The sequence below is a fragment of the Strix aluco genome, chromosome 1 (assembly GCF_031877795.1).
Source record: "Strix aluco isolate bStrAlu1 chromosome 1, bStrAlu1.hap1, whole genome shotgun sequence".
Taxonomy (NCBI): Eukaryota; Metazoa; Chordata; class Aves; order Strigiformes; family Strigidae; genus Strix; species Strix aluco.
Genome location: NC_133931.1, coordinates 17,012,086 through 18,165,518, shown reverse-complemented (window position 1 = coordinate 18,165,518; position 1,153,433 = coordinate 17,012,086). Strand labels below are relative to the sequence as shown.

General features: G+C 36.5%; 1 protein-coding gene across 2 annotated transcripts; it reads right to left on the bottom strand.

The window, feature by feature from the left end:
- Positions 1–191,194: 191,194 nt before the first annotated feature.
- On the bottom strand, positions 191,195–947,293 carry CSMD3 (CUB and Sushi multiple domains 3). Of its 2 annotated transcripts, XM_074808674.1 has the most exons (71): positions 946,961–947,293; positions 862,296–862,518; positions 828,332–828,444; positions 778,734–778,928; positions 735,942–736,149; positions 698,762–698,874; positions 668,866–669,174; positions 655,147–655,224; positions 650,121–650,208; positions 637,275–637,399; positions 614,842–614,963; positions 588,686–588,789; positions 583,568–583,680; positions 518,227–518,409; positions 516,786–517,112; positions 510,471–510,665; positions 501,029–501,167; positions 495,862–496,049; positions 493,231–493,419; positions 482,928–483,044; positions 471,495–471,710; positions 470,979–471,167; positions 454,791–454,960; positions 446,387–446,543; positions 442,087–442,278; positions 438,350–438,476; positions 437,322–437,524; positions 417,127–417,318; positions 412,402–412,540; positions 410,037–410,224; positions 400,154–400,348; positions 376,127–376,243; positions 338,175–338,288; positions 337,401–337,496; positions 336,320–336,523; positions 332,104–332,228; positions 328,244–328,340; positions 327,207–327,311; positions 318,677–318,795; positions 315,408–315,477; positions 313,673–313,789; positions 307,276–307,485; positions 303,309–303,497; positions 299,573–299,750; positions 296,429–296,574; positions 293,663–293,743; positions 292,394–292,507; positions 288,320–288,508; positions 287,761–287,907; positions 283,944–284,132; positions 277,139–277,324; positions 275,597–275,791; positions 274,250–274,423; positions 260,371–260,544; positions 257,515–257,688; positions 254,510–254,695; positions 246,985–247,158; positions 240,521–240,703; positions 238,311–238,487; positions 233,235–233,414; positions 229,289–229,462; positions 225,426–225,599; positions 225,087–225,160; positions 217,226–217,337; positions 215,748–215,927; positions 209,919–209,984; positions 207,628–207,786; positions 199,920–200,032; positions 197,299–197,386; positions 194,710–194,845; positions 191,195–193,351 (listed from the first exon to the last, which is right to left on the bottom strand). In XM_074808674.1, exons 1-71 carry the CDS (start codon positions 947,136–947,138, stop codon positions 193,192–193,194), a joined length of 11,121 nt encoding a protein of 3,706 aa, XP_074664775.1. In that variant the 5' UTR covers positions 947,139–947,293; the 3' UTR covers positions 191,195–193,191. The 2 variants fall into 2 exon arrangements, with proteins under 2 accessions (XP_074664775.1, XP_074664849.1); XM_074808748.1 differs by lacking the exons at positions 337,401–337,496; positions 338,175–338,288; positions 655,147–655,224; positions 668,866–669,174.
- Positions 947,294–1,153,433: the final 206,140 nt, after the last annotated feature.

The following is a 1,153,433-nucleotide window of genomic DNA, read 5'->3' as shown; positions in this document are numbered from 1 at the left end:
AACACATAACAATTTAAACAATTTAACACGTAATGAAAATGGGTTCAAGTTCCTAGACAGAAAAAGAATAATAAATTATGGAGTGTCTGTCACTTACCACCAAATCTGAGGAGAACTTCTGAGCAGAAAATAGTTGGTTGCATGACATTTTTAAGATAGGGGACTTCAACCACCCAGGCATCTGCAGGAAAAGTGGCACAACAAACTGCAAACAGTCCAGGAAACTACTGGAGTGTGTTGAGGACAACTTCCTAGCACAAGTGATGGAAAGCCCGACCAGAGGAGAGGCACTGCTGGACCTGTTGCTAACTAATACAGAACTTATTGAAGAAGTCAAGATTGGAGGTAGCATGGGCTGCAGTGATCATGCCCTGGTGGAATTCTCAGTCTGGAGGTGTATATGTAAAAATTAGTCAGGACCCTAAACCTCAGAAAGGCAAACCATCAAATATTTATGGTGTTAGTGGGATCCCTTGGGAAACTGCCCTCAGAGGCAAAGGAGTGAATGAGAGCTGGGAAATATTTAAAGACATTTTTCTTAGGGAGCAAGAGCTCTCAATACCAACATGCAAGAAATCAGGTAGGGAAGGCAGGAGGCCATGTTGGCAAAATCAAGACTTCTTAGCCAAACTAAACCACAAACCTAAATTGCATAGGCAGTGGAGGCAGGGATATGCATCCCTGGAATATTGTTGGGTATGGTCTGAGAGTACAGGGAGAGGATCATGAAAGCTAAGGCACAGCTGGAGCTGAACTTGACTAGGGATGTGAAAAATAACAAGTGTTCCTTTAGGTACATAGGAAACCAAAGGAAGATGAAAGAAACTGTACCCTTCCTGATGAGTGAAACAGGATAGCTGGCTACAACCAACATGAAGAAGGCTGAGGTACTCAATAACTTTATTGCTTCAGTCTTCACCGACAAGTGTTCTAGTCACACCACCCAATTAATTCACAGAATCATAAAACAGGGAGTAAGAGAATGAAGTACTGCCCGCCATAGGAGAATCATAGAATCATAGAATGGTTTGGGTTGGAAGGGACCTTCAAGATCATCTAGTTCCAACCCCCCTGCCATGGGCAGGAACATCTCCCACTAGATCAGATTGCTCAAAGCCCCATCCAACCAGGTCTTGAACATTTCCAGGGATGGGGATAGATTGAGTTTGAAAGTGCAAATAATTTAGCAACAACTCCTTCCTATACCCCCTTGGTCACAGCACAAGAATTCCCCTTTATTTGAACCAGTACTATGCTTTGCAGATCAATACATAGTGCCTTGTAAAATCACAGAATCACAGAATCACAGAATCAACTAGGTTGGAAAGGACCTTGAAGACCATCTAGTCCAACCATTAACCAAACACTGCCAGTTCCCATCTACACCATATCTCTCAGCGCTATGTCGACCCTACTCTTAAACACCTCCAGGGATGGGGACTCCACCACTGCCCTGGGCAGTCCATTCCAATGCCTAACAACCTGTTCTGTAAAGAAATACTTCCTGATCCTAATATCCAGTCTAAACCTTCCCTGATGCAACTTGAGGCCATTCCCTCTTGTCCTATCTCTTGTTACTTGGTTAAAGAGACTCATCCCCAGCTCTCTGCAACCTCCTTTCAGGTAGTTGTGGAGGGCGATGAGGTCTCCCCTCAGCCTCCTCTTCTCCAGACTAAACAACCCCAGTTCCCTCAGCCGCTCCTCATACGACATGTGCTCCAGATCGTTCACCAGCTTCGTTGCCCTTCTCTGGACACGCTCGAGTAATTCAATGTCTTCTTTGTAGTGAGGGGCCCAAAACTGAACTCAGGAATCGAGGTGCGGCCTCACCAGTGCTGAGTACAGGGGTAAGATCACTTCCCTGTCCCTGCTGGCCACGCTATTTCTGATACAAGCCAGGATACCATTGGCCTTCTTGGTCACCTGGGCACACTGCTGGCTCATGTTCAACTGGCTGTCAATCAACACCCCCAGGTCCCTCTCTGACTGGCAGCTCTCCAGCCACTCCTGCCCAAGCCTGTAGCGCTGCTGGGGGTTGTTGTGGCCGAAGTGCAGATATATTTACCATATATTTACACCAGATTCTGAGCTGGTTTTAATGAGTCCTACTAAAACAACTCAATATAAGACCTTCATTAGTTTAACAGACTGTTACAAAAAACTTAATGCTTAGCCTAAAATTGATGGTTTTCCATTTTATTCTATTATAGAAATCTTTGCACCTTTTCCAACAGCACTTAACAATTCATCTTCACTTGTGTCTTTATAGAAATCTTTTCAATAGTTTTCTTCTCCACTTAATCTAAATTTCTTCCAGTTTACCAGTGTCCTTCTTGTAATTTAATGCTAGACTTGTGTGCCCACAAAAGTGATCTAACCAAGGTCATACAGAAACCATTATCTTGTTTGATCCAGAGCATGATGCCTCTGGATATCCACTTGTATGCATTAATCAATATCAGTTTCTCCTCCCTCCAGTATGTCTCAGCTTCATTTTGGGAATTGCAAAAAAAAAAAAAGGAAAGAGGATGTTTTATTAGAAAGGACAGAGACATTATGTCCCAAAATTCTCACAAAGGATGCTAGGTCCTAAAGCTAACATAGTATTTGGAAAAGAGAGCACACAGTAATTTTTGTGTTTATAAGAAGACATACCAGTCCACAGGATACTGAACGATTCCCTTGAGGTCAACGTAAGTTGAAGACACCTCTTTATAGCACTTGGTTTATTAGAAGCAACATGAAATATAATAGTAAAACTATCACTCAGATCAAAAACATGACATGAAAGAAACACCAGTTTGGATACTACATCCACAGTGGGTGTCTTATGAAGTTTTCAGGGGTTATTATGAACCTTATAGGATTGTGCATGGATATTTCCCTGATTTTTCTTTAGGATAATAGACAAGTCAAATTTGTTCTAATATTATATGTCTCGCCCAATATTTCTGAGATCTCCATCTGAGATGTCCACAGATGAAATGATGTTCAAATATTAATGCCCAGTGTGGATTTGTATAAAATCAAAAGCACTTTAATACCCTAAGAAAGTAAATTATTTGCAATATTCCAGAAGTTATTAATGTGACTGCTAACTATTCGTAGTCTACAAATGTCTATGGTGCTTATTCTTACATGTCAGGTTTTACAGATCAGAAGAATCGGAATGAGACATAAAGATCCTCTTCAGGCAATATTGGAGTATTTCCTGTGTTTGTAGATTTTCAGTATGAGTTCATTTCCAACAGATGCCCTTCTGACAATGATGAGCCGCCAGCTATTAATATTAATTTTTAAAAGAGAGGTAACTATCTTATCTGTGTGTGTCTGTGTACTCATGTTTACTCCTCTGAACTTTATGCTATGTTTTAATGAAATTAAAGCAATGAAGATGTTTTTGAAGGCCAAAGAGAATAAATGTTGCTGTGTTAAGTAAGAAATATATGCCAAAGAAAAAGTCCCTTTTAAAAATACAGTTTAAATATATGGTTTTGTTGGTTTTTTTTTTCCTTCTGGAAACCAGCTTCCTGACACTGTTACAATAATAACTAATGAACTTTTCTTAAAGAGTAGTATTTCTGGGTGTGGTGTAAATAAGCAAGGTTGCGATTTCAAAACTGAGCTTTGAAGATTATAAAATGACATATTTTTATAAAATTTCTCATTGATAAAGTAACGATTTATTTTGATTTAAATTCTATGGTCTCCCATTGTTACAACATTTTCTTTTCTTTTATCATAACGCAGACTATTATAATTCGATTTATAGGATATTTTTCAAAAAAGGAACTATTTTGTAAAAAACCCAAAGCCATAAGAGATTGGTAGAAGCACACACATTCAGATGTGTCTTTTTCAGTGATCATTAAACAGAGACATTAAAAAAAATATTTGGGTTTTTTTTTTTTTTTTCAAAAAGTCCTGGACTTCACCAAACTTTACAATAAACAGAAGACCAGATCCAGCACAAGAGTTAGGCAGTCAAACATATTTTGGAGAAAAATAAATAAAATAAAATAAAATAAAATAAAATAAAATAAAATAAAATAAAATAAAATAAAATAAACATAAAACAACCAAAACCCAACAAAAATAAAAAAAGAAAAACACTAGAGACAGTGAAGAGATTCTTCATGTTCCTGAAGTTTTTTTATTTATATATTGTAAATATAGAAACCTTGCAGACAGAGACTATAAAAGCAATATTTTAAATGTGCTATTTTTAAATCTTCAGGCAAATATTTTCTGACTTCTAAATAAGAAAAAAAAAATTAGAAATGTAAACATTCATGAATGTTCTCAAAAACTTAAACAAAATTGAACAATGACTAAAGGAACGAGTAATTTACAGGTTTAAGTCTCAGAACCTACCTATTAGTTAGGTTTAAGTCTCAGTGCAAGGGGACAAGTATATGAACCAAAATAAACAAATTCAGCTTGTAGAAGTCTAGAGCTAGACTACAAAAAATGGGGATCTCCAGACTGATTTGTAAATTCTTTTGTCTAGTGGTTCATTTATTATTATAGAAAGGTGCTTCTAGACCACCTGAGAAAACTAGCCTGCACTTTCACTCCTTAAGATAGATGCTCATAACTCTTCCTTCCAAGTAGAAAACAGGGTGTGCCAATACCCCTAATGCTTGAGGGACTGTAAAGTAAGGATGTGCAGGCACCTGACGAGCAATTTAAGTACTGCCTTAAGGATCTTATTAGTACATGTTGCCAGGCTAAAGAAGGAAGGTGACATGTAGGACCTGATGTCACAAAGAGAAAAAATCTTATGCAGATCTTGAGATGTGTTACCAATGTTAGTACAGGCGACTTTCAATTAACAGGGAAGAAACAAACTCTCGAATAATACTCTAAATGAAACACTGAACTTGATTCTTTGTGAAAGAGGTTTCTATTTATGTTTTTCTTTACATGAAGTATTTTGGCGTTTTGCAGGAGAGCAAAGGATATTTGGGAACAAATAGAGTGAGTAAGGCTATTACCATCAAGAATTAGAAATGTTGTAATTGAAAGGACCTTGATTTATACTAATGTACTGCTTGCCTGCATAGAGTTGGAACCAGATTAAATATATGTAAATAATATATATTGGCCATCTGTGGTGGGCTGACCCTGGCCAGCAACTAAGAATCAGTCCAGTTCCTCTCTCACTCTCCCACTCATTGGGAAGGGGGAGAGAATCGGAAAAGCAAAAGCAAGAACACTTAGATTGAAATAAAGACAATTTAACAGGTGAAGCAAAGCTATACATACAAGCAAAGCAAAATAAGGAATTTGTTCACTACTTTGAATGAGCAGGCAGATGTCCAGCCACTTCCAGGTTAGAAGATTATGAGAACGTCTTCTTATTGGTTACTTGGTAAGAAAAATGTCATATTCACAAATGACTACTCCTTCTTCCTCCCTTCCTCAGGCTTTTACTGCTGAGCATGATGTCCTGTTGTGTGGAATATCTCTTTGGTCAACTCCAGTCAGCTGTCCCCAATTCCTTGTGCACCACGACCCTACTCACTGCAGGGTGCAGAGCAGGAAAAAGAGAAAGCCTCTGTGATGTGCAAGGACTGATCAATAATAACCAAAACACCAGTGTGTTATCAACACTGCTTTAGTCACAAATCCAAAGTACAGCACAACACAAGCTGCTATGAGGAAAATTAAATTCATCCCAGCCAGATCCAGTACACCACCATATCCCAGGCTCAAACTCACCTGTATGAATGTTTTTTTCAAAACAAAAGTCTAATAAAAATATAGTTTATCTTCAATGTAACTCTTTAAAAAATGAAAAAGTCTCTTTGCCTTTTTAGGAATGACTCATTTTGACAGTTCACTTTTTTTTTCTTTAATTAAAGTACTTCATACAAAGTCCATCTGTGTTAGCTTAGTACTAACATATAAGAAAGGACAATGAATGACATAGGTATCCTTCTGTCAACACATATGAAACAGACAGAAATAAAAAAAATAAGTTGGGTAAAGTTGGTAGACAGGATCATACTGAAGATCACTTCCAGAACCGAGAATAGCTCCCAAATCTTTTGACTCCTCCCACAATGATTTCATAATAATGAAAGAAAATTTGATCCAATCATTTTGTTTTAGAAGAAGTAACAGAACTACACTAGTCCCATGAAATAATAATGCTTTCCATTGGATGGTGAGGTGGTAAGAATATGTTTCATACATATCTTTTGAACGTATTCATTTGATGGCAGTTTTACCTATGTAAGGGCTTCACTAGTGTATCTGTAGTGTTGCATATATAGTAGATATGTATGTAGATATACATGAAGTGTACATGTAGATATATAGGGAGTGCTTTAAAAATAACATTGTTAACCATCTCTGAAAATAATGTGCTTCATTTCTTGAAGAATTTTAGTATGGTTTAGTTGGAAAACTTTTTTTTTAAAGAAATGCTTATGTACATATATATACATATACATATAAAAATAAATTGAAAAGAGTTAAAGTATGTCAGAAGATTCAAGTCATTATTTCATTACGAAAGTTAAGAAGTAGGAAAGGTTTAGGTTTTGACACTTCTGAAGTTACATTTTTTCCTTGCAACAGAAACAAAAAAGTTTTATCCAAAAGATAAATGATGATTAAGAATTGTATTATGAATTTAAACAAGGCTGCATTAATTGTAACATTTTCTATAAAAGAATATGTTTCAAAAACAATGCAACATAAATATCCAAGACTGGCATTCCCTGCTCCTTTGTTCAAGTCAGAAAACCAATCTATCAGCTGCTTGTAATTCCACACTTTTAGGAGTTAGAATTTATGATGACAGATATTATTGTTACTGAGCTTAGGAAATTTTCAGACTTTTGAGGAGTAAGGCTTTTCTTTCAATTTACTAATGATCGTCATATATGGCAATGATAAGTTTCAGCACCGGAGAAAAGGAGGAAAAAAATTTCAGGCAAGCTTTTCTAAACAGATGAGGACTAGCTAGGTACAGAGATTTAAGTATTTGTCTTGTCCTAAGCAAACAAGCAGGTAAAGATTTTACACCCTTCATTTCAATAACAACCATGTTATGAGGTGCCCATGTTTCTGACACTAGACATATGCACCATGGGGAATGTTTCAGAGGCATTATTTACACTGCAGCTCTTTCAAAAAATAAATTTAGATTTCACTTATTATTATTACTATTATTTCTCTGTCTGCAGGTGAGTACTAAATTCACTGTAAAACAGATATTAATAATAATGCTAGTGTAAAATTATTGGTATAAATAAATATCATTTTTAGATAGTGGTCTGAAAATCATAATAGAAGCATGGGTTAATTAATAACAATTAGAAACAATAAAGGAAGAAACAATCTAGTCAGATCCGTAATTACAGACAGTAGAGGGAGATGAAAAGAGAGTAGGAGATTTGTCATACAGGCACGCTGTTTCAAATTCTCCTACATTTCTATGGGTGTTTTTATCTGGATTCATTTCCATTTTGTTTCATCACATGTGCCTGAACCTGCTAAAAAGATGACTTGCTAAGACTAAGAAGTCAGCTTCTGGTTGGGATACATTATGTGATCAGGCTGAACTGTCAGGACGCTGATGGATAGCTATTCTGAACCCCCCACTGTAAAAGAAAATCAGTCAGCAGAGACAGTAGAGGTCAAATTCACCTGGTAGTTAGTTGTGTACCCAGCAATTATAAAAGACATTTAAGACCTTATGAAAGTTTCTGTTCTCTTCTGCATGTGAACTCCCTCCAGGACTCATTTTCTTTTCAGACCTTTGATCTGTACATCTGTCTTGCAGTTTTTTGGCTGTATGAAAATTGTGATAGATGGTTCATAGTCTCATCAAGTGTTGCCACAGCTTATTCATAGTGCACTGCTTAGATAATCATGGATTTACATTCTAACCTGTGAGCAACTGGAGACCAACAGAACCTCTTCTATGTAAGACCAAAGAGCAAATTCCTGTCTTGTTCCATAAAGTACAGAGAAATGGACAGTTATTTTATTCCCCACTCCCCACCCCCAAAGCAACAATTCATGATTCCTCCAAACCAGTGGTTTTTAATTTGGTTGTTCACATTGACTTGTAAAAGCAAGTTCAGCCATGTTGGTGTTCTGCCAAACTGTGTAAAATGCCCCTTGTCTCTGAGTCTTACAGAAAATCCTCTTAGAAATTTCTGAATTTCTAAAAAATCTCCAACTTGAGAGGTCATGTGTCTGAGCATTTCTGAAACATTTTTGCTCTCCAAAGCATATTGGAAAACAGTCAAGAGGGACCTCATTTCAGAAAAAATAATTTATGAGGAGACTAGGCTTTCCATAATTTCAGCCAAAGATAGTTGAAAACAGGCTATCCATAACATTATTTAAAGAGTTTTTTAATGTGCTTATTTCACCATTTACTTATTTCCTTGTCAACACTGTTCAACAAATTCCATGCTGTATCTGAGCTTTATTACCCACAGGATGTTTTATATACATTGGATACTTGTTCCTTACTTCTATCCCTGAGAACAGATTTGTCCATCTCCCAGGGCTGTATTCTTTTAGTGATCAGTAGCTGTCCATAACTATTTATCACCCTGGGCCCTCTGTTATTGTCTTAAGACAATCAACATTTCAAGAAAGTTGCTGTCATACTGTGTTTTTAATTTTAGGTGCCTCAACTTCATCATCTAGTACTCTTACCATTTCAGCAAAACTATCAAACCATCTTGAAGCAAAATCACACATTTCAGTTACTATTTTGAGTATTTTAGTCTAAAAATGACTGTGACTTGAGACAGAAAAAGTAAAAAAAAACTCTCAAAGTTCTGACAAAATCATCCAATCAGGCAAAACCTGTCCCAGACACATATTACTGAATATGAAAAGGCTACGGGGAGGGGAAGGAGGAGGCAGCATGTGAAAAAAACAGGTTACATTCTAATAAGTGTTATTTGGTCAGCCAAGTGTGTATTGATCAGCCAATGACGTTCACTGAGTTACAGACTTTTTGAAAAGGTCTTTACCATACCTTGAAAAAAGCATGCCTATTTTAAAAGGCAGAAGTGGGGTTTATGTCACTGAAGTGACAGCAAAAGAGAAATTCTGTCTCTTTTCAGCCATTTTTCTGAACACTGACCTGTTCAAGGCATCTTTTTGTATAAACCATCTAACTGTTTGGCCTGAAGAACTTCAGTCACAGACGATCTGCTCTTATCTTCTGAAAAAGACATGATGACAGTCATGCTAAAAGAAAAAAGCTTGATCAGTTAAGTCCAGCCTTCCTTTAGACAAAACTATTGTAATATTGAAATATTTCAAAATATATTTATTTCTAGAATCAAAAGCAACTGTCGCTTTTCTTCAGAGATAGATGAGTCCACAGATATTGCACTTCTCACTGGATTATTTATACATACAAAATACAAGTTAAATCAAAGCTGTTGGAATCTTTTTTGGTTTTTGTCACCCCCTACCAACTTTAATACACATGGAGGAGATATTCAGACATAGATTATGTGGATTCCTAGAATGCAATGCCATAGTCATAAGGTAAAGGCATACAAGTGCATGTTCAACAATTTGAACATTCTGGATTGGTGTACACATAGCAGCTGCTGCAAGGATAGAAGGATTGTCTTCTCCCAGCCAACTGGCTACTGCTTCCTGAGGCTGTTAGGTTCCATTCACATGGTCCTGTGCAATCAAAGATGCAGATCATATTTTCTAATAAAACCATAAATAAGTACTGATGTGGGTTTGGGATAATTAAACACCCTTTTATTTAAATAACTGTAAAAACTCATTAGATATTTTATATACCACGTAGCTGCAACCTCCTACAGAGGCATAATAAAGTGGGTCAAGTATGAAAAAGCATAAGGATATGTTCAAACATAGCTTGACTCGATAAACAAGATTAATTTATAAACCATACTTAGTCATAGACATTTTATTGACTATTATTTGTTGAGATGTTCATATTTATGAAAGAGCCACAAGACTAAGTTTAAAAGGAAAAATAATCAGAAACAAAGACATTAAAGACACAAAATAATTATAGGAAATATAACTACAACAAGTTGAGATAATTTTGGAACTCCATTTCCTGACTGGAACAGGAACTGGGTACATTGCCATTACCACTGTCTCCTGCTGAAGTTGCACAAAGAAGACATTCTAAATTCCTGTTTAAATGAAAGGAAATGGATTTTAAAAAAACCCTCCAAAACTGATTGCATTATGAATTTATCTCTTATGTCAAATGGCAGACAAATATCTAATGTTCTGGATCAGCTCAAAGTGGTGGGTCAAAGGGTAGGCCCTGAAACATGATTTGTATCTTAAGTTCAATATGTAAAAGTGTGACATTCCCAGCCTCATGTCTAAATTATTTTCATATTCCTACTTCCTTGTGTCAGCCAAAGGACTATGATGAATACTTTTTAAACACTAAAAAGAAATATTTATAATTAAATATTAAAATTAATAATAATGTGACTTACCTTTGCAGAAGATAAGAATATATTACTGTAAAAATGAGTGTAATAAAACCCAAATAATTATTTCATGAAAAGATTTCTTAGATTAAGGATAAACATTATTCAAGCTGTTCTGTTTATAAAGTATGTGGAGAACTTATTTAACATTTTCTTTTACAGAATCAGAATCACAGAATCATCAAGGTTGGAAAAGACCTTGAAGATCATCTAGTCCAACCTTTAACCTAGCATTGGCAGTTTCCAACTACACCATATCCCTCAGCGCTATGTCGACCCAACTGTTAAACACCTCCAGGGATGGGGACTCCACCACCTCCCTGGGCAGCTCATTCCAATGCCTAACAACCTGTTCTGTAAAGAAATGCTTCCTAATATCTAGTCTAAACCTTCCCTGGTGCAACTTGAGGCTATTCCCTCTTGTCCTAGCAGTTGTTACTTCGTTAAAGAGACTCATCCCCAGCTCTCTGCAACCTCCTTTCAAGTAGTTGTAGAGGGCGATGAGGTCTCCCCTCAGCCTCCTCTTCTCCAGACTAAACAACCCCAGTTCCCTCAGCCGCTCCTCGTAAGACATGTGCTCCAGACCGTTCACCAGCTTCGTTGCCCTTCTCTGGACACGCTCGAGTAATTCAATGTCCTTTTTGTAGTGAGGGGCCCAAAACTGAACTCAGGAATCGAGGTGCAGCCTCACCAGTGCCTAGTACAGGGGCAAGATCACTTCCCTGTCCCTGCTGGCCATGCTATTGCTGATACAAGCCAGGATGCCATTGGCCTTCTTGGCCACCTGGGCACTCTGCTGGCTCCTGTTCAGCTGGCTGTCAATCAACACCCCCAGGTCCCTCTCTGACTGGCAGCTCTCCAGCCACTCCTCCCCAAGCCTATAGCTCTGCTGGGGGTTGTAGTGGCTGAAGTCCAGCACCCGGCATTTGGCCTTATTGAAACTCCTCCAGCTGGCCTTAGCCCATCGCTCCAGCCTGTCCAGGTCTCTCTGCAGAGCCTCCCTACCCTCGAGCAGATCAACACTCCCACCCAGCTTGGTGTCATCTGCAAACTTACTGAGGGTGCACTCGATCCCCTTGTCTAGATCATCAATAAAGATGTTAAACAGGAGAGGCCCCAAAACCGAGCCCTGGGGGACACCACTCGTGACCGGCGGCCAACTGGATTTAACTCCATTCACCACAACTCTTTGGGCCCGGCCATCCAGCCAGTTTTTTACCCAGAAAAGCGTGCGATCATCCAAGCCATGAGCAGCCAGTTTTGCCAGGAGAATGCTGTGGGAAACAGTGTCAAAGGCCTTACTGAAATCGAGGTAAACTACATCCACAGCCTTTCCCTCATCCAATAAGCAGGTCACCCTGTCGTAGAAGGAGGTCAGGTTAGTCAAGGAGGACCTGCCTTTCATAAACCCATGCTGACTGGGCCTGATCATCTGGTTGTCCCACATGTGCTGTGTGATGGTACTCTGGATGAGCTCCTCCATCAGCTTCCCAGGCACTGACGTCAAGCTGACAGGCCTGTAGTTTCCTGGATCATCCTTCCGACCCTTCTTATATATGGGCATCACACTGGCCCGTTTCCAATCTGTCGGGACCTCCCTGGTCAGCCAGGACTGCTGGTAAATGATGGAAAGCGGCTTGGTGACCACCCCAGCCAGCTCCTTCAGCACCCTTGGGTGTATCTCATCTGGTCCCATAGGCTTGTGTGTGTCTGTGTGATGCAGTAGGTCACTGACTGTCTCCTGGGTTTCAGGGGGGTCGTTCTCCCACTCTCTGTCCCCTGGATGAAGAGGCTGGATTCCCTCAATTCAACTAGTCTTGTTATTAAAGACTGAGGCAAAGAAAGCATTAAGGACCTCAGCCTTTTCCTCATCACTTGTTTCCATGTTTCCTCCCGCATCCAGCAGGGGATGGAGACTCTCCCTGGTCTTTCTTTTGCTGTTGACATACTTATAGAAACATTTCTTGTTATCCTTGACTGCTGAAGCAAGGGTAATTTCCAGATGGACTTTAGACCTCCTGATTTCTGCCCTGCATAGCCTCACAGCCTCTTTGTAATCACTGTGAGTGGCTAGTCCCTTCTTCCAAAGGCTGTAAACTTTCCTTTTCTCCCTGAGTTGCAACTGAAGCTCCCTATTCAGGCAGTGGGGTCTTCTCTGTCACTGGCTTCTCTTACAGCACCTGGGGACTGCCTGTTCCTGAGCCATTAACACTTCCTTCTTAAAGAGTGCCCAGCATTCCTGGACCCTTCAGGACTGTCTCCCAAGGGATCCTTTCAAGCAGGTGCCTAAACAAGACAAAGTCAGCCCTTTTGAAGTCCAGGATGTCAGTTCTGCTTTGCCCTCTCCTGGCCTCTCTAAGAATAGAGAACTCTATTATTTCATGATCGCTGTGCCCTAGTCGTCCTCTGACCGCCACATCACCCACCAGTCCTTCTCTGTTCACAAAGAGGAGGTCCAGCAGGGCACCTTCTCTGGTTGGTTCTCTCACCAGTTGTGTCAGGAAGTTGTCTCCCACACATTCCAGGAATCTCCAGGACTGGTCTCGCTCTGCTGTGTTGTATTTCCAGCAGATGTCTGGGAAGTTAAAGTCTCCCACAAGAACAAGGCCAAGCGATCGTGAAATTTCTCTTAAATATCTATAGAATATTTCATCCACCTCTCTGTCCTGGGTGAGTGGCCTATAGTAGACTCCTACTACAACATCTGCCCTGTTTGCCTTCGCCCTGATTCTAACGTAAAGACACTCCACCCTGTCTTCGCTACACTTGTGCTCAAGGCAATCATAACAGTCCCTAACATACAGCGCCACCCCACCACCTCTCCTTCCTTGTCTGTCCCTTCTAAAGAGCTTGTAGCCCTCAACACGTGCACTCCAGTCATGGGAGACATTCCACCATGTTTCTGTAATAGCCACAGCATCATAATTTTCCTGTTTCATCATGATTTCAAGCTCCTCCTGTTTGTTACCCATGCTGTGTGCTTTGGTATACATGCACTTCAGATAGGCTGATGTTTTGCCCCCTTCCCCCTTCAAATCTAGTTTAAAGCTCTGTCAATGAGCCCAGCTAACTCCTGCCCCAAGATCCTCTTCCCCCTCTGGGACAGGTGCATTTTATCTAATGCCAAAAGGTCTGGTGCCCTGTATACCAACCCATGATTGAAAAATCCAAAGCTCTGACAGTAACACCAGTCTTGGAGCCACACGTTTATCTGTTGAGTTCTCCTGTATTCTTTTTCATCCATCCCCCCAACTGAAGGGATGGAGGAGAACACAATTTGTGCCCCTGACCCCTTAATCACTTTCCCCAAGGACCTGAAATCTCTCTTCATTGCTTTAGGACTTCTCCTAGTAATGTCACTACCTACCTGAAAAACCAGGAGAGGGTAGTAGTCCTTGGGTCTCACTAGAGTGGGGAGTTTTGCCTTGAGGTCCTTGATGCGGGCCCCAGGGAGGCAGCAGACTTCCCTATGAAGCGGGTCCGGTCTGCATATGGAGCCTTTGGTACCCCTCAGAATGGAGTCACCCACTTCAATGACTCTTCTGGGGTTCTTTTTAGAACTGGTTTTAATACTTGGTCTAATATAACCCAGCCTTGGTGGACCTTGGTCTTCCTCCTTGTTTGTCTCTTTTCCTTCCTCCTTCTCTTCCTCACTCAAAAGTTCCAGGGCCCCAAATCTATTGTGAAGGGACATCATGGAGGGTGAGGGAGGTCGGGAGAGGATTTTCCTGCCTCCCCGAGCAGGGACCTGTTTCCAGCCTCCCCCATCTCTTAGGTCCCCTCCTTCTGCCTGGTAGCAAGAGGTTGAGTACTTTTTAGTGAAAGTATGAACTTATTAACATATCAGCATCCTACTGCAGACTGGGATTTTCTGTGATATTTAATTCAGATCTCATACTTGAACTTTTCTAATAATTTTAATTAGCTTTGCCTTTTGTCCCACTTCATCTGAAAGAGAATGAAGGATGTTGAAAATAGCCTAACATCTGTACTTTATACTAGGAATGTAAATCACAGTGAAAATGGTGATTCACTATTATTAATATTAACAATAGTAGTTCTGAGACTGAGCCAAAAAGGTGGATGAAGGGCTGCAGAACTATAGAAAGGTTTACATTGGAATTTGTATCTGTGCTGAATAAAAGTAGGAACAAACAGTGGACTGCGAGTTGCAAGTTCTCCAGGATGATAGACATAATTTAGAAAGGCAAAATGAGCTTTCATATCATTCCACCAAATCATGGCCATTAAAGTAATAGACCTGTGGACTAACATACCAAGCAATGGAAACATGACAGAAAGCAGTCAACAGAGAAGAAGTAGGTGAAATGAATGGACTGTGGAAAGGAAGATGGAAAGGCAATGAAAATCAATTGTCCATGATGAAAATTAGTAAATGTCTAAAAACAACTGTTCTTATAAGACTTCTGTTTGCACAGAGACTGAAACAGTCTGCTAGTTAGGACAACTAATGGAGGCTATATGAAACTACCAGCATGAGGTCTAAGTTACACTTTCTGTAGGGAGAGAAATGTCTGTATTTCTTCAACTGAAGAGTCTCTTCAGACTCCAGACACAGTTCCTGAGACCAAGTGCACCTTTGGACACAAAACACAAACACTGACATGAGAAGAACTACCAAAACACAATAGAAAAAATATTAAAACATAATGTAGACAGTGTATGGAAAGAGACACTTCTACTTTTCCCACTTCTTTTCAGGTGCTGCCACTTTCAGAGTTGGACATATGTATGAAGAGTTCATACTATAAAAAGCCTCATATATTCTGACAATACAGGTCCTGGTTCAGAGGGCAGTAAGCATAAGAAACCTGATCTAGTTGAAGACATCCCTGCTCATTGCAGGGGGATTGGACTAGATGACCACTAAAGGTCCCTTCCAACCCAAACCATTCTATAATTCCACGATTTTAAGAAGGTAAACAAATGAGAAAGGAGTATGAAAGAAGGACAAGAGACTGATAAAACACTGCAAATTTTGAGAATGTTGATCAACCTGTCTTCTGATACACTCTCAGAGAAAATAAAAGCAAGAAGGAGGAAAGAACTAAATATTGGTCTACCCTTTTTAATTTAAATCTTATAAATGCTTATTAATGATAATGGTCCTTGTTTAACAATATTTTGCATTTGGTGTGACTCTTCTTGCTCTTCAAACATTGAGAGATGCAAGATGCACCACCGTCTCTATTATGGAGGGCAGCAAATAAGTAGAGACAAAAGGTTATGACAACCCTGTTATCATTATAAATGGTTATTCTCTGTACTCCAGAGTTGAACTTTAGTCTGCTCAGCCCTTTCCTGATGCTACTTGTTTTACTGTAGCTCATACATATTTCCTCATGCATAATTTTCTACAGATGTTAAGAAATCTACAGAGTGTAAAAATAACAAAACCCAGAACATAGGAGGGCATTCCAAGTCACCTATCAGTACTTAACATAAACATTCTGAGGAATTTAAGTATATGGAAATGGCACATGGAATTTAAAATATTACACTTTCTATCAGATACAAAGTTCATTTTTGAGAATATGTTTTCAAGAAAATTAGTAAAAAAGACGTTATGAAAAGAACTCAATAACAAACACATGTATATTTATGAAGGAATGTAAGAATAAATAAACAATCCAAATCCCCGAATTATGTCATGTTTTTTCTTGAAAATCACTACCACATATGGCAAGACTGACCTTCTTTATAATGAGAAGCATCAGTTCTGAGGATCGCTATTCTGTAAATCTACTAATATTGGTTAACCTGTTTCTAATCAACAGAGTATTTCTAAGATGGGACTTTAACATTATTCTTTCGAAACTGGTAAGTATTATATCAAGTATATCTTTATGTCAAACTGCTAACTGAATGTTCTTTTATGTCTGAATAAAAGACCATTCAGCAATGATCTTTATGTGTTTTATGAGGCTCATGTGAGTAAATTGTTGCTAAACAAATCTACAGTATCTTTGTCTGGAAAAGGAAGGTCGGTTTCCTGCTCAATCAGGGTCATGTGCTACATTCATGATTTGAATATCTTACTCTGCCTCTGAGGACATAGCTATTCAACCAAAATTCAGTTAGGCTTTGCTCAATAAGAATTCTCTACACTAGTGACAAATGACTGGAACATGATGTTCTCTAAAATGCATTTTTACAAAGCTAAAATCCCTAATTAAAATACACATATACGTGTATGTAAACTGCCATATTCTTATTTAGGGAAATAAAAAATGTCAGTGGTTAACAATAACCTTGGAAAACAAAGAAAAAAATAGAAAATTAAGATAAATTAGATTTGGTTTTCATTAACTCAGTAGATTGAGATAGATTGAGAACAGCTACAGATAAAAAGTCTTCAATTTAACAAATATTTCAGAACATAGTATTTAGTGCTGGAAGATTTTTTGGTATGTCTTTTGCCCTTTTTTTCCCATATAATGAATTGAGTAGAAGGCTTATGAGGCTTAGCTGGACTTTTTTAATAACAAAAATCTGTCAAGGTATATATAGCTGTAAGTAGGTCAAGAGGACATCCTTTGCAGCTTTTATATACATTCTGGGATATACCTTAGCTTTGATCCTGACATCTAATCTTCACAGAAAGACACATGCAGTTTCATGCAACTGAGAGGAATCCTGACTGGATATAAGGTTCTCCCAGCTGATTTAATTGTAGGATTGGTGTTTAAATGAGGTCACATTAAGGTTACATGATGAGGCCACAGTAAGCAGACAAGGTTCTACTACCAGTTCAGTAAGCTCAGAAATCCCAATAATGTTTCCCTAATAATTTATTTAAATATAATCCCATCTTAGTTTCCATATGCAAAATTGTTCTTACTAAGCAATGGGAATGCTGAATTTCTGTTTAGTTTAGCAAATTATTCTTTTGCTATAGTTGTTAAAAAAGTGTTACTGCCCTCTAAATTCATCTGTCCATTTTTAGTTGTATTCAATTTTAGGAAAAGGCAAGCTTTTAAATTTTTATTTTATTATTTTGCAAGATATGTTCTATTTTACTTTATTTCAACAACAGCCATTCCTTGAGAATTTAAAAAATAAATAAATTTTGACATATGTTGAGATGAAAAATTAAGATTTATTGACCCGAGAGATAAATCTTGCCCAAGATTTACCTCTTGGTGAATAGCTTTTTCAGAGACGTGTTTCTTCAGACTTGATATGAATATTTTGTGTGTGCATATTTCTACCTGCCTATAGCTGTTGTATCTGGTTTGGTTTTGCTATTTTAAAAAAGTGCAAAACCAAAGTATGATATTTTTGGAATAAACAGAAAACAAAATCCTTATTTTTTACATCTGAATTAATTTTAATAGTCTTCATTAATCTTGATGTGACAATTTTTTTCCCTTTTGAACCTCACTCATTACTTACAATGTTAAGAAATACTTCCACTGTGTTTCTGTTATCATATTGGGCTGAACAAAGTAAGTAAATACAACAAAGAAACATTAATTGATTTACATACCTCTATTATTATACATCTTTATATAATTCCATGTTCAAAACATTAATTGGTTTACATACCTCTATTACTATACACCTTTATATAATTCTGTGTTCAGAAGTGGCACATCTAATCACAGTTTTCACCTGTTCAAGAGCCAATACGTTTCTCACATATAACAATCACTGCTAGAAAAGCAACAACAGAAATTCAACTTTTGGCCAACTGTACCTCTACTGTTAGTAGATAGTAGTAAATCTACTACCATAGATCTTGTAGGTAACACTTAAAGTAGGAGGCCATGTTGCTTATTTTGCTAATACTGAAGTGATAACAAGTAAGTAGAAAATCAGGACCTTTTTTTCATTGCTGATGCTTTTCAAGTATATTCTTGTGTTCCAATCCAATGTTGGGGGAGGTTTCGATATGATCCCAAGAGCGAGATTAAGACACAAATGAGGTCGAATGCCATACACCCAAAACAGTTTTTATTATTAAAAGTGAAGAGGGGTAGCGATAGGACAGAAAGGAAGGAAAAGACAGAAATCAAGCAAGCATGCAGGATAGAGTCATAAGAATAGTCACCACCGTGGATCCAGCAGCGTCCTGTTGGTCCTCAGTCTTCCGCTCTTTGGTGGTGGATGCACACAGATCTAGCTTTGATGGTTGGTGCACACGGATCTAGCTTCGGTGGTGGATGCACACACAGCAAAATTTTGTTGCCTTTCTAAGTTCATCATATCAACTGATTAGCATATCTTCCCACCTTTAGTTTTTCCTCTGGTCCCACAAGTTTTTGCTGACTTTATGCTTCTTGAGCAATCATCCCGCTTCTGGGGCAGAAATTCTCAACTCTTATCAGTTCATTAGCAATGCATGCATGGTGTCTGGTCTACACAATAGAGACACAAATGTCTACACAATAGAGCCAGCGATAAACACTTGGTTTCACCCAGTCCACGTCTGCCCCTTTGAAGCTTATCTAAGGAGACTGTCAATGTAACTGCAAAGGAGTGGGGGGTGCATCCTTTGATGCGCTCCTGCTTCCTTGGGTGACATTCCTTACACTAATCCAAAGGCTGCAGCTTGTCCTTGAGGTTTGCACAGTCACAAGCAAGCTTTGAGACCGTCATTTGACATTTCAGTCTCTCACATCTGGTACTATATATTTTGTGCACATTCTGTCAGAATATATATAAAAAAAAATCTCATGCATACTGGAGAATGATGAAGATGGTGATACAGATGATTTGTGCACAATTCAAACTTGTGGGATTTTTCAGTGGTTTTTTTAATCTATATGGTTTCAAAGGCCTGAAGTGTCCAGGGGCTTTTATATTCTCACTCAACTGGCAAAGTGGTATTTCTAGAAACCAGAAAAGTTCTATAAAGGTTAATTTAACTTCAAATTCTGGTGACCAACTTAAGGTTTCTAATGGAGGAATCAGGACAAATACCTAGGATTCACCCATGCCAAATGAGTGGCAGGTCAACCTTGAGTGTCATGTATTGATGAATCACAGTTAAATACTTGCATTTCAGTTTAGACACTGCAGACTGAGAGGTAACATTTTATTCTGCAGGACAGAAGTAAGGTGAAATGGGCTTTCTGTATTTATCTTTTGCATGTAAAGTTAAGATTTCTAAATTCTAAACAAAAGGTAACCCAAAAAGAAGTGAGTAAGGTTCCAGAAAAATGACATGTTTTCACCACAATTAAAGAATAATTTTTGGTTTATAAAATATTAACTTGTATTTTCTGTTATGATTTCTTGGCTACAAAAGTATTTTGAGATGAGGAGGACTGTGAGAGATTAAATGTTACTGAGAATACAAACACAGGAGAACAATTATGTTAGTTACTACTGTTATCATTTTATTTCTTCTGTGTAGCATCTTCTGTGACGCCTACTTTCCAAACCATTAATGTGGATGAATCCTGCTTTGGAGAATGGAGAGGTTACAGATAGAAGAATAATAAACTCAGAGAATAATAAGTGATAGAAAAGACCAATAAAAATGAATGTTCTTTTCAATTATAGTACAAAATCTTCTGTATAAATTTTCTGTAAATCAGAGGTTGGTTTAATAGAAACATACAAGCACTTATTAGATTAAAAGACCAATGGGGCTGATGCTCTCTGTTTATACGTAAAGGAGGAAAAAAAAAAGAGAGAAGATGGAGATAACTAGTTTTATTCATAGTATTTTAATGCAGTTTTTTCATAAACAACTAATATATAATGTTTCCACTGGATATATTTAATATATTTTTCTTCTTTATTATTTTTATTAATATTGAAAAAAGGAAATCACATACATAACTGTGTACAAATCTCATTGTAAGGATGGCAAACTTCAACATAAGAAGAAACACAACATAATAGAAGTAATAAAGCTTCTTCTTCACAGAGATTCTGGATCCTGTTTAGTCCTTAATGTTTTTTGCAGGCAGAGCAGAATCTCCCCAGCAGGCAAGACCTGGAATTACCACTTCTTCTGTTGCTAGCAGCTAAAACGATGGAAATTCTGATAAGAAGAATAAGACAATGTGGTTGAAAAATGTTTATTTTCATATTTAGTAATTTGGTTTTGGGCTGGTTTGTGTAATTTACCTCATGTTTTGTTTTAAGGGTCTTGACACTGACATAGCTGCAGGCAGCCCTGTCAATACACAGTGTGCAGTTATAGCAGCTTCCAGCTCAGTGTGTGTTAACAGGCATTTTAGGTATGGACATCTCATTGCAAAAGGGCTTAGAGAAAATAGAGACTAATTGAACTTTGTTCTCCTTGTTGGCTGGTTGGTCAGGCTACTCAAAGCTTGATGCACCTGAGAAAAGCCCAGGAAACTGTTCATGCTCCACACTTCTCTGCTAAGTATCCAACCATGGAAGGAAAGTAGCTCTGATATAAACTAAAGGGAAAGGACAGTAAGTCACAAACTTCTCCCCTCATTCCTCCTAACAATATTACTTTCCTAACACTATTCAAATCACAAATGCACTTTTTACTCCAGGCATGACTTATTTTAGCTACCACAGACAGCTTTAAAAACATGCTGAGGAATGCTATGCAAATTCTTTGAGTTCATCCTTGACTGGATTTGCCTCAATTGGTATCCCAGAAGATTTTGTGTACAATATCCATAAATAAGACTTCATCTGTTTTTTTCTGTATCTGCTGCCCAGCTCTATGTTAATGCCATCCATATAAGATATAGTGTGACAAAAAGGACCATAAGAGCCTTCTGAGAAACCAGGGACTGTAGAAATTTTTGCTTAAATCCTTCAGTCTAAGCTGTTGGAAACTTGAGGAGTTGGACAAGCAGGCAGGTAGAGATAAAGACATAGATCTGACAGGAACCTGCATGAAATGGAAGTAGAGCATGTTGGAAAAAAATTTCTTTGCTTTTAGTAAATCAGAACATTATGACAAAAGTAATACAAGAAAATACTGAACAACAATACATAATACTATATTTTTTCTACCCAGGTCCAAGGACTTTTTATCCATACCTCTCTCTTTTTCCTCTTCCTGTTATCCAGAACTTCTTTGCAGGTCTGTAATAACTCAAAATTGATTTCAGCTTCCAAAATTGGAACTTCATTTAAGAGACAATACAATTCAAAGTTATAGATATGCAAATATGAAACACTGCATCATATTAATAAAGTTCAGAGCAATACCTTACAACTCCACTATTGAGCAAATAAAGCATAGTGAAGAATGCAGTATCTTTCTACCCACACGCAAATAAGTATCTCAATCCTGATTTTTTTTATGAACTTCTGATCCCTCCATTTTTGGTTAAAACAGGAGATGAAATATAAGAAGAAAAACCTAAAGAACTTTTCTGATAGAAATATGGATAATGAAGTCCTATTAACCAATTCATCAGGAAAAAAGACTATGCTTATCAAGTCAATACAGGGGAGACTTTGAGTGGAGAATCAGACCCTTGGTCTCCTTGTACCCAGAACAAAAACAAAATGCTGATGTCTCTTCTGCGTCAAAGTGAAATATATTGTGGCTATGAACACATGTTTTCTCCCATAATGTCTGTCTTTCACTTCAGCATGTTCTCTGGAACATTATTTTTTAGCAAAAGCAGATGGCAAATTACTAGACCTACAAGCTGCATAAATTAAACAAGTCTGGACCATCTTTTAGCACTGAAATTGGCACAAAATTGTCCATATTCATACTGTGTAACTCTTTTACCCTCCAACACATTGACCACACTCAAACTGCCTACTGAAAATGTTTTCAAAGGACTACAAAAGCAGAGCGCAAATTATTCTCCTAATCTAAGGACCTGTGCATTCTACTTGCAAGCTACCAAGACTGTTGGTTCCAGCTCCTGTGATCCACATAACTAGATTAAGCTAATGGGCATAAGCTGAAACAAGTGAGGTTCAGACTGTGATAAAGAGAAACTTTTTCACCATGAGGACAGTCAAGCATTGGTTGCCCACAGACATTGTTCAGTCTCTATCCTTGGAGGTGATTAAGACTCAAATAGCCAACATTAGCAGGCTGGTTTGACCTCATGCCTGATTCTGCCTTGAGCAGGGGGTTGACTAGACACCTCCTGGGGTCCTTTCCAACCTGAAATCATCTTATGAGCCTGTGATTTTAACAGTGGATAAGACTGTTTAAATTTTAGAAAACAACACTGAAGCATTCTAGGTTTTATTTATTTATTTTAAGTTAATTCACTTGCTCACACTTTCATACTTGCATACTCATAATCACCAAGAAACATGTGCCTAAGTAGTTTGTTCAGTATTCAGACTCCAAGGTACATGTATAAACAAGTGATCTCTCTGGCCTTCAGGCACTGTGATATATGTATTCAGGTGGTCTGCACAGATATCCTTGCAATGAAATGAAGGACAGATGATGGCATCGATCAAGTTCTCACTGCATTTCCTTGGTTCTTCTTAAATTGATGATAATGTGCTGGTTTTGGATATATCTTTTTTGTAGTCTCCATACATGACAGTGTTTAGTCTTTCCATCCTGCCTCAGCAACTGCAGTCCTTTGTTTCCCAGCTTATGTGTCTTGAGAAGTTGCAGATAGATGTGTTGTAATCTTGTTGACCTGTTAGTCTATTTGGCATTGATACATGCTATTATTATAGGCTTCTGTCATTCCTTCTGGTGCTCCTGCATCCAGATATTCACATTCATTCTTCATTCATAGAATTTTAAAGGTCTATTACAATTCCCTACAAAGTCATGCAAGATAACCTTATATAAACAGTACTTCCTATTTTTGAGATTCATCAGGTATACACTGTTTGACCAGATCTAGCAATGAGAATTGCTAAACTGGAAAGGAGTGTGAGAATAGATCAAGAGCAGTTTATCAAAAAAAGCTTAATATTATTAAGAATAATATATATAATGTAACATGCTAATTAAGATAATATAATAAATATAATAAATATCATTAATATCATTAATATAATAAATATAATGTAATGTAATTAATATAATGTAATGTAATGTAATATAAATAATATATAATGCAATATATTTAATTCAGAAAAGAATGAGTAACAGAACTCAGAAACTGAAAGTGAGTTTGAAAGGACCAGATGGACCCATGATATCTCCATAACCCAAGCCATATTCACAGCAATGTAAATTCACTTAATCATGGTATGACAAAATGCATTAAAATGATGGGTAAAGCTGGGAATGTTCCTAATTTGTAACTAAAATTTGAAGATAAACCAAGTTTGGGTTTGTTCTCTATTCTTCTACTACATAATTCTCAGTAATAATAACGGAAGAGTGTACAGAAAAATTAAGAGTTTTCTGAAAACAAAATTACGCTCTGATTAATGAGAATGAAATTCTCTTGAAGAGCAGAAAGCCTGATCAAAGTACACACTGAACAGAAGGATGTTAAAATAATTATAAAAAATATACAAATACACAAACTATTTGAACTTATTACTGAGAATAAAAAAATATATTTCAAGCAATTATAACAGGTTTCCTTCAAATTTATTACAAAAAATAGCAAAAGATTATCATATCTTTCACTAATAAAGTCACCTGAGGCTAGTGAAAGACTCTAGCTATTTGGATTAGGTCAATTCTCCTGGAATGTTCTTTAGATGTAATAGCTAATAAATATGTGATGGAGTATCAATTCAGTAATGTATTTAATGTAAAAAATTGCATAAAATGACAGTATAAATTCTTATTTTAAAATAGAATTACTCCACAACTTAAAGACTTAGGTTATGCTTCTTTTTTTAAATCCTGCTAAACTAGGAGTTTTATTTAAATAACAAAGCAAAATGAAATATGGAACAGAAAAAAAAAGTTTACCATTATATCTACTAAGAAAAGACAGATCTATAAACAAACTTTATCCAAAGTTCAGCTAAGTTCAGAGAGACTTTTCTTTGGCCTACATTTAGGAAACTTGCAGATGATCTACGATGACCTTTGAAATTTCACAATTTTGCTGTCTTGCTTTTCTGTTTCCCCGTGTGGTCAGCTTCTGAATTATGATGAATTAAATTTTATATCCCTGTATAGGTAAATTGTTCAAATATCAAGGGAGTAATTATTTTTTTTTTTTTTTATTCCTACATATACTATGCATGTTCCGTGAGACCTTCACACCATATAGATAAAGTGACCAGTAGAAAGGAACTAGCATTTTATTCTTTATCTATGCTTGACTACTAGAGCCTTGGGAAAAGTCAATAATTTGCTGCTATGAAGACAGCTGAAAAATATTCTACTTGCAATTACATTGGAGAAAAGACAGAAGCATTATTCTTCCTTTGGACTACAACTTGATCACCCTCTGCTTAGATGAAAATTTAGCCTATAACATCACTTAGTAACTGATTTTATTTTTGAATAACCCTCAACCAATGAAAAATTCAAATAGCTGGCACCCTCTCAGACACTGTTTTAAAATTATTATAAACTCTGTAATCAATTCCTAAGCTTTATCTTCCTGTATCTTTTAGAAAACATTAATTCTATCAGTACATCCATTCACATAGGAGAGGGTTTGTGATTAAGTTTGTTAGAAAAGTCAAAATGAATTCTTTCACTTGTTTAAGATGCACAATGACCAATCAGAGGAAACACAATTTCTTGCCTGTAGAGAAGAAAAGTTTTGTGTCAAATGCAGTTAGATGAGATCCTTCTTTGAAGTACAGTTCATTATTATAATTGAATAATGATCCAACTATTGAACTCATTTTTCATTCATTCATTAACGAGAATGTTGAAGGATTTGGGGAGTGGGTACTTTGTGGCAAAATTACTTTTGTTCTCAGTTTGTTGTTTTTTGGGTTTTTTTTTACTTATATGTTTGTCTTACAGCCTATCTTAAATCACTTAAATATATTTAGCACATGTTTACACATTCAACCTTACACACTGAATTCAGTGGGATATAACCATTGTAGTACTTTGTTACATCCAGGGGGTTTTGTTGGTTTTTGGTGTTTGGTTTTTTGGTGTTTTTTTACAATACCTGTAAGAAATAAAGCAGTTGATAACTCTGGGTAGAATTATTAACACCTACGTAACCATCATACCAAGGAAAAAAAATCTTTTCTTCTCTTTTCTGTGAAAAGGATATCTTTTTACTCCCCATTTCTTTTGTATGTAAACATCATGCAGCATAATGGTAAAGTTCAGATTTCAAAATTAGTTGTTTATTTTGAGCTTCAGTGTATTATTTGCCTTGAACCTACATTTTAAGGTATGAAAAATACCACACAGTACTGTTATAGTGAAATCCAAGGGTCAAAACTTTTGATGGAGGAATACTATTTTACAGTAAGATACATAAGCAGGGCATTTGTTCTCAGAAGACTTGGTAATATGGTATGTAATGGTATGTAGAGCTAGTATGTTTAAGTTAGTGGTATAGTGGTATAGTTATAGGCTATGTTTTCACACTCTCGGCTTGCCTTGCTCCCTGTTTCTCTCTAGGGTCCTTGTCCCTTAATCATCCCTGTGTATACATGCTCATTTGTCCTTGTTTCCCCCCTGGGTTGAGCCAGCTATTTCCTTCCAAAACAAAATCATGTCAGATTTGACAGAATAGCTGCTACACAGTCTGTCCCAAATGCACAGTATGAATATGTCATGCATGACTTCTCCCACCTGGCATAGTCTTCTACAGCTATCTGAATGGGATGTGCACCTTCAAATATGTCAACATGCTCTCATGCTGTGCCCCAAGGCAACATGTGTTGCTGGTGCCCTCTGATCAAAGGCATCACTCTTTCATTGTGTTAGGTGCTTTGAACTGTAAAAAAACACATGCTAAGCATGTCTTAGGAAAATCCAATTCAAATGCCACTGGCTCTGTATTAGCCACTGGTCCACTCCTGATAGGGCTAGAAAGGAAATATAAACCAACATCTGCAGCTAGCTGCAGAGCCAGGTCCTTCTCCCAGAATGCTTTCCCTGTGTTGGAAAATAGCCACAGGCATCTGATCATATAGTTATGCTTAGGATCTTCCTAACACAAAGGAAGGACTTTGCTTTGCCTCAAATTCTCTCTTCTGTCTGAGGACATTCTAATGAATCTCTTTCACATTCCAGGAGAGGACCCTACCAGTCAAGATATATATATTAGTCCAGGTGATGTCATCCTTTAATGTCCATGTTGACTCTAGGTTGCAGCCCAGACAAAAGCACCTATTCTGAAAAATACTTTGTGTAATATCTCATAGCTGATATGTCATTATGACATACATTTTAAAAGGGAAGGTGGTCATAACACTTGAGATTTGGATTCAGATCAAAATCAGTGTCATGCATATATAATTAAAACTAAAATATAAAAATCTTTTTGTCTATTCATTTTAAAATCTGCTTCTAACTGTTCATTTTTCCTGTCAAAGATTTCCAAGCAAATTATGTGGAGGATTCTAACAGTAAATAGAGCAATCTCTTAAAAAAATAACTTTTTAATAGTTTAACATTTCTTCTCTGTGTAGGAGAAATGTAAGCACAATGTGAATATGAGAGAGGAAAAAGGGGAAAAATGTCTGCTGAACTGTGAGAGCTTTTTTTCACAAACTTTATTAGTACATGAGGCAGAAAAGGGGGACTGCCTCTTCCAAGTCTCCTAGTAACTTTACACCTTAAAAAGACAGATGTAAGAAGTCCTGAGAGTTTTTTTCACTGGAGGTGATGCTGCTGCAAACTCTTCTGTATCAGTTCTATAGTATGACTGCTCTTTATATGTAGCAGCAGATGATTAAGATATCTGATACCCAGCAGGTTGTTCTGAGATGTGGGTGTAAGAGAACATTCACATATAAAGGTTAAATTATTCAGTCTGTCACTGATGCTGCTGTGGTTACAAATTTTCATGTCTTGTCTGAAGATGAACATCATAGAAAGATTATAATTGGATACACTATATCTTTTCCAAAAGACAAACATATACAAGCAGCACTGTAACCACTGCATTTTGTATCACCTCTTTTACGCTGAACAAACATGTTTAAAAGTACCTGCAGGCTCACTGCTGGTTTTCTTCCTTGTGACAATATACAGCACAATAGACTCTAATTCAAGCAGGACTCTGAGTCATTGTACACCTAAGAGAAACTGCATTTAATTCCATAATACTCAATAATAAAACAGATGAATCATGTGCAAAGACTTCCTCAACTGTATTGTCTCAGTCTATCAGTGTTTTTAAAATACTGCTAGGTTTCTCCATAGTTTCTTAACTTAATATAAAGAACCAACCACTACAGGATTTTCATGGTTCTAGTTCTGTGAAGATACTTATTTTGACCACATGAAGCAAGTATGACTAAACAGCTAAGAGAAGTTTTCTCCCTATGCCAGAAAAATCTTATTAAAAAAAAAAAAAAAAAACACACACCAAAAAAACAACCGCCAAAACTCATAAATATGAACTTTTGAAAAAAAATTTCTAAATGTGCCAGATGAACGTTGTCTAGAAAAAATGAAGTCCAAAACACACTTGCAGCTTGGCTGTTTATAGAAACTGATGCTTAACAGTGTCTAACAGTTTGTCCTGGTTTCGGCCAGGATGGAGTTAACTTTCCTTGGGCTGAGAGGCAGCACAGCTAGAGGGCCGGGTCCAGATCAATCATTGGAGTATTCCATATCATGTGAGGTCATGTTCAGTATATAGGTGGACACGTGCACGCTCTCTCTCACACCTGTTTCCGTTTCTGGGTCAGCGTGGCGGGATTTTCTGGTGCGGTTGGATTGCTGCCGTGGAGGGGTGGGCTGTGTACCTGACACCGCTCTTGGTAAGCCACTGCTCCATTTTTACCTGTTTTGGACCTACTATTATTACTGTTGGTTTTGTTACTGTTACTACATTTTTTTTATTCAACCTATTAATTTCTTCTTTTGTCCTTCCCCTGTTTCACCATGGGGGTGTGTGTGTGTGTGTGTGTGTGTGTGTAAATAATTGGCCACGTGGTGACTGGCTACCGGCTGAGTTCATACCACAACACAGTTCTAACAAATAAGTCTAACAAATATGAAGTCAGGCAAAAATCGAAGGAGGCCTGTGTGGATGAACAAGGAGCTCCTCACCAAATTCAAACAGGAAAAAGAAGCATACAGGGATAGGAAAGAAGCAAGTAGTGGTAACCTGGGAGGAGTGCAAAAACATTGTCTGATCATTCAGAGGTGGAAGTTAGGAAAGCTAAAGACCAAATGGAACATCCCATCTGGCCAGGAATGTCAATGAAAACCAGAAGGGCTTCTATAAGTGCATAGGTGACAAAAGGAAGACTAGGAACAATGTGGGCCCATTGCTCAATGAGACAGGGGATCTGGAAAGTAGGTACTGAATGCATTCTTTGCCTCAGTCTCTACTAGCAAGATCAGCCTTCAGGAAGCCCAGGTCCTAGAGACTGGGGGGAAGGTTGGAGCAAGGAAGAGGTACCCTTGGTGGAAGAGCATCAGGACAGGGAATACTTAAGCAAAATGGATATACATAAGTCCATAGGCCCTGATGGGATGCACCCACAGGTGTTGAGGGAACTGGTAGATGTTATTATAAGACCACTCTCAATAATCTTTGATTGATCATTGTGACTGGGAAAAGTGCTAGAAAACTCAACAAAAGCAAATGTCACTCCTATCTTCAAAAAGGGTGAGGAGGACTCAGGAAACTACAGGCCAGTCAATCTCACCTCAGTCCCTGGAAAGATGATGGAGCAGCTAATCCTGGAAAGCATTTTCAGACCCATTAAGTATGAGAAATTAATCAGGAGTAGTTAACATGCCTTCACCAAACAGAAATCTGCTTGACCAACTTGATAAACTTCTATGTTGAAGAGACTGGCCTGGTAGATGAGAGAAGAGCGGTAAATATTGTATACTTGGACATCAGTAAGCCCTTTGACACTGTCTCCCATAAGATCCTTACAGAGAAGCTGTTGATGTATGGGTCTGATAGCAGACATTGAGGTGAACTGAAAACTGACAGAATGGCCAAGCCAGAGCATAGTGATCCATGGTGCAAAGCCTAATTGGAAGCCAGTAGCTAGTGATGTACCCCAAGGATCAGTACTGGGTCCAGAGCTGTTTATCATCTTTATTAATGATCTGGATGATAGGGCAGAGTGTACCCTCAGCAAGTTTGCAAATGACACCAAACTGGGAGCGGTGGCCCATACGCCAGAGGGTTCTGCTGCCATCCAGAAGGACCTAGACAGGCTGGAGAAATGGGCTGACAGGAACCTCAGGAAGTTCAACAAGGGGAAGTGCAAAGTCCTGCACCTGGGGAAGAACAACTCCATACACCAGTATATGCTGGGGGTCACGCAGCTGGAAAGCAGCTTGGCAGAAAATGTCCCAGGGATCCTGGTGGACACTAGGTTGAACATGAAGCAGCAATGTGCCCTTGCTGCAAAGAAGGTTAATGGTATCCTGGACTGCATTAAGAGGAGTGTTGCCAGCAGGTCAGTGATCCTTCCCTTCTATTCAGCACTGGTGAGGTCACACTCAGTAATGTGTCCAGTCAGTACAAAAGAGATGTGACCATACTGGAGAGAGTTCATGGAAGAGCCATAAAAATTATTAAGGGACTGAAGCAGCTCTCATATAAGGAAATGCTGAAAGAGATGGGACTGTTTGGCCTTGAGAAGAGAAGGCTCAAGGGAGATCTTATCACTGTGTATAAGTACCTGAAAGGAGTGTGCAAAGAAGACAGAGATAGACTCTTTTCAGTGGTGCCCAGTGACAGAGAAACTGAAACATAGGAGGTTCTGTCTGAACATCAGCAAACACTTTTTTACTGTGAGGCTGACTGAGCACTGGCACAGTTTTCCCAGGAATGTTGTAGAGTCTCCCCCTTAGAGATATTCAAGACCCGTCTGGACATGGTCCTAGGCAACTTGCTGTAGGTAGCCCTGCTTGAGCAGGGGGTTTGGACCAGATGACCTATGGAGATTCCTTCCAGTCTCAGCCATCCTGTGATTCTGTGATGCTTTACAGTGTCTAACAGTTCAGACCTTCATATATCTTCAACTTCTATATGGACTCAGTGTTATTCATAGAGAAGGTTTCAAATGCATAAGTGAACAATTCTCACCCCAAATTTACATTATAATGAAAGAAAACTGGATATAAATCTTTATTGATAGTTTTATTCATAAATGATGATGTTGATTACATGTCATAATGGGTAAAAATTGAATAGATCAGGTTGTTCCAGAGAGGATTTGCATTTTATATACTCTCTGAGTTGGCCAATGAGAATAGTAAGGAAGAAAGGAATGTTTCACTAATGCATAGATCAAATGGTCCAAAGACGTCTAAGACTTGATTTCTTATAGGTATTTTCAAAAGAAAAAAAAAATCTCAATTTAACGAAGTACTTCAATAGTTAAATCCCATTGAATTCACTGTGTATGGTTGAATATGTAAATACTTTAAAAATATATTTAGCTGTTGTGGAACAGACTGTGAGGAAATCTTATACAGACATGTGAGAGTTGCAGTAAGAGATTGCTCAAATATTCAAGCAGGTCTATGATACATATGTGGGGGAAAAAAACCACACAGAATTTGCTGAGGTACTCAGGCTTTGTAATAACGCTATTGAATTTCTTCCTACCTATGTAACATGAAGCTGAACAACCTACCAGATCTCTTTTTAATAAGGATAATATATAACGTAAGAATGGAATTTGCACTTAGAGCAAATCTTGTATTAGCATCCTCTGTTGATCCATTAGACTGCACTAACAGTATAGCTGCAGGAAATATTATCACAGTGTGAAAAATCCTATTGACATTTTAAATGCTGAGTTATCTATTTATTAGTATCAATCATATAAATCGAAAGCATGACTGTTTCTAAATGTTTCTGAAAGACAGACATTCCAATGCAAATTACTTTCCACCTAAGAGCTAAGTGCTACATGCAATTACAACTCCTTCATGTTATATTTATATTGGATGTAAAGTGTAAAATGTCCTCCTAACTGTATGGAACTAGAATCTTATATAAATATGACTTATTTCAAGATCATAGGCAGATGAATGAAAATCACAGCAATTCAAATTAGGACACCATGGAATTCACTTTACAAAAACCACAAGATAGGGCCCAAGACACAGCCATTTATTCTAAACTGCTTTGCCCTTTTTCCCTTTTGCACACAGGAAACTTTTATTGGCTGTGAGAGAGGAGGCAAAGGAAAGGATAAATACCCACATTTCTATAGTTTTCCCAGAAACTCTGTTTTTCCTGGAGTAATTAATAATTCGTCTTTGAAGCTACAATATTGTCTTTTTTACTGTATGCAGATGTTCTAAATAGTTAGAAATAATTTTGCCCAGCTCTACAATGAACATATGATATCTTCTGTCAAGATCTTCACTTAGTGATTCAGTCATTTTGACTTTTGTCTTAGAACTGCAGGATTTATTTTGGAATAAATACCTTTATAGGTCAAATATCTCTTGCTTCATAATGTGAGTTTTGGGCATATTTAGTTTCACTTCAGAACAACGATTTATTTCCTCATTGGGCTTTTTTTTTCCTTCAAGCTTTTCTGTATGTGTGTTGACTTTTCTGCCTTTAGGAAAATAACAACTCTATAAAGCATTATCCAAAGTCTCTGTTATTCTTTTATTTAAAGAGTAATTCTAACTGCTACTGCACTACTTGTGTTAGTGTTCTTCATTATACAGCTCATTGGATACCTTTAATGGCTAGTTCATTTTCAGTTTTTCTGCATGCTTTTGTTGACAGGAAAATTATTAAGCTTGAATCTCAGGTGATATTTGTGTTTGATTTGAAACTGCCAGATGATAGCTGGATTGTTCCCCAACCTTCCTGTCATTCAAGCTGTTAAACATCTACAGATGTATCATCAAAATAGATACAAAACCTGTCTGCTCCATTAATGATTAGCCACTATAGAAGACAGATTGCATAGGCAGATAGTGAGTTGTTCAAGTTGCTTGTCATCATTCAAAGACAGTTGATAGAGCCGTTGAACCACCTAGATACGTGTCAGATGCAAACTGACTGGCTATGCAAGCAGAGCATTTTTGAACCATAGCTGGCCTTAACATAAAAACATCAATATTGCATCTTAAAAAAAGAGAAAAGAAATGTAAAATTTACCACTTTATAAATGTGACAAGCAACTCAATGATGACAGTAAAGGTGTGGACTTTATTCCCTTTTTTTTCATTGCATAAGGGGAAAGTGTATTCTTATGAGGTCAAAAGTATAAGAATTCTGTTTCTTGATCAAATGTTCTTTTCTTGACACTGAGTACTGGATGGGTGAAACCTTCATATATTCCTCTTTTTTTAGTAAACTCCTCAGGTTACTTCTTTTTCCTGCTGGAGATTTCTCTTGGTGCTCATGTCACACCATCTTGGAAATCTTGAGATTCTCAGGAAAAAAATGAAAAAAATACATTAGTGTTGCTACATCAATTGTGAAGTTAAAATATAATTTTTATGGAATATTTACAGTATGTAACTACCCTGTGAGAGATGACTTGTAACTTCCCGAAACAAAGACTGAGCAAAACAGCTTGAGGGAAACAAGGGCAAGAAACAGGACTTGGTAAAGATAAAGGATGGCAGGGGAGGAGGCCCTCCAAGCCGAGGAATGTCTCAAACACTTGCAAGTAACAAAACTATAATCATGGGGTGGATAATGTGGAGTTTGGAGCTGATAAGGTTGCCTGGATAACACAGGATGCAGCTAGAGGAGGGAGCCCTGTGAAGACAGGATGGTTCTGCTCTGGTGCATCTTGTAAAGTTTCAAGGGCCATCTGTCTGTTGAATGACCTTTGTTTCATTATCCATGAAATGCATATTAAAGTTGATACCCTTGCATATGCTAATGAAGATTAACAAGATCATGTTAGTTACATTATCCTATGAAGCACTTTATTCCTTCCCATATACGTGATACGTATTGTTATAAGATTTCTCAAATTGATGTGAGTCAGAGCCAATCAAAATTTCAATTTTTTACTTAGCAAGCGGCAACAAGCAAAACAGCGCTGGGCGGCCGGGGAGTCCTTGCTCCACCAACGGCGCGCACTCACTTCCCGAGGGTCCGCCTTTTTTATATCCTCCGCCTTCCGGTATCGGGTCTCTCTGAGAGGTGTACCCTGCATCTGCGCACTTTGCAGCTAGGGGGTCGCTCCATCCGGGTCTTCCTCACGTCACCAACTCCTCGTATTTCCTGCTTTCCTGAGAGTGGCTCACAAAGCTTTTGTTTATATTTTACAGAGTATAGACACTACCCCTTTGTCCTTCTTCCCTTTGTCTTTCTCCCCTTTGTCCTTCTTCCCTTCTCCCTCTTTTCAGTCTTTTGCACAATAGGAGTCCTTGCTTCAGCATTTCAACTTAGATAAGCACTTGCAGTCAGTTACACAATGTAATAGTTAAGATTAAGCTTAGGCTTACATAGTTTATGGAATAACATGTCACGAGCTCCCAGTATCTTCAATGGAATTTGATGAACAAACAGTTTACTGTCTATCACACATATGATAGATACAATATTTAGGTTGACCTAGGGGAGTGACCCATGGAAAGTGTGTATAAATTGAGAGGTGGTGAGGAGTGAAAAGAAGGAAGTGAAGTGAAGTAAAGAAGACAGAAACATCCTTGAACCCCGGTTGGGATCAACACAGGAACCCGAACTGGTGATCTCTATTTCTACCTCTCTATCTCTCTTTTTTTTTTTTTTCCTTTTTCCTTTTTCCTTATTATCATTAGATAACACAAGGCATACCATATTGCTTGCCATAATTCATTATATACTTAGTCAATTATCATGTATCCAGTTAGTACATTGTGGGATAATAAAGGTCTATGTATGGTCTTTGAGACTTGTCTCACCATTGTCCACTCCACTGGGAAATCATGAATCTAAGTACTTGTCTCTCTCATCTGAGCAGGACATGACACTACCCTCAAAAAATTTATCTAATAATGTTACATTTTTAATATTTTTAGTATTAAGTTTGATTTCTGTAAATTATTTTCACCTTAAAAGTATCCATGTATAAAGGAAGAAATGATCAACCCATGATCTTTACAGGTCAGATATTAAAAAGGGCAAAATCTTTTCCATCCACTAGACTATAGAAAATTCACTGTGTACATTACATTTGATAAGATTTATTATTTTTTTACAAGAACAGTTATTCAGAACATTTCCATACTTACCTTCTTCACTGGCCTCTTAAACTTAAAACTATAAACCTTAACACTTTTTTTCAGCTGCCACTTAACCTGGAGGTGTCTAAACCAACTGTAAAGCTTTTATCAATATCTTCGTAAGTCCTGAACTGGTCTGGTTTCATTCCCAGACAGCTGACATTTTCTCAAATTATCAGAAAAAGAGAGTTTTATTTTTTAGACTCATGGAATATATTTATACCAAAAAATGAAATTGTAACTGCCATTTTATCTTAAAACATCTGCATAAGTGATCCACTCCCTTTTTAAAAATGTCAGTGTTTAAAGACCCCCCAAAACCTACAACTGTGGTTAAGACATTACCTTTTCCCACTCTTCCAAAGCCAGTTAATCTCAAAAAGTTTATAGCGAATTTTTGCAGGTGCGGCTGACTATTGCCCCCACATTCTGGCCAACATATCCTATGGGCAGGTGGTCAGGGCACACTGTATTACAAAAAAATGTGGAGTTGAGTCCTTGCAGGTAAAAAAGAAATCCAGTAGGTGTCTTCTATTTATTGAACACATATTCCTAGTCCGTAACTATCCTGGAAAACAAACAAACAAAGATTGCCGTCATTACTGTGAAATTAAAGCACTCCTATTTGCCATTGTGAAAAATAGGGTAGAAACTTTGACAGAACTGTTGTTTCTGACTGCAGATCCCATGTAAATAGTCTTTCTTGCAGTTTCTCATTCACAGGGAAAAAAACAATTTAAGTCAAATCTTTTTCATAATCATTTTCTATTTGCTAGGTGTCAGCATCTGACTGTTTAACATAATCCCTCTTTTGGGTCTACTCCAAGAATCTTATTTCTTGTCACACACCAGAAATTACACTGGGGTGTCTCATTTTGGACTTCAAGGGTCTGTCACACAACCAATCACTGCAGCATCTGAATGAACAGTAAGAGAAAAGGTGAAGATATACAGGGTATACTTGGATAGGAAGCAATATCCCTAATAACTAAAATTGAAAGAACTTCCAAGATGTCCCAATCCAATGTTGGGGGAGGTTTTGATATGATCCCAAGAGAGAGATTAAGACACAAACGAAGTCAAATGCCATATACCCAAAACAGGTTTTTATTATTAAAAAAAAAAAAAAAGGTGAAGAGGGGTAGCGATAGGACAGAATGGAAGGAAAAGACAGTAATCAAGCAAGCATGTGGGATAGGGCTGCAAGAATAGTCACCACCATGGATCCAGTGGTGTCCCATTGGTCCTCAGTCTTCAGTTCTTCAGTGGTGGATGCACACGGAGCAACATTTTCGGCTGCCTTTTTAAGTTCATCATATCCGCTGACCAGCATATCTGCCCACCTTTAGGTTTTTTTTCCTCTGGTCCCACAGGTTTTGTTGCATCTGACTTTAGGGCAGGAACGTTTGCCTCTTGTCAGTTCATTAGCAATGCATGCATGGGGTCTGGCCTACACAATAGAGCCACAAATGGCTACAGGATGGGGCCAGCTCAGTACACTGTCTGCCCCTTTGAGGCTTCTCTAAAGAGTCCAGACAATGCAACCGCAAAGAAGTGCGGGGGGGGGGGGGGGGGGGTGCATCCTTCAGTACACTCCCTCTTCTCTGGAAGACACTCCCCAGACCAATTCACAGGCCGCAGCAGCTGCAAGCTTTGAGACAGTCATATGACATTTCAGTCTCTCACACAAGATGACCTTGGAAATAAAGCCCCTTTTCTTCTGGGCTTCAGGGTAGATGTAAAATAAAGTGTTGGTTTGGTTCAGATATTCCAAAAGATTTGGGCCTCTGATGAGTGCTCTAGCTCTGTGAAAGAGATATCTGATAGTAAGGCAGACTGACTAAATTCTAATTTTTAAGGTTAGAAGTGGAGAGTATAGCGCTGAAGTTGCAGATTAATTATTAGAAAAAGAAATGGATAGCTTTGTGACAGAAGGATCAGAGAATATGATCTGAGTCATGAACTTTTACTGTTGTCATCACATATGGCTACAACTGTCTTTAACAGTGGCACCTACAATCTAATTTTCTTCTGCCACTGGTGGTGGTGACTTTATTAGCCCATGTCTGATTTCCTCCTTATTATTATAACCTGTAACGCTGTTCCCATTTTTCTAAGTTATTTAAATGATACCAGATGTGTAGCAGCATAAACATTTTCTTTTCTTTTCTCTTTTCTTTTCTTTTCTTTTCTTTTCTTTTCTTTTCTTTTCTTTTCTTTTCTTTTCTTTTCTTTTCTTTTCTTTTCTTTTCTTTTCTTTTCTTTTCTTTTCTTTTCTTTTCTTTTCTTTTCTTTTCTTTTCTTTTCTTTTCTTTTCTTTTCTTTTCTTTTCTTTTCTTTTCTTTCTTTTCTCTTCTTTTCTCTTCTTTTCTCTTCTTTTCTCTTCTTTTCTCTTCTTTTCTCTTTTCTTTTCCTTTCCTTTCCTTTCCTTTCCTTTCCTTTCCTTTCCTTTCCTTTCCTTTCCTTTCCTTTCCTTTCCTTTCCTTTCCTTTCCTTTCCTTTCCTTTCCTTTCCTTTCCTTTCCTTTCCTTTCCTTTCCTTTCCTTTCCTTTCCTTTCCTTTCCTTTCCTTTCCTTTCCTTTCCTTTCCTCTCCTCTCCTCTCCTCTCCTCTCCTCTCCTCTCCTCTCCTCTCCTCTCCTCTCCTCTCCTCTCCTCTCCTCTCCTCCCCTCCCCTCCCCTCCCCTCCCCTCCCCTCCCCTCCCCTCCCCTCCCCTCCCCTCCCCTCCCCTCCCCTTCCCTTCCCTTCCCTTCCCTTCCCTTCCCTTCCCTTCCCTTCCCTTCCCTTCCCTTCCCTTCCCTTCCCTTCCCTTCCCTTCCCTTCCCTTCCCTTCCCTTCCCTTCCCTTCCCTTCCCTTCCCTTCCCTTCCCTTCCCTTCCCTTCCCTTCCCTTTCTCTCCATTACCTTTGTGGACAATTAACTTTCTTTATTTTACTACCGCTCTGCTTCATGATTCCCCAGGATTTCTTCATCCACAGCAGTGGGTAACATCATATTTCACACCTTGGTCTCTTTTTGTTTTCTTTAGGCAATTAATTTTGATACAAGTCCAGCACTAAAACATTAAAGTTCTGTTGCTGCTTATAATTTTTGTCTTCCATAAAAACACAGAGGTTTTTTGTTTATTATTATGATGTTTTATTGTTGTTTTTATTTTTTTTCATAAAACAGGTCTGTTTTTAAAGAGAAAAATCAAAGCACAAGTTACGTCACAAGTGTGACATTTTTCAGACCTTTTCACAATTTAAGTTGTCTTCTTGATGCTATCTTATTAACAACAGCAGCTGTCTTCTTGCAGTCAGTTGTAGTATCATAGCCCTCAAGGGCCATGACAAGCTTATTTATTATTCTTGTAAATTTTCCCTTATGGCATGTCTTTTGCATTTCCTGACTCCCCTGTATATTCTTTCCTCTTTGTTTTGCTTTTGACCATTCTTCACCTGTCAGGTGTCTTCTTGTAACAGCCAAAAAAATTAGTCAGAGTGTTCTTCTTTCTTTCTGCAGGACAGGGGCCGTTTTCTTTCTTTATTCTTTCTTTTTTCTCTTCTTACAATAGTACATACTTATGCTCTTGTTAAAGCTCTTACTTTGTAATTAGCAAATCAGCAATTAGACAGCTATCTACCTTTTCTCCTATCAGCATAAGACCACTCTAACACGGGCTGTGCAGACCAATCAACTTCTTGTTCACGTGTTGTTCACGCAGCGGTAACTTCTCACAGGTCAGTACTTTTCCACAGTTCAGTGTTGCAGCTGTCCGTTGTTTTTCCCTGCCACCTTGGCACAACTCAGCAGTTTCTTATCTTTCTCCCAAGGCCTATTTCTCATCAAAGTCTTGCTGCTTCTCAGGGGCTGCGCAGGGCTGACAGGCCAATGTTGACTTGCCTCTCCAACATCTCCTGTTGCATGATCTAACATCCAACATTTTAATTCTGAAGTCTACTTGTAGTTCATTATTTGAATGTTTTGTACTGAGTTTATAAAAGGCAGGCCCTACCTAACAAACCTGATCTCCTCCTACGACAGAGCGACCTGCTTATTGGATGAAGGAAAGGCTGTGGATGTTGTCTACCTTGACTTTAGTAAGGCCTTTGACACCGTTTCCCACACCATTCTCCTGGCAAAACTGGCTGCTCATGGCTTGGATGGGCACACGCTTTGCTGGGTAAAAAACTGGCTGGATGGCCGGGCCCAAAGAGTTGTGGTGAATGGAGTTAAATCCAGTTGGCAGCCGGTCACGAGTGGTGTCCCCCAGGGCTCGGTTTTGGGGCCACTCCTGTTTAACATCTTTATTGATGATCTAGACGAGGGGATTGAGTGCACCCTCAGTAAGTTTGCAGACGACACCCAGTTGGGTGGGAGTGTTGATCTGCTCGAGGGTAGGGAGGCTCTGCAGAGAGATTTGAACAGGCTGGAGCGATGGGCTAAGGCCAACTATAGGAGTTTCAATAAGGCCAAATGCTGGGTTCTGCACCTTGACTTCAACAACCCCCAGCAGCGTTACAAGCTTGGGCAGGAGTGGCTGGAGAGCTGCCAGTCAGAGAGGGACCTGGGGGTGTTGATTGACAGCCGGCTGAACAGGAGCCAGCAGTGTGCCCAGGTGGCCAAGAAGGCCAATGGCATCCTGGCTTGTATCAGCAATAGCGTGGCCAGCAGGGACAGGGAAGTGATCTTGCCCCCGTACTCGGCACTGGTGAGGCCACACCTCGATTCCTGTGTTCAGTTTTGGGCCCCTCACTACAAAAAGGACATTGAATTACTCAAGTGTGTCCAGAAAAGGGCAACGAAGCTGGTGAAGGGTCTGGAGCACAGGTCTTATGAGAAGCAGCTGAGGGAACTGGGGTTGTTTAGTGTGGAGAAGAGGAGGCTGAGGGGAGACCTCATCGCCCTCCACAACTACTTGAAAGGAGGTTGCAGAGAGCTGGGGATGAGTCTCTTTAACGAAGTAACAAGAGATAGGACAAGAGGTAATGGCCTTCAAGTTTCATCAGGGAAGGTTTAGACTGGATATTAGGAAGCATTGTTTTACAGAACGGGTTGTTAGGCGTTGGAATGGGCTGCCCAGGGCAGTGGTGGAGTCCCCATCCCTGGAGGTGTTTAAGAGTTGGGTTGACATAGTGCTTAGGGATTTGGTGTAGTTGGGAACTGTCATTGTTAGGTCAATGGTTGGACTGGATGATCTTCAAGATCTTTTCCAACCTTGATGATTCTGTGATTCTGTGAGACTTTTGTTCATATAATTTAAGTCTTGTCTTCTAACACCTCCATAAGAAGTTTTTATTTTCGTTTCCATTCTTTGGTCATTTGATCTCAAGTCAACCTGGCATTATGGATGTTGTACTGATTAGGTGTCTATTGCTTTACAAAATTTTTTAAATCTGTTGGTATTGTCTCATCAATTCAGCATGGTAATAGTTTGTTTTTTCTATTTTCTTATGCAGTTCACAAATAAAACATAGATGTAATTGAACTTATACTTCCAAATTAATTTAAAATGAAAAAATCCCAACATGTTAAATGTGAAGAAAGCCACAAATATTGTGGTATTTCATTTACAAAAATAGAATGAAACGAACCTTTTCAGATACAAACTTTCTGTTTAATTTAACAGTAAACAATGTTAATATAATGATCTATATTTTTATTAGAAACAATATATATATATTTACAATTGAAACGTTACCACCTTCAAAGAAATTTATGAAAAATATTTTAAATTTTCTAAATTTACAAGAAAAAAATATATTCTCTTTGTAGAATTGTTGTCTTTAAATCTTAGAAAGCCTTTCTCTGAAAACACTCATTCAATGGAACATGATTGGGAGTTCATAAGTGCAAGTGAAAGTGTTCTTATTTTGTGAGTTGTCCAACATCCTGACATTGCCTTTGACTCTTCTGGTATTAATTATCTTAGTTTTGTCTAGTTTTATTATTTGTATTATTTGCATAGATATTGAAACTTTCCTAAGCCTTACAAGAAAAACAAATACCTTCCTCCCCTCACATGTGGCCCAGTAAATATTCAGTACCCAAGTTTCTTTCCATTTTCTCATATTCTTGCAGTGTTTCTTAAGATTTTCACTTTCCAAATATATTGGGGGGAAAAAAATCACTCTCTTGTCATGAAAAATCAATAAAGACTGTAATGGAAATGAATTTACTTTCATGAATACCTCTCTGCAAGTTTTATTATATATAGCAGCAGATATCTCTTAATACATATATTTACCTTACAATACAATTTCCTCCAGTCAGAATTTCAATGAGCACCATCACATACATCATTATTTATTACTTTCTCACACCTGTATAACCTTTCATTACAGCTGAATCCAAATTATGAGTGGATCATTCATATATGCAACTGTAATCAGTGTAACTATAACCATATCTGAACAAATAATATATAAGGTATTTCTAGTACCTACTGAATTTATCAAAATTTCTTGCAAGACTTCCTAAAAGCTAAGACAGATTACTCAAAAAATTATTTTGTCACCATATCATTTGTATATTCCTTATTGGTTTATGTATGTGATTCCCTGGCATTGAAGTTAATATGTTAAAAAGTAAGAAAATATGAGAGCTGTTTCAGGTGTTTGGATGTATGACTATGTATTGCTTGTAGCAGACTATGTAGTAATTTTCAAATGTACCATTGTGCTAGAGACAATTGATATTGACTCAAAACAAACGAAAGGGAAATATAGAACAGAGGCTGTATCTACACATATTCATCAGATCTAATGAATGAACACAAGCTTATCTTGTAAAAACTGATCTAGCAGCCTGGCAGCAATCACTACAGTTCAGGATGACATTTTAAAAAGAAATTTACTGACACTTCCTTATTATCCTAAAAGAAGAAAAAGGTTCATTTAAAGGTTACTTTGGTTGGGAAAAAAAAAAAAAAAAAGAGGTGAAAAGTGTCATCCTTCCTGTAACTGTTAAAAATCCTAAAGTAGGCTACTGCTTTCTGTTGCTACAAAGAACACTCAAGCCCACTAGTCATTGCAATAAGAAAACATTTTATGCTTATAATTATTAATAGTTTAGTTAACAGTCTTATGTCACCAACTAAAGCAAAGCTCTTTTCTTCAAACACCTGTCAACATTAGGTTTGTTAAGAAATTTTTGAGAAGCAACTTATTTCAGTCAGCTAAGTCATGAAAGTATATAATTAACAGTAGAAGTCAAAATTCCTATACCTTTAATTTAAATGCATAGGTAAGAGCCTAAGAAAAATAGTATTATGGAATCAGAATAATTTAGATCAGGAGGGACCTCTGGTGGTCAAGCTGGTACAACCTCCCTGCTCAAAGCAGGACTAGTTAGGTCATCTGGCTCAGGGACAGGTTCAGTTGAGCCCTGAACACCTCCAAGGATTGATGGTTCACAACCTCTCTATGTAACCTGTCTTGTGTTTGACCACCCTCACCTCACACAAAATAAGTAAGTAAATAAATAAATAAATAAATAAAATTCTAATGTCTGTTAGGAATTTCCCATGTTTCAACTCATGTCTGTTGCCTCTGTCCTGTTGTTGTGCATCTCCAAAATAGTGTGGCTCATATTCCCTCTACCCTCTGATCAGGTACTTGAAGATAACAATATTGTTTGCCCTGTGTCTTCTCTTTTCCAAATTGAAAAGGCCTAGCTCTTTCAACCCATCCTTGTACATCCTGTGCTGCAGCTCTGACCATCTTTCCAACTTTCACTAGACTATCTCCAGTATGTCCCTGTCTCTCTTTTACTGGGCCCCCAGCACTGGGCACAGCACCCAGATGTGTCTCACCAGGGCTGAGGGAAAGGATCATATCCCTTGACCTGATGAAAATGCTCTGCCAAATGCAACCCAGGAGACTGATGGTCTTTCTTGCTGCAAGAACACAGCACTGGCTCATGGTCAACTTTTTCACTAGGACCCACGGGGCATTTTCTGTAAAGATGTTTCTCAACAGTTCAGACCCCAGCCTGTACTAGTGTATGAGGTTATTTCTTCCCAGGTGCAGGACTTCACATTTCCCTTTGTCAAACTTCATGAAGTTCCTGTTGGCTCATTTCTCCAGTCTGTCAAGGTCCCTGTGATGGCATCCCTAATCTGTGCACTGACCACTACCCGCAACCTGGTGTCCTTCATAAAGTTGCTGAGAGTACACTCCACCCTGTCACCCAGGTTTATAAACATTAGACATCAGACATTGATCCCAGTACTGATCCCTGAGGGATGCCCCAAGTTACTAGTCACCATCTGGACTTTGTATTTCTTTCGTCACTTTAATCACTAAACCACAACCTAACCTGAAAAGTCAAACACAAATTTTATACCTGTGCAAGCAAAACTGATGTGAAGTCAGTAGGACTTCAAATTATAAAAACTACCTTACAAGAACTATATAGACTGAAAAAAAATATGCTGAGAGGACAAAAAATGTTTTATGAGGGTTAGATGATCTAAAAACTTCATATTAGTCCTTGTAACAGAAAGTTTTATATGTTTTTACCATGAAGTATTCGAAAAATAATTTCTTCATAATGCCCTTATAGCTTTGTTGAAAATTGCCTTTTGTAATGTAACAAATGCTTTGAAAATAGTGATCCATGTTATTTATGACAGTAGCACTTTTTTCTAAAGAACAGCCAACCAATATGCGTTTGCTTCTGTCATATGTTCCACCAATGAATTTTAGATGAACCATGGAGGAGACTGGGCTTGTTTGAACCCATGTTTTATGAGGTAAGAAACAGCAAAAATAATGGAAATCCCTGTTCACTTTAGCTGAGATGATTAAAAAAAGGTCTCTGCATAGTTCCCAAATGGCACAGCAGCTTATGTACAACAAATATGGAGCCATTTCTCAGGTGAGGCCAACAATTTGAAATCAGAGAACTGCTACTGACATTGCATTGTCTTTTTCAAGTGTTTTTTTAGTCTCTAGCTACATGCTGCTTCTGCCATCTTTGAAGTTTTTGACATTTCCTTCTGTCATATATGAAAAGGGTGGCAGCCTTGTGGAAAATCTGATTTTGAGCTAGAATGGAGCTCATGTTTCACATGGGACCTGCCAAGACATTGGGAATTGAACTCTAGAAGTATCTTGTGAGTTTCAGTCAGAAAGGACTGAGTAGAAAAAAACTTCTCCTAAACCCATCTTTTAGAATACTAGTTTGCAATGATATTGATGCTGAAATACATTAAAATTTTATTTGTTTTCTTTAGGGAGTGAAATTCTACAGGAGTCTAAGATTTGTGCTGAATGGGCTGGCTTCACTCCAGATCAGCAGCAGTTTGGAAATACCATAATTCAGAAATTAAGGATTTTCTGGCTAGATTGACCCCCATGTGAGATACTGATGTCAATGAGAAAATACTTATACATTGATTTCTCTAGTGAAAAGCTGTAGGTCTTATATTATTATATTAAACTTCCTTTGTAGTTCAATTATGTTAAAACTAAAGGCTTGTTTTTCCCTTTTCTTCCAGGTAATTTTTTATATAAATGTTAGGACCTATTAAATACATAAAATATATGTAACTATCCTCTAAGTTAAGAAGTATAATAGACAACAAAGGGTAAAAGATAACTTCATCTTCATGCTTACTGAGACTACCATGACCACAGTAATTTCCCTTCAACATGAAGCTGAAGCAAATTTTCTATAAAAGAACGTGTCTGTAACTGTTGCAAACTGCCTAGGAAAAAAAAAAAATAAAATCCCTGCATTAATATTTTTGAAATATATTTCTGTTAGTATGGGAAGGCAAGCTTGCAATGTGTCAATAGCTGATTAAAATTGGTTTGCATCTACTCTTTTTTTTTAATTGCTATTTTTCACACCTTTTTTCTTTTTTTTTTAAAGCAAACTGCTATTTGTTTGGGTATGTTAGGTATGTTATAGCCACTTCAGACATTTACATAACTCCTCAAGAGTAATATGTATATTTGTGATTATTTTCTGTAATGGAAAGAGACAGTGCAGACCTTTTTGAATTGGTAGAGTACAACTAATCAAGATTATTAACCTGCAAGACTGTTCATGGAAGAAGTAAAAGTTATTTGACACTAAGAGATTAGAGTGAGCTTCTGTACTTCCTGCCCATGTGCCACTAATGACAGTGAAGTCTTGTCTGTAAGATGAATTTTATGCATAGCTTCATCTTCTACTGACACCTAAAACATGTCAGATAAGGGAAGAATTGACCCTTAAAAAAATCTTTTTCTTTTCATCTTAGCCAAGGCATTTAGATCCTCTTTCATAAGATGATATAAATGCCAATTTAACTGAGATTGATTTGAAAGGAAAGGAAGACTTCTTTATCTTAATTTTGTTCCTTCTTGGGACAGCTGTTTCGAGTTTACTGATGAAGGTTTCATATTATATTCTAGTTACTTCATCTGATCAGACCCTGCCAAAAGAAGAATCCCAATATCCCTCTAAACTTCACAAATTACATTGTAATATTATCTCTTTCTCTGTATTTTCATATGATAATGTAAATATCTTCATTTCATGTCCCTAAACTAGTCTGTTTTCATGTCAGAATGTTTAGAATATTCTAAGCCAATGTTGGTTATGTCTCAGCAGGTGAAAAGGGTAATCATTGTACATCTGTACATTATGATTTGAACAAGGTAGTATATAAATCATTGCTGCATATTTAGTAGAAAACTTGTAAGCAGCTTAAACTGCAAATACAAGCTGGATGTTAGCATTATTAATAGAACATTATCTGTTTTATCAATAATTGGAATTACAACAGAGTGAAACAGTGTTTTCATTGAGGTTGATATTACTGGTATTTTCATTATTTTAAGTAAGATGGTAGAACATATTTTGTACTTTCAAGTGCTGACTCAGACTATCAACTCAAAGGGACTAAATATCCTGAAGGTGAGATACTGCAGTTTGTGGTTTACTGCCAAATATGTTTCATTTCATAGTAAGCAATGTTTTTCTGTTTACTTTATTCATTAAAAAAACCCCCAAGCAAAACGATAAAAAAAATGTGCCTGCCTTATCTTCAAATGATTAGATGAAAAGTAAAAAGAAAAAATATTTTTTTTAATGAACAAAATAAAAGGGTGTCAAAACCAAATACAACATCTACAAATATAACTTAAAGGAAAAAGGGGAATCTTCTAAAAGTTTCTGTGTTTCTCTTTTTCTCAAGAAATGCCAGAATTTATTCCAGCCATTAAACAAGACAGTATATTATTTAAAAAAGAAAAATAAAAATACATTCATTTTGCTGGGAACAGCATTCAGAAACTTAACAAAGTTAAAAAGACATACATTAAGAAGAGAATCATAAAACATTGGCACATTTTTCTTGGGTATCTAGGACAGCAAAATCTCTGCTTTCCCAGGTTTTTTTCTTTCAAGTATCTCAAGATGGCAGTATTTCAGAATACTTCCAATTTCTCTGTTCTACATATTCTTAAAACTTGTTTGATAGTGTATTCATCATAATGACTGCATCTCAGGACTGAACTTGGTGTGGGCAAAATGTCAGGTCCTGGAGAGATCAACACCTTCTGTAATGTTATAGAAAGTCCATTATATATATCTGTAAATAAAATACAGATCTTACTTTCAACGGCTATTGGTATGCCCTTTCTTACACTGAGTCTATAAATTTTGTGGAGGAAACAATTTTTGACTGTAACAACTGAATCATGTTTAAATTTGTTAAGCAGAGCTCCCAGCTTGTGTCCAGGAAAGCCACTGACTCACAGAGATACTGGCTGAAGCAGTTCAGATCTGAAGTTGCAAGGGTCAAAAACTAAGGCTGGTCTGTCTACCCATGTCTAAGGATGAGTTGGACAGGAGCTGTTAGCAATAAAGAAGAATAAATGGGCTTGATCAGCCATCAGTCTTAAATGCTTCTGAATCAATTGGACACTCTCCTGTGCCAGTTCAGGGACTGCAATAGCTGTGATGGACATAAGATGATATGCATGATAAAGTAATTTTGTGTCCAGGCATAATAGTTTCTTTATGCGGATGACTCCCAGTACCTAGAGAGAGCTAGGAAGGGCTGTTAGCTCTGAAAAGAGCTGCTAGCTTCTGATAATCCTGATCTGGGTGGGTTTTCCAAATTAGTGGTTCTCTGGAACTTCTTTTTTGTCCCACTAAATCATCTACCATTCCCTTGACTCAGCCCAGGATTAACAGCAATTTTTAATTCTCTGTTGATAGCACACCAAAAAGAGCTTCTAAATTAAGAGCACCTTTTGGTTATCACATGTAAATCTAAAATTATTCCATAAGAATTAATGGGAGTTTTTCATATAAGTATGTGATCAGCACATTGAAAGGGGGCAGGGAAAGAGAGAGAGAAGGGAACTTTACTCCACCCACCACAAAACTTAAGGACAGGTATAATTCTCCTCACTTCACTCACAAGAGAAAGTGAAGCTTTCATTCTCTGACTCTCTCTCACACTCCTCTCTTTTCCTAATGTTTTCAGAGTTCTACTCTTAGACGGTCATCTTTGCTGTAAATTTCTTTAAATTCTAATAATCTTTCAGATTCTGGCAGGCCTCTTTGTCAGTGAAATTCCTGGGGTTATAGCCCCTATCTGATGAAATTAAGAGTTGTTAAATTTACAAAGGACTAAGAAAGGATATTTTTTTTGTTCTCAGTGGAAACCCCATTTTACCAGCAAATACTTTTAAGGAACCCTATAACAAAATATCTATGCCTATAGGTCCACGTTCCTGAATTTACTTTCTGTCAAACAAAACTGACTTTATGGATATGGTCATCTGCATGTGTGTTTTATTGAGAATTTGGACCTTAGCTTGCATCTTTGCTACACTCAATCTTAGAAATCTCAAATTTGTAGACATTGTTTGAACTAATTTTGCCAAATCAGTTTCATTTTTGCACTCCATCTGAGTGTACATTTGGCTCTTAGTCACATGCAAAAGCCCTACATATAACAAATTGTGCTTGCTTTTTTTGCCAAAGTTTTGCAAGGAGAAGCACTTAGTTCATCCAACCAAGCTGGGATGTGGAACAGCTTTTACTTCAAGAGAAAGCATGAGTATGAAGAATCTAATTTTCCATTCTCACTGATGGTAATTTTTATGTTATATTTATATTGATGTCTCAAATGTCCCTCTCATTTTTCCTTGCCCTTATTTTCTTTTGTGATTTTTAGCCATGACTCATCTCTTCCACTCTTCAACATAGTTTATCCTCAGATTTTTCTTTCACCAAGTTGATTTTCTTTGACCAGCAGCTCATTCTATTCACATGCTCCTTCTAGCCTCCTCCTTATTAATACTCTAACCACGAATTCTAAACTGTTCTGTCCATTAGTTAGTAGCCATACTTAATTTTTAACTTTCCATTTCTTCCTTTTTCTCTCTTTCTGCTGTTAAAACTCCTAGGTGTCTATGTCCTTTTTTGTATTACTCTACAAAGTTTAGTAAACTCAGTTTTACTTAGCCACAAAAGGCACTTCATTTCTGTGCTTGAACTACTGTGAAGGATCTATGAAGTAATGCTGTGTTGACCTGTTAGGCTTTCATTGTCAATCTGTTCTCCCCTTCATTTATGCTATATTTCATGTTAAGAACCATTATTTCTACACTCAATGTAACTCCAGAATCCAGTCCTTAATGTCTGCTCTCCAGTTACATGGCATTTGTTGACTTTTCCATGAACTTAAGTGTCACCATCTAATATGCCAGTTCCTTCACCTGTGACTCTTGTACTTTATTCACATGAAGACTTCCATTTATTTTCCCTGTCATATCCTTCTATCTGCAAGGTTAAATATTCCTTACCATTCTCTTTCCCCTTTAATCTACTTCCATCCTAGCTTTTTCCTCAGCTCTTCTAACTCCTTTATTTTTTCTTCCTCAGAAAACAAGAAAACAAACTCTATATGCTCTCTCACAGGCTTTTCCCATCTCTGAGAGTAACTCTCCATCTTGGTGTTTTCTTTCACTTCTAGTTTACTGAAATGCAGATGGTGTTAAGTGAGTGCCATGGTAGTTTGCAGTGGGTGTACAATTGGGTGTACAATTTCCATTTCATCCAGGCTATCAAAAACTTGGAGATCTATCTTATCACTAAGAGATAAAATAAACCAACCAAGATATAAATATATTTCTTAGTGAGAGACTTACTTCAGATGGTCTTAGATGGCAGTGTAATTATCAGATATAAATACACACAAAAAGAAAGAGGAATTAAGTAATATTCACAACTGGCATTCTTCTAAGTAATTATCAGCTTGACCCTGGGAAAATTCTCTACATTCCATGCTATGTATAGCTCTTTCATTAGCAAAAAAACTGAACTTTTGCCCAGTAATCATTGTTACACTCATTATATTGTTAACGGGCTAAGGGAACAAGCCATATACACATGAAGCAAGGAATTTTTTGTTAGACTAATTAAAAGCTTATCAGTTGAGTCAAAACACAAAAACCAGCTCTTCATAGCCTAGTGACAGTAATGTTAACACTCAGAGTTCAAATTAACATAAAAAGACTCATTAATAATAATGTCAAAATTGTTATAGGAAAAAAAACCAAAAAAAACCAACAAAAAAAACCCCACCAAAAAACCTTTCTAATAACTACCCTTTTCCTCTAGTATTTATGCTCATCCTTCCAATGTTTCTCTGGATTTCATGGTCATTGGCAACAGTCTTTCCCAAGCAGAGAGATGATGGCATGTCAGAGGAAGTCTTCAGTGTCCTGAGTTTTTCACTTTGTAGAAATTATTCTCATGGTGGGAGTCCCTTGCTTCTCAGTCTCAGAATCTGCTTGGAGCTCTTGTTTTGGGCTTTCTTAGCACAGACTACTCTGTTTTCATTCCTCCCCAGCTACAATTAGACTGTACAATTTGTTGCACAATAGCCTCCACCAACTCCAAATAACATACAAGTCTATTACTTGCTATGAAGTGACTACCTGGATTTGTTAGAACTTTACCATATTTGATAGTCAGAGAGTAAACTTAGACAAGCTAATCAAGAGTCACTTGACCATTAGGAATTTTTTAAAAGAAGTTAAAAATAGCTCTGACCAAGACAAACCCAGACATGTCCCGAGTCCCTGCACTGAGGGGACCACAAATACTTGTGGTTTTCTACTAGCAACAGCAAAATCATATTTAGTAAGATACACCAATAAGTCTATTTTTAGATCATTTATAATGCTGATTGGTCTGCTTACCACAAGTGCCGTCTTGAAAGTTCAGAGTCCACTACTTGTCTCTGCAGAACCACTCTATTTGACATGTCCATTGAACAAACAAAAGGCATACTCTGCAATTACGGTGTAAACAGAAAAACATAGAATCCAGTACAAATACAGATGAACATGTGTGCTGATTATGGGTGTCATTTTAGATTTGGGGCAAAGATGTGATGAGTCAATGATTACTGACTGCACTATTTACTTTATAGTCATATAGGGTCATCATCTTTACATGGGGGCAGAATTTCAACTTATACTTTCACAATTGCCCTCAGAAAAGCAGTGGGAGTCACTGATAATTCCAGTTTTGAAAATCAGGCTATTAACCTAGGTTCCAAACTTGCCTCTTAGGAACTTGATTTTATACACTTTTGTTTGAATATTCAGAGAGCTTTTCCCTGGTTAGCCACTGTCATTATCTCCCAACTTTGCTCTGGATTCTGAATTCTAAAGCTCAAGATTAGCATATCTTTGACACAGACAAATTTTACAACAAATATACTAATAATAAAAAAACCTGAAAACATTAAATAGGAAAGAAAATGAATAGCTTAATTTCATTAAAACTTCCAAGGATAACCATTTAAGTACTGGGATACTTTCAGAAGAGAGAGAAGTTTCTCTGCAACTCAGCCTGGCACAAAGTTGATTGCTACTTTAAGTTTTGTTTATTGTATCTACAGAAAAGAGTGAGACTGACATGTGTTCTTTTTTTTAAAGGAAAGTATTGCAGATGCAGGCAGAAAAATAAAAAAAGTAGCAGAATTCAATTACTGTGATGGAGGATTTGAAATAAAATTGAAGCTTTTATTTTATGAAAAAGAATGAAAGGGAAGAATGATATTAATCTAATTAAACTCTGTGGGTGAAAAAACAACCAAAAAACCCAAACCAAAAAAGACAACACACACAACAAAACAAAAACAAAGAATGTGGAAGAATTATGATATTGTGGAAGCAATAAATATTAGGAAATCCTTTATTCATACAGGAAACTGGAAAATAAAACAGTGATTCTAAGCTATAATGGACATGTTTAGTGTCAATGCAGAGAAAATAAAAATACACAGAATAGAAGCATAAAGAAAAGATGCCTGTAGGATTACCATTTACCAGAAATTTTTGTTAATTTCTTCTTTCTACAGACTTCATGCATGGTCTTGTGCAAGATAATTTCCTACTTTTAAGTTTATCTTCTACTTCAATATTTCCAGTTAAATGATATATTTTTTTCCTTTGTATCTACACCATATTCAGGCATTGTTCAGTGTTACAGTCTCTGTAGGATACAACTGCCATGATAAGGTGTGTTAGGTCAGTTTTTAAAGTTTGTTGTTCACTTACAGCAAAAAAAAGTGCTTAGAACTAAGTGGAGAGGCATTATATAGAAAATAGTGAAGCAATTACACTGTAGGTTGGGGGTTTTTTTAATGTTTTCATTTTTTGTTATTTAAACAAGGACAGACAAAACTGATCCATCACTCAGAGTTAACAGGCAGCCTGTTCCAGTGCTTGATAACCCTTTCCATGAAGAAATTTTTCCTAATATCCAGTCTAAATGTCCCCTAGCACAGCTGGATTTAGTTCCATTCACCACCACTGTTTGGGCCTGGCCATCCTGCTGGGTTTTTAACCAGAGAAGAGTGCACCCATCCAAGCCATGAGCAGCCAGTTTCTTCAGGAGAATGCTGTGGGAAATGGTGTCAAAGGCTCTACTAAATTCCAGGTAAACAACATCCACAGCCTTTGCCTCATCCACTAAGCAGGTCATGATGCATTTGAAGGAATACAAGACTAGGGTACAACAGAGACCTTAAAGATATGGGCCAAATGATTCTAGAGATAAAAACATGTTCTAGAATTATCAACAGCTCATGCATGGTAAGTTATTAATAACAGCTCAAACTCAGGAGGTGGGAAAAACTGATTTTAGCGGCAACAAAAAAAGATAAGTATCTAATACATACTAAAAAGCAATACATATAGTAAAGTTGAAAATAACAGAGCTGCAGACTAATGGAGAAAGAGCAACATCTGCAAAAAGTGGTTAACAATGGGCCCAAGTGGACCCCACAGCAAGGAAGAAGAAATAGTCACTGTTAACAACACAGCCCTCCAGACAAACAGAAGGAAGAAATGCTCACTATGACAATGTCTTCCTGGAAAAGACATCAGGAGGCTCACAACTTGTCATAACCATGCTCCCAAAACTTTTGTCAATACACAGGAGCAGTGGAAGAGTGAATGTAACAGAGAGAAAAAGTAAGAGATCCTAGGATAAACAACTTTTAACTTCAACGATGTTAAGAGATCTGTTTTGTATTAATAAGTACTTTAGACTGTGTTAGCACCGTCATAACTAATTAAACAGTTTTGCTTAAACTAGTGAAACATTAAACAGATTAAAAATAAATTGCACCGATTTATTAAGTAACAGTAGGTTTGTTGTATTTTAAGCAAACAAAATGGCATATTCAGTTTCTGATCCCAGAATTCCTTTTCTTGTTGGCCTTTCAAGCCTTTGCAATTATTACCACTTAACACTGAAAATATTACAAAAAGATTTGATGAATTACAGCATGTTTCAAATATAACCAACAGAAAGGGATGGAACAAGTAGTTTAATTTTTCAAAGGCTAAATTTTTAAATCAATGGCTTTGGAACTTGATATTACAGATAATTATTGTCAAGATAAAAGATAGTGTTATTCAGAATATGATCAGAATAAGATTTTCATTAAAATCTGAAGAATAGCCCAGTGGTTCTTGTGGATTCGAAAAGACTTAGCATGAATGATTCTTTAAAAATATCTCTGATGTTTGAGATTACAGTTCATACCTTAAATGTTTAAGAGGGTAGATTACTGGTTTATATAAATTACTGTAGAATCACTAGAAATAAGTACACACTGTATAGTCAAGTCTCTATAGAAACTTAATTTGCAGACAGTAAAAACAACAGTAAAAACTGTTTTAAAAAGAGAAAGAAACTATTCACTTGAGGCAGCATTGCTCTGTTTCTGAGAACCTGAGTTACTACAGGAATCTTCTGGCTTTTAATATATTGTGAGCCATGGAGAATTCTGGTTGTTAACTTGCAAAATATAATAGTTCCTCTTCACCTCCTAAGTTTTACATCACCCACAACATGCATTTATGTTAATCATCTAGTCACTGAAAGCATATACTGAGGCAAATATATATTGAACATTTCATTCCCGCTTTTTAAAAATATAACTTTTAGTTGAAAAATGTCAAATCTAATAGCTCATATTAAGTGGCATCAATGTTAGTATAAATTTGAATTGTCTATGAAATCCAGTCTTCTAAATGCAATACTTAAGATGTATTCTACAATATATCTTTAAAACCAGATATAAGGATCTCTGTGTTGATATAGGAAAAGGTTGACAAAACTTAACAGAAACTGTAGGAAGAACATGAGACACTGACAGTTTTATTTTTACTGTCTCAAATTAGTAGAAGAGATTTCTTTTTAAACCCAGATTCCAGACACACAGACATACAAATAAACTGAACTATTTCAACTACTCTAATTAATTTAGAATTCAGTAACTTTTTGTTTAGGCAACTTTTTTTACTTAATAATCTGACAAAAGAATGTGATTTTAAAATAGTTGGCCTACTTGTTGTTGCATATGTAGCCTGAAAACAGAATTACACACCCTTGGTGTTGTATTAACATTGCTCTATTAAACATAAAAATAGTGTACATCAAATATTTACTCCTGTTCTAATAAACAATTTAAGATCTGCTCAGGCTTAGCCCTAGAAATGTACATCATAAGAAATACAAGGAACAACAATCCTCTATCTATGAGCAGATGTTCCTTTTTAAATTATCATCTCTGATTTAATTATAATAACTTTTTGTCATGTTAGTGGACCTAGTGTCACCAGTCTGTACTTTAAATATTCATTGACTTTTCTACACCCATAGGACAGGGGAAGGATCTTACTCATATTTCCCAGCACTTTTATTAGGGCCAGGACAACAACAACAAAAATAATGATCACAGAGTCACAAAATGAACAATGTGTGTGGATCAATCTAGTCAACTACAGCAGGGTGCTCAGGGCTGTGTCCAGTGGGGTTTTGAACATGCCCAAGGCTGAACACTTCACAGCCTCACTGGGCAACCTGTTCCAGGGGTTGACCACCCATACAGTAAAAAACAAACAAACCAACAAAAATTTTCTTATTTTTAAGTTGAACTTCCTGTATTTCCATTTGAGCCCATTGCCTCTTTTCTTGGATGCCACTGAGGGTAGGAAGGCTCTACAGAGAGATTTGGACAGGCTGGAGTGATGGGCTAAGGCCAACTGTATGAGGCCAAATGCTGGGTTCTACACCTTGGCCACAACAACCCCCAGCAGCGCTACAGGCTTGGGGAATATTGGCTGAAAAGCTGCCAGTCAGAGAGGGACCTGGGCGTGTTGATTGACAGCTGGCTGAACATGAGCCAGCAGTGTGCCCAGGTGGCCAAGAAGGCCAATGGTATCCTGGCTTCTATCAGAAATAGCGTGGCCAGCAGGGACAGTGATCTTATCCCTGTACTCAGCACTGATGAGGCTGCACCTCGATTCCTGTGTCCAGTTTTGGGCCCCTCACTACAAAAAGGACATTGAATTACTCGAGCGTGTCCAGAGAAGGGCAACAAAGCTGGTGAAGGGTCTGGAGCACAGGTCTTATGAGGAGCTACTGAGGGAACTGGGGTTTAGTCTAGAGAAGAGTAGGCTCATCTCCCTCTAGAACTACCTGAAAGGAGGTTGCAGAGAGATGGGGATAAGTCTCTTTAACCAAGTAACAAGCAACAGGACAAGAGGCAATAGCCTCAAGTTGTGTCAGGGAAGGTTTAGACTGGATGTTAGGAAGTATTTCTTTACAGAATGGGTTGTTAGGCATTGGAATGGTGGAGTCCCCATCCCTGGAGGTGTTTAAGAGTTGGGTTGATATAATGCTTAGGGATATGGTGTAGTTGGGAAGTGTCAGTGTTAGGTCAATGGTTGGACTAGATGATCTTCAAGGTCTTTTCCAACCTAGATGATTCTGTGATTCTGTGACAAGTGTATGACACCATGTTCTTTACTCCTTTCCATAAGCTATTTACACAGAAGATTTCCCTGAGCCTTCTCTTCTCCAGGCTGAAGAGTTCTATCCCTCTCAGTCCTCTAGAGTAGCACTATTGACCTACCTCCAGTAGGACTTCACGCTACTGATCATGATGCCTTGAGCCTGGCAGTTCAGTCACTTTTTTATCCACCTCGCTGTCCCCTTGTCTATGAGAATATTATGGGAGACAATGTTGAAAGCCTTGTTAGAGTCAAAATAAATATCCACTGCTTTCATCTCATCATCAAGTCAGTCATGTCATTGCAGATATCTTTAAGTTGGTCAGGCAAGATTTCCCCTATGTAAATATATACTTCCTACTCTCAGTTACCTTCTTGTCCTTAATATCTTTGGAAATGGTGTCAAGGAGGACTTTTTCCACCACCTTTACAGGGACTGAGGTAAGGCTTACTAGCCTGTAGTTCCTTGGATTCTCCTCCTTGTTCTTTTTGTAGATAGGAGTTGTTGTAAATTGGGCACAGAGAGATACTGAGCACCGCACAGTCGCTCACTCACCCCTTTCCCTCAGGAATGAGAAGGAGAAAATAAAGAAAAAGACTCGGAAATGGGGATAAGGACAGTGAGGCGTGACTCAACCATTATGGTCATCGGCAAAAGATAGACTCAGGGAAGAAAAAAGAACATAAATTTAATTCAAGCACTAACAGCAACTCTTAAGAAACAGAGTAGGACAGTGAGAAACATTACTACATCTTAAAAACACCTTCACCAACCCCTCCCTTCTCCCTGGGCTCAGTTTTTCTCCTAATCTCTCTACCTCATCCCCTCCAGTGGCTCAGGGGGCAGGGAATGGGGTTACAGTCAGTCCACTGCTTCTTCCTTATCAGGGGGAGGACTCCTCACATTCTTCCCCTGCTCCAGTGTGGTGTCCCACTCACAGGAGACAGTCTTCCATGAACTTTCTCCAACATGAGTCCTTCCCATGAGATGCATTCTTCCCGAGATGCTCCAGTGTGTGACCCTGTTGTGTGTTGCAATCCTCCCAGTGCTCAACTACATCAGCGGGACCTTCTTCCGACAGAGTCATGGCCTTCTTTGGGTGCAGTTACCTGCTCCAGCATGGGGTCCTCCATGGGCTGTAGGTTGGCAACTGCTCCACCGTGGACCTCCATGGTTGGGAAGGGAGTGGCCCTGCAGTCTCACCACGGGCTGCAAGGGAGTCTCTGCATCAGCGCACCTTACCCCCCTTCCTGGTCTTTTCTTCCACTGACGTCAGTGCTTGCATAGATGTCCTCCTTGCAACTTGTCCTCACAAATCACAGGTTCCCCTTCATGTCTAATTGACTCAGCCTTGGCCAGAGGTGGATCAGACTTGGAGCCAGAGAAGCTTCAAGAAGCTTCTCACAGGGGCCACTGCTGTAGCCCCCTGCCCCGCTACCAAAAACCCCACCACACCTTCTGGTGTGATTTGTCACCTCCCTCCCATATTGTTCTTAGTTTAAAGGTCTCCTGTCTAGGTTGGACAGACTATTGGTAAAGATATTTTTATCTCACTTTATCATGTGAATTCATCTCTTCTTAGCAGTCCTCAATGCTCAAAGACTGCCCCATGGATGTAAAAGCCAAATCCCTCTGTTAGAGACAGAATGGGATCCACTGAGTCAAATGCATTCCAGGGACAGAAGATTCCTCCTTCCTGGCTGCTGAAGCCCAGACGGGTGCAGTCTGGGTCCCCAGGGTTCTTTCCATCTCAGTCCCATAGATGTGTCTGACACTGTTCCTGCTTGCAGGTTCAGGCAGTGACAAGGTTGACTGTGTATCTGAGAGAAGTACATACACACATACATATACACACACACACGTGCACAGATGACATTCACATATCTGGCCACACAGACTGCTACAGACTACTGCCTTTAGCAGCATCCACATATAATAATACCAGAAATCATATAAAATTTAAATACAGATAGCAAAGTCTTATTCCTCTCACTGATCAGGAATGAATTTCACAAGTAAAAAGTCACGTCTTCACTTTCTAGATTCACTACACACGCACCTTCACACATCCCTCAAATACCATCACAACCTCTAATTTAATCTAATATCCATGCCTGGACCCTGGGCTTCCTTACCCACTACACAGATCTTCTACTTTCTGGGTAGTCCAGCTTGACGCATGATGCATGCAGTAGTACACTCATCTCAGAAGCACCTCCGTAATCACATATTAGTACTGGCTCTCAGTCTACCTAACATTCACACCCAGAGACTGACCCTCTCACCCAGCCACTGGCTCAGACATTGCATCTTTCCAGGTACAGGTCTCTTCCCATTCTTCAGTTAGTCCACTTTGAAGTTTACTAGTGAGTTAAACATATACTGACATGCACACAGGATTAAATTCACTGGGGAAATTTAAACATTTCTAGGTAATCCTAGTTGTTGGCATTTAGACTTGTCATACTTGCACATACACCCTGGTCTTTCCAGTGCTGTCATACAGGCCTATGAGTCCTCTGGACCATGGTGTCCCCAGTTGCTGGCACTTGTACCTTTCAACACACATATATATGGACATCCTAGTCCCTCCAGTTACTGTCACCCAGGCTGTTTTACACTGGGGAAATGCTGGTTCTTTCTGGATGTCAATAAGAAAGACATAAAAACTTACAAGGCAGATAACTATTTATTAATAATCCAGAAAAGGTGATAGCTAGTTATAAAATCTTACATCTCTTCTGATGCTTGGAACCCCAAGATGATAAAGCATTAAGTGTACCTCTGGTCAGGGCACATCATGCTGTACAGATTCCATCTGTGGTGTGGTTTGTCCACCCCTATGTTCACTAGTATTCTGGGAGGTTCTTGTTCACAATACAGATTCATCTATCACAGACAGCAATTAAATCTGAAATGTGGGCACAACTTTGAAGAGTCCCCTGGATGATACAATCTAACATTCTTATCTCATTAAAAAGTTTGAGGTCATGAACAGATGCTCATAATATTTCACGCAGACAGGACAATACACTATATATATTTCTGATTAAAGGCACATTGACTGTGTGTACATTGACTAATTATCCATTGGCTATGCATACATCAGTTAATTATATTATTGATTAAATATACCTTGATTAAGTAGCAGTCAGATGGTATCCATTATACAGAGATATGACCCTGGATTAGCCATTATGTAGATCACTAAAATGCTCATACAAAAGTCTTCTGAGCTGAATAGTACACAGATCTGCAGGACATGCAACTCTAGGCACCTCTTCCAGTTCCTACCACTCACACCTTGCAGATCTCACACATAGGGTAGAGTGAGATTACATAGAAAAAAATAGTTAAGAAATAGTTAATAAGTTCATAAAACAGGATAGACTGCTACCATCAGGTATAGGACTCAATCAGGCAGATTTATTGACTGGCTGCTGGCTTACAAACCACTAGCTCCTTTAGGCCCTTGTCCTCCTTTTCCCATACTTGTACTTCCTTCATCCCCCTGGGTTCCCCCTTTTCCCCACCTTTGATCCTTCACCTGAATATCTCACAATGCTGCTCAAATATCTGACAGTAAGCTTTACACAGTTCCAGCAGCCAGCTCAAATATCCCATAATACTTGTGCCACTCTTGTTTCCCCTTTTGTATCAGTGACAAATTCAGGCTGACCCTCGTCAAGGCAGTGCTTGTGCTTCTCCTCTAAGGCCCATCCCTCAGTAGCTGATGGGTTCTGGTCTTCTCTGTTGTCTCCATTGCCAGAGAATCCTTATTGTTTGTGCATCTGTGTGCTTAATTAATCTGTTTCCTTGTTATTTGTTATTTCTTTTGTACTGAATAGTCCTTAAACAGATAACTTAAAGAAATGGATGTTCTGACATTTCTCATATTCTTAAACCCTCTGGTCAACACCAACTGTGCAAACAAGTGTTGACCTGCAGGATCCAGTTGTACCTCAAGCCTTTTCCCCCCATATCAAGGAGAAAACCACCTGGGTCCCTATGCCCTTCACTCTCACCTCCGGAGACATGTAGTCAAACTTGATACTCTCCAGGTTTTGCCATGGCAGTATCAGCACCCACATGGAAGACGAGCATTGGGTAATAGTCTGAGGGCTGGACAAGAATCATCAGTCTAGATTATCCTCAGTCTGAGTTAGTCAAGCAGGTTTGTCAGTGGGGCCCTCTGTCTGCCATGGGGAGGAATCTCCCACAGCTTTCACTCATAGCACATGTATTAAATTCTGTATAAACAAAAATCAGACTTATGTTTGATGTGGTATATTTATTTATAACAGATTCAAATTTCCTCTTTTCATGTTAAACATTACGTTTTGGTCTTTTCTAAATAAATTATATCTTTTTTAGTAAAACTGACTCTTGTCCTTGCAGTTAAACTCCTTGATCCTCAGATCTAAGGGATCTTTATGGACAGATAGTTTCTTAATTGCAAGTTGAGAACCATGGCAACATTTTAAAGCCCATAAAGCAGACTGTACTCTTGCTCCCACTGTTAGAAAAATAGAGTTGATAAATAACTGTAGCAATGTTGCTATATCTAGACGTTGAGCCTATACTTCACATTTTTATAATCTGGACAAATTTTGTAGGAGATTTGAAGTTTTATCAAGGATACACCGCACCTCATTTTAATACTTTAAATTACTGTATTTGAAGTGTTATGAAATAGAAAGCAATCAACTGTATGAAAAAAAGGACGATGTTAATGAGATAAGGCCAAAGTGCTGAAATATCAGACAAGAATGGTGAGAGAAATACCCTCAAGGATTTGTGATGAACAGTCACAAGAGGCAGATCTGATCCTACTCTCATTTATAAGATGAATTACTATCTTCTGAACACTGACCTGTTTCATTACTGCCATTTTTCATAAATAAACATTGCCAAAGTATCCTTCCTGAATCATCACAACTAATTTTCTGCAATACTTTCATCTCAAAATGCAGCAAATCTATTGAGATATATGTCACTCATTTCATACATTCAAATATTTGTTATTTTATGTCTCCTGGCATTTCAGTGATTCTACTCCTTGTGGTGTCATTTGAAGAGGAGTTGTTGTCGCTTTTGAGAAAGAATGCCCAAACAGATCTCAGCATGTATCTATAGCCTGAGGCGAAATTAACACTGCAGAAGTATATGAGCCTGTTTGCCCTTTTCAGTATGTTTTGCAACAAGATGTGATGTTCCTGAGGCCATCTTGGGTACATTTGTGACTGGTTTATGTTTTATTTTTCTTCTCTTAATTTTCTGCTGTTTTTTTTACAACACCTAGAAATTTTGATAGTTTGAATCATTGCTTGCAATCTTTTTGGATGCTGATTTGATTTCTCCACGTGATTTCTTTCCTCATTGTTCCTATCTTCTGAGAAGTTTCTTTACTGACATACTTATTTATTTACTACATGAAATGTTGGAAAGTTCCCACTGAAATCTATGGCCTATATTAACTGTTCCCCAAATAGCCTCATTTATTTTCTTCTCTACTAAGGAACACTTCAAGAGTCTTGCAGGCTGACTGCAGAAGCTGCTTGCCCAGTGGTCTCCACTGTCAGCAGCAGATGGGTGGAAGGCAGGAGAAACCATCTTTATTGTCCATATTTCTCAGTCAGGGCATCAGGAAGCACATTAAAGTGTATAGTGCTTCATGAATTATTAGAGTAAATTGTCTATATTCACTTCAGTGAATTAACCTCATACACCACTGAATGTCACTGTTAATTTCATTTGCTTTTGCTGTGGTTTTTTTTAAGAAGATACAGTATCACCTAGTCCAGTCCCCTGATTCCTCACCATTGTGTGAAATTTCATCTCTTTCTTTTCCATTTTTACATTATTTTCCTTTCTTTTTTTTTTTTTTTTTTTTTTTTTTTTCTGTCTTGCACATTTATATCACCTCTGCATAGGCAGGATCTGCCTGCTAAACTTCAGATAAAGTACTAGAAATACAGATCTCAGAATTAGTCATGACTACTGAAAAAATGGAAGAAATGAAAGGCATGTTATTTATGCTAGGACAATAAGATTTTTAAGGCTGTATATTAACAAAAGTGTATAGAGTCAGAACACCTGCTTTTTCTTCAGTTTCCAGTGAGGATTTTCTTTTCTTCCAGCAACTGTAATTCCCAGAATGGTATCCAGACATGAAAATTCTATATTGTGATTGATAAAACAGAATTAAAACAAAAAACTACACTCTCACTGCAAAATGTCCATCTTGAATATTCTGATTGTCTTATCTCACATTATAAGTCTCACAAGTTCACTATTTTGTCTGATTACAATTGATGTTTTCAGAGTCATTTCCATAAGGATTATGTAAGGCAACACAGACAATGTCATGCAAGTGACTAATATTACAGTGCCAATAAAATTATGTGAAATCTCAGTTCTCCAATTAGAGCCATCAAAAAATACTTATTCTGTACTGCATTTGCTAAAATAGGCTAAAGAGTCACTGGTAAACTGGTAAAGATGATTAAACAGACAAATCCCAAAACCTTTACTTATGCTTAACCAACATAAAAGGCATGGATGGTATTAATAAATTATTAATTCTGAGTTTTCTGTTAAATGCTAGTAAAAATTTTAGAACTTGGCAAATAAAGCATTAGACAAGGTTGTAGTAAAATCAAAGACAAAGAGCAAGAGCAAAGTAGAACCATTTTTTTTTAATGTATTGTTGCCTAGTGCCAGTTGGAAGTTACTACCAAAGTGGCGATATTCTGCAAGATTATTTAAAAGCCAGAAATGGTGTTTAGGATATAATGAGCCAAAGGAAAAATGTTCACTGTTATACATAGTTCATTCTAAATACTTCAATTTATTTTATATTGCATATCTATCACAGGAAGATACTATTATTTACTTAATTATTTCAAGCTTAGAGAAATGACAGCACATCAAAATTTAGAATTGAGTGACTGTAGTAAGTGAAATTTTGATGAGAAGTCCAAATCACGAATGCTGCCTGACAGAACTAAAGATGAATTCTTAACCACCTGCACAGCAGAAAGAAAATAACCAAATAAATATTCAAGGAACAATGTCCAGGCAAACATATCTGGCCTTGATAAAAAAAAGGAGAGAGGGCCAAATCCAGCTTTCCTTCTCACATTGTTAATTCTGCTGTAGTTAATTTGCTTCCCATGTAACTTTTCTTTTTTTTTCCCTCGATATCCCCATTTAACTATTAGGTGAGAATATTTCTTACAAAAGTCTGAAAAAGTTTAGCTCACTTTGAACATTCAGACAACTATGTTTTCTGTAAGTAAAGAGAACAATATTGAAGTATCTCATTAATGGCTGATGGCTAAACCTTAGCTCTTAGTATATAAAATACATTTTTTAAATGATCCTAGCCTCTGTTCACCTGAAATCAGTATAAATCATCTTGCTTTACTTCAATCATGTAAAGAAAGGAAAAGCTATATCTCCTAAAATTCCAGATAAGGGATACACTGTCTTCTTAACTTGTTTGAGAAGCAATCACAAATTCAAATAAGAAAATATAAAATTATTGATGGTTTACATTACTGGTTCTCTTGCTAGCATACTTTTATACACATTTTTGTCTTTCATCATATTGTGTGAATTAGAATTTTTACATGTATGTATATTTCATGTGTACAGCTGCTGTGAATTTCTATAATGTAAATAACTAATGATAACAGGAATACAAAATAGGTGTAAATGAGAGGAAATTTTTGGTATGAGGACTCTGACATTAATATCTGTTTAAGAAATCACTTACTATACTTACCTGCTTTTTCAAACCCTGGGAACAATTGGTCATGAGCTAGATTAATGAATGACAATAGTATATATGCATGTATATGCACATACATATATATGAATAAAACCTGGGAGAAAAGAAGTGGGTTTTGTTTTTTTAAGTTCATGGAAAAACAGTATTGGCAAAGCAGGACAGTTTCAACCTCTTACAAAGGTGAGAAAGAGCAACAGGGACAGGAGAAGAACAGGAAATTCCTAAATTAATATTGCTATAAGATCAGAAAACTAATTACTCAGGAAGGACAAAGTCCCAGTGCAGTTTTTCATGCTTTCATCTAGGTAAAGATTCAGACATTTGGTTTTTTATTGAGGGGTGCTTTATAGTCAATTTATGTGTATTTAGCCAAGATTCCTATGAAAAGGCAGTTTATACAGCTCAGTCTGTCTCTGAGTTCAAGTGTTCTTCTGGCACATTCCCCCAGTAAGATTTTAATTAGTGGAAATTTCCAGCCAACTGCCAAGAAGTTTTGAAGACCTTCTGCAAATTTCATAAGAAGTAGATGACTCAGAACAGCACAGATTTGGATTCCAATATTTTCTAGTTTATGTCTGAAGTCTTTGATCCTGTCAACCCCTTTCTTAATTCAATAGCTTGCACATTGCTGCCAAATACGGACATATTACAGGATGCAACTCACACATAAAGTAAGTAACCCAGCAAATCAAATGCTAGGCAGTGAATCTTTAGACTAACGTATAAGAGAAGTATATAGGTACACTGAACATCAAATGAGAAAGGATGAATCTCCAGAGACACAAGGAACTACCTGAGGTCAAAGGATATAAGCCCTTGGGCAGAAGTTAGATAGTAACAGCCATTGTGGTAATAATGTTTATGGTTCTTCGTTCTGTCCTAGCAGCATTGCCATTGCACAAGATTAAGTCATAGGTTTAAATCACAAAGAAAGAAATGCAAGGTGATCAGAACAGGTATTAATAAACGGGGTTGAATAGAGGTCATGAAAAGGTAAATTAACTTGGATATGCTGTTGATGAATAGAATGACAAACCTATAATACCTAGAGACTCTAAAATTTGATCTGACAACTAAAATCCTTGGCCCTCAGTACTCTTCTGTTTTCAGCAAGTACTTGTGAAACAAACATCCAAAGTTAGCCTTCTGGTATAGTTCCACTTGAAGAGGAAAATCTGGTACCATTTACTCCATTAAACTAAAATTTCTCCTGGGAAACTCATTGAGAGATTAATATAATATAACCAATATGACTTCCTACTTTTCAAAAACCCATCAGTTTTAGCCCAGTGTAATTTGCTAGTAGAAGGCTACAGATTTTGTATTGACCTGACAGCACAAGGCATGACTTCTTGTCTGAGGCTGTTGTGGCTTGAGCATATCTGGACTTGTTTTAGCTGTGATTGATAGAAATTGTGTGACAGTCAGGAAGCTTCTTCCTTAATTGCTTTCAGTTTGGTTTAGTTTATAGGAAGAGAAGTTATTCATTGTGGAATGAACTATTTGTGACATTAGAACAAAAATGTGGCATGGGTGAGCAGAAAAATGAGGTGATATCAGAGGTCTTAGATGGTTCCACATATCACTGTGGTCAATTTCTGGTCACTGCAGCAGTGCAATGTTGTGAATCAGGTAAAACCAGTTTTATTCGTAACAAAGAGAACAGAAAAAAAACTATTTAGGAAGCTGTGGTGGTTTAGTCCCTGCCAGGGTCTGAGACCACGCGGCCACTGCCCCTCCCCCACAAAGGGAGTGAAATACAAAGCCCCGGGGCTGAGATAAGGACAGGTTTAATACAACAGTGCAACAGCAACACAACAAACAACAACAATAACAATAACAGTAACAGTAATAACAATGGACAGAGCAAGATATATATATACTGATCAGCAGTGAGAGGACCGGCTGCGCCAACCACGTGATCACCTATTCTTCCCGCGCTCTGGTGCCCGGACATGATGTCAGCATGGTATATGAATAACCCGGCTAGAGCTTCCCCCCCGCTGCTGGGGAAACTTAACCCTATCCTGGTTAAACCAGGACAGAAGCAAAGAAAAGAAAGACAACATATACAGACTGCATTAAGAAAGCATAGAAATAGACCCAAGTGACCCAAGACTGATGAGGAAGAAAGACCCACCATGAATATCATACTCTTTCTGGTTCAGGACTCTTGACTTCAGTGAATTTGAACTTTGAACATGTTACAGCTGTGCATTGAAGAAAGCTATTGTCTGTAGGAATTGACATTACTTTTTTATAGTGAAGTATGTAGTGAAGTAGGAAGGAGGGAATTACAAGGGAAAAAAAAAGTACAGTTTCATAGTCAAGCCAGTTAAAGGGAATAAGGAAGTCTAATTCTTTATGAAAGGGGTTTTGTCACCTCCTGAAACATGAAAGCTACTTAAAAAGGCTTCAGTAGACAACCAGGCTTCAGGTTCTGTGTTTCTATGATTGCCTTCCTGAAGAACTGAAGGGACTGGATGAAATCCCTTCCTTTGAATTCTGAACTGAATGCTGCATAAGGCTCCTAAACTGACTTTTCAAAATGATAAGCATAAAACGCCACGCATACATTCATAAGAAAGTATTTACACATCAAACATTTGAGAGGGTTTCGAAATAAAGCAGCTAGACTGCAAAGTGGTACTGATGGATAATTAGTACTATAAATTATATAGAAATTTCAGTAAGATAGACTGAAAAGTTACAAATATTTTATACTTCTGATGTCTGTGAGTTTCATTTTTTTAAGTGTTTGAGGCTCTTTAAAAGAAAATAAAACATAATATTTCCAGTTCTTCAAATTTTCTATATAATCTATAAGAAAATAAACAAAATTAAGTAAGTATTCCTGGGTGTTCTCTTTTTCCTGATTAATTTAATTTGGTCAACCATTTGTATTTATTTAAACTGCAGGAAGACATTTCTCTCATTTTAAGTTTAAATCATGTACTTGATTATGGGGTTCAGTGGTTTGTTTACATAGGTTGCTATTTACTAATATTTTAGGTATTAAAGATACCAATGACATGGCAGAATTTAGAAATCCTTATTCTGCTTTGCTCTATGTTAAAAATCAAATGAACATTAGCTTTTTTTCAAAGCAGCAAAAATACCAGAATGTATAATATTAAAATATTCTGCTATAACTTATGCCACTGCTGATAGAATCGTGCTGCTGGCATATTTAAAATGAGCCATCAATCACACATCGAGACAATAACAAGCACTTCACTGACAGTTTTCTGACCCAGATAAGCGTAAAATGAAATATTAGAGCACAGAGTGGTAAAACAGAATGATCTGACCATTATATGTATTACCACGACACCTAATATATTGATTAATGTGTAATAATAACATGTAGGAACATGTTTTTAGTCTTTGTATAAATAATGAAATGTTGAGGGGGGTGGGTATTTTGTTTGACCTTTGTTTGTTTTTTCTCAAAAAGATTTATTTCCTTTTACTTATTTCTTAGACTTATTTTTGAGACATACAGTCAGAGATGATCTAACTGATGAAGATTAAGGGTTGTGCTTAAATGTACATTGATCACTGTATTCCTTCTGTTCCTATGTTAGAATGAGTACAAAAGCTATTTGTTTTTATTGATATTTTTTTTTCTTCCCTGAATGGAAGAAAGTGATGTGTTCATAACAGAATTTAACATCTTTCACTTCAAATGTCAGAGCACCATACATAGGACATAACATTTCTGTGTTCTACAGCTTAACGAAAAAGAAGTCTTTTTCATCTTTGTGACCACAGAAGGCATACAGGCGTCCTTCGATATGTATGAAACAAAGAAGAACCAAGAAAACAGACATAACAGTGTCAGCTTGAGCTTGAGAAAAATCCAGACCAGTTTCTTTACTTATCAAAATGAATGATTTCACATTTTATCAAACCATGTGAGAAATTAGCCTACCATTTAAGAGATTCCTAAATTCTTTCAAAATAGATCTTACAAAGATTAATTAAAGCAAGAGAAATAAGATTTTTCAAACCTTAAAAGTAATGAGAGATGTATGTCATTATGCTATAGAGACAGCACTGAGATTGCAGATAATCGAGGTATTGCTTAAAAACTACATAAATTCTTTATTTCAGATATAATTTTGAACACATGGCAAAAGTAGAATGGCTAATGGAAATAGAAGTACACTTATGGAACTGTACTACATTTGACTATGGTTCAGAGAGTGTAGCTTAATCTCCTTCCCATAACACTAAAATAAATGTATTACAAAACTACCAAGGAGCAGGATCATAATAAATCTATTGATTTAGGTATGGTATTATCACATTGGAGAATTAACAGATTCCTAAAGAATCTGTCTTGGGATTGATCATATTAATATTAAATTTTTGTTAACCTTCTTGATGTAAGAAGTATGATAATGTACTTAATTTATAACATGAATCTAAAAGGCATGAGCAAGACATGAGAGATTTGGAATATTATTCATGAAGGGATGGATAATCTTTAGGGATGGAAAAGGAAGAATGAAATTCAGTGGAACAATGCCTAGCCATTTACTTAACGCTAATAAGAAACTGGGACTCATTGAATAAAAGCAGAACAGAAGTAAGACCAGGATATATTAGCTGATAATAAGGTGGTTGCTAACTACCTGATGAAGATAGGAAAATAAACAGATGTAATATCAAGATATAACAAACACAATTTAAACATAAGGTAATATTACTGTCAATGTACAAAGCATTAATTACAACTCATCTAAGTAGTATGGACTGCTCTTTAATCAATATTCAAGAAACATAGATTCCATAAGCTAGAATAAATGCAGGAAAAGCTTGTTAAAAAGAGCAGGATAAAGGTTTTCTTTGAAGAAGAAAAAAGAAGTCTGGGATTTATTTCTTCTGTGAAAGGTAAAGTTAGAAAGGTATGCAGGTTTTTTTCTATAATTAAACTAGGGATGCAAATGGAAGAGGGAATTATTTGAGCTAAAGGAAAATTAAGACAACAAAATAATAAAAATTACATTGGATAAACTCAAGATGATTTCTAAGAAAATAAAAAGAAGTAAGAAATTAAGCACAGAATTATGAAAAACAGCATCAAAGCTGACTAGTGTAGCAAGAGAGGGAAATGATCAGCCCTTTTGCCAGAATTCACATCTGTTACACAAGACCAGAAATTGCACAGGAGACCAGCAGAGCATAGATGCTCTCTGTCTCAAATTGGACACATTTGTGAGTGGGGTTGGACTTCTAAAAATTACCAGTATTTTCCTTCCAACTAAAACCCTGAAATTAATACTGATGGCTATCTCCTGACCTACACAAGGTGAGTGGATTCATCATAATCCCAGTGGAGAGCTGTTCACCAGGTTGGTAAAAAAAAAAAAAATAAACACAGTTACACTTTTCCTCCTTTAGTGGCAACCTATAGAAAGCATTAAATGACTCAATAACATGCAGCTAGGAAGACTCTTTTATCCTAGTAGTAGATAGGCGCAGTCCAGGTTTGAAACATATTTGCAATAATAATCTTGCACTGCATTTTCCCTTTACTGTTTTGTTTCATGGATTTAAATAAATAAATAAATCAGTTTCCAACTCTGCTACTCAGGCACTTTCACTCAGGGACTGAAAAATAAATCATGTCCTGTGAAAGACAGCTGTATAAGAACTGAGCTATCATAGAAATTCCCACTGGGACTGCTGCATCACCAAAGGAAATACTAATACAGTTATTTCTTTTTTATTTGTTTATGGTCTGTTTCATTGACAAAAAAAGAAGGGCCAAACAAGAGTCCATGCAATAGTCATATTATGAAACTAATATTTTGGGGTATTTATTTTAACAAATGGATAAGATACTGTTATATACAGTATACTGTATAAATTACAACATCCCATATAAATATATGGATATGTAGGATGTAAGTTGTTCATCTTTGTTAAGCAGATAACTTAAGTAACTTAGAAATATCTAATGCTGGTGTAATGTATTTGGAGGCATTTTAAATTTTTGGTTACATTAAATTATTAAAAAGATTTGATAACATAAATAACTATGAAGTTTGTGCCTTGGCTGAAATTACTGAGCAGGGGTCAGAATAAGATTCTGTTTTTCCTGTTCATTTTTAATACACTATACAACAGAGGAAGCTAACTATTCTTGCAAGATGATATCATAATTAATGAAATGGACAGAACTCAGATAAAAAAATCATAGTGTGTTTCACATTTCCTTGCAATTTTGGCAAGAAAAACAAGGCAAGAACTTTTCAATAAAAATTTTCAGACCACTAGACTTGCAGTTATAGCATACTGCCCATGTTCTCCAGATACCTAAGAATTTGTTGCAACATCTCTTTTGCATCTACCACTATTATTAACCACACATGGAAAATTCAATGACACATGCAAACATAAATTAATTTATTTTTTCATGTTACAGTGTTCAGCATGGGTTTTAGGAAAATCTGTCTCCAATTAAGCTTTATTTTGGGGGAGGGGGGATGGGAGAAACTTTTTTTAAAAAAAAAACATTTACTTTTGAGGTTGTAGATTTACTTTTAATCATAAATCTCAAAGTGACAGAAGAAACAAAGCTAGACCTTTTCTCAACATGAACTGAACTTCAATGTATGAAGTATGTCCTTACTTCAGATTTAAGAAGGAAAGAGTAGAAGAGTCCTGCACTATTCTGTTTAAATGTCAATGAAATAGAGTGACATTGTTAAACATGTAATGTATGGAGCTGTCTCTGAAGATGACCAACTCAAATGCCATTGGTAGATACATCCAAGAACATTTTTATTCATACCTTGATCGTGAAGTTTTGTACAGTAAGAGCTTAATCATTGTCTCTCAATAAAAACTCCACATTTGGTATTTTGCCAATATGAAAAAATTTTTAAAAAATTCTAAAACATTCTTACCTGTCTTTGGCATAAAAAATATGTATTTCTATTTTCACCAAGACGCTTTCATATTCTTTGAAGATAAAGGTATCTTATAAAAACAGACAAATAAACAAACAAAAGAAAAATCTGCTTAAAATAGACTTTGGCAATGAATTTTCAGGCAAAAACAGGATCCAAGGCACAGCCATATCCTCCTCTACATTCAAACTCTGGAGATGGAGGTAGAGCAGCATCTTCAGAATATGGCTTCAGGAATCATCTTAATGCTGTCTTTCCTGAACAACAATTGTTAGAACAACCCAGAAACTGTTTAAAATTTCACTATAGTTTAAGTTAATTACTGCATGAGCCCAGAAAAAAAGAGGTGCACAAAGGTGCTTTATTTTTCTCTTTACTTTCTTTGAATCACTCAAGACACACTGTTAGCCGATAAAAATGACAGGCCTCTATAATTTAATAGTTTTATTGATTATCCACAATAATGTCATTAATAAAAGTTCGAGAATTTCCAAATGCAGCCTGTCATTTGCCAAACATGTTTTATTCTACACACCTAATTTAAGGTCTTGACAAAGAAGAGTCACTTTAGATAGAGCTGTTTACTTGAATTCTTTAGTTAGAGTGCTGGATGTATGCCATATTTGAAAAATGAAGGGGTAACTGCAGACTATAGAGAGATTACTGAAGTATAGTAAGTTTAAATGAAATGGTACATGGTGAAATCCACAAAGAGTTGTGCTGATTTACCTAGATTCTATTATTTATGAGCAAGCTGATAAAGACAGCAGTATATTCCTTATCTCTGTTGATGCACTTTATAATTACATGCCTCCATAAAAGCTTGAAACTACTTTGAAAAGGATTAATTTTGACACTTTTAGGTGGGCTAATTATGTGAAAATAATTTTTCCTCTCCTTCTCCCTCCAAAGGATGTTACTTGTGTGTCACTGTAAATTTAATTTAGATTCAACTGGGAACATCTAGATTCTGTTTGGATTCCTTCATTGTGTGTTTAGCATCTTTCACCTATAGGGAAGAAAAAATATTTTCTCAGAATAAAGAAAATGTGTAGTTTAAGGTAGTGAATTTTTATGTGAGTGTAAGGAACTGAAGGAAGAAATGCCTCAAACATTCATCCCACAGAAAACCTCAGTGACAAGCTCTGGCCTTTGTGATTAGTCACCCAAGCAAGCAGGAGTATACTGAAGGATGCACCCTCCACTCCCTTGCAGTTGTATTGACAAACTCCTTAGATAAGCCTCAAAGGGGGTAAACGTAGACTGAGTGAAACCAAACGTTTCCCCTCAAGTACAAGTACTGCTAATCACTGACTCCATTGTGTAAGCCCGATACTTTGTGGCTGTATCATGTAAGCCAGACACCATGCAGGCCTTGTTAATGACGTTGTGCCTTTACCATTGAAGAGGTGACAAGAACTGACAGGAGATGAGCATTTCTGCCCTAGAAGCTGGATGACTGCTCAAGAAGCATCAAGTCAGCAAAATTCTGGGAACTGAGAAAAAAACCCACAAAGTATGCTAATGAGCTGATAAAAAGAATTTAAAAGGCGACAGAAACTTTGCTGTGTGGTGCACCCACCACACAAGATTACCGGACATGATACAACGCTGGATCCTGGGGTGGTGATCTGGATTTCTTTGACCCTCTTTCTCTCTTTTCCTTTTCCTTTTCCTTTTCCTTTTCCTTTTCCTTTTCCTTTTCTTTTTTCTTTTTTCTTTTTTCTTTTTCTTTTTCTTTTTCTTTTTCTTTTTCTTTTTCTTTTTCTTTTTCTTTTTCTTTTTCTTTTTCTTTTTCTTTTTCTTTTTCTTTTTCTTTTTCTTTTTCTTTTTCTTTTTCTTTTTCTTTTTCTTTTTCTTTTGTTTTTCTTTTTCTTTCCCTTTCCCTTTTTCCCTTTCCCTTTTTCCCTTTCTCTCTTTCTCTTTCCCTCTTTCCCTTTCCCCCTTTCCCCCTTTCCCTTTCCCCTTCCCTCTTTCCCTTTCCCTCTTTCCCTTTCCCCCTTTCCCCCTTTCCCCCTTTCTCCCTTTCCCTTTCTCCCTTTCCCTTTCCCTTTCCCTTTCCCTTTCCCTTTCCCTTTCCCTTTCCCTTTCCCTTTCCCTTACCTTACCTTACCTTACCTTACCTTACCTTACCTTACCTTACCTTACCTTACCTTACCTTACCTTACCTTACCTTACCTTACCTTACTTTACCTTACCTTTCCTAGATTTATAAGAGACCACATCACTTATTATCTTTTTCCAAGTTTAAATTGTTTTCTACCACAAGCAAAACATTTTAAACTGTCGCTTGGCGTCGTTTCACCTTCATTTCACCCAAGGGGATCACAGAACCATTGCAACTCTGGGCTTCCAATCCAGATCATGACAGTGACACAAAAAATAAACTGTTTTCTGCAGTATCTAAAATGGAGTTCTGCTAGGAGATTCTATGAGATTTGAAATCTTAGAACTTCCAAAAAGAGGTTTAAGATGAGGCAGAATGGAAAAAAAAAAATCCATGAAAAGCAATCCTGACAATAATAAGCATTTCTCTTTCGAAATAGTTTGAATTATTACTACCATTCTCTAAGTAATCCATTCCTTGTCAGAAATTCTCATCTGGAATGACCCTTGCTAGCTAATATGCATTATGTGTCAAGGCTTTCTGCTTTCCTAAGACTAGATAAATACTTGTTCAAAGTATATACCTGGAGTACTCACTGAAAAAAAAAAGCCTCTTTCCAATCTTTGGCCCCAGAAAAACCTATGAACCACAGTATGATGATATAAAATCATACTAGTTAGAGAGTAAATTTGAAGCTTGATATATACTCCTTCTAAGCCCAGATGGTCATTGTATGTATTTAGCTGAAACATTCTGATGAGAATGTGATTATTTAAGGCATTCAGTACATTAGGTACTAAAGAAAGGACAAATGGAAAGAAAGCTACTTTTCTATAGAAAAAGTTCGGGATATTCTTCATTCAAACCCAAATGGTTTATTTTCTTTAGTTAAAGAAGAATTATGGTAACACATTCTGCCCTCTTTGATCAGACCACATCATTTAATGTAAAAGGAGGTTTCAAATGCTCTTCTCCAAGCACAGTCTCAGAAGAGAAGGACTTGCATAGTACTAAGAGGAAACAGAATTTGAGAACATTAAAAGAACACAGTATAATATTTATATTTGATATTGAAGTAGCCCATGACCTCTACAGAAGATAAAAGTAGAAAAATGTCCTATCTAAGAAAAAAAAAGTATTCATCTCTTTTGCATTTCTTTCTAATAGATTAAAAAAGGATGTCTCTACTTGTAACAATAAAAAAAGAAATCTACCTAGAGAGAAGATTTAAGCCCTCATATATCCTAGGAAACACAAATTTATGTCTCCACTGCACGATTTCAATGTTAGAACAGACCATTCCACATCTGGCAAAGTATGGGCTTTTGATAAAAGAACACAAATTACATATTTATGATTGCAATGGCTGAGTTTACTTATGAGCACTATAAAGATCTCTGAAGTATTCTGGAATTGGACAATCCTAAATCCAAGGAAAGCAGCTGAGACTAATACATTGGCATGGGGAGATATCTCAACATGAAATTTTTATAGTAGATTTGTGTATGTGCCCATGTGTATGTATATGTGCATGTGTGCAGGTATTCTGGGCTGCACTGGGAGAGGTGTTGCCAGGAGGTTGAGGGAGGTGATCCTTACCCTCTACTCAGCACTAGTGAGGACACATATGAAGTAGTATGCCCAGTTCTGGGCTCCAGTACAAAACAGACATGAATGTACTGGAGAGAGTCCAACAAAGGGCCATGAAGATGATTACGGGACTGGAACATCTTTCATTGTAGGAAAGGCTGAGAGAATTGTGACTGTTGAGCCTGGCGAAGAGGGGGGGATCTTATCATTGTATATAAATAACTTAGGGCGGGGTCTAAAGAAGAGAGCCAGGTTCCTTTGTGGTGTCAGGACAAGAGGCAATGTCACAAACTGAAACACAGAAGGGTCCATCTGATCGTCAGGAAACACTTTTTCACAGTGAGGGTGACTGAACACTGGCACAGGTTGCCAGAGACATGGTAGAGTCTCCCTCCTTGGAGATATCCAAAAGCTCTCTGGACATGCTCCTGAGTACCTGGCTGTAGGTGGCCCTGCTTGAGCAGGAGGGTTGGACCAGATGACCTCCAGAGGTCCCTTCCAACCTCGGCAATCCTATGATTCAACAATTTATATATAACATGCCAGCAGTTTATGAGAGCAATATAGTATGAAACAAGAATAGTATAGGTTGTCCATTATCAGGATAATGCTAACAAGACATCAATATTTAGTTATTATTTGTTAGAAAGATAAAGACCATTATGGTGTAAATGACCTTGTAACCTTCATCTGTACATCACATCCCACATATCCTGAGTTGCCCCCTGTTTCTGTCTGAACTTAGAGATTGATAATCAGACAAATCCTCATGAAGGGTTATTGCACAGGGACATGAAAAAGCAAAAACTCTGTAATGCATTTACTAACATTTTTTTTTTTTAAATATATAATCTACTCGATTCATCTTCATTGTTAAAGGGAGGGTCAAAGGACACAGTTATACAATAATTCTCATTACTCATGTCATAAACAGAAGGAGCACTCAGTCTGAGCTCTCACATGCTCATTTTTGTGACTCTGGGTATAGCCATGGAAATCTCCACTGAGAGCTAATATGCAGGAGTAGGAGTAGTGTGCTTCCTATTCTCTTCCACTCTGTACTTCCCGTTCCTGTGTATTGTCTTGTTTGGTGTCTTGCTATCATGTGTTACCTTCACGCTTTGTGCAAAAAGGAACTAAAACTCAGAAGATTTTAATGAGTATTATAAAGTTCTGGTGGGTATGGATCTCACTATTTATAGAGGTACCCTGACTAAAGATATTGGAATGCTTAAAAAAATTAGGTTCTTGACTCCAGTATGATGTTTAGAGCATTATGAACTTCATGCTCAAATTTTCTATCCAGGCAGTGAAAGATCTGAAGAATCCATGAAAACTGACTGAGAAATTGTACATGAAGAGTGGAGCTACCAGGTACTAGCCAAGAACTGTATACAAGAAGGGCAAGTGAAACTCCACCATTCTGTATAGTTAAGACATTTGACTGCAGACTTCATGTGTACAGTGCTGACCCACTGTCCTTACACATCTTCTGCAAGTAGATATCTTACAAGTAGGGTGTGCGCCACTGAAGAAGAAAGTGGAGGAGTTTTTGGTGGTCATTGGTTGCAGAGTTGTTTCAATATCTATTAGACAGTAATTGCATGAAATAAATAGAGACAAATTGAAAGAGGTCTAACTCTTTTCAGGTGTGCTTTGAATATGCCTAGTGGGTTAGACACATCTCAGAAATAAAAAAAAAAAAAAGAGTAGACATATCTAAAACTTAGCTTAGGTCATAATGAAGCATGTCAAGAACTATGTATCAATATTTTTAGACATTTCTGCAGACATGTTTACTTTCAAGTGCTTAGAAAACTCTTAGATTAAATAAGAAAGCCACCAGTGGGTATTTTACTTCTGGAGCAAGTGAAAATTTCACTTTCTGTTTTTTCTGGTTAAGCTTCTTAGAGAACACATTAGATCTCAATCTCAGACATTTGTATGAAAAAATGACTTCTTTGAAACCTAAGTACATGTAGCATTAATTAATTTCTTTAGGTCACCTTTTGTATCTGTCCTACAGCAAGACCCCAGAATTTTTTTTTCAAATCCTGAAGTGTACTGCAATGATGATCCTTAGGCCATCTCTGTAATAAAAATTATACCCAACAGAGTTCAACAGATCTGCTTTACCACCAAGGATTTTAGCTACTTTGGATCTATAGCCAAGGAACAGTCTATCTGAAGCCATAATGTTCTTATATACAATAATATGCTCTATTATCTTGTCAAAAGTAGTTTTTATATATAAAGGCTATCTTCATCTCGCTCTTACTCAGTCCAATCCATTCTTATTTTCAGATTTTAAAATGTTTGCAAGAACTTCCTTAACCTTCTACATTGCTGGCTTCTTCTAAGCCTGGAGAACCTAGTGTCTGTAACCTAAACTGTTTCCCTTGATGTTTGACATCTGAAAGCTCTGAGACTTCATGTTCTATTTGGAGTTTGGCTCATCCCTAAGTCCTGGAGGAATATCCATCTGGAGCTATCACTGCCAAAATTACTAAGCCTCTCACTGCAGATCAAACTCTGTGGCTTCCTTTAAATTCACAGAATCAGCCATAAATGTGGGGACCAGCTATTAAGCTAAATGAAAACAACATACTCATCAGGTCCACTAATGCTTTTAGCAGCAACAACATTGACAAGAAGGTCAATTTTACTAAGCAGCTACTGGGAAGCTTCTTGTTCACAAAATTGTTTTTTGATTAATTTGATCTAATTTTGATCAAAGTCATATTGTGAAAAATGGAATTTTCCATAAACTTAATATCCTGCCTTATGTCTCCCTACAGTCCTAAATGCTGAAACCTTTGTGACATGATCTTTAGCTCTTGACATGGAAATTTCCTCCCCCACCCTTACACACCACACACAAACATATATATGCACACACACATTTTTGATGAAAATAAGCTTAATAAAAAGTTTCCAGTCATCTGTTTAGCACCATGTTTAATATAATGCAAAAGTAATAAAATGGAGCACAACAACTTATTAAAGAGTGTCACCTGCACACACTGAATCAGATGGGTAAGATTAATTTAATATAAACATTTTGTCTCTTAGTCAAAGAGACACCTTTTCCTTCACAATGACTTCATCAGTTTTCAATGTATTTTTTAAATTACATGACAAATCCCAGGGAAACTCTTCTGGTCTTCCAAACCTAGGCTGTGGGTATGCAATTTACCACATGACCTTCCTCTCTTCATACTGATATTCCTATGTTCTTTCAAACTACTTAACTCTCTTCTATTAACTAATCTTAGACAATAAGGTGTTTGGGGACATGTATTGTCATTAGCTGACTTTTGTCATTTACTTAGTGTTTAAGTCCTCAATACGAATAAGGCAATCACAGATATAAAAAAATTCTCAACTTTTACAATCTTCACCATAATATATCTTAGAAGGAGTTTTTACTCCTCAGTGAACTTCATGGCTATATGTATCACATTTTTGTACTGTCTGGCAGTGGCTTATGATGGTCTTCTTTCCAGGTGAGTCCTGTTTCTTTGTGTCAGAAATCATACATATTGAGAAATATCAGTTGTTTAAGAAAAACATGAGAATAAATCTATTTTTCTTAAAGTGGTGTAAATTAGGAGTAGTTCTCATGCAGTGCTGTTACTTGAATAGAAAATTGTCAGCTCATTATATTCCTTTTACAGTTAGCAGAGGGAGGCATGCTGTCAGACTTCTGTTCTGAATTACTCTTCCACTGAATCTTTCCATTGACTATATATGAAGGTAGCCTATGCTAACTTCATCTAAATTAAATATCCACAGAACATGGCTTGACTGAATGTTGCAGTCTTTTCCAAGGATTTGATAAAAACCATTGCATATAAAGCTTTCCTATCAACTTTGTCAATAGAGAGTATTTGTCAGAGAGATAACCAAAATGTGGTCAGGCAACTGAATGAATACTTGAGCCATGAGGCATAACAAGGTAAAATCTGTTAAATGACAACTTTACACCACAGCATACAACCATGACTCAGAAATAAACACATCTTGACAGAGTCAGAAATACTGTATATAACACTGGTGGCAATTTTTTATTTGGAGATAACAAATACAGTGTATCCAGGAGCCTGATTAGAGATAGCATATCCTTCATAAAGCATATCCTCTGGGTGAAGAGTGAAGGTCTGGCAAGATTCTCCTACCTTTAGTAAACCTATAACACACTCATTGTTCATCTTCTGTCTGTCTACACTCCTGTCCATCTTTCCAGTGGCATTGTGCCTGTAACAGATTTTTTTTTTCCATTTCAGTGCCAGGTATCTGCCAAGACAATGTGCATTTAAATGGTTAGTGAGCAAATTAGTTTAAAATCTTCCCTCCTGCTCTGCAGAAGCTCTCTCCTCTGAGACTTCATTGCCTCATTATTTCAAGTGCATCTCTTCTGGACAATATTTGATTTGCATGAGCCAAAAAAAATTACCTGATAGAACAGAGGCAAAAAGATGGATTTTACATATACATGTGGCTGCCAGTAAGGCAGAATGTATTCCACTGGTGAAGTGCTAAGGCTTGGACAACAGGCCCAAGCCAGAGTTGACCTATAGATGAATCCTGTATATTTATCATTGTGCTAGTAGGTATTGTACTAAGTTATAACAACCCACTTATGTTGGTGTAAAAAGTGCTAAAGCACTGAAATACTGCAGCCTGAACAACAGGCCCCAAGCTGAAGCTGCTAACTTAGCATGTAGTCATTAATAAAATATGTAAACTTGCTAGTGAAAGACAAAATATAATCAGTAGTGAGGAGAGAATGTATTCAACTTTCCTTTCGCAGCCTTGTTCAAGGCTGAGAACCCAAGTATTTGGCCTTGTTAGAAACTCCCTTGGTCTCCCCCCCTGAGCCCTGGCCAAGCTTTGGGTGGAATCCAACAGGAGAATGAAACCAGAAACTTTCCGCTCAAAACAAAGGTGCCAGCTATTCTGGCTTGTCGATCTCTGGTATATAAGGCTGGGCCCGTTTGCAGCGACTTTGGATGCCTCACCTATGGGTGGACGCACCGTGTAGGATTTCCCACTTGCCGGGACAGGCTCTCCAAATCCTCGCTGTAACCGGGGCTCCCCAGCGACTGCGGATCTGGATGATGATGATAATATATGCAAGTGGTGATGTATTTCTCTTAATTACTATTCTCTCTCTCTCTCGTGTAGTAATGATTTGATACATTACCCTGTATTTTCCTGTTTGTTGCTTTAAGTGCACTATTCTGCTTTTTTCTTACTGCATGTTTTCTGTATTACTCTGTTACATTAATTGGTTATCACCAGTAAAATACACCTACTCTTTTCACTCTGGTGTCCGAGTTTAATTGGTATCCTTAATCAGCAAAACAACTGGGTACATGGGAAACCCATTAAGAACAACCGTGATGTCAAAATACATGCAGCTCAAGACTGTAGTCAGACATTCCATTTTAGGTTTGCAACTGGCAAACAGCAATATTAATGGAAATTACCATAGCAGGAACCAGAACACACATATGCACACACACACATATTTACTTGACATGTGATGTGGGTTTGAACATAAAAAAATAGATTATAGTTTCCAAAAGTGACTTGTAGATTTTGTGGAAGATGTAGATCTTCAGACTCTAGGAGAATGTTTGCATGAATGAATGGTCTGGAGCTTGGGGTACGGGTGTAGAGTTGGCCACTCCTGAATAAGAATGTATAAAAGGATCAACTGAATATTCCATCCAGATTAGTTAAGCTATAATTACATTTTAACCGATTTGTGAAACAACTACTGATATTCCACATGCTTACCCACAGACGATTACATTTCCTTGGTCTTTCTTCGATTCTCACCTGAAATATCTCTTTATCATCTGCTTAGTTTGCTACATTGGGAAACTCAGACTCCACAGATTTTTCACAGCATAGTCAAATAATGTGATTTTTGTCTCACCTCTAAGAAAAGTCCCCAGACATTGCACTGACCTGCCTGTACTCAGTTGGGTGAACTCTGAATTTGTCTTGCCTTGAGTTATTTTAATCTGGTTTTAAACCCTTAACTTTCTGCTTAAAATATACTGTTGACATAATGATTCAGAAGGACATTGGATAGTTGAAAGTAACACCAGAATAAAAGGAATTAAACTAATAAGATTGGGTTTTTTAACTTTTTTACAGTTTTAACTGTGTTATTGAAGAGTTTTTTTCCTGAATTCATTTGAACTAAGAGTGTTGTAACTGGAAATTACCTGCATTTTTAGTATTAACTTTTTTATTTGATAAGGTTGTTAACACTATAAGTAGACTAATAATATTATTATTATCTCCATGTATAAGATATGCCCCTCTTATCCAGATCAAGTTTGACACTTTGGTTATGCCTTAACAGTTTGGTACATAGGGATGTACAGAAAGTTTCCCACCTTTGTTACGGACTCTAAATAGACATGATAACATGGGTTTTCATAGTACAAGGACTGCATCCCCATGAGTTGTTTGTAGGAAAATACTCCAAAATGTTCACTTAGGAATAGACCCAACAGCATGTTGAAAAGCTTAGTAAAACAACAAGGCAAGATACTGAAGTAACTGATTCTAATTATAGACTCCTTTTATCTTCTCCTACAAATTGACCCAATTGCCACAACTCATAGAGGCCAGTAGATCAGTTGCTGGATTTGGCTTCTTGCATAAAATTCTCCCTGAGAAACTTGATTTATTAATTCCAGTTTTCCAAATGGACTTACTAATATACACCTACTCTTCAAATATACATTCACTTTAAGTCAGGCTGATATGACACTTTATCTTAAAGGATTATAATTATACTTTGGTTAATTATCTCTCTCTGGAAACCATATAGCCAACTAGCTCAATGCAGAATGATTTTCAGATCCCACTTTGGTAATTCAACATTATTGTGGACTGATCACATCCTTTCTAAGCACGTTTTCTTTTGCTATTTTTATAATAGCTATGCAACTCTACCAGTTTATTCATAACAGATTAACCACAGGCATAATTAGATCATCTATTAGTTTCATTTTCAGCTGTATATGACCTTCAGGTATATTCAAAATGGACTTGAGTCTAGGTCAGATTCAAATATTAACTCTATAAGAAACCAAGCTGATAATAAAAATACTCAGAATCATATGTTTAAATGTAAAGGTATATTTTCTTACAACAAAGCTTGTTGTCCTTTAGTCACTGAACTGGTCAGTCAGGGAAAACTGTTAAGTGATAACTTCAGTATCTAAGAATTAAGATGAAAAGTAAATTTTCCATTCTATTATGCAAATAGAAATTTCCAGCAACTACTATTTAAAGTGAAGAGGTGCAAGATTGAAAGATTTTTCTGAATCACATTTCATCTTCCATTGAAAACTGTGTAGTCTGTATAATCAAAGCCACAAAGTCACTTTTTGCTGATTATGTGCTCAGTTATTCAGTAGACTCAGAGCTTAGTTTTCCCTAATTCCTAGGGAATTCTACCCATTTAAGGGTGGAGTTGAAAAAATAAGAAGTTATGCACATCTGCATCATCCTAAAATATAATTAGCAGGAAAAAAGAATGTTGTGTTGGACTTCTTTTATATGAAAAAATGTATAAGTAGTACAAGTATTTTGCAGTGGTAGGGGCAGAAGAAGTTTACAATTCATTCCTAGAATCTTAAGAGGTAATTACTAAATTTTGACACAGACAAACTACGAGAATTAGAAAGATCATAATCCCTTGTCATGGATCTAATTTCCAGTATAACTGGACATCTAGTTTTGAAGGCAAATTTAGATGGCAGCTAGTACACTACATGTGCAAATCTTCTTATTTTTCCTAGTACTCCCAGTGTGGCCCTCGGAAAAACAACTAAAACAACAACCTGACTCAAGGTGATTTGCAGCCTATGTGACAGAAGATGATCCTTTGGTTTAATAACATGAATATGCAAAGCCAAAACAAAATGCTGTCAAAATTACATGTCATCAAGGGTTGAGAACAACATTGTTAACTTTATTTTGTGTAATTAATAGTGTATTTGCTTCATTTATTTAATTATAACCTTTAATGCTATTAAATTATTCATTTACATCTGGACTCTCCTATTAAAATCTAGCGGTAAATCAGATGAAGTGAAGAATGCTGACACAGGATAGAGGTATGAAGGTAATTAATCACAAAAGAGCTTTATATATTTGAATTTCATAAAGTGAGGGTTCTAAGCTGAAGGGAGAATTTACTAAAGTCATAGCTCAAATGTCATCTTCCATTAAAAAAACAAAGAACTTAATGCAAAATTATCTCTACCCATACACTGAGATATATTTACTTTTGTTAATGTTGTTATTAACTGCAAAGAAAACTAGTGTCAATGTATATATTGTCACAGAATACCCTTATTACAAAATGTTTGGAGGCTTATAGATTTGACTATAAAACTGTCAGGAAAATTTTGCTTCATATACTCCCAAAAAATGATTTCTTATGTTTCAAAATTAAATCATCACTTATGTCATCCTTCTACTCTGGAAAACATATTTTTCAAGTTAGCTTCCTATTTCTTTTTCTAAAAATCCGTGGTATTAACATTATTTCATGCAGACTTTATAACTGAACTGCTCTAGATGGTTTCATCAGCAACTGAGAGCAGTCAGTTGTTGACAAAAGCGCTGGAATTCTGACAGTAATAGTTTCCAGAGTGGTCTTGCATAGGATGTGAAGAGAAGTCAGTTGCTATGAAGTTATTTTTAACATCTGAATGTGTAAGTGACATTTTTGGGAGGAGAAATAATAGATTAAGAAATCAGCCCTGGGGAAAAAACATAAGAAGCCTGTTTTATATGTTTACAAATATAAATTTTAATTTTAAATCCTACATTACGATATGCATCAGAAGAAGGCTGGGTAGTGTATAAGAGGAATGTTAGCAGACTTACTATCAAATAATTTTTATTTTAAAAGTTATCCGCATTATTCTGTATAGAAAACATCTTAAAATGTACTAAAAATATTTTCTATGTAGGTTATTTCTTTTTTTTTTTCTTGACTAAGAAATTATACTTTGAAAGGCAGCAGGGAACTACTGTTCCATGCTTATAATTGCCCTGAGGTTTGGTTCCTTTTTAATACATTCTGAAAAGACAGAACACTGATCTGTGCTTCAGTAAACTGATCCCATCCAAGTGTATGTCTTGTCAGGGGAACAGAATTTCTTCTTTTGCTGTATTCAGTCTTCCGATCACAACAGTCTGCAAACTTCAGGTTTCTTCATTCATAAAGGCTGACTGCACAGAAACCTTAAACAGACTAATACCCATTCCAAAGAAAGGCTAAAATTATGACCATTGATGAATGTAATTTCTCTCACCAGTTTAAATGTACAAACAAGGACCTCCTGTTGACAACAAAACTCCAGAGATTTCTGTACAATCAGAAACTAGAGTCAGAACAGATCTTTTTTACCAATGTCAACATTAACTGCTCATTACAATGACATGCTGGTGCCATATTACCAAAAAGAGCTGCTCCTATAGAGGCATGGCTCACACCATTCCTGTTTATGGTGGAAGGTAGCTGGATATTGCTTGCGTGGGTTGAGGAGTGCTAAGCAGAAGCACAATGTATTGCAAGTGAATAGCAGATGGCAAATGCAGTCATTCAAAGGATTCATGTAGTATCACCCCATGATGCTACAGCTAACTTGGTAAGAAGATAATTATGTGTCCTGATTTTGGCATCTGTTTTCCTCACCTTTTTCTGTTAGGTCACTCTAATCCAGGTCACAGCATGACCAGGTGTGGGCCATGCCTCAGGCATTAAAAGAAACATTTACTACTTGTTTAGCAAGTGAAAATGGAAGTCACTTGTCACTAGTTTGGTTGCAGTAGGTGGAAGGCATTGCCTTCCACAGTATGTATCCTGTCAGGGTCCTGGGCATGGGGCCTCCTCCACCTGGGGCTTTGACTGCTAGGCTCAGGGCGAAGGATTTGGCCAACTGGTAAGAAAGAGCCAGAAGAGAACTCACTGAGGGCCTGTTCCTTCTGCCCAGGGGGGCTGCTTTTAAGATGAGGCTCTATCACTGGTTCCAAGCTACAGCTCCTGCCACATTGCAGCCCAGGACTGCCCAGCCATGGGACCATCTGATCCTGATCCAAATCCCCACCTACCCACTGACATCCTGGCCTGGTTTCAGCCCATCCTCACAGCTCTGCCCAGTGACCTCAGGGCCGTGTTTGACCCCATTCCTCTCATCAGGCCTGATCAGGACCCCAGCAGGCCAATGTCCTGGACTGGCCAAGGCCTGCCTTGTCCCTAGGGAGGTGCCTGATGTCCAGAGCTGGGTCTGCCTCTGGCTGCCCCCAAGCCGCCCTGCTTCCTGGCTGGAGTGGTGGGACTGGCTGTGATGCCCTGTGCTGCTGATACCTCTGGGGACCCCTGAGCAGTCATATTTCTCAGTCTATTTGTTTGTTTTTTTTGTTCCATGGATCTATCTTTGTATGGCTGACCAGCAGTCTTTGAAAGGTACAAACTATGAAATTACCCTTCCTGGTAACACAGATTAAGGGCTATAGTTCTGTTTTCTGGCTTGTCCAGGCCATAAAGTGTTATCGTGTTACCTCTATACTGGAACCCACAATAAAAGATTAATTAAAATGTCTTTCTGATGAAAGAATGTTTAAGAATGCATTTGTTTGTCTGCTAGTCTGTTCTAATGCTTCTTGCATTGGAAAAGTATGCTTTATTTCTCACTTAATTTTGGCTGGTTTAGTTTAGCTCTTCAACCTATTTCAGGTACTTATCAGACATACATTGGTAAATACATAACTGTGGCATTTGACAGCCATTTGACCTCTCTCATGGCCAGTAGCTGGACACCATTTAATTAAAGCAAAATTGCATGTAGCAAGTGTGTTTCTCACATGAAAGAGTTCAAAAGTATTTTACTACTTCACATTAACAAAGAACAAGTATTTTTGTCACAAGCGACTTTATGTATGGAGAACCAAGAAGAAGATGACAGCCATTTATGGATCAGGAAGCAAATAAAAGAGGAAGGCACAGCCAAGCTGAGTCCAGGCTGATGCAACTCTTCACCTATCCAAAGGCACCACAGACTCTCATGATACCTAATGAGGTTGTGCTTCACCAAAATCTACAGATTGTGGATCATGGGCAAAACAAAATCCAGTAATCAGAAAAACAAGACCTTATCCTTGGTTCTTTTAAAAAAGCCCACCTCTCTCATGTTATGAACTGTTCTGTACAAATTAGTCCTGCTTCCACCATATCAATTTATGTACATCTGTTGTATCAGAAATTAAGAACCTGTTTCTCAAAATAAGGATGCAAAAGTTTCCCTGATATACTTTTGAATATCTAGTTTGTTATAATACACTAAGTTTTTGTGTCAATAAATATGGTATGAAAGATTATGTGGAATTATGCAAACATAAAATACCAGAAAATTCCAGAAAAAATTCCTTAATATTCTGATTTTATTATTTATGCCTGGGAAAAGCTAAAAGCAAAATCAAAATTTAGACTTTAATATTTTCCTTTATTTTTCAGAACAGCCAAGACACAAAATATAGCACTATTCAAAGACAGACATTTAGAATTAAACACAATGATAGAAATAGAAAGGCATATAATAAGACTCTTTGTGAGCACCAGGCTAACAGGTGCTAGGTTACAGCTGTGTAAGAAGTCAGTTTTCAGAAAGCAGTGGTTCTACAGTGTTTTTCTTTCAGTCAATTTTTTTTTTTCAATATTCTGCACATTTCCAAAAATAACAGCCTGGAGGAATATGTTTTACATTTTTTCTGATCACCTAGTAAAAGTTGGTTTGGTTTTGTTTTGTTTTTCACTAATCTATTGTATGGGCCATCCTGATACACAGGGAATTTTAAATTAAAAAAACAGAAGTAGCAGTTTCCATAATGCAGTGAGAAACACGGATCTGAAATTTAGCCCAACCTGTATATCATTTGTGCCCAGAGACAGCATCATGCCAAAATTGTGTTACATGTTTTATTATGAGTAATATGAGATAGCAAACAAAACACCACACCATATAATGCTGAGTCATAGGACGTACAGTAATACTTAGGACATACATAGAAATACAGAATTATCATACACATGAAGTAAGTTCTTTTATACAATTCTTCATTTTATAGAAATAATTTTTTTAAGGGGTTGGGTGTGCTCCAATCTCCTCAGATATAATCACTGCTTATTTTTGGATTCCTCAATGTATGTAATCAGGAAAGTTTCCTGACCCCAAAACAAGGTAATCTAAAAAGCCCCAACAAGCAAACAAACATACAAACAAACAAACAAACAAACCAATACAAAAAATCCAAACCTCACAAACAAACAAACAAATCCAGAACATATAAACTTCTAAACGATGCAATGTGACAATGTGACATGGTTAAGGCCTATGAATCCTATGGTTACAAATGAGCACGTCCTGGGTGATAATGTGTCTTTGTTCATTTTATAATTGAAATAATGTGACATCTTTACACTTTGCCAAAAGGTGCCCATCCACTCATTTTTCATTGAAGCACACACACATCTTTGGAGGTGCCTTACAGGTCTCATATTTCCTTTATAGGAAGAAACCAAGAGCTCTTTTGGTTTTTATGCCCCATTTAATTCTGTACTATATATCTGTAGTTGGATGATTCCTCTCTTAGTCACAGTGAAATTACTGTACCAGGAACTGATAGAGAAAAGGATTCTACCTTGTCCGTTACAGCGCAGAAGCACAAACTGAAATTTTCAGAGTGCCTGACTGAGCCTCTTATTCTGGAGGCCAAAGACAGATGATATTCTACCAAATTGTTTGAAGTTTGTTAGACTCCTTTGGAGAGGAGCAAATGAAAAGTTTGGCATAAATCTGGCAAACTGACACTTGAAAAAATAATTTAAATTACTAATATTTAAATATGAATGCTATGAATATGCATGATTCTTAGGTTAAATATAAGATATACAAAAAGGGTGACAGGGCAGAGAATGTATTACAATAGTATAACCAGTGTTAACAGGAACTCTTCATTTGAAAACAGCCCAAGCAGTAAAGAAAATAATTGTCAGTGGAAGGGTTGCTTGCACTGTGGCAGTGAGTAACTGTTAGAATCTGTAAAATAAGAGAAAAAAAAATTCTCCAGAAAAAAAAAATCTCAATTAATATAATCAATGAAACACTTTGTAATATTTAAGGCTTAACAAGAAATGCTACACATAACTGAGAAGGAGTATTGTTTGTAATGTTTACCTGGTCAGTCAAAGTCTCAACATCATTCGAGATGATTTACTGAACTTTTTGAGGACCCAAGAACCAGTCTGTGCTTAACCTTGCTCTGCCTTTTGATATTTGAGTTGTGCCAACAGTATAATGGTTAAATAGCCTGATGTTGATTATTGAGGGCATTCACAATTTGGGACTAAATTTATAAAACACTATCAGATTGTTTATGGTGGTATAGGACTATTGATGACCTTGCACTGTTTAAATGCAGGAGCACAGTTCCTGCATTGAATTTGTGTTAAATATGTCCATGAGGTTACATTTTTCATTCAATAATTCAGTGCAGTCTGGTTTTGAACTATATTTTAAGTACCACTTTTGGATTTTTGAACCTTCTCATCCTACAGCTTCATTTTCACTGTTCAGCTATTTACCAAAACCTGGAATTTCCTTGGAAGCTTCACGGATCACTTGTAATCTTTTAATAACTCAGCATTTTTCAGGACAGAGCCTAACATGTCTTTTGTTTGAGATCTCATCAGCTTTTCAAAGATCTTTCTGTCTATCTGCCTTTCTGTTCCTTGCTGTGAACTAAATACAAGCAAATATGAGAAAATACTTGAAACTAGATACATGCTGAAGTTCACTAGCTGGGTGAAAATTTGCATTGAAAATGTATATATGAGGCTTCCTTTCAGAGGAGTGCCTAGACTTTTGAAAGCTATGGGGGTGCTTTTAAACAAATACAAATTTATTCCAGGCACAAAAATCCTTCAGGCCAAGTGAAGGAGACATTAGCTTTTGTTTCTGTGTTGCAGCTATTCATTCTGAATCACACTGAGGTGACTGGACTTTGAGCTGTACTCTTTCAAAATGCTTTCAGCTTTGTCAATTGGCTTTGTCTCTAGCAGCAAGAAATGTTTTCTTTTTTGATCAGAAGGAAGGTACACAAGCATCTGATTTGTGGAGTCCATTCACAGTGTCAGTGTAGGGCTTTTTGGTTTGATTTTATTTTCTCATACAGAACTGAACAACCAGTATCTTATTCAGCTTTTTCCGTCTTGGTTTCTCTTTCCCTCACACATACTTCATGCATATACAAAACACATTATGGAATGCATTGCTTATCCTCATGTTTCTCTTTAGTGACTGCTCTTCTACTTGCTCAGTAAATTTGACTGTCTTCGAGAGACTACAGTAAGAACCAAAGGGTAATCATTCTAAAAATATAGAAAAATCCTCAAATAAATTAGTAGAGAAAAATTTTAACATTGAAATTTGGACCTCCAGGAATATAAACTCAGAAGTACTTTCTAGATTAATTTGTATTTTAATCTGTACTCCATAAAACCTGATCAAAGCCAAAAGGCTGTATATCTAAGATAATCAGACTTTATCCAGTGGTAAAGAAAACTTTCAGAAAAGATTAGACTACATTTTTTTTCTTAAATTTTAAGTTTTAAATACCTTGGAAAAAACTTTTACTTGAACTTCAAGACCTTGTCTTCATCTTATGCTTTTAAAAATTATAATAGTAGTAAGACTAATGTGCTGACTCCTGAGATCTCACATCATAAGATTTTAATGGCAGCTTGGCATATAAATCCTACTGCCAAACATAGTAAATCACAGTTATATCTTAATCAGCCATGGTGAAGGACAGTTCTTGTCCACGGTTAATTCAGATTTCTTCTTCCAATATTTTCAAACTAAGACTCATTATGTTATAATTGATTGTACGCTTATATTGTTTCAGTGAAAAACACATCAGCTAAGTATCTCGATTAACTGATGAGCTCTGTCAGTGAGAAGCAAAACAAAAAGAAGAAATGGAAAGGAAGGCAAGCAGAATCCACCATGGAAGATGCTGTGTAACACCTTCCAATATGTCAGAGAAAAGAATGTGCTCAGGGAAACAGCCTTTTCCTTAATATTATAAGGAAGTTCTGTTCTTGATGATATAGAGCATTTGTGGTATCATTTTTACAGAGACTTAAAGAACGTGTCACTGAGGGAAAGAAAAACTTCTCTTAAAGTTATCTTACGTTTTCTGTCTTACCCAATTGGTCAATGCAGTATTTTTAAAGGAGCTTCCGATTAGTATGTCTGCTAATGCTCTAAAATGGTTTGGACCTGTTTTATCCAAACACTGTTTAGCAGAGTATTGTTTAATTTGGCATTGCCAGTTCCACAAGTGATGCTCATTTTCATTACTTTAATGTCTTGATACTATATCTCCCCGAAACCAAGAGTCAAATTATATATACTTTGTGATGTGATCTCAAAGGAATTTACCAGGCATGAAACAGCTCCATTATTTGTACAAATTTTGGATCCCTCCATGGTCATCTCTATGGTATCTATTTTCTTCTTTCCTTCAAGTCTTGAAGTTCTGGCAATACCTTCCTGTTCCTGAGAGGCTGGAGTTCATTAGAGAAGTTAATAATGGAATGGAAAACAGAGGTGGGGGAGAGTAAGTAGGCCTATCAGCAAGTCCAAGGTCAGGAGAACTTATATTTTCCAGCATCATTTGTTTCGTTTGTCTACTCTAAGTGGAGACTGGAAAGTCAAGCTTCCATTTTACACAATGAAAAATCAAAGCCAGTGAAATTCTGAGATAAATTTCTTGAATCTTATTTTCTTAATTTTTCCACCACTGTATGAATCCAAATCCTGACTCCTTAGTGTCACTGAGTATCTTAGCTTACTGTTTCCAAGGTGAAACAGATTTTGGTTGGAGTTTAGGGAGCTTGGGGGTTTGGAGAAATTGTTGATTTTTCTTCTGTTTGGTTAGTTTTGGTTTTGCTTTGGTTTTTGTCCCCATACACCCCTACACACACCCCCAAAGGGACATACTACTTTTTTTCTATCCCAATTTTTAACCTTGCTGATGCTCCTTCTGTTGGCTCTTTTCTTCTGTGAGATAATCAGTGATTTTCAATAACAGGCTGTTTACTCCCTCCTTCCAGATCATTATTCTGTAAAGTACAACAGTAGCTATTATTGACCATAAAATCCTCACTTGTTATTTCCTTTCAGTTCCTTAGTGTTTCTTTATCATACTAAGTAATCATATGTTTGCAGTATTCAGAGGTTCTTTCCTCCAATAACTTCGTGTTGTCACAAATGTGAAAATTTAAATATATTACCTGTATGCTATCTCTTATGATGCTTTTTGCAAAAGCTGTGGAAAAAGAGTTGGATTTTTTTTAAAAAAAATATTTTATCTAAATTTTTGCTGTATGTTCCTCCTGTCTTTAATATTCAAATATTCTTTCCCCTCTTAGTACTTTGTTGTACTAGAACTAGAATGTACACAATAATGTACAGAATACTGAACACTTCATGAGTTCCTGACAAGTTTTTTATTGTATTGAAAGATAAGTAGCATATTTGCTTATATCATAGTGTTCTCAAGATTTCCAGTGCTTTGTTATGAATATGGTTTGTTGCTTAATTTGCTATTTCTAGCTAGACATGTTATTCATGTAAACTGAACTCTTTCACAATTTTTATTCTAGTATTCTTTATAGCATTCATAGATAAATTGTCATTCTTATTTGTTTCTTTTTCATTTTCAATATTAAGAGATATTGAAAATAACATTTTAGAAAAATCTACATCTAGTAGTATACATCTAGTAGTGTAATTATATAAAAATATCATAGAATCATAGGACATCTCAAGTTGGAAGGGACCCATAAGAATCAAGTCCAACTCCCCGCTCCTTGAAGGATAATAATTTTCAAAATAAATTATTACATATATTTTCCCCACATTCCATATTAAAAATTTCCTGTGTATTTTTCCTGAACCTTTTACATTAGTACAACATACTGTTGATATTTTCTTTTTGTCTTTTCCTTCTTTACTTTTTATGTAATGATACTTTCATAAAGATTTGTGTTCCTTATAAACCCACTATAATTTCTTATTTTCCTTTGTCTTTTCCTTTTTATGATCCACTTCCAATGTCAGTCTTGTTCTACTGCATTCTTTGTGCCTCTGGCAACTTAATTTAATGTGTATTTTTACCTGTTGCCTTCCATTGATTAGTTTTAACACTTTCTTCTATCATACATTCTTTAGTAGGTGTCTGTGGTTCTTACTCAGGCAGAATTCCCAGTGAAAGTTAGTGTCATGATTCTCAACTTGAATTCAAACATTACTGAAATCACTTATTTGCTTCTGAAATTATGACATGAACTGAATCCTATTGTCAATAAGTCATAAGAGAAGGCTGAGGAGTGACCTCATTGCAGTCTACAACTTCCTCAAGGAGGCAAGAGAGCAGGAGGTACTGATCTCTCTCTGGTGACCAGCAATAGGAAAGGGGATGAAGATGTGTCAGGGGAAGTTCAGATTGGACATTACAAAAACATTCTTGACTGAGAGGGTGGTCAGTCACTGGAAAAGGCTCCTCAGGGAAATGATCATGACACCAAACCTGTCAAGAGTTCAAGAAGCATTTGGATGACACTCTTAGTCATATGGTTTAGTTTTAGCTAATCCTCTGAGGAGCAGGGAGTTAGACTTGATGATCCTTATGGGTCCCTTCCAACTTAATTTATTCTATGATTCTATAATAACAGGCTCAATTCCTCCCTAGATCAGACACAGGGCTAGAGGAGATACACACACGCAGAACTATAAAATACATTTGTCTAAGTAATGACTTAAAATCTCTAATAATAAGTAAACAAGCAAATATATTTTGGAAAATAGAAGATTACCTCTTTACCTCTTGTCTTTTTTTCCTCTTTTTTTTTTTTTAATTCTTTCCTTGCTTAAATTTTAAATATGTTGGAAGTTCAGAATCTACCAATAACTGTGTGAGCTGTGTCACCACTGTGTAACTCTAGTTTTATGCCAGTATAACTCCATTAGTATATGCTAATGTAGCACTGGGATTAAGCTGTGGTAGTCTGGCTAGACAAAATGTGAACACCATGAAGGTGAGCTGGGTGTAGAAATTAACTGTTAACAAACAAAGGATCTGAAGTATCTGATTTTTAAAAGGCCATTGTGGTGGGTTTGACCTTGGCTGCACACCAGGTGCTGATTTGTGGAAACAGACTCTACAACTCAGAGAGCGTTATAAAGCGGGTATGTTTACCCCGGCGCCAGGGTGCAAGGGGATTTCTCCACAAAGCTTGCACACCAACAGCACGTTTTACCAGAAACTTAGAGAGTGTGGATATAGATATTCATTGGATTACATAATACAAATATACATATGCATAAGTAAGGCTGGGTTAGTTCAAAAGGCTGGTGTCAGCGGTTTATGTCATCTTTGCGCCTGCGCATTGCCTCCTGGTGGTCGTCTTTGGGGGTGGGGAGGGGGGCGGGGGAGGGGTGTGTGTCAGCTCGTAGTCTTTCTCACCTTGTACTTTTCCTCGGAGCATGCGCATATTCTCTTAGCCAATTTCTTGAATAACAAGAGTAGTTCCCACTGGTTTACCACCTCTATCTTATCTAAAAGCACCAGTATATCAGTTTCTACCATCTATATATGTCTATCTATTCACTACAAAGACTAAACTTGTTAGAACCCATCTGCTTTCCAAGGACATGTCTTATTTTTGCCAGACATAGTAATTTTTGGTAAGTTTCCACAGAAAACTGCTTTATTTTGATGAACACAATAGTCCTTGGTAAATTTCCACAGAACAGTCAGTGCAAGCAGGATTATTCAGGAATATTCAGAAATCATTGTAAATTGCTATAAGTAAATAAGTTGCAAAGCAGGTTTTCGTTTCCTTGTATCAGTGCCCACCAAACTGCTCTATCACTCCACCTCCTCAGCTGAACAGGGGAGAAAAAATACAATGAAAGGCTCATGGGTTGAGATAAGGACAGGGATTACCATCACAGGCAAAACAGATTCTATTTGGGGAAATTAATTTAATTTATTACCAATCAAATCAAAGTAATGAGAAAAAAATCCTAAACCTTAAAACACCTTCCCCCCACCCCTCCTTTCTTCGGACTCAACTTCACTCCTGATTTTCTTTACCTCCTCCAGTGGCACAGGGGGATGGGGAATAGGGGTTGCAGTCAGTTCATCACACATTGTCTCTGATGCTCATTCCTCTTCAAGAGATCTCCTCACACTGTTCTCCAGCTCCAGAGTGGGGTGCTTCCCATGGGAGACAGTCCTTCACAAACTCCTCCAATGTGAGTCCTTCCCACAGCCTCAGTACTTCAAGTTCCTTCAGGAACAGAGTGCTTTAGTGAGGGTCCCTGTAAGGAACCAAAGGAATTAATGCCTCAAATATTTGCTGAAACAGAAAACCTCAAGAACAAGCTCTGGCCTTTGTGATTAGTCTAAGGAATGTCACCCAAGAAAGTGGGAGTGTATTGAAGGATGCACCCCCCACTCCCTTACAGCTGCATTGACAAACTCCTTAGATAAGCCTCAAAGGGGGGAAATATGGACTGAGTGAAACCAAATGTTTCTCATCAAGCACAAGGATCACTAATCACTGGCTCCATCACATAAGCCTGATACTTTGTGGCTGTATTGTGTAAACCAGACACCATGCAGGCCTTGCTAATGACTTTGCAACTTCATCATTTAAGAGGTGATAAGGCCTGATAAGAGGTGAATATTTCTGCCCCTGAAGTCGAATGATTGCTCAAGACACAGGAAGTCAGCAAAAAATGTGTAGGAACTGAGGAAAAAATAAAGGTGGGCAGGGTGAGCATGACCACTGACTCAATTGGACAAGAGGGTTGGTGCACCCCACTCCTCCTCAATGTATGTACAGAACCCATGCTCCACCTTTTTCCTTGTCTCTCATGAAAATGAGTTTGTGGAATACCTGCCTCTTTTACAGGCTTGGGGAGGAGTGGCTGGACAGTTGCCAGTCAGAGAGGGACCTGGGGGTGTTGATTGACAGCCAGCTGAACAGGAGCCAGCAGTGTGCCCAGGTGGCCAAGAAGGCCAATGGCATCCTGGCTTGTATCAGAAATAGCATGCCCAGCAGGGACAGGGAAGGGATCTTACCCCTGTACTCAGCACTGGTGAGACCACACCTCGATTGTCGTGTTCAGTTTTGGGCCCCTCACTACAAAAAGGACATTGAATTACTCGAGCGTGTCCAAAGAAGGGCAACAAAGCTCATGAAGGGTCTGGAGCACATGTCGTACGAGGAGCGGCTGAGGGAACTGGGGTTGTTTAGTCTGGAGAAGAGGAGGCTGAGGGGAGACCTCATCGCCCTCTACAACTACCTGAAAGGAGGTTGCAGAGAGCTGGGGATGAGTCTCTTTAACCAAGTAACAAGCGATAGGACAAGAAGTAATGGCCTCAAATTGCACCAGGGAAGGTTTAGACTAGATATTAGGAAGCATTTTTTTACAGAACAGGTTGTTAGGCATTGGAATGGGCTGCCCAGGAAGGTGGTGGAGTCCCCATCCCTGGAGGTGCTATGAGTAGAGTCGACATATCTCTTAGGAATATGGTGTAGTTGGGAACTGTCAAAGTTACGTTAATGGTTGGACTGGATGATCTTCAAGGTCTTTTCCAACCTAGGCAATTCTGTGATTCTGTGATTCTCTTTGTCTAGTACGCTAATCAGCCAATAAGATGAACTTAAAAGACAACAGAAAACTTTGCTCTGTGTGCACCCGCCACCCAGGATTACCAGACCTGAGACAACACTGCATCCTCCGGTACGGATCCCAATTTCTTTGCCTCCTTTCTCCCTTTTCCCTTTCCCTTTCCCTTTCCCTTTCCCTTTCCCTTTCCCTTTCCCTTTCCCTTTCCCTTTCCCTTTCCCTTTCCCTTTCCCTTTCCCTTTCCCTTTCCTTTCCTATAGATTTATAAGAGACCACATTGCTTATTATCCTTTTCCAAGTTTAAATTGTTTTCTACTGTAAGTAAAACATTTTAACCAGTTGTTTAGTGTTGTTTCACCTTAATTTAACCCAAGGGGATCACTCCCTACGGGCAACTCTATGGGCTCCCAGTCTGGGTCGTGACAGTCCCCCGTGGGATCACAAGTCCTGCTCTAGTGTGGGCTCTTCTCTTCATGGGTTCACAGATTGTGTGGAGCCTTCTCCATCACAGGCTTCCAGGAGATCCAGGGATCACTGAACCTTTGCAATTCTTTGGGCTCTCAGTCTGTGTTATGACTGGTGTCTCTCACAATCTTCAGGTAATTATAGCTCTACTGTTATGTCACTATTGTATAACGTCAGTATCATTGCCTGCTTCTTTAGCTTTCAAATGAGAAGCACACATAGTCACACACTCTCACAAAACGCACCGTGGTTTTAGGTTGATTTTTTTTTTTTTCTTTTTTTTCCCCAGCTTGATAGGAGTAGCAAAACACCATCTGGTGCTAATCTCCTCTCTGACTAATAAAATTATGCAGTGCCAAGACGGACCTTCTATTAAAATGAATACATTGGCAGTACAAACAGACCAACACAAAGTACCCTGACATAACACAATGTGCATACCAGTCCTCCAGTTGTGGGTGTTTGTCATTTATTTATAAAAATTAATGACAGGCATCTGTTCTTTGACCTAAAGTGAATTAGAATTTTGTTAAAACCTTGGAGCTAAATTTCACTTCTAGTGGCACCAGAATCACTCAAGAGTGATTGAAGTTTACAACGGAAACACTACCACTATTTCACCTTAAGGAAAGCCTTACAGTCCTATAGTTCAGCAAGATGCTGAACTGGGAAACAAGAGAATTCATTTCTAATCATGATTCTGTAACTGATCTCTTCTACAGTGTCACTTCTTTACCGGTATTGTCTGAAGGATAGATTCAATTGCTAGATTATGAAGTTTTACAGTTAAAATGCAGAACTCATGCTTTATAAATGTGCAATTTCTATCTGTATTTAGTGTTAATTTTTTTCTCAATCATAGCAAAAACTTTTAGGTCGTCTGTATTAATGTAATAAACAGTAATTTTAAGAAAAACATTGCCATTGTCATTCTGAAGGGCTAAAAATGATGAATTAATGAACTTTGTTCATCAAAATCTTGAGATCTGAAGGTAACTGAACATAAGATAACTTTTCATCATTTTTAAAGTGTGGAGTTTTTAGTTGGTTTTTTTTTGTTTTATCTCTTGGTTCCTAAGTTGTCAGGGTAAAAATAGGTCATATTTTCAAAACTAAAGAAATGTACAACTAATATATTTAACAAATATTTAAAAAATATTTATAGTGTATGTTGAATGTGAAAAAATGTGGACAGGTTATTTATTGAAAAGAGAGTACACTCAAGAAAATACAGAGGAGAAAAAAATGATATTGTATTTTATTTTTAAAAATTGCATGAATATAGTAAAAGATTAGACAGTGAGCTGACTTTAGAAGTAGTCATCTATGAAAAACAAGTTTAGATATGTGCTACAGTAACTAGCTCGGTTAATTAGTTTTCTTTCTTTTGCCTCCCAAGGAAATATATTCTCATTTTATTTTTATGGAACAAAATATGTAACACTTTTACTAAATACACAAAAGTTTTGTTCTTCAAGACGTCATTAATATGGTGCATCTGTTTAGTGTCACTTGAGCTCACACGGTCTGAATCAGTCTATAGATCTACCTTTATTAATCTAATTTTAATATACACATAAGTCCAACTGACTCTGAAACTGAAATACATGCTTAATGTTAAGCATATTATTAAGTGTCTTTCTGAATTGTCCTACAAAGGGGAACATCTGTTTCTTTGCTCTAAATTTTAATTATTTCATCCATCACTTCTTTACTTCAATTTTCTCTATTTGGGCAGGAGGGAATTGTTTATTATTGTCTTAGAGAACTATGTAATCTGGTGAATTTCAGGACTGTAAAATTTCAAGTGTTGCCACGAACTCTGAGGATGTGAGAGTAAGTCTTGCTTTCTCTTCTGTACTAGTCCTGGAGTCTAGCCCAGAATTCTTCAAAGGGTATGTATTTGGCCTGAAAAATAATCATAACATCTTGAAAATCACTAAGGAATAGCTCTGGAAAAAGACAAATTACATGGTGCTCAGGCAAACAGCATGTTGGAATCCAAAATCCTTAGACAGATATTATGATCTCTCCTAGAAAATAAAATGGGCTTGGGATCATTCTCTGAACTTGAGGGCAGAAGCTGCAGCATGGCTTGTAGTCATTTAGCTAAACTCTCACCTTGCTGCAACTAGAGATTTGTCACCCATGCTGCCTGGGAGGAACAAACCCTGGAGTACAAAGTCCCCCAAACTGCCCCAACATCATCTGGAAGAGCATTAGTTGATAAAAGCAAAACTATTTCCAGAAGCACACTAGCAATTAAATAGCATGAACTATTTTGAAATGGTGTCTAAAACATGCATCCCTGTCTACTTTATTAGTACAACAATAGATATTTTATACAGCATATGCTGAGAATGGGTTCATTAAAGCCAGCCAGTAAACTCAGCATTGTTTAAACTAGTCAAGAGGAAACACCAAGGAAAAGGGTGTGACAGCTAATCAGTCTCTGTTATTGCAGTGCCTGCCTCACTCCGAACTTCAAAGAAGCATCTTGCTGTAATGAGAAGAGAGAGCTACACCCTCCTACAAGGCCATGGACCTTGTTACTCCAAAGAAAGAGTGTCATAACACTTATTCAGGAGGTCAAAAATCTGCTGTCAATTTTCTTCTTGTGTGAAAGAAATTAACCCACATGAAGGTACCAGAAGTTATAAAATATACACCAGTGTGTGTTTCTTTATTTTTGTCTTACTTGAACTATATTAATTTGGATAAATAGTCAAAGATTATTTGGATAAGAGGGGGGAAAAAAGAAAAGAGAAATGCTTAATATAACTTATTATGCAGTAGTTACTGTAAGCACTAGCAAAATAACAAATGAAAGTTCAGTTTAGCCTTATAAACCAGGAGATTTGATATTACATCTCCTATTCTATATTAATGTTGTAAGTATTAAATCAGTGTGATGAAGATTGACAGTGCTACAACTTTCTGTATTTTGTGAGTAATGATTAAATTACTCTTGTGAATTTATCTTGAAAAAATGTAGGTTTTTTAAAGGATGGAGAGAAACCATTATGACATTTTAATTTCTTTCTTCTTTTTTGGGGGAGGGCAAAAATTCTTGACACCTCTTCCTTAATATGTAAATAGTATCACATTACATAAACCTCCTTTTTTGTGAATAGGTGTTCTACAAAAAAATTTTAGGCCACTCTAATCATAATACTTCAGTACACATAAAGTAAGTAAACAGACATGATCTGTTTCAACTCAGACTTAACAGAACAGAGTGATGGAATCAAAATAAAAATTAGGATGTTTTTGTTGGTAATACTGCAAGTATTTTCATTCAAAGGTTCACAGTTCTGAATATTTTCCACATTTTTCTGTAGTGTTATGTGTTGATTTCTGCAGAAAAAACCCATGATATTATGGAAGAACAAAGAACTTGTAAATAGCAGAATAAAATCATGATATTACTATCATAGTCCTTCTAGCACTTTTGGTTCTTGTTGGTTTGAAACAATTTCATTTTTCTTTTTTGTATCAGTGAATATGTTTCTTACTTTAAAAAAGATAATAGTACTAAGAGGATGAATATATTATTTAAATGGTTGTACTTCAGTTTAAATATTTTGACAATTAATATAAGTATTTAAATTCCTAAATGTTGAGGTAAATATTAGTTGATAAAACTGTATCTCTTAGTTTTTCAAGAAGTGGAATAGAAAATTATTGTTCAGAAACAGTGGAAAAAAATACTCTAATCTCCCATTCAAATTTGATGTAGCCCCTAATAGAAAGCTATAGGTATATTCTGGTAGCTAGGAAAAGAAGGACCTATGAATATTTAAATAGCGACAAATAAGTTATTTCTGTAAAGGCCATTTATAGACACTTGCAGGATGACTGCAGTGACCAGGAAATGCCATCTAATTAATTCTTTTTTTTAACTACATAAATAAATAGCTATAGTTTGATTTTTTTCTTAGCATTTAGCAGTCATGTAAAAGAGGGACAATGAAAAAAAGAGATGAGCAGTGTACATCAATAGCATGACATTAAATCACTTCAAACCTCATTTAATATATTTTTCCTTGCTAAGAATTTCCCAACTAGAGTAGTAAGATTCAGCTCTTGTGAGGTAAAAGACAAATTAAAAGAAAGAAGAAAAAAAAAAAGATTAAAAGTTCTGAAAAATGTGTGATTTACTAATTCTGGAAGAAATTACTTAATTGTGAATTTGATTCTTGCAGACACAAAACTTTCATTGAGCTCCTCAAATCCAAACCACAGGCTGCTGATGTATTTTAGTAGGACACCTGAAATATTTGAAATCTGACAAAGTCAAAGATCATGGTCTTTCTTTGTAATCCCTTGTTTTAACTTCCTTCAAGATATTAACTTTTGAAGTCTTACACAGCTCTCTACTGGTCTGAAACTTAAGGTCATTTTCTCCTTGAATATTGTCTTTTGAGGGGTGATGGCTATCCTCATTCCTGCTGTTCTTTACCCACACTTCATCTGGGCTGTTAGGTGACTCCATCCACACTCAGTGGGAATCCATTGTGTTATTCTTCTACCCTGCCAACAGTGCTGTTCTCCTGAATATACTGTAAAAGATATTCTGCCATCCAGTACTGTCTATTCTGCCCTCTGGTAATCACTCTCCTCCCTTACTATTCACAACAAAGACTCAATGTGTCTCCATTCTGTTTTTAATCGCTATCCTGGTCTATTCCTCTACTCCAAATGATTTCATTTTATTTCTCTGTTATCCTTGTCATCTCTGCTTTTTATCTTGAACTGCTCTGCTGAGCTCTCATGTGTACAGTTCATTTCCCTTTCACTCAGCATGGATAAAAGTTCCACCCACAGTCCAGTAGTGATCTGGGATTACAGCATGAGTCTAGCCTATCTCTGCTAGTCTGCCATTGAAATATATGTCCAGATATGTTTATAGCAGTCCATGCTAATCTGCTCATATTAAACCCACATGTATCTTCCAGCAGGTCTTCACTTCTGTTTTTTTACTTCCTGTGAAAGTCTTCAGTTCTTAGAAGTTTTTCTTATTTAAAAACAGGACAACAGTTTTGTAAGACATTGCATATATCTTTATAAAGACTGAAGTGAATTACATGGCTTAAGTTCTACTTTTTGTTTTAAAAATATCACACAAATATCTGGCATATTTTTAATGGGCTCTGGATAATATATTGTTTAGGTAGCTGTTCTTCCATTGATAACAGTTGAAGTAGTATGCACTGTATCTTTCAAGGCAAACATTTTTTTCACTTAGATGACAATTACACATAATAGCATGCCTTTAAACCTTAGCAACTCAAGAACTGCTTTTGGAATGTTTTGCTTAAGAAAAGATAGTATCGTCAACATGGCCTCTGTAAACTCCACTTGGACAAAAAAGTATAATGTTTATATCTTGGACATCCTGGAAAGGTAGAGGTTTATGAAAGGGAAGAGAAGATGATGAACAGAGAGGTGCCGAAAAGAGTGGTTAGAAAATACTGAAGATGTGACAGATGAGTTTTTTAGAGCATATCCCAGTTGTCAAGTCAGTTATTTTCATCACTGTTTACGGGCACCTGCAATGGAGTTCTCAAAAGGCAGTATTAACCTAGACACAATGCCATGCTCACAAGGCTATATGACATTTGGATCAGAGCTAGTTCATATTTTGCCAATTTAGAGCTCAGCCAAGCTGAGCTTAGCTGAGGTACATGACCAAGTAATTATGACTATGAGCGATTTAGATGAATTGGCCTTATCAGCCAGGCAGTTCATGGGCTAGTTAGTTGTGTGTTTTTATTCAAAGTACATTTATCTCAGTAGTTACTGTTAAGCTGTTAAAGCATTCTAGAAGAGATACCTTTGTATACAGTAATTTAGCAAGTTAATCACTATCTTTGGGAACCTGTCAGACAATAGTAATGTATTATATGTATGTCTTCATCCTAGAATCATTCCTCCCCATCCTGAGATACCACACTAAGTATGCTTTGTGTTGATATGAAAAGAATTTGGGTTATATGTGCTGCACCTTCCTTAGGGTTTAAATGTGAATGTCATATTCAGTTAAAAGGAAGGGAGAAATTAAGTTTAAATGGTTATTTCCTTATCATATATTTAACTGATGTGAATGATTTCTTTGTCTCAAAAAATAATTATCACTGTTTTATTTTCTCTCCAAAGCTGCTGCATGTCCTCTGCTCTTTAAAGTTCTCATTGTTTCATAACCTATTTTTTGCTAGAGAAAGTGTTGTTTATATATATACCCAGGAAAGGTATTCAGTGTTATTGGAGTCACTAGGTAAAGACCAATTTGTTGATACTAGACTCATGAAGGTCTTTAGTTATGTAACTTAATTTCTTTAATTTACCCAACATCTGGAAGACCTGTTAAAGTTACAATTTCAGACTGAGATAATTATATTTTAAAATCAGCATAAGAAATGGGTTGGAAGCCTAGTAGGGACAGTGGTACATTTGGGGAGAAGTGATTAGAAGTGATTAGGTCATTGTACACTGTACACAGGCATTGTAGTTACCTCGGTCATTTTAAGGTCAGAAGAGTCATACTGGTCTTACTAAGCTGTTATGTTAACTCTGCTGCACAGTTTTGTTTGTAACTTTGGCAGTGAGCTGAAGTGTGGATTACACTAATGTTCTGGGCTTTTTCTCTTTTAGAAGACTTACTTTCGTTTTTAACTATTCATGATTAACACAATGTTAAAAAGCTGAAGTTTATTTCAAGTCAGAATTTTCTAATTCATAACAGTTGGATCTTCTTATGCTTTTGTCTACTGAATTAAATAACTCAGTTATAGAATAGGATCTCATGGCATTGTGATCGAGTTCCTTCTTAATCTTCTTCGCAACGAACTATATAGTGATTTCCTTATGTTTCTTATTAGGAAGTGTATTAATGAGATCACAAGATGCTCTAGAGACAGTTTTCTGATACTTTTTACTGGTTTTCTTATTCCTTTTGTAATGTTGTCTTTGATCTGTCCTGCTTCCTTTCTCCAGTGCTTTACAGTATTTGTGTCTCAAGTAGAAAAGGTCTTAGCATTGTGATAGAGGGCTGGGGAACACTTTGTTTTATACTGTGTGAATGTATGCAAATTGTGATTTTCTTTCATCTCTTCAGGACGAAATTTCTGTTACACAGCATGATGAATTGCAAAATTCTGGACTTGGTGATCTTGGTAGTCCCTTATGTTTTTGATAGCCTAATTCTATCCACCTTTCAAGTATTGCTCTTGTCAGTGCCATGTAGGTAGATGAAATTACCCTTTTTCATCAGTTAATATAATCCCATTTTTTGCCTTTTTTTTCAAATGCCATCTTCCTATAGAAAAATGTAGTTCTAGAGCCAAGTCCACAGTGATGCCTCTTCCCACAAAAAGATACAGCCTGTAACGGTTGCTGTAGTATCATGACAACTTATCACTTCTTTCTCAGTTATGTGCAGGATGGTAGCTGGACAGCCAACAGAAATGAGAGCAAAGGATTGTGGAAAGTATCCTTTGCTGATTCTCTGTAATTTCCTTCTGAACACTATTCTTATGTGTTTTGGCCAACTAAAAGAGAAATAGGAACAAGACTTTTCTCAGCTAGATTCAAAGGGAAGGCTGAATTCAAAGGATTTCATTCAAGGAAATAAAAATATTGTGGTGTAACTCAGATCACCTGTCAAAAAATGTGTCTGATAGAAATGAGCTCTTTCCCAGGCTTTAAAGTCTCCCAATCAAACTGTAATCTGGCAATATCCTTGGACGTGAGAAAACAGAAAGAATGTTTAATACTCCTTTCTCAGATCCTCTAAACTCTCTTATTTCCTTGCTGGATTAGCCCAGCTAGCCAACACTTTTTTCCCCTCCCCATAGCTAGAAAGTCCTCAGGTGTAGTGTAGCTTGTGTGCATCTTATCTTACCCTGTATTTATTTGATGTATTTATCTCTCTGAATCGAAGAAGAAGAAAATAAACCCTTCATTTTTTTTTAAAAAAAAAAAAAAGTGGTTATATATGGACTTCAGGTTGAAAAATTTGTCTTTCTCTAAAATATAGAGCAGATTTGATTATGCTTTGTAACTCTTTTATATATTTGACTTTTATTGAATGTGCAAAATGAAATCATATTTTGGCAGTGAAATACATTATGATGTACTTTTCTGTTTAAATTCTGATTTTTTTTTTTTTATTAACAGCTTCCTCATCCAGAAAATATTATTACAAGAAACTAGGATTGATTTGTTTAGGGTTATCTGAATTATTTAATGTGAATGGAAAGTTGGGGGTTTTTTTATCTAGCACGCACATTTAGTTACAGAATTTGTCCTGTTAATGACACTGGTAACAGCTTCAATAAGTGATCACTCCAGTATAAATTGGTGATGAGGAAAAACTATCAAATTGTGGTAGGTCACTTACTCCCTCACTCACCAATGAAGAATTCCTGGATGCTTTATATTCGCAAGCATTTTGACCAATCCAGTTTCAAATGATTCAGTGACTGGTTATCCAGCATTCTGTTTGCTGGATATATTTAGATGCATTATATTTAAGTAGTATTTACAGGCATGGCTGTACTTCTTTCTTTTGTCTTTGTTGTTATTCCTTGCTATACCTTTATGAAACACTGATCAGACTCTTATGCTCTGTTTCAACCTACTTTTATATTTGTTTGATTTTTGCATGAGATTCTCATCCTTCTGCCTTTCACTCATCAGGTAAGTAGAATAACACACAAGCAGTTGTTATAGACTATCTTGCCAAAATGATGCAAGTTAGGACAAATTAAATTTCAATTATTTATTTTAGCAAGCGGCAATAAGCAAAACAGCGCTGGGCGGCCGGGGAGTCCCTGCTCCACCAACGGTGCGCACTCACTTCCCGAGGGTCCGTCTTTTTTATATCCTCCGCCTTCCGTTATCGGGTCTCTCTGAGAGGTGTATCCTGCGTCTGCGCACTTTGCAGCTAGGGGGTCGCTTCATCCGGGTCTTCCTCACGTCACCAGCTTCTCGTATTTCCTACTTTCCTGAGAGTGGCTCACAAAGTCTTTGTTTATATCTTACAGAATATAGACACTACCCCCTTTTTTTTTTTTTTCTTCTTCTTCTCCCCTTTGTCTTTCTCCCCTTTGTCCTTCTTCCCTTTCTCCCTCTTTTCAGTCTTTTGCCTAGTAGGAGTCCTTGCTTCAGCATTTCAACTTAGATAAGCACTTACAGTCAGTTAGTCGTTACACAGTGTAACAGTTAAGATTAAGCTTAGGCCAACATAGTTTATGGAATAACATGTCACGAGCTCCCAGTATCTTCAATGGAATTTGATGAACAAACAGTTTACTGTCTATCACAGCAGTCACTTCAGATCAGCAATAATAGGAAGAAATCTGAATTTAATACAACTCAATGCAGTGCAAAACATACACTATTCTGTGTATATGGTTGTATTGAATTTACATCACAAAGTTTTGGTAGCAGGAGGGCTACAGGAGTGGCTTCTGTGAGAAGCTGTTAGAAGCTTCCCCTCTGTCTGATGGAGCTACTGGGCAAGTGTCCCAATCCAGTGTTGGGGGAGGTTTCAATATGATCCCAAGAGAGAGATTAAGACACAAACGAGGTCAAATGCCGTATACCCAAACCAGATTTTTATTATTAAAAAAAAAAAAAAAGTGAAGAGGGGTAGCGATAGGACAGAATGGAAGGAAAAGACAGAAATAAAGCAAGGATGCGGTATAGGGCTGCAAGAATAGTCACCACCATGGATCCAGCGGTGTCCCGTTGGTCCTCAATCTTCAGTTCTTCTGTGGTGGGTGCACACAGATCTGGCTTCGATGGTGGATGCACACGGAGCAAAATTTTCTGCTGCCTTTTTAAGTTCATCATATCTGCTGATCAGCATATCTGCCCACCTTTAGTTTTTTTTCCTCTGGTCCCACAGGTTTTGATGCATCTGACTTCAGGGCAGGAACATTTGCCTCTTGTCAGTTCATTAGCAATGCATGGGGTCTGGCCTACACAATAGAGCCACAAATGGCTACAGGATGGGGCCAGCTCAGTACGGGTCTGCCCCTTTGAGGCTTGTCTAAAGAGTCCGGACAATGCAACCGCAAAGAAGTGGGGGGGGTGCATCCTTCAATACACTCCCGTTTCTCTGGGCGACATCCCCCAGACCAATTCACAGGCCGCAGCAGCTTCTCTTGGAGGTTTGCACAGACTCAAGCAAGCTTTGAGACAGTCATAGGACATTTCAGTCTCTCACACCAAGGCTGAGCCAATCAGCAATGGTGGTAGCACCTCTGCGATAACGTATGTAAGAAGAAGAAAAAAAAACCTGCAGCACAACAACAGCAGTCAGAAGAGAAGAGTGAGAATATGTGAGAGAAACAACCCTGCAGACACCAAGGTCAGTGAAGAAGGAGGGGGAGGTGCTTCAGGGACCAGAGCAGAGATTAACCTGCAGCCTATGGTGAAGACAATGGTGAGGCAGGCTGTGTCCTGCAGCCCGTGGAGGTTAACAGTGGAGCAGAGATCCACCTGCAGCCTGTGGAGGACCCCATGCTGGAACAGGTGTGTGTACCGGAAGGAGGCTGTGACCCTGTGGAAGCCTGTGATGGAGAAGGCTCCACACAATCTGTGAACCCATGAAGAGAAGAGCCCACACTAGAGCAGGACTTGTGATCCCACGGGGGACTGTCACAACCCAGACTGGGAGCCCATAGAGTTGCCCATAGGGAGTGATCCCCTTGGGTTAAATTAAGGTGAAACAACACTAAACAACTGGTTAAAATGTTTTACTTACGGTAGAAAACAATTTAAACTTGGAAAAGGATAATAAGCAATGTGCTCTCTTATAAATCTATAGGAAAGGAAAGAAAGGAAAGCAAAAAAATGGAGAGAAAGAGAGGCAAAGAAACTGGGATCCCTACCGGAGGATCCAGCGTTGTCTCAGGTCTGGGGTAATCTTGGGTGGCGGGTGCACACAGAGCAAAGTTTTCTGTTGTCTTTTAAATTCATCTTATTGGCTGATTAGCGTACTAGACAAAGAGAAGCAGGTATTCCACAAACTCATTTTCATGAGAGACAAGGAAAAAGGTGGAGCATGGGTTCTGTGCATACATTGAGGAGGAGTGGGGTGCACCAACCCTCTTGTCCAATTGAGTCAGTGGTCATGCTCACCCTGCCCACCTTTGTTTTTTCCTCAATTCTTACACATTTTTTGCTGACTTCCTGTGTCTTGAGCAATCATTCGACTTCAGGGGCAGAAATATTCACCTCTTATCAGGCCTTATCACCTCTTAAATGGTGAAGTTACAAAGTCTTTAGCAAGGCCTGCATGGTGTCTGGTTTACACAATACAGCCACAAAGTATCAGGCTTATGTGATGGAGCCAGTGATTAGTGATCCTTGTGCTTGATGAGAAACATTTGGTTTCACTCAGTCTATGTTTCCCCCCTTTGAGGCTTATCTAAGGAGTTTAGGAGTTTGTCAATGCAGCTGTAAGGGAGTGGGGGGTGCATCCTTCAATACACTCCCACTTTCTTGGGTGACATTCCTTAGACTAATCACAAAGGCCAGAGCTTGTTCTTGAGTTTTTCTGTGTCGATGAATGTTTGAGACATTAATTCCTTCAGTTCCTTTCAACACCTGAAACCTTTGGATAATCAGAGGTAATGTGGTGCAGCTTCACTCATGCAGTGCTATGACCTTCTCTTCCAAATACTTCACATATTCATTAAACTCTTCTCTGAGGGTTTGTCATCTGAAAGTGACAAATCCTTGAGGACATATCCGATCTCTGACAAATACAGAGCTTCACTTTTGAAACTTTGTTATACAGAAAAACTGCAGTCATTAATATTTTACGTATGCGCAAAGGTAGACAATAAGTTCAAAAGCATTACAATGGAAAAAAAATAATATTGTTGTAAAAGTTTTGTAAAGTGGTTAAGATAAAGTGTCCAACAGTAATGTACAAAATTCTGTAACACAGTATGTCAAATACTTTGGGCAAATTAAATCAACCCATGGAGCTAATATAAACACTTTTCTCTGATATGATCTGTTTAAAAGATTATTACATATTTTATTATTTTCCTTTGCCTAGAGGTAGATGATATATAGCTTAGTAAGGGTAGGACATCATATTATTTCATTTCTATTTGATTCTCATAGATAGAAACAAATATGCCCTCAGCACTTGTCTCATTATCATTTTTTTTATTTCATAGAATTGTCATAATGTAGTAATTCATATCAGCATAATTATCTTTTTTGAAAATTGGCATTTTAACGATGTATTTCCAAAGCTTTGGCAGTTCAGTGGGACCCATTAACTAGCTTCAGAAATTGTGCATAATTCACATAATTGTTCTCCAGGACACTCTATCCATAAAAAAATAAAAAAAAGCCCTTTGAAGAGGTGAATAGTGAGATCCTTGAAGACAGAAAAGCTGAACCTAAGCTATCACAGTATATAAAAATGAAATATAAGCAGAAGAAAGTTGGCTTTATCTCATAAGAAACCCACATTATTTTTCAAAAATGTCTCATTTTACCCTTCAGATGACATGAAATGCGAGATGATGAGTTTCACTTCCAAAAGGAACAGTCTCTGCTTTTATTTTTCTTCACATGATGTCCACCCTGATAGGCACTTTCTTTTTACAGTCTGTGTAATGACAATGTATTTTCACCCTCTATGTCTTCATTTGCCTCACGAACACACTATCTGAAATGGATATTAACGAAGACTGGGTACAGTTGTGTGTCAGGTGTATACAGTTACACCAGAGGAATATCTTTGGAAAGTTCAGGACCAGCCAATCAACCTACTAAGGCTATTTGTACACTTCTAAATTAGATAGTGCCAGAACCCTATGGAACTGTTCGATTGTTACAGATATAACCTTGTCCTAAATTTTGCCCCAGCAATGAGACTTACAAGAAATGGCTGAGGTCACTTGGTTGGTTCAGCTTGGAGAAGAGAAGGCTGAGGGATGACCTCATCGCAGTCTACAACTTCCTCAAGGCAGGCACAGAGTGGGAGGTGCTCATCTCTTTCTGGTGACCAACAATAGGAAACGAGGAAATGGAATGAAGCTGCATCAGGTGAAGTTCAGATCGGACATTAGAAAAAGGTTCCTCACTGCAAGGGTGGTCAGTCTCTGGAAAAAGCTAGCCAGAGAAGTGATCACGGCACCAAGCTTATCAGAGTTCAAGGAGAGTCTGGATAATGGTATTAGTCGTATGGTTTAGTTTTAGGTAGTCCTCTGAGGAACAGGGACTCAGACTTGATGATCCTTATGGGTCCCTTCCAACTTGAGATAGTCTATGATTCTCACATTAGTTAATGCTTACCAGCTCCACAATTGCATGAAATACATATATATATTAGAAAAACAAAACAAAACAAAACTTCAGCAGAATAAAATGGATCCAGAAGTGGAATATTCTTACACTAAAAATCAGGAAGGAGCTATACACTCATTTCCAAGAAGAATGATTTGGGGTGTAAGGTTGATGAAGTGTGATGGTTAGGATCAGGAAAGTGGAAAGTCAACAACTTCTGGGAATATTGAAGTGTTTAATGTTAAATCAAATATCTCATAATGGGCCAGTTTCCCCAATAAAGAACATATTTTGTCCTTTGCAAAATGTAAGACGATACCTTTCCTAAAGACAGGCAGATGCTGCTGTCAGTGGCTACATGGAATATGCTTCAGTTTACCTTAGAAGGTAAAAATCCTGCCAAAGATGATGTTTTACAATACAGAGCAGATACTCTGCAGAGTTCGAAGAGAAGATCTCAACAGTTAACTCGATGATCAAAAATATTATATCCCTCAGATACACACCTTATTCCATCTGAAATGATCTTAACCCCTGTACTCGGCACTGGTGAGGTCGCCCCTTGATTCCTGTGTTCAGTTTTGGGCCCCTCACTACTAAAAGGACATTGAATTACTCAAGAGTGTCCAGAGAAGGGCAACGAAGCTCGTGAAGGGTCTGAAGCACAGGTCGTACGAGGAGCAGCTGAGGGAACTGGGGTTGTTTAGTCTGGAGAAGAGGAGGCTGAGGGGAGACCTCATCGCCCTCTACAACTCCCTGACAGGAGGTTGCAGAGAGCTGGGGATGAGTCTCTTCAACTAAGTAACAAGTGATAGGACAAGAGGGAATGGCCTCAAGTTGCACCAGGGAAGGTTTAGACTGGATATTAGGAAGCATTGTTTTACAGAATGGGTTGTTAGGTGTTGGAATGGGCTGCCCAGGGAAGTGGTGGAGTGCCCATCCCTGGAGGTGTTTAAGAGTCGGGTTTGACATAGCGCTGAAGGATATGGTGTAGTTGGGAACTGTCAGTGTTAGGTCAATGGTTGGACTAGATGATCTTTAAGGTCTTTTCCAACCTAGATGAAAAAGAAAAAAAAAAAAAAAAGAATAAATTTCATCTCATGTTTCTTCTTAGCACCTCAACTCTAATATCTTCATATTCACTACAGAAAACTTGACAGCATGTGAGCAGAGCTGAAGTCAGGAGGATTTAGGTGACAGTCATTCTTTCAGGCTGCAGAGAGGATATTCACCACCTATTCAATATTTGATAACACAGCATAGAGTAATATGCCACTCACGAAGAAGTACCAGCTTCCTAAACATTAACAAGTCTTACAGACATAATTAGAAATCCTCCCATCTCACAAGCACACACAAAGATGAGGTAATTGTGAATAAGGGCACTCTGACTGAGTAACTGCCAAATACGAAGAAGTACAAATTAGGAACAACAGCTCAGTGAAAGGATTATGAAATTCAATGTGGTAACAAAAAAAAAAAAAAAAGATTGTCTTGTACTTTGAGAATACAACATTCTGTTAAAACACAGATACTCCTAAAAATTTTATGCTTTCACAGAATGATCTGCAGTCTGACCTTGAAAATGTGTGTGACTAGAACTTTGAGTTTTTCCAAAAAAGATAGATCATTTGTTTGGTAAATGTGGATAGAAATTTTAACAAAGTCACTGTCCAAACTTTATTTTAAGAAATTTATCATAGAAAAAGATAGATTTACTTTTTGGATGTGATAACTCTATCACAAATGGAGACTTGTAACACCAGGAATAAACTTTTCAAAAAAAAGTGAAGCATGCAAGAATTGGAGCAGTTCAGAGGAAAGCTTCACTGATTAATCTGAAAGACAGAAAAAAGAGAATTTGTAAGATATTAAAATAAAACCAAATATAGAACAGATAGAATCTTAATCCATGGTTTGTACTAAGGTCATTGGGGTCCAACTGATAGCCAATTAGTATGACGTATAATTTTAGTAGGGCCTGTAACAATAGGACAAGGTGTAATGGTTTTAAACAAAAAGAAGGCAGATTCAGACTAGATATAAGGAAGAAATTTTTTATGATAAGGGTGGTAAAGCACTGAAACAGGTTGCCCAGAGAGGTGGTAGATGCCCCATCCCTGGAAACATTCAAGGTCAGATCGGATGGGGCTCTGAGAAACCTGATCTAGTTGAATATGTCCCTGCTCATTGCAGGGGCGTTGGACTAGATGACCTTTGAAGGTCCCTCCAACCCAAATTATTCTATGATTCTGTACTCAGTCAGATAGATAGACAAAAAGATTGAAAGAAGTGCCAAATATTTTCATTTTACAAGAAGGAAATTTTTCAACTTTCCTGTAGCACTCTTTTTCTGAAATTTTCAGTAAGTCTTTTCAACTTTCTAAAATGGCAGCTTTTAACAACGGTAATATTACCAATTTAATACACTGTTGTATTTAAAACAGCTTAATGGTCTTTAATAAGCAAAAAAATGTTTAACTTGTAATTAACTCCTTTTTTTTCAGTGTTTTAATCAATTTTAATTTCAAATGGTTGATGATATTTTTAGAAGTCTGGAAGAAATTAAGAAATGAAATAATTTTTTTTCAGAAATTTTCATGCTATTGTATGAATTTCTAAAGAAGAATACAAAAAAATCCATGCACTATTGTAAACATAAAGGAGATAGATTGGCATATTTTCTGACCTTAAAACTGTATCTATCTTTACCTGATGAATTATCATTTGCCAGCAGACCAACTGAACATCTTATTCCATCTCATATACATTAAATGAAATAGGATAAACATTTAAGATAGTCTAAATTAACATGCACAGGAGAGGATATATGCTGAGGATGAAACATTGTGTACAGTTCTAATGGTGTGGCTTTTAGCCCTGTTGTTTATGTATTTTTAATGAAAACAGTGGGGAAAAAGTTAGAAGTCATGTTTTATTAGTACATCTTTTTGCCTCTTATTTGGTTGTTCGTTGCAGCAGAATGTTGGAATCCAGAGATTTCTTGCTGCATAAAAGACAATATCTCAGTCACAGAAAAGATGACACTGACTTCATGCCAGTTAATACACATTAAAAAGGAAATGTGCTGATTACGTAATGAACCGGAATGTGATATTGGAATAAGCAGAAAAAAACTGGCTGGTGTTTCACAATATAATTTTTTATTTATGCAGCACTTAAAGATAGGATAGGTAGGATGATTCAGGCTGGAAGGGACCTCAGGAGGTCTCTAGTCCAGCAAGGTCAGTTGTGAGATCAGTCCAGGTTGATCAGGGCTTTATCCAGTTGGCTTATCCAGGAGTGGAAAACCTCCAGATGGGGACTACACAACTTCTCTGGGAATCCTTTTCCAATAGTGGGGAAAAAAAATTCAACTTATGCACATTGCTTATCCACACACCATGCACTGTTCTCATCAGGTACCATCCTCAACCAATCCTCCATCCCATCAAAGCTGTCCCTCCTGCAGGCTGATCAAGCCCACCAGCCTCTGCTCACACGGCAGGTGGTCCAGACCCAGCCGTATTGGTGACCTTTCACTGAAATCACTCTAGTTTCTTCATATCTTCTCTATATTGGGAGCCCAAAACCGGATACAGTATTCTAGATGTGGTCTAATAAGTGCTGAATAATGGGGGATAATCACTTTCCTCAATCTATGGTCTATGCTTCAACCTCTAATTCTCTGTGAACCCTGGCTATGTGCTGATACCAGCCTTTTTGCTTCCAGATTTTTAATAGCTAATATATAAGGGAGATGCCAAATTTAATATTTTTTAAAAAAAAAGGAAAAGCTTGAATTTTCACACTGAAAATATATAGCATTCACTGTTGTTATTTCATGTTTCCCTATAGCAATTCATGAGGTTTTCCAGCACATTACTGATTTGCTCTAATACTTAAAATTGCTCTGTACCTTCAGATATAATTTTATTTTTATATTCCTTTTTTTTTTTTCTCTCTGGGAATTTCCTGCTCCTGTTCCCTTTTTTTACACCACATCTTTACATTTATTTATCCCCAGATGGGTATTTTCTTGTAATATGAGTATTCCCTACATGAATATTTGGAAAGAACCTAGTACACACATTTAAATTAATATTTAATGTAATATTTATCAGCATTTATTACTTTTTTATGGGAATGCACAGAGATGCAGAAATAAATATTAATTAAAAAAACAACTAAACAAGAAAAGAAGCTAAAAAACCCCCAAATAACCAAAGTAGAAGTAAACAAGAGTTTTATTTTGTTTAAATGAGAGTGGATACTTGTAGCTTTTCAGATGTTAACCTGTGCTGGCTGAGTTTTGTATCCAGTGCTGCCAGGGGGAGCTCTTCTTCAAGCAGCTGTACAGGTGGAGCTGCTTCCAAACCTGACTTTCCTACCATCAGGAAGCAGATGGAGCTCTGAGGAAAAGGGCACTTCAAACATGTTACATTTTTTAAATTCTGACCCATTTTAATTGCCTGCCCGGAGGGTGCTTGCTTGGAATGTTGCCAGCTCCCAGCATGGAACTGTATTTTTTTTCCTAGATATTTTGTATTTTCTGTTTTTTCCCCAAATGGCTCAGTTTCTAGAAGTGATTAGAGAAGAGAGAAAGACTTCATGCTTATATTTCCAATATTTTTTTTTTAAATCAGTTGGAAAAAAACCCCAACATTCTTTCCTGTAAGTAAAAAGGCATGTAAAAATGTGTGGGTGAAAAACAAGGTCATGACTAATAGTCATGTTCTAACACAAATATAACTTAGTAATTTTTGAAATTTCAAAAGAAGTTTTTAAAAAAGTTATTTGAGGGGGAAACATTTTAAACAGAAGAGGGTAAAAGTAATCTGCAAAATAATTAAGCCTTTAAATAGGAATTGAAATATAAAAAAACTTGGCATGAGAGAGGAGAAAAAAGTAGGTGTTTTTCTTGTTTCTCCATTTTCATCCAGTGAAAGGATGCAAGAGGGTCAGTAGATCTCTGACATAGCCATTTTATATTATCCTTATATCCTTATTCAGCTGGGTATAACACTCAACGTTAGTGTTATTAGGCTTAAAATATGTGGTTATCATAAAAGTATCATAAAGATGCTCAAATATTGACAATAAAGTTGAAAGAGATTTCCTCAGCTAGTGAGCCAAAAGCAAGCAAACAGACACTGTGATGCTAATACACAGTATAAGCCATGCTAGTAATTGTGGGTGGTTGTCCCAAAATGACTATAAGTAACTTGGAATATGAACAGCAGAAATGAAACTAAGTTGTATGAGATCTCATTGCACAGGTGGATAATGCTAAATTGGATGCGCACTTGTTTGTTTATATGAAATCATATTCATATGAAGCCAGATTGAAAATACAAGAAAACTGATTTTATGAGGAACAAGGAGAGCAATGAAGTAGTATTCAACATAAGTAAAAGCCACCACACATAGTAAATTTGGATGCAATGTGGAACTGCAGATCAATGAAGAAAGAATGAAGGTGCAAATATGTGTTAGCAGATATACAGAAAAATTATTTCAAGCAGATCCTAGAAGGAGGAAAAAGAATCCACCAACATGCACGTCATATTCCTCTTGGTGAAGAAGGTCTCCAGGAGCTGTCAACTCACTCTAACACTATGATCAACATGAAAACACCAATCTTAGAACCCAGAGAAGGGCAAGGGTGAGCATAATACCAGGAAAGGGCTAGAAGCTAAATATCTATGTAAGTCTGAACCACGTTATTATTCTTTCTTTTTCTGTAACAATTTGCTAGGAACTAATAGTGGTTAGACTCTTAAGATTTCAAGTATAAGAATTATAGCAACCATTTCTTGGCTTTATCTAAACTATTGTGCATGTACAGATTGTCTGTGCATGTGTCTGAGAAATCTCTATATACAAATACTTAAGAGGTATCTACCATAACTTAATACAGCCCTTTCAATTGATGAAGGGTAACAAGTAGAGAAAAGCCTTAACTGTACCTTTGCTCACCTCCTTCCATCAGCCAGCCAACCTGCATCTCCTGAGAAGTCTCTGCTTCTCTCTAAGAAGAAAAAAAAATCATATCCCTCAAGATAAGGTCATGGGAACCTTGTTTTGTTAGGAGAACACCTAGGTAGGAATGACATACAAGTTTTCTAGTATCTACTGAAAGAGGCGAGACAAGGAGCCACAACCAGGTCATGTTCCCTGATATCACTTTCTCATTTTTCACTCTGGTGAGGCTGCAGGAACTCCCACAGTTGCCTTTAGCTCAGTGTCCAGCTTCCATATCCAGCCATTATCTCTATGTCTTGGGACATTCTTAGTGAGACTTGCACTTTTGAAGAGGCCATGTGACACTGGAATAGGGAATAGCATTTATAGAGCTTTTGGGAACAAAAAAATTCTGAGAAATGCTAGAAACTTCAGCAAAACCCTGAGACATTCTGCTGAGGAAAAAATTAAATTTTTAAAAGTTTGTGAGTCCCATCAGATGATGGCAGGTTACAGAAGGACCTCAAAAGGCATATTTCAGATCGAGGCCTTCTAAATTTCTATCCTATGTATAGATATGCTGTATCTATTCAAAATAAGACAAAGCTTTCTAAAACTACTAAATTTATCCATTTTCCTCAGAATAAGCAGCAACTGAATTATTCAACATGAAAGTTTAATAAATTTTCAGGCATAGATCCAGAATGAAAAATGTTACTTTGAATGTTTAGACACAGAAAATAAAATCTTTTAAACAAAAAGTCAGCTTTATAAAAAATATATCTGAATATTAAAAGCAGGGGAAGGACATTTTAGGAGTAGATAATTGCAAATTACTAAACTATTTCAGCTGCATCTAAAATATCTTAATCAACACTGCAGTCAGAAACAGTGGGTTTGTGCTTCTCTCTGAAAAGAAAATATCACCAGATAAAGTATATGTAGCAAAGTCAACTATAAAATTACCTTTTGAATTTCAAGTGCAATGCAAATTGTAATCCATCCTCCTAACTAACTATAAAGGCACAACTATTTCTAATATATGTCTAGAAGCGCCTGAATCATCTTATGTAGTTCATGCTGTCTGTATCCAATGAATAAGACTGATGCTTATAAAGGATTCCAGAGCAGATTCAACTGTCCTAACTTAATTCTCTCCAGTGGCTGTATAAGGAATACAGAAATTTACTTAGGCTGACTATTTCACTATTTGTTGTAAAATTCAATCACAAGTTTAGTAGAAACGCACTCTACTTGATTAAAAAGTCCAGACATATATCTCAAAAAATGATGGAATCCATCTCCAATCTAGCATTGCAGAATTTCCCAAATGCCAGGCACTTTTATTGCTTCATGCACCACAGAAAACAGACACTATTTAACACGATATGATTAATGTTAAAAAAAGGTCATATTGTCTTTTGAAGCATTAAGACAATTAAAAATCCAGTCTGACTTGTCTGCAATAAGTGCTCCTGATTATTTCTGAAATGTTCAGATTTTTTTTGTTTTCTAATATCCATTTGCACGCTGTATACTTTCATTTTGCAATATATGGGATTATGTCATCATTTTTTATAAAGTGTTAAAAATCTGGAACAAGTGTTTATAATGAAGTTGTCTGAATCTCAGTTTAATAAAAAAAAAAAAAAAAAAAGGATCCAACACATCAGATGAATGTTTCCTATAAAGTTGTACTACATTTTAAAATTATCTGTTTGCTTACTTTGTCTTATTCAAATATTACCCTATCAAATTACTGATTTATTTCAATTTCAGATTAGTGGACATACTAAAGCTAGTTATTCAGCTGGCAGATTGGAAGATGAAAATCTACTTTGCATATGAATAAATGTAATTACCAATTTTCATCCAAATCTAAATTTATTATCTAAATTCTAACCAGCTTTTATATATGTGCATTACTTTTTAATTTCTGATATCATTATAATTTCATTTCTCTTCATCCCCATCTAAAAATAATCTATAGTCATTTTAAGAGTTGAAAATAACATAGTATTTTAGAGGTGCAATACATATGACCACATTATAATAGTCCCACAAAGTAAAAAGCATATATTAACAATTTGGAATATAATGCTAGTTTAGGTCTGACTAACTCTGGTGTATTCAACAGCTCAAAGCAGACTGAATGTAGTTGAACAGAATAGTGAGATTTTTTTCTTGTGAATGAGGTACAGCCAGATGTCTTCTGTTTTCAGGCCTTCATATTGCTTGACTGATCCAGTAAGCCCATGATGCCATGGTTAAGCTTTTAGAAGGTCAGGCAAATTTATTGGCAACTGTGTGTTACTTAGTGCTAAAAGCATGTTTACTTTGTCATTCTTTTCTCTTAGTAGGCCAGGAACAATGTGGCTGCAGTGGTGAAAATGACCAATTGCTTCTGTGTGATAAAAATGGATGATCATTTCTAATAAAACATATATAAATTTAATTTCTAGTATTTGTTTCTTCAAGACATTAATGAAATCCCTTCCATGAACCAATTATCTGTTTAGGGTTTTTTAAAAATAAAATATAATTCTTCCATAACTTTACTGAGAAGTCAGGGAAGGAGTAGTATATCTACTTTCGATTCCAAGACCCTAAATAATATGATAAGTGATAAAGGGGACAATCTGCATTCACTGTGGGCACCAGGCTGACATGTAGAATAGATTATTATACCTTGAAGAGATGGTTTCTGTGTGCTAATGATATTTCAATTTCTTTGATGTAAGATAGACTCTGTTTAAGCTGCACTCCAGAACCTGTACATCTCTTGAGACCCATTTTAAATTTTGAACTGCTTTGCCATCAGTATGTGAAAAATGAGGACAAGATTCAAGTTCTTATGGTACATTATTTTTGGACTTGTCCTACTCCGGAGCTATTCTTGTCATAAATATATGTGTGTATCTTCCAAAAATATTTAGTGTTCATTGCTTTTGGAGACCTCATATTTCTGCTTGGAGGTATGGCATAATTACATATTTTCTACCACACAGACATAAGGTAATTTTGTTATCCTTAATACCTATTTTACTACTGATGTGTTCTTAGGAAAGGAACATGCAAGCCCAAATGCTCTCCACTGATTGCTATGCATAGGAAATTGCTACATAAAAAAAATTACACTATTTCTGTTTCTACCCAGTTGGTTCCTACCCTAGCTACTGGTTCCCAAAAGTGTGTTACTGTGTATTCTACAACTTCAGAAGCTGCTCGTAGTTACCAGGGAGCTCTTTCCCTATTTTCAGCTCTTTCATATTAGGTAATTTGAATATTGCTGCCCTCAAGATGCTGTAGCAAGGTAGTAGGAAGGTATGGAACTGGGGCAATGTAGCATAGTAGAAAAGTTGAACTTGCTGTTCCCACTGTCACTATGGAATAGGCAGAGGGACAGACACAAACAATGTCACCTTTCTAGTGACATCAGCATGTTGGGATTTTTTATCGTACCCCTTAAGGTGAATTAAACATACGTTTGTGCTTAAATATATATATTAAAAAAATGAACAATGCATTGGACAGAGTCCTACCGCCATAAGCTCTTCTACAAGGAGTCTGTAAAGATGCATCATGAGCCAATTCCTTATATACACTTGCACCAGCACCAATCCTGTGAACGTTGACATGGGGCATCTCAGCTCAGCCTCGAGTTCAAACCGCAGCCCAGGTCTGCTACCCAGATATGGACCCTGAGTGCTCACATTCCAGGATGGCTACAAGACAGGTTAATGCTGGCTGTTTCTTGTCTCATCAGCAAGGGAAACTTGATTCCCCTAAAGGGAGTCCCTTTGTCATTGACATTCTTGCGTCTATCCAATTTAACCCCTTCTGAGGGTTGGCCATCTTACCCTCCATGACAGATCATTCCTTGGTCACAAATTACCACTGATGAGCAGCTACAATTTGAATTTGCCTTTCAAGCAATAAGCAATCAGCCTGGTTTAGAAAAGTCATAAATCAGCAGATTTGTTGTCACAGGGTGTCCTGTTGCCAATTTTGTCTATTCCTAGAGACAAAATTATCAGCCCATTTAAAGAATAAACTTTGACAAATTTAAAAATTAAACGGCTGTTTGTGACATCTTTATTCCAAGAAGCTAGCTCTGTTACACCACCACGCTCAGGCTTACATGATGACAGGAAGTCAGCAAAGTAACAGAAGACACACAATGCATACATCACATTTGACCAAATGTAGAGGATTAAGTGATTTCCTGATTCCACAATTTAGGCATGGACCAGAAAGTGAGAACTGACAAACTACCTCACACTAGGGGCACCACTGAGCAAGAAGAAAAGACAGAAATTATGCTGAGACTCCTGGAACTCCAGCTATGAGACAGTTTTTGCTGTATTCTGATCCTTTCAAGACAAATTTAAAGTCCAGATCTCACTGCCATGACTATTTAATAAGTTTATGACAAAAATAAAAGAAATAAATTATAAGATTCATAAGTATATCAGCAAAATAGTTTGGATTTTTTCCTTAGAAAATGGAAGAGGTAGTGAAAGCTCTTGCCCTGATGTTCAGCCTTGGCCAAGATATATCTATAGTCTTCTTTGATTTGATATTCTCTTGTCTTTTGACAGTTGTGCCCTATTCTTTCTGGCTGTTCTCTATTCAGGCTGATGCACACTATGCCGTTCCTAACTTTGCTACACTCCTTTCTGAGGGTCACTGAGATCCCTTGTGATATTATTCCTTCCCTCTAGCCTTGCATCTCATTCCCTGGCAGCTCATCCAAATTGTAGGTCTTCAAAATTAGAAGTGATTCTTGGTCAAAATAGCAGAGGAACTGTCACATTAAGCACATCATCATGCCATTGTCAGTACATAATAATACAACATATAAATGGTAGGCACATACAATCTCAGTAACATTTTAATATTAATTTCTGGCAAAAGAAGGTTATTTGTTTAATTTTTGCCGCAAAAAAATGAGTAATTTATCTGTGGCAGTGACAAGTATATTTTTCTGAATTTTCAGGAGCTTCCTTCTGTTCCTCTGGGAACAAGTTCTTGAATTCCACACCGTAATTTTTTATGTCCGTTCTCATCATACTTATTATCACATGAATCAGTGGAATGATGGACTTCCTTCTAAAATACAAAGTAACCAGAAATATTTCACTACAAGAACATTTCATCAGCTTATTTTAGTGAATTGAATCCAAAGAGTCAATATGCAATGTATAAAGTCCCAGACTCCAAGTTTTTCTTTCTCTGCTATCTAGGCATGTCTGAGCTTCACAATTGCCTGTCAAAAATGCTAACTAGATTAAAAATTACAGCTTAAAGGTGCTGAATTCAGCAAAATCTTTTGGGAAATTTATGTAAAACAGTCAATGAAAACCATATATAATTCTGGTGACTGTGAAAAGACTCCATGAAGTTAGCTTTCCACTCCAGATTTCAGGGAGCTTTTTATTTTTCAGAGGTAATTGCTGTATATCACACAGAACTTGTTGCCAAGAGAGACCAGGTGCTGTATGCTGTGGGGAGAAAAAAACCCAAAACAGTCTCTCTGGTGAAAGCTTACTGGATCATAAGGTAATGATGATAAAGACCTAACTGACATTTTATACTCCTCCAAATGTCTGGAGTGTCAGACGTTTTGTATAAATTTATCACTATTCACTGATCAGAAATCTAAAAGGTGATAGCACCATTCAGTTCAGTAAACTCAGCTCATTCGAGTCTGAAGTGCTATAGAAGCATACATGCAAAAATGTTAGTTCTTTCTCATGTAAGGAGGAGCTGATTCTTGAAGGCTTTGCTGTGTGGCATGTCAAATGAGAATTATATAAAATATGTGTACAAAAATCCATAATTATGCTTGTATGTAAATGTTAGCACACTTCCACATGTAGCTATTCAACTTGTGCTTGCAGGTTCAAGGACTGAGAAATTGTGGTATTTAAACAGTTCTCCTGATACATTTTATAATCTGATCTTAATAGGAAAGAACCCATATTAATTACTCTTCTCATCTTTTCTTCATATTTTATTCTAGGATCTGGAAATTTTGCTGAAGACAGAAGATAAACTTGCAAACTGTAGGAAGTGACAGTACTTTCTTAGCTGCCGCCTTCTGCTTTAAACTTTCAATATAATTGGACTTGAATAATTTCTTCTTTTGGTATTGATCTATTGTGTGACTTATTCTATGTGTCTTAACTCCCCAATCCTCCATGCTTCAGTATTATTTCCAAATATGAATGCAGTTAGAGCTGTATTACTAGTCATGGCTACCACATTTTTCACAAGAACTTGTTCTTTAAATTGTTAAATATTATTGGAAATCCACTACTGAGAGCCAAAGGACTGCAGTATCTTGAAAACTGCATCCTAAACATACACTAATATGCCAAATTCAGTTGTGATAACCATCGGTCTCATGAAGCTAAATTTTCTGTCATTTGTGTAGGAAAGCCGAAGGTAGAACAAAGAAGCATACAAACAGTTCTGTTCTCCTTTGGCTGAGTTTTAAAAAGCATCAAGCATCTTTCCCTGTATTCTAGAAGTGCAAAGGTTGGTTATTGCTTACTTTTTGTGTTTGGTGAGGGAAATCCAATCTAGTTAGTCACCTAGGAAAATGTACGCAAGGGCTTCACAAGGGTGTACCTCTCATCTGAAGGAAGACTGGTCACATGATTGTAGAAGTGCACCCTGTGGCCAACACAACACCAGGAAGTGCACATGCCAGGTAATAGCAGGGCCTGTCAAAAGGCAAAATTCCATGAATAAATATAATCTCAGCAGTAGCACAGTAACAGTGGCATGGTACTTCTAGCACATAATCCCACACTCCAGTAACTGAAGCTGAATAAAAAACCCTGCAAAAGCAGGGCACGGGAAATGGGAGATGAGCAAGACCCATGCACAGAGATGGAGACTGATCAAGTCCATAAAAAACTGCAATCCAGAGTGTACCAGGTATCAAACTAAAACCTTAGTGCTGTACCCTCAGGAAGTTTTGGCAATTCTTTTAGCTTTCTTGAAGTTTAAAATTGCACACTCAGTGTCTCAAAATACATGCAATATCCTATTTACTATGTTATCATAGTCATAGCTGTTCACACAGAGAGCAATTTAGATATTGTAAATGTTTGATTTCAGGGTCAGGCTGACCAATAATGAGACGATAAAATATCAATGGCTTTTCCAGGAATGTGGAAAAACTAAAAAAAAAACATTCTTATGGTAAGTCTGAGAACAGACAGTCTGTGAGCTTGGTTTACTGTATCTGCCACTGCTGCGGCTGGTGTTTTTGCGTGGCATTATATAATACCTCTCTGCCTTTCATTCTGTATAGTTTTTGGATTTAGTTCATGGCGATGGTATGTGAGTGCCATATCATTTCTACAGTGTGTAACCTGCAAGTATTATGGAAAGCTAGGGCCAGACTACTGAGAGTAAGTCAACACTTTCAGATTCTCTTTGCAGCTTCTGGCTGCCAGGCTTGCCTCCACAGTGCTCCAACACTGACCATGTAATTATATCATGACACAACTGATGACTAATCTTGCACCAGGCCAAATTATTGAAACAAAGTCTGAGGTGACAAAAACTTCCATCCCAAGCTTTAAAGGAAGCTAACAAACAGGAAAGTCATATAGGCTTTGTTCTTAAAAGCAATATCATGGAAGTAATGAAATATGTATCTCATTAGCAGTGAATCAGCTTCTTCAGGTCACCCATAGGAGAAGGAGGAATACTGAGAAATATAGTGCAACCACAGAAGTTTGTGAACAGGAGACAATAATATTAATTCAGCTTAGGGACGTAATCTTTCAAAAGGTTTCAAGGCTGAGGACCATAACTGGGAAAGAGTCACCCTCCAGCCCATCATTACACCACTGTCTGAGTTTATCCATGGCATGAGACCCAAATTCTGAGATTCATCCACTTATTCTTACATTCCTCCTTTGGACCATTCAGTGGTTTGACTTGAGTCAGTGTTGATCTCTCTAATAGCTCCTGCCTTAGAACAGTATCAGAACTGAAATAGGATATAATGCAGTGTCAGATGAAGTACAGAAATATGTTTAAGAACAGAGACCCTGAGAGCTATATTCTTAAAAATATTTAAGACCATAAAATCTAAACTTAAATAACATTTTACTAGTGGAATTTCACTATCAGACTGAGATTCACTCAGTCAGGCACTCTACACAGTATATGAGAAACTAAGAATATATCTAAACTTGTATCTGAGTTTTTTACAGCTCAGACTAATTTGAACAGAATGGCTCGTGTCTGTATTACTAGATTCTCTTTTCTTCTGACATAAGTTAGGAAGGACAAACTGTAGTCCTGTAGCTCAGTAATGCTGTATTGCCATTGCTAGTAAAAGGCTACAGGCTTTGTAGTTAGTTGCCCAGTGTCGTGGTTTGAACTTGGCCAGCAGCCAAACATCACGCAGCTGGTTGCTCATCCCCCGCCCTGTGAATGGGGGAGGAGACTGCAGGAACACAAGAACAACTCGTGGGTTGAAATAAAAACAGTTTAGTGATTGTAATAAAATGAAGCAATAACAATAATGGAAAGTACAAATGGATAATGCACAATGCAATTCCTTACCACCTGCTGACCGATACCCAGCCCACTCCCAGCAGTGATCCTGACAGAATGAAAATACCACTGTCACAGACCCAAAGCAAGAGAGAACCTGCCTCCTTTATATACTGAGCATAACATCATATGATATGGAATACTCCAATGGCCAATCTGGGCGCAGCACCCCAGCTGTGCCCCCTCCCAGCTCAAGAAAAGTTAACTCTATCCCAGCCAAAACCAGGACACCCTATCTCAGAACTGAAGCATGTGAGGTTTGCTCTGCCTGAACTTTCCTTGTCCTACTTGCAGCTTTGTTTATATTTGGGTTATCCATAGCAGCATTTATTCTTCCAACTGAGTGGGTATGGCAAACTTGGTTTACTTTAATTGTCTTCGTGTGGTACAACCATAGCTTTATAAAGATAGTATTAACAAGTACTTTTCCGTGTAGGAAAAAAAAAAACAACTTATGAATCTAAAAGAATGATGGAGAGATAAGATGTAGAGAAATACAGGCTTGGTATGACAGTAAAAGGCCTTGAAAAGTGGGGACATAGGATGTGATGTAGAGCAATACAGGCATAGGATGACAACAGATGGGACACAGGCTTGGTGTTGGAGACCTCATGTCTAAAAAAAATTAATCCATGCCCAGTTAAAGAAATGAAGACATGGAGTTGGAGCAAACTCATTTTAGGGGGAACAAGGAGAATAATGAAGTAGTACCCAACTGTCGCAGATGAAAGTATTAACACAGTATTTATTAATGACTAGCAGCACTTAATCATTAATCAATTTAAAGATTTAAAAATAGTTCAGTAAAATATGCTATCATTAAGATAGCAACCTAACTACAGATTTGAAGATGACAAGATACACACTAAATTACTATATGGTACCTTAAATCTATATACAATCATATTCACAAACCCAAGATGTACAAACACACAGACAGATAAAAATATTTGGATCCAGATCACACTCATGAAGGTAATTGTGTATACCTAAAAACATCAGTAAGCAGAGAGAGAGAGTGGGTAAAAGACAAGCTAGCTCAAAGTTAAAATTTCCCTCTTCTTAAGTTTAGGGTATGTACTCACAATGCATCAGCATTCCTCAATGGGCAATAATTAAGACTCAAGTGGGTTGACTTTGCCCTGGCCTCCCATTGGCTCTATCAATGGACAGTACCTTGAGGAGTTGATACCTGAGAGGTGTCCCATCTCAGGAGAGATGCTGGTCACAGGCCCACTGCAGTCCAGGAGAGCTCAAAGGGTCTCACTTGGGGTCACTCTTTATAGGGTCCAAGATAATTGACTTTTGTCAGGTACTTTTCACTCTGGCCCAGCTTGAACAATGAAGTATTCTGGTGTCTTCCACCAGTTGTGCAAGAACTTGATGGGTGTGCAATTCTGTTACTGTTCTCCCTCGACCACACCCCAGCTACAAGTGTACCCAGTTGTTAGGAGGTGATGGGCTGATATAACCATTCCCAACTGATAGGGAGGGCAGAGCCAAGCTTGTCAAAGGGGCGCCTTAATGCTCTGTTTACTGCCATTAGCAGTACTTACCTCCCCAGGGTAGTATGGGGCCCAGGAGGGGGAGAGGAATCACACTAATCACCAAGTAGCCCAGGAGGGGGGCAAGGAATTGCACCACCACACCAACATACATAAAAGCTACCATATGTGGCTCAGCATCCACCTGGAAACCAATAACAAGTGGTATTCTTCAAGGATCCATATTAGAACCAATACTATTTAATAACATTGTTGTCAGTGACATAGACAGTAGGATCAAGCGCATCTTCAGCAAGTTTGAAGGTGACACCGAGTGGTACAATTGATACACAAGAAGGAATGGATGACATCCAGAGGGACCTTGACAGGCTTGAGGAGTGGGACCATGTGAACCTCATGAAGTTCATCAAGGCCAAGGGCAAGGTCTTGCACCCAGGTCAGGAAGATCCCCAGTATCAATACAGACTGGAGGATGAATAGATTGAGAGCGGCTCTGACAAGAAGTACTTGGGGATATTGGTAGACAAAAAATTTGACATGAGCTGGCAATGTGCCCTTGCATCCCAGAAAGACAACCATATCCCGGGCTGCATCAAGAGAAGCACAGCCAGTAGGTTGAAGATGATTCTGCCTCTCTACTGTGCTCTTGTAAGATCCCACCTGGAGTACTGCATCCAGTTCTGGGGTCCCAAGCACAAGAAAGACATGGACCTGTTAGAGTGTGTCCAGAGGATAACCACAAAAATGATCAGAGGGATGAAACACACCTGCCCTATGAAGAAAAGCTGAGACAGTTGAGGTTGTTGAGCCTGGAGAAGGGAAGGCTCTGGGGAGACTTATTGCAGCTTTTTGATATATATAGGGGACTTATAAGAAAGATGGAGAGGGACTTTTTACCAAGGCTTGTAGTGACAGAACAAGGGCAATGGTTTTAAATTGAAAGATGGTAGGTTTAGTTTGGACATAAGGAAGACTTTTTTTTACAATGAGGGTGGTGACACACTGGAACGTGTTGCCCAGAGAAGTTATGGATGCCTCATAATTGGAATTGTTCAAATTCAGGTTGGATGGGGCTTTGAGCAACCTAATCAGGCAAAAGATGTCCCTGCCAATGGCAGAGAGGTTGAACTAGGTGATCCTTAAAGACCCCTTCCAACCCAAACTGTTTGATGATTCTATGATATACAGTACATTTGGATGTAATTTGGAGATGCAAACCAATAAAAGTGTAAAAGTAAGGTGTAAAAATGTGTTAGCAAACATATACATGACCTCAAGTGGATCCTACAAGAAGGAAGAGGAAGCCATCAACATCATATTTCTTCTGGAAGGACTCATGGTACTGATGACTCACCATAACAGCACCAGTACTAGCTTGAAACTTAGGACCCAGAAAAGCCATGAAAAGGTGGCCATAATATTAGGCAGAAGAACAGAAAAGAGGAAGTGCATGCATATCAATTTTATCTGCATTATTATTATTGAGACTTTATATATATGCATGTATTCATTTCTAGATTTTACTTTATTTTTCTGATATTTAGACCTGGACTAATAACGATTCTTCAATTAATCTGCTAAGATTTTAATTATAGTAACAATAAATTCCTGGGTTTATGTATAAGGTGTTTCCTTTTTTTTCCCATAACAAAATTTTGAGTGTAACAAAAGTGCTTTTTGATAATGTATCCTGGTCAAACCGTGCCTGGGAAATTGCTGCTGACAAGGCCAAGGATTGCAACGGTCCTGTATTCAAAAGCTGTTGTTACACAGCTTTTGGCTTGCTATCTGTCATATCTTTAAAGGAACAGAGCCAACACTTTACCCCTGAAGACCCGGTACCTTGAGATACCATCCTCTCAAAGGGATATGAAAGACCAAGTTTCAAAACCTTTTTGCAAAAATATGAACAATTTCTTTCATCCCTAAATTCCCTTAGTCCTTTGATTATAGAGCAGAACATGTCTGTCAGAGGCATATACTGAGATATCTCAGAACAGACAGAAGCCTGATAGTCACCCTAGACATCTGTGTTCAGCTTCAGCTCACACAGACCTGCATACTTTTAATATCTCCTCAAACAGCCAAAGCATGCACCAGATAACTGCATATGAAAGGGCCTCTTCTGAGGCTAGCACCTGGGGAGCACTTATCTTGAGATTTTCTCTCCGGAGAGGTCTCAGCTGAAATTTCTATCATCTCGTTACCTTAAATAGCTTGGTTCACATTCACCAAACAAGTAAGTACCTTTTGAGTTAGTGATAACTAACATATATTTTGAAAGATGTAACAGGTGCCGGAGTAGTGGAATTAGGCACTTAATGAAGCAGAAAGACTAATTATCTTGCACGATCTGGGATGAAGGGACAAGGTTAATGCTGCTGTCTCTTAATGTCTGCCTTAAATATCAGACAGTTGACTACAGTACATCATTGAATAACACAAATCACTTAGCACTAAGTCACTTTTTTTACATTTGCAAGCCTGGGGTGACAGGATTAAGTAAATACAATTGATTTTCTAGGATATTTTTTCTCATATAAATGATTACATTGTTGTAATGTTTATTCACACTCTGGGGCTATTCTGCTTGCTTGCCAGGGCTATAAACATCTCCCTCGCTCCTTTTTTTTCTTTTCTTTTTTTTTTTTTTCCATGTTATAGCAAACACTCCTGGTTTAGACAGGTAGTTAATCAGACTGTATTGACTCTGTTGGACCACTATGGATCACAGTTAAGTGTTTTCTTCCCACAAAAAAAATCTTGCTTCAGTAATTTTCTCTAGTTTTGCAAATAGCAGACACCACGAATTAGGAATCAAATGACAAAAGAATAATATTCTAGCTACATTGTAGATATTTTCCTTATGATTTCTATCTGATAAACATGTTCTTTAAATAAATTCAATTCAATTATATATGAACAAGGTCACTCATCATCTCTGCTTTAAAAATCCATGGAATTGTACCAAATAAAAAATCCCAAGCTTAAGTAAAATTCATTAATAGATTTCAGTCTAATAAAAATTAGCTTGGAAGAAATAGCATACAGAAGGCTTTCTGGTTGCATTTTTAAGCTTCCGATTCTCTCCTGCATTCCACCAGGGGCGACTGAGCAAGTGGCTGCATGGTGCTTAGTTGAACATTTGGGTTAAACCATGACACTGGTTTTATTTTTTTAAATTTCCATAGGCCTTATAGCTCTAAGATTTTATTGGTTTATATTACAATGAACTTTTGTTCAGAATAATAATTATTTGGTAGGCAGTGATTTTAAAAAAAGAGATCCATAGTTTTAATTCTGTTATTGTCTTTACAGATAATCAGCTAAGTTTTACTTAAGGAGTTACAGACACCTGAATGATGACTATAAAAACATCCATGGGTATAAATCACTCATGGAAAATGGCCTGATACACCTGGTGCACTAGTACACTGAATGAATGGATTATCCAAGATGATTTTGTTCTGTAAGCACCTAGTCCTCTAGATTTTTGTTTCCAGTGGCCGAGTTTGAAAATATATCTGTATTCTTGCCTTATAGCTAATGAAAAAAATCAAAGACTAAAAAGTTCCTGAAAAAGAATCTCAAACTAACCTTTCTGTTCTCCATCCCATCAACACAGTCAGTAGCTGCAAATGTGATAAAGTACAGCTGGGAAGGTGGAAAAATAACAACCCAGTGTAGTTAATAGCACAGAACCTCCCATATAGCAATTTCTACCAGTGACTCTAGTTACTGGCCTGTTAAAGATTTTCCTTTGTTGTTGCATTACATTCTTGGCTAGAGAGAGCAGCCTGCTTCTACTTGTTGTCATTGACTGGCACAGCGTTTCCTCTTGCTCATGAGACAGAAAGGTGGCCACACACCCCATCCACACCACTGCTTCATTCAGTCTTTATCTGTACAGTGCCTAGAACAGTGGAGGTCCATTCTCATTTGCACTTCAATGACACTATAATAAATAAATAAATATGGTCATATTGTTACATATGTATTTATCTGCCTCAAGTACTTCTAGCAATTGAATATAATTTAGGAATTTTTTTTTTTTTTTTTTTGCATTGGGGCAGCAGCAAAGAGTATCCCTCATGCAGTATGAGGTGATGAGCACTCTGCAGAAAACTTGATATACTGGACTTGAGAAAATTTTTTGAGGATTCAGAATAAGTAGAAGAAAGATACATAAAGCAAAACGATAATGAGGTTGTCCAGTGGAAAAAATATTGTTATTGGTGACAAATTATATCTTGTTAGATATAGTAGCCATTGTTAGAATGAGTGTTTATGGTGATTTTAAGCTCTTGTGCCCTGTATTTGCAGAAAGCAAATTTGAAATGATATATTTTGATTATAATAATCAGATGTCCCACTGAGTTCATTAGTTACAAAGTCAGCTCATCAGAGAACAGAAAAAATATATAGAAACACACACAGCATGCATTTCAAAATTTGAATAACAACTTCCTTGTGAAGTAATCTTGTACAGTAAGCATTTCAGAAATAAGCCCCCCAAATTCTAGAAATTTCCCCACCTACTAAACAAAAACTGGTTGCATTTAATCAATAATATTCTCATTTTCATTTATTTTCTCAAGCGTTTAATGAATTTGATTTTGCCATATCAGATACTTTGTGGGGTTCATTTGCAGATTTGTTTTCCCTTAAAAAACAATATATCAATTTATTATTTAGTTTAACTTTTCAATTATTGTCTGTGGAACTGAAAGAGACAGTTGTGCCTATTGCAGAACAGCCTCCATACAAATTGATAATGTACTATTCATTCAACCATTTATTTACTTGCATCTGTTTGGCATCCCCACAATCTCCCAATTTTGTGAACTAATTAATTTGTATTACTTCAATTTTCTCTGATTATGCATTTCCATTTCATGCAAACAAGGACATTTATCATTATTAATTTTAATGAATGTGATTTATATTTCATTTAGAATAATGTAAACATTAATCTGAATTTTTAAAAAAAGTTTCTGAACAGAATTTTAAAGCAGATTCTAGTGGCAAATTGGTAGATTACTGATGCAAAGTAGTGGGAAAATACTGAATTATATTTCTTGAAATATGGCATGCACAATTTGTTATTATTCTCTAAATTATTTACAAGTTGAATTGATTCTGGCCTCCTCTTACTCCAACTAGTCTGGAAATCTCTGGTGTGTTTTTGCTAACACATTGGAACCACAGAATGTTCTAATGGGACCGACCCACACAAAGATACGAACTTCTTTTTTTTTTTAATGTAGAATCCTTGTCAGTTGGGAAATTCTTAATGAACCCATACTTTATCAGGCACAGAATATATCTGACAAATTTCTCTCCAAGTTACTATATTCATAAAACAGTCTTCTAAGTGTAGCACTGCCCTCATCACACTGGAAAAACACAAGATCAATAAAATTATTTTAACTTTATTAAATTATGACAGATGGTTAAACTGAGACAGACCTGGTTTATCCTTGAAATCTACTGGTACCTGTGGTAACAGTTATGCTATATAGCCATTTAATTTCTTGGAAAATGTCATAACACAGGTATTTCCAATATTCATGACTATGTTAAAAGATACAATTTTTAGGCATTGGAATGGGCTGCCCAGGGAAGTGGTGGAGTCCCCATCCCTGGAGGTGTTTAAGAGTAAAGTTGACTTAGCGCTGAGGGATATGCTGTAGTTGGGAACTGTCAGTGTTAGGTCAATGGTTGGACTGGATGATATTCAAGGTCTTTTCCAACCTAGGTGATTCTGTGATTCTGTGAATTTATTATTTTCATATTACAGTATAAGCGAGAACAAGATTTCCAATATGCAAACAAACAGAATTCTTGCTTATGAAAAGCTGATGTTTTGCAAGAATGGCTAAATGCAGTAGAACACTGAAGGAATTTATTTTTTCATTTAGCAATTGGAATAATGGGTGGGATAGCCTTGAAATTATGAATATAAAAAATCATTACTTATTTATTTGCCCCAGGAATTGCTATTTAGCTGTGGGAGTGTCGGGGTCACCATTAGCCGGGGTCCTTATTTCTCCGTGCGGGAACAGGAACAACACAACACCAATATGATGATCAGATCATCCACCTTTATTTCCCAATCCTGGTTACATTTATATTCTACTAAGTTCCGTACACGCACTCATCTATCTTCTAATAGGCTACAGGTCATCTACACGCGCTGTTCATGCGCCTCTACAAGCATTTGCATTGGTTAATTGCAATTAGTACGTAAAGCCCAAAACTTGCCAAAAACTCCCTTGTCTCATACCCTGTTTTTCTCAGACTTGTGTGCTTTTGCTGACCACAGGTGTTTCTCACTTATCTGCTATCTTGTGTGTTTTTGCCAGCCTTATTTTGCTGGCCTTGTCTTCGTCCTTGCATTCTTCTGCCTGCACTAACTTCCCTCCAGCGCGGCCCAGACTCCTACATGGGAGGACATGCAAATACAAGCCAAACAACAAAACTCAAAACAATAAATGACAATATTAATTTCCTTGAAATATTCATTGACTGTTATATTTTGTTTTTCATGATATTTCAAGATACAGTCCTATGTTTACAAAGGAATTTGAGATCCCCATAAGAAAGCACTGTATCAGGACATTATTTACAACCCCAGAGCCTTAGAAGTACTATCTGTTCCATGGGTGGTTTTTTGTTAACAGAGTGAATACCAAATAATATTACAGCATATCACAGCACCACCTTTTAAGTATAAGTTTCTACTGGAAGCAGCTTCTGTTATGAAAATGATTATATTATTTGAGACATTAAATTCTCACTAAGCCAAGTAGAACGTTCTAGGACTTTAAAGAGCAAATCCAGATCCTGATATAATTATCGGATGGAGATGGGACTGGGTATATAGGTTAATAGGGCTACTAGGAATCTTTTGTCAAATGGTGCAGTTCCAATGACTTCAATGGACTTGTGCTAATCTGCTACAGCCAGTCATCATTTGGAGAGAGCAAGGGGCAACCAGTGCAAGTTGCACTGGAAGAAGTTTCATCCTGACAAAAAAGAAATTTTTTACAGTGAGAACAATCAGTCACTGAAAAAACTTTCCCAGGGATGTGGTGGAGTCGCCATTACTGGAGGTTTTCAAGCTGTGATTGGACAGGGTGCTAGATAATTTAATCTAGTTTCCCTTTCCCACAAAGGTTTGGACCAGATGATCTTTTCAGTGCTATTCTATGATTCTGTGTTTTAGTACCAGGGTAACTGTACTTCTCACTTACTGTATGTTATTCTGGAAGGTGGGACTTTTATCACACTTAGTATTAGCACTGTAAAACATAGATCTGATTTACTGAATCTCTCAGTAAAATATCGTGTTATATATGTTTACAAAATAAAAATAAAATATTGTGTTACATTTCCCTTAATTTAGATTTGGTCTTCTATGGTAGTGGGCTTGGTTCTCTCCTGTAGTTATTTTTGAAGTGCATAAAATCCCTAAAACCACTGGAAGATTGCTTAAATAATGGGTTGTCCCAATGCAGCTCAGGCTGCAATGTCTTCTGTTGTCTTCTCTGTTTCTATATTTAACATAAATGGGCTGGCTGGGAAAAGCTCCATTAAGTCAAGGTATTGGCAATGCCCATTGATGAAATTACTTATTTCAGTTACAGATTCTCTTTTGTTAAACAGGGTACTCTAGCTTTATTAGTACTTCACAGAAACTCAGCAATGTGTAAATACAAAAGGTATCATCACTTACACTAAAACAAAAAGACAAACACACACACTCACAATGGTGACGGACCCTACTTAAGGATGTGAGGTATTCTTTCAAATAAACAAACAAACAAAACCCAAAAGAAACCCATGGCTGATTCTGCACTATACAATTAATTTCTTAAAATTTCTTAGCTGTATAACAACATTTTTAAGACTTAACCATATATTGCTCATTCTCTTGTCACACTTAATCCAGTAGGAAAACCAGACATTTCACTCTATTGCCTTTTTCACTTGTAATTTATCACTGGGTCTCTTTACAGTGAAAGAGTACAGAATGCCAACTTAAATTTATCTGTACTGAGATTAAAAAGAAATAATTCTTTTTCTTATAGCAATTCGATATATTACTAAACTACATTTCTGGCCCTTTTAATCCCTTAATCCCTTGCCAATCCATGAAGACTCCGCTGAAGTACAAAGAATTCCAGACCTGTCATATAGTGAGAAGTAGAGCACCACTTGGATCATTGGTAATTCTGTTTTGAGGGTCTTTTAGTGGAAGAAAGGTTGAAAGGTGAAGTCTGATTGTTTCACACATTGTAAGAAGGCATTTGGGATGCTCTGTCTGTATTTTTGTACATCTCTCTCTGTAGAGATCTATATGGTCTATCTCTATAAAAAAGAGATATAAAAAAATCTGTGAAGTATCCTTTCAGAATTTTTCAACTAGGAAAAAAATGCTCTGAATCTCAGTGTCATGGACACTGGTTTGACTTAATCTTTGTCCTGTCTCAAAAGAGAAAATATCAATTATTATTCTCATACAGTCTGAAATAGCAGGCATTGAAATGCAAAGAGTAAAGGGAGACTGCAGTTCTTTCTATGGATAAAATTAAAAATGTTTTTTATCTGAGCTACCATTTATCTATCTGAGGATCAAATACTTTTCTCCTGATTACTTAGATGAGGTACTTCTGTCGCAAGTGAAGTGTAAACTCCACATACAGAATGCATTTCCAAAGACATTTGCTAAAGATGACTGTACAGTGATGAAATAGTGCTATTTACCCCACCACATTATAATCGTAAGTCATTTTCTCTTTCAGAAGACAAATACTACCCAGATGTCAGCTGAAAAAAATATTTTCCCTACAGCAGCATCTGGTTCATTGGCAGACTCTTCAGGCCGTTGCACTGGCATCTTCTGCACTGCCTGTATGTCTCTTACATCATTATGTTGATCGTTTATCTGGGCTACTGTGCCCGTCTGTTAAAACCTTCTTTTTGTCTGTTTTGGTCTAAATAATTTGTTCAATATGTTAATTTATTAATTAGCTAATTATTGTACACAGGGTACCATCTTTGGAATCATTCATGGTAAAAATTAGTGATTATACATTTCTGCAGGGTTTTCAGTGTGCTTCTTGTGTGAATCAGCACTAGAACTATTTAAGTCTCAATCAATTCTGTTACAGGTGTGCATTCTAAGAGAAGTTTAAACACCACCTTTTCTGTTCTGTATACTTTAAAAAAAAAAATAAATAGTGTTAACTAAAAACTGCAACACCAAATCTGATCAATACAAGTTCCAATTCTTTTTCATCTTTAAAAAATAATTCAGATGTAACTACATGTCATGGGAAAGCTATCTCCTTAAATGCATTACACTTTAAGAAAAAGACTACACAAAAAAGATGATTATCACCAAGACTAATTGTGATTACAGCACTGAACAATTGTAGTACTGCCAGTAACCAGAACGTGAAAACAAAGCCAAAAAAGACTAGTATGAATCAGAAATAAGTAAGAATAACAGAGCAACCTTATATAGTTAGATGAAAGATCTATCCAACTTTGTGTCCTATCTCTAGAAGTAGAAAAAGGTAAATGACTGTGGCATAAGAACAGCACAAGCATATGTATTTCCCCCAAATACTTCCTAAGTTTCTCAGGAATTTCTAAAATTTAAAAATATTTCTAAGTGTTTAAGAATTCTTAACAAATTTCTCCATCAGAATTTTTTCTATTTTTTTCTGAAACAAAGTATCTTGTGACAGAGCCTCCACAACTTTTCTTTGTGTTTATGAACCCTGTACAACATCCCAGGTATGCCTTCTGTATCATTCTGTTCAAATTGTCCCAAACATGACAGTTACTTCACTGGCTCTTAAGCAGAATGAAAGAACACTTTTTCCCCCCTTAATTTATTGATCACAGTCCGTCCACTTCCTCAGTTACTCTACTGCCGATCAAAAAATGTTCTTCTTGTGGCACTGATACCAACTATTGCCTAATTTCCTTAGCAAAGAAGTCTCAGTTTGCTTGAATTCTATTGAAGTGACCAAATTTTCTTTGGGTTGCTCACCAGTTTGCACAGTATAAACAAGTACTATCTTTGGAAGAAAAAGAAAGTCTTTTAGAAAATCCACATCAAGTTGCAGAATTTATTTCCTTTCTTTCCATAACCACTAGCTGCATACAGTTTATCTAGGTCTCTGTTATTTTCCTATACTTTCACTGGTCAAGAATTATTACTCCACTTCCTTTCTTATAAAGAATACAACAGAGAGAATTAAAAGGGGCGTGATCAAATATGAACTATCTCTGCTACACAACCAATGTGGGAGCATGAACAAACCCCCCAGATTAGCTTGATGAGAAAAGTAGCCACACAGTTTAAGGAAGGCAAATAAATTAAATGTACAAACTTACCAAGGATTTTTTTTTCTTCTCCCCCTGCCTCAAGTACAAGGCTTTCCAGATAGTTGACTACACCAATTACAACAATCTGCAGTGTCAATAGATCATTCATTACTGGTCCTGTCTAGAGGATTTAGTGGTTGCTTCAAAAAAAAATTATGCAAAAACTACTCTCTTGCCCATTCAACACATGAAACATGAAACCAAGAAAATTAATCTATCCTTGTGCCCTCTGACAGTCTCAAGATATTGAGAAATTTAAATCTTAGTGCAATTAATTGACACAACACAATGATCTCTTACATGTTCCTTATGAAGGAAAAGAAATACCCATGTCTATTTGAAAGTTTATTTGAAAAATTTTTACATACAAAGTTTTAGATGATAAGGTTTGTCTTCTCATCTAAAATTTTCTTCATATGTGCAGTGGGATTTCAGTAAGACATTTTCTCAAGAAACATCATATTGTCAATTTTTACCTTATGTAGAAGCTAGTAAATAAGAGTTTTGTGGTGTTGAAGACTATATAACTTCACCTTATGCACATTAGGCACAGCAGAAAGAAATGTTGGATGAATGGTATCATAAATGCAGCTGAAGGCTTCTATCTTTTATTAAATAGGAGGTCTAAAACACTTTCCCTACAGTAACTCTTCAGTTGCTGTTGGCCAAAAAAAGTATGACATAATATAAATATTAGTGTACACCAAACTAAATATGTTGCCTGCATGACCATTTTTATATAATGTGTTTGTTTTGTTATTTAAGTTCAATGTGTGCATGATAGTTTTATAATTTCTTGAGGAAAATTGCAGTGTAAGAGAACAAGCTCTACATTTTCTGCACAGTGATAAGCTCCACTGTTATCTTTCCTCTCCAGTCTAAGTTTCTGGTTCATTCAGTCTCTCACATATTCCAAACCCCTAAGTACATCTCGATGGCCTAGTCTTTCATCCATGTTGATATTTCTTTATAAATGAGGAGTCCTAAAACTGGACACAAAATGCCAGATGCAGCTTCACAACAGCCAAGTATAGAGGAGTAACTGCTTCCCCCAGTCACTGACTATGTTCTTGCTAATGTAGCCCATTATGCTTAATCTGTGTCATCAGAGAATTTGCTAGAGCTGTTTTCTGTCCCATCATCTAGGTTGTTGATAAGCATGTTCAAAACAGAATTGATCCCAGTATAAATCCCTTAAAAACACCACTCAGAACCATTAATTAGTTTCACTTTGAAACACTACCCTATAACCCAACAGTCCAATTAGATTTTCCATGCGGTACACCTACCCACTCCATATCTCTCCAGTTTGACTACCAGGATAGTGTAAGTGTGTTCCAGTCTTCAGAGACCTCCCTTGATCAGCAGGACTTTTCAAACACAATAGATAACCGCCTCACAATTATATCTTGGAGATCTGTCAGCTCTGTCAGTGCATCCAACCTGGTCCCATGAACTTGAAAATGACCAGCTCACCTGAGGAGTCCCAACTCAAGCTCCTCTACTTCCCTCTCTCCCAAACCTTGGCACTGGGCACAGAGACCTGGAAAACCTGGGAGTTGAACTTGTGTCATGGTTTGAACTTGGGCCAGCAGCCAAAGACCACACAGCCACAGCCAGTCGCTCACCCTTTTCTCACCCTGTGAATGGGGGAGGAGACTGCAGGAACACAAGAACAACTCATGAGCTGAAATTAAAAAATCAGTTTAGTGGTTGTAATAAAATGAAACAATAACAATAATGGAAAGTCCGAACAGGTAATGCACAATGTGATTGCTCACCACCCGCCAATCGATACCCAGCCCACTCCCAGCAGCAATCCCAACAGAACAAAAATCCCGCTATCACAGGTCCAGAGCGAGAGAGAACCCCCCTCCTTTATATACTGACCATAACATCACATGATATGGAACATTCCAATGGCCAATCCGGGTCTGGCACTCCAGCTGTGCCCCCCCTCAGCTCAAGAAAAGTTAGCTCTATCCTGGCTGACATCTGGGGCCTCTGGCTATGCTCTCTCCCAGCTCAAGAAAATTAACTCTTTCCCAGCCAAAACCAGAAGAACTTGTAACAAAAGTTTACGTAAAGGTGTGAATACCTCATCCTTTCTTGTAGTCTGTCTCACTAAAAGACCTGTTTCACTCAGCAATGAGCCCATGATAGTCTAGACACAATTCCATAATTTAGTCTAGAGACAGTTAAGACCATATATTCCTTCCTGAAAATATTCAGAATCTGAAGGAATGTAATCAGTGCATGCATAATCTGTCTACATTGATGGAGTATAATGTTGCATATATACTTTGTTTCTTCTTCCAGCAATGCCCCTCATTCACTCTGCAACTGTGGGAAAATGTTTAATTTTTTGGTAATAAAATCTAGTAAGTAAAATACATATATTTTTTACATGGATTCTAAATCAATTAAAGTGTTAGCAACTAACAGTGGTGGGAGCACACAGTAAAATTTATTTTCAAGGATTTTTTGAGATTTACAAAACTAATTATATGTATAAATGCTGTATGTTATTTGCTTTTTTGTATTTTTATAAAATCTGTGTTACCAATTTGAATTTGCCTGTTATGCACCTGTGTATTTGGAGAAATTTGTACGAATGTATACAATACAATCTAAATGGTGAACTTCAAAACCACAGGACATTCAGGAACAAGATCCATATCAGGCAGCCAAAGAAACAGTTGGTTCTTTTCTGTTTGACCACGCTGCCTGGTGTGGATGGGCAACAAGTGGAAACATCTTTATTCCATAACATTGTGTGCATTGTGGCCATGACTGTATAAGAAGGCAAAATTATCTGCCATCTGTCCATTTTAATGTTATCTAATAAATTTGCAGTGCAGAAACCTTCTAAAACACAGATGGGATCTTTCATCCACACTCGCTTGAAAAAGAATAAAACAAAGCACATAAATACTAGGGGCTCTCAAATGAATTTTTATGAGTTGATGAGTTTCCCGGAACACTTATGGAAATGAAACTTTACACTGGGTTTTGCTTTAGTTTAGGAAAAACTGTCAGGAGATTTAAAAAAAAAAAAAAAAAAAAAAAAAAGAAGAATAAAAAGTAGAGGAAAAAAAGTCTAAGTGAGAAAAACAAATAAAAAAGACTGTATTTAGTTCTGTGCCTTCTCTTCCATGTAATTTTGTCTTTCCCATAAAATGTTCATTACAGACAAGATGTAATACTTAAGTTTGAACAAATCTGAGCAAGAAGAGGTTACAAAGAACTAATTTCTGCATCATTCATGTGACCAATCATAATTTCTGTGACAAATCTTCATATATAGTTCTTCATGAAGTTTGGTATACAGCATCACATTTCCACAGATCTCTGTGAGTGTAACTCCAGTTGTGCAACAGGATCCGTCTTTCCATGTTTTGCTGAAGTATTAGCAATATCTCATCTACAAAAGCACTATTCTGATTGCAATGAAAGACTAGCAGGAAAAAAAATCCAACAAGCAAGCAAACAAAAATCCCAACAAAAGAACCCCAAAGCAAATAGTATTTCAGGAGTAACTAGATGCAGATGAGAATGAACATGTTTGTATTTCTTGAATTAATTAAAAAATAGGAGGAAATTTAACCTTTAATAGGCAAAATGTTTCGGTAGCATGTTATTCCACATCTTTATGAGTTTAATATTTCAGATACAGTGCAAGAACATGGAGTTCTTCAGAAAAAAAAAAAAAAAAAAAAAAAGGAAGAAAAAAAAGGAGAAGATGTTAGTGGTAGAAAACAGCTTTCTTGTTGCTGAGCTAGGGGCAACATTAACTTTATGTCAAGTACTAGGCCTTGCACTAAGCTGGCTTTTCCTGCTACAACCAAGGGTAGAAAGTCCTAGATGGGACAACACAGTGACAGAGAGCTTTAACTCTCTATTCTTGGGCATCAATAGTTTGCAAATAGGATCCATTTCACACCATTTGTGGCAACTACAGCAAAGACTGTATAACACAGTTTCTGAATACCATCCAAAACATCCACTGGCAATTCTACCTTTTACCAGATGACACAAGAAAATTTTGTATTAAAACATTAAATAAGTTAATGTATTTGAATGTTCATAAACCTATCAGTAAGTTTAAGAAAACAAATTAAACAATAAATGATCAAAATTACTCAGCATTTTATGGTTTCTATCTTAAAGCTTAAATACAGATATGAAAGTATAAAAACAAGCATAAGTATGAAATATAAAGACAGTTATGAAAAAAGGCATATTCAAGACCTCCTATATACCTGTATGGTATGTTGCCCTATACCAGTATACGAGCATATGGATCATTTTTCTGTAAGTAGCCTGTGAACTTTAAAGAGGAGGTCTAAACTGCTAGATCTGCAGTTTTTTTATCCCCTTTTCTAAAACTCTATCTGTTCTATTGGATAAATGTGATGGTCTGCATATTAAGCCTTTAATTTAAGGTTCTGCAGTCTCTTTCCTTGTATTTTAACCTCTGATAAAATCTCTCAGACATCCTACAAGAAAGTCGATTAAACATAATTTTCTATCTAGACTATTACCTTTTACAAAATTTGAAAATTAATTTTCCATTTTTTAATGTTGCCAGCTGGTTATATTATTTCCTTTACCTTAGCATGGCCTGTAACTTTCACATTGGGTGTTTTAGTATAAATGAAGAGGGTATTGTGGACTGACAACAAGGAGTGTATATGGCTAAAACTAGCATATCAGACTACCTTTTCTGCTACCACCAGTAAGTGCTACCACAACACATTTTGTCCAGTATGTCCAACAGATAAGAGAGAGTCTTGCCGTATCTTTACAAGCAAGTCTGAGATCTGCTCTCTAGAGGAAAGTTATGTCAGTATTTTCTGATTGCCAGCATTAATTATTAAAACTCTTGGATGTTCAGTAGAGTAACCTTGAATATGCTTGAATCTCAGCTGGGTGGAAAATATTCATTCTTCATAACTATTTTTATTAAGGTATACAAAGAGGAAAAAAAGTGTTAAAATAATAGCTTCTCAAATGTGTGGGCATTTGTGAAGTTAGAGGGGCAACGAAAATAACTTGCAATCTAACTAGCAATCCATTGATACAACAATATACTAGAAAGATCATTAAGTCCAAAAAGTACCATCACTACACTTATTTTAATACTTGTATTTTAATGCTATCTAAATAAATATAAGTGAAAGTTGAGTAAAATCACACTTTGGAAGATATAATCAATGAAAATATTTAGCTTTAAGAAATAATAAAAATAAACCTAAACTGGAAGTTATCTTTCAAACTTTTTTTTGTAAAAAATCTTAATTTGATTGATATAACATTCTTGCATAATCTACTCTTGAAAAGAAACAGGTTCCTTTTTTCTTTTTATTTATTAAATATTACAAATAAGATTTTAAAATATTTTTTATTATTATTTTGTGCACAGTTTCTATATGTACTGTGAAATGCATAATTTTACTTTGAGAGACACGTTTCTTTAAATTGCAAATCATATATTCTGCAGACAGACATCAAAGGTTTATGACCTGATACTGTGTAATATGTAGTATTATAGTACACAGTATATTAAATGAATTTTCCACAGTACAGATTGGTTAATATGTGCGAAAAGAAATGGATTGTTAAACTTATTTCTGAAATATGCTGATTATACTACTATGAATCGAACTAATTGGATCAGCTAAATAAGTGAATTTAGCAAAGGTCATTCCCAGTAACATCATAACAATTTCTTTTGTTCTCCTCTCCTGTTATTTGTCACTGTCCAATTGGTTCTTTCTTCACAAACTTCCCTTAACCACCAGCCTAACAGCTGTTTCTTTGTCAGTCCTACCACCTTTCTTATACCTTTCTTTTCTAACATTTCTTCATAAATTATTCCAACCCAGACTAAAACTGATCTTGTACATCATTTAAGCTCTAAATTACTACTTCTGTGTGTTATAAACAGTAAACATTCTTTACTATTGATATTTTAAAATCTTTTCTTTCTACTCTTCCTGAGCATATTCATCTTCCTTTTCATAAATGTAGAAAGCAGCACGTGAACTTGTAATACCTAGGGATGCAAAATTCCCACAAAAGATAATAGCTGTTATGAACAAGCAAAATTTTCAAGATTGGACTCACAATGTGTATATAAGCACTATTCAGTTTAACATACTACTTTTCCTCATTTATTTTCACACAATATCTGGCACTGATTCCCTATTAGAGATAATATATCAAACTCTTCCTTTATTTGCTCTCTGTTCAATGCCCTGTGACTAATATGGAGAACATCACAGACTGATATTTGGATTCCAGTAGCAGTAGCACTGTACTGCTGAATTGGTGTGTTTTAGGGGCAATTACAGAAATAGCAATGGTTGCTTTTTCAGAAAATGGTACAGATAGTCTGCAGCTGAATTTTAGGAAGAATACTGTTTGCAATTTTATAAAATGAGGTTAATATTACCTAATGTTAAAAGAGAATAAATTGGAAGATTTCTATTTAAAGGTAACCTTTTATTGTTTTCTATAATTTGTTCTATATTCACTTTACTTGTGTTGCTTTCTTCTGGAGTACTTTATACCAGCTGCAAAGCATCAAATGAAAAATTCTGCATTTGTTCAAACTTTATCTATATGCTGCATTCTTTATTCCAACTATTACTATTACTATCTGTCCTTATCCCTTTGCCTGAGTATATATCAGCTACTATTTTTCCCAATGAGTTCTTTAAACTGATGGTAACTTCTTACTAGCTGCTTATACATCTCTTTTAGAAGTCTCTTTTCCAAACATTTGTTCAAAGATGTTCTAACTCAACAACAGCTGGAACCAAATTAACTGTGAGGTTTAGGTGCACTCTTAAGTTTAGTGTTCTTTCAGATAACTGGGGAAAATGCAGACTTTTCATGATCTACCTGCTATGAACCCTGTCTTACAAAGTAATATCTTATCATTTGTTTGTGCTAATGTTGTAGAAAGACAACAAAATTTAAACTGTCCTCACTAGCAATTGCAGGAGGGGCTTCTTAATTAAGAAATGACACGAGATGGATTAAGCAAATACATGAAGGGGAAGGATATTGAAAGGATCAGATAAAATTATCAGCATGGGTGGGTTTTTTTTGCAGGAGTGTTATAATGGAGTAAATAAACAATTTAATAAAGTAGGTTGTCTTTGCTCTTGTAGAATGATTATACAGTGGAAAAAGGAATTAAGGGCACGGAGTTACTATGTTTATAGCTTTGATGTGTTGTTCCTGAAGTTATAAAAACCTAACACACAAGAATGTTCTATCCTTCTATGACCTTTTATTCAAGAGTTTATTTTAAATTGCACATTTTTCCAGCTTTGACAGCACGTTGAAATCATAAGGTTTTCTTATGAGGATTTTTTTGAAGAAAGTGTTAGAAAACATATTTGATCTTCATTTCTTTGCTCCTGAGACATCATATTAATAGAGTATCAAATGTAGTTCAAGTAGCACTGAACTAAATTCAATGTACTACTGCTAGCTATAGATATATACTGGCCTTCATTCATTAGATCAATTAGTGTCTTTCTAAGGAAAGAAATAATGGAGAGAGTATTACAAATGTATTAATTTATCATATCAATTATATATTAATATATTTTATGTATTATTAATTTTTATATAAATATTAATAAATGTATTAATACTACTAGTGAAAAAAGTGGTGGTTGAACTTAGCTATCCTAAGGTGTACAGCACCATAATCCTAAGAGAAGACAACACACAGTAGTTGCCAGGCAGATTTACCTTGACATCCACACAATTATTACAGAGCTATGAATGTGGGTGGTTTACACCAAAATGAAGTTATCTCTGATTTTTATCGATTCCTAGTAATTCATTGCTAACACTAAGATTTAGATTGCTTCTACACTTTAAAAAAAAAAAAAATAGAATCTTTACTTCTTACTGTCACAGAAACAATACTGAAGAATATTTTGGTAGAAGCATAAAAAATTACTCACTGATTTGTAATTTGCATAAACACAATAAAGAGTTACATACACTTTGTTATCAAATGAGCCAAAAGTATTGAGTTACTATGGCTTAATGAATTATCACACATCAGCTGAGCCCTAATAGCTGCCTGCCTCAATTACACCAGTTCAGTTCTGAAGTAATTATCTTAAAGCACCATTATGTTGCGTCAGTGAGCAACAGTTCACTAGGATGTGTTAAAGAAATGACCTTTTATCATATGACTAGATAGTTAATAAACTGCAACTGGAATAAGTAATCATTTTCTAGTCTTAATTTTCATAAGGCATATGTGAGAAATTCTGTGCTCCTACCCATTTAGTAAATCTATAGATGAAGATATGTAGTTGATTATATTTACAAAATTGCAGGACAGAAATTTGCTGAGATGAAAATTTTGCACACATCCTGTCATATACTTTCTGTGCAAGTAAACATGATTTTAAATTTAACAGAACTGAAAAAGTGAAAAGTGATCAGTATAGAGACGGCCCTATTAAATCAAGATATACATTATATTTTTTTACCAACAGCAATAATAAATGACAAATTTCTACACTGAAGTAACTTGGTCTAATAATCATAAAATAGGTCCATTACTTTCTGTATTCTTTTAGAGGCATTTCCTTTAAAAAAAGAGTATGGTTTCCAACCCCTCTCCTTTACTCTCCCCTCCAAAGAAAAAATGACAATTATATGATGTGTACCTGTTATCCTCTCCTTTCACACAGGGAGAAAATCTTTCTGCTGAGCAATGATTTTTTAAGTATAGGCTTTCTGAAATCACAATGACATTTTAATTCAAGTATAATTTATGAATGCCATCATTTTTTGTAAAGCTTCCCGAGTTCCATAGTTTATACATTTAAATAATAACTGCATAATGCCCCCACTTTTTTTTTTAATTAGCATTTCAGTAGGCTAATACAGAAAACTTAGAGTAAAAATATTTCACTTTAAAATTATAAAAAAATATTAATTTACATATATTTTTAAACTTTGGTAAAGTATTTAATAGTTATATTTGCTGAAAATAAACAGTATTAAAAGAAGTATTTTCTGGCCTGCATTGGAACAATAGACTAAAACTGGAGACAGGTAAGGCTGAGGTACTGAATGTGTTCTTTGCTTCAGCAAAAGGAGAAAAAGGAAGACTTTCTGCCTACAAGGTTCCCCTGGCCCCTGTGCTAAAAGGCAGGGTTCAAGCAAGAGACCTACCAGCATTGGATGAGGGATTAGTCAAGGATCACTTCAGAGAACTTGAGCCATGTATATCCCTGAGATGGACAGATTATATCCAAGGATGCTGAGAGCTGGGCAGTGTCCTTGCAAGACAACTCTTATCATTTTGAAAAGTTATGTACACATTGGGAAATCTCCAGTTAATGGAGGAATGCAAATGTTGTACCCACCTTCTAAAAAGTTTGAAAAGACAATCTAGAGAACTACCAGCTGGGCAGCCTCTCCTCAGTCCCTGGGAAAATCATGGAATGAGTACTTTTGAAAGTAATTTCTGGGCCTCTAGAAGAGAAAAAGTTGATTGGGAATAGGCAGCATGAGTTTATCAAGAACAAATAATTCCTGACAAACTTGATTGCTTTCTACAACATGTCAGGATTTCTAGATAAGAGGAGAGCACTGGATGCCATTTTCTTAGGCTTTAGGAAGTCTATTGACACTCTGTCCCAGCAACAGTCTTGTATCCAGGTTGGGATGTTGTGGTTTGCAGGCATGGGCAATTAGACAGGAAAAAAAATAAAAAAAATTGGTGGACTATTAGACTTAGGCAGCAATGGTTAATGGGTCATACTCTACCTAGATGCTGGTAACAAGCAGAGTGACACAGAGCTGGGTCCTGGAACCAATCCTGTTTAAAATCTTTACAAAAGACTGGAAGGAGTCAGTGTGCCCTGATCAAGATTGCAGATGACACCAAACTGGAGCATGGACCAGTCACTACACTCGAGGACAGGGCTGCCACCAAGCCAGATCTAGACAGGCTAGACAAATGGATCAACAGGAGCCATGGGAGATCCTCAGTGGGAGGTCCTGTACCTGGGAAGAGATAATCCCTGGCATCAACATGGGGTAGGGTCTGATGGCCTGGGCAGCAGCTCTGGTCAACAGACCCCGGGCATCTTTCCAAACACCAAGCTGATCATGACCCAGCAGCATGCCCTGGCAGCAAAGAGAGCCAAGAGCCACCTGTACTGTATTAACAGAAGCACAGACAGTACATCAAGGGAAGTTATTATTTTTCTTTAGTCAGATCTCATTAGACTACATCTAGAATACTGTGCTTGATTTTTGGTCCCAAACAGAAAGAAATCAGTAATCTAGGGAGAGTACAGTGGAAAGCCACTATGCTGCTCAGGGTATTTGCCTTGTGAGGAGAGGCTAGTTCATCCTGGAGAGGGATGACTATGGGAAAACCTCATAGAAGCTGGGGAGGTCATCAAGATGGGATGAGGTTCTTTGCAGGGGCTGCTGATGGGACAGAGAGAGTAAGCATAAGTTAAAAAAAGAAAGGTTCAGACTGGCTATAAAAATTTCAAAGTAATGAGCACAGCCAAGCTTGCCCAGAGAGGCTGTGCAATCTCCAGCCCTGAGCAACCTGGTCCAACTTCATGGTTGACCCTGCTTTGAGCAACAGGTAGGACTAATGGCCTCCTGTGGTCCATCTCACTCTGAATTATTATATGATCTTATAAATTTCCATAGAAAGTTTTACAGAAAAATATTGTAAGTAATGTTCAGTTTACTGTTAGGAATTAAAAACTGTCCTTTACTTGTAGTACTACATAAAAGGACTCTCAGAACTGGCGGTGTACCAATAGGCCTTAACTGTCCTGAACAGCATCACATGGGATTCCCTGTGTAAGCACAGACTTGGGTCTTCAGTTCCAGCCTGAGTTCCTTTGTAGATGAAATGTACAGATTCCTCATATATTGCCTTTTAACATGAATTCCATGATCTATGAAACAGAAGTAACCAGATATAATTTCAAATTCTCTACAGTGATTGATACCTTCTTCAGTGGATATGAAGATCTCTCACTTCAAATTCACAGTAACTTCATAAGTAGTGCAGAACAGAGATAAGCTTTAGCTTACTTCTAATAGCTTATGTATTATATGGATAGGTACCTTCACTTTTCTTCTTATAATTACCTGCATTACACTGACAATGAGGTATACATAGAAAATGGCAGAATTAATGACATTGCTCTTTTGCATATTAAAAATTCATCTGTCAAATGTGCATTACACTTGTCTAATGACATAATAAAAAATTCAGTGTTTAAACTGTACCATCTTTCTTGAGTTATCATACTCAACTGCTAACACTTTGATAGACAGATACTCTATGATGTTGAGGCATATTATAATCTGATTATAGAACTGCTTATATTTCAATTAGAAGACAACCAAAAGACAATAACTGATACAAATAACTGTAAATTCTATGGCAGTAAAGAAGCTAGTATACAGAGTATACAGTACTCATATGTTGTGAGAGACTGAAATGTCAAATGACGGTCTCAAAGCTTCCTTGGGTCTGTGTAAACCTCAAGTACAAGCTGTGGCCTTTAGATTAGTCTAAGGAATGTCATCCAAGGAAGCAGGAGTGTATCGAAGGATACACTCCCCACGGCCTTGCAGTTGCACTGACAAACTACTTAGATAAGCCTCAAAGGGGGAGATATCGACTGAGTGAAACCAAATGTTTATCACTGGCTCCATCATGTAAGCCCCTTACTTTGTGTCTCTATTGTGTACACCAGACACCATGCATGCCTTGTTAATGAACTGATAAGAGGTAAGCATTTCTGCCCCTGAAGAAGCATGAAGTCAGCAAAAACCTGTGGGACCAGAGGAAAAACTAAAGGTAGGAAGATATGCTAATCAGCTGATGTGATGAACTTAAAAGACAACAGAAAACTTTGCTGTGTGTGCACCCACCACCAAAGAACTGAAGACTGAGGACCAACGGGATGCTGCTGTATCCATGGTGGTGACTATGCTTGCCTGATTTCTGTCTTTTTCTTCTATTCTGTCCTATTGTTACCCCTCTTCACTTTTAGTAATAAAAACTGGTTTGGGTGTGTGGCATTTGACCTTGTTTGTGTCTTAATCTCACTCTTGGGATCATATCAAAACCTCCCCTGACATTGGATCGGGACACGTGGGCATCCAAATAGTGAGTAGAATGTGAGAAAAAAAAAGCAGTATAAGGCTCTGCATAGGTTTGTTTGTACTGTACCTGTGAGAGTATGGTTCTGCTCTACATCTTCCACATTTGGATGTGTCAAAGACAGCAATTTGAGATTTGTCTTGGAGTACACTGTTTTCAAAATATTAAACTTTCAATGAGAATTCATTTGAAGGTTCTATTTAGAGTTCAATAGTGTGAGGGTAATAAACTTAGAATTCATTTACCCATTTACTTGATTTTTTTAAACACTCAGGTTTTGCTATTTAGTTTTTCATGAGATTTGTAATGGAACTGATGAGTATCACACATTTTCAGGAAAATGGGTCTTTCATTTACTAGTGTAAGAAAGGAATCACTAAGCACTCTGATAGTCAGCCTGGTATATACATGAAGAGAAACAAGGGATGACATTTCAGTTTATTAACTTCATCTCTCTTCACTGTCATTTTGCCCTGTTCAACAAAAGAATGGCAAAAGTAAAGCAGAAAAAACCCAGTCATTTTTATTATTATATTCCAATATCCATAATGTTAAATAATTTGAAATCCTTTTAAACCTGAGCAACAGTGTCCTCACTCTTATGTTGGTCCAGAGGTTGTCCTTATGCACACAGAAAAGAAAAAGTATCAATGAAATTAGGCTTCAGATCTGTGGTGAAATGTTTCATTCTCTAACCAGTGATGTTATTACCCAGAAAGTTCTCAAATAAGAACATGCTCAAAGTCTCAGTAAAGAGGTACGGACAAGCTGTGGACACTTTTGGAAGCAGAGTAGGGAAGACTCTGACTAGAGAAAGGTATTTTTCTGAAAATTCATTTGACTTACTCTGGACTCTCCTTTGGTACTTCAATTAAGAATATTCCTGTTGGACAAGTCTGGAAAAAATAAATTGTTATTCTCTGTTAATGACACATCAGTTGGTAGGAGGAAATTAGAAAGCTCTCTAGAATATATTTCACAATTGTATTATGTGAATTTAAAAATAACCATTTAAAATTATTGGTATTGTAGCTGTCATTTGAGAATAAAGCCTGCCAAACATAATGCATGTGATGTACAGAACAGCGACTTCTAGTTGACAAAAGCCAAGTAAATTTCCTACTGTGCTTAAAGCCAGCACAGCACTCTCTTTTAGCTGAGTTTGTAGTGTTTCTGCCTGCGGAGGATTGGCATCCAGTTCAAAGATGAGTAGCATATTCACTCCTTGACCACAACTGCAGGGATTATTTCAGCCTGGTCAACAGGCAGCAGTATAATCATCTGATTCTTATTGTACCTGTTCCCAAGTCAGCATCACAGATGCTTTCTTTTAAATTCAGTTATTAGTTTTCCCAACTGCTACAGCTCAGGAAAACATTTTTTTCCCCCTTTCCTTTTTCTACTTTACATAGCAGGTCACATAGTACCTTAAAGAAGGGGTAATCCTGACCCTTAAGCACACTATTACTGATTTTTTGTCTGCTTATATCTTTGTCTCAAAATAAAGTTTTAAAGTTGTTGGAAAGGAAAAAATTATTTTCTTAAATTATCTGTTTTCATTATTACAGTTTACTGTGTTTAAATTTCCAAAATCCTTCTACTTCCTGTACCTTACCCTATGTGACTAACTAGGCAAGGCTTGAGAATAAACTACACTGTTTGTTGTAATGAGAGCCTCCTTCTACTCCTTCAAAGTATGGAAGCTTAAAACAATATTTTAAGCGAAATTGGCTATTTTGCTTGGAGTAGATTAAGGTATTGTATGTTCTTTTCTTTTGGCAGAACTGAAAATTGGGGACCTTCCAGTATATAGCAGTAGCCAAGCAGCTAGAGAAGTTAAGTCTTGGTTTTGATCACTCTAACTGGAACCATAAGAGGCAAAGCTTAGAACAAGTCACATAGGAAATAAATTGCCGTTAACAGGAGGTAGAGGTGCTACGTAACAGTTTAACTGCTCAGTCATTTTCTGAGGTGAATAAGACCTTAGTCAATGTCTTAACAAAGACTGTTGAACTGAATTCCCAGAATAGGAATATTATTATCAAATAAAGATTTATTGCCAGTAAATGGTACTGGCAACTAGAAATCAATGATAGGTACAAAAAAACCCCAAACTATTTGCTATTAGTAACAGACAATAAAACTAAGCTGTATAGAACAATGAAATTGGCTAAATTAGGAGCAATGGGATATACATTATGTTAGGAATTTTGAAAAGATGATTATGTGGGAAAGCAGAAGTCTTTTGTACTCTTTCCTTGGTATATTTAACATGTATTATTATTTTTTAGGTTATCTGGATGTCATCTGCAATTGTTAGGGGTTGCTGAATCCAGTAGCCCAATAGAGGTGAGACTGTTGCAGCTCCATGTCCCCAGGTCCAGCCAGGAGTGAAGTGGAGAATGTAATACCAATATGCATACACAACCACACATACACACAAGCATGTAATACACATATGTTGTATTCACATGGCTGTCCATGCAGATCAACATCAAAAAACTCATTATCACTCATGCAAACAGAAACAGCACCAATGGCCTCGTCCTGTTTCCCTTCCCAGATGAAAGTCTGTTAGTGGGAAATAAGTACATATATAGGTACACTTACACAATATGGATCCCTCTAGTAGCTGGCTTTCAACAGTCAATGCAGTGGCAGGCCCCAGGAACATTTCATCTCTGGTTGCCTCATGCACACAAACACACATGCAAAAGGGTCTCTTAGTTGATGCCCAGACCTCATGGTGTCCCCAGTCCGAACCGTGATAACCAGCTCCTAGAGGCACACCCATGTTCATTCCAGACTTCTTGCTGCTTCGATACCTGGCTCCCAAGTCTCATATTGTTCTTGTGGGCTAGCTTGATATCAGCTAGTGATCACATGCTGTGAGAGACTGAAATGTCAAATGACTGTCTCAAAGCTTGCTTGTGTCTGTGCAAACCTCAAAGACAAGCTGCTGCAGAATGTCACCTAAGGAAGCAGGAGTGTATTGAAGGATGCAGCCCCCCATTCCTTTGCAGTTGCATTGTCAAACTCCTTAGATAAGCCTCAAAGGGGCAGAAGTGTACTGAGTTGGCCCCATCTGTAGCCATTTGTGACTCTGTTGTGTACACCAGACACCATGCATGCATTGCTAATGAACTGTTAAGAGGTAAGCATTTCTGCCCCAGAAGCTGGATGCAGCAAAAACCTGTGGGACCAGAGAAAAAAAACTAAAGGTGGGCAGGTATGATAATCAGCAGATACAATGAACTTAAAATGGCAACAGAAAACTTTGCTGTGTGTGCACCCACCACCGAAGAACTGAAGACTGAGGACCAACGAGATGCTGCTGGATCCATGGTGGTGACTATTCTTGCAACTGTATCCTGCATGCTTGCTTGATTTCTGTCTTTTCCTTCCATTCTGTCCTATCGCTACCCTTCTTCACTTTTTAATAATAAAAACCTGGCTTGGGTATACGGCATTTGACCTCGTTTGTGTCTTAATCTCGCTCTCTGGATAATATTGAAACCTCCCCCGACATTGGATCTGGACACATGCTGGCACATGTATCCACACACTGTGAACATACTCTTGTCTCTCCAGTTGCTACACCATGGGCACATGGGCAGTGGTATGACTGCAGTTTCGGCAGTCAAACCCCAAACACACATATACACACAGAACAGAGAGTCCTCATCCAGTGAAAGAGTTAGAAATCTAGTTTAATGAGAAGGACAGACTGCACTAACCCAGCACAGAGCATGGTCAGTCAGACATGCATGCTGATCAGTAAATTGTTTACAGGTGACTGGTCCCCTTTTATCCCCTGCTTCCTGCATTTGGCTGTTTATTCCTCTCCAAACCACCTGGATCCCTCCCTTTCCTTGCCTTTGGTTCCTTCTTTAAGCATCCCATAAGAAGTCTTGCACAATGCCAGCACGCTCTTTCCCTGCATCCCATAAAGAATTCCACCCCACAGAGCAGGAACCCCACACCCTCCCCAGTCTGTGCAGTGCCCCAGAGAGCTGTCCCCAGGAACTCATAGTGCTGGGTCTCATCCAACCTATGAGGCTGATGTTTTCCAGGACAGCCCTGGTGGGCTGGGGCAGGAGCTCGTGTCTCCGGGGCACTGGGGGTCCCCTGCTGCCCTCTGCCTCCAGGGTCTTCTGTGTATGTGGGGATGAGCCTTTAGCATGTACCCTAACAAATACTACAATTAGACACAGTACATTGAAAATGGTGTATATCCATGTTTTTATATGCCCTTTTAATTTATTACTTGTTATAAATAGACAGTAGATGTATAGTAGAGGATAAACATAGGGTACTGCATGTCTGTGGCTTCTCACAGTTTCTCTCTGCAGAATTTTAAAAACAACCAGGACCAGTATTTTGTCAACCTCAGAACTGCATGTTCTTCAGATACATTTATTAGCTTGTTAATAACGCTCCATTGACACAAATATAATTATTAAATTAACATTAGAACTCTAATTTGTTTCTAATTAAAACAGATACATACAAAGCCCTGATCTATCCTTCTCTGCATCAGAAGTCTTTAGTTAAATGTATTGGGAAGAAGAACCACTTCTTTCTTCTCTTCACATGGAACAATTAGTAGCTGTTGTCTGCCTGATAAAGAGCTAAATAGTAAGCTCCTTCTTCTTTTCAAGACTTTCCAGTTCAAAAGACATTCTGCTCATCTGTGCTTTCCTAGAAACAGGATTGCACAAATACACTTCCCCTATATATAAGACATACATAAATGTGCACAGTTCAGCTGCCCAGTGGGTTTGCTTATGAACATAAAAAAAGAGAGGGTGAAAACTACCACACATTGAAAGGGTAATGGCTCTTAATAATCTCTTTGTTGCAATAGTGTTTTTCAACTTGTTTCCAATTGCAAACTTGATGGTATGTGGACTACAGGGCTGTGAAAGGTGAATAAGAGAAGGAGGACCTTTTATGCTATATGCAGTTTATACCTGTAAAAATTCTGCACCTTCTCTCAGTCTTCCAAGTCCTGGTGTAGCTTTTGTGTGAGAAACAAACAACAATGTAGCCATATTGTGTTTACAGGCCTAACGCTGAAATGTAATAAATATTAGTTTAAACTATTTAAAATATTACAGTTGGACTACATGATTGTTGTAGGTCCCTTCCAACCGAAGTATCGTATTGTATTGCATTCTATTCTATTCTATTCTATTCTATTCTATTCTATTCTATTCTATTCTATTCTATTCTATTCTATTCTATTCTATTCTTCAGTAAGAGCTAAATATTTATACTGCCTGAAAATGAGTAATTTAAAAGTCACTGTGTTATGTTTTTCTATGGTAGGAACAAATTGTCTGTGATATAAGGAGTGTTTACCTCACAGCAGCACTGAATGGCTATAGAATTTATTCTCAAATATGCTACAATCTTTCATGTTCATCACAGCTGTCTTCCACCTTGCATACTGTCAAAGCATCATTGAGGAAGTTCCTGAAGATTTTTCTGGTTAATTTTATGCTCAAATCTTTTAATGTCATGTTTCATAGAAAACTGAGCATGTGCTATCCCCCTTCTAAATGGATTTATTGCATCTAAAGTGTACCGAAGACAAAATCAATGTCACCTAATGTTGAAGAGAATTAAGTAGAGGAAATGGTGTTTGAAATAGTTTCTATGAAGTGTTATTACTAGTTTGCAATAAAGTGCTTTTCTGCATCCACATATCAAAGAATGAGACCATCTGAGAAATGTTTGCTACAACCCACGTCCCATCACTAATCTATCCCATTTTGACACTTTCAGTTCAATTACATTATATTTGGCTACTATTGGATTCAACAGAATAGCATAACAGATACACTTCTACTGCATAACTTTTCAGTCATATTTGCAGGATTATTAACTTCTAACAACAAAAATTAAGATTTTACTGTGTTTCCATTGTTCAAATGGAGTGTCTGTTTTGTAATAAACATTCTTGATACATTTTCATTATCGTGAATAATAAAAATTTTGACACTGCAAGTGAAATTTCTGGCCATTAAGCTTAATTTAGCTGCCAACCGAAACAGATCCAAACCTAGATCTATTCCTTAAATGTCAAACTCACATCACTGTGAATTTGGCCCATAGATTCCCCTGAGAACTGGACCTTTACTCTAGTTTGAGTTTTTGATGCAGAGTCTTGAAGTGCACTTGACCAAAAAATTCCATGCAGTCTGTCACATCCCTCTAAGTAGAAGAAAAAAGTAGTGTACATTGACTAGTACTAGAAGGAGAGTTTACCTGTATAGCTGTTTTTTCCATTGATGTGTTATTACCCATCTGCAATATATACAGGCCACATCAACTCATATTACTAGAGAGTTTTCTGATCACTAAGAACATTTACTGATAAAGTTTCCTGAAAGGTTTGAAAATACTAAACTGGAAATTAAACAAGGATGTTCTTTTCAGAGTTGTTATTTTTAAATTATTTTATGAATATACATGTCTCATGTTACACAATGTATAACCTTGCTCTCTAGACCCCATTGTTTTAAAAGAATGTTAGGAGGACTTCTTCCCCATGTCCTTTTAAGAGTCTACTAAAGAACATGATTAAAATTAACAGAGGTATGGAGGAGATTGTGAGTAAAGGGATCAGACTACAGTTTTTAGTTTGACAATGGTAAGATAGAGAAATTTTCTTCAGAAAAATATGCATAGTTTTGTTTTTATTTTATTTTCCTTTATTCAGTGACATTACTTGGGTGAGTATCTGATTATTTTTCTATGCAGATCAGTGAGATAACAGAGATAGTATTTATAAAATATGCTATTTAGGAATATATTGTTAAGAAGACATTGATAAAAATAAGAAGTGCTTTATCAAGTATGTGGGGAAATTCCAAAAGATCACCGACATATACCTTTATGATGCATCTTTAAGTGTGTTTCTTAGAAGTAATTCCTGATATAACTTTAAAGAATATTCTATCATCTTTTAAAACACAAAATAGAGAGTAAGATGAAATATTTGATCTTATAATTGTACCAGAATCTTTGATGTTAGAGTTTGAGATTTGCATGCAAACTCTATAGAATTTGGCCAACTGAAGATATTAGTTTCTGTGAAAGTAAACTTTACAAACTGCAGTTTGGAAAGTAATTTACATTATTTTAACCTGAATTTTGATGGAATAGCTTCAACATTTTGTCCAAGTAATTATTTTTCAGGGACTATTTGAAAAGCTACTTAGTGAAATAAATGCTTTATTTTCCACTGGAAAACAGATGTGCATCCTTTAAATTTCCAGTGGGAAGTTAGTACTTAATTTTTTCTGAGATATGCAATTATGTTGTGATTTGACACACCATGAAATACCACCTAGTAAAAATGTAAAAAGATACAGAATGATTTTTCAATGGGAAAGTTAAAACCATTATTAGTTTAACACAGCAGATGTTCTGACAGAACTGTATATTTGAAATGGCTGCTAACTGCTAGCATATAATCCTACCCAGTGTGGATATCAAACACAAATATATATAGTGGCAGGCCAGCCCATATTTCCTTGCCCCGGCTCTTTTTTATGCCTATTCATTCATACACATAGTAGAGCAACATTCTGTAATCCAGGGTAATATACTCAAAGTAGTATAATTTTGTTACTCTCAATTTTATTATTAAAATCAATAAATTCTTCAAAACATCCAGGAAAAAAAATTTAATAACATACTGTTATAGTACTTAAAACAGAAAGAAAGTAATTTTCACTTCAGTGACTCAAGTAGAGAAACACTTTCATTATGTTTTCTTCGCTGCCTTGATTTCATTGTGCCATAATCTCCTAAAATATTTAGTGTTATTCATTTCATTTTCTCCAGCCTCAAGATCATTCTGCTGATCACACTTAGCAGGTATACTGCCTCTTTGCTTTTACACCCTCACACCACAGTGGCCCATACCAAATGCCCTGCAATGCAGCAGAACAGAACAGAACAGAAGCTAAGGCATTTAGTTACAGAAATTAACAGAATTTAGATAGTCCAGTCTAAATGTAGTTAGAGTGTATAACTAGGACTAAGACACCACGGCATGAGAGCCAAAATGTGCAGCATTTTGAGGTTACAGTGCGAAAAGCACTGCAGCCTCATAGCCACCACTAAATGTTCATACAGGTTTGGTTTCACTGAAAGGTGTATTTTTCCTTTCCTAAAGATTTTCATCCTTCCCTCCCACCAAAAATGAATTGACATATAACTGTGTAATTATGATCTATAGTTTGATACAGAACATCCTTACAGGATTTAAGTATCCAATGTACATATTGCACACTGGATTGCTTCAGAGGAGATATGTTTTAACAAGGATAATTCAATACTTTTTGAAATAATTGAGTCTCACTATTTATCTCCAAAGATTTTAAATCAGAAACTATAGGAGAGTTATGAAGAAATGCATTAAAATCATAGATTCTCAGAGGTGTCTAACTTTTTTTTGTGTGTAACTGATTTTTACAATTTCCTTTAAAATTTGGTGTTTCTGAGATAAATATAAAGTAGTAAATACAGATTTTAACAGATTTGCAATCCATGCAGAACAATTACAGTCATTTTATCAGATAATTATCTTATGAGATATTATGAAGAAAAATATTGAGCAATTTCTACATCAGCTTGTTCCATATATGTTTTAAGAGATATTCTGAGTTACACAATAAAAAGGATGGAGAATAATTTAGTTCACTGTTAGTTTAGTTCACCAAATTAGTTCACTGTTAGTTTAGTTCACTAAATAATTTAGTTCGCTGTTAATACTATCACCCAAAAACTTGAATCTTCTAGTCTTAACAACCCTCATTTCAGTTTTTTAACTACTGAGTTTGTTATGTCCTTTTTGGAATGACTTAAGAAATATTTATCCTACAAAAAGATTATTGTGAAGACTCTTGTAAATCATAATCTTCTTAAAGAACTAAATTTATTGAATTCTGTTACTCTTACAAGAAACTGATCTTTTTTCCTAAAACATGGAATCAACATTTAAGGTTTTTCTGGGTTTTTTTATAGATTTCAAATCTTTGTTGAAGATCCAGGCATCAGAACTGGATGTACTATTCCAGCAGTAGTCAAACTAATTGTTTGTGTAGAAAATACCTACTTTTTCTGCTTTATAGTCATCTGCTAAAAATCTACACATTATGTTAATTCATTGAGCCACATCACTACAATAGAAAGAAACTCATATTCATATGGTTTTATATAGCAAGACCCAAAGTTATTTTCAGAATTACAAGATGTGGCTTCCCGTCACTGTAGAATATTTACTCTACAATGCATATTTGTGTTGGGTTTGAGTGTGGCTGGGTTTTGGTAGTGGGGGAGGGGTTACGGAGGTGGCTCCTGTGAGAAGACGCTTGTCGAAGCTCCCCTGGTTCAAAGTCAGACCTGTCCCTGGCCAACCCGAGCCAATTAGCAATTGTTGTTGCGTCTCTGTGATCACATATTTAAGAAGCGGAACCTGGGAGGAAGAGGAGTTGTGAGGGACATACCTATGCAAACACCAAGGTGAGTGGAAGAAAGGAGGAGAACTGGGGGAAAGAGAGACACCCCTGCAGTCTGTGGTGAGAGGCAGGCTGTCCTCCTGCAGATGGAGCAGATGTCCACCTGCAGCCTGTGGAGGACCCCACAGTGGAGCAGGTGGCTGCACCTGAAGAAGACAGGGACTCTGAGGGAAGCCTGTGCTGTAGCAGTGTGTTGCTGGGAGGACTGCACCCCTCGGGAGGGACCCAGGCTGGAGCAGTTCATGAAGAGCTGCAGCCTGTGGGAAGGACTCATGTCAGAGAACTTTATGGAGGACTGTATCCCATGAGAAGAACACCATATTGGAGCAGGGGAAGAACACGAGGAGTCCTCCCCCTGGAGAGGAAGGAGCGGCAGAAACAACAGGTGACAAACTGACTGCAACCCCCATCCCCTGCCCCCTTGCGCCTCTGGAGGGAGGAGGTAGAGAAACTGTGAGCAAATCTGAGCCTAGGAAGAAAGGAGGGGTGGGGGAAAGGTGTTTTAAGATGTGGTTGCATTTCTCACTGTCCTACTCTGTTTGATTGGTAAAGTAAGTGGTGGTGGTGGTGTTCAAACTAAATTCATGTTATTTCTCTTCTCAAATGGAGTCTGTCTTTTGCCCATGACCATAATGGGTGAATCATCCCCACCTACCCTTGTCTCTATCCCTGAGAATTTGTTTTATTTGTTTCTCCCCATCCTTGAGGGGGAAGGAGTGAGAGAGTGGCTACATGGTGCTCAGTTGTCCTCTGGGCTTGAACCATGACAACATTATATGTGGCAATATAAAAATTAATGTAATAGATATGATTCCAGGTTACTATCAATGTTTTCCAAAGTATTTGTCATTTCTCTAATATATGTGTATTGACAAGATTATACTAGCACTGATTCTACATTTTCTTCTGGAAAATTGATAAGATTTACTGAATATCATGGCTGACAACAGATCGCTACTGGACCACATTAAAAACTTCTTGTATCATTTGACAAGACACATAGCATAATTGTGGATGTTAAGGTATGAATTAAACATTTTTAATTGGTCTAGTAAAAGTCACACTGGTTTTGTGTCATAGCTGTTTTTCTAACCAGACTGCCACTTAAACGTTGTATAAAATTGTCAAATTAGTTACTTTCACCAAGGTTTCATCAAAAACAATGTCAAAAACAATCAAAACAATCAACTCAAAACAAATTGTTTTTTGTAAATTTTTACTGACTATTATTATTATTGTTAAACAGCTTTCTCATTTCTTAACCGTGATTAGTGATGCCCTACTCACCATACAGTCACCAAGTTCATTCCTTCAACTCCTGAATATAATCTCTCTCACTTTTCAGTCTTCTGGTACTTTCCCAGAATTCCATACTTTCTTAAAAATCACTTCCAGTGATTAAAAAATATTGCCAGAATGTTCGTAAAATCCTGCATACAGCTTCTCCAACTCTTCAGATTTTAAATGTTTCTTCTGTATTCATGACACATACTCTTTACTCACTGAAAGCAGAAAAGTCTCTCTAAGCCACGCAAACATTATCCTGCTTCATTCTGAATATAGAGCAGAAATAGTTAATGAATATTTTTGTCTCACAGCAATACATCTGAGCGACCTTATCACTCTTGTCTAGAATGAGACATACTGGAAGTTGGTAGCTTATTCATAACCTCATCTTTATCCATCATAATAGTCTTACATAGTACTATGATATCACCACAATTATAAATTATCCTTAAATAAATTATCACACAGCACTGATATAGCTTAGTGCATCCCTTTAAAGACAGACATTTTCAAATGACCGATACATAGAGGAAGCCCAGGAAGGACTGACTGAAGTAAAAAAACCCAACAATTATTGTTTGTGAAGACAAGCTAGAGAGGTCTGCCCTATGGAGGAACTGAGACTTCCAATGACCATTGGAAAAAACAAAAAGGGGGGGGATCTACCAATGGATTATTTAAACACAAATAATATATAGCTGCAATTCTGTTTTGGAAAATTAGGAGAGATAGTTCAAGCTACAGTGTCAGAGTCAAAATCTGAGAAGCAGTAATTCTAAGATTCAGCACAGCAATTGGCAGTGATAATATTGATGACAGTGAATACCATCAGAATCCTTAAACCTTCAATGTTGAATGACAGACAGGGAAGCAAATAAGCAGTGTTTAGTTCTTAAATGCAATAGTAAACTTTGCATTAACCACTTTTAATACTTGGTATTTGAGACAAGAGTTTTTATGTCATTCTATCATCTAGTGTTAGCAAAAAGAATTAACTGCCCTTCCAGGATCAACTTTTCTCTTGCAGAGCTACACTCCCATTATTCACACACACAGAAGTAAATTCAGGCCTTCTTAATCATACATAAATTAGAACTTGGTCATGCACCATAGACCTTATTCTTCAAAAAATTCCAAGAAATTAAAATCCACATTGAGTCTGTGAAATTTATTGAAAGATTTATTTATTAATGTAAAATCCACCTCACTTTTGAGCAAATCCCACCACCCAGATTCCCTGTCTATGGGAATATTTCTATTAACATCACGAGGAGCTGACTGATGTCCTGAAACTGTGAAGGTAATTACTCTAAAAAGCCTTTGGCCCCAGGACTCTAGTCATGAACAGATAGTTTGCATTCCCTCTTCTTTCCTCATTCCACACATTTTCTCCACAGAGAGCAGTCTATTTACATAGAAATTGCAAAAATAACCTTTTATGAATGTAGCACTTACTGTGTGCTTTATTTGTACCATTCTCCTTCTTAGGTCTTGTGAAGTATGAACATGAGAATAATGCATACATATTCATAGAGCCATATTGTAGAATAATTCTCAAAAGGCTGTTATTGTTCACAAGTTATAAATGAATTATTAATAGCCACTCAAATCTATAAATAATCATCATATAGTAGGCTTTGTTAGTCAAACGGAGTCATTTAGTTGCAGCACAATGACTAAAGAATATGAAGAATTTAATATCAAGTGTGCTTTCTTTTAACATAGAATTGAAAAAAAGATTATATCAGCCAAAACACATATTTGATGTGGAACCATCTAACAGTATCTTATGCGTTAACTTTTGTTCATAAACTTACATCTTACTAACACATTACAATGGACATTTATATTGCTGCAGAGCAGTCAAGGATTCAGCTGACCAAATCTGGAGATCAGACTTAAAACTACCATAATGCACCAGTGTTAGTGTTCATTATGACCTCAGTAAGACAGGCATTCAGACTCCATATTCCTTTAAGCACCATTTATTGGAGCAAACACTATAAAGAAGAAGAGGATAGATAACCTTACATGTCTTCAGATGCTGGGAAACCTGAGCTGTGCCACATTGAATGGACCTCCAGCCATGGCATGACATGCTGCATGCCATAGAAAGGTTCACCAACATTATTGTCTTTAGAGCTCATATAGGATTTTCTTAGATGTAACCAATTCTATTAATCATTTCTTTTGTCAAGCAAAAGGAGAGTTGCACAAGAACATGCTTCACTTTTGGATAGGGAAAAGGCAATCACTGGTGCCAAGGGGGATATGTCTATGTGTTCCTCCATTACAATTAAGCAGCTAAGTTTATCCTGTGGCCAAAACAGGACCACTGCAGCTAGGCACTTGGAGTTCCTTAAAGGGTAGGAGAGAAATTGTCACCTTTACACAGTGATTCATTTTATTATGAAGTGGAAGTCTAAAATAAGTCAGAATGAGTTTGCTAGACTCCATTCTAGGCATTATGTCATTAAGGGAAAACAGCTTGCATTTCTCATTAAAAAATAGTTTCTAGAGTTCATGATTAAATAATTGAAAGTGTAAAGGCAAAACATGACAAATAAAATGAAAGAGTCTAGTTATCTTCTATACATTATGATTTTGAATAGCTGGTATCAAGTTCATTTTTAGGGCTACTGTGACCTATTCTCAAGTAAAAATCTTCCTACACAAAGGAAGGCAATCTTTTCCATAATATATTTTGGGAATTCCTGACCAGTTTATCCCCTAAACAAGTGCTGCAATTTAGGAGAGTGCTAGCTCACTTGGGGTGAAATTGTACCAGAAATTAAGCAATTAAATAAGCCTGATGACACATTTCCTTCTTGATTCCATGAAACTTTATTCAGACATAGCCTTGAATCCTTGTCATTATTGCTGTCTCAGACAATGGGAGGAAGGTACATGTGCAAAAAAAGGGAATATTGACTTAATTATTTTAAAGTATGATAAATCAGTATTTTGGAACATGTTTGCTTACATGTTACTGATGAGAATTTCCATAAGATATCATGTTCTCTGGAAGCTCATAAATAAAACTGCACATCTGTGGAAGCTTTTCTGGTGAATGAAGTGCATAATTATAACCTACACAGTTTTTATCATCTAAGTATTGAAAACGTATTACCAACACAGAGCTAAAAGTGCCTAGAAACAATGCAAAATTCCAACCTGCTACCTCACTTGTACCAATCAATGCAATATGTACTTTTCCTTGAATTCACAGTCAAATCTTTATCAGCACTTGTAATTGCCCTAGAAAATTTTAAGATGCATGCAATATAACAAGCTGGAGTTTTGAGCAGACTCTCAAGAGTCAGAGGCAAACTGTGATATTTCTACTTCATTTGGATGATTTTGTGTACATGTCCTTCCCAGTATTTAAATAGAGTGGGCTGGGTTTGTGTGTGTGGCAGGGTTTTTGGTGGGGGGGGAGGGGGCTACAGCAGTGACCCTCTGTGAGAAGCTTCTCAAAGCTCCCCTGGCTCCAAGTTGGACCCACCTCTGTACCAAGGCCAAGCCAATTAGTGACCGTGCCTGCACCTCTGCAATAATGTATTTAAGAAAGGGAAACTGGGAGGATGAGTGGAGAGATGTGAGGAGGAGTTGCAACATCTATGTGAAGACCCAATTAGGAGGAGGAAGAGGGGGGGAGGTATGCCGGTGCACCCCACCCTGCAGCCCATGGTAAGAGGGCAGGGCCACCCCCCTGCCACCCATCGGGGTCCACAGTGGAGCAGAGCCTGACCTGCAGCATGTGGAGGACCCCACACCAGAGCAGGTGACTGCGCCCAAAGAAGACCAGGACTCTGAGGGAAGAAACCCCCACTATTGTAGTTCAGCTCTGGCAGTACTGCAACATGAGGGAGTGACCCACGATTGAGCAGTTAGGGAAACACTGTGGCCGGTGAGAAGGACTCATTTGGAAAATGTTTGTGGAGGACTGTCTCCCGTGAGAGGGGAACCATGCTGGAGCAAGAGAAGAATGCGAGGAGTTCCCCCTCCACTCCCGAGGAGGAAGAAAAGGCAGGACTGAATTCAACACACCCCCCCACACACACACACACCCCCCCCCCCGTTCCCTGTGCCCTGTGCTACTGGAAAGGAGAAGGTACAGAAATGGGGAGTAAATCTGAGCCGGGGAATAAGGGAGGGGTGGGATGAAGGTGTTTTTTAGATGTGATAATGCTTCTCACTGTCCTAGTCTGTCTGTTAAGTGTTGTTATTGTTAGTGCCTGAATTAAAATGTTCTTTTTCTTCCCATGAGTCTGCCTTTTGTCCATGACTATAATGGGTGAGACATCCCTCTCTGTCCTTATCTCTATTCTCAAGCCTTTTGCTTTATTTTCTCCTTCCCATCACTGAGGAGGAAGGGCAGAGTGAGTAGCTTCGTGGTGTTCAGTTGCCCTCTGAGCTCAAACCATGACAATAGAGAGTCAAACTAAAGGCTTCTAAGATGAAGGGACTGGAGCATCTCTCATATGGTAAAAGTCTGAGAGAGCTGGAACTGTTCAGCCTGGAGAAGAGAAGGCTCAATCTTATCAGTGTATGTAAATACCTGAAGAGAGGGTGCAAAGAGGACAAATCCAGGCTCTTTTCAGTGGTGTCTGGTGACAGGACAAAAGGCAATAGGCACAAACTGAAATAACAGGAGGTTCCCTCCAAACATCAGGAAACTTTTTTACTGTGAAGGTGACCAAGCAGTGTCACAGGTTTTCCAGGGAGGTTGTGGAATTTACCTCCTTGGAGATACTCAAAATCTGTTTGAACATGGTCCTAGGCAGCCTCCTCTAGCTGGCCCTGCTTGAGCAGAGAGGTTGGACCAGGTGACCTCCTGAGCTGCATTCAACCTCAGTCATTCTGTGATTGTATGAAAAAAATGTATTATAGCTCCACTGCACACCTCTTGTCAAAAAATGGTGGAATCCTGTTTGATACCAGAGGAAAACCTTCAGCTTGATGAGGAATGGGCTACATGTTCTAACATTCCCACATATATCTTTGCAGGTTGGCCTGAGGTACCAATTTATTTTGGTTTACAAGCTCAGTAGAATTGACTGGATTTCTGACTATACTTTTGAAATTTTCTTGAGATCACTTTAAGTACTTAGGAAGTCTTCAAATAAAAATAAACTGCATTCTGGCAAAATAGTGGGTTATGTACTCCCTTACAGAATTAGAAACCCAGTTACAAACACTCCAGTCCCTGACACCCTGTCCCCTTTCAATGAAGGAGCCTTCAGGTAAGGCTAAAACTAATTTCTTAACCTGTATCTTGTTTAGAATTTCTCCAAACATCTGTCAGCTCTGGTAGATAGTGGTCAGCAAACAGTATCTCAGTTTATATATCATCTTTAATGCTGGACCCTGCCATGCATCTCCCTTATTATCAGAAATTAATCTGCAAAATACTTCCTTTCATTTAACTTTCCTCTGGCTAATCAGTTTGAGAAAATATATTGTATTAGCTTCTTTGATTGTCATGTCTTCAGGATGTAAGTAAAACACAGCTCAGGTTTATGTAGAGTTGGAATTCACACAGTTATTCTAATATGTTGATTTTCTGTCTAGAAGAATTAATTCTAATATCTTACCTCTCATTTTTAAAAACTTGGACTTGTACTTTTTTTTTTTCACAGCTCCTAATACCAATGTAATCTGAAACACAAAGACCACACATGACACAGTAATAATTAGAATGGGACCAATTTGCACAAAGCTCATTCCTCAGTTTTTCAAGGTTTTCAAGATTTGGACTTTTAGGATAAATAAGAAGTGACTAAAGAAGGCAAGAAGTAGAGGTATTTACACATGAATAATTCTGGAGTTTTTAATGTTTTAAACCAAATAAGCTTTGTGCTCTATATTTTTGCTCCTTATATCTCATATGTGGACCCTGAAAAGAGGGCAATCTAGTTTATGGACTGAGAACAACTTAGTTCATGACTGAAGGTCAGAAAATTCTTTAAATTTTTCAGCTTTTAAACAACCCATGCATTATTTCATCTTTTAATGTCACAGTTAAAAATTACACTTTCTTTTGCTCAGTTTTGTAGACAAGAAAAGCTTCATGATAGTTACTTTTGTAGTGGGTACAAGAACAGCTACAAACAACTGACCTGGGCACATCTGTTCCCAAATTTTTTACAGTTGCATGCAACATACTGCATAATTTTTCTGTATCAAGTGGGATAGCTGACCAGGTTCTGTCAACAGTTGAAAGCCACTGTTATTGACATTGTGGTTTGCAATGCAAATCTGACAAGAGACACAACTGCAAAAGTTTGAAAGAATCTTGGCAAGCAATTGTTAATGCTGCAGCACTCAACATAAAGAAGGATGAAGAGAATGGGGAAAAGAGGACTATATCCTTGGAGATGGACATAATGATTATTAGAGGTGCTTGATTGTCTCCTTAAATCATGCACATTATATAGAATTCACCAGATAGCCAAGGCAAGGGTCTGGTCTGGTCTGATGTCTGTTAAAAAACACAGTCACTCTGAGTTCTCAGTGTACAAAACTACCAAGTGTAGCAATGGGCAGGATTTTTTTTTAAAGACTAACGTTATGAGAAAAATATGTATTGAAACTAGAGCCAAAATTAGTCTGGAACAAGAAATTCTGAAAAGGTTTTTTTTTTTAAATGACTTTTTTTTTTTTTTTTTAAAAGATGTACATACTAATAAAAAAATATTAAAAGTAATGAAACAGAAACACTTGGATTTGTCCTGAAGGATTTGTCCTCTGGCAAACTGTAACATCAAAGAATGGGTGAATACCTCTGAAGTGCTTAGAGACTGTGGAGACAGAGTAGGAAGGAAGACAGAAGGATGGGTGAAAAAACCCTGTATTCTCAAAGAAAATAACTAGTGTTCTTGTCATGCTGAAATACATTTTCAAGAAAATGGAGATCCAACTTTATCAAATCCAATACAAAACATCAAAAACCTGAGAGGATGAAATTTATAGTGCTAATTAGAAAACCAGAGTGGCCATTTAAAGTGCAAAGATGCTAACAGGAGAAATAAGTGTCATGGGATACTCAATTTAAGAATTAGGAAAATTTTAGCACCATGACTTGATGCATTGAAATGCATTCCTGACCAACACTCCCTGAGAATAACTTTATACATATGTTTTAACTCTTATTAAGAATAGGAACATTGACAAGAAAGTAAATTATTTTTAGAAGGGCACAATCTATTTTATCCTTCTTTTTAAGGGATTATCAGCAACTGAAACATAAAAAAAGGAAGAGGCTGAAATCCATAGTAATTTATGAGGATTAAATGTGTCAAAAATGTCATATAAACATATAAGAGCCGGACATATGAGTTGGTTAAAATACTACCTATAAACTCTCATGAACTTTTATTGTAAGGACAAGAGAAATACAGTACTTGATTTGAACTAGGTAAAAGGAAGAAGACTAATAGAAATTGTTTCTTTAACTGCACCACTGCAGTATATTTATAATGGTGGGTCTTGAGTAGAATCAATGCTAGAAATATTTATCACTGATAAATAGTAAAATCTGAGAAGAGGGTGAAGAGCTTTCCAGAATTTAATAAAGCTTTTGACATGGGTAGTACAATGGTAGGTAAAATTCCCTGTTGAAAATGGTGAGGCCAGTCATAAACTGCTAGAACAAAACTTTTAAAAACAAAGCAGTGTCTGGATAAAATCTGTTTGTTGTATGCTAATAATTGGTTGGGTTCTTCTTTTTCTTAGAAAATGAAGACCTTATTGAGAAATTATTCGAGGAAAAATTTCCATTACCCAAAAATGGAGTGGAAATTAAAATAAGACCTCACTGAATTAGTGGGAACGTCAATGACTGCAGCCTTAGTTCTTCTTCTACCTTATTCTGAAAAAAATGGTGCTGGATACTATTAAGTAAAGGAGGCCTAACCAGTCAAACCATTGGTCTGAATCACAGTGAGTTTCCAATCTCACATCTCTATGGTAATCTTTTCCCTACCTTGCACCAGTATTCTATCTCCCTAATCCCCTGTTAGCTCCTGTTTCTTTCTTCATTGTCAGTCTAGTAAATTGGGAAAGTGAAAATAATCAATAAATACACTTAAAAAAATATGAGTACATAACACATGTTTTTACTAGTGCCCTTGCCATTCCCAATTATTGCAGCTGACATTAATTCAAGTGAATAAAATAAAATCAAATACAAGCACTTCCTTCTACAGGTTTTGCAAGATAGTTGTGGTATGCACCTGTGAGGCCATAGGGATTTTATTTTTTTATTAGTTATATACTATGAACTCAAGGACATTGAAAAACCTGTAAATGTGTCTGAAAAAAAAAAGTTTATATAACATACACAGCTAAAATGGCAGGTGCCACTGAAGACATAGCTAATATCTGTAAAATTTAACAGCATATAAAAATTGCACTCAGTACAGTGCAATTATATTGAAAACAAAACAATGAAATGTCACAGCAAAAAGTAGAGGAAAATATTTTGTTAATTTAAGTTCACTTAATAGTTCAGGTTGCTTCCTAGGCAGAAACAGATTGCATTAATACAGTGAACAAAAGTACTATTACTAACCTTGTCACAGCCATTTATAATTTTCAACCATCTGCAAAACATTTAACCATCTGCCTCTCCAGGTTCATGAATTTCAGAAATGGAAACACATTGATATAAATGTTCAATGAGGTTAAATATCTTCAGGAAAAAATATGCATTACATGTAGAGTGTCTGTTGGATTTAGTTTTGTGGCTTCTTTAAAAAAAAACATTCTAGAAGACATATAATACAACTCCTGGAAAATTGCTGCTAGACCTAACCCTGCTACAACAGAAACAGTGCCTCAGGCTCAGTCTACACTTAAGGTTAGGGTCTGAGTTGAGAGAAAAACAGCTACTTGTGCTGTAGAGCTGGCAATGTGCTGTGAAAGGGAATAACCAGCTGCAAAGAGCCCTGGCCTGTGTGAGATTCTTCCCTGGGACCGTGGCTGGGGGCCTTGTCTAAGGTGCAAGGGAAGTATCAGGGTTAGAGTTAGGGTTGAGAGAAAGAGAAAACTTCTCTTTTTCTTGTTGCAGGTTCTCTTGGGTAACTTGGTAACTTGTCCTTTTTTATGCTAGTGGTCTACTACCTGCAATTATGTGACCTTACTTTTTACTTATTTAGGTTTTATTTTCCAGTGTGGAAGCACTTTTGCTTATAAGTGTTCATGCTGTTAGTCTTAGATTGCTTTTTCTCATTCTTATAAACCCATATACTTAGATTTTTTTGCTTTGATGTGTTTGCATGGGAAGTACATATCAGTAGTCTCAGTCACCTCTCTTCTCCCTACTTCTTTTCCACGTCTTGTTTGTGAAATTTGACTTATATTGAAGAAACTAAAGCATAATTCTTAACTGAGTGGATAATAGTCATTTGAATACTTGACAAATATTATCTAATAATATTATGAACAGAAACTTAACAGCCAAGCAGTGTGCAAATTTACTCCTGATTAACACACTTCAATCAGTGCTAATAACATCATAAATAGCCACAATCAATAGGGAATTTATGCTGCTCCTTATGGAAAGTCTACAGAACTAGAGGTAAAGCACAACAACAAAAGATCATCCTCTTCATCATCTTTATCATTGACACCTGCTGCACTGGTGAGAGCTCCCAGTGGTGAATGCTCATCTGGGACCGTGTTGCTCCTCTTCCAGTCAGGCCACCTGGGGAGTTTTCCCTTTTCCCTTTCCTCTGTCTCCCTCTCTCTCTCTCTTTCCATCTCTCTGTCACCTTTTTTTTTTTTTTTTTTTCTTTCAGTATGGCTTTCATCATCAAGTTAATGTATGCTGTCGGCTAGACTCTCCACTAGCAGAGCTCTCAATGCAAGCCTGCTTTGCACAGCAGCAGAGAACTGGTCTGCAAGAACATTTTCCTCTGGGCAATAGTTGGGTGTTTTCTAAAGGTCAGCAGAAAAGTTAGTGTTGAGAGAAAGAGAAAGAATAGTGAGTTGAAGTGGGGGTGAAATGGCGTTTTCAAAGGAAATGCATCGTCCGAAAGCTTTTAGTTTTATTTTCTCATGTATAGAGACTTTTCCCCTTATTTTTTTCCCAACTTTTTTCCAAGTTTTGTAGCATTCTTCATGCTCTTTAGATAACTGTTTTTTATACTCACTGTCTGGTGTCTGGAGGAGAAATAGTACTACATTTGCTACAGTGGCTCCTAGAACCTATTTTCAGGGATTGTTATTCACTGTTTTCATCATTAAATGCATATGGAAGAATAGAAATGGAATATTACTAATCTGAGTTAATGAAATTCTGTCAAAAGTACTGAAATAATCTAAGATATGATTAAGGACAGACTGCCTGAGTATATGCTAAGGCAAATACGGGAAACAAGTCTTACATGGTCACTATTAAGCAGAAGTGTGAACATACTGTCTTGCAAAAACTCCTACCTTTTGGCTACTGTAAGTCCTTTCTCTATATCAAACAGTTTGATTTTCTCATCCATTCTCAGAATAATCAGAGTTGACTGACTTACAATGCAATCTTTCTTTTATCTTTCTCTTTTATGGAAGTTTAGTCCTCCTATATTTGAGCTTTTGTGGTTTTTTCCTTCTGAATAAAAGGCAAGAAATGTTATTGCAAAATATAAAAACATGAGCCCCTGTCCCAGAGACACGTACACACACACACAGAGAGGACACTAACAGCTAGCCACAAAGACTACCACCCACAGGGCACTGCCTTTAGCAGCAGCCCCATGAACACCACACATAAAACAGCCCAGCCCTGCTCCCTCTTTCCGTCTGATCAGGACTGAAGTGAAAACTCGCACACACACTTACTCTGTAGCTTCACAAACACATACACAGTCATGGATCCCTCAGATATCCACACGGCCTCTCAGTCCATCTAATGCCTGTAGGTGGACCCTGAGCCCCTTGCCCAGAATGCAGGTCTCCTCCTGTTCAGCAACTAGTCCAGCCCGATGTTCACTAGTAAACAGATGCATGCACTTGCACACTTGTCTCACACTGCACCTATGCAGTCACAGATCCCTCAACAATTATCGCAAAACCTAAATCCACCCAAAATCCGTGCCCAACCCCTCACTCAGACCTTTCCAGATTTGGTATCCTGCTTGCTAGCTAGTCCAGCTTGAGGTTTGCTAATGAATGACACATGAACACATATCCACAACTAAATTGACTCAGGAAAGATAAATACACCCAGGTTCTCCAGTTGCTGGCACACACAGCTATATGTCCTGTGCCTCCCAGCTTCTTTTCCATTTGCTGACACTCACATATTGCCACACTCACATAGGATAGTGAGGTTACACAAAAAAAATAGTTAAGGATTTAATAAGAGGATAGTCTAGACTGCATGGATCTTATGCAGGGTACAGTCAGTTAAGCACAGTGACCTGCTCACATGTGATGGGACCCTCTTACCCACCCATCCACATTTTCCCATCCTTCTTCCTCCCTGATCCACCTGCTTCATTCCTTTTCCCTGTCTTTGGCCCTTCTTCTGAACGTACCATAATAAGTTTTGCACAGTCCCACAAGCCCTCTCGAATTTCGCAAAATACTCGTGTCACTCTTGTTTCCCCCTTATATCAGTGACAAATTCAGGCCAACCCTCTTCAAGGTGGTGCCTGAGCTGCTCCAAGAGGCTGATGAGTTCTGGTCTTCTCTGTTGTCTCCATTGCTGTCTGGTCCATAATGTCTGTATGTCTGTGTGTCGGTTTTCTTCTTATTTGTTATTCCTTTCATACTGAATGGTCCTTAATCAGATAACTTAATGAAACATGCTCTTTTATTCCACACAACCTTGCAGCTTTGCTACAAGTTCTGCTAAAAATAAACACATCTGAGTGTTCACAAATGAAAAAAGAATAAAATCTGAATTTAAAGCTGTTTATATTTTTAACATTGTGTATCCACTGTGGTTAAAACATTTAACTTATTGGAGTTAATTGCATTTCCATAAACTGAGATAAGAGGAAATGTTAAATTACTTTTTTTATAGGCTTCATCTTTCTGATCTACAATGGCCTGATCAAATGGCTATTGGAAATCATTAGAAATACTGTGTTGATTTTATGAGTGCCTGCATAATTTTCTATACAAACTACTAATATCTCAGCCACATAACAAGAAGTCTGTATTAAAATGTCACCTTATAGTTTTTTTTTCATATCAACAGAAATAGCAGGTATACTGATTTGCAGTAGTCATGACAAGTTCTATTTTCTCATTTCTTTTTCTCTTGTAAGATTACAACTGTAGTGTACTTTCTTAAAGACCTCAGTAAATACTAACATGACATGTTTCTGGAATTTCCCAGTGATGGATTTTCATTACAAAAAGATTTTATTGCATTTATGTTCAGACCTTTGAATACTGTCTGCTACTTAGAGAATATTGGCATAGTGTAAGGATCTGAAGGCTTTTATTGCTTATCTTCATGGTCAGAGTGTTTTAGGTTTTTTTTCTTCTGTAATTAAAATCTTACAGGAGTTCTCTAAAATGAAACAAAGCAGTAAATCAAAGATCATAATAAAGTTCTTAATGGAAACTTTTAACATCCTGCACTTTTCCGTGTATATCAACAATGACTCAAGCTGTCTGATTATTTTTAGGGACAAGGTCACCTTTTCCACACAGCAGTATAGATCCCCACTGAAAAAACTGAAGTCAAGACAATTACATCTATTTTAATCAAGAGGTATTTATAATCAGAATTAGGTTCTCCTGCATATAAAATAAAGATTAACTAATGGAAAGTCTATTTGGCAGCATGTAGCATAAGAGTGACACCCTGAGAAATTTATCAGGACTATTGGACCTTTGAATGACAAAATCTAGCACAGGGTGAAAAATCTTGGTTCTACAAATACTCTGTGGAAAAGTTTCATTTAAAGGTAATTATAGAAATGAATAAATGACAAGTCTGAATAAAGAATTTTCAGAGTTCTTTGAATGTAAGTTTTGAATACAGCTGCATTGCAGTTCTTGTGGTTGCTATATATCATAATATAATCTATACAGTCTTCATGTTAATTCCTCGTTAATCTCCAAAAATTGATGAGAATCTTGCACTTAAAAAAGCTCTATTCAATTTTACCTATGTAGCAGTATAAGTACTTTCCAGAATGACTCTGTTCCTATTTCTTAGAAAAGTAAGTGGGCTTTTATTGTAATAATTGGATACAATTTACCTAAATGTTTTTGAGATTGACATCTATCTGGGGGGGTTGGGGGTGGGGGGTGGTGGTAGTGGTAGTGGTGGTTTTTTTCTGCATTTTACTTATTTGGATTATCATTTTATTCTAAATTTAATTAGCTATTTTGCTAAATGCTAAATTATTTTAGAAGTAATTTGCTTTATTTCATTGTTAATATATTGTTTAGCTTACAAATGTGTGTTTCAAGTGACGTCTTTAGTATGTATAGAGCTATTATTAGTTGATTCATTCATTATGTGTGAGTAGAGAATAGTAAGTTTCCAAGACCATTGCATATTAGTACACAAAATAAGATGAGGATAATTACTGGCCATTGTGCTTCAAGGTAAAGTATTTTCCTTTAATTTATTTTTTAAAACACTCAAGGTATGTTTTCTAATAAAACATGCACTAGCTGGTGTACCTAAAAGAAGCATATCAATCTGCTTTCAAAAAATGCAGAATTATATTGTTTTGGCAGAGAAATTTGGTTTAGTTAGTTTAGCAATTTGACATCTTGAAAAACTTTCCTGATGTACTCTTTTGATGCCCTTAGTCATACAGATCAATTCATGCATTGAACAGATCATGCAGAGATTATTTATACAGCACAATACTATTTAAAAGAATACATGCCTTTGTCATATATTAAGATTTTCTGAGCTTTACAGCTTTTGTGCTCATTAAGTCTTTTGTTTAAACAAGGTGGTAGCTTGAGCACATCACTAAATCACTTTTTCTTGTTCAGTCTTAAGTCTATGATTCCAACTCACCACCATGCAGAATAAGATTTTCCACTTTCTGGAGATGACCCACTTTTTGTTTCCAAACCAGTTCTTCTCATTAGACTATTTAAAACCTCATTTTATTGGATTCATAGATTTGTAATAAGCAAAATTTGTATCACTGTGTTAGCAATCTGACCACATTATTTATTACTAAATCAATCTGTGTGACATCTGCAGCCTTTACTGGATATTTAGTATAATTTTTTAATTAACAAATGAAATATTACACAGTGCTGTATCTAGACTGATTTTTGTTTGGATCCTTAATTCTTTGCTTTCCCAGATTATTTCAGTAAAGGGCAGAATTCTATTGATAAATCCGAAAAATGACAGAGATCCTTAATTGTCATTAATATTAGGAGATTCTGTATGAAGAAAGATGAATGAATTTACATGAAATTTACAACGTATAAAATAAAATTGTTACTTCAGATTATTAACAACTAGGGTCCCTCTCCTTCAGAATTCACCAGTAAAGAATAAAACTAACATTTGTTTTAGAATGATCAGTGATTTCATAGGTTGTTTAAAGAAGGCCAGAAAAAAGAGAAATTATGATAAAAAGAAGTAATGAAAAAAATGATAATAAAAATAAACAAAAGCTATTCTTTTAAGAAATGTTCTTCCTGAAACTTGTAAGTAATGTATGTATAGACAGTAGATACCCCAGCATTGTGGTGTTTTGATAGCTATTCTGTATGAATTTTGGTGCTTTGCTTTAGATATACACTACTTGCCCAATCCTAAATATTCATTTAGGTAAAGATTGGCTAGTAATTTCCATAGCTATTTAAGCAAATTCAGTGATGATGATAATAATAATAATATAAAGCTGAAAGGATTTATTATTGTAACTGAACATTCTGAAACTCTCCAAACAAAATTACTCAAAACAGTCTATAATCTATTTCTTCTACTTTATCACTCTAATGCCTGACTACAATCAGTCATTGTGGTATGAAGAATGGAAAACAAACTGGAACACTGCTGTTCTTTCTTTATTTTTCCTGATCATCTGTTCAAATTTTCAGGGAATGGGAGAAGGAGGAAGGGGAATTTGCAATGGGGTTTTTTTGTGGCAAAAGAAATTGTTTAATGTGCCACCATTAGTGTTCCAATACCTATGGAATAGACAACAATAAAAATTTCAAATTTCCCTAAAGAAACAGGTAGTTGGGTTCTTTTGATACAGAAAGAATGCTTAGAAACTTGCTACTTTCTGATCGACATAATTGATAAAGAATTAGTGAAGAAATATTACAGTTATCTCAATGTAAATCTTTAATGCCGTATTTTACAAGCTCCAGCTTAATATATTCCTTTGTTTCACAAATGTTCAAAAAACTTTACAGTAAAAATTCTAATTATTTCATCTTCTTTCAGTGTTCTCAGTCAAGAGCATGCAGTTGATCTGCAATGATACATTTCATTTTAACAGTCACAACAAGCAAAGATTTTCCTGATGATTTCTTAAACTCTGAAATTGTTTAGATACCTCTCTGCAGGGGCGGGTCAAACCACTTGATTAGCAGCTGCTTGTAAGTAATTCATTTTCCTTGATATAGCTCCAGAACAATACAGAACTGTCTTCTTTAAATGTATATATCTGTTGAAATAAAAGCTATTTCTTATATCCTGAGTACAAATAAATGCTCTACATGCTATTTTATTCACTATTTTCTAAAGCAACTGTTTTGATATGAGGATATGAATTAAATTACAAAGGTTCATGTTTCAGAGATAGAAACAATTTATATCCATAGCTTTGTCAGTGCAGACCTTTTTTAATGGTACTTTTTAGTATAATTTTTTCAAAAGATTGCAAATTATAATGTTTCCTCATCATTAAATGAATTTCACTATTAGATAGAGTTTAGTGGATGTACAATTTGCAGCAGTTTGAACTCTTATAACCTAGAGATACTAGTCTTTCATCACACTTATTATTCCTCTATTTAAAAATAGAAACACTTGCAACAGCTATACCTTTGTTATCCAATAACCCTTTAATTTTTCTGCCTCTCCACTTCACCACTTTCTTTACTTTTCCCTCTGTCTTCTCCAGTTTGCTAATCATAGAATCACAGAATCATTCAGGTTGGAAAAGACCCTTGGGATCATCAAGTCCAACCATCAGCCCTACTCTACAAAGTTTTCTCCTACACCATATCCCTCAACATCTCATCTAAACGACCCTTAAACACATCCAGGGATGGTGACTCACCACCTCCCTGGGCAGCCTATTCCACTGTCTAACCACTCTTTCTGTGAAAAATTTTTTCCTAATGTCCATATTTCCCTAATGTTTCAGGTGTGAGACAGAAATGAATGCAGAATGTGCCAAATCAACATGAGCAATTACAGTTCTCTTAACCAGGGCGGGACATTTGTTCATACAACCAGAATTTTTTTCTTCATGATTTTCTGCATTTGTTTGATATATCTTCCTTTTATCTTATAAAATACTGTGGGTGGTCAGCACCATTCTTCAGTTCCCACTAAGGAAGCAGTAAAGAAGAGCTGAGGTACTGTCATGAAAGTTCAGAGCCTGCAGGGTCATACCTAGGTGAAGCAAAACAAAAGATCTTCCTTCCCAGAAAAACTTACGCAGTGAGGGAAGATTAAAAATAAAGAACAAAACCAAAAACCTCACAAGAACTCCACAGCCATTCCTCTGTCATGTTTTTCGGACTTCTGACTCAGAAGCAAAAGCTGTGGTAATGGTTTACCATGGATTTTTTAATCTTTTCTATGCAAAAACAATGCATACTATCATCGTTTTTTTTTCTTTTCTGGAAATGGTGTGTTGGTTTCAAAATATTGCAATTGTCCCTGTGTTAAAGGAAAAGCTTAAGATAGAATATTGGACAAAAGACAATGTATTCTTTAACCTGTGTTTTGTCTGGTCATTTCACTACTTAGAGACCACCAGCAAGAGCAATGCAGAATGCACACTTACAAAATTCTGCATACCACATCAGCCTTTGCTGCACACATATGGGGCCTTTCCAGGAAAGCCTTTATCACCATGCCATCTGCCCAATGGGCCATGGGATTTGATTGCAAGGAGTGGTAGAGGTGCTCCATCCACATCACAAGTAAGGTATGTGTGGGCTTTCACCACTGAGGAATATCAGGGACTCATGGCTTCTACCTGCTGACTCTTCAGTGGTGAGATCTGCCAAGAGGTGTGTTTGGCTTGGAGTACAATCAGACACTCAAAAAGCCATCTGTCACAGATGAAAGTATTGAGAGTAATGATTTAGCAGCAAATCAAGATTTATTAATGACTAGCAGCACTTAATCATTAACCAATTTAAAGATATACAAAATAATTCAGCAAAATATATTATGACTAAAATAGTGACTTAACTACAGATTCAAATATGACAAGATTCACACTAGCTTACTATACGGTACCTTAAATCTATATACTTATATACGTGTGCATTCACAAACCCAAGACGTACAAACACACAGACAGACAAAAATATTTGGATCCAGTGGAATACGTATGTACCCACACTCGTGAAAATACCTGTGTATACCCAAATACATTGGTAAGCAGAGAGAGAGTGGATGAAATGGTACGCTTCATTGGGTGAGTTGTGGTTAATAGAGTTAAATCCGGTTGGTGGCCGATCATGAGTGGTGTCCCTACGACTCAGTTTTGGGGCCACTCCTGTTTAACATCTTTGTTGATGATCCAGACGAGGGCATCTAGTGCACCCTCAGTAAGTTTGCAGAGAGATCTGGACAGGCTGGAGCGATGGGCTAAGGCCAACTGTAGGAGTTTCAATAAGGCCAAATGCCGGCTGCTGCACTTCGGCCACAACAACCCCCAGCAGTGCTACAGGCTTGGGGAGGAGTGGCTGGAGAGCTGCCAGTCAGAGAGGGACCTGGGGGTGTTGGTTGACAGCCGACTGAACAGTAGCCAGCAGTGTGCCCAGGTGGCCAAGAAGGCCAATGGCATCCTGGCTTGTATCAGAAATAGCATGGCCAGCAGGGACAGGGAAGGGATCTTACCCCTGTACTCGGCACTGGTGAGGCCGCACCTCGATTCCTGTGTCCAGTTTTGGGCCCCTCACTACAAAAAGGACATTGAATTACTCGAGCGTGTCCAGAGAAGGGCAACGAAGCTGGTGAAGGTTCTGGAGCACATGTCGTACGAGGAGCGGCTGAGGGAACTGGGGGTGTTTAGTCTGGAGAAGAGGAGGCTGAGGGGAGAACTCATCGCCCTCTACAACTACCTGAAAGGAGGTTGCAGAGAGCTGGGGATGAGTCTCTTTAACCAAGTAATAAGCGATAGGACAAGAGGTAATGGTCTCAAGTTGCACCAGGGAAGGTTTAGACTGGATATTAGGAAGTATTTCTTTCCAGAACGGGTTGTTAGGCATTGGAATGGGCTGCCCAGGGAGGTGGTGGAGTCCCCATCCCTGGAGATGTTTTAAGAGTCAGGTTGACATAGCACTTAGGGATATGGTGTAGTTGGGAACTGTCAATGTTAGGTTAATGTTTGGACTAGATGATCTTCAAGGTCTTTTCCAACCTAGATGGTCCTGTGATTCTGTGATTTCGTAAAGACAAGCTAGCTCAAAGTTAAATTTCCCTCCTCTTAAGTTTAGATTATGTACCTACAGTGCATCAGCATTCCTCAAGGGGTGGTAATTGAGACTCGAGCAGGTTGACTTTGCCCTGGCCTTCCATTGGCTCTATCAATGGACAGTACCTCAAGGAGTTGATACCTGAGAGGTGTCCCATCTCAGGAGAGATGCTGGTCACAGGCCCACTGCAGTCCAGGAGAGCTCAAAGGGTCTCACTTGGGGTCACTCTTTATAGGGTCCAAGATAATTGACTTTTGTCAGGTACTTTTCACTCTGGCCCAGCTTGAACAATGAAGTATTCTGGTGTCTTCCACCAGTTGTGCAAGAACTTGATGGGTGTGCAATTCTGTTACTGTTCTCCCTCGACCACACCCCAGCTACAAGTGTACCCAGTTGTTAGGAGGTGATGGGCTGTTATAACCATTCGCAACTGATAGGGAGGGCAGAGCCAAGCTTGTCAAAGGGGCGCCTTAATGCTCTGTTTATTGCCATTAGCAGTACTTACCTCCCCAGGTTGGTATGTTGTGGCAACTGAGGCACAGACTCTCCATGAAGTGCAGAAGGAAAGACCCTTTATTATTACAATAGCACATATTTATGCTATGGTTAAAGCTCTTACTTCATAATTAGCAAATCAGCAATTAGACAGCTATCTACCTTTTCTCCTATCAGCATAAGACCACTCTAACACGCGCTGTGCAGACCAATCAACTTCTTGTTCATGTGCTGTTCACACAACGGTAACTTCTCACAGTTCAGTACTTTTCCACAGTTCAGTGTTGCAGCTGTCCATTGTTTTTCCCTGCCACCTTGGCACAACTCAGCAGTTTCTTATCTTTCTCCCAAGGCCTGTTTCTCATCAAAGCCTTGCTGCTTCTCAGGGCCTGCACAGAGCTGACAGGCCAATGTCAACTTGTCTGTTTCCCACAGTATGTGGCCCAGGATGGGGAGAGGAATCACAGTAATCACCGAGTGCCTCAGGAAGGATGGGTAGGAATTGCACCACCACACCATCTAAACCCAGCCTGTATATTTTCTGAAGTGGTACTGTGGTGGTTTGACCTTGGCTAAATGCCAGGTACCCACCAAGTCACTCTATCACTTCCCCCCCTTCCCCTTTTTTTCTCAACAGGGCAAAGAGGGGAAAGAAAATAAGATAGGAAAAAAACCAACCCTTGTGGGTAAAAAAAAAGCAGTTTTAATGTAAGCAAAGCGAAGCGAAGGTCCGTGCGTGGAAGCAAAAAAAATAAAACAGATTTATTCTCTACTTCCCATTAACAGGCGATGTCGGGCCTTCTCAGGAAGCAGGGCTCCAATACGCGTAGTGGTTGCCTCGGAGGACCAAGGGTGACCCGACCCCCTTCCTCCTTTCTCCCAGCTTTATACTGAGCAGACGTCATATGGTATGGAATTTCCCTTTGGTCAGTTCGGGTCAGCTGTCCTGGTTGTGTCCCCTCCCAAGATCTTGCCCACCCTGTCCCCACTGCGGGGGAAAATGTTGGAAAGAGCCTTGGTGCTGTGTAAGCACTACTCAGCAGTAGCCACAACACCAGTGTGCTATCAACACCCTGCCAGCTCCCAACATAAAACACAGCACCATGAGGGCTACTATAGGGGAAAACCAATTCCGGCTCAGCCAGACCCAGTACAGGTATATATGTAGGCTGCTATTCAAAAAGCAGTTAGTGAAATGTCAGCTTTTTGTCAGGAACAAGGAACTCAGCTGCAAGATAATCCAAATACAAAATGGGAAAAAGCAACATCCTTAGCAAATAATATGTGTTTTTTTACTCTTTTAGATCTATAGATGAGTACTTTGTGAGACAGTTTAATTGTATCTGTTTTGTTTCTAATTTGATTTGGTGTAATTACTTCTGGTAATAATCATACAGTTTAAAAATATTTCATCAATACTCTTTTCTAATTTATATGCTCTAAATATCAGTAAAGTTGCTTTATTATTTTTGTGGCTGGTTTATGTTTCCCGATGACAACAGCAAGCAAATCTATGTTCAGCCTACACTGACATCAAAGATGTACAATACTGTGTTGCCTTACATATAATGAGTGCCAAAGTCAAATCAGACAAGAACATCTTCTTTAGACTCTTTGATATTACTGTCAGATGAGCCCTAATACTTCCTGTCTATTACTATGTCAGATGAGCCCTAATACTGTTGTCTTACACAACAGGTCCGTTGATTTTTATGAACTACTCGCAATAAGTCACGTTCTTGAGATTTCAGACCTCCCTCAACTAGTCATTACCATGTGTACAAAATGAATAATGTTATGTAAACAGAAAATTAATCAAATTCCCATTTATTTTGGAGGCAAAAACTCCTTTTAAAGGACTTCAGGTCCATCCAGTATAATTGACACATTTTTCATACTCTGTGCCTGTCTTTTAAAACTCAAAACATAAGTCTCAATGGTCAGCACCTTAAAGAAACAGGAAAAATATATCTCTTCACCCATCTTAGTTCTCATAATTCTAGTACAAGACCCACTAGAGGTGTATTTTTTTCCCTTCTTTTCACTCTACAGTAGGATTTATTCATATATTGGTCTAATATATTACAAATGAGAGATAGAAATGCATTATCATACATTAACAGTTCATCCCATCTTGAGTATTTGAGGGAGAACTTCAGAAAATACAGCTAGTGAATTTGGCTCCCTACTCTGCCATATTTTAATCACTTCATTGTTTGTCTAACAATTTGTTTAATGAACTTTAAAGGATTTTAAGGAAATCCTTAAGGATTTAAAGGAAATATTTAAGATTTCCTAAAAGTAAATGCTCTTAACTGTTTTGTAAAACACTCCATATGTGTATGTGGAAGCCTCTCTCTAGGACTGTGTCTAACTCATGTGCCTGTTTTCATATAATATTATATAGCTTTCACATGCTGCAAACTCAAAAACAGGATAAAAAACAGGGCAGTGGGAATAGAGTTACACTCTAGTCACAACAGTAAAATGACAGAAAAAAATTGTAAGATGTTCATGGTTTTTCATGGGTGTTTTCTTCTGTTTTTTACCTGAGCTGTTTCTATAGTGTTTCTCTCTTGCCTACTTTTGCCTAGATTCCCCTAAATGTTTCATGCCTTAAATAAACAGAGAAGTATGCTGTCTAGGTGACATAAAAGAGTGAAGGGTATTATTATTTTGCTAGTCTGAAAAAATAACTCACTTATTTCCAAGTACATTTACTTGTGACAGCTTGGAATAACAAGGTGGGAAAGTAGGAGGAATAAAGTGCTGCTGAAGCTCAGAGACTGAGATTGAGGAAAAGGAAAGAGTCACTCACAGGGTATTCCTGCCTTCTTCCTAAGTTTGCCCCACGCTCAGTTCAAAATACCGTATCAAATTAATTTTTAATTGTTCTTCATAGAAAGAAACACTGTATATTTTCAGTCAACATTGCAAGTCAAGACAATTGCCCAACAAGCTCTGCAACTTATATTCCACCAGCTTCAATACTAACAATATTATCCCTACTGATTCAAATCATCTTAATGACATTTTAATGCTATTTGCTTTTTGGTCAGGGGCTTAATGTGTTCCCTGAAATTTATAAACAAAACAATTAAACCAGATGTCATTATGTATGTGTGTAAGTCATACCTGGTACTGCAAGTTCCACAAAGTAGGACTTGCCTAACCTCTCAGTGATGCATAAGACTATGAAAATGCAGTGTATTACTCAGTAAGCTACCACTTCTCTTTATATTTTATTTTCTGGTTTTGGATTTGTATGGTTTGGTTTATTAGCAGAGTGGAATTGTCAATAAATTTATTTAAAAATTAGGTTTTTTTACTTGAGTAGATTTAAAAAAATAACTTCACTTGGAAAACAATAATTTATTAGGAGGGTTGACAGTTTAACTGATCCAGTAGCAAGATTTGAATTATATTTTCAACTACCTTGTTCATGGTACTTTCACTGAATCACAAAATCACAGAATCATCTAGGTTGGAAAGGACCTTGAAGATCATCCAGTCCAACCATTAACCTAACATTGACAGTTCCCAACTACACCATATGCCTAAGCGCTATGTCGACCCTACTCTTCAACACCTCCAGGGATGGGGACTCCACCACCTCCCTGGGCAGCCCATTCCAATGCCTAACAACCCATTCTGGAAAGAAATGCTTCCTAATATCAAGTTTAAACCTTCCCTGGTGCAACTTGAGGCCGTTCCCTCTTGTCCTATTGCTTATTACTTTGTTAAAGAGACTCATCCCCATCTCTCTGCAACCTCCTTTCAGGTAGTTGTAGAGGGTGATGAGGTCTCCCCTCAGCCTCCTCTTCTCCAGACTAAACAACCCCAGTTCCCTCAGCCGCTCCTCGTACGACATGTGCTCCAGACCCTTCACCAGCTTCGTTGCCCTTCTTTGGACACACTCGAGTAATTCAGTGTCCTTTTTGTAGTGAGGGGCCCAAAACTGGACACAGGAATCGAGGGGCGGCCTTACCAGTGCTGAGTACAGGGGTAAGATCACTTCCCTGTCCCTTCTGGCCACGGTACTTCTGACACAAGCCAGGATACCACTGTTCTTCTTGGCCACCTGAGTACACTGCTGGCTACTGTTCAGCCAGCTGTCAACCAACACCCCCAGGTCCCTCTCTGACTGGCAGCTCTCCAGCCACTCCTCCCCAAGCCTGTAGCGCTGCTGGGGGTTGTTGTGGCTGAAGTGCAGCAGCCAGCATTTGGCCTTATTGAAACTCCTACAGTTGGCCTTAGCCCATCGCTCCAGCCTGTCCAGATCTCTCTGCAGAGCCTTCCTAACCTCAAGCAGACCAACACTTCTGCCCAACTTGGTGTCATCTGCAAACTTACTGAGGGTGCACTCAATCCCCTCGTCTAGATCATCGATAAAGATGTTAAACAGGAGTGGCCCCAAAACTGAGCCCTGGGGGACACCACTCGTGACCGGCCGCCAACCAGATTTAACTCCATTCACCACAACTCTTTGGGCCCGGCCATCCAGCCAGTTTTTTATCCAGCAAAGCATGTGCCCATCCAAGCCGCGAGCAGCCAGTTTCGCCAGGAGAATGCTGTGGGAAATGGCATCAAAGGCTTTACAGCCTCTTAGACAACATCCATAGACTTTTGCTCATCCACTAACTGGGTCACCTTGTCATAGAAGGAGGTCAGGTTAGTCAAGCAGGACCTGTCTTTCATAAACCCATGTTGACTGGGCCTGATCACCTGGTTGTCCTGTACATGCCATGTGATAGCACTCAAGATGATCTGCTCCATAACCATCCACGGCACTGCTGTCAGACTGACAGGCCTGTAGTTCCCTGGATCCTCCTTCTGGCTCTTCTTGTAAACAGGCATCACATTTCCTAACTTCTAGTCAACTGGGACCTCCTCAGTTAACCAGGACTGCTGATAAATGATGGAAAGTGGCTTGGTGAGCACTTCTGCCAGCTCCTTCAGTACCCTTGTGTGGATTCCATCTGGCCACATAGACTTGTGTGTGTCTACGTGGTGTAGCAGGTTGCTAACCATTTCCCCTTGGATTATGGGGGCTTCATTCTGTTCCCCATCCCTGTCTTCTAGCTCAGTGGGATGGGTACCCTGAGAATAATTTGTCTTACCATTAAAGACTGAGGCAAAGAAGGCATTAAGTATGTCAGCCTTTTCCTCATACTTTGTCAGTATCCTATCCTATCCTATCCTATCCTATCCTATCCTATCCTATCCTATCCTATCTATATCCCATATCCTATAAAGGATGCAAGTCTCCTTAGGCCTCCTTTTGTTGCTAATGTATTTATAGAAATATTTTTCTTGTCTTTTAAGGCAGTAGCCAGATTAAGTTCTACTTAGGCCCTTCTAATTTTCTCCCTGCATAAACTCACAATATTCTTGTAATTCTCCTGAGTGGCCTTTCCTCGAGTTCTTCACAGGAAAAGGCCACACACAGCAACTAGCAAGTTATATACCTCTAGCCCTGAAGATACTTTATTTTCCTTATCATGTCGTTCCAGTTTTTCAAGCTGGAAGCAGAGGTGGGGCATTTACAGTTGAAGATGTATCTTGTCAGAATGGCATAACAAGGGAGACAGCTATTTACTTGTTACATGAATAAAAAAGGGTGAATGACAAAAGATGAACAGAGTTCACCCAATCTAGTATAAAAGCTTTGTTTCCTCATTTCCACTAGACAAGATACATGACTGCACTCAGCAACCTTTTTCCTGTCTTCATCTCTACCTGGATGCCCTATCATTCCCCTGTGACTTGTTCAGAAATGTAGAAAAAATAATTGGAAGGACCCTTTGGAGTTCACCTAGACTAACCCCTACATAAATTAGGGCCAGTTAGACCAAGTACCTTATGGATGTGTCTAGCTGAGTTTTGAATTATCTCCAGAGATGGATGGAGATTCCACAACCTCTATGGGCAGCCTGTTAGAGTATTTCATCACTCCCATAGTAAAAATCATGCCCAAACCACCTGATTGACTTTTATAATAAAATTGACTATATTTGTAGATGAGAGGAAAGTACTGATGTCATTCAGCTAAACTTCAGTAAGTCTTTGACAGGCTCCCAAAATATTCCTGTATCTAAGTTAGGACAGTGTGGTCTGAATGGGTGGATAAATACATGGGTAAAAAATTGTATGCACATGGCAAGTGCACCCACCTCGATGAAGATGGGGCGTCCTGTTTGCTGAGATGTAGTGGCCACTGATTTCTTTTTTCATGCCCTAGTTCTGAGAGTTTTACAGTAATTGGGGCCCTCAGCCAATAAGGGCTGATATTGACCACAGATCAGATTCGGCTTGGGTATAAACAGAATCCCCTGGGGAGCCATTTTGAGCTAGTCCTCTCTGGAGCAGCACATTGTTGTTGAGGATTCTCCCCTTGGATTGGGATGCTGCTCAAGGAAATTTCTTGAGGTTGAGAGCCCTCATTTTTTAGGTGTGTGATCAAGCATTTTTGATTGTTGTTAAATCCTAGGAGTTTATTGAATTTTGTGCAGTAATAATTTTTTCCTCTCATGGATGTTCAGATCTGCCATTTATAAATAATTGCTAGAGTGCCAATCAGTGGTATCTAAAATAATTTTTTTTTAAATTATTTCCTGTTTATGTTGAGAGCCTCTGCAACAATGGGAGATCAGGATCAAAGGGTAATGTTTACCCTAACCAAGAGGCAGGACAGGTTCCTCAGGGGCCCATTCAGAAACCTGCCCTGTTTAATATTCATATCAATGACCCAGAGGAGCTGACCGAGTGAATTCTCAGCAAATTTGCAAATGACAAAGTGTGAGTGAGGGAACTGCCAATACTGCTGAGGGCAGTGCTACCATCCAAAAGGGCCTACACAGGATTACAGGAACCTCATGAAATTCATCAAGAACAAATAAGAGACCTTGCACCTGGCAAAGATGCATTACACCCTGGCTGTAATACAAGCTGGAGACTGCAAGGGGGGAAGCTCTGTTGAAAAGTCTCTGGGAGCCACAGCAGGCAGCAAGCTGATCATGTGTCATCAGTGTGCCATGCAAACAGAAGGCCAAAGGAATCCTGGGCTGGGTTAACAGGAATCCAGCAAGTAGATTGAGTGATTCCCCTTTCACTCAAGACTTGTTAGACAGCATCTAGAATACTGCAGCCAGCTTAGAGACTCCTTAGACAAGAAAGATGTTGATAAATTGGTTTGGTTACCAAGATGGTTGGGGACTGCAAAACTTGTTTTGTGAGGATTGAGCGAGCTGGGTTTATTCAGCATGGAGAAAAGTCAGTTTTGTGGGGAGGACTTAATGCCATTCTCCCAATATCTGTGCAGATGGTCTCAAGAAGACAGAGCCAAAATCTTTGCAGAAATACATGACAGGGAGACAAGAAACAACTGGCAAAATTCATAAGGCAGGGTCTCCAACTTAACACAGAAACATTTTCCCCATGAAGACAGTCAGGCAGTGAAAGAGATTACCAAGGAAGGTTGTCCAGTTTCCATTCCTGGAGGTTTTTATGACCCAATTGGATAAAGCCCTGAGCAACCTGGGCTGACCTTGGACTTGACCCTGCTTTGAGCAAGAGGCTAGAATAGAGACCCCCTGAGGTTCCTTCCAGCCTGAATTACTCTATGATGATATAATCCTATGATTCTGTGGTTGAGAATGAACTACTTCAATGGTCTGTTCGAAACTTTTTCCTACCCCATTTTAATATTCCTGGCTATGACAACTGTAGCTTTCTGTTATTGCAGACAGTCCAGAAAAGTCTGAGCTTGAAGTTGAAAAAATGGACTAGAAAGACAGACTGAGAGTTTTCTATGTATATTTCAGTTCTGACAATTTGTAATTTTGTTTCTGTGTCTACCAAGAGTTCTATAGACTTATCTCCTCTACAGAGAAGTGACTGGTAGAGATAATAAAAACATTTTCACATGTGGATCTTACTCACAGAGGCAGCAAGAACCATGATAAAGGATCGAGTTACATGTAGCTGGTTATTTTTGTTGTGATATAATGAAACTATTTTATTTTTTACAATGAAAGCATAGAATTAAGGCATGAAGCATAGAATTATGTTACTAGACTGAAAAGATCTTAAAAAGGTTTTCAGGTTTTTTTAAGATATGAGGTTACTAATGACTAAGTTCATTGTAAGTGTCTATTAATGTTATAGCATTTGATACAGTACCTTTTTCTATTGTTTGTGGTGTATTTGTAAAATTTTTGCATGAGATCACAGCTTTAGCTTTCAGTCTTTAACACTGATGAATTCTACCTCAAATAGCTTCAAGTGTTACTTACATTGTCTTGGTCTATAGTTCTGCCATATAACGGGGGAAAGTTACTACTGTATTTTCTAATTCTGCTTAAAAAGAATCATGCCATATTTTTATGAAGACCTTTATAATCCCTGTATTTTTAAAACTAATTTAGTCTTCTCAGTGTAATAAACCCACTCTTTTTCAGACAACTACACCTTATCTTTCATGAACATAAAGGCACTTACAAGTCATATTTCACACTTACAATCTTTTAACAATAAATATAGCATGTTACTACAGATATTGGATACCCTTATTACTGTAAGCATTTACTTTTTGCAGTTATCTACAGACAAGGTCTTTCTGCAATTATGGCTCCAAATGTGATAAATATATTACAATTTGAAGCAATAAATGTTTTATGAGGATCCACTACTCAGAAATTGGCTTACATAAGTAACTGAATATATGAGTGTATATATATATACTTCTACATATACATAGATACATATTATATATAAAAATGTTCATTATGCTATATACAATACAGTATATAACCTATATAATATATACATCTACTATGTGATTTATAGTAGTATAGTAGTCATACATAATGTATGTATATAAAATATAGTATATATTTCATATATTTTGGTTTTCTGGTAAAAAATCTAGGGAAAATTTCACAACTACTGGCTTTATTTTACATTAGTTTTGTGTATGGATATATATATAGTTTATTATTTATTATACAGTGTGTATATATATATACTGTACATATGTATATTTATATACACACAGGAGAGAGAGATATATATATAGTACATATATACTCCTCAGTATCTTCTGGAAGTGTTTAGGAATGATAGGAGGCATCTGCCTTAACTGGTTTCTCAACTGTCAGCTCCTTAGCTTCCTTAATTACTTCTGTCACTTTGCATTATTTTCTGGAGCCCATGGCTGTGGTGAGGACAGTTGCCTGTTCTCCTGAATTTTTCTTGTGCTATATAAACTCCTTCTCAAAGAGCAATTGACAGTTCATTTTAGCTTATTAAAATGTGGTAAGCATCAATTTCTTCATTTACAGGAAAGCTCTGTACTCCAGGCCAAACATATTATTTTTGCTTTTCACTAATGACAAAGTCCATCACCATCTTTTTTTCAGAATCACAGACATGACCGATATTGAGCAACTACTCTTTTTTCAGATTTGGTTACAGACAATCTATATCATGTTGACATTGTTTCAGCATCCAGAGGAGATAATAAAAGGGAGAAAGCACAGTTACTTTATTGGAAACATGCTTTATTTAATCAGTCTTACATCTAATATAGGTCCTGCTTCATCTTTGGCAATCTTAGACTTACTTATAGGCAATGTAAAAATAGCAGTAGTAAGTGCAGTGAGAGCTTTTCATTCCTTTTCCCTTTGTACATCACTTTAGAGATAAGTGTTGCATTCCACAAAACATTGACAGTAGCTGACTGTAATGACTTTATGTGTCATTTAAAAATATATTTTACAAATAAAATCAGAAGTATAAATTTACAGGTCTCAAAATATTTTTACAATTTGATGTGGTTTAAGAGAAACAGTATATTAATTCTACCTTAATAAAAAATAAAACACAGAAATTCTATCAAAAAGCATGTAAATTATATTTTTTAGCATGTCATTAAAATAAGATGGACCCTCTTCACAAGGATTTTCTAATTTCCTGTCCCTCAGAGTCGGTCTTCAAAACTTATTTTTTGATCAAACAACTTTTCAATCCAGGTAACACATAACTCAATGGATAAGAGGTAGCGGAACAAAAACTTTTGCCAAGAAATGAGTATAGATGGAATGAACAGGTTAAGCTGCTCTGAGGGTCTGGAAGACAAAGTCACATCAGCCTGATATTACTCATCTGGTTTCAGAATCACTGATCAAATATAACACCATTTATCTTGTTAACATAGAACATGAATCTATTTCTTTCTTTATGATTTCCCAGACTCCTTTTTTTTTTTTTTTTTTTTTTTTTTTAATGCACCTTTAGGGTTTTCTGACTACTTTTCTAGCATCAACCTATTTCTGAATGCACATGAGTGAAAATAAAATAAATAATCTTAGGGACTCATTATTCAAATTGCACTACTGGGCATTCTCTTGGTGCGTTAACCATAAATGTGGTGATTCCCCATGGATTTGCAAATTCTTCAGTTGGTATATGGGAGCAGAATCCTTCAGTGTTACGCTTCTCTTGGAGAAGAGTCTATTTTCACATTTTGAAGAGGTTTGTTTTTTTTTTTTTATTTCCCAGTTTCTGAATTCTAGCACTTCACTGACTAAATTCTTATCACTGCAGAATGTGACAAAAACACCAAGCGGAAAGTCTCACAAAAATCACCACAGGAGACTTAAGAGTTTTCAGGTATAATCTCCTATCATTTAAGTATTGGGAAAAATGACTATGTAATTAATTTCCCCCCTACATAGCATCTTTTATTTTAGGAATAGAAATTATCAGTACTAGGTAATTGGGATTAAAATTCATACTGATAAGCATCACGTATATTCTTAGAAACGTGGACGTGCAGCTAGAGTATAAAATTCTGGACACTAGTTAAAGTGGTTTAAGATGTTACTTTAAAATGGATGTGCAGCTCCTTTCATGGAAGTTACCTTCTCTTCAGTCTCTTTGGTAGCTACAGCAGTTTCTACAAGTGTGTTCCCGTTATATTTCAAAAATGTGTTTTGATCTAATCAGCCTAATCTGGCTGATTTGGCATGATTTTGTATGCAGCAAAGTATGAAGCACTGGCAGATATTTACTGGGTACTTGACTACTTGCTAGAGAATGATATATGTCTTTAACATTCATAAATTTTCACAAAATGTTGGGACTTATTTTCAGAACTACTACTACATTTATTCCTGGTTGAGCAAGTCAGGATATTATGTTGCCATAGTTTCATCATCAAGAAGAAAATAAATGGGGAACACAACCTACTTCACTGGAATATTTTTTATATAGTCAAATGTTCATTTAATATCGGTCCTGCTTAATCTTTGACACTCCAAAATCTTATTCAAAAGTATTTGCCTCAGCCATTATTCATTGTACTTATTTTACCACATAAGGAAACCAAACTATGAATCATTTTTCCATGGTCCTAGCTGTCATTTAAGACAGCAGTACAAAGTAGATGATGAAAAAAATGATCAAACAGTGGGAGACTTAGTCTGGAACTAAAGATAAAATCAACTTAGAGCAGAAATGACAGGCCTTCATTTGTTTAAAAAATGTCAGCTGTGATCACACAAAGATTTTGGAAAATAAATAGATATACAGCACAGAAATCTTAAACCCCAATGCATTCCTAAATGTTATATCATGCTCCACTCGTGAATATTCTCTTCTGTAAGAATTAATTATTTCATAAAGAATGATAAAAGGAGGTAAAGAATAACATGTTTAATTGATAACCAGTAATACAGATTTTATTAACTTCCAGCTTTACCAGAAAACTGACCCAGTTCATCTTTCTCCATCATGTTTGACTGAACTTTTGGTGACCAAATTAAAATGAAATCCAGAGAAATTCCAAAAAGGAAAATTTGGGGGTTTGAGAGATGCTAAGTAGATTTTCTGTAGTACTGTGTAAGGCTAGTAAGATTGATAACAAAATGTGTATGAAAGGAGCTCTGGAACTTGGTTTCTGAATTTACCATTGCTTGGGTAGTCCTCCTGAAGTCACAGACACTTCATGTACTTATATCAATCCCTATTGACAATCTGAAATTGGAAAATATCTTCACAAATTAATCTAACAAAGATTGTGGGGTTTTGATGTAAAAAATGATACAATGTTTTTCTCAAACTCTAATTATCCTATAAAGAAGCATGCTGCAACACATACAGACTGTCTTATTGTGGAACAAATCATCTTTCATAGAAAGATCATGGGCAGAAGCATACATTGTAAAAAAATGGTATATTCTGATTCGTGGAGAAGCATACATTGTAAAAAAATGGTATATTCTGCTTCGTGGAAACAGACTCTACAACTCAGAGAGCGTTATAAAGCGGGTATGTTTACTCCGGCACCAGGGTGCAAGGGGATTTCTCCACAAAGCTTGCACACCAACAGCATGTTTTACCAGAAACTTAAGAGTGTGGATATAGATATTCATTGGATTACATAATACAAATATACATATGCATAAGTAAGGCTGGGTTAGTTCTAAAGGCTGGTGTCAGCAGTTTATGTTATCTTTGCGCCTGTGCATTGCCTCCTGGTCGTCGTCTTTGGGGGTCTTTTGGAGGACAGCTCGTAGTCTTTCTCACCTTGTACTTTTCCTCGGAGTACGCGCAGATTCTCCTAGCCAATTTCTTGAACAACAAGAGTGGTTCCCGCTGGTTTACCACCTCTATGTTATCTAAAAGCACTGGTATATTAGTTTCTACCACCCATATATGGCTATCTATTCACTACAAAGACTCAACTGGTTAGAAAACATCTGCCTTCCAAGGATATGTCTCTTATTTTTGCTGAACATAGTCGTTCTTGGTAAGTTTCCACAGAACAGTCAGTGCAAGCAGGATTATTAAGCAATATTCAGAAATCACTATAAGTTGCTATAAGTTGCTATAATAAGTTGCAAACCAGGTGATCATTTCCTTGTATCAATTCCTGCACAAGCGATCTATGCATTACTGAGATATTACAGTAGCTAGGTAGTAGTTAGGGACTTACAGCTGAATCTACGCGCTGGGATACAGATCTGCTGAGGTTTTTGTGCAGTGATATCCAATATTTTAAATTCTCCACATTACACTAATGTTGGAAAAAATGATGAATACTTCATAACACTTCATAACACTTCAGCCAACTACAATAGTGGGTTGAGATATATGCTTTTAAGACCTGGGAAAGAAAAGCTGTCTTTTACTTAGAAGTGTAGCCTCACTTTACTTCCCATTAGCTCCTTATGAGAATCTATAAGATTTATAGCTATTAAATTATTATCCTTAAAAAGAACAGTTTCTTGTATTGTTGCCAAGGAATTCCTCCAGGATAAGATGTGTACACGATAATGCCAGCTCCGTTTCACAAACAAAAGTAAAATCAGACATTTTTAGCTCTATTTTATGATGGTCTAGTTATTCTGAGTAGTTCTACTAGGACTGCTACTTTGGTAAGTTTAGGTGATACAGTGTGATTTCTGGATTCCAGTAATGAATTGGATTTTAGTATGACTTCAATGAGACGTAGTGCACCAGCTGGCTCTTGACACACAAATAATGTAAAATTAGGAGCTACATTAAAAACCAACCAACCAAACACCTCCCCCCCAACCAAAAAAACCCAGAACAAACCAAACAAATCCACCCAACAAAAAAACCCACCGTCTATTATGAATAGTTCATTCTCTATTACAATGAAGTCAGCATAATTCTTGAAAAGCACAAACTGGATACTAGCTTAAGCATTAACAGAATTGTTGAACAAGTTCAATGTAAGTTTTATTTACTTTTATATGTTAAAACATATAATGCATAAACCAAAGAAGGGAAAACTTAACTTCAGATTCTAGGTTGCATATGAAAGTTTGGCCACTGTGAAACAGGATTTTTTTTGCTTTTCAGAATTAACCAATTTGTTCTAAAACCCTCTCGAAAAACATTAGCGCATGATCCTCACAGTATCATTTCAGAATGAATTCTTGCTTCTCTTTCCAATGTATTTAACAACACAGTCTTCAGTGATTTTAATGTGGGCCTGAATGGGCCTTTTCAGTTTATGTAGAGCACCATATTCACAAAAGAATATTAGACATTTTTTTCCCCCAGTTATCCTATGAATAGGATTTCAGGTCAGGATTTGTTATCTACTTTCCATACTTTCAAGCAAAAAGGGTAGTTAAAGGACAGTTTTAATATTATAGTAAGATAATTAAGATCCTCCCCTGCAGTTCAATGTCCTTAAAAGGTGACACTGGGGTTTTTTAATGCCAGAAGATACTGTATGCACTGGTACTACCTATTAGTATATATATCCTGTACATTTCTGCAGAAAGGTAGCAAAATTAGTGTGCAAAGTAGGCTGTCTACAACCTCGAGGAACACTAAGGAACAGGTATTTTTACATATTGTGCTCACTAGTTATTTGTGAAAGTAATCTAAGTCTTGCTACTTTACATAAAATTCACAGGAAGGGTCAGAAAAAATAACATTATTTTAAGACCCACAAAAATACCAAATCTGAATTTTTAATTTGGTTATTTTTTCATCTTCACAACTGAAATGAGTTTAAAGCTCATCTTCCAAAGAAGAAACATGGTTAAAAAAGCAATTGTCCATTTTTATTTTGTTTACATTTGCACTGAAAATTTACATCATACTTTTACAAATCCTTTTTCATAAAAATATACTTTTTTACAAAAGTGTATGCATTAATATAAGAGGAGTAGCCAGTTGCAGAAGAAACATTTTAAACGATCTCAAATGTATTAACCTTAACATTAATGAATGAATCATAGTTATTGCAGTCATCTGAATAAACAAGAATAAATAACAACCAATGGTATAAAATATAAAACAGCATCCTTTTAGTAGAATACAGTTTGACAGAGTTGTATGAATATTCAAAACAAAGTGTTGTAAAATGGTTTATTAGAAATTCATCAAACATTATAGAAATCCAAGCAGCAATCCTGGGTACAATGATATTTGGTAGGCACTCTCTATTACGGTAAGAAAAAGTTTAGATTTTCACAGAATTATTAATGTCTGAAAGGGACAATAACAGATAATTCACACTGGCTAACACACAGCATTTGTGAGTCATGCTACGAATGGAAGACAATGACCTACATCAAATAAATTACTGAGTTGCCACTGAATAATTCTGATATGAAATAACTAAAAATTACGTTTCCTTAAAAAGTATTCTGGAATGTGTAAAACTTGTATCTGAGGGCTGTGGAATCTGAATTGTCCCTAAAATGAATGGATTGTCCCTAATAAAATCATGGCTTTATATATATATATATATTTTTAATATTTTTGTTTTCATTGCACTATGGTAATAGATTCAATTTTAAATCATTATCTGTAAGGATTTGTTTCCATAAAGTATGGAATATATAGATAAAATAGATGTGAAAACACAGTATTACCAAATTATAACTTCCTCTTGCCTTGTAGGTCTGATCCAAAGTTCATTAAAGTCTGCTGGAATGCATCAGCTTCGATGGGATTTCACCATGCTTTATGCATGCATTTTGACAAAATGCTGAAGGAATAAATTGATGTGATACGGTCTAGATTTAACTAGCATGGATTGAGAAATGGACTCTTAAATTTTTGATATATGGATTTGATTACTAATGTTACTGTAAACCATACTTTTTAATTGGAAATATAATTAAATTATATTTTCACATTTGAAAAAAAATGTAAGATGGTCACTCTTTTGAACAATCTTCAACAGTAAGGACCATAGCCATATGACAAAGCTTAATTCATACTAACTTCGTGATTGCAAAATTTGTCTAGTTGTATGGTTGACAAAAGAAATGTAGAAACATTACCATTTCTGGGTATTGTTAATGGAAACAGAGAAAAGGAGCCTGACTCGGAACATGAAAAGGAATCAAGATGTGAACTAGGGAAGGAAATTCATTAAATAAGAACGTGACATTTTAATTTTTCTTCTGTGAAGTGAAAAGAGTAAGTTGTACTTGCTGATTTTTAAATACTACACCCTGGACTTAAAAAAATTAACTCTTCTGATAAAAATAAAATACTAAATGGGCTGAATAAATGAAAAAAAAGGTACAAACTCATGAGAAAGATGTAGCATATGACTGTTAAAAAGAAGTCAGTGACCTATTGTCTCCTGTAAGTATAGCTCTTATTTTCTACCTATGTCTTTTTTTTTTTAACCCAGTTCCTCTATTATAGTTTTTATAAAGCACAGAAATACTGATAGTGGATGCTCCTCCAATATATGCAAATATGTTTTATGTTTTAGAATAACCTCCTTTTTTAAAAAAGCAAATAAACTGTGAGTAGCACTCATGGAGTGCAGCAAATTTTTTAAAAACTCTCCGTGATGTACACGAAGAATTCTGATCCAGTTTATGAAAAAGAAAATCAAAACAAAATAACCACAACCCATTCTTGTCTATCATTCTCAGGAGAAGGTGACCCAGTATATCCTGAAAAGTGTGCTTTAAATTTTTTTTTTTAATTTTTTTTTTTTTTTAAATCAGTGAATGGTGTGTGCACTGTGTTGTGTGTCAATTTCCAGACTTTGAAGACATATCATTACCACATTATACCATTGTGCAAACAGTGTTCAAGTTGGGGTCAAATCGTACCGCTTTCCCTTCCACAGACTTTGCATTTGTGTCATACATAGGGTTTTCAAAAGCAGCTTGTCCATTATTATTTTCATGAACAGAGCATCCTGTATACTGTGTTTTAGGTGCAGTCCTGTAGAAGAAAGACAGAGTATTTGTAACTGCAGTTTTCCTCACTGACTTGATGTAGTTTAAGAATCTGAACAGAATTTAGCTCCCAGTTCCAATTACGGGAGTTAAATACAACATCTCGATTTTTTTACAGCATCTGTGCTAAGAATTAGTACTCTCTTTATAAAGTTTAAGGGATTTATGATTCATTTAAAATGATGTTCACTTCAAAACTTAGTTAACAACCTGAGAAGAGGTAGGTATTTCCACTTGGATGATCAGATGATAAGTAGTTAAGAGTACAACAAAATCTTGTAAAGATGCAATAACTCCCCAGACAGAAAACTGAGATTTTCTTTTCCCTTTTGGACACTCAACAAGTTACTTATACAGTCAAGAATGAATTTATAGCCGAAACATTTTCTTTTTCCCTAAATAACTCAAAATATGAAAGTTCAATCCCTTGAAAAAAGCTTCACGTATATCGTTATGCATAATGCATACCCTAATGCAAATCATCAATATAAAATGTAAAGACAAGTGCTTATGGCATACAGGTAAATATATAAAAAAATTACATGAGAATTTTTTCATATTCTGAAGGAGTTCAAAACCAAGTTATACCATTTAAAATGATGGTATGTGTTTTAAACTAATGTTATCCTGCAAAGTATATTGTAATTATTATTGTCAGGCTACCAGATGTAAATCACCATTTTGACAGTTAGTAGGCAATGAATTGTCTTGTCATTAAAGTGATTAAATTTTCTTTACTCACCTAATGCTTTAAAGCTATAGGAAAAGATTACTTAACACTGAATCCAAAGAACTACTGGCCTTGATAACATGAATAAAATTGTTGAACTTAAGACTAATGAAATTGAGAAGACTGGTGGCTATGTAACATAAGAACTAATAATTTCAGATGCAGAAACAGTTCCATAATGAAACCTCTCAATAATACTTGCATATACTTGTAAGCCAATAAACAGAGCAGGCATTAAAATAAATTACTCAATATATGACTCATAATTCTGTCACATGTAAAAAAAAATAATACAGGCAAACATCTGTAAGTACAGAGAAAGTCTGGTTATTATATTATTCCCCCTATGCCCATAGTTTATAGCATCCATTTTGTTATCATAAAGAGAGAAATTTATAACATTTTAAATAAGTAGGAATGAAAGTTAGCACAGTACAATAAACTGATCTCTCAGTCATTATGTCAGACCTTCATGGAGGTAGGAAGAACTGTCTGCATGCACATTTTGCAAACATTTTGTGGTTTTACAGAAAACTTAATTTACACTAACAAAAATTGAAGGTAATAAAACCACCAAGTCATACAGAAATTCTATATACATAATTTGTACTTACCTTTGTTTATAAAGATAAAAACCAAAACCAGCAAATATAAGGGCAAAGAAAGGCACGAGGATAGCAATGGCCACTGAACTACTATTTGTACCATGTGGTTGATTAGAAGAATTTGAACCCTCAGACATGTTAAGACCTAAAAAGAATAATAAGAAAATACAATATAATATATGTATCTGTTACTCCCGACACATATTACTCCATCAACTTCAGAATTCAATAACACCTTGTTATTGTATATATATAAAACACAAATAAACAAAAAGAAACAGATTATCAATATACTAAAATAGAGAAAAAAATTAAATGTTCAGAAAAAATAAATTAAATGTTGTGAGGAAAATTGTATGGGAACAGCTATCAAAATATTTTGTTTCAGAGAAGCTGTTTTGGGTTATCATTATGTGTTCAGCTGTATACATACAGCTTTATGCTGAGACCACCTGGAAAGTAAATGTAGTGTGGTATACCATATTCTGATTAATAAGTGGATGCAAAATGTCAGGAGAACAATACATATACACTGGTACAATAAATATCTTACCGCATAATTATGTATGTGATTCAGGTTTTGGATGTTATTAGCAAATTTTAATGTACTGTGTAACAAAAAGTAAAATTTATAATAATGCATATGTTTGATTATATTACTGATTATATTTGTATATTTCAGAAATTAAAAAATACTGCATGCATACAAAGCAAACATGATTTCAAGGAAAGAGGCAAACTGAAAGTTCAGCATGTTGATTTCATTAGGCACTGCTATTGATACATAGAGTGAAAGAGGTAGGAACAATTGTGAAGAGCTAAAGCCAGATATTGAGGAAAATATAAGCACGAATAGGATCTGCTGCATGGCTGAGGAACACATTATCTAGGTTATCTATTCAGTCAAGATACACACCTTTTTAATGTGAGGAAAGGAATACCAATACAGTTACAAAGTTGATTTTTAAGCTTTGAACTGGACCTTTTTAGAATTGCATAGGTCATAATATTTTCTGATTTTCTTGATCTTACAAGGTAATATATAGAAATTTTAAAAAGCACAAACAAACAAAAAGAAACAAACAGATAATCATTATACTAAAACACAGAAAAATAAATGCTCAGAAAAATAAATGTGAGGAAAATTGTATGGGAAGAGCAATCAAAATATTTTGTTTTAGAGAAACTGGCTTTGTGTTTGTGTGCTTGAAATAATGATGTGGTAAACGTGCTAAAAAAAAAATCTGTTCAATGATTTAAAATCTCTGTGTTATTGATTATATTAACTACAATTAATCCTTTTATAGAATTTAAACCTGAGTGAACCATTCTGTTCCTAGAAGATATAAACCAATAAAAAGTAACTTCAATATATTACAGAATAGAATCTCACAACTACAAAATAAAACAAGAAAAAAAGAAAAATCCCTCTGACAAACAAATGAAGAAATACAATTTTCATAGAGTCTATCAAAACACTGTCAAGGAAATCTTGCGTTTTAATTTTTGTTAGATGACTTTCAAATATTTTGAAGAAGTTAATAAAGGGAAATAACTCTTTGTGTATTCATTTAAAGAAAATATTTATTGATAAAAATTTTTTAAAATAATTTGCATATGCAAATACAGTGAAAATCAAGATCTGAAGTAGTGCATTTTACTGTGACTCAGAACTGTGAAAAAACAAAGATTTGCCTTTACCTCATACATTCAAGAATTAAAGAATTTCCTGGTTTTACTGAAAAAATAAGAGTGGACAATACTTTGCAGCTGAAAGAATCTAGTTTTTCCAAACATTTTGTTTTGGAATTTTGTCTGAAGATAAGCTCTCTATCTAAAGAGCCATTACATTAGTGAAAAGTAATTCCTCTTCTAAGACATTCTCAATAGTATTTTATCATTCAGGAATTCAAGATTAACTAAATTCAAATTCTCATTGAAGGAGAAATATCACAGTTCTTAAGAAAGTATCAGAAAAGTAAGTTAAATTCGTTTTCCTAAAGAGCAGAACAGAATATTGTTACCAGAGCTCTATTACCAGAGTTGTCTTCTCCAAGAAAGGATATATAAAGACTATCAGTTTGATGTAGAACAGAATGTATAGAACCAAGAAGTCAATTTTTAGGAAATAAATGCTTAGCAAGTAAATAAGATTTTGTTCTTCTAAGACTAACATAAAGATTTACTTGCAAATATTCAGCAGTTTCACTCTTCTAGCAAATGGTTAGGGGAAATGTTTCAGCACCATGAGCAAGAGACCAGTTTAGCAGGGCATTCTATAACGTGGGTTTTCTAAATAGTTATTAAGATGTGAAACCAAATGCATTTTACACATATTTATAGAAAAACATTGCTCAAAACATTACAAATGCACAGCTATACTAAGCAGTACATTGCAAGGCATCTGTAACTCCTTACAACTTCTGACAAAACACTCTTTGCAAGTACTACTTAAAGGAGATTTTAAAGTTATGAATATCTCAGTATTCTATAAAATGACAGTACTGATAATATCCTGCAGATACCCTTACAGTACTGTACATAATAAAACAGAATATGGAACAATGAACTATCAAAAACTTAGAATTTGCTGAATACCTAATCTTTGAAGTCCAAATTGTCCATAATCTTTACCCTGGATAAATCCTTGAAAAACATATGTTGCTCCATCAGGTTCAGCAGAAACCTGTAAACAAAAAGTAGTCTGAATTAAATGGGGAAAAGTTTGTGATAAATATATATTTGGAAGAGAGGTATCCTAATATGCTTGACTGGTAGCGGTTATTCCCCATTAAAACCACTCTTTTTTCTAGGAAATCTATAAAGTTCAAAAGAAAAGAGAGAACTGTTAAAGGCACAACTTGGACATGTTGGCTTACAGTCACATGTACTACCTTATACTACCTGTAACTATATTAATTTTTTAAAATCAACTGTGGCAGGTGCATCCACCCAATGGAAACAGAGCTTCTTGGCTGCTGAAGTGTAGCAGCTCCTGACTGCCTTTGTTCTCGGGGCTTCACGGTAGTTGGGGCCTTCGGCCAATAGGAGCTGCTATTGACTACAGGTCAGATTCGGCCTGGGTATAAATGGAGTCCCCTGGGGGAGCCATTTTGAGCTTGTCACCTGGAGCAGCAAGGTTGGTGACTCTTTCCTGGGGTTAGGACACTGCCCAAGGAAACTCCTTGAGAGAACTTGGGTCAGGACGCTGCCCTGAGAAGGTCTTCGAGGTTGAGAGCCCTCACTTGTTAGATGAGTGATGGAGTGTTTTGGATTGTTGTCAAACCCTGGGAAGTTGTTCTGTTCTCCTCTCACAGACATTTGAACCTGTAATTTGTGAAGGGCTAGTTAATTGTGTTGACAATAAGTTTTTAATTTTTGGTGGTTGCTTGCTAATTTGAGAGTCTCTGTAACACCAACAAAACTTCAGTTTCTGGCAATTCAAGATGTCAGTATTTTTAAGCATCTTACAGGCTTTGTAATTACCTGATTTTTTTAAGAAGTAGATAGCAAAAGTTACAGTTATATTGCAGATAATCCTAAAAATGCAAGTATCGAGGTTTTAATAACTTAAAAGTAAATAAAGAAGACTTCACATTCAATTGACAGTTAGTTCCTTTGTTCTTTCTCAGTGCTCTATCCCAATAATTACTTAATTATACAGCTGTAGACCAGAAGAATATTGAATGAGGCCTTGGTAAAAGTCTTGTGGGAGGAAGAAAGGGTTGTTTTCCTATGACTATCTCCCTTATTAGGGTAAGTATATTCTAAACTAACACATTGTATTCAAATTTACAGCTACTTGCTTCCCAAGAGCGTTATTAGGTTTAAATTCAGTGGTGCTGAGGCATGATCCTTCAAGATTTTCCCTTAAGCTTTCCTTTCTCAAGGCAACAGTACGTCTTCAGCAATGACCTGAAGCTATGTTTTCACTGAAAAAAGGGTGCATTTCTCAGGTGAATGTGTTATTTTGAGGTAAGGCAACCTGTTTGAGCTATTCCAAGATTTGAAAAATAAAAAAGAAAAGGGTCAAATAAGAACAGTATGTAAATAGCATATGGAATATAGGGGCTGTACTGTGTGCTTTTATATATTTAGGAGTCTGAAAGTAAATTTATTGATTTTTACCATATTTTTTTTACCTCTGGAGCATGCTCATGAAGCCTAAAGTTTGTACAACCCAAAGGTATTAAGTCCTTTTACCAGTATAATTATTATTTAAGCAGTTTAGGGTTTTTTGGTTTGGCTTTGCAACTCTAAAAAAATTACTATTGAAGTAATGCCACAAGTTATGCAAACATAAATTTATGCATACACTTCATTGTATACCTCTTCTCTTCTTTTGGCCTGTGCACCCATACTGGTTTCCCTGTAGTGCTTTACCAGAAGGTGAAACATAAGAAAACAGACTTGAAAAATTAGACTGTGTAATAGGGATGTACAAGTGTTCATAATCATCTAAATTTTAGACCATTTCTTTTCTCAAAAATCTACTTTCTTCTCTGGCAAATAAAGTGTCTCAAGCCCCAAACACATGCAGCTGTTTCCCCGCTTTAGGATTAACTTGGGTGATGTTTGTTTTTCCTGTCTGTTCTCTGAAGGGTTTTCTTTTCATGGTTTAACACATCTCATCCACCTGGCCTGTTTCTTCTTCTTTTTACCCCAATCCTTCACCTCTCCTCCTCTCAGCTATGTGCTCTCTTGTCCCTTTTAAAGAATAAACTCAGCACCAGAACCTCCAAGGGGCTTAATGCTTAACTGGAGCAACCTATTCTGTTTTCCCCATACCACAAGAGTTCAGCTTTTTCATGGTATTTCTAAAATATCACCAAAAAGTAAAATATGACTGCTAGCCTAATGATAAAAATTGCTATTATATCACTATTATATTATTCTAAATTGATATTTTATTATAATGATGATAAAATTTCTCAATATATTGGAATAAAATTCAAAGAGAAGAGAAAGGATTTTGTGTTAACATGCATTATAATTGTGTATACACAGTATGACTATTCCCGTATTTTTCCCTCAGATTGATCTCCTATATCTTACAATAAAATTTTAATTTCATTTAATGAATTGGCATTGCTAGCAAAATTCCTTTTGATATGTTTCAGGATTTTTTTGTGTGTAGAACACCATCATGATTTAAAAAAAAAAAAAAAAAAACACCACAAAAAACCTTTCTCTGTCTTTTGTAGCAGAAATATACTCACAAAACCATCCATAGCCCATTTTTCCTCTTTCAACTTGCTCACAGATGTATGGGAGGGTGCTTTAATGAGATATATGTGGAGCATTAGCCGAGCTTCCTGGCTTTTATACACTCCTGTAGAATATAGTTTTAAAAATTTATATTTGTGTTGAGTAGAGAAATAATTTCATCTTTAATAAGCATTTAATCTATTGCCTTAAAAAGGAAAAGTAGGAAGAATAAGTAGTGTAGTTACCAACATTTTAGTTTATCAAGATGCATTCTGTTATGAAATTATTGCAATTATCATAGGATCTCAATAGAAACTGTTTTTAGAGAGGACAGAAGGGAAACCCTAGGCACACAGCTGTTACTTAACAGTTACAGTAACAAGCACAGACAGAACAAAGTGAAAACAAACTTATTTGAAATGGAAAATACTGTTCTGAATCAGGTAGAGTGTATTTGAATCTTTCATTCCCACTTTCAATATTTGTAATTTAGGCATCAGGTAAAGATGGTAATAGGAACATCCACATCTAAATTCTTTTCCAAAAGCTGGTGCTAAATTAAAAACTTCTAAATTTGAAAATATCTCCAAAAAATTGAATTGTTCTTCATCGGTCAGTATTACAACACATTTCTTCCAGACAATAAAACTTGTGTATAACCTTATTTACTTTGTAGGCATAATTAACTCATCTTCATTCCCGCAGAAGAAACGTTTAGAATCCAAATAACCTTATTTGTTAATTTGGAGAATGAAACTAAAATAGTATGATATGCTTAGTGATTTAATGTTCCGTTACAAAAACAATGGTGAATAGTGAAAATACAGTCAAGATGTTCTTCCCCCGCATTTTTAAACATTGTTATCAATTAAAATTTAGATTTTAACCAGAAGACCTTTCTAGTATGATATTTTCTTTCTGTCTGAGCACTAAAATCATTGTTCCTTTCATATGAAGTTTTCTATTTGTATAATCATGCAAGGTTATCTTGCACTTTACATGAACAAAAGTTAATGATGGCTAAAACTTAGTAACAAAACTAAAACCAAAACTAAGAAAAAAAAAAAAACAAAAAAAAACCCCAAACCAAAATAACAACCCACAATTATACCTCCAGAAAATTCCACCAAACTGAAATGAAAAATCCCTGGTTTTATAGACTCAATACATCACAGAACAGACTTCATGTTTTACTGACTAACAAATGTGGATGACTTCAGTCTAGATTTAGTTAGTATGTATTAGCTATGCATGAACTAAACTGGATCTCTTTTTATTATCTGAAAACTCCAGTAACATAGCAGTGCCCTTAATTTTGGTCATTTCCCATTTTTATGTGCATCCAAATTCTGTGATGTGAACAAGAACTGAAGACAGCACTGAGATGTAGGAGAAGGTACTGGCTTTCTGTATTGGGTTTGCATGGCAAGGTTTCAGTAGCAGGGCAGGCAACAGGGGTGGCTTCTCTGACAAAGTGCCAGAAGCTTCCCCTGTGTCCAACAGAGCCAATACCAACTGGTTCCAAGAAGGACTGGCTGCTGGCCAAGGCTGAGCCCATCAGCAATGGTGGTAGAGCTTCTGTGATAACATATTTAAGAAGGGAGGAAAAAAGCTTGTGCAAAACCAGCAGCAGTCAGAAGAAAAGAGTCAGAATACGTGAGATCTCTGCAGACACCAAGGTCAGTGAAGAAGGAGAGAGAGGAGGTGCTCCAGATGCCGAAGCAGAGATTCCCCTGCAGCCCATGGTGAAGACCATGGTGAGGCAGGCTGTCCCCCTCCAGCCCATGGATGATAATGATGGAGCAGATATCCACCTGCAGCCCATGAAGGACCCCACACCAGCACATGTGTATGTGCATGAAGGAGGCTGTGACCCTGTGGGAAGCCTGTGCTGGAGCAGGCTCCTGACAGGACCTGTGGACCCGTGGAGAGAGGAGCCCATGCTGGAGCAGGTTTGCTGGCAGGACTTGTGACCCCGTGGGGGACTCACACTGGAGCAGTCTGTTCCTGGACTGCACCCTGTGGAAGGGACTCACGCTGGAGCAGTTCATGGAGGACTGTCTCCCGTGGGAAGGTCCCCATGCTGGATCAGGGGAAGAGTGTGAGGAGGAAGGAGCAGCAGAGATAACATGTGATGAACTGACCGCAACCTGCATTCCCCATCTTCCTGTGTTGCTTGGAGGGGAGGAGGTAAAGAAGATGGGAGTGAAGTTGAGCCTGGGAAGAAGGGAGGTGTGGGGGGGGAGGTGTGTTAAGATTTGGTTTTATTTCTCATCACCCTATGCTCATTTGATTGGCAATAAATAAATTAATTTCTACAAGTCCAGCCTGTTTTGTGCATGACAGTAATTGCTGAGTGATCTCTCCCTGTCTTGAGTCACAAGCCTTTCATCACATTTTTCTTCCCATGTCCAGCTGAGGAGAGGTAGTGATAGAGTGGCTTGATGGGCACCTGGCATCCAGCCAAGGTCAACCCACCACACTCTCCAGTGGGGGGAAAAAAAAAAAAAAAGGCTGCACAAAACCACTAGCTAACACAGTAGCAGAAGGAAGGAAATACTCAGGTACTTAGTGCTCTTTGCATCTTAAGGTAGAGAAGGAAGAAATGCTGGGACAACCCAATAGCTTACTATTGGACTGCAGTGCTGCAAAGAGATAATCTGGGAGACAGCAGAGTTTTCAGACTAATGTTTTTTTATATGTGATCAGAAGAAAATGGTGGGTGTTGTCATTGTGTTAAAATGAATTCCAGAGAAAAAAAAAAGAATGGTTACATCTGTCTTGCTGGTTGCTAATCTGAGAAAAAAAAAACAAACCAAATGGAAACAGATCACATCCCAGCTAAGAAAAGACATTTAACTTTGTCCTCTCTGTTAGTTTACTTACTCTAGCCTCTTACTACAGACTACAGTGAGATGGGCATCTCAAAAGTTCAATTCAGGTTAAGATGCAAACTTCCTAACTTTCTTCAGAATCAATCATAGCATCATTCAGGTTGGAAAAGACCCTTGGGATCATCGAGTCCAACCATCAGCCCTACTCTAAAAGTTCTCCCCTACACCATATCCCCCAGCATCTCATCTAAACGACCCTTAAACACATCCAGGGATGGTGACTCCACCACCTCCCTGGGCAGCCTATTCCACTGTCTGACCACTCTTTCTGTGAAAAACTTTTTCCTAATGTTCAGTCTGAACCTCTCCTGTTGCAGTTTAAAGCCATTCCCTCTTGTTCTGTCACTAATTATCTGTGAGAAGAGACCAGCACCAACCTCTCTACAATGTCCTTTCAGTAGCTGTAGAGAGTGATGAGGTCTCCCCTCAGCCTTCTCTTCCTCAGACTGAACAGTCCCAGCTCCTTCAATCGCTCCTCATAGGATTTGTTCTCCAGGCCCTTCACCAGCTTCATTGCCCTCTGCACTTGCTCCCGCACCTCAATATCTCTCTCATATTGAGGTGCCCAAAACTGGACACAATACTCCAGGTGTGGCCTCACTAGTGCAGAGTACAGGGGGACAATCACCTCCCTACTTCTGCTGGTCACACTATTTCTAATACAAGCCAGGATGCTGTTGGCTTTCTTGGCCACCTGGGCACACTGCTGGCTCATGTTCAGCTTCTTGTCAATTAGAACCCCCAGATCCTTCTCTTCCACACAGCTCTCCAGCCACACCTCCCCAAGCCTGTAGCGATGCATGGGGTTGTTGTGGCCCAAGTGCAGGACCTGGCACTTGGCCTTGTTGAAGCTCATCCCGTTAACATTGGCCCACTGATCCAATCTATCCAAGTCTCTCTGTACTGCCTCCCTATCCTCATGCAGATAGACACTCCCACTTACCTTGGTGTCATCTGCGAATTTACTGATAATGCACTCTATGTCCTTATCAAGATCATCAATAAAGATGTTGAACAGAAATGGTCCCAACACCAAGCCCTGAGGAACACCACCTGTGACCGGCTGCCAGCTGGATTTAGCTCCATTGACCACCACTCTCTGGGACCGTCCATTCAGCCAGTGCTTGACCCAGCAGACCGTTTGCTCATCCAGGCCATGAGCAGCCAGTTTTTCTATGAGAATCCTATGGGGAACTGTGTGGAATGCTTTTCAAAAATCCAGGTAGATAATATCGACAGCTTTTCCCTCGTCCAATAGTCGGGTCATCTTGTCACAGAAGGAGATCAGGTTTGTCAGGCAGGACCTGCCTTTCATAAACCCATGCTGACTAGGCCTGATGCCCTGGTTGTCCATTATATGACTTTTAATGGCACTCGAGATGACCTGCTCCATGACCTTCCCTGGCACCAAGGTCAGACTGACAGGTCTATAGTTTCCTGGATCGTCCTTTTTGCCTTTCTTGTAGATGGGTGTCACATTTGTCACCTTCCAGTCCAATGGGACCTCCCCAGTTAGACATGATTTCAGGTAAATCATGGAAAGCGGCTTGGTGAGCACATCTGCCAACTCTTTCAGCACCCTTGGGTGTAACCCATCTGGTCCCACAGACTTGTGTGCATCCAAGTGTTGTAGCAGGTCTCTGACCACCTCCTCTTCAACTGTGCTGACCTCAGTCTGCTTCCCCTCCCCATGTCCCAGCTCATGAGGCTGGGTGTCCAGGGAACAGCCAGTTCCACTGCTAAAGACTGAGGCAAAGTAGGTGTTGAGCACCTCAGCCTTTTCCTCATCCTTAGTTACCATGTTTCCCTCTGCATCCAATAAAGAAGGGAGATTTTCCCTAATCCTCCTTTTGCTGTTAACGAATTTATAGAAACATTTTTTATTATCCTTAACAGCTGTAGCCAAGTTGAGCTCTAGCTGCGCTTTGGCTCTCCTAATGTTCTCCCTGCATAGCTTCACTACATCTTTATAGTCTTCATGAGAGACCTGCCCCCTCTTCCAAAGGCAATAGATTCTCCTTTTGTTCTTGAGATCCAGCCAAAGGTCCCTGTTTAGCCAGGTCGGTCTCCTTCCCCGCCTGCTTGTTTTTCGGCAGACGGGAACAACCTGCTCCTGTGCCTTTAAGACTTCTCTCTTGAAGTATGTCCAGCCTTCCTGGACTCCCATTTCCTTCAAGGCAGCCTCCCAACGGATTTTGTTAATCAGTCTTTCGAACAGGTCAAAGTTTGCCCTCCGGAAGTCTAAGGTGGCAGTTTTACTAACCCCTCTCTTTGTTTCTCCAAGAATCAAAAACTCAATCATCTCATGATCACTACACAAGCTGCAGTAAGAGACAGAGCAATGAGATTCCTAATTCACATTTCTCATTTACATGCCTAAATTCACAGAACAAAAGCTTTCTCCACATTAAGGATAGGTCATTGCCATATAAGAGGTATCATTATATATAAATCATCCCTGAGCTAATAAGCAGACTTACTTTCGTGTTAACACTGCGCTGAGCTCAAATGAATGTGCTTTGGTAGGATAGGGTTTATTCTCTCGTCTTCAGGACTGCATTAACATTATCATACAGTATTTGGTTTCTTCAAGAGCTTGTACAGTGTGCATCTAGGATTCATTTGGAACTTGGGGAAAAAGTAAATTGCTCACATCTGCCATGGAAGTATCTTATAAATGTACAGTTAGGAAATACTTGCAAGAGGCTGAGGGCTCTGGTGTGTGTACATGGGCATGAACATTATGTACACACGCTTAAACAAGAGCATAGAGAAAAATTATCCCACTGACCAAGGGACCACTGTTCCCCGCTAATTTACAACGGTGGTTTCACAAGCATTTCTTGGTGACAGGCCTAAGTGCTTCTTCAGAGCTGGAAACTGGTTTCCCAGTGTACAAGAGAGTGTTTAATCTGAGCCAAATAAGTAAGAGCATTTCTACTTTCACTCATCCTTACCTGATCAAAAGAACATGACCATTTCTAACCTGTGACAGACATATATACTATAATTACAGCAAGTGCAGGTGTCAAAATAAAAAGAAGTAAAAAAAGATGCAGCAAATGATGGAATGCAAAACACTAAGTATCTCACGGGGATAGAACAACTTTTCTTTTCAGAAACCTACAAGTTGAGTATAGGAGAAATCAGCTTCCTGGCATCTAAATGTCTTTTTTGATTCATCCCTACTTCCTTGGCCCTAAGATACTCTTTCAATATACAGGATCTCAGTTTTCTATCTGCAAAACAGGGAAAGAAAATAATATTAATTACCTGATGACATGTGCAATGCCTGTATGTAGATCAAAAATGGGCATTTGTAATCACTATTGTGTCCAATTCAGGCAACCTTTTTATTTGGAGGAGAGGGTTGTTTGGGTGTGAAAACACAGTTTGTACTTTTACTAATCCTAAAAATATTAAATACTACATCTGCTGCACCTAATACCCTCATAGAAATTGCATGGTTGAAACTAAACAGACATCATACAATAGAATAAGTTCGCACGGATAGTCAAGACAAACACGGTTACCAGTCAGAAAATATTTTATGAAACATTCAGTCCATCTACAGCCTCTCAAGTGAGAGTCTCCAAAGGACACCTACAAAATAACTTCAACAGACAAACCGAGTGTCAAAAATTCACTACTCTACTGGATACTAGAAACTAAGAGCTCAACAGAGAAATGGATTCTTTGGCCCATTACATTCTTCCTGTAGACCACCCCTCTCAGAAACATATGGGCTGAACTTTCCCCCCCCCCCTCTTTTTCCAGCAGGTTAATGTTCTGTCATTTCTGTCTTTGCTAACACCTCTGAGATAAAGAGTGATGTTAAACTACTTCAGAGAAAGGGGTCCTTAAGTGATGAAAAAGATTAAAACCAGCAGTGTCCAGCCTATACATAACTGTGATATTTAGGCCTCTTCAGTCCTTGTAAAAAGTTGTGTAGACAAAGGGTGAAGGTTCAAGAAACTAAGTTTTGAGTGATAATATTGATTTCAGGTGTGTCTTTTATGCTTATTCACACCCCTGTGTTATAGCCTGACACTCCTGTGGTGTGACAGGCCCACTGTCTGTGTGGCTGAGATATCTCAATCCCAGCACTGACAGATTTTGAAAAACAAGCAAAAACTATAAACCCAAACATTTTTACACTATTTTTGTTTGCTTGCTTGTCAAGCCATATCTCCAGTTTCTACTGATGGTTCACAGCACAAACAACTGCATATTGTGCCAACATAACCATGGCAACAATGTTCTGTGTGGCAGGAACTGTGGAATATCATAAACCAAGACTGCAATCAAAGGCTTCTTCTGAAATCACAGCATGAAGGGTAGCTACTTTTTTAAACTATATCAGCTACTTTAACAAGTGTAATCTCTCCACGCTCTCCAAGTTCATTAAGTATCTCTGCCTTGCTAGGTCAACACATATCAATTTAATCATATTGCTTATTAGTTATTAATAGGCTATTATAGGGAAATTGTATGACTGAGAATTAAGAAATTCTCAGGAACAGTAATTTAAGTTTATTTACAATATTTAAGGAAGAGTATTAGAATTAGGATGATTTTTTTGTTCCTCATTGTCTGTTAACTCCAAATATAATAAAAACTTGGGAAATTAAAAAAAGGGAGAGAAGAAAAAGGTGGAAAAATCCCTACGTTTGAAAGTAACTGAACTAGAATAAGAAATTCTTTGATAAGCTAAGAAAGTTGCCAGAAGATATTAAAAGTTTAAGCGTTATGCATAAAGTTACAGGGAACCAATGTATATAAAGCAGAAGAAAATAAATGGAAATGAGTATTTCTTATCCCATACCTGATAGCAGCAATTCCATATTGCTGTTTGTAAGTGTTGCATTTACTCTTCCTGAAGTTGCATTGAAACTGGTGACTGTCAAAGTCATGGGCTGTTTCTTGCTTTTGTAATTGTAAGATCCTTTCCATATATAATTTTGGGCAAATACATCATCAGGAACTATATACACATCAAACATGTTTCAGTACATTTTGCAATATTTAGTACTTATGAAGTCAAACATTCAAAAAAGTATATGATAAATATTAGCATTTTCTCTCTACCCTCTCTATTTTTAAGTCTATTGCGCATAATCTTCACATATAAAGCATAGAAATCTGGCATCAACATTTATGAAAGAAATGTATTTGTACTGAAGAACGCAACCACAACTCTACCTCCATTTTTCCTTTCCTTAAATATGGACATGTCCTAAAATTAAACTGACTTCACAAAATCTAATTTAACAGCTGTAACCAAAAGACCAGATCCCGCTCACTGCAGAATCTTTTCTATGCCAGCACAGAGACATACAACTAGGATTAAGTTTTGCAGAAATTAGTATCAATTTAGATATCAAAATTTTATAAGCATATTTAAATGACATTGAAAGACTATAAACATTTTCTTTATTACCTAGTCAATTTTGCTAATGAAAAATTTATATAAGAAGTTTTATCTTATCTTCAAATGCTTAAAAACTTTATGATCTTCAACAGGAGAAAAAAAAATCCCCTAATTTAAAATTAAAAATAGATCATAGACTGCAGGGAGAATAAATATGGTAGATTTATACCTTTACATTTAATATTTGTCATTATCGAACTGCAAAATTAAGTAATGCTGTTCCAGCAACAGTATGGTAAAAAAAAAAAAAAAGTTACCTATCCAGTAAAATGAGATACATTCAAATCTTTAAAATCTTAACATGAGATACCATTTAAACAATTAAATTGAAGGTGACTTAGATGGGTTTACTACACTTTCCAAAGGAAATGTATCATGCTTAGCCCTATAATAAATAATCACTATTTAAAATCAGCACTTTGACATTATTTGGAGTCACTCTCACAGAACTTAAAGCTCTGGGTTCATGTATGAATTGGCATCTCATGTCAGATAAACACAGAAGAATACTTGCCCCTTCTCTCACAGGATATCCCAAAATTCAAGACTGAGGCCCACTGAAATACCTGATAGTCTTCCCTCATCATTTATTTTATGGGTCACAGTGACAGGCTGTCTTCGCCATGGAGGGTAAAAGAGCTTTCCTATTTTTTTATTTGTGTATGTATATGTATAGATGCATACAATTTTTGACAAGTAAACACATAAAAACAAAACACTTAGATACTGGGCCTGCAAACTGCAAGCAAGGGAACTGCATGGTGCAAATAGTCTGATTCTGTTGATTTGTGATCTCCCTGAAATTTATTTCCCTACTTTCAGAAAATCTGATCTTTACTTTTTTTTTTTTTTTTCAATTAATTGGGATTGTACAAAAAGCTTCAGAATGAAAAAACTGATTGTATGACTACCATGCAGTACATCGACAAACACAGTTTTGAAGTCGTGTACAACCTGATTTAAAAAAAAAAAAAAAAAAAAAAACACCATCAAACAAACCTCACAAACCCCCACAAAACCCCCTATGATAAGGAATCACTTTTAAATCTTTATTCATTATTGCTAGACATTAAATAGGGTTATAGTCAAAAGCTAATGCTAGTTAAGGAGACTTCTCTTTTCAAAAAATCTCTTCAGTGGACAGAGAAAAGTTTCTCTTGGATCTAGTCAGGACATCCAAAGATAGACTTCTTTAGCAAATCAGTGAAAACTGGAGTTGACTTCACCCATTTAGAGGGACTACCTTCTCTAGACTAAAATTAGCTTTTTTGAAGGCTAATACTGAAGTATTTAGGTAAAGTAATTTAAATTAGCAATATGTAAAAGAAGTGCAAGACTGTGAAAAAAACTGTGAAACGTCTTTATTTCTGGGTGAGTAATATAGTTTCTGAATGGGTATATTGCATAGGATCTTACACAGAACACAGTAATTTCAGTGAAACCAATAAAACTCTCATCACGTAACAGTTAGAAATTGTATATGAATATAAATAATACCATATAGTCTAGACAGACTTAAAACATTGGGGAATAATTTAATTAATGATGGTTTTGTTCTGTTAATGTAATGCCTAATCTAGGAGCCTTTATTCATTCTAAGCCATTCAGTGCAGTCTCACTAAATCGATTCCCATTGTGTTTTCCACAGAAATTGTTTAAAACTAAAGATACATCAAAGTACTTACCACTTAGTTTGGGACTTGGTGTTCCCAAAGCTGGTCTGGGATCCTTCACTAATATTTTTGAACCAGCTGTTAGAAAGAATGAATGACAAAAAGACAAATCAGAAGCAAATATGTTACTCAGAAACTAAGAAAATAATTTCCATAACGGAATTTATTTGTTTCAAAGTATATAAGATGATGTTTTAAACTCAAATACAAATGAGATTTCAGTCAAGCCTTAGTATCACAGGAGCACACGCCCACTGATTTCTTCCATTGCTGCATTTTCTCCTAAGTCATGTCACTCAGATGCTACCAAGTCATTTGCAATACTCAGTGTAGGTTTTCACTTCAGAATCCACATTTCAGGATTCACAGTCATGGACTAGGCACCTAATATGTGAAATGTCTTCTAATATGTCATCTGTGACAAGTTATATAATTTAAATCAGGATCCACACAAAATACCACTGTGACTAGTGCTTTTACTGGAATCAGTGTAACACAAAACAGTGAAGAGAAACATATCAAGGGTGTTTTAAATCATGTTTTTCTCTAGGACTCAATTACATTCAGTAGTACTAAGGCACCTTGTGTTCAAGACTGAAAACCCAAAGATGAATGCTTAATCTCTTAACAGTGGAGGAGATCACTGTTTCTTTAAAGAATGGCAACAGAAAGAAACAAATGAGGCTATCTCCAACTGCTCAGGTGATTTCAACACTGGAAATTGGAGAATTTCATTTCTTCTCTGCTAAGACCAGGAACTCTGACACCACTGAAGATGATGAACTAAATGCAATGGGACAGTGTCATTTCCTGCAGCTGAAGCTATTTTATTTTGCAGAAAATAATTTAGATTCACTGGGCTATAAAGAAGACACATAATTCTGTCTCCTAATGTAAAATACTTTCATGCAGCACTAGGCTCCATTCCTTGCTCCAATGGTTATTTCAATATTTTGGATTTTGGATCTTGGCTTTGAAGCCAGGCCTTTTCTCTCTGATCGATACTCTAAAAAGAAAACAGACAAGAAAAGCAACTTCCTACTCCTTGAGTGGAGTATTTTTCTGCATAAAAAGGAAACTTTAGCAAGAAGAACTGAGAATATTTTTCTTGAGTATAACTTTTACCTTATTACAGAAAGCTTGTTCTTGGTATATAGATTAAAACTGTCAAGAAACAAGGGCAGGGGTTGGAATTCAACCTGAAGTTCTCATGGTCTGCTACTACTGACTGATTAATCTCTATTTCCTCTCTGTTTTGAAAGGAACTTACTGAACATCACTGAACACTGTTGACCTGGAGGGTGTGTCTCAACAGCATATGCTTTTTGACTACATAAAGATCAGGTTAGAAATATCTGGATCATGCTTTCCAAGGGGCTTTAATATAAAAAGCTGTTGAGTCAATCAATTAGCTTTGTCAAGGTGAATACATTTCTAGTCAACTTCAGAACAGAAATTTTGAATACAAAATAAAATCTAGATACAATTTTTAAATACAAATCCCATCTAAAACAAGTTATCTGTGGAGTTTAAGTTTCTAGGTCCATATATTTGCTCAGTAGGACTTTCAAGATCGCAGTTTTGTCTTCAAAATGACCAAATTCTGTTTTAATTCCCCTACAGATCCTTTTAGAGCTCTCAACTCCAAATGTTTTACTCCTTTTCATCCATTTCCAAGCTATTTTTCTGAAGTTCACAATCACAGGTGAACAACCTGACCTGGTGCTCTTCTCCCTTCCATAGGACAGAAAGTTTTCACCCCTCTGTAACAGGTAAAATTGAAAATATTTAAGAGATATTTTAATTTATTTACTTAGAGTTAATACTTTACAACATGTTGCTTATTCTTGACTTTCTCCACTGCTAGAAAGCAAGAAGTAATATATCTGACCCTAAATATTTTGCATTTCTATAACATTTTTTCAGGACATTGGGAAACCAAGTTATATCACAAGGCAGATAAACTCTGAGTTATACTTTAACAATTTTTTTTTTAAATCTCATAAAGGTTCCTTACTATCAGATAGGACAGATAATACTACTTGTTTCAATATCATCAGCAGAAAATTCTTGGATCAAAATACAATCCATGAATCACATTTGGCCTGCCATAACACTTCCTGAGTACGGAACAATTCATAAGCTTCCTGGTAGCTTGCTTTCCAACACTTTCCCAAAGCTCTGCTCTGTTTTCCCCCAGCACTTGCCTGGCATGTAATACCAGGACACCTGTTTTATAGTAATACAAAATATTCATTTCCTATTTCCCTTCCAAGTAGTAGTACTTAGCTATATAGCCTTTGATTGCCTCTGTAAGAGCCCTGGGGATAACCACATCTGAAACATTAGATATCAGTAATCTGAAAGTTGCTTTAATTATTCAGGAAATAGAGTTCCAAACAGTTGCTATACTTGGGGATGTTTCTTATCTCACATGAAATAAAACATTCTCATCATGATTTTGCTATGAAGTTTTTCATGCCCTGCCATGATAAAGTATGTAGTAAAAATTAGAAACAAAATAAAATGTTTGAACATCAAGGACAAAGTAAAAAAAGCAAAGCAAAAAAAATGTTTGCAAATAGTGTATTGTTGCTGACATACCAATACAAAATAATATTAAACCCTATGGATTAATTCCATACAGTGATTCAAACATCTACTTGGACTTTAGTCATCCTTCTCCAATATTAGAGTAGAATCATACAATCGCAGAATCATTTAGGTTGGAAAAGACGTTTAAGATCATCAAGACCAACCGTTAACCTAACACTGCCAAGTCCACCACTAAACCATGTCCCTAAGTGTGACATCTACACATCTTTTAAATACCTCCAGGGATGGTGACTCAACCACTTCCCTGGGAAGCCTGCTCCAACACTTGAAAACCCTTTCAGTGAAGAATTTTCTCCTAATATCCAATCTAAATCCTTGGCACAACTTGAAGCCATTTTCTCTTGTCCTATCACTTCTTACTTGGGAAAAGAGACTGACACCCAGCTCACTTACAACTTCTTTTTAGGTAGTTGTAGAGAGTGATAAAGTCTCTCCTGAGCCTCCTTTTCTCTAGACTAAACAACCCCAGTAACCTCAGCTCCTCCTCATAAGACTTGTTCTCTAGACCCTTCACCAGCTTTGTTGCCCTTCTTTGGACACGCTCCAGCACCTCAATGTCTTTCTTGTAGTGAGGGGCCCAAAACTGAACACAGTATTCGAGGCATGACCTCACCTGTGGCAAGTACAGGGAGATGATCACTTCCCTAGTCCTGCTGGTCACACTGTTTCTGATACAAGCCAGGATGCTATTGGCCTTCTTGGCCACCTGGGCACACTGCTGGCTCATGTTCAGCTGACTGTCGACCAACACGCCCAGGTCCTTTTCCACCAGTCAGCTTTCCAGACACTCTTCCCCAAGCCTGTAGCGATGCATGGGGTTGCATGTCCCAAGTGCAGGACCTGGCACTTAGCCTTGTTGAATCTCATACAATTGGCCTCAGCCCATCAATTCAGCCTGTCCAGATCTCTCTGCAGAGCCTTCCTAACCTCAAGCAGATAGATCAACACTTCTGCCCAACATGGTGTCATCTGCAAGCTTACTGAGGGTGCACTCAATCCCCTCATCCAGGTCATTGATAAAGATATTAAACAGAACTGGCCCCAATACTGAGCCCTGGGGAAAGCCACTTGTGACTCACCACCAACTGGATTTAACTACATTCACCATAACTCTTTGGGCCCGGCCATCCAGCCAGTTTTTTACCCAGCGAAAAGTGTGCCCATCCAAGCCATGAGCAGCCTGTTTCTCCAGGAGAATGCTGTGGGAAATGGCGTCAAAGGCTTTACAGCCTCTTAGACAACATCCATAGACTTTTGCTCATCCACTAACTGGGTCACCTTGTCATAGAAGGAGGTCAGGTTAGTCAAGCAGGACCTGTCTTTCATAAACCCATGTTGACTGGGCCTGATCACCTGGTTGTCCTGTACGTGCCATGTGATAGCACTCAAGATGATGTGCTCCATAACCATCCATGGCACTGCTGTCAGACTGACAGGCCTGTAGTTCCCTGGATCCTCCTTCTGGCTCTTCTTGTAAATGGGCATCACATTTCCTAACTTCTAGTCAACTGGGACCTCCTCAGTTAACCAGGACTGCTGATAAATGATGGAAAGTGGCTTGGTGAGCACTTCTGCCAGCTCCCTCAGTACCCTTGTGTGGATTCCATCTGGCCACATAGACTTGTTGCTAACCATTTCCCCTTGGATTATGGGGGCTTCATTCTGTTCCCCATCCCTGTCTTCTAGCTCAGTGGGATGGGTACTCTGAGAACAATTCGTCTTACCATTAAAGATTGAGGCAAAGAAGGCATTAAGTATGTCAGCCTTTTCCTCATACTTTGTCAGTATGTTTCTCCCACATCCTATAAAGGATGCAAGTCTCCTTAGGCCTCCTTTTGTTGCTAATGTATTTATAGAAATATTTTTCTTGTCTTTTAAGGCAGTAGCCAGATTAAGTTCTACTTAGGCCCTTCTAATTTTCTCCCTGCATAAACTCACAATATTCTTGTAATCCTCCTGAGTGGCCTGCACCTTCTTCCAAAGATCATAAACTCTCATTTTTTTTCCCCGAGTTCCAGTCAAAGATCTCTGTTCAGCCAGACGTCTTCTTCCTCGCCGGCTTGTCTTTTGGCACATGGGTGTGTCCTGCTCCTGTGCCTTTAAGATTTCCTTCTTGAAGAATATACAGCCTTCCTGCACTCCTTTGTCCTTCATGACTGCTTCCCAAGGGACTCTGTCAACCAGACTCTTAACCAGGCTGAAGTCTGCCTTTTGGAATTCTAAGGTGGCAGTTCTGCTGAACCCGCCTCCTTACTTCTCCAAGAATCAAAAATTCTATCATTTTGTGATCACTATGCCCAAGACGGCTTCCAACTATCACACCACCCACAAGTTCTTCTCTGTTCACAAAAAACAGGTCCAGCGTGGTGCTTTCCCTTGTTGGCTCACTCACCAGCTGTGTCAGGATGTTATCTTCCACACACTCCAGGAACCTCCTAGACTGTTTCCTCTCCACTGTATTGTATTTCCAGCAGACATCTGGTAAATTGACATCCCTCATGAGGACAAGGGCTAGTGATTGTAAGACTTCTCCCAGCTGCTTATAGAATATGTTGTCTGCCTCTTTATCCTTGTTGGGGGGTCTATAACAGACTCCCATCATGATATCTGCCTCATTGACCCTTCCCCTGATTCTTACCCATAAACACTCAACCCTGTCATCACCATCATCAAGCTCTAGACAATCAAAACACTCTCTAACATACAGGGTACCCCACTGCCTCTCCTTCCTTGCCTATCTCTTCTGAAGAGTTTATATCCATCCATTGCAGCACTCCAGTTGTGTGAGTCATCCCACCACATTTCCATGATGGCAACTGTACCATAGTAATATTACAACTGTCATAGCTGTCCTGCAGCTGACACAATCTCTGTAAATAAAATTACCCTGATCTAAGTTTAGTAGGCATATTCAAAAGCATTGAGAATCTTACTCTACCAAGCTTATGAGAATGTAGTCCAAGGTTGACTCAGTCAGAAGTCTAAAAGCAGATATTAGCCAAGTATTTGGCCTCTGGAATTATATCTGGAATTGACACCTCTGAGAATGCAAATGAAAGACAAGTACATGAAAGCATATGTCCCATTAAACACAACTGGCAAAGGATCAGAGCTATCCTCTTAGACGTTCTCCCTCCTAGTTCTCCTTACATTCTGCCTTATTAGACTGCAAATAAAGAAAATCACTGAAATATGAGAGATGCAGTGGGAAACAGAAGAGCTTACCTTCACAAACTGGAACTTTCCCAGTCCATGTGCCATCAGACCTACAGGCTCTATGCTCTGATCCTCCTGCCAGAAAGAAGCCTGGCTGACAAGTGTAAATCAATGTATAACCAAGCGAGGGAAGATCCATTCCTGCCACATTAGCATGAGTTGGTGTTTCTGGTTGCTTACAGCTGTGAGCTACAGAGAAGAGACAAAATATCCTTCAGTCAAAACGGTGAAAATATTTCTTAAAAAATAATCTATACCCATTCTGACAGGTAACTAATGAAGAGAAAAGCATCAATTAAAAAAAAACCATTTAATTCACATTAAAAATTACTATATCATCTATAAATTACTGTTCTGAGCCTATAAATGCACTCTTGAAAATGGACCTTTCAATTTCAAGGGAACAAGAACTAACTTAAATGCACTTGCACAACCAAAATTAATTGTCTGCATATGCGAACATAAAAAACACACATTTTACCACAGTTAAAAAGCAGTCATGGCTTGTGAATTACATGACTTATGATATCTGTGTAGTATTGAATAACAGTAAATAAATGGGTCATTTGGAAAACACTTTGAAAGGTCAAGGAGAAATTGTAGGTAAGGCAAGTTTTAAATATCAGTCAGAAAAATTTAATTACCATTCCTAATCTCATGTAAAGTGTCTTAAGTCTTTAACAATCACCAGAATCTGAGAGTCTTGTGTTACCTCAAAAACAGCAAGCTCACCTTTCAACACACTGAGCTACTGATTTGCTGTTTGCTTAGGGGAAATGCTAGCACCAACTGAAACACTAATGTTGTTTTCTTCTGTGGATATGCTCTCCATACACTGAAGTGATTCTATAAGGTCAGACCTTATAAGGTGAGACTATTTCCAGAAAAATACAGCTGGCTAGCTGAAAAACTAGAAAGATTAACAATAATGTTATACCTTCATAAATAAGCACTATTGCCAAAGTGTAAATGATCGAAGATATTAAATGCCACTTCCTGTACACAAGTAACAAGATTCTCTGTATTTCCGATTCAAAAATTTCCAATTACAAACCTTATTTTCCCCTTCTTAAAATATCCTGACTCTTTAGTTGGGAAACAGCTCAAACTCTTCACTAGAACTGATTGTAACTATCTGATCCAGTACAAGTTAGGGTTGTGTCAGGCTTTCCTACATGTCCTGTTCTCACCGCCTCCTCTCTTCTTTGGAAGGGTTACACCCTCTTAGACAGAAACTTACTATTTTCAGCATCTCTCTGGATCAAGAGCTGTCTGTTATTCTCATTATTTTCTGGTATTTTTTTTTAATTTTATAGGCTATTGTAGAAAAATTCACTCACAAAATCACATTTCTAGCTGCTGTAAGCTAGTAATGCACATTTATAGTAAGTTAGTAAAACTATATAAATTAACTTTTTAACAATGTTACTTGAACTTAATAGCCCAGATAAAAAATGTGATAGATCAGAAATCTATCATTTACTTACGTATGCATTCTGGCTGGATTCCACTCCATGTAAGGTCAGGAAGGCAAGTTCGTGTTGTTGAGCCATGGAGAAGGTGTCCTTTTTTACACTGAAATTGAACAATATTTCCCACCTGTTGAAAAGTAGAAAACACAGTAATATTGTTATGAAGAAATATCAGTTGTGGGTTTTTTTCCCAAATTTGATAACAAACTCCTTCACATTATGCAGACTGATGAATTGTAATGTTTTTTCTGTAGAAAGAAAATTAATTTCACAGAGCGTTTTATGAAATAAACATTTGTTTCATTCTCATTAAAATTACTCTCCCCACAAACTGAAATCCTCCATGGAAAAGAATCAAAATCTCATCTTCTGTGGTCTCTCTGGTGTGTTGCTTTGGGCCTGGAACAGTTGAGGTACTGTGAGTGTGGAAACCAAGCTTACTGTGGCTTCCTAGCTCTGGACCAAGGAGAAGCCAGTTAGGCAATCCTGCAGCAAACCAGGGAAGAAGTCACGGAGCTGAAATGGGTAATAGATTCTGCTGGACCTTTGTTGAACTACACCCCCCCTTTGTGGAATGCTGAATGAATTCACAAATTATAATGAGAAATATTTCATTAGAAAATGCATGGCCTGGTCAACAAAACTGTCTCATGCTTCAGAAAATATAATGTTCCTATAATATTTTAATTTTGGTTTTTGATGACAAGAAGTAAAAAAGAATTGTTCTTTATACCATGCAGATAATAGAAACTGGAACACAAGTACATTACAATTTACAATAGCAATCCATCTGAGATTAGTTTTTAATTATTATGCTTATTATGGGTATGTGTTGCATAAAAATGAAAATAGAATTCTTTAGTCAATAACAGTTTCTGCAAAAACAACATGGAATAACTTGCTCAGCATGTCCAGTCATGGTGACATTGATGAAAACGCAAATATTTCTCAGTTTCCATCAAAAGCAGAGAAATTAGATTACAAGTATATCATTCAGAAAGTAGTTTATTACATGCTGTGACTGGTTAACTAAAATATTAAGGTGTGTAGATCAAATCTACTGTTCTGTAGTGACCTGTATTAATGTATTTATCAACCCATGTTTAAATGAGAAGTTGAAAACTGAACTATACGTGACAGCACATTTATAGTTCTGTTTTGTTTTGGGGTTTTTTTATTATTTTGTTTAAATATATAACACTTGATTTAAATTGATGTTCAAAGGTAAAATGTGGACTCTTTCACAATAATTTAGTCCTGGGAAACAGCATTTCACTGCTACAAGTAGTCATTTGAAACTTTATAGTACTATTCCATTTCAGCTCAAGCTTCTCATCAGAACGAAATTTAATAATAACCCATGAACTACAGGTAGTAGCTCATCAACGCAGTATGTGATTTAAAATTCATCTCCTTTTTTTTTTTTTCCTCTTTATTGTGTTCACTGGACTATATAATTAGTTTTAAAAGATTTTGAAGAAAATACACTAAATCACTTTCATGATTAAGCACAAAGTGGGAAAACACTAAAAGTTTTAGAAGTTGCACCAAATAGAAATGGAAGTAATTTTTTTGTGTAGTAAAGAGCTTAGTTAAAACAACCACCACCAATATATTACTTTACAACAAGTATTAGTCTTATGAAAGATTTGTTCATTTCTGTAATCTTCCTCTATCGAAGCAGTCTCCATTCACAACTATGGAAAGAACACCTGCCACATTTAGTCTTTTGTTGTCAAGGAAGACAATACTTCAACATTGTCTTTAAAACCAAGACCCTTTCACCCTTGCTCACACCAAAAATATTCCAACCAAACCCATTAAATATACTTTCTTAATATACTTCTGAGTAGGAACTTAAATTTCTTTCTACTTTGTTATTTCAAAGTTGACTTGATGTTTTTCCTGAATATAAAATATTTAAGAAAAAAATATAATTGTTTTGTGATGTGGTGTAGCTGGACATCATGGAAGTCAAGGAGGTAAAGAAGTTAATTGGCTACTTATACTCAGGTATCTATTCTAAACTGTAACTAAGTTAAAGATTCAAACTGCAGTAGTCAATGTCAACTTAAGAAATAGCAACTGTAAGGCTTTAACTGCTTAGTTACACTACTTCACTTATTTTCAATTAACATTTTATGTGCTACATTCTCTTTTTTTTTTTTAAAAAAAAAAGCCCTATCTTCAGAGCGTGACAGTTCTCATGATGTGATTATCTTTCATATGTTAGCTCAACACCACTTAAATATGGGCAATTTTGAATTAATCAGATAACTACAATCTTGAAATTTTCATCTACATTTTAGTAGGATATTACCTAAAATAAATTTCTCATTGTATAGAATCTCTTTAGAGGAATAAAAATTCAATAGATCAAAATAATTTCAGTATATTCAGAACAATTCAGTATATTGTAATTCTACACATCAAGAATGGTCTGAACAGAAAGTTCATACTTCACAAGTTGAAAGGACTGGAGAATCATGTCCATAGACTCTTCAGACCTACAGGACTCAATGGGTAACAGCGAAAAAAGGAAGGAGGTGTGTTTTTTCAATTTTCTGTAACTTCTCCCTCTTCTTTAGCTGTCTATTAATGACTTCTGTTGGACACATATATTGAAAGAAAACTGTTCACCTGAAGAGCAGAACACAGAGAAATTTTATCCACTGTCTGCCCATCTTCACTGCAGCTCTGCCTAACTTATGGCTTCACTGAAGCTTCATTGCCTAAACGCCTAAACATCAAACCAGTTCTTTAGTACTAGAAATATGTCCATGAGATAAGGAAATGGCTCAAATTGCCAAGTAAGTAGAAAGGTTGAGTTGCTGGCATTCCACAATTTAAAAAAAAACTCACATCAAACAACCAAGAAAAACCCACAGCAAACAAACAAAAAAACCCCAAATCATTGTTGATATTGCAACCAGTTGTTGCAATATCAACTACTTGATCCAAACCAATAACTACTAGTGAAACTATTTTCCTTATTTCCTCACAAAAAAAAAATGGATGTCACCTGTATTATCCTTGTTAGGGAAACACAACCTTTATATATGTAAGCCCCAGAAGTAGCATAAAAAATACAAGTTGCCCAAGTGATTAAGATGTTTTTAGAAGCGTTGCAATGCTACTCAGGATAATGAATAAATAAATAAAGGAATTACGCTCCATGCTCCTAAAATAATAATAACAATAAAAAGATTATAAACGATGTGCAATTTAAAAAAAAAAATAAAATAAAAAGAGAGTAATTTAAAAATTTTCGGGAAAATTATTTTCCAATGTTGTTATGCCAGCGGCACCAGGTGGCGCTAAAATACAGCCTTCTATGGTCCTCAAAAATTCCCAGTCTTGAGATGTTCTGATCTGTTCGAATTTTTTGTTATACAGCTTGAATCGAAGCACTAGTGAGGAGAGCCGGGGAAACAGCTGAAATATCTTTGTTCACTGTACTCTCTAGTTTTAGGGAAGAACTATTCTATATGCACAGTCAGCTATTGTTTGGATAGTTCCAAAATCAACATCACTAGATTTTCCTTTACCAAGAACCAAAGATCATATATTTACTATTCTCTAACAGGAGAAAAAGAACAAGTATATAACATAGGTGAAATATGCCTTATGGAGTAGATTGAAATATAGTGTGGAGCTGCGGTGTGAGTGGTGTAAAAGTGTGTTAAAAACATAAATAACCCCAGGTGTATCAAGAATAACAGAGACAAAAAAAAAAAAAAAAGGCAGAAAAAAACATCAAAAGCACACTCCTACCAGTGAAGCACTCCAGATTCTGACACTAACATCCCCCGCTGACATCAGTCTGAAGCCACAGGCCTCAGGATTCTGAGAAGCAGAAGGAGCCAGGAAAATTACATGGTGTCTTATAAGGCTTAGATGACATTTTCATTGATGCAGTGCTGTGCTAAAGGAGACATCTACACTGTGCTAGTACAGCATTTCTATTGGAATTTCATCCTACAATTCAATCAACACTAAAGGTTTTATAAACATTACATTCACAGAGGGAGATTATTTGCAAGGTTGCTCCACATCTGCAGATCAAGTTTCATACAGGATTTCACAAAATAGAACCAAAGAGCTAGCATAGGGCTACCGCTATTGTAATGCGGCTATTCTTTCTAAAATCAGATTGCCCTTTGGCTCCCTTCAGGCTTTAATGGTGGGGAAAATAGCCGAATTTCTACAAAAACGTATGTTGGAAAAGTATGAGAAGTAATAAATCTAACATATATGACTGATTGGTCTAAGAAGTTCTAAACTGTTTCTTCAATTCAGTAGTATCTTGTGTTGGGACAGTTTATGGTGAAAATGCTATAAGCTATTTTCTATGTTACTAGCAATATATCTGAAGAAATATTTCAAAACCAGTTTCTTTCCAAGGAGCAATTTATTTTGCAGATTACAGATGAAGCCAGTATTCACTAAGTTCCAAAGATATTTTGTCTTCATTGTAATACACTGTTAAGGTAGATTTGTCAAATCCAAAATTCTCAGATGAAAGGTAAACATCCTAGAAGTACATATTCATAACAATTAAAGCAGGTGATGCTACTCATTTACATGCAATGCCTGATATCCAAATAGCACTAAACTGGTATTTTGATGTTATTCGAATGCAAAAGAACCTGATCCGCTTCTGCTTGATGAATTCAATACTGAACAACAAAATCCATGCAAAATTCTGTTACCTCTTTGTTACAAAGCTCCTATTTAACAGTTGAAACACCATTCAAATGTGAGGTTGTGATATTTGTGCTTTTGTTAGTGTAGGTTCCAGGAGGTCAGGTTTTGATATGCCTTTCAGTCAAACCTGGAATTATGTTGCATATGCCTGAACTTTCAATGCAATCAATGAGATAGGAAAACAGATAATCAAGAGTAGGGGAAATGACAAGAACAAAAAAACAGTTCTGTGGAAGTTCATGACTTGACATTAGTATTGTGAAAAACAAGTGACAGTCAGGTAAAAAAGGAGGTATTGTCATTTGTTGAAAAACACTTCAACAGGACTCCACATATGAAGACATGAATTCTACTGTCAGACTACAGCTTGATTTTTTTTATGAGACAGAGACATACATTTGAAACTTGACAATTAAGTCATATAAGTGACCCTATTAATATTAGTTTGAATGTGAAGAATTTAAGAGAGTTTAAAAAAACCCCAAACTGCAAAAAAAACCACAACCAAAAATCCCATCAAACCCCCAGTTGAGAAAAACTCCTCACCCTGGGTTAAAGTCAGAAAACCATCTTATATATTCATCAGCAAAAACTCCTTGTTATGTGTTTACCAACTGCAAAACCTTTTGCTTAATTTGGCATAAGCTCTTTTGGTCTATTGTTTAAAATGATAGACAGAAGATTTATCAAACAAAAGAAAATCAAAGCCATCCTATGTTCTGTGTTTTGGTATAATTTAGAATTATTCTTTACCTTTCTGCTATGGATGAAAACAAAGGACATTATTATCCCATTCATACAGGAAGTTAATTATAGCATAATATAAATTCACTTATAATATCTTTGCAGTTTAAATGAGTCATAACATTATAGAATATACAGTAATGTAATATTTCTTTTCAGGATCTACAGACAATAATTTGTCTAGAACTGATAATATTCATTGTTGTGTCCACCCAATAAAGAGCTAAACTCAGCTTCATCTTACGAATGATACTCCCACCCTGGTCTGTATTAACTAAGCAATCATATTAGAGTAACCAGAAATTGCATGCAGACATTTACTTACTAGATATAAAACCAAATTCGCTGTATGAGTGTGAGGATAAGTTGCTGGCTAGGTAAGAAGACTATAGTTCATGCAGTTTAAATCTGCTAGGTACTAACCTTACAACTGTGGGATCAAGATTGTAAATTCTGCCAGCAGCTACACTTCTTTTAGAAATTATTTATCAGTTGATATTTTGCCTGGTATTTTGACAGTTCCATGCTAGCTGTGAGTGATGCTTTTATTCACAACTACAACAACTACACCACAAATTAGAAAGTCTGTGTTAGCTTCTTCAGTGATAGAAAGCTCATTAATATTCCAGAGAAACTGTGACAATAAAATTGTAGAAAATGGTCATTGCAATGATTTATTTCTTACACGGTTGAATAAAGAGTTGCCCTCTAGTATAATACTGTATTATACCCAAAGGAAGTTAACCCAAGGACTGCCCCTGTATATTCTATCTTGGCATGAAACAGCACTCCATTCCCTGGAGAAAACTGAGACAATTATATTACCACTGCACATATGATTGTGATCTAGCATAATCTAAAAACCTAAAAACTGCTAAAACAATCACTAAGCAGGAGGAGTACTGGATAAAGGCTACCAAAATGACAAACCAAAGAAATTTTTGGCCATGAAATTTTGAGAAGTCTTTAGCTATAACCTTTGCTTCTAAAAAATAATTTCATGTTGTAAATATTTTCAAATTTCAAGGAATCCTTTCTTGCATTTCTGGCAATCTGCAGTTTTAATTTAACTCCTGCTACTAGACAGGCACCAGATACAAGCAGGGAGCTGCTAGCTTACTCTTCTGTCTAGTCCTCTTCACATGTCTGAAGCTTTCAGTCCTGACACCAAACACAGACGTAGCAGAATAGTTTAGACTCTCAGTTTGTTTGCAGCTACCTTATCAGATTCCTAGCAAATTATAGGGCACATTTTTTGCATCTGTACACCATTCACCCATGAAAACGTCTCACTGACATCACTGGTTTTTGTGATTCAGAAAATCAGAAATTCAGAAGCATTTTCAATTTCACAATTCTGTTTCTAACAGAAGCTATGCAAACACCATTTGCCACAACACACCCTTGTAGAAAAGGCAACCAACAGCCTCCTGGGTTGCATTAGGCAGAGTATTGCCAGCAGGTTGAAGGAGGTGATTCTTCCCCTGCCCAGCACTGGTGAGACACAAGTGGGTGCTGGGTCCAGTGTTTGGCTCAGCAGTGCAAGAGAGTCAGGGACATACTGCACTGAGTCCAGTGATGGGCCATAAAAGGGAGCAAGGGACTAGAGCATCTGGAATACAAGGAGTGGCTCAAAGGGCTGGGATTACCCAGCCTGCAAAAGAAAAGGCTCAAGGGGAATCTTATCAGTGTGTAATAAAACTCACTGAGGGCTGGAAAGGTGACGGATACCTTTTTTTTAGCGGTGCCCAGTGACAGCACAAGAGTAAATAGGCACAAAGTGAAACAAGAAAATATGTTTGAAAATAAAACCCCACATTTTCACTGTAAGGGTGATCAACCTGGAAAAGGTTACCCAGAGAGGCTGTGGAGTCTCCATCCCCGGAAATATTCAAAACCCTCTGGACACAGACCTGATCAACCTGCTCTAAGCTGACCCTGCTTTGAGAAGGGAGGTTGAACTAGAACCTCTCCAGAGGCACCTGTCAGCCTCTGTGACTGTGATTCCTTTGTGGTCATATCATTCCAAATGTAACAACAGAACTGCTCTCAGGAAAAAAAATATCCACTGTTTTTTGGAGTGTGTCTACACTAGCAGTTTGGCACACAGTATACACACTTTTAAGGAGAAAAAGCCTACTTGATAAACAGTAGGGAGCACTTATATATTGGTGGGGAGATACTGAACTCCTTCAAGGTGAAACCAAGCAGAACTTGATCACCAGGGTTTCACAGAGCGCATTGTTAATAGGGACATAATGTCAATGTAATCCAACAGCTAGAAATAAAGAAACACAGCAACACGCCAGCAACCATCTCTTACAGGGCACAAGCAGTTTCTGGACCTCTAATTAGAAGTTTCTAGACTTTGAGGTAGTATAAACATTTTTTAATAGGCAAGTTAATAAAAATTAGTGTACTCTACCTGATAGCCAAATGTGTTGTTTTGTGACCCATGCCTTGGCACTCCTGGATTTTCACAGGCTGTGCGAGTAGGTTCTTTAAAAAAAAAAAAAGTTACAATGAATTAAAGACAAAACAAATTACAGTATTTTAATGAAATACACGAATGTTTCACAAAATTAAACTTGTTAAATGACATGTAATAAGCCAATGAGATAAACAAAAATAAAGTGACTTGATTCTTAAAGAGCATGGAATAACACCAGGATAATTCAAAATAGCTGAAAACTCTAGATTGACTTATCAGGAAAAGGAATATTGAGCATTTCAAGAAATTTCTATAATATGGGTGTAACCTTACCAATACATCGAGGAGAAGAACCACTCCATGTGCCATCTGCTTGGCAAATCCTGGTGCTGGAGCCAACCAAAACAAAGGGAGGATTGCAGCTGAAAGAGACTTCTGACTGATAGATGAAGCTTTTGCCTTCTCTTTTCCCTTGAGCAGGTACTCCAGGGTCACCACAAAACTTTGCTGTGAGAAAAGACACGATAGAAGTGGAATGTGTCATTTATTAAAATACAAAAAAATAACGTGAACTTAGTCAAGCAGTTACTCTAAATTTTATATTTATTTTATTAAACACAGGTTAAATACAGAAACATTTAATAGGAATTCAAAGAGAGGCTAGATAGCCAATTTTTAGTCTGTTTCAGTTGGCAGTAGTTTTGCTAGCTGTACAAAATGCCTACATAGTGGGCTTGGTCAGTAGCTTGAAGTTGACACTTAGGGTTATACAATTTATTTTATTAAGGCCCAAATGTCCATAATTCACCTCTGCCCCAAGCCACATCAACCTGCAAATCTTCCTATAGATAGCAATCAGAGAGTGTAGCAAACCTTCATGTCAGTCTCCTGTCCTCTCCTGCTTCTGCCATCTACCCTGTGCTCGAAATTTTTGTATGATTAAAGGATTTGTCAAACAGATTTTAGGAATCATAAATTCTTACTTCCTTATCCTTCACTGAAAGATAAGACTTGCTATGTATGGCAGTACAACGCTTGAAAGTCAGAACAGCTAACAAAAAAAAAAAAAAAAAGGTAAACAAATTTCAGCAGCAATCTAAAAGTCAAACACTAATAAGCTGGTATTAGACAGGATAAATTTGACTGATAAGGAACATATTCTTGAATTGATCTTTTCACTTTGTACTGATCAGCTAAAGATTTCTTACGTCTGTAGCATAGCATAACTATGTAAATGCACTGCTGGCAAATTTACTGGCCTTCTTCTGCAGTATAAAGTACTGATTACTGTCAGAAGCTGGATTTTGAATAATTGATTCAGGAAATGCAATCAGCTATGGTAAACCCTGTGCCATCAGACTATATTATTCCCTGACACACCATGAATTCCAATATGGTAGAGTCTAATTTCTTACCAAACAGAAAGGGCTGTAATACACATAAACAGCCCAACACTAATCCGGATGTGTGCAATGATATATTACTAAAAAGGCCTGTTGTACAGACAGTGGAATTTTCTGCTCCACCTTTCTCTTCTACAGACAAAATTTAAATTACATCTCTTAAACAACCACCTTCAAAATACATTTCTATTATCTCTATATTTGTCACCCATGCCTTAAACTTTCCAAAGGACCTGCTCACATGAAATGGTCCTGCTCTTTACCTCTGACTGCAGACACTGACTGTATGGGAAATTCATTCACACACATCTTGTTGAAGAAAAGGGCTTAATCTGTAACATACCAGAAATGTATACAATTTCATGGCTTTAAGTGGAATGGGACTGTCTACAGAATTATATGCAGAATATAGGCTTCTGAAAAGATCTATGAATTGGGGATAGTGCAACACAGTGAACCTCATTGTGTGATTGACAGATCATGGTTGTAATTTATGTTTTCATTAGAAAATTCAGTGGAAGTCTTAATTTGAAAATACATGAAACATTTACAAATTTTTAACACAGAGTCTTGAAACTGTCTCCTGAAACCGTACCAACAGAGTAGCAACCACTCTCAAGGAAAAAAATCCTCACATTAATAAATGCTTTTTGGTAAGTTTATTAATTTTTTATAAAACTAAGTAATCTCTACCACTTAGTTATCAGTCAACTTTACCCAGTCATTAAACAGCTACTGAATATCTGCCTTCTATAGAGGTTACCATGGAAACCAGGCACCATAGTAAACCACAGCAGTTTTCCTCTGATATTGGAACAAGGGACTACAGAATAAATTGAAGTTGCAGCAAACTGGAAGCTCGGTGAGTGCTCCCACTCCCAGTGGAAACATTTTCCTAAGGACTCTGAGACCCTTCAGCAGAGACAGGGCCGTGGAGCTCTGGCACTGAGACTGTGAGTCTAGACTCATTCTTTAAAGACATTTAATTGATTAACAGCAAGTTACATCTGTAGTTAGGAATTTTCAGGCATAGGCCTTTTTTTTTTTTTTTTTTTTTTTTTCCATCTATTGCCAAGCTTATAAAAACAGCAGTCCTTTACTGAAATTACTGTATGAATAATTAAGTGGACAAATTCACTAGGTCATAGATGAGAAATACTCAACCAAAGATATGACCATATTCCATTCTGAATAATTATAGCAGGTTATAACTATACCTTGCATATCTTCAGCTACAGGCTCTATGGCACCAAGCTGGGAACTAAATTTCTGATGTCAAGAACTGCTTAAAGATTGCTCATTGAGAATGACTTTCACCAGCTCCCTCTCATTTCTGCCAGATGGCAGCTAGTTTAAGCTCTTTGACAAGCAATGGCTGCCAATTGATTTCTGTTGCAAGCCAATGGGTAACCATTGCACATTAACAACATTCAGTTAATGTAATCTCTGCATGAAACAGCCTTTAACTCCCAGGCAGCTGCATTTTGTGCTAACTATACCTTTTAAAAAGTTTAAAGGTGGACCCTCTTTTCAGAGCATATTGCAGTATTGAGTATTCCAACCTCAAAGATGACAAATAGCTTGTGGTATCCAAAAATGAATGAAGGACACAATATTTCAATTGAGAAGAAATGATTAAAATAATTTTTCATGGTCTTTGATGTTCATAACATAGTAGACTCTAGAAGAGCTCCATTTAGACAACTTAAACAACAAACGGTGGGTTTTTTTTCCTTCCAGAAACAATGTTTTTCACCATGTTCCAGCTCTGGCACAGACAGTTTCAGCAGCACTAAGCAACTGTTGATGGTATGAGAATATCATTAGGAAGAAAAGGAAAAGATCATCTATATGATATGCTCTCATAGTAGTAGGACATAGGCAAAACAGAGAACATTTTTGAAAGGGAGAGGTGCAGAATGCAAAAAATAGTAAAAGAACGGAGAACGGCATTTTGCAACATTTAGCGAGCTACTTGGCAAGCTCAACTACTTGGCAAGCTTGAATTAAACTTCAGCCGTGAGATGAAATTATCCTCTTCCAGTTAGACTCGTTGCTCAAGACCACCAAAACCATGACTTTCAGTGGTATAACTATTCTACAAATAACTACAGAACCTCCTTCTTCAGTGTAACTGATTGAATATCTCTCAGAAGCATCACAATCACTTCTTTAAAAAGATTTTTTAAATAATGAGTGGAATGATTTCAACCTAAAGAAAAAGCCACATTTGCTACTGTAATGGAATTTCTAGCAGTGTAAAAATCCATCAATGTTATAACTTTCAGGTTAAAAAAATTTGCTGCATAAAACATATAATTTCATTTAGTGTAGGGGAAGAAATAGACAATTGTCAAGGAAGGATCCTGGGGCCTAGTCAAAAATAGAAAAAAAATCTCTTTGACATCAGAGAAAGTTGAGGATAATCAATGAGCAAATAAAAGAGATTATAATGAAACTTCCCCTATTCTATATGTAGCCGGATCTGAAAACAAGACAGCACCTCTTAATCTTGTTTTGTCTTGGATCATTTTGTATGCATTGCCTGTAATATTTTCTCCGTGTTTGTGTTTAAGGCTTCCTATATGCTCACAAAGCATTTACAGATATTCTTATGTCTTCCTCAATCTACAAATTATGTTACAATTCTGGAAAATATAGAAGGATCGTATTTGTCACAGGATTGAAATGAACTGAGCCACTGCTGGAGAAAAAAACAAACTGAACACTTTAAACAGGAAAAAATCACTATAGTTGAATAAAGAAATACAGGACTATACAGTAAATACATACGCAAGCACTGAGGTACTTCACCACTCCACGTTCCATTCCCAACACAAGTCAAAACAGCAGGAAAAGAGAGTTCATATCCTGGAGAGCAGACATAGCTAATGCTAAATCCCCAGTCCAAGTTTGTTCCTTCCAACCTTCCATTAGAGATCTGCGGAGGAGTTGGGCAGGTAACAGCTGTAATAATATTCAAAATAATTAGGCCCAGCTGTTGTAAATATCCCCAGTGTACACAATTACTAGAAGAACCATATGTGCTAATTTCACCTTTTTTAGAGGACAATACAGTCAGGACATGCTATCTTCCTCTCTGTGTTCTTGCCACATTTCCTGAAGTTAGTACTTCTTGTTTCCTCCATTTAGGAGACAGTGGCTGATTGATTAAGTGTTTTAAATAAAACAGGATGCTGCATCAAACCAAATAGGAAGACTACCCTAAAAATCAGTATGGATACTATGAAGTGTACAACATTTAAGATATGTCTGGTAGTATACTACAAAATTATTTTGTTTGTCTATTTAGACAACATAGAATACAATTATCTTTAGTTACCATAGTAATAGTCAAATGTTTTATTCCTGTTAACCAGCTTAGGCATTTGTTGGATATTAATGCCCAGGGATGAAATTCCAGGATGATTGTTCCAAAATATGACTTGAAAGCCTGTTTCTAAGTACCACAGTTTGGTTAGTATTTGCATCATGAATAGCTCCTCACCAGAAAGCATCTTAGCTTCTAGCTAGAAAGGAACAATTTAAGGATTTGCAACCTCTTGAAATTGTCAGTGTTGCTACCTCTAAGAAGGCCAACAAGAAGTATTTCAGTACATTTTCTCATTTCCAGGCCTTCCAGGAAAAAAATAGAAACATCTTCCACTCAGTTGTAGGAAAGAGAACTGGAAAACACCACAGGAGGACAGTAGAAATAACTGTAGTGATGAAGATAAAAGTGTTATTCACTGGATAATGGGGTAGTAACAGACAATTGTTAAGTGAGAGCTGAAGGAAAGAGAGTATAAAAGAAATTAAGGGTATGAAAGAAATGAAAAAAAAAAAGTATCAAAAAGAGAAAGGGGGAAACTTAAGCCAAATTTACTAGAATGAATGACAAACTGAAAAGGGGTAAAAAAGAGAAAAGTTGGGAGAAATTATGCTATCAAAAAAGAAAGAAAGCAAATGAAACTGGTAAGATTTAATTTAGTGGAGACAGCTGGAGTAAATGAGAAGAGGTGATGACTAAAAATAAAGCAGAGAACACACAGGTCACAAGAATGGAGGACATGAAATGTTGCACTCATAGCCTTTAAAATTAGGTTTAGACCTGTCATCTTGCAGGCTCAAAAGAAGACAGAGACACTAGATCAGGAGTATTGCACATTTGAATGGGATCTGTAGGAGGTTCACCATGTATTTCTCCATTCTTGTTATACTCTTTGGTGAGAGAATCTCAACTATTTACACACAAAGATGTTCTGCAGCATCATTCATGGCTGTTTGAGAATGCTGGATGAAGGTAGTACTATGATCAAATACTCCTTTGTCAATCAGTAAACCAAATCTAAATTTTAAGGCCCTATTTTTTATACTTTCTGTTTCTCTTGCTCTGGTTCCTAGTTTAAAAATAACCACCAACCAACCAACCAACCCAGAAAAGGACCTGATAGCTTTTGCCACACTTTCATGGTTCTTTAATAAAAGTAAGTCAAAATAAGTACTCCAAGCAGCAAAAGTCTGTCTGCATTCTCCAAGAGCTTCATGATTAGTTCTTTTTAAAAGAGCTGTATGTTTTAACCTCTGAGCTGAATAATACAGGAAGAAATGCCAGTCAGTAATTAGGAAAGGAGAGAGAAGAAGTAGCATGAAAATAGGTGTAATATCAGAATTTGGGGGTAAAGAAAGAAAAACAAACCAACATCCAGCAGCAAGGCAGAATGCCTCTAATTATTTTGGTCAGAGATTTAACCATAAATATGTACCGCAACATTTCTCAGTTTAAGAGCTGAAAGTATATTACAAATGCAAGTCTTCAGAAAACACAATGATTGAATAGTTGAATATTTAGTTGTAGATGAACATGTATCCTTTTCCAACTAGGCAAAGCCAGAGAATTATTTATATCTTCTATTTCAATGGCACAGTGACAATTATGCATCCATTTTCTGCCCAGTTCATTTATCTGTTATTTTAACTAAATGGTACCAGAGGACCCTGGCACTTCATTCTGACAGTAAGAACTAATTGTTACATATTTCAAACACACTACTGCATATTATCTATTACTTTTAATTACACAGTCAAAGAAATGGGGATTATTAACTTACCTAGTGCGTTCACACAAACGTGTGTGGAGTAGAACAAAATTCTGAGAACACTAGAGATTCTGCATATGATTATTATTTAGCACTTATACAAGACATAAATATGTATGACCTAAAAGCAGAAAGGCTGAAAAACTCAAAGTCAAAACAGAGTCTATGTACGGTTCTGTTTGAATCATATCAGAGTTAGATCTCCTTCTGCCAGTTAGGTGCCCTATCATCCTCAAGAATTTGAGGCTGGGAGACTGTATCATAAATACTTATTCCATCTTATGATCTTCTAGCTGTTCACTTACAGCCACTCTTGGAGACAGACAGACTCTTGGTCAATACAACCAGTATGGCCATTCTTCTGTTCTTAAAATCAGTTTTGTGATTGAAGCTGAAGTGGGCTAAGACCACAATAAAAATAGAAAAATAAGTGAATTGTTAAGAAGATCTTGAAGTCTGACACCCTCAAGAATGTGTTGGGATAATAACTTTAAAAAACTGACATTATCAAAGATGAATTAGAATTAAACTGGACTTGGTAAGATATTGGGAGAATTTTACTCAGCAAGGAAAGTAATTGCAAATGGGTGGAGATTTGAAATTTATTTCATCTGTTTTGAGGAATGAATTCAGGGGAGGAAAATGAGAACTACTGAGCAGGTATGTAACGGTACTTCCTGAAAACAAAACAGAAATAATATGGATAAGAACAAAGTAAGTACAAACTTAGCTGACTAAGTTTTAAAAGAATAGAGATCAGACATATTTAGTGTCAACCCAGAAAGAAAACACCAAAATGGTAATGCTGCTTCTCTACAGCTGTGGTATCAGGAAGAGTGAGAAAAATGACTCTCTAGAGATGATATTTTAGGGTTTAGTAAGCAAGTGAGTTTATCAAAGAAAATTGTTTTGATGACACAGATAAGGTGGTCTTTCAGTCATGTTCAGATTTTTGGCTGTTTAAATTTCAACAGAGAGCATTAAAAAAATTCAAATAAAACAGAAAATCAGGAATGCAATTAGTAAAAGAGAGAAAAGGAAGATCTTGAGATTAATCTTTTTGGTTTTCACAGTAGAGAAAATACCATGAAGCAGAAAAATGTTTATTAGAAAATTTGCTTGAAGGATTTAGTCTTTTTGCTGAATATGTTGATACAGCAGAGTGATGCTCAAAGGATCCCTCCAATGAAGGAGGGATCAGATTAAAACCCTAGTATTATGGATAGGTAACCCAGAACAATTTGCCATTGACAAAGTTCGGTTGTATATATGCAGACCTTTCCCAAAAATGTCTTTTTGTAAAGACAGGGACATATATAAGGTCATTTTTGGTATGACACGCTAACCATAACAAACAAACAAACAAATCCAAACCATCATTTCATGTTGGTTAATTCAGTTTAGCAGCAAAGTAATAACAGCTACAAAAAACCATTCAACATACTGTACCAGTATGAAAAATAAAAGGGAAAAGAAGCAAAAGATGGAGTCACCATTCCTGCAGCCAAAAAGTCAATTCAGTGTATTCATACCAACAGTAAGTTTTGATTTCTGTGGAAATATTTGCCTGACTTATTACAATAAACAGTGGATGTAAATGTCATAGAAGAAATAGTCGACAATCAAAATGAATGTTGTACCTTTGCATGTTGGGATTACTCCACTCCACGTGCCATTGCTAGTACAAGTGCGAATTAAGGAGCTATTTGATTCCATTGTATAACCAGGTTGGCACATATAAGTAACATTTTGTCCAACGACATAATCATCACCATATCTCATGCCATTGGCTGGGACTCCTGGATCTCCACAACTGATAACTGCAAGTAAATAGTTGAGGAACAGATTTTAAAACCTAGCTGTGATTTATATGTGAGGGGAAAAACACAGCAAAACTAGGAATTTATTGGGGCAAAAAGTAAAAGGAAAAAGTATCATAAATTTTATCTCAATCAAGAAAACTTATATGTCATCTGAATTAGCTGCCAAACACAACATGTGGAGCTGTTATATTTGGAGAATATCAGTACATCTGTTCACCAGTAGAAGTAATGGACTGTAAAATTTTGATCAGTAAAATTTCAAGAAAAAGAAAAAAAGTAAGAAATAATCCACCCTTTGATACCCTCAAATTTTTCTAAGTTCAGAGTTTCATTATTAAAGAAGCAGATATCTATTGTTTAGTTTACTTTTCCACAGGTACATCCTGAAAGGAAACACAGTCTGGAAAATTTAAGATAAATGTCTGCAAAAAGCTCCCAATTTGTAAATGCTCACATGGTTACTATGTACATAAACAGATGAGAACGTTCAGGCAACCCCCAACCATGGGCCATGGCTTATGCAAAAATTAGGCTTATTGTACTTCAATGAGTGAGAATGGTGGCAAAACGTCTTGTGACTTCTAGTGTCAGGAGATAATTCTTAAAGATAATCTCTTAATGAGACTAAATATTCATAAGGAGTTAATAAAAAGTTATATCATTATAATCTGTGAATAATATTAAAATAGGTGAGTTTCTCTCAGATCTGGTCTATTGGATCTATCAATTTCTGGAACAGTGTCAGAGGAAGAAATCTTGAGAACCCTAATGGCAATGAAAAAATCTGTTGTTTTCAGTAAAAAAAAAAACAAAACAACAAAACAACAAACACTGGAAAAAAGAAAGTCTAGTTCATACAAAATACAGCACCCATGTGTTTTACATTTTATCTTACAGTAAACTTGAATATATGTTTATTTGACACATTCCACTTACTATCCTTAATGTTGCAAATTCAACTAAAATCACCCTTGATATTTTTCCAGGTATACTATTGTTTTCACTGGATTACAACATAATGCTCATGTCTTTATCCTTTTTTTCCCTAATCCTTGTTTCATCTCTTTAGATTTTCCTGTATGAAGAGTATTTCAAATCATTGTCTTACGAATTTAAGAACGTGCAAACACCATACACCGTATATGATAAAACAACTCCACAAACGATCCATTTATTTTATATTGTTGAAAACTTTTTTCATTGTTTATTTAAATCCAACTAAATCCATGCTCTCAGCTTTTTCATTCACCTTGAATGCCACACAGATCCCTTGGCCAGGGCACAACCTCAGCGAGCTCATTGACACAGAGGAGCTGCAGGCAGCTCCTACTCAGCATCAGCAACTACACCAGCTTCATATTCTTGCTGTGTATCTAGCAGTGCAGCAAGAAGTTCTCACGAGAACATTGTTTCTGACTGTAGAAAACATAGAGTTGTTTCCTTGTAAGAAAATCCTATAATAGCTTGAACAACCGAAGGGAGAATCTTTGCTATGCCATGCTGCACGCAGGTCAGAGTCTTGTTCAATGCTACACTGCCCAGGGCTCCCAGCATCTAAAGGAGCATAATATTATCTATGCTATTCTCTTCTTACAGTGTTAGGTCTAAAGAAATAGCATTTTCAATGATACTCAAGAAGCAGCCCATTACTTGGTATCTGTGATAAGTATGGTCTGGCTGTAAATTTTGACAACACCTGGACTAAACAAAAGTGGCATATCCTGAATTTTCCTATTAATAGAGACATGAGAAAGAACAACCAGTCAGGCCATGGATACATTTTATGTGTGTGCTTAGAGTGGTGTTGGTGGCCCAGAAAGAAGGTGGAGATCCTGTCTAGATAAAAGATCCTGGAATTGGGGAAGATCCTAGAAAAGAATGTGTGGAGACAAATGTCAGGGGATGAGTTTCATATGAGCAGTGTCACAGCATGAACCAACAGGACTTTGGATCCATCCTTCCCAGGACAGCAGAGAACTCCCCAAATGTAATCCTGAGAGGGGGTGAGGAAGTGTGAGATAATCGGACAGGTAAAAGTTCTAAACTGCATGGTTCTTAAATGGATACCAACATCCAGATCCACTGAGGGTTTCTGTTTACTTTGTGTCACCTGTGACAGCCACTAGGGACAGGTGTTTGCCTAAGCTCTTCTGGAAACCTGCAATGGTTCCATGAGGTTGCATGACTTCAACAGGCAATAAGCAAATTTTGGGAAATCTTGTCATAGTAAAAAATGGAGAGCATGTGTACTGGTTTTGGCTGGGATAGAGTTAATTTTCTTCACAGTAGCTCATATGGTGTTGTGAATTTGTGGTGAAAACAGCATTGATAACACAGGGGTGTTTCAGTTATTGGTGAACACTGCTTGCACAGCATCAAGGCCTTCTCTGTTTCTCATGCTATCCTGCTAGCGAGTAGGCTGGGGATGCTCAAGAAGATGGGAGGGGACACAGCTGGGACAGCTGACCCCAACTGACCAAAGGGATATTCCATACCATATGACATCATGCTCAGCAGTAAAAGCTGCAGAAGAGGGGGACATTCAGAGTTAGGGTGTTTGCCTTCCCAAGAAACCACTATGTACGATGAAGCCCTGCTTTCCTGGAGATGGCTAAACGCCTGCCTGCTGATGGGAAGTAGTGAATGAATCCCTTACTTGCTTTGCTTGCATGCATGGCTTTTGTTTCACCTACTAGATTGTTTTTAACACAACCCTCAAGTTTTTGCACTTTTACCCTTCCAATTGTCTCCCCCATACCACTGGGGGGGAGTGAGTGAGTGAGCATCTGTGTGATGCTTTGCTGCCTACTGGGGTTAAACCAGAACAGAATGGTAGGAACAGTTAGGAATAAAATTAAATAAAACCTGCCCTGTCAACAAAGTGTGCTGGCACTGCCAATTCTACTGCTTTGGATACACATTGAAATCATTATGAGAAATTTTTTTCCCTTACAATAGATAATCTTCAGGCATTTTTTATAGACCTGGAGATAAAACTGGCAGGAGAAAGAGAGGGGATTGTTAGCTCATGATCTGTTAACTAGCTATTTAGCTAATATTGTCCATTAACTCTTGTTAATTATCTGTTAGCGATTTAAAATTGATATTTTGTCATAAGACATAGCAAGTTAACTATGGTGAAGTTTAATATATTTTTTATTTTATATTTATATGTGCTAGGGAACTATAAAGTGAAAGGTCTGTAGAAAGGGACATGGATTGGACACAGCTCTGAGCAACCTGCTCTAGCTGATCCTGCCATGAGCAGAGGGGTTGGACTAAGCAATCTCCAGAGGTGACTGCTGATCTCAGCCATTCTATAGTGCTGTAAAATGGATCTCCATTTCTGGGTCTTTTAGAGATGCTGCTAGTACCTGTATCAATTTACATGCAAATTGTATCACTTAGTAGCACTTTTGCCCCCCTTTAGGAGTTCGTTAATAGTCAGCAATGTTCAAAAGGGCAGAAATGACTCAGGCTGAGATTCTCAGAGTTCGTACCTTTTTTGGTAAGATTTTCATTCAATTGTTCTTTTCATATTCTGACCACTCCAGGGGATACACAACAAACTAAAACCCCCTAAATAACACTATCACTGAAATAAACATATAAGGGGATATACTTTTTACATGTGCAATCGTAACAAAGAGAGAACTGTGTATTAGGAATGTCGTTAGATTTATTGTATAACAAAGTTAAAATTCTTATATATTAAGTAAATCAAGAATATTTTTTTTAATTTCATATAATCTTCACAATGCCTCTCTTTGTTTTATTAGCATACTTTCTCTGTTAAGGCATTTTTCTATGTTTTAAGCAAAAATCCCAAGCTTCTGCCTGAGTAGTGTTTTTTGAGGACTGTTCTAGCATATACTTCAGCTAAATGTCATTCTAAAATACAAGAAAAAAATACAGATGCAGTTATTGTCACAAAAGACTTTTACCCTTGGTACTATTAATTTGGTTCTCATTATAACTTTGAAAATAATATATAAACAAAAACATTGGGCTCTGTCACAGGTTTGATAGATGGATTTAAAAACAACACAAGAAGGACAAGTTTTCTTTATCGTCTTACTTTTGGTCTCTATTTGGGTTGCTATAAGTGTGTAAAGTAGCCAACTCTACAAAAAGTAGGGTACTAGTTCAAAATTTAAGCAACAGTTTGCTATACCTCTATAAGGATATGTTTCCTCAAAATGATAGGCAGTCTCATGTATCATATACATATAAAATTTTCATAATTGTTACTAAAATATGAACTAGGACATGTAATAAAGCAGGAACAGATGGGCTTGATGCTTATTGTTGCAAAATGCTTATTACGAATGTGAGAGAAGCTGAAATGGCTTCTGTTTGCTGAGTAACCAAAGCAAATATAAGGTTAATGAAGAGGCCAACCAGAAGCTGTTATGTGAGAGCATGACAACAGTTTTCACCTCAGAGTCACTACAAAAAGAATTCTCAAGCATTTATTTCAAGGTTTTTATTTTCTGCCCTCTGGAAGACCAGAATATTATACTGCTAACTTTTCATGATGAAGAAAAGCAATTAAATGAATAATATCTGAATATGACATATCACAAAACATAAACAAGATTAAAAATATATACCAGGAAATAATTAAAGTAGGTAGATCATGTAACCATACAACTCTGTTAAACTGTAACAGCAGTTTATGCATTTTACTATACTGTCTGTCTTAAAAAACCCATATTCTTCATCTTGTCATAGTGCTATACTTTTTAAAAGTATTTAATGTACAAAATTATGTATGAAGTAGTGCAAGAAAAAGCTGAAGACTTAATCTATTTGCATCCAACCTCTATATTTTACTTTAATATCTTTCAGAGGAGATAAAACCAAAGATTTTTCATTAGAGATGTGTCTTACTTGTGCAGTTTGGCAAGGATCCAGACCATGTTCCATTGGCAGTGCACTGTCTTACAGATGATCCAGAAAGTATGTATCCTTCCATGCATGAATAAATTACTGAATTAGAAAATGTAGTTCCATCAATACGAAATACTTTTCCATTAGCAGTTGTTCCTGGATTACCACACTGCACAGCTGTAAAGCAAAATGTTAAATATTTTGAAAATGTAGTAAAGATGATTTTTGAAATAGTAATGTCTAAGGACAGTCCTGCTGCCAGCAGTGTTATGTGGTAGAAATCCATGCTGTTGTCCTGAAAAATGTAAGTTTCACCACCTACTCATAAATCATTTTGTACAGTAAATAGCTGTTTGCATTAATTGTTTTTATCCTTTTGTGTGTAGGGAAACATAGCCTATGAATTTAACTTTAAAATCTGCATTAAAGGAAAACTAGTTTAGCTGCAAAGACAAACTCCCAATTATAAGAAAATGCCTGATCTACAATTATCATTGTAGATTTAATTTGAACTACAATTATCATTATAGATTTTGTTTGAATCTATAGTATGTATGCATTTATGACATCACCAAAGTATGTTTCCTACCTAATTCAAAGCACAGGATAAAGTAAAGCTATTATTTCATAGGCAGCTGTAAGCCTTATGTTTCCCAGTTCTTCAACACTCAACTTTGGAATTTGAATGTGTCTTTCTTACGTGATTATATATACACATCTAATCTGTATGACCTAAACTAGAACAATATATCTGTGTATGCATTACACACACCTATATATATATCTGTGAAACAGAGCCATCATTTCAAGAGTCTTCTGGGGGAAGAAAATCACCAAAAGTATCTTAAAATGTGATAATGGCAGTTAATTTCTAACAGGTAAGATCAAAGAACAGCAGAAAGTTCAGTTGGGCTAAGCATATCCCTTCAGATACCAATATACACACAGATATATATATTTACATTGTGCCCAGATGGCAATCATTTGGCAGAAAGGGTATTAGAAAACCAGCTTGTGAAATAAGTTTTTTAAATGAGATTGCTATTTCATACAGATAATGCAGTCAACAGTGATAAAGTGGAAAATAAGTGTACAGGTTCTCAAAGCTTTTCTTCGAAGAAGAGTGTTGTGAATTATTTCCTATTTTTGAAATAAGATAATTAAGGTAATAAATATCCATAAATATCCTGTTAGAACTTTCTTTTATAATAATACATCTAGCTTGAAATTTCTAGAATAATTTTTTCAAATAAACTTGTTTCAGCATTCTTTTTCTATTGAAAAATAATGTCAACAGTACTAGTAAATAAAATTTTTAAGCCAATCATTCATGACATAGATATATCTAATGAAATCCTGACATTGACATTTTCCTAAAACTCAACTCTTTTCTCTGAAATTCAGATGTATAATGTTTGCAATTAAAGATCAGGTGATGGTGAAATTTTTAAGGGAAAAAAATATTTCAGCAAAAATTGAGGTCTAGAGGCCTTATGTATTTTCTGTTTATTTTTTTTTGTACTGGATAACACATATAGTTGATGCTGACACAAAACTGAGAAGAAATAAACAGTTTGGTATACTTTTTTTTCTCAAAACTTTAAAAACATGTAGTATCATGGGCGCCAGGAACTGTTTTCAGATTTGTCCCCTGATGTTAAGCCGTTGTTATGGCGTAAATACTTATTCAAAAAAATGTAATGGCCAGTCCAAAATCAACTGTATACCATTCACAACACAAAACTGGCGATGTAAAATTGGTTTTCCGATTAACATTTTGTCCTGGTTTCGACCAGGATGGAGTTAATTGTCATTGGAGCATTTCATACCATGTGATGTCATGCCCAGGTGGGCGGGCTCTCTCTGGGGCTCGCGCATGCTCTCTCGCTCTCTCACGCACGCCATCTGCTAGTCGGCCAGTATTGTTGCTGTGGGGGGGCCAGTCGTCGCGCTCGGTAAGCCGCTGCTGTATTTTACCCGTTTTCTTTTTGAACTCACTATTGTTACTGTTGTTCTCTTGTTATATTTAGTAAATTCTTTCTTTCTATTCAACCCACGAATTCTCTTCTTTTGTCCCTCCCCTATTTCACCAGAGGGGGGAGGGGGAGGTGAACGGCTGGCCTTGTGGCGCCTGGCTGCCAGCTGAGTTCAAACCTCCACACGTTTTTAACAAAACAGTTTAAAAATAGGGTGGATCATCTGTGATTTACCTTTACACTCAGGTTGTCTTCCTGTCCAGCTCCCATTTGCCATACATGTCCTTTCTTCTGAGCCATGGAGGATATATCCAATATCACAGCTGAAATGTACGGTGCTTTTAATTTTAAAATTGTTTTCTTCTCTAGACCCATGACCTGGGATACCTGGATCACCACAAGAACCAGCTGTATCACCTAGAATTTAGAGTGCAAAGGTTAGAACAGCCAATGAATATTATTATGCTATGATACTGCATTTAAAATATATGTTTCTATGTACTTATAAATAAATTCATATATATGTTTTTAGGAAAAAAAACCATATATCTCAGAGGGTGTGAGTCCCTGTAAATACAAAATTTCTTGATTCTCAAATAATTTCTTTTTACTTATTTTATATAAATACATAACAGACCATGCTAAACTTTTGGTAACAGAATCATCAAACAAGAATTGAACTCTTCTGTGTTGAAACTCAGTAATACAATATAACTTCATCTCTTATTACATAGAAAACATTCTGAAGGCACATCTGGAGAGTCAAAGAAAAGTGTAGAACTTTTCCTGGAAATGCAAATGAGAACAAATCTGGCAGCTCATACTTCCTACCCAACCCTTTCCTGAAGCACCTGACAAAGTAGGCTAACTGTCAACCACTCTCACTAATTTAGGAGCCAGTTTTATTACTCAAGTTAACCAAGCTCAAACTGACACCTTTAATTTGAGAATAATCAAGGAAACTAATGTAATCACGGCTAATACGTTGTGAAGTTTTATAGCATGTATGTGCAAAAAGTACATTGTCTTATGGATTTTAATGCTTTCAGAAATAACAAAATAACTCAAGTGAATGTAAGAGCTGGCTGACTGGTTCAAAATCACAGACTCAGAAGTTTAGGGTCTTCTCTGTTTACCCATTTCTTTATGTGACACAGATCAGTAAAGCAGCTTACTAGCCCTGTTTAAGAAAAATTGTAAATAGTTCCAAATTATAGTAAGTAAAAGACTTTTATAAGCTTTCAAAATACTTACTGTGCAAGCTGCTTAGGTGACTCAACTTCTTTCTAGTTTGAAAATAGTCTGCTAGATATTTTTATGATAATTAAAAAAATGTCCTGGATCAAGATATTTTTTGTTATTTTGGGCATCCATATCTTATTTCCAATATTATTTATTTAGACTATGAAGAATTTTGGACAGGGCATATTCATTATTCTATACTTGTAAAGTCTCTACAATAACTGCTCAGTTTTTTGCAAGATACTTGGCATTATGCCTAAAATAATTTTATGATGAAAAAATGAAAATAGGGTTTTTGCTATGACAAGTATAGATTACATATTCCTCTTGTAAATGAAATCATGTGTTCTTTCCTAATGCCTAATTATTACTGTGAATTATTACTCTTTTAATCTTAGGGAGGTTAACCACCAGCTCTTTTGATTGAAGGTTACAGAAATAATTTTTCTAAATGACTAATCACATCAGGAAGTGACAGTGATATAATCAATGATATCATAACAGAACATATTTTCATTACTTCATGCAGAGATTCAACTAAGTGATTTTCACAGTCATTTACGAGCCATCCTTCACCTACATGTGTAACAAATTCTGAGCTGGCATTTAATCTTAATGAGAAGGAGGCTATTTAGACCCCTTAAGTAAGTATACAACCTTTGCTGCACTTATAAGGAATTCTAAGTTGCTCCAAATTTCTGACTTCAGCTGATACACATAATTACTGAAAACTATGTTTCTGGATGCAAATATATATCAATGGGACATGACAACTCCTTCTAGCTCTAGAATGTAAAACATAAAGTGCCATGTGAAAAAAAGGAAACTGTTTTAGGGATGATGTGACAAAATTTGGTTACCTTATGGTAGCTGACCCAGCATTTACTGTGTGAATTCTTCTCCATATATGAAAAAGACAAGTATGCTGTATATTTTGTCAGTCAGACATTCTGTATCATTTATTATTAATATCATCAACCAAAAAATACAAAGTTTGAGGCTTAAATATGCATTAAAAATGAAGAAATCAAGTTATCAAGGCTATGGGTATAAAAATCATCATTAGAAAATAAAGGATTTTCAGGTACCTCACTTACAAATGCTTATCCCAAAATATCTGAACACTGATTTAATAGCAGGATGATTATAGAATAGTCTTATTTTCAGTAAGGTTTCTTTGATATTTTCATGTACATTATCAGGCTTCCTATTTGTATTACTTTATATTTTTGTCTATGTCTTTATTTAATTCACAAATTAGGGTATTTTTTTGCTTATGAAGATTATGAAAACTACAGTAAATAGCCTTACATTTTATCTAAAGAGGATTCTTTTTCCCCACAATAATATTTATGCATACTAGCTGTAAAAACATGTTTTTATTAACCTAGTTTGAATTTGTAATTCACATAAGTATATCATTAAGTAATATTATTTTACGTTCAGCTTTGATTTCTGGTGCATAGGTCTAAACATCACAGGTTATAAGAACATGATATTTTTTCCCATTCTTGCAAATTTCCCTCTGATTTTATTGATAGAAAGTTAAGGGATTGAACTAGGTGTTCACATTTTCTAGTTTCTGTCACATTTTAGGTTGTAATAGCAGATTATTGAAATAGGAGGGACTCATAGAGCAAGATAATTAGATTTAGATTGTCCTTGTCTGCAAGCACTCCCTAAAAGTGTGCAGTGGAAAGCTCAGATACTGAAAAATTCTTCCAACCTTTCGGAATTTAGTGCAAGATTTTAACCATGAAACACTATTTTAAGATTTTCTCTTATTTTTTAACCATTTCTGTGCCATGGGCTGTAAAAAAAAAAGTGTATTCTGAAACTGTACCTGACATATACCTGAATATAATAAAGAGCTGAAGGCAGGAGTGAAAAAAAGGATTGGAATATGTAAGACCCCACCTGGAGTACTGTATACAGTTCTGGGGTCCCCAGTACAAGAAGGACATGGACCTGTTAGAACAGGTCCAGAGGAAGGTCACAAAAATGATCAGAGGCCTGGAACACCTCTCCTATGCAAAAAGGCTGAGAGAGTTGAGACTTTTCATCCTGGAGAAGGGAAGGTTCTGGCAAGACCTTATTGCAGCCTTTCAATATATAAAGATGGAGAGAAACTTTTTATTGAGGCTTGTGATGATAGGACAAGGGGCAACAACTTTAAACTGAAAGAGGGTAGGTCTAGACTGGACATAAGGAAGACACTTTTTTACTATGAGTGTGGTGAGACACTGGAACAGGTTGCCAAGAGAAGTTCTGGATGACCCCATCCCTGGAATTGTTCAAGGTCAGGTTGAACGGGGCTTTGAGTAACCTGATCTAGTTAAAGATGTCCCTGTTCATTGTGAGGATGTTGGACTAGATGGTCTTTGGAGGTCCCTTCCAACCCAAACCATTCTGTGATTCTATGATTCTAGTGGAAGGTGTTCCTACCATTGCTAGGGGGTTGAGCTAGATGATTTTTAAAGGTCCTATCTTGCCCATACCATTCTATGATTCTATGATTTACTAATGCTGTAACGAATGTTGGATTTTTAATGGGAAACTGGTAGAACAGTACTGTCAGATTTGCATATCAGTTATTTTTCACCTCTTGTTTTGGCATAGCTGTAATCCAAGAAAAAATGTGTCACTTGTTTTCTTGCTATTTTCTGCCTTTGAAGATACCTAAGTACTCTGAATTACAGAGGTCTGAATGAGGTCCAATGCCCCACTGATCTGTTTAAACTATATAATAGAAATATGAGGATGACAAGAAAGAACCTCCTACAAGTATTTATTGAGACTTAAACTGATAACATGATTAACATCTATCACAATCTGTGTTTACATATTTTAAGATAAGAAATGGGATTTAGCCAAATCCCAAATTAATGTGTGACTTGGATTTCCGTTTTTCACTTGATCACTGCTGTTAAAGTGAATCAATCTGAAGTTATGAAACAGAACATTCCTAAGCATTAAGTTGTTCAGAAAAAAAATCTCAACTTCAGTGAGGACTAATCTATTAAAAGGATTAGATGGTGTTTCCTCAAATACCAAGAATCCTATCGTGAAATTATGTGGAGCCCACAGCCTTATTATAAAGGTGGATGTATTATGCAGTTAATAATTATGGGAGGTGTCATTAAGTCAGTAGATATTTTTCAAGTTTAAAAAAAAATAAATTAACCCACCATCATGAAGAGATGATGCAAGGTTTCCCCGTCAAAATTAATACTCTGTCCAGAAGTCACATAGAAAGTATTTTCAAAACAAACTGACTCCTTTAACATTTTATTAAATGTGCAATTTCCTATTCATTTAAATGTCACTGAGAAAGCCTGCTTCTCCCAAACTATTTTCTTGTTCATAGTTTATTCTTATTTTGGTTTTACTTTTTTTCTGCAGAGATAGCACTGGCCACCCTGGCTGAACAAGAAGCTTTGGCTGCAACTCAGGGAGAAAAGGAGAGTTTACAGCCTTTGGAAGAAGGGGCTAGCCACTCACAATGATTACAGAGATGCTGTGAGGCTATGCAGGGCAGAAACCAGGAGGTCTAAAGCTCAGCTAGAAATTAATGTGGCTTCAGCAATCAAGGACAACAAGAAATGTTTCTATGTCAGCAGCAAAAGAAAGACCAGGGAGAGCCTCCATCCCCTGCTAGACGCAGGAGGAAACATGGTAACATGTGATGAGGAAAAGGCTTTGTCTCAGTCTTTAATAAGAAGACTAGTTGTACTGAGGGAAACCAGCCTCCTCAGCCAGAAGACAGAGACTGGGAGAACGACGCCCCCACAATCCGGGAGGAGATAGTCAGTGACCTACTGCATCACACAGACATACACAAGTCTATGGGACCGGATGGGAAACACCCGAGGGTGCTGAAGGAGCTGGCTGGGGTGCTTGCCAAGACGCTTTCCATCATTTACCAGCAGTCCTGACTGACCGGGGAGGTCCCGACAGATTGGAAATCGGCCAGTGTGATGCCCATATATAAGAAGGTTTGGAAGGATGATCTGGGAAATTACAGGCCTGTCAGCTTGACCTCAGTGTCCGGGAAGCTGATGGCGCAGATCATCCTGAGTACCATCATAAACATATGCAGGACAACCAGATGATCAGGCCCAGTCAGCATGGGTTTATGAAAGGCAGGTCCTGCTTGACAAACCTGATCTCCTTCTACGACAGAGCGACCTGCTTATTGGATGAGGGAAAGGCTGTGGACGCTGTCTACCTTGACTTTAGTAAGGCCTTTGACACCGTTTCCCACAGCATTCTCCTGGCAAAACTGGCTGCTCATGGCTTGGATGGGCACACACTTCACTGGGTAAAAGACTGGCTGGATGGCCGGGCCCAAAGAGTTGTGGTGAATGGAGTTAAATCCAGTTGGCAGCCGGTCACGAGTGGTGTCCCCCAGGGCTCAGTTTTGGGGTTACTCCTGTTTAACATCTTTATTGATAATCTAGACGAGGGAATAAAGTGCACGCTCAGTAAGTTTGCAGATGACACCAAGTTGGGTGGGAGTGTTGATCTGCTCGAGGGTAGGGAGGCTCTGCAGAGAGATCTGGACAGGCTGGAGCGATGGGCTAAGGCCAACTGTAGGAGTTTCAATAAGGCCAAATGCCGGGTGCTGCACTTGGGCCACAACAACCCCCAGCAGCGCTACAGGCTTGGGGAGAGCTGCCAGTCAGAGAGGGACCTGGGGGTGTTGATTGACAGGTGGCTGAACAGGAGCCAGCAGTGTGCCCAGGTGGCCAAGAAGGCCTATGGCGTCCTGGCTTGTATCAGAAATAGCGTGGCCAGCAGGGACAGGGAAGTGATCTTACCCCTGTACTTTGCACTGGTGAGGCCACAGCTCAATTACTGTGTTTAGCTTTTGGCCCCTCACTACAGAAAGGACATTGAATTACTTGAGCGTGTCCAAAGAAGGGCAACAAAGCTGGTGAAGGGTCTGGAGCACATGTCGTACGAGGAGGGGCTGAGGGAACTGGCGTTGTTTAGTCTGGAGAAGAGGAGGCTGAGGGGAGACCTCATCGCCCTCTGAAAGGGGGTTGCAGAGAACTGGGGATGAGTCTCTTTAACCAAGTAACAAGTGATAGGACAAGAGGTAATGGCCTCAAGTTGCGCCAGGGAAGGTTTAGACTGGATATTAGGAAGCACTTCTTTCCAGAACGGGTTGTTAGGCGTTGGAATGGGCTGCCCAGGGCAGTGGTGGAGTCCCCATCCCTGGAGGTGTTTTAAGAGTCGGGTTGACATAGCACTGAGGGGTATGGTGTATTTGAGAACGGTCCATGTTAGATTAAGGGTTGGACTTCATCATCTTTAAGGTCTTTTACAACCTAGATGATTCTGTGATACTTCAGTTTTATACATGATTTTACAGATTTTAAAATGGACTTCCAATAAAATCAAAGTAAATTCAAAACAACTTCAGGGCACACTCCTTAATTCAAAAATATTACCTGAGCAATGAGGAAGGGATCCACTCCAGTGTCCATTCAACTGACATGTACGAGATGACTGCCCTAGCAGTGATCGTCTACCTGTGCAGGTATAATGAACAGTAGACCCAAACGTATATTTATCTCCAGACAGGACCGCGTTAGGAGGAACGCCAGGATGGCCACAGTCAATCACTACAATGCATAATTATTGGAGATAAAAAAAGGTTATTATCACTGATCAAACAGTTTGTAGTTATCATTTTCATAACTCCATACATACACTTTTGTGAAGAGGCTGACCTTCTTAGGGTTTGGGGAATGGGAGCACATTGTGTGATTAGAAATGCAAAATATATTGCAGACCAAAAGCTGTGAAACAAATGTTTACAGATGTCGAAAAGGTGTTTTAGATAAAGATACTGACGTTCAGAGACACTCATTCACTAAGCTGATCTTTATGGCATGAACATGCGCGCACACACACACACACACACTCATGCACGTATTCTTCAGAGAAAAAAATACAGGAATACAGTATCTGCGAAAGTCACTGCTGAGGTGGAGAATATGCAGACCTTCATCCCTCACCCACTGGTCCCAAATCATCAGTCATGAAATTTACTACGTTTATAAACAAGACATTTTTTGCTAAATTTTGCTATGAACTTTAATGCTAATTTCATATTCATGATTTTGATTACATAAATTATTGGATTGCATAAATATTTGTTTACATACTTTAAATTTTTAATATTCCTAGGCATCATCCATTGCTGTTAATTGCACAGGGACTGGAGGGAATTTCTATAGGATCCCAATCTTAGAAATGGTCATAGATAAACTCCCTATCAGTTGTTTATTGAGTAAATTTTTATCAGTAATTGCTAGTTATTTTCATACTGTTGTTAATTTTTAGTAGTCTTAGTCTTGATATTTTTTGTGATTTCCACTTACAGATTGCACATAAGGGTATCCAACTGTTAGCTTATACACACCTAATTTTGCTAACTGGCTCAAATGTCATGAAGTACATAAACTCAGGAAAGAAAATAGGACAGTTTAGCATGATATCTTTTGTCCTGCAGTTGCCTCTTATACAGAAAATTGTGATAAGTGTCTCTTGTTATTCATGATCAAAACCAGTCATAGTTTTAGGAATTAAAAAAAAACAGGCTAAATGATAGAAACCTGATCTAAAGTCAGGATAATACCACTGAAATAATTTCATCAGCCTCCTATCTTCTGGAAAGTTGTATAAAGTTACAGTGAAGCTACCTTGGCTAGATCAACAGGAAGCTTGCTATTCCATAAGACTAAAGCAAAATGACAGAAGTTCTTACGCATCATTATGGAGCACATTACCTACATGGACAATGTATGTAATGGAAACAAAGTTCTCTGTTGAAAAGAAATAGCTAGTCTGTCTTTTAAGATTAAGAGCACATATCAAAAATGGTCAAAAGAAACTCCCTCACATGTGGAATTAATATAGAAAAAACTTTTAATAATTCAGAGCAAGAAGTTAATTTAAAAGCAAGCGAATATATCAAGTTCAGGAAATGCACAGTTAAAATTCATAAACCAAATTGAGTCTGTTCATAGAAGGAATCTAGCCTTGCATGTTTGATTTCTTTTTACGTTACACCTGTCCATGGCACGTGGCATATCTTGGCCAAAGATATTTGTATTTATGCATCATGAAACCCGTGAATTATAGCTGCTAATACCAGAGTAGTAAAACAGTCCCTTAAATCCTAAAAATATAGTTTTTATCAGTACTTCATCATCTTCAATATCATAATATTTTCAGCAGGATTTTTTTATCAAAAAAAAGCCAGATCAGAAGCCTGATCAGGGCTGAGGATGTATTCAACTCCCTACCACTTCAGGTGTATACAACAGTGCAATGGTTGTACAATACAATATATGACCGAAGTCATGTGTGATGATTCATCTTCCTCTAATGATTATTCTTGGTCTTAGAGCTTTGCCTTTATACATATACTGATCTGTGTTAAGTGACACGTGTTCTCTTAGGGGTCCAACTTGCAAGGTGCAGAACCTTCCTGACAACCCCACAAAGGATTAAGGAATGTGGTATTTGATTGAGTTCAATTCCTACCTCGTGCCACTGACCCCTGTGAACATTTTGTAGGCTTGAAGGACTTCAAGTAAAATGGAAATTGTCAGCTTTACAAACTGGGCACTGGTTAGCATACTATTTGCTTAATCGATTACTTATAATTAAATATGATTGTACAGAAGGCTTAGAACACTGTTAATCAAAAAGCATGTTGGTCTTGCAGGCTTCAATTAAATGAAACTGTTTCTTCTTGAGAAAAACATTCACATTTTTTCAGAGTCTTTTTATTATCTATATTTTTCTTGATTGATTCTTTTGGCCCTTTCAGATGTTGTCATAGAGGAAAAGTTAATTTCATACTGGTACCTTACAACATTCAGTTCTGGGCTTTCCTATACACACTTCTCTTTTTTTGTTTACACTTATGTCTAAAAGTCCTGGATTCCTAATAACTGATTTAGGAAATTATACCACCTGTAATGCTATGCTTAACTTGATTATGCATTCTGCAAAATTTAATTTGATATTCATGTTCTCAGATGGGGATTTTATATGAAGAGTTGATCATATTTCTTCTTTTCTATCTCCTAATGCTAATTTATCCTCCATTTTATTTCCATCAATTTCTTCCTTTCTGCCTCTCTGTTATCGAATCATAGAATAGTATGTGTTGGAAGGGACCTTTAAAGGTCATCTAGTCCACCCCCCCCACCCCCCCCCTGCAATAAGCATCTTCAACTAGATCCTATTGCTCAGAGCTCCATTTAACCTGACCTTGAATGTTTCCAGGGATGAGGCATCTGCCACCAGTCTGGGCAACCTGTTCCAGCATTTCACCACCCTCATTATAAAAAACCTCTTTCTTATATCTAGTCTCAATCTATCCTCTTTTAATTTAAAACCATTACCCCTTGTCTTATCACAAAAAGTTTGCTAAAAAGTTTGTCCTCATTTTTCTTATAAGCCCCAGCTGAAAGGCTGCAATAATGTCTCCCTGGAGCCTTCTCTAGTCTGAACAACCCCAAGTCCCTCAGCCTTTCTTCATAGGAGAGATGTTACAGCCCTCTGATCATTTTTGTGGCCCTCCTCTGGACCCGCTCCAACAGGTCCATGTCTTTCCTGTGCTGAGGACTCCAGAGCTGGATGCAGTACTGCAGGTGGACTGTCACCAGAGTGGAGTAGAGGAGAGTGGGACGTGACAGGCAGAATTATGTCCCTGGACTTGCTGGCCACACTTCTTTTGATGTAGCCCAGGATACAGTTGGCTTTCTGGGCTGCGAGCACACATTGCTGGCTCATGTCCCGTTTGTCATCCACCAGTACTCCCAAGTCCTTCTTGGCAGAGCTGCTCTCAATCCCTTCATCCCCCAGCCTGTATTGATACTGGGGGTTGCCCTCACCCAGGTGTGGGACCTTGCACTTGGCCTTGTTGAACATCATGAGGTTCACATGGGCCAGCTTCTCAAGCTTGTCCAGGTTCCTCTGGATGGCATCCTGTCCCTCAGGTGTGTTAACTGCACCACTCAGCTTGATGTCATCTGCAAACTTGCCAAGGGAGCACTCAATCCCACTATGTCATTGATGAATATATTAAACAGTACGGGTCCCAGTAGGGATCCCTGACAGACACCACTCATCACCAATCTCCATCTGAACATTGAGCTGTTGACCACTACTCTCTGGATGTGACCATCCAACCAATTCCTCATCCATTGAACAGTCCACCCATCAAATCCACATTTCTCCAGTTTAGAGAGAAGGATGCTGTGGGGCACCTTGTCAAAGACCTTACAGAAGTCCAGATAGATGACATCCATAGCTCTTCCCTTGGCCACTGATGTAGTCACTCCATCAGAGTTGGTCAGGCAAGACTTGCCCTTGGTTAAGCCATGTTGGCTGTCTCGAATCATCTCTCTGTTCTCCATAGCTTCTAGGAGGATCTGTTCCATGATCTTTCCAGACACAGAGGTGAGTCTGACAGGTCAGTAGTTCCCAAGGTTCTCTTTTCTACCTTTTTTTTAAAAATGGGTGCAGTGTTTCCTTTTTACAGTCACCAGGTACTTCACCTGACGGCCATGTCTTTTCAAATATCATGGAGAGTGGCTTGTCAACTATATCAGCCAATTCCCTCAGGACTCTGGAATGTATCTTATCAGGTCCCATAGACTTATGTATGTTCAGGTTCCTCATGTCATGAACCTGATCTTCTCTTACAGTGGGAGGGACTTTGCTCCCCCAGTCCCTGTCTTATGGTCCATCCACTTGAGAGGTGTGGGAAGAGAGGTTGCCAGTGAAGACTAAGGCAAAAATATTGTTGAGTACCTCAGCTTTCTCGTCCTCTGTTGTTACCAGTTTGCTAGTCTTGCTCATTGTGGGGGTATACTTTCTTTGACCTTCCTTTTCTGGCTGACATTCCTGTAGTCATAATAATTCCTTATTATTATTCTTTGCATTCCTTGACAATTTAAGTTCCATCTGTGTCTTGGCCTTCCTGACCCCATCCCTACACAACTGGACAGCGTCCCTGTACTCTTCCCAGGATACCTGTCCCTGCTTCCACTGCCTGTGCATTTCCTTTTTGCCCTTTAGTTTGACCAGCAGGTCTTGACTCAGCCATGCAGGTCTCTTGCCTTCATTTCCTGATTTCTTATACCTGGGAACAAGAGTTCTTGTGCTCTATGGAAAGCATCCTTAAAGATATGTTAGCTGATCTAGTCCTGTTCCATCACATACCTGCACAGTACCTTTCTATAGCTGTGCAAATTTAATTTTACATTAAGTTTTGATTCACATTTAAAGAAAAAATAATAAAGGAAGAAGAAAAATAAGATAGAATAATATTATTAATCTCCTTCAGAGTATGTAAAAACATGAGGTCAAATTATATTTTTTCATCATAATAGACAATTAGCAATTAAGTTCTGTCACACTGAAACTTCAGTTTCCTTTAAAAAAAAAAAAAAAAGATAAATTCTGAAACGTATGAAAATAATTATTTTTCCAGTGTGACATTTCACTCGCTATTTCTTTTCCCTGAAAAATCCCAATAAATAAAACAGCTAATACTGATTATGGATGAGATATATAACATTCTGGAAAAACAGAAATAAGAAAAAATCACATCCTCTGGTTAAATGTGATGGCCTATCAGTAAAAGTACAGCATTATTAGTTTAAAGCCTGATTAATTTTACAAATGTTCAGTTAAATTTACAAATGTTATACCCAATTTCTTGAGTACTGAATTAAAAAGCACAGTTGAAGTTTCTTTAATCTCTATAGTTGTCAACAATTCTTATCATTCTATCTGACAGCTGGGAATGGCTGTATATATCATGTTGTGAGGGAATAAATGTCAGGACAAGGTGCTGCAATAGAATCATTGGGCGAATTACACAGACACCAGCAAAAAAACTAGTCTACATTATTTGGATTTCAAGCTTGGAAGGTGTGGATTGTGTGTACTCACATCTCAGTAGTTTAAAAATAACAAATCAGAGCATGTCTGTCAGAACTAAATTGAGAATACTTTGCAGTACAGAAAAATCTGATATGGTCACTGGAATCCTTTGTGGTATATTATCCAAACGTATCTTTCATTTTGAGTTTATTTCAAATTTAAAGTATTTTACTAGCAACACGTGCCTAAGTAGCATATGGTCCTGAAAGTCTAAGGGACAGATGAAATGTCATTATGATCCAGGCCAACACTGAATTCTGCCTCTTACAGGATTTGTACTACCTAGAAGTACTCTAGCTACAACACATTTCAAAGGAATTGAGTCACTTTACAGGTGAACAGCTTTTCCTCTGTTACCGTGTTTCTTCTTCATTACTCTAGCAATATTTCAAAGAAAAGGTGTGTTCTTTGTGACTAGTTAGAGAGAGATTGAAATCCAGCTAGGTCAAAAAATAGTACAACCTGGGTCAAAGAAAAACATCCACTTCTTTTCCATTGTTCTTATAGTGGAAAAATGAGCAGGTTACTAAATGACTGCCCTACATCTGTCCAAAATGAACACAATTTGTGAAACACTCCAGAAGATGAAAGGCACTGATAAAAAAATATTTAGTAGCTGCATCAAAATAAGTTTTGGTAAGTTTTATGATTACAAAATATCATGGATAGTGCCTAGGTTAGAATTCATTGACCTCTCTGTATAAATGACACAAATAAAGCTGAGGATGCCCTTTCAAAAGTACATATAGCATACTTACTCCCAAAGGTCAGCTTAAAAGAAAAGTAAAATCTGTATTATTAAATTACTTGTGACAATTTTGAAAGAAGACTAAGAGATAAAAATACAAAAGTAGAAAGAAATCTTTGTACCTTTACCTTTAGAATTTCTTCCTGTTTGGAGATATGTTACTATTAAGTATTTATCTTTCAGAAATGGTAATGTTACCTTAAAATTTAATGTGAAACTCTTAGATTCTTTGTTATAAGTTTAACTGTGACTTGCAACCAAGCTATTAATCCCATCAAAGAAAGAGACAACTTCCAGAACTAGAAGTTTTAACAGTAATAGGAAATAAAGGGGTTTTTTTGGTTTTTTAGAGAGAGAATAGCAGAACTGGACAAATCTCGGTTAAGGTAGACTAATAAAGGTAAAACTGAGAACTAATATCTACAATATTGCAAATAGTGCTCCATGATTCCTGAATAAGGAACCCTTAGGCTGTTTTCCCTATAATCTCTAGAAATAAAGCTTTCAGTCTCTCTCAGAGAGAAACTTTGATCTAAAACCTAAACCCTTTTCATAGACTTGTAGAAAACTGGGTAAACTAGCTGTCCAGCCAATTAAAAACCCTCAGAAACATCTGTGGCTATATCTACACCATAGTTAGAAAGTTGTTCATGACAAGCCATGACAAAAACAACATCCTTGTGTAGATCCACGTGCCTTAGTAGATAGGTTGCATATGACTATGATGTTCAGAAACATCTGGTAGTGTGGTAAACTGAGTACATGATTCTGAGAATAATTTTGATGCTCTATAGTGCCATTACTACTTGCTTACTGTCTCCATAGATAGTCTGATCTTGTTGTTGTCCCAAGAGAAGTCCAGAAAGCACTATAGTGACATAAGTCAATAATTGGGTACTATAGTTTTTAAGTTTCAGTGTGATCATAGCTTGTGGGCAATGGAGGCCATGTGTTCGCAAATTCAATGGATATGTTTTGACCTTCTATCCCTGCTATCAGGGATCATTGTGTTGAAGCATTCAGAGATGTTTGTTTTGGTTACTGCATTTCCCAAGTTTTCTTTGTTATTTGCTACATAAAATAACTCTGTAACTGCCTACTTCAGCTGCTACTGAGACTTACTATCATTACTGCACTCACACAAATGTATATAAATATGATTATTTTAATTGCTGTCATGAGACTGATGGAAATGTTGTATAAAATAATACTACTCTACATTCTCTGCAGAAGCATACACATTATCTACTTACTAATGCATTCAGGTAGAGGTTTGTCCCAGTGGCCATTTGGTTGACAAATTAAAACTGAAGAGCCAAATAAAAAATATCCAGGATTACAGTCATAAAATACCACTGTCCCATATGTGAAATTTCCATGTTCGATTTTACTTTCTCTTATAGAATTTGCAGGAATTCCAGGATCAGAACAGTTGACCACTAAAAAGAAGAAGAGCACAGACTTGAGAATCATACAACTACAGTCTACTGAAATCGTCCTTAAATGGTGTCCTATCCTTTGTATGAGAAACTTCCAATGTGTTTCTACCCTGATTTTATGTATAATGATACTGAATTAGGAAGATGATATGAAACCAGGAGATGCCAAACTCAGAGCAAATAAAAGGAAATGTTTATTCACTGAGTGTGATGATGCTGTAAAAGTATTTTCCATTAGAAATGACTGGACATCAATTTATACTCTTGACTTCACATAAACTATCACCTATAGCTGGAAACAGGTTATGGGGCTAGATGTGCCTTTGGTCTAATTCACACAGCCATGCAAATATAATTCTGTTCCTGTACTAACATTTTGATAATGGAGCACCTTTGAGCCAGAAGTTTTGAGCTAAAGGGCACATGGTCAGTTAGGTAAGACTGTGGTGATTCTTTTAGAACAGGGAAATATCCCAACAAATGTGTCTGTGAGTTTAAAAATAGGAGTATACTTTCATGGTTAAGAATATCGATGGATTTTTTGAGTCCTCAACTACTTTAGGTTTCATATGTTTGAAAATCACTGAAGATTGATTTTTTTTTTCCTTTTTTTGTGATGTATAGCTGTCTGGTGAGTGGAGTGTAATACTTACTTTGGGGGTCATGGAGATTTTTTTAACAGTTTCCATGCAATAGACTCCTCTGGTCAAGTAAACACATCACCAACTACTCAAAGTTCCTCTAGAAAATTACAGTTGATGTAAAAATTACTACCCCTATATCCTTATAATCAATTGCATGTTTATATGCATACATGTGTATGTACCTGTGTGTAAATATGTATATAATATATCTGGTTGCGTATATGCATGAATGTGTGTACATAAAAGTATCAACTATGCCAAAAAGGACTGCAATCTAAAAAGAAAATAAAGATATTGCCAGATGCAATTTAAGATCATTTTTCTTACCTACATCGCTCAATGTAGTTATTTTATGGCTCATCTACTTCTCTCTAGTAACTATCCTAAATGTTGGAGTCTGCTTGTGTGCTTCTCAAATATTGGTACCGCAAGACTAGAATACATATGTTTTTCAAGGATAGAAATAACTTTCTGGTTGGATTTGACTTTTTTGACATTAAATGATCATTTTTTTTAGTTATATTGATGGACAGTGTTAAAAATGTGTGTGGGGTTTTTTTTTTTTTTCCTGGAGGAAAATTTGAGCTATATTTCTATCCATTTTTATTTTTGTAGACAACAGTTTTATAACAATTGAACATTCATCTTCATATTATTGAGCATGCACTTTAAGTAATGAAAATTATTTATTAATAAATCTGGAGTAGTGAACACTTGAAAAAAAAAATACAAGGTGCTTTGACCATTTAAATAGTTTTCTACTATTATTATAGTTGTCTAGGAAACTAGCTACCTAGCAAAGTTGTTGACAGTATAACAGCAAGTGTACTGCTGAATTTATATAATGATTGCAAATTCAGCCTTCACAAAGGAGTGCAGCTTTTTCTATAGTACTGCACTTCAGGCAGTTTACAAACATTCAAGGTAACATCTTTTCATTTTTTAATTTAACTTTAATGCAAATAGAACAAAATCATATTAATTAGGATTAATTTCACTGCACATTACAGACACCACTAATAATGTTCAACACAAAGTTGGTTCTTTTTATTTTTAAAGTTTGTTCTAAAACCTATAGAAGATTTCAGGGACTGTGTAAAATTTCAAGGAATAATCTGATCAATTTATTTACTGATCCCTACGGGGAAAAATCATATCAGACAGTTTGACACATTACTCTGCAATACCAGAACACTGAGGTGATTTATAGCAACTAGACTGAAAATGAGATTCATAAGGTACCCTTAATACACAGTACATGTTTAGTATTGAACATTTAAAAATAATAACTTATCATCATCAAAAAGGTCCTTGGAAATTTAAGTTATTTAAACTATTTGGCAGTATCACTTAAGGCAACGTTATTGAAAGAAACTAGAGAACATCTACTGGACGGAAACTATAGTAAATCAAATTGCTATAAATATGTAACATGACTTAGGCTGTGTACAGATAAAAATCCATGGAAGCTGCTGGGAAGATGCTGAAAAACAATTAATACAAATTTTTCATATGTGCTAGCAGGTTGCAGCAAAAATTACATTTCTCAAAATGAGAACAATTAAACACTTGAAAAGCACATAACAACAGAGTTAAAAAGGACAGTGGTGATAAAACTTTTCTAAAAGTCCTTATGAAAATTCAAGCAGAAATAATTTCATAATATTCTTTCATTTTCAGTGAAAGAATTTTAAATCTAATATCCAGAAGTGTTGAGAACAAACCCAAACGGATTATGCTAACAAATTAGAATTGAATTTTAAAAGTCAATATGAGCAGGCAGATTAACGGAGATGTAAAAGAGAAGAAAAAGTATGTTTTCTTATGCAGCTATTAAAACTATGTCAGTTAAAATGCAGAGAACATTATTTCAGGATTTAAGCTCTTAATTATCTCTGCATAATTTTGTTTAAGAAACTTGTAGAAACCATTTTAAGAAAATCACTACAAACTACAGACACAGAAGAAAGTTTCTCTGCAACAGTTATCCTGGCAACTTGAATGTAGAACAGACCTAACTGAAAAATCATAGAATCATGAAACATCTTTAATAATTTGATGTCTGTTAGTAAGAGAGGTATCATTTGGTCTTGACAGTATCCCTTTACCTTCAGTTTATTTTTCAACTTTAATTTTCAAAAAAAGTTTGAAATCTGTAAATGTTTGCATTCTTACCTTTGCATATTGGAGGTGGGTGGCTCCACTGCCTATTAGCCTGACACTGTGCTTTGGTTGGTCCTTGCATAACATACCCAGTATTACATGAGAATGTCACAACATCATTGAAGTTGAAACCATTTCCACTTGTTCTTCCATAAATAGGACTACCGGGGTGACCACAGCTAACAGCTAACATAGCACAAAACAAAGAAACAAAAACCAAACAGAGCATGCTGTTATCAGTTTTAATGTTTTTTGATATAATACATAATATTTATAATCATTAAATAATAATATTTTAAAGTTTTTGTATTATAAAATACTGAGTACTTTTCACGAACGATTCACATTTCTCTGAACTGAATAAGAACTAAGATGTATTTTAGTAAATGTTCAAGCATTTATTTAAATATTTAAATAAACTGAATAGAATTTGCCATGCAGAAATCTAGGCAAATGAAGAAAACTTTTCTGAAGAACTGGGAGAAATGCAAGCACTTGATTTCATTACATATAACCTAAAATTGAAAGGAAATATTTCAGTGCGTTAGTTCCTCAGGTATTATCTCTTACAAATATGTCTTAGTACTGACTCACTCCGTTTAATCTTTGAGGCCTAAGTACTTAGTGAAGTTATAAATTTATGACTGGGCATATGAAACATTATGGGCACCGTGAAACTTTTCTTGTATCTATACAAAAACTGACTACAGAAGGTATAGTTCTTTTTCTGTGCCCACAAAATCCAGATACAAAAATAGTAAGGAAAATAAAACACAAATCAATTTTCCAAAAATAAGTCAAAATATGAATAAATATGTTCTTCTATGTTTTAACAAACTTCAGTTGTTGATAAAATGTTTATCAGTAATTTAAAATTAAAAAAAAAATAAATAAAAGAATCACAAAATAAATTATGTCACTCTCAAATTTTTACCACTTTAGAAATGTCAGTATTTTTCTAAATAAATTTTGTTAGGTCAGACAAATATATGTTCTTTTTCTCTGTGTAGAATAGACTTATCATGATAACTCTAAAAGAAACCCATTCATATAATCTAAATGAAATAAAATTTAGCAATATTAAAAATGTGAAAATGGTCCTTAAGACTAGTATAGCATACAGGCAAGTCACAGTATATTCTATCAATGAATGTGAAATTGAATTCTGTATGTTCTATTAATATCACTAGATGATTTTAATAAAATATAGTACCCTTATGTTACTGGTACCAGAAATTTTTATATAAGGAATTGCATTTTTCCCCAAAAGAGTAATTAGAATCATACACTAAACTGCTAACATCTGTAAAACTGTCAGGCAAAGATATGCATTTAGCTCACAAAGATGTTTTTTAATGTACATGTAATAACAATAAAAGATAGTCTTGTGAAAACAGAAGTATGAAATTTGCATAAAATTTTTAATACTGCATATGCATATGCAGTAGCAATACACAAGTGTAGTAATACATCTATCCACTGTATAAGCAAGAGGAATGGTGAATTCAAAAGTCAAAAGGTCAGAATCACTAAATTTAAATACATTATCTCAAAAATTCAATTAAAACATCTAACATTAAAGAAAGAAAGAAATGTGGGATTATTTTTCTACACTTCACCTGAACCTCTGATCTGAAGCAGAGCTGTTCCTAAATATCTGTCACAAAGTTAGGGATGGCTGCTATTCCTAGGAGCCTTTTGCAAGTCTAAGATTTTTTCCCAAGTCTTGTGTCCTTTTCTGAAGTGCTGTATTGCACATCCTCTGGTATTCAAACAAGCAGCTTCCATTTGATTAGAGGAAGAAAATACATTCACTTTCTCTGCTGTTAGCACATCCAAACCAATTTTTTTTTCCCAGTTCCAACATTGATATTAACATATTAATTTAGAAATTCTTGATTAATGGTATCTAATTTTATTGACTTAACAGTTACCTATAAAGTGCGTTGGTCTGAAATGTAATATAAAGAAGAAATGATCTATTATTATATCATAAAGTGGAAACAAAATTAAGACATACAATTATTATGGTAGTGTTATGTATATCTAGTTCTATGTAAAACAAAGCAAAGTGAGCAGTAAGAATAATGAATTAATATTGTGTATTATGATTCATCATTCAGATAGTTTCTGCTACAAAAATGTAGTGGTAAAAATAGAATATTTGGAGACAGACTAATACATTTTTGATACACTGATATTACTGCACCTGAGTTACATACTTGTAATTTACTTGAGAATCTTTTGAGAACTCTCACATTTTCCTAAACAGCATACAACATTTTCTGCTATTACTTAATGGTATTTCATGTGATATGTTGACACACTTATAACACAATAGGAGCTTTATTTAACAAAATGCAAAATTCATGCTAAAAAAGCCAAAACCCAAACCAGAAACCCAAATAACAGTATCTCTGTGAGGAGAAGAAAAAAATCAGTATGTTTGTTGAAGCAAACATTTTAATCATCAGTGCTGACAGCGTAGTTCAAGAGTATCTACTTATCTAACTACTGCAGTCAAAGTAAATGTACATTAAATATTTTCAAAAGCCATTAAGGGACATAAAGAAATTTTCAAATTTGAGTACCTGGGTGCCTAAGTCCCATCACTTTTTGAAGAAGTTTCATATTCATATATAAATGACAGTTATTTAGTAGCTGAAAGATGCAATGGAAATTTTAAGTGACAACAGTAAACTTCACCTGACAGATGAATCACAGATTTTAGGTGGCCACTTACTTTTGAGGATCTGCTTTAAATCTTTTTTTTGAAAAATGTATATTAAGTTGCAAAGTCATTCCTCATCTTGTCTGACATAGACGTTCCTGTAATATAAATCAGTACGTGTTGCCATGCTTACTTACGCACACAGGATGGAAGCTGACCAGACCAGTTGTGATCCTGTTGACATATTCGTACAGAAGAACCAATCAACCGAAAACCAGGACTGCACTGGTATACAACTGTGTCTCTATATCCGTAATTTTCTCCGATTACTTGACCATTGACTATCAGATCTGGAATACCACAGTGACCAGCTAGATTTTTCAATGTAAATTTAAAAAAAAAAAAAAAAGAAAAAATTATCAGTAAATATAGCAGAGAAATTTTACATATTCCTCAATTAAAAAAAACATGCTGAACATTTTTCAATTTCTTTTATTGGCTTCATTCAAAGGTTTATTTTTATTAACTTCAGGAAAACTTAAGTATTGCATTTCTATAGGTAGGAATGTACATATATAAAAATTACAAAGAGACAGTGTAGCAAAGAGATTAAATGTCATATGTTAAATTTATTTTAAAAAAATATGAGTAATTCCTTTTTATTACAATCTGTAAAATTCTAGATTATTTACCTTAGAATTATTTTGGTTAAGATAAACTTAATAAAGTTAACATTACACCGTTATACATTTAAATAAATATAAGAATTCCATATAAATACAAATAAAAATAATATATTATAAATATGAATCCATTACAAATATCAATCCATTTGGATGTTATAAATATACCCTTCTTACAATAGAAACAAATTAAATTTAACTTGGACAATTTATTGCTGGAGCCTGACTCTCTGGATTGTCTTCAGTTCTTTCTCTCCTATTGATCCCAGAAGAATCCCAGAAAGTTTGGGTTAAAGGAAACCAGTGCAACTACATCTAAATGTCCTCAACCAAAAACCTTTCTATGTCTTGGTCTAATCTTCTACCCTGCATTCTCAAAATATGAGAAATATTTTATTTACACTATGAAAGTCACAAACAGACATTTAATCGAAAGAGACTCTGGGAAAAAAAGAATAAACCATGCGTCATTTTTACTATTTTTACTTGGGAAAATGGGTACTGTGATTCAGCAAAAAATGTGGTAATGGAAAATCCTCTGAGAATGGTTGAGCCCATGGAGACTGTGACATAAGACAGAGAACTCACTGCAAAAAGAAGTAAGGCAAGCAAGGAAAATGAGCAGTGTTTCAGCTGGTATTATATTGAAAAAAAATTATTACCAGCCATCCAAACTCCTCTGCTCTCCTTTTCTTCTCTACTTCTCCTCCAAAAAAACCTAAACAACCAAACCCCCCAAACATGGGGTTGCTAATAAGAAAGGACATTTAGAAGCAATGTAGTTTAGATTGGTTTTGGCTTTGAACTTTTAAGTGTTTGTAATACTCTGATGTAATTTTCAGCATTTTGCCTCATTTTTTCAGGGCTACAAACTTCCTGTTAAAAAAAAATGCAAATCCAAGATTTTATTATAACTTGTGTCTGGCAACTTAAGCCTTATAGTACTTCATCATATGAATCATGATAAAACCATCAGAATTTACAACATAGGTAGTATGTGAACCTTCACATAGATTAAATCGATGAGTGCAATTTGACTTCTGTATAAGGAACAGCAGTCTGAATCTGGTACTGTTCAAAGGTATATACCCCCTGTTTGTCCCCTCCCCTGTGTTACATAAGGACCAAGCATACCTGAAATTTGGTTTATGTTTTCTGGGATTAGATGGCATAATACATGTTTAGAAAAATTTTGTCAGTGAACTTCTTAATTCTCTAGGAAAGTTATAATCTGTTCAGTATGTAGTGGACTTCCTTGAACATCCCACAAAGGTCCAACTTCCCTATCATATTTGTGATGATAAACAAGACTAACCAGATGAGGAGTAATAACTGAGCTAGAAAAGATCAGTTTCTACCAAAAGTGCAAGCAGTCACTTTGTAGTGATTCAGACCATGTTCAAGAAAATCATTTTCTAATTGCATTTAATTTCAATATTTGGCCTAGTTCTTAATTAAGATTTTAGTGTTGCTTTATGGCAGTAAAGTGGAAGCAGAATATACCACCGTAAAGGTCAAGCTCTATTTCCTGTGCAGAGGGAATGAAACTGAAGTAATTCAACACATCAGGTTACTAAGATCACAGTGCAGTTTCTGCAGCTGTGCATGGACATTACAAAAATCATTCAACTGGGACAGGTGAAAATTTAATTGAAAATCATTGTAAGTCTTGCATTAATATCTTAAATTCCCATCCTCTCAGCCTACTTGCTCTCATTGTCATAAACCTCTCAGACCCTAGTTTTGATTTCTTCTTTTGACTTTTGAGTTTGTTTTTTCTTTCTTATTTTCTTTTGACTTTCTTTGACATCTTCTGTTGACAAGGGGAGAGCAGTGGATGTTGTTTACCTCGAATTCAGTAAAGCATTTGACAGTTTTCCACAGCCTTCTCCTGGACAAACTGGCAAGGTCCAGATTGGGTGGGTGGTCTGAGAGATGGGTAGGGCACTGGTTAACAGGCCATACTCAGAGGGTGGTGATCAATGATTTTTATTCAGTCTGGCAGCCTGTCACAAGTAGGATTCCCCAGGGATTGATGCGGGGCCCCACATTCTTCAACATCTTTGTAAATTATGTGGATGATGGGAGTGAAAGCACCCTCACACGTTTGCTAATGGCACCAGACTGGGTGGTAAGGTGAACATGTCAGAAGGGAGAGCCATTTTACAGAGACACATGGACAGGCTGGAATAGCAGGCTAGCAAGAAGTGTATGAATTTTAACAAAGACAAGTGCAAGGGCCCACACCTGAGATGAAATAACCAAAGAGCCCAGTACAGGCTAGGATCTGTGTGTCTGGGGAGCTGCCTTGCTGAAAGGGACCTGGAAGTCCTGGTGGACAGCAAGCTGAACATGAGTCAGCAGTGCACCACAGCAGCAATGAAGGCAAATCGGATCCTGGGCTGCATCTGCAGGAGCATTACTAGCAGAGATACAGATGCAATCATCCCCCTCTACTCAGTACTTGTCAGGCTGCATCTGGAGTATTGTGTCCATTCTTCTTCCCACCACTGAAGAAAGATGCAAACAGACTGGGGGGGTCCAAAGTAGGGCCATGGAGATAATCAAAGGGTTGGAGTACCTGCCCTATGAAGAAAGGCTGAAGGAAAGTCCCTGAAGAAAAGTCTCATGGGGGACTTCATCACAGTATTCTGGTACTTAAAGGGCAGCTACAATGAAGATGGAGGCTCTCTCTTCACAAGAAGTCACATGGAGACCAGGGGCAATGGGTACATGTTGCACTGAGAGAGATTTCATCTTGACATAAGAAAGAATTTTTTTTACAGTACAAACAAACATTCACCGGAACAATCTCCCCAGGGATGTGATGGAGTCCCCATCTCTGGAAGTTTTCATGATGTGAGTGGGCAGGGTGCTAGATAATCCATCTGAGCTCCCTTTCCCATGAAAGTTTGGACCAGATGAACTTTTGAGGTCCCTTCCAATTTGGGCTGTTCTATGATTCTATTATTTCAAATCCCTCCTCCTTGATTATTTCCTCCCACTCTGTATATCTTTGGAGCACTAACTATATTGCATGACTGATTGTGAACTGATCACTATTAGTAAAGAAGTGCATATTTTTTTTAAAATAGTAGAGCGTACTCCTATCACTGTGTAAGGAAAAAGAGAGATTTAAATGTAAGACGAATATTATAAAACTGTAGGTCTATCATAACAGAATTCTAAATCAACTTATTATGCCAGTGTTAAGGAATTAATTATTATTTTAAACCAGGATATGCCAGACTTGTGACACACTCTTCATCTCAATTTTAAAAACAAATAAAAACTATTTGGGATTTGCAGGATTTGTCTCCAGTTTTCACTCAGCTTTCAGATGAGCATTGAGATGGGTTCAGCCTGATTTGTTTCATTTTCAAAATACCATCTGTCATGTAGGTGCATGTGGTAAGCAGTTCAGTATGTTTGCTACAGAAAGTATATGTAATGGTATACATAGTTCCTGTTAAGAGAACCTTTGAGAATATTACTGAAATTTCCACTAAGTTATGCAGCTGAATAAATTCCCTAAATTGCAATGAAGTCAGAGTCTCATTAATATTTTCCAGAAGATTTTTCTTTGTTTGCTTTATTTTCCCACTCTGCTTCACACATCCACAGAGCTGGTCTCCCTCAGAGGAAATAAAGACCTTTCACTTATAATAGTTGCTATTACTACTTCTCCAACATCAAGAAAAAAAGAAGTGGAAGAAAAAAACCCCAACCCCCAAACCAACAAAAAAACCTACCACCATCTACACCCATATCTGGAAAAGTAATTATTACTTAATTTCTCTTCCATTCTATTCTGGTTTTAATGTATTTCTTCTAAAAGCAAGGTGTTTATTTTTTTTCTCATGACTATTAGTAGAATTCCTCCCTTTTGTAATTTTTCTCTTAAGATACCTGTGAAAAAAAGAATTCCAAAATTTTCATTATACATTAAGGATATGCTTGTATTCATTACTGCATATCCCAGTAGTTTTTATGATTAATTCTGATGTTAATTTTTTTTTCAGTACTTCCATTTAAACTCTTATTTTAAGGGATTTGTGACAAATAAAGATATTTATTTCCCCTTATAAACATTCTGAAATTAGTTTTTGAAGTGTCATTCAGTAGCCTTTGATGCTTTTATTTGTGTATTATGTGTTTGCATCTAGGTGCATATATATGTATAAAAATAATGAGTTTGGGGTTTTGAAGGGTTGTTTTGGTTGTGGAAAGTTTCCAAAGCTTTCTGATTACTGTTGATTCTTTGGTAGTCTGAGAAAAACAAATACTGCACATGTATAGTTTTCTGAGAAATGCCTTTGTTTCTGAATTAGACATATTTATTGTGCAATGGCAACAAAAATCAACTCTATTCCTTCATTTTATCTCACAGCTGTATCCCTAGAATCTTTTTCCCCTCACTTGTACCATGTAATTGATGTCAGTTTTGTCACACTGGTATAAACAAGGAATAATATACAATTTCACTATTGCAAAAAATAGTGCAAAGCCATAAAGGGACATAATTTTAAATATGTTCTCATTTCAGAAATATGTCATACTTACCCCAACTGAATCATTATGGAAGAGGAACATTTTAGTTGTGAAATTTAGTATAATGAAACGGAATAAAATGGTAAAACTGCTTGTTGTAATGCCCAGCCTTCATTCAATATAACCGTAAGGTGTAGCTAACTGTCTTTTGCAATGAGATAACTAAATTATTCCTCCTAAATGCAATCCAGATACAAAACTGCTCAGGAGTTAAGCTCTGCATGTGGAGTGTTTTCACTGGGGACTGAATGCAAATACTGCAAACTGGGTATCATATTGAGAGATCTCTCTCTAAATACAGACAAAATCTGCCTGAAAAACTATAGCAGAAAACTGAAAACGCATGCAAAAAGATAAGGAAGTAGAAAGTAAAGGACCGCTGAGAAAAGACTAAGAGTACTGCTGGGAAAACAAAGGTTGAAATACTCAGCAACAGAGCTGTCTCCTGGGTTTTTTTTGTTTGTTTGTTTTTTTTTTTTTTATTTCTCTTGTTTGCTAGCGAATTTATTGTGCAAATAGATGAGAAAGCATTTAAGAAATACTGATTCTATTATCAATTTACAGTCATGTTTAAACAGCCAGTAAGTGATTGAGCATTTACTTATCATGGATAAAACACTTAATAGTACTGTTATTATCTAATGGAATATCACTTTTTTATCCGCAAAGTAGTATTATGATTCTAAGACCAGTTATAAGCAAATATAAAACTGTTGTAGTCACCTTGGAAAGCTATTGAAAAAATGAAAAACAATCATATAAGATTTGTGGGAAATATGGGACAGATGAAGCTGTTCAAGCAGTAAGATCAATATTGTACTTCTGATCTGCATTTATCAGAATGAATGAGAGAAAAAATATTACACCCTTGCATGGTACCTTGCTGAATACATACATTTACTGCACTGCATTAATTACTGCATTATGAATCAAAGAAAAGCTGAAATAAAATTAGCAAATGGTAAGCAAAATCTCCATTCAACAATTTGCAACAATTAGATTATCGTAATTACTATTGCTGGGGTGGGTAAATATTCTAACACCCTATTAGCAAATAGCTGACTTCACACTACGTTAGGATTCTAGACTCTTTTAGACTAGGCCGTTCTAGACTGTTTTCAGGATAGCCTTTTTTCATGTCTTTATTTTAGTGCTGTATCATATGACCGGGTGTAGTTCCATCTTTTCTATGATATGGATATAAAAGACCTATATAGCAGTTCTATGGATTCAGTTGAGACCCCTAGGTCTTAATGTAACCAGAAATTAATAATATTGAACCAAAAGATGACACTTCTGTAAAGGCAATGAGTGAATGATACAAAGAAAGATATTAAACGTGAAGGTTTTACCGAGTAGCAGATTTGAGGGGGGAAATAACTATAAAACTCTCAATTTTCAGTCTAACAAATCTTGAGAAGGATAACTACATGAAATATTATTAAGAAACAAAATTAGAAATGGAGGATATTAATGACATGTGAGCACCAAATAAATTGACTATCTTTACATGAAATCCAGCTCTAGCAATGAAGAATGAGCATAATAACTTCCTGTCAGAATCTTTGAAACCTCAGCTGCAAGTGAAGTTTTTTGTTCTGCAGATTACTCTCTGAGATGCAAGAGTAGGAATAAATGAATACAGAATCTTTATATTAAATGGCAAAAACGTGCCTATACTTATTTTAACTGTCAGTAATGTCAAACATGAGCATAGTAGTGAAAGAAATCTACATATCAATATATTATTGAAAAAGAGATTTAGGTTATTATTCAACAAAGTTAATTAAGCTGTCAAGATGACCTCAGCTGAGGAGGGAATACTTATTTGCTGGAATATCTTTCTTCTCTACAGGGCTTGCATTTCTTATAATTGTGAATTTTTTTACATCCTCTTGTTCACAAACAACATCTTCTGTAGAAAATCACAGTATTGAAACAGCACTGGTACAGCCCTGGACAAAACAGGGTTTAGGGTCTCTCTCCTGCTAGTTTCAGAAAATCCTCACCTTGCCAGCTGTTCAAGCTGTACTAAAACTGTTCAGGATGAATGGTAACATTCTTTTAAATCTTTTTTAATCCGTTATCCACAGAAGGAAGTTCTCTGCTGAATTCCTTGAAATGGCTGAATAATTCTTTAAAGATGAAACATCATATAGCTCATTTGAAAGTCTAGTTGTTATTATTATTATGCAGTAGTATTGAAGAACAAAGAGAAGCATATGGCTAACTCTAGATATATTAATTCAGTATCACTGGAGATACAGATTCCCTTTAAGTTGAAAAACCATGAGTATAAAAAAAAATGTTTAAAAACAGTGAAGAGGAAGAAGTTAGTTGCTTGTATGTTTTTCCAAAATTTTTAAGGATGAAAATAGTGGCAGAAAGGCTATGCTTCAGAGGATACATAGCCATAGAAACCCTTCAGTGACTGAAATCTGATTGGGAAAATATAAATACTACGATTCCTTTATCCTTACCTGATAGAAATTTAAAGGTACACTCACTCCTGAGTATGCATACTTTACTCTCAAATAAAAGAACTGAAAGATAACTTTCCAGCTCTACTGTTCTACCTTGCTGTTCCAAATAAATAAATTGCATATAACTTAAATATGTATATATTTCAGTTCCTGATTTAATTTATCCACAACATACATAAATTTAATATCTTTTCATACCTTCTAATTTGGTTATCTAACCTCCCCACTGGTGCTTTCATTTACTAATGTACACAGAGCTTATAAACTGGTTTTACAAAAAAACCTCTTCATCCCTTCTGATGTTATCTTTCAGTTATGAATTGACTGGAGGTCCTAAATGGCAGATCCTTACCTGTCCCATAACCTCTCCAAAGCACTGGTTGATTCATGCACAACATATTATTCACTGTCAGCTTACATGGTTACTCTGCCCCAACCAGTATATCTACTACTCTTTTACCCCACTGACAGCATTGCTCTGTAAAGAACTAATGGATAACTGCTTTCTCATATGTCATCATATTTCCTTTGTGAGTAGCAGGCTGTCACCAATGACTCATTAGTGTTTGGAATTGGTATTTCATTTCCAATGAAATGAAAGGAAGAGAGGAAGTTGAGTAAAATCCCTCAGATAACAAGTCACAGGTTGTGTCTATATTAGCACTTTGGCTCAGATACTCCTTGTAACTTTTAAATGCGCTGAGTGGTTTTGCTATGAAAAATCATCTTCCTTTCAGAGGAAGCACATTGAGAAGCTCAACTTGAGGTGCACAAAATAAGTGTTCTATCTCCTTTTGGAGACAAACGGGTCAAAGTTATTGACAGATCCTCTTGACAGCTTAGAATCATACGAGTTAAAATGACATTTAGCTCAGAGTACTAGACCAGATATTGTCCAAGGAAAATTCTCTGACCATATGTAATGCAGATATAGAGAATTCAGAAGCAATTATTGGTCTCATGATCTGCTCTTTTCTGTTGGATTATTTGTTAATGCAGACAAAGACACAGTATGTGAGGCTTACTGTTTCTCTTAGGAGAAGAGATGAAAGGTATTCCTGATACTATTGTATGGCAAGTGCTGACATTTAATGCTCTCTCTAACACAATTTGGGTGGGTTAACTTTTTTCTGCTACTTGTCTTTATTGAAAACTCCTCTAATATTAGTCATGTATTGGAAACACACCTCCAATGTCTTATTGATCAAGTAAACTTCAGTCTTCATTTTTGCATTTTAATTCCTATGGATACTTAGCATTTTACAAAGGTGTGTTTAGTTCTCCAAGTGAACTAAATATAACATCATTTAATAACATCAAGATTAACAACAAAATATGAGATCTTATAGACCTTTTAAAAATTTAATCATATTTTGTTTATCTTGATTTCAGATTTAATACTAACTTGCAGAACTGAACACACCTGTCATTCCAGCAATTGCTGATTCTGCCTCGGACATATGTAGGAAATGACAGCAATGAATTTTGGTAAAGAAGGGAGACAATATCAACAGATCTGTTTTATCAATGTGTTTAGATGTCAGGAGGAATTGAGAAAGAAGGAATTAATTAATGAGGGTTGAAGATAGTCCAGCTGCATTAAATAGCATGTATTCACAACTTAAAGAAATGTGAAAAGCTGGAGTTAGATTACTAATCAACAATAAAGAAAAGTTTGCATAAGGTATCTCCTCTACCGATTTTGACAATTGGTTGAAAATAACATTTTTTTCCCAGTTTTCACATGGTTTTCATTGATATGATGTCTAAGCACCTTCTAAAATTACTCTCAGTTATCCAACTAACACAACTGAGAGAAACTCAGTAAAATTAGATACCCCCCCCCCCCCAAGAGAAGTATGAAACTTTGTACATTACATTAACAATAAACAAGGTTCTAGAAAGAAATCAGAATGCTTTGGAATAATTTAAGAAAACAGCTGTTGCTTTTAAGTATAAAAAGAATTAGATCCAATAGAAAGGTTTTTCAAAGCATGCTATATTTTTGTATCTTAAATTTACTTTGTTGGGTTTTTTTAACTATGTTTTCTGAAATGATAACCAAATTAATACAGGAAACATTTTAAAAGACAACAAATGACCTCAAGAAAAGTCATTTCAGCACATACTGATCTCCACCACATCAACTTCTATCCACAGTCACTTTAAAAATTGTGCAGCTTTCTGGAAATGTCTATGTATTTCCTCCTGCCAAGCTGCATTAGACCAAAAAAAACCAAAAAAAGTACACCAGATCCTCAAATCGTGATGTTGTAAAAGTAATGATCTTCTTATAGTGTTTCTCCTTTGAGTACATTAAAAGTCTGAAAACAGTGCTAATGAAGAAAGGGAAGAAAATCTCATTGTTAGAGAAACCTTAGAAAATGTTGGGAAATGTTGTTTATCATTCACACATCAGTTAAAAAATCTGAAAGTACTATGGTGTTATTGACGTAGACCCTATTTACTTCTGCTCTGGGAAATGCTCAGTTTAATAAATAGCTGATTACAGGCATTAAAATAAATAAATAAAACTTTTTTATAGTTATGAAAATATATGTTCTGGTGATTACTGTTACTCATGTGAGTAAATTAAAGCAAATAAAATTAATGTTATAAATAATGTATACTAAGTTTTCATATAAACAGAAACAGAACAATTAATTTCTTCATCAAATATTTAAATACTTTTCCCTGAGGAAAGTGTAACAAAATACACAGATTTGTTCGTCTTTTTTATGAATAGGATATTCAATAGAAATCTATTCTGCTACTAAATATTTCTTCAGGATTTATTACACAGACCTTTCCACAGAAACTGATTTAATGTATTCGGTATAGAAAAAGATCAAGCAGAATAAACTGTGAGAGGCAGTCTGTAACCTTGGAGACCAACGGTCATGGCTTTTGGTTTTGACTGTTTCTTTATTTTAAAAGATTAAAGTGATTTTTTTTTTCATATTTTTCAACATAAAATCTTGTGAAACATTTATTTGGTTTTAAGACCTCTACAACAGAATTACTTCAGGGGATCTCTGTTTTGTTTTGTTTATTATTTCAATTTGAACATTGTTTCTTCTCACCAGCTATGGAGAACAAGAATACTGATCCAGATATCAATTTCCCACTACATCCAATGAAAGATCAAACCAAGATCATTACATTAATATGATTACTCACACAATACTAAATTGTTATTTAGGTATTTTGCAAAAAAAAAAAAAAAAAAGTGAGGTTCAGAAAGGAGGGCAGTTGTGTTAACTGTTCTCTTTGCCATCTACTGTCCCCTGATTCAATAGCTATAAAGTACTATCATTCTCCTTGTAATAAAAGAAGCAGGAACTGAAAAAGAAAGATAAAAAAGGGCTGTGAAAACTATTAACATACTCTGACACTATTATGGCTGTCATTATAATCATGCACTACCATCCACAATGTCATGGAATTTTGTTTGTGCTGTAATACAATTTGGATTTCAGTCAATATTTTTGGTGATTTAGAGTTTATCTATGTTCTAGTTCTTTTTTGTATTTTTTTTTTGTTAGGTTCAACACTAACTAGTTAGGTTCTGTTGCTGATATTTATATTCTTATTTATTATACCTTTCATAAATTTTTCAAATTACATGTAACTGGAATAAAAATTAAATTCTCTAATACAATTATTAAGCAAAATGATTTGAGTAGCACTTTTGAAAAAATAATTTGTAATTTTAAACAAAATACTTGGAAAAGGATATTATTTTAGCCTGTAGGACTTTATTAATGTCTTCTAAGTGTACTCTTAAAGGCATCTTTGACATTAAAACAGAAATATACTGGTAGCCACTTGAGTCCAGGCACAACTACATTTTTCAGCAAGAAAAAGTGGAAAGGCTTTAAGATAAATGATAAAAAAGGTTTATGACTGTGAGCAGAAAAGCTTTAGAAGTAGAAGGTGAAATTTAATTTTTTTTCTTACTGTTTTTCAGTTATGGAAAACAAACACCAGAAATTACTCATAAGTTTCACAAAAATGTATTTTTCAGATCATTACAGTATCCACTCTGTAGATCTTCCTGCTGTATTTTATCCCCTTTCTCCCACATTCTACTATTTCTTTCATTTCTTCCATTTCGTCCACCTTCTGACATTTTCTTTCTCAACCTTTTTAAACAAACTCTGAATTCTGATTTGTCATTACCTGAACTTATCCCTCTATCTTAAATCTCAAATTACTTGTTGAAGAAACAAAAATTGAACTGAGTTAATCTGAGTCTTTCCAGAAAGCTCATTCCTGTACAGTGATGTAGTATAGCAGGCAGAGTTGCTGTAAGAGTAATTATGGCAGCCATTACTCTCTCCATTTTATAAATTTGGTCTGTCACTAGCTTTTCTTTCTTTCTTTTTTTTTTTTTTTGACAAGCTATATGTGCTTTTTTGTATGCTATATATGATGTATACTACATACTATTTCTGTAAGGAAAACTCATTCATGCTCTCTTTAAAAACTTGCCATCATTAAAGCTTTGAAAATATACATTTGGAGATGTATTGTAGTCCTATTAGTCTTATACAAAAGATATCTTTTAGATCACTGTTTTCCCCTCTAGTCATATAGTCATTTTAACACATTTTCTTAACTGTTTATTGTTACTGGACATAAGAACTTAATAATGTCAATGTTAGGTTAATGGTTGGACTAGGTGATCTTCAAGGTCTTTTTCAACCTAGATGATTCTGTGTGATTCTGTGTAATAATAATGAATCTCTTCTATGAATCTCTTCTGAGAATTAAAAAAAGTTTTGTTTCATCTGAAAATTGATTACTTCAGGGTCTTCTTTTAAGTTTCAAGTAAAGATTATGCAACCTATTACTATTGTTAAACTTATATTAAATTTTATTTCTACAGGTAAATGTAGAAGAAATTCAATTCAATCTTCACTTCGCATATTATTTCAGCAAAATTCCTAAATGCAAGTATTTTTCCAAGGTGTTATTCACAAATAGGAGATCATTTGGCTTGTTTTACATTAATATTTCTCTGATAAAAATTTTTACTTTTCTCCAAACTTCAATAGCTGTAACATTTGCAGACAAACCAATAAAAATAAAATAAAATAAAAAAAAGTCAGAACATTTTTATTACATGCCAGCTATGGTGCTCCAAAACTTTTAGATTTAAAACAGTCTGTCTTACCATTTCTGACAACTTAAAAGAAAAATAAAGTCAAACATGAAGATCTTTTATTCCCCCCCCACCCCCCACCACCCCGACCCCGGCTAAATGGGTTTTAATTGTAAAAGTGCAACATAAACAAAGCCTGTCTGTTCCTCTCAAATATATGTCAGGAGACATTCCAGCTTTAGACTTGTACTTTGACAAGCATCACTTTTCCTCATTCATGAGTCATTTAAATTATTCTTAAGTGAAGATTTGCACCAAACAATTCTGTATTACAGAAGCAAAATTATTTGGGGTAGAGAGTAGTCTAAAAAGGCAAATGGCAATCTGCACAGAGATATTGCAATAAACCACTATATTTAATGTATATACTAGTTAAGATTCTTCTGAAAGCCTCAGTTTATGGATTTGTTTTTTATTCTCATGCCCCCACAAATGGCAAGGTACAATATGGCTTTCATATTGCATTCTAAAATCAGAACACTACCATAGCTTTGATTTCAACTCAAACTAAAATGTTAATTGCATATAGACTTAAAATCAATGTCTCTGCAGATAACACAATAACCCAGATCAAGGTACATATGATCATAATGAATTAAAAAGAAGCCCTGAAATTGTTTCACTGAGATCATATGTTCATTTTATTCATAAACAATTCAGGGACTGGTGTCTGAGTATTTTTAATAAGTGAAGATGCCTAAATATGTACAGCTAAAGGGTGTCAAATTCTATAGATAGTAATTTTCTCTCAGAAAGAAGGCCACAGTGCTCCTGTCAAAGTTTCCACAAATACTTTTTTTTTCCCCTATATCTTTTGCAAGGGTACAGATTAATTCTATAACATAACCACTGAGTTCAGGTTTACTATGCAGATATTTTACTATGGATATGTATTAAAGCTGACACATCTGGAATCAATCAGTCTTGTTCTTTATGTACAGGTCTACTTTAGACACTATGCAACAATCCAGTGACACCGGTTTTGCATGTTGGGAAGATACTGAAAAAGGTATTAAATCTGTGGAACTCAAACAATATTTGATAAGAAAAACAACCTAACCACACACATTTTTTAAAATGCAGAACTCTCCTCAATGTCTGTGATAACAGAAACAGACAAGCTGTTTCTCTTTCCTTACATTTGTCTGCTAGAGAGAAAGAAAATAGGCAAGCCATGACAGTAGTATCCTACCTAAACATCTGGTTTCAATTCCACTCCAGAGTCCAGAAGACAGACATTCCCTCACTGCAGAGCCAACTAGCATGTATCCTGAGTCACAAGTAAATATAGCTGTAGATCCATATGTGATTTGAGTTCCAATCTTATTCCCATTTGGAGGTGTAGGAAGTTCTCCACAAGAAATAACTTTATAGCAAAACCAAACAAAACAGAAATGTACAACTGAGAATCACAAACACACATAGAATAATACTTATCAACCAGTCAACCAGATAAATAAATTTCACAGCTTGAAATATTTTGCTCTGTAGAAAAAATAGATTAAAATCTCCACATACAAAGACTGCTACTTCCCCAGAAATAATACCTGTGAAAGAGCGGGGGAGGACCAATTAAAATTGTCTCTGTGAAGTTAAAACCCCCCACCATTCAGAACTTTATTAATTGTTATTTAATTACATTGGTTTCAATTACTTTTTCTTAATATTGCAATATCACAATTTTTGCCATTTTAAAAATTGTCTTTATGTTTCTTTGGGAAGATGTAATTTTTATCTTCTAGGTCATAATGAAATGCTTGTTCTAGCATTCACACAATATGTTGTTATAATGAGTGAACAATGTGCATGGAATTCCTTGCTATTTATTTACAATTCAAAGCACTTTTTTATTCAAAATAATAATTATTCTTTAATAATTTTATTTTAAGAATTAGTAAAAAGAACTTTACTACTAGTAAACAAGATAGTGGATTATCAAAGGGTGAAAGCAGCTAGTGCACTTCATGCTAAAAAAAAATATAAGTGGTAATATTGGAAACAAAACTTCTCCCAACATAGTGAAAAATGTCTGTCTTTTAAAGAAAAAGGTGTTACAAATACATATATAGTATGTAAAATATCTATATACACAGAGACAGATCCAGATACTTCTTTATTTTGAAAAGTAGCTATTGCAGGTTATCAGCATTCCAGCTAATGGTAGGAATTCTGTGGACTTGCACACCATATAGTAACCAGGTGAAAGGAGAGATTATTTTATTTATCAAGTGTGTGGACAGGATACAATTTTTTTGCATTTTTCTAGACTATACAGCATTCCTGACCTAGAAAAATATATAGGAAAATGTTCTCTATTACTTATTTGCACCATTACAGATTTAAGGACCTTTAAAATCCAGAAGTGTGCTTACAGACATGGATTGTATTTGCAAATAATAACCTTTACGATACCCAGGAATTCCAGCCAGGAAACATTTTTCTAATTAACTGATTCCAATATTTAATTAGTTACTTTCGAATAAATAAATATTTTTATCTGAAAATCTGTATTGCAGATGCAGATGCAGCATGTACTCACTTTGGCAGTAAGGTCGCTCATTTCTCCAACTCCACGTGCCATTAGCAAGACACTCAATAGATGCTGGTCCCAAACCATAATACCCTGGATCACAGCTGAAAACTACTTTTGTTTTATACTCATAATGTGAACCATTCACTATTCTCCATCTTCCATGTTCCAGTGTAAAAGAATTGATGCTTGGACATGTAACAACTTCCAAAATAATAAAAACACATAGTTATTTGTGGTTTAGTACAGGCAAATTAGAAAATATGTACCATTATTAATTCAGAAACATATTTTAAACACAGTGACATAATATTTGAAGAGTAAGGCTGTATTTGAAATTGCATCTGGTTAGCAGCTATGAGTTCTCTCATTCAATTAATAATGATTTATGGCCCAGACAGAGCAGTGACTGTGTATGTAGAGCTATGCAATTGATGTAGATAGAATCTATACCACGGCTGAATTCACTGCAGATTGACAGTCATGGAACTCCTGTGACACTTTACATCAGAATCTTTACTAAAACATTAGCTACATTTCTATATAGGAATTATTTTTCTACTCAGGTAAATTCTATGAGAACTTAAAGACTCATCTGGAGAGGCTGCACATCGGTGACAATTTCCATATCCAAGATGGTTGCTCAGCAGATACACATTTTTATCTCATGTCTTAATTCTATGTGTTCTTCCTCCAAAAAACAAACAAAAATGTTCTACAATCCTAATATAACAGAAAAAGATTAACAAGCAAAACAATTTTTCCGATGACCAAAATGCACAGAGGAAAATCTTTGCTGAACACCACTTTCTTTCCATTCAGATTGGTTCTTTAGATAGAGGAAAAGGCATGAAGGAATGCAATTTACAAGCACAAGAAAAAGAAAAAAAAAAAAAAAAGGACAAAGGGAAAAATCCTTTAAAGTTATTCTAGGGTAAATTTTCTTTCCTTTCCAAAATTCATTGGGTGACATAATCCAAATCTTAAAGCACATCAGACACTGACATTTCTGTATCAGCCTTACAATCACCTGGGTTTTGATACCCCATTTATAACTGATGGTATCCACTTCTCTTTGGGACTGAACATTCATTTTCTATTCAGTGATGTTCCCTCAAGTTATAGATGGTGTAGGATTATAACGATGGGCTGAATATAAATAATAAACAGCAGTTTCAAGCAAGTATCCCAGAGTACCAGAGACTTTGAAACTCTGGATAGTAAATAGGGTTCGTTAACATATGAACTGTGCAGCTCTCACTGAAGAGATGGCTTTTGCATAAACCTCCGCAATCATCAATTTTGATTTAGCTCTAAATTAATTATCAGTTTGAACATATACTATAATCTCTAGCATATTTCTTCTGCTGTCACAGAATATATATACATTTCAAATACGTATTTCACAAGAATTTAATACCAGCAATTATTCATAGATTAAAGTAACCTGAAGCTAAAAGTTTAAGTAATGTGAAGATTTGTGACTTGGATAAATAAACAAAATGTACAGCCAGGTTCTTACTCACTGGAGAGTTTTTGCATGTTACTTACCTACACAGCGAGGTGTTTTATTGTGATTGCTCCAGGTACCATCCGGCTGGCAGACTGCAGTAGTAAGTTCCTTGGCTGATAGTCTATATCCATCATTGCAAAAATAAGTAACACGGGTGCCAACTAAGTAATCTGTAGTTAATATCCCACCATTTAATGGGGCTTTAGGAATTCCACAAGATATTGCTGAATAAAGATAAAGACATAGTTATTTTATATCTTCTTCACTATAAGCTTCTGTTCATCTCAAACAGTTTACGCATTGTAGCCTCAAAAGTCTTAAATTCATAAAAATAACTTTTTAGTTCATTAATGTGTGTTTTAAGCCTAGAAATAAATTTTAGGGAAATAAATCTCAGAAAGTTTTTCTCTTTTGATGGAAGAGGTTAAAAATAAGAACAATGGTTCATAACTCTGCAGCTATCCATTCAAAATGCAGAAGATAATCGAAAAAGAAAGAATAGAGAATATCTGGAAAAAATATGATCAGCATGGTTGAATGAGTAAAGCACCAGTCTGAGACATTAAGAATCTAGTTTGTACTTCACATTTCTTCCATCAGATGTACTGTGTGACCTCTGGCAAAGCACTAAAATTAACTTTCAGCATTCCATTTTACCTCCTGCAAAGCAGATAGAAAATACCCTTTTGAAGCTATTGAAAACTGGCAAACGAAAGTGTAAGCCACTTTTTTTTTTTTTTTTTTATATAATTATTCATCAGAAAGAAAGTATGAAGAGATGATCTGGCTCTAAATAATGCTCTGTCTATTTTGGGAATAAAATAAAAACTCAGTCTTTTCAACATTTTAACACCATACATCTAATGCAGGTCAGATCCAAATAAAAAGGGTTTAGACACTTAACTCTTAAGTACTTTGCTTTGAAGTGGAATCTTGAACCCTAAAAAACTACCTATCCTGCCTGCACAGAGATATGAAAAGTTAAGCCTCTCAGACTATGTATAAATACTTTATAAAAAAGAGTAATCTATTTTTGCCTATTGTGACCTGATCTGATGCAAGACAGATCTGCTTCATAAGCAATATAACAACAGTGTGGCACTGTACCAAAGTTAATAATCACAGCTGAGACACAGGTACAGCACTAATGCTATCACAATTTGCAGAACAGAGGTGATAGGATCAATGTTAAAATATGCTTGAATTGCCATAAAAATAAATTGCATAGAACATGTAAATTTTTTTTAAAAGGCACACACTATACTGACATGACAGAAAACTATTATTAATTTGCTCATCACCTTGTCTGGGCAATCATAAAAACGTATATCTTATGGTTATCACAATATCTACTGGCAACTAGAGACACAAACACATATTTAGAAGAAAATAAGAAAACAGTTATTAGGAGACAATGAAGGCCCCAAGAGAGTCATTGAATTCAGTCTTCCAGAGGGTAAGAGGACATGATCACAGAGGGATAAAAAGTGACAAGTTAACTAAACCAGAAGGTCCATCTTCTACTTCTTACTAAACATCTGACAAAGCTGTACTATTTCACCTGGTACCACCAAAGAAAGAAGCTGAGCCTCCACGACACTAAAATGAAAACATGACCAAGTTGATGTTTATTATATTTCAAATTCCTCAATAGTTTGAATTGCAGTAGCAAACATTAGGCAGAGCTATCCATGCAAAGAGGAGGACAAATAAAGCAGGTATAACCAAGGTATAATCAGATAGCATTGTTTACTGCGTAATTGGCCAAGCTAACCTCTTCCTTCAAAAACAAGTGTTAATCATAAAAAGAAGTTCCAGACAATAATGCCAGAACCGAGTCCAGTGCCAGTTACATCAGGGCCAGCATTCATCAGGGTATAAAAACTAATACACACCCACAAAAGACCTGTAATATATTAACAGGTGTTTCTTAAGATCCTGAGCACCAACAAACACTACAGCACTATTTGTTCACATACTGCATATTCTGTCTCTTTTAGCAATCAGCAAAATATATAGCAGATATTTTGTAGATACAACCTGAGATGTTTTACATCTACCATTGAGATCAATTACTCCTTCAGTATTCAAAAATTAGTGACTTGATAAATGTAGAGGCTTATTATCCATGTTAACAGAATCAATCTTGTGGCACAAGAAAAATGTATCCTTCCCTTAACCTAAAATTTTTAAGAAATAAGTTCCATCCCAGCATGCCATATGCTTCATAACAGCCTTTTATATAAACAACAGTGCTCCCAAGGAACCATTCAATGATATTTTTAGTTTACACTATTTACGAGCTGAATTTTACATATGTGGAAACTTACACAGAAATTTATCTTCTAGTTAAGGGAAAAAATATGAACAGATCAAGACAAGTTATTGCCACATCTGACAACTTGACAGGAAAAAAATGACAGACATGGAACATCCAAAGTGCCCAAAAAGCAGGTTTATCACAGAAATGTTTGGTCATTGAATGTCAGCTTCACCAGTATTGCAAATCAACTTCATAATTATAACGGCAATTGAAACATTAAAATATATTCTCTGTTCACAATCTTCAGAACACAGTTCCAATTCCAGAGATACACACACACAGCCCTTGGAAGACCTTAACTTTATTAGTTTTCAAAGACCACCAGCATATTTTAAAGAATTATCTGAAACTTCAGGAATTATTATTAGACCAGGATGAAGTTCTTAAATATGTTAAAGCACTATTAAAATTTTATGTGATGACACTTTTGCAAACAGAAATCAGACTATTCACCCTATAAAGGACCTCCAATTCTTGGATTTGCTCTGCCTTGCTTAAGAACGACACTTAGCAGATGTAGCTTCCTTTCACATCTCGGGGATATGAGAAAAAAAAATGAGTATCAATGCAGACATCAGTCTGGAGCTGATAACATTTACCAGGAGCATTTCAAACATAGGTGAGACTACTGAAACTGTTCAGTGACATACTTGTCTGAACTTAACAACTTGGACATCTAACTTGTGAAGAATTAAGAAATTTTATGAAAACTAAATTTCCTGTAGATTGCCTTACAAATCACTTTAAAGGATGCCAACTATTTCTTTGGCATTTAGTAAGTTAGTAATTGAGTTTTCACACCCGTACCAATACAGCCGTGCATTTGAAAATAAACAGAAGTCTATTTTTAATAAATACAAGACGTATTTATCTTCTACATAGTTATATTAATTGTTCTAATGTATATGAATATGACTATCTCAAATCTATAGCCATGTCTAAAAAAATGTAAAGGTGGAAGGTATTATGCTATACACATCAGATATTTGTTCCAGATCACTATAAATGTACTTTAGCTTAATTTTTGAGAGAATCATAACTCATCAGGTATAATACTTAACCAGGTATTCTTGGTATGCTCTTTTTTTTTTTTTTTTTTTTTTTTTAATGCTTTATTATAATTTATGTAACAATCACCAGTTATGCAAAACTTACGTCTGCTGTTATGGACCATTTACATTACTGAGCTAGAGAATTCTTCTGCATGTAGTATTATGTTTTACACTTTACTTACTTAACATCTCTACCTAGAATTCCTGTAAAAACATTTCCCTGTTGTCCATATATGATATTATAAAATATTAATACTGATTTCTGATGAGGCCTGTGTAAGACAATGTTTATTTGCAAGAGAAATATTTCATAATTAAAACCAAAAATCATGCAATTCTGGGATAAAAAATTAAAATGTAAAAAATAACTGGAAGAAAACCAAATGTTTTAAAACACTTTGAATCTTCTGAGATGTATGATCAATTGTAAATATTCAAGCATTTATATGAATTCATGTTAATTCTTGTATTCAGACAGATCATTGTAAACCTATTCATTCTCTCAAAAGTTTATCATAACCAGACCTCATAATTTAGTTAACCATGGGAATCTTGTTTTGACTTGTGATCAGAGGCTTAATATCATCAAAACTGAGATGGATACATGGATGACAACACTTTCACATTATGATTCATTTAATGCATGTCTATATAAACAGAATAAATAATATCTAAAAGTTAGAACAGTAAAAGTTTGCAATTAATTTTTATTATTCTTACGATTATACTAATTCAATGTTAGATTTTGAAGCAGTTTCCTTGTACTTCTCATGACAGAGGAAGGGTGCTTTTGTATTAACTTTGAAACAGGTTTCATATAATTGCTGAAGTCTGGTTGAGGCTTTTTTTTTTTTTTTTTTATTCCTTAATACTGCATTGAGTCTCTTCTACTGAGATACGTTTAATTCTATAAATAATGTAAAAAAGCTTTTATCCAAGGTTAAAGCGTGTATCCGGATTTTTCAGGTTCTGTCAGCCCTGTAGTGCAAGTGTTTTGAAGAATGGCTGGTATAATCTATTTAAAGGTTCAAAGCTCAAAATTCCTATTCATATAGGTATAAGAATGAAAGCATTAAAAATTGCTCTAACATTTACTCATGAACTTGGAAAAAAAAATAAAGCTGTAGTGGAAAAGGCTACTGGCATTCATTATTTACAGGAAAGGATTCAGAAGTGATAATAATGGTACAGATACAAAGTGAAAAATGTAAAGACAAAGCATTAGTTTAAATACAGTCATGAAATATTCTGCAGGCAGTAGAAAATGTTTGCCAAGGAATGGACTTATTGCTAAAAAAGCCCACCAAACCACCACAAACCACTAGTTGTGCTGATTGTAGAAGTATCATTAAAGAATTCATAAATTTTGAGGCCTTAGATATCTCATTTCTGTAGGATGATGCTAGTAACTACTACTGTGATTGTAATCTTCATTTAGGAGACAGAAAACAAAGATTAAAATGAGATGCATTGTTTTTACAGAAATTAGAAATACATTTTTTTTAAACTTGCAGTGCTATGAAAAAAAAAAAAAAGGTTAATACTTTCATTTGCTGTGTTAAATGGTCATCTGTGGCAATCCTGCATTCAGATGTGTGAAAGAACTGATTAAAATGGCTTTGCTAGTTATTCTATAAAAGGTAAAGAATGTGAAGTAGCAGGTGAGAGTGTGACATTGTCATCTGATATCACCTGGCAAAATAGTTGGTAAATTCTGACTGACAATTATTATAGCTGTTAAAACATGAAGTTCTAAAAACCACTAGCCCATACTTAAAAGAGTTAGAACTACTTTGTGGTGAAGCTGTACTGCTCAGTAGTAGGGGGAATGGCAAAGCCCTTGTGTCTTGTAAATATCCTCTGTGAAAAAACATGAGGGGTATTTACTGATGGTGTTCTTAACCTTTTGATACAAGAGATCATATCATAAATCTTCGGTACCATCTGGGTATGGGGGATAATTTTCACCTCAGAAAAACAATGGGAAACTTAGGCGTATGACTGATGTATGGAAACAGCTTATTCCTGAGGGGTTTTGCAGTAATAATGTGTCTTTAAGTTGAATCTGAAGTTTGCTGTTGTGAGCTGCAGGTACATATCATGGCCACAAACCACTTTCTGTGCACAAGGACTTGATGGAAGAATTGAATAAAGTTCATATCATGTATCAAAGCTAGCCCTCATTAAATGCTTAATTATAATTGTTATTTAATTAATACATATATTAAATAATTATCAATATGCTAACAGTTGCTACCAACAGTCTTTGTACTTCATCAGACACCATGAGATGACTAAGCACTTAACTCCACTTGTTCCTAAAGTATTATCTGGGTATTGCAACAATTTCCATTACTGAACTCTATTCAGTATGTTGAGAATAATAATTTGCTACTTGAAATTGGTAAGTTGGGTTTTTTTTTTTTTTTCATTCCACGTTGTTTGATACATCTAATTAACAGTCTGATCAAGTTCTACAAATAACTGCCATGAAGGCAGGCCTTAGATAACTGCTGAGGAGAAAAAGCTAAAGAATGATATGTAGCAAATGCAGTGCCTGTACATTTCTTTTTTTGAGGACTTTCAGTTTTTAAAAATACAAGCACACTTTTTAGCTGTTAATAGAAATTAAAAAGCATTGAAACTGAGATTGTTTCACCTTTGACAAAAGTTAGATAGTTTTCTTTAGAAATATACGGCTCAAATACTTTTTTTTTTTCAAAAAGAAAAAAACCTGGTGGGAAATTAACATGAAACATTCCTACAGCATTTATCTCCACTGGTCAACAGGAACAAAATGTACACATTTTGAATAAATGCATCTGCAAATTTTCATGAAAAAAAATCCTTCTAACAGTTCACTGAAGAGTGACATAGGTAAGATATCAGAACAGTAGCACTCTTTTCAGGAATGGAAGAATTATAATACAATTGTGATGGGTGTTAGCATTTCCTTTTCCTTGTTAAACAGAGTATGTTTTGCTTTTATAAGGCAGAAGAAAGTAAATATATAGTTAATGCAATTAATTCTCTTCTAAATTTCAATTTAAACCATGGAAGATTAGAATGGCATCATAGGCAATGCTTTTTTGGTCCAGTTTCCTGTTCTTGCAAATGTAGCAAGCTTCAGGTCCTTCTGCTTTTTAAACAGTTCTTGGATCATAATAAATGAAGTTTACTAAATATTCAGTTTTAAATGAACTTTTTCAGTAATATCATATTTTAAATTTGTGGGGTTTTTTTCCTCACAGTGATGTAGATTAATTTTAGTATCTGCCAGTCTTTGTAAATTCTGTTGAAATACTGATACTTAATTTTTTTTTTTTTATATAAGCTTTACTAAGCAGAAAAATTTTGATAGGGAGGCATGACCATTAAATGATTATCTGTTACTCATCGTATGTCAGAAAACTGATGGTTTACAGGAAAGTTTCTTAGGGTGTATTATTTTATAATGAAAGAAATTACCTTGACAAGCTGGGACTGGAACATCCCATGAGTAATAACCATATGGAGACTTCCTGCATACAGCAGTACTTTTCCCAATGAGCCGAAAACCTCGATCGCAAGCCCAGCGAACCATACTGTTGAGCTGTCCACCTGTCTGACTGACAATGAAACCATGTGGAGGGGACTCTGGAGTACTACAGTAGAGAGCTTTAAACAAAAATATTGAAAAAATAAAAGATGCATTTAGAATCCAGATGACAATTCTTGACAAATTCTTATTGAATTAAGTGGACATCTGATAACAAGTTGAGAAAACATCACTAAAAGCCGTTGTATTTTCTATCGTGATCATGCATGCATCAAGCAATTTCATTAAGTATAAAGGTGAAAGAATAGGACTTTATAACGGCTTTAGGTTTTAGTAGACTCAAAGGAAATATAGTGATAGCTCACTTCTACAACTGGGATTTTATTTTTAACCATCTCCTTTTTTAAACCAAGCAAGCTACAGAATTTTAGTTAATGATGAAATTCATTGCAATTGTATCAACTTCAGTAGCATAATTTTTTTTTTTTTTAAAGAAGGGAACATCAAGGGTATGCTACACATAATTATTTTCAAATAATCACAGAATCACAGAATCGTCTAGGTTGGAAAAGACCTTGAAGATCATCCAGTCCAACCATTGACCCAACACTGACAGTTCCCAACTACAGCATATCCCTAAGCGCTATGTCAACCTTACTCTTAAACACCTCCAGGGATGGGGACTCCACCACTGCCCTGGGCAGCCCATTCCAACACCTAACAACCAGTTCTGGAAAGAAATGCTTCCTAATATCCAGTCTAAACCTTCCCTCGTGCAATTTGAGACCATTACCTCTTGTCCTATCGCTTATTACTTGGTTAAAGAGACTCATCCCCAGTTCTCTGCAGCCTCCTTTCAGGTAGCTGTAGAGGGCGATGAGGTCTCCCCTCAGCCTCCTCTTCTCCAGACTAAACAACCCCAGTTCCCTCAACTGCTCCCCATAAGACCTGTGCTCCAGACCCTTCACCAGCTTCGTTGCCCTTCTTTGGACATGCTCAAGTAATTCAATGTCCTTTTTGTAGTGAGGGGCCCAAAACAGAACACAGGAATCGAGGTGCAGCCTCACCAGTGCCGAGTACAGGGGCAAGATCCCTTCCCTCTCCCTGCTGGCCACGCTATTTCTGATACAAGCCAGGATACCACTGTTCTTCTTGGCCACCTGGGCGCACACTGCTGGCTCATGTTCATCTGGCTGTCAATCAACACCCCCAGGTCCCTCTCTGACTGGCAGCTCTCCAGCCACTCCTCCCCAAGCCTGTAGCACTGCTGGGGGTTGTTGTGGCCCAAGTGCAGCACCCGGCATTTGGCCTTATTGAAACTCCTCCAGCTGGCCTTGGCCCATCACTCCAGCCTGTCCAGATCTCTCTGCAGAGCCTCCCTACCCTCGAGCAGATCAACACTCCCACCCAACTTGGTGTCATCTGCAAACTTACTGAGGGTGCACTCGATCCCCTCGTCTAGATCATCAATAAAGATGTTAAACAGGAGTGGCCCCAAAACCGAGCCCTGGGGGACACCACTCGTGACCGGCTGCCAACTGGATTTAACTCCATTCACCACAACTCTCTGGGCCCGGCCATCCAGCCAGTTTTTTACCCAGCGAAGCGTGTGCCCATCCAATCTTTTCCTTCTGGTCCTAAATAAGTAATTTCTTTCAAGTTCTGTAATACAATGAACTGAAATGAACTAGCAAATCTAAAATAGATTTTAATCAGATTTGAGTGTCACCATAACTCCATAGCAAAAAAACTGAATCTGCTTTTTTTTTTTTTAGAACACAAAATGTCCTACAGAAGTCTTATTTAGATACTATAAAAAAAAAATCATAAATCTTTATGAGAGCAAAAAGACCATTAAAAGATATAGTTGTTATAAACTGAAAGGATTTATGTACTTTAAGTCTCTCTGATATTAAAAATTACTTATTATACTGTCATTATGCTTATATTTTTTCTAACTCATTAAGTCCATGAGTACAAAGTCACTTGGTTTTGGCTACCTTGTCAAAGGAGTGGACCAGAAGGGACTTGCAAACCTGGTAGCCATTTTAATATAAATGTTTGTTTAAGGATTTAACTTAGTCTCTGATCGTTTTGGTTTGAGGACGAGCCAAGACTGGTTAGCCTAGATGGACATTTTACCATTTTGTAGGAAAGAAAATTAAGTTGGACGTTTGTTTTAAAGTGCTTCCTTCATGCTTTCAAGAAATATTGGTAACAATTGGCATGTATTTTCTCAGGCAAATAGAGTAAGTGCTGCTTCACTTGCACTTTAAGCCTTTCTATGTCCCATGACTTACTTAAGTTCAATGGTTTTCTCAGGCAAAGGCTTCCCCTGATCAGGATGGAGTCATGTGGATGTTTGTTTACTCTTTATTAAAGCAAGCAGCAGAATGAGAAGCACTGCCATATCTGTCAGAGCACATACTATAAAAATATTTTCTTCCTTGCATTAAATTGCTCACGCCTTATACTCTTGGAAGAACCAGAGAAACAGACACTTCTACTTCTTTAGTGTATAAGAAAATATACTGGCATCTTCCAAGTGATACAGATCACTAGTAAATATTTCCTGTCTACCTCTCAATAGTTCTCTCACTGCCAGTAGGCAAAGAGTTTTAAGAACTTTCTCTTCTTTCTCTTTTAACAGATCCAACAGGTACTACAGGCAATGAAAATAGGTACCATATAATATTTTGTGTCTAGCCAACAGTGAATTTTATCTAGCTATACAAAAAACATTTTACCTCTGAGAAAACCGTCCTCTCCTAAAGGGAAGAATGACATTGATACACTTTTACAGACTGTTGTGAGTCTAGTTATTTTTCTGCAACAGCGAAGTAGCCAAAAACTGAGTGAGGAAAAACCAAAGAAACACAATAGAAAGAATAATTTTATATTTATTCCCTATTGCTTTCTCTGCTTTGAAAAGTGAAATTGTTTTATGCCAATAACTTCTCTAGTACCTACAGATACCATCCTCAGTACTTTTCATTCTGCGTATTTCATGTCTTTGGTCATGATAAAAAAATCAAATATAGATTTTGTGTAATTGCTGTAAATTGCAACAGATCTAGTTTAGCTTGATTATTGAATATTATTATCCCATAAAAATATATATTATATAATAATTCTATAAAATCAATTATATAAAAATCAATCTTTGTTATGTAATATCTTCATGCACTATTTATAAATATGTTCATCTGAATTAACAACACACACAGTGCTGTCTTTTTTGACATACTACTTGATCTCTTCTAATATGTTTTGCTGCTTCTGCTGAACCTTAAAGTGTTCAATCCTTCAGTGTCTCACATTTTTCCACCTTATAGCTGCTCATTCCTGCCTTGTTGCCACTTCTGCCTCTGTCCTAGCAAAAGTGTTAACGGCAAATTGCATAAAGGTCCAGTATGAAGAACAGAGGCACATGAGTGCAAGTAAATGATAGGAGGGAGAAGGGAGAAGCTGCTTCTCTCATCTTTAGTACTGGCTTATGCCATTTTAACGTCTTGCAAAACATTTGCTTAAATCTCTACAGAGATTTTCATATATCTTACTTAGGGTGTGGTGGGTTTTTTTCCTCACAAGATTGGTATCATCAGGTTCATATATAAACCAGATTGGATTTCCTTTCAGTCTAGGCAATTGCTGTTACAAAGTACAGCTTACCTTACCCTTTTCACACAAATAAGTATGTTCCATATTGAAATTTTATATACATCAAAGAAAGTCTGATTTACATACCTATATATCTTATCCTGAAACCTTTTTTATTGGTGCCATGATCTGCTGACCACCGGAGAAATACTTCATGGCCATTGCTGGTTATATTTAGAGAAGACGAATAGTCCCCACTGAGAGAAATGAGCAATGGGCTATGACTATTTGGTCCTTGATACAAGGAAGAAAAAGAAAAAAAGGAAAAAAAAAAGGAGTTACAAAGTTTAAAATAACATACAATAAATTATATCCATACAATTAATATACATAGAAATCATCCTCCAAGCAAATGGCAAATTTATCTGAATTACAAATGCAGGTTGACATTACATGTTATATACTAGAGATTACATATTTGTTCAGAAACAAAATTGTTTCTAAACATAATTAATGCAGTACAATTTTGAAACACAATAATCCAACAGTTCTTTTTATCAGAAAAAATCCAAATAATTGCTTAATTAAGATTTTTTATACTAACAAATTATGGTATGCATAAACAATATTGATTACACAGACGCAATGTAAAAATACATTTATATAGTGAAAAAGTATCATTCAAAGTTGTGCATCCTATAGTTACCGTCAAACACCTCAAGTATATCAAACTCCTTTTCTGTCTGGAAGAATTCAAAGAACATGCTGATATTATAACCCTTTTCCACAGTAATGGTCCATGCACACATCTGGAGATTTGGGTAGCTGTCAGGATATCCAGGGCTCAGTATTACTCCTGTTGAATCCAGACGCATTTCATTGGCTGGACAGAGAACTGTGAAACAGAAAGATTTGTAAAAAACTCTAAAGCCTATTTGTTCATGTGATTGACAAGATTGTCCTGAGTTTAAAAGATCTGCTTTACTCATTTTATTTCTATAAATACAGAAAGACAGACAACATTTTAGAAACAAAGTCAGTTAGTAGACAAAAGATCTAAAATAATGTTTATCTTGGAAATAAGCCCTGCAACACTCAGAAGTTATCAATTAATGACATTTTTCTCTCATTCTCTAGAAGAGAAGATATTTTTGAGGGCTGTGCTTAAGTACTAAATTGTTGCATTTTTCAAAAAGTGAACCACAGACTTTTTTTTCCCCCCTCAGATTACTATTACTGTCAGCAATAATTCCCGGTAGTCTTGCACTGAAAGCAAAACTTGAAGACACTGTGATTTTTGGTTGTCAGATTTTAAATGAAGAGTAATCAATTCCTCCCACAGTCTGTATAATACAGCACCTAAATTTTCAGATCCTTAATCAAGGTCCAAGAACATTGATGTACCTATACATAATGTAAGCACTATATTATGCCTTTGGTCTAGAAAATAAAAGACACACTTCAGGCTGACATTTTGTAGGACTAATGAGACAAGAAGATGCCTTGTGCTAATCCAGCTATCTAGTTTTTAGATTAATAGAAACATCAGAAAATGCTAGGTTATTGTCTTTACATGCAATAAAAACCACTTGAAATTCTATTTTTCCTTCACTACACCTATTACACCCCATTTCTTTCTTATCTCTTACCAAAAGAAGCAGCAAAGAAGAGTTCTTAAAATCAAAGCCTATGACTAGTAGTCAAGACATTGGTGTTATTATCCTGAATGAGCTAGAGAATCTCAGTCTGACCTTGGACAATTCATCTAATTGCTCCTCCTTTTAAAAACAGGTACAACAGTTCACCATATGACAAACACTTTCTAAAGAAATAAAGATCAAATTAGGAGAAAAAACCCCAGATGATTTCTGCCCCACTTAAAAGTAAAAATCAAATAGTCACCCTGATATATATTTATTTTAACTCCATATTTGTCATCATCCTTCAGTTCTTTGGTAAGCATAAGAGATGTGTAACTGTATCGTGTATGTTATGTGCATATTGAATCTATATTTACAAACCGCTTCCTTTTTATTAAATCTCTATATGAGAGATTTTTGGTTATACATTCAAGTTTCTAGTGAATTCTCAAGTTCAGACAACTGGATACTTTCCTCCTTCTAACACAGAGACAGACTGTTTCCCTGATGAGTAGATGTAAATCAGCTGAAGAAGAAATTATGAAAATCTGAAGTTCTTAATTGCTGATAACCTTTCAAAAATTTAACTCTGGGCAATAAGAAAATGAACATGCTTTACGCTTTTCTCTAATACATGGCTGGGAGAGGCTAGACCCCACAACATGAGAGTGTTTCCTGCAGGGATAGAAGACAACACCTGCTCCATCCCTGTTGACTTCTTCAGTAGGTTTTACCTACCATATCTTCACTTTACTCAAAATAATTATTTTTTTCTTATATTACATACCATATTCTGAAGTTATTAATCTTCCACTTACAGCTGTGCCAGAAAACACATAGCAGCTCTGTCTATTCTTAATTGTCATAGTTTCAGGAGGGATAGTGGATGCTAACAGGATAAATGTTACTTTGTAAATAAGTTATCTTTAGATATTTAAAGCCACTATTTAAAGCCGCTGCTGAAATTGAGCAAACTGGTGTTTAAAAGTATGATGAAGAGGCTTAAATATAAGAGAAAATTATGTTGCTGCTTATTCTAGGTGGCCAGTTCGAATGGTCATTTTAAACATTTTAACTAATTCCTTTGATTTTTTTCTTTTAATTTGATGAGTCTACTAACTCTGAAGATTATGTTAATTTCATTCAGATTTAGAGTGAAATTGTAAGATCATTGATGTAATATTTCATATTTGATCCAATATTTAGCATTTATATGTGACAGAGCAAAGATTACTATTGTTACTGAAGTCATCATTCCCGAGTTTTTGTCTTGAGACTAGCAATGAATATAAATATGCATTCAGCAACACATGCTGAGAGAATGCTTCAGGATCAGCACATATGTCTCTGTTTGTCCTATCTATTGTTATATCATCCTAATATTTAAAGCAGTGCCTGGAGGTTAGTATGGTTTTTCACCCATTAAATGCTATGAGCCATCTAAGTTAGGATGTTAATTTAAATTGGGGTGTTGGAAGCTATTTCTAGACACACTTGTACCTAAATAAATGCATGGATTTTCAGAAATTATCACTGTTAAAGTTCTTATAAAACTCACAATTCAAGATCACTTTGCATTTTTAAGAACTAGACTTACTGCCATGAAGATTGAATTTTGCATAGTTTTGTGCATAAAATCACAGGAAGAGTTTATTCAGAAGTAGTAGTTGATCTTTCCAGTTTTTCAGGAATGCAGAAAAAGGTTATAAGACAGTAATTTTTCAACTCTCAGCTGAAACAGTTGAACATTGTAGTCATAATTAAGTTCTAAAAATTAGTATGCTGATTATTGTTATAATTGTTATTTAAATTCATAACAACTAAATTGTAAACAACTAAATTGTACACAAGTTTGAAACTTCAGAAATTACTAAGAAACGGTCAAATATTAAAGCTTTACTTGTAAAGTAGTAGATTTATTCATATTTAATTTACTACTTCCAAATAAGTCTTTCATCATGAATGTTTTATAGATATGCTAATTAATTAAAATTTCTGGGGCAGGGGGGGAACCCCAAATATCTGATTGATAGAAAACACTGATTGGCAGTATTTTTCATTTAATACAAATGTAAATCAACTGCATTTATTATGACTGATTTTGGAAAGCATTTTAATCTCACAGTAGATGTTAAAATATTAAGCTCAGGAGTAGATGGATCATGAAGGAATATTGCAACAACTAGCAGGACTCAAAATGGATTTTGTTAACATAAATTATATTTTTATGAGGCTGGGGAGTTTTGTTCTAGTTTTTCCCTTGAAATCTCTTAGCATACATGTTTATAACTATATGTCCTTACTTATCTTTCTGGAAATAAATGGAAGAATTAGTAAGAAAACATAAACATGTGCCCATCAGTGAAACTTTAAAGGGATTACATTTTTTAAAATAAATGATGGGCAAGGTTTTTCTCCATTAGCTCTCTAACTGGTTCAGTATGAAAGAAAAATCTTGCATTTTCTTCAAAAGTGATGGAAAAATTCTATTCTAGCATAACACACCAAATGTCAGTTTAATAAAGACTGGTTTAAACTGTGATGTTAGTGGTTGGCAGGACTGTAATCTTATTTCGACCTTAACAATGACGTAGTGTTATATCTCTCTATTCACAGTTTTCAATAAAAGGAGGAAAACATGAACATACACAGGCATACACACACACACACACACACACATAGAAAACTTATTCTTTAAAATACACTGAATAAAAGTGGAAGTACTTAAAGTTGCACTGAAAAATTATGTTGAGATCTTGTTCACCCAAATCCATGTTATGTTAATTTAGCATTTTTGAAAATGTACATATAGTTTTTCATAGTATTATGTTCTAGATAAAATGAAATAATCTCATTATTTATTAAATTTAGACTCCCTCCAAAAAAAAAAATTGTGAAATTGTTTTCACAAAGTAGAGTAGCAGTCCTTCAAACTCATCAAATTCATTAAAACATTACTAATTATTTTGCATTAATATTTGACACATATTCAGCATAACAAACAGTGATAATATTGGGAATAGCACCAAAAAGTCTGAAATATTTTCAGTGTGCTATCTTATGTAAAGAGATAGTGGAGGATATTTAAGGAATCACCATTCAGCTGGTCTGGCAGAAGGAAAAGAAATAGGAGAAAAAACCTTGACAGGTAGGTGGTGCTCCATCCATCTGAAGCCTTTCACCTAGTCGGCACGTCAGAATCTCATTACCAACCAATGTAAACCCTGGTTGACACTGGTATCTTATTATGTCTCCTGTTTGGGAAAACAAAACAAGACAAAACCCAAACAAACAAAAGAAACGTTAAACAGCAATTAACTGGGACTTTTAGCTTTGAAAGCATTATTGATTAATGAAGCTTTTTGCCACCATATATAATGGGCTAAATGACCTCTGGCATAAACAACTTTAATTAGTCTAAGAAATGTGGTAAATGAGCATTGTGTTGCACACTGTGCTGCATCTATCACTGTTTTCCACCACATTATTACTTAGATAGTTTGCTAATTTGTCTGTGTTTGACTGATGCTGTGTGAACCATGTGTCCACAAAGCTTTAAGCAATATAATTTATTGGCTGTTAGAGAATGAAATAGAGATAAGATCAAGTCAGTAACCCATACAATCCTGAGGGGAAAAAATTAAATAGTAACTGGATTTAGTTGATTATACCTAAATTTGGCATGGTGAGAATAAGAAATTGTAATTTTTTAATTAAGAAATTAAAAATTCATATAGTTATATGTACCAATAAAAGTAAAAATTTTTACATCCTAGCATTTCTTTTTGGTCCAGGCTACAGAGCAAAAAACAAGAAAAAAAAAGTTTTTCTCTTTGTTACCAATATAACTAATTAAATATTGGTATATATTAAAAAGAAATTTATTTTTCTTTCCCATAACATGAGCAAAACTAGCTAGTCAGACATCTGATGTCTGATCATGTGAATCATATTTCTTTGAATGATACGTGGCTACATAATATTATTAACATGTCTTAGAAGGTCAGAATGTCATCCTCTTCCTAGATTCTCCTAATTTTTACAAATTTGATTTTACTCTTCAGTTGACAGACACCTTAATTTTGTTAAAGAATATACTATTGTCTGCATGGTTTTTTGTGAGTTTTGTTTGTTTGTTTCAGTGTAAGACAATGTTTTATATTAAATTTTTGGAGAAAAGTATTTTAAGATGAAGTTAATTAGAAAGGAGTTACTGTTTTACATATATGTGATCTCTGAAACATATATTCAGGAAGTATAGGGAAGAGGAATGACTTCTTAAAAAATTTATTTTCAAAATATAAATCTAACATATTACAGGCATGATTTGCATCCTGAAAAGCAAGACATTTCTGTTCATAACAGTCCTTTTTTTTTTTGAAACAAATGTTGCTTTTATTTTCTATTACCTATTTCAAATTCATCATCCTCAGTTAGAATTTCAGCATTTGGTATATTTGTTGGAGGCTGGCAGACCCGGAGCTGATAGGCTATAAACAGGAAGAAAGCACAGTTGACGTTCCCATACTTAGACAGATAATAGAGCCATGCAAACATAACTGAGTCAATACCCACATTAACAGGAAAAAAAAAAAACCAACCCACCTCTATTCGTTTACTCTGAAACTTTCAAGAGAATCAAAAGAAGGGAAACATATGAATATCAGAGTTACTGAAACATTGGAAGTTGCATCTGTGTTCTTAATTAGTTATTTAACTTCAGTGACAAAACCCTCTTCATAAATAACCTAAGAAGCTTAGAAGTGGTTGCAAATTTTCTCACCTAAGTGATCTTGTCTGAAAAGCAAATATTTTTTGTATTGTGCAATCACCATTTTGTTTGTTTTGTTTCTTTAAAATACATTTTTACTGCTGAATTCTTCCACTTCTGAAACTTTGTCATAAAGACAAGTTTTAGAATCCAAAAGATTCTACCCAGAGGCAGCATAACTGATGGAAAGAAGCATTTTGAATGTGAAATTTCCCAGTAAATTCAATAGTTGTGGAGCACATCTATACCTGCGGAGAGGGTCAAAGAATAATTCTGCTTTCAAACTTCTCATCTGAAGTCTTACATGAAATAATTTTCTGAGTTTTAACGCAGGAATGGAATAGCCAGGCAAAATAATTCAGTGAAACAAATTATGAAAAAAAGAAAAGTAGGAAGAGTATGCAGAATCTATATAGCTTTATTTTTTTTACAGAGAACCTATGAAGATGGGCCTGTGTTTGGACACAGATGAAATTCCCTTTAATCTGAATGCAATTTGGACAGAAATCCAGCCAAAGAAATCACACCGAAGTATTTATACTGACAGTGAAGTCTTCCAAATTTTAACTTGTAAACTCAGATTGATCAAGTATTCCTGGTTTTCAGTGATAGTACATTTTCTTATAGAATTGTTTTAAAGTATCTCTCATTAGCAAGAAAGCATCATATACTTATGACAGATGATGATTCAGCCTCAGTTATACACTTCTTTTTTCCTTCCTGTGCTTCAATCCTTTAGTAATCAAATTGGTCAAACGTTTGTCAATCACAAAATTTAAGGTAAGATTTTTTGTTGCTACTAGGTCACCCATATTTGACATCTTTCTATTCTGCTCCTTTTTGTTGATCATATAATAAAAAGCCACTTAAATCAGTGACTCAGAAAGCTAACATCCTGCTTTAGGATAAAGTAATTTAAAATAAACCACACCAAGCAAATATGAAACAGCTGTGCTATCTGCATTTAAAATAATAATAATAAAAAATCACCAACATAATTAAAAAATAGAATCAATAAACAGTTCATATAATTTATCTCAAATGTCTCTAATTTAGGGGTATCATTCATTTCAATCCTCAAATTATCTATTTTAAATAAATTTGACTTCTCCCACTGACTTGCCTTTATTGCTACAAATTGTATGTAGCTGATATGAAGGATCATAGACTCACAGACTGAGAAATTTATTTATCTTGACAACATCAATCCAAAAAGCATTAAGTTTCTTCATGAATAATCCTTTGTGCTGCTCAGTTTGCACCTTTACTACACATTAGAGCCCATACTTGTGGAATGACAATTTCCATAATAAGAAAAGAAACAAGTATAAGGAGAACAAGTACTTTAGAGACACTTTATTACTAGGTATGAGCATTTTTACTTGTGTTTGGTCATATACTGATATATTCATATATATCAATACATATCAATTCATATATTGATGAACACAAAGGGTCCATTTTTCCTTCACAAACTGCTACATGCAATTTAGATGCCCAGGTTTGGACTGAGAATTCTGCCACCCCTCTGCCCTATCGTACTGGAGTCTGTACTCCATAACCAATTCAAGTGCTGCTGCTGGTGGTTTTTCATTGTGGGATTCAGGTCTTTTTTTTTGTTTTGCTTTGTTTTGTTTAGATTAAAATTCCTTTAATCCCCCCAGTTCTGTCTATCTGTATTCACCGTGGTCTTTACTAAGTCATAAAGAAAGCTTTCTAGTCCCTAAATCTGATCAGGATCCACAAACCAGACTGTAGTCTGTCCGTGTTTCCTGGAATAGTCAATCCAACAGGCATTCACAGAGAACCTAAAACCACCCTTGCTTCTGAATCTGTTTCCCTGTAATGATAGGAATGCAAGAGAACACTTGGCCACAGAAGGTTTGAATGACTATAAAAAGAGGTAGAATTTGGTGCATTAATACTTATGCATTTTTATTCATTCTGTACTTAATTCAAGGGCAATTTGATGTTAACTACACAGTATAGTTTACTATCATTGAAATCTCTAGAACAACAGTACTTTCTTCAAAATATTCAAATATCTACAAGAAATTTAATGACCCTCACAAACATTTAGATTACAAAGGAATTTTAGAAGCATTGTAAGCAGTGAGAAGATGAGCACCTTGACCTGCAGGGTCCTGATGCTACCATCTTTGCTCCAGTCCCTTCGCAGTGCATTCTTTCTTTGCTTGACTACTAGTAAATTTAATATCTGATCAAGAAAATAGCTTGTTTCCATCATTCATATTAGTCTTTCATATGTTTGCATTACCCCAGTGGTTGTCAGTCATATTAATAATAGCAACTTTTCTTAGAAAAATAATGAGTTTTCTTCCTGCAGTAATCAGTAGAGAGTAATCAGTAGAGACAGTGAAAAAGTGAAGTTTGTCACACTTACCATGGTAACTAAGCACAAAGAAGCCACTGGTAGTAAAGTCACTGTGGAACTTGATTAGAATCTGATTGGAAGTACTATAGACTGATTCTAATGCAGTGTTGCCACTAAATTGTCCAATTTGAGGAGAAGTTTGGTCTGGTCCATCCCTATGAAAAACAGATACATAAAGATTTGTTGCCCAAACAAATGATTTAATTTCTCCACATTTTAATATAATGTAGTAAAATTTCTCTAGATTACTCTAAAAGGCATGGGTCCTCTAAAATCAGATTAAAAAAAAAAAAAACAACAACATTAAGGGATGAAATCCTTCTGAAATTCTCTATGTGGATTGCAATATATCAGGTAGTAGCTTAGAGGGCCATCAAAATTTAGCAGAAAGCAAGATTCTTCATTCAACACCTTTTAGAAGTAATATTCTCATTTTTAAATAGAAATTGCAGCAAGCTCAAAATGATTGAATTTGTGATTGTACTTCCTCTTCCTCCCACAAACTCTGCTCACATTTATCTATGTTTTCAAAAGTGGCTATCAGAAAATAAATAAACTTAATATTGCTCATCTCCCCCGCCTTCTGAATTTGGTCATTTCTAGGAAAATTAAGACATTAATACTATTTAATTTTTAAAAGACAATGAGTGAATATTGGCTTCACTAAAAACAAAACCAAAATGCTTATACTCTACTGAATACAAGATTCCACTTGAAATCTGCATGTGGGCATTTATAAATGCATATTTTACTTATAATGATTATTTTAAGGATGTCACTTGTAGAAATTCTCTAATGTCAGAATTTTTTAACTTAGCTTCCCACTCCCCCAATTAAATTTTATAATGCTATCATTTATAATTTATGCTACATATGGGCACATAAGAATTCATTTAAAGTTTGGTTTTATAACTAGTTTAGAGTTTTCTGAATCAATAACTTGCTGAGAGAGATGTGCCATTCATTTTATATAAATGGTTGTGTCTCTTTGGCTCAGGTAAACATTCATATAAATCCTGGTAGTTTTAATCAAAACTAAGTATGACATGCAATTGACTAATTTCTTAAATCCTTGTTCACATACATTGATCAATATTATTTTGTATTATTTATTATGGTTTAGATAATACATGTACTGCTGGTAAGATCACTGCTACTTTATTGAAGAATGAAATACTCCTTTCAATAGAAAAATGAAATAAAAGTTAGTACTAAATAACAGTGGAACTGTACAGAGAACAAAATCATGATGCAAGGGCATTAAATTTTTGTACTTGCTTCCTTCTAGGTCAGAATTGATGAACATTAAAAGTTAAATTTTCTAATTGCTATTGGTGTAAGATATTTTAACTGACAATAATTTCAAAATAAAATTATGGATATGTTTTGTTTTGAAAATTTTGCCGTAATACATTTGTCCAAATTCTTGCACATTGCCCCTTTCCCTTCTGTTTTATCTGGGAAATAGTATGATTTGAAGTAGAATTTTAATTGTGAATAAAATGTGGTTTTTTCTATTGAAAATGGCTATCAAAATTTCTGATCAGTTCTGTAAATAAATAATATCCCAGAAGTGGAATAGGCTACTATATAGCTATTATGTATAAAATACAGTTTATATAGGTATATAAATCATACATAAGTAACAACATGCACGATACATACATGAATAGCATAATAAATGCTTTAATTTCAGAACAGTCTCCTAAGTGTGGTTAATCTAAACAGGATACAAAACATCTAAAAAAACCCAGCAATGAACATATAATGAAATAAAACTGAGGTTTTACCTTTGTCATGATATATACAATTACTTTTACTGTAAGAACGAAGTTTGTAACACAGCCAGGGGTACAACTGAAAGCACATGAAATCACTTGGTAGAAAAGAAGAGCCAAATGGAAGAAGCACTAGAAGTGGACAGTAGTGTTCTAGTTTGGGGGGGATGAAATAGAGAAAAGAAGTCTGTATGCACACAAAAGTATAATTTAGTTCTGGAAAGATCCTGAGGGTCAGCCTAAATCTGTTACACAAAACAACTGGTGAAGAATTAAAGGGATTTAAAATTATCTGAGTTTTATCAGGGCAATAATCTGGGTACATATTCTGTTCAAATTTTTGTTAGACTTTAAGGCAAAGCAACCAAGTATCTGGGATGCAGGACAAGACAGTTTGTAGAACACAAGATGAAAAAAAACCCAGGACCTACAGAAATGAACACAGAAGTGTACAGAGAACTGTTTAATGTCTAGGAAAGTAGGAATAAAATCCTGAGTTATACAAATTTACATGAACCCAAATTAGATTTCAGTGCAACAGAAACATAAAATGAATAATTAATATTCCAAATTGCCTCTCATTATTTTGCACTACTCAGACTACAAGACTGCTCTCTCCACCTGAGGATTTTCAGTCTGCAGATTAAATAATCAGTGGATTATTATTTTAGGCAAGATTCCAAAAGGTCTTAGCCACTGCTGAAACGTCTAGGAGACTCACTGGTAACACTTTCGAGAGTACTACAGGAGTAGGAGCTGTTACACTTCGTTACAGCCTCCTGCCCTTACCAACCTTGCAACTAAAAAAAACGGGGATTTCATTATCTGAAAAGATTAATGATAGACATGGATTAATGTATATAGAGAATATAATTTGTTTCCAGCTATCATTAGGTGAACTCTTTTTGTCATAGTCAAATACAAATAAAGTCTCTCCTTTTATATATTCTTAACAGTTTAATAGAAGAAAGTTTGGAGGAAATGAAGAGAGTATTGCTGCAGTTTCTTGTATTAACACTCTAAAACTTTGTAATAAACAGAGCTGCAACTGCTTATTATCACTCTTTTCTTAAGTATTATTTCTCTTGGTTGTTGATAAGCTGTCATAGCATACTTCTGAACACTTTTCTTCATCGAGAAACTGAGGCACACTATTATTGGTTTTGAATTCTTAAAACAAGGACTATGAAACTTCATGTCCAGTGCTATCTAGAGAGAATGGTACATTGGAAAACATGGATTAGTGCAAATCACTCATTGCCCCTAGACAGAACAGCAGTGTCAAGGGAGAAATCACAAATACACTGTTTTTAAGTCATCCTTTGTTGCATTGCGTCACATGAAGATTAAATAAATACCAAATATGTTTTCTTACCACACAGTTATGAAATCATATATTGGCTCTGTTTGGAGAACTGTGAAATTGATGTAGATTCCATTCCCAGGTGGTACTCTTACAAGCCAGAAGCAGTCTTGAAAGTTTGGATACTCATCAGGATATCCTGGAGAGTATATGGTGCCATTCATTGCAGTTATATTTCCTCCACAGAGGGCTATAAAAAAGACATTTGTTTTTAAAAAACATGAGATGCTTCTTCCATTCTTAGACCATGTAAAAGCCATACTTTTAAACACATTTGGTACACTTTAACTAGATTATGTAAAACCATTACTGTATACAGAAAACAGATTTTACTGAGCTATTTGCAGAGTCAGAAGTCTGTTTGACATTATCGGTCAAATCTAAAAGAAAAAAAAAGCAATTCTGATGTCATACTATCAGAACTGGAACTAGAGTAATATTTAGTCACTGTGTTATTTCCTGCACAATTGAAAACCACTTTGTTATAGCTTTGTGTAAACACCAGCTACAAATTAGCAGTGAAACACATTAACTGCTTTATTCATTGTCACACGAACAAAATTATCAGGCGAGAGAACAGATATGCTAAGTTGATGGAGAGTGGGTGGGGGAAAATTAGAGGGGAATTTGAAAATGAAAATAGTGTGTGCAACAGTATGAATGGCAATTTTTCATTCTCTGAGATAAATTGTGGTAGACAAAGTAAGAGTCCTTTCTGTAATTCTTGTTGAAGTGCACTAATTTTAGACATCATACAGTGCAAGACTGACCATACAACTTTCGGACTTTCATAACTATGCATTTTAGGAAAGCTATTTGTCCAAACTATATGATTTTCTCCACAGAGTTTTCAGATACATGTTGAATATGACACCACCCTGTTATTACAAAACAGAAATTATGTTATAGAAGCCTAGATCTGGAAAAGTGAGGAAAGCCTAAACCGGTATAATCTGCTTTATTTTGCATAGATTCCTCCCCACTCCACCCCAAACAGGCACAGAATGGCAACTAAGATTCCCTAAAATATGCTGAAGAACCACTAGCCAGAGAACAGATTGCTGGAAATATAGGTTTGACATACAGGAATTACGCATTGTTTTTATTTAGGTAAAACGTGTTATGGTTTATATATATATACTTTGGTACTGAACTGTAGGGTAAGAAGGCTTTCATAGTCACACCTCATCCATTCAGACTGAACAGCTGGTATAATGTTTTTCTTCAGCTTTTAGCTTCAAAGTCTCAATGGTTTTTGAGCAATACAGGAAGAATTGATTTTTCAGCAGGGTTTTAGGGGAGTAAAGACATGGGCTGATGAGTGTTAGGCAATAGGATTTCTTGGAAAAGGAGAGGGAACAGATTCTAAAAGGATGAAACTGAGGGAGATGAGTTAAGATGGGTCAGAGTGTGTTAGATGGTGCTGAGCACAGGTTAGAGGGATTTTAGGTGCATGAAGATGCAAGGAGAAGAGAACAAAACTGTTTAAACAGGAACCATGTTCAGTGATATTTCATTCAGAATGTCTGCTTCAAGAAGTCTGCGGCATTAAATAAGCCTCGGTATATGCTGCTTTACAATAAAGGTATTAAAGCAAATACAAATTGAAAATATACTGTATATTTCTGGCACTAGGCATATACAAAGAAGCCCACTTCATTTTAATGCTTTTGAACACAAGGCCTTTACCTCAAATCAAACCAAGTACAACTAGAATATACCTAATTATCTTTTTCCTTCAACAACAAAGAAAAAAAAAAACTCAAAAACATCAGTAGCATATAAAAACATCAAAACCTCTTTAATAAAAATACCACAGTAAATATTTGCACAAAACCCCATGTAATTTAAGAAATTTCTCTGAGAGCTGAGTACTGTTGCCAGTCTGTAACCATGCAGCATAGCACACGTTAGATCTCTGTTATCAGCTGGGTTGATTTTTTTATCTGCATCTTTTCAAGTCACATTAAATAGAAACAAAGAACTTCTAACTACTGTTCAGAAACTTCATCAAAAGTGATAGAACAGCAACTGTAAGCATCTTAGAATTTAATAATTAAAATCTTGGTTCCAGTAACGTAATTCAAAGAAACAGAATCACTCCATTCAGTAAATTATTTTTCTTGATTCTGAGGCACAGAAAATACAGCTAGAACTAAGTAATAGGGAAAAGCTAAACTGTTTAGCAGTGATACATGAACCATTATTATTCCCTCAGGATCCAGAAAATGGGGGTTGAAACTTAATTGTGATGAATTAACTTCTCATTTCAAAAGATAGACAGTGTAGGTGTCATCCCTCTTTTATATTATAAGGCTTCTCCTTCTGAATTCAGTGTCAGATACATCTTAATTTAGCTAACACATCCCCCAGAAATGCCTGTGGCTCACTGACTCCAGAAGGAATTTTGAGTAATGAGGCTTCTAATTTAAGTACCTAAATTTAGGTAGATGATTCAGAATACAGTGCAAAACTCCAGAAAAGAAGGAGTCTTATTATTTTCTTTTTTTTCTTTTTTTTTTCTTTTTTTCTCAGGCATTCCGCTTTAACTTGCTCAGTATTGAGGATCCCATTCTTAATGCTGAGCTATTACCATTCAATATAGAGGGAAGTTAGGCCTTTAACTCAGGTCCTGAATACCCCTCCTGAAACTCTGGAGGATCTTTAGGGCATATGAAAGTGGACATTCAACACCTTGTACAGATCTCATCTTTGTGGAAAACTATGTTTAGGCATACAGAGAACTTTACAGTCAATAACTTAATTGTAAACATGTTTGGATCTTGTGGTCCCAGGAGTCTAGGATTTTGAGATGACAGTTTGAATATGAAGTATTTTCAGTGTGGATGTTTTTCCAGGAACCTAACATTGTTGTCTGAACGTTGCCACAATTGTGACAAACCTGGAGGTTCCAGAAGAAAGTAATTATTTCATATGGAAAAAAATTCAGTCCTCAGTTCCGCAAATAGATTTTGTGGTGCACAGATATATTTCTCAAAGAGATTTCTGTGTTACCAAAACATCCATCCTTGTCTGTTTCAGACTCTGCTGACAACTGGCAAATGACCTTCTTTGACCTGCTGCTTAGGTGCAGGTTCCCTTCAAAATAGTTAGGGATAAGAAACACCTCTACAGAATCATCATATACATTTATTCTGTCTCCTTAAATTTTCAGGTATGTGCAAGCCACAGTTCCTTGAATCTGCTTTCCTGCTGCCAGCATATCAGTGTAAAAAAATGTAAAAGGTTAAAAAATATATTTAAAATAAAATTCCCATTCACAAAAACTATATGTAGAAAGGACTCCACACAGAATTGACTGGAGGGCAACTGCACTTTATGCCATCTTTGACATTACTTTCTACCTGATAAGATAGAATATAAGTGGCCAGAGTTGGGAAATTCAATTTTTGAATCCTCTTTTCTTGATTCAGTGCAGAGCTTTTACTCTGTAGCATCACCTAGATTAAAAAGCAGCACAGGTCTCCACATTCCAGACCTTAAGCCTAACCTTCCAAAAATAAACTTATTATTTCAGATAGGTTTTCAGAGATTTCGTAATTCCATGAAACATTTCAGCTTCTCTGCAAAAATTTTCACATACAAAATTGAATACTTCCTCTGTGAAGACCACAGTATAAAAATACAGGTCTCTCTAAATTGAAAAGCTAGAATGAAATCACTTCCGTTAACAGTACTTAGGAAGACTTACAAATAACGAAGGGTTCATAGGTCACCCAGAACATACCTTCACATCTGGGGAGAGGATGATTCCAGTTACGGCTGATGCCATGAAGACAAGTCAGAGCTGAATTTCCAATTAATGTGTAGCCAGGAAAACACTCAAATGAAATAGTTTGTCCCACAGTAAAGTCATTTCCAATAACAAAACCATTACGAAATGGTCGAGGGTCAGGACAGCTTTGTAGCTGATATGCTGAAATAAATAAGTAAATAATAATAATGGGGAAAAATAAGTAAAATCCAAAGTTTTATAACTTCAAAAATAAAAGCTTTTCATTAGAATAAAATTTAAATATCATTGGACATCCCATATATCTTAAGTTCCATCATGGTGACAATCAAAAACATTGGTCCTACCCCAGGAGAAGCACAGTGAAACATTCCCACAGTAATTCTGGAAATATGCATAAAAAATAATTTCTAAATCCAAACCTCATAAGGAAAACATAATAGTACAACCAAAGTCTAAATGATCTTATGTTCTTTATAGTTTGATAACGTGTGTGTGTGTGTGTAAACAAACAAACAAATACCCAACACCCTACCCTACAAGTTTTTGGAACAGAGTCCACGAAGGCAAAAGTGAGACTAGCCTCTTAATTTTATCTTTTAATTTTACTAAGTACACGAGTACTGCACTAGAGAAGAAGAAAGTAAAAAGGAATTTAGACCTTGTGTTTTCTCTATTTAGATCTTCAAAAAGGTAGGCCACTGACTGACTCTTTAAGACTACAAGTTGCTTCTAAGTGCACCCTTAAGTGCACCCTAATCAAAATGGATCCAAGCTGCTGACATAAAAATTAAAAAAGATTGTAGAAGAATATCTAAACTAGAAGCATGAGAAAAAACTAACAGGCACAGAAGACTGATATGGTGCCATAACAGGCAAGTGTCTAACAGCCAATGCGCCTCTAAAAAACATGCAGGAGAACAAGAAACAGCAGAATTACAATAAATAGGAAAAGTAAATCAGGTAGCCTACACTGCATGTTGAGTGATGTGTACAGTATTAAGGAACAGAACAAGGGCCAAACTAAGAAGCCCCTTCACACAATTACAGAAGCCCAAAACACATGAGGTGGGATCTAGAATGCTTGAACCAAACAAAAGCCCTGACATGAAAGGCATGGCATAGAGCAGCAGGATGCAGTGTTGCCAGACAACCAACCTTTCAAGACTGAGAGCGCAGAGACTTCCAGGTGAGAGAGCAGCACTGTTGTTTAGAAATTATATTAAGTGCTATAGAAGAAAAATATTACCAGGAAAAAAGAAGCACTAAAGCACCACTCATAGGTGGAAATTAAAAGTCCAGAAATATAAGTGTAGTACTGAGCTGCTGCTACGAATGTCTAAACAGGAAAATGATCATGAGCAGGAAATGTTAAGTAAAATTATAGCAGCTGCAAAAATATGACAGGTAGTAGTAATGGAGTACCCAAATATCCAACTCACCAGGATGACTTGAAGAAATAAAATTTTGAATGCAGGAAATAATTGTTCCCTAGGACAAGCAGTTTGAGAGCCCACAAGAAAAGATGGTTTTTTAGATTTAAACCAGCTTGGTACTCAAGCCTTAGTCTGAGAAGTATTCATGGGAGATTTGCTCCATAATAGCAGTCATAATGCAGTTTGATTGTACTCGGAGGGAGCAAGTCAAATAAACCCAGCACAGGGGTATTCAATTTTCTGGAAAGGAAATTATACAAAAATGAGGTAATGCAGATTGGAATCTGCTAATTGACACTACTTTAAAAGATCAGGTAAAACATGTTCTACAACTCAGAATAAAAAACCCACTAAAGTGGTTCAGAAAAATGCCTGTGTGATTCAGTAGGAAAGTTAAAGATGCTACAATAGGGAAAAGGTTGTCATTTAAATAATGAAAGTCTGCCTTTCCAGAAAGTCATAAAACATAGCAGGTCAAATTTAAATAAAATATAAAGACAGCAAAAATAATTTGAAAAATGTCTTGCAGAAGATATCTCAGCTGATCATAAAAAAATTATCTGACAACATCAGAAGCAAGAAGTCAGCTAGGGAACTGGTGGGAGAATTCATGACAAATAAGAAAAAAGGGAGTTTTAAGGATTAGGATGCCATAGAGAGAAAAACTCAATAAATTCTTTGTATCTGTCTTTACTGCTGAAGATGGTGTAGAGATTTCCAAACAAGATATGTTACTTGTATTATGCAGGTCTAAGGCCCTCGATCAGTTTGAAGTAAATACAAAAGTACTACACTAAATAGGTAAGGCAAAGGACCAAGAGCAGTTCTTCACCCAGAAGAGCTGCTGAACTAAGTTATATATCATATCATTTCAAGATCTGATCTAGAGGAGTGGTGATTTCCCAATGTAAATCACATCTATCTTTAGAGGGTATCCTTGAAATTACAAAACAGTGAGTCTGACTTCTATACCTGGTAATATGATACAGCCCGTAATAACAAATAACATTAGCACAAGGCTAAACATCGTTTCTTGGGAAAGAGACTGGGGGCAATATGACTGAAGTTCACAAAAATCATTAAGACAGAGGAAAGGCTGAATGTGAAAATGCCATCAAATCCCACAGTAATAGAAATAAGAGTCTGACAATAATTGTGGATGCTGGTGAAGGAAAGAAATCAGCTAGGCTTCTGTGCTGCTAAGTAGCATTTCTTTTTGCCATTTGGAAATACCATACTGAAGTAGATGGAGCTTTTTTTCTGATCCAATAGAGGGTTCCTGTTTTTACACTCTTATATTTAAGGAAGAGGAGAAATAAACTTATCTTTAATTTTACTTTTCTCAGAAGAATTAAAAGACTTTTAATGAACTATGAATATCAGAGATTTTATAGCAAACAAGTAAGATTTGAAAATAAGCCTCTCCCACAACTTGGTGATCTTTTCCAAAAAGATCTGAAACATTGACTTCTTATTACAGAATGGAGAACAAATACACTATGCAAAATCTACAAAATCAGAAGATCACAGATTGTATATGTTTGAAGGAAACAGTTCTCTCTTATGTGGTTAAAAACATAGATGGAAACTTTTTTTAAAAATTCTTTGACAAATAACATCTCCAAAATGATTACTGTTACTGTTAACAGCAGAAATAGTATACGCTCATGAGTCTTTTACTGCCCTCATAGCACTAGATTTTAAAGTTCCTTTACTCCTACAAATTGTATCATATTACAAATAGGAAGTGAATAAAATCTTACCAGCTTTAAAAGCTAATGCTTTTTACAGTAGCTCACTTCCAGAAAGCTTCATAGAGTTCAAGTCAATTTGGACTATTGAAAGAGTAATAGGAGACTGTTCTAAAGTAAAAACTTTAAATTATTCTTTGACATTATTCATACCATGAAAACAGGTATAGTTTAAAATATACATTTGATGTTTTCTTGTGAACAGTGGTGATCTAATCCCTTTTAAATGAATCTGCAATGATATAAAAAGAATTATGGTCTTGCAGTCTTCACCAGCTCAGCATGACCTATTTAGGTACAACAGAACAAGACCCTTCAACAGATACTGCCAACTAGGAAATAAAATGGATTTGGAGATTACTGAGTTGCCATTATTCTGTACTAGCCTACATGGATCCAGTACGCTAAACCAGTATTTAAATCTCCCCTTCCAGAATCCAAGACACAAAATTGAGATTCCCATATGCTTATGAAGATCGAATAATATAGATGCTTACTTTGCAAAGCCATGCAATGTGAATTAATATGCCAACCAAAACCAGATATGGGAAATTATCTGTTTGCCTACTTTTGAACTGCTTTTTAGAGAAAATATGCAATTATTTTTCCTTTTTGATCTTAATTTTCTGCATTCTTCTGTTTGATCTTGATGCATAATACTTTGGTTTGAAACACACAAAATTTTTTACGTTATGTTTATCTTTTAGGAATGCCAAGAAAAGAAATAACCTTCAACAGCCACCTTGTTCTCACATAAGGATGTCAAAATCTCACCTTGATATACAATATGAAATCCTTGTTTGTTCTGTGAGTAATCGCTGTGAAAGTATAAGCTGGTTTCATGAGTTGTGCTGAACAGAGAGGCTGGTAGCTGAGGGCCACTTAGTCTCCCAATAACAGTGCTAGTTTCTGTAGATCCACTCCTAACTTCTAAGTAATCATGTATGGTTTCCGTTGAGAAATTCATAAATTGCAAATGGACACCTGAAAAACATCATTGATAGAAAAAAGCCACCAGTATCAATACCAGGAGGGAAAATAAAGTATGTACATTTTACATTGATAATATCAGAAAATAATGTAACCAGTGGAAATGTATGTGTTACACTCCCAGATGCAGTCCTTCTCATGCATTACTAATTCTGATAAGCTGGCAAGGTAAGAAATGTAACACTGAAATACTAACATGATCTAAAGCATCGAACTGTAGGTTATCAATATGTCACTTTGGGGCAAAGTTCGTTGTTTGTGCATTGGGGCAAATTTCAGCTCTGAACACTGAATACATTCAATTTAGTTAAATCTTTCTTGTTTTCAATTGCATAAAATAGTTTCCAGTTCTATTAAAAGAAAAAATGCTTTATGTGCCACACTTGGAAAAAAAACAGTGACAGTATTCTACCCCAGAGACAGCTGCATTTTAGTTGTGCATAAACTGATCTCTCTCAGCTTATATATATTTATATATATATATGAAATGAGGCACAGTAAAAATTATGCATATAATATAGATTAGATATGTTGTAAAGGTATGTGGAAGGAGAGTGTCTGCTTTTTTAAGGGTATCTGGTCAAGGACGTTTTTCAATGAAGCAAGGGAAAATACAAAGAGGAAGCCATAAACAAGAACATAAAGGTATATAAACCTGAGAGAGGCAGTGATGAAAACCAAACCCGGTCAATCACATTAATTGATGAGGTCGAGTGAGAGTGTAAGAATGTTTATTCCAGTGAGGTTATATGATCAGGGACTTTATCAACTGGGGAACCAACAGCAAGGGGGGAAACCAGAAACAAAAATATACAAAGACACAGACCTGACAAAGCAAACATGGAGGCAATGACAAGAAACAGACCTTGCCAGTCACACTAATTGATGGGCTGTCAAGAAACTACAGGCACAACTTCCAGGAATATCAACCTGGACTTTGCAACTGATAAGACTGTAAACCACTGGGACCCCATACTGGGACGGATGCAGGAATTGACAGACCTATGCAAACACCTGAGGGGATGCGCAGGGGAAAGGGGAGTAGGGAGGAACAAAGACAGGGGTAAGCAGAAAAGGACATAAAAGTGGCTGGTTGCATGTAGAATGGGGTGGGTCAGTACATTTGTCTGGCTGAGCCCTGGACCTGATCATCAGTCTGTCCTGTCATCTCATATCTTCTTATTAAATCTTTTCTTACCTATCTCTCTGTGTAATCTTACTCTCTATCCCGTGTGTATGTGTGCTTCAAGCACTAAGTGCCAGCTACTGGTGAGACCCGTACCTGTGAGCAGGATTTGGTGCCAACTGCTGGAGTCAGACCAGGGGTGTGGGTGCCCCTGGCCTGTAGTGCTAGCTAGCTACTGGATCAGGTCGGGGGGTGTCAGTGCCAGTTATTGATGAGACCTCTGTGTGTGTGGCAGAGGTGAAAATTGGTGCCAGCTACTGCAGTCAGACCAGGGGTGTGCCCTGTTGTGTTAGCTACTAGAGTGAGTGAGAAGCCATAGCTCTGTGGATCTAGGGAGGGTCCTACAGGGGCTCTGAGCAACCTGATCTAGTTGAAGATGTCCCTGCTCATTGCAGGGGGGTTGGACTAGATGAGCTTTAAAGGTCTCTTCCAATCCAAACTATTCTATGATTCTACAGACCTTGTGTCCAGAATGCCAGCTAATAGGGGGACCAGTGTGAGTGGACTGGGTGCCAGCTACTGGAGTCAGTGTCCTGCCTCTGGCCTGAAGTGAGTGCAAGGGTCTTCAGCTTCCAGCCACTGGGGCAGGAATGGTGTACATTCTCAAAACCAGTTACTGGGGAGACCAGCATGAGTGAGGTGAGTAAGGAGCTCAGCAGTCATAGCTGAGTGTGACCATGGTCACAGCCTGTGTGCCTGGTGCTGGCTGCTGGGAGGGCAAGTGTCTAAATCTTCCCTGATTCCAGTGTGTGTGTGGGGGGTGCACATGTGTCATTTGCTAACAAACTTCAATCTGGAGTAGCCATTGTGTAGGAAGGCCTTGGGTCCAGGCCAGGATATCAGGCAGGCAGAAAGTCCATGCTGGTACACCCAGGGGGACTTACGAATGTCCAGTGCCTGAGAAACGAGCGTGTGAACACTGTGTGTTTCCAGCAAGCATCAAGCTGGACCAGTAGGGGACCCATGAAGAAGATAAGAGGGCCCAAGATCCAGATAGGGATGCTGGGCAGACATTCAAGGGATCAGCAAATGTGTGTGTGCTTGTGAACCTAGAGGGTGTTGTGTGTGTGCCTGCACCAGTGATCTTCTGTCTCTGCCAGCCCAAGAAGAGGAGGGCACTTGGTTACCTGTGCTTGTGTTTTACATGAGTCCTGTATGTAGGTGTTGTTGAAGGCAGCATCTTCTCTGTGGCAGTCTGTGTGACCAGCCATGTCAGTGTCCTCTATGTGTGTCTGTGCTCAGCTTTGTTACTGTTTGAATCTGCAAATGGGAAAGTGGCAGCCATGTCCCTCAGCCTGGGCAGAGACCTTGTGTCCCCGGGCACCAGGCTGGGCTCCGGTGGCTGGGTAGGAAGGTCCTGGGCTGGAGTGGCTGGAGGAGGTGGTCACACTCTTTACATCACTTAACATATATATTACTTTTGAGTCACAAAAAATGTAAATGATATTATGTAACCATCATTCATCAGAACCGCTCCACTAAACATGCAGTTCAATTATTTAATTCTCATACACACACACTGTGCCATATAACGATCTTGCTGACAGAAATTTCTGATTATTCGATTCAGTAAGGAACAGGAAGGTGGCTTACTATCCATTAGCAAGTTCTCTCTCCTAACCAGGAGATGTATTACAATAATTGTGTGGCAGGACAAGAAGGAAATGCTCAACAGCTGAGTAGTTACAGAGCTGTTTAAACATTTTCCTGTTTATACATATTTCTATATAAGTTACAACGAAGTAGAATTTGTAATTTGTCTGGAGTTAGTGCAACTATGGAATGACAATCGAATATTTTCATTAAGAAGACGATTGAGTCCCACTGGTGTTTCTGGCAAAGACAATCAACATGATTTCATATAAAATTGAAAGGAAAAGATATAATGTCAGATTAATTATTGAGAAGTCATGAATAATTTTGTAACTCCTAAACTGTAATAGCTAAATAGTGTTTGTCTTTTAGAGCTTTCTCCCCAGATACCATGTAAAGTTTATGAATGGTTTTCTAAAGCATGTAACATTTTATATGCTACAGGAAAAAAGGTTGGTGTATAATTAAATTACTGTTACCTTGATCATTTCTGTCTCTCTTTATCAGAAGACAGTCTATATATGATAAGAAAGCTTCTGCTTTAAGTGTCATGCTTTGACTTTGCCAGCCTTCCACTTATATCCAAGCTTTGCTCTTTCTCTATCCGTGATATTTGTAGGCTTGGCCTTTTATTTCACCCTGTGTACCAAACACTTGTCCAAAGTTTAAGGTGTCATTAATAACTGCCAACTCATGTTATCTTACTGTCAATTTTTTTCTCTTTCACTCACTTTGTTCAACACAAAACCAGCTCTAATATATTTTTTCCCCATCATTCCGCTCTCTGTACTCTGCTGTCTTTCACTACAAGTTCCTGAGCCATATCAATCTTCCAAAGTATTAATCCTTTACTCAGCCTGTAGTATCTGCCTCTGTTTGTCTCGGTTTTCTGCTTGTTAGACTGTTTCTATGGCTTTTGCAATTTGGACACCCCTCTGGAATAAGTATTTCATATATTTATATATAAAAGCTAAACATAAATCTCAAAAGTTGATTGAAATCAACATGATGTTGTTGGTTTAGATGACACCATTAGCTACTATAAAGTGGAAAAGCTTATGATCCATAACTTCTAACCAGGAAAAAATCATGTTAGAAACATTTAAACAAGCGAAGGCCTATAGAAGGTTCCCATAATGGTGGTTTTGAGTTTTCCTGTTTAGTACTTAGAAGACTCAGGTGTATGTGCATCCACTGGACTAGAACCACAGCATCACTAAAACCAGTTTTAGCCATCACTTTTTCAAAAGTTATATTTTTCAATTTTACAATGAAATTTTACTTTAATTTTCAATTCATTTTTAATCATATCCTGTTTAGAACGGGTCAAAAATGTCAAGCACATTTCAATCTGTGCAGTTTTAGTTTTCTTCTAGAAAAAGGAGCATTTAATTTTCCTATACATGAACTGAAGAACTAGCAGGGATCTGCAGGGGATCCGAAGATTCTAGACAGCATTATGACTCATGATGAAACACTAGAAGCTGTCACATCAAGCTGTCTAAAATTCAGTTAATGGCAGAATTAAAGTATCTATTCTTTAATGCTAATACAAAAAATCAATTATTGATCTGAATATTATGACTTTTGAACAAAATGCAAACATAACAATTAGGTTCTATATGGAAATCCCTAACCTGACATAATGTATTTTCCAGATAGATTCTCTTAAGTCAACATTATCTTTAATATTATTCAGTTTAAACAAACCATGCACAATAATTGGCTTTCATTTAAATAAGTGAACCAGGCTCACAGGATTTATAATCAAAAAGATCACAGAATTGATTTTAAAAAAAGGAGAAAAAGAATCTGAACAGATGCAGAAGGGAAAACTATTTGGGATGTCACATTCAGTTACTGCAAAAGACACAAAAATTCTGTACTGTCAAGTAAAGAAGATGACAGAAGATGGCAAATATAAAATAGAAAACAGTGACACACGTCTGGAAAAAAAAAAAAGCATGCCATTTAACTAGCATATAAAGAAAAAAATCCAAGTGCAAGTGCTTCCACAAAAGTGCCACAAGTGTAAAAAATAAGATGGGACAACTGTATTGGCTAGCTTTGAATAAAGGTTTTGCAGTGATAGATATATAGGATCCACCCAAAATTGCTCAAGGGGTTAGCCAGTGTAATTGAAATACTCATATTACCTATGCAAAATCATGGTGAATAAGAGAAATTCTGGTGACCAGAAAAAGTTTGAAGCTATACCCACCTTTAAGACAAGAAAGATGACCTAGGTAATGGCAGCTGCAGGTTTTCTGCAGTCTACAGGAAGATTATGGAACTTGACTAATTGGAGGCAATTTCCAAACACATAGAAGACAAAAAGGGACTCAGGAGCAGTCAACATGTATTTACTAACAGAAAATCACAGTTGATCAACTATTTCCTTCTGTGATTAAATTGACAAAGGGAGAATGGTGGATATAATATTCTCTCACTCTGCTATGACTTTTGACTCAGTCTTCTGTAGCATTCTCATCTGGAAGCTGAACAGATATAATTTATGAATGGAAGTAGGATAAAAATTAATGGAACTTCAAGGCTCCAAGAGTGATAATTAGTTATTCAATGTCCAGTTGGTAGAGAGTAACAAGTGCAATATTTTATGAGTTGATATGGGAGCTTACATTACTCAATGCCTTCATGAGAGACCTGGATAATTAGAATGCATCCTCAACAAATTTTTGGAGGTACTAAACTAGGGGATGTGGGTGATATAGCAAATAGCACTAAAACTTCTGGGCTGAGTAAACAAGCAAAGATTTGCACAAGGGCAAAGTTCTGCATCTGGAGCACAACATCCTTATCTGTTGGTACAGGCTGGGAATTGATTAGGTGAGTAGCAGCACAGCTGAGAAGGATCTGCCAGTTATAATGGACTTGATCTAGTGTTACTGAAAATTTCACTTTGAGTGGGAAGCTTGACAACTTTGACTGGGAGGCTTCTAGAGGTCCCTTCCAAGAACATTTCTATGCAGCTGCAATATTCACCTAGGTTATGCAAAGAAGCCTAATGATAAAATAATGAACTCAAATGTAGCTTCAACTTCTTCTAAACTGATGCTGACTTGGTTTAAAATATTCATTGTAGCTATTTATTTTTGTTGTGTTTACAACCTCACAAAGAGAAATAAAGCTGTTAAGTTTAAAAAATGTGCTTAATTCTAATTTAACAACTTTATCAGAAAATTGTAGTATATGTTAAATGAAAAACCAAGAACCTTGTAGCTCTCCTATTCTATATATTTCTTTTAAGGCTTTGGTAACTTCTTTAAATTAATTATAATTCTTTTTTTTTCCAGGATAAATATTCACAATATTTTAAAACCTATGTTCAGTTTTTTGAATCCATAAAAACACCAAAAAATTTAATCATGAAAGAACATGTACCAAAACCAATAGGCAGCTTTATTGTCCATGTGCAATCCAAACTGCTAGGATAGTTGCCAGGAAACCCAGGGCTGAGGATCACTCCACTGAAGTCTGACATGCCACCACCACATTGTGCTGAAAAAAAAGCAAAGACATTTTTCAGAGGAGTAGAATGAGCTAAAAAAATTAATCCAGAACATTGAAGATCCTTCCAACATTAATAATATAATAATAACTAAGTAGGTGCTTTAAACATATGTATCTACTCTGAATTGACTAGGTTTTAATTTGGGGGACAAATGCACCTGAAAAGAGAATAGATGTTTACTTTGCACTCCGCATGAACCACTCTTGTGAACAGGCAAGCAGCACACATACGCTCATAGCAAAATTGACACAATTCCACATTAGTTTGAAAAAGAACATCTGAATAATATAATAATAATGTATTTTTAAAAGATTCTGTACTCAAAGCATTCCAAGAAGCTTTTTAAAAACTACATTTGTATCCCACTGTTCTAAAAACAAAATAAAATAAACAGAGTTGGAGAATGTACACACTCACATATTTCCAGAAACTGAACTAAATCCATATTTGAACTTAATTTTAACTTTTTTTCAGGTAAAACATCAGTGAATAAAGTAATTTACACTTAAATATTAGATTTGAAGATGTTAATTATGGTTACTACATTTTTGTTTAACAGTTTTGTCCAATTAACAGTTGCTACATCCTTTGAAAAACAATTAAAAATCATTACTTGAAAAAAAAAAAAAAGGAAAAGAAAACCCCCTAAAATTTCAGCACACCATACAGCAGTGCAATTATCATATCAGACTTCCTAGACATATGTCAATGCATAATGGTGGAAACTGAAGACTAACTCTTGAAAAAATTCTTCCAAATATCTGAATCTTGTTGAATATTTATAAATTCTAAACTGAGGGAGCTTAGTACCTCACAGGAGGTTTTTAACAACCCACAGGATTAAGAACAGGATTATGTGAGGTAGCTCAAGAGAATATATAATCTGTCTTGAAAAAAAGCAGAGTACAAAATCTTTAATGAGATCTGCAGTATGTTACTTTCCATGCATGCAAGATTACAAATACAGATAATTTTTACTGTTAGGGAACCGAAACAAAAAGTCATTTCTATTCAGTGAAAGAGAATGCAAATAGAAAGAGTTTTATATCCCTCACATTTATCCATCACATAAAGAGACTGTGTTTAAATGCACTTCAGATGTGTCATTTGGGCTTCTGTCAGGATTCCAGTGCTTCTTCCAATAATATTACTATGGTCATGTATATAGTTTATTTTGAAAAATAATGTATCTTCTTAAATTGGGCAGATATGCCTTATATTGAATTTATTATAGATGAAAATATAATGTTATTTCTATTTTAGTATTTTGTATAATAGTCATCACTGTTGCAGAAATGATTAATAAATAAATTAATTATGCTTGCAAGGGTCTCCGGAGGTCTCATCACTGATAGTGAATTGATGATAGATTCTGATTAGAAGATATTTCATTCTTTCTTCTTCTGACTGGACATTTCAGAAAAGCTTTGCCAAAACAAGTGCGAAGCATAAGTTGAAAATCTTCAGCTTTATTTGACTATTTTCACTTTTAATTAAGTTCTTTCAGTTCTCCCTAGTCTTTCCCCTACACATATCTTTTATTTTTGAGTTCTCTGGCTTTCTTATTCTGGCATATTTAAGAAAGTTTATGATTGCTGAACATACCTAAACATATTGGAATCGGATAATTCCATCTTCTTACTGGTCCAGGCATACAGGTGATATGTGAATGCCCCTAAAATGACACAATATTTGCTAATTCATATAATAAAAAATATACAATATATGGCACATCATTAGTATCTCAACAAAAATAATAATTTAAAAGATCTCAAAATATATAAAAACAATAAGGTATAACATTTATATTTCACACTGTGAATTTTATCCTACCTTCAATATAACAGAGAAGACTGTACTCTTAACTGTGTGACTGTTAGCCCACTAGAGAATTGTGTCTATGTCCTTAATATGATTTCTAACAGTATAACAGTATCCAGCTCAATTCTATAATACCAGCTTTAGTATAAACCAAGTGCCTATAAACTAAAGGTCTAATTGAAGCAATGTTTACATAGTTTTGATTTACATCATTTGTGGAACATGATAAAAAGTTATGAACTATATTCATTATACAGTACTGACTTTACATCTTGAATTCATAATACCTATTCTAAATGCAGTCCTTACCCTCAACCCTGAAACAATTGTCTTAAGTTGCCAAAAGCTGAGATATTTAAGGGATCGCTTTACAAAATGTATCCTTTACAACAGATGAGGTGTAGTTTCAAGGCAATCTGTTACAATAAGTTCCAAGACCCATCAGAGTGACCCTCTGCATTGCTCATCAGCTTCACGTAATTGCAACTGTCTTCCAGAGATAGCAAATGAAAATGAAAAATCTTGAGAGAACTGTACTTGGGATATCTTACAAAACCATATAGTATACACTGTTAGGTGATCTAGTAGAAAAAAAAAAAATCAGTAGCTTTTAGCCTGTTAAACCTTCATATGAAGAGAAAAGTTAGTTTTTCATGTTAAATCCTATCAGTTCAGAGCCTGTAGCATTTGAGGGAATGAAGTATCTCTAAAGTATCCAGGGTAACTGTGAATAGTTTATTCATCAATTTGCAACCCATTCTTTTTCTCTCCTAAAGAAAAATAAACACACTTTCTCCATAGTGCAAGTATGCATATCTGCTCATTGCTAAAAGAAAAAAAAATGAAGTGACAAAGTCATACTGTATAAGCCAGAAAAACAATATGGAGGGAAGAGGCTTTACATGTGTATTTGCACAGTCTATGAGCCAATGTTTTTTATATTTTCTTTATTTCAGCCATTTACTGTAGCTTGTCTGCTCATACATTTGTATTTAAGTATGAAATTAAAACAAAGAAGAAAAAAATAATTGACAGGTTGTTCCCAAGAATGACCAGCTAAAATCAGGCAATGTAAGAAGTAAACTTCAATAGTCATTGTCAGAGTTGCAATCACAGAACATATAAGTTTTTCCTGAAATGTTAGAAGGCTGCAGACATGACTAGGAACTCTGTCTTGAAGGGGAAACTGGGATACAGGTCCCAAATCCAAATGGCAGTTGAGATCTAGAAGCAGACAAGTTTATTTAGTTTCTATCACAATACATAAACTGCAGCTTTTTAAAAAATATTTTTTAGTCCAAGAAAGTCATTAAATTCTTAATTTTGATGTAGTACATATGACCCCAGTATTTAGGTCTTCACCGAGTTATGTAAAATAAATATTTGAAATTACTAGCATTTTTAAAACTTCACTTCAGCTAGCCTAACACTCATCAACATGTGTTACGGGCTGGACTGATGTTAATGAAGAAAGGCAGGTAAGTTATCTTTTTGCTATTTTACTCCAAAGGTATCAATAACTCCTTTAGTAGTTAATCATGTGCTGTTGTATACAAAATATTTTCTCCCTTTAAGGCTTTTCTTTTTCCTATGTATAGGTAATGTGATTGTTTTCTTTCTTTTTGTGCTCTCAAAGAGCTAGATAAAATGGAAACTGTAGAGTCTGCAGAGACACAAAAGAGAAAAAACATAGTTGTTGAAAATAGTAACCTATCAGTTGGAATCAGTCCTTTTGGGGTGTTTCTCAAGTGGAAAAAATACTCAGTTTTAGATTTGGTTCTGCAGCATAACAGTACAAATTTTTGAAAATATTTTCAAGAACTTTTCTGTAGGCAGACACATTCCTACTCGTTATATATGTGTACTGGGTCTGGCTGAGCCGGAATTGGTTTTCCCCTGTAGCAGCCCTCATGGTGCTGTGTTTTATGTTGGGAGCTGGCAGGGTGTTGATAGCACACTGGTGTTGTGGCTACTGCTGAGTAGTGCTTACACAGCACCAAGGCTCTTTCTGACATTTTCCCCCCACAGTGGGGACAGGGTGGGCAAGATCTTGGGAGGGGACACAACCAGGACAGCTGACCCGAACTGACCAAAGGGATATTCCAGACCGTATGACGTCTGCTCAGTATAAAGCTGGGAGAAAGGAGGAAGGGGGTGGGGTCACCCTTGGTCCTCCGAGGCAACCACTACGCGTATCAGAGCCCTGCTTCCTGAGAAGGCCCGACATCGCCTGTTAATGGGAAGTAGAGAATAAATCTGTTTTCTTTTTTTTGCTTCCGCGTGCGGACCTTTGCTTTGCTTTGCTTATATTAAAACTGATTCTGTTTTACCCACAAGGGTTGGTTTTTTTTCCTATCTTATTTTCTTTCCCCTCTTTGCCCTGTTGAGAAAAAAAGGGGAAGGGGGGGGAAGTGATAGAGCGACTTGGTGGATACCTGGCATTTAGCCAAGATCAAACCACCACAATATGCTAAGTAACTCAAAGGGGCAAATTAGTCACAGTTTACAATCACTGCATTGCCCCTAGTTATACCTTTTGCTAATGCAAGAGCATAGTAAATTTTCTTGGCAAAATACACCCATATTTGAAAACCTTTTGGATAAAAAATCCCAAGAAATTACTGAACAAAAATAACTGACACTATCTGATCTGCTGAGAAGAACAATTATTTCCTTTCCCTTTGTTTGTTCTCATTCCCCCTCTTCACTTTCTTTTTCCTCCTGTACATAGAGAACTATTGATAATTGCTCATCAAGTGATTTAACTTTATTTGCCAACACTGCATAGCTCAGCTATAAATACCAAAGATGCCATCAATAATAGATAACAACCTGTAATCACTAATGCAGAGGAAGCACAGAGCCATACACTTCTGATGGAATGTTTGGACAGATTTTAATTTAGTATTTTGCTGAAAAGCCTACCAGTCCTGCAATCTTATCATGTGTTCACAACTCCTGAAGGGTTCAGTGTCCATTTCATATTGATAGCCTCAAACATAACCATATTAAAGAACTAAAAGGCACCATTTGAAATGGGAAACTTGGCTCACCTGAAGAGAATAACCCTGATCACACTGGAAAGACACCACATCTCCAACCATGTATCTGTCTCCAATTTTGATCCCATTGCTTGGGGTCTGTGGTTCAGGACAAGAGTCCAAACCTATAGCTGTGAAAAATTGAGAAGTTTAGACGTTCTAAGGAACATAAAATCTATTTTTAAATTCACATAGAACTTCTGTGTACACTGTTCATAGGCACAATGTATTGATATATTTTAGGAAGATCTTGGGTACCAGCAGCTTGTCTGTGGACAAGCAAGTGGAATATTATTTTGGAATAACTGTCATATAAGGAGAAAAACCTTATTTTCTGAGTAAAGGAAAGGAAAGAAATAATCAGGGTGGTAACAAACACTTTCCAACAATCTGCAGTCTCAACTCAAAGTCTCCTCTAAATTCCCACTATCTCCTCGCTCAGACTCATTCATTTCACCTCCAGTCTCACTCCTAACTGTAGCCTACCTAACTCAAACTAGGAGCACCCCCACTTTCCTTTCCCAGCATCTGTTCCAGGGAATGCTGGCCAATACCACACCAAGTGCAAAACACAGGAAAACCAGTGTAAAGCGTAACTGCTCACCTGCATTCAATCCTTCACAGGTGTGACTATACTCTTCTATTCATGTAAACACACACGCAAACACACACACACACACAGAGTAAATTTTTACATCTAATTTCACCTAAATCTGCTATTTTTAAGGAAGCATCTATAGAGTTATAACACTAATATTTCAAATTTCTGATTGTACTAGAAGCTAGTTTGCCAAGAGATCATATGCTTTTTTCATGGTCATCAAAAAGAGAAATAAGTAAAGTATTCTTCATTTCATCCACCCAGGAAGATCCAGGAATATAAGAATATGTGTAACATTAAGCATAAGCAGCTCATTACTGTCTTTGCCTATGAAGTGCTAAGGCTTGGACAATAAGCCCAAGCCAGAGTTGACCTATAGATGAATCCTGTACATTTTATAACTGATAACCATTGTGCTATTAGGTATTATACTAAGTTATAGCAAACCACCTATTTTGATGTAAAAGGTGGGAATACTGAAGCCTGAGCAACAGGCCCTGAACTGAAACTGCTAACTCTGTATGTAGTCATTAGTGAAATATGCATAGAAGATGTAGTTTAAACATCATAAAACATGTCTATGTTGAATGTATCCTTATATTTCTTTATGTGTGAGCAAGATAACGGAGCCACAGAAACAGTTATCTGACCTTGTGACCTTGCTCATAAATTAACTAGACCAGCAGGGAAACTCCCTTAGCTTCTCCCTTAAGCCCTGGCCAGGCTCAGGGGGGGAACCTAATGTGAGATGAAAACCAGATATTTCCGCTTAAAACAAAGGTGCCAGCTATTCTGGCTTACTGATTTTTAGGTATATAAGGCTGGGCCTGCTCACAGCGACTTTGGAAGCCTCACCTACGGATGGACGCATCACGTAGGACTTCTCACTTGCCGGGACAGGCTCTCCAAATCCTCACTGTAACTGGGGCTCCCCAGCGACTGCGGATCTGGATGACGGTAACATATGCAAGTGGTGATGGATCTTTCTTAATCACTATTCTCTCTCGTGTAGTAATGATTTGATGCATTACCCTGTATTTTCCTATTTGTTTAAGTGTGCTAATTTGTCTTTTCTTACTGTATGTTTTCTATATTATTCTGTTATATTATTTAGTTATTTCTAGTAAATATGCCTGCTCTTTTCACTCTGGTGTCTGAGTGTAATTGGTATCCCTAATCAGCAAAAGAGCCTACTGTAAGAATTACACCCTAACTAGTTGTGAAGCCAGAATTCTTAAGCAACTAAATATCAGCACATAGGGTAGGTAATAGGGAAATGTTGTGTAATGGCATTTCTTCAATGTATTAACAACCTCCACATGTTAAAAAACTTACTAATGTAACTAATCATGTAAGAATCTCATTAAGTAAAAACTACTATTTGAAGACTCTTACAATGGTGCATTTTTATTCTATATGAAAGCTGAAGGACAAATTCTAAGGAATTTATAAAGCATGGACATTATTTTTTATCTATAAGGCATGTTCTGTACACCAATAATAGCTTTCAGTACCACATTTTTACAATTACATTGTATTATAAGAAAAAAAAAGTCTGACATTTAGAAAATAAATATTGAATTGATAACCTAGTTTGTAATTTCTGTTCTTAAAAAATGCATTGGGCACGTGAAATTTTATATAAAACTATAAAAAAAGAAAAAAAATGTTTGAATTAAAATCATTGGAATCTACATTTTATTTATAAAACTCAGGACCATGACAATATAAACTTCCTGCTATAAAACATAATTCAATCCTAAATCAGAAAACAAATCCTTAATGACTTTGCAGTCCATATTTTCTCTGCTGAGAACAGTAATGAGAGGAAAAAACATATTTTTTTACTGCATATATCTGTTAATGGGAATCAGAAATGACTGATACAGATCTACAAACTGACCAGTTATTACTTTTGGTCAATGTTAACTTTGTGATTTTTTTTTTTTTTTTTTTTTTTTATATTTTGCTATTAAGGAACTTACACAATTTAGCAACAAGATGTTTTCCACGATATTCAGTACTGGCTTGCATCACTTTGTGTGGAAAGGAATGTTGCTACTTTGAAAAAGTTAGTGTTTACTTCAGGGCTCTCTGCAGGTTCACAGAGGAGGATGCATGTTCTTTTGTCTATGACAATTATACTTTTGTATATATTGATCACAAACATCCCATAATGATCCCATATTTGTCATGTACAAAATGATGCAAGCAACCATTTTGCAACCTATTTTTACATAATAGATTATTTTTATCTTTCAAATTCTTATTTTCTCTTCTCAACCTACAAACCAAAATAACATCAAAGAATCTATTTTGAAACTGTCTGATGGGCTTAGATCCGCTTTTTACATTTTAGAGATCTAGACCATGATCCAAGTCATGTGCGAAGTACAAATGAAGAACAGCAGTACTTGGCTTACACAGATGAGTGCTTATAATCTATTTTGAACAGTTAAAGAAAGAGTTAGCAGTTTTCAGTTTCTAATTACTGAACCTTCAGCTGAAATGCAAAACCTATGTGAATACTCAGGCCACACAAAGTGAAACAAGTTTATTTAAATGCCTTTCTCGGAGTAGGTATCTTAACAGTTCAAACCAGATCACAGGTGTTCATCCTACTGTGCTGTCACTTCAATTAATAAAATAATGCTTGGAAAAAAAAGCAGTTTGAATATCTGCAACAACCTGAAACATAAAAGGGTTTGCCCCCTTCCCAACTGAAGGCTAGTTCAGAACTCATGTCTCTAGGGTGTCATGATAGTTATTCAGGTGTCAGCATAAATGTATTAATAAGCTGAAATCTGTTCATTATTGACTCATTTGTGGTGCATAACTAGTTCCTTGAACCACTTTATACTACTATCTCAGTGTTAAATTTTTAAACTTTCACGACCAATGGCATTAGAAAGAAAAGAGAAACTAACATAAGCATTCACTGAAAACATACTTTCAGTATCTTCTAATTTTTAGATAAGAGGAACTGTATATAGATTTAAATAAGCTATTTGTTCCTGTCTTGCCATTCTCCAACAGCTCCTATGGCTCTAAATACAAAACCCTACCAATGAAATTGTGGATATAGCACTCTGAGACTACACAAGCCTCAAAGTAATAGCATTTTTATTTTTTAAAGTTACTACTGTAATTTTATGGAAATGTTTTAGCATTTATGGTGTTAGAATTATACATTATACAGCTTAAATATATAGATTTCTAGAGATTATATTTTAGAATGAAAATTAGTGTGTCATAATTTTTACTAATTTTAAATAAAGTATCATAGAAATTATGTATGAGGCAATCTGACAAACTCTGCTAATCTCAAAGAATATTACCACTACTTATACAGCATAATCAATTACTTAATTAGAAAAACTTTAGTTAGAGAAAATGAGAACTAAATTAAGATTTATAGTGGCATAAAACATATAAACATTATGCAAGTGTTAAACCATTCTGTGGTGCTCTTTCTTGACGTACTTCAGTTGATGCAATATATTTTCAAAGCAATATGTTTTCATATTTAAGGTATCCACTAGAATATATAAACTGCATGTTATGAATATAATAAGAATTTAAGGCTTCAACAAAGAAGTATGCTAGAAGAAAGATTATTGATAAGACCACTATTCAGTTTTGGAGTATGAATACTTAATTCCTTATGTCAAAGCATCATTTACTTGGTCTTAAAATATTTCTTCAACAAGTCAAGTTCCTTTGCTTTGTTTTATTTTAATATAAAAAAATGCATTTGGATTTTGTAGCAGTTCAAAAGATAAGCCAGACTGGACAGTGTGAAAAACCTATTAATAAAAGATGAAAAGATATATTGGAAACGAAACAGAATGAAACCTTCTTACAGAAAACTGTTGTTGAGATGAGGGGTGCACTTCCCCTCAGACTTGTGTCTGCTGGAATACGTGAAATAGACTTGGAAGGTGTACTACATATTGAACAGAAAATGTTTATAGCTAACACACTAGAAAATTACTTAATATCAATATTTAGCTCTGATGTGATATTCAGTGAGAACTGTGCACCTTTACTTCAAAAACTAAGACTTTAATTTAGCTGACTCCTCATGATGACCTCTGACAGTACAGGCTCCAGTGAAATGCAATAAATGTATGAAACACTGATAATGTATCCATTACTTTCTATTTACCAACTATTTCTGAAAATATAATCACAACTTTTAGAGCAGGAAGTGTTGTCTGAGAGTCAGAGATGACTCACAGCTGAGGAGAGTGAACTCTGTTCTGATCAATGCATTTCTGGAGAAATTTCAGTAGGAATACAGCACTATCGTGAGTTTTGGAATTCTGACAGAAATTCATCTCTCTCCATTGCAGAAAACTGCAAGAGATGAAAATCCAGATACACTTTATTTTGTCTTCCTTCCCAGCAATGACAAGAAATTATTGTCTCTTGTCTTAGTCTCCTGTATTAAATTAATGATTCACCCCAACGCAGAATTTTCCAGAGTCTCTTGCTGAAAAAAAATTAAGCACCTGCTAGCTGTTGGAAATGTGAGAAAAGCAAAACAGTGAGAAATCTGTAAAACACACATTTCCTTGACACAGGGTGCCCAGAGCACGCACAGGACGGGATGGAGGTCCAGTGATTTGTGTTTGTTGTGGCGCCAAGGAGGAATGTGAAGTGGGGTGTAGGCCGTGCGGTCCCATTCTTTCATTTCAAGGACAGATTTATCTCCTGCTCTTTGCAGTAGCCTGCTGGCCTTGTTCCTCATCCTCCCTTTTTTCTCACAAAACCCAGCTGTATCCCTGGCACCAAGGAATGTACTGTGTCGTTACTCAAAAGATAATGGCTTGACTACAGTCCCACCCACTCACACATACAAACTAGGATAAATACTACTCCAAGTTTTTACCTAACTTGAAGAGATGATAATCCGACACCAAATTGGAGGGACAGATTGACGGGTTTGTGCTCTCGCCCCCCCCAGAAGGGACGCCTTTTGATAAGATTTCCTCGGCTACGTCGGGTGTATACCCGGGAACTTAGTGTGTGTGACTGCAATAGTTTTTCTTTTGTGTGGTGCTGTATAGCCAACCTGCAGTTTGTGCATTTATCGTAGGCAATCTTAAAGAATCTGTAGATGTTGCATAAAAATAAACAGTACTATTCGTGAATCTGACTGCTTCTCTTGAATGCAACCAGATTTACAGTATATGGGCTGTTTGAGCTGGGTCAGACCTATAGTTACGGCCCCATACTATTCGTGAATCTGACGGCTTTTGAACACAACTGGACCTACAGCATACGGGCTGTTTGTGTGTCTGGGTCAGGCCTATAGTTACAGCCCCAGTTGGCATACCTATTAAGGGATAAGTCCAGCTGTCCCTAGCCCCTCTAATCCCTGAGGACAGGCTAGAACACAAGGGAATTTATCTCTTACAAAATTTATTCTCACCCTAAATGCAACAGCTACAGATGAAAAGAAAAAATCATAAAACTTTTCTCCAATTCACAGGTAATAGAGACTATGTCTTCCTTAGTGAGTAGTGGGGACTAATAGTCATGGATCAGAAACAGCTGATACCTAGGACTCAAGATCCAAAATAAGTGCTAAACTAAAGGGGTTTATTTCTATTAGCTTTAGTTAGTCTGGTCCTAGAGGTTGATTGTTCATTAGTGGCTGAAGGCATTGGCTGAGATGCTGAGGTACATACTCCTATCTAGTTTTGCATGACAGGAATTCAGATTGCATGTTCTGAAACCATGCTTTAGTTCTGTGGTGTGAGCCAGAGAATGGTAAACAAACAGGAATGCCCAAGTCTTTACATTTTCATCACAGGAAATCTTAATTCAGAAGTCATCATATTTTACTCTTCAACTGCAATTCTACACTTGCACAAAATTTTTGCCCTTAAAGTTTACATTTGTTTCCAATAAAGATTACAGGGTTAGACATTGTTTTGCAATTTCCTCACACCATCCCAAAGTCTATATGATGTTTTAATCACATGTCTATCACCTGCACATGAAAAGTTAATTAATCATTCATCTTGTAAAATAGCGTATTTCACTGAGCTACTGGTTAACTGGGTATCTACTGAGGGACATCAATATTATTTCCTGAATTACAAATTTTCAGCATATACTTTGGTTTTATACACTCACACAGAAAACATATTATACTTGTACAGATTCACACATACACCCTTGTATAAATCCATACATACAGATATATTCTATTATTCTTGGCACAGACCAATACTTTAAATGATATACTGTGAATTCTTTAGTTAAAGGTGAAAGTTGTATACCAGTAGTACACTACATGTTTAAGTTATTTGGATATGTAGGAATACACAGATGCATTTTCACTTTCACCGGATTCAGTTTCATTTTACTTTATTTTCATAACTTCCTGAAGTTTTTTTCCCCTCTGAAGTTGTAAGCAGCTGAGAGAGTATCTACATTTCAAGGAAATGGCAGAATAATTCTAACCTATAATTAATGTTTAGTTATAGACAAGCGATTAGGAAGCAATTTTGCAAGGCCATGTTCTCCGACTAGCTAATCAGACAGGCAGAGCATGGGATTTGCATACTGTAAAACTGACAAGAAATAACTGTGACACAATTATGCAGATCAGACACCAGAACCAATATGAGCAGAGGGAACTGCACAGCTGGGAAGAAAAAAAAAATCTGCAACAAAATATTAGCAATTGCCAGAATTCCTGTCAGTCAGCTAGGGCAATCTCATTCAGACAGAAAGTATGTTTATAATTATAGCCTTTCCCGCTGGTGAGGTACTCAGCAATAATAAAAACATTTGAAATAATTCTGCTGTGTTCTCACCAACCTGTGAGCGTTTGTTAAGGAGCACAGCTGCTATTTTGTTTGTTCATTCTCTCATTTTCACTGAGAATGACTAATTTTTGTGTCCTACACATATATAAAAAATACATACTATATAGGATATATATGATTGTGTCGGGCATAATTTGCAGATTTTGGGGGTGGTGTGGGCTGTGGGGCTGCAGGGATGGCACCTGTAGGAAGAGACCGGGGGCTGTGCCAGACACAGCCGGTTCCAGCTGGTTCCAGCTGGCTCCAACAGACCCACCACAGGGAACAGCCGCACCCACCAGAGGAGTTTGTGGTGCCTCTGAAACAACCAGGTGTGCCTCTGTGAAAACATATTTAAGAAAAGGCAGTAAGCACCTCAAAAAGGAACAATGCTAGAGGAAGAGGAGACCTCACTGAAGGAGGACAAGAAGAACATGCCTGAGCAGAGGCTACAGCTGAAGCAGCTGGCTGAGCCTGGGCTGGAGCCCCCGTGTCTCCCTCAGCCAGCACTGAGAGGTGGGACCCTAAAGGGACCGTAGGAACCACAGGATACTGACCCAATCTGCTGCACTGCCCTTGCCTCACCAAAGGGACAGAGTGTAGTGTTTGGCGAGAACAAAAAAGTGTGTGTGTGGAGGTGTCTGGAGGGAAGCAGGGGAGTTTTTCCTAAGGGTTTGTTTGTTGTTATTTTTTTTTCAATACCGGAATCACTAATTAATTGTTAATTATCAAAGAAGTTAAATGGAAATCCCCCAAACCAGTATACTGGTTTTGCCTGCAAAAATTGTATGAATATGTTATATTTTGGGATTAGGATTCCCACAGGAGCATATCTGCATTACAGCAGCTAGTTATTTTCAGAAAAGCTTTTCAGACAGCAAAAACACATTAAAGGCAAAAGCAAGACAAACTAAACTCCCCAATCCTTACAGTACAGGTTTGAGGCCTGATCTTGCTCATTTGGAATTAAATGAGAATTTTACCAATGACTTTGAAGTAATGGTATGTAGCTCATTATGTGCAGTAGGACTAAATCTTCCTCTTTTGTGTAGTTTAGCCACACCTGATGACTGGAACTAGCAAGCACTCTTAATTAATTGAAACATTTTTGCATTACCTGTGTACTCAAGATGAAATCCAGCAGCTGAAACACTGATATCAGACTGAAAATTTAGGTACAGATTATTTGATGTGCTGTTGAGAAGTGGAGGTATGGTTGTTCCTGAAAAGAGAAATCAAAATATTATTGAAATGCACAGAAACTGAACTAAATACATACATAAATGTGTGTGTGTGTGTGTGTGTGTGTGTGTGTAAAAAGAGAGAAAGGGAATAAGAGAAAGCAGGGAAGGGGGAAAAGAGGATGGGACGGGGAGAGAGAGAGAAGTTGCAAAGCCAATTCCACCGTATTCTGTCATCATGGATGCTATCAAATATCTGTCCCTGTAAAAGTTTTGTTACATTTTCAGTGCACCACAATATCAGAGACATGAACTGTAGGCCTGATATAAATTTACATTACATGCTTTTATCCACAAAAGGAAAAATATTCACTGGGGTTTTCATAAAAGCAAGAGCAAATTCTGTAAATGGAATAATTTTAAATGTAACAGGCAAGTATATCAAGCAGCTGTGAATATATTTTGTATGACTATTCTTAGAAATGTGATTGATTGTTTATTTGTGTTTCAGCACAAAACAAGACAACAGTCTTACTGTCTGTGATCTCATTCCATACATATGAATGAAGTAGAATAAAGGAAAACAAAGCAAAAAAAAAAAAGGCAAACACAACCATCTCATTTATCTAAAATAAGGATAAAGAATGCATCCTTTTATCATGTACAATTTCAAGAGGCATCTCTGTTAGAGGTCTGTATTTCTGTACCCTGCTGTAAGACTGAGCAGAAAATTATATTAATAGATATCTAGTTTGGGAGCCTTCGAACGTTATTTTATTTCTAACATTTTCAAAGATTCAGCTTTATGAAAGTCTGCTAAGAGATGACTGATTAAAAGAGAAAGAATATTACTACCTGTTGTTAATTACAGAAAAACAAATGCATGCACACAAACACAAAAGAACTAGAAAGAGCTGTGCATTTACAATAAAGAGATGAATCTGTAAAACACTTATTGTAAAATCTCAGTCACCTGAATAACTTCCAAGCCTTGGAGCATTGTTGTCTGCACCATCATAAAAGTCTAAGGAATCCCAGTTGTGTTCTGTGGCAAAACTCACCACTTGCACCTATGAAGAAAAATGTGAGGTAAAGAACATAAACTTCTTCTCTGTATTCAAGCAGAAAGAGGACTGTAAACAGTAGCCTCTGTTGGTTTCAATCATGGAAAGTTGTGTCTTGCTCTCATTGTCAAAGAGAATAGAAAATCATCATTAAGTGAATAAATTGCATTGTAACATTTTTTTTCTTTAATTGCCACTTCAGACTTCTAAATCCTGTGACCCTTAGCAACAACCACATATAAGCTCTGACAAGAGTCACACAACCATGAATATCATCTGGATATAAAATATGATTCCCTTGTTTAGAGGACATTGAGGGGAAGACAAAACATGGTATCATCAATTACTGCGGTTTCTTTGTGATTTTTCTCTAGTTTATCCAGGGCTAAAAATAGTCCCACAGTGATGCATGCTGCTTCATCTACCCTGCCATGTTCAATTCTGCCTCCAGGCAAGAGAAACCTCCTATGTTTGGTTACCTTCATCACTGACATCTCCTGAGAAGGAGCAGTCACTATCACGCTACAAGCAAAAGGCAAAACATTCACTTCATTCCTTCCAGAGGTGACAACAGCGTTCTACTCGTAAGGCGATACAAAGTGGTAAGTAGATAGACTGCAAGAGGGAGGGTATATCTGTTCTCACATAGTGAAAATACTTCCATGAAGTACAGAAATGCCAGGTTCCTGTTCCTGTTTTGGAGGGGAAAGGGTCTGGCACTTTTTTGTTTTAGTGAAACAACTGTTTAATGAAAAACATTTAAAGAGTGACAGAAGTACAAATGAAACCCCAGCCACCCCCAAAAAGGGATACCTTAGCCACTGAGTTAGGGAATTATGCTTCTTTTACTGTTCTTCTGCCTCAATTCTTCTTTTTATTTTTTTTTTTTTTTTAAATAGTATAGCTTCAACAGAAGAAATAAGCACTGATTCCAGTACAACTAGGTAATGAGGTTATTTTTCTAGGTGAAATATGTGACTCGGATTTTCTTCTGGATAAAAGGAATATTCAGTTTGGCTACCTATTTCTTGGATGCAGTCTTTAAACACTGTACTGTTTTGTTGGAATTGGTCAGATACTACAGCCAAAGGATGATATTTTTATTTTTAAAAAGGGAAGCAACAGAGAGACCCTGACTGTTAACATGTTTTAGATACTTGGAGGAAGCCCACTGCATCTGGTCTCTCAGAAAACTTTAAGACTTGGCTGTTTATTTTTTGGTTCACAAGTGATTTAGGTGAAACTTATGGGTGTTGTCTCTGTCAGGAATATTTCTGAAGACATACAGAATTTGAAGTGCAGGCACCTAGGAAACCTTCAGAACAAATTTCAAATTATCTAATTTTTTTATTTGTTTTCAGGGCCAGATTGATACTGACTACAGTTTTTATATATGTCATAAACCACCTAATTTAAAACTTCTATTTTAGTGCAACTGATGTTAGTTGCCCTAACCTCCCCATGTAGTCAATAAATAGAGACATACCTTCAGGCAGTGATTCAGAGCCAGAGTCTATATTAGATGTGCCTTTCTACCCTAACTTTATAAGGAACTATGGTAGATTAATTTCCCGACATAAGGTATTTAAATTAGGTGCCTGACAGCAGGCTTTTGGTACACATTTCATATTTACCTAAATCTACTTTTAAATGTCTGCTTTTTGATTTGATATGAGACAGCTCAGCATTTACATCTGATCACACTGTTACAACAAATTCAACAATGCAATCATACATATTGATAGCTGTTATACCTAAATAGTTTAAAATTCCATCTACACATTTCACAGAGGAATATGCATTGGTGATATATTATTTTCATCTCCTTTAAAGCTGGGAAAATATTGGTCAGGAAAATTGTCCAGATATTTTATGCATTTACATAAACACAAAAGCATTAGCTGTCACAGAATCTTGAATATCTGCACTTGCATGCATTCTCAGGTTGGACAAAAGCAGTCACCCAAGTTTTCAAATGTTGCCTCAAGTAGCGGATTTTCACAGTAATAAGTGCATTTTTATATAGGTATATTCAGTTTTTTCTTTCCTATGAAGTGAAAAAAACAAAACCAATTCTGATGCCATTTTTTATGCCATTAGTAGATACAAAGCTAAGCTCAGTTGTGAAAAATAACACATAAAAATGGTATGATGAATTCTGATATGTACTCTGTCTTACTGATCCTGTATCAGCTGTATTTGGTTTATTGTGTTGGGAACTTCAGATTCCTCAGACCTAGCCCTGAGAATCAGACAGGATTCAAAGTATAAATGAGTAACTTATTCAGTAACTGGTAATAGAAAGGATGGATGGTATTCGTTAGCTCAGCAAAAATCCTCAGGAGAACTAGGAAAAAAGCAAACAGTAAATATATCTTTTTATTATGACTCTGGAGCAAAAGAGTATCATGTGGGTTAGACAACTAACTTGAAATCAAAGTTAGTAATTTAATCACCTAATGCAGTCTGTGATAAGTAAGACACTTCCAAAAAGCAAGTCACTGCCTAAATCCCTATGCCAATTAATGTCTAATTTAAATCCTCTGAACTATCCTCATAGTGTTTAACTTACATTACTGGTGGTATAAGAAATACACAGAACAAAGTACCCTAACTTAGGCAACTGTTTAAATCAAGTCGTGTTCCTCAAAATCAATCTCAAAACTCATTTAGGGTATTAAATATTATTGTTAATGGACATCGGTGGCTTTGAAAATTGAACTCACAAATGTTATCATGTATGAAATTAGGTTGTATTTGTGATGATTTCTGTGTTCTTCCATAAAGTTTTTGTGGTTTTCTTAACTATTTTAGTTATTTAAAATAAAAAATAGACTTTTTTGAATGCTTATAAAGTAGCAAAGTATAAACTCATACTATTTTAAAAACTTTTCTTGACACAGTAGAATACCTTAAAAGCTCTGTGATGTAATTTTTTGAAAAAAATTTTAATCAACTGTACACAATGGTTTTCCTAATTTTCTTTATTAAATCTTTACTTAGAGAAACTGAGATCTTTATTTTTTCAGTTTATACAGTGGTTGTATTTTGAACCACAGGTAGACATAGAAAACTTGTTACCATGGTTTCTGGATATGCATTTTGCTAGGAATTTGATCAGATCATGCTTAAAATCTTAATTTATTAAACTCAACTGCCTTTCCAATAACCAGATTTCTATCAGTTTCTTTAGTGAAATCTAAAGAGTGAGATACACATGACTTAGCAGAAAAGTATCCATTAAGCTGTGTGTTCCATGAAGTTCTTAATCTAAATTTTAGTAAATGAGAATTCTGACAATATTTTAAAGGATCAGTTCCCATCTTATGTTGAAACATACTGAAGCATCTCTATATCACAGTGAACTTCCATAACTATAGAATAAATAACAGAGTTTCTAGGAAAATATATATAGCTTGTCCATGGAAGCAACCCACTTAATTTCATTCTGTTAGAGGAGATTTATCCATTTTGGGACAGGAAAAAGAGTATCACAAGAAAGCCTCTCTATTTCTTCTGGCTTACAAAGAGTCACCAACCTATTGAAATAACACATTTTGAATTATTCGTAATTTTCTTCTAAGTGAAAAGTTACAAGTGTTTCTTTTAACTTTTAACAACTGCATGAATAAAAAGATGTGCAATAAATTCCATTGTGAGAATCATTAGTGAGATAGAAAAATGTATGAATAAATGATCTTTTCATGCTCTTGCATGAGTAAGAACAGTTTTAAACATTATGATAACAGCAAATAGCAACTATACTTACTTGAATCCCAGCTCCCTCTGGTACTGTGATCTTCCAAACGCAATTCAGATTGTTGTCATAAGGCTCAGGGTAACCAGGAGACAAAATGGTCCCTTTGCGCTTTGTTAAAATTCCACCACAGGGCACTGAAAGGAAATGCATAAGGCAAGAAAAGAAGTAAGAAGCTTCAGAAGTGAGAAAAGTTATTGTAAAAGCTTACACAATGTTCAGTATACCATGGCTGAAAACTTTTTAAAATTTATGCTACATTAAAAAATTTATGTTTGCCTCAGGGAAATAAAATCTTGTATCTCAAAAACCTTCTTTTAAATGAACAAAAAAAAAGAATAAAGAAAAGTTAGAATTATGTCAACTTTTACCTGACAGAATCATGCTCATATTCCCCTTATCTATTTAACCTTTAACAAAGTGAAATCCATTTCCATTTTCTCCTAGTAATCTTATAAAAATAAAGCATTATTTTTAGAGGTTAATAATGTATGTAGCTTGACCAGTTATGTATTGTAATAGTACAAAAGATAAAAAAGTGTAGTAAAAAAGATATATTCTTTCTTAATATTGCTACTTTGTTGTCTCAGTAGCACCAGTCTCAACTCCTTGACTGTTCTCTTTGCTTGTGTGAGTTATCCCATTACAGACTATGGATCTATCATATTAGTAAAGAAATTGCTAAATGCTTTCAAGACTGCACTCATCATATCCATGCCCATGGATTGATAAAAGTGTTATGCATGAAATAGGACAGAGGCATTCAGTGCCATCAAGTTTCTCTTCTGAATGTTCAGCTTAAATTTATCTTGTCTAGATCATTAGATGCTCTAATAGGGACAAAGAATATTACAGCTTAATCTAGATACAGATAATCTGCTGGTATTTAAGAAGCTGAAAAAGATTGATGAGATGGCTTATCAAAACCACTAGAAGCTGATATATCATTTCTGTACCACACTACTAGGTTCTGAATGGATTTCATTAGATAAAAATATGATTTAGAAAATAGGTAGGAGAATGCAACATCTTAATAATGAATACTGTAGCTACATTTTGTGTGGCATATAATTGATAGAATCTGTTGGGAACTACATGGATAAACTAAAGGTCAGTGTCAGTTAAAGTGTTTAAATAATTACTCATAAAAGGATGAGCATACAGAACGATTGATGTCTCCAATCTGTAAGGAAATATTCAAGCATTCACTAGAGTTAAGGCAATTTAATATGGCCATGTCTACCACCTCAATTATTAAACTGATTTAATTCAACGTAATTTTCACCTCATATATATTTTATCACCTTTTTTGCGACAGTGATTTTCACACATAAGGTGGCCTGTAACCTCTTCTCAGTTCAGCTTGCCTAGAGACAGATAGCTTTCTCTTCCACACACTAAATCATGTATTAAAATATCAATAATATATTGTGGACAATGGCCAAAATAAGTATTTCAACACTTTCTTGAGATTTTACATCTGAAAAAGAAAGGGAATACATTTGACAGAATCACAGAATCATCTAGGTTGGAAAAGACCTTGAAGATCATCCAGTCCAACCATTAACCTAACACTGACAGTTCCCATCTACACCATATCCCTAAGCACTATGTCAACCCAACTCTTAAACACCTCCAGGGATGGGGACACCACCACCTCCCTGGGCAGCCCATTCCAATGCCTACCAACCTGTTCTGCAAAGAAATACTTCTTAATACCCAGTCTAAACCTTCCCTCGTGCAACTTGAGGCCATTACCTCCTGTCCTATCGCTTGTTACTTGGTTAAAGAGACTCATCCCCAGCTCTCTGCAACCTCCTTTCAGGTAGTTGTAGAGGACCATGAGATCTCCCCTCAGCCTCCTCTTCTCCACACTAAACACCCCCAGTTCCCTCAGCCGCTCCTCGTATGACATGTGCTCCAGACCCTTCACCAGCTTCGTTGCCCTTCTCTGGACATGCTCGAGTAATTCAATGTCCTTTTTGTAGTGAGGGGCCCAAAACTGAACACAGGAATCGAGTTGTGGCCTCACCAGTGCAAAGTACAGGGGTAAGATCACTTCCTGTCCCTGCTGGCCACGCTAGTTCTGATACAAGCCAGGATACCATTGGCCTTCTTGGCCATCTGGGCACTCATGTTCAGCCAGCTGTCAATCAACACCCCCAGGTCTCTCTCTGACTGGCAGCTCTCCAGCCACTCCTCCCCAAGCCTGTAGCGCTGCTGGGGGTTGTTGTGGCCCAAGTGCAGCACCCGGCATTTGGCCTTATTGAAACTCCTACAGTTGGCCTTAGCCCATCGCTCCAGCCTGTCCAGATCTCTCTGCAGAGCCTCCCTACCCTCGAGCAGATCAACACTCCCACCCAACTTGGTGTCATCTGCAAACTTACTGAGGGTGCACTTGATCCCCTCATCTAGATCATCAGTAAAGATGTTAAACAGGAGTGGCCCCAAAACTGAGCCCTGGGAGACACCACTCATGACCGGCCACCAACTGGATTTAACTCTGTTCACCACCACTCCTTGGGCCTGGCCATCCAGCCAGTTTTTTACCCAGCGAAGCATGTGCCCATCCAAGCCATGAGCAGCCAGTTTCACCAGGAGAATGCTGTGGGAAACGGTGTCAAAGGCCTTACTGAAGTCAAGGTAAACAACATCCACAGCCTTTCCCTCATCCAATAAGCAGGTCACCCTGTCATAGAAGGAGATCAGTTTTGTCAGGCAGGACCTGCCTTTCATAAACCCATGCTGACTGGGCCTGATCATCTGGTTGTCCCGCGTGTGTTGTATGATGGTACTCAGGATGAGCTGCTTCAGGGGTAAATAGTACAACTCTGCTGATTAAACTGTAATCACTGAGAATAAATGAAATATAGCTATAAACTTCAGGTTCTTATTGACATGCAAATTGTGGTTCTATTTCTACGCCTGAAACAGTCTAAATAAATATTATTTATATATAATAGCTGGTTAATCAAATTTGTGTATAATACCTGTTTAATCATATTTTATTAGTATTACCTCAGTGGTACTTAGTCTTGATCTCTATCAGGATTTTAGTATTTTGGAGAAAATATTTTATTTTACTGAAAAATCACTCAGAGTCTACCATGCACCATCAGCTGATTAGCACAGAAGGTAAAAAAAACAGCATAATGCAAAAAATGTTCTCTATTTTCCTTCCTCCACTCATCTAAAACTCTGGCTATGTACTTCTCAGTGCTGGAGTCAATATCATAATGTGTTTTTTGCAGTGGGCTAGGATCATTTTTATTCAAAACCTGTTCTCTGTCAAGAAAAGTAAAATAACTTTAACTCATACATATATTTACTGTTTTGGCTGGGAATGGAGTTCTTCAGAGGTCTTCATCCTCAAAATGAATAGTTTTCAATGTATTCAATTTGCACAAAATTAATGTATAATACAGTCAGTACTGCAACAGATGTTACAGGTGGAAAAGTTTGATGGCATTGCAAAAGCATCTGTGCAAATGATAAGCAGTTTTAATTCATTTATGAACAACTGATTTTTTTCCATATAAAAAAATGAGTCAAACTGTAATAAAATTTAATGTGTAAATGTGCCATATTTTCCCTTGACATAAACGTGTAGAAAAATGTACCATTAGAATTTTATCTCTTTACTGTGTGGCTTTTCCGCACAATCACTAGATTTCCAATTGGTGCAAATCAGCTTCATAAGTGTCAATGGATGCAAATTAACTTAAGAATTTAACTTTGAGAATTTAATCTTGTATGACTAGAACCAGACAAAGTATATTTTCTGATCTGAAAAATTACTGCTTTTTTTCTGACAAGTAATGAAATAGTAACTATTACTAAATCTTTAATATAGTATTGTTCTTTCTAATAGCTTGCAATAGCTTAGAGATCTGCAAGGTGAAAACATTTTAGTCTTGCAAGCAGTCAGAGCACAAACTGATATTTCTGAGTCTTGAATAAGGGACAGCCAAGGACTGTCACTGATGTTAGTGCAGAAGAAGCTAACATATAATTTATACCATCAGTGTATGTTCATGAAACTCATGAAATGTCACAGCAAGGTTAGAATAGGGGAATAAAATCATAACCTTGAATAAAGAAGAATGTGAGTAAAATTAAGCAAGAATAAAATACTGTACAGATGACAAAGAAGGAACACATTCAGTTGGAGAGAATGGTCTACATTTTAGGCAGTAATTAGTTCTATTAAAAACTCTTAAGAACTCACCAACACATGTAGGGAGTGAATCATTCCACTGTGCCAATGCATTTGGTACTGTATCACATCTAATTGCTGTTGACCCATGGAGGATATAGCCTGGATTGCACTCAAAAAGAACCAGTGACCCAACTGCAAATTCATTTCCAATCCTTTTTCCAAATCTCGGTTCAGGCACAGAGCTACACTGTGTTGCACTTGTTCTTGGAACAGCTGCAAACATACAAACAATTGTGGATTCTTAATTTTAGATTTGGTGGAGGAATACAGATTTTGTAACACAAATATTCAAAATGACTGGAAGAGACATTCCATTATTTGTCAGTTAAGAACATTTTCATAATCCCCAAATGAATCTTCACAATACAGGTTGCATACTTTTGATGTCTGAATTACTGTTTAGAAGAGCATAGCACTGATATCCTTGCCAAGGTTAAAAGCAATGCATAAAATACACACTGAAACCTTTCTAAAATGGCACTGAAAAGAAATACTACTATGAAATATTCAGCTAATACAGGGTTTAAGAATAACATTTCTGTGTCAGATAGTTATTCACATTTATTCCTGTGGATTTCTAAATGTGTATTCTGACTGTCAGATCAGGATTTAAATTTAATGAAAAAATGAATTGCTGTTGCAAGTATTGATGTCTAAGCATTTCTGTGTTTGACCCATAAAAAGGCAAATAATGTAAACCTTGAGAAGTATCTTAATAACAGTAAGATCATTGATTCATCCACAGGTAGTAACACTTACAGTTATTCATATTTAAATTGAGAGATAAACCAGTTTGAGCAGCCACATAGATCTAATATTAGTCAACCAGATTAGCAAACAGAAACAGCTGCTTTGTATAACTGTCTTCTTAAATTTGGAACCTCTCTTATGCTTCTTAAATTTCCTATTTAATCTTTAAAATACAGATAAAAGAATGGTTCTAAACATTTTTCAAAACATGCAGAAATAGTGAAACTTGTTATATTGTTAACAGGCTATTACTTCCCTCTACAGTCTCAGTCTGTTCCTCTGTTGATTTACAATGTGTGATGAAAACAATCAATGTACACATTTTTCCAGGTTGTCTCACCTTGATAAACAAAATGAAATCCTTTAGCTGTTATTGGTCCAACTGAAGTAAATCTAACCGTGATCTGGTTACCTGAGCTCAATGGAAGGGATTCACCTACCCAAACAAAACAAATACAAAGCTATCATAACCACTCTTTACTAAATAAGCATTTAAAATACCTGTCAACATCTTTGCAGCTAGAAATAACCCTCCAAAAATCCTGTTCTGCTTCAGTAAACTTTGCAAGATATATGTGATTTCAATATTTTATATTGGCAGTATTACGTTGTCCTAGAAAAGGAGAACTAAAACTCATCACAGTTATTAGGAATGCTTTTTTTTGACTTTACCAAAAAACCCCACGCCAACCACATAACCTCTTTTAACTGAGTCAACATGCAAACAATCTATACAATCTATACAATTTTACTTTGCTACAAATACATGCTGCTTTCACTTTAAAATATATAATACCCATTTCAGATTGTTCACTAGGTAAAAGTCATAAAGGCACAGAGTAAGAAGCCCAAAACACTCACTATAATAACTAAATATCAGAAGAAAAAAGCCTAAAAAAAAAAAAAAAAGATTCAATTTTACTTCATTTCATTCATTAATGCAAAGAGTTTTGAGTGATTAGGCTTCTAGTTAAAAATCCTGATATCATATATTTGGCTGAATTGAATCTAAGAAAATACAACAATCATCTTTTTCTTTTTTCTCTGACTACACTATCTTTCTAGGTTCTTAAAAAATAAATAACATTTTAATGATAGTTCTATTAAAGGATACCTGAATGAGATCCTGAGAGAGAGGATAACAAAGCTGACTGCAGAGTTGGGCCATCATATACTTCAACTACATCATGGAGTGATGTCTGGAAAAATACAAACTGGCCAAAAACCACTGACCAAACAGCAAGCAGGAAAAGCAAGAGGCACCAATGGCCAAAAAAAGTGGGACAGAATGACAAAGAAAAAACAACGAAAAAGGAGAGAACAAAATATACATTAACAAATTGTTTTAAAAATATTTAAATAAGAAGTGAAATTTATTGATCGATTTATCTGATCACTTAAGTACCTGTCCTTGAGTTTAAAGTTAGTTACTTTTCATACAATTACAGTACTAAATGGATTAAAATGTAATTCTCTCTATATAAAAGAGACAATGAAGGTACACAAAACCATATATATACTTGTTAAAAGATTCTAGTAAGGAGGGAACAAAACATTTTTCTGCTGTTGAATATACTTTCAAATTCTCTGCTCTCCCCCACCCAACACACATCTAAATTTTCAGTTCAATGTCCTCCTTAATAATTCCAGGCATATTGCTATATATTGTGTTTTATTAATTAATTTTGTTGATAAGCCTCTGTAAGTTTTACTTACCTTGGAATGTTTCATTTTTCTTAAGAACGTTAACATTCAGTGCATTTTTACCTTTGTGAAATAAATGAGCTACTGATTCAAAGCAACAGACACTTTTCAGAATACATATACTGAATCACAAAATTTATTACTTTTTAAAATCATGCTAGTAGAACAGCTCCATTCAAGAATGTTATTTTTGCACTTAAGTTCAAAGGTCTGTGCAGCACATTCACATCACAGGTGTTTGCAGTTTCAGTATAAATAAAACAATGAAAAAAAATGAATTGTTTGGATTAATTCTGGCCCTAGTACCTACAAAACACTCATATCCTAATTTTATCACCATTAATAGCAATGGAGGGGAAAATGGCTTAAGGTCTATAAAGGTAAAAAGGTGGAAGTAGTTAGGTATTTGTAGGTACTGAAACACCTATAAAGAGAAACAGAACCAGTTCTGGTTCATTATCCAGGTTAGACATTTTGGGATAAATATTCCAAAGTTTTGTTAATAGATTACATTTGTTTACCATATGGTCTATAATATCTTGATCAGGTATGTTTTGTTATAAAAGATGAAGCTAGGCACCTACAATTCTTTCAATTTATACACCTTTAAAGCTTTAAAAAGAGTATATTACAAATGTGATGTCTTCAAATTGTTGACTTTTTTCCTTTTTTTTTGACTGATTAAAAAAAAAAAGGCCATTCCACCTTACCAAATCAGGATTTTATCATGCCCTCTTTGCAAAAAGAAAATAAGTTAATTTTTAAAAATCTCTTTTTGAAGGGAAAGACTAGATGTTATATTTATAAAAAGTTCAAACAAAAGGAGTTTTAAAATGTCTGTGAGACACTTTGAAAATTTTTTGTCCATTTTTAGGAGGAACTATAAGTGATATGCCAAAATATCTCCATCATTTTTCCTCCAATCTCCAGAAAATGAAACACTTGTTTTTACTAGCTCTACTCATTTTAAAAATAATATTTAACTGCACCAAAGTCTTCTCTTTGGTGTTGCTAAAGGTAACTAACAAACAATTCAGCCAATTTTTTCTATCACATTTGTACTTTTATCAAATCTTATTTTCATATTCAGTGAATTTCATTTTGCCAATGAGCCAAGTAAAGTTCCTTGTGACTTCCACTGCTATTTTCCATTTCAAATAAAGTTGCAAACTATGTGTGGAAAATTCAGGCAAGTGCTGAGGCATAACTTAACAAGCACACATAATTATTATCAAGAGCTCTATTCCGGGAAAACTCTAAAAATAGAATTGATAAGCTATATTTGTGTTGTAATGGGTTATTATAAAATATTTATACAGCAATTATACCATAGAGTGAGCCAAATTCAAAGGCCTGTTTCTACATTTCGTAAGTATTTCAAGATTGTTGCTGCCTCCAGCTTTGTCTTAAGCACCCTCCTGTCTAAGAGTATGACACTGAAGAACGTGAACAAATCTGTGACTTAAAATTGGTCATTTTGGAAAAAGAATTGTCCACATACCATTTGTGGTAACTGTTTTTTCACTATCAGTTGTTTACTTCTTAATAAAATACAGGTAAAATCTGAGAAGGTAACCAAAAGATATCATTGGCTTGCAATCAAACATATTATGAAGAGATTTAAGGGATTAGTATATCTGACACATCACAAAGCACTGGCAAATAGACCTACTGACAGAAAGTGGTTAATATGAAACATCAGCAAGCTCAAATAAGGGGTTTTGAGTCCACAGTTTTATGATAAATTTTAAGTTTCAGTGAATCAAGCTGCTTCCTCAAGTCAGGCAAGAGTATGGTGCAGCCAGTAGTGGAGATAGAAAATAGATCGTCTTCCTTCCTCTTCCTGTGCCAGGATACTTATTTTTTATTAAATCAGCTGTTAAAAATTTTAGTAGATCAGTGACTGATACCTGAGCAGCTGACATTATGTCACAAGAAGGGAAATTCTGATTATTAGAAAAAGTGCAGTTCATTATTTCTGTGTTTTCTGGGGGTCGTTGTCTACCCCATTTGGCGTGTGTTCATTCTGTTTATTTTCTAGTGTTTGAAAAGAATTTTCTTAAAAACAAATAATAACAAAAATAATTTGAAGACACTGCCAAAAATATCTGTTCTGAAATTAACAAAAATTGGTAAAATATAAATGCGAGTATCCAGTATAATCTGCCCTTGGGAAACTTATTAAAAATTATTACCCAGTCCAAGTAAAGATCAAATCATGTTAACTGAAGAATTTTGGGGGTGATGCATTTTTTTAAAATGATGGATGAATAAGTATTCTTTAAAGAATTGCTCATTCTCAGTCATTTGCTATCCCCTGCCAACTATCATGAAAGACTGAAAGTCTCCTGTCCAAACTTGGCATCCAAAGTTGGGTTGCAAATTATTCCTGAATTTGTGTTCATCTTGGCCTTCATTGCTTTTTAGCAATGCTATTTAAAAATAATGTATCTTTTTTCTCTGTATTTTGTGGCTTAACATTTTGCTTAGACATTTAGGTGTCTTTTATTTTACAAGATCAACAATGCTAGGGTATCCAAAGAAGCTTTTCTCTTGGAATTTTTATAGTTACAACACTAATTCATATATTTCCTCAAAAATAAACCAAATACGTTCCTATGCTTTTTATACGTTTTCATGTGGATGGGTTTTTTCTGTCAAAATTCCAGGCAAACTGTAATATTAGTACTGTCATTAATTTAGAAAATTGAGAGAATCCATTAATTCAAAATACAACACAAGCAAGCTCCATTTTAACCAGGCAAGAGCTAGACAAGAGAACTTTCCACACCTTTAAATACCTAAATGTTTCTATGGCCTTCATCACTGTAACATCTGGATACTTTTAATGAGTTGGGAAAGCATCTAACAACAGATGGAATTGGCACAAAATGGTTAAAAACTTCATCAAAGAAATATCAGTTTCTTTTTTAAAGTGACACATAAACATGTATGGAGTTTACTTCTGTCTTTTAATTGGCCTGTTTAAAAAATAAGAAAAAAATACTGGTATAATTTAAATAATTTAAATATTAGATTAATGAATAATATTCTCAGTATAATTCCTATCACAAAATCAGATAATAACGGAGGCTAGAAGCCTTCAGAGATCATCTAGTCCAGTCCTCTTGCTCAGAGAATGGTCATTTAGAAGAGATTGCTCAGGCCCATGTCCAGTCAGGTTTTGAATGTATCCAGGGATAGAGACTCCATAACCTCTCTGAGCAACCTGTTCAAACATCCCATCTCCCTTACACTAACAGTTTTTCTCTTTTGTTTAAAGGGAATTTCCGGTGTTTCAGTTTGTACCTGTTGCCCCTTGTTCTGTCACTGAGCACCACTGAGAAGTCTGGCTCTGCCTCCCTTACTTCCTAGGTATTTGTACACACTGATGAGATCCCACTGCACTTTCTCTTCTGCAGACTGAACAGTCCTAGCTCTGTCAGCCTCTTCTTATATGTCTGATGTTCCAGTCCTTTAATCATCTGCACTGACCTTCACTGGACTCATTCCAGTATGCCCAAGTCTCTCTTGTATGGGGAGACCAGCACTGAATACACCACCCCAAATGCATCTCACCAGTGCTGAAGGATCACATCCCTCAAGCTGCTGGCAGTGCTTTGCTGAATGCATCTCAGGATGCTGGTGGCATTCTTTGACACAAGGGCACATTGCTGGCTCATGTTCAACTTGGTATCCATTAGGACCCCCAGGACCTTTTCTGCAAACCTGTTTTTCACCTAGCTGGCCCTGAGTCTGTACTGGTGGACAGGGTTATTTCTTAGCTGCAGACTCTTTATTTCCTGTTGTTGAACTTCATGAGCTTCCTGTCTCCCCATTTCTCCTAGCCTTTGAGGTCTCTCTGAATGGCAGCACAACCGTATCATGTATCAGACACTCATCCAGTTTTGTATCACCTACAGACTTGCTGAGAGCGCACTCTGTCCCATCATGCAGGTAATTTATGAAGATATTAAATAATACTGGCTGCAGTATCTCTCTCTGGGGTACACCATTACTGACTGACTTGCCAGCTATCCTTCATGCTGCTGACCACAACCCTTTGAGCTTGGCAGTTCAGCCAGTTTTCAATTCACCTCACTGTCTGCTTATCTAGTTGGTACTTCATCAATTTCTCAGTGAGGATGTATGGGAGAGTGTTGAAAGGCTTGCTAAACAACAAGCTAAACAACATCCAGTGCTCTCCACTCAACCACCAAGCTAGTCATCTTATTGTTAGAAGGCTATCATGTCTGTCAGGACTGATTTACCTTTTGTAAATCCATGGTGAATACTTTCAATCATCTTCTTGTCCTTAATATGTTTGGAGAAGGTTATCAGGACTATTTGCTCTACCATCTTCCCAGGTATAGAGGTGAGGTCAACTTGCCTATAGTTCTCTCAATCCTTCTCCTTGCTTTTCTTGAAGTTAGGAGTGACGTTTGTCTTCTTCCAGCCCTTGGGAACCTCCCTCAACCATCATGACCTTTCAAAGGTAACTGACCTCCCTCAGCACTTATGGATGCATCCCATCAAGTGCCATGGGTTTGTGTATGTCCAGTTTGTTTGAGTGCTCCCTCACCTGGTCTTCCTCCAAGTCATCCCTGCCCTAGACTTTTCTCCTAGTCTCAGGGGTCTGGGATTGCTCAAGGCTGGTTTACCAGTAAAGACTGAAGCAAATAAGACATTTAATAATTCAGTCTTCTCTGCATCCTTTTTCACCAGGGATCCCATGCCATTCAAGAATGGACCTACATCTTTCCTGCTCTTCCTTTTGTTGCTGATATCTCTGATACAGCCTTTCATGTCCCTTTCCAGATTCAACATAGATGGATTTTTGGCTTTCTTAATCCCATCTTTGCAGTGGGTTTCAAGTGTCGCTAGTCCTCCCAAGACATCTGACCCTTCTTCAACATCCTGGACACTTATTTTTTATGTTAAAGTTTTATGAATAGCTCCTTGTTCATCCATGCAGGCCTTTTGCCACCCTTGCTTGATTTCCTGATCATTAGGATGGACCACTCTTGAACTTGGAGGAGGTGATCCCTGAAAATTAACTGAATGTCCTGGACTTCTTATCTCTCCAGGGTCAAGTACCATAAAATTCTTCCAAACAGACCTGTTAATTCCTGTCACTTCTGTCCCAGTAAAGAACTAAACCCAACTCAAAAGTCAAACCTTTACAGATAGCATATAATTGCCATTAACACTGTACTGATCAAGTTATATTTACCTGAGTAAAATATACACTTATGCCAGGTATCAGAGCTAAAGAAACACTCTGAATAATTTATATGGGTATCAGTAGAATAAGATGAGCTGTCTTTCCTCACCCTAGGTTTCCCATTCACATCAGTGGGATATTTTGTGTGCATAATGATTTATTGAACTCAGAAAACTCTAGTGTAAAATCAAGTCCATTACTGATGTAATTCACTTGCCTTTAAGATATTACCAAAGGGACTTAACATGGTTTAAGCATTGTTAATACATAAACTGAAATGTGCGTTTCATATAAGCCCTCCTGATCAAGCCTAGACGGTTGCTTCAAGACTGAATGAGCACTTACAATGGTAGGTCTTAGTAACTGTCACTGATAAAGGAGGATCAACCCTATTAATTAAAATAGGGCCCAAATTACCTCTGTAATTCTTAATATACATATATATCTCCAATCAGGAACTATTTCAGAACAGGAGTAAAAAAATCTGTTTCAGTATGGGAAAGATATACATGGGCCATATCATGGTTGTTATTTTCTACAGTAAATCACCATTTCTCTAGTACTAAATCAGTTTTGAAGAACTGAAAAAAACCCAACAAACCAAAACCAAGATAAAGCAATCCATTTGTTATGAATGATAATTTTAAATTGTGCTTGAGCATAGTGTTTTAGATAAATCTTTTCTACTATATTTAAAATAAGTTTCTTCTGATTGTGAATGAAAAATTAAGGTGTGCAGGTGTGTAACAGTTGTGGTAAACACACAGGTCTTGTTACAGAGCTAGAGGACTTCCTCAGAATATGAAGTTACTCTGCATAAGCTAACTTCTCATAGTTTCAAACAGGATTTCAGTCATCAGACTAAATAATCTTTTCAAAAGAGCATTTTGCTCACAACAGCATGGAAATTTTATTTCACAGTGAAAAAAAAAAAAAGATTCTTCAGCTCCACTGATGATATCCTCTCTTTGCTTACTATTTAGCTGTGATGTTTTTCCTATTAGGTCTTGTAAAGGAATTATAAGACCATATTTAAATTTTTTTTGAAGGAAAAAAAAAAGTCATTGTTCAGAAGCTACAACCTTCTTTAAAAGACAGGGAAGGAAATCTCTCACTAGATAAATGGTCTCTGTGGTGACTAAAGATAACAAGTACACACTAAGAAACAAGAAATGCAAACTTCTCATGTATCTTAACTCCCATGTCTGGAGACCCCATTCACTGTGCTGAGTGGTGGATCATGGCCAGTCAGCTAAATGATAAATGACAATGGAGAAAAGCCATGCTTTATATAAGCAAGATTCGGGCATAACTAAAGAAAGCAGAAAGCAGTAAAATATTGTGTAAGATTCTCTCTCAATGAAAAAGACTCAGCAAGGCTTTACAGCTGATCAGATTAGGTTCGTCAGTCAAATGATCATCAGATAAGAGAAACCCCAGGAATTCTTCACAAAATCAGACAACTGCATTGAGATCTGACTACACTAGTATGATGACAATCTCTCTAGCTTTCATCGCATGAGTTTCAGAAAATCTTTCTTTTTTTTTTTCAGGAAAAGGAGGGGAGGAAAGAAATTTCCTTTCTTTGTGAGAAGTAGGATATCATTTACATTTTTCAGTTCTTCTACTGTTTCCTGTGGATGTCACTTTCAAGACACCTAGAACTAGCCATGGAGTAGCCTTGAAAAAAAATAAAATGTATGAATGAACAGCAGAATATCTACATCTAGGAGGATTTTAAAGTTAAGGTCTGTTATTTATTCGTATGAAGTAGCTTAACATTCATGTACTGGAAGCCAGAAGTTTTACATAAAATATTTTAATCATAGAAAGTGTGTTTAATAAACTCACTGTTGCTAAAGGTAGAAAGGTTTATTATAACCTATCACTGTCTTACCTTACGGTGAAAGGAGAAAAATTACTTTTAATATATTATGGAACAAGTCAGGGGCTACCTACTGTTACAACTTATATTTGCCTCCTCCTGCTGGAAAATAGCCTTCCTTTGTGAGTAATCCCTTTGATTTAAGCATTTAGCTTAATAACAAGCAGCAAAGAAAAAATGTATGAAGTTTTCCTTTGTATTTAGGATGAATTAGCAATACACTATAATGATGGACTGACTCTATATTTAAATTAAAGTATACTCATGTAGACACCAAATAAACTGATATTCACCCCCTTTTGCCTGAGAAAAATGTCCAGTAAAACTGCAAGATAACTTGAATGAATGTTGAGCTCTTAGAAGAGAAACTGTATGGTAATCACTGAGAAAGTTTTTGAAGGTAAAGACTGAAAGATGACATCCTAAAGAGATGATCTTACAGAATTCATGCATATAGGAATATTGCTTTCAGTAAGGAAACTGAAATAAATTTTGATCAGCTTGCATAAACAAATTGGAAGATCTGATCTTGTATTTTTCAGTGAAATACTTCAGTTTGACATAACAGTATCTCTGAGTTAGCAGTGTTACTATCATTATTCAGTTTTTAAATGAAAATAGTAGCAGAGGGTTTTTTTCAAAGTTTCTCTTACATTTCCAAATGTTTGGCTGTCTGCCATTACTGTTAATACATTAAGTCTACTCTGTGTCTGTAGCAGTAGTATTTAGTGATATCTGTTAGATTTCTCTGTAATGGTTGACACTTCTTAGCATATGCTATAACAGGAAAAATATTAATTGTTTGTGAATACAAAGTAGAGTCCTTACTAGTAGTATCCTGTTGGGTAAATCTCAATTAATTTCAAATCAAATACAGAATAAAACAACTGTCTAGTGTTCCTGAATTTGGAAGCAATAAAAGTGAATTCTAACAGTATAAGCCTCTTGGGTGCATGCAGACTACAAGTCAAAATAAGGCTAGTGATGGGTTTATGTGTAAACCACTAGAAGAGGTATTCTTACTGACATGAGTAAGGGTAAAGAACTGCTTGAATGACTGAGCAAATGAAAATGAATTAAGTCGATATAATGTTACAAAAAATAATCAGATATACAAATAAAAATAAAACATAACTGAAAATTAAAAAATGCTAAAGATGTCAAAAGATAAAAGAAACATATATAAATACAAAATACACAAAAATATACAATTGTATACATCTTCAATAACTACTGTAGCTATAGATTACCCTTACACAAGTTTTCCAAAGTATAAAAGTATGACTATAGAACACAAACCTACAGAAGCCGTCAAATACAATTAAATTGCATTTCACAGAATCACAGAATCATCTAGGTTGGAAAAGACCTTGAAGATCATCTAGTCCAAACATTAACATAACACTGACCATTCTCAACTATACCATATCCCTAAGTGCTATGTCAACCCAACTCTTAAACACCTCCAGGGATGGGGACTCCACCACTGCCCTGGGCAGCCCATTCCAACGCCTAACAACCTGTTCTGTAAAGAAATACTTCCTAATACCCAGTCTAAACCTTCTTTGGTGCAACTTGAGGCCATTACCTCTTGTCTTATCACTTGTTACTTGGTTAAAGAGACTCATCCCCAGCTCTCTGCAACCTCCTTTCAGGTAGTTGTAGAGGGCCATGAGGTCTCCCCTCAGCCTCCTCTTCTCCAGACTAAACAACCCCAGTTCCCTCAGCCGCTCCTCGTACGACATGTGCTCCAGACCCTTCACCAGCTTCGTTGCCCTTCTCTGGACACACTCGAGTAATTCAGTGTCCTTTTTGTAGTGAGGGGCCCAAAACTGAACACAGGAATCGAGGTGCGGCCTCACCAGTGCCGAGTACAGGGGTAAGATCACTTCCCTGTCCCTGCTGGCCATGCTATTTCTGATACAAGCCAGGATACCATTGGCCTTCGTGGCCACCTGGGCACACTGCTGTTCACATGTTCATCTGGCTGTCAATCAACACCCCCAGGTCCCTCTCTGACTGGCAGCTCTCCAGCCACTCCTCCCCAAGCCTGTAGCGCTGCTGGGGGTTGTTGTGGCCAAGGTGCAGAACCCAGCATTTGGCCTTATACAGTTGGCCTTAGCCCATCGCTCCAGCCTGTCCAGATCTCTGTGCAGAGCCTCCCTACCCTCGAGCCGATCAACACTCCCACCCAACATGGTGTTGTCTGCAAACTTACTGAGGGTGCACTCGATCCCCTCATCTAGATCATCAATAAAGATGTTAAACAGGATTGGCCCCAAAACTAAGCCTTGGGGGATACCACTCGTGACCGGCCACCAACTGGATTTAACTCCATTCACCACAACTCTTTGGGCCTGGCCATCCAGCCAGTTTTTTACCCAGCGAAGCGTATACCCATCCAAGCCATGAGCAGCCAGTTTCACAGGAGAATACTGTGGGAAATGGTGTCAAAGGCCTTACTAAAGTCAAGGTAGACAACGTCCACAGCCTTTCCCTCATCCAATAAGCAGGTCACCCTGTTGTAGAACGAGATCAGTTTTGTCAGGCAGGACCTGCCTTTCATAAACCCATGCTGACTGGGCCTGATCATCTGGTTGTCCCACATGTGTTACGTTATAGTACTCAGGATGATCTGCTCCATCAGCTTCCCAGGCACCGAAGTCAGGCTGACAGGCCTGTAATTTCCTGGATCATCCTTCCGACCCTTCTTATAGATGGGCGTCACATTGGCCAGTTTCCAATCTGTCGGGACCTCCCCGGTCAGCCAGGACTGCTGGTATATGATGGAAAGTGGCTTGGTGAGCACCCCAGCCAGCTCCTTCAGCACCCCCAGGTGTATCCCATGAGGTCCCATAGACTTGTGTATGTCTGTGTGATGCAGTAGGTCACTGACAATCTCCTCCTGGATTTTGGGGAATTGTTCTCCCAGTCTCTGTCTTCTAGCTGAGGAGGCTGGATTCCCTCAGTACAACTAGTCTTGTTATTAAAGACTGTGGCAAAGAAGGCATTAAGCCCCTCAGCCTTTTCCTCATCGCTCGTTGCCATGTTTCCTCCTGTGTCTAGCAGGATCCAGGATCATCCTGGTGTTTCTTTTGCTGTTGAAGTACTTATAGAAACATTTCTTATTATCCTTGACTGCTGAAGCCAGATTGATTTCTAGCAGGGCTTTAGACCTCCTGATTTCTGCCCTGCATAGCCTCATAGCATCTCTGTAATCATTATGAGTTGCTAGCCCCTTCTTTCAAAGGCTCTAAACTTTCCTTTTCTCCCTGAGTTGCAGTTCTGGTTCTTAAAGCTCTCAGGTGCTGTTTTCCTCACCTGCATGCAGGCAAAGAAAATACCTGATCCATTCTCTCATCTCAAAGACACAAAAAAGCAGGAGCACACAGATCTAGGTCTGAGCTGTAAGCCATACTCTGCTGTTCTTCCTTTGTTTTTTTTCTGTAAAGGAAGTTTTGACTGAATACATGCTGGCCTGTCCTCTTTCTTGTTACTGTATTCCTCCATTCCCAGAATAGGAGAGGGAGATGGGAAATGCTAAATCTTCTCATGTCTGAGAAGAAGAACTGTTTATCTGAATGTATGGAAAGACAATAAGAATGTGTTTGGGGAGAGGAGATGGGGCAGTTAGAAACACTAGGACCTCAGAATGAGGAAGCCAAATGAAGTTGCACAGGAAAAGCTACATGCATATTTCCCCACAACTGGGCATAATTCCATATTAAATAGGAGAAAAGTGAGACTCAGGCCTTTTCCTGGAGCTGGAACAGGATCGAACACATTTCTTGCTTGCTCCTAAAATCAGTGAAGTTGATTACATTACATAAATTATCATTCTCCTCTGGCTTCAAACCTCAGTCTCCCTTTCTGCTTCTCCCTTTCTGCAGCTCACATCCCTCTCTCCTGGCCTGACTGGTGAAACCATTTCTGGATCTGCAACAGCACAATAGTAGAGGGAAGAAGTGAAAACAGTACATTTTTATATTATGTTATATTAATTACAATATATACTATTTGCAGTAAGAATAAATAATACTAGTATGTTGCTTCTGCTATGTAATACAGAACCCCAAAAGAAACCTCACACCATCTTTTCTCTATATTGATTTGTTTTAATTTGATTAAACTAAACAAATAATAGATGCTTGAATTTCAAACAGGTAACATTGGTTTATTTACCTCTACAGACAAAACCTGTATCTTACCATTTTGACTACTTTGAAAGCTCTAAAGATTGATTGTATACCTAAAATGTTGAATTTATCTCATTTTGCCTAAGCTACATAAAAACTTAGATAGTTTTTTGGGGCTTATTTCTTGAAATTTTTCCTGAAGTGGAGTGAGTCATGCTTTGGAGGGGTTTATCTTTCTCCATTAACTAGAGTGAGAACCCGGGCAACTAAAGTAAACTAGATATTCAATTTTTAGGTGGCTGAAGAAAGCTGAGATGAACCTTATCCATAACGTTTAGACCTTACAGACATAATTTATTCTTCATGTTGCCTTACAAAGCAGTCTTAAAAAACTGACTATAAACTGAAGACCTGAAATTATATCTCACTAAAAAAAAAAAAAAGTGTGTTAAACAAATGCGGTTTTATCTATGCACAAGCTGACTTGTTATAACATGTCAAGCGTCCACCAATAGAAAACATTAGTTTCACCCAGAGTATACATTTTGTTCTTTTTTTTTAAAGAAGGAAATGACATATGTTGTGAAAAGGACAAGGGCAGAGTTCTAGAAGATATGTTGCTTTTTCATTTAACATCAGTATCAAAGTATTCAATTGTATAGTGACACAGAATTTGCCTTTAATGACATTTATTATCTCATATATTCTTTTATATGCGTATATGTAATTACTTTTGAAAGTGGAAGAATAAGACTTCACCAAAAATTGCTTTAAAATATATAAAATCAATGACCCCTTCAAATACTAGTCATTTACATTAGGATTTCCTACAGTTAATGAGATTCAACAATTATAATGAACAGTAAATATTCAATACAAAATATGTCAACATATCTCTAAGACAAGAAGCGCTAAACTATGACAGGCCACTGGTGCTACAAGTTTCCAGTGCCTTAACTGGCATGAAGCAGGGTTGCTTCTAGCCATCAAAGAACTTCACAAATGGTTAACTAATGCTTGCTTAGCTGTGTCTTATTGTTATGTTGATGTATGTTCTTGTTACACACAGATCACATTTAGCTGCTGCTTTAAGGACAAGTTGTGGGATATAATTTTATCCAATCTTAAAGCATACAACCTGTAAAACAGTAATAGTTAATGAAAACACGCTTCATAAGTATTATTCATTCTGGTATTCTGTTCAGTATGGAGAACATTGACTATACTTCCAGACAGAAAACTGAAAGAATCGGAAATGGATAATAAGTGATTTGCTCAATGTCAAAACCAACCAAACATCACATATTGAACTGTTCAATGCCAACCTGTGTGTTCTTTCATTTAGTTTCATTTAGTTCCTATAAATTAAGGGTACAAGAAGAACACTTAGAAAAACATAGAGGATAATAGTGTGGCCAAAAGAGGGAAAACAAAGCACTTGTGAAAGCTAGCAAAAAGTACAGAAGAAAAATACATATACAGAACAAAAATAAATTACAAACCAAGATAGAAGTGTATATACTAAACAGAAAAGAAGCAACACTACTACATATCTGATGAAGATGATTTTTTTCTAACAACTGTGGCATGATGGCAAACTTTTGAATTCTTTACGGCTTATCTTTTTTCAATTTAGATGTTAACACCACATTTAAAAAGAAAAAGGCCTCTGTTCTTGTGATATATGCTTAAGACTTACTATTTTTTTTCTGATTTTATTTTTTGAAACGTCAGTCTCAAAGTTTTGAGTGAAAAATATATGTTTTCCTCTCAAATATTACCAATGGTATTTCTAAACCAGGGAAAGGGGGCTGAAATGATAATACAGCCCACGTAGAACACTTTCTCAAAAAATAGAGATAGATGGCTATAAGCAAAACTAAGAGTGAATGAAAAACCCAGACCCAGAGCACTGACTAGAGTGAGAATAAGAAATTTAGAATTGATTTAATCTGAAAAAAAGTTGCATGGAAAATCCTACTCATAATTTAGGTATTATATTGCTTGATGTAAAAGTACACCATAGTTTCAAAATATCCCACTGAAACACTTTTATCATTAGATGTGCAGACATTTTCCTATATTATTTCAGTCCTACATGTAGTCTTTCTTAATAACTGTGGTAGGTCTTTGGTCACTAGTAATGTATTTTAATTAGGTATTTTTCTGCTATCTAACACAACACATCTTAAATCTGTGATAATGCCTCCCAGATCCATTAGTGATTAATGTATAAACCTAACTAAAACCAGAACAAGATAATTGTGTTTCGTATCTACTTTGCACATGCTGTGTTTTCTGAGGTTGTTTTACTAAGTCAATTGGCAAAACTTGAGAGCTTAAACTTCTATAACACCAGATAACTTATTGCTACTCATACTAAGTGATCCTGCAAGATGAATAATCAGGTCCTTAACTAGCATGGGTTTAACTTTATAACTATATTGGCTAAAATCACTATGACATGTTATAAATTAGAAAGCTTTTATCCCCTATTTCCATGGAGTTACATTACATGACATTTCTATGCAATAATTTAGGACACAAGTTAGATTTTTTGTTTTAAGGAAATTATGCATATGTTAACTATGAATAGAACTTAATTTCACAATTTCCAAAAAGCAGTCAATGATGTATTTCAGCAAATGCTGTTTTAAAGGAAAAAAATTCACATAGTTTAGGAAATTTAGGAAAATAACAGTACGTTTAGGAAATTTAAGAAAACAACAGTAGGCATAAATAATTTCCCTCATGTAGGAATTGTGATTTTCAATATATTCTTAAACTATTAAAAAACAAATGCAAGTAACAGTTGCAAAATCTGTTGATGGCATTAAGTTGTCAAAGAAGTAAAAGCAAGAACTAACTGAAAAGTTACAGAAAAGCATCATGGTAATGAATGACTAGTGATGCTAGATGAAATTTATTGTAAAGTACTGTACATGAGGAAAAAATAAACCTACTTTATATTCACGATGATGGGCTTTGAATTAGCTATTAACCACCTGGGACTGAGATCTTGAGGTTGTAACAAGTAATTCCTGTGAAACATCAGTTCAGTCTTCAGTAGTGATAGAAGGGGAATAAAATATTAGCAGTTATCAAGAAAAGTGCAGAGAACAACAAGGAAGTATAACATATGTGAAAATCCGGGGTGCAAGGGGTAGACATTTTGGTCTGCCATCTGCAAAAAACATGACTGAAATTAGAAAATATATAGAGAAGTATGAACAGGATAATAGCAATTATGTAATGTACTCTTTTGAGTCATGAATAGATTTGAATCCTTCATTCTGAAAAGGAGATTATTAAGGGGCAAATATGATAGGAATCTATAAAATCATGAGATGTATGGAGAAATTGAACAGGGAATTATTTTTACAGTCCTTTCAAGTGTAAGAATTGGAGAGCGTCAAGTGAAAAAAGATAATAACACATTTAAAAATGGGAATGTTTCCTACACAATGCAGGGTTAAGGAGTGGAAGTGTTTACTATAGGATGTCATAAATGTTAAACCTAAATGGACTAAAAAAGCAGTTCTGTAAATTAATAGAAGAGGAACTCACAAAGAGCTACTAAAAGGTACTATGTATCGATCAACAGCTCCTTCAGCACAGCTTGATGGAGACTGAGAAAGTACTTCTGAGAACCATCAGTAAGCATTGTCCTAAGATTATATTTAACCTGGATTGCCACATTTCTTACTGTTAAAAGGACACTGTGTTGAGAAGACTCTTATTTTCTGACCTGGTATTATGATGATTCTTATGGTCTAGGTCTATGGCTTCAGAATTTGAAGATATTAAGACTGGAAAGTCTTGATTTAAATACTGTAAGCAATGGAAGTACAGCATGTATTTAGGCAAATTATTCCATTTTCCAGTACTTTTATTGTTTTAATTTGTTCCCTTCTGTGTATTCTTGATTTATTTAGGTCTAAATTTTATTTAGTATGCACCTAAGTCTGCAGTCTTCATGATGTTAACATGAATACTGTTATACTCAATTTCATCTGTGATGATACATACAGTGATTTCTAATATAAGTATAAGCATTGTTTTTTAACAAGTTTTATTTTATAAAGGTATCAAATTTCAAAATATGAAATTATTCCAATTCTATTATACATACCATAGGATATTATGTTCTCTAAGCAGAAAGGAGTATGCACTCAACTGAAAAGAATGGCATCAAAGAAGTTTATACTCCATTTTATATTAACTCATTATATATGCATATTAGTCACATATGTTGCAGGTAGCATAACATCATTCCATAGTTGACTACACTATTGACAGTCTTCATTTTCTGAAATGGTTTTAGAAAATCCAAAAGGCTTTGATCTTAGTAAATGGCGATTTATAAACATTAAAAATGGAGACCTGATCGAATACATTAAAATATGTTACATAGAATACATATAATTACACTTTGAATTGTTTTCTCAACCAGAAGGTTCAATCTACTTCAACGATTTTTCTCTCAGCAAGAAATTAACCTTCACTGCTGGAAGATCAGATTATTATATACTTTTCAGAACTATTGGTTGACAGTTTATTTGAACTGTAAAACTTCATAAAGAAATAAAAACAGTTCTTAGATGCTTATTTAAAATTAACTGTTTTCTTTGTGTTCCAAAGAAAATACCACTATTTTTAGAAGTCAGTTTTCACCTTTTTTCCCTCCATTCTTACAGCTTTCTATTTAAAATTCTAGCTTCAAATCTACTCTGAGGGGAACAGCAAGAGAGAAAAAGTATCTGTTCACCTCTCTGAAAGTCCATCAGTGAGAAATCTAAATATAGTAGGTGAGAAAATAAGTTTTTGAAAGACATCATTAATACCATTTTTATTACTCAAACTAACTGTAAGCTTTTAAAAACCAAAATTATTTTTCTGCCTTATAAAATTGCATTACATTTTACCAAATAATAGAAAAATACTTACTGTCCATCTCCATATACTTGTTGTTATTGAAATACTCATTTTTATTAGTCTGCAAACCCTGTATCATATTGCAATACATCATGGGTAACAACTCAATGGTATGTCACTTACAAGAAAATGGTAGGACTTCAAAGGGACTATGTGAGACTGTAAAAACCAGTTCATTGTTTCCCGTCAGGTTTCATGCATTTTCTTGGTGTATCATAAAACATAGGATTCATATTTCACTTCAGGTTTACATAGTATCTTTTTGTATTTAATTGTTTAAGTGTTACTCCAGTTAATTTTCATAGGATTTCTTTGAGGTTAATGTTATTATTCCGTATTACAGATGGATAAACAGAGATGTAGAGGACTTAAGTGCTTTGCCCAACTAATACATAAATGCAAATATTTATTTTCCCTTGCTGTTTTTTAAACATTATTTTTACAGAATAATTTCTGGTTCCTTCTCTTCATTGTTCCTCTTATGTGACAAGAAGTATAAATTTAAAAAGTAAAAAAAGGTTTAATTTAAATTCTCACATCCTCTGATTATGGACACAATGATGGACACAATCCAACAAAAAGAGACACACAGTCAAGTATCTCACAGCAGAAGTTTTTCCTTATTACTACGGAACTTTTTGTCTTAAGGGAACCAGAGTATTCTGCTACTCACTTTTAAAAAACAGTTTTCAAAACAATAGTCTGGGCTCTGCCTAATTCATTATCTGTGTAACTATGTTTGACTTCTCTACCTAGAAAAGGATATTTTGTTAATTTGTTCAACTCTTTGGCATATATTTATATTGCAAGGTGTGACTACCTATCCACATTGCAGTTATTTGACAGTGAGCTTTTTACAGCTAAATTCAAGGGAACTTTGGTTGAAGCAGCTAGTTACTGGCATATCCTCTCATCTTATACTGTGTTGCAGGATGTACATTATTGAATAGTATGAACTCAAGCAATATGATTTCCACTTCTGAAGCTGTATGCTTTTATCAACAAATTCTATTGTTTCTTATTTGATATCCAATTCGTGGAGCCAAATGGATCAGTATATCCCAGAGATGGACTCTTCTCCATGATTCTTTTGAATGCCTTGGGGTTTAAAATGGAATCTTGGACAAGATTCCCAGCTATAGCTCCCCTGAACTAGAGAAAATGTTTCAAATACTTGTTAACTCTGGATCTGCTTTTCGCTGTACCTCAGATGTTCTATTGTTGACACAGAAAGCAAGATCAATTTTTCAAAATACTTTTTTTCCATTTTTGTTGTTTTCTTTGTATACACTATTTGCATGGAAAATGTTTTTAAACTGAAAGAATCACTATCACGATGAGGTGATGAGACACTGGAACAGGTTGCCCAGAGAAGTTGGGGATATCCCATAACTGGAAGTGTTCAAGGCAAGGTTGGATGGGGCTTTGAGCAACCTGATCTAGTAAAAGATGTCCCTGCCCTTGGCAGGCATGGTGGAGTAAATGAACTTTAAAGTTCCATTCCAATATAAACCATTCCATGATCTTATGTTTCTACGATTCTATGATAAGTAAGAGACTACATCATCATTTACAAATACAAATGCAATTATGGACTCAGAATTACTGATGGAGATGGGGCAAACACATACACAAAAATATCAGTATGGGTTTAGCAACACTGCTGAAGTCTTCAACCATTGCCACAAACAGTAACCAGTAGCATTTCTTCATTTAGATTAGGACTACTTCCACCTGATATATGGCAAAAGAAAGCCATTCTCCAATTTGGCCATTACCTAAACTGTTATCACCAATTAACCCAGCTATGCCATATAATTAGTGTCTAACAAAAATATTCTTTAGTAAAGATTATATTTGCTAACATTAATGCTGTGAAGGTTTTTTTTGTTAATATTGTTGTATTTGTTTCTGATTTTTTTATAATTTTAAAGAGCTATGAGGAATTCATAATAACATGTTTGAGGAAAAGTGTGGTAGACTCAGTTTCTTGGCTTCCTTTATCAAGAAGATTTCTTATTCATTTCCAGTGAGTAACATTCTGGGGGAACAAAGTAAACTTGGAATATAAATGCACTGAGTGTAAAATTTACCACTTTGAATAGGGTCCAAGAAACATTAGTCTAACACTTAGGTGGCCTTATTTTGAAAAGTAAAGAAAGAATTTGATTTAATTAGATTGGTCTAGAACAAGCCCTCATTTTAATTACGAAGTCTGTTTTGGGTTTTGTTTTGGTTTTTTAATACAATAATCTTTGGAGGAGTAGTGGCCACAAAATAACTAGAAAATAAATTATGAACATGAGTTATTGTTAAATTTAAAAGTCAAAACCATACAGAGTTCTACCCAGCTTTTTATATTAGAAGCCATATTTAAGCATGAAAAAAATTTTTAATTATCTCCCTCTTATTCAGGTTAATTTCTAATTAGATGGATGAAACTATAAAATACTGTTAATAACTGCAGAAACCAAGAAAAAGAAAAATATAAATTATTAGAAATAAGTTAGATAATTAAATTACATTATCTTCTTTCATACATTAAGGATGGATAGAAAATCATTAAAAGCTTTTCTAAACAAGGTACAAAAGTTGAATATATCCTTTTTTCCCAAGGTCACTGCCCCACACAGATTTTTTTTCTAAAACTTGAAGCATTTATATTCATATGATCATTTATATGATTGCAACTCATATTGGAATCACCCAACTCTAATTCCCAACAGTCTAATTACATTCCTAGTCAATAGAAAACCAAAAAAACCCTCCAACAGACAGATTAATTTAAAATAGCTTTTAAAAGTATTCTTAATAAGAAAATATGGGAAAAAAATTAGTGCTAACAAGAAATTCAGTGATCAAATGCATTTTAAGGCTCACTGAAGCTGGTATTGATATTTTTAGATACATAAACAATATCTCTAAATTAGGGTCCCATTAATATAAGGTAACTGAGCCAGCTTTAAGTTGAAGGAGTTGTCTATCTTTGTATAATGGTTTTAAAAACACTTTATGCCATTTCTCAGTAAAGTTATTAAAGTTAGATGGGAGGAATTTTAATGTAAGTACTCAGTCACAGGAATCACCAGAAAACTCTTGCCCTATATGCTTATTTAAGTATTTAATTTAGGCATTAATCTTTGTAAATTTAATTTATTTCAAGTACTAGAGATACATTCTGACTTTTGGCTTTAGTTTAAGATAAAATACACATTCGTGTTTCAGAGTCATTATTAAAAACATTGGCAATGAGAATTAAGGCAACAAGAATAAGCAGATGAGAGTCAATTATTGAAGATAACAAAGGCAAGGGGAATGTTTCTTTTTTTAGTATCCAGGTATTAACAACAAGTTCTTATCATTGTATTGTCACTTCTACTTTATTACTCCATTTCTTAATAATCTCAGGTTACCTTGAGAATCCTGGGTTTTGAAGTATAATATGCATAGTCCAACACTCCTGTTTATTTAAAATAATCTCCTCTCTGCTTTTGTGCAAAAGCTTTTCTTCAGATCCTAAAGTTAAAATGTACTTATTTCCTTCTCTCCAGGCTCTTATCTAAATAAAAGACAATTCTTTACCATTATGATGTGCAAGTAGTCAGGATAGTCTGAAAGGGAAAAGACAATTAGGTGGCACACTTCTCTCTTTGGCCCAGTAATTGTAGCCTACAGCTGATGTTTTTTTGTAGTCACCTGCAGCAGGTGTGTGAACAGGATGGAGGAAAAAAAAATCCAAGACTGTACAGCTAACAACTACTGACATTTTTTTATGCTGAAAAAGCTACTACTCAGATATTCTGAGACCAGTTGTGTACATTGCATGCTCTGTGGTCACTTCTTTTGTTCATTTTATGAATAATATAAAAATAAAATAAAAACAATAATAATCCAATGTTACTTTATTTGAGGCACAATTAAGAAAAAAAATCTTATTAAGATACTAGGTTTAATTCAAGCCATTTTATTAATTAAGTAATAAGGCTTCTAGATTTACAGGAGAAGTTACTTTGAAAAAGATGTTTCATTCTTCAATCACTTCTCAGATAATTTAGAGCTACTAATTAAAAGTACAACAGTTTTCTGAGTATAATAATTTTCTTTTGTTATCTTACTAGTAAATGTTACTGTTTAGATCAGATGATTCATCAGTTCATTCTTCTGAAACAGATTATCATTTTAGCTTACTGAATTGCATGGATGAAATTAATACGTGAATATTTATTCTTTCTTTTCATTAGTAGGCAAAACCCAAAACAACTCCCAGTGGAAAATAAGAGAATAAAATTAGGAAACATTGAAAAATTCCTTCATATCAATTATTGAAAGGTGTATAAAGAAAAGCTGTGAAAGAAAAAGAATTAAAATATTCAAGTCATTTGATAGCTGTAAATAGGAGAAACAGAATTTCATCAATACGATCCCTAAAGTAGACATAACCATTTATCAGAGTTTTCAGTCTGCCTGAGTCTATAACTGAAATGTTAACTCAAAACTTAGGGAATATTTCACAGTGAAATGTTTCAAGAGCTAAATGAGAAACTTTTTATTTGTGAAGAAAGCAAATCTTGCATAACTGTAAGCTTGTCGTTTTATTTTTAGCAGATCAGAAAAGAAGGGATAGTGAATGCATCGTAAATATGAGGAAGATGTTATTGAGTTTTTTATTTTCTTCTTGAAATGACCATATATTCATTATTTTAATTAATAACTGTTGTAATAATTAATTGTAATAGCATTATAAAGTCATAGAAATTAATAACTTTTAATTTATGTTAGTTGCTCTGCATTTATCAAAGTGGTATGAGTGGAACTGCTTTATAATCCTGAGTGACTAGTGGGAAACTGTCTTCATCTACAGTCAACATATTAGAATACCTTGTCTTTCCTTTCAGCTGAGGATTTTACTGCCCATTTCAGAACATATACCAATTATTTGAATTTACAATACTAAAAGCTTCACCTGTGAACAAAAATAGGTGACTTACATTTTTGAGTTTCAGTATTACTATCACACCACTCCTTTGGTCTGTATTTTCTAGTGCACTTCCTATTTCAGTTCAGAGTCTGATCTTTTAAACTACCATAAAAATCATTAAATACTAAAATTTAGACACTTCTTCCACCCATGAGATGAAAAGAAATTTTATTCTCCTTGGATACGACATAAAGATGCTAAATCTTAGCATGAGCTAAGACTTTTCACATCTGGTTTTGGACAGTGTGACAGGCAATGAAACCACCAGCGAAATCAGACTGAAAATCTCACAGATACTATGACACAATGTTAGGTTAAAATTAAACCAAAGCTTTCAGTTATACAGCCCCCCCAAAGAAAAACCCAACAAAAACTCACAAAAGAAGTATTCTGAGCTTTCAAAAGTCCAATTAGAAGCATCCAAACTGTGTACTGGGTTTGTGTGTCAAGGTTTTGGTAGCTGCAGGGGTGGTTTCTGTGAGAAGCTGCTAGAAGCTTTCCCTATGTCTGACAAACCCAATGCCAGCCAGCTCCAAGATGGACCCTCTGCTGACCAAGGCCAAGTCCATCAGCAGTGGTGGTAGCACCTCTGTGATAACATATTTAAGAAGGGGGAAAAAAAACTGTGCAAGGGAAACTGCAGATGAAGGGATGAGTGAGAATATGTGAGAGGAACAATCCCACAGATACCAAGGTCAGTGAAGGTGGAAGGGAAGGAGGTGCTCCAGGCACCAGAGCAGAGATTCCCCTGCAGCCAATGGTAAAGACCATGGTGAGGCAGGCTGTCCCCCTGCAGCCCATGGAGGTCAATAGTGGAGCAGATACCCACCTGCAGCCTGTGGAGGACACCATGCTGGAGCAGGTGGATGTGCCCAAAGGAGGCTGTGACCCCGTGGGGAGCCCACACTGGAGCAGGCTCTTGGTAGAACCTGTGGCCCCATGGAGAGAGGAGCCCACGCTGGAGCAGGTTTGCTGACAGGACTGGTGACCCCATGGGGGATCCACACTGTAGCAGTCTGTTCCTGAAGGACTGCACCCCATTGAAAAGACCCAGGCTGGAGCAGTTTGTGAAGAGCTGCAGCTTGTGGGAAGGACTCACACTGGAGAAGTTCATGGAGAACTGTCTCCCATGGGAGGGACCTCATGGTGGAGTAGGGGAAGAGTGAGAGGAGTCCTCCTCTGAGGAAGAAGGAGTGTCAGAGACAATGTGTGATGAACTGACCACAATCCCCATTCCCCATCCCCCTGTGCCACTGGCAGGGAGACAGTAGAGCAAATTGGGAGTAAAGTTAAGTCTGGGAAGAAGGGAGAGGTAGGAGAAAAGTTTATTAAGATTTGGTTTTATTTCTTATTATTCCATTCTGATTAGATTTGTAATAAATTAAACTAATTTCCCCAAGTCTAGTCTGTTTTGCCTGTGATAGTAATTGCTGAGTGATCTCTCCCTGTCTTTATCTCGACCCACAAACCTTTCACTATATTTTCTCTCCCCTGTCCCGCTGAGGGAGGGGAATAATAGAGTGGCTTTGGTGGGCACCTGGCCTCCAGACAGGGCCAATCCACCACAATCTACTAACCTTAGTCATGCATACATGCAGGGTACTCATGATGTAGGGACAGATGCTAACTTTAAGCACAGCCATTAAAATTACAAGAAAATTGAAAATTATGTGTTAAAGTACAGATTGGGACTCTTTTGAAATGCAAATAATATTCATATTTTAGCAATAACTAAATTAATAAGCCGAAACCCAGAAGTACCTGTAAAGTTCTTAACTATGAGACTATCTTTGAGAAAGAGCTTTGCCAAGCAAAAGACCATTCCCCCAAAAGAAAAAAGGAAAGAGAAATAAAGTCATACTACAGTAGTACAAGACACTTGTGTTTCTCTTTCACATTAACATGCTAATTCTGACTGATCTGATTTCAACAGGGTGATATAAATTCACCAAGAAGAACTTTCAATCGTTTATGAGCAGTCCTGGCTAACCAGGGAGGTCCCAGTTGACTGGAAGTTAGCAAATGTGATGCCCACCTACAAGGGCCAGAAGGCAGTTCGCGGGATCTACAGGCCTGTCAGTCTGAACTTGGTGCTGCAGATGGTTATGGAGCAGATCATCTTGAGTGCTATCCCATGGCACATACAGGACAACCAGGCAATTAGGCCCAGTCAGCATGGGTTTGTGAAAGGCAGGTCTTGCTTGACTAGCCTGATCTCCTTCTGTGACAAGGTGACCTGCTTAGTGGATGAGCAGAAGGCTGTGGATGTCAACTACCTGGACTTTAGTAAAGCCTTTGATACCATTTCCCACTGCATTCTCCTGGAAAAATGGACTGCTCATGGCTTGGACGGGCGCACTTTTCTCTGGGTAAAAAACTGGCTGCATGGCCAGGCCCAAAGAGTGGTGGTGAATGGAGTTAAATCCAGTTGGGGGCTGGTCACAAGTGGCTTTCCCCAGGGCTCAGTATTGGGGCCAGTTCTGTTTAATATCATTATCAGTGACCTGGACAAGGGGATTGAGTGCACCCTCAGTAAGTTTGCAGATGAGACCAAGTTGGGTGGGAGTGTTGATCTGCTTGAGGGTAGAAAGGCTCCACAGAGGGATCCAGACAGGCTGGATTGATGGGCTGAGGCCAACTGCATGAAGTTCAACAAGGCTAAGTGCTGTGTCCTGCACTTGGGTCACAACAACCCCATGCAATGCTATAGGCTTGGGGAAGAGTGGCTGGAAAGCTCCCTGGTGGAAAAAGACCCGGGGGTGTTGGTCAACAGTCAGATGAATATGAGCCAGCAGTGTGCCCAGGTGGCCAATAGCATCAGAAATCAGAAATATCAGAAATAGCGTGGCCAGCAGGACTAGGGAAGTGATCGTCTCCCTGTACTCGCCACAGGTGAGGTCATGCCTCGAATACTGTGTTCAGTTTTGGGCCCCTCGCTACAAGAAAGACATTGAGGTGCTGGAGCGTGTCCAAAGAAGGGAAATGAAGCTGGTGAAGGGTCTAGAGAACAAGTCTTATGAGGAGCAGCTGAGGTTACTGGGGTTGTTTAGTCTGGAGAAAAGGAGGCTCAGGGAAGACCTTATCACTCTCTACAACTACCTGAAAGAAGGTTGTAACAAGGTGGGTGGTGGTCTCCTTTCTCAAGTAAGAAGCGTTAGGACAAGAAGAAATAGCCTCAAGTTGCACCAGGGAAGGTTTAGATTAGATATTAGGAAAAATTTCTTCACTGAAAGGTTTGTCAAACATTGGAACAGGCTTCCCAGGGAAGTGGTTGAGTCACCATCCCTGGAGGTATTTAGAAGATGTGTAGATGTGGCACTTAAAGGACATGGTTTAGTGGTGGACTTGGCAGTGTTAGGTTAACGGCTGGACTCGATGATCTTAAAGGTCTTTTTCAACCTAAATGATTCAATGATTCTATGAAAAAGAAGAAGAAGGTGGATCAGTAGCATAAGATTTTAAATAAAAATAAGCATGCTTATCTTAGAGGTGTATTACACTAATGTTTTAACTGTGTACTTTGATCTTAAAAATGCATTTAAAATTTGTGCTGGGTTTGTGTGGCTGGGTTTTTGGTAGTGGGGGAGGGGGCTACAGCAGTGGCCCCTGTAAGAAACTTCTCAGAAACTCCCTTGGCTCCAATTCAGACCCACCTCTGGTCAAGGCCAAATCAATCAGTGATGGTGGCCACACCTCTGCAATAATGTATTTAAGAAGGGAAACCTAAGAAGGGGTTGGGACTTTGAGGAGGGGTTATGAGAAGGACACTTATGCAAACACTGAGGTCAGTAGAAAAAAGGAGGAGGAAGAGGGGGAGGTAAGCTGGAGCAAGGAGCCCCCCTGTATCCTGTGGTGAGATTGCATGGCTGCCCCTCCCCTGCCTCCATGGAGGTCACCAGAGGAGCAGAGATTTGCCTGCAGCCTGTGGAGGACCCCTAGGACTATATGGGAAGAAGAAGCCCCTGCTGTTGTAGTTTGGCACTGGGAGGACTGCAACATGTGGAGGTGACCCATGCTGGAGCATCTTGAGAAGAATGTGTCCTGTGGGCAGGACTCACAGTGAAGAGAGTTTGTGGAGGACTGTCTCCCATGAAAGGGACGCCACGTGGAGCAGGGGAAGAATGCAGAAGAGTGGATCACCCCACTTTGGAGGAAGAAGCGTCAAACTGACTGCACTCACCATACCCTGCCCCTGCGCCGCTTCCAAGTTGGGCCTTGGAAGAAGGGATGGGTGGGGGGAGGTATTTTAAGATATGGTAACGCTTTTCACTGTCCCATTCTGTCTGTTATGTGTTAGTTTTGTTAGTGTTTGAATTAAAGTGATGTTCTTGGGTTTTTTCCTTCCCCTAATGTCTGTCTTTTGCCTGTAACTGTTAAATGGGTGAGAGACCCCCTCTGTGTCCTTATCTCGATTTCTGAGCCTTCTGATTCATTTTTCTCCTTCCCAGTGCTGGGGCAGGGCGGGGGAAGGAGTGAGTGAACGTCTGCGTGGTGCTCAGTTGCCCTCTGGGCTCAAACTACAAAAAGAAATATTTAATTGGACATGACATACAAAATGAAGACATGAGTTTTTTCTTAAAATACTGTTTCCTGTAAATTACCAGACAATGGTCAACAATACTTATACCAAATAAGCACCATAGTCATATTATTACAAGATTTGCCCTCTCTATACAACACAATATGAAACATCAATATTTTTAATAATTCTTAATAGTATATGTTAATATTCTGATGATTTTTACTACCCTCTTATTGCCACTGCAGAAAATATAGACAAGAAGGTATGGCCAAAACAGTTTGCTTAAAGGTTCACAGTGTTTTATAGAAACTGGGAAAGGAAAGAAGGAGGAAGAGAGCAGGAGGAACAGATGGCCTGGAGAAATAACAGTTTGACTTGGTGATTCAGTCATGAAAAGAAATCTCACAAAAGCAATGTTTTTAGAAAGCTATTTCTGATTGGCTATGATAAGTTCTAAACAGTGCAAGTGGATATTCACCATCACATATATTTAAAAATGACAGGTCTATGCAGGCCTCAAGTATTAAAGCAGAAAGCAGAGGTCTATCAAACATTACATTTAATACATACACTCTTAGAGTGGAATTTGGGGTGTGACAGTCACAAGAGTACCACAACACTCAATGACATATAATCCCAAATATATTTACAAAGCAGGGTGGATAATGTAGTGGATAGAAGTAGGTAGTGATAGTCTAAGACTTCTGTTCTGTGACATATATATAACTTCACACTCACACTGGCCAAAACACCAGCTCCTCCGCTCAAGCTGTGACCGGTACAATACATGTAGGCAAACAGAATACTTGCACCAAATGCTTGACATACCTGAGTCTTGCCTGGCAATCTGATGCCTATACATACCATTTCCACCTTAGGGTAACTCTTTCACAAGCTTCATCTGTGGGTTTTTTTCTTCTTTTTTGCACATACTGGAATAATTTTGTCTGTTAGACCTGGACAGATGTAGCACAGGTGACTTTTACCTGAGCAGTGTTCTTGGGTAGGTCTCACCCCATAGCAATAACAAAGTTTGTATTTGTCTTTTTCTTCCCAGTGTATGCAATGCTCATATAATCAGTTAGAGCTGGGCAAGTCTCATTAACTGAGTGTTGCTTTCAGGGAGGCTTTGTCCTTTGACAACATATATGTATATGTATCCATACATATGTATATACACCCCTTTTCCTGTTCTTCCCATCACTTCTGCTATTTATCCCTTGTAATCATCAAATTATATGGTCCTCTTCCATTCTCCTGCCTGACATACCCCAGGTGGAACCTATCAGAAACGATAGGACTATCATCCTTTACTGGCTTTGCATACCTGCCCCTAAAACAGAAAGTCAACATCTTCTGTAAGTAGCAACTCACAGCAATTTCCTCTCATCAAATAGCCATATTTTGACAGTCTTTTAATGACTTCTCAAAATACATTTCAAATTCTAAACTCTTATAAAAAGGGCTTTTGTTTCCACAAAATTTGTGAAAGAGCCTGGCTTCCAAGGTTTTTTTTTTGTTTGGTTGGTTGGTTGTTTTTTTTTTCCCTTGGAGGATTTAATCACAATTTCCTGAAATTTACTGATGTTAACACAGTAAATGCAGTTCAGCTCTATCCCAAGTTTAATTAGAATATTTCTTTTTAAATTACTATAAATAAATAATTCAGTACAAACAATAAACAGCTAAAAACCCCCAACCTTTCTTCAATAAAATAGAGTGCTCAGAGATTCCGTTTTAAGAGTGCAGAATAATCACCCATTTCTGCAATCAGGACTGCGATTGGAAGAAACACAAAAAGTTTGGTGAGAATTGCAAACACTTTTTAATTTGTTTTCTAAACAAAGGTAATTACAGGGAAATCACTGAGAGAAATCCCAAATCTTTGAAGATTGTATCTGTGTACACAGTGGTGAACACAAACATCTGAGTCAATAGAGATAAACTTACTTGATAGAGGAATGGTTTATATCCAAAGGAATATAATGAAGAGGAAAGGTGAGAAGCAGGGATTATAACTACATGAGCAGGGCCTAATACTGAAAAGTTTTATAAATAGAAGACTTTTGTAAAAGGATTTTTTGCAGTTCCTTGATCCTAGCAGGATCCTAATGAAGCTCTTCCCTGAAATATAGCAAAATACTTCAGGATGGAAACTTGGCAATGGTCACAATCACTCCCCACAGATTCCCTGGCCAGGTTTTTCTTTCTCTTACTGCCAACCAGTGAAACTTCTGTATCAGGAAGTAGGCACTTGGAGATTCCTCAGCTGTTCTGTTTGGGTGACTTTCCTATCAATTTTTGCAGCTACAAAGGTGAGAAAATGCAGAAAAAAAACCCAAGAGAAAGAAAGGCCTGGTCCGATGGCCTGTATCTACTGATTGATGAAAATACATTTAACTTCCAAAATTTTCAGCTGATTTAAATGAAAGCTAATGACATTTATGAACAGCTAAGTAATGATGACTATTAATTCCTTTTATAAAGGCAGGAACAGTTATTTCCAGACCTTAGTATCTGAGCTATAAGCTCAAATCCACCAATTCCTCCAGTAGAACACCATTTGCTTAGATGAATTCTAGACTGGTTTGGGGGCTGGTATGATTTGCGTTTTTCATAATTTTCTATAGCCCATTAGTTAAAGAACTAGGTGAGTTTTAGACTTTCTTTAGCCTGAGGAAAATTGAAACCTCATTCATTTCTATCATCAGAGAAGTGTACCCTATCAGACAAACTATACCTTGATCTAAATAGAAACACTGTTAGCCTTTCCAGTTGTCTGGGATCTTATGTAGTCATTCATATATGCAAAATCAATGTTTCTAGAAGAATCACAAACTGTAAGAGCTTTTTTTTTCCACCAGGAAAGACTGAGGTAACCACTTTCCCTTGATTCTTTTGTTATCTGTGATTCCTAGGAATGAAGAGCAGAACTATAAATTTCCACAGCCTAGCTAATCTTTGAAGAGTCAGGCTCTCCAGAGAGAGCTTACCTGCTCTCTTCCTGGCTTCATATGCAGCTAGGTGAATTCTGAGGTGGACTGTGGCCTGGTTCCAAGAACAGGAATGAGGAAGACTCCCATCTAGTGCAGATATTGGGGGGGGGGGGGGGGGGGGGCAGGATGCTTCTGAATCTCAGAATTCTGCTGGTCAGAAGTAAGCAATTTTGCACCACCTAATCAACCCCACTCTGGCCAGGCTTGAAGAGTGAGAAAGCAGTTTTTTCACTCATACAGAGGTTAAGAGTAAAAATGACACCTTCTTTGTTAATATAACTTTATGTTAAAAGGACCTAATCAAGGCAAGCTTTTGGTACTGTGCTGCTAAAGTATTTCAACCCTGTCCTAAGAAGTGAGCCTAACAAAAAAGCAGAATTGTTTAGAAAATCTGCCACCACTCAGTCTCCTCCTTGGGATAGTAACATGTATTGGAAAGCATGTAAGTGACAAATGTAATGTAGTCTGTCCTCTGTCATTTGTCAGCTATTTTAGTAACAGCCTTTTCTGTGAACAAGGTTTGATAATTAAATATTTGGAGCAGCTGGAGTCACACTGCTCAGAAAAAAAGAAAAAAAATCTTTAGAAATCTTTCATCAATTCATTGGCATAGTCAAATTATTTTACTTATTGTGACACCATGAATTTCTTCGAAGACCACAGATGTGGTGTTATCATCATTCCACTTTGTTATTAGTCTATTAAAAATACAGCTATACTGTTCTGATATCTTTATACTCAAACTCAATAGCTTAAGTTATTTAGTGGTCTGTATTAAATTGGTCATTATTATATTCAAAACCATCATTGATAATTGAGCCAAAACTAATCATTTTTATTGAAAAAATATAAAAGCATCATTGAAAAAGTGACTTCAAATCATATTAAGCAACTAAAATAGTAAATCTCTTCAAATTTTATTTAAAAATTACATTGAATAGTTTGATCTCCTTTAAAAGTCACCCTATGGTGACTTTTTTATTGGCATCTGCTCACTTGGCAAGCATGTTAAGCGCTGAACCAATGAATGAAATGCTCCCCAGCTGTGAGTTTGCGTATATAAAACCTGCCAGTCCTTCCTCTCATAAACCTAGGAGATTCGCAGATAAGTGGAAAGTAATGTGAAATGACCTTCTGGTGCTTCTTTAAATAATATAGTCAGCATCTGAATGACACAAACTTGGCCTTGAATTAGAAAAGCAAACCAGAAGTTAATAGTTATACAACTAATGCTCACCTCTGTTCTCCTGAAATCTTTGACTGCAATCTCCAGCTATTTTATGGAGAGCAGGTAGCACAGTAATTCATGTCTACTTAGCATTATGATAAAAAATACATTCACTATCTACCAGGTATCTTCAATATACAATATATTGCTACTAGCCTATTCATGTCTGAATTAAGTAGTTAGTATTATTGCTCTGTGTTTGAAATATAATGAAAAATAAAAATCTTTGGCACAATCTTGTTAAAACTTGCAAAATAATCTTCAGAGAAATAAATTTTTACATCAATGGGAAAATAATTTCCTAGTTTGCATATTTAACCTAAATTCTTGCACTATAATTAATTTTATACCAAACCAAAAATTTGGTATGAAAAATTTTAAGTAGCACTTTAAGATACATTTAGTATATATTGTGGAGAAGAAAATACTTAATACTTGCTGAAAAACCCCAAACCAAACCACAACAGAAAATATTTCCAGCGTATAAGTAATCCTGCCTTTCATTTTCTTTTCCCAGATGGCAACATAAATTCATTATGTATTAATTGTGTAGACAGGCGATAGGCCATGGCTTCCTGTTCCTGTAGAGTATCTAACATAATGCAATTCATCACCTGAATTTTTTCTTGAGTATATGATCTAACAACATTTAAACAAGCAGGAGTGTTATTGTCTAAAATATGCTTAACAATAAGACAGATTTTGTTCTCCAGTGTTAGATTTAAAAGATTTGAGGATAAGGAATCACTAAGTAAAGCTTGAATTTGAATCATCCAAGTTCAAGCCCCCAAATGGCTGCTAACTGAAATGTATCTGAAACTGCCAGCCTTACCATATACTCACAAGATAAAATCATGAAGCTATGCATGTACAATGTGACTATTTGATAGATATAGATTACACTAGCAGCAATATTCTCTAATTCACTTAACCCACAATAGCTGCCAGAACAAATATGACAAAATGAAGCCATGCTGTTTCTTTTACATTACGAAGAATTTATCTCCTTCCAAAAATTGCAGATAGATGTTTTAGATGGGATGAATCATTTTAGATGGGAATATGTATCTGGTTTTGTTGATTAGAGCAAGCATCTAAATGGTTTAGACTATATATCTAACTTGCATAGTTCGGTACCTAACTAAAGCAAGAGGAAACTTATTTCACTAAGGGGTTAAATTACATGTATACACACCTATTTGCGTTGCATGCAAGCCTAAAACATATAGGCACATAAATCAACAAAGTTTAAGGGCAGCTCTTCAAAACAAGATACATTCACAGACTTAGAGCATCCCCACTTGGTTTATACAGACTGAAACACAAATCGTGTCACTGCATCTGACTCCAAAGGTCCAGATCTTACACCTACAGATGATTTTTTTTTTTTTTTTTCATTAAGCTTTTTATGTCCATTAGTTATGCAGAGAATATACTTTTAAGTTTTCTTCTGTTTCTGGCTCACCACCTGTACATTCTTTTCTTGCTAAAATGCACACAATACAATGAGCCAGATTATACCCATTTTCATTGCATTTATTATATAGCTATACAGTCTTTAAGGAATAAATGAACCATGTCTTAAAAATGCATCGTACATTTCAAACAAATAGTTTATTTTAATATTTAATCAAAAGCATAGTGGAAAACAAATTCATACTCAGTCATTCAACGCACATTGAATGCACATTGAGAATAATCAATTTCCATTGTGGTTGGAGGGTGTATTATTTGTTTCTAGCACAATATACACGACCTACATATTTTTCTGGCTCTAGGCGACCTGACTGCATTCTTATTCCCCTTTAGTGTTCTTTATTACTCTCAAAATTAACTTGACAAAAACGTCAAATGAAAAGACATGTACCTGCCATAGTTAAGTCCACTCAGAGAATTTTCAAATCAAAATAGTATTCTGGCAATGAGCTAAATTAACATAAAGTAGCATTTATGGCAATGTTGCAATGCTTCCTTTCCATACTGATAATAAATACATCATTAAGAAAAAAAAAAAAAGAAAGAAAGAATATTTTGCCAATTGTATGTCTGATTCCATATTACCTTAATTAGGCTCATTGCCTCTGGGATGAAAACCACTTCTGTGTCTGCCTGATACCCTTTGCACAATAACGTCTCAGTTCTGGCCAGAGTTTCTAAATTCTATCACAGATAACACTGCTGTTTATGTACTTTTCAATACAGCTTAGTTAGCTGCCTGGAGAAAAAAATGCAGAAAAGGGCTTCCATACACCTTTTAATGCTGAGCTCTTGAAGCTGTTTCAATAATTTACTAAATATCATTCTAATGTTTTCAGATGCTAGTACAAGATCCTTTGAAAATTTTGCATTAATAGAATGGTGTTAGAAATGACAGCAGGGCAACAGAGTTGAAAGAATGCCAAGAAAAAAGGAAAAGGGGCATCAACTTTCTATCATCTATTGGTTTTACTCACACGGCAAATACTTCTTCCTAATGTTAATAATAAATATTTGTATGTACATCCTCAGTATTTTGTGATGTTCACTCTATACTTCAGAAAACTAAGAAAATAAATCAGAAAACTGAAGTACCATACTCCTAGTCTAACTACTTGGCACGCTCAACTAAATTGAATTTCATTAAATTTCTGGATTAAGTGATTCATCTTTTTTAAATATTTTTAGTTTTTATATGAAGTGTCCCATGATACAGTCAGCTTTTCTGTCTTTATGCCAAATTCCTGTAAACACATATGCAAAAAGTAGAAGATTTTGTCTTAAAAACCATACTTTTATGATTACCTGGGAAAAAAGGATTAAAATGTACAAAAAAATAATGGTCACTTTTCATGGAAGTCACATGATCTTGAAGTCATTCTCTTTTGGGGAAGGAATGGTGGCCTGACTTACTTTTTATAAAATATATCGTACAAGCTGGATCATTGTCCCTTTCTCCTGTATTTAGTGTCTTGAGACTTTATACAGTTGGGCAGACAAGCATTTGGAGCAGTCTTTGTGGTTTCATTCTGTTTTGCTGACAAGTAGTCATTGTTTGGACAATGTAGTCCCACTGACTTTGAAGTGGTTGCTTGTATGAGAAGAGGGTAGGAAACAGAATAAGATGCCTGCCTATGGTAGCATTTTGATATTTCAGATCATTCTCTATCATTTCTACCTCCCATTCAGCAAAGTATTTCTTAATTCAGTAATTTCTTAGTTCATTGTTAAAAATACTAAAGCCAGATATTCTGCCAGACATCTCCATCCATTTTAATTTAAGATGGAGAGTTAAATCTTCCACATTTTAAAAATGTCAGTCTATACATGTCTGCCACATTTCTTAAATGAAAGTAAGATGTACACAGCAGTGATGATGGATTCAAGTTATTAAAAGCAAATGTTTTATTTTAATGCAGCTAAGTATTATCATAAATATCATTTGGTTCTTATTCCCTCTTGATGTAAGGTTTTCTTTCCAAATATAAACTGAGTTTGAAATCAAATCAAACAGTACTGAAATAACTCTAGTGTGACATGGCTTTTAAGCTGTCTAACAATTTAGATGCAGTGAGCTGTCTAACAGAAAACACATGTTGACAACATTGTTTGCTCAATGTGTGTCTTCACAGGCAGAATAAAAGTTGTATGTGTACTTTCCAGTATTTGCAAAAAATTACTCTTTCAGGGATCTAATAAATAATAATAATTAAAATAATACTAAACCCCTGCTTTTTGGCTCTATGTGTTTCTTCTCTCTGTTGCTTATTTACAATAATTCAGGGCTATCTCATAACATAGAAATTCAAGAAAAGACACCAAAAAAAGCTGAAAATGGTATAACTGCGTGATAGTAATGTGTCTGTGAATACAAGCCAGTTATCCAGGAGTTGAAAAGAATAGTGGATTTTAACTTCCCTGTTTATAGCAAGCAAACTGGGTCTACCTTCTCTGCCAACTCTAAATCTTGTCACAAAATATCATGCTTATCAATAAAGTGCTTGTCATTTTTAAAATATTTTATCTTTCTGTAAATGTAAAGCAAATGTACAGTCTCCATGGAAACTAGACATCTTCTCAATTATACACATGTTTTTTAGCTTCTTTGTAGGAAAAGAGAGTTCTCATTTAAATTTCATATTTTTTGATGGCCACTGAGAATCGATACTTAATTTACTGATAGTATAGCTCATAAACTACACTTACATACTTTCCTGTGTATGTTCAAACTATATTTTTTGTTCTAACAGAAGGGAAAGCCATTTCCTGGGGCACGTTGCTATAAATTTTTTTTACTGTGAAAAATATTAAATGAACTAGAAGTATAGACCTCTATGCAGAGCAGAGCATACAAATTAATTCATGTGCATCAGGAAAACAAAATAAACATCTGCATTTTAATTGTAACCAGTGCTCGATTTCAGTGTTAAGCCATTAACAATCATTACACCATTTTAAAATATCAGTGGGAGAATGTCAAAGAAGATGAGTCTTCTGTGTTTACAAAAGATTTGCCTGTGGCATACTGTGTGCTTTTGTGAACCATTTATCTTCTAGCTTAAAGCTGTCATGGTATGAAATATTGCAACTGTGATTCTGCATGACAGAATAATGAACCATTGAAAAAAAGTCCACACTGCAATGACTTTACCACAGAATTTTGGGCTTGAGAACCTGAAAAGCTGTACATGAAATAGCTTTTCTTTTCACTCCATCAAAAAATAATCCAGGCCAATGAGTTCCCTTCTACACATGGAGTATGCTATTCTATTTTTTTCTGTTTTCTTCTATACTTATCTGGTTTTAGCTTTTTTTTTTTTTTTTTTTTTTCTTTTAAACTGTGATCTATTAAAGATCTGACATACTGGATGCCAAAATAGTTCCTGAAGAGGTGACATTCAGCAAATATTTGAATGCTATATTTCACATTGAAAGTTGGAGATATAGGGAAGATTATGGAAGAAGAATTTTTGCTGTTTTCTTTAGGAAGATTGCTTTAAATTATCCTATGTCAGCAGCTTTGCTGGAGTACCCCTTCATTATCCAAAAATCTTGTTTCAACTCTTTATTGTTGTGAATAATCTGTGACAAATCTACACATCATGATGCACATTAGCAAGTGAATTCAGGATGAAAGTTGGTGTCTTTATCCACGAAGGTCAGCATTTTTTGGGGACCATCTTGTCAGTGAGTGATCCCTACACAATCCATACCAAGCACTGCAAGTGAAGACTCTTTTCTTAATGCAATGTCTTCTATCAGGACCCAAAATAATACAGTTACAGGTAATAATTTCCTAAAACTGATCTTAAAGAGCTCAGCATTAAAAAATTATGGCTATCCTTCTCTGCAACTGTATTTTAATATATTGTGATGAGCTAGAGATGAAAGCTATTAGATAAAACACATTCATTACACAAATCTTTAAAATTTTAGACTGAAACAAATAATTATCTTGAGTGTAGAAAACTCAGGTTAAATAAAATACACCACTGTGTAATTCAAACAAAGATTCATATTTTAAAATTTGAGCTTTTGGGTGCAAGGAATTCTGCTTCCTGTTACTGTAGGAGGATTATTGGAAAAGAAAACAGCTAAAATGAAATACTTTTCTGGCCTATTCAATGTGTCATGTCATCCTCATTTTTGAATGGCTGCTGCCAGGTATCTTTTTTACCTTTCTCTTTCAACAAACAAGCATTCATATTTCTGTATTCAAAAAAAGTGGATTAAATACTTTCATGACATATTCTACAGGTACCTGGCATAATTGCCAAAATATGTTGTTTAAACCCAAGAAAAAGAGTAAAGGTCTATTCTGAGGCATGACAGCCAAAGATCTTGAGAGAAATGACAGATACTCTATCATAATCATATCCCAAATAAATCACTGAATCCTTGTACAGCAAGGTTAATTGTACCTAAACCATGATTTTCCTTCTTCATATCAGCATTTTTCTTTTTTTTTTTTTGTATAAGCACTGTGAAAGGATCAAACAGAATTCCTTAATACTGTTCTTAACATGCTTAATGTGTAAAGAAAATGAGTATTTATCAAATTACTCCAAGTAGCTATACAGAACAGTGGGATTTTTCCCCATTTCCATGTCTGGTCTTGGGAATTCTGTATATATTTCCAGAAATCACAAAATTACATTTCCATCCACAATGTCAAAGATATGAAGTATAGAGCGTTAACATTTTAAATCCTTTTTTTGTACTAATTTTAGCTATTTACTTGTGGACATCTGTGTCATAAACTAAGAAGCATCATATTTGATGGAAATGGGAGGACATAATCTTTCTAGTTTATCTAAAACAAATTAGCTAGGTCAAAAGCATATGCTTGTAACAGCTAGAAATGAATCCAGAATTGTGCAAATGTGTTTAACTTTTTCTGAATGTTCTAGAGGAATAAGTAGAGATTCCAATGGCTTAGGAGACAATACCTTTAAAAGTCTGGGGTTTTTTGTAGTAGCCTATGCACCTCTATGCTACACGTAAGAACAAATTAATTGGATATTAAGGGAGTTCAGTCATCATGAGTATGGCAGATGGATACACAGCAGTTCAAGTATTGTCTTTAATTTGGATAAAATATCTGCAGAATCAACATGAAGGAAGATTAATAAATACCGATCCCCATCACCAGGCATCTGTTATTTGACGAACTGAAATGTGAGCAGTGGGTCAGAATAAAATCCTACTTATCCAAGCATAAATCTGAAGCATGGATATTTAAAGAATAAATGATATACAGTATGTGGCATACTGTTTACCAAGGAGTCAAAGTGAACAACAAACTATCAGCTGTCATCATAGGCATTGTTTAATAATAAAGTGAGATAATTCACAAATCCAGAGAGATAAAACAGTACTGTAAAAGCCCTGTCTTTCTGTGCAACAGAAAACCTCTTTAAAAGATTCATCTAGTCATCAGAAAATATGTTAGGATGTGAGTGAAGTTTTGATGGAGGATCTAGAAATATACAAAAAACAGACATATGCATGCTGCACTAATTTCATTCCTCAGGAAAGACTATGCCATTGTCTCATGATACAGAGAAGACAAGGATTATGAGAAGAATATTACCAAACATTGAAGACAAACGTTGTTTCCCCTGCTTAATGGATTTACTGGAGCTATGTTACACTTTCTAGAGCCTTGTCACATGATCTTGAGTGAAAAGAAGCCTTAACTGGTACCACTAATATATTTGACTACTATCACGCCAGTATTCTAAATTAAATGTTAGTTGTCACAGTGAGACAAAAATAAATGAACACCAGTAATTTCAAAAGATAATGGTAAATATAAGCAGTTTGAGAAAATAGTGCACTATATGAATGATAAAAGCATAATCAGAAATATCAATTTAAAATAGCTTTTTCACCTTATTAAAAAGCAATCATTCAAATCATCCAGAATGTTTGAAAGTATCCAAGCAATAAAAAGATATGACTGAGACCAAATCTACTTACCAAATTCCTTAGGAACAGTGATAGAGTAAACACAGTTGTGACCAACACTATAATTCTTGGGGTAGTTTGGTGATAATACGGTCCCTTCAGACCCTGTTGACCGGCTTCCACAGGGTGCTAAAAAGTGAAGATAATCAGTTTTGAGTAATATAATAGCAGAAAAAAAGTCAGTTTAAAGTGGTTTATTCTATGTTGGTATATGCTATTACAGTAAATTTTATTACACTTCTACACTGGATTAAATTTGTATATCCTGTGAAGTACCGAGTCTGAGCAACTTTCTTATATATCAAAAGAGAATTGATGGCACTCTGCAGTTTTCCAGAGCAATTATGGTTTTTCTTTACCATTTATCAACCATCTTAAGAAAATAATGATGTACTTTATACACAGTATGCTATTATTCACAGCATACAAAACTGTTATTCATTCTTATGATGCTTTATACTATGATAAAAGCATAGATTATGCAGCCTTTCTGCACACTAGTAAATTCTTACTCCTGCCAATAGACTCATAATTCAAAATAATGTGTAGAACTACTGAAATAAGAAAGTCAGGATTCCCTGACTGAACATGATGTACCACTTATTTATATTTCAATTATTTATAACATTATACATACAAAGTTACGAGCAAATACTTTTCTTTATCACACAAACATCAGGTTTATTCTACTATTAATAGCTATAGTACTTGATAAAATGGCATATATTTTATACATAAATACAATAGTATTTACTACAACAATGTATTTTTCTAAGGTTAACAATAGAAGTTAGCGTTTGGCATTACTCAAAACTGTCAAGCAAGAAACAGCTTTTTCTTCTTTTTCTTCATCAGATGTTCAGGTGCATTTATCTGAAAGTCATAAATGTTAGTGTTTTCCTATGTCTATTACCTGCTTCTCATACACTTTGTAATTTCATAGTTTAATCTATTGTCAAGATTATGACATCTGTTTAGAATACTTCTTCTAACACACTGGACTATAAAACATTTTTGAATTGATTTAATGTTAAGATATCTATTTAACAAATTTATTTCCTCTGTTAAGACATGACTTTCTAAAATAAGTACTACTCAGTGTTTCATTTGCTAAACACAAAAAAATCTGGTTTTTTGTGATGTGCTCTCAAAACATTAATATCTTCTGAATTATATTAAATAAGAAAAAGATAGTTTTCTTACTATTATTTCAGAAGATTTTATGTCATTATTTGTTATACTAAATACAAGCTATTTATTAGTGTAGCTACAAATCATATGTTTTAAGACTCTTTTTAGTTAATTCACACAAAATATATGGTAGCATATATCATGAAAAGAACATGTCTTTTAATGCTAGCAACTTAAGACCCTGTTGTTTTGAGCATGGATTTCTGTAATTTATATTAACATGGGTTCCTCTCAGTATGGTGTAGCTGCAGAGTTTGACAGAGTGTGTACGTAAAACAGGAGCAGATGGTACCTATTGCTCCAGTCTGCATATACAATTTGTAAATGATTTAGTGGGCTAGCTTGAAAGTCATGGTATTTGAAATAGGTCAACAGAAGGATCTTGACTTTTGCTTGTGCACGTGTGTGTGCATGTGGTAGATGTCGCACATATATTAGAGATTAGCAAATTATTCAGGACACAGAAGAGGACATATTCTTGGCGATGCTAAGTACAGCTTTACTGATAGGCACCCTCCCTGAGATAGGAAGTAAGCACTAAGACCACCACATATACATGCAGTATTGTTCTCTATGACTGAAAGAATAATCTCAGTGTCTTCCTTCAATCCACTGTCATGTGAAATATCAGAAATACATGCTTTCTTGTGAATATGTACTCAGATAACAGAATTATTGGTGTTTTTTGCCAGAAAGCAATAGAGTCTTCTCTGAGTCTCACATCCAGGGACTTACTTGCCTTGAGTTATTTGAAAAACACAAACTAGAAACTCTTCACTATGTGAATGTGGTAAATATTTTTGATGAAAAAATATGTACTTATCAGCTTGTAAGTACTCAAGATTTTCTATTCCAGATTTTGGAGGAAACAGAAGAGAATATGGAAAAATATAGGCAACAAAAACACTAAGACTAAAGAAATTAGTTTGCCAAAAACTTATTACTTCTCCCTAATGCCATTTCTTTCTTTACTGTTTGTGAGTTGAATAAATGAGCTACTGCAAGAAAGACCAGTAATAGTCCTACTCCAGCACTCATATGATTATTATTATACTTCCCTAATCAGCAGATATACAATAATGTGCAAATTCAGAGTAAAAGTATGATTCCACCTAAGCCAATGCCCTTGACACCAAAAGGGACAGAATTTCATCCTTAATTTTTAATAAAACTTGAAGTAATAGCACACAATAGCAATACTTAAAATTAATAGCTATATATTTAGTACTCAGCATACAGTGGACCATTACTTATAAAGTCCAAATTTTTTATACCCCTGTTCTTTTTTATTCATACAAGTTATACAGTTACGCAAGGTATTTGTGATTTTACGAAAATATTAGTATGCTTAAAACAGAACAAAATTTAAAAAACACCCAACAGTTTCTTTTAAATAAACATACATTTTCCAATAATTCATTTAACATGTATAATTTTTCAAACAAGTAAAAATCAAATTTACTGCAGATTTTACAAGTTTTTATTCACTTTAGTGCAAATTATTGATCTTAATAGTTGCTTATTTAAAATCAGCAGTCACTTTTGAGTTATATCTTTACTAAATATTGTAACACTGTTGATGTGTTGATGTTGTAACACTGAATAATATTGATAACATACTGTAATATCAAAGTGATGTCACCATGACATTCTTTTAAAGCTAGGAAAACAGAGAAACTAATTATGTTTGTGGCATGCACAAGAATTTAAGAAAGCTAATGCACTTTCAAAGTGTTAACTATGTATATGTCTAGTCAAAATATTTCACAATATTTGAGTGGTGGTATTATCACAGCTGGTATAAAAATAATCACACAAAATAATTTCATTGACAAATGCATATAGATTTCTAAAAGTGATTAAACCCAGCAATTTTTGCAAATTAATAAAATAATATAAGATTTAGCACCTTCAAAAATCTGAGAGTTCTCATTAATACCAAGTCTGATTAAAACAACTTCAATGTCTCTAAAAGGTGAAGATAATACCATTTTCCTTTATAATGGATTTTAATTTAAATGTTTGTATGACACATTGTCTGAAACATCTAAACTTTTTTCCCACACATTGAATCCCATGAAGGCAACATACAACTGCACTGGTTTTATAGTGGGCACATATTTGGTCACATAAGAGGACCAGAGACACAGTACAAAGCTGGAAGCAGGATTTCCATCAGAGCTTCTTTAGGTACAAAGTCATAGAATCATAGAATCACAGAATCATTCAGGTTGGAAAAGACCCTTGGGATCATTGAGTCCAACCATCAGCCCTACTCTACAAAGTTCTCCCCTACACCATATCCCCCAACATCTCATCTAAACGACCCTTAGTCAACAGAGTTGCCTGCAGACTATGCTACAATGTGCCCGGTACAAACTGGATTTAGAGATGAACTATTTGTCATTCTGACATATGTAAAGTTTAATTTGCAGCAACAACAAAATACTTGAATTGAGTACTTCATAGTAATTTCTTTCACTTGGTGTTCTCATTCTGGACTTTTTCATTCTGCCCTTTCTGAGTTTACTATTTCCCTTATGGTGTCTCCCATTGTTTTCCAAGTGCTGCTATAATGACTCTTTATCATCACAAGAATTCACAGTCCTGGGTCTCAAAACCAAATAGTATAAAGGAAAGTTGAATCAAGATGTAAGCACGCAGTTGACCTTCACAATCTGAGAAAATGTTTAACTTCATAAATCATTAGGTGGTAAACCATATAGTTCTTACAGCAGCAAGGCTGTCCTCCAAGACCTTTCTGTATGTATTGGGAAGGAAGAAGGTGTTTATTTGATATTTTAGTAAACCCAGAGTTCACTGACTATATTTCCTTCCTTACCTTTTGGGAAATGCTTACTTTAAAATGCCAGAAGTTTCAGGAACAGGAGATTCTACCACGACTATCACTAAATATTACAATTAAGAAATCAAAGATGGATCCAGAGACATGAAACCATAGCTACAGTGAATTAAAAACATTAATTGACACAAAAATAAAACATTTTTCTCCTCTGGAAAATATCTAGTATCAAGTTGTTTGGTTGGATATAATAATTCCATTACCACAGTACTACCCATTGAATTTAACCTAAGCTTATTTCAGCTGTGTAGGTCTCATTGCCTTTGCATCAGTTTTACAATGCAGTGATTTATTTAATTTCCTAAAAACTACAAAGTTAAAAACTGAAAGGTTGTGAAAATCAACATGTCTAATTATTATGCTGTGCATTGAAAGGTCTACCTACAGTAAAATTTCTTACAAGCCCATCACACCTACAAATGTAAACTGTGTTATTTAACACAAAAGAAGTAACAAATGCTGAGCACCATTTCCCTAGGAATGACAAAAATCCTGCAGAATAAAACAAACCAAAACCCAATCAACCAAAAAAAAAAGTTCAAAAAGCAAGTGATATTGTCTAATATAATTCTCTAATAGTATTCCAGTATTGTTTAATAATGTTTGCTTAGACTCTGAAATACTTATCACTTTTTGTACTTATTTCTGCTTTAGTTTATTCTCTGACATGCAAAAATACTACTCAGTATGCTGTCCTTATCCTGCTTTCCAGGATCAGCAATGGAGCACTAAAGGAGAAAAAGGGACTTGACTGTGGTAAGAATGTGATAAGAGCTAGTGTGTTGATGCAATGATCACTGTTTACTTGAAACATTATTAAGCATTAAGCATTAATGGCAAAAAGTTCCTTTTCTGTGTGTGCTGAATTCACTGTAATGGTATCTTGTAAAATAGCACTTGAAAAAGTCTATCATAACAACAACAAAGTATCACCCACTGGGTATCTTAAGTTGGTAAGCTTTTTTATCTGGAAGGTTACCCATCTTGATCATTAGTATTCATGCACCTTTGTCAAAGAACTAAATTCTACCTCTTTATGGCAATGCATTAGTAAATAGAAAATAAAATATAAAATGCATTACTATCAGCAGTGACACTATTTCTCACACTTCAGCATAGGCTAGTTGTAAAAGAAGTATAGATGTTCACCTCAGAGAGGCAACATCACACAACAGAATGACAGCAGAATTTTCTACAGCTCCAGCAAAACATTACAGGGTTAAAAGTCTCCTGTCATGTGCTTATTGCTCATATGTTTTCCATCATGGCTTTGCAGTTTAACCAAAGGAAAGAACCCACAAGGAAAAATTTCAGTAAAAGAACTGTGAAGAAGGTACTACATAAGTATGAGAATCAATCTCAAATCTTTTCATCTTTTAAAGAATTGAATGTTTTTGCTATGTTTTTTTTTCCTGCAGCTTCAAGCTTTTAGTTCCTACTACTGCTTCCAGATTACCTACTTTCTAGCTCCTACAGCTAAGATCTAGTAAAATTTAATTGTAATTGCAGATATAAGTGCTATATTGCACCATCCATTTCTAAGCAGCATTCCTCAGTGGAATCAATGGCAAATACCGCTTAAAAATGAATGGCACAATATGGCTTTATGTCATGCAGATAAATTTGATTACACAGCTACAAATACAATAAAAAATGAAGAATAACAGTGCATAAACTCTGCAAAAGGAAGAAAAATGTGCCTTGAACTGCTAAATGGGATACTGACTTTTTATCTAATGAGCTGCTGTTTCAAAATCCAGACTAGGATACCAAATATTAAGTTGTTCTAAATGAGTAGCTTAAGAAAAATAATTATTTGGTGATGTGATGTATGTTTTAAAATTTAATATATTGTCTTGGTTTAACCCCAGCTGGCAACTAAGCACCACACAACTGCTCAGTCACTTTCCTCCCCAGCAGGATGTGAGGAAGAAAATTAGAAGGGTAAAAGTGAGAAAACTCATGGGTCTAGATAATATCAGTTTAATAATGTAAATAAAATAATAATAATAAAATGTCATGAAAAAGAAAATAACAGAGAAATAAAACCCAAGAAAAGAAGTGATGCAAATGTTCACCACCAACTGACTGATGCCCAGCCAGTCCCTGAGCAGTGGCCTCCCCAGCCAACCTTCCCCCTAGTTTATTGTTGAGCATGATGTCATATGGTATGGAATATCCTTTTGGTCAGTTGGGGCCAGCTGTCCCAGCTTCTTGTGCATCCTCAGCCTACTCGCTGGCGGGGTAGTGTGAGAAGTTGAAAAGGCCTTGACACTGTGTAAGCACTGCTCAGCAATAATGAAAACATCCCTGAATTATCAATGCTGTTGTCAGCACAAGTCCAAAATATAGCCTCATATTAGCTACTATGAAGAAAATTAATTCTATCCCAGCCAAAACCAGCATATATTAAGTCATTGATTGCCATTTTTCCTAGTCTGATATAATATAATGTCATTCTACTTAGTCTTTTTAATCCAAATGATGAGCTTTTCAGTTGTAATGATTTCTTGTACTGGTTAAATAATTAATATACAGGTAACAAAACTAATATAGGGACTGATATATCACCACAAATAATGCAAAGGAAATCTTAACAGATAAGAATGATAGACTTTTTTAAGAATTTTTTCCAAACTTTCAAATTACAGATACTTTTATTATGGGTAATAAAAGTGCAAATGTGAATGTGAGGAAGCACCTAAAATTGTTTTGACAATACAATGAATATGGAAAAGACAATCTGATACAGAAATATATATTTTAGTTACTGTTTGGAAATACAGAAACACATTAGAAATAAAAAGACACCAGCAAATACAGAGAGAGAGAGAGAGAGAGAGAGAGAGTGTGCACCATCATACAACTGGAAAGCAGTACCAAAGAAAATAGTATTATAAAGAATATAGAAATTTTCCTTACTGTCATCTCTTCAGTCTTCACAACACAGTTTAATTATGGCAATCAACATTTATTTAAAAAATGAGAGAGAAGCTCAGACCAATATATGTTAATAGTATTTAAAAGTGGTTATTTAAAACAGAGGCCAGCAGAAGCTGGCAAAATCCCTTCAGGAATTCAGAGACTTATCAAAGCAGGGCCTGAATCATTAACAGAAAATGGAGAAAATATGACATTATCAAAACTAAAACCAACCAACAAAACCCCAACAAATTCTAAGTAACAACTTAAAAAAAAAGTATTAGCAAAAGTAGAAATGCAAAATCAAAAGCAACTGTCTAGATACTACAGAAAAACTTAATGGATCAAATATTGATTGTGAATTTCAATACAACATTGCTGTAGACAAAGACACCTCTAACTTAGGCTTTCATGTATTAGACATAGAAAGTAACATTTTTTCTTCATTCAAGAGCAGTAAAGTCTCAGCAGGAACATCACAACAAGTTTTTGGGATAAAAAAAAAAAGGGAAAAAAAGGTTCTATTATGATCTAGCAGGAAATTTTGAAGTAATTGGTTTTGTTTAGATTCCAGAAGAGAAGAATGAAACCATGGGCAGACTGGTCACTTTTTCAAGATGAGGTAGACTGAGATAAAGACATTTTTCTCTTCATTCATAAATGATAGGATAAGAAATAATGCCAACAATTTTAGTAAAATCAATTAATTTTAGATATTCTCATAACTACTTTTGGGAAATTACTGAATTTTTTGGTGATTCCTGGAAGAACAAGACATAAATATCTGTCATAATGGATTAAGTATATTCAAGCAGACAAGAGACAGTACTTCAGCTTTCTATAACTGGTTATGTAGCTATCCATTTTAATTGACTGTAGCATGAGAAAGGGGTACATTCCATTTTCATGGCTCTAGCAATGCTAAAACCACAAATTGAGAAGAGGATGGATCATATTTATGTCAAAAGGTAAAATTCATATAGAAAAAAAGGTTATGAATAAAGAAGTATAAAATGGGAGAACCCCTAAAAGGCAATTCTTCCAAAATTAAAAAAACAACCCTATCATAAATTAAATTATAAAAAATTTGAAAGTTTTCTGAAAGATATATAATCAAGAAAATATGCCTCATATGAAGAGAACCATGGAACTCAAAATCTCTGTAGTTTAGCAGAGAAAGATAATTTGATACATTTTAAGGAAGGCATTTCAAGAGGATACCTCTTTCTTTTCAATAAAAAGAAGCAAAAAAAAAAATAGTAGAAGGTAAAACTTCTTCTACTTTTGTTCTTCTCTACATAAAGTACATACAAATATATAAAATGCAATTAATCAAATTATTTATCTGTAGATTTATCTATGTATAATTTTCACCAACTTTTACCTCTAAAACCAACAAAGCTAAAAATAAATCCAAATAACTTTGTGTCTTCGGTTTCCATTCATTGAAATCTTTAAAACAAAACTAAATGTCTTTCTGAAAGTATGAAAAGCAGATTTTATATAGCTGAATATGAGATATGCTTCAACATTCAGGGGAGAAAAATACAATGGAGAATTCTTTTAGCCTAACTTTAGAAACAATGTTTGCTCTCAGATTAACGATTAATGATTATTAAATGTCAGTTAAATTACTTTTTTCCTTATGAGCTGTGGTGTACACAATTTTTAAAATTTCTATAGAGTTTTCATAGGTACTGAAATCATGTGTTGCTTAAAATTAGTTTATTAAATGTACTCATTTACTCATTATGGAAAGTTTGAAATTAATTTTCTGATATGAACTGAGATGTTGCACATGGTTGAAATTCTACATTTTTTCTGCTGTAGAATATGATCACTGTTGATGGCTCCTTCACAATACTGGCTATTATCCAAATAGCCAAAATAACATTTATTTGCAGAATTATTGTCTCCTTATTTTGTTTTCCCATATTTTCCTGAACAAATGCAATTAGCTGGAAACTAGACATATTTCTCTTTCTGTCCTGACTGAGTTAATCCATGTCCATATTGATAGCCAGTAGAGTGCAGAAGCATAAAAGCAAAAGCCGGTGCTCCTATTTAAATTGTCAAAATACTAGAGAGAAATTTAAAGAAAACTTGAAAAGTGAGAGTCTCACTTTTTATAACCCAAAACCTTTATTCTTCATAAAGTTTCTATTTCTAAATGTCAGGGTAGAGGTACACATCAGGAATTACTTATTATCAAAGCCTTTGGCATGTAGATGTCAAAATATCTAGTGTCAAAAAATCATAATCAGATATTAAATGAATATGATTAATATATTGATAACTTACTGAAAAAATGAAAAATTAACCCGATTGAAATTAGGTGTCTTGTTAAGTCCCTCTTCAACAGATGCACTAGCAAATTTCAAATCTAAAATAACTAAATTGCAGACAGTGATTAATCTTAATTCTTCATTTTTCTGTTAATAGTGCAACAAATAGCTTTCTGTAAGAAAAACAATTCAACAGATAGCAGTATCATAAATTAATTTCCAGTGTGGTATAGTCTTCTAGACTCTTAAGTGATGTTTAATGCACTATTTTTTCCTTTTTAACTTTTGAAGGAATTGTATGCAGCTCATGAAAGCCTCACTGAGTGATCATATTGCCTTTCTGCAATAGGCAAAGACTTTTTTTAACGTTGCTTGCCTCTGAAACAAGGGACAGGATCTGAGGTCTCTCTGGCTTAAGTGTTCCCAAGCAAGCTGGAGGATGGTGAGGTGCCCCCACTCCATGTTTCACACTGCACCAGAGATCTCTGCTCCCGTTGATAAATGCAGTAGAACTCTGTGAGATGTATTTCCAGGAGTCCGTCTTCAGAAATTCATGGAATAAGGTTGTGGTTCCTTCATTTAAGTAGCGTTTTATTTTCTCTTTGCCAATAAAATGAAGTAGCAGGCTCTGAAAATGGAGCCATCTAATAAGACAAAATGTTGTCTAACATATTTTGTGCTAGGATAAAAGTCTTTGCAGTGAAAGTGTCTCTGCTCATAACAAATGGAAGTGGAATAGGTCTTTGCAGTCAGCCTGTGCCTCAGCACAGGTTCATTCCTTTGAAAGAGCACACCAGAGTTATAGTTTCCACAGCTGTAAAACAGTAACTAAATAAAAATTTTAAAATATTTTTCAAGTCAATCATCTGCAGCAAAGCTCTGACATGATATTTAAGGAACTTCTGGAGGAAAACAAACACTCATTTTAAAGCCTTTTATCTACCAACATAATAAATGAATAAAAAATAAGAGAAAAGATAATTGGCAGTAAGGGAGTCTTCTGGGGGAGACTGTTTCAGAGTCTTTCAAGTCTATTTAGATAGCAAGAGGAAAAGAGCATTACATGACAGATGTGTAGAGATAAAAGTAAGTCAGAGATCAACAAATCTTAACACATTTTAGCTACAATAGCAGAATTGAGGTATTGACTCATGAGAAAGTATGAATGAAAGATATGTAGGGATTTACAGATCTCGTCACAAGAAATAATCATCCCTTCCAATCAGATACTTTTTTTTTTTTTTCTTTTGAGGACATATAGCTTCTGTATTATTTGTTTATTCACCTGTGCACTCTTTATATCTAAATTGTATTTCATTATTTACTTGGTTTAAGAAAGAATCATTCTTATTATGTGATGAAGAATGTGATGACTGCTTCTAAGTCATTTGATAAACAATGCAGTTCAGGTCTCACTGAGAATATTTTTTGTTCCATAACCTTAGTGGACAAGGATATACTTAAAACATGTTTTCATTATGCAGAAAAAGAAACCTACAAAATTTGAGGATGAAAGTTAAAATTATGAGCTTTCTTTGAACTCACTAACTCTGAGTTCATTTAGAACTGCACAGAATCAAGAATCTACTTATCACTAGAAAAACTGGTAAGTGATCTACTGAATCTTGTTTTTATAAGATGCTCACTATTTTAGGGTGGAGAGGCTTTAATGAGTGTATTACCCACCCAAAAATCCTTGATGTTGTTGTATGCTGCCCATCTGCATGTCTCTAGAATGTCCCTTTACCCAAATGAGTTTTCTAACACTATCAGTGAATCACAGTGCTGTGAAGAATAAGCTTGTTCTTGAATTATCCGAGAATATTGTTACAATGTTAGAATGAAACCCTGTAATTCCTTAGGTTTCCAAGTGGTTGATGATCGCTTGGCTTCCAAGTGATTTCCAATATTTTGAGTGAGTGCAAGCATCAGCAGTTTGAAAGGAAACTACAGTAGCAGTTAATGAATTTAATTTTAAATTTGAGATATGACAACTAACGATAGATTAACTACATTCACTGTAATCTGCTCAGTCTCAGTTTTCTTTGCCATCATTATGGTTTATGTTTGCAACACAGACTTTTAAATTAATTTTAAGAAGATAGAAATCCCCACTTTTCAAACTCCCCTCCTTAAATGATTCCCCCTTTCAATTTTCAACTGGACTTGTGAGTAATTAAATTTACAAGTGGATTGAAAGTAAATATCAGTTTGGTATACAAACTGTTCCTAAGAGAAAAAAGTCAAAATAGTAAGTTCCCTAGAGAATAAAATGTCATGGTACACCCAAAACAATATTAACTCTAATAAGCAGAGTTCTGTGGTTAAAAGGGAAGAATATATTAAAATACATACAGTAAGAACAGCAATCTCAATGCAACTACTTCAATACCTGAATTAATTCAAGATTTACATAGGACCATTCTCAAAGCAGTAGCAAATTAAATATGACAATTCAATAATACAACTGAGAGAAAAACAAATACACTGAAACACAAAGAATCCAAGCAAACAACAGCAGCAAAGCATTGGTGCTTTCAGATATATATGTGTAAAGGGATAAAATTAAGGAGAAATGGATTTCCCCAGAGGATGATTCATCTCACCCTGTAGTATTTGGGCTAGATATGTGCATGTGCCTGTCTCTCAAATAGCAAGAGAAATGTCTTTTAAGATTATTGTTGATGACGCACAGATTCATGTTTCTTAATTCTAGGTTTCTAATACACAGCTGTCTAGCCATCTAGGCACTCTCTATGACTAGTAGACGGAAAAACACATTCTGTTATTCCCTCTGGAGAACTCTAGTTCTCAGCTACTAACCAAAATGTTGAAGAAGTATCGAACTAAAAAAGGCACACGAGAGAGAAAAAAAACCCCAAACCAAAACAAAAAACCAACACCAAACTATACACAATCACATTCACATTAAAAGCAAACAAAAATAATTAATTCATCCCAGAAAGTGAGGAAAAAGGATCTAACTCCTGAAACACAGGAAAGAAAAACAGGGTAAGAAACAACTGTTAATAGTAAAATAAACAATAGACAAAATAACTGGTCTATGGAATGAACAATTATGAGCACAAGTACTAATTAAAAATATAAAATAAAAAAAATACAAGATGTGCCTTTAAAGCAAGCAAATAGACAAAAAATAAAAAATAAAAATACCCACAAAACTCACTAATCTAATCTAGACTGGTTTTGCTATACCTGGTGGAAGTGGTTCTACATACAAAAGAAAAACCATTTCTGTAAAAGCCAGTTACATTACTCTGACATTACCAGTAATGTCTCTACTTGATTTTGAGTAAGTGTGGCATGTCAGCACATAATAAGATGTTTCAACCACTCCTTACAGATTTATATAAGAATAAAAATGGTCATTTTTATCAATGTGGCCTCTTACATAACATGAAGCACAGAATTTCAGCAGCGTTATAATCTGAAAATCTTACTTCTTGGCTGAGCTATAGAATACCTATGCATACTGTTTACCTCTTTTATGTGTCGCTACTTTCTGATTATACTATATCTCTTCTTAACTCTTGAATGATTGATTATATTTAAAGCAAGATTACAGCAATTACATTTCTAATTTCTAATGTTCTATGCATATTCATTGCAAGTCAAGCTTTGAGTACACATAAGGAACGCAAATGTCTAGGACAGCAGATAGACTAGATAGAGAGGGAGAAAAAGAAATGTATGAAAAAGAGTAAAGTATGGTTTAAAATTACACAGTCCTGACAGTTTCTGTTCCAAGTGTATACAACAATGACAACAAAACTTGGAAGACCCCAGCTTCATAGTTTTCATCATACTCCAATGAACACCTTTCTTTCTGAGCTGATTTTGTTAACAGCAGTAGTGTGATCTTGTAAGTGTAAACACACATTTAGATGAACATACTGTCTATGTCTGATATGTCCATAAACATTTTTAATAAAATTTTGAGTCCATCATTTCTGGGGTACCTAAAATTTTCTTTTACCTAACCTTCCTTTTGATTCCTTGTATTTTAAATATAAAATTAATTCAGTATGTTACATGTGATAGATTTGCAATGACCATTAAGCTCCACATTCCTCTTCAAAAGTTATATTGATTTTTCTACACATGTTTAACCATGCATCTCCTAGTTCTGTTCTTTTCTATAATCTCTACCAATTTGCTGTGGAAATCGGCTAATTGCTTATCATGGAAAATTTTGACGTGTTCATCACCTTCCACTACTTTGATAGAAAGGCTAACTTAACTTTAAGGTCAACATTTGTACTTCAAACACTTCATATCTGGGCTCTTTCAGAACTGCACAGAAAAGACTGTCTCATCCTAGCAACTTGCTGTGGTTCTATTTATTGATTTTTCTTTAACATCTCTTCTAAAACTGCTTTCATTTTGACACAGTTCAAGAATGCTGAGACTCTAAAATGGTATTTCTACATGATTTCCAGGTCACCAGTAAATATCTTTTGCTGCTGTCTTCAAATTAATTTCAATGAGCTTCCCCATTTTCATACAGCTCCCCATACAAAGTAAAAAAATACTTTTAGTTTTTTTCTCTCCCTCCCAGGGTGTCCAATTTGAGTGTCTTATGGACACTTTGGATGCATTCTGAGCACATTATTGTCGCATTCTCATTGAGAAAATCTGCTCTGCTTTAGGCCAGCTGTTTATTCATTTGGTATTTTTATCTCAATGCTGAAATAAAAAGATGTTAACTGAATCACTAATATTTGAACTGAGAATAATTAAAATATCACTGTAATGTTCTTTGACCTTCAGTTACTTATATGTGCTCTCAACTGTAACTCTAAATATAGTTTAATGTATGAATATATCTTTTATTAAAAATTCACCCATGAACCAAACCAGTGTATTTCCTGGCATGCTACATAAGTAAAGCTTTAAACTACCCACTTAATCACTAACTGATTATAAAAACAATAGAAAAATATAAAATGAAGTGCAGTATAATAGAGAAGGAAGTGTAACCTTTTAAATTCATAACAACAAAACAACTTCTGCAGTAGTCGGAGTACACAAACGTGTGTTAGAGTTGTGATTCATTGTATTAACTTCTGTTAGCACATAGCTACAATTCAGGATATAAAAAAGAAATATATAATTAAAAAGTACCAGTGAATACCTAAAAACTAGAAGTAAAGTTTTGTTGTGGAAAATACTGTTCCTTCAAGAGAGTGTGAGATCAGAAAAAAGCTGTTACGTATTCAGCTTCTGAGTGAAACATCAAGAAACATGAGATCCTAAAAGAGGCAGCTATCCTCTTTAATTTGGACCAAGGTCTTGCTTACCATTCCTATAGTAGGTTGAGTACTGCTATATGTAGCCCAGTCAAGAAGGAAATGAAAACTGAATTTCATTTTAAAACAATGCAGTCTTTTACTGCAGGTTTTTCTATTCCACAGAACTATCCCCTAGTCCCCACTGTGATAATCAATATGAAGGTGACAAAACTTGTACAAAGAATGAAATGAGAGTCTTATACGTGTAACCACCAACGTATCCCACCTAATTAATCTTCTTCCAGTTAAGTGGATTTCTGAAGTTTTATTAGACAAGAGTGAGGCCCTTCAGACTGCTGCCTGACATAAAGTTAGAAACATGCATATTTATCAGGTATAGCCAGTGCAGATAACTGGATTAGTTTCTTTAATTCCAGTTGTTAATTAATTGACTTACCTTGATGACTGACTGATGCTACATAATCCTATTCTACTTCAGTGTCTTTCAGTCTTTGGAAAATAAATATTTACTTATCTGTGTAAACAAATGGTAGGGATTCGTTTTCTTTCTAAGAAGAGAATCCCCTGTGGACACCTTGTCTGTTCTAAAAATCTTCAAATATGTACCTATGACGTTAACACTTAAGGCAGAAACAAGCATATATTTACTTAAACTAGTGCTAAAAGCTGTTTTTCTGTCCACTTAAAAATACATGATGGAACAACCTTTTTTTAATGGAATAATAACGTTTTTCAATCCTCTACTGGAAAATGTACATATTCAAAGCAAACAAATGTCAGGTTTTAATATTCTAAATCAAAAAAATTGCATACTTTATTCTGCATTTTCATTTGTGCTTTCTGTATGCGTTTATTGCCAAATAAATCAGAAACTGTGAAATAATTTACATATTTTATCATTTACAAGCTATTCTCAATAATACTAAAGTTCCCTGTTACATTTTCCTTGCTTATTCATGATGTTTATTCAAACTAACAGCTGCATCTAAGCAGACTTTTTAAAAATTATGGCTTAAATATACACATCTGATTTCAGATACATTCGTATAGTAAATAATATAAAATATTAAGGCTAAAAGAAATAAAAATTCATGTATCTTAAACTATTCCTCCTTCTTTCTAACATTTTCTTCATTAAACTATGCTTCTAAGAATTGGCAGCAGATTTAGTTCATCAGGAGATGAAGTACCTGGTTTTATGGTGCACTAACTAATCCCTTAAATACCTTGGAAATTAGGATTCTCTGACAGTTGATTTTAATGAGATCATTGTAATTAACTACTATTCTACATTTCTTATGCTATATTTACCATTATATTATATTAGTACTTCTTAAATGAAAGCTTGGAATAATCACACACAGTATTTATTATTCAATTGACATTGTAAAGCCATATTATGAATTCCAAGTGTATATGCAAAAGGTCAGACACTCAAAGTAATGCTTGGTGTGGGTATATGTATGTGTCTGTATTTATTTTTAATTGTTTTCTGAGCTTTCTACAATTATTAACCTTTATAGTTCATTCCAGTAACGTTTTCAAACTTTCTTTAATATGAAGAGAACAGTTTTAAGAAAAGCTGAGATTTTAACTTAATCACATTTTCCAAAAACTGTGGGTTTTTTTGCACAATACCATCTATCTGCATAGCCATATATAAAGGTCTTATTTTTGTTCCCTATTCCCAAAACCATTTGTGTATTTCAAAATAGTCAGTGGCTTGTCATAGGAAAAATGAGCCCACTATCTTGAAGAAGTATATACTGTTAACCAGATCTCTACTTAATTACTGCCAAATCCACTAGGTGGAAGTTACCATTTCTCTTTTTGGCTTTTTGACTTGATAGTTCTTGCTGTACAATGGTCTCATTTCCATGGAGGAGGAGTAATGAGTGTGTTCATGCAGAAGAGTGTCTGTACTCTGAGGTTTATAGGTTAAGGTATACTGAGACCTAGACGCTTACTCTTTCTCATGAATCTCCTAAGTGGTAAATTTTTACACATACATGGAAAAAGTAAACCTACATTCCCTCCAAAACAGTGTTTGTTGTATGCTTTGTTCTCAAGCAGTATTGCTTCCACACAATGTTTTCAGATATTTCACTGTATCTAGTATTGCCTATCTTGCTGCTCTAAGTCACGCCCTTCTAACATACAGGCATTGTAAATCCTGTTCATTCAGTTCAGATTCAAACAGGAAAATATACCTTCCTAACAAGCTCTTTGAATTCCCTTTGGTGGCCTTTTAAGAAACCTCTCTCTCTACTGACTATACTGGGAGGAAAGCTTGGAATGGTAAAGCAATAGGAATGTATTTGTAAAATAATGGGCAGCAGAAGCTTGCGAACGAAAATTTAGTATTCAGAAGATATTTCAGTCACAATAAAATAAAATCCTTTATATTTTCTTCAGAAGTCCTCCAATCGCCTTTTCAAGTCTGACTATTAAGAATTAACTTTTCAGAATACATAGCATTTTAGTAACATTTTACATATTTAGACCAATCTTGATTGATTTCAATTCTACTTCTAAGCACTCAGGTCATGGTCTATGTTATTCTATGAAACAGACATTATTCTGGGCAAAAACAAAATGAGAAATGCTTTGTAAGTAGCCAACGTGACAATTTTAAGTAAAGCATGCTGCTTAAGTGGTTAAACTGAACATTACTTTGGAACTATAAACACAAACACAGTCTCATTCACAGTAACATTCAGTTTCATTAGCTGCAAGAATACTCTGTTCCTCCTGCAATTGCCTGACTCATTCCTTACACACTTTCAAACGTTGAAATAGCAGCCCTTCATACAGTGACTTCAAACATAAGCAACTCTATATCATCACTGGATCAAAACAAAAAAACTGATGCCCCCTCCCAGCCACAGAGGTATATAAGATCACTGTTGAAGATGTTTCAAACACACCTTCACCTGCATGACAGCCTTAATTATGTCATTGACTAACTTTTCAGTGTTAGATTTTTCAGCCTTATATTTTTTTTTTCTAAAATAAATACCATATCAGTTTACTACTTATAACTTTACACACATACATTGATTCTTAATGATGGTTTAATACTTTTAGATACATGTATGCCTTACTACACTCTCTAATAATAAATATATTTGTTGTTATTATAAAAGACAAATATTCCCTCTTTAGACACCTCATCTGGCCTTTCCTCATGTGTCTTTTCATTCTTCACAACTTTAAAAATATTTATGCAGAGTTAGCAGAGTAATTGGTGACATTGCACAATATCATAAACATGGCCACTCCAAGGGGCTATGGCTTCCCCCCCCCCCCCCCCCCACTACTGGTTTCACAGATTTTATTTATAAAGTTTTAAGGGAACTATTGAGTAGTTTTAAAATAAAAGCATCAATCTTGTCATCTTGTTTTATGGTATAAATGCCATGAAGTTCAATTCTTTACCTACTCAAAGATGTTGTGCAAGCATGACAGTGCATGATAAAAGTGCACAATCTGAGAAAAATAAGTTAAACCTTGTATGAATGCTCATTTAATAAAGGTTTCTGAAGTAGACAGTGAAGAAATCTAGTCAGAATGACCACTCAACACTGAAAATTCAAGAGCAGGTGTCACAACTTGTTCCCATGCCCATGGCAATTAATGAATTTCACTCTCTAATATCCTTTAGCTAGTCATAATTCAAAAGTAAAATTAATAGGGATAAATTTATTTCAAATGAAAGTGTCATGCTTCAAAAGGCGGTAAATGGATGACTACAATTGCAGCATCACCTATACCACCTCTTCCACGTGTTTTAATGCCTTTAGACTTTTACTACCTTAGCGAAATGATGACTAAGATTGGTCTTTGCACTCCAGTACACAGTAACTCTCTCAATGCCTTTGTTCAACTCTATACCACAAACACTAACCATTTAAACTCATGTCATCCTCAGAGTTTCTGGCCAAGGCCCTTTCCTAACATGAGAAATATAGATATTGGACTTCTGAGAATTAATTTCAGTAATTGCAAGAATTCTTCTTTAGTGATTATAAGCCATCCTGGCTTTGTATCATCACTGTATTTCTGCTTCTCTTCTGTCCATTCAATCCTCTGCCACCTTCAAAGTATGAAGACAATGTGTTTACTGCAGATGTAATTCTCTGACAGAAATAGATTATTTTAAAGCAAAGTAATCACACTGAGGAACAAGCCTCTTGCAAAGAACTAAAAAAGCAAAAAGTCTGGCACAATAAATTCATCAAATACTAAAAAGAATTTAAATATAAGTGTTTTTAGCAAAAAATAATTAAAGACAGTAGCTGTAGCCAACCCAAAATACAATTACTACCATCCATCTACAGTATCCCTGTAATGTCTGATCCTGATCTCAGTTATATTTTAGATGTGCATTTGGTCTGTTCTGTCTATTAAAAACAAGCAGTTTTTTTCTAGAAATGTGGGTTTTGTTTTTTTCTGGTTGCGTTTTTAATAAAGATGAAAATGCTAAATACCACAGATGGAAGTTAATGAATGTTAGGCTTCTAAGAACTGTTTTGTGGCTTTCAAAATCTTCTTTTTAATTGCTTATCTATGGTAGTTGAGGATTTGGGAATATAATCAAGCATTCTGTATTTGTACTCCAAAAATGCAGAATGGGACAAAAATGTTAATGAAAGTTCCAACTGCTTTGATCAAAATCTTTACATCCAAAATATTATAAACCCAAAAAAAGCCTTGATTCTTACATGTATAAAATAGACCATCACATGCCAGTTCCACCTGATTGTTCTTTTAACATACTTGAGCATTTTTAAGAAATGTATATTAGATTACCTAGAAATTCAACCTTGTGTTTACCTACCTACCAAAAATAAAAATCACCCAAGAAAGTATTTTAGCCTAATGTGCCTTAGTCTTTTATCTTCTTCCAGACTTATATGTTTGCCTATGACAAGAAGATTGTCAATTCTTTACAATATTATCAATGGTGAAAATGATGGTTTTCATTTTTTTCTTGCAGTATGTAATAGTACTCAGTCTGACTATGATTTATCATGTAAAGTACTGGCTGACTGAAGTCATGGTTTCAGAAGACCACACCGGTATGCAATAACCACATTAGAATCATAGCTTCACTATGTAAAAATTGCATAAAAATGCAACCTATAAAGCCTCTGATTAAGTAATTAATAATGAATGATTGATGAAAAAGCTGTCAATATTTATTACAAAATAATACAGATTAAGCTTTTCTGTGCAGTATTCCATCCTAAAAGCTTTTAGATACAAACCTGATGTACGTTACCTCAAATAGCTGTGACAAGATAGAAAGAAACAGAAAAATCATACAGAAAACTATGAATAACTGCAAATTGAACCAAGAGCTACTGTCAGAGCCGAAACAAAGAACAGGTACTTTCCCTGACATTTCAGTTTTCAGGAAAACATTTCTCTGGGAGAAGATGAGGCTGCAGACACCCCTTTTCCCAGCTCATAATAATGTAAATTATCGCCCAGGTCATATGACAGAGGAGTGGACATGTAGTTCAAGGTTCTCTCTTCTTTCCCATAATGCACATGCATCTGTTTTTTTAGCATCATTTTTAATCAGAAAACCACCATGGCTATATTATGTAATTGTGTCTATAAGACTGGGAATTAAGATTTCTTGTTTCAATCATAATTAAGAATGTTTCTGTTGCTTTTAAATATCATGGTATGGAATTGTTCTGTGAGCAATCCCATGACTTTTTTGGATTTCTTTTAAACAAAAGACAAATAGTACATACAAATATCCTGAATACTGATGTTTTGTTACAAAAAAAAAAAAAAAAATGAATACATCATACGCAGTTCATGACAATATTTGAGATTTTTAGATATATCATTCAGATGGAGATATTTTGAAGCCTGGATTAAAATATTTCCAAGGGATTAAACAACAGGCTATAATGAAATGTAGCAATACTTTTTAGTGATCAGTATATTATTTCTTCTGATAGGAACAAGGTTTTTATACTCAGTCATAAATGTGATTTCCCACTACAGGGCTTTTTGTTATTCTGTAAACAATTGTTGTTTGCTACCAAAAAATTTAAAATTAACTATAGTTGGTGAAGCTAAGAGAAATCATTAATCATCATCTCTGTCATAGTAATATTGCATCTGCATATGTTAATTACATCCTGTTCTTAACATCCACCATGAAATGACAAATAGCTTAGCTTATTAGCCTGGATAATCTTTGCATGTGTTCATAAAAGAATGAAACTGATGATTTGGTTCACTTCCTACACTTATTAGAGAGGCTCAAGGTCATTTTAAATAATCATTTCAACCAAATGCAAGTCATGCCTAATGCACATAGGACTAGGTCATAAAAACTATTTGGTGCATAAAGATACAATTGCAAAATCATCAGCTTTATGCACTGAGCACATTTTGGAAAACTAGTCCTCTATGATCCTGAAAGCCTCTGCTCAGCTTTTACGTATCTCCAGAATCATCAGTTATTGACTTTCAGGGTCTGTATATTCATGTTTTCTAGTTTTGCACATTCCCAGGAAAACAAGTTTTGACAGACTGAGCAATTCATCAGTCAGATCATGCTAAAGCCTGACCAGACCCAGAACATCAGTGTTCCTCAACAAAGATTTCCTATGGGGCTTGATGTACCAGATATTTTCAGAGAATGCTTAAAGCCATCCCAAATGGCTGCCCTTCTAATATAATAAAGCCATGGCCTTCATTTTCTTTTTAATTCTGAATGGAGAATGTATTTTTGCCCAGATTTTATCTAAAAGGGTAGACTTTAGAACAAGTAAGACACATAACTCTATGTGGGCCATTCAAACTCATCTACTGTCTCTCAGAAGTATGTCTTAAGTTATGTCAAGTTATTCAGAATGGGTATAGAGATGGTACTCTATCCTCCTCTATTGAGATTCTACTGTTCATTGAAAATAGCCATACTAATTGCAACAAGAAGAGTTTTTACTTAATAGGGTCTGACTTTGGACCCCTGTATCAGTTTCACCCTCATGCTATCCATGTTTTTATCTAATCATTTTCTTCATGGAAATGATCAAATATTACTGACACAAATTTTCTTAGAAGAGTAAGAGCTTTGCTATGTTATTTGAATTATACTCTTTACAGGACCAATTCTATACATTGTAAAGCATGTCCCTTGAGCCCAGAGAGCATCTGGAGTGTTGAAAGTTCTCCCTTCCATTCCTCTGACCTACTTAGCTCCAAACATGAGCAAAATGAGAATACTCATTTGTAATATTTCTCTTTTCCATATTCTGAGATGCTTCACTCCCCCTATAGAGCTATATGACTAAGTATGACTCAAAGGAACTTAACAGAAGAACCTGGATTCTAAATTGACATTATAAATGTAAAAGTTCAGAGAGAATGATAAGTAACTTTTTAAAAACCTTTTTTACTTCATACTGAAAACATTAGATCAAAGTATTGCAGGTATAACAGGGGTTCTGGTCCTCATTTTTTTTCTTAAAAATAAATAAGGAAATGGAAAAACCATAAATATACTGAGGTGTATTGTATACCACATTTCATTATATCAGTTTCAATGGAGTTTCAAAAATACAACTGCCGGAATGGAGGAGTCTCATTTTTCTACTAAGCAAACTTTTTATGTAGGGGAGACTGGTGGTCAGGAGGCAAAATTCACCTCTCAAACTGTTTCTGCCAGCTCCATGTAATTGAAAGCTAATCAACTGATATAATCTTTCTCACAGCTATATAAATGTTCTGGTTTTCTTGAGCTAAATCCCACAAAAGTGAAAAGCATTGATTACATGGTAAAAATATAGCATTATATATCACAGCAACATATCTACAAACCTTCATTGACTCTGAACTAGAGGAAAAAGCAATATAAGAAAAAAAAGTGAAAATTGCAAAGCTAAGGCTTTTTTATAGAGCTTACTCTGTGACATCATATCCTAAAGAAGTGTGGGGTTTGTCATCTTTAAGTAGGGTCTTGTTCATCCAGGAAAGAAAATGGTCCAGTTAGAATCAGTGACAGATATCCACTACCCCTTTTATTAGGAGATTTTTTTTCCTTTTATTAAAATGACAGTCCTTCCAAGCAAAACACTCTCCCTTTAGAAATGTTAAAATAGATAGCACTGGAAGATTGCTAAGTAGATTATGTCATGAATAGACACAATTATGGCATCATTGATAAATTCTTTATCTTTCATTACCCTTGAAAAAGATCTTCCAAAAGAAGAAAAGCTTTCTCCTCTTATATACAACAACCTTCCTCAGTGACTTCTCTCTAGAAAACAACATTCATATCTCATTTTAGAATGAGGAAGAAACTTTTGACTTCCGTTACACACAGTCTACAAATTTGAACACATTTCCAGAAGTTTGCTAGGGACAGTTTTCCAATTTGATGCCACTGAAGTTTGGTGTTCAGTGCTATGATGGTTTTGGTGGATAATGAAAATACTAAAGTTCTTCAAACGCTTATAGTATCGGTTATTCTTTATAGTTGACTATTTCTTTTTTTCTGTTTTGCTGGTACTCTGCTATCCACTTTGCAACAGAAATTTAAGTACAAAAAAAGCAAACCCATATGCTATTTAAAATAAATATATTAAAATTGGAAATGGATTTAACAGCTTATTTGTCTTCAAATTATGAAAAGGAAATGAAATTAACATGATAATAAGGAGACTTTATTTTAATTTATAAAGCAAATGTTGAATTTATAATTTGGGAATTTTGTGTTTATTAATATCTGGATACATGGGAGAGGTTTTGTGCTTAATCTTACAGAATATGTGAAATGAATATTATTTTTTTTCTTTCTGAAGGAGCTATCAACTGCTGGTAAGAATTAACACCAAATCAATAAAATAAAAATTAAATCTTTTCTTAGAGTTTAAATCTGAAAATGCCTACACCTGAGATAATCAGTGGCAATATAACTGAAGTCAGGAGATTCCTGAAATGAGTGGAGTTCTTCATATCCATAAAAGTTTGAATGATTGGATCTTTGGTGAATTTCATGGCTGAATTTTTCTAGAGACCACATGTCTAGCAGGTTAAATGGTGTAATGTATATACAAAATATTTCACCTACATGGTTTAAAAAGCAGTAATAACAAAAAACCCAAACATATGTTGTGACATCCAGAGTATACTTAATGTTCTATTTAAATACATATATAAGGTATATATCTCTATACTCTGCTGTAAATTTGCTAATTCAAAAATACAGGTTTGCATAGAGGATGACATTACTATTAATCTCTATTCACAATAACTTGTAGCACTATTTATCCAATGTTATCAAAAATTTGAAACAATATTTATCCTGACTTATTAAATATGTTATTTTATTAAATATAGCATTGAAAAAAGGCTTTGCCCTAAAAGAGAAGTTTATTAAAATTGCTGCTTCTTATTTTGTACCTGTTTCGTCCATATGACAAATCAAGGATAATAACAACAGCAACTATAATAAATGAAAAACTGCTCTTACCATGACAGCTGGGCAGGGCTCTGTTCCATCCAGGTCTTCCATCATCTCCCATGATACATGTTAGCGTAGAATATCCTTGAAGAACATAACCTGCATCGCAGTAATATGTGACAGTCGACCCCAGTTTATAATCCATTCCAAGTCTTGTTCCATTCATTATATTTCCAGGATCAAAGCAAGACTCACGAAGCTTTGCTATAGAGGAAACAAATGTAAACATAATTCTGAATATAATCTAAAACATTACAAATATATTCTGGAGTTCTCTCAAGGTCTTCTTTGAGCACCCTGTAGACATATGATGTTCCTTTTTTTTTTTTTTTTTTTTTTTAAATCCTTCCATTCTACAGCAAATGTTCACTCCCTTCATTTTCAAAGACTGTAAAAATTACTAGATAATGACCAAAGCCATGTCTCCTGTATTTTTCCTAAATAACTCCCATAGAACTCCATTACAAGAACTATTGTACCAGAGTTGACTGTGACCAATGATGCAGTTATGTATTTAGATGAATTTAGATATATGGACACTGTTCCAGTAGCTAAGACATATCCTAGTTTTAAAATCTGTGATCTGAAAACTGATAAGTGGAGGAAACCCATATAAATACTGTGTCACAAAATAAGAAGTATGCAAACAAGAATTTCTTCAAAATTAATAAAACTCAAATGAATATCTGTATTTGTGCATAAGATATACTGATATATTTTTATATAGCTTTTTTCCCTCACTGGAGGACAAAACATGAAAATATTCCCTAAATTTACCTCATTTTTTTCTTATTTATAGCTATTTGTTTGAAAATATTGAAATAAATTTAAATATATGCATGTCCTCTTCTCTTTGCTTCCGTCTTCCTTCTATAATGTGAATACCAGTGTGTTTAATATCCAAGACATAACAAACTGCACAAAAATAACCACTTGGCACTTCTAGTTAACAACATTACTACTCAGAAGAGGAGAAAAGGTAAACATTTTGGAAAAACTTGCAAAGTTTTTCCATTAAGGAAAAAACAGTAAACGTATTAGGAAATGGTAGATGCTGGAATGAAGCAGATTATTTTGTGCTACGCAGGATGGAGTTTGGAGTAACTTCTTTTATCAAGCAGAAGATAGAAATTTCACATTTTCTTCTTTACCAATTAAGGGTGTTGTGGAGAAATCAATAGGGAACACTTACTCACTTTCTGCAAGATCAGTGCCAACTTTCTAATACATCAAAAGAGGTGTTTTTTTACCAGGCGTATTTATACCGGGGAACTTTCTGCTACAGGTAGGTACGGTTGCCAAAAGACTAGATGAACTTTGAAATTCCTGGAAGGCTATTTGAGAACTTTAAATACAAAGACACTATATCTGATTCTGGCAGTACCTAAGCTGAAGTTTCTGAAAATTTACAGCCAATAGGGAAAAATTATTTTATATTTGACTTCTATATAGTTTAGACATACATCAACCATTGGTCTCTACTAGAGACAAGCTAATGAACTAAGTAGATTGTTGGTTTGACCCCCTAAGGCCATTTTTATGTTGCAGTATTTCTAAGAGAAAGAATTACGTTGCAAAACCATAAAAGAACATTTACATTTGAAGACGGAAACACAGAATAATTCTTCTGAAATTTCAACTTCACAACTTCCAAAAGAACATGAAGATGTCCTAATTTATTAGGTTAACAATTTATCAGGATTTGCATATCTAATCTACAGAGCATGCTTCTGATATGAAAAACAGTACAATAACAAATAATAGGTACATCACATAGTTAATTATTAAGAACACGTATTTAATATGCACACTGATTCATTTAGGTATTTGTAGTGTGGTGTCTGTAACATCTGTCTCCTGTTCTGAATGGTGAGGCTTCAAAATAAGACATTACGAAAAGAAAAGCTTTTGTAACACTCATATTCAAAAATTTCTGTGGACAATCACAAGTTTAAAGATAAAATTTACTAGAAAGTCTGTAAGTTACCACATAGACATTAATAATTATTATGTAAGCCAACCACACTGTCATTTGAGCAGACCTTAGGGCAAACTGAAAATTCTTTCAATTCCAAATTCTCAAATTAAAAAAAAAAGGATCATTTATTTTAGAATTATAACTAACATTTTGACAATGTCAATAAAACACTTTTTTTTTTCTTACTGAACTGATATTCATATATTTGTATTGATACACAACTGATATTGTGAGATCACATTCCTGAGTTTATGGTAAGAAACCCATGTTTCATAATTCTAGCAGATTCTTGGATAAAGTAGAGAGAACTTAAAGAGAGAAGAAGATAAAATAATGTATTATGTCTGGTGCATAAATCAAAAACTGAGGAAAGACATGATCTGTCACAGCACAAATTTTCTCTAGGGAAAAATTACAGCCCTGTAATTTTCTTTTCCCCAAAGGTACAGTTGTGACAGACTCCTGAAGTTGCTGACTAAACAGTAATAATGTCACTATAGAAATATGGATTCTTAATAACTATTCTGAAAAATAAAGCCAGAAATACTTAGCACCTTCAAACTACTTCTGCAAATCTGAAGTAGCTGCTAAGTGAACTTGTAAAGAAAGTCGGTATACTGTGCTATAATATATGAAGAATTATGTCAAATGTGGCAAAATAATTCTTCAGGTCTAGCTGAAAACTAGTGAAAAAAAGAGCCAATAAGAAGAATGTATTATCAAATATATATAAAAAAATAGAAGTACTCCCATGAGACAGGAGGAAAAGTCCTTCACTATCAATGTCCTATTGCTCCAACTGAAGAACTCAAGACATTGATGACCCCTGTAGCCCTTTCCCTTTCTTTCCCAAGAATATTAGTATCATTAAGATGAAAACACAGAAAGGCAGTGACAGGTTTAGCAGAACATCAGAAAAAATGCTGTAGAGTGTGTGTGCTACAATTTTAGCTGTATTATTATGTGGACTTTTTTCTGTAGTAGTACTTTAAAAATTATTTTCTGTAAAAAGTAGGTATGGACTAAAAATAGTTGTTTCATTAGACAGTTAAGATTTGTGTTACAGTAACATTATATTCTTGGCTGTGCATACTAGGTGTAAATTCCTTTTGTCCGTAATAAAATTTTGCAACAAGATTCAAGAAAAACAGCAATTACTTCTCTGATAACTTTGGCATACCACTGGATCAATTAAGGCTTCTGAAATACAGGCTGCAAACAGCAATATATGCTGCTGCAATCTCAAGTTCAACAAGGAAGTCTCTGTTGGCTAACATATGGTAATGATGCCAAAACCCTCTAGAAAACTAGTATCTCAGTGCATGGAAAACAACATTGAAAGCCAAGAGAAGCAGGTGTTTTGTCCAGAACTTGATGACTTACTACTCCATCCCTAAGTCTCAAAGAGAACAAAGCCATAATAAGCTTCTTAGAGAGAATATTACAGACATACCTAACTATAGCAAACATTCCATAATTATTCTCCAGAGCACTTATTAGAACTAATAAGCTGCTCCTCCATTATAAAATAGAAATGAAGAGAGGGAGGAAGGGAAGAACAAAACCCAACCAGAAACATGATTACAGACCAGACCTGAGACATGGGTCAGGTCTGAGATTTCTATCTGAAAAATATAGCCTGTCAATGAAGTACATTGAGCACTACTGCCACTTAAAATATGATTAGTGAACATATAGGACACAACTGCAGCTGCTACAATTTGTGTGAAAAAATTAAGTTCATTGAATCAGAAAAATTTAGGTTGGAAGAGATGTAGCAGAACTCCCACACAAAGCAGGGACAATTTGATTAGGTTGCTCAGGCCTTTGTCCAGTCGAGTTATGATTTCAAAGGATTCAGATTACATGATCACGGTAAACAATTTCTTCCTTGTATCTAACCTAAATCTACTGTCCTTCAGTTTAAAACCATGACCCCTTGTCCTATCACTACACTGCCTGATAGAGTCCCTCCCCAGATTTTCTGTAGGCACCCCTGAACTACTGGAAGGCTGCTATAAGATCTCCCCAGAGCCTTCTATTCTCCAGGCTGAACAACTCTAACTCTCTCAGCCTGTCCTCATAAGGAAGGCTCTCCAGCCCCCTGATCATCTTCGTGACCCTCCTCTGGACCTGCGCAAGCAGGTCTATGTCCTTCTTACGTTGGGAGCCCCAGAGCTGGACAGAGTACTCCAGGTGAGGTCTCACAAGAGCAGAGTAGAGTAGGAGAATCCCCTCCCTTGACCTGCTGGCCACACTTCTCTTGGTGCAGACCAGGATATGGTTGGCTTTCTAGGCTATGAGCACACATTGCTGACTCATAGTCAGTTTTGCATCCACTAATACCCCCAAGTCCTCCTCTGCAGGGCTGCTCTCAATCCACTTGTCGCCCAGCCTGTAGCTGTGTATGGGGTTGCCTCGACCCATGTGCAGGACCTTGCCCTTGGTCTTGTTGAACTTCATAAGGTTTGCATGGGCCCACCTCTCAAGCCTGTCAAGGTCCCTCTGGATGTCATCTCTTCCCTCCAGCGTGTAAACTGCACCACACAGCTTAGTGTCGTTGGTAAATTTGCTGAGGGTGCACTCAATCCCACTGTCCATGTTGCCAACAAAGATGTTAAACAGCACCAGTCCCAATACCAACCCCTGAGGAACCTGACTCGTCACTGGTCTCCACTTGGACATCAAGCTGTTGACCTCAACGTTTGAGTGCAACCATCGAGCCAATTCCTTATCCACTGGGTGGTCCATCCATCAAATCCATGTCTCTCTAATTTAGAGATAAGGATGTTGTGCAGGACAGTGTCAAAAGCTTTGCACAGCCCAGGTAGATGATGTCAGTCATTTGCCTTTGAGTCCTGGTTTTGACTGGGATAGAGTTAATTTTCTTCCTAGTATCTCACAGAGTGCTGTGTTTTGGATTTAGGATGATAATAATGTTGATAACACACTGATGTTTTAGTTGTTGATGAGCAGTGCTTACGCTAAGACAGGGACTTCTCAGCTTCTCATGCTGCCCTGCCAATGAAGAAGTTGGGAGTGCACAAGAAGCTGGGAGGGGACACAGCCAGGACAGTTGACCCAAACTAGCCAAAGGGATATTCCATAGCATATGACATAATGCTCAGCATATAAACTAGGGGGAAATCTGTCTGGGGAGCTGTTGCTTGGAAACAGGCTGAACATTGCTTGGTTGGTGGTGAACACTTGTTTTTCATTTACATTAATTTTTTTTAGTTTTATTTCTCTTTTTGTCATTTTCCTTTTCATTGTAATTTATTATTATTGTTACTATTATTATTATTTTATTTTATTTCAATTATTAAACTGTTCTTAACCCACAAGTTTTCTTATTTTTACCTTTTCCGATTCTCTCCCCCTTCCCACCAGGGGGAGTGAGAGAGCAGCTGTGTGGTGCTAGCCGGGGTTAAATCATGACAGTTCTTTTATATTCACCCCTTATTCTATACCATCTATGTCATGCCCAGGTCCCACATTTTCCAATACATTCTAACGAATCATCACCATCTTTTCTGTCTTTTGATATATACACACAGATAACATTCCCTTAGCCTATGGGCCATGCCTCTAAAATGTCTGTTGAGGTCATTTAGTCCATGACTTTGGGCTCCACCTGTCAACAGCCCCTCAGGGCATGGGAGATGGTGTGTGGTGTTGGATTGTTGCATGCTGAAGCCAGTTCTGGTTCTATCAAAATTAATTCTTCATTAATCTGGATGAATCTTACTGTAATACCATTGATGGGGCATATAGCAACCATACAGGTCATCAATAAAGATAATACTGCCCACATTATTAATCACAACTAATACTAACCAAGAGTCTGAGCTCAGCAATCAAGTCACTTTTTTACCCATGTTATCATCCACTTAGCCAGCCCATATCTCGTCAAACTGGGCTCTCAGGATACTGGGGGAGAGTGTGTCAAAGGCCTTTCTGAAGTCAGAGTATTAATTATCCACTACTCTCCCATTGTCCACACAGCCTTTCATCTCCTCATAGATACTGACATGTTGATTGGGCGTGATTCCCCATGGTAAATCCATGCAGACTGTTCCAAATCAGCTATTAGCCCTTTGTTTTGGAAATAGTTTCCAGGCTGATTTTCTCCATAATCTTTCCAGGGATGGAGTTTAAAATGACCAGCCCTATACTTCCCCAGGTCCTCTTCTCACTCTTCTTCAAGGTGCAAGTGATTTATCTTTTCCAGTCACCAGGAACCATACTGACTGTCATGACCTTTCAGAGATGATAGAAAGCAGCTTTGCAGTGGCATCAGCCAGCTTCCTCAACACTTGGGTGCATCTCATCTGTTTCAGTGGAGATATGTACAACCAGATGGCTTAACTGCTTCCTGACACTTTCTTCCTCCACTGTGGATAATGCTGCACTCTCACAAACTCTGCTAGTAGGTTCAGGGAGGACTGGAGGCAAAACACACCATTAAAAAACAAGGTAAAAAGGCATTAAGTACCACAGCCTTTCCATTTTCTTTTCACTGTGTCCTCAGCCTCAATGGTAAGTAACCATTCCAGCACAGCATTTGCCCTAGTCAGCTAGGGAATCACATGCATCAAAAAAGTTGTCATGAACACACTCAAGAGATCACTTGGACTGCTTGTTCTATGCCACATTGTCCTTGTAGCAGCTATTGGAGAGGTTAAAATTCCCTGTGAGTACCAGGGCTATGCTTCTTCCAGGTATCATCTGTTTTATCTTGGCCAGCTGATCTGTGTCAGGCACCTATAAAATTATCATCTGTAGTTGGTTTCCTCAACTAATCTAACCATTCTCTGCTCTTGAAAAATGTTAATCCTTCACAAAATTGCAGCTATTATTGAAAGTAGTTTAGAATTTCTTAGGTGTACACCTTAAATCCATTCTTTACCTTCCTCTGCCTTTTCTTTCCTATTTATGATATATCACACCATTAATAACTCCTCCCTTAAGTTTGCTGCTCTGTATGTTCCCTGCCCAGTCACACATTCTAAGTAAAAGAAAGACACTTGGTTCATAAAACATTCTATTAAGAGTTTTCTCCTCAATAATGTAATTATTCATTCTGACTAAATCAGAGGCATGTCAGTTTTCTATTGAAGATATCATGCTTACATTACTGTGATACTTACAATCCACTATGCAAGAAACTAAAAAAAATTTAAGAATTTTTACAACTGCTCTTTTGATAATTAATAACAGCTATATCACTTTCAAATTTTACAACATAGTATTGTTTAGGTTGGAAAAGACCCTTAAAATCAAGTCCAACTGTTAACCTAATACTGCCAAGTCTACCACTAGACATTGTCCTTAAGCACCATGTCTGCACACCTTTTAAATAACTCCAGGTATCGTCACTCCACCTCTAGGTTGCTAAATGTTGTGTGCTTGTGGTCCAGAAACGTAAACACTTAATAAAAGGAATGAAAGTATCACTACCCTCATGAAATTTTCTACTTCAGCATTCTTTAACTGAGACTTCATATAGGACAAAACCAAATAAGCATGTTTTCTAAAGATTTTTTTGAAAGAACTTCTTAAATTTTATTCAAAAGATTCTAGATATGATTTTAGAAAGACTTATAATTTTGCAAAGATGAATTCTACAAAGTGATCATCTGCAGTACCATGGAAAGGAGCTGATCGCTCAGGTCTTCTGTAACAGAGATTAATAACTCAAAGGTTATTAATTCATTTACAGAATCATAGAATTATTTAGGTTGGAGAAGAGCCTTAAGATTATCAAGTCCAACCATTAACCTAAGACTACCATGTCCACCTCTTCTAGATCATGTCCCTAAGCACCACATCTGCACATCTTTTAAATAACTCCAGGGATAGTGACTCCACCACTTCCCTAGGCAGCCTGTTCCAACATTTGACAACCCTTTCGGTGAAAGGAATTTTTCCTAATATACAATATAAACCTCTCCCGGTACAACTTGAGGCTGTTTCTTCTTGTCCTATAGCTTGTTACCTTGCTACAACCTCCTTTCAGGTAGTTGCAGAAAGTGATAAGGTCTCCCTTCAGCCTCCTTTTCTCCAGGCTAAACAACCCCATTTCCCTTAGGTGCTCCTCACAGGACTTGTGATTTAGACCCTTCACCAGTTTGTTGGCCTTCTCTGGATGCACTTCAGCACCTCAGTGTCTTTCTTGCAGTGAGAGGCCCAAAACTGAACATAGTATTTGTGGTGTGGCCTCACAGTAAGTGTTCTTATGATACTCCTAAAATGAGTTAAACTGTGCAGTGTCATATTTAGCACACAGTCCCAGTAAAAATGGAATAATTCACTGAGTAAGCTGGTCCTCTGCTTAAGGGGTTTTGAGCTGTCCAAATTTAATAACCCTTGAAATTTTAAAATGAGAATTAAAACACTTGCTTTTGTTTACGTCTCCTTGTTCTAAGGTAGATGCTGAAATACTTTCTCCAGATATTCTGAGAAAAGGAGACATAACCATATCAGGTGAACAGGGAAAACTGGGATTAGGTTGATTCCTTTCTGAAATTTCCCCTCACATATACACACACAAACACATAAATTCATGCCTACATCCTCCCATTACTTAGATTTCCAGTCCCTTTACAAATTTGGTGAAAATCTACATTATTTCTTTGGCATCGTGACTTCTGGAAACACAGAAAGAAATAAGAGATCTTAGTGGCACACACAGGCTACCAGTAATCTTAAAATAGTATTCTGCCTTGATTCCAAAGTACAGTGGCTCATTTCTTTATTTAAACCTAGATCAAGAATGAGAAGAGACTGTGTCCCTAATGACTGTATTCAACAGCACAGCAGAAAAAGATTGGGCCCTTTGAAAAATCAATATATTTTCTTGTTCTTTAGAAGTTCTGTGTCTCTGAACTGCTTTCTATAGCACTTCCATCTGCATTTACCATTCTTCAATGTAATTGAGAAGAAAAAAGAAATATTTTTAAGTGATGTGGAACAGTATATACATCTGGGCTTACCATCAACATATTTGACACCTATTTTTAGCTTTTTAGCACTAGCTCATACTGTGGAGACAGCTTCCTTTACGTCTGTAGAATCCAATGAATTTAGGAAAGTAAAAGGAGACTTTGTGGGTTTGTCAAAGCAACTAATGCATCAGTCTTTCCCTTGTATACCATTACATTTACAGATTGTTTTCAGAATAAATGGAGAAGAAAATAAATCAAAGGAGGTTAGGATGTATTGCCTCTATATCAGCAACATCTGTATTTTCCCTCTGGTTGTCTTTACAGATTAGTGAATGTCTTCATATTCATTTATTATCAAATATTTCTGTTTCTTGAGCCATGCAGAGGCAGTTATGAAAGCTCCTATTGATTATGAATTTTACAAGCCAGTATTTTCTCATTTACTGTGTTATGACCTCAGACATATCTGTCTGAGATAGGTAGACAGCTCTACCATGGCCTATCATACAAAGGTCTAGCCAAAATATTTTTTCATTTTCAGTGTTGGCCTCCTAGATCCTAGCACATTGTTTCATCTTACAGGAACTTAAATACACATATGACAACATGCCCTAATACGTAAAGGAAAAACAAAAATAAATTTTACTCTGAAAAAAACATGTATATATGCTGTTAAGTTTTGTCACTGCATCATTATTTTTGAAACCTGTAAACTGCTGTCTGAATTTATTTTTTGTTTTGAATAATGCATTTAACATTATCATGTATCAGCTAAATGAAATCATACTAGAAGCTTTACCTTAAACTTATAACATTATATTTTGTATGCATAGATAATACACATTACCATACTCTTAGGCAAAACCAAAACATTACCAGGCAGAAAACTATGAGAAATTAAAACAGATTAAAATTTACACTCATGCACTGAACTTTTTTAATAGAAAAGAAAAATAATTTTATTTACCTTTGTACTCTAGATGGAATCCAGTAAAACTAACAGATCCATCACTCCGAAAAGCCAGATGCATGGTATTTGAACTGCTTTCTATCCTCTCTGGCAGCTTGCTATCTTGGAAGCTCCCAATCAGTGGGCTATTACCATCTGGCCCATCATAGATATAAAGAAAATCATAATTTGGTTCTATACTGAAACTGTAGAACAAAAAAGAGAAATATTAGCTAGAATATGCTTTGCTTTCACTCTTATTATCTTAAGTAAAAGTTTACTATCACTGTGTTCATAAGAGGAAAAAAATCTCCACTGTCAGAATAATGGTTTGTAGAGGTGTTTCATTAGAAATGAACAGAAATACTATATTTATCAGTTCTCCACTTAGAAATAATATTTTGCGGCTAGTCAGAAAAATAAGTAAATTTTTTAAATAGAAAAAAACCCAAAACAATATTTCTGAAGCTTTAGAGAAATAAACAACATAGATCTACTGGAACTCTTGGCAGAAATATTTTATGATATAATGCAGGCAGCTGCAGAGTAGAGTGTACACAGCTTCCAGTCAGATTGAACACTTTCACACAGCCAGGGGATGATCTTCCAGTAACCCTAAGAGCAAGAAGCATTTTCCTTATAATCAGTTTAATTGAAAAGGTGTAGTATTGAAACATCATCTTTCATTTTGAACTTAATTTTAGCTAATTTTTAAAAATTAATTAATTTAGTTAATTACGTAACTATAGTTAACTAATTTTTAATTTTAGTTAAGGACTTTATTTATAAGACTGTCCCTGTACAAAAAAAAAAATTTTTGAAAAGATTTTTAGTAAAAGAATGAAAATCCAACCATTTTGCCTCTACTTGACACTAGCTCCTGAATAAAATAAACGTAGGCATTGAAGACCTGATACAGCTCCTTCAGTGAAAATATTTTTTAAATTTTGGATTATTTAAAAAATATTTTCTTACAAAAGAAATGTGAAAGTCAAATGTCAACATCTTCAATTTTTCAAGTGCCATAGTTTGTTTTGAGTTTAAAAGGGTTAGCTACAGTAAGTCCCACTCAAAAGCATATTTAACAATACTCTGTGGAGTATCCAGAGTCTGGTTTATGCAGGAGGGTTTTTTTTTCTCAGTCTGGAACATTGTGTGTCGTAAGTGAGGCAAGCCTCAGTAAGTATGCAATATATTTTGACCAAGGCTAAGCTTGTCAGCTTCTGTCAAGAATTGTAGCAATTGTTCAGATTTTAAGACCAACTTGCCAATATTTGGGATCTATAAACTGTTCATATACTATACTGAGTCACAATGTAAAACATTGTTTTTATTGTAAGATTGAGGATCTCATATTTAAATGTACAATATAAAGAGCAGAATATTCTTAGATATTTCATCAAAAAAAAAAAAAAGTGCTACTGCACAGTAGAAAGTTGCTTAGCAACTTAACAGCATTCTGAACTCTCCAACAAAATGGTTAAATTGCTAATTATGTAAATATAATTGAGTGATTAATTTGCTTGGCAGGAGTTCTTCAAAACACACACTATATCACTGAGCACTGAGAATAGACAACTGTATGACCTACATCACTAAACAAGTTTCCACATTATCACTGATCAGAACAATAAAGCCAGTATTACAGAACATCCAGCATAAGAAGGATTTAAATTTGATGGGACATTACAAGTACAATTTTTAACTTTTCTGTGATATCATCATGTGCCCCACTTGGGATGCATATTTTCCACACATAATATGTATATTAATTTACTTTCTGGGTTACATACAATGCAGGCAGAAAAAGTCCCTCTGTGGATTCCATTAAGCTCAATTTAATTTTGCATTGTGATAAAGAAAAATACTAAAATTTCAATACTAAAACTAAAATTCCATTTAATAACCAGAACAACAGGAAGTATCCTGCTGAAGTATCCTGCAATAATATGGACTAATAAAACTAAAGATTACTTTTGAAATCTTGCTTAAATAGCAGGTGAGTGTCTCATACAAAATATGACGAATCAGTTGGCTTCATCATTAAAAACCATCCTCCTGGTTTGGGGACAATTCAGTGAGTTACTTCATGCTGCCTTCTCAGGAGGAGAATCTTGGTAAATTGAGCACCATCCACTTCCATATTAGTCAGTGTAAATTGAGAGTGCTTTTAACTGAACAGGAGCTATGAGCTCCCAAGCTCCACCTCTATGTGTATTGAATACTCGAATGTATTTGTTGTGACTGCTAACAAAGATAACAATTACTAATCATTTTGATAATTATATTAAGCATACATATATTACCCTACAAGGCTCTGAACAATTGCCAATAATAAAGCTACAAACATGACTTCAAAAATTATGAGCAAATAACAGTTTACCTGATAAATGCTAATGATATAACATAATCATTATTAACAGTGATAGTCCAGTCACAGTCTCTGCTGTGGGGATAAGGATGAGGGAAGTTTGGTGAAAGTATAAAACCTGATGAGCCAGTCAAGTTTCCTCCACAGGGAGCTGTGAATAAAAATAAATTGGAATTGAAGAAAGAAGGTAAGAGAAAAAGAAGCAAGTACCAGCAAGCTGTTCACTGACATTTAATGTCCTCTAAAAGTTAAACAAGAAACAAGTGAAGTATTTACAAAGCTTTAATAGAAACGAAAAATGTATTCACATTTCTCCTTAGACAAATACTAATACTACTAAGTGAAGCACTTGTTTTTGAACTCTGTGTCCTTTTATTTGCGTGCATAACATTCTGTCAAGTCTTTTCTGAAAATACTATGAACTTGAAAAATGTTCTGGCTGCAGACATAAAAATCTTGACTGGATAAGCTTTCCACTTTTTACTTCTTGTTAAAGGCAATCTAAAAGAAGCTTCTTAGGTTATGAAATATGATCTACTTCCACTGATAATGAAACTCGCTGCATTTTCACCAGACAGCACTGATTATTAATTCAGATCAAGACTGATATATAAGTGAAATTCAATGAAAATGTTCTAGTAATCGCAGTTTTCAAACTCAGAGATAAATAAAATATCTTCCAAGCACATACAGAAGAGATAAACACATTTTTCTATGTGATTTTAAGGTTGTTAAATGTTGTGTGTTTGTGGTCCAGAAACGTAAACACTTAATAAAAGGAATGAAAGTATCACTACCCTCATGAAATTTTCTACTTCAGCATTCTTTAACTGAGACTTCATATAGGACAAAACCAAATAAGCATGTTTTCTAAAGATTTTTTTGAAAGAACTTCTTAAATTTTATTCAAAAGATTCTAGATATGATTTTAGAAAGACTTATAATTTTGCAAAGATGAATTCTACAAAGTGATCATCTGCAGTACCATGGAAAGGAGCTGATCGCTCAGGTCTTCTGTAACAGAGATTAATAACTCAAAGGTTATTAATTCATTTACAGAATCATAGAATTATTTAGGTTGGAGAAGAGCCTTAAGATTATCGAGTCCAACCATTAACCTAAGACTACCATGTCCACCTCTTCTAGATCATGTCCCTAAGCACCACATCTGCACATCTTTTAAATAACTCCAGGGATGGTGACTCCACCACTTCCCTAGGCAGCCTGTTCCAACATTTGACAACCCTTTCGGTGAAAGGAATTTTTCCTAATATACAATATAAACCTCTCCCGGTACAACTTGAGGCTGTTTCTTCTTGTCCTATAGCTTGTTACTTGTGAGAGAGACTGACACCCACCTTGCTACAACCTCCTTTCAGGTAGTTGCAGAAAGTGATAAGGTCTCCCTTCCGCCTCCTTTTCTCCAGGCTAAACAACCCCATTTCCCTTAGGTGCTTCTCACAGGACTTGTGATTCACCAGTTTGTTGGCCTTCTCTGGATGCACTTCAGCACCTCAGTGTCTTTCTTGCAGTGAGGGGCCCAAAACTGAACACAGTATTAGAGCTGTGACCTCTCCAGTGCTGAGTACAGGGGGACGATCCACTTCTCAAGTCCTGCTGGCCACACTATTTCTGATACAAGCCAGCATGCTATCGGCCTTCTTGGCCAGCTAGGCACACTGCCAGTTCATCTGCAGCCAGCTGTTGAGCAACATCCCCCTTTTTTTTTTTTTCTGCCAGACAGCTTTCCAGCCATTCCTCCTCAAGCCTGTAGAATTGCATGGGGTTGTTGTGACCCAAGCACAGAATCCGGCACTTAGCCTTGTTGAACCTCATATTATTGGCCTCAGCCCATCGATACAGCCTGTCCAGATCCCTTTATAGACCCTTTCTACCCTCAAGCAGATCAACACTCCTGCCCAACTTGGTGTTGCCTGCAAATTTACTGAGCGTGCACTCGATCCCCTTGTCCAGATCATTGATAAAGATATTAAACAAAACTGGCCCCAATACTGAGCCTTCAGAAACATCACTTGTGACCATCTGCCAACTGGATTTAACTTAATTCACCACCTATCTTTGGGCCTGTCCATCGAGCCATTTTTTTATTAAGGAAAGAGTATGCCCATCTGTCCTGGTTTTGGCCAGGATAGACTTAACTTTCCTTGGGTTGAGAGGGAGCACAGCAAGAGAGACGGGCCTAGATCAGTCATTGGAGTACTCCATATCATGTGACATCACGCTCAGTATATAAAGCAGATGTGTGCTCTCTCATTTCTGTTTTCCGGTCGGCATGGCGGGATCTTTGGGAACGCTGCTGGGGGCGGGCTGCATACCTGTTGCTGGTTGGTGAACAACTGCATTGTGTATTACTCATTTGGACTTACTATTGTTACTATTACTATTTTTTTTTTTATTCAACCTACGAATTTCTTTTTTTTGTCCCTCCCCTATTTCACCGGGGAGGGGCAGAGGAAGTAAATGACTGGCCAGTTGGTGATTGGCTACCAGGCGAGTTCAAACCACAACACCATCCAAGTCACAAGTAGCCAGTCTCTCCAGGAGAACACAGTGGGAAATTGTGTCAAAGGCTTTACTAAAGTCCAGGTACAGATCAAAATGATACGTACAGATATAAATCAACTGAGTGGGAAACATACACAGTGATTTCTAATGTCACAAGAAATAAATCACAAATCATTTAAGAATTCAAGTAGTGCAAGTAGAAAACTTAAGTAGATTAACATATCTGCAGTTACAATATATATGAGTATAGTCTTCCTACATGTTATTTATTTATCTTATATTAAAATGGAGCACTGGATAGCTAAATTACCTCAAAACTAAAATAAAATTAGAATCTTCCATTATATTTTGTTACTATAACTGGTAATGAATTCCAAAATCACTGTTTTGTGTAAAAGCAGTTAGCTGAAACACCACCTTGTTCTAGGAACACATAAATATTTTAAATCAGTAGTACTAGCAAATGCATATAATAATGTTTTGAGACCTAGCACAATTTTTTTGCTTCACTTAACAAATCGCCAAATACAAATTTCATCATGATATTTTCTCAGAGCTTTTCAGTTGCTAGAGAAAGTTGCATTAGCTACAAGGTAACAGACTAGTGGATTTTGATTTAGTACAAAACATTTACTTAGTTTTATAATAAGGATAATAATGGCAATTTCTCTGTCTTCACAAGAGTAAAATTGGCATTATTTCTAATCAGTCACATCTTTAATTTTCTTTTGTTACAATTCTGAAACAAAATAATATTAAATTATTACAAAGCAATATGCTTCCTTTAACTGTAAAAGAGGTCACTGTAGCCTTCTATCTCGCTGAACTAAAAGTTTGTGCAAAAGAGGAACTGTGAGGTTGTATGGAATGTAAAGGCTGCTCATGACCTTGAGCTAGTGTTCTTCAGTATAATCCTGTAAATTCATGCTCTTCCAGTACTTTAATGGTTCAGGCTGCACTATCTGTGTATCTCAAGAATGAAAATATGAAAAGTACTGAAGAGAACATTAAGGGTATTCACTGTAACCAAGCTTCACTGAAATGACCCCTAAACTGTATCAGTCTGATGACATTTTCTGAGGCACCCTGAACTTACATATGTGATAGAAAGTTGTTAACTCAAACTGTCATGTCCCTGTTTCAGACTACTTTCTGGCAATGTCTGCATTCATGATACTTTCCTGATGTGTCTTGATTTACTTTAGTTCTCTGTTAAGTTCATTGATAGAATATTTGCATATTAGTAGCTTCTTTCTTATCTACTTACTCTTTCCTTTACACACATTAGCAGCTACTATTTCTGTTTACAGTGAGACTGGTTCTTTCATTTAATCCTTATCAATGTCTAGTTGATAATGAAAGAGACTCTCCAGGGGGTTAAAGTACACAAAGTTGGACAGTCAAAATACATTTTATTTCAAACTATACCATTAACAGCAGTAAAAAAACCCCATTAATCTTCAACTTTGTAAAATATCTCCCAAGACAAATTTTATTCAATTCAGATATTTTCTAGAACAATAATTATTAGGATTGCCTCAGAAAAGATTACTGGAAGGCTACTATCTACTAGAGACCTTTGTAATTTCTTATTAGTTTTCATCAGGATTCAGTTGACCGAGTTAAATGCTTTCAAAATCCGTTTAATATGAGCTATGTTAATCAGAATAGCATTAGAGACTAAGACAGTATTTCTAGAAATAAATGGTACATTGTAATTTTTTGAAAATTTTGTTCTTTCTAAAATAATGAAGACTGGCCAGAGAAATTAGGCTACCATCTTCTCAGTCTTTTCTGTTGCACTCTACTTTTGGCCTTGCATAATGTTACTTGATCTATAAATTCACCAGGAAATTTGCCTGATAGTTTACATGCACGGGCATATGAACTTTAACCATATCCTCCCCATTTATCACCATTTTTTCAAGTTTTAAGGCAAAGCTGAGTGTTATTGACATTGACTTTCTCGCTTTCTCTGTCACAGATCATCAAATTATAAATGATATGGCTTTGAGAGGAAAAGGATGAGAACTATTACAACTACAGAGGAAAGATTTTGGTAATGTCTGTTGGAGCTTTATACAGAATAATTTATCAGATGTGCAGTACTTGCATGCATTTGTTCTTCAAAGAAAGTTTCTAGAGCAGTGTGATTCATTATACTAGAATTTCAAAATTTAGGAAAGCATTATTTGATTTTTTTCTGCATACCTATACAGACTGGTGGGTTGGGCTGCCAGAAGTACCGATTTTCTACCTGAATGCAGGTTATTCTCTCATCTCCTTGCAGTTCATAGCCAGGGTCACATTGAAAAATGACAGTGTCTCCAGGTTCTCTTCCATCCCCATTTCTAGTTCCATTCATGGGAACACCAGGATCACGGCAGGCAGTAGCTACAGAACCTAGCAGAGAAAGGGAAAAATAAAATAATTTTTTAAGAAGTCAGCTTTGCAATCCATTTTTTCTCCATTACTTTTTTCTGATTAGGAAGCTCTGCAAATCCAAAATTTTCCTACTCACTTCTAAAATTTTGAGAAATCATCCTACAATCTGCTGGTTTTATACCATTAATTTTTGCCACCTGCTTTAATTATTGAAAGTGTCTAATTTTTCACTTTTTTTTTTTTTTTTTTTTAAATTTATGGGGCATTATAATATGTAAAAAGGGAAGTAAGAGATTTCCTAGTACCCTGGACACTCAGCACTTCTAACTTAGAGGAATTTTAATATGAATAAAGGAAAGAACAGATTAAGAACCTCAGGTTGTCCAATAAACCATGCTTGTACACATCTTCAGTTCTCCACAATTCTGTCATTCTTAAAAGTATGTATGGTGTAACATTTAGTAGAGAATTTGGAAGTTAATTTAATTTATCATTCATATCTATACCCTTTAACATGACATATCTACCATGCTAGGCTTTTGAAATAATATTAAAGAAATCACCTTCACAAAAAAAATACACATGGACTTAGTCTGAGAGAATATACAGCTACACATGATGGATAAGTACAAATTATTGCTAAGACCACACACTCAGTCACAATGACTACAAGAGAAGTAAGAGAGATTTATAGAATTTTCCCCAGATTTAACATATTAGGATCAACATATTATTTAATATATTATGCACCAAAATATGTAAGATTATGTGAAAAGTAAGCACATAAATGTTTATTTAAGTAAACATTATTTCCTACTTACATTATAGAACTGCAATGTGTTATATGTATTACAAATAGATAACAGATGTCAGAGTTGCCTGTGGAACTAGTCCCACTGAGCTCAGTAATCTGTATAACATAAACACAAAGTGGCAGTACTAAGAATTAATTCAGATGCCCTCTTTCTGGGGAGCTAGTACCAGCAGACAGCAACGTATTAATCTGAAATGCACGTGGTTTATATATTTACTATGTTTTTGAAGAAGAAATCTTGGTCTCAATGGATTATGTCCCTAAACAAACAAACAAACAAAAAAATGTATTTTGCTTTCCGAGACATACTTAATAAAAAAGAATTAGCTCTATAAAGTTATGGGGCTTTTTATGGGGTTATTTTTCCACATAAGAAGTCCTCAGTACAGGGGAAACAAACACAAAAAACCCCAGAAGAAATCAGCTATGACTGAAAGTTAGGGAAATTTTTCCTCCTTATTCCTCAAAGATTAAATACATATTTATTTAAAACATAAACTACAGCATAATAAATTAAAGATAATTTTTTTTAATATAATCATGAAAGTGTTTAGAGTTTCTGCTTTAGACACAATGATCAGGACTCCTGTTTATATCTTAAATAAGTTGCTGGTTTACAATTTAGAAAAAATATTACTAAAATATGGATTTATTAAATTTCACTGCACTATACTAGCAGATTTTGCAAATGTTGCATGTAGGAGAATAAGATACTGGAGCTAGATCACAGAGAAGTGAAATTTCATAAATTATGAAAAGGTTCATAATGTTAACACAGGTCAGAAGTAAAAAAGAAATCCTTAAAGTAAACTAGATTGAAACAAGTAGTAAAAATAGTCATATATTAATCTGCATTCCTCCCTTCGAAGAACACAGAACACGTCATTGTATCTTTTGATTAGTGTTGGCCAGTCAGAGCAGTCCATATTGGAGATAAACTCTGTGCTGCCCACTTAAATACTACCTGCCTCGAATCTTGCCATAAACAAGAGTAACACTCCTGCATCTTATTTAAAACATGCTGAAATCAATTCTAGAAGAATGGGGGCTGACACACAGAATTTGTAATCAGTCTTGAAGTGCTCAAGAGAGAAAGTTGTTGCTATAAAATTTGTTATTAGCTGTACATCATTTTGTTCTTACTAGATTCTATCATTCTGCAAAAGAATTGTATATGGCTGAAAAAGAAGGTAAAGGGCCACCCAGATGTATTTGGAATTCCTGATACAAACTCTTTGGGGTTCTTTTAATCACTTAGTAATACTTATGCAAATTAACTTTATAATATGAGCTACATATGCCAAACTGATAAACGTTTCCTTATTTGCCATGTACAGTAGCCTTCTTGCATACTTGCATGTTTGTTCAACCTACTTCTTTTTCTTTTGGCTCTGTAGCCAAATTGGTGAAACATGGTTTGGATAAGTGGACTATGAAATGGATGGAAAACAGGCTGGTATGCCAGGCTTAAAGAGTGCCCATGATCCAAAACCCAGGCGGCAGCTGACTATCAGCAGTGTCCCTCAGGGGTGGATGTTGACTTCAATATTGTTCACCACCTTCATTAAAGATGAGGACAGTGGGACCAAGAAAACTCTTGGCAAGTTTACAGACACTGGAGGATCAGCTGATAAGCTCTTGTGCAGCGATGTTATTTAGGGAGATCTCAGTAGGCTGGAGAAAAGACCTGAAAGAAACTTCATGAAGTTCAAAAAAGGAAATGCAAAATCCTGCATCTGGGACAAATCAATCCCAAGAAACAATTTGCCAGAAAGCAGCTTTGCAGAAGGAATAGAGAAGACAAAAACTCTTGGAATTGTGCAGCAAAAACACAAACAAAATATTCAGAAGTTGCAACAAGCAAAACTACAACTGCATAAAAAGAAAAAACTGGTGCACTACAAGGGTGGTCAAACACCAGAAAATTTTTTCCAGAGGAGCTGTGTTATCTCCAGCCTTGGAGATATTCAGAGCCCTAAGCAGCCTGGTATGTTTGACTTGTTTGTGAGCAGGGAGTTGGACTAGAGGTCTTCAGAGGTCCTTTCCAATCTAAACTATTCTATAACTGTTTTAGGGAAAGAACATAGCTTGCCATAAACAGCACTAAGATTCATGAATTGATATATTTATTTTTACTTTCTCATAAATAAATAATAATTTTGGTTTAAGTTGTCTAAAATCCATGGGAAATTTTGTTTCTATGTTCTCTGTTAAAGTGCTAAGTTAGGGAGGCATTTTAAGAAAGAGAGTAAAAAACCTCCATAATATTGCTACTACATGATATGTGATTTATTTATTCAAGCAGTTGTGTGACATTATCTTCAATATCATCATCAGAATAATAAAACAGTGCTGATTTCTTAGTGCAAGTACTCTGTAGATTTACAAAGCCACTAACTTAGAATATTTAGCATAATTTGTCCCACATTCTTTGGAATGTGATTGGGTAAAAATAGGTAAAAACCTTCGATAGGTATGCATAATGGACAAGTCAAACATAGATAAGTTTTTGACACGTCTTGCTCTAAATTTTTAATTTATACTTATATAAAAATCTCCAATATTTTGTTGCTATTGAGAGCAAGCACTCCAGTCAGTTTTGTATCTATCTCTGACCTCCATTTCAAAATATACACATACCTCTACAGAGCATTTCAACAAAAGTAAAGAACAGATTTAGATACAAAATTTCAGCTGTCATTTTAATTTGACTGTCATCTTAAATGGTGGTAGAGGGTCATATATATAAATGGTAGTAGATGTTTATTTTATTTATTCATTTGTCTTACCTGTTCCCATATTTTGTGGAGGAAATAACTGAGCATTATAGAATTAATAAAAAAAGACCATTTTTATCTTCATTTTTTCCTTCTAATTGATTTTAAAAGGAGCACACTAGGAGAAGATATCCAAACACAGTCCTGCACTTACACTGAGGTTAAAGTGTAATTAATTATTCCTTTACAGTATTTCTGAAAACCACGTATGTTTCTTTGTAAGCATGTCTCTAAATTCAACTTGCTTAATTAGGAATGAGATTAATTTAACTTAATTTTGGGCATGTGAAATTTAGGTGTCATATTAATAGGCTTGTTTCCCAGATTCCCTGTACAGTCAACATCACAAGGGAGAAACATCTACTTCTGTCTTCGACACTTCACATTCTCATGTGATGGAACAGAAGGAAACATTGACCTGATACATCAATCTTTTTCCATTGAGAGAAAAATCCTGTATGAATAATTTCTATTACACATATAACCTCTATTTTAAGGATAAATTTGTTACAATAAATTTCGACTCCCTCGATGTCATGTATTTGCCTCTAAAAGGAGATGGATTTTTTTTTTTTTTTTTTGCTAAATTAGATTGTCAGAATAAGAATCCTCAAATACAGAAATATCTTTTTTTGGGGTGAGGTTAAAAAATAATGATATTAGAAGGAAATCAGAGAAGGAAAAACTCAGCACTGTATATAATTATAGAACCAATCCATTTCTTGAGAGCTAAAATATATTAACTATATATTCAAATGGAGTTTCTTAATCACAGCTTTCTGTAATGTCTGCTTTACTCACTAGTTTTTGTTTGATGTGCCTGACTCTAGCCCATCGTTACTACTGTTAAAAAATGTGTGTTTGATTGATTTCAGAAAGGATCTCTATTATAATTATCTTGATAGGGTGTATTCTGTACTGCATTCTCAAGTTTGTTTGCCACTTTATTCTGTTTATTTTTGAATATTTCTTTTCATTATCTACCTTCAAGACTTTTTTTTTCTTCTTTTGAAGTATCTATACTGGTTTACTTATGAAGTATATATTCCAGTACAAAAACTGATTTTTTTTTTCCTATTATATATTCAGGCACCTCAATCACTACCTTCATCATTCCCCATGAAAACTTGTGCAGTAAACAAAAATCTCGGGAATTATAAAGTCCTTTATAACTTTGCTGTCATACCTGCAATGGAGACTTGAGAGCCTTCTGCAAAATAAATGGAGCAGGCTATCACAATTCCCCATAAATTCATGTATAGGCTCTAAAGTTCTTCATGACTTATTAAAATTGATTGATAAAGTAAGACAAGAATACATCAGGTTTTATTCTATTACAAAGATTGTAAACTCAGAGTTAAGAAAAGACTTCTCTTACAGTCTCATTATCTTGAATAACTAATGAGATATGATTTGTAACTGTAAACAATTAAATTGCTTTTTAGTTTTTTTGCTAGATGGGAAAAAAAAAAATTCAAAAAAGTGTCCGTTGCATAGTCCATGCAGCATGACAGGTGCAGGAAAGACTATGTGTGTAGCATAAGCCTGTGTGTGCTCACCTGAGAGCTTTTTTTTTTCCTAATGAAGATAGAGAAATTCAGAAACCTGTTTTATTCTTTCTCTGGGCAGTTCTAGTTTGGAATAATTACACTGCAATTAGTCAAAAGATCTGTGGTAGATTAAGAATTCAGAGAGATTGTTCCTACCTATGAACTCCAACTACAAGATGGGGATGAATGAGACTCAGTGCTCAAACTGTTCAGTAGGTGAGAAATTAGTATACAGATTAGACACACAGAGCTTGTATGTCTTTCTACATGGTCAGAGTGATAGAAAGTGTTTCAATATTAGCACTTCACACTTCAGAACTGAGTGTGTTTGTGAAGTAAAACTCCAGATTGTGTTTTTGTTTACTATGGAGCACAGTTTTGGAGCACATGAATTGATTCCTTTTGGATGAAACTAAACTTCTGAACTACACTAGAACAACTCTGAACTAAGAATATCTCTGAATATGAAGAGTGTTGCCGGCAGTGTTTTGGTACCAGCTGTTTCAATCTGTAGATCAGCTCCTCTTAGTCTATGTTACTTGCTAATACAGAAATAGCCAAAGGACCCAGAAGTGAGACATACCTCAGATATCCATACAACATATTCTCTAATGTAGACTTTGAATATGAGACCATCAGTTAGTTCTCCAGAAAATATGTGTCGATGCACAGGAACAAGTAATAGCTCTGGAGAGCTACTTATTTTACCCCATTCCTGATATGTGACTCGAAGGAAGTGGGGCAGAATCTTGTTTTGGAGTTTCATAGAAGCAAAGCCATGTAATAAATTCCCCACCTTCCATTTGGATTTGTCCTAAGACACTCGTATGAACAAGCTCATATGTTCTGAGCAGTTAAGACGAGAAGAGGGAGTATCTTAAATCATTACTTGACTAGCAGTACATGACTAGAAATGTTCCTACAGAGCTGCAGAAACCATTAAACCAGCATTCAGTCATATCCAGAAAGCTTAAACACAGATCTGACTACAAACATCCTTGATATGGGGTATAAAAGCATCTCAATACACCTTTTTAATAAGTCACCAAAATACATTTAAACAATAAATCAGATCATTAACTTATTGTAAATTGATCATTCCTGCTTCAAAAATAGTAAGTTACTGCCAGGGTCCAAAGGTTTCTGATAGTTCATAAGCCCAGGCAATTTGATATGTGACTGTAATGTCCTAAGATGGCAGCTCCATTTTCATGCAGGACAGATACTTTGAAACATGGTATTAAAAGTGCGACAAGGCACTAGTAGACTCCACTGATGCCAAGATCAATATAATAAATATCTCAGGATTTCTTGCTGTTAACAGTGATTTCTAAATTTAGTTTTCTATTGAATGCCAAGACTGATATCAGTAAAAAGTCTGAACCCCAACCCTGAGACAACATTACTTATTCTTTGAGATTAATTTATGCATGTTTTCTGGAGAGAAAACAAAGGGGAATTTTATTTGTTTATTTTATAATTAGGGGGAAAAAAACCAAACTTTTTTTTTTTCCTTCTTTTTGCCTCCACAGAGCACAAAATCAGGGTGGAAGCTCTAAGCCTTCCAAATTTCAAGCTCTTCATAACACACAGAATGTCAAAAAAAATTAACTTAAACCAACATGTTCTTCTAAACTACTATCACTTTAAATAAAGCTTTCTATAAGTGTTGATCTTTCAAACTTGTATCAGCCTGAACCAATCCTGACAGACTGCACCTTCAAAATTCAAGCTGTCCCAGACTCCATGTAATACCTTTAGCCATAGGGACACTGCAGTCTCCCTGCACCTCTAATAGTGTTCGACAACCAGGTCAGCCTGGTATTTTCTATCTCAAATCCAACCTTCTATAAAATTTTTCCTGAAAAAGAAAGAATAAAATAGCTACATTGTTTTTATTGAGTCTTCTACCAGCATAGCACTGATGAGAATTTTTTTTTGTCTGTTTTTAACTTCTGTTTCTGCTGTAGATTTAACAGAGATTTATGAGCATAGCCATTAAAATTCTTAAGTAAATTCTAACCACGGACTCAGTTTGTTGACTTTGTATGACTTCATAGACTCTATTTAAGTTTGTCAGTTATTGTTTGAAGATTAAAATGGGAAAATATTAAGAATAAAGCACAAAATCTGAATTTTATCTGGACAATGCACCCCTTCAACAAAAAGAGTAACTTTTTTCACAATCAAGGTTTTCTAGGTTGTCTAGGAAAGTTCTCTGTTTACCTAAGTCTTAGCTACATCATCTTAGGCACTTAACTTTGGGTTTCAATCCTCTCAGATTCTGCAACAGTAAATAAGTTAGGAGGTGTAAGATAGGTCAAGTTTATTTTACATGGGAAAAAACAACCAGACAACCAAAAAGCCCAAAACAAAAAAACTCAAAAAACCCCAAACCACAGAAATTAGTGAACTGGGGTAGACCACAGTTGGAATCTCTCCTAATTGGAAACAGAAGATGGAATACATTTTGATGTGGCTTGTCATAGAACTTCCTGAGTAGTTCAAGAGTCAATAGCTCAAAGAATGTAATACATGGTCTTAGCTTCAGATTCAAATAATCCTTAAGTAATCTAAAAGAAGTAAAAGCTTGGTAAGAAAATAGCTAAATCATCTGTTTAAGTTTCAGTTGCAGATATTCCAAGAAGACCAGACAACAGATGAAATTCTTGAATGAATTTCTGGAAGAAGAGAAGGTCCATGTGGAATGTCTAGAGCTGAGACAGCAGATTGGCTTGCTTCTCTTGCTGCTGTAAGGACTGTGAGAGATGATGGAGCAATAGGTGCTGTGGGTTATCAATAGCAGCTACCAGGTCACACATTCCATAACCTTCTCAGAGTAGCAGCAGCAAACACCTTGACAAACCAGGGCTCTGTCACAGCCAACAGATCATTTGCTGTCCAAAGCCATAGGAATCATTGGTACTTATCTTACAGATAGCAGGGCCCATCTCTACCATATCTCTATAACTCTCAGTGATCCTTTCTGAGTCTTATTTCCCTCTTACACTAAGCACTGACCAAATGCATCCCAGCACCAAGCCTGGTACCACACATCAGAACAGGAAACAGATGACTGAAGAAGGGTTATACATTGGAACAGGAAAGGTAACACTCTTCCCCAGTAGCCCTCCATGGGCATTTCCCTGGCTGCCTCTGAACTCACAGGGACTGCATTGTGATACTTGTGTATTTGTCTTTTTAAACATGTAATTGTCAAACATAGGCTGTGTGCATGCTATTGTCAAAAGAAGGGTTAAGTCAAGTAAATTGTTCTGTCCTGAAAAAACAAGTTCACTGAATTACAGATTTCTTGTGAATTTGTGCAGCTGTGTAGTCCCTCAGTGGGGATTTCTCTTGCTGTCCGCAGGCTCACAGAAACAGGCAAGCCATAACTTGTAAAGTTGCATGAAAAGATGCATGCTGGAGACTGCTGCAAGGTCCTTTACAAGGTAATGGCTTTTTATTTTTTTTCTTTTCTTTCCCTGTTTCCAAATATATAACAAATAATATTCCCATTTTGGTAATATTGTCTTAATAATAAATAACAAGTAATGTCTTTGTGAGGTATTTTCTTAAACATTGCATTATATGTGCATTATATTGCATTGTATGTGGGCACATGCACAGGTTCATGCATCCACATACACATAAATTGAGTACAAAGTTTTCTGGGAGATCCCAACCTGCAAAAAACCATTAGAGATGACCCTGACCAGAAATCTTTTGAAGACAATTATTACCAAAAAAATACAGAAAGTAAAACCATGCCTGGCAACCTTCATAACATACTATGCTCTAAGTATGCATTTGACAAGTGGGAAGAGGGAGGGATTTGGGGGGGGGGGGGGGGGGGCGGAATCTACCCTCTGAAAACAACTACTAAATCAGGCAATATAATCCAGGGATATGACTGGCTTGCAGTCTATCCAGGAGCAAAGCTCCCTACAGCATATGGCAGAAAGGTGTGTACAGGAGCCAAGCTCCCCACAGTGTAGGTCCGAGGGGTCCATCCACAGGGCTGGAGACCAGCACTCCCACAGCATTGCTCAGGATCCTTGTACAGAGATGAAATGCGGCTCCTGGGCAGGGGCCAAGGGGATTCCCAGTTGAAGATACTCAGGGCCAGTAAGGCCAGTTTAATGCACTCAAGACCCTGACATATGGAAAAATTATTTTATTTAAGAAACTTTGAAAGAAAACACAAAGCAATTAAGTTTTAAAAAGGTGGAAAAAGCTGTTTTTAAAACAATGTTTTACTGAATTGTCTACTCATAGAAAGACATAATTAAATTTCTATGCATAGAGTCACTTCAAGGATCTTATTCTTAGCTATCAAAACACACTTTATTTTAATAATTTTATTTGACATGTAGGAGACATTAATCATTTTGGAAAAAAACAAAACAAAAAAACCCCAACAAACAAAAAAAACCCCAAACAGAACAAAAAAGTAAATTTGGATAGGGCCTTGAAAAAAAGAAGAAAAAGAAACATCTGTTTGGTTTGTTTTTGCATCTTTCTCCTGCCACATATTCAAGGTTTTTTAGTTAAACCCATATATATATTTGGTGTATATTGAGGCTCATTAAGAAATTCACTCCATACATAGTTTAATCAGTGTAGATTCACCTGTTAGATTTTCCAAGAAGGCTCAACAAGAAGTAGTTCTGATAGACATCACAGGTTCATGGTTACCATAGATGCCAAGTCCCATGTTATTAAATATTCATCACACTGCTTTTGTTTTGTATTGCATATGATTCTTTATGAAACCTGGAGATTTATACTTCTGTGTTTACAACAGAAATGGTTTGTATGACCAGTAATGATAAGTTTTAGAATGCTTACCTGATAACTCAAGTTGGAAGACACAGACTACTTGGCCAACTTCATACTTAAATATTATTTCATTGCTACTGTATTCAGAATTTGTATCCAGGTTATTTTATGCATTCTATGGATTACCAATCAAAAGTATTTAGTAGCAATTGTTAACTGAACTTGTTTTAAAAGTGTTGTTTACCTTGTAACCTGGTATAGTCTCATATTTTCTTTTGTGGGGGGAACAGTGGAGATCAAGTTCTTTCCTAAGGGACTTTACCTGATTTTACTGTCAGATAGATTTTAGTTCTTAGGGAGATAACAGGCACAGGTTTAACAAGATAACCTAACTTTCTTTTTTCTTACTGTTTTTGTTGTCAATTTAGCTTAGTTGTTAAAATGCATTTTGTTAAAACTATCTGAAGTACTACACTGCTCTTATGTCTTATTGGACAACCTCATGAGCTATCTTCAGTTCTGAACATCTATTATTCCTTAAGTGTTTTCTCATAGCTTTGGCACTGAGCATGAAACCCAGTCCCAAATAAATTGACATATGGTTTCAGATAATTGCTGGAACTCAGCAGAAAATAGATACTGTGACAATATGTAATCATGCTGGCAATGCATTCCATCAGGGGAGAAGTGTTTTGAAAAAAAAAATCTTAATTTCATTTAGATTTGGAGTTTTAGTTTTTTTGGAACTATATGTTTAAGCTTTTTATACCAGATCCATTCCTATTTCAGATGGCATATTTCTTTATGTATGTATATGAATATACAGAGGTAGAAATGGCTTCTCAGAAAGAAGCAATCACCAGGATCTTGGACCACACACAAAGGCTACTTGTGCATTGAACAATGTTACCAATGGTCACCTGGTTTTTAACACCATTTCTACTGAAAAGATCATTAAGATGATCTGAGTGAAAATACATCTGTTTATATTTGATTCTTTACAGAATAGTGCACAACCTGTTCTGCTGCAATTGTTAAGGATACAATTGTGCAAAAGAGAACAGCACTGCTGTTTACCTTGTCCTTAATTTTGCACTCTGGGTGAACTGAAATCCTCTGAAAAGAGGGGGAGATTGCTCCTATCTTAGAAATCAAATTTTCTATTTTGTCTTTTAGTATCACAAATTGCATATAAGCATTATAGCCTTACAGTTTTGAAACCCTATTAATATTTTGGGAGTTCTTAAAGATAGGGCCAAATTTGGAGCTCGTGAGACCTGGTAAAGAAAGAAGTTGTTTAATCTGTCTGAAGTTATCATTGTTATCATTGAAAGTTATCATTGACTTTTTGCTTTGATTTTTTTTTTTTGGTACTATAATTGAACAGTTTGACATTAATACAGAGTTGGCCTCATTATTTGGTAACATTCTGTCCGTACACTTGAATGACATTACTCTGATCTTTCTTAAGATAACTAAAACATTTGACTTAGGAAAGCATTATACTATGGTCACTTGCAAAAAGTTACAGAACACTGTCAGAAAACAGCTTCTGTGTTCTTTAGTCTCATTACACAGATTACACCTTCCCAACACAACAATAAGAATGTAAAGAACTGATTCTTATTTTCTTTTTCTTTTGCAAGGTTTTAAAATTCCTGTATGTAAATGAATTATATCTCAGACCGCATGTCTGAGTATGGTATGTAACTGAAGTTACCAGCCCACAAATAATTTTTTTCCACAGTCATATATAAAAGACTGAATGATGAGCATGCCTTCAGTCAAATGTCTTTGCTAGAGCTGTACTTTATTAGATCAGGCAGCTTATTGGAATACTTTTAAGAAAAAAGAAATATTTCTATGGCAATAAAATAGCAGCAAAAATCTCCCTTTAATTTAACTATGTTACAAAACACCCAGCCCTACCAGGAATGGGGTAAAAGGGAAAGTAGGAACAGACAATGAGCTAACAAACTTGAAGTAACTTCCATGTTAAGAACTCTTGTCAAATCTGAAGTAAGGAGATGTATGTGGGATGTAAAAATCCATATATGGAATTTGAAAGAATTATGGCCTGGGAAAGAGGGTCTGGATTCCACTAATGAAAGCTTTCCAAAAGGCCACGAGATTAGTTATAGAACATGAAAAAGTATCACTGATCAAGTGTAAATTTAGTTTGATATGCCTTCAAGGACTTTCACTTATATAAGTATATTTTGGCCATTCTCTCAAAATATTACTTCTCTCTAGATACATTTTTGTGATATGTTCATTCCATTATAAGTTAGCAATAAAACTTCAAAAATGCCTTTCTTTCTTACCGTATGGATTACATACAATAGAAAACACGCTTCAATTACACTCACTGACTGACAATGACAGATACATAGGGAGAGGAGGATAAGACCTTGGAGAAACAGAAGATAAATCTCCAAATAGCTGTCCCTCCTGTACATTTATCCATTCTACTGTAACCTGAGTGTAGAAAAAATGATAACAGCCCAGAAAATGTACCTGTACTTGGAGGAAAGAGCCCATCATATCTGTTTGAGTGCATGTGTGCGCCTCTATGCATGTGTTTGTGTATATCTATAAAGGATGGAACATGAATCATAAAGGAAATTGCTGATACTGAAAACGACAAACAGAAAATCCATCTCCAAAGTAGCATTAGTGCAATACCAGAATTTGTCAGTGAAAACAGAGGGCAGAATATCTCATTTTTTTACCACTGAAAAATGGTTTGCCCAGTCATATGATTGTCAATTCCATGCTGTTTTCTTCTGTGTTTGTTACCAAATACTTAAACAAGATACCTTTTTGGAGAATACTTCAAAACCAGCTCAAGACTATTCTCCTACATGCAAAACATACTGTAAGAACACTTGGTATCATCAAAATAGTTCCTGTAAAACTCATCTGATGAATTTGCCAGTCACACTGCAGTTTGCCTGTAATTCTATGCAAGATTGCAAAAAATGACTGCTGAATAACCAATGTAGCATGTGAATGCAGACACTAATTTTCAGGGTGAAATCTCCACAGGACAAGTGGCTGGGGAGGTATTTCTTCATACATAGAAGACAAAAAGTAGCAAGCTCTGGTCCCATGCAGTTTTGCTCACTTATTGGTAGTAATGGAAATGCAAGGAAGGGAAAGCTTCATTGAGATTCCACTCCTTATCCGGTCAATCGAGGCACATAATTTCAGTCCCAAAGAAGCCTAAAGAGGCAAACTGCATTATTAAGCAGAGGTTACTATTTGGTGATCAGGCTTCCTTATCCCCTCATTCTCTGATTTGCTACTGTGACTAAAATCGTACAGCTGGGTATGTGGATACAGACCAAATTGTAATGCCCTTCTATTGATGTCACAGCTATCTGTTAGGAAGACAAAATAGCATAATCCATATACTTTTGACTATATTTTTTACTGACTAATACAAAATGGAAAATAACATACATTCTATTAATTAAATCTTCAAAGAATCTTAGCTGAAATAATTTCAAATATTTGTACAAACGTACTACTATAGAAACTTTTGACCCTTTTGTGCACTATTTCAATCAAAAAATTCTTTAAAGAATTTAGTCAAAGAGGTTGGATTAATCAAAGAGAAAAAATTTACGATAAAAGTAAGAGACCTTTTTCTGAAATAGAAAAGTAGTTTCATTTATAACATTATGATTCCACATAAAGATATTTTTTCACTTCCAAATTTAGTTTTATAGAAAATTATAAAGACCTGCAATGGCTTTTGTTTGGAGATGAAATGACCCACCAAAATTACAAATTTTATTTGAGAAACCTGAAGTACAGTGTTCAATTTTTTATTGCTTTAACTGAAAACGTACCAGCATATTTTCCAGATTCAAAGAATAGATTCACACATATTAAATTGAAATATGAACTTAAAACATTAATCTGAGACACATGATGTTCCCAATTAGGAGCCAAATCAGCTTGAGCTCTCTGAAATGCCATGTCACAAGTCAGACAAAGTCTATTTTTAACTCTTCATCTATAAATTTAGGGCAAGTGAATAGGCTTTGCATTGATGTAAGTCACAAGGGTTTGGCAAAACTATGTTGCATGGGGTTTAAATTAAGGAAGTTCCATCTTCAATATAATTGAGTAATTTTTACGGTAACATGACCAAGAGGACTATTCGTTTATAATTTCAACAGTACTTACAGATTAACCTGTTTCTTTCAACAAATCCTTTCTGCTTTCAGCTATCCATACCATAAATCCAGGTCTCTAGCTACAAGCCATTACCAAGGCATTTCACATGGAAGTATTAACTCATCATATTTGCCTGCATAAAATACACATATCCTATATACTACTGAACTAAGAGATAATAGCTACAGAGCAGTTAATGTCAATTACAGACTTGTGACAGGAATGACATTTTTGCCACTGAAGGACCCATACGTGGTTATTCCTTTTACTAATATCTGCTACTTAGAAGAAAAGCAACAGTTGATAAAAGGAAACAAATTTATTCAATGGTTTCTTTCTTTTAAGCCTCTTGATGCTATAACAAAAACAAAACAACCCACAAAAAACCATACAGAAACAAAAAAACCCAAGAAAATACACACCAACACCAGCCCCAGCAAAACAAAACAAAAAATACTGGGCTAAATTTAGAAGTGCGAACATTCAGTTATTTCTGATAGAAAAATAGTCATCCTGAATTCTCTAAATCCAAAGGACTCCTCTCAAAGTTGAAAGAAATCCAAACTAGAGCATGAAAACATTTTTGATGAAAAGCTGGTTCTGTTATGGAATAGACATGAGGAATAATAAATCCTATCTTACTGACTTCAGAAAAGCTGAGTTATTTTAGGGAACGGTTCCTAGACCAGCTGTGCTAATAAAGAGCACTCTAAGAAAGAAAACAATTAAATTCCCCAAATCCATTCTCAAATCACCTCCAGGTTAAACATGCCAGAAGTAGAGGTCTCTGTTACTGGAAAACCAGAGGGGGGAAAAAAAAAAAATATACAAGAGGGTGTTCAGTGTCAAAAAATCTTCCTAAATGAGACTGTGGTGAATATGTCTTTCCTTGAATAAAAAAAAAAATCCCACCAAAAAAACCCCACCACCAAACAAAAAAATCCCCAATAATGAAAACAACCAACCAACCAACAACCAAAAAAATAATCATAGGGCATTTAGAAGACAGTGTGGCTATAAATCAGCACTAAACAGAAATATAGAAAGCTGACTTGTAAACATTTAAATGTAATCAAAGTAAGCAATATCATGCAGTCTAATTCTAGACTGGAAACAATATTGCAAAACTTAAGCCATCAAGATATGTACCTAACAGAAATTTTCTAGACTTTTTCTGTAGTCTGCAGAGACAAGTAACTCCAAAGGGCTATTCACCCTGCCTTAAAATAAGGAGAGAGTTGTAGTTTGACAGTAGAATAAATCCAAGCATTTTAAGGCATATCTTGTTATATAAGAAACTGCTGTCACATGATATAAAATACTGCTAGAACATCTATTTACAAAAACACTCCCAAATACTTAAAACATGTTTACAGGTTAGTTCTGCACTGGCTGCCTTATAATGCTCCAAAAATGCTCTATATTTTGTGCTGTTTAATTAGTCTGAAATGTGACTGCACACTTAGGTCTGGGCAGAATACCGTCTGTAATGCCAAATGACTCAGTAGTACAGCTGTTAATGATGAAATAGTGTCATACAAAAGACAAATACAGATCCTTCCTTTGTGCATAAATGATAAATGGCACCTGAACTGCTAAGGCTAGCAGAGAAGAAACCTCTCTGTAATACTAGATTCAAAGGCCCTAGAAATCTATGGAAATCATAGAATCAGAATGGTTTGGATTGGAAGGGACCTTAAAGATCTTTGAGTTCCAAACCCCTTGCCATGGGCAGGGACACCTTTCACTAGATCAGGTTGCTCAAAGTCCCAACCAACCTGGCCTTGAACACTGCCAGGGAGGGGGCAGCCACAACTTCTCTGGGCAACCTCCTCCAGTGCCTCATCACCCTCACAGTAAACAATTTCTTCCTCATATCTAATCTAAATCTACCCTCTTCCAGTTTAAAATCATTACCCCTCGTCCTATCCCTACACTCTCTGATAAAAAGTCCCTCCCCATCTTTCCTGTAGGCCCCCTTTAAGTACTGGAAGGCCACTATAAGGTCTCTCCAGATTCTTCTCTTCTCCAGGCTAAACAACCCCAATTCTCTCAGCCTTTCCCCATAAGGGAGGTGCTCCAGCCCCCTGATTATCTTCACAGCCTCCTCTGGACCCGCTTGAGCAGGCCCATGTCCTCCTTATGTTGGGGACCCCAGAGCTGGACACAGAATTGCAGGTGGGGTCTCATGATAGTAGAATAGAGGGGGAGAATTACCTCCCTTGACTTCCTGACCACGCTTCTCTTGGTGCAGCCCAAGATACATGGGTTTTCTGGGTTGTGAGCACACATTGCTGGCTCATAGTCAGTTTTCCATGCACTAATACCCCCAAGTCCTTCTCTGCAGAGCTGCTCTCATCAAGTTCAGTAGGATCTGATATTACACACTTCACCCATATTAAAGAGACTAAAAAGTTTAAGCACACACAATTATCACCCAATTTTTAGGCCTTTAATGTTCTCACTGAACTTTTTCCTGTTCTCTTTCTTTGTCTTTTCCTCTCTCAACTACTACTTTCACTTAGTGACAAGAAGCAATGTTGGCAGAACAAAATATTTCATTATGCTTAATACTTCTGTCTGACCCTGATATATACAGCTCATGTCTCTGGCAAATACATTCTTGTTCCCTTATCTTTCTCCTTCACTTTTCTTGAAGGTCTAATTTTCCATTTTGTGCAGAATTTACTAACCAAATGGATTTACTGCTGATTTCATTGATGTTTTTCTAGTATGTATTGGGCTCTTCATTCTCTGTCTCTGACAGTTCAGAGAAAATATGCTATAACAGGTACTTCTTGTTTGCATAGTGCTTGTGGCCTGTTGTCAACCTTTCACTCTTAATTTAAGGGAAGACCTCTGGCACCAGTTCTCTAGCTACATTATTCAATATTTCCATCCCATTTAAACACGTTCCAAAATCCTGATACTGCGATCCTACTGGTGAATCCCCGCAGGTTCTTATTTCTCTTTTACACATATATACAAAGTGTATACACGTATCTACAAAGTTTTTAAATATTCTGCATTATTACACATCTTTTTGTACTTTGTTTTTCAGGCTTTGTGGGCTCTTCTTTCTATTGTATTCCTTCACTATCATCTAAAAGGAGACCACAGAAACTGAGAAATTTTACAGTTTATGTGAAGAGATTCCATAATCATGGTTTGCAGATGTCCAAAAAGAAAATTAGACACTACACATCAAAGACAGTACTAGACCAAAGGTCTGCTCCACTTAGTGATGAGATGTGAAGTCAACGAGTCATGTTTTGTTTACATTAGTAGTACCTTAGTAGTCCTAGATACATGATGGTGGTGGAAAGTACAGAAGCATGAGTAGGCTGAGCTCCCTTATTTCATCCCAAATCCATCACTTTCTCTTCTCCCTCTCAAGAGTAATGCATAATTGTACTAACTTAGAAAATTTATCCTTGTCAACCTCAAAAAAGTCTGCAGTATTCCTTAGAAGTTCAGCATAAAATAAATAGTTTTCTTCATATTAATTACTTACAGAGATTATAAATGTTAAAATCATGGAAATAGTTCTATTTCAGATTTTTAAAAATCCCTTTTATTTTTCCTCAAAAAAAGGCAAGAAAACAAAAAGAAAGAAACAAAACAGACTAATTGAGGCAATGGGCAAGAAAATCTCATCTTGACGCTCTTCTTCCCATCCCTTAAATTTTACAAAAGTATTAACAACTTTGATGCCATGTAAAGGATTATGTTGGGCAGCCCTAGACAAAGATAATTCTAATAGTGCTGGCTGGAATACATAATACTAATTAAATTATAATTTTCTTTCTACTATTTATATAATATTTCAGATTCTCTAGGCTTTCCCTCTCCCCACCCTTTAATTTGGTGAAGAATGCTATCTCATCTGTAATTTATGTTATCAGATAAAAATTAATTTTTTGTATATATTGGATGATTTGTAAAGGAGTGAAATTCAAGTTATACCACATTATCTGTGGTGAACATTTTCACTCATTAAAAAAATGGCAGATGCAAAACTGTGTATGAACAGTTGATAAAATGAGATCAAAACTGTAAGGACCTGATAAACTTAATGCACTTTTTAAAACAGATTTTTAGTTTAAAGATTAAGAAAATAATATAAAAATAATAAAGCATTCATAGTCTTAAAAAGGTTTGAACATAAAATGTCTGTTGTCATTGAATAACATTCCTCTTGAGGTAAAAGGGTCAATAATTCTGTTAAATACTCATACCCAATTTCATGAAATGGCAAGAGGAAAGTAGAAGCAGATACTTCCCCTGTGTGAGCTTTCTGTTTGTTAATTACACTGTACGTAAAGTACACAGACACCATCTGTTTCACTCAGACAACATTATATACTCAAAGAAAGTATATGAAAGCTTGAAATGAAGTTGAACAGAATCATCTTTCTCTTTCCTCCATCTCCTCAAATATACTTCTTTCCTGGTTAGTAAAATAATATGTTGAAACAGCAACAATCTTAACATTATAAAAAACAAACAAACCAACCCTCTGCAATCCTAATAAGGAATATATAGCCAAACTGTGCAACATCAAGTATTTGAGAAGGATCACTGTGATTTTGTGAACCTGGACTGAGAGTAAGAGAAATGCTGAGGCAGTAACAGTTCATGGATCCTTTTAAACTGTCATCATTAGATCTCAACAGACTGCAAGAGCATGGAGAATTAAATAAAATACCTCTCCTTTCAGATGAAACTCTAAAACGTCTTTTCAGGTGAAGCACTGGAAAGTGCATCAGTAGCTGCTTTATGGCTTTTGTCCCATGTCCCATCCATTTTTCCTTGCAAATCCATTCTTAGTCTACATCAATCTCTTTTTCCACTCACCCTAAATGACTACCTGAATAAGTTCAGTGCATAATGCTCTCCCCATTCCCTTTTTGGCCTCAACATCAAATAAAGGAGCAAATATGTGAGACTCTCCCAGACAGGCTCTGGAAGGGGGTAAAATTACAAAAATATCTTAGAGCAAAGGAATTAAAAACTGTATTCATGGCTTCAAAAACCAGCAGATGGAGCAGATGCACTCTTTCACTACACATTAAATACCTTGTACTTTGTCCTCTCATTCACATACTCCATTCTTCCTTCAAATCACTGTGTGCACACACATGTATTTATCATACACATAGAAAGAATGAGGGTAGGGGAAAACAAGGACTAATACAACTACTAAGAACAGGAAGCACAACAAGGTAAATAATGTTATCATTAAGAGTGTCTGTGTCAACCCATGTTAGAAACATTGCTACTGCTAAACAAAATTACAATATTAGAACAGATCTTACTAATTTTGAAAAAAATACATATAAATTTCACTGACCAGAAAAAAAGAAGGTCAAACTGGACCTCACTCAATGATTTGTTCTGTATCACCATTAAAAATTCTAAAGGGATTTAATAATAGTTAAGTAACTGTTTAGATTTGTTACCATGCTGCTGTAATGAGATGAAATAGAGCTAGAAGGCAAAAGGAAGAAGGACACTGCTGTTCCTGTAGTGCTATTTCCCATTTCATCCTAAACAAGCGCAGCAGGAATGAAAACTCTGCACAGATGTCTCTGAAAGCAGAACCTCTTACTGATTAAAAAAGGATGGAGCCTTTATCATGCCTCCATCACCTCCTTTTCATAATTATGAGCATTCTGGCACTGCCACAGCTGCCCTTGAAACAAAGCCAAACTAGCAAAGGACATGGGTTTTGGTTTGTTTTGGGGGGTTTTTTTGAGATAAAAATACAACTTTACAACCAATCTGTAAGTCTGGGCCAATACTTCCCCTAACAAAGTCAGAAATGTTTTCACTGATTTCAATTGTTCCCAGCACTACAATTATCTGTGAGTGAATCACCTTATAAAAAAATTAAATTCATCAACTTACTTGAAAACTGTATGGCAAATCCAGATTTGCTGATATAAAAATCTGTGTCAAACTGGATAGTTACTATGTTGAGTGTACTGTGAATGCCTTCAGGAACAAGGGATCCACTAATTTCTTTGAGTAACATCTCATTCTCAGGTGGACCATCCCAAACTCGTAGAATGTCATGGGATGCCTCAGTATCAAAAGCAAGAAACTGGAGGCTGTAAGAATACCATGATTTTATTGTCAGCTTTCATATAGCAACATATCTTTACCAACAAAACTAAATCAAGAAAGCAAATAAACTTTGATTTCCAAGAGTGATTTTCCATTATGTTTCACATCTTTACCTTTGGATTCATAAAAGCCCAATACAGAAATGTATTTGAAATAAAAAATACCAATAATATTTGAATTTGCCTACCATGAAATAATACAGCACTTCAGCCATTCAAATAATCTATAAGTATCCACAGAATCTTTTCAGAAAATAGTGTTGTTTTTCTCAACAATATTATGTATCACATTATCATGAAAACAAATTAAATAGAGCTGTAAACTCATGCAATTAGTGATATAGCGTGAATAGATGTCTAACTAAAATAACTACTGAACTCCAGGGTTTTTTAAAAAATGTAGTCTTCCACTAAATGGTTCTGCTGACCCCAGCACTTTTCACTTTTTACATATTCAATCTTATAACTTTTGTATTAAAATATCATTAATATTAAATATTTTTAATCAGATTTCCAGTTAACAGTTCCAGTCTGTATATATTTTTGCCTATATACAGTTATGAATAGGTTTAAATTTCATCAGCATTTCACAAAAATATAACCAATTTTAAAGTTTGATCTCCATCAGACAATGTTCATTGAAAAATAGTTTCAACACAAACCTACATATTCAAACTTAGCATGTTGAAAATACTGGCCTTGAGCTGCATCTTAAATTTTAAATCCTAAATCCTTTTTTTCACCACTGTACAGGTAAGACTTGGTTATTACATAATCAGAAAGTTCTGTTGTAAGATTTGTTTCCAGTACCTGACAATATTTCCTGGGTCTACTTCAATCACCCACATGCAACGCAGATTGTTGTCATAGGGAAAAGGATAGCCAGGAGACAAGATTCTTCCTGATGATTCTCCTTTAAAACGGCCTCCACATTCAGCTAATAAAGAACATTACATAATGTGTTACTTTTAATTCATTACAGATGGTCTTCCAGCTAATCATCTGAGCAATCAATTTATACATCTACTCTCTTGCTGAGTAAGTAACACAACTAAACTGACTATGCCCTAAGATTGTAAAACAACATATAAGGACTTGAAATGCCTTGGGAAAGGAACCTGTAAATGTGGTTTTATTTGAATATGTTTGTATTTTCCTTTGGCATATATGTTTTTTCTAATAATTTAACACACCTTAATACTTAGAAAACATGCCCTTATATAATGAAAGGAACATGGATTGTTAAAAAAAACAACACACCAAGAACACCATGTCACCCTAAAGCAGTAGAATTAAATTAAAAAACCTAAATAAATAAATACAAAATAAAATATATATATTTTTTAAATAGATTATATATACTAAATAAAAGCAGGCTATTTTGAGAGAAAATCAGTCTTTGACCCTAGGGAAAAAAGTTGTAAATCTTTGTCAAAACTTGTCCTTGAATCTATAGTATTTCTTAGAGGATAACAGGTGGCAAATAGCTCCCTCTTAGATGGCCTCAGCCATTTATTAGGCAAAACTGGGTATTTCGTAATCTTAATACCTAATCTTTGAGAAAACCTGATTTTTTAAATGTAGATCCTTGAGGCCTTTAAAGCTTTCCCATTTCACTTTCCTTCCTTTTAAAGTCCCTCTAATGCTTTCTCTCTTGTAAAGTGCAAAACCAAATTAATACTTTGATTAGATCTCATGGTATAGCTAAAATGCAGTTTTATTTTGATTAAACATCACCTAAAATATTTAGTTGAGAGATATATTACCTTATGATCTGTGAATTCCATGACAAAATATAATTGAAATGCTACACTTGATGGATTTTCTCACATAATAAAAGCAAATTTGCAGAGACAGGTGGCCTTTCATATCTTTTTTAAGCATTTTGCCAATCTGTTAATCCCTAAATACTCTTTAAAAAAAAAATCTTTCATAATTATTCAACTCAGAAGATAGCATAGTCCATTATTCTTCCAGTAGAGTAAGGATATAAATAGAGTACACTATAAAGAAAAAATTACTCACTGACACACTGAATGAAATTTAAAATTAATTGCATTTCACCCAGGACCAGTGATCAACTACAAGTTTATAATTTCTAATTTTCACAGAGGATAACCGGTTTGGTTTTTTATTATGATTTTTGAACATTCCTTCTCTCTTTCCAGTGGCTTATTTCTGCCTCTCCAACAAGGTTCCAACTCTCCAGTTTTTCTGGTTGCTGAATCAGCTGTGCTAGTGGTGACTTCTCAGAAAGCAGCACCCTCTCAGGTTACAGTCAGGAGTAACAGAGTATTTCAAGAGTATTTCAAAGCATGTGCAGTGATCCTTAATTAACATGAAAAACCAGAAGGTATGTGGAATTCAAGATCATTATTTACAATTGACATTCAAAAGCTTTTGATTTCTTAGGCTTGTCTACAGAAAAAGCTTACTTGTTTTAATTAAAATTCTTTTAAAATCTATTTAGCCAAAGCTATGCAATCCTCAGGTTAGGATGGATACTACTGCTGATACAGACAACAGCTTTACAGCTGTTTAACTCTTCTCTGGATGCAAGTAACATGTTTTACTACTTGCCTATGGAGAAATACCTAATTGATATAAACAAAATCAATATAAATAATTTCTAAACTCACTTAAATGACACCATCTACGTACTTTTGTTTGCTTAATGAAGAGCAATACATACAAATACATGGTATTCTGAACGGGATGGATAAGTAAGTAACCTCCCTGTAAACAGCAGAATAATAGATATGTTTTGAATAAGATTAATTTAAAACTCAAGAAGCTTACACCACAGATTAATTCACATTCTAAATAGATTCACCTATACAGAACATCTTGGAATAATTATAATGTAGTTTTCATAATGAGTCTGGTGTCAGTGCAAAACCTAGGTGTTTAATTTGTGTAATTTTTTGAAAGATAGTGATTTGACATGGATGGTTTACCAATATCGAAAAAAAAAAAAAAAAAAAAAGAATATAAAACCTTGAGTATATGCAGCATATTATCACTTTTAACAGAGATCCAGATTCAACTCTGGATTTCAGTATGTTGAAATTTTTTGTTCGGTTATATCAACTCTGAATATAGCTCACTTCCTAATACAGAGGTGGCCAACCTGTACCTTTTGAGCTGTATGCATCTATTTTGGAGAGGAACCGCTGAATAATTAAATCCAGGGATCTTCCTCCAAACAGCCTGTCATGTAGGTAACACATGACAACAGTGTTCAACTCCCATCTGTGAGCTATTCTAGCGATCCCCTTTCAGTAGACCATCTAGATTTGAGTTATATTAGGGTTTGAATATTTGCTTAGAATGTGAGAAAGTTGAAGCTCCCACAGTTAGTGTACATAGTTCACAGTACCCAATATAGATAATTAATACAAAAAAGAAGGAATAACAAACATATTTACCTTGGTCTGTTTATAACCAAGAACTAACTCATATAGGTATCTGAGTGTTACTACAGTGATACAACCTATAATTTTTAATCCTTACAATGGAATTACAAATGTAATTTGTTTTTCAAACTTTTAATTCCAACTTTCTGGGCACCTTCACATTTTATTTGATCTTTTTGTTTCAACTTCCATCTTATTCTTTGTACACCTCCTACTTGCTACTGGCATGTTCCAACACCATGTTTTCCCCCTAATTCTTTGGTTTCATATATCCTAAATGATGTGGAAATTAGTTAAGGCTTATCACAAATTTTGGACTTAAGCATTTATTCCCTATTTAGTCTAAGAGAGCTGTTCAGTTCTTATTTGTTGTATATTTTTCCTAAATGGGCTTTATGTCTTGATGAAGTTATGCCAAAATACATTGTCTTCTGTTCAACTTAAATGTAGGCACAAAGTACATTTCACCCCATGCTTCCCCTAGTCATTCAATCCCAATTTCATCTAAAAAGAGATGAAAAAGGAAGAAAATTCCTAAAATATTTAAGTCTTGTCTTCTTTTTGCTCAGGAATTAAGCCTGTAGGGACCTGCACAACTTATAAAGTTATCATAATATTGTAATAAAGGGTATAATATTGTGTTACTCATCACAGCAACATAACAGAAGCCAAGTGATGAAAATACGTCTTTATCTCTTTGTATCTTTAAGTTTTTATTTTAATTGATTTTGTAGTATTTATATGTAAATACATGAAAATTTTTCTAGCTTAATATTATTTATATAAAATTAGAAAAAAAAATACTAGTTTTACAACCCCTCGTAAAACATATATGCTCCCAGCTTTCTGAATAAGCTGTCTTTTTATGTTGACTATTTAATGACTATAACTAGATTTTCATGTATGAGGAACTTCAATATGCACAAATGTTTAGTAATTACCTTTTTTATCATAAGAAAACCAATACCACTCACATAGACTTAGACCTATGCAGACAGATCTGTAAATGTAAGTGTAAATAGATCTGTATAATACATATCAGATTTCACACAGATCTAACAATCCTTACAATTTTTTTCTTTCTTATATTCAGGTAATAGTTTAAGTAAATAAAAAATAAGAGTCTACTACCAATACATGATGGCAGAGGATAGTCCCATGCCCTTCTTTCTCCAGTCATACACTTTAAAAGGCTACTTCCATGGAGTGTGTAACCTGGATTGCATCCATAAATTATAGTGCTTCCAGCAAAATGGCCTTGGTCACTGATTTTATATCCAAACTGTGGCACACCAGGGTCCTCACAATGTGAAAGTTCAAAACCTGTGGTAGGAATAAAACATTGCAGTTACAAAATCAGATACATACATTAATGAAATCAAGATTTTCTGTTTTCCAGTGGAAATCAAGCATTTTCAGACTACATATAACAAGATATTTAAGGTTTCTTCTCTGCTTTTAAACAGTCTAAGTAGGATAACTGTCTGTACTCGTCACTTAGAGCATACAAAATAAACTGTGTCATAACAACATTTTTCCTAAGAGTCCAATTAAAGACTGAGAAGGAAATTCATTATCATTATCAGTTCTAAAATTATATGATAAATTGTAAAATGGCAGTTACAGTGACTGTCCATTTACTTTGATGACAATCTTGTTTGTGAATATACATTTAAAGGCTCATAAACAAAATTGCACAGTAGATTTGTTTGTTGTTACTGAGCACAGTAACACCAATGGCACAATAGCACCTATGGCACCAAAGAAATACTGTTATATTCATCAATCCCTACCATAACCCTGTGTTTAATAGCTTGTAAATTTAAAAACCACACGCAGGAAGCAATGATAATGATGATATAAAGAACTCAAGACAAACATTTCAAACACTTTGGAGAATTAAGAGATATGGAGCAAGAAGAAAACAAAATGACTTAAGCATTATGCAGAAACAGGGAAGCGTGTTAACCATTTGGGGAAACAAACTGTAATTTGGTGGAAAGATTTTCTATTGGGAATAAGGTTTTCTGTTATTAACCAAGAAGCAGCTTGAAACCTCACTTTGTTCAAAATCAAATGTATTTTATCAATATCAAGGTAAGGTAAAAAAGGCACTTTGTGTCAGATTTATATTCCTACATGTAGGTGACATGGAAGCAGATGAAGGGTTTTTCATATCTTCATTGTTCAGTGATTTACACAGCATTTGTCCATCTGGTCAACAGTTGGTAGCCTTTCACAATCTCTCCTCAGGTACTGAATAATTACTATCAATTGGTTGAAAAATGGTCATTATTTTATTTTACAGACCAAATGCTGCAGGTTGGATAAGTCTGTTTGCTCACATAAGGAAAATAAATAGGTGAAATTCTGTATCATTCCAATTCTTCCTTCAGCCCATTTAAAGTTTCGCTGAAAATAGCTCACCTCCCGAAGACCCTCCACAACCTCCAAGCTGAAGTTTTCTCATTCCTAGCTAAGCTATTGTTTCCCAGTATGGACCATACTGCAAAAGATCTAAAAGAGGCTAATGTGAGTCTCAAATGAAGCTTTTTTAATATTGCCAGTTTCGATACTTATTGACCAGTTAGAACTTTCTGTCTTCTAAGAAAATTGTTGATCATACTGTGTGAAAAGAAGTTAAAGCATGTCTTGATCTCTGAAATGTCCTCATGTCTGGATGGCCTGCTTATAGACACACCTCCAAAGTAGATTTTTTAACTGATCACTTCCCTCTTGAGAGTGAACATCTAACCAGATATCCACACAGGGCTGGCAGTTCTGGCACCCAGACCAAAGGGAAAATTGTACCCTTCTGGAAAAGCACCTCATAGCTAGGGGCATAGTGAAGGGGATCTAGAATGGCAGTAGTTAGATATTTTAGGCAACTGAAAGAGGATGAATCCTCACAAAGTGTCCCTGAAGACACAGAATGTTTCATTACATCTTGTGGGGATTTTGTTTAGTGCTTAAAAGCACCAGGGTAAGCCCATGGTACTCTTTGAAGGCTTCATGGTCTATGCAAAACAAGTATTAGCTGTCTTTCCCAAAATGAAAAATGGCCAGTGGGTGATGATTAGTGGCACAAAATGTAGTTGTAGGCCAGTAACTAGTGGTGTGCCCTAGGAGTCAATAGTGGGTCAATCCCATTCAACATCTTCATTAATGATCTGGATGAAGGAGAAGAGTGTACCCTCAGCAAGTTTGATGATAACATGAAACTAGGAGTGGCTGGTACACCAGAGGGTCATGCTGCCATCCAGAGTGATCTCAACAGGCTGGAGAAACTGGCCAACATGAGCCCCAGGAAGTTCAACATGGAGAAGTGCAAAGTCCTGCAAATGGGGAGGAACAACCTCATGCACCAGAATATGCTGGGGAACATCCAGTTGGAAAGCAGCTTTGTGGAAGTGTACCTGGGAGTCCTGGTGGATGCCAAGCTGAACATGAGCCAGAAACGTACCCTTGCAGCAGAGAAGGCTAATGCTATCCTGGGCTGCATTAGTAGGCATGTTGCCAGCAGGTTGACAGACATGATTCTTCCCCTCTACCCTAAGCACTGTTGAGGCCACGTCTGGAGTAGTGTTCAGTTCTGGTCTCCCCAGTACAAGAGAGATGTGGAGCTAATGAAGAGAGCCAGTGAAGGGCCACTAAGATGATTGTAAAATGGAGCATCTCTCCTAAAAGTTGAGAGAGCTGGGACTGTTCAGCCTGGAGAAGAGAAGGCTCAGGGGGATCTTATCCATGCATATAAATCTGAAGAGAGAGTGTAAAGGAGATGGAGTCCACAAAGTGCTGTGTTTTAGGTTGACTAAACCAGTGTTGATAACAGACCAATGTTTCTACTATTGTTGAGCAGTACTTGCGCAGCATCAAGTTCTTCTCTGTTTCTCACTCTGCCCCCACAGCAAGTAAGCTGGAAGTGGGCAAGAGACTGGAAGGGGACGCAACTGGGACAGCTGACCCCAGGTGATCAAAGAGATATTTCATGCCACATAACATCATGCTGAGTCATTCAACTAGGGGATAGTCTTTCCAAAGGGGCTGTTTCTCAGAGACTGGCTGGGCACTGGTCTGCTTGTGGGAAGTGATGAGTGACTGACTTTGCATCACTTTGCTTTTTCATCTTCTCTTTCCTCCCTATCTTTATTTTGACCTGTGAGTTTTTCTCAGTTGTTCTCTTCCAATTCTACAAATATCTACAAAAGAAGATTCAGGCTAATAACTATTCAGGGTAGGAAAGTGTGTTCTGTGAGAATGCCTGTCTCAAATGACAGGAAATGTTAATGATAAGGTTCAAGTGTTGGGCTTGCACGTACCTATATAAGTAAGAAAAATTAAATACCTTGACACTTACATAGTAACACAGCACTGGAAGGCCTATCTTTAATCATAGGGTATAGTCCTATGCTATCACAGGCTAATACATAGTATAATTATGCAACTTTCACCTGAAAAATAATTACATACTCTTGTAGTATCTTGAAATATTTTCCTTTCATTATGCTAGACTTATTTTTATTAGAATTAGTTTTAAAAACATGATGGAGAGTTTTTGAAGCATAAGAACATTTTTTGAACAAGTGAAAATGATTGATTTAAGCACAGGAAGAAAAAAGGATTTTAGCAGCTACATTGCAGAGTTACCTTATAATACTGTTCTGCTTGCTAAAAATTCAGTTTTATATAATAATTCAGTCATGATAAAATAATTATACACTAAAGAAATCATATACACTACTTGTCAATAGACACATGTAACGGTCATATATATTTTCAGAACTTGCCACTTGATAAAATAGATATGTATTACTATTTCCTGTATACCCTCTAGGCCAGAGATCCGAAAAGGTTTTTCCTCTTCTAATCTTTATAGTTTAATTTTGTCAGTCTATGTATAGGTAAGAAGTTTTTGTTAGGAACCTTTCTTTTCAGTTTGGTTCCAAATTGTATTATTCCAAACAATAATCCAAGATCAGAAACTGCTAGTCTAAGGCAAAGCTGGTATCAGACACAAGTTTTAAGATGGAGAATGTCTTTTACTTATGAATTATCTACATGAAACAATGGGGTTTGGTTACACATTTAAAACTACTTACACTTAGATATTTTTATGTGCTAATACAATTAATTGAAAATTTTTTCTTACCTTTTCCAAGACTGAAAAAAACTTCAAAATAACTCTCTAGGAAAAAGACAGTGGTTTAAGTATCAACCTATGCAAAGTACTGTCAAAGCAAGGCTTCAGTATCCTACACGTTTTGGATTTTTGAGGTACAATTATGAAACTATATTATTTTGATGAGAGATGAGTGATTTGCCTTTGATTTTATCATTATTTGTCTTTTGACTGCCTTTTCATGTTATGAGCAAAGACTTTTCATTCATTTAAGATCGTAAATCTATTACTACTGTTGTCTCAGATACTTACTGGTATACACAAGCTGAAAACCTTCATCAGTGCCCTCCATGTCTGAGTTAAATTCCAACCACAAATGATTTGAAGTACTACTTAGTGTCAGGCCTCTTAATGATGCCCCAGTATATGCACCCAACAGGTGAGCAGTGTTGTCTTTGCCATCATAGATCTGTAAAACAAATGCAAGTTTTACAGTTATGAAGAAAAAAAATGAGATCTTTGATTTACAGGATAATTCTGTACATCTCTATTAAGAGGGAGGACAGCTCTGTCAAAGGATATCTATTGCCAGTCAACCTGGATTATTCTTTGGATATGCTGTTTGCCTCTCTTGAGCTAAGCTGACTTAATTGTGGTGATTTTTCAAATGCACAATTTAAAATATGTCAGTTCCATTTTTGCATAACAATGGAAGTGGACAGAGGTGCCATATCAGCTCAGTGTTTTTAAACCTGTGCTTTCTCTTTTACTGCCAGTATTGTAATGCTGGTCACAACCTATCAGCAAACACCTATTTTGTGTAGCTGTGTCTGCCTCAAGTCACTGAGGTGGTGTAATAAAAAAGCTCACATCTCCCCAACTTTGGATTGTTAAACCAACATCTGGGTTGTTTTTTTTTTTTTCTTTTTTATGTAAAGAGAGGTTCAAATATTACTATAAAGTAAAAGGAGACTAGGAAATAAATCAAACAACTGCTTCTGTAAATTGAAGGAGTATGTAATCTATATGTAAATTGAAACACAGCAGTTTTATTAGTCATTTTTCTTCAAGAGTTGTTCTTTTCCATATTTGAAACAGAAACTTCTATCAGACTATTAAATATATAGAACAATCTTTTAATAATTCCTAGCAAATTTCCTTACAAGCTTGGCTGCTTTAAAACATCACAGGTTGCTGCATTCCTATCATTCCTAAAAACAGTTAAACTATAACTTAATATTAATTACTAACCCAAACACTATGTCATGTAGGATTTATTTAGTGACTTCTACAGTAACTAAAACTTTGGTAAATAGATTTTAAGAAAAATTTCCCTTGCAAATCAATAAATTGATCTCTGAATAATTTTCAAATTGCAATATAGGGAAATTCTAAAGTTTTAGTAAAAAAAAATAGGGAATTGTCTCCAGTTCTAAATAAGATCTAATTGTATTAACTTGTAATTAAACCTTACATTTGTAAACAGGAATTTATACCACAATGAAATTAAAAAATACACCAGCAGTAGTTGTAAGGCAACAAAGTGGATGTGAACTATTATGATGCCTGTTCTCCATCTGTGAGAATGACTTATACACATAAACCCTATTGTGCAGAAATCCTCATCTCTAGCAATAACAGAGACTTTACATTTAATGATCTGTTGAAATAAAACAAATAAGCCATTTCTAGCTATCTCTAATGAATAAATAATTGTACAGCAGTTTAAGAAGCACAGCTAAATGACTTGGCATCATTTTTTTTTTGTTTTCTACTGATCAAGCAAATAAATTCCAAGCAAACTTCACATTTAAATGCCAATGTCCTTAAATGGAGTAAAAATATGAATTTAAAGAAAAAAAAAAAGTGCAATTAATGCTTATCAACTAAAAAATAATTTTTAAAAAAATATATAACAGTATTAAAATGGATTTCTTAATTTTATTTCAAACTTCTTTAAAACTGTACTGAGATTAGTAATCAAGTCAGTAAAAAAACAACAGAAAATTAGTTCTGAGATGGACTTAGTCTTGCTCCGGTAACTGAAAGAAAAACATCCATTCCAGGAGAATTACTGTTAACTTATGGAGATATTTACATCATGACAGACTTAAAGAAAACCCTGTTTAAATTTGATGCTCTTTCTCCTAATCTCTCCAAGCCACTTATTAATAATAACACACAAGTTTTCAGGATTTATTTTATTTTTAAACACTGCATAAGAGTAATCCATTTCCTGCTATGTGTGTATCACTTATACTTAACCAAAGGAAGCTAATAATAAGTTATACCAACTATTCTCAACATCTCACCAGAACTTCCCATAAGCCACCTCATGATACAAATTTTCTCCATGTTAGAATTTCCCCACACACATTTTATGGCCAATTTTGTTAACTGTCATCTCTCCAGAGTTGACACTAATACTATTTTATGGGCTAACTAGCTGCCCCACTGTTAGAATACTTCTAAGTCTATATTATTTCTATGAAGGAACAAAATTTAAAGTACCCTAACACTTCTGAAACTTTATGATTCTTTGAGTAGGAGAACTGTATTTGGAGACGATGTGATTCATCTGAACATGAAACTGAAATTTTTTATTTTCTTTTGGTTGCTGACTTACAGATATTCAGAGTAACATATAGTCCTCTTCTTCAGAGTGGGATCTCCCTTAGGACAATAAATGGATGTGTATTTTGTAGTATAATTCTCAATTTAAGTCATGTTGTCATTTTTGTGCTTCATTCAAGTTAATGGGCACTAAATAGAAATTTCTAGATGTAATTTAAATTATACAGTTTAAGTTGCAAAGTGGTAACAGCCTACATTCTCTTGTGAGATTTGAAGAACCAGCATTTTCTTTCTAACATTCCTAAAATAGGTGGGAGTTTTGCTAAAGATTTTGAAATTAATAATTCAGCTTCAGAATTTGATCCAGAAGACGAGATTATATGTGAATTAAGGTAGTACCATTATCTTACTTTTAATTTAGGAATATTCTTTCTTACAGGCCTTGCCAGCACATCTGGATTTATGTCACTTGGGTGCTAAATGTATGGCCTGAATAATATAATGCCTGAACATGTCAGTGACAAGATATTTGGAAAACAGTGGTCCATCCTTATCAGCTATTTAAAGACCTGTTCTGATAAATGATTAATTCATAAAGAGGAGCAAAGGCACAGAAAATTGCATTTATGTCCTTCATATCGCAGTGATATTTTGAAATGTTATAGGGAAGGATGCTAATAGTGAACACTTTAGATAAATATGATTTGAACTGATGTAATGTTTAATTTGGGGAAGACAGGTTATGTTTGCATTTATGGCTATAGAATATATAAGACTTCCTAAGCTTTCATGGGGTTCCACTATCAACAAATTTAAATGGAAATTAATGGTCTTGTTTCTGCTAACTTATTTAACTCCATAAAATTTTAGCAAGGGAATACTATAAAGTGAATGTATGAAATCTGTGCAATTTAATCAAACTATTTTTGAGATTTGTCATTGAAACATAAAAGGCATATGGATATGAAGATCTGTGCCTTTATAAAGAGAAGAAATAACATAAAATCAGCATCTCAAAGCTGCGGCTGTCAACACCCTGTCAAATGTATCATTTATATCGCATGCAAATAGAAGCACTAATATAAAGACAGAAAAGCACCCATATGTTTGGTGTGGGGTTTTTTTCCCCTGTATTTATTACCTATTTCTCACTCATGTTTTCAGGATGATATTCCGGAAAGATTATAATAGCAAGTGTGGAGATTCTTAAGAAGCAAATTAGCAAAGCCCCCAAACATTACCTCCTTTCAAGGTCTTTGCATAAAAACCCTCAAAAACTGAATCATGTACACATTTCAATGCTGGCCCACAGGTGAGACGGCAAACAAATGCAGTAAAACTGAAAGCTCCATATTTTGCAAGAGCACGAAGAGTGCTGAGCCAAGCCCAGGATAAGGAGACCCTTGATGCCAGTTCTTCTATTTGGTTTATTGACACACCATTACCTGCCTGTTGCTGCACTGAGTGTTGTAGTAGAAGGAAAAGAAAGATTGCTCTTTGCAGTATCAAAAATAATTCTTAAAACTATGTTATTCCACATAGTTGCAAACTCATCTGGCCCATCAGCTCTCACTCTACATACTGCCAAGCACATAACCTACTACAAAAGGAAAAAAAAATCCCCACAAACAACTGATATTTTTTCCATGTCAGTCCTTTTCATACTTGGTGTTCCTTTCTCTTTTGTTTCAGGTTAATTTATGGAAGCTGCCTGCAGATCTTTTCAGGGCAGGGGTTTGGGTTTTTTTAACATTAAGAGAAAAGTATTCAGTAATTAGTATCATGCATGCGTACATTTTTATTTATGTTGATATCTACTGAAAATAAAGAAAATAATCATATTATCTTTGTTCAAGCTTCAATTATAATAAAAGATACCCTTCCCCCAGTAAATTAGAAAAGTATATTAAAAAATCTTTGACATACAAGAATACTTTCTACATTCAGCTGATTTCAACACCAATGAAGTGTTCACCACTAACAATGGACTATTCAGGCAAGTAGAATGGCAACTCTGTTCCTTTCTGTGCATATCAAAAGGGTTTGCTTACAGCTAACAGAGACTACAGAGTTTACAAGCCAAACTGGTGAATGGAGATAAAAGCAAGGGAAAAAATGCAGGTAGAAATGTTCTCATATTTGGAAACCATGTATTATTTTCCCCTGCCTCCCACAGAGGAAATTTACTCTAAAAATTTTGTATTCTGGAAATGTAGTGCACAAATTCAGTTATCAGTACAATTACAAAGAAAGAAACAATTGTTATACAGTTTCTGAGATTAATGGATTTGCATATAGTGACTATACAGATCTTAAATTCTTCATATGCCTTCATGAAACTTTCATGAATATTAAAACAAGATGTGGCACTACCAAGAGCAGGTTATAGCCCTGCACAAAAAAATAAAAGTAGACACACATATATTTCTTATATTTTCCAATAAAAACCAACCAGCAAAACAAAAAACCCACATACAACATTAATGTAAATAGCCGGAGCACTTACATCAAAAAGATAAAAAGAGAATTGCATACTAAATGAAGCAAATAAAAAACAAATTATATGTTCTGAAACCTTTGTTCTATACCAGTTCAGAATTGATAAATGGGAACTCCTCCTTCACTGCCTGGGGAGTAACAGTAAGGGTGGTGATTTCTTTGCATTAAATATGCTGTTTGCCTCTAATGCTGTATTCCCAGTCCAGCTGTTTCATTGTTTCAATCACAGTGCTTGTCAGGTATAAATTTGATCCATGGTCAGTTAATTCATGTGGTAAGCAGTAGACCCCATGACTTGATTAAATAACATATCAAAAATTTAGTAGAATATTCAGTTTCTTTATTCTTTGAATGGAATTTTATCTGAATAGCTCTAATAATCTAAAATATTAGCTGATAGAAAAAGTAACACAAAGTACATGATTAACTTCTTTGTCAACATTTTAATCTATCAGTTCTGAAGAACAGAGATCCATTATCCATTTCTTAACCAAAGTCTGTAGCTAAAAAACTGAGCTTTAATTTTGAAATAATACAGGGTTGCTTTAATTGTGTTTGGGGAAAGGAAGTCCTGTCTGGAAGGTGTTGTTTAAGTATTTTGGTTTTCAAATGGTGAATTCATTACCCTCCCTATTTCATAGTTAAAAGGTAACTGTCACTCACTATACATCACTCAGCTGTTTAGTATAAGACTGGATGATTATTTATTTTTAACTCAACTTCCTTCCATTGACATTCTTCATTCTAGAAGACATCATTATTCTTTACTTACCTCAGATATTTCTTAGACTTTGGTCAAGGCATTAATATTTATATACATTTACAAAGTAGTGATATATATTAGATAGATGTACGCATTTGTTGACTATTATTGATTCACTTAAAACTAAAGTATAATCTTAATGTCCTAGTCCTGTAGCCAAATGCGTATTCTCCAAAGTCAGCAAAACAGGCAAATTAAGCAGTAGTTTCTCTTTTTTCATTTTAGCTACAAATTCTGCAAAAATAAAACGAAGTTTCTGCAAACTTGTCTTCAAAGATGTTTTACTGGGATTAATGTAAATCGGTCTAAGAGAATACAGGAAAAGAATGTGGATAACCAAGACTACTTTCCTTATCTTGAAGATATTAATGATAAATACTAGGCATATTCCCAAGTCAATCACACACCAAATCTTCCACTGATTCTTTTTCAGCTCCTGGAGATAAGCAGTAATCAATAATAATAGGGACCAACTTCAGAACTGGTTCCATGAGAAAAGTTTTGGAATGTGCGACTGCTTCTTTATATTTCCTGAAACAAACCTCCTTCTCAAATGAACACATCAAAAAACAGTCTTATGGGATTAAGACAATTTGTAAGAGCTTCAACTGAGAGATGAGGCAAGAAAAGACACGATGAGTTCCAGATATAATTCCTTCCCACAATATTAAACGTCAAGTGCCTCTGTCTTGCTACAATGAAAGATAGGCTGAAAAAAAGGTGATAACCATAATAAATAATACTTCTTGTATTTTTTTAATAGATTTGGGGCTATCTTCAGCTCATTATTATAATTCAAGACTGTTGATCTGAAAAACACTTTAATTACTAGATACTACTTTCACCTAATAGACACACCTGCAAAACACAGCAAATATTTCTGCCAATGACATTTACAGCTGAGTGGTGGCCTCCCTCCATTTATAATTAATTTGGCATTACTCTTAAGTTCACATTAATTGAGTAGCAATATTAAAGTAGAATTCCATTTTATAAGCCTCTGAGTTAACATTTTCTGGTTAAACATCTGTAGTGCACATGGTTGGAATGGCACTTGAGAAAACTTAAATGCATGGATCTTTTTAAAATTGTATGTGCATTAAATGGTTAAGAAAGAAAAAAGAAGAAAAAAGTTTGTCATGATTTATATTCGTATTTATTTATATTTATATAAAAGTTTATATTGCTGTAACTGTATATAACTGCAGCTCCCTCCCTCCAGTGCTATGACTTTTACACTAAGATAATAGATTTGAAAGGTTTCAAACTAAAAACTCTTGAGGAAAATGCAGTAGTATTCTTTGATTGGATGAGCATAAAAAATGTGGACAGAAACATTAGGATAGTGATTTGGATGGATAAGGATTCAAATTTACATGACCTGATTCAAATCTTATGATTATTTTGGTTAAAGATCTTACCATAACTTCACTAATTTTTCTGCTTCATTAAGAAATTCCAAAACCATTAAAATTACATACTTGCACACATCATCTGGATGTTTTAACATTAGCTTGAATAACTGGGGAGTTTTGTTTGGTTTTCTGCCATGCTATTTATAAGTTAATAAATACTAAGCATCTTTCAAATTAAATCTTTCTGTATTAATGAATGTAAAAATTAAAATATATCTACTTGGTTCTGAAATAAGCAGTGAGGCCAAAATAAAATGGGTATTTAGTAGCCTTTGGTTTATTTTGTTTTGACTGTGTTTTGTTTTATGAAGAACATAATACTTATTTTTATTTAAAACATTTTTTTAAATTTATTTTATTCTTCCTGCCTGATTTCATCTTACATTAGTTGTTTAGGTCTGCTTATGCCTTAAGTATAATTAAACCCTTTTGGAAATGCCTATGTCTGACAGAAATCCTAACCTAATACTCAGATGGCTAAAGTTAGATGAGCTAAAAAGCAGTCTGAATCGTAGCTGTTTCTTAGAAATGTATCTTTCCATAATCCTTCTCATTTTCATAACTACATGGCAGAATATGGTGGAAAAACTTTTTAAATCAAACATAATTGGCATGGTACCTCTTGTTTCTTTGATTTCTGAGAGGCAAGTTTAATTATATAGTCTGAAAACTTAGACAATTATTGAATCCATTTTACAGATATTTATGGTATTTAGATGGTATGTGTTTGTCGTGTTTTCCCAGGACAGTACTAAAACACACCCTGATCATCAGCAACTTTAAATATGTAGTTGGTTAAGCAATACATGCATTTGGAAATATATATTTTGGGGAATACAATAATAAAATCTATGAACAAATCAAAGTAAATGCTACAGAATTTATAGACTGAAATCACTCTATAAAACTCTGGAAAGTTTTATTATTCTGTTTTTCCCCTTTTTGTTTCTTTGTTTAACGCAAAAATTCTCTTCAAATGTAATTGCTGCGAAATTGCAGGAGATGTTACATACCACACAAGATTAAAGTCATTTAAAGTGTAAACCTCATGTACAAAATGCAGTAGGTAGACAGTGTATTAAATTAAGCTTCTGGGTGTAATGTTTATTATGTTTAGATCACAGCTCAAGTTATGAAGATACTGAGGAAGAAAATAGGATTTACAAAAGATGTAATTGATGAATATTTAACACTAAGAATAGACTACAAATACACATTAAGGCACCATATGGTTTAGAGTTTCAATCTCTTTTTTAGTTGTATGTAGTCAGAAAAATATATGTTGACTAGAGAAACACCTTAGGTTGCCTAATTTTTAAATTTTTAGAAATGGAACTGGTTTCGATACATATTTACTAAGAGGTGCTTATTACAAACTTACCTGACACTACCACAGACAGATAAACTTCAACAATACGAGGAACTACAAGTTTAGAAATAACAAATAAGTTACATGATTACATACCTTAAGAACATCTCCTTGGGCTAAATGAAATGTTCTGGCAGAAATATTGATTCCTTTCCCTGCTTGTACCTGAATGCTATAAATACATTCATGGTTGTTTTCATAGTTAAGAGGATAATTTGGGGACAATAAGATTCCTTCATTATTTGTCGTGGAGGCTCCGCATTCAGCTGCAATTAAAAGAAAATGTTAAGGTATATTTTAATAGAAAACATAAACAGTTTTAGTAATGATGATAACGAGAATGTTAATGCAACCTAGTTCAATATTATTAACATTTATTGATATCTAAAATCTAGTTCTAAATATGTGTTCATGACAGTGATTGAAAGCTATAAGAATATTTCTAAATTGAAATACTTTAATAAAAGTATGTTAAAATGATATGGAGAGTTATATTAAGGCACATTCCATAATTATAATGTTTTAAAGGATCTTTCTTGAATTCATAAATACTTGTAAAATAAATTAAAGTAAAAAACTCTAAAAGTTTTAATGTGTATATATATGTACATGTATATAAATATACATACATGCAGATACACACAGATTAATGAAAAAATATAATTTTTCCCTATTATTAATTTACTATAATAAACAACATAGTCAATTGTATAAATCACGGTAGAAAAAGTTGTGCTATATCTACCAGATAAACAATAGAAAAAATGATTTCATTAATAAACAAATAGAAAAATAGTAATTCCGGGGGGGGGGGGGGGGGGGAGAAATAAAAATCAATAAAATGGGTTTAAATAAGAAACTGTTTCCAAGTAATACTGTTATTATTCCAAAAAGAAACCTTGTAGTTGAGGATTTCGGTATCTGAGTTTAATCACAAAAAAACCCTGAAAACATAAAACCTTGAGGCAATGCTACAGTAGGCATTAATAACTAACTTTCATTTACTATCATATCTTAGATGACCTATATAATTTTAATTAAGACACTTTTAGCATTGAGGTACCAGGTATTTTAAATTAACAGTGACAAACTATTACAATTTTTTCCTTCCCTTTTTATTTAGTCTTGATATGCGGTCATTATAGTTTAAGGACAAGAGCATTTCCTCTCTTTTAACAGATTTGGATTAATTTTAAATTTAGCGTAAAACTAAATTTTCTGGGTTTATGTTTTTTTTTCAGGGTCACTTCAATATTCTTGACATTTATTTTACCCAGTCTCATGAGAATGCACCCCAGTTATTTTAACATAGGAAATCCTTTTGTGCAAAACTATGTGGTACTTTCAAAGGTTTGAAATGATATTTAAACAATCTATGGTATCTATTTTAAGAGCTATAATTGTTTATTAGCATTATTACAGTTCCCTCACCAGACTTGTTTGAGCGAAATCCAGGATATTGAAATATATATTTTGTATGTGAAATTTGTTCATTAAACAGCAAAAAAAATGTTGATTAACTACTCTTTCTGTATGCAACTAAAACAAACATTGTGCAGAAAGCCAAATCAGGCACAGATCAAAGCAGAAGAAATGTTTGAAGACTATGTGTAATTCAATAGTGACACAGAACAAGTACCCAAATAATTCAGGTGTCATCACTTTGTCTTAGAACAGTTGGATACACATAATCTAGGCAGAAATGGAAAACATTTTAGTCCACATGATCATGTCTATCCTTTTATTTCATTCTCAAATAAATGGTTATTTGCTACTCTGAAGATGCATAGGTCAGTTTGAATTACAACAATAGGAGTAAGATGATTATAATTTCAGGTTTGTGGGCTATCCTTTCCCATTTCAGAGAGATAGAAAAGACAAAAGGCACAAGGTAATAATGGTATTAAATTGATCCAACAACTCTGCTTTTGTCAGAACTGTAATTCAAAGCAATTTTTAAAAATCTGAACACAGCAGGGAGCTGAATGTTAGGACATTTTTAACTAATATTTGAAAGCCATGCTATGCTTTCTGTTAAAAAATCAGGAAATTATTCATGTCATAATATTTATCAATCTGATTGTACTTTTCTTAAGTTAGAGCGAGAATGTTGTGTTCCAAGTTGTGGGTGCCCCATCACTGGAGGTGTTCAAGGTCAGGTTGGATGGGATTTTGAGCAACCTGATTTAGTGAAAGATGTTCCTGCCCATGGCAGGGGCGTGAACTAGATGATCTTCAAAGGTCCCTTCCAACCCAAACCATTCTGTGATTCTATGTATAATTTCAACCCTTGTGTTAGCAGATAAGAAAGCAAGTTTAGTAACAGTACTCTTGAAAACCAGAGTATAAAATAATTTCTCCCATAGCATTCAGTTATATCATTACAGTTCCACGTAAGCACACACTGCAGCCTACAAGAGTAGCTTCTTTTGTACACTTCTCAGAGGGATTCTCACAAATCAAGTTAGTTCCTGGCTTCTCTACTTGCCTCCTGTCAGCGTAAATTATGACTTTAAAAAAAGAAAAATAATTAACAAAATCCACAAAGTGCCAAACACACACACACAAACCAGCAGTATAGTTCTGAATAAGTGCTGAATCAAACTGGGAATATACGCAATTGATATTACAGAATCACAGAATCATCTAGGTTGGAAAAGACCTTGATGACCATCCAGTCCAACCATCAACCCAACATTAACAGTTCCCAACTACACCATATCCCTCAGTGCTATGTCAACCAGACTCTTAAACACCTCCAGGGATGGGGACTCCACCACCTCCCTGAGAAACCCATTCCAATGCCTAACAACCCGTTCTGGAAAGAAATGCTTCCTAATTTCTAGTCTAAACCTTCCCTGGCGCAATTTGTGGCCATTACCTCTTGTCCTGTTGCTATTACTTAGTTAAAGAGACTCATCCCCAGTTCTCTGCAAACCCCTTTCAGGTAGTTGTAGAGGGCGATGAGGTCTCTCCTCAGCCTCCTCTTCTCCAGACTAAACAACCCCAGTTCCCTCAGCCACTCCTCATAAGACCTGTGCTCCAGACACTTCACCAGCTTTGTTGCCCTTCTCTGGACACGCTCGAGTAATTCAATGTCCTTTTTGTCCTTTGTCCTGTGTCCTGAACACAGGAATTGAGGTGCGGCCTCACCAGTGCCAAGTACAGGGGTAAGATCACTTCCCTGTCCCTGCTGGCCACGCTATTTCTGACACAAGCCAGGATGCCATTGGCCTTCTTGGCCACCTGGGCACACTGCTGGCTAATGTTCAGCTGGCTGTCAATCAACACCCCCAGGTCCCTCTCTGACTGGCAGCTCTCCAGCCACTCCTCCCCAAGCCTGTAGCGCTGCTGGGGGTTGTTGTGGCCCAAGTGCAGCACCCAGCATTTGGCCTTATTGAAACTCCTACAGTTGGCCTGAGCCCATCGCTCCAGCCTGTCCAGATCTCTCTGCAGAGCCTCCCTACCCTCGAGCAGATCAACACTCCCACCCAACTTGGTGTCATCTGCAAACTTACTGAGGGTGCACTCGATCCCCTCGTCTAGATCATCAATAGAGATCTTAAATAGGAGTGGCCCCAAAACCGAGCCCATACCATAGATATTTCTTTCTGCCAATCTCCACCTCTGTCTGTAAACATGAACAGACGGCTATGTTGCTTAAAATTACATGGAACTTCAGGTAACCTATAGTTGCCTTCTATGCTTTGATGTTAATACTATTGCATAAATAAAAAAAGGCCATAATACTTCTATGTGCACTTAACTGTTGAGTAAAAAAGTGCCGGGGAAAAAAATGTTAACTGAGTTCTTAAGTTTAAAATAAATACAAATATTAAATGTATGTAAGTTGTTTAAAGTGTTTGGAAAAGAATTTTAACAGGCATTGCAGCGAGTAATAGAAAAAAGAGACTGAAGAGGCAAACTGGCATAAAATGAAAGGAAAATGTGTAAAGAGGGAAATATAGAAGAGAGAAAAGAAGGGACAAAACCCTCTTTCAGAAGTAAAGGAAAAATCACAGAGGAACAGAAGTCTGTGACCTTCCTTTAAAAATGTACTTAGACTGTTACCAGAAATTACAAACATTTCTGCACTGCCTTAATGTTTCATTTTAGTAACATTCCCAGTTCAACGAAGATGAAATTCAGGTTGGTTTAGTGACAAAGTTAGAAAAAAAATTTCCACTTTTTTCAGCTGAACTTAGAACCAACCCTACACACTTGGCTTATAGGAAAAAAATAAATAGGGAAAATACACCAACATCCAGCTATGTTTCCTCAAAGACTTTATTTGAGCCTTATATAAAGTGCAAGGACCTAACACTAAGATTGAAGTAAATAATTGTTTCTGGACTTTAGCAGAAATATAGAATCATTTCAGGATTAGAAAGGAAAATAAACAAAAACTCAAAGAAAAATAATGAAAGGAAAATACTGATAAAATGAGCTATTTGTAAGAAGGGACTGTTATGCTTTTGGTTATGAACGTGTGTTCATTGCACATTTCCATAATATAACAGATGAGTTTAAACTACTGTTTATTAGTGTATTTAAATTCTGTAATTTTGTAAAATGCCATTGTTATTGTAACCGAGGAATGAAATGCATCTGTTTGGGTAGTGTAACCATTTCAAAACAATCCTTCAATGAATGGTTTTTTAAAAAAAATATGCAGTATGCAATTTTGCAAGGTTTCTCACAATTCAGATGATGAAATGCTCACCATAATTATCAAACAAAAAAATTTGTCATGTTGCTACAGGTTGAAATTCAACCATTGTTTTCTTCAAGACAATCACTTGGAACCAAAAAATAAGAGCTGCAAATAGCAGTTCTGTATTTTGAAAAGATGTTATCGCTTGGTTAGGAGACTCAGCACATTGCAACAGTTTGACTGGGCAAGTAAGTGGAAACATTCTAAAAAGGATTTTATCTTTAACTAACAGTTGTAGTAGACTGCAAATCAGCAGTTACTTCAGAAGTATATCTAAATTCAGTGCTCAACAAACTGTTTCTTATAAACTTGTTAGTCTTCTTGAATTCTACCTCTTCGACTGATGGCAGATGTAAGCAAGAAAATAGACTCTTGTCAAAGCAAGACAACAAAACAGAGGATAACAAGACAATCTTGAAAGAATTAAGTTGTGAGTGAAGCATTCTTTCCCTGAATAACCTGAGTTATGAGGTCCTCAAAAGTTTTCCAGGTGTTTTTGGTATCCTGACAGAGTGAAGTACAGGGAACCCTATGATGTTGAAAAAAATGAAAGGAACATGGTTTTCTTCAATCACTAAGAATAGTGTTTTCTACTTTTATTTTATATTGTTCCAAAAGACCAGATTTCCAAATTAATAACTGCAATGTCTTATTATGTATCTGCAGGACATGCATCTACATCAGAGCTGATCTGAACATTAAAAGATTCATGTGGCTGTCTGTGTATTAAATTTACTTTCAATATACTTTGCACATACTTTTTTGGCTGTTATCTGTCTGCATTGTTTATGTTATAATGAAAAATTATCAGATTTGGGAAGGTCCTGTATTTAAGACCTACACATAATATTACATCAAGCTGATGTTTCTACTAAAATGGCCAAATACAAAAGAAATAATTGTTAGATATAATTATTTACATTATTACTATTATGTTTCATAATTAATAGCTCCATCTGACAAGAAAGGGGAGGAGTCCCATATACTTTAAACAATATGATCCTGCACTGCAATTGACCAAAGGAGGATGGAGAAATAGCATGACAAATGAGCTTCTGCACTACTAACAAGGTAAAATGTATTAACAAATACATTAGGAGAATTTAAACAATGAATGTGCACAATTTGCCTTTAAACTAACTATAACATTCTCATAAACAAACAAAGAAAGCAAATCCAAAACACAAAACCCCAAAACCAAACCAAAACATAAAATAACTTGAGAACTGTTGGGTCATAATGAAAATTTCCACACTGTGAACAGGACCAGTTAAAACTTTATGTAAAATATTAAAATAAATAAACTGATATGAAGGTTCTTATCACAATATAATGTCATTATATTAATCGACGGTGAGCCCTCAATAGCTGTATTTTGCTTTGTTCAGGATATCCTATCCCTGAAGAAAATAACAGAAATACCACATATTCAGAAATTACAGGGGAAATATTTAAAGGAATAAATTTATCTCTCACAAACAAAAGAAGGATTAGGATTAATTTGTTCTGAGAGGAATCAATGACACATTTACAAGTGAATATCACAGTCCTTAAGCTGAGAATTCATGCTACCAAAACATTCCATATATTAAAAATTTTAATTAACTAGGAAAAGGACACTTTTTCAAACCCAAAATATGAAAAACAATCTTTTCCTTAAATTTTGTGTATTCACAAAAATGGATAAAGCTATGCAAAAAGACTCTAATGGCAATGTGGAATAAGATGTGTAGAGGGTAGCTAATGGGTACCCTGCTAATTAAGGGACTGTAATTAATGCAGACGTATGTGTGGTAAACTTTCACTTCATTGGTTAGATAATTGTGCTTAAGTTCAACACTAAATTTATTTTTTCTCTCATACAATATATCCATTCAGACATTTCTATTTTTAACTCCTCAGGTATTCCCTGAAAAGCTCCTTAACTCAAGCTTGGCAAAGAAGCTACATTGGTAAACAGAAAAAGCCCTATCACTTCAGCAAAAATCTTTACCAGCAAAGATCCATAAACAATATTATCTGAAGAGTACGCAATAAACATGACATAAATGAATGGATTTCCTTGTTGAGTTTTTATGTTTGTTTTTCTGCTTTTCATAATTGTAAGGGGTTAGTTCCTTGGAAATCTGTATGACAGAATACCAGAGACTCTCTTTAAGATATACTGAGAAAAATGGACAGAAAAAGTTACAAGGAGAAATATAAGTGGAAGCAGCATATGAGCACAAGAAAACACCATCTTCCAGCTAAGGTTTAGAAGACCGGAAAGAAATTGTATGGCCTTGAGAAAGCCAAAGGAAAAGGCCCTACACAGGTGGAAAGCTATGAAGAGGCTAGATCATTTTCTTTACATAGACATAGAAGCAACTATGGGTTATAAATTCTGACATGAGAGTTATAATGAAAGGTAATGCAATTTGGCTATTGGACAGCCTTGTAAGGGAAGGAAGAAAAAAGAAAGGGAAAGAAAAAAGAAAATGGAAGAGGGCAGGGGAGAGAAAAAAAGACATGAGAAATCCTGGCATAAAAAGGATGACTTTCTACATTTCACGAGAAATAGACCTGACTCCAAGAAAGCAGTGTGTGTGCTGAATATGAACACAGTATTTGGTTATTATTTGAATAACGCATGAAAAGAAAGCATGAAACTAAGGAATGACAGTATTATCACAGATCTTTAATCATCTTAATTCCATTATTGATTACCAGAAAAGTTTAATTTTATCTATTTTATTATTTTCTCTTTAAAGCAACAATAATTGCTCTTGTTTGTTCTTGGCTATAACACAGTTAACCCTATGAAAACAACTGAACTGCATATTCACAAACTTAAGATAATACTTGTGCTCTGTATCACAAGCTGGAGACATACCCCTAATATATTGTTGAAAATCTTTATTGCTTAGGACTATCCAGAGCTATTCATACTTACTTAAAGTATTTTTCAAAGACTGTATTACTCAAAATCAAAACAAAAAAAAATTTCACTGTCCATATTGAAGCTCAAAGTAAGCAATTTAAAGATTCTGGTTTGGGGTTTTTTGTTTGTTTGGGGTTTTTTTATTCATTAGAAACATCCATTTAACAGATTGTACTGGATTTGGCTGGGATGGAGTTAATTCATAGTAGCCCATATAGTGTGTGCTTTACATTTGTGACCAAACCAGTATTGATAACACACCATCAATGTTTTAGCTACTGCTGAACAGTGCTTGCCCAGCATCAAGGCCTTCTCTGTTTCCATGCTGCCCCACAGTAAGTAGGCAAGAGGCTGGGAGGCGACACAGCTGTCACAGCTGACCTGAATTGACCAAAGAGGTATTTCATGCCATAGAGAGTCATGCTCAGCAATAAAATTGGGGGAGTTTTTTCAAAGTAGTCCTTGCTTGGGGATCAACTGGGCATCAGTCTGCTGGTGGTGAGCGACTGCCTCTGCATCACTTTTTTTTTTTTTTTTCTTTTTTTCCCATCACTTATTAAACTGACTTTACTTTGATCCACAAGTTTGCGTTGGCTATTTTTGTCCTTGCTTTTGACATTCCTGTTCTCTTCCTCATCCCACTGTGGGGAGTGAGCAAGCGGCTGGGTTGGGTACTCATATGCCAGCTGGGGACAACCCATCATGTAGATTAGGATCCTCATTAAGACTATTTTACAGTCATTTCACAGGCTATTCATATTATTAAAAATATGCAGCACTAAATAAAGCAGTCTCAAAAAGTCTAGCGCAAAATTTCCTGCTACTGTTTTTTGTTTCAATTCTTTTGTCTTCTCCTATAACACACCTTTCTGAATGTTCTTGAAAAATTGAGGAATTTGCCTGAATAAGGAGGAAAACTCAGTAAAATAAATGAAAAGTTTTGTGATTAGTAATCAACTGCACAGAAAGATGTAAGTACTAACAGTAGATCAAAAACTTCAAATAGCTCACCAGTATCACTGGCTTCTTCATAATATCATAAGATTAAGACATATAAATGTGAGCACTGTCTGTGTCTCTTCTGTTTGATAGTGGTAAGGCCTCAGATTTGAGTAATGTATTGAGCTTTAGGAAGTTCATTTCAAAGGATAGGTAAGTGGATAAGTAGAGAAATTCCAGAAGCAAGAGTCAAGAATGACCACAAATCTGAAAAGACTGACAATATATATGTTTTGATACAAAATAAGGCATCAGTCTTCAAAATGTGGAAGCAGCTAAAGAGACAAGTTGAAAGACTTATCACATTAAATATGCTTGATTTCAACAATTTCCTCTTCCCCCAAGAACAAAATCTTTCCCCTCCCCATTTTTAGTTATTTGCTTAAAGAAACATTAACTTTCACAGGATAAAGTATTGATATTACTGCTTGCTAATCATAAGAGTGTATATTTAAATAAATACAAAAGTTTTCAGAATTTAATTATGATGTGAACAATTTCTCAATTATTCTTATGGGTTTTTACTATATTATTCAATACAAGTCTCTAGGCTCATTGAAAAAGAATATTCATTTAGATACCAAAATATTAGCCAACAAAAGCCAAAGCAAATCAAAACAAAACAATGACAGTATGTTAACATTGTTAGTTAACTAAAACTACCATATATATGCTGGAAACACAAGTGATACAATTCACAAGTGACTATAGACATCTACCCCAAAAATGGTTGACTCATACAGAGGACTCTTATCTATATTGAGAACATATACATTTGCTATAAAGGTAACTTTAGGATATTAGGAATGCTATACAGACATATAAACAAGACATACACATGTATTTGTGTGAACCTCTATCAATCATGTAACTAGTGAATGTGGTTATTTGTAATTATCATGTTCATCAGGATTTACAATAATGGTACTAATTCCGTAACAGTTTATCAACTTTGAAGATAGTAGTCATTTAACAGAACCAGCTAAATAAACAGAAATATGAAAAATGCTTCTGCATTGGTAGTAAAGACTTGTTATAAAAATTCTTCCAGCACAGCATTAAGCCCTACGGAATTCAGATAATGCCATAATTTGAGCAGTTCAGCAGTTTCAGTAACAAGTATTTGCTTGCTATTTGAACATTACTTTTCATTTATGAACTCTTAATTTTAAAATTTAATTTATTAAGACTTCATTTTGAATTCAGTTTTGAAAATAGTATCTTCATAAATTGAATAATATTAATTAATATATATAATCTCTTTATCCAACTTCTGAGTAAGAAGAAAGACAGCTTCTGATTCACTGGCAAATTATTTGATTTAGCATTTATTACTACGCTGTTTCAGGACTAGCACATTGGCCTCCTTCGTATCCAGAAAGGGATGCTTGATAAATGTTCTGGCAAGAATTCTGAATAATCTTGTTATCCACCTACATCTACAATTGCTTTTTTAATTTCGTTATATCATTGACCAGACCTATTTCCACAATTCAATTAATGTTGAAGGGAAAATTATTTATTTATAACATCTTTACTGTTTTAAAGTGTTATTTTCTTGCATTAATGGAAAAGAGAATTTAATCTTTTGAGCTAATTTACTTTTGCAATTTGTATAGGAAAACACTTCCATCATCTCTCTTTTTATATTAAAATGTGTACAAGCTCATTACCTTTCTTCTTAACCCTTCTCTGAACTCCTACCAGCTCTACAGTATTTTCATGGAGATAGATTTGGAAATATTTTAGGTGAAACTACAAGCTACTGCAAGCAGTCTCTCTTCCATATGAATTTCCATATAATTTTTATTTTGTTTTCAGTGATTCTGAAATCAATTTCTTAAGTTAATGTCATAAATTTAGAATTCTTAAGAAGTATAACTGCAATGAGCTGTCTTTTTTCTTTTTAATTTTTGTTCCCCTCATGGTATTTATCAACCTTATATTTATTTTGTCATACAGTTTATCTGTTCATTCATCTAGCGTATTATGTCTCTCAGGTTCTTTCAAGTTTTCTTCTGGTTGTAACTACTCTAATCAACTGCTATCACAGAGTTCACTTTCAAATCAGTAATGAACCTATTAAAGCAAGATACAAAATCTGAAACATTACTTTAATAATGTGATCGATTTTTTGCATGCATGTTCTTCACTTTACTACAAAGTTTTTCTTCTTACATTTTTTTTTTAAATCTAATAACAAATTCATAGAATCTCACGTGAAAGTTTCTTAAGTTTTATTGAAAAAAGTAAATTCTTCTTTATCCATTATTTCTCTGTACTTTTCATGAAAAACCCTAAATTTTTATTTCTCTTCACAGGGCCTAGACCATTGGGTGAATGCTGACATGAAATTCTGACCCATAAAGGCGACCATTTTAAGTGATAGGCTAACCCTTTGCTATGTCTGCCCAGGGTAAAAGAGGGAGGTGAGAAGAGTGATAATTTACCTAGAGTTTTGGTCAGTTAAAAAATGTCCCAGCTATGTACGTGTGATGTTTTCCTAATATACAGGTGAATATACAGAGCAGCACAGCCTGTTATTTCCTCAGTTTGCAAAGGAAATAAAACTGTACTGGGAATAGGTCAGAGAGTAATAACACAAACTGAGAGTTTTCAAATGTTGACAGTATGGTTAGTAGTTTGGACGTTTAGTTGGCCATTATTATACGCATATCATAATGATGAAATGAGTATAAAATAAATATAGACAGTATTGTCTGTTTGGCTTTGTCTGTACTTGAAAATACTCCAGAGAGTATAATTACTAACTCTTAAATATTCTCGGTCTACTGGAAATCTAGTGTAGGTATGCATTTCCAAGAATGTCTGCACCATGTCAAGCAGCCCTATCTCACATTTGGCAGATGTGCCTTCTGTGGCTGGTCTTCTTTTGATTTAGGATGTGGCACCAGAAATACAGCAAAGATAGCAGAAGAACATCCTGTGATGACTCATTGAAAATCTGAAATGACTAGTTCATAGACTAGGTATATTGCCATAGCTACCATATTATTGCTTATTTTCTGTCTGTAAATTAAAGGTTACAACACACTTAAGTCACTTTTGCATTAAACTTCTGGTAAAATCTGTTAAGTTTAATACTAAAAGAAAGCTATGAGCTATGAATCTTGTCAAATTCTAAAGAAAAGAAAATAACAGATATGTATAACCAAAATAGAGAATGAATACATAAACCTATAAACATGTATTACCAAAATGAGGATTATTTTATTTAACTGCATGGCAAATTTCAAGCAACCTAAGGGATCCGATAACTGAAATCACACTGAATTTTAAGCACCGGGAAAAATACTGTTAATCTATTAAATTCACTCTCTTCCTGTTTAAGGAATTTTCACAAGATATTTATGATTCATTTGATTTTTCAAATTTTGAATTTACTTAGGTTCAGGATTACTAGTAGTCCAACATACTGCAAAGTCCATTTGCAGCCAATGAATGACATATGAACACCACCAGAAAAATTCATTCTTATTGGTCCCCACCTCAGTACTTCTTAGATTCTTGCTAATGATCATCATGCTAATGAAGCATATTGGTCACATTACCTGTGTCTACACTGTTAAATGCATCCACCCCTGGAAGACATCACCGGCTCGCAGGCTAAAGGGTTAAGTATTGTGTCCATCTGTATCGCTCAGAGCTAAGTCTGTCTACAGAAGTCTGAGAATGTCTATAACAAATATTACATGTTTTTAGGTGTCCTTTAGGTTCTATGTGGTGCCCCTGTGGTCCAAAAGCATAATTATTTAAGAACAGTGCTACATCCAGAATACTAGTGATTTTTTGTTCATGAAGTCACATAAATGGGTAATATGACATGAAGATTGGCATGATGGTGTGACAGTGACTGAAGGTACAAAACAGACTTTGATTATGCATGTCAACAAAAATGCTGTCAGGAGGTCTCCACTGGCAAACAGGACCTAGTGCAGCCTTACCCATATTGCCTACTGGAAGGATATTCTGTAGTGAACTATCATTATAACTGCAAGGTTTTGTTTTGAAGAAAACAAAATGGTTCATATATGAAGAGACCACAGAATGAATTCAAAGGACCAAGACACAAATGAAAGTAGAGAGCTAAGATATGTAACAATTATGTAACTCAACTATACAGGACTCTTGAGATATATATATATATATATATATATGTCTATCAAGAGGATATAGGATCAAGAACACAGGCAAATTCAAGTTGGAAGGGACCTTAGGAGGTCTGTATTCCAGCCCCTTACTCAAAGCAAGCTCAACCCTGATGCAACCTTGGGCTCAGGGCTTTAACCAGTTGGATGTCAAAAAACAACAAGGATGGAGACTACACAACATCTTTGGCCAATATGTTCCACTGTTCAACATTTTCTTTGTGAAAATGTTTCACTTCTTTCCAGTCTGAAACTCTCTTATTTCAATTTATGCCTTTTCCTTTCACTTTTCTGTCGTAAACTACTGTGAAGAACCTTGCTCCATCCTCTTAATGATCTCCTCACAGCTACTGAGAACTATTGTTAGGTTATGGAATCATAGAATGATTTGGGTTGGAAATAACCTTAAAGATCACATAGTTCCTGCTTCCGTGCCATGGGCAGAGACACCTTCCACTAGATCCAGTTGCTCAAGACCCCATCCAACCTGTTCTTGAACACTTCCAGGGATGGGGCATCCACAACTTTTCTGGGCAACCTGTTCCAGTGCCTCACCACCCTCACAGGAAAGAATTTCTTCCTTATACCTAATCTAAATCTACCATCTTTCAGTTTAATACTGTCTCCCCTTGTCCTATCACTACACTCTCTGATAAAGAGTCCCTCTCCAACTTTCCTGTAGACCACTTTTAGGTACTGGAAGGCTGCTATAAGGTCTTCCCAGAGCCTTCTCTTCTCCAGGCTGAACAGCCTTAACTCTTCCAGCCTGTCCTCATAAGGGAGGTGCTCCAGCCCCCTGATTATCTTTGTGGCCCTCCTCTCTACCCGCTTGAACAGGTCCACATCCTTCTTATGTTGGTTGCCTCAGAGATTAATGCAGTATTCCCAGTGGGGTCTGACGAGAGCAGAGCAGAATCACCTCCCTTGATGGTCACTCTTCTCTTGATGCAGCCCAGGATACAGTTGGTTTTCTGGGCTGTGAGTGCACATTGTTGACTCACAGTCAGCTTTTCATCCACCAATCCCCAGAAGTCCTTCTCTGCAGGGCTGCTCTCAACACACTCATCACTCAGCTTGTGTCTATGTTTGGGATTTCCTTGACCCATGTGCAGGACCTTGCACTTGGCCTTGTTGAACGTCATGAGGTTTGCACAGGCCCACCTCTCAAGCCTGTCCAGGTCCCTCTGGATGGCACATCCCTTCCCTCCAGCGTGTCGACTGCACCACATATTTGGTGTCATCAGCAAACTTGCTGAGGGTGCACTCAATCCCACTGTCCATGTTGCCAACAAAGATGTTAAACATCACCAGTCCCAATAATGACCCGTGAGGAACACCACTCGTTAATGGTCTCCACTCTGACATCAGGCCATTGACCATAACTCTTTGAGTGCAACCCTCTAGCCAACTCCTTCTCCACCAAGTGGTCCACCTGCCAAATCCATGTCTCTCCAATTTAGAGACAAGGATGTCATGTGGGACAGTGTCACATGCTTTGCACAAGTCCAGGTAGATGACATCAGTTGATCTTCCCTTACCCACCAACGCTGTAACTTTGTTGTAGGAGGCCACTAAATTTGTCAGGCACGATTTGCCCTTAGTGAAGCCATGTTAGCTTCTTGAGAAGCTGTCTCTTCTTCAGGCTGAAAAGACATGTTTCTCTCACCTTTTGCCACTGTGCTCCAGCTTTCAACCACCTTGGTGGCCCACCACCTAACTTGTTACAGTTTATCTGTGTCTTTCTTGTATTGTATTCTTGACAAGCTGAACACAAATACTATGAACGCTGGTTCCCAGTTGAGGTTCTGTGTATGTGATAGTGTGTATGACATTAAAGCATTAATGTGTATGACATTAAAGCATTAAAGCTCATGAATCACCTCAGCAGAAAATGACAAACAACAGTACCAATATGTAAATTTCTGAAACCGACAAATGCGGTCAACAGGAATTTCTACTCTCCAGTTGTTTGAGTTTAATTATTATGGCATATTAATTAAGCACAAAATTGACAAAAGCTTAACATTTATGGGGGAAAATGGCTGATTAAGTCATTCTAGTGGATGCTGTCTTTCATTTTCAAAGATAAAGACAAAATACTTTGACTGGAAAATTACTCCAATTGTTCCTGCTTTTCTCTTACTTCCCCCCCGCTCTGCCCCCCTGACACACAAATGTACACATTATTTTCTATGTCATGAAAACTAAATAACCTTTTTTTTCATTTATGCTTCTGAGCAAGTACTTCTTTACTGATAATTTACCAATTCATTTTCGGTGTACTAACACTTCCAGAAATTTGTTACTGAGATTTAACCTGTCTTCACATCTGTACATGCATTCATTATTACTATTATTATTATTATTATTATGTTTAAAAATGCATCAGCCTCAGCACAAAAATAACTTTCATTCATGCTTTACACTGACTCAGCTTCTAAACCATCTCTTCTGTAGATACATACATAAATGTCACTTATGTATATGCCAAATTCAGAATTTTTTCATACCAAGGTAAGCATAGGAATAGTTTGGACATGAAAATTATGATACAGAAACTAACACTGGATAAGAGCAAGCACATAATGAATCAATAGTTATTATACAATCAGATTCTGAAAGAAACATGTTTTACTATCATACAATTTAGTATGAAAAAATATTTCAAATGCACAGATACAGATATTTTCATAGATAAACCTTTCCATGTAGCATATACTCTTAATGAAAAAAATACAGACATTAAGTAACTATCCTACTTCTTAGAGATTTTTTTGTGGTGATTTTAACAGTTCCCAAGAGAAATTAAAATCAAGACATTTATGAAGAATTCAGCTCAGACAACATTAGCCTTTAAAAGTTAAGTTTCTAGTCAAAGCTACATATGTAGGCTACCTCTAAAGTGACTGTGACCAACAGGATCAGAAAGTGTTTCCTCTCAGTTATCTTAGCTATCATTTCAAAACCAGAACAACTGTTCTGAGGATATTTTGAGGATATTCTGAGGAGATGGTTCTCTACTCTAAATTACATAGGAAGGCCTTCTTGGCTGCACTCCTATACATAGACCTAGTTTTATGAAATAACTCTGTTCTAAGTGATCTAACTATATTCACACAATTTTGTAATACAGGTATCACTTGGAAGATTCCACTGACAAAAAGAGTCAGTTATTAGGTAACTGAACTGATAAATGCTGATTTAAATTTATACTCAGTTTCCCTAACCTACAAATCAAAATGAGAAGAGTAAGCATTGTGCCCTCAATTTAAAATGCTTTCAAGTACAGACTATGAAGTCCATTGATAGTTCTAATACTAAATATATTAAGGAAAGATTAAACAAATTTGACTAAGGAGATTTGGAGAATATGAGAGTACATTAAAAAGTAAGAGGTGTATTACCATGCATTTCCATGTAAATCTGCAAATCCATGGACAATGACTACACATACAAGCAAATGAAAGCAGCTGACCACGTACCCACACACCTTGGCAGAGGTGCACTCCATACTCGTCGGCCACCACCAAGACAAATAATCTCTGAAGATCCTTCTAAACGATATCCAGATGAACAGGAGAATGTCAGAATATCTCCTACTCCAAAATTAAATCCTATTCTGTTACCAAATTGTGGGATCCCGGGATCTTCACAAGGTTCAAGATTATACTCTGAGAACAAGAGAGCAATTCAGCTTGTACAAGTGAGAGCAACACATTTTCTGTGAGTCATATTTGTAATCTTGCAGTCTAGTAATTTCTGTATATTTCCACATATCAATACAGATTTCAGATTTAAAAACAAAATGAATGCGTAAGTGTTAACTTGGCAATTATACTGCTTTAAGAAGTAAGATTAATGAATACATTCTCAATGTTTTTAAGAGGCATAAAACAACATGCTTTACCACTCTTGTAAGAGCCATAAATGTCCCAGGTACATAAAACAAATGAAAACAATGGCACAGCATAAGTTTCAGGAGCCAGCTATTTCCTTACCAGAGAAAGAAATATTAAATCCTTCATATGATATTGAAAAATCTGAAATAAAGCGCAACTGAGCCCTGAAATTTCCATAGAGACCAGCATTGATTGGTGAAGGAAGTTCTGAGCCAGTCAGACGTGCTAATGGCTGTGTGAAACTGCCATTCTCTGTTATTAGTAAGTAGTCATGATGATCCTCCAAATGAAAGGTGTAGAAGGTGAACTGCACTCCTATTAGAAAAAGCAGAATTACATATCACACCGTTAACATCAATGTAATTAAACCAAGGATTAAATTCCTGCATTTCATTATGAAACATGGTTCAGAAAATGAAGATAATTCAATTTTTCTAAAAATTAGTATCTTTCCTGGTTTTAATATTAAAATATCTTTGTAGCAGATATTTTTGTTTTGACACAAGCTTTCAGTTTTGCCTTTAGGTACAAAATATGGATGCTTGATTTATAGAGTTCAAAGACATATGCTTACATTTTTATGTAGAATCCAATGATATACTATGTATGTTCAAAATTGCAAACTGTTTATGGCAAAATGGGAAAGGTAAACCTTATTTCTTACAGTCATCATCATCCTTGTATAGCAGCAGTGAAAGGAAAGGTTATAAAAAAATATGACATTATATTCTAACGGTACATACAGTAACAGCAGGACTTCCTCCCAAAAGAAGGAGGTCTCCTAATAAGATACGGCACATGTCAACAGTATGGGTTTTTTGCAAACCATCAGATATAAATCACACATCTAGAAAGGAAGATATGTCCTGGAACACAATAGCAATAAAAAGATTTAAAGGTCAAGACAGACAATTACATTACTTTTTCTGCATTTCTGTTATACGATGATCTTTGGGTAGAATGCACAGAAAAGCCAAGAAAAAGAAACAGGAAAAGACATTAGCTAGCTTAATTGATTACTGAGACCTCTGGTGTAACAGCATTTTCAGTTTTATCATAGAAGTTCTAAACCAATGATTCAGGCTCTGTAAAATATATCTGATGATGTAATGTTTAGGAAGATCCATTAATGTAACTGAAGATTAATTTAGTATATGAAGATTAATGATCTTCGGGTTCTCTCATGGACAACAGATTTTTAATAGTAGACATAATTTAATCAAAAAGCAAACAAATACTTCCCCTTCCTACTTCTCTTCCCCTCCCCGCCCCCCCCCCCCCCCCCCAAGAAATTCACAGAGTAACAAAATCCAAGACTGAAGCTAAACAGTGCTTCACTCAGCTGTCTAAACATAGGAACCTCATGACCCTTTAGGTGTTGGAGGTTATGTTTCCTAGACTTCACGTGCAGCTTTAGAAGCTCTTTGTACAATTCTCCTGTATGGTTTTGGGGTTTTTTTTTGCAATACATTGGATCCCTGAAGTAGTCTCAAATGGCATTAGACATTGATGTTAATGCAACTCAGTCACACCTAGTAAATACAGCTTGTAAGGGTATCTCTAATGTAAAGGCACTTGGTTTATGAGGATACCTAGTCAAGGACCTTTTAGTATAGAAAGCAAATACAAGAAATGCGGGAAGTAATAAATTTATACACACATACACAAGTTTTAATGAGCAGAATTTAGTGGAGACACTAACAAAGACCGGAACTCTCAAGTTTCTAACCAATGGGCCATTGAATGTATCCCAGTAATATGGTAGCAGTTCAGCCAGAATTTAGTAACTGATTGGAATGGGAAAAAGAAGATTATCTTGGTCTCATGGAAATTAGAAATTTATTGTGGAGTATTTGAGGGAATTTGTGAGATTATGTAAAACTTAATATGAGATTTTTAAATGGTATTTGGAGAGTGCAAAACTTTTTATGGGATGATTAGGGCCAAAGGCAGGTAAGGGGAGGGATCATGGTGGATAAGGAAGAAAAAAGTGTGGGAAAATGGAGAGGGTTAAGCCTCTCTTACTAATCCCTACACCTAACCACCACAGCCTATCCTCTATTCTTTTTAAACTCTGTTCCTGACTATTCTGTGTGTGTCCCAGGTCCAGAGTGTGAGCACATGTGTGACCACTAGTGCACATTAGTATGGACTGCCTGGTAAACATGTCCTGGGCCAGAACCTGGAACGTTGTGGGAGCACAATGTGTGTGAGTCTGTGTCACTCCTGGCAAACTCCTGTTCTGATCAGCCCAGTAGGAGAAAGAGGATTTGGCTTCCTGTGGTGGACATGTCTGTTTCAGTGTTGTTAGCGTTTCTGTGTGTGCCAGTAAAGACACCTGTCTCTGTCCACATTAGTCTGTGTGACCAGCCGTATATGTGCACATATATATTGGTATCTTTGGAATACGTGCTTAGCCTTGCTGTCAGCTGGACATACAAACGGGAGCAACAACAGAAATCCCTTGGATTTTAGAGACCTCTAGAATGTGCTTCCCTTTAAAGAGACTGAAGAACTATTCAGCTTTTTCAAGTAGATACCTCCTTCCCATAGCTCCATCCTTTCCCGCTTGCTGTAGCTTGCAGATCCATATAAACACACCCTTAGTAGCACTGATAGAAATTACAGGGTGGGATTGTATTTTACGCATAGGATAAAATTAGATAATCCAATAAATCTATTCTGTATTTCAAAAAATCTTAATTTAATAATTATATGAGCAAAGCCATTCATCTGCTTTGAGCATCCTATTTATTCTCCTAGACTGTGTGACAATAAATTGGCGAAAATCACACAGTGAATTTTGGAATCATTACATATCTTTTGAGCTAATGCATATAAATTTAGCTTTGGGATTGATAAACTCTTAAATGATTTAATGTTTTTATCACAGTTTTACATAGGAGACAGTGTTGATCTGTCATGAAAAGAGAGCTCCTAAGAGAAAAATGTGATATATACAGAATGAGGCAGAAATTCAGGCCATATTCATTGCATTTACTGCACTCCAAATTAATTTTGACCCTTTTTATGCATGCATGTATACTGCAACAACAAAATCAGAAATGTCAAAGAAAATTTTATGGTAGTAACCCAAAATAATGGAATTCCTGTAAATCACGGCTGAGTTTCACTGAGTCTTGGTCAAACACCAAACTCAAGGTTTAACTCAAGGGAATGTTTCAATCAATTTTCCAGACTGTCATGACATCTCTAAGCAAAAACCCCAAGGTGTATCCTAGCAGTAGCTGTACAATTTAGTTTTCTTCAGAAAATATTCTAATCACATTAATGTATGCTGTGTGACAGATTGTGTCTTCTCCAGAGAAGAATTTTAAAAGATATGTTAAGGTAGATTCCTTCTCATTTCATCTCACATGCCCCTTTCTTTATAAGGAGAATACTTAAAATCTGAAATGAAGACAGTAAGACATAACACTCTAATGCTGTGTCTCAATACTATAATCCAGACTGTTGGGGGATGGGTAAAATAACTGTCCTAAATGTTTTAAAATATACCATTGATACTCCACAAATGTCAATTCAGCATATATTGAATTGCATGCTAACCACAGACAAAATGCAATAATTATTATCATGATAGATGCTTCCTTTCCTCTTCATAAGTAATACCAATTACTAGACATATTAACTATATTTAAAGTGCGTATTCGATTCCCTAGTTAATAAATTTTAAAAAAATAAAATCATATCAAGTTTTAATGGACATTCAGGAATCATAACGCTGGTCCACATGAACACAAATGAAAAATCGTTCCAGAACTCTAGAAGTTTAGATATACTTGAACAGTAGAACTAAAAAATATACATATGTATTGCAGATTATGTTAAGACAGTATATACAAACACGGACACTGTTTCTCTTAGCAATACAACATAATCAGATGTAAAATACAAATCTTAAGTAAACATATGCATTTAATTATCTGCTATTATGTAACAGTGGTATGAAGTTGCAACATAAAGATGTGTGTTTAAAAAACTACCCCATAGCATTCTGAAGCTACATACTGAAGTTATATACATTATGTTGACAGTCTGACATTAAATTACCACATTTTGTCAGAAAAAAAAAAAAGGTTTTAAAAAACTTTAATTATTTTTTAAAAATCATATCACTAGTTAATGGCCAGTAGAAGATAGTCCTTGAGATGCTGAAGTTGGAATTATATTAGACATGAAATAGAGCAGAAAATTAGATTTCCAGAACAGTTTTTCTCCCTCACTTTAAAATAACCTATTTATGTGTATGGGATTAATTTTCCCAAATGGTAACTTTTAAAATTTAGTCATTCAGTCTCCCCATAGACAATTCATCTGGGGATATGCAAACCCCCTGGACATTAGATGATAGAGATAAATAGGCACCTTCAGGGGATGGTTCATCCCATCTATTTTAGATACTTTTTGAGGGTAAAATGACTCATATCCTAAAGATATATGCATTTATCCATTAAATACAGAAGTGGCTTAATGGACTAGTTTACTCAGAACTTTACTGTTAGAAGTTTAAAGTTAAATTAAGTAAGCCTGTGACTTATTGTCATAAAAGGAGAGCTATCTTTCTCATGCAGTAGTACAGGAAGCACTTAAAGTATTAATACCTTTTTGCCATCAAGAACAAAATATAAGTTCATACAATACTTCCTATTTCCCTACTCACAGCAAATCCTCACTCTTCAGTTGTTTCCAGAAAATATCTGAGCAGCATGAATCAAAATGCCCAAGGCAAATCACAACATATCATTACTCTTTAAGAATTTTTTCCTAAATAACATTTCCATAAGATAATATAAAACTTACTGACACAAAGAATGTGCTTATAACGATAAGTGTGATAATAAATACAAGTATCAGTGTATATGTGCTTATAAATGTATATGTTTTTACTATTACTCTCTTTCCCTCTATATTTTATTTCTGTATATTTTTCTCAGGAGTCTCATTAAATATGGTGTTTTTTTCAATAGCCTCACATAAAATGTAATCACATTGAGAATTTCAGCTTTTATTTATCCTGACTTTTAAGTACTTCTCCAGCTAAGGGTTCAAGAAAAAAAAGATAAGTCACAAAAAAAAAAAAAAAATTTCTAAAAATAAGAATTTCAAAGTACTTTCCTCCATAATCTCATTTTTAGTTTAAGAACAATGAAAATGTTAAGAAAATGTCTTTCAAGAATCCTGAAAAAAATGGCTTAACCTGGGCTTACGTTTACTGTAGAATTCACATAATTTTCAGTCATGTCTTACTCCACAAAGCTAAGCCTTTATCCATCTCTTCTACTTCTTTTCAATTACCAGACTGAAATTAAATCTTGGGCTCGTTATTCAATGGCTTTTCAGTTAGGGTGCAAGCTAAATGACAAGGCTTAAAGTTTTCTTACACTTTCTGTCAGTCTTTCATGCTAATCCAGAAGAATGGTTATATTCTTCCCACATAAACTCTCTTCTGCAAAAGATCCACAGTACCTTATATTCCTGCAACTCTAAAAGCCATGTATCATACATAGAGGTAACAACAGCAAATCACAGAATCACAGAATCATCTAGGTTGGAAAAGACCTTGAAGATCATCTAGTCCAACCATTAATCTAACACTGACAGTTCCCAACTACACCTTATCCTTCAGCACTATGTCAACCCGACTCTTAAACACCTCCAGGGATGGGGACTCCACCACCTCCCTGAGCAACCCACTCCAACGCCTAACAACGCATTCTGGAAAGAAATATTTCCTAATATCCAGTCTAAACCTTCCCTGGTGCAACTTGAGGCCATTACCTCCTGACCTATCGCTTATTACTTGGTTAAAAAGACTCATCCCCAGTTCTCTGCAAACCCCTATCAGGTAGTTGTAGAGGGCCATGAGGTCTCCCCTCAGCCTCCTCTTCTCCAGACTAAACAACCCCAGTTCCCTCAGCCGCTCCTCGTACGACATGTGCTCCAGACCCTTCACCAGCTTCGTTGCCCTTCTCTGGACACACTCGAGTAATTCAATGTCCTTTTTGTAGTGAGGGGCCCAAAACGGAACACAGGAATCGAGGTGCGGCCTCACCAGTGCCGAGTACAGGGGCAAGATCCCTTCCCTCTCCCTGCTGGCCACACTATTTCTGATACAAGCCAGGATGCCATTGGCCTTCTTGGCCACCTGGGCACACTGCTGGCTAATGTTCAGCTGGCTGTCAATCAACACCCCCAGGTCCCTCTCTGACTGGCACCTTTCCAGCCACTCCTCCCCAAGCCTGTAGCACTGCTGGGGGTTGTTGTGGCCAAGGGGCAGAACCCGGCATTTGGCCTTATTGAAACTCAGTTGACCGTAGCCTGTCCAGACCTCTCTGCAGAGCCTCCCTACCCTCGAGCAGATCAACACTCCACCCAACTTGGTGTCATCTGCAAACTTACTGAGCGTGCACTTGATCCCCTCGTCTAGATCATCAATAAAGATGTTAAACAAGAGTGGCCCCAAAACCGAGCCCTGGGGGACACCACTCGTGACCTGCTGCCAACTGGATTTAACTCCATTCACCACAACTCTCTGGGCCCGGCCATCCAGCCAGTCTTTTACCCAGCAAAGCGTGTGCCCATCCAAGCCACAAGCAGCCAGTTTTGCCAGGAGAATGCTGTGGGAAACAGTGTCAAAGGCCTTACTGAAGTCAAGGTAAACAACATCCACAGCCTTTCCCTCATCCAATAAGCAGGTCGTCCTGTCGTAGAAGAAAATCGGGTTTGTCAAGCAGGACCTGCCTTTCATAAACCCATGCTGACTGGGCCTGATCATCTGGTTGTCCTGCATATGTTTATGATGGTACTCAGGATGAGCTGCTCCATCAGCTTCCCAGGCACTGAAGTCAAGCTGACAGGCCTGTAATTTCCCGGATCATCCTTCCGACCCTTCTTATATATGGGCATCACATTGGCCAGTTTCCAATCTGTCGGGACCTCCCCGGTCTGCCAGGACTGCTGGTAAATGACAGAAGGTGGCTTGGCAAGCACCCCAGCCAGCTCCTTCAGCACCCTCGGGTGTATCCCATCCGGTCCCATAGACTTGTGTATGTCTATGTGATGCAGTAGGTCAGTGACTATCTCCTCCTGGATTGTGGGGGGGTCATTCTCCCAGTCTCTGTCTTCTGGCTGAGGAGGCTGGATTCCCTCAATACAACTAGTCTTGCTATTAAAGACTGAGGCAAAGAAGGCATTAAGCACCTCAGCCTTTTCCTCGTCACTTGTTACCATGTTTCCTCCTGCGTCTAGCAGGGGATGGAGGCGCTCTCTGGTCTTTCTTTTGCTGCTCAGATAAAAACATTTCTTTTTGTCCTTGATTGCTGAATCCAGAGTAATTTCCAGCTGGGCTTTAGACCTCCCGATTTCCGCCCTGCATAGCTTCACAGCATCTTTGTAATCATTGTGAGTGGCTAGCCCCTTCTTCCAAAAGCAGTAAACTCTCCTTTCCTCTCCTGATCTCCCTGATCATCCACCAGTCCTTCTCCGTTCACAAAGAGGAGGTCCAGCAGGGCACCTTCTCTGGTCGGTTCACTCACCAGATGTGTCAGAATGTTATCTTCCACACATTCCAGGAATCTCCAGGACTGGTCCCACTCTGCTGTGTTGTATTTCCAGCAGACGTCTGGGAAGTTAAAGTCTCCCACAAGAACAAGGGCAAGCGATCGTGAGATTTCTCCTAAGTGCCTATAGAATATTTCATCCACCTCTCTGTCCTGGGTGGGTGGCCTATAAGTGACTCCCACTACGACATCTGCCCTGCTGGTCTTCCCCCTAATTCTAACACAGAGACACACCACCCTGTCTTCACTATACTTGTGCTCGAAGCAATCATAACAGTCCCTAACATACAGTGCCATCCCTCCACCTCTCTTTCCTTGTCTATCCCTTCTAAAGAGCTTGTAGCCATCAACTGGCGCACTCCAGTCATGGGAGACATCCTACCATGTTTCTGTGATAGCCACTACATCATAATTTTCCTGTTGCATCATGGCTTCAAGCTCCTCCTGTTTGTTACTCATGCTGTGTGAATTCCTATAGATGCGTTTCAGGTGGGCTGATGTCCCCAGCACCTTTTTGCATAAGTCTGGCCTGAGCTTTCACAGGTGTTGCCATGCTTACTGATTCATCAGTATCCCTTGCATCTTTGTTGTGCTGCATGTCTCCATCCCTTGCCTCCACTGAGATGGCAGGGTGAGGGTCGTCGCTGGCACACCCGCCCACAAACTCTGGTAATCTACCCTGGGGCTTATATCTGGGAGTTCCAGTTTTGTCCCCTTCCTCCTTTGAATCTAGTTTAAAGCGCTCTCAATGAGCCCAGCTAACTTCTGCCCCAAGATCCTTTTCCCTCTCTGGGACAGATGCATCCCATCTGATGCCAAAAGGTCTGGCATCCTGTATGCTAACCTGTGATTGAAAAATCCAAAGCCCTGCCAGTAACAGCAGTCTCGGAGCCACAAGTTCATCTGTTGACTTCTCCTGTAATCTTCCTCGTCCATCCCTGCAACTGAGGGGATGGAAGAGAACACTATTTGTGCCCTCGACCCCTTAACCAGTTTCCCCAAGGTCCTGAAATCTCTCTTCATTGATTTAGGACTTCTCCTGGTAATATCGTCACTACCTACCTGAAAAACCAAGAGAGGGTAGTAGTCCTTAGGTCTCACTAGAGTGGGGAGTTTTACCGTGAAGGCCTTTACCCGGGCCCCAGGAAGACAGCAGACTTCCCTATGAAGCGGGTCTGGTCTGCGCATTGGGCCTTTGACACCCCTCAGAATGGAGTCACCCACTACAATGACCCTACTGGGGTTCTTTTTAAAATTGGTTTTAATACGTGGTCTACAGCAACCCAGCCTTGGTGGACCTTCATCTTCCTCCTTGCTTGACTCATTTTCTTCATCCTTCTCTGTTTTATTCACAAGTTCCAGGGCCCCATATCTGTTGTGAAGGGGCACCATGGAAGGTGAGGGAGGTCGGGAGGGGATTTTCCTGCCCCCCCTGAGCAGGGACCTGTTTCCAGTCTCCCCCATCTCTTTAGTCCTATCCTTCTGCCTGGTAGCAAAAGGGTGAGGGATCACCTGCCTCTTTTGGAGCCTCCATTTGCTCCTTTTACTTCAGAGGTGTTAAGCTGCTACTCCAGCGATCAATTTCCCTTTCACACTCCCTAATACTTCTTAATCTTTCAACCTCTTCTTTGAGCTCCGCCACCAGGCTGAGCAGGTCATCCAGCTGATCACAGCGCACACAGTTGTTGTCACTGCTGCCCTCCGGCAGGACTGACAGGCTCAGGCACTCCTTGCAGCCTGGGACCTGGACCGCTGCATGTTTGCGTGGCAGCTCCATCTGGGTCACCACGTTCTTTCTGGTGGTGGTTTTGACCCAAGTGGAGACCATAGTTCAGTCTACTCATGGAGAACGATGACAACTAGTTCAGATGAGCTCTAGACCCAGGAGGGGGACTGTGCCCTGTCCACTTGAACTGACGTGCCACAGTCTTCTGAAACACCACGCCCTGTTTGCCCGTCCTGGTCACCAGGCTCCTGGTCGCTCACACTCCCTGGGGGATCCTCTTGTACATGAGGGGCATTGGGCATCATCACTCCAGTCTCTGCCCGCTCTGAGTCTCCGCTGTCCTCATTGCCAGCTTACTCTTCCCACTCAGGGGGGAGGCGGCTTGAGGCACTCCCACTTCCCTGGGCTTCTGCCTTCTTGGCTTGCAGTTTTGCCACAGGTTTTCTGATGCTTTCAGAAGGGTCCCCCACCGCTATCCTCTGCTTTGGAGCCCCTCTCCTCAGCAACTGAGCTAAAAAGGCGGAGGCAATGAGTTTTAAACTGCCGTCGTCACTCTAGTCTCCGCCCACTCTGAATCAAATATAGCATCCAATGTAGGCTCAGTAATTTCAGAATGTTTTTTCACTGTGGACACTTACAAGCAAATTATACTTACACAAAGGCATCATTTGGTAGTAAAAAGAGACTGCAGAATAGCTGGAGCAATAATTTTGAGAGATACACTTTGCCATTTTAACACTTTAAGGAATTTTAAATGGGACATCTAGACAGAGTGATTTAACATCTAGATGAGGAACTATCACACTATTTGTACAAAACAGAACAAGGGGATCACAGATCAGCACAGTTTTCTGAGGGAAGTCTTATTTTTATGTTATCAGTAACTCTTAGAGAAATACATCATCGGTATACTTTGTCACATTTTTCATGCCCTCACAGAGAAAATTGATTAAATTCAAATTTGAACTTGCCTTCCTTCTACCTTTCATTCCTTTTCTGTATTCTTTCCAGTGTAACAGATGCAATTCTCCTTTTTGTGTTCTTATCACCTCACCCTATTTATATTCAGTTTCTCTTATGACACCTATCTATTTCCATCCTTCCCTTAACATTAAATTCTTATGCTTGTCTAGGTCTTTCCAATCATGGTACAAGAGTACTATGCAGTCACTCCTATATTTAAAATAAAATACCAACAAAAATCTAAAAGTTTGACCCATCTTTTCTCATCTAGTCCCAAAACCTTTCATTTGAAAGCAGCTAGGACACAGTATTTCAAGAAAATTTTGCTACCTGGAAATCCCAACTTCCGTTTGTGTCCTAAGCATTTTCTGACCTCTCCTACATGTCTTATATTTCTTTGAAATAACTCTTACTAAGATCCTTTCTCAGAGAAAAGTTAAAACCAGTATTACATCTTTATCCTGAAATTTGCCTTCAACAAATAACCAACCTTTTCTTAAAAGTCACCCATCCCTCAGTTTCTGTAATCAGTTATTATATAATTATTTCTTACGTTTCCAATTGCTGTAATGGGGTTCCATTATTTATTTTTTTCCTCTCTACATTTATTTCTAAACTATATTATTTATTCAATCCATAAATGCATATTAAACTGCTATTTATATGCTGCCACCCTGAAAATGTGTCTTGGCAAGCTGAAAAGTTTATCTTCTTCAAAGTAATAGGACTTTTCTTTCTGACATTTTCTTGTCAATAGGTAGTCATAATGTAAAATTTAGCATCATGAGCAATCTTTTAAACAATGCCCCTCTCATTAACTTCATTCCTTTTTCATGCCATAACGTGAATAACATCTTCGCTTAAGTCTTCACTTCAGATTCTTCTGTGGATACCAAGTCTACATATCAATGACTACTTCCAGCTAAATCTCTCTCTAAAACAAGACATTTCCTTATCATCACAGAAAAAGCATTCATCCTCTTTCACCTGTACAAATTAATGCGCACACATCCAACTATCTATTACCTGGACTATAAACCTGTAGGGACTTTCTGTTCTGTGGAAAGCATTAGGGCTTAGTCCACTTCTGGAATTCTAGGAATTACTTCAATAAAAATAAACAAATCCAAAAATCAGCAATGCATTTCATAGTTCATTGCTGCTAACCTCCATCTGTAGCACAGAATACTATATGTGTAGCACAGAATACTGGATTTACATATTAAAAGAAAGGTGTAAAAGAGAAAAGGTTTTATTTACCTTTTCCATGGGTAACATCCACAGTCCATGTACAATTCAGAGAATTTGGATACAGATCAGGATAACCAGGGGATAAAATTGTTCCACTAGGTCCTCTAACATCTCCACCACATAAAGCTAGAAATAACAAAGAAAATAATAATAAAATAAATAATATAAAAATTATACATAAAATATAAGAAAACACTTTTTTAAAAACTTCTGGCTTTAAAATGATTTAAAAATAGTCGGTCAAATGTTTTAGCAATTCCACATATAACTACAGCCCATTTTTATACAATATGAAAAGAAATATAATCAGTGAATAATTAACGTGCTTTAATAGGCACTAAGATAATGAAAAGTGAGTTTCCTTAGCTCTTTTTTCACATTTTCTTGAGACTCTGTGAAATTCACAAGTACAGCAAGAAGATGAATGCAGAAGAAGATACAGAGCCAAACAATATCAATGTAGACAAAAGCTAAGGCTGGACAGTTAAAATGGTGTAGACTGGATCTCACTATTGAAGAATTACTGACTGAAAATAATATTGCAGGGATCATGACATGCTTTCTTGTATCTAATTATTGAATATGAATCTATACCTATAATGCAAATGACAATTACAAGTGTCAATATAAGAATAAGGCTTTCTACAGTATCAGTAGTGATTTTGTAAAAGTAATCAGCAATTGAGAAATACAAAAATTAAATTACAGATTGAATTAATAGAAAATACAAAAATTAAATCATTACAACACTGGCATAAATATCTTCACAATGTACTATTACATTTTAATAGTGAATTTTCCATTCCAGAGCTTTTGAAATACTAAATTAATTGAGTAATTTTTAGTAATGAAGAGGCTCTTATACCTTAGAATTATCTTTTATCAATAACAGAGATTAAAACTCAGTACCAAGCAAAGTTATTACATCGTAGTTCTCTGAATATAGATTATCTCAGGGCATACATTATAAAATAAATGTGTATTTCTACCATTCTTTTTTTTGCTTCAAGATTAAAACCATCTATTCCTTTTATTTTTCTTAGCCTAATTATATGCATTACCAAAATTATTTTGTAGAAATATACCAGAATACAAAAAAAAATGGTAAACTATATCACTGCCACCAGATTTAAGTCAAATAACATAGACTGTTTTAGGAAAGTTGATTACAGTTCTTCATATGAGCAGCTCTTCCGAAGTAATTAACACAAACTCTCCCTTTTTCAGCCTTAAGTAGTCAAGCTTTCAACCAGTGTCTTTTCAGAATTTTTATTAGTTTCAACCATAGTTTCTCTGAGCCCGCACCTTAACCCAAACCAGTATTCAGCACTCCTATTTTTAACAATAAGGTTTTCTCTTTAGCAGATGATAAAGATGTTGAAAGGCAGTTTGGTAGATAGGTAAATGGCATTTACTTGTCTGCAATTCCAGTCGATACAACTATCAATCCTTCTTCCCCTTACATAAACTGTTGCTCACCTATTGCTCGTGTCTGTGCTTCCCAGCCTGTGGCCACATCAGAAAGGGTGAGGGAAGGAGCCTGTGACAGGCTAGAGGAGCAGTACCTCCTTCTGATGGAGGCTGCCCCACCTGCACTAGTTGGTGTAACATGCTCCTACTCCTCCTGTAACATCATCAGCAGCTGCCAACATAGCACTCAACAGTATGGATTGCAAAGGTGGGAGAAGTTTGGCCTTTCAGTATATGAACAGTGCTCAAACATCTTCATACTTTTCAGGCACGAGAAAGGTGTTGTGAGCAATTTGTTACATCATGCCAATTATTCTACTGTATCTTGACATTTATTCTACTTATAATTTCTGCTACATATTAATGGGGTAAATCCTGAAAGTTATACCTATATCTGATTTTGCTATTAATGCTATTAATTTGAGAATGAATATGTTGACCAGTCATGATTTTCTGCTTGAAGAAGTACATTTAAAACTGATTTGAGGACACATCATACAGTGAATTGAGAGAATATCCAGAATGTATATTCTGTCTCACCCTGTACCCTAAGCAGACATCTATCTCAAGGAAATACATGCATTTTTCAGATGTTTCAGTAGCACTGTGGAATGTTTTCATAAAGGTCAATAATTTTTCATAATGAGGTTACTGCATTGCGTGCCATCACTATCTTTAGGGCACTGAATAGAAAGAAGTATACATCTAATTAGTTTTCTTCTAAAGCAGAAATGGAACTTCATCCTATCATCCTAGGGTGAAGATCACCCTATTTTGCCTAGCTAAATGTGTTTGATTGTTCTAACTAATCACATTTCTGTTTTAAACATGTATATTTGTCTGGGTAGCCTCAAGATTTCTTTGTGTGTGCTATTACTCTTACAACTTTCTAGCCTTTTTGGCCTAGTTGTAAGCTGGAAATTTGCAGATCCAGTACTATAGGCTGAAATAGGACATTCTAGGACCACAACTGCCCAATCTCCTAATTGTTGCCACAGGAGAATAACCTGCCAGCAAACTATTTTTCCTCCTCACTTCTCTGATGAAGGCAACCACTGTCCACTTATCACCTGATCTTGTTATATTTAGATATTAGTAAAACAGATTCAGGGCCATGACAGCATGTTATTGGAGCTTCTGATGGTAACTAGCTACTTTGTCCATACCTTAGGTCAGCCCTATTAAATAAGACAATGCAATCAGTTTTTATAAACACAGGAAACAGCCCAAACAAATAATGTATTTTACAGTGGGTGTTTGGAAAACCTTTCAGGAATGCAAATGGTGACAAAACATCTATGGCATGCCATCAGGCACTCAGTGTAACTCTATGAATGCTAGCAGATGGCAAAAAAAGGCATCAAGGGACAAGCATTTTACAAAACAAAGCCAAGTTGACAGAACTGAAATATAAAATATGCACTGGTCCTGATAAGATGGCAAGTAGCCCAAGCATATAATATCACTACTAGTATCTGACATCTTTTCAGAGTGCAAAGGAAAACAGAAATACATGAAAAGTAAACCAGCAAAAGATAAACTCCACACATTTTTCCAGATTCTACAAGGAACCTTTCACTTTATCTGATTATACAGAGCTGGAGGCTAGGAGAGACTAAAAGTAGAATGATTATATAAGCAAATAACTGAAGCACTATTTGGGTGTTACAATGTGGAAAATGGAAAATTCTGTTGTTAACCCACTGATTAATAATTTCTTTGCTATGCAAGCAGAGGAGCTGTATCAAGACATGCTTAATTTTTTCCCCTTCATTACGATCTTTTCAGAATAGTGATAAACAAAATAACAAAAAATAAAGAGAACAACAACAAAAAAAAAGAGAACAAAATATAGAAGTGACTGTATGAAATACAGATAGGTACCTGATAGTATAGTATGAGCTACCTCTACAGCACTGTGGTGATCAGAAATGATGCGACAATTTATGAAGCAAGTTTTGGATAACTGTGAATGAAGATTAAAATTTAATAGTGGAGTGCAGTGGCTAAGCCAGTTGTTTAGGTAGAAATAAAATCTTACAGTGTTGGGTTGATTACTTATAGTTTCTTTCGTTGTAAATGATCATATCTGCATTTGTTTTGCTCAGTAACATGATCAGACATAAGGAAGAGTGACAGCAAGAAAACCTAGTTTAGAAAATGGCCCTATGTAGTTTGAAAATAATTTCTGGCCCAAACAATTTTAGAACCTTTATTCAGGCTACTTGTAAGTGTCTCGGCAGGAGACATGCAGGCCATGCTTCATCCCTGAAATACATTAATAGTAGTAATGAAAGAACTTGATTTGTGTCATTCATATAAATATCAAGTTCCATTTCAGGCCGTATTTCATGCTACTATAAAACTGTTATAGAAAATCAATCTTCCAATACTAGAAATAGTCTCATAATTTCTAGCTAAATTTATACATTTTTACCCATTTGTTCTTCTGCTAAACTGTCATCATGTTCTTTCCCCTCTTGGGGACTTGCTTTGGAAGATGGCAAAACACATTAGTATCTCTGACTTTTGATCAAATAATGAGACAGGTTTTCTTAATCTACTTCTCTAAAATACATTTTCCACCTCTATGTCCACTGCATTAACAATTGCAAGAACTTATCTGTCTTTCTTGTCACAGCAGCTGTGCTACACAGACGTACTGCTAGGACACTTCACATTAGATTGTGACATTTTTGTTCATTGATGTTTTTTTCAATTTTTTTCACATGCCCTTGGTTCTGTTTTTAATGTATTTATATCTTACTGCAGAAGTCATTCCGTATAATCTCTTCCTGCAGAGGTCAGCCTGTATAGCTAGATTAATACTTGTTCACAGAAAAAGCTCTTACCTCTTAAATTTTGCTTTTTGTACCATAAAATAAAACTCAAAACCCACTAATTATGTTCTCTGTCATCCAAGGTCTTTGAATAAGATTTACTACCTATTTAAAATTTATTTTGTTTTAACACAAGTCAGTCTCAGAGTTATGAAAGGTATGGCAATAATATGACGTTATCAAGAAAACTGAATGTGAGAAGACGTGTGTCACCATTTCCAAGAAGGACAGAAAACTATCAAGAGAATGTATTTGTAACTTTAGTAAAGCAAAAGAAAATACATATATATAAAAATACATGTAGCTGTGTATTTCTACATATGGTGTTCACTAGCAATGCAGTAAAGAAAAGCCATACCATTGTCCCTTTTTAGCCTGACTAAAGATGGTGATACCTGGGAAATTAACATTTTCCACATTTTCAAATTATATCACCTACCATTTTGATATATATTCTTCAAGAGACTCGTCATAGGTCACCAACCACAACTCAGAAACTAACATACAATGATGTGTCTCAATTTTTTCAAAAAATGAGAAAATACACATAAGAAGAACAGAAGCCTTCAGAAAAAAATGACTTTTTTTCAGTAAGGTCAGCTTGCGGCACGTACAAATAATTGAAAACTATTTGTTTTCAAAGGTGATGGGAAGAGAAAGCACACATTTATAATTGATTAGTAATAATGATTAGTTTTAAAAATGGTTTCAAGCATCATCAGGAAAGACTAAGAACATGGGCTAGTTCAGAAAGAACCACAGAGTGAAGATAAACCTATTTATACATAGACGTATTTGTGTATATATAAATCTAAATACAAGTAAACATGTGCACAAACACAGAGAGGCCCCATTATATTAATTTGCTTAATTAACTCTAACTTTCAACTCAAAATCTAATTCTAAGGTGCCTCTCATTTATTGTGTAATTTGGTAATAAAAGGGAAATATAAATATAGTTTAAAATTATTGAAACAGTGAATTTAAATTTGAATCTTATATACTGTGCTTCATAGACCAAAAAACTTCAGCATCTGTCTTCCCTAATTATAGAAGATGTAATGTGTCTTAAGGTAGGATGCAGTCAAGTAGTAACAAGTAAATAACAATATGGACATCAAATTATTATAATCAACTTTCAGAAAGAAATCTTGGACCTGAGTTATATTACACAAGAGACTAACTTAATAGAAACTAGTGTAGCCTAGATTGCTCACAACATAAACTTGTGTTTTTACCTTGTTATTTAAATCTAAACCAGACCAAGACATGCTATCCATTTCTAATTCTGGCATCTACCACTCAGAATATTTGTAGCAGGTTTTTTAACAGTCTTAACAGAAATGACATAACTCCTCTGCCATACTTCCTGGATATGTTCCTCATGGTACTGCACAAGTCATGTTTGTTAATTCATTTGGACATTAAATGTTTTCCATCTTGCTTGAACATTTTTCTTGCTGTTTATTATTTTTTTTAAGTAAATGAAGATCAAGTGGAATGACAACATTTATTTTTAATTCAAATACTGAATAATAATTATTATGTATTAGCATCCAATTTAATGTTACAATGAAGGGAGGAAAAAGCACTTTACACTCTTAATTAGGTACCTGAAGTGCTAAGGCTTGGACAACAGGCCCAAGCCAGAGTTGACCTATAGATGAATCCTGTATATTTTATAACTGATAATCATTGTGCTAGTAGGTATTGTACTAAGTTATAACAACCCACTTATGCTGATGTAAAAAGTGCTAAAGCATTGAAATACTGCAGCCTGAACAACAGGCCCCAAGCTGGAGCTGCTAACTTAGCATGTAGTCATTAGTGAAATATGTAAACTCGCTAGTGAAAGACAAAATATAATCAGTAGAGGGGAGAGAATGTATTCAACTTTCCTTTCGCAGCCTTGTTCAAGGCTGAGAACCCAAGTATTTGGCCTTGTTAGAAACTCCCTTGGTTCCCCCACTGAGCCCTGACCAGGCTTCAGGTGGAATCCAACAGGAGAATGAAACCAGACACTTTCCACTCAAAACAAAGGTGCCAGCTATTCTGGCTTGTCGATCTCTGGTATATAAGGCTGGGCCCGTTTGCAGCGACTTTGGATGCCTCACCTATGGGTGGACGCACCGCGTAGGATTTCCCACTTGCTGGGACAGGCTCTCCAAATCCTCGCTGTAACCAGGGCTCCCCAGTGAGTGCGGATCTGGATGATGATGATAACATATGCAAGTGGTGATGTATTTCTCTTAATCACTATTCTCTCTCTCTCGTGTAGTAATGATTTGATGCATTACTCTGTTGCTTTAAGTGCACTATTCTGCTTCTTCTTACTGCATGTTCTCTGTATTACGCTGTTACATTACTTGGTTATCACCAGTAAAGTACACCTACTCTTTTCACTCTGGTGTCCGAGTTTAATTGGTATCCTTAATCAGCAAAACAGTACCTAACTTTTACATTACTTTTCCTGTCATTTTAATGGGATATTTTGGGTATAATAGGTTTCCTCGCATATATTCAAAGCTTAAAAGCAAAATTTATTATAATGTTCATATGGAAAAGATATGGTAAGACAAAATTTTGTTTTATTTGTTAAGCACTGGGAGGAGAGTACAGTCAAGAAATTCGGGGCTGTCCAGATAGATAGGTATGCAGTGAATCATATGCAGATATTAGATGGGAATGGTGTAAATGTAATGCAAGTAATATTTTCTAAAAAAAGTTCAAAAACATCTGTTTTATCTCTCTTAAATATGACTATTTTCTGAAGGCCTGTACATATTCTCATTTAAAAAGAATGGTTGTTATTTATTTGTATGTTTATTTTCCTAGGTAATGTGTCCTATGTTTATGGTATACAGACCAAACCACATCTTCAGATGAACTATTTCAAAATAAATAAATGTACACAATAATACCAAACATTTTTCTCTGGTCTGTGTGGATAAAAAAGCTGTTTACCCATGAACCAAGGAAGGATAAAAAAATGGCAAAAGTCTAGGCCTTGATCAGTGCCACCCCTTTGAAAAAAAATAAAAAAGTATTTTGCCAAGACAGCTATCCAGAAATTGGTCATGCTTAACAACACTAAAATATTTTTAACAGTATCTACAGGGTCTACACACTAATTAATTTCTTGAAAAGGGACTGGTGGTTTGATAAAGATCATAGGTTTTACTTTTCATTCTTTAAAGAAACCTTAATTTTACGGCTGTATAACTTATTTTAACATAATGGAGTTGCTCTCTTGAAAACTGTATAAATTCAAGTAGCTTTCATCACAGTGGATATAACTGCAAGATGAGAAGTTCTCAGTAGATGTTAAGAATATCTATTGTGTGGCCAAACAATGACACAGGTTTCTCAGAGAAGAAATGGAATCTCCCTCCGTGGAGATAAAACTCAATTGTGTAGGATCCTGAGCAACCCACTCTAACATCCAGATTGGACCCGCTTTTGGGGATATGGGTTTGGACATTCTGCAGTTCCTTTCAGCTATAACTGTTCTATGATTCTGAAAATATTTTCCTTAAATATTTTTCTTTAAAGAGCAGAAATAGATCCTCAAAGGTCAGAGACCTCTAATTTTTTTTTTTTTTTCAGAAATGCTTTGCTATACTTCTGTATATATAAAACTGTGCATATGTATGTATAAACACACACAGAATACATATGTGCACCGAGGAATAGTGCGCATGCTTTATCTATATAGATACACATATAAATCAAAAAGGAGATTACCTATGAAATCCTTCATGCATATCAATTATTCAGATATCAATGAATTATACAGCCTGTCATAATCACCCCCTCAGGCCAATCTTTAAGGAAGGGAACAGTTTTGCTTGTTCATTTTTAAACCATCATTCTCAGTATTGTCTAAATGTTCCTGTAGATGATGAAGTGTGACTTCCCTGATAAGCTTTTTATGATGATTATCTGTGTAACAGCCAAACATTTTATAAAAAATTGTTTATAAACCTTCAAATAATAGACTTTCAGTCAACACTATTTTTTATTTTGAGGAAGAACTGGTTCTGAAAAGTATGATTTTTTTCTCATCCTTCAAAACACACACACTCATGAGTTGTCATGATCTGTCTGCATGATTATCATGGTCTGTCTGCATATCACTACATGATGTAATTGTCAAAAAGAGATGCAATTATCAAAAAGAACAATCAAGAAAGAACTCTGCTCCTCAGAAAGTGTCAGAGCAATATATTGAATGAGGAGGAGCAGTGACCAAGGTGTTTATTAGTGGCATGAATTATACAAACCCATACTCGCAGTTTATACAAAGAACAGCCCATTTACCAAATGTCCTTTTTTCCCTGGGGGTGCAAGGACTCTGAATACTATTTAAAAACATTCCACCAGAGAAGAAATTCAGCAATGAAATTAAAATTAGTTCAACCATGAATTGATTAAATTTACTAGAATAAATGTACTCAATCCTGCCTTTAGAGCATACTTATTCAATGGACAATTGCCATTTAGCAATGTGCTCTGGAGAAAAAAAAATCTCATTTACTTAATGAATTGCATGCTAGCTCAGCATTTTGAGGAAGAAATTTATCACAATATGTAAGTTTATTTCACAGCAGAGCACAGGATTCATAGGGAGTGTGTTAATACTGTTTGTTTTAGATGGTTACCATGTAGTGCCTACCACCATAAGAAAACACAAGTTATGTTTATAGCCTATTCAGAAAAACTGATTGTGGGCTGTGGGAACCCTGCAATTCTTCATTACAAGAACCTGACTGAGAAGCAGAATCCTTTAGGAAATGGTCTTGCTGAACTAGAGTGTCACTTTCATGAAAGTGATTATTCACGCCCCTTTCTCCCACCACAAATTTTGAGTATCATTATAAACTGACATGTTCAACCTATTGAAATATAAAAACCAAAGCATTTGCTAACTAAATAAGTTGAAGGCCAAGAAAACCCCTATCATTTTTAAAAGAAAATTAATAATTTTCCAGATGGCAAATCACACATGCTTCAGTGAGCTTTTACGTTAGTCTTCATTCAAATTAAGCTTTTTCTTTCTAACCAAGTGTCTTGAGAAACTAAGAAGTATTTTAGAAAAATATACTATCATGTGTATTATGTGAATATGCTCATGGAAGTTCAGTAGATTTTTTTTCTCAAATACTACTCTAGAATTAAGTGGGTATATTATTCCTGATAAAATTTTTATCATCAGAAAAGTGTGTACCATGCTCAAAGGAAAAAAATATTTTGAGAGGAAAGCATCTCAAATATACAACTTAATAAACACTACAATACACTTTCTTAATATCAAATATAATTTATATCACCCTAACTGGGAAAAGGGATTAAAATGAACAACTCAGGTAAAAAGAGATGACTAAACTATTAGATAATTTCAAGCACACTTTTTTAATGATAAGTGGAGACTCCAAAATGTACAACATGTTACTAGATACCATTTTTGTCTGGTTTAACAATCACATGCTTAATTTGGCCCTGATCAATTCCTACAGTGATTGAAGAGTGTCAGTTCCTGTTAACAATTTAGGAACACAGTGATCAACATGAAACAGGAGAAAATGCAGTTTTTGAGTAATGTATAAATAAACCACATCACATGTTTCGTATGTCAGCACACCTCTGTCTATAGATGGATACCCAAACACAAATATTTGTATCTTGTAGAAAGTGCTTTACAATCAGATATACATTAACATTGCATGCCTTGAGCTTATTTGCAATCAGTTAACTCATGGTAACATGTATTCAGAGAGACATATTTTCAATAATCTGCTGATTTAAAGAATTGTATATTATTCTCTACTTTATGACTAAATATCTCATCACACAGAGTTATATAACATTTATTTCCTTTAATTTATTTTTTCTTTCTAAAAATAGAGGTTTTATGAACTCCAAGATTTAACTCATTTTGACTAATAAGTTTGGAAAAATGTGTATATTTTAAGGTACTCTTTATTTTATCCATTTATACTTACCATCACAAGTTGGGAGTGGGTGACTCCACCAGTGATTTTTTTCACATAACAAAGGCTCCTCATGACTCAGTCTATAACCTGGATCACAACTAAATGAGACAGTGGAACCTATAGAGAAGTCATGTCCATAACGACGTCCATGCACTGGTATACCAGGATCCAAGCAAGAGTAAGTATTAACAGTTACACCTAAATTTAAAAAAAAAAAAAAAAAAAGAGTTAAATAAACAACTTATAGATTTTTTATTATTATTATTAGAGTAATTCACTGTGCTGTGAGTGGGGGTGAAGGCTTCATTATCACATATTTTCACTGAATTATCCTTGCACTCTGTTTCTCTAGGTTACCTTTATAAGGTATTATCGACAGCGAATTGCATCCTGCCACTGTTGCAGTGCTGCAGAAAAACTTCACATAATTTACAGGATAATTAGTTTGATCCTATCTCAGTAACATTAAATCATTTTGTCCCTGATGCTGATGTGGAAAATCTTTGATGATCACACAAAATTTTGATTTCCAGCCTTTATTTTTTCCTGATCAAACTTTGTTATCCTAGCTAAAATGCTTTTTGTTTCTTATGATATTTATCCTTGAAATATTTACATAGAGCAATTATTTACATAAATAATTTTCATACCTAATGTTGCTATGGGAGATATTGAGAAGATAAATAGCAGAAAAAAGAGTAAAGAGAAGTTGACTTGATAAAGAGAATTTTAATGTATTAAAAAATTAAACCTTTTAGATTATTTCCCAGTGAGAAGTTTAACTTCATTATAAAAGAATCAAGGAAAAGCAAAGAAAGAAAGAAAAAACTAGGAACATTAGTGAAGTTAGCAATTTAGAAGTACTCAGTGTAAGATTTTTTTATGGGTGTTATTCCTTTTATTCCTACACAAAAGCCATAAAATATCCTTCCTTACAAAGAAATTCAGTGTGAAAAGAAAGAATTAGCATAGGAAAAAAGAACATATAAAAGACTTCAGCTTTCAATAGGATATTTGAAGAGAGAAATGCTGAATAGAGGACCATTAATCATTATTATTATCCAGAAAAGGGAAATCAGAACTGGGTTGTACTGGATAATATAAAACGATGAACCAGTAACAATTAAATAAAAATGAAATTAATACTAGATGTCTGTATATAAACAGAGGATGTTGAGCATAAAAACAGCTAGTGAAAATTGTTTATTTTGTGCAAAATGGTAAAGACGTATATTTTCAATGTTCTCAGGTAGTAGAAATTTAACTTTCATTCTTCTCTAGTGTAAAGAGAACTGTGGAGTGGGGACCAATTTTAGAAAAAAGGGAATTTATAATGAAATTTTAAATTCATTTATAATGAAATTTCAAGTTTCCTTTCAAACTTTATTTAATTGAAACATTTTGATATATTTTTAAAAAGTGCAGCTTTCCCCTTTTTGCTGTTCACATTCCCACAGTGTAATTTCTACCATTCAACATTACTCATTTAGCCAATCATTTTAACAATTTAGTGGTCTCTGCTGGCAATATTAATCTGTTTTTCCTGATGTGTGAGGATAGCCATCCTTCAGACTCCAGAATGGATGAGAACTTAACAATATCGTCACTTCTTCACAATGTAGAAGATGATACAAATGGAAGTACGTGGGTGAAGACTAGGACAGTAAAGAATTTTGGAATAATAATAGATTTTTGTGATAAACACCCAGAACTTGACATTCACTGGAGTTCAAATCAGACCAAATTTTATTTGGAAAAATGACCTCCACATATATTGTGTTTAATATTCTTATTGTTAGTGATCAGGAATAGTGAAAATGGCCAAAAATAATGTAAAAAATTAAGAATGTCTGAAAACTGTTTGGTGGAAGTTCCCACAAGTAGGAGTATGAAACAGAAATGGTTAGATAGTAATGTCTAATTTACTAAGCAAATTAGACAGTGATTACAGAAAAATATTATTTCACATGAAATTATGACTTGTTACAAGAAAAGGTATATTTAGAAACACAAAAAGTAAATTACATGATAATATATCCACTTATATGAATTTTAAGAATTCATAAAATATGAAATCTTACAGAAACTTTCTGCAGTGTAGCTTATAAGACTATAATAAGGGAAAACAAATACTTCTGTATGTCAGAATGAATCACAAATGCAGGTTTTTAGATCCCTAAAAATCCATAATCAAGCAATTCCATACCTTGATTTTCAGCTCATTAGTGTAAAGTACATTTCCTATTACCTTCAGTTACATCTGCAGGTACATCATTAAGTACAGTAATTCAGGTATTTGCTTAGATTTGTATAATCTTCCTGATCTCATGTAGTTTTACAGACACAAAAATGCATTGTATAAAAGATAAGAATAATAAGACATAAAAGCAACATGCAGAATAAAGGCATTAGTTCCCCAATCCCATCTTTTGATTCTTAAAGCATGGAGCAGTATAGCAGTGACATTAAATTGTAAATGAAATTACTGGTCACCTCTTTTGAAGTTTAACATCACTAAACCTTTCTCAATTTGAGAAATAACAGGAATTTACCAAAGACAAGACCTGTGCACTTTTATATTTTTATGACTAGGATAAGTATTGATGGGGGAATCAAATAATATAATTCAGAATTACTTACTTTCATAGTGAATCTTGAATCCATTGTTAGAACGACTGTTGTCAGTTGTAAAGAGAAGATAAATGAAATTGCTACTGCTAAACAGGAATTGTGGGACCTGTGTACCATTGTAAGATCCCAGAAGTGGAGATAATAAATTTGGTCCATCATGGACTTCCAAAACATCATAATTGAGTTCTGTCTGAAATCTGGAATTGAGGAAACACACAGAGGCACAAATATAAGAAAAAGTTAAATTAAAAAAAAAAAAAAAACAATAACGTACGAAGTGAGCCATATTTTAAAATTATGCTCCCTTCCTGATCCTATTCTTTTAAGTATTTCTTCATATATCTATATAACAATATCAATGTAATAGTATTAATTATCCTATATAATGAATACAATAATAAAATTTCAGGTTAGTGCTTTAGTAAGCTGAGAAATAAGTTTAAACTCCTTGAGCTGGTTTGTATTGCAGGAAACAAAAGATAGAAACACATAGTTTCTTAGCAAAGATTAATAATATTTGCATAAACTGTTTTATAGAACAAAATTATTCTTCTTTTTGGAAACATTAAATAAATTATATAAAGGATATGTTGATGCCTTCTTTTGTTACATCCATCCATTTGGCACAAATATCATCAAGGTACTTTATATTATCAAAGACTCATACTCTGAGCATCTACCCTTAAAATTGTCTATAAGCAAGGATAGAATTAATTAAGCCTGCTCTGAGACTCCAGTGCCTTTGTGCCAGTCGAAGCTCAGTTCAAAGTAGTGGCAGAAGTTATGGAAAAAAAAAAAAATTCTTTTTAGAAAGCGCTACACAGCAAAATGCCTGTTTAGAGACAGCATGTGTGCTGTCTCTGTTAAAGAAAAGCTGAGTGTGACAGTGCTGCTAGATTGTCATGTTTTAGATGGTATCAGCAATTCCAAACACCTGTTTGGTATTTTGACAGTGGTTTCTCTCTTGCTTGCTATGACAGACCTTACATCAATCATACTGCTTCAATGGACTCTCTGATGGATTAGTGAAAACCCCTTTCAGAATCAAAAAGAAACAATTAACAGCAGGATCCTACAAGAACCCTTCAGATATTTCTAATTCTCTTTCTTATTCTCTCTTACAGATATGTAATGCAGCTTTGTGAAATCCATTCAAGGAAATACATGACTAAATCAAATGCACTGAGGAACTCTATATTTCAGTATTTATGTCCCATGAGTCTGGGCATAAAGATCCATAAAGGTGAAAGACAAGAAGTCAAATTAAATCTCAAAAACATGTGTTTTCTTTTATCCATGTCCTGCTCCTATAAAATAACATGGAAAAAAAAGCTTATAAATAAAGTAATAGGGAGTTACGGAAATGAAGCAGGACAAGCCTAGAAGCAGAACTGAAAATTTCTTGTTTTTCTAGTTCCCAAATGAACACACAATATGTTGCTAAAAAGCTACCAGACAATAACTTGCCCTTTCCGGTACTTGATTTTTCCACTAATCCATACAAAATAGAAGTAATCTTAGAAACAGATCCCTTAGTCTTGCTTTGCTTTTTTAGTTCCTTTATCAAAAACATACTTGAGACAGAAAGTGTAAAAAAGCATTGACCTCATAAATGCAAACTAACTATCAGGCCAGTCAAGACATGATGAAATTGAGTCTCCAATGACATAACAGAAATCTTCTCATAAATACTTGTTGTTCAGATACTATATAGAACACCACAAACAGCAGAAAAATAAGGAGATGAAAAAAAATGAGTAAGCACCCAAGACATAAAAAGTGAGGACACTGTTTTAGAGAGAGGAGCTGAAATAAATTTGAAGGGGGGATTATGTACAATACCTTTGCTTGGTCCTTTGGCTTCAAAAGTGATAAATTTAGATTTAATTTATAAGGGTGATACTTAAATATTTTTTTCCTTGCGTACCTTTCCTATTGATGCTCAGTTTATCTGCTTTATTTACATATCACCTGGTTATTCCCTGGTGTGGGAAAACAGTAGAGATTTATAGGAAAATGAATAAAAAATAATTTGTGCTCATGTAAATCCACTTCAATGTTCTTTCCTACTGAACTAGTCACTATTCTTCTATTAACCTGGATGGCTTCATTGGTATGTGAGGTCTGTTCTTATGGAGGACTCACAAAAATTTCTTCAAGCATATAGGAGAGAAACTTTAACACAGGACATGACACACACTTTTTAATCTCATTTGAGCAGATAAAGCTGCTATAATATTTACAACATGCATCTCTGTAAGAGACACCCTATCAACTCAGTGCAGTCTCAGGATATGGGTAGAATATCCTGCTGCACAGTGTATACTCATTAGTCAAATGTGACTACTAATCCAATCAGTAGTTTGCTGATTAACGTCCTTAGCATTTAAATAGTCATAATTAGGTTTCATGATAAACACTTAATTACAATGAAGAATGGCTCTCACATTTCTCACTTCTGTTATTTCAATTCAGCCTAAAAAGCTGCTGATCTATAACAAAAACCCAACAGATTACCTGTACAACAGGAGTAGACTCTTTAAAGCATACACACGATCATAAAATATGAAAAGTTTATCATGAAACCTCTGAAAGCACAAATATTTATAGTTATTATTATTCACTTTTTTTTTAGATCTCTTTCTTTTCATCTAAGTCTCTGGCTCCACGGCTCAGGAACACTTTAGCATACAGTCATAGAACGCAGTATCTCTCATATATGCAGTCATAAGAAAGAAGCGATAGGAAGATAGGAAGATGGGAGATTAAAAGGAAATGAACTACTGTGCAAGTGATAAACTGATGTAATATTAAGGTGTCACTCTGCAGGAAATGTGTATTAGTAAGAACTGTTCCCTTTCTCACACAAAATCCAAAAAGAAAGGATGTAAAGATTCTAGACATGTACTATAAATGTTTTATCCTGACTGAGAAATTAAAAATATTTCCAAGAACTACACATATTGCAGAATTCTTAGTATTTGCACCAAGAAAATCTAGAAAAAGTATTTCTTTTTTGTTTTTCAGGACAAAGGTGAAATGTAAACAACTGGGCAAAATTATGAGTTTATTTTTTTAATCATATAGGAAAGCCATTTGGCTATAGTTTTAAAAGTGTATATTTCAACAAAATTAACCTTCTGTCTTAAGAAAGTCCAGCTGAAGATTTGTAAGCAGAAGGAGCAGAACAAGGACAGTCAGACAAGAATGAGTCTTTAAAAAGAAGCTTATGTATGAATGTCTCAGAATGTAAATTTAAATTATGTGAAAAATAATAAAGTCTAAGTAAAAAACTTATCAGTAGTTTACAAAATATTTTCTTTCAGTACTCTGTTAAGATTTATTTCATTGTGTGGTTTATGTAATAACTTTTTCTTTACATTCAAACATGTAATTATATATCTAAGTGCATTTGTGTGAGCATATATAGATGTATTTTTACACACATTCCTGCACAGAAACACATAAGCACTTATATGTAAGTTGGGTCTCCCTGTATTGCTACATCTGACCAATACGCGTATCAGTCCAATTTATGGCAGGAGACAAGAGTGTCAAAAATTAGCAGCAATCGAAAAAGAAGTGTCATAATGTCATAATGAGATTAGGTTATAAGGAAGGTAGGAGCTCTCTCTGTGATCTGAACAGACCACATCTTGTTCTTATTGCTTTTAATTACAAGAGTAATAGAGGTTGTGCAATTTTATGACAAAGCATTAATGCATTACAGACAAAAAGTATATGCAAAAGACTGTCAGATTTAATGACACTCAGGTGCAAAGGAAGAAAATCCAGTGGGCATAGAATTTTGCAAATAAAAAGACAAATGTTTTTCCCTTTGAAATGACAGTCCACATCAAATGTGTAGTTGAAAATGAAATTCTGAACTAAAATCTAAAAGTTCCAAAATTCTTATTATTAATGTTGATTTACAAGATGACAAAAACTAATAATTTTCTTTTAAATTTGAACTAATATGAGGTTGATTAACTTCTGCAAGAGGGATTTTTTTCACTTCTCTTGTATTTTAAGTAGCAAAATATTTGGCAAAGCTTCATTTTAAATTGATGTACAGCACTAGTGATTTTGGAAGACTAGTTTTCATTTGATGTTAAGGATAGGAAATACCTTTGAAGTGTCCATATTACCTATCCTCTGATTGTATATAATGTCATGTGAACACTTTATTATAGTGTAAGCTATAGTACTAAAAAAAAGTTTTAAACAAGCTTATCACAATGAAAAATTTTGTTAAGAGAAGATGGTAATTCTCATACCCTGCTAAAACAACTTCTGAATTGTATTAAAATGAAGTGATATCTAAGTTGAGTGTGACCAGGAGTAGTCAAAATATGCTGCATAAATAGCAACTGAAAAGTACTTGCATGATATTTGTGCACTATAACTTTGATCATCCAAGATTATTTTTCCCTGGATCATCATCTAACTTTATTAATATTTACAATTAAAAAGAATCTAAAACATCCTTGAAAATATGTAGAACTTGCCGCATTTTTTAAATTACATTTTCTGCTTTACTTTCTCATAAAGAGTTTAAATGAAATGTGCACATCTTACTACCATGAGAATTTTAAAGTCCTCAGCACATTTCAATCCTTGGAATCAGGAAAGGACTTAAGTAACAGGCAGTAATGTAGGAAAAGTGGAATGCTACGGTGATTTGGGAAAACTGGAATTCCATCCTGAGAGTACACAGTCCTTTCACGAAAACAGATCAGTTGATTTGATAATTAAATATTCACGGTGGGTAAAAATATGAATACATTTAATTTAGTTTTCACAGTTGATTCAGATTTTCAGAGTTGAAGATTTCATGGGTTTGAGAGAAAAAAAACAACTTCATAACTATAATTCATCATAGGAATATGGTTACAAGCAAATGAAACATGCTAATCTTTAAAAACAGAATAATTTTAACAGGCCATACATGCAAGAAGGTAGGAATTTCAAAAGCTTTTCAGTTCATCAAAATAGAAATTATGCTAAAGATAAAATTTATGCTCTGAAGGCACTAAGGTGTTTTGGAAAATCCTACCTGATAATACAATTGCTTGATTTTAGAGATAGTGCAAATTAATGTTATGACAGAGCTAATAAACTCCTGCTTCTAGGTAAAAACTGGAAAATATTGAATAAGGAAAACATTAGTCAAGACCTTTCAAATGTAATTTTGATAGAGTGTCCTGGTTCAGCTTCTATCACCCATTCACAGTTCAAGGAATCTTTATAATACCCTGGCCAGCCTGGAGAGAGGATTACTCCACTGGGAGAGGAAAAATGCCCACCACATGGAGCTAAAAATGAAAAAAAGAGAAAGGTATAATAACACAGACTTATTACATGTAATTCACAATTATCACTTTCAATATAGGATATCTATAATGAACAAATTTTAAAAATCCCATTGCAGGAAGATGCAACTAGGCTTCAAAACTGACAGACTCTATGGGGTTCAGAATTAGATGGAGACAACTGAATTAAAACCTTGAAAACATGAAATAAACTGTTCAGTAAGTTCTGACAAAGATTTTTCTAATGTATTCTTACAGGTACAATCTATTTTCCTGTAATAAAGGACATAAAACATAGCATTTAAAAAGTGTCCTTTATTCTACTTTTAATTGTGAGCAGAGAGATTTGAAAAACTTGCAAAAGTTGCCATTGAGTAGCAAGCCAGAAACCAGAGAATTGTTAAACTTTGACATGAATCCACTGTCATACCACATATATCTTTCTTGTCATATTGGCATTTCAAATTCCTCATTCATGAAAAAGACATACTTACCATTCTTACAAGATTAGTTAATATTTTTGAAGCATTTGGCAAATATACATATTAAATACTGTAATAAATACATCTGCAAGCAGAATTACTAGAAAGAACATGTATTTTTTCTCCCAGAGATAGTGAGTAGATATAAGTTAGGAAAACTGTATTAAAACATAACAACCAACATTGTTGGTAATCATATTTAAAGTTTTTCAATGGCTTAATGACACATTAACTACAGGAATAATCTCCACAGATGTAGGTATTACAAAGATGAAGAGAATCTGGTACGGAATGAGGGAAGTTTCCATTAGCTGATCAGTGTCAAGACAGTTAGTCACAGGGCAGAAGAGAGATTCTCAGAAGTAATGATCATGTTTGACTGATGCTGATTTTGGCTACGGAGAGTGCTAGTCTCTCCCAAAAATGGCATAATGTCACAGGTGGGAAGAACTGTAAAACCAATAAGATAAGTAGATTCTCCAGGTTCAGTTTAAGAAGGTTATCAAGCAACAGTCTTATATCTCATTATATCTCCTCACTGAGAAGTAGATGATTTTCAGGGGACTCAGAAAAATTATTTACTCTTTTATAACTGTATTTCCACAAAATGTTCTGGCCATATCAATTCCACTCCTGGAGTGAGGGCACTGTACTCTGGAGAGCAGAATTTTTAACCCTCCTGAGATGTAAAAGGTGTCAACAAGCAGATTCTATTCTGCAAATGGCAGTAAAAAGTGTTAGGATTGGGTGCCTTAGGGTTGAATGAAGAGATACCAGGATTAAATAAAGAATCTTTGAGGATCTTTGTCACCTTAATCTTCTCTCTCTCTCTCCCTCTCTCTCATGACATGGATATGTGTCAAGAGTGGGATTTGTTCATCTGTACAGATAATCAGAGAAGAATATTAACTTCTCAGTGTGTGTGTGTATATATAAAAACTTTATTGTACATAATAATCAAGTAGGCCACATGGTAACTTATAGACACTAGGAAAATACAAATTCTCCAGTTAAGTATGCTTAAATACTTTGTTGGTTATGATGAATATCGGTGTAAACACATTAGTCTATAGAACTATAAATGCATGACAGAGTTATTGTTATCATGAGTTTCTTTGATTAATTGCTAATTAAGGATTTGATCCAGCCCAAATTAGATTTGATGAACTTCTCAGGATCTGAACCCTTAGGTACAAAACACCTTTTCTAAAGGAAAATCTTACAGGGTTGGTTTATTTGTTTGTTTTTAGTTTTATGACACTTTTCTAAACAAATTCACCAAACTACCCTGGATTTCACCAAGCCTCAAAGTTCATACACAGCTGGCATAATCAACCTGGAAATCTTCCCCTGAATTTCATTTTGTAAAGTGAAGGATAAGCTTTCTTTGTTTCTTTGCCAGGCTTACTAGACTCATACACATATTTATTTACATCATAGGCATCTATATGTAGATAAATATTTTTATTTTTGCTTAAGGTCTTCTTTTATTGTTGAATAAAGCATCTTAGTTAATAAAGCACTGAAAGTGAGTTATACACTATATGTATGAATTTTATAACTATCTGAATGCAACAATTACTTGTCATTTATTTCTAAACCCAAGCAAAATCTTTTGGCTCATTACCAAAGCGCTTCAATATTCACTTCCAAAGGAAATAAGATCTGTCAGGAGACCTTCTGAAGATGATGCGAGATGAATAGATTGAAAGTAGTTCTGCAGAGAAGGGGATATTGGTTGATGAAAAATGTGCACTTGCAGCCCAGAAAGTAAATCGTATCCTAGGCTTCACCAAAAGAACAGTGGCCAGCAGTTTGAGGGAGGTGATTTTTCCCCTCTGCTCTGCTCTGCTCTTGTGAGAGCCCACCTGGAGTACTGCATCCAGCTATGGGGTCCCCAGCACAAGAAGGACATGGACCTGTTTGAGTAGGTTAGGAGGGCCACAAAAATGATCAGAGGGATGGAACACCTCTCCTATGAAGAAAGGCTGAGAGAGTTCGGGTTGTTCAGAGTGGAGAAAAGCAAGCTCCAAGGAGACCTTATTATGACCTTTCAGTATTTAAAGGTGTCTTACAAGAAAGACAGAGAGAGACTTTTCATCAAGGCCTGTAGTGATAGGACAAAGGATAACAGTTTTAAACTGAAAGAGTGTAGATTTACATTGGATATAAGGAAGATATTTTTTACAATGAGGGTGGTGAGACACTGGAACAGGTGGCCTTGAGAAGTTGTGGATGCCCCATCACTGGAAATGTTCAAGGCCAGGTTGGACGGGGCTTTGAGGAACCTGAGCTACTGGAAAGTGTCCCTGCCCATGGCAGGGGGGTTGGACTAGTTGATCTTTAAAGATCCCTTCCAACCCAAACTATTCTATGATTCTATGAGGGCATAACATTACTGCTGCAAAGATGGAGTCATATATATTACTACTGCATGTAGATTTAATACAGACTTGATCCAGTTTTCAGTGAAGGCAAGGGATAGCCTTAAACTGATTTCATAATGAATTGCCCAGGGACTTTGTTTAATGGGAAAAAAAACCAAAACAAACAAACAAACAAACAAACAAACAAACAAAACCCAACAAAAAACAAAGAAAAATTTAAAGATAGGAAGTTAATTCTGATCCAGTAGTAATTTTTGTGCATTTACCTAAACAAGCAGATGATCTGGACCATGACCCCACAACTTTTGAACATCTCCAAGGAAGACGACTCCACATCCTCCCTGGGCAACCTATGCCAGTGCTTGGTCACCCTCAGAGTAAAAGAGCATTTCCTGATGTTCATTTGCTACCTCCTGTGTTTCAGCTTCTTCCCATTGCCTCTGGACCTCTCATTGGGCACTACTGAAAAGAGGCTGACTCTGTCTCTGTCCTCTTTGTGCCCTCCCTTCAGGTATTAACGTACATTGATAAGATTCCCCCTTAGATTGTCCCAGCTCTCTCAGCCTTTCCTCATAGGAGAGATGTTCCAATCGCTTAATAATTTTTGCGGCCTTTCATTGGACTCCCTCCTTCATGTCCATGTCTCTCTTGCACTGAGGTGCCCAGGACTGAACAGAAACTCCAAGTGTGGCCTCACCAGTACTCAGGGTCAAGGGAAAGGATCACCTCCCTCAAGCTGCCAGCAATACTTTGCTTTATGCATCCCAGGATACCATTAGCCTTCTTTGCTGCAAGGACACATGTTTAACTTGGTGTTCACCAGGACCCCCGGGCCTTTTCTGCAAAGCTGCTTTCCAGCTGGGTGGCCCCCAGCATATATTGGCACATGGCTTTGTTCCTCCTCGGGTGCCAGACTTTGCACTTCTCCTTGTTAAACTTCATGAGGTCCCTATTAGCCTGTTTTCCCAGCCTGTCAAAGTCCCTCTGGATGGCAGAACAGCCCTCTGGTGTTATCAGCCACTCCTCCCGGTTTGGTGGTGTGGCAAGCTTGCTGAAGGTACATTCTGCCCTATCACTAACATAACATAACTATTTATGTGTTTAATTATCAGAAAACACTCAAACTTTTTGATTACTTAGAGATGGGAAGCATCTTACTTCACAGGAAAAGAAAGCTGCACCATGAAGTTTCACAGCACCACTGCTCCAGTGAACACTACGCATACAAGGCTACACAACAAAAATAAATTAGCTATATTGTATATCACAAAGAAGTTGGAAAGGTCTTACTGCACTGTTGACAGGCATGTGCCTCTACTAAAAATATTGTGAAATATACACCATTTTTCCCAAAATTTATTTCTTAAATTTCTGTATTTTTTTTCACCTAATACAGGCTGCAAAGCATTTTGGTTGCTCATTTTGACAAAGCAACACAGTACATACTATTGTCTATATTATTCTGGACCTCTGCATTACAAAAACAGATTAATTTTGTTCTCTTTGACACACCTTCAAATTGAAGATCATGAATTATCATATGTTTGTCTGATCTTCATTTTTCTCAGGAGATTACCAAGCTCCTATGTTAAAATGATTAATGTTGTAAAGACGTGTTTTGTATTTTTAAGGACATAATAGCCCATTTTTCTCTTACTGTGTAGGAAGAGTAAAGGTTTCTGAAAGCTATATAAAGTTCAGAATTCAGTGTGTTGCAAACATTTGTAAATATGCAGATTTAGACTTATTTTTTTCTCACTAATGGTTTTAAAATAGCATTTCTCACTTTTTACCTTAAAGTCCCTTTCTCATACTACCTTCAGCAAACAGTACCAGTCAAACAATAAGGTATTTAAACTCATATTCACCTCAGCAACCAGAAGGTTAACTCTCCAGCATTCATCATCCCTATATTTTATTATATATAACTACTTATACATATTCATAATACATATGGATCCTATAGAATACAAAATATACCAACAAGAATAAGAATACCAGATGTCCTTTTTCTGAGCCAGTATACTACCATAGTTGGAATACAGTATTGCTAAATTTGTACAAAGCTTCATTTTTTCACAAAATTTACAAGAAATTGTTAAAGATTATCTTTGAAATACAAAAAAAGTAACTCTCTTACAAAAATACTCATGAATAATACATTAAAAATAATGCCCATTATAAGATTACCTAAATTTGGAGTAATTTCTCACTGTATTGGGGATCTGTTTTGTTGGTTTGGTTTTTTTTTTTTAAAGAAGATCTCTCTTACACTTACCCTGATTATGGTTATTCCTGATTGGGAGATTCAGTAGAATTTTTTATTTGACTTTCACCATCATATGCTGATTTCCTAGACCCAGGAGTCCTTCCCTTCAGAATATCTGGGTGACTAGGCTTATCTTAAAGAGCCTTGTTTTTTAGAAAATAAAACTCTTCAGTCATCTTGCCAAAGGATTGTTTCTCTGACCTTTTTTTTACATTGATTTTCAGTTTCTGTTGTTTCTTCTAGTTCTATTTGATGGTTGCCTGACAGATTCATACCCACTGTCAGTGTGTTAAAAACAAAACACTAGAAATATAACATAACTAGAGGTTTTCATCAACCAGAACCTCTTTGTCAAACACAGGTCTATGCCAAATACCTAAACCCAATCTTAGTCTGATCTAAGAATTCTCACAAAGTCGTTTCTATTATTTCTTTGTATAGTGAAGTGCAGGAGTTGAGGCAGGAAATTTCCATATGTGAGTATGAAGAAAGCTTTTGAGGATGACAGGCTAATCACTGAACATCTTATAGATTCATAGTTTTAGACCCTTTTTTCAAGAGATTATCACCCATGCTACAAAACAGCAGGATATTAAGCTTTACAGGAGTTATTCAGGAAGATGAAGGTTAGAATTGCAGTACAGGTACAACAGCAGAATATTACAAGAGATTATGGGAAAATCCTCCATATAACCCTCACATAGGAAGGATGAAAGGCAGAAGGACAGGAATCCCAAATTCAAAAGCATCAGGGAACAGTAAAAGTAGGGCTGCTCCACTAGAGAAGAGAAGCTGGGAGCCAAGGATGACACAAATAGGCAGAGTTAGTGCCTTCACAGACAGAGTATCATCCAACTCTACATGAGCAAGGTGAAAAGGACTGGACTGGTGACAGGAAAAGGGTCTGGTGACAGTCAGGTGACCATCAGATTAATGCAATTTGATGGGTTAGGTCTGAGGTCAACCCAGGAAGTCCCATGAGCATGCTGAGACCAGCAGAGAATACAGATGGAGATCAGCGCTCTTGCAGCATTGCTGGATCATGGACCAACAGCCCCAGGCTGTGCTGAAATGGGATTGTGGGCCACGGGCAGGGCTGGGAGGAAGCCCCAGCAGAGGCTGGTCAGGATTGCCCTGAAAAATGAGTATGCTAACCCTATCCATCTGTACCACATTTATTATTAAATGGTTCCCTCCTATATATTATAATAGCCAACATTTCTGCAGTGGAAAGAAAACTGCACAGCCGTAATGCTCAGTGTCTCCTAGTCAGTATGTGGAGTTCATACCTTTGACTTCTTATATTTATGGCAATGAAGTTATGAGGTTTGTGCAGAGCAACCAAACTTCACCTTACATGAAATGACTGTGTGTTACAGGCAAAGGTGTACACAGCCAATAAAAACTCTGAACATCCCAACAGACCAAATTACCTTAAAAATATTTTTGTCTTCAAATTTTATCTTAAATTTAAAAAATATATCTAATTCTACAGTTGATAAATACATCTAATTCAAATATATCAGTGTCCCAACCTCTAGGATTCCAGTATATGTTTGTGGTGGTGCAACTCGCTCCACTCTTGGGTCACTCAGTGCTTAGTGCGATTCCCCCTCCTTGGGCTATGTATCAACCTAAAATGAATTGTGAAAGCCAGTGGACCAAAGCATTCAGGCACTCCCCTTAACTCACCTGGTTCCTGCCTCCCCTACCACTTGGGAACAGGAATTTCAATCATCTCCTGACAGCCTAGTACTTCTTTACCTGGGTCATGGCCCAAAGAGGGTGATACCAAAACTTCAAGATCTAGCAAGTTTTAGGCCTGCACAATTAGTGAAAAGTACCAGAATATTCCACCATCTGAGCTGGGCTGAAATGGAAAAGTACCTGACGAAAGTCAATTATCTCGGACCCTATAAATAGCGTCTAAGTAAGACCCTTTGAGCTCTCCTGGATTGCAGCGGGCTGTGACCAACTTCCCCCCTGAGTTGGGACACCTCTCAGGCACAGACTTCTTGAGGTTTAAAGACTGTCTGCTGACAAAGCTGATGAAAGGCCAGGGAAAATCCAGACTTCTTGAGGCTCAACTATCATCCAGTGAGGAATGCCGATGCATTGTATTTGCTCTAAACTCAAGAAGAGGGAAATTTTAACTATAGGCGAGCCTCTTCTATCCACATCTCTACCTACCTATATGTTCGAATATTCACATTTGCCTTCACAAGTATGGGTACCTACATATTTCATTGGATCCGAATATTTCCATCTATGTGTGTGTATGTTTTGTGTTTATACATATGTACATATGTATTCTTTGATTTACTTTGATTTACCTTGTAGTAAGTTAGTGTGAATCTTGTCATTCTCGTATTTGTAATTAAATCAGTTTTAATTATAATGTATTCTACCAAATCACCTTGTTAATCTTTAAATTGGTCAATCATTAAGTGCTGCTAAAATTCAACCTTTTGATCCACCTCACACCATTAATAAATCTTGAATTACTAGTAAATCTTAACCATCTTAAATATTTTAATCTGCAATAATGTTCCATTTAGAGTCTGAGACCACCTGAGATCAGATTGTCTTATGCATGGACAGACATTTAAAAATATCCCCATTAATTTTTTAATGTAACATTGAAAATGTAACCTTATATTTTATTAGCAGTGTTATACAGCTCCATGAACCTTATAAAAAAGCAACGGCATTATACTTGTACTAACCTTGTCTAGGGAAACTGACCCAACTTATGTCTATAAAACAATTATAATTCAACATAGGAAGTAAACTGGATGTAAAGTGTATTATAAGCAGTCACATTCATGTATTAAAATTAAGCAAATTTTGTTAGGAAGGCAGTTACATAGTTACATAGTGACGTAAGAGCTCAGCTTTTCTTTAAAATAAAAACTAACAAACTATAAATCAGAGATTATATAATTACTGATCAAATCACATATTTTTAAAAAATCATTACAAGCAACTGATTTTTTTTTCCTTTAGCTGAAGAGATCTTAAAATATAGATAATTAATTAAACAAAGATTATATTTTTGTATTTATTAGCATAAACAAGTCCAAGGAAATATGCGTAACACTGTGTTTTAGAGGTTGTGCTGTATGGAAATATTTGATTTCTGTAAATAGGATCAAATGCTTAGATAACCTTCCCCAGCCGACGTGTCACTGTGGATAGAAGAAACATAAGCACTGCAACAGATAGCTAAAACCTCTTAAATGGTTTTAAATACCATAGCCAAAGATCTGAAAAGAGATCAACATCTTCATTATAATCTAATACTGTATAAGCAAATGTCACTGAGCACTCAAAGAATTTTAAATTATTCATCTGTCTGAAGTTGGAAGTCAATAGTTGTATTTTGAATAAAACCTTCTATATGAAACTGGGTGAAAAGAATTTATTTTAAAAAAAAGCAAAATCCAAAAAACCCAGACTTCTTGACTGTTTAAGAACCTTGAGTGACAAGTTGAACAAGAGATTTAAATATTGAAGTTGAAGAACAGAAACCTTTAATATACTAAAATAAGGTTCAGTGAAAACAGAAGCATTTTCTTATTTTCTTCTTCCCTGTTATTTCTTTCTTCTAGGTATTAATGAGGCCACTCATGATACTGATTGGACTGGAATTCGAAAAAGCAGTGATGAGTATTATTGGTTTATTGCTAGCACTGAAGCTTATTGCTTCAGACACCTTCTCAAATTGGACAAATATATGCTTTAAAAAGAAGGAAAAAACAAGGTAGGAGTGATGCTTTCAAGCATAAAATGTCTTTGGGAAATTGTAGTTCCACCAGTGCCAAATTAGAACTATCTGAAAGTATGAGCAGTGTAAACTATTCCCATTCTAGTCCTAATAAGTTTCTTAGATGAGCCTTCTTTGTTACAGAGGTTATACAGCAGTGCTTTCATCACTGATGTTTATGCCAATTTCTTCCATGTTTTTCTTCTGTCCTTATAACAGTGAAAAATTCACTCCTGCAGATAGGTTTAAAGTAACAGCTCATGCCTCATTAGACTCCTTTATTAAGGACTAGTTTTTACAGGAGCTTTGTGCTATCTGTTTGCAAAAATCTGAACTTCATTTGGCAGCAACTTAAAAGATACTACACCATTCTCCTGAATCAGAAAGAAATATTATACATACCTCCACACTTAGGAATAGGTCCACTCCACATTACTTTCCCATCCATTAGCATGCAAGTAATTGTTTCAGTTCCTTGTGTTTTAATAAATCCTTCCTCACATATAACAGAAATTGAGCTTCCCAGCTGAAAGTTGTCACCAAAACGCCGAGCGTTGATTGGCACTCCAGGATCAGGGCATTCGTTATGTCCAAATGCTTTTCAAAAGAAAAAAAAAAGGAGGGAGGAAATAGTGTGATAACTCTTGCAATTAAGATGTCATTTTTAGGATTTTATTCTGCTAGTAAGAACAAACTATTTATATTAGGAAACAATAACAAACAAAAGCCTGACCAACAGCAGAGAATGTATAAACAGTTGCTTCAAATATGATAAAGTTGTATCAGCAAAATCATAGTTTGGTCAGCTAGGTGCTGGCAGTATGCAGTGATGGCTAAGTTGTCCTTTCCAACAGCCCATCCTATCCAATGCTACAGTGGGCCAGAAACATCCATCAGAAGGGCAGGGCAAGCATCTATGATATAATAACTTCAGTCATCTTTTGTACTTTCAATTCACTGTAACAACCATTCGAGCCATACTGACCTCAGTGTGCCTGACATTGCCATAGTCTGTTTTGTTTCCTGTATTGAGAGCTGGTGAATAGCTACAAAAGGGGTGATGTTGGCAAAAGAAAGAAAACCTGAAACTTTAACCACATCATTATATTTAAGGTCAAAGAAATTCCTAGTACATACAAATCATTCCAAAATTTATTGACATGGGCAAATTGAAAAATTGCAATTTCCCTGCATTTATCTAAATACTATAACAAAGATAGTTCATGTACAGAATACACCTTACACTGAGAGAACAAACAAGCTCATCTTCCTACCAGAAGTGAGCAAAGTCATATTTATAGTAATATCATTAAAAGATCTGCATTAATTAGTTATTATATTTTTATGGTTTATATATTAAGAATACTGCACATAAATCTTGTTAAAAGTTATGCAAACTAGTAGGTTATTCAGTACCATCACATCTAAACTCATACATCTGTGTAGTATATAATGGTTTGCAGAATTCTATCTTGGGAAGTACTGAGACTGAAAAAGTCTAGCAGAAGGGAGTGCCAGCAAAAATGTGTCATGATGGACATACCCTATCATAGCAATAAAACAGACTAAAGCAGTCTTTGGATAAAAAAGCAGCATCTGGGATTGTCAGTGTCTTGGCCTACTGAGCTGAAATCACTCAAGTAATTAGGCAGAGGCCCACAGTTTGACCTTCAGCATGTTGCTATGTAGTTCATAGGGTTGTAACTTTTGCTAGATAAAGGACAATTAAGCAGTTGTAAGGAAAATAGCAATAAAAAATCTGCATAACTGGCAGAAACAGCAAATCTAAACTTATACAAAAATATTTGCCCAGCACCTCCTACACCCTGATCAGTGAGCAACAGCTCAAAGCAATCCACCAACTAGCAAAAGTCAAACAATCTGGAAGACGCTCTCCACCTCAAAAAACTCATCGATCTCAGCCTGAAAGGAGGTTGGCAGGACTCTTGCTTCTGGGATGCCTTCCCAAGGAAGACGTCCAGGGACACCTGGGACCAAACTCTCACATCTGGAGCTGACACACTTCCTCTGAATCACTGACAACCCCTGCTTCTACCAGTGAAGAAAGGGGAGAAAATCACTCATGACTTTTTAGTCTTCTTTGCATTAACTCCTTTGTCACAGGCAATAAATACCCATTCTCCTTCACATGGGTATAATTGTTGCATAGTAATTAATGTGTGCATTTTGCCTGTCCTGACCTAAACTAGGAAATCCAGACTGAAGCAGAGAGACTTCATTGCTTGTAATACATGTGACTATATTCAAATACTATGTCTCCATAACTGAACAAAGATGTAGATAAAGTGGGAAGCATTCATAAAGGAGTCACAAATATGATAAAAGGCTCAGACTTTCCCTTGAATTGAGGCATTTGATGCATATAGCTTATTAGAGGGAAGATTAAGGGATGACTGAGTATATAAATACCTTCACAGAGACCAGAAATGTCATTAAGGGCTCTTGGATTTGGGATATAAACTGGAAGCAAAGAGCCAGGTGTAAGTATGCAGTTCTATAACAACTTAAACCAATGTAATTTCAGGTTGCTCTGTTCCTGTGCTCTGCTGTACCCAGTAAAGCACTCTCCCACCCCATTCCCCCTTTTGAATCAACAGTAGTGCCTAGCCAGATATAAGTAAACCAATACAAGGATCTGACAGCTGGAAATCACAGCCTTTTGAGTTCATATTCCTTCAGTTATTGGAACATTCTCTGCATCATCCATTTTCAAGTCACAGTGGGCTTGTCCCAAAATTTAACTCATTAGAAATCTTTGTCAGACTTACTGAAGTAATTCAAAGATAAGACATTTGAAATCTAATTTTTGTTTACTTCCAACACAAGCTAAATTTATGTTTAGTTTTACTGAAATGAGAATAGGTATTGAGACCACGTAAGTTCCTGTAATAAAAATAAATATGGGATAAAAACAGTTTCTGAGAAATACTGTTTAAAAATCAGATTTTGTACTAGTAACTCAGCTTTATTCTTCTCCATCCTATGCATAAAAAACCTTAAGTTATTTACGTTAGTAGCCCACATTCTTTTTAGAAAAGATTGATCATGTTGTACCTTTTCTGTGATATACTGTTTCTGCTCTTGAAGGGTGAAAAAAGAGACTGATAAATTTGAAATATATAAGCAGGAGTGTTAGCAGAAAATGGATATTTTTAATTAACTTTTGCTTTATGAATGCCAAGACAGAGTGAAAATTATATTCATTCCTTTTCCATCCTTTCTCTTGGCCTAAAACTATTTATTATGGAAAGATTAGTTCTGTAATTTATCAGATTGCAGCTGTCTTTACTGAATAAAGATTAGACATATTTTCCGAAGTTATTTTTGCTTTTCTAAGTAGATTTTAACTACAAAGTTTAACAAACACAGACACAACTCGATTCTAGCTTAAATACAGCCATAAAAGAAATAAAAATATAAATGTGTTAAACCGCTCAAATATAAAAAAAAGCTTCTTTAAAATAATTCTTTTCAGAGTGAGTAGGTTTCATTATGCAACTGGTAAAAGTTAATAGTGCATTATTACTTCTTTGTAAAATTTAAAATTGTGTCTTTTGGTACTGTCAGTGCATACTTTTAAGTTAATTGAGAGATATCATAATCAGACTACCACATGCCCAAGGAAAATAGAAAATTTTTTAAAGGACCATAATTTATTCAGATTAGTATATTTATGTGGCACTGAAATATTAAACCTGAAGTCTTGACAGTGTTTGATGAATTTTTGTTATTTACAAATAAAAAGTAAATATAAGGATTATTTCATCCTAATCATCTGCATCTTTCATTTTTACTGTAAATCCTACTTCAACTGACCTATATTTAGTTCTAGTTCTGCAAAATGGGATGACTTGAGAATGTCCATTTATTCACAGACTTAATTTTTATTCAAGAAGACTGTCTTAGACTCTCCAATATTAGGGGTTTTTTTTCCCTCATCACTAGGTTTAGGCTTGACACCACTGAGCACACCACAGTGAAACCTTAAAGAAGTAAGCAGAACTGTTATAAATGTAAAAGAACATGAAACAGAGGAAAACACAGAGAAAATGTTACAACTTCTGTTAAGAAACAGGGATTAAGTATCTTATTTTCATTATAACTGATTTTGTATTTCAATAGTACCGAATAACCCCAGACTTTCCAATATTTAGTTACAGTACTAAGACACCTAGCTACAGCTCAAAGTTTAGTTTTCAATGATGACTGTTAGCTATAGAAACCAAAAAGAAGACACCACATTTTCTTCATGCTTACATTCTACATTTGTGAGAAATGACCTGGGGATTAAGCTAAGAGAGAGGACTGGGAGCTGAAACATAAGACAGTATCAGAAACATAATGTTTACACAGTAATCTGGTGTCAGCTTATCTTTTTCCTATTCAGACAGCAACATTCAAGGTAAATCTTAAGAAATGCTTCTCTGAATGACTGACAACCTAAAACAAAATAAAACAAAAGAGAGAAGAAAAAAAAAGATGGAGATGTGAACTATGATGCAAGAAAAGTAGAGAGCCTTGCGATACTATGAAAATAATATTAATTATTAACATTCCTTGGAGAAAAATGTGAAATCTGGGTCTCTCAATTACCAAGCTCACTTAATCTCATTTCTTTTTGGTTTAATGGATCCTTTTTGTTTTATTCAGACTCAAACATCTTCAACAATAACACCTACTTTTTTCATATAGCCAAGCATGTAACATTTTTCTGGGAAGGGGAGATGTGGGTATACATCTCTCCTTCAAACCATGAAGTCAAAGATTTACTTATATTCCAGGTAAGTCTCTGGAATTATCACACTCTGGGGTCTTATGGAGAAAGACAGGAATGGGAACAGTTACTCATGACAGACTTTTTGGAATATCAAAATATCCATAATCTTTTACCTATTTTGTCTACCTGTTGGCATGGAAAACTACTCTGCTACCTTTACCATCAGAAAGAAAAGAAAAACAAAAAAAAAATCCAAATGTTTGAGGTGAGGCAGCTCTGGATGGAGGATATGATGAGCGGCTGCACTCTGTTATCCCTACCATCTTCTGCACATAGTAGCAAGCCTGATACTTTAGGCATTTCCTCCCCTTCTGATTTCCTTCCAACTCCTCAAAAGGAACAACTTGGCTAAACGCAGTCCTTCTCACTTCATTGCTGGGGTGACAAAATTTAATTTTGCATATGCTCCCAGGAGAGCCTCAAGGTATACTTTGAAGTGTTATTCATGCGGTGGGTTTACATATTGCATCATCATGTCTGCCCTAGTTGGGAATATATCCTGCTTGGACTTTGGTGTGGGATAAATGCCAAATTATTTGATAGCAGTACAACATAGGCAGTTCTTCATATGTCCTTCAGAAGAAATGTAACAATATTGCCAGCAAAAAGTAAGATGAGTAAGTGCTAAAGGTATTTAGTACTGGAGAAGATACTTAATGTCACCTTCAATTATTATGTTGTCAGCAAATGTAGTGCCAAGGAGTAAATGTGGAGCTATTTTGGTTAGTTTCAAACTTTTCACCTCCCTCAGGTCAGAAGCAAGTGAAATAAACAGAACTTCATTTTAATGGGAAACCCTCTGTTTCTGTGTAATAGATAAACTAAATAGAAAAGGTGACAGAAGATGCTGGTTTACCTTCCAAAAGCTACAAATAGGTAGGCACAATTCAGAGCGCTCAAGACAGAAGCCCAACTACTATTTACTGCAGTTGCCCTGAATGGCAGTTTAGAAATTTCTCTCCCTGTGGCTGTAACAGCTTTAAGTTAGAAGTGTGTTAACCAGGATATAACTAATATGAACTTACCTCCAGCCTATATACAATCATACCAAACCAGAGTAACTGAGAACAGTATGTAAGTATTCTTTTTAACATTGTAATGGTGTAGCCAGGCACAATATATAAACATTTTACATATGCATGTGAGCAATTTAATCACCAAAAGGGTAAAGATAGACAGGTGTAGTTGCACGTAGAAGGCATCCCAGTAGAAAAAAAATGCTAAACAAAAGACAAGATAAGCACAAGGGACTGTAAATAGGCCAGACATCCTCCTGAATACACAAGGATGACTTGCAAGACAAAAAAGAGCAAGGTAAGTAGTACCAGGAGCACAGGAGTCCTTCTTTTCTGGGAGTGAGAAAAATACCTTAAAATCATCAGTCATAAGAAGGTAAAACAAAGAAAAAGAAGACAAGCCTGTTGCAGTTTGACTTCTCTTATCAAAGAGATCCTACAGCTGTCCACATTTGCGGCGGTGAGTAGGAACCACCAATGGGCTGTAGCTATCAGCTCCGGGATATTATATACACTCACAGCCAAACCAGCATATGAGTGTTCAAGAGTAACAGTTTTGTATATGTAATGATGGTGATTAACATTATGTAGGATTTACCCAGCAGAACAAAGAGTGAAGTTCTCTTTTACAATTTGAAACTGGCCTGATTTGTCAGTCTTCTAAACATTCCCATCACAATAATCTCTAATGCCATAAATGTAAATATACACATATTTTCAGTCCTAAAACTGTATTTGAAAGAAAATCTAACCACCTAAATTAGGCATCTGTAGGCATATAGGATACGTTTGAAGGTGTATTACCATAACATCATTTTCACATACTTATACATATCTCCTAAACTGTATGTTGAAAACAAAACACACACATGCAAAAAAAAAAAAACCAAAACTACTACTCACTGTTATAAGTGATGTTAAATCCACGTCCTGACATTGAATGGTCAGCTTGAAATTCCAGACGCAAAATATGACCGTTACTGGTAAGATGGGAAGGAACTTCAGCACCAGTAAATGTTCCTATTATGGGGGAATCTGGAGAGTCACCATCTTTAACTGCAAGGAAGTCAAACTGAGATTCCAAGTCAAAGTCATTAAAAGAGAGATGGATTCGGCTCCCAGGGTCTGAAATTATTGTCCAGATACAGTTTAAATTATTTCCATATCCCTCTGGATAATCAGGTGAAAGAACGGTTCCCATTGGTGCAGTGAAATTGGAAAGGCAAGGAACTGCCAAAAAAGAAAGAAAGAAATTATATAATAGAATAAAACATTTCAATAAGGATTTATTTTATTACTAAGTTTTTGTAAGAGATCCCTATAATTGCTGATTACCTCAACTGAATAATTCAGTACTTTTTATGATCTGTGAAATCAGAAAGGAGTTGGTTTTGGTTTTTTTTTTTTTAATCTTCTTATTCCCTTCCCCTTATTAAAACTACCTGCCAAGCAGAGCCCTCAGGTAATAAAGAACATCCTGTTGCATTGGAAGCCCACAGCAGTCCTTACAATTTACCTATGTTCAACAATCCTTAATCACTTAGCACCACTAATTTTCTCCTTTAGGGAACTATTTAGATGAGCAGACCTCTCACTGAGCACATTAAAGAGGCAGAAAGTCAATAGCACCCTTATCATTTGTTGTTCATACAGAAGCATAAGAAATTAACTAGCCTCAAAGAGACAACAGAGTTGTTTTGTTATTACCAGCATAATATTTTAAATTCAACCATTTCAGTTAAGCCATATCAAATTGATTTGCAGGGATGAAAGCAACTGATTGCACTCTGAATATGTTTGATCTGTACTATTTTAGTGGAAATGTTAAGAAAGGTGTTGCCACAAGTTCATATCACAACACTGGTTTTACTTATGCTGTATAATATAACTGGAAGAGAGCTATAAATGTCTATGGTCATTTAAGTGCTAAAAGATATTCATATATAATACATGGGGAAAAATGTGAATTGTTTAAACCCTTGATTACAAGTCAGTAACTTGTAATCTAAGGAAATATATTAATTTATGAGTAGCTATAAAAAGTGTATCATAGATGTAAATCTATAGAATCCTACAAAATCCAATAATAAAACATTATATCAAATCATATGAAGACAACTGCTTTAATAATTGCTAGTAAGAGAAAAAAATACTTTAGCAGTTCTAGAACCTGTCTTGGGCATAATCATTAGGCAAACCCACCACTTAACAAAAGTAAATTCATCCTGCCAGCAGAATTAATTGCATTGTGTTAACTCTGCAATCAATCACACAAATTATTACATATCAGAAAAAACTTATCATAATGTTATGTATTAAAAATAATAAAATATTTGGTACATACAAATACAGATTGGTATGTTTGCAGACCACTGGTTGTTTTCTTGGCAAATGATAGATTTCTCTCCAATTAATTCAAATCCAAACTGACACTCAAACCTTAAAACATCACGGTTAGAAAATCCATCCCCTTCTCTGATACCATACAATGGTGTTCCAGGATCCCCACAGCTTTCCTTTTCAATTTCTGTTGAAAAAAATAAGGAATTTATTTCTGGAATAATAAAACAATCTCCCTGTGGGTATATGCTCACATCTAGAAAATAGTTATACATTATTCTAAGCAAATGAAAATCATCTACATAACAACAGTTGCTGAAATGCACCACTGAGTCTGTTTCTATCCTCCAGCTTCTTAAGGAGGAAGTTCTGTGTAAGGACCTTAGAAAAATCAGAGCTCTTTGTGCTAATAGAGTACTTGAAATTAAAAGAACACGAGGAAAATTATTCCTAATTTATTGTATTTTGTAAAATTTTAGGCAATAATAGTATTAAGTAAAATAGCAATTGTAGTATGTGAGCACTTAAAACTAGCAACAGGGACCAGCATCCTACTGTGTAAACAACGTCCATTTTCCAATATAGTTTAAATTCATGAACTAATGACATGGCAAAAACAGAGAGTAGTAGACAGAAAAAGAATTGCCCAAAGTCAAAAGGAGGCTATACATAAATATATACATATTTATACACATTTAAATACACACACATTACGTACACACACAAAAATAACCTCTATACTCAAATAACATTTTACCTCAGTAGAATTAACTGCAAGGTATCTGAATGATTCTCATGAGGTTCACATGGGCCCACTTCTCTAGTCTGTCAAGGTCCCTCTGGATGGCATCCCTTCCCTCCAGATTATCAACCACACCACTCAGCTTGATGTCATCAGCAAATTTGCTGAGGGTGCACTCAATCCCACTGTCCGTGTCACCAGCAAAGATGATACTGGTCCCAACACTGACCCCTGAGGAACACTACTCATCACTGCTCTCTACTTGGACGTTGAGCCGTTGACCGTATTCCTTGAATGTGACCATCCAGCCAATTCCTTATCCACCAAGTGGTCCACCTGCCAAATCCATGTCTCTCCAATTTAGAGACAAGGAGGTCATGTGGGACAGTGTCAAAAGCTTTGCACAAGTCCAGGTAGATGATGTCAGTTGCTCTTCCCTTATCCACCAATACTGTATCCTCATCATAGAAGGCCACCAACTTAGTGAAGCCATGTTGGCTGTCACCAGTCACCTCCTTATTTTCCATATGCTTTAGCATAGTTTCCAGGAGAATCTGCTCCATGATCTTGCTGGGCACAGAGGAGAGACTGGCTGGCCTGTAGTTCCTCGGGTCTTCCTTTTTTTCCCTTTTCCAGTCAGTGGGAACTTCACCAGACTGCCATGACTTTTCAAATATGATGAATAGTGGCTTAGCCACTTTGTCCACTAGTTACCTCAGGACCCATGGATGCATGTCATCAGGTCCCATGGACTTGTGTACAATCAGGTTCCTTACATGGTCTTGAACCTGCCTGATCTTCTCCTACAGTTGGTGGTACTTCATTCTTCTACTCCCTCCTTTGTATTCTGTGAGTTGAGTGGTGTGGCTGGAGCACTTGCTGGTGAAGACCAAGGCAAAAACATTGTTGAGTACCTCAGCCTTCTCCATGTTAGTTGTAGCCAGATGTGATGGTCTAATGAAATCAAAGTTAATGTCTCAGATATCTGACAGAGGACTTTGGTAAAGGAAATTCTTGTCATGGAAATGCTGGGGCTGTGCAAGTAATGGCGGGAAGATGCGGTGAGGGGAGGGGGTCCCATGTCCCACTGAGGTGGGACCACACTTTTCTGAGGCTGAACTTCCCTATCTGGAGTGACTCCATAAAGATCCAACAGAGGAGTCATTTTCACCATGCATGGACTAAGAGAAAGGTCAGACAATGGTCTTAGCTTCAGGGAGGGGAAAATAACTCCCCAATAACCCCCAAGCTCAGCAACCCATTTCCAGAAAACTCTGAAGGTACAAACTATGTATACACCAAAGCAAAGAGAACTCAATAAGCATAGTATGAGCATGATGCCTAATTAGCCTAGCGAGTCCAAGTGTCCACCCGGAGGAGGGGCAAGGAATTATAAAAGGACACGAGTCAAAGCCCTGGGTGGCAGTGCCCCTCCAGAACTGGACCTGTAGGCTGGCTGGACCAACACTGGAAGCAGGACTGGTGACATCTTTCTTTTTTGTTTCTCTCTCTCCTTCCCTGTCTCTCTCACTCTCTTTTTCTCTCTTTCTCTCATTTTTTCCCCTCTCATTCTCTATCCCTGTGTATAAGGCAAGGCCTGTTGGGGCACGTTTACTGCTTGATAGGGCGTGTCTGCCACTTGTTGGGGTATGTTATAATATCTGCCGCTAGATGGCACATGTTATAAGATTTGTGGTTTGTTGGTATATGTTATGAGTTTTACTGCTTGCTGCAGAGGTTGTAAGGCTTACTGACAAAGTGTCATGCCAATATCTATTGTGAACAAATAAAAGTTGAGTTTTTTAAATTGAAGAATCTCTGATGTTGATTTACCTTAATCCTGACCTGGGAATTGGTGAATCTGAGTCGTTGTCCCAAGAAATTGGGACATGACACCAGATCTCATTTTCCTCATCAGGGCAGGCACAGTTTCTTTAACCTTTTGTTGTTGTTGTATCTACCTGAAGAAACCCTTCCTGTTATTTTTCACATCCATAGCCAAGTTCAGCTCCAGCTGTGCCTTGGTTTTCCTGATCCCCTCCTAGGGTTTTCCTGATCCCCTCCCTGAGGTCCCCTGGAAGGGGCCTCAGGAGGTCTTTAGGACAGGCTTCTGCTCAAAGCAGATTCAGCTTTGAGGTCAGACCAGGTTGCTCAGGGCCTTATTGAGCTGGGTCTTGAAAACCTTCCAGGATGGAGACTGTTCTGGGCAACCTGTTTCACTGCTTGACTGTCCACATGGGAAAAGGTTTTTTCTTATATCCAGTCTGAAGTTCTCTTGTTCTAACTTATGCCCATTATTCCCCCATTCTCCAAATATGTACCAGTATAAAGAGCCTGCCTCTGTCTTCTCAATAACCTCCTCATAGTTACTCACAGGCTGATACTAGACCCTACGTCTACAGGCCGAACAAACCCAGCTCCCTCAGGGTCCCCTTACAGGGCAAGTGCTCCAGCCCCTGATCACTTTGGTGATCTTCCACTGAACTCACTTTAGGTAATCAGTCTCTCAAAACTGTATGGAATATTCTATATGGAGTCTAAGGGGGGGTAAAGTAAAGAAGAATAATCACTTCCATCAATCTGTGCTCCTGTTAATCTAGCCCAGGATGCTTTTGACCTTTTCCACTGCCAAGGCATGCTTAGAACTTGACCTTGTATTTCATAGGGCTCCTGTAGGCCCATTCCTCTGGCCTGTTTAGGTCCCTCTGGATAACAGCACTGTTCTTGAGCATATTCAACTGTTACTCCCAATTTGATGTCATCTGCAAACCTGATGAGAGTGCAGTTCATAGCCTCTTCATAGTCAATGACAAAATGGAATATCCCAGAGTAGACTCCTGTGGTACTCTTCTTGCTCCTGGACTCCAGTACAGTATGATCCATTAACCACTACCCTCTATCCTATCATCCAACCTGATTTTTATGGGGGTGGGGTTTTTTGGTTGGTTGGTTGGTTTGTTGGTTTGTGGGTTTTTGGTTTTGTTTTGGTTTTTTTTTATTATTATTTTTTTCACCCATCCGGTTACCTCCTATAATATTCTTGCATCCAAGTCAGGACATTATATTCACATACCCACCTCTGGATGAGTGGACAGAGTGAAAATCCTTGATAAGGTTGAAGTAAGCAACATCCCTGCTATCCCCTTGTGCAGTGACCTAGGATTTATTATAAAAGAGCAATCATCCTGATCAGGTGTGATTTACCATTGAGAAATTCATGCTAGCTCTTCCAAATCACTTTAGTCATGTGCCAGGAAATGGCTTCCAAAAGGATTTGGTCCGTGATTTCCCCAAGAATTGAAATAAAGGTCAGCCTAAAGTTGCACAGGTCAAGCTTTTGGCTTTTGTTGAAGACCATGTAACTTTTTTCCAGTCTTTGGGGATCCCTCCTAAGCTCAACAAATTGTCAAAGATAATAAGAAGTGGCCTTGAAAAGAGATTCACTAGCTCTCTCAGCACCTGTGGATGAAGTCTGTTATGTCTTAGAAACCTGTAAAGAAAATGTTGTGCTCAGGATACAAAACTTAGGAATGCATTTATCATCTACAAATACAGGAAATATGGTACATAGGCAATGGAAATTCAGTACAAAGTATTTTTTCCTTGTTTTATCCCAATTATCTCAAACTTCTTTCATAAGAGATCCTAACTATAAAAAGGACAGAAATCTTAAAATAAAATTAATTTATCATGTGTAGTAATAATACCAAAAAATATCCCTAACCATAGTTTGAAAATTTCTCTTTAAAGGTCTTGCTACCAATTTTAAGTTTCCACATTTGGTAGTTTGACTATGAGAAAAAAAAGAAACAGCAAGTGTTTTGATTTTAACTCAAATAAATTTTCCAGGGTCATATTGTCAGCAGCATACACCTCATTTCTCAAAGCTTTCAGCTATCAATGCTCTGAATACAATTGAAATGGGACAAAAAGCAGATAAAAAACATTCCATTTCAACAAGAAAATAAAAAAGGGTTGAAGATTATTTAAGAAACAACTTCACAGAGATTTGAAAGGCTTTATTATTCTGTTAGATTAAAGAAAAATCAAAACCAACAAAACAAAACCATCTAAAAAAAAGCACAACTAACATTAACATTTCTTATTGCTTTATTTGCATTTTTTCAAACAGTTCTAGGAAAAGAATATAATTCATAACTTAAAAAAAGGTAAAAACTATGTTCAGACTCTCTCCAGAACACAAACATAGGCTTACATTTCATCTGCTTTCATAAATGGTATTAAGTTGAACAACATGTTATTTGAATGACAGTTTTAAATTAAAAAAAGCATCCTTAAACCCCATTCAGATCCATTCACATTTATAGCAAATCTTTCCTTTATTACTTTAATCTTTCCTGCATGCCTTGCTTACACCACTTTTATACTCTCTGTAAATTTCATGTTAGCATCAGTTCATTTCTGAATTCAAAACAGAATATATTTGTCATTACTTAGTTCTCCTTAGGAGCAGAAATGGTAGTTGAGTTGGGGTTTTTTTGATTGAAGTGCAAATAGCTTTTAGATTTATTTAGAGAATGTCAACAAACTTCCTTTGAAACAGACAAGAAAAAACATACTGCTTACTGGGCTTTTATCAGGTAATCACATTTTAAATAACATGGTTTTAGGAAAGATGACAATTTCATCTTTATTTGAAATCACTAAGGGGGCAAATAATATTCATATTCACATTTTTTACTGCTAGCTCTACCACTCTTGTTTCAGTTTCCCTCCATTGCATATTCGTTTCAACAACACCTGGCAAAGTCTCATTTCTTGATAAACTCACACTTGTAAATAATTAATTTATGATAAATAGAAATTATTTTATGGTTATTTAAGATTAGCAGAAGAAACAGTACATTTTCAAACAGCTCAATTAGTAATGCCAGAATTCAAACTTAAAAAAATAATATAAAATTGGAAACTTCAGTATGAGTCACGAAACAGTGAAGACAAATAAAAGGTATTATGGGCTACCCTCCTGGAACATAGCTTGAAATCCTAAGAACAAGCCATGCCTCAGAGTCCACCACTTTGTTTTGACTAAAACTACTACTAATTATAATACATTTCAGATTCACAGAATCACAGAATCAACTAGGTTGGAAAGGACCTTGAAGATCATCTAGTCCAACATTTAACCTAACACTGCCAGTTCCCATCTACACCATCTCAGCGCTATGTCGACCCTACTCTTAAACACCTCCAGGGATGGGGACTCCACCACCTCCCTGGGCAATCCATTCCACTGCCTAATAACCTGTTCTGTAAAGAAATACTTCCTGACATCTAGTCTAAACCTTCCCTGGCGCAACTTGAGGCCATTCCCTCTTCTCCTATCACTTATTACGTGGTTAAAGAGGCTCATCCCCAGCTCTCTGCAACCTCCTTTCAGACAGTTGTAGAGGGCGATGAGGTCTCCCCTCAGCCTCCTCCTCTCCAGACTAAACAACCCCAGTTCCCTCAGCCGCTCCTCGTACGACATGTGCTCCAGACCCTTCACCAGCTTCGTTGCCCTTTTCTGGACATGCTGGAGTAATTCAATGTCCTTTTTGTAGTGAGGGGCCCAAAACGGAACACAGGAATCGAGGTGTGGCCTCACCAGTGCCGAGTACAGGGGTAAGATCCCTTCCCTGTCCCTGCTGGCCATGCTATTGCTGATACAAGCCAGGATGTCATTGGCCTTCTTGGCCACCTGGGCACACTGCTGGCTCATGTTCAGCCAGCTGTCAATCAACACCCCCAGGTCCCTCTCTGACTGGCAGCTCTCCAGCCACTCCTCCCCAAGCCTGTAGCGCTGCTGGGGGTTGTTGTGGCCGAAGTGCAGCACCTGGCATTTGGCCTTACTGAAAGTCCTACAGTTGGCCTTAGCCCATCGCTCCAGCCTGTCCAGGTCTCTCTGCAGAGCCTCCCTACCCTCGAGCAGATCAACACTCCACCCAGCTTGGTGTCATCTGCAAACTTACTGAGGGTGCATTCGATCCCCTCGTCTAGATCATCAATAAAGATGTTAAACAAGAGTGGCCCCAAAACTGAGCCCTGGGGGACATGACTTGTGACCGGCCTCCAACCGGATTTAACTCCATTCACCACAACTCTTTGGGCCCGGCCATCCAGCCAGTTTTTTACCCAGCAAAGCGTGCGATCATCTAAGCCTCGAGCAGCCAGTTTCACCAGGAGAATGCTGTGGGAAATGGTGTCAAAGGCCTTGCTAAAGTCAAGGTAGACAACATCCACAGCCTTTCCCTCATCCAATAAGCAGGTCACTCTGTCGTAGAAGGAGATCAGGTTTGATCATATTTGTTCATATAGTGCACATGTGTAACAAAGTTGCAATTCAGTGCAGAAGTTTTTAGAGAGTATGTTTTAGTGAAAACTGTCTTTACAAGTTATTGCATAGTATAAGCATTTAGAAGAAGTTTGTTTTATATAATGACTACCTTTGAAAAGTCAAAAGTAATCTTATTGATTAAGCACATTTTTGTATTTTATGTTTTGGTTCTTTGCATTTTTAGATTTTGATTTATGCTCTCTTTCATGATTTATTCTGCTTTTTGAGATTTGCAGTTCATGTTGGCTACAATAAAAGATGGCTAAAATGGATTTCTGTTTTCCTGTGGTGACTACCACTGATTTATAAATCTGTGATCCAAAAGGCGAGTATTGCTATTTGTGCCTAAGAAAAAACAAAAGCACTTATGCTAATATTATTTCTGTTAGATAGTCCTTTCTTTGTATTCTTATAAAAAAATAAAGAGAAGCACCTCTAAGCATAAATACAGTTTGTTAAATGTGTTAATAATGAATGATCTTTTGAGGTTTAGGGCTTTTGAAAGAGAAAAAAAAAATCTCGTTTTGTTTTCAGAAATTATTTCACATAGAAGGACATTAACAGTAAAAGGAGGCATGATTTCTAGTGATGTTAGAGATCTAAATTTTTTTAAAGACTAACTCATTTTGGAAACAGTCATACAAAGTGGATGTTTGTGGTCGCAGTGCACTGAATGGAGCTTATAATTGCCAACGTATTTTCTAACAAGAAATATCTAGAAAACATATCAAATTAAGGGAAAAATAAAAGAAAAATAGAAAGAAAATTAAGGTAAGCATCCCATTTTGTTTTAAATTATCCTTCTTTTACTTTTGGTGTATCTATCTCACTAAAGGGTTGTATAGATTTCCAATCAGTGATGCACTGGAGGGAGAACCCAATTCTACAGTAGCTACCAGTATAGGGATAGGAATGTTCTTTTTCTCTTATCCTCTCTTTGTGAAGGACAGGCACATTCTGGAGGTGACTAAATGGGCTCTGGGGAAAAGAATTGGTCATTTAGTACACAAATGCATTTTGACAGAGTAGCACTTGAGTTAGGGTTTGAAGAGGTAACTTGTCTATTTTTCCCTCCTGTAACTCAAGGGAAAATAAAAGATAAGAATGTGATTCTTATAAGGGAAAACAAATTTGAAATAGAACACTGGTGCACAGTGAAAAAGTACAATACTGAAGACTTGCAATCACTTCATCAGCGATTCAAAACCTATAGTACTTTAGGCAAAGACCAATCACTCTTTAACAGTATTTTAGAATAATGCCCATTTTTTGTTTCACTGACTACAACAATAGAAATATGACAGGTAACTAGATTTGCTTTGTCATTAGCAAAACTGCATTTGAATTAATTACATTATATTTGTTGCAACAAAGCATACTAGATTAACTGAATACTAGTATGTGAAAAGAAAATTTCAGTATGTAATTCAAAAAGAATGAATCTGGATGTTTGATATTTGAATTTGCCATGTCAAAAGCTACAAACATTGACCATCATATATTGACACACTGACATTTTGTAAAATAATGGGGAAAAATGTACATAATCTCAGTCCAAAACATGACGGTATGTATAATTCATATATACATTACTGAATACACATTACATATCTAACGTGGTTGTGAATTTGACATACCACTGTTCTCACTGCAGGATTTGCTTATTAAAGAAGCTAGGAAAAGATACCATTGTATATTTGTACAACTTTTGCTCGCAAAGCACAAGGAACCACCAATAGTATAATCATCTATCTTAGCTTGAACATTAGAACTTAAATCATAAGAAGAAAAACCATTCAAAAAGCAGCAAGCAGGAAAATAAAAATAACTTATGAATCAAGAACATATATTTCTTAGCATCAGTTAGGATGATAAATAATACAAGCAATTGGTAAACTATGCCATATGTTTTCATGATGTGTATATTCAAGAAAAAGAATCTTAAAGATACATAACAGACAAACAGTTATGGACTAATTTCAGCAAGAATTTACATGCTTACCAGATTACATGGGAAAAGTTTGAAGGTTTGGTCACATTTACATTTAATAGGGTTTAGGTATTGCTATGATCAGTAAACAAAACAAAGCAATTTAAATGACCTAACAGATGATACCTTCTCCTAAATATTTATATCTTTAGATAAAGGAAATAGTTTTGTCTATTAACTGGTATTTTTATAAACAAAGGATTGAAATTCATTTCCAAAAGAACAAAGAGCCCAGTGTCATGTGATTTTCAGTTATATTTTAAAGGTTATCAATACCCTTGCTTCATTCTATCAGATTTTTATCTACAGATTCCATGTCTTGGGAATTCCCGATATATAAAAGAATTTCCATCTTAACCACTCTTCTTACCCAGAACAACTAGTGTGATTTATTTAGCTTCAGTTGTGATCACAATAGGTTTTATTTTTGTTTTGGCTTGGGGTTTTTTGTTTGCTTCTTTTCCTAAAAGGTAGGACAGAAAGACCTGCCCTTACATGTAGTGTGGCTATTATTGTAGCAAATAGCAAGAGTGATAATAGGGAATGAATCTTGCATTGAGTTCAAATACAACCAGGTTGGAACAATGTCTGTTTCAAAACTATGAGAAGGTGCACTCCACTGAACCTCCAGCCATGCCTGACTGGCCCAGGTGAGAGCCCTATCAGAGTGTGTTGCAGCACCTTCTTTATTCTTCTTTCCTTTACAGAAGATGCAGGTATGCAAAGGCAATAAAGGAGGGGAGGAGGAGGATTTATGCATGCAGTCCGGCTTTGTTCCTGTATGATTTCACAAGATGTTTAGTGTATAATGTGTTATACAGAGCATTCGTCCAAGGGTATAGAGTCACTCAGTGAAATTCTATGGGGAAAAAAAATCTATAAAAGAAGAGGCTGTTCTTTCCCTGTTATGTAGGTGTTGATAACCTTCTGCACCCTTGCTGAATTGTGCCAATTGTCAGGGTACTTCTAATTTCCTGATCATATAAAGTGACGAGCCAGTATGTGAGCATTTTGCAAAGAAAAGAAGCATAATTAACTGAGGGAGGATAATGAAGCTGAAGTCACTTATGTGAAAGCCAGATGAAATTTCTCTGAGAATGCAGTGGGAAAACAATGGCAACCACCACTGGAAGTAATATTTTATGTATATCACAAGTGCTCGACATTTCTAGTATAAGGAAGACTAGTTACAGCCATTCTCCATGGCAATAGATTTTTCAGAGGGACAGAAGTTATATCTGCATGATTTTTATTGTATAATTTATCTAATGTTTTTTACTATAAGCATAAAATATTTCATAATTATGTTCTATTTTATATTGTAGGTACTTATAGACTTTATGGATATACCTACTTCCTTCTTTTCTTATTCAGTGCCATGTTCTGTCTTTTAAAGTTGAGTTATTTACTAGTCAGTCAGCAATAAGCTGGCCCAGCTAATGAATGAGCCCTGTGGGGCTTTACATAATAACTACACCTCCAATAAAATAAGTTACTCTCTTAATTTAGGTTTAGAAAATGAACTGTTCTGTAGAACTCTATCCATGCAAACAGTTTAATACAACCATGGGACTTCTCATTCAAATGTTCACAAAAGCTGGGGTTCAAGTACATATATTTTGGAAAAAAAAGAAGACAGTTTTACATACAAACTGAAATAACACAGCAGTGGTTCAAAAATTAAATGAAAATGCTCAAATACCCTCAACTATATCTTTTTTTCTCTTTATGGAAGTGTCTTTATAATTGAATTCTGGATGATATTTTTTCCACAACCTTTTAAAACAAATATTAAAACAAATATTAAAATTTACGAACAGCAGTCATTAGGATGATTTAAAGATTCTGGTAGCACAATACTATCTGCTAAGTTGTAAATGTCTTTTCTGTAACATTCTAGCAGGTATTACCTTGCTGTCATGTCCCATTATTCACTTTGGTTAAATGCTATTTAGAATGTTCAAAAGTCCACCAAGTTAAACAGTTGGGGCATTAGGTTTAATTTCAGCCAAAAGCATAAGCAGAAATATTTGAATTCTACGAGAAAGACAGAAGAAATAATAGCCTGTATACTGAGGTCTGTCAGCATGCTTATCAGTATTTAGAACCAAAAGAAAAATAGCTTACCCAGTTAAAAATTTTGAGTCCTATTTTACAGGAGCATTTAAGAATGCTTTTATCTTTGATTACATGCTTTGAGATTGAAGGAAATTTTAAGTACCACCCATAATAAAAACAATCTGATTTGATGCCTGAACTAATGAGAAAATATAGTTTAATACGCAGAAAACCCCCAAGATGACTTGTATCTATTCTGTTTGTTACCTTACACAACAGTCTCTCAAACATTTTTTAGCTAAAAAACACTGTTTTCAAGCTCTTTCTATAAATGCAACCTTCTTTACTGCCTCAAAAAAACAAAGCATGAAGAAATTATTAGTAGCTCCGGAAGAACATATTTGGTTGAATTAAACCAACTTAGTTTTAAAGCATTGTATAATTTATTTAAACATACAGTTAATGTAAATTTTTATCTCTTATTTGGATTATTGGTATTGTTTATTAATTTTATAGATCATGATGTTTTCCAAATTTCAACAAAATTAATAAGAATGTCAATTCAATTCAACAAATACTCAAGACACCTCACTCTGTCTTTATGTCCAAAGCTACCTCTGTTTGAGGATGAACTTATTCATTCACCTTAGGTGATCATAGATTCCTACAGAATACTGCCATCTCCTTTTTTCGTTTGTTTTCCTTGCATTAGCCATTTTGTCTCATTCCTCATGTATTTGATCAGATAGTAGCAAACTCCGCTGACAATACACTATTAGCAGGAAAAATGTATATTAAAAAAATAAAATTGGGGCCAATCATTATTTGGGCCAAACTGGTGATGAAATTAGAGTAGCACTACATGAATGAAAAGGCCTATCTATCTGCTTGATTCCCGGGTTCTAGTTGTTTTTTTAAAAAAATCCAGTAATAAATAAATATAAGAAAGGTATTGGATTGGGGGGGGGGGGGGGGGGGGGAAGAAAATTATAAATGTATGTCAGCTACATATCCAAATCTCAAAATATAGTCAACTCCTTTCAGAGATCTCTCCAACTTACTTTGTACAGGGAGAAAAAAATAAAAATTCAGAGAATGTAAGAGATACAGTACTCAAAGGCAATTAAAAGGACTGTTAACGGCCTTGAAGGCCAGAGATTTTATAAAAAGTTTACCACAGGCTCAAATCTGACTAGCTAGAAGCTTTAAGATATCACAATTAAACACAGACATTTCAATGTACAAATATTCTAAGGAGGATCGTGAAGAACATTTTGTAGACCTATTACTTGAGTCCTCTGCAGTCAATGACAAAGTCATCATTCACGGTAAATTCTGACTCTCACTTCTTGATATTATGTTACATGCAATTAATAGCATAATGGACATTACAGAAGGTAACTATTCGAGTAAAAAATACAAGACAAATATGCAGCCATTATAATATGTACAGTTAAAAGTATAAAATGAACACTAGCAATAATGTAAAGCATACAAAAAAAAGCTATATTATACTTCTTTTTCATACTACGCTAGAGGCATAGAGATTCCCTGGATTATGTAAAAGCTAATTTCCATATCTCACCTCAATACTTTAATTTCTGACAAATTTAACCACAAATTTATTCTTCACTTTGACTTTGGATTAATTTAACATTAAATCTGAATTTTCTGAGTTCTGGGTTTGATGCTGATAGTATTTTGTTTCATTTCAGTTAATTGTACTGAAAAAATAAAATAAAACATTAACCACTCCTTTATTGGTATGTGTTCAATCACCAAGATTTTAGCTTTGAGTGGTTGGTTTGTTGTTTTTGGGGTTTTTTTTTCCCCCCCAAAAAAACCTAATAAACATTTTAAAAATCTAAATATAAGTACATATTTTTCAATCTAGTTATTGTTCTGCCGTGGAAGCAGCCAGTAACTGGTTAAGAAGTTAGAGAAATGAGTAGCCCCATTTTTCCTCTTCCAAATTCCTCCTGCTTCTAGCATTTCCTAAATTTCTGTGGAAACATTGCTAAATCCCAGTATTTTGTTAATTCCAAATTTGCTTGTAAAAAACAGCTGGTATTTTATCATTTGATAAAATTTCACTTAAAGTTGTGAGAATTGGCAGCAATGTTTGTCATCCATCTATGTTGTGTTTAAGAGATTTCTTTCTGCATAACTTTATTCCCCAAAACCCTATCACTATGGCCTATCACAGTAATACTTGTTTTGTTTCGGTATAATTTTGATGTGAAGAGAAGATGCATGTCAGGGGAGGCATGTTTTATACTCCCACTATGTTCTTTTGAAGCTGCAGTGTGTGTATACATCTTTATGTATGTGTTCGTTTTGAGAAACCTGGTCTACTGGGGGCTGATGAGGTCCATCTGTCAGAGAAGGGGAAGATCATCTTTGGTCATAGGCTTGCCAAGCTGGTGAAGAGGGCTTTAAAGTTGCTGGGGGAGGGGAACTTCAATCTATCTCACTCCTACCAGTTTGATGCCAGTGCCAGCAATAGATGCCCAGAGCTTGGAGAGGGATCACAGGTCAACAGCAGCACAAAGGAATTCCAGCCACGCCAGCCAGTAAGCCAGATTCATCAGGGGCCCAATTTAAATGCAAATGCACATAACATGGGGAATAAACTAGAGGAGCTAGAGACCTGTACATACCTGCAGGGCTATGATTTTATTGGCATCAGGGAGACATGGTGGGATGACTCCTGTGACTGGAGTGCTGGAATGGCAGGATACAGGGTCTTTAGAATGTACAGGCAGGGGAGAGGAGGAGGGGGTGTTGCCCTCTATGTCAATAGAGTGCATGGAGCTGGAGTGCATGGAGCTCTGCCTGGGGAGGGATGAGGAGCCAACTAAGACCTCCTGGGTCAGGATTAAAGGGAGGGCAGGGACAGGTGACATTATAGTAGGGGTCTGCTACAGGCCACCCAAACAGGAAGACGGAGTGGAAGAGGCCCTCTACAGACAGATAGGAGAAGATTCACGTTCACTTCACAAGCCCTGGTCCTCCTGGGGAACTTCAACCACACCGATATCTGTTGGAGGGACAAAACAGTGGGGCATAAGCAATCCAGAAGGTTCCTGAAATGTGTTGATGGTAACTTCCTTCTCTGAGTGATAGAGGAGCCAACGAGGAGAGGTGTTATGCTGGACCTTGTTCACACCAGTAAGGAGGGGCTGGTGGGGAATGTGAAACTCAAGAGAAGCCTTGGCTGCAGTGACCATGAACTGGTGGAGGTCAAGATCCTTAGGGCAACGAAGAAGGTGCACAGCAAGCTCCCTACCCTGGACACCAGGAGAGCAGATTTTGGCCCCTTCAATGATCTGCTTGGTAGAGTATCGTGGAATAAAGCCTGGAGGGAAGAGGGGCCCAAGAAAGCTGGTAAATATTCAAAGATCACCTCCTTCAAGCTCAGGAGTGATGCATCCCAACAAAGAGGAAGTCAGCCAAAAACACCTGGACTGGTGCAAAGCTTTTGACACTGTCCCACATGACATCCTTGTCTCTAAATTGGAGAGAGGTGGATAAGGATTTGTCTGGATGGTCACACTCAAAGAGTTGCAGTCAACATCTGGATGTCCAGGCAGAGACTGGTGACAAGTGACATTGCTCAGGGGTGAGTATTGGGACCGGTGCTGTTCAACATCTTTTTTGGTGACATCAAAAGTGGGATTGAGTGCACCCTCAGCAAGTTTGCCAACAACACCAAGCTGTGTGGTGCAGTCAACACGCTGGAGGGAAGGGATGCCATCCAGAGGGACCTTGACAGGCTTGAGAGGTGGGCCCATGCAAACTTCATGAGGTTCAACAAGACCAAATGCAAGGTCCTGCACATGGGTTGAAGCAATCCCAAGTGCAAATATAGGCTGGGCAATGAGTGGATTCAGAGCAGCCCTGCGGAGAAAGACTTGGGGATGTTGGTTGACAGGAAGCTCAACATGACCCAGCAATGTGTATTTTCAGCCCAGAAAGCCAACCGTATTCTGGGTTGCACCAAGAGAATTGTGGACAGCAGGTCAAGGGAGGTGATTCTGTCCCTGTATTTGGCTCTTGTGAGACCCCACCTGGAATAGTTGACATAGTTGAGCTCGGGTTGACATAGCACTTAGGGATATGGTGTAGTTGAGAACGGCCAGTGTTAGGTTAATGGTTGGACTCGATGATCTTCAAGGTCTTTTCCAATCTTGATGATTCTGTGATTCTGTGAGTACTGCATTCAGCTCAGGGGCCTCCAACATACGAAGGACATGGACCTGTTGGAGCAAGTCCGGAGGAGGTCCACAAAAGTGATCAGAGAGCTGGAGCACCCTGTCTATGAAGACAGGCTGAGAGAATTGGGATTGTTCAGCCTGGAGAAGACAAAGCTCCAGGGAGACCTTATGGTGGCCTCCCAGTACCTAAAGGGGGCTTATAAAAAAGCTGGAGAGGGACTTTTTACAAGTGCATATAGTGATAGGACAAGGGATAGTGGCTTTAAACTGAAAGAGGGTAGATTTAGATAAAAGATAAGTTCTTCATGGTGAGGGTGGTAAGGGACTGGAACAGGTTGCACAGAGAAGTTGTGGGTGCCCCATCCCTGGAATTGTTCAAGGCCAAGCTGGATGGGGCTTTGAGCAATGTGATCTAGTGGAAGGTGTCCCTGCCCATGTCAGGGCAGTTAGAATTAGATGATCTTTAAGGTCCCTTCCAACCCAAACTGTTCTATGATTCTATGATTCTATATTCCTGTTTGCCTATTCAATCCTCTTTGCTCCCCAGCCAATACAGCTTTGAATCAACCACACCTTTCATCTTCAGCTAATTTCCCTCTATCAAGAATCTAGAGAATGGGCAGAAAGGAGGTGTGTTACATGTGCTGTCATTAACACAGCTACTTCATCCTGGAGGAACTGCATTTGGGCATAGTTAACTAATTCCTGGCAGCTTTTCCTGAATGTACCTAACTTTAGCTGAAGTAAAGATGGATCACTGGATAATTTGAAGAAAGTTTCGTGCAAGTATGAACATTTTTATTTTAAAGGTTGAAATATAATTCCACATTCTGGAGTGCTATATCACAAAACTACACCTCAAATAATAAAGTAGTTTTGTTAAAGAGAGAAAACATATATCAATTTCAGCAGCTCTCCCTTAATATAACTTTTAATAGCAGAGAACTACACTGTTAGCTTTCTTTATGTAAGTATAGAAACTAGGTACTAGCAAGAAAGAATAAAATGAAAAATAACACCAAGGTATCTTTTCTAAGTCTGTGATCCTTTACATGAACAGTTCCAATGAGAATACACAGAATATCCCTTAGACCACCAGTTACTGCTTGGCCTGTCAAAAGGAAATAACACTGTGAATGGATAGTCACCATATGCAGAAATGTCTGAAATAATTTTTAAGGTAGCATTAAACCTAAAATCCATTCATTAGCAGTTACATAAATTCTATAATTTCTGTGTCTGAATCTTTATTTAAGTGGATGGGTTTTGTCTCATTTTAAAATAAGAATGGTTTTCTTCCACAGACTAAATTGATTTCAATGAGAAAAATATCAGCATGAAGACTGAAGATGTAGAGAATGTGGTCCTTTAATGTTTAAAAAATATTCTAAGTTATGATAAAAACATGCAGTATACTTTATTAATATAAGCAGCAGCAGGAAACTCATTTGTGTCTGATTTGACTAAAATCTTCAGGAAAATAGAATGTTTCAATAAATTCAATAGCTTCATTTCCACCTGTCAGTATGCTTCTGAAGATCATATAAATTAAATTGAACAGTTTCAGGGAATTTTTTTTTGGCACTATGGGAGTCAAGCAGAATTGTACATACAGTCGATTCTTCTGTTCTGAATAGTGCTGTCCTTTTTCTTCTTATATGGTAAATGTGTGTAGATAGAAGTCCAAACCCAAGACTGTTGAAGCTATCATCCAGAATTTATCTCTTGACACATCCAGAGTTTATCTGTTGACAACTGTGAATTTATTTGCAGCTAGTATATCATCTGTAGAACCCTCAAATCTGTTGATGTTACTCTTACTGACAATATCAAGGCAGACAATGTTTTCAACCTGCAACAGCTCTGCAACTCTTCTTTAATGGCAATCAATAAATCTTGTCCTCCAGTGACTTGAATGATTCTATGATAGTTATCTGCATCATATTCTGAATATACGTGTGACTATAGAACACCACCAAGGTTTTAATTTGGTAGTAAACTTCCTTGTCATTAAAACTATCCAATTTTGCTGAGCTAAACATCTAGTCAGAATGTACGACTATTAGTTCCAGCTTGCTTTTGCCTTTGCTAAAGGTCACAAAACAGAGTAAAAAAGAGTCTGTAGAGAAACAGTTACCAATTCCTATTAAAAAACCCCAAACAAAACATGCTGGACTTGTGTGTTGATCCACTGACACAAGAGTAATAACATGAATGGTGAAAATAAATACCTGCACAGTACTGGAAAAAACAGTAGTTATGGGAAACGATGGAACACCCTGAACTTCTCAACAAGAATTATGTAGCAAGAGACAGACAATTATTATTTGTAGTGATATTTGTTTGATATTTGTTCAATATAAATTTTTATTTTAGCTGCATCTGTCTATTATCTGTTGACATTTTCCGAGAGTAAGCAGGGCTACTGTCTATTGGGGGGTCTATACCAGAAAAATCCTCCTGTCCGTGACTTATGTTACACACTCTAGCCCCTATTACACTATGTTATGACAAATGATATTATAATATGGTATATTCCTATTACTATTCATGTCAAAATTATTTATTCATCACACACATATTCTTTATATGAAGTTTAACTCATGACTTAGATGAGTGGTAAAACTCTTCCATTCCACTGCTGTTTCAGAGAAGTCTCTCTCTTTCTACACAGAGATTTGGCTTCAGTCAGCTTTAGACTGTCTACGTAACTTGCTTTCTTGCTCCCATGGTCCCTCATCTTGCTCCTTTCTAGTCTGGTCAGTTATTCCTTTCTGGCACAAGACAACCATATCTTTCTAAAAGGAAACTAAGGCAGACTAAAAAGAAAACCAAAACTATAAAAAAACCCAACCCCCAAAACCCAGAACAAATACCACTCTCCCCCAAAGAAACACAAAGAAAGACAATTCCTAGATTCACTTTAAAAAGACAGATCAGGGTTTGCTTCTATAAAAATCATATAGTGAGTTTGCATTGGGTTTAGATGGCAAGGATTTAGTAGCCAGGGTCTGCAGGGGTGGCCTCTGTGAGAAGAGGCTGCCCCCATGTCGGACAGAGACAGCTCCAAGAAGGACCTGCTGCTGGCCAGAGCTGAGCCCATCAGCAATGCTGGTGATGCTTCTGTGACAACATGCTTAAGAAAGCGTAGAAAAATGATGCAAAGCAGCTGTGAGAGAGGAGCAATAAAAATGCGAGCAAAACAGCCCTGCAGACATGAAGGTCAGTGAAGGAAGGGCAGGACGTGCTCCAGGTGCTGGAGCAGAGATTCCCATGCAGCTTGTGAAGAAGACCATGGGAGAGCAGGTTGTCCCCCTACAGCCCATGAAGGGGCAGATATCCACACTGTAGACCACGGAGAAACCTACTCTGCAGCAAATGTATATGGCCTGAAAGAAGCTGCAGCCTGTGGAGACCCCATGCAGGAACAGGTTCCTGACAGGACCTGTGACCCCCATAAAGAGGAGCCCATGATGAAGCAGGTTTTATGGGAGGACCTGTGGCCCATGGGGGACCCATGCTGGAGCAGTCTGTTCCTGAAGGACTGAACCCCATGGAAAGGACCCATGTTGGAGCAGTTCTTGAAAACTGTAGACTGTGGGAAGGAACTCACCCTGGAGCATGAGGAGGAAAGAGAAGCAGAGCCAAAGTGTTACAAACTGACCACAAACCCCATTCCCCATCTACCTGCGTCACCTGGGGGAAGGAGAGGGTAGAAGAGTTGGGAATCAAGAAGTGAAGTTGAGCATGTGAAAAAGAGGGGGTGGAGGGCTGTTTTTAGTTTTGTTTTTGTTTTTCACCATTCTACTTTATTTTTAATTGGCAATAAATCAAATTAATCTTCCCCTAGTTTAGTCTGTTTTGCCTGTGATGATAACTGGTGAGTGATCTCCCTGTCCTCAACCCCCAAGTTTTTTCATCTTATCTTCTTTCCCTGTCCTGCTAAGGAGGGGGAGTGAGAGCAGCTTGGTAGACATGTGGCAGCCAGCCAAGGTTATCCACCACAGTGTTGCATCTAAATTTCATCTAAAGGTTGTTGTTGAATGTTGAATGAATCAAGTTAGAAATGGAGTGCTCACACACCCCCACCTCACCCCTCAAAAGGAAAAGAAGAAGAGAGAGAAGTATTGCTAGAAGCTCTGGTTAGACTACAGCTTGGACTAAACTCTCAGGGATTTTAGTTTCTATAACCTAAATCCTCTTAAACAGATGAGCAAACCTATGCAAATTGGAATTTTACAAACTGAATCTGGTTAGATATTCATCCCCTTGCCAAATTTCAGGTGACTGATCTAATGTGCAAGAATGCTAGAATTTATCAAAAAGGTTGCCAGATTATTTTTAATGAATACAAAAGCCATGTTGATGTTTTCTGCTTGAATTTGCCCATAAGCTCTTTAAGTGAGACAGCCATTGAGTACAGATAATTTCAACGCAAACAGTTAAACATCAGAGTTTCTAATGGTGAAATAAAGAATAGTTAAACTAGATCTTAACTTACTTAGGAAATGACAATTCAATCTCAAAGTAATGCATCAGCTTCACCAATAATATACTTTATTGTTTCACTCTCTATTATGGTTAAAATATACAAATTAGAAAATATTATTTGCATATGGATGGGAGAAGATTAAATAAAACTAAGAAAGATACTTCACCACTATGTAAGATACTGTCAAGATCACTACTACGATGGTGTGACCAAGATGTTTGAAAGAATATTTAAATATTGGAGAGATGTCAATGTGGTGTTGAGAGTAAATTTTCCAATCCATGTACTGAAGTAAATCTAAGTCTATAAAATGCATGTGTTCTACTTTTAGTGCATTGTTGAACATGAGAAAGACTTAGAAATATCTTAAGACCATTAAACAAAGGTATAAAATTCCAAACTCTATGTACATTCAATCTAATACCAAATGTTTTAAAGGTTACAATAAATAATGACTGTAACAAAAAGCACGGCTTCTAAATTACAAAGATATTTAATTGATGACTGAATGCCTTTTTAAACTACATATTCTAAATTCTCTGCAGGCTGCTGAACACAACCATCTAACAAACTATAGAAGCACATCAGTTATTCTTCCTGTTGTTTTCACCCTCTGATGTTCTGTTTCACCCCTTCCCTGTACTGAACCTTACTGACAGCTTATACATCTTATAATATAAAATATTACCCCATTTTTTATAATCTGTATTTTCATTAAATTTGAGGAAAGAAAATAAAGTTCATAAAATTCAGAAAATATTGTTCATCTTATAGACATATGATGTTTACTGAAGTACAACATCACATACAAGTTACAACACAGACTCAAAAATAGTTTAGTTTAGAAGGGACTTCTGACTGTCCTTTGGTCCAAATCCCTGCTCATATTACTTTATTTTGCTCACTAGATACAGTTTTTCATCTGCCTTAGTGATGCACAGTAGAGCTAATTACAAAGTGATATTCAAACTTTTCCTTTTTTATAGTTCACCAGAAGTTAGCGTGCTGACCTTGAGCTATTGTTTTGGCCAGGTTTTACCTACTGCTCTTTTCTGCATACAAAATAAAATTTAGAGAAATAATATATTTTCTACACTCACTATATTGTAAACATGTCATGCAGATATCTCTGCTAAAGCTGAATCCAGCATTACAGTTCTTGCAAAGACCAGTTAAGCCAATAATTTATTTTTATATATTTATTTTTATATATATTATATATATAATATATATATAATATTTATTTGTATAACTTTATACTTTTATAACTTGCATAATAGAGAAAAAAATAGAGTGGAAAAAATAGATTTGAAATTAGTAACCAAGAGCTGTTCAGGAGAAGACAACACTCTTATACATTGCCTTTGAACAAATGGCCATTCTATATATTATTAAACTTGTTGCTCATGACAAATATGAGACTGCACTGCTGGCATTAAAGAACTATTGCACATCTAATGTATGAGTTATAAATGCTGTAAGTTTCAACAACATTAATGTTAGCTTGAAAGATCCAGAGAACCTTGGTTCTAAATGGATCACAAATGAGTACGGGGCTATAGCATATGAAATTACAAGGAGTCAACTCATGGAATAACTAAGCTGAACACCTACACAATTACATCTTGGACTAAACATGCTGCCCCCCAAGCCTGTCAGTGATTAAGAGGCATTTGTACAGTGCCCTTAATAACATGCTTTAATTTGGTCAGCCCTGAATTGGTCAAGCAGTGGGACTAGATGATCATTGTAGGTCCCCTCCAACTGAAATAGTCTCTTCTATTCGAATAAGTGCTCACTACAGACATCACATTGTGAAGGACTATAATCACTGTTGGTAAGGACAAACTGATAACAGCAGAAGGAAAATTTATAATCCTGACTTATAACAAAAAATGAACTGTGTTCAACTCAGGAAACCATTATAAATAGCGTTTAAAAAGCTAGGCATAGAAACTTACAGCAAGGAAAACACAAAACCACAATGTTAGATTAGAGAGTCACAAACATAACTGTGTAAACAGGGATCATTTTGCTGTCATTGCCATCTTCTCAATGCACTATAAATTATGAAAATATCTTGTAAAAATAGTTCAGTATAAGTACTGAAGAAAAGCAGATGTAGTATGATAAAGTATGACATAACTTCCCATTTAAGAAATAGGTATGGCTTCCTTTTATTGCTTGTATATAGACAGAATGAGTCTCAAATACCACAGTTGCATACATCCTGTTAATGGTTCTGCTGTATCAGAAAGACAGCTTAGACTACCTGAATATATTATATTCTGAAACAGAAGGTGAATTAAAACAACAGTGCAGGGACAGTAATTGCATACCTGATGAGTTCTATGCTACATATGTTGGATACCTTTATATTAAGCAGAGGTGATTTCTACTTCAAGCATGTAGATAGGTAATAAGACCATCGTTCCAAAATTACCAAAAAGTGTTACAAGAGACTTCTTTTTATAAAATTCAGCAACAAAAACTTGTTCATAAAAATCAAGATGCAAGCTACTGGGATACTTATGACACTTCTACTACACCATGTGACTTTACAGCTGCCATGTATCTTTAAAAAGTATTAGAGAATGCATTATTAAAACCCCTGAATCTTCTTAGTGTTGATCTCATCAATATTACAGACAATGCTGAAGAACAGGAATATTCACCTTTGTGTGGAATCAGGTAAAACACTGACTGTGTATAAGATTATTCCATAAATAAAGAGACTGCAAATGTTATTCACAGACGTGCTCTAGCTGTAGAGCCATTGCTTAACCATGCAGAAGCCCTGTGCCATGGAATCACAAACCTATCCTGATCAGATGGGTCATGTGTAAAGGACTGATGACAAATAGTCAAACATTTACATTGCTAGATCCTGTATTACTATAATGTGAATACTGGTAGCTCCAATTATATGCCTGGGCCAGTTCTTTCTTGAATCCACAGGAACAATACTGAGAAACCCTTGTATCCAGAGGAATTGTATCAAAGCACTTGAACTCAAATTGTGCATACATCACATAACAGCTGAGTTAAAGGATTCAAGCAAATGACAGTGTGAATAGCCTGGTGGCCAGAAAAATTAGTTTAATCTGCCTATTACCATTTTCATGTACCTATTATGTGAAATACAGACAATGAAGTAAAAAAGTGAAGCTGAATACTATTTGGAAATCTATTATCTTTCTCAGAAGCTCAGATGGTATAGAAGTAGTGATAAAGATACAAGAAGATTCAGGTGAGCAATTATAGCTGCTTGCTTACTGTTTCGGGTTCAAGAGAAATGGCATAACTTCCTGACAAGATGGCCTAAAAATCCCCAACACACCACTTCTGCTAGAACACTGTGAGTACAGCACGAGTTTTCCCAACAAAGTAGCTGAAGATAATTATAGATTTATTATTCCAAGTGATATGCCAGCAAATATAATACCTGGACCATGACATATCAACAAACTCTTAGAACAAAACAGCAATTATGCAGCAACAAGCTTCATTGTCAGAGCTGGATGTTCAATCTGAAGTTGATAAAAATTGCTGTTTACTTTCCAGCTTCATGCAAGATCTAGTGACTGCACTGCCTTTACAACCTGCTCCTTTACCCTATCTCTATTTAGGGAAAGCTTTTAACTGGTACCGTAGGGCAGTTTGATTATGCAACACTTGATTACTGCCTTGCCATAGTCAGAAGTAGTATTTCTGTCACTACCTCATCTGCAACTGTATAGTTCCACTCTTCCAAGCATTGTTTTCAAAAGACACCATTGTTAGATAACTAATACTGATTCAAAGCTCACCTCTTTAGAACTGGAAAGTTTTCTGAAAAAGAGTTGTTCCAGCAGAATGTCACTACACTACTCTCAAGCTAATACAGAAACTGAAAACCTCACAAGAAATTTGAAGGAAAGCTTACAAAACAAAACTCAGAGGTAACAGCCTGAAAGACTTTCACTACAAATTTTCTTTGGTGTTCTACATGGTCAGAGGCTTCTTGTTAAATTACATCTAGGAATTTCTTCTACCACTGGGAAAAGCTGGTAAATCAAGAAATATTTCTGAGTTAGCAGAGATTATTTTAAAAGTGTACTAAATGAGTAATGGTGAGTAGGTGAATAATATTTCTTTCCAACCTTAAAAGTTAGTCACAATGGAGTTAGGCTGCTGCAGGCCACCATATCAATCTTAGGTAAAGCAGTAAAAGAATGCTAACACTAAGCTAAAATTAAGATGTGCATGACAGGATAAAATTTTTATGCAGCTACCTACAGCACAATGTAAAATAAAAATAGTCAAATGTTATTCTAAAGTAACACAAAGGCTGTCAAGCAAGTTTTAGGATGGGCTTCTGTGACATTCACTAAGTGCTACAAGACTGTAAAGGACATTTCAAAATTCTTTACTTTTTTCAAAAAAAATATTGAGTTACATAGCTTCACCTGCAGTGATTAATAACTGGCAGCAGTATGCTTTGCTTTTCTCTTCTGTACGACACACACCAGAAAATGATTTGCTCCCCCCAAGATTTTGCACTTTTAGACTGATGAAAATTTAGCCTGTACATCTCTCTTCTAGGAAGAAATTAAATCCTCTCTTAGCTATCACTTAGAAGCACATACTCCACAGAGAATTGTTTAAGAATGTAATGTGGGCACAACTGCTATTTTCTAGTGCAGCAGAATAAACTACTCCCTGTTTTGACATGGAAAGAACTCAGGAGAAAACGGTGCAAGACAGACACTCTACACAAACAAGTATTCTCTTGTCTACACTCTACAGTCATGTAGTCAAGTGTATTGGTCTGGCTTGGACGGAGTCAACTTTCCCCATAGCAGCCCTCGTAGTGCTGTGCTTTGTATTTGTAGCTAGAACGGTGTTGATAACATACCAGTGTTTTGGCTACTGCTGAGCTGTGCTCACGAAACATCAAGGCTGTCTCTCCAACCCCTCCTGCCCCACCAAAGCCCACTAGGTTGGGCGTGGGCCAGAGGTTGAATGGGTATATAGCCAGGATAGCTGACCCAAACTGACCAGCAGGATATTCCATACCATGCAACACCATGCTCAGCAATAAAAGTTAAGATAAAGGAGGAGGAAGGGGTGCATTCGTTATTAAGGCACCTCTCTTCCAAAGCATCCACTATGTGTACTGAAGCCCTACTTTGCAGGAAGTAGCTGGACAACTCCCTGCTGATAGAAAGTAGAGAATAATTTTTTTGTTTCCTTTGCTTCCATGCATGGCCTTTGCTTTTCTTTATTAAACTGCTGTTATCTTGAGCCACAAGTTTTTCATCTTATTTTCTCCCTGTCCTGCTCAGGAGGGGAGTGATTGAGTGGCTTGGTGGGCACCTGGAGTCCAGCCAAGTTTAACACACCACATCAAGGAAAATGAAGAGAGAGATAGTTGGCTCAGTAAAAAGAAGAGTAAAACAAACAAAAAAGAAAAATACTGAGTGAAAATTATGATTTGTACAGTGGGCAAACTAGGTGGCTGCCTCATGTAGTAATGCTGGAGAAATGTCATTGGTAATGATGGTGACTATCTGCATAGTAAGGCATAAATGATGTAATAAATCATAAATGATATAATAGTTCAAGGGCTAGGTAAACATTTTTTTGTCATCTTATATACATTCTGAACAATTCTGTATGATATACAAATTATTATATTATAATAAATTGATATTTTATTTTAAATAAGTTTATTACATAATTAAACTTTCATTCTTGGACTTAAAATATTCCTGGGCTTCAATGTAATTCTAGACACCGATTATAGGGCTTCAACTGAAAACCACAGGTGAAACATCTGTCTATGGTTAATATATTCCCATCCTTATTCAATATTTCACTCTGGTTAACATGTTTAAGTATGATGAAGCATATACTTTTAATAAATTTATTATGATATTTTGTGAATACAGAGTGGAAACACAAACATATGCTCCAGAAAATGGTAAAGTAGCAAGAAATAAGTGTGCATGAGACCAGACTAAATAGTTAATAACAAAGGTTGTCTACTTTTAGTCTTAGAGCTTTATTTTTACTGTAGACTCAAGCCCAGATGCTTGCTCTAGCAAGGTTCAGAACAGAGATATTTCTCATCACTGTTTTTTTAATCTGAATTAAGGTAGAAGTAGAGCATATATTATGGACAAAAAGCACCAATTTTAGCTGAGAAGTTGAAAAAAAAAAGCCTGGAGAGAAACTGGACTGGGTAGATCATATTCAGTTTGAATACACCCTTTATCACATGTGAACATTGTAAATTACTCCGACTCAATAGAAATAATTTAAATGACAACATACCTCTAGAAGTTACTCCAGAATACAATAAGATGTTTTTAAACTGCATCTAATCATTGGAATAAGAGTTTTATTAAACAAATTAGTTATTTTATGTTCTTAGATGACATTGGATTTTATAAAGAAATTACTGAGGAAACCAGCATTCCTATCACAGTTTTTTATAAAAAAAAAAACCTACTGGTTTTCAATTCAAAATACAAACCCCAATTTTGTTTAAATACAGGGCCTCTGATTCAAAATCAGGAGCTAAAAAAAAAAAAAAAGCAAACCATGTAACTAATCAGGTCTAAAGAATAAACACCTATAAGCATTATGTAAGCTCTACAGAGAGATCTGGACAGTCTGGAGCGATGGGCTAAGGCCAACAGTATGAGGTTCAATAAGGCCAAATGCCCGGTGCTGCACTTCGGCCACAACAACCCCCAGCAGTGCTACAGGCTTGGGGAGGAGTGGCTGGAGAGCTGCCAGTCAGAGAGGGACCTGGGGGTGTTGGTTGACAGCCAGCTGAACAGGAGCCAGCAGTGTGCCCAGGTGGCCAAGAAGGCCAATGGCATCCTGGCTTGCATCAGAAATAGCGTGGCCAGCAGGGACAGGGAAGTGATCTTACCCCTGTACTTTGCACTGGTGAGGCCACAACTCGATTCCTGTGTTCAGTTTTGGGCCCCTCACTACAAAAAGGACACTGAATTACTCAAGCGTGTCCAGAGAAGGGCAACGAAGCTGGTGAAGGGTCTGGAGCACAGGTTGTACGAGGAGCGGCTGAGGGAACTGGGGGCGTTTAGTCTGGAGAAGAGGAGGCTGAGGGGAGACTTCATGGCCCTCTACAACTACCTGAAAGGAGGTTGCAGAGAGCTGGGGATGAGTCTCTTTAACTAAGTAACATGCGATAGGAGAAGAGGGAATGGCCTCAAGTTGCACCAGGGAAGGTTTAGACTAGATATTAGGAAGTATTTCTTTCCAGAACGGGTTGTTAGGTGTTGGAATGGGCTGCCCAGGGCAGTGGTGGAGTCCCCATCCCTGGAGGTGTTTAAGAGTCGCGTTGACATAGCACTGAGGGATATGGTGTAGTTGAGAACTGTCAGTGCTAGGTTAATGGTTGGACTAGATGATCTTCAAGGTCTTTTCCAACCTAGATGATTCTGTGATTCTGTGAAATATTTGATATTTGTCTTTTCCTCTATCTGATGTATCAGCCCATGTTCTTTATGTCATCTGTTATATTGTAGGTTATTTCTCCCCTATATAGCACCATAGCTGTTTTGAACAGATTGCTTCCTTGATACCTTGATATGGGGAAAGAGTATATTTTGTTCTTGTTATGTGAAAGGGTGCAATCGGAAGAAAAACATGTCTAGACATGTAATTCTTTCCACACCTTTCCTTCAAGTGTCTCTGCTCTCCATAAGGACATGGACCCCATTATTGCCTCTCAAATCTGCTACTTCTAAATCTCTATCACTCTTAGGAGAAATCATTACTCTGCTTTCACCTCTTTGTTTTTGCTCTTTTCTTTGTGTTTACCTCTCGTTCACCCCTTTGTAGGCAGATAAAAGATTTACCATACTCATTTTCTTTTGCTAGCTATGACTTTCTCCTGATTGTCACCTGCTCATCTCTCAGCTCTGCAAAATAATGGAGAAGAATAAACAGTTTAGGACTACTAAAAACACTACACTGGTAATCTGTCAGCCTCTGAAAGTGTTTGTACTATGTCCTGTGGTACTACAATTCTGTATTATTCATCTAGAGCAATCTAAATTAAGTGGGTCATGATCCTATGGACAACAAAGGAACTATGATGTTATTCCAGCTAGTCTCAGTCCAGTGCAAAAGAAATAATGATTAATTTGGAACTAGATATCAAAAATAACATCAACTTAAAGTTATTCTCATCTCCTCAGAATTTAGTCAGAGGTTGTCATTCCCTCCCTTTTGTTAAAGGCGCAATAAGCAGCTAAAGCTAGTTTCCCCCCAAACTGCAGAAGTACATCAGTTTTAGAAGGAGGAGAGAATAAAAAGAAAGGGAAAAAAAATCAAAGAAAATGGTATGGCTTATTAATATTTAAGTAAAAATAATGCAGGAATTCCTATATATATAAGAATTTAAGAAGAAAATTAACATGTCATTACACCAAACCCAAACATCCAATGAAAACCAAACACTCAGAGCATCCTGAAACACATGGACAAGACTCTATTAACACTTGGTTTGATGATTCTGAATTTTTCTTTTTAATCGCGGGTTTACTACAGCAGAAAGAGGCAAAATTAAACATAAAACTGCATCAAGAGAGCATTTTTTAAAGCAGTTGTTCTGGCTTTCAAAACTTTGTTGGCTTCATAAAACAACACAATTAGTAAAAGATAAAGGCAACACCTTGTGAAATATTAACACTATTTTTAAAATTACAAACTTTTTATATCATTTCATCTAATGTTTATTTCTTTGATGTTATCAAGACTGTTCAATTTTTTAATTAAATGATAGTCCAGTGATTTTTTTTTTACAAGTACATCATACCAACCCAAACAGTATCATCAAAATCACAGTAGCCTTACAAGGATCTCATCAGAACCCCAAGTGATAGAAGAGTCCAACTCACAAATGTCTTAACAACACATCCTCATAACCAATGTAAAAATGTTCCCATAGCCAAGTGGAAGCTTATGTTATTCCAAAAGATTAACATATCATGTTAGAGCATCATATCTACTGCTATATCTACTTCTCTCTAGTTTCTTTAGGAAAAAAAATCCAGTTGTTATTCTTTCTCATGGGTAAAATAATTTAAAAAGTAATCACCATTCAGAAATCTCTTGGTATACAAATCTGAGATCTAAAAAATTGCTCAGAGATCTGTATTATTGTATCACAGATATTACTGTACTGAAAATTTCCTCCAACAAAAAGCCTGTAAGAAGAGTACAGTTCTGTAAAATAAGCGGTAAGACAAAACATTAACATTCTTCGGGATCTGAAACAACTCGTGATGCTTGTGTTTATAGTGTACATTTTCCATGTTGAATATTTGGGAGGGAAGGGCTTTTAATCTACAAAAAATGATAATTTTCAGGGGTAAGGCAGATAACAGTCCAGCATAACTGCTTTATAAATAATAATTTTTAGGCAGAAAGAGGTGCTAAATGATTATGCTACCCCATGAAGTATAAGGAAGCAAATAAAGATTAAAAATAACACTGAATAATGAGATTTCCTTAAGATTGCATGTTGCAGTAATATATCACTACACAATAAAATCCATATTCTTAACTGATGACTGTCCACCAGCCTGATATAACCCCATTTACTATAACTATTTGAGCCTGATCTGTCAGCCAGTTTTTCATCCAATGTATTATGGACTTGTCTAGTTGTATGATGGACATTTTGTCCAGAAGGATACTGTGAGAGACAGTATCAAAACTTTTGCTAAAATCAAAATCCACCACATCTACTGGCTTCCCTTGGTCAACGAGATGGCTGACCTTGTCATAAAAGGAAGTTGAGTTGGTTGAGTAGGACTTTTCCCTCATGAACCCGAGTTGGCTATGACCAATGACTTCATTGTCTCTCAAGTGTTTTTCAGAAACTCCCCCCACAACAAACTTCTCCATAATTTTACCAGGCACTGAAGTGAAACTGACAGGCCTGTAACTACCAGGATCTTCCTTCTTGCTGTTATTGAAAATTGGGATGATATTTGCCAGCTTCCAGTTGATTGGGATGTTGCCAGACTCCCAAGACCATTGAAAATTAATGGAGAGAGGTCCCGCAATAACATAGGCCTACTTTTTCAGTACCCTGGGTTGAATGCCATTGGGCCCCATAGACTTATGCGCATCCAGCTGGAGCACCAAGTCTCAAACAAGTTCAGAGTTGGCTGGGAGTTTATCATCCCCCCAGTCACAGTCACAGGATTCTGGGTGTCCCAGGGCCCATCATCACTGTTAAATACAGAGGCAAAGAAGGCATTAAATGTCTCTGCTTTTTCTATGTCCCTATTTGTGAGGTAACCGACTTCATGAAGTAACGAACTAATGTTATCTCTGATCCTCCTTCTGCTGTTAACATATTTTAAAAAGTCCTTTTTGTTGTCCTTCACAGTGCTGGTCAGTTTGAACTCTAATTGAGCTGTGGCCACATGAATTTTCTCACTGAAGTGACAAACAGCATCTGTGTAGTCCTCCTGTGTCACCTGTCCTCACTTCCAATGTCCATACACTTTCTTTTTCCTCCTAAGTTCTAGAAGATCCCTGCCCATCCGAGCCAGCCTTCTGCCCCACTTTCTTGACTTCTGACACTTTGGAATTGCAAGCTCCCACGCTCTTAAAAAGTCAGCAGCTATTATAAAACTCCAAGTCTACAGTGGTCAGTAATCTCAGATAATGTAAGAGAATTCCTTCTTCCAGTGAGGCATAAAGCATTAGATGAATAAGGTGAGAAATAAAGAAGGAGTTGACATAGAGTTGTTCACAATCACAGCTAAACCTAAAAGATTGGGAAAGAAGACCATTAAGAAAAAAGCAGAAGACTTAAGGTCTTAATCAACCCTTATTGTAATGGCACTGTATTTTGATGGTCTAAGGTCATAGGCAAGCCAGGGTTTGGAAAAGCAACTGAAAGAATTTGGGGAAAAATAAACAAAAAGAATAACCTTAAACAGCTTGCTGTGGTCCAGCTAGAAAGTTTATTAATCATGAGATGGTATAATAATGGTAATGAAATTTGTATGGGCCTTTCTTACTCCGAAGAGGTGAATTCATTCAAATTAACTTCACAGAATCACAGAATCACAGATGATCTAGCTTGGAAAAGACCTTGAAAATCATCTAGTCCAACCATTAACCTAACACTGACTGTTGTTCTCAACTATACCACATTCCTAAGTGCTATGTCAACCCTACTCTTAAACACCTCCAGGGATGGGGGACTCCACCACTGCCCTGGGCAGCCCATTCCAATGGCTAACAACCTAATATCCAGTCTAAACCTTCTCTGGCGCAACTTGAGGCCATTACCTTTTGTCCTATCGCTTGTTACTTAGTTAAAGAGACTCATCCCCAGCTCTCTGCAACCTCCTTTCAGGTAGTTGTAGAGGACAATGAGGTCTCCCCTCAGCCTCCTCTTCTCTAGACTAAACAATCCCAGTTCCCTCAGCCGCTCCTCGTAAGACATGTGCTCCAGCACTTCAACTTCAACTTCAACCACAGATATCTTAGGAAAGACTCAGATTTTAATGACAAAATGTAGTCTAATATGTTGAATAAATTTGTCTTCATAAAGGGTTTTTGTTTCCTTGATAAAATTTATTGAATTTTAAATGTATTTTTCCTGTATTCTTTCCCCCCCTCAATCTGACATGCGTCCACTCAACATGCTGTTAAGTGTATGGAAATCAGGTTAGGACAATGTGTTACTCCTTTCTTATGTAGCTATAAGCTCAGTCTGAGAAATAAGCATACAGGTGATATAACAGATACCTGCAATACACATAAATGTAGAAAGCAGAATTCCTTTGGCCCTAAGGGATACCACTAGGCATGGAGATCAGTATATTGACAGTTAGGTGTCAAATCTGTTAAACAGAAGTCAGAAAGGGTTATTGTAGTGAAAAATGTTGATGGGGTAAATTTATCAACAGCAGTTGCTCAAATACTGGTTTTATGGGTGGACTTAGTTTTATGTATTGCAATTACTCTAGTTTTAAAAGTTGGACTATGTTTATAAATCAGCTTGAGATGTCAATTTTTGAGATATCGTCAACATAGAAGAGAAAGTAAAATGAGTAAAATGTCAGCTGAGCTACCTGAAGACAAGAGCGTGCTGTTGCAGTTAAACATGTGTTGAGAAGAGTCTAAGAAGTTGCAGTTCATGATATGTTATATATGCTAACCTCATTAAATGGATGACAACAATTAATGCATATGCCCAGAGTGAATGAAAAACCATAATTTTAACATCTGGTCACTTCCCATGTGAGTTTCATTTCTGAAATGTCTAGGTTTAGATCTTGGTAATTGATAAGTAAAAAGTGTGAGAAATCAGAAATATCAGGAACGTGTATCATGAACTTGACCTTTTCAGGGATCTGCTTAATGAACTACCATGGGATGATGCCCTGAAGGGGAGAGGGGACCAAGAATGCTGTTTCATATGCAAGGACCACTTCCTCCAAGCCCAGGAACAATGCATTCCAGAAAAGAGGAAGGCAGGTAAGAATGCTAGGAGACCTGTGTGGATGGACAAGAAGCTCCTGAACAAGCTTAGAGATAAAACAAAAATTTACAGAAAGTGGAAGGATGGACAGGCAGATTGGGAAGAATATAAAGAAGTTGTCCGGGTAGCTAGGGATCAGGTTAGGAAAGCAAAAGCCCACATAGAATTAAATCTAGCCCGGGACATCAAGGGGAATAACAAAAACTTTTTTAGGCATGTAAATGACAAAAGGAAGACTAGGGAAGACATGGGTCCTCTTCAGAAGGGAACAGGAGAACTGGTCATGGAGGATATGGCGAAGGCTGAGGTTCTCAATGATTTCTTTGCCTCAGTCTTTACTAGCAAGGGCTTCAGCCACACTGCCCAAGATGTATAAGTTGAAGGTGGGGAGGACTGGGAGAAGGATAATCCACCCACTGTCAGTGAAGATCAGGTTCGAGAACATCTAAAGAACCTGAAGGTGTAAAGTCTATGGGGCCTGATGAGATCCATCCACGCATCCTGAAGGAACTGGCAGATGAACTTGGTAGGCCACTCTCCATCATATTTGAGAGGTCATGGCAGTCTGCTGAAGTGCCCACTGACTGGAAAAGGGGAAACATTGCCCCCATTTTTAAAAAGGGAGAAAAGGAAGATTCGGGCAACTACAGGCTAGTCAGTCTTACCTCCATGCCTGGCAAGATCATGGAGCATATCCTCCTGAAGGCTTTGCTAGGGCACATGGATAATGTGGAGGCAATTGGTGGCAACCAACATGGCTTCACCAAGGGAAAATCCTGCCTGACAAATTTGGTGGCCTTTTATAATGGAGTGACAGCAACAATAGATAAGGGAAGAGCAACTGATGTCATTTACCTGGACTTGTGCAAGGCCTTTGACACTGTCCCGCATGACATCCTGGTCTCCAAGTTGGAAAGACATGGATTTGATGGATGAACCACTTGGTGGATAAGGAATTGGTTGGAAGGCCGCACTGAAAGGGTTGCGGTCAATGGTTCAATGTCCAAGCAGAGACCGGTGACAAGTGGCATCCTTCAAGGATCGGTACTGGGACCGGTACTGTTTAATATCTTTGTTGGTGATATGGACAGTAGGATTGAGTGCACCCTCAGCAAGTTTGCCAATGACACCAAGCTGTGTGGTGTGGTTGATACGCTGGAGGGATGCCATCCAGAGGGACCTGGACGGGCTGGAGAGGTGGACCCAGGCCAACCTCATGAAGTTTAACAAGGCCAAGTGTAAGGTCCTGCACATGGGCCGGCGCAATCCCAAGCACAGATACAGGCTGGGTAATGAGTGGATTGAGAACAGTCCTGGGGAGAAGGACTTGGGCATGTTGGTGGATGATAAGATCAACATGAACCAGCAATGTGTGTTTGCAGCCCAAAAAGTCAGCCAGATTCTGGGCTGCATCAAAAGAAGTGTGGTCAGTAGGTCGAGGGAGGTGATTCTGCCCCTCTATTCTGCCCTCGTGAGACCCCACCTGGAATACTGTGTCCAGCTCTGGAGCCCCCAATACAAGAAGAATACAAGAACTGTTAGAACGAGTCCAAAGGAGGGCTACCAAGATGATCAGAGGGCTGGAACACCTCTCCTATGAGGACAGGCTGAGAGAGTTGGGCTTGTTCAGCCTGGAAAAGAGAAGGCTCTGGGGAGACCTCATAGTGGCCTTCCAGTACCTGAAGGGTGCCTACAAGAAGGATGGGGTGGGACTTTTTACAAGGGACTGTAATGATAGGATGAGGGGTAATGGGTGGAAGCTGAGGGAGGGGAGGTTTAGATTAAATATAAGGAAGAAGTTTTTTACTGTGAGGGTGGTGAGGCACTGGAACAGGTTGCCCAAGGAGGTTGTGGATGCTTCATCCCTGGAAGTGTTCAGAGCCAGGTTGGATGGAGCCTTGAGCAACCTGATCTAGTGGGAAGTGTCCCTGCCATAGCAGGGGGGTTGGAACTAGACAATCTTTGAGGTCCCTTCCAACCCAATCCATTCTATGATTCTATGATTCTGTGAAGTATGAAGTTCCAACACTAGTTTTGCCACTAATTCACGAATAGGTTCTGATTTATCCTTATGCCATTTTCTCCACATATAATACTAGGATGATAATGATTTTTTTTTTTTTTTTTTTTACTCTTGAAGTGGAGAAAGAAAGCATTACAATCTTTGTTATTATTAGAAAATTAGATCAGATAGGTGCTAAAACCGAGAGAGAATTGTTGTGTATTTATTGCAGGCTTAATATATGATTTACTGAGTGTGCAGTAAATAAGGCAAAGGTCAACACTTGAATGATGAGTTTAAAAATGTTAAACAGCTGCTACATTTCCCAGACACCATTCACTCAATGCAATGAATGAGGCAGGGAGCCTAAGGGAAATACTGGGTGACTGTGTAATTAAAGACTGTATGATGAACGCATGGACATGTCCTGGTTTCAGCCAGGCTAAAGTTAACTTTCCTTGAGCTGAGAGGGAGCACAGCTAGACAGCTGGGTCTGGATCCATCACTGGAGTATTCCATATCATGTCATGTCATGCTCAGTATATAGGCAGATGCGTGCTCTCTCATGCACCATTTCGGTTTTCTGGGTCAGCATGGAGGGATTTTCTGGTGCGGTTGGATCGCTGGTGCAGTTGGATCGCTGCTGCGGGGGGGCAGGCTGTGTACCTGTCACTGTGCTCGGTAAGCCACTGCTGCATTTTACCCGTTTTGGACTTACTATTGTTACTGGGTTTTTTTTTACTACTGCTAATTTTTTTTTTTTTTATTCAAACTACGAATTTCTTCTTTTGTCTCTTCCCTATTTCACCAGGGAGTGGTGGGGGAAGTAAACAACTGGCCACATGGTGATTGGCTACTGGCTGAGTTCAAACCACAACAGTTTTTGGTGCCCAACATGGGGCAGTAAGTTTGAGATAATGACAGAACAGGTAATTATGTTGATTGTTTGGTTCCTTAAGATTTTATCACTTCATTTGCAATATGTATTTCCTATGCTGTTGCTCACAGTCCGTGAGAGTTGGTTTAAGATTATTTTTTTGCTGTATTTTGTAATGCTGATCTATGACAGGGTGCAGCCATCAGTCCTGGGGCTACTTACAGTTGTGTTTGAGAAATTCAGGAATTTCAAATATCCTTGGAATGTTGACATTAACATGGTCGTCTTACTGCTAGGAGCTAGTGTGTTTCTGCATGTGGTTCAGGTTTTGTTCAAGGTTAAGCAAATATTTAAGAGCATCACTTGGAAATCTACCCCAAGGTTGGAGAATTATGAGTGGCTGGGGGTGTGGAGTGGCATGGGCAAGTACCTAGAACAGTGGGCACCTCCGGTGTATTGGAAGTTCACTCCTGCACAGGTGCAGAATCCTGAAGAACTAGTAAAATATTTGGAAAAAAGTATGTTGTCACCCAGGTAATTCCAGAGAGGCACAGCTCACTGCAACATGCTGGGGCCTAGCCCACGCTCACCGAGTGCTATTAGACACTGTTCAGCACCCTCAAAAAGAAGAGAAGGGCTCTGGACCTGCTAACAAAGTAACAGAAACTGCAGCCACTACAAGCCCGAGGACAGGCGCTGCAGCTGAACCAGAGGACCAACCCATGACGGTGTCAGTTGCTCCCATACATAAGAAGAAATGCACAAGAAAAGCCCCTCACAGTGTACAGGGTGACGATGAACCAGGCCCATCACGAGAACAGGAGGAGGAGGCAGAGCCAGTGATAGTCACCCGATCCTTATCCCTGAGTGAGTAGCGAGACATGCGGAAAGATTTCAGTCGCCATCCAGGTGAGCAACTCGTTACCTGGCTGCTCCAATGCTGGGATAGCGAGGCCAATAGCGTGGAGCTAGAGGGTAGGGAGGCCAGGCAGATGGGATCCTTGTCTAAGGAAGGGGGCATCGACAAAGCCATTGGAAAGAAGACACAAAATCTCAGGCTCTGGAGGCGACTTCTGTCAAGCATGAGGGAGAGGTATCCCTTCAAGGAAGATTTTGTACGTCATCCAAGTAAGTGGACCACTATGGAGAGAGGTATTCAATACTTGAGGGAGCTAGCCGTGCAGGAGACAGTTTACTATGACCCAGAAAATGCATGGCTACACACAGATCCAGATGAAGTCCAATGCACCCGGCCCATGTGTAGGAAGTTTGTATGGAGCACATCATCTTCATATTCCAATGCATTAACAGTAATGGACTGGAGAGATGAAGAGGGACCAACAGTGGATGAATTGGCTCACCGACCACGACAATATGAAGAAAGTCTCTCCTCCCCCCTTGTTGCGGCTGTGGAGAAATTATCTCAAGAATTCCAGCAATTTAAAGAGGACATGTCCTACTCCCCACCTGCACGGACTAGAATCTCGGCTAGTAGGAGCAGTCATTTCTCTACTCGAGAGAACCGGTATACACTACAGGGGAAGCTGTGGCATCGCCTGCGTGACTATGGAGAAGACATGAAGAAATGGGATGGAAAACCTACCTACCTCCTAGAAGAGCGGGTATGTGAACTGGAAGGAAGAACAAGCACAAAACAGGGTTCCTTTAGGAGAAATGCTGCCCCGGTTTCCACTAATCAAGTGCCCAAACAGCAGAAAGGTCGACTTTGCTCATGATCATGTGAGAAGAACTTCTGATTTGTATTCACAAGAAGTGAGTGATCAAGATGAGACTGAAACCCATGCAAACCACACTAACCCATTTGCCATTAGTGGGTATTATGATCAACACTAGAGGGGCCTTGCCTTTAGCCGGGAGGAGGACAGGGACAATTGAGTTTATTGGACTGTGTGGATTTGATGGCCTGGCACTTCTGACCCCCAGCAGTATAAGGCTCTAATGGACACTGGTGCTCGATGCACCCTAATGCCGTCAAATTTTAAAGGGGCAGAATCTATTTGTATTTCAGGAGTGACAGAGGGGTCTCAACAGTAGACTGTATTGGAGGATGACGTGTGCCCAAGTGGAAAAGAGTGGGAAAAAGACCCCATTGTGACTGGCCCAGAAGCTCCATGTATTCTTGGTATAGATTATCTCAGGAGAGGGTATTTTAAGGACCCAAAAGAATATCGGTGGGCTTTTGGTACAGCTGCCTTGGAAACAGAAGAAATTAAACAGCTGTCTGTGTTACCTGGTCTCTCAGAGGATCCTTCTGTTGTGGGATTGATGAGGGTCAAAGAACAACGGGTGACAATTGCCACTATGACAGTGCACCGATGGCAATAGTGCACCAATCGAGACTCTGTAATCCCTATCCATATACTGATTCATCAACTAGAGAGCCAAGGAGTCATCAGCAAGATGTGCTCCCCCTTTAACAGCCCCATGTGGCCAGTGCAAAAGTCTAATGGAGAGTGGAGATTGACAGTAGGCTATCGTGGCCTGAATGAAGTCACACCACTGCTGAGTGCTGCCGTGCCAGACATGTTAAAACTTCAATATGAACTAGAGTCGAAGGCAGCCAAGTAGTACGCCACAACTGATATTACCAACACATTTTTTTCCATCCCTCTGGCAGCAGAATGCGGGCCACAGTTTGCTTTTACCTGGAGGGTGTCCAATACACCTGGATTTGACTGCCCCAGGGGTGGAAACACAGCCCCACTATTTGCCATGGACTGATCCAGACTGCACTGGAACAGGGTGAAGCTCTGGAACACTTACAGTACATTGATGACATCATTGTATGGGGTAATACAGCAGAAGATGTTTTTGAGAAAGGGGAGAAAATAGTCCAAATCCTTCTGAGAGCCAGTTGTGCCATAAAGCATGGTAAGGTCAAGGGACCTGCACAAGAGATTCAGTTTTTAGGAGTAAAATGGCAAGATGGATGTCATCAGATTCCAATGGAGGTGATTAATAAAATAAGTTATGTCCCCACCGACTAGCAGAAAGGAAACACAAGCTGTGGGTTTCTGGAGACTGCACATTCCAAATCACAGTCAGATTGTAAGCCCTCTCTACCAAGTGACCCGGAAAAAGAATGATTTTATATGGGGCCCGGAGCAACAACAAGCTTTTGAACAAATTAAACAGGACATAGTTCATGCAGTAGCCCTTGGGACAGTTCGGACAGGGCAAGATGTAAAAATGTGCTCCACACTGCAGCCGGGAAGAATGGCCCTACCTGGAGTGTCTGACAGAGAGCACCAGGGCAGACTCAGGGTTGACCCCTGGGGTTTTGGAGCTGGGAATACAGAGGATCTGAGGAATGCTATACTCCAACCAAAAGGAGATACTGGCAGCATATGAAGGGGTCTGAGCTACTTCAGATGTGATTGGAACTGAAGCACATCTCCTGCTGGCTCCCCGACTGCCAGTGCTGGGCTGGATGTTCAAAGTGAGTGTCCCCTCTACACGCCATGCAACTGATGACACGTGGAGTAAATGGGTCACATTAATCACACAATGGGCTCGAATAGGGAGCCCCAGCCATCCAGGAATACTGGAAGCGATCAAAATTGGCCAGAAGTCAAAGATTTTGGAATGGCACCAGAGAAAGAGGTAACGTGTGCTGAAGAGGCCCCACCATATAACAAACTACTGGATAATGGGAAGCGATATGGCCCTGTTTACTGACAGATCCTGTCACATTGTGGGGAAACATCGAAGGTAGAAAGCAGCTGTGTGGAGCCCCACACGACGGGTCGCTGAAGCTGCTGAAGGAGAAGGTGAATCGAGTCAGTTCACCAGAGGTGAAAGCCATCCAGCTGGCCTTGGATATCACTGAGCAAGAAAGGTGGCCAGTGCTCTACCTCTATACTGACTCATGGATGGTGGCAAGTGCACTGTGGGGGTGGTTACAGCAGCGGCAATGGAGCAACTGGCAGCACAGAGGCAAACCTGTCTGGGCTGCTGAATTATGGCAAGATATTGCTGCTCAGGTAGAGAATCTGGTTGTGAAAGTATGCCATGTAGAAGCTCATGTACCCAAGAGCCAGGCCACTGAAGAACATCAGAACAACCAACAGGAGGATCAAGCTGCTAAGATTAAGGTGGATCAAGTAGATCTGGATTGGCAACATACGGGTGAACAATTTATAGCTCGCTGGGTCCATGACTCCTCAGGCCATCAGGGAAGAGATGCAACATATAGATGGGCTCGTGACCGAGGGGTGGACTTAACTATGGATGCTATTGCACAGGTAATCCATGAATGTAAGACATGTGCTACGATCAAGCAAGCCAAACAGTTAAAGCCCATTTGGTATGGAGGACGATGGCTAAAATATAAATATGGGGAGGCCTGGCAGATTGATTATATCACGCTTCCACAAACTCAGCATGGCAAACACTATGTGTTTACAGCAGTGGAAGCAGCCACCAGTTGGTTGGAAACTTACGCTGTGCCCCATGCCACTGCCCGGAACACCATTTTAGGCCTTGAGAAGAAAGTCTTGTGGTGGCATGGCATGCCAGAAAGAATTGAGTCTGATAATGGGACACATTTCCGAAACAACCTCATAGACACTTGGGCCAAAGAACATGGTAGAGTGGATATATTATATTCCCTACCATGCACCAGCCTCTGGGAAAATTAAGCAATGCAATGGGTTGCTAAAAACAACACTGAGAGCAATGGGTGGTGGAACTTTCAAACACTGGGACGTGCGTTTAACAAAAGCCACCTTGTTAGTCAATACTAGAGGATCTGCCAAGCAAACTGACCCTGTTCAGTGAAACCTCCTACATACTGTAGATGGGGATAAAGCCACCGTAGTGCACATTAAAGATATGCTGGAGAAGACAGTCTGAGTTATTCCTACATCGGGTAAAGGTAAACCCATGCATGGGATTTCTTTTACCCAAGGACCTGGGTGCACTTGGTAGGTGATGCAGAAGGACGGAGAAGTCTGATGAGTGCCTCAAGGGGATTTGATTTTAGGTGAAAATAGCCAATTAATTGAACTGTCGAATAACCCTGTTATTGCAATTGTTGCCTCGCAACATCCTCCTGTCACTTCCAAAGCCTCCTGCTCCACAACTGAGCCAACTCCACCTCATTCCTCCAGCCTTAAAGACTGTCATGACAGATGGAACTCAAAGTCATGGACTAAATTAACTCAGTAGACATTTTGGAAGGATGGCCCATAGACTAATGGAATGATATCTGTGAGACCTGGGAAAAGGGGGTGTGATTCTGTGGAATGTATTTGGAACCTGAGCATAACCTAAATGGTATGGAGTAAGGAATTGAGACTGTCCTGGTTTCAGCCAGGATAGAGTTAACTTTCCTTGGGCTGAGAGGGAGCACTGCTAGACAGCCGGGTCTGGATCCATTATTGGAGTATTCCATATCATGTGACGTCATGATCACTATATAGGCGGATGCGTGCTCTCTCATGCACCGTTTCGGTTTCTGGGTCAGCATGGAGGGATTTTCTGATGTGGTCAGATCACTGTTGCAGGGGGGTGGGCTGTGTACCTGTTGTCGCCGCGCTCAGTGAGCCACTGCTCCATTTTACCCGTTTTGGACTTACTATTGTTACTGTTGCTTTTTTTACTATTACTTTTTTTTTTTTTTTTAATTCAACCTATGAATTTCTTCTTTTGCCCCTCCCCTATTTCACCGGGGGAGGGGGGGGGGGGGGGGAGGTGGGGGCAGGGGAAGGAAAGTAAACAACTGGCCATGTGGCAATTTGCTACTGGCTGAGTTCAAACCACAGCAGGACAGAAGCTGAATTATGAATTCACGGGTAACTTAAATTCTGACACTTCTTAACTTTTGAACATTGCAAAAAGACTGTCCTCCAAAAAACAATACCCCACAGTTCTTGAATTCAATCCCCTCCATACCTAGTTTAAGCAAAAGGCAAAAATACAACCTATTATTTAGATAAACTTATCACCTCCATCAGACAATGTTTCATTAGTAGCTTTTGAAAACGATGTACTGCAGCACAGACTGAACCATAGATCTAATCTTAAGCAGCTTCTGGAGAAATCCTAATTCCAGCACAGTGGAAAAGGACCACTGGGACCTGTGTTAATGCTTCTCTCAGATACAATCCATCCAGGTGTCAAAATAAGATACAAGTCTTGAGAGACTGAATAGGTTTGTGATTCATCCTTTCCCTTCTACATAAACAACCCTGACTTTTAAAATATTACTGGGTATGTGAGTTAGCTGTTCACTGAAATGAAGAGGTCACTTCAAATACCTCAAAACTGTAATTATGGACTCAGTCAAAATTTCAAATACTAATTACATTTGAGCTATTTTTTTCTATATAGAAACATTTTTTTTTTTAAATCATGAGATACTTTTATTTTAAAAACATCTAAATTTTAAGAGAATGAGCACACAGCCAATCCCACTTACATTAAAAAGTAGATGTTTTCTTTATGACAGTTATTTTCATGACACTTATTACCACTAAGAAGAAATTGTCTTGCTTTCAAAACATTGTTATTCAATTAGGTTTCTGTATGCTTATGTTAGCATAACAGGTATTAGACAGTCATCTAATAAGAGCTGCAAAGGACTGACATTCAGATAAAATCAATCTTTGGTGGCTTTATATGCTTTCTTATGGTCCAGACTTTATTTGATATTTTTATCAAAACTAAGTATTAAAAATTATAAAGATCTGAAAGAAAGCTAAGCCATTTTCAGATAAGGTCCACTTAGATTTCAGTTAGAATTTTGTTATGTGGAAGGCTGTTAGCAATTAAGACATTATTCTTTTTAATGGTTTATGAGGAAGAAGTAGATATCAAAGATACTGCCAGATTATTTATTGCAACTTTAACTTGTGCTGTTGAGATTTTTTAAACGAATGTGGTATTTATTGATGTGCATAATGTGGTATATGCAATCTCTTCAATCATGTATAAAAAGTTTACTACAACTGGACAGAATCTCCCTTTATGGAATAACTTTTGAATGCAGACTGATTAAAAATAAAGTAACTAGCTGTTGCTTTTCAATAATAGGCAGAATTCAGTTATGCATTCTATTCAGAGTAGCCCAATTTTGCCGAAAAGGTAGGCAGGCAAGACTATTACCATGCTTAACACCTATCAAAGAGCCACTCCATTGTTTAATTTCTCCTTGTTTCCATGGAAGCTAAGTAGATTAAATAATCACTTTTTAAGAAGGACATGTGAGTTACTTTGGAAATTATGTGGTCTGCAAATCATCTTCATTTGCTAGAAGAACTGCATAATCACAGATCACACATTTTTCAAAACAAAAACTAAATCAAAGTCGTGTGTCTAATTTTTGAAAGAGGAGATACAACGGAAAAATCAGTTGAAACTATAATAGGGATCATTTTTTTTTTTAAAAAAACGTAACAATTAGCTCTACATCATTCCTGCAATTTCAAGGTCAGACCATTAACATTTACCATAGTCATGGAAAAAAAATAAAAGCATCAAGCTGCCTCACTGAGAAAATAGGGAAAAGCATATAAGAAAATAAATTCCAAAATATAGCATGTCTTCTTCTTCACCTTCCAAACAAAAATAATCTGCTCATGACCACCAAGAAAGATATTTAAATTTAGATAAGTTAGACTCCCTTGCATTCCTTGGAACTCTTAAATGCATTTAGAGTTTCTAATGGATGCAAACACATGCACAGCAACAGCCTAAACCAAAATAACAGATTTTAAACCAGTCAGAAAATGTGAAAGTGCTAAATATGAGTATTGCACTTAAGTTATGCTTTATAACATTCTATTATAATGAGTTTTATTTCGTGACAATTCCCTACAGTTTCTAGGTATACAAGTTAAACTGGGATTCCTAAATCTTATTGAATTAAATTCACTGATTCAAGAGGTGGAATGTAAATTGTGCTTGCTATGGGTTGAGAGACTAAGAAGATACAATTTATATGCACACTGTCATCTAAAACAAGCCTGAAAATGAACTGAAGAAATACAAAATGAAAAGTGATGGGAGGAAGGACATAATATTATCATAAGTTGGTCCTCCATGTCACTTACAAATATTGCCAAGACATAATTCCATGCTGTATGTGAAGTCAAAAAGAAAGAAACATGCCTAACAAGACTTGTATTTTAAGGAAGTTGGCAAAATAAATGTCCTTTGTTCAAGGGAACATCTGTACATTGAGAGGAATCACATTTGTGAATCTGAGTTCTATAGCTGGAAACTGTTTTGTCTATTTGATAATTCATAGGTATTAGAGAAAAAGTAAAAATCAGATAAATTCTAACAGATGGCAGTTACTCAAAAGAATGTTCAACAAATCTTGCTGACAAAAGTATATTCCTACACACTAATTTAAATTTATAAATGTGAGTGCTAAATGCAAACTCACGATGGCAGTATTGAAAAGGCTAATGTTTCACCTTACAGATCTGACTAATGCAAATGACAATGGAATCTCCAAAAAGATTTGGAACCACTTAGCAAGAAAAATACTCACTTCATCAATAATCAGCTCACTACCACTACTGAAAGTAATGGTGTAAGTGGTGCTTAAAAGTAGGAAAGTAATAAAAATGAGATAACAGTAGAAAGCATGAAAAATGAGAAGTCTAAAGAGTGACATTTATTCTTGGATCATTTCAGATAATATCTCATGGGACATTACCCACACTTAATTTATTTCTCTAAAAACACCCAGCAAATTATTTCAGTTCTGAAAAATAGGTGAACATGAAGCACTTCTCTGTATAACATGCTTTGTGATCTGCCTTTCACTGATAATTCACCTTGTCTCTAACATTGTCCATCCCATGTCCACATGACTTGGAGATGCTGTGCTTTAGCATAGAGTGCCACACATGCTTCTGAAGATGACAGTCCTATGAAACTGCTCAATATCTAGATTTGGTTGTTCACACCAGTTCCATTACTTTAGGAGGAGTTTGACTTTCCTTTACACTGCCCCTCACTTGCTACCAATCATTTTAATGAAATTACAGTAATTTGAAATTAGATCTTAAGTCAAATATTCATAATTTCTAGAAAACTCAATATCCACCACTAGACATTTCCTTTCACAGAAAAATTCTTTAGACAAATAAATTGACATAAAAAGCTGAAAAGTTAAAAAACCAACAAACCAGTTACCTCATTTTCTCCTTTAGTCAAGTGGCTGAAGCTCTAAGAATTTATCCTATACTGAAAATGTATGTAAACATGTATTTCACTGAAGAAAAGAAACTTGGATACAAAGCAAAATTCTACTTGAAATACACTAAGCAATCTGCTCATTAAAAGAGGTTTCTGTGTCAACAAAACCTATCATTATTGAACCCCATTAATTTCTTAAGTATGTCAAATATATTACTAGTAGTTCAGTAATGGTAGCAGAGGACTGGAGTAATGTGAAATTGCAGCTGCACTGGGTCCACATCACCCTATGTTCCTATGATTCATCTTCACTTTCAGCTTGGGTCACAACACAGTACCAAAATCCTTGCAATTTCCTTTATCTCGCCAGAGTGAATCAGTCCAGGATTCAACTCTACCATACCCCAGAACTTCGACAATTTTATAAAAAGAAGGAATATTTAAGTCTGGCAATGATCCTTACTTGAAATGTTCCAGAAGAATAAATTAATAAAACAGAACTACTAAATGCATTGGCAAATAACAAGAAACCTTCCATATTTACAATAAACAAGGCTTTTCAGAGGTATCACAACTAATAAAAAAGTGGAAAAATGAATGTTTCTTTGTAAACAGATTATCTGATTCAAATCATAAATAATAATATGTAAATTCCTTAGCATGGAGGTAGCAGATCTAAATGCATTTATCTTGGTTGCATTAAATATTGGAAACAAGAGACAGCAATGCTGACGTTATGGCCAAATTATTCATGGGCATAAATCCAGCTGGAATTAAACTGATATACAAGTATTTCCCTAGGTAACATTAAGTTGTGACTTTCCAAAGGTTTTAGGAAACCTTTGTGCAAACAAAAATTTTTTTTTTTTTTTTTTTTTTTTAAATACTAACAAAATTTGGGCTTTTCTTCCCACTTGCTGAATTAAAAAAATATCTAAACCACCATATTTTAAAATAAAGATGTCAAATTAAAACATTTTTCTTACCACATTTAAATGGAGATATCCCTGGATTTTTAGAACACCTCTGACCCCCTTATAGGGAAAAGAATGGAAAATATTTATGAGGGGCAAAAGGAAAAAAACAAAAGGACAAAACGCTTTCATGATATTCCTGCTTAATTTCCTCTGATTTTGAAGAAAATACAAAGTCAGAAGGTGTGGTGAGATATTAAGTTTCTTCAGTAGTATTGGACTCACCAGAAATTGGAGGCTTACAGTCACTGAAGAAGACTATGGAATGATGATTCTTTTGCTCAGGTTAGCTCTGGTTTGCTAACCACAAACACAAAAGGAATTAGCTAGCTTTGTGTTGGCTCTCCATAGGCTACCTGCACACAGCTTCACGCTAATGGAATGCAATTCTTTGCACCTTTTCAGCTTGTTAGTCTTATTAGAATACTATTTTAAACTAAAATATTTACTCCAAAACTTACCTGTCAGGGTGTTCTACTTTAGCAGACATACCTATCAAAAAAAATTCAGAAAAATGAACAAGAGGTCATATACAGCAAGAAAATGCTGTCCTAGCATAGAAGGTAATGACTAGGCACCACTTAGAGAGCAGAGAGAACAAAACTCTCAGAAATTTAGAACATGCCACAAATTTACTACTTTTAATTATGGTTCACATGTTCAGCCAGGTGTCCTAATTATAGCCATTGTTAGATTATTGCAAAAGACACTTAAAATAACTAAAAAACATGTAAAAATCATGGGGAAAAAAATTTCCAGGCACCATTCAGCTGACTAACAAGGCCATGTAAAAGCTAATTAACTTTATAACCCTTAATAACTTGTTGAAGAGATCAAAACTGTCAAACTTCCAATCTCTACTGTACATTTCTATATGATTATTTCTAACCTACTACAGCATTTTGGATAAGTAAACAAAAAAAATATATACTTGTTGAAAAAAAACCCCACAAAACCAAAACACCACAGTTTTAAATACTACTAAAAACAAGGGGTGGGGAAGTGGGGACAAGAAAAGTAAGGAGTTTGAAAAAGAAATTGGCAAACTTTTTTAAATTCCCCACTGGGTAATATGAGCATAACACCAATAGGTGTGGAGACTAAAATTGTTGAAAGTGAATAAAATTTGACCCACCATCTGTTTTTTCGGAAAAACAGACAATTAGTGATTTAATTGACTTGGCACACTATACATTACAGTACATATGTCACACTAGATGAAGTGATTTGGTTTCTACAAAGTTGTAGAAAAGGTGCTTGAAGCTGTCAGATTATTCTTACTTTTCGGTGGTTGTATTTTAGAGACAAAAATTATGCCCAGGGCTTAAATTCTCCCATGTCCAGCTTTTAGTCTTTTTAAGTGCAGTGCTAAAGTATGAAACAATGCACCACACCACTATGCCAAATGTTATCATTTATTACACTGTGTCCATGCTTTCATTTTATGAAGCCTGCAGCTGGACTGTCAGATTTCAGACATCCTTTAAGTTGATATAAAAACTTAACAGTAGAGATGACCATGTTAATAGAATACATAATAACTTCCTATCGTCCAAGTATAAGACATTTTCCCATCTTATAGATACACTAACACAATGTACATTTTCAGGATTTTCCATTTATTTTCTCTGTTTCTTCATATATATTTACATGGTTAAACATATAGGGAATTGGAGTGTGGGTAAAAAATAAGAAATTTGAAGCAAAAATAATATCAACACAGTAAGTTTTAATAAACAAGTTGCAACACAGTATCTTTAGATAGCCCTAGTGCTCAATGGTTTTCACCATCATATATGAAGGTATTTTATAACTTAAATATGATCTACAAATGCCATGTAGAAGACAACCATAACACTTATGCTATAGGGTTTTTTCATACTTTTTACAGTTAAGCTTATTATAAGATATATTATTGCAGCTATGTGTATAACCTACAGCTATTACGTTTATAGCTATTTTAAGTAGCTGCAAGATAACTGTCTAAAAATAATACATGGTTGTAGGTAATAAATAATAAATTAGTGATAGCCACTAGGACCTAGCAACACGAAAGGGACTGCATCAGTAGTGTCAACTATGCACTCCATTTTTGCCACTGATAATGAAGGCCATAACTTTTTTTTACTTCAATTCAGACAAAATTTTAAACCAAATTTCCTAAGCTGCCTTTTATTTTTTTCTTCATTAATACTGACAATGTTACTAACAAAAAAGTTTAACTTTTTATATAATATGATAACTTTCAGATAGTTAACACTTTTCCCTCTTTTGAAATTCCTCATTATTAATGCTTCCATTTTCTGTATCATTTATTGTAAACTTAGTCTATAAAGGAGTAATTTCTTACTTTAATTATAGTGACGTTTACAGTTTGTCTGGCCTTTCCCTTATGCTAGCTCATGACATGTGAAATGCTGATTTTGTTTTTTATCCCCTCAGACTGAAGTAAGAATGGATTTAACATAATTTGTTTTCCACATAACTAACTCAGACACTTAGACATTATAAAATTTTTAATATATATATATAACCCATATAAATATATATATGGTCTATTTATTAGCATCACCTAAGCAATATCCTGAAGAGAACTCTGGGTTCTGAATCCCAAGCCTATGAAAATATTTGAAGTCTTGTTTTAGGCAAGTTATGTATCCCAGTAAATATGATTTCTACCCCACTAACATTAAATGGCCACAGGCATTGCATTGACCTGCCATGGCAGTACTCAGTGTTTGGCTGGGTCTGCCTTGGCCAGAGCTGGTTTTAGTTTGTTTCAGCCAAAACAGCAATTGTTTGGTAATGGAGTGACTCTTATCTACCCTGTCTGAGCTTAAGTTCTGTGATTATCACATGTAGCGAAGCTCTGACTAACCCAGGTAAACACTCTGTAACATTCAACAGCCCTTGGTGTCCATGGGAATGGGGGCAGCTATTCTGCAAATTCAAAATAGTAACTGGTAATCAACAAAAAAACCCACCTGGTTGGTTGAAGAAGTATGTAAGAATAACTGCCTAAGAAGACCCAAAGGAGAAGGAAGCCCCATTCTGAACATTATACTCCTCCAAGCACTGACCTCAGGATGCTGATAAATTGTAGTATATTCCTCTCCCCTCCCCTCTGCATTAGAAAGGCAGATGATATGACACAGAGACATTGGAAAGGTGAGCATAACTCCAGGGAAAAGGAGCAGGTACTAGGAAGGTTATGTACCACCTTATCTGTATTGCTAATAAGGTTTCTCTGTGTTAATTAGGTAATCTGGATGTTAGAGTTAAAATGTGAATTGGACAAAGAATAAATTCTTAGTTCTTCTTATATTGTGTTCCCTTTTGCTTGTAACTAGACTGAATGTGACAATAAGTTCCACTGAAGTGCGAGTTACTTTTATATCACCTCCTTTGGTTATGTCTGGATGGCACAGCACTCATCCTGGTTTCTTCAGATCACCTCTCTGAAATGCATCCTCAAGGAGGAAGAATTTCAAACCCCACCTTTTGGATTTGAAGACAATTTTAGGGATCAGGTGTTCAAAATGTCACCAAGTATAAATTTTCAAAGTTCCTACTTTAAATTTGTAATAAATTCAGTTTGTATCCCTGACTATTTCCAATAATTCAAGCCAGTTTTAAATAACATCAGCAATAGATCTTCTACACTTCCATTTATTATTAAATGCCTACTAAAGTTCCCCTTCTAGGGTATATTCTATTTGGCTTGTGAACTCATTCATTTAATATCATCTAATTAATTCCATCAGGTTAACTTCTGTATTTGCTCAGTAATTTACATTAATACTCAGAGAAAGTTGTCATAATCTCTCTTCAATTATAATTTAATCTCTCTTTAATTATAATTTAATAAAGTTATTGGTTATGGTACCTATTTAGTAAAGTTCATTTTCTTCTCAAATTGGTCTCTGTAACAAACCAGAGATCAAGTGAAAATTAAGTGACTAACAATCAAGATTAGTTTGCAGACACATGCTCACATCTCTATATTTTCACAAGTAATTTAAAATGCAGACTAAATTGATATTCTACCCTGTGATTTCATGAGAAGATATTTTTCAATTTTTGTTAATTGTTAAAAAAACAAAACAAAACCAAACCCTAATGTCTCTACACTTCCATTTAAAAAGAAAAAAAATGTGTACTTTGCAGAAAGTAAAAGAATGACCTTAATGGTAACATTATAGTTTCTCAAAACAATTTAAAATTTCCAAGACACAATAATCTTAAATGTTTCTCTCCTAAATCCCAGTTATAAATAGTTCAAAACAGTTTCTCCTGACTCAGCTTAGCTGAGAAGTCAGCTGTGGTCTTCCTTAATTGTTTCCATCACCTGTCAATCAGCATTAATAAAGCATTCACCATAGAATCAGCAACTTTATGATGCAGTTGTCGTTACATGTAGGTACATACAGTTCCAGGAACTGGCTCCCAAGCACTCACTCTACCTACAAGCTAGGAAAAATGTCACGTTGTTCAATGTGCTAAATAAGTGAACTAAGACATTTAATTGAAAATGTATACACGTGTAATTCTTCTAGACTATTCAGCTGAAAAATGTCTGTGTATGGTTCTATTTTTTAATATTGAAAGGTGTTCCAACTTGAGGGAGTTGAGTTTCTTATTCCACAGTAAAGGAAAAATACAGTACTCTGGTTCTTACAAACCATGAAGGAACAGTTATTTCCTAGTAATTCTCAATGTGTCAAAACTAAACCACAGAAAATTGTCTCCAAGGGGCACTGGATTGGACTAAAATGCCTTTATTGCCAGTCATATGACCAGCAAGTTAGAATCAGAGGACATTTAAAATAATTTACAGAGGAACAACATAAACCAAAGAATAAATGTGCAAATTTCCAGCTCAAAATCCTAGTCTTTTTCCTGCTTAAAAATAAAAAAATACTAAAAAAACCATTTGTCTCCCAGATTATTTTCAGAATTATATAATTTATAAATGTTGACAATTCTATAGAAACTTTAGATGTTTTCTGAAACAAAGTTAGAAACAAATTAAAAGGACTTTTTCAGGAAAAGCATAGAGAAAGATATTTACTCTCCCATATTATTTTTCCCTATATTTAAAAGCAAGAAAAATGTCTCTTGCCTTTTTTTTTTTTTTTTTTCAGCTTAGAATCATAGATTCACAGAAGCATTAAGTTTGGAAGGGACCTCTGGAGTTCATCTAGTCCAATCCCCCTGCTCAAACAGGGTCACCTACAGCAAGTTGCCGAGGACCATGTCCTGTCAAGTTTTGAATGATCTCCAAGGATTGGTACTCTGCAACTTCTCTGGGAAACCTGTTCCAGTGTTTGACCTTCGTTGCAGTGAAATAGTGCTTTCTTATATGGAATTTCAATTGTTTTAATGTCTGGCAATTGCTTCTTCTGGGTACTACTGAGAAGAGTCTGTCTCCCTCTTCTTCATTCATTCCTATCAGGTATTTATACACATGGATAAGATCTCCCTATGCCTTCTGCTCTCCTGCCTGAACAGCTCCAGTGATCTCATCCTCTTCTCATATGAAAGCTGCTCCAGCCCTTTAATCATCTTTGTGACACTGTGACTTGCTCCAGTTAAGTCCATACATTTCTTGTACTGGGCAGCCTAGAGTTGGACACAGTACTCCAGATGCAAGTAACAGCAAGTTACAGAATTCCTTACTACGGCAGATGTAAGAGTTCAGAAACCATGTAATATTCCACTAGATTTGGATGGGCGGAGAAAGCTTCAACTGCTTCTGTATACATAAGTAAATAGAGATATATTATTCATATGGGTATACTTCAATAACTATTTTCATCAGATGATAATGGGTTTTTTGCTTATTTTTATTGTTAGAAAAAGTAGTAATTAATTAATTTGTTCTCTAACTCTCATAAGTGGCCTGTATATTTCAAGGATGTGTCATAATTAACATGAAAATGCTTTTAAAAATTATTCTGTCAGGTAAAGTCAAATTCTATCTTTATCATTGTCTCAGTCTATTAATGTCAGTTTCTAAATCCACAAGTGTATAAGCTTGCACTTGAACTTTAGAGATTTGAGAAAAAAAAAGTTAATTCTGAATATTCAATGTATTTTTATAGTGAATGGGACCAAAGATTGCAACAAAAGCATCAAATTCCACAGCACATTTTCTGGAAAATCATTAAGTTCAACTAGTCATATCAACTTGTAGCTTCCTAGAGTTTCTTTGCCACCCACTTTCTCAGGTGGTATTCAATCAGATTTCATAAATGTTCCTGAAGCTAAAAGGAATTTTAGGTCATCTACTCTCATATTCTGTTACTCCATCTTACCAGAAGTTCACTCTTTAAAAGATCTGCAAGAGTTTGATATGCAAAATATTTTAACCTAGAGGGCGGGAAAGGGAAGGGGCAGGGGCAGGGAAGAGTGCCCCTGAAAACAGATTTTTTCACATAAATGGAAGGACTTTTCTACAATATCTGGAGAATCTGTTAATTGTAAATAAGAGATGATATGACCAGATATTAAAACACAGAAAATGAAATAAAACAAATCTGGCAGGTATTTTGAGTTGTTGCTTAGAGAAAATATAGGAAAGACTGAGTGGTTGGACAACTTAGCACCACCTTGGAGCACTGGCCAGTCCATGTAGTATTTTGTTTTCCGTTAAAATTAGATTTTTTTGTGTTTTGCACATGCTGCAAATGTTTAAATAAATTTTAAAAATAAAAGCTAAAGCCGAAGGCAGATGCCACCCTCTCCCCATCCATACACGACAGAAAAAAAGAAGTAATATACCTCAGGGGAAACATTCCTTTCCATCAGCATCAACTGACCAGATGAAAGGTACACACAATAACCGTCTTGACTGTTCAAGAGCTGTACCTGAATCAATTTAGAATCGCTTCTCAATTCCAAGAATATATATAAAACAGGAAAAAGCTTAGATTTAGAATTCAAGAAGAGAACATGATGGTCTATTTTTTGATGTGACAACACACAGACAAAGGCACCCTCTCTCATAATATTAGAGACTGGATTTTTCCATTTTAAGGATTTCAAACTCATGTTACACATATCACAAATACATTAATAACAAATTTGTGGCATCATGGGGATCTTCAATTTGTCATTCTGACACTTTTCATATATCATGAAATATTTTGTTCATAGAAATACATCATGCAGGAATGAAAGAGAGGGAAAGAAACAAAAAGAACCCACAACTTTCTGGCAGTCTTTCTAGGAGAAAATACAATGGCTAATTCAAAAGTATAAGCCATTAAACATAACATGATTATGGATTTTAACTGAAGGATACAAGTTTTTATTTGCATTCCGTGTGCATCCTTAATAGGTGTACTCAACCCCATGTACTCAGTGCTTTATTTCATACGTATAATTTCTGTAAGAATATGACAGCATAGTAAGCAAAAAATCTTATTTTAGATAGAATGATGAAAAGGAATGTTTACTATATATTTCAGATATCCAACATGAATTATAAGCATATATAAGCCTAAAGACATGTTGTAAGCTAAAAATTAAAACTTTCTATACTAAAGATTTTCTATAAAAGTAAAAAAAAAGGCACACCAAGACAGAAATTCACATAATGTTCTCTGTGCCGTAGAAACTAGCTTTTAATAAACTGTTGCTTCAACATCAGCAAAATATGACAAAAATTCAATCACACTGTAAAGTTGGCAATAACACCAATTTAAACGAAAGTACAGACTCAACAGTCCATAAAATAATGAGCTTAATGCAAAGGAATTTAATGTTTAATGCACTATCTGTGCACCATCTTTGGAAGTAAGCAACATCATATAGTGAGCTGCTATACTAGTTTTGGCTAGGATAGAGTTAATTTTCTTCACAGAGGCTCTTTGGTGCTATGCTTTGTATTTGTGATGAAAATAATACTGACAACACACCGATGTTTTACCTATTGCTGAGCAGCGCTTACACAGTGTCAAGGCCTTTTCCGCTTCTTACACTGCCCCATCAGCGAGTAAGTTGGGGATGCACAAAAAATTGGGAGGGTACACAGTTGGAACAGCTGACCCCAACTGACCAAAGGGATACCCCATATCATATGAAGTCATTCTTAGCAATAAAACTGAGGGGAAAAGGAGGGAGACGGGGACTTCCAGAACTATGGAGTTTGTCTTCCCAGGTAACCATTACACGTGATGGAGCCCTGCTTTCTGGGAAATGGCTAAACATCTGCCAGCTGATGGGAATTAATGAAGGAATTCCTTATTTTTCTTTGCTTTCACATGCAGCTTTTGCTTTACCTATTAAACGGTCTTTGTCTCAGTCCATGAGCTTTGTCACTTTTACGCTTTTGATTCTCTCCCATCTCCTGCTGTGGGGGGTATGAGCACGTGGTTGTGTGGGGCTTAGCTCCCTGCTGGGGTTAACCCACAACAGCTGGGCAAATCTAAAACTTTATAGCTCAAAGGCATTTTCTCTGTAAATACATTACAGAAAATGCCAGCTAACAGCAAACTGAAACAAAAAACCATCAATAAATTTAAGACACAGTCCACTCTAATACATTATAATTAATTAATAAAGGTTTCTCAGAACATGAAATCACATGATGAAAAGGCAGTGTCAATGTAGTTGTTTTCTAGCATAATAGCACTTACAGAAATTAATTATTAACTTGGGGAAAAAGAAAAACAAAATTCTCATGGCATAATACTTGGCAATATGGAAAACTCAGAAGTCCAAATGAGAAGTGCAAAACCTCAACTGGCTATGCTGATTCTTCTGAGTGTTTTAGCTGGAAATATTTTGAAAACCCTCCATACATACACACATTTTAAACTTAAGTTCTGACTATATTTTAAGAATAATGTCTACCTGCTTGTAGCTATCCTACATACTGAAGTACACAAAACCAAACAAGTAGCTTCACTTTTTATCCATCCAAGTAAAATAAATTTATAGCCCCCTGTTCCATAAAATGCCAATGGCTAAAGAAATTTAGCAATAACTATGCCATGATGCTACTTCAGCAGACAAACATGTGGAAATCATGCTTCTGTCACCCATTCACAGGCTGCTGTAGCAGAAAATGTATCTTAATTGATGCACTTTTTGAAAGAAGACATCGCCAGAGGCTGCCACACACGGTCCTTCACCACTTCAAGAAAGTTGGCGCAATGCAGCCACGAGGGGGATGCCCATCAACTTAAATTCAGGTGTGGTAAAAGGAGACTAATCAGGCACACTAAATTCTCACTGTTGTAACATACATGGAAAAAAAGTCAGGTGTGATCTAAAAGATCATGATTATTTGGTGGAGAATACAAAAAATATGTATTGTAAATACTGAGGCAATTCAGAGATAAAAATATTAAATAAGGACACAGAAATATATATTCATGGAACTTTTTAGAGTTCTTCAGCTCAAGGTATTCTAACTGCTATTCTATCATTTTGGGGTTTCAAATTCTACCCTTTGCCCAGGAGGATCTTTCCAACAGCATTAATTGCTTTAATATCTGTATGTGGGTTCTTCATAGAACCGTAGAATGGTTTGAGTTGGAAGGGACCTTAAAGCTCATCTAGTTCCAACCCCCTGCCATGGGCAGGGACACCTTCCACTAGACCAGGTTGCTCAAAGCCCCGTCCAACCTGGCCTTGAACACTGCCAGGGAGGGGGCAGCCACAACTTCTCTGGGCAACCTGTTCCAGTGTCTCACTACTCTCACACAGTGAACAATTTCTTCCTTATATCTAATCTAAATCTACCCTCTTTCAGTTTAAAACCGTTACCCCTCACCCTATCACTACACTCCCTGATAAAGAGTCCTCCCCATCTTTCCTGTAGCCCCCCCTGAAGTACTGGAAGGCTGCTATAAGTTCTCCCTGGAGCCTTCTCTCCTCCAGGCTGAACAACCCCCAGTCTCTCAGCCTGTTCTCATAAGGGAGGTGCTCCAGCCCCTGATCATTTTCATGACCCTCCTCTAGACCTGCTCAAGCAAGTCCATGTCTTTCTTGTTTTTAGTTACAGAGATAAAGTTTAGAAATGTTCAGAAGAAAATTTTCACTTAACTCCCACAAATAAGCAAGCACTTTTGGGTATATTTTTTACCCCCAAAACAGAGGTAAATAGTTAGTCTCTTGTAACATATACGCTTAATACATAAGTCAATAGAACCAAATACATACTCAAATGCTGAGGAGGATGAGTTAGACTAACAGCCATTTAGCCCAGTGTCCTGGTTCAAGCAGTAGCTACTGCTTAAGGGCATAGCAAAAGATGACCTTTCCTCATGTAATGTATTCATATTGCTCAGCAGACTAATGTCAGAGCAGAAAAATCCTTCCACTCTTTTTTATAGATAATACTATCACAAAAGATTTGATTAGTAAATGATTTGAATTAAACATTATAAAGCAGAAATGACGACATACAGTTTTATTGAATAAAATTAAAAAGTCCTGGCAGTCTGATCAGCTGACATGAGGGGAGCTGTAGACAAAGGACCATAGATAATGTGTTGTGGAAATAATTACCTTCCTTTTAACCAAACAAAACAATTAAGCAGAAATATGAATTTTAAATTAAGTTTTGTTGAAGACAATTAACCTTGTTTTATAAATTAACTTGGAGAACATAGTATTAAACAATATTAACATGCTGAGAAATCAGAATTAAAATCAATAATCAAAAAGAAGTATTAAGCACCAGTAAATAAGTATTTTGGGGAAATAGAGCAGTGAAATAGAGGTAAAATGCACAATTTCATTTTCTAAGAACATGCTTTTAGACTAACGATCTATTTTCACCTATTTAGTAAAGTTTACAGAAACATGAAAGTTTCTCAATAATGCTCCTTCCAGAAATTATTTTAAAAACAACAAAAAAAGCCCCACTCAAATCATTCTTTATGCAACAGCTTTTTGAGGCACAGTTTATTATTAGTTCTCATATGACCCAAGACCAGTATATTTATATTGAAAGATTACAGAGTTACAAGCAATACTGGCAATAATTTACTGAAAAGCTAAATTCCAGTAGCTGCATAAAATTTTATAATTTTTTAACCCCTTACTATATGAAATTTTTAAGACCTTCCTACATAGCCTTTTAAGTACTCAGAAATACTATTTAAGAAGCTATGAAAGATAAAATCTGATGCAACATTAAACTATATTTCTCTCTATAAAACATATGAAATAAGTATATTGTTTTGAACATTTATAAATTACAAATTATGTAGTAACATTTTATTTTTTCTTGGTTTATATATGTGTGTGTTTAAATGCACACATACACAGTCAAAATGCAGTCTTGTCTAAGAGTAGATAACGGGTGGGTAGAACTGTATTAGTATTTTTATTCAGACTGAAATGCAAAACATATTTTGAGACAGATAGAAAATTTCTTATCTCAGCAGAACAACAAACATAAACTTTTCTAATAATAAAGATGAACTATGAGAGACCGAGATGTCACAAGACCTACCGGAACAAATTGGTAATCAAAAGAAAAAAAAAACCAAAACAACAAAAAACAAACACCCCTAAAAACCACAAAACCTATCCTGATGGTATCCATCAAGGTTTTGAAAGAACTTAGTTTCTAGCAACAACACATGCTCATTTGTAATCCTTCCCCCCAACAAGCAAAAAAACCTACCGACAACTAATAATTTAAAAAAGTAGGTACACCATCAGAAAGATCATAATTTTCTTCTTTGCCTAACTGTTTCTGTGGGTGCTGTAAAGCAATAGCCGAAAACCTAAGTAATTTTTTGGACCTATGGTCACAGGAAAAGAGCTTGGGTTGGGGCCTCCTTAGACATATGACTCGAAGTGAGGGTAGAAATGCTTAAGGAATCTCTGACTTCTTCATTAAGTACAGTAGGACAGAGGGGCAAATACAACGTATATTTTCAGAAAGAGTTCCAAGGGGCATCTGAAAAATACAAAGATGTATACCTGAGATGTAACAAGACTGTAAAAATTATAATCAAGAACAGATTCAGCTGACTCATGGATAAAAATAACATCCACAAAGCAGCATGGCTTTTCTAAAGTAAAGTCCTGTATTACAAGTCTACCAATGCTTTCCAGAGAGATTAGCCGGCACAGAGATGAGAGAAACCCAGTTTATGTAGACTATTTGCACTTCCACAGGGCATTTGAGGAAGTGCAAGTGGAAGGTTCTTACAGTGACTACAATATCTGTAATAAAAAGACCAGCTTTTGATGGATGTTTGTTTAAAATATAGTTAAGTGATGGTAAAAGTAAATGGTCAGTTCTTCCAGAGGAGAGAAGTCACTAATGGATTTCTTTAGTATCTAAACGGTTTGACAATATGCTTGTAGATATGCTGCAAAACAAGGCAAGCAGTGATGACAAAGCTTGATGATGATACTAGCTTACACAGAGCAGCAATGAGGACAACCACCTGTAAAGATATAAAGAAAGGTCCTGCAAAGCTGAGTAAGCAGTAAAACAGTAGATTAAATATACTGTATTTTCTACAAAAAGAATGAAAATACATCAGATAAAGCTAGTAAAAATACAGTGAACAGAAGGAAATACTTCACTGGAATGTACTTTCCATAAAATATTCAGAATACTAAAAGTGTGTATAAAGGCTTAAGAGGAAAAATAGACAAAGTCATGGATGAAAAAAAATCTATCAAGAGATATTTACTATAAATAGACTGGATTTAGAAAGTCTCTCTGCCACAAAGTGCTAGAGTGTAGGAAAACATTCTGAAGAAGTATCACTATACTGTTTCTTGCTCTCTTTTCCTTATATGATATTCAGCTAAATGGATCTTTATTATGACTTTGTACAGCTGTTCTCATATTCTTATAATCTAGGGATTGCAAACAGGAACTCTTATACCTTATGTCTTATACATTTTTTTAGATAAAAAGATTAATAAAACATTTGGATAATACTGACAGAGTAGGGTCAGAAAGAGCTTGCAGTTATTTGCGGCCGACAAAGCAGGAAGAACAAAGAGAGTAAAATACAGCACCAATTTTCATCTTGGCAGTACATTAACAAGGAAGATGCCCCAGGTTTTTGCAGTGGATGCCCTTTTGCTTAATATGTTCAAGAGAGATCTGAAATAGGAATGAGCTTGAATTACAAAACTTATCAATAACACACTTCCAGCAGAAATAGAATCAATACACAGAAAGTTGAGCTGTATTCGTAAATTACCTATTGCTTAGTAGGGCTGCACAAAAAGAAGTGTTAATTTTCTTTTTATATAAACACAAAGCAGTATTTCAGAATTTGAACTAAACATGAGACTTACAAGGTTTGAAATGATTGATTTGAAAGCATTGATTTAGCACAGGGGTTTTTGCCATTAATGTGAATCTCCGCTTGTCATTCCTTCTGCAAAATAAAGTTAGGATGCACAAAGAATAGAATTGAGGGTATTAGAATCCAATTTAATAAACCACTAGCATGTTCCCGTCTAGCTACTGCACCACAAACACACACAAACAAAACAAACATTTGATGAGAAACACAGAGAAGAGTGGGTACAAAGGCAACAGAAACCATCAGAACAGTGAAAATACCACAAGAGAATATAAACTGAAAACTGTAAGACTGAACAGTTCAGAAAGGAGAAGTGTGACAGAGATTTAATTCCTGATTTTGGCACACAGTAAGTACAAAAGCTTCACTTCCCCCTTCCTCACAAAAGAAGGATTAGGTAGTGTTTAACAAACAAAAAAAAAGGATCCTGTCTTGTGAAACCCCAAATTACACAACGAAACTGTCCACTATCTCACTTAGTTCAGTCATTTATGTCATTTAAAAATTAGCCTATAATATGAACACAAGAATTGAAGCTATGTTTTTCTTAGTAAAATGGACATGAAGATATATATGTTTCATATATGAAGATATATTTCATAGATAAGCTACTTTCACAACTTGTTGAGATAGGACTTTCTTGAAGCCCATGTTACAGAAAATGTATCTTACCTTGCACATACTTCCAAAATGCATGTTTTCAGACATAGTTAGAGGATGAACACTGGATTAAACTAGCTACCTAATTCAGATCATTGAGTGTTCTGACACCAACAGAAAAGCAAGTGCCATTGAGCAGTTAGTCGTGGAAAAACATCTCTGTGCCATCTGTGACAAAAACTTCAGATGTGTCTGAAACTCAGTGTGTACTTCTAGGAAAATAGGATGAAATGCAGATCACAAACTCCAGAAGGCTACCCAGGCTGCAATAGTACCCCAAGAACTCAGGAACAAGTCACACTGGTTGAAGCAAGATGAAAGTTATGCTTTAAGCAAAAAGAAATCTTTTCAAATACTGGGTGTCACAGTGTAAATCCCATATCCTAAAATCAGATCATTGATGCGGGAAATTGATTGAGCTACTTTGCTTCAAATTCACTTTTTACCTACACTCCTGTCTACTTTGCATCTTATACAAGCCTCTTTAAAAACTTATCATAACACTCCAGTCAAAGTGACCTTCTTCAACTTTATTATCTTGTGCAATTACAATTAGACTATGTCTGATGTATTATTATAGTTACCAACAAATCACACAGATTTTGTCCTGATAGGAGGCAGAGCTATCAGGAGAACCTACTGATTTAAGAGGTTTTATTAGTGTGTAGCCAGTTATTTGGAGAAAAATAAAACAGACACACCAAAAGAAAAAAAAATCCCTCAGATCTGGCCACTGCTCAGAAACTGAAAGAGGGTAGATTTAGATTAGATATAAGGAAGAAATTCTTCACTGTGAGGGTGGTGAGACACTCTGGGAACACGTTGCCCAGAGAAGTTGTTTATGTCCCTCCCTGGCAGTGTTCAAGGCCAGGTTGGACGGGGCTTTGAGCAACCTGATCTAGTGGAAGGTGTCCTTGCCCATGGCATAGGGGTGGGAACTAGATGATCTTTAAGGTCCCTTCCAACCCAAACCATTCTATGATTCGATGATATTGGGACTTGACAGAACTAGACTGCTGTGAGAATAGTTTTCTCTGTGTCAGAGGACTCAAATCTGACATAAACAGAAGTTCAGTTTGCCCATACTATGCTAATACAGGATGGTTTTGCACTATGTGTTTACACTACTGATTTCATTCCTTAAAATATTTTTTCTTATGAATTTACACCATCACTATTTACTTTATCCTTTAATTCCACAAATTTTGTGATATAAAGTTTATTTTGAGAAAGTGCATAAGGCATATTTTTTACTTAATTTATTCTTTCACATATCTCCAAATTTACAAAAGGAAGCTATTGCATGTGAAAGCTATTGTAGTTAGAGTTCTCGTGTAATTTTCAAAGAAATATAATATTCCATTGCTAGATTCTCAATCAGTTTTTGTGAAATTAAATAAAGACACAAGTCTTCAAAATCTTATGATCTTAGAAAAATGGATTTCTAGTCTTTGAAGGTTATGCCAAAGTTTTATTAGTTTGTCTTGTATTTTGTGCAGCTGTTTTTTTCCTCAATTATAGATGAAGACTATTCAGTTCCAGTATTTAAATATGTTGGAGAATGTTTCTCCACTATTGTTTAGATAGACACTTCTTTCCTATTCACCATGGATTTGGGAATAGAAGTGCTGCTGTGACAATAGGGCACCATTTCCTGAAATACTGAATGATGCAAAGTATTCATTGAACTTGTCATTAGTAACAACTATTAATTTGTAGTTTTCTTTATAGCACGGATGTGGGAAGCCTAAAAAGAATCCATTATTTATTTGTTTTATTTGGTAATTATATGAGCACCACAGTCTGGTCTCATATCTAAAGGAAGGACTATGGTTTTCAAATAATTACCAAAATTATGACTTGGAAATAATTCACTTAAAATTTCAGATAAATAAATATTCCATGTTTTCACATTAAAAAAAATCTACACGTATGTTTGAAGCATGAAAACAGCTTACACAATAGTGAGATAACAGGTAAAATATATCCCTAGTGAGATAGTGTTTGTATTTCTGTCCTGTCCATTCCTGTTATTTATTATTCTACCTTCTTAAGTAGTTTTATTTTATGGGATACTGGAAAAGGAATTTCAAAACAACAACAACAACAAAATCTTATTTACTTTAAAATACTCTCTCCAATGTTTAAATCTTTATTTTATATTTAAATAATTATAATGTGATCCAGCTATTAAAACCATAAAATAACTCCATATGCAAGATCTTAATCTAGAAGATGACAAAGATTTTTATTATTTCACAGAGACTCATAAGATTGTCTTAAATGTCAGATACATAGAAGAGAATAAACTGTTAGCTCCTGTAATAACATAAGTGTAAAAGAATTCTTCAGATGAAAACATACTAATACACAGGTATTTAAAAATTCATTTGTCTGTTTCTATCATTACAAATGATATGACATATTCAATCCTATCCCAGTCAAAAAGGAAGTGACCTTCTATTTCTCACTTGGAGCAAGTATACCATTTTGGAGGACAATGGGTAAAGGGCACTCGGTAATGACATCCCACAACCTTCCGTTCCTCCTGTCATATTCCATGTAGGACTCGGAACAATCTATATTCTTAAAAACGCCTGCCAGACTCAGACCTAAATGTCAACTAGATTGAAGAATGTCTTTATGAATTTTGATGTGATGAGGCACACATCTCCACTAGCTCTGTATTTAGTTGAGTCTCAGGATGCACAGAAGCAAATATTTAGTCATCAAAATATTTTAGTGGGAAATTATTTTAGCTATTAGCAAGTACTGTTATTGAGTACATTATCAAGTGATTAACTCCAACATAAGCAAGTCTGTAAAGTGAAAAAAATAGAAGATACCATATCCATACTATTTATAAGAATTTCATTGTGTCTTAGTAGTTTTACTTTGGATAAGCTTTATCAGGTCCTGATAAATGTGCATTAGAAGCTGGAGCACATGAAGAATGATATTCCCAATGCTATTCAAGTGCATTTTATGAATTACCTCAAAGGAATGTAATTTGTGCCTTTCAGGATTGCTCTGTGATGAAAACTAAAGCAAGGGGAGTGGGAATGATCAGAAAAAGATTTAGTTCAAAAATCACACTGCTGGATCTAATCTAAAATGCTAATGTAGTTGCACCTTTTATGTAAGCAGAAAGTTACAAGATCTAAATATATAATATATATAAATAGATACAGTATCGGCTATAGTTAGATGTCTAAGTGGGTACTGGAAATTGTTAGGTGGAAGGGGACAAGTTATAGGAATAGAATTTGGTCTAGTCTATTAAAGAGAAATACAAGCAAATTGGGCATACATTCTTAATAATTCATGTAGTCACTTAAACTAAAATGTCCTCTGACCCTGACTCCCAGAAATCACAATTCTTTTAAGTAATTCTGAACATTTGTGAGATAAAAGTCTTTGCAATTTTTTGATTCTAGTAGAGAAGTCAGTGATATGTCATAGCCCTGAATGCACTGTTCTAACTCAATTACTGCTTACCTCACTGGACTTTCTCTCAACTTCCAATTCATAAATTCCAAAACTTTAACTGCAAAACAGCTGCTTATCTAAAATGCTACCCATTAAGTTGTCTCCTTTCAGAGCCTACCACCATTAACAGAAAGGATTTAAATGCAAAGAAAAAACAACAACAAAAAAAAATACCAACGCCCCAAACCTGCCTCCCCCTCACCCCCCATCTTATTTTATTTACGGGAGTATTGCTTGGTTTCTGGCATCTCTAATGAAAACACCCTCTCAGAAATCAAACAAAAGGCAACTGATATAAAAAATTTATCCCATACTCTAAACTGGGGGGGGGGGGGGGGGGGGGGAGGGAAGCAAAATAGAACAAAAAAACTCCCCACCACACAGTGTCTATCCATTGAATGCTTGATCCATTCAAATGCTATTTAGTGAGCTAGTGTAAATACCTGTGTAGGGCAAGAGAAAAACAGAGACTCAGTATCTAGGTGTGCAATCACAAAGTTGATTATATGGAGATGAGATTGTAAATGTTCACCCTTTCTGTACCCTTCTACTTATTCAATTATTTGTATTCTTGCAGAACTATGGCTTCTAAGAATAAATGTAACTCATGAATAAACGAAGACATAGTGGTACATTGTAAGACACTGGAAAATAATCCTCTACCTTCTGCAAACTAAAATTCTTGCAAGTAAAATTAATTTTACTAGAAAAGAATCCTGTAAATAAAGGAAATGTATACTTGAGCTGTGCAAAGTATTTCAAGTTCAGACCTGAAAAGCTTCCTTTTCCACTCAGCTATGGTTCAAAGTTTGCTATATCAACAAATTCTTAAACTTAGAATCACAGAATCATTCAGGTTGGAAAAGACCCTTGGGATCATCAAGTCCAACCATCAGCCCTACTCTAAAAGTTCTCCCCTACACCATATCCCCCAGCATCTCATCTGAACAACCCTTAAACACATCCAGGGATGGTGACTCCACCACCTCCCTGGGCAGCCTATTCCACTGTCTGACCACTCTTTCTGTGAAGTTTTTTTCCTAATGTCCAGTCTGAACCTCCCTTGTTGGAGTTTAAAGCCATTCCCTCTTGTTCTGTCACTAATCACCTGTGAGAAGAGACCAGCACCAACCTCTCTACAACGGTAGGTGTAGAGAGTGATGAGGTCTCCCCTCAGCCTTCTCTTCCTCAAACTAAACAGTCCCAGCCCCCTCAATCTCTCCTCATAGGATTTGTTCTCCAGGCCCTTCACCAGCTTTGTTGCCCTCCCCTGCACTCGCTCCAGCACCTCGATATCCCTCTTGTATTGAGGTGCCCAAAACTGGACACAATACTCCAGGTGTGGCCTCACCAGTGCAGAGTACAGGGGGATGATCACCTCCCTACTTCTGCTGGTCACACTATTTCTAACTTGTTTATACTGATCATTTCTCCTGCCCCTTTCAACAGCTGTAATGTGGAAATCCTGCATCTTAATAATTACCATACAATGAAGTAGTAAGATCTTCCTATCTTAGTTCACTAGATCTGAATATCAAGAGTGCACAAGCGCACTCGTGCCATACCACTATAGAGCTTAATATACAGGAACAGCCAAAAGAAAGTTATGGACAGAAAAAAACAGCAAGTCACATTGTGCAGGTTTACTCCTAATATGGTTATGCACTCCATCTGCCCATCCTCAACAATATAAGCTCCATTTCTAATACACATGGTTGTTGGTTTAACTTTTGTCTTTTCTCTCTTCCCTTTTGATGAATAAACATACTTTCTACTATCTGTTGTTGGTGGTAGCCAGGAAGCATGCAGTTTAAAAATTTCTTGGAAGAAGTACATGCAGCTATGTTAAATCTAGTATAAAAATAATAAATATAACTAATTCTCTCTATATATATGTATACATATCTACGTTATTCTCAAGTTCTTGGTTGATTTTGCTGTCCATGCTGTGTGAAAACTATGTTCTCCCAGAGGTATCAAATAGCACCAGCTGGCTCAAGTTATTATAGATCCTTCACATTTTAAGACCATAAAGAAGAACATTGTTAGGTAAGTTTGTCTTGGCCCCAAACTCATCAGTAATTCAAATTCTTCACTTACAGTGTTTTTTTTCTGTTGTTGCAGGCATGATCAATTTTCAAAAAATGTAGGAAGTATTAATTTCCTTTACACATTTAGCTTTAAATAATTATAGAACTATTTCATTTTAATATTTTGTAACATGAAATAACAGAAAATAAATGTAAAACTATATGCCAAAAATAAACTGCTGTAAGAACATACCAAATAAAAACTGTGCAGTTTCATGTGATATAAGACCTTTAAAGAGAACAATCCTTTTTTTTTTTTTTTCAACTCAGCTTGCATTTTCTTGTTTTTAAAACTGACAGAACTGGAAATAGAATGCATCCCTTAATATGAAAGAAAAACATTTCATAGTATTGGCTTCATTGTTGGCACACCATTAAATTCACTTCCAATAATGTACTGTTACCTTTGTAGTTAACCTTGAAACCGATTGAGCCCACACTTTCATCCGTTTGAAGGTGTAACCACATCTGATTGCTCATGCTCACAATTAAGTCTGGTACAAAGCTCCCAGTTAACCTATAAATAGAAAAAAAATCTGTAAAGCCAGTAAGTATTAAGTGACTAGATTTTTTTTTCTTTTTGTAAGGAATCTAAATAACTATTAAGTATATATTTTTTTTATTATTTTTTTAAATTCATTGTATTCAGCTCAAACCAAAGTAGTTATCTACTGGCTTGTTAGCCAATACAGCTCTCAGGGTTCCAATAACTGCATATTTGATAGCAGTCTATAAACACAAGCAACAACTGCTTGTGTTGTACTGAAATATTTCATCTCACTTTCAGTTGCTGGTCCAGAAAAACATCCATTGCCCCTAACCCTGAACCTTATTGGATAGTCCTATGGGCATTACTCAGACACATGCAGGCATATCAAATGGCACTAGAAGCCCATAATGAGACACTACATTTATTCTTCCAAAAAAGTATTTCTCTGGTATACAATTACCCACTTTGGAATACATGTATTGCACATGTGAGAGGAAGTTGTTATTCTTAAATAACAATACTATTATGAAGGTCCATGTGTTCCCTGCACTCTCTCACCTCCCCTCATCACCTCTACCACAGCAATGGCAGAATGTGCCTGACAAACTCAACTGGCCTTCATTCCTTCACTAACAAAAATACCAAATGTCACAAATCTAAAACCTCCTAATATTATAAGATGATGACTAATTAGAACTAAACTTTTTTTTTTTTTCACTTTTCATATTGTTTGCAAAAATTTGCAAGTCAATGAAATCTTAAATGTTCATTCTGTTTGCTGAATGAAATAGTGTGATAGCAAAAATGAAATGTTGTGAAAGCTACAGTTTTATGACATATTCTATTTTTTTTTGCACAACTTTGTCTCAAATTTAGTAAGAGTTTGTCAGCCAAAACAGAATGGTGGAAAGTACCAAAACATTTTCCATTCTTGTAAAATGGATCACAAGCACAAAACTGTATAAGACTGAAAACTGTTCATTTGTTTTTTTGCCATTCTAACCATTCTTTAAAGCTAGCTGGAACTTCAAACAGAGTATTTTAAATATATTTTGAAACTAATTTTAGTTCTCCCCTCTGGTCCTTTTTAGCTTGTTTCTATATGAATTACGCTGTTGTGGGAGAAATTCATGTCTATTTCCCACATCTGTGTTCACAGATGGAGCTACTACAAAGACTCTTGCCAGAATTGAACAAGTAAATGCCTGGCCAAAATAATGTACTAACTGCTCATTCCGGCACTAAGGGAAAGTGTCGTCAGTGAGATTGGTCTTTGCCAAATTAATAGATTAACAGGATGTTCCTCAGAAACAACACTGATGTGACAGCTAACACAGTTTTGTAATTGTTGCTGGTGACTGACAGTATATTTTGGGAACGTTAAGGTCATTGTGAATATTAATCTATTTGTTGTGTCAGAGAGAATAATTCCTATTATAAATGGCCATCAAAATTTTTATAATTTATATTTTCTGCAGTCAATTATTAATACATTTTTAAATGCATAGTTTTCAGAAACAATATTTTTCAATTAAATGGGGAAAAATTACCACTTCAAAATGCATTTTTGAAAATAAGAATCAATCAGCAGAACACAGAAATCACTTGTTGCTCTTTTTTAAGTGCTTAAGGATCCCTGTATAATATTTGAGAAGACTTTGGGTTCACGGAGAAATAAGATCCAGAAAAAACAGCATTATGTGAAGGAAGCTATTTAAGATAATGAAATTCTGCAGTTATGAATTATCCTTTCTTTCCTCCTGGGGTTTATGTGACTTCCTCTACCCTGAATTCATTACCTAGATATCTCGCCTGGAAGTAGATTCTTACACCTTTCCTTTCAAAAGCTGAGCAGTGAACACTGTCAACAGTAGAAATGGAAAGATGTGATTATGATGCCTCCTTTTTTATTAAACATCTTAACAGTTACAACATACAGCAGGCTGTTTCCCACCTCTTCCTCTGGACTCCAGAACTACCCCTCCTACATACTAGTGACATACATTCCCCCTGAGAAAGTACACTGAAGGCTAGGTTAGAGGATATTTAGAAGATTGTAACACTCTCCATCTGCTGAAGATGATCTGGAGATTGGATTCATGTACAGCCAACACAGCAAGCATACTAAAAGAGTAAGAATGAATTTCATGCCTTGTGTACTGAATTTTCCAAACACGTTACAGGAATCAGTGCCCAGATGTGTATTACATTAAGAGTCACCTACAGCAACTGTCAGACCAAGTTGCTTGAAAGCAGACTGCCAAACATCCTGAAAAAGTGTGACTGATGTATGAAGGAGGACCCACCATTTCTTTTCCTTCTTCCCCTCTATCGTTTGGTTATAAAACTTAACACAGTTCCACCTTGCAAAGATCTTAGTTCTGTAGGAAAGCACTAAGAATGTCTTCATATTTGTAATATTGATAAACACACAAAAACTGTATTCCATTCAAATTTAAGTTCACTTAGGTGCTAGGCTCACTAGGCTGGAGCAGTGTGTCATGTTGCTGGATGCACAGAATTATAGGCACCCAGGGAAGCTTAATGGCAAGTACTGAAAGGGCTTTGGAGTTCAGCTTCTTCTGTGATTAGCACCAGCAGAGTAGAAATTAAGACTGCAGTTCTCAATTTAGGAAGCATAATTCTATCTAACGGCCACTTAAATTCAGTTTTTGGTTCTGAACCTTCCTATTTAGCAGTGCCCAGTAAAACTAGTGGATTAAATGCTTGGATAGGTTTCCTGATTAACTTTGATAAATTGAAGATAAATATCTTCACATCATTTACACATAAACCAGACATATTCAAACCAATGTTCTTCAGCAGTTTGCTGGAGGAAAGATAACTGTTTTAAAACTTAAAATCAAAAGATTAGATCATACAATAGCCATTTATTTGCTATGTGTCATATCTCAGACAAAGTCTGCATGGCTTACAGGAGAAAAGATTTGCAAGTTTTTTACAGCACTCAATTACATTCCATCTTCCATGTAATTTTTTAATAGATTTTGATCCTAATAACTTTGATGCTGATACTCTGATCACAGAATAATCGGAGATCATTCTACTGGTAAACAAAAATAATATGTGTGGCTGATTATACAATATTACTAAATGTTAAAACCCTATAAATTAATTGAGGGATTTTTTTCTTTTTCAGGATCTCCACAGTAGTCATTCTTTAAAATTATTTACCTAGTTACAGAACAGATTCTCTTATAATTTGCTAACACTTGACAATTATCATTTATTCTTTTATTAAAGAAAATTATTCAGAATTCCTTTATATTCATGACAAGTTTAATCCTGTAATTTCATCATTTCTCCCCCCACATAAGTCTCATTGTCAGACATGCTTTTATAAAATACTAACAACTTTAATGAAATAAAATCTGGACAGAGTGCTTTATTACTTAAAATTTTAATTATGATTTTACTGTGCCTCAATGTGTTACTGTGGTTCAAGTACCAATGAAAAACAATTCTTCAGTTAAATGTTAATAAGTCCTGATGAACTGGTACTTAATAAATGCTCTTTCCAGGTGAGAGGATATTCAATATAGTTTAGGAATCTAAAAATATCTGAAATTTAATTCCAGCTTTATCAGAAATTTATTTTGAAGGCTTGGTACTGTTTATAAAATAAAAATTACAGTACTTCCCCACTTCTCAAAACTATTATTAGTAACAATTAGTACATATACAATCCACTGAAGAAACTCCGCATTATCCTAAAGTAATTGCACCTGAAATACCTGGCTAAACCCTGGTCTCCTCATTGATAAGAAGGGATAAACTGGTTACAAAACCAATTAAAAATAGAAGGTCAGAGAGTCTGCCCTCTGAAGGATAAATCTAAGGGGGAATTCGTGATGAAAATCTGCAAATCCTGAAACAAATGTATTTTCTGCTCAAAGTTTTGCAATTAGTAATATTAATGAGATTAAATTAGGAAAGAAAAAATATAAACATTGGTTTTAGGGTACTCAAACCAAACAAATTCCTGATATCATTCTAATGGTGAATAATGGAAAGTTACAACATATAAAAATAGTATTAATATATTTCCATTAAATATACTACAGGGAATATCAATCTAAGCATCCTAACTTTGCTATTCTTTTGTTTTTTAATTAAATACATTTTGTACTAAAAATTTATCACATCTGCTTCTTTTCGGATCTGTTTTAAATTTGTAACTGGTCCAACCTTTCTTTGTAAAAGCAGTCTAGACAAGCACCCTGTCCAGCTGAATCTTAAAAGTTTCCAATGTTGGGGAATCCACCATTTCCCTGGGGAGATTATTCCAATGGCTGATTGTTCTTATTGTGAAAAATTTTCCTCTTGTGTCCAGTCAGAATCTCCCCAGGAGTAACTTGTACCCATTGATTATGATTTTATGATTCTCCCAATATATCCTGGCTCATACATTTTAGAAGAATGCTAATGGATAATAAAAAACTTATTTCATATTCAGTGCTGTCTGATTTGTAATCATATGTGGTTTAGGTAATATCCTACTCAGATTTTCTCCGTAGTAATTTTCTTCACTATACTAACTCATTTCTTGAGTTATCTGCAATAGTCAGTAAGCACTTAAAGGTCAAGATGCTATAGTATATCTTTTGTCATACTAAGCTTGCTAGAAGACTGTAAAAATTTATGTGTAAGTCATCCATTTATCTATTTTCAATTATTTTCTTATACACTTCTAATTTGAGAACACGCTTAGAATGGGAGAAAAATAACCCCTAAAAATTTATGTGTCTACACATGAATGTACAGACTATGTCTTTTAAAATTCTGATTTTAGTTTATCTGTTTCTTTTCTGATGTCTAGGCCATCTTTTTCTGACTTCAGAACAGTAAACATGTAACAATGTATTTAAATTATCACCTTCAGTAATTTTAGAAGTTCAGTAATATTACTTTTTGTTGAGATTTACCTGATTCTAATCACTATTTGCTCTCATCAGAAAACACATTAACGATATTCTGTAATGCATACAAATTGTAAATACAGAAGACTTACACCTGAAGCACAGTTTTAGGATCACCCACTTCTCCTCCATCACCAATAGTTAGTGTGTCATAGCCAATCTCCAGATCAAATTCTTCAAAATTTATCTGAATAACCTAGGACATAAAATGAGTAAATAAATTTTAGAAATAAAAAAAAATGTACCTAAGAGATGAGTCTGTAAATAAGCTTTTCAGCAGTGTAAATAAATTTTCCAATTAATAATTACATGTAACTTTAGCATATTTTACAATAAATTATTGTCATTAATCCACCAGGTTTGGTTCGTGAAATACCAAGTATAATAACTTTAAGGTATCATCACTCTGCAGACCTTCTTAAAGCACCATCATTTCACTTATTTATGTAGTTGTTACATGTTTAATACAGTTCTGGATAACTGCATTACATTTTGATTAAGATATACTCAAAGGGCAACATAACTAATTGCACTTTGTGCAATACAACTATCTTCAAATAACAACTGAATAATTGTACTTCACTGAGTAAATGCAGTGAAGGTGAAGAACATATTTTACTCCTCACATCTACAATCTGGCTCAAGTAGGATAAAGCTGGATCAAAGGTAAAAGTAATTTTCTTATTTCATGAACCTGAGTAAAATGCAACTATCATCACAAGCATGGGCATTTTTTATATCCTGTAATTTAAAATGCAGTATGCATATTTAATGCTGAAGGATAAAAAAATCAGATCCATTTCAAGAATACAAAGAATTTTTCACTTCGAGCAAAATTCAAACTTATTAGAAAAGAAAATAAAGAATATTGTTTCCTACCATGTATTAATCATGCTAATACTGTCTTTATGAAAATAATGGAAGTTCTGAAAATTTTCATATAGCTAAAAATGACAGAATACATATGTATAGGAATTTTTAATACTTGTAACTGTAATACATGGTCTTTAATTATTGTTATAATTGGGAACTGTGAATGTTTGTGTTTAAAGCTGTGGATATTATTCTTATGGATTAATATCATGTCCTTGAATGCTCATATTACTTTGCTACACTGGGGTTCTGGTAATTGTTTGAAGAACAACATGTTTCTATGAACAAAAGCCAGTACAGGCAAGTTGGAGAAACAGATTTATGTTTCAAGGATTGCAATTTGTTCCAAAGGGAGGAGAAACACTTTTCTTTACAGGTGCAAATAGGAACATAAATACACTGAGGAACAGCCAGTGTGGCATATTCACATATACAAACATGTGTGCGTGTGTGTGTGCACGCGCATGTATGTGTGTGTTATACACCAGGGAATACAATCAAGTTCAAAGAGTTAAGAGGACACAGATGGAGAAGACATGGAAAAAAAGTAGCTGATTTGCTCTAAATGTCTGAGTAAAGCAGACAAAACCACACATATATCTTCTTAATCTTAGTGTAAAAAAAATATTCTGGATAGTTTGTGTTGTTCTAGCCACAAAATTCTTTTCTGAGATAAAGAAAGCTTTTTTATTTTTAATCAAAATAGAGGTACATGCAAAAGAAGTTTATTATTTGGCTTTGCGGCATTAACATTTTTCAGAGAAACATGTCTTATTAAAAGATTTCTGGCCCACTCTCTTTGTAACTCACCTAAAACATTGACAATGGGATAGGTATGACTTTGAAAAGTGTACTTGTATAAAGCCACACACATGCATAGATTAGTCTACATCTGTCTTGTACAATTTTCTGTGAAACAGTCACATTTTTTAGACAAGAAGTAGCAAAGAAGTCATTAATAACTTTCACAATTTAAAAATAAATTTTGAAATATTGTATTATAGTAACTGGCTAGAAAAAATTGGAATGTTAACAGATGATAATCTTATTTTTGAAGTTGTTACCATGATTTCTTCTTAAAAGTTTCTGGATCAACTGAAAATTAGAAAATGTTGCAACTTTGTACAAAAATGCCAGTAGTAAAATAAAACCAGAAGCAGTAACCACTAAATAGGATTGTATTTTATGTATAGGAAAAATTCAGATATTATTGCTTGAAGCAGTAAATCATTTTGCGTACCATGCATACCTCTGCCAGGAGAGGGTTAGAAACACCTACCAATAACTACTCCAGGCACGTTATAGTACAAATGAACTTATTTCATAACTCCAGGTCATTAAAGGGTAAGTAAGCAAATGTATGTAACCTACTAATAAACCCCTTTCAAGTTAGGTTTAACATACCAAACCTGAGCTGATTTACAGTACAAACTTTGGATTTGGCAAAGTAAACTTGACATTTATTTGGCAAATCTGCTTGTCAACTGAGACTTGAAGACATCTAATTTTAAGGGAATTTGCAGAAATGGAGCAAGAATAACATACAGCAACAGCAGAACTGCCAACATCCAACATGCAAGAGGCAGTAAACTAATTTCCTACGTATGTAATGCACAAGCGTTTATGTGTTGAAAATGTGAAAAACAATTGTGTATATTTTTTGGAAATTCATCCTCTGCTGTTTATCTTTGACATATGAAGTACACAAGGTACAATACAAAATGTACTTGAAGCCTTTGCAAATATGCCTGAATGGCAAGAAAATAAACACTCTTAGCGATAAGATACATTTTCAGAGTCCTTGTTTAACAATGTCAGATTTAGTTTGATCAGACTCAAAGACAGCTGGATTTGGCAATGCTCATTATATTGATTATTCCCTTTAGAATACTGAAAAACTGTTTTGATGATACCAGCATTTAAAGTTGAGTGTGCTGGAACCTTTCAAAACAACAACTGAAATTTAGGTAAAATAAGTAAATAACTTAAAACTTCGTAATAAACCTGACAAAAAATCTGCTTTTACCAGTCATCTAACATTTTGGGGTTTTTTTGTTTTTCTGAAAAAGCTGTAAATGGCAGACCAAAGGTAGGTGGCATCCTTGAATCAGTTTAATGTTAGAGTAAAACCTCAAGGTAATGCTACATTTTAATCTGTTACTGTTTGTAAGAATAAAAGCTTCAGGGAAAACTGTGCTGGTTTAGTACTATATTCTACATATTTTTAAACCAGATTAGTATTATTAAATTGTGCTATTGATCTGGTTGGTAGATGCACAGTAATCAGAAACACAGGGGCAGGTATTCTTTCTGGATCTATAAATTCAAGTAATTTTTTTTTTTTTCCAGTTTCACAGAGCAAGATATAAGCACCATTAATATAAATAAGATATGATCCATTGTTTTTAGTGATCCATATAAACAGTGATCATGTTTAAAATGTATTTATATACTTATTGTATTTATGCCTCACCCCACAATCTCAGTTAAAACTGAAAAAAAAGTAAAATACAGAGGCACCACGAAATATTTTCAAATGGTCAGGTATCCTTTCAGGGAACAATATTATGAACAAAAGTATTTCACCAATTATTTGCCTGAACTACAAGATTCTGGATAAGAGGATGATACTATCAAAAGTGGGTTCTAGAAGGCAGGTACAAGAGGGAAATTTCAAAGACGCAGAATTCCAGCTGAGATAGTTTACCACCATAGCCATGATCTATCATTTGACACATTCAACTATTTCAACTAATTATATCAAATATGTATCTGTATAGCTTCAGAACTGAGAGGAATATCTTTACTTAAAATTAAGCAATGTAATAATAACTATTCTGTTCTTTTTCAGAAAGAGCTATGCAATCGTCCCTGAAATTTTGTACATTTATAGTAGCCTTTGTGATGTATCCAGCAGGTAGCAGACTACTATAATTATCCTGATACAGACTAATCATATTTTAATTTTTGTTTCAGAGGATATTTTTAAACATGTCCCTAGACACTACTCAGGAAAAAGGAATCTTTTCTTTCCTCTTCCTCCATATACACACATATATATAAACAACAAATTTATTTAAAATAAAATACACTGATCTGTGTGCTCCTTATTCACTAAAATAAATATGAAAGTAGCTAAAAGGAAGGCAATAGTCTTTCTACATCCTGGTCTGCTTTTGCTGTTTATAAACTCACAAGCAATAAACAACTTATAATTGCTGAATTAAATTAGATTTATAAACCCAGAAACAAATAAACAAAAAAAAAGATGGCAATACTAATAATTTTTATCCAAGCTAAACAGAAAAAAAGTCCTATTTGAAAAATAACTCTAAAATTATGATGGTGTGCTTTGGTCTCCGGTAATTTTGCAAGGACTTTTCTGAAGGAATAAATGAGAGCAGAGATCTAATTTCTAATTTCAGCAGACATTACCTCCTTTCTGTGCCTTGGAACATATGCTTTGGAACCCACTCCTTGGGCAAAACTGAGTCTGATATCCAGCTCAGAAGTAACACAAGAGAAGACTTTATTGAATAGTTAATGGCTAACTTGAGAATTTCCTACAACTCTTCAGAGGGAGAATATACTTAGGAGGATGTGTTCCAGACAGCAATCTTTCCAGACTTGAAAGTTTGATATGACTGTGTGTCTAGTTCCTGATAGAACTTGCTCCCCAAAGATTTTTCAAGGAAAGTAGTGTTCCAGGTGAAGTACTCAACTTTTAAAAATTTCAGAACATACAAAGCAGAATGATGTGTAACAGAAACAAGTATATGTTCTTCTGAAGGGGAAGTGTAAAAATTTAAAGTTGTATGTATTTCCATATGTGCATCTGTTATCCTAAAGTTTCCAATGCAAATGTAACTCTAAAAATATTTTCAGATGTATAGTAATGTTTTCACTCCATAAAATTTGACATTTTACCAGTAAAATGAAGCAGTTTCTAAAGTTGTTATGAATCTTTTATCTTCAGAAGAGGCTTAAAAATTAAACTAAGATATAGCTTAAATGAACTATATCTTAGATAATATTAATATAAAGGAACAAATTGTGCCAAGAACACATTATTACATACTATTTTGGTGTATATTGCATATAATCCAACTATTTAAAATTTCCAGGAACTGCTGTATAGCATAACAATAGTTTATTTAGCTCCTTGGTAGTCACTTATTACATGAACAAAACACTACCTAAAATGAAACAGCCTAAATATTAAGCACTTCTGTCCTTTCTAATTTAATTTAATCTTTAAGTATCAGAGGAGATGAGAAAAGGGGGAGAGGGGGAAGAAAAGGAGAAAGAAAATTTGGAGATTATAGAACATTATAGAAAAAACAGGTGACACAAAGCTGTAAGACAATTCCAGGAGATAAATACTCACTAGCTGAACTGGAAAGTTTCTTCTATATTGTTGAGTCTGTTTGTTAGCAATAGGATTCATCATACTTAACTGCAGACATCTACAGTGCAAACACCTATATTTGACAGAGGCTTCTTTATAACCAGAGAAAAAAACATGTCTAGAGTGTAATTTATTTCATCAAAAGGTGATAACACATACTAAATCAACCACAGCTTAGAAGTACCTATTTCTCTTCCTTGACTATAAAGTGAGACTAGGCATTTATACATGGATGTCTACACTGTGGACATCTAAAACGGAATTCACTCACATAAATATTTTTAAGTAGTACCATCTGAGATGCTGTAAAGCAGCCAAAAGATCCACACAAATCTACACAAATCTGGCAGATACAGGATCTTCAGGAGAACTGTGCTCTTTTGGGAAGGCAGCTGAAGACCAGATGGGGTTATCCTGGAGTATTGTGTGTCAGTGATTGTCAGTAATCTCAATCCTACAGATATCAGATGAATTCTGCTTTGCAGAGTCATTGGTAAATATATCATGTAATTTCTTTCATGCATTTCTTTTTCTTTAAAAATGGTTTTAGCTTTGTTCTGGTTTGGTTTTTTTAACTCAAATACTAATGCTAAATGTCACTTAATTTTCCATAGAGGCTAATCCTGCAATCAGTTATTTATACAGGTTATTTAGAATTATTTACTTTGGGGCCACAATAATTGAAAACAAATGTACAGTCCTTCCCTATGCTGAGAACAAATACTATTGGAAAGTCTTGAAATGGAAGGATCGCACATTAAAATAACAGCATGAAGAGATTATATTTTTATTTTTCATGTTATAGTTTTCTGTTTTCATAGAAGTATGACCTGTAATGTTTTGGCTTGCATTCACAAGAAGAGTTTCTGAGAATGATTAATCAGAGGGATACAGTCTCAACATTTTATCCCTATGCATCCCCAATAAAAAGAAGTATTCTAAAAAAAAAAAAAAAAAGTTATCTTGTAAATAAGGTCTTCTACAAAGAAACAAAAATAAATAATAATTGCACAATGTAATTCAACTATCAATACAGCATCCAGAAAAGGAAATAAAGGTGTGCAAATAAATAATTAAGCAAACGCATATGCTTTTACTTATGTCAGTGTGTTAATCATGATCCCAACAATACAACTTATTATATAACTTTTATCTTGTGAAACAGAATATTATGTTGTGGGTTTGGGGCTTTTTTTACCTCGAAGCAATTATTTCAGATTAGATGTTGCCATATCTTCTCACATCAAATACCTTAAACTCTGTTAATGCTGTCACATTATACCTCTAAAAATTACTAGTGCTTGTACTTAAAATTAAGTTATTTTCATTCATTTTTATTAAGCCACTAGAAAAGAAGACAAATTTTTTGATCTAGACACTGAAGGAAATGACTGGTTAGTAACTAACTTTAACATGATGTAGGAATGGCATTTGTACCTAAAAGACACGAAGAAGGGAAAGGTTGGATTTAAAAATACTGGCCACCTCTCTAGTCCCAAAATATCTATTATTGATCTACAAAGAAATCTATTTCTGCAAAAACTGTCTAGCAAAAAAACATGATACGAATGTTTCAAACATACTAGCAACAGCAAAAAATCCACCTCACTGAAACATATCCACAAGATATCTACTTACATCTACTTACATTTTTACTGTTAACTCTAGAAAAAAAACCACTTACAGACTGCTAATAATGTTATGCCCACCCTTTGCTCATGAATCAAAAGGAATTCTCTGGTTGCCACCTTCACTGGTAGAAGTGAAACTAGGCAAGGAAAGGAAATGCATCCTGTTTATATGTCTGTGTCTTTGTAAGACCTCAGGATGGTTAACTGCTTTTGTGCTGAGGCTGTCTGACTACTTCCCAGTAAGTAAATGATGTGCATTTATATCTTATGGTATAAGCTAATGAAATGGTGCTGTCTGATTGATAGGCTTTACCTCCATAATTTTCCATAGAACCACAGGTCCCTCCATCAAAATAATTGTGTTATTATATATTCGATTATAGAAGAATAGTTTCAGTAGGAAAATATATTGAATCCATCATTTAGTATAAGACTGAGGCATAGTTTTATTTTAATTATTTATACTGAGGTATAATTTTTTTTAACATTAATACTACCATGGAGCAGCTAATCCTGGAAACCATTTCCAGGAACATTAAGGACAAGAATATCATCAGGAGTAATCAGCATGGCTTTACCAAGGCGAAGTCATGCTTGACCAAGTTTGATAAACTTCTATGATGAAATTACTAGCCTGGTAGATGAGGGAAGAGCAATGGATATTGTCTACCTGGACTTCATGTAGGCCTTTGTGGCAGGTGCACTGGCCCAGTGCAAATAGGGCTTCTTGACTGCTGAAGTGTAGCAGCTCCTGACTGCCTTTGTTCCTGGGGCTTCACCTTAGTTGGGGCCTTTGGCCAGTAGGAGCCGCTACTGACCACAGATCAGATTCGGCCTGGGTATAAATGGAGTCCCCTGGGGAAGCCATTTTGAGCTTGTCCCCTGGAGCAGCATGCTGTGGTCAAGGACTTCCTCCTTGGGTTAGGATGCTGTCCAAGGAAACTCCTTGAGGTGACTTGGGTCAGGATGCTGCCCTAAGAAGGTCCTCGAGGTTGAGAGCCCTCACTTGTTAGGTGAGTGAGAGAGTGGGGTTGTTGTTAAAACCTAGAAAGTGGTGCTTTATCCTGCATTTTGGGTTGTTGTTAAACCCTAGGAAGTTGTTCTGTTCTCCTCTCACAGACATTCAAACCTGTAATTGAACAGTTGCGGAGGGCTAGTTAATTGTGTTGACAATTTTTAATTTTTGGTGGCTGGTTGTTTATTTGAGAGCCTCTGTAACAGCCTTTGACATTGTCTTCTGTAAGGTATTTATAGACAAGCTGTTGATATATGGGCTGAGTGAACAGACAGTGAGGTGGACTGAAAACTGGATGAAAGTCTGGGTCCAGAGGGTGGTGATCAGCAGCATAAAGTCTAGTTGGAAGCCAGTAACTGGTGGTGTATCCCAGGGGAAAATACTGGGACAAAACCTGTTTAATGTCTTCTTCATTGTTGATCTGGGTGATGGGGCAAAGAGTACCTTCATCAAGTTTGCCACAACACCAAACGGGGAGCAGTGGCTAATATGCCAGAAGGTCATGCTGCCATCCAGAGGAACCTCAACAGACTGGAGAAATGGACCAACAGGAACTTCATGAAGTTCAACAAGTGCAAAATCCAGCCCCTGAGGAGGAACAACCCCATACACCAGTATATGATGGGGGCCACCCAGCTGGAAAGCAGCTTTGCAAAAGTGTACCTGGGGGTCCTGGTAGACACCAGGTTGAGCATGGGCCAGCAATGCGCCCTTGCTGCAAAGAAGGTGAATAGCATCCTCAGCTGCATTAGAAAAAGTATTGCCATCAGGTCCAGGGAGGTGATCCTTACCTTCTGCTCAACTGTAGTGAGACACATCTGGATGTGGTGTTCAGTACTCCCGAGTACAAGAGAGAGTTGGACATACTGGAAAGAGTCCAGCAAAGGCTGCGGAAATGATTAAGGGACTCAAGCACCTCTCCTATGAGGAAGGACTGAAAGAGCTGAGACTATTCAGCCTAAAGAAGAGAATGCTCACAGGAGGTCTTTTCAATGTATATAAATACCTGACGGGAAGGTGCAAAGAGGAGAGAGACAGGCTCTTTTCACTGATGGGACAGGACCAGAGGCAATGGGCACAAACTGAGACACAGGAGGGTCCTCCTGAACATCAGGAAACAGTTTTTTACTGTGAGGGTAACCAAGCACTGGCACAGGTTGCCCAGAGTTGTTATAGAGTCTTCCTCCTTGGAGATACTAAAAAGCCATCTGGACACGGTCCTGGGCAGCTGTCTCTAGGTGCCCCTCCTTGAGCAGGACAAGAGGTCCCTTCCAACCTTAACCACTCTGTAATTCTGTGAAAATTGTATCAAATAAAAATTAGATATCTGTTAAAAAAATGATCAGTTACTACCTTCACAGCTAGCACTTTTCTACAGATAAGCTGTTTGGAGAGACATTGATCTTGCCTAGTTTGGACATTCCTCTTAGAATAAATAATTAATCAGTACATTAGGATTTGTACCTCTAGTGAAACTAATATCTCTTCGTTAACTGGAGAGAGAGTTTAAAATAAAAAGCCTACCAGCTATGGCAATTAACGTTCTGTTGACTAAAGTTAGATGGCACTGATCTACATAAAGTTTCTTTCTTCCATAAAATTGTCCCTCCATGTCTTCTTTACTGCAGTTGTGAAAAATACAGGGATGACTGTATTGAGAATAACATGCTAATTATTTCCTATTACATCTAGTTGAACACAACTCCCTGCCTGGTAAGCATTTGATATAATAGCATGAGGAAAGAATGAAAGGAATGGTAGATTTTAGAGAAAGGTGAGAGAAGATGCAATTGATTACAATTTATGGGCTATAGAAACACATGCCTATGTGGTTAAAAAGAAATTTATATCCATATTATGAAGTTGCACATAGCTAACTTAAGATCACATTTGTTTTCTTATACTGCCAAAAGTCAGAATGGCAACAAGGCCAGCTGTAAACAAAAAGGAGAAAACGGTTTTGAAATATCTCTAAACAATATTTTTCAGCAAAATGTTGTATACCAGAGATAAAAATGCTAATAAATTGAAGTTTACCAAAGCTAATAAAGCAGATTTAGTGTGTTGCTTTTTTTTAAAAGACATTCATGAATATTGAATTAAGCATAAAATCTTTAAAATGTATATACATAAGTATATACTTCATAAATAGAAATACGAATCATAGTATCATAGAGTGGTTTGTGCTGGAAGGGACATTTAAAGATTGTGTAGTCCAACCCTCCCTGCCATGAGGAAGGACACCTTTCAATAGATCAGGTTTTCAAAGCCTTGTCCCACCTGACCTCAAACACTTCCAATGATGGGGCATCCACAACTTGTCCAGGCAAACTGTTCTTACCACCTTCATTGTAAAAAATTTCTTCCTTATGTCCAATCTAAATCTACCCTCTTTCAGTTTAAAACTTATCCTTTGCCCTCTCACTACAGGTGCTAGTAAAAGGTCTTTTTCCATCTTTCTTATAATCCCCCTTTATATGATAAAAGGTCACAATAAGGTCTTCCTGGAGCATTCTCTTCTCTAGGCTGAACAACCCCAACTTTCTCAGCCTTCCTTCATAGGAGAGGTGTTCCAGCCCTTTGATCATTTTTGTGGCCTTCCTCTGAACCCACTCTAACAGGTACACTGAGATCCATGAGCTTCCTCACAAAAGCATGTAAATGACTGATTAGGTTTAAGACTAGTTCCAAAACACAATATAAATGGATTTCCCAACTTTGAAGTTGTGATCCATAAAATCATAGGTAAAAGCCACTTAACCTCTAAGGCATTTAAACTCACACCATAGGTCTGGTTTTGACCTGTATATTCACCAGATGTACCAAGGCTATGAGGCAATATGTGAGAAAATTTGGAATTCTTTTTCTCAGTAACATCATTTTTACAGTGGCAATGCACAGTAAGTTCCCATTCAGCTGATCAGACAAATGTTAATATTCCAGAATCCCAACTCTGGTTCCTCCTGTCTAATCTAGTCTTTTGAATATGTTTCATGTCTTAGAAAAACATCCTCCCATGTTATCTTGAGAAAATTATGGATGAATGTCACTCCCAAATAAGCATAAGTTTGAAGAGCAATAAAAGCTACAAACATTATAGTCTTTTTCTTTCTTCTAGTAGAGGGATCTTTACTTTCTATTAATAGGAGGGTTTTTTATATTTGGAATTCATTTTCTCACTGATTTTTAGTGGTATTTGAGCACTTAATGCTATGTCTCTTTGATAACATAGATCTTGAGGTTGAAAGGTTTTATAGCAATTTGATTAAGCTTCTGATGTTATTAAGGAGGTGAAATGTATTTCATTAATAATATCACCCCAGTAAATAACAAATAAAAAGACCTGAGACTAAAAGCTCATACAGCAGAGTTAGTAGCAAAAGCATATTACAATAAGGCTCAAATCTAAGAATATTGCTAAAGAAAACGAAAGTAATCTTAAAGCATTGTGTTTAAATTAAGTACATAATGCTCCATGAGTTCCATTTTCTATTTTTTCAAAAGCTATTTTTGTAGTAAAACCCATCAGTCCATTTTACTACTTTCCAAGGAGATGTGTTAGGGAAACCCTGAAATGTTTTGTGAACTTTTGCTCTAAAGAATTTTTTTCTACTTCCACAGACAGGGAGACAATGATGCTCCAGATAGCCTAAAAAAGTATGACTTGCCAAGACCATGTGGCAGGTGCATCCGCCCAGTGAAAACAGAGCTTCCTGGTTGTTGAAACGTGGCAGCTTTTGGCTGTCTTTGTTTTCAGGGTCTCGCGGTAGTTGAGACCTTTGACCAATGGGAGCCGCTATTGACTACAGGTCAGATTCGGTCTGGGTATAAACGGAGTCCCTTGGGGGAGCCATTTTGAGCTCATCCCCTGGAGCTGTATGCTGCGGTCAGGACTCTCCCCTTGGGTCAGGACGCTGCCCAAGGAAACTCCTCGAGGTACTTTGGGTCGGGACGCTGCCCTGAGCAGGTCCTCGAGGTTGAGAGCCCTCACTTTCTAGGTGAGTGATAGAGCGTTTTGGGTTGTCGTTAAACCCTAGGTAGTGAAGTTTTGTTTACGTTTGGGGTTGTCGTTAAACCCCTAGGCTGTGAAGCTTTGTTTTACGTTCTGGGTTCTCGTTAAACCCACGAAATGAAGTTTACGTTTGGGGTTGCCGTTAAACCCCTGGGGTGTGAGGCTTTGTTTTACGTTTCGGGTTCCCGTTAAACCCCAGGTAGTGAAGTTTGCGTTTGGGGTTGTCGTTAAACCCCCAGGGAGTGGGGCTTTGTAAAATATTTCGGGTTATTGTTAAACCCCAGAAAGTTATTCTGTTCTCCTCTTGTGGACATCCGGATCTGTAATCTACGGAGAGCTGACTGGTGGTTTTATGAAAAAAATAAATCTATTTATTTTTTTAAATTGGTGGTGGGTTGCTTATTTGGAAGCCTCCGTAACAGACCATTATAAACAAATATTGACAGGTTAATCAGGAAAAAAAAAATCAACCAATTTATAAAGCAACACTGAAAAAATCATGGTAAGTTTTCCCTCATAAAACTAAGCTCACTGTCAAAATAAATCATTTTTGTTAAATAACAAGATGACTGCAATCATAGGAAGGGGCTGAGGACTTCTACTTAACTTGCCCCTGCTTCTGTTCTTTCATTCAGTAGTTAGCCAAAACCAATATCCTTGCATGCAGCAGAGAAGTCTGCCCTTTTTCATCCCACTGAGGGTAATCAGTCTGTTCCAAAAGAAAACAGAGAGATCACTAGCTGAAGTCAGCCTAACTTGATGAGCAGCTACACATACTGAAGGGAACAGAAACACAGGAGTGATATCAGTGACTTCAGTCTCACTGGATGTTCCCACAGGCATCATCTTCAGTTTGCATTGTGAATGTGTATTGGGTTTACGTGGCAAGTTTTTGTAGCAGGGAGGGACTGCAGGGGTGGCTTCTGTGGAACTGATCAGGAGCTGCCCCATGTTGGCCAGAGCCAGTACCAGTTGGCTCCAAGATGGACCTGCCACAGGCCAAAGCTGAGCAAATCAGCAGTGTTGGTAGTGCCTCTGTGATAACATATTTAAGAAAGGGTAAAAAATGCTGTGCAAGAGCAGCTGAGGGATTGAGTGAGTATATGTGAAAGAACTCTGCAGACACCAAGGTCAGTGAGGAAGGAGAGAGAGGAAGTGCTCCAGGCATCAGAGCAGAGATTCACCTGAAGCCTGTGGAGAAGACCATGGTGAGGCAGGTTGTCCCTCTGTAGCCCATGGAGGTCCATGCTGGAGCAGATATCCACCTGCAGCCCTTGGAAGACCCCATGCTTGAGCAGATGGATTTGCCTTGAAGGAAACTGTGACCCTGTGAAGAGCCCACACTGGAGCAGGCTCCTGGCAGGACCTGTGAGCCTGTGGGACCCCACACTGGAGCAGTCCACTCTTGAAGGACTGCACCCCATGGGAAGGATTGATGCTGGAGCAGTTCATGAAGAACTGCAGCCTGTGGGAGGGATCCAATGCTGGAGCAGGAGAAGAGCGTGAGGAGGAAGGAGTGGCAAAGACTGAGTTATAGACTGACCGCAACCCCCATTCCCTGTCCTCCCTGTGGTGCTTGGGGGGAGGAGGTAGGGAAGTCAGGAGCAAAGTTGAGCCTGGGAAGAAGGGAGGAGTGGAGGGAAGGTGTTGTTTTAGATTTGTTCTTATTTCTCATTATCCTACATTTGACTGGCAAGAAATTAAATTAATTTCCCTAAGTCAAGTCTGTTATGCAAATGGCAGTAACTAGTGAGTGATCTTCCCATCCTTACCTTGACCCATGAAATTTTTCATCACATTTTCTCCCCCTGTCTTGTTGAGGAGGGGGAGTGACAGAGCAGCCTGGTGGGCACCTGGCAGCCAGCCAAGGTTAACCCACCACAGAATGGTACCATAAACATTTAAAGGGGTCACTTCATAGAAAACAAACAAACAAACAAATAAACTACCAGCAGCTCCATTTCCCAGTCAAATTTCAGAAAAAGGTACAGAGCAGAACAATTTACTATAAAGATCACTCATAAGAGTAACCAAGCGAACTAAAACTGTGGAGGCAAGTGACAAGTCTCTGTGCCAAAAATTCAACAAAAAAGACTGAAACATATCAGTTGCTCACAGTGCAAGCACTGGAAAATTCCTAGTAAATTCTCTGGGTCATATGCACATGTCATTCTAAAAGTTCTAGCTTGGGTTTGCATATTCATCATAAATACAAGTAAGAAAATATGTTTGAAATCAAAGTGTATGGGAGACATTACTTAGACCAATTTTAGGAACTTATAGAAAGTCAAACATAACTAAAACTCAGATTCGGCCTTTAATTCTATCTAAAGTTTTAATCAAAACTAGAGTTAATACCTGACATTCAGGTTATTGCTAGACTCTAAACTTGCTGACGGCTGAAACAGAAGTAATTACTTCTGTTGCAGTTACTGCAATAGGCACAATCTCTCAAACATGTGCTATGGGTAGAACATTATTTTCAGAGTGTAAAACATCGCTCCTATAGTGACAGAAATGTCAAGAAAATATTTAGTGAGATAAAATCTACATTAATTAAGAAAATGGACCTGTCCTCCTTTCATAATGAAAGTAGAGTTATGGTAAAATTGCCGGATGGGAGGACAAGTAATTTATCCCTCTGCAATCGCATTACTTTTTTTTCTCCACATCTCTTTTATTATACCATTTTTCTCCAACACTTAATGCAAAGCACATGCACATATGTCCTGACTCCAAATTCTCTCATTCAACAATTGATTCTATTCCCTCACTGCTGAACCTGCTAACTTCCTGTCTTAGAAATAGCTGATTCCCTTCTATGCTCTTACTATACTGAAACAATCTCCCATCCCTCCACATTTCTAAGATTTTTTTTTAAACTTCAGTATATATGTCACTCAAATTTTTTTAACTGGATCAAAATGTTCATGAACAATACAGAAGAATAGTGTAGCTAACATTACAAAGAAATTGAATTTGTTCTCAAGAGAACTGAAGCATTTTTACACTTTCTAGTTTCATATAGAATAAAAGTACATTATCCCCTATTGATAAGTACAGTACTATAATTTTTAATCTGCATGGATGAAAAACAGGATTACGGTTAAACTATATATTTAAGAGTGATCTTAATATGCTCATATTTTCTAATAATTTCACTGACTCTAACACTCACAATACATCTTCACACTAGGCTTAGGAAAAGCCAAGTTTGAGACATTTGCTTGTAAAAAGAACTGCAAGTAGTTTGTTCCAACAAAAGCCTGACCAAAACAGATTAACGAAATGAGTACTTGAGTTCATGCTAAAGCACCCAGCCTGCTTGAGATTTATACTGTTAACATGAATAAATATGGATGGCAACTGAGTTTAGGCTTGACAGCAAGCTTAGGAAATGTTCCACTGACAGTTTTGACACGGTTAACAAAATAACACAGCTGTGGTAAATTAAATGTAAACACTGCTTTTTGCTGAATTTGTTTTGCTTATTTTTGTCTTGGCCTAAAAAGCACAAAATCTCAAGAGTGAAAAGGAGGAAAACAGCAACATCATGACATAAAGGAGGAGAAAGAGAAGAATGGAATGTAAGAATATATATCTAAAAAAAATCTTAATATAGAGTGATTAAATGAGAACCACATTTAATATCAATTCAGTTACAGTTGCAAGTTATTCCCTCAGTAAACTTCTTCAGATTTGCAGAAAATATCATGTGAGGAGTTTCACAGATACTTTGGACTATTTCAACAGTTTCTCAGAGAGTAAAAAGGACTACAGTAGTTGGAAGCAGATATCATAAATTTTCAGTAGGCTCTGCCATTACAACAAAATTCAGATTAGAAATTTCCTAATAGTTATCTGACATCCACAAAAAACCCTAGCAAAAATAATAATTAAAAACCCCAAACCTAAAACCAAACCCAAAACCCAGCAATCTCCTAACTCTTAGGCATAAATCATTATTGATTTCAAAATTATTTCAAAATGTGTTAGATAGAAAGATAAGAATGTGAACGCTGGCAAACTTCTGAAACCTATATTCTAAATACTTTCTAAAGAATATATTTTTGCAGGTAGTAAGAATACACTTGAATGTAAAATTTAGAATATGATGGTGACAAACAAAAAATAACATATAATCATGTAAAATTTCTTTTTTTAAAATTCCTGCCATGAAAAAAATAAACAAATCAGGACCTAGTTTTCTGATCCATCTAAATTTAACAATTCAACTATCTTTACAGTTTTGGAAAACAGCTTGATCTTTTTTTTAAAGGAATCTTTTTGCTTATTAATGCATGGTGGTGAACAATGTGTGGTGTGAATATGGCTGAGATCTGTCAGAAAGGCTGTCATTCTAGCACTGACATTTTCCACAGTGTTTCTGTCACTGTAGATTAAAAAAAATCAGCAAGTATAATTCATAAGACTTGAACACTGGTTAACTTTAGCCCTAATTCAGATTTCACTGATATTTTAGCCTGTTGTTAAATTTAAACTGATCATTTTGTAGCCCATTTTTCTGAAGGGCAAAATCAAGAGTCACAATTACAATTTTCTTATCCCATATGCTATTTAAGCAAACATAAACTAGATTTTAATGTAGCCCAGTAAACAGCAGTTTTGTCATTACTTGTAAATACACACAGATTTGTACTGACCTGACAATGAGCATCTCAGCATTATTTGGCTTTCTCTTGGTCTAAACTAGTTTTAGCATGCTTAAGCTATAACAATTATCTAGCAATTACTGCCTAACAGGTCTGGTTTAGCTCTGTGAATACTATATAGAGAAAAAAAACCCTAACAAGCCAAGGCACTCACTGTCTAAAAAACAACAGCTATTTATGTTAAGTGAAGCTGAGGAAATTGTGCAACTTTCAAACTTTACTTAGCAACAAATAAAGAGAAATCAAGTGAAGATTAAAAAAAAATAATTATGCCTTGGTACAGTGCTGGAAACAGTCTTCTTGTTTCTTCTTATTTCATTAGCAATGAGACCAATTTATTTTGTTAAGCTAAATGAGAGGGATGCAGCAAACTATTATTATTGTATACAGTACAGAAAAAAAATATTTTTTGAGGTATTAGCTAAGAATGAAAGAATTAAATTCACCATTCTTATCCTGGCAAAATATCTAGAGCATTTGAACCACCATAATTTAACAACACCTATAATGAAGAATTGCCATATGATTTCACTCCACTTGTCAAACGGGTAATTTGCAGATTCATAATCTACAAATGCCTTTCATTTTATTTGTTGTTTTTTCCTATGATACAAATATTAATATTAGATAACAGCTTGCTTTCCCCTATTGTCTGGAATTTTATCATGTGTATTATTCATTCTGTGTTTTAAAATTAACAACAAAATTTTTCTGAAAAAGGTCATGAAACAGCTGCAGAATTTGTATCACTACAAGCAGCAGTAGATATTTGAGTTATGGAAGCAATAAAACACACAAAATGAGGTTTTGTCATTCAGACAACAAAATACAGAAAATCTTGCAATGTTTATAACACTATGAAAATGCTTTCATAATGATAATTGTTTAATTTCAAGAAATAAGATTTAATGTTTTAGAACATCAGATTGTGATGGTTGCCAGGTTTAGCAAAAAATGCTAAATCAATCAACCCAGTGTTTACTGTGATGAGACATTATAGGTATTTAGTGCAGGGAAATTTAAAGATACTTCCTTTTATAAAAAACAAGTGGATAAAGTTGTCATGGTTTGTGTTGAAGCAGCTTTCACAGGAAATGCTTTTCTCTATTTTCTATCTAGTTGAGATTAACTGAATCAGTCTGGCAGTGTCGAAACAACTTTTTTCTCTTGCTTAAATATATAGAGATATATATAAAAATCTCTGTTCTGTTTAAGCCCATCAGAAATCATTAGCTTCCTCTACCTATGGTTTTCCTACACAAATCTCTAAATAAAATAAGTCTTCTGCTCTGAGCTTCTCTTTTGCAAACTGCTATCTCCCTGTAAGAGAGGCTTTTAATCTATGGATAAATCAACTCTATGTTACTGGTCCCATCAAGAATAGGTCATTACAGGACCTGAGAAAAAGACTGGTCTGGAGCAAGGTGCAAGTAATTGTAAAATTCAGACTGCAACCTGCCTTCTATGCGTACAGTTCATATCTGAGACAGAATAAACCAAATGTGAATATCATAAAGATTTATAAACAATATTTCTAGCTGTTTATTTGTAAGAAATATTGTTCAAGCATCTGATCTGATACAGAAAAAAATGAAAGGAAATCAAGTTTTAAATTTTTAGGAGAAAAGCAGTAGAAAAAATGAACAACTTCTGGGGAGGGGAAGGGAATTAAGCCATGAAAATACAATATTTTTTTAATATATTCAAAATGCAAACATAAAATTACAAGATCCCATTACTTAATGTCAGAATAAAATGCCAGCAATTCATAGCGTGGTCCAAAAACTAATTGTTGAGTTTGTGCCACGAGATAATGAAGTATCACTTCCCTTACTAGATGTGTGAGATGTAATAGACTTCAAACTGAGAAATCCTTATTCTCATTTCTGTGCAGTTATTCACAAGAATGTTTCCTATGGACCCAAGGGGTTAATAATATGAGAATCACAGTTCAGGCCAAAGCAAAGAACTTTAAATTCTGTTGCACCTTTAGAGTACCACAGAGACACACAATTTCCTTGAATGTTCTTTCAGGCAGATCCTTGGAACTATAGTTCTGCTATTTTTTTATTTACAGAGCTTTAGCTGATTCTAGAGTAGCCATGGATCAAACAGTGGCAAAAATCGCTTGCTTGATGTATATAAAAAAATGGGTGGAAACCATGTTAAAACAACCCAGAAGTGGGAAAACTGTTCATTAATTTCCTCCATCATATACTGTTGAAGACTCACATGTGCAGGTGCTGATCCTCACAGGGAATTTAAACAACCCCAATACCTCCTGGAAGGGCAACAAGCAGGGCACATGTCATAAAGGAGGTTTAGGGAGTGTATTGATGACAACACAGGTGACTGAGAGACAACAAATGGAGGGAGGCAAGGCAAAAGGCCGGAATAAAACCCTGACATGAGAACACACTTTGTTTAGGGTTCTGTTTTGAAGAATCCCATGCAGACAATTCTGGAGAGAACAGTCCAGAGACCCGACTGATTTTCAAGGATCACTACCTCCAAGCTCAATAATGGTTCATCCCAATGAACAGAAAAACAAGCAAAGGTACTAGTAGGCTTGCATGAATCATCTAGGAGCTCCTGAGTAAACTCAAACATAAAATGGAAGCATAAGAAAGATGAAATGAGGGTCAGGACAAACAGTATAAAGACACTCCTCTGAACATGTAGAGATATCTTTAGGAAAGCAAAAGTCCATCTGGGGTTAAGACTGGCAATGAACATGAATGGAAATAATAACTTCTACAGGTACATCAGCAGCAAAAGGTAGGTGACAGAATACAGGGGGGGCAGGTTGCATGGTGACAAAGGACACTGAAGAGACCAATGTACTGAATACCTTCTTCACTTTTGTCTTCACTGATAAGACTTACTTTCAAAAATCCCAGGCCCCTGAGATCAGAAGGAAAGTCTGGAGTAAAGAAGACTTATTCTTTCTGGAGGAAGATCAGGTTAGGGAACATTTAAACAAATTGGCTATATGCAACTCCATGGGGCCTGAAGGACTGTACACATGGGTGCTGAAGAAGCTGGCCAATGTCATTGTGAGGCCATTCTCAATCATCTTTGAAAGGTCATGGTGATCAGGAAGTGATTCCTGAGGACTGGAAGAATGAAAACTTCATCCCTATCTTCAAGAAGAAGGAAGGGTATTTGGGGATCTACAGACCAGTCAGCCTCACCTTGATTTGTGGGCATGTGATGGAGCAAATCCTCCTGGACATCATTTCTAAATGTATTGAGGACAGGAGGATGCGTGAAAGTAGCAAGCATGGTTTATGAAGGGGAAATCATGACTGATCAACCTGATAGACTTCTACAATGAGATGACTGGCTTGGTGGATGAGTGGAGAGCAGTGGATGTTGATCTTGAACTTCACTAAGGTTTTCAACACTGTCTTTCAGAAAATCCTTATAGAAAAACTGATGAAGAATGGGTAGATGAATGTACAGTTACGTAAGAAACATGGCTGGAGGCCAGCCACTTTTGAGGTACCTCGTGGGTCAACACTGGGTCCAATCTTGTTCCACATTCTCATTAATAACCTTGATGATGGTACTGATTGCATCCTCAGCAGGATTTAAGATGATACAGAACCATGAGGATTGGCTGATCCACCAGAAGGTTGTGCTGTCATTCAGAGGTACCTTGACAGACTGGAGAAATGGGCTGATGGGAACCTTACAAAATTCTACAAAGGGAAATGGAAGTTTCTGCTGCTGGGGAGGAATGACACCATGCACCAGTACACACTCAGGGCCAACTGGCAGGAAAGGAGTTTTGCAGAAAAGGCAGTGGGGCATCTCATAGACAGTAAGTGGAAGAAAAGCCATCAATGTACTATTTAGGTTAGGCTAACTCATGGTTTTCTCTTTGCTTTTCCACAACCACAGTAAAATAAATGTCAGTATTACTTCAGTATTTAGGTTTTTTTTTTTTTAATATTTGGGTAATACATTTTTACAAAGTTAACTTTTTATAAACCGATTGTAAACTTCCTATATGAAAGTTGTTCAACTGTCCTGAAATATTTCAAATTTAGGCAGAATATAAGAGTACACATTTCAATAAGAAGCAGCTGAAAAATTTCAGAAGACTTTTCTTTTACAAAACAGCACAAGCATTTTTATCTGGGCATCATACTGTACAGGAAACCATAGATATTTCACTGTTATGAAATTATATACAAATAGCCCACATTTCTTTTGCCTCTGGATCACTATTCAGAACTTTGGCACATTATATATATTTATTTCTAACGATAATCTTAATTATTTTCTCCTGAACGGATTGACTCCACAGAACAAGATCCTGATAAGAATGAGCATACAAAAACCATGCACAAGATCAAGAAAAATATGTGGAACTCACTGATATCAGAGGTGTTTGTGCATGTTCATGAATGAGTTTTATTATAAACTCACATTCACATGACCTTTCACAAATGATTTTTATTTAATCTCTCTACTTTTTAATAGTAATAGTAATAGTAATAAACTGTCTTCTCTATCCATGTTTGAAGTATTTAGTCAAGCTTCACTGCCAACAAGGCTTGGAGATGAACAGAATATCTGTTTAACTGTGTGAGGCAAGAGACCAACTGTAATGCAGTACAAAGCTAAGGAAGCACATGATTACCTGGAACAATATTTCTTTCATCTATATTGTATTGATATCAATATTATTTCTGAAACCAGTCAGGGAAGACAATTAGTGAGATTCAGTTGTGGAATAGGCCTGTAAACATGGGCAGAATGTCCATTTACACCAGAGTTATAGTTCCTTTCAGTGTCTTTCATCTAGTGCTTTCTCCCTTGTTCTATTTTGTTACAAATGATGCAACAGAAGAAGGTCTGAAATACCAGATCATTAAGTCCTGAAATACCAGGATCAATAAGTCCTCATGGTTCTCATGGCTGCAGTATAAAATATTGTAAATATTGCCATGTTATAATGAATACCATGACATTATTTGTTCCAGTCTTTATAAATAACTTCTAATGGTTAATCTTCATCATACATCAATGACATTTTTGACTTCAAGACAAACATTGGAAGTTATGCCTTTTAGCAGTCATGCAAGGCAAGCACTATTGTGTTCAGAACAATAAGGCAATGTTAGCATGAATCAAAACTGAACACATTAAACCACTGATTATATAAACAAAAACTTTATACATGCAGATTCCTCAATATATGCTAAAAAGAAATTTAACTAACTCGTAAAACAATCTCATTTTCTTTTAAACTCAGCAAGTCTAGGTTCTTCTAATAAATGCTAGACACCTTTTCTATTTATACTGAAAACTATAAACATATTTGAATGTTGCTTCAGATAACATTGTGAACCTTTTATCTACCCGCTATTTTAGAAACCACATAATTATCTGTGAGTCCTTATTTCATTGCGATATCAGAGGTATAATTATGTTCAACCACTAACATGCAAAGAACAGTATTTTCTGGGTAATGCTGAAGCTATTATGAACATATTTATAATAAACAGGATAACTCCTTGCACTAAGATATGCCCGTCATGAATCTAAGTCATTGCAGAATCTAGTCATTTCAGTGGTACATCCAAGAAGTGCAGGAATAGTGCCCAACATTCATGTTTTAGATTAAAATATCTTTCGTAATCTAACATTACTTCCTTGGATTCTTATTACAGACTTAACTCTCTGATGTATCATCCACTAACAGCTATTCTTGATCATTGTCTTATTTAAAGGATCATAATTAATTTTAATAAGTGACCTGTTCTGAACTATCCTTTTCACTCTTTTACTATATACTCAGCACTTTCACAGTATTTAAATACATGAAGAGACAGATAAAGATGTAATTTGTGATCATATAACCTTAGCTGGCTGTCAGGTGTCCACCAAGCCACTCTATCAGTCCCCCTTGCAGGACACGATGAGAAAATGGAATGAAAAATCTTGTGGGTCAAGATAAGGACAGGGAGATCACTCACTAGTTGCTATCATGGGCAAAACAGACTTGGCCTGGGGAAGATTAATTTAATTTATTGCCTATTAATAATAGAGTAGGAAAGTGAGAAATAAGAATAAAACTAAACCCACCTTCTTCCCACCCACCTTCTTCCCAGGCTCAACTTCACTTCTTTGTTCCTGACTCTTCTGCCTCCTCCTCTCCCCCAAGCAGCACAGGGGGACAGGGAATGGGGGTTGCAGTCAGTTTGTAACACTTCCCCCCTGCTGCTCTTTCCTCCTCATGCTCTTTCCCTGCTCCAGGGTCCCTCCCATGGGAGACAGTCCTCCATGAACTTCTCCAGCATGGGTCCATCCCACAGGCTGTAGTACTTCAAGAACTCTTCCAGCATGAGTCCTTCCCATTGGGTAAAGTCCTTCAGGAGTAGAATTCTCCAGCATGGGCCCCCATGGGGTCACAGGTCCTGCCAGCACACCTGCTTCAGTGTGGGCTCCTCTCCATGGGCCACAGCTCCTGCCAGAAATCTACCCCTGCATGGGTTCTCCATGGGGTCACAGTTTTTTTCAGGGCACATCCACTTGCTCCAGAGTGAGGTCTTCCAAGGGCTGCAGATGGATATCTGCTTCAGCATGGACCTCCATGGGCTGCAGGTGAACAACCTGCATCACCATGGTCTTCTCCACAGGCTGCAGGGGAAACCCTGCTCCTGCACCTGGAGCACCTCCTCCCCCTCCTTCTTCTCTGACGTTGGTGTCCGCGGGGTCATTTCTCTCACATATTCTCACTCTTCTCCTTCAGCTACTGTTATGCAGCGGTTTTTACCCTTTCTTAAATGTTTTATCACAGAGGTGCCACCAGCTTGCCTGATTTGCTCAGCTGTGTCCTGTAGTGGGTCTGTTTTGGAGCCAGCATGAACTGGTTCTGTCTGACATGAGGGCATCTCCTGATCTCTTCTCACAGAAGTCACCTCTGCAGCCCCCCACTACCAAAACCTTACCATATAAACACAATACATAACTACTAATCAAATCAAACTGAATCATGCATGCGCTGAAGCATTTTATGAACCAGCAGGAGTTTAACCTATGAATTCTGGTCCATCCCTGAATATTAAAACTGGGTATATGCTTATCTATTTTTATCAATCAGGACCTGGAACAGTTTTTATGCTGTGTTAATATGTTATTTTGTAGTATTTACAGTTTCAGAAAAAAATTCCTACATAAAATAACTTTTAAAAAACTTTTGAACTATTGCAGTCATGGCCTCTGACTAAAGAGGGTGCTTATTTTGTTTTCATTATAACTGGATTTTATACAATGGAGTAATTTGATCTCTTAAGTGCTTTGAGAGAAAGGAAAACAAGCATAACAACTGCACCTCTCCAGTACAAGAGATATATGCAGCTACTGGAAAGAGTCCAGAGAAGGGACACTAAGATGATTAAGGGACTGGAGCACCTTTCACATAAGGAAAGTCTGAGAGAGCTAGGCTTGCTTAGCCTAGAGAAGAGAAGGATCAGTGGGACCTTAGTGTGTATAAACACCTGAAGGGAGGATGTAAAGAAGGTGGAACCAAACTCTTTACAGTTGTGCCCAGTGACAGGAGCAGAGGCAATGGGCACAAACACAGGAAGTTCTGTATGAACATCAGGAAAGAGTTTTTCACTGTGAGGGTTACTGAACACTAGCACTGGTTGCCCAGAGAGGTTGTGGAGTCACCATCTTTCAAGATAGTCAAAGCCCGCCTTGGCAGCTGCCTCTAGGTAGCCTTGCTTGATTGGGGAAGTTCAACTAGATGATCTCCAGAGGTCCATTCCAACCTCATTCCATAACTCTGTGAAACACACTGACAACCAGAGACAAAGCATTTGTTCACTTCTTAATTTCCTGCACTCAGATTTAGATTCAAAGTTCCTTAAAAGCAGAAACTGGAGATTTCTAAGGAAAATAATACTGAGGAATAATGGTTTTGAATACTCCAGTGAAAAATAATTTTGGTCCAAGTTATGAGGTTTTGAAGATAACACTGCTTGACCATGTTGTGAATTGATGGGGAGGGAGGGAGGAGGAAAGCAGCATTAAGACACTAATACCTTTGCCACTCTTCAAGTCATTAATATCTTAAACCTGCAATCACCTGATATTTGCCAGTAGATACATACCAGTTTGTGAGTTTAAGGTTTTGCTTGTACCATTGGTAGAATGTATAAAATCTTATTTGACTTTTTTTGTTATGTAGACATGCCCTTGCTGTGTTTTAAGAAAGGAAACCATTTTATGCAGAATATGACCAAAATGGTCTTAAATTCATTCTATACAACAGCTCAGTGGTGATTTTCAAGCCATTTAGATCACTTGTTCAAAATGTAAGAGCTGCATTTAGTTTCCTCAAACACTGTTATTAAATTCCATCTACTGCCACATTTGACAGAACTTTCAGAAATTCTAGATATGCACAGATTTGATTAAAGAAATAAAAATATAAAGCTTCTTTGGGCCAGATAAATGGATCTTAACTATTACTTTTGAACTTCTTGCCCACCTGTAGGTCTGAGACTGCATCATCTTTCAAGGACTCGACAGATTTTTGATGATCTATGAATTGGATAAGCTGGGTTAGCAGTCCTCTGAACAAGGAAAAAATAAAAACTCTTCCTCCTACCCAAAACACATCTACCATCTTCATTATGAATATTCCAAACACTTAACTACATATCTTCTTTCTTCTTCTGAAGTGGAATATAAGCATGGTTTCCACACAGGAGTTTGTAGCTAAATGGCTTCTGAAATGTAATCAGGTTTTCACTGAGTCCTCTGGTGTAAAGGGGTAGGCCTTCTAGGCCTCTCTGATCAATTAATGGAGTGTGATGGAGATGGCAATGTAAGACAGAAATTAGAAGGTAGAATATACACCTGTACCAGCAAACACAGATGTTGATAGTCCGTTATAAAATATTCCTGAGCTGTACAGTTAATTTTTGTTTTATTACATCTAAACAAGTCCATTACACTCAGTTCAGATAAAATGATACACCTGGAGATAGAATATAGCCATTCCTGCCAGGTGCCTAGCTCTTGAATTTAAAGACAACTGGTGTCATAACTTAGCTTTATTACTCTACTTTGACTCATCTGGCATTATCAGAACTCCCAGCACTTTTGGTTTAAACTGTAGGTATAAAGTATATGGGATTTTAATGTGGTGGTTCAGAAAATGAAATAAATTACACAAGTTTAGAACAGTCCTTCATGAAGCGAAAGTGATTTCATGAACTTTAGTGATTTCTCACATAGTCTAAGGCCAAACATGATATAAACATTCTCATACATAAAACGGCTCTACTGATTATAACACAGTGAACCTATGACATTGCTTCATATCATTGGGTAGTTGCTTCTGGGAATTCATTTAGAGAATCATATAAAAACTTGATGGCATGTATTTGGCATACAAAAACCAAAACACTCTTAGGGGAAACAACAGTTTTTAACATCGGTCCATACCCATCTAATATCAGCCATTTCTTAGAAATGTCTGCAATGCACCAAGTACAGCAGCTGGACTGTAGAAAAAAATCATATTAGTGAAAAATGTCATGGTCTACATGTGCTGTTGTTTTTTTTTGTTTTTTTTTTTTTAAAGCAAAGCCAGAATTTTAAACTTACCTTATTAGTATTGATAGCTGTGATGACCCACACACATTGAGCATTGCTGTCATACTGGAATGGAAAATTGGGTGATGTGAAAGTGCCTCCAGGTCCCTGAAGACTGGATCCACAAGTCTTGACTGCAGAAAGAAAGTTCACCTTTTAATTCACATACAAAATAAATGTAGCAGCTTCATAAATCAAGCTCTAACTTACATTAATCAAGATGTGAAGAATTAAAATACCATTGACCAAAAATAGAAGCAATGCAAGATAATAGAATATTCATGTTTAGTTATTCTGACAAAGTAAAACAGACTTTCTCTTATGGCTAAGCTTATAATCTTAAAAAAAAACAAAAAAAAAAGTATTTGGAGTTAAAAGAGTAACTACAGTAAGAGAAACTGTTCTATTTATTTTTAAAACACTTCAAGAAGTAACATGTCATTACCCTCACTAACGTCTTGAAAGACAAGAGTTTATATAGTAGAACACAAAGATCACTTTTATCACTGTGCATCTTTTGTGCATATTTATTGATGTATGGCATGTCAGTATTTTTTCAGCTGTAACCAATGTCCAACCCATTGAACAAATGGTTGAAGCATTGAAAACTTTAAAGGAAACTGGTAAAAGTTAAACTTACACAAAATAATATTATCTATTTTTAAAGACTACAAAGGGCATTTATCTAAAAATCAAAGTCTGTGTGGATATTTACAGTAGTATATCTTAAATAAAAACAAACTAATATCCTTATTTACTGTAGGCTGCATCTCATATCACAAATAACATAAAGGACATAAACCATGTCCTTTCTGCTTGTGAATGACATTTTTAAGGCACTAAATTCACAGCCTGCTGAAGTCAATAAAAGTTTTATTGTTAGTTCCTTGATATTTAGATCTTTGCTGAATGTACTGTTGGTTAACTTTTCCTGTATGAAGTTGTAGAACTGACAAGCAACCTCAGCTAAACCTTTTTCTCCAGTGATTATTATGACATCACTAATTGCAGAAGTTAAAGAATTAATGTTTCCTCTGTATTCTAACAGACCATCTTGCTTAATTGAATAAAAAAATTCACACTAAAATATGTGAAATTACCATACAGTTATATTGCACTTTCACAAAGTGTGCTTATTTGATCAATATTGAACACAGCAAATTCAGCTGCTGCTGGATGAAGACTTGTTCCTTCCCTCCCATTAGCCTTTAGAAAGAATGTCACTATTTTCACCCAACTGGCACCACTTTTACCCCTCAGAGAAGCAATACTCTGTTGAAGAGTCTGTTCAAAGCCACACCAGAATCCTGAAAATAAGGAGAGAGGAGGGAGATGAGGGGAAGGCTGAAGCCATTGAGGTCATGAGTGAGACTAATGCTGAGAACAGCTTTTTGTCTTAGTTTTTAGTACAAAACTGTATAACTCCTGCAGCTCATATCTGTGTGTGGGAAGAAAGCCAGGATGACGAAACCAATGAGTGCTCTAGACACAATCTACAACTCACAGCTGAACATGTAAGTCCATCCTATTAGCAGAGTTGGGACATAAAGCACATCTCCTTTGAGTGTGTGGTGTGGTAGAGTTATGAGTTGGGTTTGCTGCCTTTACTCAGGGTAGTCGCATAGTGGAGGTCTTAAAGGAAAGCCATGTCATTCCATAGTGGAATGGTCCTCATGAAAGGTAAGTCTTTGACTCCTAATTTCTATTATTCATACTCATTTGAAATATTCATAACAGGTATTTGCTTTCAGTACCATAATCTGAAATCCAGAAGAAAAAACCCCAACAATTTCACAAATTAAACCAATCACTTGATTCTATAAAGTCTGGTTAAGAAGGAAAAAAGGAGTGATTAAAATATTAATTTTCATTCATTTGTAAATACAAATATAAGAGATTGCAAAGATGAAGCTATTAGCTACACTTATTTAAAGTTTAGGAAGGCTTCTGATACAGCAACATAACATACTAAAATGCTATGGGTTAATACTGAATTTCTTTGCAGTTAAAGGGAGAAAAATGTACACCTTTAAGGTTGAATGGCTATATATGATTGATCTCACTGCATCTGTTAAGTGACTGATGAACAAAACACATCTGTGTTATTTGGTGAATATCAGAATACTTTCTGTTCAGCAATAACTGTAGTGAAAGCAATGTTCTACTATAAAATGACAATATAGTAATCAAATATACTAATATTTTATGTTCAGGTGTATAATCCACAGTTTTTCAGTAAAACACAATCAAAAGAATTCTTATGCGATTTATTTGTCCTTCTTTTGCTTTTATAAAAGTAATTTCTATTTGCCTCTGAACTTAAGTAAAGTATTTTCTCCTTCAACATCCCCATTTTTGCTTTTGTCCCATTACCTGTGGTCTTTATCTCAATAAGTATCACAAGTTCCCTGTCTCTGCCTTGGATTTTGTGTGAATCACATGAAGATTTGTTCTCAATTGCTGAAAATTTTAAAGTGCTGCAGAATAGGCGGTGCAGTATACACTTGTAAAACTAAGATTATTTTTTTTTAGCTTTTAATGATTATTAGAAAAACCTCTCAGAGATGTAACAAGTGGTCTACATAAACTTTTTATTTTATTTATTGAAAATTATAAATACTTCCCATTTTTAAGACATTCTTTGACAAACCTTCTGAATTCAAGTAGTTTTTCACAAGACAGTGCACCTAAGTGTGCACTGCCTCTCATGGCTCTGTGCTGATTCTTACAATGCTTCAAAGAGTAAGTAAAGAAGATGAAAAAAAATGAACTGTTTCCACTAGATTTTGGAAGTACTGCCTCAGACACAGTTTACACAGATCTTCACATGAGTAATTCTATTTAACATGAGTAGAGTTTACAGATAAGCTGAAAGTTGCAAAATTGTAAAAAATATATATAATGGTAAATTAACATCGCATAACACCTTTTCGTGCACTTCTTGTATCTGTCCCTACTTATTTTAAGGATTTGAGAATCCTGCTGTGCAATCTTGATATTGGTTAGTTGTCACCTGCATGGGTGACTGGCTACCTGTTTCCAAAATACAGCAAAGAACAGAAGTTCCACAGGCATTCAGATCATTCAGATTCATTCACCATGAATAGATAGATCCTTCTGACATAAGAAGCCTCTCTGAATATAGACATATTTGATGCCTTAGTCTGTCAAAATTCATTGGCTACTACTTCAAATCAAGATTGTGGCAATACAAGCTAGCTTCAAATCATTAGTTGAAATCTGAGATGCTGTGTTTTGAAGAAATTTAAATATTAAAGGTGTGAATATCAGGAAATTAATCATTATTATCATTAAGAAACAGATCAGTTCCTTTCCAGAGTACTCTTGTGTCTTCAGGGGTTTCTGTCCTGACTTTGGTTCATTATTATTCAGCAAGAATTTGCTTTCTTTTTTGGAATGGATCTGAGAGCATAAATTAGATTACTATTCCTATGCAGATAATTCATATGTTTGAATATTAGTTCTGGTTGTGCTTCTGAATATTTTATACAGTATTGGGAAATACTTAAGCATAAAGACACTGATATCTACTATCTTCAAAAACAAACATTATATTTACACTAAAGATTTATGGTCACAGATGCATATTGAACACACTCAATTATTTTACTTATTCAGCAACAGCAGTAACAGTTTGGTAAAATACAAGCATGAGACCTACAAAATCCGACCCTTAATATTTTTCATATAATAGGGATTTTACTACACACAAATTGCAACACACCAATATGTATGATCTATCATTTAGAGTTAATAAGGTTTTATATATCTAAGTCACTACATTTTTTGAAGAGAATTAAATGTTCTTACAGTACCACATCTGATTTCAGACACATTGTCAACACAGGAAAAAGATTATTAATTAATTTTGCATGTAACAGACAAAAACAATTCATAAGATCTCACTGTCCTCTAAGCATGGAATCAGCTCTTGGTAGGAGGCAGAAATCAGTAAATTTGTGCAAATCTTTTGCCATTCCAGTACTCCAATCTGCTCTTCAGAAATTATTATGAGTTTTGCGACTAACTTCAGAGATTGGCATGAATTTTATATTTGAGATTAGTATGAAGAAAGAAAAAAACATGATCAGTATGGCAAATAATTTAACTAAGGAAAGATTATACATACGGAGATGCAATTGTGTAGGATAGCAACTATGTAGTAACAGGTGGAGCTGGGGAGGACCGGGAATGACTGTTGGTGCCCTCAAGGTCCTGACAAAATCTCTTAGCTAACAGTTGTATCCCACTAAGTTTCAGCAAAAGTCATCTATGTGTCACTCCCTGCCCAGAACACCTTTCAAAGTGATAATTAAAGAGGAGAGGATTTATTTTAATAATCCAATTCCGAATAATGAACAAAGTTGGTTGTTGTTTTTTTTTTTTATTTTTCATTTTTTCCCACTATGCTCAATTGTACAAAAATCTGAAGCTAAATAGGCTGATGATCTAGCTCAGAATAGCATAACTTTTGATGAAGGACACTTTCTAAAGATCCAGAACATACATTTCAAGACAGTTCTCTTAGAGAGACATTTTTGTGGCTTTGAAGGAAAGTTTCAAAATGTGAACTAAACTAGTGGTATCCAAAGTGGGGTGTGTGTACCTCAGGGGCTGTGCAAAATAAACCACTACGGTGCAGGAAAAAAAAATATTAGAACTTCCATAGTACATGTATATAACTTATAGATAAATGAACATATATTGTTGAGATGTGCCCAGAAATTTTACTGATATGGGTGCTCAATCAAAAAAGTTTGGAGACCATGTATAAAATGTCATGAACATAGACATTTTTAATGTAGTATTTAACAAAGCATGGAAATTTTAAATAAAATGTTACACCTGAAGTCTAATGTAAAAATGTAACTGTTAATATTTTAAAAATATTGTTAAATATTTTACTAGCAATTCTATACTGCCAATGTTTTATGTAAGAATCAGAGATAACAGCACCTCCTGTAATTACTATACAATTGATCAAAGCTACTATAAACTTGGTTCAGTGTCTGACTAATCACTATCAAGAAGATGGTAACTTATAATCAGACCAATAAAGTGTTCAGATACGAAAAGGGCACGTTTTTGAGAGAAAATCACTGCTAAGGTACCCGTGAGTTCACTGGTAGCCATATATGTCCCAGAAACACTGAAACATATATTTTCCAATGATATCATGACTGAGATGAACATCTCTGTAAAAATCTCATATAAAAAATTTTATGGAATTTGGAAACTACAAAGTCCCTTACAAACCAGTTCAGCAGTTTGGTTCAGAACACATTTAACACAATAAAAGCACTTTCATTCAAAGACTAGGGAAAGAAAGAGCTGACTTTGCTAGCACTCTATCTTAAAAGTTTATCACATAAGAAAAAAATTATAAAATTTTAAACCCTAAAAACTTTGCTGTTCATAGAAGAAGAACACTGAAAAATACCAACTTCATATTAGTAGAATATAATAGAAAAGAAAGATTCTTCTGGTGGAATATTATTTTTCTAGGGTAGCTTCTTTTAGGAACAAATTTTAATTAATTCCATCGCTAATTCCCACATTTCTCTTGAGATTTCTGGCCATTTGTTTTGGTCTATAAGACACACAAGAATACTGCAGCAAGACCTATTCATTTAGTGCCTTCAAACTGTAACTCTTCCTGCAGTGTGCCCTCCATGCTACAGGAAAATCTCTGAAGATCTGAAAAGGAAAGGAATGATTAGCTACTAAGGCACAACTGACTATGACTCTTCAGAAGAAAAACTTACAACTTATATGTAAAGAGATACTAAGTGAGTTACCTGAAATAAAATATTGAGATGTACGCCAAAACAGATTAAATGATATTCAATTGGTGGAATTTATTCAATACTGTGCAAGTTATCCACAAATTTGGTGGTCTCCTACAACAGGGTTACTTTAGTGGATAAGGGAAGAACAACTGATGCCATCTACCTGGACTCAGGTAAAGCATTTGACACTGTCCCGCATGACATCCTTGTCTCTAAATTGGAGAGACACAGATTTGACAGATGGATCACTTGGTGGATAAGGCATTGGCTGGATGGTCACACTCAAAGAGTTGCAGTAAACGGCTCCATGTCCAAGTGAAGACCAGTGACGAGCCATGTTCCTCAGGGGTTGGTATTGGGACCAGTGTTTTTTAACATCTTTGTCAGCAACATGGACAGTGGGATTGAGTGCTCCCTCAGTAAGTTTGTTGATGACACCAAGCTGTGTGGTGCAGTCAACACGGTGAAGGGAAGGGATGCCAACCAGCGGAACCTTGACAGGTTTGAGAGGTGGGCCCGTGCAAACCTCACGAAGTTCAATAAGGTCAAGTTCAAGGTCCTGCACATGAGTCAAGGCGATCCCAAGCACAAATACAGGCTGGGCGATGAGTGGATTGAGAGCAGCCCTGTGGAGAACTTGTCAATAGCCATGGATAGTAAACTGACTATGAGCCAGCAATGTGCATTTGCAGCCCAGAAAGCCAACCATATCCTGTGACCAGTAGGTCAAGGGAGGTGATTGTTCCTCTCTACTCTGCTCTCATGAGACCCTACCTGGAGTACTGTGTCCAGGGCTGGGGCCCCCAACATAAGAAGGGCATAGACCTTCTTGAGTGGGTCCAGAGGAGGGTCATGAAGATGGTCATGGGGCTGGAGCACCTTCCTTATGAGGACAGGCTGAGAGAGTTGGAGTTGTTCAGCCTGGAGAAGAGAAGGCTCTAGGGAGACCTTATAGCAGCCTTCCAGTACTTAAAGGGGGCCTACAGGAAAGATGTGGAGGGACTTTTTATCAGGGAGTACAGTAATAGGACAAGGGGTAAAGCTTTTAAACTGAAAGAGGGTAGATTTAGATTAGGTCTTTGGAAGAAATTCTTTACTGTGAAGATGGTGAGACACTGGAACATGTTGCCCTGAGAAGTTGTGGCTGCTCCTGTCCTGGAAGTTTTCAAGGCCAGGTTGGATGGAGCTCTGAGCAACCTGATCTAGTGGAACGTGTCCCTGCCCATGGCAGGGGGGTTGGAACTAAGATGATATTTAAGGGTCTTTCTAGCCAAATCATTCTATGAATCTATGAAGTTATGAACAGAGTAAACAAACTGAACATAAATACTCATTGTATGCAGTTAATTCTCTTGCTTTATAAATATATTGAACTCAAGAGCTTAATGCCAACATAATGCTTTTTCTTCTCACAAGTATCAAGTAATTATGAATTTCAGCTGAGTCACTGAACAGTGAACAGAATGTAATTCATTTTTATAAGACTGGAAAATATCAGAGTACTAATATATATTACTCATCTGAAAATAAATTACTAACATATACATTTCAGTAAACTTTGGAAATTTTTACAATCTCTACTTTCTTAAGCGCTCAACAGAATTTGGTTTTGGGTAAGTTTTTTGGAGATTTTTTGTTTGTTTGTTTGTTTTGAAGTTATATCATTTATATTTCCTGTGGCTTTTTGAGATGGGAATTTGAAGACAAAGAAATGTAGAAAAGCAGACAGAAACCCTCTTGACTAAAAGGGACAAGCCATTTTGTCTATCTACCTATCTACCTATTTGAACAACTCTTCACTGTTTGTCTCAGTATTCTATATTAGAAGGATGGAATTTTTATTGAAATGAAATCGGATACAAAATGTTGCATGTGTGATATTATCACCTAACAATGTCACATACTGTCAGTCAAAGATAAGGGGAAATAGAAAAAGAAGGAAAAAACAGGACATCAAAGGACTTAATAAGGTTGAATAATTAAAGCAGATTTTAAATAAGCTTCCCACAGTTTTCGGAAAAAACCCTAAACATTTTTATTAACATAAATTGGGTTACAAATCTGAGTTATCACCTCACGGTTAGTACTTAGCATCAACGTTTTAGAAAAATAATTACGGCAATCAAGTATCATTTTGCAAAGCAGGAGGAAAAGCTTTTTGGAGAAGAAAAGATTTTTGGAGAAGAAAAGATTTTTGGAGAAGAAAAGATCTAGTTAAAGATTTATATTCTGACCAAGAAATTCTGAGTAAATTTAGACAAATTTTCTAGTTCTGTGAAAAGATAAATACAGCAGAATATTTCAGTTTTACTGAGGAGAAACATCTATTTCTGCTAAGGTCGATACAGACAGAAGACAACTTGTAACTTTCTCATGGAATTGCACCTGTAAGTACCGAAATTCCTTAAACTACAGTACCCCCTTTAAAGATGTTTTACATTTCAACTTAGAAAAATTCTACGCAGTTTGCTGGAGTGTATATCGTTTTCTCTACACAAGGATAGGATTCCTTAGATTTCCTCTTTTATGTGTAAAAACAAAGTAATGTTTGTTACCTTAACTAGGAAGGTGAGCAGTCAAACAACTGTACACTTCATATATTTTTCCAAGGCAAAGGATACTCCTGTCATCTTGGTATCATGTCTGTGCAGATTTTTGGAGTAACATTTTTCTCTCAGATCTCTTGTTTCCTCTACATTGTCAGCAATCCAGCTTTCAGATGCTGCAAGTTCCTTGTTCTCCTTTTTCTTATTTTCTCTAGACAATACCTTAATTTACGAGAATTTTTTTCTTAAGATAATAGTTTTGATTATTGGTTTTCAAAATTTCTTTTGGTACTCATAAGTGTTCAGGTCTTTTGGACATGAGATGATATATTTATATACAGAATAGTTTGCTATGTTTATCTAAAAAACCAATAAAATACCAATATTTATATATTTTAACTAATACAGAAGCTGTCACAGTATGCTGGGGTTTAATCTTATTTACAAAGAGTGGAATACATTTAATTATAAGCTTGTAATTTGTTCCATAATTTTTTTAGTGTCTCTTTAGGTGATGCTCTGAAAGCTAGAATAATTAATAACCAGGTCTGAAATAAGTAATGATAAGATCTGGATCTTCACAGGAGAATGTACATACAGGTAAACTTAACATATATTACTAGGCATATAAAGGTAGACAACCACTAGAAAAAGGTAGACAACTACTACAAAACAGGATTTTATTACATTTACAAGCCCAACTGAGCAATGAGGAGTGTATTATATTGCCTTTATGAAGAGCTACTGTTAATGCATATTCTAGATATTATTAATTTACATTGTCACTATACTGTAGCACATTTGAGTAAAAATGTTTTTACATCTACCAAGACTTCTACTTAAAGATTTAAAAATAATTTATAAAGGCTAATTATTTCAGTTTCATAATATCTCTGTAAGGTGGAAAGGCATGTAAATTCTGTAGGAAGAACATCCCCACTTAAAAAAATTATTGACTGTTTTCAGATAATCTAAAATTTGCTTGAGTTCCTTAATCCTTATTTACTCTTTACTGAGCTCCTAATAAGCCTAGCAGTAGACAATAGAAAACAGCAGGACAGGTGCACTTTAAGACATCTGATAATGGCCCCAGGTCATACAATAATTTAATGACAAACCTAGAATACCTCATTCCAGGCTTTTGCTTTAATTATTAAGACAGTCATCTTTTGGCACTGCTTGGGGATACCATATTCTCAGGAGGATCTCTGTGTCTCTATTTAAATAATCTCTAGAGTTATGGAAATTATACATTAAATATCAAGTACCTATCATACCCCTTATCCAAATCCAGATTATTTCCTACAGTTTATAACTTGTATTTCACCTAGACTACTTTAAGTCTTTAAAGTTAATTGTTTTAGCTTTCCTTCAAAAAGAAAATATCCTCCTCCCCGCACACAGAGACATAACTTTGCCATACTCAGACATATCATACAATGGGATGTAGTTCCTGGAAAAACTTGTTAAAATATTTTGAAGAACATCAACAAACTATCAATGACCAGCAAGGAAAACAAATTACAGAATCACAGAATCATCTAGGTTGCAAAAGACCTTGAAGATCATCTAGTCCAACTATTAACCTAACATTGACTGTTGTCAATTACACCATATCCCTAAGCACTATGTCTACCTGACTCTTACTAGCATTTACCCATCACATATTAAATTTTCATTTTAAATTTTTTCACTAGATTTTACGAAGGCAAGAGCATTTCATGTGAACCAAATCTCTCAGCAGAGTGGAAAAATTAATCTCTCTTTATGAGAAATCCAGACTCCTAATTCTGAATTTTTAAACCCTATCCTGTTAGTTATTTCCTGTGGCCTTTTTTTTTTTTTTTTTTTCAATTATAATCTTTTTCCTAAAAAAGTTTTCAGTTACAAACTTATTACATCACTTGCATGTGTCACTCTATGCATACATATGGAATGACAAATCTGTTTAAAACAGTCATATGTCCACCTCAGAACTAGAAATACTTTCTAACTTAGTAAAACCTTGTTCCAGTCTGGCTGCAGAAGTCATTAAAGTTAATTGGATGTATTTCTAAAGTTTTTCAACCACATATGTATAGAAGATGTATTCTCACAGACTCATGGGTTTTTACTTTGACACCTATGTCTTTACAGAAGTACTATAAAACCATTTAAACTACATTTTGTACATTCCCATTTAAAATATATTCTTCAAGTGATGGTACAATACCAGAATGATTCAGTCTTTGAATTTAGGACATCATTTATATGTTTCATCTCTCTGAGGTGTTACTTAAATCTATGTTGGCCTAACATTACACTGAGATATGGCATTTATGTCAATATGCAGGAAGCAGCCAATACAGATTTTTTACAGATAGTTTTCTCCAGTCTTGTTTAACTTAGTCACTCACAATGTATAAACCACAAACTATGAGTAATGAGGTTTTGGTGACCATTTCTTTAAAGTGAATTCAAAATACAGAGGTTTTGAGGAGTCTTCCCAAATTTTCTTTGTAAGTATCTATTATATCTATTCACAATTACTTATTTCAATTAAAAAAGGGAATATTTTTCATCTTGCACCCCATTAGTTAAGATACTGGATGATATTTAAGCTATATGAATGTAGTGCTTTCTTCAAAGTTCTTTTGCAGCATAATGTAGTAGATTTCTTTACCATCAGAAATCTGCAATGCGTAACAGTAGGAATATTCAAAGACAACAGTCACATCCGTGTTTAAAATCTTGAAGACAGCAATTTTTGGTGAGTTAATTTTAAATAAAACTATCTTCTTATGCTCGAAGAGTTCAATTTCTCTGCCAGTATAAGCAGTAGTATGTTTAGCTTGCTAATGGTGTTTCAGTTGTTAGTTCTGCATTAATAGCACTTTCACATAGTATGCACTACAGTTTCAATTATCGACATGACTCTAAACAAACTTAAAATCATAAGTAATCAGGAAGTACAGGCTTTTATCACTTAAGATTTAAACATACACTTTATTCTTCACTCTTTGTTTAGGAAAAGTACGACTTCTGTACATCTGTATTGCAGTACATCTTATTTAATTTTGATTTTGTTTCTGAAAGAGAATGTAGGACTGCATGTCCTAATGTTTCTTTCATGTGAACTATATCTATGACTTTAATGTGAAAGCAGAAGAAACGATAAAGAAAAAAGAAAAAATGCTTAAAGGGGGATGACATTTTATTTGTGAAGAGGCCAAAATTGTCTAAGCAACTTGTCATGGCCAATAATATGAAAATCAATCATGTTGAAAACTTAGTTTAGAATTATTTAATTTGTAGCCCTTGCCAACAGACAGAAAATACAATCAATACTGTCTTGGCACTTGATCAGGCTTGGAGGGAGATGGTAAAGCCTTGGTGGGAAATGATAAAGTCTTGGTGTTCTAACTGGGGGGAAAAAAATAATCTCTTATTTTGTCTGTGGATCTTTACTAAGGATGGAGGATGCTATAACAGAGTTTTCCCTATGTTAACCACCTCTTGGGAATGGTAAGAGGATCAGCTAATATCAGAGAACTTATCAATCTTTCAGTTCCTTTGTAATTCTTCTGCCAAATAACCAGTCTTACAGGACTGTAATCAAAACAATACATGGGCCCAGAATGGAATTTTTTCCCCTTTAGCAAATGGCAAAATGTTGTCTTTCAGCCTCTCTTCATCCTTTGTCATAAGTTTTTCTCACATTACTTTGGAGAATTAATAAATGCAAATGAGTAGGGTAAAATAAAAATGCCAGTAAGTGGTGTCTGTGAACTGAGGACTGAATCATGAGATGAAGGGATGGGATGGAGCATCTCTGAAGTCAAATGTCTGTCACTTCTAGAATATAAGGCAATACGTCTCTTCACTAGATCTAATGAGTCTGTGTTTAAAGAGATTTATTTTCTTCTCTCTGGATGTCAAATTTTAAAAAGTTAAAAAAAATTTCTTCACAAATAATCTAACACACAAAAAATGATATTATTCTACATCTATAAGTCTTCAGAAGAATTTTCTTAAACATCTTAATGTGATTCATTGATAATTACTTGGGAAGATGGAGTCATTCTACATGTGCAAAAGTGAATTAATACCGAATAAATGCTGAATTAATGCTAAAAGTATATTGAATTCATTAAAATTACAATATCAACTGCATATCTTCTATCAATAAAGACCATTGAATTGCCTAAGAATAACAACATAATTGATGACCGTATGATAAAGTGATGAATATCTAATACCAAGCTATACAAGGAATAGTCTCCCTAAGAAAGTGGACAGATTTCACACCACAATCAAAGTTTTACAATAATAGATTTTCTCTCTATTTTACACAACTAACAGAAAACATCACTACATTTTTCTTCCAGCTTTGAAAGAACTTACAATAGCCTGTAACATTAATATAATCTAAAATTTGCTGTCCACTATTGGGACCTTGCATATGCCTTCTTTTTGCACTCCTAGGCACTCAGCTAACTTTGCTTTAAAGGCAGCTCTGATGTGGTGCAGCTGTAAACTGGGTGCTGGAAACTGTGTGTGTGACAAAGAGCTGTGGTAAGCGTGTTAGTCCTCAACTCCACTCAGGAGCTGCATTTGACAGCTCAGGCACATGGTCCTTCCCTGAGCTACTTTGTAGTCTGCCAATGCATGTAGCCTGAGAAACAAGCAAGACCAGGACACCATGCTTAGTTAAAGAATGATGATTTCATTGGAATTACAGAAATGTCAGCTCTCATGTCTGGAGTACTGTAATGGATGCTTACAAGCTATCCAGGAAAAGCAGAAAGGGTAGAAGAGGAGTGGTTGGCTTCTATGTAAAAGAGAAGGTTGAGTGCATGGAGCTTATCAATGACAAGAGATCAGTTCTCTAGAGAGCCTATGTTTCAAAATTGTTGAGATCTCCATCAGAGGAGATCTCATGGTAAGGGTTTGCTACAGACCTGTAAGGAACTGAAGGAGGTAATGTCGCAAACATTCATCAACACAGAAAACCTCAAGGACAATCTGTGGCCTTTGTGATTAGTCTAAGGAATGTCACCCAAGGAAGCAGGAGTGTATTGAAGGATGCACCCCCCCACTCCCTTGCAGTGTGTTGACAAACTCCTTAGATAAATCACAGAGGGGGGAAATGTGGAATGAGTGAAACCAAATGTTTCTCATCAAGTACAAGGGCTGCTAATCATTGGCTCCATTGTGTAAGCCCAAAAAGGTGACAAGGCCTGAGAAGAGGTAAGCATTTCTGACCCAGAAGCTGGACGATTGCTCAAGAAGCAGGAAGTCAGCAAAAATCTGTGAGAACAGAGGAAAAAACAAGGGTGGGCAGGGTGAGTACAACCACCGACACAATTGGACAAGGGGTGGTGCACCCCGTTCCTCCTAAATGTATATGCAGAACCCATGCTCCACCTTTTTCCTTGTCTTTCATGGAAATGAGTTTGTGGAATACCCAACCCTCCTCGTCTACTATGTTAATCAGCCAATAAGATGAACTTAAAAGGCGACAGAAAACTTTGCTGTGTGTGCACCCACCACCCAAGATTAGCGGACCTGAGACAACGCTGGATCCAGGGGTGGTGAACAGATTTCTTTGACTCTCTTTATTTTCTTTCTTTTCTTTTATTTCTTATAGATTTATAAGACAACACATTGCTTATTATCCTTTTCCAGGTTTAAATTGTTTTCTACCACAAGTAAAACATTTCAACTGGTTGTTTGGTGTCATTTCACCTTAATTTAACCCAAAGGGATCACAGAGCCATTGTGACTCTCTGGGATCCCAGTCTAGGTTGTAACAAGTCCACGTGATCAGTACCAAGCCTTCCCCAAATAACCCACAGAAGCCTTGGGCCTGCAGGCCCTAGTTCTCCTAGGAGACTTCAACTACCCTGATATTTGCTCGGAAAGCAACACTGTGGTGCAAAAGCAGTCTGGGAGATTTCTGTAGTGAAATTTAGACAGCTTCCTAACACAATTGCAGAATGCACCAAACAAGAGTGCTGCCTTTTTAGACCTACTGTTCAAAAATAAGAAAGATTTGTTTGGAGTCATGGCCCTCAATGTTGGCCTTTGCTGCAATGACCATAGCATTATAGAGTTTAAGACCCTAAAGGGCATGAGAAAGACAAGTAACAGAATAAAGCCTGGACTTCAGAAGTCCAATCCAACTGGTCCAAACTGGTTACTTCCTATGATGAAAAGACACACCCACTGAGTAAGAGGAGAGCTATAGACATAATTTACTTTGAATTTAAGAAGATGTCTGACAGTGTCCTTCATCACCTTCTTCATAAACTCATAAAGCATGTTTGGGACAGACTGACCACAAGACATTTGGAAAACTAGTTGAAAGGATGAATTTCACAGAATTTCACGGAATCGTCTAGGTTGGAAATGACCTTGAAGATCATCTAGTCCAACCGTTAACCTAACATTGACAGTTCCCAACTACACCATATCCCTAAGCGCCATGTCAACCCACCTCTTGAACACCTCCAGGGATGGCAACTCCACCACTGCCCTGGGCAGCCCATTCCAATGCCTAACAACCTGTTCTGGAAAGAAATACTCCCTAACATCTAGTCTAAACTTTCCCTGGCGCAACTTGAGGCCATTACCTCTTGTCCTATCACTTGTTACTTGGTTAAAGAGGTTCATCCCCAGCTCTCTGCAACCTCCTTTCAGGTAGTTGTAGAGGGCAATGAGGTCTCCCCTCAGCCTCCTCTTCTCCAGACTAAACAACCCCAGTTCCCTCAGCCGCTCCTTGTACGACATGGTGGTTAAAGGCTCAAAGTCCAACTGGCAGACAGTTATGAGTGGAGTTCCTCATGGGTCAGTAATGGGTCTGATAGTATTCAATACTTTCAAAACTAATTTGAATGATGGGATTGAGTGTACATTCACCAAGTTTACAGAGGGAGGAGAGGTATTTGCACCAGAAGAAAGAGACACTAGACAAAGAGACCTCAGAGGGCTGGAAGACTGAGCCAACAAGAATTACATGTGTTTTAGCAAGGATAAATGTAAAGTCCTAGATGGGATAAAATAAACCCCAGAAACAGTGCAGATGATGACTGACTGTCTGGGGAACAGTTCTGCTGAAAGGTATCTGGGAGCCTTGGTGGACAGGAAGCTGAACAAAAACCAGCAATGTGCCTTGGTAGCAAAGCACACTGGGCTGTATCAGTAAGAATAGAGCCAGCAGATGAAGTGTGTGATTATTCAGCCCTACTCAGTATTTGTTAGGCCACATATGGTATACTGTCCATTTGTGGTTCCTCCAGGTTAAAAGAGACATTGTGAAATTGGAAAGGGTCTAGTGGAAGACCACCACAAAGACTGGAGAACTTGGCAGATGAAGAAAGATTGAAGGAACTGGGTTTGTTCGACCTAGAGATCAGAATCCTCAAGGAGGAACCTATTCACAGTCCTTTCCTATCTAGAAGGTAGTTACAGAAAACATAAAGATACTTTCTTCACAGGAATGCATAGAGACAGAATAAAAGGTAACAGGAACCTTCAGAAATCTTCAGGAGTTAAGAAAAAAATTCTCCCTCGTTAAGAACTATTAAACATTTGAATAGGTTGCTGAAAGAAGTGGTAGAATCTCCCTCACTGCGAGTAGTGAAGACTTGACTTGAGACAGCCATGGATTACCTCATCTAAGGCCCTGCTTGCAGCAGGAGATCAGATCATTTCCTGATGTCCTTTCCAGCCTAGACTTCTCCGATTCTTGATCAGTGTCTCAGTGTCAAAAGTAACGAATAAATGAATGGGATTTCACAGAGGTTTGTTCTGGGTCAGGTTCATTCATTATTTTCATTAACACCTTGGACAGCAGAATGAAGTGCATTTAACAAAGAGCTGGGAAGGACTATGAATATATTAGCAAATATAATTAGAATTAAAAATGAGAAAATGAAGAAATTACATTAAAATAGGATGCAATTCAGAAGAGACAAGTATAGGACAAAACACAAGAACAGGAATAATGAATTCACAAATACAATGTAAGAAGCAAGTCATTTGCAGCAAGTCTTCAGATGTTACAGTAGCTCAGAAACATGAGCTGAGTAAAAAATATCCTGTTATGAAAAGATTATCAAACTGGAAGACATGCACATAGTTATAGGTAGAAAAATGTGTGAAAATGCAAGAAATAATTCCTCATCTCCGGTGAGCACTAGGAAAGTCCCTTCTGAAATGCTAAGCCTGTTTTTAGAAACTTTATTTTAAGAAAGACACAGACCCAGTGGGAAAATGATGGAAAAGGTGGGAGGTCTATAAATATGACCTTCAAGGAGAGACTGACTGATCTGCTGTTTGTTAGTTTAAAGAGGAGCAGGTATTCTTGAAGTATACAATAAACCATTGAAAAGACTTAAATAACCTGCTCTTTATATAGAAGCACCTACTGAAATAAGCACAGCAACAAGGATTCACATTTGAATGAGAAAAATTCCTCTACTTGCAAGGCTACTGAAGGACTGGAGTGCTTGAGTAGCATCTAAGAGCTCTTTCTTTGGAAATAAATAACATTAGTCAAACACCTTCTGGGAATAAATACAGCTGGAGTAAGAAAGTAGTGCTGACCTGTTAGGACCACTTTCAGACCTATTTATCTATGACGCAATAGCTGTATATATGGGTGTGTGTATACATATACACATACACTGTTAGTGAGCAACACATTTAAGAGGTCCAGATACATGTCTGCATTTTGGAGAGAAGTGAGGAAAAGGTGGATTTTTCAAAAATGTACTATAGGTAAGTAAAGGTATTTGTAAAGGCAAGATCTAAAATTCATAACGTACATTCTGCTTGCATATCCATGTTAATCAAACTGATGTTTACAATCTATCAAATGAAAGATACTCAGTCCATGAATTCATTGTTGTTTTAAAAATCACTAGTCAGTGAAATAAACTGAAACAAAATAGCAACACAAAGCAAAAAAACTGTGTTCTAAATCTGTCAGAACCCAATTCAGATACATAGTATCATTTGTTCCTTTTTCTACTAATAATCTAACTTTTTAGGTTGCCTATTAATTGGATGATCGCAATTTATATCATGTCTCTCCTTTAGTTTCCTCGGATACAAAGAATTATTTCAAAACCACTTTTTCTTTCTACAGATTAGATGAGCTTTTCCAAAATACTGTACTTGTTGCAGAACTTGTTGCTGACTTGCCAGCAGACTTACAAAAGGCAGCATTCATAAATGTTTCACAGAGTCTGAGAAACAAGCAAGCAGAAAACAGGAGCGGTAGGCATGAAAATAAAAAGGCTAATCGACCAACTGTGAATAGATCTATCTGTTTCATTTCCTGAAACGTAAATGAGAGGAAGAGATTTATCAACTGGCAAATAGTTTCATAAAGTAGATAATTGTCTCTGCTTAAGCAAGTTGGCTTTGTAATAATGGCATTGCCCTGCAGGGGAATACTGAATCCCATGGCAGATAAATAAGTAGGGTCTCAATCCTGAAGTGTTTAAACTTTCTCTCTTGAATTAAGTCACAGAGAAGTCGACGTAAGAAGTCATGTTATTACAGCCACATGTATTAAGCATTTCTTGGGATACGGAAATACTAGCAACTGCAGAAATTTTCATCTGTCAAATAACAGACTTTAACTGTAAATCAATGTGCAATAAATGACTGGGCTAAGATTCTCATCTCATTTTTTGAATTTTTTTTCTTTTTCTTTCTCAAGAAGTACAGGAAGGCATTGTTTGTTCTGCTGTCCTGTAACAATGGTATGCTACAAGATTTACATGAGGTCAATTAAATTAGAACAAATTTAAAAATCCCCAGCAGAATGATAGGCTTGCATGATGTATTGATCTTGAAAAACTGCCGCTAAAAAAACAGGTGTTTGAGACAATGAATCCACTTTAAAATTTCAATAAAATGCAGACAGTGATCAGTTAATTTTCAGCTGCTGCTTATGTTAATTTATCTGCTTGCCTACAACATAAAGTCATACTTTTCTCATAGCTCTAAATTCTAATATCCTTTCAATATAACTTGTCCATAAATCACAATCAAATGCCTTGATTTTCTGCTATATTTCTTCACCATGTCCATCTACCCAAGCAACTACTATTTTGCTAGGGTGATGGGAGACATGTATTATAAAATATATTTTAAAAGATGAAAAAGAAAGGGTAACTGTTGGTAAACTACAAGATAATCCAACTGCAATTAAATCTAGTCCGGACATCTGATATAAATACAGTCTCTTCCAGAATTTTGAAGGTTCAGAAATCAGCCAGACCTCCAGAGTAGCATTTTCCTGGAGTCTAGTCTTAAGGTCTAAAAGATGTTGACAATTACAATATTTGCTAACACTCTGGAAGTATTGTATCAGTTTTCCTTCTCAAAGTCCTTCTGTATTTCTCCTGTAGAAATGCTTCAGACTTATTCCAGATTCACTTTCCTGAATGTGATCTTATGCCAGTTCCAGCTGGTATTACATGGTAACTCCTAGAGTTAATATTTCATTTTTGTCAGGAAGTTATACTCAGCCACTCATATGCCTTATGAGAACAAGTCCTGAGAATTTATGATGTCAAATGAAATACATCTAACAAAATTGGGAACTTCCTGATTAGGTCTTTGACCAATTGCAGTATATTAATGTAACTGATTATTGATATTTGCATGCTATTTTTGAAAAACGTATCATTACTGTGGGATTTTTGGTATGTGCAAAATATAATTTATATAAGTAAATGAAAACAATTGCAAGCTGTACTGTTCAAATAGAAAACACCACATGATACAAAGCAGTACTTTAAATTAATAAAGAATAACAGGTGAAGTATCTAATATACCACTTGTGCTCTCGTTATCTGCAAAGCTGCATCAGTTCAGAAGAAAATATTAATTTCTTACATAAAGTAACATTTATGCATGATTGCCTAATTTGTTTGCCCAAATGGTTTGTACACAAACATGCAAGTTCAACAAGCAGATGCACACATATTTTTGCAGATACTTTCTTTATGTTACTGTGTGATATTGCTGCTACTTATGCAAAATTCTTTCAAAATGTTTGTGTGTTCTGTGCATGAAACTTAACGAAGACATAATTATTAGTCTAGATGAAATATTTATATTCCAGATTTAGTGTATCTAAGAGTCTAATTGAAACAACTTGTTAATCAAAAGAACCAAAATTATACCACACCGATGGTACTTAAATCAGTAATTTTAATGCAGCTAATGACACTAAAGCATTTCTTGTTTGACAAACTATAGATATTATTATCTATACCATCTGTCTGGCTTTTCACTGCATGTATGGCATTGTACCAATTCCTAATAACTTTCTTAATATTGATCCTCTGCTTTTTAAGGTGGAATTAACTAGTTCTATGAAGTTGGTGAGTGTAAAGAAGTGAAACACTGCCCGTTTGGGATATTCAGTTAATACACATTCTGCAGTTTCACATTTAGATAGAAGTTTATCAGGACTGCTAGCTTCCAATTGATTTATTGCTTTCTTTTTCTTTCTACTTCAGTTTTAATGCTTACTTTATCATTAGACACATGTTTACAAACATGATTTGTAAATCATTATACAATGTTAGTTCTAAATAGTCATACTGGGAAAAAAATAAAAAATGGACTGAAGAATGTGGTTATCCTTTTATACCAAAGTACTTTGATACCTGATGTTATTCAGAATTCAAAATGTACAAAAGTGAAAAGCAATATATTTAACAACCATCTATACATTCTGTCTCAGCCAGACCCGGTACAGCCATAGTCCCCAAAAGCTATTGAGCTGCCCTTCTATACTTACAAGCAGCTGTGCATACATCTCAGTCTTATCACAGTACTGCTGATAACACTATTGTCTGTTAGGAGAGATTTTTAAAAAAATGACAGTGTGTGTGGTATTGATAAATGAAATGCTAATTGCAGTATGCTCTCCTTGTAAAGTGTCTTTTCAATGACAGATTAATAAATTGTATTATTAAATATATAATATGCAGAGGATAGCAAGATTTGCAGTATAGTTACCTTTTATGTTACCATTTATGTGGGATATGAAAGTCAAGAACCTTTGAATGTCATTTTATCATAGTTATCATACAAGGAATATATAAATCCTGTCATTCAGCCACACTTATATGTGATCTTAATGATGATTATTTTTTTTTCATGAATCAGTTTTGAAATCTGGATGTTCTTTCGTTTATAAAACACAGAAAATAGGGATTGGAAGAATGAAAAGATATTTAGTCCATTACCCCAGCTCAAGATGAGATAACATGTCTTTAAACTCTCCTGGGTATATGTATATCTCACCTGATCTTGAAAACTTTTACTCACATAGAGTGACATTCTTTCCTTCAGAAAGCTTTGTTAGTGTCCAATCGTAAACCTTCCTTTGCACAATTGTAGCCCATTATATTTTTATGCTTTCCCTCTTCTTTCACTGGATTCTTCTTTCTCTAGATCAAAGCAGCCCAATTCTTTCCCACTTGTTTGTATTAAGCTATATTTTAGAGAATTTTGAACCTTTTTAATATTTTCTTCTGTCCTACTTTCACTGGTCCACACTTTTCTTAGACTTAATTTCCATAGCAGAGAAAATCAGGGGTACTCACATTGCATAGCTTTAGGCACTTAAGGTGGGAGACAGGATCCTTGATTTAATCAGCTATGTCTGACAACCTCCTCCAGCAAGTGATCCACAGACAAGAATAATAGATGCTGTCACACTGTTTAACGGTGCGTGTCAACATCCTTATACAAGTGTACAACTCCCAGCTGGTTCCTTTGGAAGATTAGGAGACTACCATCCTAAAATAGGTATCTAATTTAGGATATGCGAATATGCTGAAAAACTCTAGTAGATAAAGCCTTACTAGTTTTACTATAAACTACATTACATGATTAATTCTGCCATGCATGTGTTCCTCTGTATCTCTTTTGTAATTTCTGTTAATTACAAACACATATAGTACACAGTAGTAGGATAGAAAATGTTAATAGTATGTATACGTATATGTATACAACTAAACTTTTTACTTGTTTATGTGCTATGGTATTATTGAAGCATATACTGCTGTGATCTATTGTAAAGCTATTTCTGTAGCTGCAACATCTATTATGTTTTTCTTCACCTCAGATTTGGGTAGCTGATTATTCCAACCTACACCTAGCACTTCATTCTTATCCATAGCGAGTCTCATTTAGACTGTCCTGGTATTTTATTAGCCAAAAGAAAAATTACCCATGTAATTTTCCAGTGTTTGTGGATTTCTACTATACACCATCTGGATACAACCCTCAGATATTTTTACCTTCTTCAAACTGTTCAGAAATATCTCACAGTTTTCTCTGGACATTAGTATAAGTATCCATAACCTTGAATTACAAGATAAATGTCCCTCCTGTTTCCCACACCCAAGCATTCCTTGTGAACAAACTACTCTTCCATATTAGGTTTTGCTGTTATGCCAAATTACTTGTATACGTACATGCATATTTTCATTATATATATACTTATACACTAATACTTTCATTCCTTGATTCAGGTATTCATCATAATACTTGTCATGGTATTTGGACATCAGATATATTCAGCTGAATGACTTTGTGCTTTTCTTCTCTTTCATTTTTCTGTATTTTTTGCCCTTTATCCATTTGGTCAGGGTCAAAACCAGGTACAAACTTACTTCACCAGTCCTTATTATTCCCAAATTCATGTCTTTCTTATCTGCTTAGCAAATATGCAATGAAGATCCTTCATGAACTACTGATTGTATATTGAATCACTGCAACTTTGAAATCTGTCTTATTGAGTCCTAATATTTAAGATGTGATAGATTTTCATCAGCTCATTATGAAGCGAACTTCATAATGTAAGTTCCCAAGTAAATTAATCATATGGAAATACAAAATTCGTATTAAAAAAACCTTTATAGGTGGGACATTTTTTACTAAGAAAGTGGGGACACTAGGATTAAAACTTCAGATAGTTAGAAAATACTAATTTAATAGGATTGGCTATCAAAAAAATAGCTAGATGTGAAATGAACAAATCACTATAAGGGTAAGAATTCCTCTTTACCTTTACACACAGGTCTATGATCACTCCATGCAGCAAAAACTTCAGCTATCCTCTGACAGGTGATACTTTTTGAACCTTGTAGCACATAATCTTCATCGCAGGAGAACTGTACTGTTGCTCCCAAGCTAAAATCAAACAATGACATAAAAAGAAGAAGCATTTTTTTACAAACAGATATCAGTCAATTTTTCCATTCTTTTAGGTTTGATGGTCCTGACAAACAATACAAACATGTAATCCAGCATTTTTTTCCCTTAGTAGTAAAAGGCTGCAAGCTATGTACTAGACTGACTGCACAGTGTTCAGTGCTCTCTGGGCTTGTTTTGGCCAGAGCTGGTTTACCTCTTTTTAACAGTCTTCTGGAGCTCAAGTAGTTATTTTTTGACCTAGCTTCTGACTTCCGTATAATAAAGGTTTGACAAACCTGGGCACTACGTAATGAACAGTAGTTATTTATGTTAATTGCAACTAGAAAACAATGAGACAGAGATATAAGGAAATCACCTAGAAGAAGAACTAAAGGGTCAACCACAAGACTGAGGAAGAAATCCCCACTATAAACATTGTATTACTCCCAGTGAAGACCTCAGGATAAAGATGACTTCCTGTAAATGTCCCCCACCCCTGATTCTACTTCAGGAAGTGTGGTGCTTTTCACTTTAGAACTGGAGGGGCGCCCAACATAAGAAGGGCATAGACCTGCTTGAGCAGGTCCAGAGAGGGCCACCAAGATGATGAGGGGGCTGGAGCACCTCCCTTATGAGGACAAGCTGAGAGAGTTGGGGTTGCTCAGCCTGGAGAAGAGAAGGCTCTGGGGAGACCTTATATTGGTCTGCCAGTACTTAATGAGGCCTACAAGAAAGATGTGGAGGTACTCTTTATCAGGGAGTGTAGTGATAGCACAAGGTTTTAAACTGGAAGAGGGTAAATTTAGATTAGCTGGAAGGAAGAAATTCTCCACTGTGAGGATGGTGAGACACTGGAACAGGTTGCCCAGAAAAGCTGTGGATGCCCCCTCTCTGGCAGTGCTCAAGGCCACGTTGGATGGGGCTTTTGGTAACCTGTGTCCCTGCCCATGGCAGGGGGGTTGGATCTTTAAGGTCCCTTCCAACCCAAACCATTCTATGATTCCATGTTTTGAACTAGGAATGCATTATTGTAAATAAACTAGTAATAGCTAGTTTTTATATTTTTAGTAGGCTGATTTTAATTAGTCTAGCAGTAAATCTTGACTCCATATAAGTGGTTTGTTTTGTCTTGAGAGTAACAAGATTCTGAATGTAACAACTACTAGACAACGTAAGTTACAAGGAGAATATGGACATTTGCTCCTTTAACTGGCATATGTTTCTCAAATTAATGGAAGAAAACAAACTAATTCTAAAAACATCTTTCTAGGTATTTAGCTGTGGTTATTTATGAAGTGATAATGCTGGCTTCAAAAGATTTTGTACTTTTCCATATGGAGCTGACATTTGGACTTGAAAACTTGGCACAGAACAAAACAGGAAATAAGCCCAGAAAAACTTGTTTTGTTTGTTTTGTTTTGTTATGCTATGTTTTTCTGAGAGGAAGATTTGGGGTTTTTTTTCAGTTTGGAAAAGTTTAAAAACTCAATACATAAATGTGTATTATTGAGATAATTCTTCTTGTCTTTTAATATCATTATTGTTTCAAGTCTTGATTACAGTGGAAAACAGTCAATATATCAGGCTTTTCTCTGACATCAGTATTTTACACTCCATAATTTTAGCTTGCTGTTTTTAAAGGCTTGTCTGTCACAGTTGTGAAGTATTTCTATAAACTATGACTGTGGACAACCTATAGTGTCACAAGGGTCTTCAGAGAGCTCCTTTTACCTTAACAGTTGCTAAATGATCATTACATTTTTGAATTAAAAGATGGTGCTATTATTATATCCTTATATAGACTGATGAGGAATAATCATAGATCTGCAATTTATTGTGTTATTTCATGCTTGTGCCAAAAATGAATGACATTTGGGAAATACTCTTCTTTTCCCCTTTAATTAAGAAGGAATAAACCTAAAAGACTAAAGTCTAGATGTTATTGAAGAAATTCTGAGAAGAGTCAAGTAAACTAAAAATTAATATTTTGAAAATCTCATGTATGGTGATACTGCATTTTGTAGTGAAGGATATTTTGCAAGTGAAATCTGGGAGACTATCATCACTTTTATCACCCTTATAGTGGGTGATAAAGCCAGCAACTAAGCCCCACATAGGCACTTGCTCAGTCCTCCCTACCCAGTGGAATGGGGGGGAGAATCAGAAGAATAAAAGTGAGAAAACTTGAGGGTTGAGATAAGAACAGTTTAGTAACTAAAAATAATTATAATAATGATAATGATGATTATGATAATAATAATAATTAATATTAAGAAGAGATAGGAGTAAAGCCCAATAAAAGATAAGTCACACACAGTGCAATTGCTCACCACCCACTGACCAATGCCCAGGCAGTCCCTGAGCAGCAATCTGCCCCTCCCGGTCAACTCCCCCAGTTTCTATACTGAGCATGATGATCTATGGTATGGAATATCTCTTTGGTTAGTTTCGGTCAGCTGTCCTGGCTGTGTTCCCTCCCACCTTCTTGTGCACCTGCTTGCTGGTAGAGCATGAGAAACTGAAAAATCCTTAAATTAGGCTAAGCACTACTTACCAACAAATAAAACATCAGTATGTTATCAACATTATTAAATTAATTAAATTAAATTCAAAACACCGCACTACACCAGTGACTAGGAAGAAAATTAACTCTATCCCAGCTAAACCAGGACATTTGGTATTAAAAACATGTGATGAAACCTTGCAAAAAAAAAAAAATCATACAACAGACATATCAGAAAAGGAGGATTTAATAGTGGATAACAGCTCTATAAACTATCACAGAATCACAGAATCATTTAGTTTGGAAAAGACCTTGAAGATTGTCTAGTCCAACCGTTAACCTAACACTGACCGTTCTCAACTACACCATATCCCTCAGCACTATGTCGACCCAACTCTTAAAACACGTCCAGGGATGGGGACTCCACCACTGCCCTGGGCAGCCCATTCCAACACCTAACAACCCGTTCTGGAAGGAAATATTTCCTAATAGCCAGTCTAAATCTTTCCTGGTGCAACTTGAGGCCATTCCCTCTTCTCCTATTGTTTGTTACTTGGTTAAAGAGACTCATCCCCAGCTCTCTGCAACCTCCTTTCAGGTAGTTGTAGAGGGCGATGAGGTCTCCCCTCAGCCTCCTCCTCTCCAGACTAAACAACCCCAGTTCCTTCGGCCATTCCTCATAAGACCTGTGCTCCAGACCCTTCACCAGCTTCGTTGCCCTTCTTTGGACACGCTCGAGTAATTCAATGTCCTTTTTGTAGTGAGGGGCCCAAAACTGAACACAGGAATCGAGGTGCGGCCTCACCAGTGCCGAGTACAGGGGTAAGATCACTTCCCTCTCCCTGCTGGCCACACTATTTCTGATACAAGCCAGGATGCCATTGGCCTTCTTGGCCACCTGGGCACACTGCTGGCTCATGTTCAGCTGGTTGTCAATCAACACGCCCAGGTCCCTCTCTGACTGGCAGCTCTCCAGCCACTCCTCCCCAAGCCTGTAGTGCTGCTGCGGGTTGTTGTGACCCAAGAACTACTCCAAGAACAGCTCCTTTTTGCAGAATAAATAAAAAATGTTTGTGAAAGAAGGGGATAAAGAAGAGCTGCAGAGTCTATGAAAAATACAGGAAGATATAGAAGTGAAAAACAGAAAAATAAAAAAGTAAACATTATGTAATGGCCCTTGCAAAGTAAGGCTGATAAGTTTCTATATAAGACTGCGGAAGAGGAACCACAAGACAGATCACAGTCTGGAGGAAATTTCAAAATTATTAAATAGAAAGATGATCTATCATTAATGTTAAAAATTATACTCAGCTACTCCAGGGACTATATGGTTAGGAAGGTTGAAAAGGTAGCAATAGGAAAGACAAGAATAACTTTTTCAAGATTAGTTTTTCACAAGAATCTATCTGCTGTAGAAAGTCATGTTGAGAAAATCTGAACCCATTTGATTATTCAAAAAAAAGGAGCACCTGAAAAAAAAGGAAATATATTTCCTTTAACTAATCATGGACATATTTAAAGAGGAAACACTGAGCAGGAATTACACCATTTACTAAAAAAATTGAACTGATAGTATCAAAACTGTAACTGACAAAAATTCCAGAGGTTTGAAATTATTATGAAGACTTTACAAGTCTAATAACTATTTTTATTGCCTCCAAAAGTATAAATAACACTCACATTACCTAGTCTACTTTACTTGTCCAAATCAATTTTGATATTCAACTGATACTTGATAGTATATGACTGTAAGAATACTGGACTCATAAAACACAGTGAGATTAGATAATTTACAAGATCTGTAACATGTGTGCCATGTGAGTGAGATCTAATAAGGGTAATTAGATAAGCAGATGATACATCACCAGTCTAAGAAAGAAAACTGAAGAGCCAGAGATCAATTCCTATGGCAGATCAACACAAAAAGACAATAATTTCAAGAATCAAACAAGCACTTCCTGTCTGAAAGGTCAAAAGAAGGACAAAAAAAAAAAAAAAATCCTGCAGAAATCTGTATAATCCTTCTGGACTTGAAGTGTAAGAATGGCATCCATAAAGTCCAGCATATTGACTATCATGAGCTTGTCAAGAGACTGTTAAGAAATTAGGTGTCTCAGGAAAGAGCCCAGTCAAAAAAGCCCAGCCAAAATTAATATTTTTCAATGTTTTTCTTTCATTATCTACATATACACTCTTTCAAAAATGGAAAAGCATTAATTCTTTCACAGTTGTCTAGTAGGAGAGATCCTTCTCGTGATTTCTGATGCTGATGTATTTTCTTCAATATCTTTTATCTATGACATACAAGAATTCAGGTAACTGAGTACAGGAGGGTAAAGTGTCACTTCCCTCCCCAGGTATAGAGCATGAGGTGAATATGATGAAGATTCAAAAACGACATGCAGATTACCAGGAAATAATTATTAGCTCTAAAACAAAATTAAAAAGATAGGCTTACATCTATACTCCTTAGACTTTGCTTTCTCTGGAGCACTTGATCATGGGTTTGATGTGGGTCTGCTGTGGTATGGTGACATAACAGCAATTTCGGTAGGGCTTTTTTTTCTTTTTTTTTTTTTTCTTTTCAGTTGACAGACTCCCAAGTAATTTGAGGACTGTGTTATGGGCCAAAGAGGGATTCTTGATAGGATGAAATTGATGATATCTTTGCATGTACTGCTTGAGGACATGTGAGAAATCTGATCTTAGAGAACTACAAATTGTGGAGAGAGAAAACCAGATCATGGAAGCTCATTTGGGAGGACTTGTTCCTGGAGTAGTCTACCTCTGAATTGTGCACAGGTATTATTTTAGAGAAAGATGGCAGAGTAGTCTAAAACAGAGTGTGGGCACAAATGTCCAAAAAACAGTGTGGACAATTAAGGGCAGTTTGATTCCCTGACTTACATTTGATCTAAGCTGCTTACCAGATCAAGCCGCTTAAAAGTGTGTATAGACTATGCCTGCTTTGTAAATCTCAAGAGAACTGAAGCATGATATAGCTATGAAGTTGCTCATCGTTATATACAATATAGACATGCATCACAAAAAAAGAAAAATCTAAAGGACAGCAGGAATATCTCCAACAAGTTTCAAAAGCAGAATATATTTGGCAAAAAAGTTCCATCTGTGGATGCAAAGGCCAGACTGGGTTCATTTAGTCCAGTAGGCTAATACGGAGAGTCATGAAAAGTGAATGTTTAGAGAAAAAATTTAGAATATGGCAGACATGTATAGTTCATCTTCTGATCATTACTATATTTCAGTCATTTATGGTTAAGGAACTTTCTGAACTGGAGCTACTAATTTAGTAGACCCTGGGTGACTAAATTAGACTTCCTGAGCCAGCCCCCAGCTAGAGCCAAGACTGGTAAAGCACACCAGTAATAAAAAAAAAAAAAAAAAAAAAAAATGAAGTTCATAAACAATGCGGGTCCATTAATAAATGGGTCACACAACCTTGAGATGCTGGAATCCAATATGGAAAAGGCAGAAGTACTCAATACCTTTTTTGCATTAATTTCTACAGCACATTTGCTCCTAGACATCTGCATGTACCAACATGATTTAGGAAGAATAGAGACAGCCAATACTGGGGAGCAACATGTAAAAGAAGATGACTGTATTCAAAGGCAAGCTTTCACCAAAGAGTGCTGAAAAATCTGACTGATTCTATGCAAGGCTGGTATCATCTATGAAAAACTGGTGATGAGAACTTGACTGCAGAAAGCCTAACATTATATGACATTTTAAGAAAGGCAAGAAGAAGCTAGGAACATCACATCAATCCCTGGAAAGAACATGTCCTCTAGGAAAGCATAAACAGGAAATCAGGAGTACTTAAGCAGATTTACCAAAGACGAATCATATGGGATCAACCTGATTGTCTTCTATGACAAAATGACTGGCTACATGGACCAGTGGTAGATGTAACAGCGTTTGATCTAACAGTGCTCAACATCAGCAAGGTCTCTGACACCATCTCTTGCAGTAGTCTTTTGGGAGCTGACAAAATATGCACTGAATAGGTAGATTCAAAATTGACTTGGCAGATGTGCTCAAAAGGTAGGAATCAATGGCTTCATATTCAGCTTGTGTCTAGTAATAGGCTGAGCACTAGGAAGTAAAAATGGGGTCTTATGCTGTTGAATGTTTTCATCCTCAACCTTGATGATGAGACAGAATAACCACCCAGCATATTTATGGATCATACTAAAATAGGAAATGTAGCTGACACACTGAATAAGAGAGCTTCAGTCCAGACACTTGACAAAGTTGAGCACTGGGCCAACAGAAACCTCATAAGACTCAACAAGTAAAGGTACAAAGTTCAGCACTACTGATCAGTAATGTGTTCCCATTCTGAATAAAACAAACTATATACTCAACTACATTAGAAATGGTGGCAGCAGATTGAGTGAAATTATTACTCAATTGGTGAGGCTGTATCTGCAATATTACACCCAGTGTTTGGTCTGCCACTTCAAAAGACATATTAATAAAAACTGTAAAGGGTTTGGAGATTAGCCTGAGGCTTAGAGCACATGACCTACAGTAAAATATTGAGGCAGCTAGGCTTAATTAGTCTATCAAAAAGGAAGCTAAGGTACTATCTAACAGCAAATCATAACTACTTCAAGAACTGTTACAAAGATAATGAAGCCAAATTTTTGGTTCATGTGGTAGACATTATACAAGGGGCAGTTCAGGAAATTCAGGTGTTACCTTACAAGAAACTTCTTCTAGAAAAGGTAGGGCGGATCTGGAACAGCATAACTAGACTGTTGTGAAATCTCCATTCTTGAAAGTTTTCAGGACTGGTTAAACAAAGCCACAGCTGATCTGATTTAGTGCTGGCATTAGTCCTGCCTTGTGCAGGAGGTTGGAGTTGATGCCCTCTCAAGGACCCTTCCAATCAATATTTTTATGATTCACTCAAGCTGTTCAATTTGTTTTGATCTCACATATAAAGCTTCTGCATCTACAACATACTGTGTTAAAGCAGTTCATGGATTCAAAAATGCATGCTTGATGTGTCTCTCAGTAACTTTAGCTGCTAATTTCTATTTCTAATAGGACAAAACATGATTGTTACTAGGTTTTCATTTTCAGGAAAAAATCACAAAAGTTGGATATATTTGGCTTCACTAAGGGCAAATTGTGCCTGACAAATATGGTGGCCTTCTACATGGGGGTTAGGGCGTTGGTGGATAAGGGAAGAGCAACTGATGCCATCTACCTGGACTCAGGCAAAACATTTAACACTGTCCCGCATGACATCCTTGTCTCTAAATTGGAAAGACATGGACTTGACGGATGGACCACTTGGTGAATAAGGCATTGGCTGGATGGTCACACTCAAAGAGTTGCAGTCAACGGATCAGTTTCCAAGTGGACACCAGTGACAAGTGGTGTTCCTCAGGGGTTGGTGTTGGCACCGGCACTTTTTAACATCTTTGTCAGCAACATGGACAGTGGGATTGAGTGCTCCCTCAGCAAGTTTGCCAATGACACCAAGCTTTGTGGTGCAGTCGACATGCTGGAAGGAAGGGATGCCATCCAGAGGGACAATATAAAATGAGTAAAGAAATTATCATTAGATATACTGTAACTCAACTCACTGGTATAATAAATTGTCTTTAATATATATTTCATATGCTTCCTTCTTTCAGTAGAATCTGTATTTTTAAGAGCACACTAACACCTTTGTGGCTGTCCAACAGCACTCACTGCTTTGCTGTGATTCAAGTTTGATCTGAATCTTTAAATACCTAGCTGGAATACACTACAGAGATAGAGGGATAAACTCATTCATTCATTTCATGAAGCCAGAACTTTGGGATGGTGGTGGAGGAACATGTTTGCTTCATAATAAAATACTTGTCCAAGTATAGTCCAGTTTGTCTATGTTTATTCCACTATAAACAATGAAAAAAAGCCTCCAAATCCCAACAATTAAAAAAGCAACAAGATCACATGAAAACTTTTTCTCTTCATCTATAACATCTTTCTTATATTTTCCATAGTGGCATTGATTCTAAAATTGGACACTCATGGAAAAGATGTGTATTTTACTGTATGACAGGTAACATAAAACAAGCTGTTGGAAATTCCAACAGAACAAACACTAGTACGTCTAAAATTTTAAGAAACTACTAGGGAAGGCAAGTTTTCTTTCTGATGTGAAGTATCTTTTTCAGTACAGGAAAAGTTGGCAGCTATTAGTAAGTCTTCTTGACTTTATTTCAACTTGCAAAGGCCTCTTATGCTCAAATAGGCAGCTAGTACCAGAAACAAAGACTCTGAAACTTCAAAATGTAGCCATAGGGAATTTTCACATTAGGAAAAAATATCCAAAACAGTGAACATGGAGTGTCAGGTCCTAAAGACTGTCATGAAATGCTGCAGCTTGTCTTACAGCTTGCATTACAGATTTTCTAAATCTATGTAAGAACCATGTAAGAACATATGAATGTGCTGAGAGAGCACTCAGTGTTTATAATCAGGAGTGAAATTGCAATGAAATGCTTCCAAATTTATACCTTCACATTTGAAGAAAGATAAAGAGAAGTGACAAGAGCATGCTCTTCTCTAAAACAGATTAAATTGTACTGAAATTAGATTTTGATTGATCTTAATAAAGATAGCTCTAAACACTTATTCAAAATACTGTATTTTAAAATCAAGGTATTGTAATTGGGGTTTTCACTTCCTTATCAGAAGGGGGGAAAAAAGACAAACTCAAAGTAAAGCTATTTCCTACATTATAGAGAGTGACTTCAAGAAGGGAAAATGAAAACTGTGCTATTTTTCTTTCTGTCAGGTATAAGACAACCTGGAAAAGATAGTACCGTACTTTTTTAACTAAATTGGAGCATTTTCTTTCATTGTCTTATTTATTTATTTTAAAGAATTAGTAGCATTCTTACTTTGGAAGATTATGAAGCAATTGAGCAACCATTATGATAATGGCAAGAATTGAAACCAGGTTAATTTAAAAAGGAATTTTATTCAGTCTGTTGAAAATTTCTAGTTTGCTTTTGTACCTTTCCTTGTAAGACCTCTTTTCAATGTATCAACTGTTCAACTTGAGACAAATGACATATGTATTACTAACATTCACCAGTCCTGTTCTTTACAAGTACAAATCTCACCATTCACATTTGTAAGACCTTTAACAAGCCTTAGATAGGAAACTACCTTATTTATCCCTAATATGTGTAAGACCAAAAGAGTAATTGTTTTCTTTTTCAAGGCCTGTCAATAAAGTGGCTAGAAATTGTGCATGTGTGTGTGTGTATATATATCCCCCCCCCTTCCAAATAAAAAGAGAGGCTACCACAAAAATAGTGAAAAGTCTCAATCTTTTGAAAGGAAACTAGTCCTTCCTGGGTTGTTTCTGAGAGATACACTAAGAATAGACCTTCCTGTTAAGAAGATGTTGCAGTAGATGGGATTTATTTAGAGAAGATTATCCAGACCAGTTTATTTTTATCTGGAAAGAAACTGATCAATGGAAATTAAAATATTTAGTTGAAAGGTATTAGTTCAAGGATAGCTTTCGAGCACAAATTTGAGGTGGCAGTGAAGGCATTTGAGAAGCCTGTGCTTTCAGAAACTATTACAGCTCTGCAATCTAACCAGTTAGAGAAACCAGGAAGCAAGTAGTCTGTCCTTAAAACCAGCAGGATTTTAGACTGTTACTAGACCTGCCCTCAACAGAAAAAGGATCAGTTAAGTACTAGTTTGTTGGAGTTTTGTGTATTTTTCATTTTTTCTTACTTTGTAAAATGTTGGTTCCATACTAGTGTCAAGAAGTGATCAAAATAGGGATCAATGCCAAAAAGCTCTGTTCAGTTTGATCTGAAAACACATTCAGTGGTGGAAGGTGAAAAATACTTCTTCACCAAAACAAATATCCCTGTCCCCTGAAATTACAACCCATAAGACCAAGAGCGTAATAATGTGTCTGTTACATCTTCTGTTTATTTTGTTTTGAACAAAAGCTTATTTACCTTTTCTGTTCACCAAACATGTAATTAAACTGAGCACATCTTTTCACTTCCACTTTTTTCACTTGCAGTGGTTATTGTATGTGTAAGCCATGATCTTTCACTTACATATATGTGAAATATCATAGTTATTTTGTCTTTTCCATTATGATGGGAAGGGATTTATCATTATGTTATACATATAAGCATTAAATAGCACCTTCATGGGAGTTGATAGAAAAGCTGATCTTCCCTCATGGATAATTTGGGGATGTTTCTTCAAAAGGAAAAGAATTCACTGAGCTTAGTGAGAAATTAGGGGGGAAAAAAAAACAGTTAAAAAGGATACATATTGATTTTGATATCTTGTATTCTACTGTTCAGTAATTTGAATGTCTTCTCCTTTCATTTACTCATAAATTCATTTTAAATGGGAAAGCTTGATAGTCACATCATCACAATGTATAGTGAAAAATAATGTTAAATTATATCCTAATAATTTAGCCTAAAAGAAAGATGAGGGCATGATCATCATCATATCTCCTTCAAGATACTGCCTCTCACATAAGGTTAAGCGGAATGTTCTTTCAGGTAGTTCTTTCAGTGGTCACTCGCAGAGATAACATGAGAAAAGGATATGCAGATCCTTTGTCAATGCCTTTCACTACCAAGCAGTATTTCTGAGGTTAAAATATGAAACACTGGCCTAAGGAATGATTCTACAAAGCATGACAGTTAAGAAATACAGCTCATTTATTTTTATTTCTCTGAAAATATCCAGAAATCATTTTTTATTAGGTAATGTCAGAAATTACATTCTACATAAAATTAGTTATAAAGCTTCCTCTGATGCACATTGAACTTCTTCTTTTCTGAAAACTAGATAAATAGGGAGACTATAATAACTAACTGGAAAATTTTAATAACTAACTGTCAGCTAGCACATTTACTTGTGCTGTCATTGTCAATTCTATGTTCTGCTTGATTATGGGGAGAAAAGACAAAACAAAACAAAACAAAAGTACGAGAAGCTATGGAAAAGAATGAAGTAACATAATTTCATAACATTTTTGCTCATGTCCCAGATTAACACTTATTCTCTTCAAATGTTAGGAAGTGTGCTGTGTGATTTGTAAAATACAAAATATGTGAAACACAAAACTGAATATAATAAAACCAATTAATTTAAAAATGGTCAATCTCACTTCTATTTTTTCTTCCTTTTCTCTTTCCTCACTTAGGTGTTTTGAAGCGATTTGTAAATATGATGATTATGTGAAATTAGTATATGATGTAAAGCAAGTACATCACTTTAGATTTATTCTTTTAATACAGTCTAAAATTTGTCTACATATCAAATATATAATAATATGTATTTTCAATTCTATTTAGTATGTGATGAATGTTCAACTGAAAAGGAAATAATCCAGAAACTCAGAGAAGAGATTAAAAGTAATTCAAAACATTTTCAAGAAGTGATTATATATGTGTGTCTTTACCGATGCACCAACCACTGCTGTTACTGACAGTAGGAGTCATATATGTTCACTGAAAAAAAGACATAGAATATTTTGAAAGAGTACTGCAAACTTTTTTTTTTTTTTTTTTCTTACAAGATATGGAATTTGAAAGATAGCTGATTATGGAGGAAGAAAGTGGGCCAGAATTTGAGTTTAGGTTAAATAAAAAAAAGTTGGAATGTATCACTGGCAGTGTATATTTCTTTGATTCTTTGCAGTTTTCCTAGAAACATTCAAAAAAGCCAGCAAAGAATGAAATGTAAGAATTTGTTAGAAACAAAGTACAGCTTTTTAGTTCTGGTTTTATTCTTTATTTTTCTCTTTATTTTACTCTTTATTCTTATTTTTATTTTACTCTTTATTTGGCTTTGTCCTTCACAAAAACCTTCACTACCACATATAGGCTCTATATTTGTAAATCTAATACAGTATTTACAGGAGAAAATTATTTTAACTTACCTTCAACCCAATTTTTGTCAGATTATCAGAGATATATGCTCTCTTCCAAGTAGGCATTTTATCTTCTTTGCATACTAAGTACAGGCTATATTGCACTACATAATTTTATACAGAATTTCATTTCACTCTTTACTGAGAAGTTCACTTTTGAAAGGGTAGCCCAACAAGAGCAATACATATTTAACATATACATTTTCCAAGTTCAGTATTAGAGAAATGATATAATGGTAGGGTTTATATTTTACCTAAAATCTGAGCCTATCCGTTTTCCATTTTCTGGTTCTCCAGGATCTGGACACAAATTGGATGCCTGTTTAATACCTCCCTCATTTACTGTAAAAAAACAAAATAAAAGAAAATAAACAAAAAAAAAAAAAGATAAAATGATACAATTTTTAGCAAATACAGAGTTAAGCAATTAACAAATATGAAAAAGTACATTATCTGCATTTTAGGTCCTTTCAAATTGATTTTATACAGAATATGAACACCCATATAATCTCTAGTTTTAATACATAAATTTCTACTCCCGATAATAAGCAAAGCATATATTTTCTGGTTTGGGTTGTTAGGTTTTTTTTCAACAAAATAATACAAGTTTTATATAAGTTGTACTAATCAGCTAATTTTTTGCTTATAATATTATTGAACCCCTATGGAAATGTTATTACTATTCCTATACAAACATTAACATTGAAAAGAGTGTTCAGCAAGTTTAGGGCTGGAAGATTTTACTCTGAACATAATCTAATAAATGTCATCTCCACTAAGAGCTGACCTTTTCTTCTTGAATTATAATAAAACTTGAATGCATAGGCTCATGCTGAGAGAATTGTCCTTCATCAGTACTGAAAATGCAGATATCCCCAAAATATGGTGATCCAAAGGTAAACTCAAATGCCAGTTTGATTTGCATATAAAATAAACTAAAATGGATCTTCAGAGAGAAACTTCCTGTGAACCTTTCAGTGTGTTTTTCCAGAAATTTGTATGTAGCAATCCAGTCCTCAGTCCTCTTCCCTCATTTTGTTTTTAATGCATTATATACTTCTAATTTTTACAGTTTGGCAAAAATATACCTTACAAAAACAATTTTAGGCCAAAATAATTCTATTAATTTTGTATTTAATTTTTGAAGTTCATTGAACCACGAGGTAGCAGATCCCCCCCAAAAAATTAGCAAAGGAGTTTGGTCTGCTATTACGTGGTAAATTCATGGCCTGATGGAATTTTTTTTTCAGAAATGCAATTTGACATGAAACCAAGAGATTTATAGTAAGCAGAAAAAAAAAATCACCTTTATTCTTCTTAATTTCTGAGGAACTAGCATGTGCAGTATTAGATTTTAACTTTCCTTTACAGAAAAAGTTTGCATATAATTAGGCTAATCATATTACACTGTGAATTGAATGTACCTGAATAAAAAATGTAGTTTTTAAATATACATCTAAAGGGTGTTCATTAAATTTCAGCTTTTAATGAAGGACAGTAATATTCAGAATAATTGGGAGTTTTCCCTTCCTTGAAATTTGTCGTCTTACACAGACAGAAAGAGAAGAATTTGTTTGGTACCCCTAAGGAAGTCAAAGGCCAAATGAAAATGTTGCAGAGGGTTAAAAGGAAAACTTCTCAACTTAGCACCCTGCTCAAAAAACCATTAAGCTCGACCTTTGTCAAATGGGAACCACAGTATTTATCCTCTTCAGCCCCAAAGGAGCTGTACCATGTCCAAGGTTGTTCTAATAGCACACCAAGGCAATCTCTGTTCATCTGCATCTCCAGGCTCAGGGGACTTTTGGGACAGGAGGGCTCTTCCTTAGAACCTATCCATATTAGTAGGTTTCAGTCTTTTCCTCCTCCCTTATTTGTAGGTGTGATGAAAGAATATTAGCTATAGAAAGCCACATTCCTCCTAGTGATGGAATGTATATCTATCAGATAATTACAATTCCATAAACTGCATTTCACAGGGCCATCTAGCAGAAACTTATTGGATGAACATTTAGAATGAACTCTCTCTTTGAAATATCTGGGTGCTTTTCTATAGTTCCAAAGCTTATATTCAAGACGTGAGAAATTCAGAATCATCATAAGTAAGTAGCCTCTATATATAGAAAAGACCTTAAAGCTTTGGTTAGACAGTTAGCATTCACTGAGCAATGCAGGAAGAGAAAGGAAGTATTCTTGAGAAAAGGTAGGATAAAAGACACTTTCTCACTTTTGTGACAGCCTGTTAACTTTTCTGAGATTAAACATATGTTAAAACTATAGTTAGGAAATTATTCATGATGTCTCATAATAATATTAAAGAAATTAAAATACAGTGGTGTTATTTTAGGGCTGTATCATATATCTATGCACAGAGATATTATAAAAAAAAGTAAAAATATTATTTAAACAGAGTTATTTCTATTTGTTGTAATTCATGTTTTAATATTTCAAATAATTATTTTATTTTTTACACACTATATTTGCCCATACACAATAAATATTAATATAAAAAAATAATTCAAAGCACAAGAACTATTATATACTTCAATTTCTACCAAAAATGGAAACTTGAAGATCCTACTGCTTTTTGACACCTTCTGTATAAAGTTTTATTCTTAAAAATACTGTATGAAATGGATTTTTAAATGACAATTCATGGATTTTATTAATATTCATAAATAGAAATATAAAGGCTTATGTAAAGAAAATCAGTAAAATAACTACAGTGTCAAAATTAAAATGAGACATACACCACTGTAAAAATTCAGAAGGAAAAGTTCTAAGTCATTAAACTGATTTCTGATTTGATCCCAAGTGAGAAATATGTTTAAGCACAAACTTAAATCCATTCTGGTTTCTTAAGAGTTTAACGAAAATAAATGCACATTTTATTTTTGCATTGATGCTACTTTTCCAGACATAATGCTTGATTTTTCATTCTACTGAAATACAGTTCTATGTAGTTCCCCAGCTACCTATCTATATTTGTTTGTTTTACACCCCAGATAGTCATATGACAATAAGCAATGAAAGGGTTTACTCTAGTAAATTAAAGGCTCCTCTAGGGGAAGCATTCATTCATGATCTGGTCATGAAACTGGGACCAAGAAATTCCACAGTTCTAATCCAGATTGAATTAGGTCCCCCAACAATTATTTTTGTTAATCTCAATACTTGTAAAATGAAGTTGATGCATACTTGTTTCAAAGTGCATCATCATATTACCATTCTGGCTTTACTATGTGCAAATCACCTATGTGTTAGTATTGTATTGAATGTTATATATGCTATATAAAAAAAAGTAAAATACGGAAAAGACATACACATGAGAAATGTTAGATGATAATTTCTAAAGACATTGCTAATACAAGGCATAATGTAAAATAGGTATTCACTTAACCTTATCTTATTTGTGCTAACAGTTGAATGACGGTCATTCTTTTTTTTTTAAAAGAGCCTGTCTGTCATTTTAATGCAAGTACAGATGCAGCTGAGGCCACACTGGGAAATTTATATAAAGTCAACAGCTTAATGCATAGGCTTTTCATGAAATACTGCCTCTTCAATTTCCTCAGCTATCAAAGTGACGAGCTACCCAAACGCTAGATTACAATATAAAACCTTAGTTATCTATTTATGACAAGGTTATGATCACTAAAGGTACAAATCATCAAGGTTTTCAAAACTTCACTTATTATTGACTCATATAGGTAATCTACTCTGCATAACCAATAAAACAAGATACAGAAGTTTTCAGTTTTACATAGAATAATATATAGAAATATATAAATATTTTCGAAAAAATATTGTTAAATTTCATCTCTAATTTCATAACAATCACATTTAGATATCACAGGTGTCTGGTACTTCACTATAAATATGCAATTCCTATTGTTTATATAGTGGAATATTTGACAATTTATGCAAAATAAATTTATAGAGAATCAATCTGTTTTATCAGCCATTGTACTATTCTTATTTGTAACTATAAAAACACAGATGGACCATCAGACAGAGACCTCAGTTATGTACCTTACAAACACTACTGCAATTACCTTACTGCTATTTCTTGGTGTATAATCACTCCACCTTCCAGTCACCCAATATGCATAAAAAGAATACTTGTTTTTAAATATCTTGATACAAAGTTTTCAAATAAACCACAAATGCCTTACAGAACTATTTAGGTGATGCAGTTTACAGAAAAGTTGAATATGGCAGTACGCTACATTATAAAAACTGAGCAGAAATTTGTTTTGCTTTATTTTTCTGACTCGGTAAATGTTAAAGGGTCTTGCTGCTTGAAGACACCTTTTTCTAAAAAAATCACTTCTAATATGTTGACAGTCTAAAATCTACAACTGAAAAAATGCATAAAATGTTATGCCAATGTGCACTGCTAAATTCTGGAAACTGAATCCATCACTGACATTTTAAAGAAAAGATCAGTGCAAATGTGTCCAATCTAAGGAACCTCAAAAGCAAGTCCTTATACTCCTGTGAAGAATAATGAAATGTAGTATAAGCAGACATAGGCTAAGCATTTAGTCCATCTTTATTTTAAACAATTACTTTTAAATATTTAAAATGTGGTTCTAGCCCAAAAAGGAACTCTATAAAAATGGCATGTTCTTTTGCAAAAGATATCCTCTTTAATGGATGTATAGCCATGCCAATTTATATTAGAAAGTTGCCCAACTCCTCCTTATGAGCTAACCAGAACTCAGTGCTCTAAGATGTTTCTATTTTCTGTAATTAAAATTGAAGGCACTAAGTATCCCCAGAATTTTTTAAACTATAGTTAGTTAACACTTCAAAACGTCAAAGTTAGTGAAGAAAAAAAAAAAATCCAGAAAGTGACCTCATGTGCGTAATTCAAAAAAAATACATAGTTGCACATTTGTAAATGAGGATAGGCTTTGGTTTGCATAGCCTTTTGCTGCTAGTACTAATTTTCAATTAAAATAACATATCCCCTGTTCACAGCTAAGATTTCAGCTGACACCTGGGAGGCTGAATATTTATTTCTTTGCAAATACTGCAAATTTAGTGTGAAATTACTGACAAAATAACATGACTTTCTACAATGCCAGATTTATAGAAAGCCTGCCTTTAGAGTAGAACCATATTTAAAAATTCACCATGCAGACTGGAGAAACAGATTTAAATCAGTTATATTATCAGAAATACATAAACAATTTTGAAAACACGCAAACAACACAGACAGCACAAACTTCACTCTTGCACTAGAAAAAAGTAACAAAAAAGGAGTACACTCACAGATAGAAAACTTGTTGCTGTTGTCTTTCCCTGGAAACAATTTAAATCCTCTAGATTTAAAATCTATGGCCTTTTTCACTAGTTAAAAAAAAAAAACAAACAACAAAAACACGTATCAGGCAATACAGTCTAAAATATTTCATTTCATTTGACAAATTTTATTATGGAAGTATATACAAATTAGAGGACCTAACCTAACAAGCTCATACTGTGTACCTTTGGAGGAAAACAATTTACAAAAACAAGTATTGAAACCAATTTGTACACCTGACAAAGGAAAGAAGATTTGCAACTTCATTTCTTTTCCCCATAACCAAGAAAAAAAAAATTATGGATAAAAGTGGTTATTCCCATGCACCATATACTTGTGCAAAACATTGTCACATATGGAATGTGGAAAATGAAAAGAATGATAGATATGTCTGCTCAAAACAGCTGAACAGTTGAATCTTATCTGGTGTTTCTTCTGTGTTAAGAAACAGTTGTGCTTATCCCCTGCTCCCTCTATTAAAAAAAAAAAAAAAAGAAAAAACCTACAGAATACTCTCATGTCTGCCAACTGTAAAGTCAGTAACCTTTAAAAAAAAGGTACTACGACATTTTTTAAACAGCTGATTTTTGGTGAAATTGTAATTCAATTATTCTTTCTAGTCATAGAGAATTTAAAAGGAAAAAAGAGTCGTCCACAACATGCTACTGAAAGCACACTGAAATCCAGTATATATGCTCAGATCTGAATTCCATAATCATCCAAGCAATACAGGACATATATTAATCCACATATATTCTGAAAAGGTTTAATCAGCATAGATATGCCAACATATTTTTTGTCAACATATTTTGCCTGTTACTTCAGATTTTAAAATTTACATTGAAAGTCAGTATTACATTTGGGAAAAAGACAAAACAGAGGCAACAGCTAAAAATTTACAATGTTCTAGTAAACAAAAAGTCCTTCTCAAAGTGACACACTGTAATACAGTCTCAAAATCTGTAGGCACCCAGATTACGTCCCCATTCCAAAAGCATCTCCACTAGTTGTTTTCAAAATCTATGTTCCTAACTTTAGTATGGAAGAACAATTTTTATTCAGGAAATACTGAGATTTTATTACCTGCGTTTAGATCACACTGAGAAAACAAAAATATTTTGATCATAGAAAAATCACTGCATTAATAAATTAAGCATACCAGCCTAATTTTCTGTTTTATCTGCAGAGATTTGGATACAAAAAAATAAAATACAGTCTACTGTCCTGCTGTTGGTTCTTCAGCTGGTCCTCTTTATTGAAAATAGTTATTTTCAAAGTGTGATATGGAAGGTAGTTGTCTCCCACTCACCGCTAAACCCACAGCTGAATTATTTCTGTAAAAGTCTTTATTTTGGGCTGGCTTGATGATAACGTATTTTGGGAAATACGTTATTTGCAGGAGCACATCATATCTGTTGCCACAAAATACTATATATTTTTCTTTTTTAACCCTTAACACCAGAAGTCCTTCCCCATGCCCCCACCTGCAAATTAGTTGAAGTCCATAAGCAATTCTATCCTCAGTGGAAGTCATGGATCCAAGAACTGTATATTCACACTGTAGAGCCATATTGGAATAACAGTAATGCTCTCATCATTGTGTGGGATTTCTAAGATGTTATTTCTACATAAATATTAATACAGGAGTATTGCTGTAAGCTTCTTTTGGACATCAATGTAAAATAACTCTTCATGAATCAGAAGATAGGCTTAGCTGTTCTTCCAACACTTAAGTAAAATGGGAGTGGGCTTGAATACATGATCTCAGGTGCTGGGATGTGTTTAGACACTTGCATTAGGGAGATGTTTGTCCTTTATTTTCAGAAATCACCATAACAACAAATTAAAGAAGGAAGACTACTTCAGGTTTTTTGTTTGTTTCTACTCATCCTCAAACACCTGAAAGTCATATCCATAGTTTATGTACACAAGAAACAGAGTCTGCAAGATCTAAGGTGGAACTGAAAATAGTTACAAGAGTGCCTTGGTGAACACATTTAAAACAGAGGTTTTTATAACTACTTGTATCACTTTGCCAATGCTATTAAATACCACTAGGAAAGCAAGCAACTAAAGACCTCTGAAGCATCTTTACACTACAAGAGAAGAATTTTAATTTTAACTGGGTTTTGAATGTGATTTACTGAACAGTAGTTTCTGAATACACCTTGAAGGAGTAGTTATAGAAATGCATTTGGTCCAAACATGCCATCACTAAACTGTGCCAGGCGGCCTATGCCTGTATATACATAGAAACAATCCCACTATCACCAAAAATTCCCATACCCAAAGCACAATAAATATATTCGTTAATACTTGATAAACTAACATATTGCCAATGTGGAAACCAGTGAGGAAAATGGTGACTATTCAAAACCAGTTTAAGCATACATGTGACAGCAAGTACTCAAAGTGAATTTCACTTTTCAGAAGTCTCAAAGGACAAATTCATGTCAGCAGACAGTGCAGTGGTACACACCTAAGCTAGTCCACAAAGAGATATAGACACTTTAAGGGCTCATTTCATCTGGCCTTAGATACATTACTCTCTAATGAAATGAGTTTAAACTTTGATATGCCCACTTCTCTCAAGACAAGTTGTTCAGATGTGATAATGCTACAAACAGCTAAATATGGTCAGACTAGTATGCTCTCATATTTCTGAACAGCCAATAGCCAATTAAATAGATTAGTCAAAAAAAGTAGGATACCCCTGAGAGGAATATTGATGTAGATGGAAGGTAGCAATAAGATTCTCCAGTGCTTGGAGAATAATATTGCATAAACTAAAACAGATGTGAACTCAAAGCTTCCTTTACGCGCATTCAATCCATTTCAGAATCAATTCAAAAATAAAACTGAAAAGTTAGATCAAGGAAATCAAGCTCTTTGGAGGCCAAACTTAATCAATTATACCTACAATAGAATCAATCTTCAGTATCACTTTCGTATCATTAATTATGTAATTGGAAAGACTATAAAAATCTAATTTAAAGATAATCAAAATTTATAAAAGCCTATCTGATGTAACCACCTGATCAGTGTTATAATGAAAGGAGAGGCTTAAAATTTTCTTTAATACTACTTCAAATACATATGGCTTGTAGGTTTGTTTGTATTATATTTACAGATTTAAAAGTCAGCCAGTTTGTTTGTTTGGATATTTTTATTGGGGGGGGGGGGGGGGGGGGGCAGGAATGCTGATGCACATCTCCTATCCAAACAAGTCTCTCACAATCTTGAATATATTTTTGATCATGAGACCTGATGAAATGTAAACAGTAGCATCAGAACTGTGTGACGCCGTATCAGAGATTATGTCATAAAACCCTGAAAACCACTTAGGCATCCACCTTGGAGATTATGTTCAAAACTGCTCAGGCTTTTTTTCCTGTTCAAATGGATTTAATACAGAATAGAAGATTATAATCTATGTAACTTTTTCTAAAGTTAGAAGGCCCGATGTTTTCTGCAAATATGGAACTGAACATTTTATTGTGGAGGGAAGCGTATGAACAGTCCTGGTACTGGAAGAAGTCCAGGTAAGAAATTTTACATGACAGGTGGGTGAGATAATATTCAGCCAATAGACAGACCAGACTCATGCACACTTCTAAAGTAGTAAATTTCTATGTAAAATGAAATGTGTTCAGAATAATTTTGTTGATGTTTTTGACCAAAATGGTCTCTCACGTAAGATAAGGAAGATTCAAACACTTACAGGTAAAGTTTTAGACACACAGCAAAAATTAAAATATTGTCTTAATTATTTTTGATTAAAAGGTTGTGTAATTCTGTGTATTTATGCATACTCATATACATACAGGCTACATAAAAACACTTTTGTGAGAGGACTAATCTAGACAATTACTGCATTTTACTCTTCAGGCTAGGTACTGCATTAAAAAAGAGCCTCAGGTAAAAAAGAATATATGTCCATATCTTTTAATCACGTATATTATAAAAGAAACACTTAGATGTATAATTTGCCTAGCAACCTTGAATACAACAAGCTCTCAGATCCTAGAAATCAAAACATTAAAGAAAACATTTTTCAGTTGACACAATTCTGACTTAATCGAAAAAGCATATCCTGAGAGCTACACAAGACATAAATTTCAAGATGGAAAATTTGTTTCTACAATATGGTAGCATTGGGGTATATAGCCATGTGAAGGATATCTATTTAAAACACTGACAACCCACAAATTAATGTCTTTATTTTAGTTATGCAACAGCATGTTTATGCATCTTATGTAAAGAAATTGTCCAGCTTGTTTCGTCTACATTTTGTAAACTTTTAAACCAAGTATAAGGTACATTTAAAATGCTGACAACTAAAACACCACCATTCTACACAAAACAGGCACTCACGTTGCATTACTACAGGTACTACACAGAGTATTAACCATGGAAACTTGGGCCTTTTCTGACCTTATATACTTCTTTCCTTGGCTGTAGTTCAAACACTGAAACAGCCCCTCCCCGCTCCTGAAACTTTCTCACATTATATTCACTACCACTCAACTAATGGAGATGGAGAACAATATCATAATATCAAAGCCATTATTTCAAGATTTCACATATAGCCCTCCTTAAATGACATCTGCAGAAATATTATGTGAAAAAAAGGCAGTAGCTTGTTTATTTGACTATACCTAAATGTTTGTATCGCATAACATAAATGCCCATATAACATATTTTAGAAAAGATGTAATATCTCTGGAAATAAAGGGAAGGTTCAGCTCCCCCTCACAATCCCTGTATTCTTCTGTTTCTCATCTTTGACATTTATTTAAAGTCAACTGCAAAGGATTCTCCTTGATAATGTCTAAACCAAAAATAAATCTTAAAAGAAATTCCGAGGTGAAAGTCTTTGAGACTATATTGTCTTGAGATGTGTTTTTTCCCTTTTTCTCACAAGACTGAGAGAGCAAAATTAATCTTTCCTTTGAATTTGCATACTCAAAATTCTTCCCACCACACTACTATTATTTAGAAAACAGAAATCAATAATATTTTTTTACTTTGCATTGGGTCCAGATGTTAGGGAACACAAGTCGACATTAAAAACACTTGTAGATTCAGAATTACATGATCTTCTGCAATAAGTATATTTGTTGGATTTATGTTATCCTAGAAATTAAGAATAATTAACTCATTGACTGCTTTCTGAAGAGATATAAGATATTTGTTTGGAATACAGTGTAGAACTGATTCTGACTGGTGCAGAAACAGTAATTCACTGTTCACGATCTTCAATATCTGATGATGGTGGACTTTATTTGCAGCAGGTGTTATTTCTAGTGACAGAAACAGGAGTCAGTTATACTCTGGACTTCTGACATTTGGTGCTTATGTGCAGATAAGCCAAATAAATCATGCATGCTAATTCCAGTTCATCTTGGCATAGGTCTAAATCATTGCATTTCTTCTAGAAGTTGATCTACATGCACAGCACATCCACAGTCTGAATGCATTGAACTAACTCCTCATGTACAGGTCAGTTCTATTTGGGTTTTTGCATACACTTCATATTTATTATGCATGTGATGCAACTAGTTATCCAGAATTTTCAAACTCTGACAACACAAGTGCTAGATATCCAGATATCTTAGGGATCACCACTTCAAGGGATTGCACAAATAGGGTGCTGGGGGGGAGGAAGATATAGCAACCTATTTAGTTTTTAGGTGATAGCACTTTAGGGTCCAGAAATGTACGTTAAAAATCTCTAAACCTAGCAATTACCTAAATAAACTTCACTGTGGACCAACACACTAACTGATGTAGCACTATCTTTTAAAGCCTTTCTGCGCTTTGAAAGTTGGCATTAGAGGACATGAATTTTCATCAGTTTTTGTAGTACAGCATGAACTGTGTAGGTTAATGATTTCTGCAATATGAAGAACCATTCAGAAGATGAACAATCAGACTATAAAGTGGTGAACCATCTACTTTTCATACCATTCTATTTTTTTTGCTTTTCACATGATCTGATCTTAGTTTCTCTTTTATTATTCCACCCACCTCCTCCTCTTTCAACCCTAAAGTGCCCTGGTCAAAGCAGATTGTATAGAATTACTGCAGCTACAACATTACTGTACCGAATTACTGCACTGTATTACTAATTCCTGCACTAGTGCACTGCATTAATACAACACATAATAAATATTTGTTTCTTGATCCTACAATATTTAAAACACGATGTGCTGGTGGACAATAAATAGAATGAATAAAACAGTGAAAATTACTTTGTTACTCCTTGCTAAAAGTAGAGATGTTTAAACAAAGTTACTACACATTATGATCTATTAAATAGATAAAATTAGACTTTACATTACCTTTTAGGTATCTTAGATTTGCTGACAAGACATTCTATTTTTGTATTACCCCACAGTCAAAAAGTTTTATTCAGAATGGAAGAAAATGCAAATGAGAATGAATGCAAAATTCTTTCCATAAAATGCAATGCTGATAGTTCAATGAACATAATTGTATACTTTAACGAAACATGCCACGAGCATATATTTCTAACCCAATGTGTGCATTTCACATTTATATTAAAATTTAATAGGTTTTGATTTTATTTTTATATGATGCATTTCCATTTTAATTGTGTAACTTCTCAAATTCATTTTTCATCCATAGATGAAAACCTATGACAATTTTCAGAGAACAGTATGATATAAGCTATGTATAATTTAATATGCATTTGAAAATTTTTCATTGGGTTCTTAGTTAAAATACACTTATGATCCACATAATGGAAAAAAACTCTCCTTTTGACTGAAAAGTATCATTAGCATGGAGCAGAACTGGAAGTTTAAGTGTTACTCTGTTATGTGAATTGTCAACAAAATTGTACGTGGAACCCTCCCACTTTACAAGATTTTCACTAAAATGTATGAAAATATTTCACTTCCTTAGGTAAGTCGCAATTAATATAAAGAACAACTTTGTATAATAAAGTAATGCAATAATGAGATGAACTATGCAAAATCAGTCAGAAAATGTATTGATAAAACAAAATTATTTTTTATACAGGTTACAGGTATATATTTAGGTTATTCCATAAGTATCGGTATTGAATTAAGAAGGATGAGAAAATATAGTTAGTTTACACATATGATTTTTAAAATGGTCAAAAATACACTTTTTTATGCTGTATTCTACCTTATATGTATCTTAAATTTCTCTAATGTGGAAAAAATATTTAAAAGAAAGCAAGTATGTTTAATATCTAAATTTTTTAAATAATGTATAATTGCACTAATGATAAATTGTTTTTTATGTTCTAACTACAACATATTTGATTTATACCAACATATTATGGTCAAAATAAGAAAACCTGAAATACTGAGGGAAAATAATGTCACAACATGTCAGAAGACAAATACCAATTATAGAAGTAAACATGTATAATATAATGAAAAACACTTAAGAACTGCAGGAACTACAAGGAAAAGAAATAAAAGGAACAAGTTAGGAGAAAAAAATTAGGTCAATTATAATGAGCAATAATTCAATTAAATCATTAATACAACTAATTTCTTGAAATCAGTATGACTGATTTTCTTTTTCCCTTTCTTCCTTCTAGACGATTGGATGAAAACTGATCTCCTTTCCTATGACTTCTTTGAAGTGGGAAGATTTCAAGAAGCTTAGGTCGTTATTATCAGCTTTTCTTTAATAAAAATCTTTAAATTAACAAACCATGGGTTATAAAGTTCATCCACCAAACAGAACATATCTATGTCACTCATTGCACTTATTAAATAGGTATTTCCAAAAGTATTATGAAATATTAAATCTAGTTTGGTGATTAAATACTTGAGTGTTAAATTACATCTGTGTTAATAAACATTTCTTGGAACTTTTTAAATTATTCTAAAAAATAACTTTTAAAAATACACAAAACTTCTTATATAAAAATATTCTTATATATAGAAAAGAACATAAGAATCTTACTGCAAAATACATTGATTTTCTTCAGACTCCCATCTTTGTAGTTCTGGGCTTCACTCATAACAAAAAAAGGCCCCATCCCCCAAAACCAAAGGACATATACATGTTGATTTCCTACTTGACTCTGTAACAGCTTTTCAGAAAATGTCTCCCTCCCTGCTCCTACTTTCCTCTTCCTGCTTCTAAGTAAACCTCAAAAAAATTAGGATATATGAAATATTTTCTAAAAATCCTTTAAAAGTTTACATCAAATAATCCCAAAGTAGTGGTCTATCATTCACTGAATGTGAAAAAATAAAGAGAATTAAATAACTTTCTCTTAAATCCTTCAGTTTTCAAAAGTTTCATTAGCATCTGATTTAATTCCTCATAAGAAATGCTAAAATGTGAAAAGAAATGCTGGTTAATGGGGAGCATCCAGTTCATACTCCCTGATTCATATTTTCCTGGCTATTACTAAGATACTACATAAAGTCAGATGTCAAAAAGCATAAGGTAAGGTGTGATAGATAAGTGTTCTTCAAGAATAAAGAGCAAAGGATAGAGAAACAATAAAGGCTTTATAAGAAAGAAAAAAAAATAGAGCTGAAAACACATAGAAAGAAAGAGAATGGAATTACCAGTAAAATAAATAAGATTTTGAAAAGAAATAGGTAAGTAAAATAATTAAAACATACTTTACTCCTCAAACTGAGCAGAAATGGATAAAAATTTGCAAATGCTTGGTGATATTTCTGCTCTTTAGAGAGAGAAGTTCAGAGTAGTGAAATGTGTTGGAATCCAAAGTGCTCTTGAAAATAAATGGAATTTAAGATCCTAAGGAAAGCATTGAGTCACTGTTTGAACTGCTACATGATGACCAGTGTCATCCATTAAGATTTTCTGGTACTATTTGAGTTTGAGTTCGATAAACATTTTTTCTTCTCCAACCTTGATATCTCTGTTTCAGACTGAATTTTTTTCTATATTTCATTTATAAATTATGAACTGTACCAGTGGTCTTGTTACATTACTTCCACCTTGTACTCATTTGTGTCTGCAGTACAGAGGTCTTAATTTAGAAATTCCTTTAGGATGAATATTGTCTTAGAGTGCAGGACTTCTTTAATGGTATACTAAAATCAAGTAAGTCCAGGTTCATTACCATGAAAAACAAAACTGCAGTGACTTAATTGGAGATATTTTTTATTCAATCTACTTCGTACTCCTTCAGTAGAATCAAGGAGTCTTTATAAAATTTTTACACTGACTTTGTACAATTATTTAAACTTACTTTGTGGTCCTCTTAAAAACCCCAGAAGTGTAATATCATGTCAGCAGAAGTGAGAATCAAGCTTGATTATGTTTGACACTAATAGATGAAGGATTCTTCTCAATTATACGAGAGAATAGAAACCTCTACTGTATAAACATCAGCAGCTTTCACATTTATTTTATTCTTTCTTTGCTTCTATCTTAAGATTTATTTAGAAATCCTTCTACTCCAACACTGAAATCAGAAGTACGATTCCTATTATTCTCAGGGGTATTTAATTATGATGCATGTGTACTTCTATATTAAAATTAAGATGAATAGAATAGAATAGAATAGAATAGAATAGAATAGAATAGAATAGAATAGAATAGAATAGAATAGAATAGAATAGAATAGAATAGAAGAATAGTTCAGTTGGAAGGGACCTACAATGATCATTTAGTGCAACTGTCTGACCACTTCAGGGTTGACCAAATATTAAATCATATTATTAAGGGCATTGTCCAAATGCCTCAACATTTAGACATATGCTTCTTAGCACAAATTTAGTCAGTAAAAGTATGCTATAAAAGCACTTACAAGAAAAAGTTCTAAAATAACTCTCATGATGTTTGCATATACTGAAATAAAAATTCTATAGCCTTAAGAAAGATCCAGTTGATATGAAGTATACAAAAATACAATAGCACTATCAGTGTTACTAAACTCTGAATTCTTAGTGTATGAAACACAGATAGTAGAAAAGACCAAAAATGGCAGATTATCCTCTATTAATGTAGCTGTGATCAAGCTAACAGTACTTAAATACTTAAACAGAAATAAACCAGGGGGAAAAAATCACATTTAATTTCCTTCCTGATTTCACATCTGAAGAAGACAGATCACACTAGAAACTGTGATTGTAGTATCCACATAACCTGCTACTGAATGCTCAGTGTTTGAAGCTTCTAGATTGAACTGAATGAAAGTGGTTATGGACCTCCTTTTTTTCCCCCTACTTCTGAATAGAGTAAGAGATACACTTTCCTGAGTTTGAGCACTTGGTTTCATTAAAACTCAGGACCCGAAAGATGCTATGTTTCTCTTCCAGCTATCATATCTAAATATATTTTTCATTAGCCTATCAAGCTGCATCTTGAAAGTAAGCTTTTCACCCTTCATCTACTCCCTCTTACCAGAAGGCTTCCTTGTTCCAATAACAAGAATTCTTCTCAGTCCTCTTCATAATGTATCTATTTATATATTATATACTCATTTGTCCTTATTTAAGTTCTCCACATACTGCATTAACTTCCTGAAACATTTATCCTTTCATCCTGTCTTACATTTTCTTTTGTAAGGTGGGATGATCAGAACAATGTAACACCATTATAGTTCTTTTATTCATCTGATTCAGTCTGAATTCTTTTTGATGAAGGAACTATAACCATATACAGTATTCCTCATGAGATCTCACTACTCCCTTGTAAAATGATACTTGTACTACCCTACTTTTAATGGAATTACTTCACCAAATGCGTCTAGCTCCTTTTTCTTCTCTTAAATAGTTGGAACACAAAGTTTTCTCATCTGTGATTTCCAACTAATAAGTTTAGAGAAGAAATTCTTTAGCCAGCCTTTGACACACCCTACAATTATTGTTGAAGTCCAGATAGCAAGTGTGGTAGACTAATTTACACTTAGAAGTCTAATTTTAGATAGATAGAGACTACCTATTTAAATAGATAGATAGTTCTCTCTATACATCTCCTTCATGCATACACTTCAAAAAAATGTCAGTTTAGGAAATAAAAGAGTATTGTTATTGTTTACTCACTCTGAAAGATTTTACTCACAGAACAATCCCATGGAAGGTGACAGTATGATTCTTATTCTTTAGTTATCATTTTGCATCAATGCTAATGTATCATAAACCAGCACTATTCTGATCTCACTAGCAACATACTCAAAAAAGACTACATGTACATTTCTACCATTTTAGATATACACATATATGATATATTAAGTTTTGGTACATTATATTTTGTATATTTAATTTAATCTTTTCAAGTATTAATTAATTTGCATAGTTTGGGGAGCATAATTCTTAAATTATGATCAAGAGCACAGGAAAAATATATTTGCAAAGTAAAAACTAATTTTTAATATCTATTAAATAGAGAAAGGATTTAAAAAGGAATTTACATAAACAACTTAAGTAGCTCTTATATATATTTCCATAGTAATTTAATATGCAGTACAAGACAAGTAGTTTTTATACTTCTGTGCATATTTCATTGTCAAAGAGAAGCTAAAATACTTCAGTAGAAACCTACAGCAAACTCCATAGAAACACCCATAATGGAAACTTCTTCAAGTCAGTTAACAATAGTCTCACATTCACAAACATTCCTTTGAAATATGTCTGTGTCTTTGTAATGAGCAATATTTTGTGAAAGACCATTACAGGTTATTTAACGAGGGTCATTTGATGTTTTCACAGCTATTGTAAGTATAGTAACAAATACTGATGTCTGCCAAGCAAAAATGGTAATTTTTTACTCAGTATACAAATACCCACTTTAATAGCATACACACATATTTGTGGGTATGATAAAGTAAAAAATATTTAAAAGAATTTGTATAAAGAATGCTAGCAAGATCAAGACTTTAAATATTGCCTGGGGGAATAAGCTGTGGGCTTCCTTCTCCAGTAAGGTCTATACAAGACTGATTTCATCTGTATGTGGGCTGTGCTACCTTTTAGTACCTGTAGTACTACTTTAATATGTGACAAATAAGCACCATAACATTATTTTAGCAGTATCTCGGTCTCTTAACTTTTTTTTGGTTTTTTTTCATAATGTAAGGTTTAGCATTTTAATATGACAAAGTAATTCAGAAGTATGTGCCCTACCTGTATCTTAATTAAAGGATAGGTCAGAGAAGAGAAGGACAGTGAGAAGACAGTGGAGAGAACATTGTAGTGTAATGATTACAAACAGGAGATGGAGGAAACTGTATGTATATGACAATTACTGACAAATTTAACTTTAAATTAGTACACTCTCACATCTTTAGAAGAGATTATTACAGGTCTCCAGATACTCCCTCATAACTGAAAATACACCTGATTTTTTTGACTTGACCAAAGAAGTTCTGAAGTGAATGCATAGCCACGCCACCAGTACAAACTGAGCTCTATTAATTTATATCACTTGATAGCCACAAAACTACTTCAGTTTTGTACTGAAATTAACATAAATGAAATATAAATAGCTGTTTAATTTCATATGCAACCCAAATACAGTACTTGTTTTTCAGTTATCCTACTTAAATTACATGTTTCAAAATTCTGTGTAACTGCAGCTCTGCTGTTTCAGTAGTTGTTAGTAAATGAAGCTACAACAACTAATATTAGGGGACCATCTGCCCCATTAGGACAACAGATTCCAATCTGAAGTTGACTTTACAAAATATCAACCATATAATGAGACTGCCACAAATTGCTTGTGTTATAAAAGATGTTCATCCTCCATATATTTGTATTTATAAATTCTTCATGCACAATAGATTAACATGTAACAAGAAATTAGCACACAATAAAAATTAAAAATATATCATAAATAGCATTCAACAACATTAGCCTGAAAAATTAAGCTACTCCTTCCCTGAACTTGTGTCTGTGTAAAAACATACCACATGCAATTTGTTTCTGAATGTCTATGCTGGTTAAATGAAGACATTCCAGCATTGCTGTTTCTCAGCCTCATGTTTCAGATATTGTCAGTTATCTTTAAACACAATAAATAATGCTTTGTTTATACTCCAAATGTTGTTCATTATTAGTACTTTAGCATGTGGATTAAATCATCTGAATATAAGAACATATCAAATCTTTAGCTTTACTTCTTTAGTACATGCAACTGAATTCCCTAGTGTTCCAAACTTCGCTTCATTCATTGATTTCATGTCTGATAGAATAAAAATGTCCAGATGTTTTAAAAAGTAAAAATTTTGCTGAAGATTTAAGAAGGAAGATGATTACAACTGCATCACTGATTAGTTTAGAACAAAGCAGCTATTTATAAAGTACATTTTTTATTATATAGGTGATTATGTCTAAACACATATGCAGAATAGATTAATATTTTAATCTCAATTCTCTAAACTTGCATCAGATCTCACACTAGGCTTGATAATGAAATATAATGATATAAACTATAAAGTGGCATCAAAAGAAAATTCCTTATCTTTCCCTTTTGTCTTTTTATAAATCAAATTAATTTAAATTACTATGACAATATTATTATTAACTTCATTTTTCCATCTGGCTGCCCCACTAGAACTCAATTTTAAGCAGATCTGATCCCTTTCCCATTTGGTTCAATTACGTTTCCTGAATGGATACCTGACCTTTAACTTTTAATTTATACAAGATATTTTTTCAGAACTACATGGGCACAAGTAAAATAATATCCAATACCTCTATGAGTAACAACTGCAAGTTCTTTAGTTCTTTCTATCTGCTCAGCACTTCTTGGTCGTCTTCTTGTGCTTTGTAAATTTGCTTGATGAAGGGAGACTGCTTCCTTGGAAGAGGCCGACTCCAGAATTGATTTTCTTATATTCATAGCTTGCACTTGTTGCTCTTCAGAAGGTTGTCTATAGGTGGTCACTGCACTGGATACAGCAACATCAGCAGATGTGCTAGCAACAGTAATAGCACCAGTAGTGGCCGCAATACGCTCCTCTAACTCACCAGTGGAGGCAGTTTTGATCAAAGTGGAAGAACCTGTGGGACACACAGTAGCACTGGATGCTAACTTTTTCTTTTGAATTGTGTTTTCCTGATCAGCCTAAGAGATTAAATTTCCCTCTGTTTAACATAGTAAAGACAAGTGACATGAAACGAGGAAAGTCAATATGCTTTATTCAAAAATTTGAAGTAATCAGAACATTTTTTAATGCTAGTGAACATTTTGTAATTATGGTGATATTACACGTTTATTTTTAAATGTCCTCAAGAACTTATAGGATAAACTTTTGTACCAGTCAGAATGACAGCACATAATTTCCACCCCTGCAAATTCAGCCCTGAAATCAGCACGGCTAGAGAAATATATACAGCTATATCATTAACAGGGACCCCCCATGTAGAAAAGTGATTACCACCCTATCGAGGAGTGAAACAGCAGCATTATATAGTAACCTAGGTAGTAGGCAAAGCTTCTGTACCCCAACTGCTAATAAGGCTACCAAATACATTCATACATTTGATTCTTTTCATCAAAGCTTGACAGGGCTCTAAAAGCTCATTTAGACTGGATACAAGGCCAAGGGTAGATGGATAGTAAAAGGTGCACATTTAAATAAAACATCTAAGCATAATTTTCTATACTTGATATTGGACAAAGACTGCATCTGTAATTCTCTTTTTGCTCTCTGATTCCTGTAATAGGACAGATTATTTTACTCAAAAAACCCACCCACAAAATGTTTGCTGAGTTAAAAAATCGTCCATATTAACACTTCTAACTTTTCTAGTAGTTAAAATATATAACCTATGTGGGAATTTTTAATATTTTATTAACCTTTTCATCCTTCCCCATTCCCCAGATTTGGCTGCAAATATTTGGAAGCCATGTCTCTCACCTGTGAGCATTTAGAACATCTAACACAGTACCAACTCTGTCTTGACTGGAATGAATAAATGACTGGGCAACACATAATAAAATTCATATAAGAAATTAGTATAAACAAAGTTGATGTAGCATGAACTGTACTATGTTATACTAATCTCTTTAAATCATGGCTTTTTTATTACATAATAATGATTAAGGGGCGATTGAACAGTCATTCAAACAATAAGATTTCACACTTCTCTTTTTACTTCTGAGCTGTCCTCTCACACAGATTTGGAGACTAGTCTTTTAAGTGTAGTAGGTGATGACAGGATGAAAACAAACCAGAATTTTTGCACTGTTAGAAGAACCTATACACTAGAAAATGGAAATAAAACTCCCAGAGGCACTATGCAGTATATAGCACCTTTCATGCACAATGTATATCAAATCTCTTGACAGAATTATCAAATATACTGTATAAATAATTCGATCAGATCCTAATGTCAAAAATACTAAGTCTTGCTCATAAAGTCTCTTTTATTTACTGCATAAATTTTAGGCTGAAAATATTTTATTTTGCGTTACTATCAAAAAAATACTACCATAACAGAATACTTATACAGCATTATACAGACAACTAATAAGGCTGCTGTGGGTACATATCATTTTTGCTATCTTATACTTAATATCATAATATTTTTTCTGCAGTACACCACTTCTAAATCATACAGTGGTAGCTCCCTCTGCAAAACTGACTGCAGGTTTATGTGTCAGAGACCAAACCAAAAACTACTTACTGTCCTATGATGACACCAATATAAGTAACTAAAATAGTCCTAGACATGTTTTATCCTTTATTTCAGAATAAAAGAAAAAAATTATCACAACAATGAATAATATCAAACGCCTACACTAGTTACGATTCGGGATACAATAAACTGTGACAGACTGGTATCAAGATTAAAACACAGAAAATACAAGTGCATGGTCAAGAGATATTTTGGAACAGGATAATGTTGATTAAAACAAATAAAACTTACTGCATGTTACATAACCACTACTATTAAAGCAAAATTTATGTGGTTGCATCTTTATCATGCAAGAACAGGCAGTCAGCTGCTCCCAGTATCAAGCTCAAAGCAAAATTTTATTCTAAATCTCAGTCAAATGGCATGTTATGTCCTAGTGTTTTAAAGAGGCACAGCACTTTAAATGAAAACCAGTTAAGATGAAATTCATCTCAAAAGAAAATGCAAGAAAAATTATGCTTACTTAAAGCTTCAAAGCTTATACATTGAAAAGTACTGTACTACTTTGACACACAGGCAACTTTCAAGCAAAACACCTGACTTCTTAGGCTTCTACATCCACTTACACTGCAAAAAACAACTCATGCAGATCAGTAAAACGTAAACAGCATGGTGTGATTTTAAGACAAAATTGATATTATGTATAAACAATCTGGTAAGTATCTGCTACTGCATAGAATAATTGCATACAAGTTTGCCTAAATATAATTTGTAATCTGTAAAAGTATAAACTTTGATGTCTTAGTATTCTATGAAAACAGGTTTAGAACAATGTTATAAAACAGTGTTAGAAAACAGGTTTACACATATGTTATATGGGCAATGTAACATACTCTACACTTCAGTCATCGGCAGTCAAATCTGACATTTCAGTTTGTCAAAGACACTATTTTTAAAATTGTAATTTCCTATATAATACAAAAAAAAACCCCAAAACCCACATATTATTTTCCCTTAATATTCTGGTTAAAAAAAATAAATATATATATATATAAACTTGCAATGAAACATGTTACATGAAGGAAGAAAGGAAGGCTGATTTCTGCTTTTTGGATAAAATTTAAACCAACAATTTTCAGTCATCTGAAGTCAACCCAGAGGTAGGTCATCACTTTGAATTCACAATCAGCAACTGAGAAAATTTGAGCTCGAGTAACTGACAGGCTGCACCATCAGAGGAAGCAATAAGGATGTGGAGGTAAGAAAGAGTAATTGTTGCTCAGAGCATGGGTTCACAAAGAAAGAGAACCTGATGAGCCCAGACTAAAGCAGTCGGAGACTTACTAGACTGCATAACCATTCCTCTAAGTGAGTCCCTGTGGATGGAGAACAGATTATAATCAGTAAAACTGAGGACCTTTCCTGTGTCAAATTAGACTGCTTAGGTGAGGAAAGGTTTGAAGCGGTATTTACACATAAAAATTCGCAACTATGTAGAAGTGGAAAGGGATCAAGTTGATGATCTACACAGCAATTCAGTTTAGAAAACTAGTCTGAATGAACCACTACTCAAAAGTGTTGTAACTGCTAAAACTTTGGATAATGTAAACATATGGAAGACCCATAAGCCTTTCTATTTATACAGGAGTGGAGGTTGCTCCTGATTCCAGGATCATTTTTAGTAAAGGAAAGAGGCAAGAGCCTCTGACATTTGCCTGAGACAAAGCTCTAAAAATAGATTATGAATCTGTGCTAGATGCACACACTTTGCATACGCAATATGCTGCAAGTATACACAGGGTTCCTGTTGTAAAACATGATAGAAAGAAAATTTACCCCAGATAAACTCATAGTGGAAGTTCTCATTTAAATTAATGTAATGGACTAACTTCTTACAAATAATCACTGAGGGAATAAAATAATCTATGGAGATAATGAATACTTTTGGCCACTCTGCAGAAGCATTTGCCAGCAAAAAAATTAAGGCAGAAAATGATATCTAATATGGTGAAAATGCTTTTATTGAAGATTTTTTTTTTCTTTCCTTTTTAGAAGAGTATGACTTGGAGAAGCTTCCCTTTAAAACAGGGAATGCTAGAACAATGTATCTTCCCTCTCCAATCAGTACAGATATTTAAAATATATTCATGTAAATTGTAAGTAATGTGCAAATACTAAATTAAAATTTAACAACTTCTAGAAACTGTAGGCCTGAATAAAAGTAATCACAGTAGTCCCTATGTGTTGGAAAAGAGAATCAGACAAATGGAATTCTTGTTATAGATTTTAATTTGAATCTCTATACACTTTAGAAATAAGTTATTTTCTTAACCAAATTCATAGAATCACAGAATCATTCAGGTTGGAAAAGACCCTTGGGATCATTGAGTCCAACCATCAGCCCTATTCTACAAGGTTCTCCCCTACACCATATCCCCCAACATCTCATCTAAACGACCCTTAAACACATCCAGGGATGGTGACTCCACCACCTCCCTGGGCAGCCTATTCCACTGTCTAACCACTCTTTCCGTGAAAATTTTTTTCCTAATGTTCAGTCTGAACCTCCCCTGTTGGAGTTTAAAACCATTCCCTCTTGTTCTATCACTAATCACCTGTGAGAAGAGACCAGCACCAACCTCTCTACAATGTCCTTTCAGGTACCTGTAGAGAGTGATGAGGTCTACCCTCAGCCTTCTCTTCCTCAAACTGAACAGTCCCAGCTCCTCCAATCTCTCCTCATAGGATTTGTTCTCCAGGCCCTTCACCAGCTTCGTTGCCCTCCTCTGCACTCACTCCAGCACCTCGATATCTCTCTCGTATTGAGGTGCCCAAAACTGGACACAATACTCCAGGTGTGGCCTCACCAGTGAAGAGTACAGGGGGACTATCACCTCCCTACTTCTGCTGGTCACACTATTTCTAATACAAGCCAGGATGCTGTTGGCTTTCTTGCCCACCTGGGCACACTGCTGGCTCATGTTCAGCTGCTTGTCAATTAGAACCCCCAGATCCTTCTCTTCCACTCAGCTCTCCAGCCACACCTCCCCAAGCCTGTAGCGATGCATGGGGTTGTGGTGGCCCAAGTGCAGGACCTGGCACTTGACCTTATTGAAGCTCATCCCATTAATGTTGGGCCATCAATTCAGACAAGACAATGTGAGTTTTATGCTCATTTTAGAAGCTTGAGCTCTATGTTATGTTAACATATTGTGTTCAGTCCCAGATTAAGATATAGATTTCAGTGGTGGCTGTTGTCTCCTATTAAAGCAGAATTGGTTTTCTCTTCCAGTTCCACAAACTTCCACAAGGTATAGCAGTAATTAGTCAACATGCATTAACACATGATTAAAGATTTTTTTTCATGAAGTTAACATAATTAACTACCAGTATTTAATTGCCATTCTTTCTTACAAGATAGGACTGAGAATTATGTTTTATCACGATTCAAACAGATAGGATTTTAAGGAAAATTAATTAGTTCACTAAAGTGACAGTGTGAAATTACAAAATCAGAATGTTTTCAGATATTAACCATTGACTGGACTGAAAGAAACTATTTCCAGTGCAATTCCATTTTAAAATAAAGCTTTGACATGAAATATGTATTATAACTTCTCTTACTACAAGCCAAATATTATAATTACACAGACTGAAACCACAGACAGTAAAACTTGACTAAGTTGAAAGCCCACCATTAAATGTCTGAAATGCAACTAAAGAAGTTGATTCATAAAGAAGCGTTTGGCAAAAGTCTTAAAGATTTTCTAAATTTGCTTTTATTTCGGAGAAAACTGATGAACAAATAAATATTCTAATACTGTTTATTTGTCCACTGGTTAGTAATACCATGCTGATTAGGAGTCAAAATGATCAAAAAAGAGTGAACATTCTGTAGCGTGAGTTTGGTTCATATAACACTTGGATTAAAACAATTTTTATCCATGAGATCATAGAATAACTCAGGGTGAAATGGACCTCAGGAGGTCTCTTGTTGTCACGACAACCTACAGCAGGGTCAGTCATGAGTTCAGACCAGTTGCTCTGGGCTTATCTAGTCAGGTCTGGAGAAAACCTCCTAGGATGGAGACTGCACAATCTCCCTGAGCAATTTGCTTAAATGCATGTCTTTCCTCACAGAAGAAAAGTTTCTCCTTATATCTGTTCTGAAGATCTCATTTTACATTTTCTCAGTTGTCTCTCATCTTCACACCATGAAAAGCTTGGCTCTGTTTTTTCAATAACCCCCTTGCAGGCAGTTGGAAGCTGCTATTAGCTCTCCCCTCTTCTCCAGGCTGAAAAAGACCAGCTCCCTCAACCTCTCCTCACAGGACAAGTGCTCCAGCCCCCATCAATCTTGGTGGCCCTTCACTGAACTTGCTCTAGTGAAGAATTCATCTTTCCTGTCATGGGGCCCAAAACTTGATGCACTATTCCAGCTATGGTCACAGGAGTGTTGAGTAAAGGACAATAATCCTTCACTTTGATCTACTGGCTACATTCCTGTTAAAATAACTGGATGCCATTGTACCTCTCTGCTGCCAGGGCACACTGCTGGGTCATGTTCAGCTTGCTGTTTGCCACAACCCACAGGGCCTTTTCAGCAGAGCTCCTTGCTATCAGCCAGTCCCATTGCCAGAGGTTCTTCCTACACAGGTGCAAGGCTTTATATTTGCCCCTATTGAGTTTCATAAAATTCCTGTTGGCCCACTCCTCCAGCTTGTCTGTGTCCCTATGGATGGCAACCCTGTCCTCGACTATATTGACTGTTGACTGACATTTTGTTGTCATCTGCAAATCCAATGAGATTGCGCTCTGTCACTGATTCAAGCTTATTGATAAACATGTTGAACAGAACTTGTTCCATGATGGACCTCTGCAGTACTTCACTTGTTACCGGACTTTAGGTAGAGTATGGCTTATTTATGACTATCTTCTAAATTTACATGTTTTTAAATTCAGCAGTGGAAAAACAGATGAAAACTGGCAATTTGCTAATAAGACCAAATAAATGAGATCTAAGTCTACTGTTCAGCAGCTATTCTAACTCACTAGAATTAATTTTGCTCATTAATTCCTAAAAATCAGATTGAGTTCAAAATGTGAGATCAAATAAGGTTGTCCACTATTTTGTGTATCCAGGATGAATTCAAGATACAGGACTTTATTAGTCCTTGTGACACATATGATCCAACCACAGACTTCCCAAACAAAGCTAAAGGTCCTTAATGCAGATGACCCTTAATGGGACTGACTATAGTAAAGTGCTAATGAGGTCAGCCTGGGATTTTTCCTGTGTCTCTCAATACCAAGAAGTAAGCTATGGGTAGCTTTTGCTATGGGTAAATGAGAAAGAACTGTTGACAGTCTTAAGCAAAAATAAAATGCATATTGCATTAAAGAAAAAAAGGGGTGGTTACAATTATATCTCTTAATTTCAAAAAATAGTAATCACTATATTCTATCTTCATTCTTCTTTCAGATGTTCAAGGACTTTCAGTCAAGACTTATTTAGTACCCTTACTTAAAACCTTCCGATAGTTAACTAACTTTGCAGTGACCAGTGCATCCCATTAAGGTTGTTTTTTTTTTTTGCTAATAAAATATCTTAATGAACTGTTCTCTTTGACATTCTCTGTCATTAAATACCTGCTGCCTGCAAAACTTTCCAATAAAGTTTCAAATCTAATTAGAAGACTGTATTCTGGATCTGTTAAAGGAATTTTCAAGTCAGTGTAGATATAACAGCTTATTTGACTCTTTTAACATGTTATTTTAGATGTCATGCCAGCCTTATTATTTTCACAGATCTCTTTTTTTACCTCATAAATTTCTAGTATTTTTACTTGATCTTAAATTCAAATTACAGTTTTGCTTCTGTTGATTTACAAATAAGTAATAGAAAAGAAAGGAAACCAAAACACAAATATACATTTGAGAATATAAAATCAGTATAAATGGCTGATGTAAAACATTCTTCTGACCAAACTGATTTTCAATTCCCAGCTATTCAGGTAGGAAACAAAACTGTGGATATAAAGAAATACATGACTGAAAAAATACGGTTCAAAACAAGTTTCCAGACTTCAGCTCAAACAGGCAATGATCCCTTGATTTATCCAAATAGCAAAGACTCTAAAAGCTGTCTAGATAGAAGTTTTATTTATGCACTTTTTGCTTCCTTTTGTCCACAATTTGTGTGAATTGATTCAGAATTTAATTTCTATCTCTTTTTGCTACCAGAAGATGCCTCTTTGTATTACTGCAGTCTCTTATGATTTTTTTTTACTTGCTTTTTCTTTTTCAACCTCTCTACTGTTTCATTCTTCTCTTTCTCTCCATTTTTTATATTAATTTTAAATGTAAGTCAACTGCTGCAGTAAGACATATACTAGAACACTCTGAAAGTAATAATTAAGCATTGACCAAAAATGTTCAGGGATGCAAGAGAGAAAGACATTTGTCATCCTTCAGTATATCAAATGCATGTCTCTGTGATTTTCCAGATGCTTCTCTCAGTGAACTTACAATCACCTGAAATTTTCTTAAGCAGATACTGAAAATACAGTAAATTTATGTATCTTGATTTTATCAAACTGATTACATATGAAAATCTGAATTCTATCCAGAGAAAACCAATCTTCTAATTTTTATATTACAGAAATGCTGAACACCTTGATTTATCTTTTCCACTAAACTCAGGACATAGACAGAGAACTACCACTTTGTTTTTCTTTTACATATATCTATCCAAATAATATATTTTAGTCTAGTGAGATATGTTTGTCTAATAGAAAAACAGTATGAAAATGACCAACATAGGCACACATATGGACACTGTTCTTTCAGCTGGTTTAACTTCAGTGAGAAAATACTTTTTGAAAGGCCTATTACTTTTAAGAAAAAAACAAAAACAAAACTAAACTTTAATATGAATTGTTTGTAAATGAGAAAGCAATGATTTGAAATGCAAAAGAATTATTTTCATATGATCATTTGTTGCATAGATATAGTCACACTTTTCTTTCTTCTCAAAAAAAGAGTGCAACAATGCAAGATAAATCTGTAATCCATCACAATCATACAAAAAACCTTATAAATTCTTCAAGACTCTCAACAATATTACAGGAATCTATGAAATGAGTGATAAAATGCTGGAAATGGAAAATATTCACACCTATTGCCCTTATTTACTAGTAGTCATCTTACAAGAGAGTACCTTTATTGTATTTTTCAACTAAATCATAGAATCACAGAATCATAGAATCATTCAGGTTGGAAAAGACCCTTGGGATCATCGAGTCCAACCATCAGCCCTACTCTACAAAGTTTTCCCCTACACCGTATCCCCCAGAATCTCATCTAAAGGACCCTTAAACACATCCAGGGATGGTGACTCCACCACTTCCCTGGGCAGCCTATTCCACTGTCTAACCACTCTTTCTGTGAAAATTTTTTTCCTAATGCCCAGTCTAAATACCCTTGCCAATGTTGTCTTATATATTTGTTTCTCTGTAATTTCCTCTTGTGAATCATAGTGCAACAGAAAGATTTATTTACCTTTTTAAGGATAGGATAACATCAAATAGGCAAATATTCAAGAATAATGACTATACAGTCTATGTACATAGCAATGTATATAGCAACCATGTAACAAAAAGGTAAGTTTCCTTCTGTCCCAGGAACTACTTAGGACAAAAGGAAATGCATTTTATACATTCTGTAGTGCAAAATATAACCCATTGTGATTAGCTTGGATCTTACACCAGAACAGAATCTGCTGCTCCACTCCTTCATGAATAGGATTTTAATGGCTGGACTTTGGACAGTTTTGAAGAGCATCCTCCTCTGAGATTTTAAGGAGAAGAATCAAGAAATAACAGGGAAAATATTACAACTCTAATGTATTGCTTGTATGTGTGCTATAACTTGCCTTTTTTTAGAAAAAGCAAATAAAAAGGGTTTAAAGCACGATAAAAACTATCATGAAATCTTGTATGTACCTCTTCAAAAAATACTTTGATGTAAACATGTATCATGGACATTCGATCAGAGGTTTCCATAAGTTTAAAATCTAAAGGTTCTGATTTCTAATTCTGCTACTTGTGTCACCTTGGACATGACATTATATTGTAGTGCTCTCATTTCTTATCAACAAAATGAAATTCACACTTTCCTTTTACTGCCAGAGGGATATTAATATTAGTTACCTATATCTGTTCAGTGCTATAAGCAAGTAAACTAGCATGCATAAATCAAATATACAGTTCAAGATAGAGCAATACTTACTAAAGCTGGAACTATATATTGATATGACTTTAACAATCCTACTTTTTATTTTTTCAATTAAGTTCAGATGCATGGAAAAATAATGAATGATAAACCCAGTGATAATCATCTTTCATTTACTCTTAATATAAAAAAAAAATATATCATTGCTCTAAAGTATTTAGGTCAGGCGTCTAATCTTTGCCCTAAGCAGGCTAAATGCCAAAATTTTCTATTCTAAGTCCAGTGTTAGGCATCAAGGAGCTATTCGACACAAATTTATTACTAAATATATATTTTAGAATACTAAAGTAATTTAAGACTCCAAAAATTTATTCAATGTATTAATCTTCACTACAGGGAAGATAATTTTAAGAGCTAAGCATTCTTTTCTTTGTTTTTAAACAGATTAGTACTTGTTAGAAATAATGTGAAGTTCTTAGAAAGGCTGTCCATTTACTAGGGAAATGGCAAAGACAAGCTTGCAGAAAAGGTGTCTTGCCAGTTTGCCTTCATATTAGTCTATATAAGTTCATTGCATACAAAAGCATACAATTCTTAATACTTAAGCACATCTTTTGTACTGTTTACTCTATCTGTGTCTAGCAAAATTAACAGAGAATAATACAGAAATTCTGAAGACTGTAGCCTAATAAGTATAATTTTGCCATTAGTAATACAAAGCCACAAGATTTGTGTTGACCCCATCCAGGCTTACCTTGGCCTAAGGTCGTTTTCATTAGTTTTGATAATCTGTAGTAGTCAAGTGAATATTTCCTGACCTCTTTGCATTTCAGGAATATTGTGCTCTGATAATACAGTATACAGTAAAACGCTGATAAAGCTACATAGTCACTGCATAACAAGCAACAGCCCTTTCTACTTATTAAGGCTTAGGAAGGCTAATGTGCAATTTTCAGATTTTAGTAAAAAGAACAATGAGAAAGAAGCAGTCTGTGTTAACAAAATATATAAAAAGAAACAACTGAACTCCACGACTGAAAAGGAAGCCTCCCCCTCCCTGTCACCACCACAAATATCAAACTCATCCCAACACAGACCCTTGGATGCTATCAGTTCATTGTAATCCCCACCCCAGGGGCACAGTGAAAAGGGTGAAAGTAAGACAAGAGAAAAATAGCACAGAGTAGGAAGGCAGTTCTTAACTTTTATAAGTGTATTATTATTATTGAGGTTTCCTATACTAGATAATTTAGACTACCAGACCATTAAAACTTTAGATAACAATAAATTGTTAACTCCACATAAATTGTTCTCCCTTCAGCAATAACAAGATTCTGTTTTTAACATTATACTACATAACTGCATTACAATTCAACTAACTTTAGATCTGAAGTTTTGTATACCAAATGTAAATTAAGTTACTATGTATTTTACACCACAGAAATACTGTTCAATGACTGTGGGGACTCTGAGGGCTATAATGGGCTTAAACAGCACTGCCCAGCCTCCCTTGGGCCTCCCTCCACCCATGCCCATGGGTCCAGGACACCTAATCTGGAGCCATCTGTCCCCACCCCAGCAATACCACAGAAGTGCTGCTCCCCAGTTCCCCACAGCCCTGCTCTGCCCAGCCATGGGGCTAATGTCCCTGCCTAACCTTGGCCTGTCCCCATTTCCATGGAGGTGCCTGATGCCCAGGGCTGGGTCTGCCTCTGGCTGTCCCTTGGCCTTCCCTGCTCCCCAGCTGGGGGCAGTGGGACCAGCACAGGATGCAATGCCCTGCACTGTGGGCCCCCACATAGATTTCCTGTGTTTCCCAGTTCGCCAGCCCTTTTATCTAAAAGGTCAGGACAGGCTAAAAAATAATACTTTTTAAGAAAGGTCAAGTCCTAAGTGAGATGAAAGCAATTCTCTGAGAAGGAAGAAGGTTCCTTCAGTATAGAAACTGATTCAAAATCCACTTAGACTTTATAGAAATAAAACCATTCCTGCCGAACATTTATGTGCTGTCAGCATCAAGTGGGCAGTAAGTGAACTTTTAAGCTATGAAGTGGGCATCCAGTGCAAAACAAGAGCTTTACCTCAGAAAAGCTTCACTATGAGAGGCCCCCAGTGAATCACTAGCCAACAATTTCAAGATGTCTTAAGCTAAATGCTTACACATTAAAATAAATTTCAAAAGTATTCTTAAAAGAGTCACGTATGTATTGCCTTAATGTGCATTTCAGGCAATTTTGCACCACAAAATAATGAGAGTAATGAAAGAGTTCTCTTTCAATAGCCAAAATGGTTTCTAATATCCAAAATAGCTACCTCAGTTACTGCAAGTATCTTTCCTCAGCAGTGTATCATGTCGTACAAAGAAATGCTCACAAAGAGACACCTTCTACAGGAAAAAGATATATTGAAATGTCTAAAAATATGGCAATTTGATTTTCAGAAATGACAGATGGTTTTGGATGCTTCTTACATTCCTTATCTGATAGAACTTAAGGAGGTCAAATTTTGAGATGAGTCATTGCTCAGCATATCTGAACACTTCAGACTTTCACAGAGTGGTTGAGGATGGAAGGCACCTCTGGAGATTGTCTAGTACACCCCTACCAGCTAAAAGCTGGGTCAACTAAAGCAGGTTGCCCAGAATAGTGTCCAGTCCGTGTCCAGCCTCCATCTCTACAGGGATAGAGACTCCCACAACCTTCCTAGGAAACTTGTTCCATTTTTCAATGACATTTACAGTAAAAAGGTTTCTTCTGTTTAGATACAGAATATGGAATTTCCCTTATTTCAATATGTGCCCATTACTATTTATCCTTTCATTGGGCACCATCAAGAATAGTCTGGCTTCATCTTTGTTACTCCCTCTCATCAGATATATATACACAGATGCACCAATATCCTGTTTACTTTTTAAAATATTGATCTGTTGAAGTGTCTTAAAAACTGATATTCTTCAAATTGGAATCACATATTTTTGGAAGTGCATATTTGAACTAGAAATTTGGAATAATATACATTCTACACATTCTTTCCACTTTTTTATTTTTCTTACAAAAATATCCTACTCTGAAGTCTAACTGTCTCCTGTGACAATCATATTATTGGATGTAAGTTCTCTAGGTCAGCAAATGAATTTATTTCCCAGAAAAACTCAGATCTGACACTGGCAAAAAATCTCTCTAAGATCACGTGTCATTTTCACTCTAAAGAATACTCTCAACAAAAAAATTAAATTTCTATGAAGTTATCAATATTTTTTAAGTTTGTTGAGACAGAGAAATACCCTTTCAAGCCATTCAGCTTCCTCAAATTATCTGAAATGTCTCCTTTATCCAAATCAAGGACATATAGATTCCTGGACTCAATCACAAAATCTATTCTTCCATGCAAAAATGGAAATTTGGTATTTTCACAGAATTTGACAATTTTCTAGTGTCACGATAGAAAGCATGACTTTCTAGCTTCTTGCTTTGTGGGAGCCTGCTTTCACCAATTTCTTTACCTCAATTAAAAAAAAAAAAGCTACATTAGAAGGCACATTCATATCATTAGAACATGAAGACAACAAAAGAGATCCTGGTAAGCAGAACTAGAATTCAGGTTTCTGACAACAAAAGGAACATAAGCCAGAAAATAGGATTAATATCAGGATAGGTTACTTGAAAAAAAAGCACAAATAACAGCCCGTAGAATCAGGGAGCTGAAATACAGAAACTAGAGCAAGCTCTCTACCTCAGACATTGATCTTAAAATGTCATAACATACTGTGGGTTGCCTTCCACATAACAGATACTTCAAACAGTGAGAGCAGAAAAAGACTTAAAGACATTGTGTAGAATTGTTCATATATTGTCATTATTCTAGAAAACTACTAATTAAAGGCTGAAGCTGTACTGAATTTAGGCTGCTTCTGAATTTCATTTTTTTTCTTTAAAGAGAAAGATTATGTAAGAATACTGCATATAAAGAATAAAGTTTTTTTAATTAATTCTACCAGAGTCATGATATTTTTCAAATTATGATACTTCAAAATAAAACTGGAATATATGCTTATTTCCAGCATATTGATAATAATACCAGGATCGGAGACTCAACAAGAAAGTACTGTAGAGAACATGAGGTAGTTCCATGTGGTTTCCTCTCTGAATCCCATTGACATTACTGATATGGGAAAAAGACAATCTGAGAAAATACCTGAAAACAAAGTCAATAGACTAAATTTATAGTATTCTAAGGTCCACCACATACACATTAAGAAACAAAATAATGCAGGAGGCACTATACAGAATTTAGATGCTTTTTGCATGATCATAAATACTAGAATATGAATATTCTACAAACCTTCTCTTGCGTGAAAAGCAGCAATTCCCAATTTCACATCAATGCGTTATGTAATAATGAATGGGTTTCTGGGGTATAGAATTTTACTAGGGATGCTACAACTGGCCCTAAGCTTACTTTTTTTTCTGTTAGTATATTTTTTAATTTCCATTCACTTATTTGTATACCTTTTAAATGAGTAATGTTCCATTATTAATATTTCCGAGTAAAAATAAAATCCTAAATATAAAAAACAGTTTCTCTGTGTTTTTACCTGCAGAAGATTTTGGTTCTCTACACCGGAATGTAAATTCTTTGCAGTATTCCTTACAATTTAATGTCCTTAGTGGGTAACAAGTTTAACTAACTATCACTTAAATATTACTGGGATTAATGCCAGCAAAAATTATAAAAGGCATCTCTGAAACAAGTTTCATATCTTCTCCTGTACAAACTAACGCACACAGTGATATGATTGGAGAATGATTTATGTAATCTTACTTTGATGGAAACCAATTTGTATTAAACATGTCTTTCCTGGAATTATGTGAGCATTTCTGACTGGCAGGAATTATTGTTGGGCTGTTTGGGGTGACAAAAATTCCATTACAAATCTTTTTCTTCTCATAAATGTAACTATGAAAGACATCAGAAACTTTCTGAATGGATCTTGAAAAATATTGAAATGCTTATTCTTTAAACTGAAGTTCTATTTGGTGCTTATAGCATATCATGTTCTCTGTGTCTCTCCTTAGGTTCTGAATATTTCTACTTAGAATTTGGGTTATGTCAAAACTGTTAACATTTATACCGTCATTGCTAGATATTTACTTTACATGAATTAAATGGCACTATGATCATTTTTGCAGAGGGAAGAGATTCTGAAAGATTCTACAGTTCCAAAGTAACTTCTTTCATGAGAAAATGTTACAGGGTAGCAGTTATTGAGAATTTTCAGCAAGTATCAAGTAAATTCCTTTCTACCAGGAAATAATAACTAAAAATACACAAATAAAAGAAAAACCACACCACATATTGATTCTAACACAAAATGACTACAAAGACAAATACAAAAATAAACATCTTGCATCTGTACAAAGACCACAGGAAACTTAAATGCCAATTAAACCCTAAAAAAAGACATTGTGATAACCTCCACAAGAGGTAAAAGGATTCATTTCTTCCAGATTGATTAATATTCATAAATTCCCATTAGGGTCACTGGGAAGCTGAATGATTCTTAGTTTAAGTACTAGTGATTGTTTTGCTCTAAGTGTCAAAATAGTGTGATCAAATGACTTTAAAAAACAACACAAGGTCAGTTTCTGAGAACTGAAATTTCCTTCAAGACTGTGGGAGACAGGCAAGTCGACATCGGTCTGTCAGCTCTGCGCAGCCCCTGAGAAGCAGCAAGGCTTTGATGAGAAACAGGCCTTGGGAGAAAGATAAGAAACTGCCAAGTTGTGCCAAGGTGACAGAAGAAAACAATGCACAGCTGCAACACTGAACTGGGAAAAGTACTGACCTGTGAGAAGTTACCGCTGCGTGAACAGCACGTGAACAAGAAGTTGATTGGTCTGCACAGCGCGTGTTAGAGTGGTCTTATGCTGATAGGAGAAAAGGTAGATAGCTGTCTAATTGCTGATTTGCTAATTATGAAGTAAGATCTTTAACCATAGCATAAATATGTACTATTGTAATAATAAAAGGTCTTTCCTTCTGCACTTCATGGAGAGTCTGTGCCTCAATTACCACACAAGACCATAATTATACATTTTTTAATCATTAATTTAACACATAGGTTTTAGAACTTCCCAGGGAAAATATGATTTAAACGTGTGGCTTTTATTTCTCTTTCATGAAAAGACACACTACCCAGCACTGGGCTACATACAAATGAAAAGAAATCCTTTCTTCTTATATCTCCAGATATAAACCTACATATGCTATTTGCCTATTTGTTACACCTTTACACTAGACAGATATATTATGAATTAAAAGGCATTGTCTTTAATCCCAAGTTTACTATTAAGTAAGAGAAGGGAAAGGAGTGACAGGTGAAGGAGAGTAGGAAAAACAGCAGTTTGCTTTACTTTCAGGAAGTCAATATGCCTGTTCCCTTTTGTATTTGTGTCAGCTCTATTTAATTTGAATATATGTCCTTCAAGTCAAGGATTCTCTTCACAAATATTTGTACATATTATAGTGCACCAAGGCAGTACTATAAACTAAAACAGCATTACCTAAGCAATTCTGTCAGCTTTGTGAGAAGTGGAAGGGTTAGTGTTACCTAGTTTTCAGATGCCCTGGATTAGGGCTCAAAAGACCCAGTGCCCTACCCCACTGGTAACTTCCTTGGTGACTTTGAGCAAGTCAATTCATTGGTATGCACCTCAGTTTTGGCATCCAAAACCAGATGTAATAACTATTTCCAGTACTAGCCCTGCAATTCATGAGTTTCCAATCTATGTATCTCCCCTCCTCCCACAGCTCTATTTATTTTCCAAGCTTCAGGGCCCTACACTAGTCAATGACTTTTCAATTGGAAACTAATCCATGTGTTTGGTGATCTTTGCTATCTTTCTCTGAACTTTCTTCAATTTTGTTATATTCTTCTGAAATGCAGAGAGGCTAGAGCAACAAAGGAGTCAAGGTGCACGTCGATTTATACAGCTGCATGTTTTCTTGTTTGTCCTCTTAGTATACTGACTACCTTAGAACACAAGAGCTTGCTGATACTACTGACGATAGTAATGATCAACAGATCTCATCATTTTATTCACAAATTAAAATAATTTTGCAGTACTTTCTGTGCAAAGAGAGTTACAAAGAAGCAACACAGGCTAAGGTCTTTGAATTCCCTGCAAGTGCAGCAGAAAGACTACATAACTCAGACCTCAGACACTTAAAGACAAATTCATTGATACTGTGATGGTTTAGGAAGGAGTGGTACAAATCTCATGTGCTGTTAAAATAAACCTCTGCCTAAACAGGGTGACAACAGTCTGCTGTTACCCGAAGTAGTAAAGGTGCCCCTGATAAAGTGTAGCAAGAGTGTCTTTGTCAACACTGGCCAACTTGCTGATGAGAGGTTTATACCAAGAGTGACGGAGAGGGAGATAGAGAGTCACATTTAAGTGACATAATGATAGAAAAAAGTAGAAAGGAAATTCAAATTTTACAGGAATATGAGAGACTTCGGGAATGTAAAACAGGGTGAAGAGACCCCTGTCTCAAGTTTACATACACACATGCAGTCAGCCTGGAACAGAAGCAGGAGGAACTGGAGCTCCACATGCCAGCACAGAATGGTGACATCATTAGAGTAACTGAGACGTGGAAGGACACCTCACATGGCTGGACTGTGGTGATGGGTTTTTGGAAGACTTCAGAGACAACTTCTTGATAGACATACTGGATGGGGCAACCAGGGGTGATGCACAGCTGGACCTGCTACTCACTAATAAGGAAGAGCTGGTTGGAAACATGGAAATCAATGGTAGCCATGGCTGCAGTTACCATGAAATGAATTCAAGACCCTGAATGGAGTAAGGAAGGCAAGTAGTAGAGCACAGACCCTGGTTAGATGGTAAGGGTCATAGGTTTGTGGTTAGTGGGTCATACTCTTCTTAGAGGATTGTAACAAGTGGAGCACTACAGGACTTTATCCTATGACCCATCTTGTTTAATACCTTCATCAATGACCAAGAGAAGGTTATGAACTGGAATCTCTTTAAGTTTGCAGGTAACACCAAACTGAGGGGGGATAGACAATATGTTTGAAAGCAGGCTTGCCATCTAGAGGGACCTAAGATAGGCTGAAGGAATGAGCCAACAGGAATCTTATGAAAATAAATAAGGTCAAATTCAACCCCTGGCAACAGGAAAGGCTGTGGTCTGACTGGCTGGGCAGAAGCTCTGCTGAAAAGGCCCTGTGGGTCATGGTGGACAGCAAGATGGATGTGAGCCAGCAGTGTGCCCTGGCGAACAGCATCCTGATCTGTATTAACAGAAACATGGCTGATACACTGATGGAAGGGATTATCCCCACCTCTGTTTAGCACTTATGTCCAGTTTGAAGTTCCGTGTGCAGTTTAAGGCTCACCAAAAGGAAGGGGACCTGGGAAGAAACTGATAAACCAGAGTGAGTTTGGCAGGCAGTCCCCAAAATGGTTGGTACTGGAGCACTTGCTCTGTGAGCAGGGGCTGAGGAAGCTGAACTTGTTCAGCCCTGAAAAAAAAAGCCTCAGGGGGGCCTAAAAGGAGCCTTCCAACACATATGAGGTAGGAGGACAAAAGGAAAAGGTATAAATTGAAACAAGAGAAGTTTCAAGCAGATATACGGAGAAACTTACTCTCTGAGGACAGTCAACCTGTGAACAGATTGCCTGGAGACAGTACACAGTCTCCATCCTTGGACTTTTCAAGATAAGAGTGAATAAGCTCCTGTCCAACATGGCTTTATCTCAACACCCAGCTTCTTTTGAGTAGGAGGTTCCCTTCAAACCTGAATTATCCTATGATCTTAGAATACCTAAGATACTTCTTATGGTAACTTAAATTTTGTATGTCATTCACAAATCATCTTTTAACTTCTTCAAAATGATAACAGAAACGAATTATAGCCAACTTTGCATGACACTACTTTTAATGCAACCTCCGTTCACTCTATACAGTGCAAAAAACACCCTGTTGACCCAAAATTTTCTGGTATGTTTCAGCTATTTCATGGCAGGAAGGAACATATTCACAGCTGTGCGGTGGAGTTTGAGGACACTGGTAGAATCAGTTTTGAACATTTCTCTCCATACACACCATTTTATACCTTGCACGGTTTGTTCTGGCTACCTGTTCAAGCCAATTCTTCTCAGCTAGCACAGACTAGATTCTAACCAGGCTATGCATTATATAAGACATTTTCTTATTCAATAAGTCATAACTATTCAGCAGATTCCCTTCAGGATGAATCTCATTACTGCTGGTCTTCTCACCTAAATCTTTTCCTCACAATCCCTCACTCTCCACTCTAATCATTTTACTTGGCTCTTCTGTCTTTCTCCTACATATTCCTTTCCATTAAAAACTCTCAGCTCACTTTATTTGGGTTCCTGATACAAAAATTTCTTTTTCCCCTTCCTCTTCTCTCCTAATCCCAGTTCTCAACCTCCATACTCAGTTCACATGTATACCTTTCACCACTCATGGACAAAGCTTTGTAAATTAGCTAAAAATAGGTGACATTCAGGAAAAGTCATTGGTCATGTTAATAACCCCAAAATATATGAGCTTTTTGAAAAAAATAACACTGGAATTGAAAATGCATAAAACAATGTGAACTGGGCTAATTTAATTTTCTGAGAAAGTACAACAATGTTAAGAATGATACAGGATTCAGACAAAAAATTATATTGACATCTCTAAAACCAAGCAAGTAAATAAATTAAAAAAAACCCCAAACAAACGAACAAACAAATCTCTCTTAGGAGATGCTACAAACACTTTAGTACTCAGACTGCTATTCTACTGTTGTTCTGGCAATTTTCAAACAGAATTAGAATCAGAGAAGGTATGACCAACATGGTTCTGAGAGGGCTTTTATCAAGTTTTCTTTCCAATTTGAATGGTACTGAAATTTGACATAAAGAAAATCTAAAGAAATAACATAACTGAGAATCTTTTTGGTACTAGTTAGTGATTTTACAGACTAACAAATTCCATATAATAATGTTATTATGCATTATTATCCATAGTATGCAAGGTTTATCGCCTCAGCTGCATTTAAGTGAAAACACTTTGTTAAATGGAGGTATATGTTCAATTAATATCCAGGTGCCTGTGAATGGGGAAAAAAAGTTAAATTCTTTCAGCTTTCTGGTACTGCTACTGATGGTGTATATAAATAAAGCAGTTCATATTTTAAAGTATAAAAAGATCCACTGACTGGAACCAAGATATTGAAATTGAAAAGGGAGTTCAGAAAATTCTTTCATTCCTTACTTGAAGTAGAATTCATTAAAACATTAACTTTTCATGAGTTAGATTTGACTCCTTATTTAGTAAGGAGTTTGTAATAATTTGCAATGGTAATTTTACTTCTGGAATTAGATAATCTTAGATTTATCCTCAACCTTACCTATACTGGAAATGGGTAAAAACTGTAGTATCTTATTTACCACTGTGAAATAACTTCTGGCATGATGTGAGAGACGAGAAACCAGGCCTGTGAGAAACTAAGAAAAACAGCCTGAGAAAGCAAAAGTTGAGGCTGATCAAAGAAATGCCTCAAACACTCGCAAGACAAAACTATGAGTCACAGGGTGCATTCTGTGGAGGTCGAAGCTGATAAGGCTGCCCGAATAACACAAGATGGGACTGGAGGAGGGAGCCCTGTGGAGACAGGACGGCTCTGCTCTGGTGCACCTGGCCAAAACTTCAAGGGCCATCTGTCCAGTGAATGACCTTTGCTTCATTATCCACGAAATGCATATTAAAGTTAACAACCCTCAATATGCTAACGAGGGCTAACATGATCATGCTAATTACATCATCCCATGAAACACCTCACCCCTCCCTGTACATGGGATACGTAGGTATGTGGGTTGACCTAGGGGATGGACCCAAGGAAAGTGGGTATAAATCAAGAAGGGAAGGGGGCGGGGGGCGCAGCCCGGGAGAGAGAGAGTGCAGTGAAGCGAAGAAGACGGATTCCTCCTGTGCCTCCCAGAACCCTCGTCGGCAGGAGCAGCGCAGAAACCCAGACCGGTGATCTGTATTTCCCCATTCCCTCTATCTCCCTCTTTTCCCTTTCCTATTAAGCAATGCAAGGCATATTATATTGCTTGCCACGACTTGCTATATACTTAGCCAACTATTGTGTGTTCAATTAGTACATTGTGAGTAGTTAATAAATGTTTAGACTTGGAGACTTGTTGTCCGCTCCATTGGGGATTTGCGAATCTGAGTCACTTGTCCCCCTCATCTGAGCAGGATGTGACACATAACATATTGCATGGGTCACTTCCATATTCATATTCCAGACCACAATTTTGGATCTAATTTTTCTCTTGGAAAAATAATAACTTTCCTATCTTTAGGCAGGAGACTATTCAGCATATTACTCAGTCTTCATTTATATGGTGTGATTAGAGTCTTCACAAATAATAAAGAAGGGAGAAACATTTAAAAGAGCACAACAACTATATTTCACATATTTTATGCATCAATGCGTAGCTATCCAGTTCATATAATTAAATTTAAAACTAACTACCTTTATCCTCAAGGACATGAGGATATGATTTCTATCAGAAGTGCAAGTGTTCTCAAGAAACAAACACTGTCATTGACAGTATAAATTTTCACATTTAAAATCTGTTTTCCAAAGTTAGATCACTTAAGATTGTTTCCTTCGGTGTGCAGTAAGCTCCATAATGGTCAAAGTTATTAAAAAGCTAACTGGAATGGCTTATCACTTTTGAATATAGTGAAATAATTTCACTGCAGACAAAATAAGTCACTTAATGAAAAAGCCAAAGCATATTATTGGATCATTTGAATGTCAACATTTTTCAAAGGGGAAACAAAATGTTCCTACAGTTTATCTCAATACCACTAAAAGTTCTGATTGTAAACAAGTGTTTTATCCCAGGTTTTTCCCTCAGTTGTTTTATCACTTTGACATGAACAGATCATCAGTGCAATATATTATGCTGTTTGGTTGCCATGAAGCATGCAGATATACAGGTTAATGTATTTTGATAAGGTTTGACCTTATCAAAATGAAGCATTCTGTAGGTTCTATAAACTCTACAGTTTATGTACTATTATTAGAAGAGTTCCACTGCCAGAGGATATTTATTTTAATAGTTAATTTTTCTCGATTTTTAGTTGGTTTCCTTACAGGATTCTTTTATATATATGTATATAATTATATATTTTTTTAAAAAAAATATATATAGGCATACAATATATATAGTTACATACATTTGAAATACTTAAATATATATTCATATATATGCTTGAATAGGATCACTAAAAGCACACTGATTTTTAAGTACTTTTTTTTCCTTTTCATAAACCAGGGCTGTTCATATTACTTATGGATTTTATAGTTTTAATATCCCATTTTCCTGGGGGTTTTATTGTTGTTTGAAATGTTGGTTTTCGTTTCAATTTATAAATTCCTGAACTTCCAACAAAACTGATCTAAGTAAGAAAAATACTTCCTTTATAAATATTACCTAAATTGAAATAAAGTTTAATTCAGTAGATTTTTTCTCTTATACAGAGATGGAATTACTTACAGTCAGTAGTACACAAAACATTGTCATTTGCTCTTTTGTAAACAATGAACAGAAGTGTGTGGAATAGTAAATGAAACAGAAATAGGTTAAAATGTTTGAATGCACCTAAAACATTACAGGCTTTTTCTTTAGGATAAGTATGAAATTAAGAAGACATATCTGTTAAATCATAAAAAAATTGGAAGGACTCTTTACTGCATAACTTAACATTTATTTCAGAAGTAAATTACAATCCATCAATTTAAACATTACCACAGATTACGATGTTTTCATATTTCGTATTAGTTCCATTGACTTTTAAAATTAATTATGATCTTATTTGAAGTAGAAAAAAATTAAAATTTTAGAAACAGTTTTTCTGGATCTGTATACAGTATCAGAACTAACTTAACTAACCACCAACAGTGGTGTTATTAAAACCTGTAGCTGGGAGAATTCTAAAAATAAGTACTTTAAAATGGGGGAGGGTCAAAAAAATGTAGAAATTTTTCTCCTCTGACTTTACTACAGCAAAATCAATGTCATTCTGCACACTGTCACTCTGTGGGTGTACAATTGTGAATAAAAGACTGCAAAGGCAAAAAATCATCTGTTCAGAAATTATAGCTCAGTGTAAGATGAAGTGGAGCTAAAAGATCCATGAGTATGAAAATCCACTAAAACATTTACTTGTGTGACAATGTATGCAATTTAAGTTCTTGTTATGCCTGGAGGCAAAAAAACCCAAAAAACCTGCTGAGAAGCTCTGGTAATTTCCTTTCATTCTATGGAAAGAGGGTTCCTTTTTCCTCCATCCAGCGCAAAATCAGGTGTTCATCTGGGTTGTTTTTACAACAGGAGTTCAGGGACTGAAAAGTCACAGATTTACAATTCTGAGAACTAAATAGTGTAAAAAAAAAAATAAAATCTGTCATCTGTTAAATAAATTACCAATGTAGCCAGCAACTTTACACTGTCCTAAGGAGAAGCAGGCACAGCCCTTGTTTAAGTAGCAGACTTCTACAGATGTGATGGAAGTGATGTAACACCTTAATTTCTCCCAGGGAATCTCAAGCCCATGAGCATGATGGCAGTAAAAAGCCACTTCAGTGAATAGTCATATTATGTGAGATTCAACCTGAGATTAAGACACCTACATCTGTGTGTCTATAGTTGCACTAGGTATATAAACTATTATAATAAATGGAAATCCAGTCAGTGTAGTCAGTGGGATGTAGTGTGTTAATTAATCTTAAAGTACACACCTTGGACAGGACATAACAGCTGACTATATGTTTTTTCTTGTCGTTTTAGGTGTTCTTCACTGTCATCTGGTTTCTGTGCCAGAATGGCATGGTCTCCTGTGAATTCTAATTTGCTAACGCCATGAAGATGTCTCATTTCCTCTAGAGCACCTCTATCCAACCCCTACCATGTGGTCAGCTGAATCACTCTGCAACTTGCACTGACAGGATTGGCTAGATATGGGGAATCACAGAATCATCTAGGTTGGAAAGGACCTTGAAGATCATCTAGTCCAACCATTAACCTAGCACTGACAGTTCCCAACTACACCATATCCCTAAGATTCAGGGAAGATTCAGTTGCCCATACATAGATTGGTTTGGTGCAGTTTTGTTACTTCATAACGTACTGCTTTACAACACTATAGTTTGTCTGCCTGAAGAGTCTCTGCACTTCCACCACTGCCATAAAAATATCTTAGATACCCTAGGTGATTTCATACATCAGTGCACATATATTCACATACAGCTGAACTGTGCCCCACAGCTCCCCAAGTTTAATGAGTATTTAGATACCTATAGGTGTCTAAACTTATAGTTTACAATACAGAGACATCTACATTTTGGTATCTTGGAGCTGAATCTCACCTAAGACTTCATTACAACTTCTTCCAATAGTAGTATTGTGTACTGTTTGCTGCAACAGCTTTTGAGATGAGAAATGAATGACAAATTCTGTTTAAATTGTTAGATATTCTGAAAAAAAGTGGTAAAGACAGTTTTCCCCTTCTGGCAACTCTAGCCATGACGTGCTGAGGCAGCTTAGTACTACTTCTGTTCTTTACCTGATTGCCAATTGCTTCAAATTGTCTCTCAAAGCAAAAGCAACAAAAAAATCTAAGAAAAGTCTAACTCCATAAATCATTTCTGAATGAAGATACATTTCTATTCATATACAAAATGACAGAAAGAACAAGAAAAGAACAATGGAAAATCAAGAAGAGAAAGAGAAAACTTTTCAACATCTGTTTTCTCCATATTTCATCACACATTGAAAATGCTGGCATTTATACAACTTCAGCTCTACATAGTTGGCTGTCAAGTATTAAGCAGAGTAACCATTTACATACTTTTCAACATGAGCATGACAGATAAATTTTATACTATTCTGAAAAGCTCATGGCTATATTTCATCTCTCCATCTGTATTTTCTTATAAGCAAAGACTCTTAATGGAAGGCAGATGCAATTGTGCACTCAACTGACATATTTGATACTATTTTGTTCATAGTAGAAGCATTAGTTTGTACATGGCTTAAACAGAGGTGAAGGAAAGGTGGAAGGAAGCAAAACCAGTTAAGAAATGGATTTCACATGTTAAATAGATAACAAGTATAGGGCTACTACTGAAACCTTCCAGACTTTAAAGGAGTGAGGGAGAGAGCGAGAGAGAAAGGATCTCAAAAGACAGCAAAGTTATAGATTCTTAAAGTAATGTTCAACTATCAGAAAATGAAGAATTCGTTTTGAAAAGCTCTTTCAGAGTCCAGGTATGCTTGACATAAAGAATATTGAAGTCTGTGTATGCCAGCCTGTAAAACTTGAAGCTGTGAAGCTAACTTAATCCCTTCTGTCCACTTAGATAATATTATGGATTCATACATAAGTGATGGAGTGAAAAGAGTAGCCAACAGAAAGCAGCAAGCAAAAGGAACTTTTACAGGAACTGCGAATGGATGGAGTAAAAAAGCACAACTAATTTTAGAAACAGCAAAAGAGGATTACCAGTGCCAAGAAACACTGAAGCAGCAGCTTGAGCAAGATCCAAAGAAGCTTTGGTTCTACTTCAGCCAACAGTTTCTAACTCAAAAGGAGATTTAACAAAGCAATAAGGACAGAAAACACCAAGATGAAGAACCCTCAGTGAATAGAAAGAAGTGCTGAAACATGGGTGATCAGACAAGCAAGCATAAGTTTGTCTTCATTATGACACCACAACTTGGATAGGGAAATATTTTGATTCTCTTCTAATGGACATATATGACTGATTATCAATTACCAATATCTTTTAAATATTGTATAATTCAATATCTTTCACAAAATAAAAGGCCTATTAAAATAAATTAATAACATAACCTGCATGACAATGTACTTATGTGAAGCTGAGAGTTTCCCATAGTTTCAAGTACCTCGGTAAATTTCATTTGTTCTGTACAAGCCAGTTTAAACATTTTCACAAGTGTTTGCAAGGCCTTAAACAGAAGATTAGGTAAAATATGATAATTAATGAAATTAAAAGGATGTTTATGAAAGATTATTTAATACCTTAGGTTTTCTGGTTTTTGAGGGTTTTTTTCCCATGCAGCTAGATTTTGACTTTGCATTGCATTATTTTTACTCTTCTTTTCAAATGTCTAGGCCACAATAGCTTTAGATATTACACTGAAGCTAGGCCATGTGAGGCTGCCTTGTGAAAAAGAATCTTAAAAAAGCAATTTTTGTAAAGTTAAGAGAAAATAAGGGAATATGATATGCTTATTTCATATCCTGCCTAAAAAGTGGTCATAAGACTTGCTTATTTTCTTTTGTTTGAATTAAACAACCAACAAGGGGCTTTTTTCAGATTGTAATTGGTATAAATGGCAGGGGTTTGGTGGCGGAGGGAAGCTGCACATGTGACCTCTGTGACAGGAGGTCAGATGTTGTCCCATGTTAGCCATAGCTGCTTCCAGCTGGCTCTGCAATGGACCCACCAGAGGACACAACTGAGCCCATCAGCAGAATTTGTGGGATCTCTGAAAATATATTTAAGATAAGGCAGTAAACACTTAGAAAAAGGAACAAGGCCAGAGCAGGAGTGCTTCATTCCAGGGCTAATAACACCCTCAAAGGGACTGGAGCCCATGGGTAACCCACACTAGAGCAGGTTCTTCCCCTAAGAGACTGTGGGCCATGGTCAATGCACATCAGAAGAAATGAGTAAGAAGGAAGAAACGGCAGAAGAGTGAGAAATGAAGAGTAGGAGAAACTCCTAAACCTTGACCTAAACCTCCTGCACTGCCTGCCACATCACTGAAGAAATAAAGTGTGATCTATGGCGAGTAGATAAAGGAAGGGGAAGGAGTAGTGTCTGGAATTAAGTTAAGCCTGTGAAAGAGGTGAGGAAAGGTGTTTTCCCCAATTGTTTAACCCTCTGTTGCCCAACACCCAAATAAGTAGTTAAATGTTTTCTATTAAGACCATTTTGCCCAGGGCAGTAGTTGAGTGATTTTCCCTGTCTTCATCGCAACCCACGAGTTTTCTCACTTTTGTTCTTCTTATTTTCTGCCTTGTTCCACTGTGGGGGTGGAGTGAGTGAGTGGCTGTGGAGCTGCTTCAGTGCTACTCAGGGTCAAACAATCACTCAAATACACTAGCACAAAATGTGCAGTTGTGCAAACAAAACCAGCAAGCCAAGGGAATGATTAAGTGAAAAGAGTACTGACATGCCAAGGAGTGATGGAGTAAGAATTATGCAGCATTCTGAAGTTCAGAATTTGGAGTCTGGCTCCTTTGAAAAATACAATAGAATAAAGAAAGTTGAAGTTGATGAAGTGGCAAGAAATTACTAATTCTGGTTATAGTGGTACATAGGAAAGATTAAGTTTCAAGGAGGGAAGTCAGAAGTTACAAACTTATCTATGTTAATTAAGAAAGGGAAAGAGAGTTTTTACAGCAGTTGTTACAGTGTAGTACAGTGATAATACAGGTTATTAAAAAGATTAACAAAGACCCTCTCAAAAATGATGCAGAAATAAATTCCTGAAAAGAAAAACAGGCACATGTATCTGTAGTACATGGTTCTTTGGAGTACTTTTTTTGATTTTTATCAGTTATCTACTTTTGTGACAACTCATGTCTGTGTACCAGTGAAATGACTGTTTGAAAATGGTCTTTTTTGTAAAGTTGTTTCTAACTGAAAAACTAAAGGTTTCCGTTCCTAACAGACTGCAATATTTTGTGCTATATATTTTTATTTGTTTTCTAAATGTATGACAGATTTTTAATATGTTTATTTAATTTCCTCACACTCTCTCCTTTAGCCTACCATTGACCCAGAAACCACTCCTCCCTATCACCTGACAATGCCTTTTGCAATTTTCTACTATTAAGGTTGACTTTTAATGATCATATCTGCTTGAATATGCACATTTAATGCTTTTACATGCTGCAATTATTTACTGCCTACATTTTTTTTTCTAGGTGTTTTAAAAGATATTTTCTACTACTGCAACATTTCATACAGAGTACACTTTAACATACATTCAGCGATATGCCATTAAAAATTACATGAGCAAACCAAAATAATATAAAACTCATAATGTAATCTTTACAAACTTAGGTGGTAAAGAAAAACAGAAGATACACAGTATATTCAAATCTCCCACACTTGCCAACTCAAATGTTTTATGTGACTTGCAGAAAACACATATTGAAACTAAACAAAAGTCTATTATCTTTACCTATTACCTCACACTTTTGGCAGGAATGAAAGTATGTGTGTCATCTGAGACATAGTTTGTTCTCCTTTTCTCAGTTCAAAATGAACATCTCAACAATCCAAATTACTTCACATAAACCACCAAAATATTTATCACATGGTTTCTCAATTGTGGAGTAGGATCTAATAGAGAAAGTTCATACTTTATATCTTCTAACAGTCCTGCAAGCTAGCGATTTCCCAAAAAAGCATGTGGTTTACCATATTTGGTATGAAGGATACCATACACAAAATGAGCCAGCGCTTTCCATAAACAGTTATAGCAGCCCTGAAGCTACAGTATGAAGGCTCCTTTTCCCTAAATTCACTCAGAATACACATTCCAGAACATCTATGAACTCAGAGAGTCCAAATAGACAATATTTGCTGAAATACTAATTAAATTTGTTCTGATCTTGTACAGAATATGTTATCTGAGGCAATTATAGAGTTGTAAAAAGTTTACTATTATAAAAGATGAATTACTAAAAAAATTAGTCCTAGTCTTTTGTAAGTTGCAATTTTCACATTAGATGATTACTCCTAACAGATTCTGCAAAAAATTTATGTAGCTAATCTCTTCCTATGCTAAATTTCCTATGGAGAAGTGTAAAAGAAATTCCTGAACCAATCTTGTTCAGAATGGAGATATTTTTTTTTTCATCAGGTAAATGGAAAAGCACAAAAGCACAAAAAGGGTAACTGTTCCCTGAAGATCCATTGATACAGTGTAGATACTGAAAAATATTATTTACAATAATGCTTGTGAAGAAGCAGACAGTATTACCATATGCTAAAGAAGATCAGTTTTCATTAGCAGTTCATCATTAGAATGACCTTGTTCTAAATGGTGATGTTCACAAGTTAATGCTTCAGATGCTTTCACTGTTACTCAAAATAATGCTTGTTCATAAAAACAGTGGATAAGAATCTTATGGGTTAATTAAACCCTTAATAGAACAATGCATTCAGAAATAGGTAGTAAGAGAAAGAGTGATTAAATGTTACATTAGTAAATAGAAACTTACTCACTGTTTTATAAACATGACTTATAAAACCATAGAAGCAAAGACGTACCTTAATAATAAAACCATTATTCTGCATCTGTTACACAATATTCTTCAGAATATTAGGACCATTAAAAAAGTTAAGTACTTGCACAAGATAAAGTGAAGTAGGTGATTTTTTTATAACTGTATTTAGAAACAAGAGATTATACACTACCCATACTCTAACATGGTGTAATTTGATGTAACAGGTTGCACAGCTGAATTTATAATTTATGCAAATACAAACTACACCTTTATGATGACTTTTTAAATGGCCTTTCCCATTTACTCTACAGCTTCAGGTACTTTTTTTTTTTTTTAACAAAACCAACCACAACAAAAAAATGTATTTCTTTAAATGTACCTTGGTAGTGAGCGCTAAATCCACGGTATCGGTGATTGCTGTCTGTTACAAAATGTAGTCTGAGCCAGTTTTTGTTACTGATAACTGGAGGAGGTATATTCATTCCAGAGAGCCTGAATTAAAACAAACAAATAAAAATTATTATTAAAAGACTAAAAAATGATCAGAGTTGAAAATTAGTAGATTTTCATAAAGCTTTGATAAAGGTCTTGTATGGAAAACTTTTTTTTCAAACACGCATTCATTGACATGCCCTCCAGGGAACTTTTTATTTATCAATGAATAGTTATGTCATGAAAAGCATGAAGAGACAAGATTGTCCCACTGTACGTGACCAAATGATGGGATACAAATCAGTACTAATACAGAAACCACACAGTCACATTATTGGTCAGGCACAGCACTATGATGATGCAAGTAGATGACACTCAGCCTAGAAAAAATTGGTGTCTATCCAGGTCAGTTAACAGGTTAGGCAGAACACTGTTCTGGGCACCAGGAAAAGGATTGTATCCTGTGACTTTCATGTTCAAGATATGGAACAAGAGAGCTTAAGTTGTGCAGGCCACCATCTAAAACCATAAACCAGACACTTATTTTTCAAGAGTAAGTATCTTTTTTTTAAATTCAGGGTACAAAGAAATAAGAAATACTCTGTCACTTCAGTGAATCTGAAAATTAGTTATTAAAAGTACAAGAGGAGGGGAGGGGAGAGGGGAAAGGGCAAAGGGGAAGCTGAAGGGGGAGGGGGGAAGGGGAAGGGGAAGGGGAAGGGGAAGGGGAAGGGGGGGGGAAGGGGAAGGGGGAGGGGAGGGGAGGGGAGGGGAGGGGAGGGGAGGGGAGGGGAGGGGAGGGGAGGGAAGGGAAGGGAAGGGAAGGGAAGGGAAGGGAAGGGAAGGGAAGGGAAGGGAAGGGAAGGGAAGGGAAGGGAAGGGAAGGGAAGGGAAGGGAAGGGAAGGGAAGGGAAGGGAAGGGAAGGGAAGGGAAGGGAAGGGAAGGGAAGGGAAGGGAAGGGAAGGGAAGGGAAGGGAAGGGAAGGGAAGGGAAGGGAAGGGAAGGGAAGGGAAGGGAAGGGAAGGGAAGGGAAGGGAAGGGAAGGGAAGGGAAGGGAAGGGAAGGGAAGGGAAGGGAAGGGAAGGGAAGGGAAGGGAAGGGAAGGAGCTCTGGCTTTTGCAACTAAAATCAAATCAGCATTGACTGATGAATGGCTGCACGGTTCTTTTGGAAGGCACAGTCCTCCCCTCCCTCCTTTATTCAATTAGAAACTTTTGCTTCAAGTTCTCTTTAGAAAGGCATGTTTTTCTTTTTTCAAGTAGAAATAAATTTGACAATTTGAAATTCCTTATCAAAAAAATAATTTTATATGGTGCTCTGTGCTGAAATAGTGCTTCATTTTTATTTTAGTGTTAAGTGGTTTTTTTCCAGCTGCCTTATGAAAATCATCAAAGTTAGATGAATATGATAATTTTAACAAATACAAGTGACACACTCAAAACTAAGAGAATTAAATCAAAACAAATATCTCACCATCTAAATAAAATATTTTTATACTATTCCACTTCAAGTTGTGTCAACATATTCTCATTAGACATTTCAGTTCTTTAAATAGTATTTCTGAAAATAAATGTATTACATTAAGTGCTTGGATTATCACCAGTAACAGAGCAAAGGTTCAACTAGACAGAATAGCAGTGTCCTCTAAGCTTCTATTCTTTGCATCTCTGACAGTGTACATCCTTGTCCACAAAAGCATTTGCCCATCTGAAGTTCAAACCACTTCCCAAGAGATATTTTGTGGCTTAATGTTTGTTTCAAGATTTGGAATTATATTTTGATAGCAATAGGCAAGAGCACAGCTAGCTAAAATGGTAATGCAAATTAACAGTAAATTCAAGAAAGTAATGGCAAATCTCTGGAAACCAGATTTTTGTTCTTTGCTTCTTTGTCCTCATACAGTGCCTAGACTTAAATTTGAGTTCAATCCTGACTTGAAGCTAATGAACTGGTCAGCTCAGGCTGTGAAAATTAATGGGTTTTTTAGATGCAGAAGCCTATATTTGATTTCTGCTTATGACAACTAACCCAGGGAAACTGCATGTTTCATTTGATAGCCATCCCTCCTTTAACATATGATCACATTTTAATTTAAAGCATACTTCTCTTTAAAGAGCAATAGTCCCTTACACACTAAAAGCATTCTTAGTTCCCTCAAAGGGAAAGATTTCTGTTTCATTTTATGACTTGAGGAAAACCAAGGAGTAAGATGCTGTACAAATCTTCCCTTCTCCAATTTCTCTAACACTTGCACTTGAGGGCTGGGCAGGTAGGGTTAGGAAGGGAGGTTGCTAAGAGCCAATAAAACAACCAGGCAAGTATCAATAAATAGTTTATATGGAACAATCTTTCTTGTATAAAACTAATATTAGAGCTTTCATTCATTCTTTCCCTTAGTAGTCTGTTTTATTAAAAATGATACACTGACTAAGATGTGTGAGAACTTTGAAAACCACAACCAAGAAAACTCATGTTATCTAGTCCATGGATTTCAAAAATTTCAATTAAAAATTTAGCTAGAGATTTCGGTCTGACTTGGAGACTATATTCTTAACCTTGAGTTATGATCCTCCTTTTACAATGACTAGAAGTCCGGTTTTCTATGTTTTTATCCCTTCAAAATTGTTCAGTGGGTGAGGTGTACAAGTGCACTTGCAGATGCTGAAAGGTGTTGAGTTTGTTCTAAAACCAATTCATTCATTCCTTCAAAGACAAAACTCAGGACATCTTATTCAGACTTTTTTAACTCTTATGCAGGACTGACTGAAATAGCAATCTTAGGGAAGCATTTCGGTTGTGCTCAACAATCATTCTCAAAATACTGTGGCAAACAGAGTAGCTTTTTCTGGCTGTTCTTTAGATTACAGATGAGATGGAAGCCTAAAGCTTAAAAACTCAACATGGAAAATATTAATTAATGCTAAATATCAGGGATTCTCTTGCCTACCTAAAGGCTTGGAAGACATTTTTTTCCTGTTCATCCTGTACTCAACACTAATTTTTCTCATTATTTCATTAGTGTGTACACAGTTCCTCGATCAGAAGTAGTTATGATTTCTCCACATTATTATAGCCTTACCTCGAAATTGTGCCAGAGGTGGATGGGCAATGACCTTCTTAACACTGAAACACATTTCTTCTATTATTAGGGTAAAACAAATTTCTTTTGGGGGTCAGCCCTAAGGATTATGCTTAGTTCCACCAGTAATCGCTTCCAGATTTTCAGTTGCTTTAGTGTTGTTAGAGACAATGATCAAGGTGCATTTAGAGTCAACTGTATTCATAATAAAGTAACTAATTTATAAGTGATTTTTAAGTGAAAAAAATACTCCTTAAATAAACGACTAATAAGTTTGTGTAGGTATTATTTTGTGAGGAAGACTTCTGAAAGAGTAACAGTTCATAGGTAGTGTCCTTTCCATCTTTTCCCAATCATGCTGTCTGAAAACAGAGTATGTTTAAGATCACTTTTCTGAAAATTTCTGAAACTGTGCTAATGCCCTCTTTCCCTCAGGCACTAATATAAATGACAAAATGCTTGGCTGACACCATAGGCTATTAAAGTTCCTTCAAATACTTGCTTTAGAATGTTTTTATACTATGGAAATACACTAGCTGATCTTATTGCAGTTGGAGAACGTATAAAATCTAACATTTTTAAGCTTAATAAATTTACTCAGAATCATAGATCCAAGGAATCTGGATGGGATGTTAAAAAAAAAAAATAAAAAATAGTGCTATCAGATTGCAAAAGGATGTTGTGAATGAATAAGGAAGTTCTTGTATTAGTATTACTTAGTATCGTAACAGTTAGTATTAGTTCTTGTATTACCTTTCTTTTGGTGTGTTGTCCCCCCACCTCTGCCCCACAAAATTGCCAGTCATTTCTGCATGAGCCTGTAAATACACCACTCCAAGGAATAATGGTTTTATACTAGTTGGTATGTAAAATCAGGTATTCTATGTAGACCTCTGACAGGCCCAAGCCATTAATACTATCCTTAATACAAAGTATGCAAAACATAGCCAGAAACACTACTTATGGTGTCTCTTTATTTATTTTTTTTATTATTAAACATATATTGCCAATTAAGAAGTACAGCACTTATCCAGGAAACTGAATATAACAGTTTAACCCTTGTTTCAGACAAAGGGGTGGGAATCCAAAAATGTCACATAACTTCATCATCCTTGACACCAGATGACATGTATAGAGGCAGTTTTGGTACAAATAGGTGTATTTATTTATGTGCACTTTTTACCATTCATATTACCAATGTAACATTCTGTGAAAGAATGAAAGTATTCATCAAGTCAGAAGGAAAATGAAAAGTGTTCTAGCCTGCAAAGGTTGGAGTGTAGGCAGAAGACACAAAAAGGAGCCCTTAGCTCTCCAACTCTCTTCCAAGATCATTTATGCTTTTTTGACCGCCAAGTTCCCCCATGAATCTGGATTTTAGTAGTACACACAGCCTCTGGGACAGAGAGATTACAGTTCTGAAGATCCACACTAATCATTTGTCTAAGCAGAGCATCTTTGTTGGTTTGTGTTAATAAGGTAAAGACTCATTTTTATATCAATGTCTTATTTATTTATCATTTTATTACCAAATAATTCTAATATCAAATTGGTAATTGTGATATGAAATTGTGACAGTCAGTAAGATCTGTAGAAATTTTCATTCCAGTGAAATCTGTAATTAACGCCAAAGCAGCAGCCTGCTTCTATCGTTTATTGGCCAGTCAGCTGCTTAGCTGTTTTGCCAGCTGGTTAGACTGGTGCTATTTTGCTGCATGGCTGCCAGGCTAGCAATGGGTCCCAGTTACTCAGCTGTTGGTCTCACTGGGCCTTTTAGCTCTCTTTTTCTGATTTGCCACCCAGTCGGTATCAAAATTTTTTCTTCCAAACCACTGGAAATTTCATAAAGTTATGTAAAATACTAATATCCAAAATTTCACGCAAAAAAGCCCCCAAAACAGATGAATTTCCTTTTCTGGTTAGCTTCACTATATGGTACAACGTTCTACCTAGCTATTAAATTGCATTTGCACATTGCTCTGTACTGATTAAAGTGAGAACTGCACTATAACATATATTCAGCATAAGAGGCAGAAGACTACATGTTTTGATTAGAAAACATAAAATCTTTCTACATTGTCACTGTTAATTTCAGCATGAAACACACTTTCTAACAGCCATAAAGTGACCAAAGTTGTTACAAATGTAAGAAGTATACTTTAGTTTGATGCTTGGTTTTTGGAAGGTAAAGGTTTAATTAGCTGTCCTTTTTGGCACCACTGTTTCTCTGTATAATTCAATTACCTAATGATGCAAGACAAAATAGCTCTTTTATTTAAACTCTCACCCTGTAACTAATTGTTAAGCAATACAGAGGCAACAGCCTTTCATTGCTTATGTATTTGAGAATAAACCTATTACTGGAAGAGGTCTTACTGAACAATAGAAACAAAAAATAAGGCTGTAAAATACATTTCCTAGCACCTATTTTGACTAGTATATATTCTGCCTGTAATAAGGTTTCTCTTTAATAATCACAAAAACGTATGAAAAATAAACTCCAACTTTATTGTCCAAGGCATGAGAAAACTTCACCCAAGCCATCTAACTATGCTCATGGTAAAAGACTAGTTTTATTTTTAGAATAGCTAATATCTAGTTAAGTTTACCTATCAAATCAATTATTCATTAACACATCCGTCTTTGACAGCTATAGGTTATACTTAAGATTATTCTAACTAAGTTGATATTGTCTGAATTCTAACTAAATTCACAGTTCCTAAAATCTGATCTTTACAGTTCATGATGTCTATGGGCTTGTTCTCAGAAAGTAGATTTGCAAGATGACAGAATTTATATTGGCAACTGGCAGAAAATGATTGCTTATTCTGTTCAAATGACTGCCCCTCTTCTCACATCAATTTATCTTCTCAGTAAATTATAAAGCTGTTCACCATTACCATAATACATTGGCAGTCCAACCTACTTCTGTGCCAGCTACTATTCCAAGCATAGCTGCACTACATCATCTACAATATTTTCCTAAAATTCAGAGAAAAACACCGTATCAGCCATAAAGAAAATGCAGCTGTCTCATATTTTTTTATAGTTCAAAACAAGTAGCTCCCCCCCCAAACTGCACAGAATCCTGCATAGCAAATTTAAGTCAACAGACAGTAGGCCTCCCTTCTGCAGTTGTCTTTCATAAACTCTTAAAAATGTTCATGGATAATCTTCAGATCATTGGTGGTGAACCAGAGATTTGAAGTATTTCACCACTATGTATAGTCAACATTCACATTAGATAGTCTTTTATTTAATGTAAAATGCATTTGAAAAAAAAAGGAAGTGCTTACTGAAATAATGCATCTTTGTTCCTAATCAAGGGATTAGTAAAAGTGTAAGGCTATGCATGTAGATGTGTCAGTGAAGTTCCCATCTTTGGATCTTATTTGGTTTGAAACTGTGGGTAAATGATGGTTTACAGAAGAAATAAGGCACTAACAATTTTGAGAATCAAAATTTTATTCTTCTTGCACTTCATTACAACATTATGCCTCCATCCCCTTCTTTTTTGCACTATTTAGGAGGTAATTTTCAAAAAATCACTCTGTTTTATGCTAACTCTGATCCAGTTAAGTCAATTAGTATTTTATTCTCCCCCAAAAATCTAACACGTAATTCCCACCTTATGTGGCAAAGTGGAACTCAGGGTTTGTTTGTTTGTGTTTTATAATAGCATAGTGCACATCCTCCATTTATTCCAGAGACATACTGACATATCATAAAATATTACACACTTTAACATTTGAAAGGCACACTGCCAACTACCTATAATCTTGAAAAGTACTTTAAAAATCCCTGTCATGTTCATGTACCAAACTACCTTTAAATATCAAAAACCTTCTAAACCTATAATTCCTAAAACAGAAATTAAAACAGAAAGAACTGCCTTTTACTTAAAAACCAGGTGACAAATAAATGAGGATTAGTAGAAGACATAAATTATATGACAAAAATGCTTGATTTTGTAGAAATTTCACAGATATAGTATCCCTCATTCTTACAGAAATTATGGTCAAACTGTTTAACAACTGCTTTCATTCACATTGCTGTTTTCTTTTTCATACATTGCTTATGTGCAATGATTGTCTTTGTCATCTAGTTAAGAAGTGGCTCAGAAGATTATTCTGGATTAGTCAGATAAAATACAGTGTCTAATATATAAACAAAAGGAGTAATTTAAACTTGATAGGGGTATGAAGACAGACAAAAAGTGCCCAGATTGCAAAGGTCCAGTCAAAGCCCAAAATCAGATCAGTGAAGAAATGTATAAAAACTTCAAGGAAGGATACAGACACTACAAAATATGCATATAAGGGGTAGGAGATAAAAAGAGTCAAATATGTATTCTTCACTCTATTTAAGTGCCTAATTCTATTTATTATGTTTGAATATGTATGAAATGGTAGCAGTATTTAAGCTTTGTGTGTTACTTATTTGTTTGGAGCAGAAATCAGTGACACTGAATCAGGTATTTTTTAATGAAGTTGATTTATATGTAAAACATGTGCATTTTAATTTTGAAGATCATTATCAAGTAACAAACATGGAAGTCCTGCTAATACAAGCCTTAGGCTTTAAATGTGTCCAAAAATATTCCAAATAGAAAAAGTATTTTTGTGTGAAAAATATATAGCAAAGTTTTTCACTCAAAACTTTTAATGAAGCATATAGTTCCTACATTTCCTCACAAAGCAGGAAATTCACACAAATGGAATTAATCAAAAAAGGAATTTAAGGTTGATACCCCATCCATAAGCACTGCTGAAACCCATTCTAATACTACCAAAACCTTAGGCTAACACAAACTTACATCTTAACATGACTGGTTGCATACACAGACCTCACCACTCATTCATATGCACTACAAAATTTTAAGGGCTTGTTTTTGGTCTAACTGCAGCTGTGTGGAATCTTTCTCATTGGTATTATTTGCTTGTTGAAATAAAACTGCTATATAAAAAGCAAAGTATCATATATTTTGATAAGGCCTACTGTGCACTATCCATGTGCATGTACATGCTAGTGGGGTTTAATACTTACATAGCATAATTCAAACACTACAAAAGACAGAAGCCTCCAGCCCCCTTGAAAGGAGAAGAAAGACCTACCCAACAGAACAGCACCTGACCAGTGACTTATGCGGTTTGGTTAAATTTTGGTCAAAATAGGGAGTAGGTGTATTAAACACAAATATGAATTATCAACCACTTACAGCTTACTATGCTTCCTATATTTGTATGCAACATATACTCATTAACAAGGATTTCAAGCATCCTTTCCTTTGTTCTCCATGATTGCCTTGATCCCATAGAACAACAGCTCTTGTAACAAGCTTCATAATGAACATATTTTGTAAAAAGATCCACCCCACAATGTAGATGTAAGGACACTTATTTGTGGATTCAAGACTAAAACTCAGGCCTCTGATTTAATAAATCCAGATCTGTTTTGAAAGAACCAGATTCACACTAAAGAAGAAAAGCTGAAACTAACTGAATATTTAACACATTGCTTGATTTGAAAAATCCTGAAGAATTTAATTATTAAGTTAACATATCCCTCTTATTCCATCAACTCAGTTAGTAAGACATTTACATCGAGGTTCAGACATTAACCCAACCATTAACCTTTTGGTCAAACACCAAACAAGTAAGTTTTTGCATGACTAGACCTATCAATATCCTTTATGTTTCTAATTCCAGTGATGAGATTAATGGGACTTAATAGCAGTCATTATAAATGTGAATGTCTATTGCATGACTTTGGGTACTGGTCTTTTTTTTCCTCACTTCTTTTTTTCTTTCCTAGAAATGTTCTATCCAAATTATATGAAATAATTAAGAGCAAGGACACTGTGACATATATTGTCAAACAGCCAAAAAAACCCTCTTCTATCTCTTACAAAATCTATTGCTGTCTAAACTGAGAACTCAAGATCTGAATGTTGTTAAAGATCTAAAATAAATGTACATGCTAATAGATATTTTCAGTTATTTTTGGATAACCAGATAGGTCAACAAGATGCATAGTTGTCTGTAAATTGTTCTTTTGTGAAAGTATTTCCAATATAAATATTCAAGTAACATGAAAGTATTTTCACAGCCTTGGACTCGATGATCCTAAAGGGTCTTTTCCAACCTGAATGATTTTGTGATTCTGTGATTTCCTAGAATTTTAATTGCAGCTTACATTTATGTAGCATTAACATATATAATATTGTTATATCTGTATTACAAAAAAAGACTTGATATATTTTTGTGACAGTAGCTATAGAACCTTTATATAAGTGGAATTTTTCATTTAATTGTATGTGTGAAACTCAAGCTGTAATTGGGTATTAGGGCTGCTCTTGTGTGTGCATCCAGTACACTTGAGTCATTAATTTCCTGGGTGATACAGGAATCGACCATCCAGTGAGATAAGTCAGACTGGTTTGAGAAAATAGACTAATTCGGAAGGTAATTACAATATCAAAATATGCAGTTTCCCAGTTAATTCTTTAAATGATGAAAAGAAGAAATAACACGGTAAGAGAAAGATTAGCCTGGAAGTACAGCAAGCATATAAATAAAAAAAAAAATAAAAAAAAATAAAAAAAAAAAAATAAGAAGAGGGAGTTGAGTTAATCTTCTGCATTGCCATAGTTCAATGTCCAGTCATAAGGAATGACAGAACACATCTTTCAGAGAAAGTAAACAGTACTAATTCTTGAAGGAAGAAAGAAGACAAAGACTTCTCTTCCTAAAGCCAGCTATTTCTCAAAGTTAAATAGGCAGCAGAAAAGTAAAGGAAAAGTGTGCAAAAGAAAAGTGTCTAATATAAAGTTCTGTTAGCAGTTTGAGGGTAATATATCACCCAAGTTTTAAGTGGTTACAAAGGCACAAGTCAGTGAAAGACCTAGTTCCTAAGGTCAGTTCCTGTAACATTGTAGAAGGACTGAGCATTCTATTTGACTGTGAATCAGGACACTGACAAGTTTGAGGCTAGATATAGCCTTGATTGTTTTTTTCCATATCTCAGAACTGCAGCCAAATGACTGACAAAAAACTATTTTTTATTTTTAGAACAGTAAATTCAAAATTTAATTTAATTTAACCTAATGAGCTATTTAGAACTAAACTAAGGTCTTAGGTAAAAACTCCACTGCAATCACTTATTTCTGATTTATAAAACAAACACATGAAAACTTAAATAAGCCAATGTTTGGGAAGAAGGGGGGAAATAATTCTATGGTATGTTATCTTGAAAAAAAGTACTGTAAAGTACTTTAACAATCTATTGATTAATTTTAGTGTTATTGAGCTAGAGGGATAAAAACAATTCACCCCATGACTCTTTTTGTCAAGTTCATTATGATACCTGGAAGACTGAAAAAAAGTTTTTGTTTTTAAAATGTCAGTGTCAAAATATATGAAAGTCCAGTCATGCCTTTACAACGTTGGAAAAAGTTCAATTCTGAAGTCTTATAAAGCAAGTCTATGAGAAACCACTGTATGATCATTAAGAACTGAACAAAGGTCCAACTGATGATTAATGAACGTTTGTAGTACTGTGGATATAAAATGTTGAAAAGTGCCAAGATTAAGAATTACTTTTTAACTTCAGAAGTAGATTGCAGCTTATAAAGCCAGATGTTCATATGTCAAAGATTTTCCAATTAATCTGTTGACTTGGCAGAATAATGAAGTATTATAAAAGGTAAAACAAAACTTCCAAACACACATACTCTCAAATGGTAGTCTACGATACAAGTAATGTGTTGTTTGTGACACAAGTGATAAACATAACACTGATGGACAATGTTGCTATCCCAGCTGCCTGAATGACTAGTAACTTAAGTTGCTGATTTTCATATAGATGTCAGGGACTTGGAAGGAGTCATTACTTGTATCTGTGATGCAAATACCTCATATACAAAGTGACCTCATGCTTACAACTCAATTTTCCTGAGCAGATCATACAATCAATATAAATACATATTAACTTCACCTGGGCTGCACATGATGGTTAACATATGGGTCTTTCCGCCACACAAGCTGTAGCAAGTTGCACAGCTCCTTGGTGTAACTGATGAGACCAAGCCATGGTCAGGGCAGTCAGCAAGGAGCAGAGGCAGACAAGTTTGAATGCACCACTGAGAAGACACAGCCCCATGTTGGGCAGGCTGTGCAGGTGAGGCCTCCCCCAAAGGGACTCATCCTGGTGACACAGAAGCTATGAAAAGGTGGACAGCAAGAGCTGCCCAGGATTTGTTTTCCTGTGTGTACTAAAGCAAACCTGTGGGACACTGTCTCTTTCAAGAACCTCAAATCTCTGAGGGCCTTGGCTGGAGACCTGAGGACCCTGGACAGGTATAAAGATAATGTGATTATCTGAGTGTTTTCCCTGGAATTCTGCACATTTCTTCCCTCCACTTTCACAGCTACTCTAAATAAACCTCAACTGAATACAACTTGTATCTCACCATTTACTTCTTTGGGTAACAGGCAAACTGAATAACTGGGACCATTACCTCTGAGAGGATTACATAGTTTACCTCTTAAAATGTTGTCAACATCTTACTATTTCCTAACTGGCTGTTTTCTCCACTTTCTCTTTTTTTAATTCTATATAACAAATTATTATACTTATTATATTATTATATATACAAGTCTATTGCCCAAATAGGGGAAGGAAGCTTGTTCTTGAGTCTTTCTAGGAAGTGTTAATAAATGAACTAAACAAAAAAACATTGCATCTGGTACTACAACTTCATATTCAATAGACCATATATGCAATAGTATTGTATAGCTTGTTATACACAAAGTCTTCTTGGGACAGAAGAGAACACCCCATATATGGAGCCAAAATTTACTGTTGGTCCAACTAATGCTTTAAAGGACTAATAGACTAGATATCAAAAAGTCTCATTAATAATACTAGTAACTTCTTTAATTAAAGAAATATTCCTAATATCTATCCCTTTTCTCTGGTGTTATGCTCACCCTTTCAGTGTCACTCTGTTTCCTGAAATGACCACTTCATTCTTTCCCAGACAGGCAAGGAAAATATTTATTGTGAGTCATCAGTATCCTGAGGTCATCCCTGGAAAGATGTTAATGATGAAACTTCCCTTCCTCAATCTTGAATCATCTTCGGGCTATTTGATGTTTTCTTAAGAGAGCCTGCTTTTTGCTCATTGGTTCCCAGCCTTCGCCAGCCCCAATTAACATAGAGGGCCAATGTGCGTTTCACAGAAACTGCCTAGGATTGTCAGACCTTTACCATACATGATAGTCACATAGTCACTTGACCAGTAGGCAATTGTCAGAGCTCAAACAAGCTAAAACCAGCTCAGGTTAAGACACCTCAGAAGAGTCCTAAAACAATCCCAGTGTCAGATCAATACAAAGCCTGTGGCCGCTTCCCAGTAATAAGGCAAAAGTCATTATTTACTGGGCTACTAACTGATATGATATCAGTATTGCCAGATTCACACTAAAACTTGGAGGCATCAGAAATATGAAGGAAAGAGTACTTCTCCCTGCAGCTAATTGTCATTTAACTTCTCTCCCTAATCCTTAATACTTCATGTAACTACAGTAGTTAAAATGAAAAGCACATATAGGTATGCAATATTCAAACTGGTAAAAGACTAATTCTATTTTCTCTACAGTATAAATGGAAATCGACATGCAACTCTGGCTGGAGATGAAGTTTAAAATAGAAGTCAAATTACTCCTACTCTGCAGCAAAATTAGGGCCCCCATGGGTCTTATCAGAAAAAAGTACTTTTAGAATCTTAAAGTTTTGCTGAGTATCTGCCACTCTAGTTACTCATAGATATTAAATCCAAATGCAAATGTATCTTAAAAGAGATGTTCCTTAACATTAGAATAAAAATTCAAAATGCTGTCATATTAGGCCTGAGTCAGTTATGTTATTTCATCTTTTTTAAGGGAGATAATAAGACAGTGCAAGTCCTGAAACGCCTTTAAAGAACAACTCATCAATACAAAGTAAGAAGATAAAAATTAAGCAACTCAACTCAAACTGCAAGTGATCTTTTTCTGAGAGTTCACTCCTTCCTATTTCCTATTTTCTGCCTCTGAAAATGTATCAAGGTAGATACTGAAATCTGTCAGAAAAGGCTACTCTCATTTCATAATTTAAATATAATTGCTGTCAAGGAATCCATGCAGATTACTCAAAGAACCATTAATCTCAGTTAGTTTCCACCTTACTTTTTTTGAATTAATGTTTTGCTCAGTTACTTTCTGTGCAGCAATTTTCTTCTATATCTCAAACATCTGGTCTCCCTCTAGTCCTACTGAATTTATCACGTAAGACATTTACATTTTAAAATTGCTTACATTTATCTGTAGTGACCTTCCCTTCTTCTGCAATATATCTGTAAGCTAATAAATGTCTTAAGTCGATATTTTTGTAGAACTTCCATCTCAGAGTGCTTGACAAATATCTAGAAACTGCACCATTCTTTATTTCATTTAAAAAAAATACAAAGCATAAAGAGACAATCAGTTGTTTTCCACCACAAAAATCTAAGACAAAACTGGAAACTGCCAGGGCTCTAAGGGCACCTTCATGGCCCTGACTAGCCACGCCTGGGGACCCTGATGACCTTCTGCCCTTCAACCCAGGAAGCCTATTCCAGCTCAGCCTAAGGCCACCCCAGCTCTCTCCTTGGCTGACTCCTTTTGACTGGGCCCCTGGAGGGACCCTGGACCTGGTTCATCACTCACCACATTGAGGGCTGTCAACTGACTCTGTTATCTAGGTCCCTGGCTCTGACCCCTGTGTTTAGCCCCTGCAGAACTGCACATCAGTGATTGTATGGCCTATGTGGGTCCACCCTCGGCTCACACTTGTCCTCTCTTTGCTCCTACTACTCCCAGACAGAATTTGGCAAGTGCACCCACTCCAACAAAGATGGGGCTTCCTCTCTGTTCAGACATAGTAGCTGCTGATTGTCTTTTCACACCCTTGTTCTCAGGTCTCTAGGGTAATGAGGGCCCTCAACCAATGGGGGCTGATGTTGACCACAGATCAGATTCAGCTCGGGTATAAATGGGGGAGTAGTATAGCTCAGGTATATTCCCTGGGGGAGCCATTTTGAGCTAGTCCTCTCTGGAGCAGCATGGCTGTGGTCAAGGATTCTCTGCTTGGGTCAGGACAGTGCCCGAGGAAATTCCTTGAGGTTGAAAGTCCTCACTTTTCAGGTGAGTGATTGAGCAGTTTGAATTATTGCTGAATCCTAGGAATGTCTTGAATTGACTGTGTAGCAATAGTTTTTTTCTCACAGACATTTGAATCTGTAGTTTATTAATGGTTGATGGAGTGCAAATTGATTGTACTTAAAATAAATTTTAAGTATTTGTTCTGTTTATTTTGAGAGCCTCTGCAACAGAGTTCAAACCTCCCAATTAAACTGTTCTAATTGTTACAACTGCACTGTTTTTCTATGATAAATTATCTCCTTTAAACAACACTATGAATTTGCAGCTGTTCTGTGTACTTGATCATACTCCTCTTACACTATTTGTAACATTTGTATTCAAATGTTCTCCAACTGCAATTAGGGAAACTTTTCTCATATCTTTTGTATGGAGGATTTTTAAGATGTTATGATAAAATTAAGATGTGTATATCACACATCTCCATCATTGTTACTCCATAGAAATATAACCAACAAAAAGTCTTTAAAACCAAGGACCAAATCTTTGAAATGATCTGTGAGTAATAACAGATAGGACAGCTCACATTTAGCCCTATTAGATGAGCGTTATAAAGGGAGAAGGGGATTGGACAAGTACTGTCAGTATTCATGCAATATGCCTCATTTTGAAAGAAATTATTCTGACACTTTACAAGAAGATTTTAGACTCTAATTCCCAGTTTGATGGTTCATAATAAGAAAACCTTGAAAGCTAAAAGTTAAGAACACATAATTTGTGTTTATATGACTAGGTGAGACTTAATAATCTAAATTGTGTTTCATTTCGGGGAGGGACCTGTTTGTTTTTTCCTTTTCTTTTAGATTGGCAGCTCCTAAGAAGAAAAAGCTTAGAACACTTTATTTCTTTGCCACAGAGGGCTGCAGGAGTAGCCTCTGCAAGAAGAGACCAGTGTGTGCTCTGTGCCAGACACAGTTAGCTCCAGTCAGCTCCGCAATGAACCCACTACACAATACAGCTGAGCCCATCAGCCAAGCTGGTGTCTCCTCTGTGAAGACATATTTAAGAAAGGGCCAAACACTGCATAGGAAGTGAGGAGTGAGGAAAAAACAATGTGAGAAACAAACCTGTGAATACCAAGGTCACAAAAGGTGGAGAGGGAAGAGGTATTCCAGCTATTCCCCTGCAGCCCATGGAGAGGGCCATGCTGAAGCTGGCTCTCCTAACAGGAACTGTGGCCCATGGAGGCCTGTATTGGGTTTGCACAACAAGGTTTTGGTAGTGGGGGGGCTACAGGGGTAGCTTCTGTGAGAAACTGCTAGAAGCTTCTCCTGTGTCCAACAGAGCCAATGCCAGCTGACTCCAAGACAGACCCACTGCTGGCCAAGGCTGAGCCCATCAGCGATGGTGGTAGCACCTCTGTGATAACATATTTAGGAAGGGGGAAGGAAAAATACCTGAGCAACTGCAGCTGGAGGAGAGGAGTGAGAATATGTGAGAGAAACAGCTCTGCAGACACCAAGGTCAGTGAAGAAGGAGGAGGTGTTCCCAGTGCCAGAGAGGAGATTCCCCTGCAGCCTGTGGAGACTATGGTGAGGCAGGCTGTGCCATTGCAGCCCATGAAGGTTAATGGTGGAGCAGATATCCACCTGCAGTCTGTGGAGGATCCCACGCTGGAGCAGGTGGATGCACCTGAAGGAAGGTGTGACCCTGTCGGAAGCCCATGCTGGAGCAAGCTCCTGGCAGGACCTGTGGGTCCATAGAGACAGAGAAGTCCACACTGGAGTATACTATTGATATACTATTGGTTATTGAGATTATGTAGGATAAGATAACCTGAATAACATGCACATATATTTTTTCAGTGGGTTTTTTTTAATAATTATAAAAAATTTTTAAAATGCAGCATTTGTAGCAAATCTTATGAGAAATGAGACATGGGATTTTTGTTTCTTAATTTGAAGTAGAAGTATGTATATATGTAAAACATTTTATTGATGTCAATTCTTGAAGTGCTAAGGCTTGGACAACCGGCCGAAGCCAGAGTTGACCTATAGATGAATCCTGTATATTTTATAACTGATAACCATTGTGCTAGAGGGTATTGTACTAAGTTATAACAACCCACTTATGCTGATGTAAAAAGTGCTAAAGTGTTGAAGTACTGCAGCCTGAACAACAGGCCCCAAGCTGAAGCTGCTAACTTAGTATGTAATCATTAACAAAGTATGTAAGCTCACTAGTGAAAGATGCAGCTTAGACAGAATATAATCAGTAGTGAGGATGAAATGCTGACAGAATGTATCCATTCCCTTGTTTAGCCTTGTTCAAGGCTGAGAACCCACGTATTTGGCCTTGTTAGAAACTCCCTTGGTCTCCCCCCCTGAGCCCTGACCAGGCTTTGGGTGGAATCCAACAGGAGAATGAAACCAGAAATTTTCCGCTCAAAACAAAGGTGCCAGTTATTCTGGCTTGTTGATCTCTGGTATATAAAGCTGGACCCACTTGCAGCGACTTTGGATGCCTCACCTACAGATGGACGCATCGCGTAGGACTTCTCACTTGCCTGGACAGGCTCTCCAAATCCTCGCTGTAACTGCGGCTCCCCAGTGACTGGGGATCTGGATGACGGTAACATATGCTAGTGGTGATGTATCTTTCTTAATCACTATTCTCTCTTTCATGTAGTAATGATTTGATGCATTACCCTGTATTTTCCTATTTGTTGCTTTAGGTGCATTATTCTGCCTTTTCTTACTGCATGTTTTCTGTATTGCTCTGTTACATTATTTGGTTATCACTAGTAAAATGCGCCTACTCTTTTCACTCTGGTGTCCAAGTTTAATTGGTATCCTTGGTTCCAGGGGAAGCTCTGGCTTCCTAAGTGATAACCAAGAATGGGAGGAAAATGAACTTGTGGTTTTAGGTCATTCTGTTGCCAGTATTATGAGCAAACAATAGACACCAAATCAGGGGAAGGTCCCTTTGCTAATGGGGCCTGGGCTTTAAAAGGTCATTACTGAGCCCATGAAGGCGATGGAAATACCAAGGCCTAAACTATACATGCGCTCTGGGCTGGGGCGTGGAAATACATTTTCCTGCTGCATAGGCAGACCCCAGCTCCAGCAAGCCAGATCACCATCTTTAGCTCCACAATTGACAACAACAACCAGAATGTATCCCCTTTTGATACTTGATTTTGTGGCGGTTGCTCTGTTAGCTCTTGTTATATTTTTCTCTTGTGGTATGTATGTGTTTGTCTTGTCACTGTCCATGTAAACTGTCTTGTAATTCTACTTATTCATGCAGACAACCACCTTCTTCCCCCAATTCCCAAGGACCGGGAGCATGTCCTTAGGCCCACTTCAGACACATTTTGGTTAAATATGTTTAGTTAAGATATTATTGACACGGTTGTTGTTACTGTTACCTTTATTAGATGTTTGATTAAAATGTTGTTAACCATTGTTAGTGTTAATAATTGGTTTATTTGTTATTTGTAGTGTTATTACTAATTTACCTTTGTTTGAATCTGGGATTGACGTTTCTAGGCCCAGATGATGCATGCGCTTTGGGATAAAGGGGCGTGGAAACCAATTTTCCCACTGCATATGCTGACCTCAACTTCGGCAAACCAGGGCAGCAGACCGCGTGGACTGCCAGGGCCACAAACACTCAGTGGTACATTGCCAGAACCGTGGAAAAATAATGTATCACATGTTAGGGGTGATCCCAATTTACTATATAGCCTTAACTTTGTTAGCTATTATCTTAATTGCTCTTTTAATACTTATTTCTTGTACTTATAAATGTCCACCATGTAAACTGCCATTGTGTTCTTCTACTAATTCCTCCCAACCTTAAAATCGGTTTACAGAATGTTTTGGTTTTGTAGAGTTAGTTAATTTTGAGCATGACATATTTGTTAGAGATGCTGTTAGCTATATGCTTGTTAACTGAAGATATTCATATTTGTTAAAGATATTATTAGTTACATGTTTATTAACGGAAAATTTATATATCTGTTAAAAATGTTATTAGTTATATGTTAGCCAAAAATGTTATTAGTTATCATGTTGCGTGCTATTTCTATCCTTTCTCTCTCTCTCTTTATATATCTATCATTCGTGCCACCACAAGGACAGTAATGTTGAGCCACGGGGTGGTGTAAAACACTGTGTTAGACTGTGCTTGTCTCGACATTGCTGCTGCTCCACTACCACTACCTGGTCTCAACATCCCGTTGCCATGGAGGAGTACGCTCTGAAGGAGATGAACTGTCCCTGAAGAAAACACCATATGCGCCTGAAACCAGAACAACGACATCCTTGGCAGTGCCCGTCAAGCTGCGCTTGCGTGCGAGCCAAGTAGAGACCACCGTGAACACCTGGGCATGTGCACATGGAAGAACACAGGGCAGCACATATGACAATGAGCTCTGTGGAAATGGGTGGACTCTTTGGAGGAATTGTGGGGACTGGGACAATAAAATACTGTGTACTCCTCTCTCGGGGCTCGGAGCTGGGATTTCGACATCATCTCTCTCTCGGCAGAGCTTGGAGCAACCTTATCACCTGCACTGAGAACAAGTCAATGGGACGTCACTGGATTTGTGGTGGTGGTAACTGATCTTGCTGCATCTCTTCCGTTTGCTCGCTTAGACCTTTTCTTCTCTCTGTCCTATCGCTATTATTGCTTGTTACGGGAAATAGAGCTTACAAGGTTGTATGGCATCTAACCTCGTTTGTATCTTAAGTTCACTCCTAGGATCATTTAAGAACCCTCCCCGATATTGGATAGGGACATGCCTGGCGAGACATCATCAACTGATGAACGAAAACTAATGTCACTAACCACAGAAATGGTTTGAGAGCCATGATTCACCTATAGGTCAAAGGACCAGATGAAGTGCTAAGGCTTGGACAACAGGCCCAAGCCAGAGTTGACCTATAGATGAATCCTGTATATTTTATAACTGATAGCCATTGTGCTAGTAGAGATTGTACTAAGTTATATGCCTTTCCTTACTGCATGTCTTCTGTATTACTCTGTTACATAATTTGGCTATCACTAGTAAAATACGCCTACTCTTTTCATTCTGGTGTCTGAGTTTAATTGGTATCCTTAATCAGCAAAACAATTATTCATACACATGTGTGTGTAAAATCACAATTTATATAATTATTTTCTTTCAAAAACTAAATGCTGCTCTCAGAGATGAGCATACACTTCAGGGACACCACTGCATGGGTCTGACTGCTAGCCACCTGCTGTTTCCAGTAAATCAGATTGTGAACTAGTGATCTATGTCACAGCATTTTAACCTCTCCATGCTTTGGAACCATGCGTCTGAGTTGAACATTTGTAGTTTAATTTGTCCAACAGAAGACATCACACTCTCTGTTAACAGAGGCCATACTGGAGATTTAAAGAGCAATAAATGTCTAAAAAAACAAGGCAACAAGAAGAATGTGTAAGATTCTCCTGAGTACTATAAAATCTCGTAGTATACTTTTAATTATGGGTAATTAATACTATTTAAAATAACAAAAGGTAATCAATGTTTGGGAATATTCTAAATTGATTTTACTAAATCAATCTGTGTTATTTATAAAACCCCCTGGATTCCAGCATCTTCATTTACAGCTGTTAAAAACATACATTTTTTTTAAAAAATGTTTGTGTCTTAAAATGTAAATGTGACATTTTCATTGTGATATAAGCAAATATTATCTGTTCTTAATTCTCACATCTTTGTCTCCCCCTCTCCCAAAAAAATTGTTAGCAAAGTATCACAGAATCATTCAGGTTGGAAAAGACCCTTGGGATCATCAAGTCCAACCATCAGCCCTACTCTACAAAGTTCTCCCCTACACCATATCCCCCAACATCTCATCTAAATGACCCTTAAACACATCCAGGCATGGTGACTCCACCACCTCCCTGGGCAGCCTATTCCACTGTCTGACCACTCTTTCTGTGAAAATTTTTTTCCTAATGTCCAGTCTGAACCTCCCCTGTTGGAGTTTAAAGCTGTTCCCTCTTGTTCTGTCACTAATCACCTGTGAGAAGAGACCAGCACCAACCTCTCTACAATGTCCTTTCAGGTAGCTGTAGAGAGTGATGAGGTCTCCCCTCAGCCTTCTCTTCCTCAAACTGAACAGTCCCAGCCCCCTCAATCTCTCCTCATAGGATTTGTTCTCCAGGCCCTTCACCAGCTTCGTTGCCCTCCTCTGCACTCGCTCCAGCACCTCGATATCCCTCTCGTATTGAGGTGCCCAAAACTGGACACAATACTCCAGGTGTGGCCTCGCTAGTGCAGAGTACAGGGGGACGATCACCTCCCTGCTTCTGCTGGTCACACTATTTCTAATACAAGCCAGGATGCTGTTGGCTTTCTTGGCCACCTGGGCACGCTGCTGGCTCATGTTCAGCTGCTTGTCAGTTAGAACCCCCACATCCTTCTCTTCCAGTAGTAGGCCCATTAAAGAATGCTGGTTTCTATACAGAACACAAGTAAAATTTTTACTAAAATATTTATTTATGTAAATGTTTAATATGTATAAAAGTTTTGCTAGAGAGCAAAAACAAAGCTTAGAAGATATACCAATATTCTGTGTTGTTAGAATGGAATATCTTATACTCTAGGAAAATCTGGTGCCTCACTTAAAAGGCCAGCTCATTATGTAGGTTTTCCAGATTAGAGCAGTTTGTAAGTAAATATTCCTTAGAATAATAGTCTTGATTTAATTTACCATAGAAATCAATTATTACTGCCAAAATTTCAGTTCCATTTCACAAAAAGAATTTTACCTCTGTGTATGACATTTGGCTGGAAAGTGATATAATGTAAATTATGCAGTAAAAAGCTTTAAAATATCTTGTATCAGAGTTTAGTATCTATTAAGTTGCTATATGATGCCTTTTATTGACATTAATGGTAATGATCATAATGTTATCTAAACACCCTGAGAGACTTCACTATTCTGATATATCTGAGTTGGAAAGTTTGCAAATATTCAGACCTAACCACTGATAAAAGATAGTAGGTCACTAATTCACTTGTTATAAATTAAGACTGACCTTTAAAATATTGCACTTATAATGTAATGATTAGGAAGATAACTAGAGCAGACTGGGCGCCTGAAAGAAAGCTTAGGGCACATCAGCATGGGCATGTGAAAGAAAGCTCAGGCTCCACAGCTGTGTCAGTGTACTTTAGTCCTAACCTTTAAAACCCATCCTAGCATGACACAGAGAACAAATGTTAGGCTTACAGTGCTACAACCCCAGCTAATGATATAAGACTGTTTCACTTTTTTTTTCTTTTTTTAGCAAGATATAATGGGAAATACATGATTAGGAAGCATGAAAAGATTTGTGTAATTGCTAATGCAGTTTTAAAGGCTGTATAAATATCAAATATCATTCACATTCACAAATGAACTTCAATTTACTATTTTTTTCAGATACTTAAGAATTAAATACTTTTCAGCATCCTCATTAACCCTATCTGCAACTTAGGAGGTGTGTGCCTGCGTAAATGCAGGGCAAATTCTATAATAAGAATTTACTTTTACACACAAAAAGCATGCACATGCACACACACAGTTAAGTGAATGGTGGACACAAGGACGTACTGTTCACTAATGTTTGTCATGTGTATTTATGTTTTGTGTTTTCCTCATGTACTTACTGGGTATTATTCCTCTGGGTACTTACTCCATATTTTATATTTATGCCTTTGTCTTCTTCATTTAGTCTACAGCTTTTTGTACTTGCCTGAAGTAAATTTCATGTTTATGAGAAGTTCATGTTCAATTTATCAGCATAATTTTGAAGTATACTTCTGTCCTCTAAAGAGCCTGTAACCCGCCACAGCGCAGTGTCATTAACGATATTTATGCATAATTCTTATTCCACTATCCAAGATACATCAAAAATATTTAATGTTATCAGGCCTAGAACTATGTCATCTAAGATGCAACACAAAATTATTTACAGAGACTAACCAGTAACTATTCTTTGTATGCTTTTTCCAAATTAAGTACACCACATATTTAGAGACAACAATGAGTCTTTTTTCTGCTAGATTGTAATAAAAAAAATGGTTAGTAACTAGAATTAGATTTTGCATTGAGCAATTTTTCATCACTTATTCCATTATTTCTTTCCAAGGTTCAGAGCTAACTGGCTTTGTTACAACTTCCCAGGTGTCCCTGTCTTATTTTCTCTGTTATTTTCTTTGCACTGAGGACCTGTTTTTCCTTGTTTTCCTTTTAAATCTTATGTATTTATAAACTCTCTACATCATTGTCTTTTATATCCTTTGGTAGTTGTAATTCAGCAACTGTGACAGCCTTTCTTATTGTATCTTTTCATCTTCCTATTATTTTATGCTTTTACTCATTAGTCATGTGGTTCTTTTCTCACCTTTTGCAAAATCTCTTTCTGATCTGTATATCCTTACTGACTGCACCAGAAGCTTTAATGGTCTCTTATTATGATTTATATCTTTCTTTTATATTAAGATATTCAGTTAATAAACACTTAATACATTCACTTGCACTTACTGCCAGATCTCCTGCAGATTATCTTAACCCTTCTTTTTTGAAGTTTGTTTTGGTGGGTTTTTTAATGTCTGTTGTCCTTGTACTTAGTACTGATATCTATTTACCCATCGATAATAATAATATTTCACTCAAATTGCCTTAATCCTTCATATTATTACACAGATTCTTTCTGTGTCTCATAACTGAAGCAAAAGTAACTACCGTCCAAATAATTTCTGCAATGAAAAACTGACCTAGCTTGTTTCTAGAAACTTAGTTGGCCCATATCCTGCCATTCTGCTCTTTCAATTGATTTTCAGATAAAGTAAATCCTACTTTACATCAAATAGTCCTTTATGTGTTTCTGATTATTTTTCACAATAGAAAGAATGACTTGGTTTTCTAATTTAACACTCAATAATGGCAGCACTAGTGTTTTTTCTTTTTTTTGAATATCAGATATATATACCAGATATAGAATATAATACCAAAGGATATAGTGTAAGAAATCAATCTTTTTTATTTCTTGATTGATGTAATGTAAATAAATATATATATACCAGATATTGATACAGTACCTCTACCTCCTTTTTTTTGGTCTATTTGATGCAGTACCATAAAAAAATACCAATTTTTTTATCTGGTTGCGATATTATTCTCCCCATTGGCAGATATTAATGGCTCCCTGCTCCTAACTCTGATTTCTTTTAGGGTTAATTGCAGACTTCACTTGAGAGTGTTTGTTCCTATATATTTTTTAATGGAAGATACATATACATAATCTCATGTATGACCCAATTGGTTCTCATCAACTGGTTTTTAGTCTGAATACCGTGCCAGATACTCCTATCATGAATTATCAGCCACTTAAATTTAAATCTGTCTAATGTTTCAGGATCCAGCCGAAGGAGAATTAGGGACCAGAAATACAGCATATGTTGCAAAGCACTATGGACCTCACTGGGTAAATTCAGCTAGGGAACTGCAACCACCAGGTTCATTTTTACCTTTTTCCTGCATCAGTAACAAGCTTTGAAAAAGGTAAGAGGAATAGACATACTAAATAGATCAGGCTTTAATTTAATTTGGGTTTCATTAGTTTTTAAACAGCAATACATAACTGAAGTCACAAGTCTGGGGATTTAAGCTTTATTTCTGTGTATTGAATCTTTCTAGAACAGAATAGTAAAGTGTGCTGCTCTGCTTCACAGTTTTGGGGACTCTGTCCAAAGTCACCAAAAGCAAATGGAATGGCAGCATTCCAATGTATGGCTATAAATACCTAATGCATAGACTATGGTAATAAAAATTTCGAGGACATTTAGCAAAGCTATAGTTTCATGGTTAGCAAAATTTTCAGTACAAACATAAGTTTCAACCAGCTAGTTTAAATCCGTTAACAGTGTTGTGGAAGATCTTGCTAGCAGATTCATTTGTAATTCAAAACTGAATGAAAAAATAACTCTAAGGACTGTTAGCCTTTGCTGCTGTCATAATTATCTCTTATTTCTCTCCCACAGGAGCGGAACTCTGCTTTTAATCGCATTCAACTCTGTAGCACTTCCTTAATTCCCTCTTAAGGAAAATATCCCTTATTATAACTAACTATGGGGAAAAACAAAACAAAACAAAAACAAAAACATAAACTTCAAAAATAACCAAAACACAAACAAGCAAAGATGCCTGCATTTTGGGATTGAATCTGAAATTCTCTAAATTACACAGAATTACAAAGTTTTGTTAAAAAGTTGGAAGCTTCTGTTCAAGGGTAGTTGTTGGGTTTGTTTTTTGAAAGACATAGTGTCAGCTACTAAACAGAAATTAAGCCTTATTGCAACAGTCTCACCTAATCTTTAACTTCACTTAGGACATGCAGGACAGTATGGTCTTGTTCAGTAAATAGAGATGATGGTAAAAGTATCAGGTGTCCTCTGACATAAAAAATAATGGGGAAAAGAAGCTGTGCAGCAGTGCAGTATGTCCACGTGAAAGATGTTGGAATCTGTGTTATATGCTTCAAGGATGAGAGAATATGTACCACGCAGCAGGTAGTTTTTCTGCTGATTCAAATATACCAGTCCCATGTTACAAGTCTGGGTAGAGAAAAAGCTGATCGAGACATGTGAAGGCTCCAGCAACTTACTGTATCTTACACAGAAAGATCAAAAAAGTCTACTTAGCCAAGAAAGACTAGGAGTTCACTTAATCAAGATATATAAATATCTTAATTAATAAGTTTTTTAATAGAGGGAAGAAAAGCCCAATAATTCCTAATTGGCCGGAAAAAGAAACCAGACAAAAATTACATTTAAAGTATTGCTCACATCTTAACATTGATTATGATTAAACATTAGACAATTCCACGTGAAATATTAGATTCCATATCTCCTGGAGCCTTAAATAATGACTTGGAAGCTTTAGGTTTTCTTATCACAAGCCTTAAATGAAGGCAGAATATTTTTATAACATAAACTGAAAAGTTCTGAACTTCACCCCTCAAAATATTTTACAGAGGCAAAACTACTACTCCTGATACATCTCATTGATAATAATTTCTTTGGTTTATATAAATCATGCAAAAATCTCTTACTGGCATGACTGGAATTATAATACCCTGTATAATATCCATCACATCCTTGGTGGTATCTAAGAATGTATGCACTGATGTGTTAGATCAGAAATACACCGAGACTAATATTTTATTTTTGACAATAAGTAGTAACAGATAATTCACCAGGACTGTCAGAAACTGTTATTATACAGAATGAGATTCATCCCTTCATACATCATCAGTTTCCAGCAAGTTTATGGATTGCAGGCTTCCTGAATGGAGCCTTTCAAGCAGGCCTTCATGTTTAATACCCTTTGATAAATTTTCCTTTTATGAATTTCTGATCCATTTTTCAATCTATTTATAATTTTTCTATCTATAACAACACATGCCAATAACTTCCCCAACTTCATTATGTATGCTACAGAAAAGTTCTACCTTTTGTTTTAAATCTTATGCCTGATAAATCATTGAGTGTCCCTATTTATTTTAGTGTAAGAAAGAATGAATGTTCCGTATTTACCTGACATGTAATATTCATAATTTTATTAATCTTTCATATCCTTTCTCACTGACTTCTTTTCAAGATTTAAAAGGTTAGCCTATTTTATTCCTCTCCCTAAAGATTCTTTTCCATATCTGTTTCTATCCTTTTTCCCTTTTCTGTACTGTTTCTCATGTTACTATGCCTATCTTGACATAGGGTATGTGGTTCAGGAATTAGGTCACAGGAGATTACATTTAACTTTCAAATGTTTATATTTTTAGAATACACTTAGATTAATTTACCTTCAGGATTTCAAAGTAATGAAAATCCATTGTATTTCATTTAGAAACACCTAAAACTGTTAACCTTAAAAACAGTTTAAAAATTTATAGGATAAAAATATTTATTGAAATTGACACAATTATTTGAATAGGCTTTTTTAACTTCAGGGTGGGGGGTTGAGAATAATTCATTTGTTCAAGGTTCAGTTTTGAAGCTCTAGATTGCTGCATTTTGGAGTTTTTTTCATTTGCATGACCTATTGTATGCAGAAGAAGTAAACATACAGTATGCATACAGAATGGCTTATTTTCTTTTTTACTGACGGTTATGTCACAACCAGGAAGCTGTAGGCTGTGACCAGTCACCTGCATGATGGATGGCATGTAAGTATCCAAAATTGCTCTGACACTGGTTTGACGTTGTGTCAATCCTTAACGTAAAGAAATGGCATTACCAGGTTCATAGAATGCTTGATGTTTTGTTGTAGTTACTGATTCATTTTACAGGTGAATTTGCACCCTAAATCACCTCAAGTGATTTTCACAGGCAAATCAGATGGACAATCACAAAAAGAAGCATCAGCATTTGAAGTTCTGAGTAGTCTGTAGGCCACATGTAAGTAATGTTTTATCTTTTTGTCAGGATTTATTCATGAACATGTATTCAAATGAATACATGTATTCAAACTATTACACTTTTGGCTGTTGTGGCCTGAGACATAAAAGATGGAATTATGAATGTATATAATTTACCCAATGTACAAAACATAGTAATAATTTTAATCCAGATTCTAGAAACAAGAGTGCTTTGGGATTGTCTGCAGGAATTAGTGTTCTCCCATAGTCCGCCACTTACTTTGCTAAGTAAACACAGTCCATGGCAGGGACTCAGAACACGTGACAAGGAAGTGTGAAGTTTTAATTACTCTGGAATAGTAAAACAAAAAATTACATGTTTTGATTTTGGGTTGTTTTTTGCTTTGTGGTTTGGTTGTGGGTTTTATTTCCTGTCTTGATTTGAGATTTATGTTTTCCTCTGCTTTATGTGTAATACCGTTTCCCCCATCATACAACTCCTGCAGCATAAAATATGACTGTTTCAGCCTTACTTGCGAGTTCAGTCACTGATGTTTCAGTCAAGATAAGAGCAATCAGTCTCCCTCTGTAGCCCAGCAAGTGCCATCCTCAGACAATAGTAAATGACCACATCAGAACAAGTGCAGTATTCTGCTGGAGTAAGCACAGTGAAAGTGTTCCCTGTTAAATTATCAAGCCATCTTCCTATCTGTATTTTTTCCAGAAACTGCTGAGTCTGAGACTCCAGGTTTTTTTGCACTTCTTTCATTTTATTACTGATCGTGCTTTTCAGGTATTCATTAGTAAAATGTCCTAGGTCTAGACTATTATTTATCTGGTTTCTACAAAACAGAGTTATAGATAAACAATAGTGGAAGCACTCTGGGCTGCTCCATCCACTGAGGGTTAAAGAGGGCCATGGAAGCACAAGCACAGTAGTCAGTAAATCTTTGTGCAAGAAGGATGGTGGAAAAACCTGAGTACTCTTCTACCATATAATGATTCACGAGAATTATTTTTCAGTTTGTTTCTTAATACTGGTAAGACTATGGGAAATAGTCTAATATAATCCTATCGCTGTTGAGAAGAACATAAGAAGCCCATGCAAACTGCTCATTTGAAACTGCTGGTGGATATCTGTTTGACTCCAGATGAGACTAACTTCATACATATTAAAAAGTACCGTAAGAATAATGAAAACTTGTATCTTCATATAAGGCTTACAAATGTTCACTTTTGCAGTACTCATGAACATAGGAAAGGTAAGAAAATAGAAGATCCAGAAATGTTTCTTCAAGAGAAGTGCATTTAACCACAAGGATATACTATTTTTTGCAACAACAATGAAATACTGCCTTCCTACCTTAATCAAAATAAAATATTTTACACCATCACAGGAATGCAATAAACTAAGGATACAGCAGAAAAATATAAAGGAAATCAACTAACTCTGTGAAGTCTCTGCACATAAGTTAAAAAAAAAAAAGTCAATACTTGCATGAATGCTATCATTCAATCTACAGTAGCTGAGAGGAAAACAGCTTTTTTTGACAATAAAATGGTCCTACTCCTTTAAGAACCAGTCTTCCACTTCCTATGTGCTTCACTGTTCTCTTCAACTCTCGCATTACTTACGGACTAACACAGGAGAAAAAAAGGTAGTTTTTATCTGTATCCTGGTGCAGTTCCTTTGTGACTATGTAAATGCCTGAACAAACATGAGGTAGGGGCTGAGATGTAAATAAGAGTGGGAACATATTTTTACAAAAGCTGTATCGTTTTGTGACCATGTTAATTTGTGTCATAATGAGTCAAGGTGACTCTGTGACTACGTTTGACTCCATGCCTGATACAAGTACACACTGTAATTTAACAAATAGTAGTCTCACCCAGACTTGACTGTATTATATATTAACAAATCACATGTCCCAGATAAGCTTTAGCTTATTGTAGTCTAGAGGAAGACAGGATGAGTCATGACTCCGGTCATGTACATACCCCTGTAAGATGAATAGGATAATATGAGCCAGGGGAAGGAAGGACTCCAACATGATTCAATGTATCTTCAACTCATGAGCTAGGACTGGCCAGATCAGCCAACCTGCCCAGAGGAAAGGTCATAGCACTGCCTATCATGAGGAAGAAAGAGATCACAAGAGATGTTTGGACCTCAAAGAGATGTTTGGAGATAATAAATTCTTGTGTGTTCATCCTGATTGTAAGCAATGATTTCCAAATCAGGAAAAAAAGGAAAAGCTTCTTCCCCCACAAGGACAGTCAGGCATTGAAGAAGGTTCCCCACACAGGTTGTGCAGTCTCCATCTTTGGCGGCTTTCAAGACCAGTCTGGATAAAGGCCTGAGCAACCTTGTCTCACCTCAGAGCTGAGCCTGCTTTCAGCAGTAGGTTGGACTAGACAGCTCCTGAGTTCCTTTCTGTGCGGAATTATCCTGATTATAAGATTCCGTCATTCTGTCTTGTGTTCCCTTACAGCCTAGTTAAACACATATATAACATATTGAATTCCAGGATTAAACTCTTGATTTGCACCTTCAGTTGATTTGTATTTCCTTGGATATGACAGTTTCCTAAAGTCAGATTCTCCCTTTACTGAGGACTCAGTCTATTTGTTGTAAATGTCACAAAATAACTAAATATGTCTTTTAAAAAGAGCATAGACTTCAAGGTCTTTACTGTTACGTGACAGAATGAAGATTTTCATCACATAACCCATGGCTACATGTCTCTATTCTGCCTGAAAAGTTTGAGACATGTTTGTGCACTACACTTTGAAGTACAACAGGTGAAATGGCAAACCGCCATGCACAAAATCAAACCTCAGAGGCAAAATCAAAAGGACAGAAGTACCTTACTTCTATGGAAAGTTTTTGTTTCTAAGAAGGTTAACCGCTTCATTTCTGTTCTCAGTCCTTCAGAAAAAGAGCATGAAAACTATAATGCATGGATTATGAAAGACTCAAACAGATAATACTTTTAGCATTAGTATTCCTCCTACTCCTGACTTTCTGCTTACCTTGTTCTACAGTTAAGCATTATCTCTGCTATCTTCTGTTCCCTGTTTTAGAATGGGAGAAGGACTTAGACACTCCAAAACTTGGCTGCTTTTTGCAGTCACATCTATATTATTTTCAGTTAAATCCAATAAAAAAATCAATTCTATCCACTATCAGTAAACACTCTGCTAATCAATTTTCATCACGTTTTTATGACTGCACTTTGTTTGCCATTCTAACTGAATAATTTTAACCACAACATTCTTCTGAAGGCATTTTTCCTGTGTTAAGTAGTATCCATTTTGCCACTATTCTTTAAATTTGAACTCAGTTTTATCAGGTTACAAACCACCTATCATCTGGGCCATTTAATAACCTTATTAGGATCATATTACTCATAACCATTATTCTCCTGAGTCTTTCCTCTGAGCATTAAGCACAGATTTAAAAACTTTGTATAATAATTAGTGAGAAAACGGTAATAATATCTAAGGCAGTGTCAACAGTCTTCATTAATAAAAAAGAAACAATTATACTTGTTACTTTCTAACTTGAAATGATTTTTCAGGAAAACAATTGCCAGATCTGCGGTGGGTTTTTTTCCCCCATTTTAATCTCTACTTAGAGCACTTCTGCTTCTTGTCTTGTCTGTTTTGTAATTTTCTCCAACACATTATTATTTTCATTGGTACTTGTACTACGAGGGTGTGATTGTCTATCCTTGTGCTGCCACATTTATATCAGGCAGATGTTTTCCTCTGTAACCTTATATATAAGCATCATTTGATCAAGTGTGTTGACTGAAAATAAATCTAACCTATTCAGACACTGGATGGCTGCATAAATCAAATAACTGCTTTGTTACAAAGATACAATTGAGAACCTATTGTGTTAATGCATACGTCTGTTGTGGGCTAATCATCAACAATAGTGTACTTAATTTTTAAATGCCTCCTGAAGGCTAATTTCTGTTGTAACTGAATTGGCAATTAAAAATTACCATGTAGATATCTAACATGAATTAACTGCATCTTCCTCTCAAAAAAACAAACAAAAAAAACCCCAAAAAAACACCTTTTCCATAATAACTATCAACTGTCTGCTCATCCTCACTTTGCTTTTAATTAGCACTAGTTGATGTATTCTTCACTAATATTGCTTACAAGTTCTACAAAGCATTGAATTTTTATCATTTTGTTCTCTCGTAGCACTAGTAAAATGGGATTAAGAGTCAGGAAATACTAATTTTCCCCATCATTAAATTGTATATGACAGCAAAGGCATGGAAAATGACACATAAGATGCCACGTATATTTTAGAAAAAGTACTGTTGAGGAATACGAGAGTAAGAGACTTTGTATTCTAGATATTACAGGAGGCCTATAGTGCTAAAACCAATTGTCCCAAGGAATGTTCCCAGGGCATCAGGCCATGAATGCAGAGTGGCACCACCTAAAGCTCCTCCAGAGTGAATGGGCAACATTCAGGTTGGGTAGCACTTGGACAACATTTCCTCTGGGCCCTTCTCTATTTTACTAAGATATATTTTTTTCTGTTCTTACTGCTCAAAATATCTGAGGTAATGTGTTGGTTTTATGTGTATTGTAAACCTCCAGGGTGATGTTTTTCCAACATGGTATAAAGGCTACAAGTGTGTGAAAATGTGTGATGCTATCTAAATGCATAGTGCCATCCTGGAACAGTGATCAAGGACTACAATCTGGATAATGGAGATGAGCCTGTCATCGGAGGTGGAACCTAAGACACATTGATTCCACAACTGTATCTGATTCAGTCTCAGGGAGAGGGAAATCTTGAGGAAAACAGATCTTCACACAACACTGATGACCAAATATCCAGGACTTGGGAGGAAAGTGAGGAGCTAAGTTATTTCACAGTGGTGAGAAAGCTACAGACCAATATGTTTCGTTACTTCAGAGAATTGATTAAAATGATAAAAAGGAAGAGAATTTTGTATATATAAGGATGAATGCAAGGAAAGAGATGATACAGCTTCTGTAGAGGAAAGTTATGATTGACACACCAGTTAAGGTTATTTTAAGGAATACATAATTCTGTGGATAACAGAGAACTCACTGATACTGCCTGATTGGATTTTAAATAAAACCTCATCCGGTACTTTCCATAGGGTCTTGAAGAATGACCCCTGACAAATGACTAATTAACAAAAGAAAGACCTATTTACAGCTGTTTAACACATGATTTTAAGGCAAATGTTGGTTCAAGAAGTTCCTAAATCACTAATTACAGCAGGTGGGAGCCTACACAAGGAGAAAGAGCACACCATATCATCCTGGTGTCTACTCTTTGCTTAAGCAACTGCTATTGCTACTATCAGATGCTGAACTCCAAACATAAACATTTACTGATCCAAAATGACTATTGTTAATGATGTTCAAATGCTACTGTGATACCATGCTACAGCATCTCCAAAACTTTATAAAACTATTTTTTTCTCTGTGAAATTTATTTAATTTAGAGGTAAATTACCTTTAGTTTAGTTAACATAAAATTTATTCTCCATGAATATTTATTTAAACATATTGTTTCTCTATAAAACACTGTATATTATTTGCCTAAACACTTTCTGAACATACTAGTAATATTGTAAAACTTCATTAACAAAGTTTTTAAGCTTGGATTCAGAAAAAAAAGCAGCAAATGAAACATTACAACAACACTTAAAAGGTAATTATCTTCTTACAAAATGTGAAAGATGATCTACTATGAAACTCAAGAAAGCTGTGTTTAAAAACACTGATACTTTTTATCTAGGACTAGATGTTTTCCCATATTTTTATTTGAGCTTCCATTCTTCATAAATCATCAACTTTTTTTAAAACATGATAAATGGCTTCACAAAATTCTTACAGGGAAATTATGGTTGCCATAAATTTGCAATTAATAAAGTGTGCTCATTAAATTGTCCTTAGCTATGCTATACAGAAGAGTAAACAAATTAAGTTCAAAATATAAAAAAAAAAAGAATGGAAATACATCGTATCCATTGAAAAGTTCATCAGGAATGTTTCCAAGTCAAGGATAGGCCCAAACTGATAAGAAACAAATTCTGATTTGGCAGCCCAAAGACCCACATTTTTGTGTTTTTATTCTTTCTCATCCATACAATCTGCAAGGGGGTCTTGTTAACAGGCTATTTTGAAGAAGCTTATTAAAAGGATCAAAAGAGTTTTAAGTATCTCAGACAAAACCTTTAAAACCGGCTGCTTTTCTGTTGCATCTAAGTTAAAGAAAATATTTTTTCACAGAATGTAGTTTCATTCTCCACAGAATATTTAAAATGCAGGCAAAGGGGGTGTTTCTGTTTGGAAAAAAAAATGCACAAAATCACTGTTGCAAGGGAGAAATTAATTTTGTTAGCCATTGCTCCCAGCTACTTTAACACAATTGATATGATGCACAAAATATGCAATATCAAACAATGAACTATTTAAATATATTTCAGAACAGAAAAAAAGTGCCTATGATTTCACAAACACAAATTTAATTCATTATGTATCATTTTACATTGTATCTAGATTTATACAGGAAAAAATTATAATTTGGCTAAAATCAGAAAGAGAGTCATGATCCAGACAATGCAATACTTCAATTTACTATGGAAAATTCTAAGTCTCCTTTACATTTTAGAAAACTTAGATAGGAACTATTTTGAAATATCCAAGAATACAGTATCAGTACGAGAAAAGTAAGGTGAGTTATTTTATTTTGAAAGAAGTAATTACATCATATTTCAAATTTATCTTTGATAACAGAGCACTTAGGTGTCCTACTATTTTGTATGAACATGCCAGTGGTAGGTGAAATTTTAGAACACTACACAAAGATTTTCTTAGAAGAACACTTCTACCCACAGAGAACAGAGCTAAAACTTTGGTTTGTTGGTTTTTGGGGTTTTTTTTTGTGTCATGGTAGAAGTGAAGTACATTTTCCCTAAAACATTTGAGACAATGCTACACTCTGAAAACACTTTCACATTAATGCACATCTTCATGTTAACAAATAATAAACAATTTGCATAATGTGTTCTTTAAAAAGAAATTATGATCCTTATTCAGACTACAGCAGTAGTTCTCTGAATTAGAACTCCAAGCACATACTTTATGACAACTATTATTTTCTATCACTTTCCAGTCTATCCACCAAAAATGTATTGGTTAATTCAAAACTAATCATCATTTCAAGTTCAATTAGTCTAATACCTTTGCTGCTTTTTTTTTTTTTTTTTTTTTTGTAATAACCAAATTCTTCAAACAGGTAGGAGGGAAAATCGTCAACTTGTTTTTCAACAGCAGCTAAATTAAGCTGGTAATCAGGAATAGAACATACAGATTTAATGTCTGCCTAGGACAGTATGAAATATATACTTTGCATCCCCACTTGCTCTCATCAGGAGACTGCTCTAAGCACATCGTTCATAGAGAATTCTGGGAAGGAGTTTCTACCACTTTGTCTATACAATTTAACTAGAATCTTAATACTTGCCTTAACAATTCAGACTATAGTACATGCTGGAATCCAGGATAACCATGTCAAAGCAGCATAGAGAATCATCCCAGTTTTCCGCCCAGTGATTATTAAATATTCCATTAAAAGTGACCAACAGCAAAATAAGAGACTGAGACATTCCAACCAAAGTATGTTAGAGGCAAGCATTAGAAAACTCTTACGCTGAACACTCAGAATACTCAGAATATTTAACTCTGAACCTCCATATGCTGGCTAAATTATCCAATGACATTGCTATTTCTTCCACCAATGAATGTCTCAAACCTTAACTTTTCACTTAGGCAAAAAGGAACGTTTCACTAGATCTCATTTATTTTCAGTTTTTTGTTTTGTTAAGAAAAAAATGGGGAAAATAAATTCCTGAAACTAATAATTTTCTCTTAGTTTCACTTCCAAAATGAAAAGCAAAAATCTTATTCAACTTACCAAACATCAGAATCAGCCCTTGACATCAGACAACAAAAATCCTGAAGGCCATCTATGGAATTTTTTCCCACTACTTAAATGAAAATGGCCTATCAAGATTTTCTTAAAGAAAAGACTTGACATAACTAAAATATTATAATGACTGACTGGAAGACTACGTAAAGTTAGCACTTAATAAAGAATTCCAAGTTTTCTCTCACGGATAACCCATCTACTTGATGTATATTCTAGCTCACTGTTTTACTTAGAAACAAAAAGGAGGGAGATTTCGTTACACAGCAGATGTGCAGAAGAAAAGTTTGCGTTTTTTTTAAATCAATAGGTGTAACAGTCACATAAAGCAACAAAATGTCTAAGAAGTTATTTTATAATACTACCTACTATCCAGATTAACCGATATGTTTTTAGTAATTTTACGAATAGATGTACTATTTGTTTTCCAGAATGAAAGATCAGGAACCTCGTTTTAGCTTTAGAAGTATACTTCTGTGTAGACTTTATAAACTAAGATATCTTGAACTAAACCTCAAGCTATAGTCTAAGGGGATATAAAGTATTACCACTGTAAATCTAATCAACAAATTGTTGTTAATTAAGCTTTCCAAATCTATTTTTCCTAACATATGGGGGGGATACTTTTGCATAATTGAATACATCAGTCTAATTTAGGGAATGTAAATGACAAACTAAAAAAAGAATATGCTTTCACTCTCCTTCTCTACATTAGCAATTATCTAATTAACATTGTAATTTTTTTTGTTTTGTAAACAGATGAGAATTTCAGTATATAAATTAATCTTATTATATCATTTAAATATAGCCAAGGCCTTTTGCAGGAAAAAACCTAAATCATTATTTGAAGCTCATGGCTGAATACATAAAACATGCTCAAGAATAACTGAATGTACATTTAGCTATTCATGTGATTCATACTGTCTGTATGTAATTGGTGTTACCTCACTAATAATTATTATAAATTATTGTTTAAAAATTATTTTAGCTGACAGCTAGTTCAAAAGATTTCAGTTTAACAGCTTGAAAAACTCAATGGCAATTAAGTAATATTCTAATACAGGTAATTAACTATGTAGGTGGCAGTATGAATTAACTCAAATTATGAAATACTATTTGCTAAAGCTGAGACTTAGTGTATAGGTTTCTACTATACCCTGAAGTAGTAAGGAATATTACTTATAACCATCACTTGTAGAAACTGATACTGATGTTTTCAAAACAATGTACTTATCTAATTTGGGATATTTTCTTATTATAAAATTAAAAATTATGTAGTTTATTTTGTCTATGCTATGTTTTGTGGGGGTTTTGTATTAATAATAAGAAAACAAGACTCTACTGACTTTAATGTGGCTAGCCAACCACTTCTTGTATCACCTGTTGTTCAAATGCCTGTCTGTTGTGCAGATCACTCATAATGCTTTATGAACCAGTTAAGAGCTTAAGCTTTTACAGGAGAACATCACTGTTATTTATGGTTTTGTATATGTCCTCTTTGTGAACCAACAGTATATTTAAACCAATACAACAAACATAAGGATCTCTCATATTCATGTTTCTTGAGTAGTGCCATCATATATTACCATAAAACCACCAGACCAGAAAACTACAGAATGTATCATTTATTTTTTCTACTTAACTAAACTTGATCTTGAAAGGGGTTGTTTATTGTTTTACTTCTTCTACTTGTTTTACACAAAACATTGAGATTAAGAATCACAGAAGCCAGCTCAGCAAAAATATTACTACTGCTAAGTCAACAAACAAAAACACTCTCTACCCATAGTCTATTCTGAACAAAACCAAAATAAAAAAGTGCTGTGGCTATTCAGCTCAAGGTGTTGTATCTCACAAATCAGGATAGAAATTTCTAAGTAAGTGTAACACCAGCCATACCCCTCACCAGCACATTATTTAGTGAGACCACATATACAGTTCTCTGTGCAGAAACTCCTCCAGAGAGAACCTGTGACCAACTGGTTTGACCAATGCTACTTTCCCCCGCTCTGTGCTGAAAGAACTCCATGGTATTCACTTTCTGACATTATGAAACTCCCTGAAGGCTCCACCAATCTTTACCAATACAACAGTCCATTCCATTCTGTTTCTAAATGTTTAATACAATAATATTCTAAATTTTTAATACAATAATAGCTAGAATGGTTAGACCTGCACACAATGAGGTGAATGAATCTATAGTGCTTTTCATCTTGATGCTACATTCTTGGAATATATTTGGAAATTATTTTATAGCTACAATTAGAATATCAACATTTATGCCATAGTAACAATGATTACGGCTTTGTTTGTTTTCAGCAAGACTATCTATTGACAAATGGAAAAGTAACAAGTTATCCTTCCACATTTCGTAATACTTCTTTTTTTAACACATTAAAATTGAAATAGTTGACTTACCATATTGTAGGTGGTTCAGAACCTTCTACTTCTAAATAATCATATTTTTCTTCCATTTGGAAATCTGTAAATATGAGCGAAATAGTATCACCAGGCTCTGCCACAATTGTCCATGTGCAATCTGCATTATTATGATATTCATTAGGAAAGTTGGGGCTCGAGATGATACCACTGGATCCTCTCATAGTTCCTCCACAAGCATCCTCAGCTGTTAAAAAAAAAAAAAAGTCATTAAAATCACCCCTCAGAAATGTACACTTACTTGTTGAGAATAGAATTTTATTATTTTTTAGGTGAACAATTGTTTAAGGTTTTTTAACATGTTAGACTTGGAATGCTACTGCAAAGTTGAAGTGTTAATAAGTAATGGCTTCAGATTTCAATTATTTTAAAATTATTATACTAGTGCAAGCATGTATTTTTACAATCCACTATTTATCATTTTCATTAACACCACTTTACAATAGCATGCAAAAATTTCATTATTTCCTCTTTTGCTTTAACCAAAAATGTTCTCATGAAGCAAGTTGAGTTTAATCCCTATCATATGCAGTCTGACACATGATGTCAGCAATTACATTATACTGAGAAAATGTTATCATATTTTATTTTAGTATATCTAGCGATGTTTAAGTTTGTTCTCCTATACTCTTTTTCCAATTTTCAAACAGCTGATCTGTTTTCAAACAAAAGCCATTCATGGATGATTTCCCAAATGTCAGATGCAAGACACTTTCATGGTTAAGATGTTTACATCAGTCATTTTAATGAATGTAAGTTTTAACAGATCAAGTACTTAAAATCTGATCATAAGAACACATTTTTCAGGATATGTGAATAATTGTGAAATTATTTGACCAATTATTTATTGATTGCGAATATACCAATAAACCCCTAAAAAGGACAGATGCTCAGAGGAGATGGGCAATGGTGATGTGCTCAATAAAGTTCAGGGAATAATGCAGTCAATGACTGAGAACAGCTCTTGCGAAGACTGACATTTATCTCCACACAAAGAGGACCAGAGGGTGGCCTTCGTTTTAGATAAACGGCTATCAAAAGTTGAGTGGATTAACTGGTGGTGAAAATGTTTCTCCCTGAGTTCATTAAGAGCATGAATGTCTCCCTGAGTTAGCTGAACCAGCATGCGGGAGAGAATATTTGGCTCAGCCCAACACAGAGTATAAAAACTAGGCAACTAACAAAAGAACTTCAAAGAGAGCAACAGGTTAGAGCTGTCTTCAACCCATGTATTCCTTCCAGCAGCTGGGGATGCCCAGTGTTGTGATGGTGAGCATACTATAGATACCTGTAATAGGAATCACATTGGTATTGTGATAAAACTCTATATTGCGATTGTTATATATTTTGCTAAGTGTAACCTACACTTGTGTTGCTATGCAATACATTTTGTATCACTCCGCTAAATTAGAAGTCCTGTGTAACATCAACTATCTTTAAATAAGTAAATGTGATATTAAACATTACATCCTCCACATGTGGCATATCTGAAAGAACCTGGTCAGAGAGTATTTGACACAATAATGTTCTATTGTCTAACATACAATCTTATGCTGAATAAACTTGGCAAATATTAGAGATTTATTAAATCACTTCCAATACCAACAGAACTAATTCTGTGAGAAAACAATTCTCAAATGAGTGATGTTGTGTATCTTCTATCTTAACGGTACATATATGCCTAATAAGTCAAAAATTGTTTTTGAGGAGCTCATGTCAAAATTTTTTCTGTGAGCTAATAACATTGATTGTGAATGTAGTGCTATTACTTTCAGAAATGGAATTACCTTTCAAATAACTTACATGGAAATATCATGTTATTAGATGGAAATACCATATCACATTACTTATTCAGTTTACTATCCAAATGTTTGAAGCATACCTGAAAAGCAATTCTTGTATCTGCTTAGAGTGCTAACATGAATAAAACTTGCCCTGAAGCCTGAAAACCCAGTCAATATTGCTGAAAAAATGATAAGCATAAAAAAATAATAATTTTGAGGAATATAGCATTACAGAAAAAAGCTTTAAAGAATTCTGACACAGATAATGGCTCATTTCTAATGGAAAGAAAAATTTCAATGTCTGTAAGAAACCTCTTCATTACAGTAGTTTAGGAGTTTAAAATACTAGGCTTTATCTCTTCAAAATTCTGTTAAATTATTATATGTCCAGATAGAAAAACTGAAGTAAAAACATATCTTGGATTTAATCTTACTAATTAGCCAGTGCACTTAGCATCCAGTAAATACAAGGAAACTGAGGAACCTCATCACATCACAGGTTCAAGTCCTTTATTGTGAAAGGAATAAAAAATTATAAAAAAGGTAATAATGAACTTTTGTTTTCATGCATTAAGGACACTGAGGAGAATAATTTTTAATTGCTGGTTCACAGAAATAAAATGTCCATTAAGACAATGGGTAACACACTGGTTCAATGATTTTGAAGAACCCGTATATTGATTTTTTTAGATATTGCTTGAAATACATTTCAAGTACTGATTTGAAAAAGTTCTTATAGGTAAATTTTCATAGCTAAATTATGGAATCTTATGCAAACTGGAAAGACAAATTGTAGCATGTGAAATAGCTTTTTAGCTCATGTAAACATAAAAGCAGAAATCTAGATGTATCATGCAAGACTAAAGACTTTGGAATAGCTTTCTCAGACTCAAAAATAGAAGAGCTTTTGAAAAATACTGTCCTACAGAACGAATTTTTTTGCTTTTCACAAATGAATTCTAGAGAAACCTATCCTAGTTCCTAGGAATATAAAAAACTGTTCACTAAAAAAGCTGTTGTACTCTACCAATACTTAAAAGAATAGAGTGACTGTGTTTAAAAACACAAGCTGTGTCAATGAGCATGTCCCATATTCTGAGCCACATCTGTTTAGAGATTTTTGCCAAAATGTAATTTTGCTACCATCAGCAAAATGGCCCAGATAAATCATGATGTCTTTTGTTTTGATTCATGTAGCAAATTTGGTACAAATGAAATTAATACTAACTACATTTAAGTGCTGTAAATATAACCAAGAGCACACCAGATACCATCTTAGCCTCTGTAATGCAAGCATTAGCCCAATAAATAACAGAATTACTGCGCTGTGTTCCTATATTTCTCCACCTACAATATCATTTGCTTGTGATTTATTTGCTTCCAGTTTTGCAGTCAGATTGTCATAGGTAAAAGCTTACATCTGAGAGAAGGCGAATAAACATTAATCCCCATGAAAATGTTTGGTGCCTTAACTTGTGAAGCCACTGCAAAAAAGAATTGATCTTTGAGTAAATTGACAAACACTGAAGCTGACAGCAGTTCTACCATTGACTTCATAGTGCATAAGACCCTGAGAAATAAAATGTAATAATTGTTTCTGTGCAATCCACTTTTAGCACCTGTATTTCTATCACATTGAAATAGCATAATTGCTTAGATATCAGTTATAAAACATCACAAACAAAAGAATAACTGGTAAGAGAACATTTATGAAGACCAACAGTGGCCTATCTTCATCAATGCGCAACAAGTCCAATAATGATATGTGAACAAGGAAGAAAGAGAGAAAAGCAAAACTTTGCAGTGATCTCTGTACAGACCCCTGAGAATCTCTCTCACTGCCCTTCCACAACCTTCTGAATTATCTCTGTTAAACCACTGAGGTAGGAGTCCTCAAAGATACTTAAGGGCTTAACACTACAACCACTGCAATCAAAATGTAATACCTAAACAGTAGCTAAGCACCTAAATGCCTTGAAAGAATTGTGTATCTGTCCCTGTTCTTTTAATTTTCAGTTACCAAATATGGAGAAAAACATTCAAAGGAATGGTGAGAAGACAATACTTTTAGGTTAAAACTTCATAGAATCTGACATGCAATTACAAATACATAGCTAACATTGATGACATTTTTTGAAAAAAATCTACTTTTAAAATTCCTACCCCATGTTTTTAAATTAAAATTATTTTGTCACGTACGGGGAAAATGTATCTAACCTACAAACTTGCAAATGTGATATGAAGGCATAAATGCAAAAAATGCACATACTGCCAAGACATCATTTTTCCAAACATACTTCTCTGATCTTAACCATATGCTGAAAGGGGAAGATTTTTCAAAGTGATAGGCAAGTGGGGACTTGGCTTAGCTTTTCAAGGTATTATGAATTCAAATGAAGATCTGTATTTGAATATGCATAAGGGCTTTTATGCAGAGGGAGTATCACTGCTATTATGATGTGAGTGATGATTATAAGAGTACAAAGGTTTTGAGGGTTTGGGGTTTTTTTGCTTTTTGTGGGCACAGAGTGTTTTTTATTTTTATATATATATATTTATATAGATACATAGATAGATACATATTTATATAGATACATGCAGCTTTTTTTTTTCCTTAAATTATGGCTAAATGCCTCTTAAAAATTAATGTGAAATAAGTATACATTTAAATAATTTCTGGTGAAAATTAATTTAAGAATTTATATCTTATATTTTATTTTCTAACCATCTTCCTGGTTTGCTGTTCACTGTTCCTTTTTCATAATAAATTTCAAAAATATGTTTCTCTAGTTAGTCTTATTTAATTTAATTTTCTGCTTATTCTTGTAGGTTTCAGTGATATTCATAATAATGTTACATAAATATTGAACTGTAATTTTCAAGAAGATAGATGATCAAAGAAAGGCAATGTTATCAGTGATTTATAGACCATGCAAATTCATGGATTTCAGTAAGAATTCAATAAGATTACATGGTAGATCAAACTTTAATCTGGCATACAATGTATCAGGTCATCTTATCTATCTAGATATTTATAGTGTACCAAACAGTTAAACTTAAGTGCATAACTCAACTCATCACAGAGTAATAGACATCTGTTATCTATTCTTGAAAATAATGCAAGAAAAAATAGTATAGCAACTTTCCAAGTTTAAACAATGATCTTTATAATAGCCAATAAAAGTTCTGAGCAAGCTGAACCACTTTTGAAGAAATCCATCATGAAAACCTGAGAGGACCTGCAGTGATCCCTCCATACTTCGATCTTATCTACACAGACTCTGTGAAATTCACGGCATAGTCTTCACAGTGTAGGTGAGGTACAACCCCAGACACAGTGTTGTCTGCTCTTTCAAATTTTAGTCTTATTTCAGACGAATTAACTGAGCAATCTAAAGGAATCAGCACTCTATCATCCCCTTTTAAGAATTTTACAGTCATATTAATTATTGTTCTTAAATATACACATTAATAGCTACCTTTCATCTGAAGATCACAAAAGATCTTCACATCAGAAAGCAATCAATTCTTTGAGAAACTCCAGTGCTCTTCAAAAGAATTTAATATAGGCAAACACATAACACTAACTACTGATTCCATCAGTGTGGTGAAAAACTACATGTTTCTGCATAGCACACACACGCACAGATGCATGTGTCTACACAAACTCCAACCATCTACAGAATTTTATTTGGGGCTCAACTGCTCCCTTAAATATTGGTATCTCACTGTTAAGATTTCTGATAGGCAACTGAAGAAAACAGGGAGCCTGAGAAATGTCATTCTCACCCCATATTTATAACACATTAAAAATAAATTAACTACTTACATACATAAAATAATTATGTGGAAAATGAAGCATAATTCTAACTATTTTCAGATGTTTCTGAATGAAAAGTATTGCTTTTTATGTCTTTCTGAAACAGCTTATGATTATTTGATGCAATAAAGTAGATGGAAATTAATTATGCAGATAATACTTTTTTATATTTTTCCAAAACCACAACCCTTTAGCTGTAATCTCGATTCTGACAGAAAAAAAAATTGTTATAAAAATCTACCAGTGTTTTCTAAATAAGATTTTAATCAACTACCTTCATATTCAAAGTAAAAGGTAAAGAAAATGAGATTATCTTCTCCAGGTAGCAACTTGTCATGAGAAAGCAAATATTATTGTCTATTAAAAAGCAGCACACTATCTTAGCTATAACTGAAGTTATACAAACATTTCTGAATCAGAGGTAGTTTCTTTCCCAAAGACCTTGTCTCTTTTTGCTACTTCTGGAAGTTTGTCAGAGGTTAGGTCTAAATAAGTAAATAAATAAATAAATAAATAAATAATCTCACCTAGATAGAAGCCCCACTGATCACTGTTTAGGGAGGTGTTTTTATGTTTTCAGTAGGCACTCATTATCAATGTTTTAAAATATGTCTATAGCAATTATGTAGAATTATTTACTGATTCTTTCTGGATGAAGCTCAGAATTATCCTGACTTGTATATTATTACTACTCAAGCATTTTATGCTTAGTATTTCCCCCTTTATAGCTCTTTACGTTTATACACTCAGATTGTTTTTACAGAGCACAGCACTGAGAAGCAGCTTCATAACACTTTTGAACTTAATTTTCCACAAGTCTGAATTTGCTGGTTTATCCATCAGCAACTTTCACAAATTTCCAATGTCACACTTGGCCAGTGTTTAATCCAATGCTCTTTTATACATTCCAGTTTTGCAATTTTCTGCACATCCTATACCGCTTTCATAAAAACAACTTAGAATGTGTTTCTTATTAAGTTTCTTCATTGGCTGTGCTAGAGACAAGCAGCAGAAAGGAAACTATATAAGCTGAAGTCAAAAGCCCCTTAAAAAGTTAAGCTCAGTTTTAAAATCTGCGGCATCATCTGATTATGAAATTTGCAAATGAACACAGAAATAGACAGTCACAAAAAATATCTTTAAGAAGCTCCACAGGCAATGCCATTTTCTAGCAGAGTTCCCTCTGCTCCCTCCTTTGCACAAACTACAATACATACTCCTTGTGTTCCCTACCTACCTTTCTTGGAGAGTGTATACATCTGTTGCAGGACTCCAGCTGTGCCAGCTGTTCTGCTATGGCTCTGTCATTTTAATAATGTCATTTTAATCAGTGGATCTACAGTTGCATATGAATTTACAGTTCCTATGTTTCCCATGCTACCTGTGTTTGTGTATAGGCACTTGAGATGTGTCTCTGGTCACTCCCTCAAAAAAGACTCCCCTGTTCCCTGATAAACCTGAAAGCTTTGCTCACCAACCCTGATAAACCTAGTTTAAAGACCTCCTCCCTAGGTTAGCAAACCTCTTGGTAATGGTGCTTTTGACTTAGTCTCGATAATCTAATGCTCAGAGTCAGAGAATAAATGAATGGGTCTTTCAAGTATAGAGAACAGCATATGTAGTATAATGCATATTACATTTATTTTCATCTAATATTCTCACATATTCTAAAAACTCCAAATATAATGAAAGATATAATTTCTAAGAAACATTTATATGTTGGCTTTTTCTATAAACCTGCAATAATAAAAAACTTCAGCCTTTCCTTATAATTTATCCACAGAATAACCTTACAGGTTTCAGAAATTTAAATTAGATGATTGCAAAACATCCATAAACTGAAAATCTTTAAGGACAGCTTTGCAGAAGATTTGTCATTAATGACTTACATAAAATTCATCCAGCTTTTGAGGAGAGGGACATAAAACATTTCTTGAGGACATATGGAAGTCTTATTTTCTACAGCTTTGTGATTTGTAAAACTCACAGATTTTAAATTCCAAGTAAACTCAAGGATGATTGTAAATTGACATGATTCACATCCTCAAATCCTTCACTTTGCACTTGTATGCTCAGTATAGCTGTAAAACTTATACAGATTTGACAACCAGAAAAAAAAAAAAAATCAAATAATAGCATCTGTAACTAAAAAGGTGAGGAAGCTCAGGAGTTTAAATGGTGCTTTAGGAGAAGTTAAATGGAATAAATTGCTTCCTAACCTGCCTCTTTTGAGTTAGAACCACAAAAATCAGCTGTGTCATGGGAAAAACACAACTGATACCCACACCATTTGTGCCTACCTGGAGCCCTGTACTGGGCAAAAATCGTCAGGGGAGCTGCAGGGGTGACCTGTGTGGAAGTAGGCCGTGAACTGCCCTGTGTCAGTCACAGCCAGCTCCTGCCAGCCATGCAACAAATGGCGCTGACCCACCGCCTCACAAAATGGGGGTCACAGAGGAGCCGCCGTAGGGCGCAGGAGGCTGCGTGGGAGGAGACACAAAGAGGGACTCAGGGGGAAACAGGAAGGTGCATGTGAGAACGCACCGAAGACTGTACGGAAGGGAGGTCCCGAAGGGAGTACAGCCCCTGGAGAAATGTTGGAGCAAAGGATAAGAGTGGGAGACTAGGATGAGGGAAAGAGGAAACCAGAAGGCGCAGTTACCTCACACACCACCAGCGGGGCTGAGGGGGAGGGGCAGCAGAAGCGAGTGGAGTGGAGACCAGGAGAGGGAGCAGGGGCCTGCAGTGAAGTTGAGGCAAGTGAAGCGGGAAGAAAGGTGTTTTCCCTGTGATAAAGGTTTTGTCTTCTTTTGTTTTGCAAATCCTGAATTGGTAACTGAATGTTTGTGTCAACTGTCAATAGAGTTCTGAGATCCTGAGTTGCTTGATTTTCCCTAAGTAAACGTCGTCTTATGGGTGTGGTGTGAGTTGAGTTCTTCTGAAGGGTTATTGATAGGAAAAGTAACTGTTTTCTAGTAAATGCCAAACAGTGACTTATTATTTTATCTATAAAGAAGGAAGGAAAAATGTTAACATAGGAAAAATCTTGGCATATAAAGCAAATAGTTTGGTCTTTTTTACAAAAAAATATGGAAGGTGTGCAGTCTGCTGAATTCTTACTTATATATTTGGAAAACATTAGATGTTGTTTGGCTAAAACTTTACACAGTTCATTTTTTTAAATTCTCTGTTTTTCTAGACTAAGACTAGAAATTTGATGGATTAACTCACAAGCACGTTTAACAAAGTAAGATAACCCACCAATCTGTACATCAGCCAACTGTTCCTTTACTGCTGTTTTCCAGCAAGAGAATGAAATACATCTTTTTCTCACATAAAAATGAACATTGGGGAGTGTAAGGAACAGAAGGAAGTAATGCCTCAAACATTGATTGACACAGAAAACCTCAAGGACAATTTGTGATTAGTCTAAGGAATGTCACCCAAGGAAGCGGGAGTGTATTGAAGGATGCACCCCCCACTCCCTTGCAGTTGTATTGACAAACTCCTTAGATAAGCCTCAAAGGGGGGAAACATGGACTGAGTGAAACCAAATGTTCCACATCAAGCACAAGGACTGCTAATCACTGGCTCCACTGCATAAACCCAATACTATGTGACTAAGCCAGACACCATTCAGGCCTCGATAACGACTTCGCCCCTTCGATATTGAAGAGGTGACAAGAACTGATAAGAGGTGAGCATTTCTGCCCCAGGAGCCGGATGGTTGTTCCAGAAGCATGAAGTTAGCAGAATTCTGGGAACTGAGAAAAAAACAAAATATGCTAATCAGCTGATAAAATGAACTTAAAAGGCGACAGAAATTTTGCTGTGTGGTGCACCAACCACCCAAGATTACCTGACCTGAGACAATGCTGGATCCAGGGGTGGTGATCTAGATTTCTTTGACTCTCTCTCTTTTTCTTTCCTTTCCTTTCTTTTCTTATAGATTTATAAGAGACCACATTACTTATTATCCTTTTCCAAGTTTAAATTGTTTTCTACTGCAAGTAAAATATTTTAACTGGCCATTTGGTGTCATTTCACCTTAATTTAACCTGAGGGGATCACAGAACCGTTGCAACCCTCTGGGCTTCCAGTCCAGTTCATGACAGGGAGGGATTGGTGACTTTATTGCTTTACAAACAAAACAAGGAAATTTAAATGAAAATATTTGGACAGACTTATTCTTGTGTGAGCACAACAGCAGAAATTAAAAGATTTCTTGCTGATCAAACTGCTTCCAGTTGCTTTGTGAAACAATGAAGCTTAGCATTTCTGAAGTGTAAAATTATTATTTCAGATTTCATAGTTCTCAAGCCTGATATTTACTGTTTGAGTTGCTGAGGGGCAGAGGGCTTAAGAGTCAATTCATTAAAAACAGAATACAGAGGAAAGCAGAAACTAGTTAATTGTTCAGGAAAAGAAAATGAAAACAAGTAAAAAGTAAATCTTTCCATTCATCAATTTGAAATTAAATTATTTTTCTTTCTAATTATTTTTAATAGCTGAAAAAACAAAGAGTTTTTACTATGGTTTTGAAATGTAATATTGTCTTTAAAATTTGTCTTGTCTTTAAACCAAGCATGCCAAACATGAGATGATCAACAAGATACTATTTGAGATTTTAGAAATTATTAGGGATCCCCTCCTGTTTTCATTTTTTTTTCATTTCTTAGTAAAGAAACTGCATTAAAGTATAAGTTTAGTTATGACTGATTTTTGACCTGGCTTTGCAGTTTTGCCTCTGAACCACAAAGAAATTATTCACACACCTGTAATTGAGACACTGCTCTATCAAAGATAAGAACGTGACAAGTACCTAAGTATTTAAAGTGGTATTTGTTTTATTTATCTGTTGGTAATTTACTGTATAAAACAAGTTTATTTCTGTTTTATGAAAATGATGTGGTGGGGCAGTCAGGAAGAAGGCTGAGTGGCTTATCCTAGTCACAGCACCCAGTGTCATCTGACATTGCCTGCAGGGAGGAAGAGTTGGCAACCAATTCACAGGTTTTAGCTGGAAGGACCTTCTCAGATGAAGAGCGCAGCAGATAGGATGTGAAAGAGCCACCAAGCAAGAAGCCTGCACAAATGAAGATTGTATTGGGTTTATGTGGCAAGGTTTTGGTAGCAGGTGCCTCTGTGAGTAGAGTTCAGGGGCTGCCCCCATGTTGGACAGAGCCAGTTCAAGATGGCTCCAAGACAGACCCACCACTGATCAAAATGTGGCAATTGGCAATGCTGGTGGCATCTCTGTTGTAACATATTTAAGAAAGGATAAAAAATGCTGTGCAGCAGCTGAAAGAGAGAAGAGTGAGGAAAAAGAGAAGCAACTCTGCAGACACTAAGATCAGTGAAGAAGGAGGGGGAGGAGGTGCTACAGGCACTGGAGCAGAGGTTCCCCTGTAGCTGGTGAAGAAGGCTGTGGTGATGAAGTTTGTTCCCCTGAAGCCCATGGAGGACCACAGTGAAGCAGATACCCACATTGCAGACTGTGGAGGACCCCACACCACAGAAGGTAGATAAGCCCTAAGGAAGCTGTTCCTTAAGGACTGTACCCTGTGGAAAGAACTGGAGCAGTTCTTGAAGAACTGCAGCCTGTGGGAAGGACCCATATTGGAGCAGTTCTTGAAGGACCGGAATGGACCCCATGCTGGAGCAGGGAAAAGGTGTGAGAGGAGAGATGGGCAGAGAAGTGTTCCTATCCCCCCGTGCCACTCGGGGGAGAAGGTGGAAGAGTGAGGAATGAAGGAGTAAAGTTGAGGCTGGGAGAAAGGTGTTTTAATTTTTGTCTTTGTTTCTCACTCTCATACCCTATTTTTAATTGGCAATAAATTAAATTAATCTTCCCCAAGTTGAATCTGTTTTTTCCATGATCGGTAAGTGATCTCCTTGTGCTTATCTGGACCCGTGATTTTTTCCATCTATATTCTTTTGCTGTCCTGTTAAGGAGGGGGGCTGAGAGAAGAGCTTTGTGGACACCTGACAGCCAGCCAAGGTCAACCCACCACACAGGTGAAGATAATACAGGAAGGCACAGCATACAGCCATAGCAGACGGTGGAAAATAAAAATGTGTCTGAGTTTGAAGAAGTTTGATTCAATCCAAGAAACTGATAAAAGTTTCTGAAGTGGGAGCAGGCTGAAGAGAAGGATGTGGGTTTCAGAGACATGTTGGAATGGGAAGAACTATTTTCAAATCCTGTCTTAAATTCTATTACAGTTTTGGTTTTGATAGCTTCTAGAATACAGCATACAATTTTGCACAACTACCTCCCCTCCCTTACCCAATAAAAGGACAGAGAAGACAGGGATAAGCTAGAGTGAATCATTAAAGGATCACCAGGATTGTTGGGACTGGAGCACTGAGGAGAATGAGGGAACATCTCTGATTCAGTGCAGAGATGAGTCAGCTTCAGGGGGGCCTAACAGCAGCCCCCAGTGCCTGCCGGGAGTCTATTGAGGCAATAGAGGCAAGTTGTTTGCAGTGGCGCCTGGATAACAAGAGGCAATGGGCCTGAAGAGAGGTGTGCAGTGGATATAAGGAGAAACTTTTTCATTATAAGAACAATCAAGAAGTGGAAAAGATTGCCCAGAGAGGTCCATAAACTTACAAATTCAGATTCAAACTTTGCTCAAATTCCCTCCTTGAATTTCTTTACTACAAATCACTTCTGCTTTTAAAGACTGCATCAAAGTGTGTTATTGCTTCATCCCCCACTGAAGTTTCTGCTTGCAATCTCAAAAGCTATGTTTCGGAAAAAAACCCCATATATTTCAATAAATATTGAAATATTTCAATTTCTGAATTCCATTTTGACAAATATTACCAAGTTGGCTAGATTAGGGAAAAAAAATTATTTTTTTTCCCTAAAATTTTTTGATCAAACCCAGCAAAGCACAGATATTTTTCTTAGTGTTTTAATGAAATAGTAATGTGATCAAAACTGAAATTTCAGTAAAACAGTGGGCTTTTAGGTTACTCTTCATTTGTGTCATAAAAATTAGTAATGGTTATTCTATTTTCAGGTACATCATGTTACCAATTTTTCAGTTTTAAATTCATTTATTAATAATACCTGATTAGAATTTTGCAGAATTTATATTGTTGTCTAAAAAATCAATTTACAGTTAAGTTGACAGGTACCTGTTAGAAAAATTTGTAATTTCTCAAAAATCCCTGAATATGTAGTAAAAATATTTGATAAAACTGTATGGACACATTTTAACCTTAAGTAAGAGTTGTCACCTGACAACTCTTAAATATGAGTTGTTCTTATGTGACTTAACCTCAAAATAAAAAAAAGCATCAAAGCATCAACAAATCTCACATTGCAGATATGCAAAAGCAAAAAAAAAAAAAAAAAAAACCAAAACCAGACTTAGCCAAAGAAAGACACAAACCTTCATAAAATCTTATTATCTTGGGTCCAGATAATGCCTTTACCTAACAGACACTTAAGCTATGAACAATCACTTTATATTTCCTTTGGATTTAGAGAAAAGAATAAAATCTGAAATCTCTCCCTGTAGTCAGTGAGGATTGTCCACAGGAAGTGCCTCCTATTCTATAGAGAAAACCTAGTACAGCCATACTTCTGTCTTAGGCAGCTCCATTCATACTTGTGTACATCTTGGTGAAGAGAGTCTAAGACTTGGAAAGGACAGTAAAACTTCTGTCTTCTTTTTCAATACTCTACCTGTTCTAACACACTTAAGAGTTATGAGAGAAATTTGGATGTGTCGAGACCTGAACAATAGGTACAGTATGATTTCTTTATCTAATCTGCAACTAAATCCCTAAAGTGGGACCAGATTCTTAGCTGACTCCATGACACTGAAAGTTCTGAGTTGGAAGGTTTATTTGCAGGCTTATTTCATTGTGTGCATTGACATAACATACTCAAGCCGTTGTGTAACAATTCTAAGTGCATTATTATTCCTTCCTTTTCTGAAACAGTTAGATCCAGACTAATAATGATTAAACTATTAAGATTTACATTGTACTAACAATAAATTCTTGGCTTTAGCTATATGCAAGGTATGCTTCCTCTTCATCCATAACGATTTCAGGTGTAACAATGTGTCATCAAAGAAGTGTTTATACCTATAATATACTGCTGTAAATGATGTTTATTATACTTGCAAAAAAACCTTCTTAATTTTAAATGTCATTTATAAGAATTATGATATTTGGGAAGGAGATCCAGAAAGAAAAATATGTTTAAATACACAGTAAAGAAAATAGAGTTTAAATATTTCAATAATTGTGACTTATTTGGGTAGAACATCCAATCTTTGACTAACTGAAAGGAGGCTATGGAAAAGATGGAGTCAGACTTTTTTCCAGGGTGCACAGCAAAAAGACAAGAGAAAATGGTCACAAATTGTAAATTAAGATATTCTATTTAGAGATCAGGCATTAAAAAAATTGCTTTTTGAGAGATCGATTGTGATATCAGGTTTCCTGGAGAGGCTGTGGAACTTCCATCCTTGGAGATTTTCAAAAATGAGCTGAACAAGACCCTAAGCAAATATATCTACCTTTAAAGTCAGATCTGAGGTGTGTTAGATTTGAGTCCCAAAATAATTTCTCCTCTCATTTCTATGATAGCTTAGAGATAGGAAAGAACACCACCGAATAAATAAATGGGGGGCGGGGGGAGAGGAACATGTATTGTCTGAATTAACTTACTATTTTTTAAACTTCCCTGCACATAATCCGGTAGACTAGAGCAAGATCAGGGAAAAAAAGAATACTTCCCTTTGTTTATTTTCAACTCTCTGGCCTGATATTTAAAGCTGTATTTTTTCCTCAGAAAAAGTGCACTGACTTTAAGTTTTACACCATCCAATAGAGAAAGGATTGCAATGCATACATCTTCAATCACTTTTATCTTTTCTATAAAAATTGTGGAAAGAGACCACTTTGAATCTCTTTTTATGTAAACCACCATGCAATCAACTCTTACTAATTTTCTACATTACATTCAGCATAGGACCTTAGTGAGACAAGAGTGTCATAATTTTCATTGTCTAGTCCTTTGAAACTTCTGGCCTCATGAAAACTGATTACAAGGAGCATGCAGCTTAAAATAATTTGCTTTTATGAACTGAAGAAAAATGAAAATATTCGTCAAAATAGCTTTCTAAAATGTACAATTCCATATGCTCAGGTTTATAAAATAGCTAAATAATAACAAGAGTGTATTCTTACAACAACAAGGGTGTATTCTTACCAAGCACAGTGCAAATCAGGAAGCATAATTTCTGTGGCATATTTGTGATATCTTTATGCTTGTAATGTTAAACATCTAAAAGAATCTGCCTTTCATCCCAGCACAATATGCCTAAGGATAACAAAATGTTTTCAGGATTTCAGAGTCAAGATTTCTGTAGTTGTTTAATTATGCAGAGACCTTAAAATTCAGCACTCCTGAATGTGATCTGTGACTACTGCTTCACCAGAAGAGAGAAACAGGACTTAACCTCTTCTCAAGACATTTTCTCAGCCAATTTACGATGACTGCTTTGGCAGTTCTGTTATCTTGTTTGCCAAAATTTATCAAACTTAAATTAAGTCTGCTTGCATTTGAAAAGTTCACAGACATGTTCAAATTTGGAAAACTAAAATCAGAACTTGAAGGAAAAGATTTTTAAACCATGGAAGAATTTAGAAATAAGAGTTTCAGTGTTCTGCTTGAGGGATGTACAAAGTTTTTCAAGTAGAAGTTGAATATATCTCCTTCCTGTATCCAAATGCCTCTACCACTCATATGTCATCCTACCACTGGATGATTTTATTGTTACACTCAAAATCTTCTTGTGGGTGAAAAGGAATACACAATATATATGCAGACAAATTATTTTTCATCTGATTAGTAATTTAATAGTAGATAATAGTCCAAATCACCTAATGAATGCAGAGAAACCTCATTAACTTTGCTGCTACCATTACCTTTTCAGTACCACAGGAAATGGAGACTCCATGATGATGAAGGCTGGAAGCTTTTGACTTCTGACACCAGGAGGACAGCTTCTGCTCCTTCTGAAGCTCTGCACCTCCAGAGTAGGTCAGTGCCATGGTAGCAGATGAGGGACTGGGACCTGTGTCCAACAAAGCACTTGGACCAGCTGAGCCTGAGCTCTGCATCAGAAGCAGGAGGAAGTGGCAAATGACAGTAGTGGGAGACTCCCTGTTGTGGGGGATGGAGGCTTCCACCTGCTGACCTGTCATCTAGGGAGGTTTGGTGTTTGTCAAGGGCTCAGAACCCAGACACTGCTGAGGCTTCTATGACCTGTGGATCCCTGCTGCTCTTCTATGTGGGCACTAATACCACGAGAGAAGACCTGGAAAATAGCAAGCATGACTACATAGCCCTGGGGTGAGAGTCAAGGGCTGAGTGGAGACTCAGATGTTTCTTTTCCTCAGTCCTGCCAGTATGGGGAAAGTATGTGAGGGGAAGTGAACAGATCCTGTTGGTCAACAAGTGGTTACATAGCAGATGTGGACAATGGGCATTCAGGTTTTATGGCAATGGGACCATCTCTGAGGACTGGGAACTGCTTAGAAGAGAAGGGATCCAAGAGGTAAGGCAAAAGTATCTTTGCCAACAGGCTGGCCAACCTGGTGAGGACAGCTTTAAAGTAGGAATGACAGGGGGAGATGGTGGGGGAAGAAGTAGATCAGACCTTCTTCAAACATTTGGAAGAAGCCTCGCATTTGCAGTCCCTAGTTCACTTAGGGACTTGCACCTGGAGGGACAACATGGAGATCACAAGCAATCCACAAGTTTGATACAGTTCACTGATGAAAACTTCCAAACACAGGTGTGTTATACCTTCTACAGGTATATCAGCAGCAAAAGGAGGACTAGGGAGAATGTGAGCCTTCTGCTAATGAGGCAGGGGGTCTTTATGACAAAGGACGTGGAAAGGGCCAAAGCACTGAATGTCTTTTTTGCCTTAGTAAGACTTGCCTTCAGGAATTCCAGACCAGTGGGAAGGTCTGGAGCAAGCAAGAATTAACCTTGGTGGTAGAGGATCAATCTAGGGAACATTTAAACAGACTCTACATATGTAAGTCCACAGGATCTGTTGAGATGCACCCACGAACTGGCCAATGTCACTGTGACACCACTGTCAATTATCACTGAAAGGTTGTTGTGACTGTAAGGAGGTTCCTGAGGACTGGAAGAAAGTATATCACTCCTGTCTTCAAAAACGGCAAGAGGGGGCACTCAGGGAGCTACAGGCTGTTCAGCCTCACCTTGATCACTGGGTAGGTAACAGAACCAATCCTTCTGGAAACCGTTTTGAAACGTATGAGGGACAAAAAGGTGATTGGAAGTAGTTAACCTTGATTCATTAAGGTAAGGAGAAATACTCAGCCAATAAAATAGCCATTTATAATGATTTTACTGACATGGTAGATAACGGGAGAGCCATGGGTATTATTTTCACTTTAGCACAGCTTTTAACAATGTCTCCCATCACAGCCTCATAGACAAACTGATAGAGCAGATAAAGAGTCAGTGAGGTGTACTGAAAACTGAACAGCTGAACTCAAAGTGTGGTAAAGTGCATAAAGCAGCATAAAGTCCAGCTAGAAGTCAGTTACCTCACATCTGGAGTACTGTGTGCAGTGCTGGGCTCCCCAGTATGAGAGAAACAAACATACTGGAGAGAGTCCAGCAAAAAGCCACAAAGATGATTAAGGGACTGGGGTGCCTGGCATATGGGGAGATTCTGAGAGAGTTGGGACTGTTCAACCTGAGGTAGAGAAGGTTCAAGGGGGATCTTATCAATGTGTGTAAATACTTGATGGGGGAGTAAAAAAGATGGATCCCAGTGGCATCAAGTGAAAGGATATGAAAATTTGGCCCAAGCTGAAATAGAAGAAATACAGTTTAAACGTAAGAATTTTTTTTTCCACTGTACGGTTGACTGAACACTCGAACAGGTTGTCCGGGGAGGCTGTGGGATCTCTCTCCTTACAGATACTCAAAACCTAAGAGGACATGTTCCTGAGCACCCCACTCCAGGAGGCCTTACTTGAGCAGGGGACTTGGACTAGATTATACCCAGAGGTGCCTTCCAGCTTCAGCCGCTGTCTGTTTCAGTGATTCTGTGACATGGGAATATTATGCCCTCACCTAGGTCAAGAGCTGAGTACAGTGCAGACTGTGGCAAGCCATGGCAAACAGGATAATGTAAACAAGAACTGAGTGTAACAAGGCTTGTCACTGGCCACAGATCAACAGCTGTCAGGAGAATACCAAAAACTGTTGGAAAGGTGTATAGTATGGGTCATTGTGGACTGAGCTGATACATTACAAAGACTCTTGTCTGTAGAGACCTGATGGAAACATTTGAACACAGCCGTACAAAATCACGTAGAGGCAAAGTGCCTGCAGTGGAACCATTCTGTGTTGAAGCTGAGCTGCTGCGCATGAGCACCAGCACTGAGACTGGCTGAAGCAGGCATTGACTTAACTGACATCCCTTCTGGAGTGATCACAGTGTATGTCAGTGTGAGCAACATAAAAGCTTTACCCTGACACATCTATCCCTCCACTGTTCTGCTTAAAAGATTGAGTTCTGGCAAGTTACACTTTTTGATATTCTTTTCCCCCATGACAAATTGCACAGTGAATACACACATGCACACACACATGTTCTTTGTAACTGTGCATTTTGTCCCTTCATCATAATCAAAAAAGTTATACAGAACAGCTCTTTTTAAGAGCCTTTCCTTCAGAGCCATCAAGTCCTACAATATAAATCCTTTTTATTTCACACATCATTTACTCAACAGGTAGTAATGGCATCTTCAGGGCCATTCTGGTTCATGATAGGAATCCAGAGCATTAAAGATATGTGCCCAAAATCATTATAGAACTTTTCCTGGAAAATTACAGTGTATGTGTAGTAGTCAACCTAAAATCCCAGCTTGGTGTTCATTTTACTACTTTATTTCAAACTTAGAAAGTGACTGGATCATGGTCCAAATGTTATCAGTTACTAAAGATTACAGAATTTCAATTACCAGGACTTAAATATATGCCAAAACATGGAATAAGGACCTTGTGAAAAAAGCAATGATAGCAGAACTGAGCTAATCATAAATAAAAAATGACATACATCTTTCTAATGCTGTTTTCAAATAAGGATGTTGAATACTTTTATTGATATTAAGGGTCACAGTACTCTGTATGTAACTGTATGACTACAGTTGTTACAGGCACTTCCAAGGCTGAAATAGAGCTGAGTTGAAGAGCAAGTATCTAGAGAGGTATCGATCTCAGAATTAAAACTCTGAAATCCCTGATGACAGACCTTTTAACAAACGACCTTCCTGAGAGAACACAGAAAGGAATTCGGAATTCTGAAAAAGCTTCTCTTTATTCCCCTATTCATCCTCAAACAGGATATGTGCTACACATGCTGCTGATGTTCTTCTGGCATTGATGGTCATATATATCTCAGGCTTTATTTTGCACCTATTAAGTAAAAATGAACTTTATAGATTACTTCAATAAAAACATTAGATCCAAACTTTGAATGACCTAACCAGGTGTGGTGGGTTGACCCTAGCTAGCAGGTCAACCCTCACCCGGTCACACACTTTCAGTGGGATAGGGGAGAGGATTGGAAGGGCAAGTCAGAAAACTTGTGGGTCAAAAGATAGTTTAATAAGTGAAGGTGGAAGGAGGAAAAGGAAAGGAAAAAATCCAACAAACAAACAAAAAACAAGTGATACAGCTCAATATCCAGTGCCAAGTCAGTCTTTTTGAGCAATGTCTACTTTGAAGAAACTGTGCCCACTCCCCACAGTTTTATTGCTCGCATGACATAATATGACATAGAATAACTCTCTGGTCAGCTGGGGTCAGCTGTCCCAGATGTGCCTTCTCCCATCCTCCTGTCCAACCGCAGCCTGATTGCTGGGGGAAGGTAGGAGCAGTGAGAAACAGAGAAGGCGGCCTTGATGATGTGTCAGCACTGTTCAGCAATAGCTAAAACATTGGTATGTTATCCACACTGATTTGGTCACAAATCTAAAACAGACACCATAGGAGCTGCTATAAGGAAAATTAGCTCCATGCCAGCTGAACACCAGGTAAGAAGTTTCATACCTCCAGCTCACTGTCTGAATTGCAGACATAAAGTACTCCTCCTATTGAAAGGATACAACATTTCAAAATACAAGACACAAAACTATTCCTTTTTTTAAGTCCTCGTGAAGTATCCTCTTTCTTATTAAGTTTAAAACCTTTTCAAGGCATTAGAAAAGCTGAATATGTATTGTTGCTGCCAAAATGCTCCCCTGATAAAGGTAATTAAAGTCAGGATTTACAGCATCCTGCTATTATATGTGATAATCCATCACTATTTATCTGTAGAATGTTGAAAATGGAATACCAGAATACAATGGAATCATGCTATTGAAGTGTTTGGGTGAAATAAACATCAAAAGGAAATTAATACGGACATCTTAACTCAGTATCACCAACTTCACACCAGATGAGAAGTCACTGAGAGAGCTGGACTTCCTTTTTTCATTTTTTTTCCCCTCCAATTCCTGTAGCTAGAGCAGAGATCTCTGATACATATAAATTAAAAGTGCATTAATCAGGGTACAATTACTATTCACTCACCTTGAACCCTAGTATAAGGGGATTGAAACAATATAACTAATGTTAACAGCATAACCAGTAGTATATAAGCATTTTTGTGATGTTGTGATGCCATAAAGAGACACAATACACAAGCATTTTTGAGAAGTATGTGAGCAATGTGATCACCAAAGGGGTAAAGATTTTTGTAGCTGCACATAGGAGGCATCCAAGTAAAAGAAGTTGCAAGATAAGGTAGTCACAAGTGACTACAAACCAATGTCCTCACCATTACACGAGAATAACTGGCAGGGATATGTGTTCAAGACTTAACAGTTTTGTATAAATAATGATGATAATTAATAATATGTGTAAGAACTGTTTGCACAAAGTGCACTGTTAACGTGGATTTAGTAAAATTCAGTTTTAAAGTTTAAAACTGGTTTGATTTGTCAGTTTTCTAAATACTCCATGACAACAGACTCTTAACTTTCTGCTATGAACATGTGGACATATTTATATATTCAACACTTCTCAACCAATACTTGCTATATCATGTTGTTTCTGAAGATGACGGGATGGTGTGTGTACTGATGGATAGATTTTGCAATTCCCTTTATACCAATGGCATTACACAGGATTTCCTAAAGCAAGATTTTTCCTCAGTAAAGGTATTTAGAGGTTCATGAGGAAAAAAAACCTATGTCAGCATGCTAAATTTCATATAAAAAGAATTTAAAAGATAATTCTAAGATAAATTGGGTCTTAACATCAATTCTGACACAGAGCGAATTCCAGTTATGTGTCTGGACATCTTCAGCACAGGAACACCAAAGAAAGTCAACAAGAAAAAGCAAATTGGCTGAGAAAAGTCATACAATTCATTGGCTGCCAGAATATTTGCATTGTTACAATTCTCAATGCACACAATGTAATAATCCAGTAATAAAATGCGTAACATGTTATTTTCATCACGATGTCACTATAAGAGTTAGAATCAAAGAAAAACACATTTCTTGCATTACGGTGGAGATTACCTGAAAGTTAAATAATTCAAGAAAAGAGTAAATTATTGTCATATAAATTAAACATTATACTTAGGAGAACAAAGTGCATATGATTATTTGTGTAGCAAAATGCAAGCAAAGCCCAGGACTGCATTGTTGAAATTTGATGCTGAATTGATTATACAAACACGAAGAATTTCAGCTTGGCTTCTTCTCACTCCAGCAGCTTTTGAATCTATAGCCTAACTTTAATCAAATTTTGCAGTAAAGACATATTTTGAAAAACATTGCTAAGATTTTCATGAAAATAGGCAGATGGATAGAGAAAAATTACTTCTCCCAGTTCAGAAAATAGTGGAGTGTGAATACAATCATACTATTAGGCCCTGAAAATCCACAGAAGGGAACACACTGGAGAACCAAGATTTGTAAGTTCTACTGCTCAGTATTTTTATTACCTTTTTTGTGCTACAGCCAACCACCACCACAGAAAACAAAGATTTTTACTCTGTTTTTTTGTTTGCTTGTTTTTGAAGGACTAGAGCTGTGTCTGAATAGAAATAAGTAATTTTCTTACTTTATATTTTAAATGTTGAAAAATCCTTGATACTTACAACTCTATTAATTCCTTTTTTCTCATATTCTACACCTAAGCTTTTTCTATAAGTAGTTATATTTCTCTCAGTCTACAATAATCTTAGTTAAATGAGGATGACTACTATTTTGGAACCTTGTTCTAATTTCTTCCTACCCTATTCTCTGATTCATGAATTTCATATACTTCTGCAGAAATTATTAAAAATTAAAATTAAAAATATATACTTTTAAAATATTAGAACTTGTGAAAAATCAGAAGTACAGTTCTCAGCCTGTGGCCTACCACTTCAGAAATATGAGTGAACTAAATTACCTCAAAACTAATATCACAAGTTCACACATACATATAAAAAGTCACTCCATCACAGTTTTAATTTTTATTTATTTTATAAATAAATACCTATACTTATATAATATTCTATATAAATAATATACTCAGTCATTTTATCCTTATGAATATTACTTGAAGGACACTGATGAAAAATGTATAAGATTATTGTTAGACTTTTTTAGCAAATATGTAATATTTGTTCTTTAAAAATGCATTGGATATACTTATCTTGCTGGATTTTTTAACTTTCTTTTTATGAACTCACTGTGCTGTAATCAACAAATCCTTACAAGTCTCTCTGATGCAGTTAGATTGCTTGTCATTCAGTCTGTTTGTGGACCAGATAATTTTTACGTTTTTCTTCTTGCCACACTGAAAATCTTTAACTGAATTTGGCAAAGGGGAATGTACAATTTTTGGCAGAACACACTACAATGGTTATAGCAAATGGAAAACAGCAGCCTCACCATATGATCATATGTTGTTTGACAGGGAAAAAAGAGAAAAGAAAATGTAGACTTACACAGCTCATATTCAAAAGTTTGGGTTTTTTTCAAAACCCATTTATGAACATGCGAGGAAACATAAAAATAGCTGTTGCTCTCAACAAAATTAATACTCCTTCCAGTTGTATATATTTATAGTCTTTTGTACACCTTGTTTTGGCCTTCTCTTTTGGTCCTTTTATCAATACCCTATAATTACTCTATTTTTTTACATATTATTTTATCTTCTGTCACATCTTTGAGTTATGGGTTTTTTCCCATTAACAGCGTCAAAATCATCTATTCCATTTCTCAGAATCTTCTTGCCTACTGTCTCTTTTCTTCTCTCATGCTTCTGCTTATTCATAGTCTAGTATTTGAGATAGATTTTTCCAGCAGTTTATTTCTCTTTACATTTCAGAATCCACTTCACATACGGAATTGGACATCTCACCTAAGTTTTCATATACATACATAGTAGACTTCTATAGTTGAGCTAGTCACCTTAGGCTCTTTTCATAATCATTTATGAGAAGTATGCACTTTTAAGGTGCACCATATCAGATTTAAAAGTCCAGTACAGGTGTATTGGGTTTACGTGGCAAGGTTTTGGTAGTGGGAGAGCTACAGGGGTGGCTTCTGTTAGAAGCTGCTAGAAGATTCCTCTGTGTCCAATAGATCCAATGCCAGCTGGCTCCAAGATGGACCTGCCTCTGGCCAAGGTCGAGCCCATCAGCGATGGTGGTAGTGCCTCTGTGAAAAAATATTTAAGAAGGGGAAAAACCCTGTGCAAAACCATCAGCAGAGAGAGAGGAGTGAGAATAGGTGAGAGGAAGAGCTCTGCAGACACCAAGATCAGAGAAGGAGAGGGAGGAGGTGGTCCAGGTGCCAGAGCAGATTCCCCTGCAACCCGTGAATCATGGTGAGGCAGGCTGTCCCCCTGCAGCCCATGGAGGACCTGCACCCCATTAACAGTGAAGCAGATATCCAGCTGCAGCCCATGGAGTGCCCCATGCCAGCACAAGTGGATGTGCCTGAAGGAGGCTGTGACCCTGTGGGGAGCCTGTGTTGGAGCAGGCACCTGGGCAGGACCTGTGGCACTGTGGAGAAAGGAATGCGCACTGGAGCAGGCTTGCTGGCAGGACTTTTGACCCCGTGGGGGAACCATGCTGGAGCAGTCTGTACCTGAAAGACTGCACACCCATGGAAAGGACTCACATTGGAGCAGTTCGTGAAGAACTGCAGCCCATGGGAAGGACTCACATTACAGAAGTTCACGGAGGATTGCCTCCTGTGGGAAGGATCCCACACTGGAGCAAAGAAAGAGTGTGAGGAGTCCTCCCCCTGAGGAGGAAGGAGCAGTAGAGACAACGTGTGATTAACTGACTGCAACCCCCATTCCCCATCCCCTTGTGCCGCTGGCAGGGAGGAGGTAGAGAAAATTGTGAGTGAAGTTAAGCCTGGGAAGAAGGGAGGGGTGAGGGGAAGATGTTTTTAAGATTTGGTTTTAGTTGTCATTATCCTACTCTGATTTGATTGGCGATAAATTAACTGATTTCCCCAAGTCGAGTTTGTTTTGCCCATGACAGTAATTGGTGAGTGATCTCCCTGTCCTTATCTTGAGCCGTGAGCCTTTTGTTATATTTTCTCTCCTCTGTCCAGCTGAGGAGGGGGAGTAATACACCAGCTTTGGTGGGCACCTGGTGTCCAGCCAACGTCAATCCACCACAATGGAAATGACATAGGTATACTGGGCTGAGTCAAGTAGAAGGTTGCTAAGGTGATTTGGGGTCTGGAGCATATGACATGAGGAGAAGCTGAAAGAACTGGGTCTTTTCAGGTTGGAGAAGAGAAGATTTGGGGGAGATCTTGCTGTTGTCTTCAATACCTAATGGGAAAGTACAGAGAAAACCTAAAAGGTACACAGTGAAATGACAATAGAGAATGAACACCAGCTGGAATGTGGGTAATTCTGATTCAATATAAGCAAAAAGAAGTCAAATGCTGAAACAAACGTCCAGTCTGGAGTCTCCATCCTTGGAGGTATTCAAAACTCAGGTAGACATGGCCCCAAGCAACTATTTGTAGTTGACCTTGCTTTGAGCAAAAGGTTAGACTAGAGGCCTCCAGAGGCCCCTTCCAACCTACATAATGCCATGATTCTATGATTTATTTTAGCAGTGAATGTTGCACAGACCATAAGTGCTTTATTCTCTCTTGTGACCTTAAATTTAGTCCAGACAAGTAATCAACATGTAGACTTCTATATAGAAGATGGTTGAAGGAGTCCCTCACTCCTGCCTATTCCAAATCCAGCTAAACACCACTCTGATTTGTAGCTTCACTTAAGTTGATCTTACAGGAAGCTTTTTAACTATTTGTTCATTAAACAGCCTTCCTAACTTCTAAACATTTTGACAACTATCATAAAATGAATTAAAAATATAAAGGGGTGGTTATGTGAATTAGTCACATAATATGAAGACGAACTGTCATGAAAGGCACATTTGAGAAATGCGAAATGCCATGCAAAAAAAAAAAAGCAAACTTCCTTAAGCTCTTATTTTTCATAAATCTCATAACAGAATATGATGGTTCTATTACTAAGATAACACAGTTTAATTTCTATTACAAAGATAGATTTAACAGTGTATTTACTGTTATCTCATTGAATGAATCTTTCATTAAAATATTTTCACAGCTAAACAATACCTTTTTGCAAGTATGATTTCTCTGCATTTGCCATCAAACATCTCAATTGCATACCCATAGTTCAGAATCCAGCAGAAATGTTTAAATGCAAACATTTCAGTCAAGAAAAAAACCCCACAGTCTGAGTGTTAGTACTCTTTAAGAACTATGGAAATTCAGATATGGAGTAAACAAGTTAGTAAGGTGATGTAAGTTACATGCCGTGGAAGTGAACTTGTATTTCTTCTTTTTGTGGGTGGGTTTTTTTTTTTTAAGCCACTAGAAAAAGTAAGCATGACAGAAAAATAGCAGTCTTGGTCACTTTCCTCCTTCACCCTCAATAAATGAATAGAAATATTCCCCCTAATGTAAAACTACCTAAAATTAGGACAGCAGCACAAGGACAAAACATTTGGTTCACAGAATTTCAGATCTTATTATGGAAAGCAATATATTCCATTTAATGAGGGAATGAAATTCTTCCATTTATTGCACTGTTTGAAATGAAATGCTTATGCACAATACAAACTAGCTAAAAAAGGGGCGGGAGGGGAGAAACTGGAGGAAGACAGGACTTCTTGGAGGCTTTAATAGGGATGTTGTTTCCATGGAAACCCTGCCAGTGTGCTGGATAGAATCCTCTAGGGAACTGGTGATCAAATAATGCAAGACTTTCTAATTGTCTAGCAACAACTTGGTTTATGTTTTTAAGTACAACTCTTCACTTAATACCACACTTATATTGCCAGAGGATACATTTCATAAAGAAAGGAAAACAAAATAACTTGCAACTACCCTACACAGAAGGACGAAGTAATGTTTTAGCAATTCTACAGCTGCACAAAGCTTAATATATATATATAAAATAAATAATAACAAATAATAAAGATATAAAGCAATCCAAATTTTAAGAAATATAGTATACAATATTTCAAATGACCCTGTAAAAAACCTTCTTAATCTACCTGAGCTGAATTGAACCCAGCCATCTAACACATTTAGTCAAGAAAATCTACAAAAAAACACAGCATTTCTTTTTGTATAGAAGCTGAGTGTGAATACTCTTATTTTTATGCATTTATCTGCATATTTCATAGAAGAAATAATCTGCATATACACATATGCATGTACAAAATGTTAGACTTGCTTCATGTATGAAAAACACCCACCATACACAGTAGACCTAGAACTGCTGTCAATGACATTGAGGCCTGAAACACAGCACAGAGCAGCTCTTCGGGCACTTGCAAATCATTGCCTGCTGCCTATGCCTTAACAGAGGACTGTCCTGAATTCCTTGCTTTCTTTGGGGCAGCCTGTACTTCAGTCTCATTCTTAGATAGACTTTCATACTCATCCTCATTAGCCAGCTCTGCAATACAGTCTTCATGTGCTCATTTCCATATTCTACAAAAGGCTTCAGTCTGCACAGTTCTACTTTGCTTGTCAAATATTTGTTCACATTAAATACTGTTAATTGTTTTCTGAATTTTTAATCTATAGTGTTACAAAATAAATTGCACCAAGATTTGTAGCCTCTGGGGGGACTGTTATGAGACCTTGAAATTATATGTTGAATGTTTACCTACCTGCTAGAAGCATCTGTGACTTAATCAGTTCATTTATCTTCATTTCTTATTTTGGTTTGCTTTAGATTTTCATATAAAGCTCAAATGGTAGTTTAACATGAAATCTTTGGAGCTAGCTATGACAAATGTTATACTTAGACATGAACAGTTTGTCTCCAGAACTCCCTAAATAAATAGGTGGTGGCAGGGGGGAAACCCAGCTCAAAAGAAAAATGTATTTGTGTTCCACAATTTCATTTTCTTTCCTCAATTTACAAGTTCTAAGACAAGCAGCATTAACTTAAGGAAGTCTGTTTGTTTCTTTGTTAGTTTTTAATGCTTATATTTATGACTTCACTTTTTATTTATTTTTCTATAAATGTCTGTAATATTGATCCACTAACTGAAAGCTCTTATCTAACAGTGGTATCTGAACACTGTCCAGAAATAAACTTGTTCTGTTATCATTCCAGGAGTTGCTCATAAGTTTCAAGCTATTGTTCATAATTAATCTAAATATTGATGGCAAAGCTCTTTACTAGCAACTTCTTGATGTGGACTATAGATCTTTCAGAATGTTATGCAAATGATGGTACAGTGATTAAGAAGGAAGACTGATCTTTAGAAAGATTGGAAGAGTGGAATGCTGGGGATGACAGAAAAGGAAGCTTTCAGTGTAATTATTTGTGCACATTTAGAAAATTCCTCAATTGGACTTTCTATGTGCTAGCCTAGCCAGAAAACAGCTGAAGTGCAGCAGTCTACAAAGCCTGCCAATTCCTGAGCTGACAACGTGCAGATTATACATTAATTTATTCTGGGACTAGAGGGTTACAGAACCACTAATGTCTGTAAACCATCTCCATAGTGCTGGCACAAAGCAGATAATATGCAGTGTTGGAATTTATGTCTGAGAGAAAATTATTTGGCTAATAGCAAGATCATTATAGCATCCTTGTTCAAAATGGCAGGTAGGCTTGCAAATAGCAGGGTAGACATGAGACACAAACAAATTTAATCCAAAGACAACAGAAATTAGGATGGTTATAAATCTATATGCAATAGCACAAACCAAACAGAATTAACATGCAGTGTCATGCTTAGCACTTCAGGATACATGACCTTTTTTGTCTGGCTCTTCTATGCATGTATGAACCTGAGGCCAAGCAACATATCCAAGACTCTAGGTAGCGAGCAGAACGTAGTATTCATAATGGAAAACCAAGCCACATAAACATAATTGTGTTGTCACAGACTGAAGAAGATACTGCAAAACCAGATTAACCTGTAGTTTTTCCAGTAAACAGACTCACTGATCAAAATAGGAAATCATATCTGGAACCTAAGAATTATCTTGTGCTGTTGAAGAAATACTGTTTGTAAAGCAACATTAGCTTATGATACTTAAAGCAATGTTTTTGCGTTTTTTGTGGATACCTCTGGAGTTATGAGAGGCAGAAAATTTGATAGAACAGGTGCCTGAAAACTACAGTCTGAAAGACAGATTTATGTGCAGATGCATATAATCCTGGATTTACATATGCTTTTCCAGAGTCGTCATAGGAGTTCTGTAAAAGATAGGATTAAAAAAAAGGGACTATGGATCCAACATACAAAATTAATTCAGATTTATACTAAAAGGGAAGTCAGATAGAGGGCTTCCTAGATAAAGTCTTCCATTTCCAAAATTCTTTTATAGAAGATTTTCCTTCTTATAGTATAGTATCTCTATTGTAGCATCATCCTTCGAATCGTCAGTCTTGCCTGCTTTCCCTGTTAATTTCTTTTTTGCCTGTTACCATCACCATCAAGCTCACTGGAAGAATATTCATTTAGAAATGCATTATATTATTCTTCAACATCCAAGTTCCCTGTCTTTTTTACTTCATATATCCTTTGCAGGTTTATAAATATTACCATCAGTTATCTGCATTTTAAATTAATTAGTTTTCTTTTGATCTAGCACTATTAAATTGTTTCATCCACATAACTCTATTCCTCATCCTTATTCTTGAACATGGTTTCTGTACAACGTTTCAGAAGGCATTACTGTGCCAGACAAGCCACCATATAGCTTCCCTGGCTCTTTATTTGGTCCACAACAAATTCTAATTCAAATCAACCCATTTGCTCAATAGAAATTGACTACCTCCCCACCCACCTATGGCTGAATTTGACTTACACGGAGGACAACCTGAAGTCACAACTGGGCACAGACAGCAAAGCTTTACAGTACCTATGTACCAGCAGAGAAAGTTTCTGGCAGGGTAAATCAGAAGGATAAATCTCTGCTCCAAATACTGAGGCAAAGAAAAAGAAGTTCTCCTGAGTTATCATTCCTTCACATCTCAACACAGCTGTGTTACACAGACATTTCATCTTAAGCTGTTTTTAACTGGTACGTATGCTGCAGGTTTTTACATTTTGTTAATGTTGTAGTAGCTTATGTACTATTTAAAAGATGTTTGGTAAACAATCATACAAAAAGTGTTAACAGTCAAAACTAAAAGCAGTCAGCAGGAAGCTTGTTCACACACGTGAATATTCACTTATATAGCTATATGTATGCTCTAAGAACAATCACAGTTCAGAGGAAAAGTCAGATGTCATGTTAGGCATGTGATACCACTGCTTTTAATAGTTACAGAACACTGAAAGAACCAGTAAAACATATCCTGCTAAGCAACATAATCTTTGAATAGCCTGACTCCTACTGAAAACTCCAGATCTCCAAAAACTGTGTCACATGCTTCAACAGACAATCCAAAATATGGAGATTATATTCTAAAAAGCCATGGATATATTTTTATAATGCAAATCCATTACACAGCAGTAATCCAATTACACAGCAGTTCAAATAATAAAGAAAAAAAAATTCATTCAGTGGTCAAGGTTTTTAATATCAACTTGCTTAAAAAAGAAAAAAAAATCATGAAAATGCAGAAAATGTTTGATTAAAAATTACATTCCAGTTACAGTTCTTAGATGCTGAGATATTTGAAATCTATTTCCTTAGTTTCTTTTTAGCTCTTTAATATTGTGAAAATAGATATTAAAATCAAGGTCTGTCCAAGGAAAATACTTAGTTAAACTTTGCAGGACTCTAAACTCACACACTTACACGCTACATTGCTTAACTGTAATATGGTAGTATCATTTTTATATACAAGTAACTAGGGATGTAGAGGAAAATTTCTACTGAATAATAGAAATAATTTGCTTGCAAAGTTCTTAAGCACCTGTACTCCTATAAATTTTTGAATGGATGGGTTCACCACAGAAAGGCCATCGAAAACGATCTTAAACTTTCTGAAGCCTAGAAAATCTCCGTCTTAGCTGCAGCTTCTGTATTCTTACATAAAATGAATGAATTAAATTGTCATCCTGAAATAGCTGAAACTCAACCCAAAAAGCATGGCGTGCACTCTTCCCTCTTTGATAACTATGATTCTTTAAATAACAGTGGGAAATGATTACATGTATGTGAAAAGGAACACCTGGTTTATCAAGGCTTTTTGGAGAAATAGAAAAATGTATCACTATTGAGACTGAAATAAAGAAAAATACTGTAAAAATCACTGGGGTGCATTTTTTTTCTTTTTTTGCTAATGAACAGCTGCATCAGTAAGAGAATTGGGGGGGTGGACTTCTTTTTGGTTTTAATTTAGGAGAATGATCTTTAGCACATAGAAGAAAATGCCTTTTAATTGATACTTACAGAAGTAAAAAGAACAGAAAGATAGTAATGAGGCAGTGTCCCACATATTTCACAAAAATATGTAACTTGTTATATCTTTCATCTGATGATCATAAGGCCATTTGCAAGTGAAATGAAACACAGCTTGCTGTAAAAAAACAAATTATGTCAAATATATATGACTGAAATATTCAGCCACACTTCCAGGCAGCTCCAGATGAAATGGGATCAAAAGGGGAAGATCTTATTCTATTGATATATGGTTGACAAAAGGAAGGATAAGTAAAAGGGACCATGAACAGGTCTACCATATTTTGAATTTATATTTTGGTTTTTTATTATATTTGAGTACGTTTCTATTTAAAAAAAAACCCAAACAAACACCAAAACCACAAAACCAACAAGACTGTAATAAAGAAAATGTTGCACTGTTAATAACATGAAAAATAGTACCCAAAAGAGCCATCAAACTATTCCTCAGTGTGAGGCATGCAATGGCTGACCTTAATCTAAGGCAAGAGTTTACAGACTCAGAAAGCAAGTCATAAATTTGCAAGGTGAGAATCAGAGTCCCTTTTAAGACGTCTTTTTAAATAGTAGGGATTTTTCTAAGTACGCACATATAGCTGTTATATATACACTTGTTTTTCTTACACAATTCAAACTTACTTGAAGAGCTACAATGACCAGCAAAACTGGATAATGGAGCAATCATGTATCTACAGACACCAGAATAACTAGTGTAAGCATGGCTGCTTGGAACAGCTAGAAGGAGCAAATGTTTGACAAGTCACTGCCTTAGCTGCATCTTAAATGAGGTTATGCAATTAAGGAAGATGACAGCACCCTGGAAATAATCCTGTACTATGAGTGATGCATAACTGCATGTTACATGAAAAGAACCAACTATGCTAGCAGTTGCATCATCAGGGGATGAGGAAAGAGAAGAACTGTCATTATTGTGCTTTGAGCATCCAGAGAAGCCAGTTATTGATTATTCTCCTGTTCATTCTTTTGCTCTCTCCCTTCAGTGAAGCAGTACTCTTAATCCATTTGCTGTACTATTTATGAATGATAAACCTTAGCTCAGTATCAGACATCTTAATTTGTTTTTCCCAGGTTCCCGGGGTGCTGGTGTTTGTTAATGACTATAAAATTTTACCTCACCCTTTGGTGTTCCTAGTAATGATAGAAACTGAACACTTATAAAATCCTTGGTGTATGGATGATGTCCACATGAGTTGGATAAGTGCCAGAAGCGCTTTGAACTTTCATCCCCAATGACAGGAAAATTCCCAAAATAGTTTGTTTATGAAGTTATGATCATTATTGCTATTCATAAATCTCTGATTTTCTAATCCTGTTCAGCTAAACAAATATATAGAAAGTAATTTTCATTATACTTTCAGTTTGACATGAAGTAAGCAGTACCTCAGCATTTTTGCTTGATGCCCAAATATGCAAGAGGACTGAATCTCCAAATATTTCTTTCTCAGTATTTGTATTAAATGAAATAGGAGTAAACAAAGAGTTAAACCACAAAATTATTCCCATAAATGTGTGCACTTTCATTTTTACTTCATATAGCTAGAAAATTGGAATCTGGCACTGTATTTTTGGCCAGCCTCAAGATTTATAGATTGCAGTAAATAAACACATTATTCTGGGACTTGGGCCAGATTTGTCTACAGTTCCTGGAAACCTTTCATTTGTGCCTTACCACAAGTTCTTCATTCCATGGGCAATGCAGAAAAATAAAAGCCTTGCCTATCTACCTGGAATTCAACAATTAATCTATTCTGAAAAAAAAACCCCTAAAACCAAAACCAAAACTAATCAAGAAAACATTCTTCTTTAAAAATGTTATTTAAAGCCCAGAATATTATTTTTAAAATGGAACAAGAATTAAAATAACCCTCATAGACTAACTAGGTGAATAACTGGACACACCAGCACCTCAGAGAGCAGAATAGAGCATGCTGTTACCATGAGCTGTGATCAATGAATCACAAAAATTCTTATCCCCTCTTGGCTAAGTGGGGCCCAACACTTCAAAAGAAAGCACAGATAAGTTAAAATCATTCTGAAGGAAATGAATAAAAATTACTAATGGTCTCAAAAAATGACTTATGAAGTAAGAGTGCATTAGGATTGTTGTAGTTAAAGAAGAGAAGACCAAAACTAAACAAGTAAAAGGAAGTTGCAAAGAAGAAGAAAATTGGTTTCTAATGAGCACAGGTACAAAGCTATATACAGGAAAAAAGACAGGATGCTTAAAGTTTAGAAAGAAAAATTCATGTGGAATAAAAACTAAAAACTCTTTCTAATAATATCAAAAATAAAATACGGGAAACCACCACTTTTGGAAAATGTGAAGGTTTTTAAAGGACTATCTGGGCAAATACCTACTGGGAATAAGTCTTGCTGTGAAACATGGGTATAGATTCTTTAAGATCTTCTGAATTCTTTACTGTTTGTGTCCTGCCATATTGCCTTTTCAACATATATCAAGACGAATAAAGTCCCATGAGAACTAGAGTCTGTGAGAGACTTCCTTGAGCTATTTAAAGAACACTTCACACATTTCCTCACCCTTATCCAGTAGTGCGTGACAGACTCCCAACATGAGTTCTCTGATTATTCTGTTGCTCTCTAATCCTGATCCACAAGCCTCTCCACCGGCCCATTCAGCAACCCCAACAGCTGATCCATATATCTAAGCTGCTCCTTCACACAGATGCCATCACACCATCTTCTCTGCCTCTGTCCTGACGAGTTTGTATCCATCCTTTATCACACTCCAGCCATGTGAGCTGTCCCACCATGTCTCAGTTACTCCAATAACATCACTGTTCTGTGACCGCACGTGGCACTGGAGATCCTCCTGCTTGTGTCCCAGGCTGACGTGAGGCAGATGTTCAGATATCCCTTCACCATGTTTTATAATTTCTGAAGCTTCCCATATTCCCATCACTCTGCACCCTTTGTTTTTGATCCCTGTCCACTGCTACCTGACTTAAATGTGGGTCGATGTGTCTTTTTCCCATGGCTCCTAGTTTAAAGTTATTTTCTCTTCAGCTTGATTACTTTGTATGAAGTATTGATATTGAACAAGGTTTCTTTTTTCCTCATGGTTTACTCAAGAAGAGAAACCTGGGAACTAGCAGGCCTCAAAAACAAAGCCTGTATTAAATTTTTTCATTATGTTTTAAAGAGTTTTTAAAAGTTCTAAGACATATATACAAAAATTTAAATATACATACTTACAATGATATGGGAAAAAAGTTATAGAAAATACATAAAGTATATAATGTTGGGACATAACATCAAACATTCAAAATTAAAGGTAGATGGAACTGTGAAATGGAAAGGATTAATGCACAGCAGTAAGTTTCTTTCTCTGAAGTGTAAAACACCAGTCAGTATTAAGAGTATTTGGATTAGGAAGATTAAATTGATGAAGCAGCTAGCAATCCTAAATTCTCACAGTTAAAGTTTTTTACCCCCTCTCAGACAGTCTTAGAAGAACCCAGTATCAACTTATGATGTAGAGCAGCAAAGAGAACCTTTGCCCATAAACTGCTCTGTTCTGGTGAAATAAGGTCAGCTCCACCGATTGACTGAAATGTGAAAGAAATTTTATGTGCTAAATTTGTACAGATCTACTATCAAAGGTTTCATTGTGAAGAAAACTCAGAAGGCCATCATACAATATAAATGAGTTAACAAAGCAAACCTCTTACCTATATGTCCATTACAGTCAGTTCTGTAAAAGATCATGTCTGTGCTGTTTGGCCTTTCTTGGCCACCTTAAATACAATGGAGTCTTTCACACATATGCAGTAAAACTCTGCTACGGCTTCTATTACATTTAAATGCCCTTCTAGTGTCAACACAATTTATAGCAGATTGTTTTTAACTTCTGGATTTGCAGAGCTGAATAAAAAGATTACTAAATGTTGTGAAATTCTAAATTTAGTTTTGTAACACAACCATCTTCAGACTCCTTCATCAGTGGACAATTTTAAATGTTATCTCTTTAAAAACAGGCTGCAAATCTGAAATACATCTCACAAGACAAAGGCAATGCTGTCTTAATATTTAAATAAGCCAGCAACACCCCAGCCAACGATGAGAACAAGATCACCTAATGCTGAAGAGCAAGATTCATGTTCCATAGGTGAATCAATAATCATTCTTTAGGTTAATAAAGATGCAGTTTTGAAGAATACTAAAATGTCATGCTTGAAATTTAGCAACGAAATCTTTTGCCTGCACAAAACCACTACTGGCAATGAGTTGTTCTCCTGGAGTAAAATTTGAAGGGCTTTAAGGACTTCTCAGAAAAATAACTTGTCATGGCTTCTGCTTTCCAGATGTAATTATGACTGAGTTATAAATCAGGGTTTGCAAAGTGTTAATTAAATACTGAAAAATATTTCCATTTATACCGAGGTAAATTCTAATTTTAGGCAGAAATTGAGGTATACAAAGTTTTATCAAGCCATAATTTCAATAATCTGAGAACAATATAGTAGTCTATTTAAAAGCCCATGGCAGCAAAAGCATTTTGTACTAAGCAGTTTAGTAAACTGAGTTAATGAATCTGGGATTTAGCAGTAATTACTTTCAGAGTATCTCAAATTATTTTACAAATATTATTTATGCTAATTGATCACTCAAAAGAATTTATCCAGGAATGCCACATAGAAAATGAACCTAAGAAGAATGTAAGATATTATAGGGAAACAATTACCTAGCATAAGCAGAATTTACTAGGCCGAACACATATTGAGCTAGTTATACATTTAATACCTCTCCTCTTAAAATAGTCTTTAGGGTTTTCTAACAAATAAACTTGATTAGAAATTAGTTTTAAATCACATGTGAAAGACTGGGGCTTTGCTGGAATTAACACCTCTAGTACTATGCTTTGATGGCTGCACTGTACACATGATCAAAACAAACTATTCAAATTGTTATCAATTATCAGCCTAAACCAGTATTTCACTTTTCCAAGTTCCTCCTTCCCATTGACTCATCTTGATTCTTCAGAGTAACCTTCTTGCCTTTCAATTGCAGGTATAATTATCACTGTTATGTTGTCCTCAGTGACAATTTTGCAACGTAATTTCAATCACAATCAATGTGATTATGGTCAATGCATCATTTACTTCTATGTCCTTTGTTCTAAAGAAACTTCTTAAAAAAACAGGAGATAAAAACAGTGTTTCAAGCTTTTCATAAATAACCCCCACTAACTTCCACCCACTTGTAAGAAGTCCTAATTCCCACTCTTGAACACAACTGTGGGCTCAAACATTTTGGAATTCAGGAAGTTTTATTTTGTTCAGTACTGGGTTAGATTTATTGAATTTAAAATCTGGTTTTTCTCTTTTCCTCTTCTTTGCCTGTATCAATTGTTATAACAATCTTTTGTTATTAAATTTTATCTTATTGGTACTTTTTCCATGAAAAGTAGCAAGATAATGAATGCATTGTTACATCTGTCTTTTCCTTACTGTTGTGTGAACAACAACTGTCTGCAAATGTTCCCTTTTCTGGAATTATAACAAATATTTTCTTGTTCTAAACATAATTATATTTAGAAACAGTTAGTTCTGCTGCTTTCCCCAGTCCTCTGTATAGTGTTTGGAGATGTAATTTAAGAGGTCTGTTTTCCAAATTAAGATGGTTACTGCACAGATGAATGCTAATTACTTTGATGCAGATACCTTTTCATTCTGGTCTATATCACACCAGCTCAGGGTTTGTCCACTGCTAATGTAAGTTTCTAATGGATCTTAGGACAGCTCTCTTCACTACTGATAGGAATTCCTGAAATGCCGTGAGGACAAGCAAAGCCAAACTATGTAAACCAAAAGAAAATGTGATTCTGATGCTCTGATGAATATCCTGAACTGGATATATACATTTCTAATGAAAGGAAAACTAAGGAAAACATTTTAAGATACTTAAGCTTCATAAGCTGTTAACTATATCCTGATCTCTTGTATATCTCTTACCTTCGAACATTTAAATCCTGATTAAACAGAAAAAAACAAAAAACTTTTTTTGTTAAAAAGTTTCCATGCTGAGCTTTTTTTTCTAAAAATTAGTAACTCTGTTAAAGTATCATCACTATTGCAATAGCACATTATTGCACACTGTAAGTTTTCACAGATGAGCACAATGGGTACTTCCAGTTCTCCATCCATCATAAGAACTTAGTTATGTGGCCATTATTATCATAAATAAATAAACACAGGTTTTGGACATGAAACTTATGTATTAAAACCAATCAGAACTCTTACAAATAATGTGGGTTTTTTTAAGGAATGTGTACTATGTTAGATCATTATTACTGCTTGTATATTTTCAGTGAGTTCCATTTAACAAACACTAAATATATTAGTAATGCTAATATTATTGTTAGCACAGTAAAACTAGTATATTTTAGTGTTAGTTAGGAATATATAATAGACATTTATATTTCTGTACCAATTTACTGGTTCACAACACATCAATAATGACTTAAGAGTAGCTTCAAATAAATCAGTAGTTTCACCACTACTTTGAATAATAAGAAATCCATGGATCTGATCAGACATTAAAATTCATGTGGGGATTTCCTATTCTTCAGGTTTAGATATATTTGTTTACATAAGTAGATTTGTATATTTATGTGAAATATACCTGATTATGAGAACCAGATACTATCCTGAGAATAACACTAATAAAGTAAAAAAAAAGACAAGTATTGTAGGGTATACTAGAGATCAATTTCAATGCTTTTCATAGAAGCAAAAGTTTGATTCTATTGGTCTTAAAAATTACACATTTTAAACATAACTAAAATAAAGAGCTCATAAAGTTTTTTTATTGCAAAAATTCAAATCAACAAAAGGTAGTGTAACTTTCTTCATAAAAAAAAAAAGTCATTCAGGGTTTTATTTTAAAGAGCTTCCTGGCCCTCCTTGAAAGCATGCAGCATTCTCCTTGAAAACACACAACATTTATATTATACTACTATTTCAATAAATTGCTAGACCTTTTCTATAATTTCTACACACACACACACACCCCAAATCTTAATTAAGTTCTCTAATTTTAGGCAACCATCATTGCCATTTGTAGACCATTTACATTTTTAAAGGTACCAACCATAATAGGGTTGTCCATTTTAGGCAATTTATAATGTTCCAAAAAGGATCTGTGGAACAATCTCTGAAAAATGTTTAATTCGTTAGTATCAAGTCATCTTCATATCTTATATACAAATACATCATCCTACAAAATATTTTTGTTAGTTTTCTTTTTAACTTTTTTAAAATAATCCAACATGTTTTTAATCTGGTTTTACACAGCTATAGTGGGGATTTTCCCAAGAATAAGCAGTAACAGCTCTTCTGACTTAGACAAAAAACTGCTCATTCCCCATGAGATGTAATTTATTCCTGCTTTTAAGTCAGTGCACTTTATTTTCCTCTGTGCGTATTGTCAGTTCCACTAGTAAATGCACTACATGGCATCAAGTGCAGTACTTTGACTTTACTTCCTGCTCTGTTCTTTCCACAGCCCACAAAGCTCAGCTTAAAACAGACACAAAGGAAGAGTCAGCTCAATTACACTTATATTACTAGGTTCTATTTGCCACACTGTCATAAAATCATTTACCTACTTGTAAACAAATTTATCTGTCCATGAAATGCTTACATTGTTATATGAATAGTTCTTGGTAGTCATGTGAAGTTTAATTCTTTTTTTTTCAGAATTCCATATATTATAGGCCATATATAAACAGATAAACCCCTTCAAGAAAGTGTACTGGAGGGTCTATAAGACTCTTAGGTATACTTTTATTTCATTTGAAGATGCTTTTTTATCTGTCCTAAAACTTATCTCATGTAGTTGAAATATATATAGTCATGTATCTATATAGTCACAGGATTATACCAGTCACTTGCAATTAAATCTTCCTCTCCAGTGGGTTCTGCACACAGGAGATGGCAAAATATTTCAATAGCGAGATGAATATTCTAATATTCAAATCTGACACCTGTTAGATCCCTTTTTAAAATATGGGCTTATAAATATCTCGATCCAGTTTATTGGGAATAAATCTACTGAAGAAGAAGAAATTAAGTATGCATCTATACAGATAGGGAGAAATAAACACGTCTTTATATGTACATGTATATAAGTTGCAGGGGAATTACAGAATTCCCAGGTTTGGAATTTAATAACAACCTCTTTAGTCTTTTACCTGTCATGACAAAATATGGAAAAATAATATCCCTCCAGATAAATAATGAAAAAAGCAGAAATGCATTTTGTCCATGTAAATAAAGTACCTACAGTCAGTGGTTGTGCACTTGTCTGATCAAAATGCATGTCAATTCAAACAAGTGAAAAAACAAAGTTTTATAGTGACAAATATTTTGTAGCTATATGTACAGGCAACAGTGAAAATATTTTAATAGAACTTCTAGGAATACAAATAGAACATCTCTTCTGGTTTTGAAATTCCTGAATTCTAAAAAAAAAAAAAGAACAGTTTAGAATAAAGATTCTTACAACATTAATTTTACCCTGGAATAGGAAAAGCTTTAAAAATATAAAAGTCAGAATACTGCCTTGATTATGAACGTGTCTAATTACTCTAACCTTTATAGAATGACAATATTATATAAAAATGTAACCTTATTTATTAGAGTCAGTAAATCATTCCTAGGTTGCTGCATTATGGAGAAACTGCAAGCTGTAATATTATCTCAGAAATAGGTGGTTCAATACAGCTGCTATCATGTTTCACTGTTGAAAACAACCTTATCAAAGTTAATTTGTCAGTGAAGAAGACTTTATTTAAAAACTAGTCATGGGTTGTGCACAGTATAATTGACCACAATACAAGTAATCCAATTTAGTTTTCTTTTAATTAAGGTATTTTTGCACTTCTAGTAAATCTAATAAAACAGTATTTTAATGAATGTCAGAACATGCAAATGACAGGTGTAAAGAAAAGCTTTGTGCATTTGAACTATGTGCACTAAGAAAGAATATGAAATAAAGTAATTGTTAGGTATGTGCAATGATTTTGCAATACAATCCAATAGAGATTGGTAAAGAAAAAGGAAGCAATTTGAGGAAAAATTCTTTATGAATAAAATTTGGCCAAAAAATGTGTAACTTCAATATCAGTGTTACGCACCAAATTTAAACCATAAGCATGTAATAGGGTCTCATGTATGGATCTTTGTGGCAATACAAAGCACTTTTGATTCCAATGAAATTCCTCCCACTGAGACATCAATCCATAAGAATTATGCTGCTAAAACACAAGAATTACCTCCTCCTGATCTCTTCATTCAAAGTTAAGGCAACATAAAAGGAATGATTAAAAAAAAAAATTACTCCCCAAATACACTTGTTCTGAATTACAAGAGGCAGATGACAATAGCATTTGCACACAGATGATCTAAAGACATCTATGCGCTCAACTTCGCTGACATCTAAGCATGTTGTAAGTTCAGAGCTTTGTTCAATTTATTTCCTATAGGTAAAACCAACCAAACAAAAAAACCCAAATTAATATTGAATAAAGTATACTTTTGTGCTCTTCTGGGGGCTTTTTTCTAACAAATAGGACTATGACATTTCCTAGGTCATGACATTGAAATACTCTGTATTTCCCCAATTCAGACAATTATATTAAAATGAGCAACTAGTATAGGCATGTCTGGAAGAGACCTGGCCATCTACCATAAAACAGGAGTCAAGATGTTTAGCGTTGAGAAAAATTAATTCTCACACATATACTCTCAAAATTATATACTACTTCACTTGTTTGTGTCAGGATTTTCTGGTTTAGATGTAATGACCATTGGTACGGAACAATAAGGCATTTATCAGAGGAACTCTTTAGAGATGAGTGTTTAATCAAACAGAGAGAAAGAGATAAGAAGCTCATTAGTGGGTAATCATCTTTAGCGACCTTCTGCAGAATCCTGTGTTGGATAATTTCATTAGACAAAATTAGGAGAAATTCATTAGAATGGAACCACAAAGGTCTCTGTATTAAATGTAAAGTTAGATGCTTCTGATATCAAACACAGACTTGTAGAAAAGGAACTATTGAAAATAATTAGTTAATTTTTTAATCGAACATAGACCAAAAATACCTTAACAGCAACTTGGTGCATTAAGCCTTTAAACCATTATGCCTGATGCTAAAACATAAGAATCTGTAACGTTCCTAGGTTATGTTTCAGTAATTCGTAACCACCACTATTAAAATCTGTACCTTGGGGTTTTTTATTTTTCATTTGTTAAGCCTTTCCCCCTTATATTCTTCACTGCTATTGATTAGAGAACTGTCTTCTCCAAAAGCTATTTTCCTTCTGCATGAGTTTCTGCAGTAAATCAAGTCACTTCTTCATCTTCTTGCACATATACTGAAAAGTTTTAGTTCCTCAGTCTCTAGACAAAATGACAATTTTGAAACCTAACAGAACTTGTTTCCTCTTTTTCTGAATCCTTTCTAGTTTGTCAGCTCTATTTTGTCCTAGAGTGACACTATTCAGATAATGACCTCTTTAATCATGAATGGAAAGAGATATGTTTTTCATATTCTTATGTGATAGTCTTCTGCTTACACACTAGAGTTATGTTTAAGACTACTATGGCATCTTATAATTCCTATTCAAATTTACACTGTGTATTTTAGCATCCCCTTGGAATAAGTACAAAATCTATCCAAAGTTCTATTGAAAAATGTTGTATCAAAAGAAAGCATGTGTAACACTGTGACTGTGATGACTGACTGGCAAGTGGAAGCATCAGGTTCAAGTCTCTCATCTTCCTCATTTAAGAGTACAATTTTTTATGTCAACTCATTTCAAAATTGTCAGATCAAGAATTTGAACAGTGGTCGACAGTGAAGTCCATTAGCCTTTTACTTTGTTATAAATGTAAATTAACATTAGTTTCATCAAATCATTTTTATGATCATCTCCAGAAACAAAATTTGGATTTATGCTTTGGCTGTGTATCTTCATTATTAGCTAGCATTTTTCTGGGAAGTGAAGGGGGGGGGGAGGGGGGGGGGGGGGGGAGGAAGATTCAGGAGTTATAAATAATTTTACTAGAAAATATTATTAGTAGTAATAACTTTGTATTTCCTTCAAGATCATGGATAAACATATTAAATAGCTCTAAGCCAAGAATAGGAAACAACAGAACGGTATTTCCAATGATAGACATTTCCCATATATAACTACTTTTTTGTGGTACTGGTTAACCAGGTTTTAACCCAAATGAATCTTGATATTTTTTTAATCAGAAATTTATCAGAATGCTAATTTCAGTTGGAATGTTTCTGTAGACTCTGGAAGAGTGCATTACATTTTTTAGAAAAATATAAATGTTAAATTCTGTAAAGTTAACCTGCAAATCCAGAAAAGGATCTCAAGCTTGCCTGACAAAACAGTGTTTCATCAAAATACTATCTTTATTGCATTTGGTTGTGTATAGTAGAGATAATTTCTGCATTTTATCAGCTTAGCTCCTTTCATTACTCTGCAAACATTATTTCTCTCTAATAGTCTCAGAAAGTAATATTTACTCATAAACTAGGATTCCCTACTACTGCTATATTTCTAATGTGAGCAAGAGAAAAGGATTTGACCTACCATTTTTGTTAAAATACAAGGGATATCCTATATTGAAATCAGAAGATATCTAATCTGAGGGGAAGTCCTGCTAACTCAGGTGTTCTCGTAGTTTCAAACTTCTATTTGCTCAATATCCAAGTTAATACTTGACAAAAAGTCAGTCCTTAGGAAGTATTAATGGATCCCAAATTTACATTCCTGTAGTTGCTAACATGTTGAACACATTTATATCCTACTTATTACTAGGTTTCTAGTTCTTATTTCATTACATATATTTCAAAATAAATGAGAAATATCATTTTAATAGGATATTGACTTAAAAGTTGATAGGTGCTTGTGTTGAAATACCTCATATATGTGAGCAGGAGATCAAAATATTAAAAAAGATCTTTCTTTAATCACAGTTTAAAAGTTAATAATTAAACCAGAGATGGAAAGTTGTTCATACTGATAAATATAATGTATATATTCAAGAACATTACTGTAGCATTTCTCTTACCTCTACAGATAGGAACAGGGAAGTCCCACGATGCTGTATTCACAGAGTTAGCTATGCAAGTAAGCTGAGGGTGGCCATCCAAAATATATCCAGCTACACAGCTGTATCGGATTTTGTCACCAACATCAAATCTTGTACCGTACAAGATACCCTTTGGTGGAACTCCTGGATTGCCACAGGAACTACTCTGTAATTCTGGAGAAAACATATTTTTATTATTTGCAATGTTTTTATTAATCAATACAGCATTTTGTTGAAGAATATAGAACACAAATTATGGCAACTTTGGGCAGATAGTATGTTTGCATGGATATTATACAACTCTTTACACTGAAAAGCCATTTCTGACTTAGCCTATTAAGTATCTGCTTATGTACCCACATATCCAAAGGTAGAAAATTATATGAAAATGTGCACAAGGTTTTCCTTAAGCTCCAGCTATAGATATATTTTTCTTAACTGACAGAAAAGAACTCATTACATAGGAAGGCGAAACAAGAACTTGATATATTTCTGACTCTTAAGTTCTACAAATGCAAAACAATAAATAAACCTGTAATATAGACATGAAAGAATATCAGATTTGAATCAACCAAAATTTGGAAGAATAAATAAAACTACTCAAGACAGAACACTAAGAGAATGTTTTAACAAACATAATCCTGAACATGATCAGGAAGCTGTTGAATGATTTAATAGATTTCAGATAATGAGGCAAAGGTGATGAGACACTGTGGGTAACTGATTTCTGATCAAAGGACTGGTTAATTTAAACATATGGAATACCATAGATCTGATTCTACTCAAATGCAGAGCTTTAAACCACTGAGAATGCAAAATGAGTCATGGCTCTGCTGTTAGTTTGATATCTGAGAACATAAATTAGAGTTCACTTTTACTAGGTGGTACTCACATTCAAGTGAGTACCCTCTTGACTGATGTTTGAGCATCATAAATAGTTTGATTACAACATTTCCCATCATTTGTTGTTGAAGTCCTTTAGTTAATGGACAAAAAAAGATAGATTTTGTACAAGTGTGAGTGAAAGAGGTTTCATAAACTTATCCTGAGCTCTTCAAACCTTGTACCAGGTATACTTACCAGCCTAATGCTAACAGGGAAGAGGCAAATCAGGTAAACCTGTACTTGGATTCATAGCAAATTTCCCTAATATACAAAGTAAGGAAACAAGATGGAAGAACAGAAGGTATTTATGTATTTTCTTAATTTCTTTTCCTGAGTTCCATGTAACTAAAATATTCTTCTGCATCCCTGATGTGCTCACGGGTGTGTGCACGCAGGCACACACACACACATATATATATTAACATCTTTAAATATAGTATGGAAAAAATAACTTGAATTGTTACAGTAGGCTTTGAGTAAAGAAAAAAGATGTAAATGGCTATCAAAACAAGCAGTATGGTTCATAAGATACGTTACACTGTCAAATTTCCATGCCGAGAACTACCAAAACCTAGGATATTAGATTTCTGATACCAGCCATGAAACAAAACCATGTAACAGTTATTAAAAGGAAGAATCCATTATAGTCATATTTATATACGCTATACATGCTATACATGTCTATAAATATACATGTTATATATAAAATATGATGCGTTTGTCTGCAAGACTTGCTGTACCAATCATGTTTTGATGTGAATATGTTAAATATGCAGATTAGTTGTTGATGTCATTGTTGCTATCTATTTCTTTCTCTTACATAATAAACTCTGTGGATCTAGATTTGACTTTCATTGTTTTGTACAAGGACATAACACAGAAGTAAGATTACCTGTCTCATCTTGAACACTTCAAAGTTCACCTAAATGGTTGATACTCTTACTGCTGCTTTATCAAGCTAAGCGTTCTGTCCTCCAGCAAAACTCCCCTGTCCTCAAATCTGCTTTCAAGATTTACAAGGAAGGCAACACTGAAGTTGACTCCTGCATATTTGTTCAAAGGGATTTCTCTTAAGACCTTTAAAGGTTTGCAGGGCCACTCCAGTTATTATTTATCATCATATCATGTCAAAATATAGGTAAGAATATAATCTTGTGGATTTTGGTTATTTTACGAATCATATTATATTAACTTGAAAACTTTGACTGTACACAGTGTTTTTATTTTCAGCTTCTCCAAGAAGATGAAATCTTTCAGACGCCTGTATTTCTTACTGCTTTGTAAAAAGGCTGCAAAAAGATTCCCTGTCCTTTGAAATGAAGAATATAGAGATTAACGATGCCTTTAACAGTCACTGCCTAAAATTGCTTGCTTTACTCTTACTGCTGTCTCATCAAGAATTACCCACAGAAGGCAATATTTTCTTATGAAATTATATTATATTTTAAAGCACTAATTAAAAATCACCCTACTTCTAAAATAAAACTCATTTTCCAGTTGCAATAGTACATGACTTGTCTAAAAAGAGTATTTGGTATTTTCTGTTAAATTTTTAATATTATGAAGGTATGTTACTATTTCCAACCCTTCAAGTCATTTTGTTCCTGATGCTAGATAATAAAGTAGAAAATAAGTTGTATAATTTTAAATATATTTCTTCTGTGAGTATTTTCATTTTTGACACATACAAGTGCATTACTTTGAGGGGGTGTTGTATAACTCACCAAGTAACTGCATTAGTCTTCCTTGATAGGTAGTATCTATGTTCAAACTGAATATGACACTCTAATACCAACTCCCTGCCATTTAAAGCTAAGAATGGTTAATTTGAGATTGTCATCTGTCAGGGAACCCAGGAATTGCCAAACTAGATTGTAATTTCTGTTCAGCTCTGCACAAATTCCTGAATTCAGTGACATTCTGATATTCATTAATGATATGAGGCCTGGAAAAGTATTTCCTTTTAAATTTGCCACATTGTAATTTGGTTGAACTTCTTGTTCATGTAATCTGAAAATAAGCAGAATTGAATTTTTTACACCATCCTACTTTTTACATTTTTATCGTGTATTGTTGCTCATGTCCTTTTAAAGCAAGCTGTCCCAATTGTTTCAATCTCTCTCCAAGTAAGATTTTTTTTGTCCTAGATTTGTCAGTTACCTCTGAAATCATGTGCATTCTTTGCTTACACAAAACCAAGTTGCTATTTTAAATCAACATTCCACCTGTAAGCGAGGTACATATGAACTTACTTATCCTCTGGGGTTTTTTTACATTATAAAATACCAAGATCAAAATAGCCTTCAATGCTTTTCAATATTTCATTAATTCTTATTATTGCCAATGGAAATTCTGTTCAAAGACTGTGAGTAAAATATGCCTCAGAGAGTTCTGCTTAGCAGGAATGGACACACACCTTTAAAGAGTTTAATTAGCAGAAATTCACCCACTTATAAATACTAATTAATAAGCTATTCAAATTAAAACACATTAAATATAATTTCTTTGTGAAAATACTTTCAACAACAAGGCTGGCAGAAGTTGAGACTCTCTTTCTCAACATTCACTCAAGTCATAACCAGATATGAAAATTTCAAATTTACTTTCTTTTTATTCAGATTTTAAGTCAGGAATTTTTTTCTTTTATGTTATTTATAAAATCAAGAGTATCACCTGTCCTCCCTAAATTAAGCATGAAATTTATAATATGGTGTCCAAATATCCAGAACAAAAATTTGCAAATATTCCAGTAAAAAATGCATTTGTTATATCATTGCATTGCATTCAACTCACTGGAAACTATTTGTATTTTCTCTGCTGAAGATTAATGTTCTTCAAACACTAAATCTGACATTAGAAGTTTAGGAACATAAAGAATTTTGTCCTTTTTCAAAGGGTTGATTCATACTTTTATCACGGTTTTTGTTCATAGATATCTCAAATCACCATGATCCCATTTCTCCCAAGCTAAAGTGAGAAATAATGTCAATATAAAATGCATATCTTCATGAGCACTCATTAACTGAAAAAACTATGAAATATCCCAATAGAAGCTAATATTTCTTTCATTTATTACATTTTAAACTGAATAGTCCTGTTATCCCTTTACTGTCAGTTTGGATATCTCCCTGTATTACTCCATGGCACTAGTCCTAGACCGCTTGTTCACTCATGTCTCCTATTCCAAAGAGTAATTGCTCTGCCAGGTAAACCTGAGTATGGTCCGGGGAATATGCCACTCCAGGCACCACTCCAGTTGTCTTTTGGGACAGGACTTGGAAATACTAGAACATGTCTGTACATAGATATCCCTTGGGAAAGAAATGCATATGTAGTTTGATTGACAAGCAAGAATACTTTGGTATTGTAGACTCAAGACTGATTTCAGAAGTGCTGCATGTAGTATGTGTGTGGATATAACAAGTGCTACACATTCCAAGGGTTCCAAATATTAGAAAAGATGATACGTTTGTAACAATATGAAGTACCCTGAAATTCAGTTGTCCAAAATTCACCTGTATCAAATTTTGTAATGGTTTTAGTTGCACATAGTTTTCCAAAGGTTTTATAAACTAGAAAAGTAACTTAGATGCATAGTTTCTACCTCATATTTTTCTTTTTTTCTCAAAACATATATTTTGCTTACTTTCATTTCCATTCTGTCCTCATTCACATTGCTCTCAATATATGAGTAAGCATGGTCTAGATTTAGGTCTAAAAGTGACTAGAAGAATTAACTGATGAGTACAGAAATGTGGGTCTTCCTACATACATATTGAAATATACATATACATACCTGTCCCACTTGAGTTTATAGAGTGAGAGAAACCATAAGAAAAATTTGGAGTAGGCAATATGAGTGCAGTGAAAGAAAAAATGAAAAACTTAATATCTAGGTGGCAACTGCACCAATATGTATGGTTCAGAGAGGAAAGAAAGAGACGTTATAAATTAATTCTTTGGAGTGTCTACCATGAGCAATATAGATTTATTAAAACAGAGATTAAATTAAAAAATTCCCTCCCCCAAAATCCAGGTCTCTCATTTATAGCAATTCAACAATAAAAGTAGTTATTCCTTGATTCCAACAGAACTCTCATCTCAGGATACAAGTGCAGAATGAAGAGTGACTATTCTGAAATTCACATATGTTTACAGCAGTAATGGAAATAACAGCTTGTCTAATAACCAAAACTTCTCTGAAGTTTTTCTCTTGCTTTCCGCATTTTATGGGGGTCAGTCAGAAAAGACTGTCATATTCTGATATCTATCTATAAATAAGTGTGCAAGAGGAAGTATGAGAAAGATTTTTTTTCCCCCTAAAGGAAAACAAGGTAAAACATATTTTTTCTTCTCCTATTCTTAATTGCTCTTTCTTGATAGAGAAATATCTTTGTAATAGTAACCTCACTGAGGGTCTCTATTGTTCACTAAATCTAATATAGCTAATTGCATTGCAGTTTCTTACCTATTTTTTAATGAATGACACATTTTTGCTTTTTTCTTCCCGTTGAAATTATTTTCGTGCCAAAAAATGACAGAGGAACTTGATTATCTGAAGTAAAGCCACTGATTAGTATAATGGTGTCTTAAAACTGTGTCCTGAGTGACCTTTAAACATAGATTTTTATACTGAATTTGATTTTGGTTCTAAGCACATTGAAGCAATCACTGCATTTGCCTTCTTTGCAAGTAACACAAAAATGTTTCTATTTATAGCATTAAAGTCGTATGTTATTTTTATAGGAACAAAGCCATTTCAGCATTAAGTAAATTAGAACTGCATTAATATAATTCTTCTACAAGCAAGAGAACAGCAACAAGAAGTACAGCAAATAAACCTTCCGGTGAAGGAAACAAATGGTAACTGTAGTACTGTAGTAACATTGATACAGTGACCATGACAAATGTAATACAAAAAACGATCCAGGGTTTGCAATACATTCCCTTCACATGTAATGCACTGTTTGGAATATCTGTTTAAATGAGCTGAAGACACAGAACAGCACTAGAGAGCTGAAAGACCATGCAAAAAGAAAATGGCAGTCAATAATTTTACCATGTGACAGCATAATCCAGCACCAAATGAAATCAACAGAAAGATGACTAGAAGCTTCAGCAGATATGGTTAAATCTGACATTTCCCCACCAGACACACTTCCAGAGTATTACTGAAGGGAATGACAAACAGGTAAACACCAAATATCTAGCTAGGAGAGCTGTACAGTTAAGAGCACCAGCCACCCTTATTTGCCTTTACCAAATTCCACTTGACTTCAATGAAAGCTTTATCTGTAGTAGATTCCTGTACAGCTGCTGAGGGCATCAGTTAAACCCCAAGTATGGCTGAGAGGTAAATTCACATAGAACATGAACTGCAAAAGACCACTGGAGACTATATGTTTTGGAGTGGTTGTAGGGTTGCTAGTGTCATAGAGATTGCTCCATCCGCACTGTTCTGAAAGTATTCAACCCTGTCAGTATAGTCCAAAACCTGAGGTACTGTATCTGCCACGTGGTGGTTGCTCAGCTTCCCAGGTGAATGAAGCCCAGGAAGATGCACCCTGCCTGCCATGCAATGGCTGTGTAGATATGTCCATATATGAGTTATAACAGGACTGTTCCATTTAGACTACAGTGATTCTGAGCACTTTTTTTGGCATAGCTATATTCTGTAGGCAGCTGTGAAGATGGTGTTGTAATTACAGAGCAAAGATTATTTCAGAGCCCAGGGCAATCGAAAATAAAAAAAATAATCCTAAAACCTATACCATATCACTATTCCTTCTGCAATATGTATTTCTTACTATGCCTCTTAGCTATACAAAAGAATTTCATCTTCAATTGTTATGGTAAGAAATATCTCAGTGTTATTTATTTTCATTCCACTGTTACCTCAATGCCTCACCTTATTTTGCCTTATGCTAGGTACTTTATAAATGTTGCATTGTTCCTCACTGGCTGTCCTTACCTGGAGAATTTACAGTAACAAAAGATATAAAAAGCTAACTGGATTTAGCAAAAAGCAGTTTACCCACCGAAGGAGGATGTCATAGCACAAACAAGTCGAGTGCTACCACAGACAGTGTCTCCACACAAATTTCACAGACAAGAATAGATACCTATGTCAAAAAAATTTCATTAATTTTATATATTTTATGTACTGTCATATCTAGAGTCCTACTGAAATTAGGGTTCCATTTTGGAAGATGTAACACATATATCAGGAAGATGTATAGTTTTTATATTCAAGATGATAGGAATACTGAAAGCAGAGAACAGAATGAAATAAAACACATTTTGTGAAAATGTACCGAGACTTCTTAAGGAGTCTTAAGAAATGTAAGATTTGTCACTTGAGCACTGATAGGCATTGCTAATTAATGAACTGACTCAAACTGTTATAAATGCTAATCCGAAAGATTTATGGTTTAAATTATTATAAACTAGAGGCTGGCTAGTTTTACAAAGAAAGTATGCAGTAACTCTTCCAGCTTCCTGTTGGCAAAGATCATCTGAACTGACCAACATATAGTTTGAGGATATGTACACATGTCCATGGCTAATTAACCATGCCTCTGCTGTGACTCACTAGCCAAGGTTGCCCTGCCATAGGCCTTCTTCATAAATTGTGTCTTAACATTGAAGACAGAGAATTTCTGGTATGTTGAACTTTTCAGCTTGTTTTTTAAAAAAAAAAAAAAAAGAAAAATTATCTGCTACAGTGGATCACTCAGGGTTTAAAACTATAAAGTATAAGATGTGGGTAGGGGATATGTCATGGATGTATCATTAGACAGTGGCATAAAAGGGCACAAAGAAAATCAGTTTTCTCCTCAGGAAAAGGACTTTGACACATGAGAACTGGGCACTAGATGGCACCTGAAACATTCAGAGCTGTTGTATGACTTGGCAGAGTAACAAACATTTCCTTCCATATATATCAGTGGTAACGTAAAATTCCAATTTTTTTATATATATTACATATGCTTGGTATATTAAGAGACACTGTATTGCCCTGTTAGAAGTACAAATGTTTGGTGCAATTGGATTATTTCATTGACTACCTGCTTCTTTTTCTCAAAGGACATGCTGTCTCTTACAGTGAAATTTCAGTCTGTTTTCCACCATAATTGCTGGTATGAAGGATTCCTTAACAAAATAGTTTACAGAAAATGTGTTTACTAATTTAGAGCTGTATCCATGTACTTATTTTCTAAATGTTTGTTTTAGCCATTTTGACAAAAGAAAGGTGGGCCTTAATTCTTTAATTCAGTTTTCATTGAGAAGGTTTTATGGCTTAGAATTTTCCTTTAGAAGATTGAATCATTATTCCTTCCAAAATCTGTATCACAGTTGTTTTTCCAGCACCACCACTTCTTGATAGAATTAATATCCTTACTGTATTTGATCATAATCAGCCTTTTGGGATGTCATGAGAACATTACCAAACTCTTCAGAGGTCTTTTTTGTATTTCATAGTAAAACTCAACTGGCCGATTTAGACTACTGCTCAATAGGTTGTAGTTGGTCAGTGTCTTTGTTTAGTCAAGACTGGATTGCTGTAATTACTTTTCTGAATGTTCTTATCATATCCTTTCAACAAAAAAATCTTCTTTAGAAAACACAAACTCTATCATTTTATGTGTCGCAATGTCTCAGCACATCAGGTGAAATCTCAAATCCTTAATCCAAGATTCCTTTTAAAGTATTTTTATGAATGCTTCATGATGCAGCAGCACATCTTTCAGACTATGTATGTATATGATACAGCCTATCATGTTAGCCATATTTTATTACATTGCATAGCTGTCATGTTAAGTAAAAATATTACATTCTCAAATACAACCTGTCTTATTGTGAATCAAAATATTTTTATCAAAATGCTGAAATAAAATCTCAACTCCATATCAGGATGGAAGTGTAATGCCTTCTCTTTACATCAAACTGTACTCAAGGATCCTGCACTCAGAATATAGCTGAAAACACTACTGATACATTAAGTAAGAGAAAGTTTATCATTAGAAGTGTACAATTAATAATAGTAAAACTGTTTTATTTCACTCATTTTTCTCACTGTTTATGACATGACTCAGACATACATCAAAAATGCAGATTTTGCTTAATAAAGTGCTATTCTCACAGTAATTTTTTTAACCACAATCATACTTTTAATGTCAGAAACAGATGGCTACATAAAGTCCTTTTTATTAGAAAAGGTCTCTTTGGTTAATGTTCATCTCAGGTATAATATGAATATTTCATTAAAAATGACCAGACACAAGAACATTTAAAAAATACTGGGTCAAGGATATATGGATGATTCTGCTTTTAATGGTAGTTACCCTGATAATTTTGCAGTGCTGAATTGCTTTTATGGCCTAATGACTCTACCACGTAAGGTGAAATAATACATTACTGATCTTGTCCAAATTACTTACATGATGATTCATTAACCAGGAACGACAGTGTCATCAAATTAATGGATGGTAATGTGAATAAATAAACATCTGCAACAGGTCATTCATCAAGAGCAAGCACAAAACCTTTGAATAACTTATATTCCATAAAACTTTGGTTTATACTACAGTGCTGAGCTGTGCACCCCCAATATAGTACCTTCCAAAACAGTCAGCTTTCCACATGGGAGGAAAATCACATTCTACTACAAACATAAAAGCATTAAGTCTGCTTTTTGCATCTACCTCATCCTTCCTTTCCACTTTTAATAAGAATTCCCAGATGTCCTTCACTTCAGAAGCAGCTCTCTCTAATTTTTATTTTCTTTCAGCATTATGCTACCATTTTCCTTTTGCAAGAATTAACATTAGTGTCGGTATTCAGCATTCTATTATCACCTTCATTGCATGGGCTTGTTCATTTCTTAGAGAACATTTCTTGAGCCTTAAAATTGGTGTGCTTTGCCTTATGCTGGAGGCAAGTTGCCTGGCACATTTGGGAAAACATTTTCAGAACTCTCAAGCATGGAAGAATGAAAGTAGTGTATTTTCTGATGAAACAAATTATTTCCTTATGCAGGAATGATTTAAAATATCTGAAAAAAAAGAAAGAGCTTTCAAGCTGAATATGTCCCAACATTATTCTATAAGCAAGTATCACTTGGCATAGGGGGAACTGCTTTATATAAGCTATGCTTTGTGGGGCGTGGAAAGTGCTTAAGTATATTTTTTTTCTTTCTAATAGTGAAAAAGTAAATAATATAGCAATGCACATGATTCAGTGCACTATTGCCTCTGGGCGATGGACTATTATGGGTATCTTTTTTTTTTTTTCCAGAGGTTTTAAAATCAGAAGGAGTTATTTGTAATTTCTGGTCTGAGTCCTGCAGGAGCAGATATCGAAGAATTTCCTTTGTTATTCCCACATCAGAATAATTGTGTTTGGGATATAAGCAGTAAAAGGCATTTATTCTTATTTTATAAATACAGGGATGGAGAGAATTTGCAAAGTAATTCATGTGACATAGACATATTAACTTCCTTTCTTCAAAGTCTCCTTTTTTAACCAATATAAACTCATATGGTCAGCCTTCCCTCAAATCATGTCAGCAGCCAGAATAACAGCTACTTCTATCCCTGTCCCTTCAGGTTACCTGCTGTGGGTCATTCCTCTCTTGACTAATCTGTTATTGGAATGAGTAGAAATGATCATAATATGACACGATAGAAAGGTTTATAACTCAAGATTTGAATTAACTTCTCATTAAAGACCACTGTTTCTCTGGCTATGTCTACATGACAGGTTAGTAATGAAAAAGCCATGCCAGTTATGTCTCTGAACTTACTGGTATTTCTGTATTGAGAAACTACTTGAACAACATTCCTTCAGCTTCTGCTTTTAGAGACTTTAAAAATTCTCTGCTTTTATTGAGAAAAAGAAAAATGTTCTAGGAAAAGATAAGTTTAATAGCCTGCTGTAGTCCTGCACAAATCACTGTTTGACAGAGCTTATGAAGTGTTCGTTGTGGTGCTAACTCACTGAAAGATCATATATCTTATAGAGATCTTTGCAAAACTTCTGTAAAGAGTGACAGATTGGTATGTTAGAAGAGCTAAACAGTGTCAAAGAAATGTATGTTATACAAGTAGGCTGTTAGCACAGTGTGAAATGGTAAGGAATACACAGAAATGTATCATCAGGTCTATATCTGACATGTTCAATCATGTGATTTAGAATTCTACTTTAATGTATAAGGAGAAAAAAGAATTCTAAATGCCAACTGATGGACAAAAAAAATTTTCCGCATTAATTTTCCATTTTAGGTCGAAAGATGCTAATGAACTGATGAATATTTCAGTTTGATTTCTCCTCCTTTTTCCCCAGCAGAATAGAGGTGAACAAAAAAAATTAGGGGAAAGATTTAGTTTTTACTTTGTTTCTCAACAAGTTTAGAAAGATATGTTTTAATTCAGGGAAAAAGTTTATTTTCATCAGACATGTTTTTAACAATTGGAGCACTTTTGCACTTAACATTGACTTGATTATCAGTTGTTTACTTAATTAATGTACTGGCTAGATATAAATAGAAGACTGTAAAGGAAAAAAAAAGATGGAGTCAGGGGCAAGGAAACTTATGTATGTCCAGACTTCTTAGGTTTGGTCTCAGCACCCTGAATGTTCAACCCAGCATTCTGTTGTCATAATTCTGGCACTGAACTTTCTGGATGTTGATGATGGAAACTTTTCTTCTTTATCAATTATACCTAATCAAATATTTACTAATAGACATATGACACTGCCTAGACAGGACTACAGTGTTGTTGTGATTTCTGTAGTGTCTACCTTGTTTCAAGGAAAATCAAGCAGGTCTTCATTATGACATATTTTCTTTCTTCTACATATTTGTCATATTAAGAAAAATGACAATTGAGTTATTCATTCTTAGTTAGATTAGTGTGTTTATATAAACTGAAACTTTTGAGGATACTTTTATGTCTTTCTTTTTCTGCAGCAGTTTATTCCATTTTAAATCTCTCACTCATTTAAGTCCTGCAGTGCTCTGCCTTCTCTTACATTAGCAACTTTTGCACAGAGATACTAGGAATGTGCTTGGGGATAAGATAATAATAATCTCTTAACTGGAATCAGTATGTGTATTTCTGCTTTCCTATGTTATTTTTACAAGAGGATTTAAATATAAAGTCTACAGTTATAATAGAGTCTACTATTGTAAAATGGTAACAAAACCTAAATTAATCAGTTCTACAAACTGGACATAATTGGAGATTAGCTCGTCAAATTTATATCGTGATCCCCCTTGTTCACAGTTTTAAAAAGCGTTTTTCGATACAATTGAGAAAGCTCCAGGGCTAACTGTAGTACCTTAGTTCTGTAACTTATGGAAAATTAGATTGAGAGTAGGAAATAATAATCCTTACTTGTTTATAATTTTTATTTGCTTTGTAAAACAAAAGATATTTTTAAACACATAATGATTTACTAAAATCAGGAGTTACAACTCTCCTTAGAAGCTGTTTCATAAAGGATGGTATTATTTGCATTGCTATATTGCTGATGTAAGTCAAGTCTTCTCATCCAATATTACAGTTTATGGGATTACTTAGGTATTAAAACCTTTGAGTTATTTAGTTGTGTTTGAACAAAACCTTAACTATGTGAATAGGTAGGACTGACTGTTCTTGGTGATGAAGGTTATTATGACTGAATAAAGAAATACAACTTAGTAGTAGTAGTAGTAGTAGTATTTCCTATATTTCCATGCATTTTTTACAGGGATTGTATTTAGATACTTATTTTAAACTTAAAGATAAGAGAAAATGTCTCACATTGTGTTTTCTGGGAATAGACAAGTCAAATGTACTTTTGGTTATGCAAAGCCAAACTCTGGTATACTCCTCTGTCTTGGAAAAGTATATATATTCATTTATCTGCACTGATTTCTACTTCAGTCTTAGCTACTGAGATAATCTGGTGGTGGTAGTAAAAATGGAAAACAATCCACAGAACACTTCAAGAGTTTGACTGCATCATCAACTGCATGAAATTCTGCTTGGTCTTCAAAAGTCAGTGCTGTTTTCAACATTACAGTCCTCTGGTTCATAGCTGGAACTTGAATTCCAAGTAATCAGCAGTGTCCAGAAATGCCAGTTATTGTTTATAGCTACAACTGTTTTCAATTTGTACATGTCAGAGTGTCAAATGACACTGAAGTGGTATTTTTCACCTCAGAATTGGACTAAAGGGCAAGTTTTTAACAAGGAGTTAGAAAAGGATGTCAAGGCAACCTCAAATACATAGAAATCCATATATCAAGTTCAAGAAATCAAACTATACCACTTCAATTCCTAGTAAAATCCTTTCCTAAATGCCACTCACTCCTGATCGATAATGGATCCATTCTATAAATTTTGGTCCTGGCTAATACTGGATCCATTTGAAAACCTGTTGATAATTACATCATCTTCACTTGACAATGTAATTAATATCTTTTTCATATTTCTACAGCATAAAATTCTTTAAATCATGGGGTCCTAATTGCTTTCATTTTCAAAAATAATGTTTTCGTTTAAAGATCTCCCTACACTTAACAACTGAAAGAGTTGGCAGATGTGCTCGCCAAGCCGCTTTCCATGATTTACCTGAAGTCATGGCTAACTGGGGAGGTCCCACTGGACTGGAGGGTGGCAAATGTGACACCCATCTACAGGAAACTATAGACCTGTCAGTCTGACCTCGGTGCCAGGGAAGGTCATGGAGCAGGTCATCTCGAGTGCCATTAAAAGTCATATAATGGACAACCAGGGGATCAGGCCTAGTCAGCATGGGTTTATGAAAGGCAGGTCCTGCCTGACAAACCTGATCTTCTATGACAAGATGACCCGACTGTTGGACCAGGGAAAAGCTGTCGATACTATCTACCTGCATTTTTGAAAAGCATTCAACACAGTTCCCCATAGGATTCTCATAGAAAAACTGGCTGCCCATGGCCTGGATGAGCGAACGGTCTGCTGGGTCAAGCACTGGCTGGATGGACGGTCCCAGAGAGTGGTGGTCAATGGAGCTAAATCCAGCTGGCGGCCAGTCACAAGTGGTGTTCCTCAGGGCTCAGTGTTGGGACCATTTCTGTTCAACATCTTTATTGATGATCTTGATAAGGACATAGAGTGCGTTATCAGTAAATTCGCAGATGACACCAAGTTAAGTGGGAGTGTCGATCTGCATGAAGATAGGGAGGTACTACAGAGAGACTTGGATAGATTGGATCGGTGGGCCAACGTTAACGGGATGAGCTTCAACAAGGCCAAGTGCCAGGTCCTGCACTTGGGCTACAGGCTTGGGGAGGTGTGGCTGGAGAGCTGTGTGGAAGAGAAGGATCTGGGGGTTCTAACTGATAAGCAGCTGAACATGAGCCAGCAGTGTGCCCAGGTGGGCAAGAAGGCCAATGGCATCCTGGCTTGTATTAGAAATAGTGTGACCAGCAGAAGCAGGGAGGTGATCGTCCCCCTGTACTCTTCACTGGTGAGGCCACACCTGGAGTATTGTGTCCAGTTTTGGGCACCTCAATACAAGAGGGATATCGAGGTGCTGGAGTGAGTGCAGAGGAGGGCAACGAAGCTGGTGAAGGGCCTGGAGAACAAATCCTATGAGGAGAGATTGAGGGAGCTGGGACTGTTCAGTTTGAGGAAGAGAAGGCTGAGAGGAGACCTCATCACTCTCTACATCTACCTGAAAGGACATTGGTTTAGAGGTTGGTGCCGGTCTCTTCTCACAGGTGATTAGTGACAGAACAAGGGGGAATGGTTTTAAACTCCAACAGGGGAGGTTCAGACTGAACATTAGGAAAAAAATTTTCACGGAAAGAGTGGTTAGACAGTGGAATAGGCTGCCCAGGGAGGTGGTGGAGTCACCATCCTTGGATGTGTTTAAGGGTCGTTTAGATGAGATGTTGGGGGATATGGTGTAGGGGAGAACCTTGTAGAATAGGGCTGATGGTTGGACTCGATGATCCCAAGGGTCTTTTCCAACCTGAATGATTCTGTGATTCTCTGAACTGGAATATGCATTTATAGTATGTGGAGTATATAACAGACATGCTTCACAACACAAACTGTCCTTTTGAACATTAATCAGCTTGAACATTTTTCCTACGAGATATTATCTGTAAAAAGAACAATTAAAAAAAGATCTAATCCATACATCAATAAGTTCATATCAGCTCTTTCTCATATTATTCTTTTTGGTTATCTGTTTTCTGCTGTGAAAACAGTACTAGCTTCAGGTCATTTTAGATTATTTAAAATTATCTGAGTCATCAGTTTCCAAGATATGCAGTAGAGGATGGTGACACACTTACCGGCATGTCTGGAGTGCTCACACAGTGGATTTTTTCTAAAATACCTTTCATATATTAATTTCTCAAGGAGGATGCTGCTTATTTAATGACTGGTTAAAATCTGTAGTGTTAATCACACAATAAGTAGATGACAGGCATTACCCATCTGCCTTTGAAACTGTGGCAGATATTCTGCTGTCTAATGATTTTATAGGTGGCAACCAAAATACTGAAGGAAAAGTAAAATTTTTATCCAGTTAGAAATTTTACACATTGAGCATGAGTTTCATAATTTTCAAGAAAACAAAAATAGAATGATGAAAGGAGAAATTATTTTTAAGGTACATGAAGCACAAAGAAGTTGTGATTGGCAGGGAAAAATATAATTTTCAAGAAAATCAATCAAAAGAATCTTATTATTCCATTCCTTCTCATTTTACCAATCATCTTTCAGATGCTGTAAGAGACAAGAATGAGTTTCTGTAACTGCATTCTCCTTTACTCCAGAAGTACTACCTCACAGTCAGAACAGGTAGAGTCCTTGCACTGTGTCATGGCTGCTCTGGAAAGATGAGTCCTTCACTTGGCATCAGCAGCAGAATCCTTGGGACCAGAAGAGAGACAGGTCCCCTCATCTCAGTTCCAGTGTTTGGTCTAACTCAGTTCGGGGAAGCAATGAGAAGCCTTTATCATAAAAACATAGAAGTTTCATTCCAATACTTTGAAAAAGTGCACTCCTTGTCTGGTAACAGTAGGAGATCTCTCAGAGGTGACATGGGACTTCTCATAACCACAGTCTCTGAGAAGTTAAAGCATTTCCCTGTTTCCTGGACAGTATCACTAAGCCTGAGCTATCTACATAGCTATTAGACAAGGTAATTAAAGGCACAAACATTACCTTGTCAAATTTTCAAGTTCATCTCTGAAAGTGTATAAAGCTTTTAAAATGTTTCAAACCTTTCAGACAGGAAGAAAAAACTTTCTCATAAAAATTTAAAAATTTGGAAAATGGAAAAAATTCAGTTTAAACATTATAAACTTACCATTATTACCACTGTGCAATATTTTGAAGGAAAGCTATTGCTCAAGTTAAATATTAAATACAACTACTACAAATAACCTGAACAAAATTTTTTAAAATATCACCTGCAAAGGTAGTTATGAAGAAGCATCCCATAAAGATAAAAGCTGTGAAGTAATCATGGCACACCATGGCAAGTAGATTCAATTAATGGTTTAAATATATCATGTGCACAAAATGTATTCAGATAAGAGTCTGTATTGTTAATTAACCTTATCAGGATATGTTTTATGCACTGATATATGATTATCTCAAACTTTTTCATTACATAAAATATTTTTATCTATGACTTTGCCCATTTCTTACAGAGACTACTATTTTGATTTGAGTTGGTTTTCATTCAAAAAATGTTTACCTGGTGAAATTAATTAGCTTTTAGTTTGTTATAGGTGCTTTGGTATTTCTATTGATAATTACATATTCCTGGAATTCAGAGTTACTTTTTAGTCAATTCAGAGATTACTTGGGGTTTAGCCTCATTCTGCATTTTGGCTTTCAACAGACTTGCTTTCAAAAACATTTATTTTGCTCAAAATCTATTGCTTTGTCGTTCTGGAAAGATCATTTAATTGTTCCTTTGAAAACACTTTATACAGCATGGTGGACTACTTATACAATGTTTTGGATTAAGTAATTAGCTAAATGATTTTTCATGAAGCTGATATACCCCATTTTTTCCAGACTTCTCTGTGTCCAAAATATTTTAACTCAGGAAAATGTCCTGAAACCATTGATAAAACACAGTGTTTAAAATGAAGTACATTATCAGGGCACTGTATCTTGGTTTAGGAAATTAATATATTTTATTTCAAAATAGGTCAGCAGAATAAATCACTTATACTGTAATTGTCCAGGATACTGGATTTAATGTTGGTATTAGCATGACAGTGTCATGTAATTTTAACGGTTTCCTTGGAATCTGTTTTCTACTGTTATTTTTCTTACAAAAGGTTGTCATTGCTAGATTATAACAATAATTTAGCAATCCCATAATTTAGTACTATCTCTAAGGAAAAACTACTACTAAGGAGAATTATTGCAAATGCATCTTTTAGCAGCAACCTGGGAGACTATAGAGATTTTGCATATAAATTGAGACATACATAACTCTCGCACTATCATCAGGCCAGTTTATTCACTGTAACTTGCCATCCATCCTGCTGCCACAGACATGAAAACTTCTACAAGCAACAGCAAGAGATTCTGAGGCCACAGTGTATTTTTTTTTTTTTTGATGTCTAGCATGTGCAAATACTTCCATGTTCTAAGCATGTTTAATAGGATGTAAAATAGGATCACAGACAAAGAGGGACTGGTTTCAAGAGCAGAAGAACTTAATTTCTTCAATATATTACTATAGTGTGTCTGTCTGTCTCTCCATATTTTTCTTTGATGTTAATTAGTGTTAGTCCTTGTTTTTAATGAGCAATTATTTCTATTAGGCAGAAAGTTCCTAAACTATGCTCAGAGGCAGAAAAGGAGCAGTCAGGGTCTGCTTTCTCTAAATGCAAGAGTGAAAGAAGTGGCAATATCCTCTCTTCTGCAAGCAGCAGAGGAAGGATAAGTTGGTTACATTTGCTGGTATTTTGTGATGTTTTCATGGTGAAAAGTAGTTTTGGTGATGGGAGAAATAATGGTACCATGGTGTCCTAATGTGCAAATCTTCTCTTTCTTTCATTTTTTTCCTTCATTTTCTGCAATGTCATAGATTTGCAATGTTAATGATCATGCAGATCTTTATGTATTTCAAGACACTGATTGCAATATGCTGCATAATATCAATATTATTCCTAATGTTAAACAGTAAAGAGAAAATCTCATCAATGCTGCAATAAATTTGAAAATAACATAGATCTATTGATTTCAAATTGGGGCAATTGCTCCTGAGAATAGGTTAAATTAATATCAACAGCATCACTGACTCGTGGAATATTTTGCATTTTTATCAATTTCAAATTAAGCCAGATTTTGCATGAAATATTTTATAGATTAAAAGGAGGTAGTAGCTTAATATAATGTTCCATTATGTCTCTGCAGTTAACATATAATTTGCCCTCATCCCATTCATTTACCTCTTTCTGGTTTTACTTTGCTTCTTTTTATATGTCTGCCAGAACAGTCATCTCTTGAACGAGTTGAGAAATCAGAGTCTAAGGTTAGAAGTGACATGTCACGAAAATCCTAAAACTTGGGTTTTTTAAACCTCGGATCAACAGAGTTAGATGTATTTTAAGATGCCATCTGGTAACTTTATACATACCAACACAAATTTTGAAATTAAAGGGATTATTTATTGAACAATTATGGTTATGTCAAAATATTATTCAATCACTACTAGTGGTGATTTGCATGAAATGAAGATTATTAAGCAGTATTCAATTTGTGACACTACACCAGCAATTGTTAGTTCTTTTATATTTAATGGATAGCACATGAAACTTAACAAAGCAAAGCTTTCTAATGACCTAGAAACACATTAAATAACTTTAACTATGAATCAGAAAGCACTTTCAAATATACCAAACTACCATATGTTTAAAAAACTTTTTTTTAAAGGTGTTCTTTTTCTCAGCTGGATGTGTACCCACTCCCTTTATCCAGGATAAAGATGCACCTTTCATAACTGCTTAAGGACTGTTACCGAATCATGAAACTAATTCTTAAAAGCCCTTCATCTTAAGATAAACAATAATTTATTCCGTCTGAGACTGTGTGCCTTGAAATGACTGTTTTTTCTAATGCTACCAAACCATCATAAAAGTGATTTTGCCTTTTTCCTGCCATCATTTTGAAATTATTAACTAGTTGTCATCAGGATGGTTTTGAGGATAAATCCAATTATGATCTAAGAGTCAAAAAGTTCCCAAATCCTGTGTTGCCTTATCTAAATTTTAAACACCCATCTTTCAAGGTAAAATCTAAAAATCTACATTCCATGTCTGTCCTGGTTTAGCCAGGATAGGGTTAAGTTTCCCCAGCAGTAGGGGGAGAGCTCTAGCTGGATTATTCAATACCATGCTGACATCACATCCGGGCGCCGAAGCGGGACAGTCCGTTACCGGTTACCGCATGTACTGTGGGATTGGCTCTGTTCTCACTGCTGTATTGGTAGATATTTTGCTCTGTTCATTGTTATTACTGTTATTCTTATTGTTATTGTTGTTGTTTGCTGCGTTGCTGTTGCACTGCTGTATTAAACCTGTCCTTATCTCAGCCTCGGGGCTTTGTATTTCACTCCCTTTGTGGGGGAGGGGCAGTGGCCGCGTGGTCTCAGACCCCGGCAGGGGCTAAACCACCACACATGTCTTAGCTCTATGTATTTATTATACAATGGAAAAGCTAAGTGCCAAGGAAAGATAGTTCACATATATGGCTGTAGAGCATGGGAACATACAGAACTAGCTAGCTGGTAAAACTATGCACAAGGTGTGCTTTTCATATGTATGTCACCTGGGAGGTTGAGGCTACATATATGCTAGCAAAGAAATAGATCAGCAACCATTCTCTACCCCTGAGAGACAGTGGCAAGGCATGGCTAAAATCCTTATGTCCTAATATTTTTCCCAAACCATGATGGCTCCATCCATATATGCAATCCCCCACATCATGCCTGGGAATTATGTCAGGGCGCTAACTGATATAAACAGAAAACATACCAGGGAATAAATATTCTGACAATTAAATGGCAGAGATGATTGTCTGCTAGGGTCTGCACCCATTCTATAGACATATTTGGTTTACTAGTATATACACAACTGAAGTGATTCAGTCAGTGCTGCATAAATCCTTTTCCATCTGCTATAATGAGGATCCTTGTTAATTAAAAACCCTGAAACTATTCTCACAAAACTCAAGCTGGGATCACTGTTTTATCTTTCGTTTTGGTGCTGTTGCAAGAGGAAGATGTGATGTGGATGGAGGAAAGTCATTCTCTGAGAGAGGACTCTATGTAGGAGACTAGGAATCAATGTTAAAAGCAGTATAAGCAGAAGACAGGCCCCTATTGTAAACATTTGAAATTGAATTTCCAGAATAATGGCAAATTTTTTGAGAAGCAGTCCATGGGGAGGGAAGAGATACTTGTATTTATTTGTACTGACACCATTTGGATAGAATATAAAATCTGTGTGGCAGCAAGACTGCTGCTAGGGCTGATGAAAGATGTTGGGGTAGGAAAGACTGACTTCCTAATGTAAATGACTAACAGAGACCAGATAATTGCTTTCTTAAAGCATTCCTCTTTCTCCTACAAAAAAGGAAGCTTACTAGGTCACATAATAGATATATACACTGTAGATGCCTAAAGTTAGCAGACATGAGTCCCAGATGATATATCATAAAGATATGCTTATATTATTAGAGATTTATCTGTTTCGGTAGAATCTAACCAGACTATTTAAGTTTCTACATTAATTTATACACAACTGAAATAGGAAAAATGTGGGGTTGGGCATTTTCTTTCTCAGCTTAAGTAAACATTTTTCTGACTTAACATTTGGGTTTTTTAATGTGAATTAAAATATATGACTATTTTCCAACTATTTATCCAACAGAGAACCAACTTCCAGACACTTCCCTGGATTTTAATTTACTAAATTACATTAACATTATTATTCATATCCTCTATTTAATAAAAAAAAATACAAAAAAGGCATTAAAAAAAATCCAGTTGTACTGATCAAAACTATGACTAAAATTTATTTTAATCTTATATCCCTTCACATATAAATTCAGAACTTTAAAAGCCTAAATGTGTCCAGAATGTTTTCAGAACCAGCTTCCTATGGACCAAGAAATAAAAATAACAGGGCTGTTAACCAACAAGTTTTCCCATGATTGGTTTCACAAACAGCAACTAATTTAAAATTAACAAAGCTGTTCACTATTTTTTTCTCCAAGAACCATACTACATACCCTTTGAAGTCTGGCAAAGTATCAGAGAGAGGAGAAACACTAAAGAATGCATTTGCTTTGGAAAAAGCACAATGCAGTAGACACAAATACACAGTACACATAATTTGCCAGAGAAGTTTAAACAATCTATAATGATTATCAACAGTGCTGGTAACCCAAACTGAGCTTCCCTAGTTTAAATGTTCAGGAACAACTAGGTAAAATCCCTGTTGACAATTTTTATTTCTTTCATTGTGAAAATTTTAGTTCAGTTGTACTTCCTGATCTCAACTGTACCAGCATGACCCGAGTTAGAGACATGACAAACAAGTCACTTGTGGAACATTACTTGCCCTAGAGAACCCATTAGAAAGGTTGGCAAATATAATCCTTTATCATAGCCAAAGGTAAACAGGCCATAATAATTCCGTTTAATTAAAGTTGGTTCTCAGGTCAGGATTAATAAAGCTGATAGTAGTGCTGCTCAACAGACAGACACACCACAATACCTGTAATAACTACTCCACAGAAGTAGGTCATATCCATCAGTCATTATTGTTTTGTTAAGATCAAGTGCTTAAATATTGCCTTCATGCAAAAGAAAAACAAAATGTAGCAACAAAATACAGCACAAGGAAACAAAAACCAGACTTTTCCGGACAACAGATGATTATAATAAATGCAGGCATCTATAGTATAGATATCTATGAACTGTTCATCTGTATTCCATTTATAATTAGTTGAAAGCATCTTTAAAGAATAATTAATCAGCTTAATGGACATCAGCTTCAGAATGAGGACATATAAACCAAGTTGGGTGGCTCATACTTTCTTTCCCTTCACCTACAGTAAAAGAAGAGTAATTAGCTCACCTACAGACATCAATATTGTAAACAACTGTGAATAAAGGAGATGAACCCAACCCATAATCAATTCTGTAATAATAGTCCTTGATATCATTTACCTAAACTAGAACATAAGAAGTAAGTCTTGCCAATGTTATTTTGTCTTTTATTTCCACAAGTCAAACTTTTAATTTACACATCAAGTTTTTCTGCATATAAAGCAGGTTTTAAATTGTTAAGAGATGAAATTGAAGAAACTCCTCTAGCTACACATACAGTAGAACAGATTAGAAATCTTCCTCTCACAATTGTTCCATCAATGAGAATAACTACTACAGATACTGCAGATAGATAGGATTTTCTATTTAATCTGCATTAAATTGAAAGTGGCTGTACTGTGTCCTATATAATTAGATACACAATCTCAGTGTTCATCAGATATGCCTGTCAGAAGTTGATTTTATTACTTTGCCATGTATCAAATTTCATTTTGACCACTGGAATTTTTGACAGAGGAGTGAAGGCTGGACATCTAGAAATAAGAATATGTTTAATGGATTTATAAACACCACAAGACATATACAGAAACATGACATGACTAGGGACTTCAGAGGCCAAAACAGAGTTCCTTGGAATAACTGCCTTTTAATTAAGCTGGAACAAAACTTTCCATTTCAGTGCATAAGCACTGAATTTTTAACATATACACGAATAGGAAATTATTCATTCACTATGAAAAAATAATAAAGTAACAAAATAATGAAATAATAATAGTAAAACTAATAACAAGAACAATCACAGAAAAGTCCAAAAGGCAATATACAATAAAGTATTCTCCCATACCATTATATTTTCTAAAAAAAAAATGAAGCTGAAGTCAGGGAAAAGCAATAAATGTGACCTAGACTGCTTTTAGTCCCCTCTCCTGTAAAAAGCTGAATTACATGCAAAAAATTGTTTCCACTTTATGTATACATTTATTATTATTAACATACATTTATCTTACCCTATTTTTGGTGTGGTTCCTGTGGAGCAGAAATTATACACAGTGCAAGTGTCAGGATAATTAGGCTATAATCATGCTTCAAATTTACCCATACAATTCTCATTAATGTAATTGGGAGTTGTATAAATGAACCAAGGGCAAGAAGTTACTTTAAGTCCTGTGGCCTTCTGGAGCCCTGTGAAGCTGCCAGTTTGTATTAGGAGGTATTTCCTTGCTTTTGGTATTCTGTAAAAAGACTGATAATTTGAGGTATGAAAACAAAGTTTTGTTTCCATGATACTGACTGCTGAATATTCTGACATACTTTTTCTGTCCAAACAAAAGGTATCATTTGTTCATCCTAACTTGATTGGTGTCCAGAGCAAAAAAGAAAAATCCTGTAATTCAGAAGCAGGGCAAACAGAAAATATAATACATGCAGCATATCAGTTTATTTACTCTTCATTTTTGTCTTACTTTGTTTCAGCTTTATCTGGCACATTTTTCCACTAAAATATCAAATACAACTTCCCCAGTTTCCTTAAGGTTCATTGTACTAATACTCTCCTATCAAAGTGTCCATCATTGTCATCGGCTAATATAAGCAGAATTCCTCCCTAGTCACCTTTATAAAGAGGCTATTCCAGCCATGCATATCCTAAACAAAACACTTCTCTTGAAAAGGAGATTGCTTGGCACACAGACTATATTTACATTTCTACCTTGCTACTGTAACAGAAAGTTTTTCTGATGCATCTCGATTACTACCCCAAGTTCTCCATGCTATCTAAACCACACTGTGCTAGTGGAAATGATAGAAAAGCATACCAGCTCTGTGAGAGACTGAAATGTCCTATGACTGTCCCAAAACTTGCTTGTGTCTGTGCAAACCTCGAAGAGAAGCTGCTGCGGCCTGTGAATTGGTCTGGGGAGTGTTTCCCAGAGAAGAGGAAGTGTATTGAAGGATGCACCCCCCCACTTCCTTGCGGTTGCATTGTCCGGACTCTTTAGACAAGCCTCAAAGGGGCAGACCCGTACTGAGCTGGCCCCATCCTGTAGCCATTTGTGGCTCTATTGTGTAGGCCAGACCATGCATTGCTAATGAACTGACAAGAGGCAAATGTTCCTGCCCTAAAGCCAGATGCAACAAAACCTGTGGGACCAGAGGAAAATAAACCTAAAGGTGGGCAGATATGCTGATCAGCGGATACGATGAACTTAAAAAGGCAGCCGAAAATGTTGCTCCGTGTGCATCCACCATCGAAGCCAGATCTGTGTGCACCCACCACAGAAGAACTGAAGACTGAGGACCAACGGGACGCCACTGGATCCATGGTGGTGACTATTCTTGCAGCCCTATACCGCATCCTTGCTTTATTTATGTCTTTTCCTTCCATTCTGTCCTATCGCTACCTCTCTTCACCTTTTTAATAATAAAAACCTGTTTCGGGTGTACGGCATTTGACCTCGTTTGTGTCTTAATTTCGCTCTTGGGATCATATCGAAACCTCCCCCGACATTGGATCGGGACAAGCTCAAAGCCTGCTTTTCACAGAAATAGAGGCTGGGCAAAGGCAATATGCCTAAAAAACTAGTAAGAAGTGTGAGTGTTGTCATTAACTTTGCATGTCAGCATTGGTATTTTAATTTCTGTAGCTGTGTCCAAATACAGGCTGGAGATAAAATGGTAAAGCAAAATGGTAATTATAAAAAAAAAAGTTGGAAACTAAGATGAGAAATTTAAAGACTACTGCTAGCTCACTATCCTGTCTCTTTTAGAAGTCCACTTCTATTGGAGTTTGTCAGCTTGAGCAAATGCTCCCGGATATCACAGATCCTCTGCCATCCATATAAGTAGATTATAGAAAATAAAAGTACAAGGTTCCAGTCTGCCCTGGACCCAAAAGCCCGGGACTCCTGGCACTTTAAAACTGAAAGGGCCTGTACAGTTCCCCCACAATTTAAAAAGTGTCTTAGCAGTTTTGCTGTTGTTATTATGTTGTAGGCAGCAGAAATGCTGACAAGAAGCATTTTTAATTCAAAGCTTCTGTTCAACAGTTCACAGCAGAGAAGTGGCCTAGAATCCTCTAGATTTTCTACGGCAGCCAAGCTGGCAGTTACAGACCCTGTAGAGATTATTTTAAAAAAAGCACTGTTTCTGAAATGAAATATTACAGTGTCCTAGTCTCACTTGGTCTGTACATACTTGGGATGGGGGGGAGGTGATGTTTGAGTAGACATAGAGTGCTTTTTTTCTAATCTTGAAAATTTTTTAGCCTCATAGTGAGTTTCTCAGGAAGGCTTTAATGAGTGTTTCATTCTCTCATTTTTAACTTTTCAGCTGTCGGTATAACCAAATGCTACTTGTTCACTTTTGCTATTCCAATTTATTCACTAAATTCCAGGAGAGGAAGATTAGACCAAAACACATCTACTTTAAAGAGAACATATGAAGGGTTAACAGAATTCAGTGAGAATTTAATGACTGTAGTAAATATTTATTTTGGAAAAAAAGGTACTTTCTTAAAGTTTACTTTCATTAGCTGATAAGGAAATAGCTTCAACATTCTCAAGGCTTAATTAAAATACCTACAAAGATAATATATAATGCAAATTCCATCACCACAGTGAAATTCTCTAGATAAAAATGATTGCTTTATTTAATATAAAGCACATCTGAATATGGGTCAATTCATTAGAATGTTATGCTGCTTAGTAAAAATATTTAAATACTAAATTTATAGCAGAATTAAAATGAATTTTTTTTTAATATTCTTAAAATAACGTAATATGATATAGAGGCATTTAGGAGGTTTTTTTCCCAGTTTGCTGGCTCAAGACACCACACCTATGCTATGTTCCTGACAAAGTAGGGAAGGAAGTTACAGTGCATCAGGTAAGAGTGGTGGCAGTTGTCACCATTCCTGTAATAGTTTAGCAGTCTCAGAAAAAAGTTAAATCTTGAAAAGTACTGATCTAATAATCCATGTCAAACTGCCATCGAATTTCAATCTCCACTAACATGCAGGTCTATGAGCCCCTGGACTGGACTGTGGAAGGAGATATCAATAACTAAGGTTGTTTTAGTTTAACATTGCTTCCAAAATGCAACAACTATCTTATGATAGCTAACTGGACTGTGCCTTTTTTTTTCTCTTTTACTTTTCAATAAGATTATATGAAGATTCCTTATTTGAAAGGGTCATTCAAGGAAAAAAAAAATCAGGAGCAGTTAGTATTGCCTAAGGGTTCTTCCTCAGAAAGGTGCTGGCAAATTTCTGGGGATGAGAACGACCTGCAAGTTCACTACTGTTTTGCTGCTGTTTGATAGAACATGAGCAAGCTTTAATTGAAATCAACATCAGGGCTCCTCTTTCTCAAAAATCGTACCAGTAATTCTGTATGGGAAATAAGACCCAGTGTAGTACCCAGATCTCTTTTTATAAGACCTGGAACTCCATACAAACTCTTGAATCTTGCCTTTGCTCCTGCTACGAGAAGCCAGGGTATTTCAGGTGGTACTTGGTTTGTCTGGATGAAGGTAAAATGCATGAACATAAATATTTACTAGTATGAAATTTGTTTCAGTAGAGTAAACCATACAGGAAAGAACTATAATCAATAGATCATAATAGTATGCAACAGAATAAAATTATAAATGCAAATACTTAATTATATTAGTTTATCTTCATCTCTCTCTTACTGTTTCTATTTTCCTTTGTTGATCTGATCCCCAATAGGTCCACATTGTTAAATATTGCTGTTTTAAATTTAATTAAGTTGGGCAAAAGGATTTGTTTACAATGTGGTTAATTTTATTACTACTCTATAAATAAAGTTTTGTGTAACACAGAGTATGCTATGTTTTCCTACTAAGATGTTCTAAATTTTAGAAATATAGAAAAGTATTTAAATTCTTCAGTTGTAATGTTGTTCAGGTCCTATGAATTAATGCTTTTCTGTCACAGACTTTCAACTGCATATTTTTAAAATTCTTGGAGATCATTACAACAAACTCAGAACAGACTCCAAAAAAATATTGCTGTTAAAAAAATATTCTTAATACCAATTTGGTGAATGACAAAATAATTTTCTGCATTTTTATAGTAAATCTGAAAAAAAGATATGAAGAATAGTACCTAACTGGGTGGTACAAATTTGCAGAGAAAGGAAGTGAAGTTCATAGTGTCTTTGAATAATCACCTGGAATAGGAGACTGAACTCCCTGATGAAATAAATACCTAATTGTCCATACAAGAGGAACAGCTGCAACAATCTAGACTGAGAGATACCCACTACAGAAATACCCAGTAGAATAAGTTAATTAATAGGTTCACATAGTCTACACCTTGACTAACTGCCCAGTTTGAATTTAGCTAAGTCTTCAAGCAGAGTGGCAATTTAAATTTAGGTCTTTTTTTAAAGAAAGTGTTTTCTAATCAATACAAGAAATTCCCAACCTGCTGACAGGTATCTTTTGCAGATTGCAAAGTTATTCAGCTAGCATATCTGGTTCTTCTATATGAGAAATTATTTTTACATTTCCATATGTTACTGTAAGACTGAGCCTCATTTGGAAGATGAGTTACACATCTAAGATTTAAATTCCTCTTTTCTATTTTAAAATTTAAACAAATCAACTGAAGAGTTCTTTTTTTCTGCAACCTGTAAACTTCTTCCATTCCTATTATCTTTTCAGCACTCTTTCAAGTTCACAATAATCCAATTATCTTTCCTGAACTGCTCAGTTTTTTATGAAGTCTCAGTTCAATGACAACTCTCTCACTAGTTGAGGCTCTTTGATAAGACCACATATTGTTTCCTTATGTCATCTTTCAATCTTTCTGACAACCTCTTTACTTTCATGGTTCAGATTGTGAAGTCATGCTCTTACAAATTAGATCTCTCTAATATTACTGTAGATTTTCTAGTGACAGTATTATGAGTTTCAGAGACTTTCTCACTTGAAATGTATCAGTGACAACGTAAGTTTGGCTGCAGGTAAATCACAGAATGGTTGACCATTACTAAATGGAGAAAAAAAAAATTTTAAAGTTAATATTAAAAACTAAATCCAATCTTTAAATTGAGGGTTGCTTTATACTATATACTAGAATTGTTGGTGTTGTTTTCTTTTTAAAACACTGCTTACCAAATAACAAGTCGCAGCCAAGTAAGTTCTGCTAATAAGCTCTCAATTATTTGTTGGACTAAGTAGATGAGTACTTACCAGAAAAGGTAAAAGAATGTGCCACCTATTTAAAGAGCTAACATGCCACAGGATAAAGATAATACTGCTTAAACTGAATAAGGCACAAGTTCTTTACTGATTATAATAACTACTTAACCACATTTATGTTTTTCAGAGTTGGTAGTTGGCCAGAAAAATTAGCAGAAAATATGCAAATAGTTCTCTGTATTGAGTTTATGCAGCTTTAATTAATGGAATTAATTAATTTAATTGCTAATGCAGCTCCAGGAGGAATGAACATTCAAGGAGGTATTCTGTAGTAGCAATGTCATTTAGGTATTAAATCTGAGTTTATACACTTGAGGTAGAAATATACTGTCTTAATCCTTTGTCTTGTGTATGGTTTGTAACACATACAACTTGCAAACCTTTCAGGATCAGGAAATGTGTTTTACACATCTTTGAAAAATGACACTTTTTAAATATCTGAAATATAATTCACTTAATTTCATTTCACCAGATGACAGTGATACAATTACATTTATAAAAAGAAAATAAAAGTCATTATCAGTATCAATGAAGTTTTGCTTGCACCCAGTATCTATTGCATCACATTTAGAAGATGCCTTAATAACCAGAAATTTACCATAGTGCAAAAATATTGTAATTGACTGAAATGCTACACAGCATCTATATATATATTTCTGTGCTTAATATTATGCCATGCAATGAAGAAACAAACTAGACAGTTGCATAAACTTTTAAGTCTTAGAGCTGAGCATGTGCAAATAAAGGGCTTTTTTGATTGGTTTTCTGAGGACCACTTTGACAGCAAATGTATGTGCTGAACTCTTGCCAAGTTTTCTACTAAAACAAAACCATAATCATGGTGTCCACAGTCAGGTTCCTATATTGGTTCTTAAAGAGACAATGTTTTCCACAAAATCAGTGGAAAAAAATAGTTCCTTTTCAGAGAAAAATTTCGAGTCCAACTTAAATGCTCTAAAATAAACTAAATGCCTTAATCTAGAGGTGTAAATGCTCCTTCAGCATGCTTTACAAGGTATTTTGAAGGTAGAGGTCACCTGGTTACAAATGTTAAAATTATAGTCCTGTGGAACTTCATATGAAGGTATTTCTGACCCATCAATTCAGAAATATAAAGAATGAATCATGTAGTAAAGATTAACAGAGCATGTTTGCTTTCTTACAGAATTCGTGAACAAGATACCTAGTGAAACTGCAGGGTCTGCACACTGTTGCTGCTGTCACAGTGCAAAAAAGGACTTAACACATGTACACAGAGTACAAATATCCTGCAATAACCCGAGAAAGAATAAATATCAAGGCCCTAAGAGCAGCAACAGACCTGGACCATCCTCACCTAGGACCCTCATCCCTGCCCATGGGCCCAGGAGTCCCATTTCATCTCAGTCCAAGGCCACCAGTCCCCTGCCACAGCAACACCATAGGAGTGCCAGTCTCCAGCCAATCTCCAGATGTCTGCTGGAGACATGCCTTGGCCCTACGCTGTAGGGAGCTTAGATCCTGCAAGAACTCTCAGCCCTATGCTGGTACTCCAGCCTGACCCAGGGCCCATTTATTTTCACTCCCTGGATGCGCTCTGGTCCTGGCCCACTGTTTGCTATGTTATCATGGCTATTGATGGACCCTGTTACCAGCCCCCAGCTCTGCCACCCGTATTTAACCCCTGTGGGACTGCACCCCATTGAAGAGGGCACAGTCTGTGTGGAATGATTCTGAGTTTCTTGTTCCTTATCATCCAGCCCTTGCTGCTCTCTGACAGTAAAATTACATTTAATTGGATGTACAAAATCTGTATGTATTGACAGGGAAATAAATCCTTCAGGAATGCATATTCAATTTTCACATTAAGCAAGGAAATCAAAATTATTACTTTTGGTTATTTCCTATGGGTTACTTAGTATAGAATCATAAAATAATTCAAGTTGGAGGGACCTCAGGAGGGTTGCAGTCCAACCTCCTGCTCAAAGCAGGGTCCACTAGGAGATCATACCTCAGAGAGGAGAGTCTACAACCACTCTGGGCAATCTCTTCTTTTTGGTTATGATGTCTGGCTTGCCATTCACCTCAGTGGACACATTTCTCACCAGGCTCCTTACAGGTATTTGAAGAATGCTTTGACACCTGCCTGCCCCCAGCCACCTCTTCTGAAGAAGCCCATCTCCCTTAGCCTCTCCTCGCAGGGCAAGTGTTCCATGGTAACCCTTCCCTGAACTTGCTGCAATTTATAAGCATCTTTCTCGTACTGGGGATCCAATATTGGATGCTGTATTCCAGAATTAAGAGCAGAGGGAAGGGAAATAATCGCTTCCCTTGGTTTACTAACTACATATTGGTAGCCATTGGTAGCTATTAGCTATCATTGCTTCCAGGGCACACAGTTCACTCATGTAACAAGTAGTTGAGACCTTTACCTTTATTTTACTACAAGAACAAAATATTCTATTCCATTAAAGACTGGTGTTTACCCAAAACAACCTACTAACAGAAAAGATGGTTTTAGGCTCAAAGGAATGATATGAAATGTCAACAAGAGTCCCTGACACATTTAAAAGACAGCATAGCATATATATGAGAGTTTAAAGAAAGAAAAACATTCAAAGGACTCTGACTGGAATCATAGAAAAGCTATTGGATTATTTTTCCCTGAAGATGACCTTCTCTGTTATATGAAAATCAACAGTAGATGTATCTTACAATATTTAATGGAAGACAAGAAGGGTCTGTAGCTCAGGCCTTGAAATTTGCTTCAAAACTGTAATGGTATTGCCCTTTAACAAACCTACTGTTTGAACATCTGGATGTAGCAGCAAAGAATACCAAACAAACACATTGAATTGTTGCTGCAGAATAAAAACCAAGTGAGTTTGAGTAGATGTTCAGTCTGTTGTATCTAATTAGTTACTTTAGATTGTTCCTAAATATAACTTTCTCATGTGTTGAATTTCCTTGTTTCTGGGAAAAAGAAGGAATTAAACCTATTACTTCTGTATTATTTAATTTGGGAGTAAAATGAGTTGATAACCATCCTTAGAATTCTGTGTAATTTTTGTGGGAAATACAAAGTAATGTTTATGTTCTCCTGTGCTATACTCACACAGATTAAAACTGGAAGATGATATACATTTTAATCTTAAATTTTTATTCTTAAAATGGCGTGAGCATAATTATCAATATTAGTTACAAGAAAAGGAAGTAAATAGAAAGTCATGTTGGCTTTGCACTTAAATAGTATAGGGAAAAACTAATCACCAACTTACTGAATTTGTCTTTTTTTATGCTTGCAAAAGATCTGTGAACAAAACTAATTTATATATTTTCTAATTAATTTAGTTACTGTCCAAGATAAGAAAGAGGCAATAGATCAGATGAACTGTAGTGAAGTCATAATTTTGATCAGGAATGAAGGCACACATACTTAGGCCAGGTTTGTAAGCCATACCATTAATTGTAGAACAAAACCAAGCAAATTCTGTGAATAATAAATTTCCTAACTTCAGACTTTCAAACAAGTGTACAAATTCAGAAATATGCTAAAATCTAGTCTTGCCTTCATTGCAAACAGGCTAAAACCACAAGAAAAATTCACAAGAAATTAACATGTGAAGTGATCAGATAAATTGGTAGTTGGTAGCAGTATGGAAGAGTCTTTGACTCATCCTAGTTGTCTGATGAGGAAAAGGTGAATAGAAATTAAATACTGCTGTGTCCTTTCAACTGTCCCAGCAATTGAAAGTCCTGTGGAGTCAATGTGATGTTCATCTGCTTCTAAGACAACACATGTGACCTGAAGGCAGGAACAGAAATAATGTCACAAGTACTTATGTTTTCTACCATGTCACCTATACATATATGACAATAGGGACCTTTAAACTGATGAAAATGTTTGGGGAACAGGGCGAAAAATGGTAATACTGTAATTTCTGTAGTAGTATGTCATATATTCCATCAAATAAGAGAAAAATAACCACCTGTGTGCTACAGTTGTGTCTAGATATGGCTTATCTATACACCTATGTGTACTAGTCATTTATGTTTACTTTATAGCCAGTACTGAAAAAATAAATGGATGGCACTCTGAAATTGCTTATCTCTGCCCTCTACTGTACAGGAGGTCTGCAGTGACAATACAGGATTGTCATGGGTTTGTCTGAGATAAGAGTTAGTTTTCTTCCTAGTAGCTGGTATAGTGCTGTGTTTTGGATTTAGTCTGAGAATATGTAAGGGACTGTGACGGACTGTGTCTCAACATTGCTGCTGCACCACTACCACTTCCTGGCCTCAGCATCCTGTCGCTGTGGAGGAGTACACTCTGAAGGAGACGAATTGTCCCCAACGAAACCACGACATCCGCCCGAAGCTGAAACAGCAACATCCTTGGCAGTGCCTACCAAGCTGCACCTGCATGCGAGCCAGGTGGAGAGGAAATCAGGGTGAGGAAGATGTGCGGAGGCTGGAGATGCCCCAGGTCGACCCCCCCACTGGTACGACCACCGTGAACACCTGGGCATGCACGCATGGAGGAACACAGGGCGGCACGTACTACAATGAGGTCTGAGAGAATGGGCGGACTTTTCGGAGAAATCATGAGGACTGGGGCAATAAAAGGACTGCGTACTCCTCTCTCGGGGTCCCTCTTGTTATCACTCTTGTTATTCATCCTTCCTCGGAGCTGGGACTTTGGTGGAGCTCGGAGCTTGGAGTACCATCACCTGCACCAAGACCGAGCCAACGGTACATCGCTGGATTTGCGGTGGTGGTAATTAATCTTGCTACATTTCTACCGCTTGCTTGTTTAGGGATTCTGATTTTTCCTTTCTTTTTCTCTCTGCCCTATCGCTATTACCAGTTGTTACAGAAAATAAAGTTCACAAGGTTGTATGGCATCTGACCTCGTTTGTGTCTTAATCTCGCTCTTGGGATCGTTTAAGAACCCTCCCCGATATCGGATCGGGACAGAATAACATTGATAACACACTGATGTTTTAGTTGTTGCTATGTAGTGCTTAGCCTAATTTAAGGATTTTTCAGTTTCTCACGCTCTGCCAGGGAGGAGGTACACAAGAAGCTGGGAGAGAGCACAGCCAGGACAGCTGACCCGAGCTAAACAAAGGGATGTTCCATACCATAGAACATCGTGCTCAGTATAGAAACTGGGGGGGCGTTGGGCCGGGAGGGGCAGATTGCTGCTCAGGGACTGTCTGGGCATCAGTCAGCAGGTGGTGAGCAATTGCATTGTGCATCACTTATCTTTTCTTGGGTTTTATTTCTCTCTCTCTTTTTGCTATATTCCTCTTCATTACCATTCCCATTCATTTTATTTTAGTTTGGTTTAGTTATTAAATTGTTCTTATCTCAATCCATGAGTTTCACTGTTTTTTATTCTCCTCCCCATCCCACTGTGAGGGGAGGAGCGAGCGAATGGCTGTGTGGTACTTAGTTGCTAGCTGGGGTTTAAACCATGACAAGGATATCCACATCAGCACTGTAATGTGTATTGGAAATCCTGTGAGGTGAATCCTGACCACCTAATCTATCACATGTGATAGGATTTATAAACTGATGTAGCAGTCTTTAAAAATTACCTACATCTTGTAGTTACCTACAAGATAATGTACTTCGCTTAAAGGAATGAGCTAAAGAAAGAATGCAGTAGAAATTAAAATGAAAATTAAAAAAGTCTCCCAAGAAAGGAAACCAATCCCAGAAAGTAGGGCAGTATCCTTTTTTATCCATATGCATTTATGCCATAGGTAGTACTGGAGGTGAAGACTGATGCATATCATGGTCATCATAAATTCAGAACATGCTGTCTATCAAATAAATGAACTTCAATGGAGTTCTAAAATAGAGAGAAGAGAAAAGAAATCCATCCCTTAGCAGGGAGAAGTGAAAGCATAGTCTGAAATTACTCACATGGGAAAGCCAACCTTCGAACCAAAAGGGTTGGGGGAGAGAGGTTGGAAAAAGGAGACCTAATTCTCAGGGGAACACGAAGCAGCCCAGGAAAAAATTTAGTGCTATGTGTATGTTAAGATTGTGACTTCTTAAATTAAGTTTCTTTTTTTTGTAACAATTTCCAATCTGTAATACATGTTTAATCTTTGGGATTTTTTTTCTTTTTTAATTTATCATTTCAAGTCTGTATAGCGATCAAACAGGATTCAACTGAATGTAACAGTCACACTGTATAATACTTTCATGAAAGACCCAAATCCAAATATGACAAACCTACTTCTTGGAGAGTCTGCAACCCAGACCAATCTTGGGTATCCCAAGATCTTGTGATGTATTTTCTTCTAAGCAGCAAGAGTCAGTTTTGTATACTCAGTAAACCTGCTAGCAGGCATTGCTCAACAGAAACGCAGACAAGAGATGAGAAAAATTGTAATTCTAAAACTGTTATAATCTCCTATTGTCATAACATAAATATGCACTTATTGTGCTTATTTGGCTTGCTCCATTGGTCAAAATTAAAATGTGTTGCCCACTAACGCCAATGTGAGAAATTCCTGTGCTGTAAGAGCCTTTGTACCATTTTGCAGTTATCAAATTGTTTTAGCAATGCTTAGCCTCTCTCTCCTTTTCTATTATAATCTTCCAAGAATTTCTTTTTTTGATTTCTTTTGTCCAATTTTTGCTGTCAACAGCAAAGGAAAGACCAGGGAGAGCCTCCAACCCCTGCTAGATACAGGAGGAAACATGGTAACAAGTGACAAGGAAAAGACTGAGGTGCTTAATGCCTTCTTTGCCTCAGTCTTTAATAACAAGACTAGTTGTATTGAGGGAATCCAGCCTCCACAGCAAGAAGACAGAGACTGGGAGAATGACCCCCCGCAATTCAGGAGGAGACAGTCAGTGACCTACTGCATCACATAGACATACACAAGTCTATGGAACCGGATGGGATACACCCAAGGGTGCTGAAGGAGCTGGCTGGGGTGCTCGCCAAGCCAATTTCCATCACTTACCAGCAGTCCTGGCTGACTGGGGAGCTCCTGACAGGTTGGAAATTGGCCAGTGTGACACCCATATATAAGAAGGGTCGGAAGGATGATCCAGGAAATTACAGGCCTGTCAGCTTGACTTCGGTGCCTGGGAAGCTGATGGAGCAGCTCATCCTGAGTACCATCACACAACACATGTGAGACAACCGGACGATAAGGCCCAGTCAGCATGGGTTTATGAAAGGCAGGTCCTGCCTGACAAAACTGATCTCGTTCTACAACAGGGTGACCTGCTTATTGGATGAAGGAAAGGCTGTGGATATTTTATACTTTGACTTTAGTAAGGCCTTTGACACCATTTCCCACAGCATTCTCCTGGCAAAACTGGATGCTGTGCCTTGGATGGGTACACGCTTTGCTGGGTAAAAAACTGTCTGGATGGCCCAAAGAGTTGTGGTGAATGGAGTTAAATCCAGTTGGCGGCCGGTCACGAGTGGTGTCCCCCAGGGCTCAATTTTGGGGCCACTCCTGTTTAACATCTTTATTGATGATCTAGACGAGGGGATCGAGTGCACCCTCAGTAAGTTTGCAGATGACACCAAGCTGGGTGGGAGTGTTGATCTGCTCGAGGGTAGGGAGGCTCTGCAGAGAGACCTGGACAGGCTGGAGCGATGGGCTAAGGCCAGCTGGAGGAGTTTCAATAAGGCCAAATGCTGGGTGCTGCACTTGGGCCACAACAACCCCCAGCAGTGCTACAGGCTTGGGGAGGAGTGGCTGGAGAGCTGCCAGTCAGAGAGGGACGTGGGGGTGTTGATTGACAGCCGGCTGAACATGAGCCAGCAGTGTGCCCAGGTGGCCAAGAAGGCCAATGGCATCCTTGCCTGTATCAGAAAGAGAGTGGCCAGCAGGGACAGGGAAGTGATCTTACCCCTGTACTCGGCACTGGTGAGGCTGCACCTCGATTCCTGAGTTCAGTTTTGGGCCCCTCCCTACAAAAAGGACATTGAATTACTCGAGCGTGTCCAGAGAAGGGCAACGAAGCTGGTGAAGGGTCTGGAGCACATGTCGTACGAGGAGCGGCTGAGGGAACTGGGGTTGTTTAGTCTGGAGAAGAGGAGGCTGAGGGGAGACCTCATGGCCCTCTACAACTACCTGAAAGGAGGTTGCAGAGAGCTGGGGATGTCTCTTTAATGAAATAACAAGCAATAGGACAAGAGGGAATTGCCTCAAGTTGCGCCAGGGAAGGTTTAGACTGGATATTAGGAAGCATTTCTTTACAGAACAGGTTGTTAGGCATTGGAATGGGCTGCCCAGGGAGGTGGTGGAGTCCCCATCCCTGGAGGTGTTTAAGAGTAGGGTCGACATAGCGCTGAGGGGTATGGTGTAGTTGGAAACTGCCAATGCTAGGTTAATGTTTGGACTAGATGATCTTCAAGGTCTTTTCCAACCTAGATGATTCTGTGATTCTGTAATTAACTGCTTGTTTTTGAGCAACTTTTCCTGGGTTTATTAAATATTATTTTATACTGTACTTTGAAAAGTATTCTATGAATATTAAGGAAATAAATGTAATTAATTGATAAAGCAGGCTTTAGAAAAAGACCCTTTCCAGTGACTACAGAACCTTGGGAAAGTTGAGGTATAAGTAGTCCATATTTCATTAACTGCAACAATATGTGAAGTTGGAATGTTTTATAGATGTGACAGTAGCAGAATTGTGGATAGTAGAAAATTTTTCCATATGATACTTCATGCCCAGAATAACATGTTCTTACTGCTTGCAATAGGAGCTCTTGTGACAAGTACAGAATTGAGCAATGCTACACTGTAATTAAAGATGACATAGCATGTTGTTATTTTACAACACTACTTGTCTATAAACATCTTATTCTTGTCATCTGTCTACTTACTAATAACTAGTAAACTAGAGAGACAGGGTGCTGAGAAGAATAAATGTACAGCACAGGTTTTCATTTCTACATCACCAATTCAGACCCAAACACAGATGCTCATGTTGAGAAGCCACAGTTTAGTAGCATTTTCTTACCCTGTGGTTTCAAGTCATTTCCCAGATGATGCACATCTTCATCACAAAATCAGCTCTACAACTGCCACTAAGAGCATCAGTGTTGATTATCTCTTTAGAGAGACTGGGAATTGAATGCTACAAGTAGCAATGATATCAGTCCTAAAAGAACTAAGAACACTTATTCCTTAGAGGCACACTGGCAGAACAGTAAGGGGAAAGCAATATAAATGCTAAATTTAAATAAAAAAAAAAAAAATCTTTGCAATCCTAAAGCTTTAATTTCTTCTTTAATCATACAATAAATATGTAACAAAGTCTCCTAGTCTTCTATTTTTCATATAGAAGCCGTAGGATTGTTTTCTGATATCAGGTCTGTTCACTTTCTCTATACTGTCTTCAGATGCTGTTTTATACCAAGGAAACTACAGGATGTAAGATGAAAACCAAAAGCAAAGAAGGTATAAGAATTCTGCACTAAAACTTGAGCTGATATTTTATGAACTTTTTAATGATTCAATTGCCATTATTTTAAAAAATGTTCTGAATATAACAAACTGATGTTTTTAAAGTATATAACCTTCTAGGTTTTTCGATCAAAAATTTATCAGGAATTCATTATGATTTTTCCTTAGGACAGACCTCTTTGCTTAAAAAAAAATAGGTTAGCTTTGGAGTTTTAAAGCATTTCTAATGTAGAGCTGCATCTAAAAAGGGAACTTCTAAAATTCGTTCAGTATTTTGGGACAACTTTTCCATTTACATCTATAGTGTGGATCTTAGATAAGCAGCTTAGTTAATTAATTTTTAGCTGTAGCATGCAACTTATGGTCCATGGGATTTTAGTGGCTTGCTGCCAACCATCTAACAAAAGAATGGCTTTTTTTTTCTGTAGGTTGTTCAGGTAGAGATTCATTAACAGAAAAACAGAACTACTAAAGCAGAATCACTTCTCCAGCCAGAAGACTAATATTTACTTTTAAATACAATTGCTTTCAATTATTTTAACTTTTTTTTTTTTTTTCCAATTTGTAAGGCATTTGACTAACCTTTATTTCCCAGCATTATTGTCTCCCTATTCTTAAAAATGTCTAAATTTACGCTGAGGTTTGCTTGTATGACCTCATTGGCTAATGAGCAATTGTCTGCTAAGAATTTATCAAAAATGTAAACATCTTCCAAAATAAACTTCTAAGAAATTTAATTTATTTTAAAGGCAGAGAGTTCCAGTGCTGAGTAAGCTCTCACTTACTGTACACTCTCTTCTTGTTAAAATAAAGTTGTCATTATAATCATGGCTAAATGGTTATAATGGTATTGTTCTTGATAATATAAATGACTGGCATAACTCGACTCTTAATTCACAAACCTAAAAAAAAGTTTACCTATTCCCAAGAATTTTACATGTCATGTAATTTCTATCAAGCCTAGTGGAAGCTACTGAATGCTCAACAGTATGAATATCTTATTATGGACCTAAGTGTCCAAATATGAACTATCAATTTAACTCGTGAAAAACTGGCAAACTGAAAATCTGTTAAGATGACAAAATAAGTCTGTTATTAGGTTACAGTTCTGTGTTACTGAGATGCATGTTCTCATCATGAATAAACCTCCTCATCTGTAGAGTTTCCTACTGACTTTTGAAGTGTTCTTAAGATTGCATGTGTTTGTCAGGGTATTATACTTATCTTAATAATATGATACTCCACTAGCTGAAGAATATAAGTTCACAAAGAAAACCTCAGAAAACCTTGGTAAATTTCTTTCAAGACTTGCAATGTATATTAATTTTTTTTTGGATGAAAAATGACATTGAAAATATAAGAAAAAAACTAAAGTAAGGCTGACATATAATTAAGATCTCAAATTAATCACTGTCTTAGTTAAACTTCAATATGAGGCATGTATCAAAATGATAAATTACAGTACCGTAGGTTGACAAATATAGCTTATTTAACAACATTAGTCTGAAAGAAATAAATTAAACAGAACATTGAAATAGTAAGTGGATTTTTTCCAGACTAAGGGAGAGACATTTTTTCTTCCAATAATTAAATATTTCTTAAGGCAGAAGAAATGATAGGCTACTCATAGGTTTTTAACTTTCAGATAATGACTTTTTTGCAGATGTTAAATGAATATATTTCCATCCATATTTGCCTGGAACAAAATTATGCATGGTTTTGTGGCTCTCTGATCAATCAGCTTCTTTTATTTATTTATTTTTTAAGATTTAGCAAAGAAAATTTAGCACCCAAAGGACAACAACTGAAGTCCAGCTGGTAATTATGGTAGAATAAAACACGAGGTTTATAATCAAGCACATGTGCATGAGCTTTTTTCCTACAAATTATATGTTATTTTGTAAATGAAAGAACAAGGAAGATAAATCTATCTAGATGAATTTATCACATATTCTCTCTAAAATAGGATGGCAAATTCTTGGCAGCAGGAACAATCTTTAACTGCACTTTTGCATACTGTTAATAAAGTGACACAGCCATCCATACTGAGTCTTTGGGAGGTACTAGTGATTGGATACTCTCTCCTGCATGGCACAGTCCCCTGTCTGCAAGCTAGATCTATAATCCTGGACAGCATGCTCCTTGCCTGGAGCCCATACCCATAATTTCACCGACTAATTGTTGTTTGCTCAGCTTCGCAAATGCTAATTCATGCTATTCACCAATGTGAGTGGTAATAACATGGCCAAGGGAAACCTTAAGGAGATCAAAGGTTGGTATGAGGTTCTGAGGGGAAGAGTGATCCCAGACGGTGTTGGTATCCCTCTCAATCCTTCTGGTTAGGAGAAAAACTCTGGCTATGAGCAAGCGAATCCAGCAGAGGGGTGTCTAGCTGCACAGTTGACTTCAAGGCTTTGGCCTCCTTGATCATGGTACCTCATCTTAGATGAAGTAGGACTGCTGTGAAGAAATGAAACCACCTGATCAAGGCAAAGAACATAACTGCAAGTAGACTTGCTTACCGCAAAAGGAGGGCTTTTAAAAATAGTCTTGTCAGGGGACAGTGACCTAACTAGAGTAGAAGAGAAGAAAACTGAGCCCAGGATTAGAAGGAAGGCCAGGAAGTAAGTAGCAAAATTGGGATGCTATACTTTAAGACATCACATTTGGATTTATTTGGGGAATTGTTAGGCAAAACCTCCTGGGAAACAATTATGAGAAGGAAGGACAGCCAGAAAGAAGGCTGATCTTTTTAAAAGCTAACCAACTATTTTAAGGGGAAGTGAACTTTGGCAAACGACTCATGGAGCTAACAAGGGAGCTTCTTAATGAACTGCAAATAAGCACAGACCAAAAAAAAATGGAAAAAAAGAGTAGACAACAAGAAAGCAGTATAAAAGTGTTGCTTCAGTACTTGGGGACAAAATGAAGAAGGCCAAAGTCCAAAGGGCACTAACACTAACACTAGTGAGTGGTGTGATGGGTTATAAAAAAGGGATTCTACAAGTATTATAGTAACAAAGGACAGGGAAAAATACAGATACACTGGTAAGTGGAGAAGACAAAAATGGACAACATAGAAAAGGCAATCAGTGGTAGTCCCTCATGACTAGACAGACTAGTGATACATCTGTCCCAAAGAAAGCAAGAGGGACCACCATGGGCACTATAAACTAGTACCCCTTCCCTCAGTTCCTGGAAGTAACCTGAAGAGCACACTTTTGTAATCCATTTTCCAACACCTGAAGGATGAAGGTAATTGGGAATAATCAGCACAGATTTAACAAGGGCAAATTATGCTTGATGTACCCAAATAATATTTAAGGATGTGAAGGGATGTTATAAGCGACTACTGCCTCCAGCAGCTCTAGGGCCTGGAGTTTTTTTCTTGTCCAGCCATAGAAGGCCAGCTCAGGGCACCTTTAGACATGGGGGTGTGTGACTCAGGCCAATGGACCTCATTCCTGCTTTCCCATTTGCAGGTTTAACTGGTTGCACAACTAAACATGTATCCCAGAGGAACATACGCACACACAAGACACCAACATGTGGGAGAGAGTCAAGTTGACCGACCTGTCAGCCCTGCACAGCCTCTGAGAAGCAGCAAGGCTTTGATGAGAAACAGGCCTTGGGAGAAAGATAAGAAACTGCTGAGTTGTGCCAAGGTGGCAGAAGAAAACAGCGCACAGCTGCAACACTGAACTGGGAAAAGTACTGACCTGTGAGAAGTTACCGCTGCGTGAACAGCACGTGAACAAGAAGTTGATTGGTCTGCACAGCGCGTGTTAGAGTGGTCTTATGCTGATAGGAGAAAAGGTAGATAGCTGTCTAATTGCTGATTTGCTAATTATGAAGTAAGAGCTTTGGCGAGAGCATAAGTATGTACTATTATAAGAAGAAAAAAAAAAGAATAAAGAAAGAAAATGGCCCCTGCCCTGCAGAAAGAAAGAACACTCTGACTCGTTATTTTGGCTGCTACACCAACGCAACTGGTACAGACTGCCACAACAGCGCCGACCTACAGAACTCACATAAAACACAAGCACTGGCACCCTAGTCTCCTTTTTATCTGTCAGGCACAGGAAGTCACTCATGCAGGCATACACATGAGACTATCTGGGTTCACAAGTACACGTACATTTGCAAATCCCCCAAGTACCAGCACAACCCTTCTGTCTGCCCGGCACCCCTGCGCAGATCCCAGGCCCTCTTACCAGCATCATGCATCCCCTACTCACTGGCTGGTCCAGCTTGATGCTCACTAGCAAAAACACAGCACTCACTTCTCCAGCATGGACTCTCCACCCATTTGATACCTCATCCCAGATGCAGGATCTCCTACCTGCTGTCAAGTCCAGCTAGAAGCATGCTGGTGAATGACACATGCACACCTGGTTTGGAAAACAAACAGACAGTTCCCCCCCATACTCCCCCAACACCAAGCACACGCCCTGCTCCAGCTGCTGGTGCTGAGCCTCTCACTTGCTTCACTCATGCCTGTTCCTCCCAGTAGCTGGTTTTGGGGACACACACTGTTCCCACCCCAGTGTGAGAGACGACTTGTAAAAACAGGCCTGCAAGAAACACAGACTGAGAAAAACAGCCTGAGAGAAAGATAAAAGTTAGCAGGAGGAGTGGAGGCCCTCAGAGCTAAGGAATGTCTCAAACACTTGCAAGTAACGAAACTATAGTCATGGGGTGGATAGTGTGGAGGTCGAAGGTGATAAGGCTGCCCCAATAACAGAGGATGCAGCTGAAGGGGAGGGGGAGGGGGCAGAGAGCGAAGTGAAACGAAGAAGACGGATGCCTCCTTGGACCTTCGCTGGTGGGATCTACGCAGGAGCTCAGACCGGTGATCTCTATTTCTCTATTCCCTCCACCTCCCTCCTTTCCTTCTCCCCCTTTTCCTTCCCTACCATTAAGAAATGCAAGGCATACTGTATTGCTTGCCACAACTCATTATATACTTAGCCAATTATCGTGTATCCAATTCATACATTATGGGAAGTTAATAAATGTTTGGACTTTGAGACTTGTCTCACCGTTGTCCGCTCCGTTGGGGATTTACAAATCTGAGTCACTTGTCTCCCTTGTCTGAGCGGGATGTGACACCCAGTGAGTAGCAGCCAAGACCCTCATCCACTCCAGTAGCTGGCACTGAGGCCCCACCCACTCCAGTAGCTGATACCCACAGGCCAGGGGCACCTGCACCCCTGGGCTGACTCCAGTAGCTGGCACTCTGAAGCCCTTACACACACACAGGATAGGGAGTGAGAATGCACTGAGAGTTAAAAAAGGATTTAATAAGAAGATAGGACAGATTGTGGTGATCAGGTGCAGGGCTCAGCTAGATGAGCATACTGACCAGGCCTGTTTGTCACACAGACATCACAACACTCACAAAATGATGAAAATGCAGAATAATAGCACAAAATAATTTATGATTTGGAACAAAATACTTTATGTTAAGACTTTTAAAGCCCATATTAAAGAGCAAGAATACTCTGAAGGGTGTGATTTTATTGCAGTACTTAAGAACCTAACATAAGAACTAACAGATGCTAATACTAAGGGCTCTGTAATTTAGCAGATAAAAGTAGAACAAGAGGCAGTGACTGGAAATGTAAAAATCAGAGTTAAATAGTCTTGTTTCTAAGTGAGTCAGGGTGATCAGTGGAATCAAAGAAAGTGATAGTTTTCTTAAAGCTTGATATCTTCAAGAGCTGAATTTCTTTCCAGAAGTTATTCTTCAGCCAAATCCAAATTAGTGATTGCAATATAAAGAAAATGGTGTGAAATGCAATAAAAATTAACCAGATTAAGTCCACGGGCCTATTTTTCTTTACTCTATCTGGATCTATACAGGAATGGTGGGAACAATACAACACATAAGTAAAATATTTAAAATTAATAAGCACCAACGCAACCTCGTATTGATTTCATAAACAGTGATTCTCTTCTGTGCTACAGCATTACAAGTACTTCTGGCATTAGAATTAGCATGATAGTCCTGAGGCAATGATGTATTGTGACACACAGGCTACACTGGATCAACTGGAATAAAAAAAATATTTTTCCAACAAATACTGATTTTATTTTTTGACAATGTCAAGTATTAACTGAGTGTGTTTTGGAAATGTTACTTATGATTTTAAAAAACACTGGCTAAGAAGATGTCATATGGCTATACATCTCTATATGATACATGGGAAAGAATATTGATTTATAGTTTTACTAGATAAAATATGTGAGGTATTTCAAAACTTTTAATAGGGTGGACTTCTTGTTTTGCTTTTTGTCTGAACTAATGCTGAAGTATTAATAATATGATCAAAAGCAGGATAATATTCTGCTATTGTTAATCATAGCATGAAATTTGTACAACTTCACTTCTCTTAGTGGAGTTACACTGCAAACACATCAATATAAAAAATCACTTTGCAACATGACCTAGCACCATATTTTTTAGCTTACATATTTACTTATTCTTTTTCTAAACTTTAGTTGACAGTTCCTCTTTATTTAATAAATTAATTTGAAAATAGTGCAAATTGTAACTTTCCCTTTGCCTTCCCGATACCAAGGGAGTTCAGAACTACCTACCATGTTAATGACTACCTTGAAGAATGGTACAATAAAGTCAAAACCTCATAAGCATCTTTCAAGTTTTCTATTTCCCTGAATACGCAGCCATTTTGTTTCTGCATCACACGCTGTGGATACAAGTCTATGAACAGACATTGTTGGGATGTTTCCTGTCCACAATTAGTATTCCAAGACCAGAAGGATATACTAGATAATTTTCTGTGACTTCCTAGACAGTATGGCAGATACTCACACATTCAGCCAAGAAACCCCAGCACCTTTTTTTTCTTGTTATCTAATAGGTTGAATGGAAGTAAAACTTTAGAATGGCCTTCTTATGTTTAGTATGTTTCCTTCTTAAATTTACTATGTTTCATTTCATTTCAAAAACAGGAGTTTCCATGATGAATAAATGCATCTCTTTAGGTGATTTAAGCATTCTCTATTTTAATTATTCTTTTATTTTCTTTGTGGACTTTTCTTTCAGAAACTTTAGGCAAACTCAATTTAATTCCATTTTTATTAAGGGCTTGCTGAAGAAATCTTATGACAGAGAGCAGCCATATCCAAAATAGCTATGGCAAAATCTGAACAAAAAACCCTCGAACCTGTAGTGTCTGTCAGGTGATAAGCCTGGTGAGAACTTCACAGTCTAAAGTCTGTGGCTTTTACAACTCCAACCTGGCAAACACTTTTTGAGTGGACCTTTTACAGAGACCACTCCAACATTAAACAATAATTCATTTGTACTCCTTTAAATTTTTATATGTAGTAGTGGTATTATTAGCTTAATACATCTAGTACTTCATGAATCTTACCTAAATCCAAGATTTAGATTATGTGTGGCCATATTTCTGAATTCTGATATGCAGGAGAGGTAAAAATAGATTATCCTATTTGTCCACATTCTCTAGGTCTATACCAACTGCCAAAATTATTTTTAGCATTCACATCATGGCACATTTAAGTCCTGCTAGTATTTCTGATCTACATGCTTCAATAATCCTGTATATCAGCTACCAATTTTTCTTAATGTTGCTGAAAGAAATGCATGATAGGTCCCTAGAAGTCACTAGATGGAAATCCTGTTCTGTTAATAAACACCATCTGCTCCCTTCTTTCCTGTCCCCTGCTCCCATTATCCATAAAGATGAGATCAGTCTTGAAATTATTAGCATTGCTCTCGAACCCCTCTCAAAAGCATTTCAGCAGAATTGCTGAATTCCTATAGCACCACTCCAGTACAAACACGAAGACTATTTCATTATTTATAGTGTCTAATAATTCAGTATGTGAATTCTTATGTCTAATAATTCAGCATGTGTAGCAGTACAAAACAGATAAAATTATATTTGATAACACTATTATAAATAATTGCAATCCATCTCCAGGACATTCAGAGTTTCCACTATAAAAATAATCTATATATTAAGTTCTTTTTTTCTTCCTTATGATTAATAGGAGAGCACAAAAATGTCTATCATATTTACTTGAATAAAGATTGCCATAAATTCTAGCAGTAAATTTGCTAATGAAGTCAATGATTTTAACAATGTTAGCTACCTGTTTAATAGCTATAAAATAACCCAGTAAGAACAAAAGGAAGCACTGTTCAAAGCAGGACGAGGTTCACTGAAGCCCCTTGCTGTATGGGCCAAGTTGCTATGTCGCTTTCTTTCTTAGCAGCTGTATTTCTCCTCCTGTGCTCTCAATGAATAAAGTTGCTTATGTATCTCAGAACAACAGGAAATGGAAAACTGCATTAAATTCTTCCAGTCTGAAACCAAAACAATCTTATCAGAAATAAAATAAAAAGGACACAGCTACTTTGTGACTTCACCTAAATTATCAAATAAGGGATTAATATAGTATTTCTCCTCCATACATGTTACACAGATCCTGAAAGCTAAAAAGAAAAAAAAAAAAAAAAAAAAAGGCGTGGAATCAGCAGACTTGTAACTCCTCCATTCCTCACTCCAGCCAGCAAAGCTGTGTCGCTAGACAATGATGAAATGATAAATTGCTGCTGGTAATATTGTAGCTCGAGTTTTTTTCTTAAAATCCCTCCTTAATTTTCAATGCATCTCACCATTTTCTGTTGCCACTGTAACTCTTTTTTTTCAAGTAATCGGTTTCAGTTTTCTCTCATGGAATCCTTTTTCTCTAGGTCTGGTGGGCTATATAGAGAGGTGTATCTCACTACTTCTCAGACGTGTTCTTTCCCAAATAATAGAGAAACTGAACATGGAGAGGTATGTGCACAATGGTACCAAAGCTAACCCAAATATGCCACTTGACATTGAGGAAAGCAAGGTGAAAAAGAGAAAGACAGAGAGAAGGAGATAAGAAGGAGTGAGAAGAATGGATGGATGGAGGATACAGATTGAGGTTTATGATATTGATGGCAGGAGGCCAGAGTGGGTATTTCTGTGGTCTATTGTGTACTTAGTTCGACCAGATGCAATTGCAGGGCCTTACATATGATGGTCCAGCACCGTAGTTCTATTGATGATATAATTTTATATGTTTTCGTACACATTTTTATTCTCAGGAGACCAGAAGATTAATATGTTCCTCTATGTTATAATCAAGAAAGTCCACAGTAGACTCATTGTTTCCACAGATTCTGTCAGGTAGTCTGGACTTCCTTGTCAACTTTCAGCTCAACTGCAAATATGTCAAGGAGGATGGGAGGTCAAAGAAAGAGACATTTATGGGCTTTGCTTATTTGGGGTTTTTGGGGGGTTGATTTTTTTGTAAAGGAAGTGAACAGTAATGCATTCCATATAGCCATCTGTCTATGTCCTATATTTCCAAACATTTAAAAGAAAAGTATTTTAAATGATCATGGATTATGAAAGGTATGTTTCTTCTTTTTCAAATCACACCTGGATCTAATCCTTTCAGATATATGTCTCTACTGCTCATCCTGCCATCTCATGCTACCTCTGTCTATCATTTTGCTTTATTGCAATGATAGGTTGCTAATCATTTCTACCTTAGGTTTTAAATTACAAATCCATAATGAAGCACTTAAGTATGTGGTCTGATATTTAGGGGTACTAAGTATGCAGATGTTTCATCAGGAAGCTAAAAAGGAGTTACTGGGCAATCAAAATTTTTGAAAATTAGATACTAGGTAGAACCAGACCTGAAAATGTTGATTACAGGGTTATACACATTCACAAAGAGTAAAAGAACAGAAATGGAGATTGCCCTGATGTGATTATCATTTAAATACACCTATTCTCTCATGTCAAGGAATGATGCATGAAATGAATGAAACATAACGAGTTTTCATTTCTTTGCTAGCTGGGTATAAAGACAGGTAGCTTTATAGGAAGTCAGAAAAACAGGAATTGAAAGAAAAATTCTCTCACTGAATGAAGCTGACTTGATGCAGCTCTTAAAAAAAGTAGATCTGGCTGTGGGAAGGGAGACTCCAGTGAACTGAAACTCTGGGGTCTAGCCTAACTTCTTTCACTGTTCCTGAAATCACAAAATAAAGCCTCAGATTCAAAGAAGATGAGTATCAAATACAAGGTAACAAATTTATGTTTTGTTATAAAATATTGATTTCTGTGGTTGAAGGCAAAATTTCCACACACTTGTCAGTGATTTAAGAGCTTGAGTTCTACTAATTGGCATGTTATTTTAGCCTAGAAAGGAACTATATGAGGAGTCAGTCATATGCAAACTGAACTCTATTGGTAATCTTCCATTTCAGGTTTCATCATTCTCTGTCATAACTGAAAGGCATAGCACACTATCTGTTAGCATTAGTAGTGCAAAACCTTGGAAAAATGTATAAGGACAGCAGCTGATACCATATATAGTGAATCTGAATTTCCCAATTTATGGCACCAAATCAATGATACAAAATGCTACATATTTTGTTAATATGCATAAGGGTAGTATATATTATATTTTGCATAGTTAAATAATAGGAATTTATATATAACATTTTTGTAATAACACAGCTGCTGTGCAAAGTTACTAACACTTGGAAAATTAACAGACTACAGAGTAGCTATGATCTAGCCAAAAACAATTGTTACACTTAGCTTGATTTAACAGACTATAAAGTAGCTACAATCCAGCCAAAACCAGTTACACATAGCTTGAATTTGTATTTTGTAAATTACCTCTTGCTTGCGTGCAAGCCAGAAAAAAGTGTGTGTGTAACTGCCTCATTTGCTTTCTATAATAAGGGACAAGAAAGGCCTGAAAATTCTTTTACATTTTTCATTTCATACCTTTACATAAGTACGGAGGGAATTTCTATATGAAATAGCATTCTAATGCATCATACCTGAAGATAAACTATGTCAATGGCTGAATACATTTTACTACAGATGGTTCTGGGCTGTATTTCTATGGCAGCCCTTCATTGCATTACCTGTTTTCGGATATTTTCCTAGCTATCAAAGTGTTACTCAGCTAGTTACTTTCTCAGAGATTAGTTTCTGTTGCAGGCAGGACTGAGCAGTGTATAACAATGGCCTCAGAGCTTCTCCAGGCAGTTTACTATATCTTCTGGCTTGTTGACAGAGACACTTAATGGAAGCAGAAAGATCAAGTGTCCTTACATCAATTTAAAAAAGAAAAAAATAAAAGAGAAAGATAAAAACAACAGTTTCTGTTTATATCCTATAAATACATGTTAGAGTTTATAGTCCCAGGGCCAAGAAACTGATTTAAAAAAATGGATGGATGATATATTCCAACTCTTCAAACATTACTAAAATGAGTTTGATCATAAACTAGATCCTTTCTGGAACATAAATATGAACTTCTGAACTTCAGGAATACCTGTGCCCATTCATTTACTTCAGTGTCTGTGTGAAAACTGTAGACAATTGTGAAAACTGCAGTAGGGAAGTAGTTTTATGTCAGTTCAGAGAACTGAGTCAGCATTTCTCCTATGCAAAAGTATGAGAAGGAATCTGTCCATAAAACTTGCAGATATAAATTCAACTATCTAGTGAAATTCAAGAGTGAATTATAATGTATTGGCATTAATTTGAATAAGCATATGTTAGAAGAACCAGAAAGAATATGATTATGTTTTTCAGAATTTAAAGAATTTGGCATTATTAAAGGTCATAAAACATTTGTGTCTGGATAGGACTATAGACAGTAGAGTTTTAAATATTTTGGTGTCAGATGTGAGTCTATGCATTTGAAAGACTGACCCTGTAACTTGTGTAAGATTACAAATGTGCATTTCTATATATTTTTGTGGGACATTTTTTTTATTATGTATAGAGATCAGAGAAAAAAATCAAAAATCTTTTGTTAAGAATGTCTTACCTTCATAGTAAACTTTAAACCCGTGAGCACTAACTGCAAAGTCACTTGTCAAGCGCAGTGAAAATACAGATTTTGTACTTGTCACAGGTGGAGGAAGATGAAATCCTGTTAACCTAAAAAACAAAAAAGCACAGCTCGTGGTTAATTGTCTGAAAAATAGAACAGCGTGTGACAGGTTGCTGTTCCAAACAATATTTCATCATGGAAAGGGCAATGGACTTAAAAGTATATAGTTTATATTACTTAAAAAAATTATTTTTATATAATAGTTTAAGGAATCAATATAAAATTTTAGCAGCTTTCATGGACACTGAGCCAGGTAAGGTACATCGTTTTGGGAAAACTACTTAGAGATGATAGTAAGATATAGAAACTGGACTTTAAAAATGGTCCAGATTATCAGTAAATGAAAAAAAAAAACCAAAACAAAACAGTCCAAACCACCAGCCCATTTATACTATTTAGGGTTATGTTAAAACATCTATTGCATTGTATATTTTACACAGACTTCTGTTAAAATCTGTAGTGGGTGAATTTTCTGCAGTAATATGATGAAAGAAAGGGGACCATGATTCACTTTACTGAGGGAATTTAAAATTACTTAAACTATGTACTTTAACCTCAGAGAAGATATTTCTGCTTTCAACTCAAACAGGAAATCCAAAGAGCATCATTGTGAAATCATACATCCATAACGTGCTGGGTTTGGGTGGCAGGGTTTTGGTAGCAGGGGAGGGGTCTACAGTGGTGGCCCCTGTGAGAAGCTTCTCAAAGCTCCTCCAGCTCCAAGTCGGTCCCACCTCTGGCTAAAACCGAGCCAATCAGTGATTGTGGCTGTGCCTCTGGGATAACGTATTTAAGAAGGGGAACCTGAGTTGGGGACGACTTTGAGAAGGAGTTACAAGAAAGACACCTATACAAACACCGAGGTCAGTGAAAGGAAGGAGGAAGTGGGGGGAGGTGTTCTGGAGCAGGGTCCCCCCTGTACCCCATGGTGAGATGGCAGGGCTGCCCTCCCCTGCCACCATGGAGGTCACTGGAAGAACAGAGATTTGCCTGCAGCCTGTGGAGGACCTCCGGGGCTCTATGGGAAGAAGAAGCCCCTGCTGTTGTAGTTCGGCACTCGGAGGACTGCAACATGTGGAGGTGACCTACGCCAGAGCACCTCAGGAAGAATGTGTCCTGTGGGGAGAGAGTTTGTGGAGGACTGTCTCCTGTGAGAGGGATGCCAAGTGGAGCAGGGGGAAGAATGCAGAGGAGTGCATCCCCCCCGACCCCGGAGGAAGAAGCATTGGACTGACTGCATCCCCCATCCCCTGCCTCTGTGCCACTGGAGGAGGAGGTAGAAATATCAAGAACAAAACAGCACAGAGAGAAAGGAGGGGGGGGATAAGCTGTGTTTTTAAGATATGGTAACTTTTCCCACTGTCCCATTCTGTCTGTTAAATGTTGGTTTTGTAAAATGTTTGAATTCAAGTGATGTTCTTGTTTATTTCCCCTTCCCCTAGGAGTGTCTTTTGCCTGTGACCATTTAAATAGGTGAGAAAACCCTCCCTGTCCTTATCTCAATTCCTGAGCCTTTTTTTTTCATTTTTCTCCTTCCCAGCGCTGGCAGGGATGGAGTGAGTGAACAGCTGGGTGGTGGTCAACTGCCCTCTGGGCTCAAACCAGGACCATAAAGACAGCTCTCGTGTAAGGAATTATGGGGTTGCTAGGAGGTTTTTTTTGGTTGGTTGGTTGGTTGGTTTGGTTTTATTAAAACCAGTATTTTTGAGACACAGATGAAAGGACACTTCTCGTGTACTCATAGCACTGCTGATATGCTCTACCGATACGCAGCTCTACACATTCTTTTCATTTGACGTAGATAACACTTTCTCTGTTCTAGGAGAATAACCCAATCAGGGTTCACACCAGAGCAAGAAAACCCATAGTATTTACCTGTCAAAAATATGTAGAGAGCAAATTTAATAATTTAACAATGTATACTCACAAACGAAAACTAGACATACCTTTGGAGCCCAGTTAGTCGTGTATGGCAAATTGTGTAGCAGATTAGGATGATTTATTTTATTAATTATTAACATTAAATTGTTTTCATGTGTTTGTAGCTGAGCCCTATTTTTACTCATTACTTTGAATTTAGAATTATAGAAAAATTTAGGTCAGAAGACACCTGTGGAGATCAGACAGTCTAACCTCCTGCTCAAAGTAGGCTTAATGTAAGAGTAAGTCAAAGTTGCTCAAGACGTACCTTTTCTCTTAAAATAAATTCACCATTTCCTTTTTTTTTTTATTCATACATTCATGATGATGTTTTAATTACTGCTATATGTGAAATATAAAATTTAATGTACATATGCACAAACAGCCTCCAAAACTGTTCACTACTTTGTTAAACACCCACTACAAAACAGCTGTGTATTAAATATGATTCACAGAGACATTTGATTTTTCAATACATCTTTATAGGATTCCAGAACACACAGTTCATAGGTTGGTCTTGTGAACACTTAAAAAAAAAAAAAAAAAAAAAAAAAAAGATGTAAACTCTGATATTTTTTACTGGAAAGAAAAGCACATAATTTTAATTTTGCTTGATATAAGTACTGCAAACACCAATGGTGTTTAATGTTGCTTTAATACATTTTCTGCTGCTTTGTACTGAAATTCACTCTCAGTCTTGTTCTGAAATGTACTGATAAGTTATGTCCTGCCATTATCACCAGAGGGAAGGACAGAGAGTGATGAGAAGCCCGGAATTTGAAAGGTCAGGAAATGATTTCCTGAAAAATTATTGCAATTGCAATATTAGCATTTATTTTAATGATTTATCTATTTTTAATGTTTAGATACCTTTAGATGAGTTCTACGTAGTGTACTAGTAATTCACCATGAGACTCATTTGCTGTGGGGACCATAAAAAGTTTTATATTGTTCTCTGATGACTGTCTACTTAGTGTTCTTACTACTTGGTGTTCTTAACAGATACTCTAAATTAATGGGTGTTATATTGTTGGTTTTTCTCAGGTAATCTTTGGCAAAAAATCCCACAATAGCCTGTCTTTTTTCCAGGAAATATTCATTCATTACCCTATGCCCTCACTGAAACAATTGTTAAAGACACCGCAATAGCCAATGTATGCTATTGGTCACAATCATGACAGGTATGAAAGCCAAATTGTAAGATAATATTACTCACAGCATAATGACCAGAAAATTCAAAAAAATAAAAAAAAGTAGCAATGACAATTAAAGAGGTGTATATACAGATATCTTTTGTCATTAACAACTTCATGAATAATGTAATTAAATCAAAAGTAAATTAAAGAATTTATATGACTGTGCAAAGATGGAGCATTATTTACAGAATTTTTAGGAAACACATTATTTTATTTTATTATGAAAATATATTTTTATTCTAACAATAAAAAAAATAATAAAATGCTTAACTCTCCCAAATGGGCATATGCACTCTTTTACAAGTCAATATCAATGAAATTTTTCATTAGCTTATACATAAACCAATAAATACATTAATTCATTGGTAAGTATCACCACTTGAAAGTAATCTGACTTAACATAAAACCAAGCAATAATTTGAATAAAAATTTAATTCGCAGCACACAGTAGGTCTAGCTGGTATCTATTTAGCTAATCAATGATTTGAGAGAATTGTGGGTATAAACACATATCCAGCAGAAAAGAAATACACGTTTATCCCAAATTATTTAATTTTATGAGTCGTACATATAACAGCTTAGATGGGTAGGGTATTTTTAAAATGAACACGTTACTAGTGTGGCAAGCATTACAGCTTCATGTGCAAAATGGATCATTATTAGAGCCATTTGATACCATTTAGCTTTCAGGGGTCTGCCTTTTATCACCATCATTATGCTGCATTTACTCAGAAAGGTTCAGCTTGATTCTTTAATTCAGTTGCTATACTTAAATATATATGAAAAAATGCAGAGGTTTTATTTGTGGTTTAGTGGATGCAAAATTAATTAAAATTTTTAATTTGTAAAAATACAACAACATGAAAATATCACTTGGTAATATACTACACATTTTCAAGACGGAATATAATGTAATTTGCTCAGACAATTGAAGTAACCAATACTTGAGTATTTTTCATTGGGTACTACAGTACATTGACCTCAGAGCTTAAGTCTCAGTTGTGTGTAAAACTCTTCAAAAAGTTATAAATGTTAGCTAGAATAGTTTTCTTTGCCATTGAAAATAAAACATAACAAGTACATAATAACTGCAGCAGAGAGATGTCAGGTAAGCAGCAAAATGCCTGCAAGATAATGTATGTGCATAAGTCTGATTGTCACCTATTCAGACCAGTCACAACTAAATGGCTAACAAAGAGAGTAAGTACCTGGTAAAAGCAAAACTTTAGGTGGGACACTTATGCAAAACAAGCAGTCATCTCCTTAAGCTGGTATCATCTGCATATTAATCATATTTAAAATTCAAATTTCCTGTAGTAGCTGAGTTTTTTTTTATCTACAGCAATTTTCTCTCTTAAATGCCATTTGCATACTTCATTCCATTTGCATCAACTTTTTTCAGATTTAAAATACTTAATAGAGGGATTCAGGTGTCTCTCTACTGTTATTTTAGACACTGTGAGGTATCTGAGACATCAGGACAGAGCTGGTAGATATGACATTGGACCAACATGAGACCCATTGCTCTTCTGGAGATGGGATTCTAGATGTGCCCCCATGCAATGTTTAGCCACTTCAATCACCCCTTTATAGTCTACCACTTTGGCAGAATAAATTTATACTAGGACGGGGGGCGGGGGGGGGGGGAGCACTTTTCATTCACCCAGTCCTTATCCTCTTTCCCTTTTTTGTGTTGGAATTGGCTCATTTAGTGTTACCTGAAATACATAAAGAAATCCCATAAGCAACTGATACTGGCTTCTGTGGTAAGAAACCATGGGAACTAAAATGCAATGTCTACAGAAGTTTGAGAAAAATATATTTCTTTCTCTTTCAACTCTTAAAAAACAAAATTTTGAATTTAACATTATACTGGAATATTTGATTGGGATGGTGCAGTTCAGCTACAAAGTATTATCCAACATACAACAGTGATACAAATTTTTAAATTAATACACTTCATATTAATGCATATGTTTGCTTTGTTCTCACTGATGTCTTATCAAGCTTGTCTGGTACATTACGCCCACAGGAAATGGACACATTATATGTCCAGCTAGTAGACTCTGAAGTTGTGAATGTGAAGTATGAAACTAGCTGGGTAGATGCCCAAAGACAACAGATAATTCTGGGAGTGCAGGAAAAGGTTGAGATACATTTTTATTTATTCAGCTCTTCTACCTTAGAAACATCAGATGTTCTTCCTGAAAATCTTCTTGTCTACAGAAATTCTGAAACTCCAGTGTAAATATGGTAAAATTAAAGTTGGTATATCATGTGGAGACATAATATGTATTTAGATATTATTTGCATAATTTAGATATTTGTAAGCAAAATTATGATGCTTTGTAAAGTAGTTTCAATAAAGTGAATCTGGCAAAGTTTTTGTAATGACTTCACCATATAAGAATGAACAGAACAGAAACACTTGGTAACTGGGAGCCAGAGTAAAAGGCATGTGAGATATGATTAAAGATAGGTGTATAAATAACCTCAAATAGACCCAAGGCTGAGGAGAAGAAAATCTCCATCATCACCATCATACTCTTTGGCAAAGAATTCATCTTGCTGGTTGTTTATCATAACTACCCCCTGGTGCCATCTTCATCCCCCTGAGGAAAACCAAAGCTGTTGGGGACCCAGAGGGATATCAGAAGGGTGAGAACACCACCAGAGAAAAGAGGTAGATTCTAGGAAGATTCTGTATAATTTTAACTGCATTATCAACAAGATTTTGCTTTAATAATTGGTTACATGGAGTATGAGTGTTAGTAATTTGTAAATGGATTAGTAATAACTACTGCTATATTAACTGTTATATTTTTATTTGTTAAGATTTCTTGGCAAAATATGACATATTTTATTTGAGTCCTCAGATGTCTCTAAGTACTAAGGATGCAAGTGCAGAATATTTCCCAATGTACAAATTAAGTGACTAAAAGATGTCTGTTTCCATCTGAAAGACTAGTTTCGAAGGAATCTGTGTCATATGTGGGGAAGTTCTCTGACTCCATCCTTAGATCTTTTTTCAGTAATGGAAAGGGTCAAATGGAGTCTGCAACAAAACATTGTCTTATGTCTGCAGGAATTTCTAAATATCCTGTCACCATTAATTAAAATATAATAAATAAATTCTAAGAAGTTTTGATTATTTCTGAATATATATGAAAATCTGTAGTAATTTTTTTTGTTTTATTAGTGACTGAAAATTACATAATTATTTTTTCAGACATGCCATTTACAGTGTGTATCACTGTCTTTTCTTCCTGTGAGTTACTGTATTTCGGCACATGCTGTAGATTCACAAAAAACATGGGCATACAACAAAACACAGTTGAATCTCTGTCTGTTTTCCTTTCTTAAACTGGATTTTAAAAGACTTACTCCACGAATAACTGTAATCTCTCTCACTCTCTTTTTTTAATCATCTATATCATCATTTAAGAACAACAAATCAGCTTAGATTTATGGTTTCCAAGCTTTTAAGGTTTCTGAGTAGAGATTTCTGAAGTTTTATCAATCTTTTGTTCTCTGCTTTTACTGTGATCCTTGGGATAAACCTTTAATCATATATCAAGTGAGCTTTTAGTTGCATGCTGGACTTTAAACCTCCCAACTGCAGGAACAAATTAGAGCAATCTCTTCATAATTGCAAAGTTAAAATGATGGAAAGCAGTCTTGATTAGTCATACAAAAGTGCTCCTAGATAAATTGTTTACTTCAGATTGTAGTGTGATAAATGACAGCATTTCCTCATTGCCTGTATATCCCAGATAAACTGTTGTTTGACAAAACATCGATTACCCTTTTAAATATGTAATTTAAAAAAAATGTATTTTAAAGACCTTTTTTCAGGTTCACAAAAGTCTAGCTTTTTTACAGTCTGTTACTGCTTTCCAAAGAAAATACAGTCCTTCTAGAATATTTCAATTTGGATTGGATAGTATACAAGGAGATTGACCAAAAGATCTTTTAAGTGAATAGTAGTCTTTCACTTGATCTAAATAAACTTCTGATTAGCTCATAGGAATTTTGCAACAGCAAGAGTTCTAGGTTAATCTGAAATGTGTTTGTGCCTAAACAAATAAAATAATGCAGAAATATAAAACATGTCAACATGTCAACTTATTATAACTTTGACTGTAAAATTAGAAAGAGTGTCAAAGTCCATCCATTCTCACTTTTAGTTTGATCTCCAAAGAACTGTTTATTCTTAATGTCAAATGCAGAAGATGGATTCTGATGAAGAATACGCCTAATAAGCCAAATGCCAAGTATAAAATAAAAGTTGGTAAAATTAACTTTTTTATACCTTCACTGAGAATCTTCCCCACAGATAAAGCCAAACTTTCTGAAGACAGTAGAAATGTTATTCCATATTTAACTGTTTTCAGGAAATTGAAATATCTGATATATTCAAAGCACATTTAAAATATTTCTAATTACAGCTTTTGCTTTTATCATATTAATATAACTTTTATTTTTCTTCCGCTGTGAAATTTTGGTCTCAGTGTTACATATGCAACTTGATAATCTTCAGAGAATATTATTCTTAAAATCTGTAGTACATAAACAAATTAAACTGCATAACCAGTGGATTTCTTCTATTAAACTGAATACAGTCCTCCTACCAATTGTGTTATTTGCTGCTGTGTCCAGTAACTTATATTATTTATGCAGACACTACCATTTAACACTTATCAAATAAATGCAACTTAAACTTAGTAAGGTACTGCTGGGGCTTGGTCTTGTTGGACTACATGCTGATGAATTCATTATTAGCTGATGGAGTCTTGTCTGTGTGTTTGTGCATTCATATACACTTCTATTCATTTTCTAAGTAGCAGATTAGATTTAACATCTGACTGGAATGATGTTACACTGATTCAATTTCAAATTTAGTGAGATATGGTCTTTTGCCTGCCAAATTCTTGTTTAACATTTTCCTGCTACTTCTGATTATTGAGAGAAAAAAAAATCATAGATGCTCTCAGCAGAAGGGATTGCTTATTTGCATTTGCTAAGATAAAAACATCCTCTTCTCACCCAATTTGTTACTGCATTTGTTGTGATCAGCATCTGGTTGGCTGAAATAAAAGATTTCTTCAGGTTTTTTTCTAGGCACAGTTTTATTTTTGTCTTCTAATACAAATCAAATATTTGTTTCTGAGGACCCTATCCCCTCACTTGTACATGTCATGGCATTTTCTTATTTTGAATACTGAGATATTGAAGAGAAGATATGATTACTTAGTAAAGTATGAATTTTAAATATGTAGTGTATCCAATTTGGCATCCCATATTTCTGACTGCCACATTAAAACTGCATAGTTTCCTATTGGCATGTTATTGGTTGCCTTCTTTCATGATAATGGAAAATGTTTCCTTTTCAGTCTGTTTTGTGGTCTTTTTTTATTGTGTCTCTTCCATAATAACTCATCAAACATATAAGCATCTCTGATCTCTGAACAGCAGACTAACCATCTACCAGTAGAAAGTTCCAAAAGCATTGAAAACTAGCTAAGGAGCAGTAACAGTGAGTCATAAAAGGTAAGTAACAGAAAAGCTAGGAAAGGCAAGGAAATATGATTTTCAAAATTAAAGTATGCATTTCACTACCAAGATCTTTGATGAAATCTATGACATTAAATACATTATTTAAACATCAGTGGTGCTTTTATGTTTATGAATGAGTTAAGAAATAAAATTACTTTAAAAGGTAAAAGTTACCTACAACCGTTATCTACAAATATGTTTGCTTTTGAATAAGACCATGCATCTTTAAAGTAGCCCAGATCGTATTAACCCAAAGTTTCTCTTCCTTCCCTGAAATTGAATAGCCCATATTCCACACACAAAATCATACAGGACATTCAGTCTGAAGTATATCTCATGCTGTTGGATTTCTATACCATATTCCACAGTCTAGTGCTTGAGATTTAGTTGTAATTGTTTTAGTATAATTTACTTTCTCAGTGTCCACTGTAAACTAGAATGAATGCCACAAGAGAAAGAAGATTTTTTTTTATTCTTGTTTTGGCTTTCCCATGCAGTTTACCAAAAATGCATTAGTCTTCCCAAATAAATAAATACAAAACTTGTCCTATTGAAAATATGAGAAATACACAGGAAGGTTACCATAAAAAGATTGCCTGGATATCCTAAAATATTAATTCCACAACACAAGATAACAGGATAAATCAGACTGGAAGGAACTTCAGGAGGTCTCTATTCCAGACTCTTGCTCAAAGTAGGGTCAGGTCTGAGGTCAGACCAGGTTGCCCAGGGCTTTATACTGTTAAGTCTTGAAAATCTACAAGGATGGATGTTGCCCAGCTTCTCTGGGCAATCAGAACCAGTCCTTAATTGTCCATGAGACATACTGTGACAGATTCAAATGATTCTATGTGATAATAGCTTCTTTCACCTGATTTAAGTAACATACCTAAGTGATCACAAATACCACAGGAGAGAGGATCTTGCAATTCTAACATGCTTATTCTCACAATACACACTGAAGTCAGAAAGTGCTGCTTTCCCAGTGGAGGAACAGAAACAAGAGACCAGGATTCAGACTTGGTTTAAAAACCTTAATCTCTGTAGAGAGACAGTTCTTTCTCACAGTCCTTAATTTAAATAAGATCATAGAAGCATAGAATGGTTTGGGTTGGAAGGGACCTCCAAAAGTCATCTAGTTCAACTTCCCTTCATCTTCAACTTATCAACTTCTTCAACATCTTTAACATCTTCAACTAGATCAGGTTGCTCAAAGCCCTGTCCAGCCTGACCTTGAATGTTTCCAGGGATGGGGCACCTCCAACTTCTCTGGACAACCTATTCCTACCCTCATTATTAAAAATGTCTTCCTTATGTCTAATCTGAATCTAATCTCTTTTAGTTTAAAACCTTTGCCCCTTCTACTATTGCTACATGCCCTGCTAAAAAGTCTGTCTCCATCTTTCTTATAAGCCCCTTTAAGTATTGAAAGGCTGCAATACGGTCTCCCTGGTGCCTCTACTTGAGTGGAGGGGGAACAAACAAAGATCAGAGGACAGTACTGAAGAAAAATACAAGGTGACAAAGTGCAGAAACACAATATCTAACGTGTCAACCTACAAAACTGTCTGTGAAAGATGAATTTCGTTGTAGAACTCCTAGAACAAATGAATGAATTTTATTCTTTACCACCACTACAATAAAAATAAACTGATTCCCACATAAAACAACTATAAACTTTGTTAGTACATATTACTATTTATTTCTAGTACAGATCTTAGAAGAGTATTTCTACATTTGCAAAGACACCCTACTTTCCTTAGTTTCCAATGTATGTTTGGGATTGGTTTTCTGACTTTTTTTTTAAATTTTTATTTCTTGTTTAGATAGAAGAATGATAAAAATGAAGTTTCACACTAAAAAAAAAAGAGAATATTTTAAAATGAGTACACCAGAACATTTCTGAGAGTAAAAAACTACTAGTCACCTTGTGCATATGAATTTAAATTTCTGAAGATGTGAGAGTCCTATATCTAATCTGATGGATCACATCAACAATATTTCCATGATTATATATTTCTGACTGCTCTATTAACTGTCAGAGCAAATCTAGTTTCCCTTTAACTCTTCAATGCCGTGGCCTTTTCTCCCTTCCATATTCTATGCACCCACGTATGCATCCATGCTTTTCTGACCTTTGAGCAGAACAGACCATGTCCAAACAGCAACTTCCAAAAATGTCAAAGGTTTAAAAGTCAAGGAGCAATAGTAGCTAATCTGAAATGAACAAAAGAATTCTGAAGTACTGGATTGCATAATCACTCATGATGGCAATCAAGTCACTACTCACACTTATTAATGAATTTTGGAGGGAGAAATAACAACTTACACTTTGCATTTCTGTCTTTTTTGCCGATATGTTCTAACTGTTTTTCCAACATTATATTAGAAAGTAAAATAGTCCATAATAATTAAAATTGTAATAGATTCCTTTTTAATCCTTCCTACTTCAAAATTTTTCCATTGACCCAGTACATATTTTCCTATAGAACACAAACAATCAAGCATCATGGTTTTCTTGCTAGTGTTCTGCTATACTTTGTTAGAAAAATAACTATTACAGTTTAAAGAAAAGCTATTAATTCTTTCATAATGATAGAAAGAATTCTATGAAACTTTAAGTGGCAAATTAAAACTGATAAGATGAAGTTCAATTACCTTGTTAAACTATTTTTATTAATCCAAGTTTAGAAGGATTCAGAAAGGGATTGGACATGTAACTAATAAGTAAATTCAGAGTTCAGTAGTATATCCCTTTAAGAACTGATAGAGTTTTAAGAGGGATATGAAAATCTCATGATTCAAGAATTCAATCAATTTCTAGGCAGTGAGTTAAACTGAAGCTCTGTAATGTGTATATTTCATGGGTAACCTCATGTCAAGGTTTTGGTAGTGGGAGAGGCTCTGTGAGGATAGGTCAGAGGCTACTCCATGCTGGACACAGCTAGGTCCAGACCCACTGCAGAACAGTGCCTCTGTGGAAACATTTAAGAGGCTAAATGCTGCACAAGCAATGAGAAGTGAGGAAAAACTGTGAAAAACAGACCTGTGAACACCAAGGTCAGAGAAGGACAGGGAGATGGTGTGTAAGGCAATGTAGCAGAGATTCCTCTGCAGCCCATGGAGTGCCATGCTAGAGTATATATCCACACTGTAGCCTGTAGAAGACCCCACATAAGAGCAGATGGACATTCCCTGAAGTAATTACAGCCTATGAAGAAGACCCATTGGAGCAGTCCATGGAGGACCCAGGCTGGAACAGGGAAAATTGTGAGGAGAAAGAAGCAGCAGAGAGGAACTGTTATGAACCAACCACAACCCTGCATTCCCCATCTCCCCTGTGCTGCTCAGGGAGGGGAAAGGTAGAGGAGATAATAATGGAGTAAAGTTGGGCCTGGGAAGAAAAGGGTTGGTATGAGGGGAAGGTGTTTTAGTTTTTGTCTTTGCTTCTCACCATCCAGCTCTCTTTTTAATTGGCAATTAATTAAATTAATTTTCCCCAAGTTGAGTCTGTTTTGCCTGTGACAGTAATTGGTAAGTGATCTTCCTGTCTTTACCTTGACCTAGGAGCTTTTTCATCTTATCTTCTCTTGCAGTCCTGTTGTTAGCGGGGGGGGGGGGGGGGGAGTGATGGAGTGAATGGGTGGGCATCTGACAGCCAGCCAAGGTCAACTCACCATAACCTCTGGTATTATTTCTTACACACCAGTTCAGAACAAACATTTTTGAAATCTCAGAAGGTATTGGAAAGGGGAAACACTTCTCTACTAAGTAATAGACAATTAAGTCTGAATCTAATCAGTGTTTTAAGTTTTTGGGTGTGGATGTGTGTATGCACATGTTCCTGTTAAGAAGTTATTAAAGGTGCTGAATTTCAGCTGAGAGTATTGCAAGTTTGATCTGCAGTATCCTGGTAAAATTCAACTGATGTTTGGTATTCCAGTTTTCCTTCCAAGGAATCAGAATTCAATTCCACTGAATTAGAAAGAAAGTAAGGAATGTAAAGGCTTCTTTAAAAGAATTCCAACTCAAATATGAATAGGAGTAACTTCTACACTTTTCATATGTGTATTCAGTCAGTTTAAAATAAATAAATAGAATTTGTCTTCATAGCCTACAAAACAAAGCAGAGACTGAGCAGAAGTGGCTGACTGGGTTCAAGTTTTACTCTCACTGAAAATGTTAATAAAAATATCTTATACTTTATTCAAAAATTCATTAACAAATTGGAATATGATTTATGAACTAATTTATTTTCATCAAATGATAATTTTTCCTTGTCAAAATGCAAAACTCTTCATGCGATCTATTATTTTAAAATAATTATCATAGGTCAAGGCTGAACATTTTTAATTGAACAGCTGCTTTGAACTAAACAATAAATTACTCATCAGGTTCTGGCATGATCATTATATTCTTTACAAAGCATGTTTCTAAAAACTGCCACCATCCATTATCAGTGTGAAACTTTTATTATGCAGATCTCCACTTCTTTTTAGCATCAGAAATGAAACAGACTTTATAAATAATTATCTTTCTTATAACAGTCAATTTATTTTAATACATAAAAAATAACAAGAAGAACTTCAAATGGTAAGAAGAACCAGATATCTCACTACCATACAAATAGTCTTTAAAATTTTCTAGGGTGAGGATTTGCCTGCTTCTTGCATAGAAAAACTGATCAGAACAAAACATATCAAAACAATTACTTTTAGAGTATTCAAAAACATTCTAGGTCCTTAAAGTAACAATTAAAAAAAGATGAATCAAGCAACACATATTCTTAGCCTCTAGCAGATAGAACATTATGACAACACATTTATTCTCCCCATCTTCTTAAAGCTGGATAAAGACATACAGTACATTTTAGCAGATCTTGGAGCTCTCTAAACACCAAAGGAAGAAAGCCTTCTCCTTCCAATTTTCCCACAGTTCTGACACTGACTTCACACAGGTTCTAGTGATTTGCACACTCCTCTGTGAATAGGTTCATTTAACCACCCTCATGAAGAACGTATCCATTAAAAATAAACCCAAGTCAATTCAGTTAGTAAAGGGAAACATATCCACAAAAGGGTATCATAGAATCATAGAACCATAGAATGATTTGGGTTGGAAGGGATCTTCAAGATCATCTAGTTCCAACCCCCCTGCCACTGGCAGGGACACCTTCAATTAGACCAGGTTGCTCAAAGCCCCGTCCAACCTGGCCTTGAACACTGCCAGGGAGGGGGCAGCCACAACTTCTCTGGGCAACCTGTTCCAGTGCCTCACCACCCTCACAGTGAAGAATTTCTTCCTAAAATCTAATCTAAATCTACCTTCTTTCAGTTTAAAAACATTGCCCCTCATCCTATCACTACACTCCCTGATAAATAGTCCTTCCCCATCTTTTCTGTAGGCCCCCTTTAAGTACTGGAAGGCTGCTATAAGGTCTCCCTGGAGCCTTTTCTTCTCCAGGCTGAACAACCCCAAATCTCTCAACCTGTCTTCATAGAAGAGGTCCTCCAGCCCCCTCATCATCTTCATGGCCCTCCTCTGGAACCACTCAAGCAGGTCCATGTCTTTCTTACATTAGGGGCCCCAGAACTGGACACAGCACTGAAGGTGAGGTCTTACAAGAGCAGAGTAGAGAAGGAGAATCACCTCCCTCAATCTACCAGTCACACTTCTCTTGATGCAGCCGAGGATACAGTTGGCTTGCTGGGCTGTGAGCGCACATTGCTGGCTCATAGTCAGTTTTCCATCCACTAATAGCCCCTCCGCAGGGCTGCTCTCAATCCACTTATCACCCAGCCTGTACTTGGGATTGTCCTGGCCCATGTGTGCAGGACCTTGCACTTGGCCTTGTTGAACTTCATGAGGTTTGCACAGGCTCACTTCTCAAGCCTGTCAAGGTGCCTCTGGATAACATCCCTTCCCTCCAGCGTGTCAACCACACAGCGTGGTGTCATCAGCAAAGTTGCTGAGGGAGCACTCAATCTGCCTGATATGCCTGATGAGTGCCAATTGAAGTGAAAGGAAAGATCACACAGCCAAAGTCAGAGGAATATGGGAGCCGGATTTGCTTCTATAAGTGACAACAAGCTTTTAGATGAGCTCAACTATCTTTTGTAACTTTGCCTTAATGTGTGAAAATAGCACAATATGGAAAGGAGAGATGCCATATTTTGCTTATCACCATGCCAGGAACTTCCAGAACAGCTTCAACTTATACTAAATATTCTGTGGAGTTTTGGAATGCATCCATGAACAAAATGCTTGTGACATTATCACCACACATGTTATTTCTGTTCTGGTACAAAGATAAAGTTGTAGTAGCAGGGCATGTGAAAGAGGAAAAGCTATCTGCATATATTTCAGAATTTATGCTTTTAATATGAAAAACTCAGTGTCTTAGAATATAAAGTAATTATTCAGTAAGAGCAAAAAATATATCAATCAGCAAAATTAGCTGGAAAACAGACTACAATAGCTCAAAAAAAAAAAAAATCCATGGATTTTATTTAATTCCTTTCTTTCCAGAAAACTTGCACTCTGAGTCAAAAGCCACCTACTTTTATCATGGGACCCTGTTCACTTTAAAGGAGAAAATACAGGCAGACTATGCATCAGAAAGCAATAGAAGGAAGTCCAGAGGGTGTTAGAGGGAGGTGTATCTCCAACATTGGGTATTGTCATCTTTCTATAGAGAGGTCTGGAGCATATGATGCTTCAAGGCAAAGCCTAAATCCACTGCAGTGGAGAAAGAAGTATGTATAAAGATTTTTATTTTTGACCACTGCAGTGAGAAATTAAGCTCCCAATTTCCCATATCCATTCTGAAATGCCCTTGCGGAGAGTGGGTAGAAAAGCAGCAAAACTTTATAGCTGCATGGGAGGGGAAGGCATTCAGAACACCGGAAAAAAATAGAAAAACTTAGGACAACAGAGACAAACAAATAAAACATGAAGTGGAGGAGAAGAAAGCCAGAATAAAATAGAAAAGATTTTTCATTTTCAGATCTGAAATTCTGAGACAGACAGAAAAGATCTGTGACACTTGAGAAAATATTTATCCCATCAAGCCATAAATGAGACCCTATAATGACCTTTACAGAACCAGAAAAGAGTTTTAAATTAGTATTAGTATCTACTACAATCAACACAATATATATGTAAGCATAAAGAATATAAACATGTCATTTTCAGTCACATAGCAGGTAAGTATTTAATTCCATATTGATCATTGTATCTAAAATGCCATAGCAAAATTTCTAGTAGGAAAGTAAAAAGCATTTTAAGAAAATAATATTTCAGTTTAAAATACAAAATAGAAAATAAGGTGCCTCTTTCAAGGGAGAAAAATCTAAATTAAAAATCTGAACTTGGAAAATGTAGATTTTCCTTTTTAATTTTTCTCCTTCCCCTACAGACAGTGAATGCATGTGGAGTTTTCTCCCTTTCCCTCCCCACAAAATGAAAAGGAGAAGACTTTCTAGGAAGAAAAAAACTCTTCACAATATAATTAAGTTTAGGATTTGTTAAAAAAAAAATCAATAATTAAGTATAATTTTTCAAATTAATTGACTGCTCTCTTCAGACATCTCCTATGATACAAAATGAAAAGAAGAAAATAGCAAATATGAGAGGAAATTTTTGTTACATTAAAGACAGTGAAACATCCAGTATAATATAACAGAAGTGTGTCAGGTACATTATTCTAACCTCCACTTTTGGAAATCTTCCCTTAATTGATTTAACAAAGAAGAAATCTTTCCAATATTTAAAAATATGTAAATTTAATTTAAAAATAAGTGTATCATTCCCATCACCACTTTTTATATACATTTATCACCCCTACACTAGAGATTCTTAGCACCCATAGGGCAGTGAATTTGATACAGCGTCTTCGCACCAATTTCCATGGTCTTTGAGTCACACCTTTAGTTCCTCTACAAACCAGCTCTGAACATTCCTATTAAAATAAACAGGATCTACATTTGTTCAGTAATTGAGAATGAAGCTTTTACTTGATTTTCACATAAGGACCACACAAAGGACCACCGAAAAACAACACCTATCTGAAGCAGCCTAGTTAGCATGCAAAAGTACAGAGCTCTTCAGTTTTAAGGGTATTTTTTAACCCTAATAGTTATAATGAACATAGATAAGCATTCCAAAAGTCATCAATGTAGGGACAAAATGTAGCTTACCCATGGCAACAAAAAATGCACAACTAGAATATTCTTCACTTTTTCTACATGCCTTGACAATGTAGTTTACTGCATGTCATTCTGCTATGCATGAAAGCATGCAATGGTGTACTATTGTTAAAAAATAAATAAATATTTTCTAATATTTTTAAATAACTAGAACTGTTATTGCAGCAGGGACCAAATAATTACATTTCCAGCTTTAAGAACATACTGCTGTGTGTGTATGTGTACTGTTCCACTCTTAGAGACAGTGATTTCAAAATATATTACTTTTCCTTATAAAGTAATATTTTTACTAAACATTACTAAGAAAAGTCTGATATGACAAGGTCTTTTTGATTACATGCTAAGAATCCACTATTTTAGCAAACAGATAAATTTATTTTCATGCTTGGAGTACCACTATCATTTCAGGAAATAAATTTTCAAAGATTCTGTTACTTTTGCTGAAAACAGGTAAGAAAATGCAGCCAGTGTTTGTCTCTGTATTTAGGACTGGATGTTTAAAATGCACATGTGCAGTTACAGGTCTGCCAGGCCTGCATGTAGCACGTAGTTTTTCATAAATGAGGGTAGGTTTAAATAAAAATAAATGTATAATACGAATATGAGTCCACTTAGCTAATCTATTTTGCAATCATCAAAGAGTAGGTTAGGCTATGTTATCGTAATTCCATATATGAGTAATTCTGGCTGATGTTAAAAGAACAATTCTCAGTAAACAGAATCAGATAGTGAAGTAAACAAGATTTTAAGGGAGATAATCATTACTGCAAACAGGATATCTCACAGAAAAGAGAATGAGTGAGCTACCCACATTTCATACCAACATAAGCAGTTATAGTTGTTACTTTTTACTATTCTAACTGATAAAGACAGTCAAACAAAAAGCCTGTGCAGGAACCTTCAAACATCTTCATTGTTTGGACATATGTTTTATAAAAAAGCTAAATATAACTTTTTCAAACCACTGAGACACATAATGCAAAGTGTGAAATCAATACAATATTTTTCTCAGGACACAATCCATTTAACAGGATACACAGTGAATAGGGTCTTTTAGAACATTGAAGGTTGGCCCTGCTTTGTATATTTCTTGATATTTTACCTTTGAATTCAATACTGGGAATAACTGACCACTTCTCTAAATACCAATCTGAAAAAAGCACTTAGTTTAAGCAAGCACATTTTTTAATTAAAAAAATAAAATAACAACACAAAAAAAGGAAAATAAATAAATTTGTGTGTTAACGGTTATAATGATTTTGAAAAAAAAGAACAGTAACTCCTCTGTGGCTGAAATGGCTTCTTCATGGTTTAATATCAGTTAAAAAATTTCTTGCAGCTGCACCACATAAATCAGTGTTAAGAACCACAGCCATATAAATCTGGATCACATTAAGATAATAATGAAATCTGGTATTACAGCATGTTGATCGATAATCTAGTGTGGTTCTGAACAAGAAAACAATGTCCAATAATGCTCTGAGAAAAAAACAGATTGAATTTCCCTAGATAACCATCAGGAAAACCTTAGTCACAGAAAGATTAAACCTACTTGACCCAAAACACAGGGATAGAGAAGTAGTTTTTAAATCCTCCACAAAAAACTAACCAGTTATGTCAAATGGAGCGACAAGGTTCAATGTACCCAAAGCTGAAAGCCTGTCAGAATCTTGCTTATTACAGGTGCAAATATTATGATACAAATAGAAACTTGTCTAGATTTTTTTAGTTGAGGTATTTTTGTAATTTTAGTTAAGGCTACTGTGAGATCTCAAAAAAAGTGATCTTCATAAGTGATTTCACAGATAGAAACTACAAATAGGAAATGGTAAAGTCAAAAAAGAAAAAATATGAGAGGATAATTAATTAGAGTGGTTTTAGAAGAGTAGGAAAGAGATGGATAAAACAATTTTACTAAAGAATGTGGAATGGAATGGAGTAGAATGGAATAAGAGATAAATTATAGACAATAGTTTGACAGTAAAAACAATATTGTGAAAAGAGGAAGGTAAAAATACTTTCAATGTTTATTTTTCATGGGAAAGCCAAGTTAAATCCATTGTTTTCCATTTTAACTATAAAAAAGAGAGATATCTCCATTTTAATTTTTTTCCCTATCTGTAACCATAATTAAAGAATTTATAATACTCAACCCCAAAAATGAGATGTACATATTATTTATATGTGAAAACATGGTACCTTTTTATAATACTTTTTAGAGTATTTAATTTGAAAAAAAAAACCCTTGTTTATATAGTGAATTATATTGTTTTTCATACCTCTGAGATCTGTATTTTGGCCAATCAAGATGTTTACTTGATTTTTCTATTTTTTTTCCTTGGCACGGGGGATTTTGTGATGATTTTATATTTTAAATATCTTTTTCAGTTCTATATTTAAATATATTTCCACTTCCTATAATCAATTGAAATCACACAGGAAATAAAAATAATTAGTAGAAACTATTACAGCCATGATTCATTTTCACATGGTGTGGTATATCATGTTCACAATGGCACTGGGACTAGGCAAAGAATATTTTTGCAATTATTAATAATCAAATGGCTATGAGAGGTAATTACCTTGATTAGTATGTCACTGTGACTTTTTCATCCAGGTTATATTTTTAGAGTTAGATTATCAAGTACCATGCTACATACTTCCTATGAAGGCAGTAACCTAAGAAATTACTTAGTTTTAGTTTTCAAAAAAACTATATACTTTGACATAATTCCAGATTTTGCCATGGGAGAAAATTTGTGTCAGTGGTTACAATTTCAAACTGTACAAAACTTTTTGCAATTTAACAACAGGTACTTTCTAAATGACAACCGAAATATTACATTATATGAACATTTCCAGTACAGAAATAGGCTGGGATTAAGGCAGTTTTCACTCAGGACTTTGCCACTTTTATATATGTAGAGTTCCATTTGGAAGTTTGCATGGATATGCTATACCCTTCATAGCATCTATCTCTTCTCATTCCTGTCATATCTGTTGCCTACTAAAGTTTCTAGGTTTTGTTTAGAAAGTGGAGTAATAAAAGACATATATCAAAGATGCTATCTATCTATATATAAACATGTGCTATCTCTTCACAACATTTCTCAGTTTTATACTTAGTGTTTATTAGTTAGATCATCACACTGGGCCCTATTCATTTAACTTTTTCTAACACCCGATATTCTACTCAAAAAAAACAAACTACATTCTTTGTACATAGATGCTTGTTACTCTGGAGATGTGTTCTCATCAATAACTTTAATCGCGTTGTAAAAGAGTATTAGAGAAAGGTCCATCTGCAGGCCTTAGCAATATATGTCTTTACTGGTTTCTTGCAGGCCATTGAAGTGCTAAGGCTTGGACAACAGGCCCAAGCCAGAGTTGACCTATAGATGAATCCTGTATATTTTATAACTGATAATCATTGTGCTAGTAGGTATTGTACTAAGTTATAACAACCCACTTATGTTGGTGTAAAAAGTGCTAAAGCATTGAAATACTGCAGCCTGAACAACAGGCCCCAAGCTGAAGCTGCTAACTTAGTATGTAATCATTAACAAAGTATGTAAGCTCACTAGTGAAAGATGCAGCTTAGACAGAATATAATCAGTAGTGAGGATGAAATGCTGAGAGAATGTATCCAACTTCCCTTGTTTAGCCTTGTTCAAGGCTGAGAACCCAAGTATTTGGCCTTGTCAGAAACTCCCTTGGTTCCCCCCTCCCAAGCCCTGGCCAAGCTTTGGGTGGAATCCAACAGGAGAATGAAACCAGAAATTTTCCACTCAGAACAAAGGTGCCAGCTATTCTGGCTTGTCGATCTCTGGTATATAAGGCTGGGCCCATTTGCAGCGACTTTGGATGCTTCACCTATGGGTGGACGCACCGCGTAGGATTTCCCACTTGCCGGGACAGGCTCTCCAAATCCTCGCTGTAACCGGGGCTCCCCAGTGTCTGCGGATCTGGATGATGATGATAATATATGCAAGTGGTGATGTATTTCTCTTAATTACTATTCTCTCTCTCTCTCACGTAGTACCCTGTATTTCCTTGTTTGTTGCTTTAAGTGCACTATTCTGCCTTTTCTTACTGCATGTTTTCTGTATTACTCTGTTACATTATTTGGTTATCACTAGTAAAATACGCCTACTCTTTTCACTCTGGTGTCCGAGTTTAATTGGTATCCTTAATCAGCAAAACAGCCATAGATTAGAATGAACAGCATTTGTCCAAGAAAAGATTCCTTTTGTATAGTATTAGAAAAGACATGAAGGAGATGAAGATTCTATGCTTGCAAGTCTCAGATAGGACTTAGTCTACTTAAACAGATTTAGTATGGCAGATGTACAGAAAATGACTTTAAACTGAGCAGGAACAGCAAATCTATTTTATCTTAGAGGAATTTCTAACATTGTTTAAAACTGGATAAATTATACATTTCCATTCATTTCACATTATAAGGAAGCAATATTTAACTATGAAAATGACTTCAGTCCTTTGTATAGATGTTATCAAACTAAGTTTTCTATACATCTTGAAAAGTAGATGTGTAGTATATGTGTTTTACAATGCACAAATGGAAGCACATTGGAGTCATGTACTTTGGTCAATACCATTTAAGAAATTTGTATAAATTCATGACTAGGATTTGTAAATCCTAATGAAAAAGACATTTTTTTTTCATAAATATGTTGCTACATTTAGATTCTGAGGGACCACACTGACTACAGAAGAACTGACAGCAGATTTTGAGATAATTTTTTTGATGTTACTAACACTTTGAAAGAATCTCTGGGCTTTTGGTTGTTTTTTTGGTGGTTTCTTTTTAGGAAAAAACACTCTTCCATGTCAGCAGATTCAGGAATTTCTAGTATATTGTTGACATTAACTTGTACTTAGGTAAAATAAAATATAACATATTTTATATTTACATAAATAGTTTGGATGATAAAATATTCACTTCAGACTGTGTAATGCAATCTATAGGAGCCACTTTTCAGTAATAAGCTGTCATATTCACAATTTAAGACAAATATTAGAGACAGAGAGAAAAGTTCTCCAGTTCAAGACTTATGCCTAAACATTATTTCATTCTAAGTGTATATGTAAATACACGCAAGCACACACACATATATATTTGCACATATACTCATGTTTCTTTTGACTTTCTGCAGACATACCAGTTAAAATAGAATGACCATACTTTTCTTCAAAAACAATAGTCTCTTCATGTAGGAACTAAACATTCAGAGTTAACTTTAGTAATAGTATATGGTTTTCTAAATACATTCAGATTCAATTATCGACTTTATGAGGTAAGTTCATCGATATTGTCAACTGCAACAATACAAGGTGAATTTAATAACCAGTTTGAGTTACCTTTCTGCCATGTAAGCAAGTGTAACAGACACACCTGCAACAGAATGAGTCTTTCCCATAGACTATAACTTTCTGGGACAAGACTATTATTGTGAACTATTATTCTTCTTCCTTTTATAGCTGAAACATATGTGAAAGACTAATGGTCAAAGACAGTCTGTGCTGGCATGCTATGGTATAATGTCATAGAATCATAGAATCATAGAATGGTTTGGGTTGGAAGAGATCTCCAAAGGTCATCTAGTCCAATTTTCCTGCAACTAGACCATGTTGCTCAAAGCCCCCTCCAGCCTGAGCTTGAATTTTTCCAGGGATGGAGCATCTACAACTTCTCTGGGTAACCTGTTCCAGTGTTTCAACATCCTCATTGTAAAAAATTTATTCCTTATATCTAGTTTGAATCTAACTTCTTTTAGTTTTAAAACCATTACATCTTGTCCTATCGCAAGAGGCCCTACTAAAAAGTCTGTCCCCACCTTACACATCTTTTCATTATAAGCCACTTTAAGTACTGAAAGGCCACAATAAGGTCTCCCCGAAGTCTTCTGTTCTCATGGCTAAACCCCAACTCCCTCAGTCTTTCTTCATAGGAGAGGTGTTCCAGCCTCCTGATCATTTTTGTGGCCCTCCTCTGAACCCACTCCAGCAGGTCCATGTCTTTCCTGTTCTGAGGACTCCAGAGCTGGATGCAATACTCCAGATGGGGTTTCACCAGAGCAGAGTAGAGGGACAGAATCACCTCCCTTGACTTGCTGGTCACACTTTTTTTGATGCAGCCCAGGACACAGTTGGCTTTTTGGGCTGCGAGCACACATTACCTGCTTATGTTGAGCTTCTCATGAACCAACACCCCCAAGTCCTTCTCCACCGGGCTGCTCTCAATCACTTCATCCCCCAACCTGTATTGCTACTAGGGGGTTGTCCTGACCCAAGGTGGAGGAGCTTGCACCTGGCCTTGTTATCTTCATGAGGTTCACATGGGCCCACTTCTTGAGCTTGTTCAGATCCCTCTGGATGGCATCCTGTTCCTCAGGCATGTCAACCACACCACTCTGCTTGGTGCCATCTGCAAATTTGCTGAGGGTGCACTCGATCCCACTGACTATGTCATTGATGAAATATTAAACAGTAGTGGTCCCAACACAGACCCTTGAGTGATGCGACTCATCACTGATCTCCATCCAGACATTAAGTCATTGACCACTACTCTCTGGATGCAATCATCCAACCAATTTGCTATCCACTGAACAGTCCACCCATCAAGCCCATATCTCTCCAATTTAGAGAGAAGGATGTTGTGGGGGACCATATCAAATGCCTGACAAAATTCTAGGTAGATGACACCCATAGCTCTTCCCTTGTCCACTAATGTAGTCATATATGTGTGTTATATATAAATGGTGTCCATAGCAAAAATCAACTTTGCTCCCTAGGCTGTTTCAAATCCCATATATCAATTTAGCAAAGCAAAAAAAAAATAAAAATAAAAATAAAAAATTTAGCAGTTACTTCTCTGAGATGACCACATTCATCACCTTATAAAACTGGTATATACATTCTTAATCTGTATAATGCCAGTTACGAACTTTTCCAAAGAAGAAGATAACTCTCAGAGACTGTAGAAGAGGTTTTTCTTGCATTACATGAGAAGCCACGTAGACAAGCTAGTCCAGTATCCATCAGTTACTTCCAAGTAACCAAACTGGCCATCCTAGTTACTTCAAAGATATCCCATGGAAGGCTGATAACAGGAAGTCTTTTCCTAAGGTCAGTTAGCAGAAATTTACCTCCACCTTCAAGTAATGACCAAAATTTTTTGTTTGGTTTTGGTTTTGCTTTTAAAGACTTACCATTTAACTTTGGACTTCGTTGCTAGCTAAATGAGCATCTAACCATTCTTTCCTAAACTGCTAAAATCTTGGCTTCTTCGCAGTAATGTGAGCATAAGTTCAAGAGACCAGTTGCACCTTGTCTGGACAAACACTTTTTATCAGTTTTAATTTTCTACCTTTCATTCTCAATGGTTATCTAGAAATTTAACATCATATCAAAATATTCCCAAGACTATAGCACAATTGATGTGAGCTACAGTTCTTTCAAGTTTGTATTTATAATCACAATGTCAAGCATTTTATTGCTTTAATGCATTTTCTTCACAAAACACACTTTTCAGATTGAAAAAAAGAAATTTCCATTTAAACATCTTGCCTGCTCAGAACCCATCTCTCAGAGCTGAATATCTATTTAGCATTATATGCTGTGACATTTTTTCAATTATCTTTGTTTCCTTTATCTACAAACTTTGCTGTATTTATTGCCCATATTCAGCCTATTTTCAACATTCTGCATATCTTCTGTTCATATCTTTGCCATATTTGGTTTTTTGTTCATGCAGTGAAAATTTTCTTGTTTAGGTTCATTCAGTTCTGTTATCTGTCTCATAATTTTCCACTTTGGTTGCTGGTTCACTGTGCCTTCTGGTTTTTTTTTAATTGCCATTGTTCCCTCCTTCAGTCTGCATTGGCCTTTTTTCCTTCTGTTTCTGATGGATCTTTTATACGTCTGGTTTTTGAGGTTTTTTTTTAATTGTCATTGTTTCTTCCTTCAGTCTGCATTGGCCTTTTCCTTCTGTTTCTTTGGATCTTTTATCCTTCTGTTTCCTCATCTCTTCATTGGTCTTCAACTGGCACTTATACCTTTTTATTTTTACTTTCTTTGTAAGGGGAGAGTGTCATCTCATGGTCCCTAAATTCTCAAGTTAAATTTCTTCCTTTCTTCTCTTTCCATGCAAATACTGGAGAAAGCTAGAGAACTGTGGATCAGCTGAAAGAAAAATCAATGACTCAGTGATCAGCAGTTTGAAGGTGTTTCCAAAGTGCTGAATCCTTAAGTTGATCCTAATCAGCTCACAGTTTCTGCTCCGGTTGCCAATTTGGACAGAAGGTGAACAGTGATGACAGAAGAAAAGTACTTAGGGTATAATAAACAGTCTGAGTGGAAAAAACTCAGAGGTACATTTGTCTCTGATGATAATGGAAATTTTCTGAAGTTCAGTAAATGGTCCACTGTCTCTCTGTCAACAGCTCTTCGTCTACACCAATATCCAATGTCATGGTTTAACCCCAGCCAGCAACTAAGCAGCACACAGCCACTCACTCAGTCCTCCCCCCTCCCAGTGGGATGGGGAGGAGAATTGAAAAACAAAGTAAAACTCATAGGTTAAGAACAATTTAATAGAGAGGAATAAACCCAGGAAAAGAGAAGTGATGCACAACGCAACTGCTCACCACCTGCTGACCGATGCCTGAGCAGCAATTTGCCCCTTCTGACAAAATCCTCCCAGTTTCTATACTGAGCATGACATTCTATGGTATGGAATATCCCTTTGGCTAGTTCGGGTCAGGTGTCCTGGCTGTGCTCCCTCCCAGCTTCTTGTGCACCTGCTCACTGGCAGAGCATGGGAAACTGAAAAGTCCTTGACTTGGGATAAGCACTACCTAGCAACAACTAAAACATCAGTGTGTTATCAATGTAATTCTCACACTAAATCCAAAACACAGCACTGTACCACCTACTAGGAAGAAAATTAACTCTATCCCAGCCAAAACCAAGACATTCAAAAAGACTTAAACAGGAGAGTGGAAAAGGAAGCTGTGTATGTTTTCAATTGTCAAGTTCAGTTCTGAATGAAGATCTGAATGACTGCAAATATTCCACTCTGACGTGTCTTAAAGGCTTAAAAACCAAACAGTCAAAGAGATTTTGTCTCTGTCAGATTTAATCTAGAACCTTGCAGTGTTACCATTTTATTCTTTGTTTTATTTATACTGAGTCTGCTAACTTGAGCAACTTTTATAATAGTAGATGAAGGGTACAGAACTAGCTTGGAGAATAACTCTAATAACAGCATTTGAAATGGCAATAATATAAGCCAAATGATGACATGACTCAGAAAGGGTCTTTATATAGTTTAAGTAAACAAGGCATTGTTTGTATGAGAAAGAACTTACAAAGAACACATGCATTGAGGAAAACAGAGCTACATATAACAAAGCTTGGATTCAGAATGGAAACTCAACACACGATCATGGCATTTTTCCTAAGCAAGACATTGACACTAGCTCTGGGCACCCTGTAGTACATTTTGTAGTACTGTAGATCAACTAAAGACAGAAGAAGTGGAAAAGGACAGAGCAAGTAAAACAAGCCTTTAAAGTCAGGAAATTCTGTAAGTGGAAACTCTAGCATAGCAGAAGTGGAGGAAGAAGGTAGCAAAAGCAAGGGGGAAATGTGGGCATATTTTTTTCTTCTGGTTTTGGTGAGAGTTAATATGAGAAAGATTGGAGCACTTGATAACAAATAGCATAATAGATTCCCCCAAAAGATGTGGTAACGAGTTTGGCTGGGAGATAGTAAAGCACGCAACACAGATATAAACCTTCACAAAGAATTAAGGTTAAAGTTCTAAGGACCAGAAGAAGGGAAGAGCCTGAGTCAGAAGAAGATTACTGTAGCTACTGTGGTGGCATTAGATGACATGTAATAAGCTGGCGGTTGCACTAATGTTAGCAGCATAACCTAATTGCTGCCTGTTTGACCCAGGCTTCTACCTATTAAAAGGCGAAACACATATTTAGCATAGTTAGAATAAGAAATGGAAAAACAAGCAGAGCTATTAAATGAGGACCCCTGAAGTTTCTGCTATTGCCAACCTTCATTTTTTTGCTAGCCTTCTTTCTTTGTAACTTTTCTGTAAGATAATTTTGACAATTTAGCACATGTAAGATGTAAATTTTAATTCTTCTACTGTAAAAATAGAAATTTTTATAGGCAAAATCTTCCAGAAATATATTGTTTCCCTTTTAAGACTGGGAATTGTTAGCATTCTACTTAGTGTTATATATTTTTTAAGTAAGAACATAAAATGACTAAAGTATCCTTGATTTTGTTGTGGTGTTTTTTTTTTCTGTTTGCTTTGTTTTGTTTTAATTTATCACATGCTCTGAGTATTTTTCAATACAATTCTAGATGTAGAAAAAAGATGGATAACGCTAGCTTTTCAACAGTGTAAAATGATGTAAATTATTCCAAGAAAATATATCTTGAATTTGTGACTGGTTCTGAGCTAAACCACATCTGATTATGTTGTTAGTAATACCTGGCATATTTATGATGGAGAGACAGGTATCTGACAATGCTATCAGGCCAGGAGCAGGCACTGATGGGGTGACAGCAGGATGCTCAACTCATCCATATGGGTGTTCCCTTAACAGCCAGGGAAAGCACTCATCCTGTTCCTACTGTGGTCCTCCAGACCACTGGAGCAGGTCCAACTCCTATGGCATGGTCAGAGCAGCCAGTTTGGCTTCTTGTCCTGGCATGTCTGATAGTTTTCCATGCCTTTTTCAGATAAGCGTAACTTCAGCCTGGGGCCAAGTAAGCAGCCAACTCACCTGCCTGCAACTCTAACAATACTTAATATAAATTGATATTAAGTATTCATTGTAATGTTACATATTTTTCCTCCCAATTTTTTTTCTCTGCTCTTAATTAGTTGGACCAAAAGAATTAATTTTAATTTTATAGTCAGTACCACCCATTCTAGGTGGAAGAATATCTGTTATTGCATATGCAATATAATTTTTTTTAAAAAGGTATTTTATATTTAAGCTTAGTTTTAAGCTTATTCCTCTGTTATGTGATAACAATTTATTTTTTGAGTAGTTTGCAATACTATTATCAAAACATGAGTCTGTTTGTTTAGAAAAAAAATTTTTCACAGAAAGAGTGGTTAGACAGTGGAATAGGCTGCCCAGGGAGGTGGTGGAGTCCCCATCCCTGGATGTGTTTGAGTCGTTTAGGTGAGATGTTGGGGGATATGGTGTAGGGGAGAACTTTGTAGAGTAGGGCTGATGGTTGGACTTGATGATGCAAAGGGTCTTTTCCAACCTGAATGATTCTATGATTCTATACCAAATTCAAACCTTTGGAAGTACTAGGGTGAAGAGAGCATACCCAATTACATTTAACACTAGGAGCATCCTGAAATTTTAAAGATCTACTTATTAATCTTCTGAAAACTTTTTTTCTCTTCAAGTCGTTGGGGAGTAAATGTTAAAAATGTAGGCCTGGTCAGGAAGTCAGATGTTTTAGGAGGAAGCAATTCATCGATAGAGAAAAGGAAGTGGATGTCTCCAGTAATTTCAGTGAATTTCTCCTATGCAGCTCAGAAGCACTGATCAGATAACCTGTGCATTTGATTCTTGTTTGCCTCAGCAGAACGTAGATGAAAGGATGATTCATCTTGCTTAAAAACAAGAGATTAGAAAAGATGAGTATTAGCTCACCTTTTAAACACTGAGAATGTTAAAGCTTTCTTCCATTCAAATTTCCTAAGAGGAAATTAACCATGAGTATGTAAAGAAAAGTTTTTAATTCATCCAGTTAAATATTTGGACACACTGACTATATCAACACTTTAAAATATCTCTGCAGATAGATGATGGTCTTGCAGGCTCTCAAACACAAGCAAAATACTTATTTATTAATTGTTCAAAAATTCCAGTTTGTTCCAGTTTGTCACACCTCCACGTCTCATGATTTTTTAGATAAACATATCTATACTTCTTTTCACTGATTCAAACAAATGAATAGCTGTCACAGAATGTTTATATCTTTTTGCTAACAGTGCAGCTTTCCAAACTCCCATACAATGTCTGTCCATTTGAAGACCACACATAGTGAAATTTTCTGATGTTTTTTACCAGAACATTCTGGTAAGCTTGTCATTTTCTAAATAATTCTATTTTTAACTTTAGGAAATATATAATTTCGGCTACTACAAAATTGCTTTCTGAACATAAACATATGAAAGATTATTTTAGTCAATGCAATGAGACAGAAATATACTGGATTGAATTATTCAATTTATCCCAGTACAACTGCAGTAGCTATGCATTTTTTTTCTCTGTTTAAAATAGATCTGAATTTGTGTCAATGATTTAAATGAAATGTTAATATTGTGATGACTATTTAAATGTCAAATCAATTAACTGCTTAGGTACTGGTAATTTTGAAAAATATCTTCCCTTAGAACTGGGGCTTGGGTATATAATCACAAGTTATTATTCAATTATTTAAAGCTATTTCTAATATCACACTGCATATTGGGATAACTAATTAAAGCAAAGAATGATGTTTTAGAAAACTATTGAGCATGACTTCTCTTTTAAAAGTAGTGTTCAATTCTAAGCACCTTACTCAAAAAGAAAAGGACAGACATAATCTTTGATATTTACTGACAGCATAATACATGTCATGCTCAGAAATTTCATTAAAAAAAAAAAAAAAAAAAAAGAAAAATATTATCCAAGTTGCAAAGTAAAATACTTGCAAGTAAATGTCAGAACTGTGGTTGCCATTCACTCCTCCACCTACATATGCACCATGTCACTGCCACTAATAGCATGGTTTAAAATCAATTGTGGTTTCCATAAAACTACATCCCTGTCCCTGTTCCCTGTATGAGTCTCTCAGCTATACTCTGTGGAGAGCTTAGCTGCCCCCCTTTCTTTTTGCTCATAGCTGGACCCCACAGAGCGACCCTGGATCTGGTTCATCTCTTGCCATGTAGGTTACTGTCAAGGGACCCTGTTACCAGTCCCTGGCTCTGCTCCCTGTGTTCAGCCCCTGCAGGATTGTGCCCCATCAGTGAGAGCACAACCTGAGCAGGGTCACCCTTGGGTCCCGGCTTGTGCCCCTCAAGGAGCAGCCTTGCTATTGCCACTCCCTAATATATGGCAGTAGCTACTACAGTGAATTATTTACAAGTTATACTAAAAAATATTTTCATAACATGCAAGAGGTATCATCAGATGACTCCAACTGGCTTTTGCAAAGCAGTTGATTTATGAGATGTTTTATCAGTTCAAATCACACCTTCCCTTAAACTCATTTAAAAGTGGGATTTCTTATCACTAGTGCAAACAAACTCTTGTTTCTCAAGCTGGGCACCCAGAAAATTGAAAACATGTTGTTGATATGCATCTTCAAAAAGCTTGGCTGAAATGATTCATCTAGTAACACAAAAAAATTATGTGCGAGGCAGAAATTTTGAAAAAATGGAACAGGAGTTTTATCTGGAAATGCAATGCTTTCACTCAGAACAGCAGTCAGAAGTATTAGCTACTTTCCAAAATAAGGTATATACAAATTTGCAATTTTAAAGTAATCATATAAAAACAAACCCTGATTTAATTTTTTAGGGGGAAGCTAGATGTATAAATGTGAAAGAAAGGGTACATAAAAGTCACAAAGATACACAGGGAGGGCACAAGAAGCCCTAAAAATAGACAGTGTCTATGACATGACCCAGAAAGACTCCCAAGTATGAAATTTTGCTGAAAGCTTAGTTCAAATAGAGGAAGTAATGCTATCTTTCTGCAAACAGATTACAAATATGATTTATGGAAAAATAATGGGGGGGTTTGCATTCAGTTAAACTTTTTTATGTTTTATCTATTTATAGTTTGAGGCAAAGATCTAGATTCAATCCCAAGGAGAACAATCAAACAAAGAAGTACAAAGCTGGATGAGGATGGAATCAGAGGTCCTGAGCTTCACAAGTAGTCCAACTGCAAAATCTTTTCCATATAGAAACTTCTTTCAGTCAAAATATTGAAGTAGAAATAGAAATAGTGACCTTGTCTATCTGAGACAATTTTTTTAGCTGTCCAGTTATATATTTTACAAATATACCTGTATAGTCCCCTGAAAACATTTTTGTCTGCTACAAAATTAAGGTATCAGAACTGCCTACAAACACTCATGAAGCAGGAAATACAAATGGAAATACAGAAGTACAAAGAAAACCAATTTCATTAGAGATACATTTCTCTGTATTTGCTGACTATTCTATGATTCTATGAATACACTCATCACAGTATCATAGAACCATATAATCATAGAATGGTTTGGGTTGGAAAGGACCTTCAAGATCATTGAGTTCCAACTCCTCCTGCCATGGGCAAGGATATCTTTCACTAGATCAGGTTGCTCAAAGCCCCATCCAACCCAGCCTTAACACTTCCAAGGATGAAGTATCCACAACTTCTCTGGGCAACCTGTTCCAGTGTCTCATCACCCTCATCATAAAGAATTTATTCCTCATATCTAATCTAAATCTACCTTCTTTCAGTTTAAAACCATCGCCCTTTTGTCCTGTCACTACAGCGCTGGCAAAAAGTCTCTCTCCTTCTTATAATTGCCCTTTAAGTACTGGAAGGCCACTATAAGATCTCCTTGGAGCCTTCTCTTCTGCAGGTTAAACACCCCCAACTCTCTCAGCTTTTCTTCATAGGGGAGGTGCTGTAGCCCTCTGATTATCTCTGTAGCCCTCCTCTGGACCTGCTCAAGCAGGTCCATGTCTTTCTTATGCTGAGGGCCCCAGAGCTGAAAGCAGTACTCCAGGTGGGGTCTCACAAGAGCCCAATACAGGGACCGAATCACCTCCCTCAACCTGGTGGCCATGATACTTTTGATGCAGCACGGTATATGGTTGGCTTTCTGGGCTGCAAACACACATTGCCAGGTCATGTTGAGCTTCTCATCAACCAACCAACCAAGTCCTTCTTTGCAAGACTGCTATTAATCCATTCATCCTCCGGTCTGTATTGACACTGAGGATTACACTGACCCAGGTGCAGGATGTTGCATTTGACCTTATTGAACTTCACGAGGCTCTCACAGGCCCACTCCTCAACCTTGTCAATGTTCTTCTGGATGGCATCCCTTCCTTCAAGCAAATCAATCGCACCATTCAACTTGGTGTCATCCATGAACTTGCTAAGGGTGCATTCAATCCCACTGTCCATGTCATTAACAAAGATATTGAATAGTATTGGTCCCATTGCAGACTCTGAGGTTATTGATCTCCAAGCCATTGACTGCAACTCTCCATCCAATGCTTTATTCATCAAATAGTTCACCCATCAAATCCATGTCTCTCAAATTTAGCAACAAGGATGTTGTGTGGTACTGTGTCAAAGGTAGATGATGATTTACAGTAGTCAAGATAGACGATAATAAAGATAACTAGTGAATGTATGGATAATATATCTTTTGCTATTGCAGAATTATTATGTATCCCTCAAGCTGCAGCCTTCCAGAAGTGAGTATCTGGTCCATGACTCTGAAGTAGACACTGATAAAAAATGTTCTGTGACCCACCACACTCTTGATTTGTTAAACTGTTTTCTTCGCTCATGTAATCCCTTTGTGTTAGAAGATGCTTGTACACAATTGCAAAAAAATTACCTATAGTTTCTATCTTAAACACATTATCTTTTTCTGATCTCTCTCAAAAGCCTCCTGTTGGAAAAGTTCCACTGATACTAGATTATGCAAACTGCAAACTCAGACCTCCACAATCTCATATTCACTTTATATTCATTTATCAATGCCCATATTCTTCTTAATTAATTATGTTTTGTTGAGACAAATTTTATGAAGGCTAGATTAGTTTTAGCACTTACTTTGTCTAGAATTAAAACACATCAGATAGATTTTAAGACATTTATGACTAAGGAAAGTGCAGCTTAAAGTCTAAATAAGAAATAATCAATAATTTAAAAATTTTAGCTTTAAATATTTTCTCAGATATTTTTAAGATATGAATACAAGTTTGAAGGGCTAGGGCTTGGACAATAAGCCCAAGCCAGAGTTGACCTATAGATGAATCCTTTATATTTTGTAACTGATAACCATTGTGCTAGTAGGTATTGTATTAAGTTATAACAAACCACCTATACTGATGTAAAAAGTGCTAAAGTGTTGAAGTATTGAAGCCTGAACAACAAGCCCTGAGCCAAAGCTGCTAACTTAGCATGTAGTCATTAGCGAAATATGTATGCTCATTAATGAAAGATGTAGTATCTTAGATATCATATACTCATGATGAATGTAATGAAAACATGTCTATCCTGAATGTATCTTTCTTCTTCTTTGTGTAGGGGCAAGTTAACAAAGCCATGAAGCCAGCTGTCTGGCCTTGGGACCAGACGTGTGGCCTTGTTCTAAAAAGAACATACATAAATTAGGTAAACAGGGAAACTCTCTTAGCTTCTCCCTTGAGCCCTGGCCAGGCTCTGGGGGAATCTAATGTGAGATTGAAACCAGATGTTCTGCTTAAAACAAAGGTGCCAGTTATTCTGGCTTGCTGATTTTTGGTATATAAGGCTGGACCCACTTGCAGCGACTTTGGATGCCTCACCTACGGATGGACGCATCACGTAAGACTTCTCACTTGCCGGGACAGGCTCTCCAAATCCTCACTGTAACCGGGGCTCCCCAGCGACTGCGGATCTGGATGATGGTAACGTATGCAAGTGGTGATGTATATTTCTTAATCACTGTTCTCTCTCTCAGGTAGTAATGATTTGATGCATTACCCTGTATTTTCCTATTTGTTTGCTTTAAGTGCACTATTATGCCTTTTCTTACTGTATGTTTTCTGTATTATTTTTTATATTATTTAATTATCCCCAGTAAGATACGCCCACTCTTTTCACTCTGGTGTCTGAGTTCAATTGGTATCTTTAGTCAGCAAAACAAAGTTACATTTTAATGTTTATTCTTTACCTTGTCCTAAAGTTTGCAGGATGAGGATGCCCATCATATAATGACAAATAATCGTATTCTTCTTCTAGAGCAAAAGACTGAAAGACGATCTGTATTCTGTTTCTTTCTTCTGCTATTATAACCCATGTACAGTTTGCACCATTTGGATATCCATATGGGAAGCCAGGGCTTTCTATAGTGCCATTGAGTCCTTTTAAAGTTCCACCACAGGTATAAATAAATCCTAAAAAAAAAAAGGAAACAAAAGTTAGCAATTCATTTTTATATCAATGTTCAATACATCATTGGAATTCATGATTTCTAAGAAATTATCAAAATACTTTTTTGCGAGTACTGCATTTAGAAAGGTAAAGCCCATGTTTTAATACAAATCCTGGCCACTTAATGCCTAACAACCCCACCCACCTAACAAATGTGTTTTCCATACTGTTTATGTAAAGACATATGGTGGCATCTTTGCAAATAAATATATATAAAAAACATCTATGACTAAATTTGGTTGTCTATGAGGCAGAATATTTGTATCAATGTCCTCTTCTAAAAAAGGAAGAGAAACATCCAGAGCAAAGTAAATGAGTCTTCTTTTGGTGAAGGTCTGACACAGATTAGATCTATTAATCTTCTGCTGTTCCTCCCCAGATTTTGGGGCTGGAAGAGGCTGAAAGGCCATTTATTATGAACAAGCTTTTTCCAATCAATAATTCTGGTTTATGAAAGCTGTGTACTTACAGACTCAATGTGAAATAGCCATCTGTTGCGTATTATCTCATGTCAGTAACTGCATTGTGTATTTGCTACAGAAAGAACTTCGTAGCTTGTCTATATCTAAATAAAATATTGAGATGAACAGCTTACGTGTTTTGACTGACCATAAGTGGGTGTTGTTGTTTAACCATAGCAATCAGCTAAGCCCCACACAAACGCTTGCTCACTCCCCCTCAGTGGGATGGGGGGGAGAATCGCAAAGATTAAAAGTGAGAAAATTTGTGGGTTGACATAAAGACAGTTTAATAGGTACAGCAAAAGCTGTGCACATAAGCAAAGCAAAATAAGGAATTCATTGGCTACTTTGGCAGGCAGGTGTTTAGCCACTTCCAGGAAAGCAGAGCTCCATCACACCTAACAGTTACGTGGGAAGACAAACACCATAACCCTGAATATCCCTCCCCTTCCTCCTTCTTTCTCTTGGCTTTTATCACTGAGGATGATGTCATATGGTATGGAATATCCCTTTGGTCAGTTGGGGCCAGCTGTCCCAGCTGTGTCCCCTCTCAACTTCTTGCCCATCCCCAGCCTATTTGCTCAGAGAGGCTGCACGAGAAACAGGCCTTGACTCTGTGTAAGCATTGTTCAGCAATAACTAAAACATCCTTGTATTATCAACACCATTTTGGTTGCAAATCTAAAACACACCACCGTAGGATCCACTATGAAGAAAATAAACTCTATCTCAGCTAAAATCAGTACAATGGGTCAAAGCTGAAAAGTGGATCTGCCAACAGACCCTTCTGAACATGAATATCCCCAAATGTCAGAAATAGCCCCTACATGCAAAAGCCAAATTTTCTTGGACTATAAGCATTTTTCTTTTTATATAGAAAATCCATTCTCTGAGAAAAAAAAAAAAGAAAACAAGAATAATAATAAAAATATCTCTCCCAGGTCACTCTGTCCTGGCAGGGCAGGTCCTTTTCTATATTCTTTCTCTCAGTTCTAATGCTCAGTTACCGCAGTTCTTAACTCCTCTGGGTCCTTAGGATATTTTTTCTTTCCACCAGCTTTGCAGTCTGACTGTAGGTCTACATCCCCTCTCTAGGCTTTCTGCTCTCTTATCCCTTAAATATTAGATCAGTTTTCCTCCTTCGTCTTTTGCACCCCTGAAGTTTCTCTTCCCCAAGTGTGCCTGAAGCAAGCCCCATCTTCTAGCAGGGAGATTTCATCAACTAAGAGAAAGCCCAAAGCACTCAGTTGCTCAGCATGCGCTTTCAGAAAAACGTGATATAAATTTCATAACAAACTACAAACAAACCAACCAGATGCTGTCTCTTAATTATACACACATGTATATATTTGAGCTCATTAAATCATCTTCTTTATGGCATATTCACAAGCTTGTCTTTGTGTTGAGCATTTAAATGTGCAGAGACCCCTTTCTCTGAAGTACTAAGCAGAAATCTCTTAAGATTTTACACTTTGTATTGCTACACTGTAACTTTTCTTGACAACAGAAGAGGGACACATCCAATATTTTTATCTTGTTTTTTTCATATTTATCTCCAATGGTGAGAATGGTCACTCTTATGAAGTGTGATTACTCTTTTACTACAAATATCAGTATATCATAGATATATAGGACAGAAAGGGAATGGAAGATCCTCTTGGAAAGTAATTAGGGCTTTATTTGCCTCATCTGACATGTATAGCAAATTAGCTTAGAGAATTCATTTTCATATCAGTGCCTACGCACTTTCGTTTGTTATCAACCTTCATTGCTAGGAGTCTGTTTTATTTATGTCTTTATACATCTCCCTCATATACTTAAACTATTTTTAAATCTCCATTATGTTTTATTATTTATTATTTAAGCTCATCTCTTTTATTTAGCACCTTAAAAATCTTTTGGAATACAGTTTGTGCACAAGTCACTTTACAAAACTAAACTATTTACTCATCATAAGATCTTCATCCTAGAAATCTAGGACCTCTCACCAAATATAGTCACTGGAATAAGACTTTTAAAATAGCTGAGTGAATATATTTATCAGTTTCATTTTTCCTAGAAATCTCTTGCTGAGACCTACTTCAGTTGAATTACAGAAAAAAGAGAGAGAGACTTGAAAATTAAATAGCATAAATTACATATGTATTAGCTATCACTTTCATATGTACTATTGTTAATTCAATGCAAGCTATAAAGAAAAACTCAAATAATAGGTGAGTTTCAACTCAAATATTCTGTGACCAAAATAAAATTATATTTTTCCAAAAAAACCAACACAACCAAAACAATGAGAAAGTGCCTTGTGAGATAATACACTACTTATTAAGGAATGTAATGCTTCATATTGGTACCAATAATTGTTCCTATCCATACATGTATATGAAATGTAAACTTCCATGACATATAAAAGTTCCACTTAGTCCTTTAACTCCATATGCAAACTGTAACAAAAGAGAATTACTCATATGCTGCAAGATGATATAAATTGGGTTTTTAACAATAACTGGCAGAATGTAACACAGCTATGCACATTTCAGGAGATACATTTTTAATTCCATGAATGGAAAAAAAAAACCAATTAAGTTTGATTTTGATAGGCCTACTCTTTTAGTCTGTAAAATAAAAAATCATGCCAACAGAATACAACATGCACTTTAATCTCTACTTTCATATGTTAATCCATTCTGTAATGCTCTTCACCTTGGCAGACCAACTTGGTCACATACAGAATAGACAATATGCATTAACTGACTGATCTGATCAAATGTTGAAAACATGACATTTATTTTCACAAGGCAAAATTCATGCTGAAATAACTGGTAACACATACTGTGATCTTTTTCATCTAGATTTCAGAATTAGCATTCAAAACAGAATTTACTTGCAAACTGTTTTTCATTAAAGAGAAGATTTGATTCAAAGCATGAGATAAAGACTTCTGAAAAACTTGACATTAGACTAGAAGAGAAAAATATTTGTTGAAGTTTGAAGATGAACAATACTACTGATGATATTCTCTTAACAGTATGATTCAAGTTTCCATTGTATTGTTTTCTACCAGATTGTAAGATTCAGATGTTTAATTCTCATCAATTTTACATGGACAAATATTTCTTGAAGTCAGAAAACACTGCCACTCTTCCTGATTTCAGTAATACTTTGATTTGCTGTAGGATTACTGTAAGAAACAATAACATCAGTTCTTACTTAATCTATATGTTCAACTTTTGTTGCCTTCTAACAAAGCAAGTAATACTTATGCCACATCGATACCCCTTGCCCTTGGATGTCCCATAAATATACTCACTCAGTACACTACAAGATTGCCTTTTGCTTTTTCTTTTCCTCCTGACCATTCAATTACACTGTTTAATAAACATACCTCTCACCTTCCAAGTACTCCACACCTTTTGTTTAATCTGCTTTGTTTAATGTATTCTTTAATAGTAGTCATCGCCATAGTTATGTGTCTACTTTGATTAACATACTGACACATTTCTAAGTTGCTTATATATTTCCTTTTAATGAGGTATCTAATACTTGCTGTCATTTACTTTAAGAGCAAACTGAGAAAATAAAAGATGAGTTGTTCACATGATGCTTTTTTCTTATGTATCTTTTCTGATATCCTGATCTTTCATCTCTTTCTCTTGCACCCATCTTAAAGCACAGTCTATTGTATCTTAAAGTATTCCTTAGCCATGTTATTCATGTTCATCTCCCTTCTTTTGTGCAATCTACCTATTTGCAAAATTGTTCTTTTCCCCCTAGATGGTGGTCCTCTTCCATTCAGAATCCATCAACTTTACTGACTGTCTCTCCTGCTCTTTACATGTTTCTGCAGCACCTTTTTCTATTTGTGATCTTTGATCACCTGACTGCCTTCAGCAGCAAGGAGCAGTTAATTTTCATGATGACCATAAATCAGGAAGGATTGTTCTCCTAATTCTCTTCTGTTGTGCTGGATTCTCTTTCTGTTGACCTACATTATTGTTACCTTTGGTTTTATGGTACCTGTGTGTTCATCCTTCTTGTTTCCTTATTCTTCCTTATAGTCAGGTTTGTGAAACCTCTTGCTTTTGTAGTTTCATACTATACTCTCACATGTGTTTCTTAGTACTTCAGAGAACCTATTGGAATGCTACAGTGAGAGATTTCAGTGATGTGAAACCTTCCCTAATTCATGAAGCCTTTTCTCCCTCCTATCAGTCCTTCCCATGTTTGGAAAATATATACACAATCTTTCTTTCTAAACCATCTCAGCTTCTCTATCATTTTAATTGTTATGACATGCCTTACATCACTATCTTCGAGCCCATTTACAAAATGGAGAAGAGGAAGCTCTCATCAGATATAGTGACTGTATTTTACTTTGGACTATGTTTGGAATTTACCTTTTTATGTCTTCTCATTGTGTCTTAGTTCTCTTCCATTTATGCTTTTCCATTTCCCCATAAGCCTCTTCTCTGCATAAAACAAGCCTCTTTTCTCTAACCTTGACTTCCAACACAACGTTTTATTGACTTTTTTCACATCAGTACAAGCATGCAAGATAATGGTCTCCTTCAATGTACTGGATTTAGTTCCTTCCTACTCTTCACCTTTTTCTCTGCCTCCCTCAAATGTCCAGCAGCTTGCATACTTCTTTCTTTCTCTATTGTGCTTTCATAACAGGTGTGACAGCGACTTTTACACTAAGGACACTCACTGGTGTCCATTCCTAACACAACATTATAATCCCACTGGTTCTTTCTGAATCTCATTTTCCTACTGTGCTAGGCATGGAAGGTGCACACACCAGCAGCAGTCCTGCACCACAGCACAGCAGAACAGAAGTACGCTGCACCTGTGTAGTACCAGCTACAAGGCATTAGAGCTGCTGTTGTTTCAGAACTGTCTTTCTTGTATTCATATAGACCTCTATGCCTGGTTAACCCAATACTCTGTATTTCAAAGAATCCTTCCCACTTCCATCTCAGCTCCAATAGCAGCTTTTACAATGAGATTTCTACCAGCTGAGCAAAGTCTACATTTAATATTTTGCCTATTAAAAAAAACCAAAAACAAACCAACAACCAAACAAAACCACCACAGATAAATTATGTGATTTTCTTCTAAGTTCCCAAGCTAATATTAACTACTTCTGTTGTAGTTATGTCTATCTCTGTGGATTGGTTTTTTCCTTTCTATTTTTGTCAACCCTTCTTTTTTTTACATATAATGCTTATTTCCTTGATTTTAGAGTGGTTTCTTTAGTCTAGAGAAATTCCAGACATGCCTAATAAAGCCTTGTAAAAAGCACAAAAATCTTGTGTTTGTGAAGTGCACAATGTAAGAACACCATTGTAGCACCTCTGTGAAAATCGTCTCTTATGAGTTCCAAGAAATTTAGGATTTCTTAATTAATTTACCATTTCATTTCATTTTGTTCTTAAAAGCATTTGCTTTCACAGACAAGGTATTTGAATGCTTATTCTCTGCACAGCTTACTGGAAATTGTGTCAATATGTAGACATCATAAAGTATTCAAAAGAAGCTTGTTTTAAGACAAGCTTTATCTATGATTTGTATCATTTTAAGGTTATGAGAAAAAATAGTTCTTTGCAAATAGTTGCGTAAGATAGATTGTCTTGCCCTTGCATAAGCTATACAAGGTGCCAAAATGACTTTTCCAATCATTTGGTAGGGTTGGCTGGAAACCCTATAACAAGCTCAGTGAAATTGGTACAGAATACCAGCCAAAAAGAAGCTATCACTGTCAAGTAATTATCACTGCATTTGAAGAGCTTTATGGAAGTACTGTTTCTTCCTCCAAAGATTAATTTCTTATTTCTGTTTCTGTCACCTCTTCTGAAAGAAGATCGGATATATTTTAGTGTTGTCTTCCACTTGTCTCAGCTGGGAAAACTGGAAGAGGGACAAAAGATTCTGCCCGCTCATGTCAACATTGAGTATGTTTCTTCTTTTAAGAAACATAAGATCTAAAAAACAGCAGGACTGCTCATGTTCACATGGAACCCATCCTGAAGAGCAGAAGGTTTTAAATGGCAAGGTGGCAAAATAAACAACTGGATCTCACTTAACAAAAGCATCCATAATTTTTTGTTACATATATTGAAATAAATATTTATTGCCATTGTGTGTATTTCTTGTTCTATAACAGAAAATTGTAATTTCCTATACCTGAAAGCAAAAAGGCTTTAACTTCAACAGTGTCACCAGTCTTTGAAGAACTTTGAAAAAGATGTAACATATCTACATCCTGTAAATCATTCAGCAGAAGATTATCGTTTCACAGGAAAAGACAGGTTTTTTCCCTTACCCTTTGGCACTTAATTACTTTGGTTTGTACATAACTCCTCAACAGGGAATAGCCTTCTGCTCCTATTTTAAAAGCATTGCTACCACCACCACAGATGAAAGTCTGGTTTCAACAAAGTCAGCTGAAATACACTCAAGACTTTACCCCCAGAATGTAATTAACTTTCCATCTAAGGATATTTCAATACTTCTCTCCTATTCCTCATGTAATATCTCAAATGCCTTGTAGACAAGGGATCATCTGTTCCAAAATAACTGCCTCCTTGCTCATGCAGCCAGAGAAGGGTAATCTCTCAGATATGACAAACATCTGGGCAATTGAACTAGACATAAAAACAAGAGAGGACATTTGGAATCTCATCACAGAACAAATTAAAAAACCCCTCTGGGATTGAAAGCCTGCCATATTTAAAACCCCTCACACATGCTAGCACTGTCAGACTTGCAGGGGAATCAGATTTCTTATGTTTAGGGAGATTGTAGATAGATATTAAAGGTGTTTGGGGTTTTTAAAGAGAATTTGGATTTCAAATAATAGAATTTGTAGTCTCAGTGGCATTTGGCCACCGTTCTCTTTCCTGTGTTTAAGAATATACATTTTGAGCTATGACTTCCTCATTTTAGGAGAACTAATTGTGAGAAGTGCCTTCATTAGTACTCTGACCCTGTGCTCTTTTTTTCTTCTACCTACTCTTCCTGAAATTCTTCCTCTTGAAGAATGGAAAGTAACCAGCACACAACCAGAAATTGATACAGGATTCTTCCCAGCAGCCCTAAAGATATCGTTGTAGCAAAAGCATAAAAAAAAAGTAGATTTCATGTTTGGTTTACATGAGGAATTTATTCTGTGGAAAAGATATGAACAGAGATTCCACTGTAAAGATCAGTTGCTGAAAGAATTATATTTATTTTACATTTCCTTTTCACTGTTTCCTTTTCTGCAAAGCTAACCACATGTCCAAATGTTTTGTATTGTGCTTCATTTGTTGTCTTAATTTTAATGTGTGATCTGAGAAACTGTTAATTTCATAATTAAATCGGGATATTTTTAATGTTAGCTTAGAACCATCACTTAACTAGTCAAAATGACAAGGAAGACCACGCCCAGAATACTATGAACTACCAGTATGATTTTGAAGCATTTCTGTTCTTTTAGAAATAACAAGTCTTAATTTGCATAGACTTCCTTATTGATTTTGAAATAACATGCCTTGGAGCAAAATTCTCTTTTCATTAAAATGTGCTGGTAAGTAGTCAGCCCTTTCCATGTGAACTGCATGAAAGACAGTAGGAAGATACAACCACTGCAGTAGCAGGTCAAACTAAAACTTCTGAAATAGTTTATCATTTAGTTGAATCCATGCAATATATTCTAAAGCTTCACAACTGTTGTATTTATTTCTTATTGCATTTTAAATATTGATAGAGAAAAGATTTTGCTGCAAAGTACAGATCTTTGGGTCTCTAGGATATAAGTAGATAACAGGGCTTGAAAAAGTTACATTTGGAAAAAAAATAAAGAGTAAATTAAGTTGTCCACAGAACAATAATTAATGAACAATACTGTGAAATTAATAAATATCAGAATTCTTAAATAAAGGAAACAGTCACACAATAAGATGTTTCAAGAGTATTTCCTCTTGGCACTAGTGGAAGATAAGCAAATATCCTCTTTAATAAAAAGGTTAAAACAAAACTAACTTCTGAAGAAATTAAAATACATTTAGTACTACATTTTAAATTAAAGTTCAAATGTCCAAAAACCTTAATTACTGTTTTCACACTAATTGTAATATAACAGCAGAACAGTCAATATAATGCTGACTTGAATTCCTTCAATTTAAAGCCCATTGGCATACACAGTAAACCTCTGTCTTTATATAGCTGGTTCATTAAAATCTAGGATCTGGACCTCTCTAATGAGATTTACACAGAGACTTAATCTAGTGAAGAAAATATAAAGAAAAGAAAAACACAGTTACAGTATATTACAGCTGGTAGTTTGAAATCTTGTAGCAGTTTCAGATAAGTGATAGAGAACAGATTATTGCAAATCTAACCTGTTGAAATTAGTATACTGCTTTAGAGAAAGAAAAAATAGTTTCCATAATCGTTCTAAAACATCATAGATTTAGTCAAACTCAAAAAGGGAGGGGGGAGACAGGGGAAGAAAACCCAGAATGATGAAAAAAGTTCCAGTAAGCATCCAGATAGGAAATAAACATTATCAAATAAATATGATGCTGGTTTGAAGTGACTTCAATAAGATTAGAAAATACTTTGAAGACTCAGTGCTTGGAAAATCAGGACAAAATTAAGGCTCTGTTTTAAGTTTCTGCCAATAGAAATTGAACACAGCAATGGCTCAGTATTTACTGTATGCTACCACAGACAGTCTTCCTATATTCTGTTTTCTTCTTTCAAAAAGTAACAGACCACCTTCTATGGCAGCTTAGATTGCTTCAAATGTAAACAACATAGAAAGTCTTCTCATTCACTCACAGGTATTACCTTCAGAAGAGATGTAATTTTTAAAAAACAAACAAAAAACTTCTTGCTTTAGACCACATGGAAATTCAGACCTTTGAAACTCTATTATAAACTTGGGAAGAAAAAAAATTATCTAAAGTTGCACGCTTCTGAAACATTACTATTCTCAGTGAAACATCAGCTTTCTCAGTGAAACATCTATAAAAACCTGATGCCAATAGCTACCCTGTGATGCCATTACTATGAGGTTTGGACGATTGTACCAAATGCACTTCATCCACTCTACAACAGCCTAAACTACCTGAGGGCAGCAAAATTATAAGTATGTTCAGAATTAAAGGAAGCAGCAGTTGGAAAAACTAACTATAGTCTTTGATCTACTCCAAACAGTGACAAACTTTTTCAGTTAAATAGGAGACAGATTTGAATTACATCAGAAGGATCTCAACCCCTTTAGTGAATGTATTAGCAAATACAGCTTTTCTGAAATGGGCAAGCAGAACAGAAGTTAAAAAGAGAAAATACAGCGAAGATCACTACAGAATAAAGAAAAAAACATCTTTCCATAAGTAGACACATAGACAAACACACAGTTGTGCAATATGGCACACTGAGGTGGGTTTTCTATTTTTAATTTTCTAGATCATAGTGAAAGAATGCCACCACTTCAAAAATCAAAGAGCCAGAGCATATATAAGGCTCAAGTGAATGCAGCGAGGTCAGGAGAACTTCTCATGAAGGATCTGGCACTATGTGACAATTTCTGACACAATTCTTTAAAAATTAAGGGAGAACAATTTAAACCTCTTGGAAACTAATGATTGTCAATGGTAGATATTCAAGCATTATATGGCTGCTTGAAGTCCAGTTTTATGAGTTTATGTTCCAGTACTGACATTTATTCTTCTTTCATCTGCTCACAAATGAGATACAAAGAGCAGAATTTGATTAAATGTGGGTGTTTACAAAACCTAACAGCAAGGCTCCTGTTATTATCAGTGGAGTGCTGGACAATAGTTCAGCGGTGCTTAGTCATGCATATCAGACTGCAATCAATAAACTGACTCCATATAGTCTCCATTGGCTATAACACAGATTTAAATATCTAGATCAACTTAGACACTTGCTCTGCAGGTGTCTAATGTCAAGTGAAGGAGGTCTGCCTAAGATACATTTGCAGTTTAGTCCTTTCCAATGATTATATTAACATCTTTTTTCTTCCCAAGAAAGACAAGAAAAAATCAAGCAGAAGTGAGCAATTGCTTAGAATCCTCAGTATTTAATTGTAATTACACCTCTAAGGTTCACAGTGATTTCTTTTCCTCTGCCTTTCCTGGAGGAGATGAGGGCCAGGTATCCGAGCAGTGCGTACTCACTTAACATCTGGTCTCCATTTCCTGTTTGAGTATCACAACCCAGAGTTGCTGTCATTGCTGCCATCACTGTAGTATGCACAGCAGAATGCAAGATGGACAGCACTGCAAGGAGAAATCTGTCAGCATTTTCTATCGGTACTAACTGAAGCCATCACATCTTGTTGGTATTGGCAGGATCATCAAGCTGTTTTTAAATCTCCCTCTCCCTGTAACAGGTTCCTCTCAAGAGGTGCAGCAGGTAAGTAAGCTGCTCACCTGCTCCCTCCCTCAGTAGGAGAGGGAGATGCAGGGAATCCCAGGACAGAGTCTCATATCCTAAAATCAGGCCTTTGTGTGCACAGGGTGGAGTTGATGGAGAGATGGCAGTGAAGAGGGAGAGAAGAGTGTGTAATAGCAATCCTGCTTAACCAGCTCTTCAAGAGAAACACGATGAAAATTGTATCAGCTCTGCAGCTGGTGCAAATGAATGCTCTGCAGTGGGTTTCTTTTTAGAGTGCCCCAGCTCACATTACACCAGTGAGCAGCAGCAACAGCGTTAAGGGAACAACTGTAAGCATTTGAACAAGGGCTAGAGACCAAGAATAGTAGTCACTGAAAAACATCTTAACAGTAACCCTCTGTCTTCCTCCTTCCCACACAAAATATCTTCTCTTCTTTTTGTTACAAAACTTCTGTATCTGTGCAAAATGTGATGCAATAATGAATTTTAATTAGTGCTTAGTGTGCCAATAGATGTTTCTACAGAAGTGAAGAGTGGTATATTCTTTTCTCTCTTATTTACTATCTCTATAATTAGGACTATGTGATTATGCTATCAGTGCACTGAAACGAAAATGGAATCCACACCCAGTATGAATAATTTACCCAGTCTGAATGGAAATTACAGAATTTTCAAACAAAAAGTAATTATATTTTTCTGTTTTTCTTAATTATTTTGTTGTAATTTGAGTGATGTGACTAAGTTATTAATGCAGTGTAATAAGCTGAAATCAATGCACAGTGAACCTAACAACTTTTTAAAAATAGCACTTACTTCTTGGATGTAAAGGATGTGTTGACTTTGTTGAATTACTGCAGCAAACTGCATATGATTTATGTTGTGGAGAGGGAATATAACTGCTTCTCAGTGCATTCAAAAATCCAGATTGTTAGGCTATAATTGTGTGCTACTAAGATGGTGCAATTGTTAATATTGGAAAGGTTCTTTGAATATGTAATATGAAGTGGTGTATGAAGGCTAAACATTGTTATCATGATTTGGGTTGATTAACAGAGTAACTCTTAGAACTCACCAGAAAGCTTAAAGATAGCAGATCTTCATTTAAAGAAGCTGAATATCTCTATGCCTGGATTCTGTGACTGCTTTCAAAGCTTAAAAGTTCATTAAAGCTGTCTGAAAGTTCAGCATATGTGTAATAATAAAATTCAGAGGGGACTTCTCAGTACTTCAAAAACAAAACAAATCATGGGGACCACTCAAAGAGGTTATCTTTTAAAATAATCATGCTAATGTACACTGCATTTATAGTTGTCTGAAAAATGCTTATAAGAACTTAAAGAGGAAATAAGAATTCATTTTAATTGTGATTTATTTTTTTTAAGTCACAGAGAACTTTATGTGTTAAACACCGGATGAAACCCATCCATTAGCTATACTTCGAGGTAAGAGATTAGATACCCAAGAATGTGTTCTAATATTCAGAAATGCTGAGAATAAGGTAGCTCCCGATAAGAATCTGACTGTTCATTTACATGAATTATCAATATATTTTTAGATTTCATTTAGAATATGTGGGAAACTTTCTCTAGATCTTATTTCCTTTTTGCACTTTAGGATTCTGTTCACAAAACAACTTCACGAAAATTGTTCCCTTCCTCACAAAAAAACCCCTGTGATAGCCCAGCAGAAATTATAAAACAACAAAAAAATCCCCAACCCTATCCATCTAACCAGACGCATAATTTAATAACATTGAGATATATTTCAAAATTACATTTCGAATGGAGAAATTTGGAAGATTTAACTTTCTTCTTTTCTTTGTACTTTATTCCTTTATCAACAGTTTATAAAAATCTATATTTTTTCTTTTTTACAATGTTTTGCCAAAGTAGACCAATCATTAATTCTGGGTAATGTCTTCCTAGAATGTCTTATTCAGCAAAACAATTAAGCACATTCTCAACATGAGACATTCTTTCTGTTTTGTCTGTAGATTTGACTAATATTTTCCTTATGTAAATCTGTAATCCTCAATGTTCATAGGGTTAATGACCCCATGTGGAGTAATAAACAGCGAGAATAATTGAAATAATCTATTTAAAGGTCTGTTCATGTCCCTATGAAATTATGATTTTTTTTTTTTCCTGTAAGTAGGAGTAAATCAAAACATCTTGTTTCTTGCAATTTACAAGCCATTAAAGTTTCTGGTTTAATAAAAATATTCAAAAATATTCAGTACTTCCTTCTAGCTTCTGCATACATTCTTTTCTTATGCAATAAATTATATACTGCTTTTTTGCACTTCAAGTTTTTTTCCGCATTTTTTGACACTGTTTAAATACTATTTCTTTAATCTTTCTTCAGATTGCTGTGTAAAATGAAGAAAAGTGGTGGTAAGTAGTTTTAGAAATAAGGTAAAAGAAAATGTTAATTGAATATCAACAGCAATTGCTTTTAAAACATATAATTGGAGAAAAAATGTCTTGATCTGTCTTTTAAACTTCATGTTATGGGAATTTATTGCCCACTTCAGCTAGTAACCTTTCTGTGGTTTGCATTACCTGCTACAGGGGAAGATGACATTGAGATATGGTAGAGAAACATGCTGGAATATTCCATCTGACTGAGTTACATGATTTGCAAAATGCCTAAGGAATAATGCAGAATCATTAGTTACAGTTACCCTTCTCATCAGTCCCTAGATATCAAAAAAAAAAGAAAAGTCTTAACAGGTAAATATAATCATATCCCTTTGCGTTTTACACTTCAATGAGTGACCCAGAATCAGGAAGATTATTACAGCTAATGAGCTCAAGAAAGATGAAAGAACACTTACAGATCTACACTGAGCTGTTACTGGGTTCACAAATTGTGACATATCTGGCCACTTTTCTCTTTAATTTTCTGTAACTTAATGTTTCTTGGTATTCGTTATGGCAAAACATTTATATAAAAAGTTAGAGAAAGGAATTCTTACACCTTATCCTTAATTCATGAGGATCAGACCTAAATGATTACAGAATGACATAGCTACATTGACTTTGAGCTAAGATAATCATGAACCTAAAGATCTAGACTTAGGGAAAAAAAAGAGAAGGAAAGCCATTACAGCTCTACACAATGGTATCTATAAAGACAATGGTATCATTGCCCTTCAAACATCTGTAAATAACTAATTTAAAAAAAAAAAAAAAAAATTCTCCAAGATAAAGCACAGGAAATTTCTACCTGCAAAATCAGCAGAACACTTCTGAATAAAATGTGCTTTCTTCTTCTGCCACTAGTATTTTTTTTCTTCTTTATTAGAGTACAAAATGCACTGTGAAGTATTTGTTTCATTATTGTAATTAAAATGTATTTAGAATGAGATGGGACAAGGAGGGGACAGCGTGTTGCATTTTTTTCAGAGTCTGGATGTAAGGACTTTAATTAGAATGTTTACATTAGATTTGGAAGCCCTCTGTTCAGAACAGCTCATTGGGTAACTTCCATGCCCCTCATCCTACCCCTCCACTTTCAGAAACAGAAAGCAAACAAAATTAGTCATATATTATTCAGCTTATTTGTTTTGCAGGCAGATGGTATAAAATTCTTTGTTAATTTTAATTTTCAAATGAAATCGACAGTTAAGATGCAATTAGGTAGCATTATCATTTGAGAAAGGCTACTAAGGAAAACTGGTAACTAAAAAGCTTATTCATTCTTCAGTTTTTGGAAAACTGAGATTGTGAAAGTCGTGGCATTAAGAAGACAACAATACAGACAGTGTCAATGGAGCAAGTTAAAACAACCTGAACTATAAGAAAAACAAACAAACAGAAATGTGTCTGAAGACTACAAAGTCATCAAAATAGTGTTACAGAGGAGAAACTGTAGGTATGACTTACCTGAATGCCTAAAAGGCTTTCGACAAAGTCCTTCACAAAGGCCTTTTAAAAACCATAAACTCAGAAACTAATCAGGATGAAAGATAATGTGTTGGTAGAGATGGTAGTTAGGAGTGACCAGCTGTGTGGTGTTTGGCTGCTGGCTGAGTTCAAACCATGACAGTTCTTTTTGGCGCCCAACATGGGGTGTTTGAGTAGAAGTACGTTATTAATCATGCTTATAATGGCAGCATCTAGAATCATAGAATCATAGAATTGTTTAGGTTGGAAAAGACCTGTGAGATCATCAAGTCTAACCATTAACCAAGCACTGCCAAGTCCACCACTAAACCATGTCCTTAAGTGCCACATATACATGTCTTTTAAATACCTCCAGGGATGGTGACTCAATCACTTCCCTGTGCAGCTTGTTCCAAATCTTGACAACCCTTTCCATTAAGAAATTTTTCCTAATTTCCAATCTAGACCTCCCCCGGTACAACTTGAGGTGATTTCCTCTCATCTTATAAGTTGGTACTTGGGAGAAGAGACTGACACCCACCTCGCTACAACCTCCTCTCAACTAGTTGTAGAGAGCAATAAAGTCTCCCCTCAGCCTCCTTTTCTCCAGGCTAAACAACCACAGTTCCCTCAGCCATTTCTCATAAGACTTGTTCTCTAGACCCTTCACCAGCTTCATTGCCCTTCTTTGGACAAGCTCCAGCACCCCAATGTCTTTCTTGTAGTAAGGGGCCTAAAACTGAACACAGTACTTGAGGTGCAGCCTCACTTCCCTAATCCTCCTGGCTGGAATATTTCTGATACAAGTCAGGATGCTATTGGCCTTCTTGGCCACCTGGGCACACTGCCAGCTCATATTCAGCTGACTGTTGACCAACACCCTCAGGTCCTTTTCTGCCAGGCAGCTTTCCAGCCACTGTTCCCCAAGCCTGTAGCATTGCATGGGTTTGTTGTGACACTAGTGCAGGACCTGGCCCTTAGCCTTGTTGAAACTCATTACAATTGGCCTTGGCCCATCAGTCCAGCCTGTTCAGATTCCTCTGTAGATCCTTCCTACCCCCAAGCAGATCAACACTCCAGCCCAACTTCGTGTCATCTGCAAACTTACTGAGGGTGCACTCGATCCCCTCTTCCATATCATTGATAAAGATGTTATACAGAACTGACCCCAATACTGAGCCCTGGGGAACACCACTTGTGACCAGCTGTCAATTGGATTTAACGCCATTCACCACCACTCTTTGGGCCCGGCCATCCTGCCAGTTTTTTACCCAGCAATGAGTACACCTGTCCAAGCCATGAGCAGCCTGTTTCTTCAGATGAATGCTGTGGGAAACAGTGTCAAAGGCTTTACTAAAGTCCAGGCAGACAACATCCACAATCTTTCCCTCATCCACTAAGTGGATTACCTTGTCATAGAAGATCAGGTTGGTGAAGCAGAACCTGTGTTTCATAAACCCATGCTGACTGGGCCTGATCAACTAGTTGTCCTGTATGTGCTGTGTGATGGCACTGAAGATGATCTGCTCCATAACCTTCCCTGTCACCAAGGCCAGACTGACAAGCTTGTAGTTCCCTGGATCCTCCTTCTAGCCCTTCTTGTAGATGGGCATCACATTTGATAACTTCTAATCAACTGGGACCCCCTCGGTTAGCCAGGACTGCTGATAAATGATGAAAAGTGGCTTGGTGAGCACTTCTGCCAGCTCCCTCAGTACCCTTGGGTGGATCCGATCCAGCCCCATAGATTTGTGTGTGTCTAAGTGGTGTAGCAGGTCACTAACCATTTCACCTTGGATTACTGGGGCTTCGTTCTGCTCCCTGTCTCTGTCTTCCAGCTCAGAGGTCTGGGTACCTGTAGAACAACTGGTCTTACTATTAAAGACTGAGGCAAAGAAGGCATTAATTACCTCAGCCTTTTCACAGAATCACAGAATCACAGAATCATCTCGGTTGGAAAGGACCTTGAAGATCATCTAGTCCAACCTTTAACCTAGCATTGGCAGTTTCCAACTACACCATATCCCTCAGCGCTATGTCAACCCAACTCTTAAACACCTCCAGGGATGGGGACTCCACCACCTCCCTGGGCAGCCCATTCCAACGCCTAACAACCCATTCTGTAAAGAAATGCTTCCTAATATCCAGTCTAAACCTTCCCTGGTGCAACTTGAGGCCATTCCCTCTTGTCCTATCGCTTGTTACTTGGTTAAAGAGACTCATCCCCAGCTCTCTGCAACCTCCTTTCAGGTAGTTGTAGAGGGCGATGAGGTCTCCCCTCAGCCTCCTCTTCTCCAGACTAAACAACCCCAGTTCCCTCAGCCGCTCCTCGTACGACATGTGCTCCAGACCCTTCACCAGCTTCATTGCCCTTCTTTGGACACGCTCGAGAAATTCAATGTCCTTTTTGTAGTGAGGGGCCCAAAACTGAACACAGTAATCGAGGTGTGGCCTCACCAGTGCCGAGTACAGGGGTAAGATCCCTTCCCTGTCCCTGCTGGCCACGCTATTTCTGATACAGGCCAGGATGCCATTGGCCTTCTTGGCCACCTGGGCACACTGCTGGCTCATGTTCAGCCAGCTGTCAATCAACACCCCCAGGTCCCTCTCTGACTGGCAGCTCTCCAGCCACTCCTCCCCAAGCCTGTAGCGCTGCTGGGGGTTGTTGTGGCCCAAGTGCAGCACCAGGCATTTGGCCTTACTGAAGCTCATACAGTTAAAAGGGCAGATACGACTCCGCTGGGAGTCCTCAGCCTTTGTCACTATGTTTCCCCTTGCATCCAATAAAAGATGTATTTACAGAAATATTTTTTATTGTCTCTTAAAGCAGTAGCCAGATTAAGTTCTAGTTGGGCTTTGGCCCTTCTAATTTTCTCTCTGCATAACCTCACAACATCCTTGTAGTTCTCCTGAGTTGCCTGTCCCTTCTTCCAAAGGTCATAAACTCCTTTTGTTTTCCTGAGTTCCAGCCAAAGCTCTACATTCAGTCAGACCAGTCTTTCCCCCCAACTTGTTTTTCAGTGTGTGGGGACAGTCTGCTCCTGCACCTTTAAGATTTCTTCTGGAAGAATGTCCAGCCTTTCCTCTCTGCAGCACTCTATTCCCAGCAGACATCTGGTAGGTTGAAGTCTCTCACAAGAATGAGGGCTAGTAATTGTGAGACTTCTCCCAGCTGCTTATAGAATATTTCTGTATTTCTGCTTATAGAATATTTCTGCCTCTTCATCCTGGTTGGGTGGTCTGTAACAGACTTCCACCATGATATCTGCCTTGTTGGCCTTCCCCTGATTCTTAACCATGAACACTCAACCATCATTAAGCTCTAGACAACCAAAATACTCCCGAACATACAGGGCTACCCCACTGCCTCTCCTTCATTGCCTATCCCTTCTGAAGAGTTTATAGACATCTATGAAAAAGGCAAAAATTGAATTTAATTGTTCTAATTTCCTATGAACTCAGAATACTTTAGAAAGTTTACCTACCTTTATTAGACCATAAAATGTGTGGAGTGTTAAGAATGGAGAAAAAGAACACTGTACTGCAACTTCTTTTTTTTTTTTTTTTTAACTGGCTAATGAATTTAGAAAAAAGGAAGAGGTATCAGAATTTTACAGTGATGAAGTCTTTTGAGAGATTCAAAGATGGAAAAGGCCAGGAGGATGTTCACAAGGACCATAAAAAAGCATCTGAGAAAACAACAATGGGTAAAAAGGAACATAACTTGATTTGGTTTAACACACTTCTAAATGAAAAGTAACTGGTTTAAAATTAATGGAAAAAACCCCAGAAGTCAACCTCGACATCTTTTTGTTTATCTGAATAAAATCTCTACTATACTAAAGCAATGATCTAAAATTTTAAAAAATTAAAAATTAATTTAAAAATGGGTGATCCCAAAACATTCATGTAATGCTGTTGTTTTGAATCAATATACCTGAAAATTCTTCCCCTGAAGTACTAAATCACATCCTCCTCTGGCATGCATTGGAATAAATCCAATGAAGCCAAGCAAGTTACAATGGTATAAGACAGCTGATAACTTTTCAACTGTGTTCATAAATGGAAAGAATACAAGAACAACCAAAAAAAAAAAATTGCTGAGACAATGTGAGGCTGAATGAAAGGAGGCACTTTAAAAGAGATAAGTTAGAATGGGATATATGAAATTGTGGCATGATTAAATGATAGGTCAGACAGTTCAGATAAGATGCTCTGGAATGATTTTCTTGCCTAATTCTTGAATATTAAAAGAAGAGAATTATACATTGTAAAGTTCCAAAAGCACATTCAATTTAACCAGTGTGTTCTGTAGAAGTTGTTCACACAAGAAAATACTTAGCACATGAATTTACTAAAAATGCAAGATAAACTATCTCAATTGAAAGAATTCCCACAATTACATTGCATGCGCAAACAAGCAGTCATGTTCTAGATCTTAATATCTAGAACTACATTATGTGATTATGAAACTACAGCAACTGAATTTTCTCTCCTGACATAATTTCTCTAGTTCTCTCATTTCTCAGATTAAAAAAGATACCAAAGCCCTTTCTTCAGAAACCTCTTCCTTTCTTAAACCTGTGTCATCTTACAAAAACCTTCTGGATGAACTACTAACTGAAGCTGCATTTAAACAGGCAGAATTTGTCTCCATCACAAAGTGCTCTAGATATAATCTTTCCATGTTTTATTCTTTCCTTTCATACACAATGATAATGAGCATACAGTCCAAGTAATAAATGAAACGTACCTATTGTGACTACATCAAAGTCTCTGAAGCTCTGTATATTTTCTTGTTAAACAATTTAGAGAAAAATGATGGAATAAACTACCAGTTTATATAACTTTCTCCTATATTTCTCCTATATTTCTTCTCTATATTACAGTGATACCACATCACCATACCAGATTACAGACACACTTTGATGGCTGTCACTGTCATTTTAAGATCTGCAGCATCTATTTCTTCCAGATTTAATTTTTCTTAGTAAATATTCTGTTATTTTTTGGGGTTGTGCTTTCTTTTTTGTTAACCAGATACATTGGTCTACATTTTTCTAGGTGACTTTCCTCTATATGTACACAGGTGCCTTCTCTTTTCCTTAGTACTGCATATAATGACTCCCAAACAAACAGTACAGGTTCTCATGGATGGCCTCTCATGAAAGGAAAGAAAGAATAGGGGATAGAACTTCTAGTATTGGCTGAAATAATAGGAAAATGTGTACCTCTGACTGCATCCAGGTTCTCATAAACATATGTGAGAAAATAAAATGTTATGCTATAACAACATTTTCCCTTCCTATAAAATCTTGATCAGATCTAATACGCATTTTTCAGAAATGCTATTTTCCAAAATGGCTAAGATTTTACCTTTTCAGTATGAAAAGCTTTGAACTGGATTGTGAACCTGCTGTCAGTATTAGCTTTCTACAACTCCTTCTCCGTTTTGAAAGAGAGAGAAAAAACAATTGGCTTGAAGATCCTGTAGAATAGGAATATTTTTGTTTTGCTTTTTCTCCAAGTAATAATTCCACCAATGAACCATGATAAAGACATCCAGTTCAGATCTTCCTACACAAAAACAATAGACATCAACATTGCTATTCATCATATTTTTTCTTATGCTATTAGTGTTTTGATTTATTTTACTCAAGAGGAGATGCATTTTAATTCAAAACTTAAAGTGAAAATCTTTTCAGAGAGCTCAGTGGTGTTAAGCTTGATGTGTTGCTTACATTATTTTGTTGTCACTGTTAATTTTTAAAATCTATATTGAGATGAAACAGCAGAGGGTTTTTTATGAATTAAAATTGTGAATGCAGTAAATACAACAAAGTCAGTAGAAAATTATTTAGTAGAGAAACAAAAATATCTGACATTAGAAATTTTATTGCAAAAATATTTCTGCTTGGCATTGCATACAAGATTTATTCACAGAGTATTCCTTTAAATAAAATTATTGTTATTCAGATAAGAAAATTTATACATTAACATAATTCTTTCTATCATTATAAACTTTAAGATTGGAAGGGATTTTTTCCCTTTATAGGCTTTATATCTTTGGAAAAATAGATACAGTTTTTATTTGTTTGGAAAGTAGGTTTTTTTGGGGGGGTGGTGAGAGGTTAATGCCACTAAGCATTTGCATTTGTTCTGATAAATTCAGAAGTCTAAACAGGCCCAGATTAAAAAACAAAAGCAAAAAAAAAAAAAAAAAAAACAAAAAACCAACAAACCCCCTATGTTTCTATTTGGAAAAACCTACATTTTCCTCTCAAACGAAAAAACACACACAACACCACCACACCACCACCCCCAAACAAAAAAACCACTCCTTTAGGATAAATTTTCAAGCTTACTTTCAATTTTAAGGTAGAAGGCAGCCTTTGTATTTCTGAAGGATTACTTTCCTATAGTATTTATTTTTGTTTATTCTTCATAAAAATTCAGGCACATATCAAGACAGAGTAGCATTAGAACTTTATTTTTATATGTTTATGATCTGCAAGTTAGAGAAATAAATCTCCCCGACAGAAAGTTTGATTTTGTAAGAGCTACAATGAACAGAAAACTGAGTTTTATTAAAGCCAAGCTTTCTCCACATTGGGGTTTGGGGAGGAGTGGCTGGAGAGCTGCCAGTCAGAGAGGGACCTGGGGGTGTTGATTGACAGCCGGCTGAACATGAGCCAGCAGTGTGCCCAGGTGGCCAAGAAGGCCAATGGCATCCTGGCCTGTATCAGAAATAGCGTGGCCAGCAGGGACAGGGAAGGGATCTTACCCCTGTACTCGGCACTGGTGAGGCCGCCCCTCGATTCCCGTGTTCAGTTTTGGGCCCCTCACTACAAAAAGGACATTGAATTACTCGAGCGTGTCCAAAGAAGGGCAACGAAGCTGGTGAAGGGTCTGGAGCACATGTCGTATGAGGAGCGGCTGAGGGAACTGGGGTTGTTTAGTCTGGAGAAGAGGAGGCTGAGGGGAGTCCTCATCGCCCTCTACAGCTACCTGAAAGGAGGTTGCAGAGAGCTGGGGATGAGTCTCTTTAACCAAGTAACAAGCGATAGGACAAGAGCTAAAGGCCTCGAGTTGTGCCAGGGAAGGTTTAGACTGGATATTAGGAAGCATTTCTTTACAGAACTGGTTGTTAGGCGTTGGAATGGGCCACCCAGAGAGGTGGTGGAGTCCCCATCCCTGGAGGTTTTTAAGAGTCGGGTTGACATAGCGCCTAGGGATATGGTGTAGTTGGGAACTGTCAGTGTTAGGTTAATGGTTGGACTAGATGATCTTCAAGGTCTTTTCCAACCTAGATGATTCAGTGATTCTGTGATTCTGCATTCCACACCATTTAGTTTGACATTAGCAGTCTCATCTAAATAATATAAAAGGTCTTTTAATTCAAGTATCAATTCCTTGATGCTGATAGACTTGGTTTTTTCCCTGAACAGACAAATTATTTAAAACATTACAGTGATGAAGATGTTTCTAAAACAAAATGGCAGGGTCATCTTTGAATATTTAGAATTCAGTGATCTCATCCTAAAAATGCTTTTGATTATGATGATAGTGCTGCATTAATTATGAGCCAAAGGAATTAGGGAAATAACCTAGATTTGCATGTTAATTGTTCATGGAATAAATATATTAAATAGCTAATGGAAATAATCCTGCATTTTCAAAATTTAAAAATAATTTACATGTTATACAAAATCTTGAACAATTTCTGTCAGTTCTAAGAAACATTTCTTGCTCTTCAATAGTTCTAAAACTGTAACTTACACAAGTTTTCAAGAGTAATTTCAGTCTGGGCAAGTCTCCTTTTTAACGATCATACTATACACATAAAGAAGATTTCCACTAATATTAAGTTTCTTTAAAAATACCATTCCACATTTCTTTCTACTTTAGCAATAATACATTAATTCAAATGTCTGCTTTGGAAACACACAGCTGTCTCATGTGGCTCTGTTGGTTTCCCACGTAGCTTCTCTGCCATTGTTTAGTCATTTTGAACTTTATAAAGCACTTTATGGGACATTTAGAAATTTTGCTGTTATTCTAAATTTTACTGAAAAATCTAGCAGAAATGAGAAATTAAAATGTTAGTCCTATAATTTTGATTATTTCTGTTTCCATCCAACACTATCCTTATTTTGAACACCTCCAGAAAGAACTGAATTTGCCTTTAAACTATGCCCCACTCTTAATAAGGAAATAATTCTGAGTTATTGCTGATATGATCTCATTGATTATTTATCAGTCCTTCTAGACTTTCTTGCTTTAAACTGTGAAAAGTTCACAATGTTCCAATTAAGAACAAAATATTATTTCAACATTTTGCATCTTCTTAAAAAAAAAAAAAAAAAAAACCAAAACCAACAGGTGTTTTGTGGCCAGATTTGCTTACCTCTGAGCTGATTTTCTAAGCAGAGTGTTAGCTTATATGATAACTGCCTTGCAGAAACCCCAGTAGCCCAGTCAGAGACTTGAGTCTCTGCACTACATCCCCATAGGAAATCATTCTGGGGTTGTGTAAGATTTGTTATTGGATGTTTAGGAGACAATCAAAGGTGTGAAAGTGGGGATTATGGTTGCTTGGGGAGGAACAAATGTGTAAAACTGGAGAGGTAAGAAGGTAAAGGGGACCAGTCACCTGTCAGCAGTTTGCTGGTCAGTGTGCTGGTCTGGCCACGCCCTGTGCCTGGTCAGTGCAGTCAGTTCTGTCTACTCATTAAACTCCATCTCTAACTCTTTCCTAGGTGAGAGGGTCTCTATACCCCATGCATGTGTGTGTTTGGGGTCTGACTGCAGCAACTGGGGTGGGACCAGGTGTGAGACATCCATGTTTCCTTGGTGACAATGACTGAACAGACCAGAGTTCATGTGTAATGTGTGGGGACATACATCAGTGTGTGGTGGGCAGAGAGTATCAACTAGGACTAACTGGTGAGTAGGGTAAGATCTCGGGATCCAGGTGTGGAAGCTGGATCTGGGACAGACTAGAGGGTCTGTAGGTTGGTTACTGGAGGAGTCAGGAGGTGCCAGCCAGCTCCTGTGCACTAGGAGATTGCTTGGTAGAGAGGGGAGGGGGGGACAAGGGGTTGCTGGGGCCTCCAGGGCCAGCTGCTGGGGATGTCTGAGTGTCTAAGACTAGTTACTGGAGGGATCCATAGTGTGATTTTTTTTTTTACGTACAAATTATTCTTTTAAATTACAGGTGGGACAAATAGAAGGACAAAGATTAAATTTTGCCCATTGTACTGTTTTACTATATTTCTGTATTTAAGGTAAAGTACATTTTAGTCTCTAGAAATTAAGTAAATCATAAATTTCTATATGTGTTCAATTTTACTGTATTTCTATATTTAAGGTAAAGCACGTTTTAGTCTCTAGAAATTAAATAAATCATAATTTCTGTTGGATGACACATGGAAGATCTATCCTAAAATAATCAAGAGCACAAGAGGCTATGAATAGAGCACACTGAATATGATGTAAATTGAAAAAACTCATATGAAAAACAAACAAGATAGTCCATTCCAGAAAGGATGTGGAAGAATTGAAAAGAAACGGTTTTGCAAATGACAAGATTGTCTGCATCACATTTACATAAACCAGCTTAAATCTTGTGAAAGTGTAGAAAATACACTTGATACAGAACTGCATTCACAGTTAACAATAATAATAATAATAACAATAGCTACATTTATTATTATATTGCATATATTAACTTTATTATTATTGTTATTGTTGTTATTGTTGTTGTTAATATTGTTATTATTGTTGTTGTTATTATTATAATTCATAGAAATAACATTTGTAAATGTAAGATGGTTTGCATCACAACTGCTTTGCATCCCAAAGCTTTTAAGCATTTGGTTGCTAAAAGGCAAAGTGTAACTGCTGTGATGCAAGGGTTAGGTATCAGCTGTTCTGATGCAATTTGGAATGACTGTATTCATCATCGTAACTGAAACACTCCATCTGCTGGCTTTCAGATGCATTGCGAAACTGCAGTGCCGTATTAATTCTCGGTGAAGTGTTCTCACATATCCCTCAGACAGCATAAACTAAGCAGTAGCATCAGTAATATTTTTCACAGCTCACAGGCACACTCTCTGAGATGACATCAATAGCTTCTGTCATCCACATGTTCATGTACTAGCCAAATAATTTGTAATTAGCCATTCATAATTGGCTAATCTGTAAGTGTTCTGAAAGTTAAAATATTACAGACTTCTGGTTCACAGAAATATGGAGATGACACAAATCTTCATCAATCGTGAAAAAGTTAGCAGGGTCCAAAATGCCAGGATTATTTTTAGTGTCCCCCTGCTCTTAACACAGTATCTTTCCTGATCAGGATTTAGTAAATTCTTAGGGCTTTAAAACTACAACAACCCCCACTGTGTAATACGCAATGGTTGAGAACAGATCTGTTCCTTGGAACCTTCTACCAAGGAGGGCCCTCATCTTATTCCTTCTCTGTTACATCCGCTATGAAAAACAAATGTTATTGAATGACTTTGTATGCAGCTCCGGAAAAAAATTGTTTTGGTAATTAGGAGCTGCATTGGTCAGCCAAGCAATAATCTGACATTGTAACATCAAAGGTCTCCAGACATAAGTTTCCATGTGTAGATTCTACTTTTGAGGTCTAAGCAAGTGCAGAGGACAGACTCTCATGTCATGTAACAAGGGACAAGAGGGAAAGAACACTTCAGAGATAATAAGCAATTAAGTAACAGAGAAGGAAGCTGTTGCTGCACACTTGCAAGCATCATTATCTATCTGTACTGCACTCTTGCCTTAATTTAAAAGAAAGATTCTGAGGAAGATGCCTGTGTAATTTCAACTTGATTCTTATAATGAGTTTGAATTTCAGTAGTTCATACCAGCAAACAAATTAGTGATTTTTTTTTCTGATTTTCCTTTGAAGACAAAGCATTATGAACTTAATTTCAATGTTTGTTGAAAGTCAGTATATGAAAATTGTGTGCAGCTAGACTGTGCTACATATTATTTTCTCTAGTATATTTTTAAAATTGAAAACCAAAACTATTTGGACATGCAAAAAAATTTTTAGAAATTGTTCTGATACTATAGGTTCTTTAACTTGCAAACTTAGATAAATTGAAATAATATAAACTAAGTTGTCGTACTAATTTACCTATACACAGCAAGTGCTAGAACATAATAAACAAGGATTGTATGAAAAGGGGTTTCACTATGGACCTCAGTTTCTTCTGTTCTTAATCATATTGAGTAGTTCCACTGAAATCATTGCAGATTTGACTTTACATGGATAGATTGTAAAGATTTCAAGTATTTTTAAGAAAAATTCATATTTCTTACATATATTTGAGATCTAAATTAAGACTAAAAATCAAAAGGAAAAAAAATTTTTTGCCTAAAATATTAGTGATGGCTGGCACCAAAATACTATATATTTTCACAGTTATTCTAGTCATCAAATGCTAGGAAATGTAAGTAGTTACTCATATGCTACATACTATATGTATACTTATTACATGCCAAGTACATACTTCTCTATGTGTGTGTAATTATAGAACTGTCAGCAATTACAAAAGTGGACGCAAAGGACACCAAATATGAAAAGAAGTTAAGAAAGGTAAGAATAAAGTGCTATGACTAGAAGCAAGGATTAGAAAGGTTGAGCACTAAGCATAGGAAAAAATATTTATGAATGGAAGAATTTAGTAATATGGGAATCAGAGAATTCTTTAAGGTTTACTTTCGGTTCTTATTCCATCACTTTTTATGCAATGTTATGATCTTAATTAAATTTTTGTGACTCAGTATCCCATCTACAGGAATAGAATAATAATAATTTTTCTTTTCTTCATATTTAATTTGTTAGTTCCACAAAGCACAGGCTAAATATTTTCTCTTGTTTTTCATTTCCTGCTACTGTTTGGAAAAAAGATACCACTGTCAAATATTAAAGGTCACTGCTGCTAAATTATCTGATGCTAGGAAAGGTAATACTGGAAACTTTAAAAATCCAGGTTCATAAACGTGTATATAACTTTTAATTTTTATGGATAAATTTTTGTGAGTTCAACTTTCATAATGAAAATTAAATAGGCTTTAAGGCCGGCATTAAAATATTAATAAATCTTAACTTTTATTTAATGGGAATCAAGGTGTGAATTTATTTACCACAAGATACACATTATGAGATTTTTTTTTTTAGTCTGAAGAGATTCCTGTCATTACACATTAGTAAAGCTAATATACAGCAGGTCTTTTGTGACAACCTATTATCACATATGGGAAGTTCATAGCTATAGAATGGATTTTTATTCTTTTATATTTTCTGTGATGTGGTAAAACATGTTGGCAATAAAAATGTTTCGGCAAAGATTAATTGTTCAGCTTTACCAAATATTTTTCTATTTCAAATAGTTACCTTTATATTCAATGCCATAGGTGACTATGCACCATACTTTAAAGTTTTTAAACAAGTGAAATTATTTAATAATGTTATTTTAGTTTCTTCAATGGGTTTTATGAAAACTGGAGGTTTCCAGTTTAGTAGTCCTTTCCAAAATGAAAGCAGGTTCTGAAATCACAGTATTTACTCCAAAACAATTTCTGAATGTCAATGCTAATGTATTTGGCAGAATGCCCTTCCCTTAATTAGCTTTTTATGTGTGATATTTAATACAGTTATTTAAAAATATATAACAACATTATTTGGGCAAGAATGCTACTAATGTATTGCAGTCCACCTATTTAGCAGACTACTTTCATGCAGTTAATGTAATGCATCCCAGGTTTTGTTTATCTGTGTAAGCATGCCTTGGAGTCTTTGCGCCTTGGGTGCTTCTAGCACTTGGCACTATTTTTGCTTACAGGCATGGAAATGAATTTTCTCATCTTGGGATATGAAGATCCTAATTGTGTCTGCTCAGCAGCAGTTCAAAACCAGTCATTTTCAACCACTGCGATACCATTCCCAGTCGGGTCAGCCTTTGTTTCACAGGGATCATAACAAATTGGCCACTCTTGAACTACATGTCATTCTTCTTAAGCAAAGATTAGACATGAACATTCAGAATTATTATTTTATTTTATCCTCTGGTGAAACAATATGACAATAACAAAAACAAAGCCTGCATCTGAAATTTCACCATTGAAATAAAGTGTATATGCCTCAGATACAGTAACTCCTCTGCAAGTATCCAGTTACCAGAAGTGTAACATGGCTTCCTCAAAAAATATCCGGGTTAGGTTAGGTAATACTAGTTTACAGGAGAGGAATTGAAGTACATAGCCTTCAAATCCAGAAGTCCTTACAAAGTATGCTTTTAGAATCATCTAATTTTTCACACCACATAGCACTATGTAACCTTTTGTAATCTCACACAAATTCAAAAGCACATTACTTCTGGCCTCCATTGAAACTGTAAGTCTTAGCACTCCTGAAAACTCAGCCTCTGGGACCTTGGATGGGTTACTGACAAACATACAACTATTGACTACCTTAAAAGTTTTTTCTAAGCCACTTACGTAGCATCAAGACTCTGCATCAGAGAGAATGAATGTGGATTTTAGGCACCTAAATCCAGACTTCTGATCCTGAAAATCCTCACTCAGCTTAATGCAGGAGGTGTCTACATTTTGTTGACAAATTAATCTATCACTTCAAGCTCTTTAGAGGCTTAAAAAGGCAATCTTATTCTATGATGATTTCCAATCTAAATAGCGTGCCAGTTTGTCCTAATTACTTCTCTGTGGAGCCATGCTTGGGTTTTGCTTATATCTGGGAGTAATTTGTCACAAAGCTTTGTTGCTTAGTGTTGTTAAAGGGCTTTATAATCTTCTAAAAGAACAGTTATAGAAGTGTGAAATGTTATTGGGATTTACACATTTTCTTTGTAAAGAAATTAAAATCCTTTGTAAAGTCCCACTTGTACTTTGTAAAGTATGAAAAATCATGAAATTAAAATATTAGAAATTTTAACAATGGAAAATGTTATCCACTTAGTGACCAGTCTTATCTAGCCCAACTGCAACTTTTTTCATTGTCACCTTTAACTGCCAATCCTCCTGACTTCCAACCCTTTACTCTATGTGTATCATGCATCTCTTACTGCCCTCACTCCACAACAAAGGATCCAGTACTGCAGAAAAATACAAATAGTGTTTGCCTATCATTGACAAAAATTAATCATAGCACAATGTTGTCAATGGGCAGTATAATATGATATCTTCCTTTCATATTTTTCTCCCATATCTAGCTTTATTCTCTGATAGTGTAAGGATGAAGAAAAAGCTTTTTTAAAAAAAGTTGTATTAATATTCCTGTTCAACTCTCCTTGTCTCAGTGGAACCTGAAAAGCCATGTATGCTTATCCAGTGCTGTTTAAAAATATTTTTTTCTTTTAAACAGAAAAGGTTAGAGTCTGGAGTTGCAATCCCTGAAATACTTCCTCTGCTGTCCTGGGAGTCTGACAGTCAGCAGAGATGAGATGCTTCTCGCCTCCGTTGCTATGCAACCTCTGTGGCATCCCATGAGCTCAAATGTCTCTGTCCCATACTTCATGCATAAAATGGGGAGAAGAGTTGTCAGCTTGTGGGGTTCTACCAGTATTTTCAGCTTACTATTTAGTCAAGAGAAGTTGTCTAGCAAGATTTAGAATAACTGAAAATAAAGACTGAATGAAAATTTAACAATGGGCAACATGATATTAAAAAATGATCTTTAACAATAGTTTATATGAAGAGCTAAATAATACTTTGTTCAGAGTACTCCTGAATCCTTTTTTCCTTGACTTTCAACAAGACCTGGGCAGGGATATTTTTCTGAATGTCTTATAAAATCTATATTTCGAAATATTCACATTTATTATTCACAAATAAAACAAGCCTAAGCTGACAATAGGAACATAAGAGCAGGAGTAAGATAGGAAAGACAAGGAAAAGGAAAACAGGCACTTCTACTTGGATGTCCTGCACCCTGATCTCTGTTTTATTGACTGTTACATTCCTAATTAAAGTAGAAATGAAACATACTTTTCTATTAAAAAAAAAAATGCCAAATTATGAACTGAAATCTTTTTTCTTTCTATTATGCCTGGGCAAGTCTACTTGCAGTGCTAACCTTCACTCCTGCTTTTTTTGGTGTTTTTTTAGACAATTTACAGACAATTTTTAAAGCAGCTTAACATTATAGTAAGGTATGCAGTTTCTAAGTTCCTTCAATTCACCTGTATTCATAACGATGAAGTAAGTACTTGAGTGTAATATGACCTACTTGGCAACAAAGTATTTTACAGGACATTATATGATATCATCTAAATTTATGAAGAACTGGCACCCAAGTTAGTAACTCCATATGTAGTTCAACCTAAGTCCTTCATGACATCATAACTCAGGTGATAGTGGAGAAATCTGGTTTTATGATGTCCTTATTAAATGCATAAAACTTAACAAAAAAAATCCAGAATGAACTTCAGATGCATTACCTTGGTATCCAGAAAACCCCAAACCAGCCATCTAAATATGTGTTGCTCTACTTATGACAGCATAGTAGATTAAACCTCAAACCTAGCAGCCTGTATAAACACTAATTTTGTGGTATCTGCCAACACACCTTACTTTGGCTTTCTCCACCATTAAAATACTGAAATGTTCCACTGAAAGACTGTGCACTGAGTCCAGTTAGAAGCAGGTTTTGGTTCATAAATTTCATAAGGTTCTTAAAACAAGGACTGTATAAACAACAGCTGTGCTGATAGAGGAGTAAAACAGACATAGATTTCCCGTGGTAAGTAACAAAGGAAATCGAAGTTAAAGGAAAAGCATTTATCATCCCTGAATGGAATTAAATTATTATCTTCATATGGTATTTATTCCCAAGTGACTGATCTTATTTCCTCTGTACATAGCTAATTTACAGAGTAAGAAATATTGAGCAGCTCCTACTGATCTTTTAAAAACAAAAAGAGAAAAATTAGACACTTTTAGAAGCTTATCTGCAAGTTTATCTGCAAATTCAGTGTGAAATTCTGAATGTTCCCAACTTGGAAAATTAAGTCATATATTCAGATGGTTAACTAGGTTTTATTTACATCTTATTCACATTTCCAAAACTCGATCATTTGAAGTTGAGTTCTAGAAAGATACTTCTCTGACATTCCCATTGAATTAAGTAAAACAAAGAATGACCTATGAGATGTAGCTGTACTGTGCTAATCTTTTTGCAGATACTGTATCTTTCTGCATACTCATTCTGCTGTATTTTATAATAGATTAGCGAATTAACCTGACATTCAGGTTAATTAATTCTATTATTTCCCATATATCTTTCCTAAGTTATTCAGTTTGTGTGGTGAGTTACAGTATTTTAAAGGAGGTTTTACTGAGTATAATTTTTGCATTTATTTTCCTCCCAACTTGGTGTCATCTACAAACCTGGTGAGAGTGCACTCCACAGCCTTCTACCAGACACTGATAAAGATATTAAATGACAGGCCCAAGACCCTCTACGTGTTACCAGCCTTTAGACAGAGTCCAACACATTAACCATTGTTCTCTGAGACCAACCATCCAAACAGTTTTCACACATCCAGATCATAATGTTTAACTGCCTGATAGTGTCACAGGTCTTGCTAAAGTCAAGGTAAATGACATCCACTGCTCTCTCCTCATCTGAAGACCCAGTCATGTTATCATAGAAGACAATCATATCCGTGGTGATTTACCCCTGGACCAGACTACTGAGCTGCACATTGGTTTTTGCCTCTTTGAGATAACCTCGGGTTGACTTCTCACAGTCCTGACCACCTCCTTTTTCCACCTTCCCCTCAAATGTTTCCCAGATCATTTAAATCCAGAATTTGGTATATAGTTGCTGAATTTACTTTAATCTCACAGAAAATATATTTAATTTGAAGTTACACTCCTTGCTGTCCAAACTATATCTGCACTTTAGGCTACAGCTATATCGTCATCTATTTAAAAATACATTTATATATATATAATTTTGCACAGCAAGAAAAGGCTCTTTATTGTAGAGTTTAATGCAATTACAATTTTTAAAAAAATAGGAACCAACCAATTACAATTCCTCTAACACAGTGTAAATCCTGTATAACAATGCTCAATTCACTTAATTACAAGGTAGATTTGCAATGGTTTTTTTTTCTTACAATCTTCAGAGAAAAAAAAAAAAAAGGCACATTTAATTAGCTTCATTATTTAGGAACTGATATGACAACAAATAAAGAGAGTTTTAAAGACAAAGTCAGCATTTGGGTCAAATGAGATTTAGGGTATCTGCTGACTTGATTTTCAAGTGTAGTGTAAAATTTTACAAGTGTATAAGTTTAAATCATTGTCCATACATATACACAGACATACTATTCACAGTGGAGTTGGAGTTCTATTTTTAGCATTGCACTTTGTTTCTCTTACAGTGCTTTATGTCACATTTTTAAAGTGTTTCTTTTCATGAGGAAATCAGAAAAGACTTATGTGAAATTTTGCAATCAGCCAGATGATCAGGTTGCATAGGGTGCTTCCTTCCTTTTCTCTTGTGTGACTATTTTAAGGGACAACCTGGTACTTTTAAGTAGTGAAGATAAGTAGTTGACTAGATCCATTTTCTTGTCTTGTTGAAGACTTGTGCATTAAGGAACAAGGTTAAAGAATAAAAAAGCTTTGGAAAATGTATTCTGATAGGTATTATGGCTCCAGCTCCTATAGTCTCAGGACCAGAAAGACAATGTGTGCATAACAGATATGTTAGAATTATGTATTCAAAAGCAAATAAGAGACTCCATAACTTATCCAACTGTACAGGTAAATGGTCTTTAAACAAAATTGTTATCATTTTAGCTTATTTAAAAGGAATTCCAACAGATCTGGTCAAAATCCTTGTGTAAGAAATATGCAAGCCAGGGACATTAAAAGCCTCTTCCCCACTTTGATTGCACTAAAACAAAGCCTTGCTATGAAGTAATTCATAATCACGGGTAAATGTTTTGGTTCCTCCAGAAAGAATAAGTGTGGCTGGTGCACCCACCCAATGAAAATAGGGCTTCTTGGCTGCTGAAGTGTAGCAGCTCCTGACTGCCTTTGTTCTCGGGGCTTCACCTTAGTTGGGGCCTTCGGCCAATGGGAGCCACTACTGACTACAGGTCAGATTCGGCCTGGGTATAAATGGAGTCCCCTGGGGGAGCCATTTTGAGCTTGTCACCTGGAGCAGCATGCTGTGGGATGCTGTCCAAGGAAACTCCTTGAGGTAACTTGGGTCGGGACACTGCCCAAGGAAGGTCCTTGAGGTAACTTGGGCCGGGACACTGCCCAAGGAAGGTCCTTGAGGTAACTTGGGTCGGACGGGACACTGCCCTGAGAGAAGGTCCTCGAGATTGAGAGCCCTCACTTGTTAGGTGAGTGATAGAGTGTTTTGGGTTGTTGTTAAACCCTGGGAAGTTTTTCTGCTCTCTCATGGACATTTGAGCCTGTAATTTGTGGAGGGCTAGTTAATTGTGTTGACAATAAACTTTTCATTTTTAGTGGTTGCTTGTTTGAGAGCCTCTGTAACAATAAGATACAGGTTGTTTAACCAAAACATTTCCATATCCTAAAATCACCAAGTGAGTAATACCTTCTAGGCTGTAAAGAATTTGTTTTCCTTTGTATAGCCACTGCCTTAATTAAAAAATTATACTTCTCTTAGTAAGTCACTGGATGAAATGAAGGAACAGTGAATGGAGAGTTTGGTTTCATATGTCTTCGTCACAAGTGGTCACAGCTGAGAACACACTTTTCTTAATCATAATTCTCATTTCCCTACCTTTTATTTTTAGTCAGATTGTTGACATTTAGATTCAGACATTTTTGAGGATCAATATTGGAGTTCCGGAACAGTTATTAAAAAATAGAGATTTAATTGTTTGTGCAGTTCAAATGCTTATAACTAGCAATCACAGAAGAGTAGTACAAGTGATTAATGCAAATAAAAGATGTGAATTCTCATCCTTATGCTTAATGGAACATTCAAGGGGACAATTAACACAACACTCACAGTCAGATTTTTCAAGAGAACAAGTTCACAATTTCCTTTTCAATATATATATACTTCACGCCTTCACTTTCTTCAAAACTATTATTTAGAAGTTTCCACAGAACAGCACTCATGTTTCACAAGCTTAGAATGTCAGTGTTTGAGAGGTTATTGTTCAAAGGAATAAATTAAATTACACATGTCAAAATTGTCAAGAATTATTTATAACACTATTTATATTTATTCATATTTGATGTTACTGTAGGCAGTTAGAAGGTCTGAAAACCTTCTAAGGAATCAATATCATTATTAAAAAAAAAATTATAAAATATATTTGTGGAATCAAAGAAATGCAAATTTTAGGAATATATGAGAAAAAAAATGAAGTCTTTAAACAGATCACAATACTGTATATATGAAAGTATATATTCAGATGTATATGTTTCCATTCTAAATATGTAGATTTGCACTGCTATATATTCTTATAACCTGCTTCCCCAAACCACCCAGTTTTCTTCTCTGCTGTGAAATTTGAGTGTCAAGTGTTAATTACTTAACACTACTCTTCCTCTTTATTAGGATTATACTTGCTGAAGGCAAACCTGCAGATTTAGGTAGATCAAATTCAACTTTCACACAGTTCCCCACATTTTTTCATATATAAAATGGGATATATGCACATGCACATACATTCCTTATTCAAACTTTGAGGCTTAGCCATCCATGAATTGCTACTATAGCTATCATTCAAAACACACAGAATACAGTTGCTTGCATGAGAATCCTTTCTCTTATCATTAATTCTCATGATACTGTCTTTGGAGAAGGAAGGAAATGTTCTAAAGTCAGTAATACCCACACAATTTTTGAAACATGAGTCACAAAATGGACAGGAGTTTCACTTTGACTCTTGGATGTGTAGGCAATGACAGAAGTACTCTGCTTCTGTTTTACATGTAGTTTACTTGTTTCTTCAGAATCCATTAAAAAGCCTATAAAAATTTAGTGATCAAAAGTCCATTTTCCCTCTTTCACCTGAAGACTGAGCTTCAGGAATTTCTTCAGAGAAATAATCCTGAAGAATGGTCACCTGAGAAACTTCCTGCTGCTTCCTCCCTTCACACTGCCCCAGCCACTGCTTGGTCTTTGTCCTGTTCTGGTTTAGTCAGGCTTCTAAGGAAGCTCTCACAGCCAAGCACTTTTGTAAAGAAGTGTTCAGAAGTTCTAGACTGTAATTTGATCTTTTCAGATAGATTCACACGGGTTGTACATACAGATTTTAACACATATTGCATCTAATCACTTTGCAAAAACAACCTCATGCAGAAGGCTAACAGTGTATGCTCCATTATCTTGAAGCTTGAGACAATCAAAAATTTTAGATAATTCAGATTTTCTGAACATCAGGTAAGTTCTCAGAATACTTCAAAACAAGTACACAACTACATGGGAGGACATGAAAACACAACATAATTATGAATAGTTATCTAGATATGTTGAGCACTGCTATCATATAGTCCTCAGATGGGAATATTACCAAACATATTACTAAAATAACCACCTGAACATGGAGCCACATGCAGGTACAAACTGCATCTGATATGTGGTATCTGATATTTGATATCACTTACTGATATGTGGTAGCAGTGGTTCTGATTTTTTTCTATTACTTCTCCTTTAATCACTTAAATTATTTAATTTCTGAAACTGAATTATGATCAATAATTTACATGAGTAGAGAAATAATAACAAAAAATGAAGCAAAATTAAAGCCGTCTTGACTGAACTGACTTTAAAAAAGAGAGAAGAAAGTTTTAAGAGGATCCTCAAAGAGTAACTGAAACAAACAATCAGTGACTCCAGGACATACTCCAATCTTTTGCTGTCTCAAAGTAGGAATTAATATCTATCTGGAAGATATGTTTAATACAAACACTGCATTGTCCTTACGTGCAAAGATATTGAAATCATCTTATTATAATCCTATTAGACAAGAAAACAAACTACATTATTTAATTGTAACTTTGGCCTTCAAAACAGCCTAATTCTGACAGTGATAAATTATAATTCCTAAATCAAATAGTAGTACAGACACTGAAAACAGTAAGTCAACATTTTCATACAATTTTTTAAAATAAAATGATAGAGATCTCAAATCAGTAATTTGAGTCAGATTTGTAGCTATCACAAATTTTAACAGTGTTCCAAATTTAAGAACATCCTATTAGGACTTATCAAAAAAAGAAGAAACCACAGAAAACTCATGTCCTCACTGCCAAATTCTGAAACATGCTGTGATATTTAAAGCTTCTAGTTCTTTAGAGAAAAAGAGATGAGAGTTAGGTAAACATATTCTACCATCTGCTTGGGATTCCATAAATTAAAGATGTCTGGGTATTTTTAACTGCATTCATACAGACTTGGATATCTTTTCTCTGTTTTGCATCTGTTGTGTTTAGCTCCTTGGTATAAAACTAACAGAGGGAGTCGAAAAGATGAGGAACGTGCTCTTACTTCTGGATTGTTGTAGAGTGCAGAAAGACACTTACCCACAACTCTACTGAAGATATTAATATTTACTACAAGGTGTTTAGAATCTTTCTATTAAACCCTAAAATTCCTTTATCATCTATTATCTTTCTATTTGTTGACTGTTTCCAGGAACATTAGCAGGAGATATTAATGTACAAAGAAAGAGCAAGCAATCTTGAAAACATTTCCCTCAAAATACAAGATGCCATTAAGTGACTCGGTTATTGTTTTTAGACAAATTATCACTAACATTTTTTATCTTTTGGTAACAGATATTTTGTAATTTCATTACATTTCAAAGTAAATTTTGATTTTCTAAATGCTTTCCTGAAAGACTGAGGGAAGCAGATAATTTTGACTACAATCATGAATTTTCAAGAAGAAACTAATAAACGAAAGAGTGCATATAGAAATGAATGGCATCCTATTATACTTCTTTAAACAGGCCTCCAGTAGAGATAAAAGAATGTTTCAATTTTGTTCTATTGTGCAGAGTATACCCTCAGCGTATTTGCAGATGACACCAAATTGGGGGTAACAGCTGATATGCCAGAGGGTCATGCCGCCATCCAGAGGGACATCCCAACCCCTGGGAAAAAAAAACCACTCATCAGTACATGCTAGGGGCCACCAGGTGGGAAGAAGCTTAGCAGAAAAGGCCCTGAGGTCCTGGCGAACACGAATTTGAACATAAGCCAACAATGTGCCCTTGCTGCAAAGGCAAATGGTATCCTGGGCAGTATTAGGAGTGTAGCCAGCAGACTGAGGGTTGTGATCGTTCCCCTCTACTAAGCTCTGGTGAGTCTACACCTGACATACTGTATCCAGTTGTTGGCTTCCCAGTACAAGAAAAACATTGACAGAGTAGAGAGAGTCCAATGAAGGGACATGAAGATGATTAAGGGACTTGAGCGTCTCTCCTATGTAGTAAGGCTGAAAGAGCTGTTAGCCTGGAGAAGGGTCAGGGGGATCTTATCAATGTATATAAATACATGAAAGGAGCATGCAAAGAGGATGGAGCGAGGCTCTTTTCAGTGGTGTTCAGAACCTAAAACACAGGAGGTTCTGTCTGAACATCAAGACACTTTTTTTTTTTTTTAATGTAAGGGTTACTGAGAAGGTACACAGGTTGCCCAGGGAGGTTGTGGAGTCTCCATCCTTAGAGACATTCAAAAACTCTCTGGACATAGTCCTGGTCAGTCTGCTCTAGGTGACCCTGCTTGAGCAAGGGAGCTGGAGTAGATGAGTTCCAAAGGTCCCCTCCAACCTCAACCATTCAGTAATCTGATGTTTCTGTGAAATACAATACAGTATGAACCATATCACTTTGCCAATAAATATGTCATCTAAGTTACCTACATTGCTAAAATTTTGTGTGGATTGGGATGACTGAAACAAATTTATTTATCAATATCTTCTTTTTTTTGGAACATGAACTACTGTATGATCATAGATTTGTAATCACATATTACTTTTCATGGCTGACGGCGAGCATTAAGATTGGAAGTCATTGAAAAGGCATGCCAAACAGAAATATTGTATTAACAAATTGTGAATTACAGTACTGAAGCAGAAGTGCAAAAAGATTTTAGACTATCATCAAGGCATTTTTACCCATATAATTAGCAAAGTGTCAAATTAGAAATTCCAAGGAAAACACTGAAATGGCTTCTAGAAATCAAAGAAGCGTATTGATGGTATATCTTAGAGAAGAGATCTGTGAAAAAATCAAATGGGTTTTTTTTTCTTCTTTTTTTTTTTAATACTAGCTATGGAGATAAGCATTAATTTGCACTTTGATATATTCAGGAAGTTTTTCTCACTATGTTTGCAAATGGAGCTGGATTAATCCAGTGTTGTCTTCCATTTAGTGTGACAGGCATGTATCCAACTCCGCATTTGCACTTTATTTTTCCAGAATAAAATAGATAATACTATTAATATCACAGTCCTTCCCATAATGATGCAGTGTCATGATTAACTGAAGGATGAGATTTACATATTCAAATACATGTAGCTCATTTTTGAGCAACTCTCAATTAGAAACTATAAAAATGTCCATATCTGTCCAGGTAACACAAGTGTCCTTGACCTATTCTCAAAAATGAGAAAAGAATTAGCTACTTATCATAAAATGTTTTACTTATCTTTTGCATCTTTAGATTAATTATCTAAAATATAAATTAACAGTAGGATAAGATAACCCTATGGGTTGGTCAGATGTGAACACTATCTCACATGGCTTTAGAATATGCTGCCATCCTGAATTTACTGGGACATATGTGCAAATATAAATACACAATGTACTAACATCAGACTGACATCGAGAATCTTAAGGACCAGATGGCCTCTACAGAGAGTCACACATTGGAGATAGAGATAATATCTATCATTTCCCTTATGCAAGCAACTGCAACATGATAATACAATACACTCTTGAGTATTTTGAAATCCTAAAGGAAACAAAATATTCAGATAATTGAAGTCTCATGTAATCAAAGGAATTCTCAATTTAATCATGACAACCTTTTTATAAAAGAGAGTTTTTATGTAGTTAAAATCATGGGGTGATTGCATAAGGAAGAGGCTTGTGGAAAATAATCATATTTTTGTGGCAGTGGCAGATGTACATTTATAAAATCAACATCATGTGAAGAGCTGATCACCACGATTTATTTTCCCAACTGGCCACATTGTTTTGGGTCATAAACTTGAAGCTTGCATATTGGAATCAACTGACTTCATCAATACCATTTATGGTTGCATATTACTTAAGAATGGGTATGGCAAATGGGTGTCCAGACAAAAGTCCTTTCACCCAACTAAAATTACGTTGAACGAGATGCTTGCCCTAATAGTTCCAGAAGCAAGTACTAACATCATCAGACTGGCTGAGATTCTGAATGGTAAATTAAGATGATGCCTCAGATCATATGGTCTTGTCTCTCAATGAAGTCTGAATCTGAATCTTTCCTCCTACAGTAAGACCATAACTCTACTCAATGTAAAAGTAACTACAAGCTACAGTGAAATTTAAAACTAGACAGTGATCATTCAGACAGATCAAAGAATACATATAATACACTGTATTTTCTACCACTTCATTCAAGATAATGTTTTGCTGACACTACTGAAGCTTTTAAAAACTGTGGCTTTGTATTTGGGGGTGTGTGTGTGTGTGTGTGTGTGTGCGTGTTGTTATTTTTTTTACTTTTGGGTTGGTTTTTAGTGATCCCAGTGCTAATTAGGTTTAATACTCTATCTGAATGCACCTATACTGTCCTGCATTTCAGACAGGGCACTATGATCACCTGTTTGAGCCCAATAACTACATTTGTGAGTTGAGTGAAAAAGAGGGGACTATATTCCTTTTCATTCTCTTTGAAGCAGATGGTTGAGACGTAGCCTCCAAAATCCATTTCAGTCCATTTTGGGAGAAGAAATAGTTGGCAACACTGCCCTATCTTGAACTACCACAGTAGGACTAGACATATATTTTTTTCTGTTGAATGATTATTAATCCTCTTGATGAATTTAGAGTTTAGAAAATACAATTGTTTTATCAAATACTGACAAAAGCTTTGCTAGGTCTAGGTGTCTGTAAGCTTAACTTGTTAAGCTGTGTAGAGTCATTCTAAAAAATTTTACAAAGCTGTCATTTTCTTCTCCTAAAACAATGAGTGTCTATGTTTGAATGACTAGATTTAAGACATCAAATTGTTTTGGTACTGTTTCACTAGACATTTAAGAATCTAATTCATATATACAGGCCCAGAATACATTTTAAAATGAAAGTGTTACCTAGGATCCTTGGATTTTCATGGAAAACATATTTGTTTGCCTGTCTGTCCAACTGTAAGACAAAAACTTAACATTTTGTACTATTTTGTTTCTATAAAGATATAGGAAAGAGCAAGACCTATTCTAGGAGGGCTGAAAGTGTGAACCACTTGTGATCTACAATGTCACTTCTGTTTCATTAATGACACATGATATAGAAATATGCTTTTTAAATATTGATTTTCAATCTTCCATAAATGTGGTGGTGTTGTTTTGTTTTTCCTAACTTTAACATTTCCCAAAGCTACATGAATTCAGAACATGCTAGGAAAAGTTAGTACTTTGTCATCTGACATAAATTAGATGATAGTTCTCATAGCCTGCATCCAGGATTAAACACAGATAAGGAAAGCTCCAACTGGCTTCTCCTTTGGATGTGAATCATATGTAATTCTATTGATTTCAGTGAAAATTTTAAGCAGTTTTGAGAAAAGCCGACACCATATATTTTTTCCAGTTAAAATTATTGTAGTAATATCCCTGATCTTGCTACCTGTAGTGATGACTCAGTAGTGTATTAAAGTCCTTACTTGAGAGCTGATATGCAGTTGTACTATGAAAAAGATGTAGTTCAATTATATAAGCACCTTTCCTTTTTCTTAAAGGAAATGTGACACATATACTCTGTATGAAAGCTCTTACACCTGTGCTGTTGCACATTAACCATTATAAAAAATATACTAAATTCAGACAGGATCTGTTTTAAATTAGTGTACTACTCAGAATCTCACTGCTGAATAACACAGCAGAGGTCAGTATTTTTTTCATATGAATATTTTGGAAACGTTTTGTTTTGACACCATACACAAGAAACTTTCTTATCCCTATATCAGGTCCCTACAGTTAATTTCAATGAGTTAGTTAGATGGACTGAAGACTTCCATGATTGGGCAGAACATTTACTTCCAAAAGTATTTTAAATAGAAACCATTAATACATGACTTCCTTCTTCTACATAAAAGTTTCCTTCATACCATGAACGTAGTGGATTTTCTCCAAAATTAAGTAATGACAGAAGCTGTGGGGCATGATCAAGCAGTAGTCGGGCAGTGGTAGTGAACTGTAACAGATGAAGGAAATATAAAAAGGGTAAGCACAGAAACCTCAGTCCACCAAGGAGTCCTCCAATTCCTGGAGGAGAATAAGCAAATGAACCTGCTGAACTACAGTTCCCACAGTGCAGTGTGATGGTATTTTTAAGACCAGTTTTCTCCATACTACAAAATCCAAAGAGATTTTGAGATCTGTGGAATTTAAACAAAAGCAAACATAAATGTTAATGTTTCTAGGCGATGGGGGAAAGGAAGATTAATTTCCAGCAACACAACTGCTTCCATGCTAATTCCTCCATCTCCATGCTGAGACATACATGACAGGTTATAGCAATCATTCATGACAGTCATAAACTATATGGATGTTCATATGCATTCCATCAAACGCATTTTACAAAGTGGCCTAACAGTTAATCTTATTTGCCTCACAGGTCATTGAGTAGTCAAATAATAAAAAAAAGATCTGACCTGAATCTTAAGTCCGTGTCCTAAACATTGAAGTTCTTTTGTCTTATGACTAATTTCAACCTATTTGATATTTTAAAATTCAGTGCTCAGTAAGACCTGTTTTCTTACGAAGAGTGTCTTTTTATATTTCTTGATATTTTTAAAAAGAAAAAAAAAAAACACACACAAAAAACCCCACCTCAGAAGGGATCAGAAATCTCTACTCTGAAAATTTAAACTAAGTAGCAGTTATGTGTTTTCCACTGATTACATAGGATAGGATTTTTCTAACCTGGTTTAGGCATCTAAAAGTTGTGTTTCTAAGCCTGGGCTAGGCATTCTATGTTTCCTTTATATACAAAGGAGAGAAAAGGGCACCTCTAAATACTTGATCTTGTCTTCAGATTAACATCTCAGAAGGACCATGTGAACTGGCCACTACTACTGTTTGTTTTCATATGTTGATTATAAAAAGACCTTTGACTGACTGGTTAAGGTTTAGCCACAATATTCAAGTATCTAAATTAGATCTAATGACTCTTACCATTGTTTTTCACTTTAAATGCCAATTTTATTACATTTCTAGTTGGGAATTGTTTTGTAAAAGGTAATTAATCTCCAATCTGAATTAATGTCCACACTGAGTTAATGTCCAATCCTTATGTTAGGATAAATATATGTAAAACATAACGTAGTGTAAACTTTCCACAGAACTTTATACATTTTCTTGAGCCTTTTAGAATTATAAAAAAAAAAAAAAAAAAAATAAAAAAAATTGGTTTTGCTAACAGTTTATATTAGGAAAGAATCTATTTATTTCCATGAGGGTTGCTTGAAATCATTATTGTATCTCAATGTTTTAAAAAGAGAAAATCGCTTTCACATATTTCTGACTTATGCTTTAATTCCTACCATTACACCATCTCATGAAACACAAAGACACAAAACAAAGCAAAAAATCCTTTGAAAACTGGTTATCAGCAGGTAAGCCCAAACCAAACACAACATGAATTTAAAGAATTAGAGAGCAGCATCAGATATCAAAGATTTTTTTTTTTATTTATCCTAGAAGCAGTATTACTCATTATCTTCCTTCCTATATAACCCATCAAAACTGTGAAGAGGAAAGCATAAGAAGAAATGGGAACCTTGCTAATACAGTAAAGAATATGAAGGAAATAACAGTAAGCATCCTAATGCAAAACAAGACCATGAAGAGCTGCAAATGAGTTTTAAAAAGAAAAACAACACATGCGGAGTTGCTGAATGAAACTATTTGTCTTCATTAGCTCTGTCAGGTTATAGTACCAAAGAACACAAAATAAGTGTGTGCATATCAGTTCATACATTCACCTCTTCTCACAAAGAAACATAAGAAAAGACACTCAGTTTTATTTTATCTGGATGCTTGTATATCAGAATCTTTGCTGAAGAACAGAAGGAAATCACCTAAGAAGGACTAAAAGCAGTAATACCAAGCTTTCATCAATTTCAGAGCAAAAGACAAAATGGCTACCAACTATCCTTCCTACATTTATGAATCCTCTGCAGCTAGTGATTTAATAACAACACATTGCTCAAAAGCAAACGTTTTGCATAAGTTCACATAAATGTATTCATTTTCTCAGGTGTACGCTGAGCAAACATGAGTTAATTCCTTTAATGGGCCTTGCATGGATTCCTTTACACAATTTATGTTTTTACAGTAATTATTTTCTTATGAAGTTGTAATTTATGTTCTCATCTCCACCTTTTTTTTTTTTTTTTAATCATGGAAAAATAATGCAAGTTTTCTTACCACCATAAATATAGCCTGGGGCATGAATCACATTACACCTATGTTTGTTGCTATATGGAAATCATACACATTTGTTAGTAAGTGTTATTTTCCTCATGTTGCTATTACAGCCCTAATAATGAAGCATAGTAAAAGTTAGACTGTCCTACCTCCTGCATGCTACATTAGTCAGTAAATTAAATTCTTGGAGAAGAATATGAAACAAGGTAATCATGCAGTAAAACTTCCTTGGTATATTCTGCAGTTGAATTCCTTGGAAATTTATGAAGTTAAGATGTATCCCTTTGTGTTTAATAGTTCTCAGTGGATTTTATTTCTCATTATTTTGTAGGGGGGGAAGAATCAATTTAAACATGAGACTGACATTCAGAAAAGATCCAATATATATGAACTCGCTGCCTTTAATATTATGAAAAGCTAGTTTTAATAACCTCTCAACAGAAAGAACCTGTGTTGGTTGGAAAAAAAAACAAAACAAAACAAAACAAAAACCAAACCCTTAAAGAAGGCATAGGAACAAAATATGTATTATAGTAATAGCTCACTCTATGTGTAAAACATTTGTTTTACAAAATGGTTCAGTTCTTTCCATGAATCACCATAATCACTGTCCCTAATAAGCACTTCTGTTGGTAGTTACTGCTAAATTGATAAGTATTTTCATTGATTAAAAAAAAAAATTGATTAAAAAATTGATAATTTTTTTAAGTATACCCATGATAAACTGAAATTATTTAAAAGGGTAACTTTGCTCCTACTTTTTCTATCATCATTCTGATTTTCTGTCTCTAATAGTCCAAATTACTTTGGGTGAGAGCATTGCTTTATGTTGAAAACATCTATTTCATTGAAACCAATCAAGAAGAAATTAAAAAAAATGTAATGAAGTCCAAGTCAAGGAAGAAATGCTAAAAGACCAAGAGGGCTCACGGATACATGAACTACATAGATATTTTCCCCTTCATTTCATTAATAAATGATGATATAGTACGGTATTTCGCTTACCTCATTTTGCTATTAAAAGACTCATATAATTTCCAATTAAAGCTGGTGGCAATAAGTATATAGTAATTTTTTTAATTCTTTGTCTAATAAAGATAAATTTTTCTTGCCTATACCCAACATATGTTGTCAGGACACTGTAGTGTAAGCAGTGAAACAGCTGTATCCCACAGTCCCTGACTACATACATTAAAGATGCACTATTTTCCATAGGTTATAAACCAATTCTTCCTTCCATGTGATTACAGTAAGTGCTTGATGAGGGTGGGCATTAAAATCAGTGGGGGAAATATCTCAGCAGTTCTGAGTTCTTACCACACTGAGCCATAAATTGCCATAGCAGCTGAAAAACTTAAATGACAGATCCTATGGTTATGAAAGAGAAGTAACAGTATCTTGCAGTGTATTTTTTTGAACAGTATATTCCTTCTCCACTGGCATCCTCCTATTTTAACTCTCCAGTAATTAAATGCCTAAGTTGTAGATTGCTTCACGACTTTGTGTGCAGTAGGTCTATCTGTCATGTATTTAGTAGCTACTTACGGGAAAATTCTTTGTAATGGTCTCTGCAGATTGAGCAGTAGTGTGAAGACTACTTATCTCTAATCATTGGCCTTGTGGATGAATAATGAGAACGTTGCTTAGTTTATAACCTTGCTGTGTAACTCTGAAGAGAAAACCGTATCTGTCCATGCCTCTAGTATTGTTTCTCAGGTTTCCTCTCAGGGTTTTGTTACTTCCTGTGTGGAAATTTTGGTGGGCCAAAAGTCTGCTCTGTTCTAATATGCTCACTTTCATGTCCCAGTAAAATTCAGCATATTCAGAATTAATTTTCTTGGTGATTTGCATTGAGGGTGATGACTGATATTACAGTTCTGATACTGTATTACTTCACATGGAGGACGAAATCAATTCATTATAAGACAGTCCCGTATTTGGGCCCCAAGTTTAGCTGGTAAAACTTACAAAGTAAATTATGATGAAGTTAGTACATATATGTTATCAACATATCACCTATAAACTAGAAGTAGAAGAGTAATTAATGTTATCTTCATTCAGCCCTGAAAACAACATTCTACTATGATTATCCATATAAGAAAGCAATCTAATGTCCTCTGACATCCTGTAACTACTTTTGTTCTGAGTTTTCAGCCCCTCCTGATTCAAGAAGCCATGCAAAATGTTAGGAATTCTGTTCACTGTATCTCGCTCACCACAGGTATACAGAGATGGTAAAATCTGAGGAAGGCAGAAGGGATTAACTTAAACTTCTAAGGGATTGGGTAAATAGAAAAGCACAAATTTAATTAATCTTCATTTGACATGCTTCTGTAAGGTCAAAATTCCTAACATCAGATACACAGAATGTATTTCTTCAAGATTAAATACCTGGGTTTAAAACTGGAAGCATTTCTGTATCCATATAACAAGGACTGCAACATTAATACTAGTGAAAATGTTTATCAGAACTACATGAAAATCAGAGAAAGAGCTCAATGATTTTGATATCATGATGCCTGAATAAAAACCAGGTTGTTCAGCCTGAAACTAAGAATCTAATGTGTGTTTTCTGCCACTTGTTTCTTATGTTCTACATAAAATTTAGAGACCTTTGAATTGAGGGCTAGGCATCTGCTGATGCAGACAGAGCTGTAACTGAATTATTTATGCACTGTTGAAAGTATTTCTAGATGCACACCTGTATCTTTTGACACTTCTCTATCTTTAAAAACTTACACAGTTTTTACTTTAAAGAGGATTATTATGAAGCTAAAGACATTAGCGGTTATGAAATAACTAACCAAGCTTATATTAGGAAGAGGTTATTCCTCTGTGCATGAGGGAGAAGCAAAAAAAAAAACCCTTCAACTTGCCCAGCACAAGTTTATAACTCCCAATCAGAAGGATGTGTGTGCATACAAGTGTGGTCTTAATGTCAGAGAAGGAAATAACTTTCCATGCTCAGGATTTCATGATGAATATGATAGCTGCAATACTCAGTTTTGCAAAACGCATTTACTGTACAAAAAATATTTTTATTCTGGGACATAGTTTCAGCATGGTATCTGATTTTAAAGATTAAAGATACCCATCCTAAAGAAACCCTGGAGGAACAAGTCTCTGCAGAGGAAAGGAACCAATTTTCTTTTAAGTTTTCTTTTATGTATTTCTATACAATTTAATTGTGATGACCCAGATAGGTACGTCGTACTATCATCTTTTGTTATTTTCTGGACAGGAAATACAGTTTAATGACAGCTACAGAAAATGGGAAAATATTTACCACCCATAGGAAATTTTAGCAAACATCATTATATCCATATCACAAGGAATTGTTATTTATGGAACAGAGAATAAAATGTATTTTGAAAGCAAGAGGCATAAAAATAATTTCTGTGGAGAATGCTATGGACTTTAAAATAAACTTTCAGTTTTAGTCAGCCAAAACAGTCAAGGTTGAGGCTCAAGGAATAGCCAGTATAATTATAGAGCACCATGAACTACACAGTTCTTTGTAGGCATAAGCAAAGATGTGGATTCTTTTCCTGGAAAAAGCCTAATGTTTTATAAGAGTAGTTATTATAGTCTCATTAGATATAAAAACCTGACAAAGATTTATTTTCAGTCCACATAATTGGGTGAAAGACAGCATCAGTTATGTTTCTCACACTATAACCTGAAGCTGCATTTTAATCATCTCTTCATAATTAGAATATTATTTAAGGTTTAGATTAATCATTGTTCACTATAAATACCAAAACCCCATGTTAAGAATAACCGTTTTGTGGCTTAGATGAACTTTCAGTCTCTCTTAAGAGACTGGATGTCTAACTATTGTTTTCATAGTCAAGTAGCAGAAACTGGACTCATAAACACATCATTAAGAATAGTTCTTCACTGAGAAAAAATTAAGAGTAATCCATACTGCATTACAGTCACCCAAAAGAGTGACTCTAAATACAGCTACTTCTGGTAAGAGATGAGGAAAGTTAAAAGCAAAAGATTTGGGGGGGGGGGGGGGGGGGAGGGAAGATGAAGTTGTGATTTTTCTAATTTAACCTGGCCATTCAGCTACTTTTTCTAACTTTCAGTATTTCACTGTTTTCCACTTACCAATATGATCTTTTCATTCCCTTACTACTTCATTCAAGTAAATAGGGACTGTGCATGTCTGTGTCAAGGTTAAATTTAGACATACAGGGCAAATTATATTCTCAGTTTCATCCCACTGTAAATACTGAGTTAGTGAAATCAATGAACCTACTTCTGATTTATACAAGTGTTACTAAAGGCAGAATTTGATGTCTCTGGGGTCAATGCCACGGGTCTTGCACATAAACAGTGACATTAACTTACATCAGTTCTGCAGCTATGTCAAGGATACTGCTATGTGTGTAAAGCTGCAACATTTTATGCAGGTTGAGAATTAACTGAATCCAGAACACAGTCCTCTTCATGGCATTAATAAGGTTCTGTAATGGAGGTAAAACAAGTTGCAGCAACAGTAACAATCTTCCGAAATATATATCCTGGTCACTTTAATGCTGGTACAGTATACATTGGCAATCAGAAAGATAAACACTGCCTACATTAATATGAAGCCATTCCAGCATTGAAAGGAAACTTTGTTTCCTTTAATGACTTCAAAATATTAGAAAGTTTCAGGGAAGTAAATCACAGTGAATTGATAATGGAAAAGACTGCAAAGATTAGACACAACTGGTTATTTTTAGTTTATATTTAAAACCTAATTGTCAAGTAAATATTATTTAAAATTATTATAAGTGCAAGTAAATTTTATAGGTGTAATGAATTGCCATCCATTTTACAAATTGAATTTTAGTATTTTAATATGTTACTCAGTTAAGCCATTGAAAATATTCTCTTAAAAGTAGCCACATGGGCAATGTTTTCAAATGGGACAGCTAAAAAAAAAAAGGGTGCTTAAATCAATGCTTAATTTTCAGAAATACTTGGATTGTTATTGATTTTTAAGTGTAAATGAGGTGGGTGCTGAAAATGATTATACAATTCCATACTGCAAACAAGACAATTTCAAAACTAAAAAAAAATTTAACCAGTGAAAAATGAAAATGAAATAAGATCTAACAATTCCATGAGCAGCAGATTTATGAAGTCTGGTCTGTGAAGACTATTTTGTAGTTATATCATTTGGTAAATTCTAAGGCCTGATTGCAATTATTTTTTCTCTAGAACCAATTTATTCACTCATCTGTGTGGGTTTTCTATTGTCTGGTAGTCTGTCTGATTCCTCTTGAAAAGTTCTACTGGCATAGAATGGAAAAACACTATCTAGGTTTTCTTCTCCTTACTTATTTTCACAGACCCCATAGAAATGGAAACTTCTGTAACCTCCAGCCATATGTTGAAGTTTGTTAAAATGGTATAAGAAGTGCAAAACTGAATAGCGTGGGACAGAGGAAAGCAATAGAACTGTTCAGATCTTGTTTTCATAGAAAACTGGCTTCAAAGGTGAGCCCCTGCTGTCTAAATGAGAGTGTGTGCAGGGAACCTGGCACACCTCCCTGCTGGTGCTTTTATACAGCTTACAGGTAAATTGAGGCATAGACTATCCTCCATCTCAACTCTTATTAAGGAACGTGACCACTACTTTAGGCATGGTAGAGCATCCTCCTTTACAGTTCTTTGGCAGATCCCATTTATCGAGAATAAATATGGATTGAAACTGTAGTTATGTGTAGGTAGCAAACCTTGCCTAAAAAAGCTGGTATAGAAGGCACTCAGCTATGGAGGAGCCCTAATAATAGTCTTGAATAATGGAATTTAGCCTAGCAGATGGATTTCATCTTCCTATAACATACTTGAATACACCCTGAAGGCTTAGATTGAGGCAAGTGTATTGAATGCCATCCTAAGCACAATCATTTTGTTCAGGGATAATCCCTTTGGTTTAAGCTTCAGTATTAGCTACCCTTGTCTGAAAAAAAAAAAAAAAAAAACTAATCAAGCAAACCAAAAATAAAATCTATATTTAAAATAAAGAAATAGGCCACTGAAGTTGAGCTTCATCAGTACTGAATAGCCCTGGGACAAGTCTTATCTTTACTTACTAAAATGTCTCACCCAACTTTGTTACCAGAGGCAAAAAGAGAAAAATAGCACATATAGCTTTTTGCAGACTATTGGTCTTCTTTCTCTTGCTATAGCTTGTGTAATCTATCAGCAGTATTTGCATAGAAGTAGAATCCAGCTTGCACTTAATTAAGCTGGTCACTGATGGGTTCCCTAAGAAGAAATTAGCAATGTCATTGACCTTAGCAAGTAATTTGTGTGCTGCTTACAGCACCGTTGCATAGATGACAAACTAGTAGGACAAATATCTGGCTCATAAAACAGAGCTGAGGGATCAGTGGAATGTGAAGAATCTTTTTATTTCCAAGACAGAAACATTAATAACCAATTCCATCAGGGGAAAGCATGAATTTAATGCAGGGCCCACTATATTTGATTTCCTTCTTTCTTCTTCTTTCCTTGTTCTCATACCATAACTGACCTGGATTTCACACATCTTTTTGGTTTTGATTTCTGTCTAATAAAAATCTTACAAATTATTTTGAAAGAGTCAGAAAAAAGAAGAGGAATAAAATTATCCTAGCTTTTCATTCTTATTCCCTAGACTCCCAACTTGATATAGATAACCAAAGTATTTTTTATATATTGTTCTACCCAAATGACATTTATGAGTGTATTCTCTTCTTATTTATTTCATTTCCAAGTAAGAATAAATAAATAAATAACAGAGCTAAATTAGAAGAGGTGAAGATTTGTCACATAGAACAAATCTGAAAGCTCCATTTTAGGCAACGCCAAGACTTCTCTCCCCATTTCCTGCAGCTTTCTCTTTCTTCCCTTGACAGTTTGCCCTGGCACACACACAAGCAACTCTGCTTACAGTTGCTCCAGAGCAGTCTTTGGCAGGGTCACTTTTACAACACAGATTTAAGTCAAAGCTAAGTATCTTCACCTTTGAAAAACTGTATAAACACTGAAATAAATCATCCTGCTGTGGATGGAACTTGTCTAAGAAAGGTGAGAAAAACACAGTACCTTTTAGGAAAAGGGGATAAGAAGCACAAAGACAAAGCAGCACAGAAAAAGAAAGAATTAAAGAAAAACAGGAAGATTTTAAAAATTAATGCTACAGCTTTAAAGAGATTGACTTTTCTGGAAGCTACATGCTTCTTTTCTTCTACACTAAAGCAGCAATTCAAACTTCTCCATTGTATCCACATTAGTGTCACCTGGAGCAGCCACTTCCCTAACCCATCCAGACCTGTCAGTGGTAACAACATCGGCTGTGTTAATGCATTTAGTGTAGTGGATACTCTGAAAGTTTATTATTAGAGTATCCAAAATAAGATACAAATGGGAAAAAATCTTAAACAAGATAGGTATTTACTACCAAGAAACACAAGAACAAAACATAAAATTGAATTAATTCTAAAAGGGCCTTTTCCATAAAGAATCCTGCTTATAATTTTCAGGAACAGTGAAAATGTAGCAGAACTACACTCAGGCAGTTCACCATCGTTACTCCCTCCCTGTGCTGGCTGTCATGCTCATTATTCCCTGAACACTTGAGCTCCCAAGACTTACTTTCAGGCTCTCTGTTTGGAGTTCATGATTTTAAAATGTTTCAAAATGTTAAAAATGATACTGAAAATTAATGTAGAGCTCCCACACACCCAAATTTCTGTAATAAACCAAATGATCTTTTTATGAAAGACCAAGTTACCTGTCATTCATGTTGTTCAAGTAGTTCCACTGCAAGGAGGAAGAAGGAAGTAAATCTGACTGACAGGCCAGCGGATGAAATTTAAGTATGAGTATTTAGTATGAAATTTAAGTTAGAGAGATAAATCCAGACAATCTCTAACTAGCACAGTAGTTATATTTTTATCCAGTTAAAGGTTTTTCATATTCCGATTGCATACTTTTTAATGAACTCATTCAAAATGTAGATTTTAGGACACAACACAAGAATACATGAGGGAAATGTGGTGGCCTAAGTCTGATTAAGTGATTTAAAAGTTTTATACTTTTTACTTAATTAATTGAAATTACAGCATAAAAGGTTTATTTTTAAAAAAAAAAAAAAAAGTGTCTGCAGAAATTACTGATTATAAAAACAGTGATCAGAATAAATCTCTATTTGTGACAATCAAGTATCTTTTGTGTTTGTCCCTCTCAAAGCCATGTTAATTTATTCATCCTTATTCAGTATAGGCAATTTTAACTTAAATGGATATGTAGCACTTTCAGGACTACAAGGGTTTGTCTGAGGCTACAGTTTCTTATGTCACTCACTGCTGGCACTAATGAAATGCTTAACGTTGTTACTCCAAAGTCATGGCTTTTTCCCTTAAGTTATTTATATGAGACTTTGTATTCATAAAACAATACAAAGTGTTAAGTACTACTGAACAGGGTGGATAGGATTTTCAACAACACTCAGCCCTGACAGAAATCCCTTCTTTTGCAGTCACTAGAAGTATCTGAAATGAGAACAAGATTAGGTCAATACTAAGGGCTTTTAAAATCTCATACCCTATATTTTGCCAAGTGAAAATGTATACACCTTTAAAAAGCAGCATACTATCTACATATTCATTTTGCATCCATTATTAAGCAATTAAAAATTTTTTAAAAAGAGAAAAAAACCACTCTCTAGTCTATAAACTAGCTTGTTCCCATAAGCAAGTATCCTGCATTTTGCAGTCACCCTTTTTGGCTCAGTTTTCACTAAAATGAATGGTTAGGTTTTGCTCTAATTACTCAGTTTGGTTTCCAACAATGGAAGACACTGAGATGCAATGAAAGCCAAAGGCATTTTTAAATAAAGTATGAGTCACACAGGAGCAGGTCATTAGTGAAAGAGAGAAAAAAATCCAACATACTATGCTTGAAACTACACTCTGGTTTTCAAAATAATTTGGAAGGGTCAATTCTGAGTAGTGATAAAAAGTGTTGGAATTAATGAATGCATTATGGCCTATAAAATGGCAATTTACAACCGAAAGGTAATAGACCTTCTGGGAAATAAGTGGAGCTTTGAGAGGTTAGAGAAAAGGCTGGGAATCCTGATGAATTCATTGAAAATTTGTCAATAAAAAAGAGTAGGGTGGATATTTAAGAGGATTGAAATGAAACTGGGATGGAAAACCTTAAAATTTACAGATTCTAAATCACACAAAGGAGGTTTGCAAAAGCACACTCATGTTCCATCAATGTCGAAAAAAGAACCCACAAACCCACATGCCTTAGTTTAAAACCATTCAAAAATTTCTTTCCCTCCAACTAAAAAATATAATACAGGAAAGATCTTTTGCCTAGTAGTTCAATAAGAAAGTGAATGTCTATTGTAAAGATTCATTTCACATCAGCTATCATCCAAATATCAACTATAGTAAAATTCTTCAATTTCTTTGCCTTTGTATTGGGTTTGCATGGCAAGGTTTTGGTAGTGGGGGGACTTTGGGTTTGGCTTCTGTGAGAAGCTGCTGGAACCTTCCCATGTGTCCAAAAGAGTCAATGCCAGACGGCTCCAAGAATGGACCCACCACTGGCCAAGGCCGAGCCCATCAGCGACAGTGATAGTGCCTCTGTGATAATATATTTAAGAAGGGGAAAAATACTGTGCAATAACAATAGCAGCAGAGAGAGAGGAGTGAGAATATGCAAGAGAAACACTTCTGCAGTCAGCAAGGTCAGTGAAGAAGGAGGGTGCTCCAGGTGCCAGAGCAAAGATTCCCCTGCAGCCTGTGGTGAAGACGATAGTGAGGCAGGCTGTGCCCTGCAGCCTATGGAGGTTAACGGTGGAGCAGATGTCCACCTGCAGCCTGTGAAGGACCCAACGCCAGAGTAGGTGGATGTGCCCAAAGGAAGCTGTGACCCCATGGGAAGCCCACGCTGGAGCAGGCTCTGGACCCGTGGACCCCACACTGGAGCAGGTTTGCTGGCAGGACTTGTGACCCTGAGGGGGACCCAGGCTGGAACAGTCTGCTCCTGAAGGACTACACCCCATGGAAGGGACCCACGCTGGAGCAGTTCATGCAGAACTGCAGCCCATGGGAAGGACTCATGTTGGAGAAGTTCATGGAGGACTGCCTCCCCTGGGAGGGACCTCACACTGGATCAGGGGAAGAGTGTGAGGAGTCCTCCCCCTGAGGAGGAAGGAGAGACAGTGACAACGTGTGATGAACTGACCACAACCCCCATTCCCATTCCCCTGAGCCACTGGTAGAGAGGAGGCAGAGAAATAAGAAGCAAAGCTGAGCCCAGGAAGAAGGGAGGGGTGGGGGGAAGGTGTTTTAAGATTTGGTTTTATTTCTCATTATCGTACTCTGATTTGATTGGTAATAAATTAAATTAATTTTTCCCCAAGTCAAGTTTGTTTTGACAATTATGGTAATTGGTGAATGATCTCTTCCTGTCCTTATTTCATCCCATGAGCCTTTCATTATATTTTCTCTACCCTGTCCAGCTGAGGGGGGGAGTGGTAGAACGGATTTAGCGTTGGCATCCAGCAAGGGTCCACCCACCACAGCCATTTTTTCTACCATGGGAGTAGAAGGAGTAACAGCTATCTGTTGCCCAGGAATGTTTTATATGATAATATCTGAGAAACTTCTAGAAAAAGAAGAAAAAAATCCCTGTAATTAAAGGAATTACTTAAATTTAATCGCCTAATTTTAAGTATGTGACAAACTATCATTTATTTTAATTTACTTCAGCTTCATGTGTAAGGCTATTGAAGACACTTTCTGCCACCAAATGGGAGCAAGGTATTCCTATAAAGGGTTAAAATTTGTTTGCTCTGAATTTCTCTGCATACCTTTGTTTTTCCACTCTGTTCATTTCTTTGTACTTTCAAGCGTTTTTTTTTATTGCAACTTTATCTAATAAGCTTTGAAAATCATCTTCTAAAAACATAACAAGAAAAGAAATTGGATTTTATTTTTTTTCAGTTGGAATTGCTTTTGCTCTAAAATATTCTGGGAAATAGTCTCTGGGAAATATGCTATAGCATGTAACACTTAAATGTTCTATGGTATAATAATTATTCAAATGCATAATTATACAATTGATGGATATATGAAAAATATTCTAACTCAATGCTCATTTCATCATCACTTTTGCCTATTATGTTGGTTAATTTCTGAAGGCAAAAACAATCCTATACATGTCGCATGTACATTTTTCCTGCTTTTTATAATAAGCGCTTGGTAAAAGCGGATGTGCAGGCTGCAAGTCGATCTCTGAAATGTATAAAATCTGGTGAAATGACTTCAGAATTGTTGAAAAAAATAAATGTGCTGGAGGCCATCTAAGCTTTTACCTAAGTTAAACACAAGCCACACACAGGAGTCGAGCAGCTCTGCTCTAGCTTACAACACGCTTTTTTCAGATGGCCTCTGGAAAGAAGGGAGGGAAGACAACAGTACTAAGGGAGCAAGTAAATGCTGTTTGTTCTGTGATACCCATGTAATTGAATCTAGTCACATAATTAACTTTACATATTAAGAAATTTGTCTTGTTCTTCGAGTCCTGTGGGAGTTTTGCCACTCAGATCAACAGGTAAAGAAGAGGAAAGAGTTAATAGGATTATTTCACTGCAAATGAAATTAAACACGTGTGCAGGATCACACACAGAAGTAAGAACATACAGATAGGTATTATGCACCATAAAGCATAGATATTTCATCATTTTCTGTAGTATTTCAGCTCAGGATTATAGAATTCTTTGCAAATATTAATTGGTCTCTATGGTATGTCTTTAGGGAATGAAAAGGAATTTTCTCTGTTTACAAAACATTTTTTCAGTAAATGTGAAGCTGTAGCAATAAATTATTGAATTTTACATAAAGGTTTGAGCATCTATTTTGTGATATACTGTGCATTAGAAGTATTACACAAGCAGAAAAGCTGCATGTAGCTTGTAAAAAGAATGTTTTATACATGATAAAATTGATGCAATTCAGAATTCACATGCTGTATTCATCTCATACAGTTTAGACCCACAAAGATTTTTAGAGTTGTCAACTTTATGAGAATGAATTAGCAAATGCAGGATAAATAATGTCAGAAGCCTGCCAAGAGTAGCAGACTAAAGAGGTGAGAGACTGACTTTCCATTATCAAAATGCACTAACAATAAAGAAAAGTAACTGTATCTACTACTTCTTGAATACTGAAATATTATTTTAGTATCATTGTTGTGAACATTTCTTGTTTAAAAAAAAAAAACAAAACAAACCAACCAACAACAAAATCCAAACCCACACCAAAAACAAGGTCCAGCTGGTTTGATTTCAGCAGTCGTATACAGTAAATGAAAGCAGCTTTCTCTCCCAGCAATATAGCTGATAAAGAAGGTCCAGTGCATGCCAAGTTTTTCTGCAGACATTGTAGCACAAAATAGAGAAGGTTTAATCCCTAATAGCACAAAGAGTTGCATTGGCTTGAACTCAGCTATGAGAAACAGAGCAGTTACTGTTTTATCGCACGTAGCGGTTTCATGCATGGCCAGTGAATTACTTCTGATGCATTCATATTTTGGGAATTTACAAAATCAGGGGAAAGGAAGGGATAGAAACCCACATGAAAATAAGATCCACATGCCTCTTTAAATTGCCATCCAGTAAATTGAGAGAAGTCATAAGCAAATGTAGTTCCTGAAACAAACCATGTATTAGTCAGCAATAGTTGTTTAATCCTGGTTATTCAGACAATTCCCAGTGTAAGAAACTTAAACCAAGGTATTTTAATTCAAATATTTTTCATAATTATTAAGATACATCTTTAGCACACACTCTGACTCAGTAAAAAACCTAAATAAAACTTTTTTCCAATTCTCCAACCAAATGTACAGTTTTGATCCCCCAAACATACAGTGATGGGTCGTAAAGACATGTAGCAAATCACATGTCCGTGATGTGTTCTGTCTACTGGATAAGTGTTGATGTTATCCAAATACTCCTTTCATCTACAGTTGTTTTTAGAAAGTATTGGGCAGTACAGAAGTGCTACACTAAATTGGAGATTAAATATGCTACTTGTAAAGACACAGAAGCTACTGGAATTGGAGTCAAAGTATCTCTGAAGATCTGAGTATCTTAAATGTGAAACCTCCTAAGCCTGCTTGGCCATAAAAAAGAACATTGTCATGAAATAACCTTAAAAGGCCGGGTTCCTTTAGTCAAAAAGAATAAATGTTAGATATTCAGAAAAATATTTGTATGGAACTCCAAAGCAAATTAACATCTGGTTTGAATCAGCATCAGTCATGACACTGCTCTGGGTTTGTCTTTGTTTTCCTGCTTAATACTTTTGAAGTTGCCAAGTGAAATTATTTATGTAAATCAGAACAAGTCTTATAAACAACACTCTGCAAGATAGGACAATGGTAGGAAGACATGGATTGGACATCTGAGCTACCCACCCACATTAAATTGGGGATTTATGATATAAGATATTTGCTTATCTTCCAGTGCGTTTGTCACTGCTAGATAAAGTGAGATTTGGGTACCTAAATTTTATCTCCATGAAAATTATGATCCAGAAATGTCCTTTTCCACTGATGTCTTATTTGGAGAGGAAAATACACTCAAAAGTACCCAGTATCTTATGTAAAATTCCTTGGGTGCCTAAAATCCACTCTGAACATGCCTTGCTGTGCTTTAATATGGATGGGATTGAGACACTGATCAGCTATCTGATACGTAGCCTGGACTTGACCCAGATAAGATCAAGGCCAACCCTTTGCCCATGTCTTCAGAACAAGTAGTGGGCATTCTCAAAATATATCTAATAGACTAGGTCTCTTACAAAATGCTGTGAGGGTCACAAGTTTACTCTAAATACACCAAGTGAATGTAACAATGTTCGTTTTTGTCCTTAAAAACCTCCCAGAGGAAAAAAAAAAAAAAAAAAAACAAAACAAAAAAACCAAACCGACAAGCAGAAACACTACAATGAAACATAATTATAGTGTTCTTCCTGGTTCAGAAATTGTCTGTTCTGCCTGAGGGAATTCACTTGTCTTCTAGATTTCCCTAAACACCAGAATATGGTTCTTGGACATTCTCCAGTCCTCCATTTGTAGTCATTCTATTGCTGCTTAACAAAAAGAAGAGAAAAAATCAGAAAGAAATATTCATTGGAACAGAAGGAAAGATCAAGAATACAAGACGTAAAATGTTCTTGATTCAGGCACTAACAATCACTTAAATAATTTTTCTTTCTGTGCCTCTTGATTTATACATCAAAACAAAGATGGCTGTAAGTAGAATTCCCAGCCTTGAGTATCATGTTGGACAATACAGCTGTAGCAACCATGGACAAAAACCTCCAAACCTCAGAAAAAAAGATAATTTAAATTTTATACTGATTTGAACTTGTAATGAATATAGCAACTACATATGAGGACAGAACATTTACATACACCTGAGACACTGAAATGTGAAAGTACAAGACAAATACTAGAGCCTAAATCTTTGTTACTCTGCATCTGGTCTGATTTTCTACAACCTTGCAATCCCTTTTATCACTGAAAAATGATTATAAGAACAATTAAAAGATGGAGCTAAAAAATAATTAGTATCTTACACAACTATTCATGACTAAACAATAGCAATGTAGTGAAGAAACATATTAATAATAAATACTTTAGTAAGTTCTTTATTAAAACAGTGATCATTCCATACTGACTGTTTGGCTGGTCTCTTTACATAGAGATTTGAATGGATACCAAGGGGGAAAAAAAGTTTGGTCCATTTTTTTCTGAGATTTCTGCATGTTTCAGTGTATTGTGTAGCTAGCTGTATTTTTCTGCAGCCAAGGGAAGGGAATTTAGGGTGCAGATGTCAAAATTACCATTAATGTCTGGCAAATATATGTGTTCCAGTTGTATTAAATGGAAAGTGGACAAAAATACAGACCTTCCCAATACATATTTGAGAAAAGATCAGAATATTTACAGATTGTAGTCATATTTTTACCAAATATCTTATCTATAATGTGAGAATCCATTATTCATTAGTTCATGCTAGAAAAAAAATCCTTCAGGAAACCACCAAATGTTTCTTCATTACAGATTGATAATTGATTAAAATATGAGAAAGTTCCAGTCAAAGTATGAACATGTTTGTGACATTCAAGACAAATATTTTCCATTTTGAACTTTAATACAAAAAAAAACCCAACACAACAACAAAAACCCAACCAACTTTGAAGTTAATTAGGTAGGTTATTGTTGCATGCATTTTGATTAATCATTAGCCAGTCTATTGAAACATGTTTAAGAGATTAAAAACTTTTGAAGTCCAGTTTATTTTTAGGCCAAGAACTCCACAGAGATGAGGTTTGATTCTTCATCTCTGTGAATTTCCTTTTGTCATGTATGTTTTTAAATATGGACATAAATTGCTATTGCCATTCAAAATGCAAAATTATTATTTGGTATCATTTATAGCAACTGTGCTTTTCAAAAGCACCAAGCAGTAGTTAATTAGACCCACTAAATTCATGATGTGCATAGCTTCCAACATTATTATGTAACAATACTCCTGAAATATTGACATATACAAGGTGTATGTTGTGCTATGCACTGCATAGAGACAGGAAAGACAGATTTTGATTTGAAAAGACTTCAGTCTAAACAAAAAAAAGATAGCACAAGTGCATGTAGACTAGGGAGCACAAGTGCATGCAGACTAGGGAGTACAAGTAAATAACAAGATGGTGCTAATCTCCATAATGTGCGGTGGTCTCAGCTCACCAGCTGCCTGATGGGTACCAGGTTTGGAGAAATTGTAGCAAATAAGCATCTGAAAAATGGATCATTCATAGAGCGTGTTAAAAAAAGCAATATGAATTCCTTTTTTACCAGACTCATTTACCAGATTTTGCACATATGTTATGGAAGTACAGTTATTTGTATGTCTTAGTCAATACTAATGGTTCTCATCTGCATTCATTGTATATGTGTCCTTTTCCAATAGTTTTGACTGTATGTACATGTATGTCACTGGTAACTATCTTCACTAAATGCTTTAACATAGAAAAGGGAATGATTTTAAAGTTTGTCAGAAAAAATAACACCTAAAAATTAGAGATTTGTGTCACTTCCATTTTATGAATTATTGCACTAGTCTGATTATTTCAGATGGATGGCAGGTCAGTATTGAAAAGTGGTATGCAACCTAACATCGTATTAGAAAAAAATAGTAATTTACAATAATATAATAAAACTTTTGGAGATTATTCCTTTTTACATAGTAAGAGATGTAAGATAACATGGTTAGTAATTTACATTTACTCACATAAAAGGAGAGGATTTATCATGGATCCAATGTTAACAGAGGTGTCATGGAATCAGGAGGCATGTCTTCAGCTTTCTGCTTGACCAAAGACTTCTGTAACTTTGGGAATTTACTTGGACATTTTAAAAATTATTTAGGATTTTTTAAAAGGTATTTAGGGTCTGGAAATTCAGATAGGCCACAGAATGATTTTGAAAAATGTAGTGCCTAATATCTATTGAAATAATGGGACTTAGTCATTTAGTCTTCTGTCAGTTCCACTAGGAACTTGCCTGGGTCATTAGGTACCTAAATACCCTTAAAAAATCTGGCCCGTAACTGACTTGCAGAAAGACTTTCTATCTGCAAGCAAGGTAATAGATAATAGTGCTCCCTTATGACATTGGTATAAGGAAACATGCATTAAAGATGATAGCACTGCTAGATACTAAAGCATGGGGTGGTATATCAATGTGTATGATAGATCATTAAGAAATGCCATTACACAATATTAATGGCACAGTCATATCTAGAAAACTGCATAAGGTAGTGCCCAGCCTGTACCAGAAATGACACTGCAGAATTAAAGGTGGTTTAAAGACTGCGACACAAAGGATTAAGTGCATTGAAAGAAAGGTTTGAACAGAGGTTGAAAAGAGTTGAAAGAATCCCAAAGACTAAAAAAATGAAATTAAACCAAACTTGTCAACAAGACCTTATGTTAAATGAGCTGGTCTGCTCACTGTACTAGATCACTCGTACTTTTTATCAGTTTGCATGCATTCACACATTAGATTAACATGTTTCAGCTCTAGCTATTTTCCTCTTCTCCTTTCCTTCTGATGCATTATTTATCTCTCAGATATTTTGTAAGTAACAAGGGTATTTTATATTAAAAAGGAAGTATCTCTATGTGTTTCAATTCAATTTTGTAAGTAACAAAGGTATTTTATATTAAAAAGGAAATATATGTGTTTCAATTCAAGGTATAGCTTTATCTCTGCTTTTTTTTTTGTTTGTTTGTTTGTTTGTCTTGAATTGGCTATCCTCTTTTCTCTCTAGCAGCTGAACAAATCAAAGGAACACTTTGAACGCCTGAAAAATAGTAAAAAATATATTATACCTGTTCATAGAAGTAGAAAGTATCTTAAGTACGATACTGGTAAACAACAGGTTACAGCCTGATAAACAGAATGTCCATCAGGTAACCAAAAATCAGCCAAGTCTACCCAAAACACCTAGGATTGGCAGACTGAAAGGTGTCTGTAAGTGGTATTGAAAGACATGTGTGAATTTAATGCGTCGTACTGTTAATGACCGAAGATTTTGCATAGACTTAATATACTGATGAAATGACAACTGTTAATAAATTGTGTGACAGAAGATAATCCAAAGTGCAATGCATGATAGAATTAAAGAAATCGTAAATACTCAGAATCACAACAGCACAGACAATGTCTAACCAATCTGTTCTGGATCAGCTGTCTCTAGAATTTGTTCTGGGAACATTTGTCTCTTCTTTTTTCTTTCTACCAGTTCTGCTTCACATACATACATTTATATTTTACTATCTCTTAATAGTGTCTTAGTGGAGTTTTGGACCAGGAGTTTGTACAACAGCATCTTTGTGTCATTGTTGCATTGTCTGTATTTGAAAGTAAGGCTGTTATCCCAAAAATGGAGAAAAACACATTTGGCATGTGACTAAAACAATTCAGTTAGAAATGGGTAAGGTAATGCAGCTGTTATTAGGAAAGAGAATGAATCTAACAAACAATCCCTGTTTCTAATAAATCTCTTTGGAACAGAGAATATGATGAAGAGAAACCACTGAGAAAACTGAGCCTGAGTCTTAATTACCACAAAATGTTTTACATCCCACTAATAGTATAAACGTATGTAAGAGCTAACATAATGACAGAGGCTGAAAAGACAAGAGCAATTAAAATCCTCATAGTTAGCATGAAAGCTTTTTAAACATGCTTCAACATCCACTAGCTCAAAAGGACTATCAAATTTTTTATGTCTAAGCAGCATTAAAAAATCCTTTAAGAAAAAGTTGGCTGTGCCAGAGATTATTAGAAAACTAGTATTCTGTGAAAGATGCTGTTTCTTTACTAACACCTTGAAACAGTGCCAATATTTACTAGCTGACACTGCATGAAGTGCAGCTTTTAAACATGCTGATCAGTGGTAGAGAGAACTGTGAATTGTATTTTAGAATAAAAATAAACTAAATCACTGGGCAGATCATCTGCCTGGGTGTTACCTTCTCCCCTACACACCTATTTCCCTTTCTACTAGTTCAAACATAAAACATTTGTGGCTTATTTTGAATGTCAAACCATGACTACATGATCATACATAGTAATTTCTTTTTAACAATGAAAAGGAAATATTTCTGTGTATTATAGTTCTAAACGATTAGTGCTGGATTTACCTATGTTTCACTACTCATATCTGTGAAGTCTATTTTGGTTAGTTTTAGCTACTGTTATGGACCTGAAGCCCTGTGAAGTCTACAATGAGCCCAATGATCTTTGGATTCATATTAAGTACAATCCTGAAGTGTAGTGCTGGGTTTTTTTCAGTATTTGGCAGTGCAAGGAACTGCATATAATCCAGAAACAGTGGTGTATGTACAGTAATCTTTGTGAGATGTTTTAAAGACTTGCCATAGGACCTTTCATTTAATTATTTTGTTCTCTGTTTCCTTCCTATTGAAATGGCTGAGCAAATGGTAACTAAAGCTGATTGTTATACTAATTTCTTTAATGACTCACTTTAGAGTACTTGCCTCATGTAGAATAAGTGAGGCAATTAACAGTTTCATTAAAAACTATTTCATTTGGTTTCTGTACATATTTTAGGTCTTTGCTAATCTGACATATAGAGGTATGAAGCAATGGGCAAAAGAGTCTGCTTCAAAGATCGTTTTAACTTTTTCTCACTGCTAACACAGTAAGGTTCAAACACTTCCCATTATAAACACTAATAACATTGGCTGCCTATTTTTCAGGTAGTAAATTCAAGAGTATATAAATTAAGAAATGTCATAATTCAATATTTCCCTATTTCCAAAAACTGCAGTCAAAGTGTCCTTCAGGAAATACATTAACATTTTCTCTATCAGAGGTATAATGTTAATACATACTGCATGAAAACTGGGTCACTGCCTAAAGTTGGTCAAGATAAGGCAGAATTGAGGTAGAATGGAAATTTCTTTATTCTGCTGTAAACTTCCTTAGAAAGAATTTTTTCCAGCCGGGAAAAAAAAAAAAAAAAAAAAAAAGTTAAAATAGACCTCCTTCTGCTTTAACTTTGCTGGGTTGAACGATTTTGCATTGAGATCTACAGATGGCTCCCTGAAGCTGCGATTCCCCATTATGTCTCAGCATGTCTGCAGTTCAGACATTGTCAATAATGAAGGCACTTGTAACTGTACATAGTTTAGCTTTCTTTCATTATGTTCCTCTTAGAAAAATCACCTCCCATTCTCTTATCATTCACATGTCCCTCAAAGTACAAATGATTTCATACAACACAAGCACAATACAGTAATGGGTATGAGCCAGAGAGACCCATGAACATACTAGAGTAAGGAAGCCGGCTGCTAGGGAAACTGGCCTTCATCGTGACTGCAATTTCTTGTTCTTCTCTAGTGGAGGGGAAAGCACAGGGGCTGTTGCCAAAGGCATTATAAGCCTGAGAAATTGCTATAAATTTAGGCAAAGTGACAATGATAGGAATATTGAAGCCATCCTCAAACATTTTCTATTCAGTGAGAAAGTGAAGAGTTGCATTTTTGTTGAAAGTTTGTATCACTTTTGTCTAACTTTTCTGACTAGCTTGGTATAAATTGATAAAACTTAATAGCGAAGTATTGCGGATGTTCTTACCATTGTCTAATTTAGCTCTTACATTCAGTGAGGGAATAAAAGTAGAAAAAAAATCTGTTGTGTCATGCAACAAAACATTAATAGGAGAATACAGATAGAATGGGCAAACTTCATACAGGCTGAAGAAAACATCCTAGGAAAATGAGAAACATAAAGAGGATAATTTGAATATAATATGATGTTTGTATGCAAATAAGAGGCTGATTATCTTCCTTTTCTTACAGTATATTCCACTAATTTGCCGCAAGGCAATGTAAAAAGCAATAACAGTGAGCAAGTATGGTAGGAAACCTTTGAATGTTCAAAGGGGACATTCAATCATTTAAGGCTCACAATATAACGTAGTGTGAAATTGCTTTACTACGGTGGGAAACGGCCTACTTATCACAGAGGATGCTCCATTCTGCAAGGCTGCTTTGTGCTCTGTGGAGGAGCATCCGGCATTCCCTGCAGGTCCACTTGCTCTGTACAGGTGAGCGGCTAGGCTGGCTCACCAACAGATAAACTCCCAGCTGAGAGGAGAGAACAACAGGAGGATACCTAAAAGTATTGTATGGCTTGCTATTGAAGTAACGTTTGCATAGAAGTAGCAACATTTAACCCAAAGGATCGCAAAGTGTATCACGAGCTGAAATTCAAACTGTCCTTTATCTGTCTCTACGGAGCAGCATCTCTGGAGTCAGGCCAGAACATGTTGCCCTAAATGCACACACAAGGACCATTTGGCTCTTTTTTCCTCCTTTCTCACTCCCAACAGGGAAAGTCATCCATTGCTTGTGAAAGCTCAGAATTATGCTGAGATATAAAGAATCCCCAAACCTCTTCTCAAATATGAACAAAACAACCAACCAACCAAACAAAAACCTACCACAAGGATTATAATGGAAACAGTAACAATAATTGATTTTGGTGATGTTGCTTAAGCAGTTTCAATACACAGGTGTTTGAATTGCATTGGGGAGGAGAAGTAATATTTCAAAGGCAAAACTAAGATCCTTAATTTAATTACAGTTAACTAGCAACCTACAGTACATTTTTCTCAAAATGCAGAAACAAGCAATGATCATTTTTTCTTACTATTTTTACAAATATAAAACTTATTTTCTCAAATTTGTATCAGTCTTTGAAATCTGTAGAATGAGAGGCACTTGGGCAATACTCTCTTTTTTCCTTCCATTTTCTGAAATTGAAACTTTAGGAATTAACAGAAATAAGAAAAAAGAAAAATATGCTATTAAATAAAATAATGCTATTAAAAAGGATTGAGTTCACAGCCAGGAGTAAGTGAAGGAGGAAATACATGTGTTTATTTTGTAGTGTGTAATAGCAATTCAAGAACCTGCTGCCTCTAAGCTGAAATGTGATGATGCATTGTAGGAAGAAAATTATTTCAGCACTTGTAATTGTGTAGATTTGGTCATATTGTGATATTCCATGAATTGCATGAATGGACATGGAGAAAGTTTCAGAAGGTAACATAGGTGGTCAACAAGCTCAGAAGGACGAGACACTGAGCAGATGCATGGGTCTAAATGGCAATGTTGATACAGCTGTTCAGTGTGGTTTCAATTTTTTGTATATTTCAGCATTTTAAATAAGATTATGCACTCCACTAGACAGCGGGGAAATGTTTGGTTTCAGATGTAAGACATGATATATTAATGAGCTGAAACTCAGAAATAACCCATATATAAATGCAAAATGAAAAGTAATACAATTCTGAAAGTAGGATGATTCTCAGAAAAAGTATCTCTTCCAGGTATGAAAGACATCTTATAGTGGAAATTTTGAAAATATTGCACAGTCTCATTCCCAAACTGTATGATAACAGATTCATAGCCCCAATACTGAAAAATCAGTAGATGTACACTTAAATCTCATTGAAGCTGGTAGAAATCAAGCATTATCTGAGCGTTTAATGTGGAGAGTTATTTTTTTCTCCTAGTGATCTAATTCTCAGAAACTTAGTTACCCCTCTTAACGGCACTTATTAGTGAAACACGATAAAAATTAAGAAATAGTTGGAAGGTTGGGAATAAATCCTGCAATACAGTTTGATGGTAAACATTAGCTTTGTGCTGTCTGCACTGGAATTGGACCCACCCAACTTCTCAGAACAGTTATAAAACAAACCACTGTTGTTTCTTAATGTGCAGATATGAGATGATTTTATTTGCTCTTTTTTGCTTTGTGATATATGTAACCAAAAAAAAAAAAGTTGCAATAATAACCCTAGAAAGGGCATATAAATAGGTTTTTATGAATAATTATTCATGATTTCCATCTGTTTAAAGTAATTAAAGCAGATTATATTTGACCCACTAACTTCAAGATTTTATTTTTGTTTTTCTCTATCAAAGGATAGCAGCAATTCCCTTGAAGCCAATTTCTTGTAAAACTGTAAAGAACTGAAGACTTCAAAGTGCATTTCAAACTACAATGTATATCCTGACTTTTTTTTTTTTTTGAAATCTATTAATAAATTGCAAACAAAAGACCTGAGGTTTTACTAACCCACGAATAGTGAAACTGTTTAACAGAGAAATTAACTTATTCTGTTTTTCTCCTGATCATTACCTGCAAGAATGATGTTATTTGGTTTGGAACTGTGCATATTGTATTACATTCATATTTATTAATTTTGTATTCAAACAAGAAACTAAGCTAATGAAAATTCTATATGGAGAAGACTCCAAAATAGCGTTAATGTAGTTTTTGGCAACAGTAAGTCATAATGATAACCAGGCCAAAAAGGTCTCTGTGCTTCTGTAACACCAGAGAAATACAGAAGTCCTCAAGGTTTGAGATCACAATCAAGACAAACATCTGCACTGTAACAATACTGTTCTCTTAAATCAGTTTTAAATGATTTCTCAAAGGGCTATAAACACAAACTCTGCTTCCATTCAATCCAGACATCCATCAAGCCTATGAATACCTAATTTGCATATAGTATATGTAAAATGCTCTTGGTATTGTGCTTTTTAAACAGATAGGACTGAGCTTAGATGTAGTTTAAGCAGACATCAGTATGTGAGTATTATGATGGTTTTGTCTTGAACTAAAATAATGCCAGACAGTACCAGAAGCCATAGAATTATGAGCTTGTATTATGTATGTTGAATTGTTCTGTGTAAAACCCACAAAAATAAAGTTTTACCGTGAGACTATACAGAGTTTGCAAAATACATGGTGGACAAATCACGAGCAAAAATGTCAACACTGCTGTCCTCTCTTCATGGAGAGCAAAAATCTTCTTCTGGTTTGGTGGGAGGTAAATAAGATCAGAAGAAATTACACAGGAGAGGGCTTTTTCTAGTTTAATACAGCTGTGTCAACAGGCACAGAGAAAATACGGAGATACTGAACATTCAAGCACCTTTTGAGGCAGGACATTTCTGTGAAGTCCTTTTCCTTCCTATCTCTTTCTTACTTTGGTGAATGTTGCTACTTACCATGGGGCAAACACAAGGTTTGGATGGAATGATGCACTGAAGCTTAACAAATTATCCCTAGACTAGTAAAATAATTAGGAGTGTTCAAAAACACTTTGAACAATAATATGATTAATATTGAACCTAAATTAATTTCTTTTCTCTTTACTTTCTTTTCTTCTCTTTCCTTTTCTTTTTTCTTTTCTTTTCTTCTTTTCTCTTTTCTTTTCTTTTCTCTTTTCTTTTCTTTTCTTTTCTTTTCTTTTCTTTTCTTTTCTTTTCTTTTCTTTTCTTTTCTTTTCTTTTCTTTTCTTTTCTTTTCTTTTCTTTTCTTTTCTTTTCTTTTCTTTTCTTTTCTTTTCTTTTCTTTTCTTTTCTTTTCTTTTCTCTTTTCATTTTGAAACAAAGGACAGAACAAGTACGTGCTTAGCAAAATGTTCTACTCAGCTATACCTGACTTGTTTCCTTCTCATCCATTTATTGCAAAACTGAGACTTGGATTCATGACTGGTCCAACTGACCAATTTTGTCTCTTTGATTTATTTCATATCTGAGACAAATTCAAAGTTTTGCACAGCTTTCCACTTTCCTACATTCTCCTGTGTACTACAGTTGTGTGTATTTATCCCTCATCTTGAATAAGAAATCTTTATTTTAAACCTTCAAAATCCTGTAACTTTTGCAAAAGTTTCTATGTAGATTTCTTATCTCCTTGAGTAGAACATATTGTATTGTTTATCTAAAATGTTTCTGTTAACTCTAAATTAAATTGCAGCTATCTTGATAAGGAAGTAGTTTCCTTTTGTCTTGTACAGTGCTGAAGAACTCTTCCTACATGGCAAGCACCACCGATGCCATTGTGTAATTTATCACTGAGAACTGAGTAGTCAACACACCTTCTAAAACAGTCACTTTCCCCTAGCATTAGAAGCAGTTGCCTTTTAAATTAAGCAGAACTATTATTTAATAAATCTCAGAAATGCCCCTCAGAAGATTAGAAAAGGAAGTATAGAAGGTTATTTAACATACTCTGCTTAGAGAATTTAGATAGCAGACAGTAATTATCCAAATTGGAATTTAGCCAGCAGATGAAAGCTAATAACAATATTCCGTGAAAAATACCATGCAATCTTTCAGGACCAGACATGCCAGCAACATCTCATCTGAAACATGGCAACTGCAACAGCTCTGTGTCTCTAACACTCTGCTTGGAATAGTAGTTCAGTTCAAATTCTAGAAAGAAAAGTGCTTCCAACAGAATCAGCACCATTTCCTGCAACTCCAGAAATATATTTTTTAAGACTGCTATTAAAGTACTAAACAAGCTTATCCTACCTCAAAAGTACCATGAAAAGCATTCTGATTCAGCCCACAAAATATTAATGGCTCTTCTGTGTAATGGAGAAGGGAAGACAGCCGTCTTCTCCAGTTGTTTTGGGGCTTGACCTAGTGAGGTTGGGTGCTTATAAGTCAGATGTTGCAGAGCTGAGATGGATTCTTACCCTTCTTTCAACAACTAAACCATAAGATAGGAGGTCCAAGACTGGAGTTCAGAAATGTAGGTTAGGTCCTATGTTCCACATACTTCATTAGTACATGCTTCATTAATTCCACTAGCATTAACAGCAGCTAATGTGCTCAGGGCTTGGATTTCTGTGAGCTGCCAATAGGGAGCTCTCTAGAAAGAGACACACTGAAAACTCTGTCCATAGGCTTGCACTCTTACTTCATTTAGTCATCTCTGTGAAACCAGGATTACAAGCCCGACTCTTTTTACTGGACCTTCAAGCTTGGGCCTTCAACAGCTGTCACAAACACCTGAAGTGGCTGAACTAATCTTCTCCATATTGCATAGTGGCTACACCTCTTGTCCACTGCCGTCTTCTGGATCTGGTTTTGTATTCAAGCTTATGGAAGGAGGTGTGAGACAGGCAGAAAAATACTCCCACTAAATGTCTTTAGTTAAAGCTATCATCCAGGAAAATGGAATTCTGGGTAAAGATCCATTAATCAGAATATCTAATCTCTTAAAATTTAGTCACTGTCAACATACAAGAACCTTTTGACAAGGCTACCCACCAAATATTGTTAAAGAAAGTAAGTTACCACAGGACAGATGGAAAATTCCTTTTATGAACTTAAAGCTGGTTAAAGGATAAGAAGCGAAGTAGGGCTTAATGATCACTTGCTTAGATGAGGAAGAATCAAAAGTGGGGTTGCCCTAGGATCAGTTATGGGATCAGTTTTCCTCCAGATCTCCATACCCATGGAGTAAGGGGTATGCAGTGAAATTTGCAAGACTCCTTGATAATGTTAAGATACTTTGAGTAATCAAATGATGCACCAATGCTGAGGAACTCCCAAATGTCCTCACAAAATTAATGCATCAGTAGGTGAGTTTTAGAGATTAATATGCACACAGGAAGATATATCTAAATGATACCTGCATGATGCTGAACTTGGAACTTAAAGTTTTGATCTCAGTCATCACTGACATTTCTCTGAAATTACTGACTTTGTGCTCCACGGCAATTAAGCCCTCCCACCCCAAATATTAAGCATGATCTACAAGAGTAAGACAAAGACAGTAAGGCAAAGTGTAACTTATCCCCTACAGAAAACCCTGATGTACCCATATCTTGAACACTGCCTGGAGTCCTAATCTCCACAAGTCAAGAAGGGCAGACTGATGTTAAAGAAGATACAGAGATAGGAAAATAACTGGTCTTGGAACTGAAGCAGCTGCTTTATAAGCAGAAATTAAAACTCCAGGACTTTCTGGAGAAGGTGCCAGTTTGGAAAGAAGGTATCAGAGGGGTATATTCCTCTGTTTTCCCTCAGGATATTTTGTCTTTGTCATTCCTTGCTGTGGGAGTCCTGGAAAAACAGATTTCATCCTCACAGCAAACCACAAAGGCCAAAAGTGCTAGAGGACATTCTGTTTCAATGAAGGGCTACTGTGGTGTGTTATAGTTGTTCTGCAGGGACAGCTGTGTGCCCTGGCTAGTGCACAGAGATTGTGTGAGGATGAAGTAAGGCTGGTATGTCTGAATCATCCATCCTAAGCAGTCTTTGCAGAGCAAATGTCTAGTTTTTCAGGTGGTTATGGACTGGATAAACTGGAGAAGATTTTCATGGGGGGAATGAAAAAGGCACTGAAAAAAAGCTTTTCCAGAGAAACTTCAAGACTGTTCTAAAGTTGGCAGATAATGCAGTTTCTAAATTATGGACTTTCTAAATTACAGAGTCTAGATAACTACCTTTCTCTCATTTTTCTTATTATTATTCCACTTAATTTCCTGGAGAAGTTTTTTAAACATATCATCCTCTATTTCCTTCTCCCCCCTGTGCAGAAGAGTTTAGCACAGATAGTCAGTATTAGGGCAGTGAAATGTTAATTTCTGTATTTGTTATTGGTTGGGATTTTTTTGCCATGTCGACAATGACAAATTTCTTCTACGGTAATTCCTTATTGCCATATTAAAAACGGTTGACTGGATCTGTCTACTCATACGTTACCAGCAAGGTGACTCCAAAAGATTGAAAAACAAAGGTTAAGTTAAACTTTTAAGCATCACTGTCTGCTTTTACAGTTCCACAGAAAATGCTACATCTTTTTTCAAATAATTTTTTTGTCACTGTTACCTCCATAAGAGGATGTCTGGAAGAAAATATAGCATTGCTACAGTTCAGCATTTCCAACATAAAGCTCCTTTTTTCCTCCTTTCAAGAATTTATATATTTAACTGCATTGTGAAAGATTAGACAGATAAAGAAGCTTTCAACAGAATCACAATACAGGTAATTACGGGTCTGTCAGCATTTCCATTATGAACTCCATTTAGCATTAAGGGCTTAGCATTTTTCCATCATTTCAGAAAATGTCAAACTGAAAGCTGGCATGCAGATTAGCAGCCTGGATGCAAATTTGTTTACACAAAATATTTAAATCTGCTCAGCTGTTTTTGATTTAGAGATCAGCCAGAAACTTTAAACTCTCAGGGTTTCTCATGTGTTTCTGCCAACTTCTAGACCATATCACAGTTAAAAAAACCATGATTGGTTAATAAACTGTTGACTCACTGTCTTCTAAAGTTTTGAAATTATTTACTTGAGGCTTTAAAATGTATTTTAGAGTTTCTGCTCATCTTGCAACTCTAGGCTTTCTCCTGTCATATTTATAAATGAATGATGAGTTAGAATAGGATTTGAAAACTGTAATAAAACCTGATAGTAATCTTAAAGTCGGATACATTTTTTTAGGACTCACTTAACTACCATCATAAGACAGTGAACAGAAATGGACCAAAGCCTGTAAGATTTTTGAGAGTGTCAGTTACTTAGCCCACTAGCTCTAATACCATTTTAGGGTACTGGCCAAAAAGAATCTCAGAGAGTTCAAATGTTAGAGTTTTTCAGTTTCATCAGTTTAGTCTTATGCATGGTATGAAAAGTTCTGTAGAGCTGTCACATCCTAAATAAGATCCTCTGTGTTGAAAAGAAGTATGTTGTTTGTTATAACAATCTGCTCTGTTTTGATAAAAGTCAATGACAAATCTTTACATTTCAGTGGGGACAAGCTCTAAAATAATCTACTGGTAAATATTTCAATAAGGTTATAATTGAATGGATGATCACTCTTGTTCAAAAATACACTTCTCACTTGAGAAGACGCTTTGAATGCAATGACAGCCACCAAGCAACATGCAATCGAAACACTGTTAGAAACATTAATTGAGCCATCAATAGAAACAAGATAGAAAAATAGTATTAATTCAGAAAGAAAAAAGAAGGCACTGAGACTGTAAAATATGGATATTCAAGTAGGTAACTGGCATATTTAAAATCCTGATAAGAGATGGACAAACAGCAAAAATCAATGCTAGAGCTTCTCAAAAAATGTAGTCATCCAAGTGTACCAGACACAGAATAGGAAACTAGCCCCAAGCAGTCTGTGAATTAAAAGCAAGAAAAAGTATGGTACAAAAGAGATGGTGCAAATAAACTTTGTGCAAATGAAGCATGGAGGAAGCAGATGAGGAGAAAAAATTTATCAACTGAGTATATCCAAATCAGTTTGGCCAGAAGATGTTCACCTACAGGACACTGTGTACTAGCTTAATAATGCAAAAAAATTAAACTTTTAAGAATGAAGAAAATGTTCTTCAGAAACCATCTCAGCATTAAAGTACAGCTATATCTTCAGAAGTATCTGCAAATTCCTTAATGATGATTCAATGCTTGTTGTATTGTGTACTACATTATTTAATAAATGACCCCTTTTCCTTATAGTTACCTCAGACTTACACTAAATTCTGGTTCTTAACAATTACAGAGGTTCTGCTGAGCAGGTTCTCTCCTTAGCTGTTATCTGTGGCACGCTCTGACTCTTTGGATTCCACATCTGGGTTAACTCAGCTGTCATTGTATTTCAAAGAGGTGACCAGTACATGAGGTCCCAAAGGGAGCAATTTGGAACAGTAGCTTTCACAAGGCAGATACATAGCAAACTCTCTTATTTCATTGAAATGCTCAAAGTCAATCTTGGAACAAGTGAGTAACAGAATCCCTACAAATCTAGCCCTGTTTTACCCTATGTGATTTTTTTTTTTTTTGCCTTTTCTATTTCATTTTTTTAATTATCTATGGTATTCTGTAGAATCTAGAGTCCTGACTAGTCCGTAGTGGTCACTGAAGAATGATCATATCAGTAAAGGATACAGTAGTAATATTAGATCCATAAGATTTCCCTTACTATGTCGCATGGAGAGTTTCATTGCATACACTGAAGCTTGAAAAACAGAGATGATAAAACCTGGACTTCCAAAATATACCAAGTAACCAAATTCTAACCATTTGATTCTATAGTGTTTATTTGCATGCAGGTAAGGTTTTTATCTTGAAGTTACTATTAGGTTTTGACCTTTTTTAATCATGTGTTTGGAAGTTATTTTTGTTTGGAGTGAAGCAGTTTTATTTTGGTTACCAGAAAATAATCATGTAGACAGGTACAATAGAGAGAAGAATGAAAACAAGCATATCTGAAACTCCACTCTTCCAATCTTGCCTTCTTGCAGATGATTTAAAATCCAAAGAACATCCTGAAAAAGCCAGTAAATCTAATCTATGACTGTAAGGCTGGGAGGATATTTAATTTCCTAACAGATTACCCTTACATGGTTATTATTTTGGGCCACAAAAAGACTTTACAAATGACATAGAAACTGAAAAGAACTTTCTGTATTTTACTGCAGGCTTTATGTTTTTGGGACTTCTCCAGTGGTACTTGTGGAGTGGGAAGAGAGTTTGGGAAGGGAGCCCAGAAGTGCAGGGGAGGCTGGATAAATTTGGAAAAATTACAGGAGCTAGCTGATGAGCTGGAATTTGAGTGTAGTAAAAATATATAGATAGAGCTTAGAAGAGTGGGCTTTTTATGGGTAGCATAATTTAAAACTAGCTGAAATTAGTGTAGAAACACATACAAATTTCAATAACCTGCAATTGTAGTACTAGAAAGATTTAGGAATTTTGGAAGCATATCCTTAGGAAAGTTATGGAGGCATGCAGGAGTCACCAAGGCTGTTGAACTCATACTGCATTAAACATTGATTCTGTTGCTCATTGCTATTTCAGATAAATAGCTTTGAGAAGCATAAGTTTGTCAGGACGTTTACAAAAATCAGTCTTATATTGTTGATTGGTGCAACTTTCCACTGCTGACAATGAAAATGTCAATAAAATATTTCTCACCTGTGTGTCAGGGGAAAATTGTTATCCTTGCATGAGAAGACATGGGAGGTTCTGTTGGCACTGTATCCTCTATGAAAAACACAGAAATGCTATTGCCAGTCTAGTGTCTATGCTATTTTTCTTTCCACAGAAGAGCGATGAAAATTAAACTTTCTCAAGAATGCTGAAGTACTTGAGTAGAAGATTGGGCCACTGAAGAAGTATAACAACATTCACATTCTTACAAGACATCTATAATTGCTATAAGGAGAATATGGTTGCATTTATGATATATGAAAGTTCATTAAATAGTATTTATAAAAACCTCTGAAGAAATATTCTCCCAAATGTCAGAGGTATTTTATTTTCCCAGGAAGGAGTTACCAAGATTGACATAAAGGGTAAAAAGGTGATTTGATAAAGTTTCTGAAGCTAGTAACTATGTGAATTGTGTGAAGGAGCTGCTATTGAAAAGAAGAATTCTGAACGAAAGTGGTAGATATGCCAAATACTAGTGTAGAAAGGAGTAGGTAATGATGTTCCTATTTGGTTTTAAGTTGAAGATCACACCAAGAAACTGAAGACTGAGCAGTTTTCCTCTTTCAGTTGTAAGAGGACATTTTTCAAGCCCATCAAATGTAAAATGCTTATTTTTTTCCCCAGTCCTGGGACCCTTTATTGAAGGGTCTAATTGAAGCAGAAATCTTTTAGCAGTTTCATATGAAAGGATTTCATATTTGGTAAATAATGTGAATGCTGTAAAAATCTTAGCCATTTTAGTAATAGTCCTAAGAGGGAAGGATTGTTGTCATGAGTATTGCTAAAATATTCACTTGATAAAGTACAATTTGTATCATGTTACTTCAATATATTAGACTGATGAAAATTTCCTAATCAGATAAGCCTTTTTATGAGCACTATATTAATGAAAAGATTTTGGAGAAAATGTCTTGCCCTTTCAGTTATACGTTATGAATTACGAATTATATGTTTCTTCTCTTGTGGTCATTAAAACTGCCATGTCATGCAACACACATTGCTAAAGTCAGTAGCAGTAGTCATATGATCGAAGTATAAATGTCAGTTAGAATAGATATATTCAAACTAAAACAAACAAGATGAGCGTAGTCATGAATTAAGCATAGGTTCTTCTTGATAGAGCACACAGCTACAGACGCCTGCTACCAGAAGTGCTGGCGTGCACACACACACTTGCATACGTGTGTGTATGTGTCTGTGCTCCCACCTGCACCTGGAGATGCATGAAAAAAGCATATTTTACTACAGAGCTGATTGACTTGACTATGTGAGGTGGCTAAAGACCTATTTTTCTTTTCTTCCCTCCACCTTTGGTTAATCAGTTAGACTTTTCAAAAGTCAGGGTTTGGACCCTTGTTTTCCAGTATATTGTAGTTCTTGTGACTTTGGCTCAGCATATTACATGTTTCTAGACTCTGAGATGGTGGCAAATACAAAGAACATGCTAGCAGAAGATATATACAATAAAATTAATATGGAAACATAATTTTTTTTTGTGCTTTGGTTTTGCTAGCTAATTCAGCATTTTCAAATGTAACTACATATCTGGAATATATGATAATCCAATAAAAGTAAAACCAAATTGCATTAATAATTAAATCTGAAAACATTCTAAACTAAAATCTGTTTTCTCAGTTCCTCTGCAGCTATTAGCAGCCTTCTGCAAATTCCAAAATGTTTTACTGGAGAGCAAAAATTTAACAAGGAATGTTGAAACCAGCTTGTAAATTGGCTGTAATTCAGCATATGTCCTGTCAAAAAGCATGAGTATTCCGTGGTTTTAAGGGCTACAGTTGACATTGTGTTAGCATACTACCATTACACTGAATCTAGTGGACTGATCCCTAGAAGTGCTGACATGTTCATCAATAAAACGTAGAAAGACAGAGCATTTTCAGACTGTATCCAAATATATAATTTATTTCACTTAAACAGAAATTTAATTTTCTAATATTTAGGTTTAAAATGCAATGTGAGTTTTTCAAAGACCACTTCCATTGAAAATTTCTAGTGCATTGTGCAACACATGGCTTCTGTTATACTTCCAAGTCAAATGAAATATATGTACAGAAAACTGTAATTCAAAACTAAGTATGAAAAGAAGCAGAGGCAAATCTACTCTCAAAGGTCCTATTCTGCACTCTCCTGTTGCTTTCAATGGAGGGAGCTTAGAAGCTCATTTTATAACCTGTTTTATAACTTCCATTCACCTTTGGATCAAAGCAGATACACAGAAGCAAAAAATGCAAGTTTTAGTATAGACTTTTAAGAGATTAGTTTTAATTAGACTAAGATTTGATTCCCAGAGAAAATTGCACAGTAATCAAAAAAGCTAACTATAGTAGAATGTGACGTTTTCCTTCTGGGTCAGATTAAATAGTAGAGGAAAAGTTTTGTAATTCAAGTAGTTTCATCGAATATCTGTACTCTGCATTTATGTAGTTCATTTTAGCTAAGGACTCCAAACTACACTTGCAGATATCCACTTGCTGCGTCTGAAAACAGTTCTGTAAGAAGGTAATGATCGCAGAGGGATCATTTTAACTGTCAATGAAATACAGCCACCTCTGAGATGTGGTATGTCAGACTTTTTAAAAGATAATACCAGTATTAAAACAGAAAATAGCACAGAAATCTTTTTGAAATCACTTTGAAAAGTGATAAGACATTTTCATTCTACTAAAAACAGTTTTATAGAAACTATATTTGGTAAAAATTCCCTAAATCAGTGGGAATAAATAATTGTGTTAGTTAATTCTTAATGTGCTAAGATCAGTTTTTATTGGTGTTTTAGTAACTGGTGTTTTTTCTTTTCATCGAGCTTTCCTCCTAGCATTTGCTAGCTATCACTACTTGTATTCTTGCTTTATTAGTGAAATCGGTTATGTATTATAGTAGAACTTCCTTTTGAGATTGGGAATACACAATAAATTAAGAGGTAATGGGAAGCTTAGGAAGCACATACATTTCAAGTCTACCTGTGCCTTCGTAAGCCAACAATCCAGTCTGCTGAACTTCTTCATAACATAACCAAATATATGGATATAATTTCTATATGTCCATATTGTATATGTATGTGTACACATATGCATCTACACAATTCCATGAGAATGAAATCAAACAAGTTACACTGCATAAAGATATAAAGCTAATAAGATATGTAAATATGGGAAAAGAGACAAAATAGAATTCAAGGTCAGAAGTAGTGATTCATCATCTGTATAATCCAAGTAATTACTCAGTCATTTCTGCCTCAAGCGTCCAGATTTCTTTAGTCCTACTGCAAAAATAATCTCTGTAATTCACAGGCCTTGGGAGATGAGAATTCATCACCCCTTGAATCCTTCTGTGGTTAAGTTACTCACTGTTATTCACCTTATTTCTATGGTACAATATGAATATGAGACATGACACTATGATGCATTCTGTAGAATCCAGGGGAAAATGGGCAGTCTGTCCCTCTATGTCTGTGCTGGTTGCATCCCATCTTGCTCTTTGATAATACAGTTCTATGAAAGGACCAGTCCTGGTGGAATCCCTTGTATGCCATTCCCCAGTATTTGTAGGCTTGCTCTCTCTCTCTGAGTAACACTGTTCTGAAGTCTATAAACATATCCATCTAACATTTCAGACACTGGGAAGGAGATGATGAATTTCCACCGTTTCTGTCTCTGACATTTACAACGGTATTCAGCACTTGTAATGCCGTAATTATGGAGCCATAGTAAATCTTACGTGATCTGTAAGAACAAGGCAGTGAGACTTGAATGCAAATCTGCCCAGGAAAAGTAAACAACTAAATGTAAACATCTACAAAAACTTGGTGTATCTGTGTTTGTGAGTGCATGTTTATTTTAACAAATCTTCCTTATAGTCCAATATCCTTGTTCATTCCATTGCTCAGAAGAGAAACTGGATGTTGGGAAGCAGATATTCAACATTTTCTAATACTACTAGGCTTTTTTTTAAGAAGCAGATGACATCCTCTACATTATGTATCAGGCACCCTTCTATTTAGGTTCCAGACAATTGCCAAATATTGTCCCTTGAATTTTTGATAAATGCAAATATTCTCTTTTTTTTTTATACAATTTCATTGAGAAGGAAATATTCTTCTCCAAAGTTGTTTGAAAGGCATGTGTTTAAAGCTCATAAGAGTTCTGGAATTTTGCAATAAGCCTTAGCATGAAAATTATTCAATCAAAACAATAAGGTAAGTTTTATAGCCTTATAATAACTACTTTATCATAGGCCTCTCTGATTTGTTACTTAAATATTGCTTCTTCAAATAACTTGTGCAGTAAGAGCTGCCTTAAAATTACAGGGGTCTAAGAAAAAAACAACAACTTAGACCAAATGTCTGTTCTCTGACTGTTCTTTCCTGGGAGATTGCTTTGGAGGAACTGGTAAACTAATTCCCCAGAAAGGCTTTGTTCTGTCATTTCAACCTTAACCATTATGTCCAGAAATACAAGCCGAAGGATACTAATCAGCAAGAAGTTAAGTCTGAAATGTCACAATCCCCTTGAATTAGAATTGAAGTTTTCTATTAGTGGAGAAGGAAAAAAAAAGAATTTTTGCAGCAGATCATAAAGCCTTTCCCATTACTACCACTTCCAGTTTATCAGATTCTGTAGAATTATAATTTAAAACATAATTGCAAGTTACTTTACAGATGTTTTCCTTTGACTTACATTGTCTATCTCTTTGTCCCAGCATTTTAACAATGGATTCAGTCGGCCTTCCTTCAGAGGTGCTAACTGGTTTCTCAGTCCCTTACTGGAGCCAGCTGTAATTGGAAATGCTCAATACCTCTGAAAATCAAATAGTGTCCAAGACACTTGTTTTAAAAAAAGGAGGGATACGAGGCTACGTTATTCTTCATAACCTTTTCTCTGAAAGGGTGCTATAATCATGCAAATTGAGCCATCCCCACAGGATATTTCAAAATATTTTAAAATTTCTCTAAACAATTATGTGTTTATCTTTACTAGACCCATGTGCATTCAATGGTTACAAATCTCAAATTTTGGGGTTGACCTATGTAGCATGTCAACAACACTGGGTATAATAAAGACAATTTTATTACAAGCTTTCATACTATTCAGTGGTTTCACCCAGATGTAGAGTGTAAAGGATGGAGAATGTATATGAATGCAATGGTATGGAGGGGAGGGTGAGGGGAGGGAGAAGGGGAAAGGGAAGGGGTTGGAGAGAGAATAGACAAATGAGTGGAGCACAGGCCAATCCATGTCTCTTAAAACATGCTGTTCCAAAAGCAGCCTCTAGTTAGGGAGACCCAAAACTGCTGGCTGCTGAAATCCAGGATAATGTGCTAGTCACTCTGTACTTGCTGTTTCTCATATCTTTCCCTAGACTGCTACTAAAAGCCACCTTTGGAGATGAAGGGCACTAAGCTAGATGGGCAATTGATCCTACTTGACCCTCAAAACCAAACAAAAAATCCCACAAAGAAACAAGCAAAAAATCAGGTAGACTACAAGTTTCTGCTATGTTTATTGAGCAGCAATTTTGAAAAAGGAGGGTCTCGTGGGCTGGTGCTTGCAAGTCGAAATGGTGATGATAACAGAGTTGAAGACACAACCCTTCCCTCCTCAGCCTTGTGGCTGCTTGGAGCCTCCCGGCTCACTGGGTTCAGGGAGCGAGGGGTTATTTCTGTATGTTCAACCAACCAACCAACCAACCAACCACCCTAATGCTGCCTCAGACTTGCAAACAAAAGACTTGCGGGAGCCACCGAGCTCAAGAAAGCAAAGCCAAGCGACCGAAGAGTGTATTAAGAAGCATTCCCTGGAGGTGCGGCCGCCTCGGGCGGCTGCGGAGCCCGCTGCCGGTACGGCTGCCGGTACCGCTGCCGGTACCCTGCCGGTGCCGGGCGCGGGGGGAGGCTGCCGGCGGGCTGCCGCCGCTCCGTACCGGCTCCGCCTTGCGACTGCTGCCTCTGGCAGTGAACAAGCGGAGACCGCCGGCAACGTTCCTCTCTGCCCTTTGCGGGTCCCTGATGCCACCGGGCAGGGGAGGGAGACGCTGTCCCCGCTGACGCTGCTAAGAGGGGTTGTGTGTTTCTTCATTTCTACCCTCCAGGAGGAGGAGGATCCGTGCTTTATGCGGAGGGCATAGCGGAGCCTTGGTTTAGCCCTGAACTGAAGGAGAAGGGGCGGAGGGGTGAAAGAGGGTAACTTTGCAACCCTGCAGAACTGTGTAGCTTGAGAAAAATCGCTCGGGGTCTGTGCGCAGTCCGCGGAGCAGAAGCCCTGCGTGATGTGCTGGAGTTTATGGGAAAGGGGCACCGCAGCGAAGCTGAGCGGGTGCGGAGTTGAAAAGGAAGGACGACGTCGTCCCTTCTCTAGTCCGTGTCTCCCTGCACCCCTGCGAGCGTACACGCACAAACACGCGCATACAAAGATGCAGCAGCGGCCACGACCATCTGGAAGTGAGGAAACCTGAACCTACTGTCAGGCACCCAACGGTTTCTGCTTCGGGGACAGCGCGAGCACCGCGCTGCGCCCACCCCTGCCCCAGCGAGGAGAGTCCCTCGCCAGTAACCCCAGAAGTCAGGCGAGGGGGAAGGAAGCGGCGGGGAGGGGCTGGCGGAGCCGGGCGGGAGCGGGGTTAGGTAGGAATGGGGGAGAAGGGAGACTGCGGATGTAGCTGAAAGAAGCAGGGCATGCTTTGTCCCTGCTAAGTATTCCCACATCCCCATCACTGGAAATGGAAATCCTTTCCATTTTCTCATCACTTATTCTGTCAATGAGCTGTTGCTTCATCTCTCTTTTATTTTGAAAGCTGCCCTTGTTCCGCTTGTCACAACTGCAACAGGGGAACAGAGGAATAACAGCAGAGGCAAGGCTTCATTTTAGCCAAGCAGACAAAAGAGCAGACCTTGCTGCTCTCTGTCTTGGAGCGACAGCTAAGCAGAAGACATGGAGGGAGTCTTGTGGTCTCTGGTTATTTCGCCCAATTTTCTCTCTTTCTTCCACAAACAGATCATACGCATTTTCTATTTTTTTTTTTTTATTTTTTTTTTTTTGGTGGAGGGAGGTGCCAAACCGAAGGGGTGCGGGTATCAGTGATTTCTCTCCTAAATCCTAGGAGGCAAAGCTCACTGATGCTGCTTTTACTTTGTTTTTTCTTTTATCTTCTCTCCTCCCCTTTCTGTAAGGGAGTTGGACAGTGGAGGTTTCCACTCCCTGCTCCTCCAAGCTTGGTTTGTATCTCCCGTGCGTAAATGGTGCTTTTCATTTCTCCCGTGGTGGGGGCTGAGGGAGAAGGGGAAGGAGCTTTCCTTGTGTCTTGCGCATCTAAAGGGAAGACCACAGGATCCATCATCCCCTGCAGCTGGCCAGAAATCACTCTGTTTGGCATTTTCTGAGGGTTGAGTTGTGGGGGTTGTTTGTTGTTTGTTTGTTTGTTTTAATGCCTTCTGTGCCTTCTCTCACTTTTCAGTGGTGCCTTTTCTTTGCTTTTTTACTCCACGTCTACCCAAGAAAGATTTTGTTGGAGAATGATTCATGGTGTAATGGGATATTGTACAAACAGTTAAAGTTTTTCATTGAAGAAGGTACAATTCCTCTTTACTTCAGCTCTTCCTATCACCTTTTCCCTGGCAGTTCTGACAATTTCCTTCCTCCCATTTTCTCCTTCTTTCTTCTCCCTTTTCTAACCCCTCCCAACCTTGTTGCGAGGTTGCAAAGAGGCAAAAAATTATAGATAAACATGAAGAATTTTTTTGTCTATATGGATATATACAAGGAGCACATAATTAATCAGATATGATCGTGGCTCCTTAAGCACTCTGGGATGGTTTGACACCTCTAACAGTGGGATAGCTGTGAATTGAGACTGGAGAAATGGCGACAGGATGATGATGAAAGTAGGAAGGGCCTGAGAGGCAGGTATCAAGGAAAGCTGTGGAAGTGGTCTGGATGACAGGAACCTCAGCAACAGTTTGGGTGTTATGATATGGTGCTGGACTATTCAGCAGAGGTGATTAAGCAAGGAAGGGTATGGGCTAGAGCTTGCAGAGGTGGGGTGTGGTGGAAAGGCCTTGCAAGGCAATGGTAAAGCAGATGCAGGATCTGGGGAGTCACCTTTCTCCCAACATCTGGAATGTTTTAAATGGGCAGGTATTAATTCATTGCTGGCTTCTGCCAAGATTTCTGGGAGCAGAAGCGTGTGCTGACACAATGGGAATGTAAATCAAGGTAAAATGTATTCATTCACAGGAGTGGGGAGAGAACTAAATATAAACGCCCAGAACAGATGCAGTGATGCAGTGAGTTTAAGCCAGATCTGTGGAGCTTGGCTGCCTAAAGGAGCCCGCATCCAGGAAGTCTAATCTGACCTACTGGATTTACAGTTTCTCTGAGGACCCTTCAGTCTGAGGGAAGTCTACGGAAACTGCTGGGGTCAGCACCTGGGAAGCTCAGGCCCTGACAACAGAGAAGACGACCCTTCACAAGCACCTCTCTGGGACTGTACATAGGCAGGAAGAGAAAGGGCCAGTTTTGCAAAGCCCGGTTTTTTCTCGGGCTGTTTTAGGTGCTTCATCCCTGCTGTTGCCTTCCGTCCCCAGTGTTCCCCCGCGGCCAAGGGCAAGCGAAGCGGCTTCTCAACAGGTGCGGTGGAAACTTGTGCCGCTCCCTCGGCCATCGCGACGCGGGGAGAACCGCCCGAGCCTCTAATTTTGTAGGATGCTGCCGCCCCGCGACCCGCGCTCACAAAGCAGCTGCTTCGGCAGCAGCTCCCGGAGCCTCCCAGTAGCCCCAGCGCCTCCGTACCGCGCCCGCTGAGCGCCGCGGAGCGGCACGGCGCGCCTCGCAGGCAGCGAGCCCATGACTTGCAAATGGTCGCAGCCGGCACAGAGAACGCATTAAGGACAGGAGGCTGAACGAAGGAGAAGCAATGCCCCCAAAGCCCCGGGTTGATCTTGGTCGCAGACCACCTCGGGAACAGGGCAGAGCGCAGGGAGCAGCTCGCTTCAATAGACACAGAGAGAAGCTGCCTGTAATTAAAATGTGCATTAACATCACAGGCAAGCCCCTTCCCCTCGCATCCCCCGCGTCAGGATAACGTGGGATGAGGTAAAAGCCCTCGACACCGTCTCCATGAAACACGAATTATCTTTTTCACGCGATGCAAATAGGGGGACAAGCAGCTGCAAAGCTCTACAATAAACTGCTTCATCCAAGGCAGAGCCAGTTTGGGAAGGCACGCCTTTGAATGTCCCGTCCCCCCCCCCCCCCCCCCCCCTTCCCCACCCGTGCAGGCAACCTCTGTAGGCGACAACCAAGTCTAAAAACTCGGAGAGGATCGATAACGTCTACTAAATATTCTGGGAATGTATGAGTGTGGCAGGGAGGAGGGATGAGGATGAGGAGGGGGATAAAAGGGTGATTAATCATATATTAATCACTGGCCACAAACAAGGGGAGATTATTTTGGGTAGGCAGCCGACTGTGGGGAGTTGCAGAATAGATCCTTTTACTGAAGGCACGCGTGATGGGATCAGCACTTCACCGTTTAGCGATGCCTGTGTAATTTTGAAGGTGCACATTATTCAAGCCACATATTTCCTCTTTCCTCTGTGTGTAGCATTTCCCTTAACTGTCTGCAAGCACAGACTTAGTGGAGATATTTATGCCGCTAACTAGAGGTTTCCTTTTTGCTCTCCTTTCATGAACACAGAAGCAGGAAGAAAGCAAAATAGCCCCTGCCTCGGAGAAAAAAAAAAAAAAAAAAGACAAAAAAACCCCAACCCAAGCCGCCCCCCCCCCCCCCCCCCCCCATCAGGGAAAAGGGACCAAAGGAGGGAAGAGAGAAGGTGTCGATCTTTGCACCCAGCGGCAGACCATGCCTTCAAGGCTGAATTGCTACGGTACCTTTTCGACAGCCAGGGAGCCCTGCATGCATACAAACAGCTGAGCGTGAAGCGCCTTTCGGGCTCAGAGACGGCTATGCACACGCTGGGCTCCTCCGTAACTTTCCCCACGCAACGGGTTAAACTAATAAGTGCATCGATACAGGCATTCCCGCAAAGAGCCCGTTGCTCGACCGAAACCCAGAAATGTAGGTAACCCCCCCCCACCCCACTACCATCATCATCACCTTAAAAAAGTCATTCGGTGGGATTTGCTTGAATATACACTAGTTACAGGCTATATGAACCAACTCACGTCTCCGTTTGAGCATACTGCAAGAATATTTATTGAGCCCCAGCTCAGTCACTGCATTGAACGCCAAGCCTGGCAAGCAAATACATTTCCTATCTCCGAAGAGACCTCTGAATCAACTCCTTCTTTCCTCCGCGCTTTAGCAACCATTTATATCTTTCCACTGCACAGTACTCAGGGTAAAAATTTAAAATAAGAGATAAATATATTTTGTAATACACCTTGGTATAAGGCAAGAGCTTGCAACGCCCTGATCGAAAGCAAACGGACCCCTAAAAATATACCCCTCAAATACTACCCTACCTTTCACACACGAAATCATCAATAAAAAGACGAGGTTCCAAAATGTAAATCCACTTTTAATCTCCATTTTCTTCACCAGGATGAAGTCCAGCCGGCCGCATTTAGTACATCCCCTTTCCCAAAAGTCTGCTAATTTCGATTCCTTTGCACGGATTTCCCCTCTGCAGATCCCTTTCATATTACTCTTGAGAGCTCCTAATTCCTGTTCCTTGGCCAGGCGCAGCGGAGTTGTTGCTGTTGATGGTGCGCGGTCACAGCTCGGAGTGAATGGTGTTTCTGGGATACCACAGCAACCTTGACGAGGACTCAACCATCTCTCCAACGGGGGCACAAAGTCTCAGCTACTCTCGATCGTGTATTTTCCTTCCCCCCACCCCCCCCGCTACCCCAACTCCCTGCACAGCCGAAACCCACCACAATCCTGGCTCGTTACAGCATCCGCCAGCAGCCACGCAGAAGCATCTTAAAGCTCAGACACTCTCTCGAATAAACTCCAAACAGTATTTGCAATTGAGATTCTCCCCCCGCCCCCCTCTTCCCCCATGAGGATCAATTCTGCCTAGGAAAACGGCTCGGGAAATAATCGAGCGGCGAGGTCTCCCCAGCCTCCCGCAGGGGCCTCGGGCAGCCCCCGAACACGGCGGGGCTCCTCCGTCCCGCCGCCGCTCGCGGAGATGATCAGTGCCTCCTCGGGCACAATTCACGTGCGGTGCCTGGGGCCGCCACCGGCACCCACCCGCCCCCTCCCTCTCTGTGTCACACACACACCCCCACACGGCAACATGTGAGTCTCCGGGGGGATTTGCGGGCTAATTGCGCGGAGCCATTAATTACAGGCCGGTCTCCGCGGGCGCGGAGAGGCGGCGGGAACAGCCTCGCTCACCGAAGAGCGCGGCCACAGCCGTGCCCGCAGCGGAGGGGGCCCTTCGGCGCGGCGGGCGGGGGAGGGCGGCCCCGCGCAGGGCCGCGCAGCGCCGCGCAGCGCCGCGCAGAGCCGCGCAGAGGGCGGGGCGGCAGCTCCCGCCGAGCCGGGCCGGGCCGGGCCGTGGGGGCGGGGGCGGGGCGGCCGCGGCTCCGCCAGGAAGAGCGCTGGCGCCACCTAGCGGCCGCGCCGCCGCGCCGCCGGGGCCGCGCCGCTCCGCGGGGGTGGGGGACGCTGCGCGGCGCTGCGCGTAGGGGGGGAGCCCCGGCTGAGGGGGACGAGGGGCTGCGGGAATCGGCAGCCACCCCGCCTTGCGGGGCTCGGGATCCGCGCTTTCGGCTTCCCTCCTCTCCCCGGCGTAATTACCGCGCACGGTGCGCGGGGCGGAGGGGCGGGCAAGCAATGCTTGTGGTGCGGGGGGGTGCGGGATGCGCATGTGGCGGGGCGGGCGGAGGCGTGCGTTCCAGGGGGGGTGGGGGGGCGCTTTTGTGCGTCAGGGTGTGTGTGCACGTGTGACCGTCCCCGCGGTGCGAGTGCGGCCGCAGCGCCCGCGTGTGCTGGCGCAGGCGCTGTGCGGGTTCGGTGGGGGTGTCTGTGCGACCGGGTGCGTGGCTGCTGGCACCTGGGAGTGTTCGCACGTGCGTGTGTGTCTGTGCAAGTGCGTGTCCGTGTGAATGTGTAGGTGTGCATGCGTCTGCTGTCGTGCTGAATGTGCACGTGTGTGTGTGCATGTGTATTTCTCCGCACCTGTGTGTGTGCAGGCATATGTGAGCGCATGGGTGGGTGTGCGTCTGTGTGCTGCTGTGATTACATGTGAGCGCGTATGTGTGTGTACACAGGTGTTCTCTGTGTGTGTATGCGTGCATCTGTGGTGAATGTGCATGCATCTGTTTCTGTGTGTCTGTGTACATGTATTTTGTGTGTGGGCATATGTGTGCATGTGTTCTTACATGTCAACATGCGTGCCTCATGGTTTTGTCTTGCACACGTGCATGTATGTCTTCATTTATATGGGTTTGCGTGTGTATGTTTTTATGTGGCTGGGCATATGTGCATGTGTGCACGTGTGTGAGTGCATGGATATAATCTGAAGTGCCGTTGTACACGAGTGTGTGAGCTGGGAAATTTTGGCGGGCAGTCACGAAGCGTGGATCTTTGCGTGTGTGTGCACAGGCATTTGCATTTCCCTGTGTTCAACAGTGTGTGGGGGTTCGGTATGTGCATGGAGTGCATTTGTGGAAAGGCATGTCCCGGTTAGGAGTGGTTTTCAGCAAGAGTGTGGATGTGACGTGAGGCTTTCTGTATATGTGTAGGTGCATATATTAATTTGTATGAACATATGTATATATAAATTTTGTATATATATATATATATATGCAGTAGTACCACAATATCATAGCAAATAGTATTGAACGAATCTGGAAAGGTAATGATTCATCCTTTACTCCAAAGCGCAATGCAAAAGAGGAAGTTTGCATGTCTGTGAGTCTGCTCCCGAGTGAGTGTAGAGGTGAGCAGCGTGTGCCTTTGCTTACAGCTGTGTCCTGTTTCAGTGAGACCCCCAGCATTTAGCAGAGCGTGGCCCTGCACATGGCTGCTGAACTCGTCTCTGTAGCTGAAAGACTGCGTATAGACGGTATGAGCAAAGAATATCTTCAGCTGCAAGTGCTGACACTAACCGGCCCCATCGGATCCATACAAGTTTGTTTACTGGAGAGAAACAAAGGTAGATATTTCATGGCCTCGTGTGCTGTCTACAGTCCTCTCTTGCAGACACATAAGTCTTGGAGTGTGAGTGTTGTAATTGAAACTTGGGCCTGTTTGCCTCCTCTGCAGTGGCTCAGGAATGTGATCTCACAAGTGATACGAGCCCTGTGCTGGTGTTAAGGGCAGTACCACATTAGGATCAACTTTTTGACAGAATTTCAGTGGTCCCTGTTTTAGGTCATGTGGGATGGGTGAAAGCCACTCTGTTCAGAACCTGCCTACTGTATTCATTAGAAGAATTCTAATATATCTCTCTTTACTATATACATGTAGTTACATTTATGCATGTATGTATGCATGTAACTAGAATCCATTTTTCAAGAGTGATGCAAAACTGAAGGGAAACTTGTGTTTTCAGAATAGCAGGAATGGCCTCACTTCTGTTATTCAGCTTTTTCAGTGTGCTTGGAATAAAGTTCTGCCTTTATGCCCCCAACAACACTTACCAGCTCTGGACCTCAAACCTCCTCAGTGTAAATACTTCCATCAGTTACAGACGATGAGAAATAGATATCGAAGACCTAGACTTACTATTTCTAATTCTTGCATTGCGTTGCTCAGTACTTCAATACCTAACTTATTCAGGAGGCTTATTTTAATGCTGTTAGAAGTCATGTCTGCTTGACATCCAGTAAGATTTATGGTGTGAGTTATCTGTATTACTTCTGAAAATGAAATTTTGGCTCATCAGTTAGATGTTAAATGTGAACAGAGAAATGCTTACAGTTAAAAACGGGATGCCCAAGGAATTTTTGTGGCCAAATTCCTACTAATTTTCAAAGACCCTTAGGTTTCCAAGTAATGTAGATGCATTTTTAAAATAGTACTTAAGCTACTAAGGCAAATTTTAGGCACATTTGATAGTATTAATGCTAGGCATTGATTTAAATTTCTTTATAGAATACCCCTCACTCCAAGCCTCAATCATTGTGATGTTCCATTTTTATTGTGGTTGTTTTGTTGTTAAATACTAGCATCCCATAACCTTTTGAGTGATCTGGGTTCAATCCGTAGATTATGCTGTGTTTCATATTCATATAGAATCTTCCTCCTCCCTCTTATTTTCCCTCCCTCCCTCCTTCCCTCCCTCCCTCCCTCCCTCCCTCCCTCCTCCTCTTCTTCTTCCTCCCCTTCTTCCCTTCTTTCTCTCTTTCCTTCTTGTGCTCTCTCACTGTTTTTCTTCCTCCCTTTGTGTTTTCTTTCTCTACCTCATTCTTTTTCTTTCTTTACCTCTTTTTTTATTCTTTCTCCTCTCTCCTTCTTTCTTTTTCCCCTCTTTTGGCGTGGTCAAGCTTATTGATCATTTGGGTACCAGTCAAGGATGAAAGTGACTTGGCAAGGACCATTAAGTCAATCACTGTGATTAAATACTCCCAAGAATTTTAAAATGTGCTGAAATCAGAAATGGGCAGATACTTAAATGTCTGACCTGTCAGGCATGTGAGTATCAGCACTGCTAGTGGAAAACATGTATTGGAGACCTGACAGTGATGGTACTCCTTCGTGCTGTTATTGTTGTATACTTCATAAGGTAAATGATGCTGTGATGCCTTAGTTATGGTATCTGTAAGCACGTACTCTTGCCTTAGAATCTCCAAGAAAAATACACCAGAACAGTTCTATGGAATAATGTATTGCTACTGGTATTTGCTTTTTCCCCCTTCACAGTTCCCTGTTCACTTTGCCAAGGCAGATCAAATTTAAGTTTTGATAATTACATTACAAATTCCTCCTACATTTTCAACTGCATTTGTTATTCTTCATTCACTGTCATATACTTTTGTGTAAGGTAGCTTTATTTTGTTAAATAACTCCTACATTTCGCCCCCGGGTAACCTCACTCTAATTGTAGATAGACTGATTGCTTTGCTTTAAAAAATGCAGTGGGGTCTTCCGTGACAAATAACACTGTGAATAATATGATATGCAATGCTTGCAAGCACAGACAGCATATGTAGGCATGTGTAAAGCATATAGGCCGTGATATTTAAAAATGTGTTTTTGACTTAGGATATCTCATTCACTCATATCACATAATTATTTTGAACATCCTGACCTAATGCAGAATGTAAAATTTTATGAATTCCCATAATTTAGTCCATCTGGTTATAAACCCAAATATGATTGTTAGACCTAACTATGACCCTGAACTGCCTGCTTGTCTGTTGGTGAGCCCTAGCATTCTTCTCTTACCTTGAAAACATTAGGAGAGTGTTACAAGTATACTCCCAAACTTCCATTTTCTCACTTAGGCTTTTCAGCATGTGTTGGAGTCCATCAGGGGAGGTCACAAAGAGGAGGTTGTGCCATCCCCAAGGTGGGTGTTTACTCAGAGTAGAACAGTTTTACTGGTATGAAACAGATAATGAAGTTTGGATTGGAAAGAGTGAGGTGGGGCTCATTCTACAAATGTTGGGGTGCTACCATGTGCTGATGTTATTGCCACATATTCACAGTACAGGATACAGCTGTAGTATGAAGATCAAGTATAATACAACCCAAACAAAGATGCATTAAAGCAAATATAGTGATGGAAATAGCTGGAGGGGAAAGGTGCCATAATATCTCCTTCCTCTTGACTACTTTTTAACTTAAGTTTTCATAAATCAGGTTCTAAGCTGCCACTACCACAAAATATCTCTGTTCAAGAAAACCAGATAGCAGCAATATTCAAGAGTACCCACTTACACTCACGAATAAAGAAAAAAAGTATTTCTTTCAGATTTACTGTTCATGGGGAGAGAGATCATATGTTTCATTATCACAATTAGCTGTGATTTTGTTATCTCCCTATTAAATGTTCCTTGCATTCTGCGAGAGGCCACATCTGAAATCTCATTGGAGACGAGAAAGAATGCAATTCTATTTTGTGCAACATTTCCTGATTTGGATATTGTACTATATAACACTTAGTTTTCAAGTGGAATTCAAGGAATTCTGGCCTACTCCTACCAGATTTTGCATATCTTAGTGACTAAATTTATTTTTATTGTACCAGTCATGATCAGACAAGGTGATCTTGGTGTGTAGTTGTGTTTGTCTGGGAGTTAGATAACTGACATTCTCAGCAAAATCTGTCACCACTCTAATGTTCTCCCATCTCTGATCAGTAGAGTTTGATGATTTGGAAATCCTATAGGGTGTGTGAAAAATCAGAAGTGTCTGATTTTTCTTTACACAGGCAGAATGACTTTTTACATGGTATGTTCAGTGGGGCCAGGCTCACTAAGGTACGCTATGCAGTCAGCTTGGGCAGAATTTGTATCTTCATTCCCCTGTCCTTAATAATTGAGTGACATATGTTCAAATAGCTATTTGAACACTAGCTGTATTACCCCTTAGATCTGGCAGTTTAGGACCTTTGATCCATGACCAAAGATGTCATTGTTTACTCTGCTCAATGCACTGCTTTGTTGAGATATGTAAGTAGCTCCCAACCAGCTTATGAATGTGATACAGTACAACATTGTTCAGTGAAAGCTTGCCAAAGGAACACTTGAGTGGCAGAAGTTTAGAAAAGTTATTCCATGTGATCTTTGCACCAAATAAAATTATTTAGTAGATACTTAAAGACAGATTATCACCTGGAGTTCTGGATGCCATGGTCATCAAAAAAGGAAATTCCATAATAGGGAATGGCTGCACGTAGTGTTAGTAGAACAAAAGCGAAGAGGTAAATATTAGGGGAAGCATGGTAGGAAATTGCTATGTCTTATCACTGAAGTAACAAGCAACAGAGAATTGTCTAGAATTGTGTCAAATATTATCCTTCTGTCATAATAGTACTACTGCAGTATGTAAAGGAAAAGGAAATAGGAAAGGGTTGTGAGGTACTGAAATAGGAATAAAAAAGATTTCATTTTTTTAGTGGATTGTGTAGGTAGGAAAGTGGGTGAGCTGGTGGGGGGAGATTAAAACATTAGATTGAGACATAGTAAAGGTATATTAAACATGTCAGTTATTTAACTGTCATTCAGTGATAATCAGATACAATGTATGTACTATCATTCTTCATTGAGCAAACCTGAAATGCATTCTTACTGGTGAGTGTAGATTTTCTCAGTAAACTTCTATTTGCTAGCCAGGGGGTGAAAAGAATACTTCATAGAAAAAAGGTTTCTACTGCATCTCACATTTGGTTTTAATTATTTATGTGACTGGTTTTTATCTGTATTTTCTGTTGCATTGTTTAATGTTTAATGTTTTTAATGTCTTTGTGTGGTTCTTGGAATGTTAGGGAAGATAAGCACTGTAGATATAAAATTAATAATTAATTATTCTTGATGATACTTACAGGAGTTACATATATAAATCCTCTGGCGTCCACAGGAGAACAAATCTAGAAGGCCTCTGTTTTGTTGTTATTCTGCATGAAGGATTCTCCTTGGTTAGAACAGGAATTTTGTGCATGGAGCTGTAAAAAAACTAAGCCTGTAAAATATTGGTAACCTTGACTAATTTCAGATTCAAAATTATATAATTAACATTTTCAAGTAATTCATACTGCCATATATTCTTTAATAAACACTTAAGAGTATAGAGACTGTTGACATTGCAGGCAGAACTGATAACCTGTTTTAGAGACATATTTCTGGATATGCAACTAAAGTATACTGATGGCTTAGATTCCATATGCTGAGGTTATAAAGGCACAGATAGGTTATGAAATTTTGGTGTCAAGCGTTTTCAATTTTTAATCTTGAAGAAAAGACAGGCAAAAATGGAACTTAAATGTATCTGATGAACAGAAATAACACAGCTGAGACATTTAATTTTGATTCGTGACTGCATTATTAATTTGTTTCAGAGTGTTCAAGGTAGCCTAGTAAAATATTTCAGACTTTTGTTTGCATTATTTAATGTTAGACATTGATCTGAAGCTGGTGGGGAGTTAGAGAGTGGGTGGAAAAGATTATTGGACTAGTTTCAGGCTATTTTGTTTCAGCTAGATATTTGGTATGCATGAACATAGCTAGACCCTTTTCCTATCTATTTCGCTCTGTACTCCACTCTCAAATGATTTATAATATTTGAATCCCTTCCCCTGTTTAGCCAAGTGCAGTATTACAGCAAAGAGTGTATCAGTACTGATTTTGAATAGCATTTTACAACCAACTCTGTTGCTTGCTTCTTTTTCTGTATGGGCATTGTGTATCACTTGGAGAATGATGAGCTATTGAGTGGTGATGTGGTGATGCTATAATTTTTTGTGCAGCTTGAATTGCAGATCTGAGCTGACCTGTGTTAGGGTATGTGATAAAAAGCTCACCCCCAGACACACATTGGAGGTCAGAGACACGAACCCTTGCCTCGACCTCACCAGGGCTGTCCCAGGAGAGCATCAGCCCCATGGGCCAGGTGAGACCCAGCACCGTGAATCGCTGGGGGTGATTCTCTAGGGCACCACACAGACTTGGGGGTTCCTGCCCTGAGGGACAGAGCCCATTATGAGATGCAGGGGAAGAGCATGCTGGGATTGTGTGAGACATATTATGGGATGCTTAGGGAAGAAACCAAAGGTGGGGAAATGGAGGGATCAGGGTGGTTTGGGGAGGAGCAAATGTGCAAAAATGGAGAGATAAGAAGATAAAGGATACCAGTCACCTGTTGACAGTATGCTGGTTAGTACCCTTGTCTACATTTCAGATGGCAGGTTACATTTTTCAGCACTATACATCTATAGTTTACTTAGTTTTATGCTCTTGAATGTGCCGCTCCTTGTCTATTTATTGTTTTGATGAGTAGCAAAATTTGTTGGCAGGCTATGTACACTACCATTAAATCTAGAACTGTTCTGTGATTATTGTTTTTTACATGAAAATATAGAATGTGTAACATTACCCATTCTCATGAATGGACTAGATGAACTATTGTTTTAAGTCCTATTTCAGTTATAAAGAATAAAGTACATCAATAAATAGAAAGTATAGTACTAATATCCAGAGGCACTAATTTTTTATTATCCATACTGTGCCGATTTATCCCATATAAACAATTTATGTCATCAAGTCCCTCTAATCTTTTTCTTCTGAGGTATTTTTACTGCTTTAGGATTTCTGGTTTCATATGAAGGTGTTAGCTACCTTTCTGAAATAGTGATCAGTTGCATTTTTTATTTCAGGCATAGTGTCTATCCATATATGTGTTTGTTGTTATTATAGAAACAAAGAAAAATGGACTGTAGTGTATTGTCTTACTGAATGTATGACTCTATGCGTTTCAGTCTATTTGTCTTTTTAAGAAAATTGTTTCATTTGTAAGCAAACAGTTTCTTGTCTGAAATCCTAATAGCCTCTGGCAAAAGTATTTCAGAGATAAAATAAGTGGCATAAAAATATTTTATACTAAATGAGAAATAAGATTTGAACTAGAAACATTGAAGGGCTACAAGTAAAGAAAATAATAAGATTGTTGAATATTGAATATGTTGAAAAATTGACAATGAACTTGAGTGAGTGTAAAAAAATCTTTAGTAGTTCTACAGTCATTAAATGGAACAAGTTCAATTTAACTGTAGATATTTCAGAGTTATTTCAAGAAAATATGGTGGAAATAATGTTGAATATTTGAAAGGCTACTCAAAATAATTTGGTTTCATCACATAAAATATTGGATTATGTCTAGAATAAGGTGGAAAATAAATAGCAAAATACAATATATATTATATGAACTCAATATAATTTAATATAATTAATGCACAGTATAATAAAGCAAGCAGATGGGGTGGAACACCAGCTTGGCTGAACAGGGAGGTCCTCTTGGAGCTCAAGAGGAAAAAGAAATTGTATGGTGTCTGGAAGCAAGAAGAGGTCTAAGGAACATGTTGGATCGATACTTGATGGTCACCTGACAAATAGGGATGAAGAAAAGGCATTGGCATTCAATGGGGTTTTTTGCCTCAGTCTTTAATAATATTGATAGACCTTGGGCTGCTTCATCCTCTGAGTTGGAGGACCACAACTGCGGGATCAGTGGCTTTCCATTGGTGGGTGCTGAAATTGTAATGGACCAGTTGTATCAGCTGAATGTCCGTAAGTCCATGGGGCCTGATGGGGTTCATCCCAGAGTACTGAAGGAGCTAGTGGATGTTACAGCAGGACCCCTCTCAATTACCTAACAGAGGTCTTGGGAGTCTGGGGAGGTCCCTGCTGACTGGAAGCTAGCCACTGTTATTCCAATTTATAAGAAGGGCATGAAGGAAGACCCAGGAAACTACAGACATGTTAGTCTAATTTCAGCTCCTGGAGAAATTATGGAGGAGATTACAGTGGGTGCTATTGAAAGGCATTTTAAAAAAAAAGAACAATGCAATCATCAGGCAGAGTCAGTTTGGGTTCACGAAGGGAAAGTCCTGTCTAATTAATTTAATATCTTTCTAAGATAAGGTCACCCATGTAGTGGATGAAGGGAAGGCAGTGGATGTAGTTTTTCTAGGTTTTAGTAAGGTTGTTGATGTTGTCACTCACAACATCCTTCTGAATAAATTGTCCAGCTGTGGAATGAGTGAGTTCACGGTGGACTGGGTGAAGAACTGACTGGACAGCAGTGCTCAAAGGGTTAGTGAATGGGGCTGTATCTGGCTGGCGACCAGTCACCAGCAGTGTTCCTCAGGGTTCAATTCTAGGGCCAGTTCTGCTCAATATTTTTATCAGTTATCTGGATGCAGGAGTTGAATACACCCTTGCTGATGATACTAAACTGGGAGGTGCTGTTGACTCACTCGAGGGACAAGAGGCCTTGCAGAGGGATCTAGATAGGCTGGAGCATTGGGCAATCACCAGTGGCATGAGGTTTAACAAGAACAAATACCAGATTCTGCACCTAGGACAGAGTAATGCTGAACACAAGTATAAACTGTGAGAGGAGTGGCTGGTGAGCAGCCCTGCAGAAAGGGATCTGGAGGTGCTGGTCAGCAGCAGGCTCAATATGAGCCAGCAGCGTGCCCTGGCAGCCAAGAAGGCAAACCACATCCTGAGGTGCATCAAACACAGCATAACCAGCCAGTCAAAAGTGGTGATTATCCCACTGTATTCAGCGTTGGTGAGGCGTCACCTTGAATACTGTGTGCAGTTCTGGGCCCTACCACTTAAGAAGGATGTGAAGGTCCTTGAATGTGTCCAGAGGAGGGCAACACAGCTGGTGACAGGGCTGGAAGGGATGTCCTGTGAAGAATGGCTAAGGACTTTGGGTTTGTCTTGGTTAGAGAAAAGAAGGCTGAGGGGTAACGTTGCTCTCTACAGCTTCCTGAGGAGTGGACGCGGAGAGGGAGATGCTGATCTCTTCTCCCAGTGACAGAATATGTGGGAATGGTTCAAAGCTGCACCAGGGGAGGTTCAGACTTGATATTAGGAAGCATTTGTTTACTGACAGGGTGGTCAAACACTGGAATGGACTTCCTAGAGAGGTGGTCGATGCCCCAAGCCTGTCAGCATTTAGGAGGCATTTGGACAATGCCCTTAATAACGTGCTTTAACTTTTGATCAGCCCTGAAGTGGTCAGGTAGTTGGACTAACTGATCATTGTAGGTCCCTTCCAGCTGAATCATTCTATTCTATTCTATTCTATTCTATTCTATTCTATTCTATTCTATTCTATTCTATTCTATTCTATTCTATTCTATTCTATTCTATTCTATTCTATTCTATTCTATTCTATTCATTCTATATTCTGTTCTAAATGTTTATTTAACATAAATATATTATCAAAATTGATTACTTGTAGAGGAAAATACACCTTTTAAAAACTTTTCCTCAGCTGCTGTGTGTAGATATTCTTTAACTGACATAAGTAAAATGATGCCATTTCACATTAACAGTTTATAATGGCCCTTATGTCCATCTCTTCTCACATCATTACATAGACAATGTAGGGGAAACAGGGTGAATGCAGAGAGGAAAAAATATTAGGGATGAGAAAATATTTCTGAATACAACAAAAGTTGGAACTTACTAAATTTTATGTTCTGCAATGGCTGTTTAGTAAGGTTTTTATGTCATACTTACTAGGACTAGACACATGTTTCTATTCTCCTAAAACGTATTATTCATTAAATGCTTATTCATGAGCCTTTCTCAAGGGGATGTAGCATGTTTTTCTCCTTTGATCAGTGTCCATACTTTCCAGGTAGTATGTCTCCTATACTGAGCATCTGGTCTGACTCCTAAATTCTTGCAAGCTGTTTGCTCCTGAGATTTTTACTAAGCACAATTCCTTCCAGGCATCATTTGGAATAAATAACTCGGCTGTGTTTCTTAAAGAAATTATTTAAGAACCAAGGTCCAGGAGAGAATTCTAGGCTGATAATCGTCATATAATAAAATAATTTCCCTTTAGCTGATAATCGGGTGTGTAAACTCCTGACACATTTCTTTGTCATTCTTTATTTGCAACTTCAGAAAACTCTGTACTCAGAGGGCTGGCTGTTGTCTATCTGATTACTGAATGCCCAGATCTCTTTGTGCACTTAGCCTGGAGCTAAGACTTTGAAATTATGGCTTAAATAACTTCTCTCGGTGCCATATAACTTGTAGCCAAATCAGAGGCCTATGTCAGTTGGAAACTACAAGTGCCCTAATCAGTATTAACTTGCCTTGAATCCAAATATAAGAGTGCTAAAATAAGGTAATCAGTATCAATATTTATGTATTTTGCAATGCTGTGATGGCAGAACTAGACACAATGCATAAGCACTTCACAAAGTATGTGAGGAATGTGATCTTCAAAGGGACAAAATTGTGTAGTTGCATGCAGGGCAATTTGGGGAATACACAAGAAGCATGACTTGTAAGACAAGAAAAAAAGTGATATAAGCACTTCTGGGAGCAGATGAGACCCCTGCTTCCCCTTTGGAGGACCAAATAGCATAAAAACATTAAACATGGTAGAAATGTGGAGAAAAAATAAAATTAACCCACTTCAGTTCTAAATTCTCACATCAAAATCTCTCAGGCTTGATCACCTTAACCTCAGCATCTGAGAACCACCAAGGACCATAGCCAATGGTGTCATCATGAGCTCCAGGGTGTTGTATACTCATAACTAGTATAGCATATTGGCATTACTGACTGACAGTTGTATAGGTAGTGATGATGATCAGTAACATGCAAGAATGTTAATGAATAAATTTAGTAAAGTTTGGTTTAAAGCTTAAAACTGGCCTGATTTGTCATTCTAAACACTTTATCACAGCAATTTCTTAATTAACTGATACATGCATATATATATATCTATATTATATATGTGCACATTTATTTATAGACACATACATATTCAATTGCAATAGCTTAAAAGCACTGACCATTGGAGAAGGAGCACTATGTTTTGTCCCTTCAGTCACCTCATCTTCTGCAGATATTGCTTCCATCTCTGGATCCTTTCAGATCTGAGGGTATCTGTCCCCTTCTCTTGCTTTCTTATCCAGACTAGCGGAGTCCTCATTGCTGCTATCACCTTTTCCACATGCTCTCAGTAAGGATCTGGAAACTCTCTTTTTTGCTGGCAACATTCGTTGAAGCAGCAGCTGTTCAAGTTGTGGATACTTGCTTACTCAGAAGGACGCTCTTCTTGTCCCATGCGTAATGCTGACTTCTCTATTCTCACCAGTCCTCAGAGAATCCTAGATTCATAATTTAATAATCTCTAAAATGAGGATTTTGTTAACAGAACCATTCAACATGACACCTTTCATAGTATCTCACTGAAACACCTAGCATTGCACAAAGTGTTTGAAAATTAGATTAAATGGGCCTCTGATCTTGTACATCAGATGCTGTGTTCCTGTGAAAAAGATATGAGTCAAACAGCTGAAAATAATGTTGTTTTGTATTTTTAATGGATATGTGTAAAAGCTGTTCAAAGCAAATCAAATCAAAACTAAGATCTAATTCAGAGGTAGTAAAAGTGAAAATGTTGAGGAAGTTGTGAGTTGCTGAAGCCTGTGGATTCCAGGACCAGAGTTTCTTCTTTGCAGTTGCTGAAGGCCAGCCAGGTGCAGCCTGGGAACCCAGGGGTCTCCCCATCCCACTCCCATGGATGTTGCTGCTGCTGTCCCTGCTTGCAGGTTTGGCAGGTAGTGAGGCTAAGCCTGTGTCCCAGAGGCGTGCACACACACACAGAGGACTCAACATGGCTGGCAACAGAAGCTAGCACAGACAGGGTGCCGCCCTATGAACACCAACAGCATTCACATAAAGCAGCCCAGTCCTGCTCCTCCTTTCTGGTTGATCAGGACTGAAGTGAAAGCTCACACACACCCTCACTCTGTAGCTTCACAACACACAGTCATGGATTCCTTAAATATCAATATGACTAATCTAATCTAATCTTATCTAATCTAATCTAATGCCCATAGGTGGACCCTGGGCTCCTTATCCAGCATGCAGGTCTCCTATGGGCCAGTTAGTCTAGCTTGATGTTCACTAGCAAACAGATGCATATGCTTGCACACCTGTCTCACACTGATCTTGCACCCACGCAGTCACAGATCCCTCATTAGGGCACAAGCCCTAAATCTACCTAATATCTGTTCCTGGACAGTGGGGCCCTCATCCACCCCCTGGCTCAGACTTTGTGCCTTTCCATGCAGGTCTTCTGCTTGCCAGCTAGTGCAGTTTGAGGTTTGCTAAAGAATGACATGTGCACACACACATTCAGGATTAAATTCACTGGGGAAAGATAAACAGAGCCAGGTATCTCCCGTTGCTGGGACACATGCCTATGAGCATTGTGACTCACAGCCTCTTCTCCAGTTGCTGCCAATTGTGTGGTGTGCGGCACTTACACATAGGATAGAGAATGAGAGAACACAGACAAAATAGGCAAGGAAAAGATTTAAGAAATTCATGTGATGAAAATAAGAGGTCTGAATCACATTAAAATTAAAATAACTTGTTCCAGTCCTCACTGAAGAGAACATATGCTTCTGGCTACCTGTACTATTTTCCAGAAGAGGCTGAAAGTGAGATTGAATTCCAGAGGAGGGGTTTGGTTTGTTAATGATTTCTTCATTTGATTTGATCCTTGTTTGCCTTTGAGCAAGGAATTAATTAACTTTTGCCGTGATTATGGGGATAACATTGAGAAGGTTATGTTAGGGATGCAGTTTAGGGTATATATCTATCCTCTCTTTCAACTTCAGGGCAACAGATAGTAATCATGGACTGGCTCAGTATCACTTTGTAGAATGAAGAGTGATTGTTTCATTCCTCTGTTGTATCTTTTCACAATGATTTCCTGCCCTCCGATTTGGAACTGGAACACCTTTTTGCCTCTTAATGAATCCATAGAAAGCCTTTTGTATCTGATTGTGATGCTCAGCGAAAAGTAGAAAGACCACAGAAAGAAAAATGCAGAATTTGCTCTTCTGGGTTAGGATGGGAAAGAAGAACATACAAAGGCATACATTTTCATGAAGTTTTAGACTGGTTGCAAATATTGTCAGTATTTCTGAATGTTCTACTGGTGTGAATCTAGCAAGTATGATGGTTTAGCAGAAAATTGAAAGGAATGTCAAATTCAAAGGGACCATAAATTCCTCAGGGAATTTGAAGTAGATATCTTTAGATGCATAAATGGTAGGACCTGTGGAGTCTAATTAACAAGAGATCTTTTTACTTCCATACCTGGGAAAAAAGCCAGAAGAAAGGGGAAACTTTAAATGAGCATCATTTAAGTCATTAAACACTGACATATGAAATGAGTTCATTGGATAAATTAATTTCTTTAGAATTTACATTATTTTTAGTGTCTATACTTGCTCTAAGCACAGAAGAAACTCACTTTCCATGACTATCACAATGCATCTTTTCATCAGTGCTAAATTCTCTTTAAATGCTTTAAAGGAAAAGAGGAAAAAAGGAAAAGGACTTCCACAAGGGATGTAAGGAAAAGTCTTGTGCTTTAAGTACCTGAAGCCAACATTGTAAAGCTTAGAGTTCTGCTTTTTTTTCCTGAGTGTGAGATTGATGCTTATTAGAAAGAGCTTTCTAAAATAGCAAAATACTAAAAACATTTATATGTAATAAAAAATCAAATTATCCATTACTTGCAGTTCTTAAGTGTAGATTTTAGGAATTACTGAATAATTTACCAGAGCATATGTGTAAGAAGTAAAAGCCACAGAAATAATTATTTCCATGACAGTAGTGTTCACTCAAATGTATTACAGACACAGACTCAGAATTCAGCTAGCATTTGTGGAGCAAGTTTTGATATTCAAGAGTCTTAAAACACAGGTGAAAATTTCATACATTTTTGTGTACCATAACTTTGTTATTGGCTAAAAAGGAAAGGAAAATCCCCCTTTTTCTGAAAAATTGTCAGAATGAAAATGTATTACATATCAGAAAAAGATTCAACAGGGCAAAATGTGTACAGAAAATTAAAAATGCTTCCTAAGGACTAGTAAGTTATGCTTAAATCTGCTTTGATATCATAGAATTTCTACAATATGTGTTGCATAGGTATTTTTTATATAAAGAATTCACTTACTATATGCAAGTGTGATTTCACTGCTCATTTGTTCAATACAAAGTTATTCTTCAGTAACTAATAGAAAGTGCTAGTACCCTGGGTTTTTTTGTTCTCCTTCATAATTGACAGACTTTGCAATCTGAGATGATGCTCATATTTCTTTTACCATAAGTACATATGTTTGTCCTAACTAGCTGGTCTTTTCCATATATAATCATGTATTTAAAAAAAAAAAAAAAATTGAAAAAGTTTTTTCGCTAATAAGTATTTTAAAGGACTTTTTCAAAATAATTCACAGTCTGCCGTTCTAACTGATGATAGTATTTAAGTAATAAAGTACAAATTAATAAATTGAAAATATATGGTATGTGCTAAGTGAATTAATCTTGAAGTACAAGCACAAAATGAATGTTCCCATGTTCTTGCATAAAGCAACAGTCAAGCATGTGCTACTGTATTTTAACACCAACATGTAAACACTATATAGAGGCCTAACTATTGCATTTAAGTTTAGTGGAACGTATACTGCTCTGGCAAAATACACATCTAACATCAGTTGCTGAGGAGAGGGGCTCCGAAGAGGAGGATAGCGGCAGGGGACCCTTCTGAAAGCATCAAAAAACCCACGGCAAAAATCGCAAGCCAAGAAGGCAGAAGTCCAGGCAAGAGGGAGAGCCACAAGCCACTTCCCCCCTGAGCAGAAGAGTGAGCTGCGAACTAGGGCAGTGGTGACTCAGAGCGGTCAGAGACTGGAGTGATGATGCCCAATGCCCCTCATGTACAAGGGGATCCCCCAGGGAGCACGAGCGACCAGGAGCCTGGCGACCAGGACGGGTCACCTTCTGACGTGGTGTGTCAGAAAGCTGTGGCACGTCAGTTCAAGCGGACAGGGCACAGTCCCTCTCCTGGGTCTAGAGCTCATCTGAACTAGTTGTCATCGTCCTCCACGAGTAGACTGAACTATGGTCTCCACTTGGGTCAAAACCACCACCAGAAGGAACGTGGCGACCCAGACGGAGCTGCCACACAAACATGCAGCGGTCCAGGTCCCAGCCTGCAGGGAGTGCCTGAGCCTGTCAGTCCTGCCGGAGGGCACCAGTGATAACAACTGTGTGCGCTGTGATCAGCTGGATGACCTGCTCAGCCTGGTGACGGAGCTCAAGAGGTTGAAAGATTAAAAGAAGTATTAGGGAGTGTGAAAGGGAAATTGATTGGTGGAGTAGCACCTCTGAAGTAAAAGGAGCAAATGGAGGCTCCAAAAGAGACAGGCAATCCCTCACCATCTTGCTACCAAGCAGAAGGAGGGGACCTAAGAGATGGAGGAGACTGGAAACAGATTCCTGCTCACCTTCCATGGTGCCCCTTCACAACAGATATGGAGCCCTGGAACTTTTGAGTGAAGTAGAGAAGGATGAAGAAAATGAGTCAATCAAGGAGGAAGATGAAGGTCCACCAAGGCCAGGTCGCTCTAGACCAGCTATTAAAGCCAATTCTAAGAACCCCAGTAGGGTCATTGTAGTGGGTGACTCCATTCTGAGGGGTGTCAAAGGCCCAGTATGCAGACCAGACCCACTTCATAGGGAAGTCTGCTGTCTTCCTGGGGCCCAGGTAAAGGATCTCACAGTAAAACTCCCCACTCTAGTGAGACCCTGGACTACTACCCTCTCTTGGTTTTTCAGGTAGGTAGTGGCGATATTACCAAGAGAAGTCCTAAATCAATGAAGAGAGATTTCAGGGCCTTGGGGAAACTGGTTAACGGGTCAGGGGCACAAATAGTGTTCTCTTCCATCCCCTCAGTTGCAAGGATGGATGAGGAAGATTACAGGAGAACTCAACAGATGAACTTGTGGCTCTGAGACTGGTGTTACTGGCAGGGCTTTGGATTTTTCAATCACAGGTTAGTATACAGGACGCCAGACCTTTTGGCATCAGGTGGGATGCATCTGTCCCAGAGAGGGAAAAGTATCTTGGGGCAGGAGTTAGCTGGGCTCATTGAGAGAGCTTTAAACTAGATTTGAAGGGTGAAGGGGACAAAACTGGAACTCCCAGATATAAGACCCAGGGTAGATTACCAGAGTTTGTGGGCTGGTGTGCCGGCAATATCCCTCACCCTGCTATCTCAGTTGAGGCAAGGGATGGAGATATGCAGCACAACAAAGATGCAAGGGATATGGATGGATCAGTAACCATGGTAACACCTGTGAAAGGTCAGGCTGGAATTAGGACCTCTAAATGCAAAAAGGCGGTGGGGACATCAGCCCATCTGAAGTGCCTCTGTAGCAATGCACACAGCATGGGTAACAAACAGGAGAAGCTTGAAGCCATGATGCAACAGGAAAATTATGATGTAGTGGCTCTTACAGAGACATGGTGGGATGTCTCCCATGACTGGAGTGCGCCAGTTGGTGGCTACAAGCTCTTTAGGAGGGATAGACAGGGAAGGAGAGGCGGTGGGGTGGTGCTGTATGTTAGGGACCGCTATGATTGCTTTGAGCACAAGTATAGTGAAGACAGGGTGGAGTATCTCTGCGTTAGAATCAGGGGGAAGGCCAACAGGGCAGATGTCATAGCAGGATTCTATTATAGGCCACCCAACCATGACAGTGGGGTGGATGAAAGATTCTATAGGCACTTAGGAGAAATCTCACGATCGCTTGCCCTTGTTCTTGTGGGAGACTTTAACTTCCCAGACGTCTGCTGGAAATACAACACAGCAGAGCGGGACCAGTCCTGGAGATTCCTGGAATGTGTGGAGGATAACTTCCTGACACAGCTGGTGAGTGAACTGAACAGAGAAGGTGCCCTGCTGGACCTCCTCGTTGTGAAGAGAGAAGGATTGGTGGATGTTGTGGTGGTTGACTAGGGCAGAGCGATCATGAAATAATAGAGTTCTCTATTCTTAGAGAGGCCAGGAGAGGGGGCAGCAGAACTGCCATCCTGGACTTCCAAAGGGCTGACTTTGACTTGTTGAGGCACCTGCTTGATAAGATCCCTTGGGGGACGGTCCTGAAGGGTATAGGGGTCCAGAAAGGCTGGGCAGTCTTTAAGAAGGAAGTCTTAATGGCTTGGGAGCAACCTGTCCCCAGGTGCTGTAAGAGAAGCCGATGGCAGAGAAGACCACCCTGGCTGAACAGGGAGCTTTGGCTGCAACTCGGGGAGAAAAGGAGAGTTTATGTCCTTTGGAAGAAGGGGCTAGCCACTCACAATGATTACAAAGACACTGTGAGGCTATGCAGGGCAGAAATCGGGAGGTCTAAAGCCCAGATAGAAATTAATCTGGCTTCATCAATCAAGGATAACAAAAAATGTTTCTATGAGTACGTCAACAACAAAAGAAAGAGCAGGGAGAGCCTTCCTCCCCTGCTAGACGCAGGAGGAAACATGGCAACGAGTGATGAGGAAAAGGCTGAGGTGCTTAATGCCTTCTTTGCCTCAGTCTTTAATAACAAGACTAGTTGTACTGAAGGAATCCAGCCTCCTCAGCCAGAAGACAGAGACTGGGAGAATGACCTCCCCACAATCCAGGAGGAGTTAGTCAATGACCTACTACATCACATAGACGTACACAAGTCTATGGGACTGGATGGGATACACCCAAGGGTGCTGAAGGAGCTGGCTGGAGTGTTCACCAAGCAGCTTTCCACTTCGAACTGGCTGCTCGTGGCTTGGATGGGTACACGTTATGCTGGGTAAAAAACTGGCAGAATGGCCGGGCCCAAAGAGTTGTGGTGAATGGAGTTAAATTCAGTTGGCGGCCGGTCATGAGTGGTGTCCCCCAGGGCTCAGTTTTGGGGTCACTCCTGTTTAACATCTTTATTGATGATCTAGATGAGGGGATCGAGTGCACCCTCAGTAAGTTTGCAGATGACCCCAAGTTGGGTGGGCGTGTTGATCTGCTCGAGGGTAGGGAGGCTCTGCAGAGAGATCTGGACAGGCTGGAGCGATGGGCTAAGGCCAGCTGGAGGAGGTTCAATAAGGCCAAATGCCAGGTGCTGCACTTCAGCCACAACAACCCCCAGCAGCGCTACAGGCTTGGGGAGGAGTGGCTGGAGAGCTGCCAGTCAGAGAGGGACCTGGGGGTGTTGATTGACAGCTGGCTGAACATGAGCCAGCAGTGTGCCCAGGTGGCCAAGAAGGCCAATGGCATCCTGGCTTGTATCAGCAATAGTGTGGCCAGCAGGGACAGGGAAGGGATCTTACCCCTATACTCAGCACTGGTAAGGCTGCACCTCAATTACCGTGTTCAGTTTTGGGCCCCTCACTACAAAAAGGACATTGAATTACTCGAGCATGTCCAAAGAAGGGCAACGAAGCTGGTGAAGGGTCTGGAGCACAGGTCTCATGAGGAGCGGCTGAGGGAACTGGGGGTGTTTAGTCTGGAGAAGAGGAGGCTGAGGGGAGACCTCATCTCCCTCTACAACTACATGAAAGGAGGTTGCAGAGAGCTGGGGATGAGTCTCTTTAACCAAGTAACAAGTGATAAGACAAGAGGGAATGGCCTCATGTTCACCAGGAAGGTTTAGACTGGATATTAGGAAACATTTCTTTCCAGAACGGGCTGTTAGGCCTTGGAACGGGCTGCCCAGGGAGGTGGTGGAGTCCCCATCCCTGGAGGTGTTTAAGAGTTGGGTTGACATAGCGCTTAGGGATATGGTATAGTTGAGAACAGTCAGTGTTAGGTTAATGGTTGGACTAGATGATCTACAAGGTCTTTTCCAACCTAGATGATTCTGTGATTCTGTTAATGAAATTGTAGAAGGACTCTGCCAACCTTACTGATATATTCTCAGCCTCAACAGTGTTTATAAACTCATTGAACCTTTTAATGCATTATTATGTTTACCAAAGAAAACGTCAATCATAAACTCATTTGGCCAGAGAGGGTACAATGATTTGAAGTTCTCAAAGATGTCGTATCTAACATATCATAAAGATGAAGACTTCACTGAAACTCTCTGTCATGTTACACTGATGCAACTTGATCATGAAAATCCTTTTTTCTTAATTGCTTTCTGCAACAATTTTGTGGAAATATATACTGAAGAAACAGTTGTACATTCAGATAACAGACTTACTTTTATGTAATGAAAGGTCATTCAATTCTCATTTAAATTGAAGAAAGTAAGAGATTTTCAACAGAAAATGATGGTAAATAGTAACTAAATTTGTATGTATAATGCTCAGCTTTCAATAAAAATTTATTTGGGAAAGAATTAATAGAAAGTTCTAATGAACACCAGAAAAAAAAATCCCATGGTGGATAATTATGTTTTGTTAACTTTTTCAGAGAAGATGTGAGGTTTGTGTCTTTGCTGTCTTTCATGCTGGGCTGGCTTTTGAACCTATGTGTATCCCACCACCTTCTTAATCTCTGAACTGCTGGGTGCCGCAGAGTTCATTTCATGCTGTAGTTTCTCATTGCCATGGACAGTTTTGAACGATAAGAGTTTTGTTTCACTGTGGAGTGTGATTTTTTTAAAAAATCTCCTGTCTAACACCTCTATTCAGTACAAAGACAGCATGTGCCACAAAAGAGCAACTGTTGCTGAAGCATTAAGTTTTCTATATCTTGAGCTCCAGAGGGGACAGTGAATGTGCATTTTTCCTTCCACAACAACACAGACAGAACTAGAACTCACATAAAGTGGTCAACAGTGTGTTTTCACCTGCTGCTTCTCTGGCTTGATGATAGGTCTGTTTCTCACTTGTTTTGTCCTCAGAGACTGCCTCAGACAACAGAATTTCGGCATGATTTATAATGGCTTGACAAAACACTTCCTGATGAAGGAAGACACAGATACAATTTGTCCCTCAGATAAAGTTCTTACTATAAATACTGTTAATGCTAGTAGAAATTGAATTAATTAGAGAAAGTATTCTGAACAATTTCAGTACAACATGAAAATAATATTAAGAAGTTATGTTTTCAAGGGGATATTATTAACAAGCAACCATTTCATTCCCCGTTGTGCTGGTTTTGGCTGGGATAGAGTTAATTTTCTTCATAGTAGCTGGTATGGGGCTATGTTTTGGATGTGTGCTGAAAGGACTCTTTATAATGCAGGGATGTTTCAGTCCTACCTCAGTGATATTGTAGGTGTGCCCATCTCTGACCCTGTCTCCTGGATGGGCCTGGGACCTGCACTGCAGATAACTGCTATCCTGGATGACGTAAGTCATAAGTTGTTATGCATAACTATAGACATAACTATTCTATTCTATTCTATTCTATTCTATTCTATTCTATTCTATTCTATTCTATTCTATTCTATTCTATTCCCTGTATTCACCATAAGTTGAATAACAGTAAGACTGTTATTTGTCTGAAATTCCAGGGGTTTTACAGCTCCAAAAACACTTTCAAGGACACATATCACAAAGGTTACAAGTGGAAACTTTTATTTTATTTTATTTTATTTTATTTTATTTTATTTTATTTTATTTTATTTTATTTTATTTTATTTTTCTGAATCTGCTTCAGAGACAATGCTCACAAGCATTAACACAGTGTGCATGTGTAGCCAGGAACAGGCTGATGCATTTTTCAGTTTATCTTGAAAAAATATCCCTTGCAGTTTGGCAAAGGCAAGTCACAGAGCTCAGAAAGCAGCAGCAGCACCAGCAACACAGGTGGAGCAGTCCCTGTTCCCTGAAGAGCGAGAACTTGAAGAATAAGAATCCGGACCAACTGCACACAAAATAAGAGGTGTGTGGTACTGTGGGATATTTTTGCAAGTAAGACACATATCTATGGCAAGCATACTTTTTGCCTTCAGAAACTTGCTCTGCTGTGCTTCTTGGCCAGTGATGCATGAGCAGCGCTCTCGTGCCTGCCCTGGGCTTGTATTGCATGCAGAAGGAGCTGAAAAGCGGCAGCCTCTAATGGTGCAGCAAGCCTGCAGCCTGTCCAAGTGCAGGCTGTTTTGCACAAACAAGAACACCTGGGGAAGTGGAGCCAAGGGAAGACCAGAGCTTGCTCTTGCTTGCCCCTTGCAATGGGAAAGAGAGCCAGAGCATGAGTGGTGCCTTGGTGATGCAAGAACAGCAGGCAAGAACCTAGGCAAAATGGACCAGAGGAGCTCTGACAAAGGGCTGTGATCAGTGCTACAGCTGAAGAGAAAAAAACCCCAGGGGACATATGCCAAAGAATATTTTCTCCCCCCAGATGCAGTTGCAGGGCACAAGGGCCACCTTTGGAGAGCATGAGCAGCAGGCACCTAGCCAAAATGAACCAGAGGAGGCCTGACAAACAGCTGTGCTCAGTGCTGCAGAGGGAAAACAAAAAACCCGCAGGGACCAGTGCCAATCTGACCTAGGGGAAAATTTCTTCCTGACCCCCTAGCTGGCAATCAGCTATTCCCTGAGTATTTGAGCAAGACTTGCTTCCTCATCCCACAGGTTGCTCAGAAGATGCCCAACCCCTATTTTCACTCAACCTGGAGCCATCTTGGGAACTTCTGAGAGTGGCAAAATGCCCCCAGCCTGATAGACCTTGGGGGTAAGAATTTTTCCTGCACCTGGCAGGATACCAGTGGGTGCCCCAAAGCACTGGGACCGCATGCAGCACCTTTGCATCCCATTTCTTATGGCTGCTCGCCCTGACTCCACAGGGGATGATGGTGACCTCTGCAGTGCTCCTCAAATGCTCCCAAAGAAGGCATTCTCTTGGTATTGCCACTGCTAGCCAGCTGAAAAACCCTGATAGCCTCAGGCACCTCCAGGTGTTGGTGGTTCTTCTCATCTCCCGAGGAGCTGGCATCTGTTCCCCAAAGGCTGAGGCAGGATTTCAGTCAGTCAGATAAGCTTTGAACATGGCCCCTCCAGGAGCTGATCTTGCAGTGAAGAACATCCAGCCGTCTCATCCTGCCATCAGTCTTCTTCCCTCAGCCCCCTCCGAGTAATTCCACAGGCTCCTCAAGGAGCTCCTTTCAGATATCTTCAGGCTGTCCCCAGGCCAGCTCTGTCCCGATGGCCAAACGGAGCAGGCTGGCAGTGGGACACAGGAGGATGCTCCCTTTGTCTTGCCTCAGGGCATTATGACTGCTGTGTTGCCAGCTGGTAGCATTGTGGCATGGGGGTGATGGCGTCCCCCACAGCCCCACCTGCCACTTCAGGGCTGACCAAAAGTTAAAGCATGTTATTAAGGTCATTGTCCAAATGCCTCCTAAACACTGATAGGCATGGGGAATTGACCACCTGTAATCTTCCTGCAAAGCCTGAAGTCTCTTCCAGAGATCACACAATTTCTTCTTCCTGTGTTCCAAGCAGAGTTCCCTGCTCAGCCAAGCTAGTCTTCTGCCCTACTTGCTTGACTTAGGGCACAATGGGATTGCTTGCTCCTGTGCTTTTATAGGGTGGTTCTTAAAAACTGACTGGCACTCATGTACTCCTAAACCCTCGAAAGCAGATTCCCAGGGGACACTGCTAAGTAGCTCCCCGAGTAGCTTAAAGTTTGTTCTCTTGACATCCAGCGTAGCAACTCTGCTGACTTTTTTTTCTCATTACACCGAAAATTTTAAACAAACATTTCATGGTCACTGTGGCCAAGACAGCCACCTACCATCACATACCCCATGAGTCCTTTTCTATTCAAAAAAGACATGTCTAGGACGTCATCTTTCCTACTTGGCTCACTGATTACTTGGGACAAGAAATTATCTTCAACAAATTATTTTCAGGAATTTCCCATATTTGCTTGTCACAGCACTATGGTATTCCCAGTTGATGTCTGGGGAGTTGAAATATCCCATAGGGATGAGGGCTACTGATTCAGAGATTTCTCCTAATTTCTCCTAATTGCCTGTAGAATCAGTGCTGTCATCTTGACTGGGCGATTGATAGTAGGCACCCACAATATCTGTGTTGTCTTCCATTCCCCTAATCCTTACCCAGAGGCTCTCAACCACATCATCTCTAACCATAAGGAATGTACAGGCAAACCTCTCCCTTATATACAGTGCAACTCCTTCATCTCGCATGCCCTGCCTATCCCCACTGAACAACCTATAGCCCTTCATCCCATTTGCCTACCTCACTTCGTAGGAAGATGTTCAGATCTTATCTAAAACCCTGGCAAATCTTTTTCCTTTAGGGTTTAGTATTTTGCATATGGAAAGAGTAAGGAAATTCCTGTCATTTTATACATTGGTGCCAAAACTGGTATGTACATTCAGACTATGTAAATAAGGTCATTTATACCATATACATTCATTTGGTTGTGGTAATGCCAGAGGTGAAAGAAAGGCGTTTGGTTACCTCTGCATGAACTTTGCACACACGAGAGCATGATGCTTATGGTGAAGTCTTCTTGGAAAGAAGTCCTGAATTGTTTTCTTTACCATATTTTTCCTTGCACTTCAATAGCCCTTTTCCTCCTCTGGCTTTCATCCTTGATACTTTTCTTGAAAGTGATGGCAGCTGTCCCGATCCAATGTCGGGGGAGGTTTCGATACGATCCCAAGAGCAAGATTAAGACAGAAACGAGGTCAAATGCCGTATACCCAAAACAGGTTTTTATTATTAAAAAGGTTAAGAGGGGTAGCGATAGGACAAAAGGGAAGGAAAAGACAGAAATAAAGCAAGGATGCGGGATAGGTCTGCAAGAAGAATCACCACCATGGATCCAGCGGTGTCCCGTTGGTCCTCAGTCTTTAGTTCTTCTGTGGTGGGTGCACACTGATCTGGCTTCGATGGTAGATGCACACGGAGCAAAATTTTCTGCTGCCTTTTTAAGTTCATCATATCCACTTATTAGCATATCTGCTCACCTTTAGGTTTTTTCCTCTGGTCCCACAGGTTTTGTTGCATCTGGCTTTAGGGCAGGAACATTTGCCTCTTGTCAGTTCATTAGCAATGCATGCATGGGGTCTGGCCTACACAATAGAGTCACAAATGGCTACAGGATGGGGCCAGCTCAGTACGGGTCTGCCCCTTTGAGGCTTGTCTAAAGAGTCCGGACAATGCAACCGCAAGGAAGTGGGGGAGTGCATCCTTCAATACACTCCCGCTTCTCTGGGCGACATCCCCCAGACCAATTCACAGGCCGCAGCAGCTTCTCTTGGAGGTTTGCACAGACACAAGCAAGTTTTGAGACATTCATAGGACATTTCAGTCTCTCACATCAGCCTTCTCAGCCTTTGTCTTGCTCCTTCTAGTTGTTTTCTTCTTCTGTAGGCCCTCCATGCCCCTAATGAACTGCTTAGTCTTTGTTTGCCTTCATCCCAGATGGTATTTATCGTTCTTGAACCCGAGGAATGAAAAATGTCCATAGTGGTACAGATAAGTTTTCACCACAACTTTGCACAATGCTTGCCTTTCCTATGGAAATATCTTGCCTGACTCACAAGAATGCATCTGCCTGTATCACATTTGTGGCTCATAGTCACCCTGTGATCTACTCGTGCCTCCAGGAACATTTGCCTACTCTTATGGTTCCAAACTGTAGCAGAAACTCATGGTGCTCCACCTGACATTGCATTATTTATTTCTACTCTGCAGTTCTTCACACATGGTTTATTGATGTAGTGGATATCTCTTCTGTCAGGGCTTCAGCTGGTAGGGAGTATGGGGGCTGTAGAACTGTACTGTGAGATACAGCTTTTTCTGTCTCATGGATGCCATGAAGTCCAGAATATGATTTGGACAAGGAAACCTACATTTCTTGAATGATGGTTTTCTGCAATCTAAATTCAAAAGACCTGACCATGAACTTCACTGTTTCATACATTTGATGACATCAAAGCATGAAGAGTGGAGCCTGAGAGGAATGTTCGGGGGACCTTCACCCATCTGTAGCCTGCTGGAGTGCAACTCCACAGTCATGACCAGCAGATCCAGCTCTCCACTGGCTGGCTGAGCAACAGCCACACTCAGGGTGGGCTCTGAGCATGAAGCTGATGATGTAAGTCTAGTCACTTAAAAAATGGATGTCTGTCTTCTAAGAAAGAAAATAACCACAGCTGACATTAATTGAGCTTCCATTTTGGAAGTTTACACTTGAAAATGAACTGGTAGCCAGTGCATTTTAACACCATGCTTTCCTCTCTGCAAAGGGCCGTACAAGGTAAATGAAACATAGCACATCCTGAAACTATTAGCTATAGCTGTACTAATTGCATTCCCATACTGTGGGGTATGCAATCCCGTAAATTGCACTCCACAATTAAAAAAGGATGTTAAGGTCCTTGAATGCATCCAGAGGAGGGCAAGAATGCTGATGAAGGGGATGGAAGGCATGTGCTCTGAGGAGTGGCTGAGGACACTGGGTTTGTTTAGTTTGAAGAGAAGGAGGCTGAGGGATGACCTGATTGCTCTCTATAACTTCCTGAGGTGGGGAAGCAGAGAGGGAGGTGTTGATCTCTTCTTCCTGGTATCCAGTGGCAGGATGCGTGGGAATGGTTCAAAGCTGCGTCACAGGAGGTTCAGACAAAACAGTAAAACACAGGGATGTTTTACCTATTGCTGCGCGGTGCTTACACAGAGTCAAGGCCTTTTCTGCTTCTCATACTGCACCACCAGTGAGTAGGCTGGGAGCGCAAAAAACGTTGGGAGGAGACACAGCTGGGACAGCTGACCCCAACTGACCAAAGAGATATTCCATACTGTATGATGTCATGCTCAGCAATAAAAGCTGGGGGAAGAAGGAAGAAGGGGCGATGTTCGGAGTGATGGTGTTTGTCTTCCTAAGTAACCATTACGCGTGACGGAGCCCTGCTTTCCTGGAGATGGCTGAACACCTGCCTGTCAATAGGAAGTGGTGAATGAATTCCTTATCTTGCTTTGCTTGCATGTGCAGCTTTTGCTTCACCTATTAAATGGTCTTTGTCTCAGTCTATGAGTTTTCTCACTTTTACCATTCCGATTCTCTCCTCCATCCCACCATGGGGGAGTGAGCAAGCAGCTGTGTGGCGCTTAGTTGCCATCTGGGGTTAAACCATGACACCCATCAAGGTTTTCAGTAAGGTGTATTTTAAATTCTCAAATTGCTCCTAAATTTTCACATAATAGCATTAGTTATAGAGGTTTTTCTATTTCTGCATGTGTCCAAGAATGTTGGGGTTTTACTACAAGCTATTTTTTTTGAACAATTTATCTGCTGTAACACAACCTGATTGGATTTACTCAAGAGGCTAATTTCAGTAGTTCAGGATTCAGATTATAATCTTATGTAGGAACGGTAGCTGTGGGTAACATTGCTAATTTAGCGCAAACAAATGTGTTTTAGAAGGACATACCTTTTGCGGTAAAAAGTAAAGTGAGTTGAACAGAATTTTCTTTAAATGTACATTTCATGATACCTTTTTGCTCTGTTTCTTGAATAGAAATTGTTTGATATGTTCCTTTTACAGAAGTAATGACTAAGAATTCAGACGAATCTACTAGTTTCCAGAGTGCATAGCAGTTTGTGGTTCCATTGATTTGTAACTAAAAGTAAACATAATATTGTATCAGGTAATGAATGTCAGCTGAGGGTGAGCTTTTGCAGAGATTAAGAAACGGTATCTAAAATACAGAAGATGTTTGAATCCACTAATCGTAGGAATTGTATAATTATCTTCATAAGATTAAACTAGGGAACAATGTAACACTAACAGAATAAAGACAATAAACTGCTGAGACCTAACGATGGAGCAATTAAGAATCACTATAGGGGCTAAAGGTAAAATATTACTGAGCTAAAGGTAAAATATCTCTCCTTTTCAGTAACTGAGATTTTTAAGTGGGATTGCAGTTATAGCAATGATCTAATGAAATGAATGAATTTCTATGCAGAAATGGAGGAACGTTGAAAATGTCTCTCAGAGCATCCCAGAGAACCACATAAGTAAATTAATACTTTTTGCTCTTTTTATCTATGTGGGATGGATTCTACCTGCTGATGCTGAAGTGATAATAATAACTAGATATGTTAGAGCTCTTTTCATCAGTAATACCCTGAGGGAACAACCATCCTCACTCCTTTCCTAAAAATACCATTCAAAAACCAGACCAGTATTATTGTTAGAATGGAACCAAAATTCCATTCTGAAGACTTCAGAATACCAGTGTGGGCTTTTTAATGAGTTTTAACAGCTAATTACTTAAAGTCATTGAAATAGGCATACAGAACTTTATAGTCTGGAATAGCAAAAAGGCTGCTACCACAAGCAGGTGTGTAGGTATAGATCGACCTATTAAGGTTTCTATGTATGTACATACATAAATACCTAGCTGTAGATATACATATCCTTGAGAGAAGACAATTATTCAAGATCCATTCAATTATTCATCAGAAATTACTATTTAAGTCTAGGGGTTTTATTTTTTATTTATTTGTACCTACTTCATTTTAGCACACTGCAACAAGAATGCAAGGCATCTATGTATTTTTTTTTAAGTACATGGTAGACCATACCATAACATGCCATCTAAAATGCAGAGAAATAGCTCCTTTTTTATCAGCTATTCTTATGACTGAAATAGTTCACTTTGCCATCATCTTACTCATGTAAGTGAATGAATTATCTTTGTCTTGCAGAATATAGTGTAAATTTTTCTTGACAGTATATGAAGATCATAAACTTAAAGCATAAAGAGTATTTAAGGTCATATTCTTAATATCTTTTTGTTATTGTGAATTATATTGTTTATGTTATGATTGTGCCTAAAGGCCTCATCAAAATCATGCAAATATTCTTTGTCATAAAACAGAATGGGGAAAAAAACCTGCTTCTCTTCAAAAATTTATCGTGCAATTGGAGAAGATAAACCAAAGAAATGGCTGCAGGAAACTCAAAAAGTAATCAAGGTGTAAACTGATAAACTTAGTTTAAGTTTTTGAAGTTCAATAAGGAGGTAGGGATGTCATAGAACTCTTCAGGGTTAGTTAATAGGATCAAAAGAAAATGAAGCCAAAGGAAAGTGAAATTGGAGAATGAAAACTTAGAAAAGACCACGAAAAAAGTCAGAAAATGGAAAGATAAGAAATATTGCTTAGTAGGGAACCATCTTCACATTCACTTTCCTTTTTAAGATGGATTTACCCCAAGTTATACACATGAAGTGAATTAATTTCAGGTCTATACGTTAGTAAGTACATTGTCAGTTCTGAGCTAATACGCAATATTATTATGTTCAATTATGCTTTCAGTTTTTCAGGTTTTATTTGAAGACTCAAAAATTGTATTTCTCTTGTAAAACATCATCTGTATCTTCAGTAACACACTGTGGCTTGCCAAATGCAGGAGATTTAGAAGATTTTTGTTGGGCAGCCAACATATTTTCTTTGATTTGATAAATTTCTCATGTGAAAATTTTTTCACATAAGTAGGTGCTACAAAGCCCATATTTTCATCTTTGGAAAGTGTTTAAAAAGGAGTAACATCTAAGTTCCCAAGTTCTTTAACTGCAAAATATTTTTTCAATGAGAAATTTTATCTAGGAGCTCAAAGACTTCTTGTTGCAAAGATGATGGATTTTTGTTGCTCAGCTTAAAAATATGAATCACTTGTCAAAAATCTGGAATATAAAATGGTCCTTTTAAATAGTTTGAAGATGCCTTTTGAATATTTCTGACATCTTGATTTATTACTTGATTTATTTTTCTGACTCAGATCAAATGCTAACTGACCTTTTTTCTTTATCTGGAGAGTACAAATGCAGAGATTCACAAAGTTAGAGAAAAGAAAATATTAATTAGCATACTGAATATGGCCAACTCAGTCAACTGTGTATTTTCCAGGAGTACATCTTTGATGGATCAATATGTTTTATACTGAAATAATTCTAGATGGGTACCTAATAAAGTTATACTGTGGGCTCATAATGTCATTAGCTGAAGCATAACAGAATGATTGTAAGGAAAGCATAATTACATTCTTTAATGTTACCAGACATAAATCATAGAACTACCAGCATGGTGACTTTTTATTAAATGGATGTTCCTTTTCATTAGGGTTTGTTTAACTGAAGAAGTTTACCTTATAATAGCTTGTCGTGTTTTTTTCAAAAGTTAGTGAATATGTTACAAATTTCACAGAAATAAATATTTTCAGTCTTTAGGTGAAACTGAGATACATCTGATTTCCTTGGACGCATTACACATGTGAAACTAATCAACTGATTGCTTATTTTTCTTCTTGCATCTGTAATTCATGTAGGTCAAGTATTGGTTGATATCAGATACACTAAACTGTACATAAGTATATCCATACATGCATTCTAGCAAAAAGAGACATCCACTTCATTAAAAAGTCAAGAAGATTAACTTTTGGTTTTTTAGAACCAAGAAACTCCTTGAGTGGGGATCTTTGTTCAACCATTACATTATCTACTTCTTTACTGCTGGAACATGTTTAATTCAACAGCTCTTTTAAAAGCTCTGTGGAAATACATGTCCTTCCTCCTTTCTTGAAGGCCTGCTTAGCCAGGTCTTAGAGAGCAGTTTATGAAACAATAGACCAACTTCCATAAATTATGATTTGTTTTTTAATTATCACATTTTTTTTAATTACCGTGAATTATTATTTGTTTAAAGGACTTTCAAACTAGCCAATAAGTTTTAAATTAAAAGGAGGCATCCTACTGCATGGGGAAATGATCCATACAGCTAATAAGTCATACAGCAAGACAGTATAATTGTAGGGACAACCTTTAAATAAATAACTGCTTTTTCAGAAATCCAGGCAGAAGTACTGTAATTAAAGGTCACAGCTGGTAACCTCCAGTAGCTCTAAGGACATTAAAAATGTAAGCATGGAGCTAACTACCTTTGGAGTGTCTGTTTGCTAGCAGCATGTTCTGTGAATTGAATCAATATACAATCTCTGTATAAAGACATTTCAGTATGTCTATGATTTTCTCCTTTTTAAGGTTAATAGTTCTGTTAAGAAAAAGTTTGTTAAGTAAAACAGGATGAATTGTTAATTGCAGAGAAAAAAATGTCCTGTAATCTGTGTTTGTGGACTGTTTGCTTAAATAGCTTGATTTCACTGAATATCTTTTATTCCTTTGCTGAACAGTTCAGATGAACAAATTTGACAGTTCATATACCACTGATGAATTATTCCCTGTTCATTGTTCTTATTTCATCTCTGGGTAGTTTTGCTAATCAGTTTGTTATCTGTGTAAGGACTGTGTGAATGGCTGGCTGAAACTTTTAAGAAAGGTTATCAGTTCAAGGTTATCAGTTCATACAAATAATATAGTGTACAGTTTTCATGCAAAAAAACTAAATACCATGTTGTTATGGTAATTTATATTAGGAAATTGTTTTTTCTTTACTAGGACCCATGCAACTGATAAAATTTTGAAATACTAAAAATTACAGGACTTCTAAATACACAGAAATTTATAAAAAATTTGAGATGGCTGCTTTTTTTTTTTGTTTAGAAAAGATTTTCTTTGGTGTTTCATTTTACTTTTTATTTCTGAGTAATTTCTTCCAAACATACAACTTGATATTGTTGCAGGGCTTATTGTACTATTGATTCTACTTTGCTTATGCCTAATGATCTTTTTTCTGAGGCATATGTGTTTTGCAGAAACATAAAGCAAGATTTCTTATGAAACTTCCCTAACCTATTCGTCAGAGTATCTATAAATTGTTTTCAGTTAACATGATTACTGATGCTCCAGTGTTATGGTTATCCTCTATGTTACAAAAAGATGAATTCTGTGATGTGCTAAGTATCATTTGTGTTGTACTGAGTAGTCTTGTTCAACTCAATAGGATGCTTCAGTATGTGCTTAGATTTCAGCTGAAACTAGTACATATCATGAATGTCATTTGATTTGAATGGCATTAGGGATACACTATTCACTACTTACAAGCTCAATTTCAGAAATAATTTCAACCCACAACTCTCAATTTCAGAAAAAAAAGAATTCCTATAATATCATAAGCTCATGCCTACTTGTAGGTCATCAATGTCTCAGTAAGAATCTTTAGAGGTCTGTTATCGTAGTATTTAATACAAAGATATGTGATGACATTCATATTTAAGTATTCAGGTGTTATGTATAATCACACAATTATGTATTTTCTCACAGTTCTTGAGAATACCACAAGATTTTATAAGGGGAAGAGCTAACATCAATTTTTTTTGGTTGATTTATTCAGAGCGATGCCTGAAAAACATTACAATTTTTAGAAAATGGTGGTTTACAAGATTCTTTCTCTAGTAAGTCTCTTGACACTGGAAGGCAAGGCTGTTTTCAAAAATGACAATTTGTTTTCAAAATTCCAGATAATCTGCTAAATAATTTACTTTGTTTATAATAAAGCAATTCATGGATACATCAAGTATCTAAAGTATACAATAATCTACATTTTAAATATTCAGTAGAACTCTGAAAGCTCCCAAGTCAATAAAATGGCACTCTGATGCTACAGTTTTCTTTATTGGTCATTGTTCAGTGTATAGAGCAATGAAAAAACACAGGTCATAATTAGACAAGTAGTGAACTTACCTTGAGGCAATTTATGTTAGACTTCATTGCATCTCAGTGAAGCAAGAAAAAGTTCTTACCTATATGTTGTACACTTGTCCTTTTGCTGTGGGAACAGGTCTCATGTCTCATAGCATGCTTTTCTTAAGTATGTGACAGAGTACACTTTTATTAAGTATATGAACATTTATTGAGCTGAATGTAAGTATACGTTGTACAGTGGAAGAAAAGTAACATGGCATTTTTGCATACTCAGTCCATTGCTATCATCCTGAGAGGAGGTACAGCCATAAAAAACACAGGAGATTAAGCAAGGATTAACAAAACTTTTAACTGCCTGGAAGAGACAGCTGTAAGAGACAACAGCAGTCGTTCTTTAGTTACAGTCCTCAGAAAGGCAGTTCTCTGAACCCACTCATAATTTGGTTATAATTAGAACTATATTTGTATGTGCATTCTTACCATCTTCAATTTACTGTAGAAACTAGTATTTTAGGCAATAGAATATCACAAAGAAATGAAGCTGTTCTAGTTCAGTTTGGAAGGAATTTCATGGTAGATCATTCAGGAACAATGCAATATTGCTTACAAGTCCATATTCTGACTCCTATGTTTGTATTAATAATTTAGGAATAAAATTCTGCTTATTTGATTAATTGTAAGATCCTAGCCTGAAAATAGGAATAGAATAGACTAGAAAATGAAAATATTTTAAGAGAAATCTGACAAGGTGAAAAATCTGAAGTTAATTAGTGTGCCTAAGGTGATTAATATCTGCTGTTATTTGTATTATTATGGAATCCGAAAGCTCATATTGAGTGTACCAGGTGTAACAGGTGAAAGTAATGGAAGATATAGTTCCATATAGTTTCACCAGGAGCTGTATTCATAATCTGGTTTGAAGCAGCAGAGAAAAAGATACTGTTAATTTCAAAAGTAGGAAAACAATAAAAATGAGAACAGGAAGAAAACAAAATTGTGTGGTCATATTTCTTATTCGTTGAAAAACTTCAATTTACAAATACATTGGAAAACCAATTCATAGATGTCTGTCTTCACTGTTGTACTGCAAAGCTGTGTTTAGAGTAATACTGTAGCAGGCTGATGTCTATAGCCAGTATCTAGTAACATGTGAAAAATGCTTAATGATGATGAAGACAGCTGAAAATGTATATAACAATCACAGATTTGAAGGATGAATTCAAAAATATTTCTGATAGTGATTTCCTTAACTGAGGCTGATGTTATGGTAGAAATTAGATGTATCACAAGGCAGTCTTCAAAGAAACTAAAAATTATGTATAAGTATCTTAATGTACAGAAAATTCCAGTGAATTATTGAGTTTTTTATTATTGGGCTTTTTTATCTGATAAAGAAAGATATAAGAAGAATTATATCTTGAAATTATAAAATCTAGTGAAATTAGAAATAAAAGGCACATATTTGATAAATGGAGGATGTAATTAAATGAATGAAATTAGTAGAAAATGGTAAAGTTTTCTCTTGCTGACCCTTTGAATCAGGACTGGATCTTTTTTGAAATATATGATTTATTGTTTTCAATCACTGAGATCAATAAAAATTTACCTTTTACAGAATTCAAACCTGATAGTCTAAAAACTTTACCTGGATCAATCCAGACTGAGTTACAGCCTTCTAACAAGATAGCAGACAGCTGCTGTATCACAGCAATGGCTACACATCGTCTTAACCTTGCCAAAAGGTAAGGTAAAATTTATACCCCCATGAAATTAGTTTAAACTAATGCATTTTACCTCACAGTTAGGGTGAGCTAAGTGTGCACATATGGTCTGTTGTAACTCACCCGATGAACAGTGACTTGTAAAGCTGCCATAAATTGATTGCTTTTGATTGTGTGCCCGTATGCTTCTATGAACAGGAAATATTCCATACTTTAAGGCTTTTACAGCTTGGCCCTCCATGGGTAGTAGCACTTTTATGAAATGTGGTGGATGTGTAATTCTGATGGCAATAAGTACTTTTAAAAATTGGAGTACAAATGAACAAGTACAAATGAGTGTACATCCATATTTAATTAGTTACAGGATCTGTTTTTGTGAAAATCATTATATGATTCATGGATGACAATAATCACAGAAGCACAGAATCATCTAGGTTGGAAAAGACCTTGAAGATCATCCAGTCCAACCATTAACCTAACACTGACTGTTCTCAACTACACCATATCCCTCAGCACTATGTCGACCTGACTCTTAAACACCTCCAGGGATGGGGACTCCACCACTGCCCTCGGCAGCCCATTCCAACGCCTAACAGCCCGTTCTGGAAAGAAATGCTTCCTAATATCCAGTCTAAACCTTCCCTGGCGTAACTTGAGGCCATTCCCTCTTGTCCTATCACTTGTTACTTGGTTAAAGAGACTCATCCCCAGCTCTCTGCAACCTCCTTTCAGGTAGTTGTAGAGGGCGATGAGGTCTCCCCTCAGCCTCCTCTTCTCCAGACTAAACAACCCCAGTTCCCTCAGCCGCTCCTCGTACGACATGTGCTCCAGACCCTTCACCAGCTTCATTGCCCTTCTCTGGACACGCTCGAGTAATTCAATGTCCTTTTTGTAGTGAGGGGCCCAAAACTGAACACAGGAATGGAGGTGCGACCTCACCAGTGCTGAGTATAGGGGTAAGATCCCTTCCCTGTCCCTGCTGGCCACGCTATTTCTGATACAATGTTAGGCATTTGATGCAATATGGTATACTTTGAGACCTTTGCTAACATAATTCATTTAAATCTAGTGTTCTACTCCTTCAGAGCTTTTGGAAACTTCTCTGTCTTACAAGATGACCTCACGGTTAAACAAAACTAATCAAAATATTTGATCAACAAGGGGTGAAAATTCCAGAATCCAGCTACTACAATGAAAATATATTTCAATAGTGCAAAATGTATAAATTAATTCAAAACCACAAGCTGTAGCAACAATTTATATTACCACAGACAGATGATTACAAATTCAGGCTGAACAGATGAGCTGTTAAAAAATAAAGATCCCATTTACATTTAAGATCGTTAATAACAGTGTGTGAAGGAAGATGAAAAGTTTTTTTAAAAAAAGATTAAATAAAATGTTTATATTGTTTATAAACAAAGCATTCTCTGAAGAGTGCTAAGATGCATCTGTACTGTAGCAAATTAGAATTTCTAAATAAATGTGTTTTGGTATATGTCCCCCAATAAATTATATTAGCTTTTAGTTTCTGAAGCTATACTGTGATTCATCAAATGTTTTTCAGAAGATGCTCTGTCATTCTCGTACAATAACTGGCCTCTGTGTCACCCTTTCTTGGTGAACAAAGAAAATCAACAACCTTCTCAGTCTCTCAGATGTGCTTCTTCCAAAACAAGGCTGAAACACCTACCCGTATGTCTGTGTGTGAGAAGCTAAAAGTAATGACACCTGCTCTGCAGATTAACCTCAGTCTTCAGTGCTGTCAATGCAGTATTTACTGATACTGTGCAGTTTTATATAACCCATTTTTTTTTTCCATATGGCCAAGAACCTTGACTGAAAACAGGATCTTAACAGCTCATCATCTCTACTTGAATTAATAATCTTCTGTTTGTGATATCACAAATTATTGCTATGAAAATGATTATGATTTCACAGAAGGCTGTGGTAAAAAATAAGCTGTAAATACTTCTAATCAAAGATACTCTTTTCATGCAAATGAAAATCTAATTAGAAGAGGAAACAATCTGTTTTCACAGGCCACCATGAAAAGAGCTGCTCTGCATTAAATATAGTTTGATAAAGATGTTAGCCTGAAAAAAGCTACTGCAGTAAGTAAAAGTTATTGAATATTTAATCTGGCTTTTAGGACATAATTCTAAAATATTCAATCCATGGAACTTCTGCTGAAATCAGAATAACTTTTGCTCTTGGAGTCTTTGCAAAAGTAAATCTTTCAATTTCTTTAAAAGTGCTGAAAGTTTCATTGGAATGGGAAATTAATGTTAGATTATCAGAGTTTAGTCTACTCTGCACACAGAATTCTACCATATAGAATCATAGAATCATAGAATGCTTTGGGTTGGAAGGGACCTTCAAGATCATCTAGTTCCAACCCTTCTGCCATGGGCAGGGACACCTCCCACTAGACCAGGTTGCTCAAAGCCCCGTCCAACCTGGCCTTGAACACTGCCAGGGAGGGGGCAGCCACACGTTCTCTGGGCAACCTGTTCCAGTGCCTCACCACCCTCACAGTAAAGATTTTCTTCCTAAAATCTAATCTAAATCTACCCTCTTCCAGTTTAAAACTGTTACCCCTTGTCCTATCATTACATTCCCTGATAAAGAGTCCCTCACCATCTTTCCTGTAGGCCCCTTGAACTACTGGAAGGCTGCTATAAGGTCTCCCCAGAGCCTTCTCTTCTCCAGGCTGAACAACTCCAACTCTCTCAGCCTGTCCTCATAACGAATGTGCTCCGGCCCACTGATCATCTTTATGGCCCTCCTCTGGACCCACTCAAGCAGGTCCATGTCATCCTTATACTGGGGGCCCCAGAGCTGGACACAGTACTCCAAGTGGGGTCTAGTCTAGTAAGATTGTCTTGAAGTGCTGAAAATGCTGAAAACTATTATGCCAGGATTCCACAAATAACTGTCACTCTGTATATAAAAGAGTATTTGAAATTCAGTTTTAATTTGCATTTTTTTGTTTTCCTTTAAAAGTCTCTTCTGTTGTCTGAATGACTAATATTTTATAATAGACTCTTTACTGATGTTTTCAACCTTAAAAGGTGGTTATTTCTTTCAGCTCTTTTCCTTCAGGACCCTGCTCACTGATAAAAAGCATCACCCTGATAAGACATTTCAAGCAGAAGCTTGCAGAAGCTTACAGGCATGCATTTAGAATTAGATTTAGTAGACATAAGTATCTGTCGTGGTTTGAACTCAGCCGGTAGCTGTCCTGTCTTCAGCCAGGATACAGTTAGCTTTTCTTGGGCTGAGAGGGAGCACAGCTGAAGGGCCGGGTCCTAATTGATCATTGGAGCATTCCATGTCATATGACATCATGCTCAGCATATAGGCGGACATGTGCTCTCTCACATGGGTTTTTTGTTTTCAGTTTCTGGGTCTACGTGGTGGGATTTTCTGTTGCAGTCAGATCGCTGCTGGGAACAGGCTCCGTACCGGTCACCGCTCGGTGAGCCACTGCTGCATTTTACCCGTTTTAGACTACTATTGTTACTGTTGTTTTTGGTAGTATTACTAAATTTTTTTTATTCAACCTACAAATTTCTTCTTTTATCCCTCCCCTATTTCACTGGGGGGGGGAGTGGGGGGGTGGGTGGGGAGGGCAACTAAACAACTGGCCATGGGGCGATTTGCTACCGGCTGAGTTCAAACCACAACAGTAGCCAATCACCATGTGACCAGTCATTTATTTCCCCCTCTCCTCTCCTCTCCCTGGTGAAATATGGGAGGGACAAAAAGTGAAATTCGTAGGTTGAAGAAAAAAAAAAGAATTTAGTAATAGTAACAAAACAACAGTAACAATAGTAAGTCCAAATGGGTAATATACAATGCAGTTGCTCACCAACTGGCAACCGATACACAGCCCGCCCCCAGCAGCGATTCCGACCGCACCAAAAATCCCGCCATGCCGACCGGAAAATGGAAATGAGAGAGCAAGCGCCTCCTTTATATACTGAGCATGATGTCACATGATATGGAATACTCCAATGTAATACCGACAGGACCCTTCGGTAAACAGGCCATATCGCTTCCCATTATCCAGTAGTTTATTATATGGTGGGGCCTCTTCAGCACGCGTTACCTCTTCCTCTGGTGCCATTCCAAAATCTTTGCCTTCTGGCCAATTTTGATCGCTTCCAGTATTCCTGGATGGCTGGGGCTCCCTATTCGAGCCCATTGTGTGATTAATGCGACCCATTTACTCCACGTGTCATCAGTTGCATGGTGTGTAGAGGGGACACTCACTTTGAACATCCAGCCCAGCACTGGCAGTCGGGGAGTCAGCAAGAGCTGTGCTTCAGTCCCAGTCACCTCTGAAGCAGCTCAGACCCCTTCATATGCTCCAGCTTTTCAGTTGAAATATAGTGGTCCTCGGATCCTCTGTATGCTTGACTCCAAAACCCCAGGGGTCAACCCTGAGTGTCCCCTGGTGCTTTCTGCCAGAGACTCCAGGTAAGGCCATTCTTCCCGGCTGCAGTGTGGAGCACATTTTTAACATCTTGCCCTGTCCGAACTGTCCCAAGGGCTACTGCATGAACTATGTCCTGTTTAATTTGTTCAAAAGCTTGTTGTTGCTCCGGGCCCCATATAAAATCATTCTTTTTCCGCATCACTTGGTAGAGAGGGCTTACAATCTGACTGTGATTTGGAATGTGCAGTCTCCAGAAACCCACAACACCTAGGAAAGCTTGTGTTTCCTTTCTGCTAGTCGGTGGCGACATAGCTGTTATTTTATTAATCACCTCCATTGGAATCTGATGACATCCATCTTGCCATTTTACTCCTAAAAACTGAATCTCTTGTGCAGGTCCCTTGACCTTACCATGCTTTATGGCACAACTGGCTCTCAGAAGGATTTGTATTATTTTCTCCCCTTTCTCAAAAACATCTTCTGCTGTATTACCCCATACAACGATGTCATCAATGTACTGTAAGTGTTCCAGGGTTTCACCCTGTTCCAGTACAGCATGGATCAGTCCATGGCAAATGGTGGGGCTGTGTTTCCACCCCTGGGGCAGTCAATTCCAGATGTATTGGGCACCCTCCAGGTAAAAGCAAACTGTGGCCTGCATTCTGCTGCCAGAGGGATGAAGAAAAATGCGTTGGCAATATCAGTCATGGTGTACCCCTTGGCTGCCTTCAACTCTAGTTCATACTGAAGTTCTAACATGTCTGGCACGACAGCACTCAGAGGTGGTGTGACTTCATTCAGGCTACGATAGTCTACTGTCAATCTCCACTCTCCATTAGACTTTCGCACTGGCCACATGGGGCTGTTAAAGGGGGAGCGCGTCTTGCTGATGACTCCTTGGCTCTCTAGTTGATGAATCAGTTTATGGATAGGGATTACAGAGTCTTGATTGGTGCGATATTGCCGTTGGTGCACTGTCATAGTGGCAATTGTCACCCGTTGTTATTGACCCTCATCAATCCCACAACAGAAGGATCCTCTGAGAGACCAGGTAACACAGACAGCTGTTTAATTTCTTCTGTTTCCAAGGCAGCTATACCAAAAGCCCACTGATACCCTTTCGGGTCCTTAAAATACCCTCTCCTGAGATAATCTATGCCAAGAATACATGGAGCTTCTGGGCCAGTCACAATAGGGTCTTTTTCCCACTCTTTTCCACTTAGGCTCACCTCAGCCTCCAATACAGTCAACTGTTGAGACCCCCCAGTCACTTCTAAAATACAAATGGGTTCTGCCCCTTTAAAATTTAATGGCATCAAGGTGCAGTATCCACTAGAGCCTTATACTGCTGGGGGTCAGAAGTGCCAGGCCATCGAATCCACACAGGCCAATAAAGTTGAATGTCCATGTCCTCCTCCTGGCTAAAGGCAGGGCCCCTCTAATGTTGGTCATAATACCCACTAACGACAGATGAGTTAGTGTGATGTGCACAGGTTTCAGTCTCATCTTGATCACTCAGTTCTTGTGAATACAAATTAGAAGTTCTTCTCACATGATCGTGAGCAAAGTTGACCTTTCTGCTCTGTTTGGGCACTTGTGGTGGTTTAGCCCCTGACGGGTCTGAGACCACGCGGCCGCTGCCCCTCCCCCACAAAGGGAGTGAAATACAAAGCCCCAAGACTGAAATAAGGAAAGGTTTAATACAACAGTGCAATAGCAACACAACAAACAACAACAATAACAATAACAGTAATAGTGATAGCAATGAACAGAGCAAAATAGCTACCAAATACAGCAGTGGGAAGCACGACGTACAAAACCACGAGTGCACCCCGCTCCCGCGCCAGGAAAATGTGACCTGCCAGGATGTGACGTCCGCATGGTATCTGAATAACCCCACTAGAGCTCCCCCCGCCACTGCTGGGGAAACTTAACCCTATCCTGGTTAAACCAGGACAGCACTTGATTACTGGAAACCGAGGCAGCATTTCTCCTAAAAGAGCCCTGTTTTATAGTTGTTCTTCCTTCCAACTCACATACCCGCTCTTCTAGGAGGTAAGTAGGTTTTCCATCCCATTTCTTCACGTCTTCTCCATAGTCACACAGGCAATTCTCTCCAGTAGAGAAGTGACTGCTCCTAATAGTCGAGATTCTAGTCCATGCAGGTGGAGAGTAGGACATGTCCTCTTTAAATTGCTGGAATTCTTGAGATAATTTCTCCACAGCTGCGATGAGGGAGGAAGAGACACTTTCTTCATATTGTTGTAGTCAGCGAAGCAATTCATCCACTGTTGGTCCCTCTTCGTCTCTCCAGTCCATTACTGTTAATGCATTGGAATATGAAGATGGTGTGCTCCATACAAACTTCCTACACATGGGCCCGGTGCATTGGACTTCATCTGGATCTGTGGGTAGCTGTGCATTACCTGGGTCATAGTAAACTGTCTCCTGCACGGCTAGCTCCCTCAAGTATTGAATAGCTCTCTCCATAGTGGTCCACTTACTTGGATGACGTACAAAATCTTCCTTGAAGGGATACCTCTCCCTCATGCTTGACAGAAGTCGCCTCCAGAGGCTGAGATTTTGTGTCTTCTTTCCAATGGCTTTGTTGATGCCCCCTTCGCTAGACAGGGATCCCATCTGCCTGGCCTCCCTACCCTCTAGCTCCACGCTATTGGCCTCGCTATCCCAGCATTGGAGCAGCCAGGTAACGAGTTGCTCACCTGGATGGCGACTGAAATCTTTTCGCATGTCTCGCTACTCACTCAGGGATAAGGATCGGGTGACTATCACTGGCTCTGCCTCCTCCTCCTGTTCCTGTGATGGGCCTGGTTCATCGTCACCCTGTACACTGCGAGGGGTTTTTCTTGTTCATTTCTTCTTATGTATGGGAGTAAATGACACCGTCATGGGTTGGTCCTCTGGTTCAGCTGCAGCGCCTGTCCTCGGGCTTATAGTGCAGTTTCTGTTACTTTGTTAACAGATCCAGAGCCCTTTTCTTCCTTTTGAGGGTGCTGAACAGTGTTTAATAGCACTTGGTAGGTGTGGGCTAAGCCCCAGCATGTTGCAGTGAGCTGTGCCTCTCTGGAATTACCTGGGTGACAACATACTTTTTCCAAATATTTTACTAGTTCTTCAGGATTCTGCACCTGTGCAGGAGTGAACTTCCAATACACCAGAGGTGCCCACTGTTCTAGGTACTTGCCCATGCCACTCCACACCCCCAGCCACTCAGAATTCTCCAACCTTGGGGTAGATTTCCAAGTGATACTCTTAAATAGTTGCTTAACCTTGAACAAAACCTGAACCGCATGCAGGAACACAATAGCTCCTGGCAGTAAGACGACCATGTTCATGTCAGCATCAAGAATATTTGAAATTCCTGAATTTCTCAAACACAATTGTAAGTAGCCGCAGGACCAATAACTGCATCCTATTATAGATCAGCATTGCAAAGTACAGCAAAATCAAAATCTTAATCCAACTCTCACGGATGGAGAGTAACAGCATGGGAAATACACTTAACAAGTGAGGTGATAAAATCCTAAGGACCCAAGCAATAAACATTATGACCCAATCTGTTGTTATCTCAAACCCCTGGCCCCACGTTGGGTGCCAAAAGACTGGTTTGAACTTGGCCGTAGCAAATCACCACATGGCCAGTCATTTACCTACCCCCCCCCCCCCCCAACCCCACCCCGTGAAATAGGGGAGGGACAAAAAAAGAAATTCATAGATTAAATTAAAAAAAATTAGTAACAAAAAACCAGTAACAATAGTAAGTCCAAATGGGTAATATACAGTAGTTGCTCACCGACCAGTGACCAGTATGCAGCCCGTCCCCAGCAGTGATCCTGACCGCACAAAAAATCCTGCCTCCGACTGACCAGGAAACCAAAATCAAAACAGAAACTGATAGAGCATGCGTCCCCTTTTATACTGAGCATGACGTCATATGATATGGAATACTCCAATGATCGATCCGGGCCCAGCCCTCTAGCTGTGCTCCCTCTCACCCAATTAAATTTAACTCTATCCTGGCCGAAACCAGGACACCATCACAGCCTTTACCCCTGCTCTCCCATTTCTCATTATCAATTACTTTTACTAATCCATCTCTCCTGTGTTTCTTTCACTTTATCCAATCATCTTCTGTAACCCAGTAAAATATGGTTATTGCCTTTACAAGTATAGGGTTCCAGGTTTAGTAGACTCAGGACTTGTTTGTGCTTTTCTTGCCCTGAGTTATTTTATCTTATTTTAGATGTGTTAGCATTTGTCTCATGATCAGGTAACTTAAAAATTTTGCTTTAGATTATAGTGATAAGAAGTAGTTATTCTGTGCAGAGTAAATTGTTTCTGAATAAAAAGTGGTATGGATGAGTGGACACAAAATGATACCACAGGCTACTTCCTAATACTGAAATCTTACTATGGAAAAACACTGTATATATGCAGCCAGAAATTTACTGTTCATACAGCTGTAATCCTAACAGTCTAATGAATTTTTATTAGTCAAGATTTAGTTATTACAGAAAAGGAAAATAAAGTGTACTGCCATTATGGAAAAAAAGCCCTCTGTTATAATAATTTAAATTGTTATACACACATCCTAGTACCTAGCCCTTTTTCTGTCCGTCTCTTCACTGCTTCTCTCTATCCTGAGGTAAATGTCTTCAGTCTGGAGTGGGATATGGCAAGTCATCACCATCCTAAATCCTTCCTCTGGAGGAGTACAGTGTTAATGATGATGATTTCTTCCTCCTCCTCTCTCCAGGATTTATCTAGGTCTATTTTTATGTCTTTGTCAAACCTACTTTGCAGCTTGATCTTTCTTCATTGATCTGCAACCATATTCTACATATGGTGCATTTTATGTATGGTGTTTTCTTTTTCTTTGTTCCCCTTATGGACAAACCCTAAAAAGAGTTCTCATGTCTGCATTTCTCTGAGTTGTTTATAGCCCTGAGGTCTGAAGCATGTGTTCTGTCTCTTATCATCCCATGCTTGCTCTTCTATCTATATAAAAACTATAGTTACACTATACAAGCATAAGTAAACGTAAAAGTAAAAGAAATTGGGAATAGCCCCAGTGATGAGAAAAGTTGCAGTTACAGACAAATCAAATAAAAACAAAGTTCCAGGTAGGTTGAAGAAAATTCAGACAAAGTAAACTTTGCAAACCTCAGGCCTGAGGCCCCACAAAGTCAGTACACAGCCTGTTACTAACAATGGCAATCTTGTATTTACTGGACTACAGGGCTAAGAAGTCCTAGTCTGCAAACAGAAATCACAAACTGCAAATCGCGCCTGGTAGTATTCAAGGTAAAATAAGTTTTAAAGTTAACAAAAGGGATAGAAAACCTGAATAATTGGGGATCACTGAACAAAAGGGCTCATAGACCAACGTAGAGGGCCCCCACCAACAGTCAAGCTGCTGGCAGACAGCTTTGGACTCTGATAACTTGCTGTGATGTTCTGTTGTATTTTTATAACTCATATTTTGATTAGATTGTTAGGCTTATTTTAATTGACTAAGAATAAATTCTCAAAATGTGTTCTTTTCATGCCCATAACAAGATTTTGAGTGCAATAGTCATTATTTTTTTTCCAAACAAGAAAAAGAAAATATTGATCAATTATTTGACTAGAACTTTTAAGTAATTATTCTGGTTTTTTGATGCTTAATACATCAAAAAGATTTATCAGTATCTTTCTAAAATCTACAATAATGAGGAAGATTTAGTCTTAATTTACTACTTCCCAATGAAGAAATTAGTATTCATCAGCTGTTGGGACCTAGTTTTTGATACTTTCAATTCAAACATCTGGAGAATTGAACTAATCTCTGAATTGAGCTCAAGATTCATGCTCTGCCTTATTCTAAACTAAAGCTGAATTGTCTTATTTCTATTGTACTGTAAGTTGTGAAAGTCATAAATGACACTGTTTTAAGGTATTCTTATCCGTTGATTTTGTCATATTTGCGTTCAGAAGAAGAAAAATAATCAACAATTTAGTTGGGAAAAGTCCCAACTAATACTAAAATGTCCTAAATGTTCCCTCCCAAAAGCTGGGGGAGGAACAACTAGCTCCTCAGCTGAGAGTTTGTGGATGGATAATGTGGAGAAACAAGCAACAGAGACGGAAAATTTTCATAGCAGCACAAAAGTGAAAATCAGGATTCATTTAATGCATTTTTTCTTCTTTTTTTTTTTTTTTTTTTTTTTTCCCCAATGTGTGTTTTCTGGCTCTCTTTTAGACTGTCCTTGATATATGAATTCATTCTGTGAGCTCTTTGAAGCCTGGAGTGTATACCTGTTGACATTTGTATATCTCCTAGTTTCATTGTCCTAATATGTAGGGACTATTATGAGCAATATGGTTAATGCAATTTACATTGTTTAGTATATGTTAAATGACTACTAAGTAATTAATTACATGTCCAGTTAAGGCATTTAAGTAAGGTGTAAATCCAAGCATCTCAAGAGTCTACTTCTTTTATGATGAAGAAAGAATTATGTCAGTAAGAAAATCAGAGCACCCTAAGGAGTAGGACTACAATATGGCAGCTGTGAAGACTCCAAAAGGTCAGGAATACCAAAATCAGAAAAGAAGTTCAACATCATGCTAAGACAAAGCTGTAAAAAATTATGTAACCAGGGAGCTTTACTCCCAACAGGATGTTATATATACCATATTATAATATATGAATAAATTCTAAACAGATCTTCCATCTTAAGAAGCAAAGAAAAAATTATGCAGAGTGATGTTCCATTTGGATAAACCAGATCATTTTATTGGTTCCATAATGGTGTTATGGCTGCACAGTATTTTATTTTCTGAATTGTTTATTGGGGATGGGGGGGAAGTTGTTGCTCTTTTGTCTGTTCTTTTTTAGTGTTTTTTTCCCTCTGTTCAGCTTTCATGCTGTGTGCTAGATAGACGGCTCTCACGTACCATGTTTACTTCTCTACAAAGAGGTTACAGAATGTACAGCAGTCAGAATGCTGGTTAAGGTAGGTCCATCTGCACATCTGAGTTTAGCTATGCCCTGCCTATAATGGCCTAGGATTCAAAACTTGGATTTTGAATAATTATGATCACTACAGGAAAAAAGAGAAAGGGAAGTGAGATTCAAAACTTGACCTGGACTAAGTCTTGTTGGTATAACTCTCTATAGCTATTGTTGACGTGTTTTATAAGCCATGTTGTAGTGTAACACATACAAACTTTCCCCCTTTCTTTTTGGAAATACTCCTTTCTTTCTTTGACTCTTGCTCCTGGAATGGTGTACTAGCTTTATATGTTCTGCTGTGTTTCATTGTTATTAAAATCTCCAGACTGACTTATCTCTCATTTCTATCTCTGGACATCTTTATGTTTCTTTTTTTTTTTTTTTTATCTGCAGGGCTGTTCTAGTTCTCAATGATGGTACTACGATAGGTTATTTGATGTTTAGCAGGTAACTTGGTTTTCAAATTGCATTTTCACATCTTCTTTTCAATGGTTATTCAATGCTAAATGAAACCAAATAAAACTTGGTTTGTATCTTGTATTGATTTTCATAATGGCAACTTACACCAAGTGAAATCCTTTTAAAACATCCACATTCTCATCTCTATTTTTGTTGAAGTGTTTTCTTCTTTTTGATAGATGATATCTTGTCTGTTCTGTATCTTAAACAGTTTATCTTTTTTTCATTTTGCTTTACTCCACACAGCAGTGTTTTCTTTTTTTTTAGTGTAGTTTGAATTCTTATTTGCCAGTTTCAAGCAAACAGTTTTTTATGTCTTTCTCAAAATTGAGAAAATTGAAAAACTGAGGAATAGTTACAGTCAAATTCCTCAAGTAACCAATGAAAATTCTTCAGTTGGTAATGGAATAAAATATTAAAAATATTATTATTAAAATCAATGAGAGAAATAGTTCTTGCTTTAAATTTCAAATACTAGTCTTGATGCATTTAGTTCATAGGTCAATAAGCAAATTAAGCTCTGGTATGATTTCTATTTTTCTGAGCATACTGTTGAATTGAAAACATTATCATTTTAGGTAACTGGATGAAAGTTTTGCTTTCAATTTATAAAGTCTTACCTAATAGAATTGTAGCATTTGGGGCACCAAATTTCAAAGTCTTATTTGTCATAGACCTCTTTTCTGACTTTCAATTAATCATTTATCTTTTTATCTCTTTGTCTGCAAACTGAATATAATGATACTGCCCACTATATAGTAGTGCTGTGATGATACATGGAATAATGTGAAAGGTGAAATACCCTGTTAGTGAGCTGCATCTAAAGGAAAGAAAGTATGAATTATGTATTTGGAGATAAAAAAGAATAGATAGGAAGATGATGGGAATTTTCTGTATAATGAATTTTCACTGAATTTATTGGATTATTGTCTCACTGGTGGATCTTGAATGAAGGTATTTTTGTTTTCAAGACTTAATAATTTTTTAAAACATAGCACTAGATAGTTACACAGCATTGAATAGTTCTAGGATGCAAAAGCTGCTGCTGTTGCTGTGTAATTAATTACTTCTAACATACACAAGTAGCAAAATAAAAACTTTAAGCCGTATTTTGTTGTACATTTCTTGTTTGCATATGCTCAAGAAGATCAAGATTAATATTGGATCAAAATCCATCTTAATCATTTACTCAGGTGGTCCACTTAGAAATCTAATGAAGTATCTTTTTTTGATCTCTGAATGTCTTCACACAGAAATAAAAAATAAATTAACAAGGAGACACAAACATAAACTCAGTATAGAGGAACTCACACTGGTGATAAAATTCTGATCAGAAATATAGTATTTAGATTTTCAGGTTTAAATAATGTGTTTGTATATTGGCAGCAATAACTTCAAGCAGTTTCAATCAACAAAAGATACTAAGTAAATAACTAAGTAAATAGTCTTAGCACTGCAGGTAAATTGTGTTCACTTTATAAAATTACAATCAATTATTGTATAGTAGCTCACCAGAAACTTTGTATCTCCTATTCCCCAGCAAGGCAGGATCTGCTGGTGTTAAGCACCAAGCAACTCTATACAGAAAATGACACTGCTTGTTAACGAATTCATATGGTCTTTGATATGAAATTTATATACATTAATAAGAATAAATATATCAATAAATTCTAAACAGATCTTCCACCTTAAAAAGCAAAGAAAAAAATGATGCAGAGTGATGTGCATTTGGATAAACCAGCTCATTTTATCGGTTCCATAATTTTACTGTAGTGCATTCAAACACAGAATACTTTAAAGACCAGAAAGGGTGTCTGTCTCACCACACTTGTCTTTTTCAGTTATATGGTAATCATATTTTTCTATTTTATCACTTGATGCCCATAAACAAACTAAAATATCTCTTGAAGTAATTTGGATTCTCTATTTTAATCTCTTTCTAAGTAAATTTACTTATGGTTGTTAGAAACACATTGTTTCCATTTCTGAACCTTTGTCTTGATTTCCCTGATGACCCCTGATAAGAACTTGTTTAATTTCAGCTGTCAGTTTTTGCCTATGGTTCTTTAGAGAGAGAAAGGTCTCCAGTATTGATCTTAATTGCTTTTTGATTTCAAGTCTCTTCAATTCAGCTAAGAGTTAATTTCTGAAGAGCTAAGCTAAGAGTTAATTTCTGAAGAGCTAAAAGTGGGCCAAATCCTAACTTTCTTTCTGAAAACAAGTTCTGCTCTGACAAATATTTCACTGCTTTTAGTAGTGTTCTTCCAGAATAAACCTGAGATCTGTAGGTAAAAAGGAACTGCACTGAATTTGGAGTGATTGCTCTCCCCAGCACCACAGCAAACTCTCTGAGAAGTGGGGACACTGCAGTTGGTAAAAGGGAAATAAAGGAATTACAGATCACTATCCCTTGCATCCTGTGATGACAAACTGACAGAGACCTCATCTTAGTGAAGAATTAGATAGGAGCACTGCTGAGAGGACTTCATGAGGCACTGCTGGTAATACAGTGCATGCTACAAGACTAGAGAGCAGCAAACCCCCCTCCCTTCTGCCTGTCCTAGAGGATTCCTGTGCTGGAGTCTCATGTTGCTCTGGTTCAAATGCAAGGCTTCAGTGAAATCTTAGCACTTCTTTAATTAACTAATACCTCTGTGATCTAGTCTGGTTTTGTTTTTCTGCCTCCCTCATACCTGTTTTTCATCTCTGCGGTTTAGCTCGCTTCCTGCTGTATTCTATAACAGTGCACTTGTCCTCAGGAGGACTTGGATCAGACTCAGGTTAGAGGATCAGCCTGCTTGTTATGTCCCAAGACAAATAGAAACTGTTAGTGGCCTCTTAAGAAACTCAACTGTTCCTGGCATCTGGTGCTTAGAAAAATAAAGCAAAAGAAATCATATTTTTTCCCTAATAGATTGAATGCAGCAGTTGAATCTATTCTGTTGGTGATACTTTTGGATACTTTTATGAGAAAGATGTAACTTATGTGTATATCAGAAGCAGTCAAAGACTCTTCTCTCACCACCCAAAAAAAAAAAAAAAAGAAAAAGAAAAATTATTTCCATTTAATTTTAAAGCAAAATGTTTCTAAATTGAAATGAATAGAAATGTGCAACAGGGTTTACTGACAACTATGTGTAAGAGTTATATCCTTGCCCCCAGACTCGTGAACTCAGGCTTTAAATGGCAAGTACATTTGATCTCTTACATGTATGGGCTTTGCAAATAATCTAAACATCCATACTATTTAAAAACATTACAGGAGTATCATGCATCCTGTGATGGTAGAAAAATAAAATGGTAAAAGCTTATTCCAAATGTACCAGAAAATCTACCATTCTTCAAAAGCTTATAAAATTCAGTTTCATTTTTCCTCCTATTCTTTTTTAACTATGTTGTGATTCCCATAATTATTTACAACCCATTCCAAAGCATCTATTCTCCTCAATTACAACTTGAATTGTCTTCTGTAATAGATAATCCAGTCATATTATTTTGCAAACAAATTAAAGTTTATCATTAAAGTAATTTTTGCATCCTGTTTGTCCTTCCTTCCTTCCTTCCTTCCTTCCTTCCTTCCTTCCTTCCTTCCTTCCTTCCTTCCTTCCTTCCTTCCTTCCTTCCTTCCTTCCTTCCTTCCTTCCCATTTATATCCTTCTACCACATCACCGTCATGAGATACTGCTCGTATATTTTCACAGCTCTTTGATTTATAGGATAAATAAGAAGCTTAATAACAGATTTATTAAAAATATTAATTTATTGATACCAATTACTACTATTTTTTTTTCTACCAACATTGCCCTTTTATTTCTAATGTTTATTTCCCACATGATTACAGCCCTTCATCTTCTTTATTCTTTGCCCTTTTTTACTTGCCAAAATGTCTTTCCTGCCCTGCTCTCCCTCATTTCCTAGTGACTCTGATGCATGCCAGATTAATTTTCCAGGATTACATGAATCTGATTAATAATTGATCAGGGCTTCAGGAAGCACAATTCAGATTAAGCCAACAGGAATCTACCTGTAAGAATGGTTCATTCACCATCAATTATCAACAATATCCAGCATAGGCAAGTCTGAATGGGCCAGCTCTAAGGACGTGGCCAGTCTGGTTTTTTTGACTGTAAGAAGAACAGAGAATCCTTGAGAAAAAAATGTTCTCCTTGTTATCCTTTATGTGATAAAATAAGATAGAGTGAAAAAGTGAATCAATTCTATGAGGCAGCAGAGTAAGGCTAAGCTATTTGCTATAGAAAGTGCTTTGAAATCTTCCACTAAGCCCTATTAAATGACCCATAACTGCAAGAGGTAAGCATTCAGCACTTCTTCCAAGTGTTAGGTCAATAAAATTAGTCATCTGTTTAAATTCATCTATCCTCTGCTCATGGAGGCAAAATAATCTAAAGCACAATAAAAATTTGAAATGTTTCATTATTCTATAATAAAAACCTTTGAATTCATTAGGATTCTACCACCCATGTCTTAAGAAGTATTATTTAGAGTAAACCTTACGTTGTCTCCTTTCTCGTGTGATTCAGGAGGAACCCTTCTTGAGCGTTTCCCTTCCTTTGAGTGGAGCACTCTAAAGATAATGCACTATTTAAAACAAGTAGATAGATGTCTTATACTACTTGATGACTCCTATTTCTAGTGCTGATGACTGGGTAAGGTGAATGACTCACTGACTATTTCACATTTTCTTTTAATTTTGTTTGTCTTAGATGTATCTACTTGAATGTGTTTAGTAAATGAAAACAAAACCCTGAGATCCAAAGGCATTTATATGCCAGAAATGTCTGCTGACTGAGCAGCTTATGAGCAAATGGAAAAGAGTCTAGTGTCATATTCCTTAACACACACGTGGCATATACTGATGTAAATATTCCCACCGATTTTAGTGGAACTTCAGTATGAAAGCTTGGGTTAATAACTACTACTTTGCCCAAGTGAAGGTTATAACATAGAGTCTTCTCTTAGAAGACTGAAATATCAAGGGAAGTGAGCAATCAGTTGGCTGCCCCAAAGGGCTGAACCTTTTACAGTCGGGGTATCGTTTGACATAGATTTCTTTAACCAGTTCCATTGCTGCCATTTATGGCTGCCCTGGCACTTCCTGCCCCAATTATTTCCACTGATATTGCTATCTTTGGGGAATGAGATTAGTGAATTGGCTCAATTTAAAAATATTTTTTGTTTCCCTTTCTTCTCGAAATATTTTCATGAAGAACAGTTCCTTCACCAGGCAATTCTTGAGCCCCACAAAAATCCTACCGGCATAGCTGGTGGTACAGTGGGAAGTCTTTGGAGGCTGCTTACCACTTGAGCTGTGGCCAAAAGAAATCCATGTCAAATCACAGCCTTACCTATAACCAAGGTAGGAAGAGCAGCTATCATTAATAAATAAAATTGAAAAAAAGTCATAACCTTCTCGGTTACCTAAATTAACCCACTAGCTTTAGAATATGAAACACCTTGCACATAAGATGTGCAGGGGACAAAAATCGATATGTACTCATTTTACACATTGTTACTTTGAATATCTTAACCAAATTAAAACAAAAGTCTTAAAATCCATTTGAAGTCATCCTTTTACACCTATTTAGGTGTGTCATGGTTTGAACTTGGCTAGTAACCAAACACTACGCAGCTACTTACTCACCCTCTCCCTGCCCAGGGGATGGGGGAAGGAATTCATGGGATAAAGGAGATTCGTAGGTTGAAACAAAACCCAGTTCAGTAACTGTAATAAAATAAAACAATAACAATAATAGAAAGTACAAATAGGTAATGCACAATGCTATTGCTCACCACCCACCAACTGATACCCAGCCTGTTCCTGGCTAGCAATCCCAAAAAACCCAAGATCCTGCAGTCACAATCCTGGAAGCAAGAGAGAACTCCCTCCTTCCCTGCCACCCCTCATTTATATACTGAGCACGACGTTACATGATATGTAATAGTCCACTGGCGAATTTGGGTCCAGTGCTCTGGCTGTGCCCCCTCACAGCTTCTTGTACACCTACACATGGACAGGACATGGGGAGTTGGAGAGACCTTGATCTCTTCTTATACCAAAACATAGCACTATTCTAGTTACTGCGAAGAAAAGTTAACTCTATCCCAGATGAAACCAGGACAAGGTGACAAGAGTACCTGGAAAAAAAACCTCTTAGATGTTCCTATTAATTTAATTTGCCTTAAACTTAAACTTAGCAAATTGACTTTAATCATCCCTTTTTGAACATTATGACTCATGCCTTAAAAAATAGAGTTATAGTTTGTTGACTTAGTCCTCTTTTCTAACTTTTTAATGTTTGTTCTTTTACAGTCTAAGCCCATGATACATAAGGTATGGTACCCTATAGGGAAGATTGGACATACAAGCTCTGACTGTAATAAGAAAGAAAGGGAAAAAAAACCCCAAACAAAACACAAAACAAACTTGAGGATGATTATCTGTATATCTCACATTTTGGAAGATTGAAAGCCATCAAATATATGAACAAAATTTGGTGCAATCGCTCTTTGAAAACTGGAGTCCCAGAATTTCCTGTTTATTGTGTACCTTTGTAAAGCAAGTTTGTTTTACAAAACAAAAGCTGTTAAACTACATTTAAACATGACAGAAAAAGTAGTCATCTTAATGAAATAGGTATTCTGTGATCTAGAGCAGATCCACACCTTTGTTGTACATGACATGATTCTGAATTCACAATGTGCTAAAAGTTTTTAAAGTTACAGTGTAAACATTAAAATACCCAAAATATAATTGGAGAGAAATCAAGCAATATTTTATGCAATAAACAATCACTCCTTCATTTGAGCGCTAGTCTATTAAAAGTCAAGAGGCAGCTTGCTTCAGAATTGTAGTCTGCTGGAAAATAAAATACTCCCATCACCTGCCTCTTATTATTAGATCATTCAGTAAGGATGTATTCACAAAATACTGGAAGAAGTTTAGCTTAAAAATAAATCTAAAATACATGGGCTATGAAGTGCCTAATAAGAAAACAGCAAGGTCTTAAGCTTTCATTAAGTAAACATGCACAGATATTAGAATCAGATATTATGTAAATGGATTTTGAGTCAACCTAAAGTTTGTTACTTTTTAGCGAGCTACCAGAATACAGTAGTACTACCTGCACTGTATGTTGAAGCCCTTTAATGTTGATGTCCATTTGCCACTCTTATTTTCAACTTTGTCCAGGACTTCCCAGTAACTAACTTCACCCTCACATTGAAACTCAAATTGCTGTAGTAAAATTACTTTAGTAATAAACACACCAGTAACCCTATTCCACAGCCAACTGGCTCTTGTTAGTCACATAGCTGAATAGGTACAAAACATTCTTTTGTATTAAATATATGGAAAGATTTTAAAGAAAATCTTAGTCTGATCCATGAATAAATAAAGGAGATAGATAGATAGATAGATAGATAGATAGATAGATAGATAAATAGATACTTTTATCCCTCTTTTTTTTTTCTTTTGTTAGATCATTTGCTTCTACTTTCAGATAAGAAGTAGGTGTGTAGAAAGTAGGAGCTTATTTTTTGCAGAGGAAGAATAAGGCAAATATTCTTTAGTGGAAGTACAACAAAAATAAACTGGATTGAAAAAGACAGAAATATAAAGGAAATATGTTTTGTGAGCTTTGTTCCCAGTTTTTGCTTTTCTTCTGATTAACACTTATAAGAACACAACTTCCCAAGTTCAAAACAAGAAATTATGGAGGAAATATTGCAAATTTAAAGTCAAAGTGTGAGAGTCAGTTTAAGTCAAATATAGACAATTTTAGTTTTCTTCAAAACAAAAAAAGCTTCAGAAAGAGTTCAGATAAAAAGGTTTTCAATAGCACAAAATCCATGATCTGACAGTACTGTAAGTCTAGTACAAATTTTTACTAAAAATTCAAAAATGGTGAAATGAAGAACACATATTGTACATCCACACTGGAGGCATTAATCCCCAGGTTTACCTCTGATAAGCTCACTTAGTTACTATCTCACACGGGTGAGATACGTGTCTAGTATGTGTCTAGTAGGTGTCTAGTATATATTCTAGTATACGTGTCCTTATGTCACTGAAAATCTAATCAGAACAGTAAATAGATCTTAGAGAGCAATGTGGTTGAGTAAATATAAATGTCTATCATAGAATGGTTTGCATTGGAAGGGACCTTCAAGATCACTTAGTTCCAACCCCCCTGCCATGGGCAGGGACACCTTCCACTAGACCAGATTGCTCAAAACCCCGTCCAACCTGGCCTTGAACACTTCCAGTGAGGGGGCTTCCACAGGTTCTCTGGGCAACCTGTGCCAGTGCCTCACCACCCTCTTAGTGCAGAAATTCTTCCTTATATCTAATCTAAATCTACTCTCTTTTAGTTTAAAGCCATTGAGTATTTCTGTAGTTTCTGTTGGTAACTCTATGTTTACTGTCATGGGAGTTTAGACAAGGAGATTAATCTACATTTAGAAAGCAAAATATAAATGTTTTAATTTGGAACTGAATTTCACTTAATCTGCCATGAAATAAAGATATCAGTAAAACACTCATGGGAGAAATATATCATCATATACACATACAACATTAAAACATACAGTGAAATCAATTTTTCTAAAAAGAAAAATCTATATCTTGAAAAAAGAAAAAAAATCAGTACAACCACCTGAACCTTCTGTCTACAGCACTACAACCTCAAGGATGAGACTAGTCTTTTCGTTCCATACAATGGGGTTAGGAGTAACCTTTTCCTCTTTTATTAGTTATGGTCCAGGCTGCATAAAATTTTGGCATGCCACTTTTTTTTGCCAGTTGTACTGAATGCCATGAAATATTGTTAAGAATGTTCCAAATTATGCTGCATAATATTGAAAAAATGCTGTTCTAAGTAAAACAGAGGGTAGCATTAGTGTCTCCCTCTGAAACTCCTTCAGCTCCTATCTCTTAAATCTTTTCACATCTGATCATCCCCCAATCCATTCGGTCCTAGGCCACTGTTAGCCACAGATCTACAGTTTTTCAGTATTTTGTTTGGAAAATGTTAGAAAGAAAGAAATATGGATGTTGTCAAAGTTGAGATTTTTTTTTTTATAGTTCTTGAGCTCTTTACAACCTCATGATATCCATGTGATATCCACGTGATATTGCAAGTTTGAGAAGTGGGCCCATGTGAACCTCATGAGATTCAACAAGGCCAAGTGCAAGGTCCTGCACCTGGGTCAGGGTAACCCCCTATATCAATACAGGTTGGAGGATGAAGGGATTGAGAGCAGCCCGGTCGAGAAGGACTTGGGGTTACTGGTGGATAAAAAGCTGGACATGAGCCAGCAATGTGCGCTCACAGCCCAGAAAGCCAACCATATCCTGGGCTGCATCAAAAGAAGCATGACCAGCAGATTGAGGGAGGTGATTCTCCGCCTCTATTCTGCTCTGGTGAGACCCCATCTGGAGTACTGTGTCCAGCTCTGGAGTCCTCAGCACAGAAAAGACATGGACCTGTTGTAGGGGATCCAGAGGAGGGCCACAAAAATGATCAGAGGGATGGAACTTCTCTCCTATAAAGAAAAGCTGACAGAGTTGGGGTTGTTCAGTCTGGAGAAGAGAAGATCCATGGAAAACTTATTGAAGCCTTTCAGTATTTATCAATTAATTAATAAATGTGACAGCATTTAACCATGCATATTCTTTGTCTGTGAGGATACCACAGTTACTAGCTATAGAAGTAATTTACTATTCCTTCTCACCAAACCGTGTTTTAATTTTATGTGGAAGTTAAAGATCTTCTGCAAAATATTTAAAGGAAACACCACATCAGAGTGCTCTGTAACCCACTGCCAGGATACTGTTATGAAATATAAAACATTATGTTTTAAAAGCCTACAAGAAGACAGAACTAAACATAAGCTTCTGATAACCCTGGTAAAGATTTTAATTTTTGACCTAATGAGAAAAATATTAGGGACACTGTATATGCCATATTTTATGTAATGAAAATCTCAGTATATGAAGAATGAGACAAATATTTGCAGAACTGCAGAATCACAATAACTGAAGCTGGAAGCCTCTGGAAGTCTTCAAGTCCAGCCTACCTGCTCAAAGCAGGGCTACCAAGTGTGGGTGTCTCAGGTACATGTCCAGCTGGGTTTTGAATATCTGCAATGATGAAGGTATTAATCCTCAAGGTCAACAGCCTATTTGGGCAAACCTGCTTTGGATTTCAATCACCCTTACAGTAAATACTTTTTTGCTTATGGTTAAACAGAATTTCCTGGGTTTTCATTTATGCCTATTGCCTCTTGTCCTGTCACTGGGCATGAACGATAAGAGTCTGGCACCATATTCTTTATTGCACTCCTTCATATGTTTATACACATTGCTAAGACCCTCCCTTGAGCCTTCTTCCTCCAGGCTAAACAGACCCCATTCTCTTAGCTTTTCCTTGTATGTCAGATACCCCAGTCCTTTGTATGCTTCCTTTTTATGTTTGAATTTCACCAGGAGTTCCTTATTTATCCATGCAGATCTGCTTTTACCTTTTCTAGGCTTTCTGCTCATCAAGATTGACCATCCTTGAGCTTGGAGGAGGTGATCCTTGAAATTCAACCATCTTTCCTGGATGCCTGTTCTCTCCAGAACTGTCTCCCATGGGATTCACCCCTGAACGGGCTAGAGTCTGCTCTTGTGAAGCCCAAGGCTGTCATCCTGAATTTTGCCTACCTTCCACCTCCTGGGATCCTGAACTCCCCCATCTCATGTTCACTTCAGTCAAGGCTGCCCCTGGCCCTCATAGACCTCACTGCTCCCACAGTCAGGTCTTCCTAATTTGTAAGTATGAAGTCCAGCAGAGAATCTTTCTTCATTGGATCACCTGCGTTAGGAAGTTACCATCAATGGACTCTAGAACCTTCTTGGATAGTTGTGCCTTATTGCTCCAGCTGTTTTCAGGGTTGTTCATGTCCCCCACTCAAGGACCAGGGCCTGTGAACATGAGGGTTCTTCCAGTGTCTGAAGAAGGCCTCATCTGCTGCTGCTTCTTCTTGATCAGGTGGTCTGTAGCAGACAGCCACCACAATGTCACCCAAGCTGGTCTGCCCTCTAATCTTGACCCGTAAGGTCTCAGCTTGCTCATCATCCATTCCAAGGCAGTCAATGCACTCCTGCTGTTCTGTCACATGAAGGACAACTCCCTCTACTTGTCTTTCTAGTCTATTCTTAAAGATTCTGTATCCACCCATTTATATCCATCCATCCATCCATCCATCCATCCATCCATCCATCCATCCATCCATTTATAATGTAAGATTCTTCAATATATGTGTCTGTAACTACCCAGGAATAGAATTATAGATGCCTAGAGAATTTCAATATGTTCATTTTTATGATCACAGGGCTTTTGACTCCTACAGGGTTATATAGCAACTTCCCCATAGATCTAGCCCAAATAATTCAATTCTCTCCACCTCACCAAAGCAATTAAAGGTCTTTTCTAAAATGTTATTTAATATTTTAATTGAAAAAGATGAAAAAATACACCACAGTTGTCATAGCCTTTTTTTAAAAAAAAATAAAAAATTAATACCGTAGGAAAAAAAATGTGACTTAAGACTAGATATACTCAACTTTTTAAGTGTTGCGCTTACTGCAATTAATGAGGACTGAGAAACATACCTTGTATGCAAAGTTAAAATTTTTTAGTCTAAATGAAGTCTTAACAGACTAACCAAAGATTTATTATTGAGTACAATGATATTAACATTAATAGTCCAACAATAGTAACAATTATAGTCTAAATAATCTAATTATTACGGAAAAAGGAGAAAACTTCCACTGATAATATTGTTATACGCACACTTCCTAGTATCTATTCTTTTTCTCTGGCTTTGTGCTTACCCTTACACTGCCTCTGGGATCCTAAGGTTAACAGGGCTGACCTTCCTCAAAAAAAAATTATGGGGAACTTCGAGGTGAGTCACTAGTTGACTAATTTCTTTATGAAAATATGATATTTCTAGTGGGGGTTGTTCCTGCTCCCTCTGAGATCTACACGAGGTTATTTTGTTACATTTTTTGTATCTTTCTTCATTCATTTAAACTCCACTTTATATCTAAAATAAATATATATGACATGTTTTACATATATTGGACACCTTTTCTTTGTTCACTTCGTTATACATAAAACTACTTTTATGTAGCTCTCAAGGCTGTATTCCATTATTGACCAAAATTTGATCACTTTAGATGTTATAAGCTAGGAGCCTCAGGTATTATCCTATGCCCATACCTTCAAGGGCTCTGCTATCATCTTACACTTGTACTTTTCTACATTGTATTTTTATCCTAGGGTCATAAAAAAATCCTACTTACTATTAAGATCTATTAGTTACAGAAATTTATCAAAATTATTATAACAAGAGGTGTAAAAAATGCAGAAAATTCAACTAGAGCTAGATTGAGTTAAGTAGTATTCAACTGATGGTTAGACAGTTGTTACAGTGAAGCAAGCTAAACCAAAACTCTAGGGAGGCCAAGATCAGCCTGGACAGTTTTTACTCCTGAGGCACTGAAGAGTTAACCTAGACACTGTGGCCAGCAATGCTATATTTACAGGGCTACACTGGTTCTACGTCAAATAGTTTACAATCTGTCTACCTGTGCAAATAACAGTTATTTTGTATGGGAGAATCTAAGACAGTCTGGGAAAAATCAAGATTTCCCGATTATTACTCAGGATTACTCTATGTGTTTGGAGCCAAATCAAATTACACTGAATCCAATGATATTGGATATGTCTACATTATTGACAGGTGCAATGCAAGGAAGGAAAAACAGTTGATTTAACATGGTCTGTTATGGTTCCAGATCCATATGTCTTGTCCCATCATGTAATTACTAGCAATGAAGTTTGCACGAGATCCTGGTCCTAGCACAAGCCATGCACATGTAGAAAGAGCTGCTGGAGAACCTTGCATTCACGTGGCAAGTGGGGTGCCTTAAGTGACTTCCTGCTCTATGACTTCAGCGCTGGTTCCAACAGGAGGGAAACTGTTCTGAGCATACCAATGGTGCCCTCAGGTGCATGCTGTAGATCTCCAAGCATGGATACAAAGAAATTCTCAACAAACATGCCTCTCAAACACACTAAATGTATAATGTACATGTCCCTGGATTTTGTGTTGAGCCATTATTCTATCAGGATGAAATAATTTCTGCTTTCTTTTTTCTTATGTTGTGAAGAGAACGTTTTCAGAAAAGCTTTTCCCCCATAAAGGGATCAATACTGGGTCCAATACTATTTGAAATCTCTGTAAATGTTCTGGATGACAGGACTGAATGCCTCCTCATCAAGCCTGCAGACGTCAGATTGGGAGGAGAGGTAGATAGACTCTAGTGGAAGGAAGATCCACTAGATGGAGACACCTCAGTGGACTGCAAGATCAGACTAGCAAGAATTTTATGAGGTTTGACAAAGTTAAGTGGAAAGTACTGCACAGGGGATGGAATAATTCCCAGTGACAATACAGGCTGAGGTATAGTTCTGCTGAAATGCCTTTGGGTGTCCTGATGGACAGGAAGATGAACATCAGTTAGTAGTGTAGTAGGGCAGCAAGGAAGGCAAAGCATGTCCTGGGCTGCATCAGTAAGAGCAAATCCAGCAGGTAAAGGTGTATGATTAGTCCACTCTGCTTGGAACTTCTTAGGCCACACCTGCAATAATGTGTCCAGCTGTGATTCCCCCAGTTCAAGTGAGAGGAAAAACTAAAAAATTGAAAGGGCCCAGTGGAGGGCCACCACTCTGATGATTAGGGGACTGCAGAACTTGATACATGAAAATATTGAAGAAATTGAGTTAATCCATGATGGAGAGGAGGTGGCTGGGTGGCATGTGTGAGTCTAATCACAGTCTTCCAGCACCTAAAATGTCATTACTGTAAAGACGGATATATTTCCTTTGCAAGAATGCATGTGGCAGGACAACACATACAAGTTTCTTCAGGGGCAATTCAATCTGGGTATAGGAAACAGTCTTTCCTGTGGGAATAATGAAATCTTGTAATAAATTGTTCAGAGGAGTGGTAGAATTTCCTTCACTGGAAATACTCGACTCTTTTGACAGAGCCATGGATAACCTAATTTAACGCCTGCTTTCAACAGAAAGGTGAACATGTGATCCCAGAGTTCCTTTCCAATCTGGACTTTTATATGATTGCCATTTTTCTATTACATTTCTTGTTTACATATTTCAAGTATATGCAGGTGGTTTGAAATATATGGTCTGAGTAAATATTGGTATTAGAGCTGTATGACTGCTAGGAGCTTTAAAGATTCAAAGAAAGAAGTCTGACAGAAGAGATAAAAAAGAGAAACTCCTTCAAAGAAGCCATCTAGAATCACTACATTCGAAGTCTACAGAGGTTAATAAGAGTCTTTCTGTGACTACAGTGGGCTTTGGTGGTTCCTTTAAGTGTTCTGGCTTATTCTACTATTATTTCTTTTATTCTTTTTTTTTTTTTTTTTTTTTTTCTTGTGGATATCTTGTCTAAGAATGCACAGCATTTTCCATATTCTGTCTGCACACTGGACTGGGATATTTTCATTTCACACATCATTTGCAAGTTGCTACTGTGATTCCAGAAAAATAGGTATTAATCTCTATGGCTCTGAAAAAAAGAAAAAGAAAAAAAAAAAAGACAAAAAAAAGAGACAGTATTGTTATGCAATTGAGGTACATTAGCTATGTGCTTTAATAACAGAAAATGTATTGTATAAAAGAAAACTTCTATCCTAATTTTAATGAATGTAGACATTTTAACATAATTTTGAAATTATATCTGAAAAAACAGAGAACATGTCAATACAACTATTCATGATAATATATTAGCAAGTGTGATTAGTTCTAATTTAATAGGCACTAATAAAAATGCCACAAACCAAAGGATTTGAATTTGTAAGGAGCTCTATGTTAAAAGAAACGGAAAGAAGGAAGAGAAATTTTTTTAAAACATTCTTCTTTAAAAACAGAAGACCGACAAAAGACTCTTCCTGTTCAGTGGAGCTGTCTGTGAATGTAAGGATAGCTCGAGTCTCTGTCTAGCATGTTAATCAAAAGACCATCCTTAGAAATAATAAGGTACTTTTTTAGCATGTACAGCAGATTACCCATTCAATAGTTTGGTGCTATTACAAGTGTAAAATTTACTAAGGACATCCAAAATTTGGGATGCATGTTTAGGAGATCTGGATATGCAATTTCTAAATATGCTGAAGACCTTAAAATGGACAGATCAGATTCACTTAATATACTTTTACTTGTCACAAATCTAGCAACATATACCTGTCTAGGCTTCATTAGTACTTAGGGGTGAGAGACAAGCACCTCTAATCATTCCGCAATATATATCCTAGACAGATATCTTAACTGACCATAGAGGCATCCTAAATACCTAACACTTTTAAAGACTAATGTTAGCTGAAATCAATCATGTTCCAAAGTTAAACTGGATATGTAAAATGAGAGAAAAAATTAAATAGTAGAAATAAATGGGTTTGAGGCTGATCCAAAGTTACTAAATAAAATGAGAGTCCTTTTACTGACTTCAAATTATTTCAATATATCTATTAAAGATACCCACTTACAGAAAAGTGATAGTTCAGTGCTATTAGTGTAGAATATTTTATTTTAAAACACACCTCTGATAACTGAATAGAGTAGGATGTTAGGTTCCTATTGCCTTCACATTCTGCAGATTTTTTTAGGGAAAAAAAATCTGTCTTTTGGTATGAAGATTATTGTATTTTTTATTTCCTCAAATTATAAAATAAAAAAATATGTTGTTGGCATTGGGCAGTTTTCCATAAGACTGATTTCCATAGTAAAAGCTCTGTAGTTTTTGTAGTTAACATAGAAACAGCCTTTAGTGCAGAAGATATACAAGTACTTGAATAAAGACAAAATTGTATCAGAGTTTATCATATGCACAGAAAATCGAGTAAAAAATGTGCAGATTTGGACATTTAGTGGTTTTCTTTAAGACAGCACAAAAATACTGGAATTATCAAATATTACATTTAAATACAACTATCTACATTACATTTGAATGATAGCTGTTAAAAGACCTAAAAATCCCTATGTTCATTATATTTTGTTTTCATAAGATCTAAATTTAAAGAGAGATATGACACAAACTCATTTTTCTGTTTAAAATAATTAAAATAAAATAAAATAAAATAAAATAATAATAATTTTTAATAAGGTAACATGGAGGAATCCCTCCCTATTCTAGAGGATACTACACAGAACAAGAATAACTTTATTCTACTGTTTCCCTCTGCAATACACAGAGAAAAGGTCAACAACAGTAAAATTAGGAGAACTAAATAACAGTCTAGCCTGTTTCCTATTAAGTTTATGCCTGATGCCTATTATGTGACCACATGACTCCTACAAAATAGAAAGGATAACAGTTATAAAATTGTAGGGTTTTTGTACAGGATACACCAGTGTAAAAACAAACAAAAAATTGATGATTAATATTACACTGACAGTTGGGTCCCTCCATAGTTCCCCAGTTTGGTATGTTAAGTCCAGAAGACTGCATTTCATTACTTGATTGTACTGTTGATAGTGTACTAGTGTGAGGAAACTCACTGGACCAGCTCCCAGGCACGGGTCATTTCAACTAACAATAGATTGCAATACACAAATGAACAACTGTGTTGAATTTAAAGTATTTTTCTATAGAATATTTGCTATATATTCTATTGCAGCCATGTTATGTTGGAAATGACATTTGCCATTTTTTTTGCTTCAGCTGGATGGGATCATTCTTCTTCTGAATAGTTTTTATTTATACATATTCATTTGCACTTTTCCAAGTTGGTTGTGATAGTTGTTTTGTTTTTTTTCCAAAATGTCTTTAAACTTTCTTTACCCTCTATTTATTTTTTCTCTCACTGAATTTCAAAAGACTTTATGTCTGTACATTAGAAACTTCCTGCTAATATGATTTGTTATTGCAAAGATTTGATTACCATTCAGTCAGGTTTTAGTTCTTGAAGTATTCATATCAAAACCCCAATGCATAACATCTATCTTCATTACTATAACAATTACTGTTTTCCAGCTCTTGTCTTTGGCAAAGAAATGTTTTGTAATCCCTAAAGGAGACTGACTGTGTTTTCCAGCTGAGCTATAGCTCAGCTATTTGCAGCATTATTCCTTTTCTTATTTGTCTTTTCAATGGAGGAACCTTTCTGGGGAGCTATTTGACCTCTGAATTTGTCAGGGTTCCAGATGTAAGGTGCTATAAGTGTTCACTGGGACTGAAAACAGATGGGACATCTATGTAGCAATAAATGTTGTAAAAAGATATATGAATTTAATGAGAAATCTATAAACATCTTTATGAATTTGATAGACGAAGCAGTTGTGCAGTCTTCTCAAGGTAGACTTGCACTTGTGCATGTTAGTCTTTGAGTTAAAAAAATAACAGTAAATGAAAATGTAACACGTGCAGCAATACCTCCTAACCAAATAAACACATTATTAAACCTCTAGAGGTCCCAGCTGTGTATGATTTTCATTTCAGATTTTCTGAATTCAGAAAACATTTCTTTAGTCATGCCTTAAAGAGCTGCAGCAGTAGCCTTCTTGGATTAACATAGCTCACATTGCAGATCATATCCTAAAGGGAATAATGAATTCTTCTGGCTTGAAGCAGTGGTAATTAAACAACATGCAAAAGAGAATCCTTATGTTTTCCTCTATTCAGTCATCCAGATTTCATTCTGGAGGGATTTTTTAATATAAAATATTTCTCTTAAGAAAGAGCAACTCTCACAGATACTGTGTTTCTATGTTCTGTGTTCTGAGGATGATTGCTGGTTTTTAAAGCAACGATATGCCTAAGCCACTAAGATGGGTCCCAGATTTAGAGTCTGTTCAGATTTATGTTTTTATGTTTGCAGTTTAGTTGTGAAAACTGAATCAAGATCCAGTTCCAACTTCAGAGTCAATTAAGACCAAGTGAACAGATTTAGATCCAGTGAAAATCTACATTCCCAATTTAATCTGAGTGTTATTCTTTTGTACATACATACACACACCTTTCATGTGGAACACAGCTAAAAAATATCCATATGAGACCCTGTCAAAACTACATGTCTTCACCCTGACCAGAATTTGGTAATTTATTTATATTTTTTGTGAAATTAATTCTTTTTTCTTTGTTCAGTACTAGTGAGTGCAGTGTGATTTTCTCAAGCCCATCTGGAAAAAAAAAAAAAAAAAAAAAAAAAAAGTAGGTTTTATCTTCATAAAATTATTGCAAACAGGGCTTTATAAATATATAATGTTTTAGACTCAGGTTCTGTGGATTGGATATGCCTAATTACAGCAGTCTCAAGGCATTATAGCTATTTCTTGATTTGACTATTTCTTGTATGAATATTTGAGTGTACAAGTTTGTGAATTAACCACATCTATGTTCTCAAGTTTTAAAGAACAAGAAAGACAATTCCCATCTGTGGATCCACTGCAACAATGGCCTAATTAACTTAGCAAAGAACACAGATGGACAGAGCTTTAGAGAGAAGGAAACCCCTGTCCACTGTTTATGTGAGAGGAACATAAAATATGTCTATCAAGCAAGCTTCCTTTGTGCAGGTTTTTGATCAGGAATTCCTCTCATTTTCCAAAGCAATATTGTTTTTTGCAAACTCAGATTTTTCAATGTAGGCAGCCTGATGTGGGGAAAAAAAAAAAAAAAAAAAAAAAAAGAGGAGTAGAAAGGGCTGTTAGAGATAACCTTGATAGCGATACAGCTAATATATCACAGAAATTTGGGATATGGGTGCTTAGATAGGTCAGTAAAATTAAGCAAACTCTCATTATACCTTTTCTTTCAAGCATTACATGAAATTGAAATTATAATGCATTGAAGACAGAGAATGATGATGGCACTAGGTAACATTTCCCAAGAGACCTGAGACAGGTTGGCTGAATACATTCCTCATTTGGGAACTGAACACCAAACTGATACGAGAACAATTTTCTGGATGGGAGAGAGGTAAATGGTCTGGTACTGGACTGTTTATCTATTAGATATTCATGCCAGCTGCTGGGGAACCAAGGTAACAGTTTCCCAATCTTCTCCCTCTCCAAGATACAACAACTGCTTTATTTATTATGGATCCACATGCAATAATGATGTGTTTCATTTCTCTAATAATTAAGTTTTCATTGTTTTATATACAGAATCTGAATTCACCTCACCTGGCTTTAACAACAAAGTTAAGAATCTAAGGAAATATATTCCCAAAGGCTAACTGTAGCCTAGTGATTTTAATCTCCCTCTGATTGCTCTGTAACTGATGGGGACAATTAGACATTTATCCCAAGGGAGAGAGGTGGGGAGGGTTAACTACCAAAGGTACCAGGAGAATGTAGTTAGTGATTTGAAAAATTCTGCCTTGGGATTCAAGTCAATAATGTTAGTTCTAAGAGGAAAATCTATTGATTTGAACTTTGTTCATGATTTTGCTGACCATCTGGCAAAACTGTGGAGTAATGTTGTAGGATAATGAATTTAGAAAGAATACAAATGAATCAATTTATAAATTCAAAATTGATAAAAGTTGGGTTTTTGTTTGGTTTTCATTGGTATCCACTGTTTAGGATTTTATTCTTTTTTAGAATAAAAAGAATTAATAAATTGCCAATCCTCACTGGAAATAGATCATCCAAGGAACTGAAAAACTTTATTTAGGCTGTGTTTATTCTATTGCTCTCTCATTTTGTTATGGTTTCTGTTGTCAATTTTACATTATTTTTATTGGACTACTTTTACTTCTTGCTCCTTCCTCTGTATTAAGGGAAATGGAATATAGGAAAACGTGGATTTGGAGCACATTTTTGGGGGTTGCTTTGAAATCATGTGCACTTATTTAATACTCTTAATTTACTTCCCAGCAACATTTCACTTTTCTTTTTAATATTTGTTCCAGAATTAATCACAGGGCTTTTACTTATAAAAACAAAAATATATTGCCAAATGTCTGGTGGAAACACTGAGGAGTACTCTTTTAGCAAAGGAACTAGTAAATAAAAATAACTTATGTGTTCATCATAATCTCAATATTATTTGTCACAATAAGAGACATAATGGGTGAGATTTTATGAGAATATAAAAGAGGTAATGTTGGATTATTGCCATCATTAAACCTACTCTGGCATTCTGTTTCCATAAGCAACTGCCTGTACTTGGTGCTTCAAATAACAGCAAAATCCACCATAAAGCACCTGTCCATTGTTTAATGTCATAATGAGAGAAGAAAAATTCTTTCCTGACTCCCACAGATTATCATTTTATGCCCTGAAGCATATGATTTTATCGTAATTATGTAGGCTTGCATAGTTGTAACTGTTATTAATGATCATAAAGTTGTAGCTTTGCCATGTAAATGTATTGGAGAAAGAAACAGGACAATGTAAAATGTAACTAACCTTGACTTCAGTAGGAGCAGAGGGAGCTCAGCAACCGGGTTATTTACTGAAGTGTTGAAAATACGGTTTTGGTATTAAGAAGAAGATATCTAATGTGAGGAGGAGGAAAAAGGAGTCCACATTCTTAAGAGTCATAATTTTATGGATTGTGAGTAGGTCACCTAAAGGTTTGCACAGAAAATGTGCAATGGCTGACATGCTTTCAAATTGCCAGAAGGTTTAAGTGATGGCAAGCTAAATAAAGAGTGATAAGCTGACTGGATCTTTTAACTGAAAAAAAATCTCTCTTCAAGTTGTTTTTGGCTTTTGTTTTTTTGTTTTGGGTGGGTGGGTGGGGGTGTTGTTGCGGTGGTTTTGTTTTGGTTTTTTTCTTCTTTCTAGCATTATATTTACTGTAGTTGTAGTTTTGGATCAAGAGGAGAGAAATAGTTGCCTCTAAAGATTATTCTGGAAGAAAAATGGGTAGTGATATGCAGAAAAATTTAGAAATTAAAAGCTGAATATTATATTGCAGTCTGTGCAGAAAAGGACCCTTGAAACAGCTGGAAAAGGGCTAAATGGAAATCCCTGTCCAAAATACAATCAGAAGGTGAATGGAGGCTTAGCATTATAATGGAAAAATTTTTGAGACTAATCTAGACATGTCTAAATGTCTACTAAAACCTATGTAGTTAAATAGTCACCAGCAAAAGATTATATCAATAAGCTGCATCCTGAAAAGATTTAAAAGAATAAGAGTTTAAACATTTTATTCTTATTGTTTATATTCAGATTTCCTAGCATTGTTCATTATTCTTATTTTCCATCCATTTCAATATGCAAATGTGCCATGTTGCAAAGACTAAACATATTATACAATTTAGGAATTAAAGATTTTGCATTTAACATTGTGGGGAAAAAAACCAACTGTTGATTGTTAATAGGTGGAAATGTGCTATGCTCAATGTCTTTCCATTCTAAGTTATGTTAGCACAGTTGCAATTTTGCTGCAGTGTAGTAGTGACTAAGTGAATAAAATGTCAGTTGGGATAAAGAAATAAGTGTAGCAAGATGGTGCCTAAAATTAACTGCAGAACTAGTGGCTGCATTAACATATTTATGTTTGCTTCAGTTTTTGACTTTAAGAGGTTTGAAAAATACCAAAGAAAGAAAAGCAGTCTGTACTTTTTGTTCCTGGGTAGACCCTTCAGGAGTGGTCTACCAGTGCCTGCTTGGAGTAGGCATCTATGATTGATGCAGCAAGTTTCAAGAAGGTGAGATGTTGCCATCCTCTAGTCCTGCAAGAACAATCATGTTTTTGTACCAAAGAAACAGAACCATCTTATTTCTTCTCTGAGGATGCTTGCCTCATTGCTCAAGACTTATCAGTAAGCAAGTAAGGCAAAATTCTTTTTCCACTGTGTCTCCAGTAACTGAATATATGACACTGTAGCCATATACAATGTGTTTTTATTTTAAAATCAGTGGCCGTTACTACCACTAAGTCTTTGTGTAGTAAGGATTTGTTTTGGAAAGATATATGCAACACTTACATCTGGAAAACAATGAAGTTGTAACTCATATCAATACATGGTTATAAATTAAATAGATATCAATATGACAGTTACAAAATTGCTATACACATACTGCACTATATTATAGTGCTGTACTATATATGTTATGTACATATGTATACACACAGATGTTTTTGAACTCTATTGTTGTGCAGAGACAATTATCAAAAAATTTGGAATAAGCATATGTGTAACCAAATAATCACAGGACTATAGCAGTCACATCTGACATTGCTTGGACTTCTCCCACCCCAAAAGTATTAGCAGAGATGTAGAAAGTTCAGGAGGCTCTAAGGCTATTTTTGCAAATTATTTTTTACATATATAAAGTTATGTTGCTCCCTAATGAAGGAATCTATATCTGACAGTATAGTCAGAGCTGTCTGTAAATTCTGTAGAAGACTATAAAAGACTCCAACAGAAAATAGATGGGTGATTAGCAACATACTTGAGAAAGTCATATGCAGACTGATCACTCCTGTCTCATACTGTACTGCTGCCTGTGTAAGCATTGCCATTAAAGGAAACTGTAGCTTAGCATTTGCTCTACAGTTTTCTTGGTTATGTTTATCCAGTCAGGCTACTGGCCTTTAAAGACTACCTATTAAATATGAATGCAAAGGCTCACCACAGCTTTATAACAGGTTTACCTCTGCCTATTCCTTTGCAAAAGAAGATGGCAAAGATAAGACAAATGAGGGAGGGGAGGAAGAGATATTTATATCATCTTCCATTGCAATCACTCTGTCCATATTCATTCTACTCAGCACCCTTGTTTTGTTGCTCTCCAAGAAAATAAATGTTACTTTTACATTTGGTTCAGTTTTTCCTGCTCTCCTACTGGAAATGTAATACCATCACACATGCCACATTTTCCTAAGGAAGATCAAAAAATGAGAGGGTCTTCTTGGTAATCTCTGCCCATCATTATTTTCTCCTTTTCAGTTACAAGTGTGAATTAGAAATTTTAAGCATTAGAAAATATAAATGTCTAGGTAATTTTGCAGTATAAATTAAATCTTTTTATACTCTTTGATTTCTGTATATAGAGACCTGTTCTACACACTAGAGAAAAGTAGACTTATCAAAAGAATTTTGTAAGAAATGACATTTGCAGTGCATGAAGATGCTTATATACTTTGGCTCACATGACACATTTCTACCAAGGAGATGCTGAAATAATACAAAAATGTTATCAAATATGAAAAATATCAGCTCTCATCAGAAGGAATAATCTGCTGCAAAAGTTCAAACATTCATGTGTAAGGTCCTTATATAAAATTCCTTGTATAAGTTTCTTGTATAAACATACTAAACACATGCCTAATGATCATTTTAGGTTGAAACGTACGGAACTTTTCAGCAGTTGTCTCTTGAGCCCTATTAGGTTTACATTACTAGCAGATGTCCCAAAGACTTTGTTAAAAGATATTTGGAAGCAAGTCATGAACATTTATCTCCCTATAGAAATCCAACGCAGTATACCAAACACAATACACAAAAGAGAGAAATGTATATATTCATGTATCTGACACTGATTGAACCAATGTATACAATGAAGATTTTAATTGGGAGTTGTTAGCAACTGATCATTTCAAAAGGAAAAGCTGTGTCTGCAAATGCATTTTGAAGTTACGTTTTAAAACGAGTGCAGGATAAAACAAACAAAAAAAAGAGTTTTCTGTTATTTCACAGAATTTTGAACTCTATGACCAATTACATTCCAGATATGTCATCACAGTTATTTCATTTAACTTTAGACTATTATTTCATTTATTTAACTCTAGTACGATTATGAGGGGAAGAAACTTTGTGCACATTTGGGTCGACTGGAAATGGACAAGATCTATGGTTAGCACTCATTTGTGCCAGTGCAAATATTATTTATGCTAGTTAGAATTCATACATTTTTAGGTATAGAACATATAAAATTATCTGTGTAATTTCAATAAAGAGAAATGTAGTACTTATGTACCATGAATAATGAATTAATTATAACCAAAACTTTAGTGATGCACCCTTTGCTACTTGAACACATATAAAAGCAAGTATATGCTGGGAAGAATTTAAAACACTTTATTGGGACCACAGACTAATTTGTACCAAGAGTTTTCTCAGGGACTCCAGTTGTATTTTTTTTTTTCCCAGTGGAACACAGGAATTAATATTTTTTATCCATTATCCAAATTAGGTATTACAGAAGCTTTTCCCCAAAGTCACAAGTGACAGAAATAGATACGAATAAATTTTTAAAGACTGGTTTTCCAAGCAGCTTTAGGAATAAAACTAGTAAGATTTTGTGTAGACACTGAAAAATTATTAAAAATACTGTTTTTGTAAGAAGTAACAAAATAAGGCTTTTTTTTCCCTGTCTTCAGTTTTCTCTAGAGCCTGGGGATAAATCTGGATAAATGTATTCCTCATTTCTATGACAACTAACCACTGACAACCATTTTATGACACTAACCACTCAGTAACCATGAATGAGAAGTATCAGAGGGCAAAATGTAGGGGAGAATAAGATGTGGAAGGGATACTTCTTTAGAAAATATTTATAGTATCAGTGGAGAATTCAAGGTAAAATAACCAGCAAGATGCTGTAGAGCATTTTCTTACTATTCCTTTCAATATACAGTTGGATTAATGTTATTACTGGTGTTGGGGTTGGGTGTGGGATTTGTTAATTCATTTTATATTTTTTTTTCCTTCCTTCCTTCCTTCCTTCCTTCCTTCCTTCCTTCCTTCCTTCCTTCCTTCCTTCCTTCCTTCCTTCCTTCCTTCCTTCCTTCCTTCCTTCCTTCCTTCCTTCCTTCCTTCCTTCCTTCCTTCCTTCCTTCCTTCCTTCCTTCCTTTTTCCTTTTTTCCTTAGGGTATTGTTAGTTTTAAAACACATGCTGATTTGTGTCTGGAGCTTATGATTATGAGTTAATTTTAAGAGGAAGCTGATGCTTAAACCATACTTTTCCTGCTGCCAGTGGCACCTGACAAAACTGTTACAATGCAATATAATAAAGGAAGCTGAGGGTCTTAATTTCTGTTTGCAACCACAATCTTTATTTCAAAAAGATAATTCAGATAGGAACAGTAGGCATTACTGTGCAGTGCTCATGCATGTCGGCAAAGAATTTACATGCTGGAATAATCACTCTGAGATGAAAGAGTCTTGTCAGACCAGAGATCATGCACCAATGAGCCTTAGGTTCATTCGTGATTGGTGTTTCTAGGAACAATTAACTATAAAGAACTAGATTACTTCTCCAAAACCACATTCACTTTGAGACAATGTTTTTACCCTTTACTTGTATTTGATTTATACAGACAAAATGTAATAGTAGCATGTTGCATGGAAATAAATTAATAAATTGCTTTTGAATTGTTTGAGGTTTTGTTTGTTTGTTGGGTTTGTTTTTTCCTTTTTTTTTTTTTTTTTTTTTTAATGAGAATAAGTCAGTCATGCTTCCTGAGCATTATTTGGTTGGTCGGGTTTTTTTTATTTCATACACATTTTGTGGGAATATAATTTAGAGACAACAGACTAGAATATAGTCAAACCTGAATATTTCAGAACTGGAATAGTCATGGCATACACTTAGTGGTCATAAGATGAAGCTTTTTCTGTTTGCCTCTTCTTATGAGTGTTTAGATTTCACCATCTCAGTTTTTTTCTGTGCAGTCATCAAGAATATTTTACTATTCATTTAAATGGATACTGAGGTTCTATAATCATATTTTTCCCCAAGCTGGATTTTAAAGGAAAAAAACAAACAACCACAAGACATCATAAGGCTCATGCTTAAGAAAGAAGATCTGGCAATCTGTGGGTCAGAGATGTCAAACCAAAATTAGAACCAGGAATAACACAACTAATATTCTGTGGTGTCAGTACTGGAACCAAACAGAAATAGTCAAACCTGCAAAGCAGGGAGCTATTTGCATTCAAGTCCATCTCTGTCCCAGTCTGAATAAGTTATCTTTGTTTCTTCTTCCAATATAGCAAAGAGAATATCTATGGTGTGCTGTGATTGCAAGTTAGAAAAGCATCTTTTTTCTTACTGAAATTATGTAGGGAAATAATATAAAGGCCAGCCTAGACATAGTAAAAAACATTAGAGGATAGTGATGGCTTTCATATAATCAATTGACACCACACACTTTAGAAACATTTGGAATGACAGAGAAGTAGAAAATAATGCTCAGAGTAGGACATTCAGAAATCTTCTATTACATTTTTGCATATTAATTTGCATAGAAGAAAGCCAAATAAATTAAACTTTCTGAGTAGTTTATATGAAAACTCAAATGAGATGAAATTGATACATTGAACAATAAATTACAACGGCTATATTTAAAGATGTTAAAATTTATTTGGAGAACTTTGGTTTCCAGATTCTTACTTTCATAACATCATGCAAATACTATGGCTTTGAAGCAATGTCATTCATTAATGTTTTCTTCAATGATTTTCCACTCTGAGATTCTTTTTGTTGGGCATTGAACTCTTGCTGAAAAATCATCAGTACAGGGGATTTTATTCCTTCAAGATTTCCCTACAAAAAGTAAACTGAGAGTAAGAATGTTGAGGCAGCTGGACAGTTTGACTCTGGACATGGCAGGATGGACATGTTTTGTAGTCCTCTGCAGGACTGGCACCATCCTGTACAACTCAGAACGAGTATAGATCATTAATATATATCTTATTATTAAACCGGAATGTCACATACTGGTTAAAATATTTCACCTGACTGGAATACAAATATAACTGGGTATAGTTTGCTAGAAAAGAAAGGCAACAGAAGAGGGACCAGCTCAGCCTTCTAGCAGAAAGAACAAATTCTGACACTGAAATTGCAAATGGAGCTTTCTGAAAGGTTCTGGGTAATGATACAAGGGCAAAAGGAATAGCATCATTAACATTATAGGAGTACACACAGACTAGTAAATCTGGAAGATAGTATGAATCATGCTTTTTGTGAGCAACCTCACATAACTACAGATATATACAACAGAGACTGTTGCATGTAAGCTGGTAATTCTAAACTCTCTCCCTGGGAGTAGGAGAAAACTGATACTCACTGTCTGCTAAAGTTTAGGATGCGCTGAATTGCTTTCTAGGAGGATCTGTTTCACTACATTAACTATACAGTAAAGGATAGTCATAGTAGACATTTACATGTGGTCAAATGGATTAATCCCTCCCAAAATATAGTAACGGATCACTGGGCTGACTTTTAACTGACTACAAAAATAAGACATACGGACAGTGAAAAAGTTGGTTTACTAATAATGGGTCCACTATTATCAGAGTAGGAAACCGTTGGCAAATGATGCTAAGAAGGTCGACGTGCTTGATAATTTTTTGTGTAATTCTTGACTAAAATACCAGATACAATCTAGAAGTAAATATAGTTAAAACCATCAATAAAAGATTTCAGCCTTGAATAAATCAAGAATAGGCTAGAGGCTATGTAGATAAGTTAGGTGTTTTCATATTGTAAGAGTAATGTTTTTCATTCTGTGTAGCTAAAGAATTGACTCGTAAAATCAGAGTACAACTAGTTATTCTGAGAATTTATGGATAAAAGATGAAAAAGGCAATTGTTGTGCCACACTTTAAAAAAATGTGGAAAAGGAGGAGCCACGGAATTATGTATCAGTCAGCTTTACTTTAATTTCTAAATAGTGACTGGAACAAATAATCTAACAAACCTGGATCACCTGGAAATGAAAGAGGAGAGTAATAGCCAAAAAAGATTTCTCAAGAGCAAATCACCTCAAACAACATAATTTACTTCTGCAATATGATAATAGGCCTTGTAAACAGAAGTAGTACAGTCATATACCTTGACTTTTAAAGTCTTTTGACATTGTGCCTCATGATAGAACTAAGAAAGCTGAGAAAAAGTATTAGAATGAAAAAGCTTAATTGTGTAATTACAGCAAATCTGGCAAGGAAATTGTGCCTGTGACATAGACCTGAATTCACTGCCAAAATGATGGGGTTTTACTGGGATCAGTAAGTACAACAAAGCACTAAAAATCCTGTTTAGTAATGAGTTGGGTTCTTCTCACTGGATCCTCAAGAGTGGATTAAAAAGTGTGTCACAAATTCTAAATCTAAATAGTCTATATATAATAGACTAGAATGTCATGCAGAAAGCAAGTGGAAAGACTGGATAGACTCTTGAGATTCCTGCCAGGTATGTGATTCTTTTTCCCTTTGTGCACATAAATTTATGTGAGAATATGTGGTCATTTTGCAATGTCCAGGTTTTATTTGTCCATTCATTCATGTAGTTAACAGTTTTAGCATCAGTGGTGTTATTTGCAGTTAAGTGCATCCAGAATTACATTGCCGGAGATTTTGTAAATATACATCTAATTGTTGGTTAAAGACAATGTGTGATTTGGTACTTGCAGGCAATTCTTATGTCAAAGGCAGAAGTAGATATTTAGTTATATGGATAGATAATTACCCAGACATAAATTAAGAAGCAGCAATCCACTGTTTCCATGAACAATGCTATTTATAGAGATCAGAAAGAGATGGAATTTTTTACAGAGAATTTGAAGCTTTAATGCTGGTTTGTGAGGACCTTTTAGAATTACATATATATTATATAGTATCTACTAATTTCAAAAGTTAGGCTTTAATTTTAACACTACAAAGTGTCTGAAGTCTAATTCTAGGGAAGGTTCAAATGATGCTCTGTGCCTCTTAACTGCACCATATGGTCTAAGTGCTGAGTATTTTATAAACATGCCTGAGACAGCACTAAATTAGGTCATGGCTAAAACATCAAAATCAAAGTAAAATTTGGGTCAAAAGGACTTGCTTGTCCTTTCTGTGTCACATAGAAATAACTCAATGCATAAATAATGTACATCTGCATAGATGTCTAATTTGTGAATCATGTTTTTGTCATTAAAATTTCATATGTTCAGTAAAGCCACAGAGTTCCATCAGTATCAAGTTATGTTTTACACAGAGAAAAAAATGTCCTACTTAGAAAAATATATTATGTAGGCATAAGCATTAAATCCGTAGTTAATAGGTCCTTAAGGTTTTTTGAGATATTTCAGCTGAAGCTGGATTAAAATTTCCATGTTCTGCAGTTCAGTGACTAAATTCATTCTCTGCATCTGTTGTTATTATTTCTCACCGGGTAGTCAAGTTTTCTGCAATATTGTGTATTAATCCAGAATAGTCATATATTACATTATACATATGCAATAGCTGTTCACTCTGTAAAACATGTTAATTTCTTTCCTCAGAGCCTCTTAATCTTTTGATGAATATTGCCAGTATGATACAATATTGATGGATCTCTGCAGACCCAGAAACTTCAGACAATCAACTGCAGAGGACTCCTAACTTCTCAAGAATATATCTGCATAAAGCTCAGTTTCTGAAGAAAGCTTGTCTTAAAATGTTTTGGAGTGGTTTAGCTTAAAGGTGGTATTCATCTCACCTGAAAGATTATATACAAGTTTAATATCTAATGAAACCATATGCCTATGGCTGGTGGAAGGAGAGAGACACCACCAGGGAGATAACCATTTTTTCCTAAAATGGATATCTAAAGCTGAGTCAGCACAGAGCGGGACACTATTCAATGTGCCTGGCTGTGCTGGCTCCCTAACACTTCCTTTAGGGGATGTACTGGCTCCTTTAGTGTCTGCATACGCAGATATACATTTTTACATTTTCAGGGGAAGGGCAACTCAGACTGACCCTGGCACCATCAGGGAGCATTGAGGTGCCAATAAAACACTATTCAATAAAGCTGAGGCATACTTGGATAGCTATAGTAAGCTGGTCTCTGTAGGTTCCCAGCTCTTTCCAGTGCCTGTAGGTCTAGGCTTAAACTAGTCAGTTAACAATAGAATACTTTTGGTTATTGAATGCTTTGTATTTTTTTCCACATCTTAAATAAATTTCCCAATCTGTTCATGTCCTAACAATCCACTGAGCTAAAAAATTGAGGAAAAGAAGTGTATCAGGTTATCAAGTTTTAATTTCACAGAAAGTTCTTTATAAAGATGGAAAAAGATTGTATTTGTCATTTGCCTCAATTTTTATTAGCAGCAAATGAAGCCTTTGATGGTTTGGAAAGATGATCTGGAAGATTCCCATGTCTTTGCAGTACATGAATGTTAAGTTGCTTTTATTATTTCTCGGAAAGTTGTTTCATAAAGCAATGACTCATGGATCTTGAGTGCACTCAGTGATTTCAGTAAGAAGTCAATACAGTATTTATTTCACATTTATATCAACACACAGTACCATTCAAACTGGTTAGAGGAGATAGGTCTATATTGTAATTTGTGAGCAACGCTTTTCTTCAGAAAACTACTATAGTTTTAATACATAGCATTTTTTTCTGCTATGAGTAAATTAAAATCAGAATAATAATTTTAAAGAAGATTAAAATGTAATCTAACTATGTGATATATGCTAATAAATAAAGATAACTAAAAATCAGATATGATGAAAAATAATGTAAACCAAATATGTAATACAAATATTTTTTCAAGATATGTTTTCACAGAAAAATGTTAACATTGCAAACATTTTCTGTTTCTTAGAATTTTTACTATTACTTTTCAAGACATTCTTAGTGAAATTTTGGAGAAAATTATCTGAAATTTCCTTATAAACATTTTTGATTAAATTATTTTTAGCAAATAACAATTCAGTAAAATATTTTTGAGAAATAGATTAAGGGTTGTGGAGAACAATGCAAAAAACTTTATCTTTTAAAAATAAAATGTAATCTTCAAATATTCTGAATATTCTTTCTACTTTCAACAAGTTCTTACCAAAAATATTTAATCAAACTTGTAGACATGGAATCAAAATCCAATATTCTTTCTTGGCCCAATATTCTGCTTTATGGCTAATGTAGTGGGGTATGCAATGCATGCACTATGGTATATAACTGATGTTCCTGAAGTTTTAAACATAAATTTCTGTGAATAAAGAGAACAAAGTACATAAATGGCCTTTCTTAGGACCATGAAGATGATCAAAGGTGGATGTTTGTCCACATCATTTTGAACTGTGAGGACCAGAAATGGACACAGTATTTCAGCTGTCAACAAGTTCTGAGTAAAGTGGGATGATCACATCTTTATCTCTGCTAGTAATGCTCTCGTAGATGCAGCCAAGATTCATTTTGCCTTCATTGCTGCAGCTGCATACTGCTGACTCATGTTCAGCTTGTTGTCCACCAGTACACACAGGTCCCTTTCAGCAAGGCAGCTCCCCAGTCACACAGATACTAGCCTGTGCTGGGCTCTTTGGTCATTACTTCCCATGTGCGGACCCTTGCACTTGTCTTCTTCAAACTCCATACACTTCTTGCTAGCCTGCTGTTCCAGCCTGTCCATGTGTCTCTGTAAGATGGCTCTCCCTTCTGACATGTTCACCTTACCACCCAGTCTGGTGCCATTAGCAAACTTGTGAGGGTGTTTTCAATTCCATCATTCAGACCATTTATGAAGATGTTGAACAGCATAGGGCCCAGTATTGATGCCTGGGGAACCCCACTTGTGACAGGCTGCCAGCCTTAGTAAAAAACATTGACCACCACCCTCTGAGTGTGGCCTTTAGCCAACTCCCTACCCATTTCACTGACCTCCCATCCAAGCTGTATGTTGCTAGTTTGTTCAGGAGTAAGCTATGGGAAATGTCAGATGCTTTGCTGAAGTGCAGGTAAACAACATCTATTGTTCTCCTCATGTTGAGAGAAAATGTTAATTTGTTGTAGAAGGCAATCAGGCTAGTCTGGCATGATTTGCAACTGGTAAAACCATGTTGGCTTTTCCCAATAAGCTGCTTCATTGGGTTTGTAATACTTTCTAGGAGGACTTGTTCCATTACTTTCCCAGGGATTGAAGTAAGACTGATGGGCCTGTAGTTTCCTGGGTCCCCTTTCAGGTCTTTCTTGTAAATGAGTACGACAGTTGCCCTCCTCCAGTCACCACGGATATCCCCTGATCTCCACAACTTTTCAAATATTATAGACAGTGGCCTTGCAACAGTGTCAGCCACTTCTCTTAAAATCCTGGGGTGGGGTCTGTCCAGGCCCACAGATTTATGTGGGTTGAGTCCTTCCAAGAGGCCTCAGACCAGCCTTTCCTCCACTACTGGTGGGTCAACAAATGCGTTGTTGTAACTACTGGATCCTGTAATCTTGGGTCCAGCTATATCCACCAGAATTTTGGATTTTTTGATCATGGGTTGCTTACACAACACCAGGGCTGCTGGCAACAGACGGAGTAGAGTTGTCTCAAAGGGGGAAAAGGGTCTTTGCACAGGAGTTATCCTGGCTAACTGACTAACTCTATGGGAAGAGCTTTAAACTAGATTTGAAGGGGGAAAGGGATAAAACCAGGATCAATAGACATAAGCCTGGGGACAGCACACCAATGTTTGAGGGATGGTATGCTAGTGAGGTCCTTCTGTCTGCCATTTTAGTGGAGGTAGGGGATGGAGATCCATGCGTCAGCAAAGATGCAAGGGTTATTGATGTGTTAGAAAACACGGAAGCAACCGGAGAACAATCTTCTAGGAATTAGGGGTTCTGCCCACAAAAAAGGTGTCAGGATCAATAGACCAACTGAAGTGAACCTACACTAATGCACACAGCCTGAGCAACAAACAGGAGGAACTGGAAGCCATTGTGCAGGAAAACTATGACAGTTGCCATCATGGAAACATAGTAGGATGACTTGCACAACTGGAGCACAGTAATGAATGGCTATAAACTCTTCAGAAGGGATAGGCAATGAAGGAGAGGCAGGGGTATAGCCCTGTATGTTAGGGAGTATTTTGATTTTCTAGAGCTTAATGATGGTGATGATAGCGTTGAGTGTTTATGGGTAAGAATCAGGGGAAGGCCAACAAGGCAGATATCATGGTGGAAGTCTGTTACGGACCATCCAACCAGGATGAAGAGGCAGGAATAGTCTATAAGCAGAAATACAGAAATATTCTATAAGCAGCTGGGAGAAGTCTCACATTCTGTGAGGGACTCATTCTTGTGAGGGACTTCAACCTACCAAATGTCTGCTGGGAATACAATGCTGCAGAGAGGAAATAGTCTAGGAAGCTTCTGGAGTGTGTGGAAGATAACTTCTTGACACAGCTGGTGAGGGATCCAACTAGGGAATCTGTTGTTTGGGAACAGAGAAGGATCTGTGGGTGTCGTGAAGGTTGGAGGCCATTTTGGGCATAGCAAGCACCAAATGATAGAGTTTTCAATTCTTGGAGAAGTAAGGAGAGGGGTCAGCAGAACTGCTACCTTGGACTTCTAGAGGGCAGACTTCAGCCTGTTTAGGAGCCTTGTTGACAGAGTCGCTTGGGAGGCAGTTTCGAAGGGCAAAGGAGTCCAGGAAGGCTGGACATTCTTCCAGAAGAAATCTTAAAGGTGCAGGAGCAGACCATCCCCACGCACCGAAAAACAAGTTGGGGGGAAAGACTGGTCTGGCTGAATGTAGAGCTTTGGCTGGAACTGAGGGAAAAAAAGGAGAGTTTATGACCTTTGGAAGAAGGACAGACAACTCAGGAGAACTACAAGGATGTTGTGAGGTTACACAGGGAGAAAATTAGAGAGGCCCAACAATGGTAAGGCACTGGACCAGTTGCCCAGAGAAGCTGTAGATGCCCCTCCCTGTAAGTGTTCAAGGCCAGGAGGGGACTTTGAGCAAGCTGTTCTAGTGGAAGGTGTCCCTGCCCATTAGCAGGCTAGGTCGAACTAGATGATTTTTAAGGTCCCTTCCAACCCAAACCATTCTATGATTCTATGACTGGAAGTTAATTAATGTGATGCCCATCTACAAGAAGGGCTGGAAGGAGGATCAAGGAAACTACAGGCTTATCAATCTGACCTCAGTGCTGGGGAAAGTTATGGAGCAGATCATCTTGCGTGTACAGGGCAAGCAGGTGGTCATGCCCAGTCAGCATGGGATTATGAAAGGCAGGTCCAGCTTGACTAACCTGATCTCCTTCTATGACAAGGTGACCGGCTTAGTGGGTGAGGGAAAGGCTGTGGATGTTGTCTAGCCAGACTTTAATAAAGTCTTTGACACTGTTTTCCACAGAATTCTCCTGGAGAAACTGGCTGCTCATGGCTTGGATGGGTGTACTCTTTGCTGAGTAAAAAATTAGCTGGATGGCCCAGCCCAAAGAGTTTTTGTGAATTCAGTTAAATCCAGTTGGTAGCATTCCCAATGGCTCAGTATTCAGGTCAGTTTTGTTTAATATCTTTATCAATGACCTGGATGAGGGGATCAAGTGCACCCTCAGTAAGTTTGCAGATGACACGAAGTTGGGCTGAAGTGTTGATCTGCTTGGGGGTAGGAAGGATCTACAGAGGAATCTGGACAGGCTGGATTGATGGGCCAAGGCCAGTTGTAATGAATTTCAACAAGACTAAGAGCCAGGTCCTGCACTTGTGTCACAACAACCCCATGCAACCCTACAAACTTGGGGAAGAGTGGCTGGAGAGCTGCCTGGCGGAAAAGGACCTGAGGGTGTTGGTCGACAGCTGGCTGAAAATGGGCTGGCAGTGTGCCCAGGTGGCCAGGAAGACCAATAGTATTCTGGTTTGTATCAGAATTATTCCAGTCAGGAGGATTAGGGAAGTGATTGTCCTCCTGTACTCAGAACTGGTAAGACCTCACCTCAAGTACTGTGTTCAGTTTTGGGTCCCTCACTACAAGAAAGACATTGAGGTGCTGGAGTATATCCAAAGAAGAACAGTGAAGCTGGTGAAGGGTCTAGAGAACAAGTCCTATAAGGAGCAGCTAAGGAAACTGGAGTTGTTCAGTCTGGAGAAAAGAAGGCTGACAGGAGACCTTATTGCTCTCTATAACTATCTGGAAGGAGATTGTAGTGATGTGAATGACAGTCTCCTCTCCCAAGTGAAAAGTGATAGGACAAGAGGAAATGTCCTCAAGTTGCACCAGGGAAGGTTTAGTTTGGATATTAGGTAAAATTTCTTCACGGAAAGGGTTTTCAAGCATTGGAACGGGTTGCCCAGGGAAGTGGTTGAGTCACCATTTAAAAGAGGTGTAGATGTGGCACTTAGGGACATGGTTTAGTGGTTGACTTGACAGTGTTAAGTTAACAGTTGGACTCGATCTTGTAGGTCTTTTCCAACCTAAACAGTTCTATGAGTCTATCATTCTATGCTGGTAAAAAAGAGGCAAAGAAGGTAATGAAAACCACTGCCATGTCAGCATTATTAGTAACTAGTTTTCCTGCCCTGTTTAGCAATGGTCCTATGTCTTCTCTGTGCTTCTGCTTACTGCTCACATCTGAAGAAGCATTTCTTGTTTCCTTGACGTCTTTGGTTCCTTTCAGTTCTAGCTGAGCTGTTGTCTTCCTGACTGCAACTCTGCACAGCCCAGCCAGTAGGGTTCTTGTAGGCTTTGGTGGGTATTTGGCTGCCTTTCCATAGCTCGAATGCTTATTTTTTCCTTTTAATTACACCAAAAATTTCATTGCTAATCTAGGGTGGTTTCTTGCTCTGCCTTCTTGCTTTTCATTTGTAGGAGGTGGACTGTTTTTGTGCTTCCAGGAAGCTGTTCTTGAGTAACTCCCAGCACTCACATGCTACCTTGCCCTCCTTGAATGCTTCCCATCAGCACTCTCACAGTTGGGCTCTGAGTTTATTCACAGAATCATCTAGGTTAGAAAAGACATTGAAGATCATCCAGTCCAACCATTAGCCTAACACTGACTGTTCTCAACTACACCATATCCCTAAGCACTATGTCGACCTGACTCTTAAACACCTCCAGGGGTGGGGATTCCACACTGCCCTGGGCAGCCCATTCCAACACCTAACAACCCGTTCTGAAAAGAAATGCTTCCTAATGTCCAGTATAAATCTTCCCAGGAGCAACTTGAGGCCATTACCTCTTGTCGTATGGCTTGTTACTTGGTTAAAGAGACTCATCCCCAGCTCTCTACAACCTCCTTTCACGTAGTTGTAGAGGGCGATGAGGTCTCCCCTCAGCCTCCTCTTCTCCAGACTAAACAACCCCAGTTCCCTCAGCCGCTCCTCGTACGACATGTGCTCCAGACCCTTCATCAGCTTCGTTGCCCTTCTCTGGACATGCTTTAGTAATTCAATGTCCTTTTTGTAGTGAGGGGCCCAAAACGGAACACAGGAATCGAGGTGCGGCCTCACCAGTGTTGAGTATAGAGGTAAGATCCCTTCCCTGTCCCTGCTGACCACACTATTGCTGATACAAGCCAGGATGCCATTGGCCTTCTTGGCCACCTGGGCACACTGCTGGCTCATGTTCAGCCGGCTGTCAACCAACACCCCCAGGTCCCTCTCTGACTGGCAGCTCTCCAGCCACTCCTCCCCAAGCCTGTAGCGCTGCTGGGGGTTGTTGTGCCCAAAGTGCAGCACCTGGCATTTGGCCTTATTGAAACTCCTACAGTTGCCTTAGCCCATCACTCCAGCCTGTCCAGATCTCTCTGCAGAGCCTCCCTACCCTCGAGCAGATCAACACTCCCACCCAGCTTGGTGTCATCTGCAAACTTACTGAGGGTGCACTCAATCCCCTCGTCTAGATCATCAATAAAGATGTTAAACAGGAGTGGCCCAAAAACCAAGCCCTGGGGGACACCACTCATGACCAGCCGCCAACTGAATTTAAATCCGTTCACCACAATTCTTTGGGCCCGGCCATCCAGCCAGTTTTTTAACCAGCAAACTGTGCGCTCATCCAAGCCTCGAGCAGCCAGTTTTGCCAGGAGAATGCTGTGGGAAATGGTGTCAAAGGCCTTACTAAAGTCAAAGTAGAAAATATCCACAGCCTTTCCCTCATCCAATGAACAGGTCACCCTGTCGTAGAAGGAGATCAGGTTTGTCAAGCAGGACCTGCCTTTCATAAAGACCCATGCTGACTGGACCTTATTGTCGGGTTGTCTGACATGTGTTGTATGATGGTACCCAGGATGAGCTGCACCATCATCTTCCTGGGCACCAACATCAAGCTGATAGGCCTATAATTTCCCGGATCATCCTTCCGACCCTTCTTATAGATGGGCGTCACATTGGCCGATTTCCAATCTGTCGGGACCTCCCCGGTCAGCCAGGACTGATGGTAAGTGATGGAAAGTGGCTTGGTGAACACCCTAGCCAGCTTCTTCAGCACCCTCGCGTTTTTCCCATCCAGTCCCGTAGACTTGTGTATGTTTGTGTGATGCAGTAGGTCACTGACTGTCTCCTCCTGGATTGCGGGGGGTTGTTCTCCCGGTCTCTGTCTTCTGGCTGAGGAGGCTGGATTCCCTCAGTACAACTAGTCTTGTTATTAAAGACTGAGGCAAAGAAGGCATTAAGCACCTCAGCCTTTTCCTCATCGCTCCTTGCCGTGTTTCCTCCTGTATCTAACAGGGGATGGAGGCTCTCCCTGCTCTTTCTTTTGCTATTGAAGTACTTAGAGAAACATTTCTTGTTATCCTTGACTGCTGAAGCCAGATTAATTTCTAGCTGGGTTTTAGACCTCCTGATTTCTGCCCTGCATAGCCTCACAGCGTCTGTAATTACTGGGAGTGGCTAGCCCCTTCTTCCAAAGGCCGTAAACTCTCCTTTTCTCCCAGAGTTGCAGCCAAAGCTCCCTGTTCAGCCAGGGTGGTCTTCTCTGTCGCTGGCTCCATTCAGCAACGTCTAACATGGGTTATATGCATCTTCAGGTTGATCTCATGCACTTCATGTTGATCTCATAACACTGGTAAGAAAAAGGGTATTTTTTTATATTGCAGGTGAACCTGATATGAAGTAGGAGTGGATGTGTCCTTGACAAATGAATTAGTGGTCTGGTTGAGCTGTTTTTCTTCTTGCTTACTTTTTTGTCTAGTTGTTATTTTCATTCACTTAGAGGCAAAATAATTTATTTATAGCTGATTGGTCTGGCTTATCTTACTATAGAGATAAAACCATTTAAAATAATGTGGGGATCAAAGCTTGTTTATTTTATACAGACACCACTTCAGCAGAATAGACATTTGAATGTAAGAAGCTTTAGTTTTCACAGTGGTCGTATAACAGGAATATAGATTTTCAGCAATCAGATTTTTTTCCCTGTTACATTCTAAAATACTCAGAATCATTAAACAGTAAAGATCATTGCTGGAATAAGTATAGTATCACATTTATCACAGAGGGCAATTCTGCGTGGCCAGACGATGACAATCAAATTGCTCAGATATGACTATGTATTTTACATAGCAATTACCAAAACCAAACAAACATAAAAGAAAATTGTTTGCTTCTGGGAGAGCTATGTAGTTTGATAATGCTGTTGTTACTGTTGTTGTTGTTATGTCAATAGGAAAGAGGTTATTTTGGAGTTGGCCTAAACTCTTTTCTCCAGAGGTGGAAAACCTCCATGTAAGAGTCAGGCTTTTAGTAAACAAACCAAAACAAACAGATAGAGAAAAATAATTTAGAAAGAAGCTTCTGAGTGGAATTCATACCTATCATCACCTACTCTATGAAAGAAAAGAGTATTTAGCTGGAACATGGACGGTATAAACTCAAATCCTTTGTCTGAGGAAACATGGTCTCATGTTACACATAAACATTCTCTAATACCCATACTATATGGTATTCTGGGATTTCTCAGGCTTTAGAGCATGGAGCTGACTATAAATTGCACAACCCAAAAAGCAAGAAAAATTCTATGGAGGCTAATTATATTTTGCTGTGTTATTTTTCAAGTCAACTCCCTGTCCCAGTTCATTTTGTGAAGCTGTTCACACACTCATGTGGGTGTATCACAAAGGTACCACAGAGGAAACACAAAGATAAGAAATGGCTAATGACTAGATGAAATAGGGGTGCTTAATTCATATCGAAGTGCTGAGGAATAAGATGTGGAAATGTAAGCCAAAATGTCGTGCTAACATTTTTTTTTCATCTTGCTTTTTCGTCTTGCTAAACATTTTTTACTAAGAATAAATTAGGTCAGTGTCAATGTAGCTTCTCGTATGTGCAGAAAGAGCTGAAGGTTGGTTCTTTCATGAAGAAGAAAGGGGTTTGAAGATAAGACAGTAATAAATAAGACAGTGGGGCCCTGTTCTTGGAGATAACAGGAACAAAGATGGGACAAATGAAAACAAACCAGCTCAAGACACAGAACAGCTGCACAACACCTCCTAAACAGACCTTTGTGAGCATGTGTGAGCACTGAGGCCAACCAGCAGCCATGTGTGACCCGCACTGCAATAAAGAATGCCTGCTTTCTAGAACTCCAAAATGAGTCTTAGAGAGTTCCTCTGCCGGCTTTTACGGTAACATAACTACGTTCTTCCATATCTGAACATTGAAGCTGTACCACTGGTGTCACTGGCTTCTTATTTAACATTCTGGGTTTTGTTAATCTTATTCTTGGGTTTTTTACTAGTCCTACACATAAAATAACAAGGACAGTGGGAAATAAGTTTGACTAAGGTGACTAAAAGTTAGTAGCTGTGATGGTCATTACGAGACCCTTTGAATTCCATCCTTCAAGGATTTTAGTTGGATCCAATGAAAGATCATAATGTTAGATTAGTCTAATAATCAAGAGATCTAGATTGCTTTCAGAATTAATTCACTTCCTTGTGTATAAGACTAGTCAGTCAATGAACTATATTGTACAAATAAACATTTCAGAGAGCCTCACACATAACTGTACAGAACGGACTATTCAGAGAAGAATAAACAATGTTTGTAAGAAAGACAATACAGAATTCTTCTTACATTGGATTTAAGATTTATCTGAACATAGAAGGATCATGGTGTGTATCTGTTGTAATCGAACTGGGACTTGCCTGTTCTATATATTGTGTGAGAATATTTAAATAAAACTAAATTTGCAATAAGTCAGTTATGCAAAAAATTATGTGAACATTATACTATCCATATAAACAGAGTGGGTAAAATTGCATATATTATCCCACACAATTTTTTTGTTTGGAAAACAAGGTTTTTCTGTATTTTAATCTCCATTCTAATTTTGACTTTTATCTCTTTAGTTAGTGCGTGTGATTTCATTGTACTGTGAGTCAGTTTCTAGTTTCTCTGATTCTGTTTCCCGTCTTTAAAATTGTAAAGATAAAATATTGACCTATATATAATTTCTACTGTAAGATTCATGTACAAATTATGATAAGAAATACTATTATTTTAGTCAAAATAGGATTTCAGTTACCATGAACATTTCTCAAGGAAGGAAAGTTCTGTTAATATTTTTTACAATAGCCTTCAGGAAAGGAAAAAAGTAATGCTTTGTGGAGGATACTGAGTCACTGAGTGAAATTTTACTTGAGAACTTTGTGAAAATTAGTCACAAGTAATTAGTTGAGAAGATCTTATCTGGAGTTATGTTTAGAGAAAAATTACATAAATTAATTAAAAAAAAAAATTGGGCTGTTCAATTCCAAAAGAGAAGCTAATTTTTATTAGTTTTGCAAGGTTTGTTCCCTTTTGTGTGATGCAATGTTGTCTGGCTCTGACAGTAAGTTACAATTTTTGTAGAACTTGTGTTCCATTTTATCATACCATTTTTTCTTGTATGATTCAGTAAGGCAATTATGTAAGTATGACAGAATCTCTTTTTCCATAAATTTTAATTGTTCTGGAGTCAGCAATTTTGTGGTTTGTATTTCTCCTACTGTACTACAAAATAAATACAACTATGCCTTAAAATATGGCCTAGTTCCATTAACATTATAGTGAATTTTATTAATAAAGACTATTTTTGCAGGAAATGTCTTTTTAATACAAATTTATTTCAGAGGTAAACTGAATGGGAAGTGTTATTGTCCCATAGCCAAAGACATTTCTCCTAACTATAAGAAAAAATGTCAATAATCCTGAAAGGAAAGGCAAAAATAGCTGCAAATGTAGCCTCAAATACTGTCTTAAAATAGACAACATCAGATTCTCTTCCCTGTGGTTTTATCCGGGAGACCAGTCTTTCAAGATCTGCCAGAAACCTGGTTGTACCATGTCATGATTTCTTCCTGGGCCTCATGCCTGAGTTCTCTTCCCTTGTCTATACATGTAACTAAGAATTGCAGCAATATAAGCAAACCAGTAAAGTCAACTGTTGAATTTAATACTTCCTTGGATTATTAACTTTGCTTTTATACTAACTTCCAAGTTATTTCCTGTTTAATACTACTTTTTCTTCTGTCTCAATATTTTCCTAGCTTTTATATTCTTTACTGAAAGATCATTACTTTCTTCTGAAGAGTTCAAATACTGCTGTATTATGAAGGAAATAATATTACAGTTCTGTCCTCTTTCCTGTGACTGTTTCCATGTTGTACAGGTCTGACTCATGACTTCCATCACTTTTTCTCCAAAATTGCTATAAACTTATTTCATTTTTCCCTCTTGTTTGCCCATATTTTTCTACCTTTCTTTTCCTGCCTATTCCACATATAATTTCTTGTCAGATTCTTGCATTTGGACTCCTACCCCATTTTCTGAGGACATGACTCCAAAACCATGATAAAGCTCTGTCAGAGTCTTTACAGAGTAAATCAGCCAGTTTTTCAGACACCTCATGCTGTCCAATCATATCATCTTTTCTTATTATCTATAGTCTTTATTTTTGGTTATAAAACGGATGAGTGAAACTGTTTCTAGTAAGAGGGAAATAAATTATTTATACTGCGGTGTTCTCTTTTTTCAAGAAGTAATCAAATTCATGATGATGATTTGTATTGAGGGAATGAGGAAATTTTTAGGACTCTGCTGTTGTCTTTACCATTTACTGGGACTACAGTGCTGTCAGAAAGTGCCATTATGCTAATCAGTGTACAAATATTTAATAAAAAAATGCCCCTGTCCAAAGTAACCTGAAGTCTGACTAACTACACAGGAAAAAATGTTATACAGTATACAAGTAAATGATCTTTCACAGTCAGAGGTAATGATATTTGTTCCTTTATTTCTTTTTATATTGAACCCCAGCCAATTCCAAGCCTGTCCATATATGCAACCACTTGTTAACAGAATTTCACCATATAACTTTAAATATTTGTATTTATATGTAAGTATTTATATATTTCCATATAGATGTTTATGAAAGATGTTTATAGATGTTATTGACCTGTGGTCCTAGAAGAGTGTTCATGATAGCATATTTAATAATTGATGACAAAAGATTATAGCTCAGTTAGAAAGTATCACTAATCAAGCAATTCCTAGCCATCAGCAAGGTAAGAAGTAATGTAGTTTGATGCTGGAAGGACAGTCTCTGAAAATTAAACAGTTTCTCAGTGCATGGTATTAAAAGTGCTATATAAATGAGTAAAAAGTAATGCAATATAATTAGGGCAAAGCTGAGGTCAAGTATCCTTTAAATTGAGATTAAGCGTATTATTCATGGCAGTGTAGACATCATTAGACATGTATAATGTCTATGAAGAGCAATCTATGTGAGAGGATATCAGTAATTGAGCTTGACATCACCAGCCAGCCAATTCAGATTTCTCTTATGATGCATAAGCTACATAAATCTTCAGAAACATTATTTTGTGCTAGAACTGGAAACATAAACCTCTGCAATAGCAAGTCAGGGACACAAATCTCTATACTAACACAATAATACATTTGTTATTATTTTGTAATTGATAAATGACACACTCAACACGAACAGAAAAGTGGGAGGTAAAAGTTGGAAGGTAAAGAAATAGAGGTGAGAGAGAAAAGGGTGGGAGGAAAGAAAATGAAGATGAATGTCTTTCCCAGATACCATAAAACCCAAGTCAACAATTTCAGATGAAAGATGAGAGGAAGAAGTATAGTGAGAATAAAGGTGAAAAAATATGATTAAATTCAGTACAGTTAACTGATGTAAATTATGCAGTCAGGTTCTGTTATAGTATTATCACCAGATGCTATGAAAGTTTAATATTTTATGTAAAATGGTAAATATACCTTTGAGAATAACTGATGTCTGTGATTTTTGTCCAAAAGAAATTAGACCCAGCCTTTTTTTACTATGATAGTGTGACCTTGCTCATAGGTAAATTCTGTCATAAAAGTCTTGTTAATTTGCTGACAGGGTGCTTACAAAGGGGCAAAGGGGCCTATAAATGTTGATAAATATATTTAAAAAATAATGGAAGGCATTAGAACCACAGAGGCATTAGTTAGATTTAAAATGACAGAAATAATAATAAAGTCTTTCTTTAATTTTCAGCATGTATTTCATTTTTTTTTTCTCTGTTCCTTTTCTCTATCTGTTCTCTTAATTAAATCTAAGTGAATTATTGAAATTGAGTAAGTTTTCAATTAGTTTTGGAAACACAAAGATGAGTTTGCCTGAAACAACATCAACACAATCTAATGGAAATGAGTAAATAATACCTAGTTGTATCTAACTCATGGATACTGAATACTTGTGTAACTATTTACTTCTGTTTCCATGATGTAAATGTATTGCATCAGCTGGATACAATATCATAGGGTGAAGAACAAATATATCAGGGAATGGATGCACTACAAAAGTCTATGTGGTTACATGACTCGGGCAGATCAAGGATGAGATATAGGGCTGTCTTGCAGAACTGTAGGTAAGCTGTGTAGTAAACCATTATTTCACAGTAAAAAGCCTGGAAATAGACATATAGCTCTATCACACAATACATAGGAAAAAAGGCAGAGCAATGGCAGTAGCACCTGCTGCAAAAAATGAAATCTCTGCATGTTATCTAATTATCCAACTGAACAACACAGTTTCCAGTCAAGATGTGTCTATGAACACATACTTTGCAGACCCACTGTGGTGATTAATCCTGAGGACATATGGAGTGGACTTTTACTCCACTGAATAGAAGAGTAGGTGAAGAATGCTTACATGACTGTCTTCTAGCCAAGAAGACCAATAGCTGCAGAAGGACTTGTCATAAAATGATAGGTCTGACTAATCTGGTGGCCTTCTACCATGGAGTGACTGCATTGGTGGATACGGGAAGAGCAACTGACTTCTTGACTTCTGTAAAGCCTTTGACACAGTCCCACACAACATCCTTGTTGCTAAATTTGAGAGATATGGATTTGATGAGTGGACTATTCGATGGATAAGGAATTGGCTGGATGGCCATATCCAGAGGGTTCCAGTCAATGGTTCAGTGTCCAAACAGAGATCAGTAACAAGTGGTGTCTCACTGGTCCATACAGTGACCAGTACTGTTCAATATCTACAGTAATGACATAATGGGGTTAAGGGCACCTTCAGCAAGTTTGCAGATGACACCAAGTTGAATGGTGCAGTTGATTCACTTGAAGGAAGGGATGCCATCCAGAGGGACCTTGACAGACTGAAGAAGTAGGCTTATGTGAACCTCATGAGGTTCAATAAGGCCAAGTGCAAGGTCCTGCACCTGGGTCAGGGCAACCCCCAGTATCAATACAGGCTGGGGGATGAAAGGATTGAGACCAGCTCTGCAGAGAAGGACTTAGGGGTACTAATGGATGAAAAACTAAACATGAGCCAACAATGTAGGCTTGCAGTCCAGAAAGCCAACTGTATCCTGGGCTACATCTAAAGAAGCAGATCAAGAGAGGTGATTCTGCCCCTCTGCTGTGCTCTCATGAGACCCCACCTGGAGTACTGCATCCAGTTGTGGGGACTCCAGCACAAAAAACACATGGACCTGTTGGAGTGGGTCCACAGGAGGGCCACGGAATGATCGGGGGCTGGAGCACCTCTCCTATGAAGAAAAGCTGAGAGAGTTAGGGTTGTTCAGCCTGGAGAAGAGAAGTCTCCAGGGACACCTCATTGTGGCCTTATTTTAAAGGGCACTTACAAGAAAAACTGAGAGAAACTTTTCACTAAAGCCTTTAGTGACTGGACAAGGGATAACAGTTTTGAACTGAAAGAGGGTAGATTTGGATTGGGCACAAGGAAGAAATTCTTTATGATGAGGATAGGGAGACACTGGACCAAGCTTCCCAGAGAAGTTCATGTCACATCACTGGAGGTGTTCAAAGTCAGATTGGACTTTGAAAGTTGTCTGTGCCCATGACAGGGGGAGTTGGAACTGGATGATCTTTAAAGGTCCTTTCCAACCCAAACCATTCTTTGATTCTGTGATCATTGGAGTAATCAGGCAGATATGCCTGGTTTCTGTTTCACATTTTCTTGCATTTTGGAAGTAATCCTGCTTTCAGAAGCTAAGAATTTAATGTATCTAGCATGTGGAAAGCATTCCTGACACTTTTTGTTTGGTTGTTTTTTTTTTTTCCCTACACATTACTATTTCTTTGTTGGATAGTTAACAATTGCAATATAAATATTAAAGTATATATAGTATAGTGCTCCATTTATTAGGCAGAATACATACAAATATTTGATAACATTTACAGACTGTATGAGGAGATGTTTATGTTTTTTTAAAATGTTTTTAATGAAGTATTTTTGCATGGTCACTGAGGTAAGTTCTAACATGAAAACTATTTTTATTATATAAATCTATGTGCCTGTTATTTAAATCTATCATCCTGAATGCTGAATTTGATATTAATCAAATGCATTTTTGATAAGAAAGAGATAACACAATGTCTCTTCGAAAACTAGAGAATCACCATAACTTAAAAAATCCCAGAACAATGAGAACCAAGCCTGTAAAAATGGCATTTAAATTCATTAATTTAACCGAGCTTGTGAGTATAAAGGTAATGTACCATAGATGAAAACATTTTATGGATAAACAAAAGGAAGAAAAGTACCAGCTGCCTTGTTGCATGACTTGAGCAAGTCAGATTAGATTGTGTGTCTTTATTACCAAATATCAATTCAGTGTTCTAGATGCAAATTACTTTGTTCTTATTTCTATACAGTCATACTTGCATTACACGGTAGCATAGAACACTTAAGAAAAACCATGTTAAATTAGAAGAATATGGTGGTATGGACATGTCTTCTGAGCTGAGTCAGTAAATACACAAACACACATACACACATGCATAATAGATATATACATCACATATGTGCACTATGATTTGTAAGATCACACTAACAACTTCTATTTAGGAGTAAACTGTCTTCTGTTATATATTAGCTAACAGACAGACATCAACATGAAGTAGAGGACAACTCTAGCTTTCCTCACGGTATCTTGTTTATAGGTCTGTACCATTATTTAGAAGCTTGTGTTAAAAAGGAGATGCATTAATCATTACACTGAAAGAAATGAAGTAACAGCGCAGTTTAGTTAGTAAGAATCACAGAATCACAGAATCGTCTAGGTTGGAAAAGACCTTGAAGATCATCCTGTCCAACCATCAACCCAACATTAACAGTTCCCAACTACACCATATCCCTCAGCGCTAAGTCGACCCTACTCTTCAACACCTCCAGGGATGGGGACTCCATCACTGCCCTGGGCAGCCCATTCCAACGCCTAACAACCCGTTCTGTAAAGAAATGCTTCCTAATATCCAGTCTAAACCTTCTCTGGTGCAACTTGAGGCCATTACCTCTTGTGCTATCGCTTATTACTTGGTTAAAGAGACTCATCCCCAGCTCTCTACAACCTCCTTTCACGTAGTTGTAGAGGGCGATGAGGTCTCCCCTCAGCCTCCTCTTCTCCAGACTAAACAACCCCAGTTCCCTCAGCCGCTCCTCGTACGACATGTGCTCCAGACCCTTCACCAGCTTCATTGCCCTTCTTTGGACACGCTCGAGTAATTCAATGTCCTTTTAGTAGTGAGGGGCCCAAAACTGAACACGGTAATTGAGGTGCGGCCTCACCAGTGTTGAGTATAGAGGTAAGATCCTTTCCCTGTCCCTGCTGGCCACGCTATTGCTGATGCAAGCCAGGATACCACTGGCCTTCTTGGCCACCTGGGCACACTGCTGGCTCATGTTCAGCTGGCTGTCAATCAACACCCCCAGGTCCCTCTCTGACTGGCAGGTCTCAACTTGGCTACAGCTGTTAAGGATAATAAAAAATGTTTCTATAAATTCATTAACAACAAAAGGAGGATTAGGGAAAATCTCCCTCCTTTACTAGATGCAGAGGGAAACATGGTAACTAAGGATGAAGAAAAGGCTGAGGTGCTCAACACCTACTTTGCCTCAGTCATTAGCAGTGGAACTGACTGTTCCCTGGACACCCAGCCTCATGAACTGGGAGATGAGGAGGGGAAGCAGACTGAGGTCAGCACAGTTGAAGAGGAGGTGGTCAGAGACCTGCTACACCACTTGGATGCACACAAGTCTGTGGGACCGGATGGGTTAACCCAAGGGTGCTGATAGAGTTGGCAGATGTGCTCGCCAAGGCACTTTCCATGATTTACCTGAAATCATGTCTAACTGGGGAGGTCCCATGGGACTGGAGGGTGGCAAATGTGACACCCATCTACAAGAAAGGCAGAAAGGACGATCCAGGAAACTATAGACCTGTCAGTCTGACCTCGGTGCCAGAGAGGGTCATGGAGCAGGTCATCTCGAGTGCCATTAAAAGTCATATAATGGACAACCAGGGCATCAGGCCTAGTCAGCATGGGCTTATGAAAGGCAGGTCCTGCCTGACAAACCTCATCTCCTTCTGTGACAAGATGACTCGACTATTGGACGAGGGAAAAGCTGTCGATATTATCTACCTGCATTTTTGAAAAACATTTGACACAGTTCCCCATAGGTTTCTTATAGAAAAACTGGCTGCCCATGGCCTGGATGAGCGAAGGGTCTGCTGGGTCAAGCACTGGCTGGATGGACAGTTCAGAGAGTGGTGGTCAATAGAGCTAAATCCAGCTGGCGGCCGGTCACAGGTGGTGTTCATCAGGGCTCGGTGTTGTTTCTGTTCAACATCTTTATTGATGATCTTGATAAGGACATAGAGTCTATTATCAGTAAATTCGCAGATGACGCCAAGTTAAGTGGGAGTGTCGATCTGCATGAAGATAGGGAGGCACTGCAGAGAGACTTGGATAGGTTGGATCGGTGGGACAACGTCAACGGGATGAGCTTCAATAAGGCCAAGTGCCAGGTCCTGCACTTGGGCCACAACAACCCCATGCATCGCTACAGGCTTGGGGATGTGTGGCTGGAGAGCTGTGTGGAAGAGAAGAATCTGGGGGTTCTAATTGACAAGCAGCTGAACATGAGCCGGCAGTGTGCCCAGGTGGCCAAGAAAGCCAACGGCATCCTGGCTTGTATTAGAAATAGTGTGACCAGCAGAAGTAGGGAGGTGATAGTCCCCCTGTACTCTGCACTGGTGAGGCCACACCTGGAGTATTGTGTCCAGTTTTGGGCACCTCAATACGAGAGGGATATCGAGGTGCTGGAGCGAGTGCAGAGGAGGGCAACGAAGCTGGTGAAGGGCCTGGAGAACAAATCCTATGAGGAGAGATTGAGGGAGCTGGGACTGTTCAGTTTGAGGAAGAGAAGGCTGAGGGGAGACCTCATCACCCTCTACAACTACCTGAAAGGACATTGTAGAGAGGTTGGTGCTGGTCTCTTCTCACAGGTGATTAGTGACAGAACAAGGGGGAATGGCTTTAAACTCCAACACGGGAGGTTTAAACTGGACATTAGGAAAAGATTTTTCACAGAAAGAGTGGTCAGACAGTGGAATAGGCTGCCCAGGGAGGTGGTGGACTCACCAGGGAGGAGGCAGAGAAATTGGGAGCAGAGATGAGCCCAGGAAAAAGGGAGAGGTGGGGGAAGGGTTTTTTAAAGAAGTGGTTTATTTCTCACTGTCCTGCTCTGATTGGTAAATTAGTGGTGGTGGTGGTATTGAAATTAAATTAAGGGTTTTTTTTCTTCCCCAATCTAGTAAGCATTTTGCCTGTGACCATAATGGGTGAGTCAACCCTCCCCATCCTTGTTTTTATCCCTGAGCCTTTTGTTTTATTTTCTTCTCCCCATCCTTGAGGGGGAAGGAGTGAGAGAGCGGCTGGGTGGTGCTCAGTTGCCCTCTGGGCTTGAACCATGACGATTTGAAAAAAACTGTGAGAATCTGCTTCTCAAAGAGATTGAATATCAGGAGTTAGTTAAACTCAATAGATTCTTAAACCGCTTACAGGAAACTAGTATCACAGAGATAACATAGAAGACAAATATGCTATTAAAGTATTTTGAGGCACAGATAATCTTACTTCTGCCAGTTGGAAATGACTGGTTTTTAAGTTGAATAAAAAGCAGAGGCTACATACCAAAAAATATGAACTATGTAGTTTTAATATTGCACTAACAAAGTCCACAAATTTGTAAAAGAGAATAAATGTTCTATCAGCAGTGTTCAAAACGATAATTCGTATAGTGTTTAAAATGAGAAATATTGACGTTAATGATTTTTTTGATTGATTTTTTCCTCAGATGTTCAATATTTTTCGGTAGTTAGCACCTACAAATTGACTTAATTTTATCTTCCAAAACAAGGTGTAAATTGTTAGTACCTTTTAAAGAAAAAAAAGTTATCTTGGGTAAATGAAACAGCCTGGATTCTTTATTATGTATTTTAAATCGAATTGTTCAGTGAGAAAGGGTATTCTAAGACTTGTTTCTTGAAGCATGAACAGAAACAGATAAAATCACTAAAGTGAGAACAACAAATAATTGCAGACAGAAAAAAAACAACACACCTAAAATATTACTTAATATTTCAAGTCTCAAATACAGCCCCTTTCAAGAACCTTGTCCTTAGTTCTAGGGTATGTGACACTGATTATTCCAACTTTCCAATATTTAAAAGAAATCCCAAGTAAGAAGTCTACGAGGAAAAATGTACAGCTTTACTTTTTTGTAATTATCTGACAAGACATGAAGAGTAATTAATCATATTCATAAAATCTGGAGAAGAGTGCTACCACTACTTCTGTTGTTCAGTTAAGCAATCAAAACCAGCACAGTTATTTTTGCTGCCTTGGCTGAGTAAAGAATTAGTGCCTGTAAGAAGGGGTACTGAAAATTCTGTCCAACGGATCCATCCTGAATTTCTGTTGAAGCTGCCACCAGCAAAGTTACAATGAGGGTCCAAAGTTCAGCCATACTATATTTAGTAGCAACAACTACCATGGGCTGCAGTTTGTCCCTAATAGAGCAGATTGTGAAGTAGTGTGGCTGAGACAGGGTCTGAGACATGGGCTGCCCCTTGCAGATTGGAGACCTGCTCATCTCTGTGCTGCTTGTGTACCAGGTGTTGCTTGGTCCTCAGTGGCATGACACTTAAGCCTATTGGCCTAAGTACCTTCAGGAACACAGCTCTCAAACTATACATAGTATGCAAAGTATGTACAATAAATGTCAACTTCTGGTGCAAATAACTTAGAGTTAACAAAACATACAAAAGACTGAAAGAGAGAGGAAAAACAGTATGATCAAGAGAGAGAGCAGACAAATTAGGTGATGAATTTTACGGTAAACTGGTGTAATCCCAGAGAAAATCTTTTAAGAGATTTGAACTGTTTCTGCTTTTATATTTTTTCACATAATCTGGCAAGTAATCTTCAATATGTTCAGGATTATTAAAAAATAATACTAAGTTTACTGATTAGGTACCTGCACTAGATATTAATCTCTTCTATTTACAATGTTAAATGTTTTACATTAAATAGTGAATTTTTCTATGTCTCTTTGAAATGCTGTATTTCCATTATTAGTGTTGTTACTGATAGATATGAAATACTTCTTTTGGAGGTCGGCACCTTGGAAATCCTAAACTGACTACCTGCAATTTAGAGAGTTTATAAGGAATGTAATTTTGTTTTTCTGATTTGCTACGCTTCTTCAAAACTTTTCAGACTCCTTCAATTTTAGCAAAGAGTAAACTAGAATAATAGTTTCCTAGAAACAGCTCTAAATTACAAAATCTGATATTAATGTATATATTATATAATCTTATATTAAAATATAGCTATAACTATGGAGTTCTTCTGTTAATTTGTCCAGCCTGGTATGTTTATTAATAAATTCTCTTCTAGTAGTACTCTTCTAGTAATTACTCTTCTATATCATCTAATAGTACTTTTCTACTAATACACAAAGTTTGCTTATCTTAGGTTTTCCAAATTAATATGATGTGAAAAAAATTAAATTCTAAATTTATAGATTCTTGGATATTATGACTAAGATTGCCCTATTAGAGTAGAACAAATAGGGCCAATGGACTTCTTGAGATTCACCTTACAGAGTACTTCTATAAACATTTTCCTTGGGAATCAAGTTAATCAGCCATAAATCCTGTCAGTTTAAGACAAAGTGTGAGTATGAAGACATTCTGTGATCTGTGTGTAATGCAGGTAGTTGATGTGTCTTTTGGATATTTTCCTGTTATGTTCTGGTTGGTTTTGTTCTCTCTCTCATCTTTTCTCCTGGGGAAAATAAAAATAAAAAAATCTCAATTTTATCTTTTTTTTTTTTTTTAAATTGGACTTTTCAGGTGCCCACCTTCTGTCCATTGTGGAGAACTCTGAACCAACCATTCTTGATATAAAAATTAAAGACCGACTTTCCTATGTTTATTTGACTCACATTTTCTCTTTCACAGTCATGATTTACCTATTAATTTCTGATGTGTAAATCTTCTGTACTTTATGTGGAAGTGAGTACAATGGAGGATAGTAAGAACCACAAACATAAGCCTGAAACCAGATCTCTGCAAAACTGTGATGTGGAATTATTATCGACTGAAATGGACTAGGTTTAGACTAACTAGTAAAACCTGGTTTGCATTTATGCTTATGTTGCAGGTCTCTATATGAAAGAGACTTCAATATGTAAAGGGAGATATAAGGAAGATGGAGAGAGACTTTTTACCAAGGCCTCTAGTGACAGGATAAGGGACAATGGGTTTAAACTTACAGATGGTAGATTTAATTTGACATAGAACATTTTTTATGATGAGACTGTTGAGACACTGGAACATGTTGCCCAGAGAAGTTGTGGATGGCCCATCCCTGGAAACAGTCAAGCTCATGTTCAACAGGGCTTTGAAAAACCTGATCTAGTTGAAGATGTCCCTGCTCATTGCAGGGGGGTTAGACTAGATGACTTTTAAAGGTCCCTTCCAACCTGCACCATTTTATGATTCTATTAAGAAATGCAAGTCATAGGCATGTTTTCCAACTATTTTATTTACTACTATTCATTATGGCCACCTTTATACAAATGGCATCTTCTTCCATCTTCCTGCTGATACAAAGTCACCATGTAAAAAATCACTGTCTTTGACACAGACTAAGTGAGAATGACTCTCCAATAGGGGAAATATCTGGGAAAGGAGGGATCTGGGTTCCATTTCAGTTTTGGCAGATATTTATGTATTTTTCTCAAATGGAACATTCAATGGGAAAGAAGAGGCGCTCTCCCTCATACAAAAATCCCCCCAGCTTCATGGGGTAATTCTCTGGAAGGAATTCATGACTCTTAAAGCTACTGATACCAAACCTGTACTGCCTACACTGAGCTTCTACATAAGAAACCAGTATTACTACTAGGTGTGTGAGGCAAATTGACATTATTGGGCAAATATAGGTCAAATTCAGAAAGAGGTTTGGAATACTGGAGTGTTACTGCAACCTCTTCAGCAAATCTACTAGCCACTAGGTTTTTATTCTCTTATAATGGTACTCTTCTTGCCTGTAATATCATATCTACCTCATTTTATTCGACTTTGTAGATTCCATTTTGAAAAATAATGGAACTTCCTTAAATAAGATGTGTTTCTTGTTGAATGTATAAAATACTGGGAAAATCTGCTACTGCAGAAAACAAAAGCTACAACGGGGTGAATTTCTAAGTGACTCCACTGAATAGCACTCGTATAAACTCAGGTTTTCCTTCTGTAAAGAAATTATTTTTATATTTCTATAGTGATACTAAAACTGATCAAAAGCTGTGAAGATAAAGGGTGTTTATTTCACTTTAATCAAAGCATAATCTCACATATAAATATGTCATAAGCCAAACTGCTTTTATTTAGAGTATTCAAACATCAGTGTCATGTTTTACTGCTCACAAATAGTCTTTTTTTATACATGGTACATGTATCAGTGGCCATATTCAACCAGTGCTACTGCCTTTATTGTTGAAATACATGTAAAGATGGGCTGGTAAAAAGACAATAAATGATTGGCATGTGCTCTTAGTTTCAGTTATGGATCAGTTTCTGTCATAAATCAGTTCAGATGTGCTGAATGTCACAGGATGTCAGAAATGTCAAGACACTTAAAGCCAAAGCCAAATCCCAAGATGTAAATTGCGACATCAGGGTTCATACCGTTGGCCTCCAAGGGGTCTGTTTGATCTTCCGGAACATAAATCTTGGCTTCGATTTTCATTGAAGTAGGTAGTGGGTTTATGGTTTTTACAGTCTAAAAAAAGGTATTTATTTAAGGAGGGAGGAAAAGAAAATTCCACAGTAAAACTGTAATTGAGAGAACGACAGCATGAGGATTCAGAGCAAGAATTTATTTTTCATCTTAAAATATATATGAGGTATCTGTATGCTAATATCACTTTACATAAATGTCCTCCATGGATAAACATCTTTATGTGTGAAGCCTCATCCTCAAAAAACTGTATGTTATGAAACAACTTATGAGAATGACATTAGCTGACCACTCAATTATTTCTCTTAAATGAAGCAATTACTTTCTTCCGCAGAAGTTCAGTCATTGCTGAAGCCACTAAAGGATGATATTCTTCTTGTCTAAGTAACATTGCATTTTATGTTTGAAATAAAATCTTTTGTACTGTGTTTAATGGAAAAATCCACAGTGTTAGTGTGACATTCCTTTACAGATTTTTTACTTATTTATTTTCTCCTTTGCAATACCTGAAATTTTTCTGCATTTTTTCAGTCTTTTTAATTTCACCTATCTGAATCTTTAAATGTTTCTTTATTTACTTACACTGTTAACTTTGGTTCTTTTCCTCTTTTATAATTACAGTCAAATTATGACACTAATAAAACAAAAGAAAAAAAGATGAAGCCATATTAGTAGATCTAATTAGTTCTCCCTTATCATTACACTATTTACAAGAAACATACAGTGTCCACAATATCAGCAGTAAATCAAGAATTCTTGCATTATTTCTCCAGAAATAATATAAGGAATGTATTGGAGGACGGATTTCTGACATACATTTTTCATACAGCTCAGTGATTATCTTGGCCCCACTTTAAATATTTTCTTTCTCCATGGAAATAATTAACAAAGTGAAATCATAATGAAAGTTCAAAGATTTTAAAAGTTTATTTTATATGTAATTATTTTAAAGACATACACTGTAGATGAAAGGGGAGAAAAAATGCAGGAAAAAGTGTATGATGACTTGATCAGCAGAGTAGTACTAATGGTCACTGACAAACATACTCTGTGTTTTTTCACCTGATCTGAAAAAAGTAGTCATGTAATCAGTGTTCTAATTTTAGATACTGCTTTTGTAAAAGCCGTGAAGTTCTATGGATAGAAGTGAGACAGAATTTGTAGGAGGTAATAGCTTTTATAGAAATAATATAGGTGGGGGGAGAAGGGTGGAGGAAAAAAAAAATTGAGCAAACAAACCTTTCCTATTCTCTAAAGTCAAGAAGAAGAAACTTCAAGTCAAAATTCACTGTAAGTTTAACTTAATTATGTTAATGAATTTGATAACGTAAAGAAAAAGGTGACTGGCACTTAAAATGTAAAGGGGTATGTTAGGAAGGGAAGAAAGGGATAAATTTTATGTATCTTTATCAGGTTATGGACAATCATCCAGATCAAAAAATCATAGCTTTATACCAACTAACACCAACTTTCAGCTGAACTATGGCTTATGTTATGGAAAAATATACCAAGGAGGGCCTGTCTGACACCGTCTAAGCAACTAATCCAGATGATTTCAAGGGAAGTATGCCAAATAACATCACATGTAAGTCTGTGTCTCGTAACTAACAGATGCTGATATTTCATAGCTTTTGTTGAATTCTTATTAAAATTAATAAGACTCTTTCTATTGACTTTACAGGCTTATGGATCTGACCAATGTCTCTGGTTAAAATATATAGAGTAATTTATATTCCTGCCATTAGTATTTACAAATAGAGAAGATCTCTGTCCTTACTGCACATATTTGCATAAATTTTTAGAAATTATTTCATAAAATTATTTCCACAAATTCTTTTAAATTAAACTGATAATGCAGTGTAAATTACCAGAAAGTACAGGGCCCATGAAGACACCCAACAGCACACAGTGGTGAACATTAAATTTGTTAGCATGCTGTTACAGTATCTTTTTATTATCAGTTCACTGTTCCTTTCTCTACCCTTTTTTCAGTAATGATGATCATGATGGTGACAGTTATACATAGCAGAAGTCTTAGTTACAGATAATGACAGTGAAGCCCACTGATATTTTTTCTTCTCCATTTTTTAATTTCATGTAAAACTATCATTTCTCATCAGCTTTTTTCTTTATCCTGTCACCATTTCTGTGCTGTCTGAGCTGCAGACAGGACTCCTGCATAGCTGTTCCTAATGTGCCCTTTACTCCCCTCTTAAATTTGTCACCTAAGATGATGATTCACAGCATGACAAATTGGTCCATCTCACTCTCCACCCCTGCTGCAAAAACTCGAGTGCTACTTCTGCCAGGCATAGTATCATGCCTGCTAAGCACTGCCAAGTCCCTCAGTGCCTTGGTCTGTAGTGACTCCCCACGGTTCCTCATCTGTTCAGTGGGAGAGAATATTTTCTACAGAAAATATTTATAATGTACATAATTTGATTAAATAAAGGACCTACGTAATGGCTAAGGGTCTCATGTAAGTGAGGAACATGATTGCATTGATGCATAGCAGAGAAAACTGAATGCACAGCACTACCTTTGCACCTGCATTGCTCAATTGTGAGAGCTTCCTTATCTCTGAACTGAACATACATATTTTATTCTGGGTTATAACGAAGGGCTCAATACTAGAGAGACACTTGTAAAGCAATCTTAATTAATAATCTTATATAAGATTAGAATTCCAGTTAATAAATATGTCATCTAAACTCTCCAGGATTCCAGGAACCTAGCAAAAAGCTGGAAATGGCTATTTTCAATATAAGAAATTAAAACATTTTACAAAAGTTTTTTGAAATGCTTTTCATGTCAGTTCAAATCTGAGACTTTTACAGTCATAGTTTTAATGTTTTATGCGTCATGCAAAATATGATGTTTTTAGCACATCTGCGCCCTCTAGCATCATAGTTTGGTTGCTAGCTTAGTAAAGATTCAAAAGTATTAGTTAATGCATCACCAACTTCCTGTGTCTGTAGTAGTAGCAGAAACGACGTTTTTCATCTTTACAATTTCACTGGAAAATAATTGTTTTCAGAGGTTTTTTGTATCAAAGTCCTCCAGCAATCCTGCTCGCGCATCTATAGCCATAAATAAAATTCAATCCTTAGCAACATCCTTAATATTTTGTATCAGGTTGTAGCACAAAAACTGTAGCATGGAACATTTTTTCAATGAAAATAAGCCCATAAGAGAAAAAAAAAAAAAGTCTATTTTTATTTATCTACCTCTGTTTTAGGAAACAGTAATAACAAACACTGGAGCAAGTTGCCCAGAGCAGTTGTGGAGTCTCCATCCTTGGAGATACTCAAAACCTAACAACACAGCCCCGAACACATATTAGTTGATCCTACCTGCTCTGAGAATGGCAATGGACTAGACAGTCTCCAGAGCTGTCTGCCCACCTCGACGATTTTGTTAAGAGTGTATGACTGGTAATTCATTTGTTAAGCATGCCAGCAAAATGGTATAAAATAAGTTTTTGCCAGATCATCAGTGCATTGATATAATATGACCTTTGTGTACTCTTCCCCCCTTCTTATTTGCTGTTGGTGTTTTTATATCAAATAACAACTATATTCTTGCATCCTACCACATTTTCCTTGATCACCTTTACATTCCTTTACTTCTTTATCTGTTTTAGGTTACTAAACTTTAAGACTGTGTCTGTTATTTTTACGAGTGTTGTACTACTGAAATATGTGCTATATTTTACAGATGGAGAAGAGACACAGAGAATTAATTTCTGTTTTGGTTCAGACTATTATCACCAGGCAAAGGACACAAGGTCCTGACTGGAGGAGGCATCACCTACAAAAGCAATGTGTGTTTGTGAAATTTGCTGGGTGAAGCAGTCCTATGGGAAGCAGACAGGGGAACAACAGTGTGTGTACTGCTCATGATGCTTAGGGAGGCTGTTCATCAGGAGTGCAGTGGCTGTAACCTGTGTTTCTTGAAAGATGCCTATTTCTATTTAACCTACATTTAAGGCTTCCTCAGACTCTAAACAGTGTGGAATGCTAAACATAAAAAATATAAAAGGGGTTGATTTATAAGTAGAAAAGTACAGATACAAAAATTGTATTACTTTACAGTATGTTTATATAAAATGATGTCAAGGTGATAAATAGGCTTCAGGAAACCGCTAGAAAAATAATTCAAGTTCCAGGAACCCTGCTAATATTTTATCCGAAAGAAGTTTAAGCAGTAACTTGATCATGATCTGTAGTTGCCTACAACAGAAAAGATATCTTAGCTGACTGCAACACAGCAAAAGCTTCTACCAAAAATCTGAAGCTAGAGGAATTCAGACTACATCTAAGGTAAACTTTTTCAGGAGTGGAATGCCAGGGAACAGTGAGGGCAAGCTGGTCCCAAAGGGATGGGAATCCAGGAGCCAAGGCTGACCCTGCGCAGGCTGTGCCCTTGCTGACAGGGAAGAGTCCTGCAAGGACTGAACACAGGCAGAGCTGAGGACAGGTTACAGGGTCCATTGACATGACAAGTGGTGAACCAGGTCCACAGTCCCTCCAAGACATCACCTGGGAACAAAAGGAGAAAGGATCAGGGACAGATGGAGGCAAGCCAGATCATAGGGCTGAGGGGTATATCCAGGGGACAGGGACAGGGCTGCAGACCAGCACTTCTACAGTGTTGCTGGGGCAGGGACTGATGACCCTGGAGCTGAGATGAAATGAGGTCCTAGGTCCACGTGCAGAGGTGAGTGAGGGGCCCATGTGATGCTGTTAATGCCTTTATGGCTGTGACAAGATGTTACAAATTCTCCAACACTTCAGGATCTTTCAAGCGATATGGATATTGTAACTCAGCCAGGATGTGTCATGTACTGTTTTTTCAAACACATTGAGCATGATTCCCTTGCTGACACAGCTTTCTAGGTGCTTACAATTCTGCTTTACTGGCATTAATATATATAATTAGAGTAACATTTATAGCATTAAATATACTGTAAATGGATACCTTTGGAGCATTTTCAGATGAGAATCAGACTAATTTTTAATGTAATAGTATGCAATCGATTCAGTTTAGAAATAGTAGTGTCTTTTGTTTCCTGTCTTATTGATCATGTATTAGATAAATTCAAAAGCTTTTGCTGAGATGCAAAGATGAAACCTTTGCACTGGAAAAACAATTTTCTAAGCAAAGTGTTGTTCCTCTGTAATTCAGATGGGACAATACAGATGTTTCATATGTTTTCTTTGACTTTAAAAGAAAAAGACACAAAAATGATGCAGAGCACCAATCTGACAATATCAAAAGGCGTAGGGCCATTGCAGTCATGCTTCTGTTTGTCCTAGGGTTTCTTTTTCATATTATGACATTGTACCTTTATGATACTTATTTGCAATTACTTGTTACATAAGACGCTCTATTAATGTTTACAATTTATAGTCATCCTTCATGTTCATCTTCTTTATTTTCTTTTCTTTTTAATGAGCTTATGATAATTAGAAAGAATGAGGAGGGGTGAGATATTCTTAGTCAATGCTTTTACTGACACCTTCTAATACAAGCTGTATTTTATTTTAAGCAAAATTTAATCAAAATCCAGATCAGATTCGGTTTACATTGCGTGTGAAATGAAATGCCTGTAACCAACACATATGGTTGATTTATGCCTAAATATACAGTTAAGAAGTTATATTTAGGAATCTGAAAACTGAGCCTGGAAATTTCTTCATACTGCATGTATGACATTAATTCTGTTTGATGTTACATCAACACAGGGATTAAACAAGCACATAATATAGTGTGTATGTGTGTGTGTACATTTCTCCACCTACTTCTTAATGTATTACCTTCACACTATCATATCTCTTTAGTATTTCTTTGTAATCTCCTCCCACTCTATATGTTTTTTCTTGTTCTATTCACTTTATCATGAATGGTTCAGGAACTTCTTCCAAATGCTAAGTAATCAGAATTCATACCTAAGCACAGATCTTTTAAAGGTCCTTGTCACTGCTTTATCTGACATGTTCCTGCTTAGCCTTCAAGTACCAATTCTGATTTTGATACTGTCATGATCTTTGATACTGTCTGGAGTTTCTTGAAATGTTATGCTTAGCTATATTTATACAATCTCATTTATATATTTGGTTGTGACTGTCAATGCTATTGCTACATAGGGACCATGAATATAGGCATTCCTAAAATGCAGGCTGAGAGAGTTAGTGTTGTTCAGCCTGGAGAAGAGAAGGCTCTGACGAGACCTTATAGCAGCCTTCCAGTACTTCAAGGAGGCCTACAGGAAAGATGGGGAGGGACTCTTTATCAGGGAGTGTAGTGATAGGGCAAGGGTTAATGGTTTTAAACTGAAAGAGGGTAGATTTAGATTAGATATTAGGAAGAAATTCTTTACTATGAGGGTGATGAGGCACTGGCACAGGTTGCCCAGAGAGGCTGTGGCTGCCCCCTCCCTGGCAGTGTTCAAGGCCAGGTTGGACGGGGCTTTGAGCAACTTGGTCTAGTGGAAGGTGTCCCTGCCCATGGCAGAAGGGTTGGAATTAGATGGTCTTGAAGGTCCCTTCCAACCCAAACCATTCTATGATTCTATGATATATTTACCTATGACTGAGTGAGTCAGAGTGTTTATGTTAGCTGTTTAGATTATAAAAGTGTTTGAAGGATGGAGAGAGCTACCTTGGAAAGGTGATTCACTGCTCTAGCAGTCTGATCAGTGAGCTTGCACCAGTTACTCATCAGAAATGTTAGCTCTGAGTCTGATTTCCCACTCTGTCTGAAATTCTTGCCAAAACAAATGCCTTTTCCACCAGGATGTGGCAAAAGAATGAATAAGTATAAAAAGCTCTGTTGAGTTTTGCCTGGGACAGTTAATACCTCTGATAGGCAGAGGCAATAAGCGAAATAGAATAACAAAAATTAGCAACCCAGGGATATATAATAATATTTATGGCACTTTTCTAGCAGTGTATATTTACACTCCGGGCCTGAACTCAGAACTAAGCATACATTTGAGTCACTAAAGGGTCAGAACCAGAACCAATTACATGCTAAGCCACATCACAAGGAATTGAGGCATAGTCATTCAGCTGAAGAGCTAGTCTTTCTTTTATTTCTTCATTGTCCCTTGCCCAGAAGAAGGAATAAGAAAGAGTTTATGATTAGAGAACTCATATGAGAGAAGTGAAAACTATGGTCTTGAGACACGTTGAGAAAGGGAGGAAAACTGAAGTCCAGTCTCCAACTTTTTTGGTGTTTTATGTTCATATAGGCAGGAGTGTTTCTCTAGCCTGTAATGTTGATGAAAGAAACCATTCCCAATGTGCTTTTATTTTGTTGAATTCATTATATTTTTGGTAGATCCAGATCAGATCAGCACTCTCTTGAGACTTTGAAATTTTCTCTAAGCTCTGTCTGAAGGTAACAGAAGAACTGAAACACCTAAAAGTTTAGTGTCTCTATTCATTTAAAAGAAAAAGAAAAAAAAAGCAAAATAGAATAAAATTAGCCAAAATGCCTACAACTCTTTCTGGTCTGAAATGCTAATGCTGATTGAATTACAGACACTCCCTGGCTAACACATCAATGTAAGGTTCGAATTCTCTTTTCCAGGAATCTAACTGCAGTCATTTCATGGACTTGTTTCAGAGGCCTTAATCAGATGCTCAGAACCATCAAACAAGAAAAAAAAAGTGATGTCATATTTGATATCAAATAAACGTTATGACTTCAAATCTCTGCTTATTGCCTGACCTGTGTGCCAGGCTGCAAGAATTTTCATCTTGTCAGAACTTGTACTGTAGAAGATGCTGAACTGCATGGCATTTTCTATTCATTTCCAGCACAGTACATCCTGCTTTTATGCTGTCCCTTATTATACAAATTTAAGGGTTGTTTTTCAGTTATTTAAAGGACATCTGTTCAAACTAAGAATATGCTTAAAAGAAACGGTACTGGCTTCCAGTTTAACAGAGCTGCTGCTTTACTGTCCAAAGAGCTCATCTTGCTAAGTTCACTGATTGCCTTCAGTTGCCTCCCTGATCTCCCGCCTTCCTGTATTCTATATTTCATTGTCAGAGAAGAAGAGAGAAAGAGAAACTCACTGTTATACATGCCATATGTTTTAAAGCTTGCATGGAACTTCATAACAATTCTATGCTTTCTTTGTGATTAGATGCTACTTAGTAATCTAGTGAAGAATGTGAATGAAAAATTAGTACCTCTATTATCTTATTTGCCTTCTAGCCATTTGCTAAGTGTTTTTGTCAAATAGACCAACTTTACAGATCTAACTTGCTATTTACGTAACTCGTCAAGAAAGACTAGGAGGATACAATATTGAGAGAGAGAGATATATATAAAAGTGAACTGGAGGATAACTGGTTGGACAAGAGGTTGATATGACTAGGCCTCCCCTACTTCTGGTGGAGATACGTGTGAACATACTTTACATTTGTTCTCCATGTGATCAGTACATCTGATGTTTCTGGGAAGAGTCAGGTTTCATTTTATGCACAAACCACTGGACAATGCATGTGTAGAAATTCCATTGAGAATTTCTGGAAAACAGTGAATTTACTGTGATGCCAGGTAATGATTCCTTGGTTTAAAGACTAAATAATTTTTTTAAGTTCTCCTGATTTATGTGAACATCTTGTAAGAACTCTAGTTGTCACAGCATGATATATGCATAAAATATATTCAACAGGATTTCAAAGTTTTACTGCAGTCATCACCATAATTTCTGATATATGAAGCTTTACTGGGGACAGCTGACCTCTTCTGGTCATCCGACTAAGAAAATCTCATTGCAAGGCAGCTCTATATATAGCAGAGTGATGAATGTAGCAAGGGACATTTAGAGCACTTAAATTTAGGAAAAGCATTTATCTTGTTAAGCAAGAGCTTATTGTATTTTTCAGTTTGCTCTTTTGTGATATCATTGTTTTCTCTACATTCTTCAGGATGGGACCTGAAGACCCTATACATTTTTTTGACTAGAAAATGGCCAGTCAAAAATGTTTTGGGTGCCAAAGTATTTAATATTTATGTCAGGAGAAATATTAGTAATGACAGTTAAGAATAAAATGTGAGTGGTCATTAGACTCTCATGTCAGGGGAAAACCAAGACAGATGAATGAGTTAATATTGTAAAGTAGGACTAAGAACTTCCACAGTCATAGCAATGACACTTATTTATCTGGGAACTCTCTTGAAGAGAAAGTGCTGTATTCTGTATATAATTTTAAATCATATATGTTGCTTGCTATAAACAAATATTGATTTGCTTTCTTTCAGGAATAATGCAGCATAAACAAGCCTTAAACTGGAGATGCTCTCAACTATGTTGAGAACAACTGAATTCACAGAAAAAAAAATTTGGTTTTTTTCTCTCTTTTTTTTTTTTTTTTTTAATCTGTGGAACTACATGTATTGCAGTATCCAATCATTCATTTAAAACTTTTGTAAATCTTGAAATAAAATGCCGGTTTAAGAGAACTTGAAGAAAAGTAGATGCATTACACGATCATCAGAGGTGTGCATTAAATAGTTGACTTAATCAGCTAATTAATATTTGAAACCTTGAAGGTTGTCTCCATCCAGTAAATATGTAGTATCAACAGTTTGGGAGAAGACTGTTTCAGTGTTTAAGATATAACTGGTTGACACTGTGGAACATCAGCTTTGTACCTAACATAATGTCCAATTTCAGCTGACTCCTATGAAGGCTCATAGGCTATGTCTCTTCCAGGCTATATTTCTTCCAGTAAAAAGGAGCCAGGCCCTGTTGGCTTGTTTGAGAGCAACTGATCCAGTCTAATTCACCTGCATATGGTTATATTCTCTTGCATGGTAAAACAAGGTATATTCATTCATTCTGCCTACCCTTTGGCCCGTTATTCTCCTGTGCCATGCTCAGGCATTGTCTGGGAGATTGAGATTTGGCATGGGATAAATCATATGAGTGAGAGCCCTGACAATTAAACCATGAGAGCTGGTTGTTCACTAGTCTTTGAGCTAGTACAGCACCTCACTCTTCTTATTTCATTAGTATAAAGGTGAGCTTGAAAGACCCTTTGAATCAAGGAAGAAATTAGTGATGAAATATTTTTGACATGGTCCTTGTTATATACATAAAACCACAAAATTCAGTTCTTCAAAACATGTAGCATAAAGGAAGCCAAAATCATCTTCCTGGAGATGATCTGTCTTTTTTTTCCCCAGAACGCTGTGGACCTTCTCATCTTATTTTTCTTCTCTTCTTGCCTCTGTACTTCTCTTGCTGCTTTTTGCATTGCTCCCACATTCAGACATATCCATCTCTATTGTTTTTAATATCATATTCTACTGAAACCTTTTTTAATTCCATATACTTAGTTTTTGGCCAGCTTCACACTCTGTTCACTTTTTGTGTGCTTGCAGCCATTGTTTCATCTGACTTTTTATACAAAGAAACCTAATCACATCTTAAATATATCTCCAGCAAAGGATAGATTGCATATTCTCAAGTTTCAAAGAGGCCTGTGATTGCTTATAGCTCAGAGATACTCCTGCTGCTAGAAACCCAAATTCTTTGTCATAATACATAGTTGAATGTAGACATCTCCTATGCTTGATGTCTTTGAAAATTGCATTTCCTGCAGAGACAAGTCACTCTTTTTACTACAAATTTCTTTTATGTGATGAAGTTTGCTTAAAAGCATCCAAGCATTTCCCAGAAACAAGTGTTTAAAGGCAGAATGCAATAAAAAAATGAGGATTTCAACTGGCAACTTCCACTACTGAAAAAAAAAAAACAACCCAAAACTAAGCTCTGGGGACACACATCGTAGAATATTAAAATTACTTAATGATGGCAAACCAGATGTAAATCAAGGCTGTAATTCTGTAGGAACATACAGGAAGACAGTATAAAACAAACCAAAACAATAAACAAATCATAAAAAAATATTGCCTTTTGTTTAAAAACTTGGCTCAGAGTAACTATGTATAAAACTAAATTATACAGGAATATTCACTAAAACACTTTCTCTAAATCTGTAAGAGTTTTGTCTTTAATAAAAAAAAGAAAACCAAAGCGTTGTAATTGTTTCTAGGGTAGTAGAAAATTTTATCAACAGGCTAATCTACTTTAGATAATTCCTACTGCAGCAGTTGTATAAAGGACAAAGGACTGTTGCTAAGAAGAATTTCTTAATGTCTCAGAAAATGCAAACAATCCTGTTGAGAGGAACCATTAAAGAACACAGTTACTGTGATGTAGCCCAGAGATCAAATGCCTGGGGTGGAAGGCCATTGTGGCCTACGGAACCTAGATCCATAAAATTCTAGACAGCAACACTGGACAAGTGTTTGCAGAATATTTAGCTGTATAATAGACCTTTTAAGAAAATTTAGATTACCTGCAAAAATTACTTGGTAACTTGTAGCTGCACAACAACACATGCCTCCCCTTGTCTATCCTATCAGAATGTCAGAAAGTGCACAACTGATGAATTAAGGCATGTCAAACACTTGGGTGAGAAACTACTGACCCAGACAAAAATTAGGCATTTTCAACTAAAATTCAGGAAAAGAACATGCATCCAGTGTTCTGAAAGGATGGTTTAAAACTATTTCCAAGGTCAAAATTTAGAACATATGTCAAGCCACTAAACTGATGAGAAGGCTTAAAAATAATGAAAGAGTGAATGAATTAATTGATAATAGCTCTTTTTATGGCTGTTTTGTACCTTTGAGTTTATATGTGAGTAATCATTTAAGAACTTTTTCTGAAGCTTAAGAGAACTGCACATTTATCTCAAAAAAATAGAACAGAACAGAACAGAACAGAACAGAATAGAATAGAATAGAATAGAATAGAATAGAATAGAATAGAATAGAATAGAATAGAATAGAATAGAATAGTGCCACATGAAAGGAATCCACAGTGATCATCTAGTCCAACTGTCTGACCACTTCAGAGCTGACCAAAAGGTAAAGATGTTATTAAAGTCATTGTCCAAATGCCTCTTAAACACTGACAGGCAATAAGGCATTGACTGCCTCTCTAGGAAGCCTGTTCCAGTGTTTGACCACCCTCTCAGTAAACAAATGTTTCCTCACATCAAGTCTGAAACTCTCCTGATGCAGCTTTGAACTGTTCCCACACATCCTATCACTGGATACCATGGCGAAGAGATCAGCACCTCCCCCTCCACTTCCCCTCCTCAGAAAGCTGTAGAGAGCAATGTCACCCCTCAGCCTCCCTCCGTCTAAACTAGACAAGCCCAATGTCCTTAGTCACTCCTCATAGGACAAGCCTTCCAGACCCTTCACAAGCTTGGTTGCCCTCCTCTGGATGCATTAATATCCTTTCTAAATACCATTCAAATTGTTTCTCCATAAAAACTCATTTCATTCCTCTGAAATCTTTGTGTTAAAAATGGGTTGATAGGGTTGTCTGGCTTGTTCTTATGTGCAGTGTGAGATCAATAAACTCAAAGGTTGGATATTTATCCATAGAATCAGAATTGCAGTTTGCTTTATGCAGTTGAGTGCAATTTTATCACCCACAACATTTTCTCAGCCATATTCTGACTGGAGCTTACTTTTAGGAGACTATGTAGCTGGTCTTGTCTGACAACACTTTCTCAACTCTATTGTAAAGAAAATTAAGCTTTTCTTTGATGTATGGTCTTGGCATAAATAGATGACAGATTTATTTATTTATTATTTGCATTAAAAAAATAGAAGTTATAGACATAGGACATATTGGTTAGGAACAGAGATTTACTGCAAAATGTTGTTGGGCAGAGTATCCTCTACTCTTTCAGACTTTGTGAGATATAGTTGACAACACCTCTTCCCGCGGAAAGCAGCACTCCAGCAATGCAGCTGCAGCAGCTTGTGACATGTTTGCTGTCATTTGGCATTTCCCTCCAGGAGGTATTCAGGTGCCTTTTTTCCACATGCTTGCTTTCCCATTCTTAACTGGCACAGATGTTATGGTACAAGTATTAAACAGACATGAGCTTAAAAAGAAATAAAAATTGAGTTTTGGATCTTCACAGATTAAAAATAATTGACAAAACCTAACCCATTTTGTTTTGAAAGAGTAGTGAAGATGTTTATTCCAATTTACTCTGTATACATTTTGTTGTTTAATGTTATTATACTTCAAAGTAAAATTCAAGTTTTAAGATAGTAATTGATATCTCACACAGTAGTTGCTAGCTACCTTCATTTCAACAAAACCATTTAAAATGATGACATTTAACTCACTGAGAGTTAGAAAATGTATAATAGTTATCAGAAAGTAAGATTGGAAATGCAGAGAGATATATTAACAATGAATTTTTAATGGAAATCCATTATTGTATCAATAATAAAATATATTTACTGTTTAAATAAATTTTTAAATTAATGTTTAAAGTTATTCAGTATCTAAGGAGTTAATGAAAGGTGTATAAAACCTACATTTTTGTCGGGCAATCTAGTCACACTCCATGTCTATATGACAGTGATAAAAGTAAATTATCACTTTAAAAATATATGAATAACTTATTTTTTTAACCTAATAAAGTTTAATTGAAGTTTCACAACTTAAATTTTGTCAGTGTATCTGAACATCAAAATATATCATCTTTGGTTGAATAACAGTCTTATTCAGCATGTTTTCAAGTGTATAACTAGAGACAGTATTTGGATCAGAAATCCAATTAGCTGTAAATTAGAATTCATGAATCAACTACTCAGATAAAAGATGACATCTCATTATATTTTTGGCCCAACAAGGGGATTTCGTAAGATAATCAGTTTCACTGAAATTTATCTTCTTAGTGAAAATATGGCCCACACTTGAAAGGATCAGACCTTTATTCAGGGAAAGTGATTTATTTCTTGCTTAGAGTGAACAGTGTTGTTTTCTGAGATATAACTGTCCATTAGAGGCAAGTTGAAATGGCATTCAGGAAAACAGTAATTGAAATGTGTGTCTCATTTTCTTGTAAGATACAACCTCAGTTCTATGCATTCTGGTACTGTTATTTTCCTTCATAAATGTTTCATCAGCCTGGGACATAACGGTATTTATTACTTTCCAGTTAATATGAATATTTGGGGTTTGTTATATATAATTACTGAATTAATTAAACTGTCCCTAATCTGTCTTTCTCACTTTTTTCTTCATATTTTATGAAATAAATTCTTAAACTGGAAGGCGTCACAGAATGAATCACGAAGATGGAAAGGCTGCCAGACATGGGAGAGAAGTGAGAGAGGTAACTGGGATAGGGCCAGGGCAGGGCGTGAGATGATGAGCAGGTTATCACCTGCCCAGGGCACAAGGAACAGACCCAGTTTGAGAACCAGCGTCTTACAATGGTGTAATACCAGAACTAACTAACAAGTTTATAGTAGGCTTGCTAGAGCAATTTAGAGCCCAGGGTAGAGTATTTTGCTTCCCTTACCCAAACTGTCTCATTTAAAGCTAACTCAATTACCTGCATAATATGACAATTGGTAAATGTGTTTCTAGGTATTTTTGCCTTTGTTTCACCATGGTCAATTTATTTTTAGGTATTTTTGCCTTTTCTTCACTGTTTCTTTTTGAAGTGTTTATAGAGTTAATCATCAAATTTATGGACTGTTCTCTTACTTTTTTTTCAAAATTACTTTGTCTGTCACCCTGGATAGAACATCTGCAGAGATCCTCCATGAGCGGAAGAGCAAGGATTACTTAAAGCTGACCCAGACATCCAAGAGTCAAAGATAAAAGCAAGCACTCAAGGATTATCTCTCTAGCATGAATTTTTAACGTAAATGAAATAGGAGTCTAACAGCTATTCTTATTCTCACACAAATTTGTTAAGCTTATTTGGTGTCTTGACTAAAATTTGTACATAATCATAACTGTCATAAAGAGATTTTGTATGTATTAGAAAACCTTTAAAGATGTTAATGAAACTTTTCTTATAATCATATTGTCTGTGATGAACTTTCGTTCATCTTTTTTTAACTCTTTCCAGTCATCCTCTGCTGAATGTCCGTGCTTAAACTGCATATTTAAAATTAAGTTGTATTTTACTTAAGTTGTATTTTTTAAACACATGCTTACACTTAATGTTTTTTTGTGATTTTTCAGTAATAATGGTTCAATTTCAGAAAAAAATGTATTCTTGTTTTGCAATCTTTCCATAGTTTCTGATATAACTATATAATAGTTGTAATAATACAACTATATTGTTATTGTTACCTGAATTTTTCTTTTTAGGTTTCATTGCTCTCACTGTTTTTAACATAGCACATGCAAACAGTAGATTTTTACAATTTAAAAGAATATTCCTCATGATCTTTTTCTCATTGATAATCTTATTGCTTAACTTTCTCTTTAAAAAACAGTCTTAACTCCTTGACACACAGTTTCTAAAGAACTCCTTTTCTTAACATTTTCATTTTTTTGTTACATCATTTGCATGGTTTCTGCATTCTTGCACTTTTGTACTTGAATCCTGTCAGTAACTTAATCTGCTGAAATTTCTCATTCTTACTACATTCAAATCCAGGAATATGGATGGAATTATGCAAATAATGGTTTTCAGTTTTGACTGGCTTAATTTTTAAAATAGAATATCTTCTTTTTGACACTATGATATTTTTTACATTTGTTTGAAAGTACTTATGTCAAGTAATGCTTTGGAAAATGACTTTTTTAGATTTTTTTTTTTCTCTTTGGTTTATTATAAATGTAAATATGCTTTGAAGAAGAAAAGTAATTTCTTCTAAATCTTGCTTCTGAATCATATATTCCTTTATAAAGAAAACATGGAACCCAAAGATGTATATGTGTAAATCATATTAATCTTTTCAAAGGAACTACAGCATATAGGTTCTAACATAATATTTGAGCTTTTTAGCTCATTGAAAAGTACAACGTGCTTTTATATATTTTTGCAAACAAGGATCTTAGAACAGCATGTGTTAATAAAGCCTTTTCATGTGAGGTTGTTCAGAACTTTAAGTGTGGCCCAATTTATGTAATTCTTTCCAAAGACACAAAGTGCATCAGAGTAGGGAAGTGATCAAGTGTGTTTTTACTGTCAGTGAGAGAGACTCAAGTTTTCTAGCTTGAAAAATTATGTTTATTGGCTCCCCTGACTTTCTCATCCTAGTAAAAGTTCCTTTAACATTCATGAAATAATCTAAGTGTGCTCACAGAAAAAGAGAGCTTGACATGTCAAAGTAATTGCATAAAAAATTTATGATATGAAAAAGCATGTTGAAATAATATCAGATATCAAACTAAGCTTAGAAAACATTGTAGAAAAGACTGTACATTAACTATTTAGTCTGTCCAGTGAGACAGCTTGGAAATCTGTGGTAAAAAGAATTTGAAGTCAAAAGTCTAATTTAGGTGATAGACTTAAAAAAACCTTAATAAACAAATAATGAAAACCTAATAAATAGTGAAAGCAATGTGCTTTGAAAGGACTATACATTTAAGTACATTTAAGAAAATATAACACTAAGATAACCAAGCTGAAATATTATGCAAATGTGTCTTTTTTAACTTCCCCACTCCTGTGGATCTTAAGCATCTATTTCTCTGCTTGGGATCTAGATCCTGGAACACTCAACTAGAGGTAGGGGCTTGATTTAGATATTCTCATCCATCAAGAACAGTGTCACAATCACCTACCTCTGCACAATTATCTGTTGATAATAGTGGGATGCTGAAGTATTAATCTGCATGTCTTTATTCTAAAGACAGTTCCATGATATTCCTGTCCTTCTCCTGTTCAAAGGTGATGAAAATTAAGCAAAGAAAGGGATGCAAAAAGCATAAACTGGAACAAAGGAAATCTCAGCCTTCACAGGTTTCCTAGAATATGGAGGTGACAGAACAGGATAGTGTCCATCTATATGTTATTCTCTTTTCACAGCTGAATGTGTTGAAAATATTTTTAAGAGAAGATCTTAATATGTTTTTAACTTTTTTTTCATTGCTTTCTTCCATCCTCCAACTATGGGCTGATGTGTTTACTTGCTACAATTTTGGACATTTGGACAAACAAGAATTTGTAGTAAAGTGGTTCTATGGTATCTGTAAAGGCAAATGCTGATTGAAGAGAGTGACAGGAAATCTGTCTGATTAATCTGTAGGCAAATTATCAAGTTTCTTATCTTTGTAAAACAAATGGTGATAATCTACTAAAAGTTATTGTCCTCTGCTTATCTGCCTCAGTTGTATGTGCTATATTCTTGAGAACTTTTTTTTCTTTCAGTCTTGTCATAATCTTGTAGGCCTACCAGACTGAGATTTCTCATTGGTTTCAAAAACAGCTTTTGAAATACCTCCAACAAGAATTCCTTGTTACTTTACTATATCAACCAGTGTATTCAAAAAGACCCTAGGAAAAATTTAAAAGTAGTCTCTAAGTCAGACAGAAATTGAGGTTGAGTGAATCTGCATGTGTTCCTCAGTGGAAAAAATACCTAACACTTCTTTTTTTTCATGAGAATAATTATCTTTTAGAACAGCTAGTAAAGAGATTTCTCTTCTCACAGTAGATTAACCTTCTTTCCACCTTAGGGGACAGAAAGCAGGACATATAAAATATGATGGTACAGTTGACTTATGAAGGCTACCTGAATATTGGAAATGGTAATTTCTCCTGAACTTTCTTTATGATTCTCTCCCATGAGACTTCTCTCAGCAATGAGGGACATAGCACAGAGAAGATCTGGAGGCTGTAAATTACTAGAAACCCCACATCTAATTCTGAGCAGAAACAATATCTCAAGGCTCTTAGAAATATACACTCACTCTTGACACAGTTGGGGAGATTTCTCATACTGTCTGAGGAATTACTTTGGCTTAGATATGGGTAGGCAGATGTGGTGCTAAGAACCAAAAAGACATTTTAGAAGTGCTGACAGTTGAGTCCCCAGTAATGGCCACTTTTGGCCTCAGACACCCAATGATAATGTGTCTCCTTTGTGGTCCTTTTATAAATTTTATTTCTGTTCTTGACAAAGTGAAGTGCATCACAGAAGCCATGCCTACCTTTTCACTCACTCTTGTGTATGGGAGTGGGGTGGGAGGGAAGGATTTCACTGTACCACATCCCACAATGCATGACAGACCCTCCATGGTGTGAATGTCAACATTTTTCTGGAAGTCACAAAACTGGAAGTTTTAGAAGGGAAAGAGGGGTGTGATTGCAGAATAGAGTGAAAATGAAACTTAAAAAATATGGTCAAAGCATGTCATACAAAAGAGTAACCAAAGCAATAAGGAAAAGATAGTCACATCCTAAAACTGCAGAACAATGAAGAACGATTAAGCATTGGTAATTTCAATCAATGAGCTGTGGAGAGGAAAAAAACCCCAACCAGTATTAATATTGAATACCATTGAATATCAATAAACCTACTTTTATGGAGAAGGAAATTTATACACAGTAGGTATAACTAATTTTCTGTAAAGGCAAGAATTTGTTCTGCCAGGGATGAATATGTTGCAATGGCAGGAAACAGCAGAAACAATTATTAGAGCAAAACACTTAGATTAAAGTAGTTTATTATAATTCAGGTGAAAACTTGAAAGAGCTTTCTAAACTGATTCTGGTACTGTCCTTTATTTTCTCTTACTGAGGTTCAGCAAGTTCCTTATGACAGAACAATAAAAAGTGGTTTTATTTTGTTTCTTTGCTTAATATAAAGAAGTAAAAGTGTCCTTACCATTTGCAAGCATATACCTAAAATCAACATATAATCTTCTGTGTTATACTTAACTTGTATAATGCACTGAGTAACAAAGGCAGTTTTGTTGATGGTTTTTAAGTAAAAAGTGTTTTTATCTAATAAAGGGTGATTTTCACAATGTAAAGGGATATAAAACTTAATAAAACTTGTTATTTTCTAGAGCAAAAGAAGAATGAGAAACATGATGGACTTTGAATAACATCTCAATGGTAATGCTGTATAATTGCTTTCCATCCCTTCCATCAGCAGTGAAGCTTCAAAACACTGATCAAAGATGATGACTAACACATAATATTAGGGCTGCAGCACATTGTTACAATTCCTCACCCTCATAATAATTGTAGCATGAGCCAGCATAAAGATTAATATTTTTTCTTAAATAGTTTTTCAATCCAGACAGATAGGATTAAAAGAATCTGACAGGAACGAGCTGTATTAGAACATCAGTGTCAATAGATATATCATGGGTAGTTGCCTGAAATGGATAAAGATACTCTGAACATTTTATATTACTACACAATGTAAAAGCATTACTCACTGTCAAACCCCTGCTCCACAGAAAAGCCATGTAAAGCCTAAATTGACAAATTGCAAACTGAAGCTATTTAAAATTAAACATATTAGCTGGTGACATAGTGTGCTTATTACCGTACCTGCTGTGATTTAATGTGATTTGTCATTGATGATGTTAAATTTGAATGGTGCTATTGAGTAAAAGTTTGTCAAGAATTTCTAAAATATTTGTAAAGATGCTGATTCATCAGAACTAAAACTACCATGGGAATGTGTGATATAATTAATGAGTTATGCATATGGAAAGAAATAATATAAATATGATTAAGGAGTAAAGATGATGAGCTTTCATATGGGTTGATATTTTACATTTATAGATACGAGTTTAACTAAAAGCATTACCACTCAAAAAAAAAAAAAAACCTGAGCTGAAATTTTTGGACAACGGGAAGTAATTCTTTAGAGGGTGATAGCTTGGAAATTTGTAAACAATCTATTAACATAATTTACGAAAAACAATTTCTGGTTATGGCTATTTAAACTTCACAATGATTTCTAATTCATTTACAGGTCAGATTAGTTTCATTTAAACCTGTGAAATTAATTATCTTTTTCTTTTAGGTTCAGTTATTAACAGCTAATTATAATGCAGTATGTTCTTAAGAGATTCTCATTATAGTTTTGGGCAATGTTATTAATTCAATTTTTAGATATAATGTGGATATATGACTTGCAAGAAATTCAAACTCTGAGTCAATAAATCATGGAATACACCACAAAAATTATTTTCTAAAGCATCTAGAATGTACAGGAGTATAAGGACCTTTGAATTGTTTTGGTAAAGCAGTGCATTGTGGGAGAAAAAAAATTAATAACCCATAAAGACTGTGTTTTAGCATAAACATGTTAGTTTCTTTCCAGAATTCAGAAGAATATTGGGATGTTTTTAAGAAAGTAAATTTCAAGCAGCTTATCTGGACCCTAACAATTTTAATGAAGAAAATAAGGCTCACACTGAACCCTGGAAAAAGTAGTCAGAAAAGATCACCCTCTGCCTAACTCTTCCAGATACTGTGACACATACCTTTCTAGTTCTATTTGCATGTACAAATATTCATGATGAGGGAAAATTTGCTGTATACTCTTTTTCTAAAGAGTTCACAGGAGTTTAATTAGTTAAGTTTAAGTACACACTTTTAATTTCTTTGCAGTGTGATTTTTCTGCAATATTTCTTTTTGCAAAAAGGACTGAGAGAATTCTAATACTACCTTTCCTAAATTAATAAATATTGTCCTCTCATTTTCTTCAATTAATATTCTTCCTGAAAGCTGGAATTTATTTTTACTATTTTGTGTATAGTTTGAATGATTAATGTAGCATTATTTTCTCAGAGCTAAAGGGATAAAATGGTGGTATGCATTTGCTTCTGAAGCCCTGGGTTGAAGAAGAGAACTCATTTTGGCACAGAGCCCTGCAAGTGTGTTCTGGAGTCTTTTACTTTCAGTTCACATCTGCATCAAATAACAAACAACTCATTACAAAATGAGTTAGTTAAATTCATAGTGCATAGATATGTCTGCCATAAAAAACAAGTTCACAGCTTTGCTCATATTGTCAAGTAAAAGGTCAAGGAATCACTGACTGTGGCTTCTGGACTCATATTTAGAGATGATCCTGTGCATAAGGTTGATGTATATTGCCAAAGTGACACAGAGATCCTGTAGACTCCTCTGCATCAGGTCCAGTGAATCAAAAACCTAGGGACTACAAGTCTGATGTTTTTCATAAGTAGTTACCCTATGTTAGATTCAGTGTTACGCACTGTGACAGGCTTTACTATGTTTTTTTGCTAATTCACATTACTTGAACTCAGTTTTACTCAGAAAACAATGATTAATATAAAATGGAATTCTTAATCCCACTCTAAGGTTTTTCTAAATTTTTTGACTGGCGTCTACTATTCCTAATTGGTGACTAGGACTGCAGGATGCAAAATGTAAACTTCCTAAGTTTTAAATAAACTATTATTTTGTATGCTATGTTGTCAGAAAACTACTTTTTCTTGCTTCAGCTCTCAGTAACAAAACATTGTTAAAACAATTGAGCTAATAGATTTTTGGGATGTGTAGGTCATTTCCTTTTTTTCAATTCTGTTTCTATACTTTTTGCAGGATGATGGGATGACTAAGCATTTACTTACTCTGTTTCCTACCCCAAAAGTTGTGTTTGGTCAGTTCCTGAAGAGTTGACACTTCTGTACTGGATTTTGGGCAAAGTAATATGTCAATCTTCTGTGATCCAGCTGTCCTATACCTGAAAGAGCAGACACTGAATGTGTTCTGATCAAATCTAGCTCTTCCAGATATAAAGCAGCTTGTTTATGTTGAATATACATGACTGCTTTGTTCTCTAACCACATTCAGTACATATAACACTGGAAGACCTAAGAAATACCTCAAGAGCCAGGTCACAGACAAGGGTCCTAACATTTATGTTCTCTTTTTTCTCTTTTTTTGGTCACACGATGTCATAGAATTCAGTCAAGCATACAAGATAACTAAATCTTAAGTTTACTCATAGGTGATTTTCTTGAGAGCAAATGCTTTTTTATACAATAGCAGTGAGAAAGTCCGAAGGTTTATCTGAGGCAATTCCACCCATACACAATATGAAACAGTAGAAAAATTGACATGTTTGATTACATAGAATTAAAAGCAATTTAATATCTCTTTTTTCTTGGACCTCATAACATTATTTAAAGAAAAGTGAATAATGGGTTGATCACTAAACTAAAAGATCATAAAAGAAAATAAAAGGAGTCAAAACAGGTAAAGCCAATACTGAAGCAGATACTCCCCTTTCTTTTATTTGGAAAACAGGAAAAAAATATTGTCTTCTTGAAATTAGCTCCATTAAATTTGAAATGCTTAATTTTTTATTTTTAAAACTTTTTAATATGCTTTCTTTTAAGGACATTTAAGGAATTTAATTAGTTCAGTTCAAGTATGTTTTTCAATGAAGACTTCAGTTTGAAATGAAGACATGACATGTGCTTTGAAATACTGAAAAGGAATGTTTCTAGAAGGCCATATACCTTCTAATATAGTACTGCTTTAATAGTTTGTTGTGTGGATATATGAATAGTTTTTAGCTCCAAAAGGGTGTTCTCGAGCAAAATAACTAATATATTACTGCTATGTCTATATATACTTGAACGCAACTGGTATAAAAACCTGTCCTTCTGAACTAATAATGTTTTACACTAACTTTACATGCTTAAGATGGCTAAAGATCTGCCTCTCAGCAGGGAGTCAGACTAAATATTCCAAAGAAAAACATTATTTTCATTTCCTGATAGGTAAGTAGTGTAAAAACTATCCTGGCCTTCTTAGCTGCAGTGGTATTTTCAAAGCCACATCCAAACTGCCATTGCCTTTTAGTACCTCTGTAACTGGGTTCCAAGTCAGTCAAGGTTTTTATCTAGAGCTTCCTTCACCTTTTCTTTAACATTGGCACCCAAAACAACAAAAGAATTCTATATTTTTAAAGGCTGTTATTTGCACATAAAGTAGAACTTTTTTCTTTATTTTCTTTTTTTTGTTTGTTTTTTTCTTCTTAATATAGAGAAACCCAATGGGTTAGTGAGAATGAACTATTTTGTAAATGGCTCTCCCTTTCCTTCTTCACAAGGTATGTGCCTCAGATTTCACTGTCAGACTGGCATCTTTTAGTGAATTACTAGACTGAAACATCAGTCCCTCCAGTTCCCAGGCACAAGGATATCTGTCTGTGATGGGTAAAAAACTGGATGGATGGCTGGGCCCAAAAAATGGTGATGAATGGAGATAAATCCAATTGGTGGGCAGTCACAGGTGTCATTCCCCAGGGCTCAGTATTGGGGCCAGTTCTATTTAATATCTTTATCAATGATCTGGATGAGGGGATCCAGTGCACCCTCAGTAAGTTTGCAGATGACATCAAGTTGGGTGGAAATGTTGATCTGCTTGAGGAAATAAAGGTTCTACAGAGGGATCTGGACAGGCTGGATCAATGGTCCAAGGCCAATTATATGAGCTTCAACAAGGCTAAGTGCTGGGTCCTGCCCTTGGGTCACAAAAAACCCATGCAACACTATAGGTTTGGGGAAAAGTGGCTGGAGAGCTCCCTGGTAGAAAAGGACCTGAGAGTGTTGGCTGACAGCTGGCTGAATATGAGCCGGCAGTGTGCGCAGGTGGCCAGGAAAGCCAATAGCATCCTGGTTTGTGTCAGAAATACTCTAGGGAAGTGATCGTCTCCCTGTACTTGGCATTGGTGAGTCTGCACCTTGAATACGGTGTTTAGTTTTGGACCCCTCACTACAAGAAAGACATTGAGGTGCTGGAGTGTATCCAAAGAAGAACAATGAAGCTGGTGAAGGGTCTAGAGAACAAGTCTTATGAGGAGAGGCTGAGGAAACTGGGATTGTTTAGCCTGGAGAAAAGGAGGCTGAGAGGAGACCTTATTGCTCTCTACAACTACCCGAGAGAAGGTTGTAGCAAGGTGGGGGGTCAGTTTCCTCTCCCAAGTGAAAAGTGATAGGACAAGAAGAAATGGCCCCAAGTTGCACTAGGGGAGGTTTAAATCGGTCACCATCCCTGGAGGTATTTAAGACATGCAGATGTGAGCTTGGAGACATGATTTAGTGGATTTGGCAGTGTTAGGTTAGCAGTTGGACTCAATGATCTTAAGGTTCTTTTCAAACCTAAATGAGACTATGATTCTATGAATGTCTAGAGGGTAAAAAGGAATTACCAGAATCAGTGCCCTGTCAAACGTGTGTCAGTCAGCAGAACTGAGAGCACAGCTCGTGGCTATGTTCCTCCTGAATGCCAAAGTAAATTAAGGCATCTTTGAAGGAAAAAATTCCCACAGAGGTACCTGTTGAGAGGGTACAGTTACTGTTTCTGTTTCAGATGTTTTTTTTTTCCAATCAGATATATCAGTTTGCATTTTCCAAGCTGAATTTTATTTATCTGCCCATGTTTTTAATGTGACTATTGTAGATTTCATTAGTAAGTCAACATTTGCCAACATGCATTTTACAGACAGATTTCATCATACCTAAAGTGTAAAATTGATAGCAATACTGCAATGATACCATTTCAGTGATACTATTGACAGTATGATTGACCACTGATATTGGTTATCTGTATGCCTGTCACATCCCAATTTCTCAGGACAATGACTCAGATTTGCTGATGCCTAGGTCAGGATTAAGGTGAAATGACACCAGGGATTCTTTAGTTCACAAAACTCAATTTTTATTTGCTCACAACACATATTGACATGAAACTTTGTCAGTAAGCCTTGCAACTTCTGCAACAAGCGGTAAATCTTATAAAACACTGACAAACTGCAAACCTTACAACGTATGCTGACAAGTGGCAGATCTTATAACATATCCCGACAAGTGGCAGACATGCCCTGACAAGCTGTAAACATGCCCCAACAAGCTTTCCCTTACACACAGGGATACAAGGATAGAGAATGAGCGAAAAAGGAGACAAAAAGAGAGTGAGAGAGGCAGGGAAGGAGAGAGAAAGACAGAAAAGAAAGATTTCACCAGTCCTCGTTCCAGCGTTGGTCCAGCCAGCCTACAGGTCCAGTTCCAGAGAGGCACAACCAGCAGGGGCTTTGACTCGTGTTCTTTTTATAATTCCTTGCCCCTCCTCTGGGCGGACACTTAGACTCATTAGGCTAATTAGGCATCATGTGCAGTCTATGCTTCTAGAATTATCTTTGCTTTGATGCATGTGTAGTTTGTACTTTCAGATTCTTCTGGAAGTGGGCCAGTGAGCTTGGAGGTCACTGGGGAGTCACTCCCCCCTCCCTGCAGGTATGACTGTTGTCTGACCTTTCTTCTTAATGTATACATCATGAAAACAGCTGCTCCATTGGCTCTTTACAGAGTAGCTCAAGATAGGGAAGTTCAGCCTCAGAAAAGTGTGGTCCCACACTGTGGGACCCCCTCCTCTCATTGAATCTTTCTGCCATTGCCTGCACAACCCTGGTGTGTCCACAGAGACCGTCTTCGTTACCAAAATTCTCTATCGGATGTTTGAGACATTAACAGTGATTTCATTAGACCGTCAAAATGCCCATCTTTATACTATCTTTTTCATAATCTGGGATTAAAATTTAGAATACTTCATGAAATTCATATGCACTTTATTACTCCCTTTCACAGAAAATGAATAAAAATGCAATCAGAATCTCTGTTGCCAGTTTTGTTACCAATAGATTGATACCACTCTCAGACAGTTCTCAGTCTCCATGTCCATTTGTAGACAACGTTGAATCTTCTGAGGAACAGCATTACACACGTCAAATAAAACTGTCCTACACTTTTTTTTTACTTTGGCCATGAACATTGTAGTATTTTTAATGAAATTTCTGTAGATTTTCTGCAGTCATTTTTGCAAAATGTCTTTATTTAGAGTAAGTGTATTTTGGTATAATACTCTTCACTAAAAATGTTTTTCAGATTGTAATTACTTCTATTCCAGCTGAAGGAAGGTTACTTATGCATGAAGTAGAGAGCAGTGTTAGTTGTCTTGTGATCAGCCCTTCTATAAGGTCAGCTGAGTATTCAAGTTATAGAGTGTGCTAACAATAGGTACACTTTATTTTTTTATATTTCCTATTCTTTTCACCCAAGATGTAAGTTAAAGTTTCAACCATCTGTGTTCAACCAAGTTTCTCATCTGTATTTTTTAACTGAAAATGCATTTTTTTTTTGTTCACATACAATTATTCAGTACATGGTTTGCAAATCCACATATGAAAAGGATCACATGTAGACAGTGCCACCATTGACAATAATAAACTCTTTTTCTTCCCTTAGAATATTATTACTATCATGTAACTGGGTTGTGAATTTTGGTTTTGTTGGGTTTTTTTACTTTCCAGAAATGTGATGGTGATAGCAAATATAATTCTGCTTTTCTAGAAGCTTTAACTGTAATAAAAAAGAACTGTGTTTTCTTTACACTTCTGAGAATTATTCTATTAATTTGTTTGTAGAAATGTCTGGGCAAAGGTTTATTAGAATGCAGTGCAGACACTTTCAGTGTTGTGAACCTAGGAGCATTGTCTTCTTTTGAATTATAGCTAGTGAAAAGTTGCAAATTATTTCCTTGGTGATGAAATGGTATTTTTCTAAATGAACATCGTAAGTGCTATGCACATTTATGATGGTATATTAGTGCTCTGAACAGTGATGACTCATCTGAGAATGGGTGACTCTGTTTTTTGAGACTGAATAATTGCACTCATCTGGATTTTTATGTTTGGTTTGCCTCATCAGATATGACTAAAACAAGCAATGATTCCTTTCCCTCTCCATTGCACTGGCCTTTCTCCTTACCTGAACTCTCTGTCATATGTAAGTTAAAAATAAAAAAGAGATTATGCATAGTTCATCTCCAATGATTTGGATAACATAATCGTTGAAACAGCACAGTCATATTTATTTGCTCCTTTCTATAAAGCTTCATTAGTAATTTGTATTGTCTGGATCATGTCAAGAAAGAACTAATGTTTGCATGGTGACATTCGCTATTAAAACACTATACACCTTTTATTTTCCAAATTTGCCCAATTTCCCTCTCCTTTATTATAACAGAAGTGTTTACTAAATGCCTAAAAAGGCATTCCCAGCTATTAATATCAACACTTGATAATGCTAAACACCAGCACTTCTATTTTGGTAACTTTGATAGAAATTACCATGTCACAGTTTAATATTTTTGATAAAAGTATTTGTCACCTAATACCTTTCTTAGGACAGTTCTTTTCTCACTATTATATTGTACTCTGACAGATTGTCTCCCACACCTCCAAACTACAGAACAAATAGGCAGATTTTTGTGACATAATGCCTCAATAGTGTCAAAACACTTCATATTGGCATCTTCCTCTGACTACTGTATATTATATTCTAAAATATACTATTTAAATAAAACTTTTCATCTTATCTATACAAAATGTTTTGACAATATCAAACAAAGTATTTTGACAAGACAAAATGTAATACTTTAATAGTATTTTGTTTCAAAAAAAACCTTGCCATTTCGTATTTTCGTTGGAATTTATGATACAAAAATCTGCAATTTCATCCAGCTCCACTGAGATCTTGGCTTAATATTTATTTTTATTAATATGCTTTCCTGAGTAATATTTTAATAAGCTCTTTGACATCTTTGATCCATGCTAATGAGTTGTTTAACAGAAAACTCATAAATCAATTACCAACTTACTAACATTCTCCCTTACCTACCTTTCTAATTTCAGTGGTTATGGAGAGAAGTTGTTATTTATGTTTTACACAAATTCTCAACTGTAGGTGCTTCATTAGGGAAAAAAATTACACTCTAGCATCAGTGTCACTGCACTGTCTGAGCAATAGCTCAGGCTTTTCTTATAATCACCATTCCTCACTTATTTGTCCTCCACAAAGAGTTTATCATATCCCACATAAGCAGACTCCTCAAAAGATGAAACCTATGTTCCTCTCCCTGGAGTTTCAGCTACTTCTCAGCTTTTTTCTGTCCTACTATACCAATATTATATCAGTGATAATTTCCAATGATTTTCCTGAACTCACTCTCAAACTCATGAAAGCTGATTTTTCAGTTCTCTTCTTTCTTACACATATCTGGCTCTGCTTTTCACTAGAAAGTTCTGCTGTCTCTCAGGAGTAAATCAGAGTAATTAGCCTCTGTCCTGTGTGACTAATTGCTACATCAACCTTGCAAGTCTATGTGAAGAAAACAAAAAAGAAAGGGACTTAAAAATGACAGAACATAAATAAGAAAAGAATAAACGCAACCAGTAAATTTTCACCCTCCAACCTCACTCAAACTCTCAACATATTTAATATTTCTTGCTGTGAATGACAGATGACCTTTTTGTCATTGCTAAAGGTGAACACTTTTCAGGAGAAGTCTAAGGAAACACTGTTATATGTGGTTAGTGAACAGTGGAATTCTGATTTGAAATTTTAATTAGTAACTGCTACAAATACAAATAAACAGAATAAATTAAAAGCTGCACAATATAAAACTTTCAGGCCTTTTTCTTTAATGCCTTACACTCTGAATGGTTCTTTTACACCAATGTGACACAATTTCAAAGTGACTGCTACTAAAAGGATTTTCTGTTTAGTATGTCATCTAGTTAAAATAAAATTCATGGTGTAAGGAGCTAGACACAGAAGACTCTGAGAACATACTAAAACTGTGGGAAATATTGTCTGAGGATGCCTGTCAGCCTCATGCAGAACACACCTAGAAGATCACTTCTACTTTGTATTAAAAGTCTTCACACAAAAGCAGTCACACAAAATGTAGGAGACTTAGATTAAATTTCTTTGGAGTGGGATATGATTGTCATCTGCCCTTTCATGTAGAGTTCTCCAACTACCAGGTAACAGTGCTTTAGGAGACCTAAAGAGAATTCATTAAATGTTTCTTGTTAAAGATCACACACACCTTAATTGGAATAATAAAAAAACCTAACCAGAACAAAGAAACAGAAACCAAAACCCAAACCTAAACCGCACTATGTTGCCATAGCCATTTTACCATAAACATTTTACCACAGTATGTCGCCATAAGATGTCATCACAGCCCATTGCTATGGGGTACTGCATGTCCGTTGGTTATCATGTGAACTGTATAGTCATCTTTGGAGTGCATGCTCCCTAGTTTTTGCTGTTCATGCACCGTTCACATGCCCTCCATAGTTCTTTTCAGCTGTGTGTAAAGTTTGACTGGTGGAGGTGAAAGTCAGTGTGAGAAACTGAAATGTCAAATGGTTGTCTCAAATCTTGCTTGTGTGTGTGCTTTGAGTCACGGGATGGTGTAAGTAATGCCTCGAACAAACCTCAAGGACAAGCTGTGGCCTTTGGACTGTCACCCAAGGACGTGGGAGTGTATTGGAGGATGCACCCCCCACTCCCTAGCAGTTGTATTGACAAACACCTTAGATAAGCCTCAAAGGGGGGAAACATGGACTGAGTGAAACCAAACATTTCCCCTCAAGCACAAGGCCTGCTAGTCACTGGCTCCATTGTGTAAGCCTGATACTTTGTGAATCTATTGTGTAAGCCAGACACCATGCAGGCCATGCTAATGACTTCGCACCTTCGCCATTGAACTGATAAGAGGTGAGCATTTCTGCCCCAGAAGCTGGATGATTGATCAAGAAACATGAAGTCAGCAAAAACCTGTGGGGACAGAGGAAAAACCAAAGGTGGGCAGGGTGAGTACAACCCCCGACTCAATTGGACAAGGCGTGGCACACCCCATTTCGCCCTCAATGTATGCGCAGAACCCATGCTCCATGTTTTTCCTCATCTCTCATGGAAATGAGTTTGTGGAATACCTGCCCCTCCTCGTCTAGTGTGCTAATCAGATGATAAGATGAGTTTAAAAGGCAACAGAGAACTTTGCTGTGTGTGCACCCACCACTGAAGAACTGATGACTGAGGACCAATGGGACATTGCTGGATCCATGGTGGTGACTATTCTTGCAACTCTATTCTGGATACTTGCTTGATTCCTGTCTTTTCCTTCCATTCTGTCATATCGCTACAACTCTCTACCTTTAATAATAAAAACTGTTTCGGGTGTACGGCATTTGACCTCATTTGTGTCTTAATCTCGCTCTTGGGATCATATCAAAACCTCCCCCAACATTGGATTGGGACAGTCAGCATTCCAGGAAAAGAGGATGTTGAGACAAAAGTTTTCATGTTAGATCTCCACAAAGGTTGCAAACTGTGATGTGAAGCAGAGGCAGACAACCCTTCTGACCATTCTGGAAACCTGAAAAGGCAAAATGGGCAGTGGGAGAATTATTTACTTCTATTTTGTCCTACCAAGTTGCAGTATATTTTCTATATTTAGAAAATATAATTTGTTCTAGCATTTTGAAGCTTTCTTTTGAGCTTGTAAACCTCTTTGGTCTTTCTTAAGGTATGGGTGCAGATAGCTAGCCCTGTCCCATGGCCAGACTAACAGGGTATCAAGATGATAAATTTCTGGATCCTGCAGAAAATGTGAGGGGAAAAGTAGCTGGCTTCACCTGACCTGGGCCTAAGCTACTAAGACAAGAAAGGCAGAAAATACAGAAGTTGTAGGAGGAGACTATCAGGAGCTGAATCTCAGCAAAATATACCAAAAAAATAATGAAACAGGTGCCACTGGTTCAGCAAGGGGTTGATGTCTAAGAGCAAAATTAAAAAGCAAGTATGTAAAAATCAGTAAAACTGGAGCAAATTGAGAAAAAGTTTAATGGATGAGAATTATTTTATCCAGGAGAAGGAAACAAGGGGAAAAAACTGACTACAAGGTAAAGTAAAACGTGTGATTGGGGCTGTTTGGAGGTCCCTGGCGAATAGCCCTGACTTGACCAGGAAAGCCTGGAGCAGAACAACACAGTTATTCTGTTTTTTCCATAATATTGGTGAGGGAACCCCACACTTCACACTCTTTTAATGAATTCAGGGAGAAAAATTTACACCACCATCTGAAACACTCAACTGTTGATAGCTATTTGTCTAAAACAAAGGCCATCCTCTGTTTCCCTTTGTGTTGAGATAAAGTGAGCCGCTTCGCTTTATTCTCTGAGCTGTCTGAGCTTCATGGGCCCATCATCCTTGCCCATCTCCACTGAGCCTTCTTCTATTGTAGGCGTCACATTCTGTCCCTAGGGATTTAGTCAGTCACAGTCTGTGGCATCAAACACAGGACTGCCTGACAAGTACCCCTGGACAGCACCAATGAAATGATTTACATATATTGCTATCACTTTTTCTTGTTCTTGATCCAATTTTCACCACCCTTGTCCCATCAGGTAAAGAACCTGCCCTTATTTATTTTTTCACCTTCCATCCATACACGGTTTTGTTTTTGCTCACTATGTGGGTGACAGTCATGCGTAGCATTACTGACTGGCACAGTTACCCTGGCACTGCTGGCCTTGGGCAAATACACTCCTAAGGGGACCCAGTGCTCCCTGCAGGAATCTGTGACACTCAGGACTTTCTTGTTGCTGCATTTACATACCCATGAGATCCAGCTGTCCTTTGTGACACTGTCTTTAACCCCTGGCAGCTTCTCAGACTGGTATTTTAATGTCCAGCCATTTCTTATGTCATGTCCTGTAGTTTCTCACATCCCATTCAGCTAACTTCACCCCAGGGCCAGGTCAACAGTCCACTCACCTGCCTGCTACCCTGACAAACATTTAAAGAGTTGTGTTGGGTTGACCCCGGGGCAGCAGCTAAACACACACGCAACCACTTGCTCACTCCCTTCCACTACTGGACTGGGGAATGAATAAGAATACCAAAAGCAAAAAAACTCATGGGTTGAGATAAAGACAGTTTAATAAGTGAAGAAGGACTGCCCCCTCCCCCCCCCAAAAAAAAACCCACAAAAGAAGTGATGCAAAGGCAATAACTGACTACCTCCCACAAGCAGACTGATGCACAACCAGTCTGTGAGCAACAACTACCTTGAAAACCCCCCTCCCATTATTTTTATTGATGAACATGGTGTCATATGGCCTGGAATATCCCTTGGCCGTTTGGGGTCAGCTGTCCCTGCTGTTTCCCCTCCCAGATTCTTGCCCACTCCTGGCCTATTTGCTTGGTGGAGGGTCAGGGTGAGAAACAGAGAAAGCCTTGACATTGGAAGTAGTGCTCAGTAACAGTGAAAAAATAGATGTGTTATCAACACTGTTTTAGTCACAAATCCAAAACACAGCACCATACGGGCTGCTATGAAGAAAATTAGCTCCATCCCAGCCAAACCCAGTATAAGAGTGTTTTTTAAGCATAACATAACTACAGAGGTCATATGAGCACATAGGATAAATAATAAAATTAAGGTTGTGCTTAATTTTTCAGGCCTTTATAAACTTCCTTGTAGGAAAGTTAGACTTATGAGAAAATTGAGCCTTTTGGAAGGGACTTTTTTTATACCATGTACCATGAAGTTCAGCAGTGTTTTTTGGGTTATGTAAGACTAAGCTGTTCAAAGGCTCTTTGTCTGTCAGTATGAAGTTATGAACTATGTTTTTTCCTCTACAACTATAGAAGTAGGATGGAAATACTCTGACTCATATCAGAGAACTTAAAAAAACATTATTATTATTTGTAATTCCTTATTTCAAAACAATTCTGTTTTGAAGCTGATGAGTTCACCTGTCCTGGCGATAGTATAGGAACATCAAGTGGAGGAAAATGAAATCTCTTTAATTATTGGTATTACATCATTTTGTAACACCTGAAAAGTTTTTAAGCTGACAACTCTTTGACATTACAGCTGCAATGAAAAAGGAAACTGGATTCCTCTGAAGTCTGCTGCTACAACTTCTTGTCTGTGGAAGTTCTGCACAATATACCCTGATGCATAGACTTATGTTTAGTATGGCTCAAAAGAACATCTTTCACAACCAGCATTTAGTTCTCCTGTTTGCATAAAAGACTTCCAAGAACTCCTTTCCTCTGTAACTCACAGCCATTATTCAGTCTCAGCTTGGACCTTTTAATATATTACAGTAATGATAGTTCTCTGAATGCATACAACTGAATCAGGCATCTTACAGCACACACTTCACTGCATTAATCATAAAGAATAATATGTTTCCATGCAGTGCTGTTTTAGAAGAGGGATATTTTGTCAAGGTTTAATCACTTGCCACTAAAGTCTGAACTATAAATTGACAGTGTTATTCCACTGAAACATTTCTGAGGTCTAAAGCACAGCCCTGTTATACTTAGAAAAGTCTAATGATTTTACACACTTTTTGTAAAAGAAGATGGGACTTAAAAAGTGTCATGCTTTCTGAAACACTTAGTCTGGTAACTATTTGGATCTGTTCCTACATATTTAAGAAGAAAGAGGATTAACTAGGCTGACTGGAAAAACATCAATGTCAATGCCTCCCCTACGGTCTGATCCTCTTGTGTGTTCAGCTTCATGTCTACCAGCTTAGTGATCAACATCAAATCATATCTTGCTGTGTCAGTACTGTGGCATCAATATATGTGAAGAAAAGTGAATGGTATTCTATTCTAGTCATATAATCATCAGGACTGTTGGTAAATTCTTACTGGAGTATTTATTGTTGGGAGATGCATTGAAAAAAATTAATCTTGAATTTGAGACTCCAGTTTACACTCATCAGACAGATTTTTAAAAGGTATCTGATAGATCTACTGTTTTGCACAGACTAAGTCTGAGCCTTTGCATGTGATCTGTGCTTCATGCCATTTTGTGTCACTTTCTGAGGCTGGGTGTCTGGCATTCTTCAAGTGTTCTGGGAGGGATTTATTATATTTTTGACTGACCAGGTGTAGGACTGCAGGATCGCTAAAATGTCTTAATGCCATTTTCCATCCCTCCCTCCCTTTATTTATTTCATTGTGCACTGAACTCATCTCAACCAAAGCTGAGGATCATAATCTGAACTGATTGATTCTGAGAATAGTTGTGAGGCAATAAATGTTGGAACCTACATCGTTTTTGTAGTCACTTTCAGACAATGTCTGAAGTTCAGAAACTCTTAGATACAATGAGCAAAGTAATCCCTGAAGCAGTTCCACTTACTTTGGAAGGGTTGTGCCAGGTGTGAATTTGTTGAGCATCTTTCATGAAAACGCAATATTTGAAACTATCAAGTTATGAAATATACAATAATATAACAGAATGGGTACTGACTAATGGAGAGCCTTATTAATATCTACTAGCATTTCAGTAATAAAAATGTTGTTCTATGAATTAAAAGAAATACTTACGTATAAAAAAATAGAAATCAGTATCCTGCAACATATTCTGCCTACATGTCATTGAGCCAATATGAAAAGCATCAGCCCATTTATCACTTTTTTTTTTTCTAAAGAAATTCAATAAAATATTACCTCATAACAACTTTTCTGTATTTAAGGTTGTTTCAATTGAAATTCTTGGTCTCTTTCTGGTCTCAAATTATAAAAAGAAATAACCATAAAATTTAACCATAAATTTTAATCATAAATTAGAATAAAATATAGTTATATATCATGTCTAACAGTTATTTAAAATGTTACCTTAAAAAATGACCAAGTCACACGTCTACTATAGGAGAAAATAAAAAAAGAAGAAAAGAAGCATAGTCCCCAAACAAGAATGACTGACTAAAAGTAGAAATTTTTCTGAATTAGAGAATTTCAAAGTAAGATAGAAGTAATATGAATTAAGGTAGAAGGATTCTGTGGGATAAGCTTTATGTCACATGTGTACAAAATTGTTAATTTAGTGTGTATAAACTGATAACAATTCTGGGTCTTGGTCTATTACTGTCCTGGTTTAACCAGGATAGGGTTAAGTTTCCCCAGCAGTGGGGGGGAGCTCTAGCCGGGTTATTCAGATACCATGCAGACGTCACATCCTGGCAGGTCACATTTTCCTGGCGCGGAGCGCGGTGCACTCGTGGTTTTGTACATCGTGCTTCAAACTGCTGTATTTGGTAGCTATTTTGCTCTGTTCACTGCTATCACTATTATTGTTATTGTTATTGTTGTTGTTGGTTGTGTTGCTATTGCACTGTTGTATTAAACCTTTCCTTATTTCAGTCTTGCGGCTTTGTATTTCACTCCCTTTGTGGGGGAGGGGCAGCGGCCGAGTGGTCTCAGACCCCGGCAGGGGCTAAACCACCACAACTTTGGCGCTCCAAGGTGAGGCTGGAGAAGACTGAAATAAGGACAAAAGGAGAAGTGTGTTAGAGCAATCTGTTAGGTGTAATTTTTCTGTTTTACTTGTATTGTTTGATAGGAAATGTTTGCAATGCTGGGCAATTTGCTTGCGTGGTGGGGCTGGATTAATCCTCATGTCCACTCTGTGCTCCTAGTGCTGGTGTTTGTTCTCGGTGGAAAATGTATCAAGGGACTTGTTTTGCTCTACTGGTTACTGTCTGCTTATAATGGGCTTGTTTCGCTGCTTGTGGGGATGCACCGCTACCTGTTTGCTGCCTGGTCTTTTGTTTGGAGTCTCACCTCCTCTATGGGTGAGCCAGGGGAAGAGATTCTCTCGGTTTTTGAGAGTTTCAGCTATCCCTGGAGCATCCAGGCCACTGTGTTCACGGCACAATGCTTTCTAAATGTCTGCCAGATCTTGTTTTGGGCCATGCGGTACTTCTCCAACAATAGCACCACCCGGAAACCTGCCCCGGGGGCAGATAGTTATAAATGGCTAGGTATGTGGGAGAAGATGGGCAAGTACCTGAGTGGTCACCCCCAACGTTCTGGGATTTTACTCCCGAACAAGTGCAGAGTCCTGATAAACTGGTGGAGTGTTTGAAAAAGGTGTGCTGCCAATCTGACAAACCCCGGGAGATGCAGCTCGCTGCGATGTGCTGGGGGCTTGCCCATGCTTACCGTGTCATGTTTAACACTGTTCACTGCCCTCAAGGGGGCGAAAGAGCTGCAGGGTCTGAAAGTGAGCCTGCTGGTACAGCAGCTGGGCCAGGGGGACAGGCAGCGCCAGTACCGGTCGCCTCCACCAGCACAGCAGCTGAGCCGGAGGGACAAGCAGTACCAGTATCAGTTGCCCCGATACGGAAAACCAAATATACCAAAAAATCCCCTCGCAGTGCACAGGGTGATAATGAACCAGGCCCATCACGAGAGCAGGAGGAAGAGCCGGAGGTAATCATCCGATCTCTATCCCTCAGTGAGTTGCGAGATATGCGGAAGGATTACAGCCGCATTGCAGGCGAGCAAATTTGCACCTGGTTGCTCCGGTGCTGGGATACTGGAGCTGCTGGTTTGGAATTGGAGGGGAGAGAGGCCAAGCAGGTGGGACATTTGGCCAAGCAGGTTGGTATTGACAAGGCAATAGGGAAACAGGCTCAAACCCTCAGCCTTTGGAAGCGACTCCTGCTCGCTGTGAGGGAGAGGTACCCCTACAAGGATGATTCTCTATGTCGGTTAGGCAAGTGGACCGACATGGAGAAAGGCATCCAAAACCTCAGGGAAATGGCTGTGTTTGATATGATCTATGGTGATCTGAATGATGAGCAGTCACCATTGGATCCAGATCTGGTCCCTTGCACACAGCTGATGTGGCGGAAGTTCCTGCAAAGTGGACCAGAGGCACATTCCAAAGCATTAGCAGCAGCATCCTGGTGGCGAGACAATCAGACAGTGGATGAAGTGACTATGCATCTCCGGCACTATGAGGGAAGTCTCCCTTCCTCCCAACATGCCTGGGTTTCAGCCGTAGAGGAACTGTCTCAGAGGCTCCAAAAAATGGAACAGGACATGTCCTATGTTTCACCTGCACGGGCCGATGTCTCAGCCATTAGAAGCAGGCGTTTCCCCACCCAAGAGAAGGGCGGTAGAAGGCACACACCACGGGGCACCCTGTGGTTCTTCCTCCGCGACAATGGGGAGAACATGAGAAGGTGGCATGGGCAGCCCACTTCCGCCCTAGCTGCACGAGTACAGCAACTGAAAGGGAAGACCACCATGAAAGGGGAGTCTTCCAAGAGAGATGCAGCTCCAGTGTCTAGTCAGAAATCCCCCAAACAGAATAGAATGGCCAGCAGTATGCTTGACCCTCTTGAGGGGACCAGGAAGTCATTCCTGCAGGAGTCACTCTTAGATCAAGTGAGTGATGGTGAGCAGGATTAGAGGGGCCCTGCCTCCAGCCAGGTGGAGGAAAGGGATAATCGGATTTACTGGAAGGTGTGGATCCGATGGCCTGGCACATCAGAACCACAAGAATACAAGGCCTTGGTAGACACTGGCGCACAGTGCACTCTGATGCCATCAAGCCACAGTGGGGTTGAATCCATCTGCATCTCTGGAGTGACAGGGGGGTCCCAACAGCTAACCCTATTAGAGGCTGAAGTGAGCTTAACTGGGAAGGACTGGCATAAGCACCCCATTGTGACTGGCCCAGATGCCCCGTGCATCCTAGGTATAGACTATCTCAGGAGAGGGTACTTTAAAGACCCAAAAGGGTACCGGTGGGCCTTTGGTATAGCTGCCCTGGAGGAGGTTGAGCAATTGTCTACCTTACCCGGCCTCTCAGAGGACCCCTCGGTGGTGGGGTCGCTTCAGGTCGAAGAGCAGCGAGTGCCAATTGCTACCAAGACGGTGCACCGGCAGCAGTACCGTACTAACCGAGATTCCCTGGTCCCCATCCATCAGCTGATCCGTCGACTAGAAAGCCAGGAGGTGATCAGCAAGACTCACTCACCTTTCAACAGCCCTATATGGCCAGTGAGAAAACCTAATGGCGAATGGAGACTGACTGTGGACTACCGTGGCCTGAATGAAGTTACGCCAGCGATGAGTGCTGCAGTGCCAGACATGCTAGAGCTCCAGTATGAGCTGGAGTCGAAGGCAGCCAAGTGGTACGCCACGATTGACATCGCTAACGCGTTTTTCTCCATTCCAATAGCACCAGAGTGCAGGCCACAGTTTGCGTTCACTTGGAGGGGTATCCAGTACACCTGGAATCGATTGCCCCAGGGGTGGAAACACAGCTCCACCATTTGCCATAGACTGGTCCATACTGCACTGGAGAAAGGTGGGGCTCCAGAACACCTGCAGTTCATTGATGATATCATTGTATGGGGGGACACAGCTGAGGAAGTCTTTGAGAAAGGAAAGAAGATAATTGAAATCCTTCTGAAGGCTGGTTTTGCCATCAAGCGACAGAAGGTTAAGGGGCCTGGAAGGGAGATTCAGTTCCTAGGAATAAAATGGCAAGATGGGCGTCGCCACATCCCAATGGAGGTGATAAACAAGATAACAGCCATGGCCCCACCAACCACCAAAAAAGAGACTCAGTCTTTCCTGGGCGCTGTGGGGTTCTGGAGGATGCACATCCCAAACTACAGCCTGATTGTGAGCCCTCTCTACCACGTAACCCGCAAGAAGAACGATTTTAAATGGGGCCCAGAGCAACAACAAGCCTTTGAACAAATTAAGCAGGAGATTACCCAGGCAGTGGCTCTCGGGCCAGTCCGGACAGGGCAGGAGATTAAGAACGTGCTCTACACCGCAGCCAGGGAGAATGGCCCTTCCTGGAGCCTTTGGCAGAGAGCAGATGGGGAATCCCGAGGCCGACCTCTAGGCTTTTGGAGCCGGGGATACAAAGGCTCTGAAGCTAACTATACCCTGACTGAGAAGGAGATACTGGCAGCGTATGAAGGAATTCGAGCTGCCTCAGAAGTGGTCGGCACTGAGACACAGCTCCTCCTGGCACCTCGACTGCCAGTGCTGGGATGGATGTTCAAAGGAAAGGCTCCCTCCACACATCATGCAACAGATGCCATGTGGAGTAAATGGGTTGCGTTGATAACACAACGGGCTCGAATAGGGAACCGCGACCCCCCAGGATTAGTGGAAATGATCATGAACTGGCCAGAGAGCAAAGATGCTGGGATGTCACCAGAACAAGAGGTGAAACGTGCTGAGGAGGCCCCACCATATAACGAACTGCCAGAGGAAGAAAAACAATACGCGCTGTTCACTGATGGGTCTTGTCGCATTGTGGGAAAACATCGACGATGGAAGGCTGCAGTGTGGAATCCCACACGAGAAACCACTGAAGCTGTTGAGGGACAAGGTGAATCGAGCCAGTTTGCAGAGGTGAAAGCCATCCAATTGGCTTTGGAGATTGCTGAGCGAGAAAAGTGGCCGAGGCTCTATATCTACACTGACTCGTGGGTGATGGCAAGTGCCCTGTGGATGTGGTTGCAGCAATGGAAACAGAACAACTGGCAACGCAAGGGCAAACCCATCTGGGCCGCTGAAGTATGGCAGGACATTGCAGCCCGGGTGGAGAACCTTGTTGTGAAGGTGCGCCATGTGGACGCCCATATACCCAAGAGTCGAGCCACTGATGAACATCAGCATAACCAGCAGGCAGACCAAGCTGCTAAGATTGAGGTGGCTCAGGTGGACTTGGACTGGCAGCGTAAAGGTGAACTGTTCATAGCCCGGTGGGCCCATGAGACCTCGGGCCACCAAGGCAGAGATGCAACATATAGGTGGGCTCGAGATCGAGGGGTGGACCTCACCATTGACACCATCGCAGAGATCATCCACGGATGTGAGATATGTGCTGCAATCAAACAAGCCAAACGGGTGAAGCCCCAGCAGAATGAAGATCGATGGATGAAATATAAATATGGAGAGGCCTGGCAGATCGACTACATCACACTGCCACAGACCCGCCGAGGCAAGCGCCACGTGCTCACAATGGTGGAAGCAACCACTGGATGGCTCGAAACTTATCCAGTGTCCCACGCCACCACCCGAAACACCATTCTGGGCCTTGAAGAGCGAGTCCTGTGGCGACACGGCACCCCAGAAAGGATTGAGTCGGACAACGGGACTCACTTCCGAAATAACCTCATAGATGCCTGGGCAGAAGAACACGGCATCGAGTGGGTCTACCATATCCCCTACCACGCACCAGCCTCCGGGAAGATCGAGCGCTACAATGGACTGTTAAAAACTACCTTGAGAGCAATGGGGGGTGGAACCTTCAAACACTGGGACACACATCTGACAAAGGCCACTTGGTTAGTCAACACAAGAGGATCTGCCAATCGAGCTGGCCCGGCTCAGTCAAAACTTCCACGTGTTGTGGACGGGGATAGAGTCCCTGTGGTGCGCATGAGGGACCTGCTGGGAAAAATGGTCTGGGTTAGTCCTGCGCCGGGCAAAGGCAAACCCATCCACGGGATTGTTTTTGCTCAAGGACCTGGGTGCACCTGGTGGGTGATGCAGAAGGACGGAGAGGTCCGATGCGTACCACAAGGGGACTTGATTGTGGGTGAAAACACACCGTGAGTTATACTGTGCTTTTGTTAATTTTTCTTTGTCAATGCTAATTGCTAAGTGGCAGCTGGATGTGACGCATATGGTATAGAATAAGGGGTGGATTATGTCCTGGTTTAACCAGGATAGGGTTAAGTTTCCCCAGCAGTGGGGGGGAGCTCTAGCCGGGTTATTCAGATACCATGCAGACGTCACATCCTGGCAGGTCACATTTTCCTGGCGCGGAGCGCGGTGCACTCGTGGTTTTGTACATCGTGCTTCAAACTGCTGTATTTGGTAGCTATTTTGCTCTGTTCACTGCTATCACTATTACTGTTATTGTTATTGTTGTTGTTGGTTGTGTTGCTATTGCATTGTTGTATTAAACCTTTCCTTATTTCAGTCTTGGGGCTTTGTATTTCACTCCCTTTGTGGGGGAGGGGCAGCGGCCGCGTGGTCTCAGACCCCGGCAGGGGCTAAACCACCACAATTACCCTTATTTATGTTGAGACATAATGTTTCAGACTGTCTTCCCGGCCTCTTTGCTGCAAAACTGATCTGGACAGAGCAAGGGCAGAGTTAGAACTTGCTTAATCACTGCATCCAGGAGGAAACTCGACAAAAGGAATACTGGAACTGTGATTTTCCCTCTCTCCTTCCCTAAAAGTCCCATGAGGTGTTCCATGTTGCTGAAACAGCATTTGACATTGTTCAGAGCTAGTAGCAAATTGCTAACCTCTGGGAGTAATGAGAGAACAGGGAGGAAATCATGCCTTTGTGATAGAATAATATCTTTTCTTGGCAGTTCCTGAGGCAACACAGCTATATGCTTCTTTTTAAATAGGACTACAGAGAAAGAGACATGCTACCTCAGAAGAGACAAAACGCTGGTTTTGTTGAGGCTTTTCCATTCTTCTTTCTTGGTAGCAGATAAATTTGTTAAAGCCTTCCTTAATATTTGAATAGATTTACATAATGCACTGATGAGAGTGCTGTAAACTTCTGAATCATTTAGACTGATATTGATGGTAATAACATTGTCACTCACACTACTATAGCACTAAACCCTAATATGATGGCAACCTGGAAGGATTATGTTGATTATAAAGCAGAGAAATCAGATTTTGCTTATGATTTGCATATGACTTGCATGAAATCTGGATATGTCTCACAGTTCATAGCTATGTCCTGTTGTCATCAGAAGGGACATGCTTTCTTATGTGTTGTTGGATAATGAAGGCCTCAGAAACCAAGTGGTCTCAGCAAGCCTGCTTGCTAATGGCTTCAGCTTTGAATTGTGGCAGGACACAGTGACATACAGTGTCCCAACCTGTTCCTTCCTATAAGTAGAACTTCAGTTATTTACACCTGTGAACTTCTCTCCTTACCTATGGCTATCTGAAAGATTTCTCCTGTGGCCTTGTTTAAGCAGCATTGATTACTAGAGCATGTGACCGATTGTCTGCCTCAGGAACATCTTATGGCACAACAGTAAGCTTGATAGAAGTGCTCACATTCAACAAATCCCTTGCACTACCTTTCACACAGAGCTTGGAAGTGCCACCCATTGCAGCTGCTAGCATTTCTTGGGAGGATCACATAATAGGCCACTGCCTTATTGTGTAAGGGATGAGGAAAGGAGGCCCACAATGTCTAGAGCCATTTTGGAATCTCTTTCTCAATTTTAGTGTTTCAAGGAAAAATTAACAGAATTTTCCATTGTATGTCAGTGTCCTTTACTCTTATTCCCTGTCATCTTAGATATTACCTAGTGTCATGGCTGTTGTTTTGTCTAGTCTGTTCAGTGTTGGTGAATGAGTAAGATGGGACCATGATATCCCCTACATCTTGAATGGCTTGTGGTAGGTTAAACAGACTAAGAGGGTCACATCTATTAATAACTTATGTCTTTCATCTTCATGTCGAAGGCAGGCACTATCATACTTGGGAGCCTGGACTATCCTAACACATGATGATCACTGAAAAAACAGCTTCTGACATAAGCAAATTCACTGCCAACTTCATTGTATTGAAGATATCTGAGGCCATCCTCCAAATCTTCCTTTCCTTGCTATCTCAAAGCTCATCAAAGAAGGTGGGGAAGAAGAAGGAAACGAGAGGAGCAGGATATGTTGCCTGGCGCAAGTCTTGAAACTGTGATTCAGTATTTATGTTTTGCATACTCTTATATGCTATTTGCTGCAGAAATCTTTTGGCTACATTATTTAGAAAGAGTGTAATTCATTCTCTGTAGAAGACTGTCAATCAGAGATACAGTAGTAGGTGTAATAATGCTTGTTGAATTAAAAATTTTCCTTCATTTCTTTCAGAAGCCCGTATCTAGAAGATGGTGGTAAAATGTCCTGCCCAAAATCCTGGGAATGCTGAGGAAAAGCACTTCCTCAAAATATTGTTCCTAAAATTGTTTCTGGTGTGAGGGAAAGGAGTATGTCCCAGATATCATCTTGCTGGAACATACAATACCATTTTCAATCTTGATCCCTTCAAAGATATGTGAAGACATCCAGACCACGTGGATGATGGCCTAACCCTCCACACATATCTGATGACCAGTAGTCATAGTGCCACACCATACAACCACAGAAGATGCAATTGCCTGAACTAACTTCAACCATAGACAATGAAGCACTGCAGGTTCCAAAACATTTATTTGGAGCCTGCAGTGCTATGATGTTCTTTGCTGTAATATGTAGTCAGTGACAGAGGCTGCAATGTATTAAATCTGAGATACTACTCTGTATAGGACAAACAGCCCTTCATACTTCCTCCTCTGTGAGAACAGAGCAGGGAAGAGTGCAGTGCTTCTGGCAGATACCCCCTGCCTTTAAGAGGATGGATAATTAGGTCCTACTCACATCCTATCAATGTAGATTTCCTGGTGTTGGCCACCATATACCTTTAAATACAGACTCTGTGATTTCCCCTTTCCATTGGCCCCGTCCCCAGACTGGCTGCTTACATAAGATATGGAATTAGTTTTATGGTATATGCCTAAAGTCAGCTCAGGTGGTTGCCCTGAGCATCTTCTGAGATCATATGATCTCAGTGAATTTACCTGGACTCAGTGTAATCGGAATACAATAATTTTCTTCTGTTTCCCTAGCTAGAAATCTGTTTTCCCCTAGAAATCTGTAGCCAAACATATATGAATGTTACTAAGTATGGTTTAAAAAGCAGAAGTGGTGGCAAAAGGTTTGAATCAGCTTTTAATTTAACCAGAACAGTTCACTCATCTCTAAACAGAAATCCTTTCAAGTACTGATTAATGCAAAAGCTGGAGAGAGACATAATTTTAAGAAGCAAACTACTATAGATTCATGTAGGCAAAGAATTTTTTCCTTCCTTTATTGTGCTTATGACTTCAATTAATTCTAAGAACTCAAACCAAGTACCTTGCATTTGGACTTTTTCTACATTATAATGGGTCTTGAACTTTTCTTTCTAATGTATGACAGAGCAGTGCTTTTAGTATGCAGTTACAGTAAATGGAGACATGCATTTAGCATTTAAAGCCTCCAGCAGGTCTTTCTTTCTACACAGCAGCTCACCAATTGAATATTAATATCATGCTTGATAATTCAGAAACACATGGTGAATTTCCTTCGTCTGTAAATGTCTGTTTAACAAGTATTTAATATTCAGGCATGGAGCTTGGATTCCATACCTACCCTTACCCTTAGAGTCTGAATGACTTATTAGCAAGGTGCAGTAGCATTTGATACCTTTACATCCATTTTTGAAGAATGTTGCAAGCTACTGCTATGAGATTTTCTATTATTTATAATCAGTGTTATATTTCAAAACAGTAGAACAGCCTATAGCTCATACATTTATATGATTCTCTTATTAAAACCTAAAACATATTAAAGAAAAACTAAATAATTTCTGTTCTTGTTTTGCATTGGAATTACTATTTTTCAGTATTTCTGTATGCAGTTTCAGCAACTGCACAGTTTTTACATTTACCTTTCCTTAAATCAGAACTCTTAGTTGTAAATATATTAAATTCAGTGATAGACTGTATCAACGATTAAACAGTTCTTGACAGCTGGGCAAGACTCATGATTTTGTGGTTTTATATTCTCTTATTCGTTCTTCTCCTTCCTTTTTCTGTTCTCCCTTAAAATTCCAAATGAAATTAGGGTGTGATATTTTCACTGGTCCAAATTAGAACAGTCACAGAGTTATTTGGAACTATACTTATTTAAAACTTCTTCTTCTCATTTAAATAATTATTTCCAATAATTTTGACTAGATTTGCCTTTCAATCAAAGGGAATGGCTTTACAACTTTAAGAATGCAATGGATATCATTGTAAGGGACTGTGTCAGCCGTTTTGTCTCGGCATTGCTGTTGTGCCCTTACCATCTCCTGAGCCGCAGGGTGGTGTAAGACTGTCAGACTGTGTCAATTGCCTGTTTCGACACTGCACCTCTACCTAAACTGGGCCTCAACATTCCACTGCCGAGAAGAAGTACACCCTGAAATATCCCCAAAAAAATCCACAGTGTCTGCCCGAAGCTGGAGCAACTACATCTTTCATATCATCTACCAAGCTGTGCTTGGATGCAGGGCCGGTGGATGAAGTTGGTACGAGGAGGATGTGCAGAGGCTAAAGGCATCACTGGTCAACCCCTGCCCCTGCCCAGTACGACCACTGTGAACAACTGGGTGTGCGCGCATGGAGGAACATGGGGCGGCGAATATGATAATGAGCTCTGTGGAAATGGGTGGACTAATTTTGGGAACTGGGATGATAAAAGGACTGTGTACTCTTCTCTTGGGGGATCCCCCATCATCTGCACCACGACCGAACCTACGGGACACCACTGGATTCGTGGTGGTGGTAACAGCTTACTGCATTTCTTCTGTTTTCTTGTTTAGCTGTTCTGACCTTTTCTGTTTACCTCTGTCCTATGGCTATTACCTCTTTTTACGGGAATAAAGTTTGAAAGGTTGTATGGCATTTGACCTCATTGACCTCTTAATCTCACTCTTGGGATCATATCGAAACCTCTCCTGATATTGGATTGGGACAATAATGCCTGATCACCATCCATAATACAGTATCTTCACTTTAGCCTGATCCTTCTGGAGTTGCACATGTTTCTTCTTCTTCCTCCTCTTCTCCTTGGCCTTTATTACAGTATCTTTCTTTCTTATCTCATGCATCTAGCACCTAACTTAATTAAAAAAAAAAAAAAAGAAAAAAAGAAAAAAACAGTAAGAGAAACATTACAGCAGTTCCCTTGCTGGTAATTTTTGCTATTGTATAAATCATCCTCTGCTTTACCTTTCCATCAGGATGAAAAACACTGCAGAGGTAGTAAAATATTTTCCATGCTGTGTTTGTATGACCTGTTGTACAGTTACTTTTCATTGTCAGATGCCTATAGGCAGTTTGGTGATGAGGTTTAGGAGGGGAGTACCACATCAAATTTGCTGTTCTGGGCTTGTTTTTGTTAGAGCTTACTTACCACAAACCATCATTAAATGTCTAGTCAATCGGTCAATGATACCTTTAGGTATAGATAAGGAAGAATAAGGGTGAATCTAATAACTTATGCTATATTTTAACTCCAAACATAGCTTGCCTGTGCAGCTTCCAGTCAACTTTAAAATGGGTGTATGGTGTTGGCAGAACTATTGGAGAGGTATGGTAAGAGAGTTCATTATATTGATGATTTGTCATATTTACAGCTATTTTTAAAAAATCAATCTTTTTTTCTCCTGTAAACTGACTTTGTCTGAATTTTGTCAATATTTGGTTTTGCTCTTTGGTGCAAAATATTGCAATGAAGTAAAAATATTTATTTAAAAATAAGGAACATTTGTACCATATTATCTATGATGTCTTATATTTTTTGCAAATATTCAAAACCTGAGTAAGTTTTTAAAAGGATAGAGTTCATATGCACACATTTGCTTTTATGACAATCTTTGTTTCACATGTTTGAAAGAGATTGGAAACCCTGCCTTTAATTTTTAAACTTTCCGATGAATGGTCCTCCTTGAGGGATTTATTTCATCTCTTTTCCAAAATGTGTATTACATTTTGATAAAGTTTTTAATAAGCTTTTAGTGAAATTTCCATTTAGATGAACAGCATTTACAGTATAGAATAAGAAAAAAGGTAAATAAGAACTCAATGTAACCTTACACAACTGTAGTTACATTTTATGACAACAGTAATGCATTGAATATGATTTTAGCATGCTAAAAACCTTCCTCATGACAAAAATTGAGCTGAAATCCACTTTTTTTTAACCTATTTCAGTTAAAAGCAAAATTTCAAATGGTAAGTTGTTCTTTCTATCAGGTTACTGTGCAAAGACAACCCTATTTTTCTCTCAGAAATAAACATGACATAAGCAACCTTATAATACTTCAAAAAGTAGCAGACAGAAGCTACCTGGTAGGCTGTAAGTGAACTGGATAATTTATCATTTCTACTATTGATGTCCAACTCAGTAAAAATAGACTGTCTAAGAAAACTTTCCACATCTCCTTCTTTAAGTAGCTAAAAAGTATAACAGGGAAAACAATGCTTGTGTGAGAATACACTGGAATAGTCTGGATTTTTAATACTGTTGTAGATACAGAAAATTGCAACATCAGGTATTTGGGTTGTGAAAACATTAATTCTAATACAAATATAAGTAATCAATCCATTTATTTTATTTAAATTTATGCAGTAACCTGAGTTAATACATATGTAGCAAGAAGATACCATATTGTAAATTGTCACCAAAGAGCCCAAGGCTAAAGTTAGAAAAATCAAAACTAATAATACATAAATATTTGTAACCCTGATAACAGTTAGCAACTGGAATGTTAAAGGTAGTTCAGAAGAGTGAATGACTCTCTACGTGGAATAGCCAACCTGTTCTGATACGTGTGCATCTTTGACTTCCTTTAGCATATTATGTAAAATGATATTTGACATAGCTAACTTTTGAGCTAATGGTCCTAATTCCTCAATTTACAGTCGCGTCTCATATTTTTAGATTCTTAGGCCACAGTTGTTTCTTGACAACTCAAAAATGAGGACTTGAGGGATACTGTGTCCTCTGCATGAAAGGGTGTTCTCCTGTAGGGAAGTGTTATTAGACCTTCAGCTGCTCTTGGGCTGTGGCAGTTTCAGCTCAGATTTCTTTTTTGCTTTTTTCCATTTTTCTCTGGCACAAGGAATGTAGAATTTTTTTTCATATATGAACCTTGATACATCTCACCATGCTTTTTTTTTTTTTTCACCTGAAATTGCATTTCTGCATTCTCTGTAAGACCACTGAGAAGCCAAAACTAAATTGGAATGTATCTCCCCCTTATTAAAATCTCTCAGTCAGAATATAACAGTAGCACCGTGTAACCTACTCTGACACCCTAGACGTTGGTGGGTAGTATACAGAGTGGTTTCATTTCCTAGCATAAATTCAGACTGAGGCTATTCAAGAGTCTGCCTCCATAGAAATTAAAATACAGGGACACAGTCAAAATATCAGTTCTTGAAAAAGTAAGGAAGGGCCCCCAAATAAATGTACATATAATTTTGGTGTCCCATCCTTCCTTCTTCAGGTTTCAGCTGAGAAAATGTTTAGTTTCTGCTAATTAAGCTTATGCACATTTTCAAGATACAGAGTAAAACACTTTAGCCTCCAATTTTCCTTATCTAAATCTATCAGCAGGATGTAAGCTGCTTGCATTATACTACATCATAAATCAACAAAAGTGTTCATGAATTAATAGTATTAGTCTCTGTAATGGGAAATATTTATGCATTTAATATGTCTACTTCAGGTTTTCTTGGAAATGATAAGAGAAAAACCAAAGCTCCTCACAATTCACTATAAGCTACAAAGCTATTTAAAGAAAGATATGTCTAGTTATTATGCCAATACTGTTAGGGCTAGCAGAACTGTCAGCAATTCCACTGTAACTCATTGCCTTTCCTGAGACCTAGAACATGGCTGTAAATTTATGTCTGTTTCAGAGCTTGGTGCACCTCTTTTTAAAGAAAAACACTTAAGTGCTCACACTACAGAAAGAAACATCTTTATTTTGGTATACCTACATATTCTTTAGAAGTTCACACTATTTTAACTACTTCAGCTGAAATGGGAAAAAATATTCTGTAACTAAAAACTGTGCAGAAGGAATCTCACTTTTGCAAGGAAATACGTAGAAGGTAGAGTTTGTATAGTACTCAATTAAACATTCTTTCACTGTTGCCATTGTGCAATGATTGGCAAAATAACATATTATTGCCCTACAGTGCATATGTACAAATCTAATTGATATACAGGTATTAAAATGGATATTAATTGCTGTTTAAAATAAATAAACTGTGAAAAGAGATATTGTATCTACTTTAAGTGCTGTGCTACTCGGAGAGTGTTGCACTATAGAAAACAATTGATTTGGAAATATCGTTGATCATGCCTAGTTTCATAGAATCAGAGAATCATAGAATGGGTTGGATTGGAAGGGACATTTAAAGGTCATTAGTCCAACACTCCTGCAATGAGCAGGGACATCTTCAACCAGATCAGGTTGCTCAGAGCCCAGTCCAGCCTGACCTGGAATGTTTCCAGGGATGGGGCATCTACCACCTCTCTGGGAAACCTTTCCAGTGTTTCACCATCCTCATCATAAAAAATTTCTTCTTTATATCTAGTCTGAATCTACCCTCTTTCAGTTTAAAACCATTACCCCTTTTCCTATTGCAACAGGTCCTGCTAAAAAGTCTTCCCCCTCTTTCTTATAAGCCACCTTTAAGTATGAAAGGTCTTAATAAGGTCTCCCTGGAGCCTGCTCTTCTCCAGGCCAAACAACCCCAACTCTCTCAGCTTTTCTTTATAGGAGAAGATAATTTTTGTGATCTTCCTCTGGACCCACTCCAACAAGGCCTTGTCTTTCTTGTACTGAGGACTCCAGAGCTGGACACAGTACTACAGATGGGGTCTCACCAGAGTGGAGTAGGGGGGCAGAATCACCTCTCTCGACCTGCTGGCCACACTTCTTTAGATGCAGCCCAGGATACAGTTGGCTTTCTTGGCTGTGAGTGCACATTGCTGGCTCATGTTCAGCTTTTCATCCATCAGTATCCCCAAGTCCTTCTCTGCAGAGCTGTGCTCAATCCCTCCATCTCCCAGCCTATATTGGTACCCGGGGTTGCACTGACCCAGGTGTAGGACCTTGCACTTGGCCTGGTTGAACTTCATGAGGTTCACATGGGCCCATTTCTCAAGCTTGTCCAGGTCCCTTTGAATGGCATCCCATCCCTCAGGCGTGTCAACCACACCACTCACCTTGTTCATGTCTGCAAATTTGTTGAGGGTGTACTCAATCCCACTGTATTTATCGTAGTTTATGTAATCGATTCTTTGGAGGAAGCTTACATCAGCAGTTAGACCTTTTCAGAATCCTTCAGGAGGTTTACCTAAGTCTTGAGTTTTATCCCCTCTCACTGGATCCAGATTTAAGTCCGTCTGTTGTATGTTAAAATCACATACAGTTAGACAATAGGTTGTCAGGCCTGCTTATGAGAACTGTGCTGGATTCAAGCCCTCTGGACAGGTCAAATTGTCATCAGGAATACAAAAACCATGAAATACAGTCAAGTTCCCTTGCATGTAGGAGAAAATGTTGGTAAAACATATCTTCTTGACCAAGCTAACATAGAGTAGAGCCCTCCATGCAGCTCAGCATCACAGGACTTAGTAAGCATTGCAGCTGCGGTTTGCTGGGCTGTATGTGAGCAAACAGATGCTGAAGGTCATTTGATGCACCATTGGTGCCAGAAGGAACTGCTCTGCTCCCACTTGCAGCTGTGGGCAGGCTGACAGTAAAGTGGTAACAGGAATGTGGTAGTTAACACATAAGGAACAGAGCAATGTGGAGTGCAGAAAGTTTCATTTGGAGCACACATGGATGATCAACTTCAGGTCCCCCCCACAAGAAGGCTGCAGAAGATATTCCACTTCAACACATTCCCATAACAAAAAGAGAAGGAATGCACTAATTTCAACATCTACAGCAGCCCTGAGTTTGATAAAGACTACTGTCCAGTCTGGGGCCTAAGGCAAATCTGCACTACACAGATAAGGTATGGCTAAAAGGATCCATGATTTGGGTCATGCTCTGGACAATAATTGCAGAATCACAGAATCATCTAGGTTGGAAAAGACCTTGAAGATCATCTAGTCCAACCATTAACCTAACACTAACCATTCTCAACTACACCATATCCCTAGTTAGGAATACTCATGAGTATTTTATTGAGATGCAAATGCCAAAGTTAATCATGGGAAAGACCCAAGAATGTGATTTCTTGTACTGGGAAATGATCTTCCAAATAAAGATCTGAAAGACAAACCACAATTTTCTGTTGAAACCAAACAGGAAAAAATCTATAGGGAATTGCAAGAGTGGGGAGTGTGCACTGAAAAAGTGACAGATTGGATGACTCTTCCTATCTTTAACATGTCTACTTTCATCACTCCCTGTTTTCACTTTATTTTGCACCACTGCTGTAACAAGTTCTACTCCTCCTTATGCTCTGAGTACTACCTATAGAGCACAGATGTACTACTCTCACTACATAAATATAAGCAATTCCATAGGTTTTTCCATAGAATTAGAACTTAGATATCTATCCTGAAGCATGAACTGAGCTTGATGCTTATGTGATGTACTAAAGAAATCAGAAACAGGATGAACAGGAGTAGGGACTGTCTGCATAAAGAAATTGGAAAATTTGAGTAGTAACTGGAAATAATGCAACTGGTTTTATCCATGTCATATTCTTATAGGTTGCTCAGTATGGAGTGTCTATAAAACTACAGATTTACAGGAAGTTGTTGTCACATCTAATTGGTTACTGGATTAGTTTATTTCAAGAAACGTTTCTTGTGTATTTTTGTCTTGTAAAATGATTCCCTGTAAATGAAACAAATGTAATTCTGCCAGTCTTGAAATAATTCCCACATCACACCATTATGATTAGTTTCACTTTCACACCAAGTCTGCCAATTTTTTAAACCATCATTTTCATTAATAATACTGCCTAGTATGAGCTGCCAAAAACTATTTAACATGTGATATGAAAAATCTGGCATTATGTAGGTGCTTAGTGAGAGCCACTAGATTTTTATATTTCCTCCAATAGATTTGTCTGAAACGAACTCTGTGTATTCGCACTGTGTATTCCCTGGTAAAATAAAATTGCTATTTTTCATCATTCAATTTGCACATTTATGAAGTCAGAGTGATACAATTAGTATTCTCTTAATCCTGTTTTTATGGATGCTATTCACATGCAGAATTATTTGCTTGATTTCAGTGCCAACGCCTGAAAATATATTAAATTTTTATTCCTATTGAGCCTTAGCCAGTATACCTTTTTATCACAAGGAGATTCACATTGTCATTTTCCTAGCCTACATGTGCATCCATGTTTTTTATCCTTTACCCCTTATTCTGCTGGCTCTGCCAGATATTTCTGTCTGATTCTGTGTTCTTCCCTCTGATGCCAGTTCCACGATCCATACTAGCTTACCTCTTTTTTTGCCGCTGGACACGTTTCTTGATGAGTCACTCCAGCCATATGACTTACTTGGTTACTTCTGCTCTCTATTCTCTAAAATTAGATTGTGAGCTCTTCATTTCATGGACCATGTCTTTTTATCTGTCCCATAAATCTTACATGACATTTATGGAAGCAATGTAAATTAATAATAATAAACATTTTATACTCTACTGATATATGTTTAGGTATTTGAACTGTGAAATACTGCCTTCAGCCTAAGCAGATGTCAATGTATGATTGTGTCAAGGCACAGCATGGGCCAGGGTCTCCATGGGACTTGGAGACGCAGGGGGCTTCCCTGGGGCAGAGGGACTGGGTCTATCAGCCAGAGTTGTCCCACTGTTCCAGGCAGAGAGCAGGGCGGACTGGGGGGCATCCAGGGCAGCCCTAGCCCTGGACATTGGGCACCTCCCTGTAGCAGGGCTGCGCAAGGGCTAGGCTGGGACTTTGTCCCAAGGGTGGGCCTGGCTTGGCTGGGCCCATGGCTGGGCATGGCAGGGTGATGGTGAGCTGAAGACTGTCCCTGCTGTCTTATCATTGGTACGGGAGCTGATGATCCTGGAGGGACTTTCTGGAACAACCATTTATTCATTAAAAAAATATTTTTTAAAAATGTTTGTTTATATGTTTTATGAAAATGCAAAAGTTAAGCCAGCTCAGAAAAGAAGAAAATAGACTTTACAATGATGGTCTGCCTTCTGGTTCTCAGAATAAACGAGCATGGGCAGACACACAAAACCGGAGCTTGCTGGAACTTTCTTGGATTAGACGTACATACATGTGACTGTGCTTAATTGTGTTGCTCAGGATGAAAAATATAAGGCCTTCTAAATCAGCAAATATAAGCAAGTATGTTTGGAATTTATTCCCATTCTTGCTGTCATGTGTCTTAATCACTGTCAAATGATGCAAAGCCATGTTGAGATACAAAATGCAATATCACCTTTAATTTCACCTTTCTGTTCATTCCTAGAAATATGTGGGAGAGAGGCAAGTTGAAATTGGCCTGTCAGCTCTGCAAAGCCCCTGAGAAGCAGCAAGACTTTGATGAGAAACAGGCCTTGGGAGAAAGATAAGAAACTGCTGAGTTGTGCCAAGGTGGCAGGGAAAAACAACAGACAGCTGCAACACTGAACTGTGGAAAAGTACTGACCTGTGAGAAGTTACTGCTGCGTGAACAGCACGTGAACAAGAAGTTGATTGGTCTGCACAGCCCGTGTTAGAGTGGTCTTATGCTGATAGGAGAAAAGGTAGATAACTGTCTAATTGCTGATTTGCTAATTACAAAGTAAGAGCTTTAACCATAGCATAAGTGTGTACTCTTGTAAGAATAAAGGGTCTTTCCTTCTGCACTTCATGGAGAGTCCGTGCCTCAATTGCCACAGAAATGTATTCAGCAAAGTACAGAATTTGTGTTTACCACAAAAAGTAGTTAGAGTACAATTAAGGCAAGACTGAGTGTTTGATTGCTAAGTGCATTAATGGCAATGAAAGGACTTATGGTCAAGTCAAGTAAGTCAAGTAAACTGGTCATTTTTTCAGAGTCATTAATGAGTAATATGAATTCACAACACATAAGGATTTGTTTCCCAGTGTCCAACTTCAACTATAATTTGAATTATAGCTGAAAATAAAAATAAACTCTTTAGGTCTGGAAGATACTTTGCATTTAGTCTTCGTATAAATGCACACATGCCCACAGGCATGCACATCCACAGACACATACTGGGAAAGCAGTGGCTGTGGCAGTGGGTGGTGCTCCTCCTGATGCGCAGTGCAGGGCAGTGCATACAATCAATACGTGCAGTCAGCACATGCAGCACACCTTTGCACTCACACACAAATGACCGCAGTGTCTCTGCTTGTTGGGGAACCAGCATATGCTACATGAGTGTGAGTTGATGGAGCAGTGGAACCTGTGTATTTTGAAACATACATGCAGACAAAGTAACATAAGTCTTACTCTTGTTTAGTATGCTTATGTCTGGTTGCATAAATGCACTTACCTAAAAGATATGAGTACAAAAGATACAAGTTCTAGATGGACCTTATGCTAAAGTTAATTAACTTAATATTTAAAACCCAAACTGAATTTGAGCGCAAACCAAATTCTAAAGAGCAGACAGAACAAGATATCAAAATAGCTGAAATTCAGATTTAAATTTGAAGTTTTTAGTTTGCATCTATACATCTTTTACAGTGAGATAATCACCCTGTTTTTATTTGCCTGATACATCAGGATTGTATTCTGTCAGCATACATACACTTGTGTAATTCTGCCTTAAAGAATGTTGCTTTTTATTTAAGGCTCACTTTCATCTGCAACACTAAATATTCAACATTTTCTTAGGTTATATATTGACACACGAAATCAAGTGTCAGAGTCTGGAGTAGTTTCTGCTACCCCTATGTAATATGCATGTGGGAGCAGCATTCAGGATGGGAACAAACTCCACAATCTTTAACCTCCAAAAGGTAGGTTTCCAGGCTAAATTACTTGTCCAGGTTCCCTCAGCAGTAGTCTTTACAAAGAGCCATAACTCTATAAATACAATTATCCCATTCATCTTCCACTCTTCTTACAGGATGATCTGCTCTTTAGAGATGCCTGTCTATTCCTGATAATTATAAAGTAGACCTGCATTATCATCATAGTTGACTAAAATTAAATGAAATGTCACCTGATTTCACAAACTATCCAGTAAATAATGTCTAGCTCCTATATAGACAATAAGGTATTTGAGACTAACTCAATATCAAGTGCTCCTCTATATCTCCATTTATTTGTAAGAAACAATGGTTGTTCTGTTTTAGGGACTACTCCATTAAAACAGTTACTGGATAACAAAGGGTCTGGGATCAGTAGTGATAACTGAGGACTCTAAATGTCTTATTTCCAGGTTTTTGTCTTTTAAAATATTTTCCTTGTATCTTGTACATTTCTTATGTTAGGTTTTGTGATAAAAGCTCATCTGCAACCTCACAGAGGAGCACAGAAAACCAAATAATACCCTGATGAGCTATTCCCAGGCCCACAACAGGAGCCATCAGCCCATCACATGTTCATCTTCAGAAGTCCAGAAGAGCAGAGGGGCTCAATGGCAGGCAAGACCCTGATTCAAGGTCTTAGAGAAAGGGACACCCTGTTTGGGTGCCTCCCAGGGCAGTCCCAGTAGTACCTCAGCCCCAGTGACGAGGTGTGAAATCCATCATGATGAGCCAATGCCACACCATATCTAGGACAGAGGTAGGTTGCTGTCTAAGGGTATGAGACATGTTATGGGATGCAGGGGAAGAGCATTTTGGAAGTGCACAGGACTTATTATGGGAATGTTTAGGGAGGGAACCAAAGGTGGGGAAAGGAATGGATCCAGATGATTTGAGGAGGAACAAGTGTGAGAAAAAAGAGTATAAAGAGGTAAAAACGGCCAGTCATATATAAAGAATTTTATTGTCAGTACACTTGTCTGACCATGAACCATGCCTGATCTGCATAGTCTGTCCCATCTTCTCACTGAATTATTTTCTCTTTCCTGGGTGAGGCACTCTATTCTGTGTGCATGTGAGTGTACGGGGATGTGAGTGCAGCAACTGGAGCCAGGTCATGGGCTAGAGGGTCTGTGTGTTTGCAGTGCCAGCAGCTGGAGAAACTGGAGTGAGCAGATGTAAGCGACAGCAACTGGAGTGGTACCATGGATCACAGGGGCCCATGTGTCTGTGGTGCCAGGAACTGCAGCAGGGAGGTCTGGGTGTCAGCAACTGGGCTGGAACCATGGGCTGGAAGACCCTTGTGACTGGGTGCCAGTGAATGAAGAGACCCAACTGAGTGAAATCAAGTACCATCCCTGCGGGTGGGACCAGAGGTTGGAGGCATGTGGGTCCGTAGTGCCAGCAAATGGAGTGAGTGTGGGTCTGTAAGTGAGTGTGTGAGCACTACAGTGAAGGTCAAGCTGGACTAGCCAGTGAGTACATGACGTGTCCTGGGAGCAGGGTAAGGGGGTCTCTCTATAGATGAGACCATGGGGGACTTGGCTACTCGGGGACCAGGGGAGTCTTGGCCAGTTGCTGGAGAGACTGTAGGGTTTATGGTTAATTAGGAAATCTGCTTGCAGGGGGTGGTGGTGTGTGTGTTTGTGTGTGTGAGTGAAACATTCTGTAATAGCAACTGGAGTGAGGCTGTGGCCTTGGGGACTTGTACATCCAGGTGCCAGCAACTGGGGAGACTGGGATCCAGGAACAGCTATTAGACAGACTGAGTGTCTGATCCCAGCTGCTGGAGGAGTACAAATTGTACATATCTTTATATGTATTCTCTCTAGTGGACCTCCACCTGCTCAGCAAGAAAGAGAAGCAGAATGAGGCCACTGGTGCTGTGTGTGCTCATGTGAATGCTTTGTGAGTCTGTTCATGATATATGTTTGGCCAGCCATGTGTATATGTACATATGTGATATGTACATGTTCTCTTGTGTGCATGTTCCTTCTGGGAATACATCTTCAGCCTTGCCACTGATTGAACCTGGAGTGATGAAGCTGAGGCAGCGACCCCTCTCTTGGGCTGTTGGATCTGGCCCGATATTTTTGCCCCCTAAGAACTTACTTTTGAAATTTATTGAATGATAGCAATTAATGTCCAGTTAATGTTACACCACATTATTAATGTAGGTTTGGATAGCATGCAGGAAATGAGTATGTACTAAGGAAATTCAGTGCTTATCCATGAACCAGTATGTTCATGGATCTGCACAGGACAGGGTGTGGCTTAGTGAACATTTTGTTATCTAAACTGCTGAATGCTTAGTTTGAGTAACAACTTTGATAGCAACATAACAAACATAAGTAATATTAAGACTGATTCAGAAAATTGTGACTTAACTCTTTTTTTGGAAGACACAAACAAGAATAAAACATGAGTATGTTTACACAGCAGTTTGATCTGTTCCTAATAACTTAGGATGAACTTTATTGCTGAATTTCTAAATTGTATGCAATTAACCAATGAACTTTTAAAAATTGTGTATATTTAAAAAAAAAATAACAGGGGACTACATTGTTCCCCTTGCTACTATTTTTCACAGAATCCTAGAGACTTAAAAAATGCAGAATCATAGAACCATAGAAATATTTGGGTTGGAAGAGACCTTAAAAATTATCTAGTTCCAACCCCCTTGCCATGGCCAGGGACTCCTTTCACTAGATCAGGTTGCTCAACACCCCATCCAACCTGGCCTTGAATACTTTCAGGGAGGGTGTCCCGATCCAATGTCAGGGGAGGTTTCTATATGATCCCAGGAGAGAGATTAAGACACAAACGAGGTCAAATGCCATACACTCAAAACTGTTTTTATTATTAAAAATGAAGAGGGGTAGCGATAGGACAGAATAGAAGGAAAAGACAGAAATAAAGCAAGCATCCAGAATAGAGTTGCAAGAATAGTCACCACCGTGGATCCAGTGACATCCCATTGGTACTCAGCCTCTTTAATGAAGTAACAAGCGATAGGACAAGAGGGAATGGCCTCAAGTTGCGCCAGGGAAGGTTTAGACTAGATGTCAGGAAGTATTTCTTTACAGAACGAGTTATTAGGCAGTGGAATGGATTGCCCAGGGAGGTGGTGGAGTCCCCATCCCTGGAGGTGTTTAAGAGTAGGGTCGACATAGCGCTGAGGGATATGGTGTAGATGGGACTGGCAGTGTTAGGTTAATGGTTGGACTGGATGATCTTCAAGGTCCTTTCCAACCTAGCTGATTCTGTGATTCTGTGATTCAGTTCTTCGGTGGTGGATGCACAACAGATCTAGCTTCAATGGTGGGTGCACACACAGCAAAGTTTTCTGTTGACTTAAGTTCATCGTATCAGCTGATTAGCATATCTGCCCACCTTTTGTTTTTCCTTTGGTCCCACAGGTTTTTGCTGACTTCATGCTTCTTGAGCAATCACCTGGCTTCTGGGGCAGAAATGCTCACCTCTTATCAGTTCATTAGCAATGCATGCATAGTGTCTGGTGTACACAATAGAGACACAAAGCATGGGGCTTATACAATGGCCAGTGATCAGCAGTCCTTGTGCTTGATAAGAAACACCTGGTTTCACTCAGTCCACTTCTTTGAGGTTTATCTAAGGAGTTTGTCAATACAACTGCAAGAGAGTGGGAGGGTGCATCCTTCGATACACTCTTGCTTTCTTGGGTGACATTCCTTTGATTAATTACAAAGGCCACAGCTGGTCCTTGATGAATGGTCAAGGCATTACTGACACCACCCCGTGACTCAAAGCACACACACAAGCAAGCTTTGAGACAATCATTTGACATTTCAGTCTCTCATAGAGGGGGCATCCACAACTTCTCTGGGCAAGCTGTTCCTGTGTCTCACCACCCTCGTAACATCACCTTTGTTAGCTCTGGTCATGTTATGACCTTCAGTGCTCAAGGACACAAGTGAGTGAAGCATTGTCTATGTGAGCAACCGTTAGTCCTCTACTTCTGACTATGATAATAAATAGAAATGATAGGCAATATTTTACCTTGAAAATAGATTTCATTATTCCGTAGAGTGTGGTAGGAACATTAACTATATTTCGATATTACCTTGAATGTAGAAGCTGGATTCCAGTTACAGTGAAAGATAACAAGTATCTAGTGATTTATAACATATGACTCAGGTGTACTTTCATGAAGAAGTGTGTCTGCTTTCTCAAGACTCTCACTCGCTTCTATGCAGTTCACTTCTACAGTAATGTTTCAGTTTTATATTAAGCTTCTGAGTTCATTGTCATTGGTAATTCCCTCAAGACAATGAAGAAGATAAACATTGTCTTTTGTAGATTTTAAGTCGCCACCATAAAGTATTTTTTTTTCAAAACTATGTTCTCTGATTAATACTTTCCTCCCCCAATACCGATCTGTTAGCTATTTCAGTGGTCCATAAATTTACGATTCATACCTTTTACTTTCTTTTGGTCATTATAATTAGAGGAAAATAAGGATCAACAAAATACAGACACTGTAGTGATACAACTCTTATTAAACCATTGTTTTGCCCCAGAATTCCTTCTTGGAATGTGACTATTTTCACATATACTACTACTTCAGGCTGAGTAACAGATTCATAAATGTGCCTCATGCATTTTCTATCAGCATTTTGGCACACAAGTAATAACAGGAGCATTTGCAATTTTTCAGTAGAAGGTGAATCACATCAAATATCTTATTTTCTTCCAATTATTATTCCAAAACATTGTTTATATCATCTAGAGGAAAACAAACAACCCTCCTGAGAGTGAATAAGAATGAAGAGCTTTTAATATATTGAATGAATATTTGAAAACAACAGACAGAAACATTGTCAATCTATCCATTGGCTTGTGATTTCAGACAGTTTATGCTGTTCTAACTGTTTAAAGAAGAACTCATTTGCCAGGTGAGCTTGCTAAACCAACACAATTGCAAAAGAGCCCACCATGCTTTTGACAGATGAAATGCCCACTTGATGTTAATGTACTCATTGGTTTTACTTTACATTTGGGACTCAGTGATTGACAAAGTTCACTTTTTAGAAAAGTTTCTAACAAAGAATGCATGTAAAAATATTGAAGAAGGGGCATAATGGTTCTGAGGTTGTTGCATTTTTTAAAATATTCTTTTATTGACTCAGAAATTGTAAAACATAATCACTAACCACTGCAGATCTCCATAAAGAAGAAATGATCATATGGGGCAATTGCTCAGTCAGCTCACAGTGAAAATGTGTGTAATCAAACAGTAACCATAATAAAGAAATTTAAAAATTGAGGAAATATAAAATCCTACATTTCTTACTGCTGTTTGAATTTCACAGAATCACAGAATCACAGAACCATTTAGTTGGAAAAGACCTTGAAGACCATCAACTCCAACCATTAACCCAACACTGACCGTTCTCAACTACAGCATATCCCTCAGCACTATGTCAACCTGACTCTTAAACACCTCCAGGAATGGGGACTCCACCACCTCCCTGGGCAGCCTGTTCCAACGCCTAACAACCCGTTCTGTAAAGAAATACTTCCTAATATCCAGTCTACACCTTCCCTGGTGCAACTTGAGGCCATTACCTCTTGTCCTATCACTTGTTACTTGGTTAAAGAGACTCATCCCCAGCTCTCTGCAACCTCCTTTCAGGTAGTTGTAGAGGGTGATGAGGTCTCCCCTCAGCCTCCTCTTCTCCAGACTAAACAACCCCAGTTCCCTCAACCAATCCTCATAAGACCTGTGCTCCAGACCCTGCACTAGCTTCGTTGCCTGTCTTTGGACACACTCGAGTAATTCAATGTCCTTTTTGTAGTGAGGGGCCCAAAACAGAACACAGGAATCAAGGTGCAGCCTCACCAGTGCCGAGTACAGGGGTAAGATCCCTTCCCTGTCCCTGCTGGCCACACTATTTCTGATAAAAGCCAGGATGCCATTGGCCTTCTTGGCCACCTGGGCACACTGCTGGCTCATGTTCAGCCAGCTGTCAATCAACACCCCCAGGTCCCTCTCTGACTGGCAGCTCTCCAGCCACTCCTCCCCAAGCCTGTAGTGCGGCTGGGGGTTGTTGTGGCCAAGATGCAGAACCCAGCATTTGGCCTTACTGAAACTCCTCCAGTTGTCCTTAGCCCATCGCTCCAGCCTGTCCAGATCTCTCTGCAGAGCCTCCCTACCCTCGAGCAGATCAACATTCCCACCCAACTTGGTGTCATCTGCAAACTTACTGAGGGTGCACTCGATCCCCTCGTCTAGATCATCAATAAAGACGTTAAACAGGAGTGGCCCCAAAACCAAGCCCTGGGGGACACCACTCGTGACCGGCTGCCAACCAGATTTAACTCCATTCACCACAACTCTTTGGGCCCAGCCATCCAGCTGGTGTTTTACCCAGCAAAGCGTGTGCCCATCCAAGCCTTGAGCAACCAGTTTTGCCAGGAGAATGCTGTGGGAAATGGTGTCAAAGGCCTTACTAAAATCAAGGTGGACAACATTCACAGCCTTTCCCTCATCCAATAAGCAGGTCATGCTGTTGTAGAAGGAGATCAGGTTTGTCAAGCAGGACCTGCCTTTCATAAACCCATGCTGACTGGGCCTGATCATCTGATTGTCTAACATGTGTTGTGTGATGGTACTCAGGATGAGGTGCTCCATCAGCTTCCCAGGCACTGAAGTCAAGCTGACAGGTCTGTAATTTCCCAGATCATCCTTCTGACCCTTCTTATAGATGGGTGTCACACTGGCTGATTTCCAATCTGTCAGGACCTCCCCAGTCAGCCAGGACTGCTGGTAAATGATGGAAAGAGGCTTGGTGAGCACCCCATCCAGCTCCTTCAGCACCCTCGGGTGTATCCCATCCGGTCCCATAGGCTTGTGTGTGTCTATGTGTTGCATAGGGGGTCATTCTCCCAGTCTCTGTCTTCTGGCTGAGGAGGCTGGATTCCCTCAGTACAACTAGTCTTCTTATTAGAGAAGGAGGCAAAGAAGGCATTAAGCACGTCAGCCTTTTCCTCATCACTCATTGCCATGTTTCCTCCTGTGTCTAGCAGGGGATGGATACTCTCCCTGGTCTTTCTTTTGCTTTTGACATACATATAGAAACATTTCTTGTTATCTTTGACTGCTGAAGCCAGATTAATTTCTAGCTGGGCTTTAGACCACCTGACTTCCACCCTGCATAGCCTCACAGCCTCTTTGTAATCACTGTGAGTGGCTAACCCCTTCTTCCAAAGGCCATAAACTCTCCTTTTCTCCCCGAGTTGCAGCCAAAGCTCCCTGTTCAGCCAGCTTCTCTTACAGCACCTGGGGACAGCCTGTTCCTGTGCCATTAAGGCTTCCTTCTTAAGAGTTCCCAGCCTTCCTGAACCCCTATACCCTTCAGGACCGTCCCCCAAGGGATTCTGTCAAGCAGGTGCCTCAACAAGTCAAAGTCAGCCCTTTGGAAGTCCAGGATGGCAGTTCTGCTGCCCCCTCTCCTGGCCTCTCTAAGACTAGAGAACTCTATTATTTCATGATCGCTGTGCCCTAGTCAGCCTCCAACCACCACAACATCCACCAATCCTTCTCTCTTCACAACGACGAGGTCCAGCAGGGCACCTTCTCTGTTCAGTTCACTCACCAGCTGTGTCAGGAAGTTATCCTCCACACATTCCAGGAATCTCCAGGACTGGTCCCACTCTGCTGTGTTGTATTTCCAGCAGATGTCTGGGAAGTTAAAGTCTCCCACAAGAACAAGGGCAAGCGATCGTGAGATTTCTCCTAAGTGCCTATAGAATCTTTCATCCACCCCACTGTCATGGTTGGGTGGCCTATAATAGAATCCTGCTATGACATCTGCCCTGTTGGCCTTCCCCCTGATTCTAACGCAAAGACACTCCACCCTGTCTTCACTATACTTGTGCTCAAAGTAATCATAACGGTCCCTAACATACAGCACCATACCATCACCTCTCCTTCCTGTCTATCCCTTCTAAAGAGCTTGTAGCCATCAACTGTCACACTCCAGTCATGGGAGACATCCCACCATGTTTCTGTGATAGCCACTACATCATAATTTTCCTGTTGCATCATGGCTTCAAGCTCCTCCTGTTTGTTACCCATGCTGTGTGCATTGCTATAGAGGCACTTCAGATGGGCTGATGTCCCCACCACCTTTTTGCATTTAGAGGTCCTAATTCCAGCCTGACCTTTCTTTCACAGGTGTTACCATGGTTACTGATCCATCCATATCCCTTGCATCTTTGTTGTGCTGCATGTCTCCATCCCTTCCCTCCACTGAGATGGCAGGGTGAGGGATATTGCTGGCACACCAGCCCACAAACTCTGGTAATCTACCCTGGGTCTTATGTCTGGGAGTTCCAGTTTTGTCCCCTTCCCCCTTCAAATCTAGTTTAAAGCTCTCTCAAGGAGGCCAGCTAACTCCCGCCCCAAGATCCTTTTCCCCCTCTGGGAAATTTCAGACACACAAAAAGATTGTAATGAGTTTTAAACATGGTAAAATAAAAAATTCAATCAGTTCTACAAGATCACATTTTAGAGTTCATATCACACTGGGTTTAAGACTATAGTTTTTAAGAGGAATGGGGAAAGAGTTTTTTTTAAGAGCAGCTTAGAGATCTTGAATATATTAGTTTTGTACCTTTCCAAACTTTTACCTGTAGGGTAAAAAATTAATGCCAGCAATATAAAACGCAAAAGTCTGGTCATTAAAGTCTGTATTGTGCCCAGTTGATGAACATAAGTAATGTATAGTCTTTTAAACTGGAAAGAGCTAGTTATTATAACTGTGACATCTATTTTCTACACATTTGTTGTACTACAGCCTGAATATATTCCACTGTTTATTCAAATGTATATTTAAAAACAACAGCTGAGAATCACTTTTCTTCTGTGAATTAATTACTGCATGATGTTTTAATTCTGGACTTGTGCTTATTACCTTTTATTTTAAATTAATAGTTTTTAAAAAAATATGGGTAACATACAATTTTGTGAAAATATTCTTACTCTTCTTTCTTCCTATGATATTGATATCAGGTTTTATTAAGTATTTACATTAGTAAAACTAAGGTTTACTGTACTTGTATGATGAGTCACAAATACAAAAAATTTTAAGTATCATATGTTTTTTTTAAGAGTTACTCTGGGTTTCATTTCTAATAGCAAGAACAACATTCTCTGGAATTCTTCTACCTATGCAATATAGTTTATAGAATAGAACAAAACCCACAATACATACATAACACTGGAAACTTTCTACTTGCCTACTGAAAAGATGTCCTTTTTACTTCTCTAAAGGTTTAAAGAAAGAAGTTTTCATCTGCCATAAATAATCTAGGTAGGACAGGATAAAATATAAATCTATTACCTGCTTTCCTCCCTCACCCAAATAATAAGTTACTCAATAGAGAATATTTTACTTTCTGTGCATTAGTCAGGCCAAACAAACCTTCAAGTCAATTAGTTTCAGTCTACATCAAGGTTTTTTTTAATGAAATACGAATTATCTAACAAATCCATATTCACAATATCTCCTCAAATTTACTTAAAATATTTTCAGATTTATATATGTGCTACCATTAACAGAAATGTACCAGTCATCCACTGCGAGGGCCTAGAAACTCTACGTGGACTACTTATCTAATAAACTAGCTTTTCAGTCTAATGGCAGCTAACTATGGAGAGAAAATCAGCATGCATGGACTAGCCTTTGACCTGTTGCACCAGGAAATATTGTGGTGGGTTTTTTTACTATTCAGTGAGCACACTACACAGAAGTCTATGTATGCTTGTATTTCACTGACTGTTCCCCCATCACTGTCTGCTTGTTTTGGCCTTCATTTAAGAATAATACTCCCTTGTCTCTTGTGCTGCTATTAAAAATGAACAACAGTTAAGATATTCTAAAACTCTGAATAACCTGATTTTAAAAGCCAGTTTTCAGTTGAAAGATATCAGAATATTCCTACAATAAAGGATTTTTGTATAAGTACTTAGCATAATACACTATAAGTGAGCAATGAAAAAAATGCATTTGGCTCTCCAGCACTCTCACTTTTAGAGTTCCAGAAGGTTGTTTACCAATGAAGAGATTTGCAACTTGTAAGCCTCTTCTTGATAACAAGCTCTCTGTTATTTGAAAGGGATGTTTGACCTTTGTTTATTTAGGCCCTCATGATTAAAATTTGGCATAAAGACCCTTAGAGATGTTGTGGTCCATTTGTGGATCAAGCTGTTGAGTAATGAGTACCTTAAGAGTCACTCTTTCTCTGTCCCTTAGCTATTTAATTATGTAACAGAAGGTGGATCATCTTCACAAACATTAGTCTAGGTTAACCTGCACCACCGTAGTTAGGTCAGGCTTCTGTGAGATAGTGGATGTGACTTTCATTTCATCAGGGAGTTGGCACCTGAATCCAAGTCTTGGGTGAGTGTTCATATTCTGGATATAAGGGCACAGCAAAGGAAATAGTGCCAATTTTGCCATCTGTCTGTTGTAAAATAAGGTCTTCCGCACCTGCTTCCAGAAAGGCATAAACCAAAATGAGAGAAAGGATATTTCTGTAGCATACACTGAAAAGCAGCAAAATTTAAGATATGGTTCTGTCCTCAACAATTTTTCTGACTACTTCAGGCATCTTCCATTCAGTATATGCCTTTCTGGGAATTCATTTTTTCTAATGCATTTATGTGCTTCTGGGCTTTATGTGTGGAGCTAGTGTGTAAAATCCAGGTAGTGAATTCCATTTAGGAGGCAAATATCTAAAGGTTTGGTGCAACAAAATGCAAAGAGTATTTAACACTCTCCAGAATCCAGAAGACCTTGTCATGGTTGACTTTGCCTTTTAACCCTACACTGAAAATGTCAGTGAAGCTAGAACATGGGAGGTCAGTTTCCTCACTAGCTTACTGTGCTTGCAGTTGGAAATTATGGTGTGGTGCGTTGACCCTGGCTGGATGCCACTCTATTACTCCCCCGCCTCAGCTGGACAGGGGAGAGAAAATATAATGAAAGGCTCATGTGTCGAGACAAGGACAGGGAGAGATCATTCACCAATTACCATCATGGGCAAAACAGACTCAACTTGGGAAAAATTAGTTTAATTTATTACCAATCAAATCAGAGTATGGTAATGACATAATAAAACCCAAATCTTAAAACACCTTCCCCCACCCCTCCCTTATTCCCGGACTCAACTTCACTCTTGAATTCTCTATCTCCTTCCTGCTAGCAGTGCAGGGGGAGAGGGAATGGGGGGTGCAGTCAGTTCATCACACATTGCCTCTGCCACTCCTTCCTCCTTTTGGGACGGACTCCTCACATTCTTCCCCTGCTCCAGTGTAGGGTCTCTCCCATGGGAGACAGTCCCCCACAAACTTCTCCAATGTGAATCCTCCCCATGGGCTGCAGTTCTTCACAAACTGCTCCAGTGTGGGTCCCTTCCATGGAGTGCAGTCCATCAGGAACAGAGTGCTCCAGCATGTGTCCCCCACAGGGTCAAAAAGCCTGACAGCAAACCTGCTCCAGTGTGGGCTCCTCTTCACAGGGTCCCAGGTCCTGCCAGGATCTTGCTCCAGCACAGGCTTCCTACAGGGTCACAGCCTCCTTTGAACACATCCGTCTGCTCCAGAATGGGATTCTCCATGGGCTGCAGGTGGGTTTCTGCTCCACCATTAACCTCCATGGGCAGCAAGGGGAGCAGTCTGCCTCACCATGCTCCGCACCATGGACTGCAGGGGAATCTCTGTTCCAGTGCCTGGAGCTTCAGTGTCTTGGAGCCGACTGGCATTGGCTCTGTTGGACACAGGGGAAACTTCTACCAGTTTCTCACAGAATCCACCCCTGTAGCCACTCCACTACCAAAACCTTGCCATGCAAACCCAGTATATATAATAATGTTTTCTAAGTTTATCAGGTTTCATAATTATTTGCTCAGCTTTTGACATCATCCTTCAATTAAGAACTTAAATAGTTTGGATTGGTTTTCTTTTTTTTTTTTTTTTTTTTTTTTCCCAGTAGGATAAATTGTTAATTTAATAAAAAAGCAGAAAATAGATTTGAACTGGGCTCAATTTAGTTTTACTGAGGGCATATTTAATGAGGTTGCAAAGGCCATATGATACTGCAGATCCTTGAAAGAGAATATTTCTACTAGCAATATCATTTTAATCAGGAAAGAAGCAAAAATTTATCAGAAGAACAGAAAATGGGAAGTCATGGGATAAAGTGATAACAAGACATTTTAATCTACTGTAAAAAGACTTTCTGAATTTCTATAAAATAGACTGTGTTAATCTTAAGGATCTGTAAAAAAAAAACCCCTTTGCATATAGCTAGTTTTCAACTTCACCATTTTATAGAATGATTTCAAATGAACATTGCTATACAAATCTGATAACTGTATCAATCTACTAAATGACGGGCAATCACCTAGATTCAGGAATCTTTTACTGCTTCACAGCACAAAGGTATAAATAAGAAAGGACCACAACTGTCTGTAAGAGAACACATAAAGCTAACTCAGGTGAAAAGGGCCAGAAAAGTATTCAGAACTGACTTATACTTTCTCTCCAAGTGAAACAGGCACTGTAGCAGGATCAAGACTCAACAGTCAATTATACCCAGTTGTACAGCCTTTGCAATGAACACATACAGTGCAGATTGTGAGGAAGAAAGAGAGGAATGTTTAGCAGATAGTCACTTGCAGTGAATGGGACTCTACACTGAAAAATCTGTTTTCTGATTTTTTGTTTGTTTTTCCTGCATGTATCACTTCTGATTATCTTTTTAAGCCCAGGAATTAAGTATTACAGAAGCTAGTTCAGGTGAATTAGGCTTATACTGTTCAATAATCTATTAATAAATTGTAAGAAAGAAGGGAGCTAGTTGTGCATTAGTTTAGGAACCTATTCCAAGAATATGAAGTACCATGGAAGAATGAAAAAAACAATTAAAATAAATGTTATACACTAAACCAGTGCATTTCTCACCAATCAAAACCCTTCTGTACTGATATTTACCTCCCTGGTATTGCAAGTATATCTATACCTGCATATATATCTATATGTCAGTTAAGAAATTAGATATCATTGTGGTGAAAATGTTTAGAAGACTGACAAATCAGGCCCGTTTATAACTAAACTTTACTAAATTAATTCCTTATCAGCACACTTTGTGCTAATGCTTAGTTCTTGCATGTTATTGATCATCATTACTACCTGTACAAAACCTTTACTCTTTAATGCTCATGTGCTATTTTATCTGTGATTATGCAACACCCCACAGTTGATGTCATTCATTGAGCAATGATGACTGTGGTCTTTGGTGGCTCTTAGTCATCAGTCAAGGTGGTCATACATGGTAGCTCTTTGATGAGAGAAATCAGAACTGAAGCAACATTGTATTTTCTGTCTTTCTTTCTAATGGTCGGTGGTTTTATGCCATTTGCCCCTTTCCTGATGATCCTCTTCATACTGTTTTTTCTTGTTTTTTTTTTTTTTTTTTTTTGTTTTTGTTCTGGACAGTTATTCCTTTTGTGCATTAGATAGGACACCTATTTGCAGTCCCTTGCACATATCTTGTCCTTTTTCTTTACAAATTTATTATTTGGCTGCTTTCTTTATGAAATGATGCATATCTTTGTTAACCCCTTTGATGGCTGCATTACTTGCATACTAATGTAAAATACTTGTGTATTGTGTATTGTTGTGCCATCACAGAATTAGAAATACTTTTGTATATGTTGTTTATGTATGTTATTTATGTTATATGTTATATGGATTACAATATTTAATTTAATTTGCTTTTAATTTAAGTAAACTTATATTTGTGTTCAAGACTAATATTATGTTCTTACATACTCTTGCCATTTCTATGTGTCACAGGTCTGTGCCATAGCTGCAGCAACCTGATGATTTTTACAATAGAATAATTTCAGATCACAATGAGAAAAATTATCCCTCCAGTACCAGGACTCTAATTCAAATTATTTCACTGCAGCTCCAGTATCTTACTGCTTATTTCCCTTACATAGAACAAACCCAAATGTTCTGTAGTAATATCTGACCAAAAACAGGCTGATGAAATCTCAAAGGCCAGAGCTGAGAAGAAAGATCCTCCTTCAGAGGATCCTGATTACAATTATAGTGTGAGGTGAACTCAGGGCTTGCACTCATACTCAAGGCCCAACTCCCTCAGTATCCATCTGGTTACTCTGCCTACATTCTGGCATTTTCAGTAGGGAAGCCCAGAGATGAAGGGCTAACTCACATTCAGTCTTTACACCATCAGTAGGAAACACAAGTGGCTCAAGACACTGCAGACTCAAACCCCAAGCTCCTGAAGACCATCCATACTAGTCATAAATTGGCAATTGATTTCTATTGCAGTTTTTGGTAGGCTATTTACATCGAGATGCTCTACTAAATCCAATGATTTTAGTGTCCTTCTTGGCAATCAAGTTTAAGACAATGTCGTGGTTTGAGCTCAGAAGGCAAGTGAGTACCATGCAGACACGCACTCACCCCTTCTCCCTCATTACTGGGAAGGAGAAAATGAAGCAAAAAAGCTCAGGAATCGAGATAAGAACAGTGAGGGATGACTTACCTGTTACACTCACGGGCAAAAGACAGTCTCATTAGGGGAAGAAAAAGAACATAAATTTAATTCAGACACTAGCAACAACAACACTTAACAGACAGAGTAGGACAATGAGAAGCATTACCACATCTTAAAAACGCCTTCCTCCTATGCCTCCCTTCTTCCTGAGCTCAGATTTGCTCTTGATTTCTCTACCTCCTTCCCCCGAGTGGTGCAGGGGGCAAGGAATGGGGGGGTGCAGTCAGACCTGCTGTTTATTCCTCCTCAGAGGGGAACTCCCTCCCATTCTTCCTCTGCTCCAGTGTGATTCCCCTCTCATGGGAGACAGTCCTCCATGAGCTTTCTCTGACATGAGTCCTCCCCATGGGCTGCAGTGTTTCCCTAGCTGCTCCAGCATGGGTCACTCCCTCATGTTGCAATCCTGCCATCACCAAACTACAACAGTGGGGGCTTCTTCCCACAGAGACCCAGCCTTCTTCAGGTGTAGTCACCTGCTCTGTCATCTGCTCCACCATGGACCTCCAGGGGTGGCAGTGGGGGGTGACCCTACCATGGGCTGCAGGGGAGATGTACCGGCTCACCTCCCCCCACTTCATCCTCCTTTCTTCCACTAATCTCGGTGTTTGCATAAGTGTCCTTCTTGTAACTCCTCCTCACAACTCTCACCAACTCCTCCTCCCAGGTTCCCCTTCTTAAATATGTTATCACAGAGGTGCAGCCACTGTTGCTAATTGGCTTGGCCTTGGTGCAGAGCCTGTGGAGCTTTGAGAAGTTTCTCACAGGGGGCCACTGCTATAGCTCCCTCCCCTGCTACCAAAAACCTCTGCCACACACACAAACCCAACACAGATAATTAGCATTGCCCAAAGATTTCTGCAATTATTTTGGATTTAACAGTGCTTTGCTTTCCTATCCAAATCTTATGAAAGAAACTCAGGCAAACCAGAGTGTTATTTGGAAAGACCCAAAACTCAAACTTAATATCTAAATAAAGAGAAGATATCATTAATTTGTTAAATTCTCCAATTATTTAATTACATTTTATTCACATTTAAATACTATATTTGTCTAAATTTGGTGTATATCTTCACTAATACTCAGTTCAAAATGTCCTAAAATATCACACATTCTTGACTTTTACACTGAAAAAGCTGTACAACATTGTGAACAAAATATCTAAAACCAATTGAGGAAAAACAGTCAAGAAAACCCCAGGAAGAGAATTATATCTTTTGTAAGAATCATAAGCTTTGACTCTTGAAAACATTGTAAATGCATTTTTCTTATTTTCATTAAACTCTGAGAATATCCAGGCCAACTAGTAATTAATCAAGAGAAGGCTTTTGTATTTCATTTCCAATTACTTCAAGGCCTTTATGCCATCAATGTTCCATTTGACAACTTCACCAAATTTTGTAGCCTTTCCAAAAGCTTGTGAACTATGGGCTTGTGAGCATTATCATTCAAAATCAAATTACTATGGAACTAAAATTGAAGTTCCTCCTGTTGGTTTTATCATGATATCTGCTAAAAAGAAGGAATGTCTGCCATAGAAAAAATAATAACCCCTCTCTTAAGTATACTCTGATTTATTTTTGCTCTTTCTTTCTACATTATTTTGACTAATTATAAGTTCTGATATGAAGTCAGGAAAGCTAGTCTTAGTAAATCAGACTGATATGATATATACACACATATGATAAACCAGAAGGGTGTCTCAGTAACAATAGAATGTGATATTGCATAAACAAGTTGCATTACTGATCCAAGGTGAAATGTTTTGCAAAAAAAATAAAGCAAATACAATTTTCCACGTAGAAATTTACACAAATATTTGGTGTAATATGTAGAAATGAATATAAATAATCTCAGGCAGTCTTTGGACCAACTGAAAAAATGTTCAAATAAATAAGTCACCACAAAGGTTGCTTTTGACTTATAAGCGTAGGTGATATTTTTGCCAAAAAACTAGAATGATTCTTCCAAAATAAATGTGTAAATACAAATGGCTCATGGGAACTATAGACTTTCTGTGGGATTGTTTTTGGGCTGAGAAGAAGTACTTATGGATTAAAATATATAACACAGGTAGAACTGGAATTTTATGTATTTAAGAGCATCCTCACTACTTAGATAGTTTGACGGTGGATGATTATGAAAGAAAAAGATGATTATGAGATTAAGAAAGAAAAACTGAGCAAGTGTACTAGTGTATGTTTTCCTAGTGAGACGCGGCTGATAGTTTTCCTGAGCAGATTTTGTATCTTTTCGGTTGTTTATTTTAAAACCATTTATATTTAAAATCAACGGAGATCCACGGAAGTGGAAGTGTCTTTGCTGAAGGTCGAAACTGAAATTTACACCTACCCAGAGTTGACAGTTAAAGAAATTCCAAGAATAAGCATTGGAAACAATAGCAAGTATAGTAAACTGTAAGAAGCTTTAGGTATTTGCAAGATTCTCCTATTCAAAGAGATATGCAACTTTTCACAGCAAAGAAAACTCTAGTAAAACATTCACTGGTAACTCTGCTTAAATTATCATACCATTCATGCATATATAGAGACAATATGAGGTGAATGGGCAGTTATTTCCATCCAGGTTTACAAAAATGACAAATGGGAATGTCCATTTCATGGGAAATTATACAGTTTCATAAATCTGATTTCATTCTAAAGGAATTTAAAGTATATGTCTTGAAAATTTTTATTCAATCATTTAAAAAAATATTTTGACTTAAATAAAACACATCAGCACAATTTTAATATTTTATGTTAGTGACTTCCATTTTCTAATTTTATCTTGGAACATATAATGTAAAATAAGCTCCCATAATCCAAGAGGAGACAGTTAGTGACTTGCTGCACCAAGTCTATGTGACCGGATGGGATCCACCCAGGAGTACAGAAGGAGATGCTGAAGCACTCACCAAACCAAATTCCATCATTTATTAGCAGTCCTGGCTACGTGGGGAAGTCCCAGTAGACTTAAAGTTAACAAATGTGACACCCATCTACAAGAAGGGCTGGAAGCAGGATCCAGGGAGCTACAGGCCTATCAGTCTGAGCTTGGTGCCAGGGAATGTTGTGGAGCACCTCACATTGAGTGCCATTGTGCACCATGTACAGGACAACAAAGTGATCAGTCCCAGTCAGCATGGGTGTATGAAAGGCAGGTCCTGCTTGAACTAACCTGATATCCTTCTATGACATGGTGAACCACTTAGCGGATGAGGGAAAGGCTGTGAATCTCGTCTACTTGCACTTTATTAAAGTCTTTGACACCGTTTCCCACATCATTCTCCTGGAGAAACTGGCTGCTCATGGCTTGGATGGGCACACGCTTCATTGGGTAAAAAACTGGCTGGATGGCTGGGCCCAAAGAGTTGTGGTGAATGAAGTTAAAACCAGTTGGTGGCCAGTGACACAGGTGTCATTCTCCAGGGCTCAGTATTGGGGCCAGTTTCATTTAATATTTTTATCAATGACCTGGAGAAGGGGATCACGTGCACCCTCAGTAAGTTTGCAGATGACACCAAGTTGGGTGGGAGTGTTGATCTGCTTGAGTGTAGGAAGGCTCTACAGAGAGATCTGGACACGCTGGAGCGATGAGCTAAGGCCAACTGTAGGAGTTTCAATAAGGCCAAATGCCGGGTGCTGCACTTCAGCCACAACAACCCTCAGTGGCTCTACAGGCTTGGGGAGGAGTGGCTGGAGACCTGCCAGTCAGAGAGGGACCTGGGGGTGTTGGTCAACAGTTGGCTGAATATGTGCCCAGGTGGCCAGGAAGGTCAATAGTATCCTGGTTTGTGTCAGAAATAGTGTGGGCAGCTGGGACTAGGGAAGTGATTGTCCCCCTGTACTTGGCACTGGTAAGACTCCACCTCAAATACTGTGTTTAATTTTGTGTCCCTCACGACAAGAAAGTCACTGAGGTGCTGGAGCACATCCAAAGAAGAACAACTAATCAGGTGAAGGGTCTAGAGCCCAAATCTTATGAAGAGTATTTGAGGGAACTGGGTATTGTTTAGTCTGGAGAAAAGGAGGTTGTAACAATGTGAGTGTCGGTCTCCTCTCCCAAGTGAAAAGTGATAGGACAAGAGGACATGGCCTCAAGTTGCACCAGGGGAAGTTTAGACTGGGTACTAGGTAAAATTTCTTAATGGAAAGGGTTTTCAAGCATTGGAACAGGCTACCCAGGGAAGTGGTTGAGTCACCATCCTTGGAGGTACTTAAAAGAGGTGTAGATGTGGCACTTAGGGACATGGTTTAGTGGTGGACTTGGCAGTGTTAGCTTAATGGTTGGACTCAATGATTTTAAAGGTCTTTTTCCACCTAAATGATTCTATGATTCTATTATAAATACATTTAACAAGAAAAAATTATCCTGTAATGAAAATTTGTTAAATTTCATTGTAGTGAGGTTGAAATAGATAATAAAAATGTTTTGATTATAAATGTGATTGTGTATGTATATAAATATACACAAACATGCGTCTCTATATATATTTCGTTGCATAAGTTATCTTGGTCTACAGAGCATTCCAACTTCTATGACTTTACCTTTTCCAGTAGAGTAATGTTGTACTGGAGATTTTATCATTAATTCCAGTATAAACATTGCTGAAAAAGAAATAATTTTAAATGTACTTTCAGAGGTACTTCTTTTATCTGCATTAACTGGAAAAGGAAACAGTTTTCCCAATACTATCTTTGACTGTAGTTTTTCTTTCTACTTTTGAAACCTAGTAAGAGAGGAAGACTGAATTCCTCTAAGCTTATAATGGTGACTTGGACCAAAAACTATAAATGGAGATCAAAGAACTTTACATTTTTCTGATCAATACAGTTGTTACTAGAGATAATACTTCTTCTAAAGGTTTTAAAAGAACAGTAAAAAAAAGAAGTTTACTATATGATTTTAATTTTGGAGTAACAGCTGCTGTTATAAACTCCCCGTATGTAGTCTGGAGACAATTAAAAAAACCTGTCCAAATATTTATTCTGCAAATTCATGCATGATTTTTTTTTTTTTAATTAGAAAAAGAAACCCTGATGTTGCATAAATGTGGGAATAAACGTCTAATTTTTTTACAAGAAAATGAAAAGCATTAACATTATGCTGCCAGTATGGCAAACTCCATTATTCTCAGACTAAGTGTGAATGGAGAATTTCCACAGCAATTTTATAGAATTGGTGGAGATGTTTATGAGCACTGCATCTCAAGACCAGATTACCCATCATTCCCATATATTACTAGGAAGATTTTTAAAAATAAGCTTTTTGTATAAGAATTCATGACAAGAAGGCTGATTTGTCCAATATTTTTCTATCTTCCACTTTCCACTTAAAAAAAGAACTCTGTTAGATATTTTGATTCAGAAATGCAAATGCTCCACAAATAAGGTGTTCACCTGTGTTCACTGTGCTCCTATGCTACACTCTGTTAAGCATGAAACACCACAGTCTGCCCTTTACCTGAACCAAAGTCATATATTATAATGAGCTGAATGGCTGGTGCTACCTATGGAGAAGTACAGAAACAAAGAAGTATTTATTTCAACAACCTTTCTTTAAAGAGAACTTTTGTATTTTAAGTGAATTACCTTTATCTATCTATTTACATGTATTTCTAAAATTTTGCTATGATAGCAGAAAAATTATTAGAAAATAGCACTGTTGCTCACAAAGTAACATTTGGATAGTCCATGGATCAGAAGATACATAAATTTGGAATACTACGTTCACCATGTAAAAACATTCCAGCCTTTAGGTTGGAGAGATAAGAAAGAGAGGATTTTTTAAAATCTGATCTGTCTTAGCATATAATTTGTTATAATAAAAATCAATCTAAATAATGTTATTTGGGGGTCTATTACTGTAACTCATCTAGCCAGTGCAAAAGTATGACAAAGATTTTCATGAATATTGAGAGTAATTTAATTTTTACATCTTTTTGAGATATCTCAAGTAATTTTTTTGAGGGGTTCAGTAATTGATACATGCCAACTTAGAGGATCAAACTCTATTCAAATATTAAAATTTGTCCTTTCTGAAAATTTCAGTTGATATTATCTCAAGAATTATTGCAATGATTCTTTAGAATGTTCATTTTATCTTGAATGAATTTATGAAACAGTTATCTACAGCCTTACTGGTCATTTGACTTACTTTTTTGTTGAACTTTTCTACATCTTCTTTTTCTCTCAGAAGGCCCTCCTTTTTCTCTCATTCAAGTTGACAGTCAAACCTGAGTTGTAACCCTGCTTCTTGACAGTGATTTATTTGTCAAATCCTATAAAGTTCAGGTTAAACCAATGGGATTTGTGCTCCTATATTAATTAGGCACCAGTTTGCTACGTATCAAATAATTTGGCCATAAGGCTAAAATCTGCTTGGTTGCTACATTTCTGTAACTTTATTTGGTAGAAAGTATATATTGTCTAAAAGGGTTTATGTGTTACCTGTGCTTGGACCTTAGAAATACACAAATGTGTATGTTTGTATATGTATGCATGTGCATGTATGTGTGTATAAATAAATATATATACTAGGAAATGGATAACACAGAGGAAGTTATTTGGCTTCCAGCTATCATGAACATTACAAATTATGTATAGCTTTACTATATCTATGTTTCAAGACATTTCTCTGTGACATGCAGCAAGAAGTCTAGCCAAGCTTTTTGACATAAAACATGATTCTTACTGTCACTTTACTTAATGTCCACCTTAATGAATCGAGACCCAATTGTTCTCAGCAAGACTCTGTGAACATTCAGCCTTTCTGCATCATGTCTTGATACCCTGCAGCTGGCTGGTATCTTTAAATACCAAAGAATCAAGTATTTCTCTTGATATGGTCATGTCAGGGACACCTGCTTCTATGTGGCATATGAGATACTTATTTCTTTCAATAATGACTTAAAAATGGAGGGCAACCATATATTCTGTCATTTCATTGTTATTTAGCAAATATGTCTGCTTTATATCATCTAATTATATTAGCATATGTGGTGACTGTAATTGTCACAGGCTGTTTTCTCACCTGTAGCCTCTTTTCTATTATCATTTAGGTTTTCTGGTTTTTATTATCATTTACGTTTTCTGAGAGAGAGTTTGATTTCTTCTAGACACAGGAAATGTTGAATCCAATTGTGTTACAGACTAAGTATGTATTTTGGGTTGGACCTACTAGATCGGAAGGATGGAGAGGTGGATAAAGATGAAAGTAGCTGCCCCTGTGCAGTTTTCAGGCAGATTTGTGAACTTTTCTCCTTGTGCTGGCAATCTGACACTTTTTTTTTTTTTTTTTTTCCCCCCAGCTAACAAACTATTGATTTCTGGAAGTGATAAGTAAGTGTCTCTTCCATGCATACAGATCAACACATGAGCAGTGGGTCCAAAAAGAAACTGATTTTCATATCAATGGTGAATCTAATGTATCCTACATATGTTAGGCTTGCTGTGCATGAGTTGAAACCTACTTGTAATGATGGTATCTGTGCAAAAAGAACATGAGCAATCATTTTCAGGGAGGAGACTGACATATGGATCTCACACTGAGGCAAATTCCTTCAAGAGCTGCTGAGGTAGATACCAAGTCACAGACAGAATCAGAATTTAAGATCCAACCTTGTCTGAAGAACATTCTTATATAGATGCTAGGATATCAACACATTGATACAGTCATAAAAATCCAGGCAGGATTAGAAAGAGAATTTATAGATTGACTAAATTACTGGAAATGTAGTGTAGAGACTGCCATAAATTACATATGCATTGTTTTGCTGTGGGAGTAAGTAATACCTTCATCTGGTAGGAAGGACTACTTGGAGATAGATGAAAGTGAATAAGATTTTGACATAACAAAGACTGGTTGGCCTGTTTGAGGAAAGGACGCACAAAGCATCAGGAAATTATCTTAAGTGACATCTTTCTGTGAAGGATAAAAGGAACAGGAAGCAAGGCTCCTCTATAAGTGGAGGCTTTATATACATACTTTTGAGACTTTAACCAAAGTTTGTAATCAATGCTTGTTATGAAAATGATCTTTGCTATGTGAATAGTTTTTCCATTGACACAGCATAAATATATATAGTCCAAACAATATTTACACTAATTTCAAATTTTAAAGCCAAAGCAAGATGTTTGTTACTGAGCAGAGTGGATACTATCTGAATATGTATATAGTATATTCTAGAATCATCACTGAATGAGCATTGCACAAAAAATATATTCATAACTCTCTTCTTTACTCTGCAAGAGTCACTTTTACATTTTTTAATAATAGCTTGTATTTATACAGCACTTATTGATACTTTGAAGATGAAGACTTCTACTGCAGCCATGTAGTTAAAAGTGAAGATACAGTGAAAGTTGCAAAATGTTTCCATTATAATGAACTATTTCACTTGTTCTTTGTATATCTCTGCTCAAATTTGGAACTCTTTAAGTTGTTCTTAATGCCAGTTTCCTTAGGATGTTGGGTTCCTTGTTTCCTGATTTATCCCACATCAGTTGTCTCTTTGTCTTCCCAATTCTGGGGAAATAAAGGTAAATTCTATAGAACTAGAAGCTCTGTGAACTTACTAACTGTAGCCCACCTGAAACCAGGACATAGTGATACGATATTAGCCTGAGAAGGATCAAAAGCGTGAGGTAAATATTTCATGGCTATGATCGGAATCAAAAAAAACCCCATCAATATTTTAGTATGCTGTTCATTTCTCATTTGCTTGTTTTGTGGTATATATCACAATATTTTTTTTCTCCTTACACTTACAAGTAATGTTAAATATTGACAATAGACTATTTCCAATGGTGTAAGGAAGTAATGCCTCAAACATTCATTGACACAGAAAACCTCAAGGACAATCTGTGTCCTCTGATTAGTCTAAGGAATGTTTCCCAAGAAAGCAGGAGTGTATCAAAGGATGCACCCCCCACTCCCTTGCAGTTGTATTGACAAACTCCCTAGATAAGCCTCAAAGGGGGGAAACATGGACTGAGTGAAACCAAATGTTTCCCATCAACCACAAGGACTACTAATCACTGGCTGCATTGTGTAAAACCAATACTTTGTGGCTTTATTGTGTACGCCAGACACCATGCAGGCCTTGCTAACAACTTCTCACTTTCACCATTGAAGAGGTGACAAGAACTGATAAGAGGTGAGCATTTCTGCCCCAAAAGCTGAATGATTGCTCAAGAGACATGAAGTCAGCAAAATTCTGGGAGCTGAGAAAAAAAAGTATGCTAATCAGCTGATAAGATGAACTTAAAAGGCAACAGAAATTTTGCTGTGTGTGCACCCGCCACCGAAGATAACTGGACCTGAGACAATGCTGCTGGATCCAGGGGTGGTGATCCATATTTCTCTGACTCTCTTTCTCTCCTTTATTTTTCTTTTCTTTCCTTTCTTTTCTTTCTTATAGATTTATAAGAGACCACATTGCTTATTACCCCTTTTCAGGTTTAAATTGTTTTCTACCACAAGTAAAACATTTTAACCATTTTTTTTTGGTGTCGTTTCACCTTAACCCAAGGGGATCACAGAACCATTGCGACTCTCTGGGCTTCCAATCTGGGTCATAACAAATGTCAGTAAAGAGCTGCATCTGATAAATGCAAACTTCAGGTGAGTTCCACAGAGGCTAATTCAACTTTCTCATCTGAGTAATGCCCCAGGAAAGTCAGGGTTAGACCTCCGTGCTCCCAAGTCGGTCACTTAGAAACATCCATTGCTTCCAAAGTGCAATCCAAAAAGATAAATTTACTGTGAAAGGGCTGACCTAGCATTAATCAATAGAAAAGGCCATGTGCAGAGCTATCTATATCAATATTGTTCAATCCAATTTGGGAACTTAAAGGTTGGCTTCTTTGAAAGCTTATGGTGCTTTCAGGATGAATATGCTCTTCCCCTTGGAACACACTGCTGAAGTAATTCTCTGCAAGTGCATACCCTGAGCAGGATTTACGTATGGTTTTCAGAAGCTATCACTTCTGTAGTACTCAAATATCATTTAATGAAGACTTAGTTATAGGCCTGTCTCGGTTTGAAAGGAACCAAGCCATTTTTCTAGAGTGTTCCCTAAATAATAGGTTATCAAGTAACTATTGGGGGTTCATTTATCATGGAGACAGAAGAGAAATATCTACACAGAGGCTGGAATCTGTTAAAAAATCAAAAAAGGACAAACCTGAGCTCTGCTCCGGTTTCTTTCTGGTTTTGTATTGTTTTATTTAGTCATTGTTTTATTGGAAAACATGAGACTGTCTGAGGAAGGACAAATGCTGGTATAAATCACTTTGGGTTGAAAAGGTCAAGAGACCAGGTCTCCCCATTTTCTGGGTGATTACCATAATCCCCAGACTGTAATGCAGAAGTCAACTCTTTTCCTGACAGGCTTGTTCTTACCCCCCACAATGTCTCTGAACACAGCTGAAGATCTGCTTTATGCTAGGCTCAATACTGTTGCTTTACGTTAGAGAGAGCTCAGTGTTTCTGCATACAGAGAGGGACATGGAATAAAATGAAAATACAATTTTAACCACTGGAACACAGATTTTCTTTATTACCTTGGATTCAAAGTCCTAAAATTTGGCTATATTCCAGGTTAGACTATTTTCCAGGTTAGGCAAATAGTAACAGCTAAGAGGTGTATCCCTTAAATCCTAGAGATCTAAGTAGTGAGATCAGCTGTATGTATGGAACAGAAGGTTGTGCTGCCATTCAGAGGGACCTAGACAGGCTGGGGAAATGAACCAACAGGAACCTCATGAAATTCAACAAAGGGAAAAGTAAAATCCTGCATCTCAGAAGGAATAACCCCATGCACTAATACACATTGGGGCATGACTGCCTGGAAAGCAGCTTTATAGAGAAGAAACTTGGCGTCTTGGTAGACAACAAGGTGACCTTAAGCCAGCAATGTTCCCTTGCAGCAAAGAAGGCTAACAGTCTCCTGGGCTGTTACCAGCAGGTAAAAGAAGGTCGTTCTTCCCCTCTACTCAGCCCTTATGGGACACATCTGGAGTGCTGTGTCATGTGGACTACCCAGTACAAGAAAGATATGGACTTACTGGAGCACATCCAGGTATGGGCCATAAGAATGGTTAAGGTACTAGAGTGGACAGGCTGAGAGACGTGGGACTTTTCAGCCTGGTTATTATCCATGTGTATAATCACCTGATGGGGTGTCACGGATGGAAATATTAACACGGTAATGATATAGCAGCAAATCGAGATTTATTAATGACTAGCAGCACTTAATCATTAAACAATTTAAGGATTTTAAAAATAATTCAGTAAAATATGATTAAAATTGCGACTTAACTACAGATTCGAAAATGAAAAAATTCACACTAACTTACTATAAGGTATCCTAAATCAATATATATATATGTATATTCATAAACACAAGACGTACAGACAGACAAAAATATTTGGATCCAGTGAAATATGTATGTACCCACACTCGTGAAACCACTGTGTATATCTTATCACATAGATATGTAGAGAGGTGGATCAAAGAGAATCTAGCTTACAGTTAAGATTTCCCTCCTCTTGAGTTTAGAGTTCATATTCACAATGCATTGGCATTTCTCAATGGGCAATAATTGAGACTCGAGGGGGTTGACTTCACCCTGGCCCTTCGTTGGCTTTGATGGCAGATGGTGCCTCGAGGAGTTGATACCTGAGAGGCGTCCCAGCTCAGGGGAGATGCTGGTCACAGGCCTGCTGCGACCCAGGAGAGCTCAACGAGTATCACTTGAGGTCATTATTTATATGGTCCAAGATAACTGACTTTTGTCAGGTACTTTTCCACTCCAGCCCAACTTGAGTGATGAAATATTCATTCAGGCCCACAACCTGCTGGATGTGCAGTTCTGTTATAGCCCTCCCTTGGCCATGTCCCAGCTACAGATGTACTAGTCTGTCAGGAAGTGATGGACTGTTATTGTCACTCCCAAGTGATAGGGAGAGCAGGAGCCAGATGCATCAAGGGGGTGCCTTAATGCTCTGGTCCACTGCCGTTTGCAATCCATATCACCCTAGGCTGGTATGTGGCACAGGAGGGGAGTAGAATCACACCAAGCACCGAGCTGCCCAGCAAGGGACAGGGAGAATTGCACCACCACATGGGGGGACTGAAGATGTGGTAGGCAGACTCTTCTCAGTGCAGTGCACAGTGACAGGAGAGACAATAAGCACAACTTAAAAAACTGGAAGTTCAGTGTGAATCCAAGAAAATGCTTTTTTACTGTGAGAGTGGTAAAACACCAATACAGGTTGCCCAGAGCAGCTGTGGAGATATTCAAAACTTGACTGGACATGGTCTGGGGCAACCTGCTCTATCTGACCCTGCTTGAGCAAGCAGATTGGATTAGGTGATCTCAGGAGGTCACTTCCAACAAAAATGGTTCTGTGATTCTGTGATTCCAAAGTTATTTTATAATTCTACAGCCTCTTCCACTAACTGAATATTTAAGAGCTATCAGTAATTTAGTATATCAGCACTGACTTCTGCAGATGTAAAAACTGAAACATTTTAAATGTTTCTGAAGGACATGCACCCACATATACCACAGCAGAGATCAAATTCACATATCTGATTCACAGTACAGTGGCACTAACTAAACTCAGCTTCAGAATGTCCATTTAGTAAACACAGGTTTATAAAATAATAAAATATTGCCTTAATAAAAATCAGAATAAAAATCTTTGAATCTGATTTGTGCACAGTGGAGTTATCTTTATTTATTTAAATAAACTTTTTAAAAATATTTCTCCCCAAAACCCAGAGTGGCAATTCCTTTTGATTTATAACAGACATTCATTAAATAAGAAGTAGTATGCGTTATGGAAATGCTTTGTAGAGTTTATATCGGAAAAACGATAAATGGAATTTTTAGAAAATGAACTTTATTACTGCTTTGGGATTCCAAGAATTGGTACAAAAAAATCCAATATGTAATTTTTTAACAAATGCAGTGAAAAAATCTATGATGTACACATTGTTGTTTTTATAGCCTCTGATTCATTTCCTATAAAGCTTATTCCTAATTAAAATCCTGAATAATTTTATATGGTGGATAATACTGTGGACAATATTTCTTGTTCATTTAAATCAGTGATTCTTTTAAATTAGTAAACTTTGGTCTCTGGTCTTTCGTGTCTTGTTTCTCAGTGGTTTGCCATAAATTACTAAGAAAAACAAGGTCAAACATGCTCTTTGACAAGCCACATTTAGAATTCCTTAAGTTGTTTTTCCATCTCTGTTGAAACTTATTAAGGACACAGACTGAAAGCACTAGTTTAAATAATTGCTGTGGCAGTGTTTGCAAGAAGCTGGACATGCTGGCATGGTTCCAGTACAGCAGCTAAACACTTGGATAGGTTTAAATGTGTGGATATTCTCACCAGAAAGTGATTTTACTGTCTGTCAAAAAAGGTCAGCATGTTTTCTAGTGATTTGTTTTATAACAAAATGTAAGTTATTTGTTAGAAACTGCAAGATATGATAGAGCATCTGTGATAAGAACAAGTATCTGCAGTATGCTTCTTGATTCCACTTTATGTGACAGATTAACATATGAGGTACCCTGCAGCTTGATATTTTCAGGTCTTTGCACATGTGCTGCTTTACCTGTATACACTGCTGTTTGCAGAACTGAGAAAACAGTTTTGCACTTTATATGTTGGATTCCTTGTATTCTGAGTGGAAATAATGTTTATTCTTTTATTTCATCATACAACAGAAAACAAAAGGTTCTTCTTCAATGATACACTTCCATATGTAAACCATATATATAAAGTTGTATTCTTAATTTTGCTTTTACATAAGTAAATCTGCAGAATCTAGGAAGGCACAGAAGAATGGAAAGTCAGGAAAAAAGCTCTTCTTAATTGTCACTCTTTCAAATACTTTTGAGATAGTACATTACAAAAGTTGCTAGTTATGGTTCATGTTTGGGGATGTGTCTTTTTTCCTTCCTTTTTCAAAATTTATTGAAAACCTACTGAAAATTTATTTAGAAATTGGAAGATTCTGGAATCAGAGAGCACAGTGAGCCAAAGGATGTATATAGGATGACTGATGTCATGAAAGGGGCCTTCGAGCCTTTGAGCAGCACCAAAGTACTAGAATAGAAGTTGCTAGATAATGTTATTCCAGACTGGTAAACAGATCAGTGACTGCTAGAGACACTGCAGTGTCTATAAACAACAGCTCTAGACTGGCTTAATCTTATAATGTTTTAGGGGATGTTTTGCACAGTAGGGGATATACCCTGCAGCAAAAATCTCCACTGTTACAAGTATGTTTGGAATTCCAACAATCTGTATCAGTTTCAGTAACAAACCTGTTGTCAAATAAAATAATGGCTGAATTAATATACTGGATGCTTTAATGAGTTGAAATTTAGAAACACACTGACATGAATTATTACTGACCATTGGTTTTTTGCATTTTGATAGCAAGAAAAAGGCTCAGGCCAGATAGGCTGAACACTGGAAAATGTACAGGATGAGGCAATTCCCCCAAGACACTTGCAACCTATGTCTACATTCTCAAACATAAAGAGGATTTAGCAAATAAACTCCATTAAAATCAGATTTCCAACAGACATTTGAAACTGAAATTGCAGAACAATTGTGGAAATTCACCAGATTGTCCAACTACCCGATAAGCATGCTCAAATTATTTTGAATATTTATTTTCATGGATGCAGTTGTGGTGATTTTCATCAGAGAAAACTATGTTTTGCTTTTTCAAAAATATGCATTTAAATAATTTTCAGATCTTCCTGGAAATGCAAGACGTGGAGTGCTATTGACACAGGTGTTTATTACTTTAGGTGTCCAATATAGGGGTCTTCAGAGCATCAGCTTAGTATATTTCAACTGTTCAGGGGATTCCTGCTCTTCAGGATTTCTGGAAGAAGAATTATAACTGTGTGGGAATGGGCATGTATAAGACACACTGTGTATGCTGGCCAAGCAACTCATCTTGAGTGTAAAGGAAGCCCTGGAGATAGGAGAAACACTGAAATGGATGAAAATCACAGTTATACTAGTACTCCACTTCTCATCTGGGCTGTGTTAAAACAGGATGCAGCTGAGTGTTTACAACTACTTTTGAATACTTCACACAATGAAAACAATAGCTTCCAGAGGGACATAGATTTCTGCTGAATTATTTGTGTATCATTATGACAGAAACAAAAGGAGAGTATGATACGCAGAACAAATTTTAGTGCTGCCATAATGCTGAATAAAAGATAGTTTGCTCTTTTAGAAGAGGTCCTCCCTCTGGCCTCACTCTCAAAAAAAAAAGAACAAAGCTTTCATTCAAAACATTTGATTAAAAATATCACTTGAAAAAACAGGTCTAGAAATGAGAACGTTGCTATGAATACCATGCAATAAAAGAGCATGGCTAATCTTCTTTACATTATTTTCATTTCACTGCTGAATTATTAAACAGAAATTTTTCTACTCCTTTGAACTCTGAAATAGCATTTTATGCAATACTTATGCTCTCTGGAACACTGCATCAATCAAATCTGGCTGCCACAGATTTCAAATAGCTTGTTGGAAAAACGTGGTGATTTAACATGCTGCCTGTACTGAACCACTTGACAAAGCTGTAAAGTAGCAAGAACATTTCCATTAAAAATAATTGCCCATTATTGGCTTCCTAATGGAGTTTTGGTTAATTGACAATTATTTACATGTGAAATATTAAGGCAGTTTAAAACAGTCCTTAACCCTCTCTTGTTCTTCATTTATTTTACTCTAAAGGTAAGTGAAAACCTATAAATGCAACTATTGCTGAAGCAAGGATTTTAGCCAGGCCTCTGCTCAATAACAAGAGCTAGTTGTAGAAGTCATCAGTGCAGTTACACTGACATCAGATCACATACAGAAGAATGCTTCAAGGGACCATCAATCAGGCTCAGATTTATCAAGTTGCAGAGGGGGTCCCCATCCTTCAGCCAAGGTAATATGTGCCCTTTTGCATCATATGACATACTTGCAGGCATGTAGCTGATGTCCATGTCTCTATAATCAACCTTCTCCTTCACAGGAATAGAGAAAAATTCACTTATAGGTAGGCTACTTGGTATTTGTTTACTGGAAAGAAGTTTTGTTTCAGTGATTGCTAACAGTTTAAACATAGTTCCCATTGTCATGCAATATAGTGAAAGGATGATTTTTCCTGCTATTAAATACAAAGTAGTTTGGAGTGGACATTATCTGAGAATCCCAGTTAAAATAAGAACAAACAAAGAAATCAGAGTTGGATATCTAGAAAGCAGAAAGCAAGTAAATACAAAAACTTTGTGTTCAGAAGCATTGCAACCCAAATGAAAAATAACGGACTGATGGTAAATTGCTGTTGACAATCCACTAGGAACTGAAGCTGTTATATGGCTGTTTTCAGAGAAAAAAACTTGTGACTGAGGTGAACCTGACAACAGGGCTGAGCATCTTATGCATACACTGCTATTTCAGTATGCATGGTGTTTGGATCAGGTGAGCTGGAAGCTGTGGGGAAAACAGAGGGCTGGTAGGAAAAAAAGGGTTTGACAGGGCTGCTACGAGGCTGGCTAGCTGATATCTAACCTGCTGCTTGTGAACAGGGTAGTGGCAGTGGGATCAGAGCTTGGAAAACCTTAAACCCACTCTGAGCCTGCGTGGGGATTGCAGGAGAGGATTGGGGGACAGTGGGAAAAGAGGTCAGATGGCTGCAGGCTGAGCAGGTGCCACCAAGGCCCCTGGCAATCAGTGGCCGCAATTGCTGTTTTGCCAGCAGGACATGTGATACCTCGGCTGGGCAGAAGGATGCACGACAGAGTTGCCAGATGAATGAGGCTTGGCAAGCCTGAAGGTGGGGATGGAAATCTGGAGCATCTAGCCAAAACCAAGGAATTAGTCAGGTCCAGTCTGGATGCAGAACACTGCAAACAGAATTGCAGTTCATTCAATTTTCTTACCTAATCTTGTCTTTATAGTGTGTACATTGTTGTTTTCTTTTATGTGCTTTATTATATTTAATTAGATAAAATATAATAATTTTAACTAGCTGTGAAAATATTTTGAGTTAATATTAGAAATGAGTAGAAGAAAACATAACTGTGACTCTTCAAAATATTCTTATTTCACACAGGAAACAAAATTGCAATTTTTTTATAAGAAAAGAATACAGTTTTCCTATATAAGCATCCACACAAAGGAGTGAAAAAGAGACACCCAAGTTTTTAAAAACAGTATGCATAAAATTAAGCTTCTAATTGCTTACTAATGTTAATGTTAATGTGAGCTGGGTTAAACAGCACCTGAAAACAGATATCTAAGTGAAACCTTAGGCAGCTATCTTTGGAAATCTTGGCTTAAGAAGACCAAAACATATGCATTCATTCACCATTAGTGATTCTGACTGACTGAACTGGCTGAACACAGTGACAGATTCCTGTCTTGTCAGCACTTTAATTTAGAGGAGACATTACCAGAGATGTGGTTATGCATAGTCAGGAAAAAAAAAGCACTTGAACAGGACTTCATATCCTGTTTGTTTTGTTTCATTCAAAAAAAAAAATTTCAAACTTTTACTTGATTAATGATAACCAGTTTTCTGGACTATTTTATCTGACTGTACTTTGCTCTGACAACTGTATAAATATCAAGTTTTGCAGAACATTAGAGAGTTTTGGATTTGATTCTCAGAGTTTGAATTTCACGTCCAGTGATTCATCAGTATTTACATGAAGGTAAGATCTATTATATTCACACAATATAGGAAGTTAGCTAGAGAGCTATGTTTTATGAGTTCTCCTCAGACTTAAATTTTGAAAAATATAAAAAATATATAGTCATTATTATACTGCAAATTCAAAGGTAAAGCTGTTGATTGAGCAAGAATAACCATACTACTTTGAAATGTAGTGAGAGATGCTAGACGTATCATTTTCCTTTCTTTTTCTTTTTCTTTTTTTTTTTTTTTCTCCATGAAAATCTATTAAATACATTATGTAGTGATGCCAATTCACAATCTTCGGATTCCATTTGGTTTGCATTCCTAAACACTTTGCAGAAAAAAAAAAGTCAGAACTTTTCTTTAAAATTTAATATCCACACAATGTCTGTGGTTCATTTTTACTTTATTAAGCAGTACTTTATCTAAGAGTTTGTGTATGTGGGATATCTGGGAGATGACATCTCATGTCAGCTACAGACTTTTCTGTGCATCAGGTGAATCAGTTAACCTATCCTGTACTCCATTTTCCCTTTCTGTGAAATGGAGATAATACTTCTTAATCCCAGAGTTCTTTTTACAAGAATAATTGTTAACAACAGCAAGGAACTCAAATACTATAATTGAGAGCACTGTCAGTGAATTGTTGGTGTGTATGAAGGGGTGATGATATGTCTTTCTGCAACAGACTGTTGTCTGTTGGACAGCGGTCACCTTTGTGAATTACTTTGAATATTGACAGTGTGTACTCCATAGATGTATATGTGAATAACCTAAATGTGAATAGCTTCTTCTGCATAACTTAGCAAGTAGGAAGAACATTTTCGGTATGGATTCCTCTTACAAAACACTAGGGTGGGGTAGTTAGTTAAGAGTGAAACAAACAAAAGGAAAAAAAAAAGAGAGAATTACCTATGAAATAAAAAAAACTATAGTTTATAAGGACATGGTAGAAAAGAATACTCATTGTGATAAATAAAAGTTTTTGATAAATATTTAACAGCTTGATGTAGAATGCAAGACTAGCAGAAATAAGCAAAGCACGTGTTAGCCTTACTGAAATGTGCAAAAGCTCAAATTAATGATAAAAGAATCCTAATGCATGTAAATGTCAAGAGGATTTTAAAAAGAAAAAAAAAAAAAAAGACCTGGAACAGGCTGAGAAAATCTTAACAAAGAAACAAGAAAACATCTGGAATATAGATGTATTGTACTGTATAGTATTTGACAAATTTTAGTTCACATTGCTACTGGTAATTTCATTCTTATTTTGTGGATGAAGAAATATTTTTCTGAGCTTTAACAGGGTTTGTTTCTTTTTTTTAATTGGATTTGAAAAAGGGGACTAAACCTCTTTTCTTTTGGTCAAAAAACAATATTGTGAAAGATGCAGAGAAAGTCAAAATATTTGGAGCTACTTTCTTTTAATTAAAATATTCCACAAATTTCAAAAGCAAAAATAAGTACAATTTCAAAATGAAATGACAATTCAAAATCAAGAAGGATCAAAAAGGAAGAAAATTTCCATTTAAAAAATTCAAAACTTGAGATTCAAGAAAACCAATCAATTTCATATTGGTAGTTCAATGCCTTTCCAGCTGTCAATTTTCTCATGAGAAAATATATTGTCAGAAAATACCTTGCCAGCAGTAAGAACTAGGTTTTGTGATGGTTTTAGAAACAGATCGCATATTTTCAAAAATGGCCCTTATCTCACGATGTGTTTTGTACAGAATCCAGCCCAGCAACCTAATTAGTGCCTCTGGATGCTGTTGCAATAAGTTCTGAAAAGAAATTGTGAAGCAGTACCAGTTCCAGGAGCTTTTTTTCTTATTACACATCAGTTTCTGTAGCCAGACACATAGTCCATCTGTCTGTGAGCAACTTAAACAATAGCATATGCTCATAGATGAGTGGCAAAGAAATTTGAATTTATATGTAAACATAGAGGTCACAAACCCAGAAATCCTACACTGTATCTATTTAAGAGGCTTAAATGGGTTGCTTCTAAAATTTCATTGTGTGATCTTCCTTTATCTTTCATTGAAAAGTTGTGCAGGAAGTTTGCATACTTATGTGATCTGGTAATCATTTACAGGTTTTTGAAGCCTTGTTTTGTAAAAATGAAGCTTGTCTACTTGACATATGAAGAGGAGAAAAAGACAGAGACAAAAGTAATTTATGAAAGGGGTTAAAAAGAAGAGAGGATAGCAAGTACCACACTATTTCCTTCTTGTTTCCACTAAGATCACATTTTGGCGATGACTGATATATTGTTTCCTCTCAAATGAGAAATTTACTCCACATGACGTTTTGGCAAGGAAAAAAATCCCTTTCTATATTTTGATATTATAATATATTCTCTTGAATACTCCTCTGAAAACTCACTCTTTCCTTCTCTTCATTGGAAAATTTAATCTACCAACTAATCCAATTTCTAGATGAGAAAGGATGAAAGAATCACAGATTTTCTTTGTTTACATTTTGCTCTCACAGGTGGGTGATAAGTGCAGTGAAGGAGTTATTAATTGTTTGTTACTAGTTACTAGTTATTAGTGTGGCCAGCAGAAATAGTGAAGTGATTGTCTCCCTGTACTCAGCACTGGTGAGGCTGCACCTCAAATAGTGTGTTCAGTTTTGGGCCCCTCACTACAAGAAAGACATTGAGGTGCTGAAGCGTGTCCAAAGAATGGCAATGAAGCTCGTGAAGGGTCCAGAGTTCAAGTCTTATGAGGAGCAGCTGAGGGAACTAGGGGTTGTTTGGTCTGGAGAAAAGGAGGCTCAGAGGAGACCTTATCGTTTTTTACAGCTACCTGAAAGGAGGTTGTAGTGAGGTGGGTGTCAGTCTCTTCTCCCAAGTGAAAAATGATAGGACAAGAGGAAATGGCCTCAAGTTGTGCCAGGAGAGGTTTAGATTGGATATTAGGAAAAATTTCTTCATCAAAAGGGTTATTAAACATTGGAACAGGCTGCCCAGGGAAGTGGTTGACTCACCATCCCTGGCAGTATTTAAAAGAGGTGTAGATGTGGCACTGAGGGATGTGGTTTAGTGGTGGACTTGGCAGTGTTACCTTAATGGTTGGACTCAATGATTTTAAAGGTCTTTTTCAACCTAAATGATTCTATGATTTTTTTCACAAATAGAAGGAACAAACTTTGAAGGCTCCTGCAGCACTCGTGTATAAGGGTCCTTGCTGGGATACCAACTTCATGATATTTACCTCTGCCCATGGTAGGGGAGGTGGAATTAGATGATCTTTGAGGTCCTTTCCAACCCAAACCATTTTCTGATTCTATGATTCTGTAGTGCAATCTTGTGACATAATACATGTCACATTTGCTGAGAGCAGCAACCTTCATGGAGTTTACCTTGCTGTCAGTTCTTGCAAAAGCACCCATTTCTCTTTTCTTGCCTTCATAACTGCAGGACCTTATCAAGAAACATGTCAGGAAATAAAAATATTGAAAAGTAAGAGACATAATGTATTCTCTATTATGAATTACTAAGCAGACAGATTTTTTTCCTTCATTTACAGTAATATTTTCCTCCGGGAATACAATCTTTTCTGTCTGTAATAACTTCTAGAACAGAAGTCGAGAAAAGCTGCGTAAGCTATATATGGTGACCATTCATACCCATCTGCTTAAAAAAGAGAAGTTCCTTTAACAGTGACTTTAAAGAGAGAGTAGGAAAACTTGCTGTAATACTCTATTGATCAAACAGGCATTCTTTCTTCTAGAAACTGAACTTCTGAAATGTTCAATTCTTTTTTTCTCTGACATCCAGTGGGTTAAATCTGCTTTTGTTTTGAGATCCAGGCTTAAGATCTCTCAGACTCTGCCTCCAGATTCTTATTCCGTTTCTGTCTTTTTTAACTTCCTTCCTGAAAAGGTTTCATGATTTAAAGTTACCACATATTGTAAGTCCTGTGTAGATAAAACTTAATACATTTGAACATGGCAAACTGTTTAGTTAAAGTGTTAAATTAACCAGCTGAGTATAAATTAAGCACAATATAACTTTGCTGTGCTAGGGTTTTAAAACAAGCTAGAAAAAATGTTATATCACACATCTCATATCTAAATCCTATACACAATGTCTTGTATCCTGCTGGTACCTATTTCCTTTTTCTCTTCTGTAATTATATGTAAAAGTCTCACCTTTTTTTTTTTTATCCCTCCCTCTTTCCTTCTCTCCTTCTGCTTCTTTTTCCTTCTCACCTTCGCTTTGTTTCTTTCTCCTTCCTCCTGGTAGGCAAACACAAAGATTCCACCTTGATACTTAGTTTTTTAAAGAGAAAGAAAATTGTCCCCAGCTTTGCATGGTGTAGGTCATGGCAAATCCCTGTTCAGATACTGGTTTACCATAGCTTTTTGGGTGAGTTTGTAGAAGTGACTTGATCAGAATGTAGTCACTGTCATTTCTTCAGAGCCTTGCTGGTAATTTTGCAGTGATTTATTCAACAATTCACACTCAAGGATACACAAAAGGTGAGAGAAAGCCCAAGTCATGAACTGTGACTGGAGTTAGATGTGAAATAACCATTGGATTACTCAGAAGTGACAAATACTGCTTGGGAATATGTGTATTCAGTGATTATCTGGAGAACTGCAGAATATAATGGAAGTAGCTGTAGGTCAAGTCACCGCTGTTTATTCAGCTTCCCACACAAGCTTTGCTGGCAGTAACCTGTTTTGGTTGCATTATTCTTGATAATCAGACTCCTAGTTTAAAGCCAAGACAGGTATGTTGACAAAAGCCATAACACACTCAGATAACCTCTTTCTGTCATAGTCCTTGAAATGAAATGACTGGCCTTTTTTTCACAGATGGTAGCATAGAACATGTGCAAGTGTTATCTCCCTGACTTTCTCAGCTCTTCTGTTTTGTATTGACAGTATCTATTTGACAGTTTCTATGTGAAATAATAATGAGGAAAGTATAGCCACTAACAGTAGAAACGTGTTTAAGATTCACATTTTCTAATTTTTATTTGTGCAAGTTGTGTAAAAATTAGAGCTAGAAGCTACTCTTTATTTTTTTATTGTTGTAATTAAATATGATTTATAATGCATTAAATCACTTTTCTTCTACCCTTCCGCCTCCTTTTTAAATGGGAGAGTACCCCAAGGCACACATGAACAGCAATATCTTCCCCATTCTAACAGTCACATCTGTATTCATTGTATTTATTTCCATTCTCACCATCTCTTCTAGTGGGAACACTGCATTGTCTGCTGGATGGAAATAAAAGATAAGAAAATAACAAAAACTCTGTCAGGAAATAAAAATAGCTATTTAGGGCTCAATATTTCAAGGGGATTGCTTGTGGCTCCACAGGAGCTCGTGTTTGACACGTTTGAATTTTGCATTACAAAACATTTGCTAAGGGAAGAATGTTTTTCAGCTGTGTACTAGAGGAAAGAGAAATGCAATGGACCTTACAAACTTTGTCATAGCTCATTCTCACTTGTCTGGACACAGCACACATTTAACCCCTAGTACTTCATCTGCTGGAATCCAGGTTTTTCAAGAGTTGTTAATTGTGAACCAGTCTAGGAATATATCTGACAAAGTCTCAGATCTATGCCATGTAATAACTGAGTTACATGAAAGATTCTGAGAGAATAGCTGAGGTATCAATTTTAAGACTAGAGTGTTAAGACTTAAGGACATGCATATGATTGCTGTAGAAAAGACTTCTATGGATCCTTCTGGAACAGGCTTTGGACGTTATTTCCCTCCACGCTCCCCATGTGGATCCACTTATTCAGTGTCTCCTACAGGATGCTTGCACTGTTAAGAATGTACCAACACAGCTAAGACAAATTGATATAACAGATGTGGTGTTAGTGAGCAAAGGTAAATGGGAGCTGTGATACAGTAAGCAGAGGTATGTAGGGAAAGAGATGAGCTATTTTTTATAGAAATGGCATAAGGATGTATGTGTGGGGTCCCAATGTACAGATGTGGGTCAAAGTTGGAAAATATGTAGGACATAGGTCTATCATCAAAGAGGAGGAGGCAATCAACATTTTCTGCTTCCTCCATGTGTTAGGAGAGCTATTGCTGGAGTTGGTACCTAAGGATATCAAGTGTTGCACCCCTTTTCATTCCTGAAGCCACAGAGTGCAAAGACCATTCCCCTGACTGTACTGAGGGGGAGGTGATAGCTTAAATATGCTTGTGAGACATTCAGTTGTTGTATGAAAGGACATGATTTACCTGAATGGACAAGGGGTCTTCCAGTTAGCACCAGCTTGTGCAGTTTTCCGCTTGCTGGGCCAATGATATCATTGTTGCATAGTCTCAATATTGTTAATGTAACTGCATCTGGCCCTGCCTTGATTATGTGTGTGACAAGACTCATGAATCAAACCATTCTATCTCTTTTAGTTGGTTTATAGCTATAATTCTGTTCCATGTGTTTATTTTAATTTACATGCTGTCAGCTGGGAAGAAGAACACTTTATAGAATTATTGTTGTAGTTCTTTTCAGTTGTAGCAAATGATCTAATCTGTACTGCCTTCCACTATCTGTGAAATTGATTCTTTCTTTATACTTCTGATTTTCTTTTTTAAAAAATTCAATTTAACTAAAGGGCGCATCTTTGTATTCTTAGTAAAGAAATAAAAATTGCATGATAACTCAAAACGTGAAGTGGGGTCCTAACCCGCTTAACCATTGTAAAATAAAGTTTACATTACTTTGTATATCAATCACCTGATACAGATTTTTAAAAATTCAACACTGTGTTGAAACAGGTTTATACTCCAGTGACTACATCATGTTGTCATAAAAAACATGCTAAGACATAGTTCAAAAATGAAAGATGAAATTTTCATAACCATTTTTTTCATCAGTGTTTGCAGTCTTTAAAATGAAGTTGGTTTAGTTACACAGTCATTGTTTTGATAATATTTGTACAGCCAAGCTTAATGAGTTTCTCCAAAGCAAATTATGAGGTTACATATGTGTAAATTAACCTATATCATGTATTATGTTGATTGACACAACTGAAGGGGTGAGGGGTTTTGAGACCTCTTATAAATGCCTTCTCTTAGAGACTATAATCTAATACAACCTTACACAGTCACAGTTAGACATGCATAGAGAACATCTGTGCCATGAACTTCAATCTCAGGCAAAAGGTCTAGGATGCAAGACGCAGAGTCAGTGGAAAATTTTTGATTCACAGTTTGCAGGAGCTAACAATTTACTTTTGGTCATTCCCAGTTCTGGAGATACCTTTTCACAGCCGTGCTCCTGGCATGGACCACACAGCCTGTCTGTGCCTTACCACCACCAAGTTGTAAAGTACAGGGAGAGGGACCAGGATATAGTTTTTATCTGATATTCACAGGTGAGGATAATATTGAAAAAGAACATTTTGTTTAAGTATTTTGTCTTAATGGGACTACTTAGGATTTTACCAAAAAGTCTGGGAGTCTGTAAGACACAGTTTCCAAATGGTAATTTCATCTTTTCTCTAAGAAACCTCCCCTGGAAGTTTAAAATATTTCCTGCAGTTTCTAGTAATTATGTTTCAAAAACTTGATGCAATGTACCAAATAACCAGAAAACAGAAAAATCACAACTCAGAAAATAATATATTAAAAAGCTGATAACATGTAGGCATTCAATGAGATCTAGAGACTTACCTTATGATTTCTGAAGCCTTGTATTTGATGAGACAATAATTATAAGTCTCCCCAAACCTGCTACTGCATGTCTGGTGCAGCCAGAGCTGGCTAGACAATCAATGCCATTCTGGAGCAAGCTTTTAGGCTTTGAAATATATTCATTTTCTTCCACAGAAAAATGAGAAAACCTCTTAGTGTTCTCAGAAAAAATGTAATTTTGCTAAAAATTTTGGCTGAAATGTGACCTGTTGGATTTGGAAACTGTAAGTGGCCTGGTGTTTGGGCTCAGGCCTGGGGACACTCCAAAATTGTATACTTCTATTTAAATATCTGTCCTGACTTATCTAGGGCAGACCTTCTCATCCCAGCTCAGTCTGAATGGGGCAAATAAAAGTCTTCGACACAGCTCTTTGCACCAGTGGCATTCCACCTATTGGGATATCTGATTTTTGACGTGCTCTCTCAAAACCTTCCCAAAGAAAACATTTTGATACTTACTGCTTTTTATGGAAATTTTTTAAACCCAAAAATAAGAAAACAAAAAAAGGAAAGTTAAGTAGCTGCATCTACCTGGAAGTGCAGATTGTGAGCTTTGGGGCTATGCTGTCAAATTAAACTTTTTTCAATTACCAATATAAGTGACTTTTTCAAGTGAACAAATCCCTCTGTGACTTAGGGCCAATCATGGCACATCAGCAAGCTTAAAAGTTTGAGTACTGTGTTTTTTTAAGGTGAATTTACAGGGTCAGCTGTCAGTAAACTTCAGACCATAAGTAACAAACCCAGCAACAAACATCTTGGCAAAATGATGACATAAATTTAAATAAATGTAATTACGTGAGAATTAAGAATGTTCTGCAACTATTGCAAAAGTGGGAAGGAATTACATTTTATTGTGGACTTTGTTTCCTGTAACTTATTTCCTCAGCTCTGGTTTCAGCTGCTCATCCCAGATATATATGTGAAATATCTTCTTGGCCTCTTATAATCAATGAAACAATTAAATGTTAAGACAAAGAAAAATGAAAATCATTGTCAGTTCTGAGCACAGGATTCTTCACTGGAGGGTAGGGGAAAAAAAAGTTTCCAGTGTTTGAAGAGTATAAGATAGTATTTGTACTTCTTGTTGCTATTAATACAAAGGTAGCCAAAGAACATTTTTGAGAAAAGGGAGACAAACCATATCTGTAAACACATCTCTGCTAGTTGCTTATCCTTTTGGTTCCTTACTAGCCCGACTTCCAAACCCAGTAGAAAGTAGAAAGTAGTAGAAAGATCTGTGCAACCCGACAAAGAAGAGAGTGGGAAACTGAAGAGGGTGCCAATTAAGTCTACCAATACAAGCACAGTCACCCCTATGGTAAAAGACACTTTTCTCAGTAGGAAAAGCTTGAGGGAGTTTGCTTTATATTTGAAACTTTTCCCTGTATCTTCCTTTGAATGTCCCATTGCAATACAGAACTTTCTGACTGCACTGGAAAACTTTGTGTGTTTCCATCAGCTGCACAGCAAAAGCATTCAACTGCAGGACCCTGTCCTTAATGTTATTTTTTATAAGGCTACCAAAACCATGCAAAAATAAGGAGTCACAGGAGGCAAAATCACAACGTAGTGAAGAAAAAAAAAAGTTTTATTCTTTTGGGAAAGAAAGAAAACATCAGCATGTTCAAATTACACTTGAGAATTTGCACTAATCTGCAGATATGAAATCTCACATAGGCTTATTCATTATACTTACCGTTTAAATAATTATTTTTACAAGAAGGTGTTTTTCAAATGGACAATATTTCCCGATTATGCATATTCTAGTTGCAGTACAAGTTTGCAATTTTAGTAGTATAAATGTTAGTCTGGAACTCAGAAAATCTGAATTAATATCCTGCTTTCTGCATAATCCTGTGAAGTTTCTTGTCCCCTTCTGTGCTTCAGTTGCTAATAGCAAACATTTCTGTAGTATTTTTTTTCTTAAGACCAGTAAAGGAAAAGCATGAAGTATAGAAGATATTGTATTAAATCCTACTTTTCTGCCATATCCAAAACAGTTTGTACAAGTTTTGTCTGACTAGTGCTTGGAAATAATAAGCTCTTTTTATGATGACCATATTTACCTCAGTCATAGAAATCACATATTTGAAAAGTTCTACTGGACTTCACAAGAGTTTCCTTTACTAATCCATTTCCATCAGTATTTGCTGAATTTGATCATTGAAGTCAAAACAGCTAAGCCAATTTACAACAGTTTCTGTTCTTAATGTTTTAACTATGAGATTTCACTTGCCCCACAGCAGTTTTGATGACTAATACATCATTCCTGGGCTGAACAAATTATTTTTATGGCATATCTTTCTGGTTTATTTTTTCACATTCTACACTTATTAAAACTCCTACTTCAAGTGGTAGATGCTAATACAGTTAAGCATATGTACATATACTTCCACATGTGCAGAATGTTTTTTAATATTAGAGAACTCAGTCATGCATGAAATATTTTTAAAGTATTCTTTCGGTAGTTAAAAAATACATTTTGCATTTGAATTTTGCAGTCTTGTCCCTCTGACGTTTCAAATAAAACATTTCTATTAACATCTCTAGCAGACCTTGAAGGTAAAATTTCTAAACATTACATTAGAGATGCAAGATTATTATTTGATGGATTTTACATGCTTTTCTCCAGTATTATATGTTAAACATTCATGAAACAAAATTTATTTGCTAAATAAACTGTATGTAACAGAACATGTATGTCGAGTTGATATTAAGATTCTTTGCAACATGATAACATTATTGTAACCCAAAAGACAAAAAAGCAGCAGAATTTCCATTAACTCTCATTATCCCACAGCATTTGAAGCATCTGAGTACGTGTCCTGAATGCAGAAGGAACTGATTCAGCCTAAATTAACTCTGAGCTGAGATAATGTCATCTTTAAGCTGATCTCTCCCAATATGAGAGATTCCCAAAGTAGAAAGTTACTTGCAAAATGTGCCTGACCTGTTGTATGAAGGCAAATAGGTGAATAAAGATAGACTTTCTTCAGGTGATCATTTATTTGGCAGAGAAGATAGTGGAGTTGAAGAAAGGTGTGCTGGATTCAATAGCCGACAGGGGCCACACTTCTCTACTACAGAACAGGCAGATATGGCCTCCAGCATAGGATTTTGTGTGTTTTGTGTGATCTGTGATTTCTCCTGTTACTTAGATAGGAATCATTTTAACCATCAGTCTCTGGGGTGTGATACTGGGAAACCATATGCTTCCCACAGTTCTGAATGACATTTAAACTGTATGTTTTTTTTTCTCAGGAATAGAAGTGATTTTAGTATCCTAGACAAAATGCCCAGTAATCATGTTCACATTGAAATGGACTATATTGACTCTAAAAACCAACCAGATATAGTAGGATTTGAAATATATGAATCATGTTTTGGACAAAACTGAGAATCAGTCTGAAATAAAGAAGATTGTTCCTCTTCCAAATATTACCATCATCTTAAATTTCTACAGCTGCTGTGGTTATTTTAGAGCTGATTTTAAATTCAAAGTTCTACTAGGCTAGTTCCACAGTTGGTAGCTGAAGTCACTGGTCAAGAAAATCCACAGTGGAATTTCAGGATTTTCTGACATCCACTTTACAGGACACATTTGAGTTGCTCTGTAAGAGAATCTGAACATTTGTGAGTTAAATCATAAGTTGTTTAATAGTTAAACACTCTCATTTACTTTCATTCCTCTTCTGTTGGCCATTTTCCTAGAGGATGCAGCTGAAGTGATGAATTCAGTTAGAGAACACCTGGACACTTATGGCTTGTGTGATAAATTTAGTTCATCTTCATGTGAACAAAAATCAATACAAGTTCTGTCTAAAGTTTTATGGAAGAAAGAAGAAAAAAGAATTGTTAACCAAATTTCTTATATAATGTGCATCATTAACTTGCTCAAATCAACAAGAATGGAAATAAACTGGTATACTCTGTTTATTATAGAGTCTAAAAAGGTTACATATATTATTCTTATTAGTCAATGACACTTAAATGCTTCATGGACAATATGCTTCAGTGTATAGTATTGTCTCATGAAAACAAATAAAGTACTTTACTGAAATCAATATGACTGCATTATCTATTATCATGAAAAGGGTTATTGCAGTAGGCTAAATAATAAAATGTAAGCTTCTTCTGAATAAAATAATACCTCAAAAATTCTACTTAAAGCTTTATTTCTTTTTTGAAAACAAAATCATTTCTTCTGTGCATATGTACAGAGTTGAAGTGAAAAGTGACATAAAGTATATTTTCATGAAAAAATTACTAAGAAAAATATAGCAAATAAGTAAATTAATTAATAAATTAGCTTTCATAACAATATTCAGTGACTCCCCAAATAATCATGTTGCCTTTAATAACTAAATATTATCAGTGTCCTAGAAAAAGGTTAATGACAACAAAGCAGAAGTTCAATACCACAATCTTCAGCATGTAGGTAAGCTTCATTCTACCTATTCTCAGACCTTGACAATGTCTAGAGCTAAGGTATTCTTCCTACAGTCCCTTTAAAATCAGTGGAGAGAAATATATACACACTTTTAGAATACATTTATCTGACGTATTTTAGACATCTGTTTTAAAATGAGAAGAACTGTCTGTGTCCTCCATGGACTATGAAGATATCTTAGGCTGATAATGTAATACAGGCAAATATCTATGTAATAAAGAGCATGAAAGATGCAATTTTGTTTCTGAAATTCCATGGGATAAACACATTCATATGACAAGAAGTGAGTATAAAGAAATATATTTAACTTTAAAAATCAGCTGAAACATTATGAATTATAACACTTTATAAATGATTCAAATAAATTAGCATTTACATGAAATTTGCAAACTTGAGTCTAAAGATCTGATAATTTAGGTGTAAGGAATGAAATAGCTGATGGAGTGAAACAGAGAAACAATGAGGCAATATCAGCCAGTTAGGCTGACACTAGATCTAGTGTATCAGCAGTTGTAATACTGTGCAATTTTGTCAAAATTACACATTGACCATAGCTTAGCTTAGCTCATCCTAGAATTAATTTTTTAACTAACTCACTCCAAACTTCTTGTGCAAAGGAAAAGAGATTTCACAAAGAAACAAAGCAAGTTTCTGGACTGTCTAAATTTTGATCATCTTTTTGTAGCTCTGTAGATCTCGTGAGTTGGAAACGGGGATTGTCTTTCCCAGCAGAGTGGACTCTTGAGTCCTCACCTTCTTACTTATCCAGACTATCTGTCTTTCTCCTGTTGATTTCTGCTAATTTTGAGAGAGGGGTTAGGGAAAAGTGAAAGACTGCTTTTCCTCCTTTCCCAAAGCCTTCAAGCAGTGATACCATTATGTAAGCAGCTTAATTACTGAGATATACTTTGAAACACTAGGTTCTCTGTATCTCTCTTCTCTAGGCAAACACAGAATAGTTCTTTTTTACCCTGTGGAGAACAACTCTTGTATATCAAAGCTTCACATCTCCTTTTCTAAATCAAAATAGTCTGTACTGAGCAGAGTTGATAGGTTGAGTGGTACCTGTAAAATACCTTCTGTTGTCAGTTTGATGAGTTATCCACATCTGTTGCCTAACTCCATAATATAAAGTCCATGATCCAGGACCAGAGAAGAAATTATGTAGAGTCATAGTTATTTCTTTACTCGTTGCCACTTTGGCTGCTTATATGATTCACATGCCAAGATAATTCCCTTGTAATTTTCAACATACTATATTTCCACATATCTTAGTTTGTTTCTCAGATACAGTCTAATTCCCTTTAAATGGAGTTTCATGACTAATAGCATCCTGCATCTTCACATAACTTGTAACATGGAAGAAGACTTCCCTGTGATTTTTGTCAGATGAAAGAAAAAGAGAAGTCCAGATTTATGAAGAAGTATAGTGACAACCCTTTGTTTGAAATCCATAGAATCATAGAATATCAAGTTGTAAGTGACCTCAAGGATCATCTGGTCCAAACTTTCTTGGCAAAAGCGTGGGCTAGACAAGATGTTCCAGCACCCTGCCCAGCAGAAATTCAGTCAAAAGGAGTTTAGTACCAAAATACCTTTGTGATGATTATGAGACTTAACCTAATCATATCTAGTCACCTTAATTTTCCAAATCAAAGATTTGAGAACCAACCATTTGGCCATCCCAGATTGCAGAACCCAGAGAAGTAATAGGTAACATTCTGTAAAACAGAAAAATATTTAAGTTTTTTCTGAAGTTGCTGTTGAGGGTATTTTGTTTGGGTTTGGGGTTTTTTTGCATTTTTTGTTTGTTTGGTTGTTTTGGTTTTTTTTTACTTATTGACTCATACTGTTAAGGTTCTTATCTATATTTCCAAGGAACCTTCAAGAATCTCTTGATATTAGTGTGATTTTTACCGAAATGTAAAGATAGTTAATCACAAATTTGCATTTTGTTTCATCAGTTCTAACATGAAGGAACAATATCCCAAAGTCACAAATATATATGAGAGTATTGAGATCTCAATGGGTGTCTGTCACTTTCTCTATGAACTTATTAACACAAGACTGTCTTTAATCAAATCTAAATAAAGAAAATAACAGAAACAATATATGCCAGTCCAGATCTCTTTGAGAGACCAAGAACACAATTGGATTTATCATTTGTAAGGTAATGAAAGCTTTAAAATTCAAATGAATGATGTTTGAACTGAATCATTTTGGCAAATATATAAGACTTTAAAAGATTTATTTGGTTTAGGACACAAACAGCTTTGTTAGTTCAGAACAGATATCTATATAAAGTCTGAAGAGGTATTTGAACTTTTTTAGCTGTATACAGAGAATAAATAATTTGAAACTTGCACTTAAATGACAGTTTATAATTTACACAAACCATAACTACATTTTTAATAGGTAAAAGGCACATTAATCATTCAAGTGCTAGAGCATCCTTAGAAGAGTCACATTGCTATGCATCAATGTAAGGACTATTTATAGACACATTTATTGCTTTAATTTCAGAGTGAACATAAACTTTACCAATTTAACCAAGTATTTAAAAATTTGGACAGACACACACCAATAAAAAATAATACGTTTTTATTTCCTTGACAAACAGGCTGACCTTTAAAATGAGAAGGAATCTCTCTCTTATGCCACTGGATGAGGAGATTTTAACATCTGATTCTCTCTCAAGTATTTTAATTTAAGTATTTTTTCCTGAGTTCTTGAAGAACCCTGCTGTGTTCCTGCTACCCTACATGTAACACAGACAACACATTCTAATTCAACTCATGCATTTCTTAAAAGGATGTAGATAACAATCCTAAACTAATCATAATACATTTAAAGTAACACACCAGCTTATAACTGTTACCACAGATCTGAACTGGGCAGCTAAGGGGACAGTTACTTTAAAGAAAGCTGTGCATGTTCTGCTGTACCATCAAAGGATACTGAAACATGTGTGCTTAAAGCACACTGTTGGGATTGCTGCAGAAACTTCATTTTGGGTTGTTACCTGCACACTGCAGATAACTTATAGTTTATGGTTCCCATGGGGGAGTTTAGGGGCGAGGTAACCTCAAGAATGGAACTACAATAATCATTAACAAAAGAAATTCCAAAATGCACTTCCTGAATGGGATGGGTATACTGGGTGTGTTGTGATTTCTGTTTTACAAAACTCATGCGTGACACACACACACACAGTCACACTCACTGCACAGAACAAACTCAGTCAAGGCTTCTGGTCCATCTGTGACCAGTACCATGGGAACAAGACACTGCCTGCAGCTGGTCAAGGTGCCTGAGACCTGGCTGGTGGTCTGCCTGGCTTTAGAAATAGTAGTGCTACACTGGGCTCGGCTTTTGTCATGACTTTGAATGTGTTCCCCCCAGGGAGTGGGGAACAAAACAAGTTATTATTTTCACTCTTTCTTCCCACTTTGGATGTTTACAAAACTTGCCAGTGGCCTTACTGCTCATATTACCCCCAGGCCAGCTAGTTGTTACCTGGATTATTATTAGTTTCTGGCTTCCTGCTATAAATGTGTTAAATATAACGTTGTTAAAAGTGCCTCTTTGGTTCTTTCTCGTGAAAACCTAAAACACTACAGAAGAGCAGATGCACTCCAGAGCTTTTGACCAAGCTTCCCCATAACGATTTTCTGTGCTTAGTTTATTGGGCAGATAGAGCCAAAGTCTTACCAATCTAAGCACTGATTTTGGATGGTCTTCACCCAATGATATATCTTTTAAGTTAAGAACTATCCAAAACATGAGACTGACCAATGGGAACTCATCAAAAGATGTTCATGTGTTCTTTTAGGTTGTAACTAAACTTTTAGGTTGTAACTGTAACAAAAATTCAAAGATATTCTGTATTTCAAAGCTGAAGATGAACACACAAAGGTACAATGTCATCAAGCTCTCTACTACATTCAGTAACTGGATATTTCTTTGAATTATCATCCTATGTTTGAAATATCTGTAGTGAAAGGCAGTGAACTTTCTCTCAGCTATGACACCAATCTTTGCACCCCAATTTGACACCTCTGTGTTTAAAAGCAGAAGATTGCTTCGTTTGCTATAAGATAGAAGAAAATGTTAGTGAAGACACCATAAAAGAAAGCCTTCTTCCCTCCATTTCCCACCACAATATTTACTCTTTTTTTGTTGCTCTGGTTATCATAATTCTGGGTGGGGGTGTTTTAGATTTACAGGTCTTTGAGGAGCTTTCTAGGTCTATTAATTTTAACTTAAATTTGAGCTTAGCTAAGTGTGAGACTTCTATGTGGACCCAAGCTGTTGTGTGCCAGTCTAGAATTCAGGCTTCTTCTATGGGAGATTCATTTAAATATATTATTTTAATAATTATTTAAATGTCTTATTTTAATTATGATTAAGATCATTAATTTTAAGTTTCATTTATTTTCTTCCCAAAGATAGTTTCAGTCTGATTCATTTTCATAAACATTTAATACACCCTTTGCCGTAAACTTAGAATTTCTGTTTTAGAAACCTAAAAAATACAACACAGTAATTTTCTTAACCCCCCCCCCCCCCCAGAATAAAAAAGAAAATACACAGAAGGTTCATACATTGGGTCAGATTCTTCCTATATACTTTAGAAATAACTTTACTGTAATATTATCCAGTCTAGTCCCTTAAACTGGGAAGGTTTTAAGTATTTCCTGTTAACAGTTCAGACATTAGCAGGAAGGAAGTTGTGGAAAAAGATGCAATTTTGCGGTAAGATCCAAAACAGGTATGTTGTGTTGTATACTCACTTTCTGCCATAGAGAGGTAAAGAGGAAATCTTCCAGAGCCATAGTCAGTGGTGTGCTAGGGAGAGGGTTTGTGTTGACTTTTGTGCTCCTGTTAATGAATCATACTCCAGGGAAAAGACTTTAAAAGAATTCAGTTAAAGTACTGAATTTTTTGAGAGCTGCTGTGAAAACTCCCAACATACAGCTAATATATGGAAAGTATTTGTTCTCTAGTAGGTAATAATTACATCTTTAGTTATTGTTTGTATCAAGTCTCATTAGCATGAAAATTGAAATTCATTTAAGATACAGGAAAGCTGTAGGTTTAAATTGTTTTTATTAGTTAAATAAAACTACAAGTTTTGCAGTATTCTCAGTTGTTGAAACTTCCACGTATTACTGCAGACATGTATGCTTCAGAACATCACTGTTATAGATCCTGTGATTGATGAGTCGATTGCAAAAGTACAACTAAAGTATCTCAGTTAAATGTAAATTGAAACATTAGCATTTAAAAAGAAATTAGATATTGACAGTAAAAGTAGGTAAGAATTTTACATATAAATGACAATTCATTTTCTATAAAATGAAGATAATTTATAAAAAGTGAATTTTCTCCTTTTTTTTTCCTTTTAAAGAGTTCAAATCCAGAAGAGATACTGATGAATAAAATGCCTAATTCTTTTCCTATCTGTGTCCTAGGAATAACAGTGAAGGTCTTAATTTTAAAGTCAAACTTTTGTTTAAAGAAAGGAAGTGTATACATCAGATTTTTTTTTCTGATAATAATTTGATAGTCTACATAATACATGGCCTAAGCACAACCTGAGATTTTTTTTCAAATTTATTTTCAAATGTTTATTTTTAGACATTTCAATGGAAAAAAAAAAAAAAGACAAAAAATCCTTTCAAGAGAAGAAAAACCTTTTTCTGCACATACCCCACTGCCCTTCTCTACCATTTGCTGGAAATATCTGTCTGGTAGTGCCAATATTTGGTTCCTCACTAACTACTGTTTTTCATTTGACAGTGGCAATTGCAAAATTGTCTTTCTTTCTCTGGACAGCAAGCTCAGACTGATGCATCCAGCCAATACCTCCAGAGCAGTCATGCATTCTTCTTAGCCGCCACCTCCCTTATTAGTGGAAATACATAACTCTTCTTATGGAATGAGTGAAAGGGGTATGGAAAGAGAAAGTAAGGGACAGAAAACAGAGTAATCCTAGTAAAGCTACCAGAAATTAGGGTCACAGTACAAGAATTAATGATTGTAATTGTTTTCTCTGTTTTATGCAGTAGATCAGAATACAGGGTATACTTCTGCCTGATTCTGACTAAACATTTAGGCAGCTGATGATTATTTCATAAGTATCTCTGATTCCAGTTTTCTGAACTCTCTTTGCAAGCTTTCAACTTGAAATCAAGTCATTTGGGTTCTACAAAAATATGTCAGTATCCTGTAGCATCAAACATACCATGGTCTGAGTTTGGCTTTTTTCAATAACATTCTTTTAATGAAGTAGATCTACATTTTTATGTAAATTCAGCCTAAGAAGTCTAGCAGTCTTTTAACGCATAGCATATTTGTCAAGGAGTTGTATTTTGTTGATGAGAGGGTCCTTGGTCCCACCCTGAGATTTTCTTCTGTTGCTGTTTTTAGCCTTAACTTTCCAGGGCTTTGACTAGTATGTTGATAACACTGCCATACATGAGACTATAAGAAGAACAGCTAGAAGACCATCATCTTCTGCTTGGTATATTGAAAACCAAACCCTGGAGTAGCTAATCTTTTACCATTGTTTAAGACCTTTTTCCAGAATATCATCTTTGATTCATTAGTTTTCTCTATAATGAAAAAGAAATTCCAGATGCTAACTTTAATTTTACTTTTCAAAATGATAATCAGAACAAGAACTAGTAAGATCCATTTGCTAAGTAAATGATTTGGTTAATAGTTGGTTATATAAAACCTAACATCATTAAGTAGGAAGGCAAGAATTTCAAACAGAACTGCTGTACAACACTAATTGCAAGAATGATGTATTGCAGGGATCAATAGCAGCAAGGCACAAGAAGAATGATAATGGAAAATATCAATATAGAAATATTAGATCCTCTTTAAAGTCCATGATGAGAGACAATTGTACTTGATATCAGACAAGTACTTTTGGCAGTCTTTCTTTTACGGGGGGGGAGGGATGAGGGAATAAAGGATGAAAACCAGCATGCCTTTAAGATCATCTACATTGAAAAGAATGCACCCAGCTTTTGCTAGTGTAATAATTTACTTGTTTGTTAAGTATTCCAAATCTGTTGTCCTAGTGCACATAAAAAAGGCACCATATTTTAGATATCTTATTAAGCAAATTATACTCACCAGCAGTTAAAGAATTTGTTA

Coding starts and splice junctions, on each gene's coding strand:
- CSMD3 (XM_074808674.1), bottom strand. CDS start 947,138: ATGAAAGGGATCTGCAGAGGGGAAATCCGTGCAAAGGAATCGAAATTA. Junction 376,244..400,153: donor AGCCCTGCCCAGCTGTCATG/GTAAGAGCAGTT, acceptor TTCACTTTTTAG/CACCCTGTGGAAGCCGGTCA. Junction 274,424..275,596: donor TGAGCGACCTTACTGCCAAA/GTGAGTACATGC, acceptor TTTGCTATAAAG/TTATTTCTTGTGGAGAACTT.